General features: G+C 41.5%; 8 protein-coding genes across 14 annotated transcripts in view; 3 read left to right on the top strand and 5 right to left on the bottom strand.

The window, feature by feature from the left end:
* The window catches only part of dnmt1 (DNA (cytosine-5-)-methyltransferase 1), a 45,979-nt gene extending 45,077 nt beyond the window's left edge, over positions 1–902 (bottom strand). Inside the window, exon 1 of the mRNA XM_072564406.1 lies at positions 750–902. Coding sequence (XP_072420507.1) covers positions 750–811 — 62 coding nt within the window. The 5' untranslated portion in view covers positions 812–902. The remainder of the gene's footprint in view (positions 1–749) is intronic.
* Positions 903–13,170: 12,268 nt separating this feature from the next.
* On the bottom strand, positions 13,171–32,513 carry LOC140468177 (surfeit locus protein 4-like). The gene is made up of 6 exons (XM_072564405.1): positions 32,147–32,513; positions 28,466–28,652; positions 21,487–21,563; positions 20,374–20,417; positions 18,175–18,361; positions 13,171–15,135 (listed from the first exon to the last, which is right to left on the bottom strand). The coding sequence occupies exons 1-6, from the start codon at positions 32,195–32,197 to the stop codon at positions 14,869–14,871; spliced, it is 813 nt and encodes a 270-aa protein (XP_072420506.1). The 5' UTR covers positions 32,198–32,513; the 3' UTR covers positions 13,171–14,868.
* A 98,539-nt stretch (positions 32,514–131,052) lies between these two features.
* LOC140468175 (voltage-dependent P/Q-type calcium channel subunit alpha-1A-like) lies at positions 131,053–751,468 on the top strand. Its single transcript, XM_072564404.1, has 50 exons — positions 131,053–131,158; positions 157,816–158,160; positions 244,861–245,121; positions 319,520–319,625; positions 322,483–322,622; positions 438,915–439,006; positions 439,697–439,846; positions 447,355–447,542; positions 499,622–499,725; positions 510,229–510,344; positions 513,081–513,137; positions 519,650–519,739; positions 525,339–525,548; positions 526,827–526,939; positions 527,725–527,837; positions 530,995–531,126; positions 535,208–535,280; positions 535,786–535,903; positions 539,805–539,872; positions 540,569–540,675; positions 548,332–548,397; positions 557,577–558,467; positions 563,249–563,724; positions 567,327–567,465; positions 571,352–571,481; positions 576,604–576,663; positions 581,665–581,771; positions 605,179–605,275; positions 605,581–605,741; positions 620,810–620,950; positions 623,289–623,490; positions 625,871–626,035; positions 630,037–630,147; positions 631,312–631,395; positions 638,829–638,945; positions 640,147–640,212; positions 650,575–650,672; positions 651,426–651,576; positions 657,690–657,817; positions 678,374–678,470; positions 688,110–688,215; positions 688,788–688,895; positions 690,193–690,293; positions 708,473–708,582; positions 712,724–712,859; positions 718,900–719,013; positions 728,994–729,029; positions 732,756–732,948; positions 735,354–735,604; positions 750,211–751,468. The coding sequence occupies exons 1-50, from the start codon at positions 131,148–131,150 to the stop codon at positions 750,829–750,831; spliced, it is 7,857 nt and encodes a 2,618-aa protein (XP_072420505.1). The 5' UTR covers positions 131,053–131,147; the 3' UTR covers positions 750,832–751,468.
* Positions 751,469–801,692: 50,224 nt separating this feature from the next.
* Positions 801,693–803,579, bottom strand: LOC140468174 (uncharacterized). Its single transcript, XM_072564403.1, has one exon. It carries the CDS (start codon positions 803,401–803,403, stop codon positions 802,159–802,161), a length of 1,245 nt encoding a protein of 414 aa, XP_072420504.1. The 5' UTR covers positions 803,404–803,579; the 3' UTR covers positions 801,693–802,158.
* Positions 803,580–808,212: 4,633 nt separating this feature from the next.
* LOC140468173 (syntaxin-10-like) lies at positions 808,213–823,982 on the top strand. Of its 3 annotated transcripts, XM_072564400.1 has the most exons (8): positions 808,213–808,347; positions 811,561–811,730; positions 813,156–813,250; positions 813,712–813,774; positions 815,544–815,660; positions 817,526–817,632; positions 821,683–821,777; positions 822,255–823,982. In XM_072564400.1, the coding sequence occupies exons 1-8, from the start codon at positions 808,313–808,315 to the stop codon at positions 822,329–822,331; spliced, it is 759 nt and encodes a 252-aa protein (XP_072420501.1). In that variant the 5' UTR covers positions 808,213–808,312; the 3' UTR covers positions 822,332–823,982. The 3 variants fall into 3 exon arrangements, with proteins under 3 accessions (XP_072420501.1, XP_072420503.1, XP_072420502.1); XM_072564402.1 differs by lacking the exon at positions 821,683–821,777 and having other exon boundaries at positions 823,695–823,982; XM_072564401.1 differs by lacking the exon at positions 821,683–821,777.
* Positions 823,983–825,961: 1,979 nt separating this feature from the next.
* Positions 825,962–858,595, bottom strand: nacc1b (nucleus accumbens associated 1, BEN and BTB (POZ) domain containing b). 3 transcript variants are annotated; one of them, XM_072564397.1, is made up of 6 exons: positions 858,484–858,595; positions 847,257–848,117; positions 839,410–839,586; positions 838,690–838,795; positions 837,900–837,997; positions 825,962–834,301 (listed from the first exon to the last, which is right to left on the bottom strand). In XM_072564397.1, exons 2-6 carry the CDS (start codon positions 848,089–848,091, stop codon positions 834,036–834,038), a joined length of 1,482 nt encoding a protein of 493 aa, XP_072420498.1. In that variant the 5' UTR covers positions 848,092–848,117; positions 858,484–858,595; the 3' UTR covers positions 825,962–834,035. The 3 variants fall into 3 exon arrangements, with proteins under 3 accessions (XP_072420498.1, XP_072420500.1, XP_072420499.1); XM_072564399.1 differs by having other exon boundaries at positions 839,410–839,583; XM_072564398.1 differs by having other exon boundaries at positions 847,257–848,120; positions 858,484–858,555.
* A 63-nt stretch (positions 858,596–858,658) lies between these two features.
* On the top strand, positions 858,659–883,520 carry trmt1 (tRNA methyltransferase 1). 3 transcript variants are annotated; one of them, XM_072564395.1, is made up of 17 exons: positions 858,659–858,728; positions 861,657–862,054; positions 862,935–862,990; positions 863,082–863,215; positions 865,046–865,233; positions 866,742–866,857; positions 867,351–867,463; positions 867,557–867,705; positions 868,454–868,537; positions 869,525–869,594; positions 871,509–871,643; positions 872,815–872,900; positions 873,871–873,979; positions 874,654–874,730; positions 880,904–881,023; positions 882,378–882,492; positions 883,321–883,520. In XM_072564395.1, exons 2-17 carry the CDS (start codon positions 861,687–861,689, stop codon positions 883,375–883,377), a joined length of 1,977 nt encoding a protein of 658 aa, XP_072420496.1. In that variant the 5' UTR covers positions 858,659–858,728; positions 861,657–861,686; the 3' UTR covers positions 883,378–883,520. The 3 variants fall into 3 exon arrangements, with proteins under 3 accessions (XP_072420496.1, XP_072420495.1, XP_072420497.1); XM_072564394.1 differs by having other exon boundaries at positions 858,686–858,755; XM_072564396.1 differs by lacking the exon at positions 858,659–858,728 and having other exon boundaries at positions 861,689–861,710.
* A 1,296-nt stretch (positions 883,521–884,816) lies between these two features.
* man2b1 (mannosidase, alpha, class 2B, member 1) lies at positions 884,817–915,365 on the bottom strand. Its single transcript, XM_072564393.1, has 21 exons — positions 915,200–915,365; positions 913,549–913,681; positions 912,583–912,728; positions 910,027–910,143; positions 908,861–908,943; positions 906,979–907,099; positions 905,848–905,926; positions 905,123–905,232; positions 904,317–904,424; positions 903,987–904,103; positions 902,717–902,926; positions 895,655–895,752; positions 894,530–894,647; positions 892,837–892,955; positions 892,125–892,226; positions 890,606–890,693; positions 890,069–890,149; positions 888,377–888,613; positions 887,373–887,522; positions 886,572–886,674; positions 884,817–885,541 (listed from the first exon to the last, which is right to left on the bottom strand). The coding sequence occupies exons 1-21, from the start codon at positions 915,359–915,361 to the stop codon at positions 885,432–885,434; spliced, it is 2,592 nt and encodes an 863-aa protein (XP_072420494.1). The 5' UTR covers positions 915,362–915,365; the 3' UTR covers positions 884,817–885,431.
* Between the last annotated feature and the right edge of the window lie 6 nt (positions 915,366–915,371).

The following is a 915,371-nucleotide window of genomic DNA, read 5'->3' as shown; positions in this document are numbered from 1 at the left end:
GGGAGGGGGGGGTGGATGGGGGAGGGGGGGAGGTGATGGGGGAGGGGGGGGGGGTGATGGGGGAGTGATGGGGAGGGGGGGTGATGGGGGATGATGGGGGAGTGATGGGGAGGGGGGGTGATGGGGATGATGGGGGAGGGGGGGTGATGGGGGGGGTATGGGGGGAGGGGGGTATGGGGGAGGGGGGGTGATGGGGGAGGGGGGGTATGGGGGGAGGGGGTGTATGGGGGGAGGGGGGGGGGAGGTGATGGGGGAGGGGGGGTGATGGGGGAGGGGGGGTGATGGGGGAGGGGGGGTATGGGGGGAGGGGGGGTATGGGGGAGGGGGGGGTGATGGGGGAGGGGGGGGTATGGGGGGAGGGAGGGGGGGAGGTGATGGGGGAGGGGGGGTGATGGGGGAGGGGGGGTGATGGGGGGGGTATGGGGGGAGGGGGGGTATGGGGGAGGGGGGGTGATGGGGGAGGGGGGGGTATGGGGGGAGGGGGGGTGGGGAGGTGAAACCCGGGCTGCAGTTTGGCGCCAAATCCTCCGATCGCCATCACCAAGGCGCCGGGGCTGGGGTTTCACTCACCAGCTCCACAGCCTCCCCCCGCCCCCCGTCATTAACACCGGGCTGGCGGGACGGACGCTGCTGACGGTGACGGTACCGGGCCGCGGGTCGGGCCGTAATCCCCACCCCCCCGCACACACACCCCGGGGATGGAGAGGCCACAGGCCCCGGCTTCGCCTGAGGGTAATTCATTCACTCACCGCTTCCTGATCTCCTCGGGCAGGGAGGATGCGGCGGCACTGCCGCTGGTCCGGGCTGGCATTGCGGACGGGCAGGCGGGCGGGTGGAGCGGGCCGGCCGGCGGGTGGAGTTTGTTGGGGGGGGGAGGGGGGGGGAGGGGGCGGCGGTTCCCGGCTCCGGGCGGAAAACAGCGGCGCGAGCGGGCGGGGAGTTTCGCGCGCGATCAGGACTGGTCGACCCGCTGCCAAGTGGGAGGGGGGACGAGTCATAAATCATCATTTTTAAACACACAGGTCAGAATCAGAACATCAATATTCTACCGCCATCCTTTAATAATTAATTTGGCCAATTCAGTTGGTTGCCTTCTGTGTTTCAACAATGAACTTAGCGGGAGATTTCTTTCTAAAACACACGATGGCCACCCCCCTCCTCCTGCATGTTATGGTTCATGCTCACGGTCCAAGTCATTCATCATCAGATTCCCCGAAAAATAACAACGGGGGGGTTGTGTAATTATTTGTTTATGTTTTTATTCCGTCCAGCACTCATGCTGTGAGCAAAATATTTCATCACTTGTGATTTCTTAACAGTAAATTAACTGTCTGATTATGAGTAATCGCAGCGATTCTGGTAAAAGAGGATATTTGCAGGAGGTTGCTTTTCTGGAAGTAGTCCCCCCCTCTTCGCGAAATGGAATCCTCCCAGGCTGTAGCTCCTGAAAAGATGAATGGGAAACAGGGGAGGGAGGGGGGCGTGACTGCTGCTCGTTGTAGTAACTGGGCTGAAATACTCCACACTGTACAACCCTGTGCCTTACTCCATAAACAGCACCACTAGACATAGTTTCAGCAAGAATAAAGCAATATCGGTTCGACTATTGTTTTAAATTTGAGACAATCATTTCAGTAACTTCCTCAGCCGTGATTGAATAAGCCCACGTTCTTTAATGCTCACTGATGTAGCCCCCATTCATTGTAACTTGCTTCCTATAATTTATCGCAAAGGTCACACTTCCCTCACTTCGGTTTATTCTTCAAAATGTATTTTCGTTGCATTGTCAGCTCTTATTTTTGACTGCTTCCTTTGCTATCGTGATTAGATTAGATTCCCTACAGTGTGGAAACAGGCCCTTCGGCCCAACAAGTCCACACCGACCCTCCGAAGAGCAACCCCCCCCCCCCCCCCCCCCCCCCCCCCCAGATTCATTCCCCTACATTTCCCCCTTACTAATGCACCTAACACTACGGGCAATTTAGCATGGCCAGTTCACCTAACCTGCACATCTGTGGACTGTGGGAGGAAACCGGAGCACCCGGAGGAAACCCACGCAGACATGTGGAGAATGAGCAGACTCAACACAGAGAGTTGCCCGAGGCTGGAATCAAACCTGGGACCCTAGTGCTGTGAGGCAGCAGTGCTAACCACTGAGCCACTCCAAAACTGTCATGATATGTAGAGTCATAGAGATGTACAACATGGAAACAGACCCTTCAGTCCAACCCGTCCATGCCGACCAGATATCCCAACCCAATCTAGTCCCACCTGCCAGCAGCCGGCCCATATCCCTCCAAACCCTTCCTATTCATATACCCATCCAAATGCCTCTTAAATGTTGCAATTGTACAGCCTCCACCACATCCTCTGGCAACTCATTCCATACACGTACCACCCAAAAGCGTCTTTAATTTGACAGTGGTCAAGGAGTGAAGTCTTTGAATGCAGAACATGTTATGTTTCACTAAAGTAACCAGAGGTTCGGTGCACTTGCTGTTCCAGAGTTGTCAGCAAGTGGCATGCATAAACCAAAATGGTGGTGGAAGCAGAATCCACGATACCTTCCCAAATGTTTTTAAAACAAATATGTGATAGAAAAGTAAGGGCAGAGGTGACAGCTGTGTGTACCGTCAGGCATAAACAAAATTTGCTGGAGAAACTCATTGACTGGCAGCATCTGTGGAAAGAGAAAGGGTTGGAAAATATTTCTACAGTATCATACCTTTGAAAGAACAGAGGAAGAGTGAGAAAAATACATGATGTGAAGCGAGGTTTGAGAAGATTTGTAGCTCAGGTTGAGGTTCTGGATGTAAGTTTATTTGCTGAGCTAGAAGGTTCATTTTCAGATGTTTTGTCACCATACTGGCTAACATCATCAGTGAGCCTCCAGATGAAGCACTGCTGATGATTCCTGATTTCTATATATGTGTTTGGGTTTTTTTGGTTGGTGATGTAACCAACCCAAAGAACCCAAACATATAAATGGAAAGCAAGGCCCAGTGCAAAAAGGGTTGTTGGTTGTGGTGAAAGAAAAATAGAGATGTAAAATGGGTGTAAATTAAGGGGCAGAGGGAGGAATGGGTCCCCTCCACTGAGAGCAATGTAAACAAAACAGGTGTGATGGGAGTTGTAAGACAAATGGAGGCTGGAAAGCATCCAAGCTGAACACGAGATGTTGTTCCAGAACGTATTTGTATCACAGAACTGAATGTATAATTTGTATAACTTTTACAATTTATATTTCAAAATAGAGATGGGTAGGTATTGGTTACTTATCTGAAGGTGTTTCTTTAAAAAAAATGAAACAAAGCCAAACTCCTTTTGTCCAATAAAATGCTGATGTTTATACTGTTTGATAAACATAGGTCATTTGTTTACAGTTCAGTTCAGAAAACACTAGTGTTGAGTTTAGAAATAAGTTTTGTTCCTTTCCCAGGTGAGGATTCAGAGAATAAGTCATCACAGCAGAAGGATTAAAGTTTTTAAACTGGCAGAATTTGGTTAACAGCTTATTAGAATTAAGAAAGTTTAAGCTCTCTGGTTTGTGAAAAGTTCACATCTGCCGATTTGGACAGGAATAATTGAATTAGCTTCCCAGTCTACAGTCGTTAAACTGTCAGGAGTCAATTCAGAGAACCCTAATAAATTGAGATAGGGGTATAATTTCTGTGAACCTGTCTCTGTAACAAAGTATATTTGGAAACTGGTTGAAATTTTGTTTGGTGTATTTTTAAGTTCATCCCATGTATATATATTCTTTAAAAGTTTTTTGCATTTTGTTCTGTTAAAGAAAATTACAGCCTCTTGATTATGTCTCAATGATTAACAACCACATTAATTAAACAAACTAACAGACATATCTATCAAGCAAAATTTCATTTTTGAATATATTTTGTACAGTATTATTATCATCACCTGTGATCATAATATTTACATATGTTGGAAGGATTGGCAGGTACTTAGCCATGTTATGGATGGATTTTCTTTGGCCATCAAGTACTTGGATGGGACTCAAACTGGAGTTTCTTGCTCAGAGACGGGGCATTCATTACCTGTTACACGACAAGCCCGTTAATTGTAATGACATCCCTCAATTTAAGTCAAGTTGGTGGTCAAAGTGTGGACTTTTGACATTGATTATGGAATTACGTCATGATGCAAGATCAATGGCTTCCCATGTGACTTACAGATATAAAATCGACAAAGATCCTAAAAGAAAATGCACTAACTAAATTAGGTGATAGAGTAGCCATGAACACATCAAATAGAACATCCTCAAAGGACTAAATGGTGTCACCCTGTTCTTGTGTTTGCTGATTCAAGTCTGTACTTAGTGTTCAAGGTTGGCTGTGTTTTCCATAAATGTAATGCTTCAGTGACCTACAAACGCAATGCTGAGAACTAGATTCAGCAGTTAGTACTAGCCCAGCTGTGCTGACAGTAATAATGATTTCTCATTTTACAGAAAATTTGAGGCCATTTCCAAAAGCATTAGACTCAACAGTGGAGAAGACTCACAGGACATACCCTACATATGTATCAGTATGAGGTTCCTCCTCCATTACCAGTACAATGGCATCAGCAAGTTCTGTGTTCGGAATAGGACATGATTCTCTGCTTTTCCAATTTTCACATCCTTGTACTTGCTAGTAGCAGATTATAGTAAATATGTGAGAAATTCAGTTAATTCTCCAATTAGTCTAGTGAACTGAAACTAATTGTAATTTCCTGACTTCTATATGCGTGTGGTCAGGTCAGAAGAAAACAGAAAATCACTCTCCTAATCCATATGAATGTGTAGTAAACCACACGGCATACATCATAACAAGAAAACTCACCCACAATTTGTAAACTTTAGTCAGTTCAGAATGTTTTAGATATGAGTTTAACACTGACACACAATCTGTCAAATTTATTAATTTTAGGTTGTAGGTTCGCTTCCTGAGCTGGTGGATTTATTCTCAGATGTTTCGTCACCATGCTGAGTAACATCATCAGTAAGCCTTCGGTGATGCGTTGGTGTTCTGTCCTGTTTGTTATTTACCTCCTCGGTTCATTGTGGGAGGTGATATCATTTCCGGTTCTGTTTCTGAGACATTGGTAAATAGACCCAAAGTGGGGTTTGTTAATGAAGTTTCGGTTTGAATGCCAGGCCTCTAGGTATTCCCCCTCATGTTTTTGTCTAGCCTGTCCCTTGATGGATGGATGTCCCAGTTGAACTTCTTTGTGTGTGGATACATACCAGTGATAGTTGGTCCCGTATTCTCAATTCCTCCGCCTCCGCCATATCTGCTCCCAGGACGACCAGTTCCACCACAGAACACACCAGATGGCCTCCTTCTTTAGAGACTGCAATTTCCCTTCCCATGTGGTTAAAGATGCCCCCCAACGCATCTCGTCCACATCCCGCACCTCCGCCCTCAGACCTCACCCCTTCAACCGTAACAAGGACAGAACGCCCCTGGTGCTCACCTTCCACCCTACCAACCTTCGCATAAACCAAATCATCCGCCGACATTTCTGCCACCTCCAAAAAGACCCCACCACCAGGGATGTATTTCCCTCCCCACCCCTTTCCGCCTTCCACAAAGACCGTTCCCTCCATGACTACCTGGTCAGGTCCATGCCCCCCTACAACCCACCCTCCCATCCTGGCACCTTCCCCTGCCACCGCAGGAATTGCAAAACCTGCGCCAACACCTCCTCCCTCACCTCTATCCAAGGCTCTAAAGGAGCCTTCCACATCCATAAAAGTTTCACCTGCACATCCACCAATATCATTTATTGTATCCATTGCTCCCGATGTGGTCTCCTCTACATTGGGGAGACTGGGCACCTCCTAGCAGAGCGCTTTAGGGAACATCTCCAGGACACCCACAGCGATCAACCACACCGCCCTGTGGCCCAATATTGCAACTCCCCCTCCCACTCTGCCGAGGACATGGAGGTCCTGGGCTTCCTTCACTGCCGCTCCCTCACCACCAGAGGCCTGGAGGAAGAATGCCTCATCTTCCGCCTCTGAACACTTCAACCCCAGGGCATCAATGTGGACTTCAACAGTTTCCTCATTTCCCCTTCCCCCACCTCACCCTCATTCCAAACTTCCAGTTCAGCACTGTCCCTACGACTTGTCCTACCTGCCTATCTCCTTTTCCACCTATCCACTCCACCCTCCTCCCTGACCTATCACCTTAATCCCCTCCCTGTACTCTATGCTACTTTCTCCCCACCCCCACCCTCCTCTAGCTTATCTCTCCACGCTTCAGGCTCTCGGCCTTTATTCCTGATGAAGGGCTTTTGCCCGAAACGTCAATTTTACTGCTCCTCGGATGCTGCCTGAACTGCTGAGTTTTTCCAGCAGAATCTGGAATCTGGTTTCCAGCATCTGCAGTCATTGTTTTTACCATGTCGTCTGGTGACTAGTTGGTGCTTATGTGTCCTGGTGGCTAGCTTCCTGCCCGTTTATCCAAAGGACTGTTTGTTGCAGTCCTTGCAGGGTATTTTGTATATGACATTTATTCTGCTTGTTGTTGGTATAGGATCCTTGAAACTCATCAGGGGTTTTTCAGCATGGTGGTAGGTTTATGGGCTACTATGATGCTTAGGGGCTGGAGTAGTCAATTGTCACCTCTGCAATGTCTTTAATATACTGTAGGGTGGAGAGAGTCTCTGGGCATGTTGTCTTCCTGTTTACTCAACCAGATACTCAACTACAGCAGCAACCACCCATAAACGGAGCTGCATCAGGACATTTATGGGCGGCACGGTGGCACAGTGGTTAGCACTGCTGCCTCACAGCGCCTGAAACCCGGGTTCAATTCCCGCCTCAGGCAACTGACTGTGTGGAGTTTGCACGTTCTCCCCGTGTCTGCGTGGGTTTCCTCCGGGTGCTCCGGTTTCCGCCCACAGTCCAACGATGTGCAGGCCAGGTGAATTGGCCATGCTAAATTGCCCATAGTGTTAGGTAAGGGGTAAATATAGATGTAGGGGTATGGGTGGGTTACGCTTCGGCGGGGCGGTGTGGACTTGTTGGGCCGAAGGGCCTGTTTCCACACTGTAAGTAATCTAATCTAATCTAATCTAATCTAATCTGTAAGTAATCTAATCTAATCTAATTATTTAATCAAGCGACAGTAAACTAAAGAACTAAGAGAAGTCAAGGAAAAAACACCTATACAATGTATTCAGGAATAATGGGTACCCGATAAGCGCAGTCTGCTGATTCCTGCACAACAGATCTAAACAGGATGACCCAACACACCCAGAGACTCTAGCCAGCCTACCACACATCAAAGACATCTCAGAGATGCCGACCAGACTACTCCAGCCCCTAGACATCATGGTAGCCCACAAGCCTACCGCCACACTGAAACAGCTCCTGATGAATTTAAAGTACCAACAACGAGCAGAACGAACGTCATACACAAAATACCCTGCAAGGACGGCAACAAACATTACACTGGACAAATCGCAGGAAGCTAGCTGAGCACCAACTAGCCACCAAAAGACATGACCAACTATCACTAGCATCCACACGCACAGACGAAGAGGGACACCAGTTCGACTGGGACAATACATCCATTCTGGGACAGGCTAAACAAAGACATTTTTTAGATTACTTACAGTGTGGAAACTGGCCCTTCGGCCCAACAAGTCCACACTGACCTGCTGAAGCGTAACCCACCCAGACCCATTTCCCTACATTTACCCCTTCACCTAACACTAGGGGCAATTTAGCATGGCGAATTCACTTAACCTGCACATTTTTAGATTGTGGGAGGAAACCAGAGCACCCGGAGGAAACCCACACAGACACGGACAAAATGTGCAAACTTCACACAGTCACCTGAGGCGGGAATTGAACCCAGGTCTCTGGCGCTGCGAGGCAGCAGTGCTAACCACCGTGCCTGTGATCTTAAAATTGTAGCTAGGCTATTCAAGATAATGGCAGAACACATTTCTTCATACAAAGGGCATGTGTGGGAATTCCTAGATGCCTGGCAATCAAACTGGAATTTTCCTGGTCCTCGGATGCTACCTGACCTGCTGTGCTTTTAAAGTACCATTCTAATCTTGACTCTGATCTCCAGCATCTGCAGTCCTCACTTTCGCCTAATCAAACTGGAACTCCATTAACGAACATATAGATTTGGACCCCATTTACCAACCTCTCAGAAACAGAACCAGAAATGATATCACCTACCACAACAAACCGAGACAGATAAATTGCAAGTGGGACAGAAGTCCAGTACTTCACCGGAGACTCACTGATAATGTTACTTAGCATGGTGATGAAATGTCTGAGAACAAATCCACCAGCTCAGCGAGCAAACTTACAACCTGAGCTACAAATCTTCTCCAGAATCTCAAACACCTGTGGGCGCAATACGCTCAAATTAGCCTGAAGATAGGAAACCAACACCATATGACTGAGTGCCACATGGCAACAACTGTACTTCCTACAAATATAAACCATCTTTCAACACCTCACAAGCCAGGAAAACAGAATGGTCACAGAATGCTACAAAAAAAATGATGTGATGCCCACAAATACAAATGAGAAATTTTGCACCAAAAAACTGTACTAACACGACTGACCATGAATGGACAAGTATGCTAGAACAAGCCATAAACACTAAACAACAACAGGGAGGAGAAAGTGAGGACTGCAGATGCTGGAGATCAGAGCTTAAAAATGTGTTGCTGGAAAAGCGCAGCAGGGCAGGCAGCATCAAAGGAGCAGGAGAATCAACGTTTCGGGCAGAAGCCCTTCTTCAGGAACAACAGCAGACCAAGACAAAGCTAAGACTAGCCCTACAAGAAAAACTGGACAAGCTCTCTCACAGCAATGACATGGACAAATCAGAGACTTGGATAAAGAACTTCAAACACGTAAAAAGCCGTCCTAGTACGAGGGATGAACTTCAACCACAGGGATGCGGATAAAAAGGTCTTCCTAGCAGCACTGGTATCCTCCCTGAAAGACAACAGACTTACAGAAGAAACTCAGCGGGCCATCAGATGGGATCCAAACTGATGTGTTTGTTGATAAGTTTTCCGGTTGGAATGCCATGCTTCTAGGAATTCTCATGCGTGTTTCTGTTTGGTTTATCCTAGGCTGGATGTGTTGTCCCAGTCAAAGTGGTGTCCTTCCTAGTCTGTAAGTATACTAGTGATAGTGGGTCATGTCTTTTTGTGGCTAGTTGATGTTCATGTATCCTGGTGGCTAGTTTTCTGCCTGTTTGTGCAATGTAGTGTTTGTTACAGTTCTTGCATGGTATGTTGTAAATGACATTAGTTTTGTTTGTCTGTGTAGGGTCTTTTAAGTTCATGAGCTGCTGTTTTAGTGTGTTGGTGAGTAGATAGGGTTGTTGGAGCAGGAAGGGGTGGGGGTGGAATGGGGGGTCCGGGTGGGGTCAGATGGGGGTGAGGTTGGAGAGGGTTGGGGGCGTTGGACAGGGGGCGGATTTGGACAGGGTTGGGAGGCCAGATGGTGGGCAGGGTTGGATGGGGATCTGGTGGGGGGGGGGATTCAGATGTGTTTTTTGGGGGGGGCAGTCGAGGGTGCAGGGTTGGAAGGGGTCGGATGGAGACTGGGGGGGGGGGGGAAGAGTCAGGGTTGGGGGGGGCAGTCAGACGGAGGGGTGGGGTCGGACAGTGTGGGTGGGGTCAGGTTTGCGGGGGATGGAGGCTCACGCGCAGTGTGCTGCTGCCTAGTCTCCTGAACGGGGAGTGGACTTAGCAAGTGCTACTGATTGGGGGGCAGGGGTAGGCTTCAGCAATGCTGCAGGTCCCTTAAACACACGTGTGTGTCTGCTCAGAAACAAAGAGAGACACAGAGAGGGAGCAAGGCAGGCAGAGCAAGGACAAAGGAAACTTTAGAAACTCAGAGCCCCAGAGCAGAGGCATTGAATCAATTAACTGAATAATCAATTATCTGAATGAAATAATGCCCCGCCCATCTTGTCCGGACAATCAAAATTCCTCTGTAAACTGGATAGGTGGTTTTCTTCTGCTCTTCTTCGTTCCTTGGTGCTGGTATGTGTGGCAGCTCATGTTCTAATGCAGTTTTGTTTGTGGAGTTTGGGATGATTGCTTTTGTAGTTCTGTATTTGGTCCGTATGTTTGTTTTCCTGTAGGCATTGGTTTGAAGATCCCCACTGACTGTTCGTTCTACTGTGACATCTAGGAATGGCAGTTTGTTGTGGTTTTCCTCTTCTTTTGTGAATTTTATGCCAGCGAGGGTATTAGTGATGATCTTGAAAATTTCCTCTAATTTGTTTCTTTTAGTGATGACAAAGGTGTCATCTACATAGCAGACCCAAAGTTAGGGTTGGATGGTTGGCAGAGCTGTTTGTTTGCGTCTCTGCTAAGAACCCTGATGTCGGAGATCCCATGGGCATTCCGTTGGTTTGTCTGTAGGTTTTGTTATTGAAAGTGAAACGGATGGTATGGCATAGGGCCACCAGCTTGATGTTGTTGTCCTTGCTGATGAAGTTGGTATTTGGCGTGTGTGTCTTTGGGTCTTCTAATTGTGTGGTCAGTATTATTTGATGTACGTGGACACAGCTGTTACATCAAAGGAGACCATTATTTCATCCTCTTCTATTTTGGTATCTTTGATGGTGTTTAGGAATTCTTGGGTGGAGTGAATGGAGTGGCGTGAGTCTCCTACTAAGTGTTTTAGTCTTTGGTGTAGTTCCTTGGCTAATCTGTACATTGGTGTTCCAGATAGCAAGACTGTAGGTCTGAGGAGGGCCCTTGGTTTGTGAATGCTGGGTAATCCATTGTGGCGTGGTGTGTTGGAGCTGTCTGGTTTCATTTTTGGTAAGTCTGTCTTGTTTAATTCTCCAGATTTCTGAAGTTTTTTGAGTAAGGCTGTGATTCAGTTCTCTAGTTGTGGGGGTCAGGTGTATCGCCACCTGTTGGTAAATGTTGGTATCTGCAAGCAGTGCGTTCGCTTTCTCAATGTAGTCTGTTTGGTTGAAAATGACTTTAACTGGGACAACACATCCATCCTAGGACAAGCCAAACAGAGACATTCATGAGAATTCCTAGAAACATGGCATTCTAACTGGAACTCTGTCAACAAACACATCGATTTGGATCCCATCTACCACTCCCTGAGAAAAAGAAGAGGAAACATCACCACAGGAAATGACATCACCAACCCAAAGAAACCAAAACACACAAATAGAAAGTGGGACATAGTACCAGTGCTTCACCAGAGGCTCACTGATGATGTTACCTAGTATAGTGGTGAAATGTCTGAAAACAAACCTTCCAGCTCAGCAAGTAAACTTACATCCAGAACCTCAACCTGAGCTACAAATCTTCTCACAACTCGCTAACAAACTTATGTGTCAGTCAAGTTGAGTGCAGCAAAGACACAGAAATTGTATTCAAATCAATAATCAGGTTATGTTTTGGATAGGCAAGAGATAAATGTTAGGGGTGAAAGTGAGGACTGCAGATGCTGAAGACTAGAGTCGAGACTGCGGTGCTGGAAAAGCACAGCAGGTCAGGCAGAATCGGAGAAGCAGGAGAATCGACATTCCAGGCAAAATCCCTTCATCAGAAATGAAGCTGTGAGCCAAGGGGATGGTGGGATAAATGGGAGAGGTCTGGGGGGAAGGGGGAAAGGTAGCTTAAAGTACGATAGGACAGGTCATGAGGGTGGTGCTGAGTTGGAAATTTGGAACTGGGAAAAGGTGGGATGGGGGGAAAAAAAAGAGGGGAAATGAGGAAACTGGTGAAATCCACATGGATGCCCTGGGGTTGGAGGGTCCCAAGGCGGAAAATAAGGCGTTCTTCCTCGAGGCATCAGGTGGTTAGTGAGGAATGCCCAGGACCTGCATGTCCTGGGAGGAGGAGTTGAAGTGTTTGGCCAAAGAGTGATGGGGTTGGTTGATGCAGGTATCCCGGAGATGTTCTTTGAATTGCTCTGCGAGTAGGTGCCCATGGCTACCCCTTTCGTCTGGAGGAAGTGGGAGGATTCAAAGTAGAAATTATTGAGGGTGAGGACTAGTGTGTGTGTCAGTGGAAGGGTACTGATGGGAACGTCGGGAGAGGAAGAAACAGTGCTTGGAGGCCCTCGTCATGGTGGATGGAGATGTATAGGGACTGGATGTCCACGGTGAAGATGCGTTGGGGGCCAGGGAAACACAAGTCTTGGAGGAGGTGGAAGACATGAGTGGTGTCCTGAACATATGTGGGGAGTTCCTGGATCGGGGGGGGGGGAAAACAGTATCAAGGCATGTGGAGGTGAGTTCGTTGGGCCAGGAGCAGGCCGAGACAATGGGGTCTGCCGGGGTAATTAGACTTGTAGATCTTTGGTAGGAGGTAGAACCGGGCTGTGCGGGGTTAGCCAGAACACCAGGAAAATACCCTGATCTTCACTAAATAAATGTAATGTCCAAGAGAATATACAGACAGTAATATCTCCCATGAAAGTCTTGGAGAGGGCCTTGATTCCACAATCTTGACCCACAGCCAAATGTGCTTGTAACAGAGCTGACAGTTCCGGAGCTTTCATGTCAAAAAATATACACATGTACACATAAATACATTTTGCCTCTTCCAATTAGGTATGCCTGCACTATCAAGTCTACTGGTGGCTGTTGTTTAGTGAACTCCTGGAATACCAATAATTAGCCTTAGCAATAACTGGATTTCAAACTTTTCACTGTGAATCTCTGGAATTGTTCAGTGAAGCAGTTGAGGCTACTTCGTTGAATGTTTTTAAGACAAAAATAGATACATTTTGTGAACAGTAAATGAATTAAGGGTTATGGTGAGCAGGCAACTAAGTGGAGCATAGTCCTTGAAAAGATCAGCCATAATCTTATGGAATAGCAGAGCAGGGTTAACATACCAAAAAGCCTATTCCTTATGTTGATTGGGAGCAAGACAGATGTGGAACCTCAAAATTATGGATTTCTTTTCATGCATCAATTTAATTTGATGAGTGAGGAGGACAAGAGAGCACCTTATTTTCTTGACAGCTCTCCTTTTCTTCAAACACATAGGTCACAAAACACAGACATTTAATGAAAATTAATTAAAACTTTCTACATAGATTCAATAATGTCAACTCCCTTTGTAGCACATTATGTATTGATAAAGAACTGTGGCTTCAGTTAGTCTGATATAATATACAACAAACAGTAATTTTTGAATGCATTTAATGAGTCTTCAGCAGAACTGCAAATACAACCACAATGTCAAGACATTCAAAAATCATCATTGGCTGCACTTACCGCCACAGATTTAAGACATTTGTGTACTAAACACAAATTTATTTATAAAATGGTTGTGTGTCTGTAACAGATTATATTTTGGCAATTTATGTATCTGAGGTATCAGTGAAAAAGTTACTGCAGGGTTGAAAGTGACTTTAAAAAGTAAACTGCCGAAGTTTTGGAAGGTTGGAACTTTGATTTTACACGTGATCTGGAGCCTTCTTTCATTCCCTCCAAGATCTTGAACCGATTCAACTCCAATAAGGCGGCCAATAGGACAAGCCCAATGGTTACCAGAGAAGATCTGGCTGCAAATTGCTTTTTCTAAACCATCCTCACAGTCAATGAAACATAGCCTCTTTAAAAGAAAAGTGGGCCACACGTGAATTTTTCCCCAAATTGGTTAATTACATATATATTAACACAGAAAGGGGGAAATTCACACTAACTTTAGGAACAGGGAAACTACTCAACCTGTTTCATCTGGGGAGGGGCCCAAATAGGGGGGAATTACCCTTAAAATTCTAATCAGGCTATTCAAGAGCAATTGCTGTGTAACAGTTTGGGGTAATTCCTGGCAAAAATAAAATCTAAAACTTTGGCTTCAAAAATGTAACTAATAAAAAAAAATGACACTAAACACATGGACAACTGAGGCCCGCAAATGTTAAAGAACTAATAACAACAAGTGAAACATTGTCAGCAACTTGAGCATTTAAGGGTCTAAGATTATATCTGTCAAAAGATTATATATTACAAACTGTACTAACTTTAATTGAGCTCTTGATTGCTTGTTGAGCCGGACAGTGTATAAGTATTGGGTGTACCTTTGTTTCAGTCATGCAGATGCTGCTTTGCCTAAGAGAAGTTATTTTAAAATGATGAATACAAAATTTTTTTTCAAATAGTTGTTTCAGGTTAGGTGAGGAATGGAACACAGGTATAGTTTCAAAGTTGCTGTCTGTACAGGAACAATTAAGCTTGAAACTCAACACATTAAAATATTGTTGTGCAAGGCACTTCAGTTTGTAGCAAGGCAGTTGTAGCATGACACCTGAAGGATTACAAAATCTGAAAGTTCCACTCATTACACCATTTCAAAATGAGCTTGACCAATTTTTCAAAGGTATTTTGTTTTATACATGATACAAGTTGGAATGGTCCAAGGTTAAGGAATGTTTAATAGCCACATGCTATTATACATCTGAATCAAAATATGGCACTCTCAACACTCATTTCACCATCAAACCTCAGAATATTCCAACCTCCTGTTAAGTAAGCCTGCACACAGAAATTCGTTAAATAGATTGTCTGAAACATCTAAGCCCAGAAAACAGAAGAAACATTCCCCATCTTTGAAGCAGTACCAAAGGTGCTGTAAAGAAATACTGTACCTGAAATAACTGCCTGGTAAATTTTGGCACCAATTTTAACATCACCTAATATTAAATACTTAGAGGAAAAGCAACAGTAAGACTGATGTGTGTTGTTTTTAATTTATGCATCACATAAAGGAGATTCGATAGTAAAATAATTCAGATTCAGACAGAAAGAACTGATACTGTAGTAAAAATAATTAAAAAATTACACAAATATATATATATTTCTCTTCAGAAGAACCTCTTTACCACTTCTTCTTATGTTCATCCATCGAGACTCCACCAGGTCCCAATGCTACTACTAACAGAAGGCCACCAATCACAGACATGGTTTGGAAAAAGTCATACTTTAGGAAGTCATGCATGGGCTTGTAAACCGGGATTCTCCAAAATGGATTCTGAATCAGATTCAATGCAAAGAGCCAAATGACCAGTGTGAGAGCAGCTAACTTAGTCTTGAAACCAATCGCCACAAGGATTATCAAAGTAGTGCCAACAATGTCTTGAAGAATCTATGAAACAAAAGTTTTAACATGTATTTAGGAATTATATTATTTGATTTTTTAAAAAAAGTATTCTACTCTCCACTCAGGTCTCACAAAGTTATCAACTCACTGCTGTAACTTCCATAGATACCAGCATCCTTTCTAAACTTTAAAGTTAATACACACACAACTCAAAAGCAAGTGTTAGGAACACTGCATCAGGAGACCATTCAGTCCCTCAACTCCATATCACTATTCGAATAGATCATGACTGATTCATAGTTTAAGTATCTGTAACTTGGTTCCTTCGCGAAGTCGCTTGTCTAATACTGCTGTCTAACAAAAACCATTAATCAATCTCAGTTTTAACACATTTAATTAATCCTCACCTACATAAAAGCTGTCCTAGCTAAGAGGAGGTCAAGATTTCTATTGCCCTTTGTATGAAGAAGTGTGTTCTGCCATTATCTTGAACAGCTATAATTTTAAGATCACTGGCACAGTGGTTATCACTGCTGCCTCACAGCGCCAGAAACCTGGGTTCAATTCCTGCCTCCTGTGTGGAGTTTGCACATTCTCCCGGTGTCTGCGTGGGTTTCCTCCGGTTGCTCCGGTTTCCTCCCACAGTCCAAAAAATGTGCAGATTAGGTGAATTGGCCATGCTAAATTGCCCGTAGTGTTACGTGAAGGGGTAAATGTAGGGGAATGGGTGTGGGTGGGTTGCTCTTCAGAGGGTCGGTGTGGATTTGTTGGGCTGAAGGGCCTGTTTGCATACTATAAGTAATCTAATCTAATCAGTCCCTGTATTGCAAATGAGTTCTGTTCTCACGTCAGTTCACAAGTCTGAATGCAATGCAAATTTGTAGGTTAGATCTGTTAGCGCGGATGAAATGATCTCAGTCCGAGCCCAGAGTGCGGTTCGACAATCGGTAATTTATTAAAGTGTTTAACGCCGGCGGAGACCTACCGAGGTCCGAATCTCGATCGCTCTCCCGTTCCCCGCGCGATGTTACAAGTTATATACTTCATGAGTCAGGATGTAGGAGATTGGGTATGAATGAGTGTGAATGGTGGCAATCATGGCTGGAGTATGTGTGAATGTCAAGCTTCCTGCCGTCCTCGGAGAGTCGGCAGCATACACAAAAGGTGTGCTGTTTATCTTTACGTAAATGGGTCCGGGTGCTATCTGCTTGTCTCTCCGTGAGGGCTGGAGGCTAGCACCCCACTTTGTTACTTCCAAAGTGTCTGTTAGATTCATCCTGTTCGTTTGGTGTTTGCCTTTTGTGTAGGACTGTTTTGCATGATCAGGTTATGGGTGTGTGTCAGTTGGAACCTTGACGAGATTATAAGGTGGGTTTCGATCTGTGAGTCATGACCATTGTCTGGAGTCCTGACTAGTGTCTGGTCCGGTGTGTATTCGGATCTGTCTTTGGGCCCCCCTTCTCCCGATCATGTGGTCGGGCTGGCAGCTGCTGTTTTAGAATGAATACTGTTTGCTTTAAAATGGATACTGCTGGCTCTCCCGATGTGGGCCTTGCTCCATGGTAACCACGGGGCGGTTTATCACCCCCCCTTCAGATCTTTACATTCAGCCCTTGTACCAAATCGCATTTGCCAGCTGGATGTTTGTAAATCAGGGAGCCCCTACACTGCTTGGTTTGGATCCCCAGAAGAAACAGCACATATAATTACTATCAACTTGTTAAATTCATCTTCAATTCTGTCACTTTGTAATATTCTTTACACAAGTGAATACAGACCTAGTTTAAGCAAACTGCCATCAACTTAACCCTTTTGACTCCTGGTTAAACTACATGGCATTGAAGGGCAATATATTATTCCAAATCCACAAGGGTGTCAAGGCTTATGATACTGGCAGCAAGGCTGTGGAATGGAGACAACAATCAGGTCAACCATTAAGGGATCAAAATGGCCTTTGCGTGCTCCTATTACTTAAAGATTTATGATGAGCAGTGCCCAGAATTAAACACAATATTCTGAATAAAATCTAATTGAACTTTTAACATAACTATCATAACATTCCAATGGATTGTTTCACTGTGAAAGACTGATATCAGAGCTGGATCCTGTCTTTGTCTTGTAACACCGTCTCTGCAGTTGCTAATGTTCACTGGATAAACCAGAGGACAGAGACAAGGGTCACAAGCTAATATTTAGGTCATGAACACTGAGGCAGTAATGGATGGTTTGGAGCTCCAACTAAGTGACAGCAGCCAGGCTCTAACAGGTCTATGTTCTCACAGGCCCCCCCACCTACCACCATGCTCTCTCAGACTCTACCCAACCCGGCTCTCTCAATCCTCACTGATGAAGCGCCACAATTTTCAAGCTTTGAACTGGGGAAAACATTTGTGAAGCACTGCCCCCTGCCTTCAATCGTGATGGCGTACTCTAATCGAAACCCTAACCCGAAAATAGTGTATAGCAGAGTACACTGCTGATAGGAGACAGAAAAGGCAAGCTAAGGGACAGGCAGAGACAAAAATAGCACAGTTAGATGACGTTCCTCTTCAGGCCTTGGGCCAGAGTTTAAATCCACTTAAAACAAACAGCATGAAAGACACTGAAGGCTGCAAGTTAACTGAACCAACATCGTTGCATCATTGTACAAGTACACAATCCTTTATCCGAAACCTTCAGGGCCAGCTGGTTTTCGGATTTTGGAATTTTTCAAATTTTGGAATAAAGTGACAGTTTCATAGTGAAATTGAAAATAAATTACAGAATAGCAGATGCACCTGTGAGTACTATGAGCACTGAGACAGAATTGATGCTTGCCAGTGCTGGGCTACGCTAACATGTCACATCTGAGTGACGTGGGTCAAGTGGGTATGGAGTTGGGTTTACTGTTTATAGAGAAAAACACTTCACGATAAAAACTTTGGATTTCGGATAAAGGATTGTCTATCTGTACAACGAGGGAGGACTGACCACAACACAGAGCAAACTTCTGGATCAAAATTACCTTCGCACTGCAAGGTCACATACTGAACTAATGTATCAGATGGCATTTAAAAGTAGAGGATTTTCTTTCTAATGACTCACCATAAGTGCATTCATGGAGAAATGCAACAAAGTCATGAACATTAGGACAAGCAGAACACGGCCTCCCAATTGCATGTACTGCCGTGGGGAATTAGTGTCCATGGTAGGGACACCTGCGAACATGGTTTTCCCTTCGGATCGAGACTCAGCCAGCAGTAGCAGCAAGCCACCACCCAGTGCAAGGTTCCTAAACAAGTAGGAGATCAAAAGGGAGTCCAGGTCATTTAACATTATGGATAAAATTTGGAAGTCAAAATGCAATCAGTTCTGATATAATGCGATAGTTCGGTTCCCGTGTGACACCGTGTTAGCACGTGATAGCAGCACCATTTAAACTAACTGGACCAGAATTGCATTATAGCCAATACAGGTCAGGAAAGTTCGCATTCTACAAATAATGGTCTAAATTTTTCAATCGCATTATAGTCAATTTGTGTTGAAAAAACACACATTACAGTAGAACCGACTGTACTCTACTCTGCCAGAATTAATTACCCTTTAGGCAATGTAACTTGGGATAACACATACAAAAAGTAAGCTCTCTCTAATTATAATTAACATGTACTCACATGAGTACAGTGAAAGGTTTACAAGTCACCACTTACAGCACCATCTTAAGTACAATGGTACTAAGATACAGATTCTTAACTACAAATTCTTAGAAAATAAAATTAGAAAAATAAAGAAATAAGTAGTCCAGTATTACAGACCTTGGGACTATCTTAGTTCCAAAAGTACAAAATCATAGGAATAAATCAGAAAAATAAAGAAATAATAAGTTTAGAATAACAGTCCTTTCAATCCAGTCCAAACTGGTGCCTCAACTCCAGACCTGGCTGGGCTTTGCCTTTAGTTTGCATTGGCCCTCACCTCCAGATTCTCAAAGCCAGGAATCCTTGGCTGAGGCTCACTTAACAACATGTTGCTTTAATGTTGTTTTATTTTTAAGGCTTGCTATCTCTAATAATGTAGCCAATGCACCATATTCCTACCCCCCACCATTCCCTGGAGTTACCTCCCCTGACTTTGTTTCTTCCCCTGCCCCCTCCTACCCAACCTCCTGCCTGGCCTCTCCTCCCACTTTAGGCATTCTCTTTTCCTTACTGTCATTTTGAACTTGCACTGGTTGGCTCCACCAAGTAGCAGAGATTGGTCGGTGCAGGGGTGCTGCATTTCCTTACATTGACACATCTGGCACTAGATTCTGGATTAGTGGTGCTGGAAGAGCACAGCAGTTCAGGCAGCATCCAACGAGCAGCGAAATCGACGTTTCGGGCAAAAGCCCTTCATCAGGAATTCCTGATGAAGGGCTTTTGCCCGAAACGTCGATTTCGCTCCTCCTTGGATGCTGCCTGAACTGCTGTGCTCTTCCAGCACCACTAATCCAGAATTTGGTTTCCAGCATCTGCAGTTATTGTTTTTACCTACATCTGGCACTGGGTAGAGTCCAATCTAAAAATGCAGCTAAGTTTCTTTAGTTAGGAGAAAGTAAGGACTGCAGATGGTGGAAATCAGAGTTGAAAAGTGTGGCACTGGAAAAGCACAGCAGGTCAGGCAGCATCTGAGGAGCAGGAGAATCGATGTTTCGGGCATAAGTCCTTCATCAGTCATACTCCACAGACCAAAACAGGCCCTCCTTAAAAATATATTTTAAAATACTGTATTTTACAGAGGGATATAGTATACTGTATTTCTTTTATGGTGGAGAATTTTGTTTTACTTCATCTAGAAATGCAGTGCTGTACATATGTGGTACAGTATTTCAATTTGCTGTGTTTTTCCCCCGGGCACAAATGTCCAAAGAGACCCAACTTTGACATTAACATCGATTTCTATGTGAACTTTTGATACACCTGAAGTAGTTTCAGTTATGATTTTCAATTATGCAATCACAACTCTGTGAGGACTTTCTGTATATGTACTGTATACAGGACAAACTAGAATAAATTCAAAGAGTTTATTTTTTCACAAATTCTCTCAAAAGAAAGGAGAGATTTAAAAGGATTTTTATGTCTACACATTCTTGTTCACACATAAAAGTCACTCCAACCCATCCATACAGTTTTGAGCAAAGGGTGAATGAACTATGTTAAAGCCTCAAAGCTAAATTTTTCACTTTAGCAGCCCAAGAAATGATCAGAAATTCTTTTCACTCCTGTATGTTAATTTTCAGTACAGCAATAACTCTGATTCACATACCTCATAAGGAATTTAAGGTCCCAGAGAATACTGTATGCAACAGTCTGAAAAGAAAAATCATAACAAACAAGTCATTATTTTCCTGAAACCACAACAGTCTAGGTGACTGAATTGGATTATGACAGCACAGAAAGTAGTCCTCTGACTCATGAGACTGTGAGAGTGCCTATTCTCCGTTCCTTTTCTGAAAAGCGTATACCTTTTCTCATCAATTATTATCCAGTTCTCTTTTAGAAGACTGGAGATTGTGCTTCCAACACCATTTCTGGCAGGGTTCTGGTTTTATGTTTTAATAATTTGTCAAATATTTTAAAAATTCTCTCTTACACTCCCACACTGTTCTTTCAATTATCTTAAATTTATATACGCCAGTTGGTAGTTAACCAAACAGAAATAAAAACCCATTCCTCTGATTCATCCTGACTTCAGAGTGTGGAACAGAGGTTATTCTCACAGTATGCTGCTCAGCTCAGTTATACTGCTTTGGAATAAATGCATTTTAAGCTAAGTATCAGCATTTGAAAGTTACCATGGTTCCAGCCTTTATTTAGGTTTTGGGTATTTGTCAATCTCTTGCCATTGCTTTGGAGATGGGAAAAGCAGCATTAACTATACACCAAGCAAGAAGAAACTCAGCAGGGAGATAAGAATTAAAAACGGTGGACAAGTGTGCTACAGCCTGTTGGTGAATGGAAAGGGTGTACAGTATTGAGAGGTGGAATAGAGAGCTATTGACCCAAATTGCATTCACTGCACCCTCCCCAGAGGGCAGCAATGCACTACTACAGACAGCACACAAAGAAAGTCAATGCAAGCAGATTAAATGTGAAAATTCAAGTTATTTCAAGGTGGATATGATAGGGGTGGTAACAGAAGATTAACAAAGGCCTCTGAGTACAATTACTATCTTGTCTATAGGAATGGATCATGAGTTAATACCACAGCACCCATGTATTGAGTTACTAATTGCAGACTATTCACAGTGAGATAGATCCAGCACAAACATTAGCCTTCCCAGCAGGAAAGAAAGAACAGGGATGATGGAAAATTGCAAATTGGCGTTTATGCAATTCAGGAGTAAAAGAACAGTTTCTTTGTATGCCTGGAACTTACCTGCATAGCAATGAGTACAAATAAACCACAGCAAGCATAAGGCACAAACTTCCGACTCAGTACCAGGATGCAACCACCTGTAAACAAAAAGACTGATGTTAAAAAGAAAGTCAGTGTTAAAATTATCCAAAAGCAGACACTTTCAGGATAATTTTCAACTTGCACTAAAACACCAAAAGATATAGCAAATGTTAAGAAAAGGACAATACTTGATTTTGAAGCTCCAATTCTTTTAACTATACGGTATTTCTGTAGAACATAGATCAGTACAGTACAGGCTCTTTGGCCCTCGATGTTGTCCCAACGTTTCATCCTGCTCTAAGCTCAAACTAACCTATATACCCTTCATTGTACCATTTTCCATGTGCCTACCCAAGAGTTGCTTAAATGTTCCTTGTGTATCTGACTCTCCAACCACTGCCAGTAGTGCATTCCACGCATCCACTACTCTGTGTAAAGAACCTATCTCTGACATTTCCCTTAAACCTTCCTCCAATCACGTTAAAATTATGATAGACATTTCCACCATGAGAAAAAGTCTCTGGCCATCCACTCGACCTATGGCTCTTATCATCTTGTACACCTCTATCAAGTCACCTCTTATCCTTCTTTGCTCCAATGCAAAAAGCCCTAGCTCCATCTTTCTTCATAAGAAATGCCTTCCAGTCCAGGCAGCATTCTGGTAAATCTCTTCTACACTCTCTCTAAAGCTTCCAGAGGTGACCAGACCTGAACACAATATTCCAAGTGTGTTCTAACCAGGGCTCATTCCAGCTGCAGCATAACCTTGCAGTTCTTAAACTCAATCACTCTGCAAATGAAAGGCAACACACCATACGCCTGCGTGACAACCCTATCAACCTGGGTGGCAACTTTGAGGGATCTATAGACATGGACCCCAAGATCCCACTGTTCCTCAACACTGCCAAGAATCCTCCCTTTAACCCTGCATTCTGCATTCAAATTCAACCTTTCAAAGTGAATCACTTCACACTTTTCCAGGTTGAATTCCATCTGCCACTTATCAGGCCAGTTCTGCATCCTGTCAATGTCCTGCTGCAGCCTACAACAGCCCTCCACACTATTGACCACTCCATCAACCTTTGCGTCACTGGCAAACGTACTAACTTGTAATGGTAGACCACCTAACCTGTGGCCCACTTAGCTCCATAAAGACAAAATGGAGAGAACACACCAAAAAGTACATAATTAATCATCGCCAATCTTAAATCACTCAACACTCAGCTTCCGTTATGAACTAGACATATCTAGTTTGCAATCAGTGATTGCAAACTCTGCTTATGAGAATTGGCTGGGGTTACAACAGAGGCTACTGTGCTTTCACAGGACCATTTCCTTGAAGTTGCTGCAATTTAAACTCAGGTAACTATATTTTATCAGAACACTCCCGTAGCAAACTCCAACCTCTATCTGTCAGATGCTTGACTGATACCGTAGCACTAATTTCACACTTACATCTATCTGCGCAGATGGATTTGATTTCAGATCTCTCATTTTGTCCTGTAGGCACACAGCATAGACCAGAGTCTGACTTGCAGGTTCAGCAAACACAGAACAGCACAGAGTAGTGATTGCTAAGTACGAGTGCTAAATAAACTGCAGACGTCAGCAGAGCGGTTTGCTCACACAAACATGGGATTGTCTAAGTTCCTTTCACGGATGTATCTTCTCTCTCAAGACCAAGCTGATATACCCACTGATCTATTTGTGTTCATTCAGTCAAAAAGGTGAAACCCAAGTTACCTTGAATTTCCTTACAAACCTGTTCAACACTCCTCAGAGCACTGCTGATGTGTTAAATTTCTCAGCATCATGTCTTTGGGCTAAAGCTAAAAAACACTGAAAAAAATTTAAAATCCTGGGCATGACTGGACTTTACTGCCCACATGCACAGCCACCATACATGAAAGCAAACAGATATGCAGGAAATTATATCAGAATTCCCCTTCATGGTAATTATCACAATCTCTTCTGGCTCACCAGCTTTAACATGCTTGGCAACAGGAGATCAACCTGTGGCAGATTTCTGAGCTAGTCAAGTGTTTCGGATAACTGCAAGCGATTGACCAAGCTATCTGGTTTATTAAAAGAACATGGAATGCTGGACCTGTTATTGGAGCTAGCCTTCTTGATATTCAGCTCCAAATCTAGGGCGGCACGGTGGCTCAGTGGTTAGCACTGCTGCCTCACAGCACAAGGGACCCTGGTTCAATTCCCACCTCAGATGACTGACTGTCTGTGTGGAGTTTGCACATTCTCCCTGTGTCTGCATGGGTTTCCTCCAGGTGCTCCAGTTTTCTCCCTCAACCCAAAGACGTGCAGGTCAGATGAACTGGCCACACTAAATAGCCCATAATGTTAGATGCATTAGTCACATGAAAATGCGTCTGGATTACTCTTTGGAGGATCGGTGTGGACTTGTTGGGCCGAATGGCTCAAAAAAATCTCCCTGTCAGCCCATCTTCATAGGAAATGGTGATCCCAGCTGGACAAACAGCAGGAAGCTAACAAATACTCCATGCAAATGAACTGCTTTAGCTGGTGCAAGTGTTGTCAATTTGCACCCAGCTTTCTAACATTAATGCAGTGTGCTCTCTTGGGGAGATGTGCACATACTGAGGAAACAGAAACTCCTCTTGAATAGTGTTGTTTAAATGTGATGCATTCTACAGGTGAACCACTCAGATGACTGAAAAAAAACCTTAAATTCTTGTAGAAAATGGATATTTTTGTTGCACATCTGGAAAACCCTTCACTGACACCTGCAAGATTAACTGGAATCTCACAATACAATAAAATGACCATTTTAAATGAGGTGGTTCTTAAAAGTGTACATAATACAGCAAATTAAAAATTTGTCATCCAAGTTCTCTCTCGCTTGATCTCCAGATTTCTCAACCATCAGAAATATAAAGAAAGCTATTTCTAGAGGGCTCTAGATGTTGATCACTCATTCTCTACTCCTCATTATGACAAATACTTCACCTTCTGCCTAACATTCGAGGCACGATGAAAACTGGCAAGTTCTAGCAAAAGACGTGTTTGAAGTTCCACCCCTTTCTGGTCACATGCACAAAAGAATTAAACATTATCATGAAAAAAAAACCTTTTGTTGCTAACTTATGTCTGTTATGTCAATCTAAATACTGTGGTATCAATGAAATTAATGCTGTCTCTGTGTGTTGTAGTTTAAAGTTTAACAGATTTAACAATAATTGAGAATGTTGACAATTTCTAAATCTTCTTGAGAGAGGGTCCAATAGCCTTGTATGTCAACACAAATAGAGAGATCTTTTGTTAGCACAAAACTTAAATATTTAAGTGTTGGGAACAGAAGTATGCCACGGTACCTAAAGTATGTTCTGCCATTTAATAATGACATGGTTAATCCAAGTACCACCACAATTTCAACTCCAGCTTCCTCCCTATAACCTTGGTTACGAAGAAGCTATCCACCACGGCCTTAAAAATATTCAACAATTCTGCTTTCACCATCTTTCAAGGAACAGAATTCCAAACAGCCTTCAAAACTGTGAAAGAAAAAGAAAATGCCTCATCTCTCAAGTGGGTGATGCCACATTTTCAAATGGTAACCCCCTAGTTCTGAATTCTCTCAAGAGAAGAATAATATCCTTTCCACATTATGCTCTGTTAAGACCCTCAAGATCTTGTATGTTTTTATCAAGTCACCCCTTAAAAGTCCAGTAGATACAAACCTAACCTGTCCAAACTTTCTACATAAGAAAACTTATTGGCTCTAGGCATTAGTCTGAAACCTTCTCTGAACCGCTTTCAATGCATTGATTTCCTCTCTTAAAAATGACGATTAATGCTGTCCACAATATTCCAGATACAGTCTCATCAATGCCCTGTATACCTGAAGCATAGCTTCCATACTTTTGTACTCAAATCCCCTTGCAATAAGTTATAGCATTGTGCTAGCTTTCCTATTTACTGGCTATACCTGCAAACTGTTTTGCTACTCATGCATGAAGATATTCAGGTTCTTCTGCACCTCAGATATCTGTAGTATCTCACCATTTGAATAATATGTTTCATTTTCATTCTTCCTGCCAAATGGACAATAATACACTTTCTGCTTCCCTCCTGTTTTGTTTTGAATAAAAAAAAAGAGTTAATGTGCTATTTTCCAATTATGGAACCTTCCCCAAATCTTTGGAATTTTGGAAAAGAAGAACTAATATTGCCACAATCTAACAAGGCACTTATTTTAAGACCCGAGGACGAAGTCCATTAGAAGCCAGGGACTTTTCAGTCTGCAGACCCAACTGTCTTTTTTAAAACAATACGTAGTTACAGAAGCTGATGTTTCTTTGCCGATACGTCAGTTAATAAAAGGAGCATGGGAGAATGAAAAGGTAGTCCCTGGAGTAAAAGGGGAAACCTAAAATAAATTTAAAAATGCCCTCTAAACCACTTCCCCACAATCACTTTGATTGATGTTCCTTTGACAAACAGTTATTCTTTCCATCATTTGGTCTTTTTTCCTTCTAAAATTTACCTCATCACCACGTCTGACATCTTTTCCTGAGTCAATTCCTTCTGATATTTTTGTTTAATGCATATTATTATTATCCTATTTGCCAAACTTTCAGATATTTCATGTTGGGAAAACATTTGAATCTTATGATGTTACTCATCCAAATATTTCATTCTCTTCTCTCCTATTACAAGATATTTTTCTCCTGGAACACACTTCTACCTAACAGCTGCCCATTTCTAGACATTTCCCTATCAGATTATGAACAAGAGTCAACATTTGCATAACAAATGAAGATATTTCTTAGGTAAATTCACCGTTTGATGTCTAGTGATGAGCCATGCAGATCTGAAATATCTGAGGTTCAGTCCCTGATCTGTGTTTACTGATCCTGTTCAGACATTGCAATGAGTTATATATGGCTTCGCTAGAAACTGCTTAAGTTGAAGGTGAGCAAGAGTTATCTCCTGCCCACAAAATTAAATTGAAACCAAAGAAAGCTTTCCTGTAAAGCTTATAAGATCCTATTAAAGGTATTGCTGAGATCTTTGTTCGAGAGAAAAATGCATATCAGAAAATTAGCACAGCTCACCAAGCCTATTCAAATACAGAGCAAAAACAAACTGTTGTTCACCTTAAATTGAAGAAATATTTTTTCTTATTCAAGTATGGAATGAGACCCGTACTTCTGGGGTTAAGTTTGGAGGAGAGATTATACAAATTAGACCTGTTTTCTCTAGAACTTAGAAGGCTAAAGGGTGACCTGATTAAGGTTTTAAGATATTAACAGGAAAAGACAATTTACAGGAAAAGACAGGTTATATGCAGATAAACTATTTCCACTGATTGGGGATTCTAGAATCAGGGCTTGGTCTGATAATTAGTCCTAGACCATTCAGAAGAGATGATAGGGACATAGTTAGGGTGAATGGTCAAGGTTTTTCCCCAGGGTCGGGGAGTCCAAAACTAGAGGGCATAGGTGAGAGGGGAAAGATTTAAAAGGGACCTAACGAGCAACCTTTTCCATGCAGAGGGTGGTGAGTGTATGGAATGAGCTGCCAGAGGAAGTGGAGGCTGGTACAATTACAACATTTAAAAGGCATTTGGATAGATATATGAATAGGAAGGGTTTAGAGGGATATGAGCCAAATGGGACTAGATTAATTTAGATTATCTGGTTGGCATGGACGAGTTGGACCAACAGGTCTGTTTCCATGCTGTACAGCTCTATGGCTCTATGAGGAAGCAAACAAAGGGTGGTAGATGTTTGGAAGTGGCTGTTGGATCAGTTGTTAATTTTAAATCTGAGATAGATACATTTTTGTTAGGCAAAGGTATTAAGGGATATGGCCAAAGGCAGGTACATAAGTTAGGCCATAGATCAGCCATGATCTCATTGAATGGTGGAACACATTCAAGGGGCTGATTGGCCTACACAAGTTCCTATGGGGATGCAATTGGCCAGGCCAGTACTTATTGCCTATTCCCAAATGCCTTTCAGAAGATGATGAACTGTCTTCTTGAAATATCCATTTGGTGTAGGCAGACCCATAGTGCTGTTAGGGAGGGGGCAGCAGGAGATTGTCCCAGTGACATAGCGATATACTTCCAAGTCAGGAAAGTGAATGGCTGAAGGGTAATTTGAAGGTGGTGGTATTTCTATGTATCTGAACAATTTCTTACTGGAAGACAAGGGGCTGTGGAGGATCAAAACCATCTTCAAGAACATAAATTACTAAAAGCTAGTGCACAAGTACAAAAGGCCATCGAAGGTTGTTTGTCAGGGTGGACTACAAAATAGAGGAAGTTACACCTCAGTCATACAGCAAAATTGGCCTGTCTTTAGTTTTGGGGTGTGTATAGTGCAGATTCACCAGCATACCAAGCATAATAGGGTTGAATTATAGCAAAGGTTGTGCAAGTATACCTTGCACTGCCTTGAATTTAGAAGGTTGATGAGTAACTTAATTGAAGCGGTTGAAATGATGTTGGATTCAATATGCAGTTTGAGAAAATCTATTTTATCCAGTGAGTAGATACATATCTAGGCAGCACAATCTTGAAAAGAGAGTTTGGTGTATTTAAGTGTGTAATCAGAGAAACACCTTTTCACACAAATGATAATAGAATGCTGAACTTGCATCCTCAAAAGATGTCGATGTTAATTGAATGGAAATTGCTGCACTCCTATCAATGATGTTGATTAAAGGCAGGGAAGTGGAATGGAGTTACAGGTCCACTATTATTTAATATAACGACTAAATGAGTTGTAAAGGTTGAAAGAACTACTCCTATCTGCAATACCCAGCACTGCAATGTATTACAATGTCACACAAAGCCTCTTAAGAAATGCTTAACGTCCTGAAGATTTCAGAGGCAGTGTTAGGACACCAAAGCCACCACTTCTTTTTTCTGAATGAAACTACACAAATTTTATGAAACTCTCCAATCACTCACCTAGCTGCCCAACCATATTAAGCAAAACAAATATGGTGGCAAGGAAGTTTCCACAGTGCCAGGCCATGTTGATGTAGTCACACTGTTCATTCCATTGGAACCACATGCGAATCCCATCTTCCAAGAATGTGCTGATCAGACACAAGTGTGCAACATGAGGCAGGAAACGCTTGGTCACACGTAAAAACTGAAAAACAAATAGAAATTATGCCATTCTAAAGTCAAAATGAGCATGTAAATGACAAATGTCAATGTGTTGTGACTGGCTCTTTCCTGTTTTTCTGGATTACTTTATTTCAACTGTATTAATACTGCTTATTCGGATTAATCTCTGATTGGGAGACAGAAAATGTTGCACACTACCTTTGATGAAGTCACTATAAAGTTCAGAGCTAAAAGGTGATAATCATATAGAGTTAGAGTAGAGTTATTCAGGTTTCATGGACCAATCTATCAGAGTTTAAGACACAGAGAAGCCCCACAGATTACAGATTCACATTTCAGTCTTAAACGTAATAACAAAGGAATGTAGAACAGAAACATTGTGGTTTTCTGCAGTAAGGAAATAAATATATTTTCTTTTGTAAGCAGTAATAAGTTTACATCTCATCCAGGGCTTTGTCTTACACAAAGATTCTGTACACAATTGGAGGCAAGGAATTTGGAAGCTGAACTGAATATTTTTACACGTCAGTTATTCAAAATTCTAAACTCTCTCGTCAAGAGTCACTGTATTAAAAATAATGCATGCTTGCTCCTGTTTAAAAGTACATTCGTTGAATCAACTAATCCACTGGAAATTGGTACAAATTGTACCTATAAAATAGAACTCTCACTATATGTCCATGCCAAAATTCAATGTTTTAACTAAGTTTTACATCGACAGTATCACTGCTTCAACATATTGTACAATACGTACTATTTAGCTTTTAAATCAGGTGACCATTTACTAACATTCATCAAACCATTTAATTTTAATTTGCAAACTACTTATCCACTTTTCTACTAAACAAGGTTAGGAATCAAACTTCTGGTATGAACTGTTCTCTACTGCTTTGCTGATGACCTTACATGTAAATAGTGTCATTTGGTGATAATTTCTTTCAGCAAGTTTTGAGACGATTTGTAGCTCAAGTTGAGGTTCTGGATTTGGTTTGCTCGCTGAGCTGTTTCATCATCAAATTCGGTAACATCATCAGTGAGACTTTGGTGAAGCACTGGTGGTATGACCCACTTTTTATTTGTGTGTATAGGTTTCCTTGGGTTGGTGATGTCATTTCCTGTTCTTTTTCTCAGGGGGTGGTAAATGGAATCCAAGTGTCTGTTGATCGAGTTCCGGTTGGAGTGCCATGCTTCTAGGAATCCTCGTGCATGTCTCTGTTTGGCTTGTCTTAGGATGGATGTGTTGTCCCAGTCGAAGTGGTCTCCTTCCTCATGTGTACGCAAGGATCCTAGTGAGAGAGGGTCATGTCTTTTTGTGGCTAGTTCTCTGCTTTGTCCAATGTAGCGTTTGTTACAGTTCTTGCAAGGTATTCTGTAAATTACATTAGTTTTCCTTGTTGTCTGTAAAGGGACAAACATCTTGGAAATGACCGCCAGCCTACTTAGACATCATGGTAGCCCACTAACACACCAAAACAGCAATTAATGAACCTGAAAGACCCTATACAGACAACAAGTAATGTATCTGTTGCTCTTGATGTGGTCTCCCCTACGTTGAGGAGATAGGAGGCCAACTCATGGAATGTTTCACGGAACATCTCTGGGACAGATGCACCAAAGAACCCCACCGCCCTGTGGCTGACCACTTGATCCATTATAAACATACCCTATAATTTAACAAACAATTGGCAGTGTTGGGCAGAAAGTGTTGAAGGGTGATTTAACCCAGGGAAATCGAGCCAACAAACATCACAGCTCAATCCTACTCTTACTTGGACCCAATAGTTACAACAGCAGTTATATTGATTTAATTTATTTCTTCCTTGCCTCTCAACTCAAATCAACTCTAGTATTCATCCCTAAATATTTCACAATTTGCTACTTCATCAAATGATCTCCCCTTCACCAGAAAGCCAAAAGTGGGGATATTCAAAGATGACTGCCAAATGTTCAGCACCATTCATTATTCCTCAGATACTGGAGCAGTACGTATTCAAATGTAACAAACTCCATGCTGGGGATGACAAGTGAAAAGTAATATTCATGCCACACAAATGTCATGCAATGACCATCTCCAATAAGAGTCAACCTAACCACTGCCCCTTGATGTTCAATAATGTTACCATCATTGAATTCCCCCAAGATCAATATCCTGGAGGTTACCATTGACCAGAAATTCAATTGGACTCACCACATAAACACAATGGCTACAAGAACAGGTTAGAGCCTAGGAACACTGCAACGATTAACTCACCACCTGACTTCCCAAAGCCTATCCATCATCTATATGGCCCAATCAGGAGTTGATGGGAAAATACTCCCCACTTACCTGGATGAGTGCAGTCCCAACAACACTCAAGACGCTTGACACCATCCAGCTCAAAGTTGCACACTTAATTGGAACCATGTCCACAAAAACCTACTCCCTCCACCACTGACACTCAATACACACGACTGTTAGTATCTACAAGATGCACGACAAAAATTCACCAAAAATCATTTGACAGCGCTTTTTAAACCCATGATCACTTCCACCTAGAAGGACAAGGGCAGCAGATACACAGGAATACACCCCCTGCAAGTTCCCCTCAAAGCCATTCATCATCCTGACTTGGAAATATATTGCCTTTTCTTCAATGTCACCAGGTAAAAATCCTGGAATTCCGACCCTAATATCATCAATTTACAGCATATGGATGGAAACAGTTAAAGGAGCAGCTCACCACCACCTTCTCAAGGGGCAACTAGACATGGGCAGAAAATACTGGTCAGCCAGTGATGTTCATATCCCAATAGTGAATAAAAAGAATTGCATAATCTAGAGTTATACCATGTGCTGCATTCACCTAATAAATCAAAGAACTTGATCTACCCAAAACAACATATGGGAAAACTGATCTATACTTGGCAAATGTGGCTTTAGTGCCCTATAAATAAATACAGAATAAAGTTTGCCTAAAACTGCAAGATGGCACACAATCTGTTACAATCCACGTCAATGTCACAAACCATTGAATCACTTGTTTTTGTGACTAAACAGAACCGTTTTCGCTCTCTCTTAGAGTAAGGGTTTCTGAAACAATCATACACAAGAAATTTGCTGAATTTAACTTTAAAAAACGTAAGCAATTTGAAAGATTTCGGTAAAGTTTAGTACACCAATTCATTTGTTAACACACTCTTTTAAAACATGAACAAGATGTTGTGCATTATGAAGGGTTTTTAACTTTATGAATTAAGACATTTAGTCCTGTTTAATCTAGCATTAACTTTTTTTTTACAATAAGCAGTACCTCATGGTAGTGTTTTATCGCACAGCCACAAGGTGAGGGATCCCAGCTCAGCACACAGTCTGTTGAGGGGTCAACCCTAGTGCCGAGGCTGCTGCTGCTGCCCTCCTACACTAGGCCCGAGATTCCCCGCACCCTCTCCTAGTAACACGTTCCCCGGGCGGAGGGTCCCTGAGCGGCGGCCGGTGACCCTGGGCTGAGGCCGGGCGTACGCGCGCGGGCGGCTAACCTGGTCAGCGAGGTCCTCGGCGGTCCCCATCACATCAGTCTGCACCGACATCTCGGTGTGTCCTACTCCAGGCGCGGGGCGGGAGGGGGGAGGGGGGAGGGGAGGGGAGGGGTGGGGGGGAGAAAAGGGGGAGGGGCGAAGGCGAGACTGCGCCGCGTGCCCGATTGCCACGTCTCAGCGCGCCAGGCAGCGGGTGCGAGCCCGGTCGGCGAACACGTAGAGCTGGGGGTGTGGGGGGGAGCTGAAGCGGACGCGAAAGAGCGTGAGGAAACGGACAATAAATATAGAAGGAAACGCGGACGCGAAAGGAGCAGCCGCCCTCGCGGGGAAAGCGGACGCGAAAGGAGCAGCCGCCCTCGCGGGGAAAGCGGACGCGAAAGTGACGGGGAGGGGGGGCGTGAGCAGAGGAAGGGAAGCGGACGCGATAGGAAGAGAGTGGGTCGGGACCGTGCGCAAGATCTAAGGGACCATTGGGAAAGCAACACGTACGTGGGAACTGCAGGTTTACACACACACACAGTCAACACAAGGACTGGCCAGTGAGGAAGCAGTAGGGATTTGGAGGTTGCATTAAGTTTTGAAATGCGAATTCGCAGAGATGGATTGGGCAGCCTTGCGAAGAGTTCAGAGGGCGTAGGCAATGGTTCATGTTTAAAGAACGTGTGCATGAAATAGAATTACTAATTCCTGTCTGGCACAAATATAAATGAGGAACCGTGACTCTCAAAAGTTAAATTAGACGTGGCATTCCATCCAAAGTGGAAACGATAAAATTGCCAGAAAAAAGTCAGCAAACCTGAGGACTGGAACAGTTTAGAAATTCAGCAAAGAGGACAAGAGGGGAAAATACGAGAGTAAAAATGCAGTGAAGATAGAAATTGGTCATTAAAAACTTAGAAAATATGTGAAGACAAAAAGAGTACAAGACAAATGTAGGTCAGTTACAACCAGAGGCTGAGGAATTTAAAATGGGGAACAAAGAAATGGAAGAAGAACTGAACATGCTACTTTGGTCCTGTCTTCACAAAAGAAGGCGCAAATAACTCCTCTTGAAATGTTGCAAAACCAGGAGTCCAGTGAGAGGGAGGAATTGAAGGAAACCATATTAATAAGAAAATGGTGCTGAGGAAATTAATGAGGTTAAAGTTTGACAAGTCATCAGGGCCTGATGATTCACATCCAAGTATACTAAAGGAAATATTGGATGCATTGGTGGCCACCTTCCAAAATTCTAGAGACACCTGGAATAGGGTGTCTTTCTACACAAGTCAATGGAAGTAGACTGGCAGGTGAAGCAAACAATTAGACAGGCAAATGGTATATTAATTTTCATTGCAAGGGGGTTTGAGTTCAGATGTAGGGATATCTTACTGCAGTTGTACAGGGCCTTGGTGAAACCATACCTGGAGTATTGCATGCAGTTTTAGTCTCTACCTAAGAAAGAATATACTTGCAATGGGAAAGTGTGGCAGTGGTACACTAGGCTGATACCAGCGATTTTAAAAAAAACTGCAGATGCTGGAATCCAAAATAGACAAGTAGGAGACTGAAAGAACACAACAAGCTAGGCAACACCAGGAGGTGGAGAAGTCGACGTTTTGGGTATAACTCTTCTTCAGGAATATCCCATGAAGGAGATTGGTTTGACTGGATCTGTATTCATCAGAATTTAGAATGTTGAGAGAGGACCTGACTGAATTCTCTGTCACAGAAGGCTGTGGTGGTCAAGTCACTGAATTTATCAAGCAGGAGATGGATTTGTTTTTAGCTTTTCAAAGCATCAAAGATTATGGGGTGAAAACAGGGATGTGGTATTGAGATAGATAATCAGCCATGATCATGTCGAATGGTGGACCAAGCTTAGAGGGCCAAATGACCTTTGACTGCTCTTAGTTTCTATATTTTATAAAATCTTGAGACACTGCAGCAAATAGACACCAAACAGGTGGTTGAGTAAGAGAAAGAAAGTGCCTTTATGATTTGGGAGGCGAAAAAGCGATTTGATTAATTAAACAGAGCTTGCATTTTCATAGGACTTTCACAGCCACTGGAGTTCCCAGAGCACTTAACTTTGAAACTGCTTAATTCACTGTATTTTCAATGTAGTCCTGTACAATATGCAAAAAGTGTGCACAGCAAGCTCTCACAAACAAGAAAGTGATGCTGTCCAGTCAGTTTTTTAAATGTTGTTTGTCGAATATATACTAGTCAAAACACCAGGGAGAAATCCGCTGCTCTAGAAATAACTCCCTGTAATCTTTCTTGATCTTTAATTCAGTCTGCTCTCATGTTTCTGATAACTATCTAAGGATGAGAAAATCTTTCTTTGGGACATTTGGTGAGCAAGGATCATTTTGATGTGACACTCATTGCAGATGCATAGTAATTAGCCAGTTGTTTGCATAAACGATTGTCATTTTAACATGGAGGTATATCTTCAGGTGACATTAAAAACAAAGGCTATTATACATGGGACACATCTGGGCTTCAGTAAGATACCAGAATTGAAAGGGCAGTGTAGTAATCCACCGTGACGTTTATTCTCCACGTATTTAGTTATTAGTGAGTTTTGCAAGATTTGTAGCTCAGATTGAGGTTCTGGATGTAAGTTTGCTCACTGAGCTGTAAGGTTCGTTTTCAGATGTTTTCATCACCATATTAGGTAACATAATCAGTGGGCCTCCGGTGAAGCAATGTTATGATCCGTTTTCTATTTTTGTGTTTAGGTAAACATATAAAGAAAGCAGGTCATATCACCAGTGCTTCACTGGAGGCTTACTGATGATGTTACCTAGTATGGTGATGAAACATCTGAAAATGAACCTTCCAGCTTAGCAAACAAACTTACATCCATATTTTGTTATATTTCACATGTCAGTCTAGAATTTTTCTTCAAGTGCCCTCTGAAATATGTGCAATAAAAATAATTTTTAATATTGCAATTCATTTGAACTGAATTTCCTTTCTTTTTGAAATGTAGACATTTAAAACTGACGGTCTGTCTTTAGTGGGAGAATAAAATGGAACTGGAAACATGCACAGAATCACTCAATAAACAAAACAAATATTTTTAGCTTTGGGATTTAATCCAGTTACTAGAAGTACTGTGCTCCAAAATAAGTTAGAATCTAGGATGCTGGATATTGCTAGTAGTCTCAGCCATACTACAAGAGAAATGGCAAAGGATCTTTCCAATGGAAAAATGGTAAAATAAAAAGTAAAGGTGTCTCTGCTAAACTTCAGTTGAATAGTACTGATGAAACAGTAAGTTATCTAATTATTCTTGATCACTCATTGGGTAAATGCACCATATATCTGGGTTATGAAACTGGAAGATTCACAAGTAAACTGGCTTACTTTGAAGCTGGACTGGCAATAAATTAGTAGGCAGTTCAGATAAAAATGTTATAGCTTTTCATTTTGATAGTTTTCATAAATTTTGTCACAACTGAATGGTTATTGAGGTTTAAACTGATCTTTTCTTGTTATGCTCTACATAGAGTTATACTCATTAACTGGAATGATTCAAATAGATGAGTTTGAGGAGTAATTAATTTTTCAGTGTTGTTTGACACTGTGAAGCATCTCTGCCCTCAGGACAGTCAGCTTTTTCAAGATGCAGCTATGAAGGATCCTTTTAATTTGTTGTGTGTGATATTTATTTAGCTAACTGCATTAATAAACTTCAATGAAAATTATAGATCTTGTACTTCAAATGACCTTTTAGCAAATATGGCATTCTGCAGCTATTTCCAGAGTGTGTACATGATGTCTTAAGAAACAAGAATGGTTTCTCTTGTTCAAGGCTGGTTTTGTTTTTGATTCCCCGAATGCTGACACCCTGCCCTTTTTAAAGGTGGCACTCATTACCAATCTCTGTCTGCTCTGAAATGGGGTAGGTCTGGTAGAGTGAACATTTTTAGTGTTCACACTAGGTTAAGGACAACAGCTTTCCTACAGTGACTAATTGGTTTACAACAGTCTAACAGATGCATTGTTGCTTTCTATTTCCAAACTGCTATGATGGAGTTTCAGTTTATGTTTTTAAGATTACTTGTGTCTACTCTGGAATGAAGGGATTACTAAAGGCTGCTAATCTTTCAGAAATGCCTACTTCAGTTATGTGAAGATTATCAGGTTTTGGGGAGATTGAGAGACTGTATTAGGAACCAATGGTACTGCACGACACCTCTTCCATCAGTATCAATGATCATGGCACAAGGTGGCATTCAAAACAGAAAGAGAGAGACAATCTTTGGAGAAATAGAGATGATGAGATAGTGAAGAGGAAACAAAGAAACCAGCATTGTTTTTATACCTACTTGACTGAAATCTGTTGTGGACTACTGTTGCTCACAGTTAATATGTCATTAAGAGACATGCTCATGATGTTGCCACAGCATGTGACCCAAGAGTATAAAGTACTCATACTCCATCTTACCTTGGATCACTTGAAACATCATGTGGTACTGGAAACATGCTCCTTTGTTGTAAGCTAATGTTAGCTCAGACACTTAAATCCCAAAGAATGCAATGTTTGGACATGATAATTAGCTATATTAAATAACCTTTTGATTCTTCAATTCCAATACGTCCGTGCCTGTATGGAAGATAATATACTGTAACTATTGCTGCATCAGGTAAAACATCTGTAGGATACAAACTGACATCATTTACTTACAGCAGCTCTTAGAGGAGTATGTAATGCACTTAATGCACCACAATTTATTAGCAATGAACCAGTAAGAGATCGAATGGGGGGAAAGAACAAAATTTTTAAAAATGGCATAATGCAAAATGTCACAAGTCAATTTATTCACCTTCAATCGTTTGCTTTGCATCCTGTGACCAGTAGATGGCTATGAGGGACTTATACTTGTTGAATGCAGTATTCCATCAGGCATATGCGACTACAGAGAATTCATGAAATGAACTCTCAGATACTTCATAAAAACCAAAAGATCTGGGCATGCTGTAAATTAGAAACAAAGACAAAAATTGCTGGAAAAGTTCAGCAGGTCTGGCAGCATTTGTGGAGAGAAATCAGAGTTAACACTTCAATCCAAAGACCCTTCCTCAGAAACATTAACTCTACTTGTTTCCACAGATGCTGCCAGCCCAGATACATCATGTACGACACATGTGGTATAGTTCTGGAATTATTTCTCCACTCATTATGGGGTGGCACAGTGGCTCAGTTGTTAGCCCTGCTGCCACAGAGCACTAGGGACCCAGGTTCAATTCTAGTCTTGAGTAACTGTCTGTGTTATGGACTAGACCAGACCACTCAAAACATTCTTAAGCAGGTAGCCCAGATCGTAACTTTGCAATTTATTTTGGTAAGTGCACAGTGAAAATTACCCAAAGTAAATTAGCTAGGTTGACTACCAGATTTTAAAACAGACAAAAATTTATTCACAAAATTACAGAATTAAACACATAAAACAGAATAAAGAATACCTAGAGAACTCAAGCAAATCTTAGCAGGACTTATACACTTAATGGTAAGGTCCTAGGGAGTGTTGCTGAACAAAGAGACCTTGGAGTGCAGGTTCATAGCTCCTTGAAAGTGGAGTTGCAGGTAGATAGGATTGTGAAGAAGGCATTTGGTATGCTTTCCTTTATTGATCAGAGTATTGAGTACAGGAGTTGGGAGGTCATGTTGCGACTGTACAGGACATTGGTTGGAATATTGCATGCGATTCTGTTCTCCTTCCTATCAGAAAGATGTTGTGAAACATGAAAGGGTTCAGAAAATGTTTACAAGGATATTGCCAGGGTTGGAGGATTTGAGCTATTGGGAGAGGCTGAACAGGCTGGGGCTGTTTTCCCTGGAGCATCGGAGGCTGAGGGGTGACCTTATAGAGGTTTACAAAATTATGAGGGGCATGGATAGGATAAATAGACAAAGTCTTTTCCCTGGGGTTGGGGAGTCCAGAACTAGACGTCATAGGTTTAGGGTGAGAGGGGAAAGATATGAAAGAGACCTAAGGGGCAACTTTTTCACACAGAGGGTGGTACGTGTATGGAATGCACTGCCAGAAGAAGGGGTAGAGGCTGGTACAATTGCAAAATTTAAGAGGCGTTTGGATGGGTATATTAATAGGAAGGGTTTGGACGGATATGGGCCAGGTGCTGGCAGGTGGGACTAGATTGGGTTAGGATATCTGGTTGGCATGGACAGGTTGGACCGAAGGGTCTGTTTCCATGCTGTACATCTCTATGACTCTATGACTCTGTAACTCAGTCTGTCCAAGCCAGACTTAATTATGCTGTTCTGAATATGCACAACAGTCCCAATAAATAAATCCTTTAAACACAGAGCAAAATATTAAATGCCTACAGGTTGAACTTAGAATGGCAGAAGGAGAGAGAATTTAGCAGCCTGTTTCCACACAGCCCACTGCTCTAAATTAACTTCAGTTTCCAGGACTGGCCACTCACCTTTCATTATACAGGTCACTTATAAACATAAAAGCTTTGGCCTAAAGTCTGATCTGTTTACATATAAACAAAAAGGCTTCTCAATACCCTTTTATCTCTGTACCAAACCCAGCTGTTTTGGAGCCCAGAGTGTTTTATGACCCCTCTGAACAAAATAAAGGACACAGTATCCTTGAGAATAGCTTTTAGAAAAAGGACCAGCTTTGTGACAGTGTGAAGTCTGCAAATTCTATGTCTGCATGGGTTTCCTCTGGGTTCTCCAGTTTCCTTCCACAATCCAAAGATGTGCAGGTTAGGTGGATTGGCATTGCTAAATTGCCCTTTGGTGTTAGGGTTATGCAGGCTGGGGTGAATTAGTTATGGGTTACAGGAATAGGGTAGGATGCAGTTTGAACGGTCACTGCAGAATGGCTGAATGACCTTTTTCTGCGTGTAGGGATTCTCTGATTTTTTTTTGCGCTGTTTAATGTGTTTGTTTGTTGGGACTGTTGTGCATATTCAGAACAGCATAGTTAAGTCGAGCTGAGTTCTGTCGACATTCTTTAATCTGTTCTTTTTGTTTCATTCTGAAATTTTGTGAATAAATTTTTGTCTGTTTTAAAATCTGATAGTCAACCTAGCTAACTTACTTTGGGTAATTTTCACTGTACACTTACCAAAACAAATTGCAAAGTTACGATCTGGGCTGCCTGCTTAAGAATGTTTTGAGTGTCAGGCCTTGTCCATAACACAGACAGTCACTCAAGGCTGGAATCGAACCTGGGTCCCTAGAATGGCCTCTTCCTGCATGTAGGGATCCTCTGATTCCTGTTCACTATCACTATTTTACTGATTACCCTCTGTTCTGAATACTGCACAGCACATTTACCCACGTATGGTAAAATCTGTATCTAGCATGCATCAAGCTCACTTCAAACTGTCAACTGTCAAAAAAAATGAATAAAAGCTATTGGCTTCATGCTGGTTTCTTCTGACCAGAAGTCAAAGACTTGAAAGGCCACATGGCTTACTTCTGCTCCTTTATCTTATGATCTTATGGTTAGAAAAATTTACAAATGTCCGTCAACCAACAAACACTAAATAACCTCCAATCTACTCCAGAATGTGTTTATTTGCAATAATTAAAACGTCTGAGATTACCAATGATGGCTTGCAAAAATATGATGATCTCAAATTGTTGTTCTTTGCTCCCCAAAGATAATGAATAAGGAATGACAGAATTCAGTATAAGTAACTCAAAGCTTGGTGAAAGAGAGAATATGTTTTGAACAAGTGGCTTAAGGATTGGGTAAAGGGCAGAGGGCTTCTGTTTTTGGTGGGAGCTCATTCTGAAAGGGAATAATGCAGATCCAGTGGACAAACAGACTGGTAGGTAGGATGATGGCAAGGAAGGTTGAGCAGTTATTTTGATCTTGACAAAAAAAATGCACTCTTTATGTTTTGAAGGAGGAGAAGTACAAATGGGATAGCAGAAGGTGGTGATCCAAGGAAATATAGGAGGATGTTGAAGTGAATAAGGATTGTGTAGTTAGCGTAAAGGCAGAGGGACAAGATATCAGCAAGTAGTTTGCTATGGAATTCTGGAAGTCAGCAGATAAAAAAGACCAAATATTCAAAGCATATTTGGAAGGTCACTGATATTCTGCAATAAGTAGTATTGCCTGGTATCTCAGCTAACCATATACTTCTGTAACTTGTATGGATGCTTTTGAAATTTAGACTGTTAATCTAACCCAAATAAATCATCCATTTGGACAAAATAAAAGGTTAAATAGGCTAGTATTTAAAGCAAATTCTGATAAACTAAGACACTTAGTTAAGATTCAAGTCATCCCATATGGGGTTTTGTGACACACTGGTATGCTATGTCCCTGCTTCTGGACCGAGTTCAAGTCCCACCTGCTCTGGAGATGTATGATAACATCTGTGAACTGGTTGATTAGAAAATTAAAACAAAAGAATCTCACCTTTCCATCGATTTTCTTCCAGGATGTCAACTCGGTCCATCGTGAGCAGACTGAAATTGAGCAGGAGTCTAGTGTGGTCCAATTTAGTGTTATGACCAGGTAAGAATGGAGTGAGTTGGGTCCTCTAGTTTCAACTTCTATGGTTGACAATAACAAAGACTTAATGTTCATCTTTTTAAAGTACATTTTTATTGATATAAAGTGCTGACAGAAAGTGTACTCATAGCACTGAGCATCCTCTTCTCTATGTCAGATTTGTAGGGATCAGTCAAAAGTGTAGTCATTTTTGAATAAAATCCCTAACTTGAAAAAAACGAGCGGTCTCTGCTAGATAGTTCGTATTTCTGCGCTAACTGATAAAAGGGCATCATATTTTAGACCAGATTGTTATGAATAAAAAAAAGGAAAAGAAAGACCTGACTGGACTTTTTTTTTAAAGAGAAGTAGAGACATACCCAACCAACACTATTATTTATACATACTAAATTGTTCAGATCAAGTTAATTTATCCACAAAGAGTCTTGCCTTCTCTGATGTGTCAAAGAGATGTACAGATCCATCTAAGGTGATCTGAAGCACTGTCAGATACCTCAGAGAATACTGGATCCCGAGCTCCCTCGGTCTTTTCTTGATGCTGTCACAGGATTTTCTTTTCTGGATCACTGCCACTGAGAAATCCTGGAAGAACATGATCTTAGAGCCATATAAACTAGGGCCTTCAGATCCTTCCCCTAGATTCTGGAAGCTTCCACGACTCTCTCCTTATCTCTATAGTGATGAAACCTCACCCATACAGGACAAGGACATTGGTCCAGACCTGACCTCTGCTCTGTGACCAGGTGAGCCCTCTCAATCTTCAAGCCTCTCATTCCAGCCTCCAAGTTGAGGAATTTCGGCAACTAGTCCTCAATAAATTTCACTGGTCGTTCACCTTCCTTACCCTCCGAGGTAAAAACAATGACTGCAGATGCTGGAAACCAGATTCTGGATTAGTGGTGCTGGAAGAGTACAGCAGTTCAGGCAGCATCCAAGGAGCAGCAAAATCGATGTTTCGGGCAAAAGCCCTTCATCAGGAATAAAGGCAGAGAGCCTGAAGCGTGGAGAGATAAGCTAGAGGTGAGTGGGGGTGGGGGAAAGTAGCATAGAGTACAATAGGTAAGTAGGGGAGGGGATGAAGGTGATAGGTTAGGGAGGAGAGGGTAGAGTGGATAAGTGGAAAAGGAGATAGGTAGGTAGGACAAGTCCGGACAAGTCATGGGGACAGTGCTGAGCTGGAAGTTTGAAACTAGGGTGAGGTGGGGGAAGGGGTAATGAGGAAACTGTTGAAGTCCACATTGATGCCTTGGGGTTGAAGTGTTCCGAGGCGGAAGATGAGGCGTTCTTCCTCCAGGCGTCTGGTGGTGAGGGAGCGGCGGTGAAGGAGGCCCAGGACCTCCATGTCCTCGGTAGAGTGGGAGGGGGAGTTGAAATGTTGGGCCACGGGGCGGTGTGGTTGATTGGTGCGGGTGTCCCAGAGATGTTCCCTAAAGCACTCTGCTAGGAGGCGCCCAGTCTCCCCAGTGTAGAGGAGACCGCATCGGGAGCAACGGATACAATAAATGATATTAGTGGATGTGCAGGTAAAACGGTCTTTGCGGAAGGCGGAAAGGGGTGGGGAGGGAAATATATCCCTGGTGGTGGGGTCTTTTTGGAGGTGGCAGAAATGTCAGCGGATGATTTGGTTTATGCGAAGGTTGGTAGGGTGGAAGGTGAGCCCCAGTACACCAGCAACGGTTCTCCTTCAAGACCCTCCGCTCCACGCTCGCAGCAATGCACTGGCACCTAACCTCTCTACAGTCATCCCTTCCTCAGCTGCAGGCCACACTCTCTCAGAATTGCAAAGGACCGACTCTGTACTACATCTTCAGGAGAATTCATACTCTCAACAAACAGTATTTCAATTCCATCTCAAACATCAAAAACTGTAAGTACAACAAACTTTTATCTACCCACCTCCATAACCAGCACTCCTCAAACATTCCAGAAGATTCCCCTAGCCTTGGAAACTACTCAGACGTCATTAGCCATGTGGCTGATGCAGCTGCCACCCCCACGCTGATTGATGATGTCACTTCCGCCCCCATCATGGCCATTCCTACAACCACTTCCACCCCTCACAATTCCTCATGCATCACACGTGACATCACTTCCACCCCTCACATCATCGCTGATGCCACACGCTCAGTGACTTCCGCCACCCCTACTGCCATGGTCACCACCACTTCCGCCCCCACCAGCGCCACTCACCTGCATTCTGCTGACACGTCCCCACAGACCCCACTGTCACTATCCCCACCCCCCAGAACCCCAAGGGGAACACTACCCCTGCGCATGACTCCACCCCCATTCCCCCCACCACCACACCCACTCCAGTTACAGGTTCCACCCCCACTCCCAGCTCCACACCCACACCCGATCCCAGCTCCCAGCCCTACCAAGTTTTCAGCATCCCTCCAGACCTCCCCCTCACTGAGGATGAACGATCAGTCCTCAGCAAAGGACTCACCTTTATCCCCCTCCGTCCATGCATCAATGAATTTAATACACGCCGTGATGTCGAACAATTCTTCCATCGCCTCCGCCTCCGAGCTTACTTTCACAATCAGGATTCCGGCCCACCTTCCAAGGACCCCTTCGCCCGCCTCCAACAAACTGCTTCCACCTGGACACCCCGCGCTGGCCTATTACCTGCCCTCGACCTCTTCATTTCCAACTGTTGCCGGGACATTAACCGCCTCAACCTGTCTACCCCCCTCCCCCACTCCAACCTCTCACCCTCACAACGCGCAGCCCTCCAATCCCTCTGCTCCAATCCCAACCTCACCATCAAGCCAGCGGATAAAGGGGGCGCAGTGGTAGTCTGGCGCACTGACCTCTACACCGCTGAAGCCAAACGCCAACTTGAGGACACCTCTTCCTACTGCCCCCTCGACCAGGACCCCACCCCCCCCATCACCAAACAATCATCTCCCAGACCATACAGAGCCTCATCACCTCAGGAGATCTCCCATCCACAGCTTCCAACCTCATAATCCGGGAACCCCGCACTGCCCGGTTCTATCTCCTTCCCAAGATCCACAAGCCTGACCACCCTGGCCGACCCATTGTCTCAGCATGCTCCTGCCCCACTGAACTCATCTCTACCTACCTCTACACTGTCCTATCCCCCCTAGTCCAGGAACTCCCCACATACGTTCGAGACACCATCCACGCCCTCCACCTCCTCCAAGACTTCCGTTTCCCCGGCCCCCAACGCCTTATCTTCACCATGGATATCCAATCCCTCTACACCTCCATCCGCCATGACCAGGGCCTCCAAGCCCTCTGTTTTTTCCTCTCCAGATGTCCCCAACAGTACCCTTCACCAACACTCTCATTCGTTTGGCTGAACTGGTCCTCAACCTTAACAATTTCTCCTTCAAATCTTGCCACTTCCTCCAGACCAAAGGGGTAGACATGGGCACACGTATGGGCCCCAGCTATGCCTGCCTCTTTGTTGGCTACGTAGAACAGTTGATCTTCTGTAACTACACCGGCACCACTCCCCACCTCTTCCTCCGCTACATTGATAACTGCATTGGTGCCACCTCGTGCTCCCGCGAGGAGGTTGAGCAATTCATCAACTTCACCAACACATTCCACCCTGACCTTAAATTTACCTGGACTATCTCTGACACTTCCCTCCCCTTCCTGGACCTCTCCATCTCCATTAATGACGACCGACTTGACACTGACATTTTTTACAAACCCACCGATTCCCACAGCTACCTGGATTACACCTCTTCCCACCCTACTTCTTGCAAAAATGCCATCCCGTATTCCCAATTCCTCCGCCTCCGCCGTATCTGCTCCCAGGACAACCACTTCCACCACAGAACACACCAGTTGGCCTTCTTCTTTAGAGACCGCAATTTCCCTTCCTACGTGGTTAAAGATGCCCTCCAACGCATCTCATCCACATCCCGCACCTCTGCCCTCAGACCCCACCCCTTCAACCGTAACAAGGACAGAATGCCCCTGGTGCTCATCTTCCACCCTACCAACCTTTGCATAAACCAAATCATCCGCCGATATTTCCGCCACCTCCAAAAAGACCCCACCACCAGGGATATATTTCCCTCCCCACCCCCTTCTGCCTCCATGACTACCTGGTCAGGTCCACGCCCCTCTACAACCCACCATCCCATCCTGACACCTTCCCCTGCCACCGCAGGAAGTGTAAAACCTGCGCCCACACCTCCTCCCTCACCTCTATCCAAGGCCCTAAAGGAGCCTTCCACATCCATCAAAGTTTTATCTGCACATCCACTAATATCATTTATTGTATCCGTTGCTCCCGATGCGGTCTCCTCTACACTGGGGAGACTGGGCGCCTCCTAGCAGAGTGCTTTAGGGAACATCTCTGGGACACCCGCACCAATCAACCACACCGCCCCGTGGCCCAACATTTCAACTCCCCCTCCCACTCTGCCGAGGACATGGAGGTCCTGGGCCTCCTTCACCGCCGCTTCCTCACCACCAGACGCCTGGAGGAAGAACGCCTCATCTTCCGCCTCGGAACACTTCAACCCCAAGGCATCAATGTGGACTTCAACAGTTTCCTCATTTCCCCTTCCCCCACCTCACCCTAGTTCCAAACTTCCAGCTCAGCACTGTCCCCATGACTTGTCCGGACTTGTCCTACCTACCTATCTCCTTTTCCACTTATCCACTCTACCCTCTCCTCCCTGACCTATCACCTTCATCCCCTCCCCTACTTACCTATTGTACTCTATGCTACTTTCCCCCACCCCCACTCACCTCTAGCTTATCTCTCCACGCTTCAGGCTCTCTGCCTTTATTCCTGATGAAGGGCTTTTGCCCGAAATGTCGACTTCCTTACCCTCCGGCAGACCAACAATCCAAATATTTTTTCTCCTGTCCCTATTCTCGAGTTCATCAACCTGGTCAAGCAAATTACGTTGCATCTCCAGGGCCTGGATCCTATCCTTGGAGGAATCGGTATCAGGGCTTCCATCATGTGACCCTGCTTTCTACCTCATCCGTCCTTTTCTCCAGGTGTCCCAGTTGCTGTTCATCCCTTCTGCAGCATGATAGAGATTGGGACCAGCTTCTCCTCTATCTGCTTCCCCAACATCTCATGAGATTTTGCAAGGTCCTTTACCAGGATTGGTAGGAAATCAGGTCCAAGGATCCTGCAGGCTGGGCTCGGACATAGCTCCTCCCTTCTTTGGCAGCCCTGGATGGTGAAAACTGAGGTAAGTTGCTCTCTGACAGTTTCCTGGGACTTCATGACCTTTCCAGAGTCCCAGGATACTGCAGTGGTCCGGGTAGGGTGGCTTAGGACTTTGTCCCGCTTGTGATGCAGTGTGGCTCTGCAACGTGATCTTCCTAGATCGCTGCCATCTTGTATCCTTAATGTTCATTTTTTAACATGTAACTACATCTCACTTCTATTAAAATATGATTAACTAGTTTGCTAGAAAAATTAAGGAGCCAAGAACAAGATTTTCTTCCTTGTAAGAACGGACATTTAATACCTGTTAACACCAACAAATATAAAGAGGCACAAAGACACATCAAACACATGAAACCACAAGTACAAAGTTAAAAGGGTCCAGTATGAAAGGGAAGATAAAAGAATATGCAGTTTAAAGTTCTAAGGTGGTCTGGTGGTTTAATGTAGTAATTTGAGACCATTGCTGGTTCGTAGTATCCTGGATCAGCAAAAGTCATGAACATTGCAGATATCTTTGCATTTTCATTTTTAGAATGTTTCTGCAATTTGTGTTGTTAGTTTTTTTTATCCTTCCTGAACAAAAGTGTCTTCCCATTCTGTGATTACATCCATATCAATGCTCTGCCAAAGCAGTTATTTGAAATATAGCTCATTTGTGTCCTTTTTAAAATTCGTTCATGGGATGTGGGTGTTGCTAGAGCTAGGTCAACATTTATTACTCATAAGAGTCACTCACATTGCTGTGGATCTGGAATCATACATAGGCCAGACCAGATAAGGGGATGGCAATTTCTCACCCGAAAGGATGTTAATGAACCAATGAGGTTCTCTGTCAATTGACATTGGTTTCATGGTCATCATTAGACTTTTAATTCCAGATTTTTAATTAAATCCAAATCTGGGGCAGTCTGGTGGCTCAGTGGTTAACACCTTTGCCTCACAGCGCTAGGGACCTGGGCTCGATTCCAGCCTTGGGTGACTGTTTGTCCCCTCTTCCGGGGTTACGTTAGAGCCCGCGTGTCCTTGGAGAAGGAGCACATGGTGTCCACCAACACCCTGGAGTCGTTCAGGGAGAGGTGGGCGCCGCAGGGAGTGGAGTGTATTATTTCTCCCTCCAACTCTATTTTGATTTAGTCCCTACCCTCCCCTTCACTGTTTTGATCACACAGCATTGCCCTTTGATGTGAAGGGCAGTGCTTGTCACTGGCCACTCAGGTGTTTTTCATATCTTCCTGGTGGTGGAAATTGAATAAAGATTCGTGCACTTTGTGTCTTTCACTGTGTCTCACATCTACATGCACACACACACACACACACACACTCCATGGGTGCTGGGGAAAAAAATAAGCACTACCACAGTTAGGCGGTAGTGTGGGGATTAAAGAATTAAATAAAAAAAAAGAAAATTACATCCAAATCTGCCATGATGGGATTTAAACCTGGGTCCCCAGACCTTTACTGGGATCTCTGGATCAAGAGTCTCGGGCCTCCATTGTATTCCTATGTCTGGGGTCATTATTTCAAGCTGGATAATAAATATGGGAAATATATAAGTATGCGTGAACGGAAAATAGAAGATCTAAGTTTCTTCACACCTAATTGGTTTCATTCTTTTCGATAAAAAAGTTAATTTCAGTTTGGATGATCTCATTTATTCCACACAGGTTTCCTGGAGCTTGACACAACCTAAAGTCAGGTGATCACTACACTCATTTTAAAGTCAGCATCTTCTCTTTTAAAAAAAACAAGTTTAGTCCATGAAAATCCCAGGTATTAAATTCAGATAATGGAAGTGAAAAATTGATAGTTCACATTTCACCACCATTTTCATGCAAGGTCTAGTACAACTACATAATTTTACTGTAATAGTCTCAAAATGCAGATTATGAACATTCAGTCTTTGTGAAGTGCAGCCCTCAGATCTTTCCCTTTCTCTAGCCCTGAGTGATTCACCATGCATGATTTATATATATGCAGAATTACCCAGCATAAATGAAACACTTATCTACTTTGAAAGCTATCTACTCATATAGGACCATTGGTCTAGACTTGTCTATTTATTTTGTCAAAGGTCTGAGGTAATGGTACACACTTTTCCTTAATTTTAAACAACACTTCAGCTTCTGTTCTATTATTGAAGATTGTTTAAAAAAATTAGTACAGCGCAACAGCAACAAAAAAAAGGGAAAGTCTATGCTTTAATGGGATGTCAGATTAACAATGTTACATCATAACAGCCCTTCTTAAACAGTGGCACCACGTTAGCCAGCCGCCAGTCCTCCGGCACCTCACCTGTAACTATCGATGATACAAATATCTCAGCAAGAGGCCCAGCAATCACTTCTCTAGCTTCCCACAGAGCTCTAGGGTACGCCTGATCAGGTCCTCGGGATTTATCCACCTTTACCCGTTTCAAGACATCCGACACTTCCGCCTCTGTCATATAGACATTTTGCAAGATGTCACCATCTATTTCCCTACAGTCTATATGTTCTGTATCCTTTTCCACAGTAAATACTGATGCAAAATACCGGTTTAGTATCTCCCCCATTTTCTGTGGCTCCACACAAAGGCCGCCTTGCTGATCTTTGAGGGGTTGAAAAGTGTGGTGCTGGAAAAGCGCAGCAGGCCAGGCAGTATCCGAGGAGCAGGAGAATCGACGTTTTGGGCATAAGCCCTTCTTCAGGAATGAGGCTAGTGTGCCAAGTGGACTGAGATAAAAGGTTGTTGGGGGGGAAGGGGGGAAATTTGGGGAGGGGCTCTGGGAATACGATAGGTGGAAGGAGGTGAGGGTGAGGGTGCTAGGCCAGAGAGGGGGTGGGGGCAGAGAGGTCGGGAAGAAGATTGCAGGTCAAGAGGGCGGTGCTGAATCCGGGAGTTGGGACTGAGATAAGGTGGGGGGAGGGGAAATGAGGAAGCTGGAGAAATCTACATTCATCCCATGTGGTTGGAGGGTTCCTAGGCGGAAGATGAGGCGCTCTTCCTCCAGGCGTCGTGTGAGCAGGGTCTGGCGATGGAGGAGGCCAAGGACCTGCATATCCTTGGCGGAGTGGGAGGAGGAGTTAAAGTGTTCAGCCACGGGACGGTTGGGTTGGTTGGTGTGGGTCCCAGAGGTGTTCCTTGAAACGTTCTGCAAGTAGGCGGCCTGTCTCCCCAATGTTGAGGAGACCACATCGGGTGCAGAGGATACAGTAAATGATGTGTGAGGAGGTGCAGGTGCATTTGCAACGGATATGGAAGGATCCATTGGGGCCTTGGAGAGAGGTGAGGGGGGGAGGGGTGGGCGCAAGTTTTGCATTCTTGCGGTTACAGGGGAAGGTGCCGGGAATGGAGGTTGGGTTGGTGGGGGGTGTGGACCTGACGAGGGAGTCGCAGAGGGAGTGGTCTCTCCGGAATGCTGATAGGGGTGGGGAGGGAAATATATCCCTGGTGGTGGGGTCTGTTTGGAGGTGGCGGAAATGACGGAGGATGATACGATGTATCCGGAGGTTGGTGGGGTGAAAGGTGAGAACCAGTGGGGTTCTGTCCTGGAGGGGCAGGGTTCAAGGGCGGAGGTGCAGGAAGTGGAGGAGATGTGGTGGAGAGCATCGTCGACCACGCTGAAGGGGAAATTGCGGTCTTTGAAGAAGGAGGCCATTTGGGCTGTTCGGTAGTGGAATTGGTCCTCCTGGGAGCAGATGCAGCGGAGGCGAAGGAATTGGGAATATGAGATGGTGTTTTTACAGGGGGCAGGGTGGGAGGAGGTGTAATCTAGGTAGCTGTGGGAGTCGGTCGGTTTGTAGTAAATGTCTGTGTTGAGTCGGTCGCCCGAGATAGAAGTGAAGAGGTCAAGGAAGGGGAGGGAGGAGTCTGAGACAGTCCAGGTAAATTTGAGGTCGGGGTGGAAGGTGTTAGTAAAGTGGATGAACTGTTCAACCTCCTCGTGGGAGCATGAGGTAGCGCCAATACAATCATCGATGTAGCGGAGGAAAAGGTAGGGGGTGGTGCCAGTGTAGCTGCGGAAGATGGACTGTTCCACATATCCTACGAAGAGGCAGGCATTGCTGGGGCCCATGCGGGTGCCCATGGCTACTCCTTTGGTTTGGAGGAAGTGGGAGGATTGGAAGGAGAAGTTGTTAAGAGTGAGGACCAGTTCAGTCAGTCGAAGGAGGGTGTCAGTGAAAGGGTACTGGTTGGGTCAGCGGGAGAGGAAGAAGCGGAGAGCTTGGAGGCTTTCGTGATGGCGGATGGAAGTGTGTAGGGACTGGATGTCCATCGTGAAGATAAGGCGTTGGGGGCTGGGGAAGCAAAAATCATGGAGGAGGTGGTGTCCCGAACGTACGTGGGGCGTTCTTGGTCTAAGGGGGACAGGACAGTGTTGAGGTATGCAGAGATGAGTTTGGTGGGCAGGAGCAGGCTGAGACAATGGGTCGGCTGGGGCAGTCGTGTTTGTGGATTTTGGGTAGGAGGTAGAAACGGGCCGTGCAGAGTTGTGGGACTGTGAGGTTGGAGGCGATGGATGGGAGATCCATCGTGAAGATAAGGCGTTGGGGGCCGGGGAAGTGAAAATCATGGAGGAGGTGGAGGGTGTGGGTGGTGTCCCACGCCCTCCACCTCCTCCATGATTTTCGCTTGCCTGGCCCCCAACGCCTTATCTTCACCATGGACATCTTATCTCAGTCCCAACCCCTGGATTCAGCACCGCCCTCTTGACTTGCAATCTTCTTCCTGACCTTTCCGCCCCCACCCCCTCTCTGGCCTATCACCCTCACCCTCACCTCCTTCCATCTATCGTATTCCCAGCACCCCTCCCCCAAATTCTCCCCCCGCCCCCCCACCTTTTATCTCAGCCCGGTTGGCACGCCAGCCTCATTCCTGAAGAAGGGCTTATGCCCGAAACGTCGATTCTCCTGATCCTTGGATGCTGCCTGGCCTGCTGCGCTTTTCCAGCACCACACTTTTCAACTCTGGTCTCCAGCTCTGCAGTCCTCACTTTCTCCTCGTTGATCTTTGAGGGGCCCTATTCTCTCCCTAGTTACTCTTTTCAATCAGGTTCTGTATGGTTTGTAGTGCCTGTATCTCACAAAAGAAGAGCTTCTACTCCCCAATAACGTCCTCCTCCTCTTCCTCAGAAGATTGCTCCCATTCTCCCAGTTTTATTTTCTTCCACCCTCTTCCTTGAGGCAGAAGTTATAAATGTTTGAAAACATGTACGAACAGATTCAAAAACAGCTTTTTCTCCACTGTTATCAGACCTATGAACAGACCTGTCATATATCAGTGTTGATCTTTATCTCCACCTTCTCTGTAGCTGTAACACTAAATTCTGCTTTGTATTCTATTACCCTAATGTACTTATGTGAGGTATAATTTGTCTGGATAGCAAACAAAACAATACTTTTCCCTCCACACTCTTCCTATTCATATACTCATCCAGATGCCTTTTAAATGTTGCATTGTACTAGCCTCTATCACTTCCTTGGGCAGCTCATTCCATATACGTACCACCCTCTGCATGAAAAAGTTGCCCCTTAGTTCTCTTTCGTATCTTTCCCCTCTCACCCTAAACCTATGCCCTCTAGTTCTGGACTCCCCTAACCCAGGGAAATGACTATGCCTATTTATCCTATCCATGCTCCTCATAATTTTATAAACCTCTATAAGATCACCCCTCAGTCTCCGATGCTTCAGGGAAAACAGCCCCAGCCTATTCAGCCTCTCCCTGTAGCTCAAATCCGCCAACACTAGCAACATCCTTGTAAATCTTTTCTGAACCCTTTCAGGTTTCACAACATCTTTCCGATAGGAAGGAGACCAGAACTGCATGCAATATTCCAACAGTGGCCTAACCAATGTCCTGCACAGCCGCAACATGACCTCCCAACTCCTGTGCTCAATACTCTGACTAACAAAGGAAAGCATATCAAATGCCTTCTTCACTATCCCATCTATCTGTGACACGACATTCAAGGAGCTATGAGCAACACTCCCTAGGACCTTACCATTAAGTGTATAAGTCCTGCTAAGATTTGCTTTCCCAAAATGCAGCACCTCACATTTTTCTAAATTAAACTCAACTGCCAGTCCTCAGCCCATTGGCCCATCTGATCAAGTTCCACTGTAATCTGAGGTAACCCTCTTTGCTCTCCACTACATCTCCAATTTTGGTGTCATCTGCAAACTTATTAACTGTACCTCTTATACTCATATCGAAATCATTTATCTAAATGATGAAAAATAGTGGACCTAGCACCAATCCTTGTGGCACTCTACTGGTCACAACCCTCCACCACCACCCTCTGTCTTCTACCTTTGAGCCAGTTCTGTATCCAAAAGGCTAGTTCTCCCTGTACTCCATGAGATCTACCTTTGCTAATCAGTCTCCCATGGGGAACCTTGTTGAATGCCTTACTGGAGTCCATATAGATCACATCTACTGCTCTGCCCTCATCAATGCTTTTTGTTACTTTTTCAAAAAAACTCATTCAAATTTGTGAGACATGATTTCCGTCGTCAATCTTGAATAACATATGGTGAGGTGATTTCCCTATCTCCCACAGCATCCTTGGATGTTTCACAAATGATCGGATTGTTTTATTTGGCATTCACCCAGTTGTAAGTCATTGCCATGAACTTCAGCATCATTGAGATGCCAATGTTCAATTAAAAAGGACCAATAGCATGGTGTATGTTCATTCTGCATGCATCACATATGTGTAAAGAAATACTTACAAATGAAATGTAGCTGGAGTTTGCAAATGCATGCTTCATATATTTGCCCATTCAATGTCGTAACATCCATAAACATGGACATTGTGTCAAACTGACACTAAGTCCATACAACCTATGTGTTGTCACTGCCATTTTCCAGTGAATTTTGCACCTTGAGAACAGCAGGGATTGGAGGTTGCAGTGGACATCGTCAGTACCAGACTATGCCTACTTGCCACGTAGCCCTATCTGACAGCTCTCCCACCACCCCCCGAGCCTCCCCTTTTATCCTGTATTACTCAAATACCCCATTTCTACATTTTCACCCACTGTGGAGACTGACAATGTTGAACTTTGCCTTTAAATCTCCTCTAAGCCCTGAACTGCAACATTGCACCTTTATGACGCCCAACCTACTGGGAAGGCCATATTGGTAATTACTCCCCCGCCATGACTTATCATGTTGTCTGATGCTGTTCCACCTATGCCCCTTTACCCCCAACACCCATGACCCCACTTCAGCAAATGGCTCTGCTTCCCATCATCTTGGTGTGCCAAACAGCAAGTTCTCCTCCCTCCACTGTCTGTGTATCCCCTCACAATTCAGACAGAATCCTACTGACAAACATGGCAAGCTATCTGTCTGTGTATCGGTGTAAAAAAGCTCATCCAAATGGTAGTACTAGTAGGCTGTAGGATCTACTGAATTGCCAAGGTACAGTAAGGCAAGGCAGGATGCTATGAGCATGCAGGTAGGCACAAATGAGTGCTAAGAGAGCAATCGAGCAGGCCTGCAGCCTGGTCCAATCCAGGAGCCACCTGAGCCTGTGCACAGTGTCCTTGCAACAGCCTTTCAATAGGAGATGTGGGTGTGCTAAGCAATGCAGGTCTGTGTTCCCTATGTATCCTGCAATCAGATCAGACAGCTGCCATGTGGGCTAGGAGGGTATGGCAAATCTTGGATGCCAATGTCTGTGGACAAGGACTGGTTATGGCTGGTATTCACGGATCATGCTGAGCATATTAGAGGCTCTTCATGGCCAGTGGTGAGCTGAAGTTGCCAGATACTTGTTCCCTCTTCCATATTGAGAATTTTCAATGTCTAATTTGCTCAGTGCATCTGGTAAGATAGAAAGCTGCATATTAGACAGGCTAGATGTGCAGCTAATAAGGTGTTTAAAAAGCACTATCTCTTTTAATTGACTACTTGCTTCTGCTGAGTGAAACACTAGCTTCAAAGTATAGCAGATGCATTAACGACCCAATGATTTGCTCCTGACACTGGGATGGGGCTTGTCCACCTTCTCATATGATTCTGCCACAAATCTTGCGTAGTCCTCATTGTTCAGACCCCTGTAAGATTCCATTCTTGTTTTTATTTTGATTGCATCCAAATTGAGTAGCCTTACCATTACCGAACCATTAAAACTAATGCATAACAAAAAGAATCTTTGGTGAGTTACCAGAATGCTCTTTAAACCTGTTCAATAGTGCTGCAGAGTTAGTCTGTGTGTTGAGAAGTGCAAGGAGGGATTCATGCCAATGTTAGTTCTGTTAAAATAAAAAGGTTACTGGACTTGAAAAGTTAACTCTGCTTGTCTCTCCACAAATGCTGCCAGACCTGCTGAGCTTTTCCAGTGACTTTTGTTTCAGAGTTCCAGCATCCACAGTTATAGAGTCATAGAGGTATGCAGAATGGAAACAGACCCTTCAGTCCAACTCTTCCACGCCGACCAGCACTTGGCCCATACCTCTGTAAACCCTTTCTATTCATATACCCATCCAGATGCCTTTTAAATATTGTAATTGTATCAGCCCTCACCACTTCCTCTGGCAGCTCGTTCCATACACGCACCACTTTCTGTATAAAAAAGTTGCCCTTAGGTCCCTTTTAAATCTTTCCCCTCTTGCTTAAACCCTTGCCCTCTAGTTCTGGATTCCCCCACACCAAGGAAAAACCTTGTTTATTTACTCTAACCATGCCCCTCATGATTTTATAAACCTCTATAAGGTCACCCCTCAGTTCTTCGTTTTATTTTAGTTCTGTCCAATATGAGTTCTGGTCCTACATTGAATAGCCTCAGATAGTATTTCATTGGTTGAATGCAGCTGCTTCCATTCCAATGAGTAATTACAGACTAAGCTGGCTGCTTCTATTTCTAGTTCAGTGGCGGTTACTCTTGAGTCGGGGTCCATAACTGCTTGTTAGTCACTGAATTAAAACCATAATATATCACATAATTAATTTTTAAATCACACTATTAAGGGTGTGGAAACAAAAATAAATTACAGCATCGATGACATATTCATGCTTTTCTTTTGTAAGAGAATGGAACTGTAATTTAGAAGTATCTTTGGTAAGAGCAAGTGCTTTAACGATTTGTATTTGTCTCACACATAGCAGTATACAAATGCAGCATCGTCTGTTTCATTGTCTGTACAATCTAAGATCATTCTTGTACTTTGGTTGAAAAACCTTTTGTGAAAGGATGTATGATGTGCACTGTTTAGACAACAGCAAACAACATTGTAAATATTCATTAGGCCCTTGTGAGTGAGTGAGGGTGGTTGCTTGTTGGAGATTTCTAGTATATTGAGGATAATTTAACCAAAGGTTGAATTTAACTGTCAATAAATCCAAAATGTTCTTACATCAGAAAAATATTTTAGCACTATTTTAGAAAATCTCAGGGAAATGGGCCAAAAGTAAATACGTGACCTGCATGTCTAACTTCTTCTATTGGTTTTCCTGTCACTATTGCAATTGTACTTGTTGAAGACTGATCAGGAACTAATGCATTGTCTATACAAAGCTCATACTCAGGTTCTCATGCAAATAATTGTCTCTTGTTGAAACTCACCCTAAGGTAAGAAAACGACATACAAAGACTAGGTCAAAATAACCTAACATTTAAAAATGCTGTCAAAAATGGACAAAGCAGAGTTGACAGATCAATTGCAACATTAATACTAACACTTAGTTTGCAGCTCATGTTAATATTTTAGAAGATCAATATGGTGAGTCAGACTCTGCAGGGGATGAAGAGGCACCCCTCCAAGATCAACTATCATTACCCTGAGATGCAATGTCCAGAATGAACTGCTCTCCTGATGTAGGTTAACCAGAACCTTCTCCATCTTGAGTCTCATTGACATAATGGCTAATATTCCTTGAGACATTTTAATTAATTTTGTACCTGATTTTATTGGTTTCTGTACACGCACCTTTAGATCTCCCTGCTTCTCCAGAGATCTTAATTTCTAAACAGTTAGAAAATACTCATTGTTATTTTTCTTGGGTTTAAAGTAAATTACCTCACACTTTTTCAAACTGAACTCCATAACACTAACAAATGAAAGGAACTGAGAGAACTAATGTCATTAACAGCCTAAACATTCATGTATAAATGCAATATTGTACGAAGCAAAGGAGGGCAGAAAGTCATAGGTTTAATCTATGGTCTGGGTTGTGCTAAGTCTTGTTTCACAAATTTGATTGAGTTTTTTGAGGAAGTGATAAGATGATTGATGAAGGTAGGGCAGTGAATATTGTCTACATAGACTTTATTAAAGTATTTCATGAGGTCCCTCATGGTAGGCTGGTCTGGAAGATGAACTCAGGTCAACAGTGAGTTTGTAAGTTGGATACAAAGTTGATTTGTTTATAGCAGGTGGTGAGTAGATGTGGTGGAGTGTTTTTCTGACTGGAGGTCTGTGACCAGTGGTAATCCAACAGGATCAGTGATGTTGTTTGTAATATATATAAACTATTTGGATGAAAATATAGGTGGTCTGATTAGTACGTTTGCAGGTGACATAGAAATTTGTGGAGTTTTGGATAGCGAGGAAGGTTGTCAAAGGACACAGCAGGATATAAATTAGTCAGAAAGTTGGCGGAGAACTGGCAGATGGAGTTTAACCTGGACAAATGTGAAGTGATGCATTTAGGGAGATCAAATGCAAAATATAAGCATACAGTTAACAGCAGAACCATCATGAGCTTTGATATACAAAGGGACTTTGGAGTGCAAGTCCATAGCTCCCTGCAAGTGGCAACACAAGTGGATAAGGTGATAAGGAGGCTTATCGCATGCTTATCTTCATGGTTGGACATTGAGTATAAAAGTTGGCAAGTCATGTTGGAGCTGTATAAAACTTTAGTCAGGCCACATGTGGAGTGTTGTGTGCAGTTCTTCACCACGTTATAGGAAAGATGTAGAGGCTTTGGAGAGAGCACAAGAGGTTTACCAAGATGTTGCCTGGATTGGAGTGTAAGAAGAGATTGGAAAAACTTGGATTATTTTCACTAGAGCGTCAGAGGCTGACAGGTGACCTGATAGAAGTTTATAAAATTACAAGAGGCGTGGATACAATGGATAGTTATATCTTTCCAGGGGGTAAATGTCAAATACTAGGGGCATATGTTTAAGGTGAGAGGGAAAAAATTTAAAGGAACTGTGTGTGGAAAGTCTTTTACACAGAGAGCGGTCGGCACCTGGAACATATGCTGGGGGGGTGGTAGAAGCAGAAACAATAGCAGTGTTTAAGAGGTATTTAGATATATGCATGAACAGGCAGGGAATAGAGGGATACAGACCATATGCAAGCAGGTGGGATTAGTGTAAAATGGCATCATCGTTGGCACAGACATGGTGGGCCGAAGGGCCCATTCCGGTGTTGTTTTGTTCTATGAACGCAAAAGTATCAAGACCTGTCCTTATTATGGAAGAAAGTGGATGTGTACATTAATCACTTGAAAGCCAGTTTTTGCATAGTCTGAAAGCTTGTGAAACTCACCTGGGGTAGAATGTCTCGCTCCCAGAAGAGAAAAGAAAGGACAACTGACCGGTGAGGTCTGAACACCAATTACAGACTGTGCCTAAACATTTTTTTCCTGAATTAAATGGAGTTTGGGTTCGATATATTTTTAGCGGGAAATGTTTCCAGCTTAGTTTTCCATTTTGTACACTGTTCATGAGCTACAGACAGAAATAGAGTCATATAGCCATACAGCCATAAAGCACGGAAACAGACCCTTTGGTCCAACTTGTCCATGCCAACCAAGTTTCCCAAACTGAACTAGTCCCACTTGCCTGTGTTTAGCCAATATACTTCTAACCTTTCCTAATCATGTACCTATCCAAATATCTTTTAAATGTTGTAACTCTATCTGCACCTACCACTTCCTCTGGCAATTCATTCCATATAAGAACTATCATCTGTGTGAAAAAGTTGCTCCTCAGGTCCATTTTAAATTTTTCTCCTCTCACCTCAAAAATATGTTCCATAGTTTTGAACTCATCCACATGAGGGGAAAAATCTTTATTATTAACCTTATCCGTGGCCCTCATGATTTTATAAAACCTCTATAACATCACCCCTCAATCTTCTGTACTCCAGCGAATAAAGTCCCAGCCTATCAGCCTATCCTTATAACTCAAACTTCCTGTTCTGGCAACATCCTTGTAAGTCTTTTTTGTATTCTCTCAAATTTAGCAACATCCTTCCAATAGAAGGGTGGCCAGTATTGTACACAGTATTCCAAAAGCAGCCTCACCAATGTCCTGAACAGCCGCAGCATAATGTCCCAACTTCTACACTCAGTGTTCTGACCAATGAAGGCAAGTATGCCAAATACCTTCTTCACCACCCGATCTACCTGCGACTCCGCTTTCAAGGAACTATGCATTGGAACCCCTATGTCTCTTAGTTTGGCAACATTCCCCAGGCTCGACATAATCCTCTCCTGATTTGCCTTACCAAAATGCAACCCTTCATATTTATCTAAATTAACCTCCATCTGATTAAGGTCGTGTTGTACTCTGAGATCTTCTTCACTGTTCACTACACCACCAATTTTGGTGTCATCAGCAAACATACTAAGCAAACCTCCTATATTCATATCCAAATCATTTGTACAAATGACAAAAAGCAGTGGACCCAGCACCAATCCTTGTGGCACACTGCTGGTCATAGTTCTCCAGTCTGAAAAGCAACCCTCCACCACCACCCTCTCTTACCTTCAAGCCAATTTTGTATTCAATTTGCTAGCTCCCCCAGCTCTCACATTATCTAACCTTACTAACCAGTCCACTACATGGAACCCAAGCTTACTATTATTTAATTGATCCTCAATCCATGCTAATATCTTACCCAATAAAATGTGCCTGAATCCTCTCCAAGTCAGACTGCTTGTGAAACTTACGATTGAACTTCAGATGATATTCGTCATAAGCATGAATTTGTGACATCAGTACAAACAAGAAATCAAAAATGGGATGCTGTACAGCATATCTATAAAACAAAAACACACACAATATTATTAGAATGGAAATCAATATCATTAATAAGCAATACAAAACTGACACATATTGAAACAAGGGGGATTGAAATATAAACATGACATGGTCAATAAACCATGACAGGAGATCTTCAAAATAACAATTTAATAATTTTCACAGGAACTTAGTCAGAATTCCCAAAGAAACAAGGGTTGGAACCAAAAGCTGTGTAAAGTTACATATCTACAAGATCATCTGCAAAAATGAAAAGTTCTGTTTCTCATCACTTAGATGATCTCTTGAATTTTAAAAAGCAAGGCTGATGATTTCAGATGGCCATGTTCGTAAGCTTCTTTATTAACAGCACTCATTACAGCTGTCACTGTAAGAAGAGGGATGGCTTGGCAAATTGAGTTCCTGAGAGTGAAAACACTGCTGCCTCTAGGTCCTGGCTAAAGCGCTCTCAGCAAAATCAGTTGAAATTGGAATGATTCACTCAATTTAAAATTAGAGCTAGGGAAGTAATAACTTTATGTGATACTCTAGTTTTTTTTTGTATCTTGCAACACACCCCATCACTAACTTATTGCTGCCAGAGTCTTTAAGCAGTTTCTACTCTAATTTTGGGAATTCCATTCTCATACTACTCCCTCATCACTTCTAAAATCACAAAAAAATCTATTTCCAATTTAGCTATTGCAGGAATCTGTCAAGGGAAAGAAAGAAGTTAATAAGTTATTCTGTGGTAATAGGCTGAGAAAAGATGAAGTTCAGAGTTGTAACAGGTGGAACAAGGAGAGGGTTTATTGGATGAAGAGGGTTATGAGTTTGTGAGAAATGTGGTATGCTATGGATACAGAGGGAGATAAAGAAAATGCTTGTGAGTTGTGTTGGGTTTTTTGGAGGAATTTTTGCTGTGAGACCCAGTAATATTTCTCCTTGGCCCATGTCAAATTTCAGCTCCATTTCACCACACGCTCTTCATAGAACAACTCACCAGATATCTGCCAAAAGACCAGCATCCCTTATGCCCAAGCTATCTTTGAGAAGCTACTGTGCACCCAGACAAATGTTGCAATTTGCTTTGCCCCTTACTGGCATTATAATGCCACAGCAGCCATAAAGCCATACTGCCCAAGACATATAGCAGCTGACACATCCTCAAACATGTATCCCATTCCCTCACCCTCATCACCATTTAACCACCAGACCATACAGTTTACCTTTCCCCGTATGCATCCGATCGGAAGACCCTCTCTGACTCCCTGATACTGTGTCCCCAAAATCCAGAGGACACCTTCATTGTCCAGTTGGGGAATATCACATACAGAGAAACATTCAGACAAATCCAAAAATGAACTTTAATTGACATCCTACAAAAGAGAACACACAAGAAGTCAATACAGGCGACAGTTCACATTTACGATGCAAACCAAATGCTGGCATCATAACCTTGGCAGTCCATGATGGTTGTCTGCACCCAACCCGCACTTGCTAGAACTGGGTATCCTTGTACAGCCCGCTGTGCCTGAGCTCTGTTATGACCAACAGCATCCTACAGCTGATTGTCTTCATCCTTCTCCTGGGACGCCTGCTCCCATTCCCCTGGCTTCACAGCATCTATCCCATCACCTCACTGACTGATCCAATAATTCAGAGGCCAGCTCACGAGGATGGGGTGGCACACTGTGCCTGGATTACACTGGAGGGCCCCTCCCCTCCAAGACTGCTCCAAGCCTTGGAACCAGAACTTCAGCAGCTCCATCATCTGCTCCACCACGGGGCTGGTCACGGCTTGGGCACCAAATCAGTGAAGTTGCCACCCTGGCTGAGTGATTGACACATTACATCCAAAAGGGAGAGTTCCTGCAGTCCTCTGAGCCCCTTCCCATTGCAGACTCACCTCAGCTATTTCATTTTCCATCACATCCACCAGAGTCCATCATCAGACTTGACTGATGATGCAGCAATGTTTCCCCTGTCCCACAGCACTCTTCCAAGTTCCACCAATAATGGGGAGCTTTTGACCAGATTTTGTCTCCTTTTAAGTTATTGCCACTAACTTTCCCATCACTGAGATGTCAATGTAAGTTTACAGAGCACCAGTAGCATTCTGCATGCTGCCTTTGACAAACATTTCACCATCTGCACGTTTACTCTACACATGTGTTAAGAAATGTTTGGAAATGACATGTAACTGGAGTTTACAAACACATGCTTCATGTATTTGCCCCTTGAATGTTCGAACGTCCAACAGACATGGACATTGTACTTTCATCAATCAAACTGAAACTGAGCACACCCCACCCTGCGCACTGCCCCAGCCATTTTCCAATGTATTTCACAGCTTGAGAACAGCTAGAGATGGCAGAGAATGCAGCTTGTAATGGACCCCATCAGTACTGGACACTACTTGGTCATCAGGGGACTCTGCCCCTACTTCCCCCAGCCAGCCTCCAAGTGAATTGGAGAGTTGCCATGAGGAATGCGATAAGTGTCAGATGTCATGTCTTGCATGAGTGGTGCATGTGGCTGGTGCCCAGGGATTGTGCTTGAGCTGTTTGGTTCTGAGCAACAAGGAAGCTTTTTACCTTGTATTCCTCCATCAGACTATTTCCATCCAAACCCCCATCCCCAATGTGGAGACTCATCAGATTGAACAACATGAACAGCTATCCTCCCTGCCCTGAACCATAACATTGCACCTTAATAATGACCACCCTGATCCTGTGGAGGCCACTGTGGGGATCACTGCCAATAATTCCCCTCCCCCATACTGTTCCATACACCCTCAACATCTTGACATTCCATACACTCCCATCACAATTCTTGTTCTGACCTCCACAAACGCCTCTGCTTTCCCTGCCTCCCATCTAGACACCACGGTCCCTCTCCAAACCCCCCTCCTTGGCAGTGATTTCCCCACTGATCAAAAGGGGAGGGAGGGAGGAATGGATGGATAAATTGGAGGGATGGATGGATGGAGGGGGGGATGGACGGATGGAGGGAGGGATGGACGGATGGAGGGATGGAGGGAGGGATGGACGGATGGATGGATGGAGGGATGGAGGGAGGGAGGGATAGATGGAGGATGGATGGATGGAGGGATAGATGGAGGGAAGGATGGACGGATGGAGGGAGGGATGGATGGAGGGAGGGAGGGATGGATGGATGGAGGGATGGATGGAGGGATGGACTGATGGATGAATGGAGGGATGGATGGAGAGAGGGATGGAGGGAGGGAGGGAGGGATGGATGGACGGATGGAGGGATGGACAGATGGAGGGAAGGATGGATGGATGGCTGGATTCCTGCTGAAGGGTTCCTGCCTGAAACGTCGATTTTCTTGCTCCTCGGATGCTGCCAGACCTGTTGTGCTTTTCCAGCACCACTCTAATCTTGACTGTACTCACCCCCAGATCTCTGACTAATTCTGACAAGCAGTCTCTAGACATGCTGGAGCTGATCTTTGCAGCTCCCTGACTGATAATACACAATTCTCCTGACTGCTGCTGGCCTGACAGATGGAGTGGTGTCCACTCCCTGGATTATAGTCAGACAGATCACATGGTGGTGAGTGTCCAAAGTTGTCAACTGATCATGGCCAAGCCCCTGAACCATGGCAGACATTGAACCTGACTGAGGATACTAGGACCCACCCCTTGCCTGGACTGAGGATTAGCCCCACCCACCTACCACATGGCCTTTTAGCCAAACACACAAGAGGTGTGTTTGCCATGCAGGCAGCTGGCACATATTGTAGGTGTTAGATTTACATCTTGGTGTTCTGTAATGCAAGATGTTCCATCTTCTTTGGATAGATTGCCCCTGACAAGCAGTCGGTCTGTGTGTCTGCACAAAATAACTTATCAATAGAGCATTACTGATAGCCTCTGGCTCTGTGCCAACATGCTAACAGGCACAACAAGGCAAGAAAAATCAACGCAAGGCAGGGATGAGGAGAGCCCAAGGTGGACACAAAGTGAGCAAGTTCAAAGAGAGGAGGGAAACAGCACTGATGTGGAGCCAATTCATGAGTGCTTGTTTCTGTTTACAAATTTTTCCTTTCAATGCTTGTTGCCAGTGTGCACTGCTATGCAATCCTCTGCTTCCCAAATGGCATGCAAGTGAATTGGAGAGTTGCCATAAGGATTGTTAAGAGTGTCAGATGTTATGTCCTTGGATGAGCGGTGCATGAGGCTGGTGCCAAGGGATTGTGCTCTACGATGCTGTTTGGTGCTGAGTAACAAGGAAGCTTTTTGCAACCAGTGGTAAGTTGAAGTCACCTGCTCAGACTCCGTGTCAAGATTACCTTGACGTCTAGCCTTTTCGGAGTGTTTGCTAATGAGGCATGTTGAAGTGTTAACAGGTGCTTGGCAAGTATTAATCTACTTTAGTTGGCATCTCACTGCTGCCAATCAAGAAACATGCCTAATCCCCATTATGTAAAAACATGAAATGTAAGACGTTGCTCTTGACTTCTTGTCTTATTGGACTTCTCAATGGACTTCTTGTCTTATTCTACCACAAATCTCACCATAGCCTGTATCACTCAGATGCCCATAAAAATCTGAGCACTGAGTTGAAGGTGTCCTGGGTGGGACAGTTCATTGGTGAGAGAGTTATTGAGGATTGGAGGGTACATGGAGGAAAATTGACCTTGATAATTTACACATATCCCAAGGTCACTAACAATGAGAAATTCTTTGGTATGTGGGCTAAAGAAAGAAAAAGGTGAGGAAATCAGAATTAGTCTTGGGAGGGCTGTAAATTACAATAATTTTTAAAAGGATCAGATGGCTATAAGAAGCTATGGTTCATGAGGAGAATGTGCTAGAGACAAGAAAGAAAGATTTTCACTGTGCACCATCTTTCATTATAGTTGGATGTCTCAAAGCACTTTCCAGCTAATAAGATGCTTTACAAAGTGTAGTCTCTGTTGTAATGTAGAAAAAATGGCATCCATTGTATGCACAGCAAACTCCTACAAACAACAATGTGATAATGAAGAATTTTTAAATTATGTTCTTTGATGAATACATGTTAATCCATTACACTAGAGATAACTCCCCTGATCTTTTTTGGAATAGTGCCATGGAGTAAACTCATAGATGTTTACAAGACAGAAAGAGACCATTCAGCCGATTGTGTGAACACGGTTGACAAAGATCTGACTACACTCATCCCATTTTCCAGTTTTTGGCTCATAGCCCTGGAGGCTATAACAATTCATGAATATCTAAATACTGTTTAAATGTTATGAGAGTTTCTGACTCAACTACCCTTTCAAACAGTATGTTTCAGACAGTGTTTTCTAGACTCCCAGCATCCTCTGAGTAAAACTTCTTTTCCTCAACTCTCCTCTTAGTCTATGCCCTTAAATCAATGCCCCCTCCTTATTGACCCTTAATTAGAATAATTCCTTCCTCTCAATGCTGTCTATTCCCATCAATCTTGTACATTTCTATCAGGACATATTTAACCTTACTCATCAAGGGAAAATAGTCCCAGCATGTCCAACATTTTCTCATATTTCAGACCTCCATCCCAGACATGGTAAATGTCCTCTGCATTCCATCTTCTACAATCATATCCCTCCAAACTAGAACTAGAATAAGTCCCTAATTGTGGCCTAACTAACAACACTTTGTAAGTTCCAGCATAATCTCCTTGCTCATGTATGCTATACCTCAGCTAATAAAGGCAAGTATTCTATATGCCTTCTTAGCCACCTTATTTACCTGTCTTGCACACTCAAGTCCCTCTGACCTTTACTACTTTCCAGGGTCCTACAATTCATTGTGTAATTCCTTGTCTTGTTATCTCTCTCCAAGTGCATTTCCTCATACTTTTCTGGAATCTTGAATGGCACCCACCTGAATGGCAGACATGGTAATGGTTTAAGACTGAACCTGAATGATGGCACCTCCATAGAGTCATACAGACCCTTCAGCCCAACTTGTCTGCTAAATCAAACCAGTCCCATTTGCCTACATTTGGCCCACCTCCCTCTAAACCTTCATGTACCTGAGCAAATGACTTTTAAATGTTGTAGCTTTACCCACCTCTACCACGTCCATACATGCACCATCCTCTGCATGAAAATGTTGTCCCTTAGGTCTCTTTTAAATCTTTCCCCTCTCAATTTAAATCTGATGCCTCTGGTTTTGAACTCACCAACTCTGGTTTAAAGACCTTGGCTATTCACCTTATCTATGCCCTTCATGAGATTTTATAAACCTCCATAAGGTCATCCCTCAGCCTCCTACATCCCAGGGAATACATTTGCAACCTATGCCACCTCTTTTTACAACTCAAACCTTCCAGTCTCAGTAACATTTTTGTCAAACGTTTTGCACCTTTTCCAGTTTAATAACTTGCTTCCAACAGAAGGGTGACCAGCACTCCACATATGGCCTTATCAATTAATTGTACAGCTGTAACATGATATCTCAACTCTTGTACTCAATGCTCCAACAGATGTAGGGAAGTGTGCCAAACACCTTTTTCACCACCCTATCTATCATGCTGTCATTTAAAAGGACCTGTGAATCTGAATCTGAGATCCCTTTGTTTGACAACACTCCACAGGGCCCTAGCATTAACTGTGCAAGTCTTTCCCTGGTTTATCTTACAAAAAAACGCAACACCATGCATCTATTTGAATTAAACTCCACTGCCATTCCTTGGCCCACTGGCCACCAGTACGGCACGCCTGCAATTCTGTACAGGGTTGTTATCTTTGATATTTGCATCCAGTCCTGGAGAGGAATGTGAACACAGAACTTTGACACAGAAATAAAAGTACCAGAAGTAAATGGGTTATCGGAGTAGAAGAAGGCCATTTAGCTCCCTAACCTGCTTTGCTCTTTAAAAAGATCTGACTTCAATTCCACTTTCCTGTCTACCCCAATAACATTTGACTCCATTGTAGATCAAACATCTGTCTAATTCAGCCTGAATATACTCAATGACTGAGTTTTCTCTGCTCTCTGTGGCAGTGAATTCCAAAGATTAAGAACACCCTTAGACAAGAAACTCTCTCTCATCACCAGCTGAAATGGGAGACCCTTAAATAGTGCCCCCAAGTTTTAATCCTCCCTATGTATATTTCAGGATCTATCCTGTCAAGTCCCCTCAGGAACTTATCTGTTTCAATAAGATCACTGCACATTCTTCTAAATTCCAATAACTAGAGGCTTAACCTGCTCAATATTTTATCCTATAACAACCCTTTCAGGGGTGATCTAATTGAAACCTATACGATTGTGAGAGGTATTGACCGGATAGATTCAGAGAGGGTATTTCCCCTTGTGGAAAGCCTAAAACTAAGGGGCACAGTTTAAAAATAATAAGTCTTTCATTTAAAATGGAGGGGAGGAGGAATTCATTTTCCTTTTGTATTGTATTTGTTGATTTATATTCAAATATGATGAACCCAGAGATCTCTTCACTGTCCTATTTCCTCCAGAGAATCTTTTGGACTGAAGCCACTGATACAATAAATTATTTACATTAAACAGACTCTTAAATGCTCAAAATGTCAAAGAATTGAGAAATAACTTGAATAGAAACAACTACTGGTGCTAACTGGAGCATAATCTGAAGGGCTTAAGTTGAAATAAAGTCACTGTAAACATCAGCGAGGTGGCAGACAGATGGAATCAGACACTGAAACCAGTCATTCAGAAAAAATAGAGTCAACAGAGGTAATATTTATCAAAATGATGGGGTGCAGGCTCATTGAAAAAGACTGCATAAGCTTCCTGTTGCTGATTTCCAGATTGTAATGTTGCCATAGTTCCAGGAACTGAAGAACTGATTCAAATGCTCAGCTGCGTAAAGCAAATATACAACTTGGCACCCATCCCTCTTTGTTATTGACGCTATAACCTGCCTGTAATAGCCACTATTTCAGACTACAGTTGGCAAATATGCATTGTGACAATTGGACAGATAAAAAATCTAATTATTTTTCTCAAATTTCTCTCCAACTCTGTTGAACATGTTGATTGTTATTGGAGTGGAGTTGCATCGACAACTCTTGTTTATATGGCATCATAATGCCATTTATGTCCAGACAGTATCAGCAGTTTCTTAACTGGATATGGGTGGTGAATATTACAGCTTATTCTTTCATGAACCTCCTGCTTGTATCTTCCATTGGTGAGTGATCTTATGACCTGGGCTATGGGAGAACACCATCTTTCTCTAATCCTATCACCCCTGGGTCACAACAAAACTGTAATTGTTTAACCCAGTTTCCAATGTAGCCAATATAGAGTATGCTTCCTCTATAAGAACATAAGAACTAGGAGCAGGAGTAGGCTACTTGGCCTTCGAGCCTGCTCCACCATTCAATCACATTATGGCTGATCTTTTCGTGGCCTCAGCTCCACTTACCCACCCTCTCACTATAACCCTTAATTCTTTTACCAGTCAAAAAGATTATCCATCTTAATTTTAAAAACATTTACTGAGGAAGCCTTTACCACTTCACTGGGCAGGGAATTCCATAGATTCACCAACCTCTGAGTGAAGAAGTTCCTTCTCCAAAATCTGCTCCCCCTAATTTTGAGGCTATGTCCTCTTGTCCTAGTTTCACCCACCTCTCTACTTCTATCTTATCTATTCCCCTCATAATTTTATATGTTTCTCTAAGATCCCCCTCATTCTTCTAAATTCCAATAAATATAATCTCAGTCTACTCAGTCTCTCCTCATAAGCCAACCTCCTCAACTCCAGACTCAACCTAGTGAACCTCCTCGTCTGCACCCGTTCTAGTTTCAGTACATCCTTTCTCAAGTAAGGAAGCCAAAACTGCAAGCAATTCTCCAGGTATAGCCTCACTGGCACTCTATACAACTGCAATATAGCCGGTCTGTTTTTAAACTCAATCCCTTCAGCAATGAAGGACAAAATTCCATTTGCCTTCTTAATTACTTGTTGCACCTGCAGACCAACCTTCTGTGATTCATGCCCAAGGACACCCAGGTCCCTCTGCATAGCAGAGTGCTGCAATTTCTTACCATCCAAGTAACAGTCCTTTTTACTGTTATTCATACTGAAATGGATGACTTCTCATTTCTTAACATTGTACTCCATCTGCCTGACCTTTGCCCACTCACTTAAACCATCTAAGTCCCTTTGCAACATTTCACAGTCCTCTGCACACTTTGCTTGATCACTCATCTTTGTGTCATCCGCAAACATTACACGTGGTCCCCAACTTCAATTTATCTCTGTAAATTGTGAATAATTGCGGTCCCAACACTGATCCCTGAGGCATACCACTAGTCACTGATTGCCAACCAAAATAGCACTCATTTATTCCCACTCTTTGCTTCCTGCTGATTAACTAATCCTCTATCCATGGTAATACATTGCCCATAGTGCCTTGTATCTTTATCTTATGCAGCAGACTTTTGTGTGGCACATTGTTGAATGCCTTTTGGAAATCTAGATACACCACATCCAATGGATTCCCATTGTCCATCATGTTCATAATGTCTTCACAGAATTCCAAACGATTAGTTAAGCATGACCTGCCCTTCATGAACCCATGCTGCGTCTGCCCAACAGGACAATTTCTATCTAGATGCCTTGCTATTTCTTCCTCAATAATAGATTCAAGTATTTTCCCCACTGCTGAGGTTAAGCTAACCAGTCTATAATTCCCTGTCTTTTGTCTACCTTCCTTTTTAACAGTGATGTCATGTTTACTGTTTTCCAATCTGCTAGAACTGCCCCAGAGCCCAGTGAATTTTGGAAAATTACCACAAATGCATTTGCTATATCTCCCACCAACTCTTTTAGCATCCCAGGATGCATTCCATCAGGGTCAGGAGACTTGTCTACCCATAGCTCCATTAGCTTGCCCAACACTACATATTTGGTGATAATGATTATTTCCAGTTCCTCACCCACCTTTGTCTCTCTGTCAGTTACTGGCATGTTATTCTTGTCCTCCAGTGTGAAAACCAACACAAAATACTTATTCAATGCCTTGGCCATTTCCTCATATCCCATTACTAAATGCCCCTTCTCATCTTCTGAAGGAGTGATGTTTACTTTAGCTACTATTTTTGTATATATTTATAAAACATGTTTGCTATCTGTCGTTATATTCTGAGACATGGATTAAAATGATCATCAACCAGGTTTCTTTAATACTGTAAATACAAAAATATTGATTTCTTGTAAAAGAAAACTTACTCCATGATGACTGAAAGCTGATTAATACACAGAATTTGTAGTATGCATTAGTTTTACCCTTTGAAATAATGCATGGTTAACTCAGTTATAGGTCTTCTAGGCATACAGGTTTTTTACTTTTTAGATTTTGGGATCATTGTTGAGAGCTTGAATTTAATAAAATTGAAAATGCCCAGACATATCGTATTTACCGTTGCCTCTCCATTTTTTTAATGGTCCTGAATTGGACAAAGTCAGTATGGATTTACAAAAGGAAAATTATGCTTGAAAAATCTACTGGAATTTTTTGAAGATATAATTAGTAGGGTTACAATGGGACTCAGTGAATATGGTTTACTTTGACTTTCAGAAGGCATTTGATAAGGATCTACCTATGAGATTAGCATGTAAAACTAAAACACATGGGACTGGTGGTAGTGTATTGTTATGCATAGAGAACTATCTGGCAAACAGGTTACAAAAAGTAGTAAATAGGCTGGCCATTTTCTGAGTATCAGCCAGCGACCAGTGAGGATTAATGCTTGGACTACTGTGACCAAGGCATTATGCTTGGACAATATACATTAATGCGTTAGATGAGGGAACTAAATGTAAAGTATCTCTAAGTTTTCAGATGACACAAAGCTGGGAGGGTGAACAGTGAGGAGTATGGAAGGATGTCTCGTGATTTGGACAAGTTGAGTGAGTGGGCAAATGCATGGTGGATGAAGTATAATCTAGATAAATGTGAGGTTATCCACTTTGGTAGCAAATACAGGGAGCAGATTATTACCTGAATAATAACAGAGTGGGAAGTGGGGAAAGGCAATGAGACCTGGGTATCCTTGTACACCAACTGAAGAAATTATATAGTTAAAAATTACACAACACCAGGTTATAGTCCAACAGGTTTAATTGGGAACACTAGCTTTCAGAGCGCTGTTCCTTCATCAGGTGGTTGTTAAGTCATGAAATTATATATGCAGGTGCTGCAGCTGGTGAAGAAAGTAAATGGCACGTTGGCTTTCTTAGTGAGAGGATTTGAGTACCAGAGCAGTGATGTCTTGATTCAATTACACAGTGTGTTAGTGAGACCACACCTGGAGTATTGTGTACAGGTTAGGTCTCCTGATTGCTGGGGAAGGATGTTCTGCCTATGAAGTGATTGCAATGATGGTTTGCCAGATTGATTCCTGGGATGGTGGGACTGATGTATGAATCGGTTAGGATTATATTCACAGGAATTTAGAAGAAGAGGTAGAATCTCATAGAAACCCACATAATTCTACGAGGACTAGAAAGGGTAAATTCAGGAAGGATGTTCTAATGGTCATGCAGTCCAGAACAAGGGGTCACAATTTGAGAGACAGGACTGACATGAGGAGAAATTTCTTCACCCAGAAAGTGGTGAGCCTGTGGAATTCTTTGTTGCAGAAAGCGATGGACATGAAAGCATTGAATGTTTTTGTGAAGGAGATAAATATTGTTCTTAGGGCTAAAGGAATCAATGGTATGGAGAGGAAGTGGGAACAGGATACATTGTTGGATGATCAGCCATGATTATATTGAATGGTTTAGCATGCTTGAAGGACCAAATGACCTACTCAGGTTCCTATATTCTATGTTTCTATGAATTATCGAACATTCAACAGTAATGTAAAACGTTATCCATAAATTAGTCCCAATCACCTCAGTGGGGCTGATAACGAAAGTAACATTCACACCATATAAGTGCCAGGCAATGGTTTTTTCCAGCAAGAGAGAATTTAACCATCCTTCCTTGATATTCAATGGTGTTATCATTACTGAATCCACATTATTAACATCCTGCGACTTACCATGAACAGAAATTAATATTAATACCATGGCTATAACAGCAGGTCAGTGACTGGAAATTCTGAGGTGAGTAACTTCGGTCATTTTTTAAAATTCACAGAATGTGGGCATTACTGGTCAAGACAGCATTTATTGTCCATACAACAGTTAAGAGTCAACCAAATTGCTGTAGCTCTATGTTAGGTGTATACCAGACCAGGTAAAGATGGCAGTTTCATTCCCTAAAGTGAATCAGAAAGTTTTTACAACAATCGGCAATGGTTTCATGGTCATAGATACACACTTCATTCTAGATCTTTATTGAATGCCAATTCCATAATCAGCCATTTGAACCCAGGTTCCCAGAGCACTACCTGAGTCTCTGGATTAATAGTGTACTGTTCTAGTATCCTTACAGGCCCTTCAGCCCAGCAAGTCCACACCAACCCTTTGTAGAGCGACTCATTCAGATTCCCCCTATATTTACCCCTGCCTAACCTACACATCTGAATTCTGGAAAGGGTGAAAATAGATAAGTCCCCTGGACCTGATGGCATTTATCCCAGGATTCTCTGGGAAGCAAGGGAGTTAGAGCCATTGGCCTTGATTTTTATGTCCTCGTTGTCTACAGGAATAGTGCCAGAAGACTGGAGGATAGCAAATGTGGTTCCCTTGTTCAAGAAGGGGAGTAGGGATAACCCTAGTAACTATAGGCCAGTAAGCCTCACTTCTGTTGTGGGCAAAGTCTTAGAGAGAATTGTAAGGGATAGGATTTATGAACATCTGGATAGGAATAATGTGATCAAGGATAGTCAGCATTGTTTTAGTGAAGGGCAGATCGTGCCTCACAAACCTTATTGAATTCTTTGAGAAGGTGACTAAGGAGGTGGACGAGGGTAAAGCGGTAGATGTGGTGTATATGGATTTTAGTAAGGGGTTCGATAAGGTTCCTCATGGTATACTACGGAAAAAATACGGAGGTATGGCATTGAGGGTGAGTTGGAGGTTTGGATTAGGAATTGGCTGGCTGGAAGAAGACAGAAGGTAGTAGTTGATGGTAAAGGTTCATCTTGGAGTGCAGTTACTAGCGGTGTTCTGCAAGGATCTGTTTTGGGACCATTGCTGTTTGTCATTTTTATAAATGACCTGGAGGAGGGGCTAGAAGGCTGGGTGGGCAAGTTTGAGGATGACACGAAAGTCGGTGGAGTTGTGGACAGCCAGGAAGGATTTGTCAGGTTAAAGCGGGATATAGATAAGCTGCAGAGCTGGGCAGAAAGGTGGCAAATGGAGTTCAATATAGGTAAGTGTGAGGTGATTCACTTTGGTATGAGTAACAAAAAGATGGGGTACTGGGCTAATGGTCGGATACTTGGTAGTGTGGAAGAGCAGAGGGATCTTGGTGTCCATGTACACAGATCTCTGAAAGTTGCCACCCAGGTAAATAGTGCGGTGAAGAAGGCATATGGCGTACTGGCTTTTATTGGTAGAGGAATTGAGTTCCGGAGTCCTGAGGTCATGTTGCAGTTGTATAAGACTCTGGTGCGGCCGCATCTGGAGTATTGTGTGCAGTTTTGGTAGCCATACTATAGGAAGGATGTGGAGGCACTGGAATGGGTGCAGAAGAGGTTTATCAGGATGTTGCCTGGTATAGTAGGAAGATCGTATGAGGAAAGGCTGAGGCACTTGGGGTTGTTTTCATTGGAGAAAAGAAGGTTTAGGGGTGACTTGATAGAGGTGTACAAGATGATTAGGGGTTTAGATAGGGTTGACCATGAGAACTTTTTTCCACGTATGGAGTTAGCTATTACGAGGGGGCATAGTTTTAAATTAAGGAGTGGTCGGTATAGGCCAGATGTTAGGGGTAGATTCTTTACTCAGCGAGTCGTGAGTTCATGGAATGCCCTGCCAGTAGCAGTGGTGGACTCTCCCTCTTTATGGGCATTTAAACGGGCATTGAATAGGCATATGGAGGATAGTGGGCTAGTGTAGGTTAGGTGGGCTTGGATCGGCGCAACATCGAGGGCCAAAGGGCCTGTACTGTGCTGTATTTTTCTATGTTCTATGTTCTATCCCTGAACACTATGGGCAATTTAGCACAGCCAATTCATCAAATCTTTAGATTGTGGGAGGAAAGCCGTGCAGATACAGAGAGAATTTGCAAACTCCACACAGACAGTCACCCAAGGCTGGAATCGAACCCAGGTCCCTAGCACTTTAAGACAGCAGTACTAACCACTGACCACCATGCCGCATGATGGTAAGTAGTAGCAGTAAGCCATCGCCTCCCCTCCTGAATCTCCTAATGCTTGTCCACCGTCTTTAAAGCACAAGTTAGGAGTGTAATGGAATATTCTGTACCTCTACGATAAGGGTGGCTCCTTCAATGCTAAAAAACTCAATGCCTTATAGGACAAAACTGCCCCATCCGCAACCTTAAATATTTATTGCCTCCACTAATGACGAACAAGTAGCAGTGTGTACCATTTACAAAACACATTGCAGTTATTCACCAAGGCTTCTATGACAGCATCTTCCATATCCATGACCTCTATCACACAGGAGGAAAAGGACAATGGATATCTGGGAGCACTTGCAAGATCCCCTCCAAACCACATACTATCCTGACTTGGAACTATATTGCCATTCATTCACTTTTGCTGGATTAAAATCCTATCTCCCATGGACAATATGTAAAAAAGGCTCACCACATCCCTCTCAAGGCCTTGTCAGTGGTCTGTACACTCCAAAAATAATTTTTTAAAAAATTAGGTTTGTTATCTGAACCTCTGTATTCCATAGGTCCTAGGGTAGCATGTGATGTCTAAGTGTTGAAATTCATTCATACATTCAAACTTTTGCTAAGTAATTAAAATTAATTACTTTGCTACACTATCAGATTAAAAAAAACCTGTTACATGATGTATTTAAATTCATTCATCCCAGCTTGGGAAGATACACACTGTTCATTGGAGTGACTTAATCATGTGCAATTAGCATATAATACCATTCCAATCTCTCTGGAAAAGAGCACTGTGATAAGTCTAGACATTACAATAGTGACCACATTTCAAAAGTACTTAATTGGCTGTACTTTGCGATGTTGTGAAGTCGTGAAAAGCTCCACAGTCCTTAGTGCTTAAAACACCCACATTAAAATGGGCAGTTTGCTTATATTGGCAAAAAACTCATAACCATTATCCATTCACATTAACATCAATTTCAAAATTGTCAATTTTAAGTGCTTCGTTTATTTCAGGCAGAAACAGCTGTGCTGACTCACCAGTGCCATCTCATTAAGGTTCTCACTTTCATTAAGTCCACCTCCATATCCAGTTATTTCTTATAGCTTCTGCCCTTTGAAATGCTACTGCACGTGTTATACAGCGTGTTGTTTTTACCCAATTGCATCACTAGTCATTGCTGGAAAGGCCAAAGCTTTTCTTCCACAGAGTCATTCCAATTTTTCTTTCCTCCAATGTTCATTAGTTTTCCTGCAATGTGAGAAGAATGATAATGCAATCTAACAAACACTATTATATCTGAATAGTTATTCTTTCAGTCTTTCTCATACAATGTAACAAGCTGACTGTAATTGTCTAATTTCCTGTCTACTCTACAACAGGAATAGACTACGCCTGAATATAAATATGGAAATACTGTTTTTGTTGCAAATTTGAAATTTCCACATTTTTATGACATCATGTAGTAGGAAAACCAGCTACGCACAAAGATGCCCAAAATAAGCAGTGCAAACTGTTTTAAGCATCAGTATTTCTTTCTTCAACTACTATGGGGCTATAAAAGGATTTTAATGCTTATAAAATGATTTTTATTATGACCAAATGAGTCAGCTTCATGAATGACAATAATAATAGACAGTTTGTAGTCTATTTAAATAAATGTATTCGTCAGGTTTGTTATCTGAACAGCTTAAAATATCTAGCCTTTCGTCTCAAGCCAAACATGTGTATATATTTGTAGTCACCATCCCTCAAATTCCACAGTCTGAACTGTCACAGCAAGTCATTTCTGAATTCAGGAGATCTAATGCATCTTAATTCTTTTCTGATTGCTTGTTTCAATACTAACTATTCAGTTAGTCTTTTGTATACCCTATTAAGAATTCTTTGCAGTCATGCTGTACCTGGTGGCTTATTGTTGTTTATTAGTGTTGTTTTCAGTATTATTGATTATAAGTCATAGTCCTGTAATTGGAGCTTTTCCCTGTAAAACTATTGACTGCCCTCGTAATCCTGATAACTCTAGGTGAATGTCTCAAACACTTTGAATTATTATGTTTAACCCAATCCAATCAAGTCCATCTCCATGTCTTACTTGGCCAGAGAAATAATATGATCAAGCAAATGGCAAAAGCTAGTTTAGCAATCAGAGAAGAAAAAAATGTCATGAGTCAGAGAGATATTCACGATAGCTTTTACCCTTGTTGCACATATTGATTTTTCGTGATTACTGTAAAATCAGATGAATGTGTCACATTGATGTAAAAGTTAAGCTTCTGTTTTCTCCTCTCAATTTTTCACCCCTACACTTTTAAAGGCACAGCTACAAAGGAACACGTGACCATCTTCCCATTCAAATTGATAGTTTTGGAAAAATGTTTTTTATTGATGCTTTGTATCTTTTACTTATTAGTACAATTTGCAAGAAATAGCATTCAAACAGGAAAACCAATATTTATACTGCATGATTGGTTGACAAGTGGACTTTGATTTGTAAAGGTGAATAGAATGGAATAGAACAGAATAGTTTATCCTTTATTGTCACTTATTTTCAAATACAGAAGTACAGCAGTACAGTGAAAAGTTTACAATGTTGCCTCTTATGGAGCCATTTTAGGTACAAATCTTTGATACAAAAAAAGGAATAAAAGAATTGCATTACCTTATAGTGATTCATAGTATAATCTAGAAATAAGTCATAGTTAAAAGGATAAACATTACAGTCAGATAAACAAATTACAGATAAACATTACGTTGCAGTAGCTCAGTGCAGAGGCTTCCATATGTGTCTGACTGGCTTCTGTAGCCACTGACTGCCCACACCAGACCCCAGTCCAACAACCGTCCCTGGTCTGCTCCAAGCCTCTGGCCCGCTCTGCTCCGGCTCCCAGCTGTTCCAAACTGCTCCAGGCCTCCTGCCCAATCTGCCCTGGCTCTCAGCCACTCCATGTTGCTTCAAGCCTCTAGCCCACTTTGTTTTGGCTTTCAGCCAATCCACGTCGCTCTATGCCGCCAGGCCGCTCTGCTCTGGCTCTCAGTCACTCTTAGCATTGATAAATTGAAACTTTTTGTTAAGAAAGAAAAGATTCCTCTTCTAAAATATCTTCGCATAAAAGGCAGGAAACACAACAGAGGTTATCTTAATACTTTCTTTAATATTGTATTTATGTCTGAGTCACAGATTCAGGATGTGTTCATCAAAGTGAGAAAAAGCTTAAATGTGAAGTGTATCTTGAAGAGAGAAATGTTTTAAAAATGATAATAGTTTCTTTTGTATGCTTTCAAAACCCACCCAAAACAAAATCAAATTTTGTTGTACTGGCCTTGTTGAAGAGGAGGAGGATTTTTAAAATTAAAGTTGTTACATTTTTGAAATAGAATTAGTCAAAATCAGAGAAAGTCCAAGTCAATCAATCATTCTTATTCTGAATGACAATTTTATAGGAAAGCTGTGGAGCATTGTCCAAGTCTGATAAATTGCAAGACAAATTCAGAAGTTCATCATTGAGAATAGGATGAAACGTGAAATGAAATAGGACATTTGGCCCATCCAGTCTGCCTTTTCCACAATTCACATGCAATCTGTTGTGAATCTGGGGATTCACTGAAAGATTTGTGCTTATAAATAGAATCAAAAAAGTTAACATGAAGAACTGTTTTCAATTAAACAATTATAATTCAACAATTGGAATTTAGAGAGACCTCAGCAAAAGACACTGATATCAAGAAGTACATCTTTGCAGTGAGAGATGAATACCTAGAATAGGTTTCCAGATATGCTAGTGAGTACACATATGGTAGTGGAGAGACAGTCGCTGGTGTTATTTCAAAGGAAGTTGATGCTGTGATAACATCACATACTTTTGCAGAGGAATGATCTCATGGAAAGAATTACATTTCTCACCAGCAAATTTACAATAAGTATTCTTCCTGATTGCTTTAATTTTCTGATAAGAGAACATTCAACATTTCATCTCCTCAACTTGAGGGTAAATCAGTCCTAATGCTAGAGCATTCATCATATCTCTCTGAACTAGCATCACCACATCCTGGGATGACTGGAACTTCCCTGACAAAACTTTCAATAGCACAACTTAATGCACGTATTTACCTCTATGGTATGCTGCATGGTGCTTTGTGCCAAAGATTGCACTTCAGTTGGAGTACTCCTGAATCTGTGTTTATGACTGACTCCAAATAACAAATAAGGACTGTTCTGATCTGTCACCAAGAAGTAGACTGATGTCTTAAATCACTGGATTGCAAAAATCACACAATGGCTTTTGAAACAAAAACAGAAATTGCTGGAAAAATTCAGCAGGTTTGGCAGCATCTGTGGAGAGAAAGCAGAGTGAATGTTTCAGGTCCAGTGACCCTTCCTCAGAACTCTTTTCTTTTGAATATTTCTTGTTGTTATTAGATACACTTTAAAACCTTGTTGCCTGATTAATGTTAGCAATCTGAAGAGTCACCTGTTATTAAAATCCTTTTATGAAAGAATGAAAGAATCTTATTCATGGCACTTTACCTAAATTTCCATCAGAAACTGCACCGTGCCACATTGAAACTGACATTTCAGCACAGCAACATGATCTGCCAAAGTATCATTTAATTGGCTAATGTGACACAAATGAAACTCAAGTGTTCAAAATGGTTGGAGTTTCCAATAGCAACTTCCAGATGGTCCAGCCACTCAGTGGACCATACTATCACCTGGGAGATAGGTTTGATTGTTGAAGGTTAGCAGGGGATTCAATCATCACAAACTGATCCTAATAGAGTTCTCACTTAGGTCAGGAGGGTCCCTGACATCATTACATAGTATTCATATCACAGGAAATTTAGCCCAACAGATCTATACCAATCTTTGTGCTCTACACAAACCTTCTTCAACCTCTTTTACCTAACTTAATTTACATATAGAGTCATACAGTCATAGAGATGTACAGCATGGAAGCAGACCTTTTGGTGTAACTCATGCATGCTGACCAGATATCTGAAATTAACCTAGTCCCATTTGGTAGCATTTGGTCCATGTCCCTCTAAAACCCTTCCTATTCATGCACCCATCCAGATGCTTTTTATATTTTGTAATTTTATCAGCCACCACCACTTTTTTTGACAATTCACTCCATACATGCACTATCCATTGCATGAAAGTGTGGACCCTTAGGTACCTTTTAAATCTTTCACCACTCACCTTAAACCTATGCCTTCTAGTTTTGGATGCCCTATCCTGGGGAAAAGAACTTCACTAGTCACCCTATCCATGTCCCTCATGATTTTATAAATTTGCATAAGGTCACCCCTCTAGCCTCCGATGCTCCAGGGAAAATATCCCCAGCCTATTTAGCCTCTCCCTATAGCTCAAACTCTCCAATCACTGCAATATCCTTGTAAATCTTTTTTGAACCATTTCAAGTTTCACAACATCATTCCTATAGCAGAAATTGAGCACAGTATTCCAAACTGGCTGAACCAATGTCCTGTACCACTGCAACATGACCTCCCAACTCCGATACTCAATGCACTGACCAATAAAGGCAAGCGGACCAAATGCCTTCTTCACTATCCTGTCTACCTGCGACTGCACTTCCAAGGAACTATGATCCTGCACTCCAAGGTGTCTTTGTTTCACAACACTCCACACGATCTTACAATTAAGTGTATAAGTTCTGCACCTATTTGCCCTACGACAACATAGCATCTCACATTTATCTAGATTAAACTCCATCTGCTACTCCTTGGCTTTTTGGCCCATCTAATCAAAGTCCTGTTGTACTCAGGTAACCTTTTCTGTTACTGGATTAGTGGTGCTGGAAGAGCACAGCAGTTCAGGCAGCATCCAACGAGCAGCGAAATCGACGTTTCGGGCAAAAGCCCTTCATCAGGAATAAAGGCAGTGAGCCTGAAGCATGGAGAGATAAGCTAGAGGAGGGTGGGGGTGTGGAGAGAGTAGCATAGAGTACAATGGGTGAGTGGGGGAGGAGATGAAGGTGATAGGTCAAGGAGGAGAGGGTGGAGTGGACAGGTGGAAAAGAAGATAGGCAGGTCGGACAAGTCAAGGAGACAGTAACTGAGCTGAAAGTTTGAAACTAGGATGAGGTGGGGGAAGGGGAAATGAGGAAGCTGTTGAAGTCCACATTGATGCCCTGGGGTTGAAGTGTTCCGAGGCGGAAGATGAGGCGTTCTTCCTCCAGGCGTCTGGTGGTGAGGGAGCGGCGGTGAAGGAGGCCCAGGACCTCCATGTCCTCGGCAGAGTGGGAGGGGGAGTTGAAATGTTGGGCCACGGGGCGGTTTGGTTGATTGGTGCGGGTGTCTCGGAGATGTTCCCTAAAGCGCTCTGCTAGGAGGCGCCCAGTCTCCCCAATGTAGAGGAGACCACATCTGGAGCAACGGATACAATAAATGATATTGGTGGATGTGCAGGTGAAACTTTGATGGATGTGGAAGGCTCCTTTAGGGCCTTGGATAGAGGTGAGGGAGGAGGTGTGGGCACAGGTTTTACAGTTCCTGCGGTGGCAGTGGAAGGTGTCAGGATGGGATGGTGGGTTGTAGAGGGGCGTGGACCTGACCAGATAGTCATGGAGGCAGAAGGGGGTGGGGAGGGAAATATATCCCTGGTGGTGGGGTCTTTTTGGAGGTGGCGGAAATGTCGGCGGATGATTTGGTTTATGCAAAGGTTGGTAGGGTGGAAGGTGAGCACCAGGGGCATTCTGTCCTTGTTATGGTTGGAGGGGTGGGGTCTGAGGGCGGAGGTGCGGGATGTGGACGAGATGAGTTGGAGGGCATCTTTAACCACGTGGGAAGGGAAATTGCGGTCTCTAAAGAAGGAGGCCATCTGGTGTGTCCTATGGTGGAACTGGTCCTCCTGGGAGCAGATACGGCGGAGGCGGAGAAATTGAGAATACGGGATGGCATTTTTGCAAGAGATAGGGTGGGAAGAGGTGTAATCCAGGTAGCTATGGGAGTCGGTGGGTTTGTAAAAAATGTCAGTGTCAAGTCGGTCGTCACTAATGGAGATGGAGAGGTCCAGGAAGGGGAGTGAGGTGTCAGAGATGGTCCAGGTAAATTTAAGGTCAGGGTGGAATGTGTTGGTGAAGTTGATGAACTGCTCAACCTCCTCGCGGGAGCACGAGGTGGCGCCAATGCAGTTATCAATGTAGCGGAGGAAGAGGTGGGGAGTGGTGCTGGTGTAATTACGGAAGATCAACTGTTCTACATAGCCAACAAAGAGACAGGCATAGCTGGGGCCCATACGTGTGCCCATGGCTACGCCTTTGGTCTGGAGGAAGTGGGAGGATTCAAAGAAGAAATTGTTAAGGGTGAGGACCAGTTTGGCCAAACGAATGAGAGTGTCAGTGGAAGGGTACTGTTGGGGACGTCTGGAGAGGAAAAAATGGAGGGCTTGGAGGCCCTGGTCATGGTGAATGGAGGTGTAGAGGGATTGGATATCCATGGTGAAGATAAGGCGTTGGGGGCCGGGGAAACGGAAGTCTTGGAGGAGGTGGAGGGCGTGGGTGGTGTCTCGAACGTATGTGGGGAGTTCCTGGACTAGGGGGGGATAGGACAGTGTCAAGGTAGGTAAAGATGAGTTCAGTGGGGCAGGAGCATGCTGAGACAATGGGTCGGCCAGGGTGGTCAGGCATGTGGATCTTGCGAAGGAGGTCGAACCGGGCAGTGCGGGGTTCCCGGACTATGAGGTTGGAAGCTGTGGGTGGGAGATCTCCTGAGGTGATGAGGTTCTGTATGGTCTGGGAGATGATGGTTTGGTGATGGGGGGTGGGGTCCTGGTCGAGGGGGCAGTAGGAAGAGGTGTCCTCGAGTTGGCGTTTGGCTTCAGCGGTGTAGAGGTCAGTGCGCCAGACTACCACTGCGCCCCCTTTATCCGCTGGCTTGATGGTGAGGTTGGGATTGGAGCAGAGGGATTGGAGGGCTGCGCATTGTGAGGGTGAGAGGTTGGAGTGGGGGAGGGGGGGTAGACAGGTTGAGGCGGTTAATGTCCCGGCGGCAGTTGGAAATGAAGAGGTCGAGGGCAGGTAATAGGCCAGCGCGGGGTGTCCAGGTGGATGCAGTGTGTTGGAGGTGGGCGAAGGGGTCCTCGGAAGGTGGGCGGGAGTCCTGATTGTGAAAGTAAGTTGTCCACTACACCACCTATTTTAGTATCATCTGCAACCTTACTAACAATATTTCCTATATTCACATCCAAACCATTTATATAAATGACAAAAAGCAGTGACCCAGCATTGATCCTTGTAACACACCGCTCATCACATGCCTCCAGTTCAAAAAGCAATCCTTCACCACCATCCTCTGTTTCCTATCTTCAAGCCACTTTTGTATCCAAATGGCTAGTTCTTCCTGTATTCCACATGATCTATGCTTGTTAACTACTCTCCCATGCAGAACATTGTCGAACACTTTATTGAAGTCCATATAAATAATGTCCACTGCTCTGCCTTCATCAATCTTCTTCATCACATTTTCAAAAAACTCAATCAAGTCAGTGAGACATGATTTCACATGCACAAAACCACATTGACTTTCCCTAATCAGTCCTTGCCTTTCCAAATACATATAAATTCTATCCCTCAGAAGCCCCTCCAACAACTTATCCACCACTGATGTCAGGCTCACCGGTCTATAATTCCCTGTTTCTTCTTACCACCTTTCTTAAATAAAGTCATCATGTTAGCCAACAACCCATCTTTTGGTACCTCACCCGTGGCTATCTTAAAGAACAAACTGAGCTTAATTTAGCTTGTGACTTTTTAAAACAATTAACCCATCCACAAAGGATGTGGAAATTTTGTGGAAATGGAAAATTCATTTGGACACTCCTTCCTCTGTTTTAGTCTGATTGTGAAACGCTAACTGTAGAATCTCCCAGACCCCTCACTATAACTTCAATGCCACCATAGGTTGTAGATTAAACTACAAATTTACTGAAAATATGTCACACAACTTCATATATTTACCTCCTGATACACTGGATGATCTTTCCAAATAATGTCTCTTGAAGGCAAAGCTTATGTTCAACTTATTTGAGCATGAAGACTTACAATGCAGATAATGAGCATATTAAAGAAAATAGAAGCATTACCTTTATAACCTCAGCACTATAACTGCATTATTTAATCTATGCAGCACAGAACCAGCCATCACTGACTCCTCTACCTCACAGAAGACTGGATTTATATTCATGTAGATTTGCTCTAAAAATACAGATTAAAAATACAGACAATTCATAATGTGAAATTAGAAGATTAAAAATTCCAAAATGGCTTGTTTGTAAGAAATGTTTCAAACTGTTAGGCACATTATGAGCAATCGCCATTCAAGAATTCTTTAGATATTACCCCCGATAAGCTACATTGCCATCACATGGTACTTTATGGTACTTTAAAATGTAGTAGAGGATTTACTACATAATGTTCTGCATCATATTTGTCCTACTTCAAGCTGCAGATGTTTAAATATAAAGAAAACAAAAGTTAAACTTTTCAATATTCTGGTTTGAAGCTGGCAAGCCTAAAAAAAAGCCTTATAATCCTTTGTATTGCAGAACTCCTCTCTTGTAAACACATAGTAGCCAAGTGGTCAGTGTTGGGGCAACCATCAAAACTTAGTTTACTGTGTTTCAAAGACTAAGGCTTAATAATTGATATATAGAGGAAGGCCAAAGGTGGTGATGTTGATACCACTTCTGCATTGGAATCTTCAGTCATGAGAGGATTAGATTAGATTAGATTACTTACAGTGTGGAAACAGGCCCTTCGGCCCAACAAGCCCACACCGCCCCGCCGAAGCGCAACCCACCCATACCCCCTACATCTACCTAACACTATGGGCAATTTAGCATGGCCAATTCACCTGATCTTTGGACTGTGGGAGGAAACCGGAGCACCCAGAGGAAACCCACGCAGACACGGGGAGAATGTGCAAACTCCACACAGTCAGTTGCCTGAGGCGGGAATTGAACCCAGGTCTCTGGCGCTGTGAGGCAGCAGTGCTAACCACTGTGCCACCGTGCCGCCCCCCAGGAGATGATGAAATCACTCATAGCTTGGACTTACTTGAGTAACATTTTTAAATTTGATTTGATTTATTATTGTCACATGTCCCAAGATGCAGTGAAAAGCATTGTTTTGTGTGCTAACCAGACAAATCATAATTTACATAAGTACATCTGGGTAATAGAACAGAATGCAAAATATAGTGTTACAGCTACAGAGAAGGTGCAGACAAAGATTCACCTTAATATCTGAGTGGTCCATTCATAAGTCTGATAACAGGATGGAAGAAGTTGTCCTTTAATCTGTTGGTATGCATTTTCACAACTTTTGTAGCTTTTGCCTGATAGAAGAAGGTGGAAGAGAATATGACCGGGGTGAGAGGGGTCTTTGATTATGTTGGCAGCTAGGACCAAAAGCTGATGATGCAGAAGAATGGCAGAAGAATCTGCCATTCTTCAAACTTGTATGGCCAGTGATTATAATTGAACTCAGCATTAACAATTAATTTATGATCTTAAAGGATTGACATCAATCCTGAATCAGAATCTTCAGTTATGAGAGGACAAACAGAAGATGAAGAAATCATTCATAGCTTGGACTTACTCAAATAACATAGAGTCAATAATAGATACTTGTATAACATATCAATAAACATATGCTTCCCACATGCTGGTGGCTGGTGTTCATGGAGAATGATCAGTAGGAGCCTACGGTAATTTTCCTTGTTTGTTCAAGGGCATTGGAGCTATTAATAGCACACACTGCAGTCACAGCAAAGAGATTGCCTAACTTAGCATAAACTGGAGATCTAACCTAAGTCTCTCACCTGGTCTTTATACTCAATTTCACACACGTCGTTGTCAATACAAGTGAACTATCAGAGGAACAATCCAGACTGATTTCATTTCTCAAAGACATCCAAGTGTAAAGTGGGAAATGGCACGGGGCAGGGTGACAGTAGGCACACAGACACACAAGATGGCCGCTGTGCCATCAGTTGGCCACTTGACACACAAGATTGCCACCAGACCACAATATGGAGAGAGAGAGAGACAGCAAAGCAAACACAAATGCTGTCTGCGGCCAGCAGAATACCAGCAGAATGCACTCACAACCTAGTTGATTAGTTTAAGGTGGGTGGGGGGGAGAGAATACACATGAGTAGCGTAGACTGCCCGCTGAAGTGTCTGGGTCCAGCCAACATCTTTCATAGATATGTTAACTGTTTGATATGGACCAAATACAAAGTGATAATAGCCAGGGCTGCAGTCATCATCCCTTTCTAGAAGAGCGATTAGTGCCCATTATTATAGCAATGGACTTTCCCGCAGACATTGAAACTGACGCTGTCTGCACTGAAACTGACAATGACCACACTGAAATTAACAAAGGATGCTCTGGAACTGACAATGACTGCACGATACTGCAATGTTTACAATAAACAAACTTTGCTAAAGAGACAATAACCTCATCACTGGCCTATTATATCACAAAATGTATAAATGTATCTTGACATGTGCTCTAGGTTGAGAAAACACTCACAGCTGATCACTGTTATTAGTGTCTTTCGCTCCCCAGATCTCTGGTATTTCCTTGTACAATAAACTCTGTCATTGACCCCCGACTCCGATTCCAAGGCTAGTGATTTCCCCCACAAAATAGGAATATGAAAATATGAAATAAACTGGATAAAAGAAATAATGCAGCAGACACCACTGACATTTCAGAAACTCAGTTGGAAACAAGACACTAAGTAGATTACATCGTAACTAAAATTTTCCTTACTGATCCAAAAGCATGGTTTACATTTTAATTAAAAACAGAGACATCAGTGAGACATACGTATGAGTTAGACATACGTGCATCTTGAAAGCTGCTCTATCCTTGGGGAAATTTATGAGAAGTGGTATTGGAGATCATTCTCCACTCAGTCATCACCTAATTTCAATTTGCGCCTGACACTCTAGTGTGTTCCTGCTCACAGGCTGAGAAACAAGTGTTCATCAATAGGACTTAATTGCAATTAATATGGGGAGAAAATAAATGTTGCAAAGAGGACATAAGGAAGCTAACATTATCACAAGTATCAATCTGTGGTTCCTTAACCAAGTGTACAATGTCCTTCTACACTAAACTTTGTCTTTCGATCTGGGTATTCCTTAGACTTTTTCATTAATTAAGTCACAAATGATTTATTGATAACCTTGAGAGCAATGATAGCAAAGATATCAATGACACAATAGTCATTGTACATCAAGGAGATGGAGTGCTTTGGCAGTTATTGTGAATGCTAATACCATAAAACACAATATCTAGTGTTACATGTTTTATAGGACAGGAGACTATTTAAAATTACCACGGTGAAGTGGTCTGTCACCACACCTTCAAGAGCATCCTGAAAACCTGCCTCATAAATCATGCTTTCAGCTTTTCAGCACCTCTTCTGATTCTGACCTCCTTTCCTTTGGTTCTCTGAGAAACTATAGATGTGCCACTTTACAAAAAGCAATTTTAAAACTTCAAAAGCAAAATGGAAAAAAAATCTTATTGCATTATCTTTATAAAGAGTATTTATGTGATGTGGACATCATAAGTTAGCCCAATGCTTGTTGTTCATTCCTAACCACTTGAAAAAGTGGCGATGAGCCATGTTTTTGAAATGCTGGTCATGTACTGTAAGGAAATCTATAGTGTTGTTAGGAAAGAAGTTCCAGATTTATACACACACACACACACACACACACACACACACACACACACACACACAGCCTTGGAGGAGAAGGGGAAGGTGATTGTGTTCCCATCTAACTTTTGTCCTTGTCCTTCTAAATGTTGAAGGAGGTTTGTCAAGATACCACAGCACATTAAGTAGATGATGCACAACAATGCCACTGTTTTTCCTGTCAAAATGGCAAGTGTATATTGTGATAATCATTTTGAAGATAGTTATTTCTTCTCTCCTTAAGATTTAGTGACTATAGGTAGAGAATGAGAATAGATGAATAAATATAGGAGTTTTACCTTACCATCAAGTGATCAGTGACCATTTCTGAGCTTTAGGCATGATTATGAATAGCCTATTAATCTTTGGAATAATCTTTACCAATATCCATATATAATTACTTTCCAGCAACAGTCATGGAATAGTAAGCACAAGCCACAACATTCGTTAATTTCCCCTCTAGATAAGCATCATTGTGAGTTAATGTATTGACCCTACTATCCTTACATCTAAGACCAGTTAGCTCAAAGCATGAGATCTTTCTAGTCTGCATGGGTCAGTTCTACATTGCGACATGTAGGTCCATAACTACTACTTAAATAAAAAAACTTTATAAAATCAAAATCTAAACTATATTGAAGAAGCAATTGTATGGTTTGTTGAATGGATTAGAAGTGTTCACTAAATGGAAAATAAACCTTTTATTCCTTAGCATTCCAACCACATTATTCATCTGAACATTTGAAGGGGGCTGGTAATCTGATAGAATTTTGTGAAAATGTGTGGGAGGATTAGGACAAAATGATTCATATGATTGTCATTGCCATGAGTGTATCCAAATGTCAGAAGCAGAAATCAATTTACTGTTTGGTGATTAGCAGAGGATGAAATATGTAACAAGAAATAAAATGGTTTCAGTGAACTTAAATTTATCACGATCAAAGTTTTTATCTGTACATGATGCTGCAGAACAGGAGGTGGCCAGTTTTCACATAGCTCAAAGTAAATTTGAAAAATGTTTCATAATTTTGAAAAATCTTGATGAAGGATTCTTACAATAAGATAATTATGCACAAGTTATGCAAATATATGTTTTGTATCTTTGCATTACTATGTTGACTAATTTTCATTAAATCCAAAGCACTTTTCAAGTTTCTTGTCTCTAAGTAAAATGCTGTATTTGCAGAGCCATCTATCACACTTAGCTACTGCAGACTATTACAGAAACATAAATGACAAAGGACTAATACATTTATCATTTTCACTGTGCAGCCCAGCACCTACTGACGTGCACAAGTAACAATTCAGGCGGCAGACTGGATTTTCTGTGATTTGCTTTATTTGTTTGATTGTGGATCATTTAAATCCATTCTTTTTAAGGCATAATGTGGCTTGTCACTACCCCACTGCCAATTTTCAAAACAATATCTAAATAACCCTGGAAAAGTTGAATTCTTCCTTGTTCACATGATTTCATACCGCACAAACATTGGATCAATCATGAACAAACTTACAAATGAGTCGAATTGGAAGGTTGGGTGCACACTGGGTGTACAAATATTTACATATGATCACAATACTTCAGTCTGCACAACATTAGAATCTACAAAATTCATTTCTAGGTCACAGTCATCCTAATCAGATAAGTGGAGATTTTGAATTAGTTAAAACTGTACATTCAGGCTTATGGCATTAATTCTAAGCTACCGAATATGCTCAAAAAGAGAACTTTTGGGGACAATAGTTGAATAAATCTTATTCAATTGTTTAGTGCTCAGTCATCTGACACAGACATTTTATCTCCTCTTGTCCTGAATACTTACTTCTTACAGAACAATTGGAAGAATTAGATAACGACTACTGCGACAGAATAATACATTGTGATAGAGAAAGTAATTTCAGATGTACTAACCCCGAGTTTGTATAATCTCTAAAGTAACTTAATCCTTGAAGTCCAAGTACTGTATAAATTTCACAAAACTATGCGTCCAACTCCCTACAAGAGCAATATATTCTTCCTTAGGTTTAATACACATTTTGGTACATGAGAACAATAAGAACATAAGAAGAAGAGCAGGAGTAGGCAATTCAGCTCCTTGGCCCGATCACCCTAACACTAACCCTAATGGCTGATCTTATCTCAGCCTCAACTCCATTTTCTTGCCCACTCTCCATAACCCTTTAACCATTACTAATTAAAAATCTATCTGTTTATTCCTTAAATTTACTCAACGTAACAACATTCACCATAATCTGGGGTAGTGAATTCCCCAGATTTACTTTGATTTGAGAGAAGTCATTTCTCCTCATCCCCATTTTACATCTGCTACCCCTTATCCTAAACCTTTGACCTCTCGTTTCCCACGAGGAAACGTCTAATTTATCAATCCCCTTTAGTATCTTTTCACCGCTTCTCATTCTAAACTCCAATGAATATAGACCTAAATCTCTGCTCAATCTTTCTGCATAAGATTATGCACGGCACGGGCGGCACGGTGGCACAGTGGTTAGCACTGCTGCCTCACAGCGCCAGAGACCTGGGTTCAATTCCCACCTCAGGTGACTAACTGTGTGGAGTTTGCATGTCCTCCGCGTGTCTGCGTGGGTTTCCTCCGGGTGCTCCGGTTTCCTCCCACAGTCTAAAGATGTGCAGGTCAGGTGAATTGGCCATGCTAAATTGCCCGTAGTGTTAGGTAAGGGGTAAATGTAGGGGTATGGGCAGGTTGTGCTCCGGCAGGGCAGTGTGGACTTGTTGGGCCGAAGGGCCTGTTTCCACACTGTAAGTAATTTAAAGATAAACACCTCATCTCTGGAGTCAATCTCCTGAACCTCCTCTGTACTGCCTCCAAAATAACTACATCCCTCCTCAAATAAAGGGAGCAAAATTGTACATAACATAACCAATACCAATTAACCTGTTCTCTCCCACTATTCCTCCTACTCTGTTTCCTTTAGCTATATGCCATCCACGTCTCAAACATTTTAACAAAATAATTCCAGTGTCTCCTTACCTTAAAATTGTGGAGGTGACACTTGCCAGATATTTTAGCTCTAGCTGATCTAAGGATATTACAGGGTGGGGAGAAAAAGATTACTTTTCAATAATAAATATTCTGTTAGTAATATATGAAATAACTATCAAGCATTCCAGAGGTAACGTGATATGTTCCTCTCATATCTTGTGTTCTAATTCTCCTTGACAGCATCTTGAGATTTTTATGTTAAAGGCTACGTGTGTGTGTGTCTGTGAGTGTGTGTGTGTGTATATAGGCAGGCAGGCAGTGTGTAGGAGAGGTCAGATATGTACAGTAGGCCTCTCGGGTCTAAAGGACATTTTCCTCACTTTTCTTATTTCCTGATTTTATAGATGTCCCAAAACATTTCTGTAATCAGCTCTGATTGTTTGCATAATGCAAATTGTTCACTATAATGCCAAATGAAAGCAGCATATTCCTCAAGAGTAAATGGAAAAGTACTTTTGGATTAGCTCAGTACTATACTTCTCTTGAATCAAACAGAGAGTTTTCAATCACCGGGATGCTTACAGCCAGTATTTCAAAGGGAGATAAAACAGAATGGTGCAGGAAAACCTAAGAACACTTGGAGAATTGGAAAAACGCGGATAGATATTGACGGACACACAGAGCAACAATCCAAAACAAATCTGTGGTCAAATTAAAGGAAGCCAAGGGAGTACAGGCAGTTAAAATGAAGCTCAACAGAAGGCTTGTTATCTGTAAAATCTTTCATTTAAGCTTAATCTCCAGCAGGTTGTTTGAGAAGCACTTTTCTCCTGGTTTTATGACTTGCTCCTTCATTAAACAGAGACAATCAGATGGTAGATTGTCAATGGTTAATATGATAACACATCTGCTTCTCAGGCTGCTGTTTGCTGTTACAATACCAAGGGCCATGTAGCTGTTGGACATAAGCTTTAACCTATTTACATCCAATTAGTACAGAATGAAATCAGCAGTAACAAATTATTAATTTTTCTTCAGTATCTTTAAAGTAATAAACAAATTAACTGTTCAACCATTATGATGATAAAAACTCAGGGAAAACAGTGTTGTTATTGTTACCGTGTGAATGAAAAAGGTTCCAACAGATGGTTCAACACAAAAGCAAAGAATGTACTCAGACCAACATATTGGTCCAGTGAATGGATTCATGAGGGGAGGACATCATCACAAGCAGAAAGGAGAAGAAGGAGGAACTTAGGAATTGGCGACAATTTCACTGCTGAATGCAGGTTTCAAAATTCTGTCCAAGGTCATTGCCAGCCAGATCGGCTCTGCTCTGGGGTCAGTGCTTCACCCTGTCCAAACCTGTGCTGTATCATGCATGAAGATCTTGGACAGCCACACACTACTCAGGGATACAATCACCTACGTGAAAGATGAGGAGTGGGGTGGGGGTGGGGGTGGTTTGGGAAAGTGGGGTTGTAGCAGGAAGGGGTGCCTTTTAATCTGGACCAGGAGAAGGCTTTTAACAGAATATTGTACACCTGCATGATGGATGTGTTCTCAGCAATGGGCTCTGGGAAGGAATCCACAATTGGATCTGACTGTTCTATACAAACACCAGTACTGCAGCCTCAATGGATGGGAATCAAAATACTTCCCACTCAAACCCAGGAACGGTTGCCCTCTCTCTCCTGCCTTGTTTGTGTATTGTAGAGATCATTTGCCAAGTCCATTGGGGAGGATGGGACTTGAGAGTGAATTTGCTTTCTTGAATTAGCTTTCTTGTCACAAGTATTTAAACAAGTACAATGAAAAGTTTATAAGTCACTACTTACAGCACCATCTTAAGTAGAGTACCTAGGTACAATCCTTCGTTATACAGGTCAGAAAAAATGGTTAAAAGGGCTTTCCACAGCAGACCTTTTGGGGAAGGGAGGGGGGAGTCCCTGCTCCATGCTCCAGTCTCTGGTCACTGGAGTCCCTGCTCCGGCTGCTGGCAATAACTGTCCCAGCAGTCGTGAATTGCAGGTCAAGGCCTTGCCTGTACATAGATGACATTATCGTTTTCGGCTCAGATCCGTGATTGGTGTGTGCAGCCATGAGCATCTGTGACCAATTCAAACTGGTATCGGGAACCAAAATAAATTGGGGCAAGATTGAAGCCGCATTAATTGGAAAGTGCACTGACTGATTCTTCATATATATCATAAGTCAGATTACCTGAAGGTGGTGAGCAAATGACTGGGAAGTCTGGGTTATGCATTAAAAATTGAGACATGTATATCACTAAGATGAGGCAGAAACCGAGCATGTGAGAGTGCCACTCCCTGTCCCACCTCTGCTCCAGAAACTTCAACACAAAATTTACACTAACACAGCAGTACAGTACTGAGAGTGGTGCTCTACGAGAGGTGCCAACTTTCAGATGAGATGTTAAATCGAGGCCCATTTATTTTCCAAAATGGTTGTAAAAATCTCCCATGTTTTGTTTGAATAAGAGCCAATATTTATGGCCCTGGTCAATGTTTATCCTTGAATTAACCTTGCAAAATTGGATGATCTGGCCATTATCATATTCATGTTTGTGGAAGCTTTGTGCACAAATTGGCTGCTGCATTTCTTACGTTAGAACAAGGACTAATCCTCCAGAATTGAATCAGTGACTATAAAGCACTTTGGAACATCTTGAGGTTGTGAAAGGCACATATAAATGCAAGTCTCTTTTTCTATTCCTTTTAAGGACAACAATATGAATGTTACGATTCTGGAGTGTTTGTCTCAGCTTTAATTCAAAATTAATAAATACTTTCCTGAAAAAGAGCCAAATAAATTACAGGATTTTGCCAACGTTTAAAAACTGTTTTTAAAATGATTTCACAATAACATCAATATTGCTTTGAGTCCAAATTCAAATTTGACCAATGATGCTGATATCCTGTCTTGAGGAATAATTAGAGAGTCGTGACTCATGATCAAAACTAGGTCTAGATTTGAATGGTACTGGAAAAGCACAGCAGGTCAGGCAGCATCTGAGAAGCAGGAAAATCGATGTTTCGGGCAAAAGCCCTTCATCAGGACTGAAGGCAGGGAGCTCCAGGGTAGAGAGATAAATGGGAGGGGGTGGGGGTGGGGAGAAGGTAGCACAGAGTACAACAGGGGGATGGAGATGAAGGTGATAGGTCAGAGAGGAGGGTGGGGGAAGGTAGCAAAGAGTACAATGGAAGGATGGGAGTGGGGATGAAGGTGATAGGTCAGAGAGGAGGGTGGAGCGGATAGGTGGGAAGGAAGATTGGCAGGTAGGACAAGTCATGAGGATCAAAACTGGCTGTCAATGCAGGAACAGAACCCTGATTTGTTCTTCTAATTCATTCAAGCAGTAGTTATCCATTTTCCCTTGATGTATCTGTGGGATATGGGATTTTCTCTACTTATTTACATCAAGAACAAGCTAGATGCAGCATGAATGTACATATTGATTTATTTTGAAACATTCCAAAATCAAACTGACATTTCACAAATTGTTGATTCAAACATTTCCACCTGATTCATTATGTGAATGGTGATAATAGTTACTTAGATCATAAGACTGTAAGATAGAAGAGCAGAATTAGGCCATTCGGCCCATTGTGACAGCTCTGCATTTGATCATGCCTGATATGTTTCACAACCACATTCTCCTGACTTCTCCTCTTAGCCCCTCATTCCCCATCTGTGTCTGATTTAAATGCATTCAAAGACTTGGCCTCCACAGCTTTCTATGGCAATGAGATTCACTGATTCACCACCCTCTGGCTGAAGAAATTCCTCCTTCTCTCAGTTCTAGAGGGTTGTCCCTTCACTCTGAGATTGTGCCCTCAGGTCCTAGACTCTCATAGTGATGGAAATATCTTCTCCAGATCCATTCTATTGAGGCCGATCAGTATTTTGTATTTTACCACCAGATCACCCCTCATCCTTCTAAACTCCATTGAGTATGGACCAAGAGTTCTCAACTACCCCTCATATGACAAGCCCTTTATTCCCGGAATGATTCTGGATCTCCTCTGGACCCCTCCAAGGCCAGCACATCCTTCTTTAGATAGGAGTCTAAAATTGCTTACAGTATTCCAAATATAGCCTCAGGACTACATCCCTGTTCTTGCATTCTAGCCCTCTTGAAATGAATACCGATAGTGCATTTGCCTTACTAACTGCCAACTGTAATTGCATAGCAACCCAAGAGAATTCTGACTAGGATTCCTAAGTCCCTATGCACTTCAGATTTTTGAAGCCTTTCCTCATTTAGAAAATGGTCTGAACCACTATTCTTCCCACCAAAGTGGATAACCTCATGTTTTTCCACACTGTATTTCATCCACCACTTTTTGCCTACTCTCCTACCCTGTGCAAGTCCTTCTTCCTCGACACAACGTGTCCCTCCACCTATTTTTGTGTCATCTGCAAACTTAGCTACAATGCCCTCAGTTCCTTTTTCCAATTGTCCCAACACCAACCCATGTGGAACTACATTAGTCACCAACTGCCATCCTGAAAAAGACCCCTTTAGCACTACTGCCTGCTTTTTGTAAATTGGCCAAACCTCTGAGCTCTGATTTTATTTACCAGTCTCCTGTGCGGCACCTTGTTGAAGATCTTCTGGAAATCCAAATAAATCACATCCACTGCTTCTCCCTTGTCCAACTTGTTCATTCTGCCCTCAAAGAATTCCAACAGATTTGCCATGCATGACTTCTCCTTAATGAAATCTACTAGTGCCTGGTATCTTTCTCAACCCCTGACTCAGCCCTATTTTACTATGCACTTCCAAATATTCTGTAATGTCATCATTAATAGTGGATTCTAAAATCTTTCATTGACTGAGGTCAGACAAATTGGCCCATAATTTTCTATCCTCTATCTCCCTCCCTTTTTAAATAGAAGTGTTATACCAGCCATTTTCCAGTCTTCTGGGTCCTTCCCTGACTCTGGTGATTCCTGAAAAATCACCACCATTGCCTCCACAATCTCAATTATCACTTTCAGAACCCTGAGGTTAGTCCTTCTAGTCTGGGTGATGTATCCACTTTTTAAAAATTTTTATTTCAAAAGTATACTTTATTCATAAAAAAATCTTCATGGACATACATAGTCACAAACATAGTTAGGTTCTATACAAATCAAGAAAACAAACAAACCTTGTAGTGTGACTCTATCACAACAAATCAAAGGCATCTCTTACTTATACAAGACTATATTTACATACATTTGAGGCACTGGCTGGTGGGGGGGAGGTTCCAGTTTAACTTCAGCAGAAAGACCTCAGACAGTGGGCTAATACCTTATCCACTTTCAGACCTTTCTGCTTCCTTTGCATCTTCTCCTTAGTGATGGCCACTACATTCACCTCTTTTCCTTGACTCTCTTGACCTGGTATACTACAGGTATCTCCCTCCATGACTTATCAATTTACTTTGAGTTTACTTTGTTATAATCGATGGGTCATTTATGTTGCTTTCTGTCTTAATGCTCTTTTAGATATGAAAATAGAATCACCTGGTCTCATGTAAATATAAGGTATTGTATTAATCAGTGGGCGCAAAATGAGCTCACAGCAAATTAACATCCCTCTTACTGTCTTGATTTTCTATTCCATTTCATTGGCCATTTGCAGCCAAGTGACTTATCCAAATGATCAACCAGTAACTTGAGCTTAGAAGTGCACATTTAGGGACAAAATAAGGATAAGGCCGGGTCAGGTCTGGCTCTGATACTATCTCCTCCCACTCTCCACACCCACCCCATTCACAGTTAAATAGCCTGTCAACAGTGATGATCTCTGAAGCAAAAATAATAAGTGACCATTTGGGCAAGATACTGGAGAACTGCCAGTGTTTAGCGAACTTTAAATAAGTATGTGTCAACACCTTCAGGAAATAATCAGTCACAAGGTATCCAGCTCATTCATGATTCCAACTGTATTAGTTCCTTTGAAACTCTCGCTTGTATTTCACATTAGTCAGGATTAATTTCAATTTATCCGAAATAAAATTATTTGAAATTTGCGTCACATATAGATAGGGTGATAAAGAAGGTAGTTTAGCACACTTGCCTTCATTGTTCAGACCTTTGAGTATAGAGGTTGTGATGTTTTGTTGAGGTTGTACAGGACGTTGGTTGAGGCCTTATCTGAAGTACTGTGTCCAGTTATTGTCGCCCTGTTATAGGAAGAATATTATTAAACTGGAGAGGGTTTCAGAGGAGATTTACCGGGATATTGCCAGGAATGGAGGATTTAAAGTACAAGGAGAGGCTGGATAGACTGGGATATTTTTCACTGGAGCGTAGGAGGTTGAGAGGTGACCTTGTAGAGGTTTATAAAATCATGAGAGGTGTAGATAAGGTGAATGGGAAGTGCCTTTTCTCTGGGATGAGAGATTTCAAGATTAGAGGCATATTTATAAGGTGAGAGGAGAAAGATTTTAAAAAGCCATGGATGTCCTAGGGAGTGTTGCTGAACAAAGAGACCTTGGAGTGCAGGTTCATAGCTCCTTGAAAATGGAGTCGCGGGTAGATAGGCTAGTGAAGAAGGCGTTTGGTATGCTTTCCTTTATTAGTCAGAGTATTGAGTACAGGAGGTGGGAGATCATGTTGTGGTTGTACAAGACATTGGTTAGGCCACTTGGAATATTGCGTGCAATTCTGGTCTCCTTCCTATCGGAAAGATGTTGTAAAACTTGAAAGGATTCAGAAAAGATTTATAAGGATGTTGCCAGGGTTGGAGGATTTGAGCTACAGGGAGAGGCTGAACAGGCTGGGGCTGTTTTCCCTGGAGCGTCAGAGGCTGAGGGGTGACCTTACAGAGGTTTACAAAATTATGAGGGGCATGGATTGGGTAAATAGGCAAAGTCTTTTCCCTGGGGTTGGGAGTCCAGAACTAGAGGGCATAGATTTAGGATGAGAGGGGAAAGATATAAAAGAGACCTAAGGGGCAACCTTTTCACACAAAGGGTGGTATATGTATTGAATGAGCTGCCAGAGGAAGTGGTGGAGGCTGGTACAATTGCAACATTTAAGAGGCATTTGGATGGGTATATGAATAGGAAGGGTTTGAAGGGATATGGGCCATGTGCTGGCAGGTGGGACTAGATTGGGTTGGGATATCTGGTTGGTATAGACAGGTTGGATTGAAGGGTCTGTTTCCATGCTGTACATCTCTATGACTCTATGACTGTATAATCAGTGTGTGGAATGAATTTCCAGAGGAAGTAGTGGATGTGAGTATAATTACAACCTTAAAAAGACATTTAGATAAGTACATGAATAAGAAATGTTTGGAGAAATATCAGCCAGGTGCAGGCAGGTGGGACTAGTTTAGTTTGGGATTCTGATTGGCATGGACTGGTTGGACCAATAGGTCTGTTTCCATGCTGTATGACTCTATTACTCTATATATTAAAAATGTAACATTCACAAAGATGGGCAAATTAAATAAATTGTTTTCAGTTTATTTACAAACATTAAGTAGCCGTAATTTTGAACTCTATACCATCCTAGAAATAATGCGGTAACGTATTAAAATTATGACTAAAATTACAAATCTAACTTGCCTCCCCACCACTACTATTTTTAAATGGGCCTTTTAAAGCAGACAGGTACATATTAATTATGTAATTATGTGGTCCTTCAATGTAGTTAGGTTTCCAATCCCACTGTGTTATAGGATTGTACCCATTAAGTTTTGGGTCCACCCAATGGAATAGGAAATGGCCAGAATTAATGTTCTTTAAAAAGAGCTCAGTGACCATGTGGGTCTTGTTGATCCAAACAAAACATGTAGGTAGAGCAAGCCTTTCCCTGCAGTGATAATTGCATACTTCCTCTCAAAGGTCCTTTCCTTTTAATAGCATGCTGCAGACCTATGCTTTGGAAATGACCTTCTGTGATTCTCATTCCTCAGAACAGCAAGACGATGGTCAACACTTGAAATGTATGGGCAACTACAATTATATTTAAGAGGCCATGCTTCCAAAGCTATCAGGGAGTTAAAAGTTAGTCTTTTAATAGGTTGATTAACTTGTTAAAATCCCAACAGAGATTGCATTGATTGCATCTCAATGCTTCAGCACAATAAATGGTGATGATTGTATTGTCTCAAAGTAATTTCTGTTAGTTTAAAAAGAGAAAATGTGATTTGGAGCATTACATTCTGAACATGAACTAACATCCAAAGTTTAATTCAAGAATGGCAGAAAACAGGATAGAAGGTTTTAATTCAGTCAGTTTCCTCAAATCAGTGCTACTCAATAATTTTCTGTTAATGTACCACTTATTGAGATAGTTCGTCAGGTTGGATTGTGAAATTATGATTTAAACCCAGGCCAGTTACTCCTCATTTGGTGAACTCTTAAATTTAGTTGAATCAATTTATATAGTTGCTGTTTCAGTTGTTATAGATGATGGAATAACATCTGTCTTCTTAGTCCTTAATCGTCACATTTCAGGTTATGAGTACATTAATGTGGCTGACACTCCACTGCAGTATGGAGGGAGAGAGGTTTTCTTTTTGATGACACATTGATCAATGGTCTATCAACCTGATTCAGTGGTTCCTGTGGATATGAAGGAGTCCATTACACAATTGGGGGTTAACTAGCTCAGTTGGTTGGATGGCTGGTTTGTGATGCAGAATAATGCCAACAATGTGGGAATTGAACAGCTGAACTAACCACAAAGCTCCTGCCTTCTCAACCTCATCCCTTGCCTTATGTGTGGTGACTCTCAGGTTAAACTCACCACCAATTGTCTCTCTCTGAGTTATTACAGTAACTTTATCTTTATTTTATATTGCACAATTTAAAGAAAAATGAATTCTCAAGATTCCCTGGCCTATCTCTCGCAATCAATTAAAAATAAAGATGAACTATACACAGTCCATGTATTGCACAATTCCCAAGAGCCCAAACAGGAAAGAAATACCTTTCCTTCAGGCAAAACCACAGTGTGGGTAGACTATGGAAAGAGTCACAGAAATACATTTATCACTATTCATATATGAAGATCAGCATATGATGTGAGTTCATGGGCATGCCTCAGATGATTACTATTTTATTCAACTTTTTTCCAATCCTCCCTATTGAAATTGTCAATTCATATTCTTGAGAACACTTACTGTCTGAAGTAGCCACTGACTTAGAGAGCAATCATGGCCATTTCCAGCAAGAGACATAAGCCACCACATAGTAATCAGAGGTGAAGGAAGCCAATGGTTCTGCCAGTTCAGATTGAGTAGAATAGAGGGTGAAAAAACTCCACATAGGCTGGTATCCCATCACCAAGTTATCCTTTATTTATACATGGAAATTCCTTTACGCTGTTCCAGCTTCCTCAGAGCCAGGTCTCAGAATGAATAGAATCCCTGACACTCTCGTTTATATCTGTCAGTCAAGGTTCCCTCACTCCAGCCTTGGACGACTGTCTGTGTGGAGTTTGCACATTCTCTCCATGTCTGTGTGGGTTTCCTCCGGGTGCTCCACTTTATTCCCAAAGTCCAAAGATGTACAAGCTAGGCGGATTAGTCATGGATATACAGGGATAGGGTTGGGGGAATGGGGAGGCGTGGCTTGGGTGGGATGCTCTTTAGAGGTTCAATGTGGACTCATTGGAACAAATGGGCTGCTTCCAAACATGATGATTCTACGATTGGACCAGATGAACAGCCCAAATCAGGGAACTCATATTCTATGATGCTGACCTCCTTATAATCACTACAGAGAGGAAGATATATTAAAGGCCACAGGTGGAGAATACAGGAGAAGAGATAGCATACAGTGGTTGCAGAAATAGGATGAGGCAATAATTTTTGATAAAGGCAATGGTTTTAACTGCAGAGTGACCAAGATGTAAACTCCAATTTAAACAAGTTCAGGATTCAAATTCACAGTGGCCGTACAAGCAATGAGATTACGAAAGATACAATGCCAATCACAAGCCCACTAAACAGATAAAAGACTTGCAGCCATCAATCAAAAGATTAGCTCAAATCTCTGAAACATGTGAAGTGGAACTACAAATTGCAGCCAGCCAAAGGGATCCATTACACACAGACAAGAAAGGAAAAGCAGATATGACATTAAAATTATTTTTAAAATTTATATTATGATTGTACATAGACACAGTAATTTGTGTGTGGGAGGGATTAATAGTAACCTGCAGTGCCCTAAACCTACACAGATTGTGATTGACAAAATACATAGAGTGGAATCTTAAAGGGATTGAGTGTCAAGGGCTATTGCAAGATGTGTGGCAGAATTAGGCAAGAAATTTGGCAAAGTGCATCTTAATGTTAAGATCATTTCACTCCATGTTTTAGGCTTGTCAGAAGCAATGTGGTAACATTCTCGCCAGGCAGCAGTGAGTTGCCAATTGTCAGTGATTGACATTTGTTGATGACTAAACTTACCTCATCAATAATTTTGTTGTGACCATACCACATTTGCCCAACAAACTAGAAGTTGGGAAACCAGAATGGGTGCTTGGTTGGTTGAGATTGTCGCCTGCTCCGATGGCTTCCTTGGGCACCACTGTCTCAGGGCACACTCAATGGGCACTGATCACACTCATCCCATGTCAATGGACATTGGTATATGACACGTACCAGCCTTTAAGAGCCCTTATAGCACATTTCAATCCATGCACAGGGTGTTCTGCACTTCAATATTGGTCCAGCAAATTACTTCAATGCTGCTGGCAGGACACTATCCACTGAGTGACATGCAATTGTGATGATGTTGCTCCTTTAACAAGGTCAGGTTGCCCTTGGTTTTTTTTTCAGGAGGTCGGAAAGACACAGATTCTGAAATGTCTGGGGTTGTTCTACTTGAGGATGCTTTCAAGTTTTTAATAAAACACTTATACAATGAAAGGGGAGTGGCCAGTTCTCCCAGCTCAGCTTTTCTCTGGTTTGATTTTAACAGCCTGGCTGTTCACTGAAAGCAGGCAGTCAGTTTGAGACTGCTGGCCCAAGAAACAGCTACATGGAAGAAGGTGTTCCATGCTGCCATCTCTCTATTTCCTGTAAGCCCCTCTGCCGTTTGTGCCAAGGAGTGTTTATGGATATTGTTGCAAGTATTTGGAACAGCATCATTAGGTTGGGTTAATCTGTTGAGTTTTCAGAGAGGTTATGTTGTTCTCTATTCTGTACTCTTTTGTTTGTATTTCATTTAGTAGTCTTGCAAGTAAATTCTGTTTTGTTTAAAACCAAGTGGTTGGGCTAACTCATCCCCCCTGGAACATCCACTGTACACCTACTTAGGACAACTAGCAAACTTAGAGTCTGGGCTACTTTCTTGAAATGTTTTGAGGGGGGGTCTGGCCTGGTCCATAATAGATTAGGAGCTCTTGGCAGGGTTTGTTCTACAGTTCCAATTTGGGGTTAGGGTCGCTGGACCCGAAAGCAGCAAGGGGTAGGTGATAGTATCTTTTGTTACAGGTGTTGAGTTTGGTTGGTTTAAACAGTGCTTGGGATAGTAATGGCTCTTTTAGTCACCAAGAGTTTTCTAGGGGTGGAAGAGGTGATTTGCAAAAGGTGATTAAGGCCAAGCTGCTGGAATTAGTAGACACGTTGGAGCTGGAGCTGCCTCCTTCTGTGAGGAAAGAAGAGGTAATTACAGCAATAGCTCAGCAGTTAAATTTGTTGGAAATGTGGTCAGAATCTTAAGAGATGGTGAAAATTCAATTGAAAATGAAGCAGCTTGAATTAGAGGCAAAATACAAGGAAAGGGCAACAGAAATGAAACTGTTTGAATTATGATTAAAAGCAGGAGAGAAAAAAGGAGAGTGAGTAAAGTAAGAAAGAGAGGTACTTTGAACTTCAGAAATTGGCACTTAGATGGGAAAGTCAGCTTAAAAGGATGGAGATGAAGACTGTAGGTAAGCTTAGTGAGGAAGAGAGTGAGGATGAGTAAACCCATGGTAGCCAAAGGCCTGGTGAGAAACTATTTAAATATATTCAAGCCTTGCCTAAATTTGACGATAAGGATGTGGAAGCCTTTTTCATATAATTTGAAAAGGTGGCGAAACAAATGCGGTGGCCAGTGACCATGTCATCCCTATCAGAGGAGGTATCTGAGGCATATGAGGAGGTGAAGAAAGCCATCTTAAGGTATATGAACATGTACCAAAAGCCAACAGATAACGTGTCAGGAATCTTAGGAGGGAGCCTGGTCAAATCAACATTGAGTTTGAAAGGATCAAACAAAATAATTTTGACAGGAGGAGAAGGGCATTAAAATTAGAGTAAACCTATGACACTCATAGAGGGACGATTATTTTGGAGGAGTTCAAAAATTCACTTCCTGAAGTAGTGAGAACTCATGTAAAAGAGCAGGCAGTTAAAATGGCAAGATGAGCAGCTGAAATGGCTGATGATTATTAGTTGATCCATAAATCAAAGTTTGGCTTTCAAAATCAATTTCAATCTGTGAGGGATAGAAATTGAGGAAAAGTGAAATCCTCACATGGAAAGGGAAAGGTAAATCTTGGTGAAGATCATAAGGATAAATTACCACAGGGTAAAAAGGAAACCCTTGAAGGGGAAAGAGAAGTTAAAAAGCTCCAATGTTTTCACTGCAATAAAGCAGGCCACATGAAATCACAGTGTTGGTGGCTTAAGAAAAGCACTGGGAAGCTTGAAGTTGGAAAACAGGATAAGCCAGTGAATTTTCTTGGAGTGGTAACAGAAAGCACAGTGGAAGCTAGAAAGCTACATTAGATTTTACAACCTGGTCGGATGTTGGTTAAGGAGGAAGTGCCAGATTTTCTTAAACCATGTACCTGTGAAGGTAAAACTTACTTGCATAGGCCAGGAGCAGCAGGTAAAAAAGTTACCATATGAGAGATACAGGATACTGTCTCTCTTTGATATTGAAAGATGAGGAGATATGTACCTCTGAAGAACTATTGCCAGAAAAAATGCGAGTAACGGAAATTCATGGTAAGACAAGAAGCGTTCAATTATGTAAAGTGAGGTTAGAGTGTCCAGTGAAGAGTGGGGAAGTCATGGTAGGAGTACTGGACAAACTTTCCGCTCCAGGAATACAATTTGTCCTTGCTAACAATATAGCTGGTTCACAGGCAGGAGTGCTGCCTACTGTGGTTGAAATGCCAGTGGAAACTCAGGCAACTGAATTATTGCAGGACACACATCCTGGGATTTTTCCTGACAATTGTAATGAGGTCACAAAATCACCAGTTGGAACAGGAGAGATCAAAGAGTACACGTAAGAAAGTTGAAGTAAAATTAGCAGAGACCCTGTTTGATCAGACGGTTGAGACAAGCCAGAAACAGAGAGATGACAAAGCAGACATTTTTAGCTCAGTTAAATTAACTGAGTTACAGCAGAAAGATAAAAATTTAAAGCAGTTGTATCAAAAGACATAAACAGGAAAAGTATCTGAGTATATCCCTGAATGTTATGATCTTAGAAATTATGTCTTAATGAGGAAATGGAGACCATCACATATTTAGGCAGATGTTCATCAAGTCATACTGCCAGTGGGTTAAAGAAAGGAGGTGTTGCGGGTAGCACACAAACTACCATTAGGGGATCATTTAGGAGTGAGAAAAAAACTCAACCTAAAATACAAAATCATTTTTACTGGCCTGGATGTAGTTGAATTTTGCCAGACATGTCATACATGTCAGGTAATTGGAAAACCATAGGCAGTAATAAAACCTGCACCTTTAATACCTATTCCTGCATTTGAGGAACCTTTTACAAACGTCTTAATTGATTTCGTAGGATCCACACCTAAAACAAAAAGTGAGAATCAGGATTTGTTAACAATAATGGATGTGCCCACGAGATTTCTAGACACCATTCCATTACGCAATATTACAGCTAAAAGGATTATAGAGGAATTACTTAAATTTTTCATGAGATACGGACTACCCACAGAGATACAATCAGATCAAGGGTCAAACTACACATTGAAATTATTCAAGGAACTTATGGACAGCTTATGAATAAAACAATTCAAACCTACTGCGTACCATCCAGAGTCACTGGGAGCACTAGAAAGGTGGCATCAACATTAAAGACCATGTTGACAACTTATGGTCACAACTATCCAGATGATTGGGATAAGGGAATTCTGCTTGTAAATTTTATGATCAGAGATGCACCAAATGAATCAACCAAATTCAGTCCATTTGAATTAGTTTTTGGGCCATGAAGTGAGAAGACAGCTAAAATTGATTAAGGAGAAATTAATAAGTCATAATTCAGAGATGGCTTATTTATATTATGTGCCAAATTTTCGGAAATGATTAGATAGAGCGGGGAAGTTGGTTAGACAACAGCATTTAAAAGAATGACAGCATACAATGAAACAGGAAGCAAACAAGAAACCAAAAACTCACAATTTTGCTTTCAGAGGTATGGTGTTAGTGTTACTTGCAGTGATAGGTGAACCTTTAAAAGCAAGGTTTAGTGGACTTTATAAAGGCAAAAGGAAATTGAGTGACCCGTTGACTATTTGATAAAGACTCCAGCCAGAAATGAATCTCACAGATTGAGTCATGGGAATATGCTTAAAAGGTATTTTGACAGGATAGGAAAGCCAAAGGAGACTGTGTTATCGGTTACAACACAGAGTGAAGAACCAAGTTCAGAGGATTCTGAATTGAACATTCCTCAAACTAATTTGGACAATGAGGAAGTTGTCAAAAATTGGGATAAATTATTGAGTTAGCTTCCAGAGAAAAATAGAAATGACCTTAAAGAGTTATTACTATCACATGGGGAGATATGTGGAAATAAGCTGGGCAGTATTTATCTATTAATGCATGATGTAGACAAAGGAGATACTGTTCCGATTAAGCAACATTATTATAGGTAAAACCCTCTAAAGTGGCATGGGTTCAAAAGGAGATTGAACTCATGCTCCAAGACGCCATAATCAAAGTGAATTACAGTGACTGGAACTCACCCATGATAATGGTGCCAAAACCAGATGAAACCCAATGGTTATGTGTGGACTATTGTAAAATCAATGCAGTTACAAAGATTGATGCATATCTGATTCCACGTTTGGAAGACTGTGCTGAAAAAGTGGGATAGGGAACTTATATTTCTAAGTTGGACTTGCTCAGAGGATACTGGCAGGTACGTTCTCGTAATGCAAAATGGACTGTATCAGTTTAAAGTCATGTCATTTGGTATGAAAAATGCACCAGCCACATTTCAGAGACTAACTAATAAGGTCATTTCCAGATTCCCAATTGTGTTGTATATATCGATGACCTGGTGATTTTTAGTCACACATAGAAGGAACATTTGCAACATTTATCAGACTTGTTTGATCGACTTCGGAAAACAGGCTTGCTGATAAACCTGGCTAAAAGTGAATTTGCCAAAGCCCAAGTCACCTTCCTGGGACAAGTTATTGGACATGGACAAACGGCTGCACAGAATGCCAAAAAAAAGGTAATTGGGGAGTTTCCTATACCATCGACAAAAAGAGCAGTATTTCGATTCCTTGGATTGAGCGGATTTTATCAAAAATTCATACCAAATTTTAGCAGTACGACTGCTCCACTCACTGAATTGCTAAAGAAAGGCAAGAGGTTTCAGTGGACAGCATACTGTCAAAAGGCATTTGACAGCCTGAAAGCTGTGTTAACCTCTGCCCCGGTATTAACACACCTAATTATGCAAAGCCATTCAAGGTGGCTATCAACGCAAATGATGTGGGTGTCAGCGTTGTGCTCTTGCAAGAACACGATGAGAAGATAAAAAGACCTATCGGGTATTTCTTCAGGAAATTGAACATTCATTAGCAGAAGTATTCGACAGTTGAGAAGGAGGCTCTGAGCTTGGTGTTGATGTTACAACATTTCAATGTTTATGTTACTAGTAATGTATCTGAGACAATCATACACACTGATCATGACCCATTGAAGTTTGTGGAGAAATTTAAGGACAAAAATGCCAGGCTGTTTAGATAAGCTTGTTGTTACAGCCTTTCATTTTGAAAATTGTGCATGGAGCAGGACGAGAAAACATGTTTGCCAATATATTCTTGAGACTTGAATGAGAAACAGAGGCATTTGGTGGTGGGAGTAAAACAGACTGAAACAAAATGTAGTAGTGCATGTTTGCATGATTATTGTCAATGTAATGTACAGGTGTGTTGTAGAGTACTAGCAGTTTAAGATTAAGGGTATTTTTAAATGAAGTCATCTTAGAATACTGATGGTTCATTGTTTTTAAGGGGGATGATGTGATGGTGCTGCTCCTTTAACAAGGTTAAGTTCTCCTTGGTTTCTTTTCAGGAGGTTGTAAAGACACAGAATCCGAAATGTTGACCTACTTGAGAATGCTTTCAAGTTTAAAAAAAAATGGAGAGTGGCCAGTTCTCCCAGCTCAGCTTTTCTCTGGTTTGGTTTTAGCAGTCTGGCTGTTCACTGAAAGCAGACAGTCAGTTTGAGACTGCTGGTTCAAGAAACAGCTTACATGGAAGAAGGTGTTCCATGCTGCTATTTCTTCTCTACTGTAAGCTCCTGTGTTTGATTTTACCTTTGTGCCAAGGAGTGTTTGTGGGGATTGGTGCAAGTATTTGGAATAGCATCATTAAGTTGGGATAATCTGTTGGGTTGTCAGATAGGTTGAGTTATTCTCTATTCTGTTATTTTTTGTTTGTGTTTCATTCGGTGATCTTGCAAGTAAATTCTGTATTGTTTAAAACTAAGTGGTTGGGTCAGCTGCATCCCTCTTGGAATATCCACTTAACACCTGCTTAAAATAACTAGCAGAGTTAGGGTCTGGGCTACTTTCTTGAAATATTTTGTGTGAATCTTGCCTGGTCCATAATATACCCACCTCATGGACCGGAACGGGCTGCATCTCCAGGCCCGTCACTCACTGTCATAGTGCTTACTCACTCTGAGCCGACCTAGATGGCCATGGCTTCTTGTCCTTTTCCCCTCATCCAGAAATACCAGGCTCATTTTATTACTTAAAAATGTGTTGCTGGAAAAGCGCAGCAGGTCAGGCAGCATCCAAGGAGAAGGAGAATCGACGTTTCAGGCATAAGCCCTTCTTCAGGAATGAGGAGGGTGTGCCAAGCAGGCTAAGATAAAAGATAGGGAGGAGGGACTTGGGGGAGGGGCGTTGGGAATGCGATAGGTGGAAGGAGGTTACGGTGAGGGTGATAGGCCGGAGAGGGGATGGGGGCGTAGAGGTTGGGAAGAAGATTGCAGATCAAGAGGGCGGTGCTGAGTCTGAGGGCTGGGACTGAGAAAAGGTGGGAGGAGGGGAAATGAGGAAGCTGGAGAAATCCGCATTCATCCCCTGTGGCTGGAGGGTTCCTAGGTGGAAGATGAGTCGCTCTTCCTCCAGGCGTCGTGTTGCCATGGTCTGGCGATGGAGGAGGCCAAGGACCTGCATGTCCTTGGCGGAATGGGAGGGGGAGTTAAAGTGTTCAGCCACGGGGCGGTTGGCCAAGCCATTAAGCAGAGAAACAATTCCAGGAAGCCTGTCATATTTGTCAGCAGGTCTCAGTCAAGTCAAGGGGAATACCCTTTGCTCATGGGACCCTGACACAGTAAGTTGAGGGCAGCCTCTAATACCAGTCCAGGGTCTACTGGGGGTGGTCAAAATAGGGATTCTGTCCTCATGAGGGGTCAGGAGCTAAATAATGAGCAGCACACCATCCATCTTGATTCTTCCTTTCCAATGTAGGCTGTTTTTCCCCTGGAATGAGAGAAACAGGTATGATGGAAGATAAAAGTGGATGGCACATCTGTTACAGTTGATGCAGGTGTAGATATCCCAAATGAGTGTGTAGGCAGTGCAAAGGGTTAGTAGTGTTGTGTTGGTTGTAGTGTTGGTTGAGGGCAAATGGGGAAGCTGTTGCAGGTAATAGTGCATGCAATAAGCCTTGATGGGTACTAGAGCAATGATCAAATAAATGTGTTATATCAAAAGGAAGATGATTGCACTTATGTTGGCAGAATGGAGATGGTCTTTAACTGGTTTCCAGACGGCTGAGAAAGCTTTAATTTGGATGGCCCCCTCGGACTAGGCTGCCATGGTCTGTCATTGTCTCCACTGCTGGTCCTAAGGAAAAGGTCAGAAGTCACTTGACACCAGGTTGTAGTCCAACAGGTTTATTTGAAATCACAAGCTTTTGAAGCGCTGCCCCTTTATCAGGTGAAGTGCAGAGAGGCACATAGGCACAGAATTTATAGCAGAGAGATCAAAACATCATAGAAATGGTGTGAGTGGAATGTTGACAGGTTGAATAATACGTCTCTGCAGGTGATAAAGAGTGTCAGATGGTGTGAATAAAGTGTCAACAAGTGAATAGCAAGTGAAGGGGGTGACCTATCATTCAACTAATTGAGGCACAGAGATAATTACAAAAAACTAAAAATAGACAAGCCAAATGGCTGGAATAACATGATAGGTATAAGAGTCGCATGCTGAGGATCTAACCAAAGTGACAAGTAATCCAAAACTGTACAAACTAATTAAGGTACAGAGATCATAACATGTTACTAAGGTGATGGTGTCAAAACAGGGCAGTAAGGCAGGTTTTACAGATACAGAACAGTATGGTGGGAGTTACATGTCGCACAACATGAACCCATGAACCATGAGGCTGTCCTCATAGGTACAGAACTTGGCTATCAGTTTCTGCTCGTGATTCTGCGTTGTTGTGTATCTCGAAGGTCACCTTGGAGGATGATTGCCTGAAGATTGGAGGCTGAATGTCCAATAGACTGAAATGTTCCCTGACTGCGAGGGAACATTCCTGTCTGGCAATTGTTGCATGGTGTCCAGTTAACCATTTTTGTAGCATCTGCATGGTCTCACCAATATACCATGCCTCAAGGCATCCTTGCCTGCAGCATGAGGTAGACAACATTAGCCGAGTCACAGGGCTATCTGTAGTGTATGTGATGGGTGGTATTCCCACATGTGATGGTAGTATCCATGTCGATGATCTGGCATGACTTGCAGGGTTGTGTGGTGTTGTGGTTGATGTTGTCCTGAAGCTGGGTAGTTTGCTGCAAATGTTGGTCTGTTTCAGGCTTGGTGGTTGTTTGAACATAGGAAGTGGAGGCATAGCATGATCTTGGTGAGATGTTCATTGTCATTGATGACATTTTGAAGGCTGCAGAGAACATGGCAAAGCTTGTCTAGTCTGGAGAAGTATTGGACAATCAAGGGTACTCTATCAGTTGTGTCCTGTGGCTGTCCTCCGAGGAAATCATCTGTCCGAGGATAAGACTGATTCTGAAGAGTAGTCCATAGTAAGTCTGATGGTGGGATGAAACTTGTTGATATTGTTGAGTAGTCGTTGCAGTGATTCTGTGCCATAACTCCAACGGGAGAAAATGTCATTGACATATCTGGTATATAATGTTGATTAGAGGTCCTTAGCAGCAAAGAAGTCTTGCTGTAACTTGTGCATGAAATGTTGGCATATCGGAGTGCAAAGTTTTTCCCCAGTTGTTCCATTTGTCTGGATGAAGAGCTGGTTGTCGAAGGCGAAGACATTGTGGATGAACGGATGAATAATAGGATGGTATCTGGAAATTGGCAGTTGTTGGTGTTGAGTACTAAGACTGTTGCTGCTATGTTGTCACAACAACCTCCTTAGAAGACAGACACAGGACACAAATGATAGAGTACCCTTTGTTGAGGGTAAAATGAGGGTAAAACAAAGGCTAATCAGTCCATTCAATTTCATTATTCCTAGTGTACCCTCCCATTGAAAGCTTTGTTTTTTGACTCTCCACTTATTTCAGACTTTCTCAAGAGCAACTAGAGATGGACAATAAATGCTGGCCCAACCAATGGTGCTCGCCTACTGTTAATGAATAAAACAAATGACACCCTCATCCTTTGCAGCAGGTTATTTGAATTGTCTACAGCCCAATTCTTTCTATTAGATTTATACTTATTTTTAAACAATTCTAATTTATATCCTCTTGTTCTAGTCTGGTTTTACAGTAATATATTGTGGTTACTTTTTCTCCATCTTTAAGAATACATTAGGATTACATGTTCAACGGCTTATGATAACAGATACCAGAATTAACAGGGCAGAAATCCGCAACATCTGACCCATCATTAAACCCACTGAGCCTGAAACAATCTTTCAGATCCTGAAGGAGGAGGACTTGGCAGACCCTGACTAGGATCTATTAATCACACTGATAGCAACAGAGGGTCAGTCATAGCTTCCATTATTGTGTGATAAGAAATTGCCTCCACCCTTCAGCATGACTGGATATTGGACATTTGACAGTTTGAATGACTGTTCCTTCCAGATATAAGTACAGGGAAGCACACTACCACTCAAGAGCTCATGAATTTGGAGGAACTGAAAGAAGATATTGCAATGTACAATGTGCTCTACTTAAGACAATTTATTAAACATATCAGATTTTTAAATTAATAGTTATTTTTATTACGAATACTGATTACAGCAATACTGTTGATAGATGGGAAAGGTTTGCTTGAAACTGGGTGATCAGCACAGAAAGTTAAGCAAGTATCTGTCTGAAATTACTTTTCCTTCTTTTAGCAGCTGTATTATGCCATTTGTTCTAAACAGGCTAGTTTCCCAGCTCGAATTATAGAGATGTGAACATAGCAATAAGAGGTGACCATTTGGACCTCCAGCCTATCTTCTCATTGTAAGATCATGGCTAGTCTGGATCCTGACTTGCCTTGGCTCTATACTGCTTAACATCCCTAGGAGCAAAGATCCATCAATTTCAAATTATTTGAGCTACTATCCATTGGTTTTCCTGGGAAAGAGTTCCACTATTGTGGAACCACTTCTTATGTGAGGAAGCATTTCCTAACTTCTCTCTTAAATAGCATGGCTCTGATTTTAAGGTTATAATCCCTGTGCTACACTTTCACCCCAATAGGAAAAAATGTACTCTTTATCTGACATTTTAGGGTCAATGATTCCTAACTAATTGCCATGCGGTTGCCTCACTGACAAAGTAGTGGAGAAAAGAACAGATTACAAATGCCAAATGGTCTCACCCAGTCCTGCCTTGCCCCTTTTGGAATAATCTGCTTAGCATGATCACCTATCAATTACAAAACGTGATTAACTGATAAATCATGTGTTAAAAATCACACAATGCGCTTGATCATGTAATTCACATTAATTCTTTGTCATAATTTGGATGAAAAATTAAGTTAAGAGCCTACCTATTTTGGGTGAATGGACATAAAAAAAGATCTCCTGGAACAATTCCAAAAGAGAACAGAGTGTTCTGATCAATATTCTTCTTTCAACCAATATTATCAAAACAAATTATTTGATCATTCATTCACTTGCTCTTTATGGTACCTTGGTCTGGAAGTTGACAGCTTTGTTTGCACAAATTGGTGCAGTGTCTATACTCAGGGAAAAAAATGAAATGACTATTTGTAAAACAATTTGGAAATCTTGAAAATGTAAAAGATGCAAGCATAAATATATTTAAAATTATTTTCCTTGGCAGGGACTATAATACAACAATTGTGACTTTAACTGTCAAAGTAGCATCTATGGTTATTGAATTTCACTGACTTAAAACCTTATCTAAATACACATTGCAGCAAGAATTTTGCATGTTAAATTCTGTCCCTACATGTTTCATTGAATTTTACAAGCACCGTCGTTCCCAATGAAGACAAGGAAAATAATTATAAAATAAAAGCTACATTCATTTAAAACAGAGACCATGTTTATCTCTCGCCATAGAACTACCATTTTCAGAAATTCCTGGTGATCTTTTCAAACGACCAACAGCTATTACTGCCTCTGAAACATGCACAGGCACATCAGGTTTTTAAAACGAGTGGATGAATGTAGCATGGCAAATGTGAGAGGTTTAAAAACCCAAAAATAACAGAAAGATGGATAACTTAATTAATTAATGGAGGGGCTTTGTTTGAATTTCCTTACATGGTTTCCCAGACAACAATCTGGAAAAACTTCTGTCGGCTGCAGTGAGAAACTGGAGAGGAGGGAGGGATGAATTGTGAGCATAAGTTTAAGGTAAGAAACAAGTGGTTTAGGAGAGGTCCGAGGAAACATTATTTCACCCAGAGGGTGGGAGAAATATGGAACACGCTGTCTGAGAAGGTGGTGAAGGCAGCTACTCTTGCAACATTTACAAAACATTAATCCTTTATTCCCAAATCCTCCGCCTCTGCTGTATCTGCTCCCAGGAGGGGCAATTCCAGTCCAGAACATCTCAGATGTCCTCCTATTTCAGAGACCACAATTTCCCCTTGCACGTGATCAACAATGCTCTCCAGCACATGTCCTCCACTTCCTGCACCTCTGCCCTCGAACCCCACCCCTCCAATCACAACAAGGATAGAATCCCCTGGTCCTCACCTTCCACTCCATTAATCTCCGGATACAGTGCACTATCCTCCACCATTTCTGTGAACTTCAGTCAGACCCCGCCAGCAAAGATATATTTCCATCTCTACCCCTATCTGCGTTCTGCAGATAACTTTCCGTCTGCAACTCCCTTGTTAAGTCTATGCCACCTCCCCCGCTAACCTCCACCCACCCCCCCCCCCACCCCAGCCACCAACCCTCCCTCCACACCCAGCACCTTCCCTTGCCACCATACAAGGTGTAAAATCTGCACCCACACCTCCCCCCTCACCTCTGTCAAAAGCCCCAAAAGATATGTTCACATCCAGCAGAGAATCTTCTACATGTAGTGCACCTAACACTCACCTCTTTTACAATGGGGAAACAGGATGCCAACTCGCGGAGCAGTTTAGGGAATATCTCTGGGAAATATGTACCAAACAACCCCACTGCCTTGTGGCCAACCATTTTAATTCCCCTCCCACTCCACCAAGGACATGCAAGTCCTGACCTCTTCCACCACCAAATCAAAGCCATCCACCTACTGGAGGAAGAACGCTTCATTTTCCACCTTGGGACCTTTCAACCACATGGCATCAACATCAATTTCACTAGTTTCCAAATCTCCTCTCATCCCAGAACCAACTCTTGAACTCATCACCACCTATCTGCTCCACCCTTCCCACTGACCCATTTCCCTCTGACTAATTCACCTAACACTACGGGCAATTTAGCGTAGCCAATTCACTTGATCTGTACATCTTTGGACTGTGGGAGGAAACCGGAGCAACCGGAGAAAACCCACACAGACACAGGGAGAATGTGCAAACTCCACACAGACAGTCGCCCGAGGCTGGAATCGAACCCAGGTCCCTGGTGCTGTGAGACAGCAGTGCTAACCACTGAGCCAAAGCTCATGTCAAATTAATGCTTTCTAATTGATTGCATTTTGTAAGGAACACCTGGAGAAACGTGAAATCACTAACTGCAACATCTGATTTCCAAACTGAACAATATTAAGGAAACACCAGCTGCTGCTGTAAGTTTGAAATTGTAGTGACAGCAACAGCATCCAATTTCACTATTTTTTAATTCCAAAATTCATGTTGATACATTTTATTCTGTTGAGTAAAGGGAAATCTCAATATCATCTTTTGTTTAAATTCATGGGTTATGGCTATCACTGGCTACGTCAGCATTTATTGCGCATTCTATTGCCCTGGCCAAGACGGTGATGAGCTGCCTTCTTAAACACTTCCTCATTGCAGCCCTGAAAGGTTAGCATCGAATGTTATGCTTAATTCACTGGAGTGGGACATTGAACCCATGATCGTTTGACTCAGAGAATTATCTTCTGAATCATGACCAATATTTTGATAATGACCTGTTTAATGCAGACTGGGAAATGCAGCTGAAGACCCTATGACAGCTTGTTAGGAGTTAGTGGTGAGCAAAATGAAGGACAGTCATCCGGCAAAGAATGAACCTCAGGCCTGAATATGAGTTTGTGGGGGAATGGGGGAAAGGAGAGGCTGTGTAGATCGATGCAAAAAATCTTTTTCTGCTCTGCTCATCAGAGATGTCATAAATAACTGATATCTTAATCTTATGGGCTGAGAAAAATCTTCTATGTGCAGTCAAACTCCACACATTTACCATTCTCCAACCAATACTTTGTGTTCTAATATTTTAAGTTGCAGCTCATCTTGCCTCTTGACCTTTGAAGGGTAATTGTTTGAAGTTCCTTTCACATCTTTAGGTGTCACATTCTATGAGTCTCTCTCTCTCTCTAGATAGCCACTTAATGTACTTCTGCAGTCTCTTTTTTTGGCTGTGTCAGTCCTCTTTTAGAAAAGGATGTTTTGGAATTACAAGTTTAAAATATCCATTGTACTTTGGGTTTCTAACCTGTGGTCAAGATGCATTGCAACAAAAAATGGGAGTTACAGCTTACCAAAGATTAGTATACTCCTGGAGTATGGATTCCGTGTGGATTCTTGTGGGCTTGGAGATATAAATAAATTGAAGTGATCTAAGGATATGCTGCATAATTTTGTATGAATCAGTCCAAGAAATAATATCACAACCATGTCCTTGACCATAGTTTTGAAATGGGAATCACTGCAGCAAAGAAGGAAGCAATATAGACAGATCATGTCCGATAAAACATGAAATAGATTGGTGGGAATTGATAGAAACAAGTACCTGGTGCATTCTGGTAATGACAAAAACATGAGATCGCCATCATTAAACATAACAAAGATCATTTGTTTCCAAGACACTGAATGAACAATATTTCTTCCCCAGGATAATTCCACAATGGAAAAAACTTGTCAAAAGAAACAGTCACTGCTCCATCACTTAAAATCTTCAAAGCCCATCTTTGCATTATTTCCATCCAAACATGTTCACTAGCTGGTCTACCAGCTCCGCAGGTGATATATAATTTACAATAATTGTCCATATAAACATTAGTGAAATTAGTTGCGTTAAAGAGATATTAATTTGTGATGTTGATACACCAATAGATTGAACAGCAGATCAAACCTGCAACTTTTCTGTAACTTTAAGATTCAGATGGTTCTTTTTAGAGTTGACATTGAGACACACATAAAACATGCAGAGTATGTGTTTTTTAAAAAAATTCATTCATGGGATATGGGCATTACTGGCCAGCACAGCATTTATCACCTATCCCTAATTGCCCAGAGGACAGTCAAGTATCAACAACATTGCTGTGCGTCTGGAGCCACATGTAGGCTAGACCAGGTACATTTGGTAGTTTCCTTCCCTAAAGGGCATTAGTAAATCAGATGGGTTTTTCCCCCAAAACTGACAATAGTTTCATGGTCATCATTAGACTTCTAATTCCAGGTATGTATTGAATTCAAATTCCACCTCCGACCATGACAGGATTTCAACCCAGTCCCCAGAACATTATCAAGGTCTCTGGATTAATAGTCCAAAACAATACCACTAGGCCATCACTCCCCCAATTATAATTGGATGAAGTGATGGCCTAGTGATAATATTGCTAGACTAGGAGTACAGATAATGTGTGTCACATTATGTTTTATAAATTTTAATCAAGCTATTCTCTTGGGCAAGTAGGACTTGAACCCAAGCCTTCTGGCCCAGATGTAGGACACTACCACTGTGCCACAAGACTCTTCCTTACTCAATGTATACTGTGCATACATAGAAGTTAATGTTAAACTATCCAATATATGTAGTTACAGAGGAGATTAAGGTGAACTGATAGTGAATTGCACATGGTATATTCTGTAATTAACACTCAGTTATTCAGTCTGTGCAGTATTTCACAGCTATATTGGAGCTGACATTGCACAGGAATATTGTGTAAATAAACAAATTATATACTTTGTCAGATAAGTATAACTGGACTGATCCTGAAACTAACATCTGAATTTATGACAAAGACGTTAGTAAATGCAGCTCTTGCATTACATCTTTGATGAAGATTTGTATCTCAACAATAAACTGATAGCAGTCTCACTGTTAATAGTGTGAATGAAGTACTGATAAGTCAGAGCTTTCAGAGTCATGCATTGGCATGACAACAACTTAATAAAACAATTCCTTTTTCATCGCTTAGATCTGATTCAGTTCAGTAAACAAGCAAGGGGCATGATCTGTACAGTAAATTAATTCTTTGCATCTGTACAGACTTTAAGTATCAACAAACTCCAGACAAAATAAATCTTTTATTGTCTGCTAAAGTAAATGATATGATGGAGCAGCAGACATATAGTTCAATGCTTTTCCACCGATTTATAGTTTAATATACTGTGGATTCTTTTAAGACTCCGTATCAAGAAGATATGGCTCCTTCATATGGGGGTGCTGAAAGGGTAATTTCTTTTCCTACCTCTGTTAAATTTCTACATTCAATTGCTTTGATATCAAGTGCAATTAGGAAGCTACATCTGTCGCCACTTTTCGAACAAAGGGTGAGGCAGAAAATTGAACAGACATAGTTCATATACTGACATATAAAATATGACATAGATTCCGGGGAAAATAACAGAAATAATACAAATGACAATATTTTGAATGATATGGGGAAGAAATGGGGAATAAACACAAACCAGGCACAGGCATACAGATCTTTAAAAGAAGGCTGAGGGTGCAAAAAGATAATAAAAATACAAATAAGATTCTGAGTTTGATATGAAGAAGGCAAGGATTAATATTGCAAATGTAGAAAACTTTAGTTTAACTAAAACAGCAGCAATTTGTATAGATTTTGACACACTGTGAAAGAAAAGATGTTGAAATGATTTGTAATTTGAAGGATAAGAGATTCAATACGCTAGATATATATGCACTAGGCATAGATGATTAAGGAAGAAGCTAAAGGAATCATTCAATGTTATGAAAAGATTTGTAACATTAGTGAAGTTATTTCTTTTAAGCAATGAATGAACAAATCAGGTGCACATCTTTATTACTCTTTGACAATATTAAATCACAAAAGTAAAAATTAGAAAATTTTTCTTGCATTTATTAGAATGTGGAACATAATATCATAGGAGCTAATGAAGCCGAGTCACAGTATTTAAAAAGAAAAAGAAATTATAAAATTTCTTTCATAATCTTAAGATGCCCCCAAACATTTTGTAACTAATGGTATACTTTTGAAATTGAGTCACTTTGTAATCTGGAAAAAAGGGGGGCAATTTTCCACAACATGTTCTAAAATAAACTATATTGGAAAAATATTTAAAGGTAAAGAGAAGGGAAATGGGATTACAGTAGATATATGTAGAGTTCATACTAGCATATCCCCTTTGAACTGAATATACTCCTGATGTACTAACATTTATTTCATTGTGAACTGCTGGTAGGAAAGTTAAATAGTAGAAGGATGCTCAAGAGATTGAGGATCAAAAAGGGAGATTTACACATGGAAGCAGAGAGCACAGGTGAGATAGTAAATTACTTCTTTGCATCTGTCTTTACCAGGGAAGGAGATATTACACAGGCTATGGAGAATTAGGAGGTAATTCAGACACTACCAAGTTTAAAATTGAAAAGCAAGAGGTAATAGATAGGCTGTCTGTACTTAAAGTCGCTAAGATATTAGCACTGGATGAGATGCAACCCAGGATACAGAGAGATGTGGGAATGGAAATTGTGAAGGCACTGACCATAATTTTACAGTCTTCTTCAAAGTTAGGGATGGTGCCAGAGAACAGGAGAATTGCAAATTTTACACTCTTGTCAGAAAAGCATGTAAAGGTAAGCTTGCAACTATAAACCCAATATTTAACCTCAAGTTTAACCTCAATGAGTGGGAAAAATTTCTAGAAACACTCACTCAGGAAAGAAATAATAATCAGAGACAAAAAAAGCTCAACAGGCCTGGCAGCATCTGTGGAGAGAAATCGGGTTAACATTTTGGGACGTTGATTCTGACTTCTTTTCACAGATGCTGCCAGATCTGCTGAGTTGCTCATTCAGAGAACGGATGGTGATATGTTGGGCTGAGTGGCATTTTTTTGGTAATGTAATTTCTGTGATTCTGTGACATCAATAATGGTTAAGCTGGGATCAGTTTATCATCTAACCACTTGGCTTCAGTTGGTATGTGGCCAGGAGGCAGCTAAAGACTCATCAGTATGGCAGAAAAATCAAATTACTCCTTATTTAACATGCAAGAGTTTTCTTCATTGGAGCAATTCAGAATTTGAACTTATATTGTACCTGAAGCTGCATCTATTTTGTCAACAGCAAGTTGCCCGCAAATATCCTTTCAATCTCATTCAAATTCACTTGAACATTAAGTGGGCATAAATGGGTAAGTAGTGGTTAATTGAATAAATGAAGCAAATTGAATGCAGTCCAAGTCAAAGAATGGTCTCATGGACAAAGGGTGAAAATTTAAATTATGATTGGTTTTCCTCCTTTAAGCCCAGGACAACGAGATGTTGTTTGATTTACTCCTTTCCCTTTTTACTGCTGTCCTTTACTGAGGTAGTTCAAAGGGTGACATGATGGGCTGAGTGGGTTTTTATTTCAGCACTGTAACAATTCTGTGACTCTATGATATCAATTTTGATTAGGCTAGGATCAGGTTATCATCTAAGTTCTTGGCTTCAGTTGGTACGTGGCCCCCAGATGTTGGTTTCAGATTCCAATTCTGCAATAAACTGACAGCAAAAAGACCTTTAAGATGAGATGAATGGTTGGGTTTATTAACAAAACATTCAAACACAGAGGAATTGCTTCACTACACTAGTCTTACACACTATGAACACTATAAAGTAAGGAAGACAGGACAGGAGAGGAGGTGGGTTATAAACTACAAATTTTGGTGAATTCAGAGATATTAAGAATTAATTCACATGAGTGATAACTTCTTGGAGATCAGTGTCCTACAGCAATCTCCTCAGTGAGCTGAACCCATTAGGTTTCCTTTTTGCAGGCCTATTTTCAGTCAGCAACTTGGAGTCAAAGACAGAAGTCTAAGGCAGGCTACCAATTCAGTCTGGAGTCCTGCTGTCCCTCTGATATGAAACAGCAACTAACTTTGAATCTCAAATTGTATACATGGACTGCAGTGGTTGAAGAATGCAGCTCATCACCACCTTCTCAAGGACAACTAGGGACAGGCAATAAATGTTGGCCAGCCTATGATGCCCAAATTCCACAGATGTATGAAAAGATTTAAGCAGTTCAGCTAGCTCTAATTTCAGTCATGTATCAAAGACACAGACTTCAGATGCTGACAGGCCTTCTCAGTGACCTAACTGGAAGGTTATTACCCTAACAAGGTGGATTTACCTCCTCCATTAGAATTCTAATTCTGACGTGGAAGTAACTGCAAAGGCATAAGTGCTGATTTCATAAAAGATGGCTCTTTTATCCAGAGCTGGCTGGGCATCAAGTCTCTTATTTCAGATTTTGCTAGAATGACTATACAATGTAGGGGTTCAGAAGCTTCTGGAAATATGATTACTCTCATCCATTTTATGACTCCAGCAATATTGTCCATTTTTGTTTTAAGAAAGCAGAATTTAGAAGTGAAGAGAATACAGTTTTCTGTCAGATTTCAGATATCCTTCAGATATTTGTATGTTCAAGTCCTTTTCCAGGGAATGAAGAGCATGGTGGCTCAGTGGTTAGCACTGCTACTTCACAGCACCAGGCATCTGGGTTGATTCTGCCCTCAGTTGACTATCTGTGTGGAGTTTGCATGTTCTCCCCATGTCTGTGTGCTTTTCCTCACACAGTCCAAAGATGTGCAAGTTAGGTGGAGTGGCCATGCTAAATTACCCATGGTGTCCAGGGATGAGCTATCCAGGCGGATTAGCTATGGGATATCTGGGGTAACAGGGATAGGGTGGGTGTGGGCAGTATACTCTTTGGAGGGTCAGCATTGATTAGATGGGCTGAATGATCTGCTTCCACATTGTAGGGGTTCTATAATTCTCCTCATGCATCAAAGCTTTTTCCATGGCCAAAGGCATCTAATATATTTTTCATTCACTTGTGTGATTGAAGAGACATGAAATTCTGGAATCCATCATCAAGGACTTTATAGGAAACATGTAGAAAGCAGTGGCAGAATCAGACAGAGTCAGCATAGATTTATGAAGGGCAAATCATGCTTGACAAATCTGTTGGAATTCTATGAAGATGTAACTATTGGAGTTGACAAGGGGGAAACAGTAGATGTGGTATATTTGGACATTCAGAAAGCATTTGACAAAGTCCTGCATAAGAGGTTATTGTGCAAAATTAATGTGTATGGGACACGGGGAAGTGTGTTGAGATGGATAGAAATCTGGTTGGCAGAGAGGAAACAAAGAGTAGCAATTAATGAGTCCTTTTCAAATTGGCAGGCAGTAACTAGTGGGGTATCACAGGGACTGGTGCTAGGAGCCCAGCTATTTACAACATCTATTAAGAATTTGAAAAATGTAACATCTTAAAGTTTACAGATGATACCAAGTTGAGTGGGCGGGTGAACTGTAATGAGGATGCAGAGGTCCTTCAGCATGATCTGGACAGGTTGGGTGAGTGGGCAAATCAATGACAGATGCAGTATAATTTGGATAAATGCGAGGTTATTCACTTTGGAAGCAAAAACAAGAAGGTAGATTACTACCTGAATAGCTAAAAATTGGGAGAGGGAGTGTGCAGCGGGACCTTGGTGCCCTTGTGCACTAGTCGCTGAAAGTATGTATTCAGGTGCAGCAAGCGGTAAAGAAGGCAAATAGTATGTTGGCCTTCATTTGCGAGAGGTTTCGAGTACAGGAACAGGGATGTGTTGTTGTGGTTATACAGGGCCTTGGTGAGGCCACAACTAGAATATTGTCTGCAGTTTGGTCTCCTTTTCCAAGGAAGGATGCTCTTGCTCTCAAGGGAGTGCAGCGAAGGTTTACCAGAAGGTTTACCACCAAGATGGTGGGACTGATGTATGAAGAGTGATTGACTCAGTTAGGATCGTTTTTGCTGGAGTTCAGACAGGTGAGGGGAGATCTCATAGAGATTTATAAAATTCTAAGAAGACTGGACAGGGTAGATGCAAGGAGGATGTTCCGATGGTGGGTGCATCCAAAACCAGGGGTCACAGTCTCAGGATTTGGGTTGGACCATTTAGGAAGGAGATGAAGACATTTTTTCACCCAAAGAGTGATGGGGCTGTGGAATTCATTGCCACAGGAAGTAGTTGATGCCAAAATATTGAATGTATTCAAGGGGCGGCTAGACACAGCACTTGGGGCAAATGGGACCAAAGGTTACGGGGAGAAAGCAGGATTACGCTATTGAATTGGATGATCAGCCATGACTGCGATGAATGGCGGAGTGGGCTCAAAGGGTTGAATGGCTTCCTCCTGCTCCTATCTGCTTTGTTTCTATGTATTAATTTGGAATATCACCCAGTTATTTTGTTTCTAAAAGACCACAAGTAACTTCTTACCGCAATGCTTCTTTGAGAGGAGAATTTAAAAGGAAATTTGATTGTAATTTTCAAAACCACGAGGGTTCTGGACAGAAGAGGCAAGGAGAAACTGTTCCCACTCACAAAAGGATCAGGAGACAGCACAGATATAAAGTAATTTGCAAAAGAAAGAAATGCACCATGAAAAGAAATCTTTTTGACACATGTGTGTTTGGGTCTGGAACACATGAAGTATGATGGAAGACAGTTCAGTCGGAACATTCAAGAGGTCATGAGATGGAGATGATTATTTAAATAGAAATAGTATGTAGGATTATGGGAAGGTGCAGGAAAATATAACTAAGTCATGTCACTCACTCAGAAAGTTGTGCAGACACAATGGGCCGAATGACCCGCTTTTGCACCATAACAATTCTCCGATTCTGTCTCTCACCCCTATTTGTTATCTGTTTGTTTACAGTCAATTGTTTCAAAGTTTAATGGATTAATTTCAACTCTGCTACACAGATAGGATATGGCAAAAGGAAGAACTGATCAACTTTATGCAAAGATGTGGATTCAGATCCAGACTTTGTAACATTTTGAAGAGATTTTTCACTTTGGGAAAAGGGGGAACTGACTTTTTCAAAGGATGTTGTGGATTAATTTATTCAGTTTTGTTAACTTTCAGAATATTATGGATTAACTCAGTTTCTGCAATGAATCTCATCACAGTTATCAGTGCATGTGTAGAGTTTACAAAGCACGTTGTAGGGTGTTTTTAGATTAGATTACTTAGATTAGATTACTTACAGTGTGGAAACCAGTGTGTTGATTGGCCTGAGGTCTCCTCCGTGGTTTGAAAGTACTTAATAAAATGTTTCTTTTTTTTCTGCTATGTTATTACAGAAACGTAACTAAGCAAGGAAGAGTTGCTTAATTGTAATAATATTGACTTAACATGAATGTTCGAGATATATACTCCACTGAATTCCCTCTAATTGTTCATACATGTTTAGAATGACTTAGAGGAAGAATTTACAAGAATGATTCTAATAGACAAATGCGTTTCAAAAGCAGCATTTAGTCTCGAACTGAACTCAGTATCTTACAGGTTATAGCAATTCAACTTTTAAATCTTAAATGAACAGGCAAAATAAAACATAAAGTAAAATACAGTAGATAAACAAAAACTGAAACAAAAAGAAAATACAGGAAATATTCAGCAAATCAAGCAACATCCAAACAGAGAGAAACTGAAGAATGACTTGAGATTTGTAGCTCAGGTTGATGTTCTGGATGTAGGTTTGCTCACTGAGCTGGAAGGTTCGTTTTCAGATATTTTGTCACCATTCTAGGTAACATCATCAATGAGCCTCCGCATGAAGCACTGGTAGTATGGCCTGCTTTCTATTTATGTGTTTAGGTTTCCTTGGGTTGGTGATGTCAATTCCTGTGGTGATTTCATTTCCTGTTCTTTTTTCTCAGGGGGTGCTAAATGGTATCCAAGTCAATGTGTTTGTTGATAGAGTTCCGGTTGGACTGCCATACTTCTAGGAATTCTCATGCATGTCTCTGTTTGGCTTGTCCTAGGATAGATGTGTTGTCCCAGTCGAAGTGGTGTCATGCCTCATCTGTATGTAAGGATACTAGTGAGAGTGGGTCATGTCATTTTGTGGCTAGTTGATGTTCATCCTGGTGGCTACTTTTCTGCCAGTGTGTCCAATGCAATGTTTGTTACAGCTCTTGCAAGGTATTTTGTAAAAGACATTAGTTTTGCTTGTTGTCTGTATAGAGTTTTAAAGTTCATTAGCTGCTGTTTTAGTGTGTTGGTGAGTTTGTGGGCTACCATGATGCCAAGATGTCTGAGTAGTCTGGCAGTCATTTTGAGATGTCTTTGATGTGTATTTTTGTCTGCTTGTTTGGGTTTGTTGGTCAGAAATCAGCAGACTGTGTTAATTTGGTACTTGTTCTTTTTGAATACACTGCATAGGTGATTTTCCTCTGCTCTGTGTGGTTCCCCTGTGCTGTAGTGTGTGTGTGGTGGCTCATTGAAATAATGTTCTAATGCAGCTTTCTTTGTGGGTGTTGGGATGATTGCTTCTTTGGTTCAGTGTTTGGTCCATATGTGTTGTTTTCCTGTTGACGCTGGTTTGAAGTTCCCCATTGGGCTGTTCGCTCTACTGCGATAACCAGGAATGTTGTTGCTTTCCTCCTCTTTAGTGAATTTATTGCCAGTAAGGTTATTATTGATAGTTTTAAGGTTTCTTCTAATTTGTTTCACGTTGTGATAACAAAGGTGTCATCCACGTAGCAGACCCAAAGTTTGGGTTGGATGGTTGGCAGAGCTATTTGTTTGAGTCTCTGCATTACTGCCTCTGCCAAGAATCCTAATATCGGAGATCCCATGGATGATCCGTTGGTTTGTCTGTAGGTCTTGTTATTGAAGGTGAAGTGGGTGGTAAGGCATAGGTCCACTAGCTTGATAATATTGTCCTTGCTGATGAGGTTGGTGGTGTTTGGTATATGTGTCTTTGGTTCTTCTAATAGTGTAGTCAGTGTTTCCTTGGCTAGGTTGATGTTGATGGATATGAACAGGGCTGTTACATCAAAGGACACCATTATTTCATCCTCTTCTATTTTGGTGTCTTTGATTGTCTTCAGGAATTCTTGGGTGGAGTGGATGGAGTGGTGTGAGCCTTCTACTAATTGTTTTAGTCTTTGATCTAGCTCCTTGGCCAATGTGCAAGTTGGTGTTCCAGATAGTGAGACTATGGGTTCTGAGGGGGGCTCCTGGTTTGTGAATTTTGCGTAATCTGTAGAAGCGTGGTGTATTGGATCCATCTGGTTTCATTTTTTGGAAGTCGGTCTTATTTATTTCTTTAGATGTCTAAAGTTTTTTGAGTAGGGCTGCGATTCAGATGTCTAGTGGTGGACTTGGGTCTATTGCCACTTGTTGGTAAGTGTTGGTATCTGCAAGTAGTGTGTTTGCTTTCTCAATGTAATCTCTTTGATTTAAAATGACTATCAAGTGTCCTTTGTCTGCAGGTAGGATAACAATTTCTTTTTAGACTTTCTAGTGCTTTCCTCTCTTGTGTATTGAGTTTGTTTCCTTCCTTTTTCCTGCTTAATGTTGGTGTGACTGTCTGATGGTTTGCTGGGTTTCTTCTGTGAGTTGGTTGTCTTTCAGTGTTGTTTCTAATGCTGCTAGGAAATCTTTCTTGTCTGCATCCAGGAAGTTGTAATTTAGTCCTCTTACTAAGACTGCCTTTTCAGTGTCTGTTAAGTATCGGTCAGATAAGTTTTTTTATCCATGCTTCTGTGTTGTCTGTGTTGTTATTTTGAGTGAGTTTGTCTAGCTTTTTCTGCGGGTCTAGTTCTTTTCATTTTTTGCGTTTGTTGCTGTCTAATGTCTATGGCTTGTTGTACTATGTCTGTCCATTCATGATCTGTTGCATTAGTGAGTGAAGAGTTTTTGGTGCAAAATTTCCCCGTTGTATTTACAGAATCTGTTGTGGGCATCATTAACCATTTCTCAAGGACTCTGCGGCCGTTTTGCTCTGCTATTCTTTTGGCTAGTGCGGTGTTAAGGGGAGGTTAACTAATGATGTTACCTGGTATGGTGACGAAACGTCTGAAAATGAAGCTTCCAGCTCAGCGAGCAAACCTACATGCTGAATCTCAACCTCAGCTATAAATCTTCTCAGAACTCGCTAACACCTATGGGTGCAATATGCTAAAACTGGCCCGAAAATGGGAAACCAATGCCATCTGACAGAGTGCCATCTGCGAACAGCTGTACTTCCTGCACAAATGCCTAAGGAAACAGGTACTATCTCAATGTCTTAAATACAAGCCTCCCCTTAACACTGCACTAGCCAAAGGAATAGTAGAGTCAAGATTAGAGCAGTGCAGGAAAAGCACAGCAGGTCAGGCAGCATTCAAGGAGCAGGAAAATCGACATTTCAGGCAAAAGCCCTTCATCAGGAATGTAGTACACACTTTTACCTAAAAGAATAGCAGAGCATAACGGCCACAGAATATTTAGAGAAATGCCTAAAATCTTTACTCATTAATGCAACAGACCACAAATGGACAAACAACCTGTCCTGCTGTGCTTTTCCAGTGCCATACTTATCGACTCTGAATTCCAGCATCTGCAAACCTCACTTTGTCCTCCTTGCTTCTATTTGGCTCCTTTCAACAAAATTCTAAGATTTACAATCTGATAGCTGCTTTGTATAGCCTCATTCAATAAAAGGACAGGAAGATTAATGTTAACACTGATAGATTACAACAATTATTGTTAGTTTTTTTTTGTAACCAATTACTTGTTTGTACTGGGGAAATGAAAAGTCTTTACATTTTTGAAATTAGTGAGAGTATTAAGCAATCTGTTGACTGGTAGAATGGTTCGATCCACAGAAAAGCTCCCTTTACTGTGTCCTAATAACATAGCCCAGAAGGAAGCCTACTGCATCAATGTAATCACTCCATCTTTGACACTAGTCATTCCATTGGTGTTTCTGTGTTTTTTGAACACTGCATTTGATTTAGTTTTATTCTATGACTGTTGGAAATTTGGATGAGACAGTCAAATGAATTTCTTGTAGGATCCTTATAACCATAAATGGCAAAGGTTTTTGTCTGTTCAGTCTAAGTTGGATATCAACCCTGAACAGAGAGGTAAAGGCCAGTGTTTAACACAGTTAGTCTCACACTTAATGGTAAGGTTCTATGGAGTGTTGCTGAACAAAGAGACCTTGGAGTGCAGGTACATAGCTCCTTGAAAGTGGAGTCACAGGTAGATAGGATAGTGAAGAAGGCATTTGGTATGCTTTCGTTTATTGGTCAGAGAATGGAGTTGGAAGGTCGTGTTGCGGCTATACAGGACATTGGTTAGGCCACTGTTGGAATATTGTGTGCAATTCTGGTCTCCTTCCTATTGGAAAGATGTGAAACTTGAAAGGGTTCAGAAAAGATTTACAAAGACGTTGCCAGGGTTGGAGGATTTGAGCTATAGGGAGAGGCTGAACAAGCTGGGGCTGTTTTCCCTGGAGCGTCGGAGGCTGAGGGGTGACCTTATTGAGGTTTACAAAATTATGAGGCACATGGATAGGGTAAATAGACAAAGTCTTTTCCCTGGGGTCGGGGAGTCCAGAACTAGAGGACATAGGTGAGAGGGGAAAGATATAAAAGAGACTTACGGGGCAATTTTTTCACACAGAGGGTGGTACGTGTATGGAATGTGCTGCCAGAGGAAGTGGTGGAGGCTGGTACATTTGCAACATTTAAGAGACATTTTGATGGGTATATGAATAGGAAGGGTTTTGAGGGATAATGGGCTGGGTGCTGGCAGGTGGGACTAGATTGGGTTGGGATATCTAGTCAGCGTGGACGGGTTGGACCAAAGGGTCTGTTTCCATGCTGTACATCTCTATGACTTGGAGATCACAGTTATTTTGACATTCTTTGTTTTGGCAACTTTTCATGCAATTTTAGTTTCCCTTAAGGTTTGAGCATTTGGTCCACACCTCAGCAATGCCAATATTTCAGAAAACTGTCAGAACATGTTTCAGTTATACTCTTCAATTCTGAAACCTCACTGTGACCCGGCATCTGATAGATGAGTACCAAACCTATTGTTATGGACCAGGCCAGACCCCTCAAAACATTTCAAGGAAGTAGCCCAGACTCTAACTTTACGACTTGTTTTAAGCAGGTGTAAAGTTGCTATTCCAGGACAGATGTCGCTGGTCAAACCACTTTGTTTCAAACAAAACAGAATTTATTTACAACATTACTTCAGCAAGGTATTTGATAAGGATCCCCATGGTAGACTCATTCAGAAGGTCAGGAGGAATGGGATACAGGGGAACCTAGCTGTCTGGATACAGAATTGGCTGGCCAACAGAAGACAGCGAGTGGTAGTAGAAGGAAAATATTTTGCCTGGAAGTCAGTGGTGAGTGGTGTTCCACAGCGCTCTGTCCTTGGGCCTCCACTGTTTGTAATTTTTATTAATGACTTAGATGAGGGAATTGAAGGATGGGTCAGCAAGTTTCCAGATGATATAAAGGTTGGAGGTGTTGTTGACAGTATAGAGGGCTGTTGTAGGTTGCAGCGGGACATTGGCAGGATACAGAGATGGGCTGAGAGGTGGCAGATGGAGTTCAACCTGGATAAATGCGAGGTAATGCATTTTAGAAGGTCATATTTGAAGGCTGAGTACAGGATTAAGGATAGGATTCTTGGCAGTGTGGTGGAATAGAAGGATCTTGGTGTGCAGGTACATAGATCCCTTAAAATGGCCACCCAAGTGGAAAGCATATGGTGTTTTGGCTTTCATTAACAGGGGGATTGAGTCTAAGAGTCGTGAGATCCTGTTGCAGTTCTATAAAACTTTGGTTAGACCACACTTGGAATACTGCGTCCAGTTCTGGTCGCCCTATTACAGGAAAGATGTGGATGCTTTGGAGAGGGTTCAGAGGAGGTTTACCAGGATGCTGCCTGGACAGGAGGGCTTATCTTATGAAGAGAGGTTGACTAGCTTGGACTTTTTTCGTTGGAGAAAAGGAGGAGGAGAGGGGACCTAATTGAGATATACAAGATAATGAGAGGCATAGATAGAGTCGATAGCCAGAGACTATTTCCCAGGGCAGAAATGGCTAACACGAGGGGTCATAGTTTTAAGCTGGTTGGAGGAAAGTATAGAGGGGATGTCAGAGGCAGGTTCTTTACACAGAGAGTTGTGAGAGCATGGAATGCGTTGCCAGCAGCAGTTGTGGAAGCAAGGTCATTGGGGACATTTAAGAGACTGCTGGACATGCATATGGTCACAGAAATTTGAGGGTGCATACATGAGGATCAATGGTCAGCACAACATTGTGGGCTGAAGGGCCTGTTCTGTGCTGTACTGTTCTATGTGCTATGCTCTATGTATTACTGAATGAAACATGAACAAAAGAGAACAGAATACAGAATAACATAACCTATCTGAAAACCCAACAGATTATCCCAACTTGATGATGCTGTTCCAAATACTTGCTACAATCCCCTTAAACACACCACTTGGCACAAAATGTAAAATCAGACACAGGGTCTTACAGGAGAGAAGTCAGAGAGAGATCAGCATGGATCTGCTTCTTTGGATCCAGCAGCTTTTTAACGCTACTGCTAAAAACCAAGCCAAACCAGAGAAAAGCTGAGCTGGGAGAATTGGGCACTCCACTTTCATCGTACAAGTTTTCTTTTCAAAAAATTAAAAGCCTGTTGCCTAAGGCAAGTATCTGTTAGCTATAATCAAACTGTTCCTAAAACCTTTCAACTTAGACTTTTTGGAATCTGTGTATTTTATCACCTCTCTGAAAAAAAAACAAGGACAACATAACCTTGTTAAAGGAGCAGCTTCATCACACTCTCCCCAGAAGACTGTGATTGTAATAGTGGAATTAAAACCAGGAAATTATTATGTGAACAATTAAGAATTCAGAGCTGCTTTGTACCATCCTGTCATACCGGATGAACAAACCGTCCCATCTATCTGTTCGTTATGAATGTAACATCAATGAACAGATTTAGTCAATGTGGTCAAAGTTAGGTAGGACACAAACAGCTTTTAATCAAATAGAATATTAGAGTCATTCAGCATAAAACAGATCCTTCGGTCCAACTCATCCATGCCAATCAAGTTTCCCAAATTAAATTAGTACTACTTGCCTTCATTTGGCCAATATCCCTCCAAACCTCTTCTATTCATGTACCTGTCCAAATGTCTTTTAAATGTTGCATCTACCATTTCCTCTGGCATTTCATTCCACATACGAATCACTTTCTGTGTGAAAAAGCTGAGGTCCCCTTTGAATCTTTTTCCTGTCACCTAAAAAAAACCCTCTAATTTTGAACGTCACTACTGCGCCTGAATCTGTGTTCTTATAGTCATGAAATTAGCAACTCCGGCAGTTGAGTTCATCTTCAATTCAACCGTGTATGCCCAATTAGATGGTATTGCCATGAGGTTCCTTCTAGGCCCAGCCCTTGGTAACATCTTTATTGGTTACCATAAACCATGCATCTTCAATGGAAATATCACTAGCCTCCTATCTCTTGTATACTTCCAATATGCAGATGACATGTTTGAAGTATTTGAATAATTAACTGCATCAAACAAGTTCTTTATCTAGCTTAGTAACCACATCCTGTGCTCAAATTTACCATTGACATTCAGCAATCATATAAGCTCCCTTCCCTTGATTTATTAGTTGAACAGTCTGATACTGAGTTCTCAACTAATGTCCAACAAAATTTTATAATCACTGGTCAATATACATATTGGTATCCTTACAGCATAAGTGCTGTAAGATCAATCTTTTTGGCAATCTTAGGAATAGTACCCTAGCCAATGCCTTACCATGTAAGCTTGACAGTGATCTAGGGCACATCAAAAACATTGACAAAAGAGCTTAATTCCAGAAATGAAGTAAGAGTGATAGCCCTTGACATCAACGCTGCATTCAACTGGGTAAGCCATCAAGGAGCTCTTGCAAAACTAGAATCAATGTGTATCAGGAGTAAACTCTCCATTGGTTGGAGTCATACCTGGCACATAGGAAGATGGTTGTGGTTGTTGAAGGTCAGTCATCTCATTTCCAGGCCATTTCTGCAGTAGTTCCTCAGGCAAGGCTAAACATCCTCAGCTGTTTCAGCCAGGACCTTCCCTCCACCATGATGATTACACAATGTTCAGCAGCATTCATGACTCCTCAGCTACTGAAACAGTCCATGTTCAAATACAATAAGATCCGGACAATATCCAGATTTGGAATGACAAGTGGCAAGTGGCATTTGCACCACACAAGTGTCAGGTTATGACCTACACCAATAAGTAACAATCTAACCACTGCCCTTTGACATTCAATGGCTTTACCATCACTGAATCCCCCATTATCAACGTCTTTGGGGCTATCATTAACCAGAAACTCAACTGTTCCCATCACATAAACCCAGTCGTTACAAGAACAGATAAGAGGCAAGGAATACTGTGGAATGTAACTAACCTCCTGATTTCCCAAAGACTGCCCACCATCCTCAAGGCACAAGTCAGGAGTGTAATGGAATATTATCCACTTGCCTGGATGGGTGCATCTACAACAATATTCAAGAAGCTTGACACATTCCAGGACAAAGCAGCCCACTTGATTGGCACCACATCCACAAACATTCCCATTCCTTCCACACATATGCTCAGTAGCAGCAATGTGTACTATATTCAATGTGCACTGCAGAAATTTACCAAAGATCCTCAGACAGCACAACCAGTTCCATCTAGAAGGCCAAAGGCTGCCAGTTCATGGGAACACTACCAACTGTAAGTTCCTTTCCAAACTACTGACCATTCTGATTTGGTAATATATTGCTTTTTTTTAACTTTCAGCAGGTCAACTCTTGGAATTCTCTCCAGAAAGGTATTGTGAGTTAACCCACAGAAGGTGGTCTGCGGCAGTTCAAGAAAACAGCTCACCACCATCTTCTCAAGGGCAACAAGGACAGTAAATAAATCCTGGCCAGCCAGCGACATCCACGTCCCACAAATTAATATAAAAAGAACAAGCCTCTTGGCTTTACGAGCCTCCTCTGCCCTTTGATAAGTTCATGGCTGATTGGAAAAAATGGTCTGGTCTCCATTTTCCTGTACATCTCCCATAACATTTGAGTCACTTACCTGTCAAAAATCTATCTAATTTGGCCTTGAATAATTTTAATGGCCCATCCTTGATGACAATGAAAATGAAATAGTCAGTACATTTTTTATGGAGTTAAGAAAAAATTATTAAAACTGACATGTTTTTGGTCACTGAAATGGGGACTCCCAAAATTCAATAAATTATGAAAAATGTTAGGTCATTTGGAGACAGTGCAAAGGAGATTTACTAGAATGCTAATTGGATGAGAAACTTCAGTTCCAAGGAGAGACTCAAGAAATTGATCTTACGCTCCTTGGAGCAGAAAAGTTTAAGGAAAAATACCATAGGTGTTCAAAATGAAAAGTTTTGATAGAATAGGGACAAACTTACAGGAGGGTTATTGGTTAAAAAAAAGGAGGCTCAGGAGATAATTTTGCATGTTTTATCAATCATAATATAGTCGCTGAAAGGCTGCTAGGAGCAAATTCAAAAGTAAAGGTAACTTTCAAAAGGAATTTCAACAAATGCTTGAGAAAGAAACATTTGCAGAGTAGGAACATTTGATTTGTTCTTTCAACGAACTGACACAAGCACAATGGGCAGAATGGCCTTCTGTGTACTAATACAATGTGATACAGTCTGAACTAATAACCTTCTGCTCAAGAGTTCAAACAAAATATTGTGCAGATTTCGGATAGAAAACGTTTTTACCTGCCTTCCTAGGTTTACGAAGGTATCGATGTCAAAACTAGATATGTTCAAGCAAAAACATAAACAGTGACATTTTATGTGATACTGTGGGGATCACATAAATAGCCGTAAAGCCCACTCGATCAAGTTAAACCCAAATAATATTTCCTTCCAGGATATCACAATGTAATGGTCTCTTTTTGTTTTACAGTTTTGAACCAATATCTTTTTAAATTACGGAAAGGTCAACGGGTTTTCATTTACTTTGGTGACACGAACTTGTCTTTGGGTTATGAATTTGAGAGCTAACACTCAATGTTAAAAATGACATTACCAGGCAGATTAAGGAGACCCGAGTGGGTCTGACAGTCTCAGCTTGGAATAGCGCGAATCATCCATCCCTCACATCATTCGAGATGCCTAGCTATGCGCCAGGGGCAGTTCACATTTGTTTGCTTGTGGAATACAGCGGGGTGATTGATTATTTTTGAAGATGGACGAGTGGAGTATTAGGGTCGCCGAAATCTTCTGATTCTTTCTGAGAATGGCTGTGGATTGTGTAGTCGCCGAGACAGACGGCGGAGGGGGCGGGGGATGGGTGGAGAAACCCGGGTTTCGGAAAGATTGCAAGCCAATGCCTATAACCTGATTTTTGCCTTTATTTCGTATCAAATTTCAAAGTACAGTGACTTGTTTTCTATCCCCTTATACGGGTGCATGGATTCCAGGTGAGCTTTTTTAAAATTATATTTTAAAATCTGCTATTTTGAATAAAAATATAAATTCACATCTTAATTAATGCCATTTATCTAAGTACTCCTGGGATAAAACTTTGAATCCTCTGAATTAAATTGGTTTGAAGATGTGCTACAGAGGATTTCTTCTTAAATTCAAAATTAGTGTGAAGAACGAGCCCAGCTTCATAAATTGAACAAATGCGTGAGGGAGATATAGGATTCCTGAAGCATTTAACCCCCAATTTGTGGTGATTTCACTCGGCTGCATGATTAGGCTGTGGTACCTACTCAGTTGTACGTTTTCCGCTCGGATTTTTGACAGAACTTTCAGTCAGGAGTGCTGCTAAATCCACAGTGACGATCGTGCTTAAAGACCTGACGTGCTTCAAGTACTGTCCTTTAATATTTAACGTGACCAAAACATATTTTATATGCGTTTAAAAATAGATAATCTATGTTGTTCCCAGATAGGGTTTATCGGGACCAAGGTTGATGCAGCTGCTAAAATAAAGCTGTAATTAAATTGATGCACCCAGAAAATGCTAGCGAAACGCAGTAGGTCTGGCAGCATCTGTGGAGATTTGCGTTTCGAGTCCGATATGACTGTTCTTCAGAATATCAAAATGGTATGTTGATTTAGAGGAACTTTTCTGTAGGTGAGTGGTTTAGATGCGTGTATCCGGAGGCTATTGGCTCCAGGAAATTCTGTGGATTGACAGATGCCGGTAAATCTCTCAGATCAGGACAGACTAGAAAACCCAATAGAAACTAGTCGATACTACTGCCGTTATTTTTTTGTTTTGCTACAATTTTTAACTGGTTTATTGTCACAGAATATTTGAACATTTAATTGAAAATTTGAGTTAGATTGATTTTCCTTTTCCCGGTTCATATTATTACGATAAGTGTAGTTGTTGTCTTGGCATAGATGTAAAAAAGAACGTTAGTCTGTCTTACTTTCAAAATTTGCATTGGTAAATTATGGCATGGGTATTGATTTTTTGCCACTGAATTTGCTATCACGTTGAGTTTCTTTGAATGTATTTGAGACTGTTGCGTAACCATATTGGGAACATGCGCAAACTCAATGCAAGTTATTCAGATATACTGTACAGACGTACTGTACTTAACAGAGGCAAATGTTGGTAAATGTTGGGGTGCTGCCCATTTCGCGAGACACGTGCTCCACGTTGAAGTGTCTATGTGAAGATACAGTTGATACACAATGGGGAATAATTTTTGATGCTATCCAGTCACTTACCAATTAACAAAACAGATCATGCCATTATATTGCAAAAACGATATCAGAAGTGGCAGAGTGATCTGAAGATACCGTTTAGTTGGACACCAACCAAAAAACTGCACTTTTCACGAACTCACAGCGACTTCACAACAAATGTAGTCGCTGTTGTAATATAGAAGGCTCAGTGCACCTGGCACACAGCTATCACAGAGACGCAATGACGTGTCGGTTGCAAAACCGACCCTTCAAAAATTTGGGGTTTTGGGAAAGCAAATCTTAGCACGACTTATGCTAGGGAGTGTTGCTGAACAAAGAGACCTTGGAATGCAGGTTCATACCTCCTTGAAAGTAGAGTCGCAGGTACATAGGATAGTGAAGAAGGCATTTGATATGCTTTCCTTTATTGGTCAGAGCCTTGAGTATGGGAGTTGGAAGGTCATGTTGCAGCTGTACAGGACGTTGGTTAGGCCACTTTTGGAATGTTGCATGCAATTCCGGTCTCCTTTCAATCGGAAGGATATTGCGCAACTTGAAAGGGTCCGGAAAAATTTTTCAAGGATGTTGCCAGGATTGGAGAATTTGAGCTAGAGGGAGAGGCTGAATAGGCTGGGACTGTTTTCCCTGGAGTGTTGAAAACAGGGGTGACCGCATAGAGGTTTATAAAGTCATGGATAGGATAAATAGACAAAGTCTTTTCCCTGGGATGGGGGAGTCCAGAATTAGAGGGCATAGGCTTAGGGTGAGAGGGGAAAGATATGAAAGGGACCGAAGGAGCAACTTTTTCACACAGAGGGTGGTACGTGTATGGAATGAGTTGTCAGAGGAAGTGGTGGAGTCTGGTACAATTGCAACATTTAAAAGGCATCTGGATGGGTATATGAATAGGAAGAGTTTAGAGGGACATGGGCCAAGTGCTGGCAAATGGGACTAGATTAGGTTGGGATATTTAGTCGGCATGGATGAGTTGGACCGAAGGGTCTGTTTCTGTGCAGTACATCTAAATGACTCTATGACTCTATTTAACAACTACTTTTCCGTTGAATTATTCTCTACATTCAAGTCTGGGATTAATAATAATTTCTTATTCTAAGGTAGTTTAATAACTTTAAACTCATTTTCTTAGGAATGCTGCTTTGCACATTTTACTTTTTCGAAAGACTTCTTTAACTTCAAAGCTTGATACATGCATTGTTCTAATTTGGCTTCTCAGCCCAGACTAAAGAAATCTGAAAAGTTCTATCCTTAAGCCCTCTGGGAATTCCTTAGGAGCTCTGGGTAAATTTGCTCACCTGGGATTGTGGAAATTGTAGTCTTTAAAAAGCTAACATCAAGTTCAAAAACATTAACTTAAATCTTTACCCAGAATTCCACAAATTCAAACTCATAGAGCCATAGACTCATAGAGATGTACAACGCGGAAACAGATCCTTTGGCCCAACTCGTCTATGCCGACCAGATATCCTAAATTAATCTAATCCCATTTGCCAGCACTTGGCCCATATCCCTCTAATCAGATTCCTGATGAAGGACTATTGCCCAAAATATTGATTTTCCTGCTCCTTGGATGCTGCCTGACCTGCTGTGTTTTTCTAGCACCACTCTAATCTTGACTCTAATCTCCAGCATCTGCATTACTCACTTCTGCCATATCCCTCTAAACTCTTCCTATTCATATATCCATCCACATGCCTTTTAAGCGTTGCAATTGTACCAGCCTCCACCAGCTCATTCCATACAAGCGCCCCCCTCTACATGAAAAAGTTGCCCCTTACATTCCTTTTAAATCTTTCCCCTCTCACCCTAAACCTATGCCCCCTAGTTCTGGATTCCCCCACCCCAGGGAAAAGACCTTGTCTATTTACCCTAACCGTGTCCCTTAATTTTATAAACCTCTATAAGGTCATCCCTCAGCCTCTGATGTTCCAGGAAAAATAGCCTATTTAGCCTCTCTCTATAGCTCAACCCCTCCAAACCTGGCAACATCCTTGTAAATATTTTCTGAATCCTCTCAAGTTTCACAACAAACTTGTTGTGAAGTATATTAAACTATATACATATAAATGTCAGTTTCATAACACTCTGTCCAACATGAAATTGATGTTGCAACCAGTTCTAAGTGAATATTTCATATTTTAGTTTATTTATTCATGTGGGACATGGGCATTGCTGACTAGGCCAGCATTTATTGACCATCCCTGGTTGGTCTTGAAAAGGTGGTCAGTGTAGTGTAATGAGGTCAGCTAGGTGGACCCATTGGAGTTCCCTGATTGGGGTTGTAAACCCAGTCCAATCAGAGAGCCCTGGCTGATAGATATAAACAAGGATGTTAAAAGGTCAGTCAATATGCGGGCGGCTGGGTACTGGAAGGCTGTCAGCCCAACTGTAGGAAAGCTGGTCGGGGGTGGTTTGGTTAGTATGTGGGGTGACCGGGAGCTAGTGGCTGACATCCGACCTGGAGGAAAGTGGGCTGGGGAGGGTCAGTCAGTACACAGGGCGGCCGGGGACTGGAAGGTCATCAACCAGCTTGTAGGAAAGTGGCCCAGTGTAGTCTGGTCAATATGCGAGGTGACTGGGAGCTGGGTGGTCGACGACCAGCTTGAGGAAAGCGGACCTGGGGAGCACCAATCAGTATGCAGGGTGGCCAGGGACAGGAAGGTTAATGACTTTCCTTCAGGAAGGCTAACCAAGGATGGTCCAATTAGTATATGGTGTGGTCAGGTGTCTTTTTTATAACTACATTGGGTCTGTGTTCTATGGCACTGTTTCTCATTTGATTGCACTGTCTTGCATGTGTTTGTAACTGTTATCTTTGTGATGAATTTGCCCTCATCTCCCTGAAATCTGGTTGAACAGTGGGGTTTGGGGTTTGGCTTTGCTGCCCTTTCCCTGTACATACTGTTTTTTGTGAACTGTTGCTTTCTGTTTATTATTAACTGTATTTTGTACTGTTTAATAAAATAAAAAAAACAAGATTGTTAAATGTCTGTTCATGCTGAGAGCTGGCTCTGAGGAAGTTGTTGCAGTGTTAAGGACTCTCCATGTGTAAATAAAAGGTGACTTGGTGATGGGATATTTCACTGGAGTTATTTCAGTAATGAGCTGTCTTCTTGGACCACTGCAGTCCACATGATGGACGTAGACCCTTAGGGATACAATTTCAGGAGTTTGACCTAGTGACAGTGAAGGAACGGTGATATCTTTTTGAGTTGGGATGGTGAGTGCTTGGAGGGGAACTTCCAGGTGGTGATGGTCCTATATATCTGCTAAACTTGTTCTTCTAGCTAGAAGTGGTCATGGGCTTGGAAGGTGCCATGTAAGAATCTTTAGCAACTTTTTGCAGTAAATCTTTCATTCAGCACACAATACTGCAACTGAACATCGGTGGTGGAGGAAGTGGATGCTTGTGGATATGGTGCCAATCAAGTGGGCTGCTTTGTCCTAGATGGTGATAAGCTTCTCGAGTGTTGTGGAGCTGCACTCATTGAGGCAGGTTGGCAGTATTCCATCTCACTCCTGACTTGTGCCTTATGTCAGGCTTTGGTGTGTCAGAAAGTGAGTTACTAGCTGTAGTATACCTAGCCTCTTATCTGCTCTTGAAACCACTTTATATAGAATGAATAAAAGAATCCTTACTGTGTAGAAACAGGCTATTTGGCCCAACAAATCCACACCGGCCCTCTGAAGAGTAACCCATCCAGACCCAGTCCTCTACCCTATTACTTTTCATTTTCCCTGATTAATACAACTAACCGACACATCCCTGAACATTATGGGCAATTTAGTATGACCAATTTACCTATCCTGCACATCTTTGGATTGTGGGAGGAAACTGGAGCACCCGAAGGAAATCCATGCAGACACTGGGATAATATGCAACTTCCACACAGACAGTCACCTGTAGTTGGAATCGAACCCAGTCCCTGGCACTGTGAGGCAGCAATGCGAACCACTGAGCCACCCTGATGCATCAACTATGATGAGTCCAGTTGGCTTTTGGATCAATGGTGACCCCCCCCCCCCCCCCCCCCCCCCCCCCAGCATGTTGATAGTGGTGGATTCAGTGATAATAACACCATTAGTGGCCTCTGTCTGTACTGATGGGATTCTATGGTATTTCATGGCATCAAATGACATTCTCAATTAGATGCCAGGCAACACTGTATTGTGTCCAGTAGATCTAATTGTGTAACTGTTAAACAAGGGAAAATGTGATTCTGCAATAGCAGATGCTAGCACTAAAAGTACCATAATCCTACCATTGAGCTATATTTTTTGTAAATAGATTGACTGATACTGAAATTAAATATCAACTTAGATTTGCTGCAGGGCTCAGCTAGCTTACAAATCTAAAATTAAGCATTTTGCCTGAGGGCTGTGCAAATGTTGCTTCTAATTTATAGTGTTTCCTATCTTGGGAGCAGACAGTGATATAACCAAAAGGTCTGGATAACTTAGAAATACACATTTTCCTTAGTCTTAGAAGTGGATGTTCATTGAGCCTCATACGTTTGTAGAAATGTAGCTGGTCCAAGCAAATGGCTTCTTAGTGCAATCCTCTTATCCTTTTTAAAAAATATTTGTTCTATTGAATTGTATTACCTCATTTGAATTGTACTAGTCTCTGTCTGTCATTCCATGTCATGCTGGCGAATCTTGTATCTTTTCCATAGTTTTAATTTCTTCTCTATGACCTAATCAGTCTGTTCAGATGCAATGTGACCTCACCGCTTTTGCTGTGACATCTCATATCCAAGAACATAAATAGGTTTTGAAAATCTATTTTCCAACGTGCTTTTCTTCCATCTTTGTTGGTTTGATCGACGTGGTATCACTTACCATATATAGGGCTCAATCCTTCTAGCTTGAACAAGTGACATACTGATTCAGAACATACCTGAATGGATTCTGGAAATCCTCTTCCAATTTGACTACAAACCTCTTAACCCAGGCTACAATGAGACATTTCTCATTATTACAATTATGCAATTATTAAAAATCGCTCGAAATTTCATACAAATGTCAATTTCTACTCTCTGGCGGTGTGTTATACAATCAAAATGATAACAGATGTTTTGCTTCTTAATATAGATTATGCCTATGCACTGTTTGCTGGAAATGAAAAACATTGCGAGTAGGACTTTCCTTAACTGACCAGGCTACCTTTTCATTGCCACTCTCTCTCAGCTTCTTCTCATCGCCCTTGTATCCAACGCACGCACGCGCTCTTCCCGTCCCCAGCTGTCAGCCCGCTCCCTCGGGCACGCGCTCTTCCCGTCCCCAGCTGTCAGCCCGCTCCCTCGGGCACGCGCTCTTCCCGTCCCCAGCTGTCAGCCCGCTCCCTCGGGCACGCGCTCTTCCCGTCCCCAGCTGTCAGCCCGCTCCCTCGGGCACGCGCACCTCCAGCCCCCAACGGTCAGCCCGCTCCCCCGGGCGCGCGCACCTCCCGCCCCCAACGGTCAGCCCGCTCCCTCGGGCACGCTCTGCTCCCGCTCTCAGCTGACAGCCCGCTTCCGCGCACGCGCTGCTCTCGTTCCCAACGGACAGCCCGCGCGCCATAGGCGTTAACGGTTTTACTGCTCCTTCAGAGCCAAGTGCCCATGGAGCAGTGGGAGCTGCACCGTGTACCCGTCCATTCTTTAAACCTTGGAGACAGTACTCTCGTTTGTGCTCGCCGACATTTTCCCTGGATACTTGTTGGGTAATTCCCAAAAATCTTAATCCAAAGTTGTTGGTCCTGGGTTTTTAAAGTGCAGTTTTCTTACCGATTCCGATTTTTTTAAAAAAGGCCGTTTCTAAAGGCTGTCCTGCTGCAGCATAACTGGTAAACGTGAGTGTGTTAAGTCAGAAGTGTTGAAGGTGCAGTCTCCAAATAAATCCAGCCTTTGAAGCCCAAGCCACTTTTGTCTTACTGTAAATTCACCATAATTTTGTTTTCAGGGATTTTGTATGTGGACGTTATTCTTGCTTGAGTTACGTCATTGGTGGGCAAATTCTAAATCAACGCCAGAGAGTCATAGAATTGTCCAGCACGGAAAACGAGACCCTTCGGCCCAACTAGTCCATGCTGAACCTAATCAGTCTCACTTGCCTGCTCCTGGTCCATGTCACTCCAAACCTTTCCTATTCATATATTTATCCAAATGTCTTTTAAACGTTGTAATTGTAGTCATGACCACCACTTCCCCAGGAAGTTCATTCCGCCAACCAACCTCTGTGTAAACAAAAATTTCCCTTGTCTTTTTAAAAATCCCTCTCTCTTCTCACCTCGTGCCCCTAGGCGGCACGGTGGCACAGTGGTTAGCACTGCTGCCTCACAGTGCCAGAGATCTGGGTTCAATTCCCGCCTCAGGCGACTGACTGTGGAGTTTGCACGTTCTCCCCATGTCTATGCGGGTTTCCTCCGGGTGCTCCGGTTTCCTCCCACAGTCCAAAGATGTGCAGGTCAGGTGAATTGTCCATGCTAAATTGTCCGTAGTGTTAGGTAAGGGGTAAATGTAGGGGTATGGGTGGGTTGCGCTTCGGCGGGGCGGTGTGGACTTGTTGGGCCGAAGGGCCTGTTTCCACACTGTAAGTAATCTAATCTAATCTAGTCTTGAAATCCCCCATCCTCGGGAAAAGACAACTGTCATTAACTCTACCTATAAACCTTTTTTTAAAATAATAGACAATAGGTGCAGGAGTAGGCCATTCTGCCCTTCGAGCCTGTACCACCATTCAATATGATTATGGCTGATCATCCTTAATCAGTATCCTGTTCCTGCCTTATCTCCATAACCCTTGATTCCACAATCCTTGAGAGCTCTATCCAACTCTTTCTTAAATGAATCCAGCGACTGGGCCTCCACTGCCCTCTGGGGCAGAGCATTCCACACTGCCACTACTCTCTGGGTGAAGAAGTTTCTCCTCATCTCTGTCCTAAATGGTCTACCCCGTATTTTTAAGCTGTATCCTCTGGTTCGGCACTCACCCATCAGCGGAAACATATTTCCTGCCTCCAGAGTGTCCAATCCTTTAATAATCTTATATGTCTCAATCAGATCCCCTCTCAGTCTTCTAAACTCAAGGCTATACAAGTCCAGTCGCTCCAGTCTTTCAGTGTAAGGTAATCCCACCATTCCAGGAATTGACCTTGTGAACCTACACTGCACTCCCTCAATAGCCAGAATGTCTTTCCTCAAATTTGGAGACCAGAACTGCACACAGTATTCCAGGTGTGGTCTCACCAGGACTCTGTACAGCTGCAGAACAACCTTTTTGCTTCTATACTCAATCCCTCTTGTTATGAAGGCCAGCATGCTATTAGCCTTCTTCACTACCTGCTGTACCTGCATGCTTACCTTCATTGACTGGTGTACAAGAACACCCAGATCTCTCTGTACTGCCCCTTTACCTAAATTGATTACATTTAGGCAGTAATCTGCCTTCCTGTTCTTGCCACCAAAGTGGATAACCATACATTTTTCCACATTAAACTGCATCTGCCATGCATCTGATTTGTCCAGGTCACCCTGTAACCTCCTAACATCCTCGTCACATTTCACCCTGCCACCCAGCTTAGTATCATCAGCAAATTTGCTAATGTTATTACCAATACCATCTTCTATATCATTAACATTTATTGTAAAAAGCTGTGGTCCCAGTACTGATCCCTGCTGTACCCCATAGGTCACTGCCTGCCATTCCGAAATGGAGCCGTTTATCACTACTCTTTGTTTCCTATCAGCCAACCAACTTTCAATCCAAGTTAGTACTTTGCCCCCAATACCATGCGCCCTAATTTTGCTCACTAACCTCCTTTGTGGGACTTTATCAAAAGCTTTCTGAAAGTCCAGGTACACTACATCTACTGGATCTCCCTCGTCCATCTTCAGAGTTACATCCTCAAAAAATTCCAGAAGATTAGTCAAGCATGATTTCCCCTTCATAAATCCATGACTCTGACCTATCCTGTTACTACTATCCAGATGTGTCGTGATTTCATCCTTAATAATAGACTCCAGCATCTTTCCCACCACTGAGGTCAGACTAACTGGTCTATAATTTTCTGCTTTCTCTCTCCCACCTTTCTTAACATGTGGTACAACATTAGCCACCCTCCAATCTGCAGGAACTGATCCCGAATCTATCGAACTCTGGAAAATAATCACCAACGCATCCACGATTTCTTGAGCCATCTCCTTCAGTACCCTGGGATGTAGACCATCAGGTCCCAGGGACTTATCAATCTTCAGACCTAACAGTCTCTCCAACACCAATTCCTGGCAAATATAAATTCCCTTAAGTTCAGGTCCTTCAGCCACTGTTAACTCAGGGAGATTGCTTGTGTCTTCCCCAGTGAACACAGATCTGAAGTACCAATTCAATTCTTCTGCCATTTCTTTGTTCCCCGTAATATATTCCCCTGTTTCTGTCTTCAAGGGCCCAATTTTAGTTTTAACCATTTTTTGCCTTTCCCATACCTCAAAAAACCTTTACTATCCTCCTTTATATTATTGGCCAGTTTACCTTCGTACCTCATTTTTTCCTTCTTAGTAATCCTCTGTTGTTCTTTAAAAGCTTCCCAGTCCTTCGTTTTCCCACTTATCTTTGCTATGTTATACTTTTTCTCTTTTAACTTTATATGTTTCTTAACTTCCCTCGTCTGCCATGGCCACCCATGCCTCCTCCTAGGATCTTTCTTCCTTTTTTGGAATGAACTGATCCTGCAACTTCTGCATTATACACAGAAATATCCGCCATTGTTCCTCCACTGTCATCCCTGCTAAGGTCTTGCACCATTGAACTTTGGCCAGCTCCTCCCTCATAGCTCCATAGTTCCCTTTATTCAACAGAAATATTGTCACTTCCGATTGTACCCTCTCCCTCTCAAATTGCAGATTGAAGCTTATTGTATTATGATCACTACTTCCCAATGGCTCTTTCACTTTGAGGTCCCTGACCAATTCTGGTTCGTTGCACAATACCAGATCCAGAATTGCCTTCTCCCTGGTCAGCTCCAGCACCAGCTGTTCTAAGAATCCATCTCTGAGGCACTCCACAAAGTCTCTTTCTTGAGATCCAATGCCATCCCGATTCTCCCAGTCTACATACATGTTGAAATCCCCCATAACAACTGTAGTAACATCTTTGTGACAGGCCAATTTCAGCTCCTGATTCAACTTACATCCGACATCCAGACTACTGTTTGGGGGCCTGTAGATAACTCCCAAGGGGGTCTTTTTACCCTTAGTATTTCTCAGTTCTATCCACACTGACTCTACATCCCCTGATTCTAGGTTCCCCCGCGCAAGGGACTGAATATCATCCCTTACCAACATGGCCACCCCACCCCCTCTGCTCGTCAGTCTGTCCTTACGGTAGCACGTGTAGCCTTAATTATTCATTTCCCAGGCCCTGTCCACTTAAAGCCACATCTCAGTTATCCCCACAATATCGTATCTGCCAATTTCCAAAAGAGTCTCAAGCTCATCCATCTTATTTCTGATACTTCGTGCATTCATATATAGTATTTTTAATTTGTTACTGCCCTCACCCTTCCCATCAACCCCTAATTCACTCAACCTTACAGCATGATCCCTTTCTGAGTTTTCTGCCCCATTGATACAGTTGTCTTTCTTGACTTCCCTTGTTCTAACTTTCCCTCCAATTTCCTTCTTAAACATCCAGTTTGTCCCCTCCCCCCGCTACTTAGTTTAAACGTAGCTGTGTTGCAGAAGCAAACCTGAAAATGTGTTGCTGGAAAAGCACAGCAGGTCAGGCAGCATCCAAGGAACAGGAGAATCGACGTTTAGGGCATCAGCCCTTCTTCAGGAATTGCAGTAGCAAACCTGCCTGCCAGAATGCTGGTCCCTAACCTATTAAGGTGCAAACCGTCTCTCTTGTAGAATTTATGCTTACCACAAAACATACCCCAGTGATCCAAGAATTTAAATCCTTGCTTCCTGCACCAGTTCCCCAGACACACATTCAAGTCCATTATCTCCCTGTTTTTGGCCTCTCCAGCCTGAGGAACTGGAAGCAAAATGGAGATAACCACTTTGGACATCCTGCTTTTCAGCCTTCTTCCTAGTTCTCCGAAGTCCCGCTGTAGTATGTTCCTCCTCTTCTTCACGACATCATTTGTGCCGACATGTACCACCACCTCTGGCTCTTCACCTTCGTCCTTGAGGATTTCCTGCACTCTGTCTGTGATGTCTTTAACCCTGGCACCAGGAAGGCAACACACCATCCTTAAGTCCCATCTGCTGCCACAAAAACCCCGGTCAGTTCCTCTAACTATGGAGTCCCCTATTACCACAGCTCTGTGTGATGTCCGACTCTTCCGCTCTGTCTCCACGCCAACTTTTGATTGACAGACAGTGTCATCTGTCTCTACTGTTTCCAAAAGATTCAACTTGTTCCTGACAGGTACTTCCCCTTGGGTCTCTTGCACCAGTCTCCTCTCTGCCTTCCTCATCGTCTGCTCTCTTCTGGTACGATTGGTGTAATAACCTCACTGAAGGTCTTGTCCAGAAAGATCTCGTTCTCTCGGATGAGCCTAAGGTCCTTGAGTTCTTTCATCAGTGCTGCAATATGCTCGGTCAGTAGCTGAACGTGCACACATCTTCCACACTTATACAAGCCAGACACACCAGAGTCGTTGACCTCCCACATCAAGCACGTAGCACACTGAACCAGCTTGGCAGTCATCTTCACCCTCTTCAACTGTGGCGTAATCATTTCACTCAACCTCCTTGTCAAAGACTCTTGAGCTAAAGCCTCACTCTTCATTCCACAGGAACTTCCTTGGACCCTCTTTTTGGGGCAAGTCTGTGGACTTTTAAGTTAGAGGAGGAGGGAGGGAGGGAGGCCCTACTTTGTAGGACTTGGTGGCTAGAACACACCCACTCAAATAACAATCACTTACCTTCCCGACCGGCTTTGCGCTCTGCCTTCACTTCCGCCCAGCTCCTGCCGCTCTCTGATGCGAAATAAACTTCTATCAGGTCACCTCTCAACTCCTATGGTCCAATGAAGAAAGTCCTTTCTAATTCAAACCTTCCATGGGTTGTATGTTTGCTCACTGAGGTGGTAGGTTTGTTCTCAGACATTTCATCACCAGGCTAGGTGACATCATCAGTGAGCCTCCGTTGAAGGTGTTCTATCCTGCTTTGATATGTGTTTTGTTTGTTATGGTGGGTTCTTTCTCTCAGGTTAGTAACTGGGGTCAAAATTGTTGTGTTTATTGATGGAGTTCTGGTTTGAATGCCAGGCCTCTAGGAATTCCTGTGCATATCTTTGTTTAACCTGTCCTAGGATGGATGTGTTGTCCCAGTCAAAGTGGTGTCCTTCGTATGTGTGTAAGGATACTAGTAAATAGTTGGTCATGTCTTTTGGTGGCTAGTTGGTGTTCATGAATCCTGGTGGCTAGTTTTCTGCCTGTCTGTCCGATATAGTGTTTGTTGCAGTCCTTGCAGAGTATTTTGCATATGACATTCATTTTGCTGGCTGTTGGTACAGGTTCCTTTAGGTTCATCAGTAGCTGTTACAATGTGTTGGTAGGTATGTGGGCTACCATGATGCCAAGGGGTCAGAGTAGTCTAGTTATCATCTTTGAGATGTCTTTGATGTTTGGTAGTGTGGCTAGAGCCTCTGGGTGTGTTGTGGCATCTTGTTTGGCTTTGTTGTTTAAGAATTGGCAGACTGGTACCCGTTGTTCTTGTACCCGCCATCTTAATGAGATCACGGCTGATCTGGTCATCTTCAACTGCACTTTCTGGCTTTATCACCATAATCCTTGATTCATTTACTTATTTGAAAATCTGTCTATCTCAGCCTTGAACACACTCAATGACCCAGCCTTGATAGCCCTCTGGGGTAAAAATTTCCATAAATTCAGTACTCTCTGAATGGTAGAAAAAGACTGTTTTCACTGATGCCTTGGAGCACATGCAGTAGGAGAAAAATCACTGAATCAAATTGAAATAGGGTGAAAACTCTAGAAAAAAGCTAAAATTGTAAATAAAATATGAAAAATATATTGGAAGGATATAGTGAAACTTGAAAGGGTTCAGAAAAGATTTACAATGATGTTGCCAGGGTTGGAGGGTTTGAACTATAGCGAGAGGCTGAACATGTTGAGGCTATTTTCCCTGGAGCATTGGAGACTGAGGTTTATAAAATCATGAGGGGCAAGGATAGGGTTAATAGACATGGTCTTTTCCCTGGGGTGGGGAGTCCAGAGCTAAAGGGCATAGGTTTAAGGTGAGAGGGGAAAAGTTTTAAAAGTACCAAAAAGGGAAACCTTTTCATGCAAAGGGTTGTGCAAATATGGAATGAGCTGCCAGTGGAAGTGCTGGAGGCTGGTACAATTACAACATTTAAAAGGCATCTGGATGGGTATAGGAATAGGAAGGGTTTGGAGGGATATGGGCAAAATTCTGGCAAATGGGACTAGATTAGGATATCTGGTTGACATGGATAAGTTGAACCGAAGGGTCTGTTTCCATGCTGTACATCTCTATGACTCTATGACTGTTAAACAAAGTAGATTTTTATGTAAATATTTTAAAATTAATTTTATATTGCATATGCATGTGTACAGGCTGGGGAAAACAGAGGTGAGCATGCACAGTCAAAATTTATTAAATTGTTGGTGTCAGTAGACACTTTGAAAAAAATCCTCCTCATCTGTCTTAAATAGATGATCCCTTACTCTGAGATATGCTTGCTGGTTCGAGACTCTCAGGCAAGGGGAAACAATTTCTCAGCAGCTATTCTGTCAAGCCCCCTAAGAATTTTAAAAGTTTCAATAAGGTTGCCTCTCATTCTTTTAAACTCTAATGAGAATCAGCCCAACCTTTCAGAGTCATAGATTCATACAGCATGGAAACAAATCCTTCAGTCCAAACCGACCACGTACCCAAACTAAATTAGTACCATCTGTCTTTGCTTGGCCCATATCACTCCAAACCTTGCCTATTCATGAACTTATCCAAATGTCTTTTAAATGTTATAACTGTACCTGCATCTGCCACTTTGTCTGGCAGTTCATTCCACATGCGAATCACTGTGTGTAAAAAATTTGCAGATTCAAGATGGCAGCAACCAGCAAGTCTGAGTCTGTAGTGCTCTGCCTAAGACTTGGGCAAAATGGGAACCCATCTTCATCACACCCTTTAAATCATTTAAGATAGCTTTTGCCCAGCATAGTCATTTTACATCAAACTTGGACAGTTTGGTGTTGTTTTTAAAATGACTAAGGGCAAAAATTCCTGCAGTTCGCAACAGGCAGGGACCCCCTCCACCCCCTCCCGTAGCAGCAGAGACGTCCGCGGCTACTTCAGGGGACTTACCTGCAGAGGCAAGCCTGATCTCTGGGATCAACAAACTTCAAGAGAAGATCTGTGCCTTCATTGAAGAGTCTAGGTCCAGCTGGGAGATGTTCTCGGTCATGCTTTGGTTAGGTGGGGGGAGGTGGGGCAGAGCAATGGGCCGCGGCCTCGGAGACTGCTGCCGAGCCGTCCATGGATCAGGTCCAGGCTCTCGAGCAGCAAATCTGGACCTTGGAGGAGTACATCGACGACCTTGACAATCGGGGCCATCGAAAAAAATATTCGGTTGCTGGGCCTTCCCAGACAGGAAGAGGAAGGCCAGCTTGTAAACTTTCTGGAGCAATGGCTCCCACAAATATTAAAGTTGGAGTTGGGATCAGGCCAGGTGCAGGTGGAGTGGGCCCACCGAGTTGCTCTACGCAGGCCCATGTCGGACCAGCCCCCCGCCTGGTTCTATTCCGACTCCAATGTTATAGAGAAAAACAAATGTTCCTGAAGGATCCCCAGGCCATGATGCAGAAAGGTTCCAGGATAATGTTATTTCAGGATTTCTCTCCAGCCACGGTCTGCAAGAGGAGGGCATTTGATGAGGTGAAGAAGCATCTAAGAGACCTAAGTATTCAATATTCCATGTGTTACCCAGCAATGCTGCGCTTCAGCCATGAAGGATCCATATATAACTTTGGATCACCGGAAAAAGCTAAAGAATTCTTGGACTCTCTTAAAAAGACTGCGGGACTTAAACTGTATGGATAACGATTTTATTCCCCCCCCCCCCCCCCCCCTTACCCTTTTTTTCCTTCTTCATCTCACTTTTAACTCTGGTTTTATAGAATACCTGAATTTGTCTACTCCAATCTGTAACGTCTGGGCTGAGGGCAGAGCCCTAGTTAGGAGAGGTTATGGTGGGGTTAATGACAGGTCGTCACGTCCCCTGGGAGCAAGGGGGAAAGTTTCCCTTCAAATGTGTTTTGCATTTTTTTTTACTTAGGAATAGTTTTTTATTGTGTTGGTGTAATTGTTTTAAAGAATTTTTGCACTTGTGAATTTTCTATGGTTTTTATTCAAAGTATTTTGGGTGGGGTTCTTCCTCCTGGGGGGGTCTCAGGCTTGCCTGGACAATCATGGCTAGCCATTCACTTAAGTGGTGCACCTGGAATGTCAAGGAGAGTAATTCACCAATCAAAAGGAAAAAGATATTATCAAGTCTCAAAAAAAGAAAGGGTTGACATAGCTCTCTTACAGGAAACACATCTGCTTGACAAAGAGCACTTAAAGTTGCAACAGGGTGGATTTGATTGGGCTTTTTTCTCATCTTTCAGTTCAAAAAGTAGGGGAGTAATCATTCTCATTCGGAAGAATCTCCCTTTCCAAATGTTAAGCCAGATAAAAGGCGAGTGTGGACGGTACATACTGATCAAAGCCCTAACATATGGAGAGGAATATAGAATTTTGAATCTTTATTGCCCCCCGGCGCACCCTTTTAAATTTGTAATGGAAGCGTTCTCTAAGTTAATGGCTTTTGGGGTCCGCCATACAATTATAGGAGGAAATTTTAACTGTATTATGGACTCAGAGACAGATAGGATACCTAAGAACTGTGGGCAAATCTCTTAGATCTAGACAACTGAATAAGGATCTGAATAAGGAGCTAGGGCTAATAGATGTGTGGAGGTGCTTTCACCCCCAGGGTAGAGATTTTACTTTCTACTCTAACCCACGTAAGTGTCATACCAGAATTGATATGTTTTTTCCTCCCTCGACCCTTTTGAATTCCATATTGTCTTGCAAAATAGGTAATATAGCTATTTCTGATCATGCTGCAGTATATATGGAAGTCAAGACTAGGGACGATGGGATAGGCCACTGACATTGATGTATGGATTCTTTCTTATTGAAGGATAGCAAACTTATAAAAATTTTTCTCAGGAATTCAAAACCTTTTTGGAAATTAATTCAGGTACAGCCAGTAACCTATCGACGATCTGGGAGACCATTAAGGCTTATGCATGAGGTTTGAACTGCCTAACAGGGACCTTTTTTTTGGTATTTCCAAATAAGAGATTATATCCAGACGAAGACCACACTGATAGGCAAACCCTACAAATCGGATATGGAACGAAGAATGCTCTGGCTGATGGGGCCACCCTCTGTCAGTACTGTTTGTCACTCATTATATAATGAGGTATCGAAAGACCTGGAACAATTATTTAAAATATGGAACCAAGAATTGGGGTTAGAAATCTCTTCAGAAATGTAGGAGGACATCTGGGAAAATGCCAGAAAGGTCTCTATTTGTAATAGAACTCAAGCTATTCAATTAAAGATACTCCACAGGGCCCATATAGCACCTGAACGACTCGCAGAATTTAAGGTAAGAGCATCCCCAATGTGTCCTAAATGCAAAATCGAAGTTGGCACTCTCAAGCATTGCCTATGGACATACTATAAGATCCGCAGGTATTGGGACAGAGTAGTGAATGCCTTGACAGAGATCTTGGGTATGGAGATTAGATTGGATCCAGTGTCTCTACTCTTGGGACTTTTAGATTTTCCCTCCCTGGACATGCATGGGAGGAAACTATTTTCCATCCTCTCCTTTTGTGCATGGAAAAATATTTTAATGAATTGGGCAGCTGAAGGCCCTCCAGGACTTTCGAGCAGGCTAATCATGGAATATATCCCCCTTGACTTCCTCACAAATATGGTGCACCAAAAAATTGAATTATTCTATAAAATATGGCAGCCCTTTTTGAACTATATCGACACAGATATTTTGGCCATATTGTCAGGGCTTTTGTCTGGCTGTGGGAGTGGTTCTGGCTGGTCCGGTGACTCCCGAGAGGAGGAATCCCATATAAATACGGGTTTCATTATGACTTGATGTAAATCTATGTTTAGCGTGTACTTAGTTATTTAATTATTCTGTTGTTTATTGCTAGTAATATATGATATCCTATTTTATGTTTTAGTTGTTTGTAGGATAGATCAGTAGTTAGTTGGGTTTTTCTGTTTTTCTTGTTTCGGTTATTATTTATTTCTTTTCTTTTTTTTCTTATTTATTTAATTTTATATTTGTGTTTATACTTGTTTATATTACTTTTGTAATTTTGTAAAAAAATCTTTAAAAATTCCTTTTTTTCAATAAAAATACCTATACAAAACAAGTTGCCCCATATGTCATAGGGTCAAAGAGTCCCACACCACAGGCCCTTTGGCTCAAACTGGTCCATGCCCAACCAAAATGTCCACCTATGCTAACTCCATTTTCCTGCACTTGACCCATAAACTTCTAAACCTTTCCTATTCATGTATTTGTCCAAGTACCTTTTAAGTGTTGTTAATGTATTCTACTGAACAACTTCCGCTGGCAGCTCATTCCATATGGATAACACCTTCTTTGTAAAAAAAAGTTGCCCCTCAGGTTTCCTTTTTATTCTTTCCCTTCTAATGTTAAACCGATTCCCTCTATTCTGCGATTCCCTAACTCTGGGAAAAAGACTGTGTGTGTACACCCTATCCATGCCTCTCATAATTTTATACACTTCTGTAAGATCTCCCCTCAGTTTCCGACACTCTAAAGAAAAAGGTCCTAGCTTGTCCAACCTTTCCCTATAACTCAGACCATTGAGCCCTGGTAACATCCTTGTAAATTTCTTCTGCACTCTTTCCAGTTTAATGACATCCTTCCTATACCAAGGTGACCAAAACTGAACATAGTACTCCAAGTGCAACCTCACCAACATCTGTACAACTGCAACATAGCTTCTCAACTTTAATACTCAGTGCTCTGACTGATGAAGGCCATTGTGACAAAATTGTTCTTCACTGCCCTGTCTACCTGTGACTCCACTTTCAGAGAGCCGTGCACCTGAACTCCAAGGTCCCTCTATTCCATACGTTCCTGAATGCCCTACCATTCACCATGAAACTCCTGTCTTGACTTGATTTTCCAAAATGCAAGACCACACACTGATCTATATTAAACTCCATTTTCCATTTCTTGGCCCACTTCCCTAGCTGGTCAAGGTCCTGCTGCAATTTCTGATAATCTTCCTCACTGTCCACGATACCGCTTATTTTAGTGCCATCTGCAAATTTATTAATCATGCCTTGTACATTCTCATCCAAATCCTTGATATAGATACTAAACAGTAATGGGTCCAGCATCAATCCGTGAGGCACTCCACTAGTCACAGATCTCCAGTCTGACAAGCATCCTTCCACTATTACTCTCTGATTCCTACCATTATATTAATTGTCTCCAATTTGCCAGCTCCCCCAGGATTCCATGCAATCTTACCTTTCAGAGCAGCCTACCATGTGGAACCTTATTAAAGGTCTTACTGAAATCCATCTAGACTATATCCACCAACCTGCCATTGTCAACCTTCCTGGTCACTTCATCAAAGAACTCTAACAAATTTGTGAGACATGGTCTCCCATGCACAAAGCCGTTCTGGCTGCTTCTCATCAAACCCTTTTAAAATCTTTATTAAAAATATGCCCTGTAGTTATGGACACCTCCAGCCCAGGGAAAAGACCCTTGTCATTCACCTCATCTATGCCCTCATTATTTTATAAGCCTCAAAATCACCTTTTTGGACATTGGTCTGCCTCCATTGCCAGTATATCTTTCCTTAGAGCTGGGCACTTGTGGCACAGTGATAGTGAACTTATTTCTGGGCTAGAGGCTCAGGAGCAAGTTTCACCTACTCCAGAGATATGTTCCAACATGTCTGAACAAATTGATTAAAATATCTATTTTTCCTCAGATAAAGGGACCAAAACAATTTGCAGTATTCCAGATGTGGTCTGATTTGCACCTTGTTTAGTTTTAGCAAGATCTCCATATTTTTATAATGTACACCATTCCCTTTGAAATTCCATTTGTCTTAAATAAGGCTCATTGCACGTGGATGCTAGCTTTTCGTGATTCATGCGTGAGAACCCCAAATCCCTCTGTGCTGCAGTTTTCTGCAGTCATTCTCCCTTTAAGTAATATGCAGCTCCTCTATTCTTCCTGCCAAAGTGCATTTTCACACATTGTAGTCCATCTATCAGATTTTTACCCACTTGTTTAACCTGTCTATATACCCTGTAGACTGTTTGTGCCATCCTCACAACTTACCCTACCACCTATTTTAGTTCATCTGCAAACTTGAATTATAGTACACTGATTTCCATCATCCCAATCATTGTCTCTATATAAAAATACTTGTAGCTTCAGCACTGATCTCTGTGACACTCCTAGTTACATGTCGCCATCCTGAAAATGCTCCTCTTAACCATACTCTATACTTTCTATTAGTTAGCCAATCCTCTATCCATGCTAATGTACTCGCTCCGATTAAGCAGCCTTCAGTGTAAGATAGAGAACCAGTACATGTAATATATTTGGATTTTCAAAAGGAATTCAATTAAGGTACCAATCTTAATTGAATTCCTTTTGAAAATCCAAATATATTACATGTACAAGTTTTCAATCTATCCTGCTTGTTATCTCCTCAACAAGCTCAAATCAATTTGTCATGCATATTTTATTTATTCATGACATGTGGGCAGCATTTATTGCCTGTCTATAGATGCTCTTGAGAACATGATGGTGAGCTGTCTTCTTGTCTGCTGCAGTCCATATGCTGTAGGTTGACTCACAATAACCTTAAGGAGGGAATTCTATGATTTATACCCAGCAACAGTGAAGGAATGGTGATATATTTCCAAGTCAGGATGGTGAGGACTGCAGATGTTGGTGATCAGAGTCGAACGTGTGATGCTGGAAAAGCACAGCAGGTCAGGCAGCATCTGAGGAGCAGGAGAATCGATGTTTTGGGTATAAGCCCTTCATTAGGAATTGCTTGGAAGGGAACTTATAGTTGGTGGTGTTCCCATGTATCTGCTAGCTTTGTCCTCTAGATGGAAGTGATCGGGGGTTTGGATGATGCTGTTTAAGGATCTTTGGTGAATATCTGCAGTGCATCTTGCAGATAGCAGTAGTAGCAGCAGTGTGTACTGAGCATTGGTGGTGGAGGAAATGGATGCTTGTGGACGTGGTACCAATCAAGTAGGCTGCTTTGCCCTGGATGGTGTCAAGCTTCTTGAGTGTTGTTGGATCAGCTCCCATCCAGGCAACTGGGGAGTATTTCATCACACTCCTGACTTGAGCCTTGCAGATGGTTGACAAGCTTTGGGAAGTCAGTAGGTGAATTATTGACTATAGTATTCTTACCTTCTGACCTGCTTTTGTAGCCATTGTGTTTATGTGACAAGTCCAGTTGCATTTCTGGTCAATGGTAACCTCAAAGATGTTAATAGTGGTGGACTCAGCGATTGTAACACCATTGAATGTCAAGAGGCGGTGATTAGGTCTTATTGGAGATGGTCATCGTCTGGCATTGTATGGTGCAAATGTTACTTGTCACTTGTCAGGCTAAACCTGGATATTGTCCAGATCTTGTTGCATCTTAACATGGATTGCTTCAGTATCTGAGGTGTTGCAAATGGTGGTGAACATTGTGCAATGATTGGTGAACATCCCCATTTCTGACCTTATGATGGAGGGAAGATCATTGATGAAGCAGCTGAAGATAGTTGGGTCTAGAACACTACCCTGAGGAATTCCTGCAGAGATGTCCTGGAGCTGAGATGACTGAATTTCAACAACCACAATCGTCTTCCTATGTGCCAGGTATGACTCAAACCACTAGAGAGTTTTCCCTTGATACCCATTGATCCCACGCCCACGCCCTCCACCTCCTCCATGACCACCCACGCCCTCCACCTCCTCCATGACCACCCATGCCCTCCATCTCCTCCATGACCACCCACGTCCTCCACCTCCTCCATGCACCTACGTTCGGGACACCACCCACACCCTCCACCTCCTCCATGCACCTATGTTTGGGACACCACCCACGCCCTCCACCTCCTCCATGCACCTACGTTTCGGACACTACCCACGCCCTCCACATCCTCCGTGATTTTCGCTTTCCTGGTCCCCAACGCCTTATCTTCACCATGGACATCCAGTCCCTGTACACCTCCATCCCCCATCACGAAGGACTCAAAGCTCTCCGCTTCTTCCTTTCCCGCCGTACCAACCAGTACCCTTCCACTGACACCATCCTTCGACTGACTGAACTGGTCCTCACCCTGATCAACTTCTCTTTCCAATCCTCCCACTTCCTCCAAACCAAAGGAGTAGCCATGGCCACCCGCATGGGCCCCAGCTATGCCTGCCTCTTCGTAGGATATGTGCAACAGTCCATCTTCTGCAACTACACTGGCACCACCCCCCACCTTTTCCTCCGCTACATCGATGACTGTATCGGCACTGCCTCGTGCTCCCACGAGGAGGTTGAACAGTTCATCCACTTTACCAACACCTTCCACCCCGACCTCAAATTTACCTGGACCGTCTCAGACTCCTCCCTCCCCTTCCTAGACCTTTCCATTTCTATCTTGGGCGACCGAATCAACACGGACATTTACTATAAACCGACCGACTCCCATAGCCAACTAGACTACACCTCCTTACACCTTGCTCCCTGTAAAAATGCCATCCCATATTCCCAATTCCTTTGTCTCCGTCGCATCTGCTCCCAGGAGGACCAATTCCAATACTGTACAACCCAGATGGCCTCCTTCTTCAAAAACCACAATATCCCCCCAGATGTGATCGAAGATGCCCTCCACTGCATCTCCTCCACTTCCCGCTCCTCCGCCCTTGAGCCCCGCCCCTCCAACCACCACCAGGACAGAATCCCACTGGTCCTCACCTACCACCCCACCAACCTCCATATACAGCGTATCATCCGCCGTCATTTCCGCCACCTCCAAACGGACCCCACCACCAGGGATATATTTCCCTCCTCTCTCCTATCACCGTTCCAAAAAGACCACTCCCTCCGTGACTCCCTTGTCAGGTCCACACCCCCCACCAACCCAAACCCCACTCCCGGCACCTTCCCCTGCAACCGCAAGAAATGCAAAACTTGTGCCCACACCTCCCCCCTTACTTCCCTCCAAGGCCCCAAGGGATCCTTCCATATCCACCACAAATTCACCTGCACCTCCACACACATCATTTATTGCATCCGCTGCACCCGATGTGGCCTCCTCTATATTGGGGAGACAGGCCGCCTACTTGCGGAATGTTTCAGAGAACACCTCTGGGACACCTGGACCAACCAACCCAACCACCCCGTGGCTCAACACTTCAACTCCCCCTCCCACTCCACCAAGGACATGCAGGTCCTTGGACTCCTCCATCGCCGGACCATAGCAACACGACCGTTGGAGGAAGAACGCCTCATCTTCCGCCTAGGAACCCTCCAACCACAAGGGATGAACTCAGATTTCTCCAGTTTCCTCATTTCCCCTCCCCCCACCTTGTCTCAGTTAAATCCCTCGAACTCAGCACTGCCTTCCTAACCTGCAATCTTCTTCCTGACCTCTCCGCCCCCACCCCCACTCCGGCCTATCACCCTCACCTTGACCTCCTTCCACCTATCGCATTTCCAACGCCCCTCCCCCAAGTCCCTCCTCCCTACCTTTTATCTTAGCCTGCTGGACACACTTTCCTCATTCCTGAAGAAGGGCTCATGCCCGAAACGTCGATTCTCCTGTTCCTTGGATGCTGCCTGACCTGCTGTGCTTTTCCAGCAACCCATTTTCAACCCATTGATCCCAGTCTTGCTTGGGTTCTTTGATGCCAAACGCAGTTGAATATGACTTTGATGTCGAGGGCCGTCACTCTCACTTCACATCTGGGATTCAACTCTTTTCCCATGTTGGAACCAAGGCTATAATGAGGTCAGGAGCTGAATGGTCCTAGTGGAACCCAAGCTGGGCATCACTGAGCAGTTATTGCTAAGCAAGTATTGTCCTTCCTTTTTTGTGCAGGACGTTCTCAGGCAATTTTCCACATTGTCAGTGGAAAATGCCAGTATTGTAACTGTACTAGAACTGCTTGGCTAGGAGAGTGGCAAGTTCTGGAGGACAAACGTAAGTACTATTACTGGAATGTTGTTAGGGCCCATAGTCTTTGCAGTATCCAATGTCTCCAACTGTTTCTTGAGATCATGTGGAGTGAATCAAATTGGCTATAGACTGGTATCTGTTATGTTGGGAACTACTGGAGGAGGCTAAGATGGACCATTCACTTGGCACTTCTGGCTGAAGATTGTTCTGAATGCTTCAGCCTTATCTTTTGCACTTGTATGCTGGGCTCTTCCATTTTTGAAGAAGGGGAGATTTGTGGAGCCTCCTCCTCCAGTGCGTTATTTACTTGACCGCCACTAATCATGACTGATGTGGCCGGGCTGCAGAGCTGTTGGTTGAAGGATCACTTTGCTCTGTCTATCGCTCGCTGCTTATGCTATTTGGCATGCAGGTACTCCTGTTTAGTACCTTCACCAGATTGACACCTCATTTTCGAGTATGCCTTGTGCTGCTCCTGGCATGTCCTCCCACACTCCCAATTGAACCAGGATTGATCCCTGGCTTGATGGTAATGTTTGAGTGGAGGATATGCTAGGTCATGAGGTTGCAGATTATGGTGGAGTTCAATTCTGCTGCTGTTGATGGATGCTCACTGCTGAGTTGCTAGACCTGTTCAAAGACTGTCCCATTTAGCATAGTGATGGTGCCACATAACACAATAGCAGATATTCTTAATATGAAGCAGAACTTTATCTCCACAAGGACTGTCTGATAGTCAGTCTTACTGATACTGTCAAGGACAGATGCATTAGCAGCTGGCAGACTGGTAAGGACGAGGTCAAATATATTTTCCTACTTGTTGGACCCCTCACCATGTGCTGCAGGCCCATTCTAGCAACAGTGTCCTTCAGTGCTTTATCTTTCATTATTTCCCCTTTATGAAGTCATGCTAGTTCTGCTCAATTATTATGTATCCATTTTCTGTTATGACATTTTCCCAATGACCCATTAAGCTAATAACCTATAGGTTATGTGTATTTTGTTTCTTCCCTTTTTGAATAAGGGTGTTACATTGGCAGTTTTCCTTTGAGACGTTTTTTGAATTGAAGGATTCCTGGTAGATTACTACCTGTGCATCCATTACCACAGTCAATACTTCCTTTAAAATCCTAGGATGTAACAGGTCAGGTCCAGGGAATTTGTCAGCCTTTAGTCGTGTTAGTTCCTTTGGTGCTGATTCTCCAATGATATTTATTGTTTTCACCCCCATCCTGCATCCTTCCATTTGGAATGCTATTAATATTCTGAACCATGAGGACACATGCAAAGTATTTTTTTAACTTCTCTGTTGAAATAATTCCACAGAGATTGGTATGCTGTCACTAAGCTACTCTGTATTTATATGTGCATAATACTTGAAACTGGTCTGGCTTCCTCACAGCCAGCTCTAAATAAACAAAACCTCTGACACTCCTATTTATATCTAACTGGCAAGGCTCCCTGATTGGGGCTGTTAATCTGGTCCAGTCAGGAAACTCATATTCTGAGGTCCACTTGGCTAACCTCATTAAAAATCATGACATCTGCCAAATCTTGCTTTACCCATTATTATTTCCTCAGCTGTGTTCTTTAAGGGGCTAATGTTCGATTTGGCCTCTCCCTTTCTATATTGATTTAAAGAAGCTTTTACTACCTATTTTTGTATTACTTGCAAGTTAGCCCTCAGTTTCTCCTAATTTATTATGTTTTTGATTGTCTTTTGTTGGCTTTTAAAACTTTTCCTACCCTCTTGTTCAATCATTGCTGCATTGTATATTTTTTCTTACAATTTGATACTCACCTTAACTTCTTTTGTTAGCCATGGTTGGATTTTCCCTTTCCTAGAATCCTTCTTCCTCACCTTCTTTTGAGTCATGAACTATTTTCTTAAACTCAACTTTTACAATGACTTAGATAAGGGGACAGTAGGTATCGTAGCTAAATTGGCAGATAACACAAACATAGGTAGGAAAGTATGATGTAATAATAACATAACAAGGATGCAGACAGATATACATGCTTTATATGAGGGGGCAAAAATCCATCATGTGGAGAATAATGTGGGAAAATGTGAAGTTGTTGACTTTGGTAGGAAGAATAAAAAGCCCTGAGTATCATTTTAAACAGTAATGACTGCAGAATTGTGAGCTGCAGGGGGAATCTAGGTTTGTGCTAGTACACAAGTGACAATAAATTAATATGCAGATAAAACAAATGATTAAAATATTAATGAAATGCAATCTTTTATTATGAGAGAAAATGAACAGAAAAGTAAGGACGTGATGCTTCTGTTATACAGGCCATTGGTGAGACCACATCTTGACAATGGCATGCCATTTTGGTCTCCTTATATGAGAAACAATGTAAATGTTTGGTGGTTCAGAAGAAGTTTACTAGTTTGATGCCTGGCATGAGTGGATTCTCTTATGAGGACAGGTTGGACAGATTGGCTTGTTTCCATTGGAGTTTATAAGAGCAATGGATGACTTGATTGAAGTGTATAAAATCCTGAATGTTTTGACAAACTGACAGTGATGTTTTCTATTGTGGGAGAGATCTGGTCCGGGGGCACTATTTAAAAATTAGGTGTTGTACTTGTAGCACAGAGATGAGGAGAAACTTTCTCTGACAGTTATGAGACTTCGTCGCCGAAGGTGGTGTCATTGACTATTTTTAAAGCAGCAGTGGATTTTTGTTAGGAAAAGGAATTGAAGGGTAGATGTGCATGTGATATTCAGAACATATGATCTTCTTAAAAGACCAAATGGTTTACTTCTATTCCTGATTCATATGTTTCTACCTTTTTAATACCAGTTTTATGTTGTTGATTTATTCCATCCAGAAGTTAGGTAGGAGTAATGTTAGATCCTAATCGGCAACAGATGTTGTAGACTTTAAGTTAATCAAATTGAGCTGAGGTAAGAGGCTAGTGTGTAACTTATTGTGCCATTAAGTCTATTTTGTTTGTAATCATAGTGTGAAAGACAGATGAATTGCTGAGCAGTGTATTGTGTTGCTTGACTGTGTGATAGGGCATGCGCAATTGATTTTGATACCTTGTGATTTGAAGGAGTTGAAGTTCTTTTTACTCTTGGTGTTTTATTTTGCAGTTGTTCAGCTACCTCGCTCTGGGCAAACAGATTGATGAATGCAAACACAACTTCATGGAAGGACCCTTTTGAACATCTTCAAACACATGTTCTGGACTTCAGCTCATCATCCCCTCCTAGTTATTATGAAGAGCTCTATGAAGTGAAAGGTGAAGTGGGCATAGATTCCATTAACCATTGCAATCCTAGTGCGTTACATGAAGCTCAGTATTACCAGATGACGGAGAGCGGGCTGGCTGCACCTTATAGAAGGCGAGGAGGCCTGGTAGATCACAGAGATGTCATCAAAGCACACGAAGCTCATAAAATGCACAGTACCCCTCAGGCAAAGAGAAAGGAATGGGAGTAAGTAGTGGCTTCTACTTCATATATTGGCAGAAAACTTAATTCTAATTCTTAATTGTTCCCATATTCCCACAAGCACTGGCTACTCTCAAGTACTTTACCCAAGTGGACACTTACCATATGTCAGCCTAGACCAGGGATTCCTAAAGTGGAAGCTGAGACACCAAGTGCATGGTGCAGTGTTTGGATTGCTAGGTCCAAGTCAGCACTTACTAATTCCTTGCCCTGCCACCGCACTCCTAGGTATTCTCCTTTTCTTCTCTCCCTACTCACAAGGGGTGGAAATGAGAATCTGAAACTTGAATACAGGCTGAGCTAGGTCATGGATGCTCATGAACCTGCGCCTACATGACTTGTTGCAGTTAGGAGCAACTGCCTGATGGATGCTCTTGGTAACTTAGATTGCAACAAGATGGCTTCTCGATGCAATTAAGCATGACAAAATGGCTTCTAGTCTGCTAACTGCTAATTCTGCTAGAGCTGCATAATGGCTTCTAGGTTGCTAACTACAAATTCCGCTAGAGTTGCATGAATAACTAACCACAGACCATTACAAAAAGAGATTAGCAGACAGTACACCCTTTAGAATACAGAAGTAACTCGATAAAATATGGGAGTTCTAACTGTTCTGACTGACCTTCGGGTGCAGGTGTAGCGGCTCTGTGTCACAGGAAAAAGTGACCTAAGCATTGGGACATAAGTTGTTTACCAGTTATTATCATTGGACCAAGTAACTGCCAATGAAGCAATGTGTATTGATTGGTAATTGTTTGAATGCACTATGCGATCATGCCATGTACCCTGCTTTAAGAAAAGTATAAAAATGTCTTTGTCTTCAGCTGTGGTGTGCAGCTCCTCCGAGGCATACGGAAGTGCTCAACTTCTGTGTTTCCGGACACTCTTCACCCGGTTGAATGAAGAAATAAAGAATGAAGTCTTAAACAGCCAGACCGATTGTGAATGCTCATTGACTGATCATGGAACTGAGAGACCCCGACGGTGGTTAAGATCTTCATCATAGTGGTTGTCCTGGATCAGGGATTAGGATATCTAAAACAGAAGAAGAATTACTGTTCAAACCATGCAGTTGTATCTTAAGAGTCTGGTTTGTTACCAACTGATGCTGGTTCCTCTCCTAGTTCCCCATCGTCTCCATCTCCATCATCTTCCCCCTTGCAAGGGCCTCGACCGATGACCTTGTAATGATGGAGATGAATCCAGGCAGTGTGCTCAGCGATCTTAACAGCACTAGGAGTGGTGAGGAGAACCTGGAACGGTCCCTCCATTAAGGTTGGAGGCCGCGACATGTCCAATTCTTGATGAGAACGAAAGAGCCGGGTTCAACAGCTGGAACATAGTTGAGGGAGGGGAGCTTCTCCTGAGCAGCACAGAACTAGGAGTGAAGACCTCGCAAAATTTTAGTCAAAGAAAGAATATAGGAGGACATGTCCTCAGTCATGTGATGGAAATGAATAGGGGAAGAGGCATCATTTCAGGGCATGCGGAAAGCTCGATTTTGGATGGGGACAAACAAGTTTTTCCCGCGGGAGTGCAACACAGTTGGAACAATACCAGAGGCAACAACTGAACCCAGGAGAGACCGGTCCCAGAAGTCAATTTTGCAAGTTTAGTTTTCAAAGTCTGGTTACAACACTCCACGAGCCCCGCAGCCTAAGGGTGATAAGTGCAATGAAGTTGGCAGCAGAGCCCAAAATGAGAGCCCAAAATATTTCATCATTGATATCCCCAATAAAGTGGGGGGGCCATTGTCAGAGGACAGGCAAAAGGGAATACCAAAACGGGAATAATTTCTTTGAGCAAAATATTTTCAACTGTCTTGGTAGTAGCATTAGAAGTAGGGTAAGCTTCAACCCATTTAAAAAAAACATCAACAACAACCAGAACATTCTTATAATGTTGACACCATTGCAAATCAATAAAGTTAAGCTGAAGGGTCTGGAAGGGCTCTTCAGGAAGGGGTGTATGCCCCATCGGGCAAGGCACACCCTCGCCTGAGTTGTGTTCTTGGCAGATGAGCCATCGAGTACTGACGCTCTGGGCCATCTGCTGGGAGCGAGGGTGCCATCAGGTCGTCAAGAGGAGGTCAGATGTCGAATGAGCACCACAATGAGTAGCATTATGCAAACAGTCAATGACCCATGAGGCAAGAGCATCGGACATAAAAATTTGACCAGCCGAGGTGGTAAAGGAAAGGGGCAACATACTCTAGGAAGCAGCTGCTAGTTCAGGAGGCAGGCAGCCAGGAGTATGTCTTCTGGCCACAATTGAATTAATTGCCATTGAAAGCTAACAAATGATCACGTTGGATACCAATCCAAAAGGTTGTAAAAAAGAAATTAATGGCAGTCCTATTGGGAACAGTGAGAATAAGTATGTTGCCATCCATAGTGGATTGGAAATCAGATGTTGAGAGGAGGATGGAGTGAAGGCATTTACTGAACCCAGCTGGCCAACCTAAACGGTGTTTATTTTAATGCAAATACTTGCTAGGGGTGTAGTCATGGTCATTACATTAACGAGGAACATAGGATAGAGTATAGTGAGGCTGGAACCATCCCTCAAAGATGTCCATCCTATATCCCGCTGAATGGCATCGTAGCTGGGTGTTGTTCCCATAAGCGGAGGGGCACCTATCATTTCTAGGAAGGCAGCAGCATTATGAAAAGTTGTGACAGCAGCAGAATGACGTTGATGCAGCCACCATTCAGCAGTGTCAGGTTCACTAAAAGGAACTGCCCTTAAGGGAATTCCACGTATAGAATGGAAAGGAATGTGCTCACAAACCCAGCACCCAGAGTGGCTGACCTTCTGTGCATAAAGATATGCCATATAAAGGAAGGTATTAAAATGTAGTTCTTTCTTAGTAGAGGCCACCAGGTTATACCGAGGACCCCAGACAAATAAGAGCAGCATCAGAAAAAAACAAATAAAAACAATATAATAACTGCAAGAACAATCAATTGGGGACATCTGCAGTCATGGATTTTGCAAGTAATGCAGCAAGAATCAGTAGCTTTTCTCCTTGGGGTTGTGCTGTCTTGCACTGCATCCTGTGCATCCATGTGGCCTCCCCTTGACCTTGACTGCTATGTGGGTGACCAGCCAGACTAGGAACGGGTTCTTCCATCTAGGCTCCAATTTGCCCCCTTCCTAATTCTTAGGCTTGCCGTACCTGTGAATGTAAACTTTGAAGAGTTTTGGTTAACTACCTTAGATCTAGTCCTGTGTAATGAGACAGGAATAAGTAATGATCTCATAGTTAGGGATCCTCTTGGAAGGAGCGATCACTATATGGTTGAATTTAGAATACAGATGGAAAGTGAGAAGATAAAGTCCAATACCAGGGTCCAATGTGTAAACAATGGAGACTACAATAGAATCCAGGACAATAATAGTTGGCTAAAGTAGGCTGAAAGCAAAGACTTTATGGTGGGACAGTTGAGGAAATAGTGGAGAACTTTCAAAGCAATTTTTCAAAGTGTTCAGCAAAAGTATAGACCAGTGAAAAGGAAGGATTCAGGAAAAAGGATAATCAGCCATAGATGTCTAAGGAAATAAGAGAGGCTATCAAATTAAAAGATTAGACAAACAAAGTAGCAAAGACCAGTGGGAAACTAGAAGATTGGGAAAACTCAAAAGTTCAACAGAAAGCTATTAAAAAAGTAAGATAGACTATGAGATTAAACTTTCTCAGAATAAAAAGATAGATAGCAAAGGTTTCTACAAATATATAAAATAAAAGAGTGGCGAAAGTAATCATTGTACCTTTAGAGGACAAGAAGGAAGTTCTAATAATGGGCAATGAGGAAATGGCATTGAACAGGTGTTTTTGGTCGGTTTTCCCAGTGGAGGATATTAATAAAATGCCAGTAATTGACAAGGAGACTAAGGTAGGTGAGGACCTAGAAATGATCATTATCACAAAAGAGGTAGAGTTGGGCAAGCTAATCGAGCTAAAAGTAGACAAGTTTCCTGGCCCTGATGGAGTGCATCCCAGGGTAATAAAAGAGATGATGGATGAAATAGCAAATGCGCTTGTGACAATTTTCCAAAATCCGTTGGACTCTGGGGCAGTTCCAGTATATTGGAAAACAGCAAATGTGGCATCACAGTTTAACAAAGGAGGTAGACAAAAGATGGGGAAATTATAGGCCAGTTAGCTTAACTTCTGTAGTGGGGAAAATGCTTGAATCTATCATCAAGGAAGAAATAGCAAGACATCTAGATAGTAATTGTCCTCATTGGGTAGACACAGCATGAGTTCATGTAGGGCAGGTCATGTTTCACTAATTTACTGGAATTCTATGAAAACATTATGACCATGGTGGACAACAAGGACTCAATAGATGTGGTGTATTTAGACTTCCAAAAACATTTGACAAGGTGCCGCACAAAAGGTTGCTGCATAAGATAAAGGTGCACGGTATTACTGTCAATATATTGGTTAAACACCAAGAAGCAAACAGTGGGGATAAATCAGTACTTTTCTGGTTGTCGACCTGTGACTAATATTGTGCCGCAATTGTTTACAATTGCTCAATATTGTTGGGACCACAATTGTTTACAATTTACATAGATGATTTGGAGTTGGGGACTACGTGTAGTGCCAAAGCTTGTGGATGGCACTAAGACGAACTGTTCTGAAGAAGAGTCGCTGGACCCAAAACATTAACTTGCTTTCTCTCTACAGGTACTGCCAGAGCTGCTGAGATTTTTCAGCAATTTCTGTTTTCTTTCTGATTTCCAATATCGTTGTTTGTTTGTTTTTCACTGGAATTGCCTGCCTGATAGCATTGTGGATGTACTTGCACTATTTGTCTGCAACAATTCAAGAATGATGCTCATCACTTCCTTCTCAATGGCAACTAGAGATAGGTAACAAATACTGGCCCAGCCAGTGAAATCCAAGTCCCCGAAGGAACATCTTAAAATCCATTAAAGTCACTTCAGATTCAGATTAAACTTAACTTTCAAAAATGTGACACTTCGATTTAAAAATGGGATATTGATGAGGTCTGCCTGTTGAGTTTGTGCAGCATTACTTCTGTATTAATTGAATACCTGAGAACAACAAGGAAACTGAGATGAAACTAAGTTCATTGTACTGATTGACGTGTTGCACCCCTCGTGTCAGGATTGTGTACTCAGCAAATTCTGGGCCAAATTGTACATTGAATAAAAGGAATGGTTTTGCTATTAATGGCTTCCCAGAGACTTTTCATGGCCTTATCAGTTATGGTTTCTGTAGGCTTTGAATGTCATTTATCCAGACTATGCATTTTACTTATTTGTAATCACCATAAAATGGCAATAATTGATATTCTGGTTACAATCCAATGCCACATTTGACAGTAGTCCATCAGGTTGCTCCTTTATTCTTTGGCTTTTCTTCACACCACTTGACATGACTCCTCAGTTGACTTTACAAATGGACTGAAAATGTCACTGCTATCTGCTGCTCACTTTATATGCTGGTGCTGTTGCCTATGTTGCCTAACTTGTAAGGGCTGCTGTTTGTCACTGAACCCCAACTCTTGGAATTTGTGGACATCTGTTTTGAGACTTTTTTTTCTTTTGGATAGCAAATACTGTTATTTGAAAGCTAAGATATAAAGTGCCTAGTTGCATGTCAATAACTGTGCCAGTATTTGCAAGAAATCCCTGTAAATCTGACATTATTTGAAAATCATGACTTGGAAGCGCAGGTATTGGACTGGGGTGGACAAAGTTAAAATCACACAACACCAGGTTATAGTCCAACAGGTTTATTTGGAAGCACTAGTTTCCAAATAAAGTAAATAAAGCACTAGCTTTATTTGAAAAGGTGTCCTTGAAGAAGTCCAATATTTTCAGTGTCAAAGGCACTGAAACTCCTTGCAAAACATTATAATTTCTACATGCTTGATGCCAACCATTGGAACCAAAACTTTATTATACCACATTTAAAAAGATAATTGCAAGGTTAGAGTTTTTTTTATATCTTACTTGAGCCCAAAGGAAAGTTCAGAATGTGTTTCTGATGTTTAAACACATTGCTGCCACTAGATGGTGCTCATATACCTTTGGCATAGTTTATTCAGCAAAGAACTGAATGTCCATCAACCATTTTGAAACTTATTAGAGGCATAGAGTCATAGAGATGTACATGAAAACAGATCCTTCAGTCCAACTTGTCCATGCCGACCACATATCCAAACCTAATCTAGTCCCACTTGCCAGCACCTGGCCAATATCCCTTCCTCTTCATATACCCATTCAGATGCCTTTTAAATAATATTGTAATTGTACCAATCTCCACCACTTCCTCTGGCAGCTCATTTCCACTGCATGAAAACGTTGCCCCTTAGGTCTCTTTTATATCTTTCCCCTCTCACCCTAAACCGATACCCTCTAGTTCGGGACTCCCCCACCCCCTTTCCAACCCCTTCATGATTTTATGAACCTCTATAAGGTCATCCCTTAGCCTCTAACGCTCCAGGAAAAACAGCCCCAGCCTCTCCCTATAGCTCAAATCCTCCAACCGTGGCAACATCCTTGTAAATTTTTTCTGGGCCCTTTCAAGTTTTGCAACATCCTTGATTAGTGATGATTAGAATATAGAACATAGAACAATACAGCGCACAGCAGGTCCTTCGGCCTGTGATGTTGCGCTGACCTGTGAACTATTCTCAGCTCGTCTCCCTACACTATCCCACCATCAACCATGTGCTTATCTAAGGATTATTTAAATCTCCCTAATGTGGCTGAGTTGACTACATTAGCAGGTAGGGCATTCCACGCCCTTACCACTGTCTGTGCAAAGAACCTGCCTCTGATGTCTGTCTTAAATCTATCACCCCTCAATTTGTAGTTAATGCCCCTCATACAAGCTGATGTTGTCATCCTCGGAAAAAGACTTTCACTGTCGACCCTATGTAATCCTCTGATCATCTTGTATGTCTCTATCAAATCCCCTCTTAGCCTTCTTCTTTCCAATGAGAACAGACCCAAGTCTCTCAGCCTTTCCTCATAAGATATTCCCTCCAGACCAGGCAACATCCTGGTAAATCTCCTCTGCACCTTTTCCAATGCTTCCACATCCTTCCTGTAATGGGGTGACCAGAACTGTACACAATATTCCAATTATGGCCGCACTAGCGTTTTGTATAGTTGCAGCATGATAGACAATAGGTGCAGGAGTAGGCCATTCTGCCCTTCGAGCCAGCACCACCATTCATTATGATAATGGCTGATCATCCTCAATTAGTATCCTGTTCCTGCCTTATCCCCATAACCCTTGATTCCACTATCCTTAAGAGTTCTATCCAACTCTTTCTGGAAAGTATCCAGAGACGTGGCCTCCACAGCCTTCTGGGGCAGAGCATTCCACACACCCACCACTCTCTGGGTGAAGACGTTTCTCCTCAACTCTGTTCTAAATAGCCTACCCCTTATTTTTAAATTGTGTCCTCTGGTTCGGCACTCACCCATCAGCGGAAACATGCTTCCTGCCTCCAGAATGTCCAATCCTTTAATAATCTTATACGTCTCAATTAGATCCCCTCTCAGCCTTCTAAACTCAAGGGTCTACAAGCCCAGTTGCTCCAATCTTTCAACGTAAGATAGTCCCGCCATTCCGGGAATTGACCTCGTGAACCTACGCTGCACTCCCTCAATGGCCAGAATGTCTTTCCTCAAATTTGGAGACCAAAACTTCACACAATATTCCAGGTGTGGTCTCACCAGGGTCCTGTACAGCTGCAGAAGAACCTCTTTGCTTCTATATGCAATTCCTCTTGTTATGAAGGCCAGCATGCTATTAGCTTTCTTCACTACCTGCTGTACCTGCATGCTTGCTTTCATGATATTGCGGCTCCAGTACTCAATCCCTTTACAAATGAAACCTAACACACCGTATGCCTTCTTAATAGCACTATCAACCTGGGTGGCAACTTTCAGGGATCTATGTACATGGACTCCAAGATCCCTCTGCACATTCACACTATCAAGAATCTTTCCATTGACCCAGTACTCTGCCTTCCTGTTATTCTTCCCAAAATGCATCACCTCACATTTAGCTGCATTGAACTCCATTTGCCACCTCTCAGCCCAACTCTGCAGTTTATCCAAGTCCACCTGCAACCTGTAACATTCTTCCAAACTGTCCACTACTCCACCGACTTTAGTGTCGTCTGTAAATTTACTAATCCATCCACCTATGCCTGCGTCTAAGTCATTTATAAAAATGACAAACAGCAGTGGTCCCAAAACAGATCCTTGTGGCACACCACTAGTAACCGCACTCCGGGCTGAATATTTTCCATCAACCACCACTCGCTGCCTTCTTTCAGAAAGCCAATCTACTAAACTACTAAATTCCATGCCACTGCATTTTCTCCAACAGCCTACCATGTGGAACATTATTAAAGGCTTTACTGAAGTCCATGTACCATGTCAACTGCCCTACCCTCATCTACATGCTTGGTCACCTTCTCAAAACAACTCAATGAGATTGGTGAGATGCGACCTGCCCTTGACGAAACCATGTTGACTATCTGAAATCAACTTATTGCTTGCTAGATGGTTATAAATCTTATCTCTTATAATCCTTTTCAAAATCTTTCCTACAACAGACGTAAGGCTCACTGGTCTATAATTACCTGGGTCATTTCTACTACCCTTCTTGAAAAATGGCACAACATTTACAATCCACCAGTCTTCTGGCACTAAACCTGTAGACAATGATGACTCAAATATCAAAGCCAAAGGCTCTGCTATCTCCTCCCTAGCTTCCCAGAGAATCCTCAGATAAATCCCATCTAGCCCAGGGACTTGTCTACTTTCACTCCTTCTAGAATTGATAACACCTGTTCGTAACTAACCTCGATCCTTTCTAGTCTAATATCTCGCACCTCATTCTTCTCCTCTACAATGTTCTCCTTTCCTGAGTGAAAACCAATGAGCAATGTTCATTTAGCACCTTTCCTATCTCCACAGGGTCCACACTCAACTTTCCACTTCTGTCTTTGAGTGGCCCTATTCCTACCCTAGTCATCCTTTTATCCCTCACATACCTATAGAAAGCTTTACGGTTCTCCTTTATTCTATTTGCTAAAGACTGCTCATGTCCTCTCTTTGCTCTTCTTAACTCTCTCTTTAAATCCTTCCTAGCTGATCTGTAACTCTCCATCATCTCATCTGAACCATCTTGCCTCATTAACACATAAGCCTCCTTCTTCTGCTTAACAAGAGATGCAATTTCTGTAGTAAACCATGGTTCCCTTACCTTATCACTTCCTCCCTGCCTGACAGGGACATACCTATCAAGGACACACAATATCTGTCCCTTAAACCAGCCCCACATTTCCATTGTCTGCATCCCCTGCATTTTGCGACCTCATTCTATGCATCCTAATTCTTGCCGAATCACATTATAATTGTCCTTGCCCCATCGATAATTCTTGCCCTGTGGCATGTACCTATCCCTTTCCATCACTAAACTAAACGTAACTGAATTATGGTTACTCTCTCCAAAGTGCTCATCTACAACTAAATCAAACACCTGGCCTGGTTCATTACCAAGCACCAGATCCAGTGTGGCCTCTCCTTTTGTCGGCTCTTCGACATACTGTGTCAGGAAACCCTCCTGTCCACATTGGACAGAAACTGATCCATCCGACGTACTAGATTTATAGCATTTCCAGTCAATGTTAGAGAAGTTAAAGTCCCCCATAATGGCCCCCTGTTCCTTTCACTCCTACCCAGAATAATTTTGCCAATCCTCTCTTCTACTTCCCTGGAACTCTGCGGAGGCCTATAAAAAACTCCAAGCAATGTGACCTCTCCTCTTCTGTTTCTAACCACAGCCCACACCACCTCAGTAGATGAGTCCTCGTCAAAAGTTCTCCTAGCCACCGTTATACTATCCTTGACTAACAAGGGCACATCTCCCCCTCTTACTGCCTCATCAACACATAAGCCTCCTTAACAGTGATTATTAGTACAAATTTCTTTTTGTTACGTTTTATTATTCATAAGGCATGTTTTTAATTTTCTGATTCCTGAAGAAGGGCTGATGCCCGAAACGTCGATTCTCCTGTTCCTTGGATGCTGCCTGACCTGCTGCGCTTTTCCAGCAACACATTTTCAGCTCTTATCTCCAGCATCTGCAGTCCTCACTTTCTCCTCGATGTTTTTAATTTTCCCATTCTTTTTGATCACTTTTCCTTAATGTTGGTGGCTTCAGTTTCCCATTATTGCTCTGACTAGCTGTAGAATCTTGATGCATTTTGTTGAATTCTCAAAAATACAGCAAATGTAATAGGCCTTTACTTTGTTGGGGCCCTCCCTGTATTGAATAGTAGCTTGCTAACTTCTTTTGACTAAAATTGAGGATTATATACAAATGGTAACTTTTCTGGCACATTTGGCTGAACCTGTCAGTGGAGCCACAATTGACCTATTTGAAACCCATAATGATGACTCTTTATGAACATTCCTTACACAAAGAATTGTTAGGATCTGGACTGCACTACCTGAAAGAATAGTGGTATTAGATACCATAAGAAATTTTAAATGGCAGTTGAATAAATGTTGATGAGGACAAATTTTACATGACTATTAAGAAAAAAGAAATGGGGCACTGGACTAAATTGGATTGATCTTTTTCAAAGAGTTAGCAGAAGCAGACTGGGCTGATTACCATTTTTCTCTTCAAAATTTGAGCTTCCATTCTAAACTGTGTGAATAAGGTTTTTGAAGGTGCTCAATAGATTCATAGAAATTAGCCTCCCTACCTTTGCTGAGCTAGTTATAGTATTGCAGATCTCTATTGGGAGGCAGAGATTTGAGGCCAGAAGTCTTGCATCGGTGGCTGTTACTGAATTACGCATGTTACACGACTCAAAGTCCAGGGAGCAACCTGGAAGCAGCGTAATTGCCTTTTCATACCCCAGAGGGATGTCTGGCCCAGAAGACCACTGGAGGAATGAAATAAGCTAAAGCATAATCAAAAAGCATCACTAGATTTTATTTTGAGAGTTTTTCTCCAATTGATAACTGATGTCTCTAAGTATAATTTTTCTCTTTGTTCATGGGATGTGGCCATTGTGGGCTGCATTAGCATTTATTGCCTATCCCTAATTACTGTTGAAAAAGTGGTAATTATTTGTTATCTTGATCTGCTTCAATCCCTGGGTGTTAGTACACCTACAGTACTTTTAGGAAGGGAGTTCCAGGATTTTAATACAGCAACAGTGAAGTAATTATGATAAATTCCAAGTGTGTGACTTGGAGGAGAATTTTCAAATATTGGTGTTCCCAAACATCTGCTGCCCTTAATCTTCTAGGTGGTAAAGGTTGGATTTTAGAAGATTATGTCAAAAAAGCCTTGGTGAGTTAATGCAGTGTATTTTATAAATGGTGCACACTTCTGCATCAGTGTGAGGGGAGTGAATGTTGAACTGGTGGATAGGATGCCATTCAAGGGGGCTTCTTTATCCTGGATTCCTACAGAAGTTTCATTGGAGCTCCACTCATCCAAGCAATGAGAGAGTATCCTATCTCAGTCCTGATTTGTGCCTTATAGATGGTGAACAGATACTGGGAAAACAGGAAGTGAGTTACTTTCCATGGAATTCCTATCTTTGGCTTGCTCTTGTGGTCACAGTATTGTTCAGTGTCTTGCTATTGGTAACGGGAATCAGGGGCAAACTCTCCACTGATTGGAATCATACCTGGCATGTAGGAAGATGTCAATGCCAGTCATCTCAGCTCCAGGACCTCTTTGCAGGAGTTCCTCAAGATATCATCCTAGGCCCAACCTTTTTCAGCTGCTTCATCAATGATCTTCTCTCTGTCACAAAGTCAGAAATAGGGATGTTTGCCGATTTCACAATCTCCAGCATTGTTTGAGATTCCTCAGATACTGAAGCAGCCCATGTTTAAATGCAACAAGATCTAGACAACAAACAGACTTGGCCTGACAAGTGGCAAGTAACATTCATGCTACTCAAATGCCATGCAATGACCATCACCAATAACAGACAATATAACCATCACCCCCTTGATATTCAGTGGTGTTACCATCACTGAATCCACCACCATCAAAATCCTTGGGATTACTATTGACTCAAAACTCAGCTAGACTCCCCATACAGATACAGTAGCTATAAGAGCCGGTCAGAGGGCAGAAATACTGCAGCAAATAATTCACCTTCTGACTCACGAAAGCCTAACAACCATCTACAAGGCACAAGTCAGGAGTGTGATGGAATACTCATCACTTGCCTATATGGGTGCAGCTCCAATAACACTGAAGAAGCTTGACACAATCCAGAACAAAGCATCTCACTCAATCAGCACCACATCCACTCCCTTGACCACTGATAGTCAATAGTAGCAGTGTGTGCTATTTACAAGATGTACTGCAGAAATTCATAAAAAATCCTTAGGCAGCACCTTTCAAACTCACAATCACTTCCATCTAGAAGGATTAGGACTACAGATACTCCATCACCTTCAAGTTCCCTTCCAAGCCACTCACCATCCTGACAGGGAAATATATTGCCTTTCCTTTACTGTTGCTGAGTCAAAATTCTGGAATTCCCTCCCTAAGGACAGTTTGGATCTACTTATTGATGTGGACTTGCAGCGGTTCAAGAAGGCAGTTATCCACAACCTTGTCAAGGGCAATTAGGAATGAGCAATAAATGCTGGTCAGCCAGCAATGCCCACATTCCACGAGTGAATTAAAAAAAAATAAGATGTTGATAGTGGGGGATTCAGCAATGATAATACTATTGAACATTCAGGACAGATGCTGATATTCTGTCTGTTTGGAAATGGTCATTCATGCCACACAAGTGCCAGGCAATGTTACTTGCCCCTTATTAGCCAAAGCCTGGTTGTTGTCCAGATCTTGCTGCCTATGAATATGGGTTGCTTTAGTGCCAAGGGATCATGATTGGTGCTGAACATCCCCACTTCTGACCTTATAATGGCAGGAAGGTGATGAAGTAGTTAAAGATGGTTGGGCCTAGGAATTACTCTGAGAAACCACTGCAATGATATCCTCAGGCTGAGATGATTGACCTACAAGCCACAACCAACTTCCTTTGCATCAGGCCCAACACGAAAATCTAAACATTGTCTTTGATTTTACTTTTGCTAGGTTTCTTTGATGCCATACTGTGAAAAGTACTGTCTTGATGCCAAGAGCAGTCACTCTCCCCTCACTTCTAGAGTTCAGTTCTGTCCATGGTTGGACCAAAACTGCTATGGGTTTTGGAGTAGAGCTCAAGTTGATTGTCTGTGAGCATGAGCATGTCAATCCTTTGCTAGAAATATTGATGAAGCTTTAGATCACTTTGCTGGTGATTGAGAATCATCTGATACAGTGATCATAGGTTGGATTTGTCCTGCTTTGTTTTGAACATAAGACACACTTGGGCAATTTTCCATTTTGGTAGATGCCAATGCTGTAGCTGTACTAGAACAGCTTGGGTAGAGGCGTGGCTAGTTCTGGAGCATATGTCTTCAGTACCATTACCAGACTCCTTTCAGACCCCATAGCAGCATTCAGTGACTTCACCCATTTCTTGATCTCACATGGTGTAAATCAAGTTAGTTGAAGACTGGCATTTGTGATGCTGGAGACATCAGAGGAAGTTGAGATGGATCATCCACGTGGGTACTCGAGTTGAAGGTGGTGGAAATGCTCTCGACCTGTCTTTTCCACTGAAGTAGTCCTCCGTTCTTGATAATGGGCATATTTATGGAGCCATTTCTTTAACCACTTAATTTAATTGTCCATTAGCATTCATGGCTGGATGTGGCACAACTGTTGAGTTTAGATCTTATCCATTGGTTGTGGGATTACTTGACCCAATTGTTTCTGTTGTTTGATGTTGTAACTTCACCAAACTGACACCTGATTTTTAAGTACTGAGGTATATACATGGGTTTGAGAATCTAAAGAAACAGTGCTAGTAGAAAGGTTTCATGCTTGGTGTCTTCTCTACTGTATGATTTCTTGGGTGATTGCAAGGAGAATCCTTGTATTTGTATCAGCCAAGGTGCCGTTACTAGCAATACTTGTCTGAGCCGGAAGGTTGTTGCCTTACTCCAGCACTTAAACCATGTTTAATCTGAAGCCATGAAACTTCTTAGGGGAGGGGTCCAGAATCAATGTTTCCGACTTCCAGGGCAACTCCCTCCTGACTGTATACCACTGTGCTGCCATCTGTCCTGCCAATAGCAAATATTGGGAATGGTGATAGTGGTGTGTGGGAGATTGTCTGTAAGATATGCTTCTGTGAGTATGACTGTCAGACTGTTGCTTGACTAGTCTTGTGAGACAGCTGTCATAATTTTGGCACTAGCCAAGGAGGAATATGCAGGGTTGATAGGACTGTTTCTGCCATTGTCTTTTCCAGTCAATGCCAAGTGGTCTGTCTGGTTTCACTTCTTTGATTCTTTGTCTCAAAATGGTACGCCCTTTAGACCATTTCAGAGGGAAATTGTGAAGCAACACATTGCTGTGAGTTTAGAGTCACATGTAGGCCAGATCAGGTGAGGCTTGCAACTTTCTTTCCCTGAAGGACATTAATGAACCAGATGGGGTTTCCTGTCGACAATCATTTCATGATTATCAGTAGATTCTTAATTCCAGTTTGTTTTTTATTGAATTCAAATTCCACCATCTGCTGTGGTGGAATTTGAACCAGAACATTATTTGAGTTTCTGGATTAATAGTCTAGTGATAATACCACTAAGCCATCAGTTCCCCTACATGTTTCTAACTTAAAGGAGTACTTGCTGGGAAAGAGCAACTGTACTCTGCATGAAACCTGAATCTGGCTGTGGGAATGCTGTGATGATATTAACACAATATGTAGGGAGTGTTCTACACATGTCATATTAGTGATGTTATCAGTTGTAAACTGATACAATTGAGCAGAATTCTATAAATTGTCTTATTCTGGATTAATGGTGCTGGAAAAGCACAGTAGTTCAGGCAGCATCATGATGCTTGCTCATAAACATGCTCCACAAAGATTTTGGGAGATGTTTGGGAGGTGTTTTGGTGATGCACCTATTTTAATATATGCCTTGAAATGAGGTGTGCTCTGTTAGATTTGTTTATTTATAAATTTTTGAGGTTACTTAAATTGAGGTTTTAATACTTGAGAAGATCTTTTCTTTCTAATATATGCATCATGAGTCAATGATGGGCATTTTTGGATAAGTTATAACACAGTACACTGATGTTTCAGCTACCTGCCCCAATAATGTAGCAGTCTCTGATTAGTATCTTCTTTGACAATTTTTCATTTCACACATCAGCCATCATTGGGCTTGTCTGAGTGACACTGGCAATTATTGCCCAATTCAGAGTAGTTGAGTCTTATAGGAGCCCTGTGAACTTTATTGAAATAACTCAAAATCCATCTCATCTTATGTCCAGCAAAGATTGCAAAATTTCAACCCGTTAGTCTAAGCCAGACCTGAAGTCCCACAGGTGAAATGATATTGATATTGTGTCATCTCAATTCTGGAAAGCACATAATGAGTCAACATTGTATTGAAGTTAAGAAAACAGCATATGCTAGTTTGGCAAGAGCAACACTGACATGATGCAAAATTACCAGAAGTGTTATTTTAACATTTTAGGAAAATCAAGCCATTAAACTTGAAATCCCAATACCTTCAAATACCCTCAAATAGCGCTCTCTCAATTCTACACAATGCAAGCTAATTAGTTCAAACAGTACGGGTTGTTGGCAATTATCTGAATTACATTAAATGCTGTTCCATTTCATCTAATTAGCTTTCCCAATTACTGCAGTTGTGCTATTCAGCACTATCTCCTCAGGCCCAAATTCCACCACTTGAGTTTACGTATTAACCCACTAGGTGCTTAAATGTTCCCAGCTATCTGCAGTGTAGCATTTGTTTCAATAATCTGTCACATATACTGTAACCAGGAGCTGGCCTTGTGTTGTAGACAGTCCAATCTTTGATTCAGGTGTTTAGAAATTTCTAAACTTGGACATGAAGCATATTTTAAAGCTGAATTCAAAACTTTTCTATGCCTTGTAATATAATTTTTAATTAATTTATTAACATTAAAGCAAACATCATTGAAGAAAGATAAACTTTATTTCTGAAACACCTTAACATGTTTTTAATGCCGCTAAGTAGAGGGTATACAATGCTTTTGTAGGCAAAGACAGTAACTGTTCTAATTACAATGAGATCTGACAAACAAATGAGACAATGATCAGTTATTTTAATATCTGACAAAAGACCATTGGCTAGAATTCTCTGTTTTTCTTTAACATTCAACACAATAGGCAGAAACAGTAGTTCAGCATGTTATCCAGCAAAGGGCATCAGAGTCAATGCAATATTCCTTCAGTATTATACTGCAGTGTCAGCATAGAGTTTATGCTCATTTTCATATAACTCCTACAGTATGGAAGCAGGCCATTCAGCCCATCAAATGCACACCAACCCTATGAAGGGCACCCCAACCAGACCCACTCCCTACCCTATTCCTGAAACCCTACATTTCCCATGGCTAATCCATCTAGCCTACACATCTCTGAGCTTTGGGGAGTCAGGAGGTGAGTTACTTGCTGCTTAGCCTCTGATCTAATGGTTGACATAATGGGAAGGATGTAACATCAGTGGGGCTGAAGGGTACTTGTAGATACTGAATGGCATAAGTTAACTGATTACTGGCATACAATCGAAAGAGCCAATAGGATAGCTCCTTTTTATGTATAAAATTAGACAAGCAGCAGATTGAGGGGAAATTAAGCAAGGGCAACAGAGCTCGTGTAGTGCTATGAATGTTATTAATATTTAGCAATAGAAATAATATGCTATTAACCCCTACAAATCTGTGATGGTCTGTGGAAGTCTTCTGTCTTTGATATTTTGTGCTATAATTGTCAACTCTGTGTTAAACATCACATGTCGTGACTCAGGCGTCTCATTCTTTGGCATGTCAATTTCTGCCACATTTGCTGTAGGAGAAGACAGTGGGATTAAGAGTGCATGATGTGTGAGCCTTTGTTTTCTCTGGGCCCTCTTCATGGCCAGCTGAGCTTTTTGTTTCTGCTCACCTCTGACACTATCCTTCCAAACAGTCAACCTTTAGAGGCCATGGCTGTCAGTTACTGTCTCCTAGTTGTCGTGTCAAATTCTGCCCTCTTCATACCTTGCTTGAAGGTATCATTGCAGCGTTGTATGGCACCCAGAAGATTATGAGGCAGTGGAAATTTACCATTCGGAAGGTCCTGAATGGCTGACACTCAGCTCCTGCCCCACTGAACAACCTCATAGTCCGGGAACCCCGCACTGCCCGGTTCTACCTCCTTCCCAAGATCCACAAGCCTGACCACCCTGGCCGACCCATTGTCTCAGCATGCTCCTGCCCCACTGAACTCATCTCTACCTACCTTGACACTGTCTTATCCCCCCTAGTCCAGGAACTCCCCACATACGTTCGAGACACCACCCACGCCCTCCACCTCCTCCAAGACTTCCGTTTCCCCGGCCCGCAACGCCTTATCTTCACCATGGATATCCAATCCCTCTACACCTCCATTCGCCATGACCAGGGCCTCCAAGCCCTCCGTTTTTTCCTCTCCAGACGTCCCCAACAGTACCCTTCCACTGACACTCTCATTCGTTTGGCCGAACTGGTCCTCACCCTTAACAATTTCTCCTTTGAATCCTCCCACTTCCTCCAGACCAAAGGCGTAGCCATGGGCACACGTATGGGCCCCAGCTATGCCTGTCTCTTTGTTGGCTATGTAGAACAGTTGATCTTCCGTAATTACGCCGGCACCACTCCCCACCTCTTCCTCCGCTACATTGATGACTGCATTGGCGCCACCTCGTGCTCCCGCGAGGAGGTTGAGCAATTCATCAACTTCACCAACACATTCCACCCTGACCTTAAATTTACCTGGACTATCTCTGACACCTCGCTCCCCTTCCTGGACCTCTCCATCTCCATTAGTGACGACCGACTTGACACTGACATTTTTTACAAACCCACTGACTCCCATAGCTACCTCTTCCCACCCTATCTCTTGCAAAAATGCCATCCCGTATTCCCAATTTCTCCGCCTCCGCCGTATCTGCTCCCAGGAGGACCAGTTCCACCATAGGACACACCAGATGGCCTCCTTCTTTAGAGACCGCAATTTCCCTTCCCACGTGGTTAAAGATGCCCTCCAACGCATCTCGTCCACATCCCGCACCTCCACCCTCAGACCCCACCCCTCCAACCGTAACAAGGACAGAACGCCCCTGGTGCTCACCTTCCACCCTACAAACCTTCGCATCAACCAAATCATCCACCGACATTTCCGCCACCTCCAAAAAGACCCCACCACCAGGGATATATTTCCCTCCCCACCCCTTTCCGCCTTCCGCAAAGACCGTTCCCTCCGTGACTACCTGGTCAGGTCCACACCCCCCTACTACCCACCCTCCCATTCTGGCACTTTCCCCTGCCACCGCAGGAACTGTAAAACCTGTGCCCACACCTCCTCCCTCACCTCTATCCAAGGCCCTAAAGGAGCCTTCCACATCCATCAAAGTTTCACCTGCACATCCACCAATATCATTTATTGTATCCGTTGCTCCCGATGTGGTCTCCTCTACATTGGGGAGACTGGGCGATGTTGTCTCTTATCTCAAGAGGGTTGGAATATAAAAGCAGAGATGTACTACCAAGACTTTATAAAGCTCTGGTTAGGCCCCAGTTTTGGTCCCCACACCTCAGGAAGGACATACTGGCACTGGAACGTGTCCAGCGGAGATTCACACGGATGATCCCTGGAATGACAGGTCTAGCATATGAGGAACGGCTGAGGATACTGGGATTGTATTCGTTGGAGTTTAGAAGATTAAGGGGAGACTTAATAGAGACGTACAAAATAATACATGGCTTGGAAAAGGTGGATGCTAGGAAATTGTTTCCGTTAAACAAGGAGACTAGGACCCGTGGACACAGCCTTAGAATTAGAGGGGGTCATTTCAGAACAGAAATGCGGAGACATTTCTTCAGCCAGAGAGTGGTGGGCCTGTGGAATTCATTGCCACGGAGTGCAGTGGAAGCCGGGACGCTAAATGTCTTCAAGGCTGAGATTGATAGATTCTTGTTGTCTAGAGGAATTAAGGGCTACGGGGAGAACGCTGGTAAGTGGAGCTGAAATGCGCATCAGCCATGATTGAATGGCGGAGTGGACTCGATGGGTCGAATGGCCTTACTTCCACTCCTATGTCTTATGGTCTTATGGGCGCCTCCTAGCAGAGCGCTTTAGGGAACATCTCCGAGACACCCGCACCAATCAACCAAACCGCCATGTGGCCCAACATTTCAACTCCCCCTCCCACTCTGCCGAGGACATGGAGGTCCTGGGCCTCCTTCACCGCCGCTCCCTCACCACCAGACGCCTGGAGGAAGAACGCCTCATCTTCCGCCTCGGAACACTTCAACCCCAGGGCATCAATGTGGACTTCAACAGCTTCCTCATTTCCCCTTGCCCCACCTCATCCTAGTTTCAAACTTCCAGCTCAGTTACTGTCTCCTTGACTTGTCCGACCTGCCTATCTTCTTTTCCACCTATCCACTCCACCCTCTCCTCCTTGACCTATCACCTTCATCTCCTCCCCCACTCACCCATTGTACTCTATGCTACTCTCTCCCCACCCCCACCCTCCTCTAGCTTATCTCTCCATGCTGCAGGCTCACTGCCTTTATTCCTGATGAAGGGCTTTTGCCCGAAACGTTGATTTCGCTGCTCGTTGGATGCTGCCTGAACTGCTGTGCTCTTCTAGCACCACTAATCCAGCCAATGAGTGTGGCTGAGTGGGCTCAGAATTCGATGGCTTAGCAATGGGTGTGCTATTACTAAGATACTTTATACTAAATGCTGCTTGGAGGACTTAAGTTTTAAAGGGTTGAGCACAATGAATTTATTTTGGGTTTTGTGGAGACACTTGAAATGATTTCTTTAATGATTGACAGCTCAGTGGAGTTTTTTTTTAAACAGGGCTTTGTGTAAAGGTGATACTTGCTTGCTTTGATGTACATCCTTGTTATTCACAACTCCTAATCTCCCTATAATCTCTCTATGCACCGTAATTATCATCTCTTTATTGCTACCTTTGCTTCTGGAACCATGACTCACCTTCTCTCATCTCTGCATACCTCGACACGGTCCTGTCCCCCTTAGTCCAAGAACTCCTCACCTACGTTCGGGACACCACTCCACTCGTCCATGATTTTCGCTTCCCCGATCCCCAACGCCTTATCTTCACCATGGACATCCAGTCCCTGTACACCTCCATCCCCCATCACGAAGAACTCAAAGCCCTCTGCTTCCTCCTTTCCCGCCATACCAACCAGTACCCTTCCACTGACACCCTCCTTCGACTGACTGAACTGGTCCTCACCCTGAACAACTTCTCTTTCCAATCCTCCCACTTCCTCCAAACCTAAGGAGTAGCCATGGGCACTCGCATGGGCCCCAGCTATGCTGCCTCTTCGTAGGATATGTGAAACAGTCCATCTTCCGCAGCTACACTGGCACCACTCCCCACCTTTTCCTCCGCTACATTGATGACTGTATCGGCGCTGCCTCGTGCTCCCACGAGGAGGTTGAACAGTTCATCCACTTTACCAATACCTTCCACCCTGACCTCAAATTTACCTAGACCGTCTCAGACTCCTCCCTCCCCTTCCTAGACCTTTCCATTTCTATCTCGGGTGACCGAATCAACACGGACATTTATTATAAACTGACCGACTCCCACAGCTACCTAGACTACACCTCCTCCCACCCTGCCCTCTGTAAAAACGCCATCCCATATTCTCAATTCGTTCGTCTCTGCCGCATCTGCTCCGAGGAGGACCAGTTCCAATACCGTACAACCCAGATGGCCTCCTTCTTCAAAGACCGCAATTTCTCCCCAGACGTGATCGACAATGTCCTCCACCGCATCTCCTGCACTTCCCGCTCCTCCGCCCTGGAGCCCCGCCCCTCCAATCGCCACCAGGACAGAACCCCACTGGTCCTCACCTACCACCCCACCAACCTCCATATACATCGTATCATCCGTCGTCATTTCGGCCACCTCCAAACGGACCCCACCACCAAGGATATATTTCCCTCCTCTCTCCTATCGCATTTCCAATGCCCCTCCCCCAAGTCCGTCCACCCTACCTTTTATCTTAGCCTACTGGACACACTTTCCTCATTCCTGAAGAAGGGCTCATGACTGAAACGTTGATTCTCCTGTTCCTTAGATGCTGCCTGACCTGCTGCGCTTTTCCAGCAATACATTTTCAGCTCTGATCTCCAGCATCTGCAGTCCTCACTTTCTCCTCACCTTCTCTCAGCCTCGTATAAATACCTCCCTATTTCTCCCCTTTTTTAGCTTTGACAAAGGGTCAGTTAGACTCGAAACGTCAGCTCTTTTCTCTCCTTGCAGATGCTGCCAGACCTGCTGAGATTTTCCAGCATTTTCTCTTTTGGTTTCAGATTCCAGCATCCGCAGTAATTTGCTTTTATCCTTGTTAGGGTTGTTTTAAACAGTGACTGGCTGGAGATTCTTATTTTGTCTGGTTTATTTGGAGGAAAACCTACAAACAGCAGGCTGAGTTGGAGGAAAGCTTGCTGAGAACAAAGTGCCTATTTGATCTCTCCCATTCTTGAAAAGAAATATCTCTCATTGATTTCAGACTATTTTTTTGGAAGATTTATTGAAGAAACATGTTAAGATTGTATTTTCTGAGCAAGATTTGTCTGCAAGGCCTCAGACAGCCATGTTTGATTAGTGTTTGAACACACTGCTAGAACATCAACAGTAGACTCCAGAACACTCTACATTTATCCTTTAGCCTTGAATACTAGCCTATTGCCCAAAATTTTCTTTTCAGAAAGTTAATCCTTTTTTCATCTTTTCCTGAAGAAAGAGAGGAAAGGAGGGAGTGTGTGTCTATGTGTGCTTATGTATGTGTGTGTGTGTGTGTATTTGTGAGGCATAAGCATTTTACTTCCAAATTATTCATTATATATGTGAACCAATAACTGCATCTTCATTGAATAAGCTTTGTTGATAAATCAACAAAAAAGTTTAAGAAATGTGGTGGTTTAATTGGTCATTTTGGCAATTGTTACCTATACCGCAGTGGGATCAGAACAACTGTGTACTCCCCAAACTGCATCATAAACAGTATGCTGACAGAATTTACGTGCATCAGACCCTCTAAATTGGTGATCTCATCCTTGGCAGCTCTTTGCAGGACACGTTTGAGATAATAAAGGTGGAAACTGCCCTTTCTTCAGCCTAGTATATGCTTTTCAGCTGAGGAGTGCACTGAGGACATAGGCTTGACATACTCACGTTAATATCGTTAAACAAGAAATAGAAACTTGGGTTTAGTACTCTATTCAGAAGAAGAAAGTTCTACAACCACCATGAACAGAACACTCTCACATCTCTAAAGGAGTTCAGAACTAGATCACAGATATAGAGGAACACGATGGACACCTGAAAGTGCTGAAGGATGCCCTCACAAGAACAGGATAGAATGCTCAGTTCATCGATCACCAGTTTCGTCGTTCCACAGTGAGAAACCGTAATGACCTTCTCAGTGGACAGACATGGGATACGACCTATAGGGTACCCTTTATCATCCAGTACTTCCCGGGAGTGGAGAAACTACACCATGTTCATCACAGCCTGCAACACATTATTGAAGAGAATGGGCACCTTGCGAAGATCTTCACTACGTCTCCACTTCTTGCCTTAAGACAACTGCCAATCCTTAAACAGACCATTGTTTGCAGCAAACTACCACAACATCATACAACCCTGTCATAGAAACCACTGCAAGACTTGTTAGACGGTTGACAAGGATACTGCTATTACATGTGGAGACACCACCCACCACATGTATGGCAGGTCCTCATGTGACTCAGCCAATGTTGTCTATCTCATGCGCTGCAGGTAAGGATGCTCCGAGGTATGGTCTATGGCAAGACCAAACAGATTTATGACAATGGATGAATGGACATCATGCAACAATCGCCAGGCAGGGATGTTCCCTTCCAGTCGGGGAACACTTCAGCAGTCAAGAACATTTGACCTTGGGCGTTTGGATGACTGTCCTCCAAGGCGGACTTTGCAATACGCAATAACGCAGAGTTGCTGAGCAGAGACTGATAACCAAGTTTGGTACTCATGAGAATGGCCTTAACCAGGATCTGGGGTTCATGTCACACTACAGGTGACACCACTACATTATACACTCTCACTCACACACTCACACAGACCCCTTCTCATACACATGCTGTCTCTCAGACACACACATACCCACACAAACTGTCACAGGCATATACTTTGTCACATTTGCGCACAATGACTTGAAAGAATTTACATATTAATTACTCGAAACCTGTGTCATTCTAAGTCATTAAAGCTTTAACAGCAATCTAGGTTTGTTCAATACTTTGCATCAGTTGTATGACACTTTGATCTTTTACTATAAATTCTGTGTCCTATGATCCTGTCCCACTAGCTGCCTGATGAAGGAACAGCGCTCTGAAAGCTTGTACTTCCAAATAAACCGGTTGGACTATAACTTGGTGTTGTATGATTTTTAACTTTGTCCACCCCAGTCCAACACTGGCACCTCCCCATCGTGAGTATCCTGGAGTGATTGGAGGGAGAAATTTTCCACATGGTTGACTCTCTAATTCATGGACTTGGGATCATGATGACAGAAGGTTATCTGTGCTATAACATCCACAAGAATCAGGTCTTGCCCGTAATCATAAATGTGAATTTTCACAATGACTATTAAATTCCTAGGGTGCTTTTGTATATGAATCAGGAGTCAAAGCAGATCCTCTTAAAGCCAGAGTGATTAAGAATTTTGGCCTCCTTGAAATGTTACCAAGTTTTAGTGAATCATGGGGATGGTAAATCTAGTGGGGAAGTTTTTTGCCAATTTAACAAATATGAATGAACCATTATATCAGTTGCTAAGGCAAGACCAGGTTCTCTGCTGGGAAGAAGCCAAATGTTGTTTAAAAGGATTAAGGAAATGTTAATATCACTGAACACATTGGCAGTTCTGAATTATAATGAGCCAACAATTATTGTCAGAGAAGTATCATCGACTGGATGAGGTGCACTTTTTCAGATTCAGGGGTAAATTAAATGAAGACTGGTGCACTGTGTTTCTCATTCTTTGACCAAAACAGAACGAAGGTATATAATTATTGTAAAAGAGTTCTTAGCTGCTGCAACAGTGGGTAGAAGGGAGCTGTTTCAGTGGGATGAGCTTTACTTGAATCATGCTGGGAACAGTGCCAAATTGAATAGGGCTGTAGAGAGGGCTTTAAGCGAAATAGAGGAAGGGAGGGTTCAGAGAGGGGCTATGTATTGCTTATACAGCAAAAAAATAAGGCAGCATTGCAGAGAAGCTAGTTAGGTAATGATGCCTAGAATAAGACAGGAAGGGACAGAGTGTACAAACATGATTTTGAAAATAAACAACAAACAGGGTCACTGTGATGAAAATGGTAAAAAGGCAAAATTAATAGTTCTTTATTTAAATGCACATAGTATTCAGAACAAACTATATTAATTACCAATATAAATAGAGCTTAATGGACATGATTTTATACCTGTTTTGGAGACATAGTAATAAGGAGCAAAGCTGGGAGTGAAACATTCAGGGATACATAACTTTTCAGAAGGCCAGGCAGAAAGGAAAAGGTGGTGGGATAGCTTTTTTAGTATAAGATGGAATAAGTACAATAGCAAGAAATTATCTTGGATAGGAAGATATGGGATCCGTATGGGTGGAGGTAAGAAATAGCAAAGGGAAGAAGACTGGTGTAAATAATCTATAGGCCAAATAACGATAGGACAGCGAAAAGATCAGGAGATTAGATTCTTTACAGTGTGGAAACAGGTCCTTCAGCCCAACCAGTCCACATCGACTCTCTGAAGAGTAACCCATCCAGACTCATTTTACTCTGACTAATGCACCTAACAATATGGGCAATTTAGCATAGCCAACTCACTTAACCTGCACATCTTTGGACTGTGGGAGGAAACTGGAGCAAACCCACGCAGACACGGGGAGAATGTGCAAATCCACACAGTCACCCAAGGCTGGAATTGAACCTGAGACCTTGGTGCTGTGAGGCAGTATTGCTAACCACTGAGCCACCGTGCTGCCCCTAAATGAGGGTATGTAAGCAAAGCAGTATATAAATCATTGTTGACCAGGAAGAATTCAAAGTGTGTATTTTGGACAGTTTCCTAGATCATTGTATTGAGTATCCAACCAGGGATCAGACTATTTTGGATCTGATAATGTGTAATGAGGCAGGTTTAATAAATAATGTTACAGTAAAAGATCCTGTAGGAAACAGTGACCATAACATTGTAGAATTTGGCATTTGGCTTGAGAATGAGCAACTTGTGTCAGAAACAATAGTGCTGAATTTAATTAAGGGTAACTACCTCTGAATGAGGGCAGAGGTGGCCGGAGTGGACTGGGTAAGGTGTTCAGTAGAAAAAAACTGCTGAAGAACAATGTAAGCCCTTTAGAATGAGACTGAGGAAGTAACAATGGGAAACTAGGAACTGGTAGAGGAGTTGAGGATTTTGCATCAATCTTCACATTAGAAGACACTAATAGCATTCCAAAAATGCCAAATAATCCAGGGCAAGAGGTATGGAGGATACAAATAGATTAACTATCACAAGAGAAAAACCGCCAGGATTACTAATAGGTCTAAAGGCTGATTAATCTCTAAAACCTGATGGGCTGATAGTAATCTTCCAAGAATCCTTAGATTCTGGAAATGTCCAGGAGATTGGAAAACTGCCAATGTGTTATCCTTGCTCAAAAAGGGAGGGAGACAAAGACAGACAGCGAAAGGCCCATTAGCTTAATATTTGTTAGTGAGAAAAAGTTAGTGTTTATTAATAAAGGATGTAATAATAGAGCATTTAAAAGTCCTCCAATATGTTCAAGAAGAGTCAGCATGGCTTCATGAAGGGGAAATATAGCCTGAAAAAGTTATTAGAATTCTTTCAGGGGATAACAAGCTGGATAGTTAAAGAGGAACCAGTAGATGTAATTAATTTGGTTTCCAAAATGTATTTGAAAAGGTATTGCACATAAAGCTACTAAATAAGAGCCCAAGTGTTGCAGGTAATATATTATGATACTTAGAGGATTGGCTAACGAATAGAAGACAGAGAGTTGGGACAGTTTCAGTGGACATTTTCAGGATAGCAACCTGTAATTAGTGGAGTGGTACAGGGGTCAGTGCTATAGCCACAATTATTTACAATATGTATTAATGACTTGGATGAGGAACTGAATGTAACATCTCCAAGTTCGTAATGGTCACAAAAGTAGGTGGGAGGCAAGAGATGAAGGTGACACCAAGTGAGTAGGCAAACAAGTTGTCAGTTGGACTATAATGTGGGAAAATGCGAGTTCATGCACTTTGACAGAAAGAGTAGAGAAAGTGAATATTAATTAAATCGAGAAAAACTGCTGAAAGCTGCAGTATAGAGGGGCTTAAGGATCCTCGTACAGGAATCACAAAAAGCCAGCATCCAAGTTCAGTGGGTAATAGGGAATGCAAATGGAAATGTTGGCCTTTGTTCAAAGTGGAATGGAGTATAAAAATAGGAAAATCTTGCTAAAACTGTACAAATCATTAATTAGATCACCCCAAAAATACAGTGAAAATGTTTGGTCCCCTTATCTCAGAAAAGATATACAAGAGAAAGTTTACTTGGTTCATCTCAAAAACAGATGGATCTTAAAGAATTTGAGTAATATAAACCTGTACTTAGCTCAATACAAGAATCCTCACCAAGTGTTGCTTGGCAGCAGCACTACTGATTGTGCAAGTCGAATCCCAAAGGGCATTGCTGCTTGACTGGATCTACTGCAGGGGTGGCAAGGAAACCAACAAGAGGTAAAAACATACCTGACCTCATCTTCTCCAATCTGCTTGCCTCACAAGCATCTGACCATGACTGTATTGGTAGAACTGATCTTATTGTGGAGACAAAGACCTGCCAGCATGTTGAGAATACCTTACATCGTGTTGTGAGGCATGATCATCATGCTAAATGATACAAACTTCAAACACATGTAGCAACTCCAAACTGGGCATAAATAAGGCACTGTGGGCCATCACAAATGCAGAATCACACTCCAACACAATCTGCAACATCATTGTCCAGCATAGCTCACATTCTACCATGATGATAGGCTGAACCTTAATTCAACGAAAATTGCAGGAAGGCATATCAGGAGCAGTACCAGGCTTACTTAAAAATGAGGTATCAACCTGGTGAAGGCTACAAAGCAGGAATACTTGTATGCCAACAGCATTGGCAGCAAGTGTTAGGCAGAGAGAATTGATTCCAACCACTGGATTCGATCTAAGTTCTGCTGTTCTGGCATATTCACTCATGATTGGTGGTGGATAACTTTTTGTAGACCAGACCAAATTCAACCACATCGTTATGCAGTCCAGGCCAATAAAAATTATTTTGTATTTTGGCTTGAGTTTTTCTTACTCACAAATGACCTCCTACTGGTAATTCATGAGTTACCTGCAGCATCTCATTTCTATAACAATCTGATGAACCTTTGCCCATTTCTCATCGGCCTGAATATGTGATGGTCTCCATTTTCTCATTAAGACATCATTTTTAAGATAGTAACATTTTGGGATACACTCAAGTTCTTTTATGTATAATTTTTAATAAAACTACTTTAGTTTTTCATCTTTTTGCTGTAATTCAGTTAATTTCTCTGGACTAAAAATATCCACTTTGTCCTTCACCTGTTCTGTCTTTTTTCACAATGATTTGATTAAACATAGTCTCTGATAATTGAACTTCAATGTCTTTACCTTTATTCTTTGATTTTTCTTCCTGCTTCGACCTGTGGCTTTGTGATCTTGTTACCATAGAGTCAGGAAAAATCCCATGATGTATTTCCTGTACTACCTCAGTTGCTTGATTTTTCACTACAGGAGGCATCATTCCCACCTGTGATTCAGCTATATCAATGATAAGCTGTATGTCAGGAACCATTTCACCACTTTTCACTGGACACTCAACTGTATTTATATAATACAGCATTGATCTTCTCACCATGAATTCCACAAATTATCACCTTTTCTGGCAATACTCTTTCTGAATTACATAACTCTTCATCTCTCACCATCAAAGATTGACTTGCTTCCGTAATTCTTAAAATCTTAATATCTTTACCTGCTCCCAAGGCATTCATGAGTAAACTTTACCCATGCAAGTAAATTTTTTAAAGAGATCTGGCACTTTCTTCTCAACCAACCTCTGATCAGGTTGTGCATTCTGTTGCATATTTTTAGCGTCCACTGTGCTTTCCTCTACTATTTCAATAAAACTCATTGGCTTATCTTGTTTTCCCACATCTGCCTTCCCAATGCTTTTTTCAAACCACCAACACTGCGAATGTATGTGGCCTACTTTAGTATAGTGAAAACTCTTGAGCTTTTTTCCTTTCCTTTCCCCCTCATTGGTTTCCTTTTTATTCTGTGGTAAACTAACTTTTCTGTCTTCAACCAGATCTTCTTTTCCCTTAACACCTGAGGACTTCTCTTTTCCCCAATTTCTATTCCTCACAGATTGAAATTGGTGTCAGAAGCCAAACTTTGATTTATGAACCAACATCTGCTGCTGCTAATCTTGTAGTCTTAACTCTCTGCTCTTCCACATGAGTTCTCACTACTTCAGGAAGTGAATTTTTGAACTCTTCCAAAATAATTGTCTCTCTAATAGCATTATATTTTTGATCTATTTTCAATGCCCTTATCCATCTATCAAAATTATTTTGTTTGGTCCTTTCAAACCCAGTGTATATTTGACCAGTTTCCCTTCTTAGATTCCAAAAACATTGTCTGTAGGCTTCTGGTACTGAAGATCTCGACCCATAGGAGGGATCTTTCGGTTCCACAAGCGGTCAAATAATCAACAGGATTGTGGTCTGCTTCAGCAAGATTTCACAGTTTATTACGAAGCTGGGCACAAGTTTGTCCAGCAATACAGAGATGAAAAGCTTCTGTGTTCCTAGGAGAAACTGCACAATTTCACTTGGAACAAAGGCAATTTTTATATGTTTCTTAAGAAATAGTACAGCCTTAATTGCAGAGTAAATCCAATAAAGTGTAATAAAATGACATAATGGATATTTTCTGGAAAACAAAGTTATTTACTACACATTTATCTCTTTTCACCTGCAGGTTACTGAAATGGTTAGTAATGTCCTATCTATCTTAGTTAATTCCATGCTGTGAATGGTCCATTGTTCTGCTTTATCTTTAATTCAGTTAGCTCAGCAAGGCAGGAATGCAGCCTTTAGCAGGGTGAGAAGCCATTTTAAACACAGTGTTAATTTGCAGCCTGAAGCCATTTTGTTATTAATAAAAGCATGCATAAAAATGGTTACTCGTGACAACGGTCTAATTCCAGATTTTAGATCCTCAGTACATGCTCATATGCACTTAAGATGGCATTTTCACCTCATTATACTCCCCAGATACCTCCTTTGATAGTGATGCAAATACCTCACTAGTTCTACTGACCAACCTTGTATGGATCAACAATACCACATGGTCATTGGCCATTTCGTTTGTTTAGCCACTTCCTCAAATGAAAAGAAAAAGGCTTCTACATCCTTCTTGTCAGACCTAGGCAACACTTGGACATATTTAAACAGATTCCGACCAGGCCTTTGTCTGCAAAGGATTGCTTACAATCACTGTCTGCATCGCTACTCCTGCTTTTCACCGGAACCTCTACCATTTTAAGTCTACTTTGAGTTTTCAGTTCCAACTTCTGAAGTTCAAAAACTCCCTCTTTCTCCTTTTCTTCTCTCTCTTTCCCCCTTTATTCTATCTCTCCTGTTTCTTTTGCTAATCATAATTCAAATGGTTTCATTTCCCTTTTCTTTTTCTTTTGCCAAGGCTATTTCCTTCTTTTTATCTAACCCAAGCTGCCGCTATTGAATTTTAGCCATTTCCAAATATTCTGATGACATTCCTGGCAATTGTAAATGGTCCATGATTGCCAAAATTATCTCCCATTTCCTCACTGACACAAGCAATCCCAACTCCAGCTTGTTTGCAAATTCTGAAAGATTTGCCTTGCTCACTTTCTGTAAAACTCCTGAAGTGACCTCTTCCATTCCCAGGAAACTTAGCAATTGAAGGAGCCTTTATTGCATAAGGCACACCTTATTTAAACCAACCACATACAACACTTGAAATAAATGACACCAACACCAACCCTCACCATTCACTGTCTTTGAGTCAAACAATCCTAAACCCAATCTGGAATTAGCAATTTTGATCCCAACAAGAGACCCCCAGTTTATTATGGACCAGACCAAACCACCTCAAAATCAAATCCAAAGGAAGTCTAGAACCTAACATTTTCTTATTTTGAAGATAAGTGTAAAGTGTTGCATTCCAGACGCAACTTGATTGACTAAACTACCAGATTTGAAGCTAACCAAACTTTATTCATCGACTATAGTTAAAATATAGCAAGAGAACTAAGAAATTAGAATAATTAACTCTGTTGGAAAACTTAACCAAATAACAGAATATATAACTACTAAACAGTGACTGTTCCAAAAGAGTAACATTCCATGAATACACCCTTGGAAAAGGCAAATTCAGTAAAACAGATTGTCTCATGAGCAATTCTCCAGTCCAGGAGGAAAAACATTAAGAGGAAACTCAGAGAGAGGGAGATAGAGAGAGAGAGAGAGAGAGAGATATTGCAGCTTCCAAACCCAGCATCAAGACCCCAGCAACAACTGCAATAGAAAAACTAAAACTAAAAAGCCTAGCTTTGTAGAAGCTTGACCCCACCCATTCAGGCTGCTCTATTGTTCCAACCTTAGAAAAAAGACCCCAAGGCCTGTTTTCTTTGTGGACTTTGAAGCAGACTGATCACCACCTCTGATCTCAAACTTTCTTCATAAAAAGACCAGGACAAAATACACCTGTAGGCCCTAACCACATTCTGGCATTAGTATTGAGGATTTGTGCTCCAGAACTTGCTGCATGCTGAACCAAGCTATTCTCATACAGCTACAATACTGGCATCAACTGACAATGTGGAAGATTGCCCAGGTATGGGTAAAAAGCAGGACTAATCCAACTTGGCCAATTCGCACCCCATCAGTCTACTCTAGATCATCAGTAAAGTGATGGAAGGTGTCAACAATGCTATCAAGCAGCAGTTGCTTAGCAACACCCTGCTCACCAATGTCCATTTTGGGTTTCACCCGGAGGCATTCAGCTCCTGACCTCATTCCAGTCTTCGTTCAAACATGGACAGAAGAGCTGAATTCCAGAAGTGAGGTGAGAATAACTACTTTTGACATCAATGCTGCATTTGATTGAACGTGGCATCAAGGAGCCCTAACAAAATTGGAGACAAATCAGGTATAAACCTTTCCATGGTTGGAGTCATACCTGTTACAAAGGAAGATTATTGTGGGTGTTGGAGGACAGTCATCTCAGCTAAGCCATTTTCAGCTGCTTCATTAACAACCTTCCCTCCATTATATGGTCAGAATTGGAATGTTCACTGATGATTGCACAATGTTCAGATCCTGAAGCAGCCCATGACCAAAAAATCAACCAGACTTGCTACATAGCAGGTCAGAGTTTTGGAACACAGTAGCAAGTAATTTGCCTTCTGTCTCCCCAAAGCCTGTCCATCATCCATAAAGCACAATTCAGGAGTGTGATGGAATACACCTCACTTGCTGGATGAAGCAGCTAAACAACACTCAAGAAACTTGACATTATCTAGGACCATCTACATGATGAACTGCAGAAATTCACCAATCTTCTTAGATAGCACCTTCCAAACGCATGACCACTTCCATCTGAAGGACAAGACCAGCAGACACATGGAAGTACAAATATCCTCCTCCAAGCCACTCACTATTCAGAAATATATTACCATTCCTTCAATGTCATTGGGTCAAAATCCTGGAATTCCCTCCCTAACAGCATTGTGGGTGTACCTATAGCATATGGACTGTAGTGGTTCAAGAAGGCAGTTCACCACCGCCTTCTCAAGGGCAACTCTGAATGCACAATAAATGTCAGCTCAGCCAGCATTTATAGTCTATGAGTGAATTAAAAACAAAAGTTTAGAAGAATGAGAAGTGACCTTACTGAACCATACAAGATTCTTAAGGGGCTTGACAGAGTAGGTGTGGAAAGACTTTTTCCCCTTGTTGGAGAACCTCAGACCAGAGAACTTAATTTCAGAATAAGTGATCATCTGAAGGAATTTCTTCTTAGAGGGTAGTGATTCTGTGGATTCTTTATTGTAGAAAACTGTTGAGGTTTGATCGTCAAGAATATTCAAAGATGAGATAGATTATTATTAGTAATGGATTAAGAATTTTTGAGATAAGCCAGTAAAATGGAGTTCAGGATTGTCAAATCAACCATGATTTCATTGACTGGTAGAACAGACTTGATGGGCTGAATGATCTTCATCTGCTTCTGCGTCTTATGGTCTTATGAAATACTTGGCTTTCCAGATGACACTGACACATAAAAGGTTTCTGCATAGAATGTGGATAATGTCTGTATTGTTCTTTGTTTGTGACAGAAGATTAATTAACTGACAGGAAATAGAGAGTGGGCATTTTACAGGTTGGAATGATGTCACAAGTGGTTTGCCATTTAGATCAGTGCTGGGGCTTCAAGTATTTAAAATCTATATCAATGGTTTGGATAAAGGGAGTGAATATATGGATTCTAAATTTGCTGATCACCCAAAAGAGCTGGTGTGGTAAATTGTGAAGAAGACATGAAATATAGGAAGAATTAGCCATGTATGAGAACTGGCTTGAAAGTAGATGACGAGAGTCGTGGTGGAGAGTTGCTTTTTGGACTGGAGGTCTGCCACAAGGATCAGTGCTGGGTCCACTGCTTTCATCATTTATATAAATGATTTGGATGTGAACACAGGAGGTATGGTTAGTAAGTTTGCATATGACACCAAAATTAGAGGTGGAGTGGATAGCAAAGAAGGTTACCTTAGAGTAAAATGGGATCTTGATCAGATGGACCAAAGAGACCTTGGAGTGCAGGTTCATAGTTCCTTTAAAGTGAAGTCGCAGGTAGACAGAATAGTGAAGTAGGCATTTGGTATGCTTGCCTTTATTGGTCTGTGCATTGAGTGTAGGAATTGGGAGGTCATGTTGCGCTGTACAGGACATCAGTTACGCCACTTGTGGAATACCGTGTGCAATTCTAGTCTCCCTGCTATAGGAAGGATGTATTGAAATTTGAAAGGGTTCAGAAAAGATTTACAAGAATGTTACCAGGGTTGGAAAGTTTGAGGTATAGCGAGAGGCTGAATAGACTGGGGCTATTTTCTCTGGAGTGTTGGAGGCTGAGTGATGATCTTATAGAGGTTTATAGACAATAGACAATAGGTGCAGGAGTAGGCCATTCTGCCTTTGAGCCAGCACCACCATTCATTATGATCATGGCTGATCATCCTCAATCAGTATCCTATTCCTGCCTTATCCCCATAACCCTTGATTCCACTATCCTTAAGAGTTCTATCCAACTCTTTCTTGAAAGTATCCAGAGACTTGGCCTCCACAGCATTCCAGGGCAGAGCATTCCACACACCCACCACTCTCTGGGTGAAGACATTTCTCCTCAACTCTGTTCTAAATGGCCTATCCCTTATTTTTAAACTGTGTCCTCTGGTTCGGGACTCATCCATCAGCGGAAACATGCTTCCTGCCTCCAGAGTGTCCAATCCTTTAATAATCTTATACGTCTCAATCAGATCCCCTGTCAGCCTTCTCAGCTCAAGGGTATACAAGCCCAGTCGCTCCAGTCTTTCAACATAAGATGGTCCCACCATTCTGGGAATTGACCTCGTGAACCTACGCTGCACTCCCTCAATGGCCAGAATGTCTTTCCTCAAATTTGGAGACAAAAGCTGCACACAATATTCCAGGTGCGGTCTCACCAAGGCCCTGTACAGCTGCAGAAGAACCCCTTTGCTTCTATACTCAATTCCTCTTGTTATGAAGGCCAGCATGCTATTGGCTTTCTTCACTGCCTGCTGTACCTGCATGCTTGCTTTCATTGGCTGATGTACAAGAACACCTAGATTTCGTTGTACTGCCCCTTTACCTAACTTGACTCCATTTAGGTAGTTATCTGCCTTCCTGTTCTTGCCACCAAAGTGGATAACCACACATTTATCCACATTAAATTGCATCTGCCATGCAACTGTCCACTCACCTAGCCTGTCCAGGTCACCCTGTAATCTCCTAACATCCTCCTCACATTTCATCCTGCCATCCAGCTTTGTATCAGCAAATTTGCTAATATTAATTTTAATGCCATCATCTATATCATTAATGTATATTGTAAAAAGCTGCGGTCTCAGCACTGATCCTTGCGGTATCCCACTGGTCACCGCCTGCCATTCTGAAAGGGATCCGTTTATCACTACTCTTTGTTTCCTGTCAGCCAACCAATTTTCAATCCAAGTCAGTATTTTGCCCCCAATACCATGCACCCTATCCTGTTACTGCTATCCAGATGTGTCGTAATTTCATCCTTTATCATAGACTCCAGCATCTTTCCCACCACTGAGGTCAGACTAACTGGTCTATAATTCCCTGCTTTCTCTATCCCTCCTTCTTAAAAAAATGGGACATTAGCCACCCTCCAATCCGCAGGAACTGATCCTGAAACAATAGAACATTGGAAAATGATCACCAATGTATCCACAATTTCTAGAGCCACCTCCTTCAGTACCTCCTTCATTATAAAATCATGAGGTGCGTGGATAGGCTGAATAGACAAGGTCTTTTCCCTGAGGTGGCAGAGTCCAAAATTCGAGGGCATAGGTTTAAGGTGAAAGGGAAAAGGTTTAAAGTGGACCTAAGGGGCAACTGTTTCATGCAGAGGGTGGTGCATGTATGGAATGAGTTGCCAAAGGAAGTGGTGGAGACTGGGACAATTACAACATTTAAAAGGCATCTGGATGGGGATATGAATAGGAAGGATTTAGAGGGGGAAGGGCCAAATGCTGGCAAATGAGACTAGATCTCTTGTATTACTACATGGGGTAAACTCTCCTGCTTAATTTAAAACCAGCAACACAGAAAAGATTTATCCCATGCAGCAATCTGTAAAGATTTGAGTGGCCAAGAACTATGTAAAGTAAAAATTAACAACTTTATTTATTAAAATATAACAGAGAATAATTAACTAACAACTATTTACAGTTTTTTCCTCTAACCTATCTTTTACCTTCCCTTCTATAATACTAGTCTAATAACACATAAGATTTACAAAACAACATTTATTATCTCAAAACCAGGCAGTGGTAGGTTCTTGTCTTCGGATCTTCCTGTGTCATCTTTTCTCCTTGTTAGGAATTTCTGCGTCACAGGTTACTGATCGAAAAGAGACTTTTTAAGAGAGTCTTTTTCAAGCAGTCTACATGCTAGGACTTGGCAGTTCTCCTTTCAACTGTTCGATTTTTCCTGGTCTTATACTCCAGATCATCGGATTGTGTCATTGGATTTTAAGCTTGTCAATATACTCAATTCAAACTTGATTGGAAATTGCTATTTTTATCGGGGTATAATTTAAACTGATTGGTTGGATTTAAATTTGTTTTGGTCTCCAGGCAACGAACTACTCGAGTTGTTTAATCCAATGTTTCATATATTGTTACCTTATTGAGAACACTTGGTGCTGTGTCCGGTAGTTCTGCTGCTTTTAACTCTCCTAAAGGTACACCCACATTTTCATAACACCTCCCTCCCTGAAGAAAAAATGAACTTGCATAAGAAAAAGATGGCTTCGTTTTTTTAAACCTTTTAAACACATTACCCAAACATACAGATAACTTTCGTTTAAGTTCACCTGGACTTCTTCCCATATACCTATCTATAAATAAACCATTTAATAAAGACAAATCTCATCTAAACTCTATCAGTTAAATCCACAATGACGTGTCTGTGATTACATTCTTGTGACCCGCAACATGTATGATTTTTAAATTAAAAGTCTGTAACATAAGACTCCAACAAAATATTCTCATATTCTTATCTTTACAATGTTCTAAGAATGTACGTGAATTGTAGTCAGTGTACACAACCGTCTCTGATACATTGTTCATGACATACACATTAAAATGCTGTAAGGCCAGTACCAAACCCAATAGTTCCTTTTCGATTGTGGAGTATTTCCTCTGGTGGATGTTGATCTTCTTCGAAAAGTAACCAACTGGCAGTTCAATCCTATCCTCATCTTCTTGGAGTACAGCTCCAACTCCAATGTCGCTAGCATCAATGGCAATTTTAAAAGGTTTTGAAAAGTTTGGTGTAGCTAAAACTGGTTTGATGGTTAATATTGATTTCAAATGGTCGAATGCCTCCTGGTATGGTTCTGTCCACCAAAACTTTGTGTTCTTCTTCAGCAAATCGTTTAATGTTGCCACTACGCTGCTGAAGTTTGGAACAAACTTCCAATAGAATCTGCAGAGTCCTAAAATCGAAGCACTTCTTTCTTCGAGATTGGTCATGAAAATTCTTCGATGACCTTCGTCTTTGCGTCTGTGGGGTCAACCTTCCATGACCAATGTTATGTCCCAAGAACGTCACCTCTGCTTTTGCAAATTCCATTTTATTTAAGTTTATCACCAGTTTTGCTTCTTGTAGTCATTCAAAGAGCTCTGTCAACTGTACCTGTGATTTTTCCAGGACTTACTAAAGATCACTACTTCATCCACATAGACTGCACAGTTTGTTAACCCAGCCACAACTCTGTTCTTGACTCTTTGGAATGCGGCGGGTGCGTTCTTCATTCCAAAGGGCATCACTTTAAACTAATATAGCCCATTTGGGGTTACAAACACAGAAATTTCTTTTGCTGTCTCTGACAAAGGTACCTGCCAGTAACCATGCATTCAATCCAACCTGGTGATGTAACTGGCTTGTCCAACTTTCTTGATACAGTCCTCCAATCTAGGAATTGGATATGAGTCCGATTTTGTAACAGCGTTGACCTTCTGGTGATCCACGCAGGATCGTTGAGCCCCATCTGGTTTGTGAACTAAGACGATCTGCGAACTCCACTCGTTCTGGCTTGGTTCAATGATGTTCACGTTGAGCATGGCCTCCACCTCCATCTCGACCTGTCTGGCTTTGAGAGGATTAAGCTGATAGGGGTGTTGTTTTTTCGGAGCAGTATTCCCTACGCCTAATTCATGTACAATAGCATTAGTCCTCCCTATCTCATTATTACATATGTCCTTATACTGTATTAACAAATCTTTCAACTGCGTTCTATGCTCCTGAGCCAGACAGCTTACTAATCTATCCCACTTCTCAAGGACTTCTTCATTTTTTAGTCTCTTTTGAGGCACCTCAAAATCCATATCATCTGGATTTGGTTCCTCACTCTGCGGGGCAGTAACTAACATCTGTTTCTCCAGTTCTTTCTCTCTTGTGTAATATGGTTTCAACATGTTCACATGACATACCCAATACCTTTTTTTTCTATCTGGCCTCTTTACTAGATAGTTTCCTCCAGGTGCTCCGGTTTCCTCCCACAATCCAAAAATGTGCAGGTTAGGTGAATTGGCCATGCTAAATTGCCCGTAGTATTAGGTGAAGGGGTAAATGTAGGAGAATGGGTCTGGGTGGGTTACGCTTCGGCGGGTCGGTGTGGACTTTTTGGGCCGAAGGGCCTATTTCCACACTGTAAGTAATCTAATCTAATCTAATCTTCACTGGACTCAACTTTCTCTCAATTTGATAGGGACCACTAAACCTGACTTTGAAGGGATCTCCTATCATTGATAACAGTACTAACACCTTATCCCCTTGGGAAAACGTCCGAGTCTTGGAGCTTTTATCTGCCACCTGCTTCATTCTATACTGTGCCCTCTTTAGATGTTGTTTAGCTAACTCACCTACTCGATTTAGTCTCGCCCTCACCTCTGATACATAATCTAAGAATGAGATCTCCAACTTTGGTCCTGTCAACTTTGCTTTAATTAATTTCAGAGGACCTCTCAGTTCATGACCGAATATTACCTCAAAGGGAGTAAACTGAGTAGACTTGTTTGGGGCATCTCTAATGGCAAACAATACAAATGGGATATCTTTATCCCAATCATTCAGGTAATCCTGACATTATGCTCTCAACATGGTCTTCAAGGTCTAATGCCACCTTTCCCTGGGATTCAGGATGATATGCACTGGATTTAAAGTGTTGTACACCTAAGCTATCCATAACCTCCTTAAACAGCCTAGCAGTAAAAGTTGACCCTTGGTCTGACTGAATCTCTCTGGGTAACCCATACTGGGTGAAGAAAGCTACTCTACCACCTTTTTTGCCTTGATACTCCGTAATGAAATTGCCTCCGGAAATCTGGTAGTCATCCATTATGGTTATCAAGTACTGGTTCCCACGTTTAGTTCTTATGGGCAACCTACAAATCAATTATAACCCACGTTAAAGGTTCTTCAAATGCGTGAATTGGTAACAAGGTACTGGTTTTATTACCGCCTGTGGCTTCCCTACCATTTGGCATGTATGACACACACGGCAAAAGTTAACCACATCCTTGTGCATTCCAGGCCAATAAAAATGTTTTTATACCTTAGCCTGAGTCTTTCGTACCCCTAGGTGATCTCCTACAGGTAGTTCATGTGTTACCCATAATACTTCCTGTCTCTATTCTACCGGCAACACAGTCTGGTGCACTTCGGCCTATTTTCCCTCTGCACTAACCTGCCGTGGTTTCCATTTCCATCTGAGGATTCTATTATCTTTCAGATAATGACCCCTTGCATATTCTCTGCCTCCTTTTCAGACTACGTATCCACATATATGTCTTTTATCTCTTGTTTTCCTGTTGCAAGTCTCTTAGCCTTTCAGGACTAAACACTTCTGTCTGACCCTCTGCCTGTTCAGGTTTTTCCTGCACCATTATGTCAAACAGGGTATCCACTAACTGAACCTCAACCCCTTCATCTTTCACTTTACTTTTCAGATCGTGCTGTGACTTATGATACTGGGATCTAGTTACCACACAGTCTGGGAAAATAGCAGGATATTTCTGTTTTAACTCCTCAGTTTCTTGGTCTTCCCTGGGCTTCTCCACAGCAAGGGGTGTCAACCCCATCTTGGATCCTGCCAAATCATTCCCAAGAACAAACTGAATTCCTGGAACTGACAGTCTGTCAATTGCTCCCACTGTAACTTCCCCTGTCTTAAGTTGGCACTCCAACCTGATCTTACATAGGGGTATGCTAAATTTCCATCCATCTATCCCACAAATTACTACACTCTTGGGTAACAGATCAGAAAGAGCACATATTCGCTCATCCCTTACTTTCAGCGACTGGTTAGATCCTGTATCTCTCAAAATTATAACTTCTTGTCCTTCTCCCCTATTCTTTCTGAGTAAACTTTACCGACAGAGGTGAAATCTTTGTAGAAATCAAGTACTAACTCCATACCCAGCCCCTGCCTAGGCTGTGCACTCTTCTGCAGCTCCTCAGCTCTTCTTGGGGTCTCCTTTACTACCTTCACTAATGCCACTGGCTTAGCTTCTTTTACCACACCTTTTCCCACAGTGCCTTTCTTTAATGACCAGCATTGTGTTTACGTGTCCCACCTTCTGGCAGTAAAAACACCTTTTCCCAGTGCCCTTCTGAAACCACTGGCATTGTAATTTTCTGTGTCCCTCTCCATTACAGTGAAAACACCTCCATTACAGTTGAAAACGCCTTTCATTTCCTTTCCACCCTCTTGGGCTTCTTTTTTTATCCTGTGGCAAAACCTTACCAGTGCTCTCTATTCTTGGCTTAGTAGTGTAGGATCTCCCCTTCTCCCAACTTTTATCCCTTACAGGATGAAATTCTGGCCAAAGATTGTCTTATGCACCAGCATGCACTCATCTGCTAGTTCTGCTGCCCTTCTCACTTCCTGAACTTTCTGTTCCTTCACATGAATTCTTACCATCACTGGAAGTGGTTTTTCAAACTCCTCCAGCAGAATAATCTCTCTCTGAGAGCCTCAAATGTCCTGTCTATTTTCAAAGCACGCACCCATCAATCAAAATGACGATGTTAATTCTTTAGAACTCAACATAAGTCTGACCTGGTTCCTTCTTTGTGTTTCTGAACTTCTGTCTATATGCTTTTGGTACAAATTCATATGCACTTAAAATAGTCTGTTTAGCCTCTTCATAATCTCTTGACACCTCATCTGACAATGCCGCAAATACCTCACTAGTTCTGCCTACCAATTTAATCTGTACTAGCCTTACTCATAAATGCTTGGACCACTCCAGCTGCCGAGCCAATTTTTCTAATTAAATAAAGAAGACTTCAACATCTTTCTCATCAAAATGTGGCAGAGTTTTGACATATTTATATATATCACTACCTTCTTTTTTGATCTGCATCATGTTAACTTGACTTTACTAACTTGCAACTTCTTAAGTTCAAATTCTCTCTCTCCCTTTCTTTCTCTCTCTTTGCTTAGCCAAGAACCTTCTCTCTCTCTCTCTTTTTCCTCTCTCTCTTTTCTCTCTCTCTCTCCCTTTCCTCTCTCTCTCTTTCTTTGCTCAGCCAAGAACCTTCTCTCACTCGTTTTCCTCTTTCTTTCTTCTCTCTCTTTCTCTTTCTCTCTCCCTCTCTTTCCTCTCTCTCTCTTTCTTTGTATTCTAACTCCATTTTCCTCAATTGTAATTTAAGTTTTTACTACCTCTACTGCACTTGTCTGTTTCTCTGACACACCTAAGTGTTTGAGTAATTCCCTTACAATTTCATCTTTACTTTTGTCCTTGGTTAATCCCAAATCTAACTTCTTTGCTAATTCTAAAAGTTTGGCCTTTTTCTTTCCTTTTAAACTTTCTTGGCAAATTTGAGAATCATCTTCAAATCCCAGAACCTTTTTAACAATTTTAAGAACCATTTCTCTCACTTTTAATTTAATCAACTGCAAATCACTGAAGTTAAACAAATTGTCTCACCTGCGTTTTATTTATGATTTGGAGATGCTGGTGTTGGACTGGGGTATACAAAGTTAAAAATCACACAACACAAGGCTATAGTCCAACAGGTTTATTTGGAAGCATTAACTTTCGGAGTGCTGCTCCTTCATCAGGTGGTTGTGGAGAATAAGATAGTAAGACATAGAATTTATAGCAATAGTTTACAGTGTGATGTAACTGAAATTATATATTGAAAAAGATCCGGATTGTTTGTTAAGTCTCTCATCTTTTACAATGACCATGTTGGTTTCAGTTCTTTCATATGTAAATCACGAAACTTTTTTTAGAAGTTACATTCTCAAATGAACTTGAGCAATTGATGTCATGTTGGCCTAGATATAAACCCACATGCACACATGCACATATAAGTTTGTGGGGTGAATTTGTACTTACAGAATTACATTTTACCTTGCTCAAAAACTGCATGAATCCATGTAAGATTCTGTAAATCCGTTTTTTAGATTAGAATCAGTCTGACCATTGTAGCACAGACAGCCTCACACAGGGAAGCTCACACTTTCAATACATTATCTGGGCTGACATGACACCAATTGTTGAAGTTCACTCTTCTTCAAAATACATTGTGCAGTGTGAGAACAGCATGTGCTGGTTGAGGCAGAATGACTAAGTAAATCCCTTAACATCCAGAGTCCACTTCCAGAATCAAAGAATTTATTGAAGTGAGACCAGTGGGAAGAAACCTCCGGTTGATCCAGAAGCTTCTTCTCTGAGCAAAGGAAGGACATAAACTGTATACAGTTGTTTTCAGCCCACCATTGACTATAGCAAACCAATTATATTACTAATTGATCACATGTACATCCAATCAGGTTAATCATGTGACTGCATGGTCAGTGATGGGCAACCTTATGGACAACCCTTCCTCCTGCATCATCTTTCCAGCCATAAATTTATTTGTCTTAACATCCCATTTCTGTGCTCAATTGTTGATGGTAATCCAGGGATTACATCTTTTCAGGTCCTGCTTAATAATTTTCAATCTATCTCCTTAAATTCTGACTGCAGGTCACATACCTCTTCCTATTTATATCATAGATACTAATATGGACCACCACCCTCTGGCTGATCACTCTTCCCTGGCGAATGTCCTGAAGCTGTCCTGTGACATTAGTGATCCTGGCACCAGGGAGGCAGCATATTGGAGTCACATCTATAGTTGCAGAAACACATGCCTGTTTCCCTGACTAATAAATCCCCTTTCACTACAGCTTTGCCACCCCTCTCTCTTTCCTGTACAGCCGTCAACCTGGCAATTGGGTTTCCCCAACTGTTACTTGTCACTTATCATCCGAAGTCTGGATATTGTCCAGACCTTGCTGACATAGACTACTTCAGTATCTGTGGATCAGAATGGCAGGGAAATTTGTGAATCTCCCCATTTCTCATCGTGTGACAGCAGGAAGATTATTAATGAAGCAGTTGAAGATTGTTGAGAGCGCAACATTATTCTAAGGAAATCGAAGCCTGTCCTTTATTGGAGATGATTAGTCTCCAACAAGCACAACTATTTTCCTTTGTGTTAAATATGACTTCAACCAGTGAGAGTTTTCTCCTGATTCCCATTGACTTCAGTTTTGTCAAAGCTTCTTAATGCCACAATTTCAGTGCATCAAAATCTCTCACTAATGATGGATTCTTTCACACTCTCTGATGTATTTCAATTTTCTGGCAGGCAAGCTCTTCATTTTAAAAGCTAGTCTTCTGAAATGTGTACCTCTGGCATCCTCAACAGAAAGAAGGTACCTATTGGTGAGCTGGCAATGATGGTGTGCAGTGGCATAGGAAGCTCAAAATTTGCATTGATTGTTTGAGACCTGACTATGAAAATCTTTTGGGTTGAGCAGATACCTTGGCTATTGTTCACACAATTTATTCCTTGCACAAAGATTTTAAATTTTTGGGTATTTTATTCCTGAAAATATGGAAATAAGGGAGAAAGAAGGGAAAACACCAGCAGGCTTTATCAGTGCTATAATGTGGACTATCAAATCAAAACCTAGTGAAGGGGTTAATTTAAGCATTGCAATCTGTTTGAATTATTTTTAAGATCAAACCGTTGCTGTCATTCTCACGCTGTTGTTTCTGGGTACCACAGAGGGATGCTCTTGGAATAACAGTTTTGAAAATCTACTTAAATTACAATCTCAGAAGCAGGATGGTATAAAACATGTTTAGTGCCTACATGTTTAGTTTATAATATGGTGGGCAAAGACTGAGATTTAACTGGCTGTAACTTAGAAACAACATCTCTTGTAATGGTTCTTCAATAGCCATATTATGGTTTAACAGAATCTAGGCCTTAAAATTGCTTTTGTATGTATTGATATTCTATCTTGCAGATACAGCAAATATTATCTTGCAAATTCAGAGCAAATTTAATTCTGTCAAAATATCCCCATTCAAAGCCTTTGCTTAGATATATTCATGACCAGATTTTCCAAAACAAAGGTAATCATTGCAAAAACCTAGGCTAGCGTTGCATGTTGGGACTATGCTGAAGTCCTATCTCATCTTTGTAGGAATTGCCCAGAAAGTTAAGCTTCTATTGGATAACTACTTGGAACTCTTTTAAGAAGTTCCCAAAACCTGGAGGTAGAGTCAGAGAATTCGTACACAAATCCACCCCCTGCGCTCCCCAAAACCATCTCTCTCACCCTCCTGTCCTCCTTCCCCAGCCCTACCCAGAGCAATCACCCATTTACTTCTAATCAACCAACTGGGCCATCACCAAACTGCCACCTTACCCCTCTTTAGCTACCTTATTTCAGTAGTTGTCAATGGGAATTTTGAACCTTTAAACTATGGAGTATGTCAGCAATCAGTGTAAAAGCTTGGCATGACTTCAGAATTAATCCGCCCTGCTTCTTGTGGATTGCAGGACTGGATTGCTTCAGCTGTGAAGGTTCTTGCCTTGGAGATTCAGTTGGAAATCTCAAAAGGAAAAATGGCAATCTTTTGTCTGTTCTAGATCAGAAATAAGGATTTATGTAAGCACTGAAAATAAGAGCAGGTGTAGGCAATTTGGCCCTAGTATTTAATATGGTAATGGTTGATTATCCAAATCAGAACCCCGTTCCTGCTTTCATCCCAAACCCTTTGATCCCTTTAGCCCTAAGAATTATCTCCACCTCCTTAAAACATTCAAGATTTTGACCTTAATTGCTTTCTATGGCAAAGGATTCCACAGGCTGACCAATCTCTGAGTGAAGAAATTTCTCTTCATCTCTGTCCTAAATGACCTATCCCATATCCTTAGACTGTGACTCCAGGTTCTGCACTCACTGGTCATTAAGATAATCCTTCCTGTGTTTAGCCTGTCTAGCCCTGTTGGAATTTGATAAGTGTCTATGAGGACACACTCATTCTACTAAACTCCAGTGAATTCCTAAACAACCAAGTTTCCCTCATTATGTCATTTCTGCCATTCCAGGAATCAGTCTGATAAACCTTCATTGTATTCCCTCTTTAGCCAGAACATCCTTTCAGAGACCAAAACTGTATACTCTAGGTGTGGTCTCACCAACATCCTGTTCAACCGTAGTAAAACATCCCTCGAATCCTCAGTCTTTGTAGGCGGAAGTCAGAAACTGGAAAGGAGCAGTCACTTTATTGGGAGTTTTCTGTTGACCCTCCAATAGCAACAGTGACACAGAGGAACATATTGGGAGGCAGATTTTGGAAAGGTGCAGAAGTAACATGGTTGTTGTCATGGATGACTTTGAATTCCCTAAAATTGATTGGAACCTCCTTAGTGCAAATTGTTTGGATGGAGCAGACTTTAGAGAGTGTGGTGCTAGAAAAACACAGCCAGTCAGGCAGCATCCCAGGAGCAAGATAATTAACATTTCGAGCATAAGCTCTTTGTTAGGAATGAGGTGCGGACTAAGGAGGCTGAGAGATAAATGGGAGGGGGGGGAGCTGGGGATGGGGGAAGGTAGCTGAGAATGCTTGTTGCCCCCTTGGCCTACAAGCTTAATTCCTGGTGAAAAGTTTATGCTCGAAACATCGATTCTCCTGCTCCTTGGATGCTGCCTGACTGGCTGTGCTTTTCCAGAACCACACTCTCGACTCTGATCTCCAGCATCTGCAGTCCTCACTTTCTCCCAGAGCAGACTTTGTCAGGTGTGTCCGGGAAGGATTCCTGAACTCAATATTTAGATAGGCTAACTAGATGGGAGGCCATATTGAATTTGGTAATGAACCTGGTCAGGTTTCAGATCTCTTGGTGGGAGAGCATTTCAGTGATAGTGACCACTACTCCCTGATCTTTGCTATAGTCACGGAGAGGGATAGGAGCAGATGATATGGGAAAGTATTTGGATTATAGGTTTGCTCGCTGAGCTGGAAGGTTCATTTCCAGATGTTTCGTCACCCTACTAGGTAACATCTTCAGTGGGCCTCCAGGCAAAGCACTAGTCAAGATTCCTACTTTCTATCTTTATGTTTGGGTTTCTTTGGGTTGGTGATGTCATTTCCTGTGGTGATGTCATTTCTTGTGGTGATGTCATTTCCTGTTCTTATTCTCATGGGGTGGTAGATGGGGTCTAACTCGATGTGTTTGTTGATAGAGTTCCGGCTGGAATTCTTGTGCGTGTCTCTGTTTGATTTGTCCTAGGAAAGTATTTAATTTGGGGCAGGGAAATGCATGACAGAAATGTGGAGGTTGTTTAGGGAGCACTTGCTGTGAGTGCCGAATAGGTTTGTCCCACTGAGGCAAGGAAGGGTGAAAGAACTTTGGATGACAACAGATGTGGAACATCTAGTCAAGAGGAAGACGGAAGCTTATTTAAGGTTGAAAAGGCAAGGATCAGACAGGGCTCTAGAAGGTTACAAGGTAGCCATGAAGGAACTGAAGAATAGACTAAGAAGAGCTGTAATGTTACATGAAAAAGCCTTGGTAGGTAGGATTAAAGAAAACCCCAAAGTACTCGACACTTATGTGAGGAACAAAAGGATGGCCAGAGTGAGGGTGGGGCCAATCAGGGATATTGGAGGAAAGTTGTGCCTGGAGTCAGACCAGTTAGGGGAGGTCCTTAATGAATACTTTGCTTCTGTATTCATAGTGAGACGGACTTTGTCGTTTGTGAGAACAGCAAGAAACAGGCTGATATGCTCAAACAGGTTGATGTTAAGAAGGAGGATGTGCTGGAAATTTTGAAAAACATGAGGATAGATAAGTCCTGCGAACCAGATGGGATATACCCAAGGTTACTATGGGAAGAGACTGCTGCACCTTTGGCGATGATCTTTGCATCCTCACTGTCCACTGTAGTAGTACCAAATCATTGGAGGGTGGTAATATTATTCCCTTGTTCAAGAAAGGGAATAGGGAAAACCCTAGGAATTGCATACCAGTCAGTCTTACATCGGTGGTGGGTGAATTATCGGAGAGGTTACTTACAGACAGGATTTATGATTGTTTTGAAAAGCATAGCTTGATTAGAGGTAGTCAGCATGGCTTTGTGGGGGGCAGGTCATATCTCACAAACCTTATTAAATTCTTTGAGGATGTGACAAAACACATTGACGAAGGTAGAACAGTGGATGTAGTGTACATGGATTTTAGCAAGGCGTTTGATAAGGATCCCCATGGTAGGCTCATTCAGAAAGTAAGGAAGCATGGGATACAGGGAAATTTGGCTGTCTGGTAACAGAATTGCATAGCCCATAGAAGACAGAGGGTAGTAGCAGATGGAAAGTATTCAACCTGGAGCTCAGTGACCAGTGGTGTTCTGCAGGGATCTGTTCTGGGACTTCTGTTCTTCGTAATTTGTATAAATGACTTGGATAAGGAAGGGTTAGTAAGTTTGATGGAATTGTGTATAGTGTGTAGGGCTGTTATAGGTTGCAATGGGACATTGGCAGGATGCAGAGCTGGGCAGAGACGTGGCAGATGGAGTTCAACCTGGAAAATTATGAAGTTATTCATTTTAGAAGATCAAATTTGAATGCAGATTACAGGGTTAAAGGCAGGATTATTGGCAGTGTGGAAGAACAGTGGGACCTTGGGGGTCCATGTCCATAGATCCCTCAAAATTGCCACCCAAGTTGATAGGGTTGTTAAGAAGGTGTATGGTGTGTTGTCTTTCATTGGCAGGTGGATTGAGTTTAAAAGCTACGAGATTATGCTGCAGCTCTATTGAGCCCTAGTTAGACCACAGTTGGATTATTGTGTTCAGTTCTGGTCGCCTCATTATAGGAAGGATGTGGAAGCTCTAGAGAGGGTGCAGAGGATATTTACCAGAATGCTGCCTGGACTGGAGGGCATGTCTTATGAAGAAAGGTTGAGGGAGCTAGGGCTTTTCTCATTAGAGCAAAAAAGGATGGGAGGTGACTTGATAGCAGTGTATCAGATGATGAGGGATCGATAAAGTAGATAGCCGGAGACTTTTTCCAGGGCAGAAATAGCTATCATGAGGGCCATAATTTTAAGGTGATTGGAGGAATGTTCAGGGGTGATGTCAGAGGTTGGTTCTTTACACAGAAAGTGGTGGGTGCGTGGAATGTACTGCCAGAAGTGGTAATAGAATCAGATATGTTAGGGACATTTAAATGACATTTTGATACTCACATGGATGATAGTAAACTGTGCTGTACTGTTCTATGTTCTGGTTTTCTATGTTTTATGAAGGCCAACATACCATTTGCCTTCGTCCTTGCCTTGTGCATCGACACGCTTACCTTAAGTTACTGGTGAACAAGGGCACCCAGGTCTCATTTCCCTCCCCCTTTCCCAAATTATTGCCATTCACATAATCTGTCTTCCTGTTTTTGCTACCAAAGTGGAAAACCTAACATTTATCTACATTATCCTTCAGCCATTATGTGTTTGCCCTTATCCATCTTGGCCAACTTGTCCAAATCGTGCTGAAGCATCTTTGCCTACTCCTCATAGTTTAGTTTCCCACCCAGCTTTCTGTTGTCTGGAAACTTGGGGTTATTACAATTTAATTCCCTCATTTAAATTATTAATATATGTTGTGAATAGCTGATGTCCAACTACTGACCCCTGCCGTACCTCACGAATTATTGCTTTCCATTTGAAAAAGACCTGTTTATTTGTACTTTTGTTTCCTATCTGCCAACCATTTCTCTACTCATGTCAATATACTACCCCCAATCTCTTATGCTTTAATTTTACATTCTAATCTTTTATGTGGGTCAGGATGGCAGATTGCTCGCTGAGCTGGTGGGTTTGTTTTTCAGACGTTTTGTCACCATGCTAAGTAACATCATCAGTGAGCCTCAAGTGAAGCGATGGTGTTCTGTCCTGTTTATTATTTATGTGTCTTGGTTTATTGTGGTATTTGATATTATTGCCAGTTCTGTTTCTAAGAGCTGGTAAATGGGGTGCAAATCTATATGTTTGTTAATGAAGTTCCTCTTAAAATGCCAGGCCTCTAGGAATTCCTGCGCATGTCCTTGTTTGGCCTGCCCCAGGATGGATGCATTGTCCCAGTTGAACTGGTGTCCCTCTTCGTCTGTGTATGCAGATACCAGTGATAGTTGGTCACATCTTTTGGTGGCTAGTTGGTGCTCAGGTCTCCTGGTGGCTAGCTTTCTGCCGTTTGTCCAATGTAATGTTTGTTGCAGTCCTTGCAGGATATTTTGTATATTATGTTTGTTTTGCTGACTGAGGTGTGGGTGTCCATTAAATTCATCAATAGCTATTTTAATGTGGTAATAGGTTTGTGGGCTATCATGATGCCCGGGACCGGAGGAGTCTGGTGGTCATCCCTGAAATGTCTTTGATATATGGTAGGGTATTACGTGGGCCCTTATTTGGCAGCCTTTTGAAAGTCCAAGTTAACCACATTTACTGACACCTCCATTAACTCTGCTAGTTTTATCACTGGAAAATTCCAATAGATTTGTCAAGCATAATTTCTCTTTTATAATCTATATTGAGTTTGTCTGATCCTGTTCACTGATTTCCAAGTGCTCTGCTATGAAATCTTTCATAATGGACTCCAGCATTTTCCCCACTTCTGAATGTCAGACCAAGCAGACTGTGATTCCTGTTTTCTCTCGACCTCCTTCTTGAAATAGTGGGGTTACATTAACTACCCTCCAATCTGTAGGAACTATTCTGGAGTCTGTAGAATCTTGAAAGATGTCCACCAATGAATCCACTATTTCTAGGGCCTTAAATACCCAGAGATTTAGATTTTTCATCCCAGGGGTTTATTGGCCTTTGATCCCATCAATTTCCTTATAAATTTGCTTCAGTTCCTCCTCCTCATAAGACCCTGCGTTTCTGAAATTTTTGGGTTATTATTTTTGTTCTTCTTTGTGAAGAGAGAACTTATAGTTTGTCTGCCATCTCTTAGTTTCCTATTATAATTCCCCTTATTTGTGACTGTAAAGGACCTCCTACATTCATTCATCTTTTTCTGTTTTGGTTTGATTTGATTGTCACATGTACTTAAGTACAGTGAAAAGTTTTTGTTTTGCATGCAGTACAGCAGATCATAAGATACACAGCACAAAGATCATAGGGTGATTGAACAGCATGAGGAATACAAAGTTACAGCTGCAAAAAAGTGTGGGATCTATTCAGAAGTCTAATGACAGCATGAAGAAGTTCATGAACCTGTTGGTATGTGTGTCTAAGCTTTTGTATTTTCTGCCTGATGGAAGGGATTAGAAGAGATTATAACCTGGGTGAGGGGTCTTTGATGGTGTTGGCTGCCTTTCCCCAGTAACAAGAAGTGTAGATGATATTAATTGGTGGAAGATTGGCTTGCCTGGCCTGGGCTGTGAACACAGCCTGTAGTTTCTTACGGTTCTGGGCAGAGCAATTGCCATACCAAGCTGTGATGCATCCAGAGAGAATGCTTTAAAAACATACCTATAGAAATGTTTTGTATGTACAAGTGAGATTTCTCTTGAAGTCTATTTTCCACCTCTTAATCAACCCCTTTGTCTTCCTTTGCTGAAATCTAAGCTGCTTCCAATTCGAATGCCCCTTCCTTAGATCTAATACCATCCATAATTTCCCTTGTTAGCCATGGTCGGGCTTCCTTTCTCACTTTACTTTTGTGCCAGACAGGAACAAACAAGGACAAGATGGAAGAGCAGCATGTGAATTACCGCTTGGGAATTTTACAGCCTTCTGGACTCAATGTTGAGTTCAACAATTTTAGGGCTTGAAGCACCTTCACATGTGCTTATCTCACTCCCATACACCAAGCGTGGTATCACATTGTCTGCTATCACACACCACCCATTGTTAGCCAATAATTGTCCTCTAATAGTTATTCATCTTCTCAGGCTGGTGATTATCCACTCCTTTGTCTGTCCATCTGTTCTTCTCTCTCTTTGGGATCTATCTGCACCTACCATCAGTTCTGAGGAAGCTCACTGAACCCAAAATGTGAGCTCTGATTTCTCTCCACAGATACTGCCAGATCTAATGAGCCTCTGCAGCAATTTTTGTTTAGGAATGAACAATTGCTGCAGTTCTGCCTTGCACTCTTTAGATGTTTGTTATTGCCTCTCCACCATCATCCCTTTAAGTAACATTCCCCAATTTATCATAGCTTATGCCATTGTAGCTTCCTTTATTTAGATTCAGGACCCTAGTGTTAGAATCAACTATGCCACTCTCCATCTTAATGAAGAATTTTATTATATTATGGTCACTCTTCTCCAAGAGGCCTCTCACAGCTAAATTGCCAATTACTCCTTTCTTATTATGCTATATCCAGTCTAGATTGGCATGTCCTCTAGTTGGTTCCTCAACATATTCATCCAATACCATCACGTGCACACTCTAGGAATTCCTTCTCTACTGTATTATACAGTATTTCAATCCAGTTTGGAAGGTTTTGTCCATGATTATTTCAAGTATATTGAATACTTTGCATTACTGAATATTCATGTTTGGAACATGAGGGTGGATGAACAGGAATAGGTTATTCTTCCTGTCAAGCCTGCTCTGCCATTCATGTTAAGTCATGGCTGTTCATCTATCTCAACATCACATTTCGGCACAATCCCCATATTCCATGATGTCATTAGTATCCAGAAACATATCTGAACATGCTCAATGATTGAGTTTCTAGTCCTTTGGGTGTAGATAATTCCAAAGATTCACAACACTGTGTAAAGAAATGCTTCCTCATCTTTGTCTTTAATGGCATACTATTTATTATGAGGCTGTGTACCCTAGCCCTGGATATAGACAGAGACAGGAAGCAGAACTGGGCTGAGAAATGGCAGATGGAATTCAACCTGGATAAATGTGAAGTGATGCATTTTGGAAGGACGAACTTGAATGCTGAATATAGGATTAAAGACAGGATTCTTGGCAGTGTGGAGGAACAGAGGGAACTGGGTGTGCAAGTACACAGATCCCTCAAAGTTGCCACCCAAGTGGATAGGGTTGTTAAGAAAGCATATGATGTTTTGGCTTTCATTAACAGGGGGATCGAGTTTAAGAGTCGCAAGGTTTTGCTGCAGCTCCACAAGTCCCTGATGAGACCACACGTGGAATATTGTGTCTAGTTCTTGTCGCCCTACTATAGGAAAGATACAGAGGCTTTGGAGAGGATGCAAAGAAGGTTTACCAGGATGCTGCCTGGACTGGAGGACTTGCCTTATGAAGAAAGGTTGAATAAGCTTGGACTTTTCTCTCTGGAGAGAAGGAGGAAGAGAGGAGACCTGATTGAAGTGTACAAAATAATGAGAGGAATAGATAGAGTCAATAGCCAGAGACTTTTCCCCAGGGCAGGATTGACTGGTACAAGATGTCATAGTTTGAAGATATTAGGATGAAGGTATAAAGGAGACGTCAGAGGTAGGTTCTTTACGCAGAGAGTTGTGAATGCATGGAATGCGTTGCCAGCTATGGTGGTGGAAGCAAAGTCATTAGGGACATTTAAGTGACTGTTGGACATGGACATGGATAGCAGTGAGTTGAGGGGTGTGTAGGTTAAATTACTATATTTTACATTAGGATTAAATCTCGGCACAACATCGTGGGCCAAAAAGCCTCTTCTGTGCTGTACTTTTCTATGTTCTATGTTCTATGGATACACAGCTAAGGAAACATTGAATATATATCCATCCTGTCATATTCTGAAAGGACAAAGATTTAAAGTAAAACAGCCAATTATGTATAGGAATTAAATTCTTAATTAATATCGGTATTTTAAAATTTAATCAGAATTAGCATGTTATGAGCTGTTATGGCTGACATGCTGGGTGGAATCTTATGCTGACAGAATATATTCAGGAGTTAGGACAATTTCTATGTCTCAACCCTGCACATGTTGGCAGTGAATACTCTGCTACAATCATCTGTGACATGATGATTAATTGGCTGCCTCCACACCCACTGCCTAGTTAAGGATGGCAGTCAGGTTCTTGAGGTTACAGTCCTGGCAGAGTTCCAATCATCAGTAAAGTTGTCAGTTGGGTAACATGATGATCAACTTGCTCTGTCAACATTGCTAGGAGGCACAATCACTGTGATGATGCAAAATTGACATCTTGTACCGCTGATTTTATTCTCAGATCCATCTTCAAATTTTACCTCTGTGGGACCAGGATGAGTCAAATGTACTAATAATCCAAGCTCAAATCTACATTGGACTGAATAACTGAAAATTTATTTTCTTTGCTTTCTATATGCAATAAATGTTGATACAGTACTACCTCCGTTCCTATAAGTTGACAAAATAACTTCTAAGATGCTACTTGACTATGGTTTTGATTATCTGTCCTATTATCTCTTTGTGATTTGGTGTCACATTTTGTTTGGTTATGGTTAGTGCCGTAGGGTATTTTATTAAGTTAATGCTGCTATATAAATGCTAGTTGCTGTTGAGTCCCTCTTAAATATCCAATGAAACAGAATGAATGTCAGAGAGAGAAGAACATAAGGACTTAGTGGATATATATGTTATGCACACACTTTTTACATACATTGCATGTTTAGATTAGATTCCCTACAGTATGGAAACAAGCCATTTGGCTCAACAGGTCCACACTGACTCTCCAAAGAGTAATCCACCCAGATCCAACTCCCTCTAGCTAACGCACCTAACACTATGGGCAATTTAGCATGGCCAATCCACCCAACCTGCACATCTTTTGGATTGTGGGAGGAAACCCATGGGGAGAATGTGCAGACTCCACACAGACAGTCACCTGAGACTGGAATCGAACCTGGTCCCTGGTGCTGTGAGGCTGTGGTGCTAACCACTGAGCCACCAAGCCACCCTAAACTATCTGAAAATGTGTTGCTGGAAAAGCGCAGCAGGTCAGGCAGCATCCAAGGAGCAGGAGAATCGACGTTTCAGACATGGGCCCTTCTTCAGGAGCTTGAACACATTTTCAGCTCTGATCTCCAGCATCTGCAGTCCTCACTTTCTCCTAGTAGACTTTACCCTAAACTATCTGTCTGTTAAACACACTCATTATTTATTTTGATGCAGAAAATGCCAATGGAACTTGCTGGAGGCCAAACTATTTTGTGATCAGTCTTTCTTCAAACAATTTTCATATAATGCTAGTGCCAAACAGGTGTTCAGAGGCATAATTCCTGTACATGGCAGGGCTCTTGTGGCACAATGATAAGGTCCCTGGCCAGAAAGTCTGAGTTCAAGTCTCACTTGTGTCAAAATGTCTCATAACATGACCAAACAGGTTGGTTCACACTACTTATTTGTCTATGGAAGGGGCAAGTCTGGACTCGGTAGATCAATTGTGGAGACATCCTCATAGTTCATTTTAAGGGGCATGGAATTAGTGGAAGGTAAGGAAAAAGATATGAGGATTTTAGCAGAGGCACCAAACTCTTCCTTATACCTTAAAAAGATAATCCACCAACTTTATTATTATTTTCTAATCAGTCTTCAGCACACTTTCTTTTATAAAGCACTGGTTTTTCAATAACTAGATGACACTTATGCATTGTATGCTGGGTTGTAGAATTCCAATTTGTATATAGTGATGAAATTTGTCTATTCATGACAGGAATCCTATTTGCTTATCCTATTTGCATAAAAAGAAGTGACAGTAAATGATTTAAACCTGTGTCCACTATTTTGCAAATTCCTCCAAAGATGAGACCGGCAATCTAAAGTTTTCTGCTGCTGTGACTATATTTCCATTTACTAAGTCTGTGGCTCTGCTTTTGATCTGGACTAGTTTAGGTCAGGTAGGAAGCAGTAATGTAAACTCATTTGCTGTTCTAGGAATGAAGCATGCTGTAATTAAACTTATGGACCTCAATTAAACTCAGCCAGAAAGCCACAAGGTCCCCATGTGATCTTGCTCTTCATGCCTTCTTTAAAGAATGTGAAACATACATTTTTGACCTCTTCTGGCCATTGTTTTCCTTCATCACTGTTTGGTCTGCTAATCTGGATAAACACATGCATCCTGCCTTTCTCTGGTTCTGCCTTTCTGATTCTGTGGGTGGGTTTGGATATATGTGCATATCTATTTGTAATATGCACAATCTGTATCCATCTTTCTGAGAAGCACACACAAAAGTGCATGCATACATACACTCACACGTGTTCATAAAGGTAATCAATCCATTCTCATCTTTCTCAACCTGTCTGCACTCTTTAACAATGTTGACTATACAGGCCTTCTCCAACACCTCTCCATTATCATCCAGCAGGATGGCACTGTTGTAGCGTATTCTATTTGTTCATTCTAAGTGTCACCTGAAATTGGTTCTGTTCCTGCTCCATTTGTTCCCTTTGACGCCCAAAGATCAATGCTTGATTTTCTTCTATTTTTCATCCACAGGCTGGGAACATTGTTCAAAATCATAACGTTAGAGCTAGGTGTTGTCATTGTGTACATACACACATCTCACCACCACCTCATTCAGCTCTGTACTGTTATTAAATTACTAGACTGGTTATCTGAATAAGTAGAATGTTTTTCTGATTTAAATGATTGGTAACTTCAAAGAAATTGTCATTGATCCTTAGATCCAAATTCCTTTCCCTAGCTTTGAACTCCATTCCAGTCCATGGCAACTGTCTGAGACTAAATGAAACCTTGGTGTTATTTGATACGACAGCGAGCTTCCATCCATATATCTGCACCATTATTAAAACTTTCCATTTCTGATAACTTAGCTTGTCCTATCCTAGTTGAACTTCTGCTGGAAACAACACTTTTGCCTTTGTTACTGTTATTCCTATGGCAATTTGCATTTGTGTCTGTAAACTGATTCAGATTAAACTAGTTTTGCTTTTGTACCAGACTCCATTCTGTACGTGAATGATTTTATTCTGTTACAATATAACTATTACAACTGGACTTTTCCAGATGTAATCTAATACACTCTTTACTGGCCTCCAACATTTTGGATCCTCTCTAAAATTGAGGTTATCTAAAACTCTGCTGCACATGTTCTTATTTTTTCCAAGTCTGTTCAGTCATCGCTGCTATGTTTGTTGATGACAAGCTCCAAATTAAGTAATGAATAAATTTTAAAATTCTGGTCCTTGTTTTCAAAGCCCTTAATTGTCTTGCATCTCTCCATCTCTGTAAATTTCTCCAATCTGACAAGTTTCTATGCTTACCTAATTATAGCCTCTTACATATTGTTGATTTTAATTGCACCACCAATGTTGATTTTGCCTTTTGTGCTTTTAGCTGCCACGGTTCCAAACTCTGGAATTGCCTCTCATTACTTATCTACCTCTTTATTTCCCCTTGAAATGCTCCTTCAAACTCACCACTTGATCAAGTATTTTGCCAACTGCCTTAATATTATCTTATTTTGCTTTATAGAAATCTTGTGAAGTGGCTTAAAGTGGCTATATAAATGGAAATTATTGATATTTTGTCTCTATTTTGTGTTTGCTTTTCTTTTTCAGTCTTTCATATTTATCCTGCATCCTGTTTGTTTTTCTTTCTTTGTCATCCAATTTCATGCCAAGTTGTGACTGTTACACATTACTTCATTTTTTGTGTATATCTCCTATGTATTCTTTTGTTATTTTATGTTATTTGATTATCCATCTCTCTCTCCTGTCACAAATAATTCTAAATTGCCTTTCTGTCTGTCAGATATCACTGTGTTGTGATTCTATCCATTTCTTTCCCTTTCTCTGTGATATCTTATGTCTGCCACATGAATTTGTGTTCTGTCTCTCCCTCTTTCCCTGTGACTCACCAGGAAGAAACTCTTTCCTCAGGCAAATGATGAGTGACTAGAGGCTATACTTTTAAACTTATTGGGAAAAAATATAGAGGGGCAATGAGGATTATTTTCACACCATTACATATTATGATCTGGAATGCAATAGCTGAAAGGGTGGTGAAATCTGATTCTCAAAGAGTTTTCAAAAGGCAAGTGAACATGTGTATGAAGAAGACCAACTAGAAAGATTATGATTAAAAAGTGTTTGTATGTTGTTGGAATAACTTGCATTACTTTATTAAACAGTCAGCATAAGCACGTTGGCTCATTCGGTCCTGTAAGATTCAATGTGGCAAACTTTAACTACCCAAAAGTGGGAAAGATAGGGTAAAGTCTGAAACCAAAATCTCAAAACTATCCAAACCTACCTCCCTCTGGTTTCATCACAAAAGGTCAGTCAACCTCTTCCAGAAAATAATTTGGTAGTCAAGCAGGAGGCTGGGTGAACATAGCAAGCCAGGCAACATCAGGAGGTGGAAAAGTCAATGTTTCGAGTGTAATGCTGCCAGGCTTGCTGTGTTCTTCCAGCCTCCTGCTTGTCTACCATGGATTCCAGCATTTGCAGTTTTGTTTTGTCTCCAGAAAATAATTTACCAATTAGATATTTTCCTGATGCTCGCAGCTTCTGATTTAACCAAATTGCAAGTTTAACAGTTGTTGATCCATGTGCATGAAGATAAACCTGCATTTTTTAATGTGCTATGACCACTTTAAAACCAAGATTAAGTACATAATCCAAAAAGAGGTTTAAATGGTTCTCTGATTATGATCTTTTTAGATTTCAAGAGTGCTTTTGTGACCTGAGGTTATCACAAGGATGAACAGCTAAGAACTAAAGGGTAACTAGAAAGCTAATTGCAGTGGTAATGGGGTTCAGTCTGTCTTTGTGACTGGAAGTTTGGAACAGATTGAGAATTTGTGTGCAAGGAAGCAAGCAAATTTCTTTTTGAATGGATCATTTTCAGTTTGGCAGTTCAAAACTCACCTTGATGATGGAGTGGGTCTCAGAATAGAGTGACAACTGTGTTACTACATAAGTTATATAGTTGAAAAGGATAAGGGATTGTGATTGTACAAGACTGCAATCTGAGCGTTGCCAGAGTCAATTGGACTATTTGAAGGGGTCAGAGAAGTAAGTCTCCGGGAATCTGAGCCAGGTTGTTGGTGCTAACTGTGTTTGGGGATTTTGGATGGAATATGGCTGCAGGTGAATGTGATTTGGGGCCAAAACAATTGAATGGGAAGTGAGAGATGCAGTATATTGTTGACTTAGTTGCAAATGCAGCAGTTGCAATGGGATTTCTGCAGGAAGTAATGTTTGTAACTATTTAAAGTGAAATTTTATTTTATTTGAATATCCTTCACCTGTTAATCAACCTGTTAATCAACATAAGATGGCCTTTTACAGATAAAAAGTTATAAAATGAAATCATAGAATCCTTACTGTGTGGAAATAGGCTATTCGGCCCAACAAGTCGATGCTGATTCTCTGAAAAGCATCTCATCCATTCTCACCCCCCTTACCTTTCCCTGTAAGCCTGCATTTCCCATGGCTAATCCACCTAAGCTACAAATCCCCCGTCACTGTGGGCAACTTATCATGGACAGTCCACCCAGTCTGCACATCTTTGGACTGCGGGAGGAAACCAGAACACCAGCAGAAACCCATGCAGACATGGGGAGAACGTGCAAACACCACATAGTAACTTGAGGATGGGATCAAACCCAGGTCCCTAGCACTGTGAGGCAGCAGTGCTAACCACTGAACCACCGATCATTAGCTTTCTTTCCATTGCATATGTAGGGATTCCTTTCTTTTAAAAGTTATTAGTTTCTATGGAGATCATAAATCAGTGACCAGCCAGATTTCCCATTCCCTGCTGCTACTACAACCCTAATAATCTCATTGCTTTCAGATTTGCTATTTCTGGACCTGGATGGCATGGGTGAGGAATGAGGATTGATCTTGGGTTGTGGAGAGAGATCTGGACATGATTAGGAGGTTGTATTTAGCTGTTGGGTGGGTCCTTGAGTGGTAATGCCCCTACTCCTAGACTGAGAGACTTGGGTTCAAGTCCCACTTGCTCCAGCATTTCTGAACAGGTTGTTTAGGAAAAATAGGTTAAATTACAAAAAAAAATCTGGCCAACAATGGTTAGTGCTAGCAGATAAAATATGGGGCATGTACTGTATTAAAATATTTAAATTAATGGGTTGTTTGCCTACTTAGCTATCCCTACCTCCAGGATCCCACCATCTGAAAATCAGAAGTGATCAAGTTCATAGTTTGCTGAGTTAAGGTTTGAAGTCATTTTCATTTTAATATACCAGATGGCCTAAGTTCACCCATTTATGTGGTTCAGCTTACTCTTACTGTGACGATTTTTCTCTGTTTTTTTTGGATTTCCTCCGTGTTTGTCAATCTTTGTTTCCTTTCTTACTCTGAGTTTTTTTTACCCTTGGGTTCCTTTCGTTAATTCAGCTTCTCACTTCAAACCTCTGTCTGTCCATTTCACTTGAACTATTTCCTGAATTTGCTCTCAAATCATGTTTTATCCATTTTTGTTTTTCTTTTTGTTTCTGTCTCAATCCTGTTTACTGTCTTTTTCCTTATTTTTAATTGCTGAAAATGTATTGATTTTAATATATTCTTGCAGCTTTGTAGGGTAAATTCAACAACTGAGTTTTGCTTTCCCCAGTAACCAGATGAGAACTTTCTCTTGTAATACTACTCATTCATATTGCTCCCGTATTCTACTATCCTCAAATTACAGGTAGTGGCGCACAGAAAACAGGCAGGAAGCAATATTTCAACACTGAGTCTTTCATGCTTCACCTAAAAGGGGGACTGCATGGATGTTTCTTAATCATATAGAGCTGCTGCTCTGCCTCAGATGCTTCATCTTTGCCACAAACCTCTGCATCTCCTGTACAGTGTATTTGGAGTGACACAGGCAGCTAATATGTGTTGTGTAGATCTTCTTAAAAATAATCACCTTGTATTCATCCTTAGATATTCTTTTATAAAATTACACCTGTAATTTTAGCAACAGACTTGTTATTCAAAAATACTATTTGTTTAAATCAGGAAGGCCTGACTTAATAGAAAGCATTTTGGTGTTCCTTCTGGCACTCAGTCTATGTGACCAGAATAATTATGATACAATGACGTAAAAGTGAAATACACTATTTGCTGAAAATCTGAAATGAAACAAAAAGTGCTGTATGGTACAAAGCTAAGAAGGAATGTGTATTGTGAAACATTTTCAGGAGGCTTTGAATAGACTTGTTGATTTGGCAACAACTGGGCAGGTGGAATATAATCTAATAAAGTGTGAGGCTAACCATTTTGTCAGAAAAACAGATGTGCAGAATATTTCCTAAGTAGTGAGAGGAAATTGTAGATGTGCAAAGGGACTTGGATGTCTGACTCAATAAGTCACTGAAGACTAACATGCAGGTGCAGCATAATTTTAGGAAGGCTTCTGGAATGTTAGCCTTTAAGGCAAGAGGGTTTGAGTACAGGAGTAATGAAGTCTTGCTTTAGTTGTTTGGAGTTTGGTCAAACTGCACCTGGAGTACTGCAGGCGGCTTTGGTCTCCTTACCTCAGGAAATATATTATTGCTATGCAGGGTGTGCAACAAAGGCTCACCAGCCTGTTTCCAAGCTATCCTAAAAAGAGAGATTGGGCAAACTGGGTGTGAGCTCCAAAAATTATATAGATGGGTTTGTGGAGTGGGCAGGAAAGTTGCAATGGAGTTCAACTCTGATAAGTGTGAAGTAATGCATTTAGGAAGGTCAAACAGTAAAAGGGAACACACAATCAATGGGAATATATTGAGAGGGGTAGATGAAGTGAGAGACCTTGGCATGCAAATACACAAATCCTGAAAGGTAACAGCACAGATAGATAAGGTTGTAGAGAAGGCATATGGAATTCTCCTTCATCAGCAGAGTTACAGTATAAAATACAAAAGTAAGGATATAATGATGAAACTGTATAAGACACTGGTGAGACCACAACCGGACTGTGGGTAGTTCTGGACATCACATTACAGATATGATGTAATTGCTCTGGAGCGATTGCAGAGAAGCTTTAAAGAATGTTACCAGGGCTAGAGAATTGTAGCTATGAGGAAAAAATAGAGAAGTTGTGGTTGTTTTCCTTGGAACAGGGAAGGCTGAGGGGTGACATGATCGATGTATACAAATTGTGAGAGGTAGAGATAGAGTAGACAGGAGGAACCTGTTTCCCGTGGCAGAGAGTTCAAAAACCAGTGTTCATAGATTCAAGCTAAGTGGCAGAAGGATTAAAGGGGGTGTTAGGAAAAACCTTTTTATACAGAGGGTGGTGCATGTCTGAAATTCCCTGCCTGAGTTGGCAGTGGAGCCCTAAACCTTTTTAAAAGAGTACCTGGATCTGCACCTTAAGTGTTGTACCTATATTTCTATGGTGCATATGCAGGAAGCTGGGATTAGAAAGGGAATCTCAGTGTCTTTTGGTCAGCATGGACAAGATGGACCAAATGGCCTCCTTCTGTGCTGTATCATTCCTATGGTTCTATGGTGATCTCTAGACTTTTAGAAAATGAGAGGAGACTGAATTGAAAATTACAAATCCTTAAAGATATAAACAATGTACACACAGGTAAGATATTCCTCCTGCTTGGGACGTCTAGAACCTGGGTCACAGTTTAATAATCAGGGGATGCCATTTAGGACTGAAATGAGAGATTGCTTTTACTCAAAGGTTGGTGAATCTTTTGAATTATCTACCCCAAAGAGCTGTGTAATCTCAGTCTTTGAGTATGTTTAAATTAGAGGGTGATAGATTTCAAATTATCAATGGCATGAAGAGTTGCAGGAATTCTGTTGGAACTTTGTTTAACTTGCTTTACATCTTCAAGACAATTCCTTGTGTACTGTTCAAAATGGCAGAGGGACAGGGAAAGAAATGACAGAAATATAGGACTTGGGTCATGAAGTACTGAATGAACTTTTATTACAGTACCTAGTATTTATAAATACACACTACAGTCACAGGCATTTGCGTGTCTTGGGCTCAAACTAAGCAATTCAGGCATACTGTAGGAAGCATGCTACAGTATGTCATGCTGCAAGAAGACAGAGCCTCAGTAAGATGGTGATTGAGACCTTACTATCATGAGATCTTATGTCATGTAAAAATGATGAGCATGTTCCTTAAAGGTGTATTATATATCTGCTGTGAAACATAACAGAGGGAAGGTCTTTGCTGATGCAGCTGAAGATGGTTGGGTCGAGGACACTACCCTGAGGAACTTCTGCAGAGATGTCCTGGAACTGAAAATGACTGACCTCCAACAACCATAATCATTTTTCTTATTTGCTGGTATGGCTCCAATCAGTGGAGAGCTTTGAACGAAGACTATAATGAGGCCAGAAGCTGAGAGGCCCTGGTGGTACTCAAAATGAGCATTAGCAAGCCAGTTACTGCTGCTTCATAGCATTGTTAACAACCTGCTCAATCAATATACTGATGATCGGGGAGGATTGGAATGATAATTGAATGGGTTGAATTCACTCTGCTTTTTCTGTAAAGAATATACCTTGGCAATTATCCACATTGCTGAATAGATACCAGAGTTGTAACTGAAGTGATAGAATTGGTTTCTGGGTTGGATAGATGATTGCTAACTTAGAATCATAGAATCCTTCTAGTGCAGAAAAAGGCCATTCAGCCTATCGGATCTGCACCAACCCTCTGAAGAGCAGCCCACTCAGGCCGAGCCTCCAACGCATTCTCTGTAACCCCCATTTACCATGGCTAACCACCTACCCTGTACATCTCTGTACACTGCAGGGTAATTTAGCATAGCCAGTCCACCTATCTTGCACATGTTTGCTCTATGTGAGAAAACTCACATAGTCACAGGGAAAATGTGCAAATTCCACACAAACTGTCACCTAAGGCTGGAATCGAACCTGAGTCCCTGGCATTGTGGGGCAGCAGTACTAACCACTGAGCCACCATGCCACCTCCTGAGTCAACATGCTGCCCCTTGAGCCACCATGTCATTCCATGCTGGCAAAGTTGCACAGCAGTGGGAAGTTGAGGGAAAACAGGCTCCCAGCCTTTCCCCAGTGAGCTGGTAACATCTATCCCTTTGTCTGTAAAAGGGCTGTGCATTGGTTATGTCTGGCATTGCTGCAAATAGGTTGATGCTGATGACCTCAAGTAGCTTTCCCTACAGTCAGTTCTATCATCACACGCCATTGGCCGAGTCTGGCAGATAGATTCTATTGGCCTGTTAAGCTCAGTCAGTAGTAGTTCTTTTGACCCTTGCTAGATGATGTTGGAGTCAAAGAGTGTGGTGCTGTAAAAGCATAGCCAGTCAGGCAACATCTGAGGAGCAGGAGAATTGATGTTTCGGGCATAAGCCCTTCATCAGGAAGCCCAAAACGTCGACTCTTCTGCTCCTTGGATGCTGCCTGACTGGCTGTGCTTTTCCAGCAGCACACTCTTTGACTCGGATCTTCAGCATCTGCAGTCGTCACTTTCTTCATGCTTGATGGTGTATTTTGAAGTCCCCCATTATAGAACAATTTTTGCTTTTGCAGCCTTCAGTACTCCTTCCAAGTAATGTTCAACATGGCAGACTATAAATTCAGTAGCTGAGGTAGAGTATTATATAAGTTAGTTCTGTGCCCATGCTTCATACAATGCAATGTGACTTCACGGGAATCACTGTTGAGGACTTCTTGGACCACTCCCTCATGATGGTATATCACATTTCCTCTGGTGGATGTGTCGTGCTGTTGGAACAGGATATACACAGGAGATGGTAATGATGGAATTTGGGACATTGGCAGAAAGGGTTCTGACAATCAGTCTGTTGTTTGACTGTGGGACAGTTTTCTTGATCTTGGTGCAAGTCCCAAGTTTGTAAACCAGTTGGTGAGAAAAACGTTGTAGGATTGACTTAGGTGTACACCTTTTTCTGGATTAGTGGTGCTGGAAGAGCACAGCAGTTCAGGCAGCATCTGAGGAGCAGTACACCTTTGTCATGTTTGAATTCGGTACCTTACTTAATTACAGTTAAATCCATGTTTGATGACCAAATTAACTTCGATAATAATAGCAGTTTACATTGGAAGCATCAGTGAAGCATCATTTCAGGGAAGGCTTGTGCCTCCAAATCCACTAATGCCTAATCCTTTATATTATTGTTTGTAATGGCTGTCACTGTCCTATAGTGATCCTACAGCTAAAAGGGATATTAGAGAAAGACTAAAACTCCCTTTGCTCTTTCATTAAAAATGTGCTTCTTCCAAACACTAGAAGAGCAATCCATATCATAAAAGGTCATTCACCCTTTGGGGCGGCTTTGGTGGCTCAGTAGTCAGCATTGCTGCCTCACAGCACCAGGGATCCAGGTTCAATTACAGCCTCGGGGGGCTGTCTGTATGGAGTTTGCACATTCTCCCTCTATCTGCATGAGTTTCCTCTGGGTGCTGTGGCTTCCTCCCAATCCAACAATGTGCAGGTTAGGTGATTTGGCCATGCTAAATTGCCTTGGTGTTCAGGGATGTGTAGGTAAGTGTAGAGTAATAGGGGAATGGGTCTGAGTGTGTTACTCTTTGGAGGATCGGTGTTGACTTGCTGGGCCAAAGGGCCTGTTTCTACACTGTAGGGACCCATATAACTGACCATTATCACCAGGAACTGAATTGAAAACACCTAAACTAATTTTGTATTGGAACCATATAAGTAGAACTTTTGTGGCACAGTAGTAGTTTTCTACCTTTGAACCAGCCAGCCTGGGTTCAGGTCAAACTTGGTTCATAAGTGTGTACTAAGGTCTCTGAACAAGTTGATTCATGTAAGTAGTAAAGTGAGGAGATTGTTATGTATTCAGTCTGGGTTGACTTTGAATCCTGAAGGGTAAACAGAAACTAGGAGCAGGCATAGGTCATTCAGCCCTTTGAACCTGCTCCAGCATTCAACATGATCATGGTTGATTCCAGTCTCAATGCCACATTCTTACTTTCTATCCATATACCTTGATGCCTTTAATAGCAATAAGATCATAAGACTATTTGATACTGGAGTAGAATTAGGCCATTCAATCAGTGCTGATATGTTCCTCCATCCCATTCTCATGCTTTCTCCCCATATACCTTGATCTCCTTACCAATCAAGAACCTATCTCTGTCTTAAACACATTCAATGACATGGCCTCCACAGCCCTCTATGGCAATGAGTTCCACAGATTAACCACCCTCTGGCTGAAGAAATTCCTCCTTATCTCAGTTCTAAAGAATCATGTCTTCACTCTGAGGCTGTGCGCTCGGCTTCTAGTCACTCCTACATATTTTTTCCATGTTCTCTCTATCTAGGGCTCTCAGTATTGTGTAAGTTTCAATGAGATTTCCCCCTCCACAATTTTTCCCAATTCCATTGAGTACCAATGAAAGGCTTCAACTGCCCCTCGTCTGACAAGCCCTTTATCCCTGTATAATATTTGTAGTTATGGGTTCATGCTCCCCTTTTAAGAGAGTGGGCCAGGTGACCCATGGCAGGAACTTTGAGTTAGTCTAGGTCTTACTATGTAGATGTGTAATAAATTGTTCCCACTTCAAGATACACAGGCATACCTCATGGTCATTTTATAATTTATGAATTATCCTGAACATATTAACTGGCATTGAGCCTGAGTCATGGCACACTAACTGTGTGCTATTTCATTCTCAGAAGGAAGGGAGGAGATTGAATGTCGCCTGGATTTGGAAATGGCATGGAATTGAGGAGGTAGTTTAGTAGACTTACTGGAAGACAGAACATAACGTCAAGGGACACGGTCACGAGGGGACTCTGGTTGCAAGTGATGCTGGATAAGAAGGGTACTTACTGGGAAGAGGGCTGTGTGCAGCAGTCATGAGGGAACTGGACTGTAGCCAATGGCTAAGAAAGAGAATACTCACCCAAGAGCTTACTGAAATTGTTGTGGAGAGCGTTCACCAAGGGGTCTTGAGTGGTGAGCTACCAGACTTGAGTGACAGGCAAACAAAATAGCTGAGTTAAAAAGTGTGGTGCTGGAAAAGCACAGCTGGTCAGGCAGCACCTGAGGAGCAGGACAGTCAATGTTTCAAGCATAAGCTCTTCATAAGGAATATGGGCGACGCCCAATGGTGCTGAGAGATAAATGGGAGGGGGTGGAGCTGGGAGGTGGGAAAGAAGATGGACAGGTAGGACAGATCAAGAAGGCAGTGCTGAGTTGGAGAGTTGGAGGGAGGGTGATAAGGAAACTGGTGAAATCAACATTGATTCCATGTATTTGGTGGGTCCCAATGCGGAAAATGAAGGGTTCTTCCTCCAGGCATCAGGTGGCTAGAATCTGGCGGTGAAGAAGGCCCAGGATTTGCATGTCCTTGACACAGTGGGAGGGAGAGTTGAAGTGTTCAGCAACAGGGCGGAGGGCTGTTTAGTGTGTGTATCCCAGAGATGTTCTCTGAAACATTCCGCAAGTTGGCGTCCTGTCTCCTCAGTGTAGAGGAGACCACATTGGGAGCAAAGGACACAGTAGACGATATGTGTGGAGGTGCAGGAGAATCACTGCTGGATGTGGAAGTATCCTTTGGGGCCTTGGATGGAGTTGAGGAGGGAGGTTTGGATGCAGGTTGTATACTTCCTGCAGTGGCAAGGAAAGTTACCAGGAGTGGAGGGTGGGTTGGTAGGAGGCATGGACCATTTCTGCCACCTACAAACAGACCTCATCACCACAGATATACTTCCCACCCCATCCCTATCTGCATTCCGCTAAGATCATTCTCTCTGCAACTCCCTTGTTAGGTCCACGTTTGCTCCACGAACCCATCCTATACTCCCAGCACCTTTCCTTGACGCTGCAGGAAGTCTAAAACCTGCGCCTACACCTCCCCCCTCACCTCTATCCAAGGCCCCAGATCGGCTGCAGAACGCTTAGAGAAACGTTCCCCACAATTGACTCCGCAAATGCAATCAGGAAATTTCCTGTCAAAAAACTTGATACACTAGGACAGGCCATAAATGGACAGACACATTAGAACTAGCCATAAGCATCAAACACAGAAAATAAAAAAAGCTCGCCCTTCAGGAAAAATGTGACAAGCTCACACGAAAGAACAACACAGGCAACACAGAGGCATGGAATAAAAAAACCTATCAGACCGACCACTAACAGATACAGAAAAAGATGTCCTAGTAAGAAGGTTAAACTGCAAGAACAGAGACACAGACAAAAAGGACTTCCTAGCAGCATTAGAATCAACACTGAAGGATAACAGACTCACAGAAGAAACCTAGCAGACCATCAGACTGACAGTAGCATTGACATTAAGCAGAAAAAAAGGAAGGAAATACACTCAATACACAGGAACAGAAAGCCATAGAAAGACTCAAAAAAGACAAAAACATTGTAATCCTACATGCTGACAAAGGGCGCATGACTGTCATTCTAAACAATTCGGACTACTTGGAAAAGCGAACGCACTGCTTGCAGATACCAATACTTACCAACAGGTGGCGATAGATCCGACCCCATAACTAGAAAACAGAATCACATCCCTACTGTAAAGGCTTCAGAAACCAGGAGAAATAAACAAGACAGACTTCCAAAAAATGAAACCAGACAGATCCAACACACCACACTTCTATGGATTACCTAAAGTACACAACCGAGGAGCACCCCTCAGACCCAACGTCTTACTACCTAGAACACCGACATACAGACTAGCCAAGGAACTCCACCGAAAACTAAAACAGCTAGTAGAAGACTCACACCACTTCATTCATTCCACCCAAGAATTCCTGAATACTATCAAAGACACCAAGATAGAAGAGGATGAAATAATAGTCTCCTTTTATGTAACTGCCAAAGAAACACTGACTGCACTACTAGAAGAACCAAAGGCACAAACACCAGACAGCACCGGCTTCATCAGCAAAGATAACAGCGTCACCTAGTGGACCTGTGCCTTACCACCCACTTCACATTCAATAACAAGACCGACAAACAAATCAATAGGCCATTCATGGGATCACCAATATCAGGGTTCCTAGCAGAAACAATAATGCAGAGACTCACATAAACAGCCCTCCCAACTATCCAACACAAACTTTGGGTCCACTGTGTGGATGATACTATTGTCATCACAAAACGGAACAAATCAGAGGAAACCTACAATACCATCAACAATACCCTTACTGGCATAAAATTCACAAAAGTGGAGGAGAATGACAACAAACTCCCATTTTTAGATGTCGCAGCAGAGCGAACAGTCAATGGGGAAATTCAAACCAGTGTCTACAGGAAAACAACACACGGACCAAATACTTAAGTACAGAAGCAATCATCCCAAAACCCACAAACAGAGCTGCATCAGGATATTATTTTAATGAGCCACATCGCACTTCAGCACCCAGGAACTATGAAGAGCAGAAGAAAAATATCTATATAGCGTAATCAAGAATAGATACCCAATAAACATAGTCTGCTGATTTCTCAACAACAAACCCAAACAAGCAGACACAACATGCCCAGAAATTCTAACCACATTACCTTACATCAAAGACATCTCTGAAATGACTTCCAACTACTTAGACCTCTTGGCATCATGGTAGCCCACACATCTACCATACTTAAACAGCAGCTAATAAACCTAAAAGACCCTATACAAGCAACCAGAAAAACAAATGTCATTTGCAAAATACCATTCATATACTACATTGGACAAACAGGCAGAAAACCAGCCACCAGGATACATGAACATCAACTAGCCAAAAAAAGACATGACCCGCTATCATTAGTATCCTTACATACAGATGAAGAAGGACACCACTTTGACCTGGACAACACATTCATCCTAGTTCAAGCTAAACAGAGACACACATGAGAATTCCTAGAAGCATGCCATTCTAACCGGAACTTTATCAATAAACATATCAATTTGGACTCCACCTAGAATCCTCTGAGAAAAAGAACCGGAAATGATATCACCCATCCTAAGAAACCAAGACATATAAATAGAAAGTGGGACATAACACCGCTTCACTGGAGCTCACTGTCATGTTATCTAGTATAGTGACAAAATGTCTGAAAGCGAACCTTCCAGCTCAGTGAGCAAACATACATCCAGAATCTCAACTTGAGCTACAAATCTTCAAGTACTTCATAATCTTGTCTAAAAGCAAGGCCTAAAGTGCCAGCAGCACGGAGTGGGCACTGCAGAGAGTGAAAGCTATGGGAGTTGAGCTAAGTGTGGGAGTTTTAAGGGTATATATCTGAATCTTTTGCCTTCTTAGAATCTAGCAAATTGTGCATAAGTGAAGGCTAGATATTTAAGTTTCTCTTTCTTTCAGGCAGCCAATTAAGTTAATTCGGTAAACTGGTTTAATCTGGTTTGTTTAGCAGGCAGGCCATCTAGTACAAAAGCAAGGCCTAAGATACTCCCAGCTCAGAATGGAAACTGCATGGAGTATAAATACTGGCAGTTGAGCTCAGTGTGGAAGTTTAGGGATATGGGACCGGCATTGCGGCGTCTTGTTTTGACCATTTTTGAGATGGGCTGCTTTGAGGTCAAAACTCTGCTGGTAGATCAAAGTGTGTGCCTAGGTAAATACATGCTTTGTTGAGGAGGGCAAGCAGCAACAAGGCAAGGACAAGGTAAGACTTTTTATTTCCCCCTAAGCCCTCTAGTTGTTAAAGGGACAGAGATAAAAACCAGTGGACTGGTATGCTCCTGTATGCTCATGAGAGTAGTCAAGTGTCTCTGGTGACTATGTCTATAGGAAGTGTGGCAGTTGTAGCTCCTCTCTGATTGCATGAATCAGTTGGAGCAGCAGTTGGACACTGAGGAGTATACAGGAGGCAAAGAGTGTGATAGCTAGTAGCTTCAGCGAAGTGGTCACAGTGCAAGTTCAGTCAAGTCAATGGGTGACTGCCAGGACAGGCAGGCAGGTAGTGCAGTAGTCTCTGTGACTATCTCCCTCTCAACAAGTATACCATTTTGAATACAGTTGGGGTGATAGCCTCTCAGGGAAAAATAACTGCAGCAGCCAGGTCTTTGACACCACAACTAGCTCTACTGTAAAGTAGGATATGGAAAAGTCTAAGCAACTGATTGTGGCAGGGGTCTTTCTAGTCAGAAGAACAGAAGTGTTACTGTGGCCATGAGTCAGAATCCAGGATGGTGTTGCCTCTTGATGCCAGGGTCAAAGATATCTCTGAGCAGTTGCAGTAAATTCTCAAAGGGGAAAAATACCAAATACCAATGAAGTTTGAATTGAGTATATTGACAATGTTAAAAGCCAATGACACAATCCAATGCTTTGGTGTATAAGACCAGGGAAAATTGAACAATTGGGAGGAGAACTGCCACCAGACCAATAGCTGTAGACTGCTAGTCAGAACTCTCTGAGAGGTATCTGTCTAGAGAAGGAGTTTGCACAGAGAAAAACCTTTAAAATGACCCGGAGAGCCAATCTACCAATGAAGATAAAGAGAAGATTCGATCGCTGGCTGGTTTTAAAATTTGAATTTTCCAGTAAATCTTAATTGGGAGTTTTATCGGACTAATATTATAGAAGGGAAGGTAAAGATAAGTTACAGAAAGGAGGTGTAAATAGTTGTGAGTTAATTATTCTCTTTTATACTTTAAGAAATAAAGTTGTTAGTTTTTACTTTAAATAGTTCTTGGCCTCTCAAATTTTCAGTTTACTGCATGGGATAAATTCTTCTGTGTTTCTGGTTTAAATTAAGCAGGAGGGTTTAACTCACATTTAACATATTACAGAATATAGCTCAGGGAGGGACAGGACTGGCAGCCTCAATGTTCTGGGATACATGTCCTATAGGAAGGATAGCACGGGTAGCAAGAGAGGAGGGTGAAGTGACATTTTTGATTAGGGAAAACATCATGGCAGTACTGAGGATATTCCTGACGGATTGTCCAGTGAAGCTATATGGATGGAACTGAGAAATAAGAAGGGGTGATCATTTTGATTAGATTATACTATATGCCATCCAATAGTCAAACAGAAATTGAGGAGCAAATGTGTGGGGAGATCGCAGATAACTGAAAGGACAGCAGGGTTATAATAGTAGGGGATTATAACTTTCCAAACATTAACTAGGGATAGTGTTAAAGGCTTAGATGGGGAGGAGTTTGTGTTCAAGAAAACTTTCTCAATCAATATGTATATGTCCTACTAGAAAAGGGCAAACCTGACTGCCTCTTGGGAAATAAAGCATAGCAAGTGACTGAGGTGATAGTGAGGGAGCACTTTGGGAGTAGTGACTGCAATTCTATTAGTTTTAAAATGGTTATAGAAAAGGATAGGTCTAGTTCACAAATTAAATTAACCAAGGTCAGTTTTGATGGTTTTAGACAGGATTTTTCAAAGTTGATATGGGAGGCTGTTCAAAGGTAAATGGACGCCTGGCAGGTGGGAGGCTTTCAAAAGCAAGATAAAAAGAATTCAGGAGCTGCATGTTCCTGATGGTACAAAGGGCAAGGCTGGCAGGAGATGACCAGAGACATTGAGGCTCTGGTTGAGAAAAAGGAAGCATAAAATGGGTACAGATAGCTGTGGTTCAATGACTCCCTTGAGTATGGGATGTAGGAATACACTTAAGAGCGAAAACAGGAAGGCAAAAAGGGGATATTAGAAAATTTTGGCAGAAAAGGTAAAGGAAAATCCAAAGATATTCTACAAGTATGTTAAGGGCAAAAGAATAACTGTGGACAGAATAGTACCCCTTAAAGAAGATCCACGAGGTCTTCAATTTGTGGAGTCACAGGGGATGGCTCATCAGTTTTGGCTGTGGGTAAAAAAAACATGGAAGCTAGGGAACTCTGGGAAATAAGTAGTGGTGTCTCAAATAGCCCACATTCCAGAAGATGAGATGCTGGAGGTCTTAAAATGCATAAAAGTATATAAATTCCCAGAACCTGATCAAGTGTATCCCAGGACACTGTGGGAAACTAGAGAAAACATTGTGGGGCCCCTCGTGGAGCTATTTATATAATTGACAGCACAGGCGAGGTGCAAGAAGACTGGAGGGTGGCTAATGTTGTGCCAATATTTCAGAAAGTCTGCAAGGAAAAGCCAATGAACTACAGACCGGTGAGCATGTCAGTGGTGGACAAGTTGTTGGAAGGGATTCTGAGAGACAGGATCTACATACATTTGGAAAGGCAAGGACTGTCTGACTAATAGTCAACATGGCTTTGTGTGTGGAAAATCATGTCTCTCTCGAAGTTAATGAGTTTTTTTGAAGAGGTGACGAAGAATATAAATTAACACAGAGTGGCAGACATTATCTATTAGCACTAGTTAGGGCTTCAACAAGGTTCTGGATGGTAAACTGATTAGTGAGGTTAGATCACATGGGATCTAGGGAGAGCTAACCATTTGGATACAAAATTGATTTGATGGTCAAACAGAAGGTGGTGGTAGAGGGTTGCTGCTCAGACAAGAGGCCTATGACCAGTGGTATGCCTCAAGGATTGGTGTTGGGTCCACCTTTGTTTATCATTTATATAAACTGTTTGGATGAAAATATAGGAGGCATTGTTAGTAAGTTTGCAGATGACATTAAAGTAGGTGATATAGTTGACAGTGAAGAAGGTTAACTAATAGTACAACAGGATCTTAATGAACCGGGCTAGCAGGGAGTTGTTGAACAGAAAGACCTAGGGGTGCAGGTACATAGTTCCTTGAAAGTGGTGTCACAGGTAAACAGGTAAAGAGAGTGTTCGGCACGCTTGTCTTCATCGATTAGAGCATTGAGTAGAGTAGTGACCTTGTAGAGGTTTACAAAATCACGAGGGACATAAATAAGATCTTTCCGCAAGGTAGGGAAGTCCAAAATTTGAGGGCATAAGTTTAAGGTGAGGGGGGAAGATTTTAAAAGGGACCTGAGGGGCAACTTTTTCGTGTGAGTGTAGAATACTCATATATGGAATGAGCTGCCAGACAAAGTGGGAAAGACAGGTACAATTGCAAAGTTTAAAAGACATTTGGACAGGTACATGTAAAGAAAAGGTTTAGAGGATGTGGGCTAAACACAGTCAAATGGGACTAGTTTAGGAAACCTGGTCATCAATTGGTCTGAAGGAATTGTTTCTGTGCTGTATTTCTCTAGGACTTTAATATTGGACTCTCATAGCTTACCAATGATTGAGGTCAACGTAACAGGCCTAAAGCTTCCCCTCTTCCGCCTCCCTCCCTTCTTAGTTAGGGGTATTACTTTAAACATTCCCAGAGCATTGGGAGTCTCCCTGACTATGATTCCTAAAAGATCACCACCAATGCCATCCCATCTCCTCAGCTATCTCGTTCAAAACTCTGGAAATGTAATGGGTTAGGTTTAGGGTTTTCAGCTTCTTCAGCACCTTTTCCTTAGGTGATGACCACTACCCTTATTTCTGCCCTTGACTCTCTTGAAGTTTAGGTATCAAAACATTAATCTGTCCCTTTCTTGAGTACATTCCATGACTTGGCCTCCACAGCCTTCTGTAATAGCTAATTCTCTGGGGTCACTACCCTTTGAGTGAAGAACATTTTCTCATCTTGGTCCTAAATGGCTTATCACATACTGCATGCTCTGTTAGAATTCTAATGTTTCAATCAGATCACCTATCATCCTTCTAAACTGTGGTGAATGCAGGCCCAGCTGAACCAATATTTCCTCATACAACAGTCCTCCCATTCCCAGTATCCTTGGCTGCACTCACATGTGTGTAATTTCTCAGGTGGGGAGACCAAAACTATTCACAATACTCCATGTGTAGCCTTGTCTAGGCCTGCGTAACTGCAGAAAGACAACCCTATGCCTGAACTCAAATCCTCATGCAATGAAGGCCAATACAGAGGAACTTCGATCAACTGAAAGACACGGCAGGGAGTATTTTGCTCAGTTAATAGAATTCCGGATAATCGAATGTCGGTTAACTAGTTTAGCCAGCTATCGGGACATTGCGATCTTGCCGGATAATCCAATGTTCGGATAATTGAATGCTGGATAATTGAGGTTCCTCTGTATACCATTCACCTTCGTAATTGCTTGCTACACCTGCCTGTCTATTTTACTTGAGTAGTGTACAAGGACACCTACATCCCTTTATATATCCACATTTCCCAATATGTCACCATTAAAATGATACACTCCCTTTCTGTTGATGTATATAACTTAATATTTAACCACAAAGTACTGCATCTGCCATGTGTTTGCCCACTCACACAACTTGGCTAAATCATCTTGATGCCTCCTTGCATCCTCCTCATGACACTCAATCCTATCCATTTTTGTGTCATCAGCAAACTTTGAAATGTTGCATCATTGCCCTCATATAGGTTGTTTTTATATAATTGTGCATAGCTGGGGCCCAAGCACGGAGGGTAAAGGCCAGTGCATTAATTTGGTACATTGATAAGTACAAATGATAAAATCACTGCATATTCAATGTAAATATGTTCAGAGTTGCTGGTCCAATCATTGATGTTTCATCAAAATTCTACCTGTTTTTGTTCCCAATATGACCACAACCACTGGCTCTATAAATCTTATTATTACACCTCAAGAATCACACTATTGTAAACACAGACATTGAGTCCATTAAATGTCTGTCTGTGACATGCGATAGTCTGCTTATGGGAGAGGCAGTTAACACTGACTAAAGAGAATAGATCTGATATTTGTAACAACATTGAGTGAGCCCCAATGGAATATTAAGTGGCTTTGTTGAATGCAATAGCTGTATCAATTTGACCAGAAGACAATGTAGATGTCTTGGTTAATAATAGGTGTTGAAAATAGGAAATAAATTACCGAAGGTAGCTATTAGCAAGTCAAAACTCTCAGAACTTGACAATATCAGGTGAATTCCATTCATGTATGCAACATTAATGCATAAGGATTGTCACTTGCTAATGAACTCACACATTCACTCATTATGACCAAGTGAAAAACAGTTAACTTGTTCCACACTTTTCAACCTTTTGATTAGTCACAACAATTCTTTTTATCTCGAAGCTATACCTACTTTTATTTAAAAATGCAATTTAATAATTTTTCCTGTGGTATTAAGGAGCCAATCACAACATTTCTTGAATTAAAGAGTAGATTTATTATTTGCTAACCCTGAGAAAATTAATTAAAATACAATGTCAAGCATATGTTTTTCATTCTGTCATTTGCTGTCCCTTACCTTCCACCCCACATACTCATACACTGTCACTTACTTATTCATTCTCTTACACACACCCCTACTCATTCCCTCTTTCTCTCTCTCCTACCCCCCAGACACACACACACAGACAAGCACTCATCTCTTTTACTCACTCATCCATACACACTCTCTTAAAATGGAATAATCTTCAGTACGAAATAAATATAAAAGAATATACAGTTTAAAGTCCTTTTGATGTCCTTGAGGTGTACAATTTTAACCTGAGGCCAGGACTATTTGGTTTCTTGGACTAACAGCTGCAGTGAATATTGCAATTATCCTTTAGGCTCTTTTCTGCCTGAGGTCCTTTTCAGTCAGTTTTGTGACCAGGTGCTTTTCTTCTTGAGGTGGAGAGAACCTTCCCGAGCCTATGTTCAGTTCTGCTGTCTCAATCCGTCTCCTCTGCTTTGCCAAAATAGTCCATTGAAATAGCTTGTTTGCATCTTCTGTCTGCTGAAGTTTGTTTCCAGACTTGATGATTGTAGGTGATGTTTGTTATGAACAAAGCAATTAAAACATTTCAAGAAGGTAGTCCAGACGCTAACTTTTCTAGTTGTTTTAAGTGGGTGAAGCGTGTATGTACCAGAAGTGATGCACCTGGCCCAACCACTTGGTTTTAACAAAACAATTTATTTATATACGAACAAAAGAGAACAGAATATAGAATAACATTACTTACCTGAAAACCCAATCAACTCTATCACAATATAATGATTCTATTCCAAATACAGGTATTTGTAACATTCCCATAAACACCCCTTTGGCAAAAAAGGTAAATCAAACAAAGTTTCTTACAGGAGACATCTCAGAGAGAGACGATAAGCATGAAGCTGTTCTTTAGTCCAGCAGCTTCTTTGGGCTCCCAGCTAAGACTTGACCAGCAGCTACAAAAAAGCCAGATTGCTAAAACCAAAACAAACCAGACAAAAGTTGGGAGAACTGACCACTCCCCTTTCATTGTACAAGCATTTTTTTTAAAACTTGAAAGCTTTTTGCCTGATGCAGTATTGTTAGCTATATTCAAATTGACCCTAAAACCCACACAAACCAGACACATCTGAATCTCAGCATTTACAAGCCCTCTCGAAAAAAAACAATGACAGAATAATCTTGTCAAAGGAACAGCATCATTGCATGTTTCATCTCCAATATATGAAAATTCTCTTTATGGTATAAATCAAATTGAATATGAAGCCCTTTTGCAACTATTGGAGAGCCTGGCTGACTGTTTAAAATGTTAATATCAGCTCAGACTATGTTTGGTTTAATTCACATTGGTTTCATGAAGCCTGGCCAACCTGGATGGGTTAGGTGACTCCTGTGACAATTTCATATCAGTGTTTCAATCCCTTTTTAAACTTATGTCAGTCAATGAAAGTTCAAGATATTAAATCAGCTGATGAATTTTGAAGATCAGCATTTCATATTTTCTATTGTGATAACACACTTCCTTCTACAATTTGCAGAGTGAATATAAGACTGAGAAATGCAACTGATTGTGAGCAAAACTTCAGTGTACCTAGGTGTAGGCAAAATGAGGATCTGATGGAGGGGCATGGGAAGTGGACAGCATAGATTTTCTTTAATAATATAATATATGTCCACAATTAGAAGATGTCCTAACTGCAAGAATTTATAAACCCCATATAATGATATGATTGGATAATATAATCATGCATATTAGTTTGAATATGATTAGATAATATAGTTGTGTATTAATTTGAACATGACTGGGTAATATATCCATGTGAACTAACTTGGAATGTAAATTACATGAACACAATGGGATAGAGATTTGGGTGAGTAAGTGTATTACCTTTTGATTGGAAGTTTTTATCAGCAAAATAATATAAAACCTCTGCTCTTGTAATAAGGATATGAGATGTATGCCATTTTTGGATATGCCATTTTCCATACATACATCAATAAACATTGAAAAAAAGAAATCTAAGTGTCATCTGATCTAAGAGGAAATAAATGGTTAAAATCACCCCTTCAATGGTTTTAAAATCTTGTGAAAACATGAGCAAGAATAGGTTAGAATTACTTAAATACTGAGAATTTAAGGAAATGTGTTTGATAATATTTAGTATATCTGAACTATAAAGGAAAGTTATGAGAAGTCACAGTATTAGTAGTTATGCCTTATGTCCTGTAGGCTGATGGTTTAACTACAGTTAAGTCACTGAACAATGGCTAATGCTGAGGAGGTTCAGCAATGGTAATGCCATTAAATGTCACTGGTGGTGATAAGCTTTTGCGTTGTTGGAGGTGGTCACTGGCATTTTCTGGTTTTTATAATGTTAGTTGCCACTTATCAGTCCAAAGCTGAATTTTGTACAGGGCTTGCTGCATATGGTCACAGACTGCTTCAGTATCTGAGAAATCCAAAATAGACAACAACATTTATCACCTTTTATTATGGAGAGAAAGTCACTGATGAAGTAGCTGAAGATCATTGAACCAAGGTCACTACACTGAAGAACCTTTTGTGGTGCAGTAGTAATGTCCCTGCCTCTGAGTCAGGAGGCACAGGTTCAAGTTCCAGAGGTGTGAAACGACGTGTCTGAACAGGTTAATTAGAAAACATCTACCCTAAGGAAATCCTGCAGTTGTGCTGAGATGATTTAGTTCCAACAACCATATTCAAGTTATTTTATGCTAGGTTTGACTCTAACCAGTCAGGAGATTTTCCTCAATTCCTATTGACATCAATATTTTGGTACTCAACTATTGGGCCATAAATTGTAAGTAACATCTAATACAGTGTGATTACGTCTGAAATCAATTTATTGTTACTGTCTTTTTTTTCTGTCTGTGACAACCACCTCTAAAGTAGGCATCAGTATTTGTGGTATGTGTTCATATCTATTTGGAATTGAATAGAGACTTCCCCATAAAATAAGATACCTACCTGGCAGAGAAGAGGCTTTTTCCTATCAGCTAAGGCTGAAATTGAACCTAAATTTCATAAATAAATAACACAGTCACAATCTATCTCCATTCAAAAACATTGAGATTAACTTTGTAAAATAGGCATTCTGGCCACATAGTTTTAAATATACACTATTTATAGGTCATTTGGTTTCAGTTACAATATATCTAAGCAGGTGCAGGAAGCAATTTCTACTTGTGAAAGGTTCTAGAATAAGAGGGAACAGATGTCATACAGTCATAGAGATGTACAGCATGGAAACAGACCCTTCAGTCCAACTTGTCCATGCCGACCAGATATCCCAACCCAATCTAGTCCCACCTACCAGCACTTGACCCATATCCCTCCAAACCCTTCCTATTCATATACCCATCCAAATGCCTTTTAACTGTTGCAATTGTACTAGCCTCCATCACTTCCTCTGGCAGCTCATTCCATACACATACCACCTTCTGCCCCTTAGGTCTCTTCTATATCTTTCCCCTCTCACCCTAAACCTATGCCCTCTAGTTCTGGACTCCCCCACCCCAGGAAAAATCCTATCCATGCCCCTCATGATTTTGAAAACCTCAATAAGGTCACCCCTCAGGCTCCAACGCTCCAGGGAAAACAGCTCCAGCCTTTTTAGCCTCTCTCTATAGCTCAAATCCTCCAACCCTGGCAACATCCTTCTAAATCTTTTCTGAACCCTCTCAAGTTTCACAACATCCATCCAATAGGAAGGAGACCAGAATTGCACACAGTATTCCAAAAGTGGCCTAACCAATGTCCTGAGCAGCTGCAACATGACTTCCCAACTCCTGTACTCAATACTCTGACCAATAAATGAAAGCATACCAAATGCCTCCTTCATTATCCTATCTACCTGCGACTCCACTTTCAAGGAGCTATGAACTTGCACTCCAAGGTCTCTTTGTTCAGCAACACTTCCTAGGACCTTACTATTAAGTGTATAACTCCTGCTAAGTTTTGCTTTCCCAAAAGGACTCTGCATTTATCAGAATTAAACTCCATCTGCCACTTCTCAGCCTATTAGGCAATCTGATCAAGATCCCATTGTAATTTGAGGTAACCTTTTTTTACAGATTAGGTTATATTATAGTGTGGAAACAGGCCCTTCGGCCCAACAAGTCCACACCGCCCCACCGAAGCGCAACCCACCTATACCCCTACATTTACCCCTTACCTAACACTACGGGCAATTTAGCATGGCCAATTCACCTGACCTGCACATCTTTGGACTGTGGGAGGAAACCGGAGCACCCGGAGGAAACCCACGCAGACACGGGGAGGACGTGCAAACTCCACACAGTTAGTCGCCTGAGGCGGGAATTGAACCCAGGTCTCTGGCACGGTGAGGCAGCAGTGCTAACCACTGTGCCACCGTGCCGCCCTTCTTTGCTGTCCATTACAACTCCAATTTTTGAGTCATCTGCAAACTTACTAACTATACCTCTTATACTCACGTCCAAATCATTTTTATAAATGAGGAAAAGACGTGGACCCAGCACCGATCCTTGTGGCACTTTACTGGTCACAGGCCTCCAGTCTGTAAAACAACCCTCCATCACCACCCTACGTCTTCTCCATTTGACCCAGTTCTGTATCCAAAATGGCTAGTTCTCCATGCATTCCATGAGATGTAACCTTGCTAACCAGTATCCCATGGGGAACCTTGTCGAATGCCTTACTGAAGTCCATGTAGATCACATCTACCGCTCTGCCCTCATCAATCCTCTTTGTTACTACTTCAAAAAACTCAATCAAGTTTGTGAGACATGATTTCCCACACACAAAGCCATGTTGATTATCCCTAATCAGTCCATGCTTTTCCAAATATATGTACATCCTGTCCCTCAGGATTCTCTCCAACAACTTGCCCACCACCAATGTCAGGCTCACTGGTCCAGAGTTCCCTGGCTAGTCCTTACTCCCTTTTTTAAGCAGAGGCACATAAAGGGACATCTGGAAAATGGGAAACCTTCAGAAATGAGATAACAAGAGTCCAGGGAAAGTATATTCCTGTTAGGGTGAAAAGGAAGGCTGGGAGGTATAGGGAATGCTGGATGACTAAAGAAATTGAGGGTTTGGTTAAGAAAAAGAAGGAAGCATATGTCAGGTATAGACAAGATTGATCAAGTGAATCCTTAGAAGAGTATAAGGGCAGTAGGAGTATACTTAAGAGGGAAATCAGGTGGGCAAAAAGGGAACATGAGATAGCTTTGGCAAATAGAGTTAAGGAGAATCCAAAGGGTTTTTACAAATACATTAAGAACAAAAGGGTAACTAAGGAGAGAATAGGGCCCTCCAAGATCAGCAAGGTGGACTTTGTGTGGAGCCACAGAAAATCGAGGAGATACTAAACGAGTATTTTGCATCAGTATTTACTGTTGAAAAGGACATGGAAGATGTAGAATGTAGGGAAATAGACGGTGACATCTTGAAAAATGTCCATATTACAGAGGAGGAAGTGCTGGATGTCTTGATACGCATAAAGGTGGATAAATCCCAGGACCTGATCAGGTGTACCCCAGAACTCTGTGGGAAGCTAGGGAAGTGATTTCTGGGCCTCTTACTGAAATATTTGTATCATCAATAGTCACAGGTGAGGTGCCAAAAAACTGGAGGTTGGCTAATGTGGCCGATGTGAAGTAGTTGATAAAAGAAGGAGATGGAATATAAGAATATTTTTCATGCAGTGAGTGGTTAAGTTCTGAAATACATTGCTTGAAAGTGTGGTGGAGGCAGGTTCAACTGCAGCATTGTGTTATCCGAAAAGTATCTCCCTTAGAACTCTGGGTTGTAGTCCATTTGGTCCAGGTGATTTATTCACATTCAGGCCATTCAGTTTTTCTAGCACCTTCTCCTTGGTAGTGGCCACTATACTCAGTTCTGCCCTCTCACTCTCTTGAAGTTTTGGGATATTACTTGTGTCTTCCACCATGAAGACTGACGCGAAGGAAATATTCAGTTCTTCAGCCATTCCCTTGTTCCCCACTACTATCTCTGCATTGCCATTTTTCCAGCAGCCCAATGTCCACTTTGCCTCTCTTTTGCCCTTTATATATCTGTCTTCCTTTTATATTACTGGTCAGCTTACCCTCATATTTAATCTTCTCCTTCCTTATTTCTTTTTCTTTGTTGCCTCTGTTGTCTTTGTAAGCTTCCCAATCCTCTGGTTACCCTTTACCCTTCACCACATTATATGCTTTTTCTTGCTTTTGTGTAGCCCTGACCTGTCAGCCATAGTTGCCTCATCCTCCCTGCACCATGCTTCTTTTTCCTCGGGATGAATCTTTGCTGTGTCTCCTAAATTACTCCCAGAATCTCCTGACATTGCTATTCCATTGTCTTTCCTGCTAGGTTCCTCTCCCAATTCAATTCTTCCCAGATCCTCCCTCATACCTCAGTAGTTGCCTTTATTCAGCTGTTACCTCTGATGATATCTTCTCCCCCTCAAATTGCAGACGAAGTTCAATCATGATATGATCACTGACTCCTAAGGCTTCCTTCACCTTAAGCTCCCTTTATCAAGTCTGCCTCATTGCCCAACACTAAATCCAGAATTACCTGTTCCCTGGTGGGCTCCACTACAAGCTGCTCCAAAAAAACCATTTTGTAGACATTCCATAAATTTTTTTTTTTGCAATCCACTATCAACCTGATTTACCCAGTCCACAGCATATTGAAATCCCCCATGATGACTATAACTTTGCCTTTCCCACACATCTTTTCTATCTCCTGGTGTATGAGGAGGAACCTCAATTATTCAAATGAGATGGGCGGACACTATTTCGTTCAGATAATTCATTATTTGGTTAATTGATCTTGCTCTGGGACTCAGAGTTTTCTGTGACGTCTGCTCCCCATTCAGGAGACTAGGCAGCAGCACATCACGTGCGATACCCCGGCCATCTCCCACCCCCGCTCCCACCTCCTGCCTGTACCAAACCCCACCCGCAACCCCTGCCTGCCCCAAAACCCCGACTGCCCCAATCCCCCTCAACCCTGCCCCTACCCCACCCACCCTACTTTACTAAAAAGCATCCCTGCCCCCTCTGCCCACTTGCCATTCTTTTTGATAGGAAAATTCAGCTCCCAATTCTGATCCCCTTGAAGCCACGTCTCCGTGGTGCCTACCATGTCATACATGCTAATTTTGATCTGCACCACAAACTCATTTACCTTATTCCTTATATTGCATGCTTTCAGATATAACACCTTTAGTCCTGTATTAACTGCCCTTCTTCTCATTGTTATTCATTGTCCAGCGTGCTTGAAGTTTTGATCGCTAACCCTTTCCATACACTCTGTCCTGTTTGTGTCTGTGCTGGAGATTTTAATAATGTTTCCTGAGTTCTGCACTCTTATGTCCTTCTTTAATTTGGGTTTTGTAATTTCCTGGATATCCCTCCCCCCCCCGCCCCCCCCCAACCTATTCAGATTAAAGCCCTGTCTACACCCTAGTTATGCGATTTGCAAGGAATCTGGTTCCAGCACAGTTCAGATGAAGACTGTCTCATCGGAATAGGTCCCTTCTTCCCCAGTATTGGTGCCAATGTCCCATGAATTCAAACCCATTTCTCCCACACCAAACTTTGAGCCATGCATTTACCTGCTTAATCTTATTGACCCAGTGCCGATCAGCCTGTGGCTCAGGTACTAATCCACAAATTATTACCTTTTTGGTTCTGCTTTTTCACTTAGCTCCTAGCTAGTCATACTCCTTTAGCAGAACCTCAGCTCTGGTTTCATCTGTGTCGTTGGTCCCTACCTGGACCACGACCACTGGATCTTTACCCTTGCATTCCAAGTTCCTCTGCAGCCCAGATGAGATATCCCAAACTCAAGCACCAGGCAGACAACACAAACTTTGGAACTTTCGATCCTGATCACAGAATAGTGTTTATGTTTCTAACTATACTGTCCCCAATTACAACAACATTTCTCTTCTCTCCCCTCACTTGAATGGCTCCCTTCAGTACGGTGCTGCGGTCAGTCGTCTCATCCTTCCTGCAGCCCCCATTCCCGTCCACACAGGGTGCAAAACTCTTGAACGTGTCAGACAAGGAAAGGGGCTGAAGCTCTTGCAACTCTACCTCCTGGATCCCTTGACCTGCCTCACTCATAGCCACAACCCTCTTGTCCCTGACGACTGGCTGAATTTGAGTTGGTTAGTCTAAGGGATGTGACTTTCTCCTGAAACACAGTGTCCAGGTAACTCTCCCCCTCCCTGATGTGTCACAATGTTTGAAGCTCAGACTCCAGCTCATCCTCAACTCTGAGCTAGAGTTCTTCCAGTAACCAACATTTACTACAGATATGGTCACTGGGAACCACAATGGGGTCCACATCATGCGGAAGCAACAAAGAGCTTGACCCTCCATCCTTAGTTCATTTAACTAGTTTTGAATTTGTTTTTTTAAAATTTTTGATTGTTTTTGTATCTCTGCTTATGCAAATTGTAACCAATAAATAAATTGTAACCAAGAAATGAACAAGATTCAATTGAACACAGATTCAAATTTAGCAGACCCCTTAATAGCCAATCAAATCACAGCCCTCCTGTGTCACTTTTTTTCAGTTTCCCCTCCATCAAAACCGTTTCGAATCAGAATCTGTTACCTTCTCAGACTGCTCTCCGTTCGCTCCTGCTCAGCTCCAGTCCCGAATTATAGGCTCCAAATCCATGGGGTAAGTTTTTATAATCTCTTACCTTCTCAGATTGCTCTCCATTCACCCTCTGCTGGATGATTTTCCTGCTCCTGATCACGGGGGCTGTTGTCAGATGATCCGCTCTTCAATGTGGATGACTGCTTCCAAACTGGAATGTATGCACCATAGTGATGCCTCTCCCTCTCGGTCACTGTCTGTTGGATGCTGTTCTTGTTGCTGATCACAGGGGGGCTGTTGCCAGATGATCTGCTTTTCAGTGCAGGCGACTGCTTCCAGGCTGTAATATATGTGTCATAGTGATGCCTCTCTCTTCTGGCAGGCAAAAAGCCTTTGTCATTGGTGAATAGACTGATGATCAGTTGGCAATCAGCTACTTGTTGTTGGTCGAATCTCATTTTGTGCACACCATTACCTGTAAGTTCCCCTCCATGTACTCACCATCCTTACTTGGAAAAATACCATATTCCTTCACTGTCAGAATCAAAATCTTGGAATTCCCTCCCTATCAGCATTGTGGGTCTATCTACAGTACATGGACTGCAGCGGTTCAAGAAGGCATCTCATCACCACCTTCTCAAGGGCAACTAGGGTTAGGCAATAAATGCTGGCCTAGCTAGCAGTGCCAATATCTCGCGAGTGAATTAAAAAAAAGTCTATTATTCCAGTTCACCTGTATCTAAACCTACTGATTGAACAAACAGCAGTGTAAACAGCACCTACAATGAGTTTTGGCAATCTTTTAAAAAGTGCAATAATCATTTCCTCAGTCCTTTATTTTTAGAAGTTGTTTTCCTATTTTAATCCACAATCAAAAATATAGAAAACTAAAGTTATGATATTTACAGTCATCAAAAGATTTGTGCATAGTCTCTGATAGGTGGAATCCATGGTAGATTCTGTTTCATTTTACAAGATGTTGTTCAGTTTCCATCGTCCTCTTGGAATTTATCTTGATGCTTCTTATACTAGTTTATGCTGCATGCTTTGATGGCCTTCCTGGGTAATTTATTTAAGCCCATTATTGATGAATTTTTTAGTCAATATGAAGGCACTTTAAAAGTTCATGGTTGAAAGGGAACTTAAGGAATTGTTGTACTTGGTTATACAGAAAGATTTTATAAATTGAAGATACTTAAGAACACAAAAAAAATTAAGAAAGGTTGGGCATATTATACAAATTTTCAAAATTCTGAAATAATATGTAATGTATAAGAAAGCAGGACATTTAATTTGGAAGAGGTATGTCAAGATCAAAGATACAAATTTTACCAGTTGAATAAACAATTGTATGTAGAACAGGCTGTCAGATAAAGCAGTTAATGTGCAATTAAAATTTTTAAGAGGTTGAATGAATATCCCCCACCGTGATTAACAGGGCTCTTAACCATGTCTCAGCAATCTCTCATCCTTCAGCCCTTACCCCTTCCTCTCCCTGCTGAAATAACAGTAGGATTCCTCTTGTTCTCACTTTGCATCCCACCAGTTTCCACTTTCATCTCTGCCATTTCTGCCACAGCAGGATACCATCACCCAACACATCTTCCCCTCTCATCTTCTATCAGCAATCTGCAGGGATCATTTCCTCTTTGACATCCTGGTCCACTCCTAACACTTCCTCACTCATCCATGGCACCTTACCATGCACTTGCAGCAAATGTAACACCTGCCCCTTCATTTCCTTTCTCTTCACCCTCCAAGCACATCTTTCAGGTAAGGTAGTATTTTATAAATACTCAATCTAGTTTACCGTATTCACTGCTCAGAATGTGGCCTCCTTTAAGTTCATGAAGTCAAATGTGGACTCTAATCACTTTATGGAACACCTCCACTGTGTTCGTAGATAACCTTCCAGTTGCATGTCATTTCTATAAATCAACTTGCTACCATGCTAATTTTTCCAACGTTGGCGTGCTACAGTGTTCCAGTGAAACTTAACATAAGCTAGAGGAACAATACCTTTTTTATCTGCTTAGGCTCTTTACAGCCTCTAGGATTCAATACCGAATTCCACAACTTCAGAGAATGACCTCTGTATTCCATTTTTCTTATATTCTCACACCCTCCCCTAGCTATGCCTCTTTCAGTTCATGCTGAAAAGTCAACATTTTAACTCTATTTCTCAGTCTTCAAATGCTGACAGACCTGCTGAATACTATATTGATTAAGGGGACAGGGTTGAGGGCTAAAGATCAAAGGAAGAAAGGGGTGATGAAATACCACACGGAACATAGTGATATCTGAGTAACTGGGAAAGACAAATATTTTCAAGAAATGGTACTGATAGGGATTATAGAGTGCAGATGCAATTTTGTTTATTGCTGAAAAACACATTTCATCAAAACTTTTTGTCTAGTACTCATCAGGACAGTTCACAAGAAATACCAAAGTAAAGGGAAAACAAAATTTCTACTATATGAGACTACGAACGTTGTTTTGCTTTTACTTTAGTATTTGAATGCACCATTAAAAGCTTCGACAAAATGCATTTTTTCAACTGTACTCCAGTTATATCCCACCAAAGGACTATTAGGCAAAATGTTAGAGTGTTACCTTGCAAGCCTTAGGATTGGGAAGAATTTCATAGAGAATAATTCTGGATAGAAAAAACCTTTCACCAAATTTCGAACTGCTTTTCTTGGCATCACGAAATTTAAGTCAGTGAAAGATTTATACTTAAAGGACCAATAACTCGATCTGGGCTTTAATCCATCAGGTAATGTTGCCAGTTGATATCTTAACCAAATTTTGCTGCCCCTTTCTCCGAAAACAGGATGGACTTTTTTTTAAAATAGGGGGAAATGTTTTTTTTTGGCTTTCCTCTCTCTAAGCTTTTTTGAATAAAATCTGATTTTGTTCCCTCATTGGGCAGTAAGAATCATGTGGCTAGCTTTGATGCTGTGGGCTGTTGGTTGGCTGCATAAATCTGATCAGATGCTCCCTATTGCTTACGCTTAACCGGTCGATCGGTGCTTGCATTCTAGATCCTGATTAATATAAATACACGAGAGAGGACAAAAAATGTTCGGCGATGCAGTATGTGAAGGAAGCCGATGAAAGGCATGAGTAGATGGTGGATGTTTGCCTGGGAGGCTGTGTGGATTTTACTCTGGGATTCTACAGCTTTGAGATGCAGATGATGCAAAGGCGATCGGGAGAATAAAAAAAACTGCAGATGCAAAAACGACGAGAACATAGCAGATCTGATTTTTGACACGAGGGGGAAATATTTCTTAAATCTGCAAATGACCCAGTTTTATGAAGGATTAACCCGCTGGACAATGAAAAACTAAGAAAAACAGGGGGAAAATCTAAACTAATTGCATGTGCACCAGTATTGGAACAGATGGGATGTAATGTGGAGTTGCCGTATTTCTCTACTGAATGGTGATCTTTGGCATCTGTTTATAGAATGGCAAGATTTGGAGACGAGGTGCCGGCCAGGTATGGAGCCGGCCAAGGAGGCGGAGGACGCGGCGGTAGCCGCCAGGGCGGACCGCCAGGAGCACCACAGAGGATGTACAAGCAGTCGATGGCCCAAAGAGCCCGGACCATGGCTCTCTACAATCCTATCCCAGTCCGACAAAACTGCTTCACAGTTAACAGATCTCTCTTTCTCTTCAGTGAAGACAACTTTGTAAGAAAATATGCCAAAAAGATCACTGAATGGCCATATCCTTTTTTTATTTTGTCTAATTTATTGATATATTTTAATGTCTTGCATGCAAGCAAATAGTCTAAATTGATTGATAAAGAAATCAATGTGAATTTCACACTAGAAAGTACATATGTTAGTTTCACGGGTATAAATGCTAGTATAATGTCAGTTTCACTAGTATAACGGTAGCATTTTCTGTGACTGGCCCTTCATGTAAATTGGATGGCGATTGCTTTGCCATTGCAGTGAGAGAACTATTTGCAAAAGAAAAACAAAATAAAACCAATCACTACCAAAAATGTTGCTGTGCTCAAAAATTCCTCCACAGTGTGATGCAGCCAGTTTCACTTTGAAGGTATATAAACAGCCATTTGCAATTTTAAAAAAATGGTACACCCCATCCAATCCTAGCTTTAAAATAAATTCAAGAAACCTTTTATTTGGTACATAATTGCACACTTTTATTTTTGTAGCGATTCCGAGCTAGTTAAATGCCTGATGGGAGAAGGATGCATTAACTGGTGTTGCTGACGTGGGGCTGTACCTATTTTAAGGAACCATTCAGAGAGGTTGGAGTGATGAATAGGATTTTTTTTCATGCGTGTGTTCACATAGTCACATGCACACCAGTGGACACATGATCATACGGATAAGATGCATAGAGTGATGGGAGTATATACTGGTACAAAATCCTAATATTCACATGCACTTGGCAGTAGAATTGAAAATAAATAACAAATGCATGTTTTTGAATTTCTAGCACTCGAAATTATAGTAAATGGTAATGTTAAATTGCACTTTTTGATTGGAATCCATATTCTGTACTCGTTGTGAAAATTGTGTTCTGCATTTTTTTTGGTGCAGACTAGATGGTAATGGCTTTGATTATGTAATACCTACTCAAGCTCCACATGTATAAGTTTTTTTAATCCAGTTTTTTTTATCAATCATTTGAGCACTGAAAGAAAATAGACTAACACTTATTTAGAAAAAATAACACACATCTGTTATGGAAATTTATATGATATCGCAGGTGTACTGATTATATCCAACTTTTACTTCACCACTTCTGTGACTGCTGCTGTTAGTGCTGAGGAATATCAGAACTGAGCATTTCAGATTAGGTATTGCATAGAGACTTTAATTTGTCCTAACTTCAGAGGAGTAGTCCCTTGCACATTTTCAGCCCTGCCTACCACCACTATTACCACCATACTAACAAATCTGTGGCCTTTTTTTATTCTTCATGATTTTGTTTCTTGAGGAATTGGATTTAGACTGTTAAACTGATTTTACATAGGACATTTACAACCAAAAGATAGAGGAAACTTTAATATCTTCCACTTAATGAAAGCTTAATCCAACTTATTGTTTCAGTGGCTGAATTTCTGAGTTATTATCCTTGCAGTTCTTTGTTTTTGTCTGCATTAAGTTGCAGCTCTGCACTTGTTTGTATTTCTGCACTGCAGAAGATTAATTTTAAAATTCAATATTTCCCATTCCCCTGTAAATACCTATACAGGCTTAGACCTTATTTTCTGAGTCTTACTCCAACTATACATTCCTTGTACATCCTCCAGTACACTGAACAGTCTGCTACTTGTTTTGAGGTCCTACTGTTATCCGTTTTGTTACAGTTGCTGTGTGTTCACTCTCTGGGCCTTGTTGCCCACACCCTCCTTAGTTTATATACACTGTCAGCTTCATGTTTTGGTTTTGAGTTCCCCCCACTTTGTAAATACAGTACCAAGTACTATAAATTTAAATTGATCATTTTCTTTTGTGCATTGGCATGAAATTAACATTAATGATCTCAAATTATTTGCAAACAGATATACCTAAGTTCCTACTTTGAGGTATCTAACTAATAGTATTTTTGATTACACACGTTATTTGGCCCAACTAGTCCATGCTGGTGTTCATTGCTTCACATGAGCCTCCTCCTATCTTTCCTCATCTAAATGTATCACTGTAATCATCTATTTCCTTCACCATCTAATACTTGTCTACCTTATCCTTAAATATACCCCGTATTGTTTGCTATACCCACTCTAGTGTAAACGCTACTGAGTTTCTTCTTTTGTGCTGCAGCATGGTAGTTATGTTTATGTAGTCTCACCATTTGAAAATATATCATTATTTGTAGTTCTCACATTACTGTAATTTTTGTGATATGAGTATGCATAATGTTTTCATCAGGCAAAATTTCAGTCTAACCTTAAATCAATTAAATATTTAGTTTGAGAAGCAATTCTTGTGGAGTACAATGCCACTGCTCAAATTAAAGTTGGTGATATGGTAAATGTTTGTGAGACAGTAAAGTAAGTGGATAGTGGAAAACAGAAAGCATGTTCCTACATGTACCCACTTGTACAGATTTGGTGAAAAATGGAAATCAGTCAGAAATTTTTGCTTTGCACACATTTTAAAACAGTGTAAATTATGCACAGCATTATGTAAATTGTAATGTAAGTTAGAAAATGCATATATGTTTTGAAAATTTTATATAAACATTTAAGCCCTACAATATTGTCCTTTTTGATATATTAGTTCTAATTTACACATTCTCTCACCATAGTTATCAAACCTAATCATATCTAATTGTTTAATTTATGGATGTAGGTTTGGTCTCTGAGCTGGAAGGTTCATTTTCAGATGTTTCATCACCATACTCATCATGAAGTATGGTAACGAAATGTCTGAAAATGAACCTTCCAGCTCAGCGAGCAAACCTACATCCAGAACCTCAACCTGAGCTAAAATCTTCTCAAAACTTGCTTAATTTATATCAGAAACAGAAATTGCTGGGAAGCTGAGCAGGTCTGGCAGCATCTGTGAAGTGAAATCTGAGTTGACATTTTGGGTCCAGTGACCCTTCTTCAGGAGGTGTTGGCAGACCTGCTCAGCTTATCCAGCATCTGCAGTTCTTTCAACTTTTGCTTCATTTACATGTGCATATTGGTGGGCTTTCTTGATTTTGTTTTTCCACCCATAGCTTTATTACACTCCCTGCCTCTTTTATTTCCTAACTGTAGTTGTGTACTCGTGAGAATTTTTCAGTGAGTAATTTTCCAAGATCAACTTTAATTTCCTTAATTTATTTTAGAAATTCACTTGGATTATCTTAGTTTCTGTCCACAGAGAAGCTAAAATTCATAGTTTTTTATTTATTCACTCATTTTTTGTGGGATATGGATGTCGCTGGCTGGCCAACATTTATTGCCCATCCATAGTTGCCCTTGAGAAGGTGGTTGTGAGCTATCTTCTTGAACTGCTGTGAGTTGACCCACAATGCCATTAGGGAGGAAATTCCAGCATTTTGACCCAGCAACAGTGAAGGAATGGCAATTTATTTCTAAGTCAGGATGGTGAGTGCTTGGAGGAGAATCTGAAGGTGGTGGTGTTCTGCTGCCCTTGTCCTTCTAGATGGAAGTGGTCATGGTTTTAGAAGGTGCTGCCTGGGGATCTTTGGTGAATTTCTGCAGTGCATCTTGTAGATAGTACACACTGTTGCTATTGAGCTTTGGTGGAGGGAGTGGATGTACTATCAATCAAGCAAGCTGCTTTATCTTGGATGGTGTCCAGCTTCTTGGAGTGTTGTGGGGCTGTAGTCATCACAGGCAAGTGGGAGTATTCCATCACACTCCTGACTTGTGCCTTGTAGATGGTGGACAGGCGTTGAGGAATCAGGAGATGAGTTACCTGCCACAGTATTCCTAGCCTCAGACTTGCTCTTGTAACCACTGTATTTATGTGGTGAGTCCAGTTAAGTTTCTGATCAATGATAACTCCCAGGATGTTGATAGTGGGGGATTCAGTAATGGTAATACCATTGAATGTCAAGGTGCAATGGTTAGATTATCTCTTGTTGGTGATGGTCATAGTCTGCCATTTGTATAGCACGAATGTTACTGCCACTTCTCAGCCCAAGCCTGGATATTGTCCAGATCTTGTTGCGTTTGGACACTGCTTCCGTATCTGAGGAGTCGTGAATGGTGCTAAATATTGTTCACCGATCATTGCGCAATCTCTTCTGACCTTATGATGGAGGGAAGCTCATTGATAAAGCAGCTGAAGATGGCTGCGCACAAGGCACTATCCTGAGGAACTCCTGGAAAGATGTCCTGGAACTGAGGTGACTGACCTCCAAAAACCATGACCATCTTCCTATACGTCAGATATGACTCTAACCACTGGAGAGTTTGGCCCCTGATACACATAGATTCCAGTTTCCCAAGGCTTCTTGATGTTACACTTGGTCAAATGCAGCTTTGATGTCAACGGTTGTTGCTCTGATCTCACCTCTGGGATTCAACCCTTATGTCCATGTTTGAACCAAGGCTGTAATGAAGTCAGTAGCTGAGTGGCCTTGGCGAAACCCAAACTGGGCATCACTGAGCAAGTTATTGCTAAGCAGGTGCTGCTTGATAGCACTGATGACACCTCCCATCACTTTATTAATGTTCGACAGTAGACTGATGGGGCTATAATTGCCTGGGTTGGATTTGTCGTACTATTTTTTTGTATAGGACATACTTGACAATTTTACCCATTGTCAGGTAGATGCCAGTGTTCTAATTGTATTAGAACAGCCTGGCCAGGGGAGCAGCAAGTTCTGGAACATAAGTCTTTAGTACTATTGCTGGAATGTTGTTAGCCTTTGCAGTATCTAGTGCCTCCAACTGTTTCTTGATAGCATGTGGAGTCAATCAAATTGGCTGAAGATTGGTATCTGTAATGCTGGGGACCACTGGATGAGGCCAAGATGGATCATCCACTTGGCACTTCTGGCTGAAGATTTCTCAAAAGCTTCAGCCTTATTGTTTGCACTGATCTGCAGGATGGGGATATTTGTGAAGCAGCCTCCTCTAATGAGTTGTTTAATCACCCACTACCATTCATGACTGGATGTGACAGGACTGCAAAGCTTAGATCTGATCTGTTGGTTGTGGGATTGCTTAGCTCTGTCTATCATTTGCTGCCTATGATGTTTGGCATGCAAGGAGTCCTGTTTGGTGACTTCACCAGGTTGACATCAAATCTTCAGTTATGCCCGTTACTGCTCCTGGCATGCCCTCCTGCATGCTCCATTGAACACAGTTGGATACAGTCAACATCACAGAATAAAGCTTTATGTAATATTTATGCTCCATACAAGTCTTCTGCCACACCTCTTCCTTTAGCCTTCAGTTCATATCCTGATTATTTATTTCTCCTCCTTTAATCTATTTTCCCCTGCATTGCATCTCTCATACTTGCCTCAGCATTCTGTGTCATATCAGTTTCTGTATCCCATCACTTGAATCTTCCGATTTATTCGGTATCCTAATTTTGGACATGGTTGTGGACTAGACTAAACCCCTTTCAACTGTATCAAGGAGATAGCATAGATCCTAACTTTTTTACCTTATTTAAAGATAAGTGTAAGGTGCTGTGTTCCAGATGTAATTCAATTTGTTACAATACTCAACTTTAAGCAAAACATACTTTATTCTTACTCCATAGTTAAAATACAAACACAAGGAAGAAGTGATTTGGAGATGCCAGTGTTGGACTAGGGTGTACAAAGTTAAAAATCACACTACAACCTGGTGTTGTGTGATTTTTAACAAGGAAGAAGAATTGATATAACTTTAACTCCATTGGAGTTATAATAGATTATTTAACTACTGAACAGCAACTGTTCCAATATTAGTAACATCCCATAAACACACCCTCAGTGAAACAAATTGTTTCAAATGCAATTCTGGCTGTAGAGAGAGAGCTTCTGCAGCCAATGTTAAAACCCCAACAACAGATGAAAGCTAAACTAAAACCCTGGTTCTGTGGGAGCCTGACTGCACCTATTCATGCTGCTTCTATTGTTCCAACATAAAGAAAATGCCCCAAGGTCTCACAAGCTGTTTACTTTATTGGTTTGAAGGAGACAGCTCAACAGCTCTTGCTGAAAATCTCTCTTAAAAAAAAGTACAAAATACACTTCTATCACCACACCTCTCCCAGCCCTTAAAAATGAACCATTAATATTAAAATATGGATTCCTTTTTACAAATCTTTAGTCTTATACTGTTGGTACAATACAATATATAAACATTGACTGTATGCATGCAAACATTCAATACTGCAGTTCATCTCAATCTGTTTCTTCCTCCACTGAACACCTTCATCTTCCTTCAAATGTGACAATTACATTCTCTCATTCTGCCACTTGTATAATTTTCAAATTAAACTACTGTAACAATAAACTCCATCTAAACAGTATGGTATTTTTATTTTTACACTTTTCCAGAAATGTTAACGGGTTATGATCAATATTTACAATAGTTTCAGACACATTATTGACAGAAATGTTGCAATGCCAACATCAAACTTATGGATTCCTTCTCAATTGTGGAATATTTCATTTGAATATTTAACTTGCTGGAAAAGTACCCAATAGGCCTTTCTATCATGTTGTCGTCTTGCAAGAGGACAGCACCGGCACCCACATCACTTGCGTCAATAGCCACCTTGAATGGCGTTGCATAATTAGATGTGGATAATACCGCAACAGTGGTAAATACAGCTTTCAGGCTGTCAAATACCTTGTAATATTCCTCTGTTCACTGGACTTTCCTGCACTACTTCAAGTTAGTCAGTGGAACAACAATGCTGCTGAAGTTTGGTATGAATTTTCAATAAAAATCACTCATTCCCGGGAATTGTAGTACTTTTTTTTTCATTGATGGTCCGAGAATCTCCTCAATAACCTTTGTTTTCACATCTCATTGAGCTGTGTGTCCACGTCCAATGACATGGCCTAGGAATGTGATTTGGGCTTTTGTGAATTTACTCTTGGCCAAGTTTATCACCAAGCCCACCTTCTGAAGTCGATCAAACAATTGAGAAAGATGCTCCAAACGTTCCTTCCATGTGTGACTAAAGATCACCAGATTGTCTATGTACACCACACAATTGGGTAATCCTGAAATGACTTTATTGGTTAGCCTTTGAAATGTTGGTGTATTTTTTTCATGTCAAATGGCGTGACTTTAAATTGGTACACTCCGTTTTGTGTCATGAAAGCTGAAATTTCCTTCACTTCTGGGGATGAAGGTACCTGCAAGTATCCTTTGAGTATGTCCAGCTTCAAAATATAGGTTGTTTGTCCTCCCTTCTCAGTACAGTCTTCCGATCATGTAATAGTATATGAATCAGATTTCATAATCTCATTGATTTTGCAGTAGTTAGCACAAATGTTGTTTGTTCCATCTAGTTTTGACACCATTTTTATGAGTGAGCTCAATTCGCTGCAATTCACTTCAATTATGTTGTTTGTGAACATGCTTTCAATTTCTTTTTTGAAGCTGTGCCAATAGAGGGTTTAATTTATAAGGATATTGATTTATAGCAACAGCATCTCCTATCTCTATATCATGTGTAATCATGTTATTCCCACATCTGTGTCATTGTAATAACTCTGACGTAATTTTGATTTTCCTCTGGAAGGTAATGCAATAGTTTATCCCAATTTTTGATAACTCCTCATTGTCCAATTTAATTTGAATAATATCAAATTCAAATTTATCTGGAGTAGGTTCTTCATTCTGAGTTGTTACAAGTAGCATGTTTTCCTTTTGCTTTCCTTCCTGTCAAAATACCTTTTGAACCTATTCACAATATGCACTGAGCTTTCCTTCTATCTGACGTTCATATAAAATAATTAACCTCACTCAGTTTTCTTTTGATTTGATACCTCACTCAGTTTTCTTTTGATTTGATACGGCCCACTAAACCTTGCTTTTAAAACTTCATTTGACAATGGTAATAGTACTAGTACTATCTACTCTAGCAAAATTCATTTTAATTTCTTGTCTGCTTCCCATTTCATCACCTTTTGTGCTACTTTCAGATGTTGTCTGTTAATTCACCTGCTCTATCTTTAAATAAAATTTGACAAGTTGTCCGAATCTGTAATTCCAGTGGTCCTCACACCTAATGTCTGAAAACTAATTCAAATTGACTGAATTTAGTTGATTCATTAGGTGCATCCATAAATGCAATAAGTACAAATGGAATTCCTTTATCCTTACCCTCTGGATAGTCTTGACTCTAAGCACTCAACATAGTCTTTAAAGTTTGGTGTGATCACTCTAATGCTCCTTACAATTCTGGATGGTATATAGTTGTTTTAAATTGTTTTATTCCTAAGCATTCCATAACTTCCTTGAATAATTTTGATGTAAAATTTGACCCTTGATGTGATTGTGTCTCTGTGGGTAGCCTGAATCTAGTTTTAAAAAACAAATTGAGTAATTCTTCTACACTCCTTCTCGCCATGATATTTTGTAATGGAATGGCCTTTAGAAATCTAGAATACACATCCATTATAGTCAACAAATGCTGATTCCCACCTTTTGTTGTAGGGTGAGGTCCCACACAATCAGTTAAGATTCTTTGTAAAAGCTTCCTCAAATTTTGAATAGATATTAATGGTGACAGTTTTATCACTGCCTGAGATTTTCCTATTACCTGATATATCTGGCAAAATTCAACCACATATCTATGCAGTGCAGGCCAATAAAAATGTTTTTGTATTTTGGCTTGAGATTTTCTTACTCCCAAATGATAACTGGTAACCCGTGCTACCCGCAACACCTCCTCCTTTCTATCACACACTAGTAGTATAACTTGATGAACCTCTACATTCTTCATCTGCCTGAGTATGTAATAGCCTCCATTTCCTCGTAAAAACTTAATTTTTAAGATAGTAATATTCTGGGATACGCTCAGATCCTTGTGTGTCTGCTTCTTGATACAACTGCTTTGTTTTTTCATTTTTTGTTGTAATTAAACTAACCTCTCTGAACTAAAAATATTCACTTTTCCTCCACCTGTTCTTGTTTTTTCCTCAACATGGTTTTGATAAATGAATTTCAACTTTCTTATTTTTATTCCTTAATTTCTCCTTCTGTTTCAACCTCTGGCTTTATGAGCTTGTTACCAAACAATCAGGAAAAATCCCAGGGTACATTTCCTGCAACATCTCAGTTGGCTTAGTTTCCACTGGCATTTCGACCACTGTAGGCATCACTCCCACCTGTGATCCAGCTATATCATTCTTGAGGATAAACTGCATCTCTGGAACAGAGAGCTTCACTATTACTTCTACCACCACTTCACCACTTTTCACCAGACTCTCCAACTTCACTTATTATGTAATGAAACACTGCAGTTCTTACCATGAATTCCATATATTGCCACCTTTTCTGGCAATACACCTTCCAAAGTACATCTCTCATCAAAGATTGACTTGCTCCTGCACCTCTTAAAAAATTTTAATGACTTTATCTACACCTCCTGGTACATGAGTAAACTTACCCTCAGTTAAATTCTTTGAAGAGATTTGGTGTTTTCTTATTAACCAACCTCTAACGAGGCTGCACATTCTCTTGCAGTTCTTTAGCTTCCATTGGGATCTGCTTTACCACTTTAATAAACCCCATAGACTTATCCAGTTTTCTTACATCCGTCTTCACAGTCCTTGTTCTAAACTAGCAACATTGCGACTTGATGTGTCCCAATTTATTATGGTGAAAACACCTTCATGTTTTTACTTCTGTTCTCCCCTCATGGACTTTTTAAAAAACCTATAATAAACTATCTTTACTATCTTCAATGAGATCTCCTTTTCCTTTAATACATAAGGATTTCTCTTTTCCTCAATTTCTATCCCTCACAGATTGAAATTGATGTTGGAAGCCAAACTTTGATTTATGAACTAGCTCATAATACAGGTACTTAGATCCCTTAAAATTGCCATCCAAGTGGAGAGGGTTGTTAAGAAAGCACATGGTGTTTTGGCTTTCATTAACAGGAGGGGTTGGGGGAGAGGGGGGGGGGGGGAGGTGGGGGGGGGGGGGGTGGGTGGGGAGGTTGAGTTTAAGAGCCGTGAGATCTTGTTGCAGCTCTATAAAACTTTGGTTAGACCGCACTTGGAATACTGTGTCCAGTTCTAGTCGCCCTATTATAGGAAAGATGTGGATGCTTTGGAGAGGGTTCAGAGGAGGTTTACCAGGATGCTGCCTGGAATGGAGGGCTTATCTTATGAAGAGACGTTGACTGAGCTCGGACTTTTTTCATTGGAAAAAAGAAGGAAGCGAGGGGACCTAATTGAGGTGTACAAGATAGTGAGAGGCATAGATAGAGTTGATAGCCAGAGACTTTTTTCCCAGGGCAGAAATTGTTAACATGGGGGGGTCATAGTTTTAAGCTGTTTGGCGGAAAGTATAGAGGGGATGTCAGAGGCGGGTTCTTTACGCAGAGAGTTTTGAGAACATGGAATGCATTGCCAGCAGCAGGTGTGGAAGTGAGGTCATTGGGGATATTTGAGAGACTGCTGGACATGCATATGGTCACAGAAATTTGAGGGTTCTTATACTAGGTTTACCTTACATGAGGATCAATGGTTGGCACAACATCATGGGCTGAAGGGCCTGTTCTGTGCTGTACTGTTCTTTGTTCTATAATCATATGCCATTTCTGTTGTCAATCTTGCAGTTTTAACGATCAGCTCTTTCACGAGTTCTCACTACTTCAGGAAGTGAATTTTTGGTTCTTTCAAAATTAATAGTTTCTGTAAGAGCGTCATATATCTGATTTAATTTCAATGTCCTTATCCACCTATCAAAGTTTACTTTGTTTGATCCTTTCGAACTCTACTTTTGATCAGGTTCCCTCCTTAAATTCCTAAAATGCTGTCAGTGGGCTTCTGGCACGGGTTCATATATACTTCAAATGGTTTTTTTCACCACTTAACTCTCCCCAGATATCTCCTCTGATAGTAATGCAAATACCTCATTAGCTGTACATACCAACTTTGTTTGAATCAACAATATACAAATGGTCACCGCCATTTCATTTGCTTAGCTGGTTTCTCAAATTAAATGAAAAAGGCTTCTATGTTCTTCTCATCAAACATTGGCAATGCTTGGACATATTTTAAATAGATGCCCACTAGGCTTTTGGCTGTGATGGGTTTGCTCCTCATTACTGTCCCCATAACTATGCTTAATTTCTACCTTGCCATTTAAGTTGGCATTCCTCTTTCATTGCCAACTTTTGAAGTTTGAAGTCTCTCAATTTCTTCCTCTCTTCCTTCCTTTCTTCTGCTAGGGCAATCTTTCCTTTTTTTCCTCTGCTTTTTAATCTTAATTCAAACCGTTTCATTTCCTTTTCTTGTTTTGTTCTGCCAAGGCTCTTCTTTCTTTTTACCTTGCCATTCCCTCTAATCCAAGCTGGTTCATTTGCAATTGAATTTTAGCCATTTCCGATGATTCAGATTGCATTCCTGGCACTTATAACTGCAGAGCTATTGCTGCAATTATCTCCCCTTCCCTCATAGAAACAGGCAACTCCAACTTCAACTTGTTTGCCAATTCTGAAAGCTTTGCCTTGCTCACTTTCTGTAAAACACCAAAAGTGACTTTTTCCATCCCCAGGAAATACTTAGCAACTGAAAGATCCATTATTAAACAAGGCACATTCTGTTTAAACTTGTTGAATGCAACATCCAAAATAAAAACACAAACATTCATCACACACTGCCTTAGAGTCCAATAATCCTAAACCCTGTCTGAAATTATAGATTTTGATTCTGACAAGAGTCCCCAGTTTATTAGGGATCAGTCCAAACCTCCTTCCAACATATCAAGGAGATAGCATAGACTGTAACTTCTATATCTTATTTGGAGGCAAGTGGAAGGTACTTTGTTCCAGATGTAATTTGATTATTTATACTACTCAACTTTAAGCAAAGTACACTATTTTTACTCTACAATTAAAATGCAAACACAAGGAAGAAGAATTGGTATAACTTTAACTTCATTGGAAGACCTAACGGAATAATAGATTATTTAACTACTAAACAACAACCAATATTAGTAACATTCTATAAACACACCCTTGGCAAAGGCAAATTCAGTAAAACAGATGGTCTCACATGCAATTCTGGCAGCAGAAAGAGAGCTTTCACAGTTACCTTCAATCTAAAACCCTGGTTCTCTGCAAGCCTAACTGCACCAATTCATTCTGCTTCTATTGTTCCAACATAAATAAGAAGCCTAAAAGCCTCACGAGCAATTTACTTTATTGGTTTGGGGGTGACCGCTTAATACCAATTGCTGAAAACCTCGCTTCAAAAAAAAAAGAACAAAATGCACCCGTAGAGGCCATATTATTGTCACATCATTGCTTTAAATAGAATTTTTTTTCTTTATCTTGCCTTTGTAAACCCCTTCAGAATGTTAGATTTCTGTTGGTCTACCCTTTGCCTTCTTTTCCAGTCTCAACCTTAAATCCTTTAGAACATAGAACATTACAGCAGAGTACAGGCCTTTCGGCCCTCGATGTTGTGCTGACCTGTGAAAACAATCTGAAGCCCATCTAACCCGTACTATTCCATTCTTGTCCATATGCTTATCCAATGACCATTTACTTGCCCTTAAAGTTGGCGAGTCTACTACTGTTGCAGGCAGTGCATTCCATGCCCCTACTACTCTGAGTAAAGAAACTACCTCTGACATCTGTCCTATATCTATCACCCCTCAATTTAAAGCTATGTCCCCTCATGTGTAGCCATCACGATCCGAGGAAAAAGGCTCTCATTGTCCACCCTATCAGACACTCTGATTATCTTATGTCTCAATTAAGTCAACTCTCAATTTTCTTCTCTCTAACAAAGGACACTTTTTGCACTTTTGACAGTCTGTTTATATCCTTTTCTTCATTTGGAGACCAGAACTATGCACAATTCTCAGCAAGTGTGGTCTAACCAAGCTTCAATGCAAGTTTATCACAATTGCTCTTCAGTTCTCCTTTTCCAGAAATGAGCCACAATTCTTAGTCATAGAGATGTACAGCATGGAAACAGACCATTTGGTCCAACTTGTCCATGCTGACCAGATATCCGAAATTAATCTAGTTTCATTTGCCAGCATTTGGCTCATATCTCTCTAAACCCTACCTTATTAATATATCTGTCCAGATGCCTTTTAAATGTTGTAATTGTGCCAGCCTCCACCACTTCCTCTGGCAGCTCATTCCATACACACACCACCTTCTGCATGAAAAATCTTTCCCCTCTCATCTTAAACCTATGTCCTTTAGTTTTGGACTCCCCTACCCCAGAGAAAAGACCTTCACTATTCACCCTATCTGTGAACCTTATGATTTTATATGCTCGTGTAAGGTCACCCATCAGCCTCTGATACTCCAGGGAATAAAAAGCCCCACCCTAGTCAACTATTCCATACAGCTCAAACCCTCCAACCATGGCAATATCTTTGTAAATCTTTTCTGAACCCTTTCAGGTTTGACAACATCCTTCCTATAGCAGCATGACCTGACTTGAATGCAGTATTCCAAAAAGAGCCTAACCGATGTCCTGAACAGCCACAACATGGCCTCCTAACTTCTATACTCCGTGCATAGACCAGTAAAGATACTGAACACCTCCTTCATTAGCCTGCCTACCTGCAATTCCACCTTCAAGGAACTATGAACCTGCACTTCTAGGTCTCTTTGTTCTGCAGCACTCTCCAGGACCACCCCCACCCTCCTCTAGCTTATCTCTCCATGCTTCAGGCTCACTGCCTTTATTCCTGATGAAGGGCTTTTGCCCGAAACGTTGATTTCGCTGCTCGTTGGATGCTGCCTGAACTGCTGTGCTCTTCCAGCACCACTAATCCAGAATCCTTAGCATTAATTGTATAAGTCCTGATCTTAGTTGCCCTACCAAAATGCAGCATTTCACATTTATCAAAATTAAACTCCATTTGTGACTCATTGGCTGATCTGATCAAGGTCCCATTGTACTTTAAAGTAATCTTCTTTGCTGTCCACTACACCCCCAATGTTTCACCAAGTTAATAGTGATACAATTGCTCTCAATTATTTCTTTAATCTTATACATGCCTGTTATTGAAAAATATATTTTTGGGATTCCATAGTTGTGGAATTTAACAGCACAGAAGGAAACCATGCAATCTACCCTTCCCATGAAGGCCCTTTGACAGACTGATTTAATTACCAAACCTTATCCTGTTTGTCATACTGTTATTTTTTTCACGAATATATCCAACTCTCTTTGAAAATTATGTTGCATTTGCTTACATTATTATTTTGGGCAGTGCATAAATTACTGTGTAAACTAAAATTTAAAAATCTCATTCTTTTGCCAATTATCTAAAACGTGTGCATTCTGAATATCAATCCTTGGAATAATTAAAACGGTTGCATCCATCTCTGCTGATCAAAACTCTTCATAATTTTGAATACTTACAGGAACGCCTAACCTTCTCTTCTGTAAAATGAACCCTAGGTACTCCAGTGTTTGCTAATCTTATCTTTGCTACCATTCCAGTAAATTTCAACTGCATCTCTTCTCATTAAGGTTTCCACTTTCTGTTGTTTGGTGCACAGAATAAGGTACAGTTCTTCAGCTGAGGCCTAACCAGTAACTTATAAATTTGCATAACTGTGCTTTTATATTCAATGCTTTTATTTATAAAAGCCTACGGTCTAGTATGCTTTTTTAAAACATAGTTATCAACTTGTCTTTCCCATTAAAATATTATTACAACAGTTGGAGATTGGGAGTTCTCCTGCTTTCCCGCAGGTGAGATGAATATTGTCAATGCATTCATGTTCACTTGCAACCTGACCTTTTTTATTCGAGGGGAATGATGACAGACAAAGTATGTACCCATTTTACCTGGTGATAGAGTTGACGTTGGTTTTTCTAGGTGTGGTACTCTCCCTATCTCATATAAAGGCCCACTTGTTCATGATTCCCACCATCTACTGGCTCAAAATCCCCTAATTTATCCATATCAAAATTTTCATTCTTTTCCAATCTCTAAAGGAATGTGTTTAATTCTCAGTAACCTCTTGTTCACAGCACAGATCTTCTTTCTACTGATTCTGGCTTATTTTTCATCTCCGTCTTCTGCATCTGTCATTTTCTGCTTATGCCTTTTCTCTACCTCTGTTGAACTATACTTTTGTTTACCTTCCCTAACTTATTTTAATTCATGAGATTGGAATGTTGCTGACAAAGCCAGCCTTTATTGCTCATTTCTAGTTGACCTTGTCAAGATAAACAAGAGTCTATTTCCCACAGGAAAAACCTGACTTTCTTTAAAGATTGTTTTGCAACTTCAATTCTCTGAACATTCATTTAAGGAAAACATGCACCTATTTCCCCTCATGCAGTGTTTCTAAGACAAGATGACATAGAGGTCAGTGTGAGGGGTCCACAGGAATAAGTCTTCCTGTCAGACATTTCTTCCTCTGCTCAATGGCATAGCCGATACAAACTGATATCCTATCTCTCCATGAAGTTGTTGCATACTCACTCTCTTGCCCTTTCCTCAGTTCACCAAATGGGAGTGCTAAAAAGGAGGCATCTACAAAACAAGAACAAACAAAATGATGGTAATATTCAGGAAGCCACTTGGTATTTGTGGAGTTTTCTAGAATCAACCAGAAACCAGTAATATTTAAATTTTTGGAAGGGGATTCTGAAACCCGAGGTATTTACAAAAAGAATATAGACACCATCTTCACTGCTCGAAACAACAATTTTTAGTACACAAGAATCAAAGAACATGAATACTAATAACTATACGCGGTATCACAGTTAAATTAAAAATATTAAAATGTAATGAACAGATACTTAAGTAAATTTCATAATCCAAAAATGTGTACGTCACTTTGACCATTTAAAAGAAAATCAAGTCAGAATTTTATTGGAAATTGGAAGATTAACGACTATTGATTCTGGGTACTGCTTTGAAGTTTAATTTAAGGGCCAAAATTTGTTGGGCCTTTCGCATGTTTTCAGTAAGCTTGTCCATTCCACCCACCTCCAAATGTTGACTGTTGTAGACTCTGATTTCAAAGCAATCATAGCACCTTAAGCATAGCCAACTTGGGGTTTCCTGATTCAACTGTTATTATTTAAATCCTCAAATATAGAATGCCAAAAGCTGACACAGTTGTGGAACTGCAACAGAAGAGTCGGGGGAAAAATTGGTGGGGATTGAGAGCAGAATGTTGGTGTAGTTTTTCCCATTTTCCTCTTTAGGTACAAGCAGTAGGTTGCACTTAACTCAATTTCACAATTGATTTCATGAAAATTGAATATATAGGTCTCCAATTCCATGAGCTAATTTAAACTTAATGTTGAGTTGAATATTTGATTAGTAGAGCAACTGCTGATCTCCCCCATCACTATCATACTGTTTCTGCTTACACAGTAATAATTTGTCAAAATTACACATAGAGTCATAGAGAGGTACAGCATGGAAACAGACCCTTCGGTCCAACCCGTCCATGCTGAACAGATATCTCAACCCAATCTAGGCCCACCTGCCAGCACCCGGCCCATATCCCTCCAAACCCTTCCTATTCATATACCCATCCAAATGCCTCTTAAATGTTGCAATTGTACCAGCCTCCACTATATCCACTGGCAGTTCATTCCATACACGTACCACCCTCTGCGTGAAAAAGTTGCCTCTTAGGTCTCTTTTATATCTTTCCCCTCTCATCCTAAACCTATGCCCTCTATTCTGGACTCCCCGACCCCAGGGAAAAGACTTTTTCTATTTATCCTATCCATGCCCCTCATAATTTTGTAAACCTCAACCTCCGACACTCCAGGGAAAACAGCCCAAGCCTGTTCAGCCTCTTCCTGTAGCTCAGATCCTCCAACCCTGGCAATATCCTTGTACATCTTTTCTGAAGCCTTTCAAGTTTCACAACATTTTCCGATTGGAAGGAGACCAGAATTGCACACAATATTCCAACAGTGGCCGAACCAATGTTCTGTACAGCCACAACATGACCTCCCAACTCCTGTACTCAATACTCTGACCAATAAAGGAAAGCATACCAAATGCTGCCTTCACTATCCTATCTACCTGCAACTCCACTTTTAAGGAGCTATGAACCTGCACTCCAAGGTCTCTTTGTTCAGCAACACTCCCTAGGACCTTACCATTAAGTGTATAAGTCCTGCTAAGATTTGCTTTCCCAAAATGCAGCACCTCGCATTTATCTGAATTAAACTCCATCTGCCACTTCTCAGCCTATTGGCCCATCTGGTCCAGATCTTGTTGTAACCTGAGGTAACCCTCTTCGCTGTCCACTACACCTCTAATTTTGGTGTCATCTGCAAACTTACTAACTGTACCTCTTATGCTCGCATCCAAACCATTTATGTAAATGACAAAAAGTAAAGAGCCCAGCACCGATCCTTGTGGCACTCCACTGGTCACAGGCCTCCAGTCTGAAAAACAACCCTCCACCACCACCCTCTGTCTTCTACCTTTGAGCCAGTTCTGTATCCAAATGGCTAGTTCTCCCTGTATTCTGTGAGATCTAACCTTGCTAATCAGTTTCCCATGGGGAACCTCGTCGAACGCCTTACTGAAGTCCATATAGGTCACATCTACTGCTCTGCCCTCATCAATCTTCTTTGTTACTTCTTCAAAAAACTCAATCAAGTTTGTGAGATATGATTTGCCATGCACAAAGCCATGTTGACAATCCTGAATCAGTCCTTGCCTTTCCAAATACATATACACCCTGTCCGTCAGGATTCCCTCCAACAGCTTGCCCACCACCGAGGTCAGGCTCACCGGTCTATAGTTCCCTTGTCTTTACTGCCCTTCTTAAATAGTGGCACCACATTTGCCAACCTCCAGTCTTCTGGCACCTCACCTGTGAGTATCGATGATACAAATATCTCAGCAAGAGGCCCAACAATCACTTCTCTAGCTTTCCACAGAGTCCTCGGGTACACCTGATCAGGTCCTGGGGATTTATCCACCTTTAACCGTTTCAAGACATCCAGCACTTCCTCCTCTGTTTCTCTGGACATTTTTCAAGATGTCATTATCTATTTCCCTACAGTCTATATCTTCCATATCCTTTTCCACAGTAAATGCTGATGCAAAATATTCATTTAGTATCTCCCTCATTTTCTGTGGCTCCGCACAAAGGTCGCCTTGCTGATCTTTGAGAGGCCCTATTCTCTCCCTAGTTACCCTTTTGTCCTTAATATATTTGTAAAACCCCTTTGGATTCTCCTTAGCTCTATTTGCCAAAGCTATCTCATGTCCCCGTTTTGCCCTCCTGATTTCCCTCTTAAGTATACTCCTACTTTCTTCATCCTCTTCTAAGGATTCACTCGATCTATCCTGTCTATACCCGACACATGCTTCCTTCTTTTTCTTAACCAAACCCTCAATTTCTTTAGTCATCCAGCATTCCCTATACCTACCAGCCTTCCATTTCACCCTGATAGGAATATACTTTCTCTGGATTCTTGTTATCTCATTTCTGAAGGCTTCCCATTTTCCAGCCGTCCCTATACCTGTGAACATCTGCCTCCAATCAGCTTTTGAAAGTTCTTGCCTAATACCGTCAAAATTGGCCTTTCTCCAATTTAGAACTTCAACTTTTAGATCTGGTCTATCTTTTTCCATCACTATTTTAAAACGAATAGAATTATGGTCGCTGGCCCCAAAGTGCTCCCCCACTGACACCTCCGTCACCTGCCCTGCCTTATTTCCCAAGAGTAGGTCAAGTTTGTTGATGTTTCTTCAGCAGAGTCCACAACACAAATGTGGTGCAGCCAGTGACATAATGAGGGAAGATCTCATTCAGAGTGAAATAAATCAGTTTAACAAGTGCAACAATGTTGATAGATTAGCAGTTGAATGTGTTTGGATGTTGAGTGTATCATGCTGGAAAACCACAGCAGGTCAGGCAGCATCTGAGGAGCAGGAAAATCGATGTTTCAGATGAAGGGCTTTTGCCCGAAATATTGATTTTCCTGCTCCTCGGATGCTGCCTGATCTACTGTGCTTTTCCAGTACCACACTCTTGACTGTAATCTCCAACATCTGCAGTCCTTACCTTCACCCTGTGTTTGGAAATTACAAATTCACTCAGTTAAGAGTTTGTGGTCCCAAGCATATTTAAAAGAATGATGTTTTTAAAGTAATGAAATCCATTAAAAACATTTTTATGCACTTAGAAGTACTTATTATGCCGTTTAATCTTTTTTTGAAACTATTCTCAAGTACTAGATAGCCAAATAGTCTTTAAGTAATTTACAAGTTATCTCCTAAAGCTGTTGCTTATGATATATCAGTGGGTATGATAGAAATGTTGGAATTAGTGCATTAAATAGATATCCAAAGTGTTTAAATTTCACAAGACACCAATCAGAACTATGCCAGATGATTTCAAAAATATGAACCATTTGTAGCATGATGCGCACTAAATGCACAAAACAACTTCTGCCTTAAAATGACTTTGAGGTGTTTAAGTTACTAAATGAAGGAAAACACTGCTAAATTACAGTGGTTTTACAGCTTAAAAAATCTTTTCAATAAGTATGTTTAATTTGCTGTGTCTCAATCATAAATGTCAGTCCCAGTAATTGCAGTATTTCATTATTGTCAGTATGATAGGCTGGTAATTGTCATGTATGGTTATTAGTCTTAAAACCTAGATATTCTCAGTTTTACTAGCAATAAAACTCACCTACCATCCCTTGACTAATTATAGTGCTGGTTTGTTTAACTGAGTTTGGATGCAACATTAGCCCCAAGGGATAAATATCTCAGGATATACCAGTCCATGTCTAATACATGAAATGTGCTGGAGAAATGGACATGAGGAATTCTAGAATGTTGGGTTGAATCTTCTAGTCCCAGAGGTATATGGCCTCAACTGGGCAAACAACTTAGTTAGGCAGGACAGTAACATCCCAGAACCCTATGCCTTGACACCACTGTTTGAACTATGTTAAGAGCAGGAAAGCCCAAGCTCGATGTCCCTGCTTCACTGCCAGTTGGGACCATTAAACTGTCGATTAGTCACTTAATAACCCCTTGAGGGTCTATTACCACTTGGGCCGAACTAGGTAGGACAGAAAAAAAATCTGTCCACCTGACTGGTAAACCACTCTGGGCAGCCTCCCAGTTGTCTGAGAAGGTGTGGTAACCATTGATTTGCACTGATTTGTGCTTTGAGGGACTGGGCATTGGGTAGGAGAGATGGCTGCTGAACACTATCCCCTGCACCCCATCTCCCTGTATCCCTCCAGTCCTCTGGTCTAGCGGTCTCTAGGCAGGATTTCTGCTTCAAAGTACTTTATTCTGGAGAAAGGCTGACTGCTGCCTTTTCAGCTGCCTGATTGGAGTAAGGTGCAGCACACCTTGCTGTAAACATCAGGTCAGGTTTCTTGCCACTTATTCATTGAACATGAGATCCAAACAAAAACAGGAGGTCCCACACATTGACTCTTCATGTTTGGGACCTTTTTTTGTTAAATTCAGTGTAGGCAGACAGGGACTGACATTTAAAAGAAAAGAACAATGCTCTTAAACAATCCCTGGGACCACAAACTCTTAATTGAGTGAATTTGTAACTTCAAAGTCTCCAAAGAGGTGATAGACCCCATGTTAAGTGAGATTGGAGGATTTTCAATGCCATTGCTGAAAGAACAATTCGATACAAACCTGTTCATAATTTAGGATTGGTATATAAAATATTAAGACCAATGCAGTCATTCATCTATTGAAGTTGATTCTAAAGCTAAGGAAACTTTAATGTGAACCTGATCCATACAAATTCAACCTTGATCAGCTTGATTAAGCTGTAGCAATTAAATTCTTTTCATGTTTTCATTCTAATTACTGATACTCATATTAACCGAAAAGGCACATTCATTTCCACTCGACAATTACATGTTTTCTTTCAGTTGTCCACGGAGCATGCTAATGAAAAATTTGAATAGGGAAGTAAGAAAAGATAGGAACAGTTGAAATACATTGGTAAAGTTCGTGTAGCTGGTTTTGACATTTGGATTGTTTTTGTGGAAGAATGTCTTCTGTTGGCAAAGACACCTTTGTGCTTTTGAGGACCTGATATCATTTGAATTAGGCAGGCAGGCTGTAAATTACAAAGAAATATCAAAATCATATGAGAGTGGCTTCTAAATGGTAAGTTGCTGGGGGACAAACCAAGTTACTTTTCTGAATCCTGGAGGTGGCATGCATGGACAAAAAAATAATTTGACATCTTTGGTTCTGTCAACCTTTAGTTTGCACAGCACAGGCTTTGAACCAATTCTGACTAAAACTCCCAATAGGATCCCCAATTTCCATATTAAAAGTAACCAACGACCTAAAGATAGCAAGCTGTTTGGATACCTGTGGTAGATGTCTTTCAAAATAGAACTATCTTTGTTGCTACTGTTAACAAGACAGTGAGAAATCTGAGCATTTTGATGCCATTGACATGAATCAGAGTGTGAAAATGACCGTGATAATATTTTGAAATTTAATTTAGGTAGTAGTTTCTTTTTATAGTAAAACTATAGTTTTAGCCAATTGATGTGAAAACAAAAAAAATACTTGTGCATATGCTGAGAATTTAAAACAAAAACAGAATATGTAAGAAACATTCAGCAGGTGAGGCAGCATCTGTGGAGAGAGATTGAATTGTGGCCTCAATTCTACTTTCATGCCAGTACCCAGTTCCTGACAACTCCCTCACCTTTGTCTGCCTTGTTGGTCAAAAATCTGTGTAATATAGCCTTGAATGCATTCAGTAACCCCGGCTCAATTGCTGTATGGGAAAAAGAATTCCAAATATGAAGAATAAACTCTTGCTTACTTTCTTAAATGAGACAACCATTATTTTTTAAGCTGTGTCCAAGACACGCTTAGGAGAAGAAACATCCTCACGATCCTGTCAACCCTTGTCAGAATCTCACGTGTTTTAATAAATCACTTCTCATTCCTCTAAATTCCAATTTTTATTGCTCAACTTGCTAAATCTTTTCTTATGAATAGCACCTTCATTATAAAAATTAGCTGGTGAATCTTCTTTGAACTGGTTCCAATGAAAATATATCCTTCCCTAATTACACAGTACTTGAGGTGTGGTCTCACCATTTCCTTTATATTTTTATATGCTGCTCCCATTGTGGAATTTGAACCCATGTCACTAGGACATTGCTCTGAGCTTCTGGTTTACTAGTCCAGTGATGTTACCACTATGAGGGAGCCCTAGTAATCCAGAACCTCATTCTAATATTCTGAAGTTGTGGATTTCAGACTCACAATGGCAGATGGTGAAATTTGAATTCAATTTAAAAACATTACAATAAAAAGCTGGCCAAATGGTGACCATGTAATCACCATTGATTGTCATAAAAAACCCCATCTGGTTAACTAATGTACTTTTAAGGAAGCCTGACTCCAGACTCAGCAATGTGGTAGACTTTCAACTACCATCTGGGCAATGAAGTTGGGTAATAAATGCTGGTTTGGCCAGCAATGCCATTTCCCATGAATAAGTTTTGTTTAAACACAGCCTCACCACTTCTTTTTTTTTCTTCTTCTGAAATTTTATGTATCAGCCTTGACCATCTTCCAATGATGTCTCTGATATAGCTATTATAAGAATATTTTTTGTTCTTTCAATTCATCTAAGTATGAATATTGCATATGTCTAAAGCCTTTTAATCCTGGCTTTTTTAAAAAACTGTTTTTGGCTACTCTGATCTTATTTGCTGGTACACACTAATGCTTGTAATCTCCCGCCCCTTCCCATTGAACTCTATTATTTTTCTGAGCTATTGCCTTTCCTTTGTCTTGACAATAAAATTCCAAATCTTCCCTCATGTGAAACCCCCCCCCTCCGCCCCCCCAGCTTTAAAATTTATTTTTATGCCAGGACAGTTGTTCTAGCTCAGTTCAGGTGCTGACTACTCCTATAGTACAGCCCTCACCTATTTTCCAGTACAGGGTCAGTGTCCATGAATCAGAATCCATTGTTCCACAGTAATCTTTGAGCTGCACGTTCAACTCTCTTAGGGCTTAGGCTCCTCCAGTGCTACCTTTTGGATCCCCATACCTGCCTCACCTGCAGTCACATGCCGATGCCCCTGACCAAGGCTAGGTACATCAAATCTGATCAGAAGGGTATGATAACCTCTTGGAACAAACTATTGAGATAACATTGCCCTTCCTTCATCATTGCCCTTTCTGGAACTCGCATTGCAGATTGTCAACTGTGAGCCAAAAGCTTTAAGTTACAGGTAATTATTTCTGATGTGGTTGATATGCATTGCTCAGATGGACACCAGCTCCCATGTACTACAGCCACAACATATCAGCTGCCCTGATTTTTAAATTGTGTTTTATTTAACTGATTAAGCTAGAAATATCACTTGATTGTTATCTGTAGTTTTATCAAGTGCTTTTAACTGACTAATCTATAAATTAAAGGCAACACCTTTGTCTCTTCAATACAAGTTTAAATGACTGCCCCCTTTTAGAGAGAGCAGAAAATAAAAATTAACACGTACCACTTAACAACACCATGTCTGCTGACCTAATTAAGCTTCAGTTTTCAGATCCAACTGTTGGGTTCTGGCACTTCTTTCTGTTAAAGGTCAGACAGCACTACATCAAATTCCCAGTTCATACTGTATCTCAAGCTGCTATCTTGATGCCCGCCTACTTTGTATGCTTAACAAAACCATATATATTTATACCAGCTGAAATACTACAGAGATGAGCCAGGCTCTGCTGGCTGAAGAAACCGGTTCTAACTAACTTCAGAATTAACTAACACTGTAGCTGACACTCCAGCTTCTTTGTCTCAAAGATTGAAAGGAACTTAAATTTAACAGTAATTTGTAGTTAAATGATAAATTCAAATTATGCTAGATTTTAGAAAGTGTTAATCCTTAAAGTTCCCTCACTTGTCAAATTTCTAAGCACTTTCTGGAGATATTAACTTTCCGCTCAGTAAGTAGCGTATAGTCAACTTATAGTCTGCAGTACTAAAACTGTAAACAAGAATTTTCTGTCCAGTGTTCTGAAATTTGGTGAGCCCATGGGAACTGTCAGTGGTGCTGAAACTGGTTGCGCTGTCTGTTGTGTTACCATTTACCCTATTAGAGAATTTCTTAAATAAGGTTAGTGATTGATCAGGCAAATGACCGTGGAACCGAACGGTGCACACTTGTCAGCATATTCTTTCAAAATCTGGACTGTACACTTTTCAGATCCAGAAGCTCCTCTTAATAAGAACTGACTTTTTCTTAATAGTTTGTTTCAGCACTGGAACTTAAACCAAAATTATATGGCTAATTTATGCATGCAAAAAGCTGCATACTCACACGCAGAGCCTGATCCTCTGCAGGCAAAAGGAATCTATCCAGTCATTATCAACTTTTCAATTAAACAGAAGCTTGAGGACATTATTCCCTGGACAGTCACCGAGGCACATCTTAAGCAATGAGAGCTGATTTGCCTTATTTAAAGTTTAATCAAAAGCTGTGGGGTAACTTTATCTTGCTGTATTCTACATGGCAATGTCTTGACAAACCAGTACTCTTGCCCAATTAATTAACATGTTATCTTTCATGCAGTATGAAGTATTGTTCCCTTTAAACATAGAGACATAGAAAATAGGCATGGGATTAGGCATTCAGTCCTTCAAGCGGCTCTGCCATTCAGTTGGATCATGGCTGATCATTTTACTCAATACTCTGTTCCTGCTTTTACCACATACCCTTTGATCCTTTTGGCCCTAAGAACTATATCTATCACCTTCTTGATAATATTCAATGTTTTTCCCTCAACTGCTTTCTGTGGCAGAAGTTCCACAAGCTCACCACACTGGTTAAAACATTTCTCTTCATAGCAGTCCTAAATAGCCTAATCTATATCCATCGACTGTGAGCCCTGGTTCTGGTCTCGGTAGTCATTGGGAACATGTTTTCTGTGTTTACCCAGTTTAGTCCTGTTAGAATTTTATAGGTTTCTATAAGATTTCCGTTGTTCTTCTAAACTTCAGTGAATAGAGTCATAGAGCTGTACTGTATGGAAACAGTCCTTTTAGTCCAATTCGTTCATGCAAAGCTGATGTCCTAAATTAATTTAGTCCCATTTGCTAGCATTTGGCCCATATCCCTCTAAACTCTTCCTATTCATATACTCATCCAGATGCCTTTTAAATGCTGTAATTGTACCAGCCTCCACCACTTCCTCTGGCAGCTCATTCCATATACACACCACCCTTTGCATGAAAATAGTGCCCCTTAGGTCCCATTTATACCTTTCTCCTCTTACTGTAAATCTATACCCTCTAGTTTTGGACTATACTCTGGGGAAAAATTCTTGTCTATTCACCTTATCTGTGCCCCTCATGATTTTATAAGTGTCTATAAGACTATTCCTCAGCGTCCAAAGCTCCAGGGAAAATAGCCCCAGCCTATTCAGCCTGTCCCTATAGCTCAAATCCTTCAATATCCTTGTAAATGTTTTCTGCGCTCTTTCACATTTCACAATATCCTTTCTGTAGCAGGGTGACCAGAATTGCACACAGTATTCCAAAAGTGGCCTAACCAATGTCCTGTACAGCCGCAACATGATCTCCCAACTCCCATACTCAGTGCACTGACCAATAAATGCAAGCATACCAAACACCGCCTTCATTATCTTGTCTACCTAATATTCCACTTTCGAGGAACTATGAACATGCACTCCAAGTTCTTTGTTCTGCAGCACTCCCCAGGACCTTACTGTTAAGTGTATAAGCCCTGATTTGCTTTTCCTAATGGATCTTTGTATAGAAGTTTTGCCATTCCAGGAATCAGTGTGTTTAACCTTTGTTGTACTCACTTAATAGCCAGAAAATCTTTCCTCCGATAAAGAGACCAAAACTGGACAACCCTCTCCAGGTGGTCTCACCAAAGCTCTCTACAAGTGCAGCAAGACATCCCTGCTCCTGTGCTCAAAACCTCTCGCCATGATAACCTCACATTTACCCACATTACACTTCATCTGCCATGTATTTGCCCACTTATTCAACTTGTCGAAATCTTGCTAAGTATTGTCTTGTAAGTGTATTTTCTTGTGTCTGTCCTATTGGTGTAAGGCAAAAAGCACTTTTTTTTCAGCGATACCTGATTTTTTTTAATACCAAGTAATCATTTAAAAATAAATACAAACAGTGCTGGAGATCTAAAAATAAAACCAGAAAATATTGGAATTACATGGTTAGTGCTACATAACTGACTGTACTAAATATTTTGCATACATGTGTTTTAAATTATTTTAGGCAAATGTCAGAGACACCAAATAATTGTCATGCAACTTTACCAGTAATTTCAGGATGCACGAAGCTATAACTAATAGACACAATGGTCTTGAGCTAGATTAAGATTTATTGCATTGTAACTTTAGCTTTGGCTGTTATTAAACTGGAAAGAGTGCAGAAGAAATTTACAAGGATTTTGCCAGGACTCAATGGTCTGAATTATAGGGAGAGTTTGGACAAGCTAAGACTTTTATCTTTAGAGCTTGGAGACTGAGGGGGGATCTTATGGAAGTATATAAAATCATGAAAGGCATGGATTGGGTGAACGCACTCAGTCTTTTTTCCCAGGGTTGGGGAATTGAGGACTAAAAGGTATCAGTTTAAGAGGGAAAATAAAAGAAAACCTGAGGGGCAATTATTTTTTATGGAGGGTGATAAGCAAATGGAATGAGCTTCCAGCAGAAGTGGTTGAGGTGGGTACATTGGCAATATTTAAAATGCATTTGGACAAATACATGGATGGGAAACATTTAGAAGGATATAGGCCAAGTGCAGGGAAATGGAGTTAGCCTGGATGGACATTTTGGTTGGGCATGGACCAGTTTGGGCCAAAAAGCCTATCTCTGTACTGTAGGACTCTATGACTCTATTGGTGTAGATGTCAGCAGGTGTCAAAATAATATTTCTTTCTCCAGGGTTTCTTTTGATCTTTTTCAGACAGTACTTTTTGATTCTCACCACCTCATTTATCAGCTCTTGCTGTATTAATTTGTGTCGATATAGGTGATATTTGACTTTCACAGAAGCAGAATTAGAATAATCAATATCCTCAATGATTATCAACTCTACTAAATATAAAGTCACAACAGTGAAGGAAAGAGCTAATTTCCTCAATTTCACAGTATTTAAATTTGGAATAAGATCATAAGACACAGGAGCAGAAAATAGGTCTGTCAGCCCATTGAGTCTGCTCCACCATTCAATCATGGCTGATAAGGTCCTCAAGCTCATTCTCCTGCTTTCTCCCCATAACTTGGTCCCCTTGGTACTTAAGAACTTGTCTACCTCAGTCTTAAATATACTCAATGACCTTGCCTCCACAGCCAGCAATAAATGTCTTGCTTAGTAATAAATTCCATAGATTAACCACTCCTTGGCTGAGGAAGTTTCTCCTTATCTCTATTCTAAAAGGTCTTCCCTTTTATTCTCAGGTTGTGCTCTCGGGTCCTAGTGTTTCCTACCAATGGAAACATCTTCCCAATGTCTACTCTGTCCAGGCCATTCAGTATTCTGTATGTTTTGACTGGAACCCCTTCCCATCCTTCTAAGCTCTATCGAGTATAGATCCAGAGTCCTCAAATGTTTCTCATATGTTAAATTTTTCATTCCTGGGACCATTCTCATGAACCTCCTCTGGACCTGCTCCAGGGCCAGTACATCCTTCCTGAGATATGGCATTCAGAAGTGTGCACAGTAATCCAAATGTGGTCTGACTAGAGCATTGTAGAGCCTCAAAAGTACATTTATACTTTTATAGTCAGCCTGCCATAGTCTAACCTACTCATTACTTCCTCAAAGAACTCTAGCAGATTCATCAGGCATACCCTCCCCTTGATGAAACTGTGCTGACGTTGCCCTATTTAGCACACACTTCCAAGTATTCAGAAATCTCATCCATCAAGTTGGATTCCACAATCTTACCTATTACTGAGTATAGGCTAATTGGTCTTCCATCTTTTGCCATACTCCCTTTTTAAACAGGTGTATCAGGTTAGCGATTTTCCAGTCCCTCTGGGACCCTCTCTGGTTCTAGTGATTCCTTAAAGATCACCACTAACGCCTTCACTATCTCCCTTAGAACTCTGGGGTGTAGTCCATCTGATCCAAGTGTTTTATCCACTTACATGCCATTCAATTTTCCTCGCACCTTCTTCTTGGTGATGGCCCCCTCAGTCTCTTGAATTTTTGGGATATTACTCATGTCTTCCACTGTGAAGATTGATGCAAAGTAATTATTCAGTTCCTCAGCTATTCACGTGTTCCCCATTACTATCTCTCTAGCATCATTTTCCAGCAGCCCAATGTCCACTTTTCCCTCTCTTTTGCCCGTTATATATCCAAAGAAACTCTGACAGTCTTCCTTTATATTACTGGCCAGCTTACCCTCCCATTCAATCCTTCCTTTTTGTTTTGTTGCCCTCTGTTCGTCTTTGTAAACTTCCCAATCCTCTGGTTACCCATTGCTCTTTGTCACATTATATACTTTCTCTTTTGCTTTCATGTTACCCCTGACTGCCCTAGTCAGCCATGTTTGCCTTATCCTCCCTCTACCATGCTTCTTTTTTCTCAGCATGAATCTGCTGGGTCTCCTGAATTACTCCCAGAATCTCTTGCCATTGCTATTCAACTGTCTTTCCTGTTAGGGTCCCGTCCCAATCAATTCTACCCAGCTCCTCCGTCGTGCCCTTTTAGTTGCCTTTATTCATCTGTAATACTGTTAGCTCTGATGCTATCTGCTTCCCCCTCAAATTGCAGACTAAATTCAATCATATTATGATCACTTACTCCTAAGTCTTCCTTCACTTTAAGCTCCCTTATCAAGTCTGCCTCATTGCACTATCCTAAATCCAGAATTGCCTGTTCCCTAGTGGGCTCCACCACAAGCTGCTCCAAAAAGCCATCTTGTAGACATCCCACAAATTCCTTTTCGTGCAACCCACTACCAACCTGATTTTCCCAGTCCACCTGCATGTTGAAATCTCCCATGATCACTGTAACTTTGCCTTTCCTACACATCTTTTCTATCTCCTGGTGTATACTTCACTCCAGCTCCTGACTACTATTTGGAGGCCTGTACATAAGAGTCATAGAGATGTACAGCACAGAAATAGATCTGTTGGTCCAACTTGTCCATGCTGACCAGATATCCCAACCCATCTAGTCTGGCCCATATCCCTCCAAACCCTTCCTGTTCATATACCCATTCAGATGCCTTTTAAATGTTGCAATTGTGCTAGCCTCCACCACTTCCTCTGGCAGCTCAATCCATACACATACCACCTTCTGTGCGAGAAAGTTGACCCGTAGGTCTCTTTTATATCTTTCCCCTCTCACCCTAAACCTCCAGTTTTGTACTCCCCCACCCCAGGGAAAATACTTTGTCTATTTACCCTATCCATGCCCCTCATGATTTTATAAACCTATAAGGTCACCCCTCAGCCTCTGACGCTCCAGGGAAAACAGCCCCAGCCTGTTCAGTCTCTCCCTATAGCTCAAATCCTCCAACCCTGGCAACATCTTTGTAAATCTTTTCTGAACCCTTTCAAGTTTCACAACATCTTTCCAATAGGAAGGAGACCAGAATTGCACGCAATATTCCAACAGCGGCCTAACCACTGTCCTGTATAGCCACAACATGACCTCCCACCTCCTACACTCAATATTCTGACCAATAAAGGAAATCATACCAAACACCTTCTTCACTATCCTATCGATCTGCGACTCCAAGGAGCTACAAACCTGCACTCCAAATTCTCTTTTGTTTAGCAACACTCCCGAGGAACCTACCATTGTGTGTAAGTCCTGCTAAGATTTGCTTTCCCAAAATGCAGCACCTCGCATTTATCTGAATTAAACTCCATCTGCCACTTCTCAGCCCATTGGCTCATCTGATCAAGATCCTGTTGTAATCTGAGGTAACCTTCTTCACTGTCCCCTACACCTCCAATTTTGGTGTCAACTGCAAACTTACTAACTGTACCTCTTATGCTCACATCCAAATCATTTATTTAAATGATGAAAAGAAGTGGACCCAGCACCGATTGTTGTGGCACTCCACTGGTCACAGGTCTCCAGTCTGAAAAACAACCCACCACCACCACCCTCTGTCTTCTACCTTTGAGTCAGTTCTGTATCCAAATGGCTAGTTCTCCCTGTATTCTGTGAGATCTAACATTGCTAACCAGTCTCCCATGGGGAACTTTGTCGAACATCTTACCGAAGTCCATATAGATCATGTCCACCGGTCTGCCCTCATCAGTCCTCTGTGTTACTTTTTTTTTAGATTGGATTCCTTACAGTGTGGAAATAGACCCTTTGGCCCAAAAAAGCCAAACCAACCCTCTGAAGGATAACCCACCCAGACCCATTTTTCTCTGACTAATGCACTTAACACTATGGGCAATTTAGCGTAGCCAATTCACCTAACCTGCACATCTTTGGACTGTGGGAGGAAACCCACGTTAACAAGGAGAATGTGCAAACCTCACACAGGCAGTCACCCGAAGCTGGAGTCAAACCTGGGTCCCTGGTGCTGTGAAGCAGCAGTGCTAACCACTGAGCCACTGTGCTACCTCTTCAAAAAACTCAAACAAGTTTGTGAGACATGATTTCCCATGCACAAAGCCATGTTGACTATCCTTAGTCAGCCTTGCCTTTTCAAATACATGTACATCCTGTCCCTCAGGATTCCTTCCAACAACTTGCCCACCACTGACATCAGACTCATTGGTCTATAATTCCCTAGCTTGTCCTTACCACCTTTCTTAAACAGTAGCACCACATTAGCCAACCTCACCTGTGACTATTGATGATACAAATATCTCAGCAAGGGACCCAGCAATCACTTCCCTAGCTTCCCACGGAGTTCTAGGGTATACCTGATCAAGTCCTGGGGATTTATCCACTTTTATATGTTTCAAGACATCCAGCATTCCTCCTCTGTAATATGGACTTTTTTTTCAAGATGTCATCATCTATTTCCCTACATTCTATATCTTCTATATCTTCCATGTCCTTTTCCACAGTAAATACTGATGCAAAATACTCGTTTAGTATCTCCCTATTTCCTGTGGCTCCACACAAAGGTCGCCTTGCTGATCTTTGAGGGGCCCTATTCTATCCCTAGTTACTCTTTTGTCCTTAATGTATTTGTAAAAATCTTTTGGATTCTCCTTAACTCTATTTGCCAAAGCTATCTCATCTCCCCTTTTTCCCTCCTGATTTCCCTCTTAATTTTACCCCTACTGCCTTAATACTCTTCTAAGGATTTACTCAATCGATCCTGTCTATACCTGACATATGCTTCCTTCTTTTTCTTAACCAAACCCTCAATTTCTTTAGTCATCCAGCATTCCCTAAACCTACCAGCCTTTCCTTTCACCCTAACAGGAATATACTTTCTCTGGATTCTTGTTAACTCATTTCTGAAGGCTTCCCATTTTCCAGATGTCCCTTTACCTGTGAACATCTACCCCCATTAGCTTTTGAAAGTTCTTGCCTAATACCGTCGAAATTGGCCTTTCTCCAATTTCCTTCTGACTATTAGGGGGTCTATAATACAATCCCAATAAGGTGATCGTCCCTTTTTTTATTTCTCAGTTCCACCCAAATGACTTCCCTGGATGTATTTCCGGGAATATCTTCCCTCAGTATATAATACTATCCCTTATCAAAAACACCACTCCTCCTGTCTTCCCTCCCTTTCTATCCTTCCTGTAGCATTTGTATACTGGAACATTAAGCTGCCAGTCCTGTCCATCCTTGAGGCATGTTTCTGTAATTGCTATGATATCCCAGTCCCATGTTCCTAACCATGCCCTGAGTTAATCTGCGTTCCCTGTTAGGCCCTTTGCATTGAAATAAATACAGTTTAATTTATCAGTCCTACCTTGTTCTCTGCTTTGTCCCTGACTGTTCGACTTGCTTCTGTTGTCAGCTTTACCAGTCTCAGATTGATCTCTTTCCTCAGTATCTCCCTGGGTCCCACCCGCTCCCCCCCCCCCCCCACCACCTTACTAGTTGAAATCCTCCTGAGCAGTTCTAGCAAATCTCCCTGCTAGTATATTAGTCCTCTTCCAAATTAGATGCAATCCGTCCTTCTCGTACAGGTCACTTCTATCCCAAAAGAGCTTTCAATGATCCAAAAATGTAAATCCTTCTCCCATACACCAGCTCCTCAGTCATGCATTCATCAGCTCTATCCTCGTATTCCTGCCCTCACTAGCTCATAGCACCGAGAGTAATCCAGATATTACTATTGTTGAGGACCTTTTAAAATTCCTGCCTAACTCTCTGTAATCTCCCCTCAGAATCTCAATCTTTTTCCTTCCTATGTTGTTGGTTCCAATATGTACAATGACCTCCTGTTGGCGCCTCTCCCCCTTGAGAACATTCTGCACCCTCTCTGAGACATCTTGATCCTGGCACCAGGGAAGCAACATACCATTCTGATTTTCTGCTGCTGGCTACAGAAACGTCTGTCTGTACCTCGGACTAGAGAGTCCCCTAACACAATCTATCTCTTGCAACCCGACATATCCCTCATTACATTAAAGCCAGTCTCAATATCAGAAACTTGGCTGTTTATGCTATGTTCCCTTGAGAATCCATCACCCCCTACGTTTTCCAAAACAGCATACTTGTTTGAAATAAGGATAGCCACAGAAGACTCCTGCACTAACTGCCTACCTCTCTTAGCTTTCCTGGAGTTAACCCATCTATGTGACTGTGTCTGTGACATTTTCGCCCTTCCTATAACTGCCACCCATCACATCCCCTTGCTCTTGTAAATTCCTCATTACCTCTGTCTCTCCAGCCGATCCATTCGATCTGATAGAATTTGCAACCAACGGCATTTATTGGGGATATAATCCTCAGTAACACGTAAACCCTCCCTAAGCTCCCACATCCGTCAAGAAGAGCATATCACTCTACTAAAGGCCATTTTTGCTCCTTCACAATCTACAGACCCAGAAAATAGCACTGTCTATTTCTCCAGGATAAATTAATAGTTATAGCTTATATTTTAAGTTTAATCAAGAGATCTATTTCAATAAAACAAATAATCAAGAAATAACCCACTCTCCTCAATACTGCAGACTTAATGTAAGGCCACGCTTAAAATATCCACTTATCTGTTTCTGTGTTATGACCTCTCCCAAACAGGCTCCTCCAAGATTAGTTATGAATTTCACTGTTTGTTAGTTTTCCCACATGCACTCCAATGCCCAGCAATACAGCAAAGACAGTAACTGCAAGTTCACTGCTGTGTCAGTTTGTTTGTTTCTTCTCTCTCTCCCTCCTGCATTGACCTCACCATGTGCTGCCTTTGTCTGTTCCTCTCCCTTTTAAAAGTGCTGTTGTTTTGACTTTGTTTCTCCAGAGTTCCAAAACAATGCAACAGCATATAAAGTAGTAATTGCTGCTCCTGGACAAGGAAATCACCTCCAATACCTAAAATACCTAAAAAAAGTAGTAGCTGTGACAGCCAGAAATATTTCCTGTCCTCCATCTTGGATTACCCAGAATCCTTCAGCTACTCCAACAATGGCTTTTTTAAAAACCTTTTGTGGTTCTTCAATTCTTCAAACACAAATGCTACACCATCTGACCCTACTTTGTTTTTTACTATTGACTTAATTTAATACTAATAAGGTAACCCCACTCCTTCTGTCCACCTGCCTATCTTTTTCATAAGATGTATATCTTTGAACATTCAGCTCCCAATCCTGATCCCCTTCCAGCCAAGTTTCCGTGGTGCCCACCAAGAGTCATACCTGCCAATTTTGATCTGTGCCACAAGCTCATTTACCTTATTCCTTATATTGCATACATTCAGATATAACACCTTCAGTCCTATATGAACTGTCCCTTTTCTCATTGTCATTAGTTTGTCCAGTGTGCTTGAAGTTTAATTGCTAAACCTTTCCAAATACTCTGTCCTATTTGTGTCCGTTCTGGAGATTTTAATAACGTCTTCTGAGTTCTGCACTCTTATCTCCTCCTTTTAATTTGGGTTTTCTAATTTCCCCTATAACTGAACCCTTCCCTCCCCCGCCCCCATCTTCTTTAGTTTAAAGCCCTGTTTACAGCCCTAGTTATGCGATTTGCTAGGACTGTGGTCCCAGCATGGTAAGTAAGTTCACAAAGTTTTATTTCAAACTAAATTATGAAAACTTTTAGACATAAAAAGCCAGCACCCTAAACATAATTTGCATATACTGATAATGTCATTGCTAATGCATTTTCATTGCATATGCTCAAAGCTGGAATATTTTAACCAGTTACAACTTTATTTATTGTATCTCCGATCTCAAGCACAGATTTTAAATTTAACAATTGACAAGATTCATCACAGTAGGATCCACTATGTCCTTTCCAAGTTTGGATACTCTTGGTGTCACTTAGTCATAAACTAGTTATTCCACATTAATTTACAAGGAATTTATTACCTCAGTGATTTAAAGTTTTCTAGGTTCCCAGTTAGCTGAGTATTTCTTTGTTGACAGGTTTAAAATTGATCTCTCTGGTATTGTCCTTCTCTTCCCCTGCTCCTTTGCAACCACACCCACACTTTTTATTTCCTTCCCCAACTCCCCATGCAGCTGCCTTATCTTATCTTATATCTTTTGCAGTCTCTTCCTCCCCAGAATCCAGATCCAGTGGATGGAACTCCCAGAACTGGTGATGGCAAAAAGCTCAGCCATGTCTGCCAAAAGGTGTGTGTCCCCTCCCCTTCTCTCTCCTCCACTTTGCTCTCGGCACTCCCACTCCTGGCTATTGCCACCTGACCCTGGGTTCAACCCTTGGCCCCCAACTGTAATCAACTGTGCCATCAGGCTCTTGTCACTTGGACCTTATCCTCTGAAAAAGGCATTCTCTGATAATTTCCTCAAGTCAAAGTCAAAAGTCACACGACATTAGGTTGTAGTCCAACAGATTTACTTAAAACCATTCCTCAAGTCAGCATTTGCCTTCCCAGCTACTCACTGCTCCTCCAATCGCAGACTTTTTTTTGTCACATTTGTTGCTGATAAGCTCACCAGCCAGCCTGTCAAATGCAAATATGGGAGAGACCCAGTCTGTGCTTGGAGGAGCAACTCTTAATCATTTACTTTCATTGCAACTAGAGGGGAAACTTTTCTGTCTTTTGGGCAATCTTTGAGTGAATTTTCTCAGGTGTTTGGGGACTTTTGCCTGAAACCCCTGCGTATTTTGAGCAATGAATATCAGAATAGTCCTTTTGCTTACAGCGACTAGCAATTCAATAGTTGTCCTGATTTCAAAATAAATTAAATTGAAATCAAAACTTTAGTCTGAGCATTCAAACCTTTTTAACGCACAACTATTTACAAATCTCCTCTGTTGTGTGGAATATTAGAGGACAACTGGATCCTGCTTCTAAAAATGTGGCAAAAAAAAGTTGATCTCAAAATTTATTTTGTAATGAATGGCCCTCGTCAAGGAATTTGGTTGTTGATTGATTAATTTGAAACTATTATAGTGGTGATTCTGAAATATCCAAGGCAACTATTACTCAAGATTGTGTCTGTCTTGTATTTTATGGTTTTAAAGCTTTTATGTATTCAGTACTTGTTTTGCTACGATCTTTTTGTCTCTCACTTTAAAATCATAGCTCCCGTGACACCAATGCTATAACTAAACTGTATGTAAATGAAGTTCCAAAGAAGAACTTTAACGCTGTTTCTCCCTCCACAGATACTGCCAGGCCTACTGAGTTTCTCCAGCATTTTCTGTTGTATTTCTTATTTCCAGTATCTGCAGTATGTTTCTTTTATTAAAATGTAAACGAAAGCGTCTTCCAAGGCTTAAATTTCTTCTTCCCCCATGATGTAGAGAACAAGGCAAATTTACTCCCTTGGAGACTGACCTTTAGTGTTAACAACATTAATGACTAAACTTGGAACTCTGTGTTCTAAACATATATTGTTGAACCTCTCATGGTTATTCAAACTTATCTGTCAAGAATCATGATTTATTGTTGAATTTATTCCATTCAGTCTAAGCATCATCCTTAGCCAAGCATCAGCCAGCTACCTACTCCTAGACCTACTCATACAGCAATATTCGTTGTTAATAAAAGTTGCCTGAGATTGGTCAAGAGTGACATTTGTTCTCTCTTGATCCCCTCATGACACACAGCTGAGAAAGTCACATTATGGGAAGGTTCAAAGTCGCCATACAGCATTGTTCGTTATTTGATTATTTCAAAACATAAAGTGTTATGGATGTCACCCATCATTGAGCTAAGATACAAAACTCACCAGTTACCTTTGTTTTTAATTGATGAGATTGACTGGGTAGCCTGTTGAGAAAAGTAGTGTTTAAAGGCATATATAGTAATGTTGATTTGAATTCTGTAGAAGATGAACTATTTTATTGTTATTCTTGTCTCAAATTTGAATAAAAGAATTTTTTGTTTCTCTCAGAAGTAGCACAAATGTTTGATTTGTAATCAAACTAGAATAGCAGACATTTTGGAAGAGATTTTATTGTCCCAAAATATCAAAATATACATTTCTGTATTGGAGTAATCTATGAAGAAACTGGGTTCTTAGTTTTTTGCTACTACTGAATTAGCCAAGACACTACAAGACTTCAATTCCTAACACAAAAAGGAATCACTCATTCATTCAGATATTTCAGAGCATAGTCTTGCCATTTAAGTTTTAATCAAATTTGTTTTTCTTCCCAAGCTTGTGTGAAAATACAACATGCAGAAATTCATGTATATAGAACATGCGTTTTCCACATTGCAAACATTTCATTGTAACAAGCTCCCTTACTTCACACAATCAAATCAATAAGACCAATTCAGTATCTGCATTTGATATTTTAACGTTCATAGAATTCTGAACTAAAATATTAGATTTAGGTGGAGTTGGATCCAGGTTGTGCTTCCCAATACTGTTAGAACAGAGAATGGAAAGGAATTGTATATTCCATAAAGTGAGAGTCTCTGCACTTGTAATAACATATGGTTTCATAATTGGTAAATGTCTAGGAACAGGTTTGTCACATTACATCATTTAGGGATGAGGGAGATGCAATGAATCTAAGAAGATGAATTAAAATATGTTACTAGATGTCCTGGTTGTGAAAAATCTTGATCAAATGAACCATGAAGACAGCCCATAAATCTTTTAACCATGATTCCCCACATGCTGAACCTCTATCTAATTAAATATTAAGAGCAAACTCTTCTTTTGAGACCGGATGGCAAATTTAGAAGATGGATTTGCCCAATATCTGGTTTGATAACTGAGTAAATGAGCCGGTCAAATGTCAGATTTATGTAATGTTGTCCACAATTCAGTATAAAATGATAAGGTCCTTGAAGAGTCCACAAAGATGGGTGGTGTGGAAAAATCAAAATTATCAGCTGACACAGTGGGTCTGTCCTTATAATACATCACTAGGAGAGAATAGAGATTTTGCCTTGAGTTTACTTCTGTTACATTTGATGCACTTGATACTGGATACTGAGATGAAAAATGTTCCGCTCCCCAATACTAATATCACCTACCTGAATGAACACAATATGTGTGTGTGTGTGTGTGCAAAAAGGAGGGGAAATCTGGAATGTGCATTTGCTTCACAATGCAGAAACTGTAGACAGATAAGTTTCATAGGTCATGAAAATAATGTAAGTGCAGGTATAAACATATGATAAAATTCAATTTGTTTATTTAAATCCAATTTAAGAAAGTAGTACATACGTTTTACTGGTGAATGATGATTCCAAAGTAATGGATTGACAGCACTCATTTTAATTGATGCAGTTCAGTGGATTCAGTGCAAGTCTTTTAGAAAATTGCTAGATATAGTATTATATTTGTTTGTATCCATACCATAGCAAATATTATAACAGGAGCTAGTTTGGTGTGTGTACTTTGTCCTTCTTTGTGCTGCTGTTCTCCTTCATCAGTAAGACAGATTTAAATAGTAGTTTTTGCCATATTCAGACAATTGCAATTTAACGATTGCTGCCTGGAAATATTTGAACACCTGAGCAGCCATACTGAGATGCAGAGTTGTTTGTAAGATTCTGGACTTGCTAGACTTAAGTCAGTACAGGATTACATAGATAGCATGTAGTTTTTTTAAAAGAAAAAATGGTTAACTCTTCCCGTGCCAGTATATCTGTAGGAATATTACCTTCTTTGCGGACAAGTGTGTTTCATATCCTTTTATATTAAATTAATTTGCTGCTGTTTCCCATATCTTCTTCTATTCTTTGAAGCTCCAACTCCCTTTCCTGCTTTGCTATTTCCTGTTCTTTCAACTTTTCTTTCTGTTTCAACTTCTTGACAACAACTCAATATCAGTTGATTTTGATGTTTCACTACCCAGAGTACACAGTCCCTCCTGTATTTCTATTAAACTCAAATACTGTGCTATCCCTTTGATTATTTCAGACTTCTTAGTTTTGGCAGGCAATTCTGCTTTGACTAACTTACTAAATGAATTGACTGGGCTGTTGTACCTTTATGAGGAACAGCTCAGCCACCTGCAGAAGGCTTTAGCAGTTTCCAGCGTCAAAACCCGTTTCATCCTTTTAAATCATTTATCATCTTCTAACTCCATATTCAAATCTTCGTCCTTGTTCAAAAATATACCTGGCAAGAGCGAACAATCTTGAGACTCAATCAACTTAGGAAAGTGTACTGACACTAGATGACGACTACTCTGAGGATTGTCACAAAAGTTAAAAATTTAGTTAAATTACTCAAAGTTCTCAATTTTCTGATCTAGTGAACTTAAAAGTCAATATAAAGTACTGATCATGTTTCTGTACTTAACAAAATTACTATTCATTCCAAATAAACTAGTTCCAATACACTTAAACAAAATTTGAATTTATCAACTTATAACTCTAGTCTGTACGCTACCCCTTCTTAAATCCCTACAAACACATTGATACAGACATAGATGAGCAAAACAAAATTGCAGAAAGAAAAATATTATGGGAGCTCCTTTCAAAAAATACCAATCCAGCGAAATCAGTTAGGTGTCTTTTTGTTTCTTTACTCAGACACAGGGCAGTTAACACACTAATTGTTCAGACTGTCAGTCATTGATTAGAGGCAGCAGCCTTATAGGCAAAGAGTGAGAATAGCTAGCTGTCTTCCAATTCTTTATTTCTCTGGAGAGATGCTGTCATCTTTGAGTCTGGAGGCCTTTTGCCCCTCTTTGTTGTTCACACACAGACTGGCTACCTACTCAGATGCTAAGCAGCGAGCTGTTGGACTGAGCATTTCTGACCCACATAATTGATCTTATTTGAAAACCAATCAACAGCTTGTCTCTAGGCAATTGCTCTGAGCACAGACCCTGGTACCAATGAGTCCAGCAATCCTCTCTCACTGGTTGATCAAGGCAACATTGTAAATACAACTCTCAATGACACCCAATAACGTGTTTGGAAACTGCAACATTTCTTTAAACAGTTTCCATAGTTTAAAAAAAATATCCTTTTTTCGTTTTGGTCCACAATTTAAAAGTAAAGAGAAAAAGGCATGCTCTTTGCAAGATATTTGACATTTCATAATATTCAACAAGCCATTCAGTAGAATGATGCCTTTTTTCAATGTATGACTACCCTTGAGAAATGTTTTGTAACTTGGCCTTCCCATTTTGTATAGACCTTCAGTTTTCCTTTACCAAATTTAATAACCAGGGTTTTAAAATTGTAACTAAGAATGGAATTTGAATATGATGTATGGCTGCCGTTTGCTGTTTAGACACTGGACATTTTCTTTTACTGTGAAAATCAAAACATTAAAATTGAAACACATTCTGATGGTGGAAGTTGGGCATTCACTTAGCTTAGACTTGAAATATTTATATTGCTGTGGCACCCAGAAGCTATTTTCTGCCTGCCTTTCTCTTTATATTTGGCAGACTTGCTTCATGTGCCAAAGCCTGGTTTTAAAATTACAGTAAAACATGCAACAGTATTTTTCAAATATAAAATTGAACTGTTAACCCGATAATTGAAAAGTGCATACTTCTTTTATTTCTTCTCTTTCCTCCTCCCCCAGTCTGTGGTGAAATAGTTCTAACTTATACTTTGCAACTTTTAACATTTGGTATATCACAGCCACAGCTCTTATTTATGCATTTTCCTTTAATGTGGGAAAATATCATAAGTCACAGGAAGATCATCAGGCAAAAATTGTCACTGAATAAAATAACAGGTAACTGAAAACTTGTATTGGCTATTGTCAACACAGAATTGTGTTCCATCACTTGAAGGTGAAGGACAGCATTTTGAGAAGATAATTAAGATTTAGAGCTGACTGTGAGTTCCAAGGGAATGTATCAATAACTAGTTCGTATCGCTGTGGTATGTGCATGAGATTGCTGATTATATAGAATTTGAGTAAAATATGGACTCAAAGATTTTTTTCAACACTTTGTAGGTTTTATGTAAAATATTGGAAAAGTTCAAATGTTTTTATATTGATTACAGAATCACTTTATTGTCTGATATTAACAAAACATGCAACACCAAACAATTTTTGTAAAAATTATATACATTTTATGGTCGTGCTATTGAAGAGTACATGAGATCTCAAACTTTAAGTATTTTTGGCATTTGTGAAAGACTATTTTGTTCAATCACTTTATCCTTTCAATGTTCCCTTCAGAAACTTTAATAATTGTCTTTATAAAAGTATTTCAGTGGATTTTCTTGGTAAGGAAAGAAAAATTAACTTCTTAAATGTCTCATGGCATTTCATATGCAGTGAATTGTTTTGCGGTACTGTAATGACATTTTTGCACCACCAGAGAATATTAACAACATTGTTTTGGGAAGAAAATCTGCTGACCATGTTCAGTCTGGTATATGTGTGAAGATAATGAGTTTGATTCTTCACTGTCCTCTGAAATGGCCATGCAAACCACCCAATTGTGTTCAAGAAAGCTGCTTATCATCAGCTTCTCGAGGGCAATTAGGGAAGAGCAGTATATACTAGCATCCTATGGGTCATAGGATAATATAACAAAACATGAATAGTGAATAATATTCATATGAAAAATGAATAATAATAGAACACTAGATGATTTTTCTACTGTTTTATGAATTATATAATGTGATCTTTAACTGCCTTTTAAGGAAACCAAATCTAAAATCTACTCTAAATCTAAAATTTACTTACTTTAGTGAAAGCAGTCTCTCCTGATTCCTAAATTTTAAGTAGTTTCCCTTGGTGATTGAACTCTTGACTATTCACCTTGGTCAGTTCTATCAGTTCCCTTTATAGTTTTAAACCTTCCATATGAGCATACTTAACAGGAGCAGAAATACACATTCAGCCCTTGACCTTGCTCCACAATTCAATAATATCACAGCTGATCTGATTTTGTTTTAGATTCCACATTCCCATCCATCCCTGATAACCTTTTGATTCCTTGCCTAATGATAATCTATCCACCTTTGGCTAAATATTCAATGACCCATTTCTACCACCTTCTGAAGTAGTTTCAAAGTTGCACTACCCTTTCAGACAAAATTCTTATCTCTTTTTCAAAAGGGGTCTCCTAATGTTTACACATTGTCCCCTACTTCTGGACTGACCACAAAAAGAAACACCTTTTTGATGTCCACCCTGTCAAGTCTGTTCAGGATCTTTTAAACTTCAATCAAGTAATGCCTTGCTTTTCTAAACTCCAGTGGAAACAAGCCCAGCCTGTTCAAACTGTCCTCATAAAATACCCTGCTCATTCCAGATGTCAATCTGGTAATCCGCTCCTTAGTGAAACTTGTTTCCCATTAGAAAGTAAGGTTTAACCTTTTGATAATTGCGATGTGTAACCTTTCAGGAATACTGAATGATAGCTCTCAGAAAACGTAAGTACCGTATACTGGATAGGCATGGGGAAAAATTCTTTGCCCTTCAAATGGACTCCCCAGCTTGTAGCTATGTGATATTCCACAATTTAGTATATAGGATAAGCAGGCCTTCCAGCTGTAAAACTAATCAACTGAGTACAGTATTGCATGATTCTTCATTGTTCATTTTTCAAAATGTAATGTGTACCAGTATGCACCAGTGCAACATTTGTACCCAGTCAAAGCTACACATGTTTATACAAGTAATATAATCTAATTCATGGAAGAATGCAGATTCTTAGGGCAGCTATTGAGTAGAAAAAAATGTCTACCTTAATGAACGGAAGAAAATTTGACATTTCATTGAAGGATTCATCTTATGACTGAAAATTTATATTTTTAGTTTGCTTAAACATCAAACTGTTCACTTGTGAATAGGAACTGTTTTCATTGCAGTGCTGTTCTGGAAATTATATCTGCCTGGCTTTGGTCTCTGCAAGGGATGACTGAGACAACAGGATATGTTTGAAGCTTGTCAGTACAGCAGCATTCCTGTGGTGACTCTTTTAATTTGTTACAGCTTCATCATTGTTGTATCAACCCCTGTGGTAATAGTATGTTCCTGAACAGCCTTTGATCAGCCACCTATTATTCTCATCCTCTGCTACTGAACGTGATGATCTTCAACTGAAGTTTGTATCAACAAGAACAGTGTATTGCCCAGTCCCTGGGTGAGGTTACACAATTTGTAATGATTCCAGATGGGATACTTGGGTGAGGAGGGAAGTGCTAACTCCCTTTGTTTTTTAGTCACTGACCACCTTCACTGATTGCAACCAGCGCCATTTTAAAAATTTGATTCAAAGGAGATATCTTTCTCCAGATCCACAAAGACCCATACAGCACAGAAACAGACCCTTCGGTCCAACTTGTCCATGCTGACCAAGTTTCCCAAACTAACCTAGTCCCACTTGTCTGCGTTTCACCCATATCCATGTAAAACTTTCCTATTCATGTACCATCCAAATGTCTTTTAAGTGTTGAACTTGTACTTTGATCTATCGGTTCCACTGGCCATTCATTCCACATACAAACCACCCTCTGTGTGAAAATGTTGCCCCTCAGGTCCTTTTTAAATCTTTCTACTCTCACCTTAAAATTTGCCCCCTAGTTTTGAACTCCCTCATCCGAGGGAAAAGGCCTTAACTATTCACCTTATCTGTACACATCATGATTTTATAAACCTCTGTACACTACAATGAAAAATGTCCCAGCCTATCTAGCCTCTCCCTATAACTCAAGCCCTCCAGTCTCAGCAGCATCCTGGTAAATCTTTTCTGAAACCTCGGCAATTTAATAATATCCTTCCTGTAGCAGGGTGACCAGAACTGTATATTCTTGTTTAAAAGGAACTAATTTAACCAGGCTTTCTTGAGTTAACAAAAAGTGAGGTTATTAATGACTAAATTTGAGAAGAATTCATAATTGAACAAACACCGATTTAAAAGAACTGAGTCCAAAAAGATCAAAGTCTTTATAAAAAAAAAAGCAGATATATAGACCAGTCTCTGGATTCATCATAAAGAGCTAACAGTTGAACATTACATCCATTGCAAAAGAGGTTACTGGTCATGTGATGTTGGTAGTTCAGCAATCAATTTCAAGATTCTTAGTTTCACAAGTTGGTTGAGATTCTGTTGTTCTGATTCCTTATGACTGTGACTGAATTCCAGTAGACCGTGTGAGAGAGAGCCTTTTTATTGTCAATTTTGTCTGGCTTGCTAGTTGGCTGGCTCAGAGTAAGGAGCAAAAACAGGTAAAAACAATGACTGCAGATGCTGGAAACCAGATTTTGGATTAGTGGTGCTGGAAGAGCACAGCAGTTCAGGCAGCATCCGAGGAGCAGCAAAATCGACGTCCTGATGAAGGGCTTTTGCCCGAAATGTCGATTTTGCTGCTCCTCGGATGCTGCCTGAACTGCTGACTCAGAGTAAGAGTCCCTTTACTTGCAACTGGTGGGTGACTATAGGATTGTTCTTCAAGTATGGACTTCACAGCATGCCAATCCAGGCTAATACACACATGAGAACTTAAGTCCCTGCAGCCCATCCAGTACAGTTGAAACTGTCTTTTTAGCACCTGTCCTTGTGCATTCTACAAAATGGATCTACAGTTTAGGGCATAGTTCACACTGGGTGCTTTCTGTTTAGTAGGAGGGCATTCGTTCCTAATTATCTTTGTAGCCACAAGATCACAGTCCATTCTTTTTTGACTTACCTCTTTCCTCCTTTTGAAAGACTGTTTGGAATTTCTTTTATACCTTTCGAGTGACATTTCAGGGGTCTCTCCTTCTCCAGACATCATTTAATTTACATCTGCAGCTATCTTTTGCTGCATCACCACTCTTATAATTCCAAAATGTGTTTTACAGTCAGAACTGTCCATAGCACTTCTGACCTGTGGTCATGATAACAGCAACACAATTTGTTGTAATGTCCTCTTCATTTTCTATTTGTTTTCCCTATCTCCAGGAACATGACATGGTAGTCCGCTATTATCTGGGCTGACACTGTGAAGAGTACTGCTTGGTTAAGTGACAGGCAATCAAAATGGAAAAGAAACCCAGCATAGGTAATTTCCTTTGAGAAGATTGATGCTGCTTAACATTCAGAGCTTGCATTTATACATTGTCTTTGAGAGAATTGATCAGGAGTTTTATAGGAATATAATTGGACAAACATTACTAACGGAAATGCCCGGTCTTGGTCAAAGTAGCTTTTAAGGAGAATCGGTTATTATTGAGAAGTTTAAGGTGGAAATTCCACAGTGTATGGCCTTGATAGTTCAAGGCACCACCAACTGTGAAATGGAAATGTATAAAGCAGATCTGTTACTATAGTATTACTGTAGTGATAACACCATATTCAGTGTGTTCTACTTAAATTTAATGGTAAATATTTGAGGATATTGTCTGAAACCACTCTCTTTAATAGTGGACAAAAGCTATGTCTGAATATTTCAGAAAAATTTAGAAACCATTTGGAAAGTCAGGACTGTTTACCATCTGAGTCTAATGATTCCAAGGAATCCATTTGCCTGTGATTCCCTGAATTGGGCCGATATCATTCTAACATTAGAAAGCAATGATTGGAGGTTCGGTTGGTATGAAAAATAATGGAATGACTCTCCTCACCTTACCAACCAGTTTATAACTTTTAATAGTGGAGGCCTGAGAACAGGTTGAAGTGAGCTTGCAGAAAATCTATGTAGTGATTGGAACGAGATCAGCCAGGTAGACGTCATCAAACTTGAGTTCACTGATTTGGATCAGGTTAACAGCCCCAATCAGGGAGTCCTGACTGACAGATGTAAATAGAGTATCAGGAGTTCTGTTCACAGTAGGTGCCAACTCTGAGCTAGTTGGGTCAGTGTCACATACTATGCATGTGTAAATGAAGGGTGACTTAGTGGCCAAGTACTAGCCTTCCTGGAGTTATTGCAGTGGGGACAAGAGAAAACCACATACCTGAAGAGATTCACTCATAGCAGTTGCCTTTGAGTTAGGGGTAAGCATTTCTGGCATTATAATGCTATTTGGGAAGCTTGACTCAAAGATTGGGCCCAGTATGTGGAAAGAATGTGCTATTTCTTTCCAGCCAAATGGCATTGGGGCAGACGAAAAGCAACAAGTTATTCTCCTGACAGCTTATGGACCTGTAGCTTTTTCCGTTATTAGGAGCCTAATGTTTCCTGAGGCACCAGATACTAAAACCTTTCAAGAGTTACCAGATTTAGCTAAGGAATATTATGACCACAAGCCGCCTCTAATTCTGAAATGCTATCTGTTTTATTCGGCAGTTTGCGAACCAGGGAAATTTGTATCAGGATTTTTGACGAGGTTAAGCTGACTGGCAGAGGCATGTGATTTTGGTTTGACCCCAAGTGAGATGCTGAGATTTGATATGTGGGATTAATGATGTGACCATGCAAAATTGTCTATGAGCTGAAGTCCAACTGGACTTCAAATAGGTATCACACTGTCACTAGAAAATGCAGCAATTGGAACATATGAGTTACAGGGTATTCCAATGGAAGTGAACACTCTCACCGGTTCAACTGAATTTGGGGAACACCACTTGAGTGAATGCAATTGCAATACCATACTCAGGACATATCCTGAATAGAGGCACTCTTGGTCAGCTCACAGCAAAACCCTAAAACAAAGCCAAGCTTCGATAAAATGGTTTAAAATTTTCTCAAGGGTCTGGGCCAGCAGACCATTGTACTTGCAGCTGATATGTAAATGCATACCAACAAGCAAAAGTGTGCCACTAGGCTTGAATTGAGTAAGAGAACTCATAGGTAGGTATCCAGGAGAGTGCACACCCTGGAAAGTCCACCTACAGGTAGCTTGAACAGTTAACTTGCTTAGCAACACCCAAATCAGAACTATTTAAAGTAAGTGTCTGGTTAAATGTTAACTCGCTTATAATGGAGATTGAGACTGGCGCGGATGTATCAGTGATTGTGAAACCAATCTTTACCAAAATTTGCTCTGGACTCCATATGTTTGCAGAAGACTTTTGGCCAGGTTGGAAACCTATACCAGGGAACCCCAACAAATTAATGGTACTACTTCGGTTCTGGTCTGTTATGAGAAGCAGCTGGTTCAGTTACCACTGATTGTAGTAAAAGGCTTGGACCCAAGCTTGATAGGGTGAAATTGGTTGAGAAAGACTCAACTTGATTAGCTTAACATTTTTCGATTCAAAATGCCTCCCTGAGTGAAATCCTAATTAAATACCTGGATATTTTTCAGGAACGTCTAGGATCTATCAAAGTGGCCAAGGCCACCTTACATGTTGACCGAAAAGCAATTCCATGACCCTGCAAGACCCACCAGAGTTATTTGCTTTATGTGCAAAATTAGAGGCAGAAATCAGGAGGCTGGAAAGCACAGAAATGATTAAACCGGTAGAGTTTGCAGAATGGGCAGCCTGACTGACTATGCAGCTTGAAGGGTTGGTTTGCCTTTTGTGGGAATTTCAAACAAATGGTAAACTGCTTTTCAGAGCTTGATAAATACCCAATTCTTCGCTTAGAGGATTTTTACGCAATACCGATGGGATAGCTATCCTTCACAAAGCTGGACATGAGCCTTGCGTACCAGCAGTTGTGATTTAGATGAGGATTCCCAGAAGTATGCTACAATTAAAACCCATAACGGTTTGTACCAATATATGAGCCTGCCTCTTGGGGTATCATCAGCCTGTGCCATTTTCCAGTTGATGTTGGAGAACACTTTCCAAGGCCTACCCCAGGTCGCCATGTGCTAATAACCTGGAAGATGAATAAAGAGAACTTGGACATTGTGCTTAAACATTTCTCAAAGGCAACTGCATGCCTTAGAAGGAACAAATGTGTGTTCCTGGCACCCAAATGACCTACTTGCGCTGCAGAGTCGACAAGACCAGTTACACCCATTAGAAGATAAAGCGAGGGTGATCAAAGGTGCCTACGGGAAATTCTTACATAACCTGGCCTCCACCTAGGCACCCTTACATCTGCTACTGAAAAAGGATAAGTCTTGAAAATAGTCTTGTAGCCAAAACATGCCCTTCATGGAACTGAAGAAGCAGCTATTGTTATCTCAGGTGTTGGCACACTACAATCCCAAGTGATATGTGATGCTGACGTGCAGTGCCTCCCCATACAGTATCAAGGTAATGGTGGCACACTGGTGAGTTAGTGGACAGGAACACTCGACTGGGTATTCTTCACAGACTTTGGCTAGTGCAGAACAAAATGCACCCCGGATAGAAAAGGAAGGTTTGGCTATCATCTTTGGTGTGAGAAAGTTCCACCAATACCTTTTATGGCTGTAATTTTATAATAGGAATAGATCACAAACCACTGCTAGGTCTACTTTGAGGAGAGAGCCGCTCATAGTCGAATTCAGCAGTGGGATCTTATTCTGAGTGCATACAGTTAAATGTTGGAATGCCGTTTGGGTGGACAATTGGCAAATGCAGATGCCTTGAGCTGCCTTCTACTGGCAGATACAGCATTGGTGGTGCTGCCACGAGAAGAATCCATTCTGCTTTTAAGCTTTTAAGGGGATACCTATCCGGTCATTGCTGACAATATCAGACTGGCACAACGAGAACAGTTGGTGGTGATAAGGAAAAGAAAAGGACTGTCACAACTAGAATTGAAATCTTTTTGGACCCGGCGAGACCAGATCACCATAGATGATGTCATATTACTATGGAAAGCAAGAGTGACTGTCTCGAGCAAAGGTCACCACTGGATATTGACTGAACTCCACTAGGGTCATCTTGAGGTTTCCAAAAGGAAGATATTAGCGAGAAGTTATGTCTGGTGGCCAGGACTGGATGCTGACATATCCACATTGGTGGGGCAGTGCTGAGTGTCACCAAGGACAAAAATCACCACTACCAGCTCCCCTATATTCATGCCAATGGCCTGGTTTCAGTCACATATTGAGTATGCTGATCCTTTTATGGACTCCAGATTCTTAGTCATTATGGATGCCCATTAAAAGTGGAAGGACATGCAGAGAATTAATTCATCAAACACAAAAACAATGATAGAAAAGCTGTGAGCATCTTTTGCAAAATGCAGACTCACAGGCCACAGCCCATCATTTGTCAGCAGAGAATTCAAGTGTTTCCTCAAGCCAAATGCCATTTGGCATGTAACGACAGGTCCATACTGTCCATTGTCTGGTAGAAAGAGCAGTCCAAACTTTGAAAGCAGGCTTAAAGAAACAGCCTCCAGCTTTACTTGATACCAAACTTGATACCAGTTCCTGTTTGATTGTAGGGCCACCTCTGACTCAACTTGAGGGCAGCTCCAAAATAGCTGTTAATGGGGAGAAGACTCCACCCAGGTTAAACCTGATATTCCCAGGCCTAGAGGAGAGGGTGAAATGGCATCAAGGGCATCACTGGACACAAGACTCCTAAGCGAGAGAAGCCGTTTACTTCAGTGGTTGAAGTTTGGTGTTGAAACCATGGAAATGGCCCTGCATAGGTAAGAGGCATGATTAACATGAGGTCAGGTCCTGTGATGTACTAAGTTCGGGTAGGAAAGGTGGATCCAAAGAAGCATGTGGACCACATGAATGCTGCAACTTTGCAAACTGAGGAGGAGTAAAATGTACCTGGCCCGCAGGCAAGGCTGTCAGAACCCATGGGTTCTCCCCATCTGCCTAGTGTAGAAGAAACCTCCTGAGGACAAGGTGGACACAGCAGATCTTGTAACCTTGACGCCATTGCCGCAGGAGGAAGAAGATAAATTCTTCTGAGATTCTCTAAGCACAAAAGCCGGGCTGCGGTCTGGTACACGCCACCAATATGCGAGGCTGAGTCGGACAAACTGGATCTAGTGGACAGACACCACAGGAGAAGCTGCAGGACTTCATAAAATAAGAGTTCCCTGATTGGACCAGCTTAACAGCCTCAGAGTTCTGGCAGATATATCTAGGAGATGTCTCTGAGCTAGCTGGGTCAGTATCATGTACTATGCGCACTTATATAAAGGGGCATCTTGGTGACAGGTTATTAGTCTTTGTGGAGTTATTTCAGACTGTTTTACAAAAAAATACACACCTCCTAAGATCAGATCATGATCTTGACAAATGTATTGTGTATTATTGTGGATTCAGCATAAATATAGCAATGCATCTAGGTCATTCACAGTAAAGGTAACCCATTTTTATATAAAGCAATGTAAAGATAAAATGGGTCTATGTTTACATAACACCTTATCAGTTCTTTCCACGATTACATAAATCATTGTACTTACTTTTAAGTAATGTTTTATAGGCAAACACACCAGCAATAATGCATGCAGCACTGTCCCAAAAACAATGATTTTGAAGAAGCAATTAATCTGTTTGCTTCTTGTGTTGATTTGAGGCAAAACATTGGCTATAAAATGTGATCTATGTTCACATTTTTCAGTTGTGGAGTGGGATCTTTAGCATCTATCTGCATCCGTAGTAATTTCATAACTTTGCTTGTATTACGTTTGAATGTCTGTAAAGGTTGCATGCTTAAACCCTTGAGTGTGTCTTGACATACAACTTAAGGAAGAATGCTACCATTTTAAGCTAAACCAAATAGACACTAATGGTTTATTTATTGGAATGAGGTTTATGGCTAACTTGGTTGATCCATAAATATCAGATTTTTTACTTCTTTTCCTGTAAGTATGTACTTGATCCTCACTGTATACTTTTAATGAAGACATGGTTAAGATTGATAACTCACTACAGTTGAGCAGCCTGGTTGTACATTACTCTGCATTGCAGTGCATTGTCACTGAACATGTGTTATATCACTGTGTTGTCATCCTTTTCCATTATAAAAACTGAGGGTGGGAAATCTGATAGCTGCAAAACTTGTTACTTGATTCAATTTTGGAATGTCAAACTCTCCTTCAGCAATCCTTGGGCTGTGTTTTCTAGACCCAAGACAACAAAAAAGAATAGGAATGATTGAAAGTTAGTTCAGTATGTATTTTTCCATAAGGCCTTGGATTATCTAAAGTAACCCTGCTACTGCCTCTCTCTCAAAGTAAACCCGAAAAAGGTGATTGAGTACTGGAGGTATTTATCATGGTAATGATAATCGTGTATTGATCAAATTATTTGTTAGGGATTGACCAACTCCGTGGGTTAGTTTACTTGAAATAATAAAACACTTTATAATTAATGAAGCAGATAGTACAGTAAATAAACTTGTGTCTGCGCTGCCTATAGACTAACTACTAGGAAAGTCACGTACACACAGTACGAGCATTCTTAAAGGCATACAACAACATTTGTCGGACCATTTTGTTTTCCTTTTTAGCCAGTGTTCCAATTAATGCCTAATTTTGCAACTTGAGTTGCTTGCCTTCTCCAGTTTTTCATATTTTTCTGCATGCTAAACATTGGCCAATTATGGGATTTATTAATTTAAGTTTTAATATCTGCACCATTGAAAATAATGCTTTTAGTGACCTATTCAAGGATCAGAACTTTTTTGTCTCTAATCATGCACCTGTTAGCTGAGTCTTTTTGCTTCTGAACAAAATTAAAGGCATTTCATCAGGTAAAAATCTCTAATTGCCTTGGACCCAAACCAACAAAACAGCAGATTTTTTTTAGGAAATAGATTATGAGATTGCTAAAATGAAGATTTGTTTCATGCACAGATTGCAATTAATCAGTAGATAATAAGAACTCAGCTGCAATTTAATTTCTTAGTGATCCCCTGACTACGATCATCCATTTTGTCCAATCTCTACTCATATACTAGATTCAGAATAAATGAAGCCTGGAGGCAACATCTTTTTTTTAAGATGTGAGAGGAATCCACATCATTGTCAACAGGACTGATGTGAAAATGATAAGATTCTAAATTTTGTTAAGCAATACTATAATGAGAAGGAACAGAAAAAAATAATGAATGGAAGATGGCTATGAAATAGAGCAAACACTCCTATAGTGAAATTTCTATGAATTTTGGTCTGGGATCAGTTGTGAACTTGTTGCAACTCACTAAGCTTCCTTTTGCCAACACCTTCAAAACCTGCAGCTCCTACTACCTAGAAGGACAAACAAACAGCAGGTGCATGGGAATACGACCACCTCCAAGGTCTCCAAGTCACATACTATCCTGTCTTGAGAACTATATTGCTGTTCCTTTACTGTTACTGGATCAAAATCCTGGATATTCCTGGTAGCATTGTGGATGTACCTATACCACATGCAGTGGTTCAAGAAAGGTGGTCCACCACCACCTTTTAAACAGTAGTTAATGGTGAACAATAAAATGTTCATTTTTGCTACTTATTCCCTTATCTGATGAAAGAATTCAAATAAAGAAAACAATGTTTGTTATTCTTCATGTGTTATGAATGTTCTTTTTGCGTTGCTTTTGAGAAAAGCTTTAACATAAAAGAGATACTGCCAGACCTCTAATTGACTTGAGGACCTGAATACCAACCAAGCTATTGGTCATCTAGGAGAGAAGAGTAATTACACCTTCCTTAAAGGAACATATCATCAAGTTTTACACACCTGCTCTTCAGAAATTATTATTCTTTGGCTTCATATTTTCTCATTCTATAATGTTGCTGGAAGTGTAGCAAAAAACATTAGGGCACACCTCACAGCAATAGTTGTGGAATGAGAGCAATTCCAAGCAAATGTATCAAATATCCTTGCTAGCCCATTTGTGTGGTATAACATTCGTGTCTTTATTGCCTGAGGTATACTTTAAGTGGTATTGTGAGGAGCTTTTAAAAAATGTTACCCTTCATATTGGCATGATTATGTGAACCACAGAAAAATATTTCATTCAGTTCAGTGTTTTTTAACCATAGGTGGAACTTTACAAGCACCTCTCATTGCAAATTCCTTTAGACTGGGTAACTACAAAATGTTCACAGCATTAGTGACTTAAGTACCCAATCTGTTAAGCGAAGCCTGCAACTGCACATTTTGAGGGACCGTTTCTCTGACAACAGTTCTGGATCTCTGTGTTCAACTCTTACCAAATAAAACATTGTGGAAGACTTGAGTTATATCATTCAGAAAAAGTTAATGTGCAGATTTTTCAGATGGGTTTCGAGATGTGTTGCTGGTTTCTTGAGTGTTATGAATTGGTTGATATCAATCCATGAAGCTAACATCCAGTTACTTGAACCTTCACCCTGTAATTAGCTAAATGAAAACAATGCCTAAGTGGATGCCTAAGATAGAAATCTTCTCATGCAACACGCTGATTCAGTCATTTCTTGCCTTGCACCAATCAATGAGCAGTAAAAGTCCGCAGCAGGGTGCGTTCATCAGTAAGTGATGCTTCCAATGCATTATATTAAAGTAAAAGCAGGTCATTGAGAGCTGCGATCACCAAGATACAGACACTATATCTGCGGTGCTTGACTTAGGCAGGTCAGGTCCAGCTGGGGACTCTTCAAATTGCAAGATCTGATCTTGTTGCAACGTGTTTTCAAGCATCGGTAAAATGAACAGCCACAAAAAATAGATGTGTAATTATTTTTGTGTCTGGAGTCTCCACACTTTGATTCTTAACAATTTTTACTGTATTTCTTTTGATTGGCAAAGTTTTGGGGCTTCCTTGATAGTGAGTAAATGCCATCCAACCAGCTCTGTGACTTGCTGTCCCAAAAAGAACAGGAAATCCCCTGCTTTGAAGTATGAATATGATGTTTTAGCAGGCTAAGGCAATAGACAGCTGAATGAAATAGCCAAACGAAGTCCCTGCCTGAGTTGCCATCTGTATTTAGGCTATTACACATTTGTTTGTATTTAAAAGCCAGCAGTTCTACAGGGAGTAACTTCCCAAATCCCGTCAACCATTTACAAGGAAAAGTCGTGTATGTGATGGAATACTTAACACTTGCCAGGGTGCAGTTCCAACAATTCTCTAGCTCAACATCGTCCAGGCAACAACAGCCTTCTTGATTAGTATCCTGTGTAACACCTTCAACATTCAATTCCTTCACCACCATCACAGTGGCAGCAGTTGAATACCACATAAATGATACACTGTAGCAACTCATCCAGGGTCTTTAGACAGCACCTTCCAAACCAGCGGCCTTTACTGCCGAACGATGCTTGCTGTACTACACTCAAGGACTGTAACGTTTCAAGAAGGCAATTTATCACCATCTTTTCCAGTATAATTAGGGCTGGGCAATAAATGCTTGTCTTGCTAGGGATGCCCACATACCATGAACGTTCCTGCTTAAGCATTGGAAAATTCAGAATGTATTCCTGTACCTAATCACTAGTCAGTGATTTTTGCTACAAAGTCTGGTTTACCCAAATCACTGTTAAATATACTTTGCCTTTTGATGTTAATACCAAACTCTCATTTGGGTAGGCTCACCCATAAATAATTGCCACGTGAAGTATTCAAACCAAGCTTAAATGCATTATGGATGAGGTTAACTTCCCAGCATAAACTAGGAATCAAACTTGAGATTTGTCTGATCAGTGTGGCATTATCCTAAATAAAAATTAAAAATAGGTGAAATCAGATGGACTACCAAGTAACAACATGGGCACAGGAAACAGCAACAACTTGATGAAATGCCTTGATAAAGCAGCAAATGTTTGGGATTTGGAAACTACCCTGAGGAATTTGGTTGTGATGTTAGTTGAAGTGATTGGCCTCCACCAACTACAGCTAATATTTTATGCCAGCCAAGATTCCAGCCAAAAGAGACTTTTCCCCACTAATTCACAGTGCCATTAATTTGAAAGGGATACTTGAAGCAGATTTTTGCCACCATGGTAGGTAGCTCCAGCAAGGACATTTCTAGGCTTGTCACACCAGCCTCAATAGAAAGGCTTCCAAATTGTTTTTTTTCTCTCTGAGGTAGGGGAAGCAGATTATAGAGTAAGGTCCATGTTAATCTCAGAAATAGTTTGTTGGTGGTCACAGAGTTGCTGAGGGCTGAAGTGGACTGGTTTTTAGTGTGTCTCAGTTCTGTGATTTAATTCAAGTTTTTTGATTATCTTTTAGATTTCTCAGCCCTCACCTCTCACACTTCATTATGCCCCCACTCCTCATGCCAACTCACACCCTTCCCACAAATCCCCGTGGAATCTTGTAGCTCTCATTCTAACTCAGTGCCAACCTACTGGCTGAGTGCCAGGACGTGTAAAAGGATATGTGAGTAAGAGGCTATTTGGAGAGCTTGAAAGAACTGTTGACTTTGCTTGACTGACATCTTTATGAAGTTATGTTTTCTTTGGTGACCTATCTCAATATTCCAATGTTTATTTGTGCACATTTAAGTGGTGTGAAATGCTTAAGCTGCTATTACTGATACTTTAATGGTATGTTTCATTGACACATTTATAAAGTTGTAGGAAGACTTGTATTTGTTTCCAAAGAATAATGAATGGGCATTTTTTTTTTTGTTGAAGCAGTTTCAAATATACCATTGTTACTATAGGGTTAATTGCTTCCATGCAGAGTGTCTACTGATCAAATAGTCATGAAAGGACCATGAGCAAGCATTGGAGGGCATGCGAGGCATTGGAGCTGGAAGGGATTACGAATGCTATTGGGAACCATGGTGAGTTGGAGCCATTCATGGGGGATGGGGCTATAAGAAGCTATTAAAATGGGTGGGAGAGGCTACTAAATTGGTTGGGAGTCAAGAGTGTGGTGCTGGAAAAGCACAACAGGTCATGCAGCATCCGAAGAGCAGAAGAATCAATGTTTCAGGCATGGGCCCTTCATCAGGCATCTCTTGCTCCTTGGATGCTGCCTGACCTGCTGTGCTTTTCCAGCACCATACTCTCGACTCTGATCTCCAGCATCTGCAGTCCTCACATTCTCCTATTAAAATGGTTGGGAGAATGAATTGGTATTCAGTTGGCATGGAAGTGGCTAAGACCATTTTAGTTTACTTTTCAAATGTTTCCTGAATACAGATGATCGTTCAAGACTCCCCTGACATCTGTGAAGCACGAGTCATGGAGAAGCTGGTCTGGGTTGATGATAATTATAGGAGAGGCTGCAATACAGTTGGCCAGTGTGGAAGTGCAGAATGCAGGTTTACTATTTGCATCTGGGGTGCCGGGAATGGGGACAGGGATCTCAGTCCTACTCACCATTTTCAAATTGGTCCAGAGTCCTTCCAACTCTATGAAATTCCAGGTTTTGATGTCACATTTGGTCAAATGCTGTTTTGATGTCACGGTATTCATTACTTCACCATTCAGGTCTTTCTAAATGTTTAGAGCAAAACTGTAATGAGGTCTGGATCTGAATCATCCTGGCAGATGCCAAACAACATTAGTTACATGTTATTTGGGAGTAGGCACTTGTTGATACCACCTTTCATCACTTACTGACAATTGAGCATACACGATGGGGCACTAATTGGGTGGATTGAATTTTGCGGTCATACCTGGGCAATTTTCCATTCTGTCGGATAAGTTCTTATAGTGAAAGGTTTTAAAAATTCATTCATCGGATATGAGTGTCATTTATACCCCATTCTTAACAGCCCTTGAAGAGATAGTGCTGAGTTTTCTTCTTGAACCTCTGCAGTTGATGTGGATTACGGTTTCTCTTGTGAATAAAATGAATAGTTGGCTGGCTAGAGCAGTAGAGTCAACAAACTTTCTATGGGAATGGGTTTAAAGTCACACTTGGCTTAAGTGGATAAGGACACAGAACTCCTTCCGACTGGAATATTTTGTGAACAAGAGAGGTATGTATGTCAATCCAACAGTTTCAGAACCATTGTAATTACTAGCTTTTTATTCTAAAATTATTTAATTAACTGAGCTGCAATTCTGAGATTTGAACTCATGTCTCAAGATGTACAGCCTCAACAGCTTGCCATTTGATTTGAACCTTAAGGTGTTAAAAGGTCCGAAGGCAATTCATAGGGCATTATCAAACAAAATTTATACCACAAAAAGAAATTAGGTCATTTGAATAAGTGAGTAAAGACTTGGTAGTGAGATAGCTTAACAGAGCATCTTAAAGGAGGAGAGAGAGGAAGAGTGACAGAAAGGTTTAGCCAGAGAATTCCAGTACAGCCACTGGTATTTTTCCAGTGTCTATTATCAGGCTTCTGCTAGTTTATTACAGGAGCTACCATTCAGGTTTTCTTGACTTTAGGCATATTACAGTATAAGGCAGGCCATCAATGGCCAGGGCTAACTAGTGTATCATGTCACAGACAAGATCAATGTCACGGAGGCAAATTTGAATTCTTTTCCTTTTCACCATGACAGATATAGTTTTAAATTATTTTATTTTCTTTCCCTTTTAGTAGAGACATGGTGCATTTGTCTCAAACGTTCTGTGAAATCTAATTTTTTAAAAGACTCACAATAAGCCATGCTTAGAGTTCACAAAAAAAGGTTTATTCAAGCATTCATTCAGGGAATACATTTCCATAAGATCATCATCATTGGCGGTCCCCCGCAGATAAGGATGACACTCTTCCACTCTCAATGTGAGACTGTAGGTGGCTGTACAAACTGATGCAGCTTTTGCAGGCTCAGACACTTCGGGCAGAGAGTTTTTGTGGGAAGGGGTGGGTGGGGTATTGATGTGGCCACATGCTCCTTACCTTTTCACCTGGCTTCCACTCCCATCAATCAGACAGACAGACGCGTGTATACACACACACACACACACACACACACACACACACACACACACACACACAAGAAGAAAGAAAAGAAGTTTGAATTACAAATAGCTTAAAACAAAACACACTTAATGCATTCGAATCAGAGTTCCGTAATTCAATGTCCAGTGAAGGCTCTTGCAGAATTCCATTTTGTAGGAGCTCAGATGCAGTTGAAGATATACTTTTTGATTCTTATAAACTGGAGATTAATTCACTTTCTAGGCAAACGGGAAATTCCATGAATAAATAGCATTTTGCCAACATAGTTCAGAGCTGTGCTCTTGAAGTTTATTCAAAAACCTGAAGATTCAGTCACCTGGCAAAGTTCTTGGATGGGTCAATTCAACTTATTGAGGTGATTTTTATGTCTTTTGTCAAAACCAGTGTGTCATATGAGACAACTGTGAGACGTTCAGCTAAAATGAGTTTCAGTGATTTCCTTCTTTCAGAATTGGCTGGCATAGACACATTGTATGGACTTTACTGAAAATGAGAAGCGTAGACAATGTTCAGACAAATGGGAGACTGGAAATTCCTGACCGACTATGAGTCAGCTTTTGTTTAGGTTGACTACTGGATGTTTCTAGAAGCACCCAACTAGCCCATGCTACGTTCAACATCAACCATTAAATTCAGCAAGAGTCAATTTTAAAAATTAAACAAGGGAATACAGATTAAGAAATAAATAAGATCTCTCTTCATGCCTTGTAGATAGGACAGTTGTCTTTCCCATAGTCACCAGCATTTGAAGTGATTGCTCTGTGGAAGTTTCTGCAATTGCTGATTTTTCCAACATTCAGGATATAATAGACTGCATATAGTCATCAAGACTCCAGAAGGTTTCTCTAACAGAAAGAGCTGAGCACTTAATTCATTTCAAGTTGGAGTGTGATTAATGAAGGGGGATGGTATGTTTCAAAATTACTTACCTGTAGCGGGCAGCGGAAGTGAGGTTGGAGCGCATAGCTGGGTGGGAAGGTAAGTGATTAGTATTTGAGTGGGTGTGTTCTAGACCCCAGGTCCTACTTCCGTAGGGCCTCCCTCCCACCCTCCTCCTCTAACCTAACTTTAAAGTCCACAGGTTATTGACCCAGTGTTCTTGTTTTTGGAGACAGTGTACAGTCATGGCAGCGCAGGCGGTGGAATGTTCCTCCTGCAGGATGTTTGAGGTAGGGGTGACCACCGATACTCCTGCCGACTTCGTGTGCAGGAAATGCAGTCAGATCCTGATCCTCACCGAACGAGTTAGGGAACTGGAACTGGAGCTGGATGAGCTGAGGATTATTCAAGAGGCTGAGAGGGTGATCGATAGAAGCTACAGGGACATAGTTACGCCAGAGAACAGAGGTAGCTGGGTAACAGTTAGAGGTGGGAAGGGGAAGAAACAGGCAGTGCAGGGTTCCCCTGTGGTCGTTCCCCTAAAAAATAAGTATGCAGCTTTGGAAACTGTTGGGGGGGACAGCCTTGCAGGTGTAAGCTGCAGTGAAGGGGTCTGTGGCTCTGAGATTCAGAAGGGAAAGGGGGAGAAGAGGAGAGCGCTAGTTATAGGGGACTCTCTAGTTAGAGGGACGGACAGGCGGTTCTGTGGACATGGGCGAGACTCTCGGCTGGTTTGTTGCCTCCCGGGTGCTAGGGTCCGAGACATCTCGGACCGTGTCTTCAGAATCCTTAAGGGGGAGGGTGTGCAGCCAGAAGTCGTGGTACACATTGGCACCAACGACATAGGTAGGAAGAGGGGTGGGGAGGTCATTCAAGAGCTCAAGGAGTTAGGCTGGAAGCTAAAAGCTAGGACAGACAGAGTCGTCATCTCTGGGTTGTTGCCGGTGCCACGTGACAGAGAGGCAAAGAATAGGGAGAGAGTGCAGTTGAACACGTGGCTGCAAGGATGGTGTAGGAGGGAGGGCTTCAGATATTTGGACAATTGGACTGCATTCTGGGGAAGGTGGGACCTGTATAAACAGGACGGGTTGCACCTGAACCAGAAGGGCACCAATATCCTGGGGGGTAGGTTTGCTAGCACTCTTCGGGGGGGTTTAAACTAATTTGGCAGGGGGATGGGATCCGGACTTGTAGTCCAGCAAGTAAGCTAGCTGTGTGTCAGGATGTCCAAGACTGTAGGGAGGCTGTGGAGAAGGTAGCACTGACAGGGACTACTTGCGGACACAGAGATGGGCTCAAGTGCGTATACTTCAATGCAAGGAGTACCAGAAATAAGGTGGGTGAACTTAAGGCGTGGATCGGTACCTGGGACTACGATGTTGTGGCCATCACGGAAACATGGATAGATGAGGGACAGGAATGGCTGTTGGAGGTTCCTGGTTACAGATGTTTCAGTAAGATTAGGGAGGGTGGTAAAAAAGGAGGGGGGGTGGCATTGCTAATTAGAAATGGTATAACGGCTGCAGAAAGGAAGTTTGAGGGGGATCTGCCTCTGGAGGTAGTATGGGCTGAAGTCAGAAATAGGAAAGGTGCAGTCACCTTATTGGGTGTTTATTATAGGCCCCCCAATAGCAGCAGAGATGTGGAGAAACAGATTGGGAAACAGATTTTGGAAAGGTGCAGAAGCCACAGGGTCGTAGTCATGGGCGACTTCAACTTCCCAAATATTGATTGGAAGCTCTTTAGATCAAGTAGATTGGATGGGGCGGTGTTTGTGCAGTGTGTCCAGGAAGCTTTTCTAACGCAGTATGTAGATTGTCCAACCAGAGGGGAGGCCATATTGGATTTGGTACTCGGTAACGAACCGGGACAAGTGGTGGGCTTGTTGGTGGGTGAACATTTTGGTGATGGCGACCACAATTCTGTGACTTTCACCTTGGTTATGGAGAGAGATAGGTGCGCACAACAAGGTAGATTTTACAATTGGGGGAAGGGAAATTACGATGCTGTAAGACAGGATTTGAGGAGCATACGTTGGGAGCATAGGCTGTTAGGGAAGGATGTGGTGGAAATGTGGGACTTTTTCAAGGAGCAGATACGACATGTCCTTGATATGTATGTACCGATCAGGCAGGGAAGAAATGGTCGTGTGAGGGAGCCTTGGTTGACGAGGGAGGTTGAATGTCTAGTAAAGAGGAAGAAGGAGGCTTACATAAGGTTGAGGAAACAAGGTTCAGACAGAGCAGTGGAGGGATACAGGATAGCCAGAAGGGACCTGAAGAAAGGGATTAGGAGAGCTAAGAGAGGGCATGAAAAATCCCTGGCGGATAGGATCAAGGATAACCCCAAGGCATTCTATGCATATGTGAGAAACCTGAGAATGACGAGAACGAGGGTAGGTCCGATCAAGGACAGTGGTGGGAGACTGTGTATTGAGTCGGAAGAGATAGGAGAGGTCTTGAACAAGTACTTCTCTTCAGTATTTACGAACGAGAGGGACCGTATTGTTGAAGAGGAGAGTGTGAAACGGACTGATAAGCTAGAAGAGATACCTGTTAGGAAGGAAGATGTGTTGGACATTTTGAACAACTTGAGGATAGACAAGTCCCCCGGGCCTGACGGGATATATCCTAGGATTATGTGGGAAGCAAGAGAGGAAATTGCAGTACCGTTGGCAATGATCTTCTCGTCTTCACTGGCAACTGGGGTGGTACCAGGGGACTGGAGAGTAGCGAATGTTGTGCCCCTGTTCAAAAAAGGGAATAGGGATAACCCCGGGAATTACAGGCCAGTTAGTCTTACTTCTGTGGCAGGCAAAGTAATGGAAAGGGTACTGAGGGATAGGATTTACGAGTATCTGGAAAGACACTGCTTGATTAGGGACAGCCAGCACGGATTTGTGAAGGGTAGGTCTTGCCTTACAAGTCTTATTGAATTCTTCGAGGAGGTGACCAAGCATGTGGATGAGGGTAGAGCAGTGGATGTAGTGTACATGGATTTTAGTAAGGCATTTGATAAAGTTCCCCATGGTAGGGTTATGCGGAAAGTCAGGAGGCATGGGATAGAGGGAAATTTGGCCAATTGGATAGAAAACTGGCTAACCGTTAGAAGTCAGAGAGTGGTGGTAGATGGTAAATATTCAGCATGGAGTCCAGTTACAAGTGGAGTTCCGCAGGGATCAGTTCTGGGTCCTCTGCTGTTTGTAATTTTTATTAATGACTTAGATGAGGGAGTCGAAGGGTGGGTCAGTAAATTTGCAGATGATACAAAGATAGGTGGAGTTGTGGACAGTGAGGAGGGCTGTTGTCGGCTGCAGAGGGACTTAGATAGGATGCAGAGCTGGGCTGAGGAGTGGCAGATGGAGTTCAACCCTGCCAAGTGTGAGGTTGTCCATTTTGGAAGAACAAATAAGAATGCGGAATACAGGGTTAATGGTAGGGTTCTTGGTCAGGTGGAGGAACAGAGGGATCTTGGGGTCTATGTACATAGATCTTTGAAGGTTGCCACTCAGGTGGATAGAGTTTGTAAGAAGGCCTATGGAGTATTATCGTTCATTAGCAGAGGGATTGAATTCAAGAGTCGTGAGGTGATGTTGCAGCTGTACAGGACTTTGGTTAGGCCACATTTGGAGTACTGTGTGCAGTTCTGGTCGCCTCACTTTAGGAAAGATGTGGAAGCTTTGGAGAGGGTGCAGAGAAGATTTACCAGGATGTTGCCTGGAATGGAGAGTAGGTCGTACGAGGATAGGTTGAGAGTTCTCGGCCTTTTCTCGTTGGAACGGCGAAGGATGAGGGGTGACTTGATCGAGGTTTATAAGATGATCAGAGGAATAGATAGAGTAGACAGTCAGAAACTTTTTCCCCGGGTACAACAGAGTGTTACAAGGGGACATAAATTTAAGGTGAAGGGTGGAAGGTATAGGGGAGATGTCAGGGGTGGGTTCTTTACCCAGAGAGTGGTGGGGGCATGGAATGCGCTGCCCAAGGGAGTGGTAGAGTCAGATTCATTGGCGACCTTTAAGCGGCATTTGGATAGGTACATGGATGGGTGCTTAATCTAGGATAGAAGTTCGGCACAACATCGTGGGCCGAAGGGCCTGTTCTGTGCTGTATTGTTCTATGTTCTATGTTCTATGTCTGTGCCACTTTAGATGGATAGAATTTTGAATTTGTTGCCGCATTAAGAAAAGAGTATAGCAGTGCTACAGAGGGTGCAGAAAAGGATTTATAAAGACAGTACTAGAAACTCATTTGTATGTATATTAAGAAAGTGTGAACAGATTAAATTTTTTGTTGAAAAAGAAGGCTGAGGGATGACCTAATAGAAATTAAAAATTACCAAATGTTTTGATGGAGTGGCTTTCCAGCGAATGTTTCCACTTGTGAGGAGGAACATGTCTATCTTGTATTGATGGTATTTTGTTACCATTAAATCCAAAGAAAATTCAGTGGTGCTTTTAACTAAAGAGTGGTGAGAATGTAGCACTCTGTTATGCAGAATGGCTAAACAAATCGCATAGCTGAATTTAAAGGGAAACTAAATGAGGTACAAATCACAAAAGGTTATGCTGATGGGTTGAGCTGAGGAAAGGCATGAGGAAGCTCAGATAGATTATGAATGCCAGCATGGACTGTTTGTGTCAAATATCACATTTATGGACCATAAATTCTATTTAAGACCTTCAGCATGTGTCACACCTGCACTGTAGACTTTAGAAACTTTAATTTTTTAAATTGCAAATATATATTTTATTATAGAAAGAATCATAATCTACATTCACAGGTACTAAAGCAGTTCTGTACAATCTTTGCTTCTCAAGAAAAACATTGGAATTTTACATTCCCTGCAGTTGCAAAAACCAAAGGCATTTCTTATTCATACTGAACAGAATTTATGTACGTTGAGGTAATGAGAGGGTCCTATAATGGCGCAAAGTCTCATTATGTTTTGGTAGAAAGACCTTAGATGGTAGTCTTTCTCCACTGAGCCTGCCCCAGGCTTCATTACATACCTTAGCTCATTGTCCTGGACTTTGGAATGTACCAGTCCGCAAAACTCGGTCGATGTCAGCTGTTGACACTGGAAGATCAACAAGTTTCGGGCAGACCAAAAAGTATCTTTCACTGAGTTGATGGTCCTCCGAGCACAGTCGATGTTTATCTCGCCGTGTGACCCGGGGTCCAGCTCATAGAGCGCAGAGTCCTGGGTCACAGAGCTGCTTGGGACGAACCTCAACAAAAACCACTGCAACTCTTTCTAGACCTCCTTTGCGCAGACATTGACTCAGCATTATAGTCAGTAAAAATCAATCAGCAACTCACCTTACATTAGTTGATTATACCTTTAATTAATGCTGGTGATTCGTACTGCTGATAGCTGTAATTGGTGAGGAGAAGGCATGAGCTGTAGCATTATGTTCCCAAATTGCCAACCTGCCATCAAATCAACATTACATGTTGATTAACATCATGATCTGCCTACTGTTCAGACTTATTTTAAAAGCTCCTTGTACCTCCAGTAATACCATCCCCAAGATCGTGTCCAACACTGCTTGTGCACAAGTGTATATGCATGGCCTGGACTAAAGCTAAACTCAACACAGCACCTGTAGCACTGAAAAACACTGGCACTATGCAGTTGAATTTTGTGTCTATAGCATGTTAAAGCTCAAGAAACCAGTCAGTCATTGTGCCTGTGCTGGCTCCTGAAAAGGACTGTTGGTCCCATTTCTATCCTGATATCTCTGAACATGTTGCCTTTCCAAGTGTATATGTACAATTTCCTTTTGTATTTTAAGTCATCCTGCACCACCACCTCTGTAATATTGACATTTTTCAAGATGTCACCATACATTTCCCCACATTCTATATCTTCCATGTCCTTCTCCACAGTAAACGCTGAAGCAAAATACTCGTTTAGTATCTCCACCATCTCCTGCAGTTCCACACATCGGCTGCCTTGCCAACCTTTTGAGTTTTAATAGTTTTAATCTATTTTGTGTGTACTCCAGTTTTTATACTGATAAAGCAATTTATTTCCAGATATGCTCAACAGTGACTTTGGAGATAAGGGCAGTATGCTATGTTGTTCTGAGCCACATGAGCTAGAGGTTTGAAGTTTGATATTTGGTCTGTTCTGCATTGGGTAATCTCAATAGATTAAAAATGGAAAAGGTTAGTCAAACTCTGTGAGGGATTTCTGTTATTAACAATGAGAGTGATGAGGGCAAAATGGTGGACATGATCTAAAAGGCATTCGACAAGATTCCTCCTGATAAACTGGTTAGCAAGATTAGATCACATGGAATACAGGGAGATACAGAACTGGTTCAAAGGTAGAAGACATGGTGGTGGTGGAGGGTTGCCTTTCAGACTGGAGACATGTGACCAGTGGTGCGTCATAAGGAATAGTTCTGGATCCACTGTTCTTCATCATTTATATAAATGATTTGGATGTGAATATAGGAGATATAATTAGTAAGTTTGCAGATGACGCCAAAATTGGAGATGTAGTGGACAGTGAAGAAGGTTACCTTAGACTGCAACGTGATCAGATGGGCCAATGGGCTGAGGAGTGGTGGATGGAATTTCGTTTAGATAAATGTGATTTTGGAAAGGCAAATCAAGGCAGACTTATACACTTAATGTTAAGGTCCTGGGGAGTGTTGCTGAACAGAAACCTTGGAGTGCAGGTTCATGGTTACTTAAAAGTGGAGTCACAGGTAGATAGGATAGTGAAGGTGTTTGGTATGCTTTCCTTTATTGGTCAGAGCAATGAATACAAGAGCTGAGAGGTCATGTTGCAGCTGTACAGGACATTGGTTCAGCTACTTTTGGGAGTAGATTAGCAAGTTTGAGAAGATTTGTTGCTCAGGTTGAGGTTCTAGATGGAGGTTTGCTCGCTGAGCTGGAAGGTTCATTTTCAGATTTTTCGTCACCATGCTAGGTAACACCATCAGTGAGCCTCCAGATGAGGCACTGCTGATGTTTCCTGCTTTCTATTTATATGTTTGGGTTTCCTTGGGTTGGTGATGCCATTTCCTGTGGTGATGCCATTTCCTATTCTTTTTCTCAGGGGGCGGTACATGGACTGTAACAAGAACTGTAACAAACACTACATTGGACAAACAGGCAGAAAACTAGCCACAGGGATACATGAACATCAACTTGCCATAAAATGACATGACCCTCTCTCGCTCATCACCTTACATACAGATAAGGAAGGACACCACTTTGACTGGGACAAAATATCCATCCGAGGACAAGCCAAACCAGACATACATGAGAATTCCTAGAAGCATGGCACTCCTACCGAAACTCTATCAACAAACACATTGACTTGGATTCCATTTACCATGTGTTTGATCGAGTTCATCCTCCAATCATCTGCCACTATTCCAGTGGACAGTGAGATCGCAAAGATCATCGCCAAAGGCGCAACAATGTCTTTCTTTGCTTCCTGTAGTAACATTGGATATATCCCATCTGGCCCATGGGAATTATCAATCTTCATGCTTTTTCAAAATTTGCAGCACATCCTCCTTAACATTAACATGTTCAAACATATCAGCCTGTTTAATGCTATCCTCATAAACGACAAGGTCCCTCTCACCTCGTGAATACTGAAGCGAAGTATTCATCAAGGACCTCCTCTACCTCCTCCAACTCTAGGCACAAATTCCCTCCACTATCACCGATTGGCCCTACCCTCACTCTAGCCATCCTCTTGTTCCTCACATAGTGTAGAACGCCTTGGGTTTTCCTTAATCCTACCCACCAAGATTTTTTCATGCCTCCTTCTCGCTTTCCTAAGTCCATTCTTCAGTTCCTTCCTGTTGTCATCCAAGGTTCCATCACCCTCCCAACCCATCTTTGCCTCAGTAGAACAAACCTATCCAGGAGTTGTAGCAAGTGCTCCCTAAACAACCTCCACATTTCTCTTGTGCATTTCCCTGAGAACATCTGTTCCCAATTTAGGTGCCCCAGTTCCTGCTTAACAGCATTGTAATTCCCCCTCTCGCAATTCAATACTTTCCTATACCGTCTGCTCCTATCCCTGTCCATGACTATATTAAAGGTTAGAGAGTTGTGATCACCATCACCGAAATGCTGTCCCACCAAGAAATCTGACACCTAACCTGATTTGTTGCGAAGCACCAAATCCAATATGGCCACTCCCCCCAATCTACCAATCTACATATTGAGTCAGGCGTCCTTCCTTGACACATGACCAATTCTACTCCATCCAAACTATTTGCACTAAGGAGGTTCCAATCAATATTAGGGAAGTTGAAGTCACTCATGACAACAACCCTGTTACTTCTGCACCTTTCCAAAATCTGCCTCCCAAACTGCTCCTCTGTGTCTTTGATGCTATGGAAACTCTCAATGAAGTGACTGCTTCTTTTCCTGTTTACAAACTCCTTCTCCTCATACACTCACTCACCCTCGCGCACACACACACACCATCCAAACTCACCCTTATTCTCACACTCATACAAAAAAAGTCTCATATCATGTGCACATTCTCCCTTTCTCTCTCTCTCTCTCTCTCTCACACACACATACACACACAGAGTCACTTATGTACCCAATTTTCCTCTCCCTTACACATACACATAGACTCCCTTACACACTTAAGCACACGTACGCACACTTGTTTTCTCTCACACAACACAAGCACACTCATTTTTCTGACTTGTACCCCACACTCACACACATACTTTCATCTCCCACATGCACATTATTTTATTTATTCATGGCATGGGAGTGTTGTTCACTGGGGCAGAGTTTATTATTGCGCATCTGTATTTGGCCTTCAGAGCAAGGTGGTGTACTCAAACTGTTGCAATCCACTTGGTGTGGTAAAACCCACAATGCTGTTAGTGAAGGAGTTTGAGGATTCTGACCCAAAGACACTGAAGAATGTCAATATACACCTAAGTCTGGATGGCGAGTGGCTTGGAGAGAAATTTGCAGGTGGTGGTGTTCCCATTTATTTACTATCCTTGTCCTAGTCATTGGTTTGGCTGGTGTTGTCTAAGGAGCCTTGGTGAATTTCTGCAGTGCATCTTATAGATAATGGTAATGTGTAGTAAGAGCATTGGTGGTAGAATGAGTAGATTTTATGAATGCGGTGCCAATCAAGTCCTGTCCTGTGTGGTGTTAAGCTTCTTGAATATTGTTAGATCGACACTCATCAAGCTAAGTGGAAACATTCCATGACACTCCTGATTGTGGACAGGACTTGAGGAATTGGAAGGTGAGTTATGTGCTGCAAGATTCCTTGCCTTTGACTTGTTCTTATATTGACAGCACCCATACAACTGGTCCAATTTAGTTTTGTTCAGTGGTAACCTTCTCTCTTTTGCTCGTGCGCATCACACACATGCACAGGCACACACACCCCAGCAGCTCATTCGTATCTCCTTGCAGACTTTCTCACTGCCTAACAAGCTCTCTCACTCACTCACATGCTACACAGGCTCAGCTCTGACATCTTGATTACAGTCGTTCATGTGGGTAACACCTCAAGTGAAGGAATGATTATTGTTCTCCCAAGTCTTGTTCACCTACATGAAGCCTTTTCCCTTGGCCTGCTTTCCTACCTGAAGTCCTGGCCCCTCACCCGCCTAGAAAACAACCTGCCCCTTGATATCTCCTACCTATCAGCATCAAAGGTGGGAGAGAAAAATCCAATGATTGCAAGAGTTTCTCCTTTGCGAATCTTCCTTAAGCACTTATCTGTATTTGGAACAACAGTCATGGGTTCCTTAGGGGCCACATTCTGGACTAGGGGCTGCCTGTTGACAATGGTTTAGGGACATAGATTCAGATCCTACCATGGCTTGTAAGAAATAAAATTCATTTATTAAATTTGGAAATATTATAAAGCTAATCTAGTAAAGGTGACTGTGAAACTATCATTAATAGTTGTAAAACCCATATGGTTCATTTAATATTCTTTAGGGAATGAAAATTGCTTATTCCCCAGTCTAAGTCTTCAAACCGAGAGCAATGTGGCCTATTCTTAACTGCCCTCTGAAATAGCAAGCCGTTCAGTTCAAGGGCAATTAAGAAGGTGCAACAAATGCAAACACTGCAAAACCCACATCATACGGAAGAATTGAAAAATCTCAGAATTTGGGCCAAGAGATTGAAGAAGTGAGGATGAAAAATGGTTTTTGCGCCCCATTCTATTTAATGCCCCAGCATTCCTCACCATTGCTGTTTGCAGATTAATAATTTGTCGAGTGGTCTATGCAAGTACTGTAGTTTTTCACTAAAATAAATGTAATAAAAGCGAACTGTTAGTTGAGCAGCATTTTGATTGTGTTCCCAATTGGCATGGCAGGTTTCTAATGCTGTGCACCATAACACGACAGTGCACACTTCTCACCCACGATCTCAGCTGGGCCATATGGGTGAGGCGGAGCATTCCCACGAGCTACGGATGGAAGTTTAGATGGTTAATCATCACAGAGTAAAAAAATCCTTTTATATAATAAAAATGGATGATAAATGGTTAATCTGATAGTGTGGAGAAACACCACCATAACTGTGATTTCTAAAAGGGTTGAGGCAACTTATAATATTGCACGTCACAAACATTCATATGGATGGCACTGGGCCATCCATCAGCTCAATGACAATTGATTTTTGAAATGCCATCTTCGGAGTCTTTGACAATATTTTCTGCAGCAGTAAACGAGGTAACAGTCTAGCAAATATAAAAATGAATATTTGGCGACCTTTGATTTAAAAAAAGACTTGGCAATCTATCCTGATCAAAAAATAATATTAATGTGATACTAATTCTGCTACTCTTGCTGATTTGCCTTTTAAAAACCATTTGTGCTAATGTTGACCTGTTATTAACTTGATATGCCTTCTCCCTACAATGCTCTGTTTAAAAACCCTTCTTCAAAATTAAAGATAGAAGACAAGAGTTCAGAGACAGATGGGATAGAAGTCACCTCCAAAGGCTGTCAAGGATCCTTTGTGAAATGAGAATGGGCAGCTTCAACCACGCTCTCAGTCGGAGTTCAGTTCAGAAAGCTGCCCCCACAATTCATAGCAATAAAAAGTGCACTGGCCTGAGAAGGGTGAGATTCTGTGATTTGCTTTAACCCTTTTGTTCATAATAAATCCCAACGCAGTATCTTCAGGTTGGCACTGAAAAAGTACAGCCTTTCAATCATTAAGTAACACTTAATTTGGCAAATGGGCAGAAAGCAGGGAGAGGGATAAGGCATTTTTTTTTCAGGTTGGTGACCTGTAACCAATGGGGTACCACAGTAATCAGTACTGGGATTGCAGCAGTTATAATATATTAAAGACTTGGAAGAAATAAGGGAATGTTCTCTAGCCAAATTTTCGGGTGATTCAAAAGTAGATGGAAAGGCAATTTGCAAAAGGGATCCAAACAGCTTAAGAGAGATAAGTGGGCAAAAATTTAGCAAATAGAGTATAATATGGGGAAATGTGAAGTCATTCATTTTGGAAGTGAGAACAGAAGAAGTGTTATTTAAAAAGAGAAAATCTGTAGAAAGCTGCAACACAAAGAGACTTGAAGGTGCTTGTGCATGAAATACAGAAAGCTAGTACAATGATGCAGCAGGTAGTCCGGAAGGATAATGGTATGTTGGCCTTTTTTTTAAAGTGGGTTGGATAATAAGAGTAGGTATATCATACTGCAACTGTCACTGTGCTGGTGTCATAGAATAGAATCCCTACAGTATGGAAACAGGACATTCAGCCCATGGAGTTCACACGACCCCTCCAAAGAGCATGCCACCCAGACATATTCCCCCTACCCTATCCCTGCATTTCCTATGGCTAATCTATCTAACCTACACATCCCTGAACACAATGGGCAATTTAGCATGGCTAATCCACCAAACGTGGACATCTTTGGACTGTGTGAGGAAACCGGAGCACCTGGAGGAAATCCATGCAGACAATGGGAGAATGTGCAAACTCCGCACATTCCACACCTGAGGCTGGAATCGAATCCGGGTCTCTAGCGCTCCGAGGTAGCAGTGCTAACCATTGTACCATCCCAAAATCAATGTCACCATTACTAATACAAGCTTCATTTTTCCACATGTTTTTGCTGAATTTAATTTCCACCAACTGTTATGGTGGGATTTAAACCTATTTTGCCTGGCTGTTAAGCTAGCCCACTGGGTTACAAGCCAAGTGGCTTTTACCATTATACCACCATCTTTCTGCACATCTGAGTATTGTGAGCAGTTTTGGTCTCCTTATGTAAGGAAAGATATAATTTTATTGAAGGCAGTTTAGAGAGGGTTCACAAGGATAATCCCTGGTATGGAAGGATTGGCTTATGAACAAGTTGGGACTCTACTTGCTTGGAATTTAGAAGAATGAGAGGTGATCTCATTGAAACATATAGGATTCTTAAGGACCTTAATAGGGTAACTACCAGGAAGATGTTTCTTGCTACAGAGAGCTGTGGAAACAGAACCCTCGTGGATATTGAAGGCTGAAATATATAGATTCTTAATAAGGAAATCGAGGATTATGGGGAAAGGGCAGGAAAGTGGACGAGAGGCATTTCGGATCAACCATGATCCTGTTGAGTGGTGGAGAAGGGTTAAAACCGAAACGTTGACTTCTCCACCTCCTGATGCTGCCTGACTTGCTGTGTTCTTCCAGCCTCCTGCTTGTCTACCAAGGCTATGTCATATCCCCATTTTGCCTTCCTGATTTCCCTGTTAAGAATGCCCCTACAGCTCTTATACTCTCCAAGAGATTCACATGATCCCAGTCGACTATACCTAACACATGCCTCCTTCTTATTCTTGACCAGAGACTCAATATTTTTATTCATCCATTGGTCCCTACTCTTACCAGCCTTACCCTTCACTCTAACAGGAACATAATGCCTCTGGACTGTTGTTATTTCACTTTTGAAAGCCTCTGACTTACCAGTCATCCCTTTACCTACGAACTGTCTACTCCAATCAACTTTTGAAAGTTCCTGTCCCATTCTGGCAAAAATTGCCTTACTCTAATTAAGAACTTTAATTTTTATACAAGGGATCTCGTTTTCCATAACTATTTTAAAACTAATAGAGTAATGATCACTGGTCCCAAAGTGCTGCTCCACTAACATTTCAGTCACTCGATCTGCCTTATTTCCCAAGAGAAGGTCAAGTGTTGCTCCTTCCCTGGTAGGTACATCTACATATTGCTAAAGAAAATTTTCATGAATGTATTTAACAGATTGCTTAACATCCAAGCCCTTAACACCATGGCAGTCCCAATTTGTGTTTGGAAAGTTAAAATTCCCCATTATCACAACCCAATTATTTATATATATATCTGAGATCTCTCTACCTATTTGCTTCTCAATTTCCTGCTGACTATTGGGGGGTCCTGTAGTACAATCAAGGTTATCGTCCCCTTCTTATTTTTGAGTTCCACTTATATAGCTTCACTGCATAATCCTTCAGAAATGTCATCTTTAAGTACAATGGTAATGTTTTCCCTAATCAAAAAGACTCCACCCAACACCACCACCACCAGAACCACTACCACCAGCACTACCTCCCTTTCTAATCTTCTTTTAGCATCTAAACCCTGGAATATTGAGCTGCCAATCCTGTCCCTCTCTAAGCCATATTTCTGCAAGAGCTATGATATCCCCATCCCATGTTCCCATCATACCCTGAGTTCATCTGCTTTACCTGTAAGGCTCTTTGCTTTCATGCTCTTGCCTACCTTTTCTAATTAACTTGCTTTCATTAATTCTTATCTGTCTTTCTAATCTTACTACTACTTAGGAATCCCCTTCTCCTCACCTAATAGTTTAAAGCTTTAATAAAGTGTTCAGCATCTTGAATAGGGCATACAGTATAAAGTATTATTCCTGAGTGCTGGTGGTGCAGGGAGCAAACATTTATGGTTGTGATGCCAACTAGGTGGTGGCTTTGTCTTGGATAGTGCCAAGCTTATTGAGTGTTGTTGGAGCTGCACCCATTCAGGCAAGCGGGGAGTATTTCATTACGTGCCTGACTTGTACCTTGCAGATGGTAGACATGCTCTGGGAAGTCAGGAGGTGAGTTCCTTGCTGTAGAATTCCTAGCCTCTGACCTGCTCTTGGTTGCCATATGGCTGGTCCATTTTAATTTCTGGTCAATGGCAAGGATATTTAGATAGTGGGGTTTCAGTGATGGTAAAGGCATTAAATGTTAAGGGGAAAAGGTTAGATCCTCTTTTGTCAGATGATTATTGCCTTGTACTTCAGTAGTGCAAACGTTATTTGTCAATTGTCAGTCCACACCTAGATATTGTTCCGCAAGTATCCAATATCCTCCATATTGGGGAGACAGGCTGCCTACTTGTGGAACGTTTCAGAGAACACCTCTGGGACACCCGGACCAACCAACCCAATCACTTCATGGCTCAACACTTCAACTCCCCCTCCCACTCCACCAAGGACATGCAGGTCCTTGGACTCCTCCATCGCCAGACCATAGCAACATGATGGCTGGAGGAAAAGCACCTCATCTTCCGCCTAGGAACCCTCCAACCAAAAGGGATGAACTCAGATTTCTCCAGTTTCCTCATTTTCCCCTCCCCCACCTTGTCTCAGTCCCAACCCTCGAACTCAGCACCGCCTTCCTAACCTGCAATCTTCTTCCTGACCTCTTCGCCCCCACCCCCACTCCGGCCTATCACCCTCACCTTAACCTCCTTCCACCTATCGCATTCCCAACACCCCTCTCCCAAGTCCCTCCTCCCTACCTTTTATCTTAGCCTGCTTGGCACACTTTCCTCATTCCTGAAGAAGGGCTGAAGCCTGAAACGTCGTTTCTCCTGCTCCTTGGATGCTGCCTGACCTGCTGCGCTTTTCCAGCAACACATTTTCAGCTTTGTCTGATAATAGTAGTGTTGTCCCAGACAAACTCATTTTGCTTGTATGACAAGCAACATGAGTTCGACTGGGACAACGCTACCAGGGAATTCCTAGAGGTATGGCACTCATCCACTGATTCAATCAACAAACACATTGACCTGGACCCAATATACCGGCCACTGCAGCGGACAGCTGGAACTGACAACTGGAAGCGGCAGATACAAATCACTATAAATGCCGGAGGAAACATCACAGAAGCGCTTCACAGGAGGCTCCCAAGCACTGAGGATGTCACCTAGACAGGGGACAAAACATCTGCAACACAAATTCCCAGCTCGGCGAACAGAACCACAACAATGAGCACCTGAGCTACAAATCTTCTCCCAAATGAGGTTTTACTGTTCTGTGATGCTTGATGAAGCTGCTGTCTGGACAGATTCTCCATGTCTTCTGAGGTCCTAACAAAGGGACTAAAAGTCTGCGTGGGTAGCTGTTTGTTCAGCTGAATTAAGGTACACAGGGCAACATCAATTGTGAAATTCATTCAACAATTTGAAGGAATTTTACTGAGAATGTGAATTAAAGTATGCAGCCAATGTATGTGTAAAAAGAAATTCCCCCAACTGTGCATGGCTCGCTGGCTTGTCTTTTGTGGGTCTTTTCAAGTCCGTTATCATTTCCGAGATGTAATTGTGGATCTAGGCTTATTCCTTGTAGGCCCCTTCATCAGTTATCTCCTTGGTGTAGGTTTCTGGCCAAAGTGAGCTGCAGATGTTGAGAAAAGAGGGAGAAATAATTAATGGCTGTGAATGCCAAGATAAAGGTCAAAATTTCTGAAAATTAATAACCAAGATGAGATAGATAAAGGCATAATTAAATATTGTTATTGTCTGTCGTGAACCCATCTTTCACACCACTTAGCTTTTGTCACCTGCCACGGATAAATCTGGTCCATAGTATCTTGGAGCATCATGCAGCAGTAGCAAGGACCTTTACAAATATTGCATTTCTCTTTGAACTATTGCTCCTCCCTTATATGGATGCCACCCTGCACTTTGCCACTTAATTATTACTCCTACAAAAATGCACCATCTCACAGTTATCTACAATGAAGAATCATTTGCACATTTTGGGAGTGCAGTGGTACAGTGGTAATGTCACTGGACTAACAAGCCAGAATCCCACGTTTGTGTTCTGGGGACATGGGTTCAAGTCCCACGGTGGATTTTCAAATCAATTTTAAATAATGGAATTAAAACTAGTTTCAGCAATGGTAACAATGAATCATTGTTGGGATGAGCAAGCCTCTCAGTTCAAGGGAAATTAGGAATGGGCAGCAAATGTTGACTCTGCTAAAGACACAAGCATCTTATGAAAAATGTAGAAAACAATACCCATTCTGCATGTTTGTTGATATCCTCTTGCAATGTGTAATGATAGAAATATGTTTAATTGAACATTTTACAGTGCTATTCCATTAACTTACGTTTCCATAAGAGTGTTGAAATACTGTTGAGATGACAAAGGACTCCTGTTTGAAACTGAACTAAGATTTATGCTTAATATTTTATAATTATCTTACCTTTTCATGAAATTTTGCCTTAACTGCATCTCACTCCATTTGAGTATATGATTTTAGCAACAATCATCGCCAACTGCATAGTTTTAGCTCTGGAGCAGCACTTGCCTGATGATGACAAGACTCCCATGTCTGAACGACTGGTGAGTAATATGTTTTACTTGTATATTTTATTATGTGTGTGCATTTATTGTACTAATTGTTAGTGGATGTTGAAGTGAAGGTTAACTCTAGATAATGGCAATGTGCTATAATTGAAAGTGCACAGGTATGGGTATTGAGTCAGGGTAGGAATATGTTTGACTGTCTTGCTCCCATTATATAATAATGTATAAAAATCAGACTCAAAGGTAGCTGGGATCCAAGGAGCTGACTCCTGCACAACTTGGAATTCAGGACAAGAGGAAATTTCTTAAAATTCTTTGTAAACACTATTTTGCTTTCTTCCTTGTTGGATCTTCTGAGATTGCTGATATCCTGGAGTGCGAGATAGTGGTGGAGATTGTTCTTGTCAGGCTTGCAGTGTAGTGGACTTGCTTGTACTGGAAGCTGCTTACATTATTACACAGTTCCTGTTCTTTGTGGCAGAAGGAACATGTACATGCATTGCATCAGTTTCAACTGAACAAAATAGGTGACATCTGTTTGCTGGTTCATTTCTCAGGGCTTACACTGACCATTCAGAGCCAACCTGCCTGATTTGAAATTAAAACAAAGCTGTTAATTGTCACTCAGCATGAATGGGTGCATTTGTCATGGTGATGTCCCTCTCAATCAGAGTCCATTTGCCAAACAATCAGTTTTTTTTTTAACACTGAGTCAAGGACACCACTTCACTTGTCACATCTTGAAGATTTCTGAGCATCCCTATTCATGCCCATAGGTTCCTAGATTGCTGAATTACATAATTGTTGATAGTCAGAAGGCTTTTATCATTGACAACTGTTCACCACACCATAGACCAATTATCTACTTGTTAGTAGCCAAGTTTCCCTTTGTACATGTATTGGTTCCATCTGTAACTAAATCTGTCCCGCTGGTTGAACAAACAACAGTGTAAACACACTTACAAATAAATGCTGGTAGCTTGCTCTTAAAAAATACAGTAATCCCTCCATAAGCTTTGATTTTGAAACATACTTTTTCCCATTTCAGTCCACAATCAAAAATACAGAAAATAAAAGGATGCAGTCTTTTACTGTGGATACAGCAGATAGGGAGAAACTGTTCCTGTTCCTAAAAGGATTAGGAGGTAGTGGGTACAAATTTAAAGTGTTTTACAAAGGACACAAATGCAACATGTCAAAAACCTTTTACACACAGTGAGTAGTTAGGGTCTGGACTGCACTGAATGAAAGTGTAATGGAGGCAAGTTCAATTGAAGCATTCAAAAAGGCAACGTGTAGGATCATAGGAAAAAGGCAGGAGATTGGTGCTAAGTCAAAACATTCGGAGAATTGGTGCAAACATGATGAGCCAAATGGCTTCCTTTGGCACCATAACACATTTGCGTATGTACGTATGGGCAAGTTACTAGATGGTGACCAGTGTATTTGGAACTTTACTCCAATAAAAGATAGTACTTTCAGGAGAGGAGAAGAGAAATTTGAATATAAGAACTTCTAAGAAAAATCTTTCATGGGATGTGAGCACCATTAGTAATGTCAGTAATTATGGCTTACATCTAATTGCCTTTAAGAAGATGGTGGTGAACCGCTCCTGCAAAACCAGCTGAAGTAAGTACATCTACTGTGTTTTTGGGAAGGAACAGCAGAATTTTATCTGGTATCAATGAAACAACAGCTTTATAGTTCCAAGTCGGGATGGCTTGTGACTTGGAAGGGAACTAGGTGTTCCCATGTATCTGCTGCACATGTCTTTCTAACTGGCAGATGCCACGAGTTTGGAAGCTGCTGTTAAGGAAGCCTTGTTGAGTTGCTGCAGCACATTTTGAACATGATGCACATTGCTGTCACCGTAGGTCAGTATGGAGGGGCTGAAATTATTTTCAGTGAAAATCCACCTAAAACTCGTTTAAGTTTTGAAAGTTACTTGGATTCTTCAGCCATCAGAATTTGCTATTCCTTTGCAGGTTAACTAACTGTGTTGGTCATTTCTGGGTTATAGTACTAATCTGGAATCTCAGTTAATATCCACATCTTGGGTCTCAAAACTATAAGCGCAACACTGGAACAACTAACTCCCTAAAGGCACTTTTTCACCGTCATCTGCCTGACCAATATTTAACCAATTCTGTAGGTGAATAAATTCATAGTTCCTGTGTGTCTTGGTCATGTAGATGAGGCAGATTATCTGATTGGGAAGACCTGGTTTCAAACTGTTCATAGTTGATAAAGTTGTTTTTTGAGTGCTTTTTGAGATAATATGTAACTGTTTCATTCAGACTATTCAATATTTTCAACACCTGATTTAAAATTGCTTAATGTTGTCAATGGATGTAAATTAGAAAATGACAGTCACTGATTTTTGTGAAAATAAAGAAAAGTGTAGCATACATATTTATAGCTTTATCACATCCATCTCTCTGGAAGTGAATTATTTTGATGTACACCAACTACTGTTAGATAAACAAATAAAAATAATTTTACATATAACCAGATGACAGTGAGGTATATTCTTGGTATTGTATATATGGGAGAGGAGTTTTTGCAGGACAGGAGAGAAACTCCCTGCTCCTTTCTGAATCCTGCCATGGTTCCTTTGATATTTGCTTAAGCAAAGTAGTAAAGGGATAAAAATTCAAAGCCACGTTCAAAGGACAGAAAACACAAATGCTCATTAAGTACGACAATGGGATATGATCTTAGATTTTATGTTGAAATAGAATGGTTCTTGAACCCACAATTTCTGATTTAAAGTCAAAAGAGTGCTGCTAACTAAGGAAAATTACCATCCTTTGTGAGCTCTCAAAAGTATTAAACAAGAATTTATTGAGAGAAAAGATTTCTAACTCTTCTTTCTCTTTCTGCTTTGTTTCAGGATGACACTGAACCATATTTCATTGGAATCTTTTGCTTTGAGGCAGGAATTAAAATAATTGCTTTAGGGTTTGCTTTCCACAAAGGTTCTTACTTACGGAATGGCTGGAACATCATGGATTTTGTTGTGGTCCTGACTGGGTAAGTCATAGAAATGTTGTCTTATAATATTGTCCTTGTTAGACTGGGATTATTTTGCAGCTGGATAAACATGTGCAATATGTGATTGTATTCAGTAAATACATGCAGCTCATTAATAAAGAGACTATGTGAAGTCAACTGCAAATAAAAATTGAATTGTACTTGAGTGAAGAGTACTTTGCTCAATGGTTAAATAATCCAAATACTGCAAACACAGATAACTAGGGATTTCCTAGTCTCTCCCAGTCCTTCATTTGTTATTTTTTTGTTGGTCAGATAATGCCATTGAGAGCTTGGATTGGTGACTATGTCTTGGAGACATCTAAAAAAACAGAAATAAAGTATGAAAGGGGATCAGGCAAGGACAGGGATCCAGAATGTTCACTGCAACCACTTTATTGATCAGGTGTGATTTAGTAAAATATCTTTCTCCTTTTAAGCAATGAAATTCTGAAACGTGGAGGAATGGATCACTTTTGGTGTGAAATATTTAACCACTTGTATCTCAAACATACGTTATGCCAATTTACTCAAACTGACAAATGTTTATTTTATCTTTTCATGTAAAGTTGAGCTACAGTATCTGGGAGACTAGATGCTGGAGTAGGAATTGTTCCCGAACATTTTTGCTATTTTGCAATTCCTAAATGCTGATTGATGCAGAATTTATTTTCTAGCCTTGACATGAGACTTATTCATCCTAATGATAGGAAGAACAGACATGGAGATGGGAAAAGAAGGGCACTTTAGCATTCAAAATTTCATTCCTCTGCCTATTTGCAAGACTTGCTATGGATATTTGCAGGAGATAGCAACCAAGTGATAGAGTGGTCTCTTGAGCAGTTTTTCAATGAAGGAGCCATTGTTACAAATTAGAATAATATACTAAATGTAAATGCGTAAATATTTTAGAATAAATGCTCTGACAGTATTGTTTCTGAACCAACAATAATTCTGTGATTTAATTTTGCTAAAATCTAAACTTACTCTCAATTAGAATAGTGTACCCTTAATTGAGTTGTAAATGCAATGTATGATGAAATCACTTTAATTTTAATTTATTGACTGGTTCATTCAAGCATTTTATTACCTGAAATAATATTGAATAAACCTAAAAAAAATGTTTTTTTATGTGATTGTTTTTTTAAAAGGCTCAGTTGGCTGGAGAAGGGTTACACTCGAAACATTGTCTTCTCCATTTCCTGATGCTACCTATGTTCTTCCAGCCTCTTGCTTACCTACCCAGTTGGCTGGATAGCTGGTTTGTGATGCAGAGTGATGCTGACAGTGTAAATGGGAGGAAAAAATGCCACTAAAATAAAAGGTGTAAAGGATTATAAGTAGCCACCTGTGTTGTGACTGAAATATTGAGATTTCTATTTGCTCTTTATTCCTCCTTTTCTGTATATTTTGTTATTGATCTCAGGTTTTCATTTAGTGTATTATCTGAGTTTTATTTGAAAACAGATGACAGCTCTACAATAGCCAATAGAATGCTGAGTTCTTGATTGAACTTTGTCTAATGTAGTTTGTGGATTTATGTTTTCTGGTGGGTCTTACATTTATTTGGTCAATAGAACAGTGGAATAGGAGCACTGGAGCCATTCCCTTGTGTAGGCTGCCAGCACTACTCGCATTTTTCTTTTTTTTAAGGTTCATCTTAAGTTACTTTTCTTCTTTCATCCCTGAAGCTTGTCCAAAGTCAGAAGTCACATGACACTAGGATATAATTGAGCATGTTTATTTGAAATCACAAGCTTTTAGAGCATAGCTCCTTCGTCAGGTGAAGTGAGAGAGAAGCACACACACAGAATTTATGGGCAGAGAAATCAGGGATAGAGAGATAAAAAGATCAGAAAATGGTTTGAGTGGATCCGCTGCTACTGTGCATTATGGTGGAAGTGTGAATGTTGAAGGTGTTGGATATGGTTCCCATCAAACAGGTTGCTTTGTCTGAACTCCTCCAGGCAAGTGGAAAGTGTTCCATGTACTCAATGATGGTAAATCCATTGAATGTCAAGGAACCATGATTAGATTCTCTTATTAGATGTTGAGCAATAATCAATTGCAATCATGGTAAATATAGACCATCAAATTTTAATGCCCATCATCATATTGTTATTCCAGAGACTTATCATGAACTAAAATGGTTTTAAAATTGAAAATACTGACTGAAAATGGCTGATCTGATCACCTGATCAGACATTGTCCCTTTTAAATATATTACCTGATACTGTACGTGTATATGTATGATTGGTGCCTTGTTTCATTGTTTTTTTTACCTTGCGGTAAGCAGGTAGTAAAATTCCTCTTTGCTTCACTCAAGAAAACCATGTAATTGACTTCTTCATGTTGATCTACAGTTATATACCCAGCTAATGTTATTACCGGGCAAGTCAGATCCCAGACTGAAATTTGCCTTCATAGTTCATATTTTGATTTGTTTTGGTTTTAACAAAATGAACTTTCACTGAAACATGAGCGCATATTGTTGCAGACTTTGTTTTAACAATTAAACATAAATTTATTAACAAAAGAGATAAACGAGAATATACCAAAGTATCTACTTATAAATTCAAACATTTTTAAACACACTATAAAGGTACGATATCTAATTTCAAAGTAGTCCTTTATGAATTAAAAGAAAATCAATAGTTTTGTATAAATCCAAAACATACCCCTGACACAGTACCCAAAACACTACTTGTACAATACTCACATCAGAGTCCTTATATCTTACACTCTGATAGGTTTTAGTCACTTGTGACTTTGGCTAGTTTTGATGTTAGCTGTAGATAGCATTATACACATGACTTTAAATGTACTCAGCTTTATCTCTTCAAGTTTTTATCCCAACATGACTGGTTTGGAACTAACATTAACCTTTCACTCCAAAATAACCTAGTTCATTATCCATCCCTTCTCAGGATCACTAATCTATACAACCATCCTCATCCCAAGACTTCACAGGACTGTCCAAAACTCAAAGTAAAACTGAAACCAAAAATCAACCCTTCTAATATATGGGTGTTTTTCTTAATCTCTTACAAACTTTAAGCCTCTATTATTTGCCATGCTGAGCCAAAAAACATTCTAAAATAAACCAAAGTCCATGAGAGGTGCATAAAACTAGCTAGGTATCAAAAGTGTTTTTCAAAATAAATTGCCTTGGAATACTTTAATCAACATCAGACAATAAACTTTAATGTTACTAACTCAAAAAACATAATTCCAAACTGACAGTAAATGATATTCAAAATATAAATCACAAAGTTTACGTCATGCTACCATAATCTACAGCTGGGTTGACGAGTCTGTTGTATGAAGAGAGATTGGTTGATCTTTGGTCTGTATCTCTTTGAGTTTTGAAGAATAGAGTTAATCTCTAGAAGACTTATAAACTTGAATTGAATTGAATGTTTTATTATCACTTACATTTTACAGTGAATAATACAGTAAAATAGAATGAAAGCTTCAATTGTTGCCACAATCCAGTGCCATTTTAGATTGCTTAAGAATAAAAAGATACTTAAAGGAATAGACAGGATGGATGCAGGTAAGACATTTCTTCTGGATGGGGAGACTAGAAACAAGGGGCACAATTTAAAAATAGGGAGGATTCCATTTAAGACAGAGATGCAGAGAATTTATTTTATTCAGAAGGTTGTTAAACTTTGTAGTTCCTTCGAAATTATTTTGAAATTAAATATTGTGCCTTTATAGTGTGTTTAAAAATATTTGAATTTATAAGTAGATAGTTTAGTATATTCTCATTTATCCCTTTTATCTCTTTTTTTTGTTAAACTTGGAGTGTCTTGAAGACTTTGAAGTGTTTAATCAGCTGAGTATATTAAATGGCAGAGCAGGCTCAATGGGCAGAATGGCCTACTTGTGTTCCTATGTTCCTAAGACCATAAAATGTTAAAGCAAAATTGGCCATTTGGTCTACTCCACCAAATATCATGGCTGATCCGATAATCCTCAACTCCACTTTCTACATCTCAATTACTACACCTTTGAATATGCTTAATGATCCAGCCTTGACAGTTTTCTGCATTAAAAAGAATCCACAAATCACTACCTTGAGAAAGCAGAAATTCCTCCACCTCTGTTAAATAGGTGACATTTTGCTTTGAGATTATGCCCGCTGGTCTCAAACTTTCTTACAGTGGAAAGCAACCTTACAGCATCTACTCTTTTTTTAAGCTTTCTAAAAATCTTATATGTTTTCATAAGTTCACTTCTCATTCTTCTAAACTCCAATGGGCACAGGCCCAACCTACTCAACTTCTTCTCATAGGGAAACCGCTTCGTACCTGGGATCAATCTTGTGAGCTGTCCCAGGACTAACTCCAATGAAGAGACGTTGATCTAGTTAACTACATTTTTAATTGATATGTGTGATGTAGCTGCATGCTAAAAATAAATAAAATATTTGTTGTGATCAAGTGAGCAGTGGTCAGAAAGAGAGGAACTGAATCAGCCTTCCCCATATCCATTAATGTATTCAAAAACTAGAAATCTAGCGAAATGTCTTAAATTGAATGAATGAGCTTCCATAGCTCTTTGGGGTAGAGAAATTCAAAGATTCACCAACCCTGAGTGAAGAAATGCCTCCTCACCTTTGTCCTAAATGCTTACCCTTTATTCTGAGTCTGTGTTCGCAAATTCTGGACACCTGAGCCAAGGGAAACATCTTTTGTGCATGTACTCTGTTGAGACCTAGAAGGACTTTGCAAATATCAATGTGGTCCCTCTCTTGCTTCTAAACTCTACAGAATACAGGGCTAGACTTCTTGATTACTACTCCAGACAATTTTGGCAAACTAAGATCAGTCCAGTCAACCTTTGTTGGGCTCCCTCTGTGCCCAGTATATCCTTCTTAAGTAAGGGGAGACATGACATGTAATGATTAGAAAAAGAGGTTCTTTTCCCTGGTTGCAAAACATGGTGGATCAAAATTTATTGCAATGTATAACTATGCTTACATGTTAGAGTCATTATTCATTCTCTGATACAAATTATTTGCTTGGATTTTTGCACAAAATTTGTCAAGGGATACAGTGAGATATAGATCAGTTGAAAATATGTGGAAAAATGGCAGATGGAATTTAATCCCAGCAAGTGTGAGGTGTTGTGCTCTGGGTGATCAAATGTTAGGGGAAAGTGTACAGTTAATGGCAGGACCCTTAACAGCATTGATGTACAGTGGGATCTTGGGGTTCAAGTCGATAGCTCCCTGGAAGTGGCCACATTGGTAGTTAGGGTGATAAAGAAGCCATTTGGTATGCTTGCCTTTATTGGTTGGACAAAGTTTAAAAATCATGTAACACCAGGTTATAGTCCAACAGGTTTATTTAGAAGTACTAATTTCCAAACAAACAAACCTATTGGACTATAACCTGGTGTTGTGTGATTTTTTAACTTTGTCCACCCCAGTCCAACACGGCACCTCCACATCATGGCTACCATTAATGGATTAATTAGTTGAGTACAAGAGTCAGGTAGTGATGTTGCAGCTTTATAAAAGCTTGGCTGGGCCGCACTTGGAGCATTGTGTTCAATTCTGGTCACCACACTACAGGAAGGATGTGGAGGCTTTGGAAAGAATGCAGAAGAGGTTTATCAGGATACTGCTTGGATTAGAGGGTATGAGCTATAAATAAGCAGAAGCTGGACAGATTAGAATTGTCTCCTTTGGAGCAATGGAAGCTGAGAGGAAACTTGATTGAAATTTATAAAATTATGAGATGCATAGATAAGGTTGACAGAATGTCTTTTCAAGAATTTAAATGTCTAACACTAGAGGGCATGCATTAAGGTAAGTGGGGAAAGTTCAAAGGAGATGTGAGGGGTAAGTTTTTTACACAGAGAATAGAAGGTGCCTGGAACACACTGCCGGGGTAGTAGTGGAGCCAGATACAATAGGGGTGTTGAAGGAACTTTTAGGTAAGCACATGAATAAATAAGGAATGGAGGGTTATGGACCATAGGTAGACAGAGGGGGTGAGTTTCACTTGGCGTGATGTTCAGCACAACATTGTTAGGTGAAGGGTCTATTTCTGTGCTGTACTGTTCTATCACTACGTTTTTCTAACAACACAAGGTCAAACTGCGTTTTGCCTTTTACATGGCAATACAGCTTATCACAGCAGCTGTCCTAACTTACTCAACATTGCTATTTGTTTTATCATCTTCAAAGAAACCAGATAAGCTTGGGCAGAAAGTAGGATCCAGCCCTACCTTCTCTAGAAAAAAAACCAGACAGGACCATTCGAATTCAGATTACATTTTGGCCACTGTTCAGACCTTATGTACATAATGATTAAGAATGGATACCAAGAATACAAATCCAAAAACAAAAGTTTGATCATTTTAACCTAAATTTCAGGAACAACAATATTTAGCGATATTTACTGCTGTGCCAAAGAGGTCAGTTCTTGCTTATCCTGCTTCCTTTATTTCAGAAGAGTAACCTTCAGCAGTAAATTATAAGATTTTAGTCTGCAAAACACTTCAGGTTGAATAATTAAATTTGAAGCATAAGTGCAAGCATTTTTCATGCAGTAAGACCCCACAAAAAAGTGCTGAGATGAAGGATATGTTGATGCATTTACTATTATGATCTCAAGAGAATGTTGGATGGATACCAGTAGATCTCTCTAATTTAAAATTTACAAAGGTTTCATCTTCTTTAGGGTAAGGTTAAAAACCACACATTACCAGATTATAGTCCAACACATTTATTTGGAAGTACAAGCTTTCGAAGTGCTACTCCTTCATCAGGTAGCTAGTGGGGCAGGATCATAGGACACAGAATTTATAGGATAGCATTTATTCAATACTACACAAACATATTATGTGCTTTTTAAGGACATTACAACAAGCTCATATCTTTTCTTGTGCTCATGTGTATGTTAAAAGTCCCATGGCACAATTTGAAGAAAAGTGGCAAGTTTTCTAAGATCTTGACAATATTCTTCCTGCAGTTAATAACATCAAAAATAGATGAACCCACTTGAACCAATTTCTGAGTCTGAAATGCCAACTGAGCAAAGTGACAGTTTAATGAAGAGCTATTGATGGATTATTTATAGATGAATGGATGCCTATGAGTAAATTATAGGATGAAATTTTACTGAGTGGTTTGGTTAGTCTATAAAAGGAATAAAAGGAATAATGGGCACCCAGGAGTGAATTACAGAATGGAATCCAGTCGAGGTGTTTCTGTTATTTTATGACCCACAATAACAAATACAAAGTTCTAGCTGTTTCACAAGTATGAGTGATCTTGAAATCCATTATTTTCTGCTAATCTGTGTGATGGGTTCGTGGAGTGATGGAACTACTATCAGAAAAATTCAATTTTAGTAACAAATAACAGATATTGGCAATTAGTGTGCTCTGTGTGGCTGGTGTTGGTGCCATTGAAGTATTAATGATCATTTGAGAATTGGAGCAAATTTTTCATACAATAGTCGACAATTAATTTCCAGAAATAGTATGATTATTACACAATAATACATTGGAAAAGTGTGCAGCCCATTTCTTTTTAAATTAAACCAACATGCCTGTTGACAATAGAAACTACCTCTGTAAACTTGTTACAGTATAAATTTATCCTCCCGTCGGTAGTGGCAGTCTCCATTTTGTATCTGTCAACCATTTTAGTTCCTCTGCATTCTGTAAACATGTTTAAACCAAAAGACAAGACGATGAAAGAATATAAGACTATAAACTGAAATTGGAACTGAATTAAATGTGGATTGTCTCATGACTTTCCACCCAACTTCACCTGAAGCTTATGTTTAGTTTTAACTCCTTACATTGAAATCTGCCAAGTCTTTTTATTTCTCAATGGTGAAATGAACTCTTGAGTGTGACATTGAGTCATACAGATTAGGAATGTTTCAGTTTGAATCCATGATTTACGGCAAATTAGTTAATCTCATCTCACTAGGGTCTGGGTGGGTTGCTCTTCGGAGGGTCAGTATGGTCTTGATGGGCTGAATGGCTTGCTTCCACACCGTGGGGATTCTATGATTGTAACTGATAGCTTGGAAAGCTTTTGGTTTCCGTTTGCAGAAGTTCTGATGCAGTTAGATGCATGAAATGGCTTCTCCTGAAGAAAATAGGTAGCTGAGAACTGTTAAGAAATAAGTTACTTCAGCTGTAAGGGTTTTAGTATGAGCATTCCAGATCAGAAGGAGTTGTTTGAAGCTGAGAAATTCTAAGATCAGTTGTGTGACTAATGAACAAAGGAGCTACCGAACTCTTAAGACTGGGAATGAAAAGAAACAGTTAATTAAACCTATTGATATGATAGAGAAGGGATTCTCTCTCATCTTTGAGTATTGTTAAGTGATAGTATTGAGACAGGTCAGATTCTATTTTTTCTGTGTTTTGAAATCTTTTGAATTGTGTTACGTGCACATAGCTTGGTTTATTTTAGTTTACCTTTTCTTTTGTGCAATAAAATTCTGTTTTATTGTTAAAACTAAAGGTCCAGCATTTACTTGGTTGAGTTTCAATGAAATAACCACTGTTTTAAAAAAAAATTTAGTCTGTGATCTGACTTGTCCAGTAATATTATCAGCTGGGATCATAACACTTCCTTTCTGTTGTTAGCTGTCTATCACAACCTCCAGAGATTGTTCCTTAGGTAATTTGTTCTTATGAACATTTCTCTCAGTTTGTGGTGGTTATTCCAAACTTCCTGAGGTTTGTCTTCAAAGCATCCTTGAACTTTAGACCTACTTCGCACATGGTGTTCTTGTTCAATTTGTGAATACACAACTGCCAGAGGAATTTTATCATCAATCATATGAATTGCATATCCTGAATATTCCTGAGCTAGCAAGAGGTCTTTACCAGATTTCCATACAACTATCAATGGATGCTTATTGGGATGTGCACACCCTGTGTACTCATCAAGATTTCTTAGCTGCTCAGTTAAGATCTTGGAATGTTCCATTTTAATAATGCTGTGAGAGCACCTGAACTCCATAGACTTCAGTGGTTAAAGATGTCTCATCAGCACCTCTCAATGGCAGTTAAATATTGGTAGTATATGAAGGTCTTACTGATGGAGTCTCTATTCCAATAATGAACTAAACAAACAATAGAAAGCCAGTTAGCTGTGATGTTCGCATAGTGAATGTCTTTCTGATATCACCCAGGCTAGGTTTGCCAACCTTAATAACAAAAAGAGCCAATCTTAAAATTGAGTCTAAAATGTAGTAGCTTAAGTGTGATGCTATGGCTCAAATGCCAATAATAATAAAAAATAAGACACAGCCACAATTTAACAGGCAGCATGGTGGCTCAGTGGTTAGCATTGCTGCCTCACAGTGCCAGGGACCTGGGTTCGATTCCATCCTCAGGTGACTGTGTGGAGTTTGTACATCCTCCCTGTGTCTGTGTGGATTTCCTCTGGGTGCTCCATTTTTTCCCACAGTCCAAAGATGTGCAGGTTAGGTGAATTGGCCATGCTAAATTGCCCATAGTGTTAGGTGCATTAGTCAGGGGTAAATATAGGGGAATGGGTCTGGGTGGGTTACTCTTCGGAGAGTAGGTGTGGACTTGTTGGGCCAAATGACCCGTTTCCGTACTGTAGGAAATCTATCTAATCTAAACACCGATTAAAGGTTTTAAAAATTATAAATTTGTACTTACGAATAAGTATCATTCAATATTAATATAAGTCTTTAAAAAAATGAAACCAGTCCTTTGGCAGTCCTTTAATTGCCATCAACTTGAATTGATCAAGGTCTGGATCTACCACATCCTTAAAGAGCTACATTCAGCTCTAAAGTGTATTCCCCTGATTTATGTTTACATTGGACAAATGACCGCTTGAGTTGGGACCAGAGAGTGGCTAGTACCTATTTAATCTGGTTGCTTTTAAACTCTTCAAGGTAGGTCAGTTTGCGGCAAGTACTAACACATTTCTATCATTCCTACTATAATTATTCATTTGTATTCAATAATGGAGATAGTATGTTAGCAATCCAATCAATGTAGAAATCCCAGGAGAATATGAAGATTTTGTCCTCTCAACCCACGAATGTCCACCAACTCTAGTTTGAAAACTAGAGGTATAACTTCAGTTCACCATGAGTAAGATTCGCTGGAGTAAATAACAGTAAATGCATAGAGTGTGTGTACAGTAACAGGATTTGTATACTCACAAAATAGTTTTATTCTCATGAGACAAATTAATCAAATAATGAAAACCACTAAACTACGATACAATCAGACAAAAACACTGGTTTTGATTTCTGTTCAGTGGATTATTTTTCAATAAGTTGTTGCTGATTATTGCTAGGAGGAGGACTTGAGAGTTGTTAAAGTGGATCCTAATTTTTTGTTACAAATCAGATCTCAGAGTGAAACCAGACTTGCTATATCGCAAGTTTTGTTTTTGCAGTTTGCTTACTGCGGTGGTCAGTCACTGAGCAAATTCATACGAAGTTGTCAATGTTCTTTTAATAAATGAATGCAAATTGATTACACATAAGATTAAAAAATTAGATATATGACAATTTAGAAAGGTTTTAACACTAATAGTAAGAAGATTCAACTCTTTTTCCCATCAATGTCCTTGTTGTTGCATAATCCTAGAGAAGCATCACTTTAACTTTCTAAATTTTTACTCAAATGACTCTCTCCAGCTCTTCTTCATGGACTGCTTAAGCCTCCTTTTCAACTCTCATGACCTGAAGACTTATTTCCAGACCTGCTAGCCTGGATACCACTTTCCAATTATGAGATTTGTACAAACCAAACTGTCTTAGTCTGGAGAATTCTACAAACCCTGTGCCCTTTTGCTACTTCTTTTCTACTGAACCCAACTAAAACATACAATTCAACCATCTGTTTCTTCTTCATAAAGCTAAGTTCAGTCTCCTTGTACTGACACATTCTACTTTATGGTTATCCCAAAACCAAATTCTTCTTGAAAACAGTAATGAAGACATTGTCAGGTCTCTTACTTACTTTTACAATGGAGCTTACTGAAAGGCTTCTCCTTGGCTCAAAGTTGAGAGTGGAAATGAGGGGATCAGTGACAGTGATTTATATTGCATTACATGTATATGTAAACTCCACACATTACAGCAATACCATAGAGTCAGGAATATAGACAAATAGTAAATAGCAATAATAAAATAAGCATAATGTTTTATAGCTTTATTTCATGGGAATTGGAGAATAAGTAACCAACCAACTGTAAATTCTGACAGATAATTGTGGCAGTTTATTTAGAGGAGAAGTTGTTTTGCCTTCATTGCAAACATTTGAAATGTTACTAAAATGCACTAATCAAAATTTTTGAAATGTAGATATTATCTTGCCTTTGTTTATAGTCATAGATGAAGGGTTCTGATGAAGGGCTTTTGCCCGAAACGTCAATTCTCCTGCTCCTCGGATGCTGCCTGACCTGCTGTGCTTTTCCAGCACCACACTTTCGACTCTGATCTCCAGCATCTACAGTCCTCATGTTCCCCTTTGTTTATAGTAAGTTGAAGGAAAGCACTGCTTTGAAGATGGTTGTGTCACGTATAAAGAAGGGAACCATAATTTGCTGGGAGTATAAAAATGATTTATCTTGCACACTGCTACAAGTGTTAAGTAATCTAAAAAATTGTAACAAAATATAAATACAGTCACCCTGGCAGTTGCAAATTGCCTTTGGTTACTGGGTGATTTGTGTTGTTCCATTGTAAGCATTGAATGAATGGCAATTAGGTTTCCTATATGTTTAAAAACTTTTTCTCACTTTATTCTGTTAAAGTAAATTAAACTTACTGCAGAAAGGTAGGACTGAGAAGGACCATTATAATAATGACATTTTATGTTCCTGCAACCCCAAACTGAAAGGGACAGCTTCTGAGGAGCCGTGGATGGTTCTGAGCATTGTGCCATCATCCCCAGTTTTGACCTTGTGATGGAGGAAAGTTCATTGATGAAGCAGTTAAAAATGATTGGGCCTAGCTCACTATCCTGAGGAACTCCTGAAGATATTCTGGGCTGAGTCGACTGACTTCTATCAACCACAACCACCTTCTTTTGTGCTAGATATGACTCCAAACATCAGAGAGTTTTACACCTGCTTCTCATTGATTGTAGTTTTTCAAGAGCTCCTTGATCACGCAATCTGTCAAATATGGCCTTGATGTTACATCGCATCTGGAATTCACATCTTTTGACCATGTTTCAGACAAGGCTGTAATGTGGCTCTGATGGAACCAAAACTGAATATCAGTAAGCAATTTATTCCTATGATTGTGATATTTGATGACCCCTTCCATCAATTTACTGATGATCAAGAGTTAACTAATAAGGTGGATTTGGTTTGTTCTATGTTTTGTATACAGGACATGGCTTGACAAATTTCCACATTGGTAGTTTGATACTAGTGTTGCAGCTGTACTGGAACAGCTTGATTAGGAGGCATGGCAAGTTCTGGAGCATGTCTTCAATACTATTGCTAGAATGTTGTCAGGGACCATAGTCTTTGTGGTATACAGTACCTTCAGCTGATTATTAATATCATGTACAATGAATTAAGTTAGCTGAAGATTGCTGTGATACTGGAGACCTCTAAAGGAGGCCGATATGAATCATCCATTTGGCACTTCTGGCTGAAGATTGCTGCAAATACTTCAATGCTATCTTTCACACTGATGTGTTGGGTTCCAGTGTCACTGAGGATATATGTGGAGCCTCTTCCTCCACTGAGTTAGTAATAAAGGTCTACAGGACAGAAAAAAGGTCCTTCGGCCCATCAAGTTGTTTAATTGTCCATCATCATTTGTAACTGGGTATGGCAGAAATGCAAAGCTTAGAGTTGATCCATTGGTTATAGAATCACAGAGTCCTGCCTATTATTTTACTGAAACAACCTATACTGTTTATAGAATCATAATCCTTACAGTGTGGAAAGAGACCATTCAGCCCATTGAGCCTTCACCGACCTTTTGAAAAGCATCACGCCCAGATATCCCGCCCTATTCCCGTTATCCTGCATTTACCATGGCTTATGCATTTGGCCTGTACATCTGGATGGTATGGAAAATTTAGTATGGTCAGTCTACCTAACTTGCACATCATTATTAACTGTGGGGGTAATCAGAGCCCCTGGCAGGAGCCCACGCAGACATGGGAAGCATGTGCAACCCCCACACAGAGAGTCACCCAAGACTAATCAAAACTGGGTCCCTGGTGGTGTGAGGCAACAGTACTAAACAGTGAGTCACCATACTGCCCTGGCATGCAAGTTTAGCATGAAATAGTCCTGTGATGTAGCATCGCCAGCTTGATACTTCATTTTTATATTTGTGTGGTGTTCCTAATATGCGTATCTGTAAAATTTCATTGAACCAGGGTTGATCCTCCGATTAATGGTAATGGGAGAGTAGGGGAGTATGACTGGCTTGGGGGGGATCTTACAGGTGTTGGTGTTCCCATGTATCTGCTGCTCTTGTCCTTTAGATGGAAATGGTCATGCATTTAGAAGGTGTTGTCTAAGGATCTTTGGGAACTGACAACCAGAAGCAGCTGGAACAGAACTAAACAAATTCCAGAAGACATAGTACTTCATAGGACACTCCAAAGCACTGAAGATGGCACTCAGGCAGGGACAAAACGTCTGTAAATCAACTTCTCAGCTCAGCAAACATACCCACAACTATGACATCTTTGAATTTCTGCAGTGCATCTTGTAGATGGTACACACTGTTGCTATTGAATGTTGGTGGTGGAGAGATGCTTGTAGATGGGGTCCGAATCAAGCAGGCTACTTTTTCCTGGATTGTGTCCAGCTTCTTGAATGTTGATGGGGCTGCATCCGTCCAGACAAGAGGAGAATATTCCATCACATTCCTGACTAGTGCCTTGTAGATGGTTGTCAGGCTTTTGAGGAGTCAAAAGGTAGCTACTTGTTACAGTATCTCTAACCTCTGACCTGCTCTTGTAACCACAGTGTTGATGTGGTGAGTCCAGTTCAAGTCGATGGTAACCCTCAGGATGTTGATAATGGGGAATTCAGTGATGGTAACCCCATTGATTGTCAAGGGGCGGTGCTTAGATTGACTTTATTGGAGATGGTCATTGCCTGGCAGTTGTGTTGCTTGAATGTTATTTGTCACTTTTCAGCCCAAGTCTATTTGTTGTCCAAATTTTGTTGCATTTAAACATGGACTGCTTCAGTATCTCAGGAATCATAAACAGTACTGAGCATTGTGCAATCATCAATAAACACACCACTTCTGACCTTATGGTGAAGCAGCTGGTTGGGACAAGGACATTACCCTAAGGAACTCCTGCAGCTGTATCCTGGAGCTGAGATGTCTGGCCTCCAACAACCACAGTCACATGATTCCAACCAGTGGAGTTTGCCCCTGATTCCCATTGGTTCCAGTTTTGCTCAGCCCCTTGATGCCACACTTGGTCGAATGCAGCCTTGAAGTCAAGGGCTGTCACTCTTGCCTGCCCTCTGGAATTTAATGCTTTCGTCCATTTTTGAACCCGTTTGCATTTTGTATACAGTACATAACTGGGAAATGTTCCACAGTGTCAGGTGGCTTCCAGTGTTGTAGTTGTATTGGAACAGCTTTGCTAGAGGTGCATCAAGTTCTGGATCACAAGTCTTCAGTACTATTGCTGGAATGTTGTCAGGGTCCATAGCTTTTGCAGAATCCAGTGCCTCCAACTATTTTTTGATAGCACGTAGCGTGAATTGAATTGGACATTTGGCATCTGTTTGCTGGATACGACTGGAAGGGGCTGAAATGGATCATCCTTTTGGCACTTCTGGCTGAAGATTGATGCAAATGCTTCAGCCTTATCTTTTGTACTGAAGTATCGGGCTCTTCCATCATTGAGGATGGGGATATTTGTAGAGCTGCCTCCTCCAGTGAGTTGTTTAATTGTCCATTCATGGCTGGATATGGCAGGACTGCAGAGCTCAGAAATGATCCTTTGGTTGGAATCACTTAGTTGCTATGTCCATTAATTGCTGTTAGTGCCATTGGCCTGCAAGTAGTCCTGTTTAGTAACTTCACCAGGTTGACATCTCATTTTCTATGTATGCCTAATGCTGTTCTTGGCATGCTTTCCTGCACTCTTCATTGAACCAGGGTTGATCCCCTGGCTTGATGGTAATGGTTGAGTTGGAGATATGTCGTGCTGTGAAGTTGCAGATTGTATTGGAGTATAATTCTGCTGCTGCTATTGGCCTCATGTGTGTCCAGTCTTGAATTGTGACTATTCAAAATCTATCCCATTTAGCATGGTTATAATATACAACATGATAGAAGGTATTGTCAGTGTGAAGGCGGGACTTTGTCTCCACAAGGACCATGTACAATGGTCATTATTACTGATCCTATCATTATCAGATGCATCTACAGCTGATGGATTGGTAATGATGAGGTCAAGTCTGTTTTTTCCTCTTATTTGTTCCCTTGCCACCTGCTGCAGACTCAGCAAAGTCCTTTAAGACCTGGCCAACTTGATCAGTAGTGCTCTGATGAGCCACTCTTAGTGGTAGACATTGAAATCCCCCATTCTGCGTACATTTTGCATCCTTAGGTACTTCCTCAAAGTGTTGTTCAACATGGAGGAGTCCATTAGCTGAGGGAGGATGGTATATGATAATCAGCAGGAAATTTCCATGAACATTTTTAACCTGAAGCCATGTGATATCATGAATCTGGAGTCAATGTTAAGAACTTCTAGGACAACTCCTCTTGACTGTTTACTACTGTGTTGCTGCTTCTGCTGTGTTTGTTTTGCCGGTGGGATAGAACATGTCCGGGGATGGTGATAGTGGTGTCTGGAATATCTGTGAGGTATGATTCTGTGAATATGACTATGTAAGGCTGTTGCATGACTAGTCTGTGAGACAGCTGTCCCAATTTTGGAATTAGCCCCCAGACATTTGTATAGGGAACAATTTGCAGGACCAATAGTTTGCTCTGGTCATGATAAATGCCAGCTGGTCCATCCAATTTCATTCGTTTTTTAAGCAGTTTCCTTTTTTTGAGACTTTTAAGCAGTTTGTTGCAACAAAATGACTTGCTAAGGTCATTTAAGAGAGTAGTTAAGAGTTAATCTCATTGCTGTGGGTCTAGAGTCATATGTAGGCCAGACCAGGTAAGGACAAAAGTTTTCCTTCCCTAAAGGACATGAGTGAACCAAATTTTCTTTCAATGACAATCAGCAATGATATCATAGTCATCAGTAGACTTAATTCCAGATTTATTTGGATTCAGATTCTATCATATGCACTGCTCCCCAGAATATTACTTAGGAGTCTGGATTACTAGCCCATTGACATGATCATTGCACCATCACCTCCCCAGCCTGAAAATTAAATATGCCCTGTAGTATTTAGGCTTGCCAAGCCTACAGAACAACGAGGGATTAAAGGGGTATTGAGGAATTCCTGACTAATCTTTGGGGCTGTGATATGTGCACCCAAGAGAAGAAATATTGTAAAATTTTTAAAATTTTCTTTGAACACTTCAGCATTTTGAAAACTGTAAAAATATTCAAATAAACATTGTACCAATAGGTAAATCAAATTTGAGATTGAGATCTGAGATGCAGTTAAAATTTGTAGTAAATATTCTGATTTTGTGGACAAGTGATGGTAACATTTTAGCTGTGGCCCCACTAATTTCTGGAGGATATAATTTGGGTAACGGCATTGTTATAGTCTCATAAGCAACTAACTCCTTGACTGCAGATATTAGCAGACCTCATGGATCCTTGAATCTTGATGATAGTGACTTTAGTGAAGGTGTTTCATTTTAACGTGTATAAAAACAATGTGAAGAAGTATATATCAGCTATTTGTAAACAAAACTGCTAATTTATGCTATTCTCTTGTGCCAGTTCAAATATTGTGCTATCTAGGAAATGAATGCTGTCAAACTCTAATGCAGGTATCATACGTTTAATTAGGTTAATGATTATTAAGGATAGAACATTGAACATAGGAAAGTACAGCATAGAACAGGCCCTTTGGCCCATGATGTTGTGCCGAGGGTTAATCTTAATGTAAAATAAAATAACTTAACCTACGCACCCCTCAATTCACTGCTATCCATGTGCATGTCCAGCAGTCGCTTAAATGTTCCTAATGACTCTGCTTCCACCACCATCCCTGGCAACACATTCCATGCATTCACAACTCTGCGTAAAGAACCTACCTCTGACGTCCCCTCTATACCTTTCTCCTAATATCTTAAAATTATGACCCCTCGTACCAGTCAATCCTGCCCTGGGGAAAGGTCTCTAGCTATTGACTATCTATTCCTCTCATTATCTTGTATATCTCGATCAGGTCACCTCTCTTCCTCCTTCTCTCCAAAGAGAAAAGTCTGAGCTTATTCAACCTTTCTTCATAAGGCAAGCCCACCAGTCCAGGCAGCATCCTAGTAAAGATAAAATGCCTCATCTTCTGCCTCGGAACACTTCAACCCGAGGGCAACAATGTGGACTTCACCAGTTTCTTCATTTCCAATACCCCCACCTTACCCCAGTTCCAACCTTCCAGCTCAGCACCGTCCTCATGACCTTTCCTACCTGCTAATCTCCCTTCCCACTTATCCACTCCACCTTCCTCTGTGACCTATCACCTTCATCCCCACCACCATTCACCCATTGTACTCTTTGCTACCTTATCCCCACTGCCCCTCATTTATCTCTCCACCCTGGAGGCTTCCTGCCTCCATTCCTGATGAAGGGCTTTTGCCCAAAATGTCGATTTTCCTGCTCCTCAGATGCTGCCTGACCTGCTGTGCTTTTCCAGCACCACTCTAATCTAAACTCTGGTTTCCAGCATCTGCAGTCCTCACTTTTGCCTAGCATCCTGGTAAACCTTCTTTGCACCCTCTCCAAAGCCTCTATATCTTTCCTATAGTAAGGCGACCAGAACTGGACACAATATTCCAAGTGTGGTCTCACGAGGGACTTGTAGAGCTGTAGCAAAACCTCGCGGCTCTTAAACTTGATCCCCCTGTTAATGAAAGCCAAAACACCATATGCTTTCTTAACAACCATTTTTACTTAGGTGGCAACTTTAAGGGATCTATGTATTTGTACACCAAGATCCCTCTGTTCCTCTACACTGCTAAGAATCCTGTCTTTAATCCTATATTCAGCATTTGAGTTCGACTTTCCAAAATGCATAATTCACATTTATCCAGGTTGAACTCCATCTGCCATTTCTCAGCCCAGCTCTGCATCCTGTTTATGTCATGCTGCAGCCTGCAATAGCCCTCAATACTATCGACGGCACCTCCAACCTTTGTGTCAAATGTACTTAACCCACCCCTCAATCTTCTCATGCAAGTTATTTATAAAAACTACAAAGAGCAGAGGCCTGTGGGACCCCACTGACCTCCAGGCAGAATACTTTCCATCTGCAACCACTCTCTGCCTTCTGTCAGCCAACCAAGTCTGAATCCAGATATCCAAATCTCTCTGTATCCCATACTTTCTGACTTTATGAATGAGATCAGTCCATTCTATTAAGAGAAATGCCTTTTGGCACAACATTCAAGAATTATCCAATCAGAAACTGAAGAGTTTGGTAGCTTTACAACTGACCATTAAAAATGAAGGCACTATGCGGGAAGTCATGTTATGTGATCAATGGCACGAATGTCTGAGGAGACTATCAATGTCCGATAGTCTTAGAGTTGATAACACTTCATGCATGCAATGGTAACACTACTAGTAGATATGAAAATGCGTCAAAAGCAAAAAGAGAACCAAAAGCATAGAAGCTGAAGCAAGGACACTTGTACATAAATCTCCGATTATAAATCATGATTCATCACAGTGTGTGCTAACCTGCTTTGTGGAATCAGAACATTCACACTGTGCAGATAGAATTTTCCAACACTACAGGGCTGTATATCTTCAGATCTTACCTACTAGCTTCTTGTTCTAATAGTAATAGCGGGCATGCTGCTTTTCTGTCTCTTGAGACAGCAGCTCCTGTAAGCCTGTGCTAATGACTGTGGTAGACTGATGTTTAACATACTGTCCTCAGATTCATAATAATGGCATGGCCTTGGTATGCAATATTTGTTCTTTCATTATCAGAGATTCCATTAAAATTATTGATGTAGTGTGAAGGGTAAAGGTTAGGTAACAAGAGAAAATAACTTCAGTCCTGTTGAGTACTTGTTTCTGTTCTTGCAGCCCAGTAGTGAAAGCAGTGTGAGTGATATATAAAGATGTTACCCATCCTCCCCTGTGAACAGCTTTATCATTGACCTTGCCAGGTTGAAAGACACAGGACACAGGGAATTCAGCAATGTCCTATCTAGCAGGAACCTAATGAGAGAAACAGTTGACATTTTTTAAAATCACTGGTTGCAGCTTCTTAGTATTTCAGTGCAAAGAAAGATGGTTGTGAACTTAAAATTAGGGACTAAGAAGAGAACAGCAATCACAGAGAACATTTTCCTTGCAGTCACCTTGATTAAATGGCCATCTGTTTTGCTTTTGTATTGTCAGAAATTGCTGTGCTTATAGATTAATTGGCAATGAAAACTATTTCCATTTTGATGACCTTCCTGCTGACTAAACTATTAACACGCTAGCGTTAGTAAGAAATCTTGGTGAGTTTGTACACTGTTAGGCAAATGAAGGTTTTGCTGTAGGCAATAGCTTAGGCTCGGATACACACAAAAACAAAAATGTATCTTGTTTTTCTGCATTCCCTCCCTTTTTTTTCCCTTTTCACCTCTTCTGATCCATCCTCTTGATTGGTGTATAGTACCACAGTTTTGGTTTCTGACAAGACCTCCCCCAGTGTTGGGGAAAAGTTAACATTATTTGCCTATAAGCCATTTTCCTAATCTGGCTGAGAAACCATTTTGTGTCCCCAGCCAGAACTTTGCTGGCTGCGCATTCCTTACTATGAGGTAATATAAAAGGTAGGCCTTATCTTCCTAAGGTGTCAAGATAGTGTTTCCTCCCTTTGCTGAATGATCAGCACAGGCTGTAGCAAGCTGACATAGACTTGCCAATTAGTCCCACTTCCTACACAAGTTATTGCCACTTCACGGTCATTCAGCTAATTAGGGATAGCTCTGCTTAGTGTTAGCAATCTGCGTAACTAGAACGGATGGTGATACTATTTGTCTGTCCACGTGTAGAATGCATAATAGTGCTTTAGTTTTGAACTTAATGACTAACCTTTAATTTAGTACCAACTTGTAAGCATACCAAACTGTGTAATTAACGATCAGCTCCTATCTGTTTTCTCTATATAATCCTGTAGTATCCTGATGTACTTCGGAATAACACCGAGCCACAGTTAGGACAGTGAATTCCCCATGATATATCATGTAATAAACTAATCAGTTCACAAGGTCTGAGTCTCGAAAGTTTTCTTCAACACCCAGGGAGCACAGTTTTAATGTAAGGTGCAGGAGATTTAAGGGGATATAAGGAAACTTTCTTTTTACTCAGATGGTGATGGGTTTCTGGAACACACTCCAAAAAGGATGGTAGAGGCAGAATCTCTTGACATCTGAGAAGTAGTTGGATGAACACTTGAAACAATGTAGCACACAAGGCTAAATGTCAGGTGCTGGAAAATGGATTAGAACAGATAGGTGCTTGATGACCAACATGATACAATAAGCTGAAGAGTCTTTCTTCATGCTTAAAATTCCATGACTCAAATTATTAGTGTTGAGTGGTAGTAGTTGGAGTATGAAATTGCACGTACAGATACATCTCAATATTGTGCAAGATGCCCAGCTCACTTGATTAGTTGACATCTCTTGGAAATTGAAGTGTGGCAAGGACTTGGCAATTCATTCAGAGGAATAGCAAAAAAGACAACGCAGACCATTCCTCCCTACCTGCTCCTTCTGTTCTAAGTGAAATCTAAAGGGACTGAAGTTGTGATTGTTGGGAGTGCTATGGAATTGTTGATTTTTAAACATGGCTCATGGCATATTAAATGACCATAAAATTAAAGTAAAAGTCTTTAACAAATATAAAGATAAACTAAGTGCTTTGACAAAATGAAACATTTGTACACTTCCTATGTACTCATTCACCTCTTATGAGCTTGTTTTATAAGTAAAATATGCTAGTTTGGAAAACTGAAGGGAAGACATTTTTAGGGTAGTTTTTGGTAGTGTTTTATGACCCTCAGTGAGAACTGTTTGAATGTTTGCACCATCACAACAGTCTGTTAGGACCAGTATGAGAAACCACAAACAAGGTTCCAACCTGTCTGTCTAAAATGTGCATTAAACATCTGACATACAGATTCTTAAAATTGCATTTTAGTAGGCTGATTTGTTGGCTTTCAGCAGTATGCTTCTCTTTGATGACAGATGGAGAAATTATTAGGAACCTGGAAAATGCCTGAATGGACATGTTTAATGTGTGCATTCACAGGAGCTTTAATTTATCAAATGTCCAATCGCATTCTTAAATGCCTCAAATCGAGAGATGAAGAATGAATAACATTTGATTGCAGTAACTTATGTAGTGAAACTGCTGCTCTTTATTCATAATAAGAACCCAGAAGCAATAAGGTGAATGATGTATTAGAAATTTTGATGTTCTTAAATGAAGACGGAATATTGGTCTGGGCACTAGGAGAACAACTTAGTATTCAAATACCCTAAAAACGATTTCAGAGATCAGTCAAGCTTATAACATAGCTCAGTTAGAGTTGTGGAAGCAATATGCATTTATACTTTAGGACCTGTTCTTCTTAAACTTCAGAAAAGTTCACACCTTGAATTATTAAGGAGAATGGGGAATTTCTAGCTCTTCATGCTTTATCCAGGGCAGTGTAGTTTCCAACCAGGGCTAACTTGCCAACTATTCAGCACTGTTCTGTCCTGCTGAATAAATTGTTGTGGTCATTTGAAATTTGACATTCATGCACTTGTCCTGAGGAGTATCAGAAGAAAATCTTTGGCACAGGTCTCTCATTTCAGAAACTTTATCGTTAATTATGTTGTTAGTAAGTTCAATGTAATTGAGCTACCTATTAAATAGAGGCATAAAGGCTCGGAAACTGGTGCAATACTGGTCATTCATATAAGTTCTCTCCACTTGTTGGTAGCTGGATTACACTTGTTTAACTCAATCAGGAAGTCTTGTCAGCTGGTCAGCCTGCCATTTTTATTAACAAAGCCAGTTTGTCACTGTGCCAATTCATTTTCAACAATAAATGACAGGTTCAGAATTATTTTATTAAAGAACAAAAGGATCAATGAGCTAGGAGATTTTTCCCTGGAGCATATGAGGCTGGGGGGGGGGGGGGGGGCGACCTTATGGAAGTTTATAAAATCACAAGGGACATAGATAAGGTGAATAGCAAAGGTCTTTTCCCTGGTGTAGGGGAGTTCAGAACTGAGAGCATAGGTTTAAGGTGAGAGGGGGAAGATTTAAAAGGAACCTGAAGGGCAACGATTTCATACAGAGGTGCATATTTGGAATGAATTGCCAGAGGAAGTGGTAGATGCCAGTATAGTTACAACATTTAAAAGACATTTAGACAGATAATTATATAATACATGGATAGGAAAGGTATTGTATCACTGATTGTTAGGTTTTCTTTTTTGTTTTGATTAGTTGAGTTATATACTGAACAGGAGAATGTCACAGATATTGCAACCTATCAAACATTATTTCAGAGATCTCTGAAAGAAGTATGCAAAATGTTAAGCCCTGAATGTGTAATCTGGCAGCTTTTATTGTGGAAATTGCTGATGTCTGTGTTCTTGGAGGAATTATAGATTTATTTTTACAGTTTGTCAGCAAAGCAGCGGCAGCTTGAGGCCTATACAGAGCTCTGATACAATGCTATATGTCCTTGGTATCACTGAAAGATGAAGTGCTCCACTGTGAAAAGGAATTACTTCTCTGGTTAGGAAGAAATATAAATGAAGGTAGAAGTGAAAGGAACAGGGTGGTCATTATTGGGACTTTATCTTCCCCAATATTGACTGGAAATGCCATAACTCTAGTACTCTAGTAATGAACCAGGCCAGTTGTTTGATTTTAATGGTAGATGAGCACTTTGGAGAGAGTGACCATAATTCAGTTAGGTTTAGTTTAGTGATGGAAAGGGATAAGTACATGCCACAGGGCAAGAGTTATCAATGGGGCATGGGCAATTATAATGCGATTAGGCAATACTTAGGATGCATAGAATGGGGTAGCAAAATGCAGGGGATGGGGAAAATCGAAATATAGAGCTGGTTTAAGGAACAGATATTGTGTGTCCTTGATAGGTATGTCCCTGTCAAGCAGGGAAGAAGTGATAAGGTAAGGGAACCGTGGTTTACGACAGAAATTCCATCTCTTGTTAAGTGGGAGAAGGAGGCTTATGTGACGATGAGACAAGGTTGTTCAGATGCGGCGATGGAGAGTTACAGATCAGCTAGGAAGGTTTTAAAGAGAGAGTTAAGAAGAGCAAAGAGAGGACACAAGCAGTCTTTACCAGGTAGAATAAAGGAGTACTCTAAAGCTTTCTATAGGTATGTGAGGGATAAAAGAATGACTAGGGTAGGAGTAGGGCCAGTCAAAGACAGAAGTGGGAAATTGTGTGTGGACCCTGTGGAGATCGGAGAGGTGCTTAAACAAATATTTTTCATTGGTCTTCACTCAGGAAAAGGAGAATATTGTAGAGGAGAAGATTGAGATATGAGATATTAGACTAGAAAGGATCAAGGGTAGTACGGAAGAGGTGTAATCAATTCTAGAAAGAGTGAAAGTAGACAAGTCTCCTGGGCTGGATGGGATTTATCCGAGGATTCTCTGGGAAGCTAGGGAGGAGATGGCAGAGCCTTTGGCTTTGATCTTTGATTCGTCATTCTCTACAGGTTTAGTACCAGAGGACTGGAGGATTGCAAATGTTGTGCCCTTTTTCAAGAAGGTCATATAGATGACCCAGATACTTATAGACCCAGTGAGCCCTATGTCTATTGTAGGAAAAGGTTTAGAAAGAATTATAAGAGATAAGGTTTATAATCATCTAGCAAGCAACAATTTGATTTCAGATAGACAACATGGTTTTGTTAAGGGCAGGTCATGTCTCACAAACCTCATTGAGTTTTTTGAGAAGGTGACTAAGCATGTGGATGAGGGTGGGGCAGTTGACAAGGTGTACATGGACTTCAGTAAAGCCTTTGATAATGTTCCACATGGTAGGCTGTTGGAGAAAATGCAGAGGCATGGGATTGAGGGTGATTTAGCAGTTTGGATTAGAAACTGGCTTTCTGTAAGAAGGAAACGAGTGGTAGTTGATGGAAAATATTCAGCCTGGAGTCCGATTACAAGGATCTGTTTTGGGACTACTGCTGTTTGTCATTTTTATAAGTTACTTAGATGCAGGCATAGGGGAATGCATTAATAAATTTGCAGATGACATTAAAGTCGGTGGAGTAGTGGACAATGTGGAAGAATGTTGCAGGTTGCAGGGGAACTTGGATAACTGCAGAATTAGGTTGAGAGGTGGCAAATGGAGTTCAATGCAGATAAAAGTGAGATGATGCACTTTGGGAAGAATAACAGGGAGGCAGAATACTGGGTCAATGGAAGTATTCTTGGTAGTGTGAATGTGCAGATCTTGGAGTCCATGTACATAGATCCCTGAAAGTTGCCACCCAGGTTGACAGTGCTGTTAAGAAGGCATACAATGTGTTAGGTTTGATTGGTAGAGGGATTGAGTTCCGGAGCCGTGATGTCATCCTGCAACTATATAAAACACTAGTGCGGCCACTCTTGGAATATTGTGTACATTCTGGTCGCCCATTATAGGAAGGATGTGGAAGCATTGGAAAAGGTGCAGAGGAGATTTACCAGGATGTTGCCTGATCTGGAGGGAAGGTCTTATGAGGAAAGGCTGAGAGACTTGGGTCTGTTCTCATTAGAAAAAATAAAGGCTAAGAGGGGATTTGATAGAGACATACAAGATGATCAGAGGATTAGATAGTGTAGACAGTGAAAGTCTTTTTCCTAGGATGACGGCGTCAGCTTGTACGAGGGGGCATAAATACAAATTGAGGGGTGATAGATTTAAGACAGGTGTCAGAGGCAGGTTCTTTACTCAGAGAGTGGTAAGGGCGTGGAATGCCCTGCCTGTCAATATAGTTAACTCAGCCACATTAGGGAGATTTAAACAGTCCTTAGATAAGCACATGGATGATGATGGGATAGTGTAGGGGAATGAGATTAGATTAGTTCACAGGTTGGCGCAACTTCGAGGGCCAAAGGATTGGTTCTGCACTGTATTAGATTAGATTAGATTCCCTACAGTGTGGTAACAGGTCTTTTGGCCCAACAAGTCCACACCGACCCTCTGAAGAGTAACCCATCCAGGCCCATTCCCCTACCCTATATGAATGCACCTAACACTATGGGCAATTTCCCATGGCCAATCCACCAACCTGCACATCTTTGGATTGAGGGAGGAAACCGGAGCATCTGGAGGAAACACACGCAGACACAGGGAGAATGCGCAAACTCCACACAGACAGTCACCTGAGGCGGGTATCGAACATGGATCCCTGGCACTGCGAGGCAGCAGTGCTAGCCACTGTGCTGCCCACAAATTGTATTGTTCTATGTTCTAAGGCATGTGGCTTTGAATTTTAGTTAATGTTCCAGCTCATAGGGTATTCTAATTTTATGGGCTATTTAGTCATCACTGATATTATTTGGGATGAAATATCTACTGTGTAGTATACAAGTGATAAGTTTTGTTCCATGGTGCAACAAGAGCGCATTGTCTGTTGTGTGTAAGGAGAGTTGGACCATCAAGTTCCAACAGAGGGATGTTGATACACTTTGAACAGATGCCAGTTCTGTCCTCCCTAACCTGTTCCACTTTGCAGTTTTACTGTCTGTCACACTCTGAAACAGTTTTTCCACTTGTGCTAGCCTGGCCGACTTCATTAGCCTATTATCCTGTTGTATGTAACTCTTATAGTAGTTGAGTGGATAAATGCACTTGCAATGTAGATTGAGTGATCTGAGTAAAATTAAAATGACAGCTTTAATGGCCAATTAAGTCAGGTAATATTGAGTCAGGTAATAGACCTTATGATACAGTTTATGTGGCTGGGAAAGTTTCTGATGAGATTCAGAAAGAAAGATATTTTGAAATCATCACCTATTATGGAGGTGTATTTTACTGGAAGTCAAGTTGGATTGAGAAAAAGAATAGGAATAGCAGAATCACTAAAATCTGCCTTAAAGCCTCTGACATAACAAGTGGAATCACACTTATTACCCATTGAGTGGCTGGAAAAAAATTGTGTGAGGAAAGGCTTATTTTAATGTGACCTTCCCATGTGAAATTGTGTTTTGTTACTTATTATTTGGTCTGCTACATGAAGCATAACAAATACAGAGAATGCTGGAGAAGCTCAGTAGGTATGGCGGCATCTGTGGAGAGAGAAACAGAGTTAATGTTTTGAGTACAGTATGACTCTTAAGAACTGTGTTTGTTTCAAATTTCCAGCACCTGCAGTATTTTGCTTTAGTTTTGCATGAAGTGTAGTTGGATGAGATACATCAGGATTGATTGCTGGTGTAGAGCCAGCCACTTGAGAAGGATAGAAAATGATGGTGAAGTCTGCAGTGCTTACATGTACTGAATCAGCTAGGTGAGTTTCATGAATCTTTAGTTTCGACACTACTGTTCTTAAAATCCAAGTGTGCTGTTTTCCTCTGTGAATAACTGACCTAGTTGACTAACATACATTCAGTTGCTTCAGATTTTCCCAATTGATGAATCATTGTATTCATCAAGGTCAGTACTAGAAATTGAAACATTGTCTGCAGCCAGAGTCCACATCACATATTCTCAGATAGGTAATAACACTGACAGAATCCTGCTACAATAATGCAATAACCCAAACTTCAAAAGTACCTTCACAGCACCAGAGTCCCTTGGTATTTTCTATACCAGCTATCCTAGTGGTCACTGTGGAAATTGCTGCTGTAGTGTTCTGCAATGTTCTCTGTATTGAATTGTGCATACTGTGTAAGATTAATTTTACCTAAGTCCTCATTGCTTATCACATGAACCTAGAAATTGATCTCTACAATATTGTTTTATGGTTGTTAAACTGTCCTAGTATAGTGAACAGAAGAATACAAATATTTTTATCCAGACATGACTGCCATGTTTGGTATGGACAAAAACAACATTTTCTTTATCCGGCTGAAACAACAACAGCTTGCATATATTTATTCTTTTAACAGTAAAACATCCTTGTGCTGCATAGGATATTATGGCAGATAGAGTCATAGTCATAGAGATGTACAGCATGGAAACAGACCCTTCGATCCAACCTGTCCATGCTGACCAAATATCACAACCCAATCTAGTCCCACCTGCCAGCACCTGGCCCATATCCCTCCAAACCCTTCCTATTCATATACCCATACAAATGCCTCTTAAATGTTGCAATTGTATCAGCCTCCACCACTTCCTCTGGCAGCTCATTCCATACACGTACCACCCTCTGCATGAAACAGTTGCCCCTTAGGTCTGTTTTATATCTTTCCCCTCTCACCCTAAACCTATGCCCTCTAGTTCTGGACTCCCTGACCCCAGGGAAAAGACTTTGCCTATTTATCCTATCCATACTCCTCATAATTTTGTAAACCTCTATAAGGTCGCCCTTCAGCCTCCAACGCTCCAGGGAAAACAGCCCCAGCCTGTTCGACCTCTCCCTATAGCTCAAATCCTCCAACCCAGGCAACATTCTTGTAAATCTTTTCTGAACCCTTTCAAGTTTCACAACATCTTTCTGATAGGAAGGAGACCAGAATTGCACGCAATATTCCAACAGTGGCCTAACCAATGTCCTGTACAGCCGCAACATGACCTCCTAACTCCTGTACTCAATACTCTGACCAATAAAGGAAAGCATACCAAACACCTTCTTCACTATCCTATCTACCTGCGACTCCACTTTCAATGAGCTGTGATCCTGCACTCCAAGGTCTCTTTGTTCAGCAACACTCCCTAGGACCTTACCATTAAGTGTATAAGTCCTGCTAAGATTTGCTTTCCCAAAATGCAGCACCTTGCATTTATCTGAATTAAAGTCCATCTGCCACTTCTCAGCCCATTGGCCCATCTGGTCCAGATCCTGTTGTAATCTGAGGTAACTCTCTTCGCTGTCCACTACACTTCCAATTTTGGTGTCAACTGCAAACTTACTAACTGAACCTCTTATGCTTGCATCCAAATCATTTATGTAAATGACAAAAAGTAGAGTACCCAGCACCGATCCTTGTGGCACTTCACTGGTCACAGGCTTCCAGTCTGAAAAACAGCCCTCCCACCACCGCCCTCTGTCTTCTACCTTTGAGCCAGTTCTGTATCCAAATGGCTAGTTCTCCCTGTATTCCATGAGATCTAACCTGCTAATCAGTCTCTCATGGGGAACCTTGTCGAACGCCTTACTGAAGTCCATATAGATCACATCTACTGCTCTGCCCTCATCAATCCTCTTCGTTACTTCTTCAAAAAACTCAATCAAGTTTGTGAGACATTATTTCTCACGCACAAAGCCATGTTGACTATCCCTAATCAGTCCTTGCTTTTCTCAATACATGTCCATCCTGTCCCTCAGGATTCCCTCCAACAACTTGCCCTAAAGCATGATTAAAGAAATGTTCGACAAAAGCAGAAATTGCTGGAAAATCTCAGCAGGTCTGACAACATCTGTGGAAAGAAATCATAGTTTATGTTTTGGGTCTAGTGACCCTTGTTGAGAACTGATGGAACTAGGAAAAGGATGGTTTTTGTACAGAAGATGCAGTGGAGGAAACTGGGGGAGTAAACGATAGGTGGGGATAGAGCCTAAGGAAAGAGAAAAACATTTGGGCAATTAATCCCATTCCTATGTCCTGTCTTTCCACATATGATAGAACTGATTTTCCATTTAAGTATTTTATCTATCTTTCAAACTACATTGGATCTGCTTCTACTCCATTCTTTCGTACAGTGCATTCTAGATGACAACAATTCATTGCGGTTAAAAATAAATTCTTAATGTGGCTTCTGGTTCTTTTGCCAATCTCCATAATTGGGGACCTCTAATTACCAATTTGCCCAGCACACTTAAAATTATTTATGATTTGGAATACCTCCATCAAATCTTCTCTGAAGCTTTTCTGCTTAGGTTGAGGTCTGTATCTCTTGTTGTGATATGTTTGTGCTATGCAGCCTGGAATTTCTTCCTCTTGGGTTATCAGTTTTTATCACAGTTGTTAATGTTAACAGATTAAAAGTAGCTTGAAGCAAAAATATTTTAAGCTCACATACGGGGTTAGGATTAACTGTTCACCCAAATAAACATATCATCAGTTTCATCTCACATCTGCTGATCTGGTAAAGTGCTAACTGAATGCCAAGTGCTTTTCCATTTGAAGGTAGAGTCAACCCAGGTCAATGGCATAAAATTCCCAGCAGACACTTTATAAATATTTTTAGTAACCAATAAATTGTTGGGTTGCTTGATCTTTGAGTTGTGGAGGGTGTGAAATGTGGAAACCTGGAGCTGGGGAGAAGGTATTGCGATTTTGTTTGTAACTTGAATCCAAATTATAAAGAGTAGTTTAAATGCAAGTGTAATACTAGCTTTCTAAAAACAATTTCAGATATCAGTCAAGCTTGCAACATAGCTCAGTGAGAGTTGTAGAAGCAATATGTATTCATATTGCGACCTGTTCTTCGTAAATTAAAGTTCAGCCTATAATTATTAAAGAGATCCAGGGCAGTGTAGTGTCCGATCACAGCAAACTTGCCAACCATTCAGCAGTATTTTCTCCTGCTGAATAAATTGTTGTGATCATTTGAAATTTGACATTTATACATTTATCCTGAGGAGTGCTAGAGGAAAATCTTTGCAAACAAATCTCCCTTTTCATAAATTATTTTGTGAATTATATTGTCAGTCACGTTAATGTAGTTGAACTATCTATTAAATAGAAGCATAAAGGCTCAGAAACAGTACTGTACAATACTGGTCATTCATAGAAGTTCCACTTGTTGATAGCGAGATTACACTTGTTTAACTCGATTACTGGCACGGTGGCTCAATGGTTAGCACTGCTGCCTCATAGCACCAGGGACCCAGGTTCAATTCCTGCCTCAGGCAGTGTGGAGTTTGCACATTCTCCCTGTGTCTGCGTGGGTTTCCTCCAGGTTCTCTGGTTTCCTCCCACAGTCCAAAGATGTGCAGGTTAGGTGAATTGGCCGAGTTAGGTGGATTAGTCACAGGTAAATATGGGGGGGGGGTGGGTTTCTCTTCGGAGGGCTGGTGTGGACTTGTTGGGCTGAAGAGCCTGTTTCCACATTGTAGGTAATCTAGTCTAATCAATGCTTTTGTTCAAATTGCAGCAGAAGTCATGTTAGCTAGTTAGCCTGCCATTTTTATTAATGAAGCCTGATTTTAACCAGTTTGTCACTGTGTCAATTCATTTTCAGCAATAAATAACAATTTCTGAATTATTTTATTAGAGATCAAAGTGATCAAGGTGCTAAGGCATTTTTCCCTGGAGCTTATGAGGCTGTGTGGTGACCTTATAGATTTATAAAATCACAAGGGACATAAATAAGGTGAATATCAAAGGTCATTTACCTAGGGTAGGGGAGTTAAAAAATGAGGGCTTAGGTTTAAGATGAGAGGGGAAAGATTTAAAAGTGACCTGAGGGGCAACATTTTCACACAGAGGGTGATATATATTATATATGGAATGTATTGCCAGAGGAAGTGGTAGATGCAGGTACACTTACAACATTTAAAAGACATTTGGACAGGAACATGAATAGGAAAGGTTTAAAAGGGTATGGACCAAACATAGACTAATTCAATTTAGGAAATTTGGTTGGCATGCAAGAGTTGGACCAAAAGATCTGTTTCCATGCTGTATGACTCTATAACCCCAAATGGGTTGCATTGGAGTGGCTACAGCATTACCTGCTCAGAGGGAAACAATATGGCCTGTTTCATGTTGCCCGAAGGTGCTAGATGAACCACATTTTACCTGTACACCTGATTTATACATTTTAATTACTTTCTCTCCCATCCAGTTTGTTGGAAATTGTGCATGTATAGAATTTGGATTCCCCTTACTCTTGGAACTAGGTAGTCAGTTCGTAATCTCTGTCTAGTTTCTTATTCAAAGAATAATGCCCATTTGGATGAGATAACAAAAGTATCCGGATACTTGTGGAATTGTGTGGCAACATGAATGAATATCTTCAAAAGTAGAGGAGGCTACAAATAACCATGCCTTGATATGAATTGTAAAACTTTGAGGACCCAGCACAGACTCTTTAAGAACTCCACTAAATCATTAAACATGATTTTTCACTTCACAAAACCAATCTGACTCTTCCAAATTACCTGTAGATTTTGCAAGTGCCCAGTTATAACCCCCTTAAAGATCAATTCTGATACCCTCCCTGTGACAGATGTCAAGGTAACTCGCTGACAGTTTCATGTTTTCTGCTGCCTCCCTACTTGAATAGAGGGATTATAATTGCTAATTTTCAGCCTAAAGGAACCTTTCCAAAATATAATGAATTTTGGAAAATTAACACCACTGCATTTGGTACCTCATCAGTCACCTGGATGAAGTCCAAAAGGACTCAGAACCTTTCCAAATTTGCACCTTCATCACTTTACTCAGTAGCTCTTTTCCTAGTGATTATAAGTTCCTGTTTTCCTTCAACCTCCTAATTTATTGGAACATTTTTTGTGTTGTCAATGTTGAAGACAAAGACTGAATACTGAGGACCATCTTCCCATGGTCAAAAGGAAGGTAAACAGACTCTTTATTATTGAATTGAGTGATTCTTCATTTTCTGTTGACAATATTTTGTCCCATTGCAATACTTTTATACCTGAGCATTCAAAGAAAATTATTTTTTAAATATATTTTTAACTATTTTGATGATTCTTCAGAATTACTTGTATCAATTCTTTCCTGAAGATTGATGTTCAATTCTTGGAAGGATCGCAACTCTACTCTGCTATCTTTTTTACTGAAAAAGTCGTAAAAAGAGAATCCTGAAGATATTGTTACTGTCTTCAGTCAAAAGTGTTGAATGGATAATTCAACTCAGCCTCTTCATGAGTTTCTCAACATTATAGATGTCATTTCAATTCGCTTAATATCATGTCAAGAAAGGGCTGAAGACACTAGCTACAGCAAAAGCAGTGGGCTCTGACAATATTCTGGGCTATAATATTTAGTTTCAGAACTAACCATGTCCAAAGCCAAGCTATTCTAGTATAACTTCAATGCTAGCATCCATCGAAAAATGCTCAGGTATATCCTATTTACTAAAATTAGAACAAATCCAATCTATCATATCTGTTCACTCTCAAACATCAACAAAGTGCTAGATGTTGTTGTTGACAGTACTGTCAAGCAGCACCTCAACAGTAAGCTGCTTATCCATGTTTGGTTTGGTTTCAGCTATGGCCACTTGACATTTGTTCAGGAACAGCATCAAAAAGTCTTAGCAAAAATGAACTCATTAGGAGGCTAAACTTTCAGGTGTGGCACCAATCACATACCTCAAAAGAAGATGAGAGCATTGCTGGAGGTCAGTCATCTCAGTCTCAGGGTATCACTCCAGGAGTTCCTCAAAGTTGTGTTCTCAGCCTGATCATATTTGGATATTTCATGATTGACCTTTCCTTCATCAAAGTTCAGAAGTGGGGCTGTTCATTCAAGATTGCATAGTGTGCAGTACCAGTTGCAACTCATCAAATACTGAAGTAATAGTCTATTGTCCATTTGCAGAAGAACCTAGACAAGTTTCATATTTGGGCTGATAAGTGGTAAATAATCTTGCAAACCCATGACCATTAACATCTAGAAGTACAAGGGCAACAGATACATGGAACACCACCACCTGCACTTTTGTCTCCAAGCCACTCACCATCCTGACTTGGAAATATACTGCAATTCCTTCAGTGCTGCTGTGCCAAAGTCGTGAAACTCCAACTCTAACAGCATTGTGGGTGTACTCACACCAAATAGATAGCTGCAGGAAGAGGGTAGTTCCCCACCACCTTTTCAAGGGCCATTAGGGATGGACAATAAATATTGGTCCAGCCAGTGCAGCCCACATTCTGTGATTGGATGAAAAATAAACATTCATGTCATTCAAGAACCAGGCAGTAATACAAAGAAAAGAAAACTAACTATCTGCCCTTGATGTCAATGACATAACCATTACTGAAAACATTCTGTGTCACAATTGAAGAGAAACTAAACTGGAACAGCTATATAAATACTGTGTGGTAAGAAAGGCTGGGAATTATGTAGAAGGTAATTCTCCTCCTGATTCACAAGTTTCAATCATCTGAAAGGCAGAAGTCAAGATGCAGTACTCCTCATTGGCCTGGACAACCGCAGCTCTAACAACAATAAAGAAGGTCAACCCCATCCAGAAAAAAAAGACCTACTTAAATGGCATCTGTTACCACCTTAAGCAATTAGTCCCTTCACCACTGATGTATAATCGCAGCTGTATTCCATCTAGATGATACACTGGAGCAATTTGTCAGAATTACTTTGATGAAACCTTTCCAACAATGCGGGTTCTATCACCCAGGAGGAAAGGGAAGCAAATGCATGGGAACTCCACTTCCTAAATTTCTTCCCAAATTACACATTATCCTGACATGAGCACAGGAATAGGAGGAGCCCATCCAGCTATTGAGCTTGCCCCACCATTCTAGATCTTGGCTGATCATCACCTCAGTGCCATTTTCTGAAATATTTCCATATCATTTAACATCAGACTTTTACCAATTTGGTCCAACAAATTATTCCCCTAAAAATAAGTTATATTCTTTTATTTTGTGGCTAGCGGTGAAGTGATACTGTCTAATGTAATCTCCTGTCTTTTCACTTCAGCACAGAATTGCTGGTACCTAATGCAGCACCAGCCTGTTTGAAATCTACTAAATCAATACAAGCTGAAGATCTGGTTTCCTGATTTCTGCTTAGTGTCACAGCTGGTGGTGCGTTTCCCACTGAACTGCAGAAATCTGCTACAAATGCAACAATGCCAAGTTCAGGCATTTGTTGTGATGTTTAACATCATCAGCACAGATCTGCTTCACCACATCACTAGCATGTCGCCTGTGGGAGTGCTGTGACACTCTTCCGCCCCCAGGAATAGCTACACTTCAAAAAATTGATGTGGGGTCTAATTTAAATTTCTACTCCTGTGACTAGTTTGCATCAAATAAGTATAGTTTAATGCCAGAAGCAATAAAAATGAATTATATTCTGATAATATTTACAATACTGTTGGATCATGCAGACAAAATTTAAAACAACTAAATAGATTATTAAAATATTTAGTCCTTGGTGAACAGCCCATAATTTCTCAGTTAATTCTACTGAAATCTCAGGAGCAGGCTAGAAATCTATGACAAAAAGCAATTGAAATTCTGAGATTAAAAAGCAGTAAATATAGTGAAGAAAAAATGTAGGATTTCTTGGAGCCTTGCCTAATGTTCTGTGCATAATTACACTGTGGTGTAAGATAATGATCCTTTGGGTCGAAGAAGACAAAATTGTGTGGACTAGAAGGTTAGAGCCCTATCAATGAAGTGTATGGAACCATAAAGAACCATGAGATCGTAAATGGTCTCCTGGTATGTGTATTGATTTGGCTATTTTTAGCTTGAATTAGAAAGAAAAACTATTGTTTTGTGCTCCCTGAGCTTAAAAAAGGAATATTAGCCAGGATCCCAACTCCATTATACTGTCCAATGACTAGATATGTTCCAATCAACCGATCAGAGATGTTGTTACACACCTATGGAGCAGGTGGGACTTGAACCCAGGCTCCTGGCATAGAGGTAGGGACATTAGTGCTGCACTATAAGAGCTCTTCCATTTAGTGGCTACTGTATTGGCATCTATTGAAACAGATGGATACATTATCACCATGGTTAATGACATAAAGATCAGGGCTCTTGTGGTGCAGTGATCCAGGTTCAAGTCCCGGTAGCTCCAGGGGTGTATAATGGGTTGTTTAGGAAATATCTCCATGACATAATGGCCCTGAATATAATGACTCCACCTGATGGAAGCTTTTATAAATCCATCTGTGAGTTGCGCTTGAGAAAGTTGTGGTGGTGACCTGCCAGTGGACAGCAAGTAGGGTGTACTTGGCTGATGATAGTCATCCCATGATTGCAGAATCTTCCTGCTGCATTAACCTTATCTTTTGAGAATGTGAATGGGAAACACTAGGAAAAGGTGAGGACCTTATGTATATTGGGTCCAAATCACAGAATCTAGGCTTATGAGGGACACATCAGAAAGTTGCGTTGAAACCAAGATCAATCAGCCACTAAATTATTGAAAGATGGTGCAGGCTTGAGGGACTTTTTTGCCAAGTTCTGCCTTATTTCTTAGGTCTTGATTACCCTATTGAACATAACGTTAGTTTTTCAGGTGAAAATCTGAGTGGTAGAAGATATTTGCCAAGAGGTCCATCTTCACCAGAAGAGGCCTTCTAAGTCGAGACATTTTTATTAAGGTTTTTTTGAATGAGTTTGTTTCCTTTATTTGTCCCTAAGTATCTTTCTGGCTGCAAGCAGCTACTGATTTAAAAAAAGCACAGAGCAGTAATATGCTATAAGTTGCTGGCTTCCTGCAGTAATTTTGGGAAAAATTAATTCATATTCCTGTTGATGTTCATTGCAAAGTTCAGGTGACAAAATTACATGATTTCTGTAGCTCATTTAGTCTCAATTTATGAATAGGTGAGGTGATGGCATCACGATAATGCCACTGGACTACTAATCCAGAACCACAAGCTAATGTTTAGGGGACATAAGGTTTGAATGAGGAGAAGTCTCTTCTTTCAGAGGGTTGAGTCTTTTGAACTCCTTGCCAGAGAACTATGGGGGCAGATTGCTTTGGTATATTTAAGGCTGAGATAGATAAATTCTTGATCAGCTGAGATATCATGGGTAATGGGGAAAATCCAAGAAAATACATGTGAGGAATACTGGAGCAGCCACAATCCTATTGAATTGACCCAGGGTCTAAATACCTGCTCCTATTCCTTTTTCTTATGGTCTCATGGTCTGATTCCACCATGCCAGGTGGTGAAATCTGAAGTTAACGAAGATCTGGAATTAAAAGATAGACTAATTGCAATGATGTAACCCCTGTCATTTGTTGTTAAAAACCCATCCTACGCACTAATGCCTTTAGTCGTCCTTACCCAGTCTGATCTACATGTGACCTCAGAATGATATCAATGTGGTTTACTCTTAACTGTCTTCTGCTATGGTTTTAGATGCCACTCAGCTGTCTCATACTGCAACAAAGTATAACAAAAGGAATGAAATTGGATGGACCACCTGCTGTTGACCTAGGCCAGAAATGACAATGCCAAAGACAGCAAAGTCCTTCTTATCAACAACTGGGAGTACATATTAAAATTGGGAGAGCTGTTCCACAGACTGGTTAAGTAACAACCTGACATAGTCATACTCACAGAATCATATAATGTCCTAGATGCCAACATTATCATTCCTGTGTATGTCCTGTCCCACTGGCAGAACAGATCCACTAGAGGTAGTAGGCAGTTGTAAACAGGGAAGGAGTTGCCCTAAAAGATGCCCAAAATAGTTTGGGTATATATTAAGTAATGAAAGAAACAATAACAGGGGAAAATCTACTTGATCATGTCCTTAACAATCTACCTGTTGCAGATGCATATGTCCCTGACAATTTCAGTAGGAATACTACTGTACAGTCCTTGTGAAGATGTGGTTCCATCTTGACCGTTGTATTGTGTGTCACTACCAATAACCCAAATGGAACAGACTTTGACTATATCTAGCAACTCAAAAATAGGCATCAGCAGCAGAATCATATTCACCTACAATCAGTAACCTCATGGCCCAACATATCCCCCCCTCTCCTACCACCACCAAGCCAGGAGAACAACTCTGGTTCAATGAAAAGTACAGGAGGGCATGCCAGGAGCAGAACTAGGTGTACCTCAAATGAGGTATGAACCTGGTAAAGCTATACCATAGCAAAATCAGATTGCAAGACCGAGAGCAACAGAAACCCATAACCAATAACCAACAAATGATATTTCAGCTCTTTCAGGGCAGTGTCTTAGACCTAACCATATTCAGCTACTTCACCAATGTCCTACCCTCCATTATAAGATCAGAAGTGAGAAGGCTGATGATTTTACAATCTTCAACACCTTTCATGTCACCTCAGGTATGTGTATATTTGCAGCAAGATCTGGACAGCATCCAGGCTTAGGTAGATAAGTTGCAAGTAATATTTGTGCCACACAGGGCCAGGCAATGACTATCTCCAACAAGAGAAACTCTTAACTATCACCCCTTGACATTCAGTGACATTTCTTTTGCTGAGTCACTATTAACATCTGAGTGGTTGCCATTGCCAAGAACTGAACTGGATCAGCCACATAAATGCTATGCTATAAGAACAATTGATGCTATGAATTAGGTAGTGAGTATCCCACATGCCTACCCAGTGCCTATCCACCATTTACAAGACACAAGTCAGGAATGTGATGGAATACTCTCCACTTGACTGGATGAGTACAACTCCAATGTTCAAAATTGTCTGCACAAGGTGAGAATTTATGAAAGTACATTCACTAAATGATTATGCTGATAGAGACCCTGTAGTCACACCTCCAATGCCAAATAAATTAGTTAATTGTAAGAAACAAAAACAGAAATTGCTGAAGAAATTCAGCACATTTTAAAGATTTACTTAAAGCTTGACATCATTGAGGACAAAGCAGTTTGCTTGACTGGCACTTTACCCGTCATCTGCAATGTTCAAAGCTTCATGTCAAGTTGGGCTGAAATATTGTGCCTTAGTGTCCTGCTTATTGGTGCTCTGGAATGTTTCCAAAATAGTGTCCATGATATCATTTTATTGGGAACATTTGGCCTCAGATTGGAAAGGATGTCAATTTCAAGTTAATCACTCCAGCTCCCTCTTCTAACTTAGCGCAGCTGAAATGTGTTCAGCAGCAAGGAAAACACATCATACTCCTGCCAGAGGTAGGATTGTCAACAACTTTCTGGTTAGCTACAGTTGGATTTCCACTGGCCTGTTGTGATTATAGACATATTTGTTAGGTTTTAGAGTTGAAGTTGCTGAAGTCTAGAAGTAGTACTGTGGCACATGCTGAAGAACTTTGTCCTGAGTGGCATGATGGCTCAGTGGTTAGCACTGCTGCCTCGTAGCACCCAGGACGTGATACGATTCTAGCCTTGGGTAGCTGTTTTTGTGGAGTTTGCATTTTCTCTCTGTGCCTATATGGATTTCCTCCAGGTGCTCCAATTACCTTCCACGGTCCAAAGATATGCAGTTAGGTGGATTGTCCATGCTAAATTGTCCATGGTGTCCAGGGATGTGCAGGCTAGGTGAATGAGGCATGGTAAATGTGAGGTTATGGGAACAAGTTGGGATACTCTTTGGAGGGTTGTGCAATCCTCATGGACTGAATGGCCTTTTACTGCACTCTAAGGATTCTATGATTCAAGGATTTTGCACAAGCTATTTGGTTTATTAGACACAGATGAGGTAGCATTCTCCTTGCACCACAGCGGGACAGAGTAAGATGAAAGATATGTAATTTTGTTTCAGAATTTGGATTTCAAATTAGTGACATATTGATGTTCATTTATTTTTGTGACAGTGTATAAAATTTTACTGGATTTGTCTTTCCATCGGATTTTAACCTAGTATACACCTCCTGAAGTGTTGGTGGAGGTTTCTTTATACTGTGAGGGTTTATGACAGCAGAGAGAAACTATTGAGCCATTAGCTTAGCAGAGGGTGAAAAGGTTTTTTTAAATTTAGCTCAAAAGCTTTTGGCTTCAGTTCGAACAAAACCTGTTTGAAGTCAGGTGAAACTATAGTCTGTCCTAGAAAAGAAGATTATTCAGAGAACTTAAGGAAATAAACTATCTCCTTGAAAGAGGGTAATTTTTGAAATTTCCAGACCATGAGTATTTGGTGAGAACTCTGCAAATTTTTACAAGACTGAGCAAATATAAGATCAGTTGTGCAAGGATTCAAAGAAAAGGCTTTGCAGCCCGCAGGACCAGAGCTGAAAAGGAGCAGTGAAGTCAAACCTACAGATTTGATTGGGAGTTATAACTCTTATAATAGAAAGTAATTAGGGCAGATAAATTCTTTTATAATTTCTAAGGGAAAACATATGAAAATGAAGTAGTGGGTTGGAATATATAAACCCCCTTTGGAGACAATTATTTATCCTTATATTTTGGACTTTGATACTTCCTTGCCCTAGCTAATTGGCAGAAATAGAGATTGTAGTACCACTTGGAAGAACTCCAAATAATTGATGAAAATCAATATCACTTTCAAGTGTAGTAATGTTCAAAATTGTAGGCACAAGGTGAGAATTTATGAAAGTATATTCTTTAGAGAAGATTAGATTACTTACAGTGTGGAAACAGGCCCTTCGGCCCAACAAGTCCACACCAACCCTCCAAAGAGCAACCAACCCAGACCCATTCCCCTACATTTACCCCTTTTACCTAACACTACGGGCAATTTAGCACGGCCAATTCACCTAACCTACACATTTTTGGACTGTGGGAGGAAACCCAAGCAGACAAGGGGAGAATATGCAAACTCCACACAGACAGTTGCCTGAGGCAGGAATTGAACCTGGGTCTCTGGTACTGTAAGGCAGCAGTGCTAACCACTGTGCCATCATGCACTAAATGATTATGCTGATACAGACCCTATTGTCACACCTCCAATGCCAAATAAATTAGTTAATTGTAATAAACAAAAACAGAAATTGCTGAAGAAACTCAGCAGATTTGGCAGTATCTGTGTAGAAAAAACACAGTTAAAGTTTCAAGTCCAGTAACCCATTAACTGTTCTCTCCACAAGTTGTGGGGTTGTACTTTTGTCTGTGCTCAAACTACATCTTTTATAAAGACAACGGATTGTTCAGATATTATTTAGGCCTCCCAAACTTTGATTGCAATTGTTCTGGGTCAGATTCTTTCATAGCCTGTTAAAGTTGACTTTCTGCAGTTTTTTTTAATCCTGGATTGTCCTCTGTCCTTTTTTATCAACAAACTAAAACCTTATGATACAATGATCACAGACCCCTAAATGTTCTCTTACTGACATTACTCAAACAGCTAGGGGTACTGTTGGTGTAGGAATAGTAGGTGCCGCAGATGCTATCCATGATGTAAAAGGAAACCCTCTATACCCTCTTTAACAATTTAGCTGCTGTCCTGTTTGAACAATTAATTTCATTTAATACCGCTAGACCTACTCTGAGCTTATAACCTCATTAATTCCCTTACAACTATAGTAACCCAATTTAAATTCTTAATTTCCCAGATCCTAATTTGAAAACAGTCCCCAAGTTTTGATAGAAAGAAGAAAAATAGTTATCAACCAATTACTTAACTGATGTTCTGTGACATCACATGTTCTCTGTAGGGGCCTCCTGTGGTCTGTTAGTGACTCTCTTGCTCTCTCTACCCATTCCCTTTACCTGCACTGTGTTTGAATTTCTCCTGGTTTTGCAATCTATTGCTATTTGAGCTGTGCTTTCGCTTCTCCAGCTGGTTTCACAATATAATAAAAATAATATGAATGCAATACTAAACATGCTTCACTTCTTGGATGACACTAGTCAATCATGTGTGCCACAGAACAATTTTTTTTACTTTATGACAGCATTATAGACACCTGGTAAATTGCATCAGAGCTGTAGAGAAATAGGTGCCCAAGAGCTCATTTATTTCAGGACAGTAGCAACAAATTCACTAACACTCACTTATTCCTCTCCTTTCTGCTGAGTTAAATTTAGCTGTTTCTCAGTTTAGGTCTTTAAATAGCATAAAAACCTATTCCCTAGTTTGTATTTCTAGTGCTTTCCAGAAATTGGCAGCAAATTTCAACTGAGATGATGGTACTGTGGTAATGTCACTGGACTAGTAAACTAGAGGCCCAGGCTAATGATCTGCTTATATGGTATCAAATTCCACCATGGCAGCTGCAGAAATTTAAATTAATCAAAATCTGGAATGGTGACCACGCACAGAAACCTGTTGTAAATGGAGGGAAATCTATCACCTTATCTGGTCTAATGTGACTCACACCCACATCAGTGAACGACTCTTAACTGTCCTCTGAAATACTCTAGCAAGCTACTCAGTTCAAGGGCAGTTTGGGATGGGCAACAAATGCTGGCCTTGTGAGTGATGCTCAAATTCTATAAACAAAAGTAAAAAGACCACATTTGAGAGCCATATTCACAGTTTCCAAAGAATACTTAAAACCAGTGGTTGCAGTACAGAAAAATGCCACCTCGTCAATGTGATATGCTGGTTGTCTACAGCAGCAATTCAGCTAGTTGCACTGTCACACCCTTTCCACGTAGTCCTGCAATTTTATTTCCTCTTTTGAATGCCATGGTTGAATTTTAACACAGATTTTATGTGGTCAAATTCAGATCAGTCTGCTTCCAGCTTTCTTCTTGTGGCTATATTTATATTTGCTATCAGAGGAAATGTTATAGATACAGTAGAAATTAATTAGGATATTCCTGAGTATAAAGTTAAAAAGGAGAAAGTACAGATGCTGGAGATCAGAGCTGAAAAAGTGTTGCTGGAAAAGTGCAGCAGGTCAGGCAGCATCCAAGGAGCAGGAGAATCGACGTTTTGGGCATGAGCCCTTCTTCCTGAAGAAGGGCTTATGCCTGAAACATCGATTCTCCTGCTCCTTGGATGCTGCCTGACCTGTTGCGCTTTTCCAGCAACACCTTTTCAGCTATAAAGTTAAAAATCACACAACAATAGGTTGTAGTCCAACAGGTTTATTTGGAAGCACTAGCTTTTGGAGTGCTGCTCCTTCATCAGGTGTTTGTGGAGTATAAGATTGTAAGACACAGAATTTATAGCAAAATAAAAGTTCTGGGATTTACATATGAAAAAACTGAAACCAAAATGGTCACTCTAAAAGATGAGAGACTTGAAAAAGACCTGGATTGTTTATTAAGTCTCTCATCTTTTAGAATGATTGTGTTGGTTTCAGTTCTTTCATATGTAAATCCCAGAATTGTATTGCTATAAATTCTATGTCTTATGATCTTACTCTCCACAACCACCTCATGAAGCAGCAGCACTCTAAAAGCTACTGCTTCCAAATAAACCTGTTGGACTATAACTTTGTACACCCCAGTCCGACACCAGCACCTCCAAATCATTCCTGAGTATGTAAGGGTTGAGTTATAAAGAAAGGCTGGATAGGTGGGACTTGTTTTCACTGAAGCATAGGAGGTTGAGAAATGACCTTAAAGAAGTTTATAAAATCCTGAAAGGTGTAGATAGTGCTAATGGTAGGTGTCTTTTCCCTAGGATGGAAGATTTCAAGACCGGGGACATTTTTTAAGCCGAGAGGAGAGAGATTTAAAAAAAGACACGAGGGGCAATTTTTTTACACAGAGGGTGGCTCATGTTTGAGTTGAAGAAGTGGTGGATGTAGGTGCAATTACAATATTTAAAAGACATTTGGATAAGTACGTGAATAGGAAAGTTTTGGGGTGATATGGATCAAAAGCAGGCAGGGGATCTAATTTAGGATTATGTTGGGCATGGACTGGTTGGAGCAAAGGGTCTGTTTCTGTGCTGTATGGCTCTATGACTCTTTGACTCTATGTTTTTGGATCAATCTTTTCATGGATGTTATTACACACCTCTGGAGCAGGCTCAGCTTGAACCCATGCCTCCAGTCTCAGAGGTAGGGACACTCCCACTGCACAAGAGTCTTTATATTATGGCTTTGGAGCTACTTGGAGCCTCTGATGGCAGCAGCTCCATCTTACTCACCTTATACCCTGCCATCTAGGTCAGTGCCACAATTAGCCAACAGGTTGCTCCCAGAAATGCTGCAGTGAACAAGTGAATTCTTTCTTGTATTTCAAGGAAAGAGAAGAAAATAAGATTTAAAGTTTCACAGAATCCTAAAATTTTTACAGAGCAGAGGAGTCTACTCAACTTATCATGTAAGTGCCAGCACTCCTAATCAGCAATTCACATAGTACCAATCTCTCACTTTCTTATTCTGCACATTCTTCCTTTTTAGGTAAGTCCAATTACCTCTTCAGTGCTTCAATTGAATCTGCCTCTACCATATCGTCAGGCTGTGCATTTCAAACTTTAAGCACTTGCTGTGTGAAAACCATTTATTCTCATGTTGATTTTACTTCCATTCTTTCATTCTGATGTGGCTAATTTGTGTGTGGATTTATTAACTTCTGAAATATGGTCTTGGAGTGATTAAGATCTGCATTCTGCGTCAGTACATGAAGTTATCAATGTTCTGGAGCTAATTGAATAGAATTTATTAATAAGTTCAAATATATGCAGGTTAGTTGGACTGGCCATGCTAAATTTCCCTGTAGTGTCCATGGGTGTGCAGGCGAGGTGGATTAGCTATGTAAATGTGGGGTAATGGGAATACGGTAGGGGATTGGGTCTATGTGGGATGCTGTTCGCAGTATCGGTGCAGCCCAATGGGTTCTTTTTGCGTTGTAGGAGTTTGATGATTCTATGAAGTCCTCAGTCTGAAGATTTGTAATTTCCTCAAAGAAATTCCAGAAGTGTCGTGGTTGGGCAACTTATAAAATGTTTCACTGTATCTTTCATGCCAAAGTGCACATGACAATAACTTTCTATTCTATTCAAATTTAGATCAGGATATTTGATTATAAGCTATCAATTTCTGGTCAGAGCTGATTGTAGAATTAGCATTATTGGGACAAAGGCTATAATACTTCTCTCCCTCATAGATTAATGAGAACTTCCAAACTTTATATAAAAAAACTATAGTATATCTCAATATTTGAGTCTATATAAATTTCTGTATGGATTGCAGTTTTCTGTTTCAAAGTGACTTGGAATCATCTTTGTCACATTCCATTACTTTGCTGCCACATGTACATCTCTGTTGCTTTGCTCCACCATTCATGAAGTCAATTTCAATTGCCTCAGTCATACTCCATATAGCTCTCAAACTTTCCCTTTCCTCCTCAAGGTCCACCTACAAGATACAGGTATTGCTCTGAACATGAGTAATTCAGTTAGCACCATTTTCCTGCTTTCTGCCACTAATTCTTCACATTCTTCCTTTTCAGATAACAGATAAATTCCTGTTTTGAATGCTTCCATCAATCCTGCCTCCACCACAGACTCAGGCAATACATTCTAGACCTTAACCATTTGCTATGTGAGGAGGGTTTTCCTCACTGCAACATGACATACCTTATCTCATAGGCTCACTATAAATGCTTGGTGTTGTTGCAAAAACAGTAATTGACTTCATTTTCATCTCTCTCCTGAAATTGCTAACCAGTGTATATTCTTATAAATGCTGAGCACCATTCAGTACCTCATCCATATAGCCATTGTTGATTTCATAGCAGATGCTGTTGGCATCAGCAAACTTCACCTGTGTATAATATCTCAGATAATCCTAACCCTGCACTATTTCAGCATTTACACAAGTGCTGGCATGTGATCAGTAGCGGGAACCGCAATTAATTTTGTGTTTCCATAGTCCATGAACACTGAAGCTTACTTGTTGCATCACCCCAGTTGCTGCCAGACTAGAAGCAAGCAAAAACCAAGAGAATAAGTATATCAACTCTGCTAAATATTTATATCAGCCAACTGTCAGGTACATTTGGAACCTGTCATCACACTTCAGAATCTTCTAATCAATCTACTGAGAAATCCACAAGTATTTCTACTTGTCTGATACATAGTGCTCAATCTATCTATAAATATCTTAATTACATCCAGCCTGACCTTATAACTCAAACCCTCCAGTCTCAGGAACACCCTTGTTTTTTTGGACCCTTTCCAATTTAAAAACATCCTTCCTATAGCAGGGTGACCAGAATTGTATGCAGTAGTCCAAATGTGGCCTTACCAGTGTCTTGTACAGCCATAACATGACTCCTACACCGACTGATAAAGGCAAGCATGCCCAAGGCCTTCTTCACCACTCTGTCTACATATGATGCTACTTTCAAGGCACAATGCACTTGCACCCCCAGATCTCTCCATTTGACAACACACCCTAGGGCTCTATCATTAACTGTGTGAGTGATTGGAACAAGGGTATTCCAATATAAACAGGAGTCTCAGAGATTCTCTTCATTCCAGCGACTGGCTCTAATCAAGCTAGTCATAGTCCATGTACAATCCACGCATAACTAAAAGGTGACTTGGTGACGGGATACCTGCCTCTTTGAAGTTACTTCAGTGGTGATAAAAGAAAACAGTATGCTCCTGAAGAAAATTTGCTTGCAACAGTTGTCTCTGAGTTGGGGTAGGCATTTTTGGCATCATGTCTTTATTTGAGAAGCGTGGCTCATTTAATCCTGCTGTTGAAGACCAGGCCAAGTATGTGGAAAGAATGTGTTTCTTTTGTGGGCAAAAGACTGGGGCAGTTGAAAAACAATGAGTAATTCTTTTGACTGCTTGCAGATCTATAGAATTTTCAATTATTAGGAGCCAAACGTTTTTTGAGACTCCAGATACTAAAATCTTGCAACAGCCAATGATTTAGTGAAGGAATATTATGAAAAAGTTGGTTTGCAGCTGCAGCAGGTAATTAAGAAGGCAAATGAAATATATCCTTCATTGCTAGAGGGATTGAGTTTAAAAATAAGGAGGTTATGCAGTAGCTGTATAGGGTACTGGTGAGGAATACTGTGCACAGTTTTGGTCTCCTTACTTGAGAAAGAATGTACTGGCTTTGGAGAGGGTGCAGAGGAGGTTCACTGGGTTGATTGCAGAGTTGAGAGGGTTGGTTTATGAGGAGAGATTAAGTAGACTGGGTCTACACTCATTGGAATTTAGAAGAATAGATGTTATAGAAACATATAAAATTATGAAGGGCATAGGTAAAATAGAAGTAGAGTGGATGTTTCCACTGGCAAGCAAAACTAGGACAAGAGGGCATAGCCTCAAATTACGGGGACAAGATTTAGGACTGAATTAAGGAGGAATTTATTCACTCAAAAGGTTGTGAATCTGTAAAATTCCTTGCCCAGTGAAGCAGGTGAGGCTCCCTCATTGAATGTTTTTAAGGCAAAGATAGATAACCTTTTGAGCAGTAAAGGAATTAAGGGTTATGGTGAACGGGCCATTAGATAGCGTTCAGTCTATTAAAAGATCAGCCATGATCTTATTGAATGGCAGCGCAGACTTAATGGGCCAGATGGCCTACTCCTGCTCCTATTTCTTATGCTCTTATGAAACCAAACCTCCACTAGTTCTAAGGTGCTATCAGTTTTATTTGGCAGTTCAAGAACCAGGAGAATCAGTATCGGGATTTTTGACGAAGTTAAGACAAATGATAGAGCGATGTCATTTTGGGTTAACACTGAATGAGATGCTGAGGTGGCTAAGTCTTTGGAACCAGATAAAATGTGTCTCAGGGCGTTATGGTAAGTTAGGAAAGAAATTATGGGAAGCATCAAATGCTGGAGATCACAGTGGATCAGGCAGTATCTATGTTTTGAGTCTAGGTGAATGACCCTTCATCAGAGCTGACGTCAGCAGCCTGACCTGTTGTGACCTCCAGCATTTGTTGTTTTCAGTACAGGTTCCAGCATCTGCAGTAATTTGCTCCTCAGAAATTGTGGGAACCCTAGCAGAGATGTTTGCACTATCTATAGCCACTGGTGAGGTACCGGAGCACTGGAGGATGGCTAATGTTGTGCCTTCATTTAAGAAAAGCTATTAGGAGGAGCCTGGGAACTATAGACTGGTGAGTCTGACATTTGTGGTGGGTAAGTTGCTGGAGGGGATTCTGAGAGATAGGATTTACAAACATTTGGAGAGACAGGGAATAATTAGGGATAGTCAGCATGACTTTGTGTGTGGGAAATCAAGTCTCACAAACTTGCTTGAATTGTTTGAGGATATAACCAAAAAGATTGATAAGGGCAGAGTGGTAGACATTGTCTATATGGAGTTTAGTAAAGCCTATGACAAGATTCCGCATGGTGGACTGATTAGTAATGTTAGATCACATGGGATTCAAGGACAGCTTGTCAATTGGATACAAAATTGGCTGATGGCAGGAGTCAGAGGGTGGTGGAGGAGGATTGTTTATCAAGCTGGAGGTCTGTGATCAGCAGTGTTCCTCAGGAATCTGTTCTGGGTCCGCTGTCGTTTGTCATTTATACAAATGATTTGGATGAGAATTTAGAAGGAATGGTTAATAATTTGAAAATGATTCCAGAACTAGGGTATAGTTCATAGTGAAGAGGATTATCTATGATTACAAAAGTATCTTGATCAATTGGGCCATTGGGCTGAGAAGTGGCAGATGGAGTTTAATTTGAATAAATGTGAGGAAAAGCATTTTGGTAAAGTGAACAAAGGCAGGACTTGTACAGTTAATGGTAGACCCTGGATAGTGTTGTCGAATGGAGAGACATAGGGGTTCAGGTGCATCAAAGGTAGACAGGCTGGTTGAGCAGGTGTTTAGCGTGCTTGCTTTCATTGCTCACACCATTGAGAATAGGAGTTTGGACGTTATGTTGAGGTTGTTCAGGACATTGGTGAGGCCACTTTTGGAGTACTGTGTATCAGTTCTGGTCACTCTGCTATAGGAAGGATGCTACTAAATTGGAGAAGATTCAGAAAAGATTTACCAGAATGTTATCAGGACTGGAGGTTTTGAGATTTAAGGAGAGGCTGGATAGATTGGGACTTTTTCATTGGACTGTAGGAAGTTGAGGAGTGACCTTTTAGTGGTTTATAAAATCATGAGGGGCATAGATAAGGTGAATAGCAAAGGTCTTTCCCTTGGTGGGGGCGGTTTCAAAACTAGAGACATATTTTTAAGGTGAGAAGAGGATGAATTAAAAGGGACATGAGGGACACCTTTTCACACAGAGGGTGGCTGGTATGTGGAATCAACTGCCAGAGGAAGTGGTAGATGCAGCTACAGTTATAACATTTAAAAGACATTTGGATAGGTGCATGAATAGGAAGGGATTAGATGGATATGGGCCAAACGCAGGTAACTGGGGCTAGTTTTGTTTGGGATACTTGGCTGGTATGGGCAAGTTGGACCGAAGGGTCTGTTTCTATGTCTGTATAAATGAGTGTCTTTGTATTTCTACATGATTGGTCTTGACTCTCTCCAACCATTTCAAGGATCTTCTCATCAGGGGCGAGGAGCCAAATGTTGGCCACTCCACTGCCCATCCTGGCCCTCTCTGATATTTTCTCCTGCGATGAAACAGAAGAGATTTGAGTGAGATGGAAGTCGATGGAGGAGCAGTGGTAGTGCAGGAAAGGAGAGGTAGTGAGTTATTGTCCCTAGTAAATGAGCAGAAAGTACAGAGGGCAGGTAGAGTTATAGTTTAGGAGGATGATATGTGAGAACCATGAGTCAAGATGTGACATGCAATGGTAAAAGTTGTAGACCATTATCCTTGGTGATGCTACTGTGCAGTTGGAAAGTTAGAGTGAGTGTGAGGTAGCCAAGAGAAGATGATGGCACCTTCCTCCTGCATTGCTGGGCTTTTCTTTTGGTCCAAGAAGTGGAATTGACTGGCTGCTGTCTCACCTCTGGTTGTATGAAATCTGATGGTATGGCTTCCTTCGCTAGTTTGTAGGAAAGAGGATGGCCTTTCTAGCTACCACATCATTCACCAGCGCCTCCAGGTCCCTGATGGACAGAACAAGGTCACCAGCTTCCCTTTCTGGGATATCTCAGTTCTGGTAATGTTCAAGCACTATAGGGACAAGGCGAGTTCCTGACTTGTTACCTTTAAAGTAGTTCCCAGCTGCAGTTTAAATATGGGGCCAGCAGAGTGAATTGTGCAACATGCTTGTAATAGTGCTTATGTATGAGATGTGCACTGTTAGCATGGGTGCATAATTAATGAGATTAGCAATTGAAGATAGCATGAGAAATGTTACTATGAACCATGATGGGAGAACCGCCTTGAAACTCCCCAAAAATAATACCTAACCCAAGACTGGGAAAATTCAGCCCACAGAGTTTGTTTCCGAGTCTCCATCACACATCCTGTTTCACTTTCCTCTACTCTCAGATTCTGCAGGTCTGATTTTGATTTTGTCTTTTCATATGGTTTATCTCACCTAGTTTACTTAATACCTTGTACTCTATAACCTTTCCTATTCTGAACTTTTTGTCAACATGTCTGCATCTTTTTCTCAATCTCACACTGTGAACCAGCGCTTTCACAATGTGACTTGCACTGAACTTCTACCTGTTCTGCTTTGCTTTTCCTGTTTGCAACTTACCACCTAAACACATAAATAGTATAAAATAACTGGAGCCTGAAGCGCACACAAAAAAAACATATATTTAATTTTAGTTTCTCTTTTATTAATGTTATGAAAATTATTTTAAAGCCACTAATCCATCATTCTTTCATGGCAAGTACAACAAGTATAACAAAATACCTTGTTGAAGCTTTTATTTTCATTTAACTTTGATACGATTATAATATGAAATATTAAAGAAAATATAATGCAGATCACACTATGGAGAACTTATTGAAAATAAATCATTATAAAACACTAGAAATAGTTACTTAAGGCTGTTCTGCACAAAATAGATTGGAGATAAATTTATGTTGATTAAATACTGTTGCTAATGTTTGAGAAATTTTGGAGTATTATTTAGCTGTAAAACTATTCCATGCTATCATATGTGCATTTCATCTGAGGGGAAAGGATGACACAACTCTGACCTTATTCCATTGGTACCTCTAGGAAATGCTGGGCTTCTGCTCACTGTCAGACTCCATGTTAGTGTTGATGAATAGGAAGCATATGATTTGTGTTGTTAAGGAATTTGTGATGTTTTTGACCATGAATTGTCAACTTTTATTACCATTACTGAATCTGACTGCAGCTTCTGGATTTGGTGCAAACGCAGATTAATGTCAACGTTCTGAAGTTGCCATTTGCCATTCATTGTTTCTCCACAAGTGGTGTGATGTCACCCCCTATCCATATCCTCATGTCAGCCCTAAAACCAGCAATCAATGAAATCAGTTGATAAACTTCCTCATTGCTGCTCTAATGCTGTTAGAAATCCCATGAGCACTTGAGCCTTATTCATTAAAATATAATTGTGTCTTTAATTGTAATTAGAGCAATAACTACTGTTTTCATGAGGGGCTGAGGTTTACTGATGATTTGCAACTATTATGCAATGGTAACTTTGTCAGTTCCTGTATCATAAATATGAGACTTGGGTCATTTAGTACAGATGGAATTCAGTGAGCTTTTCTTACAGCTCCTGATATTTACATAGGTACACTATGATCACAGGTATTTGCACGTCTGAGCTCAAGCTAAGCAATTCAGAAGTACTGTAGCATGTTTCCCTAAGATTTGTCAGGCTGAAAGCGGACAGAGCTCAACAAGGTGGAGACTTACAGCCTTAGGTCACATGTCGTGATATTGTGATGATTTCATAAGCATGTCCCTTAAAGGTATATTGCACATCTGCTGTGAGACATAACCACAACAACTGTGAACAACCATTCTGACCCTGAAAAATTGTAGACCATTATTGATTCTCTCCATTATGATTCATTTACTATTCTTTTAAATAAATCTTTAAAACCATTTTCTTTAGTGTTTGCTCATCTTTTCACTTTTGCCGTTCCCCACATGCATATTACAACATTAATTTTACTTTTTGTAAAGCAATTTAAATATACTAGTGTTTTCAATATCTTGGTTTGGAGTCTGAAATTGTTAATGTATTTGGCAACTTAATGACAAAATTCAACTGAATACTGGGAAATACTATAAAATACTGTACAATCAGTTGAATTTTGCAAGAACTAAAGTTCTCCCCATAGAGATAACTAGATCTCTCCAAAACTTTTTTGAGATAAGTTGTGAATTGGTATTGCTTTGTCACTAACCACAAATTAGCAGTCAATGTATTTAGATTGTTACATGTAAATATTCATTGCAGGATCTTTTATATTGCTACAGAAACGTTTTCAAAATGCACTCAAACAAATATGAGACGTCAGTACAGCAAGAGAATGTCTATAAAAGCATATAATGTGCAATTATAATTATCTCTGAATTTTCTCTAGATCTATTAATGTATTTTATTCCACACTGTTTAGTGCAACCCCTGGATTAAAATCTAGTTATAATTTGGTGAGATTCCCAAGTTACAGTAATTGAATAATGATTTGTTCCCAATTTTCTGATATTTTTGATTTTCTCATAAAACAGTTCACTGTTTATACTCCTTGCAGGTTCAGGATTTCTTCAGGATTTGTCCAACTTCACAACAGATCCCTCAATCCTTCCCTCAACTATCTCCTTTCTTAATATATCCCTTAGCCCTATCTATCAACTACCTATCTGCTCACCAAATCTCTCCATTGCTTTCCACTTTTCAGGTATGATTTTTATTATAGTGAGAAGTGATAATAGCTTGTTTCCATGAGGTTAATTAATGTACATATATTTTTCCAGAAGTATTGGTCATATTTTAAAATCTTTGCTATCAGCTAAATTACGGAGATACTTATCAGGAAAGATTAAACAGACTGGGGCTTAGAAGACTGAAGGAGATTGAAGAGTCATCGAACTGAATATTAACTCTTTCCCTTTCCTACAGATGCTACCAGATCTGCTGAGTTTTTTAGGCATTTTTCTTGCCTCATTATAGAACATATTAGCCTGAATGTCCTGTGTTTAGAGAGAAGAACAATTAGTCATAATTCTTTATCCTTCTTCTGGTTTCATGCACTATGTTGAGAAGTGCATATGAGCAGATATCAGCTGAGTAAAGAATTAATTTGGTTGTATTATGTTCATAGATAATTTATCAGCTGAAATGCACACAAGAAAATAGAAATTGAGTAAAATGCCAGATGGTTGCTTTAAAAGGTAGTATATTTGGGAGAGGAGAGAATGTCGGGTAGGAGGGGTGTATACAAATTGAGAGACAAGGACAGAAATCATTTTGTGCTTAGATGCCAAAAAATAGGGAACTAACAGACTAAATGTCACTGAGAATTTTGCAGTACTTTTAAATTTCTGGTAATTCCAATATATATTTCGCCAAAAATTCCTTATTCATAACATTGTCCATATCGACTTCTGACAGATCTCCTTTTCTTCATAAATTTCAATCTGAGTTTTGCTTAAAAAAATACATTTGCGTGGCTACCTGGGAGTAGATTGTCAATCATTATTAACTGCTGCAATTTCCACAATAAAACCCCACCAGAGTCCACTTGTTAATCAAATAATATTCTCCTCTCATACAGTATAAATATTGGTTCTCCCCTTAAATTGATATTCTTGTGAATTGGCCTGATGAGTGCAATACATCATGTTTTGACAAAATGTTTTTTTCAGTAATACACAAATCCTGAACCAAAGGAAAATATAAATTTATGCAAACATTTACTGTTTATTATACATTCTATTCCAAACTGATGTGTTTCCATCACCCCATTTTCCTACTGTACTACAGTGGCTATCTGCTTTCTCAAAGTCCACACTTTTAAGTATCTGTGCTCCATGGCTTTCCTGTGCAGTATCTTTGAAATAATCTTGAAGTTCTTTGGGATACTGGTATGTTGAAGATGTTTTTAAATTGTAAGGCCATATTGGTTATTCTGGATGAGAAATAATAAATAACAACTTTCCAACAGTCCTAGTTTTCTAAGACAGTATGTTTAAAGGTTTAATGACATAGCAATGATAGAAACACCAAATCTACCAGGGACTTGTGGTGCTCTGTAATCTTCCCCCAACCTGCTATTCCTTTGTATACTGTAATGTATGCAGTGTAATTTGTTTTTCTCATTGCATTCTGTTAAAATTTGACTGCCATCTTTTAACAGTGAGTTGGCTGCATGGATGAGGAAGTCTTTGGTCACCATGAAAAATAGTGATTAACATCATTGGTGCAGTGACTGACAGGAATCAGAAGTAGATAATGGTAGAAATAATTAATATACAGGAATGTAAAATTTGAATAATATGGGGAGAATATTGTACCCAGCAGAACTTAATAAGAACTAATATCCAAGGTTAATTATGTTAAAATATAATATCTGGGTAACTGGGATGTGTGGTAATGAGATGGAAATGCTGCCTGTACCAAGCAACTGAACACTTTTTTCTGACAAATACTTCAGTGAATTGCTCTGTAATGACACACAAAACCCAGGATATAGTAGCAGCTGGTTATAAATGCCAGTTTTTTTTAAAACACTGGCAATGTTGTAGAATTGTGAAGACAATTTAACGAAGGCACATATATGACATTTGTATTTTCATGTAGCGCATTTAACGTAGTAAAATATCTTTAGGCAATTCATTGTGCCATATAATGGGATATTAGGACATGTGATCAAAGGTTTGGTCAAACAGATTTAAAATAAGAAATGAGAAGAAGAGAGATAGAGATGAGTGTATCGGAAATGCCAGAGTTCAAGGGCCTTGCAATTAAAGGCGTGGCTTCTGCAATAGCAAGAACGATTAAAATCTGGGGTGTTCAAAATGCCAGAGTTGAGCGCAAACATCTTGGAGGTTAGTAATTGGAAGATGGTAACAAAGGCAGGAAAAGGTGGAGGGATCTGAAAACTGGAATAATAATTTTAATATCAGGTCATTACTTAGTTAGAAGTCAGTATAATCAGCAAGAGTGGGTTGATCAAGGATCAGGACTTAGTACAAGTTAGGATCTGGCATCAGAGTCTCGAATGTCCTCAAGTTTATTGATGGTGCGACAAGTCAGGCTGGTCAGAAGTGCATTGAGATTGTTAAGGCAACAATGCTTTATTTACTTAGTCATTTTAACCTATAGCTCTGGTTATCATTGACCCATAAAGAGGGCTAAAGGTTATGGCATTTCATATCTTCATTTTCTACGTTTTCCCACTTTTGTATACATTATTGACCGGTCTGTAATTTAGAACCATGCTATCTTAATAAACTTCTGAAGTGGCATACATTGTGCTGTCCACCTGATTTAAAGTTTAATGATTTTTAAGATTGAAATAACTGGAAAGAGAAATGTAGTGCAATCATCAACTCTCAGGGCAGGTCTCTGTGTATTAACTGAATAGCAGACACATCAGCTGAGAACCTTCAGGAAGCATGCTGCTCTTGAACATGGGAGGAATGAGTGCCCGTGGCACTTGATGACCCCTCAGACTGGCTTAGCGCCATAATGCTACTGAGGACCTGCAATATTAACTCCATAGACAAATATGAACAAGTGAATAAGAATCTAATAATCAGGTCATTGTAGTAGATGAAGCTATTGAAATTTGGCTAGTGGAATAATAAGACTGTTGATCTTTCTGTTTGACAACGGCGGGACACAGTATTCTGCATATATTGTAATTTATGGAGGTTAGAAGTTGAAGGCAACAAAAGAGCACCTGAAGTTGTAAACGCGTGCAGTAAATTCTTGGTATTGAATTGCTAGGGGGACCAATGGGCAATGTTACAGAGTTGATGATATCTCAGTGTTGGTGGTTGATGAGGTAGATACACATGAACAGGGTTAGGCTATTCAGCCTCTGGATAAAATTGTTGAGCTTTTGAGAGAGACAAGATGCACAGTCCTGGGAATGTTCCCCAGCAAACAGCAGTTTGGGAGAAGGCCACGATTGTAGGAGTCTGCATTGAGGAGTTTGGAGAAACCCGTGATCATAATAGTTGGGGCAGAATGATAATTGGGGCTGGAGGAAACCAAAGGCATCCTTGAAGATCCTGGGAAAAGCTCTTCCTGGTCCACAAAAGATTGCAGCTCCCAGTTTCCTCTTAGCAGTCTAGTTTCCCAACACCTGGAAAATACAGCAGCAAAAATTTCAAATGATCTCCCAGTTGTACTGTGGAAACCCAATTTAAATATATTAATTAAGTGACCCACTTCTGCACAGGAGGGCAGTGAAATATTCACTGCCATAAAGCAGCTGGGAATGTATATGCAGGAAGCTGGGTTCATATTCCTTATAGTTCACCATTTTACCCTCTCCTGCTGTCTTTTCTCATGGATATTAATGTTAAGCTCAAAAGGTTACGGATAGGGAGACCAACACATAGGTGTGGGAGCAAATATAACCTAAGCACCCTTCAAGAAACTGATGATTGATTTGAACGGTTTTACACCATGCCCAACACTACTTTCCATTTAAGTCAATATTCATCAGCTTGTAAAACAAGCAATGAGATTGCAGCCCAGGAAGTTAGGATAAATAGCTTCCAATTACAGGTGGGAGAGAATTTTAAAATTGTAACATTAGTCGAAAAATATCACACCTCAATACACTTGTGTGTTGTTTAGGTATCATGCTAGTAAAATATTAACAGTTGAGCAAGTTAAAAATTTGCCAGAAAAGGAGAATTTTATTTTTGATTTAGGAATAAAACTTCCAGCTTGGCTTTTTCTAATCAGGAGATTGGGATTCACAAGTGGCTGTCCCTTTACAAATCAAAGTTAAGAATATACCTTTTAAGTGTTTCTGCTTTGTTACCTTGCTGAAAGTGACTTGCTCCAGCATAACTTTAGTTTAGGTGGAGTATGGCCTTGTGTACTAGATGGTATAACAATCTTATCCTTGTAAAATGCCATTTCGATGTGAGATCCATAAGAAAGGAACAAAGAAATGCACTTAATCAAATACTGTTTTTGACTTTTCAGAACACTTCACAGCCAATATAATACTTTTTAAAGTCTAGTTGCTCTTATAGTGAAGGCAAACATGCAACACCTTTTTGCACAGCCAAGTTCCACAAACAGGAATCAGATTAATGATGGGAATTATTTGTTTTTAATGATGTACATAGGATACCAAAAGAGCTCTGATATTTTTTCCTAGTAGGGTGGATTCTTTTGCATTAATCTGAGAAGCAGGCTGTGCTCCAGTTTAATATATCATCTAAAAGACCCCACATCCAAATGTGCAGCACTTGTACAGTATTATTATGCAGTACAGTGTTGGAATTTTGGCCTTGATTAAATACTGGGTGCTGAGTGAAGCTAGTATATAATAATAATCATTTTCTCTGGTATGATATGTCCATTTTCAAAAGCAGCCATACTTTTGGTCTCGGAAGACATTTTGCTCTGTTTTGTGCTGTAGGCCAACATCCAGTGGGATTTGGATTTAGAATTACTCAGACTCATTAAACAGATATCTTAATTGCATTTTTACATTTAAAAATTAAAACTGCAAGCATGTGAGTCTCTCCTCACTGGCTACAGATCAAGAATCTAAACTTGCAAATTTGACTTAATTCAATGTTAAGTGAAAACCTTATTCTCATGGGTTACAGGAATCCTGCTACCAGATTGACCACATGTAGTTGTGCCCATTAATATCTGAAAAACCGTTCCATTAAATGTAGGCATAAACAGAGTGAAACAGTATTAGATGACAGTTTGGTGCTTAAATGGAGAATGCCTTTAGAACCTGCAGAGAGGGAAAGCTGGATTTGTACCCATGTGCTAGACATGCAAGGATTGTCTTTATTTCCTCATATTACACCCTTGATTGGAGTACAAATGTACTATCTTAGCTCTTCCCTGCCCCACAATGTAGTCTGTATTTACATATATTGTATGAAGTTAATTGAAGAAAATTTCTTCTTTCATTCATGGGATATGGGTGTTGATGACAAGGTCAACGTTTATTGTCAATGTCTAAACTTAAGCTGGTTAGCCTAACATCTGCCCTTGGACAAATGCTGGAATCGATTAACAGGGAACTAATAGCAGGACATTCAGAAAATAATGTTCATTTTCTTCTAAGGCAGTTCTTCAGGATTGAGGATGACTTTCTCCCACACTGGTATTGTGAATTCTGAGGTGATCAAATAGCACAATGCTGGGTCCACACACACACTGTCACAGTTGGTGCAGGTATTGTTTGGCAATGTTGGTTTTTGGGATGCTTGAGTTTTTCCACTCTTCTTCTTGTGGTTGACATCTATCTGGCCTGTCAGGGTGTACATACCTTTGAGATTTTTCTTCTCCAGTTTGTGTGGTCTTAGACAAGAGTCAGTGGTATTATTGCACTTTGTTGCAGAAATTTTAAAGATATCCTTGAAGGAGAAGTTTCCTCCACTGGCTTGGTAGCAATGTCCCCTCTAAGTTAAGTTCCACCATAGTGATCAGTGTCAGCATGTCAGCCGTGGAATTGACTTGCAGTTCTAGAAGCTACTGCTGTGCAAGGACCTCAGAGACCAGCACAGATGGAAAGAAAATTAGACATTATGCTGCCTGGTGCTGCTTGCTATAATGGAACTTGGAGTAGAGAGCTTGTTTTGAAACTGTTTTGTCAGGCATGAGGATGATGTGGCCTTCCCAATATAGCTCAATAACTAACCAATGTCTTAATAGGAGAAATTTTGGCTAGAGAGAGTTCACTGATATGGAGCACCTGCCCTTTTCTAAATAGCCAGAAACTCTGCAGGCACACTGGAGGTGATGTTGATTTTCATGATTAATATCTGCCCTCACAGAAGGTCCCAAGATATTGTAATTGATTCATATTATCTAGTGGCTCACCATGGATCTTGATAGTGGGGAGGTAAGGAACAGATAATGTTGTGCAGCAGAATCAGGCTGGTAGATTGTACCTCAGGCCCATTCTGTCATATTTCTGTGAAAGCCATAGTGTAGCAGGCAGAGGATGATCATGGATTTCTGCAGGCAGTCATATTTGAGGAAGGCACTCCACATTTTCCCAGTTGATAGAGTTTGAAGGCCTTGGTGAGGTCAAAACAGGCCATATATAAAGTTGCTGCTTCTCGCTGAACTTTTCTGTTCAATTTGCCTTGCTGTGAAATTCATGGCCAACATGCCTCTTGATTGATGAAAAACATATTCATAACTCAAGGAGGGGGTCTTCAGTCACTGGAAGAGACAATTGAGAAGGATTTTTGAAATGATGTTTTCAGTGGCAAATAGTAGAGATAACCTTTTTTAATTAGCTTGGTTAATTTTCTCTCCCTTTTTGAAGATGATCACAACATGGATTCACCACGTAAACGCAGTGGCTAGAAGAGGTTAGGAATACTGTGACGAGTAACTTATCTCCTGACTCCTCAAAGCCTGTCCACCATCTACAAGGCACATGTCATCAAATACTCCCCACTTTCCCTGGATGGGTGCAGTCCCAACAACACTCAAGAAAGTTGATACCATCTAGGACAAAGCAGCCCAATTGATTGTCACTACATCGACAACCATCTACTCCCTCCACCACGGACCCTCAGTAGCAATAGTGTGTATTATCTACAAGATGCACTGTAGAAATTCACCATAGATCCACAGGCAGCACCTTCCAAACCCACATGCACTTCCAAGGACAAGGGCAGCAGGTATATGGGAACACCACACCTTCAAGTTCCTCTCCAAACCACTCACCATCCTAATTTGGAAATATATTGCCATTCCTTCATTGTTGCTAGGTCAAAATCCTGGAATTCCTCCTTAATGGCATTGTGAGCCAACCCACAGCAGGTGGACTACAGCAGTTAAGAAGGTAGCTCACCACAACCTTCTCAAGGGCAACTAGGGGTGGGTGATAAATGCTGGCCAGCCAGCGATGCCCATATCCCACTAATGAATATTTTAAAAAAAATACGTCTCAGAGATCCTCTGGCATACTGTCCTCCTTCCAGTTGAGGAATATTATGAGTATGAGCCAAGAGTGTTTCTCTGCCATATGTTACTGTTTCAGCATTGATTCTGTCTGTGCTGGCAGACTTGGTGGTTCTCAGCTCTGAGATGGCTTTTTCAACCTCATGTTGGCCTTCAGTTGTGATGGTGACCGATAGTATACTGAGAATGTGGTCAAGGACACTCAACGTTAGGATTGAGCCTCTGGCGGAGATTCTGAAGTTGGTGTTTCCAGTTTAGGAACATCTTATGCTTAGGATAAAGTAGGTTTTAGGACTCCTGGTTGTTCTTGCTTCCTGGCAGAGAAACTTAAAATCTCCTTGAGTGCTATTCATGATAAGTATAAGGAAAGGTCATGTGCTCAGAAATTAAGTGATTCCTGTTTATTGAACATTGCCAGGTTGGTTGTGAGGCAATAACTGATGACAGGTCATTCTTTGTCAGGTCCTTAAATACATCAACTTGAAATTTGTTCTGCTGCTGTTTTTAAACAAAGCTAATGGATTAGGCTATGGTTGATCTAGCAGATGTCATGGCACAGATGATGCAAACTTTTTTTTTGATAGTGTATTTGGTCCTGTGAAGATCTTGGAACAGGATGGCTGTATACAACAGTGCTTCTGACAAGGGAATGATAGTGATAGTGAATTAGATTGAAGAGTTAGTGTTAGTTCCAGACCAGAAGCATTTCAATAAAAGCCTTGAAAGATTAATTAAAGCTGAGTACAGTAAAGCTCAGGTGTATGGTAGCTCCACCAAGAAGCTATCTACAGTTCCAGGTGAAGTCACAAGTGATGGTGTTCAGGTATAGAAACTCTAGGGTATTATACGAATGGTGTTTTCAGTACTGTACTAGGGATTTGTTTTGGGTACTACACAAAAGCTGTTCCATTTCTTTTTGCAGGTCTATAAAGACTTACCAGTTTTTTATTAGAAAGCATTCTATCTGGATGCATCACAACTTGGTATGGCAGTTCCTCTGCCCAGGAAGAGCAGAACATACAAAAGAAACTGCTGAGTTGTGAACTCAGTTCAGTCCATCATGCACGCCAGCCTTCCATCCATTGAGTTCATCTGTAGTTCTCACAGCCTCAGAAAGGCAACAAACATAATCAAAGACCCTTCCCACCCCAGTTATAATTTCTTCCAACCTCTTCCATTGAACAGAACATACAAAAATTTACATACATGTACCAACAGATTCAAGAACAGCTTCTTCCCTGCTGTTATTAGACTTCTGAATGGACCTCTTAAATTTTAAATTTAATGTTGATCTCGCTGTTTGTGCAGATTTTCTGCAGCCATAACATTTAATTCCTCACTCTGTTCTATTACCTTTATACACTTTGCACCCTCATACCCTTTTCTACCTGAACTGCATGAAAACAAACTTTTCACTGTAACTAGGTATGTGACAATAGTAAATGAAATGAAATGAAATCAAATCAAATTCAACATGTAAGGTTCTAAGAGTCCTGGCAGGGTAGATGCAGATTGTGTGCACTTGTGGGGAAATCTAGAACTGTTGACCCAGTTTAAAAATAAGGGATCACTCTTTTAAGACAGATGAAGAGAATTTTTTTTCTCTTAGAGTCGTTAATCTTTGGAATTCTCTTCCCTCGAGATCAGTGGAGACTGAGCCATTTAATATATTCATGGCTATGTTAGGTAAAAACAATGACTGCAGATGCTGGAAACCAGATTCTGGATTAGTGGTGCTGGAAGAGCACAGCAGTTCAGGCAGCATCCAAGGAGCAGTAAAATTGACGTTTTGGGCAAGGGCTTTTGCCCGAAACGTCGATTTTCCTGCTCCTCGGATGCTGCCTGAACTGCTGTGCTCTTCCAGCACCACTAATCCAGAATCATGGCTATGTTAGACAGGTTTTTGATCGACGAGGGAGTTGAGGATTAGGTTGGGGTACAAGCAGCATAGGAAAGCAAAGATTGTGATCAGATCAACAGTGAACCTCTTGAATGATGGAGCAAGTTCAATGAACTGAACAGCATATTCTGTTTTATGTCTTATGGACTTAAAATGACATAGGCACTGGAAATTACAAGGTCACTGCTCTGTTCACTGTCACTATCGACAATGTGCAAAAATTGCATTTCTTGTCTATGACTTACCGAGTTCTTTTGTGGAAAACTTCCATCTGAAAATCGGATGGAGGACTGCTGTGCTGGCCATTATCGGTAGAGTGTGTTATCCTGAGAAGCATTGTACTTGTCCTCAGCCCACACTGATCCTAGTCAAATTCAATTACATTAGCAGTTACATGGAGTGACATTTTTCAGGCCCACATGTACAGTGCAGGCAGCTTTCAGGAAATGCCTAACTGTGTAGAAATACTAAATTGGCATCGCACAGCCAGTTTCTGTTAAATTAATAACTACTTTGCTACGAATCATTCATTTACTGAATAGACAGATAAATCCACCCTTTTGCTAGAGGCTGTTTCGAAGCTTAATTTCTGATTGTAATTAAAGCTGCAACATCTCATCAGCTTCAGAGAGACTGCAGTAAGAGAAGAATCATTTGCTTGACAAAGAGCATTTTAATGTATTTTGTCCAAGTGTACAAGGCCGATTTGTTATGTATCAGATTCTAAAAAAAAACATAAAGATATAGGAGCACAAGTAGCTCATTTGGGCCATCAAGGTCTGTCATTCATCAAGATCTAATAATCCTCAACTGCATTTTTCTACCATGTCTCTATAATCTTTGATTCCATTGCTGATTAAAAATATTGAATATACTTACCAGCCCAGTTTCAACCACCCTCTGCAGTAAAGAATTCCACAGATTTTTTGACCCTCTGAGGGAAAACAAATCTTCCTCATCTCTATCTTAAATGGATGATCTCTTATCCTTAGGTTGTGCCACTGGTCCTTGACTCTCATAAAGAACAAAAGTAGCACATTTGATCCTTTGAGACTGCTCCATCATTTATTAAGATCATAGCTGATCTGATTTTAGCCTCAATTCTACATTCTTGCATATCTCCAATAATCTTTCATCCCCTTGATAATCAAGAATCAGGATTTTATATGGTTCAATTAAGTCATCTCTTTCTAGAGGTGCCAGACAATGCAGGCCTAGCCCTATCTAGCCTTTCCTTATAAGACATTATGCTCAATTCAGGTATTGGTCTAGTAAATCTCCTGTGAACTGCCTCCGATATAATACCCTTTTGTAAGCATGATGTCTGTACTGTACACAATACTCCAGATAGCCTGTATAACTGAAGCAAACCTCTCTACTTCACCTCGCAAGAAAGCATAACATTGTATTAGCTTTCCTGATTACTTGTTGCACTTGCATACTAATCTCCGGCAAGTCATGCACTAGGGCAACAAGATCACTGCATCTCAGAGTTCTGCTACCTCTCACCGTTTAGATAGTATGCTGCCTTCGTATTCTTTCAGCAAAAGTAGACAACTTCACACCTTCCCATATTGCATTCTTTCTGCTTACCCAACCTATTCGCATCCCCTTGTAAACTGCTTACATTCTTCCCCAACTTACTTTCCTACAAGGGGAAATAACCTCTCTAAATCTACCTTGCCAAGCCCTCCAATAATCCTGTGTTTCATAGAGTCATAGAGATGTATAGCATGGAAACAGACCCTTTGGTCCAACTCATCCATGCCGACCAGATATCCCAACCCAATCTAGTCCCACCTGTCAGCACCCGGCTCATACCCCTCCAAACCCTTCCTATTTGTATACCTATGCAGATGCCTTTTATGTCTCCTTTCATTCTCCTAAACTTCAATGAGTAAGGCCTAACCTGCTCAAACTCTCCTCACAAGAACATCCTTCCAGGATCATTCTTGGGAATCTTCCCTGGACTGCCTCCAGACCCATTATATTTTTAGATATTGTTCACAATATTTCAGGCGTGGTCTGACAAGTGTCTTGTATAATTTTAGCAAGACCTCCCTATTTTTGTACTCTTCTATTTGTCTTCTCTATTCCCACTCAACTTATATGTAAGTTTTCTTTGTTATTGATGCACAAGGATCCATAATCCCTCTGTACTACAGCTTTCTTTAGTCATTCCCCATTTAAATAATATTAGATCTTCTATTCTTCCTGCCAAAGTTCATAACCTCACATTTTCGCATATTGTGTTACATCTGCCAAGTTTTTGCCCATTTGTTTAACCTGTTTACGTCCCCCTGCAGGCTCTGCGTCATCCTCACTACATGCCTCCCACCCACTATTGTGTCATCTGCAATCTTGGTGATAGTACATCCATTTCCATTATCTAAGTCATTAATATATATTAAAATAATTGTGTCGCCAGCATTGATCCCTGTAGCATTCCACTACTTACAGGTTATAATATTGATTATGCTCCCCTTTATCCCAACTCTCTGTTTTTCATTAGTTAGCCAATCCTCTATTTATGCTAATAAACTACCACCTACACCATGTGTTCATCTCTTATTAAACAGCCCTAAGAGAGGTACTTTATCAAATGCCTTTTGAAACTCCACATATATTACTCAGTCCCTTTTATCGATCTTGCTTGTTACCTGTTCAAAAAACTGTAATAAATTTGTCAGGCATGATTTCCCCTCCCCCCCCTTTCCCCATTTTGTATTTCTAAACGCTCTGCTGTTGCAATCTTTTTTACCTCCCTCCCTCCAATTTTGAATAAGCATGTTACACTGCAGTTTTCTAATCCTCTGGGACTTTTCTGAATCTAAGGATTCTTGAAAGATTACTACCAGTGCAGCTGTCGCTGCTACTTTTAAAATCCTTGGATGATGAGCCATCCAGTTCAGGGAACTTATGAACTTTTAAGCATAAACCTATTTCCACAATACATTTTCTCTAGTAATAGTTATTGTGTTTATTTCCTCCCCTTCTACCCCGGGCCCCTTGATGACTTAGTATTTTTGGAATGATATTAATGTCTTTTACTGTGGTCAAGAAATATCATACCAAGCTATGAGTCAGGACCACTTTATGTCCCTTTTATTGTAATGATAGCCAGAGATTAAAGTCGTTCTCCAAGAAACCGATATACATTATATAACCTAAAGCCTTGATATTGCATCATTTGGATTTTTCTTAATGTTATTTTATTGCTTCTGAAGTAGAACTTTGCAAAAGAGCCATTCGTGTAGCATCTGACATTTACTAAAATATTACCTCCTGTACCTGAACAGTAGAATCATAGATCCACATTTTCTTAACTTTTTGATTTTCCCATCACAAGATGTGTGTCTGATTTAATAGTGTAGATTTGAGAAGCCATCACATGGATGATACTTCTCTACAACCGAGTTGAGAAAACATGCCAAATGCGTATGGCAGTCAGGTGTGACTTAGTGGCTAACATTATCACTTTTGGATCAACAGATTTCAGACAAAAGTTAATCCCGACAATACTGGAGGAGTACTGTAACTTTGGAGGAGCCTTTCAGATGATATTCCAAACTGTGGCTGTCTGCCCTCTCAGACAGAAGTAAAAAATCCAATGAAACTACTTTGTAGAGGAGTAGGGGAAGTTTTCCCTTGTATCACTGACCAGTGTTTATCCCTCAATCAACATTATTGTAACATGAGATTTGAACAAACAGGCAGCTCAAAGACCATGAAGCAGCAATCTTTATTCCACAAGCACCAGACCATTATAAACAAGAAGGAAAATTCAGGAAAAGCAAATAATTATTTACAGCGTGTACATGGAATAAATATTGCAGATTAATTGAGACAGCCTTTTTCTCTTTTTCCCCTTTCCATCTGCCACCTTCCATGTAAAGGCTTTTATCAAAAAAACTCAATTAAACTGCTCTAGCTGCCCTCCTTCACTGTTGCCACCTGCTCTTGGAGGTCCCATTACCCATTTCACTGCTTGAAACATGCTGTCCCCTCAGCAAGTACATATTGCACACAGTAACTGTGTGCTCATCAGTGACATGATTAAGAAGTTCAGTCAGATCATTCTAGCTAGAATGTTCATGTTCACATTGGTGACAGCATTCTCTTCTTTCAGCACTGATCTCAGCAAATGTTAAGATTTAGGATGAAATGCAGCATTTTGTTGAGAAGATCTTCTAGGCCCCTTTCCTGTATTGGTACCTTTATGATGTACAGGCTCTGTGGCAGATTACTCATATTGGGGTCCAGGACAGTCAGGGCTTCAGGAGTCATATGATGGGTGGCACTTGTTGCTTCAGTTACTGCCTCTCAGTAGATCATCCCCATGATGTTTTCCAGAGTGGGAGTATGACTGGGTTCACAACACACCAGTCACTCCAGGATTCCACATCACTATCTGACTCCACTTCCCTTGAGTCATCATGCACCATTACTTCAGGTCTGCAGTGAACTGAGTGAGTTTCTTGCCACCACATCATCCATAAGACTCCTGGCCTCACACAACTTGCCTCTGTTAACCATTTTCCAAGGAGCTCCTTTCTTTCATAAAAAAAGAGGTGGAATGGCAATCTGCATGAGATTGAAAGTACAATCTAATTGACCCTATCTACTAATTTTTTTCCATTTTAGGTGTGTGAGTTAACTAACCAATGCAGTAGAATCCTGGTGCCTTCCCAATAATTGAGAGAGTTTAAATATTGTGGTGTGAATTTTAACAGTATATTTCAAGTTCTCAAGGATAATGTTCAATTCTGTGAGCTTTAAAGATGTCAGCTGTTTCTGCCTCCTCCAGTTTAGGGTCTCTGTGGCTATTGTTGTGAACAGTGTTTTTACTTAAGAGCCCTTGCACTTGATAGAAATTAAAGAGGCTATTTTGCTTTTAGCGAATTTTGAGAAGATTTATAGCTCAGGTTGAAGTTCTGGATGTAGGTTTGCTTGCTGAGCTGAAAGTTCATTTTCAGACATTTCGTTACCATACTAGGTAACATCTTCAGTGAAGCTGTCTGAACAATGAAGGCAAGTATGCTAAACAGCTCCTTAACCGCCCTATCTATATGTGATAGAAACGTCAAAAAATTATGTATCGGAATCTCTAGGTATCCCTGTTTGACAGCACTACCCAAAGCACTACTTTTAATTGTATAAGTACCTGCCCTTGTTTATTTTGCGAAAATGCATTACCTCGCATTTATCCTAATTGAACTGCATCTGCCATATTTCAGCCCATTTGACTCACAGATAAGATATCTTTGTAATCTTAGATAACCTACTTCACTGTCTGCTATACCACCAAGTTTAGTATTATTCACAAACTTATGAACCATGCCTTCTATATTCCCATCTAAAACACTTTGTCATCTAAATGACAAACAAAAGTGAACCCAGCACTGATCCCTGTGGAACACCGCTGGTCACAGGCCTGCTATGTAACAGTTGTGATATAACTTTGCTGGATTTTGATACTTTTGCGATGACACTAGGGTCTTTGAACAAAACTGCCCAGCAACAGAATTTGGATTAGTTGTACATGGCAGATTGTCACTGAACTGAGAGAAGACAGAGATCAATTGAAACACAGGTCTGCAAAAGCCTGCAATAAGTGAAATTGTTCTTTCTCTCTTTCACACACACTCTGGTCACTTTTCAAGAATCATTTGATCAAGGTCACCTTGTCAGTTCACTTGAATAAAAATAGTAATTATTCTAACTCAGCTTTCTACTCTTTTGGGCTTCTGGAAGCTAGTGTGAGAGCTTAGGCAGGGAGCTTTCAAACCTTTTTGTTGTGTCACCAGCAGCCAATCTCATCCCCCCAAAAAACATAGTTCAAACAACTAACTTCAACTACAGGCCTGTCATGATAGACTGACCATCTCTCCCCGAAGTTTCAATTACCATGCAGCATCTGCCATCTGCTTGGACATCAAGTCTGTTCCAGACTTGCCAGGACTATTTTACAGGAACTCACTTCATTAATAGCCAACTTCTGTTATCTGTTTAAACACAATGCTCTTCCTGGGCTTGCTGTGTGTGTGAAAAATCAGCAAGTTCTAACAATATATGGCAAGAGATTGACAGAGCCAATGGTCCAAAGGAATCAGGGGTCCTTTGTATATGAATCACAAAAAGTCCGTACTGTACGCAGGTTCAGAAAGTGATTAGGGAGGCAAATATAATTTAATTTATTGCAAGGAACTGGAGAATAAAAGTAGGGAAGTTTTGCTGCAGCTGTACTGGATGTTGGTAAGACCATGTTTGGAGTACTATGTGTAGTTTTGGTCTCCTTATTTGAAAAATATACAATTCCTTTAGAAACAGTTCAGAGAAGGTTCATTCAACTCTTTTTCCTAGGATGCAAGGCTTGTTTTATGATAAATATGTGATTTGATGTATCTTCTTTGGAGTTTAGAAGAATGGTATTGATACATAAAGAAGAGTGGTTAGGATGTATACCAGGAGTATATTTTCTCTTGTGGGAGAGATTAAATCTGGGAAACATAGTTTAAGCATAAGATGTCTGTCTACCTTTTAAGATAGATATGAGGAGAATTTTTATTTTCTCAAAGATTTTTTAGAGTGTGTGGAATTATCTTCTCCAGAAGGTAGTGCAGGTGGGTCATTAAATGTATTCAAGATTATTAAACAGATATTTGATAGACATGAGAGCTGAGGGTTATGGGTTGGGTCAGTAACTGAAAACACAACCAGATCAGTCATAATCTCATTGAATGGTAAAGAAAGCTTGATGTACCAAGTAGTCTACTCCTGTTCCATTGCATCTTTTATGATGCTGCATTTTGACTACCTTTTTAAAAATGGCTTTTTACTATTAAGGAGGCCAACTCCTATTCTAATGCATCAGTCACTGATCATTAAAACAATGGATAAAATGATGCGTATGTGTGCATTTCAACCTGGATGGAGATTGACATAGGTTAGGTACAAAAATTTGGGTTTTAATGTTTGATCTGTGAGTGAATGTTATGTTATAAAAATATTTTCTGCAGAAGATGGTGGGAATAGTCTAAGGTGAGGCATCTTCAGATGATCTTTCTTCTCTATTGTAGGGATATGGCATGCTTGGAATTATCAGAAAACAGGCCAGTGAAGACTTGATAGTGTAGGATATCGGAGGTCACATTGCTCTTTTGCATTGATGTGCTTTCTTTTGTAAGAGGACTGCCTGTGTGTCATATAAGAGTGTGTGGGGATAGAGGTTGGGAGTTTTTTCCCTTTTCATACTCTTCAGAGACCGCTGAAAAATTCATGGTGACTCAACATTAAGAATTTAATTTGCAGAAAATGCTTGTGATCAATTGACTCTCTGTAGCGCTGCTCAGAAGCTGTGGATATTTTGCTGTCATTTCTGTTGAGGTAGAACATGGCTTCCTTGTTCACTGACCACAGTGTGTGCTTAACACGTGAGTTGTTCCTTTGACCTGTAACTGTTTATGTACTGGATTAGACTTTAGAATCTTAGAAAATGTTGCTTCTTTCTCCTTTATTTCATCCTTTGCACTTCTTTTTGCCTGCCCTCTCGTGGCACACATTGTTTTTTGCCATAGAGATAAAATGAAATACTACCACACATTTATATTCCTGTTCTCTCTTTGTGCCAAAGGGCAAAAGCTTCTCAATTTTCCATCCATCTTCTTCAAAGAGGCTTCTTTTGCATCAGCAAAACCAATAATTATAAACATTCCCAGTGTACTATTCACAAATCTGCTCCCCCTAATGCAGGACCATTCCTGTGGTTCCCATGCCAAGCTTCATCCCCTGAAGTAAACTATCTCTCTTGCTTAGTGAGGACTCATGTCCAACATTGGCACTCCTGATACCATTTCACCCGCTTCCCCTCCCCCCACACCCCATTAATAACTCTGCTTGGAGCCATCCCTGTAGTTGCATAAAGGGCAGTGTTATGGACCAGGCTAGACCATTCAAAACATTTAAAGAAGGTAGCCCAGACCCGAACTTTGCTAGTTGTTTTAAGCAGGTGTAAAGTGGATATTCCAGAAGAGATGCTGCTGGTCAAACCACTTAGTTTAAAGTAAAACAGAATTTATTTACACATTGACCAAATGAGACCGAAACAAAAAAGAACAGAATACAGAATAACTTAACCGATCTGAAAACCCAACAGATCATACCAACTTAATTATGCTGTTCCAAGTACTTGCAACAATCCCGCAAATACCCCTTGCCACAAAAGGTAAAATCAAACACAGGGTCTTCCATGAGAGAGGGTCAGCATGCACCTGCTTTCTTAGATCCAACAGTTTCACAACACTGCTGCTAAAAAAAATAGAGAAACCCTGAGCTGGGAAAACTGGCCACTCCTCTTACATTGTACAAGTTGTTTTTAATCAAAACTTGGAAACCTGTTGTCTGAGGCACTATCCGTTAGCTATAATCAAACTGGCCGTAAAACCCTTCAATTTAGACTTTACTGAGTCCATGTCTTTTTCGATGTCTCTGAAACAAAAGGACAACATAACCTCATTAAAGGAGCAGCTTTGTCACAGTTATCCCACAATCAAATAGGAACTGGGATAATTTGGTATCAGCTGAAGCTGTGGGCTGTTTCTTTAAGCCTATCTTCAAAGTTTGCACTGCTTTTTCTGCCAGGCCATTGGATGATGGATAGTATGAAACTGTCCTTATGTAATGAATACCATTCAACATTAAGAAATAACTCAAATACCCTGCTGGTAAGCGATGGCCTGCTATCTGTGATCAACACTTCCGGGAATCCAAGTATTGCAAAAGGTGCCTGTAGTTTTTCTATTGTTGTCTCTGTGTTTGACGAATGGACTCTGTGCACATTCAGCCATTTTGAGTTGGTGTCCATAATGACAAGAACATTGAGCCCATGGAAGGACCTGCATAAGCAATGTGTAACTGGGTCCATGGTTTGCCTGACCATTCCCATGAATGCAGGAGAGCTGCTGGCAGTAATTTTTGTTCTCGTTGGCATTCAGAACAGTGCCCCACCAATGCAGCTATGTCTGCATCCAATCCTGGCTGCCAGACATAACTTTATGCTAACATTTTGAAAACCCCTGGATGGACACTGGTGGAGATCAGCCAGCATCTGGCGACAACCTTTGCTCAGGAGAATCACTCTTGCTCCCCATCCTGTACTGTGATCTGGTCACTCTGGGTCCAAAAATGTTTCAATTTTGGTTGCAACGGCCCTTTCGTTTCTCCCATCATGATCAGCTGTTTCTTAGTTTTGCTAGGACCGGATCTTTCTGCACCCAAAGTTTGATATTGTCAGCTGTGACTGGAAGTGTGTCCAAAAAATTTAAAAGCGTGACAACTTTTCCAGTAGCGGTACCACCAGTGGTGTATCTGACAACAGGAGGTGGCTCAATGCATCTGCATTTGCTACTTGTACTCTCAAACACTGTTCCAACTTGTAATTATACTTACTTAATATTAGAACCCACCACTGAATTCAGCCTGAAGCTATATGCGGGACTGTCTTGACCTCTTTGAGTAGACCTAGAAGAGTTTTGTGGTCCAGTGTTACTACAAATTTATGACCATAAAGGTATTAGTGGAATTTCCTGACTCCAAATAAGACCGCTTCTGGGCTCTGCATTAGCTAAAATCCTGGATGCATACCCTATTGAGCATTCCTCTCCATTGGGCCACTTATGCGCTAATACTACCACAATGGGGAAGCATTGCATGTCAATACTAAATTTCGCTTTGGGATCAGAAGGTACCAACACCTTTAGAGAATACAAGCTGTTTCTTCACTACCCTGAAAGCTATGGCTGGGCTACACCACCACCCCCAGGGTTGACCCTTTTTAAAGAGTTGATATAAAAGTGGATGGCAGGTTATATATGAACTTCCTTTAATAATTCACCAGCTCAAGGAAAGACCTAAGGTCTGGTACTGACATGGGAGCTAGGGCACCTTTGATCCCCCTCACTTTATGAAATCTGATCTTATCGACGCTGTTGCCCAAGCAGGTCATTTGGGGTGCCTCAAACACATGTACCTCCATTCTAAGGCATACGCCTACTAGAAGAAACATCTGAGGACCATATCTAAGTTCTCTAAGTGCTCTTTATTGGTCTTCTCTGTTATTAGCATATCATCTAGAAAATGGTGACCTGGAGTAGATTTATAAAATGTTCTCCATCATCCGCTGAAAAATTGCACAGGCTGACGATACCCTAAATGGTTGTGTGGTATATTGGCACAAACCTGCTGGGTATTAATTGTAGCATACTTCAGGTAATCATCATCTAACCGCAAAGTGGAGGAATGCTTGGCTCATGTCCAGTTTGCGAAAGACAGCCCCCTCTGCCAACGTTGCATATAAATCCTCTATGCAAAAGATTGATTATTTATCCAGCTGCAAGAAGCAGTTTACTGTTTGTCTAAAATCTCTACAAAGGTGAACTGACCCATCAGACTTCACAATTGGCACAACTGGTGCTGCACATTCCGCCAACTGGACAGGTATGATGATTCCTTTACTTTCTGGTCAAATCTGATTTCTGCCTCTACTTTTGCTTGTAAGGCGAGTTTTGCAGAATCATGGAATTGCTTCCTGGTCCACATGCAAGTTGATCTTGGCTCCTTTGATTGCCCTAGAGCTTCCTGAAAAGCTTCTGGTATTTAATTGCTCAGGCAACTACTTTCTAATTGAAAAATGTTGAGCCAATCTAGGTGAATATTTCTCAACCAATTTTACTCCATCAAGCATGGGTTTGAGCCCTTTATGACAATTAATTATATCTCAACCAGCTGCTTCTCGTAAGAGACTGGAACTGAAGTTGTACCCTTGATCTCTCAAGGTCCACAGGTATACGTTCTCAGTCTAGCTGACATCTTGCGCAAAATTAAGGATAGGAGTCCAGAGCAAATTTGGTTAAAGATTGGTTCTGAGACCACTGAAATAATTGCACCATTATTGGTCTCTCTTGGAACTGGGTGACCATTTCACCAGACATTTATTTTGGTTCTGACTTAGAATTTGCTAAGAAATTAAATTGTTCCAAACCAGTAGTAGGTGGACTTTACAGAGTGTGCACTGTCCTGGCTAATGGCCCATGAGGTCTTGTACTCAGTGTAGGTCTAGTGGATCTCTTTTGTTGTCTCAGGTCTGCATAGGGGCAGCAACTACAATGGCTTACTGCCCAAATCCTGAAGAAACTTTTAACAGTTTTGCTGATGCTTAGCTTTGTTTTGGAGTTTTGCTGTGGGCTGACCTAAAGTCCCTCAGTTCAGGCTATGTCCTGAGTGAGTCTATGCAATTGCCTTCACTCAAGTGGACTTGGTGTCCACTTCCATTAGAATACCCTGCAACTCATATGCTCCATTTGCTGCACTTTTTCCCAATGATAAAGTCAGTTGTAGTGTCAGTTTGAAATCCAGTTGGGCTTCAGCTAGTAGACACTTTTGCAGGGTTACATTATTAATCCCACATACCAAATGTCTCTCAGCAGTTCATTAATGGTTAAACAAAATTCACATCTCTCTGCCAGTCATCTTAACCTAGTTAAAAATCCAAATATGGAATCTCCTGGTTCTTGGATTGCCGAGTAAAACTAGTAGCATTTCAGAATTATAGGAGGCTTGGGGTCATAATAATCCTTATCTAAATTCATCAACTCTTAAAGCTCTTGGAGCCTTACGGAAAGTTAGACTCCTAATAATTGAAAAAACTGCAGGTCCACTAGCTTTCAGGAGAATTATTTATTGCATTTCATCTGTCCAAATGTCATTTTCCTTGAAAAATAATGTATTATTTTCACATATGGGGCCCACTTTTTGATGGCAGCATCAAAAGGGTCAAGTTTCCCAAATAATGACATGATGCCAGAAATACTTACCCCAAATCAAAGACTACTCTTGTAAGCGAATTTCTTCAGGAGTGTGTTTTTCTCTCGTTGCCACTGAATTTACTACACAGATGCCAGTATCCCGTCACCAAGTCACCTTTTATTTATATGTGGAGAGTTCTTGATGCTGATCCAGCTCCTTCAGAGCCACTTCTCAGAGTGAACAGAACCTCTGATGTGCCTGTTTGTGTCTGTCAGCCAGGGCTCCCTGAGGGACCAGGTTTTCTGTGAGATCCACCTCATTACAATCACTACACATCCAATAAAAACTGCTGAGATTTTCTACATTTATTAAATTATAAATTAAATTGTTTTGGTAGCCTTGCCTGGTATTGAGTACTGAGTTGCACAGAAATTTGCCAAGGATCCTGAAACAACACCTTCCAAACATATGATGACTGACATCGTGAAGGACAGGGGCAGCAAGTTAAAGTTTCCCTCTAATCTTGTCAGTGTCTTGACTTGCAAATATGTCACTGTTCTTTCAGTGTCACTGGGTCAAATCCTGCAACTCCTTCCCTCACAGCATTGTAAGCATATCTACACCAGTGGGCTGAACTGGTTCAAGAAGGCACCTCACCACTACCTTCTGAAGGACAGTTAGAATGGGCAATAAATACTCGCACAGCCAGTGAAGGCAATATCCCATGAATAAATTTATGAAAGATCAGAAAATTCCAATTTATATACAAATAAGGAGCAGAAATAACATAATAGGTTTGGATCTTTTCTAAGAAAATGAAGGACCTATGGAACATATTTCTTGCTTGTGTAATGAATGTTTGTCTTTTGTGTAACTTGTGTTACTTACTCTTACTTAGAACCCTACAGACCCAGATTCCAATTCCATGTGATCTGACATCAAGATATCATTGCTGCTTTTGCACATCCTCAACTATATCCAGAGAAAAGCTTATTTTTCTTTGACAAAGCGGCCTTTTTTTAATCTCTTTGACTCTCATTCATTTCCTTGCTATTTCTCTCTCACTCTTCCACCACTTCTCTCCCTCTTTCTGGAGATTGGGTAAATGTGAATTATTTCATAGAACATAGAACATAGAACATAGAACATAGAACAATACAGCACAGAACAGGCCCTTCGGCCCACGCTGTTGTGCCGAACTTCTATCCTAGATTAAGCACCCATCCATGTACCTATCCAAATGCCGCTTAAAGGTCGCCAATGATTCTGACTCTACCACTCCCACGGGCAGCGCATTCCATGCCCCCACCACTCTCTGGGTAAAGAACCCACCCCTGACATCTCCCCTATACCTTCCACCCTTCACCTTAAATTTATGTCCCCTTGTAACACTCTGTTGTACCCGGGGAAAAAGTTTCTGACTGTCTATCTATTCCTCTGATCATCTTATAAACCTCTATCAAGTCACCCCTCATCCTTCGCCATTCCAACGAGAAAAGGCCGAGAACTCTCAACCTATCCTCGTACGACCTACTCTCCATTCCAGGCAACATCCTGGTAAATCTTCTCTGCACCCTCTCCAAAGCTTCCACATCTTTCCTAAAGTGAGGCGACCAGAACTGCACACAATACTCCAAATGTGGCCTAACCAAAGTCCTGTACAGCTGCAACATCACCTCACGACTCTTGAATTCAATCCCTCTGCTAATGAACGATAATACTCCATAGGCCTTCTTACAAACTCTATCCACCTGAGTGGCAACCTTCAAAGATCTATGTACATAGACCCCAAGATCCCTCTGTTCCTCCACCTGACCAAGAACCCTACCATTAACCCTGTATTCCGCGTTCTTATTTGTTCTTCCAAAATGGACAACCTCACACTTGGCAGGGTTGAACTCCATCTGCCACTCCTCAGCCCAGCTCTGCATCATATCTAAGTCCCTCTGCAGCCGACAACAGCCCTCCTCACTGTCCACAACTCCACCTATCTTTGTATCATCTGCAAATTTACTGACCCACCCTTCGACTCCCTCATCTAAGTCATTAATAAAAATTACAAACAGCAGAGGACCCAGAACTGATCCCTGCGGAACTCCACTTGTAACTGGACTCCATGCTGAATATTTACCATCTACCACCACTCTCTGACTTCGACCGGTTAGCCAGTTTTCTATCCAATTGGCCAAATTTCCCTCTATCCCATGCCTCCTGACTTTCCGCATAAGCCTACCATGGGGAACCTTATCAAATGCCTTACTAAAATCCATGTACACTACATCCACTGCTCTACCCTCATCCACATGCTTGGTCACCTCCTCGAAGAATTCAATAAGACTTGTAAGGCAAGACCTACCCTTCACAAATCCGTGCTGGCTGTCCCTAATCAAGCAGTGTCTTTCCAGATACTCGTAAATCCTATCCCTCAGTACCCTTTCCATTACTTTGCCTGCCACAGAAGTAAGACTAACTGGCCTGTAATTCCCGGGGTTATCCCTATTCCCTTTTTTGAACAGGGGCACAACATTCGCTACTCTCCAGTCCCCTGGTACCACCCCAGTTGCCAGTGAAGACGAGAAGATCATTGCCAACGGTACTGCAATTTCCTCTCTTGCTTCCCACATAATCCTAGGATATATCCCGTCAGGCCCGGGGGACTTGTCTATCCTCAAGTTGTTCATCATATGTGCTTGTGTTTTGTAGGGTGGTGGACAGACTATGGGGAATGAGGAGGTGAGTTATTCGCTGTAGAACTCCTAGCCTCTACAGTTGTAGCCTTAATATTATTATGGGACTTCGAGACCAGTTTCTGATTACTGGTAAGCTCCAGACATTGATAGTAGAGAATTCAGTGCTGGTAATGGCATTGAATGTCAAGGGGCGATAGTTTGATCCTCTTACACCTGAGCTGATTGTTGTCTGGCACTTTGAGATGTTACTTGGCACAGCTTAAGCCTGCATATAGTTCAGGTATTGCTGAATTTGGAAGTAGACTGCTCCAGAATCTGAGGAGTCACAAGTTGTGATGAATATTGTGCAGTCATCAGCGAAAAATCCCCAGTTCTCATCTTATGATGCAGGGCAGGTCACTGTTGAAGTATCCAAAGATGGTTTGGCTTAGGACACAATCTGAGGACCTCCTGTAGAGCCTGAGGTGACTGAACTTCAACAACCATGGCCATCTTCCTTTCTGTCAAGTGTAATTTCAATCAGCAGGATGCCTAGACAAATTGAAATTTGTCTATTTAGCATGTAGTGCTACAGAACATGATGGAGCATATCTACAGTGTGAAGATGGGACTTCATCTCCACAATGACTGGCGGTGCTCACTTTTACTAATAGTCATGGGCAAAGGATCTGTTCAGGCAGACTGATGAGGCTGAGGTCAAATAAATTTTCCTCTTTTTTTGGTTTATTCACCACCTGTTGCAGACCAGCTCAGTAAGCAGTTGTGCTACTCAGCCATTCTTGATGATGAACATTGTCTGGTGGGACATTTCACTCCACACCCTCCAATAGAGGTTAACATGGAAGAATATGGATTCTTCTGCTGAAGGTGCAGGTGTGAGGGAAGTGGGTGTATGTAATAATTAAAGAGATTTTCTTGCCCATGTTTGACCTGATGTCAAATCCCTCCCAAGTCTATATTCCTGTGAGAAAGTGAGGACTGCAGATGCTGGAGATCAGAGCTGAAAAATGTGTTGCTGGAAAAGCGCAGCAGGTCAGGCAGCATCAAAGGAGCAGGAGAATTGACGTTTCGTGCATAAGCCCTTCTTCAGGAATGATGCCACCTCTGATGGGTGACCTGCTGGTGGGGCAGGACATATCCAGGGTTGTTTGCTGTGTCCAAAGTGATATATGAGATTTTCAATGTAAGTTGGGGTGCTTTTATGGTGTGATATCAATGCTGGATTTTTAATAACTTATTTCTTTTAATGCTGAACAACATTGAAAGTGTGTGTGTCCCAATACACTTGAAATAGGAACAGTAACATGAATTAAAAAAGCAAATTGTTTTAGGTTTTTGTTTTAGCCCACAGCATTTAGCTATTAAAAGCTGTAAAAATGCCATTGGAGCCTATCTTTGAGTAGGCTAGCCTGTCGCGTCTTTTTAAAAAATGCCTAGTTTCTGATAATACCTGATGAAATGATCATGGACAAAAAAATAGGTTTGCACTAACCCATCATTGATTTGCTAGAGCTAAGAGTGCCTGCTTAATGAGACTATTTGTTAAAAGCTCAGCAGGGTAATGCTGGTGGCATGGCAGAGCTTGGCGAATCACGTTAGATCCCTTCTGGCTCTGACAACGGTGGGCGTCTTTCTCCATCAACTAAATTGCCTCATGCTGGCTCAGCACATTTCAGACAAAGCTCCTTGATGGCGATTCATTTTGTCAGAGTCACTGCGGAATTTATTTTAAAAAAGCCATTATACTCCTCTGGCAAAGAAAATCAAGGCAGCATATGAAATATTGTATTCTGTAACTCAGTGATTTGGATGCTGTGGCTATAAAGGTAATGGTATATTGAGGCAACAAATAGATATTGCTGTGCTGGTTTCAATAAAATTATGTCAGAATTTAGGTCTACAAAATTTTAAGGATGAGAAATTGGGCATTTTACTTCCAATTTGGGATATTATTAGGGTCCCTAGTGCTCCAAAGTGGCATCCAAAGAATGTGCATGTTTAAAGTGAATTATACCAGATGCCATATTGATGAAGGTGTTTGTACCTTTCACATGCCAGGGATATGCAAAGCAGTCATATCAAAACATCAGTCAATTTGCAATACTATTTTAAAGCTTCATACTGGCTAACATCCTTTCTTAACCACAAATAAACAAGCATGAAGCACAGCAAAGACAGCAACACTTTCCACCCACTTCCTCTCCCCACCTCTGCAATTTGTAGGGATATTTTTAACATCTCACAATTTGCCATCTACCTTTGCATGATAATTCAGTCTCACATTTCAATGAGAGCTAATTTCATTGCTTTGACTGAGGACAAGCAGACCTTTGATATAACCAAAGTGAACAGACCTTTGATATAACCAAGCGAGTGGAATCTGATTATAGGCAGCAAATTAGGCAGAATAATGTATGGTATTCTGGTTACGGTCAAGATTCCTTCATTTAGAGGCAATCCATTATGCCACCAACATTGAAGCCATTTGGCAAACCAAAAGTTGGCATGAGAATGAGAAAGCTGTCTACTGACAGCAAGAGTAATGCCTGCTGCCTAGCAGCAATGAAGCATGTAGAGGATGAAAACATTGCTACCACAAGTACCACTATAGAACCTTCCATTAGCATGCTGTAATAATGTTTTTTCGGTGTGGAGGAGCTCTTTAGGAATCAGTGGATTGGGCTTAGATTTGTAATGTTCTGCTGTGTGCTGCACAATCTTGTCATCATGAATGGACATCCCTTACCACGAGGTATGTGGTGACCAGCTGAAAATTTTGGGAACACAAAGATGATTAGAGGCCTAGTAACTTTTCAAGAGAATGAAGAAGAGAAAAGGAGGCAAACATTTAGTCTGTCTTTTCCTAGGCTGTCTGTGGTGAACTCATTTGAGTACGAAACTAGTAACCTCAATCCCAATTCCAATTTCTCATTCACCAACAATCCCATTCTTTATTAAAGCAAAATACTGCAGATGCTCCGAATTGAATTGAATTTATTGTCATGTGTATCAAGGCACAGTGAAAAGCTTTGTCTTGTGAGCAATACAGTCAGATCACAGAGTTATGTAGCATAGATAAGTAAATAATAGATAAACAGTAGCAAATACAAAAACACAGGTACAGGCAAATGGTAAAAGTTTGTGACTTGATCCAGCATTCTAAAAACAGTAGGGTAGAAACTGTTTTGAAACCAGTTGGTGTGTGTGTTCAGGCTTCTGTACCTTCTCCCCGATAGTAGAGGTTGTAGAAAAACATTGTCAGGGTAGGATGGATCTTTGAGAATGCTGGCGGCCTTTCCTTGACTGCGGGCCTGGCAGATGGATTCTATCGATGGGAGGTTGGCTTTTGTGATTGTCCGGGCTGAGTTCACCACGCTCTGTAACCGTCTCCGATCTTGAATGGTATAGTTGTCATACCAGGTACAATATCCTTGATGGCACACCTATCAAAGTTGGTAAAGGTATTTGCATCATGCCGAATTTCCTCAGCTGCCTGAGGAAGAAGAGACGTTGTTAGGCTTTTGTAACCAGTGCGTCCTCATGAAGAGTCCAAGAAAGCTTGTTGTGGATGACCACACCCATGAGCTTGACACTCTCCACTTGTTCCACTTCTGTGCTGTTAATGTGGAGGGGAGCATGAGTAACATCCCGCCAAAAGTCAATAATGAGTTCCTTGGTTTTGCTGACATTGAGAGCTAGGTTGTTCTCAGTGCACCATTTTTCCAGGTCTTCCACCTCCCGTCTGTAGTCTGTTTTGTCGCCGTCTGAGATTCAACTGACTATGGTGGGTATACAGTGAGTACAGTAGGGGGCTGAGTACGCACTCCTGGTGGTGCTGCGGTATTGAGTGTTAGTGAGGATGAAATATTGTCCCCAGTCATCACTAATTGTGGCCTGTGGGTCAGGAGCTGAGGATCCAGTTGCAGAGAGTGGGGCTTATTCCGAGATCACTAAGTTTTGTAATCGGTCTTGAGGGGATAATAGTGTTGAAGGCTGAACTGTAGTCAATGACGAGGATTCTTACATTTGTTTAGATCAGAGTGGTGCTGGAAAAGCACAGCAGGTCAGGCAGCATCCGAGGAGCAGGAAAATCGACATTTCAGGCAAAAGCCCATTATTAGGAATAGAGGATTCTTACGTAGCTGTTCTAGGTGTCAAGATGTTCTAGGGAGGAGTGAAGGGCAAGTGACATGGCATCTGACTTGGATCTGTTGGTCTGATAGGCAAATTGGAGTGGGTCGAGTAGTGGGGAGGCTGGAGTTGATTAATGCCATGACCAGCCTTTCCAAGCACTTCATAACCACCGAAGTTAGGGCCACTGGGCAGTAGTTATTGAGACATGCTGCATGAGCCTTCTTAGGCACAGGAATGATGTTGGTCGTTTTGAAACAGGGAGGGACAGAGGCCTGCTGCAGGGAGAGATTGAAGATGTCTGAGAAAACCTCTGCCAGTTGATCTGTGCGTGCTCTGAGTACATGGCCTGGTACTCCATCTGGTCCCATCACTTTCCTTGGATTCACACGAAGGAGAACTGATCTGACCTCTGATGCAGCGACTGTGGGGATAGGTTCATCAGAACTTGTCAGAATAGGTGTTACCTCTCCGCCGAAATTCTGCTTAAAGCGAGCATAGAAGGCGTTGAGATGATCTGAGAGGGATGTGTCATCATCTGCTGTCTTGCACTGTCTCTTTTTAAAACCTGTGATGTCATTCGGTCCTTGCTATCATCTCCAGGTGTCTGTCTGGGTCTCTAGTTTGGATCGGTATTGGTCCTTCGCTGTCTTAATGGCTCTGCGAAGGTCATACTTGGATTCCTTATATTTGAGTAGGCCTCCTGATCTGAAGGTCTCGTGCCTGGTGACTCATGGGCAAACCTGAAATAAAAACAAAAACTGCTCAAACATCAGATGCAAAGTAGAACTAATATAATGAATTGATGATCTTTCACCATTACCTTTACCATACCTTTACTTGTCATTAAACATCAAAATGTCCTCTTAGTAACAATGCAAAAATAAAAGTCCCAACAAAATAGCCACCCCATTATAAACCTATGCATAAAATCAGGCCATTCTGCTTACAAATATCCTTTAAGGAGAGCCATAAGCAGCTCTGGGCTTTGTACTGCACCATGTTTGCATGAATGGTGGCAGTCTAGGCTGGTCCCAGTCAGGATTAGACCAGAACAGGGCCACTGGTGTAATCGAAGGGGTAGGAGGATAGAGGACAGTCATTGCATATACTTTGGCAAGTATACGAGGATAAATGTTATGTTACAAATACAAAACAGTTGTTGCATGCATTTTGGAGTCATGATGACACCATTATTAAATACCAGAGATTAAATTGCTTGTTAGACAGAGTCCAGTTGTATACGTTTCTAGTCAGAGTTTTATTTCTAGTTTATGCACCTTAAGTTAATTAATTGCTCTCCATGTTTATGCTCCCAGTTCTCATCGAATTAACCCTTAATAATATATCAGGCTGATCTATTTTCTAGTTTCGTAAGGTGTCAGACTTCCTAGCCAGACCATACTAGATGAAAACATCCACTATGTTTTAATTTCAGCAATCCTTATGAAGGACAGATTGCCGGACTACTGGGAGATCTATCAAGTCTTTTTAAACACTTTAATCCACAGTCAGGATGGCTAGAAAGCTGGATTGGACTGCAACACCCAGGTGCTAGGTGGCTGTTTATTTGGGATAAAATGGAAACTGCATTACTAGCCATACACTGCTGCATCATGGATTGTTTCACAAGTCTCTGCATGGTGTTGGCCACCACATTCATGCTAGAAAGTAGGGTCCCAAAGTATTGTGCAATGCCTCTGACAAGTTAGTGCTGCAGAGTGATACACGTAAGCTGAGATGATTGACTTCCAACAACCATAAGACAATTCTTTATATTAGGTATAACTCCAACCAGCAGAGAGTTTTCCCTCAATTTCCATTGATGTCTTTTTGCTAGGATTCCTTGATGCCACAGTCAAAATGAGGCATTAATCAGAAAGTCATTTACACATCACCTCTGAAGTTCATCTCTTTTGTCCATGTTTTAATCAAGACTTTAATGGTACTGAATGGCTCTGGTGGAATCCAAACTGAATGTCAGGTTGAAAAATAAAACAAACTTCAAAGAAACTATGTTATATTTATGTCAGAAACCAGGGCTTTCAGTTGGTTGTGATTTTCTCTCACAATTGGCACAAACTCAGATAAGCAGATTTCCATAAATAATTAATAAGGATGAGTGTTTGTGTGCCAGTCTATAGAAAAAGAAAACAAATTAAATGGCATGTTTATAAAAATTGCCAACACCAGCAAGGCTCTGTGCCATTGGTTACATTTAGTTTCACTTTGGATGCAAAGTTGCCATATTTACCTGCTAACCTGTCTTTAATTATCTGTCCTATTTCTCTAATATACTTATGTGGATTTGATTATTTCAGCATTGCAAGTTACTGATAATGAGGCCTGTATTTTCCTTGCTGGAGCCATTATACTTTGGCAGTTCAAAGGCCATTTGATCAAATTAAGAGCAAGCTTTCTGCAGCAAGCTAAGAGGTGGGAAAGGAATTTATTTGGAGGTGAACGGGTTTTTTTTTACTAAATTCCACCACCTTCCCACCTCTGTCAGAATTAAATCCTATGGTTGACCTTTCCCCTTGTTACCATGTACAACAGCTGCTTCTCTGTGGGCAGCCTAATCAAAGGACTGGACATCATACCAACTAGGAGCCATGTCACCACCCTACTCTCCTTGTAACCACAACTGGCGAGGTCTTTGGATATTCTGTGATCCTGGGACTCTGGAACAGGAAAGTAAATGGTGTACTTGTTGGGGAGGTGATAGCCTAATGGTATTACCACTAGAATATTAATCTAGAGATCCAGATAATATTCTGGACCCCAGGTTTGAATCCTACCATGGCAAATAATAGAATTTACAATCTACAGAAAAAAGTCTGAAGTAAGAGTCTAATGATATTGTCAGATGTCAGGAAAAAATCTATCTGGTTCACTAATGTTCTTTAGGGAAGGCAACTGCTGTCTTTACCTGGTCTGGTCTACATGTGACTCTGGAACCACAGCAATATTGTTGATTCTCAGTTAGGGATGGGTAATGAAATACTGGTCTAGCCAGTGAAGCCCACATTCTTGTGACTGAATAAAAAGAAATTATGACCTCAGATCGGCCAGCAGCTCTCACTAGGTGGGACATTTAACATGCAGACTTGACTCCAGGGGAAGATTCATTGGTAGCCACACCACTGAATTGTGATTTGGGTAAGTATTTCACTGCTCTCTCGTCAACTTATGAGACTTTTGACACTTCAATCAGATCCTGCCCTCCAGCCCAAAAATTAAGTGGAGTAACTTCTCTCCAATGACCTCCATCCGAACTATTGATTCTCATTTTAATACTTGGTTGAGTTATGCAGGCAATTTCTCTGACTTACTAGGTAGATACCATTCTTACATCCTCTGTAAACTTAACCTTATGCATAATTACTGTCCATATCCTGACCCATACTAAGGGTGGGACTTTCCCATCTTTGGAGTCCATCCAGTCAGAGGCTGAAATCTTGAGAACTTGGGAGTGCCACAAAGGAAGCCACAGCTGTTGGGGCACCATTCCCGAGATCTCCAGAGGGAGGATTAGAACGAAGATGATAGTTGTTGTTTGAAGGTGTGGGTGAGGTTTCAGGGAGTAGCAGGGAGAGGGAGATGAGATGTGTCTGAAGTGGGGACAAGGGAGATGGCTCTCAAAGATTACAATTCTGCCCTATGTCCATTCCCTCATTCTTGCACTAATGGGACTGTCTACCCACCCAACCATACAAACTGATAATCTATCTACATAGATTACAGTTGGGTAGGGAAACTGTTTCTTGTCCTGGTGGTTGAGTAAACTGACCAGTTAAGAGACTTAATTAGTGGCAAGGCAACAATATCTGCCGTCGGTCTTCCCACCCAGGACTTAATTTGTGAGATGGTGGGAAGAAAGTGGGTATCTCCCTGGTGTCAACTAGCTCTTTTCTCTGTCTTTCCCTCCCATATTTCCTGCCATTTCTCAGGAAGGGAAAGGTCTTCCCTAATAAGTCTCAACTATCTCCTCAGTCATCTACTCAGTGATTTTAAAATTTGTTTGGATTTTATTGAAATAGAATAAAATATTGATGTTTCACTATGTTAAATTACTGTCTTTTCACAAAGTTGTTAATTATAATGGGGACATAGAAGAAAGGATGGAAGCCGAGGGATTGAAACACCTTATAATCAGAAACTTTTGACATATAGATAGCCATGCCATGAAGTCTACAGACAGAAGGATCTGTCTGAGTTTTTCTTATAAACAGTATCTGAGGAGGCTAAAAATGTCTCTGGACTACTGAGATATGTCATCTGGGAACCAAACCTGTAGTAATTTTCCACCAGAATAATAGACTTGTCAGTGTATGTAAAGGTGACAACAGCAGCACTAAATTATTATTCATCTACATGTTTTACATAGTTTCTAGTGTCATTAATCATAGTTGATCAATAAACATTGTAATGATGCATTACACAGGAAAAGAATGTTGCGTTCAGACAGCCCCCAGCATTTAGTAACTTATTTGTGTGCCTAGCAAAACAAAAAGGAAGGCTGTCAAGTCTTCCAATCCCTGTAGACATCAACAACACAGTAAGAACCATTCCTCGTGATCACTTCTAGCAACCTAGCAGGATCATTTCTCCCCACCAGGGCAGGTCAAAACTTCTGGGGTCCTTCAACAATCATTCTGCTGTTTTAGTTTTCCAGATCTGAATATCAACAATAAGGTGCACCACAGTAACTTCCCATTTCCTATATCTTCAAGAGTTCAGCCTGGTTATTACCTTCAATTTTCATGGAAATCAAACTCCTCAGGTTGTTAAAACAAAACAGTTCACTGGCTCTCCCATACCCTTTGTTTCTGTATCTATAACAGCAGCTGCCTTTTTTCTGTGAGTGATTGTGGAAAGATGTTAAAATTGAAGCTGGACACTTCAACAGTTTTCTGTTTGAGTCTTTCTCCCCATGGCAACCTGATTACTGGAGTGTGTCCAAACTGAGGTTATTTATCATGACTTCACCATCCTCTATTTCAGAATGTTAAACTTCAGTTAAAAGGGGCATTTTGAGACATTACTGCTTGCAAATTTAAGCATTCGTGCCACAAGCACTTCCTTTTATAAGCTGAATTTCCATAAGTTTAGGGTGATATTAGGGCCATAACTGAAAAGGCTAAGACTTTCATATGCAGTTTAATTTTCTAAATGTGCTGGAAGCTATCATATTCTAAGTGTCAGTACATTTATTAACTTAGGCAATCATGATTATCTTATTCTTGAGTAAACTGAAGCTGCTGTATTGTTAAAAAAGGGCAAGCAGACAGTGGACAGCATATTCATTTCAGTGCAATAACTCATTTCTATCATTATGAAGGCCAAAAGAGCACTGCCTGATTGGACTTGAGCAGCCTAAGGTATCCAAGGACTGCAATAGTTCAAGAAGGCAGCTCAGGACTATCTTCTTTAGGGTAATAAATGGGATTGGCAACAAATGCTGACCTTTCCAGTGAGCCCACATCCCACGCTTGAAAGAAAGATGTCCTTTCCATCATGTGGATCAGTTAGGGCACCCCATCATATCATTCATAACAGTTCAAGAATTACAATCAAGAATTGCTATATTCTTCATAATTTGGCTGTATTACAAAGGGAGTGAGCCTTCCAAGCACAGAAAGAAAACAAGAAGAAAATGCTGGAGGCCAGTTTCTTGATCAAGAAGTGGACGCTCAAGAGAAGCTGATGCACACACCATTAGGTAAAGCATTGTCAGCAAATTTTTCTTTTAGAAGTAACAACCCCATAAGTACAGAAATCAGAAGTGTCCCAAATATTGCTTGCTTTTTTTCTCAAATGACTATGACCTGTTCTGTGATGCCACTGACATGTCTCAGGAAAAGGAAATTTCCAAACATGAATTGCTGTGTAGGAAAGATAATCATAGAATCCCTGCAATGTGGAAACTGGCTATTTGGCCCAACAAGTTCACACCAACCATCTGAAGGTAATTTAACAAGGCCCATTCCCCTGACTAATGCACCTAACCTACACATCCATGAACACTATGTGCAATTTAGCATGGCCAATTCACCTAACCTGCACATCTTTGAATTGTGGGAAGAAACTGGAGCGCCCAGAGGAAACCCACGCAGACATGGGGAGAATGTGCAAACTCCACATGGACAGTCGCCTGAGGCTGGAATCGAGCCTAGGTTCCTAGGTGTGAGGCAGTAGTGCTAACCACTGAGCCACTGTGCCGCCCTAATATATAATATATAATATGAACCTTTAATTCATATGATGCACTAAATGGACTGAATTGTCAAATATTTATATATTTATTTCCTCATGTCCCTTCATTTAACTGTATTGCACCATTATCACTATTACAACTACTACTTTTCTTGCTATGCTTGAATCTAACTTTTCATTTCTAAGCGGCCTCACTGCCAGGACTATGGTTGAGTGAAACTGTACTTATGGAGCTCTTATGAATTTTTGTTTGACGGTATTCTTGTAAGGAACTACTCTTGGTGCTACATTACTTGAAGACTGAATATCTCCCAGGAGGCCCAGGCCATGTACTGCGTCCTGTGCAACCACTGAAAGTCATTTAAAGACGATGATCAGTGATATTATTATCTGCAATCATTCATTAAAGCCCCAAAGCATTCAGCATTAGCTTATGTATTAAAGTGGGCTATTATTTCTTAAAGTTTTTCTAACATGTTTTTAGGGTCATTTTCTGGAAATTGTTGTTATTAATTTCATATTAATTTTGTTCAATTGTACATAGGTTGTGAGCGTTAACTGGGGATTTACATACATTATTCTGAATAGAAAATGCTTGAGCTGTTATTAGGGCCAGTTGCAAGTTTGCAATTTTTATGACTGTAAATAAATGCTTATAAGGTGCATAAAGATCATCTCCATTTCTAGCATTTATTACCTGGTTTTCTTTATAACAATCAGTGCTACCAATCCCGAACACAATTTCTCGACACTTATAAGCTCCAGTTATCTCCTAGATAGCTACCAATGTTCATTATTATGTTCTTTATAGTGTGCAGATATGATTTGTGTGCTCTTTCAACCTATGCATCACCTAAAATGCACAAGACGGGATTGTTAACACTGCTTGAAAATGCGACCCATGCTTCCATATTCCCTGAAGACTCTGTTCCTGCTTCTTGGCTGAAGAAATCATCACTGTAAAGATGTGTTTTTCTTCCAGATTCTCATGCTTATTTGCACTCTATGATTCATCTTGTATATCACTAGTAAGCATATCTGGATTAGTGGTTTCATAAGTAAGGTGGGGCCTGTTGAGCTGAGAGACTGCTCTTCAGATCTTGTTTTCTGTGAAGGTACAACAATGTCAGGAACAGGTGGGCCACATTTTAGGATACACAATAAATTTCAAATTAGAAAACATGAAAGGAGAGCTTTCAATTAATCAGAATGTCTAAGAGCAGGAAGAATGGATCAATCCCATTGTGAACCTAAACCTGACAACTCTGCTCCCAATTTGTTGACAATTGTCTGTACAGAGTATTGCATTTACAATAGATTTATCTTCATGTAAATCAGTTTCACTTCTCACCCATTTATTAGCTAGACGCAACCTAAATCTACAATCTGACTGTGACCTGACATCAGTGAAGCACAGCTAGACCTGCTGGAAGGATAAGTAATATTCAACTTTGCTCAAGATTCAGTTTTGAGCATAACTTCAATTTCTGAATAATAAAATTCTAAGAGTGCCAATAACCTTAAGCTGTGTCATTCAAAGCAGTAACATTTGAGCTTGATATGCTGACATCTTAATTTGAAAAAGGCATAATCTCAATATCGAAATCTAGAATAAGAGAAGACTTACCTTTCACGATCTACCATGGATTTACCAGTTACTACAATGCTTATTGGTATTCAAACAGTCAAAGCAGATGCTCATCTGTTTCACCATAATCCAGAGATCATTCCTTATATACAGCAGAATAAATCAAAGTGACTTCTTTCTTCTCTTTCTCCCAACTCAACCCATTATGCATTTACACAGATTGTAAGCATATTGTCACAGTGACGCGATTGTTGAGCCTCAGCTTTTTGCTGTGGAGATTATATGAATGAGCATATGTCCATTGGCATAGTAACCATTATGAATGAGTTATGGCCTATTGACATGGTAACAGTTATGAATGAGCAGTGGCTAGTTGCCAAGGAAACTATGTGAATAAGCAATAGTCCATTGCTATCAAGATGGTGTGAATAAGAAAACATCCTGTGGCATGATTCCATAGGTTTCAAGAATTCATAATGAGAAAGCTTTGAAATCATTGATCATGTATAAAATTTATTTTAGAAGTCCCACCTGAGATGCAGAGTTTTGTACCTTAAAAAAATTAAAGATCAAAGTACAGAGTTATTCTCATAGTGAAAGATAATTTCAGCTAGAACTGAAGTTTTATCTTTCTATCCACACATTCAGTCACCTCATGTTACTTTGGATACTTTGGGATGGGGAGGAGAGAGGAGACTATCAAGTAGCATTTTTCAGTGATTGGCAGTCTTGATAATAAGTACGAGTAATATATTAAATCTTGGTGTCTCAAGAACATGAATGGCCCAAAGTCAATGAATAGCAAAGACAGGAAAGTTGGAATTAATTAGACTTATTGCCTGAAGGTAGTGGCAAGACAAAATGTCCAGGGATCTTGACGCTCCTGGTTGAAACATGAGCATGATTTACAAGGATGTTGCCAGGGTTGGAGGATCTGAGCTACAGAGAGAGGCTGAACAAGCTGGGGTTGTTTTCCCTGGAGCATCGGAGGCTGATGGGTGACCTTATAGAGGTTTACAAAATTATGAGGGGCATGGGTAGGATAAATAGACAAAGTCTTTTCCCTGGGGTCGGGGAGTCCAGAACTAGAGGACATAGGTTTAGGGTGAGAGGGGAAAGATATAAAAGAGAGCTGAGGGGCAACTTTTTCACGCTGAAGGTGGTACTTGTGTGGAATGAGCTGCCAGAGTATGTGGTGGAGGTTGGTATAATTACAACATTTAAGAGACATTTGGATGGGTATATGAATAGGAAGGGATATGGGCCAAGTGCTGGCTGGTGGGTTAGATTGGGTTGGGATATCTGGTCGGCATGGACGGGTTGGACCGAAGGGTTTGTTTCTATGCTGTACATCTCTATGACTTTGTCAGATAACAATAGGATTGGGTTCTGCTCACAACCAAACAACCTCAAATATGTAGAGATTGATCTAGACAGTGGCGGAAAGGTAGTGCTCAAGAAGCTGTACCATGATTTGAGTGTGACTATTAGAGTAAGCTAGGAAAAGATTTATAGACGGATGCAGATTTGACAGTGATAGTGGAAAATGGAACAGGTGGGGCTAGATTGGGTTGGGATCTCTGGTCAGCATGGACAGGTTGGACCGAAGGGTCTGTTTCCATGCTGTACATCTCCATGACTCTATGACATGAATTTTACACAACATTGAATGCTAAGCAAAGTCGAAACGAATTCGAGGCAACAGTACATTCCTATCCAATGAGCTTGAAGCATTGTACGCTTGCTTTGAACAGAAAGACAGTGAAATGCTATCACCTGTCCCATCAGCCTGTACTCTTGGTCACCACCACAGATGTTAGCTCGGCCTTCTTAAGGGTAAACCCATAGAAAGGGACTGGCCCGGATGGAGTACCCAGCCATGCACTCAGATCCTGGTAGGACCAGCTTGCAGGAGTGTTTCCAGACATCTTCAACCTCTCCTTACAATGATCTGAAGTCCCCACCTGCTGCAAAAAGACCACCACCCCAGTGCCAAATAAAAATCATGCAGCATGCCTCAATGACTACCGTCTGGTGGCTCTGAAATGCATGATTATGTATTGCTTGGAAAGGTTGGTCATGGCTCATATCAACTCCAGCCTCCTAGTTTACCTCGATCTCTTGCAATTTGCTTACTGGCGCAACAGGTACACCGTAGACATCATGTCCCTACACTCATGCCTGGAACATCTACATAACAAGGACACCTATGCCAGGCTCCTGCTTATTGAGTACAGCTCCGCCTTCAACACCACAATTCCAAACAAACTCATTTCCAAACTCCAGATCTAGGTCTCCACTCCACTTTCTGTAACTGGATTCTTGACTTTCTGGCCAATAGACCACAGTCAGTAAGGACAGGTGACAACATCTCCTCTACGACAATCCTCAACGCTGGTTCCCCACGTGGCTGCATACTCAGCCCTGTACCAAACTCCTTGTACACACTCCAATTCCATTTTCAAGTTTGCTGATGATAGTTTTGCAGTAGGTTGGATCTCAAACAATGATGAGACAGAATACAAGAAAGAGATTGTTTAGCAGCATGGTATAAAGACAACATCAGAAAAACGAAGGAGGTGGTAATTGACTTCAGGAATCGGAGTGGAGGGCATGCCCCTGTCTGCATCAATGGTATTGAGGTGGAGATGGTTGAGAACATCAAGTTCCTGGGAATTACGATTACCAACAATCTGTTCTGGTCTACCCACATTGATACTAATGTCAAGAAAGTACAACAACAACTCTACTTCTTTAGAAGGCGAAGGAAATTCAGCATGTCCTTAAAGACTCTTTCAAATTTTTATAGATGCACCATTGCAAGCATCCTATCTGGATGCATCACAGCATGGTATGGCAACTGCTCTCCCCAAGACCAAAAGAAATACAGAGAGTTGTGAACACAGTCCAGTCCATCACACCAACCATTCATTGACTTCATCTGTACTTCCTGCTGCATCCAACACTGGAAAACAACCAAAATAACCAAAGACACCCTGGTGTCCCTCTGCTTCTATCCTGGTTATTCTCTCTTCTACCCTCTTCTATTGGGGAGAAAATATAAAAGTTTCTTTACCTGCACAACCAGATTCGAGAACAGCTTCTTACCTGCTGTTATGACACATTTGGATGGACCTCTTTATTATTAATGTTGATGGCTCTCTGCACCTTCTCAGATACTGTAGCATTGCATCCTGTTCTGTTACCCTCATGGACTTTATAATATGATCTGCCAGTAAAGCACCTTAGGTAACACTTTTCATTGTATCTTGGTACATGTGACAGGAATAAATCAAATCAAATCATTGATTCGCGTCCTTATCGAAAAATGTTATACGGTGTTACATGGATAAAAAATTAATTGTCTTATCCACACCCAAAGTTTAAATGGCGTTTATATTTCGATTTCTGTTCATGTATTGCTCATGTCATTTCGAATACATTCAACTTTACTTTCACTACTGCCTGTTTTGACAATTCACCAACTTTATAGATTGGTACTTTTGTCGATCCATTGAAAATAATCTTCAAAAACTACCTTTCCATTATAGCTACTAATGAATCTCCAATTCACTGCTAGGATCATTTGGAGGTATAAAAGAGACCTAAGGGGCAACTTTTTCACGCAGAGGTTGATATGTGTATGGAACGAGCTGCCAGAGGATGTGGTGGAGGCTAGTACAATTGCAACATTTAAGAGGCATTTGGATGGGTATATGAATAGGAAGGGTTTGGAGGGATTTGGACTGGATGCTGGCAGGTGGGACTAGATTGGGTTGGGATATCTGGTCAGCATGGATGGGTTGGACCGAAGGGTCTGTTTCCATGCTGTACATCTCTATGACTCTATGACTATTAACTGTGCTGATAAGCAAACTAGCAGATGATATAAATTTCTAGCTAGGAAATTCAACAGGAAATAAGTTAATGTTTGTCTCCTGAAATAGATTCCATGCTTTTGAAAGTATAACTGTTAGCTATTTAAAGAGAGTGCAGGGACAGAGACACCTGGAAGTTCACATTGATAATGTTTGGTGGATCAACCTGTTATAAGGTTATTAAAATGTATTGCAGAATCCACAGCTTAACATATTACATGTTTTCCCTCAGATCACCAATGACAGCAAGTTATTGTCAAATTATTATCAACCAATCCTTCAGTTCTTGACCTTCCCACTGATGTGTACAGTTTTACCCTCTCTACACTGTTCAGTTCCTTCATGATTGAATCTCCTTTTAGCATTCTTTTCTACAAGGCAAGCAGTTCCAACTTCTTCAATCTTTTCACATATCTGAAGTTTTGCATCTTCAGAACCATGATTTATCGAGGGACAAGAAGCTTGAGCTGTGTGTATGCACTTGAGAAACATGTATTGTTCTATCACAGTTATCATTATTTTTTCCTATGTATAAAGCATTTACTGGGTACTTGATGATGTGATGGGTTAGTGTGATGAACCAGGCCAGACAGCGTCAAAACATTTCAAGAAGGTAATGCTTCTATTTGTTTAGAACTAATTTGTTTAGTTCTTTTAGGCAGATGTAAGGTGGATATTCCAGGAGCGATGCAGCTGGTCAAACCATTTGGCTTCAAGTAAAACAGAATTTATTTACATACCACTGAATGAAACACAAGCAAAAGAAAATAGAATTTAGAATAACACCTCTTTGAAAACTCAACCAACATGATATCCCCACAAATTAACAAAGGAGCTGTTCCAATTTCTGCAACCACCCATAAACATACCCCTTGGCAATAAAAAAGTTAAGTTTAAACACAGGTTCTTATAAGAAAGATGTTAGAGAGAGACAGTCTGCCAGATACATCTGTTGAATTAGGGAAACTTTCTTCCCAGCAGCTTTCTTTGACCAGAAGGTTTGAACAGACTGCTTACTAAAATCCTGTACTGCGCGAACTGGCCACACCTGTTTGATTGTACAAGTGTATTTTTAAAAAAACCTAAAAGCCTTTTCACTGATTGTTGACTTAGCAGTATCTGTTAGCCATGAGTAAAGTCCCTAATCCCAGACAAATTGGAACCTCTACCTTTTACAACCCCTCTTCGAAAGAAAACCAATGACAACATAACCTTTTTAAAGGAGCAGCATTGTCACATTAGACACTTTTTCAGCTCAAGGTTAAATCTAACACAAAATTATGGAATGAAAGTGTTGACCTCCTGCTTGCTATGTTCCAGTTCTTAGCGACTGCAGCATTGTATGTAATCTAACTCTAATAGCCATTGAATTTGCATTGAGGTAAAATCATGGATTAATATTTTGAAGAAGGCAAGCTAACTTGGAAAGCCCTATAATTATGTTGTTGACTTAAACCATAGCAACAGATTTAAGTGTTTGGCACATCATCGTGTGGATTCAAATCCTGCCTGCCATTTAGATGTGTCATATGCATAACATGTCTGAGCAGATTGTTTCAAAGGAAACTTAACATTCTCTGTTTCCAGAGCGGGAGCTATTGTGACACTGTGGAAATGTTTCTATTAATGGACCAAGACCTGGTTCAAGTCCCACCTGTTGTGAAGTGTGTCAAAATATGTCTGGTTAGGTTAATTGAACATAATTTAAAACCATAGAAAGAGGAAGGTTTTACTTTAATGTGATATAACACTTGTACAGCAGAAGTTAAATTAGATTTTTTTCAAGGTTTTTGTTAATGGGCTACTTTTTGTGCAATCCTGGCCTCACCCACAGACTCCTGCACCCTCAGCCTCACCTGCAGATTTTTGCCCTTTGGTCTCACCCGGTAAATTGGCTGGACCTAACCAACCCCATCCCCAAGGGTCTCGCCCTCATTTTGCCCCAGCCTCCTTCACCTGCAGGGACATGTCCCAGAGACATGACGCCACCTGCAGGCTTGCACTAACCTAGCCTCACCTGACAGACAGGCTACTCTGCAAGGCTTTGCTACCTTGGTTCGCCATTTGTTGCATTATATCTCAAGGTCAGGATCTCAGCATGCTTTTAAGAGATGTGCTCATGACATCATCACTGCATCACAGCATCTGACCTGAGGGTATAAAGGTCTTATATTCCACCTTATCCTAGGATCATGCCAGTAGAATCACGCTCCTTTCTGCTGTAATCTAATAACTTAAGGTTAGCTAGTCATTGAAGTATGTGACAATGCTGCTCCTTTAATAAGATTGTGTTGTCCTTGGTTTTTTTCAAAAGTGTTGTACGAGGCAGAGTTGCTGAGATGTCTGGATTTATCTACTTGAAGAAGCTTTTAAGTTTAAAAAAGACACTTGTACACTGAAAGGGGAGTGGCCAGATGTCCCAACTCAGCTTTACTGTTTTTTTTATTTTAGCAGTCTGGCTGTTCAGAGCTGCTCGTGAGTTTAAGCTGGAGAATCCAAAGAAACATCTGTAGTGGAAGGAGGTCCCATGCTAAATCTCTCTCTGCTGTAAGAACCTGTGTATGATTTTACCTTTTTGCCAAAGGGGTGTTTATGGGGACTGTTACAGGCATTTAGAACAACATTATTAAGTTGTCATAGAATTGATTGGGTTTTAAATAGTTATGTTATTCTAAAGTTGGTTTCGTTTTACTCTTATATAAATAAATTCTGTTTTTTTTAAACCGAGGGATTTTGACAGCTGCACCATTCCTGGAGCATCCACTATTACCTGCTTGAAACAACTGGAAAAGTTATGGTCTGTGCTACCTTCTTGAAATGTTTTGAGGGGCTCTGGTCTGGTCCATAACAAGTAGCTGTGAATGTAATGTTTATACATATAAGCTAGTTGTAATAAATGCTTGTGGAAACCAATATCCATACCTTAATACTATATTAAGAGAGGCAACATCAGCATTGAAGGATCAGATAAAAAATCCTCCTGAAGGTAACAGCATACTCCCCTTCTTGTTGTTCCTCCAATCATTTCTGCAATTGCTGCTGCTCGGCTCACAGAGAGTTGAACAGCAGCAAGTACTGGGGGAGAAACACCCTGTAATTGGAGAAATATTTCTTCTGAAACTATCTGTTTTGTGAAAGGTGTAGTGATTGTAATGAGGTCAGCCAGGCGAACTTCATAGAATATGAGTTCCCTGATTGGACCATATTAACAGTCCCAATCAGGGAGCCCTGGGTGACAGATATAAACAGGAGAGTCAGAGGTTCTGTTTTCTCTGAGAGCTGGCTCTGGCAGAGCTTGATTGGTGTCAAGGACTTTTCATGTGTAAATAAAGGATGACTTGGTGATGGGATTTCAGCCTCTATGGAGTTATTTCAATGGTGAGCAAAAAGCACAGTTCTGAAGAAAATTGCAATATTTGTCTTTGAGTTGGCTAAGTATTTCTGGCATCACAGTGTTATACGGGAAGCTTGACTTGTTCAATCTTGCTGGTGAAGAATGGGCTCAGTATTTTGAAAAAACTGCATTATTTTTTTCCAGGCAAATGACATTGGGACAGATGAAAAGTAACAAGTAATTCTCCTGACAGCTTGTGGACTTCAGTTACTAGGAGCATAACATTCCCTGAGGCACCAGATACTAAATCCTTCCAAGAGTAAACAGATTTAGTTAAGGAATATTATGACCCCACGCTTTCTCTACTTCTTAGACATTATTGGTTTTACTTGGCAATCTGAGAACTAGGGGAATCCACATTGGGATTTTTGACAAGGTTAAGATGACTGACAGAGGCATGTGACTTCAGTTTAACCTTTAATGAGATGCTGAAAAACTGTTTGGTATGTGGGATTAATGATGTAACTGTGCAAAAATGCCTACTAGCTGAAGCCAACTAGACTTCAAACAGGCACTACAACTGGCTTTATCATTGGAAAATGCTGCAAGTGGAGCATATGCGTTGCAGGGTATTCTGACGGAAGTGGACACCTTCATCAGTCTGACTGAGCTTGGAGAACTCTAAGTTGAGGGCAGTCAATTGCATAGCCTCACTCAGGACACATCCTGAACAAAGGTACTCGAGATCAGCCAACAGTAAAACCCCAAAGCAAAGCCAAGCCTCAGCCAAACGGTTAAAGTTTTTTCAGGATTCGGGCTGCCAAGTTGCTGCCCATATAAGTACTTGTGACAGCAAGAGTCCCACTACACTTAAATTGAGTAAGAGAACTCATAGGCCGGTATCCAGGAGAGTGCACAATCTGGAAGTTCCACATATATTTGATTTGGAACAGTTAAATTGCTAAGCAAATTCCGAATCAGAACCAATGTCTGGTTAAAGGTTACACAGTTCCAATGAAGGTCAGAAATGGCATTTTTAATGATTGCAGAGCCAGCGTTTAACAAAATTCACTCTGAACTCCAATCCTTAAGTTTGCATAAGGTGGCATATTGGCTCAGTGGTTAGCACTGCAGCCTCACAGTGCCAGGGATCCGGTTTGATTCCAGCCTCTGGTGAGTCTTTGTGTGGAGTTTGCATGTCCCCCCCACCCGTCTGTGTGGTTTCTGACACGTGCTTTGGTTTCGTCCCACAGTCCAATGATGTGCAGGTTGGATGAATTGGCCATGCCAAATTGCCCATAGTGTTCAGGGATGTGTAGATTAGGTGCATTAGTCAGGTGAAATGTAGAGTATAGGGTAGGGTGGGTGGGATACTCTTTGGAGGGTTAGTGTACACTTGTTGGGCCAAATTGCCTGTTTCCACAGTGTAGGGATTCGATTCTATTCTATTCTATACATCAGCTAGACTGAGAACCTATACCAACTTAATGGTACAGATTCGGTTCCGGTCTCTTAAGAGAAGCAGTTGGTTCAGTTACCACTGATTATAGTAAAAGGCTTGGGCCCAAGTTTGATGGGGCAAAATTGGTTGAGAAAGTTGAACCTCAATTGGCTCATCACTTATTGATTAAAAATGGCTGCCTGAGTGAAGTCCTAATTAAATACCTGGAGGTTTTTCAGGAAGGTCGAGGGACGACGAAAAGGGCTAAGGCCACCTTACATATTGACCAGGAATCAAGTCCATGATTCTGCAAAGCCCTCCCAGTGGCATTTGCCTAACAGGTAAAAGTAGAGGCAGAAATCAGAAGGCTGGAAAGCGAAGAAATCATTAAACCTGTCCAGTTTGTGGAATGGGCAGCACCAGCCATACCAATTGTGAAGCACGACAGGGGTCAGTTCGCCTTTGTGGGGATTTTAAACAAATGGCAAACTGTTTTTCCCTGCTAGATAAACAGCTATCATCTTGTAAGGTATTAGCATACTATTGTGCCAAGCAAGATCTGATATTGTCTTGCAGTGCCTCCCTGTACCACATGGGGCAGTATTAGCTCATAGATGCCCAATGGAGAGGAATGCCTAATAGCTCATGTATCCAAGACTTCGGCTAATGCAGACTATAAAGGCACCTAGATTGAGAAGGAAGGTTTGGTGGTTATATTTGGAGTCAGGAAGTTCCATCAATACTTTTATGGATGTACATTTGTCATAACAACAAACCACAAACTCCTACTAGATCTACTTAAAGTGGACAAAGCAGTGCTGTCATACTTTCAGGCCAAATTCAGCAGTGGGCTCGAATACTAAGTGTGTATAATTGCAAGTTGGAACACCCTCCGGGAGGCCATTTAACAAATGGAGATGCATTGAGGCACTTCCCGCTGGCAGATATGCTACCGCTGATACTGCCACTGGAAGAGTACATAATGGTTTTAAATTTTCTGGACACACTTCCAGTCACAGCTGACAATATCAAACTTTGGGTGCAAAAAGATCCAATTTGGCAAAGCTGAAACAGCTGGTCATGATGGGAGATATGAAAGAGCCATCACAACCAGAACTGAAATGTTTTTGAACCTGGAGAGACCAGATTAGACTAGAGAATGGCATATTGCTGTGAGAAGCTAGAGTGATTGTCCCGAGCAAAGGTTGCTGCCAGACTATGACTGAACTCCACCAGGGTCATCCAGGCATTTCCAAAAATAAGATGTTTTAAATTCCTTTATTGTTCAAAAAAAATTTGTCTTAGCTTTAAAAATATTTACTGAGGATGCCTCGACCACTTCATTGAGCAAGGAATTCCATAGATTTACTACCCCCTGGGTGAAGAAGTTCCTTCTCAACTTAGGCCAAATCCGCTCCCTCTAATCTTGAAGCTATGCCCTCTTGCCCTAATTTCACCTGCCAGTGAAAATATCTTCTCTACTTTTTTCTTATCTAATCCCTTCATAATTTTATATGTTTTTATAAGATCCCCCTCATTCTTCTAAATTCCAATGAATATAATCCCAATCAATCAGTCTCTCCTCATAAGCCAACCTCTGGAGTTAACCTAGTGAACCTCCTCTGCATCCCCCCCCACTACCAGTACATTCTTTTTCAAGTAAGGAGACCACAAAGCTGCACACAGTACTCCAGGTATGGCCTCACCAGCCCTTGTACAACTGCAATATAACCTGACTGCAGACCAACCTTCTGTAACTCATGCACAAGGACACCCAGGTCCCTCTGCATAGCAGCATGCTGCAACCTTTTACCATTCAAGTAATAATGCTTTTTACTGTTACTCCAACCAAAATGGATGACTTCACATTTATTAACATTGTACTCCATCTGCCAGATCTTTGCCCACTCAGTCATATTTTCCATGTTCCTCTACAAAGTTTGAGTCCTCCGCACACTTTGTTCTGCCACTCATCATAGTGTCATCTGCAAACATTGACATACTACACGTGGTCCCCAACTCCAAATCATCTTTATAAATTGTGAATAATTGTGGTCCCAACACCGATCCCTGAGGCACATTGCTAGTTACTGATTGCCAGCCAGAATAGTGCTCATTTATCCCCACTCTTTGCTTCTTGTTAGTCAACCAATCCTCTATCCATACTAATTCTTTACCTGTAATGCCTTGCATCCTTATCTTATGCAGCAGCCTCTTATGTGAAGGCCTTTTGGAAATCTAGGTACGCCACATCCACTGGGTCCCCGTTGTTCACCTTGCTCATAATGTCTTCATAGAATTTCAAAAGATTTGTTAAGCACGACCTGCCCTTTGTGAACCCATGCTGCGTCTGCCCAACAGGATAGTTTCTAACAAGATTCCTTGCTATTTCTTCCTTGATAATAGACTCAAGTATCTTCCCCACTACAGAGGTTAAGCTAACCGGTCTATAATTCCTCATCATTTGTCTACCTCCCTTTTTAAACAGTGGGGTCACACTTGCTGTTTTCCAATCTGCTGGGACTGCCCCAGAGTCCAGCAAAGTTTGGAAAATTACCACCAGTGCACTTGCTATTTCTCCTGCCATCTCTTTTAGTGCCCTGGGATACATTCCATTAGGGCCAGAAGATTTGTCTATCATTAGCTCCATTAGCTTGCCCAACACTACCTCTTCCATAATAATGATTGTTTCCAGGTCCTCACCTGCCTTCGTCTCTTTGTCAATTACTGGCATGTTATTTGTGTCCTCCACTGTGAAGACCAATACAAAATACCTGTTCAATGCCTCGGCCATTTCATCATAAGGTAAATGCCCCTTCTCATCCTCTAAGGAACCAATGCTTACTTTAGCCACTGTTTTTTGTTTTATATATTTATAGAAACTTTTGCTATCTGTCTTTATATTCTGTGCTAGTTTTTTCTCAAGTTCCATCTTACTTTCCTTCAAAGCTCTTTTTGTGGCTTTCTGTTGATCATTAAAGTTTTCCCAGTCTTCTTGTTTCATGCTGTTTTTGGCCATTTTATACGCCTTCTCTTTCAATTTGATAGCCTCCCTTATTTCCTTAGATACCCATGGCAGATGACCCCTTTTCATACAGGCCATTGTTTACCAGCAGGGAATTTGCATATTCCCCAAAGTTATAAAAAGTGTTTGTCATATAGGGACAGCTCCGTACCATCCATCACCCAATGGTCTGGCAGAAAAAGCAGTCCAAACTTTGAAGGCAGGCTTAAAGAAACAGTCTACAGCTTCACTAGATAACAAACTGTCCTGGTTCCTGTTTGATTATAAAATGATCCCTCAAGCAACTACAGGAATAATTCCAATAGAGTTGCTAATGGGGAGAAGATTTTGCACCAGGTTAAATCAAATCTTTCCAGACCTTGGGGAAGAGTGCGAAATGGCATCAAGAACTCCAATGCCGAAGAAAAGATTCTGCTAAGTGAGAGTGACAATTTACTTCAGGGGATGATGTGTGGTGTAGGAATTGCTGGAATGGCCCTGTTTGGGTAAGAGGCATGTTCGTCGCGAGGTAAAGTCTCCAGTGATGTATAAAGTTCAGATAGGTCCAATGGTCTTGAACAAGCATGTGGAAAAGCTGCAAAATCTCAAATGATATGGAAGAAAACATGCCTGGCTCCTCAACTGCCTTTTGGACTGTTCCAGAACCTGTGGGTTCTCCCTCTCCATCAAGCATTGAAAGTATCTTGGAATCTGAGATATACATGGTGGATGTTGCCACTTGAAAAGGACAATGCATTTCGTCCGGAACCTTCTGGGCGCAAGAAATGAGCTACTGTGCGTTACATGCTACCGTATCAGGTAGAGTTGGAGGAACCTGACCTGGTGCTAAAATGCCCTATGCGGAGCTACAAAAAAAAGACCTGGCCTATGTCCTTGGATTAAGAGAGTGAGAGATGTAGTGATTGTAATGAGGTCAGCCAGGTTGACCCCATAGAATATGAGTTCCCTGATTGGTGCTGTTAATCCATTCCAAATGGGGAGCCCTGGCTGACAGACATAAACAGGCATTCTGGCTCTGAGCGAGCTGAATCAGTGTCAAGGATGCTCCACATGTAAATAAAGGGTGAATTGGTGACGAGATATAGGCCTCTGTGGCATTATTTCACAAGGGAACAGCTTTTCTGAGCGTTCATCCATTATTGATGTTTCCACTGCAATTTTGGGACTTTAGAGGATGAATTTGCCTTCCACACCTGTGTACTTTATGCCCTGAGGTACAGAATCACTAATTGCAAAACATTGGAATGGTTTGTGAAAAATTACCCGCATATTATTTGCTAATTTTTGATTCCATTACCCTCTGGTCCTGATTTCCCTTGATGTGTCTTTTGCCTTGATCCCGAATCTCTCTTAAATTTAGAAGTAAGTTGGCTTTCTGGCAGCTCACAGATGGATAGCTTGTGTGGAAGTACTAACAGTATTCTGTGATTGAAGTGGTATAGAGTCAGAAAGTGTAGAATCTGTTTGGGTAGAGTCGAGAAACCACAAAGGGAAAAAGATCCTAATGGGAGTAGGGTCAGGCCTCCTACCAGTAGTCAGGATGTGGGGAAGAAAATAAATCAAGAGATAGAAAAGGCATGTAAGAAGGGAACAATTACAATCATAATGGGGACCTCAGTATGCAGGTGGACTGAGACAGTTAGATTGGTAGCCAGTCTCAAGAAAAGGAATTGTTGGAATGTTTTGAGGCAGCTTGTGGTAGAACCCACTAGCGAACAGGCAGTTTTGGATTTGGTGATGTATAATTAGGCACACTTGATTGGTGAGCTTAAGGCGAAGGAATTCCTCATGGGGCAGTGACTGCAATATGATGAAATTCAGTCTGCAGTTTGAGAGGAAAATGTTGGAATCAGATGCAACGATATTACAATTGAGTAAAGGTAACTACAAAGACCTGAGGGAGGGTCTGGGCAGAGTTGATTGGAAGGGGAGACCAACATGACAGATTGTAGAGTAGCAATGATAGGAATTTCTGGGATATAATTTAGGAGGCACAGCAGAAATTCATCCTAAGGAAGAAGAAACATACCAAAGCAAAATGAGGCAACCATAGCTGACAAACAAAGAAAGGGACAGCATAAAAGCAAAAGGTAAAAAGATACAATGTGGTGAATATTAGTGGGAAGCCAGGGGATTGAGAAGCCTTTAGAAATGAGCAGAGGATAACAGAAAAACAATAAGAGGGGAGAAGATGAAATATGAGAGTAATCTAGTTAGTAGTATAAAGGAAGATTGCAAAACTTTAAAAAAAATAGACATTGAGAGAGGTAAGAGTAATATCGGAGCACTAGAACATGAGACTGGAGGAATAATAATGGGGAATGAGGAAATGGCAGAGGAACTTTGTATCAATGTTAAAAATGGGTGGCACCAGCAGCATACTGAAACTTAAAGGGAGTGGGGACAGAGGTGAGTGTAGTAGCCATCACTAAGGAGAAGGTGATGGCGAAGTTGAAAGACTGATATATCACCCAGACCAGATGGACTATATCCCAGGGTTCTGAAGGAGATAGCTGAGGAGTTTGTAGAGGCATTAATGGTGATCTTTCAGGAATTACTGGAGTCAGGGTGGATCTCAAAGGACTGGAAAATGGTTGATGTAACACTGTGGTTTAAGAAGGGAGGGAGGCAAAAGGTTGGAAATTATAGGCTAGTTAGCTTGACCCCAGTCATTGATAAGATGTTAGAGTACACTACTAAGTATGAGATTGCAGAGTACTTGAAGTGCATGGTAAAATGGGGCTGAGTCAGCATGACTTCATAAAAGGGAGGTCATGCCTGAAAAAGCTATTAGAATTCTTTGAGGAGCTAACAAGCGAATTAGACAAAAGAGAGCATTGACAAGGTGTTGCACAGGAGGCAGCTAAATAAGATTAGAGCCCATAGTGTTAGGGACGAGGTACTGGCATGGTTAGAGGATTTGCTGACTGACAGAAGGCAGAGCCTAGGGATAAAGGGTTTCTTTTTCAGGATGGCAGCTGGTGACTAGTGGAGTTTAGCAGGGGTCCGTTTTGGGACACAACTATTCACATTATACATTAATGATCTGATCGAAGGAACTGAGAGCATTGTCGCTGAGTTTGCAGCTGATACAGAAATAGGTGGAGAGACAGATAGTGTTGAGGAAGCGGGGAAGGTATAGAAGGACTTGACACACTAGGAGAGTGCAATACAATATGGGAAAGTGTGAGATTATGCGCATTGATAGGAAGAATAGAGGCATAGAGTATTTTCTAAATGGGGAAAGGCTATGGATATCTGAAGCAGAAAGTAACTTAGGAGTCCTGGTTCAGGATTCTCTTCAGGTTAATATGCAGGTTCACTTGGCAGTTTGGAATGCAATGCAATATTAGCATTCATATTGAGAGGGCTAGAATACAAGAGATGTACTCCTGAGGTTGTATAAGCCTCTGGTCACATGACATTTGGAATATTGTGGAACAGATTTGGGCCCCATATCTAAGGAATGGTGTACTGACATTGGAGGGAGTCCAGAGGAGGTTTACAAGAATGATCCCAGGGATGAAGACTTGCCATATGAGGAAGGGTTGAAGATTCTGGGTCTATACTCAATGGAGTTTAGAAGTGTGGGGGATGGTGAATCTCATTGAAATTTACAGAATATTGAAAGGCCTGGGTAGAAGATGTTTCCATTAGTAGGAGAGATTAGGATCCAAGGGCACAGCCTTCGAGTGAAGGTACAACCCTTTAAAACCAAGCTGAGGAGGAATTTCTTAAGCCAGAGGCTGATGAATCTGTGGAACCCATTGCTACTCTGGGATTCAAGTCATTGTAATTTAGTTAGAAATAGATTGTTCTTTTGGTAAGGGGATCAAGGGATAGAGAGAGAAGGCAGGAGAATGGACTTGAGAAACAGCCATGATCAAATGGTGGAGCAGACTTGATGGGCAGCGTGACCTAATTCTGCTCCTATATCGTAATGTCTCATGAAGTGGAAGAATATGTTGAGACACAATTAAAGATGCTATATCATGCATTTAACCCACAATGTACTTCATCTGGGGTGCTTGGTGCTGACGCCTAATGATCAAAAGCATTGCATTTGACATGACCATGTATTTCTTTCCTTGATAGACATGAAACTAATACAATACTGTTAAAACTGTCCATAACTTGTTTCAGTGCTATATCATTATTTTGCACGTGTTTGCTAAAACCATTCAACTTTTCTATCATGTCGGCATACACAATTTGAGATGTGTATGCACCCTTCTCAGTAACAAGTTTGCACCATACACAAAACACTATGGATGCTGGAAATCTGAAATAATAACAAAAATATGGAAATACTCAGCTGGTCAGGCAGCTTCTGTGAAGAGATACAGAACAAATGATCTTTCATAATTAAATATTGATTAAGTTTCTCTCCGCAGATGCTGAATTCACACCTGCTGAATTTTTCCACTTTATTTGTTCTTATTACTGCACCAATACAGTCTGGCTTTAGTCTCTGTTGTGGTGAGGGAACTGTTTATTGATTGAGTGAATAGGGTATTTTATTCAACTGAGACGTAATGAATGTAAGCTCTTATTAAAATTAACATGATGCAGCAGGGAATACAATTGCCATGGTGATTGCCTCTTAATGAAATTAACATTATGCAGTAACTGAGCTGTGTTGTCAGCAAAATACCATTTTACTTCAGTATGTGAGTGGTTCTGTTCTTGCTTCATTCATATTTCCATCTATGTCACTTCACTGAGCCAAACAGGCTCTTGGCTATGTATAGTCATTGATGCAATGGCAGATCATTATGTCCGTTACATCTAATTCGAATGGCTGAGCTTGCCTGTGCTTTAAATCTATTTCCTAGTGACACTGTGTGGCTTAGATGGTAGCACATTCGCTTCTGACTCATCTTGGGTTCAAGTCCACTTCGGGACTTGAATGCAGAAATCAAGGCTGGCACTATAATGAACTACAGAGGGAGCACTGGATGGTTTGAGGTACTGTCTTTCAGAGATTTTAAACCAAAGTTCCATCAGCCAGTTTGAATCCATGTTAAAGATCTGGCACTGTTTTGAAGAAGAGCAGGGGAGTTATTGCTTGTTTCTGGGCCAATGCTTATCTTTTAATTATGATCACAAAAAACAGATTGTCTGGTCATATCACATTGCTTCTTCATTCATAAATATTGGTAGAGTACAGGTGCTGATCTGTGATGCTGATGCAACCAGAACAGAAACGTTAACCATGTCTGATGCTGAACCAGAATACTTGACTATTTGGCATTCCATTTGAACTTGAGTTAAATTTCAAACCACATATCCTCTCCATGGCTAAGACTGATTCTTGATGAAGGGCTTATGCCTGAAACATCAATTCTTCTGCTCCTCGGATGCTGCCTGACCTGTTGTGTTTTTCCAGCACCACACTTTTGACTCTGATCTCCAGCATCTGCAGTCCTTACTTTCTCCATGGCTAAGACTACCTACTTTCACCTTTGTAACCCTCCAACATAGGGAACTGGTGTTATTGTGGCATTATCGCTGGACTAGTAATCCAGAGACCCAGGTCAGTACTTTGGAGACATGGTTTGAATCATGAGGTTCAGTTGATAAATCAGGAATTAAAAGTTGTCTAATGGCAACCATGAAACCATTAGAGTAGAGTAGAGTAGCTTTTATTTGTCATTTCTACCATACACAGCTGATAGAGTAAAAATGAGACAGCGTTCCTCCAGGACCGAGGGTGCTACATGGACAGCACATTATCAATTGATGTTAAAACCCAACTGGTTCACAACTGTCCTTGAGAGAAGGAAAATCTGCCATCCTTAAGTAATCTGCCCTACATGTGACTTCAATTCACAGCAGAGTGGTTGACTCTTAACTACCCTCTGAAATGACATAGAAAGTCACTCATTTGTATGAAACGTCTACAAAACCATAATCATAACAGCACTGATGACCCTGTGACGTGTTGTCACCAAACTTCTTGGGGCTTGTGTCAAAACTGGGAAAGCTGTTCCACAGACTAGTCAAGCAATAGCTTGACATCATAAAAAACACTGAGAGCAATAGTGGGAGGGGATTCTGTCATAAGGGAAAATGTTTTGTATTTGTTAAAACTATTAACATTTTCTATCCTGTCATTCGCATGCACTGAAACGAGCTCTCCTTGACAAACAGTTTGCAAAACACGATGGATGCTGACATTTGAAATAAGAACAAAAATTTGGAAATACACAGTTGGTCAGGCAGCCTCTGTGAAAGATACAGAATAACTATTTCAAATCAATGGTCAATGTCGATTCTATCAAAATGCATGTTTTACACATTTGAGGTTGCGTATGTGATACCAGATGGTATTTTGGTGGCCCACTTTAGTGACAGCAATCTTATCTGCCCCACTGATATGGGCAAATAATAAGGGTTGTGGTAGGATCCAGCATTTGCTGGAGAAGACCTTCTCAACTGCTTCACTGTTCTGGTACCTTCCAAGGAATCCAGTCTCTGTGGCAGATCATGCATGTTGAACTTTAGATCTGTCAGGTCTCCAGAAGTTGTTTGATCAATGACACTTGTTGCTTCTGTTTCTGCTTTCTTGCAGGACAACTGCACCATTTTTCAGGGTGGGTGGTCCCCACACGAGATGCTCCCTGTGGAATCACAACACACAGACAATTCAGAATTCTGTATTACTAACTGACTCTACTCGACACTGATTCTTCATATTCCATTGAAACACTAGCACTGAGTTGGTGGATGTTGAGTCACCCAGTAATGATGCCCACATTAATCAGCTGAAGCTGAAACTACCTGATATCTTCTTTTGAAATAAGTGGCAAAGCTTGTCAGCATTTGCATTACTTTTGTTTGACCTGTACCAGATTTAGAATTGAAACTGTGCATGTTCATTGAACCTTTCTTACACCAAGATTGGTGAACATTTAACTTTAAATATGTCGAAGTTCTAGGAAACAGCCCACCTCAAAGCTAACAGTTTGAGTTTCATACTGGGATCATTCTCCTTATTCCTCTCATTCAACTTGAGACTCTGATTGGAATAAATGACAACAGCTCTTTTTTTGCCCTTGAACCTTTGACAGCATCAATATGAAAAGGAGTTGGAAATCTCGATGCCAATGGCAAATGATGAGATAAGCTTCTGCTTTTGAAGGTGCAAAAGGTGTCGTCACATTGGGATAATCCAGTGCCCAATAATGTTCAGTCACATAGCACGCTCATAATCCTTTCCCAATCACTCCTTCTACATTCTGAGATATCCATAGCAAATTGTGAGATGGTGTCCAACTGTGCATAGCCTTGCACAAACCTCCTATAGCAACCAGCTGGACCAAGGAACCATCTCCGGTTGGGCTAGTCCTCTACCTCTGGGATCTCCTCATCATCTTGAAAAGTTGGCACTTCTCTGGTTTGATTCTTAAGTCAAACTTAAGTTAAACTGCAAAAGGCAAAAGTGAGGACTGCAGATGCTGGAGATTAGAGTCTAGATTAGAATAGTGCTGCAAAAGCAGAGCAGGTCAGGCAGCATCTGAGGAGCAGGAAAATCGACGTTTCGGGCAAAAACCCTTCATCAGGAATGAAGACGGAGCCTCCAGGGTAGAGAGATAAATGGGAGAGGCGTGGGGCTGTGGAGAAGGTAGCCAAGAATACAATAAGTGGATGGAGGTGGGGATGAAGATGATAGGTCAGAGAGGAGGGTGGAGTGGATAAGTGGGAAGGAAGATTGGGAGGTAGGACAGGTCATGAGGATGGTGCTGAACTGGAAGGTTGGAACTGGGGTAAGATGGGGTGAGAGGAAATGAGAAAACTGGTAAAGTCCACATTGATGCCCTGGGGTTGAAGTGTTCTGAGGCGGAAGATGAGATGTTCTTCCTCCAGGTGTCGGGTGGTGAGGGAGTGGCGGTGGACGAGGCCCAAACAGGATAAGATGGTCTTGCAGGGGTCTCCTCAAATGTCAAGCTGAAAGTGAGTATGTCATCAAGGTACTCAAGGAGGGACTAGAAATTAAATCGCCAAAAGCTTTAACCATCTCATGCATGAGGGTAGCAGGGACACTCCAGAGCCCAAAGGTATTCTTATGTATTTGTAAAGCCCTTCAGTGCCTGTTCAGAATATCATATATTCAATACCTTGTTTAGTGATGGATAGTGCTTATAATTATGAACCAAACTGAGATTGCAGAAATATTTTGCACCTTTGAGAACTAGCAGTGCTTTCTCAATCTTAGGAAGATATTGAGTGTCCTTATAAATCTTTGCATGAGTGTCTGATTATTGACACAGATTCTTAGTTTTCTATCTTTCTCTCTCACAAGGACTATGGGAGAGGCATATGGACAAAATAGCTATCTCCCTCTGAAGACAGTTGCAGGTAGTCCAAGATGTCCTCCCAGTGATGGTTTGGGATCTGATGGTTATGAATCTTTGCTTGATGGTGACCTTTAGTCACATTCTTGTGGCTCACCAGCTCACAATTCTCAATCTTTACTGAAAGTTGTGTTGTAATTGGTGAGAGTAGAAACAAACTGCCTTCTCTGAGCCTTTTCAAACTCATCAACATATAGCTTTGAAAAGAGGTTAAAGGTGTCTTCTCTAGTCTGTTCACTAACCACGACATTGGCTGGTTTAAGGATGGAGTAAATTCTTGGTTGGAGTAAGTATCTTTATTGCTGAAATAGGCAATCTGTATGGATACCCCAATCTTTAACAATGATGAAGCTTCCAGAATCATACCAAGTAGAAACACTACTACATGTGACACGTGATGGTCTACCAAAGGCTGATGTCAATTAATTGGCGATGGTTGGCATGAGCCTTGAAGAATGGTGATGTTGTGAGCAGATAAAAGCACAGCCTGATTCCTTGCTACTTGAACAGTTCTACAGTCCTGTACAGACATAAAAACATAGACTATAGGGTCAGGAATAGACTATTTGGCCCTTCAAGGCTGCTCTGCTCGCCAATTTCATCATGACTGAACATCCAACTGAGTACCCTGTTTGATCCCTTTAACCCCAAGAAATATAACTACTTCTTGAAAACATTCAATGAATTCAGTTAAAACCTGAAACACTTGCTGTGGCAGAGAATTCCACAAGCTTATCACTCTGTGGGTGAGGAAATCTCTCCTTATCTCAATCTTAAATGGCCTACTTTATATTGCTCAACTGTGACTTTAGAATGTGTCCTTAGACTGATAGTTCTTGAGAACGTTTTCAGAAGAGAATCTCTACAGTGTGGAAACAAGCCCTTTTGACATAAGAAGTCATTGGCAGATAGGATCAAGGAAAACCCTAAGGCTTTCTGTATGTATATCAGGAATAAAAGAATGACTAGAGTAAGATTAGGGTCAATCAAGGATCGTAGTGAGAAGTTGTGCGTGGAGGCAGAGGAGATGGGGAAGCGCTAAATGAATACTTTTCATTTGTATTCACACTAGATAAAGACAATGTGGTCTAGGAGAATACTGAGATACAGGCTAATAGACCTGATGGGATTGAGGTTCACAAGGCGGAGGTGTTAGCAATTCTGGCAAGTATAAAAAATAGATCAGTCCCCAGGGCCAGATGGGATTTATCCTAGGATTCTCTGGGAAGCTAGACTGCCCAGCATTTGGCTTTGATCTTTATGTCATCATTGTCTGCAGAAATAGTGCCAGAAGACTGCAGGATAGCAAATGTTGTTCCCTTTTTCAAGAAGGCGAGTAGAGACAACCCTGGAAATTTTAGACCAGTGAGCGTTACTTTGGTTGTGGGTAAAGTGTTGGAAAGGGCTATAAGAGATAGGATTTATAATCATCTGGAGAGGAATAATTTGATTAGGGATAGACAACACGGTTTTGTGAAGGGTAGATCATGCCTCACAAACCTTATTGAGTTCTTTGAAAAGGTGACCAAACAGGTGGCTGAGGGTAAAGTGGTTGATGTGGTGTGTGTGGATTTCAGTAAGGTGTTTGGTAACGTTCCCCATGGTAGGCTATTGCGCAAAATATGGAGGCATGGGATTGAGCATGATTTAGTGGTTTGGATCAGAAATTGGCTAGTTGAAAGATGACAGAGGATGGTGGTTGATGGTAAATATTCATCCTGGAGTACAGTTACCAGTGGATGGATGTGTTTTGGGTCCACTGTTGATTGTCAATTTTATAGATTACCTGGATGAGGGCATAGAAGGATGGATTAGTAAATTTGCGGATGACACTAAGGTCGATAGCGTTGTGGATAGTGATGAAGGATGTTGTAGGTTACAGAGAGACACCGATAAGCTGCAGAGCTGGGCTGAGAGGTGGCAAATGGAGTTTAATGTGGAAAAGTGTGAGGTAATTTACTTTGGAAGGAGTAACAGGAATGCAGAGTACTGGGCTAATGGTAAGATTCTTGGTAGTGTAGATGAGCAGAGAGATCTCAGTGTCCAGGTACATAGATCCTTAAAATTTGCCAACCAGGTTGATAGGGTTGTTAAGAAGGCATACAGTGTGTTAGCTTTTGTTGGTAAAGGGATTGAGTTTCAGAACCATGACGTCATGCTGCAGCTGTACTAAACTCTGGTGCGGCCACATTTAGAATATTGTGTATAGTTCTGGTCACTGCATTATAGGAAGGATGTGGAAGCTTTGGAAAGAAATCAGAGGAGATTTACTAGGGTGTTGCCTGGTATGGAGGGAAGGTTTTAGAGGAAAGGCTGAGAGACTTGAGGCTGTTTTCATTAGAGAGAAGAAGATTGAGAGGTGACTTAATGGAGACATAAAAGATAATCAGAGGGTTAGATAGGGTGGACAGTGAGAGCCTTTTTTCTCAGTTGGCGATGGCTTGCATGAGGGGATATAGCTTTAAATTAAGGGATGATAGATATAGGACAGATGTCAGAGTTAGTTTCTTTACTCAGAGAGTAGTAGGGGTGTGGAAACTGCTACCTGCAACAGTAGAGACTCATCAACTTTAAGGGCATTTAAATGTTCTTTGGATAGACATATAGATGATAATGGAATAGTGTAGGTTAGATGAGCTTCAAATTGGTTCCACAAGTCGGCGCAGCATCGAGGGCCGAAGGGCCTGTACTGCACTGTTATGTTCTATGTTCGATAACCTCTTAAAGCCACAGCATTGTCACAACTTTAAAATATATTCAAATGTTGCTTGGCCTTTAACACATTGAGATTAAATTGCTATGCAGCTCTTTTCCAAACAACAAAAATGTTCAATGCTTTCTCTTTAAACTGATTTCATTATGTGAAAGTCTAAAATGTTGTGCATGCTATTATGTTGATTATGTGTGAGAAAAACTGAAGCCATTGATTTTGGTCCCTTCTCCAAATCCATTTCCAAACTTCTGTGTTCATGCCTCTGTCTTGTAACAGTCAAAAAAGAAGCCAACCTGGTTAACTGTAGAAACTTTAAAAACAAATAACTTAAACAATAAATATGTCATTCCCAAACAATTCAAGAGAAAAAATGAACAAGACTTCAATTTGTAATAAATAAAACAAAAGCAATAAAATTCAAATATTAATTAATGGGCAAATGCCTTGAAACAGAGAAGTAATTTTCACTTTAAACTGATAACGTAAGAGCTTTACGTAACTCTGTGAAGTAACTACCTTTATTGGCACAGGACAACGAACCAATGAATACATGTGAATAATTCTGCTTTCTAGTCTTTAGTTTATAATGAATAGTTCAAAAGTAAGCTTTAGACTTGGCAGGGAAGCTCAGCCATGTGGAATGCCCATCCTGTGACATGGAGAATCCTGGATGCTTCCTGTGGCCTTGATGAGCAGTGCAGGAAACATAACATTTGAAAGAACTTGAGATTCAGGTTTAGGAACCTAAGAGATGGCTGGAGTCACTGTGATGGATGTGCGAAAGTAAGAACTACTTGAATAGCTCATTTAAGGACATAGTCAGATCACAGGTTAGGAGCATGCAAGCAAAAAGGGAATTGGTGACTGTGAGACAAACGAGGACTTTTAGGAAGATACCTCACTAAACACCTGCTCATTAACTGATTTTCCATTTTGGATATTGATGCAAATGATAGTTCCACAGAGGAATGTAGCAAGAGCCAATTTTATAGCCCAGTGGCGTGGCAAAGGTGGGGCATTCAACATCTATAGGAGCACAAAGGTATTTCTGCAGGTGACTCCAGGATGGAATATTGCCTCCCTGGTTCCAGGGTCAAGGATGTCATAGAGATGTACAGCATGGAAACAGACCCTTCGGTCCACTCATCCATACCGACAAGATATCCCAACCCAAACTAGTCCCACCTGCCAGCACCTGGCCCATATCCCTCCAAACCCTTGCTATTCATATACCCATCCAGGTGCCTTTTAAATGTTGCAATTATACCAGCCTCCACCACTTCTTCTGGAAGCCCATTCCACGCATGCACCACCCTCTGCGTGAAAAGTTGTCACTTAGGTCTCTTTTATATCTTTCCCCTCTCATCCTAAACCTATGTCCTCTAGTTCTCGACTCCCCCACCCCTGGAAGTTACTGTTCCAAGTAAAAGTGAAGAGCCAGAGGTTATAGTCTACATTGGTGCAAATGACAGTATGGTAGAATGCAGAATGAAGTCCTGGAAGCAAAGTTCAGGAATCGGGAAAAGAGATTGATGAAAGCAAGCTCGCTAGGGCAGTAATTTCTGAATTATTCCTAGTATCATGTGCTGGTGAATATAGAAATAACATGTATGAATGAACACAAGGCTGGAGAAATTGCGTCGGTGAAAGGAGTTTAGATTCATGGGGCATTGTATCTGGACCAAGTAGGATCTATAAAGAAGGACCTGTAAAGGAGGAAATAAGAAAAAGGAGCTGGAGTAGGCTATTCGGTCCCTCAAGCTTATGCTGCCATTCAACATGATCGTGGCGATCTGCCTCAGGTCTCAACAACTCTTACATGCCAGTTCATCATAGCCCTCAATTCTTTAATATTTCAAAAATCTATGTATGTGCAGTTTTAAAAAAATGATCTTGCCTCCACAACTCTCTGGGGTAAAGAATTTCAGACTGTACACTTAAAGATGGAATTCCTTTGTATCTCAGAATGCCCGATTATTGTGTAATTATGTCCCCTAGTTCAAGATTTCAATAATGGAAACAGGTTAATTTTTATTCTGTCAAGCTACTCTCAAAACCTTGCATGTTTCCATAGGATCACCCCTCATTCTACTAAACTCTAGTCGATAAATGCCTAACCTGTTTAGCCATTTTTGATAAGTCAACGGTCTTCATCCCACTAATCAGTCTAATGATTCTCTTTTGGGCTGCTTCCATGCTCGTACATCCTCTTATATATGGGGCTGCAAACTGTACAGAGCACTCAAAGTGCAGCCTCATCAACACCATGTACAGTTCTAACAAGACTTCCCTATTTTAAATTCCAATCTCTTTGAAAAATTCCATTTGTCTTTTGATTACTTGCTGCACCTGTACGCTAACGATTTGTGATTAATGCATAAAAACACCAGCATCTCTCTTTGTTGTTCTGTTGTGGAGTCTCTCTTAATTTAAAAAATTCTCTGCGTTTTGATTCTGCCCTACTTTTGTTACACTAAACTCCATTTGCCAAGTTTTTGCCGACTCAGTCAACTTAGCTATCTCCTCTTACAGATTCCTCTGTCTTCATTGCAACATGGTCTCTCATTTATCTTTGAGTCATCAGTAAAATTGGATACATTACACTGTGCGCCCTCCTTCAGGTCACTAATATACATAGTATATCAAGGTTTGTGTAAAGATTTGTAGTTTGGGTGCTGATTGCAGTTGTTGTGGGTATGTTTCAACTGATACAGTACAGCAGCGCTTCACAGGAGGCTCAACAGTACTGAGGATGTCACCTAGAAAAGGGATGAAACATCTGCAAACCAAATTCACAGCTCAGTGAACATATCCATGCACAGTAAATAATTAAGGGTCTGGACTGATTTTTGTGACATTCCACTAGCTATGTATTTTCAACATGAAAAAGAATAATCCATTTCAACTGTGTGTTAACCAGTCCCCATACATGCTAATACATTATCCCCAATGCCCCCATTCGCTCCAATCTTGTGCAAAAACCTTTGACATGGCACCTTATCAGATGCCTTCTGAAAATCCAAATACACTACCTGTTTCCCTTTATCAACTCTGCCTGTTATATCCTCAAAAGAACTTTGTAAGTTTGTCAAATGTGATTTACTTTTCACAAAATCATGTTGATTCTGTTTGATTGTATTAAGCATTATTTACAGGCCACCACAAAATACTAATAATGTAGGGTACAATATAAGTCAGGAAATTAGAAGTGCACATAAAGTAATCCTGAGTACTTCAATATACATCAAGTTAATCTAACATGCATCTGTGCTGTGAAGAATGAATTTCTAGAATGTGCACAAGATGGTTTCCAGAGCAGTGCGTTAAGGAAGTATCTAGGGAGTAGGCTATTTTATATTTAGTATTATGCAAAGAAAAAGGGGTCAATAAATAAATGGTAAAGTAAGGAAAAGTTGCCACAGTCCCTGATGGTCACCACACCTCAGGCAAGATGAGACATTGAGAAGGAGAGTGTGGGAATTGAACCCAAGCTATTAGCATCACTCTGCAATGTAAATCAACCAACTGAGCTAACCGACCCCAGTCAATAAATAACTTTGTTGCAGATAAAAAGACTTTTAGGGAGCAGTGATCATGAATGTGATAAAATTTTCCATTAGAGTCATAGAAACACAGAGAAGGACAGCACAGAAACAGGCCCTTCTGTCCAACTCGTCCATGCTGACCAGATATCCCAATCTAATCTAGTCCCACTTGCCAGCACCTGGCCCATATCCCTCTAAACTCTTCCTTTTCATACACCCATCCAGATGAATTTTAAATGTTGCAATTGTACTAGCCTCCACCACTTCCTCTGGCAGCTCATTCCATACACTTACTACCCTCTGCGTGAAAATACTGCCACTTAGGTCTCTTTTATAGCTTTCCCCTCTCATCCTAAACCTATGTCCCCTAGTTCTGGACTCCCCCACCTCAGGGAAAAGACCTTGTCTATTTACCCTATCCGTGCCCCTTATGATTTTATAAACCTCTATAAGGTCACCCCTCAGCCTCTGATGCTCCAGGGAAAACAGCCCCAGCCTGTTCAACCTCTTCCTATAGCTCAAATCCTCCAACCCTGGTAACATCCTTGTAGATCGTTTCTGAACCCTATCAAGTCTCACAACATCCTTCCATTCTATTTGAAAACTATGTAGGTCGATCCAAAACTAGGATCTTGAATCTAATTACTTTGAGTCTACTTCAGGGGCGAAGAAACAAATAATCTCTTTGAAATAATAGATTCAAAAGGCTAGTGAGAATGGGGGACTGGAAGAAATCATTATTAGTATAAATAAAGTAGTATTAAAGAAATTAACGTGACTAAAGTTGACAAATACTGAGTTAGATATTCGGTCATGACCATATTGAATAGTGGAGCAGGCCTGAAAGACTGGATGGCCAACTCCTGCTTCTATTTTCTATGTTCCCCTGTTTCCATTTATTGGGCTGTTTTATTGTGTAATGAGAGAAAGGGAAGATTTGAGTGAGATGAAAGTGGTGTAGCAGTTAGTCTTATGCAAATAAGGGAAAGGGTGATGAGTTGTCCCAAGTGACTGAGGAAACTATGTCAAAACCATGCAGGGTTAATTGTGTGGGGTTTGAACAGGAGTTTGAGTAGATGAGGGAAAATGTTGCAGGCAGCAGTGAGAATGAGCCTTGGTGGAAGTATAGAGTAAGTGTGAGGTAGCAGAGACAAGACTATGGCACTTACTCTGATGCAGTGGAGTTCATTGATCTTTTATGGCACTACTGGTCATTTGTTAGCATCTGTGAAGATGGCATTAAGCTGAGTGGTGATGTCAGACCAGGCTGCCAGGGTCTGATGATGTGGCCTCCTCTTCTAGTCAGGAAGAGGTGTCATTTCCTTCACATCATACCCCTCAGTCAGGACCGCCAGGTTCCGATCAATGGGTTGCAATGCCGTTCTTCTCTTATTCCAGCACCTTCTGGAAAGCTCCTTAACCAAGCAGGGGCAACTTGCAGTATGTCTGTGCTCGTCCAGATGCACAGCAGCCTTTTAAAGATGGCGTGGACTGGAGATGCCAATCTTACAGCAGATAATCATTGGATGGTGAATTGTTCTGGGAACAGTGTGCTAATTGAACATGACTGACATTATAAGGGCATGCTAAGTAGTTAATGAGGTGAGTTTGGTAAGATAGACAAGTGCTAGGCATTGTGACAAAAAAAATCCCTCCACGTGGGATGGTGGCTCAATGGTTAGCACTGCTGTGCCAGGGACCTGGGTTTGATTCCAACCTTAAGAGACTGTCTGTGTGGAATTGGCACATTTTCCCCGTGTCTATGTAGGTTTCCTCCCACAGTCCAAAGATGTGCATGTTAGGTGCATTTAGGAGTAAATCTAGAGCAATAGGGATGTGTAGGGTAAGTGCATTAGTAAGGGGTAAATCTAGTGCAATATGTGGAAGAATGGGTGGGTTGCTCTTCAGAGGATCAGTGTGGACCTGTTGGGCCAAATGGCCTGTTTCCATATTATAGGTTTTATATTTAATTCAATTCAACCAGCACTTAGCCAGGAAAATATAAGATTCAGCCCATTCTGTCCAATTCTGGGCGCTGCAATTTAGGAACACTGAGGGCTGGAAAAGATTTTGAAGAATGGTTCCAGTAATTAAATATTCAGATTTAGTCACATGAATCTGAGATTGTCCTCCTTAGAAAAGTGGATATTCAGTGGCGATTTGGTGGAAGCTTTCAAAATCATGATCTAAACAGAGTGGATAGAGAGAAAATTGTTCCCTTCAATGGTTGGAATAAGAGGATCAGGATCAAGGTCGTTGGCAAAGAAGCAAACAATGGTGGAAGGAAAATCTTTGTACATGGCAAATAGATTGGATCAGGAATGTAATACTTGACATGGTGGTGAAGGCAAATAAGATTTTGGCTTTGATAAGGGGATTGGTTAAGTACTCTTAGAGAAATAATTTGCAAGGCTGTGGGAGAAATGTGTGGGAGGGGGATGAGTTGAATTAATCTTACAGAGATCTAACATAGACACCATGGGTTGAATGGCTTCTGCCCAGGCTATCATCATTCTACAATTGCATTAATTAATTGTGATGTCTTTCCACTTATTCCATTACTCCAGAAAAAAAAAGCAAACACACTGTCATATGAGAAGTGTACTTGCTTACTTGAGGAACTGTAACCTAGCATGAGTTTGTGCTTTTAAATGAGATGAAGAAATTAGGAAGAAGCTTTTTGCTGAGATACAACCCAGCCCAGCATTTATATCACGCAGGAATTTCCTTCTTGTGTCCTGTATCCAACATGAATCTTGACGTATATGTACAGTGCAGTGTGGAGCTACAACTCACATATGTAGTTGTGTATAAATAAAACATGTCATATATTTTCTTTTCCAGTATTGTTGCTACAACAGGGGCAGAATTCGATCTTCGAACATTACGTGCAGTTCGAGTCCTTCGACCTTTGAAGTTGGTTTCTGGAATTCCAAGTAGGTATTACATCTCCGTTAGGATATGTTTTTAAGATAAGGATTCCAAGAATAATTCTATGGTACATTTGATCCTTCTATTCTAACATGATTAATTACAAACTGGTGGAATGTAGCCTGGAGTCTTACTTTAGTGAATACATCAAATCTCTGATTCTTAAAGCTGCTAGAAGTTCCAAATTTTATGTTCAAACAGGCAGAAAATGATCTGGAAATTTGCTTTTCAATACTTTCCAGTCAAGCTTAATGCCAATTTATGCTTTGCCCATTTTGCATCTGATGTTCAGGAAACAGGTTATGGGGGAAAATCCATGATCAGAGAAGTGGATACAATAGATTAGAGTTCAGAAGAGCAAATAAACATTGCAAAATGAAAGCATAGATTTTTTTCATCTTTTAAATTTAGGTTGGATCCCAGTAATGTTATTGGAATTTGACATAAAGTGTGTAAAGATGGACCTTGTCAACTTTAGGTGACTGCCATTTTGAAATTCCTAATGGTGAAATTCTGATGGCTTTCTTTAGTGTTTAATAAACTGGATGCTTTTACCTGCTCACCTGCAGAAAGTGATATGCCATATCTTAGTGAGTAGAACTATCATGTAAAATGTATAAAATGGAAGATGTAAGCTATCTGTTAGGGATGATTTACAAAAAGTCTGATCTGATTGGTATTACTTTACATTTCAGGTTTACAAGTTGTGCTCAAGTCCATCATGAAGGCAATGATCCCCCTGCTTCAGATTGGATTGCTACTTTTCTTCGCTATTCTCATGTTTGCAATCATTGGATTAGAATTTTACATGGGAAAATTTCATAAAGCGTGCTTTGATAGCAACAGTACGTTTTTGCTTCTGAAAGTTTGTGTGTGGAAGTTTGGATTATGCTGCAGTTTGTTCTAGACATTTGTCGTAAGAATAAAGGACAAGTTTTCATCAGATTAATTGAGGATTAAATTACAGTCATATTCTCATGTTCTGTTATTTGCATTTTCTAATATGTTGATTTGAAGAGTGCTAATGAGAATTAAATGAACAGCTAATGTGATACTGAGCCATAAATAGTAGAAATGCATGTTTTGTTTCTTGATTTATTCATCTCAGTAGGCAAGGTAAGAACCCATACTAATGCTACAAAGTATTCATTTGTCACAGAAGGGAATATAATCAGCTGCTTTTGTCTGCAAAGAGTACTTGGTGATCTTTGCTGGAAAATTAGCCAGTTTAGAATAAAGACAGGAACTAGTTTAGCCACAAGAGCCCTAAGAGATAGCTGACTACATTAATCCTGTCTAGACTCACATTGAGAAATAAGCTACCTTTATGGAATCATCGAGGTTTGCCAGTGTATATAGCTTGCATCTCCACAAGACTCCATACTTTAGGAGAGGAACTGAAAAAACTTAACTGACTTCAGGTCAGAGGGGTGGCCAGGTACTTGCATTGGCTCCAGTTATGCCTGTCTCTTTGTGGGGTATGTGGAACATTCCTTGTTCCAGCCCGAGTCTGGCCCCCACACACAACTCTTCATCTGACATCGATGCTGCTTCCCTTTTTCACCTGGAGTTGGAAAGGTTCATCGATTTCTCTTCTAGTTTCCATCCCACCCTCGCTTTCATCTGGTCTATCTCTGACTCCACTCTTCCCTTCTTCGACATCTCTCTTTCCATTTCTGGAGATAGGCAGGGCACTAATATCCATTTTAAACCCACTGACTCCCTCAGCTACCTTGACAATACACCCTTGCACCCTGTTTCCTGTAAAGAGTCTATTTGATTCTCCTAGTTGCTCCATCTCCATTGCATATGTTCTGAGAAGGCCAACTCTGACAAGGGATCCTCCGAAATGCAACCTTCTTCCTCAACCAAGGGTTCCCCTGCAACGTTGTTGACAGGGCCCTCAACCAGGTCTGATCCATCTCCTGCACTTCTGTCCTCACCTCCTCTCTCTCCTCCCACAACAGCAATAGGGTTCCACTTGTCCTTATGTACCATCCCACCAGCATCCATATCCAGAAGATCATCAGCCACCATTTCTACCACCTCCAGTGAGATGCCACCACCAGAACATAATCCCCTCCCCTCCCTCGTCTGTGTTCCGCAGGGTCTGTTCCCTTGGGACACCCTGTCCACTCTTCAAAAATGTCCAATACTGCCCCACAGCCCTATGGCACCTTCCCCTGCAATCACCAAAGATAGAATACCTGCCCATTGACCTCCTCTTTCCCTTAGTATCCAAGGGCCCAAACTATCTTCCAGGTGAAGCAGCATTTTACCTGCACTTTTCACAATTTACTGCTCACAATGTGCTCTTCTCCATATTGGGGAAACAAAGCATAGACTGGATTACTGCTTCACTGAACAATTATGTTCTATCTACAAAAAGACCCTGAGCTTCCAGTTGCTTGCCGTTTTAACATACCACCCTGTTCCCTGACCAACATCTCTATCTCAGGTTTGCTGAAGTGTTCCAGCGAAGCTCAGTGCAAGCTGGAAGAATAACACCTAAGTTTTCACTTGAGGACTCCAGCACCTTCTGGATTCAATATCGAGTTCAATAATTTTAGGGCTGAACTCCCCTATGTCCTAGCCCCCTACCACACACACCAGGTCTTGTTATCACATAGGAAAAAGTGAGGTCTGCAGATACTGGAGACAGAAAGTGTGGTGCTGGAAAAGCACAACCGGTCATGCTGCATCCGAGGAGCAGAAGAGTGAATGTTTTGAGCATGAGCTCTTCATCAGGAGTACACGCTCAGAATGTTGACACTCCTGCTCCTCAGATGCTGCTTGACCGGCTGTGCTTTTTATCATATAGTCTGCCATTGCACGCTATCTATTGTTAGCCACTAACAGTCTCAACTAACAGCTATTCACGTCCCAGCCAAATCGTTAGCGACTTCTTTGTCTGTCCAACTATTGTTCTCTCTCTTTGGCCTATCGTTTACTCTTTGCCCCTCATCCCACCCTAACTTCTGCATATAAACCAACATTTTTCTAGCTGGCATCAGTTCCGAGGAAGGATCACTGGATCTGAAATGTTTATTTTGATTTCTCTTTATAGATGCTGCCAGACCTGCTGAGCTTTTCCAGCAACTTCTGTTTTTGTTTCTGATTTACAGCATTTGTAGTTCTTTCGGTTGTTAAATGTAATAGTTAGTAAGAATCATAGAATCCCTATAGTGTAGAAACAGACCATTTAGCCCAACTGGTCCACCCTGACCCTCTGAAGAGCATCCCACCCAGACTTATCTCCTAACCTATTCCTGTAACCCTGCATATCCCATGGGTTTTTACCTTGTTGATTTTATCCCATGGCTAACCCATCAAGTCTGCACATCCCTTAACATTATGGGCAATTTAGCATCTTCAATTTACCTAACTTACACAACTTTGAACTATGGGAGGAAAACGGAGCGCCCAGTGGAAACCTACACAGACATGGGGAGAACATGCAAACTCCACACAGACAGTCTCCCAAGGGTGGAATTGAACCCGGGTCCCTGGTGCTATGAGGTAACAGTGCTAATCACTGAGCCAACATGCCAAACCTAAATGGGATGCAATAATTTTAGAGGTGGACTCATCCAGTTCTGTAATTCTTTTCTTTCTTGGAAACCCTGATATATTGTGTTTTATACATCTAAAACAAATAGATAGGATTAAGTGAATGGCTAAATAATTCTTCTCCCCCATGCCTAACATCTTACACCAAGCTTACACTATAACTAATGCAGATAATGTAGAATACAAAGAAAGCAAGTAAGGCCAGCAACCTGCTTGGGAAAACTAAGCAAACATAATTGCAGCACCTTCTCTAGTAATCTGTTTTAACAATCTATAGAACTGCAGTTCAGTCTAAAGCATTTTTTTATGTGAGCAGTATCTTGTACCTGAAGATTAATTAACTTAAGGGTATCAAATTGGCCTTCAACGTGTTTTCTAACTTGCCATTACATCACTGCTTTTCCCTATTTACATTGGACCTTTTGTTCAGTTGACAGTTATTGAATTTGTTGATCAGATTCTATGTGTAGCACCTTCTAAGTGACTCAATAGTTTATAAATAACTGAGAAGGCACATTTGGAATATCGCCCATAAATTGCTCCTAGATATTCTTTATTCCATACGTATATCATCTGAAACCTTTTACTCAGATTCCAGTCAACATTTACTCTCAGGTTTCTGATATTCAATATAGATTCCATCTAAACTCTAGTCTGCAATCCCTGCAATGTGTTCATTATAAGTTTGAACCTCCCAGTGGAACTGGAGTTTGTTACTTAATACTGATGCTTGTTGATGCATGCATATGTGTGGAAAACATTTAGATTAGATTTGGCAATGACCCAAATTGAAGTATTTTACCTATATTCATTGTCTGACCTCAAACATGACATTTGATGTCTGAGTTAGGTGCTAGAGTGCTGTAGGTGTCCAACAGCTTGTATTCAGCAAAATGTCAGCACATCTAAAAGTGAAGGTCAGAAAAAGATGGGAGAAAATAATAAATGAATTTGTTAATACTAACTTAGTCAACTTCCAATAACTTTAGCAGTTTGAGCTCAGTGCTGAAGTGAGGTATATGCAATCACAAGTGTGTTTACTATACTGGAAGAATTAATCTTTTGCCCCTCAAACCTATGGATTATTCCTGCCCCTCTTTAATAACTGGACTAGTCTCTTAAGTGCTGTTTTATATCAACAAGTAAAATCATAAAACCTTTAGGCTATTCTGCTATTGGGTCCACACCGACCCTGTGAAGAGCATCTCTCTCAGACCACCCTGCTGCCTTAGCCCTGCATTTCCCATGGCTAATCCACCTAGCATGCACATACCTGAACACTTTGGGCAATTTAGTATAGCCAGTCCACCCACCCCACACTGGACTGTAGGAAGAAACCTATGCAGGCATGGAGAGAAGAGATACATAGGAGATAGGAGCAAGAGGTGGACATTCGGTCCTTTGAGCCTATTCTGCCATTCATCATGATCATCCAACTCAATAGCCTAATCCTGCTTTCTCCCTCTAACTTTGACCCCATTCACCCCAAATGCCTTTTGAGTACATTCAGTGTTTTGGCATCACCTACTTCCTGCGGAAACGAATTCCACAGGCTCATCACTCTGGGTGGAGAAATGGTCTACCCCGAATCCTCAGACTGTGAGCCCAGGTTCTGGACACACCCACCATTGGGAACATCCTCCCTGCATCTACCCGATCTAGTCCTGTTAGAATTTTATAAGTCTCTATGAGAGTCCCCCACATTCATCTGAACTCCAGCGAAAACAATCCTAACCTAGTCAATCTTTCCTCATATGTCAGCCCTGCCATTCCCGGAGTCAGCCTGGTAAACCGTTGCTGCACGCCATCCTTTCTCAGCAAAAGAGACCAAAACTGCACACAATATTCTAGGTGTGGCCTCACCAAGGTCCTGTGACAACACAGCCCTGCTCCTGTACTCGAAACCTCTCACAGTGAAGGCCAACATACCATTTGTCTTCTTTACCGCTTGCTGCACCTGAATACATACCTTCAGTGACTGGTGCACAAGGACACCCAGGTCCCACTGCACACTCCCCTCTCCCAATTTACAGCCATTCAGGTAGTAATCTGTCTTCTTGTCTTTGCTTCCAAAGTGAATAGCCTCAGATTTATACAAATTATACTGCATCTACTAATGATTTGCGCACTCACCCAACCTGTCCAGATCATGTAGGAGGAGCTCTGCATCCTCATCACAGTTCACCCTCCCACCCAACTTGGTGTCATCTGCACACTTTAAGATGTTACATTTTGTTCCATCATCAAACCATGAGATATATTGTGACTAGCTGGGGTCCCAGCACCGATCCCAGTGGCACCCTACTGCCTGCTAATTTGCCAATGTGCAAACTCCACACAGACAGTTGCCTGAGGATGGAATTGAACCTGGGTTCATGGTGCTGTGAGGCAGCAATAGTAGCCACTGTGCCACCCCAAAAGAGTAGACTTTATTGCTGTAGGTTAGAAATTACTTGTTGCAGGAAGATCAGCTTTATATTGTAATCCAAGCTATTTCCTGTAATTTTGTGATGCACAGATAGTTAGGTGGACCAGAAAGCCATTATGTAGTGTGTCCCTTTTCAATAATCAGAGTGAGCAATGAATACAATGAATACAATGAATTGGTAGAAGTATTTTGAGAGTTCTACTGGTTTATGTACAAAACAATTGAATGTTAAAGCTCATTGCCAGATGGAAACATAATGAAGAGGAAAATAGATAGCTGCTGTTAATTCATGGGATGTGGGTATCTCTGGCTATGCCAGCATTTGTTGCCTTTCCCTAATTGCTCGGGGGACCATTAACCGTACTGCTGGAGTCTCGAGTCAAATGTAGGCCAGATCAGGTAAGGACATATCACTAAATGACATTAGTGAATCAGATGGCTTTTTGTGACATTGACAATAGTTTCATGGTTACCATTAGGCCAGTTCTTTATTCCGGGTTTTAAAAAAATTGAATTCAAATTTAACCATTTGCCATGATGAGATTCAAATTCATTAGCTTGGCATTCTGGATTGAAGGAGAAAGTGAGGACTGCAGATGCTGGAGACCAGAGTTGAAAAGTGTGGTGCTGGAAAAACACAGCAGGCCAGGCAGCATCCGAGGAGCAGGAGAATCGTTTGTGGCATAAGCCTTTCTTCAGGAATGAAGGTCTTTCTACCTTTCTACCTTTCTACCCCCCCATCACCTTTCTACTCAGATCACTGCTCCAGTCTCCCAGATCTTCATGGTCATTCAAATTCCTTCTTCGCCTGTTCCAGTTATACAGAGCACAGCAAATTAGGATTATATAGGACAGTCTTTTTGGACTATGCTGCAAGGCTTTTATCAGATTAATCCAAGCATCAGAATCTTATCCTCAGCAGGCTTATTGTCTGCTCCGCGATGGTTCTGTTTGAAGAATGGACAGCACAGTGATTTTAGTTTAGAATTGCCAGCCTAATAACAATACCATATACCACTGTCATTCCACATACAGTATCATGCGCAAAAGGGAAAAGTGATTTTTAATTTCAAAACTTCTGTTAATAACTGAGGAGTTTGAAATTTATGTTCTTATATTTTCCCTTTCGAAACAAGCCATGGTGCATTTGCACTACACCACTCCCACCTGCCACAAATGCTCTGCTTGTGAAGTCAAATGTTTAAATGTCTTACAATAAACTCTCTTTAGGGTTGAAACAAGAAAAGATGTTTATTCAAGCATTCAACCTGGGAGATAAATCATAATACACACATATACACATGTACACAAGCATACAAGGAAGAAAAGAGAAAAGGAAAATAACGTGATTTCACATTACTTAAAAATCATGTGAATTAGTGCCAGTATCTTTGATTTTTAAGTCAACATCCAGTAAATGTTTGTAGTCAGCTGGTTAGGCAGAATTCCTTTTTGTAAATCCTTGGATGCAGGTGGATTGCATTTGAAAGAATAGTGATATAGTTTTTGCTGACTGGGAAATAATTCACTTTTCAAGCAAAATGCAGGAGCCTTTCCACAAGTCAGACTTTTGAGAGAGATAGAGACTTGAGGAAGCATTAGCTAAGCCAAGTTGCTTGGCTGTTTTCTGTTCTGATGTTAAAAGAAAACTAAGGAAAAGCAATGTCAAAACTGTACAATAAAACATGTTCAAAACCAGGTGCTTCAATCATGTGACTCGGGCTCCCAGTTGATGCAGTCAGCTAATGAGGTGGTTTTGATGTCACTCGTTAAAAAACATTGTGTATTTAAGGAGATGACAGTACAGATCATTAGCATCATCTCATGAGTAACATATTTCAATGGTTTCCTTTGTTTCAAACTGGCTGAGTGTAAACATCTTTTCTGCAGTTTCTTAATTGAAAGGTCTGTACGATGCAATAAGTATAACACTCCAGGAGAATTATGTAAACCTTTGTCCCTGGTTACTGCTGATCAGAAGTTTTGGGAAATTATAGTCAACTGGCATCATGTGATCAGTAGCAGATCTGTTGTCAGTCCAACAAAATATCAATATAATAAATGTCCAAACAAAATAATATTGTTTTAAAGAAAACCAGTGTAGGATCTCTCATTTTGTCCCTTCTTGGCATGACAATGTTGTGAGGTTAGTTATAGACTGGAATCTGATTCAGGATTTCAAGTAATATTGAGAAATGAATGAGACAGAGTTTTGAAATATCATTAGAAACAGCACATTATTTATGACTCTTAATATTCCATGTGGCTTTAATTGAATGAAATTAATCAATCTGTTTTGAATATAGTACTACAGTATTTAAATGCTAATATTAGATTGTCTTGTTCACTTATCAGATGAAATAGTGGGTGAGTCTCCTTGTGGGACAGACTCGCCTGCTCGAACCTGTCCAGTTGGAATGAACTGCACTGAATACTGGGAAGGGCCAAATTATGGAATTACACAATTTGATAACATCCTGTTTGCTGTGCTGACTGTATTCCAGTGCATCACCATGGAGGGCTGGACTGATCTCTTGTATGATGTGAGTAACTAGGAGATTTGACTTCAGCAAGTATTTCTGACAACATTATTTCAATCTTTCAATTAATTTGAATTTGAATTTGAGTTTTGGTCTTGGCTCTGGACCTCAATTTTTTTGTAATTTTATTTGTTGCTTTGGAAATAAATTTAATCCTAATTTTAATTGAATGCTTTTTCCTGAGACTTTAGTCTTGGAGAAACATTGTAAATGGTTATTTTTTGCTTTCTATGCTTATTCTAAAATTAATTTTTCAAAATGTGTCGAGTACAGAGTTTTCAATTCATCTATGGTGTAAAGAAATGCAGAGCTTTTGTATTATTTATACTTGTGTGAATAATTTGAGTTAGAGTAAGTATAATTTTAAGAGAACAATGTAAAATGGAATATAGGTTTCTGTCCTTTCAGATGTAAACAGAGAATTATTCTATGAATGAATACATAGGCCAATTACAGATAACATTACCAATGAGAACCCAGGCTTTGCTTTGCTGTGATTTCCATGTACAAGTCGAAGGCAAAATGGAATAATGTTCTGGAAAGAGTCAGCACCCCTTTAAGACCATTTTACACTGGTATAAGAGCTGAGTGTGTAAAGTAGAATGTATAGCAACAATCTTAATTGAAAGATGGCTCTGTTAAGTTTAATCCTTCCTATACTAACATGTAATGTGGAATTATTTAATTGTTTTTCATTTTTTAGAAACTCACTTAGAAGCTTTTGCAAACAAAATTTTCATAGATGATAGGGCATAGAACGGCTGAGCAGGAAGAATGATTGAAGTAGAATCTATAGTGGTTTTTAAACATAAAATTATAGAAAATATGTGCAGAAGTTGGCCATTCAGACCTTCAGATCTGCTTCACCATTCAATATGGTCATGGCTGATCATTCAACTCAGTACCCTGTCCCCACTGTCTACTCATATTGTTTTGTTTCCTTTAGCCCTCAGTGCTAGCTATATCTAGCTTTTAAAAAAGGAAGTGGATGACTATTGGACAAAGAGAAATTTAAAGAATATGGGGAAAGGGTATGGATAATGGATTTAAATGGTTTACTTTTGCATACACTAAAGTAAAATGCTGGTGATGCTGGAAATCTTAAATAAAAACAGAAAATACTGGAAATACTCCACAAGTCAGGAAAGAACTGAAGAGAGAAAACAGTTAACATTCCAAGTTGAAGAAGGGAAGGTGTAATGTGAAGGTCCTGGTGTTAGACTGGGGTTGACAAAGTCAGAAGTCACATGACACCAAGTTATAGTCCAATAAGTTTATTTGAAATCACAATCTTTCGGAATGCTGTTCCTTCATCGGGTGAAGTGGAGGGAAGCACACAGGTACAGAATTTATAGGCAGAGAGATCATTTCAAGATAATTTCAGGGAATTACGAATATGAAAAGATAATACTAATGGTGTGAGTGGAGTGTCTCCAGGCTGAATGACAAGTCTTTGCAGGTGATCACACTGTCAAATGGTGTGAGTAAAGTGTCAATAGCTCTACAGCAAACAAAGGGGTCATCTATGATCTGATTGATTAAGGTCGAGAGGTAATTACAAAAACATCAAAAATAGGAACGTGCTAGAGATAAACCGAATGGCTGACATAACATAATAGGTATAAGAGTTGCATGTCGAGGATCTAACCATGATGTGGAGGTGCTGGCTGTTAAGCTGCATTTCTAACTGAATGAGAAGAATTTAAAAATATATGTATTTCACAATAACATGGTGAAAATAATGTATGAAGTTGCCTCTTGCATCTTTGAACAGCTTTATTAATGATTTGTTTCTCTAAGGCCTTACCCTTTATCAAAGAAATCATGGTTAGAGTTAATCATTTCTGAAATATCAGGTCTGATTTTAAATCTGTCCAAGTTACCAATTATCTGTGCAGAAAGGAGTTTATGGGTCAATTTCTGCTTCCAGCATGGAAAATCATAACAAGCATCACATGATTTGCTTTGCTACCATGAAAATAAATCTTTCCTCAGATTATAATATTATGTGAGTATGTGTTTCAAAATTTTTTTCAAAACAAGCTAAAGGATAAATTTAGAATCTCTTTTGATGTGAGATTTCACAGGAAAGCTTCATAACTTCTTTCTCACACAAGAGCATGGCTTCTTGAGACTGAGATGGAGAGTCTGTATTTTATTCAATTTATATTAAGAGTTTGAAAAGAATGTTGATATAAAAAGGTATTTATGCATCTCCATTGTATTTATCTATAGTGACTGAGGAAAATGCTGATTACTTACTCTATGGCAACCAATTTAAAAGCAAGAGAGTTTTCAACTTATGGGCAGAAGTGTTGTTTGTATTCTTTTGTTGTGAAGGTGCATCTCTTCTTACTCTATAATCCTTCCAATATTGCCCTCCCATTGCTGTCAGATCATTGAGCAATGCCTCAGGAGGTCAGCCAGTTTAATTGTGTATTCAAAACACCCTTGTTGTTCCAGATGTAAAATAAAAAAGGGCAAAAACATTTTATAATGGAGATTCCTGACAGGAAGTCAGAATTTACAATCATCTTCAATCCTGATGTCTCCCAAAGCAAATAACAATTAAATTCATTTTATCCTTGCTTTGTGTTTACTTAACAATAACAATTCAAATGTATCACCATTAAGTGACAAACTTCAGCTTGATAGCACAAAATTGCATTGTTTTTCACATGACATGAAACATGTGTCTTTATAAAGTAGTACATTGTCAGATTTATATTAAGCATAGCCAATCATAGAATCAAATCATCAAACCATGTTTTGCAAAATGGGATGTTTTGCAAAATATCCCATTCCTGTTTTTCTCGTAATACCAGAAATTTTCAACTTCTGTTTCTTAAATCTTAGATTACTGTGTAATGTCCTGGTTAGAAAGAATTTACATTTTAGGCTAATCTCTTATTTCAAATTTTAGTCTTGTTTTGTTGAACAGAATACCCTGAAAATATTTTTACTATTGCTTATACAGCTAGTTAACAACATGAGGACCTGCATGTTCTTAACATTTGGCCAAACCACTACATGATGAAACCAGTGCTGAGTACCAATACCAGGATTAAGTCGATAACTGCACTGGCTGTGGCACTATTGAGCCATACAAATAAACATAATTGCAAGTTCAGTTTCCGGGGTCAAATTTTCTGTAGAGGGCAGGATGAAAGTGAGATAACGTAGTGGCACGCATCAGGTGAGATTGACTTCTTTTGAGTACTTTGGAGTAGATACTGGCTGCTTGCTCTTCAAGAAATGTAGCTTATTTTAAACCAGTGTGAATGTGTGAGTTGTGATGTAGCTTCCATGAATGACAGCATGAGGGAGAAGAGTTGCAGTGCCCATGGGGCAGGATGAAGCAAAGGTGGTGTAATGGAAGAAAGATCAGTGGAGAGAGGAGGAATGCTGTCTGGGAAGGATGAAATAGACATGGTATCATGTGCTTGTCCTATTCTGCATCTTCTGGGCTGGTTGCTGAATTGGATTTATCTCTGGGAGTTGGGTGAAAGACAAAATGATCTGAGATTGAAACCTTAATTTTCTTCAATTAGTTGATCAAGATGGGTGGTTAGCGTGTCTATCGTGCCAGGGCCTGAGTTCAACAGTTAGGTTTAACCTCACTGAAGAGAAGCTTGTTATTTGTCCAAGAAAGTACAAAGACATTCTTAAGCGTCCCTGTCATAGAGCTGTACAGCATGGAAACAGACCCTTTGGTCCAACTTGTTCATGCTGACCAGATGCCCTAGTGTTCTGCATTTGCAGGTTTCCTATAGGTACAATGTTAGAATTAGAATTAGAATTAGAATTCCTACAGTGTGGAAACAGGCCCTTCGGCCCAACAAGTCCACACTGCCCCTCCAAAGAGCACCCCACCCAGACCCATTACCCTACATTTCCCCTGGCCAAAACTATACATCCCTCAACACTATGGGCAATTTTAGCTTGGGCCAATTCACCTAACCTGCTCATCTTTTGACTGTGGGAGGAAACCAGAGCACCCATAGGAAACCCATGCAGACACGGGGAGAATGTACAAACTCCACACCGACAATCTGTGTAATAGATTGCACATATTGAAAAGTTACAGACAGAAAGAGGCTCTTCAACTCTGTTATCTATGCCTGCTGAATAAACAACCCATTCCAATTACACTTTACAGTACTTAGCCTATAACCTTACAGGTGTCAATATTTCAGTGCAGATACAAATTCCTTTTAAATGAGTTGACTGTTTCCACTTCAACCACCAGACTGGGCAGAGATCCAGTATGGTGGATCTTACATCATGTTCCTTCTAAATCTCCTGCTGATCACCGCCTTTAAGTCTGTTTCCCTTAGCAACTGTCTGCTTGTGCGAGGTCATACAAGTCTTCTCTGTCCACTCTTTCCAAGCTCCTCAATATTTTGTACATCTCCATTCAGTTGTCTGTCAGCTTCCTCTGTTCTAAGCAAAATGACTCTCACTTATCCAATCTTTTTTCAGAATTGCAATTTTCAAGACCAGGCAACATCTTGTAGATCTTTTCTTTACACTCTCCAGAACAATTATGTCCTTGTTGTGTGGTTACCAGAACTATCCACAAAATCCAGCTGTGGCCTAACCAGTGTTTTACATAGTTTCAGTATTCTTTAGCATCATTACATCCCTGTTTTTGTACTCAAACCTCACCCAAAAACATCCATATATCTTTTTTAACCAACCTACCTACCTGTTCGGTTCATTGAAGGACCTGGACCTGCATTCTAAGGTCTCTCACTTTCTTTATCTCTCTCAGTACCTTCCCATTTATTATGTATTCCTTTGTATTGTTTTCCTTCAAACGCATAATTTCACAATTCACTGAATTAAATTTCATTTGCTACTTATCCACTAATAACCAAACTCCTGCAATCCACAGCCATCCTCTTCACTATCAACTATCCAGCTAATTTTTTGTAATGGTTGCAGATTTCCCAAACATGCCTCCATATTTAAGTCCAAGTCATGAATATATACTCCAAACAGCAAGAGACCCAATACTGAGGAAGAGAATGTGGTATCACAATATTGATTAAGGAGTCAATTACTACTTTAATGAGGGACGATATCTTAGAAGGTTCCTCAAACTTCAAAAAAAGGGTAATCAGTTCATTGGAGGCGTATAATAAACCTCCAAACAGTGAGGGTAAGACAGATAAACAGATTTCAGAGGCACATTTCAGAGAAGTGTAAAAATTTTATTATAATACCAATGTAGGATTTCAACTTTCCCAGTATTAACACTTAATTGACAAAGTGTAAAATGCTTGGAGGGGAAGAAATTCTTAAAATGTATCTAGAATAGCCTTTTAAGCCCACGTAGAAAATCCTCTAAAAATACCGAATTTAATTTGAGGTAGGAAAGCTGGACAAGTGGTGGATATGTTCAATGGGGAAGAATTTCAGTGATAGTGACCATAATTAACAAGATTTAAGGTAATTATGGATAAGGGTAAAGGTGAATCTGAAATAAAAGTTCAGAATTGGAGGAAGGCTGATTTTAATGTGTTAAGACAAAATCTAGTCAAAGAGGACTGGTAACAGCAACTTGCATGAATATACACATCTGAGCAGTGGGAGATGTTCAAAAGAGGAAAGTATCAGTGCAGGGCCAACATGTTCCCGTAAAATGAAGCGTGTGATCAACAAGTCCTGAGAATCTTCAATGTCAAGGGAGAGACAGGATTAACTAAGGATAAAAAAGAAGCTAGGGAGGTTTATCCTAGTAGTATTATCGCTACACTAATAATCCAGAGACCCATGTAATGTTCTGGGGACCTGGCTTCAAATCACGTCATGGCTGCCATTGGAATTGTCAATTGTCGGAACAACTCATCTGGTTCACTAATGTCCTTTAAAAAAAGGAAACTGCTGGGGAATTAGGGATGGGTAATAAATGTTGCCCTAACCAACGATGTCCACATCCTGTGAATGAATAAAAAAAAGATTGTGACAGATACCTAGGGTACAAAACAGAAGATGCCCTTGGGTGCAGAAAGTGCATGGCATTACTTAAAATAGAAATTAGGAGTCTGAAGAGGGAACATGAAAAAACACTGTTGAGTAATATTAATAAAAATCCAAAGGCGTTTTAAAGTGTGGAGCCATAAGGCATAGCTGAGACAATGGAGGTATAGAAATCAGCAAATTAGTATTGAGAGGGAGGAGACATTTGTGGTTTTAGTGGGCTTGAAAATGAATAAATCCCCAACCTTGGATGAAATGTATTCCAGGTTGCTGTGAAAGGCAAGTGAATGGATTGCAGGGCTCTGATATTAATTTTCAAATCCTGTCAGATCACAGGAAGTGTGCCAGAGGCCTGCAAACATGAAGGGTCTTCGAGAAAGATGATGTGGATAAACCAGGAAACTACATACATTGAGTCTAATGTCAGTGATACAGAAAATATTGGAAAAATGTTCTGAGGGACAGAATTAATCTCCACTTGGAGAGGCATGGGTTATTTCTCTAGAGCATCTGCTGTTTTGTATCTGTCATAATTTGTCCATAATCTATAAAAGTTATGAGAGCTGTAGATAAGGAGAAACTTCTCCCTTTAGCATAGGGGTCACTAACCAGCAAGCACAGTTTAAAGGTAAAGAGCAAGACATTTAAAGATTCACCTGGACTACACTTCTACCTCTATCACCTTTTTAGGAGCCCTCAAGACATTTAATAAATATTTAGATGAGCACTTGAATCATCATAGCATGCAAGCCTATGGGCCAAGTGCTGGAAAGTAGGATAAGAGTTGAAAGATGCTTTGGACTTGAAGGGCCTTTTTCCATGCTATAAAGCTTCTATGACTGACCCCTGTGGAACACCAGTAGAAACTGTTTTCAGTTCACAAAAAGATCCACCACAAGTCAGCCTGGGCTCTTTGTCAGCAGGAAACAGTCCCTTAATCTACAGCTGTCATGTGACCATATCAAGTTTGTGTATAATAATCAGGACCTCTCCATGATTCCTATATTCTGGTGCACTCACAAGTGGCTAATGTTTTCAGTTTCCCTCGTTGATTACAGAGTTGGCAGCTGGGAAACTTGGGTTGCCTCCAGAAAATCCAGCTGATGACATCATTGAGGAATCTCTGATTGATGTTAAGGAGAGGTACAATGCAGCACATGGCTTCAAAAGGGCCATCATTGACTTGGCCAGAGGTCCTTGAATGCCACAGACTATCAAACCCTGGCTTTATAGCTTACATCACCATGACAAATGCAGTAAATGGAGTCATGCAGAGAACTTTGTAAGGCAGATGGTAGGACATATGGAGAGCAGAAAGAGGGGCATTATTAGGTCAGTATGACCCTGGAGCATGCTCCACAAACCTACATCATGGCTGATAGAACTCATCGCTATACTCCCCCACTATCCCTGTAGTCTTGGAGCTGTTTCTCTTCCACAGTTCTAAAGTTGCATTAGTGAGTGTCTAGTGGCTGTGCCTCCAGTAATCTTATAATGGGCCAATTCCAATCCTTCACATCCCATCCTCCTGAAAAAAACTAAGTCCTTACCTGTCATTCTGGCTGTGGAACCCTTAGCTAGAGGAAAGATTTTTAATTTTTCCAATTTGTAGAGTCTGGTCACTTTTTTTAATTCCTCAAATAGATTCTCTCTCTATTCTGTACAATCTAGTGAACTTTCTCTTTAATTCTTGCGTCATCTGACAATGCTATTTTCCTGAGCTGAAATGCTCTTGTGAATTACATTCCTAGTAATGATAATAACATGAGGCATACTCATCACTGATCATTTGTTGTTCTTTCTTTGTAATCACCATGTCTAAGTGCAGTCCTGATATCTGCAGCTGGTTTCTAAAGGTAGCTTCTTGACTGGTACACCCCGTTGACTGTGATAAATTTGCTTGAGGTTTAAAGGGCCCCAAAACTGACAGTCTGCTGCACAGTGCACGTATAGACTCCTTGACCTGACCTGCAGCAGGAATGGGGTCCCTGCCAAAGGTGAAGTTCTGAATATCCTCTGATAAAACCTCCAGGGTGTCTGACTGGAACTCCTCTCTGTGGATATGATAGAACGTCACTAGCTCCCTGAAATGAAGGGTCATCTGGTGGGAGATCACCTTGTAGTCATTGTATACATGGCTATATTGATGGCGTTCAGGTGTAAGTGCAAGTCTGGCAACCACAATGTGTTCTGCTGAGCATGAATGCCCAAGGCACCTTTCCTTGGAAGCACAGTAAGTCCTTGCATGCCAAAGTCACAACTGAGACAGCTTATACCTTGTCGACTGATTTCCTCTCCCTAATGTTCCCTTGTTTGTCTTTGAATCTCCAACATGGCTGTTATGGTGGAGAATAGAAGCTTGTCAGCTGTATGGGGCTGATCAAGGTCCTGATCTCCAGCAGTCCTTCTAAGCATCAGAGATCTTCAGATACTTCTTTCAAGTTGTAACCATGAACTTATTCCAGAAGGTACATCTTTCAAAGTGAATGTCTCTGTGCTATTGCCGATGCACATTGCATCAATGTTATGCCAGTTCATCCTTTCAGTGTGAAACTGAAGGGTGCTGCTGACCTGTAATAAGTGAAGGGATGTCTAGGTGGCCTTTAAATATGCCATAAGGACCTTGGACCCTGGATGATCCCGGTTGGAATTGCCCTCTAAGATACTTCATTGTTGTTGTACAAAAACTGCATCCATATGTAATAAGCTAACTATCACATCATTGTGGAAGAAAACCTGATCAGTCCCTCTGCAGCAGTGACTCTCTCTTCTACATTTAGAGCCAGAATTAGACTCTCTAATGGACAATTCCAACCCTGGGCTGTGCTAGTGTCGTTGATCTTATTTGCATTTCCAGAATGGAGAATACGTTTGATTTTGCAGCTCCTCCCACTCAATTTTAATTATTATCAATCAAGGACATGTGATTGGACATGATACTACCGCACAGTGGATGCTGAATGGACACTCAATTACTTAGGCTGGAATGAAGAATGAGTGTTTGGGTAAGTTGTGAATTGTTGATCATTAAATTGCACCTCAGTATAATTCAGAAGAGGACAAAGGGAAATTAAAATCTAGCTTTAGGTTAGTACAGCTATTGCAAAGCTACAAACTGGGAAATAATATCCCTCAAAAATCATCATGCTATTTTGTTTTTAAAAATTTTGAATTTTCTTTCATTCTTTCTGTAACACTTCTCCAGAACAAGCACTCCCCATAATTCCCAGAAAGGTGATGCACATGAGCTTGTTCAGCTGTTTCTCTGCTGAAATTGCTTGATTCACTTTATTATTGATTGGTTGTATGACCGTGTTATATATAGTATGACAGTCTTTGGCCACAGGCCAGAATGGCATTCATAGTGCAGAATAAGATGGATGATGTTCCGGTCACAGGAAGAGACAGACCTTAATGTCCTCTTTCACTGCCGGTTAGAGAGGCATGTCATATCAGTACAGTATTTCTTTACATTCAGATTACAATAACATGCACTAAACTAGTCCTTGCTTTATAATTTACTTTGCACTTTCTATCCTTGAGCAAACACATTTGTAGCACTATGGTCTCATTCGATGTAATGGCACTGTTCACCTCTATCGACAAAACCTTAGCCAGAGAAACAATAGCCAGCCTGCTGGACATACAAAACAGACAACAAGACAGTGAACCTATCAACAAAGACTGCATACTCAAACTACTGGACCTGTGCCTCACAACACATTTCACATTCAACAATCAAATATATGAACAAATCAACGGCACACCCATAGGCTCACCCATCTCTGGACTCATAGCAGAAGCGGTAATGCAAAGATTAGAACAAACAGTCTTACCGCAAATTCAACCCAAACTCTGGGTCAGATATGTGGATGACACCTTTGTAATTATTAAAAACACAGAAATAGAGAACACACACCGGATCATCAACGCTACACTCACAGGAATCAGATTCACTAGAGAGGAAGAAAAGGACAACCAACTCCCGTTCCTAGACGTGATGGTACAGAGAACACCGAACGGAGAATTCACCACAAAGGTATACAGGAAAGCCACACACACAGACCAAGTCCTGAACTACAAAAGCAACCACCTCAACACACACAAAAGAAGTTGCATCAAGACACTGTTCAAAAGGGCCACAACACACTACAGTACACCAGAACTGCAAAAAGAGGAAGAAGAACACCTCTACAATGTATTTGCCAAAAATGGATACCCGCGCAATTTAATCAACAGATGCCTAAGGGAAAGACAGCAGAATGAGGACATGCCACAACCCAAAGGACTAGCCACGTTACCACACATCAAGAACATTTCTGAACTGACAGCCAGACTACTACGACCACTAGGACTCATAACAGCACACAAACTAACAGCCACTCTCAGACAGCAACTCACCAGGACAAAGGACCCGATACCCAGCATGTACAAAATCCCATGCAAGGACTGCACAAAACACTACATAGGACAAACAGGAAGACAGCTAACGATCCGTATCCATGAACACCAACTAGCCACGAAACGACACAACCAGCTATCCTTAGTAGCCACACACGCAGATGACAAGCAACATGAGTTCGACTGGGACAACACTACTATTATAGGACAAGCCAAACAGAGAACAGCCAGGGAATTCCTAGAGGCATGGCACTCATCCACAGATTCAATCAACAAGCACATCGACCTGGACCCAATATACCGGCCACTGCAGCGGACAGCTGGAACTGACAACCGGAAGCGGCAGAGACAAACCACTATAAATGCCAGAGGAAACATCACAGAAGCACTTCACAGGAGGCTCCCAAGCACTGAGGATGTCACCTAGACAGGGGACGAAATGTCTGCAACACAAATTCCCAGCTCAGCGAACAAAACCACAACAACGAGCACCCGAGCTACAAATCTTCTCACAAACTTTGAACATTTGTAGCAACATTTGAGAGTTGAAATTACAACTTAATTCTAATATAATTTTTAGCTTTTGAATTCATGTAATAAGCAATCACTTTTTCCCTGGAAAACTCTATGTAAAATATTATTTTTTTTTCTGCTTGTTCTTTGTCTGGACTCAGGAACTGGGTCATCGACATCACTTCGTTTTGGGACCATTCTTCCTTTCATATACCATGCAGCTGTGGACACAGAAATAAATGAGTGAAAATAAAATACGTAGAAGTTGTAACATGGGAACAGCTAATTCAGACTAACCAGTCTCTGTTTGAGTTCAATGTTTGATTTAGCATATACTCCTGATCATATTTACACATTTTGTTCCGAAGTATTTTCATTGCTCTTCTTCTCATCCACTGATCCAACCTAATTTTGAATACTTGGTTTTGCATTACTTTTGTACCTTGCTTCATAGAATAAAGAAACTATATAAATATAAGTTCACTTGCTGAATTGAAGCAGTATGCTTCCATTTAGTTTCTCATATTTATCTTTCATCATTTTAAACATGACTGTTGTATGCTATTTCAGAATTTATTGCCAGTTTTGTGTTGTGGATGGTTCCCACTTGAACTAGCATTACACTTTTGAAATGGAATTCATGCTGAACCCTGGTAGACAACAAGTGAGGTGGAGACTCATGTACCATGTCTGTACATAAGCACAGGCCTGATGTGACAGGGCATTCATTAACTCATAGTCTGGACAGATTTTAAAATATCTAGGCCCTGAAAATTCACCTTGATTGGAGGAGAGGATGGATCAGCAGCTTGTGCTCAGGAAGGCACATGGAATGTATCCACTTATTACAGAGGGAATGGTATATAAAAGCAAGAAAGGAAGTTTTATGACAAATATAAAAGGTGTTGGTGGGAGTCTGGGGGAAAGATGTGACTGTTCATAGTTTAAGAATAATGCATTTCCTTTTTAGGGATGGCATAGAAAAATTATTTTCTCTGAGTTAAAGTCTAGAATTCACTTCCCCAGAAAGTAGTGGAGGCTTTGTCATTGAATTTATACAAGGCAGAGTTAGATAGATTTTTGATCGACAAGGGAGTTGAGATTCATGGGGGTCCGACAGGAAAGTAGAGAAATTCACGTAAAATAGTGCTAAAGCAAGAGTTATGTTCAAGAAAAATAGTCCTGAAAGTTTGCTTACTTTAAGTTCTGGAGGTTGCTGAAAAGAAACTGCAGAAATGGCCATTTTCAGCCACTGTTTTCAATGTGCAGTAGTGAGATTAGTTACAAATTATGATGAACTGATTATGGAAGCATTTTGATATCATGTCTAAAAGATTAATCATCATGTGTGGACCAAATCAGTACATGTTCAATGGTAAGGAGGAAATCGGAGTCAGATACTACTCTTGAACAAACTTCACATGGACACATTTTGCAGCAAAGATTATTGGGAGTCTAGGCTTATTTATTCCATCCCTGGTTCAGAGGTGCTGAGACCAAGTGTCACCTTAATAATGACATTCTGGCTTCAGCAAAATAGCACCAATACCATGTTGAAGCAATATTTTGCACTTAATTCCCTTGGTTTACTCCCTGGATTTCTGTTTTAAAGCACCATATCTTTCCCTCCTATCTATAATTAACTCACATAATAGAGATCACACTAATCCCTACTAGTGATTTAGTGCTGAGAGAAAAACACAGTGCTAGCACTGTTTATTTTGCTGCGAACATAAGTTCCAGATTATTCATTTAGAGTAAGGGTTAACTGAATACAGGGCAAAAGACTGAGAGGCTGTTAAGGGTTCTTGTGCTCCAGGCAGAAGTTTGCAAAATATTAGAACAATTCACTATTTTTGCCTTGGAGTAGTTTATGTTCTTTAATGTCGCAATATATTGAGAAAAAACCGTGTCATTACGCATGAACATATTTTCTAAGAACATTGACAATAATGGGGACACAAGAGAGCAACAATAATGGATTACAGCGCTCAACTGAAATTAAGGACTCAGGATTTTGAGTATTTTCTGAATTTAAGCAATTTTTTGGATTCACTGATGTGAGCAATGTCAATTTCAGGAGAAATAAAGTGCTTCAGTAATTCTGTGCATCCACTGTCAGCATCAGTGCTATATAGCAAAGGCTTTATTTATATCAAAGCTCCCTTTTCTCAGGCATAATGCTCAATCTTAGTTCAAACCTCAGAAAAATGTACCCCACAGCATCACTGTTAACTTTTCCATTTCGCAATCAGTTATCCTTTTGCCTTCTGTAAGTGAAATTGTTAATTCCAGCCAACTCTAGGGATTTTTGTGCTGTGGATTTATGCTTATTAGGATGTAAATTTAATGTCTCATTAAAAAGAAAATACTGTTTCTGTGTCAGCCTAAGATAAGTACTTAAATAATGGAATGGACTTGAAAGCTCGATCTTTAGCTCAAAGGGCAAAAGGTACATGCTAACACTGGGTCCAGTCTCCCTAATTGCCAAGGTGACATCCTACACATGTTGCATGTGGAAGAGTTCTAAATGTCATAATTGCTGAATTAGATTTTGAAATTCATATCCCTTCAGTGACTGGGTCAAACCAAGATTAATGAAAGATTCTTGAATATTCTTTTTCAATTCCAGGCTGCCTTCAAAGCTCTGATTACATGAATGCTTGACTTCTTAAAGAACTTTTGAAGGAACTTGTTCTGAAGTTGGCCTACAATATTTTTATTGGCATTGATATATTCCCATCCAAGTGGAATCTAGAAAACATCATAGTTGCTCTCAAGAAGGAAGCTAGTTCAACCCTGTTGTCTAAATATGGCTGTGGGTCCACACAGTTTCTGTTTGAGATGAATGCTTAACATTAAATATACCTCTCCCAGAAAATGTCTCTTGTATAAGAGCAAATAGGGTTTGGAGAGCTCGAGGCTTGGCTTTCTGAACTGTCAGTCTATTGCAATATCACTTAATTTTTTCAGTAGTTTGAATATTGCACAAAAATAGGCATGAAGCTAATGCATTTTGTTTTATACTCAATCAGGAATGACAAAATTAAGAATGTCAAAATTTAAATGAGCACAACAATTTATATTACAGGAGAAAAAGTGCTGATTGATTTGCATGTCTACTCTGACTGGCCCTGGTGTTGCCATGGGAAAAGGAACAGGGAACTTTACAGTTTCCAAAGACTATTGGTCTTGAATACTTCTAAAAAGGCATATTCCTTTAATTTGTAAGTGTATGAATGTATGTTGCTTCAAGCAAGTGTGAATGAGACATTTTATAAACTTGACTATCATACATTTGGTGTTAATGTACTTACAAACACACTAAAGATAGTTCACCAAGTGCTATCCAAACATGGAATGGTACCCAACAGTGGAGAGTTTGTTTTGGGTTTCACAGATGCAGGCTGGTTGAGTATGGTCTGTATTCTACCTCATTATGAACAATCAAAGGAGGATCCCCTTTGATTTGTTCAGCCAGTTGCTGAGGCAGATGGCCTATGTAGCAGACGTCACACTGGTCAGTTGCTTTGTCTACCACCCAATTGAGCAATGCAATGTATTAATTTTACTGCTGCTAAATGTCTAGGCAGTATGTCCCAAAAAATGGCTGATCAAATCAAACAATGTTTTACATTGGTAATAGACAGTACAGATCATATGTAAAAATGTATGGGTGCTGATGGGATTGATGTCTAGAAGGTGCTAAATTTTCTTTCTTATTATGAGGTTCCAGTCATCTATTACTAGGCTATATTTGACATTGTGCCCACCATCACAGTGTAAGGATGAAACGGTACTCTCACTCTTGGCCCGAGAAACCGAGGAGGAAAGACCAGCCTAAGGGAATGAGGAGGAGGGGACCCGAGGGAGTGAGGAGGTGGCAAGCGAGGAGCAGCTGTTGATGTCAGAGTGAGACAAACTCTCCCAGAATCTCTTTATTTGCTCTTTCAGTTGCAAAACCACATTTTCCAAGAACCGGTGGTTACTCAATAACCTGTGCAGGCATATGGAGAATAAACCATTTTCTGTGAATATGACGGGTGTGCTAAAAGCTTCTCCAGAAATGTTTATCTTACAAGATAACTCCTGCTTCATGGAGGAGAAAAGCATACAGGCCTATCAACTATCATAACCATTGCCATGCTTTCACCTTCTCTTCAACCATGGTAACAATTGTTGGAACATGAGTGTTTGTTAGTACCCCTGTCCTCCAGCAGAGCCAGGTCTCCAGTTGTCTCAGATTTTCCTTGCTATTAGGTCAAAACCTCACTCTGCTGGGACTGTATGGTGGTTGATCATGACATGTCCAAAGAATCCATGTGCAGTGATTTTCTACCCTAGTCTCCTGCTTCCATCAACCCCACCCAAATGAATTTCAGGACCTGAAATACCAGGACCGTTATGGGCCCTAACCCAACAATGACCTGAACATCACACTGCCATCATAGCCCAGGAACTCCAGTATTGCAATATCGACATTGCTGCCCTGAGCTAGACATGACTAACAGGAGAAGACCAGCTTAAGGAACACTGACTTGGTTATACCTTTTCCTAGAATAGCAAACCAGAAGAAGAACACCATCTCCATGGAGTCGGCTTCACCATAAGAAATGAAATGGTCAGACCTTTTAATGACTTTCCCTGTGGCATATGATAATGCCTCATGACCCTTGGTTCACCTTGGCCCAGAAGCAGTACATCACAGTCGTCAGTGCCTGGTCCTGACCCTAGATGTAACGGATGAGACAAAAGAGGCATTCTATATCAGCTTCAACCAATCTCTGTTCCGTATGGTGATGGGACACAAGTTGATTCTCCTGAGCACCTTAAATGCAAGAGTCGGAAGGGACAGAAATCTTTGGAAAGGCATTTTTGGCAAGGAAGTTGTATAAGGAAAACAAGCTCCAACAGAGTCCTCATTCTGGCCAAGTGCCTAAAATGTAACCTCATCATAACAAACAAACATCCTGTTCCACCAGAAGGACAAGCAGAAGACCTCATGGTAACATCCCTGTTCCAGACATTAGCACCTGGTAAACTACATCAACATTCAAGCAAGGAACTGCAATGGTCTGCATCACCAGTACCATGACCAGAGCTGACAACTGCTGGACCAACCACTAATCTACCATCAACCTAGCCCTAAACTGGCAGCGGAAGAAAAAAAAAAGATCTGCTGCAGGATACTCGGTGTTGGAGTCAAAACCCTGAGAAGAAAGACCTATTCAGGCAGTGCCTCACAATCAATCCAGCAATGACCAACATACCAGAGCTGCAGAGTGCTCACAGCACCTGGTCCACCCTAAAAGTTATCATAGTCAATACCTGCATAGAGATGTTTGGCCTCTTGACCAGGAAGCACTAAGACTTGTTCCAAAAGAACAATCAGGTGATCCAGGATCTCCTACATCGCACATGCAAGGCATTCCTGAAATGGTAGCTCCACCAAAACTAGAGCAAGAGGAAACAAGTCTCCAGGCAATTGACGTCTAAGATGCAACAAACAAGGGTGACCTAGAGAATGGATGGTGGGTGGAAAGCACGCAGGAAAATTAACAACTTAACAACAACCACAATGTGTGTGGTTTCCTCATTGCACTCTACAGTCTGAGTACCCAGGAACCAGATCCAGAAAGAGCCAAAAACAGAGAGTTGTTCATTAATGCCTGTTGGAGACAGCACTTTGAGGACCTCCTCAACCTAAAGGAGCGTTCAATGCAGTGTTCTCAGCCGCATCCCACAACACATTATCCAGTGCAGCTAAACTGTCTAAACAGCCAAAAGACAGATGTCCAACAGCAGCCTGCTTCTGCCACACAGTCCTGCCTCCAGACCATCAAAATCTATTTCAAGTCCCTGGATAATGTGGATCATTTCTCATACTTTGGGAGCCTCTTCTTGGTGTGAGCAGATATTGACGATGAAATCCAGCATCAACTCCAATGCATCAGTGCAACCTTTAGACACTCTGGTGCGGCCGCATCTGGAATATTGTGTGCAGTTTTGGTCGCCATACTATAGGAAGGATGTGGAGGCACTGGAACGGGTGCAGAGGAAGTTTACCAGGATGTTGCCTGGTATGGTAGGAAAATCCTATGAGGAAAGGCTGAGGCACTTGGGGTTGTTTTCATTGGAGAAAAGAAGGTTTAGGGGTGATTTGATAGAGGTGTACAAGATGATTAGGGGGTTAGATAGGGTTGACAGTGAGAACCTTTTTCCACGTATGGAGTCAGCTATTACAAGGGGGCATAGCTTTAAATTAAGGGGGGGTAGATATAGGACTGATGGTAGAGGTAGGTTCTTCACTCAGCGAGTCGTAAGTTCATGGAATGCCCTGCCAGTAGCAGTAGTGGACTCTCCCTCTTTATGGGTATTTAAGCGGGCATTGGATAGGTATATGGAGGATAGTGGGTTAGTGTAGGTTAGGTGGGCTTTGATCGGCGCAACATCGAGGGCTGAAGGGCCTGTACTGCGCTGTATTCTTCTATGTTCTATGTTCTATGAATATGGTGTTTGATGCCTGAGTATTTAAACCCAGTACCAAAGTCATGGTCTATAAAGCAACTGTGCACTCAATCCTCCTGTGTGCATCAGAGACATGGACCATGTACAGCAAACACCTCCAGTACCTGGACACTTAACAACACTGCCTTTGTAAACTCCTGAAAAACACATGCAGGATAGGTGTAAGAACTTGAGTGTTCTCTCCCAGGCTTAACCCTAACCATCACCCTAACCCCTATATCGAGGCTGTGGTCTCTCACATTAAGCTGTGATGGGCAGGCCACGTTGTCCACGTGTCTGATACAAGACTCCCTAAACAAGTGCTCTACTCTGAGCTCCTCAAGGGTAAGCAATCACTAGGATGGCACGCTACAAAGGCATCTTGAAAGCCTCCCTAAACAAATGCTACATCTCCATTGGCACATCAGAATCACTTGCCATTGAATGTACAATGTGGGGCAGAAGCATCTGCAAAGGTACTACTTTGAGCATCACCAAGTGGAGCACATGGAAGTGAAGTGTAAGAGCACACAGACTGCAGAGCATACCATCCACTCATCAAACATAAGCTGCCCCACTGATGGCAGAGTCTGGAACTCCATTTATCAGAGTGAAAATAAGTAATCCTTGACTTTGAAGGACTGCCAAGGAAGAAGAATAGGCCAAACACTACCAGATCATGCTTGCAAAACCTAAAACAAACTGTCTACTGTCAGATGTAGTTATCAGTTGGTCCATACCTGCTGAATAATTCCAAATGTACTAATAGCTCATTATCTTAAAATGGTTTTATATGTAGCTTGTAATGTGGTTTGTTTATGTTTGCTAAAAGCAACATATATTCATATAATTAGACTGGTTTTCTGCAACAGAAGAAATTTGTTCAAGCTTTGTGACCTTGTTGAATTATACAAAGCTAAGGTGGCTTTCGCCACAGCACTATCTTGGCCAATCTGACTCAACTTTTTTTTTCAATAACTTATATGTTAACCATCTTAGGAAATTAATGACAACATATTTGGTGATTAACAATTTTTACTGAATTAAATAAATGCTATTTACAAAATAATCATTTTGCTACATTTGGCTGGCTTTTTACACATGGGCCCTTAACGTACCTGTTGGTTTCTCCGACTTTGGCCTTCATTATTAGTTCTTTGGTTACAGGATGTTGCCAGAACTGAGTTTCAGTGCTAATCCTACATTTACACTTATTTTGTATTGAGATGAGACAATGTTGACAGAAATACCTTTTGACTTGTTCCCACTTGGCTGCTACTTGCATTTTGAAAACCAGGAGATCAAACTAGGAAATTTGCTGGTGTATCCTTGATTTTGTTTGCTCTATGTTGAGGTATGTTGGAGCATGTGTGAAGGTCACAAGAAAGATGTTATTTAGGACTATTACCATGAACAAAGAGCATAGAATAGCAGGGCAATGGCAACTGTTTTGTTTTAGCAATCATGTGTGGCAATTGTGTGATCCCAGGCCTCTGGATTCAAGTAGTCAAATTAAATTCCCAATCTGGGAACTACTTACAAAGATAACAAAAGTCATAATACCAGAAGTCATAAACCAAACCAAAAGAAAAAAACCGAGAAACAAAGTACAGTAGCGCCTCAACATACAAACGACCCCGTTCACATACAAATTGGTTTACGAACAGGATTGTACATAAAATTTTGCTTCAACGTACGTACGAAATGCAAGGTACGAACACAATAAGCCCGTGTGTGACTACGTGGTTTCATTGTTCTGCTTTGCTACGCGCTTGTTGAACGCAAAAGCTCTCAGGCCCCGCATGATCTCAGTCAGTTCGTCTTTGGTGCGTGCGCTGTGAACAGCCGTCCAAGCATTCTTCCGCTATCCGAACAATGGGAAAAATTGATTCAGTTCACGAACTTTTCGGTTTGCAGACCGGGTCCCGGAACGGATTAAGTTCGTAAGTCAAGGCGCTACTGTATAGGAAAATGGAGGAAAGTAAGATGCCGTTGCTATGATTTTTATGTATTCATTTTATGATTTAATGTTTTAGGGATATTATTTGAACCACAATTAGTTGCAGGTGAGACACTGAATTTGCAAACCTGATACTTTTATGCAAGAACTTGCTGAACTTGATATTTTTATGATAAATAATGTGAGACCCTACAAAACCAACATATATTAGTGCTGCTGATGGTGCAGAACCTGAATAATCTTGGTGTGGAAGCTGAGTTCTGGTGTTCAGCTGCTGTCCAGAAGCTGCATTTAATTTGGCTTGTTATTTTGATAAAGGCATCAAAATAGCTATCCTGAAGTCAATTAGAGTTTATTAATTGGGAAGGAATAATTCTTTGTTTTGGTAGATGTTGATTTTCCTTCCTTTGGGAATATGCCAAATTAAGATTAGAAAACCCAGGAAGAAATGTCAAGCTCTCGTTCATGATCCTTTTCAGTATAAGGGGCATATCCTGAACGTGATCTGCATAATTTGACTCTGAACACAAATCTGTCATGATGCATAAATGTACAGAATTATATAGGCTTAAGGAATATTGTATGTTATACATGCTGTATATTTATATGCATCAAATTACTATTATTTTTATTGCTGGGTCCAAGTAATAGTAATAGGTTCTTTACGCAGAGAGTTGTGAATGCATGGAATACGTTGCCACCGGTGGTGGTGAAAGCAGAGTCATTAGGGACATTTAAGCGACTGCTGGACATGCACATGGATAACTGTGAGTTGAGGGGTGCGTAGGTTAAGTTATTATATTTTACATTAGGATTAAGTCTCAGCACAACATCATGGACCAAAGGACCTGTTCTGTGCTATACTTTTTTATGTTCTAATATGATCTGCACACAGCAACCTTACTGTGCCATTAATAACAATCAGTCTTAAAACTGCAATCTGTTTAAGAGCTCAGATTAACAGGACACTTGATATGGTTTTCGTTTTGATACAGACAGATTTCTGATTAATTTTAAACACAACTGTTACACAGTAATCTGATGCATACTGTGTAGCCTGTCAACTCCATAAATATGCAACTGTTATTTGATGCAAGTAGCTTGTTACTATGTAAGGACACATGGACACAGCACGTGTGAATAGATGAATAGAAAAAGCAATGGCTGCATTAGCTAAAAGGTTTTTTTTATGTCAGCACTTCTCCAGAGTACATGATTACCAAATCCTATTCATCATTTCTTTGGCTGAAACACTACCTCTGTCTTCATTTTCCACTTTTGCCTTGTTTTTATTATGAAAGCTGAATGCAGAGTCTCAATTGAGATCAAATTAGAAGACTATATATTTTTTGTTTTTTCCTAATACTGTTGTTGATACTTTTTGAAATATTACAGATGATATCTCCTATCATATTGGGGTGCTCACTTACACTGGAATGTGATTTCACAGATGTTGAACACTCAAACAGTCACTTACCTCTATAATCTTAGACTGAGCGTCAACTGACTTTTGGAGGAAGAGCTCACAGTCAACCTTATTCCCTCTCACTCAATGACTACTTATGTACTTTCCAGTAAGAGGTAGGGATGCTACGAGTGGCCTCAACAACCTTGAGCTAATCAAAATCCACTTGAGCATCTCTAAACCAACCAAGATCAAATACAGTGTTGCACTCATGTGCTTTTCAAGATTTTCAATAACTAGTGACAAAATATTTAATTCCATTTTTTTGCTAATATTTATGTTTATCAAATAAAGGGATAGGAATGGTAAATGGAAATTCCTGAACTTAGATATTTAATGTCATTATCAAGTATTTTCAGATCAAATCCATTAAAGTTAGATGGAACTAAAGCTCTCACCATTCTCCTTTAGCAAATGCCTCAGTTCCGACTTCATGTTACCATATTTCTATAATAAAAGTCGCGACAGTCTTACTACACCATAGGGTTGCTTTCTCATTAGAGAGAGATGACTGATGGTGGTTTAGCCTGAGGGTCAGGCAAGGTTAGAGATCTCATAGTAATGGAAGCAGGAGTAAGCAATTTGGCCTGTCACTCCTTAAGATCATCTCAGCTCCTCCTACCTGCATTATCCCATAACCCTTAATTCCCCTACCAATCAAAAACCCATCCAACTGTGTCTTGAATATATTTAATGAAGCTGCCTCTATTGTTTCCTTGAGCAGAGAATTCCATAGATTCACTACTTTCTGGGAAAAGCAGTCTCTCCTCATCCCTGTCTTAAATCTACTCCAACTGATCTTGAGGCCATGTCCCCTAATCTTAGTCTCATACACCAGCTTGCCTTCCTCTATCTTATCTGTCCCTTTCGTGGTTTTATATGTTTCTATAAGTTCCCCTCTCATTTTTATAAATTCTAGCGAGTTTAGTCCCAGGTGGCTTAACTTCTCCTCATAGGGTAACCCCCTCATCTCCGGAATCAACCTGGTGAACCTTCTCTGCATCGCCTCCAAAGCCAGTATATCCTTCCTCAAGAAAAGAGACTAGAACTGTGCACAATACTCCAGATGTGGCCTCACCAACATCTTGTACAATTGCAGCAAAACCTCCCTACTTTTAAATTCAATCACTCTAGCAATGAAAGCCAATATTCTGTGTGCCTTCCTGATTACCTGTTGCACCTGCAAATCAACTTTTAGTAATTCATGGATGAGCACTCCTAAGTCCCTCTGAACAACAGAATGCTGTAATCTTTTACCATTTAAATAATACTCTGACCTACTATTTTTACTTCCAAAGTGCATAACCTTACATTTATCAACATTGTCCTCCATCTGCCAGACCCTTGCTCACTCACATAACCTATCTAAATCTCTCTGCAAACCCTCTACATCCTCTGCACAATTTGCCTTTCCACCAGTGACTTCTTCCCCTTACTATTCCTGATCTCCACCCAAATGAATTTAATGTCATCAGCAAACTTGGATATGTTACTCTTGGTCTCCTCTTCCAAATTATTTATATTTATCATGAACAGTTACGGGCCTAACATTGACCCTGTGAGCACCCTGCTCACCACTGATCTCCAACTCTCTGCTTTCTATTGGTTAACCATTTCTCTATCCATGCTAGTACATTCCCTGTAGTTCCATGCATTCTTATTTTATGGATGAGTCTTTTATGTAGCACCTTATCGAACGCCTTCTGGAAATTCAAGTATGCAACATCCGTCTGTTCCCTTCCATCTACTGCGCTTGTTACATCTCAAAGAACTCCAGCAATTTTGTCAAACATAACTTTCCCTTCCTGAATCCATGCTGCATCTGCCTGATGGAACCCTTTCCATCCAGATGTCTCACTAATTCTTCATTAGTGATAGCCTCCAGCATTTTCCCGACTACAGATGTTAAGCTAACTGGCGTATAGTTACCTGCTTTTTGCCTACACTATTTTTAAATAGCAGCGTGACATTTGCTGTCTTCCAGTCTGCCGGGATCTTCCCAGAATCCAGTGAAGTTTGGTAAATTAACACTAACGCATCTAGTATAACTTCTGCCAATTCTTTCAGCACCCTGGGATGCATTCCATCAGGACCATAGGATTTACCTACCTCTTCACCCTCAAGTTTATTCCTCACTACCTCTTTAGTGATAACAATTGAATTGAGGTCCTCACCTCCCATCGTACCCTTAATATTCAAAGAATATCCTTATTCTTTGGCATGTTAGACAAATCTTCCACTGTGAAGACTGACACAATACAGTTATCCAAGGCTTCGGCCATTTCAGCATTACTCAATATTAATTCCCCTTTCTCATCCTGCAAAGGACTTACATTCACTTTAGCCACCCTTTTCTGTTTTATAAGCTTATAAAAACTTTTCTACCTGTGTTTATATTCTGAGCTAGTTTGCTTTCATAATCTATCTTTCCTTTCTTTATTGCTTGCTTTGTGGTTCTTTGTTGCTTTTTAAAGTTTTCCCAATATTCCTGTTTCCCACAACTCTTGGCTACTTTGTAAGTCTGAGCTTTTAATTGGATGCCTTCCTTTATTTCCTTGGTTATCCAAAGCTGGCTCTTCATACCCTTGCTATTTTGACCAGAATATACTTTCCTTGAGCACTGTGAAAAATCTCTTTGAAAGTCCTCCAATGTTTCTCAACTTTTCCACCATATAACTTGTGTTCCCAGTCTAATTTAGCCAACTCCTTCCTCATCCCATGAAAGTCTCCCTTGTTTTAGCATAACACTCTGGTTTTAGATAATACTATTTCACCCTGCATTTGTATTCAAAATTCAATCATAGTGTGATCACTCTTTCCGAGAGGATCCTTAACTACGAGATCATTAATTTTACTTGTCTCATTACACAGGACCAGATCGAAGATTGCACAGTCCCTTGTAGATAACGTGCTGTTTAAGAAAGTTATCATGGAAGAGTTCTATGAACTCCTCTTCAAAACTGTCCCTACTGACTTGATTTGGCCAATGTGCATGTTAAAGTCCCCTATGACTACGGCTGTTCCATTCTTGCATGTCAGATATTTCTTGATTGATTGTATTTGCCACTGCAGCAATATTATTGGGTGGCCTATAGACTACTCCCCTTACTATTCCTGATCTCCACCCAAATGGATTCAACATTTTGCTCCTTAGATCATATATTGTCTCCCCCTATCGTCTGAATCTCATCCTTAATTAAGAGCGGGACCCTATCTCTCTTACCTTCATGCCTATCCTTCCTAATTACCTGATACCCTTGGATATTTAATTCCAAACATCACCACTCTGCAACCACATTTCTGTAATGGCAACTATCATTCCCCTTTGTACTATTTGCACAACAAGATCATCAACTTTGTTTTGAATACTATGAGCAGTTGGATGAAGTACCTTTACTCTCATTGTCCCTCTAGAAAGAAGGTCCTTTAGAGTAACCTCAGCCAGTGTGAGAACTGAACCCACACTGTCGGCATAAGTCTGCAATGCAAACTGGCTATCCAGCCAATTGAGCGAACCAACTCCCACATATAATTCAGCAATGAACTTTATTCATCTTGCAAGTCTGCAATTTTTCAGTGTGATTACGACGTACCTGGTCAAGAATGCTGTTCAATTTTGACCTGCCAGTTATTTGACATTCACCACAGGCAGTTCATAGCCGAGATCACTGGATAACAAATAGAAGAAAATTTTTTATATTTTTTCCCTTAGCCCAGGGATGTTCAGGCCACTTGTTATATCACCATTTGTGACACTGCTGTTTAGCATAGTCTGACCAACACTGGATCCTTGAGATTTTCATGATTTTAGTACTGCATTGACGAGTACTTTTCCCCAATAGATCTCTTGGGAACAGTGATGCATTTTCAATATGTGACGTGCATTGTTCTGTTCAGTCTCGAGGGTAACACTCAATCCTTTGTGCTACTTCATGCAGTGATTAAATATAGTAACATACAGTTGCAGTATGTAAGATCACAGTCAGCACAATTGCTCAGGATGAAGATTATTTTTCTAAGCAGTGTGTAGGCTGCTGTGATGCAATTCTCTCCAACTCTGCTGATGTCTGATCTCTTGCTTATAGGGATGAGAAATGTATTTCCAACTCATGTTATTAAGCATAAATTGTTGGTTGCCTCAGTATGTGATTTGTGTTGAGAGCAAGGCTAAATAAGTTATGCTTTTCCCCTAAATTTTTTTCATTCTCATCCTCCTACCATGACAACTGTTATGGCATACTTCAGTGGGTGCAGGCAATCCTGCAGTAACCTAAACAAATCTTCATGTTTGAGGTGGAACAAGTTGAAGATCAGCAGTTGATATGGTAGACTTTATGAAGCATCACAGCCAAATCTAATCTCTTCCTCATGTGATGTTTACCTACACTTCATCCACACTTTTCTGTTCTGTTTGGGCCATCACTGTCTGGGACAATGCATTTATAGACTGAGCCATCAATGGTCTGGTTGACATACAATGACAACATTGCACACCATTTACAAGACACACTGCAGCAGCTTGCCAAGGCTCCTTCAACAACACCTACAGCACAACCTCTACCACCGAGAAGGACTAGGACAGTGGAGACTGGAAACATCACCACCTGTATAGTTCCCATCAAGCCGTATAGTTTCTTGACTTTGAAACATAACGCTGTTTTGTCCATGTCACTGGTTCAAAATCTTTGAACTCCTTCCCTACTAGCACCGTTGTCATACTTACACAGATAGTTTACAGTGTCATGGAATCATAGAGATGTACAGCATGAAAACAGACCCTTCGGTCCAACCCGTCCATGCCGACCAGATATCCCAACCCAATCTAGTCCCACCTGCCAGCACCCGGCCCATATCCCTCCAAACCCTTCCTATTCATATACCCATCCAATTGCCTCTTAAATGTTGCGATTGTACCAGCCTCCACCACATCCTCTGGCAGCTCATTCCATACAAGTACCACCTTCAGTGTGAAAAAGTTGCCCCTTACGTCTCTTTTATATCTTTCCCCTCTCACCTAAACCTATGCCATCTAGTTCTGGACTCCCTGACCCCAGGGAAAAGACTTTGCCTATTTATCTTATCCATGCCCCTCATAATTTTGTAAACCTCTATAAGGTCATCCCTCAGCCTTCGACACTCCAGGGAAAACAGCCCCAGCCTGTTCAGCCTCTCCCTGTAGCTCAGATCCTCCAACCCTGGCAACATCCTTGTAAATCTTTTCTGAACCCTTTCAAGTTTCACAACATCTTTCTGATAGGAAGGAGACCAGAATTACATGCAATATTCCAACAGTGGCCTAAACAATGTCCCAGCACTGATCCTTATGGCACTCCACTCGTCACAGGCCTCCAGTCTGAAAAACAACCCTCCACCACCACCCTCTGTCTTCTACCTTTGAGCCAGTTCTGTATCCAAATGGCTAGTTCTCCCTGTATTCCATGAGATCTAACCTTGCTAATCAGTCTCCCATGGGGAACCTTGTTGAACGCCTTACTGAAGTCCATATAGATCACATTTACTGCTCTGCCCTCATCAATCCTCTTTGTTACTTCTTCAAAAAACTCAATCAAGTTTGTGAGACATGATTTCCCACGTACAAAGTCATGTTGACTATCCCGAATCAGTCCATGTGGTTCAAGAACATGGTTTATCTTCTCGAGGGCAATTACAATGGACAACAAATGATGACCTTGCCAGTGACATTTGTATTCCATTAAATAATTTAAAATGTGTTGGTCTTTTTATTAAAGGAAGGTGAATATTTTTAATCAATCTGTTCAGATACATTACAACACATGTCCAGGGCAGGTGGGATTGGAACCCAGACCCTACAAGAGCTCTTAATTGAGGGAAGGATATACTTGCTTTAGAGGTGCATAGCAGAGGTTACTTTCAGTGATTCCTGGGATGAGCTAGTTGTCCAGTGAGGGGAGATTGAATAGAAAATAGGAAGTAGTTTAGGAAAATGAGAGTTGATCACAGTGTATCATATGAAGTTTAGAGAAGGCTTGACAGGGTGGATGATGAAAGGATGATTGGAGGTTACAGTCTCAGGATAAGGCTCAGTCATTTCAACCTGAGATGAGGAAATATTCCTTCATTCAAAGGAATTTGGAACTTTGGCATTTTCTGCTATGCAGAGCAATTGATTATAAGTCATTCAGGATGGTCAAGGCTGATATTGATTGATTGCTTAGCACTAAGGGAATTGAGAGATGTGAGGAAGTGCCAGGAAAATGGAGCTGAATTAAGATTATGTAAGATCTTTTGGTGGACCTGCCTCAAGGGGCTGATGACTCACTGCTCCCATATTTTATGTTCTTAAGGCAACCATAAATTTCTTTATTACAGTAAAGATGAGGTTAACACTGTGGTAATGTTGGCTAATCTAACTCAGGGACTCTGTAAACAAACAGTTGAGGATGTACATAAGATGGTGATTTCTTTTTACTTTAATAAGCATAGTATAATAAACAGACAACTCTGTAGGCTCTGTTACAGCTCGACTGTCTATGTCTCTCCCTTGTGTTCTGTCATGCCACTGAAGACAGAATCGTCAGGTTCTCTAAGTGCATTCATCCTCTTCTGATTTAGATTCTCCTGAGAATGTGAAATAAGCAGGCTGAGTTAGTTCATTCCTATTTGGTAGATCTGAAAATGCTGGATGATTGCCACTCTCTATTGTTACCTATGGGCTTTTGTTGCATGAATGCACCTTCTGGGACAGTCAGAGCTCAGTTTCACATCCCCGTGTGAATAGAGATTACATTTCATTGTTAACTGGTCACATTGATCAACAGGTGATTTACAGGATAGTATCCCTACAACAAAAAAGTTTTGTGTCTACTTTATGACTGCTTTATTTCAGTTCATAAGAAGGTCAGTCACTCTTAATTTCTCCCTTATTGCATATTCTTTGATAACTCTTTGCCCTGCAACCCCACATTCCAGGTCGTTCACTCGAATCTCATTGATTCGAGACAATTGATTTAGTCAACCAAAACGTCCTCCTCCTGAAACAATGAAATTATGTTTCCTCTATCAATCTTTCTTGATTAGCTTTGGATCAGTCTTTTCTTAGTTTTGTTTTGTGATAGTTTTGTTTGTGTGAACTTTTGCTGAGCAAACAGTGGATTGCACATTACCCACATGCATTCTTCGTGGCATTATCACAGCTAGTACATATAGAAGATTCTTATTATATTTATTTGAAATGGATTCCAGACTACAGCTAAATGATCATTGTCTAAGTATATCACTTCAGTGTAAATCTGTACAACTCATGAAATGGTTTCTTTGTTCTATGAGTGCCAATTACAGTTTAGTACTTTTATAGATGTTTTTATTCATTCAAGGTAATGTGGGCTTCACTAGCTAGGCCAATATTTATTGCCGATTCCTAATTTCCCTGGAGGAGGCAGTGATGAGCTACTTTCTTAAACTGCTTAGTCCTTTTGAATACACAAGTGCTGTTGTGGAGGGAGTTCCATGATTTTGTTGCATTTAATAGAGTGAGCAATAAGATATGATTACACAGCAAGTGTTTGGGTATGTGAGATGGTTTGGATGCATAATATTGCATGTATTCACTCTTTCTGGTTCATTAGGCTGACCTGAGTTTTTACAGCTATTTTTGTTCTAGTTTCAGAATTCCAGCATCTGCTTTATATATATATTTTGTCCTGCTTTTGAAAAAAATGACAATTAGCAATGTTCCTCTGTAAGAGGAAAGTGTGACTTTTTAATGACCAGCTTCAACAAAGCTGCTTTACACTATTCCTTTCATTCTCTGGTAGCTATGTATTCAGTTTGATCTTTCAGAATATAAAGTGAGCAGATGATAGTGTAAGTCAGGACAACACATGACATGTAATCAATGAGCACTTCAATTACTGTTGGCTCCCTTTGGTGTATATGTTAGATGAAATCAAGGGATTTTCTTGTGTAAGGAATGAGAAAACTGCTATCTGAGGAAACCTTAGCTGAACCAGTTAAAGATTGTGATTGAAATCCAGTAAGACATGAACAGAGGGATACTTCCCTCTTTTGGTGAAAGGATGAGGAAAAAGTTTTCTTCCTGGGGCAAAAACAGGTTTCAGAGCTGTTTCTGAGTCCTGCTGTCCTGCTGTCCTGCCTAGGTGAAACAATTACAGCTCCTCATTTTTATGTGTCTGCATATTATTTGGCTGAAAGTTAAATCTGAATGGCAAATTAGTGCTCAAGAAGGTGGGAACAGAGATGGAACAGAAAGAGAGAGAAACCAATTTAAACCTGCCATAGCAGCTATTACCATGGCTGCCATTTTAGTGTATCAATTGCTGTGGTAATGTTACTACTGCTTACTGGATTGGCTGGTGACAAGTAGCCAAGATAAACATGGAAAAAGCAGAGAACAAAATAAATGACCAGATGGCAGAAAAGAGAGTCAGCTACAAAGGAAAACACCAGTTGACTTCAGGCTGACACTATTTATCTTTGCCAGCTGCAGAAGGGACTGCCACTTACAAAATGGCTCAGCAACTACAATAGTGTTCAGTACAAAACTTATATAAACCATGGGTGCAATCCATTGTCTCCCAAGTGGCAATAAACCTGTCCAAACCAATGTGCACCATCACTAAAATTCTTCAACAGTGCAACATGGTTGGGAAACTATGGTTTAAACAGCCCTGCCAATTTGTTGCTGTCTCATAGGTCTATAAAATTCTCCCCATGATCTACTTTTGTTTTACCCCACAGGTGTTGACATCAAAGTACAAAACCAGCACTTCCAGAGCAGAGCTCATCACATCCAAGCATATCTGACACTAGCACAGATGCAAACATATTGGTGGGTCCCTGTGTATCATTAGGTAGGGTGGACCTGGGTGTTGAGTCTGCAGGAGGAGCTAAAAGAAGCTATAGCATCTGTGAAAAGAATAGCTCAAGCCCTATTCATGTAGGTACAGGTATAGGGCCTCAGGAATCACAAAAATGGAGGCTCTGATCAGATCATCAGACATAAAAGTACTCCCATATATTAGAGTTCTGCAAGGCAGTGCAGGTCACAAGATCAGAATGAGCTTATCCAGTCCAAGTACACAACAGTGGTTTGTGGCTTTGAGCACACAAGCTCCTCCATTGAAAGAGGAGCCAACCTCTGAGAGTCAAATGTATTAGCACCAAAGATGCATGAACTATACACTAACGTTCCCACAGTATTTGTCATAAGTAGCTTGACTGGTCAGTGCCACTGATAGTGCAGAGATGTTTGGGCAGGATGGCAATCCCAGCTATTGGCTCCATCCTTGCAGCGATTTGAAATTTTAGATAAGGGCTATGGCAAGCACTAAGGAGGATGTGGGTGCTACATCTTCAGCATCTTTATGACTGAGGGAGAAATTGTGCAGCAGGATCCTGTGATGGATATTGCTTGTGCAGTATCATTGGTGCAGCAGACTCTAGAACAGCCCTCACCAATACCTCCTGGGAAAGGATACTTGCCACATGTATTTCAGTCATTGGAGGAGACAAATGAGTAGGCTGTCTCCACTTTATCCATTTCCACAGGAGGAGCACCCTGTGGAAGTGGCTAAGAGCATACGGCACCACACTGAGCAGAGCTCTTTGCTGCAGAATGGGATGTCTGTGCATATTTTGACTTTTTGAACATCAGCTAAATAATGGTGTGAGCCTTTATTAATGGCAGGAAAGGAATAGAGGGATAAAGTGATGAAGGGTTTTGGAGTCTGTGAATGATGTACATACTCCATTAGTACTAGGTGTTGAATTGTTCTGGAATGTGCTGTCATTGAATGTCAAATGTAGCTCAATGAGGTCCATAACATGTCATTCCTCTTGGTTGGAGGAAATGTGCTAAATCGTACCTGAATCAGATGATTCCTGAAGTTGATGGTATCCTGTCAACACTCTTGAAAATCATGCTGGGCCTAGTCAAAGCAGCAGGGGTCTGTGTTGGCACCAAAGCTATTCACGTTATATATTAGTGATCTGAAGGCATTGTTGCTAAGTTTTCAGATGACAGAAAGATAGGTGAAGGGATAGGTATCACTGAAGAAGTGTGGAGGCTGCAGAAGAGCTTGGACAGACTGGGAAGGTGTGCAAAGAAATGGCAGATGAAATACAATGTAGGAAAGTGTGAAGTCAGAAGAAGAAGTTTATTTTCTAAATAGGAAAGACTTTGGAAATCTGAAGCACAAAGGAACTTAGGAGTCCTAGTTCAGAATATCTTAAGGTTAACATGCAGGTTTCATTTGCAGTTAGGAAGGCAAATTCAGTGTTAGCATTCATTTTGAGAGGGCTAGAATGCAAGAGCAGGGATTTACTGCTGAGGCTTATAAAGCTCTGGTTAGACTACATTTAGAATATTATAAACAATTTTGGGCCCTATATCTCAGGAAAGGATACTGGCCTTGGAGGAAGTCCACAGAAGGTTCACAAGAGCAATCCCAGGAATGAAGGTTTTGTCATATGAGAATAGGTTAAGGATTCTGGGTCTGTGCTTGATGGAATAAGGATGAGAATGAATCTTATTGAAACTTACAGAATACTGAGAGACCTGGATAGCATAGGCATGGAGAAGATGTTCACACTAGTAGAAAAGACTAGCACCTGAGGTCACAGCCTCAGAGTGAAGGGATGGCTCTTTAAAACTGAGATGAGTAGGACTTTCTTCAGCCAGAAGAAGGTGAATCTGTGGAACGCACTGCTGCAGAGGGCTGTGGAGGCCAAGTCATTGAGTGTATTTAAGACAGAAATAGATAGGTTCTCGATGAGTAAAGGGGATCAAAGGTTATGGGGAGAAGGCAAGGGAATGGAGTTGAGAAACAAATCAGCCATGATTGAAAGATAGAGCAGACTCGCTGGTCTGAAGCACCTAATTCTGCTCCTAATATCTTATGGTCTTTTGGTCTTAAATTCCAGTGGATACAAGCTTAGCCTGTCCAGTCTTTCCTCATGAGGTAACCCACTCATTCTAGGTATTAAAGATTGCAAAAGTTCTGAGGTGCAGAAGGATCTTAGTGTCTTAGAGCATGAATCGCAAAAGATAAAGCATTTCTTTCTCTTTATTCATTCATGGGATGAGGGCATCGCTGGCTAGGCACCATTTATTGCCCATCCCTAGCTGCCCAGAAGGCAGTTAACAGTCAATCACATTGTTGTTGGTCTGGAGCTGCATGTAGGCCAGACCAGGTAAGGATGGCTGTTTGCTTCCCAAAAGGACATTAGTGATCCAGATGGGTTTTTCCAACAATTGGTAATGGATTCATGGTCACCATTAAACTCTTAATTCCTGATTCAAGTACAGGAAATAATTAAGAAAATTAATAGGATGTTATCACTTAACTTGAGAGGAATTAGATACAAACTATTATGCTTGGTATGAGTATTTTCATCTTTGCTGCATCCATTATCCAACCCTCCAATCACTCCTGATGGGACCGAAAAATTCACCCTATGGTTTGACCTTTGGACAGACCTGCATAGCCCTTGCCTGAAAGTGTTGACTCCATCTTACGAATGATACAAAAATAAAATACAGGAACTGCAAATCTGAAATGTAGGAAATAAAAGATTCTGGAAATGCTTAGAAAGTCTGGTTGGAGAAACATAGCTACAGCTTCAGATCTGAGACCTTTCATTGAACATCCTATTCCTCCTTATGTACACACTGTAAGATCTGCTGAGTTATTTGCAGCATTTTCTGGGTTTTTTTAAGGAAGGATGTATTGCTATGGACATTTCGTGAGAATTGATTCTTTGAACGAGAGGTTTGTTCTATGATAGCAACATTTTGAATAGAACAAGCCTGCACTCTTGAGTTCAGGGGAATGAGAGTCTAACTCATTGAAGCTCGTGGGTCAGATTTTCAGGGGAGTGGTGATTACATGCACATTGCCACTCAGATGCTTTTTTACAAAAAAGGTAGCTCTGCAATTCTGTCAGAAAATTCCACTTAGGACTCCCTCAGAAATGTGGACCTGTATTTCCATTCTTTCATACCATAGAACTGTCAGAGGAAAGCAAACCATGCCCATTTTCACAACAGGCAGCTGCTGAAATATAAAGGTCCTGACAGCCGCTTTGACAGCTGCTGTCAAACATTTTATACATACAGTAAGTATGATGTTAAGGTGCTGGATGGGGGAGTTAGGATGCCAAGTAAATGGTTCTTTACCAAAGATGCAGGCAAATCAATTGTTCAGTCTTTCAGTCACTGGTTAGAGGCAAGATCTTACAGAAAATGGTGAGAGAAATAGAAACAGTTTTTGAGTATTTCACTGCAGAGATAGAGAAAGACCATCTCTTTTACAGTCTGGAGGCTTCTGTCTCTGTATTTTTCATACACAAACTGAACGTCTACCTGGGAGCCAATCAGACAGTTTTTCTCATGCTGATCATTGGTCTTTCCCCATTGGTTGAACAAAGCAACAGTGGAAATTCAATTTGAAATGAATCCCAGTAGCTTATTTTTAATAGTGCAGCAACTCCTTCTGCAGTCCTTAATTTAAAGCAGTATCCTTATCCCATTTTGGTCCACAATGCAAAATAAGAAAACTAAAACATGTGGCCTTTACCTAGGTTGGTTTCAGTCAAAGTAGTAAAATTAATGTCACTGCCCTTACATTAGAAATCTGTTTGTTGAGATGTTGCCCTCTTGCCATTGAACATGATGGCTCCCAAAAGGTGCGATACTTTGCAAACAGAGTGTGCCACAAATGTCAAGATGACAATTACTGTCTTAATTAGGATCTCCTGACCAAAGCATATAGCTAAAAAATCACATACTTTGCAACGCAACACTTTTCTGAATTGACCGAGACATAGTACTTAATATATAGACGCAGAGATTGCCAATCAAAAATGGGAGTCTGTTTCAGAGTATTTCAAAATACTCCAAAAAGACTGTGTTATGTGGCTGTTGAGACCTATTGTATAGCTGATATATTTTAGCTCTCTTCAGTTTGTTTTCTCATTTTATGTAAGGCATGATTTGTCTGGATAGCGCACTAAATAGTATTTTTTCACTACCTTTTGGTGCATGTAGCAATAAAAATGTCAATCAAAAATCAAATCAATTTTCTCTTTTCCTGTCCTGAATCTGTTGACCCATGCTGGGCTGCAGTTGCCTGGTCCTGTGTCTTGCTCAGTGGTGTTCCTCATGTCAAATGTTATCATCTAAGCAACAGCAAAGTCCACTTCTCAAATTGTAGTAATTGTAGCAAGGTCAGCCATGTGGATTTCTTAGAATACGAGTTCCTGATTGGGACTGTTAACAAGGGAGCCCTGGCTGACAGATATAAACTGGAGTGTCTGAGGTTCTGTTTACTCTGAGAGCTGGTACTGAGGTAGCTGGATCAGTGTCAAAGACTCTCCACATGTAAATAAAGGGTGATTGGTGGTGGGATACCAGCCTCTGGAGTTATTCCACAAAGAATGATCACTGATTCATAAACAAGAACTGCAAACCAATGTGATTTGCCTCTACCCAGCCTAGAGGCAGCTCAGGACATTAATTTTAAAATTCAGGCTGTGGCTAACCAAATTGGCAGTTCTAGGAATGGCAATGCAGCATCCTTAATCTGCATAGGCCAGTCACACTTCCACAAAAATTTCATCAAGGATTTTTTTCCACGGACAGCAGGTGTCCAATGTTAAATGTGCTATAAATGCTGAGCAATGAGCACACCTGTTTGCTGATTTAATCACCTAGGTAGAGCATCCTAATTAGATCTTTTGTTCATCTTATTAATTTAATGCATTGGCCTGACAGTCTATGTATAAAACAGTGTAATCATTTCTCAAGCAGGTTATTAGAAACAAGACAACATGGCATTGGATTGGAAGTCCGTGTCCCAAAAGATATAGGCACAGGATGTTGCTTGCAATTCTATGAATGGAAAATTTTCTATAATTTCAGAAATTTAAGTGTCAACTCTGAAACTATTCCCAACTACTCTGTCACTTCCCGGTAATCAGATATGAGATAATGTTGACAAACCAAAGATTTAAATCTGCAGCTTGTATAATAATCAACATTTTTTTCAAGAAGATAAGAACCTTTTTCTTATTGCTCCTTGCTTCCCTGTACTTTAATGGCTTAGAGGATGACCTAAACTCAGGAATTTGCATGCTAATTTGGAATTAGTCAGAAAATAGTGCATACTATATTCCTTAATATTCTCCTCCTCTACCTCTGTTCCATTGCTTAAATTGCAGTCATAACGTGAAGCATTTGGAGGTGTCATAGAGAGAAATGTAAAATGCGATGATTCATATGGTTAGTGAACAGTTCAGTTGAGATTCTGACACGATGCACATGGCATCATCAGGCATGTGCTCTCACTGTGCGTGTTTATCCAATTTCTTATTGGTGCTTTGAGAGGAAAGAATGAACAAGCGTTGAGGGGTCTGTAACAGGCTTGAGGAATCATTTACAATCTGTTCTTTTTACTTGTAAGAGTTGCAAAGGATGGGGAGGCGATAGAGTGAAGGGAAAGAGAAAAATATTAAAATTTTAAATTTCTGTTTTCAAACCTAATAGTGTATGAGACATACAAAACAAATGACTAAAGTTAACAAGGATAGACTTATTGGGTGAAGCACAAATACATATTTGAATTAACTATCAAATGAAGGACAGTTGTTGCAAGTCTCCAAGTCTGCCATCTGTCTGGAATAATCTCCTTGTCATAGTTATGCTAGTTCCAGAATATAGGAAATATTCTCAGGCTGGCTCATTTCGGGTGGTATTGACTTCTAAGTGAGAAAGGTGTAATTTCATACCTTACTCTGGGATTTGAGTTTTAATCTAGGCTGAAATGCAGTGTGAAACTGCATTCTAGAATGCTGCATAATTGGAGGTTCCATCATTAAGATAAAATGTTAAACTCCAGACTGCTTATTCCAAGACAGCTTCCAATTTCACCCACATTAACAGTAGTTATTATTTTTAAAGTCAGCCTTCTTCTTTTGTCTTGCATTAACAGCAAGTAGTAAGTCTCTACCAAAACAGTCTTGGTGAAAATGATGGTCTTTGTTTAAATTGCCTCTACACACACACTTATCAGGCTGTGCTTTAACTTTCATTTAATATAATTTCATCTAGCACTGGCCTCTTGAGCATCCTCAAGTTTAGTTACATCACCATGGATGGCATGTCTTCTGTTGGTCACAAAGCTCTTGAATTTCCTCCCTGAACCTTCCTGACTCTTTACTTCTCTGTGCTCTTTTAAAACTCTCTTTAATACTTATTTATTTTTGCAAGTTTTTGGTCATCAGCCCTAAAATCATCTTGCGTGTCACTTGTTTCATAATACTTCTGAAAAACTCACTGGGCTGTTGAATTGATATGCTGTCTTTAAGGTAATGCTAGAACTGTTGTTTATCAAACAAATGGTTCATTCCATTATGTTACTTCTCACACTCAGTATACCTTTAAGAGAAATTCTCATTTTATTATCACTATATCATAGCATGTGAACTGAGGGCATAAAGGTCTCAGATGCCATCTTTTTTGAGATCACCTGAACTATCTCACACTGTTAAAAGCATGCTGAGCCTACTACTAGCTCAGACACTTGAGTCTCTGTGAGTGTAATAACTCTATATAATAGCCAGCTGTAATAAATATACAGTGGATCTTCCTATACCATGTTATCCATGCCTAATTTATGTTATGAGGGATAACATTAGGAGGCAAAACTCCTATCGCATTCATTATGTGTGAACGTTTAAGGTGTTTCTAAGGAATTCACTGAGATACTCTGTAAGTGCATGTTCTTTCTGTTATTGCTGGAACCTGACATAGTATTATGGCTGAGGAGATATGTATCATTTATTTTTGGAAAGGCAAACCAGAGAAAATGTTTGTGTTTCAAGTTGATTTCTCACGTCCAATAACCACAGTTAATGTTGTATCCTGACATTCTTGCATGATGATCATACCTTGTGATCTGAAATGTCCTTTGACTTGTTTTTCCTTTTTAAGAGTTTTTTGATTAAATTTTCTGGTCTCTTGCTCCCTCTCTTAGGCACCAAATATGATATGTTACACCTTGGAAATATCAGCTGGATAGCTGTCATGATTTTTTCCATTGGCCCGTTGTCACTAACTGCTAAGATGCAAAAGGGTGGCAACCTGGACTAATACAATTAGCCAGCTGGAAATAAACTAAGGAATCTGGTTTTGCAGCCTTTAATATGAAAACGTGATTGCTGTATCCAATGTATGGTGTCTTTGTGATTTAATTTTACACATCTTACACCACAAAATACAAATAATGAAGTTTTTAACCTTTTAATTCAGCATTATTGAAACCTGCTTGCAAATATTAGTAGTTTTCTGGGAACTCATGAAAATTGTGATGTTCTTCTGGAAGCCCCTGCAAATACTGGCAACTTCCTAGGAACTACTGGAAGTAGTTACTCATTTCCAGGGAGCCCTGAAAATATTGGCACATTCCTCAAGATCCCCTTTGCAGTGATTGTAATGAGGTCAGCGAGCTGGACATCGTAGAATATGAGTTCCCTGATTGGGGCTGCTAATCTGGTCCAATTAGCGATTCCTGGCAGACCGATATAAAGAAAAGAGATAAACAGATATAAAGAGAATCTGGCACTCTGAGAGCTGATTCTGCAGATGCAGTAGTAGAGTCAAGGACTGTTTGTGTTAAAATAAAGGGTGACTTGGTGACAGGGTACCATCCCTGTGGCAATGAGAGTAAAGCATGTTCCTGAAGAAACTTACTCGCAACAGTCATCTTTTGAGTTGAGGTGGAAAATTTCTTACATCATGTCTTTGTTTGGGAAGTGTTACTCATTTGACCCTGACATCAAAGACTTGGCCCAGTACGTGGGAAGAATGATTTTTTTTGTGAGCAGATGACTATGTGGCAGATGAAAAGCAATGCATAATTCCCTTAACAGCCTGTGGAGCTGCAGCCTTCTTGGTTATGAGGACCCTAACTTTCCCTGAGGCACCAGATACTAAAACCTTTGAAGAATTGACAGATGTAGTTCAGGAATATTATGACCCTAAGCCTCTTCTAATTCTTGGACACTATTGTTTTTACTCAGCAATTCGAGAAACCAGGGAATCCGTATGGGATTCTTGACTGGGTTAAGATGACTGACAGAAGCGTGTAATTTTGGCTCAACTCTTAATGAGATGCTTACAGACTGGTATGTGAGATTAATGATGTAATTATGCAAAGGCACCTACTAGCTGAAGCCTAGCTGGACCTCAAACAGGCACTACAACTGGCTTTGTCATTGAAAAATATGGCAAGTGGGGTACATGAGCTGCAGGATATTCCAATAGAAGAGATGAAATAACTGATGGATCATCTAGTGAGGCTTTGTGGGTGGAGCTAAGAAATAAGAAGGGGATGGTGACATTATTGGGGTTGTACGAAAGGCCCCCAAATAGTCAATGGGCATTAGAGGAACAAATATGCAGGAACATTGAGGAGACTTGTTGGAGCAATAATGTTGTCATAGTCAGGGATTTTAATTTTCCTAACATAGACTGGGACTGCCAGAGCAATAAGGACTTACATGGGGTGGAATTTGTTAAGTGCATTCAGGAAAGTTTCCTCAAGCAGTATATAGAGGGTCATACTTGGGAAGGGCAAAACTTGACCTACAGTTGGGAAATAGGGCAGGACAGGTGTTTGAGGTGACAGTGGGGGAGCACTTTGGAACCAGTGACCATAGTTTTATTAATTTTAAAATAGTAATGGAGAAAGAAAAAACTGGTCCACAGGTTCAGGTTCTAAATTGGGGCAAGGCAAATTTTGATGGAATTAGACAGGAGCTTGCAGGGGTTGATTGGAGTAGTTTGTTTGCCGGCAAAGGGGCTTCCAGCAAGTGGGAGGCCTTTAAAAGTGAGATGGCTAGAGTTCAAGGTCTATATGTTCCTTTGAGGGTGAAGGGCAAGGTTGGCAAGAATAGCGAACGCTGGATGACAAGATGTTGAGGTTTTGACTAGAAAAAACAAGGAGGCGTAATTCAGGTACAGGCAGCTGGGATCAAGGGAATACCTGGAGGTATACAGGGAATACAGACATTTACTGAAGAAGGAAATCAGGAGGGCAAAAAGATGGCATGAGATAGCCTTGGCTGAGGAGATTAGAGTGAATCCAAAGAGGTATTTTATGTATATTGAATGATAAAGAATAACTAGAGAGAGAATAGGACCCCTCAAGGACCAAGTGGACATGTGTATGTAGAACCGCAGGAGATGGGTGAGGTTCTCAATGAATATTTCTCCTCTGTGTTTACCATGGAGAAAGATATGAAGACTTAGGAACTTTGGAGGTTAGTGGTGATATTTTGGAGACAGTCTATATTGCAGTAGAGGAGAAGATGTTGGATGTATTAGAATGTATGAAGGTGGATAAATCTCCTGGTCCTGACCAGATATATCCAAGATGCCTCGGTGATGTCCCAGAAGACTGGAAAGGTAGTGAATATTATGCCATTATTCAAGAATAGCTCCAAAAAAAAGCCTAGGAACTATAGACCAGTAAGTTTAGCATCTCTGATGGGTAAGTTACTTGAGAAGATTCTGATGGATAAGATATACATACATACAGGGTTTGATTAGGAGTAGTCAGCATGGCTTTGTGAGTGGAAGATCATGCCTCACAAATTTGTTAGAGTTCTTAATTTATATGGATTTCAGTAGGGCCTTTGATAAGCTTCCATTGGATCAGCTGATCTGGAAAGTTAGATTGCATGGAATCCAGGGCAAGCTGGAAAATTGGATACAAAATTAGCTTGAGGGTAGGAAGCAGAAGCTAATAGTGGAAGGATGCTTGTCAGGCTGGAGGCCTGTGACTAGTGGAGTGCCTCAGGGGTCAGTGCTGGGCCCATTGCTGTTTGTTATTAATATCAAGGATTTAGATGAGAATGTATAAGGCATGATTAGTAAGTTTGCTGATGACACTAAAATACGTGGTATTGTAGACAGTGAGGGAAGTTATCAGAAATTGCAGCAGGATCTTGATCAGGTGGGGAAGTGAGCTGAGAAACGACAAATGCAGTTTAATATCGATAAGTTTGAGGTCTTGCATTTTGGAAAGTCAAATCAAGGAAGAAGTTTCATGGTGAATGTTAGAGCCTTAAGGAGTGTAGTGGAACAGAGGGATCTTGGAGTTCAGGTTCACTGTTCTCTGAAAGTAGAGTCACAGGTAGACAGGGCAGTGAAGAAGGCTTTTGGCACAGTGGCCTTCATCGGTTAGTTGGGAAGTTATGTTGCAAATATACAGGACATTGGTGAGGCCACACTTGGAGTATTGTGTTCAGTTTTAGTCACCTTGTTATAGGAAGGATTTTGTTAAACTGAAAACTGCAAGAAATTTGCAAGTATATTGCATGGACTCAGTGGTCGAGTTATAGGGAGAGGGTGGACAAGCTTGGACATTTTCTTTGGTGTGTAGGAGACTGAGGGGGGACTTTGTTGGAAATGTGTTCCTGGAAAAGCGCAGCAGGTCAGGCAGCATCCAAGGAACAGGAGAATCGAAGTTTCGGGCATAAGCCCTTCTTCAGGAATGAGGAAAGTGTGTCCAGAAGGGTAAGATAAAAGGTAGGGAGGAGGGACTTGGGGAGGGGTGTTGGAAATGGGATAGGTGGAAGGAGGTCAAGGTGAGAGTGATAGGCCGGAGTGGGGTGGGGGCGGAGAGGTCAGGAAGAAGATTGCAGGTTAGGAAGGTGGTGCTGAGTTCGAGGGATTTGACTGAGACAAGGTGGGGGGAGGGGAAATGAGGAAACTGGAAAAATCTGAGTTCATCCCTTGTGGTTGGAGGGTTCCTAGGCGGAAGATGAGGCGCTCTTCCTCCAACCGTCGTGTTGCTATGGTCTGGCGATGGAGGAGTCCAAAGACCTGCATGTCCTTGGTGGAGTGGGTGTGGGAGGGGGAGTTGATGTGTTGAGCCACGGGGTGATTGGGTTGGTTGGTCCGGGTGTCCCAGAGGTGTTCTCTGAAACGTTCCGCAAGTAGGCGGCCTGTCTCCCCAATATAGAGGAGACCACATCGGGTGCAGCGGATGCAATAAATGATGTGTGTGGAGGTGCAGGTGAATTTGTGGCAGACATGGAAGTATCCCTTGGGGCCTTGGAGGGGAGTAAGGGGGGAGGTGTGGGTGCAAGTTTTGCATTTCTTGTAGTTGCAGGGGAAGGTGCCGGGAGTGGAGGTTGGGTTGGTGGGGTGTATGGACCTGACGAGGGAGTCATGGAGGGAGTGGTCTTTTCGGAATGCTGATAGGGGAGGGGAGGGGAATATATCCCTGGTGGTGGGGTCTGTTTAGAGGTGGCGGAAATGAAGGCGGATGATACTCTGTATATGGAGGTTGGTGGGGTGGTAGGTGAGGACCAGTGGGGCTCTGTTCTGGTGGCGGTTGGAGAGGCGGGGCTCAAGGGCGGAGGAGTGGGAAGTGGAGGAGATGCGGTGGAGAGCATCGTCGACCACGTCTGGGGGGAAATTGCGGTCTTTGAAGAAGGAGGCCATCTGGGTTGTACGGTATTGGAACTGGTCCTCCTGGGAGCAGATGCAGCGGTGACGAAGGAATTGGGAATATGGGATGGCGTTTTTACAGGGGGCAGGGTGGGAGGAGGTGTAGTCTAGGTAGCTGTGGGAGTCGGTCGGTTTACAGTAAATGTCCGTGTTGATTGGGTCACCCGAGATAGAGATGGAAAGGTCTAGGAAGGGGAGGGAGGAGTCTGAGACAGTCCAGGTGAATTTAAGGTCAGGGTGGAAGGTGTTGGTAAAGTGGATGAACTGTTCAACCTCCTCGTGGGAGCACGAGGCAGCACCGATACAGTCATCGGTGTAGCAGAGGAAAAGGTGGGGGGTGGTGCCAGATGGACTGTTTCACATATCCTACGAAGAGGCAGGCATAACTGGGGCCTATGCGGGTGGCCATGGCTACTCCTTTGGTTTGGAGGAAGTGGGAGGATTGGAAAGTGAAGTTGTTCAGGGTGAGGACCAGTTCAGTCAGTCGAAGGAGGGTGTCAGTGGAAGGGTACTGGTTGGTACAGTGGGAAAGGAAGAAGCGGAGGGCTTTGAGTCCTTTGTGATGGGGGATGGAGGTGTATAGGGACTGGATGCCCATGGTGAAGATAAGGCGTTGGGGACCGGGGAAGCGATAATCATGGAGGAGGTGGTGGGCGTGGGTAGTGAGGGGGGACTTTATAGAGATGCATAAGATCATGAGAGGTTTGGATAGGGTGGATGCACTCAGTCTTTTTCCCAGGGTTGTGGAATCGAGGACTAGAGGGCATCAGTTTAAGGTTAGAGGGGAAAGAATAAAAGGGAACCTGAGGGGTAACTTTTTTTACACAGAGGGTGCTACGCCTATGGAATGAGCTGCCAACGAAGTACATTAATAGTATTTAAAGGCATTTGGACAAATATATGGATAGGAAAGGATTAGAAGGATATGGGCCAAATGCAGGGAAATGGGGTTACAGTGAAATTACATTTTGGTCAGCTTTGACCAGTTTGGACTAAATGGCCTGTCTCTGTGCTATGGGATTCTATGACTTCCAGTGGATACCCTCACCATTCCGACTGAGTTTGGGGACACCACTTGAGTGCAGTCAATTGCATAATCTCACTTAGGCCATTCCTTGAACTCTAGGTTAGCCAACAGCAAAACCCAAAACAAAGCCAAGCCTCAGACAAACGGTTAAAATTTTCTTCAAGCTCCTGGCTGGCAAGGCATTGTAGTTTCTGCCAGTATTTGGATTCAAGACACCTAAAGAGCCCTTCTCGACCTAAATTGAGTAAGTTAACTCATAGGCCAGTATCGAGGAAAGTTCATACCCTGGAAAGTCCCCCTATATCTGGTTTGGAATAGTTAAATTGCTAAGCAATATCCAAATCAGCACCAGTGAAAACAAACATCTGGTTAAATGGTTATCCAGTTCTAATGGAGGTCAGTACTGATACAGCCATGTTAGTGATCGCGGAACCAGTTTTTACTAAATCTGCTTGAGACTCCAGCCCTTAAATTTGCATAAGAGTGTGATATGGGTCAAATGCTTGGAAATGGGATGAGATCAGTTTAAGATATCTGGTTGTTGTGGACGAGTTGGACCAAAAGGTGTCTTTCTGTGCTGTATAACTCTATGACTTAATGATTCCAAGACCTCAGCTTAGGCTGAGAACCTATACCGGGGGACCTTTACAGATTGAGGGTACAACTTTGGTTCCAGACTCTTATGAAAAGCAGCTGGTTCAGTTATCAGTGATTATAGTCTCAGGCCCATGTTTGATGAGGCGAAATTAGTTGCGAAAGCTTCAACTAGATTGGCTCAACATTTTTCAATTTGAAAATGGCTGGCTGAGTGAAGTCCTAACTAAATGCCCAGAAGTTTTTGAGGAAGGTTTATGAACTATCAGAGAAGCCAAGGCCACCTTACATATTGACCTGGCAGTAATTCCACAATTTTGCAAGGCTACCTAGTGCAATTTGCCTTATATGCAAAAGTACAGCTAGAAATCAGAAGGCTGGAAAGTGAAGGAATCATCAAACCAGTCCAATGTTTAGAAAGGGCAGCACTGGTCTAACCGATTTTGAAGCCCAACTGGTTAGTATGTCTTCTGGGAATCTTAAACAAACGGTAAACTGCTTTTTGCAGCTGGATAAATACCTAATCACTCACATAGAAGATTTATGTGCAAAATGGGTGGGGAGGCTGACCTTCATGAAGCTGGGCCTGAGCCATGCTTACTTGCAATTATGTTGAGATGAGGATTCCCAGACATATGCTACAATTAATACCCTTAAGGGCTTGTACAAAAATACAAGCCTGCCATTTGGTAGCCTGTTCAATTTTTCTCTGGATGTTGGAGAACATTTTGCAAGGTCTACCTCAGGTCTCCATTTACTTAGATGATGTTCTAATTACAGGGAAAGCAAATAAGGAACATTTAGAACTTGGACATAGTCCTAAGGCATTTTTCCAAGGCTGGCATCCACCTAAGAAGGGAAAAATGTGTGTTCCAGACTCCTCAAATTACCTGCTAGGGCTACAAAGTCAACAAGACTGGGTTACACCTGTTGGAAGGTAAAGTGAGGGTAATCAAAGGTGCCCTGGCTCCCACATCTGTCCAGGAGCTTGGGTCATTTCTTAGGCTGGAAATTATTGTGGAAAGTTCATATATAACCTGGCCTCCATCCTGGCACCTTTGCATCAACTCCTTTTAAAAAAAAAGGTCAGCCTTGGAAATGGTCACATAGACAAGCCCTATCTTTCAGTGAAGTAAAGAAACATCTATCATCATCTAAGGTGTTAGCACACTATGATCTCAGGAAAGATCTGCTGTTGACATGTGATATTAGCTCGCAGATGGCCCAATGGAGAGGAATGCCCAATATTGTATGCATCCAGAACTTTGGCTAATGCAGTGCGTAACTATGCTCAGATAATTAAAGAAGGATTGGTAATCATATTTGGAGTCAGGAAGTTCCACTGATGCCTTTATGGGTGGAAATTGGTTACAACAGACCACACACACCTACTTAGTCTGTAAAAGAAGACAAGGAGGTGCTGCCCATAACTTAGATCACATTCAACAATAGTCCATAATACCAAATGCGTATAATTAAAAGTTAGAATACCATCTGGGAGGCCGAGTTGCGAATGCAGACACATCGAGTGGCCCCCCCCCATTAGCAAATACACCATCAATTTTATCCCCAGTTGAAGAGTATATAATGGTACTAAGTTTGCTGGACCCACTCCCAGTCAAGCTGATAACATCAAACTTTGGATGCTGAAAGATCCAGTCGTCAACTGAACTACTGGTAGTGATGGGGTAAACCAAAGGGCCATCACAAACCCTTTTGGATCGGAGAGACCAGCTCACAGTAGCGAATAGCATATTGTTATGGGAAGCAAAAGTAATTGTCTTGAGCAAATGTCGCCATCAGAAATTGGCTGCACTCCACTAGGGCCATCAGGGGGTCTCCAGAATGACGATGTTGATGAAAAATTGTGTCCAGTGGCCAGGCTTGAATGCAGACATAGCCACATTGGTGGGGTAATACCCAGAGTATCAGCAAGGACAAAAATTATTGCTTACAGCCCCCCACATTGGTGGTAATGGCTGGGTAAACCTTGGGCTCGGTTGAACATCAACAGTACATGTCCTTTCGTCGGCTTAATATTCTTAGTCATTGTCGATGCCTACTCAAAGACATGCATTTGATGCCAATACAGTCCATTTGTCTTACAAGGGGTTGTTAGAAAACCTGCATACATCTTTTTCTATATGTTGAGCACTGGAAGTCACACATAATGGGCCATCATTTATCAGTCGGGAATTTAGGCATTTACTAAAGTCTGATCGGATTCGACATATAAGGACCGTTCCATACCGCCCATCATCCAATGGCCTGGCAAAAAGCACGGTCCAAACTCTGAAGGCAGATTTGAAGAAATAATCTACAGCCTCACTAGATAACAAGCAGTCACGGTTCTTGTTTGATTATAGGACCACCCCACATGCAACTACAGGGATACCACTGGCAGAGCTGCTAAATGGTAGAAGACTCCGCACCAGGTTAAGTCTGATCTTCCTGGACATGAGGGGGGAGGGTGAAATAGCATCAGGAACGCCAATGCCGACACAAAACTCCACCAAGCAAGACAGACTGTTTGATACAGTGGATGAAGTTTGGTGTAAGAACCACAAAATGGCATGGTTAAGAGGCATGGCTGATGCGAGGTCAGGACCAGTGATGTAGATGTGATGGTTCTGAACAAGCACCTGTACCATATGAAAGCCGCAAATTTGCAAATGGAGCAGGAGCAAAGTGTACTGTATTCCTTGGAACAGTTGGAAAGACTGCCAGAACCCTTGGGTTCATCCTGTCCATCAAGCATTGATGAGTCCTCTGAATCAGAGATTGGCATGACGGATGTAGCTGCCTTGACCTTTGCAGCTGGAAGAAGAAAATTAAATTTTATCGAGGCACTCCTGGCGCAAGAGGTGAGCTCCTGTGTGTTGCATGCCGTCCGTATTGTATGCCGAGTTGGAGAAACCTGACCCAGTGCTAAAATGCCCCAGGAGGCCCTCCAAGAAAAGGGACTCAGAACAGGAAGGATGTAGCAATTGTAACAAGGTGATCCAACTGGACATCATAGAATATGAGTCCCTGATTAGGACTGTTAACCTGGTTCAATCAGGCAGCCCTGGCTGACAGACAAAAATAAGTGTCAGAGATTCTGCCACTCTGGTAGCTGACTCTGAAGAGGCAGTGCTCGAGTAAATAAAAGGTGACTTGATGAGGGATACCAGCCTCTGTAGAATTATTTAACCTTTGAATGTGAACACATTTGCATGGACATTCCCCTGAAAATATTGACTGATAGAATCCCTCAGTTATAAATTCTGGAAAACATGTCAGGGTTTTCGCATCCTCTCCAGGAAGCAGAGGGGCAATGGTGACAGTAAACTTAAGGAATTGTTAAATTGGCTCTTCCAACCTGGTCCCACCACTGAGGCGTTTTACCAGCAGTGGGATTAAATATGGATTGGCTGCCCATTTCAAAAACATAGCATAACTAATAACACAATTCAGGGCAATTTAACAGCACAGTCAGCATTTCCTGATGTTGAGGTACCTGCAAGCTAAATGGAGGCTAACACACTAAAGTAACCCTGGGCAACCATTGGAACCAGAGGCTTGATGTTCCAAAGAGGCAGCCATGGGCAGAGAAAGTAGCCCTTATAGCGCCAACTATCTACTTGGAAAGGGTTTCCTTTCTACCCTGATTTTTAAAATCATTTTATAAATTAACCTAGCCACTGATACATCCTGCATGTCTTTACAGTGACCATGACTCCTCCCATTGTATGACTGAGGCTTCAGAATTCATTGAAAGTCATCCTATGGAGCTTAAATAGACATTTAAAAAGAATTGTGAAGGAGGACGATTAGGTTGAAAGATTAGGGCAATTTAGTTGGGAGATAGTGGTAATTGATGGATTGGTAGCTCCAGCCAATGTGGAAGTTATAATGATCTGGACTGGGGAACTGGCAGCTGGCAACTGTTCATACTTTCTGAATGAGGAGTCAGGTGGTACTGAATACTTCATTGAGGGACAGGTTGTTTGTCACCATGGATCTAAGGCAGAAGAACATTCTGACTGATTCCAGTCGTTTATTATTGAGACTCACTGGGAGAGATACAATATCCTGTCTCATAATTGCAGTTCCTTTTTCACTTAGTCATGAGGGCAATGTCTCAAGCATAGAATAACAGTCTCAAGATTCCAAATTCAGGTATTCCCCATTGATGCAATACTGAAGTAAACTCAATCATGAGCCTAAGTTTAAGAAACCGTTGTATTAATACACTGCTTCATCATGCATTTCAAAATATGTGTTCATTAAATTACGCTCACCACCCTCTAAGTAGCAAGGTTCCTTTTTATTCTCAGCTCTAAATTATGTTTGAGCTTGTGTCCACTAGTTCTCGGGGTTCCACAGTCTGGAGAAACATGCCTTTTGTGTCCCCTTTATCTAGCACTTTAAGAATTTTGTAAATTTCAATGAGATCGCATCTCATTTTTGTAGAATCAAGGAAGTGCAGGCCCAGTCACCTTAATCTTGCATCATAGCAGAATGCAACCATTCTAGAAATAATGAGAGGCTTAAACAGAGTAGACAGGAAAGGTCTGTTTTCTGAGAGGTTACACACCAGGGGGCACAAATTTAAGGTGATTATAGAAGGACTGTAGGGAAAGTTTGAGGAAAGTCTTTTTCACGCAGAGGCTGCTTGCTGCCTGAGGTTTGCTGCCCATTTGATGATGGAGGCAGAAACCTTCAGCTTGTTTCCAATGTATCTGAAGTGCTGTCACTTGCAAGGCTTTGAACCAGTCTTTTCTCAGCTGGTATGGACATGTTGGGTTGAATGGTTATCTTCTGTGCTGTAAATTTCCATGGTGCTATTGTCTTTTTCAAATGTGCACGTTCTCAGGAGCAAATCAGTAAGTATGTAACTTGAAATGTCTTTGCATTGTTGAGTATAAACTATTATATATGGTAACAGTTTGGTAAATATTCCAGGATCAGCAATATTGTTATCCCATTGGAGTTTGAAGCACTGTTGTTCCTTGGAAATTTTATTAAGAGATACTATGGAATTGCAGAGATTTTGATGTGTGATATGTAGCCAGTAAATCAATCTGTGTTTCCCGTAAGGTCGGCAGTATCACTTGTTAAAAAAAAATGAGATTGCTGTACACTAGCCAGCAAAGCTGTTTTTATTAATTTTTCTGGGTAAGATGCTGAACTCAGAATTTTTCCTTTGAGAGACAGAGCATTCAAAAACTAACCATCCAAATGCTGATATTCTGACATGTCATGCCAACTTCAGGTTTGGGCCCAGAATTCTCTCATGAGAGATTTCTTGGTCTTAGCTATTTGCAAAGATCTCAAATGGCCATTTAAAAAAAAGATTACCTAGTAGTAGAGCACTAATAACAGGTCATCAAGCCATAGACCTGCTCATATTCTCCCATTATTGTCTATTTTCATCCCATCAGTGTGGTTTCCATCCTGTCCCCAGTACTGGGACTCGCTTCGTCAATAACACAAATGATATTTCTTGTGACTGTGACCACAATGCAATATCCTTCATCATCTTCCTTGGCTTCTGTATAAGTTCTTGAAGAAGGGCTTATGCCCAAAAAGTCGATTCTCCTGCTCCTCAGATGCTGCCTGGCCTGCTGTGTTTTTCCAGCACCACATTTTTCAACTCTGGTCTTCAGCATCTCTGCAGTCCTCATTTTCTCCTTCTTTATAAGTTAAGCATGGTCAATTAGTATTCTCATTCATGTCTTTTCCTTCAACCTTCACTGTATTGGTAGCACTCTCACCTCTAAGTCAGAAAGTCATGAGTTCAAGTTCTACTTATCTGACATTTCCAGTACTGTGTAATGTTTCAAATTCAAAATTAAACCTAGGACATCAAGGATGAATATAGAGAATCTGCAGGACAACTACAAATTGGAGGAACAACAACTTATCTTCCGTCTGGGCAGCCTACAGCCAGGAGGACTCAACATTGAGTTCTCCATTTTCATATAACCTTCTTTCTCATCCCCGACTCCCTTCCCAGCCCCTCCCCCTCCCTTGCACTCCTCTCTGCCACCAACCGGATTCACACCTCCCATTGACCAACCAGGTAGTACCCTCTACCCGTCTTCACCTATCCCCACTTCACCACCCTGCCCCCGCCATCCCCTTTACCTGCAGCTCCCCTACACGTACCCTAAGTCCTGAAGAAGGGTTACACCCAAAACGTCAACTTCACCTCTTGATGCTGCCTGGCTTGCAGTGTTCTTTCAGCCTCCTGCCTGTCTCCCATTTGTATTTGCCTTCTTGACAAGTCTCCTATGTAGTACTATGTTAAAGGCGTTGCTGAAATCTTTACAAACTGCATCAACTACACTATCTGCATCTTCACACCTGTTCATCTCCTCAAAAAATTCAATCAAATTTGTCAAGCATGACCTCCCTCTGACAAAGCTATGCTGACTATCTCTGATTAAGCCTTAACTCTTCAAATGGAGATAGATGCTCTCCTTCAGAATTTTCTCCAATAGTTTCCCTTCTACTGACATGAGGCTAACTGGTCTGTAGTTCTCTGGCTTATCTCTACAACCCTTCTTAAATATTGGAACCATATTAGCTGTTCAGCAGTCCACTTACACCACCCCTGTGGCCACAGAGGAATTAAAAATCTCGATTAGTGCCCTTGCAGTTTGTTCCCTTGCCTCCCACAGCAGCCAGGAGACATTTATCTAGACCTGGAGATTTGACCACCTTTATGCCTGCCAACATCTCCAATACCTTGTCCTTCCCTATGTCAATTTGCTCAAGCACCTCACAGTGTCTCCCCTTGGGTTCCATTCCTTCTTCACTTTCTTTTGTGTAGACGGATGTGAAGTATTGGTTCAACACTCTACCAATGTCCTCTTTCTCCACCGGCATATTGCTCCCTTGGTGCTTAATGGACCCTACTGTTTCTCTGGTTATCCTCGTCCCACTGACATAGAATATCTTGGGATTTCCCTCACTTTTACCAGCCAGAGCTTTCTCATATGCCCTCTTTGTTTTTCTAATTGTTTTCTTACGTTCCACCCTGCACTTCCTGTATTCCACTAATGCCTCCACTAATTTGTTCCCTTGTACCTGCTAAAAGCCTGTCTTTCCCTTCTCATCATATCCCGAATATCTCTGGTCATCATTGGTTCTCTGGGCTTGTTACTCCTTCCTATCTCCCCAGAAGGAGCATGTTGTGCTTGTACAATTTTTGAACACACAACCCCATTGCACTTTTGTAGATTTCCAACGAATAGCTGCTCCCAGTCTACCTTGGTCAGATCCTGCCTCATTTTACTAAAATATACTCTCCTCAATCCAAAACTTTTTTTTTTGCAACTTGTCTATTTCTTTGCTCGTAATAAACTTAAAGGCACCATTTTGTGATCGCTGTCAGTAAAATGCTCCCCCACTACCACCTCAACCACATTCATTCTCCAGAGTTAGATCCAGAACAGCTCCATCCCTTGTTGGACTTTTAACATATTGGCTTAAAAGTTTCTCCTGTATACATTTCAAGAAATTCACTCCATCTTAGGCCTCAACACTCTCTCTTTCCCACGTAATATTGGGAAAGTTGATATTACCAACTGTAATTACCCTTTTGTTATTATTTTTACACACCTGCATGAATTTTGCACAAATTTGTTCTGCAATTTCTCACCAAATCTCTGGGAGTCTATTATAGACACCTAGCAATGTGGCTGCCCCTTTTTTATTCCTAAATTCTGCCCACAAAGCTTCATTTGATGCCCCCTCCAAGATATCATTTTCCTTACTGCAGTAAATGACTCCTTAACTAATAATGCAATGCCTCCTCCTCTTTTACTCCCTCCTCTGTCTTGTCTGAAGATTCATTATCCTATAATGTTGAGTTCCCATCCCATGTGATGGCTACTATATTGCATTTTCACATATCAATCATCACCTTTAACTCATCCGTTTTACTGGGAGTACTCCTGGCATTAAACTAAAGACCATCCAGTCTTGCCATACTCCTTGAAAATCAGTACAGCTGCACTTCCTTTGACTTGATTTTGTGCCCTTATTCTGGTAACAGATCCCACCTTTCCCAGAAATGGTCCCAGTGATCCAAGAATCTAATACCCTCTCTCCCACACCAAATTTTAAGTCACTGAATCATCTCCACTATTTTCCTGTTTCTGTGCTTACTAGCATGTGGCACCGTGAGTAATTCAGAGATTACAACTCAAGAGGTCCTGCCATTTAGTCTACTGCCTAGGTCCCTGAATTCAAGACCTCATCCCTCTTTTTCTGCTTGTGTCTTGGTACTAACATGTACCATGACCTCTGCCTTATCAATCTCCCACTTCAGGATTCCCTGCAGCTGTTCGGTGACATCCTGGACCTTACACCAGGGAGGCAACAAGTCATCCTGCAGTCATGATGACGTTGACTATCTGTTTCCTTGACTATAGAATCTCATATTACTGTTGCCCTTCCTCTCTTTGTCCCCTCCTGTACAGACAGGCTGCTTGAGGTTCCAGAAGCTTGGCTCTGTCTGCATTTCCTGAAGGAACCAGTGCTCTCATCAGCCTCCAAAATGGAATGCCAATTTGTAAGAGGGACCCCAGGGATTCCTAGATTTCTTTTAAGTACATCTATGCTGTCATACCATTTGCCTCAACTATTTCAGATGTCCACATTTTGAAAAAGTAATTCTTCTGAATTCTTTATGGATTGATTAGTGATTACCATATGTGTATTATATTTATGATTCCTAGTTTTGGTCTTCCCTACAGGTGGAAATCTTTTTGTCTTTAGTCTTAACTGTCAAAAACCTTCATAATATTGGAGTCCCCTACATGATTTTAAAGTGAAATCAATTCTGTTAGGAAAAAATGGATCAACTCATGGCAATGCAGGTAATAGAAATATTGAGGGTGGATGTGACAGAGACGAAGGTTTAAAAACTCAGCTGGCTCCACTTTTCTCCCCTTGTTTCCTTCCTCTTTGAGAGAAAAACTGTGCATATTTATGAAAACATCTCTCCTATATATGGGAGAGAAAAACTGCTGAATACTGATACCAGAGAGAGAAAGGAATGCAGTTCCTATGCTAACACAAGCTGGCAGCTAATTTTATTTTTATTTTTACTTTTCAGAGCAATGATGCCTTAGGAAATACCTGGAACTGGTTGTATTTTATCCCCCTCATCATTATTGGCTCCTTTTTTATGCTGAATCTTGTCCTTGGTGTCCTGTCAGGGTAAGTAGCTCTTTGTGTATCTATATTTTGCTTTAGAAAATTTCAACCCTGAACTTCTAGATCATTTGGGTATGCTAATAAAAAGAGATTGCTGTCAAAGTTTTTCATCTTGCATACTTCAGGATAGACAGAAGAATGCCAAATTTCAAAGAGAATAGCAATTTATACTGTATCAGAAACAAGGTGCTGATTGTTTGTTTGGCTAGTGGACTCTGATTGGTCAAGGCATTGAATGAAAAATGTACAAGGGAATAGTTACAACTTCGTTTTGTTTAAACTTTTCAAAAAAGCAAATTGACTGTGACTGGTCAAGATGTGTAGTTGTGAGTGCATCAGGGAATAATTACGCCCAATCCCCCATGCTTCTGTTTAACGGAAAAACATAGATGTCTGAGCAAATTCTCTTTGCCTGCAGAGGACCAGACCCTGCACATAGCTTTTAGCAAGCATTGCTGAGCCACATTGCAAGCCTGATGATGGTTAAAATTGGTTATTAGTATAGTTCTTAGTATACTTGAGATTGTTGAGCAAGTTTACCCAATCGCTAATCTACATCTAGTGTTGGACACTATGTTCTGAGTTTTGCCAGCATGCAGGATTGAATGCAGTCAGTACTCTGCCTGTTGTGAGCAGGCAAAAGGAATGTTCTGTTTGATATCATCCACCAAACTTTGGGACATACAGCCTATACATTTGGCATTACACTACTGCTGAAATTTATATACTACATTACTCATTTGTGTGATAGGCAGGATGTCTTTTTGCTAGACAGTCTGTTAATGAAGAATACCATTTGTGTTATTACTGCATAGTAGTAGCATGCAAAGGCTAGTTTTGCCTGTTACACAGGTTTTTAAGGTATCTTACCCTTCCAAGATAGTTGGAGGAAGATTGGGCACTTTTCAGGAACACATATGGTAGCCTTGGGCTGATACGTCGGTTTGAAATAATTCAACAATAAACTGATCGGGTATACATTATCCTACGGAAGAGCATTAATGTGCCTTTTTTGAGTAAATGGTTCGCACCCTATTTACAAGGTTCCCACAAAAGTCAATCTTTCAGCACACGGGAGCTCTATAAATTTCAATAGGAATATTGACCAGTAAAGTTTGGCTTACATTTGACAGCAGCAGAGAACACATTAATGTCTTTCCTAACCAGCATGCTGAAGAAAGAGTTTGTTAGGTTGCTGGTGTCAAATGTAAGTGCCATACTGATTTTAATAGGGATCAGCCCAACAAGAATCAATGCCTCCAGCATAAAAATTGACAAGAACAAGTGAAGAAAAGTTAGTGTTTGCAACTATGAACAGCAGGAAAGCTATGGCTTACAAGAAGAAAATGATCACAGGTTTTAAGATATCTGCGGAACATTTTGGGTATTGTTGAAGGACTTCATTTTTTTTCTTAGAATGTGGGAAAAAACTAGAAAGCATATTTCCCCAAAAAGATGGTGGATCTTGAATTACTATAGCCCTTATAGTTTTCCCATAAATGGAGAATTCCAAGACAATGACCAATATGTGTAACTACTCTCACTTCTCCTTTAGCATTAAACTCTTTCATCTGTATCTGTTTTGAGATATAGTGAAGTCTGGAGCCCTTGTTCTGTTGGAATGCAAGCTGAGCATCTGTGAATGGATTACCATGATTTGGTGTTGTTTGATTGCTGCTGATTAGAAGGCTGGTATTTGTACAATATTCCACATTGTCAGGGAGTTGTCATACTGCAGTGGAACAGCTTGATTGGGGAACAGCTAATTTTCAGGTCTTCATCATTACAATAGGATAGTGGGGTGTTTGTCAGGGCTTTTAGCCTTTGTAGAGAAATGCCACTTAATTGTATGTAGAGTGAACTGAATCAATTGCTTACTGTTCCCCATGACAATGGAAATTTAGGATAATGCTGAGTAGCATCATTGCCTCAGATCTTTTGATTGAAGACACATGACTGGCATGAGTTGGCAGAAGGGCTACAAAGCGTCATAGAGGTTTGGTGCAGGGACATAGGTTGACATGGAGGATATGAGGGTCATAGTTGGTGGGAAGAGTGGTGTAGGTTGTCATAGGGGGAATGAGGGGCTTTGGGTTGTGTGAGTGGTGTTGCATATCTTGGCAAAGGAGCGTTAAGGGCCATGGGAAGTGGGACAAAGGCACAGGTTGACATGGAGGGTATAATGGGTGGATGAAGAAGCATACCTTGGCTTGGGATTTCTGTGGAATCAGAAGAAATCCTGCTCCAAACTATCTTCCAGTTTGTCCATAACAATTCACAATTCCTGATTCCCCCCACAAAATATCATTTCTTTTTTGGCTTAGTGATGAAGCTGCCATAACTTACAGCTGTTCAGCTGCCAAAAGCAGTCTTTGTGGCTCAGTGGCAATGATGAAATATGGTTCAAGCCTCTCACAGGGACTTTGGACAGGTGGTGCAAGCTGTCCACCAGATTAAAATATTAAAATATACTCAGGACAAGATTTATAATTGTCCAAAGTATGCTTATTCATAAGAGCTTTTGCATTTGTTGAAGGTAATAAAGAAGCTAATGCCTTACATTTTGGTGGTATATCATAAATTTAAACACTATATGAGTAACATTTTATCAACTGCCTGTTAAGAAACAGTGGTATGCAACAGCATGAGTGTAAGCAGAAGAACAACAATTAATCAGTTGAGGTTAGCAGCCAACAAATGTATTATTATGTTAATCCGATCAATAACGAGTTAAATGGTTGACCAGATTAATGTTGGATAATGTATTGAACCTGAACAACTTTGATTATTGCGGAAATAATATTTTGGCAATTTCTTTGCTAAAAGTTCTTCTGACTGCTACAGTCAGTGGAGTGAAGGTTGAGTTGAAGAGCTAGTATCCATTATAACCAACTCCAGATCTTAGTTTGTGTTGTATAATCTAACCTAAGTGTTACAAATAACTGCAGTGCTTTGCAGTTAGAAAGGGGAGAAATTATTTAGGATTTTTGACTGATCACACCAAATGATCTCTAATGTAAATTTATTACTCAGGGTGGAGTAAGTGAAGACTCCACCTGATATCAATTAAGATGAACGAACCTACCAAAATGCCCAAAGATTAACATCAGCTTTACACAACAAGGAAACAGTTGCAGGTGACTACCTTGTGATCTGCACTACAAAAGGACTTAAGTCACTGCAAGAGATGTGGGAGAGAATTGAGGATTTCACTGAACTATGCAATCTTAACAGACAGTTAAGTTACTGAATTTATGAGAGAGTGTTTGACTGGTCTCTTTCTCATTGTACAGATCCCTCTTGCAGTCGCATTCTTAGTTCTCCCCAAAACCTTTACTTTGTTATATTTTTGACTACTTGCAAAAGATTCAAAAACCAATATGTTCAGCCTCTGGTCCCCTTTTTCAAACTTACTGCATATCCAAATCCCATTATAAAGACACCTTGGGATGTTTCACTAAGGAAAGAATTCTACTTCATAATCTTGGAAGAAATCAGATGTAATAGTAGTGAAATATGAGGGTAAGCTTGTGCTGTCTTTTCTTTTGTTCAGAATTCTCATCCACTGCTATCTTCAGGATCCCCACTGATCGCTTCAATGGTCTTCAATGGATATCATTCTCATTCATCCATCTTCTTTGGCCTTTGAGTAAAATAGTACCAGGGGTTGGGACAGCTATGTAGCAGCTCTTTCCCTTCTATCAGTCTTAACATGTATAACAGAGGCTTTGGTTTCTGTCTTCACCTTTGATCTTTATTCAGGGCATTTCTTTCTCTGCAAAGTCCTTAGCTGCCTCTTCTGATGCATAACAGCATTACATGGACTTTGCCCACTAGACTCAGAGCTGTTGGAAAAGTTTCTCCTCCAAAATGTTCTGTACTAGATGTTAATGTGTTAATGATGCATTCAATTGTTGTCCCAAGCAGCTTAACTGACTTGATTAACAATAGACACTACAGATAATGTATAAATGGCAACATAATTAATGTTTTGTGAATGTTGGTGCATAATGGCAGTTTTCCATAAGTGGATGTATCTTTTCTACCAGTGCTTGGTTTTGAGTAGTGTTTTTTTTGTAGCCAAGAACCGATAGCGTTTAGTGGCATTAATCCATCCCTCTCTATACACAATATGTAGTGAGATTTGTAAGAGGTGATCTCCACTCAAAACATCGACTTCTACACCTCCTGATGCTGTCTGACTTGCTGTGTTCTTCCAACCTCCTTCCTATCTACTTTGGATTCCGGCATCTGCAGTTTCTTTTGTCTCTAACCATGAAGGATGAATGACATTTTCCCACAAGCAGACAGCCTTCATATCTTACATACTTGCACATGTCATCAGAAATCTATTGACTGGACCATTTCAACTGAGATTGGACTTTGCTTTCCTTTGCTAGAACCAATTAATTGTAATGATTGTCCTGGAAAATAAAAAAACTTTTGTCTTTCTTATGGTCAACTTTCTTCTTTTGAGTTGACGCATCCATCATCAGGCATCATAGCGCAACAATGAATAAAATTTTATCACCTCAGAACTTTCTGCTTTCCACCCTGTGGTGTTGGATGGCCACACAGTGTTACAATTTTCTGAAAGGCAACCAATTAAGAAGCTGCCTCTGGACTTACCATCAGTGACAATTCATAAAACAGAAGGCCCAGTCAGAGGATCCAAAACTGAAGACAGATTGCAGTCCCTCAGGAGAGGTGAGCATTGCTGATGCAAGTACGGGAAAGCAAAACAACTCAAGATGGAGACCTCTCTGAAAACATCTGCAAATTTTAAAAAATGTTTAGCTACAGCTGTCAGGCCAGCACTGTAGAGGGGAATCAAAGCACAGGACTGCCAATTATCACAGCTGTAGCCTTCATCTATCCCTGTGGCTCCATGAAGAAGATTGAGAGGAGACATTGATTGACCACTGCCCCTACACCCGCCCCCCCCCCCCCCCCACCCCCCCCAACTACTGCTGAAATGCCACCTTCAGGTAATTATTGAACTTTAGACAGAAAATTGCTTCGAGTCAAAAACATGAGTAGCTGTCCCTTGTGCTAGTTTCCTCCCAGTTCCGTCTCCTAACCCATCTCCACAGGGCCAGGAATATTCTCCCCAGTGGATTCCATTTTTGTATATTGTAATGGTGTGCAGATATGAAGGGTGCTGTAAACATGCGAAGTTTTTTGCTTTCTTAACAAATCAGTGCATAGAACACTTGCTCTGCCATTCATCACGATCATGGCTGATCAACCAACTCAATAGCCTAATCCTGCTTTTCCCCATAACCTTTGATCCTATTTGCCTCAAGTGCTACATCTAGCCACCTCTTAAATACATTTAATATTTTGGCATCAACTACTTCCTGTAGTAATGAATTCTACAGGCTAACCATTCTTTGGGTGAAGAAATGTCTCTTCATCTCCGCACTAAAGGGTCTACCCCCAAATTCTTAGACTGTGATCCCTGGTTCTGGACACACCCACCATTGGGAATATCCTCTCTGCATGTACCCTGTCCAGTCCTGTTAGAAAACTGCACACAATGTTCTAGGTGTGGCCTCACTAAGGCCTTGCATAACTGCAACAACACAGCCCTGCTCCTGTTAATGAAACCTCTCACAATGAAGGCCAACATACCATTTGCCTTCTTTAAACCTACTGTACCTGCATGCCTACCTTCAGCGACTGGTGCACAAGGACACCCAGGACCCACTGCACACTTCCCTGTCCAAATTTACAAGTAGTAATCTGTCTTCTTGTTTTTACTTCTAAAGTGAATAACCTCAGATTTATCCACATTATACTGCATCTGACATTAATTTGCCCACTCACTAAACCTGTCCAGATCATGTTGAAGGATCTCTGTAACTTCATTACAGTTCATCCTCCCACCCAACTTGGTATCATCTGCAAAATTTGAGATGTTACATTTTGTTCCTGCATCTAAATCATTAATATATATTGTAAATAGTTGGTGTCCCAGTGGCATCCCAATAGTAACTGCCTGCCAATTTGAAAAGCACCTATTAATTCCTACCTTATTTTAACTAACCAGGAGCAATGCTACATGGAATTTATCTATGTTGAATAACAAAAATTTGTTTCAAAATCATCCATGACGTTACTCTAAATACTTACGTGCGCCTTCACTGATTATATTCTGTGATTACATTTTCCATTTGCAGTAAAAATGTTAAAAATACGATATTTTGAGTTTGTGATTTGAAGTAAGGAAAAGTTAGCAAGTATATGAGTCTTTTCAAAAATAGAATTAATATAATAAATAGAGGTATTTTCAGCAGTGAAATGGCAATTGTTTTGTATGTATCATGTAAATTTCCATCCACAGAAAAAAATCAATTTACTTCAGAGTAACTTATCTGTTTACTTTTACAGACCTAGGATAATTATTCCCTAAATCAACCTGCCTTCCCTTCATCATTAGTATCATTAATACTTTTGCACAATGTATTTCTGACCCTTTACTTATGGCCCCTGGCTGGAATAATGTTAATTGCCTTTGTTTATCATTTTTATAACATTTCAAAATATCCTTAGATTCTGGGAAGGTCCCAGGATGTTGGAAAAGAGCAATGTAGCACCCTTACTCATGAAAGGCAGGAGGCAGAAAACAGAAAACCACACGCCAGTTATCTTAAAGTCTGATATAGGAAAAATGCTAGAATCCATTACTAAGGACAGTCCTTAGAAAACCACGATGTAATCAGACAAAGCCAACATGACATCCTGGAAGAGAAATAATATTTAACTAATGTACAGAGGAACCTCGATTATCCAGCATTCGATTATCCAAATGTTAGATTCTCTGACAAGATTGAAAGGTTCCAATTGTTACGACATGGGTAAACCCTCCTGCTTAATTTAAATCAGCAACACAGAAAAGGTTTACCCTGTGCAGTAATGTATGAAAATCTGAGAGGCAAAGAACTATTTAAAGTAAAAATTAACAACTTTATTTCTTAAAATATAATAGAAAGTAATTAACTAACAACCTTTTGCAACTCCTTCCCTTCTATAATACAAGTTCAATAAAACCCCTGATTAAGATTTACCAAAAGTCAAATTTCAAAAACAAACAGCTGTTGAATCTTCCCTTTGTAGATTTATTCTCCAGGTCAGTGTCGATATTTTTTCTCTGTGCAAACTCATTCTCTAGACAGGTACCTCTCAAGAGAGTTCTCCCTAGCAGCCTACACTTGTTGGTCTTTTGGCAGTTCTCTCTCAATTGTTCAATTTTTCCTGGTCTTATACCCCCAAAACATCGGTTTGTGTCATTTGTTTTTAATATTGTCAATCTACTAAATTCAAACTTGATTGGAGTTTGGTTTTTTGGGGGGTATAATTTAAACTGATTGGCCTAATTCAAACTTGTTTTTGTCTCCAGGCAACCAGCTACCTTAGCTGCTGGGCCGCATGTTACATTGTGTCTTATTCAGAACACTTGGTACTGTCAGATAGTTCCACTAGTTTTTAACTCTCTTAAAGGTACAGTACACTCACATCTTCGTAACACAGATGCTTAGTTAAACTGTGTTATCCAGCATTCGATTATCTGAATATTCAATTATCCAACAAAATACTCCCCGCCCGTTTCATTTGGATAATCCTCTGTATTTGAATTCTTGGTGAAGTAACCTGAGGAAAGTCTGCAGAAATGTCCTAGGCTGAGATAAATGATCTTCAATAACCATAAAATATTCCTTTGTGCCAGGTTTTTTTACCCTGATTCATATTGACTCTAATTTTGCAAGGGTTCTTTGGTGCCACGCTTAGTTAAATGTGGCCATGTTTGAACCAAGGTTGTAATGAAGTCAGAAGCTGTGACCATGACAGAACCCAAACTGAACATCTGTGAACAGGCTATCAGAAAGCAAGTGCTCTTGATGGCACTGTTGATGATACTTTCCACTATATTACTGATGATTAAGAGTCGACTAGCAGGACTGTATTTGCCTGGGTTGGATTTGTCCTGCATTTGTGTACAGTACATACCTGAGCAATTTTCCACATTGCATGGTAGTGTTGGAGTTGTACTGGCTCAGTTAGAGTCATGGCAGGTTCTTGAGCACACATCTTCAGTACTACTGCTGGAATCTTGTCAGCCTTTGCAATATCCAGTGCCTACAACCATTTCTTCCTATAAGTGAAATGGAGCGGAGTGAACTGAATTGTCTGAAGACTGTCATCAATGATGTTGGAGATGCATGGAGGAGGCTCCTAATATTCCTATCAAGCTTTGTGGGTAAGGCATATATTACAAAAGAGTTGTCTATATACAATGTCTTACTCAATCATTGGATGTGCCAAAGGGCTAAGAAGCCAATTAAGTGCTTTTAAAATACAGCCCTTGTGAAAAAGAAGTGTCCCACCCTTGGCCAGCAGCCCTTGTATCTCAGCAATGTTAGAACTCAGTAATGGGAGCTGCCAACTTAGATGGAAAAACATCCTTTAAATTTTCATCTTCCTGCTGCAGCCCAGTATATTATGGCAGTTGAGTCAAATTGTGGGCCTTACGTTGGCAATGATCTACCACTTTCTGATCATAATGGACCTAAGGATGCTTGCCCACTACACCCGTCCTCCACTCTCCCAGTAACTGTCACCCATGGTACTTGGGGAACCAGGTTGATGTTGAGGGGAAAGACAGTGAGCCAGTCCCATCAGATATTTTTATATTGCAAAACATTAGTATGTAGTTACAGAAGTTATAAGAAATCTAATAAAATGTTACCATTTATTGAGTGGAAATTTAAAACAAAAGTAGGAAGGTTTTGCTTCAGGGGACTGATGAGACCCATATTCAGAGAAGTGTGCACAGTATTACTCACCTTTTTTAAGAAAGGAAGTAATCAGTTGGAAACAGTTCAGAGAAGGCTTATGAGATTATTGTCTTAAATGGGGTGGGGGGAGGAAAAGTTGGAGAGGCTAGGCTTGTATACACTGGTGTGCAGAAAGCTACAAGGCAATGTGGTTGAAACATTAAATCCTGAGAGGTCTTAACAGAACAATGTGGAGAGGATGTTTCCTCGGATCTAGAACTGAGGGACCCTATTACAAATCAGGGTAGCCCATTTAAACACAAGGTGAATTTTTTGCTCTGAGAGACACGTGTCTTTGAAATTCTCTTGAAGAGGTAGTAAAAGCAAAATCCTTGAATGTTTTTTAAAGCAGAAATGGATATATTCTTGGCAAGTAAGGGCATGTGAAGATTATGTAGGTAGGAATGCAGATTTGAGGTTCTAGTCAGATCAGCTATAACATTATTGAACATAAGAACAGGTACAGATCTACTCATGCTTCTTGTTCATATTTGTCTCCATCCACCATCAGCACACTACCACCCCCTCCACTCCCCACCTCTACATAAAATAAGACCATAAAATCCATCCCATGGAGTGTGAATTGAACCCATAACATGCTGATTCAGAAATGAGTGCTATCAACTAATCCACATGCATGTGCAAGTGTTATGCAAGGGAATGGTGTTAGAAGGCAGATTATCTCAACTGTGTTGTAGAATTATTAGTCCAGCATTTTCCCCCTTTATTTGGGAAGTGATTACTATTGTTGTGGTTCTGTGCGCCGAGCTGGGAATTTGTGTTGCAGACGTTTCGTCCCCTGTCTAGGTGACATCCTCAGTGCTTGGGAGTCTCCTGTGAAGCGCTTCTGTGTTGTTTCCTCCGGCATTTATAGTGGTTTGTCTCTGCCGCTTCCAGTTGTCAGTTCCAGCTGTCCGCTGCAGTGGCCGGTATATTGGGTCCAGGTCGATGTGTTTGTTGATACTCACCAGGACAAAGGACCCGATACCCAGCATGAGCAAAACCAATGTAGTGTACAAAATCCCATGCAAGGCCTGCATAAAACACTACATAGGACAAACAGGAAGACAGCTAACGATCCATATCCATGAACACCAGCTAGCCATGAAACGACATGACCAGCTATCCTTAGTAGCCACACACGCAGATGACAGGCAACATGAGTTCGACTGGGACAACACTACTATTATAGGACAAGCCAAACAGAGAACAGCCAGGGAATTCCTAGAGGCATGGCACTCATCTACAGACTCTATCAACAAATACATCGACCTGGACCCAATATACCGGTCACTGCAGTGGACAGCTGGAACTAACAACTGGAAGTGGCAGAGACCGGAGGAATGCCAGAGGAAACAACACAGAAGCGCTTCACAGGAGGCTCCCAAGCACTGAGGATGTCACCTAGACAGGGGACGAAACATCTGCAACACAAATTCCCAGCTCGGCGAACAGAACCACAACAACGAGCACCCGAGCTACAAATCTTCTCACAAACTTTGAAGTGATTACTATGGCACAATTGAAATCAGTAATCTCATGGTTACATTAACAATGCAATGTTGTGAATGTCTGGATGTGCTCTTGAAAATGATTTTGATTCAATAGTTATCCTTAACAAAAGCCTGCTGTCACTGCTGTAACCCATACTGGGAAATCTTTATTTCAGAGAGTTTGCCAAAGAGAGAGAGAGGGTGGAAAATAGACGTGCATTCTTAAAACTGAGGAGACAGCAGCAAATTGAGAGAGAGCTGAATGGTTATCTGGAGTGGATTTGTAAAGCAGGTAAGTGTGGGACTTGAACAAGCCAACAATACTGAGCTGGAGTTTAGCAAAAGATAAATCGTCTTGTAACCTAATCATACAGGGTATATTGGTGCCTTTGACAAGATATGGAGATAAATAAACAAGGTGTTCAGTCAATTTGAAAATTTAAGTCTATTTAAAGTAATGGGAGCCTTTATTTTTTAAATAGAGGCAGCAAATACAAAGGTATGGACATTTTGCTAAACGGTTATCAAGTACTTGTTAGGCCCCAGTTAGAATTGTGCCAATTCTGGCATGACATTTTTGGAAAGACATCAAAAAAATTGGGATTGGATGCAGAAGAGATGCACCCAAAAATGATAACAGGATGAATGACTAGAGCAGCCGAGATTGTTCTACTTAGAGTTGTTACAACACAGAAGTCAAACCCCTCTGCTAATTATACTAAAACACACAGAAAAGATCGCCTCGTCTCATAATTTGTTAAAAATGTGTGAATGAAAGAAGATCCCTGATTTCCACTGTATAAATATAAAGTAACTATTTATTTATTTAACCCTAACAGTGAACACTAACCAAAACTATTAACAATCAGAACACTCTTTCCCCTAACTAACCACTTATCCTTTCGCTAACCGTAATTCCATTAATATGCTGTTCCAATATCACAATTATTAAATATTACATTAACATAATTTCTCAAAGTCCATACAGTCTCTTATGCTGTCTTCCTTCCGGTCCTACTTCCAGTCATCCGATTCTCCTGTCTTCTTCTTGGGTTGTCTTCCTACTTTTTACTGCTTTTACACAGAAAGGTACCTTTAGATAGTGCCTTCTGAGATTTCTTTGAGATCAAGATGTTTATTTCCTCATTGGCCTTTGCTCTCCACATCTACAGCAGTTGCTCTGACCAGTTTTCAAAACACCCTCATATTATATAGCCCCTAACATCATACCCTCTGATTGGTCTGAAGTTGTCAATACAATAAATTCAAACTCAATTGGGTTTTGGTACCCTGAGAATAATTTACGTAATTGGTTAAATTTAAATTGTTGTCGAAACAGCAAGCAAAACGCAGGTATCCATTTAACAGCCAATTGTCACATGTATCTGTTTTGGAACAGCCTGTCTCTTAGCTGTTCTGTATACTGGCAGCTGTGGTTGTACTTTAAATTTAGAAAATACTTTCTATCTTGAAGTGACCATACAATCTTTCAACTTCATAATAAAGTGGAGAAAGTCAAGGGAAATTTAACAGATGTGCTCAATGTTATGAAGCATTTTGGATGTACAAAGAAGGAAAGGAATGTTTCCATTGGCTAGAGGAGCAGCAAATGAAACATAATTAGCAAAAGAACCAGAGGCGAGTTAAGATTTTATTTTGCAGTAGAACGTCATGATCTGGAATTTACTGTTTGAAAAAGTATAAAGCACAATTTCAGTATTCATTTTCAAAAGCAAATTGGATAGATATGGGAAAAGAATTACATTGCAAGAGAATGGTGGAATAAAGCTAGGTAGAATTAATTGAACAGCTCTTTCAAAGAGCCAACAAAGAAATGATGGGCTGACTGGCCTTCTTCTATACTTTAAAATACCTAATCATCTGGAATTTGTTTCAGTCGTCAACATCGCCATAGTAAGGTGGACTGTGTATCTTGTTTTATTAAGCATATAAAGTTACAAGTTATTCTATAGTAGTTTCAGAAGCTATCGAACTTTGTGAGAGAGAGAAAAATAGAGATATCGTCTGACAAATCACATGATGGTTCAGACATCATAAACGTGCACCCTATGCCCCAAAATCCAAGACATGATGAATGGAAATTGGAATTAATTTATTTCAAAATCATAAACTTCATGCTGATTCATAGCTTTCAACATTATAAAGAGAATTAACAAAGTTTGTGGAAGTGCAGTCTTCACCATGATCAAGGGTTGTAAAATATCAGCCTGCTGTTAAAATAGACAAGGTGATAAGAAGGAAGTCTAACAGTTTCCAGCAGAGTATAGGACATTTGTAGCACAAACAAAAGATACTTGAAATGCTTAGAAAATCAGGTAGGATCTATGGGAAGGGAAAGGGACTTAATGTTATATTTAGAGGTTGAGATGAGATCAACCATGATCGTATTAAATGGCAGAGCAGGCTTAAGGGACTGAAATGCCTACTCCTGCTCTTAGTACTTATGTTCTTACGTTTATTAAATAAGTTACAAGGAAGAGCTTGCACTAATTCACACAGAGTGCTGGTCACTGATCTAACATCTACTTAGGACAGTTGGTATGGTCCTGACCAACATTTAACAACAGCCAGGTTCAGCTTTTATAAGCTGAGTGTATTTTGTTTGGGCAGAGTCTGAGAAAAGTCCAATTTATTTTATTGACTTAAATGTAGCATTTAGCTTATGCAGTTGGGGCTAATCTGTGTGTGGGAAGGGTGAATCTCATTTTTATTTTGGTGGTTCCACCTCAGCAGTAGCTGATTGAAATTACTGAGCCCAGCAACTTTATAGCTTGACATATTTGGTAATTGGCCCGGGAGAAGAAAATTGAACATAACGTGTTCAATAGCAATTCTTCATGTTAAACTTTCTAGAACTTTAATAAATCTTTTCAGGAAATCAATTTTATGTGTATGTAAGGCAAATATGTATGTTTTGAGAAATAATTTGCACTGCTAATTAATTGCAGAACCTTTCATCATATTTCTACCATTTCTTTCTTGTTTTTTGACTATTCATTTCATGCAGAAGAGGTGATACTGGCAGAGGAGGAGACTGACACTGAGGAAAAATCACCCTTTGATGGTAATACGTTCAGTATTATATCAATAATGTAAGCAATGTGCTGATAATCAAGCTCCACTACTCCACTAGTCACATAAAGTTGTTGATTCAATTACCAAAATGATCAATTGCTTTTCTTTCATACTACTATCCAAACTCATTCTTAAAGCAAGTGGCAAATACAGGATAACACCTAAAGTATAATTCAGGGCTAAAATTATATCCTCGAATCCCACACATAGGTACATTCCCATAGCATAAAGGCAAGTCAGTGCAAGATGATGTTTATTGAAATAAAGAGAAAAGATGTAAACAATTCCTTTGGGCCAAGGGTTGAGAAACAGGATAATCAAGGTGGTGACTTCTCATGTCCACTGGATTTCTTGTTGGTGAAACAGAATTGCTGACATTAATGGTAGATGTTCACTTCTGATTCCACCCAATTAAGATTTGAGTATTTGGGTTTGGTCACAGTCTTCTTTTGATTTTTACCAGATAGACAGAAACACTAGTATTTGGAAACTGTCAGGTTCTCAAGAACTTGTACTGAGAAATGGACTTCAGGACAGTGTCTCACAGCTTCTGGACATCTTCTTTGCTGACTCCTGGGTCTGTAAAACAGAATTTAAATCCACAAATCCACAAAGTGGGCAACCATTAACATAGAGGCTCCCTATTTCTTTCAAAGCCAAGTTTTCCAATAATTAAAGCAAACAACACATCTCTTATCTCCTTAAAAGCTTTTCTTGCCTTTTTTCCAACTTCACTTGATTTCCAGTAAATAAGTAAACTACAGCTCAGGTTAAACTATTAGATTAATTTCCAAGAAATCACATAGAATTTCCCTTTTCTTCCAAGATCTGTCCAAAATGTTCTGTTTATCATCCTACCTCAGCTGATGACTTTGTTCTCCTCTACGTTGAATAACATTTAGAGAAAGCAAAGGATGGTAAGGGCACAAAATGTACTGTGGGTGGGGGATTTCAATGTCCACCACCACCAGTGGCTCAACAGCAGTACAGATCGAACTGGTTAGTTCCTAAAGAGCATAGCTGCTAGGCTGGGTCCGCAGCAAGTGGTGAAGGAGTCAACAAGCAGGAAAAGTATATTTGGCCTTATCCTTACCAATCCTCCAGCTGCATCTGTCCATGACAGTATCGGTAAGAGTGACCACCGTATAGTACTTGTGGAGATGAGGTCCACTCTTCACATTGAGAATACCTTCCATCGTGTTGTGTGGCGCTATCACAATGCTAAATAGGACAGACTTCAATCAGATCTAGCAACTCAAGACTGGGCATCCATGAGGCACTGTGGGCCATCAACAGCAGCAGATTTGTACTTCAGCATAATCTGTAATCTCATGGCCCAGCATATCCCCATTTAACCATTACCATCAAGCCAAGGGATCAACCCTGGTTCAATGGAGAGTGCGGGAGGGCATTCCAGGAGCAGCACCAGGCATATCTGAAAATGAGGTGTCAACCTGATGAAGCCACCAAACAGGACTACTTGCATGCCAAACAGCAATAGCAGCAAGTCATTGACAGAGCTAAGTGATCCCACAACCAACAGATCAGATCTAAGCTGTGCAGTCCTAACACATTCAGTCGTGAGTGGTGGTGGATGATTAAGTAACTCACTAGAGGAGGAAGCTCCACAAATATCCCCATCTTTGATGGTGGAAGAGCCCAAACACAATCAGTGCAAGAGGTAAGGCTGAAGCTTTCTCAGTAATCTTCAGCTAGTGGATGATCCATCTCGACCTCCTCCAGTGATTCCCAGCATAACAGATACCAATCTTCAACCAATTCGATTCACCCCATGTGATATCAAGAAACAGTTGGAGGCACTGGATATTGCAAATTCTATAGGCCCTGACAACATTCCAGCAAGAGTACTAAAGACTTGTGCTCCAGAACCTGCCGCTCCCCTAGGTGAGCTGTTCCACTACAGTTACAACACTGTTTTCTGCCTAACAATGTGGAAAATTACCAAGCCATGTGCTGTACATAAAAAGCAGGACAAATCCAACCTGGCCAACTACCACTCCGTCAGTCTACTCTCCTTCATCAGTAAAGCGATGGCAGGAGTCATCAACAGCGCTATCAAGCAGCACCTGCTCAGCAAAAACCTGCTGAGTGACACCCAGTTTGGGTTCTGCCAGGATCACTCAGCTCCTGACCTCATTACAGCCTTGGTTCAAACATGGGAAAAGAGCTGAATTCCAGATCTGAGGTGAGAGTGATAGCCCTTGACATCAAGGCTGAATTCGACCAAGTGTGGCATCAAGGAGTCCTGGCAAAACTGGCATTAGTGGGTATTGAGGGAAACTCTCTGGTGATTGGAGTCAATCCTGACACATAGGAAAATGTTTGTGATTTTTGGAGGTCAGTCATCTTAGCTCCAGGACATCTCTGCGGGAGTCCCTCCGGGTAGTGTTCTAGGCCTAACCATCTTCAGCTGCTTCATCAATGATCTTCCCTCTGTCATACTGTCAAAAGTGGGGATGGTCACCAATGATTGCACAATGTTCAGCATCATTTGCGACTCCTCAGATACTGATGCAGTTCATGTTCAAATGCAACAATATCTGGACAATATCCAGGCTTGAGCTGACAAGTGGCAAGTAACAATTGCCAGGCTATGACCATCCTAATAAGAGACAATCTAACCACAGGCCCTTTACATTCAATGGTATTACCATCACTGAATCCCCCAGTATCAACATCCTGGGGATTACCATTGACCAGAAACTTAATTGGACTCACCATATAAACACAGTGGCTACAAGAGCAGGTCAGAGGCTAGGAATATTGTGGCAAGTAACTTACCTCCTGATTCCCCAGAGTTAGTCCACTATCTACAAGACACAAGTCAGCAGCATGATGTGATGGAATACTCCCCACTTGCCTGAATGAGGGCATCCCCAACAACTCTCAAGAAGCTCAACACCATCCAGGACAAAGCAGCCCACTGATTGGCACTACATCCATAAGCAACTACTCCCTCCACCACCAGCGCTCAGTAGCAGCAGTGTGTACTATCTAAAATATGCACTGCAGAAATGCACTAAAGATCCTCAAACACCTCAGCATCTTCCAAACCCACGAACACTTGTATCTAGAATGACAAGGGCAGCAGGTATATGGGGACACCACCATCTCCAAGTTCCCCTCCAAAATAGTCAGCATCCAAACTTGGAAATATTTCGCCATTCCTTCACTGTCGCTGGGTCAAAATCTTGGAATTCCCTCCCTAAGGGCATTGTGGGTCAATCCACAGCAGGTGGACTGCAGTGGTTCAAGAGGCAGCTCACCCTGACCTTCTCAAGATAATTAGGGATGGACAATAAATGCTGGCCAGCCAGTGATGCTCCCATCCCACAGATTAATTAAAAAAACTACCAATATGTATACCCAATCCAGTGAAACTGTATGGATAGAACTCAGAAATAAGAAGGAAATGATCACCTTGATGGAATTGTACTATAGGCTCCCAATAGTCAGATGGAAATTGAGGAACAAATATGTAGAGAGATGTCAGATATATGTAAGAAAATAGTGTAATAGAGGGGGATTATAGCTTTCCAAACACAAACTGTCATAGTGTTAGGGGCTTGGATGGTGAAGAATTTGTTAAGTGTATTCAAGTAGTTGTGATGTTGGGGATGGCATCAAATAGGAAATTAGAGATGCATCAGAAAGGATCCAGCAGTTATTATGGGTGACTTCAATCTTCATATTGACTGGACCAACCAAAGTTGTAGCAATGTGATAGAGGAGGATTTCCTGGAATGTATGATGGATGACTTCTTTGAGCAATATGTCAAGGAACCAACCAGAGAGCAGGTCTTCCTTGACTGGGTATTGTGTAATGAGAGAGGATTAATTAGTAACCTTGTGGTGTGAGCTACTTTGGGGAAGAGTGACCATAATGTAGAATTCTTCATTAAGATGGCGAGATGCTCCAAAGTGAATCCAACTGCAGCTCCAGAGCCATCAAGTGGTCAGGCAGGAGCTGCAGTTGGACACACTTCCGGCATGTGAAAGAGTCAGGGACATCAGAAAGGTCCCAGAATTCCCACATTGCACAGGAAGGACATGACACCGATCTTGGATCTCCTGCCATGACTTAACCCTTAAGTTAACAACAATTTCAGTAGACTTGTGAGTCTGACATCAGTGGTGGGTAGGTTGTTGGAGGTGTTTCTGAGAGATAGGATTTACATGCATTTTGGGAGGCAAGGACTGATTAGAGATAATCAGTGTAGCTTTGTGTGTGGGAAATCATGTCTCACGAACTTGATTGCGTTTTTGAAGATGTAACCAAAAGGATTAAGGGCATATCAGTAGACATTGTCTATATGGAGACAAAAATAGAAATTGCTGGAAAAGCTCAGCAGGTCTGGCAGCATCAGTGGAATCAGAGTTAGCGTTTTGAGTCAAGTGACCCTTTCTCAGAAGCATCAACCCAAAATGTTAGCTTTAATTTCTGTCCAGAGATACTGCCAGGTCTGTTGAACTTTACCAGCAATTTCCATTTTGCCTCTGATTTACAGCATCTACAACTCTTTTGGTTTTTATTGTGTATATGGACTTTAGTAAAGCCTTTGACAAGGTTCTAATTAGTAAAGTTAGATCACATGGGATTCAGGGAGCACTTTCCAATTGGATACAAAATTGGTTTGATGTTAGGAAATAGAGGGTGGTGGTGGAGAGTTGTTTTTCGGGCTGGTGGTCTGTGACCAGCAATGTTCCGTTGGGATCGGTGCAGGGTCCACTTTTGTTTGTCAGTTATATAAATGATTTGGTTGAAAGTTTAGGAGGCTTGGTTAGTAAGTTTGCAGATGACACAAAAATTGATGGCATAGTTGATAGTGAAGAAGGTTATCTAAGATTGCAATGGCATCTTGATCAATTGGGCTAAGGAGTGGTAGATGGAGTTTAATGTGGATTTTGCATTTTGGTAAAACAAACAAAAGCAGGATTTATGCAGTTACGGAATCTCTACAGTCTGGAAGCAGTCCATTCAGCCCAACAAGTCCACACAAATCCTTCGATGATCATTTCCCCCCCCCACACCCCTTAATCCTGTAACCCTGCATTTCTCATGGCTAACCCACGTAGCCTACAAATCCCTGCACACTATGGGGCTATTTAGCACAGCCAAACCACCTAACCTGCACATCTTTGAACTGTGGGAGGAAGCCCGTGCAGACATGGGAGAATGTGCAAATTCCATATAGACAGTCGCCCAAGGATGGAATCGAACCCAGGTCCCTGTGAGATAGCAGTGTTAACGACTGTGCAATTGTGCCAACCAGTTAATGGTATGGCCTAGGTAGTTTTGTCAAATAGAGAGGGCTTCAGGTACATCGTTCTTTGAAACTTGCGTCACAGATAGACAGGATGATGAAGAAGATGTTTAGTATGCTTGCCTGCATTGATTAGACCACTGAGTATAGGAGTTGGCTCGTCATGTTGATGTTATGCAGGACATTGGTGAAGCCATGTTTGGAGTACCATATACAGTTCTCTTCGGCCTGCTATAGGAAGGCTATACAGTTCAGAAAAGATATACCAGGATGTTGTCAGGACCAGAAGGTTTGAGTTATAAGGGTAGGTTAGACTTTTTTCACTGGAATTTAGGAGGTTGAGAGGTGATATTATAGAGGTTTTTAAAATCATGAGGGGCATGGATAGGGTGAATAGCAAAGGCCTTTTCCCTTGGGGGGGTGGGTGAGTTCAAAACTAGGGGCATACTTTTAGAGTCAGAGGAGAAAAATTTAAAAGGGATCTGAGGATTTACTTTTTCACACAGGGTGGTTGGTATGTGAAATGAATGAACTGCCAAGGGAAAAGGTAGATGCAGGTACAATTACAATATTTAAAAGACATTTAGACAGGTCCATGAATTGGAAGGATTTAGAGGGATAGGGGGTAAATGCAGGCAAGTGGGACTAGTTTAGTTTAAGAAACATGATCTACATGGATGAGTTGGACCAAAGGGTCTGTTTCTGTGTTATATGACTTTATGAAACACACAATCCATACAGAATACAAACTTAGGTTGGGGTTAGAACTGGGTGTCCTTAGGAGTTTGTTAATATTTACTTAATTCCCAATACTGAGCTGTAATACCCAGGTGCTTTCTGGGAGAGTGCTGGTAATTTGCAGAAATTCTGGGAGTGGCAGTATTTGCAGTGAGCATCTGGGATTGCACCAGTAATTTCAGGAATATCCTGACAATGCATCAATATATACAGTGAGTTCTGAGAGTGTGTCAGTTTTCACTGGGAGTGTGCTAATGAACAGTCTTCAGTACATGCTGTGAGACCTATCAGTGTTCATATGAGTTACTAGTGTCATGCAAACTTTACAAAAATATCCCATAATGAAAATTTGATGCTCATTATTTTAAACAGCTTATTTCCTTCTTTTAAGATTGGGCTTCTGTTAGGAAGAACTAAGCCTCTCTGTTCTATCTCATCCATTTTATTTCTCTTCACTTTTCCCATCTGTTCTTTCCAGCTATGAGAAGGGGAACAATAAAAAAGAGTAAAACTGATTTACTGAATCCCGAAGAGGGTGAAGATCATCTGGCAGACATTTCTTCTGTTGGTAAGTGTTTTACATAGTACTGCTGTCAGCGCTAAATTAAACTAAAAATTGAGAGACACTGTCTTCGGAGTTTCCCAAATGCAATGTAGAATTAAGTGGACTGGGGATGCACTGGTATAGTGGTATTTTTGCTGGACTAGTAATCAGAGACATTTGAAATGTTCTGGGAACATTAGTTCAAAACCCATCAAAGCAGATGGTCAAAAATTGAATTTGATAAAAATTGGGAATTAGAAGTCAAATGATGACTGTGAAAGTTTTGCCAATTATTGTAAAAATCCATCTGGTTCACTAATGTCCTTTTTGGGAAGGAAAACAGCCATCTATAACATTGTCTGGCCTGTACGTGACTCTAGACTCTCAGCTGTCTTCTGAAATGACTTAGCAAGCTATTTATCAACCGCTAAAAAGCCTCAAAAAAGGAATGAAATTAGATGGACTATTTGCCATCGTAAGAGGCAGCAGCAACAATATTACCAAAAATCAGCCCTTTCAACTCTGCAAAGTCCTTCTTACCAACATCTGAAGGCTAGTGCCAAAATTAGAAGAGCTATTTCACAGACTAGTCAATCAACAGACTGACATGGTCATACACATGGAATCTTACACCACATGCAATGTCCTAGTACCATCACCATCCCTTGGCATTTCCTGTCCCACTGGCATGAAAGACCTAGCAGAGAAGCACCACAGTGATATACAATTGAGAGGGAATTGCCCTGAAATCCTCAATTCTCCTGCTCCTCAGATGCTGCCTGACCTGCTGTGCTTTTCCAGCATCACACTCTTGATTCTAATCTCCAACATCTGTAGTCCTCACTTCCACCTGGAATCCTCAAAATTGACTCTGGACACCATGAAGTTTCATCGTATCAGGTAAATCATGAGCAAAAAAGGATCCTGCTGATTACCTTACCTACCACCCTGACACCCTATCCCTCCCAACCCCTAATCAATTAATTCCTTCAGCTGATGAATCAGTGCTCCTCCACATTGAACACCACTTTAAGGATGCACTTAGGATAGCTAGGATATAGAACATACTGTAGGTGTGGGACTTCAGCATCCATCACTAAGCGTTGGCACTGACTGAGCTGGTTGAGTCCCAAAGAACTTAGCTGCTAGTTTGGGCCTACAGCAGGTGGTGAGGGGAAAACAAGCTTCATGTCATCCTCACGAGTCTTCCTGCTGCAAATGCATCTGTCCATGACAGTACAACCATGCACTCCTTGTGAAAACAAAGTTCCATCTTCACATTGCAGATACCCTCAAACATTGTTGTGTGGCACTATCACTGTACTAAATGGGATTGATTTCAAACAGGAGAAAGTGAGGACTGCAGATGCTGGAGATCAGAGCTGAAAATGTGTTGCTGGAAAAGCGCAGCAGGTCAGGCAGCATCCAAGGAACAGGAGAATCGACATTTCGGGCATCAGCCCTTCTTCAGGAATTGATTTCAAACAATCTAGCAACTCAAGACTGGACATCCATGAGCTGCTGTAGGCCAATAGCAGCTGCAGAATTCTACTCTAACACAACTTATAACCTCATGGCCTGGCATATTGCCCACTTTACCATTACCATTAATTTGGGAGATTGGCCCTGTTTAAAGAAAAGTGTAGAAGTGCATGCCAGGAGAAGCACCCGGTGTATCAAATGATGTAGTGTCCACCTATTGAATCTAAGGGCTAAGTGATTCTACAATGAACAGATCAGATTTAAACACCACAAATCTGCAACGTCCAATTGTGAATGATGTGGACAATCAAAGAATCCAGTGGGGAATGCACATCATCTCCAACTTCAAAAATAATGAAAGTAGCACATTAGTGCAAAAGATAAAGCTGAAACATTTGCAATAGTCTCCATCCAGAAGATAAGAATGGATGATCTACCTTGGCCTTCACCAGAGATTCCCAGCATCACAGATGTCAATTTTCAGGCAATTTAGTTCATTCCACATGACATCAATAAGTTGCTGAAGGCAATGGATACCATAAAGGCTATGGGCCTTGACAACATTCCACCAATAATACTGATGACGTATTCTCAAAAACTCCAGAGATGAGGTGAGAGTGGTTGATCTTGACATCAAGTTCATATTTAACCAAGTGTGCATCAAGCAGCCTTAGTGAAACTAGAGCCAACTGGAATCAGGGGGAAAACTCTACTGGTTGGAATCATACTTAGCACAAAGGAGGATGGTTGTAGTTGCTGGACATCAGTCATCTCAGATCCAGGGCATCACTGCCAGGGTTTTTCAAGGTAGGTTCCAAGGTCCAAATATCTTCAGCTGTATCATCAATTACTTCTCTCAATTGTAAGGTCAAAAGTGGGATGTTTTCTGATGACTGCACAATGTTCTCTATTCATGATTCCTGAGCTACAGAATCAGTCCATGTCCAAATGCAGCAATACTTGGACAAGCTGACTAGTGGCACTCATGCTACATAGTAGCATGGAAATGACTATCTCCAACAAGAAATCTAACCATCATTTCTTGACATTCAATGGCATGACCTTCACTAAAACCCCAACTGTCAGCATCCTGCAGACCAGAAACTGAACAGAAATAGTCAAATAAATACTATGGCTACAAGAACAGGCCAGTGACTAAGAACCTTGCAGTGAGTGACACATCTCCTGACTCAACAAAGCCTATCTGCATCTACAAGGCACAAATCAGGAGTGTGTTAATACTCCCCAGTTGCTGAGATGGATACAGCTCCACAACACTCAAGAAGCTTGACACCTTCCATGTCAAAGTAGTATGTTTGATTGGCATCATATCTACAAGCATTCAGTCTCTCCACTATTGAGACTCAGAAACAGCATTATGTACTGTCTACAAGACGCACAAGAGAAAGTCACCATAGATCCTTAAACAGCACGTTCCAAACCCACTACTTCTACTATCTAGAAGGACATGGGAAGCAGATACATGGTAAGACCAGCATCTGCAAGTTCCCCTCCAGTCCACGCAGCGTCCTGATTTGGAAAAATATTGCTGTTCTTTCAGTGCGGCTGGGTCAAAATCTTAGAACTTCCTTTGTGGACCTGCCTACATCAAATGGGTTGCAATGGTTCAAGAAGATGACTCATCCTCACCTTCTCAAGGGCAACTAATAAAGGGCAGGAGATGCTGGCTCAGCTAGTGACACCCATATCCCTCAAGCAATTAAAAAATAGCGACCAGTTAACGTATTCAATTCCACGTCCGTATCTAGTTGGGCTGATGTCACTCATAGAAGAAATAGAGGAATCTAAGTTATCTTCTGCCTGTCATGACTGTTACTTTCAGATCCAGACATGGAGAACGGGTGAACTATTGGAGTGTAATTGATTAAATTATAAGCGTTTCATTTTCTAATCTGATCCTTCCATTAGAACCAGGTGCAGAGTGAATCAGCTTTCCTCTTTTCAACCCCGTTGGTTGGCTACGATAAAAATGTTTTATAGTAATTTACAGCAAGGGTTCTGTTTCTGAGAACCCAGCAAATGATGAAATTCACAAATGTGGAGCCCTTTAAAAGATTGAAAACATGTTAACTATCGCTGACACTGAGCTTTGCCACAGATGTTGAATTTTGTTGCTACTTACTTTTTGGTGTGGATTGTTGAATTCGCGAGTCATGAACTCATGGATACTGAGGATTTACAGTAAATTCTTTTTCGCATAAAACAATACCTCACTCCCATTTTTAAAAATCAGATGGATGATGGAGCAGCAGTCCAAAAGCTAGCGCTTCCAAATAAACCTGTTGGACTATAACCTGGTGTGTGATTTTTAATTTAGTACACCCCAGTCCAACACCAGCACCTCCAAACTATTAAAATTTAATTGTGTAGTTTACTAGAAACCAAAAAAAGTACCAGTTACAAGGTGTTTTTGAGTGAATTGAAGTGCAACTTTATTTTTTGTCATAGAGTTATAGAGATGTACAGCACAGAAACAGAAAGTGAAGAAGGCGTTTGGTATGCTTTCCTTTACTGGTCAGAGCGTTGAGTATAGGAGTTGAGAGGTCATGTTGCAGCTGTACAGGACATTGGTTAGGCAACTTTTGGAATATTGTGTGCAATTCTAGTCTCCCTTTCTATCAGAAGGATGCTGTGAAACTTGAAAGGGCTCAAAAAAGATTTACAAGGATGTTGCCAGGGTTGGAAGATTTGAGCTACAGAAAGAGGAAGTGGTGGAGGCTAATACAAATACCACATTTAAAAGGCATCTGGATAGGTATATGAATAAGAAGGGTTTAGAGGGATTGGGGCAAGTGCTGGCAAATGGGACTAGATTAGGTTAGGATATCTGGTCGGCATGGATGGGTTGGACCATAATAAAGGCACAACAAACATGCATACAGACACACATACCGAGCTATAAGGTGATTGTGACAGCACAAAAGTAAGATGAAAGAATATGCAGTATTGAAGTCCTTGGGGTGTTCTTGAGGTATGAGATTTTCATGAACAATATCAGTTGGTTAGAAGTTTTCTGGATCAGTAGCCATGAATATTGCAAGTATCTTTAAGTCCTAGGCATTCAGAATTTTCTCCAATTTTTTTTGTTATCTGTTGCTTTGTCTTTCCGTAGAAAGCAGAGAGAGAACCTTCTCCAGTTTCAGTCACAAATCCATCTCTGCCAAATCAGTTACTTTAAATATAGCTCATTCATGTGTTTCTAAGTATTTACTGCCTCTGAGCTAGATAATTATAGGTGATGATTTTCATCTCCTATGAATAAACTTGTCATGAAAGTGTGAATCAAACAGAAGGTGTAGGTTTCTTGATGCCTGACTGGTTTCAGTCTCTTTTGATAAAAGTGGTAATTTCACTTCATCTACTGTTGGTTTCATGAAACCTGGCTCATGCTGTGGCCATTTTAAAAATCAGCATTCTTTCCTTTTTGGAATCAGTCCATGAAAGTACTAGATGTTAAAAATTGACAATGGAAGTAGAAAATTGCTACTCTGTATTTTTTCACTATCATTAAACCTTCTGAATAGTTTTAAGTGTTTCAAAAAAAGGATTTACTAAACTGCCAATCTCATCTCTACTAATGTATAAAGTGACACAATGAAACAGTAACTAATGCTCTTTGAAATATACAAATATTCATTTATGTCAAACATTTTTCTGACTTCACCATTACTTTTCATCATGGTTTGAGCTTCCTGAATGATTTGGCGGGTTAAGTATGCCATCTGGTATGTTGCTGAGTCTTATTTACTTGAAGAGCAGAGGTTCCACAATTGGTCACTGCTGATGCATTGATCTCAGTGTTGCAACTGACTTCTGGTTATCTGTGCTAAGGAAGAGTGGAAATTCATTCAGAATTATTGTTCTTGATTGCTACAAGAATGTACAAAGTTTGTGGATTTGACTTGAGGGGAGAATTCAACTTGATTGTGATTGTCCTATGGTTGAATAGGCTATATATTTACATTGGATATTGAATAGTGACCGGTTCTAACCAAACTGTACTCTAGTGCATCAGCTTCAGGACAAGAGAGGAGAAGAAAAAGGAGCATCAGACATTTTGATCAATACTCTAATATGATCTTTTTATTAATTGACTGTCTGTTGTCTTCTCCTGGAACAGGATCTCCTTTTACAAGAGCAAGTATTAAAAGTGCCAAACTTGAGGGATCTTCATTTTTCCGTAAGAAGGAAAGACGGTTTCGCTTCTTCGTCCGACGGGTAGTGAAAACTCAGGCCTTTTACTGGACTGTCCTTAGTCTGGTAGCACTCAACACATTGTGTGTTGCAATTGTACACTACAAGCAGCCAGGTTGGCTCTCTGACTTCCTCTGTGAGTGCCTCAGAATATTCATACGTATTGTAAATCAGCAATGTTTGTACATAGGCTGGACTGTATTATGTATAGGTAGATTTAAAAAGTGATAGGATTTCATCTACAATATTGTCTATGTCTACTTCAGAATTAGGGCCTCAAAACACAGTCCCATTTTAATGGCTATTTATTGTGTACTCTATAATTAAACAGAAGTTTATGTTTTGTCATTAGTAAAGGGGAGGCAATGGCTGAAGCGATATTGCCACTTGACCAGTAATCCAGAGTTCCAGGTAATGTTCTGGAGTCCTGGGTTTAAATCCCAGCACAACAAATGGTGGAATTTGAATTGAATAAAAATCTGAAATTAAAAGTCAATTACTTAATGATCGGTTTCATTGTTTATTGTCATAAAAACCCATCTGGTTCCTTTAGAGGAAGAAATGTCTGTCCTTACCTAATCTGAAACCAGAGCCACTGAAATGTAATTGACTCTGAACTGCCCTCTGAATTGGCCTAGAAAATCACTCATTTGCTTCCAAGGGCAAATAAGGGTAGACAATAAATACTCGCACAGCCAGCAATGTCCACATTCCATGAGTGAATGAAAAAAGAAAAATCCTGTTGAGTTTTCAGGCCTCTTGGTATTAGGCCATTTGAAAAGATTTAGGTCACTCAGACCAGGGTTATTTTAATGAGGTGGGCTGCTGTCTGACAATTGGAAAACTCAACTATGAGCTATAATTGTATTCAATTTGCCTAAGAAAACCATGTAGGAATGTATTAAAGCAGAAAAATATCTATTATTATCGTAGAACTTTATAATTATAGTGGATTTAAATTTTATAATTTATAGTAGAATGGTATATCCTACATGTCATTTTTAAAAAACTTTTAGGCATTGTATAACAGCACAGCTTATTTTTATTAAAGAATGCTGCAATCTTCATGTACAAATTTCTTCATACCTATTTTTAATGGAAACAGTCTATGTAAAACAAGAGGAGAAATTGCTGAAGAAACTCAGTACATCTGCCAGCATCTGTGGAGAAAGAGCAAAGTCAATGTTTCAGGTCCAGTGAACTTCTTCAGAACTGGACCCCAAAAAATTGCCTCTTCACAAATGCTGCGAGACCTGCTGAGTTTCTCCAGCAATGTTTGTTTTTGTTACTGATTTCCAGCATCTGCACTTCTTTGTTTTTTTTGTTTAGCCTATGTACACTTGTCTTGCTGTAATCCTGCTCCATTGCCTTTGGTTAAATTATTAACTGATTGTCTTTTCTCCTTCATTTTCAGACTATGCAGAATTCATTTTCTTAGCACTCTTTATGTCAGAAATGTTTATAAAAATGTATGGGCTTGGAACTAGGCCTTACTTTCATTCTTCTTTCAACTGTTTTGATTGTGCGGTAAGTAGCAAGCAATGATTTCTTTGAAAGGTTTATTCTTAGAATTCCCTGTAATGTCTCAGTTGGTCAATGCACTGCACATTGTGTATCTGAGGCATAGACTAGGAAAAACCTGAATTCCAATGCCTGCTTTGTGCTCATTTAACTGGTCTTGCCATATGAACTCTCAGAAAATGAGTTGGTGGACCTGATGAGGCTTGGAAGTTATAGTTAAGGTTGTGGCAGCATGTTCAGGGGAGGAAGATGGGAATGTAAGATTAATTTTATAAAAACGGATAGTTCCTGAACTGATCAGTTAGTTTGTTGAAGAGTAGTGAAGCTCACTAATGAAGATTGACTCTGCAATAGGCTTTGAATGTGATGATCAAAAGAAGAATTTTTTTTCTGGTTGATATTTTCAGTCAAAATGTAAGTGCTCAAAATGAAAGACCAGTGAAGTAAACCTTCATAAACATGTTCACAATTTTGGCAGTCATCACTTATTGTGGAGATATGTCAGAAAAGTATGATTCTTCCTTAGGCTAACATCCAGATATGTGTCTTTCCAACAGTATGCATTGGATAGTGAAGGCCTCACTCTTCCTCCCTTCTATTCTATCTCTGAGTAAAGATTGAAAGAAAGTTAGATCATTGCTTTGGGTATGACCATTGATGAGTACTCTGAATCAGATCAACATCTCAAAAAAGGCTCAAATGGAAACACTTTCTGAGCTTTTGTGTATTCACAAGATTTTTGTTTCATTTTTGCTCTCTAAAATGTGTTAATCTGTATCCTTTTATTTCAGGTTATTATAGGCAGTATTTTTGAAGTCTTCTGGGCCGCTGTTAAGCCAGGTACCTCTTTTGGCATCAGTGTTTTACGGGCACTCAGGTTACTTCGAATATTCAAAGTTACAAAGTAAGTTTTTCAGTTTGCCATTCTGTCAGTTTAATATTTGGCTGATAATATTGGCGGTCACATATACTGGAGTGTACATAGTTTCTTGATATTCTCTGTTCCGGATTTTCTGGTTGGAAGATTATTTTTATAGCAATGTATCCTGAAAAATGTACCAGGACCCCTTGGAGATCCCAACACACTGACTCTATAGGAATTACCTGGGAAATTTGCTGGACAATTATCCTGTATCTGCAACTCTCTGAAAATGTCTACAACCCAGAGGGAGACAACAGTTTCCAACTCATTTACATGAATAGTTACCCAGGAAAAAACATAGAACAATTAAAATCTGCTGTAATTCCTGGTAATTAAAGAGCTGAACTTCACCGCCCTTCTAAATAACCAAAGACCTTGACACCCTCAATTTGAAACTCTGTTCACGATTCATGAATCTACCTACACACGATTTACACACAACAGAAATAAAGCATGACTTACATTATTCTATACAAGGACTAGCTAAAACTATCTAATATCAGACCGAAAATGTCAATGCTTTCACCCTCAACACCAACATTATGGACACTCAAATCTCAGTGAATGGTAACCCCTGTATCCAGTTTAAAGTTATTTGATTTGGAGCACGTCTGTCATTCATTTTAATACATTAATAGTGAATGCCACAAGCTCCCTTTGGATTGAACATATCTGTATTATTTCCCATAAATGGCAATCTGATGATGCTGCCATGCATGCACACAGAATATCTCATTGTGATTCTGTGACAATAGAGCAAAGTCCTTGGGTAAGAACATCTTACTCTGTCACCAGTAATCTTCCAGGAATTTAAAAATAAAGTTATAAATTTAATTAAACTTGAAAACTGGTCTACGAAGGATATTTGGTTGTTCTGATTATTTAATGGTTAGCCTTGAAATAAAAAAAAATTTGAATTGCTTGTTTTAACAATGGTGCCGGAAGACTGGAGGTTGGCAAATGTGGTACCACTGTTTAAGAAGGGTGGTAAGGACAAGCCAGGGAATTATAGACCAGTGAGCCTGACCTTGGTGGTGGGCAAGTTGTTGGAGGGAATCCTAAGGGACAGGATGTACATGTGTTTGGAAAGGCAAGGACTGATTTGAGGTAGTCAACATGGCTTTGTGCGTGGGAAATCATGTCTCACAAACTTGATTGGGTTTTTTGATGAAGTAACAAAGAAGATTGGTGAGGGCAGAGCAGTAGATGTGATCTATATGGACTTCAGTAAGGCGTTCGACAAGGTTCTCCATGGGAGACTGATTAGCAAGGTTGGATCTCATGGAATACTGGGAGAACTAGCCATTTGGATACAGAACTGACTCAAAGGTAGAAGACAGAGAGTGGTAGTTGAGGGTTGTTTTTCAGACTGGAGGCCTGTGACCAGTGGAGGGCCACAAGGATCGGTGCTGGGCCCTCTACTTTTTTGTCATTTACATAAATGATTTGGATGCGAGCATAAGAGGTACAGTTAGTAAGTTTGCAGATGACACCAAAATTAGAGGTGTAGTGGACAGCGAAGAGGGTTACCTCAGATTACAACAGGATCTGGACCAGATGGGCCAATGGGCTGAGAAGTGGCAGATGGAGTTTAATTCAGATTAATGCGAGGTGCTGCATTTTGGGAAAGCAAATCTTAGCAGGACTTATACACTTAATGGTAAGGTCCGAGGGAGTGTTGCTGAACAAATAGACCAAATGAAATAATTTGGTTCATAGCTCCTTGAAATTGGAGTCGCAGGTAGAGAGGATAGTGAAGAAGGTATTTGGTATGCTTTCCTTTATTGGTCAGAGTATTGAGTACAGGAGTTGGGAGGTCATGTTGCAGCTGTACAGGACATTGGTGAGGCCACTGTTGGAATATTGCGTGTAATTCTGGTCTCCTTCCTATCGGAAAGATGTTGTGAAACTTGAAAGGGTTCAGAAAAGATTTACAAGAATGTTGCCAGAGTTGGAGGATCTGAGCTACAGGGAGAGGCTGAACAGGCTGGGGCTGTTTTCCCTGGAGCGTCGGAGGCTGAGGAGTGACCTTATAGAGGTTTACAAAATTATGAGGGGCATGGACAGGATAAATAGGCAAAGTCTTTTCCCTGGGGTCAGGGAGTCCAGAACTAGAGGACGTAGGTTTAGGGTGAGAGGGGAAAGATATAAAAGAGACCTAAGGGGCAACTTTTTCACGCAGAGGGTGGTACGTGTATGGAATGAGCTGCCAGAGGAAGTGGTGGAGGCTGGTACAACTGCAACATTTAAGAGGCATTTGGATGGGTATATGAATAGGAAGGGTTTGGAAGGATATGGGCCGGTGGAACTAGATTGGGTTGGGATGTCTGGTTGGCATGGACGGGTTGGACTGAAGGGTCTGTTTCCATGCTGTACATCTCAATGACTCTAAATACTGGATCCAAAAAGTGAATGTACCATCAATCCAGATTAGTGATCATTATTAATTTTGTTTTAAACAAATTGATTTTTATTTAATTAATGCTTTCACTTGAGAAGAGTGCTTATGATTGTTCTGTTGTGATAGGGCTTTCAGTATGAAATCATTTGGTGAAACCTGAAAGTGTTCAGAAAAGATTTACAAGGATGTTGCCAGGGTTGGAGGATTTGAGCTATAGGGAGAGGCTGAACAGGCTAGGGCTGTTTTCCCTGGAGTGTCGGAGGCTGAGGGGTGACCTTATAGAAGTTTACAAAATTATGAGGGGCATGAATAGGATAAATAGACAAGGTCTCTTCCCTGGGGTTGGGGAGTCCAGAACTAGAGGGCATAGGTTTAGGGTGAGAGGGGAAAGATATAAAAGAGACCTAAGGGGCAACTTTTACACGCAGAGGGTGATACGTGTATGGAATGAGTTGCCAGAGGAAGTGGTTGAGGCTGGTACAATTGCAACATTTAAGAGGCATTTGGATGGGCATATGAATAGGAAGGGTTTGGAGGGATATGGGCCTGGTGCTGTCAGGTGGGACTAGATTGGGTTGGGATATCTGGTCGGCATGGACGGGTTGGACTGAAGGGTCTGTTTCCATGCTGTACATCTCTATGAATCTATGTTAACATAGGTACAGGATTTAATGCTGATTTTGAATTTTGGCTTCCTCTAGGACAATAAAAACTGATAGATATTTCTTTTTATCCCAGGTACTGGGCCTCTCTTCGAAACTTGGTTGTCTCCTTACTGAGTTCCATGAAGTCAATTATTAGCTTATTGTTCCTATTGTTCCTCTTTATTGTTGTATTTGCCCTTTTAGGAATGCAGCTCTTTGGTGGTCAGTAAGTACCAGGTTTCTAGATATTTGTTTTGTATGCATGTCATCTGTAACTTTATGATTGAATCAAATCCTGCATCATTTAGGAATGCTTAATTAGGTGAAATAAATGATTTAATTAGTAGTAATGATACATGATGTAATAAGGTCATAACCAGGAACTGATTTTAAACAGCATCAATTATCATGGGAGATTCTGCTAGAATTGTAGTTGAAGATTCATTATTTGCAGTTTTGCTAGGAACTGCTATGATCTCCCGCGAGGAGTTAACTTTTTTAAAAAAAAAATTTGAATTTTCATGCAATAGCTGAGAGGATGAATAAATAATATATTTATAGAAAGCTTGTACATTAAACTACAAAAAATAATTTCCTCTTTTTTCAATATAACCAAAGACACACTTCACAAATATACTTTATGCCGACCTTTAAGTAGACAAATCAATTCTGTAAGCAGTCCAAAATGAGTCATAACTCCTGAGAGTAAATCTTTGTCCTATTCCTTTCTGTGCCTGAGAATATTTAATTTGACAATTGACTTCCAGTAAGTATTTTTACTCAGAGGTTCTTGCTCTAGCACTAGGTAGGCAGAGGTTCCAGCTTCAGTTTAACACTTCATGAATTTGGTTTTTCAATCCATGTGCTAGCTCTCATCCATTTCTCATATAGTGAAACATTGTGGAGAAAGTGAGGACTGCAGATGCTGGAGATCAGAGCTGAAAATGTGTTCCTGGAAAAGCGCAGCAGGTCAGGCAGCATCCAAGGAGCAGGAGAATCGATGTTTCGGGCATCTTTCCTGAAGAAGGGCTCATGCCCGAAACGTCGATTCTCCTTCTCCTTGGATGCTGCCTGACCTGCTGCGCTTTTCCAGCAACACATTTTCAGTAGTGAAACATAGTATCTTGTTGCCTGCATCTCCTCTATCTCCTTGGATATCAGGCCTATCTTTAAAAACCCTTCCCCTCTTAAAGAAATTTCCATGGCAACATAACTCACATGGACCTTGTACCCAGGTAGAAATGCTGATTAGTTTTCCTTAAGACCTCACCTCTTGTTTCTCTTGGGAGTAAATTGAAAGTTTATAGCATAACCATTTGTAATCTGACATGCTCAACACATTTTTGGGATTTGGAGGCCTCCAGTTGACCTACTGTTACCACATAGGCTACAATGAATGTCTTCAAGAGTAAGCACCATGCACCTTCTTCTCAAGTGAAGAATATGGGTCCCCTTTGAACCACAATAATCAAAATAACCCAAATTACAGTTAGCAGACTTCAGACCAGTTTACATGATTCCCTCCATTTCTCACTGAAATAAAGCCACAGTCCTAAAACATAACAATATAATAAATCTCATAATTAAAACATGATTCAAACACAGCTTAAAAATGTGTTGCTGGAAAAGTGCAGCAGGTCAGGCAGCATCCAAGGAACAGGAGAATCGACGTTTCAGGCATGAGCCCTTCTTCAGGAATGAGGAGGGTGTGCCAATCGGGCTAAGATAAAAGGTAGGGAGGAGGGACTTGGGGAGGGGCGTTGGGAATACGCTAGGTGGAACGAGGTTAAGGTGAGAGTGATAGGCCGGAGAGGGGATGGGGGTGGGGAGGTCGGGAAGAAGATTGCAGGTCAAGAAGGCGGTGCTGAGTCTGAGGGTTGGGATTGAGAAAAGGTGGAGGGAGGGGAAATGAGAAAGCTGGAGAAATCTGCATTCATCCCTTGTGGTTGGAGGGTTCCTATGTGGAAGATGAGGCGCTCTTCCTCCAGGCGTCGTGTTGCCATGGTCTGGCGATGGAGGAGGCCAAGGACCTGCATGTCCTTGGCGGAGTGGGAGGGGGAGTTAAAGTGTTCAGCCACGGGACGGTTGGGTTGGTTGGTGTGGGTGTCCCAGAGGTGTTCTCTGAAACGTTCCGCAAGTAGGCGGCCTGTCTCCCCAATGTATAGGAGGCCACATAGGGTGCAGCAAATGATGTGTGTGGAGGTGCAGGTGAATTTCTGACGGATATGGAAGGATCTCTTGGGGCCTTGGAGGGAAGTGAGGGGGGAGGTGTGGGCGCAAGTTTGCATTTCTTGCACTTGCAGGGGAAGGTTGCAGTGGAGGTTGTGTTGGTGGGGAGTGTGGATCTGATAGGGGTGGGGAGGGAAATAGACCCCACCACCAAGGATATATTTCCCTCCCCACCCCTATCAGCGTTCCGGAAAGACCACTCCCTCCGCGACTCCCTCATCAGATCCACACCCCCTGGAACCGCAAGAAATGCAAAACTTGTGCCCACACCTCCCCCCTCACTTCCCTCCAAGGCCCCAAGGGATCCTTCCATATCCATCACAAATTCATCTGCACCTCCACACACATCATTTACTGCATCCGCTGCACCCGATGTGGCCTTCTATACATTGGGGAGACAGGCCACCTACTTGCGGAACATTTCAGAGAACACCTCTCGGACACCCGGACCAACCAACCCAACCACCCCATGGCTCAACACTTCAACTGCCCCTCCCACTCCACCAAGGACATGCAGGTCCTTGGCCTCCTCCATCTCCAGACCATGGCAACACGACGCTTGGAGGAAGAGCGCCTCATCTTCCACCTAGGAACCCTCCAACCACAAGGGATGAATACAGATTTCTCCAGTTTCCTCATTTCCCCTCCTCCCCACCTTTTCTCAGTCCCAACCCTCAGACTCAGCACCGCCTTCTTGACCTGCAATCTTCTTTCCAACCTGTCCGCCCCCACCCCCTCTCCGGCCTATCACCCTCACCTTAGCCTCCTTTCACCTATCGTACTCCCAATGCCCCTCTCCCAAGACCCTCCTCCCTACCTTTTATCTTAGCCTGCTTGGCACATCCTCCTCATTCCTGAAGAAGGGCTTATGCACGAAACATCGATTCTCCTGTTCCTTTGAAGCTGCCTGACCTGCTGCGCTTTTCCAGCAACACATTTGTAAGCTCTGATCTCCAGCATCTGCAGTCCTCACTTTCTCCTAGATGATTCAAACACAGCTGAGCATAAAAGTTCGAGATCTGACAAAGAACAAATCTTTTTAAACTGAATATCACACAACACCAGGTTATAGTCCAACAGATATTTTTAGAAGCACTAGCTTTCGGACCATCGCTCCTTCATCAGATGGTTTCTAAGCTGGAATTAGTTTATGTTGCAGTCTGTTTTCCTTAAACAGTGCTGTAGAATGTTAATCGCTTTGAAATGATCATTCAGTAGCTTTACAGTGTAATTATATGCCTGGTTCTTCCTCTAATTTTTGTCAGTTTTCTTTTGCTTGCTATCTGACTGATAGCCTTGACTCCTTGCCAGGAGTGTTATATGTCTGTCACAGTAAAACTGAGCATACATGGAATATTTTAGTACTAATTTGAATCTATGAGGAAAATTAACATTCCAACAAAGACCGAACAAAAAGAAGGGCATACTCTAACTCTCATGCTTGTCTATAAAAGTGCAAGAAATCTGGAGCATATCATGTCTGCTGTTTTTAAACATTACATGAAAGTAGAGGATTTAAAAATAACAGGATGCTTTATGGCCTGATTACTTATTTGATGTATGCAATGCTTATTCTTTCAGTCAGACATCATAGGTCTATTCTTTGTCAGAATTTGCATGTTTCAGCAGCGACAGTAACTGGGAAACTACCACCTAATGAAGGAGCATCGGTCCGAAAGCTAGTGTGCTTCCAAATAAACCTCTTGGACTATAACCTGGTGTTGTGTGATTTTTAACTTTGGGATATAATAGTTTACATCAATGACAAGCAAAGCCCATCTCTATTTCTCATCAGCTAGAAAGTCTGTATGCAGGAAAAACAAAGTCAGCGTTGCTTCATGATATCTTCCTTGATCTGCAAATAAATTGTCTTTCACTGTCTATTTTAATGAATAAAGAATGATTATTTAAGAAAGACATTGAAGGATTTTTGATGTAATTGCAACTGACAGGAGGGATCAGTGCTCTCATTTAAGGACAGGGGAAGCATTTGAAAAGAACCATAATTTGGTTTTGACTGAAATCAAGAGAAATACATAGTTTTGATTCAAAGCTTCCTTTTTTTTCAAATGTTACAGATTTAATTTTGAATCTGGCACACCCTCCACCAACTTTGATACTTTCCCTGCAGCAATAATGACTGTATTTCAGGTAAGACATGATGTTGAAGTATTCCACTCATCCAGTTGAAATAAGTAAAAAAGACAGTAAAAAAAATTCAATCACACACATCTTGGGTTTAAAAAAGCATGTGGATTTAATTTTTGAAAAATCAATGTATTGGAGTGCAATATTGACATTAAGCCCTTTTGTCATGCTGTCTCAAAGCACTTCACAATTAATTATTGCTATGGCAGCAATCAAAATGGTATGGTGTTCAAACTAAGTTACGTAGATTTAGCTGCTCAACTTATGACCTTCTAAGAAATATCTTTTAAATAAAATGAATATTGTATTAAATTGCTGGATTTTGCCAGAATGTTATAAGAATTTGATAGTTTGCATGCAGTTGGGCATTTGAAGGGGTCTCTTGCATGCTGCTGTCTCCAAAGAATGAACTGCGTACCAGCAAAACTTTACTGTCCTGTAAACAGAGTTGGCAATGGGAAATAAAAATATATTTTAAGTAGATGAATGTTATGTTTTTTCCCTTTAGATTCTGACTGGTGAAGATTGGAATGTTGTGATGTATGATGGGATAGAATCCCAGGGCGGTGTTAACAGAGGGATGATTTCTTCAGTCTATTTCATTGTTCTGACTCTCTTTGGAAACTGTATCCTTGTCATTTCAAATGTGAACCTTTGAATATCAGTTGTTTGGCACAGTTCCAACAGGAACATGGACACACCTTGTTGGTTAGAGCAAGTTATAGGACCCTAGTGGCTTTCGTGAATACTGCATATTTTGTAGAACTCTTGATATTCCAATGGAAATTCTGTATTTTCTTTTGATCTTCTTGTTCTGAATCTTTATCAGCTTTATCAGCTCCCAAAATTCATTATTGTAATGATATAAGTCAGATCACCCCGTAGCTGTCTATCCCAAATGTTAATCTGATAAATTATTCTTAGATTTTGTTCCAGATATTAGAAACGTTCTGTGATAGATTTCCGTATTTGTGCTTTATAACAGATCTTTTAAGAAATCAAAAAATATATTACGTAGTCCCATCTACTCTAAACCATGATCTTTACAAAGTTTATTCTGTCTGATGAGTAGAGTTTGGACCAATCACATTATTTGTTCCATTTTATCTTGCAAACAATAAGAATGAGGTGACCTGTTTATTGAAGTTGTATTCTCCTATACCTCCAATGGTTGTACCTGTGATATTTAATATCCATTGCACGATTGCAGAATTGATTGTCAAAACTTTTTATCACATCTCCAATGAAAGGTCATTAACCTGAAACAATTACATAAGTTCTGGTGCTGCCCTTTGCGGTGAATATTTCCAGCATTTCCTGTTTTAAATTCGACTTCCTATATTGACACTAATTTGCATTTGATTGGTTATTGTACTGAGATTTGCATCCAAGACATTCTGAAATCAGCTGTTGGAAAGTGGTCTGGGTGGCTCAGAATACATCTGTATCTCCTATGGGAAGTTACCTGGGTTCTAATTTGTTCCTTTTTACAACAAAAAGAGGTCTACCATAGTGCAAGCTAATAAAATGAAGAAAATATCTGCTTTATTAAATTAAAATTAAAATATTGCAGATGCTGGAAGTCTGAAATTAAAAATAAAACAGGCGTGCAAAATGCTCAGCAGATCTGGCAGCATTTGTGTAGACAGAGAGAGAGAGAGTTAAAGTTTTTAGTCAAATAGGGAGAACATTACTGCTGTAGTTGGGAAGGATGATCCAGAGAGATCATTCAGTGAAGTTATATGGGTGGAACTGAGAAATAAGAATGGGATGATCATCTTGTTGGGATTATATTATAGGCCCCCCAATAGTCAGTGGGAACCTGAGAAGCAAATATGTAAGGAGATCTCCAAAACCTGTAAGAATATGAATAGGAAGGGTTTGGAAGGATATGGGCCGGGTGCTGGCAGGTAGGACTAGATTGGGTTGGGATATCTGGTTGGCATGGACGGGTTGGTCCGAAAGGTCTGTTTCTATGCTGTACATCTCTATGATTCTATGACGTCCTTGTTCCTGGAACCAGGGAGGCAACATTCCATCCTGGAGTCACCTGCAGAAATGCCTGTGTGCTCCTATAGATGTTGAATGCCCCACTTTGCCACACCACTGGACTATAAGATTGGCTCTTGTTACATTCCTGGTTGGACCAAAGGGTCAGTTTCCATGCTGTACATCTCTATGACTCTATGACTTTAATAACAGGGTTGTAACCAGTAAGGGATTTCAATTTTCCAAACATCCAAACTGGGACAGTCATAGTGTTAGGTGCTTGGATGGGGAGGAATTTGTTAATTGTGTACAAGAAAACCTTTTATTCAATATGTGGATGTACCCACTAAAGAAGGAGCAAAACTTGATCTTCCATTGGGGATTAAGGCAGGACAAGTGACTAAAATGTCAGTTGAGGAGGGGGGTGGCACTACTGGGCAAGTGATCATATTTCTATTAGTTGTAAAATATTTATGGAAAAGGATAAAACTGATGCACTTTAGCTGTGAGGTCCCACTTCAAATCTGCCTATGTTTTAAGGGGACCTCACACCTAAAGTGCATTGTCTAACCTGAGGTGTTACCTCTTGTTCATTGATAAAACCTTTAACTATCTGGGGACTTGAAAGGAACCTGGATTTTGCATTTTAATTAGCAATCGACTTCCTAACCAATTAAAGGATTCAACACGGGAAGCTAGTTTTAAAGTTAATTTTTGCTTATAAATACTGTGTCTTATACTACCCTATCATACCACGTTCCAAAAGCTTGCAATTTCAAATAAACCTGGTGTCGTTTGATTTTTGACCTTGTCCACCCCAGTCCAACTCTGACATCTCCACATCATGGAGAGATGATGGTGCACATTGTATTTGTTGTTAAAGTTGAATTTTGAAATTCAAAATCTTATCGGTTAGTTTATTAGACAAGCCACATGCTTGATATCAAACTGATATTCTTCTAAATTATAGAAAAATAATAGCAATTATGTTTTGATCTGATGATGGCAGAAGCACCAGACCGCATTACAGCCTTGTTCCAAACAAAAGGGCTGAATTCCAGAAATGAGGTCAAGAGTGTGGTGCTGGAAAAGCACAGCAGGTTAGGCCATGTCTGAGGAGCAGGAAAATCAACATTTTGGGCAAAAGCCCTTCATCAGGAAGCCCTTCCTGATGAAGGGCTTTTGCCCGAAACATTGATTTTCCTGATCCTTGGATGCTGCCTGACCTGCTGTGCTATCCCAGCACCACACTCTTGATTCCAATCCCCAGCATCTGCAGTGCTCACTTTCATCCAGAAATGAGGGGACAGTAACTGCCCGTGATCACAAGTTAGCATTTTAACAAGTGTAGGTCTACAGCCCCAAATAAATTGAAGTCAAAAGGAATATTCTGACACTGGTTGGAACCATCCCTCAAAGAAAGGAAAATGGTGATGGTAAGTGAAACACAATCATCTCAGCACCAGAACATGACTGCAGGACTTCCTCAGTACTTGGCCCAACTATCTTCAGCTGCTTTATCTTTGACCCTGTAACTTAACATTGGTAATACATAAATGTTATCATCAGCAAAAGATAATCCAATCAATTACCTTTGCTTTTCAAATCCCCAGCAACAATGACTTTTATTGACCAGAATAATCATAGGTTGAGCTATATAAAATGCAGATTGGAGGCTGTGAATTCTGCAGTGGTTACCTCACATTCCAACTCCCCATAAGCTGTTTATAAGGTTGAAGTTATAGACGTTTATAAAATCATGAGGGGCAAAGTATTTTTCCTAAAGTGAAAAAACTAGAGGGCATAGGTTTAAAGTGTGAGGGTAAAGACTTAAAAATAACCTGAGGGGTAACTTTTCCATGCAGAGGGTGTTGTGTGTATGGAATCAGCTGCCAAAGGAAGTATTGGAGGCGGGTGTAATAACAACATGTAAAAGGCATCTGAATGAGTATATGAATAGAAACCGTTTAGTGGGATATGGGCCAAATGCTGGCAAATGGAACTAGGTCAGATTGGGATGTCTGGTCAGCACGGATGAGTTGAACCAAAGGGTCTCTTTCTGTGCTGTATGACTCTATGACGTTATGTCTGCTCTGGCTGTCTGAGCATTTTAACTTGGTGCCAATTTCTTGCCTTTTCCCTATTAAATGAAAGAACCACAGAATCATTATAGCACAGAAGGAGGCTATTCAGCACATCCTTTTGAAGGAGAACCTCCCTAATTTCATTTCTGTCTTCATCTTTTAGGCTTAATTTGCTTCCTTTTGAGATAATGATCCAATTCCTTGTTGCAATTTTTGTTTCACCTTCCCTCCACCATACTATCAGGCAGTACATTCCAGATCCCAAACACTTGATGCATGAAAAGATTTTTCTCATGTCACTATTGCTTCTTCTGCCATTTACCTTAAATCTATGTCCACCGGATTGCCATCCTGCCACTAGTGGGAACTGTTTCTCCCCATCTACCAGTATATGATCACTTTAGAGTTTTTGTGCATATTCACTGTCTTTTATTACCTTCATTTTGGTAACCAGACACTCTGCTGAATGTATTCTTGGCCATCGCTGTGGACAACCTTGCCAATGCACAAGAACTCACAAAGGTAAAATAAAAATGTTTTATTTAGCAAGTCATGCTTGTGAAAGCAAACGTAGTGCTGAGAAGGCACACCTTTCATTTTATATAGCCAGTGTGAACATCATGCATTCCCAGACCAAGCCCAATGCACAACTGTACATTCTAGTATAATGCGACAGTTGCGTTTCTGTGTCACTATACCTGTTCAGTAGAAAGTTTGCATTATCCTAACAGCATCCACAATTTGTCAATCATGCCATAGCCAATTTGTATTGATGAAACACACATTATACCAGAATGTGCTGTATAAAGTTTCTTCTACTTTACTCCAACCAATGCATTTCCTGAAACAGAGCTCTTATGCAGCACTATGATACTTTTTATTCCTTTGACAAGTCGGGTAGCCTTGTGGCAGTTTTGAGTTGAAGTATAATTTCCACTGAGTCCTACACTGAAACTATATCAGGCCTGTTTCACTTTAGTGGTTGAGCTTATTGAAAGACTTTCTAACCAATATTTTAGTTGGAATCAAACCCAGAGTTCAAGGATAAGCTTCTAACCCATAGTTTGTGACATTGAGTAGATGCCATTGAAATAGCTATAAGTAGACCTGCTAGTACACACATTATCACCGTTTGTAACAGTTAATACAATGCAACAATGTCCCCTTTCCTAGCTACCTATTTAAGTTTCTCACAGAGCTTTCAATGTGTCGTAATAGGATGAACAAGAAGAGGAGGAAGCTGCTAATCAGAAACTTGCACTGCAGAAAGCCAAGGAAGTAGCAGAAGTGAGTCCATTGTCAGCTGCCAACTTGTCAATAGCTGCGTAAGTAGAGACTGGTAATATTATCTTAGCTGGACTAAGAGTTAATTGAAGTAATAAAGTTACAGTTTGTCAGAATAAGAGTTTCTGTGACATTGGTTTAAAACTTTTATTCGAGTATCACATTTGACAAGGCACATTTGGGAACATTGTGGACAAGTTACTGTTTTGTAGCACGATGTTTTGATGTGTTCAGCTTGCTAATTCATGGTCTACCTGAACATTGCATTTGTGATTCATTTCATGGCAGAACTCTAATCTTGGAGATGAGGTAAGGGGTGAAATTGGGAGCCAGCAACCCAGATGCCGTCTTACCTCTTGGTGTATGCACATAATTGATATTGACATTAAATGGAAACAGGTCAAATGACTGGCACCTTAGCCAGGAAATAGAAGAATTAAATTCATATGAGGGAATTCAATCCAACAAGAGACCAAAATTTTATATTTCCTGCTTTGTTGGAATTAGGATTCAAGTCTATTTCTTGTTCTGACAGCTATACCCTAAATGCCATGAATTCTTCAAAGACCAGTTTCCTGCTGGTATGTAACAAGAAACTGTCACTTACCTGGCAATTGGTTCTGATTATAACCAAATTAAAGAGGAAGAAAAGAATCAAGAGGAGAGTACCTGCTTTATATCACTCCCATCTCTATCTTGGGAAATATAGTGATAACGATATATTTGATTAGTATTAAAATAACATGTAATTTCTTCCTTCTTGAGGAGCCTCCAATTCAGGCTGTCCTCCAGGACAAAATCAATGAAAGCTTGGATGCTACCACAGCTCCATTTATTTCACTACAAGCAGATGCTGGAAATTTGAAATAAGATCAGAAAATACTAGAAGTAAATAGCTGGCCAGGTAGCATCTATGGAGAGAGAAATGGAGTTAACATTTCATGTTGATGGTCTTTCAGTGGAACTGAATGGGCTATTAATTTTAGTAGGGCTGAATGCCATTAGAAATGCAGTAGCCATTGGTAAAATGCGACAGACCATTTCCCAGATTGATTTAAAGTTCTTCTTACCACAGAAATGAATGGGGATGCTCTAAGACAATGCAACCCTTCCACATTCACTGAAGTGTTGGGTCGGGATGACAGTGATTTGGTGGAGGCAGTTGATGGAAATACGTTTCAATTAAGACAAACAATTAGCATTCTTGTATTGTAAATAAGATTCTATACTTCTCCATAAGAGATGGGACTGAGTATATTGCACAGAAAGTAACTCTGAGATTTTCTTTCATCTTCCTCTCTTATAAAATTATGGTTGACTTTTAACCAGACAAAATTAAAGTTGAAAGAGAGGAAGGGCTACTAGACATTACAAAAGAATATACATAGCATCAATCAGAAGAGTAAGCCGTTGGGTGGAGGTTTCACACTAGGCCAATGTTGCAACTTGGAAAATTAGTTCCTCAAAGCAGGATAGTGTAAAATAGCAGGAATAGAATTTGGTGTGAGTATAATAAGCATCTGTTTGCTGAAATCACCTGTAGCAGTTTCTAGCCTGATATATACGTTCTGCATGTATCAGCCATGTGGATATATTTTAGTATGCCCATTGTGCCAATTTTTTGTATTTGTTGTCTATATCAGGCCAAACTGTATTTCTTTTATTTTAAAAAGTCTAAATACCACCAAGACTTTAACAAAAAAACATTTTTCTTTTCCTTATTTTAAGATGCATATTCCTTATATTTATACAACGTAATTGCTCTAGCCTGGAATACTTGCAACCAAAGCATTTCTGGATTTTAAAATTTAATGTTAGAATGCCAAACCATAAGTTTATGATCTGTATAGAAATATGTACCTGTGATATTAAAACATGCCAAAGCGAGTGTTAAGACACAAAAGTGTTCGTTTTCAAAACTATTTAATTGAAAATATGTCCTGATAAAACAATGAACACTGTCAAAGGTTAAATAACACCCTGCGTTAACAAACTCAAATATAGCACCCTCTCTCACTCTCACTCATTCTCCCGATCACTCTGTCTCACTCTCGCTCGCTCTCATTCTCTCTCTCACTCTCTCTGTCTCACTCTCTTTTACTTTCTCTCACACACTCTCTCTCATTTCTCTCACTCTCTCTCTCTCTATTTTTCACACAATCCGGCAAACAAGCACATTCACCACTTTTGGTTGCCAGCCTGAAATTCGAAGTCATCTGCTGGGGTAAGATGTTTATTCAAAAGGCAGACTGGGAAAAAAAACACAGCAAATTTTGAAGCTGCCCTCAGCTTCCCACCTCAGCTGTCACAGTTTTTCCTGCGCTCTGGACACATTTTCAGTCAGCAGCTAAATTAAGATTTGCCCAACTCAGTCTGCATACAAACATCCTGGACTCACATGGCACTTAGAAAATAGAATCCCTACAGTGCAGATGCAGGCCATTCAGCCAATTGAGTTCACACTGACTGTCCAAAGACTGTTGCACCCACACCCAACCCCCTACCCTATCCCTGTAACTCTGTATTTCCTATGGCTCACCTGCCTGGCCTATACATACCTGGACACTATGCAATTTAGCATGGCTAATCCACCTAACCTGCACATTTTTAGACTGTAGAGAGGAAACCGGAGCAGCCAGAGGAAATTTGCAATTAAATATGTTACCAAAGATTGAAGACGTTTGGGGCGGCACGCAGGCTCAGTGGTTAGCATTGCTGCCTCAAAGCACCAGGGACCTGGGTTCAATTCCAGCCTTGAGTGACTGTCTGTGTGGAATGTGGAGTTTGCACATTCTCCCCGTGTCTGGGTTTCTACCGGGTGCTCCAGCTTCCTCCCACAATCACAAAGATATGCAGGTTAGGTGAATTGGCCATACTAAATTGCCCATGTTGTTCGGGGAGTGCATTAGTCAGGAGGGTAGGGGGAATGGGTCTGGGTGGGTTACTGTTCGGAGGGTCAATGTGGACATGTTGGGCTGAAAGGTCTGTTTCCACAGTGTAGAGGATCTGTGATTCTATGATGAGCTCTTTGGCTGCATTGTCTGCTTCAGCAGCAGCGCCCCAATGGGTTCCAGGCCTGTTGCTAATGATAAGTCAGAGAACTGTGGGACCAGCTGAAAACAAATTTAAGACAACTATTATTGTGGATGTCAAGAATTCCAGACTAGAGAGGTTACAATGTGGTTGTTTACTGAGCATACATTTCTTTCCCAAATAAAAGTTGATTATTTTTTGGTAAGTAATTGGTCAGAGCTTTCCCGATGTCTTAAGTAGGAATGTGCACCATGGGCTGTAATACAGTCATACATGCAGAAAGATTGCAGATTTTATTCCTAACTTCTGGTGGTTCAACTCTTCTGTAACAAAGCTGCTGCAACCAAGTAAATGCTCTGAAACTAGGGAAAACGATCAAACTGATTACTCCTGTTTAGTCTTATTCAGTAATTCCTATTAGAAAGTATTGGAACATTAATTGTGAGGCATGATTGAATGTTTCCTGACACCTAAACTGTTTGAGTTTACACAATGCAAATGGTTAATTGAGCAAAGTGCCAGAGGCTGTTGATGCAAGAATCAGTACTCACACATGAAATAAAATTGGAAAAAAACAAACATCAACTGAAAATACTTCCTTATCGAGAGAAAAAGCCACTCAGCACAATGGAGAAACAAAGAGAGACAGAGGGGGAAAATAAGCTTGGAGAAACTTAGATATAAGATCTTTGGATAGAACACAAAGAATCTTTTAAATCTAAGCATGAAATTTCTAGCTTGTGGGTGGAGTTGGAAATAGATGCTGTTCCTTGACTTCTAGAATTTTGGTTTAAATCCAGTTAAATCCAGATGAAAATTTCCCATCTCTTACTTAAGAGTATTCCATGAATTTAGTTTGGGCAATCTTAAAAAAATTCATACTAGGCACAAAATAATAAGAGGCAGGTCATTTGACTCAACCAATCCATGTCAATGTTATTGTTCCAATTGAGCCTCCTCTCGTTTTTCCTCATTAAATCTATCAGCAAAACCCTGTATTTCATTCTTCCTCATCTACTTATCTAGCCTATTATTAACTGTATCTGTACTGTTCACTTCAACCACTCCGTATACTAAAGAGCTTCATATTTTCATCTCTGTTTGTAACTTATATGTTGTTGTGATCATTCTGTGAGGAAGTATTATGAATTCTCCTATTGGATTTCTTGATCATTTATGTTGATAGCTTCTAGTTATGTTTTCCCCACAGGAGGAAATATTGCCCCTATATCCACTCTTGTCAAAATCTTTTATAATCTAATTGGTTATTCCTTTGTCTTTTGTCGCAGCATAGTAATCCTTCCTTTGCATTTTGGTATCATCCTTGTAAAACTTCCCAGCTCCCTCTTTAATTCTTTTTTAAAATGGTAAAAAAACTAAGAAATAGAAAAATGACACTGGTGCAGAAACAGTTACACTCTGAAGATAGAACTGAGGTGTATTGTTAGGGTAGAGTTGAGGATGTTTTACTTTACCAAACATTTAAACTGATAGCAGGAACTGAGCAAGTGTTCCATTCAACATTGCTAATGATACTTTTCTTTAAAAATACAAAGTTCACTAAATAAATGAAGGGAAAAAATAATGAATATGTGTATTCATATCAAAGAATGAACGTCAAAGTATAAACAAAACAGAATAGTAATTTCCCCCTATTTTCACTTTGGTAACCAAGCCTCTGTCCTAACAGCAACTGAGATTGTACATGCAGGTTAAGCGACAGGATTAAGCAACCAAAAAGGAAAAGAGAGGGGAAATAAATCGAAGGGAGCAGCTGACGTAAATAATATTCCTCCAGTAATTACACTCTTTTAGATTTCTGAACATGCCTATTTAGACTACTTCATTCCAGGAAGTGCCAGAGACGTAACCTTAAAGGAACTGCCCAAGTTAAGTGCAGCTTCATCTTAGAAGCTAGGCATCAACCCATGTTCCAGATTATCTCTCAGAAATTCCATGGAAGACTCATTAGGCTAAAGTAAATTTGAAGTTAATAAATTTTCTATAAATACGATTATAATAACATTGCAAGTCAAGATTTTAATGAATAGCTTCTCACTAATTAAGGCAATTTTGTTTTGCTAAGTCAAAGTCTTCACTAAAACTTACAATTAAACATTTTAAATAAGATATTTAGAAATATTACCACAGATTAGGTTTTCATGATCCCCTCTAGAAACTCAGTTATTCCCTTCCTTCCTCTCTGCCTTTTGCTATAGGAGGGCATCATAAAACTGTAGATGATTATAGCACAGAAGAGAGACATTTGGACCATTGCCTCTGTGCTGCTCTTTCTTTAATTTGAGAAATGTGGTCCTCCAAAAGAGGTTTTTTCTTTATTGACTGTAGAGTGTTTACCTTCAGTATTTATCTGAAAAGCCATTCTGTTACATGTAGTTACTTAAGTGAGCTACCAGAAAGCCAGTAGCTTTTGTAAAACCATAACCCTCTGAGAGTAGCTGCCTTCATGAGAGGTGAGGAAAACAGAAGTAAAAAATGTTAAACTAGTCTTTGTTTACTATTGCTATGTCAGCGAGAAGAACAATGAGTGTACATGAAAGGAAATCAATTGGATTTCCAACTGTTCATCACCAGCATTCTATGGGGTAAGGTACTTGTGTGTGAACATTAAGCTAAGGCAGAATCAGGCTCAACTGAGATGCCTAAAATGATTTTTATTTTAGAGATCTACATCATAGGCTCACATTGTGAAAGTAAGGAATCCAAGTTGAAATCACATAGCCATTACCTCAGGGCAGTAGTTGAGAAATTAACTGAAATGTTTGGCAGCTTGTTACCCTGAAGTAATTTTCCAAAGTTGTCTTGCAAACTTCCAAAACTGAATATTGAATAAATTCAAAGTATCAACAGCTGAATAGTAATTCATAAATTGATAATAGTATACAAAATCCCTAATGTGCTTGTGTGTCATTATCAAGTTAACATCTTTACTAAAATGACGGACGGAATAATACCTAATTCTTGTCTGTAGTTATAAGTGACATCCTACAATTCTATAAAATTGCATTTTTAAAATTCTCATTATTTATCAGATTGCCAAATGGTACTGGAAAGCTGTTAATGTCTATAGGGATATACCCCAAACTAGGTTTGGCACCTACAGGAAGCAAAGGGAGTAAAGCGTGGGGAAGTTTTAAAACAAAGTTAACTTAATACAAGGTTTCTTGTCATGGATGGTGCTGCACTTTGAGCCGGGCCAGCTCTGAACAACTCAATCACATCTTTTAATACATGCTTTTGTTTGTTTCAATAATCATAACTGTGTCATTCCTTCAGAACATATTGTTGTGTAGCAATTTGCTAAATGATATTTGTAAGGTTTAAAAACTGTATATTTTTATATGATAAGATATCTTGTGATACACCTGACTTTCCTGATCTGGCTACGTGGCAATCCTGGCCCAAGTAGCCTCAAGGCTCAAATTAGCTCCACATTTTGGAAATGCAAGGCTAACATTGTAATTTTAACATAACATGGAATGGTTAGAGTATTGGATTTCTTGAACATTTTGATTTAAAAAAGCATTTTGTTATTCAATTTCAGGAAAAAATAAATCAGTGATTTTGTTTTTCATTTTTTTTTGCTCAGTTGAAATCAAGGAACATAAAATATTAGCCCCAGTTAGCATAATCTCTTATTTTTGTTTAATTATTATACTTTTACATTTTAATTGATCTTGTCATTTTATGATAATTTTCTATCTTTATGCCCTACCACAACCTCCGTATATAATGGGCCTCTCCAATAACACTCTATTGTGTCCAATTGTTAGATTGGCCTGGCTAACTTTTTGATTTTCCCTCTATTAGTTATTGACATAGTAGCCTGAATGAAATAATAGTTAAATAGTTTTCTAAGTTGCAAGATGTTGGTAGATGATGACTTTTCTGAATTGAAAAATACATGCTTTTCAATATTTTGTTTAAAATTAGACTTTTAAGAGTTTTAAGTTCTTTCTCCAAGACATTTTCACACTCCTCTGTTCTTGGGTTTCGGTGTGTCATGTGCCATCTGCAGCTGAGAGTACCAACATGAGATTTCACAACAGGCCTCAGTATCTGCCTGTGTTAGACTAAGACCTGCTGCAAGGAGGTAAGGAAAAGTGGCTGGGGTGGGAGCAAATCTCCTTCCCATTCTCCTCCCTGTACTGAGGATCCCCGCTGCACCGAAAAATGCAGAAGTTTGTGCAACTGGAGATAGGCAGAGTGAATCCTGCTTGACAACCCCCAGCATTCAGTGACAATATTATTACAAAAGCAATGGAAAAATAAACTTTTAAAGATGGCAATTAGCTGATATTAATTAACATGGTGATAGTAATATCAAATAGATATCACATGAGTGGCTCCACCTAAGGTTCATCTAACCTGGTTTGAAAAAAAGCCAGTTCTACCACACTCCAGAATCCAATACTCGAACCTTGAAGGTAATTTGGTATTCTTGAATATTATGTGATAAAGTTACTTGAATTTTCTCCCAAGAGGCAATGTTGATTTTAAATCAAATTTTTAGCAAGTTTGAAAACAAAAATTAACCAGGACAGTCATGAATACAGAATCCCAGGATGTGTACACTTCATCTGGTGTTCAGTAACAAAGAACATGCTTCTGAACTTTGACACTTTTTCCACATGTCTGAACAGTACAGAGAGGGTAAGAGCCCCTTCCCCTAGGACCTCAATGTACTACAATGATGCCTGCACTCAAATGTAAGTACTCATGCAGTGCAGATTACAAATGAAACAGAAAATCTAGTTTCCCTCTAAAAATCCAGATAACTCACTCATGATCACTTTTGTAATTATTCAAAATATTTTGTATATATAGCATACAGTCCAGATTTGACAGAATTGAGTATATCTCAGCATTGCCTGACTATAAATCCCACCTTTGTGTTTCTTGAAACTGTGAAGATAATTCTATGCAAAATATTTGCTGTATAGGTTTGTAAAATAGAATAATATCTTGTACATCAGTGGTATTTATATTGTATATTTTGTTGTGTTTCTTAGTTATTTTCATATAAATATATTTGGATTGTAAAACCACAAATTACTTTGAAAATTATGTTTGCATGCTAAATGTACAATAATATGGGTTAGGTGAAACTAGGTTAGTTCATTGATGTTTAATTTCTGAGCTCTGTGTTTGAATCCAATACAAACAGTTTTGTCTACTGACTGAGGAATGAATTTAGGTCATTTTCAAATGGGCCCACTAACTTTTTAGTTGTTGAAACGTTGATCTTATGATAGCTGGTCTCCAATTATTTCACCCCGCTCTCCCTTCTTTGGCCCCTCAACTATTCTCATCCCTTGCTATTTTATTCTTGTGAAAAATGAATGGATTCTTCATTATTCAAATAATGAAAAGAAAATGGAGAAGGTATGTAATTTTGTTTTAATACCCCAATATTTTTTTCTCCTGCCTATTCTAAACAATGCCCCAACTAAACCTAGTTTCCTCTAAGTTAGAATGCTCATTTTTTTTAAGCCAGAATTTCCTAATGTGGAAACTTCAGTTCTAGATCTGAACTCTCAGTTGATGTCTAGTGGGATATGCGGAATGGGTGTCTCACACCTCCCTCCTTTCCCCCATCAGGTGAGTTGTGAAAGCCCATAAACCCTTGCTTCATTTAGGACCAAAATTCTGGTATGATGATGGTTGCAGCCATGAAAGCAATATTTGCATTGTGGTCTGTTCGACTGTTAATCAGCCTTCAAATTCATCTAAGAGTGTGAAGGTATTAAAACAACAATAACAAGAAGTTAATTTGGACTCCAGAAGAGATAAAGAAAATGTGTGGTTTTGTTTCTTTTTTTAAAGTCCACAAGCTCTGTTTGTGAGATATTCAAAGTTCATCCTGTGGTCTGTGGGAAAGATTGAGTCCTGGTTATATGGTAGTGTCTACATATTTACATATATAGTTGAAATCTTATTCAGTGTATGATTGATAATATATATTCTGGCCACATCTGAGGATTAATTCAGGATTCCTCATTGGGGGAGTGGATATAGAGAGGAAAATTGTGATTCTCTTGCAATAATGGGTCTGACATCCGGTGTCACTTATTAGATCTGGATATAGAGAATGAGGCCATTATACAATGATGTTTGTAGTTCCAATTAAGTCAAACTGATTGATAATGTGCATTTTGGTTCTGTAATAATTAGCATAGTTCATTATTTAGCTTGAAGTGCTATTTTTTAACTTCTAACCTCTGTGAGTAAAGCTGAAATCCATAATTTCCTTTTTCCATTGTGAAACTCAAGCTATTGTTCACACTCACCTGTGGAGCAGCAGAAGTTATCACATACCATGACATTGACGTAATAGAAGCAGTGCTGACATCAAATGGCATTTGTAATAGGAATTGAGTTGACATTTCTTTATTTTAGTTTGTATTTATTTTATGTCCATTTGATTTAATGTGTTTTCATGATGTACTTTACTTTTAGTAACTGTGGTCCATAGTAAGAAATGGACCTAAGTTATATGGAGCCAACAGTTGAGTTGTATATGGTGAAATTGCTTTAGATATTGTCATATTACTTAAATATTATTTATTATTTAAATGTATTATTTTGAGAATTTGATTTCCACAAAGGCTTTATGACAGGATGGGCAAAATTTTACCAGTCCTAATGAGAGTGGGAATTAGGAGGGGGACTAGTTAAAAGGCATAGACCCATATTCAACCAGCTCCTTTAAGTTATCTCACAGCATTGTTGTGAGATTAAGGAGCAGGATGAATTATGAGTTATTAATAAAAAGAATGTATTATAGCATAATCTGTCACCTTGTGGCATATACTTCACTTTACCATTAACAGGGGAGAAACTCTGATTCAATGGCGAGCAGATGACACTAAAATAGGTGGGAAGGCAAGTGGTAAGGATAACAGAATCCATGCAGGGATCATCACACTCACTGGAGTCGAGCAGGGAAATCAAGTTCTGCTGTTCCTGGAGTCATCATAAAAGTTTTGTAATTCACAGTATTGTTAGGAAGGGAGTTCCAGGATTTTGACCCAGTGACAATGAAGGAACAGTGACTTATTTCCAAGTCAGAGTGGTGAGTGGCTTTGACTGGAAGTTGAAGGTGGTGGTATTCCCATGTACTACTGCTCTTGTCCTTCTAGGTAAAAATAGTTTTGGAGTTGGAAAGTGCTGCTAAAGAATCTCTGGTGAATTTCTGTAACACATCTTGTGAATAGTAAGCATTGGTGGTGGATTGAGTGAATGTTTGTTTGTGGATATGATACTAATCAAAAATTCTGTTGATAGCCTGCAGCACCTCATGGATACCTAATCTGAGCTGCCAGGTTTATTTTGATTGTATTCCATTTTACACTGAGTTGGTGCTATTGTATTACATCACAATTGGACAGTGTGTACCAAAAACCAGCTCCGCTATTCAACAAGCCATCATAAATGTAGAAATACCCACTTAAGTCATGAACGTGTTCATTTTACCTGACTACTATTGTGGTCAAAATCAATTCACACTAGGTTGTATCATTAACAGAAAAAAAACCCTTTTTTATTGTAAACAAACTTACTTACTCTTTAACAAATGGCAAAGACTAAAGAAAAACATCCACTATTATGTACCTTAAATAGTATTCTTTTAAAACTGCAGTCTCTCACACATTCATTCATGAATAAGACAGACAAAAACCAGACTATTTGACATAAATATTACGGGTGTAAAATATAGATGGCTAAATAAATTCTGTAGGTCAAGAATCCAGACCAATGTAGTGAGTTATTTCTCATCATTCTTTTGATTTTAACAATGATAACACAATGTCATCTGCAGAGTCATGATCATTCTTTGATTTGATGACTGATCACATGGACCTAGGTCTTTTCTTGTTTTAGAATCTTTACTTTTAGAGTCTTTAGGTTTTCTGTCTTTTCACACATGCAAAAAGATGGGAGAGAGAAAGATATTTTCCATTTGCGGGCTCTGAATGTCTCTCGCTGCACTCTTCTTGCAGGTCTGTAACAAAATATAGTTGGACCAATCTGAGAGCAGTCATCAGGCAGTTTTTCCTTAAATAAAAGACCTTGATGCCACTGTGTCTCATAATGTAACAACCTCACATCTCCAAAAACAACATTATCTTCTAAAGCTGAAACTGTACACCACACAATCCAACTTGGTTTTCAAGTTGAAAAACTCTACTGGTATTTTAGCTGTATACCATTGAATATTCCAGTCCAGGTTATGGTTCAAAAGGAAAAATATATGGTCCCTTACAATTGCCGTACAATTCTTCATTGCGGTACTGAAATTTTATCTCCACAAGGACTGTTCATGATCACTCCTGCAATGATGTTACAGACAAATGCATCTGCAACAGGTAAGTTAATGAAGACAAGGTCAAATAGGTTCTTCCCTCGTTTTGATTTTCTCACCACCTGCACTGGTCCCAATTTGGAAGAACTGTTCTTCAGAACTCCATCAGCTTGGTCAGCAGTGGTGCTACTGAGCTACTACTGATGATGGATGTTGAAGGCCTTGAAAAACTTTAGATTGGTGCTTTGGGCTTTAGTTCAACTACAATAATAAATTCATGGGTTTAAAGAGATCAAAAGGAGACACATTTCAAAGTATAACTGGATCATTAAAACTTGCAGATAACTTGTGTTGGATGTTGTTATATACAATCTGTACATCAAGGTATTGAAAATATAATGTATGTCAAGTGTAGGGCTTTCTTGGTCCTATTAATGTAACCTTTTATTATATAAAATTTCACTTTAGTTTTTTGTCTTTTAAAAATATACAGTACATTGATGGTGGTACAGTGATTGCACTAGGTGATGGTTACCCCTTTGAGGAAATCAAAATGGATTACAATTCAACTTGTTTTAAAATTCATATTCATAAATTTGTTGTAGATAGGTAGTAGTGAAATATTGGCAGAAGTGGGGACTGCAGATGCTGGAGATTAGAGTGGTGCTGGAAAAATGCAGCAGGTCAGGCAGCATCCAAGGAGCAGGAAAATCGATGTTTTGGGCAAAACATCAAGTGAAATATATGTAATTTTTGTAAAGTTATGATAGATTTTATCTGGATTTCAATTGATTTTTTTGTTCTTTCGGATCTAAACAGTAAAATGCGGAGTATCACATTGCATGTAATATCTGGTCTGTGCTTAGTTGGTTTCAACTAGGGTGGCCTTCATATCTCTGGAATAGGAAATGACAAAAGAAAAAGCTGTGAACTAAATTATACAAAATAATTGCTAAGTATGCCAGCATCCTTTCTGAGAAATAACAGATAGCAAGGAACCTGTAACCCTACCTTGAACTTTGCTCTTGCAATGGGACAGTGTCAATCTTGCAATTCTATGAATTCCATGTAAATCACTCCATGCAAACCACAAGAGATTTTCAATTGAACTATAACATTGTATAATTCTGTTCTTCATGAAAAAATGCAGCAAGCTGGTAAATGCTGTACGACATTATTTCTTTTTAATCTCTCATTTTGCTTCGTTTTCTCATTAATGTTCATCAGTTCAGTTTTGTTACTTGCATTTTAATTTCTCACTGGTTGACTTTGCAGTTGGAAATGGAATAATGTTTAAGGTTAATGATTTATGTCAATCAGGTTTTGGGACAGTTCTTCAGATCAATCCAATCTACTCCTCCAGATCCCACCCCTGCCCATTTTCCCCACTATGCACAAATAAGTGAGCAGAAATTGAGCTTCCTGACATCCTGATTGGCTGTTAACAGTTGCGTGAGCAATAAGTTTTGTGGCACCATTAGATAACCTGCCCTGTGGTGAAGGAATATTTTACCTCCAGCAAGATCATGACTGAGAGCAGCTTCTCATCTTGCTACATGTTCCCAGCCCTTCATCATAATATGACCATATTTACCTACATTCTCAGTCCTCTGCCAATCCATTAGGCCAGTCTCTTCCCTCTAAGGTGAGACATCATTTTTGATTGAGTACAGACATCTTTACTCTAAACTTAATCTGACCCTAAGGTAAATGGAACTGACACTGTGAGCACATTCTATTTCAATTCCATAACACAATAAGCACAGTAAACAAAGTTCACCAAGAATTGATAACCAAGGCATTTGAATGCAGCTGTGTATTCTTGTTATTGATGCATTGCGTAGCCTTTGGTTGAGGCATATGCTGTGTTAGCTCAATTGCTCTCACACTACTGAAAAATCAATGAAAGAAAATGGAAAAGAGGGAGGGACAGAATTTTTAAAAAATAAATTTGTTCTTCCAGTTTCCTGCCTTGCAAAGCAGCTCATGTTGAACTCTGTACATTTAACTGATTGCATGCTGCATGGAATGTGCTGGATTTCATTTGCGCTCTGGTAAGTAAGGATGGCACTGAGTGTGTTAACAATCTCAGCTGCATCTTCACTGCTTTTTTTTTGCTCATCTCAGTTTTGTGCTTTCCGCTTTTGACGGTTCAGTTTTAAGTTTAATAAATCTAAATAAGACTAGAAACATAGAAATATTACAGCATGAAAAAAGCCACTCAGTCCATCGTATCTACAACAGCTAAATAAACTAACCACCCATTCTAATCCCACTTTCTAGCATCTGATCCATAGCCTTACAGGTTACAGTGCTCCAGGTGCTGGTCCAGTTTCCTTTTAAATGAGTTGAGAGTTCCTGCCTGGATAGTGAACTGGAAAAAATCTAATGGATGAAAATGTTTTTCCTCACATTTCCTCTAAGCCTCCTATTGTTTACCTCAAGTCTGTTCCACTAAGACCTTTCCACTAGGGGAAACAGGTCTTCCCTGTCCCCTCTATCTAAGCCACTTATTATTTTGTACACCTCCATTAAGTCTCCCCTCAGCCTCCTGTGTTCTAAGGAAAACACCCTAGCCTATCCCTCTTTCCTTGCAGCTACAATTTTTAAACTGTGGCAACATTATTACATTATCTCCTCTGTAGTCTGTTAGAGCTATAGGAACATAGAAATGGAGTAGACTATTCAGCCCATCGAGCTTATCATGCCATTCAGTATGATCATGACTGATCGGACTCTTCAGCATTTTTCATCCCAATAACACTGTACATAATTGATAATCAGAAATCTATCAATTTCTACCTTAAATATACTCAAAGACTGAGAATCCACATTTCCACTCACCTCAGACCCAAGTGGCCCCCTTCTTATTTTTAAATTGTGCCCCTGACTCTATACTCCCCAACCATGGGAAACATTTTACCTGAATCCACTGTAACTATCCCTGGCTATCATTCATTCTTCAGAACTCCGGAGAATACAGGCCCAGTGGATGCAGTGATAGTATCCCTACCTCTGAGGTAGATGCCCTGGGCTTAAGTCTCATCTGCTCCAGAGGTGGGTCATAACACATCTGAACAGGTTAACATTAAAAAGAAACTTTATCACAGGATCTGGGTCCATTTTTACTCCCCAAAACTAATGATCTCTTATGGTGCAGTGATAGTGTCCTGACCTACAGGTCACAAGGTCTGGGTTCAAGTCCCATCTGCTCCAGATGTATGTAATAACATCTCTGAACATTCTTCGCTTAGAATATATCTACTAAGTCCATCAGCTCTCCATTGTCAATTTTGTTAATAATATCTTCAAAAAGTTCCAAGTTTATCAAAGATGATTTCCCATTTGCAAATCCTTGCTGACCATGCCCAATCAGGTCATTATCAATCAGATGTCTATTTATCCCATTTTTTTATAATAGATTCTAGCATTTCCTCTCCTATTGATGTAAAGTTAATAGGTCCGTAGTTCCCTGTGTTTTCTCTCACTCTCTTACGTAGTGGGGTGACGTAGGAATGTGGACTTCCTTTCAATCCACAGTAATCATTCCAGAATCTATAGACTTTTGAAAGATTATCACCAATTCATTGACTATCTCTATAATCATCTCTTGAACACTCTGCTTCTCGGGATTTGTCAACTTTCAGCCCCATTACTTTCACCAATACAATCTCCGTACTGATGTTAAATTTCTCAAACTCCTCATTCTTCTAAGCCAATTGAGTCTCTGGTTCTGAAAGATTTTTGTTTTCTTCCTCAGTGAATAAAGATACAAAGTACAGGTCGTTCTGCTATAATGTATTGATAAATTGGGACACTTGTTAAAGCACAAACTTTTAAAATGTATGTTGGCTGTATCCCATGGGATTTATTATTTCTGACCAGTCTGTTTTGTGGAACCTTATCAAATGCCTGACTAAACTCCAGATAGACAATATCAACTGCACTAACCTCATCAATCCTACTGAGACGTGACATTTCCTAACATGACAATTTTGAAAGGTATTGATAAATTTCCCCTGAAGGTAGGAAGGCTTTATATTTGGTGTTGCCATTAGTACAGGCCACTTGTGCAATTCCAGGTCTTCTAACCCCCAATCCCACCTCAGATGTGCAGTTAACTAGAAGAATTTTCTTACACTTCTGGAACTTAGGTTCAATTCCAGGAAAACCAATATGATGAAAAAAGCTTATTCTCTCTGGTGGCTGTATATTTCTATGTGAAAATTAATCTAGCAAATTGTTAATCTGTTAGTCTTATGTCATTTATAAATGCAAAGGAGTAGACCATTCAGCCCACACTGACATTTACACTTGGTCATTACAGTCCATACCATTTTCTCCCATCCATTCAACTAACCACATCAATAGCTTTGATTCTCACTCATGTTTCTTTAGCTTCTCCTTAAGTTCATTTAAATAATTAATATTGTGATAGTGAATTTTTGTCTTCTGAATAAAATAGCTACTTTGGAACTCCTTATTGCATTTATTAGCAAAATTTTATTCTATGGACCTTCATTCTAATCCTATCAGTGGAAGTATCTCCTATGTGAATTCCATCAAACTGTGTCATTATTAAAAAGACTTTTATCAGATCATGCCTCTACCACTAACATTACCAGAGAAAAGAGTCCCAAACATTTCTTGGTAAGTATAACCTCCCAGAACTGATTAATAAAAATTGATATTGGATCAATTTCCTATTGGACAGAGGCATACGTTGCTCAATTCAGTTCTAATTAACACAAATCTGATAAAAAAATCACAATTCAAAAATTGATGTTGAAGAAGGTTAATGTTAGATCAAAAAGAAAGAGGAGACAGATAAAACAGGGATCTACATGGTAGAGTAGGAAAGTAGTAGCTATCATGTTCAATCTAGTTATGGCACATGATTCAATAAAGGGAGTTGACAGAGATCCAATATAAAAGGGAAGAAAATGTTTTAAGGCAGTGAGTTGACATGTCCTTCAAGGAAAGAAATGTGCTCTCTGTGATGCTTTTAATCTGAACCTGACAACTTCTTCATTTTCAAAGATGCTAAATCTTAGTATCTCTTCCCTAACTAGGCTTACCCAATGGAATGTTTTATAAAGAAACAAACTCTATTGCCAAAATTTTATAATGATTATACAGATGATCCCATTTTTAAGAAAAGTCATTTGTAAAGTAAGATAACAGGGTTGACTTTGTTTCTCATTAAATATTGAAGTGACCCAGTAAAAGCTTTCAAGAATGTGAAGTTAAATAATAAAAGGAAATTGCTCACTATAGGAGCCACAGATAGAATTTGAGCCAAATGAGAATGAGTTAAAATTAATTTTTCACTCAAAGTGTAATGAGTTATGAGGAAAATCCATTTAAGTGGACAGAACAGAATGATGCAGGGATAATTAGACAACCCTTTGGTAGGAGTAAGCTTTGAAATATAAATAGAAAACAGGTAGGTGAAGTCAATCATTTGAGAAAGAAAGGGGCTTAAAATTCACTTAAAAACATACAGATTGTTGGTGTTATGAGCTAATTGATTGTGGATATTGCACTGACTGGTCAATGTGATAACTTATATTATCTTCACAGGAAAGAACAACAGAAGAACCAGAAACATGGAAAGACAGTGTGGGAGCAACGGATGAATGAGATGAGAAAGCAAAATCTGATGACCAGTCGGGAGGCCATTTACAATGAATTAGACCCTGATGAGAGGTGGAAAATGGCTTATTCCATGAATATCCGACGTGACATGAAAACGCATTTGGATCGGCCTTTGGTTGTTGACCCTCAGGAAAACAGGAACAACAACACTAACAAAACAAGGCCTTCAGAACCCTCAGCTGATCACCGAAGCAGTCAACAAAGGGCTGAGGAGTTTCTGAGAAAGCAGACCCGTTACCATGATCGAGCCAATGATCCAAACAAAGACAGGACATCTGAAAGGGAAATGGGGGGTGTGGAGCAGGGAGACAGGCCCAGGAGGTATCGCAGTAACAGCAAAGAAGGAGAAACAAATCGAGATGGTGTTCCTAAAGATGTGGAATACCGTGGAAGGGACCGGGAGGGAAACAATGAAAGGAACACACGGGATGGTGATAGTGAAAGAAGTAGAACCAATGAACCTCACCGGCGTCACCAACACAGACCAGGAGTAAGCAAAGAAGGGAGAAGTGCCTCACCAAGGACTGAGGGAGACAGGGAGCGCAGACACAGACCACACCGGCGTAATGCAGAAAGTCACGATGTCAGTGGAGTAGAGGAGGGTATCAAAAGTGAAAGAAGTGAGAGGCGGTCAAAGCACAGAGAGGGTTCCCGGGGCAACAAGGAAGGGAAAGGAGGTGCAGAAAGTGAAAATCTGGATGGGCCAGAAAAACGCCGCAGAAGCCGTCATGCTCAATCCACTTATGATAATGACGCTAAAAAAGAAAGAGATGATAAGGATCCAACAGCAAAGGAAAGGAGACACAAACGGAAGAAGTATGTATTGTTTTAAAGTGACTTAACAAAACATTTACAATATTGTTCAGTGTAGGGATGTTCATGGTAGGCATTGCAAAATTTATTGTCAACTACCCTTATATTGTATAACATTGTATGTTATAAACTGAGGAACTTTGATTATCCGAATTTCAGATTATTCAAAGAAGGTCTCAAGGTTCTGATCGAAACATTACATCAAAGAGGTGTTTCAACACTGTTCACGTCTATTGTTTACAGTGATCAAAAATGAGGAGAAAGTGAGGACTGCAGATGCTGGAGATCAGAGCTGAAAAATGTGTTGCTGGAAAAGCACAGCAGGTCAGGCAGCATCCAAGGAGCAGGAGAATCGACGTCTCGGGCATAAGCTCTTCTTCCTGAAGAAGGGCTTATGCCCGAAACGTCGATTCCTGCTCCTTGGATGCTGCCTGATCTGCTGCGCTTTTCCAGCAACACATTTTTCAGTGACTAAAAATGAACCCGGCTTACTGAAATGCTGCCGAGAACAGTCCTGGACATTGATGGGAGCTCAGGCACTGTCTCCAAATGACTGACCGCCTGTGCGTTCTCTCTCTCTCTACACTTTCCCTGGAGTTCTACACTGAGTGTACCCTAAACACCCCTTCCTCAGATTATCTCTCCCACATTGTCCTGTACAGGGCAGAGTGAGAGCTTGAAATTATGTTGCTGGAAAAGCACAGCAGGTCAGGCAGCATCCAAGGAACAGGAGAATCGACGTTTCGGGCATAAGCCCTTCTTCAGGAATGAGGAAAGTGTGTCCAGCAGGCTAAGATAAAAGGTAGGGAGGAGGGACTTGGGGGAGGGGCGTTGGGAATGCGATAGGTGGAAGGAGGTCAAGGTGAGGGTGATAGGCCGGAGTGGGGTGGGGGCGGAGAGGTCAGGAAGAAGATTGCAGGTTAGGAAGGCGGTGCTGAGTTCGAGGGATTTGACTGAGACAAGGTGGGGGGGGAGGGGAAATGAGGAAACTGGAGAAATCTGAGTTCATCCCTTGTGGTTGGAGGGCTCCTAGGCGGAAGATGAGGCGCTCTTCCTCCAACCGTCGTGTTGCTATGGTCTGGTGATGGAGGAGTCCAAGGACCTGCATGTCCTTGGTGGAGTGGGAGGGGGAGTTGAAATGTTGAGCTACGGGATGGTTGGGTTGGTTGGTCCGGGTGTCCCAGAGGTGTTCTCTGAAGTGAGAGCTTGTCAAAACGTTGCAGTAAAATGTGTATGTGTGAGAGAGATTTTGAGACTCACCCCCCAAAGGCTGCAGCAGTCTTACTGGACCGGCTATCCAAGAGGGGCACCAATGGGGGCGGGGCTGACAGTGTTGGGGGTAGGAGGTGGGGTTGGGGGCGGACGAGGGGGGGCAGGGACAGATGATATTGTGGAGGTGGATGGGGCAGGGTCAGATGGTGTTGGGGGCGTGCAGGTGCGGGATTGCGAAGGCGGACAGGGGGAGGGTCTCACGCGCATTGTGCTGCTGCCTGGTCTCCTGAATGGGGAGCGGACTTAGCAAGTGCTCGCTGTGTCAACCCCATTGAACTAATGAGGGGGTGTGGGTGGGGATCTTTAGCAATGCTGCAGATCCCTTACACACACGTGTGTGTCTGTTCAGAAACAAACCCTAAAACAGAGAGAGGGAGTAAGACAGGCAGAGTGAGGAAAAAGGAAAACCCAAGCCCCAGAGAAGTGGCATTGAATCAATTAACCGAATAATCAATTATCCGAATAATCAATTATCTGAATAATCAATTATCCGAATAATCAATTAACTGAATAATGAGTTATCCGAATAATCAATTAACTGAATAATCAATTATCTGAATGAAATAGTGCCCGTGCCTTGGGGCCCCTCCCCAGGACCTCCACCACTGCTGAAAAAAAACCAGTAGAATTTGCCCGGGTGTCCTTGGAGAAGGAGCACGCGGGTGTCCACCAACACCCTGGAGTTGTGACTGGCCACTTGAGTGTTTCCTTCCCTGCTGGAGAGATTGGACCATTTCTGTGACTGTAGAAAAAAAAAGATGAAATAGTGCCCGTCCATCTCATTCGGATACTTGAGGTTTCTCTGTACCTCAATCTAATTGACGTATAGAAGATACTAAAGGGGATTGACAAAGTAGAAACAGCAGATGTTTCCTCATGTAGAATGAGAGACCATAGTTTTGGGCTAAAATGTGGTTGATTTAAAACAGAGATGAGGAGGAATTACTTTTATCAAAGGGTTGTAAATCTGGAATTCACTACACCACAGTGTGGTGGATACCAGGATACAGAAACAATTTAAGCAAGAGATAGCCAGATTTTTAATTAGCAATGGATTATAGGATTATGGGGTGGTTAGAAAAGTGGACTTGAGGCCAAAATGAAATTAGCCATAATCATAATAATAGTGGAACAGGCATGAGGGGCTAAATTGCCTACTCCTGCTTCTATTTCTTCTTTAACATTAGATAACATAAAAAATGTCTGTCTGGGCAAGATAGCAATCATTGATGCATTCCAAAATAAAATACAGATGAAGAGTCATGTCATCCTGACTCAATTAACAAAACTCTGAATCACAAGGTCATGAGTTCAAGTCACAATCCAGGTCTTGAATATGTAGTTTGGGATGGCACTCCAGTGCTGTACCAAGTAAGTGCTTAATTTTATACATGCCAGCCATTGAGTGAGATAACAAATTTTTCTAGCCATTCTTATGACTCAAATGAATTATACAATATAAGCTGTTGAACTTGCACTGATGAATTAGTACAATGTGTATTGACTGATTTGTAGAACATCCATTGTCTTCTATAATCAGTATGTCAACTATGGTTTAATGGTAGCAAGGCCCACTCCAGAGACTGTCACTCTCAGTGTAGTACTGAAGGAACACTGCACTTTAGACATGTTATCTTTCAGATAAGACGTAGAACAAAGGCCCCATCTATCCTTGCGTGTAAATATACTTGGCTGCAAAACACTTTGGGACATGTTGAAGTTTTAAAAGGGCGCTTTATAAATGTAAGATTTTATCTTTTTTATATCTATACATCTCCATTCAGATAAACATGTCTGTATTGTCTACATTATCCATTTATTTTAAAAAAACTTGCAATTAAAGAATTCACATTTCCATTATTTGTACTGATTGTTATTGAGTAATTATAACATTTCTATTACCTTTAAAAGTACATTTAACAGATACTAACAATCATTACTTAATAACTTATCTTACAATATATGCTGACGTAAAATACTCTGGATCCCTAATATAGAATTGAGAGTGTGGTGCTGGAAAAACACAGCAGGTCAGGCAACGTCCAAGGAGCAGGAAAATCGGCATTTCAGGCAAAAGCCATTCCTTATAGAGGGCTTATGCTCGAAACGTCAATTCTCCTGCTCCTCAGATACTGCCTGACCTGCTGTGCTTGTCCAGCATCACACTCTCGACTCTGATCTCCAGCCTCTGCAGTCCTCACTTTCTCCTCCTGGATTCCTAATATAGACTGGATCATTATGATGTACATTACAAAAGATAATGTTGTGACATCATATAATACTAATATATTTCCAGTTGTGCTGTTAATGATAAGTCATAAATTAGGAAGCAAAAGAGCAAACTTGAGCCTCCTGAAAAGTTTCAGATAATCACTGCATAATCAATCCTAAATATTGTTTGTGATACTTAAAGCATAACTGATCTGAACTCGGAACATTTATATTGTGGCTTAGGTGTCAGTAGTGCACACTATTCAAATTCTCCTCATTTACACTGGAGTAAAATAGTCATCATCCTACCTCCACATCTCCTCCAAGCCTAAAGTTTTTCATAGCGAGAGAATTCTCTAAGCTTTACGATTTACTGATGGAAGCAGTTGGAGATGAAAATAGCTCTGGCACAAGATTTACCCATGTACATCTTTGGGATTATCGTAGTTCTGACTAATACATAGTTCATGGCTGTGATTGATGTTAATAGTTCTTTTTAATGATTCATGTTATTCCTGGTTTCTTAGTAATGGGCAACTCCTGCTGTCAGTGCTCCTGTCAATTATATTTTATGATTGTTCACTCTTTGGTTACAAAGAAAGATTTCTTTTGTGCACTGTTTACAACAAAAACAAAATACATTCCTCAGAAACAGTTCTAAGATTTTGCTCATTTTGATTCGAGTAAATGGAGAAAGAAAAACTTGCATTCTTGTAGCATCCACTGTGACTTCAGGATGTCCCAAAACACTTTATGTCATGAAATAATCTTGAACTCTAGCCATTCTTGTCATATAGACAATGTCATAGCCACATTGTGCTCAGTAAGCTCCAAAAATCAAATGTGAAATAAATTATAAAATCATCTGTTTCTTATATTGATTGTGAAATAAAGCCACCATATCAGTCCATAGGATTGCTCGCTCATGAGAGAAAGAGAGACAACTGGCTTAATGTGAGTGTCACCACGCCCTAGGCGAGGGGAGAGATTGAGAAGGAGAGTCCTTCGTGATAACCTTAGCCGGCTCAGGACTTGACTAATTAGCATCATGCTGCATTGTAAACCAGCCATTCAGCCAACTGAGCCAATCAATCTCCAGGTTGTGAAATAAGAATAGTCCAAGATACACATGGATTCATTCTTGTACTTTAAGTACATTGTTGGTTCATATATTGTAATACTGTTAGCAAACTCTGTCTTATGTGATAACTGACTTTTGTGTTTAGTAGAACTTTTTCTTTGTTGTAGTTTATTATTTTGCTTTACTTATTCTCACCTGTAATTTCAATTTGTTATTCTAGGGAAAGCCACGGAGGTGTTCTGCCTGCTCCAGGTGGCCCAGCCCTTTCTACCACTCGGCCAGTGCAACAGGACATGAGCAGGCAGAATGGACAACAGACAGAAGATATAGACAATCTCAGAAACAGCAAGTTGGCAACCCAACCCTCCAATCCCAGGAATACCAATAATACCAAGGATGTCACAAATCCAGCTAACCTTTCCAATCCTGTCAATCTTCATAATCCTGGAAAAATTGGAAACCATACTAACCCTCATAATCCTGGCAACCCATCTAATCCCCATAACGCAACCAATCGTAAGGCCCCAACTACTACACCTGGAAATCCTACCGATCCTGGGAACCCCAAAAACCCAGAAAACAGCCTTATTCTCACCAATCCAACTAATCCAACCAATCCGAACAATCCAGCAAAAAATGCTAAGAAGCCTGAACATACAACTATTAATATCCCATTTGCAGATCCATCTTTGCAAGGTAAGTCTGTCGGCTGCAAGATCATTTTATGTGAGTACTGTACTTAGCATTTTCTGGTTAGATTGGTACCAGTTATAAGAGACGTTTTGTTGGTGCACCACATGTCACAAAATAAGAATTTTCTTTATAAACATATTTATGAAGGTGTTAAATTTGGCTCAAAAATGTGACCCAACCATTTCCACAGTTGTATTATCTGAATAATATGCTATTTATTTTTTTCATTCATGAGAATGAATATTTTATATACACTATTTCAGCTTTCTGGCTGTATTTTCATGGAGAAACTCCATAATCCAATTTCAAGATTTGTGACACCATTCTCAGAATTCCCGATTTTCACCAATTCTATTTAAGGGCTGGTTCGGATTGTGAGGTTGCACCCTATAAACTAGAGCTGGCTGCCTCTGTTACAGGGATAGGTATCTCTTAGATCGCTGCAATTTTCATAGAAATGAGCCAGCTTTTAAAGGACTCTTGGTTTACCCTAGGTGTTACAAACCATAATCAGGATGAGGGAACCTTTTGAAAGGAAAGTTTTAAAGCTCCTATCCATGCCCCTACCCACCCACACTGTTCATGCCAATGCCCATTCTAAACACTCTCTGTTGAATCATTGACTCTAGTGAAAGTTTAAAATGTTTTTCAAAAGGTTATTCATTCATAAAATGTTGTTACTACTGCAGTCCAGTTAAACTGTCAATCATCTAGACCCTTTAATTAAAACACTTTTTTCTTGTGTAAATAAGCATTGTAAAATTAACGAAGAGTTGATTTGGCGGTGTTTTCCCTGAGGCTCAGCTGTTTCTTAGTTGAAAGCCCAGATATCCAACAAGTGAGGCATTAATATTTTTTGTTAAAACCAAGAGGAAGTCCCAAAGTACTGAGGGCCTTTCAAGTCATCCACCTTGGCACCCTGCAGCTTCCTGTTGCTGCGTCTGAATCTGTTCTGGGTGCAGTGGGTCTGACTCCCGTTAGCACGATGCTTCCCCCACAACTGTGGAAACTGATTCCTTTCAGTCACTTTCTCCAAAACTGGATATGCAGTCCAGTGCATCATCTCATTGAATCCAAACTCAGTTATATATATCCCGAGCTGGTTTTTAATAATTGAAAATATCAAAAGCTATTGTTAAATAGAAAATTATCTCATTAGACACTTAATTCCAGGTCCTTGGAATCCATACAGTGTGGAAATAGGTTTTTCAGCCCAATAAATCTACATCAACCCTCAAAAGAGCAGCCCATCCAGACCCATCCCCCTATCCAATAACCCTGCATTTCCCATGACTAACCCACACATCTCTGAAAACTATGGGTAATTTAGCGTGGCCAATCCACTTAACCTGCACATCTTTCGATTGTGGGAGGAAACCAAAGCACCTGGTGGAAATCCATGCAGACACAGGGAGACATGCAAACTCCACACAGACAGTCACCTAAGGGTGGAATCAAACCCAGGTCCCTGGGGCTGTGAGACAGCAGTGCTAACCACTGAGCCACTGCACCATCCTGATATTCTTGAACAGTTTATTATTTGTCTTAGTGTTTCTAGCAGAGCCATTTTGCATGCTTATTGTTTCCAAGAGTTACCTAAAGATTAATACTGTTATCAATAAGGAAATGGATTTTCTTTACAAATTAGAATCTTGATGTCCTCCAAATGATCACCAGGTAGTTTCTGTTAATGTATTACCATTAAAAAAGGAATAAAAATAAGAGTTTGGAGTAGGGTGTAGTGATTTTTGGTATAGAAAGTAAGACAGTTTTGAAATGATAAAGCCTTCCTGTAACTGCATATTATAGCAGTCAACACAAGCCTTACTTTTCAAGGTTCTAGATCTAGACCCAATGCAGACAGGTGAGATGGAAGTTGGTTTTAAGTATCCTGTATCATGTGAAGGTTCTTGTGATTCACAAAAGTGGTAGCCTCCAGTTTTGCTTTAGGATTGTCAGATATTTGAGGACACATTTAAGTCACATGAGAGTGCATGAAATAGGACATGGTTGAAGAGGTAGAGCTAAAAGATAATGAAAAAACTTTTCAGGTGGTCTATCGAGACTGAATATTGCTAGCCAGAACATTGAAGGAATTATTTGTGAATTAGAAACTTTTTAACCTCATCATTTTGTATAGAAATTCTAATCTTTGGCTCTGCCTATTCGTAAACTAGAAATTGAACTTGAGAATTGCTGTAAAAAGACATTTTGTCAAAAGTTTTCCGTCATGCACTCACTACGGGAACTGTCAGGCTTTGAAATTAGACAGATTGACTCTCATTGGTCAAGGTATTGCCCTGAGAAATGAACCAGCAAATCTCTGTCACTTAGATTTTTGAGTCTGGCAGTTAACAGACAATCATTGTTAGCTGCTGCATTTTCTATGGCAATACCTCTACTAATCAGAGTGCAACTGCCAACGAATCAACACTCTCTTATACATGCTGCTTTTCACTTGTATTGATAATTTTATACATATCCTGAGAGTGCAAGACAAAAACCTTTGACGAAGTGTATTTATCCAGCAATATTAAATTAGAAGTGTTTTAGTTCTGTATCACTAAGCAAGTGCTTATAAGTTAGAAACTATCCATTTCCAGTTAATTTAAGAATTAAGCTTCAGTATTACATATTGCTTGGTGACATTCATTTTCAATTAAATACATGAACAATTACCCATTGTTATAGAGATACCAGTATCATCTTTTTGGTTCTTTTGATTAATTAGTAACATTTCTGCCCAGGCTGAGACTTTGTCATACTAACAAATAAAATCCCCAGTTTGGGTTTCTTCTTGCCTACGTTAATTTACAAGATTGTAATATCATTTACAAGATTGTTGGTAAGGGCACTAACACGGTAAAAAGAATCAGTCAAGCTTATTGCTGACAAGTGTTGATGAATTGGGTATGACTGTCACCTGATTCCCTCTCATGTTGTGAAATAGCCTGCCAAATCTTCCTATCTAGGTTCACACTTAAGTTCCTCTGTTTAAAAGGCTGAGGCTGATCTAATTGGGGATTTTAAGGATAAACTGATTAGACAAAGAAGCTATTTCCGTCACTGAAGAATCTTAAACAAGGGGTAACAATTTTAAAATTTGAGCTCAGCTATTAGAAAGTGACGACCAAAGTCCATTTTTACATGTCTGGTAGGAAAAATCTCCCCGAAGGAGCTAATCAACTGATTCAAATTTTCAAGATTGAGATTGGAAGATAGGTTAAAAGGGATTATGGAATATGGATTGAGAACGGGCAAAGGAAAATTTGATGTGGCAAGGATGGAATGACCCACTCATCTTATGTTCCTAACAGTTAACCCTTTGAGGTGAGATTGCAGAGTTACAGTGCTGTGAACATTCTGAAAGGCAATGATTTCTATCTATTTGTTTTCAGTTACTTATTTGTGGTGTTTTGTTCATAAGTAAGACATTAAAGAAGTAACTTCTGGGGAGGGAAGAAAATGTACTCTAAATTGATTACTTGACTGTCTTACAAAAACTTTTTCAAAATTTTCAATGTTTCAAAAAATATCATTTTAATGTACAGACATACATTAAGCACATAAAAATGAAAATCAAGTAATGGATCTCCTTCTTTCAGTAAACAAAAATGCGAACACTGATGTTTTGCCGAAAAAGGAAGAAGAAAAGAAAGAAGAGGAAGAGAAGGGTGGTGATGAAGATGGACCGAAACCAATGCCACCCTTCAGCTCCATGTTTATCTTCAGCACTACAAATCCGTGGGTCACTTCCAAATATTTATCAGAATTTGGACTGATAGAGATCTCAGCAATATTTCCAGTTGTATATCAGAGCCCTTTCATTTCACTCTTAATTGTAAATATTATTTAGAAACTGTGCTGGAGAGTCATGCTTCAGGCTTTGCTTCTATTTAGATAGGCCCAAAGACCATATCATGTTGGGCCTAGGGTTTTGTAATAATAGTCAGCAAGCTGCAGGCAGCAGGAGGCATCCCTATCAACTTACTGGAAAAGTGGAGTTGAACATCAGGCCACTATAGTTCTAGGAGTGACTCTTAAGTAAGTTGATAACAGAGACAAAGAAAACTAAGTAAAAGAATGTAGGGATAAAGCATTTAGATATCCCAGCTTGTCTATCTAAAAATACCTATAGGCCCAGTAGGTATCTACTATTTTCTTAAACTGACACTGAAGCAGCAGAAGAGTACCAATTGTTTGCAGGTGAGTCAAAGCAAGAGGACATAATTAAAGAGTTTGTTCTGCCAATCTAGTGATCCAGGGGAACAGTCGAAACAGGGATGGGTGGAAAGGAAATAAGTTGGGAACTGTGCAAATCCAAGTTGTGAGCTTTGGTATGTGAAAGGTGGGAGAGAAGCCACAGCAAGGACAGTTTGAGGAAAATGCAGTTCAACACACAGTACCAGCAGAACAAGCTGAAAATATTCTGCAGATTATGACAGTATATGTGGAGAGAGAAAGAGAGAAATGCTCTGAAGTCTCATCGAAGGATAAAGTACTATTCCTCAAACTTGCATTGAGTTTCGCTGGAGCAGCGCAATAAGCTGAGAACAGAAATGTCAGTATGGAGGGAGGGTGGAGAATTAAAATTACAGGCTATTTGATGCTCGGGCAGGATTACAGAGTGGATTGAGATATCCTGCAAAGTTGTCATAGAATTGCAGAGTCATAGAATGTACAGCATGGAAACAGACCTTTAGGTCCAACTCATCCATGCTGACCAAATATCCTAAACTAATCTGGTCCCATTTGCCAGCATTTGACCCATATCCCTCTAAACCCTTCCTTATTCATATACCCATCCAAATGTTTCTTAAATGTTGTTATTGTCCCAGCCTCACCACTTCCTCTGGCATTCCATACACTCATCACCTTCTGTGTGAAAAAGGTGCCCCTTCGGTCCCTTTTAAATCTTCCCTCTCTCAGTTTAAACCTATGTCCTGTATTTTGGACTCCTCCACTAGGGGAAAAGACCTTGGCTATTCACTCTATCCATGCTTCCCAAGATTTTATAAATCTCTATAAGGTTACTCCTCAGCCTTCCATACTCCAGGGAGAATAGCCTCAGATTATTCAGCCTCTCCCTATAGCTCAAACTGTTCAACCCTGGCAACATCCTTGTAAATCTTTCCTGAATCCTTTCAAGTTTCACAATCTCCTTCCTATAACAGGGAGACCAGAATTGAATACAGTATTCCAAAAGCGGCTTATCCAGTGTCCTGTATAGCTGCAACATGACCTCCCAACTTCTGTACTCAATGCACTGATCAATAAAGACAAGCATTGCAAATGCCATTTTCACTATCCTGTCTTCTTGTGACTCCACTTTCAAGGAACTATGAACTGGCACTCCAAGATCTCCTTGTTCAGCAACATTTCCAGGACCTTTCCATTGGGGGTGGCATAGTGGCTCAGTGGTTAGCACTGCTGCCTCACAGCGCCAGGGACCTGGGTTCAATTCCTGCCTCGGGCAACTGTCTGTGTGGAGTTTGCATGTTCTCCCTATGTCCACGTGGGTTTCCTCCGGGTGCTCCAGTTTCCTCCTACAGTCCAAAGATGTGCAGGTTAGGTGAATTGGCCATGCTAAATTGCCCATAGTGTTCGGTACATTAGTCAGGGGTAAATATAGGGGAGTGGGTCTGGGTGGGTTGCTCTTCGGAGGGTCGGTGTGGACTTGTTGGGCCGAAAGGCCTGTTTCCACGGTGTAGGGGATCTAATCATTAAATGTATAAGTCCTGCCCTGATTTATCTTTCCAAAATGCAGCACCCACATTTATCTAAATTAAATTCCATTTACCACTCCTCGGCCCATTGGCACATCTGATCAAGGTCCCGTTGTACTCTGAGGTAACCTTCTTCGCTGTCCACTACACCACCAATTTCAGTGTCATCTGCAAACTTACTAACCATACCTCCAGTGTTTACATTTAAATAATTTACATAAGTGATGTAAAGCAGTGGACCCAGCATCGATCCTTGTGGCACACCACTGGTCATTGATCTCCAATCTGAAAAGCAACCCTCTACCACCACCACCCTCTGTCTGTTACCTTCAAGCCAGTCATCCAACTTGCAATATGCACACAAACACAACATAAAGGAGACTATATTGTGAGCAGTGGAACAGATTGAAAGACGTACTTGTAAATCTGAGGAGTGTTTGGGGCTTTAGATGGTGAGAAGAGAGGATTTAAAAGGACATGTGACATTTCCTGTGTTTTGCTTTGAAACACGTAGTTGGAAGAGGATCGCAAGTTGGGATTGCCAAGAATTAACCAGGATATCTAGGCAGGAAATGTCCCTTCAGAATTCTGAACAGAGAAAGGAAGGGAAGATGGTAACAGCAGTGGTCTTCATTTTCTTTTATGGTTCCCTTTTGTATCAATGGCTTGCCTGATTTTGGCAGGAAAGCACTAGTGACTCTTAATTTTGGAAAAAATCAAAATGAAAACATTCTTAGAAGGCATTACAGAACAGTGACCCAGTAAAATGGGATAAGAATTGTGGGGAATACCTTTCTGTAGTAGTTACCTAGGAATGGAAATCTCATGTTCTGAATGCAACCTTAACAATTCAGCTTAGTACCACAGTCACCCATCAATTAGAAAAACAGCAGTAGGTGATCATTAAAGTACCTAGCACCAAACTCCTGTTACCAAAGCTGCCATTTCAGTAACCCCATTGCTTCTCATCTTTCAGTCTCCCTGCTGTTTGCTTACCAAATCTCGTATTGAGTCCTATCTTTTTCTCTTGCTTTCTTAGCACTCAGCTGGAATATTGCTCTAAAATTTGCTCTTGCCAGTGAGCAGGAAACAGAGGTCAGGAATGTTTGCAGATGCCAAACCCATCTCCTAGACTGGAACAGTCACTCATAATTTTCACATGGGTACTCCCTTAATTGACATGGAGACAGATCTACCATCCAATTAATTACGCTGAATTAGCTCTTAAAACCAGGGGGCTAATCAGAGGTCTTCCAGCTTGAAAGAAGCAGCAGTTTGGCATAAATAAGTGAGAGGGTGCCTCAATATGAAGGCACCCTCTCGAACTTTTTCAGATCTTAAAGTAAGCAATGTTTTTAGCAGCCAGGCAACTAGTTATGGGGGGAGCATTTCTAATTATTCTTGGGCACTGACTCCTTACTGCATGCCACTGGAGACTATTTTCAGGCGCATAAACTAGGCTCCACTGCCTGCAAGAACATCATCCAGTTGGAAAATACATGTCTGCCTCCTTTAATTGGCCTCAAGTAGCTTTTACTGAGCTTAATGGGTTACCTGTCAAATTAGGGTGTGTGGCCCTACCCCAACCACTCTCCTCCCACTTTCCTCTTTCCTCCCACTCTCCCACCTTCTTCCATCACCCTTTCAAAAATGGCCAGAGATGGGACGGGACGAGACCTGGGAGTTAGTATGCAGGCCAACAGTGCCAATTTTAGCTCCTGCCCACTCCTGATCCTGGGCCAAAATCTCAATCCTGTTAACTGAAAGTTATTGTTCTCATCAATACATTGATCCTTTTGTGAACAGGAGTTTATATTGCTCTATGATTAAACTTGTTCTAGTTTTACAAAGCTTCAGCAATAACGAGTGCAATAAACCAAATTATTTTAAACCTTTCTTGACAGACTGCGCCGAGCCTGCCATTACATTGTAAATTTACGCTACTTCGAAATGTGTATCCTCATCGTCATCGCAATGAGCAGTATTGCACTGGCTGCAGAAGATCCTGTCCAACCAACTGCCACAAGAAATAACGTAAGCTGTTGCCAATTAATATATAGTAAACCTTTGATCTCTGTCTTTAAAAGGGTAATTGCTGCAATGGAAATAGTAGAGCCAAATGTTGTGAATAATTCTGTGTATAAAAGAGGGGGAGGGAAATAAATTTAAAAGTAAAACAACTAAACAACAATTGTCAAAAAATGACAGAACAGATTCAGTAGACAAAATTGCCGAGTTATCCTTCTATATCCACCATATGCAATTGTGCAGTGCGCATATTTTTGGTGTTATGGATTCCTTTTTGTGTTCAAAATGGCATTTACATTGCACTCAAACTTCTGATGTGGGTTGTACCAGTCTCCAGCCTGGCAGTTAAACATAGAACATAGAACATAGAAGAATACAGCGCAGTACAGGCCCTTCGGCCCTCGATGTTGCACCGATCAAAGCCCACCTAACCTAAACTAACCCACTATCCTCCATATACCTATCCAATGCCCGCTTAAATACCCATAAAGAGGGAGAGTCCACCACTGCTACTGGCAGGGCATTCCATGAACTTACGACTCGCTGAGTGAAGAACCTACCCCTAACATCAGTCCTATATCTACCCCCCCCCTTAATTTAAAGCTATGCCCCCTTGTTAGCACGTGTATATGTGACAACTATCATGTGCCATTGAAGTGAATGCATATGATGGTGCCAATTAACCTATAAACCTGATTTGATATTAGCCTTTCCATTTTCAATTTTAACACTGCAATTTGCCCAGCTGACCAAATGTTTTTGAGTTTGTAGAACTGCTATTGTAAGTTGATAAAGTATACAAGTATGACTCGTGTTCAAGGTCTTGATTCAAAATTCAAGTAATCTGTTTAGACCACATCTCCAAATTATGACTCATGCAGTTTCCATTCCCTAAGTCTACATCCTGACAGGGAGAAGGAGTAGAGGAGATAAAGCTGAAAAGTAGTTGATAATCAGATGGAGGTGGAAGGGGAGAAGGGGATTCTTCAGGGGGGAAGTATCATTATGCAATTTCCTCCATAATAGCTTTGTAGGTCTATCAGCAACACATGAACTGCAGTGGTTCAAGATGGTAGCTCACCACCACCTTCTCAGGATGGGCAATAAATGTTGGCCTAGCTAATGATGCCTATACCTCACAGTGAATGAATAAAAAATGAGAATGCAGGAAAAACCCAGGGACAGTTTTAGCTTGGTGAAGTTAGCTGCTGATGAAGAGCTGGAATTATGCTTATGAGTGAGTATACGTTTGCAATTTCTCAGTCCTTGGAGCAAAAACCAGGAATGGAGCGTAATTGACTTGAATAGGAGTAATTGTTGAGGTATTACATGAGGGAGCAGCTCTTGAGAGGGAGATTTAAGATTGACAAAATTAAAATTTATAAATTTTATAAATTATAAAATTATAAATTCATAAATTTTAATAAGATTTGGTAATCTACTGTGACATTAATGTTTGGGAGGCATTGCTGAGAAATTTGTGGGATCTGTCTTGATTGTCTTTGCTACTCGATGTGCACTGTGGATTATTCAATCACAATCTATTACCAGTTTTTACTATATGTTAATTCAGAATATTAGAAATGATTTGTATGTGCATTGTTGATTGTATTACTGTTCTAAAGTTCCATAGTAAAGTATATTGTTGTTTGTTTAAAACCCATTGAATTTTGTGACTTTATTCTCTTGAGAAGCCCCCTGGACCTTATACTTGTATACTTGAAAAATAAAAGTTATTGGTTCCTAGAACAGTTGTAACACAAATTTGGTGGTCTCACTTGGTATAATAATGCCTGTCAATTGTCAGAATTACTTTATTTTGCCTCCGTTTCCTGTGCTTTCACTATTTGAGCCTGAAGAGAGATACTACTGGGTTAAAAAGGCAACCACTAACCATTGGCTCGTTGTTCCAGTTCACAATCTATGCACGTGGTGGCAGTGTATGAGGACTATGTTGCAGGGGAAACTATCTCAAGTAGACCGCTGGGTGCTTAAAAAAGCTTCCAGTGCTTCAACAGCTCTGGACCAGTCTAGTTCTCCCAGAGTATGTGGTCATGAGAGCATGGCCCTTGACATTAGTTATAAGGTGCTCAGCTGAGTAGAAAGTGAGATAAACGATCAACATTTTGTTTCTGGCTGAGCTATCTCTGATTCACCTGAATGTGCCACCAGGGAACACAGCCCCAGTTTCCCTTTGGATAGTCCCACCTTACTTTCCCATTGTTAGTAACTATAACAATGTCCTCTTTATCAGAACACTGAAAAACAAGTCACTAAAAAAAAAACAAACATTCCAAATTAAGGATGGTAGGTTTGCTTGCTGAGTTCAGACATTTCATCACCATACTAGGTAACATCTTCAGTGAGCCTCTGGACGAATGATTCATGCTTTCTATTTATATATTTGGGTTTCTTTGAGTTGGTGATGTCATTTCCTATGATGATGTCATTTCCGGTTAAAATGAAAGTTAGAGAAAGCAACTTTACAGAGAAAAGAGGGAGACAAAAATTGACGCAGCTAGTTTCTGGATGTTTTCTTGCTTCACTCTGCTTCATTCCCTCAGAATCTGTATTAAACTGCAGTCTGACCAGTAAGAGGGTTGTTGCTATGCTGAGCTCTCCTCAACTCACAATAATGGTGCCAACTTGTCTGGATTTAATGTCCTCAAAACATAATATTGTCTCATATGCATCACTCAGCTGCCCTTGCTTTTTCAAGCTGCAAACAACTCTTTGTAAACATAGAAACATAAAAGATAGGAGCTAGAGTAGACCATTGGATCCCTTGTGTCTGCTCCGCCACTCAATATGATTATGCCTGATCAGTAAGCTCAGTGCCCTAATTCCACTGTCCCCCCATGCCTTGATCTGTTTAGCCACAAGTTAGATCTGCCTCCTCCTTGAAAACACATTATGTTTTGCTTCAACCATTCTGGGGTAGTGAATTCCACAGGCTCACCAGTCTTACCTTATTTCAATCGTGAAGGATTTACCCCTCATCCTTAAACTATGGCCCCTAGTTCTAGACTCCCCCACCATTGAGAACATCCTTCTTGCATCTAAACTGTCTAGTCCTGTTGGAATTTTATAGATTTCTATGAGATAAATCCCTCTTTCTTCTAAACTCAAGAGAATACCATCCTATATGACTCAATCTCTCCGCATGTCATCCCAGGAATCAATTTGGTAAATATTCACTGTGCTCCCTATATAGCAATAGCATCCTTCCTCAGATAAAATGGCCAAAACTGTGTCTTACCAATGCCCTTAATAATTGCAGCAAGAAGGCATCCTTGTTCCTGTACTTGAATCCTCTCACTTTGAAGGCCAATATACAGTTTGCCTTCTTTACTGCCTGCTGCATATGCGCACTTACTTTCAGCAACTGGTGCACAAAGACATCCAGGTCTCATTGACCATTCCCCTCGTTCAATTTACAGCCACTCACATTATAATCTGCCTTCCTATTTTTGTTGCCAAAGTGGATAACCTCCCATTTGTCTACATTATGTTATATTCACATCTGCCATGCATTTGCTCATTCACTCAACCTGTCCAAATCACACTGTAACCTTTCTGCCTCCTCCTCACAGCTCAACCTCCACCCAGCTTTGTATCATCTGCACATTTTAAGACATTACATTTAATTCCCTCATCTAAATTATTAGCATACATTGTGAATAGCTGGGGTCCTAATATTGATCCCTGCATTACTCCACTACACTCTGCCTGCTGCTCCGAAAAAGATCCTTTTATTCCTACTCCTTGTTGCCTGTCTGCTAACCAATTTTTATCCATCTCCCGTGCACTTAAGTTTTACATATTAATCTCTTATGTATGATTTTGTTGGAAGCCTTTTGAAAGTCTAAGTAAACCATGTCCACAGGCTGCCCATAATCAATTCTACTAGTTACATCTTTGAAAGTTCAGAAGTTTTGTCAAGTATAATTTCCCTTTTGTAAATTCATACTGATTTTGCCCTCATTCTACTACTGTTTTCTAAATGCTCTGCTTTAAAATCCATGAAATTGGACTCTAGCACCTTCCCCTCTATCAACATTAGACTCAATGGTCTATAATTCCCTGTTTTCTCTCTACCTCCCCTTTTAAATAGTGGGGTTACATTAGCTACCTTCCAATCTGTAGGACCTGTTTAAAAATCTACAGAATGTTGGGAGATGATCACCAATGTACATTCTTCCCTTTTAAAATTATGTCCTTTTTCACAGTTTCTGTCTGTAGTCCAGGGAAGAAAAAGATACCTTCTCTTACACCCTGGCCTAAAATGGGAAATGATTAGCCAAATTGAATTGGCCTGGACAGTATCTGCATTCACTTGAGATTGTAAAAGAATGTTAATATTGTATGATACTTTGTCACATAATTTTACAGAGATTTTTGTCTTCAGCCACTCTCATTCCTCGAACCGGCACAGCGCTACCACAGTGCTGTTGGTAGGTTGCATAGCTTCAGTGGGCCAAAGGCCAAAAAACAGACTAAAATAGATCGGTGATTGATGATTGTAGTGGACATGATGGACCAAAGGACTTCTTTCTACTCTGTAGAACTATCTCAAGTCTGTTTAAAACACTTTCACCAGTAGTCAGCTGAAGATCTTATCAATTTTCATTATCAATCACATTGTAATGGCCTATCTCATGCAGCATCTTTTAGTTCATCCAGACAGTTTAGCTGGTGTCAAAGACTTGGCATGTAAAGAGCTTTGCTCTGTCACTTCATGATGTATATCTTCAGTAGACCAGCACGCTGTGTTACCAATTATCTTCATATCTTCAGTATCCTTTATGTAATTGAAAAACTTCCTGGAATGATTTGAGTTCATAAGGGTGAACTCTATGATGTGCATGGCACTCATGGACTCAGAATTACAACCTTATTGCTCATTCAAAGAACCAATGCAGGCACAATCAGCTGAATGGCAGGAAAGTAGACATAAGGTGACAATGTGATTGACCATGGTTTTGTTGAAAGGCAGAGCTGGCTCGAGGGGATGAATGATCTATTGCTTCTTCTATTTCTTATGATATTAATAATGATTGTCGTTCATCATCAATGAGTAAACTGAAATTTTGATTTCATTTACTATTTTCATTCCTTCTTTCCACAGGTTTTAAGATATTTTGACTATGTATTTACTGGAGTCTTTACTTTTGAAATGGTTATTAAGGTGAGTAGGAACTAACATGGAGAGTTGGGCAGTCCAAGGTTCTTTGCGGTTAACTGATCTTAGCTAGCTTGACAGTCAAAATGCAACAATTGGCTTCATTATCTGAATAAGAGTGGGTTAAAACTGCCAAGGATACCACCACCAATTCCTGATGAGAGATCTTTGAGGTTATAAAAGGCTCTCAGTAGCATAAGCATAAAGAGTATTTTCCACTCGTGTGTGAAATCCAAAGCTAAAGACCATCCGTGGAGACATTAGAAACACTATTTTCACAAGTGAGTGTCCGAGATCTGGAAGGCACAATCTGACGCTAGTGGAGGGATGTTCAAACAAGGCATTTAAGAGTGAACTAGATTATAATCTGAAATAGAAGAATGTGCAAAAGTACGGGAGACTGGCTCTTGGTAAAGTGCTCAATTGGAGAGCAAGAGCTACATGATGGGTGGCATTCTCTAATACTGGAACCATTCTGTATAAGATGGTTATTAATAAATCTGATGGGGAATTCAGGAGTAGTCAGATATGGAACCTGTTGCCATATGGTCTATTTGAGACAGATAGCATAGATGCATTTAAATTGAATCTAAGCAAGAGAGGGAGATGCAAATACAAGTACATGTTCCAAGAAAGTCTATGTCTATGCCATAAATTCAACATAATTTTTTTAGAGATTGAGTCTGCTAAGTGTACTAAAGCCAGAAGGATAGTATTGGGATTGCTTCAGATGTAACTTCTCTGATCAAATTGGCAGCAATCTATTTCACTTGACTAGTTATAGAAGTACAGACAGCACTTGGAAATGTACTAGGAATTTAGTTCTTCAAGAGGGATATGAAAACAAAACTTCAGGGGTAAAATACAGTCTTCAAAAACTGAATTGTAATTCCATTACATCTTAATATGTAATAATGAACTTGATGTAACTTTTCATTGTAATGTTCTGCTAAAGTTTTAAAAAAAGTTTTCTGTGACAGCTAGTAATCCAGAATCCCTGTGATGTGGGGAAGAAGTCCGTACACAGATAACAAGCAATATGTGGAGTGATTGATAGACAAGGAAGCAGAGATCTATCAAGAGATAAGAAATAAGCCAAATGTGCAGAAGGCAACAAACATTGGGGAAATGTTACCAAAGAGTGGAAAGGTTAGAGGTGGGAACAATGAGTAGAAGTTGAAGCTGTAAAATCATGGTTATAAAGAAGAGAAACAGAATTACTTGTGTTTATATAATTCTAAAATTAGGAGAGTTCTCCCACAGACTAGTCAAGCACTAGCTTAAGACAGCCATACTCATGGGTCAGACTTTACAAAAACTACAGTGGCCAACCCTGGGTAAACCTGACAGGGCAGACCAGTGGTATGCAATTGCCTTGGGACTACTCAATATTGATTTTAGATATGTGAGGTCTCGTGGCATTACGTCAAATATACATGAAGAAAACCTCCTGCTGATTGACACCTACTGCATCCCCAATGCTGATGCTGTCTGTAATGAACACCAACTAATGTGTGGGTATCAAATGGGAGCGATTTCAAACAGATCTAAAACTCAAAGCTAGGTATCCATAATGACCTATGGGCCATCAAGGGCAGCAAATTATAGCCAAAGCAATCTGTATTCTCACGGTTCATCATACCCACAACTGTACCATTACTGCCAGACCAGGAAATCAAACTTGGTTCAATGAAGGATGCAAAAAGGCAAGCCAGGAACAGCATTAACTTAAAACTGAAGCTACAGTACAGCCCAAATGTATGTCAAACAACTGCTGCAGCATACAAAAGAGTTAAGCAATCCATCAAATGCGATCTAAATCTGTAGTCCTTTCGCATACAGCCATTAATGATGCTGAACTATTAAATGACTAACAGAAAGAGGATCTTCTACAAATATCCCCATTCTCAGATGCTGCCAGACCTGCTGAGTTTCTCCAGCACTTTATGTGTTGATGTCAATGGAAATTAGGAATCAGAATCCACAGGTTGGATTTGTCCTCATCTCAAGAAGTTCGGTTTGGTTGTTGGAGGTCAATCATTTCAGTCCAAGATGATCCCTGCAGGCATTTTTACCATAGTGACCTAAACCCAACCATCTTCAGCTGTTCAGATTTTTCTTCCATCAGCATATTTATATCGTTGCCAATGATTGCAAGCTTTTCATTTGCAACTTCTCAGATACTGAAATGCAGTCTACATTCATGTACAACAAGACTTGGAAACCATCCAGCCTTGGGCTGATAATTGGCAAGTAATATTCTTACCACACAGATGTCAGACAATGACCACCTCTAACAAGACAGAGTCCAAACATTACCACTTGACACTGAAAGCACAAGCCAGAGTTGTAATGGGATTCTCTCCGCTTGTTTGGATGAGTGCAGCTCAAATAAAATTCAAGGCTCAATACTGTTGACCCTCTTGATTGGTACTCCATCCAGCACTTTCAGCATTCATTCCTTCCACCACCTACAGGGTGTACCATCTACAGATGCACTGTGAGGATTCACCAAAGCTCCTTCAGCACGACCTTCCAAATGCATGACCTCTTTTATCTAGAAGGTTATAGACAGCAAACACATGGGAATACCAACACCTGCAAGTTTCCCTCCAAGCCACACAGCTTCCTGATTTGGAACTATATTACCATTCTTTCACTGCTACTGTGCCAAAATCCTGAAACTCCCTTAGCAGTTACATGGATATTCCTACATCCCATCAACATATCACCCTTTATTTACACATGCATAGTACATGACACTGATCAGGTCTCAGAGTGAACGGAGTCTCTGACACTCCTGTTTCTTTCTCTTGTTCTTTTTTGTAGTGCTTATATTTTCCCCACCACCCATTTTGTGTGTCTGCAGGTGTAGGACACAGTGAAGAACAAGTGCATAAATCTTTATTTATATTCTACCACCAGGAAGAAAGGAGACACCCGAGTGGCCAGTGACAAGTAGTGCCCTTCTCAACAAAAGGCAATGCTGCGTGATTAAACAATCAGGGGGAGGGCAGGGATTAAATCAAAATAGAGCTGGAGGGGGAAACAAAACATTCTACTCCCACACTCTGTTTCAGTTTTTTCTCCTTTTTTCCTGTTTATTTCTTTTTTTATTACCCCCACACTACCATCTAGTTGCAGTAGTGCTTATATTTTCCCCAGCGCTCATGTTGTGTGTGTGTCAGGTGTGAGACACAGTGAAAGACACAAGGTCTACAAATCTTTATTCATTATCCACCAACAGGAAAAAATCACCCAAGTGGCCAGTGACAAGCAGTGCTGTTCTTAGAGGGCAAAGCTGCATGATCAAACAGTGAGGGGGAGGGAAGGGATTAAATCAAAATAGAGTTGGAGGGGGAAAAAAACACTCCACTCCTACATGCCTGTTTCTTTCTTTTTTTTCTTTTATTTTCAAAACCCACACACTACCACCTAACTGCAGTAGTGCTTTTTTTTCCCCCAGCACCCATGTTGTGTGTGTGTCACGTGTGAGACACAGTGAAAGACACAAGGTCTACAAATCTTTATTCAGTATCCACCAACAGGAAAAAAACACCCAAGTGGCCAGTGACAAGCAGTGCTGTTCTTAGAGGGCAAAGCTGCATGATCAAACAGTGAGGGGGAGGGAAGGGATTAAATCAAAACAGAGTTGGAGGGGGAGAAAAACACTCCACTCCCACAGTCCTGTTGCTATCTGTCAGCAAGGGTTCCCCGGTGGGACCAGATTAACAGCCCCAATCAGGAAAGTCATATTCTGTGTTGTACACCTGACTGACCTCGGTACCAGCAGTCCATTCTCTGTGTTGTTCACCTGACTGACCTTAGTACCGGCAATGCATTCGGTATCAGCAGTACATTCTCTGTGATGTCCACCTGACTGACCTCGGTACCAGCAGTATATTCTCTGTGTTGTTCACCTGACTGACCTCGGTACCAGCAGTATATTCTCAGTGTTGTTCACCTGACTGACCTCGGTACCAGCAGTATATTCTCTGTGTTGTTCACCTGACTGACCTCGGTACCAGCAGTACATTCTCTGTGTTGTCCATCTGACTGACCTCGGTACCAGCAGTATATTCTCTGTGTTGTTCACCTGACTGACCTCGGTACCAGCAGTACATTCTCTGTGTTGTCCATCTGACTGACCTCGGTACCAGCAGTAAATTCTCTGTGTTGTCCACCTGACTGACATCAATACCAGCAGTACATTCTCTGGGGTAATTAAGTGCTGACCTGGCCAGCAATGCCACCTCCCATGAATGAATAAGAAAATGCCCAAAGACGGTCTTCCTAAGAGTTCAATGCAGCCATATCCACACAAAGAGCTAAATGTTATCAACAGCTTCCCAAAATTTATTATTTGTGTCCTTGAACAGAATGAAGCAGGCGGTGATTTAATCTTACTTCTATCTAACTGGCTGTTTTTCATTGTTCAAATTGCAACAAGTCAAATATTTGACACACAAGCCAATATTGATTCAGTCAGGAAATGTAAATAACTGATCCCTTCCCCACCAAACAGGAAACAAATTACTTAAACAATATATTAGTAAATCAATTGAATTTAAACAACAAAATCATACTTTTATTGACCACTTTCTGATGCTAGACTGCTCTCTAACTGGTTTAATAAATTAGATTTTAGAATCCTATTTACCTGTTATGAAGATGTGTCATAGACTACGTCAAAACAAACTGGCTATTGTGTTTAAAGGAATCTGGATAGCAGGACATAAATATAAAATTAAATGTTAAGAGATTTCTTCGAAACGTGAGGTCACAGGGAATTGGAGTTTATTATCATTATTAGTAATTAGCCTCAGTGATTTCAAAATAAGATGGTTTGTTGTCACTCACTGTCACAGCATAAATCTGGAGAATAAGTCATGTAATGAGGGGCAATAATCATGTCTCAGCACCTTTGAGAGTGAAGTAATGAAGTAATGCAAGGAAAAGCATGAATCTGCTGGAATTTATTTATTTATTCTGTTTTTCTGTTTACAGATGATTGACCTTGGCTTGGTCCTGCATCAAGGAGCATATTTCAGGGACCTATGGAATATTCTGGATTTCATTGTAGTCAGTGGTGCACTAGTGGCATTTGCCTTCACGTAAGTTTCTTCCTGATCTCATGTACCTGCATGGAAGGTCCTGCTGCCTAGGATCTTTGTACGCAGCCTGTTCATTCTTTTCTCAGTTTTTCAATGAGAGACATGGTACGTACACTCTGCTCGTATCTCTATGCTTGCAGAGAGAGGATGTGGAATGCATGTTGTCTTTACTTAGCAAGTGTTCTCAAATTTTAAGTTTTCATAAGTGTTCAGAATCATTGGGGTGCGGTTTTGGAACAGGTGTGAGGGACAATGTAGCTCTGACTATAGCTAAGAAAATTAGCACAATGCAAACAAATACTGTTAAACACATTAATGGATAAAAGTGTGTCAAATTCCCTTAATTTGGCAGGAGTGTTAACTCATTAACAGAAAGATTAATACTTTCATTAAAATATTAAGCAGAAGATTGTTGCATAAATACACTGAACTTTCTTTTGTCAAAGTATGGGCGGCACGGTGGCACAGTGGTTAGCACTGCTGCCTCGCAGCGCCGGAGACCCGGGTTCAATTCCCACCTCAGGCGACTGACTGTGTGGAGTTTGCACGTTCTCCCCGTGTCTGCGTGGGTTTCCTCCGGGTGCTCCGGTTTCCTCCCACAGTCCAAAGATGTGCAGGTCAGGTGAATTGGCCATGCTAAATTGTCCGTAGTGTTAGGTAAGGGGTAGATGTAGATGTAGGGGTATGGGTGGGTTACGCTTCGGCGGGGCGGTGTGGACTTGTTGGGCCGAAGGGCCTGTTTCCACACTGTAAGTAATCTAATCTAATCTAAGTAATCTAATCTAATCTAATCTAATTTCTGTTCTAAACCTGATATCTCAGTCTGCAGGTGCACTCATCTATTCAGACCAAGAAAGTCCCTAGCTTCTAACACCAATCTATGTTAAATTGATTGAACTTGTTAAGGGTGGTGGTACAGATACTATTGTTTACTTTAACATTTCTTGATTAGGGAGGGCTGTGTCTCAGTTCATAATGATTGTTCAAGTAACCTATGGTGGAAGTATGTGTTTGGCTGCTAGGCTCAGCTGTTTTGACCAGTTGCAGCTATCCTGCTGTCAGTCACTGTCCAGGCTAAGGAGAAAAACTAAGCACTTGTGAGAGATATCAAAAGCTATCTATTGCTCACAAACTATAACCCACTCCGTGACAGTACCTTGGGTGGGGGTCATATAAAATTGAAAGGGAAACAAAACACAACAGTGAATAATTGAATCAAACATGTTTAGGGATGGAGTAGGAGTATCAAAAGGTTCATTTAAGTCTTGAGACAAGAAGTTAAACCATTATTATCTTATCTTGACTTGAACAATACATATGGCTTAGTATATTTAACGTTCTGGATACCCCTTCTCTTGTTTTCTTCTTATTCCCAATGTGCATGTTGAAGAGGCAGATTGCAAAAAGTACATACACTTGTGAAAACATTGAAAATTGTGAAAATCGCTAAGTAGTAAATACAATTTAAAAGTTGTTTCTGAAATATTTTCTGAGAAGATCAACTGCAACAAGTATTTCAATATTGTTTGGAGCTATATGGGATCTGTCCATTTGAACCAATGAAGAAGCATTCTTTCAAAATATATGTTTCAAATTTCTCTAAATATCCCCTTTAGTGCAGTCAGCTTTTCTATCATCCTTTGTTAATTCCATGCTCAATTTTCCAATTTTTGAATAATTTAACACTCTTTCCATACTTTTTGTTCCAATTATTCCCTACCTATCACAGCTATTAACCATTTCTCACCTCGAGCAACAGAAACAAATACTCAAGCATATCGTTCTGTGATGCTCCCGTTCTGACTGATTATGGATACAAGGAATTTGGCAAACATATGAGTTGTATGCACGACTGGCTGTCTATAACTCAATACCTATGTTATACTGGTACCTTCAGTTAGTTTTTGACTACATTAGTTAAAGGACTTAGAGAACATAGATTGTTGGGAAATATAGTCTTGGTGTAATGGCACAACGAATGTAATGTGAGAAATGTGAGATTATGCACTTTGTCAGGAAGAACAGAAGAGCTGAATATTGCTTAAATAGAAAAGTTTGCAGAAAACTTCAGAACAGAGAGATTTGGAGTCCTAATTCATGCATCACAAAAAGCTAGCATTCAAGTTCATTGGGTAATAAATGAAATGTTGGCCTTTATTTCAAAAGGAATGCAGTAAAGAGGCTTTGCTAAAACTATCTACTGGATTAGTGGTGCTGGAAGAGCACAGCAGTTCAGGCAGCATCCAACGAGCAGCAAAATTGACACTTCGGGCAAAAGCCCTTTATCAGGAACAAAGGCAGTGAGCCTGAAGCATGGAGAGACCTCTAGTTTGTCTCTCCACACTTCAGGCTCACTGCCTTTGTTCCTGATGAGGGGCTTTTGCCCGAAGCGTCGATTTTGCTGCTCATTGGATGCTGCCTGAACTGCTGTGCTCTTCCAGCACCACTAATCCAGTATTTGGTTTTCAGCATCTGCAGTCATTGTTTTTACTATGCTAAAACTATGCAAGCCACAAGTTAGACCACATCTGGAATATGTGAACATGTTTAGCGCACTTACCTAGGGAGAGATATACTGTCCAGTCCAGATTAAGTTCCCTAGGCAGATACTAGGTATTGCGGGATTGTCTTATGAAGAGACATTGAGAAACTTGGGCTTGTACTCATTGGAATTTAGAAGAGTAAAAAGTGATTTCATTGAACCACACAAGATTCTTAGGAGACTTCATAGGGTAGATATGGAGAGGTTGTTTCCCATTGTGGGAGAATCTAAGGCCAAAGGGCATCGTCTTAGAATAAGAGGTCACATTTTTAAGACAGAGATGAGAGGAAATCTCTTCTTTCAGAGGGTAGTGAATCCCTGTCAAGGCTGGGTCATTAAATGTTCTCAGGACCGCCATAGAGGCAGGAAAGTGGAGTTAAGGATTATCAGATCAATCATGATCTTGTTGAATAGCAGAGCAGTGTTGATGGGCTGATTGGCCTACTTTTGCTCCTACATCTTATTGTGGTTAAGTCAGTGGAAAACAAATCTATGATGGTACTGTGAAGCTTATTTTTGTGCTAGCCAAAGCTTGTGGAGTGCTGTATGTATCTCCTGTTTTTTATACTTCAAAAGGAATGTGCAGACATGGGAGGAAATAAGAAGTAAAGGAGTTATTTTCATTATAAAGAGGATGAAGTTTGAGGAAAATCTAGAACAGTTTTGCTCTATAATTCAGAGAAAATATAGATTAAAAGGCATTCCCTCTCTGTGTGTGTATGAAATATTAAGTTATGTAGGTGAGATGAACACTGATTATGTTAAGTCAATATTTAAAGGATAAATATTCAAGTTAGTGAAAACAAATTTATAACCATTCTTTGAAAATATATCTTTAGTGAAGGGTAATGAATATTTGAAATAATCTGAGTGAGAAGGCAGTAGTACCAGAGGCATTGGGGACATTCTAGTTATAGTTAAATATGAGACTGGGTGAATTAGATTGTTATACCCTTTTGACCGAATGTCCTTTTCACATCATGAATCTTATACTGTAATTAGCTTATTTTTGCTGGCATAATAAATGTGTATTTCATCATAATCGAGTAGAGTGCAACTGCTGAAGGAGGGATCAAAGGATTCCTAATAAATGCATGTCTTTTTTGACACCTTAAGCGTAAGTGAAATGATGTGGTTTCAGATTCAGAATTTCAAATCAGGTAATTGTTTCTTTATAGTTTTCTTTCCCTCTCATAAATGATCCAGATTGAACCAGTTGGATGTCTGAGTAACACTTGGCATTTGTATTATTAGTGGAAGAGAACAATGATATTGCATTGCACAGAAGGTGGGTGAGATTATCTCACTAGCATTAGCATCCAAAGGAAGTCCAAGAAAGCAAAAACATGATACAGCCTGTTTTCCTAAAATTGTACATCTGAATCTATTGGACAGAAGTTGCAGTCAGTGATGGATTGCTTACTAATGAGGTCATCATCTTTTTTTATGTCAATGCATTCTCCCTCATTAATGTCTAATGTGAGTGATGTCACGAGACCTATTCCTGTGCCAATGCATGTTAAGTCATATACATGCTTCATGGAAGTTGTACCATTTTGCATTATGTTACCTGTCTGTAATGCTGCGCATTATAATGTATAACTGGATGATTATACTGAACCATCAAAGCAATTTCAAAATTGTCTTCTGCACCAATGTTTCAAAGAGGAAAATAAACTTTGACTCCTGCCTTTTATAAATGTAATACAATCAGCACGTGAGAAACAAAGGATAATTTAACAGCTTGGTTTGGATTAATCATCTGATCTGGCAAAATCAGAAACTCTTTTAACAGATTAACAAAGATGTCGTACCTCTGAAAAAGGGAAAAGAAAAAACTTTTGGGGTTGGTGGAAAATGGGATTCTCCAGTTGGAATGTGCCACTTCTAATCTAGAGGTCAATCTGAAGTATTAATTGGCTTGTGTTCCTTCCTCAGCGTACTTCTAGTGTTGTGGTTCTGTTCGCCGAGCTGGGAATTTGCGTTGTAGGTGTTTCGTCCCCTGTCTAGGTGACATCCTCAGTGCTTGGGAGCCTCCTGTGAAGCACTTCTGTGATGTTTCCTCCGGCATTTATAGTGATTTGTATCTGCTGCTTCCGGTTGTCAGTTCCAGCTGTCCGCTGCAGTGGCCGGTATATTGGGTCCAGGTCAATGTGCTTATTGATTGAATCTGTGGATGAGTGCCATGCCTCTAGGATTCCCTGGCTGTTCTCTGTTTGGCTTGTCCTATGATAGTGGCATTGTCCAAAATGGCCAAACTAACACACAACAGAGAGGACACCATAACACACACCTGGGTTAGAAACCTCTCCCACAGACAGCTCACAGACACGGAAAGAACAAAACTGGCCAAGAGACTCAACTACAACCACAGGGGCGCCAAGACAGCAGACTTCCTAGCAGCACTAGAATGCACACTCAGAAACAATGGACTGACAGAAGAGACACAACAAACAGTGAAACAAAGTATCGTACCCCTGATAACAAGGAAAAGACAAACACATAACCTCAACACCAAGGAGAGGGAAGCACTAAAAGCACTAAGAAAGGATAAGAACATAATCATACTACCAGCAGACAAAGGCAGAATGACGGTCATCCTGGACAAAGCAGAGTACATCCAAAAAGCGCAACAACTACTTGCAGATACCAACACCTACCAAAAGAAGGAGTTTGACCCCACCCCACAGCTCACGAATAGGAGAAACAACATACTGAGGATCCTACAAAAAAACGGACAGATAACCAGGTTTGACCGACAGAGAATGAAACCTGAAAGCAACAACATCCCCAGATACTATGGACTACCTAAAGTGCACAAACCAGACATCCCACTCAGACCCATAGTGTCACTACCAGGGACACCATCACACAAACTGGCTAAAGAACTACAGCAGAAACTGAAACACCTGATCAACGGATCCAGACACTCTATACAATCAACACAGGAATTCTTGGACATCATCAGAAATATACACATAGACAAGGAAGAAACCATGGTCTCATTCGATGTAACGGCACTGTTCACCTCTATCGACAAAACCCTAGCCAGAGAAACAATAGCCAACCTGCTGGACATACAGAACAGACATCAAGACGGGGAACCTATCAACAAAGACGGCATACTCAAACTACTGAACCTGTGTCTCACAACACACTTCACATTCAACAACCAAATATATGAACAAATCAACGGCACACCCATGGGCTCACCCATCTCTGGACTCATAGCAGAAGCGGTAATGCAAAGGTTAGAACAAACAGTCTTACCGCAAATTCAACCCAAATTCTGGGTCAGATATGTGGATGACACCTTTGTAATCATTAAAAACACAGAAATAGAGAACACATACCGGATCATCAACGCCACACTCACAGGAATCCGATTCACTAGAGAAGAAGAAAAGGACAACCAACTCCCATTCCTAGACGTGATGGTACAGAGAACACCGAACGGAGAATTCACCACAAAGGTATACAGGAAAGCCACACACACAGACCAAGTCCTAAACTATGAAAGCAACCATCCCAACACACACAAAAGAAGTTGCATCAAGACACTGTTCAAAAGGGCCACAACACACTGCAGTACATCAGAACTGCAAAAAGAGGAAAAAGAACACCTATACAATGTATTCGCCAAAAACGGATACCCGCACAATTTCATCAACAGATGCCTAAGGGAAAGACAACAGAATGAGGACATGCCACAACCCAAAGGACTAGCCACACCACCATACATCAAAAACATTTCTGAACTGACAGCCAGACTACTGCGACCAGTAGGACTCTTAACAACACACAAACCGACAGCGACTCTCAAGACAACAACTCACCAGGACGAACGAACCGATACCCAGCATGAGCAAAACCAATGTAGTGTACAAAATCCCATGCAAGGACTGCACAGAGCACTACATAGCTCAAACAGGAAGACAGCTAACGATCCGCATCCATGAACACCAACTAGCCACGAAACGACATGACCAGCTATCCTTAGTAGCCACACACTCAAATGACAAGCAACATGAGTTCGATTGGGACAACACCACTATCATAGGACAAGCCAAACAGAGAACAGCCAGAGAATTCCTAGAAACATGGCACTCATCCACAGATTCAATCAATAAGCACATCGACCTGGACCCAATATACCAGCCACTAAAGTGGACAGCTGGAACTGACAACCGGAAGCGGCAGATACAAATCACTATAAATGCCGGAGGAAACATCACAGAAGCGCTTCACAGGAGGCTCCCAAGCGCTGAGGATGTCACCTAGACAGAGGATGAAACATCTGCAACACAAATTCCCAGCTCGGCGAGCAGAACCACAATAATGAGCACCCGAGCTACAAATCGTCTCCCAAATTTTGAACTTCTAGTGTTTGTACTTTTATTTCCTATTTTCAATGTTTGTGATTCCATATTACTTCGCTTTCCTTAGTTTTTACTTGGGCTGGATGACTGAGAATTTAAAACCGGGTTTTGAAGTCGTGTGGTTGTCCTGTTCTAACTGCTGTGACTAGTATTGTTCCTCCACAGTTTTAGTCTCAAGACTTTGTTCACAAGTCTTTGCATGAAATGTTTAGAATAATCAGCATTTTGACATGGGCAGAAGTACTTTATGTGAATTCGTCATAAGTTCATCTGAAAAATAGGAGGTAGTTATGAATATTTAACTGGAAATGACTTGGTAACTCTTCATGAATCAATTTACAATGATTGAGTAATTCTGACCCCGTAATCTGTTGGGTATATGCTAAGGGATGTAAGATTGTAAAAATAAAGTATCAGAAAGTGATTGAGAGTTTTCATTTATACAAGTGACAGCCTGTGATTTTCCCTCCATTAAATAGATTGCAAAATCACTGACTGTCAAGCAGAGAAACAGACATTCCTGACTAAAATTGCTTATTAGATTTGTGATGATATCACAGTCTTTGATACCTCAGTGTGAAAGGTATAACCTCCCAGTGGAAAGTGACCCTTTATCAGTATTTCATTGACCATTGAAAAATTGAGTAAAATAAATGATGAGCCAATAAAATAATGTCAAGCCAATAGTCTACAATTTGAGGTTTATACAAAATGAGATAGTATAAAAAGAGCCCATTCAATCCATAATTTCTGTGCCAGTTCTTTGAAAGACTGTCTAATTAATTCCATTGCCCATTGTTTCGCCATAGCAAATTTCTCCCATTCAAGTGCAGTTTGCCTTTGAAAGTTACTACTAATGCTTGCACATTATAAATGTTTGCGTAAGATCCAAACTCTGTAATTTGGTTTGACTGCAACTCATTGCCAGATATCCCTAATGGTATAAAAACTACCTGAACCTCTCAATTAGTTTTAGTCTATAGTGCGCCGAGTAAGTAAATCATGCAAACCCTTAATTAGATTCTTGACTATTTTTCATTTCAATATTTGTACGTATCTGAATTCTTGATTAGATTTGAGACAATTAGCTAACCTGGAATATTTGTTAAATATTTCAATCAGATCTTATTGCAGAGTGGTGAAACTGGAATTTAGCTTCCAAATGTTAGAAATCCCTTAAAGGGAAGATCAAGTGTTGATCCTCTTGTTTCAACACCTCAATTATTTTTTTGCTGAACCCAGAAGAAAGATCAAGGCCCACTGTGCAGGACATCACCAAATTGAAGAGGATAAGATTTAGGCAAGCTTAATCAAAGAATTATGTGGCATCAAGTTTGGGTTTTAATAACATATTAATTGTATTTTCTGTTCAAACATGACAGCTGAGTGGGACAGAAAGTCATCAACCCCATGGTAAATTTTGAGATCTCAGTTGATCTATTGAAATGGTCCAGAGCATAAGCCATTCAATTGTAATGGTTCTTTTGCTTGAGGGAAAGCAAGTCAGCATCAGACAATCCATCTGTAGGTTGGAAAAGAACAGAACTAGGATTCTGAGAATGTGTTGTCTAGCCATTCTCTCATTTATGAATAATTTAGGCTGTGGTCAGATTAGGTAAAGAAAACTGAAGAACTAAGATAAAAATGGGAAAGTATTAACTAATGAAATGATGTACATGAATGTAAATGTTCATTCCAAGTAATGGTTATTCAGACAAATTTAAACTAGAAATATGAATGTTTTAAACTTTTTTGGACAATTAGAACTTAAGAAAATTACAAACATTATGAATTTTATGGTCCCTGTTACTTTACATCAGAGGTGACTTGTTGCACGCTGATATAGTAGGGTTTCTATACCTAAGTTCCTGTCTGGGACAAGTTATTTGCTGTTGCTGAAATACACATGGGAACATCCATTTTCACTGTTGTTGAGACTTTTTGATGCACAATGACAGCTCTTGTATGACAAAAACAGTAAGTAGGTAGAATCCATGTGATTCATTGGCACATACCAAATCACTTGTCCTGATCATGTTCAAAAACTAGAATGGAATCACCTTCCCTCCCTGTTGCTATGGAAGAAGGTGATCCCATGATGCACGTTCATTGGATAATTGAGATAGATCCCTTTTGAATATTTTGTCAATCAATGGCTAAGAAAATAGCACATAAGGTCTGCCTGTCAAAGGATATAATTGCATGTTGCATGTTGATGCACGTCACATTGGGTCCCGCTGCTTGAAGCTATTTTGGTGAGATTTCAAAACAGTGTCACCAAAATGTGACGTTTTTGTCTTATGTTACATCCATGACAAAAGATCCAAAAATATATTAAATTGCCACTAAACGTGTCTATGGTTTATCTGAGGTCATTAAGTGATGAAATGGAGATACCAAAAATAGTAATATATCAATTCTTAAAAACACTATTTGTGGACAAGCATGCAGAGTGGAACATTTGGACTCATCCAGTGTTCAAACCTTCATTACTGAAATGTTTTAATTGTCATTTCTTGTCTTTTTTTTTCAAATTTTCTCCCCTTCTCAGCTGAAGCTGCTGACTGTTGCTTGGGTATCTCACCCAAATCACTGGTCTTCATTTGTGAACTTGGACTGTGGGGTCAGCACGGTCACAGAGTGACTAGAAACATGAATCCAACTTCTTATTTTTCTTTGTTTTCACTATCTTAAGGACACTAAGCACACTTATTGGCAGCATAGCTGAGTTCAGTTACCTCAGCACAGAGCAATAATATCTTCTTGTTCTGTGACACTCCATATCGAAAATGTGGTGCATCTAACCGTGGAACCATTGGAGGGCCTTTCTCTTGATTTTTTTTTGCATTTCTCCTCCCTTGTCTGCCTTCTATATCCTCAAGACAGTGAGGATCACCAGTGATCAAGGCCTGTGTTGGGCAAAGAAGCGTCTTTTAAAAGGGGGGGGGGGTTCTTTAATACTCAGACAACTGAGAAGCTAACAATATCAATTAGAGATCCGTGTGAATCTCCCCAGCATCTCATCTGAATGACAATGTAAGGACTTCTTACATACAGGTAAGAATAACAGTTGAGAACAGTTGGGGGCAGCAATTGAGATCGACCTCAAATAGAATACAAATTTAAGTGGAAATTGGAACGTGCTATAAAGTTTCAATTCTGAATGAAAATTTATTCAGGTTTATTTTCTATCTGTATAATTCTCTAAGTGATGATTATTTTGAGCTTCAGATGTCAGCTTTGTGTGAATACAGCTACACATTGCCGAAAACTGTGCAGAGAAAACCCAAAACATTTCCGAATTTCCATATCATTCTCAAGCCTAAGGAAAGGAAAACAGATGAGAACTGCAAGCACCTTAACTTTACACTGAATTCAGTTAAATCTTAATTAATACAAATTCACAATGCACAATCCACGAGTTGTGGATTTGTACTAATTAAGATTTAAATTCACAATTACACTACCTGTAATTAAGTACCAACTGGGTATTCTTACTTAGACATATGCTGATAATGATTGTGAAAAATATCAGATTGTGACTCGGAATAACATTTTCCCAAATTTCCCCTCAAGCTTTAGGTGACAACTTCAGAATTTCAGTCATTGTGTGATAACGACCTTATTTTCATATTTGTATCTTGTTAAAACCCAAGATTCCCACATTGTATGTCAGTTCCGATTCTCCTCGCTTCCTCCAAGAAACTAGACACGCAAATTCCTGACAAGTAAATCAGAGGAGGTACCTGGCAGCTGCAGCTCGATTAATGCTTGCTACCTCAGATGACCCTTCATGGTCTATGGACCATTATTGTTCAACCACACAAGTTGGCATCAGCCAATCACTAGCATCACAACAACATCATGGTTTTTCTCAACAAACTTAAACATGATATCTGCCCTTCAATGCTTTTCTTGGGGCAATTGTGACATTCATGCTTCTGCTTCATTGCTTTACGTGCAAACAAAGATATCCATCACATAAACCTACACAATCATACCTTTGTGCTGAGGAGCTTGATCCATCACCAATGGATACACCTCTCACTGTTCACCATGTGAGATTCTTGTCGCGTTATTCAAAACACGAATGCAAAATCTGAGGTTTCTCAATGTCAAGAGTTCTAATGCCTTCTGATATTTCCATATTTTCCCAACTGACTCACCATTGCCCACATGATCAAGGGACTAGGAAATTTCTGCCCACAAGTTCAGAAAAAAATTGGTAACTCTATAGCATCCCAAAAGTAATGTTAGGGTGCAATGATTGTGGGGATCCTTGCTAAAATTGAATTGGAAGTTATCACAAAGAGGCAAGTATTCCTTAACTAGACAGGCAGGAGGCTGGAAGAACTCAGCAAGCCAGGCAGCATCAGGAGGTGGAGAAGTCGACCTTTTGGGTATAACCCTTCTTCAGGACTGGAGGTGAGCGTAGGGGGAGCTGCAGATAAAGGGGTATTGGGGGCAGGGTGGTGAAGTGGGGATAGGTGAAGACAGACAGAGGGTATGACCTGGCTGGTCAATGGGAGGAATGAATCCGGTTGGTGACAGGGAGCATTGGAAAGGGAGGAGAAGAGGCTGGGAAGGGAGTCAGGTAATGGGGAGGGAGATTATTTGAAATTGAAGAACTCAATGTTGAGTCCTCCGGGCTGTAGGGGTGCCCAGGTAGAAGATAAGGTGTTGTTCCTCCAATAGGAGCTGTGGTTTGTTATGGTAATGGAGGAGGCCAAGGACGTCATGTCAGAAAGGGAGTGGGAAGGGCAAATGAAATGGGCGGTGACTGGGAGGTCCAGTCAGCCCCTGCAGGCCCAGCTATAATGCTCAGTGAACCATTCCTTAAATTTACATTCAGTCTCCTGATGTAGAGAAGACCACATCGAGAGCACCTGATGCAGTAAACCAGGTTGAAAGTGAGGCAGGTGAACCTCTGTCTCACCTGGAAGGACTATTTGGGGCCCTGGATGGAGGTTACGGGGATAATGTACCTTTTCTGGTTGCGGGAATGTACCTGGGGGTTCGGTAATGGGGGTAGCAAAAACCAAGGACTTTCAGAGAGTCGACTTCTCCACCTCCTGATGCTGCCTGGCTTGCTGTGTTCTTCCTTGTGGAAGGCAGAGAGGGGTGGGAGGTGAAGATGATCTTGGTGGTAGGGTCCATTTGAAGTTGGCAGAAGTGTTTGACGGTGATGCATTAGATGCAGAGACTGGTGGGGTGATAGGTGAGGACAAGGGGGACTTGGTCTTTATTGCATTGGGAGGGAGGGAGGTTTAGAGCGGTGGAATGAGGAATGTAGGTGGTGTGGCAGAGGCCTGTCTGAATGAGGGAAGGAGGAAAAGCACATTGTTCAAAATGGGTGGACATCTGGGATGCTTGCAAGTGGAATGTCTCCTCATCCGAGTAGATGTGGCAGAAGCGGAGGAGTTGGGAGAATGGGTTAGAGTTCTTGCAGGATACTGGGTGGGAGGAGGTGTAGTCCAGGTAGTTATAGGAGTCTGGAGGTTTGTGGTAGACGTGACCATCCTTGACCTCCTCCATTGCCATAACAAACCACAGCACCTATTAGAGGGACAACTTTTGCCTGGACACCCTACAGCTCGGTAGACTCAACATTGAGTTCTTCAATTTCAAACAACCTCCCTCCCCAACCCCTGACTCTCTTCCTAGCCCCTCCCCCTCCCTTCCATTGCTCCTTGCCACCAACCGGATTCATTCTTCCCCTTGACCAACAGGTCGTACCCTCTACCTGTCTTCACCTATCCCCACTTCACACTCTGCCCTCTCCTTCCCTTTTTCTGCAGCTCCCCCCACACCCATCCCTAGTCTTGAAGAATGGTTACACCCGAAATGTCGACTTCTCCACCTCCTGATGCTGCTTGGCTTGTTGTGTTCTTCCAGCCTCCTGCTGGTCTACTTTGGATTCCAGCATTAGCAGTTTTTTGGTCTCTCACCAAGCATTCCTTAACTGTCGGCCTTTATCTTGATGAACCTCACATTTATTCTCTCCTTAATAAAATCATGACTTCTATAATTCTGGAAAAATATTGTATTTTTTTTCAATATTGAGTTGTTTGTCTTCAAGGAATGGAGGATACAAAATCTTGGAACGGTTTTAATACAGTTGCTTAGAATCTGCAGTTTACAACAGATCATTCGGCCCAATGTTGAGCATTTATGCTCCTCACAATCCTCTTCCACTTATTTTCATTTCATATTCAGCCTCATGACTTATATAATTTCCCCTTAAATGTTGTTTTTCTCAACCACTGTAGTAGCAAGTTTAATATTATCCCACTGTCTGGATCAACAAATTTCTTCCAAATTCTCAATTGGATTTGTTGGTGACTACTTATGGCTTCTAGTTGTAAACTTCTCTGTTAAGTGGAAACCTTTTCTTCATTTGGTCTATCAAGCCCTGTCATATTTTTCACAACGTCTTTAAAAGAGGCTCAGTCTATCTAATATTTCCTGATTACTACATTGTCCCAGTTTTGCTATCATCCTTGTGTATTTTTATTTGAATAGTATTTATGTGATGTTCAGTGATTAAGCCCATTCCTCAATAAATAGTTAATCATTTGTGAACTTCCCTTAGACTACTGAATGCATTAAGAATTAACCTACTTATTTTTCTTAATTAACTTAAGATTCTTACTTTATTTGTACTTCTACACCATTGTAGATTTTCTGCTTGTAGGTGGCTGCCTGACAACATATAAAATGCTCACAACTGGCTCTCTGCATGCCACTGAATGTGAAGCTTGGTCAAACATAAATATTTAGAACAATCAGACTTTTGTCTTGCTGGCAGAATGTTTCCCTCACTGTCTGAAATGTAACTAGCTGAATTTCTCTACCTGGTAGAAATTGTACACTAAGGATTTGTGAAATAGCTAGCGCCCAAACTGGGATTCCTTTTGATTGTCAGATAGTGGGGTCCTCCCATTATAAAATTTATGTAAAAATCAAATATAGGTTGAAGTGTGCATTTCCGTTTAAACTATTCACTTATCATTCTAAGATCCAATGGGTAAAAGCGCTATGTTAGTATAGACTAAATGCACATGGCATATTCACCACCAAGGTTCATGCACAAATTGAGCAAGGAGAAGAAGGTATCCGAGTGCCTCTGAGTTTTTCATGCAATGAGAGTTGAACCTTGTCATAATTATTTAAACTTCTATTAATTTTAACATTTGTAAAATCATTTGGATTAATACACAGTTGAATTTTAATATTATTCATTTCATAGGAATTGATTGTCTTTGTTTGTTTTTGATACTATTTTAAAAGCCCTGTACATGGAGGTAATACCAAAGCTTTGTGGGCCCATATCATCTCTTTATTATTTTCACCTGTGAGTCGTGAAATTAACAATATACCAGTCACGTGTGGTACAAAGTCCCACTTTTGTTATTTTTACAGTGTGTCATCATTGTATTGCCACCACCATAAGATTCCTGAATATAAATTAATAGAGGATTAGTGAAAGAGAATATTCTAACATTGCCTTAGAGCTTGCTGATGGCTTTGCTGATATAACTAAACTGGGCGCCCCTGAGATAGAAAAATCACCCAGTTTTTTTTTCTTAATCAATATCTATTAAAGTAGAGTTGGCATTAGGTTTTGACAGAATCTTGCTCAAGGCTACCCTCTCCTCCTATGAATTGTCCACTCCCACACATGATCACTCGAGGAAAATGGTGGTGAAATAGCACCAGTCATAAAATAATGCTCAAGCATGAGTCAACATCATCAGGAGAAGTGCAGGGGAAAACAAAAATAATAACAAACGACAAAGCTAAATAAGTGAATGCCAGTAGAGAAATAGCCAATGTTGTCTGTTTGCGGTTCTTGCCAGCTCTCACCAGCTTGTGTTGCCTAACATCAATAGGCAGTGCATGTTAGAAGACGTACATCAATGACACACGGTTACTATTATGCACTGAATCTGGGCACCATTGATAGCTCAATGAAGTTTTTAAATCATTGGCTACCAATTGTGTTTAGTTGTGGCATTGTTTTAGCACAGCAATTTATTTCTAGTATGCATAATGTGGATCCTATGATGTAGATGCTCCCTAAGGTAGTGCTGTCATTGGAGCTGTGACTGGCTTTGACCCCCAACTCACAGATGACATTGCGTGCATTAATTTTCCTACGCAGGCTTTTGAAAAAAATGTTAATTGAGGGGGTCAGCCCAGTCAAAGCAAGGAGTGTAGCCACGCTGCATTTGTGAGCATGGCGGTAGCATTATGTAGCTTATGTTTTTTTTTCTTTAAATCCCTTTTACCTTTCTCAACAGGAAGCCACCATCGCTGGAGTTGGGGTCAGATCAGGAGTCCTCTGAAATGTAAATCACCCAACGCAGCTGGCGCTGGGATTTATTAAAGACGTTTATTGTGAGCCGGATTGTTCATTAGTATCTAAGTGATATTCAGAGGACATTAAGTATTTTAATTTTACAATTTCCCCCTCCATATTTATATCTTTCATTTACTCCCTATTCTGTGTGTCTTCATATCCCATTATTCCTGCTGACTAGTAGCAGAGATGGATTGAGGTCTTGGCCCTGATCCAAAGATTTCATTGTGCAAGAATATAACCAATTGCTGGAACCATCACAAAGCATGGCAGAATGCTGTTCTCCCTGGGGTTGAAGGTGGGGAAGAACTTAGTTTCTGTCTAATGTTTGGACTCAGTCATCCTAACTCAATGCAGAAACTCAATAGGAAGGTGAAAAGTCTGCATCTTAATCTGCGTGCATTTGCTATGTTTCTTAATAATTGTTGATCTGGAACCTTCCTTAGCCTGAGGGGGTTTTACTGAACAAACCAGCAAAGTCCATTGCCACATTTATGAGTTAGCTTTTCACCAAGGCAGAGTCAGTACTAAGCTTTCTTTGATTGTTATTCAGTAGTCCCTTTTGGAAAGTCCGTGGCTTGGGATACGCTACAAGGATTGATTCAGTTGAAATGTTGTTCCATGGTCAAGGTTTCTGCTGACTTTCATTGCATATTACCCACTTTGTTGAAATACCAGAGACTCACAAGCACCGTTAGAATATTACCCTAGATAGTGCTTTCAGCAGAGGTAAGTGTAAAGAAAAATGAGATAAAAGTACGTAAATGGCACCAAACGCAACCTTCTCTGTCTAATTACTGTGTATTACAGTAACTATTCACAGAAGGTTCTGCCTATATGGCTTCATCAGATTCATTTTTCTACTTGTAGTCACAATTAATGAATATAATTATGGATATTGCAAGCTCTGTGCGAACCACAATTCACATTATCTTTTTTATTTTACTGAATTGTCTCAGGCCTCAGCTATCCATATACTGAACTACTGAATAGCATCTTCAGAAGGTGTGATATCAAACCAGATTTGGCCTGTTATCAATTGTATTTGACTGCAGAATATAACAATGACAGTCAATACAGAGATCATTCAAGTGATCCAGTGATAAAATAGGAATCTTAGTCATATGACGAGTATTCTCTGTCATGAGTTGCTTTCTTAGATTGTGGCATGGTATATTTTAGTAGTCAAATGTAGTTGGTGTGTTAATTCTACTTTCTTTTTCTAAGCAAATTAAAAGATGAATTTTTAGCTATTTGTGGAAGATTGATTGTATTTTGGTTTTGTTATATTGCACTGTTGTGTGTGATTGTGTGGAAAATGCATAGTATGAGTAATTGCTTAAGAGAATGTCAAGTAACATCAGAGCTATAACCATGTTTTCTGATGTCATGTTTGGTTCATTTACTTAAGGACCTTTCAAGAGATTGTAATCCACCAAACCAACCTTCAAAACAACCTTCATCCTGTCCTATCCACCTATAACCATATCAGTCCAACTTCATACAAAATATCTGTCAATTTTTCTCTCAAGAAATGCATTCAGTGTGTTTTTGTACAAAGTTCAAGTTGCCAAATTAGATTTTCTAGCTATGTAATGATTTTATACTCCCTCCTTTTGCAAATCCACCCATCACTCTCTATCATGTGCCTACTTTATACAATGTGTTCTTATGTACAAGACTTCATAAACCACATTTTCACTCAATTTTCTTTTATACATGCAATTTTCTGCTCTTTCCTGAAGGCACTGACTTGTGCTGGCTCATCTGATTAGCATTGGGGTGAAGTGACTGTCCTTTCTATGTGAGAATAGAGAGTGAGTGTTGACTACAGACACATCACAGATAATCCTGATCCTTCCTTAACCGAATGTTCACACCTTGTGACATATTTTCCAGCAGAAGGATAGTAACCTAGAATTTTGATAACTATTCAAGTTCTTCTCACCACCATCTCTTCTCATCAGCCAAGTGACACTGAAGCCAACTGTGCGTGCTTCTATGATGCTCTTGTTTAATTGGCTAACTATACGGATGGTGTTAGAACAGTGAGTATGTCTTATGATCTGTATATGCCAATGTTCATCTGGGAATTTATCCCTACAAATATTAGGGATGTCGTTGTGGTTCTGTTTGCCGAGCTGGGAATTTGTCTTGCAAACGTTTCGTCCCCTGTCTAGGTGACATCCTCAGTGCTTGGGAGCCTCCTGTGAAGCGCTTCTGTGCTGTTTTCTCCGGTATTTATAGTGGCCTGTCTCTGCCGCTTCCGGTTGTCAGTTCGAGCAGTCCACTGGAGTGGCCGGAATATTGGGTCCAGGTCGATGTGTTTGTTGATAGAGTCTGTGGATGAGTGCCATAATGGCACTATAATAACTGGAGAAAACAGCATAGAAGCGCTTCACAGGAGGCTCCCAAACACTGAGGATGTCACCTAGACAGGGGACGAAACGTTTGCAAGACAAATTCCCAGCTCGGCGAACAGAACCACAACAACGAGCACCCGAGCTACAAATCTTCCACCAAACTTTGAATATTAGGGATGTATTTGAGAGCAAGTTGAATCTCAGCCAGAACTCCCATTTGTATTACTTACACCCAATGACTTAAAATAGAAAATGCATGTGAGGTATTGAGGATGGACAGATTGGATTCAACTGTGATTTAACTATCTAGTCAACGCATCATCTGGGTTTACCTTAGAAGAATAGTTATATTATGACACACTTCTAAAACAGGTGGGAATTGACCCTGGGAGTCACTGGGCTAGGTATCAGAAATTAACTAGTCTGTGGTACTATTGGCCAGCAATCAGTCAATGCTTTCACAGAAGAGAGAAATTGGAAAGGGCGACATGAAGGCCATTATCTTGAATTGCAATTGCTGTTTCCTGTGTATATTTGACTATGGTATTTACATCAGGAATTAATATTTAAGTTCTGTCATATCAGAGGACAATAGTTGTTTGTTCTGTCAGGCATGGAATTGTCAGCAGAAATGTCAGTTTAGCACGTTGACTGCATTTCTTTAGTCTCTCATGTCAGAGATTAAAGAAATGCAGAGATTAGAAAATTTAATGAACCAAACAATCAGCAATCCTTGAACTGAATGACTTCTTAAGTAGTGTTGTGGTGCTGCAATGGGTAAGGCATTTGTTTAAACCCTCTCTGGTTACGGGCTGTGACACATGGAAGAACAAAAAGCGTGTTACAGCAATCTGTAACTTGATCCCAGGGCTTTTGTGATTAAATTAACAAAATAGCCCCTGAGACTAGGTTACAGACTAACTGCTTAGTAACATTTTATGTAACATATACTGTCTTTGGCTCCCCCATTGATGCATCTAATTCTCACTATGCTGTACAGATCAGGAGGTTATGGGATTTCATCCCTGGTAAACACAGAATTGGTGTGGCAGTAAGGCTACGACAATTAGTCTACACAATTAGTGTATTCTTAACCTAAAAAGTATTAGCTGTTAACTCTTCATTAACTTCAGCTACAATCTATGCATTGAATAGAAATAGGATCAGTCAGTGATGATTTCCCTTCACAGTTAACACTGACCATCCCACCTGTAGAATGACCATTTGGATGCAATACAAAGTGGTTCTGGAACGTTATCTCAATGTTGGGTAGGAGAGGGAAGCAAAAAAAACTTTCAAAATATAAATTTTCATTGTAATAGTTTCAGTCTTGGATTTTTGCAAGTTTATTAAAAAGTATTGCAATATATATTAAGCTATTCCATACACGGTATATATTATAATCCAGTAACCAATAATTGCGGCAATTTCTTCAGTGTTTCCTAACTAGTAGATGTGTATCCAAACATTATTAATAGCATCCTCTTACTGGCTGATCTGTGGATAAGATGTGAACTAACATAGTCTTGGCACTTGTTTGGGAAGGGGGGGGGGGGTGCGATTAGCAAAGGTTAACTTAAAATTTATAATTTGATGGCAAATTAAATAAAGTTTAGTTTGGCTTTTGAAATGAACTAATTCCTCCAGCACTTCTAATTTCCATTTAATAACTATGACTAAGTTTCTGCTGTTTCTTATTCCTCTGTACTCATTGTGTGGGTTGTCATGATGAATTTATCTTGCAATGAGGCAATCTTTACTAAAGCTTTGATCAATCTTTGTTTCCAATAGGAAATATTTTTTCTTGTCAACTTGTGTCTTCTTCCAATTAAGAATGTGATAGTGGGTGGATGGATAAATAGATAAGCACAGTCTGCTCAGTCTGGAGGAATGCAAAACAGCAGAGAAGACTGAAGAGTAGAGAGGAATGGGATAAAACCATTAAGGCCACTTTTCTGTGGCTTAGTTTGCATCCAAGCTGAAACTTCATGTTTTATCCATAGTCAGACACTATGTCAGAAACCATGTAAACCCGGCATCTACTTGGAAATTTGTAGGGAGGATTGCATGTTCTCAGGAAATATACAGGGGAATAAAAGAGGGAAACAGGAAATAGGATACTGGACAAGCATTTCTGTTTTATTTATTCATAATCATGAAAAATCTGCCTCTTTGAGAAGCTTTAATTAGATCCCCAACTGGAAATTGAAATGTCCATATTTATTGGTTGTTTATAACATTCCTGTTTTGTTTTATCTGAAGAAATTAATTTTGTAAGCTTTTGTAATTTAATAACTAGATTAGATCACTATTCAGCTATGATACCATTTGGAAATCTTACTTCACAGTGTCTTATGAGTATTATAAAAATGACTTTGCTCTCCACTGCAGCAGCACTAAAGCATGTTCATTGTGTAGCTGTGTTGCATCTATGTTAGGCACTGAAAGTTGCATTAAAGCAATTTCTTTCTTAAGCATTAAGTCTTAAAAGATCAGAGAAATTAATTTCATATACTTTGAATTGCATTGTCACACCATTTCCTATAATCTACACTGTTATGACATTAAGCAGCACCTAATAGGAACTTGTGTTGTTGGAGTATCATTTGCATTAGTGAATAATTTTAGTTACTTTACAGCTTGTAATTTGTCACAGATATGATGTGAACACAGTCTGGTGCAATGGTTTCCTATCCAAAATAAATAAATACATTGAGGGAAGTTGTTTCCTGACCAAGTTACTTAATGTAGCATGGCTGACATGATTGCTGGGGCCTGTGCTTTGTGTCTCCTGTGTCCTGTTTCCCTATATACTGCATTGTCTGTATTGGTCCTTCAGGTTTTTATAACTGTGCTTTCTGTTTTCTCAGTCTGATTCACCTCTGTACTTAAAGTATGTGTAAAAGCTTTTTTTGTTTTTTTTTTGCACTGACCCTTTTCTCGTCTTTCTTGACTTGCTGGATCAGGAGCCTTATGGGGTAATATTTCTGCTCTTTCTCTTTATAATAGTCAGCAAATTTGCATTGTGTTCTATTCTCTGTATATCTCTTCATATTTCTCTCATTCTCAATTTTATATCTATTTATATATGTATATCTGTGCTTTTTGGTAAGTGATTATGTTGCAGTTCTGCTTGGTGCAAGGTACGCCATTGTAACAGATAGTGCTGAGGCTGAATTCGTAAATAATGTAACTACAGTAAAGTGACCGCGTATCCAGTTTTGAACTGAGAAGCCTAAAATATATTTTATTCACAAATAGACCAGTTTATTTTACTTTCAATGATGAGCTGACCTATTTTGCAATGGCTCAACAATAAAACCTTTTTCCATAAATGTATGAACATATTTTTTAAAAGCATCGCACACTATTGGACCTCCTTGCAGAATCTGGCTCCAGCTACATCTTCATTTGGATATAAGGTGCAGTTTTAATACAATACAAATTTGAATTCAGACATTAGGGCTGAACAATGTCACTTGGTCTGCTAATTTAGGTTGGTGAGATTCAATACCTCAGCACTGAAATTATGTTCATGAAATACAATACCTTTCTGATGATTAGATATATCCAGGTCTTCAAAAATGTCAATTTGCTGCAAGTAGTTCAGCAGTACACAGCTATGGGTTACACATTATTGTGTATATATAGAAATACATAAAATTTATGCTAAAAAGAACCTCACAATTTGGTAGAAATCCTATGTTTAACAAATTAGACCTAAGAAGAATGAATGAAGGAAGGTTTAATGGTTTAATGGTTAATATTGGTTAGGCTGTATCTGTACTTGATTTACATAAAAATCTGAATGACTGAAGTCCAGAAAGATTTCCCACGAGAAATAGGTATCAAATGTATTACAGAAGAATCACCACAGCATTATGTGCAGGAGGAGATTGTTCAGCCCATTGTGTCTGCACTGCTATCCAATGAGTGTTACAACTTAGTGCCATTCTTCTGCCTTTTCCCTGTACCCCCACATGTTGTTTGTATAAAATTACTATTAAATTCACACTGGTGTCCCTTCTCAGTTTAGAGGGTGTGAGACTAAGAAAGATGGCGGTAAAGTAGCAATGTCACTGGATTTGTATCTAGAAGCCTAGGTTAATACCATAGCTGAAAGAACTTCAATTCAGTTTTATTTATTAAATTCATCATTAAATTTAAATAAAATCTGGGATTGAAGGCTAGTCTCAGTAATGGTAATCATGAGTCTATAAATTGTTGTAAAAACCCATGTAATTCACAAAAGATCTTTTGGGATGGAAATCTGTTGTCTTTACTTGATCTGCCCTACATTTGACTCCAGACCTACAGCAAATTGGCTAACACTTTACTGTCCTTTGAAACAGCCTTAACAATACACTCAATTCAAGGACATTTAGGGTAGAACCCAAACCAGTGGGTGGAACCCACTGATGCCCACTATCAGACAAAGGAAAACATTCATTAACACAAAGCACTATGGCATTTTGCATTCATTTTTATCTTATAATGAAACATTAGAATTCAAACAATGAGTCATTTCTTGAACCTGAAAAATGTGGTGGCCTGAACTGGATGTAAGTTGACAAGTTCACTTAAAAAGACCAGTGGATATTTGGTTCTAGAAATTAAAAATGTCTCACTTGTGGAAAATAGGGGGCTTATTTTCAGCTTGGGGATGAGACATCCTAATGAATATAAAACTAATAAAGTTTTAAACTGTTGTTTCATTTCCTAGTATTGACATGCCTCATTTAGATCAGCAAGAGGCAAAAGAATGGGCTTAGTCTTCCAATTTTTCTGTTTCAGAGTTTGTATTTAAACATTGTTTCACTTTCTCTTTGTGGTTTAATTAACGTTACTGACAAAGAAACTCTTGGAGGACATGAATCTTCTACCCTTTTAGATTCAAGATACCCAATTGAACAACTGGACTTATAATTCACAGTAATTGATGTGTGTACCATTGACTAATCTGTTTCCTAAATGTTTACTATTGGCTTTATGGTGTGAAATATAATTGGAATGTCAAGGCTTTTACCTCCACGTACAAACATTCCAACATAATTTTCAGTGTTACGTATTGTGTGGCAAATAATGATTTACAGTGGTATGGAAAATAACTGCAAAACACATTCAGTACCCTTAACTGGGATTAGATAACAACAAAAATTATTCATACTTAGATAGCAGTTCAATGTGCTTCACAGGAGCTTTATGAAACAAACTATTGCTGTTGTTGAACGAGATGTTTCCATCCTGGTTTAGTTATTGCATTTTTTCACATTTTAGGGTATTTGATGATCATGGTCAGGTTTTGTTCTGTGAGTAGTTTGAGAAATGTGTTTAGCAGTGCTTTAACTAATTGAAAGATTGCAGCATGTCGTCAACTGACACGCAATAGCTTACTTTTGATGGAGACTATCATTTTCTTTCAATAAACTTAAACATCTAAAGCTGCCTGCTTTTCTTAGATCAATGCCACTGACACATTTTTGCACTGAAATACAATTAAAATAATAGAAAGAGAATATTAAAATACTGGAAATTACAATTGACCCTGAAAATAGTGAGAAAAGGTTGCACAATGGATATGTTTGCCGAGGTCGTCATTCGAGGTGACTATATTTACTCTAATAAATATGAGGTCTTGTTTGGTAATGTTCCTGAAATAAGGTGAGTTTTTAAATGTTTAAGTGTACATAAACAACCATATTTATCCAAAGTTCCAATCTAGTATTGTCTTATTTTATGATTTTTTTTATTTTATTGCTAGTGGGAGCAAAGGGAAAGATCTGAACACCATCAAATCTCTGAGAGTACTGCGAGTGCTACGACCCCTTAAAACTATCAAACGGCTGCCTAAGCTCAAGGTAATGCAAATTCAATTGGACTGTCTTCAGTACACAATTTCTTTCCTCCATTATTTGGACACAAACACAGCATTACAGGATTGTTAGGAATGTGAAATAACTACTGTATGGCCATGTAAAATTTTATAATAAACATGTTGAGAAAACTTGTACTTCTAGTGAGATTTCAAAAGTAAAAAAGACAAAGGCTGATAGGAAATCTTGCTAAACTTGTACAAAATATGGTTACACACAATGATGTTTAATTCTTGTCAGTTTTGACAACTGTTGTGACTTTTTCTCATTTGATTACTATTTCCATCTAGGCTGTTTTCGATTGTGTGGTAAACTCCTTGAAGAATGTGCTCAACATCCTGATCGTTTACATGCTCTTCATGTTTATTTTTGCTGTGGTTGCTGTGCAGCTCTTTAAGGGCAGATTTTTCTACTGCACTGATGAATCCAAAGAGTTTGAGCGGGATTGCAGGTACATGGCTGTTAGTGTAGTGCATTAGAACACCAGTATATCATGCTGTAAAATAGTGGGTGCAGTGTCTTATACCCTGAATAACAACACCTGATGAAGGAGCGTCGCTCCGAAAGCTAGTGTGCTTCCAATTAAACCTGTTGGACTATAACCTGGTGTTGTGTGATTTTTAACTTTGTACACCCCAGTCAAACATCAGCATCTCCAAATCATGAACACATTGAAGGATCAACAGCTATTAAACATGTGAAGAGGATTTATTTTTCAAGGGCTACAAGTGATGGGCAATAAATGCTGGCCTAGCTAGCAATACCTGTACCCTGTGAATAAATAAAAATATCCTCTGAGCTGCTGTTTTATACCTTTCAGGAAGTTGGAGAAACCTCCAGACCAGGTCACTTACCATTCCACATCTTGAGTAGAGGCTGATGTGTATTGGAGGGTGATAAGAGATGTAATAGAGTCCAGCATGTAGCAAGAATTAAAATTTCCAGTAATTTAATTGTTTAAGCAATTACATTTTTAATGGTTTGCCAGGGGAAGAATTACTTTTGCTCCCTGGACTTGGATAATATTGAAAGATGGATTAAAACTTTGTTGTGTTCAAATTGGTTGCCATATCTCCCTGTATTACAGTTATCATTTCAGAAGTGCTTTATTGGCTTTGAATTGTTTTGGAACATCTTGATGTTTTGAAATGTATATAAATTAAGATTTGTTCTTACTTTATGTGTTCTTCATAATCCTTTTGCTTTGTGAAAGATTACTGGTTGTTAAATATCTATTTATTGCCATTAATCCATGACGGACTCTGCTCTTTGTTAGTTTAGTTGGCTGGATTTTGTGGGAAGGTACTAAATTGGGGGAAGGCAAATTATGTCAGTATTAGGCAGGAGCTGGGGAGTGTTAATTGGGAGGAGTTGTTATCAGGCAAGTCCACATTTGACATCTGGGAATTGTTTAAAGACCTGTTGATGAGAGTTCAAGACCGGCATGTTCAAGTGAGGAGAAAGGTCAAGGATGGCAAGGGAAAGGACCCTTGGATAACCAGGGAGGTTTTAAATTTAGTCAAAAGAGAAAAAGAAGCGTTAAGGTAGTTCTCCTATAATGCGCATTTCATAAACGTGATTTGGCAGTAACACAATTCGTGAATTGCAGACCAATTGCTGTTATGCAATTCCATCACCTGTATTACCAGCCGGCTGTGTGTCGCGTGTGTGTATATTTCTTTGCTTCTATCTGCAACTAAGGTAGGGGAAACGAACATTGGAATATTTTGCTGAAATGCCTTCTGGGATTATGCATTGAGTTGGGGGCGTGGGGGCTGAGGAGCAGGAAGAGAGAAGGAGATAGGGGGAGAAAAAAGGTGCAAGTACAGTGAGGTCCATTGAGTAATGGAGCATAAGCAGGGCCTTTTGTTAAGCAAAGGCTCAGTTGCTGGCTATCTGCAGCTTCAGCACTTTACAAGAGAGGGTGTTTGGGTGTGGAATGGTTCTGGATAAACTCCATGCACAAGGAGCCGTGAATACAATAATACATTGAGAAATTTTGCTTGTAACAACTTGGCATTTCTGTGACTGACCAGAAATGGACAGGTTTACTAAACTAGAGTCCCTAACTATTTTTCCCAGAGGCCCCTTACTTCTATTGCTATTACTTGTATTTTCTATACACCGCCATTGCATGGGAACACAAAACTACCATGTTATGGGAGAGCTACCTATATGTAAAGTTTAGGAAGCTGAAATCGGACAGGGTAAGTGAGGAATATAAAGAAAGCAGGAAAGAACTCAAGTAGGGAATTACGAGAGCTAGAACGGGCCATGAAATGATCTTGGCAAGTAGGGTGAAAGATAATTCCAAGGCATTCTGTAGATACATTAAAAATGAGAGGATAACTAGGGAGAAGGGAGGACTACTCAGCGATAAAGGAGGGAACTTGTGCTTGGAGACTGAGGATGTGGGTGAGATCCTAAATTAATAGTTTGCATCAGTATCACCCAGGAGAAGGATAGTGAGATTTGTGTGCAGCACTAACACTTTAAGGCATTTTGAGATCTAGAAAGAAGCAGTGTTGGATCTCTTGAAGACCATTAAGGTGGATAACTTGCCGGGGCCAAAGGTATCTACCCCAGCTTACTAAGAGAGGCAAGAGAGGAGATTGCTGGGTCCTTGACCAAGATCTTTGTATCTTCGTTAGCCAATGGAGAGGTCCTACAGGACTGGCGAGTGGCCAATGTTGTTCCTCTGTTCAAGAAGGGAAATAGGGAAAATCTGGGATACTATAGACCTGTGAGTCTCACATCAGTGTTTGGGAAGCTATTGGAGAGAACTCTTAGGGATAGAATTTACGCACATTTGAAAAAGCATGGCCTAATTAGGGACAATCAGCATACTTTGTGCAGGGCAGTTCATGTTTTACTCATTTGATTGAATTTTTCGAGGAGGCAACAAAGTTGATCAATGAGGATAGACCAGTGGATGTTGTTTAAATGCATTTCAGTAAGGCTTTCGACAAGGTCCCTCATGGTAGACTCATCCAAAAGATTAAGATGCATGGGATCCATGGTGACTTGGCCACGTGGATTCAGAATTGGCTTGCCCTTAGAAGACAGAGGGTAGTGATGGAAGGGTATATTTCAGGCTGGAGATCCATGATGAGTGACATTCCGCAGGGATTCATACTGGGACCTCTGCTGTTTGTGATATATATAAATGACTTAGATGAAAATGTAGCTGGGTGAAATAGTACATTTGCAGACAATACAAAGATCAGTGGAGTTGTGGATAGTGTAGAAGGTTATCAAAGGATACAGCAGGATATATATCAGTTGCAGATATGGGCGCAAAATTGGCAGATGGAGTTTAATCCCGGCAAGTGTGAGGTGCTGCACTTTGGGAGATCAAATGTCATGGAAAAGAGTACAGTTAATGGCAGGACCCTGACCCTGATGTACAGAAGGGTCTTGGGGTTCAAGGGCATAGCTCCCTGAACATGGCCATGTAAGTAGATAGGGTGGTAAATAAAACGTCTGCTTGCCTTTATTGGTCAGGGAATTGAGTACAAGAGTCAGGATGTCACATTGCACTTTGGTTAGGCCACACTTAGAGAATTGCACTAAATTCTCTCAGCACATTACAGAAAGGACGTGGAGGCTTTGGAAAAGCTGCATAAGAGGTTTACCAGGATGCTGCCTGGATTAGAGGGTATGAGCTAAAAGGAGAGGTTAGAAAAACTCAGATTGTTTTCTCTGGAGTGGCGGATGCTAAGGGGAGACTTAATAGAAATCTATAACACTATGAGGTGCATAGATAAGGTTGACGGTCAGAATCTTGAGATGGGGAAAGTTCACAGGAGACATTTTTTACACAGAATGGTAGGAGTCTGAAATGCCGGAATAATAGTGGAGGTTGATATGATACAGGTATTTAAGAGACTTTTAAATAAGCACATGAATATGCAAAGAATGGAGGGATAGGGACCAAAAGCACACAGGTGGGATTAATTTCATTTGGCGTTATGTTGGTCCCAATGTTGTGGGCTGAAGGGTCGGTTCACTTTTATCACAGTGATGTGGCACAATCTTTCTGGGTTATACTGTAAGGCCCTGCCAAAGTGGTCCAGGCATAGAAACCAAATAGAAGGGGGGCCTGTGATCTGTTCCACTGTGGCCCCAGTGGAAACATAGGCAGCATTGTATCTCTGACAGCCTGATGATTTTGTAAGTGTGTTATCAGCCATGTATGGAGGGGGTACCCTCTTGTCTCCCAGCAGCCATCCCGAGAACCATGGAAGGACACAGAAATCTGAAAGTTCTCCATTACATATGCTTCATAGCAGCTCCCAGGATCTAGCATTGATGAGCTGGACTTGGATGAAATTGGCAGGCTGTTGATAGACACTGTCATAGCAATGTGTATTCAGTCTAAAGTACCTGCACCTGCGGGGAGGCAGCAATAAGGGAGAAACCCACTGTCCAAGATGATTGACTGTACTTATCAAATGGGAAGGTAATGAACTGATGTAATCTGCAGAAAATGGCATCTGTACTTTCCAGATGCGTTTGTGGGCAAAAGTTTGGGAAATTACACACAAGTCCCCATTAGCTCCTTGGAACAGACTGCTGGCGTAAATCTTAAGGACAGCTGTGACTTTGATAAGCACAGAGATTCCTTCCGAGCACAGATGACACAGCCTAGTGATGATGTAGGAGAAAGTGAGGACTGCAGATGCTGGAGACCAAAGCTGAAAATGTATTGCTGGAAAAGCTCAGCAGGTCAGGCAGCATCCAAGGAGCAGGAGAATCGATGTTTCAGGCATGAGCCCTTCTTCAGGAACGAGGAAAGTGTGTCCAGCAGGATAAGATAAAAGGTAGGAAGGAGGGACTTAGGGAGGGGGGGGGCGGGGGAGGGGTGTTGGAAATGCAATAGATGGAAGGAGGTTAAGGTGAGGGTGATAGGCCGGAGTGGGGGTGGGGGCAGAGAGGTCAGGAAGAAGATTGCAGGTTAGGAAGGTAGTGCTGATTTGGAGGGTTAGCACTGAGACAAGGTGGGGGGAGGGGAAATGAGGAAACTGGAGAAATCTGAGTTCATCCCTTGTGGTTGGAGGGTTCCTAGGTGGAAGATGAGGCGCTCTTCCTCCAGCCGTCGTGTTGCTATGGTCTGGCGATGGAGGAGTCCAAGGACCTGCATGTCCTTGGTGGAGTGGGAGGGGGAGTTGAAGTGTTGAACCTCGGGGTGGTTGGGTTGGTTGGTCCGGGTGTCCCAGAGGTGTTCTCTGAAATGTTTCGCAAGTAGGCGGCCTGTCTCCCCAATATAGAGGCAGCCACATTGGGTGCAGCGGATGCTAAAACTGATGTGTGTGGAGGTGCAGGTGAATTTGTGGAAGGATTCCCTTGGGGCCTTGGAGGGGAGTAAGGGGGGAGATGTGAGCACAAGTTTTGCATTTCTTGCGGTTGCAGGGGAAGGTGCTGGGAGTGGAGGTTGGGTTGGTGGGGGGTGTGGACCTGACAAGGGAGTCACGGAGGGAGTGGTCTTTTTGGAACGCTGATACGAGAGGGGAGGGAAATATATCCCTGGCGGTGGGGTCCGTTTGGAGGTATCGGAAATGACGACGGATGATACGATGTATATGGAGGTTGGTGGGGTGGTAGGTGAGGACCAGTGGGGTTCTGTCCTCGAGGCGATTGGCGGGGCGGGGCTCAAGGGTGGAAGAGCGGGAAGTGGAGGAGATGCGGTGGAGAGCATCGTCAATCAAGTCTGGGAGGAAATTGCGGTATTTGAAGAAGCAGGCCATCTGGGTTGTACGGTATTGGAACTGGTCCTCCTGGGAGCAGATGCGGCGGAGACGAAGGAATTGGGAATATCGCTACATCGCTACAATGATGACTGTATCGGCGCTGCCTCGTGCTCCCACAAGGAAGTTGAACGGTTCATCCACCTTACCAACACCTTCCACCCTGACCTCAAATTTACCTGGACTGTCTCAGACTCCTCCCTCTCCTTCCTAGACCTTTCCATTTCTATCTCGGGCGACCGAATCAACACGGACATTTACTGTAAACCGACCGACTCCCACAGCTACCTAGACTACACCTCCTCCCACCCTGCCCCTGTAAAAACGCCATCCCATATTCCCAATTCCTTCGTCTCCGCCGCATCTGCTCCCAAAAGGACCAGTTCCAATACAGTACAACCCAGATGGCCTCCTTCTTCAAAGACCACAATTTCCCCCCAGACGTGATCGACGATGCTCTCCATCGCATTTCCTCCACTCTTGAGCCCCGCCCCTCCAATCGCCACCAGGACAGAACCCCACTGGTCCTCACCTACCACCCCACCAACCTCCATATACATCGTATCATCTGTCGTCATTTCCGCCACCTCCAAACAGACCCCACCACCAGGGATATATTTCCCTCCCCTCCCCATCAGCGTTCAGAAAAGACCACTCCCTCCGTGACTCCCACGTCAGGTCCACAACCTCCACCAACCCAAACTCCACTCCCGGCACCTTCCCCTGCAACTGCAAGAAATGCAAAACTTGTGCTCACACCTCCCCCCTTACTCCCCTCCAAGGCCCCAAGGGATCCTTCCATACCCACCACAAATTCACCTGCACCTCCACACACATCATTTACTGCATCCGCTGCACCCGATGTGGCTTCCTCTATATTGGGGAGACAGGCCGCCAACTTGCGGAACGTTTCAGAGAACACCTCTGGGACACCCGGACCAACCAACCCAACCACCCTGTGACTCAACACTTCAACTGCCCCTCCCACTCCACCAAGGACATGCAGGTCCTTGGACTCCTCCATCGCCAGACCATAGCAACACGACGGCTGGAGGAAGAGCGCCTCATCTTCCGCCTAGGAACCCTCCAACCACAAGGGATGAACTCAGATTTTTCCAGTTTCCTCATGTCCCCTCCTCCCACCTTGTCTCAGTGCCAACCCTCAAACTCAGCACCACCTTCCTAACCTGCAATCTTCTTCCTGACCTCTCCACCCCACCCCACTCTGGCCTATCACCCTCACCTTGACCTCCTTCCACCTATCGCATTCCCAATGCCCCTCCCCCAAGTCCCTCCTCCCTACCTTTTATCTTAGCCTGCTTGGCACACCTTCCTCATTCCTGAAGAAGGGCTCATGCCTGAAACGTTGATTCTCCTGCTCCTTGGATGCTGCCTGACCTGCTGCGCTTTTCCAGCAACACATTTTCAGCTAGCAATGATGTAGCCTAGAACATCCTTAGACTCCACTTACTCAGGTTCTCTCACGTGTACAGTCAGAAAAGATTTACAAGAACGTTGGCGAGGCTGGAGGGTTTGAGCTATAGTAAAAGGCTGAATAGGCTGGGACTATTTTCCATGGAGCGTTGGAGGCTGTAGGGTGATGTTACGGAGGTTTATAAAATCATAAGGGGCATGGATAGGGTGAATTACTGAAGTCTTTTTCCCAGGGTAGGGAGATCAAAACTAGAGGGCATAGATTTAAGGTGAGTGGCAAAAAATTTAAAAGGGACCTAAGGGGCAAATTTTAAAGCAGAGGTTTGGTGTGTGTATGGACTGAGTTGCCAGAGAACGTGGTGGAGGCTGGTTCAATTACAACATTTAAAAGGTATCTGGATGGGTGTATGAATAGGACGGATTTAGAAGGATATGGGCCAAGTGCTGGCAAATGGGACTAGATTAGGTTGGGATATCTGGTCGGCATGGATGAGTTGGACTGAAAAGTCTATTTCGTGCTGTCCACCTCTATGAATCTATGTATAGATATTGACAGTGAGTTGGTGGGTTTAGGGTCTAATCATTCTTCTTTGTCTTCTTGAGGGATCTTCACCTCCTGGTAATTTCTTTGGAGACTGTGCAGCAGCCACTGGAGGCTACTGTTCTTTCTGAACTTAGTGACAATATTGAAATTGATATCTTCTTTGACATTATCATGTTATATTCAGCAAAGCCACAAGGAATACCCCAAGCACTGAGGTAGCCATGCGTAGATTGCCGTCTTCCAAAATCTGTAGATTCTGTGAAAATCTTTGCAGATTGGTGGCTATAAGATGTAACTTCATTATTTAAAAGAAAAAGGAGGGAGAAAACCAGGTCTTACAGATCACTTAACTTAACAGTAGTAGGATGGAAAATGGTGGAGTCTGTTATAAAGCTTGTGTTAAAATAACGCTTAAAAAGTAGCAATAGTGTTACTCAAAGTTAACATTGATTTTTGGAACTGAAATCGTATATGGCAAGCCTATTAAAATGTTTTGAAGTTTGTAACTAGTAGATTCCTGAAGAAGGGCTCATGCCCGAAACGTCGATTCTCCCGCTCCTTGGATGCTGCCTGACCTACTGCGCTCTTCCAGCAACACATTTTCAGCTCTGATCTCCAGCATCTGCAGTCCTCACTTTCAAGTAGTAGAATAATCAAGAACCACAGAATATTACGAATTTGGATTTTCAGAAAGCCTCTGGTAAAATTCAACTTCAGAGATTAATGTCCAAAATCAAAGCCAATGGAATTAGTGGTAGCATATTGGTATGGATTGAGGTTTTGGAAATAAAATAGGAATAAGTGAGTCGTTTTCAGAGTGGAACACTCAAGTGGATACCACAGGATTTAGTGCTTGGACCCCAGCTACTTACAATATATACCAACAATTTGGGTGAAGGAATCAAATGTTATGTTTCCAAGTATATTGGTGATACAAAATTAGATGGTATTGTAAGTGATGAGAATTAAAGAGTCATCTGGATGAATTGAGTGAATGGGCAAATGCAGTATAACATGGATAACTGTGAAGTTTGGACAGCGATGCAGGAAGGCAGAGTATTATTTAAATGAAAACAGCTTAGGAAATGTTGATGTACAAAGGGACCTTTGTGTCCCCGTACACTGGTCACTGAAAGGAAGCATGCAGGTGCTGCAAGCAGTTAGGAAGGTAATCGTATGGTGGCTTTCACTACAAGATGATTTGAGTACAGGAGCAAGGAAGTTTTACCGCAAATATACAGGATCTTGTTGAGACCATACCTGGAATTTTGTGTTTGAAATAACTCCGCAGAGGTCTGTATCCTGTCACCCTTTCCTTATACTTGGACAGTCCTTGACACTGATTCAGCTCCCTGCGAGCTAGTTCTCAGAATGACCAGGATGTCTGACACTCCTGTTCTTATGTTTCTTTTTTATTTTCCCTCACACTACCGCCTGACAGCAGTAGTGCTTATATTACCCCAGCACTCATGTCATATGTGTGCAGGTGATGGACACAGTGAAAAACGACAGGTGTGTAAATCTTTATTTATATTCCACCACCAGGAAGAAAGGAAACACCTGAGTGGCCAGTGACAAGCAGTGCCCTTCACATCAAAGGGCAATGCTGTGTGATCAAACAGTGAAGGGGAGGGCAGGGATTAAATCAAAATAGAGTTGGAGGGGAAAATAATGCACTCCACTCCCTGTGGTGCCCACCTCTCCCTGAACAACTCCAGGGTGTTGGTGGACACCACGTGCTCCTTCTCCAAGGACACCCAGGCTCTAACGTAACCGCGGAAGAGGGGCAGGCAGTCAGCCCTAATGACCCCAAACACTCCTATTCCTATCTGTAATTACGGCCTCCCTGATAGGACCAAGTTAACAGCCCCAGTCAGGGAACTCGTATTCTATGAGTTCCATCGAGCTGAACTTGTTGCAATCACTACATTCCTCCCACTCTGAGTATGAGGACATAGGCCAGTTCCTTTTTTTTGTATCTCCTCCTGGGGCCTTTTAGCATTGGGTCAGATTCCTCCAGCTCTGCCTCTGATACAAGTGGTGTGTGACGCACAGCTTGCCTCTTGCGCTGAGAGCGTCTTGGAAGAAATTCATTCTCCTCTTCAGGCAACAAAGGCACGAGGTGGCAACACTCTCTGTGTCCATCTCACATTCTGAGGTATCTTCAGTGCATGACAGAGAGGAAGATCCCATGTGTGCTATTCTCCATCGTCAACTGAAAAACTGCACAGGCTGATGATACCCCAACAGGCTGTCTCGTATATTGGTACATATGGGTATTAAATATAGCATACTTCTGGGAATCCTCATCTAATTGGAGTGGCATAGTGGCTCAGATGTTAGCACTGCTGCCTCACAGCACCAGGGACCCAGGTTCGATTCCAGCCTTGGGGAATCAGCTGTCTGTGTGGAGTTTGCACATTCTCCTCGTGCCTGCGTGGGTTTCCTCCGGGTGCTGTGGTTTCCTCCCACAGTCCAAAGATATACAGGTTAAGTGGATTTGTCATGCTAAATTGCCCATAGTGTTCAGGGATGTGTAAGTTAGGTTCATTGGTCAGGGCTAAATATAGAGTAATAGGGTAGGGGAATGGGTCTGGGTGAATTACTCTTCAGAAGATTGGTGTGGACTTGTAGGCTGAAGGGCCTGTTTTTAGACTGTATGGATTCTATAACTGCAATTGCACGAAGGCATGTCACATGTCAGCTTCATAAAGAACAGCTACCCCATCCACTTTGCATATAATTCCTCCCTGCAAGGGATTGGGTATTTATCCAGCTGGCAAAGTGGTTTACCATTTGTTTAAGGCAAACTGACCCATTGGGCTTCACAATTGGTACAATCAGTGCTGCACGTTCCACAAACTGGGCTGGTTTAATGATTCCTTCACTTTCTGGTCTTCTGGTTTCTGCCTCTACTTTTGCCCATAAGGCAAAAGGCACTGGGCAGGTCTTACAGAATCCTGGAATTGCTTCCTGGTCAACATGCAAGGTGGCCTTGGCTCCTTTGATAGTCCCTTTACCTTCCTGAAAAACGTCTGGGTATTTAATGAAAACTTCACTCAGGCAACTAATTTTGAATCAAAAAATGTTGAGCCTATCTAGGTGAATCTTTCTCAATCAATTTCATCCCATCAAGCTTGGGCTTGAGCCCTTTACTACAGTCAATGGTAACTGAACCAACTGCTTCTCGTAAGAGACCAGAACCAAAGTTATACCCTTAATTTGTAAAGGTCTACTGGTATAGGTTCTCAGTCTGGCCAAGGTTTTATGCAAACGTAAGGATTGGAGTCCAGAGTGAATTTTGTTAAAGACCAGTGGTGCGATCACTGGAATGGGTGTGTGGGTATCAACCGCCATTAGAACCAGGTGACCATTTAACCAGAGGTTTATTTTGATTGATTTTGATTATTTGATTATTCTGATCTGGACGTTCCTAAGCAATTTACCTGCTCCAACTAGACGTAGGTGGACTTTCCAGAGTGTGCACTCTCCTAGATGCAGGCTTTTGAGTTCTCTTCCACAATTCAGGTCTAGTGGGTCTCCTTTGCTGTCTCCTGTCCATATACTGGCAGCAACTACAATGGCTTGCTGGCCCGGATACTGAAAAACATCTTCACCGTTTGGTCAAGGCTTGGCTTTGTTTTGGGTTTTGCTGTTGTATGATCTAGAGTCCCTGTTTTCAGGATGAGTCTTGAATGAGGCTATGTAATTCAAGAAGTGTCTCCCAAGCTCAGTTGGGCTGGTGAGGGTGTCCACTTCCATTGGGATACTTGTAAATCATATGTTCCAATTGCCACATTTTGCTCTGATAAAGTCAGTTGTAGTGCCTGTTTGAAGTCCAAATGGTATTCAACTAGTAGGCACTATTGCATGGTTATGTTATTAATCCCATTATGAAACATTTTCCCAGCATTTCATTAAGGGTTAAACCAAAGTCACACGCCTCTGCCAGTTGCTTAAACCTCATCAAAAATTCCAATACAGATTTCCCTGGTTCTCAAATTGCTGAGTAAATCCATCAACTTTTGAAAGATTTTAGTATCTAGTGCCTCAGGGAAAGTTAGGCTCCTAGTAACTGAAAAAGCTGTGGGTCTAAAAGCTGTCAGGAGAATTACTTGTTATTTTTCATCAACTGCAATACTATTCGCCCGAAAAAATAATGCATTCTTTCCACATACTCAGCCCAGTCTTCAACAGCAGGATTGAATGAGTTAAGCTCATTGGTCAACAATGGAACAATGGCTCATTGGCACAGTGGTTAGCACTGCTGCCTCACAGCACCAGAGACCCGGGTTCAATTCCCGCCTCATGCGACTGACTGTTTGGAGTTTGCACATTCTCCCCGTGTTTGCGTGGGTTTCCTCTAGGTGCTCCGGTTTCCTCCCACGACCCAAAAATGTGCAGTTTAGGTGAATTGGCCGTGATAAATTGCCCATAGTGTTAGATGTAGGGGAATGGGTCTGGGTGGGTTGCGCTTCGGCAGGTCAGTGTGGACTTGTTGGGCTGAAGGGCCTGTTTCCACACTGTAAGTAATCTAATCTAATCAAATAGTGATGCTAGAAATGCTTACCCCAGCTCAAAGATGACTGTTGTGAGCGAAATTTCTTCTTGCTCACACTGTTTTCTTGTCATCACTGAAATAACAGCACAGAGCTAGTTTCCTGTCACCAGGCCATCCTTTATTTACATGTGCAGATTCAATGACTGATCCAGCTCCCTCAGAGTGAACAGAATCCCTGATACTCCTGTTCTTACCCGTCAGCCAGGGCTCCCTGATTGAACCAGATTAACATCCGCAATTAGGGATCTCATATTCTGAGCTCCATCTGGTTGACCTTGTTTCAATCATACAATCTTCAGTTTTGATCTCCTTCCTGAAGAAAATATATATTTGCCTCAGAGGAAGGGCAGTGAAGGCCAACCAGATTGAATCCTACGGTCACAGTTTTTAAAAAAAAAATTAATAATTTTTGGGACGTGTGCATTGCTGGCTGGCCAGCATTCATTGCCGGTCCCTAATTGCCCTTGACGAGCTTGATCATTTGAGGAGAGATTGGATCACATGTGACTGGAATTTAGAAGAAAGAGAGGGATCACATTGAAATGTTAAAAATCTTGACAGAACTAGACAGACTGTGTACAAAAGTGATGTTTCCACTGGCTGGGGCATGGGGGTGATTCAAAACAAGGAGTTACTTGCAGTCTAAGACCATTGCAGACTGAGATGGAGAGAAAGTTCTTCATTCAGAGGGTAGTGAATCTCTGGAATTCATAGAAGGCTATGAAGGCCAACTCACTGATTTATTCTCATTGCACCGAAGTGTGGTGAAAAGCTTTGTTTATGAGCAGTAAAGGCAGATCATAGTAAACAAGGATGTACAGATCAGAGGTTGTAAAAAGACTTAGACAGAAGCGTAGGGTTACACTGCACAGGGTGTGCGCTAAGCGAGATCAACATTAACAAGATCAGCATTACTTGAGACTAGAGAGTCCATTCATCAATCTGCTGGTGCATGTGTTCAGGCTTCTGTATCTTCTGCCTGATGGAAGAGGTTGTAGGAGATCATTACCAGGGTGCAATGGGTCTTTGATGATGTTGGCAGCCTTTCCGCAGCCAGAAACCGTGTAAATGGAGTCCATGGATTGGAAGGTTGGCTTCCGTGATGGTCTGGGCTGTGCACACCAACTTCTGTAGTTTCTTACGGTCCTGAGCAGAGCAGTTGCTGTACCAGGCCGATCTGCACCTGAACAGTATGCTTTCAATGGCGCATCTGTAGAAGTTGGCAAGGGTCTTCATAGATGTGTGAAATTTGCTGAGCTGCCGAAGGAAGAAGAGGTGAGGTTGTGCCTCCTTGATTGTTGTATCTGCCTGGTACGTCTAGGACAGGTTGTCAGTAATCATCACTCTGAGGATACTCTCCAGCCTCTCAACCTCACGTCCATTAATGTACAGAAAAACCTTGGTTATCCAAACATTAATTATCCAAATTTTGGATTATCCAAACAAGAGCTCAAGGTCCCATAAAAACTTTATTAATTTTAAATAAAAGCACAGCAAGAGCAGGCAGACTGGGCTGGCGGCAGAAGCAGGAACTGGGTCACCACGGGAACCCTGTTCCTGCTATTGCCGTCACCATGGGAACCCTGTTCCTGCTATTGCCGCCACCACGGGAATCCTGTTCCTGCTATTGCCGTCACCATGGGACCCTGTTCCTGCTATTGCCGAGTTAAGTGATGTCACACTTGTATTGTAACCGCACCCTCTTGCAAAACAAAAGTCACCCTTGAACATCTCAGATGATATAATTGCATGCCTAGAATTAGATGTAAGAATGTGTTTTTGTCTTGTAATTGTACAGGTAAGTTAGGTACAAACATAGCAAGATTTTGAGTTTGCGTCCTCATGAGCTTTAGGCTCTGCCTGAGAGTAATGATAATTCTTCAACCCTTCCAACTCCTCCACCATCGCACCCCACCTGCACCCCACCTCCACCCCTGTCCATCATCATATTCCTCATTGACTGTTCAGTGTTCTGAAACATGACAAACTACCTGTCCCTGCTTCTGTTAAACAGCAATGCTAGCCAGAAAGGCTGGCAACCTGTTAGTCATGGCTCAGGAGCCTGTGTACAAAAAAATCAATGCAAGCCAGAGAATCTGAAAGCCTCCAAGTCAGTGCAAAGTTAGTGAGTGCGAAGAAGGTAAGCTAATAATCATTAGATGCGTCCTGTATTGATACATAAGGTGTGCATGTCCATGTGCACAAAGCAACCTGGCAGAAGCATGCAAGGCATAACTGTCACTGAGCTGTGAAGTGATGTCCTGAAAGGCTGAAGAGGTGTGTGAGTTGTTGTGAGATCAACCATGATGATGATATGGTGAGACTAGTGATTTGGTGATGTCCCTTGGATGGAGGAAGGATAAAAGATCATAGTGTCCACAGAGCATACAGGGAAGTAGTGGTGATGGTGGAGCTAGATGAAGGTCCAGAGAACCAAGTGGTGAGCTATGGCATCAGGTAATTTCTCTAACTTGCATATCAGCAGTTCGGGTCTTCTAGTTTCTTGATGAAGGAGGGCAAATGAGGAAACACAAATTAATAAAAATAAGGTGTTGCAGCTCATTAGTAAGAATCAGAACACCCTACTTGAACCTTAAGTGGAAAATTCAATTTGTTTTCTCCTTGGGAATCTGAACATTTTCATTCTCACTATAATTTCACAAGTTTCTCATCATTGCCACTCATAATGTGCAAATATTCCACCATTTAATGCACCCCCTGTTTGGATGCTGCTATTGCATGCTGAACATTTTTAGCAAGTTATATTATTTCACATCTTCAACATCTGCAGTAATTTGCCTTTGCATGACTGCCTGAAGGCTATTGGAGAAGACAGGAAGGAAAGTTTCACACAACTGGAAGGAGATAAATGAAGTTTTGCACGTACTTTTATCTGAGGTCAGCTTGGCTCAGTTGGTGCACTCTTGTCTGACTCAGAAGGTTGTGTGACTATCCTATATTCCAGACTTAAACCCAAATCTAAGCTTAGAAATTAGTGTAGTGTTTGAGAGAATGTACAAACTCCACATAGACAGTGACCCAAAAGTGGAATCGAAACCAGGTATCTGGTGCTGCGTGGCATTAACCTGTGTAACATTGGTAACGGCATTCCAAAGTAATTTTTGTTTTTGAAATGCTTTGAACTTTTTTCTGAGATTTTTAAGGAGATATACAAATACAAATCTGTGTTTTAATTTTCTTTTTTCTTTTTTCTTGTCCCTTTTCTGTTTTAGAGGACAGTACTTGGTGTACATGAAGGAAAGTGATATTAAGGCACAGAAGCGGGAGTGGAAACGATATGAGTTCCATTACGATAATGTGCTCTGGGCTCTACTGACTCTCTTCACTGTGTCAACTGGAGAGGGCTGGCCAGAGTATGTTTTATTGTTAAACACAACTACAGTCAACCTTTTGTTTATTTTACCTATCAGTTTAATATTTTATGAAATTTCATTAAAATCTAGTGTTTCTAGTGTATGAATATGAGAGAGGAAAAAGGTATTAGGATCGAATATGATGTTCCATATAATCAAATAACCAACCTACATATTGTCTACATCAAAATTGTCTAGTACATTATGCATTATATATGAATCTGAATATGGGCCATCATTGAACAGATAATACACTTTTGAACAGTGTACACTTGAGACTTGACTGTGCATTTTTTGGTAAAATGATGAAATAGAAAGCAGAGTTGTTTACTCACTAAGTATTTTACTATTGCCTTGATTAGTGAATAGCAGTAGACATTTGTAATGCAGAAATGCGCATGTGGACATTTATCCAAACTCTGTCACAACCCACTACTCCTGGAGTTGCTTCACAACTTAATGATTTAATCAAAACACACAAAGTCCAGAATTTACCTGACTGTTAAACCTCTACATACACAGACACAGACAAACAAAATAACAATGGTTTCATGGATGGAAGAAAACTAACTGGGAAACATAGTTCAATAGCAGCACTCTGGTGTGCCATGGTAGCAGTAATGTGATTTCAGCTTGAGACTTTAATGGAACTTTTAGCTACAAGTTACTACATTCCTGCAGGTTGGATTTTAAAATCTATTGTTAGACCTTAAAAGAGAAATGTACCGAGTATATGATAGTATTCTCTAATGTCGAGTAGCCCAAAATGACCCAGTCAACCAACTGGTTCTGAAGGCCGATATATCTATTTAGGACCTTCTATTGGTACAAATCAGTCTTACTAGTAATTCTGCATGTTTTCTCATCATTGTGTGTATACAAAACTGGTAGAGTTCAAATCAGTGGCCTGAGAAAGGCACCAATTACCTGATAACAAAATGATATCTTTAGAACTATTTTGTGAATGAGGATATAGGACAACTTTTAAATGTGATGCTCATCTTACTTATCTCCCATGTTAATATTGTTGGCACTAGAACAGGAGGGTTTTTTTGAAAGAAGTTGTTTAAATGGGGCAGGATGCAGCTTCAGATAGTCTCAGGAGATCGGTAATTGAATTTGGCAATCCACTTGACAATACTAAAAGTGTAACTAATAAAAGAAATGTAACCATAGATACATGGGTGGACTGTTTTAAAGTTAGGATTTAATTATTTTGTTGAGGTACAGTAGATTGAATTTACCTGTATCTTGCTTTGTTGTACCTGCCAAAAAGTGTGTGCTTGATAAATGCATGAATATCAATGAAGAGAGCTTTACTTTGCAGCTAATTCATGTGACTTTAAGATACTTGCACACAAGCATTATGTCAAAAATCTAAGAACCATATCCCCACCATTGACATCCTTCACATTGATTTACTATTCTTCCCTTAAAAAGGGTATTGCAGAATTGTTACATGTTTTGAGAAGATTTGTAGCTCAAGTTGAGGTTCTGGATATACGTTTGTTCGCTGAGCTGGGAGGTTCGTTTACCATTCTAGGTAACATCATCAGTGTGCCTCTGGCATGGCCGCCTCTTTGTTTATGTGTTTAGGTTTCTTTGGGTTGGTGATGTAATTCCAAAAACAGGAAACGACATCACTGCAGGAAATGATGCCTACAACAAGAAATGACATCACCAGCCCAAAGAAACCTAAACGCATAAATAGAAAGCCAGCCATGCCATCAGTGATTCAACCAGAGGCACACTGATGATGTTACCTCGTATGGTGATGAAATATCTGAAAATGAACCTTCCAGCTCAGCAAGCAAAAGTATACCCAGAGTTGTTACATCACAGAAGAAGGCCGTTTGGCCCATTGTGCTTGCACCAACTCGTTAAAAGAGCATCACTACCTAGTGCAAATCTCCTGGTTTTTCCCCAGACTCTTGTACATTATTTTATCTAAATAACTATCCAATGCCCTCATGAGTGTTTCAATTGAACCTGTCTCCTCCACATTTCCGGGCAGTGCATTCCATACCCAAAGTACTTATTGCATAAATAGCTTTTCCCTCACTTTCCCCTTGCTTATTTTGCAGATCAATTTAAATCTATGTCCTCTAGTTCTTGTTCCTTTTATGAGTGGGAACAGTTTCTCTCAATCTTCTCTATCCAGTTCTGAGAAAGTCTAATCCAAATCACTTTCTACAGTTCAATGGAATGTTCCATATTGAAGTAATATGTTACAACTTCCTCAGTTAATCTCAGGACAGTGCATGATTACATAAACGGAGAGTAAAAAGCACCTGCTTAGTTCTACTTCTGATGATGAGTTTTTGTTTTTCTTTCACAGCGTACTGAAACATTCAGTAGATGCTACCTATGAGAATCAAGGACCCAGCCCTGGCTACAGGATGGAGATGTCTATTTTTTATGTTGTCTACTTTGTTGTCTTCCCTTTCTTCTTTGTTAACATCTTTGTGGCCTTGATTATCATCACTTTCCAAGAACAGGGGGATAAAATGATGGAGGACTACAGTCTGGAAAAAAATGAGGTTTGTGTTGTAGGTCAAATGGCAAACTAAGCCAACTAATGTGTGGTCAGGAATTAATTATGTGAGACAAAAAATAACTAATGTTTCCTGACAAATGGTGGACATTGTAACAGAGAAAGAAAGAAATCCCAAACTGAGTAGTACAGCTTCTGCTGTCATTATTGGGGTATGGTGAAAGGATCTTTAATTTGCACCGAACATACTCAGTTCCTAATTTGGAAATTCTTGCTGCTAGCCATAAGACATGGGAGCAGAAATTAGACCATTCAGCCCATCAAGTCTGCTTCGCCATTCAATCATGGCTGATAAGTTTCTCAAGGAGGAGAAAGTGAGGACTGCAAATGCTGGAGATCAGAGCTGAAAATGTGTTGCTGGAAAAGTGCAGCATGTCAGGCAGCATCCAAGGAACAGGAGAATCGACGTTTCGGGCATGAACCCTTCTTCAGAAATGAGGAAAGATCCTAGTCTCCTACCAATGGAAACATCTTCCCTACATCTACTCTGTCCATGCCATTCAATATTCTGTAAGTTTCAATTAGATCCCCCTCATCCTTCTAAACTCCATCAAGTATAAAGCCAGAATCCTCAAACATACCTCGTATATTAAGCTTTTCATTCCTGGGACTAGTCTCATGAATCTTCACTGAACATGGTCCGGGGCTAGTACATCCTTCCTGAGGTATGGGGCCCAAATCTGTGCACAATACTCCAAGTGTGGTCTGACCAGAGCCTAATAGAGCCTCAGAATTTTGTCCCTGCTTTTATACTCAAGTCCTCTCAAAATAATCTGAGGAGCAAGAGAGTCAGCATTTTGGGCATTACCCATCATCAGGACTTGGGACGGGGAAGGGGGCTGAGAAATAAATAGGTTGAGGGGTATGGGGCTAGGGGAAAGGTAGGTGGGATGCCGATAGGTGGGCAAAGGCTGTCGATAATGGGATGCTCGTATACATACTAAATTTGGATTTCCAGAAGGCATTTTAGAATATGCCACATCAAAGGTTATTGCACTACGTAGGAGCTTATGGTATAGTGGGTAGGTAACATATTAACATAGATAAAAGGTTAGTTGACTGTTAAAAATATAGATTAAAGTTAAGTGAATTTTTCTCCAATTGATTGGTTGTGACAAGAAGAGTCCTATGGGAGTCAGGTGCCTCCTTTTTATACATTTTATATCAATAACTTAGCTAAGGGGGAGCAAGGACATTGTGACTAAACTTACAGATGGCACAAAGAAAGATAGTTCTGTTGTTAAGAGTACATAAGGAAGTTGCAAAACAATAAAAGTAGATTGAATGAATGGACAACAATGTGGCAGATGGAGGATAACATGGGAAAATATGAAGTTGTTCACTTTGGTAGGAAGAATGAAAAATAGAGTATTTCTTGAATGAAGAAAGACTGGAGAATTACAAAATGCAAAGAGACCTAGGTGTTCAACTGCATGAATCACTAAAAGTTAGTATGCATGCACACAAGTAATTCAGAGGCCTAGTGGAATGCTCACTATTATTATGAAAGAATTGAACTTAAAAGTAAGAATGATTTGCTTCAGTTCTGTAGGGCATTGGTCAGAAAAGGTCTCAAATAACTTGTGCATTTTGGAAAGATGTAAATGCATTGCACGTAGTTCAGAGGAAGTTTACTAGATTGATGCCTGGAATAAGCAAGTTAATTTTTGAGGAAAGGTTAGATTAGACTTGTTTTCACTGGAGTTTAGAAGAATGATGAGTGCCTTGATTTAAGAGTATAAGACCCTGAAAAATCTTGTCAAGGCGAATGTAAAAATGATGCTACGTCTTGTGGGTGAGACAAGAACTTGGGGCACTTTAAAAATTCTGAGTCATCCTTTTAGGATAGAGATGAAAGAAAATTTGTTTCTTTCAGAGAATTGTATGACTTTGGAAATCTCTATCAGAAGGCATTTGGGGAGGAGTCATTGATAATTTCCGCAGCAGAGGTAGATAGATTATTGCTAAACAGTGATTTAAAGATGAGAATAGGAGTGTGATAGCTGGGAATATGGAAGTCAAAACATAAGCGGGTCAGCCGTGACATTATTGAATGGTGATGCATGCTTAGGGGGCTGAATGGATATTTATGCTCCTAATTTGTGTGATTGTATGTATGTTGCTCATGTAAAGTTTTTACTTTGATAAATTTGGGACAATCTCAATTCAGATCCTTGTTAGCAGAAAAAATGTACACAATTGTTCATAGAGAGCACAGTAGAGATTGCAGTGGGGATAGCAACTAATCTGTACGGCTGATGAGAATAATGGCTCAGAGAGAAAATAAGTATTTTGTTTTTAAGTATTTTGTATTCAATTTTGAGTTTGTTTTGTTGCATTGACCTTTATAATCTTGTCTCTTGCAGAGAGCATGCATTGACTTTGCTATCAGTGCCAAGCCCTTGACGCGTCATATGCCACAGAACAAACAAACCTTTCAGTACAAAATGTGGCAATTTGTGGTGTCACCCCCATTTGAGTACACCATTATGGCTATGATTGCACTCAATACTGTGGTGCTAATGATGAAGGTCAGTAAGCAGATTTCCAAACTTTGATTTTCTGTCTCTCCATTCAGCTTTTAACCATTTGTGCTTCGGCATTATTGCCCCTTGCTGTGTTACTGCCACACTTCTCCAACCAACTATCAATACTAAAGAATGTCACCTCTAAACGGGGTGTCATTGATCTCCCCTATACCCTCTCAGCTATGGGGAGGCAGTGGCATAGTGGTAATGTTACTAGACTTGAAATCCAGAACCACAGGCTAATGTTCTGAGGTCATGGGATCAAATCCCACCCTTGCAGATGGTGAATTTCATCTGGCCTACATGTGACTCCAGACCCACAGCAATGTTGTTGACTCTTGACTGCCCCCTGAGTAATTAAGGATGAGCCATGAACAAATCTTAAAAAGCTGCTAGTACAACATAATATGTGACCAGTTTTGTTGACTTTTAACTGTTCTCTGGAATGACTAGTAAGCCACTCAATTGTACTGGGATGGGTAAAAAATACCAACAATGTCCACAACCTGTGAATGAATTTTTAAAAAAATACAGCTTAACATAATTCCAGTCCACCCTATGATGATCCCATTTCATATATTCCTTTATATGTTTCAGTACTTATTGCATTTTATCTATTTGGCAATGAAGCTGAACAGTAGCAACTTGTATATTGTGATTTCTACTTCTGCCAATAGCTGTCTTAGAGAATAATGTAGATGGAAATCCATTGATTCAATTAAAGATATTAGTAATTATTGTTCAGTCTCCTAGTCTAGCTTATTTTTAATGCATGTATCTTTAATTCCATTGTTAAAAAAAACTCTATCTCTGTGCATATTATGCATTGGTATGAATAAGAACTCTGCACTTACAATTCACGTGAAGAAAGGCAAGTGAGCATGGAGGCACTGATTACACATTCGCAATGCTCTACACTTTGTACACGAATTCATACTGGAAAAAAAGGGCAGTGTGTATTCCACAATGCAACACCCTGACTGGGATTGGTAGAGAATGGTCAGCACAGCCTCAATGGGCTGAAGGGCCTTTTCTGTGCTGTATGGCTCTAAAACAACTGGACAGTTCCATACATGCAACTTGATCAATCACTGGTCACCGTGATGAATTCAGTGAGCTAAGCTACATTACATTCCCTGATGTTGTTTGCTGGCTGACTGTTCTGTAAATAATCATATCGAAGTTAAAGAAGTTTATATAATCATGAGGAACATGGATAAGGTGAATAGCCAAGGTCTTAGACCCAAGGTATGGGGGTCCAAACAAGGCAGAGGTTTAAGTTGAGAGGGGAAAGATTTAAAAGGGACCTAAGGGGCAACTTTTTCATGCAGAGAATGGTGCATGTACAGAATGAGCTGCTAGAGGAAGTGGTAAAAGCTGGTACAATTACAGCATTTAAAAGACATCTGGATGGGTATATGAAGAGGAAGGGTTTAGAGAAATATTGGTCAAATGCTGTCAAATGGGACTTGATTAATTTTGAATATGGATAAGTTTGACCAAAAGGTGTGTTTCCGTGCTGTACAGCTGTATGACTGTGTCTCTTTGCCTATCTGTGTCTTTCTCTTTAACTTGGGTAAAGACTGAGCATCCTCCACACTTTTGACTCTCCGTACGAAGTCTCCCAACATTTTACAGACTTGTTCACACACAAGCACAGGCCCACGTACACACACACACTTTCTCTCTCTTTCCCTCTCAGTAGATCTGCACAGGTTTACAAATAACATTACAGATTATAGATTCCAATAGTTAATAGGACTGTGTTCAATAGAGATGTCTTTATACAGAGAATTCACTTGGTCGCTAATCAATTCCCTGTTTGCACTAGAAAATAAATGTTTCTAAGAAAAGACTATCTCTGGGAAGCTAAGGAGGAGATTGTAAAGCCTTTGGCTTTGATCTTTATGTAATCACCATCTACAGGAACAGTGCCAGAAAACTGGAGGATAGCAAATATTGTCCCCTTGTTCAAGAAGTGGAGTCAAGACAACGCTGGTAATTGTAGACCAGAAAGCCTTACTTCGGTTGTGGGTAAAGTGTTGGAAAGAGTTATAAGAGATAGGATTTATAATCATCTAGAATGGAATAAGTTGATTTAGGGATAGACAACATGGTTTTGTGAAGGGTAAGTCATGCCTCAAAAACCTTATTGAGTTCTTTGAGAGGGTGACCAAACAGATGGATGAGGGTAAAGCGGTTGATGTGGTGTATATGGATTTCAGTAAGGCGTTTGATAGGGTTCCCCACGGTAGGCTATTGCAGAAAATACAGAGGCAAGGGATTGAGGGTGATTTCGCGGTTTGGGTCAGAAATTGGCTAGCTGAAAGAAGACAAAGGGTGGTGGTTGATGGGATATGTTCATCCTGGAGTTCATTTACCAGTGGTGTACCGCAAGGATTAGTTTGGGGCCACTGCGGTTTGTCATTTTTATAAATGACCTGGATGAGGGTATAGAAGGATGGATTAGTTAATTTGAGGATGACACTAAAGTCGGTGGAGTGCTGATGTTGCAGGTTATAGAGGGACATAAATAAGCTGCAAAGCTGGGCTGAGAGGTGCAAGATGGAGTTTAATGTGGAAAAATGTGAGGTGAATGACTTTGGAAGGAGTAACAGGAATACAGAGTACTGAGCTAATGGTAAGATTGTTGGCAGTGTGGATCAACAGAGAGATCTTGGTGTCCATGTGTATAGATCCCTGAAATTTGCCTCCCAGGTTGATAGGGTTGGTAAGAAGGTGTATGGTGTGTTAGGTTTTATTGGTAGGGGGATTGAGTTTTGGAGACTTCTGTAGCTGTAGCTGTACACAACTCTGAAGTGGAAGGATATGGAAGCATTGAAAACGGTACAGAGGAGATTTACCATGATGTTGCCTGCTATGGAGGAAAGGTCTTATGATGAAAGGCTGAGGGAGTTGAAGCTTTTTTCATTAGAGAGAAGAAAGATAAGAGGTGACTTAATAGAGACATACAAGATAATCAAAGGGTTAGAGAGGGTGGACAGTGAGTGCCTTTTTCCTCAGATGGTGATGGCTAACACGAGGCGACATAGCTTTAAATTGAGGGGTAATAGATATAGGACAGATGTCAAAGGTAGGTTCTTTACTCCGAGAATAGTAAGGGTATGGAATGCCCTGCCTGCAAAAGTAGTAGACTTGCCAACTTTAAGGGCATTTAAACGGTCATTGGATAAGCATTTGGCTGATAATGTAGGTTAGATGAGCTTCAGATTGGTTTCACAAGTTGGTGCAACACTGAGGGCTGAAGGACCTGTACTGTAATGTTGTATGTTCTGTGTTCTATTTTTATTGCTGAGGAGTCAGTAATTAAAAGTTCAAAACTATGTGAGAGGCAAGGTCAGAAAATGTTTGATTTCTACAGAATTGCCTGAGCATGAAATGTTTTATCATAATGTAGAGATTTAAGAACAATACAAAGCATTTTTAAGACATATGGATAAATATTTGTACTGGAAAAAAATACAACACTCAGAAAGATACAGGTCACTTGGATTCATTTTACATTGTCCAAGTGAAGAATGAGTACTGAAGCAATGAGTTTAATGGCTTCCTTTGTGCTGTAAATGTTTATTGTGAATGCTTTAATTACCAGTTGATTCGGCATTGATAACCTGAAAAATGGAATAAGTTCACTTATACCATGGTCTTCCAATTAACATTCCTTAATGATCTTTCTCTCTTGCCTCCATTGCCAATATTGTAGAAGCACAACATTAATAAGTAAATTAAAAGAAAAAGTGCTGGGGAATGTCAGCAAATCTGGCAGCAACTGTGGAGAGAATCAGCTGATATTTCAAATCTGATCCAACCTCCAGTTCTGAAGAAAAGTAATATCAGACCTGAAACTTTAACTCTGTTTCTCGATCCATAGATGCTGACAGACCTGCTGAACTTCTCCAGTATTTCTTTCTTTTATTTCAAATTTCCAGCATCCACCGTATTTTGCTTTTGTTAATAAGTAAATTTTCTTTTTCTTGGTTTAGTTTTCTGATCAGCCACAATCTTATGACGATGTTCTAAAGTATCTCAATATGGTGTTCACCATTTTGTTCTCATGCGAATGTATCCTGAAAATTATTGCCTTTGGAATTTTGGTGAGTATATGGCATGGGCTTAATATTATACATTTTTCCCCTAAATCTTTTCCTGCTCCCTCTCTTTCTGAAAGCATTGACTCTTGCAGGTTACAGTTCCACAGGTGCAGGAAACCTTCCACTGCTTAACTAAGTGGCTATTCTTGATATGTGAGTAGACATAAGTGTTAGAAGAGCGTTCAAGTGTGTGGACACAACCTTGTCCTCAATGTCTAAATGCATGCACTTTCCAGCTATTAATACTGGATAGTGACTGCGAATGGAAAAGCAATTAATTTCTTGTATTCCTACCCAGCTCAAGAAAATTGCAGCCATTGTAGCATTCCTCCTGTGATCCTGTGAGTTGACTCAAGGTAGCACTTGATGTACTTCATTTGGCTGCAGCAACAGTGGCCATCAAGGTGGAGAGAAAAATCATTCAAGACTGTCATTCCTGGTCCGTGATTTATGATGTAAAGTGTGCTTATTGATGTCTGCTTGGAGATAAATCTAGCTTTGCTACAATTACTTAGAGTCCCAATAATTTTGCAGTAATTGGGAGGGTTCAGAAAAGATTTACAAGGATGTTGCCAGGCTTTGGAGGATTTGAGTGAGGCTGAATAGGCTCGGGCTGTTTTCCCTGGAGCATTGGAGGCTGAGGGGTGATCTTGTAAAGGTTTATAAAATCATGAGGGATATGAATAAGGTCCTTTCCCTAGGTTGGGGGAGTCCAGAACTACAGGACATAGGTTTAGGGTGAGAGGGGAAAAATTTAAAAGGACCTAAGGGGCAACTTTTCTTGCAGAGGGTGGTGTATAGCATGAGCTGCCAGAGAAAGTGGTGGAGGCTAGTACAATTACATCATTTAAAAGGCATTTGGATGGGTATATGTGTAGGAAGGGTTTAGAGGGATATGGGCCAAATGCTGACAAATGGGACTAGATTAGTTTAGGATAACTGGTTGGCATGAACGAGTTGGACTGAAGGGTCTGTTTCTGTGCTGTACAGCTCTATGACCATGATTGTGTGACTAATTGATGCTGAGCTAACACATAAAGAATTAGTATGGAAGACACAGGTGGACTAGCATTACCAAAAACTCAATATAAGGTAGCACACTCAGGAAGAGGGAGAAAATCACTTCAGAATTTAACATTTTTAATGGTGTTGCCTTTTGCTTTCCAGAACTATTTTCAGGATGCTTGGAATGTATTTGATTTTGTCACGGTCCTGGGCAGTGTCACTGATATATTAGTGACAGAATTTTGGGTAAGTATACATTTAAAATGTTCGCGTTAAACATCTTAGATGTAGCAGTTAATAAATAATAATTTAATTTCTGTCTTGATAAGAAAGAGACAGATTGTTTCTGACACACTAATGTTGTTATAATTCCTGAGGTCTTCCTGAAGCAATTCCATCTGTACCTATTGTGTAGTTCTGGTCACATCATGGCACATAATCGCATTTTAAAAATGTTTCAGAGATCAACCTGTCTTATCTGTCAGGAGAGGGTTCCATGGCTTGATCATTCTGACAGGAAAGGGCTCGATTCCACATCAGAATTTTGTAATCATTTCTATTTTATTTTGTTTGTGACTACATCTTATTTAACTTTTTTTCAAAACTATACATTAGCAGCAAAACACTTTTAAAGAAAACAAATATTTAAAACAGAGTGAAATGATTTTTTTTGGTGATATCATAAGGTTGATGAAGTGATGTATATTAGCTCTGAGGAAGGAAAAATGGAACTCAAGTACACTGTGTCAGTATCAATTATATCCTGATCAGGTACAGTGCAGTCAGATGCTTTTTCTCTACATTTAATATATCTGTGTCCCAACCTCATAACATCAATCCTTATAGCCCCATTTCCCATGTATCTCTATTTCTGTTTTTGACTGAGGCTCAGAATTTAATCAAAAAAATGAGAAATAGAGGGTTTGGCATTGCAATCAAGCTGGGGATCAACCCTGGTACAAAGAAGAGTACAATAAGACATTCTAGGACTTGCACCAAGCATACGTAAAAATGAGAAATCAATATGATGAAGCTAAAACACAGAAGTACGTGCATGTCAAACTATGGAAACAGCTGCAATAGACAAAGCTAAGGAATGCCACAACTAGCAGAATCTGATCTTAGCTCTGCAGTCTTGTCACATTCAGTCTTAAATGGTGGAGGACATTTAAACTACTATCAATGGAGGAGGGTTCACAAATATCCCCATCCTAAATGATGAAGGAGTCCAGCACATCAGTGCAAAAGACAAGGCTGAAGCATTTGCAAACATCTTAAGCCAGAAGTGCCAAGTGGATCATTTCTGTCAATCTTCTATTGATGTGCCTGGCATTGCAGATGCCAGTTTTAAACCAATTTAATTCACGCCAAATGATGTCCAGAAACAGTTGAAGGCATTAGATTCTGCAAAGGCTATGGGTCGTGAAAACATTCTGGCATATTTACTAAAGACATATGGTCCAGAATTAGGCATGTCACTAGCCAAGCCATTTCATTGGCATGTGCCTGGCAATATGGAAAATTGCCCAAATGTATCTTGTTGACAAAAAGTCCAACCTAGTCAATTTCTGCCACATCACTCTATTCTTGACTATTTGCAAAATGATTGAAGAGGTCAATGACAGTGTTATTAAGTGGCATGTACTCAGCAATAATCTGCTCACTGAAGCTCAGTTTGGGTACCACTAGGACCACTCAGCTATTCACCTCATTACAGCCTTAGCCCAAACATTAACAGAAGCACTGAAGTCATGAGGTGAAAGTGACTGCCCTGGATATCCAGGTAGCATTTGAAATAGTGTGGCATTAAGGAACACCAATAAAACTAACATAAATAGAAATGAAGAGGGAACATCATCACTGATTAGAGTACTATCTGGCACAGAGGAAGGTGGTTAAGGTTGTTGAAGGACATCATCTCAGTCCAAGGACTTCATTGCAGGAGTTCCTCAGGGTAGCATCTAGACCCAATAATTTTTGGCTGCTTTATCAATGACCTTCCTTCAGTAATAAGGTTGTAAATGGGAAGATTAATGTTCAGCAACATTTGTTACTCCTCAGAAACTGTAGCATTCCAACTCTATATTAGGTAAAACCTGAACATATTCAAGCTTGAGCTAATAATTGATAAGTAATGTTTATCCTACCAAAGTGCCAGGCAACAACCATCTTCCACAAGAAAGAATCCAACCATCTCCCTTTGATATATGATGGCATTATCATCGCTGAATCCTCCATTTTTGTTATTTATTATCATATAATTACTATGATACCCTTGTGAGGGCCAATAGGGAAGTCACCATGACTGACCATGATTAAGTTTCAATTCCACATTTATTAATTGATTTAAAATTCCAATCAACTGCCATGTGGGATTTGAACTCATGTCCCCAGACTAAGGCTCCTTTAACAACACCTTCCAAACAGATGACTTTGAGCACCTCACAGACAATTGCAAACATCACAACCTGCAAATTTCCCTCTAAGTGACACACCATCCTGACTTGGTACGATATTTATAATCCTTCATTGTTACTGGGTAAAAATCCTGGAACTCCCTTCCCAACAGCTAGGGTTATGGGGAGAGAGCAGTGATGCAGGATAAAATTGATAATTCTTTGCAATCAATTCCATATTTTACAAAGAAAGTCACAGAATGTAGAATTGAGGTACTGTAAGGCAAGGGGTGGTGGGCAAAAGGACAGTGGGAATGAGCTAGAGAATTAAAACCACAAAATTTGATGAGTTGGCATTGCAATAGAGGAAATACAGGGAGAAGAGAGACCACAGAAGAAATTAAACACAAAATAAAGTATCTTGAGTTGGAGGCATTAGAGGACTAAGGCTTTATTCAGGTTAGCAATGATAGAAGTGATGGGTGTACAGGACTTGGTATAGGAAAGGATGCACCCAGCAAATTTTTGTAGCTGTTTCATTTAAAGAGATTGAAATCTGGTCAGAGACCAGATAGAAATGCACAGAACCGTACAATTAAATCCAATTTTATCCTTCACAGTTTTGAATGTAGATCATTCAGGTTTTTTTTCTCTTTATTATGACAGTCCAGCACAAACCAATGAGAACAAATTGGCAAAACATTTCCTGAGAAAAACGCTGTGGTATGCTGGTGTGAGCAACGGAAATGAAATGTGGCTATACAATGCAATGTATTGCACAGCTGATTATGTGGTTCATGGTTTGCCCACCTCTGAAAGAAATAGGTATCACCAGATTATTTACGCAGCTTTTCATGATTTAGAACTCTTTAGCTCACTTGAGAAGAACTTCTGTCTCCTTTTCTGCTAAACCAAACGTTTTCCTGTGAGTGATTTACGACATCTCCTCAGAAGAAATCTCCATTCTGCTTTTGTTGTGTCTCTGTGTTCTTTTTTGCCAGCATCTGTGTGCTGATCATCTTAACCTTCCAACTCTTCTTCTTGTAGTTTTCATTCATGCCTGAAGCTGTCCTTTATGTCTAGCAACTTAATGTCAATAGCTTAGCTTTCTTTCTGTTGGTACTGTTTCAAGATCAAATGTCACTAGATCACATGGACTAGTATTTTTTATTATCCAAGAAAAGTACAATTGATCTCTTTCAATTGATGCATGCTCTTTTCCAAGCATTCTTAAAGCTAATTATTGATTCCACAGACATTATTTAACATATCGAACTTTGAAAAATAATGTATTTTATAAGAGGAAGAAGTAAACTTGCCTGGTTCTGTTTAACGTAGGAGAATGGCAGAAACAGAGCGCCGTTATGTACTGTTCTAGATCAAAACACTTTAGGGTTCTCATTTTCTTTCCATCATAAGTACTCTTATAGCTTACAGGTGAAAGACTTAAACATAAAGAGTTAGTGCCTTAATAGAAAAATATTTGGGAAAGTGAAGAACCATATAATAATTGTCTAAGAATGATATTGTGTTTAAATAGCCTTGTGGTGTTTTTATCTTTGGTTTGTAGATACAAAGAGGGTGTTTGCCAAACTTCTGTTCAATTATTACTGTTCTGCACATAAAAGTGGTGGATGGAAAAAATCCAATTTGGATGTTTTGCTGGATGCCTGCTCGTTGTTGAATAGTGAAAGATTGGTTCAACCACTTGAGTGTTGTGCAGAAACCAGGAACTACAACGGGAATTAGTTTGCTATAATAGTGGGTGTTAGGACCTAAACCAAATGTTTATTAACGATCTCTGTATTATCAGACACAATAGTATGCTGGACTTCCAAAACAATCCAACTGTTTTATCACCTCCCTTGAAATGTTGCCAGTACCCTCTTAACATCATTTTTGAGCCCTTTTTGTTTTACTCCTTTAAGTTGGAATTTGCTTACCTACTGGCTTGGGACGTTTTGATGGCCAAACAGTTGTTATTCCAGCATATATGGGAGTTGAACATGAGGACCCTGTGGAATCCCCATTGTAGCAGACTCTGAAAAATTGTTCAGAAAATTTAAAGTACTGCCATGCAATATCCCTGTACTTGGAACCCTCTGAAAATCTCCATTTAAATCAGAAATTTCAGAGGGGTCCATAGAATATAGTAGTTATTCAGAAAAAGTTAGACTATTAAATAGATAGTCTAATTACTGAGTAAGTATTCAATTGACCCTGTACTTAGCACATACATCACCAACATTTAATTTAGGAATGGACAATAAATTCTGGCCTAGCCAGCGACGCTCTCATCTCATGAATGATTAATAAAAAAAACGTACATCTACCTCAGGCACTGACCTCAGATTCGGACCTAACACCGCCCTCTCTCTCCCCTGTCCACACAACCTGACACCTTTTGCATCCCACATGGACCCAATGGCCCCTTCCTCCACTCTGGACCCGCTCCAGACCCAATCTGCTACCGACCTCTTCCCGTTCAGGTCCCCTGCTGCCAGACTGACATCCACTCTCTCCCTCCCTCTCCAACCCACATCAACCTTCCCCAAACATTACATCACCTGCCTGGCCACCTTTCTACCTTGCATCCTGGCACCCCACTAATTCGGCATGCTACCCTCCTGATAATCTACCCCTTACCCACCTGCCTGTATCCCACCTGGCACTCCAATCCCTACATGCATTCTACATGCATTGCATCCTGCCCCCAATATCTTACCTCCTACTGACCTTGCATCCTATCCCTACCTAACACCCTAGCAGCTTGATCCATTTAGCACCCTACCCTTCTAGGACCCTAATCTGACACTTGCATTACGTATTTAGGATTTGACAGCAGCTGTCAAAGTTATTGCTTGTGATTCTGGACCTTTACATTTCAGAGTATGATAGCTGACTGCTATGAAAAGGGGATATAGTTTGCCTTTCCCCAGTATTTCTGCACTGTAACAGAACCGTCAGAATGGAATTACAGCTCCAGGTTTCTGAAGAAGCCCTAATTGGAGTCTTCTGTTAATTAAAAAAGAAAGGGTGGAGTGGCATTCTGTGTGAGATTGCTACTCCTTGCAAAATCCAGCCCATTTTTCTAATCCAAATTATAACGAGAATTAAGAAAATCCTTAACATCACTGCAAATGGGCACTTTTTGTATAATTACATTGCAAGCATCCAGTGAAAATAGTGATGAAAAATGCAAAAACAAAGAAGCAAGGTGCAAACCGTAAGTTGTATATATTCACTTATATATTCATTGCACTTTCCTGATTGGAATGTACAGCTAGAGTGCACCATTCCTGGCTGAACCAGTCTATCACTATTGTATTTTGATATAGATCATTGCCGTTAAAAGAAAAAATACTGCCAATAATGATTGATGTATTTCTTGTTTTGTCTTTTCACATGCTGTCTTTAATCTGTGCTTTTTTGGCACAACGCCTTCTGAAATAATTCATCCAATCAAAATGCACTATGAAATTCATGTGTCCATCCATGTATCCGTCTGTGTGTCCATGCCAACTAATTTTAAAACTGGTTGCAAATCAATCCCAATGCAATCCAATTACAATCATCCATCAACAACATCTACATATAGACCACGGTTGGTTTGTAATTTTTTTGAGCCTAATGCATACACAAACTAAGTACCCTTTGCATGTATAGCACTGAATTGCAAATTGCTGTTGCGTTCTTGCACTGTGATTTTTGGCATGGCTTTGGATTTTGTTGTGCCCTCCAGCCTCCTCTTCATTTACCTCAATGCTCCCCTTGCAAAACCTCAAAAATTTGCTCCCTTAATTATTTACTTAGTAATGATGAAAAGTTCATTTAGTGCAACAAGGTTGTGGCTTTTTTGTTTTATCTTCTGCGTAGTGTAGTCTCATTAAAGTTTATTAAATTTACAGAGGACATTTCACTTTGTCCTCAAAAACAATCAATAAAGCTCCAGAATATATATTTTTATATCATCCATTAAATACTTTTTTAAATATTTTACTCAACAACGAGGTTGTAGTCCTTCAGGGATCATCATGCTCTATAGGATGCTTCTCAATCACATTTTCGATTCTCAAATGTCAGCTCCTCCTTTCTAAATCCACTTTTCATCTCTCAAATTTACCTATCAATGTCAATGCTATCTCCCCTATCACCAAGTCCTTCTTTCAATAATCAGGTCACGAAAAGCAATAGACTTACATTATAACCAAAAGGACTTGGCCGTGGGTACTGAAAATGCACCACAAAATTTCATAGGTACAATGGGTAACTTGAGTAATTGATTAATGTTTTCATCTTTTAAGACTTGAGTTGAATCTGATCCATAATGATGTTGAAGATCTCTCTCATAAGAAACCCGTACTAAATGATGTTATCATCTGCCCAGTGTGAAATCCTTTCCTTGGTTACAAAATCTGTCACAACAGTGGAGTGGGTCCTGGCCAATAAGTTATTGCATCATCCTTTAACACTATATATCCTGTTGACCAGACCACGAGAGTGTTTCTGCCCAAGAATTGTAGTCTTGCTGCTTTTTCCTTTCTTTACTGTTTGCTAAAGGGTTTGACTAGACAGAATCTCCATAAAGAAACAACATAACGGCCGGGTAATAACATATTCATGATCCTAGGTAAGACCAAAATTTAAAAAAATACGAAATGAAAGTTATGTAAATAAAGAGCCACCGGTTAGATTGAAGGCTTTATTTTGATCATATATATTTTACGTGTTCCCACCTTTTGTTTGACTTTGTCATTCTGTGGGTATTTGATAACTGGTTTCATACCATTGATGAAGTCAAGCTCTTGCATTAATGAAATGTACATTTGCTGCATGTGTTTCAAGAGCTCCAATTATTGTCCCACAGTTCTTACCAAGGACTACAACTACATTTTTTGCTTTTTGCAGTTGGTGCCTGTGCATGCTTAGTGGAGTCTACACATGTAAATCATCATTTTAAAAGGGATTGTTTCATCTCTGCAGAGTGTTCTGTAAACTGTGCATATTCGCAAACTCTGAATATGTCATGCATTTACGTGCAAGTAGACTCCGCATTATGGCTTGCTAATGTCCAAGAACAGTGCATTTGGTTGTGTTATAAATATATATACATATAGTTTATATATATTTTGACAAATAAACCCATTCTCTTCCATGATTGGATGATGGCCAGACTTGATTTTTGGGAGTCTTTTTAAGTGCCATTTTTGTCAAATGCAACTAAGAAAGGAGCAGGCATTCATCTTTAACTATCCTATTTGTTCATTGATCTCACTTTTGTAGAAAAATATTATCAACCTGAGCTTTCTAAGGCTCTTCCGTGCTGCTCGACTTATCAAGCTTCTGAGACAGGGTTACACCATCCGTATCTTGCTGTGGACATTTGTCCAGTCTTTTAAGGTGAGATGCGTAACAGTTCTGTTTTCATGTCAGTCCCTCAAATATCAAATATATGTTGGTAAAGGAACTAGGCATCAGAGTAGATTAGACACTTTTCTTTCCCTTTTCAGGAACTAGGTTCAAATCCATTACAAGCTGAAAGAATGAAAGTTTGCTTCGAATTGAGAACTCAATAGTTGAACGGTCTCAATCTGACTGGATAGAAGTTCACCTCAAAAAGTACATGCAGAAAGTTATGTTCTTCAGACAACTCCTTGGATAGCCACTGGGGAGAAATGCCACACAAGTGCCCTTGATGGGAGGCATATTTTGAGCTTGCGTTGGAGTAGAATGACCTTAACTCTGTACACAATCATTGCATCTTATTTGGAAAAACTAGGCCCTAACGTCGCAGGGTAATTTTAAATTCTAAAATAGGCGAGTATGAGTTGGATGGGAAAATAAATGATACAATTTTTTTTAAAAGGAATCTCAATCCAAACTCAAACCAGCTCAAATCAGTCACTTTGGGTTTTAAAGGAGGAAAAGGTGGTAGGTGACCAACCTGCACCCAGGAGGCAACTTCTATCCACTTTAGCAGAACTTCTATCTATTCTTAACTATTGTCTGTCAGATTCCCTTGCCTCTGGAAACTGAACGGGTAAAAGATAAGGTATGAAGGGCTGAATCCATCAAGTAAGTCCATTTGCAGCCCTGAAGGAGCATTTTCTCCAAGCCTAACAAGTTACCTTGTGAACTCCCTCTTCTAATTCGTACCTCCATAATCCTCAATCGTCCTTGTGATCTCTTCCACCAACGACACTCCAAAAGTCTGTACCCACAATTTCCAGCATGATCTCCTAACTACACCAACAGGCCACCCCATGATCACTTCTCCTTGTGATCCTCTAGCCATCTCTTGCACAGGTTTTCCCATTTATCAGGCTCGCTGCCTATCAAGCCAGCCTCTATCTTGGAAATGTCAAGAACCCCACCCGAAAGGCACAACATGGTAAATATGTGGCCAGTATTAAAGGTGTTCCATTCCCAATACCAGAATATTAACATGTGATTTCACCAGATAGTTTTCAGCATCAGGATGGAAACAAATTAGTCAGCATATTTGTGAAAATTCAAATATTTTGTTAATGTGATGGATAATGTTTGATTTTTGAGATATTTAGAGAATTGAATAGAATGGGTAATTGATTCTATTTTTCAGGCATTACCTTATGTCTGTCTCCTGATCGCAATGCTGTTCTTCATTTATGCCATAATTGGCATGCAGGTGAGAGAGAATTTATTTTCTCATTATAATTAAATGTCCAAAACCTTCAGAAATCTTTCTAAAATTTTCTGATTGATGCACAAGATTAAATAACTCTAAAATAAGTCCCCACCTCTACCTCTGCAGTTCAAATGAAAGATATTTTATGAAATTGAGCAGGGGCACCCAAGGATCAGTGTTGCTGCAAATTGTAGCACCAGTTTACGTTGCTGCCTGTCAGTGAGCTTACAGCAGTGGCACATAGAGACTGGAAATTCCAACAAGGCATGTTTCTTTTCAGATCAACAATTCTAAAATTTAGAAGAATATCAGTTGAATTGAATTAGCTTTATTGTTGCGTGTACTCAAATGAGTGCAGCAAAAAGTTTGCAATGTCACCGCTTATGGCGTCATCTTAGGTACAAGATACCTAGGCACAGATACTTAAAGTATTTGATACAATTGAAAGAATAATAAATAAAATTCCAGCATAAGGATAAAGAGAAAAAAATGTACACTATTTACAGCCCTTTTGCCCCAGTCCGTGCTGGTACCTAGCCTCCAGACTGCACCAGGCCAAATCTCCGCACCACACTGGGCTTCAAAACCTGAGACCTCACCTCCGGTCTGCAAGGGCCTTGCCTCCCTGTGACGACCTTCAGTCCGGGACTCACCTCCCACATCAGCCTCTGGTCCAGGAGTCACCTCCTCCATTCCCCTCCAAGTTAAATTTCAAAAAGGAACATTCAAGAAAAGAGAAAAAAAGAAGAGAATAGGTGGAGCAGAGGAGCTCCGACTGGAGCAACCTACTTTGCTGCTATTTTAACAGCAATATCACACTGTACTTATGAACAGAAAATTTTAAACAGTACCCTATTACTCCTCAAGTCCCTTTAGCCCATTCTGCCATTCAATAAGGTAATGTCTGATCTGTAACCTTAATGTTACTAGATTAAAGATACAGATACATTCAAATAACGACTTTAAAATCCAATCGGGTCAGCCAAGGTTGGCTCAAGGCAAATCCCCAGCAACACATCTCTGACCTCCACCAGGCCAGGCTTTCCCAGCTCATTTTGCAACATTTTGACTTGATCCTTAATCTGTTGCCACAGGATTTCAGGCTGGTGAGCAGCCCGGGACTGTGCCCTGACCTCTGGTTCAGATAGCTGTCCGACACAAAATCGTTGTCATGTCGCCACAGTCATGGTCTTTGCCTCCTACTCCACTATGGTGGCGTTCGGTAATTAGTGGAAGATAAATGTGCATTAGCGCACACACCCCATCACCTTATTGCAGAGCCAGGTCTCCAGTCATTGCAGATTTTCCCTGCCATTCTGTCAAGACCACACTCTGCTTGGATTGTGGTTGTTGGTCAGAAAGAATCATCTTCTTTCACCAACCCCACCCAAATGAATTTTAGGACTTGCAATGTCTGGACCCTTATGGACAACCCCAACCTAAATATCGCACTGCTAACATAGCTCAGGAACTCTGGCACTGCTATATTGGTATTGCTGGCCTGGACGAGACGTGACTAACAGGAGAAGACCAGCTTAAGGAACAAGGAGATGGTTACACCTTCTTCGAGAATACAAACCCCCCTGAAGAAGAACACCATCTCTATGAGGTCAGCTTCATCATAAGAAATGAAATGGTCACATGCTTCACTGAATTTCCCTGTGGAGTACATGAACGTCTCGTGACCCTATGGCTCACTGTGATCAGTGAAAAGCAATATGTCACAGCCATCTGTGCCTAATCCTGGCCCTAGATGCAATGGACGAGGCAAAAAAGGCATTCCATACCATCTTTGACCAATTACTATCTCACATGACAAAGAGAGACAAGTTGATTCTCCTGAGCACCTTCAATGTAAGAGTCGGGAGGGACACAAACCTTTGGAAAGGCATTTTTGGCAAGGTAGTTGTAAGAAAAACAAGCTCCAACAGAGTTCACATCCTGGCCAAGTGCTTAAAGTGTAACCTCATCATAACAAACATTCTGTTCCACCAGAAGGACAAGCAGAAGACATCATGGCAACATTCCTGTTCCAAACATTAACACCTAATAAACTACATCATCATTCAAGCAAGGAATTGCAATGGTCTGTGTCACCAGCAGAGTTGACAACTGCTGGACCAATCAGCAACTATTCGACTCTACCATTTCCATCAACCTAGCCTGAGAGTGGAAGTCAAATCTGTGCCACAGGAGGCTCATTGTTAGATTAAAAGACCCTGCGGACAAAACGTACTCAAGCAGTGCCTCACAGCTAATCTAGCAATGACCAACATTGAGCCTCAGAGTGCTCATAGTGCCTGGTCCACCCTAAAAGCTGTCATAGTCAACACCTTCATAGAGACGCTTGACCAGGAAGCACCAAGACTGGTTCCACGAGAACAATCAGGTGATCCAGGATCTCCTAGATCACACATGAAAGGCATTCCTGAAATGGTAGTTCCACCAAAACTGGAGCAAGAGGAAACAAGCCTACAGGCAATTGAAGGCCGAGATGCTACAAAGAAGGGTGACCTAGAGAATAGATGGTGGTGGAAAGAGCAAATGCGACTCAGCAACTCAATGACAACCATGATATGTGTGTGGCTTCTTCAGCACAATTAAAGCCATTGATGGTCTGAGTATCCAGAGACCTACTCTGGCAAGAGCCAAAAACAGGGAGTTCTTCATTAATGCCTATTTGACACCACCTTGAGGACCCCTCAACCTAAATGAGCCTTCAGTACAAGTGTTTTCAACCTCATGCCATAGCACACTGCCCATCACCAGCTCCGTGCACCTCCAACCCACTGTGAGGTTAAAGAAACCACCCAACAACTGAGAAACAACAAGGCCTCTGTATTCCCTGCTGAAGTACTAAAATACGGCAGACAGGCACTCTTGACATGAATCCACAACTTCATCCCCCTTGACTGGAAGGAAACAGTTGTGTAATTGGGACTGCCTTCAAGAAAGGAGATAGGTCTTACTGTGAAAATTACAGAGGGATTTCCCTAATGTCCACCATGAGAAAACCATGATGTGGAGATGCTGGTGTTGACCTGGGTGGATAAAGTCACATAACACCAGGTTATAGTCCAACAGGTTTATTTGAAATCACAAGATTTCAAACACTGCTCCTTCTTCTGATGGACTCTTCATTTAATAAAGGAGCAATGCTCCTAAAGCTTGTGATTTCAAGTATACTTGATGGACTATACTCTAGTGACATGTGACTTCTGACTTTGCCTATCATGAGAACAGTCATTGTGAGAATGCTCCTCAACCACCTCCTCCCAATGTGTTAAAAGCTCCTTACTGAGTCTCAACATGGCTCTGCCTGTGAGGAGGCACATCCATCAAGATTTACAATGTGTGACAAATCAAGACATATTCAGAGAACAGGACCAACTTCTGCTACATGGCCTTTGACCTCACAAAGGCTTTCAATTCTGTCAATTGTGAGGGATTATGAAATATCCTCCTTAAATTCAGCTGCCTACAGAAATTGTTCACCATTCTCCACCTGCTTCACAATGACATGCAAACTGTGATCCTCACCAGTGGATCCACCACAGACAGAATAGACTGAGGTCAAGCAGTTGCTCTGTCATTGCACCACTGCTGTTCTCCATCTTCCTCAATACTGAAGCACTGCACCACACCTTCATGAAGCTCCATATGCAGTGGAGCTAACCTACAGAGAGGTTGGGAAGCTGTTCAATCTTCAACACCCTACAGGCCAGAATCCCAACACATCATCGAGCTGCAGTACACAGATGATGTCTACATGTGCATACACTCAGAGGCTGAGCTACAAGCCATTGTTGAAACTTTTACTGAGACATATGAAGAAATGGGCCTCAGATCCAGAAAAGAAAGGTGCATTCCCAAACTATTTCTGCCACACGACACTACCCCAGGCTATAAAATTCCACGGTGAGCCTTTGGACAATGTGGATCATTTTCCAAACCTCAGGAGCCTCCTATCAGTGTGAGCAGACATTGACAATGAAATGCAACATTGGCTCCAATGTGAGTGCATCCTTTGGGCACCTGAGAAGCAAAGACTTCAAACCTTAGTATCAAGCTCATGGTCTGCTGATCAGCTGTGCTGCCGACCTTCCAAAAACATGGACTATGTACAGCAGACCCTCAAATCCCTCAAGAGGTATCCCCAGTGCCGCCTTTGTGAATTCCTGTAAATCCACTGGCAAAATAGGTGGACTAGCATAAGTATCCTCCCCTAGGCCAATATCCCCAGTATCAAGACACTGGTCACACATAACCTGCTGCGATGGCCAGGCCACATTGTCCATATGCCCAACACAAGACTCCCTAATCAAGTGCTCCACTCTGACTCTGCAATGGTCAGGGATTGCTACAAGAATATTCTGAAAGCCTTCCTAAACAAATGCAACATGTGAATCATTCACCATAGAACATACAAACTGGGGAAAAAGCATCTGCCAAGGTGCCAACTACTTTGAGCAGCAGGGCTGGTGTAGGAGGGAGGGCCTCAGATATGTGGATCATTGGGATGCCTTCTGGGGAAGGTGGGACATGTACAAGAAGGACAGGTTGAACCTAAACTGGAGGAGCACCAATATCTTGGGGGGGAGGTTTGCTAGAGCTCTTCAGGGGGGTTTAAACTAGATTGGCACAGGAGTGGGAACCTGAGCTACAGCTCAGATGATAGAGTAAGTAGTGAACAGCCCAATACAGTGTGCAGAGAGTCTGTGAGGTGGGATAGGCACTTGATAAGGAAAAGATGCAGTCAGTGTGTTGGGTTGAAGTGTGTCTATTTTAATGCAAGAAGTATGAAGAATACGGGTGACAAACTCAGAGCATGGAAGAGTACTTGGAACTCTGATGTTGTGGTTATTATGGAGACTTGGATATCACAGATGCAGGAATGGTTGTTGGATGTTCCAGGGTTTAGATGTTTCAAAAGGAATGTGCGGAAGGTAAAAGAGGTAAAGGAATGGCATTGCTAATCACAGCTGCAGAAAGGGAGATTGTCGAGTAGGGTTTGTCTACAGAGTCAGTATGGGTGGAAGTCAGAAACTGGAAAGAAGCAGTCACTTTATTGGGAGGTTTCTGCAGATCCTCCAAGTAGCAACAGAGACGTGCAGGAGCAGACTGGGAGGCAGATTTTGGAAATGTGCAGAAGTAACAGGGCTGTTGTCATGGGTAACTATAACTTCCCTAATATTGATTGGAACATCCTTAGTTCAAGTAGTTTGAATGGATCAGTTTTTGTCAGGTGTGTCCAGGAAGAGTTCCTGATGCAATATGTAGATAGGCTGAGTAAACGGGAGGCTATATTGGATTTGGTGCTTGGCAACAAACCATGCCAGGTGTCAGATCTCTCGGTGGGAGATCATTTCGGTGATAGTAATCATAACCCCCTGACCATTACTATACTCATGGAGAGGGATAGGGGTAGAAGATATGGGAAAGTATTTAATTGGGGGAGAGGGAATTGGAATGCTATTAGGCAGGAACTTGGGCTCCTAGATTGGGAACAGATGTTCTCAGAGAAATGCACAACAGAAATGTGGAGGTTGTTTAGAAAGCATCTGCTGATAGTGCTGGATAGGTTTGTCCCACTGAGGCAAGGAAGGGAGGTAGGTTGAAAGAATCTTGGATGACAAGCGATGTGGAACATCTAGTCAATAGGAAGAAGGAAGCTGACTTAAGGTTAAGGAGGCAAGGATCAGACAGGGCTTCAGAGGGTTACAAGGTAGCCTGGAAGGAACTGAAGAATGGACTTAGGAGAGCTAGAAGCGGGCATGAAAAATCTTCAGCAAGTAGGATTAAGGAAAACCCTAAGGCATTCTACACTTATGTGAGAAACAAGAGGATGGCCAGAATGAGGGTAGGGCCAATCAGGGATAGTGGAGGGAACTTGCACGTCGAGGAAGTAGGGGAGGACCTTAATGAATACTTTGCTTCAGTATTCACTAGTGAGAGGGACCTTGTTGTTTGTGAGGACAGCATGAAACAGACTGATATGTTAGAACAGGTTGGTGTTAGGAAGGAGGATGTCTTGAAAACTTTGAAAACATAAGGATAGATAAATCCCCCTTGGCCAAATGGGATATACCCGAGGTTACTACAGGAAGTGTGGGAAGAGATTCATCACCAAAGGTGCAGCAGCTTTGCATCCTCACTGTCCACTGGAGTAGTGCCAGGTGATTGGAAGGTGGTAAATGTTATTCACTTGTTCAAGCAAGGGAATAGGGATAATCTTGGGAATTACAGACCAGTCAGTCTTACGGCTGTGATATGCAAAGTATTGGAGAAGATTCTGAGAGACAGATTTTTGATTACTTGGAAAACCATAATTTGATTAGTTAGTCAGTATGGCTTTATGAGGGGCAGGTCATGCCTAACAAACCTTATTAAATTATTTGAGGATGTGACAGAACAGTGGATGTGGTGTACATGGATTTTAACAAGGCATTTGATAATAAATACTTTGCTTCAGTATTTCTTGAATGTTTCTAATAAAATACACCAAAAAATTCTGACCAAAACATTAATTTATTTGTTCTATTGCTTTTGAGTTTTATGTACCATTATACAGCAATTTCTAGGAATGAGATTTATGACAGTGAGCTGAAGAAAATGGCACATTAGATGCAAGAAAAGTCCAGGAGTTGACAGGAATGTAGAGTTGAGGACACATTCAGATCAGCCATGTCCTTATTGAATGGCAGACCAGATTTCAGGAGCCTACTAGCCGCTACCTGTTCCTAATTTGTACGTTTGCAAAACTGAATTCAGTTTAACAGAGCAAAATGCATTTATCTTAAGAAGAGTTAAGTGGAGGGGTTGGAGGGCTGTATCATCAACATATATAGCATTAATTCAATTGCCCATCCAGTATGCCCTACAGGCTAATATATTTAGAAATAAAAAAAATTAAGAATGATGATTGACTTAGAATAAATTATTTAGAGTTTTCATATTTTCAGTAGGTTCCTCTGAGATGTTACATCTCCTTGTATCATTGGATAAACTGCAAGCAAATGATTATGAATAAATAAAAATGGGTTAAAGAAATTGTGCCAAAACCAAAACCATGTTGAGCAGCTACTTTTGCTGATTTTGTGTAACCAAAAAGTAACATTGAGCAGGTCTACCTAATTTTGTAGAAGTAACTGTGGTCTGACATAAAATGCACTGCTTCATCAAGTGGCTACATGGAGATATATATATATATATATATATATATATATAGCTGAACAAATCAGACTTACTTGAACTCCTTTTTTCCATATGAAATAGGTTTTGCACAGCTACTGAAGCAGACATGAAACTTTGCACTAAACAGACTCCTAGTTTTTCATCTCCTGCTTTCAATGATGATGAACAGTCATTAAGGCCTTTAATATGCTTGGTCGAGACAGTACAGATGGGCTAGTCTATCAGAATGGGCTTATCTACCAAGATGGCTGATCAGGAACAAAGAGCAAGCCAACAGTGACGAGTTCATCTATAGGGATGAACTGGAACCCAGATATGGGCTAGAGTAATGAGATAAGCTAAAAAATAATTAGGTACTTAAAATGCATTAAAGATGGCCCAGCGTGTGGGTGCTGTTGTGAATGCTAGTATGATTCAAAGCATATCTGCAGTGATTACAGCTGGAGACCTTCAACTCTGAGTTAATGAACTGGAGTGTGAGCTTCAACCATTGCAATGTATCAGGGAAGAGGGAAGTCATAAGGACACTTTGTCCCGTGGTAAGGCACACATTTAGGCTAGGGTCTTCTGATTTGATCCATAATTGGGCATTGTACAATGTGACTGCAAGGTGGATCTGAGGATTGAAAGTGAGGAGTTGTCCAAGACTTCACAGTTCTTACATCCTTACTCCCATTCATAGAGGCTGTATGTGCATCTCAGAGCTAACTTATAAAGTAGAACCTCAAAGGTAAAAACCTTTGAATCATGAACAAATTGACATAAGATAAATAAGACTAGGGAGTTAAATGTATAGCTTAAAGATTAATGTGAGAAAAATTAGTGTAGATTAAAAAAAGCACAGGTACCGGTACTGGGCTAAATGAGAGTTATACTTTTGGGCTGTTCTTTACCTGAGCTATGCTGGGAACAGTGTTCTGATGAATCATGTGAGTAGGTTGATAGAGAAGACATTAAATTGAATAGTGAAGGTAAGGGATCACTTAAAAGAATTTATGGGAAATGAAGAGAAAGGATAAACCAAGAGATCAAGTTAACATTAAGGGAAGTGACAATGAGACCATGGAGGGAAAGGAGCATACAAACGTAAGAGTACACCAGCAAATAAAGCCAGAGTTTTCAAAGCTAGTAACACTGCAGAACTAAAGACTCTGCATTTGAATGCATATGTACTTCAATAGAAATAGATATGATAGCCATTACTAAGATTAGCTACAAGATGCCCAAAGCTGGGACCTTAATATTGAAACATACCTGACAATTTAGAAGGACAGGAAACTAGAAGAAGTGGTTGGGTAGATCTATTAATTAAGGATGATATTGGTACAATAATAAGATCAGAATCAATTTGGGTAGAGATAAAAAGTAGCAAAGATAAAAAGTCATATGCAGGAGTAATTTATAGCACCTCTAACAGTAACTACACTGGAGGACAAAGTACCAGGAAGAAATAACAGACTTGTAAGAAAGGTGTACAGATAATTCACTCTACATATTGTTTGAGTGAATCAAATTGAGTTGAGCTCATTGACAGCTTTTGAGACAGTTTCGTGGAGCAGCACATCTTCAAGTCAACCAAAGAGTCAGCTATTCTAGGTCTAAAAATTTGCAGTGAGACAGGATTAATTAAAAACCTCATAGCAAAGGAACCTTCAGATAACTGTGATCCTAACATGATTGAATTTCAGTTTATGGAAGAGAAAAGTGTGGCTAAGACCAGTGTTTTATATTTAAATAATAATTACAAGATAATGAAGAAAGAGCTGGCTAAAGTAATAGGATGCATTGGCAGATGTCTAAGGAGATATTTCATTACCCCCGGCAAAGCTGCACACTGGTGAGAAAGCAAGACTCTAGAAGAAGGATATGCCATCTGTGGCTAACTGAGAAAGTTAAAGATGGTATCAGATTGAAAGGCAAAATGTACACTTCTGTGAATTTTAGTGGTAGGTCAGAAGATTGAACAGATGTATAAAAATGGCAAAGATTAATGAAAAAAGAGGGTGAAATTTGACTATGGAGAAGTTAGCTAGGCATACAAAAATAGATAGTAGAGTTTCTATAACTATTTAAAAAGGAAACTAAACTGAATATTAGTCCTCTCCAGAGTAAGTCTGAGGACTGAATAATGGACCATAAGGAATTAACAGAGGCTTTGAACAGATATCTTATGTCTCCCTTACTGTAGAAGCTCTGAATAACATTTCAAAAATACTTGCAATCAAGAAGTGAAAAGAACAGGATGAGTTGAAAACAATTGCAATCACCAGAGAAAAGGTGCTGAAAAAAATTATGAGAACTAAAGGCTGATAAATTCCCAGGACCTAATAGACATTTTTCTGATGATCTTAAAACAAGTGGCTGCAGAGATATCAAACGCATTGAATACAATTTTCCAACATTTCCTAGGTTCTTGTGAGGTCCTAAGAGATTAGAAAATAACAAACATAATTTGTCTGTTCAAGAAAAGAGGAAAACAGACAGAAACTATAGGCCAGTTAGTCTAACATCCGCCATAAAGAAAATGCTATAACCTACTTGTAAGGAGGATATAAAGTTACAGAATCAGTACGGAAACAGACCCTTCGGCCTACCCATCCATGTCAACCATGTTTCCTAAACTGAACTAGTTCAATTTGCATACATTGGGCCCATACCCCTCTAAACCTCTCCTAATCATGTAGCTGTCTAAATGTCTTTTAAAGTTGTAATTGTATTCACCTCTACCACTTCCTCTGACAGCTCAATCCATATACTCACCACTATGTGTGTGAAAACGTTGCCCCTCAGGCCCTTTTAAAGTTTTTCCCTGTCACCCTATGCTCTCTCATTTTGGACTCCCTATCCTGGGGAAAAGATCTTGGCTATTCACCCTATCTATGCCCATCACGATTTTATAAACCTCTATAAGGTCATCCATCAGCCTCCTACATGCCAGGGAAAGAAGTCCCAGCCTATCCAGCCTGTCCTTATAAATCAAACCATCCAGCCTCCGTAACATCCTTGTAGATCTTTTGTGCACCCTTTCCACTTTAACAACAGTCATCAGAATATCATGATGCACTCAAGTAGAATTGTCATGGCTTATTAAAAGATAAATGGGGAACCTATAGATGCGGTGTACTTGGATTTCCAAAGTGCCTCTATCAGCCTTGTTTGATTTTCCAGGTATTTGGAAATATTGCAGTTGATGATGATGAAGATAGTGAAATTAATCACCACAACAACTTCAGAACATTCTTCCAAGCTCTGATGCTTCTTTTCCGGTAAATAATGTCAACTTTATTTGTCTCTTACTTGCTCCTGATGTTTGCTGCAGTACAGTTTCCAAAGGTACCAAGCACTTCTCCAGTACCTCTCTTTACCCAACCCAGGCAGTGATTGATAGGACAGGGTAAAAGTAAGGACTGCAGATGCTGGCGATTAGAGTCAAGATTAGAGTGGTGCTGGAAAAACACAGCAAGTTAGGCAGCATCCGAGGAACGAGCGAATCGACGTTTCAGGCAGGAGCCCTTCATCAGTGATTGACAGAAGCCTATCATAGTATAGAAGATACCACAGCCAACTCCAACTTTGTCTTCACCTGCCATGTAGACACAAACTTTTCAGTAAGAATCAATTAATAGTGATCAGGAGATGGAATATTGGCAAATCCAGTGTTTCTTTCCCATGCTCTTAGACAATGAGACTTCCATTATTTCTCGTACCCCTTTGTGCTGTCCTGCTTAACAATAGTAAGGTTACATTGCACTGATCTACTGAACCATCACAAAGATGGACTCAGAGTGGGTTTGTAAATCCACTGGTCATTCCTAGCATACATTTGAAGAGAGGAATCTCTGATGCAATGAGGTCTAGAACAGGCTTTGAATTCTACCTTGTCAGTTTTGTTGTAGCTGGTGCTTTTATAAACTTGAAGTCTTTCAGATAGGTTACTAAGGAAAGATTGTGAATTCCAAATTAAGTTTCATCCATCTTTCTGGACTGCAATCAATCCTTAACAAGACTCTGTATTTCAGGAGTGCAACAGGGGAAGCGTGGCATAGTATCATGTTATCGTGCTTGGGCGGCAAACCTTGTGATCAACGATCTGGCATCAGTGGAAATGAGTGTGGCAATGAGATTGCCTATTTCTACTTTGTCTCCTTTATTTTCCTCTGTTCCTTTCTGGTAAGTCTTGAATGCAATCCTGTTTCTTGACAGCCCATTGTTTAATAAAAGAAAAAAGAAAATGTTGGATATTTGTAGAATCCAGTCTTTGGACCATCAGAGACTGAACACATACCTCTACAACTTGCAGTAGTACTGGTTTGCTTATCTCTATGGAATGCCCAGGAAGTTTGAACATCCAAGAGGCAATTCTTCCATTCTCTGGGGCCCTCCACAATAGTGTCGACTCTGAGACAGAAACTTTGCTGTGCAGTACCTGCCTGAATAGTTATCCAGGAAATGTTAGTCAGAAAAATGCTAGTCTAACTCCCTTTCGGCTCTGACCTGTCTTCCCACTCAAACTTCACAACTGCCACCCTGAACTGTCTCAACTGCTCTTTCTGACCATACTAGTCCCAATCACTTGAGTACCTTCCCAACCCAACCTGATTTCCCTTTTGTTACATATGACTCGAAAACAGTTAATTCTAAGGAGTGCCGTTAGCATCATCCATTATGATGATGTCAAGTAGACTTGTAAGAGCAACACCTTAGGCCTCTAAAATCTTATCATTAAGAGCCTTCTCATTGTGTCTGGAATTAGTCTATCACATCAATGTAACAATTTTGTTACTTGTTCAATATAAGAGCCTCTTCTGGTTAGACTGGAATTGTTTCTCATCTACCATGCTCACGCAAGGAGACCTTGTAGATCCCTACACACAAAGAGGATGGTGGCAGCTACTGTTCAATGTGTTGACATGCAATCTTGGATTAGCTGTGTATACAACATGCTGGCAGTAGTGGAGTCTGAAATTTTCAGCATCTTCAGGTTCTACTTTAAGTCACCTCCTCACGCAGAAAGTGAGCATGAGGAAAGAGCTGAACATTTTAGAACCTTACAGAAGAATCGTGGCAAAATTCAGCAAGGAAGAATCCATACTAATGGTAAAAATATTTTGATATTTCTGGTAAGAGAGAGCCTTCAGCAGGAGGCATTTCATAGAGAAGGAGGATCAGTTACTCCAAAAGCAGATAAAGAGTGAGTAGCACGGCAGTGGTTTGTAGGAGCAGGTTTCAGCTGAAGAATGAATGGATATCAGAGGCTCTTTGAGTAAAGTTAAAATCTGGTGGACAATAGTAAGCTTCTAAAAACAGTGAGTCTTGTAGTTCAGAAAAGCCAAATGTAAGGAAATGTAACATTGATCGAGCGCCACTGTGATACCAAGTGGATGCTCCAAGGCATGGCTGTGGTGAAGGAAATCAAGGGCCACAAAAGCAGTTTAAACTGATACTGCAAACCTGGCAACATCACAAAGCCAAAATTAAAATAACAAAGGGACAGATTAGAAACCTAAGCATCCCTGGCCTAATGAAAGAATAAAGATAGGAGACTTTATTAAGATTACAGAAAAGGTAGACGATCCTTTATTTAAAACATTTTGAAAGCAGGAAACATCTATTTAAACTGTGGGGAGCAAAACCAACCAGAAAAAAATGGGAATCAGTATTGAACATGCAAAAAGCAGGAATCATCCAGAAAAAAACTATTAAAGAAGCAAGGTTCATCTCTTAAAGCTTCAACTAGCAGAAGCTAAAGTCGGCCTCACTTATGAATGCCACAGGAAACAGAATTCATTCAGCAAAGCCATTAAGGAAACCGGAATTAATTTATTAAGGCTATGAATAGTAGTATTTATCCAGTCAAGCCACAAGAAAGTAGAAGTCCATTTTATGAGAAGGTGGGAATCTTCCATTTTAGCCACAATGCACAGGAAAACCCTTCAGAATAACAGCAGAGAACAGCAGCTTTGCTGTTACTGCAAAATAAAAACCTTTTAAGCAAGGAAGATAAATAATCACATTCAGAAGACAAGCATTCATATTTCCAGAAAGTCCATATCTGAAATTAAATCTAACTGGAAATTTAGAATTGGTTATCTTGAAGAAAACAATTCTTAACATACAGAACAGCTTCCAAGCTAGATATCAAACCATAAGCTAAACAAGTTAATAAACTGGTTTAATATGCTACAAGCAGCTCTCCAAAGTAGAAGATGCCAAATAGTAGACAACCTGCATTTACTTCACATTCTGACCCACAAGCCACAATCAGTGAAGATTGGGGACAATAGTTCATCCTCACTAACACTCAACACTGGAGCCCTCCAAGGGTGTGTACTCAGCCCCATACAGTACTCGCTGTATACCCATGACAGCATCGCCAAATACCAAACTAATGTCATTTACAAGCTCGCTGATGACACCAACACAGCTGGTCGAATCTCAGATGGCAACGAAACAGACTACAGACGGGAGGTGGAAGACCTGTTAAAGTTATGCACCGAGAACAACCTAGCTCTCAATGCTGGCAAAACCAAGGAACTCATTATTGACTTTCGGTGGGATGTTACTCATGCCCCCCTACACATTAACAGCACAGAGGTGGAATGAGCAGGGAGTGTCAAGCTCCTGGGAGTGGTCATCCACAACAAGCTTTCTTGGACTCTTCATGTGCACTGGTTACAAGGCCCAACAACGTCTCTTCTTCCTCAGGCAGCTGAGGAAGTTTAGCATGACGGCGAATACCCTTGCCAACTTTTATAGGTACATACTTGGAGAGTGGTGAACTCGGCCCAGACAATTACAAAAGCCAATCTTCCAGCTATAGAATCCATCTACCAGTCCCGCTGTCAAGGAAAGGCTGCCAGCATTCTCAAAGATCCATCCCACCCTGGCAATGTTTTTCTATGACCTTTATCATTGGGCAGAAGGTACAGAAGCCTGAACACACGCACCTGCTCGTTTCAAAACAGTTTCTACCCTACTGTTGTTAGAATACTGAATGGACTCACAAGCGCTTAGCATTCACCTGTACCTGTGTTTTTGGTTCGCTGCTGTTTACCTATTATTAACTTATCTATGCTATTTAATCATGTGTTCTGCCTGTATCACTCGCAAGCCAAAGCTTCTCACTGTGCCATGGTACACGTGATAATAAATCCAATTAAATTCAATTCAATTCAAGAATTCTCACTTACTTGAAATAAAGGCATACCTGGACCTCAGTTATCTTCAAATTCTGGAAAAAGTTTACCAAGCTAAAGTCAAAGAATAACTGGTCAAGAAGTGATTGGTCGAATATTTCATTGGATTCTCTGTACTCACGGCAGAATCCAAACCGAAAACAGAAACAATTGAGAGTAACTTTGTTAGGATTAAAAGAATTATGCTGTCAATGAGATGGGACTATACTGGTTTGACTTAAATGTTTTCTACTGCTGTCAAAACTGAAAAGAATTCAGACAATCAATGAGATAATCAATGAGCAGTATACCTAACTTAAGCCAATTGACAATCTGAACTGATATTATTCAGTATGCAACACCATTTGGTGAACAAGTAGTTATGAAAGATTTGAGTCAGATGTTAGCTACCTGAGTTGCTCAGAAGTGACAAGTCCAAGCAGAACATTTGACTACCTTATCTTTCCGGGAAGAATCTTCAGTCACAGTGACAGCAATCATTGTCAAGCAAGAATCAATCCTCATACAGCAAAACTGAGAAAGGAACATAACTGGTTTCAGCAACAAATGAGAATATCCAAATGAATCAAAAGATTGAAGTAAAGAGTCCATTTAGTTCACAGATTCAAAGATTCACAGGTAGATTGAGAATAAAAATCTGTGACAGAGATTGAAAACATGATGCATGGAACTCTATAGAAACCATCACTGAGAAGAGATTGACTGATGTCGAATGATTCAAGAAAATGTAAGGAAGAAATTACCTACTTCAGAGATTCAGCATTCTGTAAAGAAGCAATTGACTATTTTAGTAGGGACAATGTCATCTGTGAAGGAAGTCCCAAGAGTTCAAAGTTCATGCAGTATAAAAGGGTCTCAAACTGCCAGGAATAGCATAAAAGACACCAGGATTTTGCCTCACAAACAACAAGTCTTCCAAGTCCAGAGAGAACACATTCCAGGAGAATAGTGGTACCTTCAAATTGCCTGGATTTGTAAAGTCAGAGACTTGGTGAATATCAGGAATGGTAAATTTAATTATAAGCACAAAGTTATAATAATAATGGAGAAAAAGCTTTGAAGAAATGTCTTAAAGAGTTAATGTTATTTGGGGCAGCATGGTAGTTCAGTGATTAGCACTACCACCTCACAGCACATGGGACTTGGGTTCAATTCCAGTCTCAGACTGTGGAGTTTGCACATTCTCCCCATGTCTGCGTGGGTTTCTTCCAGATGCTTTGGTTTCCTCCCACAGTCCATAGATGTGTGGGTTAAGTAGATTGACCATGTTAAATTGCCTATAGTGTCCAAGGATATGTTGGTAAGGTGGATTAGCCATGGAAGATGCAGGGCTACACAGATAGGATAGGGGGTGGGTCTGGGTGGGCTGGACATCGGAGAGTCAGTGTGGACTTGGGCTGAATGGCCTGTTTCATTCTATGAATTAAGGATTGCTATAAGCATTATTCACTATGATGATGTCATATGGACTTGCGGAGGATATACCTTGGTGATTGGGATTTATCCATGTCCTCATAATCTCTCTAATAGTGTCTCTCGCATCATCGTAACTTCAAATAATTGCTAACATGAAATAAACTCCTACTTATTCTGTACAAGAGCATCTTCAAGTGAGACCAGTGTCTGTTCTCTACCACACTAGATCAAGCATGCCCTGTAGATGTCTGTAGAGAACAGTGACAACAAATCTACCACATGGTGAGATGCAGACTCTGGTTAGCTGCACTCACATCTTCCGGAACTGACCAGACTAATGTCTGTCCCAACTCGCCCACCTACTACCTCACCAACTGTCATCCTACTCACCTCCCAACCCACCCACTTAGTTCACAAACCCACCCATCCACTAACATTCATTCATTCATTAACATGCACATACATTCCCTCTGGACATTTAAACTTACTAAATGGCAGTTTGTGCTCTATGTATGGGTTTCTGTATTGAACAAGTTCATCAGGATGCTGCTGCATTGGAAGTGATCTCCTTTTAGACATAACCAGGAAAATGCGCAATTATTTGATCCCCTTTGAACATGGTGTTTTCAATGCTGGTTGGATGATTTCAGCCTCTGTGTTTTGATTTAGAATCATTAAGCTTAAGAGACTAATTAGTATCTTTAACAGGGTATTATATATTCCTCGCTGTTTTATTATTAATCCTTTGTTTGCCAAAGTGTGCTTTTTATGATTAAAATTTATGTCAGTACTGATTTTCTAAAATGTTTTCCATGGTTCCTAATAAGTTTCATATTTGTCACTGCTGGTGTAGCTTGGGGCATTTATGCAGCCCTTTTATTCCTTGGACCTGAGCTAAACACTAGCTGTTAGTTGTAGTATTGAATTCTAATTTTTTTCTGCAGGCTTCAAGTATTGCACTTGAAATCAGTTTAAAAAGTTTTAATCTAGGAAAGAAGCATGTAATAGATTTTTATACTTGTTCCTTTTTGATACCTCTGATCCTAACATGCATTACCAAAATTTTCCATGTATTTTTTTTTCTCTTCCTTCCCCTACTGACACAATTCGTGCTTAGTCATTTGTTAGTTGAGTAATAAAGATAACTATCTGAGAAGGAAGAATGTGTAGAGCTATAAGAAAGTGCAGGAGAGTGGCACGAAGCAAACTGTTCTTATGGAGAGCTAGCACAGATAAGACAGGCCAAATGATCTCTTTCTATATCGTGGCCATTCTGTGTGACTGTAATATTGTGAAATGAGGATGGATGAATATTCTGGAGTTGCTTCATATCACTGGGAATAAGAAAATATTCCGCTTCCCTTGGGAAATTTAATAGGTGCAGTATCCGAGGTAAACTGTAGTAAATTGGAGTAAATTATAGATGACCAAAACAAGAAATAGGATTCAATGATACTTCATGTGTATTTTCTGCTGCCTTACATTATGATTATACTATCATGTTCTGATGTGATTGCTCATTTAGTACTTGGTGAATTCTATATTCTTTTTTCTACCTTTGTGTCACAGAACTGGGGTCTTAACTCTTTCAATTATCTGTTATATGATTTAAATTCATAGTTACTTAATACAGCATATTGGGTTTATGCTTTTTTCCTTTTTATATAACAGATGCTGAACCTTTTTGTTGCTGTCATCATGGACAACTTTGAGTATCTGACACGGGACTCTTCAATCCTTGGACCCCATCACCTGGATGAGTACGTCAGGGTCTGGGCTGAGTATGATCCAGCTGCCCGGTAAGCGCCTACCCCTATCAAGCTTTCCTCATTAAAGTTCTGGACAACAGTGTGAAATCTGAGGGAATTAGAAATGAGAACTTAACTATGAACTTAGTGCTAAGATTAAAATTACAGTTAAAGTGTTCATTTTCAGTTCTTTACATTTTGCTCAGATGGTTAATGACAGGATTGTATGAGTCAGCCAAGTATCCAAGTTCAAATCCAGTGGAGAAGAACTGGATGAGTGGCTTCAGCAAGATGCCAACAAATGGTCATACCATCGTATAGCCCCATCTAGAGGTCATTCATTTAAAATTTGTAGACACATCTTCACCATCTATCGAGAACCTTTACAATGACCACTCAATCTGAATGAGAATTTCTGGCTTCCAAACCCAAGTTCACCATACAGGTGTCTGCATGCACTGTGCAGCAGGGTGCAATCATATACTTCCCACTGGACTTCGAAGAATCTGTAATCATTTTGAAATTATATTTAAAATAATCCTTCCCTATTTACTCAGCTATAGGGAGGCACTAAATTGGTTTCAAAAAGTTTAAAGTGCTTTATTAGACTTTTAAACTGACAACTGTCAGGGCCCCATTTTATCAGGCACTTGTTTGAATGCCACTGCATCATAATGAGTGGACATCAATAATGTTACTAAAGTTTTCCTCCTTTTTCAATCATTATTTGCAATTCCAGTTCATCCACCTTCATGCCTTTAACATAGGTAATATGTATTTGATTAAATTTTCAGTATATATGGAAAATGATTATAAACAGAAATGGTGTAATTTCTGTCACGTCTGAATGAATTGTATATTCCTAGCAAGTATACAGATCCTCACGGGCAGAACAATTCCAAGTAGTCACAGTATTATAACAAGAATAAAAATACCCAGAAGTCAAAATATGGACAAGATATGGACAAGACAATGAGTTATAGTTGGTATTGTTGGTCAATAAAATTTAACAATCCTTTTACTATGACTTTTGGAGCTCTTACTAGCTCCATTTATGATGTGTGAGTAAAGAGGGTATTTACTCTGTGACAAGTTCAAAGGAATGAACAGCAAGCTACTTAGCTAACATTTTATAAATTTTCTAAAGACCTTTCACCTGTCAGCATTCACTTGCAACAAGATAAATGAGAGAAGCAGTATCCCAGAACATCTTAGATCAATCATCGCCGTTTGTTTTCTTTGAGTGAGTGCCTAGGACTTGTTGCTGAAGTTCTGAATGAAATTCTGAGTAACTGATTACCATCATTGCTAGCACCAAAAGACTATCTGTCTCGACAGTAACTAATGGTGTTGTGCAGGAAGTCACCTCATTGTCTTCCTGATTGAAAGGAAGGACTATGATGGTCTCCAGACATGTAGAAAAGGTGAACATTTTAGGGAATACTGTAAAGCTGGTCATTTTACAAAATATAGTATTCCAGAAACATCTGAACAAAAATAGGCTGATTAGAAATCCTCCAATTTTGAGATTAGTTTTCTGTTAGTGGCTCTGCAGCAATGTCTTTTCATGTATGTATTTTGGAACCATTTAGTTCCCATGTCCTCATTTATCTAATTTCCTGGCTTATAAAGTGAAATCTAGGTTACCATGGCCACTTCTATCTTACCCTGACATGGATTGGATTCTGATCAGCTTCTCACAGTAACTCCTCTTAGAAAATATTATTTAGTTAATCTCCCTCTTGTGGAAGAAGTCTCTCTCTAGGTAGAAGCTAAGCACTAAGGGAACAGGAAGGAGTTGGTCCTTGAATATATTGGAATACTTTGAATTACGTACGTGAGTTGATGAGAAAAGACATTGAACACTACATGAATCATTTTAATCAATGTTACGAAATGTCTTTTTTTTTCCACACTGCCTCAGATATATAATAGCCCTCCCCGCCACCTTTGCCACTAGTCACAAAACTGTATAAAAATAATTTCCAACATCCTCAACTTTTTTTGTGCTGCTTGAAGTAATGATGTCCTCGTGAATATCATAGCCTTGTCCCACCAGTATCTGATGTTATGTGTGAATCCTATTAGTTTTGTCAGCCGTGATGCAATTATTGTTCAGTAAAGTGGTTGTTGTATAAAATTGTGACATCTTAAAACATGTTTAGAACAAGTTTCGTAATGAAAATACATGCCTGATCTCAACTTCATTCTGCAAAATTTAAAGTTGCATTGTATTGTTAAGTCTGACCCGGTTCCAAGATATTATAAAATTATCTAATTAATTTGTTTTTAAGAAAGGGACTAAACTCAATTATGGTTCTGTCCTGAACTTTCATCAAGTTGGCAATGGGAGCCTGGATAGAAAATTTACATAGCAATAAGTTCAGTCATAATATATATCACTTTTTTTCTGTTTGTACTCACTACCTCGATATACGTGAGGAAGGACCAAACCAAGGAGTGTTATAGGGACATTCAGTATTTCTGGATTTCACCTCAGCAAAGATGACTTGTGGGCCAAAGCCAATCTTTCTTTTGTATCTTTCCTTTCTATCTTCGGTAGTGCAAGGAATGAAGCTGTTAGGTCATGACTAGGACTTTAAGTATACTGGGAGGTTAATGTAGAGCCAAGTTATCAGATTCGGGACTGAGGTACCTCTTGCTTTCCCACTACCACTGCCCTTTTATCAACAGTGGAGGAAATAATGAGTGGACAGCCCTACTGCCCAGGGGCTAACAGAGGCCCTTAAGTGGCCATTAAGGGCTTCTTTCTGCCATTTTTGTTTGTATTTTTGCAACAGAAGGTGGGTCTTCCATCATGCGGGAGACGACCAGCCATACACCAATGTCCTTGTAAGTTCAGCAGTTGTGTGCCCTTCTGATTGTGCAACTTTTGGCTCATGAAGGACTTGCTCCCCCACCCCCCAGCCCCCTCTACCTCAGTGACAAGGATCGTCCCATAGCAATACAATCCCACCTTCACAAACCACTCCTCCTCTCACTCAGAGTCTGTATGATTGACTCTGGCAACTCCAACCCTTCTAACCTTGGATTCACAGCAGGGTCCATGATGCTACTCCAGGCCAGGTTTATTGTCAGCCTAACTGTCATTCCAGATAGTGCTACTGGAACCTAAGATCCTCTCATTGACTGGTAGCCCTTGGGGATTGAGATTTTAACTTTTAAAGGAACAGAAAGTCTGACACCAGATATTTAAATGTCTACGGGCTTAAAATCCAAATCAGGGCTCTAAAAATGGCCAAATTCGGTTTATATCCAACTTTTCAGCTTGTGGCTATGTTGCCTGTCCTCCATAAAATCCCTACCTATCTGTAGCAGCAGTAACACTTGCTTTACTTAGATTCTTTGAAAGAGTCATTTGCAAGAGTTACATCAGGAAGGGAGGTTGCCTACAAATAAAGAAATTAAACTAAGTAGAAAGAACATCCATAGGAACAAGTAAAAATTGAAGTGAGAAAGTGTCATAAACCCTTCAAGCACATTGCCCCACAGTATATTCATACCTGCAAAAATCATTAACCCTCCCATCCCACCTACAAATTCCTTAACAGTCTATTTATAGCAATGATAAGTGAGTATGAAGCAGACTTCCTTTCTGTTGGCATATTGTCAGGTACATTTGTCAAGGAACGACAGTATTAGTAACAGTTTCAGTCAGTTCTGGAAGTTGAATCTTGGCTTTACCATACTCTGCAACTTTAAATATCTGATTGGCTGGTTTGTTTGCTTCTCTATAGAAAAAACTCTGTACAATCCATCTATTGCTGAACTTTAATGGAATTCAATTTACCTTATTTTATACCTGTATTATGACATGAACCAAACTTTGAAACAAGATGAGGCCTTGACTGTTCAGTCAGTGATATCATAATGTTGCCTTTTTGAATCTCTGTGGACGTGGAAACTGATGATGTTATTGATTAGGTAGATTCCAATGGTCAATATAAACCTTCAAAATTAGTCTCTTTCCAAAGTCTACGACTACCTAATTTCTGAAATACACACTTCTTTTGACGTGATAAAACAATATTCTGTTAGTAGTCACACAGATGAGATGCTACAACATTATTAGCATGAGGCAGAGGTATTTTCCTAAGGGAAACTGGCCTTACCTTAAAAAAGAGCATTTTGAATAACTAAAAGAGCATAATTTGCCATATGACACATCACCTGCATTAACATTTTAAGGATAATATGGCTGTAGAATTAATCTCTTCCTTTTCAACCACTGAACTGCTGGAAATTATAGGGCTTTTGTGAGGTCAGATAGGTTTCAGGGCAACAATTAAAAGTCTATCGAAGTTAGTAGGAAAGTTTTTGGATCTTGTTACCTGTCCTCAAATGATATGTTGAGCAATTCAACTGACACATTTCTTCCAGGAACATCAGTGACTGTTGTGAATACATCTGTGGACTCCTCAGGAGCTCACAAGCTTATTCATTCGTTTCTATTTATCACTCCCTATCCATCAGCCAGGATAAAGCTTCCCTCTTTGGGAAACCTGCCAGGAGCTGACTACACCCACTGATTTAGACAATAAAAGAGGAAAGAACAGCTGAGTCTGGAGCCTGAACTCTGATCCATATGTCCAAAGCATTATAAATTTATGGAACAAAAGATTGAATTGCTCCATTATTTCCTCTGACAGTGAGTTAGGTAATTCTGGTGTCTGATGGCTGCATTTTTTTCAATGACCTTTTGTTGTCCTCTTTTACATGTAACTTTAAAAGGAGCTGTTCCCCTACTTGCTCAATCTTGCATTTCTGTACTAATAAGATAAGGCTTTACATATGTGAGCCTATACAGCACTGAGACTTTGGTTTGAAATTGAGACACACATATGGAAGTTCATTAACAGTTAACTGTGTACACTGATATGACATTTCAGACCTGCATACAGTGTGGGTTACATGCTTATATTACAATGTTGACTGGCTGTCACATATCGACTCATTGACCACACAGAGAATATGATGGAGATATTTTATACTGGAGCATTATATGTTGTGATGTCATCTAGCTGTCTTAGTGCCTTCCTGAGATCTGTCCAACAATACAAGTACCACATGATCGCGCTGTGAGCATAATGTATATCGTTCCTTGTTCATCCTCAATTTCCTTTCCGTTTTGTAATGATGGCAAGGGGGAAGTTGATTGTCTAGTGGTATTGTCCATTGGATTAGTAATCTAGATACCCAGACAACGTTCAGGGGACCTGGATTCAAATCCCACCACAGCAGATTGTGGAATTTGAATTCTAGAGCATATTTTTATTTTTACTTGTGTAATGCGAGCATTGCAAACCAGCTAGCATTTATTGACCATCTGTGATTGCCCCTTGGGAAGGTGGTGGTGAGCTGCCTCCAGAAACCCCTGTAGTCCATGTGCTGTAGGTTGAGCCACAATGTTCATAGGGATGAAATTCCAGGATTTTGACCCAGCAACATTGAAGAATTAGTGATATATTTCTCAGTCAGGATGTTGAGTGGTGCAGAAGGGAACTTACAGGTGGTGGTATTGTTGTGTATCTGTTGCCCTAGTTCTTATAGATGGAGGTAGTTATGCATTTGGAAGGTGCTGTCTAAGGAGTTTTGGTGAATTTCTGAATGCATCTGGTGGATGGTGTGCACTGCTGCCACTGGGAATCACTGGTGGAGGGAGTCGATGCTAGTGTTGCCAATCAAGTGAGCTGCTTTATCATGTATAGTATCAAGCTTCTTGAATATTGTTGTAGCTGCACCCATATAGGCAAGTGGTGAATATTTCATCACACTTCTAACTTGTGCCATGTAGATGACGGACAGGCCTTGGGGAGTCAGGAGGTGAGTTATTCACCAGAGTATTCCTACCCTGTGACCTGCTCTTGTAGCCACTATGTTTATGTGGTGAATCCAATTGAGTTTCTGGTCAACGATAACCCCCAAGATGTTGATAATGGGAGATTCAGTGATGGTAATACCAGTCAAGGTCAAGGGGTGGTAGTTAGATTGTCTCTTATCGGAGATGATCATTGCCTGGCATTTGTGTGGTGCAAATGTTACTTGCAATTTGTCAGGCTAAGCCTGGATACTATCCAGGTCTTGTTACATTTGAACATGGACTGCTTCAGTATCTGAGGAGTCATAAATGGTGCTGAACATTGTGTAATCATCACAAAACATCCCCACTTCTGACCCTACAAAGGAGGGAAGGTCATTGGTGAAGTAGTTGAAGATAGGCCAGGGACCCAACCATGAGGAACTCCTGCAGAGATGGAGTTGGGATGACCAACTTCCAGCAACCACAACAATCTTCTTATGATTCAAGTCTGACTGCAACCAGTGGAGAGTTTGTGCTGATTCCCATTGATTCCAATTTTGCTAGGGCTTCTTAATGCTACACTCAGTCGAATGCAGCCTTGGTGTCAAGGGGTGTCATTCTCATCTCACATCTGGAATTCAGCTCTTCTGTCCATGTTTGAACCAAGACTGTCATGAGATCAAGGGCTGAGTAGACCTGGCAGAACCTAAACTGGACATCACTGTGAAAATTATTGCTGATTAGGTGCTTGATAGCAGTACTGATGACACCTTCCACCACTTTATTCATGACTAAAAGTAGATAATTGGCCAGATTGGATTTCTCTTGATTGTAGTGTACAGGAAATGCTTATGAACTTTTTCACATTGTTAGGTAAATGCCAGTGTTGTAACTGTACTGGAACAGCTTGGCTTGGGCATTAGGAAGTTTTGGAGCACAAGTTTTCAGTACGATTGGCCGGAATGTTGTAAAGGTCCATAGCCTATGTGGTATCCAGTGTTCCTTGATATACAGTGAATCATATTGGTTGAAAACTGATACTTGTAATGCTGAGGATCATGGAAAGAGACTGAGATGGATCGTCCAGTCCATGCTTATGGCTGAAGATTGGGCTCTTCCATCATTAAAGATGGGGTGATTTGTGGAGCCAGTGAGTTATTTAATTGTTCATCCACATTCATGCCTGAATGTGGCAGGACTACACAGTTTAGGTTGAACTGTTAGTTGTCTAAAGATGATCATAAAACCAATGTTGGTTGTCATAAAAACTCATTTAGTTCACTGATGTCCTTTAGGGAAGGAAACTGCCATTTTAACCTGAGGTTGAGTGGTCACCTTATTGAGGATTATTAAATCATGAGGGGCATACGTAAAGTGAATGGCAAGCATCTTTTCCCTAGAATGGGGAAGTTCAAAACTAGAGGGCAGACTTTTAAGGTGAGAGCAGAAAGATTTAAAAAGGACATGAGGAGCAACTTCTTTACACAGTGGTTTGTGTGCAGAATGAACTATAAGAGAAGGTGGTGGATGCAGATACTGTTAGAACATTTAAAAGACATTTGGATAAGTTCATGAATAGGAAATGTTTGGAAGGATATCAACCAAATGCAGGCAGGTGGGACTAGTTTGGTTTGGGAATGTGGTCAGCGTGGACTAATTACACCAAAAGGGTCTGTTTCCATGCTATATGACTATGACTCTATATGACTGTTGGCAGACCTACAGCCATGTGGTTGATTCTTAATTGACCTCTACACTGGCCTAGTAAGCCATTCAGCTTTGTCAGCCAGTAGAAAGGAAGAAATGAATTAAACCAAATGGACTACATAGCATCGGATAAGGAACAGTAAGCAGCAATGGCAAACGTAGCCCTAACAAAACTGTAAATTCCTCCTCACTAACATCTGGGTACCAGTGGCAAAATTGGGAGAGCTGTTTCACAAAGCACATGAGCGTATATTCAGGGAATCATACTTTACAGGTAACATCCTTGATAACACCATCACTGTACCTGGATATGTCCTGTCCTACCATTAAGACAGACTGAGCAGAGGTGACAGTGCACTGGTTTACAGTTGGAAGGGAGCTGCCCTTGGAATCCTGGACATTGACTGTGGACCCCATGAAATCTCATGGCATCGTACCACACCTGACGAAGGAGTAGCACTCTGAAAACTTGCAGGTTCAAATAAACCTGTTGGACTATAATCTGATGTCATTTGATTTTCGACCTCGTGGCATCAGGTCACACATAGGAAAGGAAACCTCTTGCAAATTACCACATTCTTGGCTGAAGAGTCAGACCTCCTCCATATTTGATCACCTGTTAGAGGAAGGCCTGAGGGTGGTAAGGGCACCAAGTGTACTCTACTCAGAGTATCCACCACCAAGAATGGCTCAACAGTATCGCTGCTGGCCAAGCTGGTTGACTCTTACGGGATATAGTTGCGATGCTGAGTCTTTAGCAGGTAGTGAAGGAACTGACAAGAAGGAAAAACAAACTTGGTCTTGTCCTGGTCGATCAGCCTCACAGATGCATGTGTCCATTGGCAGTATCAGTAACAATGTTATGACACAGGGATAACAAGCCAACCAATCAGCCTCACGGTGGCACGGTGGCACAGTGTTTAGCACTGCTGCCTCACAGCGCCTGAGACCCAGGTTCAATTCCCGCCTCAGACGACTGACTGTGTGGAGTTTGCACGTTCTCCCCGTGTCTGCGTGGGTTTCCTCCGGGTGCTCCGGTTTCCTCCCACAGTCCAAAGATGTGCAGGCCAGGTGAATTGGCCATGCTAAATTGCCCATAGTGTTAGGTAAGGGGTAAATGTAGATGTAGGGGTATGGGTGGGTTACGCTTCGGCGGGGCGGTGTGGACTTGTTGGGCCGAAGGGCCTGTTTCCACACTGTAAGTAATCTAATCTAATCTAAAACACAGTGACATTAAAACATTCAATGTCCCACAAAATTGTCCAGTCGTTCCTAACCAGACTTTACGAATGCAGACCTTAGACACCACGTTTATAACATAAACAAAAATTAACAATTTTTTATTAAATAGTGTAATTTTAACAGAACGCAGTTAAACAATAAGGTAATCTAATTAATATCTACAGAATTTATAGCTAAAGTTTACAGTGTGATGTAACTGATATTATAAATTGCAAAAGACCTGGGTTGTTTGTTAAATCTGTCATCTTTTAGAAAGACCATGTTGGTTTCAGTTCTTTTATATGTAAATCGCAGAACTTTTTTTAAAGTTACATTCTCAAGTGAACTTTATGGGCAGCACGGTGGCACAGTGGTTAGCATTGCTGCCTCACAGCGCTAGAGACCCGGGTTCAATTCCCGTCTCAGACAACTGTGTGGCGTTTGCATATTCTCCCCGTGTCTGTTTGGGTTTCCTCCGGGTGCTCCGGTTTCCTCCCACAGTCCAAAAATGTGCATATGTGCAGGTTAGGTGAATTGGCCATGCTAAATTGCCCCTAGTGTTAGGTGAAGGGGTAAATGTAGGAGAATGGGTCTGGGTGGGTTGCTCTTTGGCGGGTCGGTGTGGACTTGTTGGGCTGAAGGGCCTGTTTCCACATCGTAACTATTCTAAGCTAAATTGATGTCATGTCGGCCCAGATAATGTATTGAAGGTGTGAGGTGCCCTATGTGAGGCTCTCTGTGCCACAATATTCAAACTGATTCTAATCTAAAAAATAGATTTACAGAATCTTACGTGCAGTTTTTGAGCAAAATCAAATGTAATTCTGCAAGTACAAATTCACCCCACAAATGTGTATATGCTTGTGGGGTTGTGTGGGGGAGACGTTATGAGTGTCTGTGAGAGAGTGTGTGTGTATGTATGTGAGTGTGAGTGTAAAGGGGTATAAGTTTGTGAGAAGGTGTGTGTGTACGTAAGTATGTGGGAGTGTATATATAAGTGTATATGTGAGCGTATGAGAGAGGGTCTGCATGAGTATATGGGTCTGTAGGAGTGTGAGTGTGTGTATGTAGGAGTGAATGTGTATGTGTGTGTATTTGTGTAGTGCAGTAGAGTCACCTGTAGTGTGACATGAACCCAAGGTCCCATTTGAGGCCATCCCCGTGGGTACCGAACTTGGCTATCAGCCTCTGTTTGGCCACTTTGCGTTGATGCCTGTCCCGAAGTCTGCCTTGGAGGACAGTCACCCGAAGGTCTGAGGTCAAATGTCCCAGACCGCTGAAATGTTCTCCGACCAAGTGGGAAAAATCCTGTCTGTTGATTGTTGTGCGGAATCCATTCATCCATTGCTGTAGCCTCTGCTCGGTCTCACCAATGTACCATGTCTTAGGGCATCCTTGCCCTCAGCGTATCAGACAGACAATATTGACTGAGTCGCATGAGTACCTGCCATGTACATGGTGGGAGATATCCCCCCATGTAATGGTAATATCCATGTTGATACTCTGACACATCTTGCAGCATCTACCGTGACAAGGTTATATGGTATTGTCTTGAAAGCCATGCAGTTTGCTACAACCAATGATCTGTTTAAGGTTTGGTGGTTGTTTAAAGGTGAGAAGTGGAGGCATGGGGAAGGCCTTGGCGAGATGCTCATCCTCATTGATAATGTGTTACAGGCTACAAAGAACATGGCATAGATTTTCAGCTACTGGGAAGGATACCCTGTCAGTTGCAGCACGTTCCTCCTCATCTGAACAGATCTTGTGTATGCGTAGGGCTTATCCATTGTGGATGGCTGTTTTAATATGTTTCGTGTGGTAGCATTGTTAGGTTATCTGTGGGTTTGTGGTAGAGTGAGGTGCTGCGGTGTCCATCCTTGATTGAAATACATGTGTCCAAGTATGAGACAGGTAGTTGAGAGTAGTCCATGGTGACTTTGATTGTGGGATGAAACTCATTGATATCACTGCGAAGTTTTTTCAGTGACCCCTCGCCATAGGTCCAGAGGAAGAAAATGTTGTCAATGTACCTGGTGTATAATGTTGATTGGAGGTCCTGTGTAGAAAAGAAGTCTTGTTCAAACCTGTGCATGAAAATGCTGGTATATTGGGGTGCAAATTTGGTCCCCATGGCTGTTTCATGTGTCTGGATGAAGAACTGTTTGTTAAAGGTGAAAATGTTGAGGTCAGGAAAAAGTGGATGGTGTAGGATGGTGCTCAGATATTGGCAGTTGTTGGTGTTGAATACTGAGGCTGTTGCTGCGATGCCATCATTGTGGGGGATGCTGGTGTAGAGTGCATTGTGATGAGGAATATTCCCGGTTCAACTGGTCCGTGAGTGCTGAGTTTCTCTAAGAAATCTGTAGTGTTGCGATAGAAGCTGGGGGTCCCCTGTACAATGGGTTTCAAGATGCCTTTTGACATAGCCTGAGAGGTTCTCACACAGGGTCCCATTGCCTAATACAATGGGACATCCTAGTGTGTTGGCTTTGTGTATCTTTGGAAGGCAGTAGATGTCGCTTACATGAGAAGTATGGGGGATGAGTGTGCACAGGAAACTCTCAAGCACTGGATGCAAAGTCCTGATCAATGTGTTCAGTTCATGAGTGTGCTGTTTGGCTGGATTGGCTGGTAGTTGCCTGCAGTATTCCTGGTTGTTCAGTTGTCAGTACGCTTCTTAGCAGTAATCTGTTTTATTCTGAATGACGATGGCTCCTCCTTTATCTACTGGTTTGATGACAATGTTGTGATTGGTTCTGAGAACATGGATGGTGTTACGTTGTGATTCGGTGATATTTTGCTCTACCTTGTGGGTGCGGCTGATGTATCTGGCGTTTATATTTTCCTGATGGTTTACACATGCATAGTACATGATACTGACCCTGCTAGTTCAGAGCTGGCTCTTAAAATGAACAGAAGCCCTGACACTCCTGTTTATATCTGTCAGCCAGAACTCCAAGATTGGACCAGGTTAGCAGCCCCAATGTTCTGTGAGGTCCACCTGGCTGACTTCATTCCAATCACTATAAATATCAGATTTCATGAAATTGGTGAACAATGCCTGGGAAATAGAACTATGTATCTTGGTTGAATTCAAACTCACTGATGAATGCAAACAGCTTCAGTTGAAAAATATTCACCTATTTCCTACAGACTGGGATTCTTTTCTGATAACATTCAACTATTTGATAACGCAATAGAAAACTAGAAAGACATAGCAGAAAATAGCAGTCTCCAGAGCTTCCAAAAATCATGCTGCTCCTGTTAAAACCTAGTCAGAATCTTTTGTTTTCTCTTTCTAATCAATATTTTCTATGTTTGGTTGGTTAGCACCAGTCCCCCCTTAATTGACAATTCAATATCCAACGAGCTGCCAGCCCATTGAGCATAGCAAGCTCTTGGTGATGATTCATCTACAGTGTCCTTAGCGCAGCAATTAGGTCCCATTATCTACAATAAAAACAGAAATTGTTGGAAAAGATTAGCAGGTCTGGCAGCATCTGTGGAGAGAAATCAAAGTTAACATTTCAGGTCCACTGATGCTTCCTCAGAACTGAGCATCTGCAGTTCTTTCAGTTTTTATGCATTATCTACAAAACTAGTTCCCAACAGTAAACATCTGACCTTGTTTTCTTCTCCTTTTGAAGCAAACTGCTGCTCAACATTCAACTGTTAACTTCAACTCTCAGTTCCAAACCAAAAAAAGAGAAAAATAAAAGAAAAATTATGAGGGTTTCTTTAAGAGTGATCACCACACAGTACCTGTGGAGATGAAATCCCATTTTCACATTGAGAATATTGAGAATACCTTCCAATGTGTTGTATCACCATGCTAAATGACTTTGAATACATCTAGGCTGGCTATACAAGAAGTGCTAAGGGCTATCAGCAGCAGCCGACTTATATTCCAACACAATCTGCAACTTCATGGCCTGGCATATCCTACATTTAACCATTACCATCAAGCCAGGGGATCAACCCTAGCTCAATGAAGAGTGCAAGAAGACATGCCAGGAGCTGCACCAGGCATTTCTAAAAATGAGTTGTCACCCGAATGAAGCTATAAAACAGTGCAACATCATAAGTAGCATGTGATAGACAGAACTAAGCAATCTCACAACTAATGGATCAGATCTAAGCTCTGCAGTCCTGGCAATCTATCCATGAATGGTGATGGACAATTACACAACACACTGGAGAAAGAGACTCCATGAACATCCCCATCCTCAATAATGAGGGACCCAAAAGATAAGACTGAAGCATTCGCAATAACCTTCTGCCAGAAGTGCCAAGTGGATGATCCACCTCAGCCTCCCCAGCATCACAGATGCCAGTCTTTAGCCCATTCAATTCACTCCATGTGACATCAAAAAGAGGAAGGCAGTGGATATTGCAAGGGCTTTATGCCCTGTCAAAATTTCAGTAGTAATACTGAAGACTTGTGATAAAGAGCATGCCACATCCCTAGCCAAACTAAGCCAGTACAACACTGGCATCTACCCAACTATATGGAATATTGTTCTGGTATTTCATGTTCAAAGAAAACCAAAGCCAATTACCATTCCATCAGTCTATTCTCGATCATCAGTAAAGTGTTGGAAGATGTCATAATTCATGAACTGGAGTCACACCTAACACATAGGAAAATAGTTGTGGCTTTTGGAGATCAGTATTCTCAGCTCTGGAACATCTCTGTAGGAGTTCCCCAGGGAAGTGATCTTGATCCAACCAATTTCAGCTGCTTCATTAATGACCTTCCCTCCATCATAAGATCAGAAGTGAGAATGTTCACTGATGACTGTACAATGTTCAGCATCTTTCACAAGTCTTCAAATACTGAAGCAGCCCATGCCTAAATGCAGTGCGACCTGGAATAATATTTAGATTTAGGCTGACAAGTGGAAAGTAACAGTCAAGCCACACAAATGCCAAGCAGTGCCCTTCTTCAAAAAGAGAAAATCCAACCCTCGTCCCTTGACATTCAAAGGCCATCACTGAATGGCCCACTATCAACATCCTGGGGTTTACCACTGACTAGGCACTGAAATGGACCAGGCAAAAGTGAGGACTGCAGATGCTGGAAACCAAAGTTTAGAGTGGTGCAGGCAGCATCCGAGGAGCAGGCAAATCGACGTTTCGGGCAAAAGCCCTTCATCAGGAATAGAGAACTAAACTGAACCAGTATAAGTATTGTGGTGACAAGAGCAGGTCAGATGCTATGAATTTTGCGAGAATCTCACTTGCTCACTCGGAAAGGCCTGTTCACCACGTACAAAGCACAAGTCAGGAGTGTGATGGAATAATTCCCACTTGCCTAGTTGAATGTACTCCAAACGAGAAGCTTGACACCATTTAGGACAAAATAATCCACATGATTGATGCCATCTCCACAAACATCCACTCCCTCCACCACAATGCTTAGTGCCAAAATCCACCAAGGCTCCTTCCAAACTCAGCAATGCTACTATCTGGAAGGACAAGGGCAGCAGATATATTGGAACACCATTACCTGCAATTTCCACTCCAAACCACTCATCAACCTGACTTGGGCATATACCACTGCTCCTTCAGTTTTGCTGGATCAAAATCCTGAAACTCTCTTTCTAGCACCATTGTTCGTCTACCTATACCAAATGGACTGCTGCAGTTCAAGAAGGCAACTCACCTACCATCTTCTCAAGGTCATTGAGGAATTGGCAATAAATGCTGGCCCAGTCAGTAATGCCCACATTCCATTCATGAATCAAAAAAACTGATCCCAGTGGAATAAAGATCCCGGCTTCATGATCTTTTGACCATCCCTCTATTTAAATCACAAGTTATATATCTGGCACAGTCAACAGAATGTAGACCTCAAGCTGAAGTGGCAGGGGGAAACAGATGCAGTCCTGGCTGTTCTATCTGCATGGTATTGCCCTCAGGATGTTCCAATGAGGTGTTGGAATTATGACTTATAATAGCACTTCGAATGGCACTGCCATTAATAACCACAGCCATTTTTGTCATCAAGCACAGAACTTCCATCCTGTGTGACAGCCTTTCTTTCTCCCCAGGCATTAAACTGGTTGGGCCTCCCAACAATAGCCAAGTGGGAGCATGAGGTTCCTTCAGAAAGATGTTTACTCTGATGTAGAGCGATATGAATGTGCCTTACAATGAGCATACAATTTGGCAAGGTAGAAGTTTTGTGCCTCATTGAGGCAGGAGAGGAGATGTCACCCATTATTCGCCAGTTTTTGCATGAGCATCTGGCTAAGGAGCGTGAGCTGATTGACTTCTTTTTACTCATCCAGGTCTCTGCTTCACAGGGGTCAGATATCTCCTGTCTTGGTTACATCAAGCTTTTCCTATCTGGACTCATTCCCACTTTTCCTAGCTTTTGGTTTCTAGTAGGTCATAACTCCATTGATGCATATTTGGAAGGCAAGAATGTGAGAATAACCATAACGTTGGGGTCAAATATAGTTTGATACAGCTGAGTGTCTTTGGAAAGCAAGTATTGTATTGGCTATTAGCAACACATTACAAGATCAGCCAATGGTGCACAGGAGACTTTGACTGCGTTCTATGTGCTCAAGGTGCATCGATCTATACAGAAACCTAGAACTGAGTGGAAGGAATTGGACTGTCCTTTTTCCTGTCCATACCATCACTTCTTGAGGGCTCATTCCAGCCATCTCTAACTGCTCAATATCAGGCCTTGCTAGAGTATCATATGTCACATATAGTAGAAATGCCAACTCATGTCAGTTCTTGGCGTAACCCTGAGAGGCATCCTTGTCACTGTAAGAGAAAGGGGTGGGTACCCATGTAGATTGCCAGTTTCAGCTACAAAATGATCCCGGGAATGAGGGGCTTGACATATGAGGAGTGGTTGAGGATTCTGGGTCTGTACTCGAAGTTTAGAAGAATGAGGGAGAATCTCATTGAAACTTACAGGATACTGAGAGGCCTGGATAGAGTTTACATGGAGAAGAGACTAGGACCTGAGATCAACTTCAGGGTGAAGAGATGACCCTTTAGAACTGAGATGAGGAGGAACTTATTCAGCCAGAGGGTGGTGAATCTGGAAGCCAAGTCAGTTAGTTAATTTAAGACAGAGATAGATAGGTCCTTGATCAGTACAAGAATCAAACATGATGAGTTGAAGGCAGGAGAATGGGATTGAAAAACATAACAGTCATGATCAAATGGCAGAGCAGACTTGATGGGCTGATTGACTAATTCTGTATGGTCTTATGGTCTTATGGTTAAAGAGGTTTACTTCCAAACAAGGATGCCTGTAGGTATCCTTAACCAGTGATTGTCATGGACAGTGGATTGACTGGAGGAGACATCTCTAAACACATTTCAAAGATGGACTTTGGCAAGTTAGAGGAGACCCAAAGTATGGAACTTGTCTCTACTCTCACCAAGTAATTGACAACCTTCAGTAAAGATGATGATGACATTGGGCATTGCATCCTGGTGAGCCACAGGTTTGTGACTAAAAAATGACAGCAATGAAGATTCCTCACCACCAGAGCCTACTCCATCACCAGGAGGAAGTCCAAAATTCCCTGCAGAAGTCTTTATAATGAAGTGTAATCTGAGAATAATCAAATCTGTATTCCTCCCCCATATTCCTCATGTGAAAGAGCAGTTCTTCAGGACCTCCACCAGGAGGTGGCAATAATGATGGAGGGAAGCTGGAGCAGTCGAATGAACTCTCATTGGAGGAGAGTGGGCTGATGGGAAGGCGGAGCCAACAGACAAAGGAATTCCTCAGCATAATATAACACACACAATCATTTTAGGGGCACAGTGTAAATCGTTTCCTACCATCCTTAATTTCCCTTTCTGTTTGTAATGACCTGATGCCAGTGGAACAAAGAATCCACACTTCATGATCTTTGGGCTGTCTATGTGTCCAAATAGCATTACATGCAGTTAAGAAACTCCAACGGAGGTGAATAATTTTGTATGGATTTTTGAGTGTAATATCATAAAGCATGGATTCCATTATGTTCTGGACAGGGCAGTGATTAGTAGCTGGTGTTATCTGGTCATGGAAGAAAAGCTTTCTGTTCTAACAGCAGAAGCAGTACCAAACAACATAGCTGCTCTGAGACTATTTTTCTAGCAGTGTGAGGTAGAGCATCAGAATGTCTACAGATTTATGATTAGGTGGAAATCACCAGATTGTATTGCTCATCTAAGATTTTAAATGGCAGCTATGTTCTTCTTCAAGCAAAATGATTATTAAATATAAAACTATTACCACATTATCTTTGACTAACAGATTAGTTTGGCTTGGTATTTGATTTCTTCAGAAAATCGGTGAACCACAGTTGCTAATAAAGCAACATCCAGCTTTTGATTCCAACACTTGACCAAAACTAACTCCAAGATTCTCCTGTTTAGGATAGAGTTTTGCCATGCTGGAATCCTGATTCATTTTCCAAAATGGCAATTTATTTATGAGGCACAATAGCTATCGTCACGATTTTCTCTACCCACAACAAGAGAGAACCTCGTAGTACATCGGAGCAAAGTTCCAGAGGTGCTGTGGCAAAGCAGCAGATGATAAGGCCATAACTGTAGGAGGAAGTTAGCCCATTCAGCCCATCAAGTTTGTTCTGCCAATACATTTCTCAACTCCATTCTCCTGCCCTTTTCCCATTGATCCCCTGACTAATCAAAAACCTATCTATCTCCGTCTTAAGTACATTCAATGACAAGGCTTCCACAGCCCTCTGCTGCAATGAGTTCCACAGATTCACCACCCTCTGGCTGAAGAAATTCCTCCTCATCTCAATTCTAAAGCTTCATCCCTTCACTCGGAGCCTAGGGTCGTAGGCTCTCCTATTTGTGGAAACATCTCCATGTCCACTTTATCAGGGCTTCTGTAGTATTCTGTAACATTTAATCAGATACCCCTCTTCCTTCTAAACTCCATTGAGTACTGACCCATAGTCCTCCACTGTTTCTCATATGACAAGCCTTCGTTCCCAAGATCATTCTTGTGGATCTCCTCTGGGTCCCCTCCAACATCTTCCTTAGATACAGGGTCGAAAACTGCTCACAATATTCCAAATGCAGTCTGACCAAAGCCTTGTACAGTCTCAATAGTACATCTCTGCTGTTGTACTCTAGCCCTCTTAAAATGATTGCTGACGTTGTTTTGCTTTCTAACCACAACTGAACCTGCATGTTAACCTTAAGAGAATTCTGAAACGGGGTGCCCAAGTCCCTTTATGTTTCAGATTTCCAAAGTCTTTCCCTGTTAGAAAATAGTCTAGCCTCTACTCTTCCTACAAAAGTGCATAATCTCACACTTGCCCACATTGTATTCCGTCTGCCACTTCTTTGTCAGTTGCCTAGCATTTCCAAGTCCTTCAGCAGCCTCCCCACTTAGTTAACTCTACCTGTCCCTCTAGCTATCTTGGGTAATCTGCAAACCTAGCAACAATGTCCTCAGTGCCTTCTTCCAGACCTTAAATGTATAATGTGCATAGTTGTGGTCCCAACACAGATCCCTGCAGAACTCCATTAGTCACTGGCCACTATCCTTTATCCTTACTCTCTGCATTCTGTCAGTCAGCCAATCCTCTATCCATGCCAGTACCTTGCCCCTAGTAGCATGGGCTCTCATCTTATTTAGCAGCTTCCTGTGTAGCGCCTTGTGAAAGGCCTTTTGGAAATCCAAATAGATCACTAGGGAGAGAATAGGGCCCTTTAAAGATCAACAAGGCTATGTGCAGAACCGCAGGATATAGGTTAGACACTAAACAAGTACTTTGAGTCACTATTTACTGTGGAGAAGGACTTGGAAGCTAGAGATCCTGGAGAAATCAGTAGTGATATTTTTTAAAGTCTCCATACTACAGAGGCTGTGATGCTGGATGTCTGAAAATGCATAAAGGGGGGTAAATCCCAGCAAACTGATCAGGGGTATCCTAGAACTTTGTGGGAAGCTAGGGAAGCGATTGCTGAGTTTGTTACTCAGATATTTGTATCATTAATAGCCATGGGTGAGCTACCAAGTTAAAAATGGTGGCAAAGAAAAATCAGGGAACTATAGACTGTTGAATCTGATGTCAATTGGGTAAGTTATTGGAGGGGATTCTGAGGGATAGCATTTACATACAAGGAAAGGCAAGGACTGATTAGGGATAGTCAACATGGCTTTGTGCATGGGTAATTATGAGAAAGTGAGGACTGCAGATGCTGGAGATCAGAGTTTAAAAATGTGTTGCTGGAAAAACGCAGCAGGTCAGGCAGCATCAAAGGAACAGGAGAATCGACGTTTCAGGCATGAGCCCTTCTTCAGGAATGAGGAAAGTATGCCAAGCAAGCTAGGATAAAAGGTAGGGAGGAGGGACTTGAGGGAAGGACGTTGGAAATGCAATAGATGGAAGGAGGTTAAGGTGAGGGTGATAGGCCGGAGTGGGGGTGGGGGCAGAGAGGTCAGGAAGAAGATTGCAGGTTAGGAAGGTAGTGCTGAGTTTGAGGGTTGGGACTGAGATAAGGTGGGGGGAGGGGAAATGAGGAAACTGGAGAAATCTGAGTTCATCCCTTGTGGTTGGAGGGTTCCTAGGCAGAAGATGAGACGCTCTTCCTCCAGCCATCGTGTTGCTATGGTCTGGCGATGGAGGAGTCCAAGGACCTGCATGTCCTTGGTGGAGTAGGAGGGGGAGTTGAAGTGTTGAGCCACGGGGTGGTTGGGTTGGTTGGTCCGGGTGTCCCAGAGGTGTTCTCTGAAACGTTCCGCAAGTAGGCGGCCTGTCTCCCCAATATAGAGGAGGCCACATCGGGTGCAGCAGATGCAGTAAATGAGTTTCCTCATTTCCCCTCCCCCCCACCTTGTCTCAGTCAAATCCCTCGAACTCAGCACCACCTTCCTAACCTGCAATCTTCTTCCTGACCTCTCCGCCCCCACCCCCATTCCGGCCTATCACCCTCACCTTAACCTCCTTCCACCTATCGCATTTCCAACGCCCCTCCCCCAAGTCCCTCCTCCCTACCTTTTATCTTAGCCTGCTTGGCACACACTTCTCATTCCTGAAAAAGGGCTCATGCCCGAAATATCGATTCTCCTGTTCCTTGGATGCTGCCTGACCTGCTGTACTTTTCCAGCAACACATTTTCAGCTCTGATCTCCAGCATCTGTAGTTCTCACTTTCTTCCAGCAAGAAATGGGGTCAAATGTGAGCACAATCTTCCCAGTGTGGAGGTGGTGGGCCTGGAGACAGCCAGTGAACTTCATTAGGCAGGGTGGTAACAGACTAGTACCCAGTCACTTTCCCAACCTTGTCCTAATTAAGCTCTGGGTGGGAAGGCTCAAGTTTGACCTTACCATCCTGCTGCCAGTTGAGGAATTTAATTTGCATTAACTAAATTTGCCAGGAGATCCAGGGTTCCTAACTCCATCAGAAATCCAGCTGACAGCCAATAAGCTGCCCAATTGCTGAAAGAACTGTAGGCTTCAATCTTGGAAACTGTCCCATTCTTGGACTTACTCTGAAAATCCCACCCTTTAATCCTGAGTGTTGCTTAACTGCTAACAAACATTCATTGAAAAACCTCTTAATAAATACCTTGACATCAGAGGAAACCAGGATTGCATAAGTGTTTAGATTCTTGATCTATATTCTGGCTATGAACTGAAACGATAGAACTCTTTTTAAGATGGATTTTACATGTGTGTTGACACGATCATTAAACAATGACAAACCAGCTGATTAGATTCTGAGTGCTTTTGACATGCTGTGCTTTGTACAGTTTTAAATTAAGTTCCTACATGTTAATTTGTGAAGTTCTGCTGTGTTTTGACCTTCAAGCCTTGTTTTCACTAACTGATTGTATTCTTTTTCCAGCGGTCGAATTCATTATAAGGATATGTACAGTTTATTGCGTGTTATCTCACCCCCTCTGGGCTTAGGCAAGAAATGTCCTCATAGGGTGGCCTGCAAGGTTTGACTTCCACTAACCTACCAACCTAAGCATCAATGAATGAGTGTGCTTTCTCTTTTTTTGCATTTCTTGAAGTAGAATGTGCAGGAAAATGCAGTCACCTAGAGAAAATAGCATGGAAATGCACTGATCAACCTCAACCTCAGCCATTGCTGCTTGTCGTAATCAATACCACTCGGCATCTTGGGTATACTAGTGTTCATTACTTTAGGGACAGAAACTGCATTGACAAAGACTGGCATCTCCTCAAAACAGGCAGAGGAAAGAAAATGTTCTCTGTATTTCTATGCAATATTTAAACATTGCATAGATATTGGGTGAATTTCTGCAATTGACAGACCCATAAAGAATAACCTTGTAATTTTTTTTGTTTTGTTTGTTTCCTTCCATTTTTGTTTTCGTTCGTCTTGGATACATCTTTTTGCCTCATTTCTGCTACAAAGTGGCCGCATCAGTTACACTGATATGTATGAGATGTTGAGACACATGTCTCCACCCTTAGGCCTGGGGAAGAAATGCCCTGCGCGAGTTGCTTATAAGGTAGAAATGTGTCCTTAGTGTTCAGTGTGTTGGAGAAAATCTGTGACCTTTGAACTGTTAGGTTCAGGGATCGTGCAGTCCAAAAGAAGTGGGAGGAGTCTGAGAGGGTTGACAATAAATACGATCTACCTATTAGTTGATGAAATATTTATCTAAAAAGCAGACATTACTTTCATTTAGGAGGATTTATTTTAAATCAATTACTTTCTCTTAATTGAAAACCATTGTGGCAAATTTATTTTTCTGCCTCCTTGCAGTGTTTGATCCAACAAATGATTTATAAAATTGAGCAAACAACTTGCTTTTAGTTGTGATATTAGGCTACATTTAATCCCTTCATCTGCCTTTAGAATTTACAGATAATGCTATCAGAAAAAGATTCACTACACTTCACTGGACCAGACCCTCTTGAATTCTTTTTCTTGATTTTATTCATAGTTTGCATCTTCCATTCCCTTCAGATGAGCTTCAGATGTTCACTGCTGCATTAGGATAACTAACAAACAATGCATAGGCTCCTATGGCAAATCTGCCAGTCTTCCCTTTTGATTACCTGATGTGTGGATTTGCATGGAAGAGAAAAGGAGGAAGGTATCACTTTGTCTGAGATTTGTTTGTCCATACTGGACCTCAATTTATTCACATCCATCCACATCTATTCTAATAAATGAATTTAGATATAGGCCTTGAAGTGAATTTACATCTAAGGAAGAAACTAAAATGTGTAATCCCCACTTCTCACCCCCAACAAGATATTCCATTCTGTAACCTCTCAAGTTAGCTTTATCCAAAATCAACTTATCCTACTTCAGCAATCAATTACAATGAATGTAGGTCCTTTATTCCCTTACTTCAAATTTCTCATCTCTCTTTGCGGCACTATTACCTAAATATGGGTTTCACAAATACAATAACTCTTATCACTCCAATGGTTTGTAATTTTTGTAGGTAAAGCTAAATAATAAACATTGCCAAGCTATTTGACTCATGAGGTGGTGAGAGATTCCATTGCCATCTGACCCTGACATCAGCTGATATTCACACATGTATAGTTCAACACTCATCATTGAATGGAGATCAAGGATACTGAATCTAACCACCATCCTGTCTGAGAAACTATAGCTGGAACCTGAGACCTTGCTGGTCTTTGCGATTCATTATTACAATAGCTTGTGCATTTACTTGTTGGGTCTTTATGCAACATGAACATTGTCCTTTTAAGCTAGTTGATATTCAAGTTACCAATCAAAATTCCCTGAAACAGATTACTCTGTTTTTGCTTCATATAGAATCAAAACAAAAGGCACAGGTACTTAAATTCTTCTGATTAGTGTGCATGGCAAATTTCCCCTACAGTGAATCTTCATTTAGAATGTGATCAAATCTCACTAGTGATGAGAGAAGCCTTACATGCATTTGGAGAGTTTCCACATCTGATGGCTTGAGGAACCCTCCTGGAGAGAGTTAGGAGAAGTGAGATCCTGAGAAGCTGTGAGGTCTGAGTGTTGGACAGAAATGCATCATCAAACTATCACCCACTTTACTACTGATGTTTTTGTATTTTGAATGCAAAACAGAATTTAAATCCAGCCTTCTTTAGCATGGTGAAACCTGAATCAGATCAAAAATGTTATTTTGATTGACGTCAATAAATCTTTTTAAAAATTTCAATGTAGAAAAGTTGTTTTACAACAAGCACACTCCCCTTCCTGTGGGTTGCATGATTATTCTGTGTTTCAGAAACGGCAAATTCGATTTCTCTTCAGGTATTCAGGTTGAAGAATAGAATTTTCAAGCATTAAATAGTTCTGATTTTTACATTCACCTCTGACCGTTTAACTGTTACTAACTTTTCCACCTTTTACCTATTTTTTTCCTGTCAATGCAGTTCTAACCTGTATTGGTCCCTTATTCCTACATAATACACCTGGTTAATCATTTGTGTTTATTCTCTCTTCCTCTTTCTCTTCCCTCACTATTATGCATGCTGCAATGTAAAGATGTGCCAACATTAATGGAAAATCACCAGAAAGTGAGCAAAATATGGGCCCTTGAGATAATCCAACATTGAACTGCACTGTCTTCACCAAATTTGTTTTGTGGTTTTAAATGAGGCTTCCCAGAAAAATATTATATTGTATCATATTTAGTGCTACAATTGACTTCAATTATATTTTGCTTGCAAAACAATAAAGTATCTATGTTGTGATGTTGGGAGCTATCCTGTCCCATGCTTGGTTGTGACAGGGTGTTTCCCACAGAGAAGAACAGAAATCCTTGTTAAAAGTTGAAATGTTGGCATATCAGTGCACCCATCTGAGGCATGGTTCCACCGCCCCCACCCTACCCCCCCTCCCCTCCATATAATCCAGTTTACATGCAACCTCCTTTTTCCAGCCTATGCATAATCTTTCTTTCCAGCCCATGGATAATCTCTCTTTTCTGTTTCCTATTCTTCCCCCTGTTTCAACATTTTTTGCCCAATTCTCACCTCAAGGTGACATACATGCTCAGTTAACAGACAACAAAGAATGGATGTGAAAATCAATATTACAATTTAAAATCTATATGTTTTCCTACAAACCGACTAAAATAAGATACAGATGCTTCATTTGTGGTATTAATAATTATTATAGCTGCTTGCAGCCTAGATCCTGTCACACATGGCACTCCCGTCTTGCTCCATGTTTTCTAGGCCTCTGGCCTGCTCTGCTTTGGGACATCACCAGAGTTGGAATCCACAGCTACTTCTTTTTTTGTTGGTGAGGGTATGAAGGCCACTGAATGTTTTCAACTTGGATTCATATGTCAATGGAAAGAGCATTTACAAAGGCGAACACTATCCTATAGCTTTACCTTCCATTCCTATGGATCCTTCATTCGCCGGCTAACCAGTGCCACTAATGATTTCAGCACTCAACACCAAGAATACTGGGCATTGATTTTGTCACAAGTTTGAAAGCTGAGCACATTTCTACAAGCCATGTTAGTGAACTATCTCAGTGCTGCAATTGATGATGAGGTGACAATGTCAATACCCTGCACTTTTCTTGAACAAATTAATCCTATGATTCACAAAATGTCACCCTGAGCCTACCCCTCCTCAGAAGTATAGGGTCATGGTATTTGAGTTAATACAGTTCAGCTTTCTAAAAGGAGAACCTAAATAAATTTAAATTGAATATCCATGAATCTTAGAAGAATAGACTTCTCAAAGGATATATTTGCTGACTTTCTAATATGACTGACTTAATTACAATATGAATTGCATCTTACTTATTTATAAACAGCTCTTTGAATGAGGGTATCATAACAAAACCCAGGCCAAGTGTATTTTTACAGAGGGTTGTTCTAATAATCCAGAATGAATAATGTCTTTCTTTGGAGAAGTTCAGAATGAAGAGTTTCCTAAGCAGGGAAGGTGAAGTAGAGAGGGACATGAGCGATTGCACAGGAGATAACATATGGCAGTAAAACCAAGTGGAGTGCAAAGCTCAGTTTGGGCTCATTTGGGATATTGAGGATGTGCATTTTTGGGTTTAGGCAAAAGTGGGTACTGCAGATGCTGGAGATTAGAATCAAGTTTAGAGTGGTGCTGGAAAAGCACAGCAGAGCAGGCAGCATCCGAGGAGCAGGAAAATCGACATTTCGGGCAAAAGTCCTTCTTCAGCAATGAGGCCTCATTCCTGATGAAGGGCTTTGGCCCGAAACATCGATTTTCCTGCTCCTCGGATGCTGCCTGACCTGCTGTGCTTTTCCAGTACCGCTTTAATCTATTTTTGGGTTTAGCCTCAGGATCAACTGGCAGTAGGGTGGGTGGGTAGGGTTGAGTTTGCAACAGTGACCAGTTTCTGATGGAGCAGATTTAATCTTGCTGTTATTAATCCAAAGAAAGTTGTGGAACATCCTCAACTTTCTTCTTGAAACAGCTGGAAAGAAAGCACAGTTGCAAAAAAAAAAGTATAGCTGGATAAGTGAACAACAGATAAGGTGAGCAATGGATCTGGTCACCAACAGTATATAAACCAGAAATTGAAGGGGAGCTAAAAATGAATGTGATAATGCAAGTACAAGAGAAGTATTTTGAGACTGAGAATAGAGGTTTCGTTGTTTCAAAATCTATGGAGAAATTAAGAGTATTAAATATATTATTGGCGACTTTAAACAGATGGTCTTGATACTGAGGGTAAGATACAAACTAGAAATGAGATTCAAATGGGTAGTGATGGAGCGGTCTGTCTCAGTCTGTGGGACTGCAGAAAGAATGTTCTGTGGGAAAACAGGGGTTGGATAGAGTGACAGACCAAGGAACAGATAGTAATGTACAATACACTGTGAAAGATGGGCAGTGGAGTATGTTGGAGATTGTGGTCCCAAGCAATATGCTCACAACTAGACATTGATAGTAGTCTTAAGTTGCACTGTGGAATATGGAAAACCTAGTGAAGAGCTTGAAATGGCATGCCTGATGTTCTGTCAGTCAGAATACACAATTATGTACAGAATCTTAAATCAAAGAATACCTTACTGTGTGGAAGCAGATGATTCAGCCCATCAAGTCCACATTAACCCTCTGAAGAACATCCCACCTCGACTGAACCCCTACCCTAACCCTGTAACCCTGAATTTCCCATGGTTAATCCACCCAGTCTGCACATCCCTGGACACTATGGTCAATTTAGCATGACCAATCCATCTAACCTGTACATCTTTAAACTTTGGATACATGGAAGCACCACAGAAGATCAATTGGTGCATGTCTGTGTCAGCTCTCTGCAAGATTAACTCAGCCAGACCCGCACTCCACAGTTTCCTGAAGCCTTGAACATTTTTATCCAGTACCCTTGTCCAGTTTTGATCTTCTTAACTTGAGGAAGGATGTGGTGACACTGGAGGCAGTTTGGAGGAAGCTCACCAGATTGATTCAAGGGATGAAAGGGCTGCCATAAAAGGATTGGTTGAATAGCTTGGACTTGTACTCACTGGAGTTCAGAAGAATGAGGGAGGGATTTTTTGAGGTATATAAAATGCTAAAGGGGTTTGATAAAAGTGAACATTGAACAGATATTCTCCCTTGTGGGACACTCTCAAGCATGAGGTCATAGATATAGAGTGAGAGGAGGTAAGTTCAGAACTAAGATGAGGGGAAACTACTTCTCCCAGAGGGTTGTGAATCTGTGGAACTCTGCCCCAGAGTGTAGTGGAGGCAGAATCAATCAACAAATTCAAGAAAAATACTATTTAGGTTTCCGATGAAAAGTGGGATAAAAGGCTACGTGGAGCAGGCAGGAAACTGGAGTTGAGACCAGGATAAACTCAACCACGATCATGTTAAATGGTGGAGTGAGCTCGAAGAGCTGAATTGCCTACTCCCACTCCTAATTCCTATGTTGTTATGTCCCTATGTTCCACCAATTCTCAAGCAGTGCATTCTTGATCATAACCACCTCTAACAACTTTAGTTTTAAACAGTGCAGGAAAGGTAATGGTGATAAGTTTTTGTTTATCTAATTATTATACAGAATAAAAGGGAAAGAAAGATAAAGGCAAGCCTGACAATCCATAGATTGCATGATGCTTGGGGATCAAGATGGATGTGATGGTTAAAGTCTAGACTGACAGGCTTGCAAGGCCAGACTGCTTTTCACTTGATATTGAGGGTTGCTTTGTTGTCTGCAAAATTCAATTTCCCTAGTTCCTCTCCAGATTATTTGTTTGGAAAGAGATCTGTCAGAAGTGCAAATTGATTGGACGGCAGCTTAAGTTTGGGTGGGACATCTCTGCCTTGGGTCCTGATTGGCCCAGAAAGCTCCTGATCACCACGTAAGTGCCAGACTTTGATCCTGTCAGGCTTATTCACCGATTGGGGTGGGGAGTCTTTTGCTATTACAGATACCCACTTCAACACTGCCAAAACATTAGACCATCCCATGCGGACATGAAGTTTGACATTAACTAATAACAATTGGTTTGTGGTAATGTTCCAGTCTATTTTATATTAGCTGGCTATTCAGGAAATAAGGTTTGATTGCTACTCACATGATGTTCCTCATCATGTGGAGCAGTAGAAATTTTTTGATTGAATTCTTACTGCTTCCTCCTAGATATTCCAGACATTACGTAAGGGATGTCAGTCAATACTTGTATTACAACTGGGTAATCCTAGGAATAAGTCATGCTGCCTTACTGTTGCTGACATATCATCTGTGCTGTTTAGATTGCCCTTTGAAAGGTTACAAGGTGGATTTACATTCTTTAGGATATTAGGAATGGGACTTATTAAGTGGACATCAGACACAGGCTGTCAGGATGCTGACAAATATACTTTGGAATATTTGAACCTACTACATTGAGAAAGTTTTTTTGAGGAAGGTATTAAAAAGTAATTTGAGAGGAGCGGGGCAATGGCTCTAAATGTAAATTTTAAAAAAGCAATTTTTATTGCTTTTCTGTAATTAGGTAATTAGATAAATAGTCCCCTTCGCTATATGATCTCCCTGTTTCTCCATGCATCTTATCTGGTTTACCCACTTCGTGTACTGTAGTTTAAGAAGTGTGAGAGAGCTTGGGCCCACAGCATTCCTGTTTAAATCTCCCTCCCTCAGGGGTCATTCCTACCTTTTGTCCTCTCAAGGCCATAATTCAAATTCAAAAGTCTGTTGATAAGCAGTAGCGGCTGATCTTGTTTCTTTCCCCAGTAGAACTGTCCCTTCCTTCCTGATCTTCCCTGTAAGTTTAAATCTTTTTCCTCCCCATTCACTGTTAAGCTTTCCACTACACTGTGTACCATACCTTATGTGTTGATTTTGTACATGACCACAAAAATAAGCAGTTCAGTTAGTAGAGTACTTTGAAAGTTTCCATAGTTGAATAATATCAAACAATTAATTAAGTCTCTAATGATTCCACAGTTTGCTCCACCAGTCTCAAATAAACATAAAACTCAGTATTGACATATGATATTTATTGTAATGTTACAATCAGCACTTCCCACAACTCATTGAGTTCCCTACCAAAAAGCAGTTCCCCTCCATTGATTAATTGGTTAAATATTTCATCATTTATATATCTCTGCCATTTAGATCACAAATGCCTTGTCTTTGATAACACATACGTACAAAGACCTCTGATTGTAAAATTGAAGAAAATCTAGAGTGAGAGAGAAAACTAAGGATAGCAAAAAGAAATTACCCAGCATTAGACATTCATAAATCAACTAGCTTGTAAAACTTCCAAAAGCTAATTCCCCATTGAAAGGAGCTGGCCTTGTCATTCCGGTTTACACAAAGAATGTCATCAAATACAGATCAAACTTCTACCTTACCCCAGCCTCTACCAGAGTCTGGAAATCTTTTTAGAAATGAAAAAGATAAAGGAGCAGTGAACTTTAACCTCTTACCTCCCCATGTTTACATTATCCTTTGTGATTATCTTATTGTATCCGTGGGCTTTTTTTGATGTCCTTTTATCTTTTCTGACATTTCCTGTCCTTCCAAGCACTACTACTTGTTTGGAAAGTTCTGTGCTGTTGGGAAGGATGCAATGTAACAATCTTGATGCCCCCTAATCTTCCAAGCCATTCTTTGAGGTTCTATATGGTGAAAGATATGCATCTTTTGTTCTGACTGGTTAACTCTAAAGTGCACCCATTTACTCATAACTAATATTGAGGTTTTCAGTATAACATCACAGGCCCAAGAACCTTCAGCTGCCTCCTCAATTACATTCTCTCCATCATAAGGTCAGGGAGTGACGATATTTACTGATAATTGTATAGTGATCAGTACTGTTCACAACTCCTAAGATACTAAAGCAGGCCATACCCACATGTAGCAAAACTTGGAAAATATCTAGATTTGTACTAATACCTGGCTACTAACATTCACACCACACAAATACCAGGTAATGATCATCTTCAACAAGGAAGAATCTAATGATCTATCCTTGATACACATAAGGAGCTGCCTGTTGATGGAACCTTGTGTCCTTTTTGTCACTCTGCATTGTACTGAGTTCAGTCATTCCTGAGAGTGGTCTTCACAGTCAAAATGCTGTTTGGGATTGTAGTCCTGATCTAAACGTTAACACTACCATGTTCAGGACTTGAGTGCCTTCAGAGTGTTCCACTTCACAACACAAATAACCAGATCAGCCTGGCTGAGACCCTTTACAAATAATGAAATAACGGCACACTCCTGAGGACCCAGTGCAACTACTGATAGACATCTGGAGACCACCTGAGGAACTATAGTTTCCTGTCCAAACATCATGTTCATAGGCACACAGCCATAGAAATATGTCACTAACTCAACAAAGTAGAAGACTTCACAACCCTGGAGTGAGAACATGTATAGATTAAATGAGTTCTATTCTTCCTTATATAAGCACAACTTGTTTTCTGGACAGCTCTCCTAATAACACTCTCATGCTTCAGCTATCCCACTGTCTCATTCCCCTTCCCATCCCCCACCCAACCATCTCATGCTTTCTTTGCCTACCTTCCTCTCTCAATTACTGTATCTTTCGCTTTCTTTCAGCCCTATTACTGGCATTGCATTTCCCGGAAAGATAATGTTGAAATCATTTCATTGTCACCAGCTTTAATTGCATTAAATGCACTATACTTGTTCCTTCCTAATTCACTCAAGAACCTCTGAATGCTGCTGTTACTTATCCTTGAATAATGCTCCATTGCATTGAGAGAGCAGATTTTAAGCAATAGCCTATTATAGTGTAGCTGTGAATGAAATCCAGTGTCTTTTCCTTGGAAGCTTCTGTGTCAACTTGACTGCACTGCTTGTCCTGTGGGGTACTTTTGCATGTTGCATGCACCTGCATCTCTTGTGTTTGTTAACTGGATGTTAGTACCTCAAGTGGAACTGGGAATGACCATTGCATTGTGTGTTGTTCCACGGAATATTTGTGTGCATCGTGTTAAATTGCAATGATGACCTATGTATTTACATTTGTACATGAATGGAATAAACTATTTGACAATGTTTAGATTAAAATGAAAGGAACATACAGGTGATTTGTGGTAACTCAGCCAAACAGCAAACAGTGCTTTGGGCTAGGTTCGTTGTGATTGATTCCCTACAGAGGCTTCTCCGAATGGATTTACCAGTTGCTGAAGACAACAGCGTGCACTTCAACTCCACACTTATGGCACTTATTAGGACAGCCTTGGATATCAAAATAGCAAAAGGTATAGTGTGGGTTTTATTTAACTGTCATGCCTCTGCTGACTGTGTAATTACTACCACCATACACGAACAAAAAACAATTGTGAAGATTTTTATAAGTCTTGTGCATAATTATTTCACAATACTTAAAAGGTGAAAGATGGATGTACCCCGACATTTAAATGAAGGTTTACTGCCACATAATTTCACATTATCAACTATTGTATTCTCATCTCAGAATCACAAAACTGATGTAGGGTGCAGAAGCTGTACAGCACCTCTAAGTATTCTCCTGCCTTTTCCCAGTAGCTCTGCTTATTGTTTCTATTTAAATAACCATATAATTCCCTCTTGACTGTCTTTATTGAACCTATTTCCATTTTACTTTCAGGCAGTAAAGCAAAATTCAGTTATATACCACGACTGCTTTGCTCAGTTGCAGACAACCAGATAATACAGGGAAACCTTCCACCTGTACTATCTGCATGTGGCACAGCAAGCCTTGTTCCATTGTGGTTGCCCATAAAGACATTTTTGCAATAATTGCAGCCTTTTTATAATTTATCCCAAATATTCTACCAATTTTATCTCTTAGGAGGGGCTGATAAACACCAAATGGACCGAGAATTGAGGAAAGAGATGATGTCTATCTGGCCAAACCTCTCACAGAAGACAATTGATCTACTGGTCACGCCTCACAAATGTAAGTGCAGATCTCATTATAACTTTCATTTTCTTTGTCATCAGTTCTTTACACATGGAGTCATAGAGTATTATAACATAGAAAGAGATTTTTCAGCTCATCAAGCCTACTATCTACTCTAATCCCATTTCCCACCACTTGGCCCATTACCTTGTATCCTGTGGGTTTTCATGTACTCATCGAATACTACATAAACTTTATGCCATTCCTACCTTTGCCACCTTTTTAGGCAGTGAGTTCCAGATATTCACCACCCTCTGAGTGAAAAAAGATCTTAAATCCCCTCTAAACCTCCCTCCCCTTACCTTCAATCCATGCATCCTCATTAATGAACCCTCCATTAAAGGGAAATATTCCTTCCAATCTACCCTATCTATGGCTCTCATAATTTGTAGACTTCAGTCAGGTTCCTCTTCAACCTCTCTGCTCCAAGGAAAATCCCCAGCCTATCTCATATCTTTTCATAGCATACCACCAGGAGGGCAGGTTCCTGTCATGTCACTGTCAATACTACATGTGAACCAAGTGAGTGACATTATTGGGAAAGAGCATGATAATCTGAACTCCCTAATTTCATCTCTCCCCCCCCCCGGTTAACTCTAACACCACAGCTAAACATGGGTTTTGGTATTATTGCTCATTCTTGATATACGGACTTGCTCAATTGCTTTCTTAGTGGCTAATTTATACTGTAAAACCAGTGTTTGCCATTTGTAAAGTTCTTATCTACAGCAGAATCAGCTGCCCTCTGACATTTGAAACTTGACACCAAAGCTAGCAACTCAGTGGCAAGTTTATTTAAGATTCCTGCACTCCATTCATCATCATCATTCCAGATTCGTTATAACATTATTTTCATTCAGGGTTCAGACACCATCCTTTAATCCTCACTGACCATTAGGCATCAGAGTACTCACTGTCAAACTTTGCTTCTCTTCATAGCTCATTAGCTACAAAAATAATATTGTCCTCTTCTATTTTCAAATTCTATTTTACTTTTTTAAATGAAGTGCTTCAGAAACAGATGGTTATAAACTTTGGCTATACAGCTGGTTCCTGTGGATAAGTCTCAGTGAAAAGCATGTGTTGAGAGAGTGAAATCAGTCATCAATTTTTTTCATCTTTCTCATTGTGCCTATGTGAAAGTTAACAGATTTTCAGAGCATTCAAAAGTAGTATGAATGAAAATTTACAGGATGTTTAGAAGAGAGGTCCAGGGGAGATTGGAAATTGAACCACAATTCTCTGTTTCAGTTTTCTAAATCCTCTTCTTGACTTCTGACCTTCCTGCCTACAGCAACTGACCTTACCGTGGGCAAGATCTACGCAGCTATGATGATCATGGAATATTATCGACAAAGCAAAGCCAAAAAGCTCCAGCTACTCCGTGAGGAGCAGGTACTACCATAGTGGACAGAAGTGATTGAATCGCAAATGATGTCATACTATCCAAAAAAAGAAACCGAGAAAGAATCATACAGAGAAAGACAAACAGCTCTTCTTAATTTGCTGTGCTTCCAATTTTGCTTGATGTATGCTTTTTACACATTTCCATTCATGCTGTTCCACTTCAGAAGTCACCAATAGAGATTGAAATATTTTTAACAGCACTGATTTCCCAACATAGTTACTTATTTTTGCATCTCAGCAAATCTGGGGTATACAAGCCTTGGGTCATGCATGGCTGGTAAGTCCTAGCAGTATAGCCCATGCAGCCTCATGAAGTATGTTTCCATCTGAACATACCTCTCTCTTGCCCATTTGTCCTGTTTGAATTTTTTGGGCCTAAAGGTTTGGAAAGGGCTGTTCTTAGCACTGTTGCACTATTTTCTGTTGGATAAATGCTAAAGTAAAACACAAGTCAATTAGCATCAGCAACTTGAGATTTATTGAGAGTAAGAGAAACAAGGCTTGACTGCTCCTTCAAATACTCTTACTGGAGTTCCCCAAAATTATGGATATCTGTTTCTTCACTTTTTCGTTAAAAACTTGTTAACATTTTTATATTTATATATAGATAAAAGTGCCAAAATGTTAATTTAAAAAAACATCTGTATTATAATTGCTTTTTGGAGGATATGGAGGAGCTGAAGAATGCAATTTTCTATTCCAGCAACAAAATTAGAAAGCGTTTACCATGTCTTTTATGCAAAGTGATGCCCCTTTTGATGGGAGAAGTTTGCTATTTAGTTTGGTTGAGCCTGTTGGATATTAAAATGTATCAATCTTTGTTTAATCAATTCATTGTTCAGGAGTATTGAATTTTTTTTTGTTTTCCTATGCGCTTCTTGCTGATTTCTTCCCTGCTTTAAAGTGCATCTGGTCCCTTTTATTTTATTTTGAATACATTATATTGTCCATATGCATAACACTGAACCAATTAATTCAGTATTCTGGCATGTAATGTTAATATTGTTATCCATGGTCAATGCTAGAACCAGATATATCAGGTTTTAGAATCGTATTCAACCCAGAAAATGTTAATTGTACCCAAAAGTATATTAAAACAAATGGCCATGTAAATTGTAAATATACTAGCATGTATGTAAAGTAGTTCATCACCTATGATGTCAGGAGGCAGAACATAGTTGCAATGTTTAGCTGGTACAGTGAAGCTGCACTTGATCACTACTTGGGGGTGGAGGAGGTAGTATTATTCGATACATCCTATGGTCAGTTCGAGGCTGAATGTTGGTGAATGGGATCTGTACATTAGATACTGCAAGTTTTGCCCTTGAGAGTTCATGATAGAAGGGCATTTCTTTGCAAAGTTTTGACACTTTGAGACATAGTGTTTGAAATGTCAAGCATTCATGCTAACTTATAGTTTGTATAGTTGTGAATTTATAAACTTTATCAGTAAGACAACACATTGCTATTTTATAAATGTGGAATCTTTAGAAAATCTTTAGGGATCTACGCTCTGAAAAAGTATACTTGTGGCAGTTACGGATTTTCCTAATCAACCTGTTATAATATCTCTGGAGAAGTTGGGTCTTGAACCATTACCTCCCAGATCAGCGGTTACAAGTTAGGCTGTAGATCAAAGCCCTACCTTTGTTCATAAGCAGTCAATTAAGCAATATTATTTATGATACAAGTATTTGTTTTTTATACACTTTTGTAATATCGGGGAGTTCAAAGGAGCAATTTTCCTCATAATATAAACAATAAGGAGGTGAAACAGGAGATGAAGAGAAATAAGTTGTTTCTTAGAATTGAGTAGGAGACATGTCATTCTCATTGTGGTTGTGCACAACTAAACACTTGATTATTTCAATTACATATTCTGTCCCAAATACTGGTTCCTACATACCAAACCAAACCATCTATAAGACCATAAGACATTGAAGCAGAAATTAGGCTATTTGGCCCATTGAGTTTGCTCTGCCATTCAATCATGGCTGATAACTTTCTCAATCCCATTCTCCCACCTTCTCCCCATAACCTTTCATCCTCTTGACTATCAAGAACCTATCTGTCTCTGTCTTAAATATACTCAATGACCTGGCTTCGACAACCTTCTGTGGCAATAAATTCCAAAGATTCACCACTGTCTGGCTGAAGAAATTTCTTCACATCTCTGTTCTAAAGGGTCTTTCCTTTATAAAGGGTCTTCCCTTTATTGTAAATCTGTGCCCTCAGATGCTAATCTGTCCTGCTAATGGAAACATCTTCCCAACATCCACTCTGTCCAGACCATTCAGTATTCTGTACGTTTCAATTATATCTCCCTTCATCCTTCCAAATTCCATTGAGTATAGACCCAGAGTCCTTAAATGTTCCTCATGTATTTAGACTTTCATTCCTGGGACCATTCTTGTGAACGACCTCTGGACCCGCTCCAGGGCCAGTGCATCCTTCCTGAGGTATGGGGCCCAGAATTGCTCACCCTACTCTAAATGTGGTCTGACTAAAGCTTTATAAAGCCTTGGAAATACAACCCTGTTTTTATATGCTAGTCCTCTCAAAATAAATGTGAACATTGCATTTGCCTACATAACTACTGACTCAACCTGCAAGTTTATCTTAAGAGAATCCTGGATTAGGACTCTAAGTCCCTTTGCATTTCAGGTTTCTGAATTTTCTCCCCATTTAGAAAATAGTCTATGCCTCTATTCTTCCTACTAGATGAACTTACACTTTCCCACATTGTATTCCATCTGTCACTTCTTTGCCCACCCTCCTACAGTGTCTTCTGCAGCTTCTCCACCTATCTAATGAGCTATCCACATTTCTTGATTCTCAGTAAGGTTTCAGTCATTTTATAGCTAGGAAGGAGCAAATAGGAAAGAAAAGGCAAAGCTGGAAATATAAATGGGTGTAAATAGAGAAGGTAAAATTTCTGGTCACTAGTTGCTACTCAGATTCCTTTCTGAAGCGGTTTGTTTGCATGCCTACAGGGATAAAGACATTGTGATTAATGATCAAGTAACAGAAAAATGTGGGATCCCACTGCAAAATAAATATATACCATTAAAGAAGCTACATTTCAGAATGTTGCAGATAGATAAATAGCTTTTAAACTATCAATAAAGCATTACTAGTTATTCTCTTAATATTATTACCACATTTGATTGAGTGTGGCATGAAAGGTCCTAGCAAAATTAGAGTCAATGGGAATCGGGGAAAAAACACTCCACTTGCTAGATTCAAATCTAGCACATAGGAAGATGGTTGTGATTGTTGGAGGTTAGTTATCTCAGTTCCAAGACAGTTCTGCAGGAGTTCCTCCGGCAGATATTTTCTAATCAACCTATTCAGAGATCTTATTACACACCTCTGGAGCAGGTGGGACTTGAACCTAGGCCTCTTAGTCCAGGGGGAAGGTCTCTACTACTGCATCACAGAAGCTTAGAAGTGCCTCAGTGTCATGGCCTAACCATTTTCAGCTGCTTCATCAATTATCTTTCCATAAGGTCAGAAATGGGGATGTTTGCTACTGATTGCACAAATATCCAGTGCCATTTGCGACTCCTCAGATACTGAAGCAGTCCATGTGTAAATACAACAAAACCTGGATGATATCCAAGCTTGGGCTGAAAAGTCGCAAATAACAGTCATGCTACACAAGTGCCAAGCAATGGCCATCTCCAACAAGGAAGAATCTAACCATCAGCCCTGAATACACAATGTCACTAACATCACTGAATCCAACACTGTCAACATCCTGAGGGCTACCATTGACCAGAAACTGACCAAGACTAGCTATATAAATGTGAAATAAATACAAGAACAGTTTATAGGTTACCAAGTCCTGCAACAAGCAATTTACCTCCTGACTCACCAGAATCTGTCCACCATCTACAAGATACAAGTCAAGAGTGTGATGGAATATTTCCCACTTGCCTGAATGAGTGCAGTTCCAACAACACTCAAGAAGCTGACAGAAACCTGGACAAAGCGGCCTGCTTGATTGCACCACACCCTCAAACGGCATCAGCAGTGTGTACCATTTATAAGATGCACATCAGAAATTCACCAAGGCTCCTTCTGAACTCACACCTTCTACCATTTAGAAGGACAAGGGCTGCAATCAGATGGGAACACTACCATCATCAAGTACCCTATTGCAAGCCACTCACCATCCTGACTTGGAAATATATCACTATTCCTTCAATGTTGGTGTGTCAAAAAAAAAACACCCTCCCTGATGGCATTGTAGATCTATTGATACCACATGGACTGTATGGTTCAAGAAAGCAGCTCACCACCACCTTCTCAAGAACAGCCACAGGTGGGCAGTAAATGTTGACCCAACCAGTGAAGTGCACATTCTCTAAATAAATAAAATAATCCAGAATACAGGTACAAAAAATAAGGAGAGAAGGCAGGGTAAGGAAAGCAAAGAGTGAGGGTTAGATAATTACAAAGAATGTTAAAAGGACTGTAAAGTATTCTTCAAACATACCAGAAAAAATATCTTTATTGAATGTGAGTTGCTATCCCTGAAAGGATGGTGAGGCTTTAGAGGATATGCAGAATTAGGCAAGTAGTGTTTACTGAGAAGAATATTAGGAAAAAAATCATTCTTGAATTGCTCACCAGCAAAGTGAGAGTTGAAATAATAAAATAAAGTATTGGAGGAGAGAATGAAGATGAAGGATGACAAAATGCAACCAATCAATGGAATACTAAGGATTCTGAAGGAAAAAGGAGAAGAAATAAGTATCCATTACAAAATGGACAATAATTTTGTAATTATCACCCTTGGAATGATATGTTAAATGCTACCCACAAACATCACAAATTATAATACATATCGGATAAATGGAAGTTGTATATCCCAAGTTTTTCTATATGGCCTATTGGCCACTGAGCGACAACCTCCTGGGCATTCATACCTTCACTACAAGGACACCCATAAGTGAGATATGAAGATGAGGGACATTGAAAATGACAACTAGGAGATAGTCAGATAGCCTTGACCTTTGGAGGATAACTGTTTGAAGAGGCATTGGAAGTAGTAAGCCAAAATGAAAACTCCACTGACAAAAGAGAGAGCCCAGAGAAGATAGAGGCCAGCAAATCATGCACTTTCTTGTCACCTTCTGCAGCAGCGACTACTGAACCACACAAGCCAATGCTTAACACAGTATTGACCACCACAGCACCATAATCATATGAGATGGAAGGCCACCTCCATAGAATAGGCAAAAGCAATGGCAACTGAATTCTATTTCAGGCTGAAAGGGTGGGGCAAATAGGTCAGAGTTCCCTTCTGTAATTGTCCATAGAATCCTCCGGAATTACACTATTTTAGGCATTTGAGTAAGGATAATGGGGCTTGATTATCATATGCTGCCCAATCAATATCTTGCCATCACTGGCTGCTGAAATTCTGATTGAAAAATAACCATTTAAGAGCAATGCGTACAGCATAATTAAACAGATGTAAAAGCATATAACTGGAACTTTCAGAATAAAGGAGAGAAATCAGAGAGATTACTTCAATTAAATATGAAATTATCAAACCTTTTGTTACACATTACCAGAGTCACTGAGACTTGAATAAAGCATCTGTAACATAATCAGACCCCAATTATCCTGTGATAGTGAGATGGACAGCTATCGTCTATATTTTTAAAAAATAAAACTTACATTCTGGTTAGAAATGATCTGAAGAAGTGCTTAGCTGGTTTGATTCAGATGCTTATAACAATGACAGAAATTGATAGAGTATAGTGGGAATAAATCTACCCTCAAATAAGAAGAAAACAGAACAAGAAGATAGAGGCACATACAAGTAAATTTGAGGAATCTTAGTTTGCCTTGCCACATAGATTTAGTTCTCTGCATAGGAATTGAGAAATTCAGGAGCTGTTGATGTTACTTATCAGACCTCTACAACATGAGACCAGTAGGCAAAACCAAAACTAGATCCAGACAGCTTTTACTGCCACAGTATTCTTGATATAACAACATACTGGGGTGAAGAGAGGAGAAATTATGAAAGGGTTGGTTCTGGGATTGGGAAGGAGATTGTCCACTGGTTAGAGGATATTGGTTCTTCAGGATGGACTGTTGGGGCTTTGAAGAGAGAGTGTGTCTCATGGAAGGATTGGTTTCATAGATAAGAGATTAGGTCATAGGAAAGGATCAGTTCTGAGGGTAAGAGACTAGATACCAGGGAAGGATTGTTCTGAGGGTAAGGAAGAATTAGGGACAGAGTGAAAAGACCTCAGATTATGTCTCGGGGGAGGGAAACTAAAATTGAGAGCCATCCTCAGAAGAATTGTGGACACTCATATAAATAATTAGTGTTCTTATAAATAATTAGTTAAATAACAACTCTCCACTCTATCTCCGAGTATTGGCAAAAGGATTGGTTCTCCCTTTTGACTTTGACAAAATGGTGGTTGTCTTCCAGTCCTGGCCTTTGGCCACCTACTCCCAGACTACAAACCCTTCCTGGCTTTCTGTTCTCACCCTCCCCGTTCCTGGTTCAGCTTTCTGAGGCTGTGTGTTCCAATGTCTCACAACTCTCAGAGAAAAGAATTCTCCTCATCCTTCTCCTCAAAAGGCCACTTCTACTTTATTACACAGTGCACCACTGTTTGGACTGGCTCACAAGCAGAAATATCCTTGTATTGTCAACACTTTGCAGAATCTTTTGCAATTTAAATCACCCCTCATTATTCTAATCTCCTGTGTGAACAAGCCCACTCTGTCTAACCTATCTTCATAACACAACCTATTCATTCCAGGTATCAGACTCTGAACTGTTTCCAATGCATTTACATTCTTCCTTAAAAAGAAGACCAAAACTGAATGCAATATTTGAAATGTGATCTCACGAATGTCCTGCACAACTGAAGATAATATCCTTACTTTTATGTTAAATTCCTCTCTAGATAGAGGATAACATCACATTAGCCTTTTTGATTATGTACTGTACTAGCATCCTAACATTTTGTGAGCCAGATGATGGCATTGGTCGTAGTATTGTCATTAGACCAATAATCCAGAGTCCTAGGTAATATTGTGGGGACTCAGTTTTGAATCTTACTATGACAAACAGTGGAATTTAAAACCAATAAAAATCTGGAATTTAAGTTCTCCTGATGACAGTTAAGCAATTGTAGATTGTTGTAAAACCTATCACAAAGCCCAACACATCAGTGCAAAGATAAGTCTGAAGCACTTGCAACAACCTTCAGCCAATAGTGCCAAGCAGACGATGCATCTCTGTCTCTCTGGAGGCCCCCAGCATCTCAGATGCCAATCTTCAGCCAACTTGGTTCACTGCACGTTTATGTTAAGAAATAGCTGAGTGTATTGGATACAGCAATGGCTATTGGACCCAGACAATATTCCACCAATAATACTAAAGACCAACATTCCCGTTCAGCTTAATAAAAACTGAAAGAACTATGGATGCTGTAAGTCAGAAACAAAAACAGAAATAGCTGGATAAGCTCAGCAGGTCTGGCAAAATCTATGAAGAAAAATCAGATTTAGTGTTTTGGGTCAGTTCTGAGGAAGGGTCACTGGACCTGAAACGTTAACTTTAATTTCTCTTCACAGATGCTGCCAGACCTGCTGAGCTTTTCCAGCAATTTCAGTTTTTGTTCCCTCTCAGCCACAAGTTTCCACACACGGTGATCAACATCAGCATGCCAATCACAGCATTGACTTCCGATTCCAGAAGTTACTGCCACGTACAATTCTCAGAAGTCCATGTAGCCGGCAAAAAAATTAGAGGGAACGCTGCTGAAGATGTGCATTCTCTCTGGTTTGTGCCAGCCAGTCAGCCAGCCAATCTTCAATCTTTGCCAGTATGTTACTCCATACATCATGAGCTTTTCATTTCCACAATAACCATTGATGTAACATCTTATCAAATACCTTCTGAAAATCCAAGTATTGTACCCCTCCCAGCTCTCCTTTATCCACAGTCAAATTACTCCTTCAAATAACATGATTTCTCTTCAATGAAACCAAGCTGATTCTTCCCAACTAAGAGTTTTTCTAAGTGCCCAACTATAATTCTTTTACATAAACTTCTGATCCCTTCTCAAGACAGTCTCAAGTTAATTGGCCTATAGTTTCCTGTTTTCTGCCATCCTCCTTTTTTTGAACAGAGTATATTTGCTCCTTTCCAGTCCAATGGAAACTTCTCTGACTCTAGAGAATTATAGAAAGGCATTGCTTATTTTGCCTTTTATATGTTTTTATTAACCTTACGACCAATTTGTACACTATGTTAAGATTTAAGAATAAAAAAGACTTTAACAACTCATGAGATATTCATGAAACAGCTAGCTCCTTCCTATATAATAGAGCAGGAATCAATTCCAATCAGCTTCAATGAATCTAGCTTTGCCTCTGACTACCTGTCACAGGGTCCTTTTCTCGCCTATTTCTCTCAGTGATGCCAACTGCCTCTATAGTGGTCCTCAACTGGCTTGCTCCTCTAGGTGATATTGACTGACTGTGCTGAGGTCATGCTGTCACCTGAAGAGGGAGAAGAACCTTTCACCTAACAACAATGATGCAGCTTTTTTTTAGATTTTTCTGTTTTGCTTCATATATTGTGTTGAAGAAGGTAGACTAACCTTGTCAATAAAGAATGGATACTCCTTGTGATAGTTATTGTTTATTCTGATAATTAGATTTGTATGTAAAGTCTATTTTCTGAGATACAGAAATAAAGTGTTTCTTTTAAACTCTCAATCTGTTTCTCTGTTCTCCATATAACAGTTTATTTTTCAAAGTTTGTTTTCATTATTAATCCCCTCTCATTAGGCTACCATGTTCAGACTATCTCCCTTGGTCAGTATCATGGAGCAGTTCATTCACAAATGGTGATTCCAGGGCCCATCATAATTCAAACATGGTCATTTTTACCAAATCTGAAAAGCAGCATTTAAGATTTAGAAATGAATCTGGAGAATATAGTTCCATATTAAAGTACTTTGAAAGAAGTAATCTTATCCTTTGTGTAGTTGCTTACAAGACAACATATGGCAGAGCCAGACCATTCCCTATGATGATGTGTATTGCCTCATTGGTGAATCACAGACAGACGTAACCCCTTAAATTACATTTTCCATTATATTACATCTGCCTCCATGTCTCTTGCTTTAATTTGTGATTGTTGCTCTGGTCTACCTAAGTATATTCTCAGTTTCTTCTCTGCTGGGTAGAAGGAGAATTGATAGATGACTCTGGTTCAGCAATTAGACTGTCAACTGGATCTGTCAATGAATTCAGCATTCCCAGTCTGTTGACTTATGATGGTTGCTTCAATTGTGTGGAAGGTTGCTTCTATGTAAAAGCGAGTTCGTATGTGTTGTTTCTTACTGTGCCATTTTTAGATTGAATGAGGTAGATCTGAATATGTGATGTCTGTTCTTCCATTTGTCCTTAATGAGCTTGATCTTGAATCCAAACTGGCACTCTGAGTTGAAGACCTGCTAGGTTGCAAGCTTTGTGATGTTTGTCATAGTTCTAAATCTGACTGAAATTGAACTCATCCTCATTCTTGCTCACTTTTAATAAGTCATCATATTGTAGATATATCATGAATGTGGGAGAGTAGGGACATGAGTTGTCAATCTTCTTCCCATGAGGAGATCACATGGAGGTAAGCTATTTTAGACTGGAGATGAACAGTGGCTCAAATGGTGCAAGTTGAATGTCATCATTTTTCAGTAATACTCTCTCTGTACTCTGGCATCTTTGAGCTTCATCTTTGGCTTGAGGCTATCTTGGTGATCAGTAAATATGTTGAACTTTACGATGATGTGAACTCTTTAAAATACTCATGGACAAGCTGTAGTCCATTGAGATTACAAGGTCTTGGATTCAACATGTTGGAATACCTCTTTCAGTGATATAATAACTGTTTCAGAAGTGTGACCCTGCAGATACTTAACTTCTATCCATCTGGAATAGTGATCTACTACAATTACGAACATTTTTCCATCTGAAGAGGTCTGTCCCAAGACATTCCCATGGTTCTGATGGAAAGCAACATGAAATCAACAGTTCTGTTCTTTCCTTATGATGACTACCACAAGTAATTTTTATTTCCTCTTTTCCAATGGTTTTGAGAGACCGAGCCACCAGACAACAATCTTGCCCTGCTTTAACATTCTTTGCTGTTCAAGTGTGTAATTGTTGCAGTATAGAGTCTGGGGATTCTTGGAATAATTTCTCACAGTAATTGAGTAAATCATTCACTTTACTGAGGTACCCTCTCTGTTCACAGTACTATCTGAAAATGGGATTATGTGGCATGTAAACTGGCCATGCTTTGAGGCAGTACCCTCTGGCATGAGCACATCCTTCATCAGATTTCTGGGCATGTCTGATTTCATTTTGTCACTGAGGTATTGCTGGTGGAGTTGTAGTTGTTATTGATGTACCATTTTCCACCTCTTCAATTGCCAGAGAAAAACAGAGCACATCAGATATTTTCTCCCGTTCGAATCATTGTACCTGTTGTGGCATTTTGCTAACTTCTTACAATTTAAGAGTGTCTGTAAGGATTTGTGGTTTCACTCTATTTTGAAGCAACAAGCAAGTATGTAAGCTGCAAACTGTTCTCAAGGCATACAGCAAAATTTTTTTTAATCATCACATACTTCGTCAATGAACAGGATACATGGCAAACTTTATTTCTCCACTTATGGGATGTGGACACCAAAAGCTAGGCCTTAGTTTATTATCCTTGCTCTGGGGAAGTTGGTGGCAAACTGTCTTCTTAAACCAGTGTTATCCATAGAATCATGGAATCCCTACTTTATAAAAGTGATATTTTATAAAACTTTGGTGTTAATTCTTCACATTTCTGCTTTATTATGATCTGCAAACTGCTTATAACTTTTTGGTAATGGCAGAGATTTTTCTATTTTGATTTTTCACTCACTTCCTCCATGTATAAATCTTGATCTTGTTACGTTGCTACAGAATACCTACAGAGTCCACTGAGGTATCATTATTTATGAAATATCTTATGATGGCTTCATCTTGCTGTGAAGCTACAAAAAAGAGCAAGATCATTGAATCTTCTTATGATGATGCTATATACTATCTTATTCGTCTATCACAGTTAGAAAAATGCATTAACAAGCATGCTATTGAATAATATACAGTAAAAAGCATTGTGTAAGGACTACATATATTTTATTTGAAATATAAATTAGAAAATGGAGATTTAGACTGTTTGTTGCAGAGAAAGAACCAATTAATTTTAGCACTCAAAGCAAAAGTGGAGCTGTGATGTTCACTCATCGGTTACACGCATGTGTGTAACATTTTCCAAAGCTGTTTTTGTTACTTTGTGAGATAAACTGGCATGTGGTACCTTTGCGTTGAAAAAAGAAAACTGCTCAGCAACATCTCAGAGATTGGTTTTAAGTAGCAACTTTATCATAGAACTAAAAGATACCAGCAGTGGGCCCTAGACCTCCAAAAGCCTATAATCAAGCTACATCTCTCTCTCTCTCTCTCTCTCTCTCTTTCTCTGTCTCTTTCACCCTCTGTCTTGTTCATGCTCTCTCTCTCTCTTTCTCATCCTGGAGAGTTGAAATGCCATAATACTTAAAGGCTTTGCAAAGAGTAACTTCAAACTCAACTCAGGATTCAGGTCCAACTGACTGGCTACCAAATTGAGACTCACCATTGTCAAGAATGATGCAATATCATCACCTGTAAAACATAAAATAAATGAGAATAAGTCACCTCATTCTCCCTTATTGTTTGGACTGTTGGTCCACAGACTTTGTTCATTTTACCTCTGTTTCCCACCCACAATATTCCTGTAAAACTATCTTGTCTGTCTGGTTGATCTATTCTACTTGATACATCCATAACGGCTGTGGAGTAGGACTCCCAAGCTAGAGTCCATCCACTCCATCTGAATCTTTTTGTTTTTCTCTCCCTCTCTTTGCAACTTTTTTTCTTTTTCCTTTTACCTTCCATCCCTGGATGAAATCGGCAATGTCCATGGGGAAAGCCAGTGCAGACTCTCAGCCTCAACGTGAATTTGAACTCCCGGCTTCAGCATGGACTCAACATGCCGGCCTCAGCATGGACTCAACATGCTGGCTAGTATGGATTTGAACTCCCAGACTCAAAACCCTGGCCTCAGCATGGACTTGACTCCTGGCCTCAATGTGGATTCAAACTCCCGGCCTCAGCGTGGACTCAAATACCCGGCCTCAGTGTGGACTCTAACTCCCGGCCTCAGCGTGGACTCAAACACCCGGCCTCAGTGTGGACTCTAACTCCCGGCCTCAGTGTGGACCCAGACTCCCAGCCTCAGTGTGGACTCGAACACCCGGCCTCAGCGTGGACCCAGACTCCCAGCCTCAGTGTGGACTCGAACACCCGGCCTCAGCGTGGACCCAGACTCCCGGCCTCAGTGTGGACTCTAACTCCCGGCCTCAGTGTGGACCCAGACTCCCAGCCTCAGTGTGGACTCGAACACCCGGCCTCAGCGTGGACCCAGACTCCCAGCCTCAGTGTGGACTCGAACTCCCAGCCTCAGTGTGGACTCTAACTTCCAGCCTCAGCGTGGACTCGAACACCCGGCCTCAGTGTGGACACAAACTCCCGGCCTCAGTGTGGATTCAAACAACCAGCCTCAGTGTGCACTCAAACGCCCGGCCTCAGCATGGACACAAACTCCCGGCCTCAGCGTGGACACAAACTCCCGGCCTCAGTGTGGACTCAAACTCCTGGCCTCAGCGTGAACACAAACTTTCTGCCTAGGCGTGGACTCGAACTCCTGGCATCAGCGTGGACTTAAACTCCCAGCCTCAGGTGTACCTGGCTCCGAGACTCAGCGTGGTCTCAGAGTCTTGGCTTCCAGACTCGGACTCCCAGCTTTGAGGTGAAGCCTGCCACAGTCTGGGTTGGAAGCACTGAATGCTTATTTCTCTATTTTTCTAATTTTTTGCTGGACTTTTTATGTCTTTACCTTTCTAATTCCTTTCTCTAAGAATTTGTGCTTAAGAATCTGTACCTAGGTAGTTTTGTATCTCAGATGGCACTGTAAGTGGCGACTTGTAAACTTTTCACTGTAATCATGTGAGTACGTGTGACACTAAAGCTAATTCTAATTCTAATTGTGATTGAATGTGTATGCGTTTGAATTTAAATTAATAATGGTTTAAATTTGCATATTAGTAATTAATTGTCCATTTTTGACACTTGTTATGAATAAGTTTGTAACAATAAATAAATTGTTCTTTCATGTTTATTGATAAATCCTGGTGTAGACTTATTTTAGATAGTTACCATATTCTACATTAGAAATCCCAGTGATTGAATTGGTCATATTTCACATTTGTGTTAATTTGTACAAAAGTGGGTCTTAAGTAACAGGCTTTCTGGCCACTCAGGTCATGATAATCTATATTTGATCTTAGCTAAGTGAGTTCAGTTGGAGGTTTTGATGGATTGTTGTTATTTCCAGCGCACCTAGGTTACAGGTGGAAAAGTTCTGTTAGACCACTGCATTCTCACCCCCAACTCCAATTCTTGCTGTTGAAAGGCCAGGTATCAGAATTCAATAAGAAAAGGTTTAAGCATTGTGGAATGCTTATATGAACATTTAGCCTGCTATTCTACTTCCTAGGCTCACACAGTGAAGAAGGGCTAAAATGCTAGTGGTACATTAGAACACCTAGCATGAGTTAGTGCCTTGGAGAGAAAAATGGGGTAAGAGGATGGATAAGTTTAACTAATACTGTTTCAAGTCTTTGCCATGTACCATTTGCTTTACCAAATCCCATTAAAAGAGGTATCCTGTGCTGAAGATATGCAAGGCTAGAATGGATTATACTATGTTTGGTTAATTGTAACTCAATCTTGACAACATTTGGGGCATATTCTGACATGAAAAAGTGAAGAAGAAATGGTTTGTAAAGGATTGAAATTACTAGAACTTGCTAAACAATTTTCTTTAAAATTAAGTTAGTTTTGGAGTGGACTGTTCAAGAAAAAAAATCAACATGAATTTTTGACCTAAGTTGTCCATCTGTTGGAGGCGTGTTTGTACAGGCTGTCGATGCCGTCACCAGGTACCAATTGCAGATTGTTGAGGGGACTTTGGAGAAGAGAGGCCAGCTTTGATGGCAAGTCGTTTTCTGCCACATTGACAAGACTGGAAAAGTTTGTAGATTTTCTCTGCTTTTCCCAACTTGCGCAGGTCAATAAAATGAGATCCTGTCTCTAAATGTCTTCCAAAATGCTGGAGAAAGGTTTACCCTGGATTTCATTTCTACATCTTGCCTTGAAATCACCAGAAGGATGTTAATTATCTGCATGATTTCTTTTTGCATTTTTCTAATCAATGCTTTTGGTTCAGATGACATTCATTTACTTAGGAGGGTCATTCAACATTGAATCCTTGAACGAGATGTGCAGTTATGCACAAATGTATTTTGTTTTAATCTTTAATTTTAGTTAAAATTGTGTGGAGTCTCTGATAGTCTAAACTAAATAATAAGCTTCAAGGGTACATGCAGGATTTCTGAGTGTCAGATTATTTTTCCCCATTTTCCCTTTGTTTGACCATTATAAATCCTGTACTAGTGAGTGCTGACCTGCCAATGGACTCTATTCTAGAAATGGTACTCTGCATTCCCTAATAGGAAGGGTGAAATTGGGGTTTTAGGAAAAGGGAGTGTTCCTCTACATGAGAATGAAAGAGTCAACGTGACCTTTAGTTCTTATTTTTTCCAACTGAGTATAGGAACACTGCAGTGTAGTTCATCATCGAAGCTTAGAAGAACAAAAGGTGATCTTACTGAAATATAACATCCTCCAAAGTCTTTACAGGGTGGATGTGAAAGAATGTTTCCCCTTGTGTGAGAAACTAGGACTAGGGGATTCAGTTTAAAAATTACAATCTCCCATTTTAGATAGTCATGAGAATTTTTTTAATCTCAGGGAACGTTAGACTGTGGAATCCTCTTCTCCAGCACGCAGTACATGTAGTTTTATAGAACATTTTAAAGCCTGAATTAGTCAAAGGAGTCAAAGTTATAAAGGGCAAACAGAAAAGTAGAGTTGAGTCCATGAACAGGTTCACCATGATCTTATCAACTGACAGAGCAGTTTCTCAAGACTGAATGAACTCCTGCTCTTAATGTGTATGTTCATGTATACAAAAAGCAGTATGCATCCCTTTAAAAATCCATGTTTGAATCCTTCCAATCTGGTTTTCATTACTAGCACAGAGTTGGATTTTCTATCTGACTGTAACAAAAGTAAAAATCTCTCTTCTTTCTTCTCAAACTACCTGCAGCTTTAACGTAATTGACACATGATCCTGCAATGCCTCTCCAATATTGTCCAACAGAGTGGGAAGCTATCACTTGTTTCAACTCTTAACTATCTCCTCATGGCCAGAATATTACTTGCAATGGCTTCTGCTTTTGTCTCTGTATCATTACTTCTGATTTACCCCAAGATCTATCTTTAACCCTTTTATATTTCTCATTGACATGGTGTTACTTGATGGCATCATCCAAAAGCATGGTGTTAGTTTTCACCTATATTTTGATGACACCCAGCTGTGCCTGACCTCTGATCTCTCTTGACACCTTTATTGCTACTAAAATATCAAAACTGCTGATCCAACAACATCCAAGAGTGGAAGAATAGAAATTTTCTCCAATCTAATATTGAGAAGACAAGTTAGTGTTTTTGGTCCCCACTCCAAACTCCATTCAGTAGCTACTAACACCATTGATTTCCCTGGCAATAGTCTCAGAGTAACACAAGCTGCTCACAAACTTAGTATCACACTTGACCCTGAGAATGTCAGGCACGTATTCACAACATCACTAAGACACTAGTTTTCACCACCCTGTAACATATACTGGCATTGCCCCCTTTGAGGTCATCTGCTGAAATCCTCAATCATACCTGTGTTATTTATTGACTTAATTATTCCATTGCATTCCTGGCTGGTCTCCCATGTTTTTCTCTGCCAAAACTCTGTTCCAAATGACTAACTCAAATCAAGTCCTATTTACCTGTCACACTTGTTGACAGTGATCTATATTCATCCCAATCAAGCAATGGTTTAATTTCAAACTTATCATCTATGAATTTAAATCCTTCCATAAGTTCCACCCTCCCTATCTTTCTCATCTCCTCCAACTCCATAGCCCTCCTAATTCTGACCTCCTGGCCATTCCCAATGTTCTTCCTGTGGTGGCTGTACTGTTAGTTGCCAAGGAAATTCCCACTCTACACCTCTCCAACTTTTCACCTCATTTATCTCCTTTAAGGCACTCCTCAAAACCACCCTCTTGGATCAAGCTTTTGATAACCTGACCTGTCTCCTTATTTAGCATGGTGTCATATTACGCCAAATTTTGTTTTATAGTGTTCCTGTGAATCACCATGGGGTGTTTTTATTATTTTAAAGGTATATAAATATGAGCTGTAGTCTAGTTGGAAGTATAGTCTAACACTTATCTGTTTTATTTTCAATTTAATGAAAAGATTTTTTTTTCCCTTGGGATGTTAATTTTGTTTGGCAGTAGCTGAAATTTTCAGAAGGAAATACAGAAGTTCCTTTTTTGGATATATTTTCCCAGAATTCCTTTGTCCATCTCTGCCATGTGGCATCAATGATTGGCAGTATTGTTTGATATCTGATTTCTGAAGCAGGTTATTGGCAATTTACAACAATGAATACAAGTGTCTTTCCCTCCCTTTGAAAACAGAGGTCTGACATGTCCAGCTCCTCTCTGCGGCTGTATGAGAAGACCAGGAGCATAAAAGACCTAAACCATTGATGTGCTCATGGCTGATGCTTCACCATGGCACCTGAGCATTTTTCTGAAGTTTGTTGAAGCTTCTATGATCTCACCTGGTGACAATTTCATTACCTTAACCTTTAATATGTATTGAGCAAGTTTATAACTTATTCATGTGATGAAAGATTTTTGTTTCTCTGAATTTCTTGAAAGCAGCAAGTCACATTTAGAACGTGATTCAATGCGCAGCATCTGATAATCTTGTCTACATGGCTCTTGCTAATGCAAAAATGTAAGAGATAAGTACCAGGAGGCTATTCAACTGTATCATTTTTGAGATTGAACTGGTCACCCATCACATAGGCACACTTTGTAAGTAGAAGCACTGAATAGACATTGGTAAAAACCGTGTCTGATTGTATTTTATTTCCCTAGTCTAGGACATGCAGAGACCTGCTACAGCACCCACACCTCCTCACCTGAAACTTGCTACAATAAACTTGAAATAAAAATTCTAATCTTCCATTCCATTTTGAAAATATTGTAACTGTACATAGTCTGTTTTCTGCTTACTGCAGCACCAACAGTAATTTTTACAGCAGTATTTTTACTGCTACAGTTTTGGGTATCATATTTAAAAAGAATATTCGGGCATTGGAGGTGATCAAAAGAGGTTCACTGGGCAGATTCCTGGGACGAAGGGGTTGACTTTATGAAGAATTGTTACACAGGTTAGACCTTTATTCATTAGAGTGTAAAAGAATGAGGGGTGATCTATTGAAAATACAAGACCCTGAGGGGGCTGAACAGGCTCGATGTTGAGAAGGTGTTTCCATTAGTGGGGAAATCTCAATTTAGGGGACGTAGTGACAGAATAAGGGGACCCTCATTTAAAACTGAGATTCAAAGGAATTTATTTTTCTAGAGGGTAGTAAATGTTTGAAATTCAATATCCAGAGAGTTGTGAAGTCTAGATCACTGAAAGTATTTAAAGAACAGGTAGATAGACTTATGAAATATCAGGGAGTTGACAGCTCTGCTGAGCTGCCGCGAAAGAATAGTTGAGGCCTGGAGCAGATCAGGCATGATCTTGTTGAATGGCAAGGCAAGCTTGAAGGGCCGAATTGCACACTTCTGTTCCTATTTCTTATGTTTTTATTTGTGGTACCTGGAATGCAGATTAATTCTGTCAGAGCTACAGTGTTAAATGACCCCCCTTTTCCAGAATCAAGAGTGACCTGGGAAGTAAATGAATCTTCGCTTGGCATCATAACATTCTGAATCTTGTATCTTCATTCCCATAAGTCTGTCTGATGCCAGCCCTAGGCCATGTTATATCTCACACAGAATCGAACGCCATTACTGTTTCAGCGTATGGAGCCACCTTCGCCTACGCAGGAAATGGATCCAGGGCAGAATACCTTACCAGATCCCCAGCACATATCTGGAAATGGCCTGTAAGTTCCAATGCTGATGAATTTTCACATAAAGCAGCTAATTCCATAGATCTAACATATTACAATGATTGCATGGTATGAAATAAAGCTATCAGTGGATGAAGCGCAGACCTTTGACCAAGACCCTTCAGAATAATTCCACAAAAACAAAACTGGTTTAATGCTAATTACCGAATCACAAAACGAGGCTATTTGGCCAATTGTATCTGGTTATCCAAATACTTTAACTTTATGCCAATCTCCTGCCTTACAAAAGCAAAGAACTGTGACGCTGGAGATCTGAAATAAAAACAGAAATTGCTCGAGAAACTCAACAGCTTTGGCAGCATCTGTGGAGAGAGAAACATAGTTCACATTTCGAGTCTGAAAATGACTTCTTCAGAACTTCCATTAATTCTGTTTCTCTCTCCATTAACATGGCCAGACTTGTTGAATTTCTCTAGTACTGTCTGTTTTTATTACTGGTTTAATATTGATCAGCATGATACACAGAAGTTTAATTCTTGATTTTCTTATCTGTAATTTACTCTTGTTTCTTTTTCCACTTCATCCCACTGAATTAAAAATTATTCTGAGTTAGGAGGATGGGATTGTCTGACACCAATCAATCACCTTTGACTTGATTGATAGACGGTGTGGACTTGTTGGGCCAAATGGCTTGTTTCCCACACTATGATTCTATGATTCTATTTACCTGAATCTCTGAAAATCATACTGATCAGTATATGAAAGGAAACTCTACCCATCATCCTGCACTTCCCAATAGGTTCCTCTCATGAGCCTACTGAAGTGGGACTCCACAGAAGAAGACTGTGCATTTCACAATTAATCATTGTGAATTGTACCTGGGTCGGATAGTTGGGGATGTGATTTGAATTCTCATTTCCTCATTGGTATTAGTAGACCTTACCTAGTAAGGATTGAATTTATACTGAATCTCTGAGCTGGTTTTTACATTCAGTTCCTAGTTAGTATTGTAATATATACACAAGGGCCTAGTTAGCATCATGGAAATTTATGGTACAGAAGAAGATCATTTAGATCATTGTGTCTGTGATAGTGGAAAAGTGCTTTCCCACCTCATCCTACTTTCCAGATCCTGCTCCATAGTAAGCCACAACACTTCAAATACATACCCAAATGTCTTTTTCAAATGTGATGAGAGTTTCTGCCTCCACCATCCTCTTTGGCAGTCAGTTCCAGACCTGCACCTCCCCCAAAATGCAACAATTTTCTCTGCAAATCCATGTAATTCTTCTCTTGATCATTTCAAATCTAGTTAGTATTTGCATTTATACCCAACGTTGCTAATTGGGGCTGTGACTACTACTTCCTGGATGAACTTGAGAGTCCAATTGTATCTGGTGATGATGATGCACTGTATCCAAATTTAGGGAAGGCAATGGCATTGTGGTAATATCACTGAACTAATCCAAAACCCAAGGCTCACCTTCTGGGGACATAGGTGCAAATCTCATTGTGGCAGATGGTGAAATTTGAATTCAATAAAAAGCTGGCCTCAGGCAATGACTGTCAGCCATCTGTTGACTAATGTCCCTTAGGAAAGAAAATCTGCCATCAGCGACTGGTCTGACCAATATATAACTCCAGGCCACAGCAATGTGATTGACTGTAAACTGTTCTTAAGGCAATATGGATGGACAATAAATGCTAGCCTAGCTAGTGACACCCACAACCCATTAACAAAAGAAACAATTTCAAAATTTTCCAATTGAATTAACGGGAGTGGATACTCCTAAACAGTAGCCGAAAATGTAGAAACAGGTTATTCTGTTCATCTGCTCTATGTTGGTTTTTATGCTCCATGCTGGACTTTTTCCACAAGCATATGCTTCTGTTTCTTTCTCTGTCATGTGAACATGCAGGTTTCCCTCAAGTGAATTTACGTTTTTCACCTCAACCACTCATAAAGTAGAGAATTCCACATTCTATCAGTTTTTTCTTCAAGTATTTTGCATACTAATTGCAATGATTGGTTGCATTATTAATATATAATGTAGAGAAATTTGTCTAATAATACATAATAATAGAATGCGGTGAACTATTTTATTGAATGAACAAGATTGTGATTCACAGTAATTTTTGTGAGAAATTAAAATGATAGGTTCTCCTACAGGGTTGATTAAAAATGACTGCTACTCAAAAGCTGTTTACAGAATGAACATTAAGGTGTTGTCAACATAATTGCTTAACACTGACATTAACTTCATTGTTGCATATGCCAAGTAATATACTTCTACTGTGGTTGTAGCATTGCAGAAGACAATCCAGCTGTTGCACAGTTTTATAGCATGCACGCATAATGGTGACATGCTGCAAACAGCTTAAGTACCATTTTCACTCAACAGTTTATTCTGAAGTAATAAACCTTTCCATCGAAATGTCAAAAAGACAGTTTCAATGACTGATCTCTGAATCTCAATCAAAATGACATTGGCTATTGCCCATATTACATTTTGGTTTGCAGATTTTTGTTGTTGAACCTTAATTCTCCCAGGTGGGCAGAGCTTTTACCAGACAAGGTCTCAGCTTCAGATTGCTGTTCAACAACCCCCTACTGAAATTGCATTTTTTTTAACACATTCATGGAATGGAGACCTCACTGGCTCATGGAGTGGTGACCTTGCCGGCAAAAGCAGCATTTATTCCTATCCCTAATTGCTCCTGAGAAGGTGATAATGAACCATTGTTCAGTTATGGATTTGGATGATGCTGATGAAGTCTGGTTAAGTATATAAAGTGCATCTTGCAGATGATCGTGCTGCAACCATGGTGCACCAGTGTTGAAGGTGAATATTTGAGTGTGCATGTCAGGTGAAGACACAGTTAGTGCTTCTCAAACATCCAACAGTTAGCAAATCTTTCAATACTGTCCATTCTCATGCACAAAGATTAGCCACTTGGGCAACATGGCAAAGAACCGTCATTGCCCAGAAGTCCCAAACCAGCAAGAATTATACAAGTAATGGGGCAAGGGCAATTTTGGGAGCAGAAAGGTGGAAGAAAGAACTTTCAGTAGAAAGCTATAATATTTGAAAGAATAAAGACAAACAAAATGAAGAGAAGAAATTTGTACCTGTGATCAACTTTGTCCCTGGTTTCCTTTTTTTTTAATAGTTCCTTTATGAGAAGGCAGTAAAAGTGAGGTTTGCTGTTCTACCACAGTGCCCGAAGCCATTTTGTCAGCTTTGCAACAATTAGTTTGAAATAAGAATAGGTAAAACCCTGAAGAGAGCCCAAGAGGTGCTGGGGTGACAAGAGCACCCAGATTTTCCCTAAGAAAGAAAGAAAGGAATAAACAAAAAAAAAGCCATTTAGCCTGTGAATCTCATTCAATCACTGTACGCACCAAAATTCCATTAGCCTTTTCAATTACCCCTTTGTCTTTTCATGACATCCTGTCTATGATTCCCAGTGTTTCTGCTTTTTTAGATTTTCATTATTTTAAAAAATACTTTGTTATATTCTTTTTAGTTAGGAGAAAGTGAGGACTGCAGATGCTGGAGATCGGAGTCAAAAGGTGTGATGCTGGAAAAGCACAGCCAGTCAGGCAGCATCCAAGGAGCAGGAGAGTGGACGTTCAGGGATCCTAATGAAGAGCTTATGCCCAAAACATTGACTGTCTTTCTCCTTGAATGCTGCCCGACCGGCTGTGCTTTTCCAGCACCACACATTTTGACTCTGACCATATTCTTTTTAGTTGCAAAGTTAACATGAATGTTACTGTGCTCAATGTTGATATCCCATACTTTGATGAATCCACAGGAAATAATCATTGTCAGTGAATGCAGGGAATCTTCATATTTTAAAAGCACCAGATGCAAGATGAATCAGGAATATCCCTGAAATGTTCCTCTTTCCCTGCATCTCTATGTCACTAGTTGTTATACTGCAAAACCCCAGGCACAAATGCCACCCCTCTTTCCATTACACAAGAATCTCATCCCCAGTTAGTTTTAGTATTACCGGAGGGGCAAACAACTGTTACTTGAAGGTCTGAGCCATGTCCTTCTTTAGTGTGTGACTGACTAGATGACATCTCTTATATTCTGCCAAGTATTGAATTCTAGCTTCTTCTTTATTAATGTCCTTATTAAATATATAATTTCTCTTCCCAAAGTGCACAAGATGGGATTATGAAAGAAAGTCAATCTTGGGTCACAGACCGAGCTCAAAAAATGTTTCAGAAGACAGGGGCTTGGAGTCCTGAAAGAGGTCGGTCAGAAGAAATAGAAGACACTCGACCAAGCTCCCAGGTATAAATCAGCAAAACGCATCTCACTGTTTCATTGCTTGATATCAAAACAGTTGGATGATTACAATTTTGTAATAATGTGTTTCAATCCTGATGGAAATTTGCTGGTCACACCTCTACTGAAATCTACCAGCTTGAGACTGGTATATTAACAATAGTTTAAGTGCATTTTATTGGCAGAATCAGAAAACACTGGCTTCCACAGCTGTACATGCCTATTATATCATGTTCCTCTTTCCCTGTGGGTCATTGATAACCTTATGTCAGGTTCAACAGTCTGGAGATTCTGTCAGTTATCTTGCTTCATAATGACTGAGCATCTGTAATAGTTTAGGCTTTAAACTTCTAAAAGTAGATTGAGACATTTTATTCCATATTAAAATGTAAAATGTGTTTAACATATCTATATAGATATAGATAGTTATACATAAACTCTTACGGAGTGCTCCTGATTCCTTGAAATAGCTGTTAGCATTTTTATCTTATTTTGAGGATATTTGACTGTAGGCCTCAGTCCTCTTATTTCTGAAAACTCACCCAGACCGCTTCCTTCTCTCTGTGAGGTGTCTGTTTTCCTGCACTATTTCACCATGTCTTAATAATATGAATACTAATATACAGAAACTCGGCTCAGAGACTTTTGAATGTCCAACAAATATTTATAACTTTCTCAACAAGTTGCTTCTTTATTCTTCTTCACTTAAGTGTTATCCAAACCCTGCATTGTCATTCAATAGCTGGAATGTGGTTGCTGTGCGTTTTGTATGATTTCTATCATCCTGGGCTCTTTCTACGACTGTCATGCAAAATCGGGAGAGTTTATCAATTTCAGAGTTAAAATTTCATTCATCATCATCATTGTTAAAACACTGTTGGTTTATGCAATTAGATGTTCGAGTTCTGTAATAAACAGGTCATGAAGAAGTTGTCTTTAAAACTCTGCAGAATATTTGTACTTTATATAAAGGAAGTGCATTTATTTAACACCTCGTAACATATAATTGGAATGTCTCTAAGTGTTTCACTTAAAGTGATTTACTTTGAAATATAGTGATTGTTATTACGTAAACAAATGCGAACAGTATTTAATACAAACAACAGGATGCCTGTTTTATGCTGGTTTTATTTGAGGCGAAAATGCTGGTCAGGATAACATTCATGTTGTTGACAATCTGTAAGTTTATTTTGTTCATTGCCACCATCAACTAGGTTTGCTGAGTATAGGGGAGAGGATGGGTAAGGTACAAGAGTGACAATCAGCGTGTATGACCTAAAAGAACACAGCAATGCATCATTCTGTGCAAATTAAAGCACTGTGCCATAGATTAGCCTTTCAGTCTTTTCAGCAGTGTGTCATAAACGCAATATATACGATGTTAATATACTACAGACAGATTACCCATTGTGTTGCTCATAGTTAGCTAGATGATCTTCTTTTATACAAAGAATTACAAGTAAATGGGACAGCAAATATGATTCTTATAGAAAGTCATTGGTGCATAAAAATATACCGATATGATATATTAAAAATCTACATGTCCTTTGTGCACTCCTACGTGCACTTTATAATGGAAATTACATCATTGTAAACAGTTTACCTGCCTATTATGATGGTGTACTATATCCTATGAAATAAATAACATCATATGATATATTTGAAATAATTCTTCTGAGGCTGGCATCCCATCACTAATCACTTGTTATTTTAAAGTGCATAGCCTTTGACAATAGCACTTCTGACTGAGTCGGGCATTCCAGGAGCTCAATATCCCTGACGTTCATCATCTTATGTCCACCAAGTCTCCCTCATTGGATCACATTAATAGCCCCAATCAGGAAACTCCTAATCTATGATGTTCAGCTGACTGACCTGGTTACAATCACTACAATATCAATCTCATATACATTGGCCAAGGAATCCCTATTAGCAACAAATTGTTTCTCAATAAATGTCCATGAAGACGATGCCATTCAAAAGTAGACTGAGAACTCAAAGAAATTCATCCCAAAATTACTAAATAAGTTCACATCACAAGAATAAGTCATACCCTGTTTTGATTTCAAGACATTTAATCTTACTATGTTCTCACAATTTTTTGTGGTATCTGTGCTGCTTACACTATCCAGTTAAATTCTAACGTGTACTTATCCCTTGGTTACCATTGTTTTCTGTGTTACCTATGTTGTGAATCTTACACAGGAACACAAGCTTACACAACAAGGGGAGGAGAAAATGAGGACTGCAGATGCTAGAAATCAAAGTCAAGAGTGTGGTTCTGGAAAAACACAGCTGGTCAGACAGCATCTGAGGAGCAAGAGAATCAATGTTTCATGCATAAGCTCTTCATGACTGTCCCGCTTTTCCAGCACCACAGTCTCGACAACAAGGGGAAGCAATGGCCTAGTGGTATTATTTCCGGGCTGTTATTCCAGGGACTCAGGTATAACGTTCTGGGGACTTGGGTTTGAATCTCACCATGGCAGATGCTGGAATTTGAATTTTTAAAAAATCTGGAATTAGGAATCTAATGACGATCATGAACCCATTGCCAATATAGAGGAAAAACCCATCTGGTTTACTAACGTCCTTTAGGGAAGGAAACTGCCACCCTTATCTGGTCTGGCCTACATGTGACTCCTGACCCACAACAATGTGGTTGATTCTTAACTCCCCTCTGGGATAGGCAATAAATGCTGGCCTAGCCAGTAGCATGCTCAACCCTTGAATGAATATTAAAATAAAATTCCAAAGCAATTTGTTCTGTGAGGTACTTTTATATTACAACAATGAGATGAAGTACTCTAGAAATCTAATATCCTAGTTATATTTCAATGTTAATGTGACTGCAGTTAGAATCTAAGGGCAGTACTTTTACTACCAGCTGTGCTATGACTGAATAACTGTATTGCCACAAGAGAGAGTGACATCTGTCTTGATGCTTAGCAGGAGTTGGGGTCTGCTCACCAGTACAGAACCATAAGTACTCACCTGTTTATAAATTCGTCTCATGAAACCAATCATCTGACAATTTTGACAATACTGTAACATTTTAAATTGCTAGTGAGAAGGTAAATGTTTAACCTTAAAGGCAATTTATCACAAAGTGTAAAGAATAGTACAGCTCAGGAACAGGCCCATCAGCCCACCAAGTCTGCTTCAACACATGATGCCTTTCCAAACCAAAAACCCCTTGCCTCCATGGGGTCCATATCTCTCTATTCTCTGCCTATTCATTTATCTGTCCAAAAACCTCTTAAACGTTAGTATTGTATCTGCTTCTACCACCACCTCTGGCAGCTCATTCCAGACACTCTTCTCTAGTAATTGATATTTCAACCTTGGGGAAAAGGACTCCAACTGTCCTTTCTAAAGACCCACCTTATTCATTGAATAATGAAAAGGTGCCTTTTTTTTACTGTGGCTGGTTTGAGGAAGAACATTCTGAATCTTCCTTAACCAGAATGGGATTGAACTCTTTGCTGTTATCATTAATAGAATCTACAGGTTAGCCACCTAGCTAACTGGCCACAGTTCTACTCATAATCCCCTAAACATTTATGATGCATAATGAAGAATGAAAATGTGCAAGTGGCACCAGGAGAGATTAGAAAACATTTTTGTGTTACAGTAGAGGGAACATTAATATGACTGATCACCAAGTGACCGTTACAATTCCAGATAGGATTCCCCCAAACAGTAATGCTTTCCCATAAGGAAGGATGAACTGGCTCTATTTCTTAATTCACCCCCTCCTCAGTTGATCTTAACAGGGTTAATTTAAAAAGGAACCCTTCCCTCTTTAAAATTTTTTCCCAATCTAAATATATGTCTATCTTAAAAGGAGTCACATTAACCTTTCTTGAGTTAAATAATAGATAAGTATATGAGCTATTAAATGTGTGAAAATATATTTAAACTTGATGAACATACTCACAAATTATAAATGGAAATTGTGTATCATGATAGCAATTCAAAAGATTAACAAGTTATCCTTTGGATTCTTTGTAGAAAAGATGTGGGAATGTTGTAGCTGTTAATTTGGATGATTCTAGTAAAGTTGAAGTCAGTAGTGAAGCAATTGGTTTCAAGACTCCTGGCCCTATAGTTTGCTGGCAGGCTTTAGTCTTTTTCCTCCTCAATGGTTACTTCAGTGGCTTGTCTGGCTGTCAGGACTCATAGAAAGAGAAGATCTTTCTTTATCTTCCATGCAGGAATGTCTAATGGCTGTTGTCAAGCTGTGTTTCACAGCACAATAGAGTACACCGGTACATCTTCGGCTAAAACATGTGTACCATGGATTGCAGTTGGTCCTTCACCCTTTTGTATACACTCCTAGAAGAATAAAATATAACCATGTCTGCAGTTTGGATCATAATCTACAGGAGATGGCTTTCTTCTGAGGGATTGGAAGTGTCAATCCTTCCTTATCTCTTCTTTTTAAGTGCCCCAGTTTGAAATTTCCCTGACAATCTAAAGGTAGAACATTCCAGACAGCCACTGAAATTACAGGCATCATTTGACTATATTTCCTCTTGGTAAAAAATGTCATATTTAATAGTTTGACATATCATGAGTAATCTGGGGTTATAATCCAATGTTCTGACAACATTACTTTGTGTTTTGATCCTGGCTGATGATTATAGTGGGCAGTTTGGATTCCTGAGTATGACCTGGTTTGATGGACCATCGATTTTATTTTTCTTTTTTGTTTGCTGTGGAAGTCAGGCATTGAAACTATTCATGAGAATCTTCCAATCTACTTCTTAAAAATGAGCATAAAAGGTTATTACACAAAAGGAAAACATATGAACTGTGTTACACGAGACAAGATTAATTTGAAGATGTCTTATTACGCATATCAGAAAGGTTTCACCCAAATTATTCTGACAAATTCAAACATATACTCAAATGTCAGTGGAGAGTTACCCCTCCCTCCACATAAAGCTTCTTGTTCAGTTATTGGTTTCTGGAGCTTTCACTTCCTTCTTACTGACTTTGAAGTACCTTGAGAGTAAATACTCTGAGATTTCCGTATACTGAGCTTCAAGCAGTTTTCTGGCTAGTCTTCTGACTAGTTTAGCAATTCAAGATCCACTCTCTTGTACCCACACAAGCTAACTCAATGATCTAATGAATGTTTCTGTCTGCATTTCCTGGTGTCATTGGATACCTTATTGCTGGGCAGCTTAGTAATTTCTCACCAGTCCTGATTGCTTGGACAGTTAAAAACAGCCCTCTGCTTCTAAAAACCACTTGTCTCTGAATGAATCGATTTCAGTTTCTCAACCTGTTGCTCCGTCTCTCTTTGTAAAACTCAAATCAAACACCTTAGCAATTATCTGCCTAGATGGCTTGCTGTTCATTTATCTGGAGTCAGATGATTTATTCGAAATACTGTTTTATTCATTCTCTATTCAAAAATGACTTTCAGACTTCCTTTAAAACATTAGGATCTTCACAGAAATAATTAAAATTAATTCTCTTTCACTTTAGAACTTAATCTTTCAATCAATAATATTGTACTATGAACCTTTATTGATCGCATCAGTATTTTACGCTACATTTATCCTGACCCGAAAATACTCGTGCGGACAGAAAGGAGAAAAATATTTACAAAGCAGATAAAAATGTAAAAATCTAGATCCGAGTTATGAGACTGAATGGTTAGTCTCATAAAACTAAAACCATCACCATCTTATACAGCACTGCAGTTCAAGAAAACTGTCAAAACACATCTCAGGTCAGCTGAAAATTGGCAATAAATTCACCCTTGCCAATGTTGGCTACATCATGAAAATGAAAAGACAGATCATTTAGTGTATAGATTAATTCTCCAGTATATGCAACTTTCAAGTTCAGTAAGTCCCCTTTTGTTTGATGTTTATGTCAACTCATGGAGCATGTAGCAGGGTTTACACCTTACAGAATTATGCTCAGGAATGGCAGCTAGTACGAGGAGCCTTCCAGCTCACTCAGTTCCAGCTAAGGCTGACGTTTCCTCCCCCTTTAATACCCCCCCGAATTTGGCTTTGTATTGCAGGCTGTGGAGATGCAAGAAATGGGGAGGGACGGCTACTCGGACAGCGACCATTACCTCCCGATGGAAGGCCACGGTCGAGCAGCCTCCATGCCACGGCTACCTGCAGAAAACCAAGTGAGCTCAGTGAGATGTACTCTGCTGCATCCTGTGTCATGTTCCATTCTTTTAACTCTTTCAATGCAACCAGTGGCAATATATTCTTGGAGTTCTTCTCTAAAAGCATCACAGTGGAAATCATTAAATTATAAACACACCCAAATGAATTACATTTTAAAATTATTTTAAAGAAAGGTAAACTAGTAATGAATAAAATGTTTAAAGGGGAATTAACATTAGAAACATTTGTGTTTTAAGTTAGAAATCCCTGTGTTAATCAGCAATCTGTTTTTTGAAGAGACATTTAACATATAACTTTCAAAGACATGACTTTCATTCATGGTATCATGTGAATATCTTGTCCTTGAAGGTTATTTAAAATGTTGTGTAACCCTCACATTGTGCACAACATTTGTGTGCTGTCAGTTGGGTGCTGTTAAGTAGGTCCTGTCTGTGAGAAGGAATGAACATTCTTTGCCTGAGTCTATGTTAAAGAGCTATTTGTATCAGAGAACCTGTATTTTACAGCATTTAATAAAACCTAAACAATTAAACTAGATTTAGGGAAAGACAAGGTGAGATTTCAAACATGATTCCTAACAAAGAAAATGTTAATTCTTTGTGATGCAGCACTGAAAGAGTTAAATGGAGATCATTGTTTTTAACATGAATTATGGGCTTTTTCATCTGCATGTTTTCAATTTTTTTTTAAGTTGTCCACCATAACTCAAGCATTCCTGGAAAGGGATAGCAACTCATTTACTAATGCAGCAGCAATGCCTTTGATTGTCTGTGCCATACAATTTCCTCTTGGTGGTTGACAGTGGGTCTTTATGATTTTAAGCATAATTAAGACAGTGAAGGCTATTATCATGATGTTGGCCATGGATCTTCAAATCAAGTGCTGCTGATGATGTTAAATTGACACAATACTTCAAACAGAAATTTGTTGAAAACATTGTGAAAACAGATATTTCACTAAGGAATTATTGATCATTAATGTCTATTTTGAAGCATTGGTTTAAAAGTTACTTATTTTTTGCCCCACTCCTGAAAATGCTCAAAACTAATTGAACTCAGAAATATTCTGTTTGGGATAATAATGAATGAATGAGTTTGTGTTTTTCTGTGCACTGTTTTAAAATAAATGCTATGTATGCCTTTGTCAAATTAACCAACAGAGTACACCACTCACATAGAGTAACTTTCAATTTTGAGACTTTACATTAAATTTCTGTTTGATGCTTGGGTTGTAAAAATCTTCAGAATTGAGCTTGTTTCTAGGTGATTTGGAGTGTTAGGGAAAACTATTTTTTTTAATTAGCCAGTTTAGTCAATTTAGTCAATTATCCATTTTTTTTCGAAAAGAGAAAGGAGGCATATGTAAGGTTTAGGAAACTGAAGACAGACAGATGCCTCAAAGTACACAAAGATAGCAGGAAAGAATTCAACCAAGAAATTAAATGAGCTAAAAGGGGGCATGAAATCCCTTTGACTAACAGGATTAATGAAAATCCCAAGGCAAGAGGGTAGCTAGAGAAAGGGTAATTTGATTCAAAGACAAAGAAGTGAATTTATGCATGGAGCTGGAGGAAGTGGGTAAGGGCCTTAACAAATACTGAATTGGTGCTCACAAAGGAGAAGATTATGGTGGATGGTGAGTCTCGGGAGGGTAAGTTGAAATTCTAGGGCATATCAGTACAAAAGAAAAGAGGTGTTAGGTGTTTTGAAAAGCATTAAGGTGGATAGGTCCCCAGGACCTGATGGGATGTATCCCAGAATGTTGAAGGAAGAAGGTGAGGAAATTGCTAGGGCCTTGGACGAAATCTTTGTATCCTCTTTAGTCACAGGAGAGGTCCCAGTGGACTGGAGAATAGCCAACTTTGTTCCTTTGTTTAAGAAGGGCAACAGGGATAATCTAAGAAATTACAGGCCGGTGAACCTTACATCAGTGATATGGAAATTATTTGAGAAGATTCTTAGGAATCGAATTTACTCACATTGGAAAAAACATGAATTTATTACCAATAGCCAGCATGGTTTTGTGCAGGGAAGGTCATATCTCTCAATCTTGATTGAGTTTTTTGAGGAAGTGACAAAAATGACAGATGAGGGCAGATCGGTAGATGCTGTCTATATGGACATTAGCAAGACCTTTGACAAGGTCCCTCATGGCAGGTTGATACAAAAGTTGAAGTCACATGGGATCCATGCTGAGCTGGTAAGTTGGATACAGAACTAGCTGCCACAAAAGAAAGAGTATAGCAATGGAACGTTATTTTTCTGAATGGACATCTATGACCAGTGGTATTCTGCTTGTATCAGTGCTGGGACCCCTGTTGTTTGCAATATCTATAAATGAAAGTGTTCTGATTAGTAAGTTCGCAGATGACAGAAAGTTTGGGGAAGCTATGGATAGAGAGGAGGATATAGATAAGCTGGAGGCTTAGGTGGAGAAATGGTAGATGGTGTTTAATCTAGGCAAATGTGAGGTGATGCATTTTGGAAGATCTAATGCACATGGAAGTAAATAGTTAATAGTAGAACCTAGAGTAGCATCAGCATACAGAGGTACAGGTCCACAGTTCCTTGAAAGTGGATAAGGTGGTCAAGAACGCGTACGACATGCTTGCCTTTATCGGTCAGGGTATAGAGTTTAAAAATTGGCAAGTCAGCTTGTAGCTGTATAGAAATTTAGTCAGGCCACATTTGCAATATTGTGTACAGTTCTGGTTGCCACACTACCAGAAGGATGTGGAGGCTTTGGAGAGGATACAGAAATGGTTTACCAAGATGTTGCCTGGTTTGCAGGCTATTTGCTATGAGGAGAGATTGGACAAACTTGGCTTGCTTTCACTTGAATGTCGAAGGATGAGGGGTGACCTGCTGGAGTTTACAAAACTATTAGAGGCATGAATAGAATGGATAGTTGGGGCCTTTGTCCGAGGGTAGAAATGTCAGTTGTTTGGGAACATTAGTTGAAGGTAAAAGGGGGTAAGTTGCAAGGAGATGTGTGAGGCAATTTTCTTTTCCACAGAGGGTAGTAAGTACCTGGAATGTGCTGTCAGAGGTGGTGGTGGAAGCGGATATATTAGCAACATTAAAGAGGCATTTTGACAAGACATATGAATAGAGGGATACTGTTTGCATAGGGGGTAAATGTTTTTAGTTTTGAAAGGCACCATGTGTTGGGTCAAAGGGCCTATTCCTGTGACGCACTGTTCTTTATTCTTTGCCCATTTCTACAAGTATCACTAAGTCAGCTGATTCTATCCCTTCCACCTTTGGAAGTCCCAAGAATGCAGACTGACTAACTTATAATGAATTACTAGGCAGTGATTATGTGTAGAAACTGGCTAAGTTATTTTTTGACTTCCTACTGTCAAAGATACTAAAACCAGTTTTTTGATCTCTGCACCCTCTTGATTGAAACCAGTTATGTGAGTAAAAACCAAATATTAAACTGAGATATTCTTCTAACTCTTAACAGTACATGAAAATGCATATAGAGCATGATTGCCTCTTCTCCAAATACTCTATATTCAGTTTAAAATACAGCTATTATGTGTGGTGATAATAACTTGAAGACAATATCTTTGTTAATACAAACCACAATGAACTCTCAATTCTGTCACAGTCTTGCATCAATGTTTTGAAATTCTTTCATATTCATTTTGAAAATGACTAGGCCTTTTCATTCAATGTAGCTAAAAGGTTTTGTGTTTCTCATTACTTTGAATAAAGCTATTATGTATATTGCCTAATGACCACAGCTAAGCACAAACATTCTGCATACGTGGTTTGCATTAGTACACCTTTTTTTTAACCATGAGGTTTGTGAGAAATTGAGATTATTCTGTTTTGTTATTTGCCAGCTGAAAATGCAAACTTTGGCTGAATTTTAATTCTGTGTTAGTGAATGGGCTTTGAGTGGGTTAAAATCATAACTAAGTTCCATAACATCCTGCAAATAGTTTCTGGCAAGGGTCTTGCTTGTTTAAGCTATGGACATTTAGTGGTAGAGCTTCTAGATTGTGCTAACATTTATTTTTAAAATATATTGACCAACTGCAAACTTGTGCACTCTTCATCTCTTAAAATTATATTTCCAGCTAAACATTCAATCATATATTGATACAGTAATACCAGTGCTTCTGATAGGAAATGATCACTGTATGCTGATGCTTGCCCTTATTAAGAAAATTAATTTCTATAAGAAAAAAATTTGAAACTAAAATATGTATGATAAAAATTGAATTTGGTAAGTCAGTCAGTTAAATAATTGACCCTTCAAATACTCCAGAAGAGGAGACAGACATATTCTGTCATAATAGTTATGATTCTTAAATCAAACTACTTTCTAACTATGCTTGTTCAGATGCATATTTACTACACATGACCAGCTACACATAATTTGTTCTGAGAAGTAAAGTTGACAGATGGATTTGAGAAATGAAAATGTCCTTAATATTAAAAGAGGAAACCTGTAAACTATATTAAAATTGTTTTTAGCTGGGTTGAAAAGAAGGAAATGAACTCTTCTCTAACTCTGAAGCTTTCCTGTCACCCCCCTTTTCCTTCATTCCTGCATTTACTTTTATCATCTGTATATGTTTGCCCTATTTCTTGCTTTTTTTTTCCTACTTTCTTTTCACTGAAATTCTCTTGATCTTGCTGTCACATTTGTTATTCTAATTAATCCTCTTCATATCCTGCTCTTTATTTTACTCACTGATGAATACTATACATCCATATTTACAAAATTTAAGGGCCGGTTTTGGATTGGGGTGGACAAAATTAAAAATCACACAACACCAGGTTATAGTCCAACAGGTTTATTTGGAAGTATTAGTTTTCAGGACAGATGCTGTTTTGAAAAGTCCTGATTAAAGTAGCATGGTGACACTCCCTAGTGCAGCATATAGTCATTTAACCAGTTAGAGCATGCTCTGTCTAGTAAAATTGAACTATGCAGTGCAATGTGTTTTTGCACAACAGCCACAAAAAGCACTAATTTCACATGATGACTTCTGCACTCAAAAATAGAACCAACAGCAATTTTGTTCAGATTAATTTTCATATACCTCCAGCTACTGCCCAAAACTATGCTTTGGGCTCATTATGTACTTGAATGAGAAGTTTAACACTGTATTAACTTCCTACTTAAATTGTATAGTGATAGGTGGAATGCACAGTGTAGCCTGTAAACAGAAAATGCTGGAAATGTTCAGCATTTCCAGTAACATCTGTATTTACTCTGTTCATGATGTTTCAACTGTACTGGAGCCAGGAGACATACTGAAGTTACTGTCCTCAAGGAGAGGCAGTGGCCTAATGGTAATGTCAATGGTCGAGGAATCTAGAATCTCAAGCTGATGTTCTGGGGACATAGGTTTGAATCCCTCCATAGTAGATGGTTAAATTTGAATTAATTAAAAATTTGAAATTTAAAGCTAGCCAAATGGCAACCATGTAGCAATTGTAGTTAAAAAACAATCTGGCTCACCACTGTCCTTAGGGAAGATTCTGCCTACCTTATCTGCTCTGACTACATTTGCCTCTGAACTGACCTAGTGATGACTCAAATCAATTAAACACCTAACAGGAGGTGAAGGCTCTGCAAGTATCACCATCCTTGACAATAGAAGAACTCAACATATCAATGTAAGAGAAAAACATTTGCATCCATCTTCAGCCAAAGACAGATGGTTCATCTTGATCTCCTCATGAAATCTTCAGCATCTAATCTTCAACCAATTTGATTCATTTCACATGATATTAAGAAACAACTGATGACACTAGACAGTACAAAAACAGCAAAGGCCCTAACAACATCCAGTAATAATAATGAGGACTTGAACTGATTTATTTTAGTTTTGTGGAAACACATGGAAGTTTTTTTTAGGAGAAGTCATTAAAAGGTCACATTGGACATTGAAGTTTTTTTAAACAAAGCTTCCTAGAGATCACATGACTGGTAATATCTGCTTGCTTTGTTATAGACCATGCTGGGAGTGTTTAGAATAGTGACTGGCTTGGGGGTGTGTTTGCTTTATCTTATTCAGTTGGAGAAAAACCTGCTTAGAACAAGCTGCCTAGCTGATTGCTCCTATTTCTGAAAAGAAGACCCTTTAGTTGCATTCAACATGAAACCTGTTTGTTTTTTTTGAAAGAGTGATGAAAGAACATCTTGACATTGTGTCTTTATGAACATATAAATTAAGAGCAAAGTTAGGCCATTCAGCCCTTTGAGTTTGTTCCACCATTCAATAAGATCATAGGGGATCTGATTATAATCTCAAATCTACATTCCTACCCGTTCTGCACTTTTTACCCTCTGCTCTTACTACCTTTCCAGGAAGAGAGTTCCAAAGATTCATGACTCTCAGAGAAAAAGAAATCACCTAATCTTTGTTTTGGATTAATGAATGAGTCCTGATATTTAAATAGTGACCACATCCACCCCTCCCCAAACCACCAACTCCAGCTCGCCAAGTTCCAGATTCTCCATCAACCACTCTGTATAACTGTTAAAGCTGTGTCTGCAGGATTTCAGGTACAAGCATGTATGATTAGTAGTGACCACATATGTTAGAACGCCAGTGCAACAAACTCCAGAGCAGTCTACATTTTACAATTTTGCTTTCAAGAATAATTTATTATGTTTTCTTCAGAAAGCCAATACCTGCAGAGAATTTTTCTTTCGCTCTTTTCCAGAAGAGAGTGTGTGTGTGTATGTGAGAGAGAGAGTGTGTGTCTGTGTGTGTTTGCATGTGCATTTTGGGGATATCTAACAAGAAAAGAGATTATTCTTCCATATCATTGACTAAATATATTAACCAATTGTTGTATGTTTTTGAATATGTTTTGTTTGATAATAAACAAATAGTTGTGTACGTTAAGAAACCAGGTTGCTAGATCTTCTTGTTTAAAACTGAATACAAATAAGATATTTAATTAGTCACTTTAGTAACTGGAAAAAGTATTTTTATTATGCATTGTGACCCAAGGAGTAGTAGGGCAACAGTGTACTCCCCCAGTCTCTGTCATAACACTGTGGATGCTCAATATCGATACTAAGGACTCAATCAATATATGAAATATTGCAAAATCTGAAAAACTGGGATCAAGCTGCTAGCCTTATGAGCAGAGGGTGGTACCTGTTACTGAGAAAAACTCGAAGAAATGTACATCTCAATCAATTTTTAAATTTCTTCTGAAACTTGAATCAAATTACACTCATAATTCATGTGGTGAGAGTTATCTTCTGCAAAAAGATGCTATTATACATATATTGAAACTCCTTGAATGACCATCAAGCTTAATTAAAACAAATATGAAGATACAATTAAATAGATAAATTGGATGAATGGATCTGCTTGAGGTGACCAGAAAGATTTTTATTTATGACTTTCACAATGACAATTTTCCTAAATAGCAGAAGCTTAATGTTAAAAGTTACTTTGTCAACATTGTGTAAAGCACTTTGAATAAACTTAGCAGGATGATCTAGTGTGACAATATGGAACAGAGATTGACCAAGGGAATATTAGAATAGCAGTCTGGAGATGGATAAGGCTTAGCTGTGCATGGGAGGGATAAAGACAGAAACAGATAATTTTATGGAGATGGAAGTAGGTGCTGTATGAATCATACATGGTTTTTAGATTGAAACTTGAATTTTTTATTGTCTTTGTCATGCTCAATATCTTTAATCAGTGGTCCTGCAGAAAGATAAAAACAATTGTCCAGATTTTCCTCCAGGTCAACATTATTCTTAATATTCTTCTTTTTGTTCATGAAATGTCGATGTCACTTGCTGTGCCAGCATTTATTTCCCATCCTCAACTGCCCAGCTGCAGTGCTCAGGGTGTAGGAACACCCACAGTGCTGTTAGGAAGGGAGTTCGTCACCAATTCTGAAGGAAAGTTTAAGATTTTTGTAGGGTCTCTAGCCACACATTCTGGCATTGGTGATTTATTATGTGACAGTACCTGAACCTCCCCACTCCTTTCAGAAATTAGATTCTTATTAAAACATTGGATGCCAACTGTTGGGGCTTATTTTTGCAAATTGTATGGAAAATCTTCAGTTGACAGGCATAAATCACATATTCTACATCTCAACAACAGTCAGTGAATTGTTACACTGATGCGTCAAACTCAACAGCATCCTGTGAATGAACAATTTAATTATTTCTAGCCACAGTATAATTCCAAAGGCCACAAACAAGTTCAAAAGAAAGCAAATATCTTTAATCATATGGGGTTACAACAAATACTATTCCTATCTGTATATCTATGCATAAAGAGGGTATTTTTGATATGATGAAAGGATCTGGGCTTCCAATCTCAGGTCAATTAGCTAATCAGTGATCAATATATGGACATGTGGACACATAGGACCTGCACAATCCCAGGCAGAATGAAGATCATACCCTCTACAATGTATTGTGATGAAGAAAGGATCTGTCACTGTGGGACAGTTCTGTCACTCCTGCCCAGTCACCTGTTTAAGAACAAGTTGGCAGAGACGAGGAGCAGATTTGTTTCCTATCTACTTTGTCAGAACATAGACTGCAAATACATTGATAATAAACTAAGTAAACTACATTAGAGCTTTGGTTTTGTTCCTAAATAAACTGGTTAATCTGGTACCATTCCACATGGACCAAGACGACCTGAGTCAATCCCTATTGTGTATCATTAGTGACTTCATTCTAGTGGTGGAAGCAATGTAATTACAGAGTCCCTAGATTAGGGAAGAAGACATCAGTCAAGGTTGTCTCATTATTTAGTATTCCTGCTAAAAATTTACTTCACCTCTGAAACCCGAGTTAAGTACAACACTAATGACAGGAGAGGAGTCTTCTGTAGCAACTGTAGCTGAAGTTAGTTTGCTGAAGTTTGTTTGCTGAAGTTTCAAAGCTATTTTTAAATGCCTATGACTTCACACCAATATCCACAATTCAGCACTAGTTGGTATTTTGTCATTCTTATCCAGAAAATCTATAGTATGGAAAGAGAATTTTTATGTTAACACAAAGAATGTAATGCTGCATCCCCGTATCTGTTCTGCATACAATTCTGACATGCTGTCCCAATTTTAACTTAACCCAATCAGTGAGAATTAAGGCAATAATGTCAATAGAGAATAATAAGAAGTATGAAACAGGTGTTGACCTGAAATGACTTTTGTTTCCACTGGGCAGGTTAAGTGCATATCCTATGCCAGGCACAGAATGGTGTCATTAGCCCTTTGATCTTGCTGTGTACCATTCAGTGAGATCCTGGCTGGTTTGTGAGATAACATGCAGATTCTAACAACCTACAGTTTCTTGCTAAATGGAACAAACTGCCTGTTGAGAAAGAGTTAGAAGACAACGCTGTGGAAAGAGGTAACTAAAGCAATTTGACAGAGAAAAAGATCAGAGAGAATAAATTATATATGAGATAATTGGAAATTATCCAGCTAAGTGGGACAGTAAGGATTCTTTTGTTCTTTAAACTGCAGGACTTGCTTTACTGTGGAACACAAATTCTCAAATATTTATTCATTTTGACCCCTCCCAAAACCAATTACACTTTCATCTTGAAGAAATCCTGTTGGTCTGGCCTAACCACCTTTCTTTAATGAATATTAAACAGCCAAGTGTTTTCTATTCTGCTCTTTCTACCTGCTTATTGTATAACTATTATATCTTTGTGCTTCTTTCCTTCTTTCCCTTTCTTCTCTTTTTTCATTTGTTTTGTTTTTTAAAACCCACCTATGTTATTTTTACAAACCATTGTCTGTGTTTGTGTCATTCCATACCCTGAACATTCTTGTTGCTGCCTCGTTTGCGTTTCTAATGTCTCCCTTTTTTTGAATGTGGGGTGTTCTTGCTACCATTTCCTGTCACCTTGCCCTGTCTCTGTCTCCTCCCCTCTCTGTCCCCTATTTGTCGTGTTTTCTTTCCACCCATCTCGGTATGCACCCTCTCTTGTGGCTGTTAGCAGAGGAGAAAAGTGCGGAACCGTGGAAATAACCTCAGTGTATGTACCCTGTCTTAGTCTCTCTTCTCTTATGTTTTGATTACTCTTGTCTGTCTCTAAGTTTCATTTTGCCAAATGTGGAACTTGCTAATGTCTCCCTTAAAGGGACTGTTCAGTTGTTCAAGAAGCAGTATCTAAACTGGTGAAAGGTTATCACCCATGTTTCCTCAAACAATTGATTGCAAAAATCAATCAAAATTATATAACTTACTTTGAAATGTATAATTATGTAAAAAAATCTGACACAAGAATCACCTAGCTCTTCTTGGAAGAATGAAATTTATCAAATGTTTTCTTCATGAAAAGAATGGCCCTTAAATCTCTAATGTTACATAACCAACTTGATTTCCAGAAATTACTCTCCAGGAATTTTTTTACAACTGATATATGTATATGTGTGTGGTTATTAATGCACAAGATGTTATTTTAACCTTGATGGTAGGTGTCATATTCAGGCAGGAGATCATGAGTTTTTAGTTCCCCCGCACTCCCACAATTTTGTTGATCTGGATTGACACTCTGTAGCCACAAAAGCAACAAATTGTGTTCTATATAAAGTGTAGCACTAGGACTTGGCTATCCACAACTCTCGCCTCTGGTTTCCATAAAATACCCTCTAATATATCCTTTTGCAAGACAAGCTCTGTTAGCATCTCACCTTTGCCCTGGGAAATGAGCAGAACATTATTCAACATTGCATTTACCCTGGGAAACACCACATACCTGTGGTTAATTGTGCAGCCTCACTGGCTAAAATAACTACTGACCAGTTACTGAGTCTTGATCCTTCCTGGTCTCAAGATTCAGTACCACACCAGACAACATACTTACTCAATAAATCATCAGGGTTCTATTGTGTAATTCCTTTATAAACACAAAGACAACTGAACGGCCCTTTCAACAGCATGCATGTCGAGGACGTTGTATTCTATTAGGTGTTTTAAAGCTTGATTTAATTTTGTTTCAGGAGATTGTGAGCAACTGAAGAATCAACTGAAGGATTGCATGTTCCTGAGGACTTGCTAGAATGCATGACATACCTTTTGAAACACTGTGCCAGCATGTGGCACAGATTTTAACTGTTTGACAAATAGCTTTGATGGAAGAAAATAGTTTGAGGAAGGAAACAAAATTTAATTTACATGATTGTAATAGACTGATATCAAGATGTGCCAAAATAGACAAAAATCAATTATTTAATCGAAATTGAGGATTTATGATGTCATTGTTACTCCTGGTGCCAATTAGAGTATCATTCAATGTGGTACCTTTGACTTCTAGACCAGTTATTAAATCTGAACCCTTCCTGGTGCCATAATTCTGCATGCATAGCTAGAAATAGTCAGAAAGATGTTCCTTAAAGATATCATTGGAAACAGATCTTAGCACCAAAAAAAATTCATTTGGTACTTTTTAGGCATATCTGTGTCTTACCATTAATTTTCCTCCCTTTGATTGACCCAACCCTCTATTAAGCCCTTGGTACAGGCCTCTACTTAATAAATAGTCCATTGAATTTCTCATCCACCCAACAGAAAATATTGGCAGCTCATACACCTGTGGCCTGACCATCAAAAGGCCTCATTGGATAAGCATTCAATCACAGCTCACATCTTCCATCCATAGCTGATAAAAATTGAACCTTTTGTATGTGTCAGTTTCCGAACAATGTTCCCTGCACCAAGGTAAACACAATGCAAAATACATTTACCTGTAATCTAAAAGTAATAGACAAAATGACAAATGTATAGAGAACTCAATTGCTCAGGTTATCCACTTTCTTGTTACCTATCCAAAAACAGCAAATACAAATCCTGCATTAATTGTATCTCCTCCTTCATTATTGTCGTGGTATAAGGGTACCTGTCTACACAGTTTAATTCCCCATTTCTCATGTTTAAGAAGCCATGCAAATATATTGCACTCTTTATACCAGTCTATCATGAAACTCAAAAGGGATTGTTGACTTGGGGCCCTATTGGTTTTTAAACAGCTAACAGTGTCAGATGTTCTTTTTACAAATACAATGATCATATTACTGCACCTTAAAAGGAAAAGGTAAGAATCGGAGAGGAAAGCAATCCTGCAATGATCAACTAACACTCTTTCCATTTAGCAATAGAAACACACAAACACTCCTGTTATTAAACAGTGGGAATACACCAGCACTCTTACCAATGAGCTGTGGGATTGCACTAGCACTTCTGGTATTGGGCAATGCAAACATATTAACATTTCTACTGGTCAGTGGGACTACACTAACACTTAAGGTGTAGGATACTGTAAACACACTAATACTCCTATTATTAAGGACTGGAAACACAAAAACACTTTTGGGCAGTGGGAACAGAAGACATTTGTGGTACTGAACGGGGAGAATATATACTAAAAGGCTGTGTATCTATATATAGAGTATATGAAAATAAGTATGGATAATTTATAAATATTTGTAGACTTTTTAAACATATAAATGGCAAATACTATATATGTAGGTATATGTCTACTCTATAGTGTATTTATTTTGGTTAGCATATATAAAATGCATGAATAGATCATATTTCTGTAACCAATATGTGTAAGGTATGTGTTGAAAAGGATAAACTGAAATGTTTTCCACTAAGTTAATTCTAATATTTACAGAAAATCTGGGCATAATTCTTTTAATGTATGTATAGACTGTGATGACTATTGTATCCTAACCTGGGAATGGGCAGGATAATGTGCAACATTAATTTTATACTGCACCCTGTTTTAAACTTTGCTGAAGTCAGTGTCAAATGTGCTGTAGAACAGCCTTCCACCTGATGCTCTGGAATTGCTGCATGGTGAGTTAGGTTAAAACTGTTGCTTTTTTTTTATTTTACCAATTTATAATTTGTTTATGTACTGTACATATAGGTATCTTGTATCCTGTATGCAAAGCACCTGTATTTATAGGTAGAGTATGCATTCAGTTAGTTGTTTCTAGGTGGTATACATACTACAAGTATTTATATATTTATTACATTCTTAATATGTACAGATGGTATATGTGCAGTGTTTCTATATATACACTAAGTTACATAAACTGCATTAGAATTATGTGTATGTATATTAACATATCTTCAATATACTTCATAATATTATGTATTTGTCACACTTCCTCTCAATTCTGCCATAATAAATTACTATGTCCACATTTATAATGAAGACTGCCTGTGTCGAGGCACAGTAGCTCCACCACTGGAAGGACGTTGTAATTTTTGTACTACAAACATAGAGGATGCTGGAGAAACTCAGCAGGTCTGAAGAGGAGTCATACCAGATTCAAAACATTAACTGTGTTCCTCTCTTCACAGATGCTGCCAGAGCTGCTGAGGTTTTTCAGCATTCTCCGTTTGTTTCAGATTTCCAGCATCCACAATATTTTGCTTTTTTAAGCAATTCTAGTGTGATAGGTTTACATAGGCAGATCCCTTAAAAATGCAGAATAGGAATTAATACTGTAAAAAGCTGACATAAGAGTGAGTTAAAAACATGGTGACAGGAAATAAGATTTTGTAGGGAGGACAATGCAAAGATATTGCAAAGGTAGATTCAACAGGAAAATAAATAATAAAGCATTCCCCAAGTGCTGTGCATTTCCACACAATCCTGTTGCTTTTCACATGCTGTGCTCTTCACTCTACGTTTTAATGATGTCCGTATGGTTATTTTAAGTAATCTGGATTTTCCTTGGTGTCACAGACTATTGAAGATACAAGCCCAATTAAGAGATCAGCATCCACATTGGGTCATCAGCGCTCCAAAGGCATGCGTCTGGATGACTATTCGCTAGAGCGGGTCATCCCAGAGGAATCACAAAGATCCCATCGCCGTAGGGAAAGGGGTCACAGGACTTCTGAAAGGTCGCAGAGCCGATATACAGATGCTGACACAGGTAAGCTTTTAGTGTTCAATTGGAAGGCAACAGCAAAATTTCCATAGTGTAGAAAAATATTCTTGGTCGGAAATAGCCTATACATTTGATATATTGATACATAATCCCTGATGTATCAGGTCCAATTGGAATTAAATTCATGCCCCAGCCATATTAAAATTTACAGGAGGTATATTAGGCGATGACGCTATCAACTAGTGAAGTGCTAAGCCATATACAGATCCAGCAGGATTCAAGCCCACTCTTGGTCTGTGTTGAGTTAGCTATAGTTAGCCAGAGCAATATCAAAGCCACAATTCAGTGTCTTTCAGCTGGGAAGGGTAGTAACACAGTCAGAAATTTAGCTTCTGACAATTTCATGTTGACAAAGTTATATGTGTTTGGTTTATGACAAGATTGGGTCTGGAAACGATTGCCCCTGGCATTTAATGGCCTTTTGACATGCACTGTGAAGAATTCTCATTCAGGAAGGGCCAAATGACACCCTGACAGCCATAGAATTCTATCCCAATATTATTTGGGAAAGGAGGAAAAGCAGGAAAAGAAAAACAGTGGAGAGAAAAATACAGAAGGTTTTGGAATATAGCCTGATACAGAATATATTTTGCCTACCTTTGTTCATATAAGTAATGTAATGATCCCAAGAAAGAACCACTCGCTGTATTCCATAAAATTCCATAATTTTTGTTTATTTGTCACAGCTTCATCAATGTCTCTTTCTATACACCTGTACTTAGGTGAGAAAATTTTATGTTGGAAATTAGGCTTTCAAAAGTCTAGTGATAAGTAAATCAAAGTGAGGCTGATGCAGTTGACTTAAACAAATTATACATAAAGACAAAATCATCAAAGGCCAAGGAATATTATTTAAAAATGAAAAATGCAAACAGATCAGTGGATAATACAGAATTACTGATCAAGAAAACCTTTGAAACAAAATTGTATAAGATCAAGAGAATTTAATATGCTCCTCAGGAAAAGGAGGGTTTTGGGAAAAGTGGGACTGATAAGATAAAGACATTGAGTGTAATTGATTAAGTAGTTCTCCACTTCTCTTAAAATTTTGAAGTTCCTTGTCCTTTCCTCTCAGATATCAGTATACTCTATCCTAAAACTCGTAGCTGTGCATTCATTGTTTTAGGCAGCATTTGTTTGGTAGTCTGCATTTTATGGGTTTGGAGGGAGGGTTGTTTGCTTGTGCTTTCTTTCATTGTTCTTATTTGGTTATGTTCATTTACAGAATAAATAGTATGTCACACAATAAACTAATGATCAGTTTATGAGAAAAGTGATGTTCTGCATCATCAAAAGAATATAGACCACTAAATTGAATTAACTGAGTTGTTCCAAGTTTACTAATTGGGGATAGTCACATCAGGGGTGCAAGAGCCATCATCATAAAGAAACTGAGGAAAACAATAGATCAAATTGCCCCCAGCAATGACTATACCTTAACATGCACCCACTGTGGAAAATTTTGATGCTTACGGATAGGCCTGATAAGCCAACAGTTGGCCTGCAACCAATGAGAACAACTTACACATAGAATTGCCAAGAGAAAAAAGATGTCAAAAGTTGTGAGAATAAGAATGTTTTTAAGGGTTCTTGTAATGGAGGATGCTGCTGCTGAGGAATACAGGTTTGTAAGAGGAGCAAATCTGAGATGTTTTATCAATACCTTATAGACTCCTGCATAAATACAAGGATCATATTCAAAGAGAACCATGTTTACCATCTCAGTTTTGCAAATGGCATTGTCAGAGAATTCTGTCTATCTGCAATTTGAACATCTTGCATTCAAAGTTTTGAAGGTTACACCATTACGCTTTCATACTGATGGATCTATCCAGACCAGGGTGGAACGCTTGAATCATTAGGCAGTTTGAAGAGCACATAAATATCAACCAAATGACAAACATTTAATTTTGTAAAAATCAGCACTTTCATCACTTTTCCTTTGGAAAGGAAACATCAATCTATTCTGGATGTCAAACTTTCACAGTGTTACATTGAAAATCAGGCATTGCAACATTATCAGTTACTTTCCTATCAACTCCATTGTTTATTTCACAAGTTTGTATTCAATCAATGTTCTGTGTTTTCTGATCACAGAAACAAATTATACATAGCAATAGCCACTATCCTGTGATTTTGTTTTAATTTAAGAAACATGCCAGGTTTTCCACAGTATTTGAAAATTAAACAATGAGAGAAGTCTGGCTTAGGAAATTCATGTACAAAATAAATGGCTGTTTTTTAATATGCCAACAGTCACTGTACTTCGCAATGACTCCTTTTATGTAAAATATGTTCAAACAATTCTGAGAGAAACTGTAGGTACTGTAAAATGCAAGTCCTTCTTTCTAAACATTTTTTGATTTCTTTTTCTTTACCTAAATGATCAGCTTTTATTGATATAGGGCTTGGAACAGACCTCAGTACCACAACACAATCAGGTGACCTTCCTCCAAAGGAGAAGGATCGTGAGCGAGGAAGACCCAAAGATAGGAAACATCACCATCACCACCATCACCACACATCATCAGACAAGGAACGCTACTCCGAGGAGCGGCATGAGTACAGCAGACCTCGATCGAGGGACAGGCGATGGTCCCGGTCACCCAGTGCGGGTCGCGAGTGTGTCCCTCATAGACAGGTGGGTCTGCAGGGTTCACAGACCTTGGAAATAGAATGAACATTCATATATCCTGCATGCAATTCTGGCAATGTGAAAAAGCTACTTAACAATTTAATTGAAAAACCTTTGCAAAATGATTTCAAAAGTCTAAAGTGTTGTTAATGATTCCCAGTCGCAATGGACTTAAAATTCAACCCCAACTGCAATCTAATTTAAGCACAACCCCAAGGAACTGTAATCACAATCCTTACTTATTGTAATCACAACAGCAACTCCACCTAACTATAATCACAACACAAGTCCAATCTCCTGTAATCACAATCCCCAATCTCATATAATCAACCTAATCTCAACCTCTGATAATCACAACCCAAACCCCAATCTCAAATAATCAACCCAATCAGAAACCAGACCCAAATATCTTATATTCACAACCCAACCTACTGAAACCACAACCCCAAATCTCCTGTAATCAGAACCCAAACCCAAATCTTCTACTCACAATGCCAGTACAAATCTCCTGTAGTCACATATCCCAATTTCCTATGATCACAATTCCAACCCGAATCATTTATCATCATTACCTCAAACCCAACCTCTTGTATTCAACGCTCCCAACCTCAATCTCCTGTAATCATAATGTCAACCCTATATAATCACAATATCAACACTAATCTATTCCTGATGAAGGGCTTTTGCCCGAAATGTTGATTTTCCTACTCAGTGGCTGCCTGACTTTCTGTGCTTTTCCAACACCACACACTCTGTCGTCATAACACCAACCCAACCTACTGAAATCACAAATCTAGCCCCAATTTATCACAAACACAAACCCAGTCCCAATATACAGTAATCACAACCCAATAGTGTATATCTGTTGCCATAAATAACCCTAGTTCCACCCATTTCAATTCTCCAACTCCAGCAATTTTGATGAATAACCTTTGCCCCACCTGCATTAATTAATGAACACAACCTATTTTGTGCAATGAACAATTAACCCTAGTCCTAAGTACTGAAATTATCTCTTTGTAGATTTTCTTTCAATGAGGTAGGCATTAGGAGGAGAAAGTCTTTGGTCCAAGGATTTCATTCACTGTCAAACCACGGCTTAGTGCGTTCATTATTTGCAATGTGATGTTTAACAATGCACTCAGGACTCTTCCATACATTTAGAATATACTTCCATCTTATTTGCTTCCTGTACAATGTTAAGTACATATGTTGGAGAAGCAATCAGTAAATCAGTGATAAACAATGCAGTAATCAAAACAGGAAGATTCTAAATTACTGATTTATTCTTGATATGAGTATTGGATCTTATCTTGCTCATCAGTTAGTGGGACTGTCTTCAAATTGTTAGTAGCATCTGCAGTCCTTGTTTTTACCTACCTTCAAATTGTTACTATCCAAGCAGACGCCAAGTATAAATGAGCAGTGAACCTTGTGACTAACTTAAGATAATTTTGAGGTAATAAATAATATGCATCTGTGCAGCAGCTGTCATTAGCTAGAGGAGTTGAGGAAGAAATAGTGGACAGCAACATTATACAATAAAATTCCCAGAAGAGAAGATTTCACTGTAAGATATTTCAATAACTAACCGTCCATTGCGTGTATGTGCATGTCATTTCAAGATTCTGCTGGCTGGTTCTACATTGGATTCGTTTGTGATGAATTAGCTTACTCAGCCAGCTTGACACCAAGGATTTTACATTTAGCTGTAGAACACTTTGAGAAAATAATTATCCCAGTTTCCTACTCTTGAACACTGTCTGTTGGAATTTGATCACTGCACTGTCATTTGATGAAAACATAGTGAGGCTCAGTTCTAATGTGCTTATGGCCAAGTAACCCACTAACACTCATCGTCTAGGCTAGGAAAATGCAACCTTGCACAGTGATTTTATGCAGAGAAAGCAAACATTGACCATGTCCAATCAAATACTTTTACCTCTGTAACCCTCCTCCTTTTTGCTTCCCCATCAATTTGTAATATTACTCCTGCTAGCCAATTGTTGTATGGTCACAGGAGGCATGTGTATTGATGAGGAATCCTCTCTAGGAATCATTGAGAAGAAGCAAATCATAAGTAAGAGTTGGTCCCCTAAAAATGAATAAATTGGACTTCAGGAACATGATTCAGGAAATTCTAATGCATGGTGCCTCTTTTGAATTTATTGGGCTCTAAAGTTTGCAATGATATGGCTGGAATATATGATTATTCATTTCCTTTTTTATTAAGATCCAATAAGTTACACCAAGAATGCTGTCTCCCTTCTGCTTTTCTAAAAAGCTGTTAGGCCATACAAATTAAATATTTTGGGCAATAGATGTTCCGCAAAACATTTGCACTTTGGAGAATATGTTTTGTTTAGTTACAATTCCCTCCCTTCCCGTAGTCCATAAGGAGAAGGATTTTACTTGAACCATAATTATTTGGACTTTTCCCCCCCAACCCTTTTAAACCATACAAACTTTAGAGGTTTTAATGGATTTAGGTGCCAAGCTTCTGAATGATATCTGCACAATTGCATTCATATGATTTCCTCTCCTTCATGTCGGAACAAAATATTTCAGAAGTTTAAAAGGTGAAGTCTGTGACCCAAACCTGTAAATATTCAGGTGTTGCCAAATGTTTGTCTGATAATTCATCTTTTAGAATTGATATTTAGATAATCAGGGCAGTTGTACTTTTTATTCACTTTCAAAATGAACAAGACAAAGACAACAACAATGAAAGGCCAGAAACAAAATGCTTTAAAATGATAGAAAACATTAATGATTCCAAAAGCTAGAATTCAGGTTTTCCTGAAAGGACTGAAAATTGAGAAGAGGAGATTATGAGAAAAATAAACGGTAGGAGAATGTGAATTATTTGAGTATTTATTTTGTAAGATTGTGTTTCATTTGTTCTTTGGCATGTTAGAATCTCAAATGTAGGAGTTGACTGCTACTTCTGATGTTCATGTAGATTTATAACTGTAATATCAGTGTTTCTTTGAGCTTTACAAATTGTTGTTGCATTTTCTAGTAAATCATCATACATCAAACACTTTGATGTTTTCCTAACCATTGTGATAAAGCATTATATGAATTATGGCCATGCTTTTCACAATAAGCTGACTAAAGACAAACAAATTTGGCCTTCTAAGGAGATAGAAGTTTCCCCAAATATAACAGCAATCCATGAATTCATTGTTACATTTTCATGCAACCCTATGTTGCAATTAACATAAGCTAAGGATAAAAATTACTTTCAGAGTGTTTCCAGATGGATGCTAAGCATGGTCATGTCCAACTATTCTCCTCAGCATTTCAGTGAGGATGTTAAATACTTTAACACCACTATGAAAAAAATATGGGGAACTAGATTTGACTGTGTTAAATGGTTTTACAGCAACTAATCATACCCTTGAACATTTTTAGTTAACTGCCTTAATAATATGCTCTGAAAAGAAATTAGTGGTTACAGTATTTAATAATGTGAAACGGTTTGGATGTTGTATTGTATTGAGTTGTGTATGGGCCTGGAAGATTTAATGCTTGATAGAGTGCAATAAGCACCACCCACTGTGAAATTGTCATGGGGACTTGGTCAGAGGAAAGGGTCAGCTTGTAGGAGGCAGACTTGAGGCTAGGATATACCTAACAGTCTCTGTAGTAACATAGATCCGGTTCATGTAATCTGTAAATAGTTACAGTAATGCAATAAACTTCCTCTTGGTTACCCAATAAGACTCTTTTAGTTAGATCAGAAAGCTGGCTATCCTTATTCACATCAGACTACTACAGCAAAGGAAACTACACACAACATGGTGCATTGTGATATGGTGACAGTGGTGATCCACTGGCCCAACTTAGTGAGCAGTTATGACAAGAACTATTTCTAAATAGTGTCAAATTAGAGAAATTAGACTTCAGCCTTCAAGAAAAAAACAAAAAAACATGCAGGTGGCCCAGAAGATTTCAAGACAAGCCGATACTGCTGTTTGGTAAAGATGGCAACCTCATGGAAACACTAGACATAAAAGACTAATTTCAGAGAATGACACAGAGCATTTCAAACCTGAGGAAAAACATCCAGGAATAAAAGAAACCTCCGACTCCATTGCTTCAGTCCAGCCTACATCACAAGGCTGTCATGTGCTGAAACAGTCCTGAATCCAAGTTGAGCTGCTGAGCTAACCAGAAATTGAAGATTAAAGCCAAAACTCCCTATTACGACACATAAAACCTCAAACAAAGACACAACTCATGCTAAAAGGGTGGTAATTTAAAAACAAAATGCAACTCTAATTGTGTATCATTACATAGCATGGACACTGTCAGTAAGTGAATAATATAAGGCACAAGTAGAAAAAACAAAACTAAGAGGGCAGTGACTGAAAACCCATATATTCGAGGCGCAGAGAGCAACTTAAATCAGAATGTGTTGGGCAATTTAAAGAAGTATGCAACTTTGAATCAACACACAAATGTTTTTAGAAAACAATGAGAATGTAGCAGGAGTCATAGCAAGACTAAAGTACAGGAAAACCTCCATTACAGCTGTAAAGTGGTAGGCAACTCCTCCTCCCCATACAGCTGTAAAATGTGTAAAAACTACCATTGCTACAGAATAAAAAGTTGTGAAAGACATGAAGCTATGGCATCAGAAATAGAATTGCCAGGAAAACTTAATTTCAGAGTTGGGTCAAGTAGAACACAAATTGGACATCCTGAGGAAAACAATTTGTGAACTATAGAGTACTTCTGAACTAGACATTAAGAAGGTACATACACGTCTGTACACAATTTGAAGAATAGCAGTTGATGGTTTTGCTGACCAAGATGTAAATGAAACCAACAAATTCAAAGAGATATTGAAACGCTTTGACAATTATTTCAACCTCAGAATAAATAACATTCTTGAAAGCACAAGATTCAGGATTCCAGAGATAATTTCATCAATGGAGTCTTCAGGCTTGGAAAGATGCAACAATATTGACCTAAATTCAGAATTCATGAAAGACTAGATTTTTATAAGCGTTATTGAGGAGTCATTATCACATTGTCTGAAAGAGACCTAACTCTAGAGAAAGCCATTCAGATGGTGAGTAAAGCAGAGATGCCGAAGCAAACCAGATGAACCCTAAGAGGAGAATTTATAACTTTCCACAAGAGATTTACTGAATCTGTTCATTTCTTGAGGAAAAACCAACAAAAGAAACATTTAGTATGTCAATGCAGTTGGTAGGACGGCTTCCAGACAATAAAAGGTCACAGATAAATGGGAAATTTAGGAAAATCGTAATCTAATTTTCTATCTTAAGCCAGAAACAAAAAGGTATTGTTTGATTTGTTCCTTTCTCTTTTTATTCCTCTCCCTTACTGAGGTAGTTTGAAGGATGTTTCTAAATCACAGGTTTCAGTTTCCAACCTTTGAAATAAATTCTCACAACAAACTCCTTTAAGATGAAATCAAAAATAGGATTTCTTAATAAAACATTCAAAACACAGGGAATTGCTTCACTCATACATGCACACATACACTCAGAAATTAAGAAAGACCAGAGGAGTTAGGTTACAAATTACAAGGTTGATAAATCCATGGGTATTAAATAATTAAAAATTCATGTAAATTACAATTGCCAGGAGGTCAATGTCCAATAAAAGTTTCCTCAGTGAGCTAGGCAGGCAAAGTTGTCTTCTGTCCAGCCAGCAACTTGGAGCCAGAGACGGAGGGTCTGAGGGCAGGCTATCAGTTCAGCCAGGAGTTCTCCCCCTGCAAAATTCAAACAGCAATTGATTTAGAATCCCAGAACTGTATTTTTAAGCAATGTAATGAGCTGCTGTTTCAGTCATCTGACAAGGACAGACATTTCAGGTGCTGATGGCACATCTCAGTGGAAGGTCATTAAGTGAACATTGTAGCTTTACCTCTCACATCAGAGTTTCCATTGACAGATGATGAGGTAACTAAAACCATTAGCACCAATTTTAGCAGAATCGATCTGGAGGTTTTTCTTTGTCAGGAGCTGGCTAGAATCAGATGGCTTGTCTCCAAATGTGACGATACCAGGTCTTTAATAGGTATAGTTTGTCTTGTTTTCTTATGGAGAAAGGTTGAGACAGAGTTGGAACAGTTAATTAATACTAGTTAATATATATACATTATTTTGTTAAGCATTTCAATAGAGTTACAGTTAGGCCAGTTCTTTCTATTTTTTTGTTTTATCTATGTTTTAACTATAGTTTAAAAATAAAATGTGTTTTATTTGAGAAGTTAAAGTTGAGAGGTTTGACCAATTAAATTGCATCTGAAATGCAATACCTTACACTTACCTTTAAAATAAGAAAAAAATTGGATCTAGGCTATCTCCTTAATATATTTTGAGGAGGGTTTGGTCTGGTCCATAACACCAAGTCCTTTCTGTCAGCTTTAACTGAAATGTCTATATAATGTAGGGGTTTCAGAAGGTTCTGAAAACATGAACTTTGGCCAGCAATGTTGTCAATGTTTTTAAAACAAACAAAACATAAACATGAAAATATAGAAAGAAATGCAGTTTTCTTTTAATATTTTTCTTCATACCCCCGGCCAAGGCACAATACTGTCGAGCAAAGAAACTTCATAAAACAAACAGTGTCCAACTTATAAAAATGAATGTTTATATTGTGTGAAAGTAGATCCCTTTAAGAATATGCACTGAAGCCTTACAGAGCCAAGAAAAGCAAAAGACTGGAGAACTACTGGCACAGAAAGATAAATAAAATAAGACAGTAGAGGATAAAGCAGAAGTTTTCCAAGGGATATCAGTGATCCAGACCAAACATTTCAGCATGCAAACATTTATATCAATAGGCAGCTCACGAATTTCAAGTTAGACACATGAGAAAGTGTCATGATCTTACCAGACAATGAACTTTGATTGTCAAAACACTGCTTAGAGCCATCAGATGCCAACTACATGGTCTCACATGGTCCAGAAGGCTCTGCACTGCATTCCTTTTCTTTGAAAAATGTATTCATTTGTGGAATGTGGGCATTGCTGGCTGGGCCAGCATTTGTGCCTGTCCCTAGTTGCCCTTGAGGAGGTGATGTGAGCTGCCTTCTTGAACCGCTGCAGTCCACCTGTTGTCAGTTGACCCACAATGCCATTAGAGAGGAAATTCCAGGATTTTGACCTAGTGACAGTGAAGGAACAGCCATATATTTGAGTCAGAATGGTGAGTGGCTTAGAAGGGAACTTGAAGGTGGTGGTGTTCCCATATAGGTGCTGCCCTTCGAGATGGAAGTGGTCATGGGTTTGGAAGGTGTTGACTGAGGATCTTTGGTGAGTTAATGCAGTGCAAATGTAGATAGTACACACTGCTGATACTGAGCATCAGTGGTGGAGGGAGTGGGTGCTTGTGGATATAGTGCCAATCAAGCAGGTTGCTTTGACCTGGATGGTGTCAAGCTTCTTGAGTATTGTTGGGGCTACATCCATCCAGGCAAGTGGGGAGTATTCCATCACACTCCTGACTGTGCCTTGTCGATAGTGGCCAGACTTTTGGGAGTCAGGAGATAAGTTACTTGCCACAATATTCCTAGCCTCTGGCTTGCTCTTGTAGCTGTTGTGTTTATGTGGTGAGTTCAGTTGAGTTTCTGATCAATGGTAACCCCAAGATATTGATAGTGGGGGATTCAGTGTCCCTTAACAATTGAATGTTAAGGGACAGTGGTTAGATTGACCATCACCAATAAGAGATATAGTCTGGCATTTGTGTGGAACAAATATTACTTGCCACTCGTCAGCCCAAGCCACGGACAGCTTCAGTATCTGAGGAGTCATGAATGTTGCTGAACGCTGTGCAATCATCGATGAACATCCCCATTCTGACCTTACAATGGAGGGAAGGTCATTGATCAAGCAGCTAAAGAAGGTTGGGCCTAGGACATTACCCTGAGGAATTCCTGCAGAGATGTCCTGGAGCAGAGATGACTGACCTCCAACAACAACAACAACAAACATCTTCCTATGTGTCAGGAATGACTCCAACCAGCAGAGAGTTTGCCCCTGATACCCATTAATTCCAGTTTTATTAGAGTTTCTTGGTGCCACACTTGGCCGAATGCAGCCTTGATGTCAAGGGCTGTCCCTCTCGCCTCATCTCTGGAATTCAGTTCTTTTGTCCATGCTTGAACCAAGGCTGTAATGAAGTCAGGAGCTGGGTGGCCCTGTCAGAACCCCAATTGGGCATAAATGTTAAAATAGAGATATGGTGGTGGAAAAGCACAGCATGTCAGGCAGCATCCGAGGAGCAGGAGAATCGACATTTAGGGCATAAGCCCTTCATCAAGAATTGTAGAGAGAGGAATTCATGATGAAGGGCTTATGCCCGAAATGTCGATCCTCATGCTCCTCAGATGCTGCCTGACCTGTTGTGCTTTCCTAGCACCTCACTCTCGACTCTGATCTCCAGCATCTGCAGTCCTCACTTTCTCCCCATTAATGTTAAAGGTATGCTACAAGCACCTCTCCAACATCAAGGACACAAAATGATGAAAAAAATATATAATTCACAACCAAGAATTCTCTTTCCTGAGTAGACAGGTATATATTGATATCAATCTCATTTAAAAGGAGAAAGAGATTAACCAACAAAAGCTAAGGAAAAGCAGTAGAAAATTTTAGTGAGCGTTATAATCTCATAAAGAGATTAAAAGTTTAAAAAAAAACAAATCTCCAGAGGTCAATGATAATGGAATAAAAGAAAAGTTTCATGTTGTAACTAAGAATGGAAAGTTTTGACTAGAGTGGTTTGGCTGAATTTTTTTTCCACTGCTATCAAAACTGAAGTAAGTTCAAAGTGAAGTGCATGCAAAGAGGCAATATCTCCACTATTTGAAGGTGTGAAGTTAAACACAGTCAGCATCTGCAATTTACTTAAATCAGATTGTCTAAATTAACAGATATATTCTAAATTCAAGACTAGCTTTAGGGGCGGAGTTGTTTAAGAAAAAAATCAGGTCAAGCAAAATGTCCACCCTCACCTTCCAAAGAAGAATTCCCAACGATAGTACGATACATAACAGCATCAAGCAAGAATGCCTTTCCAGGTAAAGAATTGAGGAAGTAAACAAGCTAGTTTCACCAATAATTCAACTACTGTCAGGGAACGAGAAAGCTCAAGAAGTTGAAGTAATAAAGTCTACACACTGTGGTACAAACCTTCAGATGGAATAAGGACCAAATTCTACTGATGCAAATTTAGTGCATAAACTCCAGGAAGACACCATTTAAAAGATATAAAAGCAAGCAAACATTCAAGAAAGAAGAAAAAACTACCACATATAGCAAGGGCCATACCAACAACTATAAAGAATAGGTATACATCATTAAGGAGCTCCTTGAAATGTATACAAGAGATTATAGACCCTCCAGTGCAATAGAGAACTACAGACCTCAGGCCATTAGGAAGACAGTCTGAGCCAACTATCTGCTGTCCAACAAACTACCATTCTTCCAAGTCTAAATTGAACACTTTCAGGGAGAATAATGAAACCTGAGAGTTGGCTGGAATTTGTAAAGTCAAACATTTTGGGCGGAATGCTAGTAATGAATGTAGAGGTAGGTATTGTATTTGAATCTGAAAAGATTAATATTTGATTGATTGCAATAAGCACCATCCACCGTGATGATTTCGAAGGGACTTGGTCAGAGTCAAGATGTTGCTGGTAGGATGTTTTGGAGGTGTTGGACTGGGGTGTACAAAATAAAAATCACACAACACCAGGTTATAGTCCAACGGGTTTATTTGGAAGCACTAGCGTTTGGAGCGCTGCTCCTTCATCAGGTAGTTGTGGGAGCAGCGCTCTGAAAGCTAGTCCTTTGAAGTAAAGCTGTTGGTATCTAACCTGGTGTTGTGTGATTTTTAACTTTGCTGATAGGAGACAGGGATGGGGCTAACATGCTCCTAACATTCTTTGGAGTAACAAGGTCACATCTATGTAATCATCATTAGTTGCAGTAATGCAATAACCGTCATATTGTTTACTCAACAATACATTTCCAGTTAGACCAGAAAGGTGACTACCTTCCTCCACACTAGACCACTTCAGCTTTGAAGGAGCCCACATAGACATTGAATATACGTCCAAAAACATAGCACCAAGGAGTGCTTATATACCCTTCATGGGGGATGGACATATGCTCAGTAGCTGCCATTCTTATGTAGCTCTCAATTGCTGACATTGCAATATTTATACTGTGGTGGTGGTGGTTTCATTTCCTGATGTAGACCAGGTCACTTGTCAGAAAAAATAAATTTCCTTCCTCATTGTCTCCCTTTTTAGTGCTAACATTTCTTTAGCTTCCCCTCTAGAAATGTGAAGGCTATTCAATAATCAAGCATTGTTCATCTTTTGCCGGCTATCTATTCATACAAAATATATTCCAACATCATGATCAGGAACAACAGATTGGAATAATTTATTCCTTTCATTAACCCAGGAGACACTGAGGTCAATTCTCAACAACATCTTGGCTGAGATCAGATAACTTGGACATCTAAGAGACAGGTCTGTCTTTTGTGACTATGACAGTAAACTGCACACTTATCATTTAATTGTTCTCTGGTATGGATTTTAAATTAAGAAAAATCCAAACAAAGTTTGCAATCCAGAGTTTCTATGATTCTAAGGTGTGGAAAATCTGAAAGATAAACACAAAATGCCAGAATTCCAGCTCAGCCAACTGATGCCTATGACCAAGGGATCTCGTACCTAACAAGCTCCGTTGGCTGATTAATTAGTTATTCCCCATGAACCTTGTGGGGGTTATCATAGTCAAGATATTGAAAATGTTCAAAAACTGAGAAAAATTGAAATAATCCACAGACATATGCATGAGTCTGAATTGGTTGAGTAGTGGATTAAAAGGCAGTAACTATTATTAGTTTTAATCCTCTTGACATGTTGTGACACTGGATGTTTGTTTTATGTTCTTGACCTGAAAGGATTTTCATCTACTATGCTAAGTTTGGAGGTTGCAAGCATTTTGGGACCAACCAGCTGTATATGAGTACAATCCATGCTTCTGATTACACTGGTTTCCCCCAGGTCTTCTTGTCCCTTTGGAAGTTGACTTGTTAGTGTTTGAAGCTAACACATTATTACAAAAATCTCATAAATCTTGCCTCCCAGCATTGACCCTCACAATTAAAGAAATCCCATAATCTACTTTATTTTCTTTCAATTCTATAACCAATCACAGCACACATTCCTGGGCCAAAGTATCCCAGTAACCAGTATATAAGAGCTATTTCCGGCTTTGTGAGAACTCTCAGATAAGAGGTTGGTGTTTATTTGGTACCTTCTGAAGATCACACCTGAATTAGGAGTATTGTAGAACAGTAAAAGTTCATTGTTTCCTCCCTCCCTTAGTTTTTGCCTTTTGCTTCCTCTTATCACTGCCCCTCATCTGGTGTATAATGTAAGGTACAGATATTGAAATCATTTTGGACCATTTTAGTGCATCACTCAAAACAAACCTATTGTTTGCCATCATATCTTCTGTACATCCTTAAACAATTTCCATCTCCATTACACTGCCTAGAAGCCCATTTCATTTTTATGTGAAGAACTTCGAGATTAGTTTTATACTTTTCAAACTCTGTCCACTTCTCCTGTTCTATCAGTTTAATTTGAAGTTTGAGGTTTATGTTTTCTGTATTGTCCATTACTTTACATTCTTCAATCTAATAGATCACCATGCATAGAAAATCAAAACTATTGATCTACAGCTTCCAAAACTATGCAGGCAAAGAAAACATCTCCATGCTATATTACTAGAGCTCTAGATTGGTGCTCCATCTGAAGCTATATCTGAGTATCCAGAGGACGATTCGTTAAAATAATTTCAGTTTAATGTCTCTCATCTACGTAAGACAACAAATCAAAGATCAGGTAACAGGAGAGAGCTACAATCCATTTCAGCTCTCCTGTGCTAGGGAGTGGAGGAAACATCTAGGGCATACTACAGGTAATCGTTATCCAAAAACCTCCCATCATAAAATGATATGTGTAAGTAAACACTACATGAGGATAGAACTTTCTTCAGCTGAATGCTCCATGGGGTGCCTATTTAGGCTGCTAAATAAGGTAGTGCCTATGATGTTAGCAGCAAGGTAATGGCAGGACTAGAGGACTGGCTGACTGGCAGAAGGCAGGGAGTGGAGATAAAAGGGTTTTTTGCAGAATGACAGCTAGTGATGAGTAGAGTTCCGCAGGGGTTGGCTCTGGGACCACAACTATTCACATTATATATTAATGATCTGGACGAAGGAACAGAGGGAAATGTTGCTAAGTTTGCAAATTACATGAAGATAGTGGAGGGAAAGATAGTGTTGAGGACACGGGGAGGCAGCAAAAGAACTTAGGCTAGGATAGGACAAAGAAGTGGCAGGTGGAATACAATATGTGGAAGTGTGAAGTTATGCACTTTGGTAGGAAGAATAGAGGCATAGACTATTTTCTAAATGGGGAAAGGCTTCCAAAATCTGAAGCACGAAGGGTCATGGGCATCCTAATTCTGGACTCTCTTAAGGTTAACATACAGGTTCACTTGGCAGTTAGGAAGGCAAATGTAATGTTAACACTCAGGTTGAAAGGGCTAGAATACAAGAGCAGGGATATACTGCAGAGACTGTCTAAGGCTCTGGTCAGACTACATTTGGAATATTATGAGTAGTTTGGACCCCATATCTAAGGAAGGATGTCCTGGCCTTGGACAGAGTCCAGAGGAGGTTCACAAGAATAATCCCAGGGATGAAAAGCTTGTTATATGAGGATTGGTTGAGCACTCTGGGTCTGTAGTCAATGGGCTTTAAAAGAATGAGGAGGATCTTATTGAAACTTACAGAATACTGAGAGGCCTGAAGAGAGTGGATGTGGAGAAGGTGTTTCCACAATAGGAGAGACTACAACATGAGGGCACAACCTCAGAGTGAAGGGACAACCCTTTAGAACAGAGATGAGGAAGAATTTCTCCAGCCAGAGAGTGGTGAATCTTTGGAACTCATTACCTTAGAAGTCTGTGGAAAACAAATTATTAAGAGTATTTAAGACAGAGATAGATAAGTTCTTAATTAGAATGGAGCTCAAAGGTTACAGGGAGAAAGCAGGAGAATGGGGTTGAGAAACATTTGCCATGGTCGAATGGCCATGCAGACATACTGAGCCAAATTACCTAATTCTGCTCCTATATTTTATGGCCTTATGACATCAAATAGCCTGCCTAGGCTCACTGTTCACTCTCAGATGTGAAGAATGAGGATTCACTGGGCTGAGGCCCTCGAGGAAACTGTATGCTAGGAAGCACATCGTGAAAGAGAGAGAAAACACTGATAAAAAAATACAGCAGTCCAACAGCTAAAGCATACATAGTAGGAATGGATTCAGAGTATTGGAGAAGATTTGAATGTGAGGAAGAGATGAAAATTCCTATTCTTTGCACAGTAGGCAATTAAAACTACATCTAATAAGATTCTTCAATCAGTTGCTCAGACTATATCGCCAAGTCCTTTTATATTTGTGCCTAATTTTAAATTTTCCTAAATTTTATATTTTTTATTTTGAGATTCTCATTTATTTTGTCCATTGTATTTGGGGTAAAATTGACTGTAATACTCAAGCATGTTTATAGGTGAGTAAAATTAGTGAAAATATCATTAATTAACCTAGAAGACAGCTCCACTCTACCTGTCATGAAAGATTGCAGTTTTCTTATAGAATTGATATCAAATGAAGTTTGCCTGGTTCAGGAACAAAATAATCTTGAATAGTGAGTGGAAGCGCCTTGGATTTGTCTAAAGTGGATTTGGATTGAATAGGGAGACTTTGTTGGGTCTTAGGGTGCACTAGATAGCTGGTTATGGTCAATGTCAGAGATTCAGATAGGTTAGAGCATGTAACTGTAAAATAACCTGTACAATGGCATTGTTATTGCAAATGACTTATTTTACATTCTGATATTCTCTACATCAGGAAACATACCTAGCAAAATTTTCCCTAACAAAATTTGGTTGAAAAAAAATGCTAGAAATGCACAGTGGCTCGGTCAGCATCTGAAAGGGTCACTAAGTTAGCTTCTCCAGGAGGAATGGGTCCTCCCCAGTTAGGGTTGGTTTACTCATTTTTAAGGGCCTGACATACACAAGTCCAAAGGTGAAGGGAAGAACATCAGATGTTTCCAGTTTCAACCTGGGTCAGGTCTCCAATCTCCCCCAGAAAATTAATCCATCTTTTCTTTCAGCTACAAACATATCCACAGCATCAGTTTTCCTGCTTAGATTTTTGATTTCCAGCATTCATAGTATTTCCCATTTTCTCTTGATAGATTCCGAACTGTTTAATGTGTATGGCCTAACAATATGGTTTTAAACCCTTGTAAACTAAAAAGACATGTCTGCTCTCTTTAACCCCTTGACTTACAGACGTCACTTTCTCTTTTTACTTTCTTTTGACTTTTTGTTCTGTGATCGTTGCTTCCCCTTTTTCCTTTTGTTATCTCTTTGCTTTCTTCAATGTTTTTCTGTCTGTGTTTTTTCTCCTGGTTTTTTATTTTTTGATTTGCTTTGTTTCAATTTTCATGTAGGGCAGTAGTTCTGTGAGTGGGAGTCCAGTACCTTCCACTTCTGGCACCAGCACACCAAGGCGCGGACGCAGGCAACTTCCCCAGACTCCCTCCACACCTAGGCCGCATGTCACCTACTCCCCTGTGGTGCGAAAAGCCATGAATACATCACAGCAGGGCAGGATACCAACCCCCGTGCCACGCAGGAACTCACCACCGCCCCCGGAGCATCAGAGGGGGGAGCGGCAGAGCAGCAGCAGGTCTCCCGCTATGGAGAGAAGCACCATCCCCCGTAACGAGTCCCCACGACTAAATCGCCAAAGCAGCAGCCGCTGGTCCACTCCCAGCTCCCACGTATCTGAGCCTTACCTGGGATCTCACAATGATAACTATTACTGCAGCCCTGACTATGATGTGCCAAGCGAGGAAACTCTGACCTTCGAGGCTGCCATAGCAACAAGTTCTGGAAGGTCGCCCAGGACTTCTCGGGTGACGTCATCCTCTGTGTCCCCTTCACGGCATGGGCGACGAGTACCAAATGGCTACTATCACAATCTCGGGGCGATGAAAACAAAAGGACCTGGCACAAGAAAAGGAATGCATGAACCCTACAGTGAAACTGACGAGGATGACTGGTGCTAGCCCTAACATTCATCTTACATTGCCAAGCACGTCAGGGGGACTCTCTGGGCCTCTTAGGACCTGAGAAGCTCTAGCCTTCTAAAAAAAAAGTTTGAAAAAAAAACAAAAAATGGGAGAAAGGAAAAAAAAACTGAAAAAAATTTTAAACTAATCTTTATTGGGTGGGGGTTTGGAGCATGTGTAAAAATAAATCAAAATGGGGACATTGCAAGAAACTACGACTCATGTGGGTCCCTATAACAGGTTTAGTTGTCTCTAACATAAATAAGGAGAGGAAAAAAGAAGTAAACAAAATCCTAAAAGGACTTTTGGAAACTGTTGGGTTTCATTGATGAGTTTTATCATCTGCTACCTGTTAATATATATTGATATTGTATGGGGCAATGAAGGTTATCCAGTGCACAACATGTTCAATCACATAAATTCATCTGAATGCCTGCGATATTACTGTCATTTCTGAGGTGTGGGCTCTAAGCAATGACAAATGAGAAGAGAAAAATAAGAAATCCATCTACCAGCTTGAAAGTTCTGTTGTGTGCCTTCTTGCCTCATCAGAACAGCCTATCACAGCATGGAATCCTCATGAAACTCTCACGCTACGGAAAGAGCATGCCCCATTCAAGAGCACTTTGATTTTCCGTACGTACAGGGGAGGGGGGGAGGGGGTTGAGCGCGGAGGGGAGGGGCATGTAAGATGGAGGAAGTTGCCAGATAATAGTTAATTTTTTTAACTATTGTGAGATCATTTCCATTTAATTTGTAATTCTGCTTTTTCAAGCCTGTCAATTGAACAAGTTTGGATATAATTTACTCCTCACCAGGGGCTCTTGGTTGATGAGAATATCAGAGGAAGGTGATTCATTCTGTGTAAGGCAATTACAATGAACATGGGAGCAAGTAAAATATACCAGCCCAGCACAAAACGGAGTGCATGCTTTGTGTGAAACATTATCTCCTGTGTCTTTGTGATTCAATCCATTAGGATTGTTTGTAATTTTTTTCAAAATTTCCTTCCCTGCATTTCCTCCTTAATTAAGGATTGTGCAGATTGTGCCTGCTTTACTCAGCTCAGTCCAGCATCTCCAATTATTGCTAAATCTTAGCAGGCACAGTGTGATGGGGAGGTGGGGAAATGGTTATGCAAGTTTTCTGCAGGTTAATTAAAAGCTGCATATTTATTAATGCCTCTTTAAAGCAATTTTGGGTAATAGCACGCTTCTCTTTAAAAGGTTAAGTTCTATTTAACCAACTTAAAGGACACAATTTTAACAATAAGCAAGTGTCTGGGTTTTGAATTAGCTTAAATCTTGCATTGGGGTCCAATTTCAATAAGCTTGAATGCTGTTAATCACTACCCAGTACTGAATACATTGCAACATCCAACAACCAGCTAGATTGTACAATCCTTTGATTTCCTTCATTCACTTACCCTGATTGTCCATCTGCCCAGGACATGTTGACGTTGTGTTTGAAGTTGCTGGTTATCCTCATCAGATAGCAACAGATTAATTGAGTTGCCCTCAACTGCAGACAGAAATGATCTGTCCAAGATGCTGCATACTTTGGTAGCATAGGAGTCAAGGGGAGATTTATTGGGGTTACATTTTAAGAACTTGTAAATTATAACAGCAAAGAAAAGACTGAGAATGATGAGAAATTTGACATTCTTTGAGAGTCTTGGTGAGTTAAAGTAGCAAAGTTTCTTGTTATTTCACAACAGTAAGGTATACGGAAAGGAGAAAAAGGGTGTGGGATAATGTGCATGAAACTTCAAATTGTACATTTCAGCTGCAGTTTCTTTTCAAAAACCTGTCTCTGAAGAGAAAAGCCATTTGCCCCTACCTCACCCCAGATGTTGGACCTGTCAGTGAATTTTGTGAGAGATATTCTCTTGTAATCACACAGCAAGTGGTTGGGTCTGGCAAATATTCGAAGGAGGAATCTGATGCAAAATGCAATAAACTTGAAAAAGATGTAAAAAGGAACTGAACAGGTACAATCAGAACCTCACTTTCCCTTATCAGAATTCATATGTGTGCAGCTAGTTTGCTAGTGTACTGAATTGGTAGTACTGAGATGGTATCCATCACTGTCTACATCCCATGTGCACAGGCTGGATTTTCTGGAGTTTTGGCTTCAGTTCACTTTCCAGTTTATTTTCCCCATTAAGCCTGGAAGATCAGGATTAGTTTTACTTTGCTACGGAGCCTGATTCATGTTGGCCAAGCTTCCAAGATATTAGACAAGTAGAGAGGATAGAGGTGGAAGGCAAACAAACAAGGAGAATTAGGCTTATGAAGCATGCCTAAATACTTGCACTGGTTCATATTTATTGCCTGATCCATTGTCAGTCAGTCAGTACATTTGAACTGATCCATGAGTCTTTCTATAACATGGATTCTATTGCATGTTTCCAACACTGGGTGGGGGGGGTGGGGGGGGAGCGTGGAAACATACTGAAGATGTGGCTCCAGAATATAGCAAATGACGGTCTATGATATAGAGCCCACATAGCTCCTTCAGCACCCATCCCCAGTGCAATACTGCCCTCAGATGAGCATTTTCAAAATGTGCAAGCCTTAAAATATACAAAAGCACTAACTGTGGGGATAGCAGAAATGTGCACTAGCCAAATGTGTCTGTCAAAGGTAGAGTAAAGCAGAGGTCTTAAGTCACTTTGATTTCTGTGATGCTATGTGCAGGTATGTTGTCCACGGAGTCCACATACAATGAAGGGTATCACATCTCCTAAACTCTCCAGCATCTTGTAAAATATCAGCATGTTCTCAGCATGTCTGAAAGAGCAGGAAAATACTGGGAAAACTTCTAATATGTGAATGCAGGACCATTTAAACAGCAACAGGATAATAATGAACACATTTTTGTGTACATGTGTTTGCTAAGGCTATGCATCCTCCTTATTGTAAATACTTTAATGGTTCTCTTAGAATAAGATAATGATGTGAATTTATAATTAATACAGTTCCAAAAGATAGAGCTTATAAATTTCTGGGAAATATATAAATATATAGATACATATATTTATGTATGAAGAATTTTATTAATATAAAACACCTTGTCAGACACTGCAGGGACAAACTGTTATGTTACTGTCACCTGAGACGTGAAAGGGGTACAACAGGAAAAAGAGAATTACAAAACATCCAAATGTCAAATTGTAATGGAGGTGATCTCGTAAAGTTTTGACTGCATTCTGTTCTCCAGCTTCAGCTGTGACATCATTGTCAATCTGATCCACTTGGCTGCCAGATCGTGTCCTAACCTTTTTGTGTAAAGTTTTGTTGTTTATATACTTGAGTGAAAGAATGGATGTAAATGTTCTTGTTGGGGTTTAGATGCAGCTGGTTAGCTCATGAACCTCTCCTGTGTGGAGCAATTTTCTGAAGGATGGTGTGCTCAAAAGATGTACCAACCAGACCTGTACCAACCAGCTACCATCTTCTGGTTTGACATGCTGAGATTACCTAGGAAGGACAGGTACACTACAAGACACCTTCCAATGCCTTCAGCAGGAATCACAGCTGAGAATACCGTCCATAAAATATTCCAGTGCTGTGGGAGCTAATTAGGAATATCCTGATTACAATGTGAGGAAAGTAAAAGGAAAAATATCTTTTGTCAGTAACAGATTTAGTGAGGTCTGGTGATGACAACTACAATGAGCAATCTTATTTTTATATTTTTATCGCAACTATTTTAATATTAAGCCATCACAAAAAACTCAGTCATGTGAATGATGTAAAAGGCTAACTAATCACAAATTACTTTTAAAACTCTAATACAACTAAAAGAGGAAAATATTTCCAAATCAAGTAGTTGAAAATGAATGGTCATTGTTTTCCAACTATCTGACAGAACAGCAGACTTCAAACCAAGTGTTGAACTGAGATTTTAATTGTTTTATAATCGGGCTTTCCATCTCTTTATTTTGATTCAGCTTTCGTTCTCTCAAATGGGGGAGTTTAATGGTGGGGTGGGTAGGGCATACCAATAAATGTACCCTTCCATCATTTAAGAGAAGAATTTTGAAAGATGTGCTATAAAATTAGTTATGTAGTTCAGTCCCATATCAAGAACAGAAAATTGATTCACCCATACATCTTGCTGCCATCTTGAAACTTATTCCAATTATCTATCTAGACACAGGTACAATGGCAACAAAAATAAACTTTACACAAAAAAAAGCTTTAAGTCTTATTGTTTTCACGGAAACTGTCAGCTTAATGGACATGTGCTTATATTCCCAGGGTTAAATGTATTTTTGGACAATGGGTTAGTTCGTCAGAGATTGATGAATATTGTCTTCTGTTTTTATTTTGATATATATTTCTTGTATTATTTTGCCAATATTTAATGGATATTAATGTATGGATGCAATTAGACTTGCAACAAATTCCTACCTAAGGTCTAGGTTGCTTGACAATATTTATCATAATGAGCTTTCACGGTGAGGGGAATATATTTTGTTGAACGGGATGTTGCCAGACAGAAGATGCTTCAGCCTACTTAATTTCTCTCATTGGCACTCATGCTCCAGAAACATATACAGAACAAAAATGTATATATCTGCTATGATTTAAATATATCTCAGTAAGATATATCTCAGTAAGACAGTAAGACAGTAAGACAGTAAGACAGTAAGATTCAGTCCTGATTTAATTTATTTTCCCCTCTGAGAAAGTTATTTTATATTTCCTCTCCTCCTCCTTCTCTGAAGTATCTGTATCACATGCTGCTTCTCAGACAAACTAAATAAAGGCAGAATTTATTTATAGGGTCTGCCATTGCTGTGTTGTGACTGTCCTGGAGGTGTAGTAAAGCAGTAAAGACTTTGATTTAAATTCTCCTGTACCCCTAAACAAGGAGGAACCCATCTTCTGTTTAGTGTCTTCTCATGATGGGTTTATCTGAAAATGTAAATGGCAGCACCAACCCAAACTCCATTCTTCATAAATACTTCCAATCTCAATATATGCTTCCAAACAAACACTGTTACACACTACCACATCTCCTCTTATGATGGTCAAACATCTGACCATTGACTAAGTCAAATGCAGTGACTAAATTGCCACAGATGTGAAACTACCTGAAGCTTATTACTGCTGTCAATGTTTCAAAATCTTTTCTTTGAAAACCTGGTCAGCCACAACCAGTGAAAATAACAGACATGCACAGCAACTCATAGCTTGAGGTACACTGAAAATATGCATTTTATTTTAAATAGTAAAAGGCCATTAACATCAGACACAACTTGGAAAAACTGGCTGAGATTTTGAAGTAATTATCATTTAGTTAAGGCCTAAACACAAATCGAAGATCGACAGTAGATAAATATTGCTTGTAGTTTTCATTTGAAGATTATCAGCGTGTCATATGGAACTTTTCTGCAGGTGTAGATGATTCAGGATACACCTGCAGTTTAAATTGGAATGTGAGCTTACTACATAAATTGCCCAGCACAACAGACTTTGCTGCAACCAAGTGAACTGCTGACAAGAAACCTTGCACCAACTGTTCAGGAAATGAGGACCCCAGCTTTCTGGGAAAAGGAAAGATGAATAATATTTCAATATTATGAATAAATAATTTACATATCACTTACTAGTGGAGAAGTAAGTCTGCAATGGCCTTTATAAACCCATTGTAATGGTGTATTTTAGGAATTTCAATAATGGTATAGTGGGATTACCATTTTGATAAATACGTAGAATATTTAGCCATTGAACCTGCCATTCTAAACAATTGAAACTGGTCACAATTGCACTTGAACAACTACACTTCATGCCTGCTCCCCATATTTCATGATACCCTGAAAGACCAAACTTCTGTTTACTTTAGTGCTAAGTATGTGATGGCTTATCCAAAAACCTCTGGTGTAGAGAGCTCCAAAGATTCATAAGCATTTGAGTGAAGAAATTTCTCATCTGTTCTAAATGCTCAGTTTCTTATTCTCAACTGTGACCATTTGTTTGAGGTTCCCCAGGAGAGGGAACAGCTCTCAGCATCCATCCTGTCAAGCCCCCTCTATAATCTTGAATGTTTCAATGATATTAACTCTCATTCTTCTAAACTCCATGGAATATGAACCCAATTTATGCCACATCTCATCATAGGACTCCCCTATCACCCTCCATTGAAACATAGAAGATAGGAGCTGGAGGAGGCCATTTGGCCCTTCGAGCCTGCTCTGCCATTCATCACGGTCATGGTTGACTGTCCAACCCAATAGCCTAATCCTGCTTTTTCCCATAATCTTTGATCCCATTCACCCCAAGTACTCTATCTAGCTGCCCCTTGAATACATCCAATGTTTTGGCATCACCTGCTTCCTGTGGTAATGAATTCCACAGGCCCACTACTCTTTGGGTAAAGAAATGTCTCCTCGTCTCCATCCTAAATGGTCTAACCTGAATCCTCAGAGTGTGACCCCTGGTTCTGGATGCACCCACCATCGGGAAAAATCCTCCCCACATCTACCCTGTCTAGTCCTGTTAGAATTTTATAAGTCTCTATGAGAGTCCCCCCCTCACTCATCTAAACTCCAGTAAAAATGGTCCTAACCTAATCAATCTGTTCTCATAGTCAGTCTCACCATCCTCAGAATCAGTCCAGTAAATCTAGTATTCTTTTATTCTTATCTTCCAATCCCCTTGCAATAAAAGCCAACATGCCATTTGCTTTCCTAACCACCTGCTGTGCCTGTATTCTAACTTTCCACGGTCCTTGTATGAGTATACTCAACTTTCTCTGAACATTAACATTTACAAATTTCACACCGGTCAAAAGTTTGCTTTTCTACTCCAACAACCAAATTAAGTGCCCTTGCACTTCCCTGCATTATACTGTGTCTGTCATCTTGTTCCCAGCTCACTTAACCTGTCTGTGTCTTATTGTAGACGCTATGTAGCATTCCGCCTAACCTGGTATTGTCGACAAACTTAGATTGATTATTCTGTCTAATTGTCTAATTAATTAGTGTAGATTGTAAACACACTTGTAGCATTTCACTAGTCATAGCCTTCTATCGTGAATACACATTTAACAAATATTTTGTAACTATTTGTCATGTTGCCATTAATAAGCATGCTCAGAGGAAATAGTACAAAGTAATTTGACTTGATCAAGTCCAAGTGAATTGAGATTATTACACAAAGATTTTTAAAAACTGGGAAATCAAATATTCTGATTGCACATTATGAATAGTTATGAATAGAACCATCAATTTCCCCTGAATATTTTCAATCACAAATATGGCCCCAGACCTGTTTTTTTTAACTCTGCTCTTCATGCCATGTACTAATCCTCCTAATTATCAGCTGACTTCTCCTAATGCTGTTTTTTATTGGTCATAGAACGCAGTATAGGCCCTTCGGCCCTTGATGGTGCGCCGACCTGTGGAAACAATCTGAAGCCCATCTAACCTACACTATTCCATTTTCATCCATATGTTTATCCAATGACCATTTAAGTGCCCTTAAAGTTGGCGAGTCTACTACTGTTGCAGGCAGTGCAGTCCACACAGTCCTCTGAGTAAAGAAACAACCACTAACATCTGTCCTATATTTATCACCCTTCAATTTAAAGTTATGTCCCCTCATGCTAGACATTACCATCAGAGGAAAAAGGTTCTCACTGTCCACCTATCTAACCCTCTGATTATCTTATAAGTCTCAATTAAGTCACCTCTCAACCTTCTACTCTCCAAGGAAAACAGCCTCAAGTCCTTCAGCCTTTCCTCATAACACCTTCCCAACATCCTAGTAAATCTCCTCTGGTTTCTTTCCAAAGCTTCCACATCCTTCCTATAATGCAGTGATCAGAACTGTACACAATACTCCAAATGTGGTCACACCAGAGTTTTGTACAGCTGCAGCATGATCTCATGGCTCCAAAACTCAATCTCTCTACTAATAAAAGCTAATATATTGTATAGATTGTTAACAACCCTATCAACCTGGGTGGCAACTTTCAGGGATCTATGTACATGGACACCGAGATCTCTCTGCTCATCTACCCTATCAAGAATCTTACCATTAGTCCAATACTCTACGTTCCTGTTACTCCTTCCAAAGTGAATCACCTCACATTTTTCCACATTAAACTCCATTTGTAACCCCTTAGCCCAGCTCTGCAGCTTATCTATGTCCCTCTGTAACCTACAACATCTTTCTGCACTATCCATAACCCTACTGACTTGAGAGTCATCTGCAAATTTACTAACCCATCCTTCTGTACCCTTACCTAGGTCATTTATAAAAATGACAAACAGCAGTGGCCCCAAAACAGATCCTTGCAGTACATCACGAGTAACTGAACTCCAGAATGAACATTTCCCATCAACCACTACCCTCGGTCTTCTTTCAGCTAGCCAATTTCTGATCCAAACTGCTAAATCACCCTCAATCCCATGCCTCTGTATTTTCTGCAATAGCCTACTGTGGGGAACCTTATCAACCTCCTTACTGAAATCCATATACCACCACATCAACCGCTTTACCTTCATCCACCTGTTTGGTCACCTTCTGAAAGAACTCAATGAGGTTTGTGAGACATGACCTACCCTTCACAAAACCGTGTTGACTCTCCCTAATCAACTTATTCCTTTCTAGATGATTACAAATCCTATCTCTTATAATCCTTTCCAACACTGTTCCCACAACCGAAGTAAAGCTCACTGGTCTATAATTACCAGGGTTGTCTCTAATCCCCTTCTTGAACAAGGGGACAACATTTGCAATCCTCCAGTCTTCTGGCACTACTCCTGTAGACAATGACGACATAAAGTTCAAAGCCAAAGGCTCAACAATCTCCTCCCTGGCTTCCCAGAGAATCCTAGGATAAATCCCATCCAGCCCAGGGGACTTACTTATTTTTACACTTACTAGAATTGCTAACACCTCCTCCTTGTGAACTTCAAACCCATCTAGTCTAGTAGTCTGTATCTCAGTATTCTCCTCGACAACATTGACTTTTACTTGTGTGAATACTGACAAAAAATATTCATTTAGTGCTTCCCCCATCTCCTCTGACTCCACGCACAAATTTGCACTACTGTCCTTGATTGGCCCTAACCTTACTCTAGTCATTCTTTTATTCCTGATATACCAATAGAAAGCCCTAGGGTTTTCCTTGATCCTATCTGCCAACGACTTCTCATGTCCTCTCCTGGCTTTTCTTAACTCTTTCTTCAGGTTTTTCCTGACTAACTTGTAACTCTCAAGCACCCTAACTGAACCATCACATCCCATCCTAACATAAGCCTCCTTCTTCCTCTTGACAAAAAATTGAACTTCCTTAGTAAACCACCACTCCCACACTCGACAATTTCCCCTCTGCCTGACAGGTACATACTTATCAAGGACCCGCAGTAGCTGTTTCTTGAATAAGCTCCACATTTCAATTGTGCCCATCCCCTCAGTTTCCTTCCCTATCCAATGCATCCTAAATCCTGCCTAATCGCATCATAATTGCTTTTCCCCCAGCTATAAGGCTTGCCCTGCGGTATATACCTGTCCCTTTCCATTGCTAAAGTAAACATAACCAAATTGGGGTCACTATTACCAAATCTAACACCTGGCCGGGTTCATTACCCAATACCAAATGTAATGTGGTCTTGCCTCTTTTTGGCCTGTCTATATACTGTGTCAGGAAAATCTCCTGCACACATTGGATAAAAACTGGCCCATCTAAAGTGCTTGAACTATAATATTCCCAATCAATATTTGGAAAGTTAAAGTTCTCCATAACAATTACCTTGTCACTCTCACTCCTATCCAGAATCCTTTCCTGTACATCTCTGGAACTGTTCAGAGGCCGATAGAAGACTCCCAAAAGGGTGACCTCTCCTTTCCTGTATCTAACCTCAGCCCATACGACCTTCATAGACAAGTCCTCACCATTCTTTCTGCAGCTGCAATACTATCCATGACTAACAATGCCACACCCCACCTCTTTACCATTTTTTCTGTTCTTACTGAAACATCTAAATCCCGAACCTGCAACAACTATTTCTGTCCCTGCTCTATCCATGTCTCCAAAATGGCCACAACATAGAAATCCCATGTACAAACCCATGCTGCAAGTTCACGCATTTTATTCCAGATGCTCCTGGCGTTGAAGTAGACGCTCTTCAAGCCAACTTCTTGCTTGCCAGTGCCGTCTTGCAACCTTGAAACCTTATTTTGGATCTCACTTGTCTCAATCTCCTATATACTTGAACTACAAATTGGGTTCCCACCCCCCTGCTGAATTAGTTTAAACCCTCCCGAAGAGCATTAACAAATTTCCACCCCAGGGTATTGGTACCCCTCTGGTTCAGGTGAAGACCATCCTGTTTGTAGAGGTCCGACCTACCCCAGAAAGAGCCCCAATGATCCAGAAATCCAAAACCCTCCATCCTGCACCATCCCTGTAGCCATGTGTTCGGCTCCTCTCTGTCCCTATTTCTTGCCTCGCTAGCACATGACATGGGCAACAAACCAGAGACAGCAACTGTGTTTGTCCTAGCTCTAAGCTTCCACCCTAGCTCCTTGAATTTCTGCCTTAAATTAGTCAATGTGAAGTGAATGAGAGGCTAAGGGACACTAACCAAATTGTCCTCCCAAGCTCTGTTCATCTTTTTCTCCAATGAAGATTATCTTTCTCTGTACTCTACCATGTGTAATGTGTCAAATTGCACCCATCGCAGTTGAGATCAAAACCAGCAACTGGATTAGTGGTGCTAGAAGAGCACAGCAGTTAAGGCAGCATCCGAGGAGCAGTAAAATTGACGTTTCAGGCAAAAGCCCTTCATCAGGAATCAAAACCAGCAATGCAATTTAAAAACTTTTGTAGTTTCTGCCAGTAATGGGGGAGAGATTCAGGCACTGTGGCATGGGATAGCTGATCATAAATACAATCGTAGGAGGATGTCTGAGGAAGTCCTCTGTCTTGTACTGATGTGTTGAATCCACTGAGCTGCTCTGGCTTTTACCTGCTCATCCTGTAGACATGTGCTTCAGGATGTTATTTTTTCTTGCAAACATAAATGTGTCAGGCGTGCTAAGTGAAAACCTAAGTAAAAATCAAACTTAAAACTGCACAAATGAGTGTTTATACTGCACACTCAACAAAAGGCCCCAAGTATATATCAGCCATGTGTGGACACGAGCTGATATGGGTCAGGAAAAAAAACTGGCCTTTTCTCCTCTGAGCCCTTTCTCTGTTCAGATTGAAGTAATGGATGTCTCATCTATCTACAAACTGGTAGGGCCCAGATGTTAAATAAATTTGTCCAGTCACAGCCAAGTTTCTTACAGCTGATATTAAAAACAAAAAGCATTGGGAAAACTCAGCAGTGTGCAGAGAGAAACAGAGTTAAAGAAAGTTCCAAAGAAGAATCTTTGGACTTGAAATGTTAACTCTGTTTCGCTCTCCACAGATACTGCCTGACCTGCTGAGTTTCTCCAGCATTTACTGTGTTTATATCAGATTTCCAGCATCCGCAATATTTTGGTTTTATTCTGTCTAACTTGCATCACATACTGACAGTACAGAAACAATCAGAATTTAGCTCTGGTGAACACTTGACATAATATTGAGAATTTGGCCCATTACCCTCGAGCATGTCCCTTCCCAACCCATAAAAATCAACCATGGGTTTCCCTACACACAAGGAAGTTAATGCTGTTCTTTTGGAACCCCCCAATCATCTAGAAATATGGATGATGTAGTTAAAACAAATGTTCCCAAATGAATTGTACCTTGGGAGAAGGAAACACATTGAATTTGTGTCAAACTCCTAACTTCACATTGAGAAAGATCATGATTGACCAGGGGAGTGATTGCAGTAAATTAGAGCTGTGAAATTAACTATATTTAAATGAATATATATTTAAATAACTGTGATGCTATTTTACAAATTTAAAATCACTTTACAGACCTTATCACCGGCAGTTAACCACAATCAACAAATAGCAATCTAGTGATACACAAACTGTAGCAATATCGAGGCAAGGGCAACATTCAAAATTAGTCCCTTTTCTAAGTCAAAGAATTTAAAGCAGGATGATGTTCTGTCCTGCTCAAGCATATTGCAAAGTTTTCAAATTACTATTTGATTTCATAATTGACCAAACTTTGATTACTGTAGTGTAATATGTGACTGTAACTGTTAGTAAGGTTTTAGGTAGCATTGTCTCTGAGGGGCATTATCAATCAAACCTTTCAAAAGACTGGAGCACACCTTTGGAGTTGAGACAAAGGAGGATGCGTTTCAAAAGTATGTCTTTTGTTATTTGATAACATTTTCATTGATCTCTGTCTGTCATCTCTCTGCTCAACTGCTGAAGAAAGAAGGGGAAGAATGTACTCTTAAGATAAGAGGGCATTCTTTGTAACACTATGTCTGATGCATTGAGGGACTGTTTCGTAAACAATCTAGAAATGACTAATGATGATATTGCTATCAAAGCACCTAATGCTTTCATGTGACCTTCCCTGCCAATATTTTGATAATTGTGTTAACTTGTTTAAAATAATGTCATGTGAGTGTGTTAAGTGTTTGCTAATACACCAAGTCAGTACTAGATTTATACATAGAAATTATTTTATTCTATGTCAATGCATCATATCACAGGCATTGTTCTAGATGGACTGCGTCCAAATGAAAAATAAGCAATAGTGTCTTGTGTGAGTATCTCAGTGGCGTGGAACATAGATACATTTTTAACACTTTTAAATTGATTGGAAATACTAATACATTTATGTCAAAATATCTAATTGCACTTTCAGTAATGTGACACCTAATGAATGCTGACAGATGTGGCTGGAATACATGATGCAGTGACTGAAAAGTAATGCTAGGGATTGTTGCAAGCCTAATATGCAAATATGGAATAGTTACATGTGTCATATAAGTGTATCGTGATGAAATATAATTCACATATTCTGTCTTTGAGTACCAGTGGATGAACATGTGTTTTGCTGAAGTGGAAGACTTTAAATGACCTGTTTTGTCAACAGGTGGTTAGGCCAATCCAAGCTTGTAGTGTTTTGCTAATACTTCCCTGCATGCATTCACTGCTGCATCTCCATTAATTATAAAGGTTTTTCACTCATGTTTTCCTCCAATGTTTTCTGTAAGTCAGTGAAGAAGTGTTTATAAGCTCTCTCCTGACTCTCAATGCCAACCCTACAATCATCTGATATTGGCATCGCAAACACATAATAACATCAGCAGTATTCTTGGTGAAAATGAATTTCAGCTGGAGAATGGAATCAACAAAGGCAACAGATTCTGCTGCTATAAAGAACTGTGATTGTACCGAGGGTTCTTGTGTGCTACACTTTTCACAGTCTCTCATTTTAAATATTATTTGTGTTAATGAAGGTAGCGTCTAACTATTTGTCACTGTAGAATGTTGTTGTTAGAGAAAATCTGAATGATGACTGTGTAAATGGTTTAATAAGTCAAAAAAGGTTCAGGATTGAACCATGGTTTAAGTACAGGCTCCCTGCTATATGTATCCTCAGTGATGCTTCACAAACTGTTACACTGCTGAGTGGCTACCTTATACACTAAATTATGCTGTGATACCCAAGGGTCACTTTGTTAGATTGAGTGGCACACCCAGCAGTCATTCAGAACAGTGCTATTTAACCTCTGGGACCAAAGTCTAAATGTAGCCTAGTCTAAGTGGTTAAAAGTCTCCTTAATCTGCTCAGCAAATTGAAATTTGCAGAAAGTTTGAACTAAATTTCTCACTACTAAAGATATAATTGTCTGATATTATGTAATCATTATAATCCTATTCAGAGATCATATTGGTTACCAGTATACAAAACCATAAAGAGTCAAACTGATGCAAGCAGCAACACTCTTCCTTAGTTATTATTCTGCATCTAGTGTGCATTAAATCTATTGTGCATCTATTGTGCATTAAACTGGATTTTCTTGATATTGACAATGACTGAAAAGTTCAGGAGTGTCCTTATCTGTCTTTAGTGCAAATATCCCTTACCTCAAACAGCACAGAAATGTTAAAACAACATTAAAGGAGCTAATTCTTATCTGATGGATGTAATTTGTGGTCTCACCTCTTGTATTAACTCCAGTTCACCAATGGAGTAACCTCTTTTCAACACATCATTATTTAATTTCAAGTGTAATATTCCAGGATTATCTTTTATTTTTGCTATCTTAACATGATATCACCAAACAATAAATAAAGGTAGGTCAGGTACCGCACTGTGTTTAGGCAGTTTAGAATAATTATGCAATTTTGTGACTCCAGAGAATGTGACACTGAGCCCAAATTTTATATGTACTGTTATTTCTTCCACAGCCTGAATAACTGAGGTTATTCAGTATGTCTGATGACTTGCTGGAGACTCAGTGAGGAGTTGCGCCTTACTGCAGAACAGTATCAGGTTCAATACACTGGTGCATACTGGTGCACACTTACTCTGGCTGGCAGCTGAGATGTTATACTTGGCCTTATGGTCCATGGTTGAAGAAAGGGTAATCTAATTCAGATTACATACCTGATCACTATGGCAGAAACTAATTCCTGAAGGTGAGGAGAGGATTGTGCTCTGGTCTGACAAGTCCCACAATCAGATAGCCTGCAGCACCACTTGGATTACTCAAGGTGACTGGCATTCTACTGAGTCTTAAACCAGCAGTCAGTTCCTTCAGTCGAGCAGTAGAGATATGAGAATTGGCACAGTCAGAAGTCAATGCATTTTCATCCTTCCCCAGTAAGATGTTTTTTTAAATAAACATTTCCCCCACCCTTGAAATTCTTCTGTTTGAAGACACATTACTGGAGAAGAAAAATCAAACTGTTGACAACATCAGTTTCATTACTGCTGTACCAGTTAAGTGATGATCATAGATAAGATCAATCTTGCTACATATTTACAAACAGAGCTGTAAAATTCTCGATGACAGATGTTTGTGCGGGTTACAGGAATAATACAGGACCATGTGCCTTGTGCTTCTGTCACACATTTTGATTTGCATTAGCCTATCTGAGTGAGATTACCTTGAGGCCATAAGATTTCATGCATGCAGCTTTTAATTCACCATTGGATAGCACCTCTTTTACAGGCTACATAATCCTAAACTGTGAATACCGTTTGCTGAAGTGATGGTGTTTAATGCATACCCTCATTGAAAAGTCCCACTTAATTAACCAGTTCTTATTGTGGTGACGCTACATTAATAAATGTCCATTCTGATTTATTAATTCTGTTAATTAAAGGGGAAGAATGTTTATTTTAATCTCAGACATTCTCTTTAGCAGTAAATTGAAGAATTGGGAATAGAGTATAGTTTAGTATAAATAGGCTGCTGCAAAGTGCTCCGTCCAGTCATCTATTTTTCAACTTCTCCAAACAACAATCCTGTGCCCTGTGATTCCGTGCATTGCTGCGTCGATACACAATTTCCTGAACTGCCTGGTCTTACCTGGGCAACAAGGCCAATCACCTGGAGTAATTGAAGGATTTCCCATTGCTGTGGCATGAGGTGGTGGGTATCTGCATCACCATCCATGTATCACTACCCATGTAGACTATATGCTGACAGAGACGACTGCACTAATTATTTTATCAGTCACCCATCTCTATGTAGAATAGTGAGTACACAGTGACCTTGTACTCTAACTTCAATCATGACAAAGCAGATTTGATAGAGGCCAGGGTAGATTGGTGAATTAATACAATGTCCAGACCAAAATGAAACTCGTCTTTCCTCAATCTTCCCTCAGTTAGCTGACCCAAGCAGTGGGCAGTATGGTAGGTGTGAAACCATTGGATCCCTGGCTGAAAGACAGCAAAAATAAATCAGCTGCAGTTCAGTTCTTGATAGTTATCCAGCAGTAGTTTGTGTGTGTGTGTGTGTGTATAGATGTATAGTGAAAACACTGTTCAAGATCAGCTGTGCAAACCTCTCTGAACCCTAGTCTATTCCCACCTACTGTAGACTAAATTCTATGAAAACTAATTACTTGGTGAAGAATATAATTAAACTGCCAGTGTCAGTGGAACTAAATGATAATATGAATTGGCACTTTCAGCACAGGAAGAGAACAAATTTAATGGAATATAATTTAGTGTAAAAGGCTGTAAGCTTCTCAATAGTTAGCTCTTAGTTACTGGATGAATACACTATACAATGAGGCAGGAGAAGCCTGTGGGTGAAATTCTCTCCTGAACTTTTTTACTGAAGATCAGTAAAATCAGTAAATCTCTGGTTTCTAGGATAAAGTAAAATCTAAATGTATCAAGGTGTTTTTATTTTAGCCCCATGTTATTATTAAAAAGAAGCTCTGCCTGCCTTTCTTCTTCCTATTTATCTCAATGCTCCATGTCTCTGCTCCATCCTCTGCAAATACACAGGCTTCTCAGGAATATTATTTATGTGGGACTTGGTATTCTCTTTCCTAGCTCACAGGATCATTTGTCTTACCATAATGTGAATTTCTTTAGTCATGGTGTTGTTGAAATTGAATTCTGACATCCATTCAGTCTTGTGAAGATTCTTCTTGAAGAAGCAGTTACTATACCCATCATAAACTGATTCACAAAATCAAATTTATTTGAAAATAAAAGGAATATTAATCTTTAAATCTGGCTTTTCAGACTTTGTTAATTCGGCCTCTCCCCAAAGCTAAGCATGGGATATTTTATGAACAATTACCAGCGTAGTAAAGTTTCTTGTAGTAATTTGCCTCTGCCTTCTGTTAGACTGCTCTCGTGTAGCAGGTAGCTGAACTGTGGCCTTTTAGAGAAAGACCAGATTGATCATGTGATTCCAGCTTTGTAACTAAGTGTTGAGTCCTTGCTCCAGATTTCACACTATCCGTGAGCAATACCATGGTTGATCTGCTAATCACTTTGTAATGATTTTTCTTAGTTTTAGTTTTACATACAGATACTCAGCCAATCTTCAAATTGATATGCTTACTGTGTCACTATAACTAATGGAAACAAACTTTGGTTAATGAAATGCAATATATTTGTTAAGGTGGCAGAATTTGGTGACCAACTTGTTCACTGAACATTCTGGCAACTTGCTCTGTGATTTGGCTTTCTGATCTGGATCCCTGGATTTGGGTCCTTGCAACTGAATTAGACCGAGAATGGATTCATTAGGAATCTAGCAGTAGGATGGGTTCTGTTTGGTGTTTTTTTTTGTTGAGAGCTGAAAGAGGTGGACATTGAATAATTGCAAGTGATCCTTATCCCCTCAACTACATCCTCCTATTTTCATGTAAGTGCAAAATTTGAGAGCAATTATTTTCGATCATTTGCAGCTTCTGGTATAAAGTTTGTATGAGTACTAAGGTTATATATTATGTAAAAACAAACACTAGGAAAGAGTGATATAATCAATGAAAATATCCTTGTCTTTTATGTATTCTTGGAAGCTGGGAAAGGGAATACTGTCTTGTTAAATATATAATGGTAACTTCTATCAAAGTGAATTCCAACATGACAAATTCTGTCCGGGCACAGTGTGTTGATGTGAAACCATAGAAACCAGTAGCTGTTAGTTTGATCTGACTACCAACTGTTGTTTCAGTGTATAAAGTATGTTGATTTTAAGAGCAAGGGAGTGATGTTGCTGCCTGGATCCTGCAGACTGGTGATATCTTGTCTTTAATAGTTTACAGCAAGAGGCTATCTAGAATCATTGTGAATCAGTAAATTGTGGCTGCAATATCAGCAAAGAACTCACATTTTACAAGTCACTGGTTTTCCAAAAATGTCCAGGACAATGTCAATATGGTTTAGCATTACCTTTTTGTTTTGCCCTTATTCAGTTATCAATTTTAAATTTGTAATTTGGAATACCTATTTGCTTTTTCCTCTTCTTTCCAAAATCAAACAGAGATCCAAATTTTACCCTATCCTCCCATTTATAAGTGACAACTTTATGCACATTTGTGATGTCCTTAAATATATAAGGAGCAAATTATTGTAGCCAAAATGTAATTTTATTTATAAAGGGAAGTTACTTATGACTAAATTTTATGGCAACATGGGTGTGCCACCCCACTGAAAAAAAACTGGATTATTGATAAATTGGTGAACCATTCCCCACAGGAAACCCCAGGTGGCGCAGTCATGGACCTGCTCAAATGGAGACCAGTCTAATGAACAAATATGTGTGTCAGTTGGAGACTCATTGTCAGGTTTTCAGTGCTGTTCAATGAAACTTGTTGTACCTGATGTTTGCTGGAAGTTTAGAGTTGTTTCCAGTCGCTTGTTATGTGCATGTTTCGTTTCTAACAGATCAGTATTACTTCAGTGATAAACAACCCACAAAAAAAACTGGGAACACATCCAGTGGACTATGCAATTCCATAAACTGCCATTCCTCCCCTGGTATTTATCCAACAGTATTTGCTTGTATTGAAGCAGAGGTCACAAAGGTGCGCAACTCTGCAAATGAAAGAGGCAACTTTGGAATAGTGATGTCTGTATACTGCATGGTGTGTAGTAGCATGGCTTCGGGCACTGCCCTCCCTCTTTGCTGTTTCCTCTACCCAATTTTTATGTTGCTTACAGTCTGCAACTGGGTACAACCTGAAGCCAGTATACCTTTCTCTCTTCTCTCTCAATAGGGATGCTGGTCAGTGGTGAATGAATAAATGATATGCTAGCTGTCTGCCACTGAGAAATTAAACACATTTCTAAAATGACAGCCAATTGGATGAAACTTTAAATTGAAAAGATAATTAAATTAATTAATTTGCAGCATTACGAGATATTCACTGCTGGATGCCTGTTAGAATAAAGTTAGTCTAATTTGTATGTACATATACCAGGTGACAAAAATCAACCTTTATTTCTAGCATCTGCACCTTAAGCATTTAAATTAACTCCTGGTATTTTAAAGAGACATTTGGACCTTTCCAAATCCTTGAATTATTCTGTATGTGATATCAAAACCCAAGCTACTGATTCTCCTACTTCAGGGGTTTGTTCCTTCTTTCTGAAGTTCGATTGGGTACTGACTCCCTATCAGAATAACACTAAAGTTATCGTGTAAACATGTCCCAGCCCGTTAGCTCACTCTTCCAACACACTATTACTTTCACAAATCCCAAGGATAAAAAGATCCATATCCCTCAGAGTGCTCAAATTTAGACAGCATGTTGCAGCATCAATCAATGAGCGCTGAGGGATGCAAAAATCAAAAAACCATGAGCATGCTCTGAATGAAGTAAAAATGCTCTGATTAGGGACTGAAATTGGGTGTTAGTGATACTCTCCATGGAGTAATAGAATGTTGAACTTATTAACTGGCATCATTTGGATGAGATACTGGATGCTGAGTGAGATCTCAGAAAAGAGCAAGCATATTCAGTAAAGCTGGAATAGGGGGAGGGGAATCCAAAATCCAGGTTTATCATAATTCTGGAGAAAGTGAGGGTTATGTAAGCGAGTAATGGCTGCTTTAGAAAATCCATTGAACCACTAACATGCTGATTATAAATGGTAGCTCTAACCTAATTTTAATTATATTTATTTGCACTTTAAATATTTTTCAACAGTTCATTATTCAAAGTGAGGCCCGCAGCATACCTAGAGATATGTGTTTATTCAGCAGTTTGAACCTAATACCACACTTAGACTTAATTCCTTAATATACCTTTCAACTCAATGTCTTGTCCACTAAAAAAAACTCAGTATTTAATATTGAAACAGGAAATGCATGGTTTGGTGATCAGGGCACAGTAACATTTCCTATTTAAATAGCTTAGCTTTTTCTTGAATGCATAGTCCCTTAGACCCACTTAGTGTGATAACTGTGAATAAAAAGCAAGTTTATGATATTAGTAAAGTGCAGGGTCATAGTCAGACTGAGAACCTCATGTTTTCATGTTGAAGTTGATCTTGGGTGAGACAAACCACTGCTTATGTCCTTTCTACCACTTTGTTTTCAACTAACAAAGTGTAAAACCAGCTGGCACTGCATCCTCACTTGTATTTCCAAAGACCAACTTCACCCACCCCGCCCCCATGGAGCACAGTTGTAACAGTGAGAGAGGGGCTTCAGGGCAAATTCTGGGACTTAGAGGGAAGGAGATTGAATGCAAACACAAATGAAAAGGCTGCTCCCCTTTTGAATTACTTTGCTCTTGACAAGATCCCTTTTCACTCTCTCTAGTATTTTTTTTCCCAATTGCTCATTAGGTATCTCAGGAAAAATCCCAGAGGCTGACAGGAAAATATCCAGGAAGCCAGCAAAAGAAACTGCATAGTCAGGAAGGGCCTGGTCCCAGTAAAGGAATGTGACTTGATTCCCTCACCCACATCAACTCTTTGGAAAAGACCACACAAAATGTCAGTATAGCTTTTCAAACGTTCCTTGCAGCAATAATCCTGTGCCCATATTCCCATCCCCACCATTTTCCAAATTATGAAAATTGCCACCAGCAATCTGAAATCCAGATGGAGCTAATATCTTAACTGCATATTTATATAATCACTTTGAACCATTTAGGAAAGTTACAGAAAATCAACTTAGCCACTCTTATAAACAGTGACATACTTAAAATGTTGAACCTGTTTTTCTCAAACATACAATTGCCAAATAATGTAGTAAAGAGCCTGAACATAGCTGGGACAACAAATCTAACTATAAACTCAATCAACTGTGCCTGGCCTACCAACAGAGAAAACCAGAGGGGTTATGAGTATGACCATTGATTTAAGCTGTGAGGCATGCAGAACCAGATATCAGAATAGGTGAAGAATATGTTCATCTGTCATGATGTTGATACTCACTGTCCAGAGTCAAACGTAAATCAAACATGGCCTGATTTTGCCTGACTGACCATGATGGAATGTGTTCAGTTCCAAAAGGGCAAATATTCTTCACTATGATAAGCACAAAATTTGTAGCAATAAGAATAGCTTTCAGAATGAGACACTAGTTGCCAGAGTCTGTGTAATTGATTCCCACACATGCCAGCCAGTTTAAGACAAAAATAAATTAGATAACAGTATGAGTTAAAACTAGACCCAATGTAATAGGGGAACTCCATCTCAAATATCATCATGTTAATGATGTTCTAGAAAGAAAAGGTTAATCTGTGAGGTCAGAAGAATAAAAGAGATTCTTTATTCAGATGCTATCCATCTGTTATTAGAAATGTAATGGGTTATTTCTATGTTTCCCTCTTCATTGTCTACTCCTTCTCAGCCTGCCCCTTGTTATTTATTATTATTTATAAATCAGGCCAGTCTAGGCTACACACATCACAACTATCATTAAAGATGTTCCCAACACCATATAGAGTTGTGACTGACATGAAAAGAAAATACATTATGTCATTTTTATGTTTACTACCCTGGTTCTTTATCAGTTCATCATTCTTTTAGAAATATCATTAACAAATCTAGTTTAGAACTATAAATACTCAGTAACATTTGAAAAGCTGATCCTTTACTTGAGTTTGCTCCCTTGGGTTGCACCTCGCACCTCCCACTCTCCCTATTGAGGCTGTCTATAGCTCTGCAAGTGGGCCCTTCTCATATCCCTGCTTCCTTTCTGGAAAAAACTCTGACCTACACTCATAACACTGCAAATCCTGGTACTACGTCCTTCCATTGTTTGCTGTCACTCAATGGTCTGGGCAATTTCATTACTCATTTGAAACAAAAATAGAAATTGCTGGAGAAGCTTAGCAGGTCAGGCAGCATCTGTGGAGAGAGATCAGAGTTAATGTTTTAGGTCCGGTGGCCCTTCCTCAGATGCTTCCAGACCTGCTGAGCTTTTCCAGCAATTTCTGTTTTTGTTTCTGATTTACAGAATCTGCAGTTTTTTTTGGATTTTATTCATTATTCATTTGTAGGACTTGAATATCCACTGGTAAAGCAATGATAGAAGTGTTTAAAAAGATTTATCAGAGCAGGCATGGTCATCTCAAAATGTTTTGTTAGCCTTTTTAGATAATATCCTCAAAACTGAATTCCCTGCAGGTTTGTAAAAGTATCATGTTTAAAACAGAATCAGAAAGCTCAGCTTTGCTGAAGGTCTTCAAATTAAAATTTCTTAATGATAGATTTTTGAATATTTGTAACACTTCAATTTGTGCAAAGGCTGTTCCATAATAGCAGAGTAATATTGTTAGGAATAATCCTATTAAGTGGTTAATTCTGCAGATTCAGTCCACCACAAATTAGATTCCAAGTATCAGAAACCCACTTGACTTCCACATACTTTAACACTTTCTAAACCCTTTTCTCTCAAAGTTTGGCTTTTATTTAAACCCATTCCTTGAAGCCGAAATTAAAAGGTTGAGTTTTAACACTCAGTCACTCCCCTTGTACATTTTACCAAGCTCAGTGCCCACTGTCTTTCTTCCCTCATTACTGAAGAAAAATGTATCTGGTACATCTTGATGCACATGAGGAATACTGTACAAGAACAAATTGTGGTAATTCCAATTGTTTGCATGTTGTTCATTCATTAGCACCTACTTGTTCCAGAATTATGGACGTCAATAGAAATCTGGTATTGACAATAAACCTATAAAAATGTATATTTAAATGAAAATACCCAATGAAGGATGTACTGAAGTTAAGAGGGACCTGAGATTTCATTGTTTAAAAAGATCATTTCTACATATCGCAATTTCTCGTAAAATTTCCTAATGATAGAGTTTTGAATATTTGTAACATTTCAATTGTGCAAAGGCTGTTCCATCACAGCAGAGTAATATTGTTAGAAATAATCATATTAAGTGGTTAATTCTGCAGATTCAGTCCACCACAAATTAGATTCAGAATATCAGAAGCCCACTTGATTTCCACAAACTTTATAACATCCACAGAAGGAAGGACACTTTCTAAACCCTTTTCTCTCAACATTTGGCTTTTTTTAAAACTTATTCCTTGAAGCCAAAATATGTCTCAGATGGTTTAGGTTTCAGTTCTGTCCACATCAAAAACCTCTTAAATATGGTGCTGTGAGGCAACCAATATCCTCAAATGCAGCTATCTTTGGCAAACCCGAACACTGGCTGGTATGTATTGTAAGAAACTGTACCCCCCTCCCCTGAAGGGACCAAGAGCAGGAGATCATAGATTTAAAGTATAAAATTTGAGGAAAAACATTTTTTACACAGCAAGAAATCAAGATCTGGAATGCACTACCTGAGAGTGTGGTGAAGCTAGACAGGTCCAGTCGGGACATTTGAAACAGAATTAGATTGCTTTATGTAAAGAAAGAATGTGCAGGGTTACAGAAAGATCAGATATGTTGGGCTCAGTGCTTGCTTCATTCTGTAACAGCTTTGTAAATTGTCACTGTAGAGCCACAAAAGGGAGGTCCCAATTGGAACTCTGGCTAATTTGCCAAAATTGGAAACGCATCGTCACTGAAAGAATAGTAATTGCTCAACTAGGTGGTGACTTTGAGACATATCCATTCAAATCAGTTAATTTATAGCAAAGAATAGCCATGATGCCTCTTTGTTAGCCCATGCCTTGCTGCTGAGAACAGGAGATTGGAGTGAGGGCAAGAGGAGCAAAACAAAATATTATTTACCCACAATCTTTACATTTGCCAAAATGTGGCATCCAAAACTTTTGATTATTTTATCTTTGCAGAAAGAAATTTTATATCAATTGTGAAATTCTTAAACTTGAATATGTGTGCATTCCACTCTCCTCCCTTCTTCCCCCCACCCCCATCCAGCAAGAAAAGAAATTTAAATGTGCCCTTGTTCATACACCACTGACCAGAAATTTGGCTTTTATTCCATCTTGGGTTTAGTACAGAAAACGTAGGGCTCAAATATATGAAATATACCAAATATTTAATTTATTATTTTTTTCAAATATTCTGTTTCATTCAGAAGACTATAATAGATGAAGTTTTAAAATTATTTACGAACACTTTGAAAAATGCATGAGATTTTTAAAATGCATTTTAAGCTTCTTATTTCATTTTCTCCACTCAGTATCTGAAGTGCATCTCTAAAGGCTTTGGGGCTGAACTCACTTTAATCAGGGGCCTCTGGTGCTCCACTCCACTGTTGCACTCAGTGCACCTTCATTCGATTGCAGAACGTGCAGGCATAACATACAGTAGGAGCCGTGGATTAACAAGAGTACTAAAAGTTTTTAAAAAACTGCATGTGCAATGTGCATGCCACTATATGGGTAAATGTCATCTTCAGGATTATAGATGTTTTTAGGGCAGTGTGTTCTTTCCTCTATTTTTAACAAATTTGGTAATTAATGGAAGTTTGTTTGAGATATTTATATACATGCTGTTATCAAGATGGTCGAATCCTTCACCAGATATACCTGAGTAACAAAGTCTAACAAACAGTGACAGGATAAAGCTGCCTGATAATATAATACTTTGGCTTTGGACTATCAGTGCTGTTTCTACCAGTGCATTTTGTAATCCCAAACAGAACCTTCCTTACCAAACCTGAATAAATCAGAGAGTATGCACATGTGAACTGTCTGCAATGGGTGTAATTATTTCACTCAGCTTTCTTTCCTTCTCTCTTAATTTTATGCCTCTAACGGTGTCAGTGACAGCATTCTGCTATTATGGTCGTACCAATTTAACCGTCCAGACCATAGGGTGGTACTGTAAGTACATCACTTCCACTGTAGGCACACCACAGTACAGGGAAATTGTATCCCAGGCATCAGTGCTTTTTGGACTCACTTCCATTGCCTATAAATTCAGACAGATCTCGCAAATCTGTACTTGATTCATCTCGCAAAAGAAAAAGTGTTGACAGCATATATCTGTGAAGGCAAAAACCAAATGAATGTTTCAGACCTTTTTATACTTCACCCAGCTTTTGGAGAGTGGTCATCAAAACAGCTTTTCTTTCTCTAAATACCACCCTGCCCAGAGACATCTCCGCAACTACGTTCCATCCAGTTCACCTGAGTGCAAACTTGTTGTAGGACTGTGCCTGATTTGGGGATTTCTGCTGAGATATTATTGTGAGGGTTTCAGGGGTGCAGTTACTGTCTTTTACATGAGGTGGTGAGCAAAGATTCTGCCTACCTTCCTGTCAGATGTGAGGAAGAGTATGGAGCTTTCGTTACCTGGACTTCCATCAACCAAATCAAATCAGCTGGCCATTTGTAGTTGTTGGGCTACAATTTTCCTGAATTTGAGTGCTCACTGCTTGCAATCCCAGTCCTGTGTGAAGGATTGTTGATATTTTGAGAAGGTGATAAGGTGTATAAATGTCATCATCTTTGTTCCTACCTACTGTTTTCCTCTTTCATTTTCATATAACTGCCTGAGTACCGTGATCCAATTAATGATAATGATTATGTGAGAAGAAGGAGATACTCCCTGAACACCATGTGCTGCATTGGTGTTTCAGTCAAGGCTGGTTAGAACTGGACTCAAACAAAACAATCTCCAAGCTGGAATGCTTCAGGCATTGACGAGTTGCTCGAGTTTTAATCACTTGACACAAAGAAGCTCATTTCAGTTTGGCCCGCTCCTAAATATAGAAATCATTTACAAATGCACAAAGATTGCATAGAAACTTGGGAACACACAGGGCATCAGCCAGGATCACTGAGACTGTTTGCCTGGGACTGGATCATTTTTAAAGAACATCGAGCCTCTTGCCTTGCTGAATAATACACTGATACGCAAGGGAACTGAACTAACCTCTGATCACTGCAATGTTTCTCCTCAGGACAAGGGAAAGATTAGCCAAGTACCTGCCCCTGCTAACTCTCTATTTAACCTTGCAAAAATGTGGAAGAAAACAACCTTGGAATGCATCCCACATTACTATTTAAACTCAAGCCTCAAGAATGGCAAATTATGGATAGGTGTCTGTGGGACCAGAGAAATTCAGCACCTTCAGAAGACAGGGACGGAAGGAGAGAGAACAGAAAGTGGGTACACCAGCTCTGGAACAATCCCACTTTCACTCTTCAGCAGCAGTAACTTACGAATAAATCTGTCTGTCACAGGTTTGAATTTATCACACATTTAGCACGTATGTCCATTGGATTCTGGGTTAGCCAGACCAGTTCTTGAACAAACCTGACCAGACTGTGTCTAAATCTGAACTGAAAGGCTCACTTTCTAAAAGAGAGAGTGTGTGGGCTGAATCGTACATTATTTTGGCTAAGTACAAGTTGCACTGAGTTTTTTCAAGGGTCTTTCACTGAAGGCTGAGCAGGTTTTCATGCTGAATCTCACCAAATTCACCCCATATCACCAGCCCCTCCTCACATCCTGTTCCAGTCTTACCTTTACCATACCCTGTACCCAGAACAACTCCTCACCCACTGGCATATTCCCGGAATTCACTGGCATCCCTTGCACCCTCCTCATCTTTAAAAGCCCTGTCAGTCTGGAGCTGTCCTGCACTGTCCCATGACAGGAAGTTGGATCTCCTGCTGTTCAGGCTGTTGTACTGTAGAGCTACCTCTTCCCTCAGGACCAGAAGTACAGACCCCTATTCTGGCCATGCCAGCAGATCAAAACAATCTTGGCTGTCTGGAGGAGCGCCCAGCAGTGAAGAAAGGTCAAAGACTTTTTTGAGTCTGCTATGTCTGCCACTTTCCACCAAGGCTTACACTCTATCACTCTCATTATTGCTGCAACATCTTCCCCTCTCACTCATGCCAACCAGCGATACCACTAACCCTGTGCATGCCCTACATGCTGCCTACTCACTCACCCACCACCCCACCTGCACCAACAGCAATAGTTGTGCCATCCACAACTATTATGGTTATGGACCAGGCCAGACCACTCAGAACATTTCCAGAAAGTAGCCCGGGCCCTAACTCTGCTAGTTGTTTTAAGCAGGTGTAAGGTGGATATTCCAGGGGGGATGCAGCTGGTCCAACCACTTAGTTTTAAACAAAACAGAATTTATTTGTAAAATCACCGAATGAAACACAACAGAGAACAGAATATAACAGAACTTAACCTATCCAAAAACCCAACAGATTATCCCAATTTAATGAAGCTGTTCCAAATTCCTACAATAATCCCCACAAACACTCCTTGGCAAACAAGATAGAAATCAAACACAGGGACACAGGGTCTTACAGGAGAGAGAGAGAGAGAGAGAGATGGCAGAGATATTCAGCGTGGAACACTTTCTTCCATGGAGATGGTTCTTTGACCCGCAACCTCAAAAAACTGACTGCCCGCTTTCAGTGAACAGCCAGACTGCTCAAACCAAACTAGAGAAATGCTGAGCTGGGAGAACTGGCCCCTATCTTTTCATTGTACAAGTGTGTTTTTTTTTAAACTTAATAGCTTCTTCAAGTAATTAAATGCAGACAAAACAGACCCTCTGTCTTTACAACCCCTCTGAAAAATAACCCAAGGACAACCTAACCAAGTTAAAGGAGCAGCATCATCACAACTTTCATCTTCCCTTGTACCATTTTCAGAGATGGAGATAAGGATAGATGGGGTAATAGGGTTGCTATCTCAAGCTTTATGCAGAATGGCAACATAGGACATGGTAGTCTTTGGGCAGGGATAGGAGTTAGAATTAGAATTTTATACAGTGTGGAAACAGGCCCTTCAGCCTAACAACTCCACACCAACCCTCCAAAGAGTAATGCACCCCTATCCTATATTTACCCCTGACTAATGCACCTAGCCTACACATCTCTGAACACTATGGGCAATTAAGCATGGCCAGTTCACCTGCCCTGCGCATCTTTGGATTGTGGGTGGAAACCAGAGCACCCAGAGGAAACCCACACAGACACGGGGAGAATGTACAAACTCCACACAGACAATCGCCCGAGGCTGGAATCGAACCTGGGTTCCTGGCGCTGTGAGGCAGCAGTGCTAACCACTGAGCCACCGTGCCACCGAGTTATTGACAGTGACCTCCACAGGGGAGCATAAATGGCCAGGCTGGGCAGTAGAGGGAGACCACATCAGGAGCAACTGGTCCACCTCTACATTGGGGAAACAGGACGCCAACTTGCAGAACATTTCAGAAAATATCTCTGGGACACACACTCTAAACAACCCCACCGACCTGAGGCCGAACACTTCAACTCCCCCTCCCACTCCGCCAAGGACATGCAAATCCTGGGCCTCCTTCACTGCCAGATTCTAGACACCCGACGCCTGGAGGAAGAACACCTCATCTTCCGCCTTGGAACCCTCCAACACGCAGCATCAACGTCGGTTTCACTAGTTTCCTCACCTCCCCTCCCCCCAACCTATTCCCAAATCCAACCCTCCAACTTAGCACCTCCCTCTTGAACCTGTCCATCTTCCTTCCCACCTATCCATTCCACCCTATCACCATCACCCCAACCTCCATCTACCCATTGCATTCCCAGCTACCAGCCCCACCCCCCTCCCATTTATCTCCCAGGCCCCACATTCCTGATTTGAATGGCATGGCCTGGATTCCATGTTGTCTATGAAACAACGGGGCTCACTCCTGCCCTGCAAGAAGGCTGCCTGGTGATTTCTCAGGAATCGTATCTATCGCCTTCTCCCACCAGCTGATTACATCAGACAACATGTCAAAGGGATATATTGTACGCACAGCCAGCAGGTAGGCAGCCACTCACAGTGAAGTATTCAGGAACTAAAGCTCCTAAAATCCTTCATTTTTAATCTCCATTTACAAATAGTGAAATAAAATTGAAGGGGAAGTGGTGGGGCCTCAACACCACCCCCTCCTGGGAAAGCACTGAATCAAAGACTAGCATATTCTGCTCCAAACCCAGGGCAAACACTGAGCTAATCTTTAAATTAACTATTTCCAAATTCCTTCTTGGTCTCAACAGTCCCAAAGTAAAGGTGATTTCAGTTCAATCAGAGTTTCTGTTACGTTATTCATTTACAGAAGGATATCCTCTTAAAGCTCTATGTTACTGGATAAGGCGAGTGCTCTGCAGGAGGCTGTGTGTGGAAGCTAAGCCCAGTCCCCAGCAGCAGAGAGACACAGTAATCCCCTCTCAAACTGTCAGAATAACACACTGGGCCGAGCCAGCCGTGCTGTTCAATACTGCACTGTGTGTTCAAGTGTGACACTCACATGATTCACTAGGGTAGGTTTTGGGGAACTGGTATGAAATACACAGCAGTGGCTGAGTGAGACTCAGCTTTTCCACAATGTACACAGTGAGACATGCACAAACAGAGCATGGGGGAATGAGTAGGATTTTGACCAGGATGCACTGTACTGACGTGAGTCATACAAACCAGATGAAAGTGAATCATTGCCTGTAAATGTGCAGTGCACAGGCACAAATACAGTATTTAATAGTGAGAGTCCCTGAGGGTAAGGGAACTTTGTTTCCCCCAGCTTTGCCTTCCCCCTTCACGGTGAAGCCATGAAAACATTTGCTCAGGTAAGAGAGCAAGTTGCTGATCTTGACCGCTACTGAAGGGGCTGTGTCCTCACTGATTCTCACAGGCCTTCTGCCTTCCAGAGCTTGAAGCAACTTAGCCAGTCCTTAAGCACAGACCCCATCCCTTAGACAAAACAACCTCCACCCAGTTCCAAAAGGTGGAATATGCAAGGCTCCTGCTGTGTTAGCAGCATTCCTTTGCTCGGTCCTTCCAGAATTCCTCTTTCTTTATATAAACGGGACGTCAGCAACATTCCAGACAGCCAGCTCACTTCCTCTCCCCGCCCTCCAGCTCGAGCCAAGGGTGGTTTGTGGGCCTCACTCAGAAACACAAACTCAGGAGAATTGGAGTCCTGTCATTAATTTGTGCTTTTTTAAAGATGACGAGTGGAAACCGGGCTAGCATTCGGTTTCAAGTGTAAAAGGAATGGAGAATGTAATCCACCCATCACCCTCTGGGAGCACGTGTTCTCTCCCCTCAAATGCCTTCTGGAACACACTCTGATGGATCCCAATTTCAGCCTCAGGAATCCTCAGAGAAACCAAACCGAAACAACTCCCACCAAAACGGGATAGATTCTGGGAGAGGTGTGGTGAAAGATGCAGTTCAGAGTCACATGGTGACAGACTGGAGACCCATCGTCATCCTTCCTGCAGCACCTCCTTTTTCATTATGAATTCACAGGATGTGGGTGTGAGTGACCAGACCCAGCATTTACTGCTCATCCCTCATGTCCCTGAAACGTGACACAGTGAGCAATCTGCTTAAGGGCAACTTCGAGGCTCTCTGACCATCGCAGAGGGCAGGTCAGAGACAATCCCATTGCTGTGGGTCTGGAGTCATGTGTAGGCCAGATCACGTAAAGATGGCAGTTTCCTTCCCTGTAGTGCATTTTAGAGTTATAGAGATGTACACACAGAAACAGACCCTTCGGTCCAACTCTTCCATGTCAACCAGATTAATCTAGTCCCATTTGCCAGCACCCGGCCCATATCCCTCCAAACCCTTCCTACTCATATGTCCATCCAGATGCATTTTAAACGTTGTAATTGTACCAGCCTCCACCACTTCCTCTGGCAGCTCACTCCATCCTTCTGTGAAAAAGTTGTCCCTTAGGCCCCTTTTAGATCATCACCTCTCACCTTACACCTATGCTATTTTAGATTCCCCATCCCAGGGGAAAAGATCTTGTCTATTTACCCTTTCCATGCCCCTCATGATTTTATAAACCTCTGTAAGGTCACCCCTCAGTCTCCGACACTCCAGGGAAAACAGCCCCAACCTATTCAGCCTCTCCCTGCAGCTAAAATCTTCCAACCTTGGCAACATCCTTGTAAATCTTCTCTGAACCATTTCAAGTTTAACAACATCCTTCCTAAAATAGGGAGACCAGAATTGCATGCAATATTCCGATAGTGGCCTAACCAATGTCCTGTACAGCCGCAAATGAACTTAGTGAAGCAGATTGGATTTTAAGCAATTATAGTTGTTATGGCTACCATCACTTAGACTAGCTTTTAAATCCACATTAAATCAACTTAATTGAATGTACTCCAGGCACCATGATCATTAGACTAGGGCTCTGGGATACTCCTGGAAAGGCAGGGACTTGGTTGGGCTGAGTCAGTCTTCCAGACTAGAGCCAACACAATGGGCCGAATGGTCTTTTTCTGCAACTGCTCTCAACGATTCAATCATTACTCCAGTCACGTAACCATGATACAACTGTAACCCTCTTATGGGGTAAAGCCAGAGGGAGTGCCGCACTGTCAGAGGGTCAGTGTCGAGGGAACGCAGCACTGTCAGAGGGTCAGCGCCAACGGAGAGCCACACTGTCATAGGGTCAGTGCCGAGGGAACGCAGCACTGTTAGAGAGTCAGTGCTGAGGGAGTGCCCCACTGTTAGAGAGTCAGCGCTGAGGGAGTGCCGCACTGTCGGAGGGTCAGCGCTGAGGGAGTGCCGCACTGTTGGAGGGTCAGTGCTGAGGGAGGGCCGCACTGTCGGAGGGTCAGTGCTGAGGGAGGGCCGCACTGTCGGAGGGTCAGTGCTGAGGGAGTGCCGCACTGTCGGAGGGTCAGTGCTGAGGGAGCGCCGCACTGTCGGAGGGTCAGTGCTGAGGGAGCGCCGCACTGTCGGAGGGTCAGTGCTGAGGGAGCGCCGCACTGTCGGAGGGTCAGTGCTGAGGGAGCGCCGCACTGTCGGAGGGTCAGTGCTGAGGGAGTGCCGCACTGTTGGAGGGAATATGATGTATTTTGTTTGAAATACAAAGAAGATTGCCAAGCAGTTTTTTTTTAAAAAGGACATTACTCCTTGGTTTGACTTTTGGACAGGATTTTCACTCAATGTCCCAGCAATATACGGTAATGTGTTCTCTCCACAGGAACAGAATTCTCAGTTAATTTATCAGGTTTTGGCTTGGCTGCTGTTGTTGGACATATGACAGTGACTAAACTGTACTGTCTATGAGAAGCTCTACATCAATACGGCTTTGCTCAGTAACACACTCAATCCACAGGTAATAGCCTAACACTTACACGGCAGGAGGTCAGAGAGCTGTCAGGTTCCAGGACAGTGAAACCAAGGGACTGCCATTTGAGAGAGTGAATACAGCAAGGAAGGTAATAATTCCCACTATCTCTGTTTTCTGCTTCTCTGTGATGGATTGTGCATTTTCCAGTCCACAGATCACAACAGTCAGGGTTTTCTGTGCAATGCACTGCAGTCCATGCCTGATATTTGCAGGGTAAGATCCCACTAAGTGTGCAAGTGGCTGAGAAGAAGCAGAGAGCAGGAGTAAAGGAAAAGTGAGGACTCCCATTGATATGAGTTCCTGGGACAAAGATATTCACAATAAAACGTGGTGCCAGTTCTCTAGCAAGATGTTTTTGCCTTAGTAAATATAGAGCAATAGTCAAGGAAGACTGACGTGTGGCATTTCCTAGATTTCTTGCAACAGGAATAAAAGTCATTCCTGATTGTGTACAGTTCATTCACTGAACACTACAAGAACGAAAATTAAACAGAGAGAAAAGAAAAACAAATTTCAGAAAGAAAGCGTTTACTTCCAACTCAAAAAAGAGGTGAACATCCGGCTCCTAACCTCAACTGAAATTCTGGGATTCTCTCTGGAACACGTTGTGGGCCCACCCACGGTTCAAGAAGGCAGTTCACCCACTCTCCTTCCCCAGGGCAGGCCAGGAGCAAGCAAGAAATACTGGGCCCAGCCAGCAACACCCACATCCTGTCAATGAACAAGTAAACAGCAGTGACTCCGTTAGGGGCAGGTTGTCTGCTAAAATTCCATTCTGGAAATGTGAGCCCAGAAATCCACCTTTAATGACGGAGTGAGTGAGTGCTGCACTGCCAAGTAGATGCTATCTTTCAGAGTTAAGGGAATCAGCCCTTTTGGGGAGCTGTTTTGCGATACTTCAATACCACAGTTCCTACACAACAACAGTGACTCCATGTCAAAGCAGAAAGGTGCTTCATCAGCTGTAACTTGCTTTGGGACATCCCGGGTCAGGGCAGATGCTGCAGATACAGAGGGCTGTCTCTCTCTTACACCCAAGCACTGGTTTCCCTCCTTTGAAGAGCCATAGCAGTGAAAGCACAGCTGCCCACATGTCTGCTTTCAGATCCTGCCCTGCCTCATGCAGTATAAGGGAAGCATTAACTGAACAGGAAGTTTGAGGTAACACCCAGCTCTCTGAGGAAGGGTGGGGGGTGGAACGACTACAGCTGACTTGCCCATAAACTATACACAATCTCCTTCCATTTACTGACAAGCAGCATGTGGAAACTCTAATTGATCACGGAATTGTGGAGCCAGCACCTACAGGGACATTGATGACACAGTTCTTCATTGCTGTCCATGTGTGGATACTAATGATTGCATGGGCCAGACTGACAGAAGCTTGAATTAATAAAGTGCTGATTTTTAAGAGCCAGAGATGTACAGCATGGAAACAGACCCTTCAGTTCAACTCATCCATGCCGACCAGATATCCTAAATTAATCTAGACTCAGTTGCAAGCATTTGGCCCATATCCCTCCAAACCCTTCCTATTCATATACCCATCCAGATGCCTTTTAAATGTTGCACTTGTACCAGTCTCCACCACTTCCTCTGGCAGCTCATTCCATACCCGTACCACCCTCTGCCCCTTAGGTCCCTTTTATATCTTTCCCTTCTCACCCTAAACATATGCCCTCTAGTTCTGGACTCCCCCACCTCAGGGAAAAGACCTTGACCATGCCCCTCATGATATTACACTTCTTAAGTCATCCCTCAGCCTCCAATGCTCCAGGGAAAACAGCCCCAGTCTATTCAGCCTCTCCCTATAGCTCAAACCCTCCAACCCTGGCAACATCCTTGCAAACCTTCACTGAACGTTTTAAAGTTTAACAACATCTTTCCTATAGCAGGGAGATCAGTATTCTAAAAGTGGCCTAATCAATGTCCTGTACAGTGTAACCTGACCTCCCAACTCCTAAACTCAATGCACTGACCTTCTTCACTGTCCTGTCTACCTGCGACTCCATTTCAAAGAATTATGAACCTGTACTCCAAGGTCCCTTTGTCTTAATCCAGTTCAAGTCTTTTTTAACAAAATAATTAACAATAATGCGACAATGGTGGGTGGAGTGGATTGGACCAGGATTGAGGGGGGGAGTTAGAAAAAGAGAATACAAAAACAGTCCAAAATATAATTCAATACTTGAATAGATTCCCTACAGTGTGGAAACAGGCCCTTCGGCCCAACAAGTCACATCGACCCTCCAGAGAGCAACCCACCCAGACCCATTCCACTACATTCATCCCTGAATGATGCACCTAACACTATGGGCAATTTAGCATGGCCAATTCACCTGACCTGCACATCTTTGGACTGTAGAAGGTAACCAGAGCACCCGGAGGAAACCCACACAGACACAGGGAATACATGCAAACTCCACACAGACAGTCACCCGAGGTGGGAATGGAACCCAGGTCTCTGGCGCTGTAAGCCACTGTGCCACCTTTGTTGGAAGAGTGTAGGGAATTCTAAATGGAACATCAGTGGGGAAGAGGATTTGCCTGCTTTTTGCCATCAGGATGAATGGACAACATTAGTGGCCTCAATTGGTACCACATACCTTTGACTCTCAAAGTTTCAGTTTCAAGTCCAACTTCAGACACAACACTCCATGCTGACTTTCCCAGACTAACACTCAGGGAGCGCTGCAATCTCCCACCCTGAGGGGGCAGTGCACGGTCCCACCCTGAGGGGACACTGCACGGTCCCACCCTGAGGGGGCACTGCACCCTTCCACCCTGAGGGGGCACTGCACGGTCCCACCCTGAGGGGGCACTGCACGGTCCCACCCTGAGGGGGTGCTACACCCTCCCACCCTGAGGGGGTACTGCACCGTCCCACCCTGAGGTGGCGCTGCACCATCCCACCCTGAAGGGGCGTTGCACCCTCCCACCCTGAGGGGGCGCTGCACCATCCCACCCTGAGGGGGCGTTGCACTGTCCCACCCTGAGGGGGCGCTGCACCATCCCACCCTGAAGGGGCGTTGCACCCTCTCACCCTGAGGGGGCGCTGCACCGTCCCATCCTGAGGGGGCGCTGCACCCTCCCACCCTGAGGGGGCGCTGCACCGTCCCACCCTGAGGGGGCGTTGCACTGTCCCACCCTGAGGGGGCGCTGCACCGTCCCACCCTGAGGGGGCGTTGCACTGTCCCACCCTGAGGGGGCGCTGCACCGTCCCACCCTGAGGGGGCGTTGCACCGTCCCACCCTGAGGGGGCGCTACACTGTCCCACCCTGAGGGGGCGTTGCACTGACCTAACCCGTGTCTTTTGGGGGAAAGATTGCACCAAAACACCATGTAGCACCATTTTGAAAAACAGAACATAGGGATTATTCCCAGTGACCCCACTAACACTTACCCCTCTGAATAAAAAGTAAGATCCCTGTTTGTTTTCACATTCCTGTTTGATGCAGCTTGCTGTGTACAAATTTGCTACATGTTTCCTGTATTACAGCAATCAGACTTCAAAGTCCACTGTTGGCTGTAAAGTTCTTTAGGGCTTTTACCCGAAACGTCGATTTTCCTGCTCCTCGGATGCTGCCTGACCTACTGTGCTTTTCCAGCACCACTCTGATCTGAACTCTGGTTTCCAGCATCTGCAGTCCTCACTTTTCCCAAGTTCTTTAAGATGTCTGGTGGTCATGGAAGGCACTACATGAATGTAAGTTCTTTTTTTTGCTCCAAATCCCTCACACCCGTGTTTTTCTCAGTTTTTTACGACGATCTAAGGTTTATTGTTCCAGAATCAGGCCCCATCCATTAACGTAGTCACAGCGCAGGTCTGACCGTTGAGTCATAGTCATAGAGCTGTGTAGCATGGAAACAGACCCTTCAGTCCAACTTATCCCTGCCAACCAAATCTCCCCATCTAATCCTGTCCCATTTGCCAGCATTTGGCCCATCTTCCTCTAGCCCCTTCCTATTCATATACCCATCCAATGTTGTCATTGTACTAGCCTCCACCACTTCCTCTGGCAGCTTGTCCTATATGTGTACCGCTCTCTGTGTGAAAGAAGTTACCCCTTAGGTCCCTTTTAAATCTTTCCCCTCTCACCTTAAACCAATGCCCTCTAGTTCTGGACTTCCCCACCCTGGGGTAAGACCTTGTCTATCTGCCCTATTCATGCCCCTCATGATTTTATAAACAGGTTTATAAGGTCACCCCTCAGCCTCCCAACGCTGCAGGGAAAACAGCCCCAGTCTATTCAGCCTCTCCCTACAGATCAAACCTTCCAACCCTGGCAACATCCTTGTCAATCTTTTCTGTAACCTCTCAAATTTAACAACACCTTTCTGGTAGAAGGGCAACCAGAATTGTACACAGTAACCGAAAAGTGGCCTCACTAGTGCCCTGGACAGCCGCAACCTTATATCCCAACCCCTAAACTTAATGCTCTGACCAATGAAGGTTAGTGCCCTAAACACCTTCTTCACCACCCTGTCCAGTTTCAAGCAACGATGCATCTGCTCCCCAGAGGTAAGATTATGCTGACTTAGCTGGAAGCCTCTGAATTGGACATGGGCTCTTACAGAGACCTTTAACAATTATTTAAAATCAAAACCTAGTCACTGACCAATGTACACCACTGACACAAATTTGTCTCAAAGTTATTTTAAACCAAGCTACTCACACGTTTTTCTAATTAGTCTGTTTTAGCTGCTCCAGGTCTCCCCTTTAACTGAACCAAAGATATTTTATAAAAATGGAAAGTGAGAATTGAAGTAGTTCACACACGGTCCAGTTGGTTCCTATTGCTGGTTCTGTGACTGCTGGGTTTAATCTTCATCTTGCCCTGAAGCAGGTGAAAGTTATTTGCTTAATGGGAATGTGGACCCTGCAGAAGTTAGTTCACAACCCTGGAGCGGGAGGACTAGAACCCAGGCTTCCTAGTCTAGGGGTAGGGACATTACCATCACACCATAGGAGTCCATTCTCCTTCAGACTTCACATTCCCTTTAAGTGAATCACTTTCACCTGGTTCAGGGTAGGTTAAAGTTTTAAGATTAGATTCCCCTACAGTGTGGAAACAGGCCCTTCGGCCCAGCAAATCCATACCGACCCTCTGAAGAGTAACCCACCCCAGATCCATTCCCCTCTGACTAATGCACCTAATACTATGGGCAATTTACCACGGCCAATTCACCAGACCTGCCCATCCTTGGACTGTGGGAGGAAACCACAGCAAACATGGGGAGAATGTGTAAACTCCACACAGACAGTTGCCTGATGCTGGAATTGAACCTGGGTCCCTGGCACTGTGAGGCAGCAGTGCTAACCACTGAGCCACCATGCCACTTAAAACAAGGTGAACCCTGCAGATAATCCTACTGAGCACAGGATTGAAACTCCACGTGTCTCCTGGTAGAAGAGGGGAAATGAAATAATTCTGCCTTTCCTTCAGCTTGCGGAGAAAGGCCATTCAGCCCATTGTCTCACTCCCGGCTCTTTGAGCATCATTCAATTTTGCTCCAGCCTTCCTTGTTCTTCCCCCAGAATCCAGCAATTTTGTTCTTCATCAGCTCTTTATCCAGTTTCTTTTGAAGAGCAACTGACTTCCATCGCTCCATTGGGCAGGGATTCCAGATCACATCATCTCACTGTTGATTACCGCTCCAACCTCTCGCCTTCTGTGTGTGTCCTCTCACCAGCTGATGTATCGAGACAGCTGTGTAATTTGGAACAACTATATTAATTTTCCTCTTCCCCTCTGCAGTCCTAAAGACAGGTCCTTATGCAGTAGTGGCAGTGTCCCACCTCTGAGACAGGAGGCCATCTGCTCCAGAGGTGTGTCAGAACATATCTGAACGGGTTGGTTCAATGATATCTGCTCCCTAAAGGCACCAGTCCCAGCTTCTCTGAGTACAGTTCTAGGAAACCCAGCAGAGTCTCCAATGACTTAACAATTTGCTTTTGATTGATGAATGATCAGATACTGCAGTGTGGAGACCGGGCTGTTTGACCTTGGAGGCAGAACATCAGCTGGAATCTTGATGGAGATCTTTCAAATCAACCCGATTCAGACATGATACATGTCTGAAGCAGGTGGGACTTGAACCTGGCTCTCCTGTCCCAGAGGTAGGGACATTACCATGGCGCCGTGAGAATGGAACCTTGAGGAATAACCTGAGCTAAATTGGCAACACCTCGGAATCACCATGGTAACAGGATGCCTGCTCCAAAGGAGGGGAGAAATGAGGCAGGTTTGATCGATATCCACACAGCATTGTAACCAGCATCCCAGCTCCGTCAGGGCAGGAAGCGAGAATGCCGGGAAGGTGATCCTTAACTGAACTGAAAACAACAAATGCTGGAAATCACAGTCAGTCAGGCAGCATCCATGGAGAGCAAGCAAGCTAACATTTCGAGTCCTGATGATTCTTCATCAGAGCACACATGAGCTTGTTCTCTCTCCATGGATGCTGCCTGACCCACTGCGATTTCCAGCATTTGTCGTTTTCAGTTCAGATTCTATCATCTGCAGTAATTTGCTCCTGCATGATCTTTCAACTTGACTTAATTCTCCATATCAAAGCCAGTTAACTGTCTAGCCCCAGTTTGTCCCCGAAAGCGTGCTGTCTGTGCAATATCGTGTTGAGGTACTACTGTCTATGTGCTAGCAGAGTCCCAGCATTATGACCCAGACACAATATGGGACAGCGATTCTATGTTGAGGTTGGAATATGTGACGTAGCTTGTACCTGCTACTGTTGTGCTATACTGCAGCAGACCCTTTGTTAAATACCAACTCCTATTGCACAGTGTTAATCTCTTCTGGGGCTGATTTTTCATCAGACACAATCCTAACAATTCAAGAAGGGAGCAGTTCTGCGACAGCAGTCAGTTGAAGGAGTCTGTGGATCTGGCACAGTGTCAACACTCAATCGATGGCACCGATCCTCGAGGCGATGCAGAGACAGAGACCGCCAGGGAATTGAGAACCAGAGTGTTACCATAACGACAAAGTACCCATTCCCTCTGCAGCTCAGCTGTCAATCAGTCCCCAGCTGGTTTTACCCAGGAGCCTGGGATACACATAAACACACACACAGACAAGCATATACACAACAAACTGAGGTCCCACACAGAGTCAGACAGACAGACAGACAGACAACACGGAAACAGACCCTCCAGTCCAACTCATACGCACCGACCAATCATTCCAGTCTGACCTAGTCCCGTTTACCAGCACTTGGCCCATATCCCTCTCAACCCTTCCTATTCATATACTCATCCCAGATGCCTTTTGAATGCTGTAATTGTAACAGTATCCACCACTTCCTCTGGCAGCTCATTCCATACACTCACCCCCCTCTGTGTGAAAAGCTTACCCCTTAGGTCCCTTTAAATATTTCCCTTTTCACCCTAAACCTATTCCCTCTAGTTCTGGACTCCCCCACCCCAGGGAAAAGACTTTGTCTATTTATCCTATCCATGCCCCTCATGATTTTATAGACCTCTATAAGGTCACCCCTCAGCCTCCGACGCTCCAGGGAAAACAGCCCCAGCCTGTTCAGCCTCTCCCTGTGGCTCAAATCCTCCAACCCTGGCAACATCCTTGTAAATCTTTTCTGAACCCTTTCAAGTTTCACATCTTTCCGATAGGAAGGAGACCAGAATTGCACGCAATATTCCAACAGCGGCCTAACCAATGTCCTGTACAGCCGCAACATGACCTCCCAACTCCTGTACTCAATCATAGAATCCCTACAGTGTGGTAGCAGGCCATTCAGCCTATCGAGTCCACACTGATCCTCTGAAGAGTATCCATCACAGACATATTCTATCTCTGTATTAGCCTTTCCAATGGCTAACCCATCTAACCTGCACACTACGGACAATTTAGCATGGCCAATCCACTTAAACTGTACATCTTTGGACATGTTATGACTAATGAAGACAAGCATACCAAATGCCTTCTTCACCAACCCCTCTACCTGTGACTCCACTTTCAAGGAACCATGCACCTGCACCTCTTTGTTCATCAACACTCCCCAGGGCTCTACCAAGAAGTGTATAAGTCCTGCCCTGATTTGCCTTATCAAAATGCAACACCTCACATTTATCTGAATTAAACTCCATCTACCAATCCTTGGCCCATTTAATCGAGGACCTGTTGTACTCTGAAATAATCTTCTTCCCTGACCTCCAATTTTGGTGTCATCTGCAAAATTACTAACCATTCCTCCCATTTTCACATCCAAATCATTTATATAAATCATGAAAAGTAGTGGACCCATTACCGATCCATGCAGCACACTGCTCCTCACAGGCCTCAGTGCAAAAAGCAATCCTCTACCACCACCCTCTGTCTCCTACCTTCAAGCCAGTTTTGTATCCAATTGGCTAGCTCTCCTTGGATCCATCTAATCTTACCTAATAACTGGTGTTCCATGAGGAACCATGTCAAATGCTTTACTAAGGTCCATATAGACAACATCTGCTGCTCTGCCTTCATCAATATTCTTTGTCATCTCTTCAAAAATACTTAAACAAATTAGTGAGACATGATGTCCCATGCATGAAGCCATGCTAACCATCCCTAATTAGTCCTTTATCTCCAAATACATTTAAATCCTGTCCCTCAGTATCCCATCCAACAACTTACCCAACAATGATGTCAGGCTCACTGGTCTATAGTTCCCTCTGGCTTTTCCTTCCAGCCTTTCTTAAATAATGACACCACATTAGCCAATTTCCAGTCTTCCAACACCAGATACACACACATACATAATGACAGCTGGACACGCACAGACATGCACACACATAAACAGAACCACACATAGACACAGACACAAGCACATAGATACACATAGACACATGAGTACAGACACACACACAGTTACATACAACCTCATACATACACACACACATGATCATACAGGTCCACACGCAGACACCATAAGATATAGGAACAGATATAGGGCATTTGACCCATTGAACTGAAAATGTGTTGCTGGAAAAGCGCAGCAGGTCAGGCAGCATCCAAGGAACAGGAGAATCGACGTTTTGGGCATGAGCCCTTCCTCAGGAATGAGGAGATTGTGTCAAGCAGGTTAAGATAAAAGGTAGGGAGGAGGGACTTGGGGGAGGGGGGTAGGAAATGCGATAGGTGGAAGGTGGTTACGGTGAGGGTGATAAGGTGAGGATGATAGGCCAGAGTGAGGGTGGGGGCGGAGAGGTCAGGAAGAAGATTGCAGGTTAGGAAGGTGGTGCTGAGTTTGAGGATTGGGACTGAGACAAGGTGGGGGGAGGGGAAATGAGGAAACTGGAGAAATCTGAGTTCATCCCTTGTGGTTGGAGGGTTCCGAGGCGGAAGATGAGGCGCTCTTCCTCCAGCTGTCGTGTTGCTATGGTCTGGTGATGGAGGAGTCCAAGGACCTGCATGTCCTTGGTGGAGTGGGAGGGGGAGTTGAAGTGTTGAGCCACGGGGTGATTGGGTTGGTTGGTCCGGGTGTCCCAGAGGTGTTCTCTGAAACGTTCTGCAAGTAGTGGCCTGTCTCCCCAATATAGGGGAGGCCACATCGGGTGCAGAAAATGATGAGTATGGAGGTGCAGGTCAATTTGTGGCGGATATGGAAGGATCCCTTGGGGCCTTGGAGGGATCAGCGTTCCAAAAAGACCACTCCCTCCATGACTCCCTTGTCAGGTCCACACACCCCCATCAACCCAACCTCCACTCCCAGCACCTTCCTCTGCAACCGCAAGAAATGCAAAACTTGCGCCCACACCTCCCCCCTTACTTCCCTCCAAGGCCCCAAGGGATCTTTCCATATCCGCCACAAATTCACCTGCACCTCCACACACATCATTTACTGAATCCGCTGCACCCAATGTGGCCTCCTCTATATTGGGGAGACAGGCCGCCTACTTGCGGAACGTTTCAGAGAACACCTCTGGGACACCCGGACCAACCGTCCCAACTACCCCGTGGCTCAACACTTCAACTCCCCCTCCCACTCCACCAAGGACATGCAGGTCCTTGGACTCCTCCATCGTCAGACCATAGCAACACGACCGTTGGAGGAAGAACGCCTCATCTTCCCCCTGGGAACCCTCCAACCACAAGGGATGAACTCAGATTTCTCCAGTTTCCTCATTTCCCCTCCCCCCACCTTGTCTCAGTCAAATCCCTTGAACTCAGCACCGCCTTCCTAACCTTTCATTCTTCTTCCTGACCTCTCTGCCCCCACCCCCACTCTGGCCTATCACCCTCATCTTGACCTCCTTCCACCTATCGCATTTCCAACGCCCCTCCCCCAAGTCCCTCCTCCCTACCTTTTATCTTAGCCTGCTGGATTCACTTTCCTCATTCCTGAAGAAGGGCTCATGCCTGAAACGTCGATTCTCCTGCTCCTTGGATGCTGCCTGACCTGCTGCGTTTTTCCAGCAACACATTTTCAGCTCTGATCTCCAGCATCTACAGTCCTCACTTTCTCCTATTTGACCCATTGAGTCTACTATTCGATCACAGCTGATTGTTCCTCAACCCCATTCCCTACCTTCTCCCCGTAATCCTTGATCTCCTTTACTAATCAAGAACCTATCTATTTCTGTCTTAAATACATCAGTAACTTGGCCTCCATTTACCTCTGTGGCAAAACACACACACACAAACACACACACACACACACACACAGGCACACACACACACAAAGATACACACACACACATATACACACACACAGGCACACACACACGCACACACACAGACACACACACACACTACACAAACACACACACACACAGACACACACACACACAGACACACACACACACACATTATCCTGTCAACTCTGCCAGATTGCTGGGTGTGGACAGGAAGTTTCTGAACAGACTGGGCAGGTCCTGACAGATTTCCTGCCATCGTGAAAATTCACTGTGACTCACGTTACAGCGTGGTGTCTGTTATAACCCTTTACTAAACACAAATATCGACATCTCTCACAAAAACCAAAATAAATATCTGCATTGATATAGCCCAGTTCATGACCATACTAAGCACGTTACAGCTAATGATGTACTTTTGAAGTGCAGCGTCTATTCAGGAAACAGGGCAGCCAATGCTGTGCACAGCAAGATCCCATTAGCAGCGGGGTGTGAATGACCAGGTAATTTGTTTTTGTGACTGAGGGATGTGTACTGGCCAGGATGTCAGGACTAACTGCCTACTGCCCTTCCAAATAGGACCATCGGACTTTTTCACATCCTTTAGAGCAGATGGGGCCCAGTTTAATGTTTCCTCAAGACACCTTTCAGGCCTCACTGTTACCACACCACCCTGTCAGCTCAATTGTGCTGCTCGGGTCCTGAAGTGGGATTTGAACTCAGAGACTGAAAAGTAAAGCTGTTATTAACGTGCCACAACTGACCCACAATTTTATTGTACGTTATTGGTTTAAATCTCATTGAGTTGCTCTGAGGGGGTGAAAGGTTCCTGTTGAAATGTCAGTCTTTGGTTTTTGGTGTCTCTGCTGTTCACGGGGTCAGTGGGGAGACAATGCAGGATGGCTCAGGGGAACCATCCTAACCACCATCCGGCTTGAGTTAAGTAATGCTACAAGAGACTGGTGCCCCAGGGGCCCGGTTTCAGTGGGAGATTCACCTCCCTTCTGTGTTTGTCTTTCTATTTTCGAATCCTTACTGTGGGTGCTGTTTGTGGCTCTGCAGTTCCACATCATCCTAGCGATTGGCCTTCAGTGCTTAGACAGTGACAAGTGTGTGTGTGTCTGTGTGTGTGTGTCTGTGTGTGTGTGTCTGTGTGTCTGTGTGTGTGTGTGTGTGTGTGTGTGTGTGTGTTTGCCTGTGTGTCTGTTTGTCTATCTGTCTGTGTGGGGGGGGGAGCTGTGTATGTGTGTGGGGAGGGCGTGGGCTGTATGTGTGTGTGTTGGTGTGTGTGTATGTGTGTGTGTGTCTATCTGTCAGTTTGTATGTGGTGGGGGGGAGCTGTGTGTGTGTGTGGGGGGGGGGGGGTAGCATGGGCTGTGTGTGTGTCAGTGTCTGTGTCTGGGGGGTGGGGGAGAAGGGTAGTGCTCCAAGCTCTCAGTTGAATCATTACCTGCTTCAGGGTGAAGTCACAACTTGTTTATCCATGTTCCAGCTCTCAACATTATCATCATTGATGGGCCCTAGCAGATGAGGATGACTCTCTCCCACTCTCTGGGTGAGTCTGTAGGGGGCTGTACAGACCGATGCAGTTACCACAGGCTCTGGTACATTTGAGGCAGAAGGTATTGGAAGTGGTCCACATTCTCTAAGGCCACCCTGTGGACCTTGATGATCAGGGGTTTGCTCCATAATGCCGGGCAGAGTTGGTGGAGGGCCTTCACCTTGTGGCTGGTCAGGGTGTGACCCTTGCCCTCATATGTCCCTGTAAAGGTGCTGACCATGGGCGGGAATATGTCCTTTGAGATTGCACACACACACACAAACCCCATCCACATCCTGCTGCTCGATGACACTGGGTTGGGGTGAGTTTGGTTTTTGTTTGAAGGTGGGGCTGTGGGGGATTGAATAATTTCCTGCTGGTTCTGGAGGTTAGCCCCACTCCAGTGGGGAGCTTGTTGGAGGTGATGTGAAGCATTGCAGTGAGGTAGATCGGGAACAGTGTTGGGCAATGGCATAGCCCTGTTTGATCCTGGTCCGAACAGGGAATGGGTTGGTGATGGAGCCATTTATTATTGCCATGACTTCCATGTCATCGTGGAGCAGGCGAAGGATGGGGACAAATTTCATGGTGTAGCCAAAGCAGAGAAGGACATTCCATAATGCTTCCCGATTGATGGTGCCAAAGGCCTTTGCAAGGCTGAGGGGGGAGGTTCTTGCCTCTGCATTTCTCCTGTAGCTGTCACATGGTGACAATCATGTCTGTTCTGCCCCTCCACAAGGTTGGAAACCACACTGGGAATCCAGGAGGAGTTTCTCAGCCACAGGAAGGAGACAGACGATGAATTTTCCAAAGATCAACAGCAGGGAGATTCCCCTGTAGTTACCACAGTTGGACTTGTTCCCTTTTTTTGAAAATGCTCAGGACTGTGGCCTCTCAGAGCTCTCCCAGGATGCTGTCCTCCTTCGAGATAAAGCAGACAAGGGCGTGTAGTTGCACTGGGGGCTCTGTGCCTCTGCACTTCAATACCTCAGCAGGATACTGTCTGCTCCAGCAGCCTGGTTATTAAGCTGGTGGACAGTCTTCTCTACTTTGTGCGGGACTGAGGTGTTGCTAAACTCATGGCATGTGATGAAGCTCAGACACTCACTGGGTGCAGTCAGACTTCCTCCTATTCCTCTTTCGCTCTGCCTCTTTCTGTCTTCATCAGGCTCCACATAATCAACAGGTACCAGTTCAGAGAGTAATGGAATACTCACTTACTCCTCACAGCTCCAACAAAACTTAAAAAGCTCAACACCATCCAGGACAAAGCAGCCCACTTCATTGGCACCACATCCACAAACATCCACTCCCTCCACCACCAACGTTCAGTAACAGCAGTGTGTACTATCTACAAGATGCACTGCAGAAATTCACCAAAGATCCTCACACAGCACCTTCAAAACCCACAAACACTTCCATCTAGAAGGACAGAGGCAACAGATACATGGAAAACCCTATATGCAAAACCCTCTGAGCCACTCGCTATCCTGACTTGGTAATATGTCAGCATTCCTTCAGCGTCACTGGGTCAGAATCCTGGAAAACCCTCTCTAATGTCACTGTCAATGTAATTACACCCCCAGAACCGATAGCTCACCAGCATCATCTCAAAGACAACTACGGATAGGGAATAAATGTTTGCCTCATCAGCAACACCCACATCTCACAAAAGAACTTCTTTAAAAAAAATCCTGCTTCATGATGAACATGTTGATTTCTTACATTGTAACAGTGACTGCATTTCTGAAGTATGTTAACTGACAATGACACACTCCATTACATCCTGGGTCATGAGAGGTGCTATATAAATAGAAATCTTTAATTAAATAGCTGCATGCATATAATGGGAGTCTAGTATTGGAGTATAAAACTTTAGTAACATTACAATTGTGTGCTTCTTCTTGATTTTATACCATTTATAGCAATTATTCCCAAAGATTAGAAAAGAAATGTATTTAGCTGCAAACTAGTTTCAACATGTCAATTTATCAGGAACTGAGGCCTTAAAGTCAAAGGCTGCATTAATCATAGTGTGCATCGAAAATATTACATTATAGCATATCACACACAATGTGTCTTGTATTATAGAACAATCCTCCTCCTTCACTGAGCAATGTGACACCAATATTGTTCCCGTTATCGCCTGTCCACTGTTAAACCCACTTTTTGGTTCTGCTTTCACAGTCACTGGGGAGCTTCTGATAAGCAGGTGGTGTACATGAGCATCAGGAAAACGAATGCCTTCAGCCATTCCACTTAGATAACCTCACTGTTTCTCTAGGCATTCGCGTGAACTGGTCTTACTGCAAAACACGCTCCATCCCTGCACAATGACACTGAATTGTAAAGGTCAATAGAAAGATTAGCAAGTGGATAATCAACTGCAAGAAGTTCTGTGCAAGTGGTTTCAGAGTGGGAATAAATGCCGGACTTGATTATGACACTGTCCTTGAGAATTGTTTGGCACAGTGCCCAGACCAATCTGCTGAGAGTCCACCAGCCAAGGACAGACCTTTGTGAAATCTGTTAGAGCAATACCAGAAATTCCAACAGTCAACAGGGAAACAACATGACATCCTCCTCTGTGTAACTCCTTGTAATGAACCCATTTCACAATAACCACAAAGAGTGGCAGTTGTAAGTTGACTGACTTGGTGAAGCGAGCTGTTGGATGTCCGTGGATGAATGAATACTGGAGTAGGGTTTCAGATACAGGAAAGGAAGCTGACCAACCAGGACAGCAGCAGCAGCTGTTCGGCCAGTGCTTGTACCAAGTGACTCTCATTAGGCAGTTTCAAGGCTGCATCAGCAAAGGTGAAGACCCAAATGTACTTTAATATGGTTGAAAAGATTTGATGAGCTACCACATGGTGTTGCCATTTTAGGATGTTGCCTGGTATGGAGGGATGGTCTTATGAGGAAAGGCTGAAGGACCTGAGGCTGTTTTTATTAGAGAGAAGGAGGTTGAGAGGTGACTTAATTGAGACATATAAAATGATCAGAGGGTTAGATAGGGTGGACAGTGAGAGCCTGTTTTCCTCGGATGGTGATGGCTAGCACAAGGGGACATAGCTTTAAACTGAGGGGTAATAGATGTCAGCGGTAGTTTCTTTACTCTGAGAGTAGTAGGGGTGTGGAACCCACTGCTGCAACAGTAATAGACTCGCTAACTTTAACGGCATTTAAATGGTCACGAGATAAACATATGGATGAAAATGGAATAGCGTTGGACAGATAGGTTTCAGATTGGTTCCACAGCTCAATGCAACATCGAGGGTCGAGGGCTCTGTCCTGATTACATTTCCAATTTGATGTAGACTGTGGACAGTTCAGTGCCAGTCTATTTTAATCAGTGTGAACCACATTCATTTGGGGGTGTTAGAAATTAGCTATCTGTGTTTTGTAGATTGTATTATTGTTCTAGCACTGTCAAGCTTCTTGGTGTTTGTTCAAACCTGTGGATTCTTGTATCTTTATTGTCTCAGTAAGTTCCCAGGATTTTGCATTCACCTCCTTGAACATAAATGTTACTGCCCATAGCCAGAACCTAACATGCATTTGGCAGCCTGGCTGGGATTGTAACATATTACATGCCAACCAATAACCTATTAACCATTCTAACCATCAACACCACAGTGTAACCCACTTTCACAATTATGCTCCAACCCTCACCATTACACTCCAACTAGCACCATTACATAGAATCCTATGGTGTGAAAGCAGGCCATTTGGCCCATTGAATCTGCATCAACCCTCTGAAAAGTATTCCAACCAGACCAACCTATCCCTATTCCCATAACCCTGCACTTCTGTGGCCAATCCACCCTAACCTGCACATCCCTAGACACTATGGGCAATTTAGCATGGCCAATCCACTTGACCTGTGCATTTTTGGACTGCAGAAGGAGACCAGAACACCCAGTGGGAACCCATGCAGACACAGGGAGAATGTGCAAACTCCACACAATCGCCTGAGGGTGGATTCAAACCCAGGTCCCTGGTGTTGTGAGGCAGCAATGCTAACCATTGAGCTACCCTAGCCCACTCTTACCATGACACTTCCTCACCTTCACACTGCACCAATGTAGTCTCACCCACCTCACGATAACACTGGAAACTACTCTCATTGAGATGGAGATGTTTATAGTGTTGATGAAATGAGATGAATTAATAAGAGGAATGGCAGGATGCATGATTAGAGTGGGAGATGGGTAGGAAAAGGCTGATTTGTAACATAAACATGAGCAAGGACCTGTTAGGCCAATGGCCTGTGCAGTGATGGAATCATGTACAAATTATTGTCGCACCACACTGGTCAAACTGAGACCTGCTGGAGCACTCCAAAACCCTGGGAACTCCAACAATTGAACAAAGTTACAAATGATTTGGGAGTCACATTCAGTCCCTCTCCCATTCACACATTAGCAAAATATACCCTGATGTCCTTTCATATTCTTCGTTTCTGCAGGTGGATAGAGTTTCAGTTCCAACGGGAAGCCTATCGCTGCCAGGCGATTCCAAAGTGCTGGGGTTTTGGGGGGTGGGAAGGGGGGGGAACCAAAGAGCAGGGAAAGGAGGGGGAGTTGGGACTCCACTTGGGGCCATGAGATGAAATGTTGGGGTTGGGATCGAAGGTGACAGTGCTTGCCACATGGTCACTTTTTCTGGCTGTTCCACCTCACCCCATTCACCCCCCCCCCCCGATTCTCAGACAGTTCTCACTCAAACGTTGTGATGATTTTCAATCCTTCAAATAGGATTAGTGGGGGAAAAGTTCAGAGAGCACTGGTCTATGCACTGCTTCCCCACATGCCAAGTATTCCAATCCCTAGCCTCAAGACCATGGTCCTTTATAACAGGAATTAGGAGACAATAAAAGGTGGCTTTAGGTTAAAATAACATTGTGATTGTTCATATGAGACTAGCCTAAAGAAATTTAACTATTTTGACATTGACAATTTGACTCATGGTTCACATGCAGTCTCATTTATTCCAGTGTGCCAACTCCAAACACTCAAAGAGCATCCCACCCTGATCCTATCCCTGTAAGCCTGCATTTTCCATGGCTAACCCACCTAACCTGCACATCCCTGGACAGTATGGGACAATTAAGCACGGTTTATCAACCCAACCTGCACACCATTGGACTTATACATTTAATGGTCCTGGGGAGTGTTGCTGAACAAGGAGACCTTGGAGTGCAGGTTCATAGCTCCTTGAAAGTGGAGTCACAGGTAGATAGGATAGTGAAGGTGGCGTTTGGTATGCTTTCCTTTATTGGTCAGAGTATTGAGTACAGGAGTTGGGAGGTCATGTTGCGGCTGTACAGGACATTGGTTAGGCCACTGTTGGAATATTGCATGCAATTCTGGTCTCCTTCCCATTGGAAGGATGTTATGAAACTTGAAAAGGTTCAGAAAAGATTTACAAGGATGTTGCCAGGGTTGGAAGATTTGAGCTATAGGGAGAGGCTGAACAGGCTGGGGCTGTTTTCCCTGGAGCGTCGGAGGCTGAGGGGTGATCTCATAGAGGTTTACAAAATTATGAGGGGCATGATTTCCCTGGGGTTGGTGAGTCCAGAACTAAAGGGCATAGGTTTAGGGTGAGAGGGGAAAGACATATAATATATATATTAAAAAATCCCTCAGGGCAACTTTTTCACACAGAGGGTGGTACGTGAATGGAATGAGCTGCCAGAGGAAGTGGCGGAGGCTGGTACAATTGCAACAGTTAAGAGGCATTTGGATGGGTATATGAATAGGAAGGGTTTGGAGGGTGGGACTAGATTGGGTTGGGATATCTGGTCGGCATGGACAGGTTGGACCAAAGGGTCTGTTTCTATGCTGTACATCTCTATGACTTTATTATTGGATTGTGGGAGGATACCCACACAAACACAGGGGAAAATCTCCACAGTCACCCAAGACTGGAATTGAACCCAGGTCCCTGGCACTGAGGCAGTAATGTGAGCCACTGAGCCACCCAGTTTCATAGAGTCCAGTGTTCTGCCCTCTAGAAGGAAGACATTATACAAAAGCAATACTGAGGGAGTGCTGAACTGTCAGGGGTACAACCTTTCTGATGACATGCAGGGGCTAATCCCCTCCTGCACAAATCTCTGAACATTATTTGAAGGGCAGCATCCTGTCCAATAGTTATCCCCAAATTATTAAACACAGATTATCTGGTTATTGCTGACCGTGGGAGATTACTGTAGGAGTACCACATTCTAAAACACCCCACTTCAAAAACCTGTCAGAGGTCTGAAGGTACTACGGGTGAGGCCACGTGGGGCAGTGGGCGGGTTCCTGCCCCTGAGCAGGAAGTTCCGGATTCGAGTCCCATTCAAGTCTCGATGACCAAGGGAGGGATATTGACGGTGAAGTTAGACAGGTCAAATTGCAGGATTGTCATTTCACGTAAATCTGTTGAGAACCCGCTAGCCAAAGTGGGAGAGATTCTTGCCCGAGCCACATTTCGGTAACAAAGCGGACTATCACAGATTTCAAGCGTGCCTTAACCTTAACACAGCAACTCGGTAAACTATAACACCACCAAAGGTGGAGAGAAACTTCATCACAGAGTGGATTAAATTAAGCCTTTCCCGATCTCCGACCCATTCAAAACCAAAAGGTGCAAGACATCACTCGGGGGGGGGGGGGGGTAGAAAGTGGGTTAGCAGAGAAAGAGATGAAGTAAAAAGATTGTAAATATACATTAATTTATAAACTTTACTCAGTCCCATCAAGAGAACCAATTAGAAATGCAGTTGGTCTTTATTATCTCATTTTAAAAAGTTCAAAAATTTAGAAATACATTAACTTCTATATAAAGTTTATTTGACAGCAGCGTTGAATCACCGAAACGAAAGGTCCATAGTGTTTGGTGGTGTCCCGGTTTGAATAACACCCGCCGGGGGAAGTGGGCTCAGTTACTGACCCAATGGCTCCAGTTCAAGTCTATCAAAGCAGGAAGCTGGCGATCCTGTTGTGTAACAATAATGGGAACCGCCTCGTCACTGCCAGGAACTTGGCTCCAAGTTCAGGAAACAACAGTCTGAGAGGATCCCTCCCTCTCTCTGTCTCTCGGATTAGCTTTGGCCCAGGCTCCTCTCTCTGAGCCGGATCCAGAGGCGATTTCTCCGGCCGTTTCCAAGGCGTGCTCCTGGATGCGGGGTGTTCCTCCCCGCTCACTCTCCGCAGTCCTCACCCTCTCCTCCGGCTTCAATACGCCACGATGGCTCGGGGCCAGCTGCCCAGCTCACTGAGCGCCCGGTCCCGGCAGATATGACCCGGGGACACCGGCTGCTCCCCGGGGGAATCGCCGAGGATACCGCTGAAGCCGGAGCCGAGGGCACAGACCAGGCTGGAGGTGGATTCCGCCGGCCTCCGGGACTCCCCGTCCTCCAGGCGGGCTCTCTTTACGGGCAGGCACCCGGAGTCAGGGTAGTCCCTCTGTTCCCAGGCTTTCCTCCGCTTTCGGCTCCTGTCCGGCTCCGGCCCGGGGCTGCTCGCTGTCCCCAGACGCCGCTGGCTGGGGCATGAAGCCGGGCAAACCGAGGAGCCGCTGTGCCCAGGATCCGATACATTGTCTCGGCCGCAATGGATACATTCCCGGGGCTGGATACAATCCCCCTGCCCGGGCTGGATACATTCCCGGGGCTGGATACATTCCTCCTGCCCGGGCTGGATACAATCCCGGGGCTGGATACATTCCTCCTGCCGGGGCTGGATACATTCCCGGGGCTGGATACATTCCCGGGGCTGGATACATTCCTCCTGCCGGGGCTGGATACAATCCCGGGGCTGGATACATTCCCGGGGCTGGATACATTCCCGGGGCTGGATACATTCCTCCTGCCGGGGCTGGATACATTCCCGGGGCTGGATACATTCCTCCTGCCGGGGCTGGATACATTCCTCCTGCCGGGGCTGGATACATTCCCGGGGCTGGATACAATCCTCCTGCCGGGGCTGGATACAATCCCGGGGCTGGATACATTCCTCCTGCCGGGGCTGGATACAATCCCGGGGCTGGATACATTCCCGGGGCTGGATACATTCCTCCTGCCGGGGCTGGATACAATCCCGGGGCTGGATACAATCCCGGGGGTGGATACATTCCTCCTGCCGGGGCTGGATACATTCCCGGGGCTGGATACAATCCTCCTGCCGGGGCGCCACTTTGGACTCCTCGCCTCCGGGACTGCCTCCGAGTCGGGCTCCTCTCTCCCCCTCCTCACACCGGACGTCCACCTCCATGGTCCCGGCCTCTGTTTGCTGAGCGTGTCCAGCCTCCTGCTGCTGTTGCTCGGCCCTGACGTTCAGGTAAATGTCCCGGGCGCTGCGCAGCACCAGCGACAGTAAGAGGTTCTTGTGGAGCCGGACCCCTCCCCTCTGGAGCCGGGAGTTGTACATCTTACCCAGGGCGACGGCCATCACCCGCTGCGCTTCCACCTTCAGATCCATGGGGTAGTGGGGGGGAATAGGTCAAGAGTGTATGGTCGTGGAGTGGTATTCAGGCGGGGGGGCAGTGGAAGGAGTTGGTATTTGAGAACAATCCGAACAGAGAGCCTCCCTCTCCGGACAGAGAAGCTGCAACAATCCGCGCTCTCTGCTCCTGGAGACTTTTATAAAGAGTGACTCAGCCCCAGCGCTCCGCCCAGCCCTCTCTCCAACATCCCCCTCTCTGGGCAGATCCTGCCCACTCTACACCTCTCCCCCCCCCGCTTTGGCCCCCACCCACACGCCTGATTCCTGTTTCTAATCCGCTCTCGGTCCATATATGGTCCGGCCGGATGGCGCCCCGTCACATTCAGGGGGTGGGCAACCGGCAGCTGTCAGTTTCCGGGTCCATATTTGGCAACTTGTTGGAAACTCCCGGGCCTCTTCCCCCCCACCCCCTCTCCGCCCGCCATCGTAATCGTGAGAGACAGTCACGCCCAGCGAACTAAACTGACACAAAGTCTTCCGCATTATCAGGAAGTCGGGATTTAAAAGGGGAATCCCGCGCCAACTATCACACTCAGCACCGAGATGATTCCCACCAACGGAAGGATTGAGGGAGGGAGAGTGGTGTTAAAATAAATAAAGGACAATCGCCTCAAAAATCAACTACGAACCCCTCCTGTATTTTTTTTTAAATCTACCACTTCAGAAAAGGTTTTAAAACATCTTTTCTTGAGTGGTCAATTTAATAACCAGTAAAACAAGACACTTGGCTGATTTAGCAGGAACAGGATTATGGGGAATGTCATTTCTTGCTTTTCCCCTGGACTTGAATATCCGATTTATTCTCGAACCAATCTAGGGTACAGAATTTTCTAGACAGAATTAGCTCGTTGTTCAGCTACTTTGAATGGTTTCAGTTTTTAAACATTGTCATTTGAATCATGGGGCGTTCACTGGTATTTGCTGACTCCTACCAGTCAGTGTCCATGTGTTGACCAACAAACAGAAACCAGAATTTATAAGCATCCACCAATCTATAGAAGCTTTTGTAACTCAGTGGCAAAGCAAGGGACCAAGCATGAGTCAAACACGACACTTGGCTGATTTGCCAGGAACAGGATTAAAGAATGTGACCCCCATTAACCACTAACCTGGGACGATTTAGATTTGACAATCAGGGAGGTGGGGGTGGGGAATCTGGCAGTGAAATAGAAGTCCTTCCAAACTGTTAGCTGGTCTTAAAATGTAAGGGGGGTGTCACATACCCTTCCCCATTGGCCACTGCTATAGATTACCTCAGGATCAGATGGTTTGGATTGCCTGACCATGAAGAGACCTGGAACTGTGCCCACAGGTGGACAGGTAAGGCCGATTGACAACTAAAACCTCCAAGAGTTTAAACAACTAACAGCACAGGAGATCAGTTATCGTTGGGAAAATACTAAAGGTTGCCGAAAACTCCATTGAAAATGAGAATTATATCCAGAGATTTTAAAAAAAGAATCAGTCCAACCTGTACCTGTCTGTAACTCTTAACATCTCAACCATGATTAGTAATACATCAATGAAACTAAAAGATGACGCATAATATTGGTATTGAACATCTCATTGTTCCAGTAAGCATAATAAAGTAACTGGTGCCTGTGCTCATTTTTAAAAAATGATTCATGGGATAAGGGAGTCACTGGATGAGCCAGTATCTGTTGCCCATCCCTAACGGCCCAGAGGGCAGTTAAGAGTCAACTACATTGCTGTGGGTCTGGAGTCACATGTAGTTCAGGTAAGGACCACAGTTTCCTTCCTAAAGGACATTAGTGAACCAGATGGGTTTTTCCAACAATTGACATTGAATTCATGATCATCATTAGACTCTTAATTCCACATTTTTATTGAATTCAAATTCCAGCATCTATCACGGCAGAATTCAAACCTGAGTACTTATAAACCCAGAACTCACATGGCTCACTGAACTAATAGTCGATTGACAGTATGACTAGGGCATCACCTCCCTGAATCAGGCAACTGTACTGACATAATCCTGATGAGGAAGCTGAGACAGAAATCAGGCCTCACTATTTCACAGGTTGTCACAAATGTGAAAGTGACCAAGTTACTCACTGGGATGATTAATGTCCGACTGTGACCACTCTCACCAGATTTCATCGATAAACAAGAAAACAACAAATCATTTATTAAAAACAAACATCCTTCAGCAGGAAGCAAGTAGGTTATTAAGGATTAACGTGCACATGAACAATATCCCTTTTAAATCCAAGCGCACACACACACTTACAAAGAGGACAGGCAAGACAAATAAGGAAAGAAGTTTGGCAGAAATTTTGTGGCTGGAAAATATAGACAAAAGGAACAAAAAATGTGGATGTAGACTCCAAATGGCAAGAGTAAAATGAGGAGAGATTTTTGGTTTATGTTTGGTTTTTGGCAAGGTTGTTATGGTGTTGTTGCTAACCCCCAAGAATCCTCAGTTTGGTGGATGGTCATTTGGACCTAGGTCTTGAGAGTTACAAGGTCTTTTTCCTTTTTGGGACAGGGTTTCCTCCCCTCATGAAGGAAAAGAGAGGGAGATCTGGCATGGTTTCCAGGATTTGGGAGGTCTGGGTGTCCAATGCCTTTTACTCTCAGTTTTGGGACAATACTTGCCACTCATAACCCATCCAAAAGCCAGTTCCTTCTTTTTTCAAGCTAAAGGCACCAGGAGCCAGCTGCTTCTAAGATTTCCATGGTCTTCTCTAATCAGTGAGAGAACACCACACCCTTTCCATTATTACTGAGCTGTAAAACAAAATTCTTTTCTTCTTTAGAACAGAGTATTCCAAAATTCTATTTTCCAGTTTATATTTCAAATAAATTACGTCATATTTCCAGAATAAAACCTAATCTTTCACAGTCTTCATGGAGAAGTGGATAGAATGACAGGAGAGTGAAGTTTCGGAAAAATCCTCCCGACCAAGTAATAAAAAGGCAGTTTATCTTAAATCATTCTGCCACTTACAAATGGACGGTATTGTGGAATTCAGTAAAAATTCCCAAATTCCATTTAACACAAAGGAGATTCTAGATAAAGATAATGATTTGCATTTATGTAGGAAATCAGCCAATACTTTTCACAGCAGTGTTATCAAAAACCCATCAAACTACAACAGTGATCAAAACCTTATTTCATGAGATGTGGGCATCACTGGCAAAGTTATTCGCCAAAAAATGGATACGCCCGCAATTTCATCAACAGATGCCTCAGGGAAAGACAACGGAACAAGGACATGCCACAACCCAAAGGACTAGCCATATTACCATACATCAAGAACATTTCTGAGCTGACAGCCAGACTACTGCGACCACTAGGACTTGTAACAGCACACAAACCAACAGCCACTCTCAGACAACAACTCACCAGGACAAAGGGCCCAATACCCAGCATGAGCAAAACCAACGTAGTGTACAAAATCCCATGCAAGGACTGCACAAAACACTACATAGGACAAACAGGAAGACAGCTAACGATCCATATCCATGAACACCAGCTAGCCACGAAACAACACGTCCAGCTATCCTTAGTAGCCCCACACGCAGATGACAAGCAACATGAGTTTGACTGGGACAACACTACCATTATAGGGCAAGCCAAACAGAGAACAGCCAGGGAATTCCTAGAGGCATGGCACTCATCCACAGATTCTATCAACAAACACATCGACCTGGACCCAATAAACCAACCACTGCAGCGGACAGCTGAAACTAACAACTGGAAGTGGCAGATACAAATCACTATAAATGCTGGAGGAAACATCACAGAAGTGCTTCACAGGAGGCTCCCAAGCACTGAGGATGTCACCTAGACAGGGGACGAAACATCTGAACACAAATTCCCAGCTCGGCGAACAGAACCACAATAACAAACATTAATTGCTGGAGAAACTCAGCAGGTCTGCCAGCATCTGTGGAGAGAACGCAGAGTTAATGTTTCGAGTCTAGTGCCCTTTCCTCAGAATTGAAACTGCTTCTCCTATATGAATGAGAATTTATTAGTAGAACAAATCTGCACACTGAATCCTGTATAATGACAGCACAACCTTTCTGTTTCTCCTCTTCCCTTAAGATCAGATTACCTTTCCAAGCTGCTATTTGTTCTGAAGAAGGGGCATTGTATTCACAACATTAACTCTATTTCCATCTTCAAAGACCTGCTGAGTTTCTCCACATCCAACAAAACGCCAAAGAACAGCACCAGGGTCCCAGGTTCGATTCCAGCCTCGGGTGACTGTCTGTGTGGAGTTTGCACGTTCTCCCCATGTCTGCGTGGGTTTCCTCCGGGTGCTCCGGTTTCCTCCCACAGTCCAAAGATGTGCAGGTTAGGGTGAATTGGCCATGCTAAATTGCCCATTGTGTTAGGTGCATTAGTCAGAGGGAAATGGGTCTGGGTGGGTTACTCTTCGGAGGGTCAGCGTGGACTTGCTGGGCTGAAGGGCCTGTTTCCACGCTGTAGGGAATCTAATCTAATCTGAAGATACTGAAAAATCAGGAATTGCTGGAGAAGCTCAGCAGGTCTAGCAGCATTTGTGGGGAGAGAGAGAGAGCAGGGTTAAGACTTTGGGTCCAGTGTTGTTTATTCCAGATTTCCACCATCCGCAGTTGCTTGTTGTAGTTTGTCCCGACGTTTCTACTCATCAAGTTTGCCTTCTTCATCACTCGCTGTATCTTCAATGTAACTTCTGCTTCTGTACTTCTACAAAACAGTCAGGAATTACAGCTACAACCCACCAGCACCACTGGCTGGAGCTGTTCCTTGCTGAGGAGTTGGGGTTTTTTTCGCGTGTTGTTGCAGCTGATCTTGTTTTGTGTTGAAGTCGAGTTCCTCATCATGTGATGAGGGAGACCAGTCCCGGATGGTTCTGGAGCTGGGACAAAGATGACACTGGAGGACCCGTTTGTGTTGGTGAGAGGGTGAGTGCGGAGCCTTGTCTCATTGGGAGCTTGTGTTTCTCAGTCCCTGGAGGAAGAGGGGTTGGCTGGGTCTTGCTACTTACCAACCGCCTCCTCTCTTTCCTGCTGAGTTTTGTAGAAACTTTCTGAGCGTGTTCACTCCCTCCTGTTCACACTCCCGTTCCCCGGGAGCCTGACCCCTTGCCCTACAAACTGGGCTGGACAGGACAGGGTACTGCCAGGCGCTAGGTTCAGAGGGGAAACTGGACCCCCCCCCAAGGGTGGGGTTCTCGAACAGAATTGATCAACCTCCCCACACGCGAGACAAGCCTCAGCCTGTGAGGGGACAGGAATTTGGAGGAAGTCCCATTCGCCCATTGGTTGCTGTCAGGGGAATCCCCAGGAGCTGGAGCAGATGGAGTTGTATCTCTGACACTGTCACAATCCGCGTCCTCTGGATCCCAAAACACCTCAAAAGGAGCAGAAAATTGCAGCACAGACGGAGACCCGTTCGGCCCATTGGAGTCCCAGGCTCCCTGGAAAACCCCAGTCCTGACCATCACATGTAAAATATTGTGTCCATTTCCCTTGGGAAGCCTGTATCCCATTGGGCAGTGTGCTGTAAATTCTGACTGCCCTCAGTCTCTGCTTCTTTTGCAAATTGTTTTAATTTGTTCAGTGACAATTGCAAACAGATTCTGCTTATTTACTTTATCAATGTCTTCATGGTTATAAATATTTCAATCAAATGGTCTCATTGCCTGTGTCAGCACTGGAGTGTAGCTCTGTCTGTGGAATCTCATGGTATCTCGAGAAGACTCTCTCCTTGACCAGTCCAGGGACAAAAATAGTCAGAATCCAGGTGTTCTCCTGCCTCCCAGCCAGTTGTGGGTGTGAATCATGGTTATAGAATCAGAGAATCCCTACAGTGTGAAACACGCCCTTCGGCCCAACAAGTCCATACCGACCCTCCGAAGAATAACCCACCCAGATCCATTCCCTATTACGCTACATTTCCCCTGACTAATGCACCTAACCTCCACATCACTGGGCATTATGGGCAATTTAGCACGGCCAATCCATCTAACCAGCACATTTTTGTAATTGTGAGAGGAAACTGGAGCCCCTGGAGGAAACCCACACAGACACGGGGAGAATGTGCAAACATCACACAGACAGTCACCCGAGGCTGGAATCAAACCAGGGTCCCTGGTACTGTGAGGCAGCAGTGCTAACCGCCATGCAACCTGTTATGACCCAGCATGGTCAGTGCACTGCAACGCAATCCTTCCCCTCACCGTGAGGGGATCCCAGTCAGGACACTCTCCCACAACCCCCCCCCCCACCTCACTGCAAGGGGATGCCAGTCAGGACACTGTCCCCCCCACCCTCCCCTCACTGTGAGGGGGTCTCAGTCAGGACACTATCCCCCCACACCCCCCCCCCCCCTCACTGTGAGGGGGTCCCAGTCAGGACACTGTCCCCCCACCTCCTCCCCCTCACTGTGAAGGGGTCTCAGTCAGGATACTGTCCCCCATCCCCTCACTGTGAGGGGGTCCCAGTCAGGACACTGTCCCCCATCCCCTCACTGTGAGGGGGTCCCAGTCAGGACACTGTCCCCACACCCCCTCCTCCCCCCACCTCTCTGAGGGAGGTCCCAGTCAGGACACTGACCTCCCACCCCCCCACTCACGTTAGGGGATTCTAGTCAGGACACTGTCCCCCACCCACCCCTCACTGTAAGGGGATCCCAGTCAGGACACTGTCCCCCACCCCTTCACTGTGAGGGGATCCCAGTCAGGACACTGTCCCCCCCACCCCCCCTCACCGTGAGGGGATCTCGGTCAGGACACTGTCCCCCACCCCCTCACTGTGAGGGGATTCCAGTCAGGATACTATGCCCCCCTCCCCCCTGACTTTGAGCGGATCCCAGTCAGGACACTGTCGTCACACCCCCCACTCACTGTGAGGGGATTCTAGTCAGGACACTGTCCCCAACCCACCCCTCACTGTAAGGGATCCCAGTCAGGATACTGTCCCCCCACTCCCCACTCACTGTGAGGGGATCCCAATCAGGACACTGTCCCCCCACTCCCCCTCACTGTGAGGGATCCCAGTTAGGACAGTTTCCCCCCCCCCCCCCCCCAGTGTGAGGGGGTCCCAGTAAGAACAATGTTCCCCCCCTCACTGAGAGGGGATTCCAGTCAGGACTCGATCCCCTCACCCCTCTTCATTGTGAGGGGATCTCAGTCAGGATACTGTCCCCCCACCCTGCCCCTCACTGTGAGGGGATCCCAGTTAGGACACTATCCCCCCACCCCCACTGTGAGGGGATCTCAGTGAGGACATTGTCCCCCAACCCCCATCCCCCCCTCACTGTGAGGGAATCCCAGTCAGGACAGTGTCCCCCACCCATCCCTTACTGTAAGGGGATCCCAGTCAGGATACTGTTCCCCCCTTCCCCCCACTCACTGTGAGGGGATCCCAGTCAGGATACTGTTCCCCCCTTCCCCCCACTCACTATGAGGGGATCCCAGTCAGGACACTGTCCCACTGCCCCTTTACTGGCCTTTGAGGAGAAGGGTAGCAAAAGGGTTTGGGGTTTGTTAGTGCCGAACCTCTGTAGACTGCACGTTACCAGGCTGGGACTGTACCTCGTTCACCCACCACCCCTTCCCCGAGACTGGGGTGGGTTTGGAGGAGGTAGTGTTCGTATTGGGGGGGGGCGGTAGTAGTCAAGGGTAGTAGAGAGGGAGTAAGTGTTGGGAGGGGAGGTGCTGGGGGGGAGGGTGTCTGGGGGAAGTGTAGAGGAGGGTGTGGAGAATGAGTTGGGGGGGTGAGTTAGGGGTAAAGAGTGTGAAAGGAGCTTCCCACTGAACCCTTGCTGCCGGCTGCTATTGACGTGGGTTCCAGGCCTATCGCGGAGCTGGGCTGGGTGTGAGTCTGATCCCAGGGTCAGCTCTGAAGAGATGCCCCAGTGCTGTAGCAAGGTGGGGTGGGAGAGTTGGTCCTGTTTGTAAACAGAGGTCCTGTCTGCCTGGCACTATGGAAGAAAAGCTGGTGTGTTCTCCGTTACCCCCTCAAACAGCAACTAAGGAACACTGCAGCTTGTTGGATCTTGCTGTGCACAGTTTGGCAACACAGCAGTGAGTACTCTTTTAAAAGGAAGTGTAAGCTGGTACCTTCCCCTGACACAAGATGAGCTGCTCCTGAGATGTCTTTCTTTCATTGCAGAGAGGTTCAGAAGGCGGTGAACACAGCCCGGGGACTGTACCAGCGATGGGGGGAGTTACTACAGGACACCCAGGCCGTCAGCAGAGAGGAATATGACTGGACGACTAATGAGCTCCGGAACAGCCTGCGTAGTATTGAGTGGGACCTTGAGGATCTGGATGAGACAATCAATATCCTCCAGTGGCAGGAGCACAGCACACCTCCCACCTTCCCTAACTACCCCCTCCCTCCCCTTGTTCCCCTCCCCTTGTCCCTTCCCTTCCCCTCCCGTTTTCCCCTCCCCTTTCTTACACCCCCTCCCTTTCCCCCTCCATTTCTCCCCCTCCCCTCCCCCACTCCCCTTTCCCCCTCCCCTCTCTGATACTGCCTCCCCTTTCCCCTCCCCTTCCAATGTCCCCTCCCCACCCCCCCCCCCCCCCCATGCCCTCCTGCTCCCCTTCTGAGTCTCACCCCATGCTAAGGTTAGATTGAATGCCGATGGGCCAAGGCTCTGGTTTGTCTGAACCGTGTTGGTATTTTATCACCTGGGAAAATGCAGCGAAAAATGTAACCCCCCCCCCCCCCACACCACCCTCTCTCCCAATGCTGTGTTCACCCATCCCCCTCAGAGGCAGCGGTTACCCCTTGAGTTTGAGGTGAGGGGATATACGGAGATATCCCGCCAACTGCTGCTGGTCAGGGTGTGGGATTGTGGGTCAATGTTTCTGTGAAGTGAATAAACTGGGAGCAGGAGCTGGCTCAGCAAGTTGGGTGTGAGGTGATCAAGAGAAAAGCAGTAAATTTCTGAAAATTAACACCAGGGAAGCAGTCAAAAAGTGAACACCCCAGGCTAACTAGAAGCTGAAAGGATCACGTGTATGTTTCTATAGTTCTCCATATGTGGGTCAGTGTCAAATACATTTCATGTTATGTGTGTGGCTGAGAGATTAAAGTGACTCTGAAGGGTCAAAAGTATCTCCTGCAACAGGAGGTTCTGCTTCACATAGTACAACACTCTCCAATGTTGGTCTGCTATGTCCTGTTGCTCAGAAACCTTCCCAGGTGTTAGCCCGTTCTGTGCTGAGTTGGTTCATGGAATCAGTACACGAGGCTGTTCAGCCCATTGTGCTGTGCTGGCTCTTTCAAAAAGCACTCTCATTTTGTCCAACATCCCCACATTCTGTCTGGAACTTTCTGTTTTCTCCATCCTTGCCTATCGGAGCAAATCCTTCTCAAAGGTATTGATGGAATCAGCTTCTACCATTTTTACAGGTCTTGATAAATCTTGAATTGTGCAACAACATTTGCCTGGTCTCATCTTTGGTTTTTGATTTGCCAATGGTTTTCAAACCGGGTCTAATTAACCCTGCAAGACCAGACTTCAGGATTTCAGTAACTGCTGTGATGTTTTTATTAAATTGTGCTTTAAAATAGTGCCAAATTCATGTTTTGTATTTGGTTTGTGTAATCTTATCCCATTTTATTGTAATTTAATTTAATTTGCATTGTCCAATTGGTAACATGTTTACTCTGTGTTGAGTGAATTGTCCTTCTCACGGTTTCCTGACTGTTGCTCTTACCTTTAATTGCATCCTTGTTCCTTAACTATCGCAAACGCATTGTGGAATCAAATCCTCGGAAGTTCAAGATCGAGACTGCAGAACTGCAAGAGAGGAAAGCATTTGTCCTCAGAATGAGACAAACTGTGAAGGTAGTGACATGCACTGCTGAACACACGCCAGGTCACAGTATTTCTCTGATTACCCTTCAATAATAATCTGGGTGTCAATGCCTTTCAGTCAGTGAGTTAATAGTGTTACCATGAGGCTGAAGCTTGATTTGGGAGCAGTGTCGTGGTCCTGTTGTCTCATGCTCTCCTGTCCTGATTGATTAGTTTCTTAAGCAGCTCACCCCTTTCAGCTCGAGATCGTGAACGTTGTCAGGTTAGTCAGTCACAGTGGGCTGAGGATCACGGTCAAAACCAATAGGAACAACATGTGGAAGTAGGGTACATGCTACACCTAAACCTACACTGCATGAACCATTAGGAATTTAACCTACTATTTCAGTCTTGTTGCCAGCTCTCTGGCTCGATAAACTGCAAGACTCCTGAATTAGAATTATTGCGAGGGATGCTCAGTGTTTGTAACAAGCTTTTCGTCACCTCTCTAGGAAATGAAAGATCACATTACAAGTCCTGCTGCTGTTGCGTTTGGAGAAAGGAGGAACCGACAGGTGGGTGGTTGTTTGAATTTCACTTTCTCTGTCTTGAGTCTCATGCTCCACAGCACCCTCTGCTCTTACTCTGTCAGTGTGGACAAAGTCAGATGTCACACGACATCCAGGTTACAGTCCAATGGGTTTATTTGAAATCACAATTTTTTTGGAGCGCTGTTCCTTCTTCAGGTGTGGAAGACACTTCACCTGAAGAAGGAGCAACGCTCCAAAAGCTTGTGATTCCAAACAAACTTGTTGGACTATAACCTGGTGTCGTGTGACATCTGACTTTGTCCAGCCCAGTTGAACACCAATACGTCCACATCATGTCTGCCTGCATTAGCTGAGATACTGAGTCAAATGTTTCACTGTCTTTGCACATCACAGAGAAATAGAATTAGATTTTATTGTCATGTGTAATTAAATATAGGAATACACGAGTATATGTGACCATAAAATCTGACTCTGTAGGAATATAGGTGAGGATAGTGAAAAGTGTACAATGTCACCATTCTCTGGGGCCATCTTGGTCGCAAAACCAGAACTTTAAAAAACCCCAGCAGAAATAAAAGCCGAAAGTAAAGAAAAATGTCCAGCTCTTAAACTTTACATCTGATCTCCATAAAGATGTTTAGAATCACCGACGCAGGCACCCAGCTAAAACCTTGTTCATTTTGTCCAATATCTGGATCGTGAAGAGGAACGGGAATTCTACTGGAGGGCTGGGGTTTGACAGAGGCAGTGAGCACAGCTATTCCACTTGCTCATCACTTCCTGAACCACGGCTGCCTCTGGGAATACAAAACCTTTGTATTTTGACTAAAAATATTCAACTTGCAAATAACTGGAAACGGTGTCAGTGACACCACGGGAAGGGAATGTTTTGTTAAACTGTTCTGTGGAGGATGAGAATAGGATCATTCCCTTTCTCAAAGATTTCATGGAGGTGCGCAAAATCATGAAGGATTCGATAGAGTGAATGAAAAAACGCAGCTTCCGTTGAGTCGGGGGGGTTTTAACCAGAGGACACAGATTTAAAATAATTGGCAAAAGATCCAGAGGGGGAAGAGAAATGTTTTTGCGCAGTGAATCATTGTGATGTTCCCATCGCCCTCTCACTTCCAAAAGGCAACTGGAGAAAATTCTCCAGGTAAACGATAGGACGACGGGGTAGTCCTTCCAAGGGCTGAGTGGCTTCCTCCCAGATATTCTCTCCGGTCATTGGCTCTGCTTTCAGAGTGTATGGAAACCATTTGGCTCTGCTTTCAGAGTGTATGGAAACCATAGGGTAAAACTCTGGTCTTCCTTGGACCTTGATCTTGGAGATTGGGTTGGGATAGCTGACTGGCATGGAAGGGTTGGGATATCTGATTGGCATGGATGGGTTGGGATATCTGACTGGCATGGATGGGTTGGGACATCTGACTGGCGTGGGTGGGTTGGGATATCTGATTGGCATGGATGGGTTGGGACATCTGACTGGCGTGGGTGGGTTGGGATATCTGATTGGCATGGATGGGTTGGGATATTTGATTGGCATGGATGGGTTGGGATATTTGACTGGCATGGATGGGTTGGGATATCTGACTGGCATTGACGAGTTGGACTGAAGGGTCTGTTTTTGTGCTGTACATCTCTACGAACTGTCTGAGCCCTTGAGAAGGGTAACACACACCCCAGTCTGGTTTTTGTTTTAAAATTGTTGAGCTCTCCGACGGTAAGCAGCATCACTTTTGCGTGACAGACTTGGCAAGGCAAGGACTCACCTACTCTTGCTGTTGTTGTAGAGTCTGCTTGGGGGCATTGAGGATCAGCACAAGCCCATGGACAGATACAGGCGCCTAGACCAGGAGCTGGAGAATGTCAACTCCCAGTACATTGAGGAGCAGGGGGCTCAGCAGCAGGTAAGTGCTCAGACAGGAGTCTGACTCCCTCTGTCACCGAGTGCAGGATAACACCAACAGCTAGAGAGAGAATTGAAAATTAAAAACCTGTGCTTGGTGGAGAAGGGAGGTGAGGGGCTCCACAGTCTCTGACAGAGATGGTAACAACTTTGATTTACGTTGGCTCAAGTGGAGTAAGACATTCAAAAGTGATTTATGTTATCCAGCAGGGGTATAGAGTCACAGGGAGAGATATGAAGCTAGGGACTAAAAGGAGCCAGATCCCAGGCAGCGACTCCAGAGGAGAGAGGGGTTAGAGGAGGTTACAGAGATAGGAAGGGGTGCAGGAGCTGGAGGGGGTGATAGAGATAGGGAGGGATGCAGGAGCTGGAGGGGGTGATAGAGATAGGGAGGGGGTGTAGGGGCTGGAGGGGATGACAGAGATAGGGAGGGATGCAGGAGCTGGAGGGGGTGATAGAGATAGGGAGGGGTGCAGGAGCTGGAGGGGGTGATAGAGATAGGGAGGGGTGCAGGAGCTGGAGGGGGTGATAGAGATATGGAGGGGTGCAAGATCTGGAGGGGGTGACAGAGATAAGGAGGGGGTTTAGGGGCTGGAGGAGATGACAGAGATAGGGAGGGATGCAGGGGCTGGAGGAGATTAGAGATAGAGAGGGGGTGTAGGGGCTGGAGGGGGTTACAGAGATAGGGATGGGATGTAGGGGCTGGAGGAGGTTACAGCGATAGGGATGGGTGTAAGGGCTGGAATGGGTGATTGAGATGGGGAGGGGGCTTAGGGATGGAGGGGGTGACAGGATTGAGAGTTGTAAGTGTGTGTAGTGTACTAACAGAGGTTGAAACTGAGCTCTCTGCCATCCTGTGAGAGCTGTATGTGAGCAATATTGTTTTGAACACATTCCGTTTAGAAAATCCTTTTAGAATATCCTTTATTTTCGTGTGTATTCAGTATAAAATACAGTGGAAACTGTGTGCTGTTTCTGTACAGAGGAGCATGAAGAGAGCGTAACTTATCCTTTTCCGCTGCTACAGCATGTCACTGTCGACAGTATCCTAATCCTGGGTTTCCCAGCCCATGTCACTGCCGACAGTATCCCAATCCTGGGTTTCCCAGCCCATGCCATGCTGCTGAGAATTCCTTTTGTGTTTCCTCCTTCCCCTTCCTTCCCCTTCCTTTCCCTCGAATGTCGCCGATGGGCAGGAGGAGGCTTCATTGGGCCCTGGAACGGTGGTTTTGTTTTCAAAGGCAGTGTGGTTGCACTGATGGTTAGTCAGCCCCGGAAGCCTGGGACACTCTCAGTGGTGTGGGCTGGATTTCGAGCGCAGGACTGTGTTACTCTGAAGCATCCCATCCTTGTATTAAATCCAAGACTGTGACTGTTAGCAGCTCAGTCCATTGGAGCAAAAGTAGCAGCAGTGTGGGTCATGTACAAGATGCAATGCAGAAATTCACCACAAGGGTGTTCTGAGAGCACCCTCTAAAACCATGAACACTTCCATCTAGAAGGACAAGGGCAACAGATACATGGGAACAGCACACAGATACATGGGATACAGGGGAACCTGCAGGTCCCCCTCTGAGCCACTCACCATACTGACTTGGGAATATATTGCTATTCCTTCACTGTCACTGGGTCCAAATCCCTGAATCCCAGTGTTGTGGGTTCCCTCCACCCCAGGGTCAGTAGAAGTTCAATTGCCTTCACCATTTTCTGAAGGGTAATTAGGGACAGGCAATACATTCTAGTTTAACTGAATTTCAACGAATTGGGATTTTAAGTGTTGCTTTGGTGTGAAGCACAAGGAGATCCTTCAGTTTCTGGAGGGCAGGGTGTGTGTTGATATAACTCTTCCCCCTGGTGTCTGTGCAGCTAATAATGGAACAGCAAGATGACCAACTGGATCTGGTCCTGGGAAGCAGTGCGGTCCTAAAGAGCATGTCAACACAAATAGGCAACGAGTTGGAGGAACAGGCAGTGTAAGTCGATTCCATTCCTTAATAAAGTCAGACCAAAACAACCGATCACTTTCCAGCTCCCTTCCGGTGATCTCCAGAGGGAGCGCTGCACTCTGAGGATCGGTCGGGAGGGGGTGCCACACCCTCCGAGGATGGGAAAAGGGGGTGCTGTGCCCTCTGAGGGTAGATAGGTAGGGGGTGCTGTGCCCGCTGAGGGTGCATAGGGAGGGGTGCCGTGTCTGCCGAGGGTGGGTGGGGAGGGGGTGTCGTGTCTGCTGAGGGTGGGTGGGTAGAGGGTGCCCTGCCCTCCGAGGGTGGGTGGGGAAGGGATGCCCTGCCCTCTGAGGGTGGGGAGAGAGGGGGTGCCATTACCTCTGAGGTTGGGTGGAGAGGGTGTGCCCTGCCCTCTGAGGGTTTGTAGGGGGGGGTGCCCTGCCCTCTGAGGGTGGGGAGAGAGGGGGTGCCCTGCCCTCTGAGGGTGGGGAGAGAGGGTGTGCCCTGCCCTCTGAGGTTGGGTGGAGAGGGTGTGCCCTGCCCTCTGAGGTTGGGTGGAGTGGGTGTGCCCTGCCCTCTGAGGGTTTGTAGGGGGGGGTGCCCTGCCCTCTGAGGGTGGGTGGAGAGGGGGTGCCCTGCCCTCTGAGGGTGGGGAGAGAGGGTGTGCCCTGCCCTCTGAGGTTGGGTGGAGAGGGTGTGCCCTGCCCTCTGAGGTTGGGTGGAGTGGGTGTGCCCTGCCCTCTGAGGGTTTGTAGGGGGGGGTGCCCTGCCCTCTGAGGGTGGGTGGAGAGGGGGTGCCCTGCCCTCTGAGGGTGGGGAGAGAGGGTGTGCCCTGCCCTCTGAGGGTATGTAAGGAAGGTTTCAGTGCAGAGGGAGCTGTCAGAGGGATGTATGAGAGGATGCTGCACTTAGAGAGGAGAGGGGCGGGAATCTGATGAACGTGTACCGATATGGAAGAGCATGGACAGTGTGCATAGGAAGCAGTTGTTCCCCTTTGTCGGGGCATCAGTAACAGGCGGGCACAGTGTTTATGTAAGGCCAGGAGGATTTGAGGGGATTTGAGGAAAAGATTTCTCACCCAGAAGGCAATGGGGAGGGTGGTTCTGGGAGGGTAGTTGAGGTGGGAAACCTCTCAACCTTTACAAAGTACCTGGATGAGCACTTGAAGTGTCGTAATATTGAAGGCTGTGGGCCAAGGGCTGGGAAATGGGGTGGGTGTAGATAGGCTGGTGCAGATTCAATGGGCCAAATAGCCTCATCTGTGCCATGTGACTTTGTGACACTGCAAGAATATGCTGCACTCTGGGTGCCAAGTTAGACTAAGGTCCTCTATTCTTTTTATTTCAAAAGTATACTTCATTCATAAAATGGTCACTAGAGCAGTTTGATTCTGTACAGACTTTACATATGGGAAACAGACAAACCCAATACATTTATTTTGTTCAAGATGATACTTATGTACATTTTAGGAACGGGGAGGGATTGATAACTGACTAGATCCCCATTTCCCTTCAGCAGAAAGACCTCAGACAGTGCTCTTTCCCCACTCCACCTGGGCAGCAGCTGCCCCAAGGTTAGTGCGTCCCTCAGCACGTAGTCCAGGACCTTGGGATGTGCCAGTCTGCAACATCTGTTCAGGGTCAGCTCCCTCATCTGGAAGACCGATATGTTTCGGGCAGACCAATGCCCTCCTCCAATAGACCACACAATCTCGCGGTGACCCAGCTCGTGTCTGTGCCACTGGAACTGATTATTTGATTGGGTTATCGCTGATCATTTGCCACTGTGGTTCACACATAAACGATGACTCCAATTCCAAAGTTACCTTCTCTGGGTTGTAAAGCATTTGGAAAGTATTGAAGTTGTGAACAGTGGTGCAAGATGTGAACGCACTAGGGAGAAGGTATTTCCCCATTTACCTCTCACAGAGATAAGCTCTGAGGTGGAGGAGCCGGTGTTGGACTGGGGCGTACAAAGTTAAAAATCACACAACACCAGGTTATAGTCGAACAGGTTTATTTGGAAGCACTAGCTTTCGGAGTGCGCTCATATATGTTCTGTGGTGGGAGGTTCACCTGACAGATTTTGATGTAGGCTGTTATGGAAGATGTTGAGAATCTGCAGAGGCTGCCAGAGGGTGAGAGGGGTGAATGATTCGGGATGGAATCCAGCCCTAATACATTTGGGGAGTTTCTAAAGGGAGAATGATGTGATCCCACACCCCAGTTTCTGAGGAAGGGTCACTGGACCTGAAACGTTAACTCTGATTTCTCTCCACAGATTCTGCCAGACCCACTGAGCTTTTCCAGCAATTTCTGATTTTGTTTCCAGTTTACACTCATTAACGTGAGGACTCTTGTGACATGCTGGTAGTGTCCCCACCTCTGAGCTAGAAGATCCAGGTTCCAAGTCCCACCCATCCCCGAGATGGGTCACAGCATATCCAAGTGGGGTTAATTAGAAATCACAGCACAGACTGAAACACCATTTCCTGTTCGCCCCCTCCCCTGCTTTTTGAAGTCTTGCTGTGCAGGAGGAGTCTTTGTGCCTCTGTGTGTGTGTGTGTGTGTGTGTGTTTATGTGTATCAAGATTGAGATATTAATGGGACCTGAGCCACACTCAAAAATATTTACTTTGTCATTGAGCTGCCATGAAGCAGCTGCTGTTTACTATCTCTGAGATGGGTTATGATCCTGTTATTGCCTCCAGCAACCTGCACCTTGTGATCAATGTTCAGGGATCTCTTCTACCTAATCAGAAAAAAAAACTCCTCAAGGCTGCTACATCATTCCAAAAGATCACAGCTGTAACGTCATCTCCCACCAACTTTTGCTAACCTTTCACCCCCTCCCCTGGCTTAACAGGAATCTCTCCACCTCGACGTTCAAAATATTCAAGCGCTCTGCTCCCCCCAACTTATTTGGGGAAAAAGCTTCAAAGATTCTAAACTCTCTGGGGTGGTGGGTGGGGGCGGGTTGGAAGAATGTTGCCTCATCTCTGATTTAAATGGGTGACCCTTGATTTTTAAATAGTGACCCCTCGTTTTAGAGTCTCCCATGAGAAGGTACAACCCCCTCCACATTGACATCCACAAACACGGTTGATGAACCAACCCAAAAAATACACATCTCATCCCACTCAAAACCATATTATCTGGATGTAGGTTTGCTCGCTGAGCTGGAATGTTCATTTCCAGACGTTTCGTCACCTTACTAGGCAACGTTTCCAGTGGTGAAGCACTGCTAATGATTCCTGCTTTCAATTTATATGTTTGGATTTCTATGGCTTGGTGATAACATTCCCGGTGGTGATCATTTCCTATTCTTTTTCTCAGGGATGTTAAATGGGGTCTAACTCGATGTGTTTGTTGATAGAGTTCCAGTTGGAATGTCACCCTTGCTGGATGGTTAGAGCTAGTCCAGGATTGGCCGTGTCCAGGATCTCAGGCCCAGCAGGAACTAGTCCCTGTCCCTCTTGAAGGGATTTGCTGAGTCGATATCATAGCGTCATACAGTAATCTTCAATCCAACTGCTCCTTGCTGAACATAATCCCAAATTAAACTAGTCCCACCTGCCTGCTCCTGACCCATTTACCTCTAATCCTTTCCTATTCGTGTACTTAACTAAATGTCTTTGAAATGCTGTAAGTGTAACTGCATCCACCACTTCCTCTGGAAATTCATTCCCCACACAAACCACTCTCTGCGTTTTAACAAAAAAAGTTGCCCCTCATGTCTTTGTAATTCTTTCTGCTCTCTTGTTAAAAATATGCAGCCTAGTTTTGAACTCCACTACCCTGGGGAAAAGACCCTTCTAATTCACTTTATCTATACCCCTCATGATTTTATAAACTTCTTTAAGGTCACCCTTCAACCTCCTACGCTCCAGTGAAAAAAGTCCCAGCCTTGCCCTAGAACTCAGACTTTCCATTCCCAGCAACATCCTGGTAAATCTCCGCCGGCCTCTCCACAGTTTAATCATATTGTATGAGTCAGTAGCCTGTGCCAGAGGTTCACTCTGCCCCAGGGAGTGGGCCCCCTGTTGCTCTCTAACCTGGCTTGACTTGCCTTTCCCAGGATGCTTGATGAATTTTCCCACGAGTTGGACAACACCCACTCCCGGCTCGACAGCACCTTGAAGAAACTGGCCAAAGTTTCTCACATGACCAGTGGTAAGTTTCCCAGCAGCACAACCCACCCCCTTCGCCAACGCCTCAGCCCCTCGACACCATCCTCCCCCCTCCCCCAACACTTCCCCCTCCACTCCCCAGTCTACCCGGGTGGCCATTTGGCCCTTCGCTTCTGCTGTGGTGTTTTCTCATTGTTTAAGCAGGCTGCTCCCACTTACTGTCGTCACACCTATTTCAGTTGTCCTGAATTTCTATCATACCACCCCTGGCAGCAAAACACTGGCATTCCCTCCCGAAACCCATCCCTCCCCTCCTTTTAAGATGATCCTTAAAACTTACCTCCTTGTCTGAACTTTTGCTCAGCTGTCCAAATACCTCTCCCTGCACGGGAGAGTTTTCCCGTGTCTGTGGCGTTACGTAAGTGCAGGAGGCTCACCCTCCCGAATCGTGAAATGATGTTGAATTGTATAGTGCCTCTGGGCTGACTCTGACGGTGACCCTGTGTGTCTGTTTTGGTAGCTCGGCGTCAATGGTGTGTCATTGTCATTCTCCTCATCATCCTGATCATGGTGCTCATCTTATTATTCACCCTCTGACCGTTGACCGTGGGACGTTGAACTGTGAACCACTCGGGTTGCCGGGGACAGTCAGCAACTAGAGTGTTCACGGTGGGAGGCAGCAGCAGCAGCAGCAAGTTCCCCGGAGCTGGGGTAGAGTTCTCCAAGTGACCAAACCTACTTGCTCTGAGGGCTTTTGTTTGGAACTCTTGGTTTGTATCCAATATTACTGAACCTGCCGCACGTACGTGGAGCAGGAGGAATGTAAAATACCTTTTTTTAACTTTTGGAATGGGTTAGCTCGCACCTATTAGAACGTTCATAGTGGACACTAAGTACTTACTTTAGAATCGGAACAACACCTAACCACCTGCTTCATGGCTTATTCATAAATAACAGTTAGCAGCAAACTCCGCTTCCTCCCACTGACCGACAGAACCGGTGTATGAATGCTAAAGCATTGCGGCATTAATGGGGAAAGTAATCTTTCAGCTAAGGAATGGAGGGATTTCCTGGGCTTTCAGCAGGTCTTCCCAATAGGTTGGAGTTTCAGTAACTCACAGCAACCCGTGTGAAATAATTCCTGCAGTCTGACTCTCTTGAAGGAGATGCACCAGAACCCCTTTTCCTGGCAGGCATTGTGCATTACCGTTCTCAGTCAGAACACTGTGGATTCAAGTCCCAGTCCAGAGTCCTGAACTCTCAATCCAGGCTGACACTGTCAGAAGTGCCATCTGTCAGTCCATTCTAAAAGGAGCGACCTTCTGATATTAGAATGGATCAGAAGCAAAGGTTGGACCATGATTGAAAGTGTCACGGAGGCTCAGTCCATTTTTAAAAGAAAATTATTTTGAATTTCTGACAGTTATTTTAAATTTTGATCATTTCAATAATGAAATGGATATCCCAGTCAAGATGGGAGTATGTTTTTGAGCAGGATGTGACACGCTGGTGTATTGCTATATATTGCTACTTTTATTGTCAATAGTCACTGGGGAGGTGGTGAGATGCAGTCAATATAATCTTAGCAAGTTGCTTCAGTACACCCTGCAGATGGTACATATCACAGCCTCAAGTACCAGGCGTAGAGGGAGTGCAGAGATAGATTCCTTCTGTCCTGGATGGTGTTGAATGGAAGATGTTGTGTCTATGTCCAGTCCTGTGAGTATTCCCAGCACCAGCTGCCCTGTGCCAGTTCATGAATGATTGGATTTGACTTAACAGTCAGAGATTGGCATGTTTCTAGGCGGATTCCCTTTCCAGTTCATACACATGGGGCATCACAACTTGAGGATTGCAAATTCCAGAAATAAGTTTTGATAAGGTTACGAAAGAAGAACTTTTGCAGACAATGTGGACAGATCTCAAAGGTGCTTTATACAGTGAATTCTGTTCCTTTCAGGCTGCTGTCTTGGTTGTGGTACAGAGTTCCGAAACCAATTCTTCAAAAGAAGTAAATGAACATGCATTTCTGTGTTTATGCTTTAAGGTACTGTTTTTTTTCACTGGAGCAAGGGGTGATGTTTAAAGATGAGGAAATAATTGCTAGGATGAGTGTGTGACTCCAGCAGGGATATTTCTGTTATTGTTTCATAATTACATCATAACACTTTCTTATTAAAAATGTGACAATGGAGAGAGTTGAAACTGTGTACAAAGGTATTTGTAATAAAATAGGCATTTAAAATCATTCATTGTCTCTCACTTGTGTAGAATTTTAAAGACAGAGAGGTCTATGCTAACGTTCCTGACTCACTCAAGTATCTGCTCACCCTCTCAACATATTTCTCCTTCCTGTGTCTCACTAGCTTCCCCTTCAATGCTATGGTCTTGTTGCCTGGACAGTTTGACTGCAGATGTAGTTTTTCTTGGAGACGGTTCCAGCTCTATCAATTACGTTACTTCCCTATAGTGGGCCAGGGTCACAGAAACCTGTGGAGGGCAAGTCACTGACTTAAGTTTGAGAAAGAAAAAAATTTCTACAGGTCAAAGGTGTTGAGAGTGGGAGTACGGCATTAAGATAAAGGAACAGTTATGGTCACGTCAAATGATGAAGCATTACTGATGGGCTGAATACACCTACTCTCTCTTCTGTTTGCCAGGTTTCTCTGCTGTTTCCTAAAGACAATGAATCCACAAGCAGCAACCATCCTCCAATACTATCTGGTATCCAATTGATATGCACCAGTTTGGGAGTGAGTTCCATTTACTTTGTGTAAACTGCCAGTCAGAGTAAACAGCCCAGATGTGGGATATTTTATGTCACTGTGTAGGGTCCATCAAGTAATGAGTGTTTTATCTTTGCGCCATTTGAATGCATTGTAGCGTATGTAAAAAATCATTTAGTTTGCCTTCACAATAATATTTTCTGTAGTTTGGCTCATGGGTTTAAACATGAAGTTACTATAAAAGGTGCAATTGTTTGAGAATTGAGGGAAGCAAAACAATTGTCATAAATAGCAGATATTTTTATTCATCCAGTCCCTTTATCCCCATGTCGGACGCCAGAGTTTTAGGGTCTGACTGACACCCTTTAAAAGCGATTCTCTAACCGGGACAGTAGGCTGTTAGACTTGGTGACAATGTCCTGCCCTCACCTGGTGTCATGTCCCCACCTTGGTCAGCAACTGGGAGTGAGCAATTTTAAATTGAGTTGGTGAGCTGAGGGGGACTGGGGCCAGTGACTTTGTGGAGTTGAGGTCACAGTCTGATCAGCCTCAGTTTTATTTAATGGTGGAGCACGCTCGAGGGTCTGAAAAGTTTGCCCTGGCATCTAAGTCATACTTTCAGAGGATGTCCTGCTGTTTTGTGATTCAGCAGCCTATTCTCAATTGATTAGTTTGGTTGGCTGGTTTGTGAAGCAGTGTTATTCTAACTGCATGGGTTCAATTCCTGCACTAGCTGAGCTTACCATGAAGGACTCTTCTTCACAACCTCTCCCCTCACCCCCAATACACAGTGACCCTCAGGTTAAACCCCGACTGGCTGCCTCTCTCCAATAGACCTATTCTCCATTGGGACTGTGGTGACTTTATACATCCAAAGAATAAAGTTTAGATTTGTGGAAAACACATTAGATCCCATAAAACATTTGACATCTTTCACTGCGATTTGAGTAGAGGTATTATCCATTATGGAAATGTATCAGAAGTGATTGTAATGTATAGTTAATTCAAGTGTTCATTCATTCACCGACTGTCACTGATAGACAGGGTAGATAGAGAAGGTAAAAACAATGACTGCAGATGCTGGAAACCAGATTCTGGATTAGTGATGCTGGAAGAGCACAGCAGTTCAGGCAGCATCCAAGGAGCAGCGATATGCTTTTTCCCAGGGTGAGGGATTCAATAATGAGAGTTCACACATTCGGGGTGAGAGGTGAAAAGTTTAAGGGGGATATACATGGCAAGTACTTTACACAGAGGGTGGTGTGCATTTGGAACGCGTTGCCAGCAGAGGTGGTAGAGGTAGGCATGGTAGATTCATTTAAGATGCGTCTGGAAAAATGCACAAGTAGGTGGGGAGCAAAGGGATACAGATCCTTAGGAATTGGGCGACAGGTTTAGACAGTGGATTTGGATCGGCTCAGGCTTGGAGGGCCAAAGGGTCTGTTACTGGGCTGTAAATTTTCTTTGTTCTAGCAGAGACAGTAAATAACTAAACCAGAAGGAAAAAAAACTTGTCTTTTTAATAGTCACAGGCTATGTGATACATAAACTTTACAAGTATTGGTCAATATAAGCAGTAGCTGGAAAAACATTTATGCTCAAGTATTTTGTACAAAACTGCTATGATATTAAAAATGGTGAACAGACAAAGTACATACAGATGACACTGATATACAGGTAAGGCAACAGCAACAACAAGCCATCAGCAATGAGTCTGGACTTGTAGAATGATCTTTTCCATCTGCCCCCTCTTTAAACTAAATTTAAATTGACAATAGTTAAGCCAAAATAAGAACTATATATACACATTACCCTAAAAATGTTTTTTTTAAATTACTTTTTTTTAAGCTAAAAAAATCTTTCCTCACAGATTACAGGTAAAAGTGCAGTCATCACTTTAGGACACCCTTTGACAGGTGTGAGAGAAGTTCTAAATGACTAGAAGGGCCATGGATCTCACTGACAAACCAAAATGAACATTTGCAAATCCATTTAACATATTCCCTTTCAACTCCCAGAGCCCATACTCAGCAAGGCAGGACACACATCTTGTCACCTTACTTTTTACCCAGAACTCTAGGGTTCCAATTACCGTTTGTAAATGGAGCAACTTTTGAAATTAGACATTTGGAAAAGTTGTATTAAAGCTATTCTTTCTACTTTGAGAAGTAGTCAACTATGCAATTTTTTGGAGCCTGTTCCCTCCAGCGGCTTTAACAAGTTGTTCTGTCAGTGACTGGATCATAATATCCTGAGTGTCAGTAGATAGTCTAAAACATGATCTTCTGTGGTGGTGGTGGAACAAGTTGAGTTGTGCTCCTAAAGAACTAATGTTCTATGGGGCTGTGGTATATTGGAAGGCTACAGTTTCCTAAATAGATACACATTTAGCCCTGCCCTCTATTCTAGTGAAATCAGTGTACCTTCAGCTCCCACTGTGCAGAATTCCATTGGACCAAACCACTTCCCACTTAGTCCATGAGAAACATGTTGATTTATCATTTCACCTCCCACTTTATATAATTCCTTACCCAAACACACAGTTCGCCCCAGTTTTGGGTTCTCACATTTTACTGCCAGTGCAGCAGTCAGTGATCATTTGCTCAGTAATACTTCTTTTTAGATTATTTTGTATAAAAGGTATCTGAATTTGGGCAGTGACAGTATAAATTTTTTAAACAACATCATTAATATTCAATAAAAACCAAAACTACTGCAGATGCTGTAAAGCAGACACAAAAACAGAAAAGGCTGAAGAAACTGAGTGGGTCTGGCAGCATCTCTGGAGAGAAATCAGAGTTGACATTTCGGTTCAAGTGACTCTTCAAAGGTCTTCAAGACTTTCAAGAGTGTGATTTCCCTCCAGAGATGCTGCCAGACCTGCTGTGCTTATCCAGCAATTTCTGCTCTTGTCTATCATTAATATTTAGTTGATCTTTTCAAGTATTCATCATAAACCAATCGGTCTGACCCTTCATCGCTGTTGCACCTAACTTTAACCTTTCACTTTGTCACCGGTGTTGGATCCCAGAGAACCAGATCACTGGGAGCAAACTAATAACAGTAACCACACTAGTTAATTCTGATTGTAGGATAGTTCTCCCTCCAAAGGTCAATGGTTATTCTTTAAAAGAAAAGCTATTTTGTTCAGGTAAGGGATGTTTGGCCAATCTTTAATCTCCTTTCAGCATTAGCATCAAGCACTCCAAGGTTGTGATACTCTGGTTACAGACAACATGAAGTTCCCTAAATTAAGTCCCAATGACATTTCCTAAACTAGAGTGCAGACTCACGGCATCAAACTAAGTGCACTTTTGGCCTTCAAATGCTAATAGGCAGATGGAAGAAACTTTTGTTCCACTCGACGGAGTAGGATTTGAACAAGGTGGGAATGATGCCTGTGTCTGAATCTCCACATCAGGGGATTCATGTCTCAGGCAGACCAGAAGGTAAGGAATAGGCTCCAAGTCTCAGTGATTATAGATGGCTTCATACACTTGCTGCCCTGTCTTGAATGTGAACCCATCCCCTAGAATCATAAAATCCCTGCTATGCAGAAAAGGCCATTCGGCCCATACGTCTGCACCAACCCTCTGAAGATCACCCAGACACAGCCCCTTACCCCATCCCTGTGACCCTGCATTCCCCATGGCTAACCCACCTAGCTTGCACATCCCTGGACACTATGAGGCAATTTCCCAAGGCCAGTTCACCCTAACCTGCACATCTTAGGACTGTGGGAGGAAACCCACGCAGACACGGGGAGAATGTGCAAACTCCACACAAGACATTCACCAGAGGCTAGAATCAAACCCGGGTCCCTGGTGCTGTGCTAATCACTGAGCCACCATATCGCCCATCTTTTGGACATTTGGACAAAATGAATCCACTTCACAGCAATAAATGGCTGTGGAGCCTGTTGCCAGAATCTAAACGCAGTAGTCGTACTGACATTAGAATCACTTACAGGCTGATTTCATTTTTTATCAAACTCTCCCTCTACACGGATTTTTTAGGATCTACAACTGAACTGTCAAGTGTCTGACAGCTTCCACTTCACAGCAATCCTGCTCTTCCTTCCCTTCCCATCCCCCAGCCCCCTTCTCTTCCCAACATGTTTCCTGGTTGGTTTTCTGGGTGATGGACACTGTAGCCTAGTGGATTTTCCTTAGAACTGAGTGTCGGCAATGAGTGTTCACAGGTCACCTGACCTTGGGAATGGCTGCCATCCTTTTCTCCCAGACACATGTGGACAAACACATGTGTGTGTGTATATACACACACACACACACACGTGCATTTCCAGTGAACAGCAGAAAGACATGGACTCCCTGTGCTAGCCCCAGCCCACCATAATACGAGGGTATTAAATGTCAATTGTAACACTTCCTGATGGCGACTGAATATGCCAGGCCCCATTTCTATCACAATTCTAGAATTTCTTTTGTTGAGTTCCACAGTTCTAACACTTTTATGGAAAACGTGCAAACCCAATGCATCTTGCCTAAAACAACCAAAAGGGTTTCGTTTTCCTACAACCAGCCAGTGGTTACTGGAGGCCAAGTAAATCAAATACATTGTTATCCTCCATTATTCAGGAAGATATGGCTTCACGTTCCATACAAGAGCTGCACCTCCACGCAACAGAAAGAGACTGGGGTGTCCTTGTAAGCAAAACACGGAAAGCTAGCATGCAGGTATAGCTAGCAACTGGAAGGCAAGAGGTCAGATGTTGGCCTTTAATGACAGAGGGCTGTGATACAAGAGTAAGGAAGTCTTGCTGTAAATCTGAGGAAGGGTCATTGGACCCAAAACCTCAACTCTGATTTCTCTCCTCAGAGGTGCTGCCAGACCTGCTGAGCTTTCCCAGCTATTTCTGTTTTCATTTCTTGCTATCTTTGTACTAACTACAGTTTTGTTCACCCATCTAAGGAGAGATAAATTTGCCTTAGAGCAGAAAAGGTTCACTAGATGGATCCTGGGAATGACACAATTGTCTTATGAGGAGAGTTTGAACAGGATGAGTTAGGGTTAGGATATCCTAACCCTAGGTGTCCTAACTCTAGGAAGGATACAGATGCTTATCTGATGAGATAAGGAGAGATGCTTCCCACCCGTTGGAGAATCTAGAAATCGGGGCATTGTCACAGGATGAGAGGTTGATCTTTAAAACTGGGATAAAGAGGAATTTCTTCACTCAAGGACTGTGAATCTTTGGAATTCTCTACCCAGAAGATAGCAGTGATATCAACGGGTCTTTTGTACTTGGAGTAATCATGGGATATGGAGATCAGGCAAGAAAGTGGCAGTGCAACTTAAGGTGAACCACAATCTTAATTAATGGCAATACAGACTTGAGGGCTGAATAGTCCATGCCTATTTCTTAGGTTCTTTAGGTCTAAAGGGAAAGCCATTTGCCTGACCCTCATCACTACCAGGGAACTACTTTATACCAGGGCCAGTCAAGGACAGCATCAGATCTGTCAGTGATGCTCCCCATAGTTAAACAGACAGAGATGCACATAGGACCATTTTATAAAGGAAAGGTCGGATAGGTTAGGCTGGAGTTGAGAGAAATAAGAGGTGATCTTATTGAAGATTGTGAGGCCATTTTCCAGAGTAGATCCTGAAAGGATGTTTGTCATTGTGAGACACACTAGAACAAAAGGGCATGTTTTAAAAATAAGGAATCTCCTATTTAATACAGAGATGAGGAGAAATGTTTTTGAGAGTCTGTGGAGCTCTCTCTATCCCAGAAAGCAGTGGAGGCAGAGTCATTGAATATTGACTAAGGCAGAGGTAGATAAATTCTTGATTAATAAGGGAATCTAAGTGTATCGGGGTCAGCAGGAAAGCGGAGTTGAGGACACAGATCAGCCGGGATTTTATCAAATGGTGAATCGAGGAGCTGAATGGCCTACTCTTCCTTCGAATTTGTATGTCCCTGTTTATGTTCATGTTTAAGAATCACTACATATCTGAGGTAGTGAACAGCTGAGCCTGTCAAGGGGGTCACAAGGTGAAGGCTGGGAGAGAACAGCCTTTTACAAACTTGAATGGATTGAGGAAAGTGATAACAGTTGTACAAGTTGTATTTCGTCCCTTTTGTAAGTTTAAAGTGTCCCAAATGTAAATCTTCCTTTAAAGTCATAAAACTAAAAATATCCTATTGCTGAGTAGGACAACAATCCCAAATTCCTCAGCTTTTAATCTGACTCTAGGAACAGTTTTAGGGAGGTCTTTAAAAATCAGGAGTGATGGAGAGATGTGGTGGGATTCTCTGATCGCAGAATTTTCTTAATGGGACTGTTAGTTTCTACAGAAACTCAGGTGACTGGGATAGAAAACCAGAATTAAAACAGGAATCCCTCACAGAATGTGCTATTTGGACACAATGTTTTTGACAATGGAATATACTAAGGCATTGCTGGCACTAATGATAATGATATTAGCAGGATGTTGACAGTCTTATCTCCATAATAATGTCATTACCTGATTCTAACCTACACCCTCCAATGGTAGACACGAATCATTACAGTCAAACCCTTACTATTGAATATTGGGCTAGGCAGGCATTCACTGGGTTGGGGGACAGGGAGGGTGGGGTAACTTCAACTGTACCAATTTTTCCTCCCCATCCCCAGTATTTCTGACTGCACCAATGCTGACCTTATCTCGTGCTAACACTTTAAACATCAATTCTTTTATCCACACTGTTCCAATGAGCAACACTTAGTGCAGGGATTGACAGAAGAAAAGCAGAGAGGTACCTTTCAGGACTGAAGAGCCTACTTGGCCTCAGTAACAAACCAATTCGCTAACTTTACTCTAAAAACAAAATGTATAATATTTTCTAGAACAAGGGATTTTTCCCTACCCAAGTGTTTTCCACTGCTACTTCCTCTCGCAAAACTGGATATGACTATAGTTGACACCTCAATACATCCAATGAATTTTAAAAAAGTGATTACTATTTTAATACTTTTTAAAATATATGTGTGCCTTATTTAGAGTTGAGATGCACTGATGAGCTACATAGAGTTAAGCTCTGGACAATCTCAAGAAGTCAGTCCTGTATAGCATTTCACACTGTTAGACAATTTTGAGCCTGTCCCGTACACTGTTTCACACTGATGAGTAGATAACACTGAATTCATTTTGTTAATTTTGTGTCAATCATGGTGACGGGTAAAATATACATCATTAGCATCAAGAACCTCTGGTCAAGTACAGTACTACCTGATGCAATGTAGACCCCTCCCACACAATAACATAATTCTTTGGCTGCACGAGTGTGGTGTGTATTAATTTCCCTCTCTAGTGCTAAATCAGAGTCAGTTTTATGCTGTTGGTCACTGAGGGCAGACTGAATTTGCCTTGAACCACCCCACTGGTCTCAGCATAGGTCCCCAAAAAGGCCATTATCTAACTCACCAAGCCACTCTGTACCCAGACTCACCCATTGCCTGCACTTTATACAACCAGCCATACATTTTCAGGACTACAATGAGTTACAGAAGAGGAAGCTGATTCATTAAAAGTTCAGAATCGAGTGGTTTTGAGAGAGTAAACAACAAAAATTGGTTTCCACTGGTAGATGGGTCAGGAACCGAAAGACAGATTGATTGTAATTTACAAAAGAAGCCGTAGAAAGAAAACAAGAATAGATTTCATGCAGTTATCGCGATCTGGAATACTCTGAGAGTAGGAGGAGAATTGCCCAATTGGAACTTTGAATTGGAAAGGTTATATTTGAAATGAGAAAATTGCAGGTTATGGGGAAAGAGCAGGACGTGGCACTAATCAGGCACATCTTTCAAGGAACTGGAAAATTATCTATCATTTTTGGGGAGTGCTTTTTTGTCACAAATGCGAAATTTCCATTATGTTTACTGCACATGTGCTATGTGTACATGCCTGTACACGTGCTGCATTTCTGCACATGTTGTATTTGTAGGCATTTCTAAGTGTGCTGCATGTGTGAACATGTCTGCGTAAGCATGCATGTCCGTACATGTGCTGTGTGTGTGTGTGTGTGTGTGTGTGTTTAATGCACCTGTCTGTGTGTTGTCTGTGCATGTATTGTATCTCGGAGGTTGTGTGTACTTGGATGACACCACACTCTAAAATGAAGCAACAGGCCGAGCATCAGAAATTGTGGCTGAAAGGGATCAAGGGGTATCGAGGGGTGTGGGTGGTGTTGGGTGGGGCTGGGATTATTGCAGTGCACTCACTGTTGATCATATTGAATGGCAGAGCAGGCTCGAGGGGCCGAATGGCCTATTCCTGCTCCTATTCTCCATGTATTGTATCACAGAGTAAAACAGACAGGTGATGGACATGAGGTCTGTGGTTTCTGTGTCCTGAAGGTGTGCTTTAAAGGCTCTGGATTCTGTCTTCAGGTTTTGCTTGTCACCCAGAAAATTTCATGGTTTTGTTCATTACGTTCATTTTACATCTAATGGGACGTGTGAGGGACAAACACAGCAGAGAATGGATTTGGACTGAATTCAGTGGATTTGTTACAACAAGAAGTAGGTAGGTTGGTTTTGAGGAAAGGTTAACTCTGGACTCAAAATGTTAACTCTGTTTCTCCTTCCACAGAGGCTGCCAGATGTGCTGAGTTTCTCCAGCAATTTGTTTTTCTTTCATTTCAGATCCCCAGCATCTGAAGTTCTTTGTTTAAGTGTGTTTAAAAGAATGGTTTCAGGGGAGGTTGAATCACTTGGAACCCAATTTTAAAGAGCTACAAAGATGCATGAGTAAAATCAAACCATACAATTCAGCAGAGAAAACCAGCAAAATAATTATTGCAAACCAAAATCCCAGTTGCAGCAATTTCGGTAAAAACTGGGAACAATCTCAGTGAGTGAGATCTGCCCTCATTCATCAGCACAGACTGGTTCGAGTAAACAGCATTACCAATGCAGCCTTCAAAAGGTTCAACATTATTGTGGTTAAACAGAGCAGTTATTAAAACCTTTAAGACCATAGCTTATAAAACAATTATTAAATAATATTGTAGTGTATAGTGAAACAAAAAGCCGGACACTCAGGAAGATACAAACCCTGGCTCAAATCCAGGTATCACATCATTCCCCCCGCCCCCAGCCAAAGCAGAATGGTGTCACCTTCAAGATTTTAGACACAGAGGGAAAGATGGCCAGGCATGAAGGAAATCAATTTGGGAGTTAGAAATGTAACCGTCTCCATTTTGGATAGGCTGCTCAAACCTAGCTGGATTAATCTAGGCTGCTAGTGTTCAGAGTTCAATCTAAGCTGAGTCCTTGGACAGCTGGCATATCCATTTAATATCTGCCCTAGTCACCCACAGCCTATGGCCTGTGTGCAATTCCTAACTCTTTGATATAGTTATTCCTCCCGCCGCCCCCCACAACTGCTCAGATCCTTTCATTTTGTAATGTTCACCAATGCAGAATAAATAGTTTTTTGTATCTGTACCTCTAGACAGTATTTATGTGCACAAGATGGTCAGGTTTGAGTGTATCTGGAACTTGTGGGTCATTCTAGATTGAACCCTGGGATTTTGACCCTTCCTTCCACGGTAGCTCCCATCACGGAGCAGATTCCAGGGAAGACCCTGCCTCTCCATCATGACTAGCTGCGTCAAAGGCTTGCTCTGTATTCAGTACGTCCGATTCGAGGTTAACGCCTGTAGTGTCCGAGATAAAGGAGTGGTAAGCATCTCCCTCTACCATCAGCAGCTTCAGTTTGGGAATCCAGCTCTTGCGGACCACCCGACGGGCATTGGTGCACATATCCGCTGCAATGGCATTCATTTCACTCTCCTTGAAGTTGGGGGCGAAATTCTGGCAGTAGACTGCAGAGGTTGGGGGAGGGAGGTGTTAGAGAGAATAATACCAGAGTTAGAGCAGTCTTACTCACTCATCTGAACAATTCAATACTGCAGTTTCATTTAATCCATTCCCAGTTTTCTCCTCTTCAAAAGGCCCAGAGGCATATTGGGGTATACAATTAAAACCCTGGGCTGGCCTCTAGTGTCTAGTGAAAGCTCAGTTGGCTTGACAGCTGAATTGCGAAGCAGTGTGATGCCAAAAGTGTGGGTTCAATTCCCACACCAGCTGAGGTTGCCATGTAGGACTCTCCTTCTCAATCTCTCCCTTCACCTGAGGTGTGGTGACCCTCAGGTTAAACCACCACCAATTGTCTCTCGATGATGAGAGCGCAGACATATGGTCTGGTAGGGCTATGGTGACTTTATCTTTCAGTGTAAGACTAGGCAAGTGTGTTTGTGAGGAGGAATCCCAAACAGACTCAGTCTAACCTTCAGGCACTTTGTTAGTGATCTCTCTAAACCTATCAGAAACTAAAACGCCAGCTAATTACCAAGCCAAGGGTTTGCACTAAGCAGGAGGGATTGATCCAGTAGTCCCTATCCCAAGGCCTTTTCAAGTTGAATTCCACTCCCAGGGTGGCCTATTGATGTGAAAATTGATGTTCACTGACTGTCACTGCCCACAAAGTCCTGAATGTACTTTGTAAACAGAAGCTGCAAATATTTACCAAACTATGCCGATCACAGGATTGAACTAAATTTTAGTCTTAATCTGATGGATTGTTCAATTCTGCCCCCTCTTCTTTAAAATCCTCCTCTCTAATCAAACCTTTAGCAACCTGTCCTTCTTCAGGACAATGTCCGGTTTTCTCTGAAGCTACTGTTGTGAGATGCTGTCGGCCATTTCATGTTAAACTCACCATATAAACACAGCCACGGATTTTCACAAGAATTTGCCAAGGAGATCTCACCCAGAGTCTAAAACAAAAACAAAAATTGCTGGAACAACTCAGCAGGTCTGGCAACATCTGTGGAGAGAAATCAGAGTTAACATTCCAGGTCCGCCGACCCGTACTCAGAACATTGAGGAAAGGTCACCAGACCAGAAACGTGTGGGCGGCATGGTGGCTCAGTGGTTAGCACTGCTGCCTCATAGCGCCAGGGACCCGGGTTCGCTTCCAGCCTCGGGCGACTGTCTGTGTGGAGTTTGCACATTCTCCCTGTGTCTGCGTGGGTTTCCTCCGGGTACTCCGGTTTCCTCCCACAGTCCAAAGATGTGCAGATTGGGTGAACTGGCCATGCTAAACTGCCCATAGTGTTAGTCAGAGGGAAATGAGTCTGGTGGTTTACTCTTTGGAGGGTCGGTGTGGACTTGTTGGGCCGAAGGGCATGTTTCCACACTGCAGGGAATCTAATGTTAACTCTGATTTCTCTTCACAGACCTGCCTGAGCTTTTCCAGCAATTTTTGTTTTGTTTCTGATTTACAGCATCTGCAGTTCTTTCGGTTTTCACTCAGAATCTACTTCAATTTACATAATTGAAAGAAAACGTACTCAGTTAGAAATGTGTGTGTGTTTATAGTGCAGTACGCTGGACAGCCAGAAAGCACCGCTGAGAGAAGGAAACAGTCCAAAATTTGAGAGGAAGAATTAATTTGAATAAGTGCTTTGTTGCTCATGTAATTTCATGGTTGATGCAGCAGGTTCATTTTCCAGGATATACCCAGCCAGCAAGTGAAATGAAAGAGGACAGCTGCTTTGACATTTGGCCAGGTAGTTCCCCTTAACCTGCTGCAGTAACAGATGACAGCAGGAACTACATGACAACTGGGGCACAAAGAAGCAATTTCTAAAAAAAAAACACACAGAACTAATTAGTCTTGGTCATGCCTGTACAAATGACTGACAGTTCTGAACACAGTAAGATACATTCATTATTATACCTCACTGATGCAGATTTGAATGGCAATTCAGAATTAATTGTGGCGCTTTAATTTTCTAAAAAGAAATTAAATAGGTATTTTCTCACCCCTCTTCGTCACCACAACGTGCTGACTTCTTGTTGGGGAGACCGTGTGTGGTCATCTATAAAGTTCTGGCACTTCAGTCATTTCCTTTGGTGTGGGCTGAGACAGTGAGTGTTGGCAGCCTACTTGACAACAGCAGCATCACCGCGAGGTCCAAATGTACTAGCCCCTCCACAGCGCAGCTATGTTGGGCGACTTTCAGTAGAGCTGCAGTTTATAAACACTATGCATATGTAAAGATTCAGTCAACCTTTACAAATAGCCTCTGATTTACTGGCAGAAGGCTGCCAAGGACTGCACAATCTCACAGAGATTGTGGTGTTCTCCTGGCACAGCGCCAATTCCCCTTCTCAGCAAAGATGTCACGGGAGGCAGTGTTGGCTGTGATCTGGGTATTTCTCTTGTGTGGAGAAACAGGTGGTCTTCCAGAGGGAAACAATGTCAGCAACAGTCTACAGAATTCGGAGTTACCACAGGACTGGGGACAATGAACGAATGTCCCTTCCAGACATCTGGCGATTTTTAACTACACTAAGTTCCACTAATATTGGGCTTGTAACATAATAAATCATTCCAACACAGTCCACATAAAAAGTCAAAAGCTGATGACAAGCCAAGATGGAAACTTTGGTCCGAATGGCCAAAACCTTGCTTGACATAGAAACCGTAGCTGCCAAGGTGGGGAGGGCAGGGTTAGGGGAGGTGCACAGGGAGAGGTGAGGGATGGTCAGGGGTAGGATGGAGATGGGGGAGAGCTGGGGCACCGTTGAGGGCAATTACAGTGGGACTAAGGAGAATGTGAGGGCAGAATGATGGTTAGACAGTGGAGAGGTACATTGGGGATAAGGTGGGGTGACGGTTGAGGGGTGACGAGGATGGTACATTGGGGATAGGGATAGGAATAGGTGGAGGCGGAGGGCTGAGGTTGATGGCGAAAAAGGCCAGAGTGCAGAATTCCCAGAGCGTTGCTGGGTTGGAGGAGGATACAGAAATAGAGAAGGATGAGACCAAGAAGGGAAATGCTAACAGCGTTGAAAATCTTGAAGTTGAGATGTTGCTGGAGCAGGGATAGTTGAGCATGGATACGACAAAGGAATGGTTTTTGGAGTCAGCAATAGAGGAGCTGATGTAGAGAGAGTTGGGCAACATTATGATGCTAAAATTAAGTGGTGAGGAGGTGAACATGTGGTTGAAACTCAGGAAGGGGTCAAATAAGACACAAAAGGTTGTGAGTGGGCTGCTTTAACCTTGGACATTGATTTGATTTGATTTATTGTCACAAGTACCAAGATATAGTGAAACGTGTTGGTTTGTGTGCTCTACAGGCAGATCATACCACACAAAGTACATCAGGGTAGCACAGCAGAACAGAGTGCAGAATACAGTGCCCCAGCCACAGGGAAGGTGCAGAGACAGACAGACCAACATTAACATTTGAGAGGCCCATTGAAAAGTCTGATAACAGTGGGGAAGAAGCTGCTCTTGAATCTGATTGTATATTGGTCAGGTAGAGTGGCAGAGTTTTGTAGCGTCTACAGAATATTTATAAAGAAATTCAAGGGCTGACCTGTGAGTGCAGGTCTCACTATACTCACTTTTCACAGCATTAAGGACCCGACTATCCAGAGGTTTCCTGCTTGGGTCATTTGTAGACGAGCGAATCCCAGTGCCACAGCTATTTGCCAGTGTGTTCCTGAGGCAGGAGAGGGCATCAGCATAAAACGTATCCCATTCAGAATAATATCGTCGTGCAAACTTCAGGTCTCCTACTCAAAAGTCGGCTCTTTAGAACAAGCTCCTTTCTATCCAATGCCTGGTTTGCAAAACTTTCAAAGAACGAGGCTGAAATTACAACTTTATTTCCCACTCCCAGTCCTCCTTTACTCTACTGTGAGAGCATGACTTGCTCTGGGATTTGGGATCACAGGCACCGATTGCAAGAAGACTAGATATCACCAGGCCGTTCAACCACGGGGGCATCTTCTCCTCGCTGCTGACCGCGAAATGCAAAGCACCAGGATATAATGAGAGAAAAACAAGCAGAATAACTGTGCAAAACAGTGCCTAACGTACCTCGGGAATCAACTCATCTCATCTTATCCTTGGCTTCCTTCTCTCTCAAACGTCCCAATACTTCCCTGCGCATTTTGTTGGACTCTTTTCTCATATAATCGTTCCTGCTCTCCAGAACCTGGCTCTTCCCTAACTCCCAATTTCCCTGGCTTTAAAGCTTTAACATCATCTTAGTTTTGCTGAAAGCTCTGAAACATGAACACACTCTCTCTCTCCCACCCTCCCTCACACTCTCTTCCTCTCAGTGCAGCCTGTCTGATTTGCTGAGTCTCTCTAACATTCTTCTGCTGGAAATTCCACTTTGTTTCTTACCGGTCAAAGAAGGATGCCAGCAGCCTTCGAAGGAGGACTTTGTGACGTGTTCCTGCACATACGTGGCAGTTCATTAACTGGGCTCGAGTGATGAAGACACTAGTCCCTGTAAAAATTTAACAAATCAAACTCAGGAGGTATTCACAAACAGGAGCATCGGTCAGGGGTGGAACAGCTAGGGAGTGGAGATGCCTGACAAAATGTGAAAGATTCCTGACTTCCCAAAGCCTGTCCATCATCTACAAGTCAGGAGTGTGATGGAATACTGCCGACTTGCCTGGATGGGTGCAGCTCCAGCATCACTCAAGACACTTGACACCATCCAGGACAAAGCAGCTCACTTGACTGGCACCACATTCACCAGCTTCATGAGCAACGCACAGTAGCAGCAGGGTGTCCCATCTACAAAATGTACACACTAACCTCCCAAACCTGTGAACTCTACCACCCAGAAGGACAAAGGCAGCAGATTATATGGAAACAGCCCCACCTACAAGTTCAGCTACACCCTGACCTGGAACTATAACGCTGTTCCTTCACTGTCACTGGGTCAAAGCCTACAATGACCTTCCCATTAGCATTGTCAGTGTACCTCCATTTGAAGGACTGCTGTGGTTCAAGAAGGCAGCTGACCACCACATTCTCAAGGCAGTTATGGTTTAGCCAGCAATGCCAACATTCTACAAGTGAAAGAAAGAAAACTTGAAATGTGGGCAGTACCTGTAACAAGTTCCAGCTTTTCAGTGGGGTCCCCCTCTGCATAAAGCTTAGGGTGACATCGGTTACCAATCTGGGTGATCAGCTCAGCTGGCAAGGCCGCCAGGTCCCTCCTCATCCGCACTCTTGAACGGGCATCTGTGGTCAAGTGATCAGGCAGGGCATCGACCCGCTCGACTGCTGGCAAGGGGAAAACAATGAAACAAGTCTGGTGACGACATTATACAGAACATTCAACATCAAAACAGGCAGATTTCCAAGTCACTGTCCCTCCTCCGCCCCTCACCTTCAACTCAAACTATCAACGACCCACTGAGTGTGACTGTGAACAGTGTGCTGGGAATTGAGAGAGCAAGGGGAATCTTTCTAAACAGCCAGGTTTGTGTGTATTTCACCCTTAACATTTATCCGAAATTTATTGCTTAAATTCAAAATTTAAACCAGGCTTCAGCAGGAATATACACTGGAGAACAGCTTATGTTGGACAATGAGGTTAAATTGTGCTTTCTATCCCTAGAACGGAGATAACTCAGAGTGTGTAAAGAGAAGCATCTCAGTGAAACTTTGAACAAAGTGCTGAGAGTCGGGTGAATAAGGAAGTTTAAATGAGAAGGGGAAGGTGGTGAACTTTTGGTGTTTCTTACTGTTTCACCCTGTAGGAATTGGTTGTTGCTCTGACCCAGGGGAGAAGTTAGAAACATGCAGATGCTGGAGTGCAAGGTAGACAAGCAAGAGACTTCCAGGGAAGAAGTTAGCTGTTTGGTGCGTAGCTGGTAAGTGGTGAAGGTTTATTTCCTTTTTATGGTTTAAAACGGTTAGTAAGGTCATTAATGCTTTTAAAAAGTAAAATAAATAATTGATTGAAATAAATAAATAAGGACCTAACTAAAACACATTAAAGATGTCAGGACAGGCAACATGTCATGGTTATAGCATTTGAGAACTTCTCAATGTTTACATTGGACCACAATGGCAATGAGGTGGAGGTGTCAGTGTTGGACTGGGGTGGACAAGGTCAGAAGTCACATGACACCGGGTTATAGTCCAACAGATTTATTTGAAATCACAAGCTTTCACAGCCCTGCTCCTTTGTCAGTGTTCACAGTCAGGCTCAGACAGTCATTGAGCTGGAGACCAGGTTCTAGACACTATGGCACATCAGGGAGGGGGAAATTGTCTGGATGTGTTGTACCAAGAGGCAACCACATCGCTTAAGATGGGGTCTTCTGATTTGATAAGTGGTCAGGGAAAGGAGTGTGTGAAACTGCTACTCGAGCAGCAAAGGGGAACAACAGGCAAGAGTCTCAGCCTTTGGAATTGTTCAACAATTTGAGATTCTTTCACCAAGTTTGGATGTGGGTTGGGGCTGCAGGGCAGTTGAGCTAACTCAACATGGCACTGTGGTAGAGGAGCTGAAAATGTGTTGCTAGAAAAGCGCAGCAGGTCAGGAAACGTCCTGAAGGGCTCATGCCCGAAACGTCGATTCTCCTGCTCCTTGGATGCTGCCTGACCTGCTGCGCTTTTCCAGCAACACATTTTCAGCTCTGATCTCCAGCATCTGCAGTCCTCACTTTCTCCACTGTGGTAGAGGAACCCATTTATGTGAGGGGAGGGAAAAGGACCGTAATGGTTGTAGGGCATGCTATGTTGAGGGGGATTGACACTATTCTCTGCAGCAAGGAGTGAAACTTCAAATGGTTGTGTTGCTTGCCTGGTGCCAGGGTTTGGAACATCTACTCAGTTCTGGTGAAGAACCTGCAGTGGGAAGGGTAGGATGCAGTCATTGTTCTCCATGTAGATACCAACGACATAAGAAGGATAGAGAAACAGGTTCTGCAAAGTTAGTAGGAGGAGCCAAGTACCAAATCTACAGAGAAGGCTAGAGGCTTAAATGATAAAACAATATAACTAAAGACTCTGTCCCTAAGTGCACAATGCATTTAAAGCAACATATATGAACTGATGGCATAAAACACAGGAAATAACATCACCAAAGGAAATGACATCACCAACCCAAAGAAACCCAAACATATAAATAGAAAGCAGGAAGTTTCCGCATTGCTTTGCATAAAGTCCACTGAAGACGTTACCTAGTAAGGTAAATGAAACGTCTGGAAAAGAACCTTTCAGCTCAGCGAGCAAACCTACATCCAAAACCTCAACCTCTGCTAAAAATCTTCTCAAAATCTTCTCAAAATCCCTGCTTTCAATTTATATGTTTGGGTTTCTTTGGGTTGGTGATACTATTTCCTGTGGTGATGTCATTTCCTGTTCTTTTTTTCTCTCACAAAACAACATGACCCTCTCTCACTAGTATCATTACATACAGATAAGGAAAAAGTGAGGACTGTAGATGCTGGAGATCAGAGCTGAAAACATGTTGCTGGAAAAGCGCAGGTCAGGCAGCATCCAAGGAGCAGGAGAATCGACGTTTCGGGCATGAGCCCTTTCCTGAAGAAGGATGCTGCGCTTTTCCAGCAACACATTTTCAGCTCATACAGATAAGGAAGGACACCACTTCGACTGGAACAACACATCCATCCTAGGACAAGCCAAAGAGACACACATGAGAATTCCTAAAAGCATGGCATTCCAACCGGAACTCTTAACAAACACATCAAGGTAGACCCCATCTACCGCCCCCGAGAGGGAAAAAAGAACAGGAAATGACATCACCAACCCAAACATATAAATAGAAAGCAGGTATCATGGACAGTGCTTCATCTGAGGCCCACTGAAGATGTTACCTAGTAGGGTGACAAAACGTCTGGAAATGAACCTTCCAGCTCAGTGAACAAACCGACATCCAGAGAAAACTAAGACAGCTGCCTTTGCGGATGATGTTTATCGATTACTCCGTCTTACAGCTCCTTCCACCCTGCTGTAGTTTTACAGGTGCTTCCTGTATTCACAGATTTTTGTTTTGAATTGAGCTGTTTTAGAGATGGTAATGCCCACCTCTGGAGTAGGAGGATCTTGGGGCTTGAACCCAGGTCTCCTATCTGAGAGGTCAGGACACTACCACTCCACCATACGATCCCTCCCCTCCCTATATTAACTTATTTTTATGATCAACCTGTTCAGAGTTGTTGTTACAGCCCTCTGGAGCAGGTGGGATTTGAACCTGGGCCTTGTAGTTCAGAGGTAGGGAAACTAACACTGTGCCACAAGAGGTCCCGACCATCCATATATTGTACTCAAACATGACATCACCACAGGAAATGATATCACCAAACCAAACATTTATGCTCCTCATGAAAGTTTCTTTTTCAGACGTTTCATTTACCTTACTAGGTAACATCTTCAGTGGACTTTATGCAAATCAATGCTGAAACTTCCTGCTTTCTATTTATATGTTTGGGTTTCTTTGGGTTGGTGATGTCATTTCCTTTGGTGATGTTATTTCCTGTGGTGAAGTCACTTATTGTTCCTTTTCTCAGGAGGTGGTAGATGGGGTCTAACTCGATGTGTTTGTTGATAACTCAACGAACACATCGAGTTAGACCCCATCTACCGCCCCTAGTAAGGTAATGAAATGTCTGGAAAAGAACCTTTCAGCTCAGTGAGCAAACCTACATCCAAAACCTCAACCTCAGCTAAAAATCTTCTCAAAACTCAATAAAACAAAATGAATAAATATAATCTGATTGCAATGACACAGACATAACTGCAGGATGATATGGATTGGAGCCTGAATTTGAAGGCTAAATGATATTTAGGAACAACAGGAAGCTAGGAAGAGGCGGAAGAGGTACACCTCGTGAGTTAATGCTGGTATCAACAGGTTGCAGCAAACAGGGTGAGGAGTTTGGGTAAAAGCATGCCGAGGGTTGCAACTCGTGTCCCGATCAGATTATTCCAGTCATTTGGTTCATCTCCAGCACCACCTCATGTTTAAGTTTTGGTAATTATCTCTCTGCCTCATTTATTCAGATTATAGGTCATCCCTTTGCTTGTTATTCAGCTGTTGACACTTTACTCACACCGTCTTGACACTTTTGATCACCTGCACTCACACCAGTTGTATGATCTTTTGATCTCTCTGCCTATAAATTTTGTGTCAGTGTGCTTCTCTCTCACTTGACCTGGCGAAGGGGTTATGCTCCGAACGCTTGTGGTTTCGAATCAACCTATTGGATTATACCCCAATGTTGTGTGACTTCTGGTTATTATTAAAGACATTATTCCAGGTCACTTCGCGAAAAGGCAAGGTAATCAGTCAGAGTCAACATGGTTTTCTGAAGGGGAGATCATATCATGAGGGGCATGGATAGGATAACTAGACAAGGTATTTTCTCTGAGGTGAGGAATTCTAGAACTAGACATCATAGGTTTAGGCTGAGGGGGAAAGATTTAAAAGGAAAACTTTCTCACACAGAGGATGGTGTGTGTATGGAATGAGCTGCCAGAGGAAGTGCTGGAGGCTGGTACAATTACAACATTTAAAATGCATTTGGATGGGTACATGAATAGGAGGGGTTTAGAGGGATATGGGCCAAGTGCTGGCAAATGGGACTAGATTAATTTAGGATATCTGATCGGCATGGATGAGTTGGACCAAAGGGCCTGTTTCCATGCTGTCCATCTCTATGACTCGAAGTTATTGCAGTTCTTTGAAGAAACTATATACTGTGGATACATGGGAACAGCTTCGACTTCCAGATGGTATTAATAAGGTGCTACAAATGTTAAGGAAAATAAAATGTATAATGTTAATATATTATCCCCAACATTGGTGGAAGATTAGTTAGCCAACAGCAAACAGAGTAGTCAAAAATAGGTATTTATGCTCAGCAAAATGTGAGTGATATGCCACAGGGATCAGTGATGGGGCCGCAATTTCAGATTCTCACCTACCCTGATAATCTCAGACTCCTTTGTTAGTCAAACATATATTTCAGGCACAATATTCAGTGCCTGTGTCTCCACTGCTTTCTGGGGAAGGAAGTTCCAAAGACTCAAAATGAAAGACCCTTTTTATTTAAACAATGCTCCTTAAGTCTGTCCTGAAACATCCTTCCATCATCCAGCCTGCCAGTCCCTTTCAGGATGTAGTATGCCTCAACAAGATCTCATTTTTCTAAACTCCAATAGGAACAGGTCCAGCCGATCCAACCTTTCTTCATAAGGTAGCAGCTCATCCCAGCAATCAATCATGTGAGCTTTCTCAGAATTGCTTCTAATACGTTTACACCCTTAATTAAATAACGAGTCCAAAATCACACGCAGTACCCTAGGTATGGTCTCACCAATACCCTTTTGAGCTGTCATACATCTTTACTTTTATATTCCAATCCCTTGCAATGTTCCATCTTCCCCCTCTTGCCGTATCTGTTGGTTGTAATTCATGTACCAAATCAGCCAGATTCCTCTGTACCTCAGAGTTCTGTCATCTCACTCTATGTAAATATTATACACTGCTTTTTTATCCTCCCTGACCAAGTATTTTCTTGCAAGTCCCACTCTAGAAATCTGAGCACAAATTCTCAACAGTCACTCTCAGGAATTGAGGGTGCGAGAAGCACTATGTAAATGTAAGACTTTATTTTTTTAAAAAGGAATGTAGGCACCTAAAATGCTGATGCCTTTTCCTCCACTGACATAGAGAATGTCCTCACACCCTAGGGTATGGAGTCATGGAAACCCTGGGAATTTGTCGTCAGATGATGGGTTGTCCCACAGGAAGAGAGACAGATACCAGCTCGATTTCCAGCAGAGCACACAGAGGCTTGTGCTTGAGAAAAGGAAGAAATAGATAGATGGGAATCTGTCAGGTGGGACTACACTGGGTTGGGATATCTGGTCGGCATGGACGGGTTGGACCAAAGGGTCTGTTTCCACACTGTACATCTCTGACTCTATTTATAACATGGAAATCTCTGAACTGCCCCCAGTTTGAGAGTAAGGTGTTTGGGAATATTACAGGAAAGGGAGAAAATGAAGGGCCACATTGTTTTTCCTTCCACTTACTGTTGCCCAGAACAAAGCAGTTCCAGTCACCTGTCTTGAGCATCCAATTAAGCTCTCCTGTCACTCAGACGTACAGCTCTGTAGCCTTTGTGTGCAACTCAGCCAACAGTTTTGGATTAACCAATGACATTCTATTACTTTGGGCATCTATCTGCATTATCTTCAAACACAACCCATCACGTATTTTCCAATCAACCTGTCCAGAGGTAGGGCCATTACCACAAGAATCCTCCCCACTGCATGCATACCAAAACTCCCATTGTTAACGGCTGGTTAATAAAATAAAATAATCGAGATTGTTAATGCCTTTATTTACGGTTAAGAGAAACAGGTGGTAGCCATGAATTGTTTAAGCACAGTGGGTTTTGAGAAGATTTGTAGCTCAGGTTGAGGTTCTGGATGTAGGTTTGCTCACTGAGGTGGAAGGTTCATTTCCAGATATTTCGTCACCATATTAGGTAGCATCTTCAGTGGGCCTCAGGGCGAAGCACTGCTGATGATTCCTGCTTTCTATTTATATGTTTGGATTGGTGATATCGTTTCCTGTGGTGATGTCATGTTTCATTACAATATATGGATGGTAGGGACCTCTTGTGGCACAGTGTTAGTTTCCCTACCTCTGAACTACAAGGCACAGGTTCAAATCCCACCTGCTCCAGAGGGCTGTAACAACATCTCTGAACAGGTTGATCATAAAAATAAGTTAATATAGGGATGGGAGGGATCTTATGGTGGAGTGGTAGTGTCTCGACCTCTCAGATAGGAGACCTGGGTTCAAGCCCCAAGATCCTCCTACTCCAGAGGTGGGCATTACCATCTCTAAAACAGCTCAATTCAAAACAAAAATCTGTGAATACAGGAAGCACCTGTAAAACTACAGCAGGGTGGAAGGAGCTGTAAGACGGAGTAATCGATAAACATCATCCGCAAAGGCAGCTGTCTTAGTTTTCTCTGGATGTCGGTTTGTTCACTGAGCTGGAAGGTTCATTTCCAGACGTTTTGTCACCCTACTAGGTAACATCTTCAGTGGGCCTCAGATGAAGCACTGTCCATGATACCTGCTTTCTATTTATATGTTTGGATTGGTGACATCATTTCCTGTGGGGATGTCATTTCCTGTTCTTTTTTCCCTTCTCGGGGGCAGTAGATGGGGTCTAACACGATATGTTTGTTAATAGAGTTCCGGTTGGAATGCCATGCTTCTAGGAATTCTCATGTGTGTCTCTTTGGCTTGTCCTAGGATGGATGTGTTGTTCCAGTCGAAGTGGTGTCCTTCCTAATCTGTATGTAAGGATACTAGTGAGAGAGGGTCATGTTTTGGGAGAGATAAAAAGAACAGGAAGTGACATCACCACAGAAAATAGTATCACCAACCCAAAGAAACCCAAACATATAAACTGAAAGCAGGAATCATGTACAGTGCTTCGCCTGAGGCTCACTGAAGATGTTACCTAGTATGGTGACAAAACGTCTGGAAATAAACCTTCCAGCTCAGCGAACAAACCTACATCCAGAACCTCAACCTGAGCTAAAAATCTTCTCAAAACTTATGTCTTAGCTTTCTGTCTCACTGATGGTTTGGATTAAATTGACATCCAGTACATGTGCACCAAATGCTCCCCATCACGTGGGCATCAAACAGCTCTTGTCAGGCAGTTACATACCCTGAGCAAGTTCTGCACTGGACATCGGGAACAAACACTCTCCTGATGATATAGGAAATACTGAGCTTCTCCATTTTACAGCTGACCTGAAAATTCTACCCATTCCTCTGGGGGAGATGATATAGGAGACTCACATTCTGGGAGATGACATGGAAGACAATGTTTCTGATTAGAGTAGCAGCTTTTGGATGTAATACTGAAATGGAGCTGGCTTACCTGGTGACCCAACATTCATCATGCTGTACATAGTGTACATGTTACAGATCTGTCTGTAGTGCTCCTCTGTCATATCGTCGCCAGCTTCTTCCTCCTCATCCTCTTCATTCTGGTAGGAGTTGGGACTGTCACTGGTGTAGGCACTGGACGTGCCAGGGCTGGTGCGGTCGGAGGTGCCCTGTGCTCCCGCTGCACAGACCTGCTGCCGACTGGCAGGGGCTCCGTGTGAAACCCGAGCCAGTTTGGAAGCAGCACCCCCATTCCCTTCCCCCCGCTGGCCGCTCTCCCACAGGCGCTTGCCGATGGGGGTGAACTGCACAGTGTCCAAGTCAGCCTGCTCTGTCTTGACACGTGACACTAGCGAGAGGGGGGTGGCTGCCAGCGAGCGCGAGACCTGGGCAGGACTCGGGGGCTCTGAGGGTGACTCCTCCACGTGGAGGCCTTGGGAGTCGCACCGCGGCGAGCTGACCTTCAGGCAGAACTCCGTCTCCTTGTCCATTATCTGCTGGATTTGGAGGAAGCCGGCTGTGTACATCAGGAGGAACTGGTCACCCATATTCATGCTGAGCCGGCCGGTGTAACAGAACGCCAGGATCTGCTGGAAAGACTGTGGTTGGACAGCTGTGGGAAGCTCAAAGCTGGTGCAGTTGTTGGAACTGAACAGGTCACGGAAGTAGGAACTACTTGCTGCCAGGACTGCACGATGTGCCTTGAAAGCTTGTCCCTTGACAACGATGGAAACATCACAGTACAGGCCCTGGAGTCGCTGGTCATTTAGAGATTCCAGGATATTATTCCCAAAGTTTGGAATCTCCATTTGCAGGGTCTGAGCCATGGTATCCACTCAGCACACTGCAGTATCTGCTAGGATAGAAGAGGAGACAAATGCATTAGCATTGATATGCTTAACCTGTAGCATTTCACCTGCAAAGCTCAGTCTGACACACTCATTCAGGGCTAAATGGTTGTGGGTTTATCTCCTACTCAAGAAACCTGAGCACAGAAGCTAGGCAGACCCACTTTGTGCAGTGCACATCTGAATGAATGAAATAGGAGCACAGACTGACCATTTGGCCCCTTGCACCTGTTCTGTCATTCAATAAGACCATGACCAGTCTGTTTGTGTTCTTGTCAAATCCCTGATTGCCCTGGCTTCTCCTGGTGAACAAGAATCTATCCACCTCTCTCTTCAAAATATTCAATGACCCCACCTTCTGAGGCAGAGAGTTCCAAAGATATAGAATCCCTTGAGAGAGATAGAGAGAGAGAAAGAGAGAGAGAGCGAGCGAGAGCGAGAGCGAGAGCGAGAGCGAGAGCGAGAGCGAGAGCGAGAGCGAGAGCGAGAGCGAGCGCGAGAGCGAGAGCGAGCGCGAGAGAGAGCGAGCGCGAGAGAGCGAGAGCGAGAGAGAGAGCGAGAGAAAAAAAGTTCCTCTAAATATCTGTCCTCAAAGGGTGACCTCTAGTTTTAAGACAGCGTGCCCTAATTCTGGACTGACTCACAACACGAAATATCCTTCCCGCATCCACCTTGCCGAAACCGTTCAGTACCGCATATACTTCAACCTAGTCACCCCCCCCTCACTCTTTCAGACTCCAGTGGAAGTCAGCCCAGTCTGTCCAAACAATCATCTGAGGTATCCATCTTGTAAATCTACTCTACACCACCTCCAATGTATTTACATTCTTCCTTAATTAAAGAGACCAAAACTGCCTAAAATTCGAGATCTGGTCTGACCAATGCCCTGTATAACTGAAGAATCACATCCTTACTTTCATATTTAATTTGTTTCAGAAACATTGATAGAATTTCATTCACCTCGTAATTACATGCTGTAACTGCATACTAATGTTGTGTGACTAGTGAACAAGAACAATTTCCACTGTACCTCAGATTTCAAGTTTGGTTGTCCAAGTAACTGTCACGCTGCTTTTTTATTCTTCCTTCTGAAGTGAATATCTTCACATTTTCCCACGTTACACTCCATCTGCCAAATCCTTGCCATTCACTCCTTAGAATCCCTACCGTGTGGAAACAGTCCATTCAGCCCAACAAGTCCATACCAACCCTCCGAACAACATCTGACCCAGACCCATCGCCTTACCCTTTCTCTGTATTTCCCACGGTTAATGCAACTAGCCTACACATCCCTGAAAACTTTGGGCAATCCGCCTAACCTGTACATATTTGGACTGGGGAGGGAACTGGAGCACCTGGAAGAAACCCAGGCAGACACGGGGAGAATATTCAAACTCCACAGAGTCACCCAAAGGTGGAACTGAACTCAGGGCGATATGGTGGCTCAGTGGTTAGCACTGCTGCCTCACAGATCCAGGGTCCTGGGTTTGATTCCAGCCTCAGGCCAATGTCTGCGTGGAGTCTGCACATTCTCTCCATGTCTGCGTGGGTTTCCTCTGGGTGCTTCGGTTTCCTCCCACAGTCCAAAGATGTGCAAATTAGATGAATTGGCCTTGCTAAATTGCCCATAGTGTTCAAGGATTTGCAGGTTAAGTGCATTAGACAGGGATAAATGTAGAATAATAGGGGAGGGATGGGTCTGGGTGGGTTACTCTTCGGAGGGGTTGGTCTGAAGAGCCTGTTTCCACACAGTAGGATTCTATATAAAAAAAAACCCAGCTCCCTAGTAATGTGGGGCAGCAGCGCTAACCACTGAGCCACTGTGCTGTCTAGTAATACCCAATCTTTCTATATGGGGTGCCACACTGTCAGAGGCGATACCTTGGATGAGGGCCCTGCTTACCTATCACTGAAATAACTGCTGGTTATCATATTACTGTTTAGGCAGTCTCACTGTGCAGGAACACATGACTGGGTTTTAAATGAAGGCTTTACAAACACCAGCCACATCTTGGAAAAGGATGAACAAAATCCCTGTTCTTTCTTCAGGATTTAAGGAGTGAAAGTAGACAAGTCCCCTGGGCCGGATGGGATTTATCCGAGGATTCTCTGGGAAGCTAGGGAGGAGATAGCAGAGCCTTTGGCTTTGATATTTGAGTCGTCATTGTCTACAGGTTTAGTGCCAGAGGACTGGAGGATTGCAAATGTGTTGCCCTTGTTTAAGAAGGGCAGTAGAGATGACCCAGGTAATTATAGACCAGTGAGCCTTACGTATGTTGTAGGAAAGGTTTTGGAAAGGATTATAAGAGATAAGATTTATAACCATCTAGCAAGCAACAATTTGATTTCAGATAGTCAACATGGTTTCGTCAAGGGCAGGTCGTGTCTCACAAACCTCATTGAGTTTTTTGAGAAGGTTACCAAGCATGTAGATGAGGGTAGGGCAGTTGACATGGTATCTATGGACTTCAGTAAAGCCTTTGATAAGGTTCCACATGGTAAACTGTTGGAGAAAATGCAGAGGCATGGAATTGAGGGTGATTTAGCAGTTTGGATTAGAAACTGGCTTTCTGAAAGAAGGCAGCGAGTGGTGGTTAATGGAAAATATTCAGCCTGGAGTCCAGTTACTAGTGGTGTGCCACAAAGATCTGTTTTGGGACCACCGCTGTTGTCATTTTTATAAATGACTTAGACGCAGGCATAGGTGGATGGATTAGTAAATTTGCAGATGACACTAAAGTTGGTGGAGTAGTGGACAGTGTGGAAGAATGTTACAGGTTGCAGGGGGACTTGGATAAACTGCAGAGTTGGGCTGAGAGGTGGCAAATGGAGTTCAATACAGCTAAATGTGAGGTGATGCACTTTGGGAAGAATAACAGGAAGGCAGAGTACTGGGTCAATGGAAAGATTCTTGGTAGTGTGGATGTGCAGAGGGATCTTGGAGTCCATGTACATAGATCCCTAAAAGTTGCCATCGAGGTGGATAGTGCTGTTAAGAAGGCATATGGTGTGTTAGGTTTCATTCCCAGAGGGATTGAGTTCCGGAGCCACAATATCATGCTGCAACTACACAAAACGCTGATGCGGCCACATTTGGAATATTGTGTACAGTTCTGGTCCCCATATTTTGGGAAGGATGTGGAGGCATTGGAAAAGGTGCAGAGGAGATTTACCAGGAGGTTGCCTGGTCTGGAGGGAAGGTCTTATGAGGAAAGGCTGAGAGACTTTAAACCTCTTTTCATTGGCAAGAAGGCGGCGAAGAGGGGATTTGATAGAGACATACAAGATGATAAGAGGATTAGATAGTGTAGACAGTGAAAGTCTTTTTTCTAGGATGATGATGTCAGCGTGTACGAGGGGGCATAACTACACTGAGGAGTGATAAATTTATGACAGATGTCAGAGGCAGGTTCTTTATGCAGAGAGTGATAAGGGCGTGGAATGCCCTACCTGCTAAGGTAGTCAACTCAGCCACATTAGCGAGATTTAAACAATCCTTAGATTAGCACATGGATGATTTTGGGATAGTGTAGGGGGACGAGCTGAGAATAGTTCACAGATCGTCGCAACATCGAGGGCCGAAGGGCCTGTTCTATGCTGTATTGTTCTATGTTCTATGCTCACCAGATTTCACATCCCTCAGAATTATTGAACTCAAGTTCTCTCAGTGCCTTGGCCAATATTCCTCTCACAAGTCCACATTAGAAACTGGCACAAGTCCACATTAGAAGCAGCTTTAACTGGATATTTAACTCATTGCTATTTGTGAACTCGAGTGCTTTGCTTTCCTATGTAGCAACACTATTGCAAAAAAAAAAATTAGCCTTTGGTTGCAAATTTTGATGGCCTGAGAACAAGGCTGTATGTGAATGAAAACATGCTGCTCTTTATAGAGGGATTCTGGTGGTTTCAGAAGCAGATCGGATTCGTAATCACCAAGATTCCACACAGCAGCATTTTCCGCAACAGGACAGCTACATGTGGTTCAGGGGCTGGAACCTATTCCCCCCACCTGGGGTAGGTTTCTTCCTCAGAGATCAAATCTAACCTGCTGCGGGAAATAGACATTTCTTCCCAACAGTGAAAACAAAAATTGCTGGAAATCACAGCGGGTCGGACAGCATTCATGGAGAGACTCTCTTCATCAGAGTCATCTAAATTCAAAATGTTAGCTTGCTCTCTCTCCATGGATGCTGCCTGATCCACTGTGATCTCCAGCATTTTCTGTTTTCAGCACAGATTCCAGCAACCGCAGTATATTGCTCCTACATTTCTTTCCAATAACTAATTTCAGACTTCAAGTCTTGTTCACAGGTCACTCCAGTCTGACCACCCAGTTCAGATTAGATTCCCTGCAGTGTGGAAACAGGCCCTTCAGTCCAACAAGTCCACACTCACCCAGACCCTCCTCCCTCTGACTAATGCACCTAACACTATGGGCAATTTAGCATGGCCAATTCACCCTGACCTGCACAACTTTGGACTTAGCACCACTTTAACTCAAAATGACCAATTCCAGACAGACATTTTTTGAGGTGGTGATGGTGGGCATTTCATGAAGATTGGAACTGCTGAATGAACCTCCACGCGTTACATGATTCTCCTGCTCCTCGGATGCTGCCTGGTGTGCTGTGCTTTTCCAGCACCACACTCAACACTTCAGCACCAGCCTCGCTCTGTAGGCTCATGTCTGTGAGCACACTGAAATCAGGCAGCGTACAGAGTAATGCAAGGGCAGGTGTAGCTGCAGTTTCATTTCCAGTTTGTTCCAGGAGGGCAGGACAGGTTATAACATGGACGAAACTCCTGTTCAAATATCCAGTAAAGCTAGTTTAAAAAACAGATTATTCTGTCTCTGGAATGCTGAAATGGTTTCTCAGACAATGCTGGTTCTCATCAACTCCAGTCTCCAAGGTTCCAGCTTACCTCAGATGGAGGTTAGCAAGGGGTATTCATATCGGACTGGTGTCACATATAGACCAAGGTGGGTAAGACAACATTAGTGAACCAACTGGGTTATTACGACAGTCCCACACCTTAACGTCACTTTCATATTCCAGGTTACTTTTATTTAAGAAAATAAATTCAAATTCCCAACTGCTGTGGCGGGATTACAGTTCATGGTCTTGAATTATTAATCCAGTTTTTAGGACTGCTGGTCCGGGAACAGATTTAATTTTTTTTATATTTCAATATTGAGGTGATTCTAGTCTTTCCACACATTCTCTAGACTATTAAGAGTCAGGTCAGGAAAGGCTCCACAGGGAGGAAAAATATTTGCAGTAAAATAAAAGTCTCACCTTGCAGAGAAAGTAAGTTTTGAACTAGTTGTTTTGTAGTATAGAATTTGAGTATTGCTGAAAAAGACAAATTTTGTCAAAGCTGTTTGCTTTGCACTCATCAGGACAATTCGCAAGAATACAAGCTCAGGAGGAAAACCAATAGCTGCCTCCTGTTTTTAAATGGATATGTTAACACACAGGACCCTGCACTCTGCAGACAGAAAGAACACATATAAACACAGTGCCCTATTCAACTCAACAAAACAGGCGACAGCCATTCGCTAGTTCGCTTCTCAGGGCAATGCCTTGTCCCGTTAGAGTCAACCTGCCTGGGTTAAAATTTAAACAAAGCCTGACTGTTAACTGGCAGTCATCATTAATGGGTGCAAGACCTCAACCAATAAGAGTCCACTTGCCAGCCAAAGAGCACTCTCTTCGTGTGTAGTATAAATGGTGGTTCCCCCTTGAATTGATTTTCTTGCAAAGTGTCCTGATGAGCGCCAGATGAAAACCTTGACAAAATGTGCCTTTTCTCAGCAATGCTCAAGTCTTAATTCTTTTAAAAAAATGATCTCAACATTTGATGGTCCTCCCTTTGCTTGGACCTAACTGTAACCTTGTGACTGCAACATCAAACTGAGCAGCAGTGAGGTAGCTGACTGGAAGGTACAAAATCTTCACTCTCAGGTCGGTTGCCATAATGCAGAATGGAAGATTTAAAGTAGCATTTGAAATTGGATATTAAAAGGTTCTCTCACAGTTTGGAGATTTTCATTTTGTTTGAATTAACTTGTTTGGATACAGTATAACTCACCTTGGGGATAGGCGGGATTTGAACCTGTACCTTTGACCCAGAGATAGAGACACCATTACTGTGCCACAAGACCCCTAAGTTTGGAGTTTATTTTTGTCAAAAGTCTTGAGGGAATTAAACTGTGGCAGTTAAAAAGCAACATCTTTAATCACATTGAAGCTCTTTAATTATTCACATCCAATGCAGTGCCTGCCACCTGCATATTAATATGTCAAGTGCAGCAGAAATCAGAATTAAGCCCATAACCTTTAACAGAGTACTGATAATCATAATGAGGAATTATCTCAAATTGTTCTTGCCATGGACAACACAATAATCCGGAGAAAAGTAGGCCATTCAGCCCCTCAAAACTGCTTCACCATTCCAGTAGATCATGACTGATCTGACTGTAACCTTACATTTACATTCCTGCCTACCCCCGTTGCTTAACAAGAATTTCTTCACCTCTGCTTTCAAAATAGTTAATGTTTTAGCTTCCATCACCTTTTCAGGAAGGAACTTCTAAAGACTCTCGTTCTTCAGAGAACTTTTTTGCCTCATTCTGAACCAGTGACCCCTAGTTCTAGATTCTCCCACAAGATAGACTGATTTGATTTATTACTGTCTCATGCACCGAGAAACAGTGACAAGTGTTGTTTTGTGTGCTATTCAGGAAGATCATACCATACAAAGTGCATCAGGATGGCAGAACAGAGTGTAGAATACAGTGTTACAACCGCAGAGAGACAGCGATCAGTCCTTTCCAAAGTCTGATAACAGTGAGGTTAGAAGCTGTTCTTGAACCTGTTTGTTTTTGTATTCAAACTTTTATATCTTCTGCCTGACGGAAGAGGGTGGAAGAGATTGTAATCGGGGTGAGGGGGGTCTTTGATGATGTTGGATACCTTTCTGAGGCAGCTGGAAGTATAAATGGAGTCAATGGACTGGGCTGTGTTCACAACTCTCTTGCAGTCTTGGGAACAGCAGTAGCCTTACCAGGCCGTGCTGCATCCAGAGAGGAGACTTTCTGTGGTGCATCTATAAAAATTGGTAAGAGTCCTTGTGGACACGGTGAATATCCTTAGCCTCCTGAGGAAGGAGAGGCTTTGTTGTGCTTTCTCGATCATTGTGTTGGCATGGGTGGACCCACCCAGTCAAGACCTCTCAGGATCTTCGAGGTTTCAGTCATGGTACCCCTTACTCATTAGGCAACCCACTGTTGCAGGTAATCATCTAGTAAAGCTATTATCCGCATAAACTGCTCTCTCATTTATCTGGATGTACATACTTAATCTAATTGCAGTGTTTTCTCACAGTTAGAGGGGAAATATTATGAAAGTTGCTCAGATGCAACTATGCAACTCAGGACACCAAAATCTGCAGTTTAGAGTCTAATCCTCTCCATCTCAGTTGATCCAGGAACATCACTAAAGTGTTGTCCATCACAGGCAAGTGTTCTGAATAACAACATGTATGGATGGAGTAATATCACCCCAAGGGACTTCATGAATGTGGTATCAAAGCGACAGGTTAGCACATGTAACTAAAGGTTTGCTTAATGAGGTCTGCCGAAGTCCCTTTGGGATCATATCTCTCACTTCCCCTTTAAGTGATCATATCTCTCACTGCTCCCTTCAGTGATCATATCTCTTATGTCCCCTTTAAGTGATCAATAATCCGACTCTTTCTTCATCACCTTTCATCTCTTGGGAACCCTGGTCTCTCTCTTTCTCTGATATACGCATCCTTCCCTCATTCAGTCCCTTCATCCCCAAACAGTGACCAAAGGATGGAGCTACTAAGGAATGGCACCATAGCATCAGTAAACTCTCTACCCCACAGTGGATCATCTCACAGAGGCACATTTCTGGATTCAAAATCTGACTCCATTAAGAAATTTGGTGAAGGCTATAGAGCCACATGAGCCCCACTCCAGAAACTCCACAGTCACACTTCAGGGCTAAAAAAAAATCACACAACACCAGCTTATAATCCCAACAGGTTTAATTGGAAGCACTACCTTTTGGAGCGCTGCTCCTTCATCCGGTGGTTGTGTAGGACACAATTGTAATACACAATTTATAGCAAAAGGTTACAGTGTGATGTAACTGAAATTATACATTGAAAAATACCTTGATTGTTTGTTAAGTCTCTCATCTGTTAGAATGACCATATTAGTTTCTCTTCTTTGATACATAAATCTCAAAACCTTTTTTTCACTTGAGAATGTAACTTTTTAAAAAAAGGTTTTGTGATTGACTTAACAAACAATCAAGATATTTTTCAATGTATAATTTCAGTTACATCACACTGTAACCTTTTGCTATAAATTCTGTGTCTTAGAATTGTGTACTCCATAACCACCTGAAGGAGCAGCGCTCTGAAAGCTAGTGCTTCCAATTAAACCTGTTGGGACTATAACCTGGTGTTGGGTGACTTTTAAACTGTGTACACCCAGTCCAACAACACCATCTCCAAATGTTTACCTTGAACACTGAGCTGAGTTTATCTGAACTCCACACTAAAGCATTCACTCTATTTTTGTTGTTGGAATAACCCACTGATATTCACTATCCTTACAGACAGAGACACACGTGATGGAAGTAAAGGAAATGTCAGTAACAGTGAAAATTGAACTCTATTGCATGAGTTGTGGCCTTTAAAGAGGGTTGAGTGGGGAGGGGTGTGGAAAATGGGGGAATGTCAAAAGGAATGAAATAGGGTAAACATAAACACAAGATTATAGATAATCTCCAGTTCAGAAACAATTGCAGAATGACAAGAAAATTGAACGTGGATGTATTAGAGTAGAGTAGTTTGCCTGCTCTGTTAAAGAGACCAATTCAGAAGAAAATTGAAATCAACATTGTAAAAAGCAACATAATTACTGAATGTAATTGTCAAGGGGTAAAATAACTGTCATGTCACTCACAAGCTATACACCAAAGTTTTACATTTTTATAAACTTAACCATGTGAGGTTATTGGTTTAGTGCTGGGGAGTCAGAACTGGTATCCAGTGGCAGCACTAAGACTCCCAGGTCAGTCAAGGTCAGCTACCTGCAGGGGAAAGGTAGTTGTCTTATACCCCAAAGGTTGTTGGATCTCTACAGTATCTCCAGCCTATAGCTTCATCAAACCATGCTGCCAATTTAGTAGCAATCTGCTGGAGTGTGCCTGTGGCCATGAATAGCTGAAAAGAGACTTCCCAGGCCGACTAGAGACTGTAACGCGGACTTTGATCCTGTTGTACTGGGCTGGGTTTGAATAGGAATTTTTGGAGATACACTGTAACACACAAACTAATTTTCCTTTTTTCTGGGAACATTCAAAGCAATCCCAGAGATTGAAACATAGGATTCCATTTTTAAACAAAATTTAATTTAAAAAATCCTACCCTTTGGTATTAAGGAACCTGATCTTGACTGACTCTCAATTTTAAAAAAACTTTATCAAGAGGTTTCCAAAACCACAGAACTGTACTATAAAACACTGCATACAACTTAACTCTGTCAGCAAATGAAGATATAGAATGCAGGCATATTACAAACAAATTGTTTGTGTCTTATTTTGACTAAGCTTGCAGAATACACATAATGGACAATCACTTCAAAACACTCTGTCCATGAGTGTTTTGATTATTTCCAGTTACTCCACAAATCACCCAATTCTGATTGAAGGCAGGGGGTGGGGGGGGGGGTCATATCCTGACAGCTTAAAGAAAAAAAACAAGTTTGCCCACTATCATTTTTTCACTGTTTGAAAAAAAAAACTGATGGAGAACAGGCAGAAGAGTGGGGAGGTGGGATAGGGAAGAGGGGGTGAGGTGGGGAAAGGGGAGCTGGAATGGGGAAGGAGGGGGGGGGGAAGAGAAGCAAGGAGAGGGGGAAGGGAAGGGAAGGGGGAAGGGAAGGGAAGGGGGAAGGAAGGGTGGGGGTACTACATAAGTTCTGGAAGTATTTGGGAAGTGGAGCTTGGTCAGCTTGCAGCAGGTTTTTATTTTTAAGAAAAGTTTTGTGGCTTTTCCCACCACCACCTCCTCCCCCATCCCATCCCATCCCCCCCCCCCCACAAGATACAATCCTCTCCCCAAATCTCTATCACTCACACAAAAGGGGCATTAAATCAGGGGGGATGGGGAGGGAGGGAGGGGGGGGGGGGGGAGTGAAGGGAAGAGAGAGAATAAAATAAAAGATAACCCCGCTCAGGGTCTGTCAAAGCTGATCATGGGGAGGCTTTGAGGAGTAACTGGTGCAGCTTGGAGGCCAAAGCCTGTGCTGGAAGCTCACAAACTCACCCCAGTGTCTCTCAATGCTTGCAGCAGCCATTCATTGTCAGGACAGCCAGCGCCTAGCAACCGAGCGCTGAGCGCGCCGATCGGAGTTCACCCCCGCTACCACAGCCAGTCCTCCAGGCCTCTGAGCCAAACACCGAGCACATCGATCCACCAGCACGTGACCCTCCGCTCCGCCCCGCATTAACCAGGGAGTCCACTTCCCATCATGCCCCTGGTGCCCTCACCAACGTGGCGTCGATCATCAGGTACTGCTGCAGCAAGTCTAAACGCAGGTGCTTTGTAACTTTTTTTGGTTTTGCTGCTTAAGTACATGCTTTTCCCCCCCCTTGTCTCCTCCTCCTGCTGCACTTTCTTATTTTCATTCACATTTGATTTCTTGCATTCACATCCTTTGCACTTACTAAGCAAGGGTGAGGGGGAAAAATAGGATAGTACTACCAAGGCAGAATGGCCTCCTGTTTTTAAAAACCGAAAGAACTGCGGGTGCTGTAAATCAGAAACAGAAATTGCTGGAAAAGCTCTGTAGGTCTGACAGCGTCTGTGGAGAGAGAAACCAGAGTGAACATTTTGGGTTCAGTGACCCTCAACTACTCTCCTCCAGTTTTTGAGGAAGGGTCCAATTAACTCTGACTTCTATCTGCAGACCTTTTCCAGCAATTTCCTTTTTTGTCTCCTCCTGTCTTCATTGGTTTTTAAACCTGCTATCCCAATTCTGAAGAGTCACATTTAGACTCCAGATGTGAACTCAGTTTTGTGTCCCTCCCCCTCTCCACACATGCTGCACTGTTTTTCTTAATTGCAGGGAATGTGTGATTGTGTTCAGCACCTCTGCTATCTTCTGGATCTCATAGATTTCAAAGTTCTGAAAAGGTTCCTCTTTAGAAAGTTCCAAACCCTTGCAAAGGGTTGTGTGTAGTGGTGACTGAGTGACTTTAGTTAAGTCCTTGAATGCTCGCTCTTGCATTCCGCTAGAGAAGCTTTGTTATTAAATAGAGCAAAAATGGAAAAATTCCTTACTTCTGCAATTCCTGCTCCTACATTTCTTGGGCCTTATGCTTAAATCTCAATTCTTTGTCATTGTGCTATTCAGCTACAACTGCTACTTTCTAAATGCTCTATTGGCCTCCATTTCAGACATGACCTTCTCTACATGCTTTCCATTTCTACTCCATTCTTAGTAGCAACCTCTAGTTCTCCAACACCACTATCCTTCTCATGCTATTTAACAATAAGCTGCTCCCACTGAATGATATTGTCCTGTATTACAAGCAGCCAACCTCCTGCTTATCTGGAATAACTTTCCTGTCATCCTCCACATTCAAGTGGCATTAATTGGTGCTGAAACCTAGGCAAACTGCAGGAGAGTGTCAGTGACAAAATTATGTGTTCTGATGAGATAGCAACATATTACTATTTGGGTTAGTGTCAATTTCTCAGATGGCTTTGTGAAATTTTAAATTTTAGATCAGATATTAAACAGCAGAGAGATGTAAAATATCTGGCCACTGTTAGAAGCAGGGCAATTCTGTGCTGTCCTTGCTAATGTTTATCATATGAGTTCAAAGCAGGAGTAGGCTACTCAGCCTCTTGTCTGTTCTGATTACTTCATGTTCCCAACTACCTGATGATAATCTTTCACCCCTGGCCTATCAAGAATCTATCCACCTCTGCTACCTCCAAAGCCTTTTTGAGGAAGAGTTGGAAAGATATGCAACCCTCAAAAAAAAATCCTCACTTCTATTTGAATGGGTAACTACTTAAGTTTTTAAATGGCGACCCTTAGTTTTATTGTTTCTGTGCAGAACAAACATCCTCTCCACATCTACCATTGCAAGACTCCTCAGGGTCTTGTGTTTTAATCATTTGTCACTTCTTACTCTTTCACAGATGTAAGCCTAGTCTGTCTACCCTTTCCTCATAAGACAATGTACCCATTCACAGGTCAAGATAATCTTCTCTAAAGTGCTTCCACACACTTACATTCTTCCTTTATCTTAATGGCAGGCAGTGACCAGCAGGATACCACAGGGATCAGTGCTTGAACCCCAGCTATTCACAATATATATGAATGATTTAGATAAGGGGACTAACTGCAATATCTCCAAATTTGCAAATGACATAAATCTGGGTGGGAGACATTTCAGTACTACTTCTACAAGTTGAGTGAGTGGGCAAATGCAGAGCAGGAGCAGTACAATCTGAATAAATGAGGGTATCTAATTTGTTAGCAAAGCTGGAGGCATTTTATTAGCTGAATGATGATAAACTGAGGGGTGGAGGCTATACAATGAGACCTTGGTGTTCTCATACAAAAGTTATTGAAAATAAGCATGCAAATACAGCAAGTAGTAAAGAAAGCAAATGGTATGTGGCGCGCACACAGAGAATTCAAGAACAGGAGCAATGTCTATAGTCTTGGCCTCCTTATCTGAGGAAGGATGCTCTTGCTACAGAGGGACTGCGCCAAAGACTTAGCACACTGATTGCAGGACAGATGTATGAGGAGAGTTTGAATCAGTTAAGATTATATTTGCTGGAGTTAGGAAGAATCAGGGTGGATCTGATAGAAACCTGTTAAATTCTAACGGGACTAAATGGGGTGGATGCAGGAAGGGTGTTCCCAATGGCAGGTGTATCCAGAACCTGGACTCACAATCTAACAGTACAGGTATTGTTTTGGATTGAGAAGAGGATAGATTTCTTCACCCAGAAATTGATAGCCTGTGGAAGTTGCTACCACCGAAAGCAATCAAAGCCAAAATATTATGATTTCAAGGAGTTAGATGTAGTACATGTGGAAGGTGGGGGTGGGTCACAGGATTTAGGGGGAAAAGCAGGAATAGGTTTTTGAGTTGGATGATCAGCCATTATCATAATGAATGGTGGAGCAGGGTTGAATGGCCTACTCATGCTCCTATTTTCTATATTAAATAGAGAAACAATTACTGTGCACAATATTCCTGAAGTGGTCTCACCAGTGTCCTGGATAACTGAAGCATAACTTCCTATTTTGTACTTAATTCTCCTCACCATAAACAATATTAGCTTTCTTAATTCTTGCTGTACTTGCATACTAGCCTTTTAATAAAAATAAAGTTGCTGATATTCCATTTAAGATATTTTTCTTCATAGTATGCCACTGTCTCACTATCTTTTGCTTTTTCCTCCTGCAGAGTTAAAACTACAGCCTCTCCTGTTGCTGAATGCTGGTAAACAGTGTGCTGCAGGTCAGATATTTCATTCCCCGCACTTTGAATGCCACTTGGATGGTGGCAAGGAGTGCAGCACAGACAGAGTCTCTGTTTCATGTTACTGCAGGGCACAGCTCCATGATGGAAATGGGAGAGGAGACACGTGTGGAGCGGGACTCTACATGTACCAGCAATGGCAGCGAGCAGTGTCAAAACAGCAGCCTTTTGGAAGCTGCTGAGGACTCTCTACCAAACAGTGCAACTCCGCCAGGAGTGACAAACACAGAGACTGTTATAAATGAGGGGAAGGCACAAATTATTTTCCCCAGTGCGAATGAAGTGTTTTATAACCCTGTGCAAGAGTTTAACCGTGACCTCACGTAAGCACTTGCTGTTGTGGGCTTGTTAACATGGAGCACATCTTGTTATCAGACCCTTAATTAATTGGTTCAGATGGACTATAGTTAGGTATTTGTTTGCTCTAGTTTGTTTTGCAGTTTTTTTAAAGACCATGCCAAGTTCTAATAGCGTTGTCAAAGCAAATTTGGTAGAACTACTGACAGCTGGAGGAATGCCTCAAGTTGCTGCCATATTGTACTTGTGATGTGGGGGTGCTGGTGTTGGCCTGGGGTGGGCAAAGTCAAAAATCATATGACGCCAGGTTATAGTCCAACAGGTTTGTTTGAAATACAAGCTTTCGGAGCACTGCTCCTTCATCAGGGGGAGCGGTGGGTTGGGTGGGGGCTGTGGGTTGCTGCCTGTGAAAGTTGTTTGAGGACAGTTCCCCAACATTGTACCCAAGCCAGTCCAGTGGCAACTGGATGCAGACTGTCATTTCACCGACCTGGCTGCATCACCATCAGGGAGTACCACAACGAGTTTGGTTCAATGGGCTTCAAGGTAACAACAGGCTGTGACAAATCACCAGGAGAGAATACCCATGAGTTTGAAATGTGTGATCAGGAATTTGAAAGCACTGAAGTACTGTGAGGGACAGTGAGACAGGGTGAGGCCAGGATCCCTAGAGTGCACGTGCTGGGGTAATTAAAGGGTTGGGTGATAATTAGAATGGTAAAGTAGGACAGTTCCATTGTTCCTCCACTCAAGGCTATAAATCCCATTGGGAAGCAAATGGTCTTGTGCTTTGTGGGATGGGGCTTGGGAGGGTGTTAAGGCCAAATTGCAGTAATTGTGTTTCTCTCTCTTGTTCTGTCTGTCTCTCTCGTTCTGTCTGTCTCTCTCTTCCCTGCCCCACTCCAGATGTGCTGTCATGACAGAATTTGCCCGACAGCAGCTCCTGTCCAAGGGGATTCAAGGTGAGTGGCTATTGGGCTTGTCTTTAATGGAGCATTGGGGCGCTGGTGAACACCAACACAGTACTAACCAGCCTTGGAACATTTTGTACAGTGCTGGTCCCTGGAGAGGAGGAAAGGCAGAAAATTGTTGTCAACTTGACGGAAAGTGAAAACGCTGGAACTGCAGCAAGATTGGGAGATACTTCAGCGTTAAAGAGAACGGCCACTGTCGGGGAGAAATGTGAGGTGAGGCAATCCTCATTTAGCCTGGTTCTTTCCATTCTCAGTGTGAGCCACATGAGTGAGACCCAGTGTTTACTGTCCATCTCTAACTTCTCCTGAGAAGGCAGTGGGGTGAGCTAACATCTTGACTACAGCTGAGTGGCTTGATTTGCTGTTTCAGAGGGCACATAGGATAAGGTTGGCAGAAAATCATTGGCGACCTTTAAGCGGCATTTGGATAGGTACATGGATGGGTGCTTAATCTAGGTTAGAAGTTCGGCACAACATCGTGGGCCGAAGGGCCTGTTCTGTGCTGTATTGTTCTATGTTCTATGTTCTAAATCTCTCCTCGAGTTCAGAGATGTGTGGGTTAGGTGGAGTGGCCATTCTCAATTGCCCTGTAGTGTGCAGGGATGTGCAGGCTAGGGGGGTTAGCTTTGGGAATTGCAAGGTTAGGGTGGAATGCTCTTTGGAAGGCAGACTTGATGGGCTGAATGGCCTTTATCTTCCCTGAAGTGATTGTGTGCTCTGTGCATGAATCAGGTGTGTTTTTTTTAATATAATAAGCTGGTAATTCCACAATAACCATATCTGAGATCAGCTTTTTATTCCAGGTTTGTTTAAGTAAAATTCCAAGCTTTCCTGGAGTGATGAGAACCCATGTCTTTGGACGGTTAGTCTGGGGCTCTGAATTATTTATCTAGTGATGTAACCACTGTGCTGCACAGGCCTGTGCTTCTATCCAAAAGCCTCTGAATCTTGGACCTTGCTCATTGCTATAAATACTGCAGGAACCTGAGACTTTGTTTGCAGTGCTGTGGAAGGGGAAGTGAGATGTGTTTGATACAAAATGAAATCATTCATTGTAGCTGGATGGTTTTAGACCTATTGGAGCTCATTAGCAACGGGTTACTGAGGCAGAGTAACTAATTCAATAGAAATTAATAGCTTTCCTATTCAAGCAAGAGGCTGGGGAACAAATCTACTTGGCCCAGAGCAGGAGATCTGTGTTTTGGTCTTTACTGCAAAACACCAAAGGTTAAGATTCTTTCCTGGTCAGAGTTTTAACTTCACACAATTCCAATACAACTGATTTCTTGATTTATACCCTGTATGAATTTGATTCTCGTCTAAATATCCCCTAATTAGCATATAGTCATCAGCTCTCTCCTAGGTGCAGTGGACTGTGGAAATCCTTGCCAGACCTGACTAGTTGATGATACTTGCATCAGTTTAACTTATTTGTGGGATTGGAAGGGACTGTAATTGGCTTCAGCATCCCTCAGGCTAAGGTAGGGGGGAGGAAGAGTGAAAGTCTGGGGTTTGTTCCTTACTGTTCTGACCCCTTGTTGCTGAAAAGGCCTGAGGACAAGGATTAACTGCTTGTTGATTGCTGACAATAAGCAGAGACTGTGCACCCTGTGCTGGGATGGGGGAGCAGGTGGGGCAGCGGGACCTGTTGCCCCCTGTGCTGGGGGGGGGAGGAAGCAGGTGTGGCAGCGGGGAGGGATAGACTGAGGTAGGGGTGGAGTGGCCATGAGGATCTGGTCAGTGGGGGGGAGCAGCAGAATTGCAGGAGGGACCAAATTGCCACTTTGTGCGATTACCTACACATCAGGTTCCTAATCCAGGGTGAGTGTGAATGGGAGGCAGGAAGGGGTTTTGACTGTCGAATTTCAAGAGTGCTCACTGAAGTGAGGCAGGGAAAGACATCTGTTTAGATTTCAAACTGGATTGTGAGCTGGTGCCCTTGAGAATCTTGCTTGCTGCCTGAGTTGGTTTGTGTTTTGAAGTGTCTCAGGCCTATACTCTGTGATACAGCCTCTGCTTATCGAGTCTGGTTACCACGTGCAGGGTGGGATTCGTGTTCTAGAGGGACTGGCAGCATCTGGACTTCGCTCGATTCGATTCGCCAAGGAAGTCCCCGGAATTCACAGCATTGTGGCAAACGACTTTTCTGAGAAAGCAGTGACACTGATGAAGAGAAATATTGAGCTGAATGAAGTGCAGCACTTAGTAACGGCCAGCTTGGCAGATGCAAGGTACTATTTTTTTTTAAAACTGAGACTTATTAGTGAGTGAAGTAGAAGGCACACAAGGCCTGATGTAGGAAAATGAGGTCTAGAATATTTGGGTGATTGTGTCTGTCAAAAACCGTCTCTATGGGCCAAAGGGCCTTTTTTGGTGTTGAGGACTTTGATAACTCTATAACTCCCTTCCGTTTCTTCCACCCAGTGTTTCTGGATAAAGTTAGGTGAAGGAGAGTTTGCGTTTCTGCAACATCGATCACAATGTTGAGATGTTCTAAAACACTTTACAGTCAGTGAGGTAGTTCTGAAGGGGAGTCTCTGCTTTTTAATTTCAAAACAAACTGTTCAGAGATGCTATTACTCACATCTGCAGCAGGTGGGACTGGAACCCGGCTATCCTGGCTTAGAGGTAGGGACACTACCACTATCCCACGAAGGTCTTCTAGGAACGGTGATGGTCCATTTGCACACTGCGAAATCCCACAGCCAGGTGTGATGATGTTTTAATGCTGTTGATTTGAGGGATGATTTGGAGATGCTGGTGTTGGACAGGGCTGTACAAAGTTAAAAATCACACAACACCAGGTTATAGTCCAACAGGTTTAATTGGAAGCACGCTAGCTTTCGGAGTGACAATCACCTGATGAAGGAGCGTCGCTCCGAAAGCTAGTGTGCTTCCAATTAGACCTGTTGGACTATAACCTGGTGTTGTGTGATCTTTAGATTTGAGGGATGTGTGCTGAGCCAGGATGCTGGGCAGAGCTCCCTGCAGCTCTTCAGAATTATATCATGTGACCATTTACCTCTGCCCGAGGCAAAACTGTCTCTGTTCAACAGCTCATTCGAAAGATGCCACTTCTGACTGCAAGTACCCTGCCCGGCACTGAGATGTTGTTCTGGACCTTGTGCTCGAGCTTCAAAAGTTCACCCTGAACCTGTCCCTCCAGACTGGGGGAGAGAGACCTGTCTCAGCCTCTGGAGGACCAGTGACCAGGGGAGAGGAGCCTTTAGAATGGGGAGGTCCAATCAGTGACCAGGGGAGAGGAGCCTTTAGAATGGGGAGGTCCAATCAGTGACCAGGGGAGAGGAGCCTTTAGAATGGGGAGGTCCAATCAGTGACCAGGGGAGAGGAGCCTTTAGAATGGGGAGGTCCCATTGGTGACCAGGGGAGAGGAGCCTTTAGAATGGGGAAGTCCAATCAGTGACCAGGGGAGAGGAGCCTTTAGAATGGGGAGGTCCCATTGGTGACCAGGGGAGAGGAGCCTTTAGAATGGGGAGGTCCAATCAGTGACAGGTCTTCAATAATTCCATTTGGAAATGGCTCTGAGGATTATTGCTTCACCATTAACGATGTATGCTTGGATCTGTGCTGTTGGTTGTTGCGCTTTATCAATCTGCTGTCTTATTTCTATTTTTAAAGGTAAGACTTGTTTGTCTGTAAACAATACTAAACGAGGAGATGAAGGATTGTCTCTGATTATGTCTCTTTCTTTCTCTCTCCCTCTCTCTTGTCCCTGCAGTATGCTCCTGTGTGGGTCCAGGAGGAGACAAGACCGGTTTGATGTGATTGACCTGGATCCATATGGAAGCCCTTCACAGTTCATCGATGCGGCTGTTCAAGCAGTTAGTGAAGGAGGTGAGGGCTAGTGCTGATGTGTTTGGCATCTTGCAAGGAAATAGAGTGACCAGTCAGAGCTGGTCCTTGGCATCTACGGTTCAGCCTTAAAGGGATGTGTGGATGTGAGGCAGTGCGGGTGAAATGTGTTCTGGGCTGTTTCTGCAGCTTGTGGCTAACATCGTGCAGAAGGAGGTGTCTTCTCTGGCTGACACCGTGCTAGGAGCAGGAGAGGGTGCTTGTTCCAGTCTGGAACATCTGTGCTGACCTGAAGGAAGGATTGCTATCACCCAGATACTGTTGCTGAGTGAAGAGTCTGATGCATTAAAGAATTTTCAAGCAGCATTTCTGCCCTTTGGAGGGAATCTGTCAGGCACTGGGAGTATTCCGTGTTCTGCTGACTTGCTGTGTAAGGATAGAACTGTAGATATTTGCAGTTCTCACTGGAATTTCTGAGAATGCTCCTGGTTACAGTGAAGTGAGTTGAAGAACTCCATCTTCTGTGTTTTTGAAGGGCTTCTCTGTGTGACATGTACTGACATGGCCGTAATGGCTGGGAACAGTGGGGAGACCTGTTACAGCAAGTATGGAGCCATGTCGCTGAAGTCAAAGTTCTGTCACGAAATGGTGAGTGGCTGCTGATTCTGAAGCTCTCCTGGTTGGCGTGTTGTTTCTCACCGCCTTGGTCATCCCCTGTTCTTATTCCACATCTCCCCACAGGCTTTACGCATCATCCTACACAACTTGGATCTTCGTGCAAACTGTTACCAGCGATACATTGTTCCTGTCCTCTCTGTCAGCGTGGACTTCTATATCCGAGTCTTTGTCCAGGTCTTCACAGGACAGGCTAAGGTTAAAGCATCTGCCAGGTACGGTCACCTGGGTGAAGCCTGGTCAGCCTGTTTACAGGAGGTTACACAACTTCAGTCTAATATGAGAAAGACTGGTCAAATAAAATTGAGTTTCCAACCTTTATTGTTCATTTTGGAGCCAGTTAAATTGTTTGCTTTTAAATGTCCTGTCGTCCACATGATGCGTACTGCTCCTGGGATTTCTCCTAGTCACCAGCTTCTCTTTGCACACTGTCCAAGCAGCTGTCCAGCCCAGACAGTGTGCTGGATCTCCCCATGCTCACAGACGTGAGGATTCGGACCTTGTCAGCACTGACCCCAGACCCTGTCCTCTGCCTTGTGTTCATGGCATCAGGTCAGCACCAGGTTTATACACGGCCACGGCCACACCCACATCCACACCCAGGGCCAGGAGCTAGGGCAGTATGGATCTGTGTCTCACAGGAGAACCATTTGAAGAAGTGGTTCTGTCTGGACTGAGACTAGGGATCCTGGTGGCTTCATCCTGACTTCTTTACCTTTCATCCTCCTGGAACAATAATATCATTTCAGTTGTCTGTTAGCTGTATCATTGCAATCAATCTTTTTTTTATTTGGAAAACAATTTGTATACACTGAAAAATCAGAATCTGTCTCCACATTTCCCAATCCAGCTCTCATGTAGCTGGTGCTTGCCGATGGGGAGATGATTGATGTTGCTTAATTTTGAGCATGTGCTGGAAGCTGTCAGCTGCTGTGTGCCTGAGAGTTGGGCTTTTTGTTACAGTAAACAGGCTCTGATCTATCACTGTGTGGGCTGTGGCACCTTCCATCTACAGAGGATGGGCAAGATGATCAGCCATGGTAACAAGTAGGTCACTGTTTCTCTTCTTGTAAAGTAAGTACACAGCATTGCCCATTTCTTTCTCTCTCTCTCACTCATATCTTGGTTATCGTTGTGTCCCAGGATACCCTGGGCTGCACCCTTCCTGCTAACACTGCTGTTACTCAGCCTGGCCAAGAGAGAGACCTGTCGGAGGCTCTGCACTATTAAGTGGCTCCAAAAAAAACCCCAAGGCACTATACAAAGAAACAAGTGAATTCTGCCCCAGAGTCCTGACCAATATTTGTCACTCAGCCAGCAAATAATTATTTTTAAATTGTCCATCTTCAGCTAGAAATACTGAGTGGCTGACCCATTTCGGGACTCCCAAGGTTCCAGCATCACCAATATGAGTCCAGTTTAGTTAATGAGGTTATGAAAGGTACTGGAGAAACTCAAGTGCATTCATTCATTCTTGTACTGGATAAGACCATCTGTTGCTGTGGATACTGCGGACAGGAGCAGGGAAGCTGAGTGAGTAGAAACGTCCTGTCCTTGACAACTTTCCCATAAAGCAATTATTTCTGAGGGATGGAAAAGCTGCCCCGTGAAAACCAGAGCCAGCTACTGTGCTGATGTTCAGTTCATGCATGGCCCAGGAGGTGACACTCTCCGAATTAGAACATTGTATATTCATGTCCAATTCCCAAAGAAGAAACAGGAAATGATCCTAACATTCCCACTGTAGAACAGAGAGCTGAAATATCCCATGGACTGTTAAACCATGATCCCATGGTATTACTTTGAACAGCAGGAGAGTGCATCTTGTGTAATATTTATTTTAACATCACTGAGACAGTTTCTGTGTTTGTTAGTGGAGGCTTGCTGTGTTACTGCACCTCCTACATCACAACAGTGACTCCATTTCACTGGCTGGACAGTGTTTTGGGACATCCTGAAGTCGTGAAAGCTGCTGTATAATTCAAAAATCTTTCTTTTCTAGTAGTAACCTGGGATAATATTATTCTTATCCAGCTACAAATACACAGCGAGCTCAGGACCACCCGTGGGAACAGAGTGTGAGCATTGCTACCAGAGGCACGTGGTAAGAGAGCCCTTAAATTTGGTATATGCTTTTTATTTTTATTCTCTATACAGTCATGGTACAGGTGCACTGTAGTCCTATGAAGCCCTTTGAACAAATAAAGAAAAATTAATAATTCCAAAGAAGGTAAAACTGATCACCTCAGCTGATGCTAGTTTTGAGTTCTGAAGAAGGTCACTGGACCCAACACGTGAACTGTTTTCTCTCCACAGATGCTGCCAGACCTGCTGAGTTTTTCCAGCAGCTTCTGATCTTGTTGCTAGCTTTTCTGATGTTCTGCTTTATGCAAAGACTGGCTGACTTGGATAGCAACTCGTATTTATATAGTGCCTTTTTAACAAACCGAAAGATTGCAAGCCTCCGAAAGGAGTAAATGGTGGTATAGTGGGAATATCGCTGAACTAATCATTCAGAGGCCTGGCTTATGCTTTAGGAACTAGTATTCAAATCCCACCACATTGGGGTGGCATGGTGGCCCAGTGGTTAGCACTGGTGCCTCACAGCACCAAGGACCCGGGTTCAATTCCAGCCTCTGTCGACTCTACAAACTCCACACAGATATTCTCCCCGTGTCTGCATGGGTTTAATCTGAGTGCTCCGGTTTCCTCCCACAATCCAAAGATATATGGGATAGGTGAATTCTCCATGCTAAATTGCCCATACTGTTCAGGGATGTGTAGGTTGGAGGGAAATGTGGAGGAATGAGTGTGGGTGGGATACTATTTTGGGGGGTGTCCAAATGGGCTTGTTGGGCTGAAATGCCTGTTTCTGTGCTGTAGGGATTCTATGACATCTGGTGGGATTTAAATTCAGTTCATTATTTTTCAGTTTAGATTAGATCACAGTGTGGAAACAGGCCCTTCAGCCCAACAAGTTCACACCGACCTGCCGAAGCACAACCCACCCATACCCCCAGATTTACCCCATCACCGAACACTGTGGCCAATCCACCCTAACCTGCACATCTTTGGACTGTGGGAGGAAACCGGAGCACCTGGAGGAAACCCACGCAGACACGGGGAGAACGTGCAAACTCCACATAGTCAGTCGCCTGAGGTGGGAATTGAACCAGGGTCTCTGGCGCTGTGAGGCAGCAGTGCTAACTACTGTGCCACCGTGCTGACCAAAAGAAATTGCCGCCCAAAATGAACTGCTGGGGGTGGGAGAAATTTAAGAAATATTTTAGTCTTATTAATGGAGACTATGAACTAAGTATTGAATGTCATTAAAAACTCATCTGTTTCCTTAATGTTCTTTAGTTTAAAACGAATTTGTTTTGACAGGCCATTTGGCCTGACCAGTTCATGCTGATGCTTCTGCTCTGTTTGAGCTTTCTCCTATATTTTCTCCTCCAAATCTATAATTGTAACCCTCTACTTCCTTCTCCCTGTCTGCAAGTCAAGGTTCTCCTTAAATACGGCAAAGCTATTCACTCCAACCCCTTGCGCTCTGAATGAGTTCCACATTCTCGCCCGTCCCTGATGGAATGAAGACATTTCTCCCAAATTCTTTGTCTCTGTTTTCTATTGACAGCCTCCAGTTTACCTGTTTCCCACAGGACACAGCATTCTCTCTGTTTCCACTCTCAAAACCATTAGGTTATCCCTCTGCTTTCTGTTTTCAATTTTAAAAAAAACCTTGATCCTTTCCTGGTATATAATGCATGGATGATGTTCCTGTGGAGCAGAAGCCAGCAGGGTTAGAAGGCCTGTTAGTAATGAACAGTTGCTGACTCTCTCTCTTATCAGACATGGCACTGGTGGGTGACTGACACTTGTGGAATTGAACCCCAGATGAACTGCTGGGGGTGGGAGAGTGTGGCACTGAACAACAGAGACCTGTGTGTGCTCACAATGAGAGGGGTTGGGGTGAGTATGTGAGAGTACACGAATGATGTTTCTGTTCTGGTTTCAGCTTGGCGGCCCAGTCTGGGCTGAGCAAATCCATGACCAAGACTTTGTCGAGAGGGTTCTCAAATCAGTGGAACACAACCCGAAACGCTTCAAGACTTCCGATAGGATCCTAGGTGTTCTCAGCATGGCCAAGGAGGTGAGCTCCCGAAAAGATGCTCTGTTTGCTGAGGGGCAGAATGGCGGAGGGAAGGTTGTGCGAGTGCAGTCTAGGGGTGGATGACACTATGCTGGAGGAATGAGTTGCTTGTCACATCCTCAAGTATAAAGTGCCTTGAATTACTTTGGAAATCATTGACTGCTCTGTAGAATGATGCAGTAAACCCTTGTTTCACGGTTATAGTGTCGGCAAATATGGCAACCAGTTAATGAAATGATTCACCTCTGACCTGGCCCTTTTTTCCAATGTAAACATTCCTCTTCATCTTTCCACATGGCCAATTCCAATCAGCAATTCAGAACAAATTGTCAACTCTCATTTCAACAACTCTGGGCCCTAGGAGTGGGGAGCACAAGGTGAGAACATGCCTTAAACACTAGGACAAAAGGGAGAGAAAGAGAACGGGTAATAACATTGGCTTCAGTCTGCCATCAACTCCTTTCCCCTCCCTCAGGAGACCAGCTGTAATGTCAGTGTCCCCTACTTCCCTAATCACACATCTCTGTATCCTCTTCATCGTAACGATCATGTACTTCCACCTCCAAGGTGTTATCTACTGCCACCGTTTCCTCACTGGCCCTTAAAAATCCTTGCTATCCTCAGGCTCTGTACACTTCACTCTCTACCTTTGGTAAGCATGAGCCTGCTCAAACAGTGTCCTGTCTCACTCCCCCATACCATTGTACTTGCTGCAGTACATTGGACCTTGGTGCCTCCACACTTCCATATGAAATTCTCTTATGTTTAAGTTCCTACAGGGTTCCTTCTGTCTCTCTGTTCACAGCTCCTAGCCCCAGCCAGAGCTCTCCATTGGCTTCTCTGACTACTTAACCACACTCAATCTCCTCCCTTTGACCCATCACTGACAACTGTGCCTTCAGCGCTTGACCCTGTGCTTTAGAATTTTCTTCCTTAAACTTCTTTGCACTTCCATCTCCCCCTTTAAGACCCAATCTTAAAGCCTGCTCTGTGACAAAGGCTTTGCCTTCTCCCTGTGACGGGTTTATCCTTTGGAGGTTATTGTGTTGACTGAAGTGATGCTCCATTTACCTTCTCAAGTCATGAGTGGGTAGGACGCAGATGGAATGTGATCGCTTGGAAGCGATCCGTGCATTTTAAGCTTCTCTTGAAATTGTTTTCTCTTTCCCAGGAATTACCAGACTGCCCTTTATACTACACAATGGATCACCTGAGCAGTGTCATCCGCTGTAATACCCCATCGCTCCTACAGATGAGGTAGGATCATTAGCCTCTCTCCTCATGGTCCAGGATGTTAGAGATTTATAAATGAATCCCTAACGCACTCCGTCTCTGCTGAAGAGGCAAACCCTGGCTTTTTAATAAAAAGACAATAAATTTAAACATGGTGTTGGTGACTCTTGAAGACTCCCACATCGCAGATGTGGTACTTTATAATTTGCAGCATCGAGGTGGGTATCTCTGGGTGAGGAATGGAGTACCAGACTACTTGGCATTCCCAGTTGCAGTGGGCTGAGTCATCTGTGAAACTACTGAAGATGTCTGAGATGTTTCTTTTGTACTTTTATATAAAGCATTTTGCCATGGGGTTAGCTGAGTTATTGAGCTGTCTGTAACTGTAGATCAGGAGTAATGCTGGAGAAAGGATTGTAGGGGGTGATTGATAAAAGCAGATGGAAGCAGTGCACTTCCTGAAACCAAGAGGATTGAGTAAAACGGATTGACAGACAATGTCAGTGATTGATATTTTTAACAGAAGCAGGTGATTGGGAGGGTAGGTGTTTGCACTTGAAAGGGAATTACAAGGTTTATATATGACACTGGCCCCTCCCAATCCAGAATGACTGACTGACGGACAAATATAGGAAAGGGGTTTTTTCCACTTTGCCAGGAGCAGAGTACTAACCTACCTCTGAGAGTGCATCACGGTATCCTCAGAATGCCCCACATCCAGGCATTGGAAAGGATAATAGAGGTAGGTGTGGAGGCAGTGTTACTGGAGGTTGAGCTTATTGGGGCAATGTGTAGTGGGAGCTTTACTCAGTATCTAACTCTGTGCTGTCCCTGCCCTGGGAGTTTTTGGATTTAATTTGAATGAGTTTTCATTTCCAACTGAGTTCAGTGACCTCCCAACATCCTTCCCCATAAAGGCAAGTAAAGATGGTGGTGCTGAATGCAATAATATACAGAAATGGTTGTAATCTCTCTGTCCTCCACCTTCTATTAGGTCTGCCTTGCTTCACGCTGGTTATCGAGTGTCTCTCTCACACGCTTGCCAAAAGGCTGTTAAAACTGATGCACCACCTTCAGTGATCTGGGATATTATGAGGTGCTGGGTATGTGTGATTCTGCAGATGTTTGAGTGATGATATTGTCCACAATTAGATGGAAAATGCAGTGAAATGAAAGTTAATGTTCTGCCAAGGCCTGAAAATATGAGAGCACAGATCTTTGTGCACTGGTTATGAAGGTGGCAGTGTTATGAGTGGTTGGAGGTTTCGGAATGTAGGGACAGGAGTAGGCCATTCAGTCCCTCAAGCCTGTTCCATCATTCAATAAGATCGTGGCTGATCTGTGACTTCACCCCCTATCCCCTGACCATGGTGCCTATTCCCTAAAATCTTTATATGCAAAGGCAAGTTCATAGAGTTAGGCCAAAAAATTCTCTCTCAGATTTAAAACTAACAATTGTTCCAGCATCCACTGCCATTTGTGGGAGAACATTCATCACACTTTGTGTGTAGAAGTGCTTTCTATCATCTCTCCCAACTGGTCTGGCCCTAATTTTCAGATTATGCCCCTCTACTTCCAGAATCCCTAACCAGTGGAAATAGATTATCTACCCTGCCTCTTCCTGCACATATCTTGAAGGCTTTGATCAGGTCATCCTTCAGCCTTCTAAATTCTGGAGAAAACCGTTAATTTGCGTGATCTTTCTTCATAACCTCACCCTGAAGAGCAGTCATCATTCCTGTAACCCTGTCTAATGTGTGTTGTGTTTCTGGTGCAGGAGAAAATCCACCCAGTGAAGCGAGAGAAGCTGTCCGAGAGCTGTCCTGCCTTTCGAATCCTCAGCAAAGAGCCCGTGTAAGTTGTCAGTAAACCTTCAGCTGCACCGTCCTGTGTGGGCCTGGGATTTTACAGATCACTAACCTCCTGGGCTCGCTCCTCCCTACTCTATGCAGAGTTAGCTGGCACTGTTTGGATGACAGTAGGGTTGTTAGACATTGCCTGTGACCTCCTAATCTGGCCTGTGTGAGGGCACAAAGGTCTTCCCATACCTGTTGTGGTTCATATTAGGATGTGACTATTGGGTATAGATAGGATCAAACACAGACATGACATGAGCCCCAGTTGCAGATGCCCCCCACGTTTGATGTCCAGCCCTGATATTGAACAAAGAAAATTTACAGTCCAGGAACAGGCCCTTCGGCCCTCCAAGCCTGTGCCGATCCAAATCCATTGTCTAAACCCATTGTCCAATTCCTAAGGATCTGTATCCCTCTGCTCCCCACCTACTCATGCATCTGTCAGTCACACCTTAAATGAATCTACTGTGTTTGCCTCTACTACTTCTGCTGGCAACGCATTCCAGGCACCTACCACCCTCTGTGTAAAGTGCTTTTTGCCTGCATCCCCCTTAAATGTTTCACCTCTCACCTTAAACGAGTGACTACTTGTTATTGAATCCCTCATCCTGCGGGAAAAGCTTATCTCTATCTACCCTGTCCATACCCTTCATGATTTTGTAGACCTCAATCAGGTCCCCTCTCAATCTCCTTTTTCCTAATGAAAACAATCCTAACCTACTCAACCTCTCTTCATAGCTAGCACCTTCCATACCAGGCAACGTCCTCGTAAACCTTCTCTGCACCCTCTGCAAAGCGTCCACATCCTTTTGGTAGTGTGGCGATCAGAACTGTACACAGTATTTTAAATGTGGCTGAACCAAAGTCTTGTACAATTTAAACGTGTCCTGCCAGCTCTTATACTCAATGCCCTGTCCGATGAAGGCAAGCATACCATATGGATAAAAGCAAATTACTGCGGATGCTGGAATCCGAAACCAAAAGAGAAAATGCTGGAAAATCTCAGCAGGTAGCTTTGACAAAGGGTCAGTTAGACTCTAAATGTCAGCTCTGTTCTCTCCTTACAGATGCTGCCAGACTTGCTGAGATTTTCCAGCATTTTCTCCTGTGGAAGCATACCATATGCTGCCTTGACCGCTCTGTCCACCTGTGCAGGTACCTTCAGGGTACCCAGATCTCTCTGACCATCAACTTTCCCAAGGCTCTTCTGTTTATTGTATAATTCGCTCTAGAATTTGTCTGGATTGAACGCCATCTGCCACTTCTCCAACTAACTGTCTAGGTTATCTATATTCTCCTGTAATCTTTGAGTCCCCTATGCTTTCTGCTACTCCACCAATCTTCGTCATCTGCAAACTTACTGATCATACCAACAGTACCCTCTTCCAAATCACTTGGGTACATCAGTGGTCCAACACTGACCCCTGTGGAACACCTCTGGTCACCTTTCTCCATTTCGAGAAACTCCCTTCAACTACTGCTCTCTGTCTCCTGTTGCTCAACCAGTTCTTTATCCACCGAGCTAGAACATGATGCACACCATGTGACTTCACCTTCTCCATTAGTTTACCATGGGGAAACCTTATCAAATGCCTTACTAAAGTCCATGTATATGACATCAACAGCCCTTCATCTATCAACTTGGTCACTTCCTCGAGGAAATCTATTAAGTTGGTAATGCACGATCTGCCCCATACAAAACCCTGTTGCCTATCACAGATAAGCCTGTTCTTTTCCAAATATAAGTAGATTTTATCCCTCAGTACCTTCTCCAGCAGCTTTCCCACGACTGATGTCAGGCTGACTGATCTGTAGTTACCTGGAATATCCCTACTACTCTTCTCGAACAGAGGGATAACGTTAGCCACTCTCCAGTCCTCCGGCACGTCACCTGTGTTTACCGATGCCACAAAGATATCTGTTAGGGCCCCAGCTATTTCCTCGCTCATCTCCCTCAGCAACCTGGGATAGATCCCATCCAGTCCTGGGGATTTGTCCACCTGAATATCCTTTAGCCTACCCAACACATCTTCCCTCCTTATGTCAACGTGATCCAGAGTAAACAAACTTCTGTCTCTAATCCCACCATTCATGTCCCTCTGCTCAGTGAACAGTGATGCAAAGTAATCATTGAGAATCTCCCCCGTTTTCTCAGGTTCAACACAACCTTCCTTATCCTTTAGTGGACCAACCCTTTCTCTGGTTATCCTCTTGCTGCTTATATATGAATAAAAGGCCTTGGGATTCTCCTCAATTCTGCTCACTGAAGTTATTTCATGACCCCTTTTAGCCCTCTTGATTTCTCATTTAAGACTGGTCCTACTCTCCTCCAAGGTCCGTTCTGTTCTTACCTGCCTGCACCTTATGTAAGCTTCCCTTTTCCTCTTGGCTAGTCGCATGATTTCTTCTGTCATCCACGGTTCATGAATCGTACCTTTCCTATCCCTTGTTTTCAAAGGGACATGCCTATCTTACACTATCTTCAACCTATCTTTGAAAGCCTCCCACATCTCAACTATAGACTTCCCTTCAAATAGCTGTGTTCAATCCACATTTCCCACTCCTGCCGAATTTTGATATAATTGGCCTTGGCTCAGTTTAATACTCTTCCCTTAGGACCACTCTCACCTTTGTCCACAAGTATTCTAAAACTAACATAATTGTGGTCACTATTCCCAACGAAATCTCCCACTGCAACTTCTACCACCTGGCCTGGCTCATTCTCCAACAGCAGGTCCAGTCAGGTCCCTTCCCTCGTCAGACAATTGACATTCTGCTCTAGAAAACTTTCCTGGACACTCCTTACAAATTCTGCCCCATCCAGCCCTCTGACACAAAGTGTATCCGAGTCAGTGTTGGGAAAATTAAAATCTTCCATCACCACCAGCCTGTTGCCTCTACATCTTTCCATAATGTTTCCCTGTTTGTTCTTCTACCTCATGCTCACTGTTGGGAGACCTCTAGTACTAGTAATAATGTAACTGCACCCTTATTTATCAGCTCTATGCATAATGCGCCTCTGTTCAAGCCCTCCATAGTGTCCTGCTTTAGCACAGCCATGATATTCTGACCGACAATGCAACCCCCACCCCCCTTTACTTCCCTCCCTGTCCTGTCTGAAGTATCTACATCCTGGAACATTTAGTTGCCAGTCATGCCCTTCCTTCAACAACTTCTCTGTGATTGCAATAATTTCATACTTCCAGGCACCAATCCAAGCCCTAAGTTTGTCTGCCTAACCTTACATTAAAATATATGCACTTCAGACCACCAGTTTGTTTGCGTTTATCTGCTCTCTGCCTACTCTTCCCCTTGGTAATGCTCACTTCATGATCCTCATAGTTCCTAGTTTCCACCTCACCATCTACTAGCCTTCTCTTCTGGTTCCCAGCCCCCTGCCACATTAGTTAAAACCTCCCCAACAGCAGTCACAAAAACTCCCCCAGCGACATTAGTTCCAGTCTGGTTCAGGTGTAGACCATTCAATTTGTAATAGTCCCACCCTCCCCAGAACTGGTCCCAATGTCCCACAAGTCTGAACCCCTCCCTCCTACACCATCCCTCAAGCCACGTGTTTGTCCTGCTTATTCTTTCATTTCTATGCTGGCTACCACTGGGCACTGGTAGCAATCCTGAGATCACTACCTTTTGAGGTCCTCCTCCTCTTTAACTTCTCTCCTAGCTCCCTGCGCTCTGCTTTCCGGACCACATCTCGTTTTTTTACTTGTATCGTTGGTGCCTATATGCTGTTCACCCTCCCCTTTTAGAATGCTCTGCAGCCGATTGATGACATCCTTGACCCGAGCACCTGGGAGTCTTGTTTTTGGCCACAGAACCACCTATCGACTCCCCTATGACTATGACCCTATGAGTCTTTCTCCCATCCTTCTGAACAGGAGTGCCATGATCTTGGTAACTGCTGCCATCTCCCCCAACAGTATCCAAAATGGTCCACCTGTTTTGGAGGGAGGTGACTGCAGGGTACACCTGCACTGCCTTCCGAGTTGTTGTCTGCCTTTTGGTCACCCATTCACTGCCTCCCTCAGCAATTCTGCGGTGTGACCAATTCACGAAATGTGCTATCCATGACCACCTCAGCATCCTGGATGCTCCATAAAGCAGTATCTCATGGCAGAGGCTGTAAGTATACCCAAAGCCCACTACTACCAATGCTGTGCCTGTGTTTATTTCTTACAGAAATGAGGCTTGGTCTGAGCTTCAGTGGGAAACATGTTCAGTGAGCTCTCATAGGGTGTGGCATTGCTTTTGCCCATCACTTACCTCTGAGTGGGCTGCAGAGGTACGGTGGCTCAGTGGTTAGCACTAGTACCTCACAGCAGCAGGGGCCTGGGTTCAATTCCAGCCTCGAGCGCCGGTGTGGAGTTTGCACATTCTCCCAATGTTTGCATGGGTTTCCTCTGGTTTCCTTCCACAGGGCAGAGATGTGCAGGTTCGGTGGATCAGCCGTGGTAAATTGCCCATAATATCCAGGGATGTGCAGGCTAGGTGGATTATCCATGGGAAATGTACGGTTACAGGGATAGGGTGAGAGAGGATGGGTCTGGATGGGATGCTGTTTGGAGGGTCGGTGTGGACTCGATGGGCCAAATGGCCTGCTTCTACACTGTAGGGACTCAGTGGATTCCCTGCGGTCACCGGTCATTTTATTTTAATGTGCACGGGTTATTGAAATGCTGAAAGGATTTCGGCTGAGCATGTCCCTAATTCAAGCAGATCACGATGGGGAGTGGGATTTAATCAGTGAGTTGTGGCTAGGAATCCACTGCTGCCTGATAAGATGGTGGAAACATTCAATAATAATTTCAAAAAAGGAATTAGATAAATTCTTGAAAAGGTGGGAAAAACTGTGGAGGAATGGGGGGAAAAGAGCAAGGGAGCATAGATAAGATGGACTGAATGGCCACCTTCAGTGCTACCCGTCTAGGTTTCCAAGTCAGCTACAAGAAATCGCTGCAGACTGAGGGGGCTTTGCAAACCACTGCAGATTGATCTTTGGTTCCTTGGATTCCATGATCAAATACCTGTCCTATTTCCTCCTGCTGCATCCTGATTGTGTATCCAACTACAATTAAATCTAAATGCCTTGTGGGCTGCTGATTTCTTGATGCAGAATTCCGTTTATTTCTATCCCTTTAAGCATCTGAGAACCAATGTTTGTCGATATTCTACCTTCCACTGCCTCTGGTTCCTGACCTGGGAAATCAATGTAAAAGCCTTTAGGGAGGGCTTTGTGTGGTGCAGTGATAGTGCCCCTACCTCAGTGCCAGGAGAGACTGGGTTCAAGTCCCATCTATTTCAGAGTTATGTCATAACAGCTCTGAGCAGATTGATTCAAAAACTATCTAAAAGCTTTTCAGTGTGGCCACTGCATTGAGACCCTATCCTTTAGTTAGGAGTCTGTGCAGTGGGATTTGAAAGAGATGGTGGAAACAGAAGATTTCTTTCAGAAGATAACATTTTGGGATACATCAATTTGGGAAACGGGTGATTTTTCTCTCCCCTCGCGTCCAGGCCTGTTGTCATCTCTGAGTGAATGTTGTCCCTGTGGTCAGTCAGTAACCCCATCATGGTTTCTTTATTCTGTCTTGGGTCTGCTGTCAAAGTGAGCCTTTGTTGCCCATCCCTACTTACCCTTGAACAGAGTGGCACGCTTGGCCATTTCAAACGACAGTAAGGAGTCAAACGCATTACTGTGGGTCTGGAGTCCCCTGTCATCCCAGAGTGGGTGAGGACAGCAGATAGCTTTTGTAGGTGATGGGTTGCTGTGTTAATCATAATTACTGAATCTGGTTTTTATTGTTGGATGTGAACCAATGTCTGAACGTTAGTCCGATCCTCTGGATTTCCAATCCATTGACTTCACCATCGTGCCACCTGGCAACTAGGATGGTGGGAGGTGCACTTTAGCTTTGCAATTCCAATGTTGATTCTCCCTGAAGTCTTCCAGCTGTGATTACTCTACTGAGGTAGAATTGTGTACATCTGTGTCATCCTCTTTTTCTTTTTCAGAAGGGCGGGACCTTTCTTTCTGACTGATTGTGGATTGTGCTGCAATTCCTTCAGAATAAGTTTATCGTTTCCTTGTAATGGTGACTTTTTGCTTTCTTTTTGCCTCCAATCGAGCTTTTACACCAGCCTCCTGTTTCTCAGTCTGCAGGCTTGCTTCGATATCCGGGAAGATGCAAATCCCAAATCGAGGAAGCAAGGGCTAAAACGATTCCAGGAAAACCCAGAAGCCAACTGGGGGCCAAAGGCGAGGGCCAAAGTTGGGTAAGCTTTCAGCTAGTAACAGGCAGCCATGGCCGGAGGGGGCTGCGTTTGGGCTGGGCTTGTCTTTTTGTAAAACTCCGAGCAAAACAACTTAAACTTAATTTGTATAATTCCAAAGTGACCCATTTCACTGCCAGTCTGCCTGATGCTGTGTGAGAGTTTTGCTGTGTAACTCCATCACTGTTTTGGAGACCGCAGTGTCTGGGAGGGAGGGAGTGACAGAATGCTGGCTGCTTTTCACCACTTAGCTGCCTTATACATGCACCAAATCATAGAATCCCTACAGTGTGGAAACAGGCCATTTGGCCCAACAAGTCCACACCAACCCTCCAAAGAGTAACCCACCAAGATCTATTCCCCTACCCTATTACTGTACACTTACTCTGACTAATGCACCTATCCTACACATTCCTGAACAGTATGGGTAATTTAGTATGGCCAGTTCACTTAACCTGCATAGAGTCATAGAGATGTACAGCATGGAAGCAGACCCTTTGGTCCAACCCGTCCATGCCGACCAGATATCCCAACCCAATCTAATCCCACCTGCCAGCACCCGGCCCATATCCCTCCAAACCCTTCCTATTCATATACCCATCCAAATGCCTCTTAAATGTTGCAATTGTACCAGCCTCCACCACTTCCTCTGGCAGCTCATTCCATACACGTACCAACCTCTGCGTGAAAAAGTTACCCCTTAGGCCTCTCTTTATATCTTTCCCCTCTCACCCTAAACCTATGCCCTCTAGTTCTGGACTCCCTGACCCCAGGGAAGAGATCTTGCCTATTTACCCTATCCATGCCCCTCATAATTTAGGCCATCTTGGGACTGTGGGAGGAAATCCCCACAGACACAGGGAGAATGTGCAAACTCCACAGGCATCCGAGGCTAGAATTGAACCCAGGTCCCTGGCGCTGTGAAGTAGCAGTGCTAGCCACTGTGCCGGGTGCGCAGGGTAAACTCAGATTTCCAAAAGCAGCCTGGGTATTCTGTTAGCATAGTCCACTTCCCCAACACCCATTAGTCTTGCTGCAGACACACTCTATCTGTACTGATACAGGTATCCTGTCTGCTATGAGAATGTGTCCTGAAATGTTAAGGACAGCAACTGGAGCCAGAATTATTCCTGTCTCTGTCTGTTTCTCTGATTTTGCAGTAAGGGTTCAGAGGCTGATGGACAAACTGTGAGGCGAGCATTCCTTGTGGTTCAGTGCTCTGTGTCTCTCTACCAGTCACTGTTGGTAGGAGCAATGTCACAGAGTGGGCTTTCTGAGCTGTGACAAAATAACAGGAGGTTCTGTTGTAAGGGAGTTGACCGGGTGTGTTGAAGAGTTGTTGCTTTGTGTCTCCTAGTGGAGGAATTCAACAAACGTTGGAAGAGAAAAGGAAACGGCTGCAGAATAAACGGAAGCAGAAACTGAGCGATTCCGATTCTGGGAATACCATCCCCTGTAAAATATTCCGAGAGGTGAGAGCAGCAGCTGGTGGCAATGTGGATTTATTTGGGTGTGAAACATACACTAACATGAAGGGTTACAGCATGGAAACAGACCCTTCGGCCCAACTCATCCTTGCTGACCAGATATCCTAAATTAATTTTAGTCCCATTTGCCAGTGTTTGACCCATATCCCTCTCAACCCTTCCTATTCATATACCCATCCAAATGCCCTTTGTCATTGTACCAGCTTCCACCACTTCCTCTGGCACACATTACCCTACATTTGGAGCTAATACACAAAGAGCCAGGTGCTATTGAAAGGTTTACAACAGGAATGTACTAGTTAGTGTATCAGTTGCTTGCTTTGGTACTGATCACCTACACTTGAACATCCCACTGTGGATTTGTATGGTGACCTGGTAGAAACATCTGTCTTAACTGTGTAGAGACTGGATGTTTTCATTGCTGTGTGTGTCTAGTTCGAGTAGATTTTGAGATTGAGTCCATTTTAAAAGGATTCTCCTTAATGGATAAGGGCATTGTCCCAGACAGTGCACACACATCCCGCCCCCACCCCACCCCACCGAAATCTTACTGCTCCACGATGATGCTGCAAATACCCTATAGCTGTGTAGCAGGAACATCAAGGAGGTTTGGGACTACTTGAGAAAGGATCTTTCTCAGTTGCTAGCACTCCTTGGGATCAGAGATGTTGTAAATCATTTTAAAATAAGCTTTAGCTTCAATCTTGCCTTAAGCATTAGATTGAAATGCAATGGAGGTTTCTTATGCTGCACTGTGGAGTTGTTGAGAGATATTTTGGTTTTTTTTTGGCTGATCTGTCCTTTCTGTTTTAGGGAAACCGTGGAGAGGATTGTCACCAGGAAGCAACCACAAAGGGAACGGATCAATAGGCTTCAGAGAGATGCAGTTTTGTGTTAACATTGTACTCTTGAGGTAACAAGCCATCCCGAGTGTGGCTGCAGAATCCAAATGTAAAGTGTAAAATTAGATATGCAAGTTTTATTTATAATTAAACTGCATTGTTTTTAAAGAAGCTTGTTTCTCAAAGTACCGTTCCATTTTTCTATCCGTAATCATGCATCTTGTTGGACTGCAGTTCTTGTTCTAGCTACCACTGTCCTGGTCTCACCTGAACTCCATTCAGATGTAAGTAATTGAATATGGTTGTAGTGTTCCTGCCTCTAAACTTGGAGGCTTGGGTTTGAGTCCAGTCTGCTCCAGAGGTGTGTCATAACATTTCTGAACAGGTTGGTTAAGGCATTGCTGGTTGGTCTAGTGTTTATTGGTCATCCCAGAGCCAACCACATTGCGATGGGTCTGGAGTCACATGTAGGCCAAGCAAGGACATTAGTGAACCATTCCTGATGAAGGGCTTTTGCCCGAAACATCAATTCTCTTACTCATTGGATGCTGCCTGACCTGTGCTTTTCCAGCACCACACTCTCTCGACATTAGTGAACCAGGTGGGTTTTTCTAACCATTGACAACAGCTCATGGTCATCATTAGACTCAATTACAGATTTTTATTGAATTAAAATTTCACCATCTTCCATGGCCGGATTTGAACCCAGGACCCTGAACATTACTGGGTCTCTGGATGAATTGTCCAGCTATGATACTACTAGGCCATCACCTCTCCCCAGTTACAGTTAATTGGGCTGAACAAAGAGCCCAGAGCAGGGCTAGAGATCGGAGAAATCCAACTGCACTTTTACTTTTCTCGCTGAATTCTATGCAGCTGACAAATCCAATAAACAAACACTCTCAGGATGTCCTGTTCCCTGTGGAAGGCCTGCTGGTAAAATTGATCACTTTCAGGGAAAGGGAGTTCCCTTTGTCAAAAGTTGCTGCTTGTTTCAGACTGTGGTCTCCCTCAGGAGAAAGACGGAACGAGTTCTTTTCCCCCTTCCGTACCTTCTCTGTCCAAGCACTAGATATGCAGACTTGGCTACTGATGTTTCAATAAAACTTCAAATTAAGTTATTGTGATTTCAAAACATTCTGACCCATTTCTTGGATGAAATTTGGGTGGCTAGCCCTACTGCCTCACAGCGCCAGGGAACCAGGTTCGATTCCACCCTTTGGTCACTGTCTGTGTGGAGTTTGCTGCCACTCTCCAAAGATATATGCAGGTTAGGGTGAATTGGCCATGCTAAAATGCCCATAGTGTTCAGGGATATGTATGTTAGGTGCATTAGTCAGGGGTAAATGTAGGATAATAGGTCAGTGTGGATTTGTTAGGCCAAATGGCCTGTTTCCACACTCTGATTCTATAAAGTAGTAGTAACAGAAATTGATGTGTTTATCACAAAGGCATAGTCCTGAATACTGCATTGATAATTCAAGTTTAATCATCATTTAAAAAGGATTTTAAAAAACTTCCATTCACACCATTCACAAAAGCAGTAGTATGGAAACTTATTGCACTGTCCTTCACTTACATAGCTGAATCATGAGGTTTTCTTTAAACTGAGTTTTAATTGAGTGGGGAGGCTTGCAGCTTTTCCACTGGTGCTTTTAAGAGTCACCAATTAAAGTGGAGATGTTCTCAGTTACAGGATTGGGACCTGGGTACAGGCACATGATCAATGTTACAGGGTGGGGGAAACAAGAAACCGTTTTTAATTACATTGGAATCCAGGCTGTTTCCTTCACTTTCTTCCATGGAACAAGGTAGATAGAAGCCTAATCCGTCAAATGTATTAAAAAAGTGAACAAACTCCCAAATGTGGCTGGGCACTTGGATGAAGACAGAAGATGATGATAAAGTCATCTGTCATATTAAGGCATCATCGAGTGAAGTGTGAAAACAGCAGCAGACACAAACCTGACAATGACATTGTCCCTGGGAAAACCACACAGTGGACAGATTTGGACTTCCCATGTGCTTGATTGGTTGGTCCACAGTATTCCCACATTCCCCTCTCTTCCCAGTATAGGGCGGTTATAGGTATTGGATGCGAACACGGAATGTGCGGATCTCCATTGGATTGAGGACCACCTCGTGCTTGGAGCTATCCTTACGGCTGGAAGCTGACTTGACACTGTCCTTCGCTGAAAGGTGGGAAGAGGAGACCATCAAGAAGTATTAGTTAGAACATGCAGCACAGAGACAAGTCAAATAGAAAGAAAATGCTGTAGGTGATTGAGAAAGAGATAACATTGAGTCTGATTGTGGTTGTGAAGAATCATCATACTGAACTCAAATCATTAAGTCTTTTCTCTCTACCTGGATGCTGCTAGACCTGCTGATCCTCCAGCATGGAGTCAGACTATTCAATCCAACTGCCCCCTGACAGTGTTTCATATTCCACATCAATCATTAGTACAGACGTTGAGCGGTTAACGCTTCAGCCTTGAGAGAGAGAGAGCGACCTAGCTCTGTCCCATCTCCTCTTGGCCTACAGAAGTCTACCAATCTGATTTCGAATTAATAATTGATATCAATTGCCATTTGTGAATAGATTTCTAAACCTCCATCCTCACTATAGAAGTGTACATTATTTCATTCTAATGTTTAGACTCTGCTGTTTAACACATTTGTGTCAATCCTCTTCATTTACTTTGATATTTTAAACTTGGATCAAATCATGACTTATTGTTCTCTGTTTAAGGGAATACAGACTTTGTTTACTCTCTGCTTGAAATCAAGGCTTTGTTCTTTTTAAACCCTTGCTGCACTAGGACATGATCTCTTTGCTGAGGTGTGATGTCCTGAACTGCTCCCAATCTGTATCCTCTAACCAGAGCTTTAAACAGCTGAATCTTGACAGTTTCCCTAGAGAGGCCACTATGCCTTCATCTTTGGATTATACTCCTATCTGTTCTTGAGGTTTTACCAATAAACCCTCAGTCTGTTTTGCCCCCCCACCCCCCCCCACTGAGTTAGAAATTAATCTGTTTTTACATGATCCTTTTAATTGATTTTCCTACACTAAAATCACAGATTTGATTCCCCCAACCCCCTGTCTTTATTAACAGCTTTAGGTTTTCTCTGCAGCCACTTGGGGAACAGGATGATGAGGTGAAGCAGGATGGTGAAAACAAGGCAGTGTGTTTCTGACCCAGAGGCTGGGCGACCAACCTGGTCCGGTTCTCCATTTGAGTCTAGACACGTCCTCTTTCCGCTGGTTGAAGCCCAGAGACATTTCCTCAACAGAAATGATCTTGAAAGTAGAAAACAAATTCTGAAGGGAGAAGCAGAGAGAAAGCCAGGGTAAGGCCATCGGTGTACACTCGGATATTCCCCACGTCCTTGTTGATTCTGCTCTCTAGCTGGATGGCCCTAAGCAGCTAGTCTCAGAGTGGGGTTAAGAGAGTACAGCAGGGTACTTGATCACCATTGGCATCCGTAACAATTAAACATGCCTTTTATTCTGAGTTGTTGTAGAGCGACTGAGGGCAGGGGCTCTGTCTGCTCAAGGCCTACCACCAGAGGGAATTCTCAGAATGGATATCTGTGCGGGAGTGAGGTGGGTGTGTGTGTGTATCAGGGTTTGGTATCTCATGGGCCAGAGGTTTACAGATGATTCTAACAACAAGTCTGTCATAGACTGTCCCCGATCTCAACTTGGCTGTGTTCCACACAGGCCTCTGCTCAGCCAGTGATGTACAGGTCAAAACCTTCCTGCTCTGGTATGGAGCTTGGTACAAACAAACTGGATCAGGCCATTTGGCCCATCAAGCCGGTACAAGCTTTCAATGTGATCATAGCTGACTAAATAAATACTTTAATTTGTTTCACACATTCCATTCCCCCATAGCCCTGTCCAGCGTTTATCCAGGATAGATGTAATGAAGGGCTCATGTTATGATCCTATTCTGGCGTTGGCTCTCCCTCCTCTTGTCGTCTCCTCCCTACCGTAACCAGAAAGAGGGAACTTACAGCCAGATCCACAGTGATAGGCTTGGAGTAGACACTGCTTTCCCCCATTTCAAACTGGTGTTCCAGCCGGATGAGGAAGGATTGGGAATCCCACTGAGCCAGGGTTAGGAGATGGACGTTAGGGGGCAACTCCTCCTTCAGGGCCGAGAACTGGAAATGTTCAGAAAACATGCAAAGGTCACAGGAATAGCAGAGAAAGTAATCTTAGAATTTCTACCGTATGGAAACAGGGCCTTCAGCCCAACAAGTCCACACCGATTCTCCAAAAAGTGTCCCACCTAAACTCATTCCCCACGACTCTACATTTAACCCTGACGAATGTACCTAACCTACACATCCTTGAACACTGAGCAATTTAGCTTGGCCAATTCATCCTAACTGGTACTTCTTTGGATTGTAGGTGGAAACCCCTGCAGACATGGGGAGAATATGCAAACTCCACACAGACAATGCTAACCACTGAGCCACCATGCTGTCCTAATGAACTTATATCAGTGAGATTACAATGTAGAAACAGCAGACCCCTCCCCAAACACTATCATCCTTTCTCCCCTGTAAACACAGTTAATGCCATTTTCCTCAGCCAGTCCATGGGATACTCAATTCCACACTCTCTGGCTGAAGACTGTTTTCCTGAATTTCCCATTGGGTTTATTAATGACCGTTATTTCTCAATCCTAAGTCTGGCTTCTCTCAAGTGTCAACCTAATCAAACTCTTTCAAGAAACATTTTTTTTACAGTAAATGAGTCAGGCCGTGCATCTGCCTTCTCTCTTATCCACAGACTTCTTTAGATCTGTTGGTAGATATTAATGTGGACTGTGGTTACAGCTGAGCTATCAAAGTATGAGCCAGAGGAACTGGTTATTGACAGGAAGCAGCATCTCTCCTGCTGTGTTGGCCATGAGTACCGATGTTAAAGTAGACACCACTGTAACTCTCTGCTGCCTGAGCTTCCATTTCCCTGGCCTCAGACACCTAGACCAAGCCAGGAGCTGGATTACCTCTGCAATGTGTTTCGGCCGGGAGCTGTAAGCTGTCCCTGTACCCTGGGCCATTACTGTCCATGGTGCCATGTACTCTGCCTGTGCCTGTAGCCTGTGGAGTTCAGCAGAGGCACTGACTGTGTCGAGAAAGACAAGGTGCTTTCCTCGTACGACCAGCCCTTTGCCGTCGTAACCCGGCTCTGACAGAGCTTCCCCGACACCTCGGTTATCATCGCAGAGCAGTCTCCGGTGAACCTGTTGTGATAAATGCACAATGTCAGTAACATAGGAGTCTGGTTGCTAGGTCATCTTTCACCCTATTCAGGGCAGGCTAACACCCCATCAACACTCATTCCAACCCCATGACAGCTGGAGCAGGCATCGAATCCCTGTTCCTCCCGATATGGTAAGGACCAATCTAACCCACAGCCAGCCCTCTGTAGGATCCCAGAAGCTTTCAACCTACCTTCCATTGCACTGGTGCCTGGGAATCTCTTGCCCTCTGAGTGTCTGTCCTTGGTGTGTACTACAAGAACCTGCAGGTTGCTACCCACCCAGTTTATCTGCTTTATGAGCACATTTTCCAGGATTTGAAAACCAAGGAGTGGGAATCAAACCCAGAGTCTCTGCCTTAAAGACAGGTAAATGACCCACTATCTCCCCCTACAGGGGATTGTTCTGATCCCAGCCTGAAATCGAGCTTGATAAAAATTATAATGAGCTGGTCTTTCACTGAAACGCAAACACACAGTGCTACAGCTTTGGACTTAACAATAGAACATAAAAACAATAAAATGGAACAAACCAAACTATTTACACAAAACACAAACCTACAGCTTTCAAAATTAGAGAGAAAAACCTTCTCTGTAGTTTAACAGGAGCTTCAATTCCTCATAAAAACCATGAAATGTCAGAGCAGATTCGGTCATTTGTCCCATTCTGTTTGCTCGACCATTCTGGTATGGCTCACGTGTTTCTCAACCCCAAGCTGCTGCCTTTTCCCCATAAAGTTTGATCCCCTCAGTAATCAAGAACCTCTGTCTCAATTACTTAAATGACTAATCTAATAACCTCATCCTTGAACCATCATACAACTGAGGTTAGACTTTCTTGGCTTCAAATAATCCCTTCGGTGTTTTAACCAACATGCTTGGTCTGGAAGGTTATACTACACTGAGGTAACCAATTTCTAAACTCTTCCCCTTCTTTAGGAGTAACTGTCTTACACACCCAGCTGCAGCCAAGCCTCCTGCAAAACTGACCAATTCCAAAATGGCTTCCTTCTAGCTCTGAGATTTTCCCCGAAGCCAACAAACAATTCCAGAATCTTCAACAGAAACCTAATATTTATTCATAAAACTTACCCACTGAAAACAAAATTGCATTACTCCCCAGGAAGTCACTCTCTCTCATACTGTGTTACATCACCATGATTATAAAAATATTTGTACATTAATCATTAAACCCCCTCATAGACAGATCAAACTCACATGCCACTAGCTCAAACTCCAAACTTTAAAATAAATTAAATATAAATAACAGCTTCTATCACCAGGATGAGTTAATTAACAAATTCACCACAGATTGGGGTATTTGCAACCAAAGCTATTGCTCTCAATTCCATCTTCGCTTACTTTGTTCACAATCCTTCTGCCAACCCCCCCCCCCCCCCCATTAATCTCAAGAGGGGAATAACTGAACAAGATTTACCATGAGCTCCAAGGACCCATCTTTGATGCTGCTTCCTCCTTGTGATCGATCAGTCAATACAGTCAACTGCATCTTGCTGTCCTGAAATAGAAAAGGTACCAACATTTCAAACCTGCAGAGGGGCTGTGTGCCAAATCACCGTATCTCAGCTGCTGTGAGAGCAGGAGAGAGATCATTAGATGGGCCCATGCCTCCGCCTGTCCCCCTTACAGCGAGAGAGAGAGGAGTGAGTGAGTGAGTGAGTGAGTGAGTGAGTGTGAGTGTGTGTGTACGCGCACCACGTACACGCGGGGCTGGTAATGAAGGCAGAATCACAATTGGATGTGATGCATACAATGGTGGAATAGCTAGTTGATACTTTATGGAAACATTGAGGAGATATACTGTAGGGTGAGAGTATGTCCATAGACTGTACCCAACAAAGGCAGTGAGTCGAGAACACTGCTTTGCTGTGAATGCTTTTGGGAGCAGGGGGTGGTGGTGTAGGATCCCTCGTGAGACTGTGGGGTTAAAGCTGAAATACAACAAGACTTTCACCTTCATGTAAATCCGGCTGTTCACCGGGAAGTAGTTTCCAGCAACAGGCTCCGTTTGTTCAAGTTTCCACGTCGGTCGATAATCTCTCCTTGGAGCACAAGGACAGGTTAGAATGCAGTACACAGCATAGATTCAACAAACACTCTCTCTCCTTTCTGTCAATCAGTTTCCGAGATATCAGTACACACATCTGGAGCCTAGATTTCCCAATCCAACGATACAGAAAGTCCCACTGCATCACAGACCCTTCGGCCCAACCATTCCATGCTGACCATAATCCCAAACTAAATCAGTCCCACCTGCCTGTTCCTGGTTCATATCACCCGAAACCTTTCCTATTCATTGGCTTATCCAAATGTCTTTTAACATTATAACTGCACCTGCATGCACTTCCTCAGGAAGGTCATTCCACACACTAATCACTCTCTGTAGAAACCATTTGCCCCTCATGTCCTTTTTAAATCTTGCTTCTCTCACCTTAAAAACATGCCCCTAGGTTTGAACACCCCCAGCCTAGGGAAAAGACCCTCGTCATTAACCTCATTTAAGCCCCTTATGGTTTTATAAATCTCTGTAAGGTCACTCCTCAACTTCCTATGCTGCAGAGATATTATGACACACGTCTGGAGCAGGTGGAGCTTGAACCTGGGTCTCTTGGTCCAGAGATGGGGACAGTACCATTATACTCGTTTATATGATTAGTGACATATTTCCCCCAAAGACACCCCCCACCCCACCCAATGCTTTATGACATTCCTGTTCTTTGACTGCCATTGGATAATGTGAATGGCCCAATCACTGGGCAGCTCTGCAGCAGATCCCATGTGGATTGTGATATTGATGGCTGACGGGATTTGAGTTTTCACTTCACACACATGGTCAGCTGTGACTCAGCGGTAACCTCTGCCCTCTGAACCCAGGCTGACCATCCGAGTACTGAGCTGTGACCGTCATCAATCAGGTGAGATATTAAACAAAGGATCCTGCTGCTGTCTCTCGCAGGACTGTATCGGGCCCTGTGGCCAGAATTCACTCCGTAACCAACATTTCATTTTAAAAATCATTCATGGGTCAGCATTTACTGCCTAAATGATAATTAAACTCAACCACATTGCTATGGATCTGGAGTCACACGTAGGCCAGACCCAGGAAGGACAGACATAGTGAGGTTCGAACTGGGTTTCCCAGATCATTGCCTGGGTCTCGGGATTTATAGTCAAGCCATAAGAGCAGTAGGCCATCACCCCCCTCTGTCCTTCCTGTCTGTGGGAGCTTGCTTTGTAGAAAACTGGTTGCTATGCTTCATTCATTGCAACAACATTTCCTAAGAACTCATTTCACTGCAAGGCAGTTTGGGACGTTGTGAAGTCAGGAACGGTACTATAGAAATGCAGCTCTTGAGGGAATTAGCTGCAGGTTCTAAACAACAGCAGTTTCATCCACAGCATCAGCTGGTGGCTGGAAGTCAATGACTACACTTCTCCAGGCAACTGTTTCCATCGGGAATTTCCCACCTTACCTCCGGGTGAGGATCTCTCTGCCGTTGGAATCCGTGTAGAAAATGCCCTTGGTTTTTAACGACGTGTCAAAGCGGCTGATAACTTCCTTGCCAACTCCATCACTAACGTTTCAGAGAGAGAATGGAAACAGAATTAAACCCAAGGCATACGGACAGGAGTAGGCCATTCTGTCCATCAAATCCACTCCACCATTCAATGATCATCCTTAACACCACCTTAGACTTAAAAACCTGTCTATCTCAGCCTTGATACACGTCATCACCCAGTCTCCACGGCTCTCTGGGGTAAAGTATTCCACAGATTCACTCCCCTCTGAAGAAATTCCTCCCTATCTCTGCCTTAAATGTGCGACCCCTTCCTCTGAGAGTCTGCCCTCTGGTCCTAGACTCTTCCACAAGAAGAAAACCTCTCCACATCTACCCTCACAAGCCTCCTAAATAACCATATGTTTTCCGGTGAGTTTACCCCTTGTCGAAATTAAGCCGACACTGAAGCCAGAGGGTAAGGGATAGAGCTGAGGTCCTATGACACTATCCCCTGGAGCTGCTGTGTTTAAAGATGGACCCCACTGTGAATCCCTCTGACAGTGCGGGACACTCGCACTCCCTGACACACTAGCAATAGGCAGCGACTCTGTTCCCAGGTCCACCCCGAGCCCTGGCTGTATCCTGTAGGATAGCAGTGTTTCTGTCAGGAATTCTGGATACTTACCCAACTGGAATTGGCCCCACGGTCCACTCGAGTTCAACAAACTGCTGGTCTTTGTACAGCCGAACGACTTGGGAGCACCACGCTGAAAAATTCTGATAAACTTCCTGAAATAAATCCGTCTTCAGAACGGATTAAAAGAAAGAACACATTATAACAGCTATATCCCGCGAGGAGTGACCTCCCACAAACCCATTTCCCAAACCAGACAGCCCGGCAGGACTACCATACACACTTTGGACAGTCCGCACCAAGGGAGTGCAGCACTGTCAGAGGGTCAGTGCTGAGGGAATGCTGCACTGTCAGAGGGTCAGTGTTGAAGGAGTGCCGCACTGTCAGAGGGTCAGTGTTGAAGGAGTGCCGCACTGTCAGAGGGTCAGTGCTGAGGGAGTGCCACACTGTCGGCGGGTCAGTGCTAAGGGAGTGCCACACTGTCGGCGGGTCAGTGCTGAGGGAGTGCCACACTGTCGGTGGGTCAGTGCTGAGGGAACGCTGCATTGTCGGAGGGTCAGTGCTGAGGGAGTGGGCACTGTCAGAGGGTCAGTGCTGAGGGAGTATTGCACTGTTGGAGGGTCAGTGCTGTGGGAGTGCCACACTGTCGGAGGGTCAGCGCTGACAGAGTGCCGCACTGTTGGAGGGTCAGTGCTGAGGGAGCGCTGCATTGTCGGATGGTCGGTGATGAGGGAGCGCCGCACTGTCAGAGGGTCAGTGCTGAGGGAGTGCCGCACTGTCAGAGGGTCAGTGCTGAGGAAGTGGGCACTGTCAGAGGGTCAGTGCTGAGGGAGTGCCGCACTGTCAGAGGGTCAGTGCTGACGGAGTGATGCACTGTCAGAGGGTCAGTGCTGCGGGAGTGCCGCACTGTCGGAGGGTCAGTGCTGAGGGAGTGGGCACTGTCAGAGGGTCAGTGCTGAGGGAGTGCCGCACTGTCAGAGGGTCAGTGCTGAGGGAGTGCCGCACTGTCAGAGGGTCAGTGCCGAGGGAGCACCGCGCTGTCAGAGGTTCATCGCCGAGGGTGTGCCACGCTGTCGGAGGGTCAGCGCTGAGGGGGCATCACGCTATCAGAGAGTCAGCACTGAGGAAGCGTTGTGCTGTCGGAGGGTCAGCGCCGAGGGAGTGTCACGCTGTTGGAGGGTCACACCTGTGGGAGCGCTGTGCTGTAGGAGGGTCACCGCTGAGAGAGTGCTGCAGTGACGGACAGTCAGCACTGAGGGAGTGGTGCACACTGAAGGGGTGTGGGTACCACTGACAAGACCATCTTGCTACCTGCTCCTAATTGCCCTTAAATGGCTTGAGAGGCTGTTTCATAGGATGTTACAAACCCCACAGTAACCATGTTGTTTTGGGTCTAGGGAGATATGTAGGCCAGACCAGGGTAAGGATGGCCAATTTCCATTAGTATTCCACATTTATAAACAATGATGGGTTTTGTGGTCAACATTATGGAGAGTAATTTTATTTAATTATACTAATTAGCTGAATTTAAAATTCCACTTGCTGTCAGGGGTGGGACAGATGGGTCCCTGGATATACAGTATGAGCCTGTGACATTTCTACAAGACTGACACCACTGTGTGGGTGCTTCCTCATGTCAGAAACCTTCTAGGTTTGCAATTTCCTCTCAGGTAGCCACAATGCTTCAAGTTGGTGGTTGTATTTCTAATAAAAACTGAATGTATGGTCTCACACTCCTCCTTACCTGGACTGTGTAGGTCTTCACGTTTTTGGCCGTTGGTAAAGGTTGCTCCTGTTTGGGTCTGAATATATAAGCTCCCGAAGGTTGGCTGCTCACCTTATCACCCGTACTGGCAGTGTACCTGCTCGATCATATCCACATGTTCAGGGACAGCACCACACACACACAGCTACAAAACCTCACAAGGAAATAGCTCAAAACTTCTCAGCTGAAGGTGATACCAGTGGGCGCTGCCAGAGTCCGGACAGTGGAGTGGTGAAAGGCCGCTCAACAGCAGAATGCCTCACAGCTCAGGCCAATTCGGCCCTCAGCAGACACCAGCTGCAGTAGAAGGTCAGGAAGTGGAACTGTATCGGAATTATAGCCCAGGAGACTGCCACAGAGTTATAAAGCAAGGAAACAGACCCTTTGGTCCAACCCGTCCATGCTGACCAGATATCCCAACCTAATCTAGTCCCACCTGCCATCACCCGGCCCATATTCCTCTAAACCGTTTCTATTCATGTATCCATCCAGATGCCTTTTAAATGTTGTCATTGTACCAGCCTCCACCACTTCCTCTGGCAGCTCATTCCATACACTCACCACCCTCTGTGTGAAAAAGTTACCCCTTAGGTCCCTTTTAAATCTTTCCTCTGTCACCTTAAACCTATACCCTTTAGTTCTGGACCCCCCCACCCTGGGGAAAAGACCTCACCTATTTACCCTATCCATGCCCCTCACGGTTTTATAATTTCCCTCAGGGAGAGGACAGGACCCTTTTGCACCATCCCAGCCGACAACTGAGAAGTGGACTTGTCTCTCCTGTGTGACTCAGTCCCACACCATGGGGTGCATTTACCCACTGAGCTACAGCTGTGTATAAGTGCTGTCAGGTTAAACACTCACAGGGAGAGTGGGGAGCGGGCACTGTATACAGTAAAGTGAACAATCCTGCTCTGTGTTACAAACCCCACAGTGACCAGCAGGGACTGAAGGGGCTGAAGATCTTCCTGTGCTCTCGAAGGCACAGAGACAGCAGATAGTAGGTTCTCAAATACACCTGGTCTGAAAACTAGTTCACAAGATCACATTAATAAAAACAGAGGGGCAGAGAGAGAGAGAGAGAGACTAGAGGATGTTACTCACCAGTGGAAACTCTGAGTAATGGGTAGAGAAAGGTTCTTGAGCAGATTCTCAATCCCATTGATGAGACCAGTGTGTGCGTCAAACGTCACTCGGATGTACTACACAGAAAACACAAGAGAGAGAATCTGACAGCAGTACTGGCTGTGTTACATTGTTAAAGCCCTCAGTGCGGGCGATGGGGTTCATGTGGTGAAACCAGATGGAGGACCAGAAATCCACAGGCAGGAGACAGCCAAGTGGCAACAGCAACAGAGCAAGGAGGGAGTTCACCTGCTTGGGGACAGACAGGCAGACTGTCTCTCTCTCTCTCTCTGTCACACGGACAGGCAGACACTCTCTCTCTCTGTTACATGGACAGGCAGACATTCTCTCTATCCTTGATTCCACTATCCTTAAGAGTTCTATCCAACTCTTTCTGGAAAGTATCCAGAGACTTGGCCTCCACAGCCTTCTGGGGCAGAGCATTCCACACACCCACCACTCTCTGGGTGAAGAAGTCTCTCCTCAACTCTGTTCTAAGTGGCCTATCTCTTATTTTTAAACTGTGTCCTCTGGTTCGGGGCTCACCCATCAGCGGAAACATGCTTCCTGCCTCCAGAGTGTCCAATCCAAGATGGAGGACGGGAAAAATTTCTGGCTGTAAGAGCTGCTCTTATTTTTGAGGTATTTTAGGTGTTGGAGGTGATTTCCTCGAATTCCAGGAGCAGCAGTTACTGTTTTATATGCTGTCGCATTGTTTTGGAACTTTGGCAAAAAAAGTCAAAACCACAGCAGTTTAAACGGGAGAAGAGCAGACAAAGGAAGTACATGGTGAGGACAGTGCAGGGGATAGAGAGAGAGAGAGAACCTGCACAGTTACTGCCTTTGCTGTTTGAATTCGTGTATCGCTGGACATCAGAGTACATCTGGGAAAATTATCAAACAGTGAAATTCACAACTAATCTTAGAGGAACTGTTGGGCGAAGTTCACAGCACAGAATCAGACAAGTTAATTATTGTTAGAAGTCTGTCCAAGAGAAAGGCTGCAGTAGTGAGTATAGTGGATTCTTTCTTGACTATATGTTTTTGGAGATACGAGTCTTGATTAAACTTAAAATATAAGCCATAGCTATTAATTTATCTTGGGGCAGTGTTTGTAGAGGAATAAGAAGGTGTTATTTTCTGGGTCTGTAGATTGTGAAGGAGCAAAAACGGCCTTTGCAGTGATGTGCACTTCTTGTCAGATGTGGGAGTTTAAAGCGAGTTTAAGGGTTACTGCGGATTATATCTGCCATAAATGCTGTTGGATGCGAGTCTTATCAGATCGAGTGGATCGGTTGGAGAGACAGATAGAAGCGATGAGGAATTTGCAACAGCAACAGTATGTGATGGATGGCAGTTATAGGAAGGGGGGAAGACTCAGATACAGTCACATAGATGGGTTAACTCCAGGAAGGGTAAGAGAGGTCGGCACCTAGGGCAGGAGTCTTTTGTGGATATACCCATTTCAAACAGGTATGGTGTTTTGGAAAATGTAGGGGGTGATGGATTCTCAGGGGAACGTAGCACAAACAGACAAGTTTCTGGTATTGAGACTGGCTCTAATGCAACAAGGGGTACGTCGGCTTCCAAGAGATCAGTTGTGTGAGGGGATTCTGTAGTCCGAGGGACAGACAGACGTTTCTGTGGCCAGCAGAGAAAAAGCAGAATGGTGTGTTGTTTCCCTGGTGCCAGGATCAAGGATGTCTCAGAGAGGGTACAGAATGTTCTCACAGGGGAGAGGGGCCAGCAAGAGGTCATTGTCCACATTGGAACCAACAATATAGGAAGTGAAAAGGTTGAGACTCTGAAGGGAGGTTACAGAGAGTTAGGCAGAAATTTAAAAAGGAGGTCCTCAAGGGTAGTAATATCTGAATTACTCCCAGTGCTCCGAGCTAGTGAGGGCAGGAATAGGAGGATAGAGCAGATGAATGCATGGCCGAGGAGCTGGTATATGGGAGAAGGATTTACATGTTTGGATCATTGGAATCTCTTTTGGGGTAGAAGTGACCTGTACAAGAAGGACGATTGCACCTAAATTGGAAGGGGACTAATGTACTGGCAGGGAGATTTGCTAGATCTGCTCGGGAGGATTTAAACTAGTAAGTTGGGGAGGGGGGGGGACCCAGGGAGATAGTGAGGAAAGAGATCGATCTGAGACAGGTACAGCTGAGAACAGAAGCGAGTCAAACAGTCAGGGCAGGCAGGGACAAGGTAGGACTAATAAATTAAATTACATTTATTTCAATGCAAGGGGCCTAATAGGGAAGGCAGATGAACTCAGGGCATGGTTCGGAACATGGGACTGGGATATCATAGCAATTACAGAAACATGGCTCAGGGATGGGCAGGACTGGCAGCTTAATGTTCCAGGATACAAATGCTACAGGAAGGATAGAAAGGGAGGCAACAGAGGAGGGGGAGTGGCATTTTTGATAAGGGATAGCATTACAGCTGTGCTGAGGGAGGATATTCCTGGAAATACATCCAGGGAAGGTATTTGGGTGGAACTGAGAAATAAGAAAGGGATGATCGCATTATTGGGATTGTATTATAGACCCCCCAATAGTCAGAGGGAAATTGAGAAACAAACTTGTTAAGAGATCTCAGCTATCTGTAAGAATAATAGGGTAGTTATGGAAGGGGATTTTAACTTTCCAAACATCGACTGGGAATGCCATAGTGTTAAAGGTTTAGATGGAGAGGAATTTCTTAAGTGTGTACAAGACAATTTTCTGATTCAGTATGTGGGTGTACCCACTAGAGAAGGTGCAAAACTTGACCTACTCTTGGGAAATAAGGCAGGGCAGGTGACTGAGGTGTCAGTGGGGGAGCACTTTGGGGCCAGTGACCATAATTCTATTCGTTTTAAAATAGTGATGGAAAAGGATAGACCAGATCTAAAAGTTGAAATTCTAAATTGGAGAAAGGCCAATTTTGATGGTATTAGGCAAGAACTTTCGAAAGCTGATTGGAGGCAGATGTTCGCAGGTAAAGGAACGGCTGGAAAATGGGAAGCCTTCAGAAATGAGATAACAAGAATCCAGAGAAAGTATATTCCTGTCAGGGTGAAAGGGAAGGCTGGTAGGTACAGGGAATGCTGGATGACTAAAGAAATTGAGGGTTTGGTTAAGAAAAAGAAGGAAGCATATGTCAGGTATAGACAGGAGAGATCGAGTGAATCCTTAGAAGAGTATAAAGGCAGTAGGAGTATACTTAAGGGGGAAATCAGGAGGGCAAAACAGGGACATGAGATAATGTTGGCAAATAGAGCTAAGGAGAATCCAAAGGGTTTTTACAAATATATTAAAGTCAAAAGGGAGAGAATAGGGCCCTCAAAGATCAGTACGGGGGCCTTTGTGTGGAGCCACAGAAAATGAGGGAGATACTAAATGAATATTTTGCATCAGTATTTACTTTGGAAAAGGATATGGAAGATATAGACTGTAGGGAAATAGAAGGTGACATCTTGCAAAATGTCCAGATTACAGAGGAGGAAGTGCTGGATGCCTTGAAACGGTTAAAGGTGGATAAATCCCCAGGACCTGATCAGGTGTACCCGAGGACTCTGTGGAAAGCTAGAGAAGTGATTGCTGGGCCTCTTGCTGAGATATTTGTATCATCGATAGTCACAGGTGAGGTGCCAGAAGACTGGAGGTTGGCAAACGTGGTGCCACTGTTTAAGAAGGGCAGTAAAGACAAGCCAGGGAACTATAGACTGGTGAACCTGACCTCGGTGGTGGCAAGTTGTTGGAGGGACAGGATGTACATGTATTTGGAAAGGCAAGGACTGATTAGGGATAGTCAACATGGCTTTGTGCGTGGCAAATCATATCTCACAAACTTGATTGAGTTTTTTGAAGAAGTAACAAAGAGGATTGATGAGGGCAGAGCAGTAGATGTGATCTATATGGACTTCAGTAAGGCGTTCGACAAGGTTCCTCATGGGAGACTGGTTAGCAAGGTTAGATCTCATGGAATACAGGGAGAACTAGCCATTTGGATACAGAACTGACTCTAAGGTAGAAGACAGAGGGTGGTGGTGGGGGGTTTTTCAGACTGGAGGCCTGTGACCAGTGGAGTGCCACAAGGATCAATGCTGGGTCCTCTACTTTTTGTCATTTACATAAATGATTTGGATGCGAGCATAAGAGGTACAGTTAGTAAGTTTGCAGATGACACCAAAATTGGAGGTGTAGTGGACAGTGAAGAGGGTTACCTCAAATTACAACAGGATCTGGACCAGATGGGCCAATGGGCTGAGAAGTGGCAGATGGAGTTTAATTCAGATAAATGCGAGGTGCTGCATTTTGGGAAAGCAAATCTTAGCAGGACTTATACACTTAATGGTAAGGTCCCAGGGAGTGTTGCTGAACAAAGAGACCTTGGAGTGCAGGTTCATAGCTCCTTGAAAGTGGAGTCACAGGTAGATAGGATAGTGAAGAAGGCATTTGGTATGCTTTCCTTTATTGGTCAGAGTATTGAGTACAGGAGTTGGGAGGTCATGTTGCGGCTGTATAGGACATTGGTTAGGCCACTGTTGGAATATTGCGTGCAATTCTGGTCTCCTTCCTATCGGAAAGATGTTGTGAAACTTGACAGGGTTCAGAAAAGATTTACAAGGATGTTGCCAGGGTTGGAGAATCTGAGCTACAGGGAGAGGCTGAACAGGCTGGGGCTGTTTTCCCTGGAGTGCCGGAGGCTGAGGGGTGACCTTATAGAGGTTTACAAAATTATGAGGGACATGGATAGGATAAATAGGCAAAGTCTTTTCCCTGGGGTCAGGGAGTTCAGAACTAGAGGGCATAGGTTTAGGGTGAGAGGGGAAAGATATATATGAATAGGAAGGGTTTGGAGGGATATGGGCTGGGTGCTGGCAGGTGGGACTAGATTGGGTTGGGATATCTGGTCGGCATGGACAAGTTAGACTGAAGGGTCTGTTTCCATGCTGTACATCTCTATGACTCTATACGTCTCAATCAGATCCCCTCTCAGTCTTCTAAACTCAAGCGTATACAAGCCCAGTCGCTCCAATCTTTCAGTGTAAGGTAGTCCTGCCATTCTGAGAATTGACCTCGTGAACCTACGCTGCAGTCCCTCAATAGCCAGAATGTCTTTCCTCAAATTTGGAGGCCAAAACTGCACACAATATTCCAGGTGCGGTCTCACCAGGGCCCTGTACAGCTGCAGAAGAATCTTTTTGCTTCTATACTCAATCCCTCTTGTTATGAAGGCCAGCATGCTATTTAGCCTTCTTCACTACCTGCTGTACCTGCATGCTTGCTTTCATTGATTGGTGTACAAGAACACCTAGATTTCATTGTACTGCCCCTTTACCTTACTTGACTCCATTTAGGTAGTACAGGCAGCCACTCACTCACTCTGTCTCTGTCACACGGACAGGCAGATATTCTCTCTGGGACACCGATAGGCAGACAATCTTTCTCTATCATACGGACAGGCAGACTCTCTCTCTCTTTCTCTCTCTGTCATGGACAGGCAGACACTCTCTGTCACACAGACAGGCAGACATTTTCTCTCTCTCTGTCACATGGACAGGCAGATATTCTCTCTGTCACATGGACAGGCAGACTGTCACATGGACAGGCAGACTCTCTCTCTCTCTCACACGGACAGGCAGACTCTCTCCCTTTCTTTCCCTGTCACACGGACAGGCAGACACTCTCTCTGTCACACAGGCAGACATTTTCTCTCTCTCTGTCACACGGGCAGGCAGACATTTTCTCTCTATCACATGGACAGGCAGACTCTCTCTCTCTCTTTCTCTTTCTGTCACACGGACAGGCAGACTCTCTCCCTTTCATTCTCTGTCACACAGAGAGGCAGACACTCTCTCTGTCACTCGGACAGGCAGACTCTCTCTCTCTCTCTTTCTATCACACAGACAGGCAGACTCTCTCTCTCTCTCTCTTTCTATCACACGGACAGGCAGACTCTCTCCCTTTCTTTCCCTGTCACACGGACAAGCAGACACTCTCTCTGTCACACAGGCTGACATTTTCTCTCTCTCTGTCACTCGGACAGGCAGACTCTCTCTCTCTCTCTCTCTCTCCTTCTGTCACACAGACAGGCAGACTCTCTCTCTCTCTCTCTGTCACACGGACAGGCAGACATTTTCTCTCTATCACACGGACAGACAGACTCTCTCCCTTTCTTTCTCTGTCACACGGACAGGCAGACTCTCTCTCTCTCTCTGTCACACAGACAGGCAGACACTCTCTCTCTCTCTCTCTCTGTCACACAGACAGGCAGACACTCTCTCTCTGTCACACAGACAGGCAGACACTCTCTCTCTCTCTCTCTGTCACACAGACAGGCAGACACTCTCTCTCTCTCTCTCTCTCTGTCACACAGACAGGCAGACACTCTCTCTCTCTCTCTCTCTCTGTCACACAGACACTCTCTCTCTCTCTCTCTGTCACACAGACACTCTCTCTCTCTCTCTCTCTCTGTCACACAGACACACTCTCTCTCTCTCTCTCTCTCTCTGTCACTCGGACAGCCTGTCCAGCAGACCGGAGCTGGAGAATATTCCCAGTTTTCTGATGGTGATGTGTGGCGGTGGTTTGAGACACAGCCCTGGAGAAAGGGTCTGGCTGCTTCCTACCTGGTCATGGGTTTGCCAGGTGGGTTGGGTAGGGGTGGAGTCCTTAGCCCCGAGCTTCCTGGTGCACACACACAGGTGTCGAATGAAGATACAACATTCGCTGTAATATCTTTACCAGAACCCAGGGAATAGTTTTTGAGAAGCTAGGGATGTTAATCGGAAATGTTCAGATTGAGCAGTGACTTTCCAAAAGGAATATGACAAACAGGAATTGTGGGAATCAATCAGATAGCTCTCTCAAACAGCTAGCATGGACACAGTGTGCTGAATGGCCTCCTCTCAGGTCTGAGGGGAAATACCCTGTGGGCTTTTCTGGGTAAAGCTGAGGGATAAATACCCCTTCCCAAATAACTGCCCCCACCCCACCGCACGCGGGTGACAACACCATTCAGAAAGGCCCTGTTCTTAGTGCTGACCTGATTTTCAATGGTCAGGCCTGTCCTCCTCGGGTGCTGATGTCTCCTCACTGACCTGGTCATTCTGCTGAGCACAGGACTGTCCGGCTTCCTGGTCACACTGTATGTGCTAAAGCCCAGTGCCAGAGTCCTGGCCTGGAACACCAGCTCATTCACCGCATAGCCACGGTCTTTCCTCAGGAGCTTTGTGAAGTTCGATACAGCAACAACCTGAGACAAGGAGAGACAGCGTCAGAGAGAGAGAGACAGGGAGAGAGAGACAGGGAGAGATAGCGTCAGAAATAGAGAGAGAGAGAGACAGGGAGGGAGAGACAGCGTCAGAGAGAGAGACAGGGAGAGACAGCGTCAGAAAGAGAGAGAGAGAGAGAGAGACAGGGAGAGAGAGAGGGGGAGACAGGGGGGGAGAGACAGGGAGAGACGGGGGGGGGAGAGGGAGCGAGAGAGAGACAGGGAGAGACAGCGTCAGAGAGAGAGAGAGACAGGGAGAGAGAGAGGGGGAGGGGGGGGGAGAGACAGGGGGAGAAAGAGAGAGAGAGAGAGAGAGAGACAGGGAGGGACAGCGTCAGAGAGAGAGAGAGACAGAGAGACAGGGAGAGACAGCGTCAGAGAGGGGGAGAGACAGGGGGAGAGAGAGAGAGAGAGACAGGGAGAGACAGCGTCAGAGAGAGAGACAGGGAGAGAGAGAGAGAGGGAGAGACAGCGTCAGAGAGAGAGAGAGACAGGGAGAGACAGTGTCAGAGAGAGAGACAGCGTCAGAGAGAGCAAGAGAGAGACAGGGAGAGAGAGAGAGACAGGGAAAGACAGCGTCAGAGAGAGAGAGAGACAGGGAGAGAGAGACAGGGAGAGACAGCGTCAGAGAGAGAGAGACAGAGAGAGTCACAGAAAGAGAGAGACAGACAAAGACAGAAAGAGAGAGACAGGGACAGAGGGACAGACAGACAGACACGGAGAGAGACAGTCAAAAGTCAGACAGAAAGAAAAATTGTGTGTCAAGGTTAGAGAGATTTAAAGACACAGGAAAGGGGACAGGGACAGACAAGCATTAGAGAGACAGGGATGCCGAGAGTGAGAGAGAGGGCTTTTCAATACATTACAGTCTTGTACGATATATTAACTTCACAACAAATCTAGTTACATGTTGCAAATTGAAGTCAGTAACTTGAAGTCAAGTACGTCATTGACAAAAGCATGCATTACATTTACATCTCTTCAGATATATCCAGGTAGTTAATAAAAAAAAAATCAAGGTTTGTTTGAAGATTTCAGTTACCTGGTTTGGTACCAAACCTGCTCTGGGGTCATGAACTGTATATTCAGTGCCATTGACTGGGATTCTCACGTACACATTCACTGCTCTGGCCAAGGGGTTGTACAGAGTCACTGTAAACTGCAGATAGAGACAGAGAGGTTACCAACATTAAATCCTGCCAAACCACCACGAACACTCGCCAGGAAGTAAAAAACAAAGAAAATAGGAACTGTCCCTGAAATGTAAGTGACATCTACTGGGATGTGATGGTCCAATGGGGGAGGGAGTGGAACGCGAGACTGAAGGGTTTGGGGAAAGGTGGATGTGAATATTGATCAGCCAATCACTCACTTTGCTAAGTTCTTCAATGCCGTGACAGACGCTGATGTTGAGTTGGTCACAGAAAATGAAATTCTGTTTCATTCCACTGAGACTCGACAGAGCGTTACTAACCAGCACCTGCAAACACAAGAAAGCAAAGACTAAAGCAGGCAACACTGCACTAACCTTCTTCAACAAAGCTCTTCATTGTGAATACTCATGTTCCTGAGTAGAGTTGTTCCCAATGCCCCAGTGTACCTGCTGTAGAATGTGCCGAGGTGGGACAGTGCTCATTACCTGGATGTAAAATGTTACTGAGGTAGGGTCACTCAACCAGAAACATTAACTGACTTCTCTCTCCACAGGTGCCGCCACACTTGCTGAACTTGTCCAGTCATTTCTGTTCTTGTCTCTCTACATCTTTGTTGTGTTCTACACATCTCCTCCCCCTCTGACTCCACACCCTCAAAGCTACCAAGCAGCTTAGTCTTTGTTCCGTCCTTCCTTATTGTCTTGGAACAAGAGCCAGCATTTCCTAATTTCGTTGACCCCAGAACGTTTCGAATGTTCAGTCTTTGAGAATATTCTAGACTGAAATCGACAGGTTGTGGGGGACAAGGCGAAACTGAGCTGGAGGGAGCAGGGAGGAGAGCAATGATGGTGTAGAAACCAGCTCCCATCCTCAGCAGGCTGGGAGACTCCCCCCTGTCCCTGCTCATCGTCTGGCTGTCAGCTTTTGAAACCCACGCCCCCAGGGCGGAGGGTGTTGTGTCAACCAATGACCTTCCCTGTCAGTTTCCCCCTCCAGCCCTCAGCATCTCTATTCAAACTCTTACCTCACACTGTTCCCAGCCTCTGGCCAACTTCTTGGCATAGTCATTGGCTACGTGTTGTTTCTCTGTCCCAGAGACAGCGTCGTGATGCTGAGCCACAGCCATTGCCTTCCCTAAGCATAAAACACACAGCGTTACTGCCAGAACGCACGTTCACCAACTTTCAACCAAGCACGGGGTTTGAGGGAAAGGCACAGAGTGATGGTTAATACCTGGGCCTCGCTCAGGGTCTCACTGATCCCAAGGGGCCAGCGCAGAGACACAGTACTTAATGCTTTCTCTCTCTCTTACAGGGAAAAAAAAATCAAGAACATGACTAAAACCAGGAGCTTTCTCTCAATCGTGTTGAGGCCTTTGGAGCAATTTGTTCAAAAGGATCAAAACAGATTATGGAATTTCTGAGCCAAATTACGCTCAGTGCAAAATCGCGGGTCCGCAAACTCTTGCGCTTGTTTGAAGCTCCGCACATTGGAAATCACCCACAGCACAGAGCACACCCGCAGAGGGAACCCATCATCACGACCAGGAATGGGGATGTGGAGATGGAGGTAGAGTTGTGGGCAGTGGTGTCTCTGTTTATAACAATAACACTGCCCGAGTGTGCACTCTGTGCCCGCACTCCCCAAGATCAGGCAGCTCAGGAACTCAGTGGCTGTGCCCGGTGCTGGGATCCCGGGGTTTGCTGTGACGCAGATATGGGGTCACATCGATCTGGGACCCGGACTCACTCAGTACGGAGCTGTCTCCAACACCGTACGGACCGCTCCGAGAATCAGCAGCTGCCAGCACCTCTAGCTGGTTACAGACCTGGAAAGGAAGCAGATGTTGGGAAACAGTAACAGGAAGCCTCACAAGCCCACTCACCACCCACAGGGATCCACTCCGTCAATCCCACTTCCCCATCCAACTCTGGGAAGTTAATCACACATCTGGAATGCCCAGTGAACGCTCCATCCTCTAACCAGACCGTCAGACACTCAGATTCTTTGGAGACCTCGTGGGGTCTCCTTTAGTACAGACAGACCAGTCCTGTCTCAGCACTGCACAGTTCACCCCACTGTACATGCTCCCTGCGTGACCTCCACCCCCAATCCCTGCAGCCGCCTCTGGCATATCCTCCCACCACCACACCCCTCCCACAGAGCTTATCCCACCCCCACCTACCAGTGCATAGCCCCCTGTGCTGCCATTGCAACCCCCTCTCTTGTCCATGAACCCCATTAGTGCAACACCAGCTCTCTGCTTAAACCCAACACCTTGTAAAAACAGCACTGTTTTCTTTTGTGAGGGTGTCTACCGAAATTCCAAATCTCTCCAGCTCACCGAAGGGGGCAAAACAATTCAGGCACCTACCAACCTTCGAGACCGGGAGCAGGAGAAAGGCAATCCTCCTGCCGTGGCAGGTTTTCAACCCAGGCCCCCCCAGGACTTTATCTGCATTAACACTCCACCAGTAAACACCACAAGGCCATTGCCTCCCCATCTTTCACCTCTGCAAATTGATTCCTTCCTTAAACATATTGAGTGATTTGGCTTCCACTGCCTGCTGCGATGGGGAGTTCTGCAGGCTCTCTGCTGCCTGAGTCTTCCCCCTCCATCCAATATCGTCTACCGCACCCCTCCCCCCGCCACCCCCCTCAGATCCCAAGACTGAGAGTCCACGTCCCGGATCCACCTTCCATTCCCCTCCTCCCGAGAGGGGAGACATGCTGCCACCATCTGGCTGTCCCGTCCCGTCCTGTCCTGCTCTTTGGCAGGAGTTTATACATTTCGCTGAGACCCTGACCCCATCACTGACCTCCCCCCCACCTCCCCGCCAACACCATTCTGTCTATATCTCAGTCCAAAGGGGGTCTCACCTGGAGGAAATTGTTACTCAGCCTCTCGTAACGTTTCAGAGCTGGCCGACTGGTGAAGTAACCTGTCCAGAACTCATGGGGCCCGTCCGCGTACGGGAAAAAATCATCAGATTTCACCGACCTGCACGCCGTTTATTAAACAGGGGAAAAAACCACAGGTCACACATTGCTGTCAGACACAGAAAATGGTGGCCACGGCTCTGGACTCACATTTAGGAATCTTTTAAGTGATTTTTAAATTGGTTCTGTGTAGAATTAGCTGAACTCCCAATGGCACTGCTTACAGTGAGTGAGGGCCATTCAGTTTGATAATATGTCTGTGACAGAACAGTAAATGTGACACTGATAGATAAACAGTGGGTTCATACGGAAGAGCAGTTGTTTGCAATTAGGGTTCAGTTGGTTGGTGATGCAACGTGATGCTAACAGTGTGGGTTTGACTCCCATCACCACCTGAGGTTACCATGAAGGACTCTCCTTCCCTACCTCTCCCCTCGCCTGAGGAGTGGCGACCCTCAGGTTAAATTCCCCCCCCCCCACCCCCCCAACATTGTCTCACTCTAACCAGAGAGCATGCCTTTGGTTCCCCCCGGACTATGGTGATGTTACTTTTCCACCTTTATTGTGAGAGGTATATTCATGTAACACTGAAACAGACCCCTTGGTCCAACCAGTCCACACCGAACATAATCCCAAACTAAACTGGTCCCACCTGCCTTCTCCTGGCCCACATCCCTCCAAACCTTTCCTATTCATGTATTTATCCAAATGTCTTTTCAACATTGTAACTGTACCCACATCTGCTACTTCCTCAAGACATTCATTCTACACGTGAACTGCCTTCTGTGTAAAAACATCGTCTCTCACATCTCTTTTGCCTCTCACTTTAAAAATGTGTCCCCTAGTCTTGAAATCCCCCACCCCAGGAAAAAGACACCTGACATTTACCCTATCCATACCCCTCATCATCTTATAAACCTCTACAAGGTCACCTCTGAATCTCTTATGCTCCAGTGACAAAAGCCCCAGCCCTTCCTTATAACTCAAACCCTCCAATCCTGGCAACATCCTGGGCAATTTCTATTGAACCCTCTCTGGCTTCATAATGTCCTCCCTATAACAGGGGGCACCAGAACGTGGCACAGTACTCCAGGAGAGGCTCACCAATGTCCTGTATAGACTCGACATAACTTCCCAATTCCTATACTCAAAGGTCCATGCAATGAAGACAAGTGTGCTAAACACCTGCTTACCCACCCTGTCTACATGTGATGCAAACTTCAAAGAATTTATGTACCTGAATCACTAGGTGTCTGCTCTATAACAAAAGCCAAGATTCTATCTTTAACTGTATAAGTCCTGACATTGTTTGTTTTACCAAAATGCAATACCTCACATTTACCCAAATTAAACTCCATCAGCCACTCGTTCACCCTTTGACCCAATTGAGCAAGCTCTCTGTAATCTAGATAATCATCTTTACTACTCACTGTAGCATCTACATTGGTGTCAGCCACAAACTTACTAACCACGTTCAGCATGAGATCAGGTTTGGTTATGGAGTACTGACCCTCTGGGCTCCCTCAAGTTACTTTATGAATAATTTGAGAAATACAGCAGGTCTGGCAGAAACTGTGTTCATCTTGTAAATCCGATAAGAGTCTTCTTCAGTTCTTCAGAAATGTGAACTCTGCTCTCTCTCCACAGTTGCCGTCAGACCTGTTGAGTTTCTCCAGCACTTTCTGAAGACAGACCCTGACCTTGTCTAGCAGCTTGTGTATTCCTATCAATGAGACCAGGGCAGCTGGTGCCTGAGAGAATGTGCACCAGTTAGAATCAGGGAAAAGAGGGGAAGGGGCCAGAGACACAGTTTGAGACTTACCAGGTCAGGTTAGCCCTGTTTAACTCATACAGATAGCACGACGGGGTCGAATAGAGCACATTGACGTTACTCCCAGTCTCTTGCTGCTCAGAAACAAACAAAAGGTTCAGGTTAATGTTGCCAGGTTCCAAAACTCTCCTGCACTTCTCAGCAGTTTTGCCCATTAGGTGGACTCTGGGTAGGGTTTCATAGACCAGTCACAGTGCAGTTCACTTGCTCAGGAAGTTCATTCCACACACGAACCCCTCCTCAGTCATCAAAGGAGATATTACCAGAGTCACAATCGCAGATCTGACAAAATCCCACATGGAACCGACATTCCTGCCCAGTGTCTGTCACATCCCTGCGGCTTCCCAGAGTACCTTATAGCCAATGAGGTCCTGTTCAAAGTGCTGTCCCTGCTGCATTGTGGGACAGACAGCTCCCGTTTAGGCACAGCAAGCTCCCACAGGCAGCACCGAGACCATGACAGAACCAACTGCTGCCGGGGGCCTGTTCAGGGATAAATGTTGACAGGACAAGGGAAGAGAGGAAGCTCAGCATTCACAAAACTGCCATATTCCCTTCTCTCAGCCGACAAATCAAGCATGCTGACGGCTGGTTTGTATCCAGGGCTTAGAGATTATTCCAGGGTCAGAGATGTACCACCTGGGGGGAGTTGTCTTTTTTATGGGCTGTGGGGAATCACTGGTGACACTGGCATCTGTGACCCACCCTCTAACTGCCCTTGAAGTGAGCAGCTTGCAGGAGGTGGGGTGGGGGGGAGTCTGTGGGGGTGGAGTCACATGGATGCCAGTCCAGGTACGAACGACAGATTTCCTTCTCTAAGGAGACTTAAAAGTCATTGAGCTACACAGCACAACTCGTCCGTGCTGACCAGATATCCTAAATTGATCTAGTCCCATTTGCCAGCACTTGGCCCATGTCCCTCTAAACCCTTCCTATTCATATACCCATCCAGATGCCTTGTAAATGTTGCAGTTGTACCAGCCTCCTCCACTTCCTCTGGTAGCTCATTCCATACACACACACCACCCAGTGACTGTGACTGTGACTATGTGTTGGAGGGATGTTGCGGAGGGAAATTCCCAGAGAGATTGTCACTACTTCATCCTTGGTTACAGCCGATCCAAAGTGAACAGACAGGATTTGTGCAGAGACATTACCGCAGCATTGACGTATTTGATGAGCTTGTCGAGATTCTTGTACCACATGTTTGCATCTTGAAAGTGGAAGTCCGAGCCCATGGTCATGATGATGTGGTTGGTTCTGTAATGTGTTGCCTGAAAGGAGAGACACAGACTTGGTTAAACCCTCACTCACAATGACAGTGTTTGACTACATCAGAATAGCCCGAAACACTTCAGAATCTTTTGGCGACACGGTGGCACAGTGGTTAGCACTGCTGCCTCACAGCACCAGAGACCCGGGTTCAATTCCCGCCTCAGGCGACTGACTGTGTGGAGTTTGCACATTCTCCCCGTGTCTGTGTGGGTTTCCTCCGGGTGCTCCAGTTTCCTCCCACAGTCCAAAAATGTGCAAGTCAGGGTGTGTTGGCCATGCTAAATTGCCCGTAGTGTTAGTTGCAGGGGTAAATATAGGGGAATGGGTCTGGGTGGGTGCGCTTCGGTGGGTCGGTGTGGACTTGTTGGGCCGAAGGGCCTGTTTCCACACTGGAAATAATCTAATCTAATCTATAATGCTGCATTTAGCAACAACGAGACAATAAATCATTACGGGTGACTGGCTGGGTCTCATGCCCAATTCTGGGTCGTCATTAAGCAAACAGATTCAGAGATTCACAGAAGAATGATAGCAGGGATAAGGGACTGTTGTAAATATGGACACATTGGACTGGCTGAGATTGTCCTCCTTAGAGTAGAGAGGGTTAACTAGAAATTCAGTCATCACACAAAATCATTTGATGTTATGACAAGACGGAACGAGGTGGAAGTGTTCAGCCTGGCAAAGAGGTCTGCACAGAGTGGGTAGGGTGAAGGGCAGTGGGTGAGAGCTGGCATGCACTGTCTGAAAGAGCAACAGTTGCAGATTTAATCATCACTTCCAAAAATAAATTGGATCAATTCCCAAAAAGAAATAAAACCTGATGTTGGGCTTTGAAGACATAGAAAAAGGGGAGAGGTTTCCATCAGGTAGCTCTACCAAAAGGCTAGCACGGGTTCAGTGGGCGGAATGGCCCGTGTCACTTCACAGCTCTGGTGTAATGCAGCCCCTGTCACTAAGGGAGACCCTGTGCAGCAGTAATGTGTGTGTGTTGTTGCAGTTTGACTGAGTTTTACAGAGAGCTGCTCAAACTCTGGGAAAACCCAGCCCTTTCACAGTCAGCGAACATATACAGTATGGGATCACAGGCTGGTGGTAACTGGGAGCTCTCTGTCCTCGCTCGAGATGGAGGGTCAGGGAAAATCCTGATCCTCTCACCCTCTAACAGGAGAGACTAGACAAAAGCCAGAGCTTCCCCCACTGCAGGGAAGTTTCACCTTCCTCAGCATCTCCATCCAGAACAGCATTGCTAGGAGGAAGGCCACTCATTCAACCTCCGGCTTCCCCCCCACCACGGCCCCAACCTCAGGGAATGTGGGTGAAGACATTCCCCAGCACAGCTGATGCCCGGGAGAGTGGGATAGCTAGGCCGTGGGCCAGGAGTGAATGACACTGAGCAGGCAGGCTGTGGCTCTGTGTCCGTCAGGGAATGGGTGGCAAACTGCATCCCAGGAAATCTCAGGGGTAGGTGAGGAGCCGGCTTTGTGCCCACACTCCTGGCTACTTGACTATAGCGGGCATCGCTGCTGAGCCTATCCTCCCCTGAAGGTACAGGGGAGACAGCTCCATGGTAACCGTAGCTTGAGCTGCTGCAGTAGGTGATTCTCCCACAGGCTCTCACTCTCTGCTTGGCCATCCATGAATTTCTGGCCTCTCAGAGTTCTCCAAGGGTGTCTATTCTCCCACTCAGAGGCTGCACCATTCTGGAATCCCAGTTAGTTCTCAGTGTGGAGCAAGTCTCCCACTCAGTAATGCTGTAAACTCACTCTTCACCCCTCTGACATACATCACCCTCAGGGCTGCTCTGTTTCGGAACAGCATTCTCATTGACACGCTCACATCACACTGAGCAACTCAGCCCTGCCTGACCTCTCCCGGCCCCGCCTGACCTCTCCCGGCCCCGCCTGACCTCTCCCGGACCCGCCTGACCTCTCCCGGCCCCGCCTGACCTCTCCTGGCCCCCGCCTGACCTCTCCCGGCCCCCGCCTGACCTCTCCTGCTCCCGCCTGACTTCTCCCGGCTCCGCCTGACCTCTCCCGGCACCCGCCTGACCTCTCCCGGCCCCGCCTGACCTCTCCCGGCCCCGCCTGACCTCTCCCGGCCCCGCCTGACCTCTTCCGGCCATGCCTGACCTCTCCCGGCCCTGCCTGACCTCTCCCGGCCATGCCTGACCTCTCCCGGCCATGCCTGACCTCTCCCGGCCCCGCCTGACCTCTCCCGGCCCCGCCTGACCTCTCCCGGCCCCGCCTGTCCTCTCCTGGACCCGCCTGACCTCTCCCGACCCCACCTGACCTCTCCCGGCCCCACCTGACCTCTCCCGGTTCCATATGGAAGGATCAATGTGTTTCTGGAGTGGGGCGATGGGGAGTGGTGGGGAGGAATGCTGTAGTTTATGGATCCAACCCCCTGGGCAGTGGGTAATAGGCAGCCCCACTCACCTGTTTGTAGGCAGTCTGGTTGAAGTAATAAACGATTTGGTCCACGTTGTACTCATCCAGGTTCTTGTCGTCTTTGATGGGCTCATCTGAGCAAAGCATGTCCCAGCAGAACATTCTGGGAGGGTTATATCCATTGGGAAGAACACCTGGGAAATAGGGTGGGAAGCTTTAACATTAGAACACAACGTGACTGACCCCAGGACAAACCCGAGAGTTCATTGTGGAGCAGGGGTCCAACGTTGACAAGGACCATGTTCCCCACATCACGTGGAGCTCACTCGTTATTGGGAATCCCGGTCAGAACAGATTGTAGGTTTCATTGGATCATTCCTCTATCAGCTTCCTCCAGGATATCACCTGCTTCCATCCCCACACTCCAACCCTCGTTGTGTTTTGAATGTGTTCACAGGACAGGAGTGAAAAGGCAAAAGGCCAGCATTTACTAAGCGTCCATAACTGCCCTCAAACTGAGCCTAGCCTTTTGCTCTGAGTCACATGTTGACTAGACTGGGTGAGGATGGCAGATTTCCTTGCGGGTAAGTGATCCAGGCAGGATTTTAATGACAATTTGATGGTTTTGGGGTCACCATTATGATTCTAGCTCTTATAATCCAGATCGATTTAACTACTTGAAGTTGACATCATTATCCCAGGCCCCTGGATTGTTCACCCAGCAACATTACCGACGACACTCCAGTATCCAACAACCACATTCCTTTGCATTGTATTCCCAGATCCCACCTGGAAAACCCACAGCCTTCATTTCCCATTCCAAATATCTGGCTTTCTCTATCACTCACATCCAGCTGCATTTACAGTCATTCCTGTAACCAGGTTCATTCCGCACAAAGACATTCCCGATAGATCAGCGTAAAAAAACATTTTTAATTCTGCGCTTTGTACAAACAGGTGGATACTGGAGCTGAAGTTGATATAGAGAAACAGACAGTGAAGATTGTGACTGACCTGTGAATAGATCAGCACTGGGTTCAGGCAGGTTCACACTGGCTCTCCACACTTGCTCCATTTCCCGCTCATTTTCCCGGTTTCGCTTGTCCTGATAATCCAGGCGGCCAAAGAAAAAACCATCGAACCCCATCTGCAGACAATACAGAAAACTCTCACCGCAGGAGGGGTCAGGGAGTGCGACCCCCTCACTGTGGGAGGGTCAGGGAGCGCGACCCCTCCCACTGCAGGAAGGGTCAGAGAGCACAACGCCCTCACTGCGGGAGGTCAGGGAGCACGACCCCCTCCCACTGCAGGAAGGGTCAGAGAGCACGACGCCCTCACTGCGGGAGGGTCAGGGAGCGCGACCCCCTCCCACTGCAGGAAGGGTCAGAGAGCACGACGCCCTCACTGCGGGAGGGTCAGGGAGCGCGATCCCCTCCCACTGCGGGAATGATCAGAGAGCCCAACGCCTTCACCGCAGGAGGGTCAGGGACCACGACCCCCTCCCACTGCGGGAAGGGTCAGAGAGCATGCGCCCTCACTGTGGGAGGGTCAGGGAGCGTGACCCCCTCACTGCGGGAGGGTCAGGGAGCATGAACCCCCCTCCCACTGCCAACCCCACCATGGGAGGGTCAGGGAGCATGACCCCTGCCAACCCCACCATGGGAGGGTCAGGGAGCACGACCCCCTGACTGAGGGAGGGTCAGGGAGCGCAAATCCGCCCCCACTGCAGGAGGGTCAGAGAGCACGACCCCAACACACACCCGCGGGAGGCTCAGGGAGCACGACCCCAACCCACTGCAGGAGGGTCAGAGAGTGCGACCCCAACCCACTGCAGGAGGGTCAGAGAGTGCGACCCCAACCCACTGCGGGAGGGTCAGGGAGCGCAACCCCCCCCCCACCCCTTAACTGCAAGAGAGTCAAAGAGCACGCCCCCCCCCCCCCCACCCCACCGTGGGAGGGTCAGGGAGCACGACCCCAACACACTGTGGGAGGGTCAGGGAGCACGACCCAACACACTGTGGGAGGGTCAGGGAGCACGACCCAACACACTGTGGGAGGGTCAAGAAGCACGACTCCCTCTCCCCCTCCCCCCCCCCCCCCACCCACCACTGGAAGGTCAGGGAACGCAACCCCAACCCACTGTAACATTCCTGCAGGTTAAGGTGACAGCTCCCACTGGAATTTTACTCCAGGTTATTAACTGCCCTTTATCCGCAGGTCTCCCAGATCCTGGTTAATAGTTGGCGCTCAGACACAGTGCTGTGAAGTGGACAGGTAGATGAGGGAAACACATCTTTCTTCACTGTTGTTATTTGACACATTCCTCCCCAGCATCTCCAGCTCCCCGTTGAGTGAATTACAAAACCCGGCAGCAAATGTTGAGATTAGGAATGGACCGCCCGAGTTGGCAACAATCCACGTCCCACCCACTCTTTGAACACAGGTCCCACCGACTCTCTGAACACTACGGCCACACTGTGCCCTCTGACTCTACAGAACCACACAGTGGTCAGAAGGTACAACCACATTGTGACCGCTCACACTATTAAAGAGAAAGTGTTGACATATCAACTGAAGATGGTAAGGGCGAGATCGAGTGGGGGGAGGAAGGCAGCCCACAGTTTGCAGACACGGGGGACTGTATTTTTACGAGCACCTCTCTTACCTGAGCAAAGAGGGAGGCCTGTTCCCGGGAGTGCCCAAACGGGTCAATGTGCCAAGCCACACGGGGTCGGCCACACTTGCCAAACGTGTTGTTCAGAAACTGGAAGCCTAGGGTCATTTGGTCAATGATGGAGCTGTAGTGAGTGGTGGCCTCATCATTCATACACCAGCCT

Source organism: Chiloscyllium punctatum, chromosome 46 (assembly GCF_047496795.1).
Source record: "Chiloscyllium punctatum isolate Juve2018m chromosome 46, sChiPun1.3, whole genome shotgun sequence".
Classification (NCBI taxonomy): domain Eukaryota; kingdom Metazoa; phylum Chordata; class Chondrichthyes; order Orectolobiformes; family Hemiscylliidae; genus Chiloscyllium; species Chiloscyllium punctatum.
The sequence above is the reverse complement of the archived record's forward strand: the minus strand, read 5'-3'. Positions and strand labels throughout refer to the sequence as shown.

Bases quoted from the DNA above. Each gene is read 5' to 3' on its own strand.
- nacc1b (XM_072564397.1), bottom strand. From the start codon at position 848,091: ATGGCTCAGACCCTGCAAATGGAGATTCCAAACTTTGGGAATAATATC. The intron at 837,998-838,689 runs GTAAGAAACAAA...CTCCTGCCTCAG, and splicing joins CTGGCATCCTTCTTTGACCG to GAACACACTGGCAAATAGCT. The intron at 834,302-837,899 runs GTGAGTATAGTG...CAACCTCTGCAG, and splicing joins GGTCCTTAATGCTGTGAAAA to TCTACTGCCAGAATTTCGCC.
- LOC140468173 (XM_072564400.1), top strand. From the start codon at position 808,313: ATGACACTGGAGGACCCGTTTGTGTTGGTGAGAGG. The intron at 808,348-811,560 runs GTGAGTGCGGAG...CTTTCATTGCAG, and splicing joins CCGTTTGTGTTGGTGAGAGG to AGAGGTTCAGAAGGCGGTGA. The intron at 821,778-822,254 runs GTAAGTTTCCCA...CTGTTTTGGTAG, and splicing joins AGTTTCTCACATGACCAGTG to CTCGGCGTCAATGGTGTGTC.
- trmt1 (XM_072564395.1), top strand. From the start codon at position 861,687: ATGCTGGTAAACAGTGTGCTGCAGGTCAGATATTTCATTCCCCGCACT. The intron at 863,216-865,045 runs GTGAGGCAATCC...TACCACGTGCAG, and splicing joins CTGTCGGGGAGAAATGTGAG to GGTGGGATTCGTGTTCTAGA. The intron at 872,901-873,870 runs GTAGGATCATTA...ACCTTCTATTAG, and splicing joins CCATCGCTCCTACAGATGAG to GTCTGCCTTGCTTCACGCTG.
- LOC140468177 (XM_072564405.1), bottom strand. From the start codon at position 32,197: ATGTCGGTGCAGACTGATGTGATGGGGACCGCCGAGGACCTCGCTGAC. The intron at 20,418-21,486 runs GTAAGTTCCAGG...TTTTCTTTTCAG, and splicing joins TTGTACTCATTGCTATGCAG to ACTGTTGCATACAGTATTCT. The intron at 18,362-20,373 runs GTATGTGAATCA...CTACTTGTTTAG, and splicing joins GACCTTAAATTCCTTATGAG to GAACCTTGCACTGGGTGGTG.
- LOC140468175 (XM_072564404.1), top strand. The intron at 576,664-581,664 runs GTGAGTAGGAAC...TTCTGTTTACAG, and splicing joins CTTTTGAAATGGTTATTAAG to ATGATTGACCTTGGCTTGGT. The intron at 651,577-657,689 runs GTAAGTCTTGAA...TTTATATAACAG, and splicing joins TTTTCCTCTGTTCCTTTCTG to ATGCTGAACCTTTTTGTTGC.
- man2b1 (XM_072564393.1), bottom strand. From the start codon at position 915,361: ATGAATGATGAGGCCACCACTCACTACAGCTCCATCATTGACCAAATG. The intron at 908,944-910,026 runs GTAATGTCTCTG...GTTTCTGAGCAG, and splicing joins TCAAATACGTCAATGCTGCG to CAAGAGACTGGGAGTAACGT. The intron at 887,523-888,376 runs GTAATCCAGCTC...GAACATTTCCAG, and splicing joins GGCCGAAACACATTGCAGAG to TTCTCGGCCCTGAAGGAGGA.
- LOC140468174 (XM_072564403.1), bottom strand. From the start codon at position 803,403: ATGGATCTGAAGGTGGAAGCGCAGCGGGTGATGGCCGTCGCCCTGGGT.